General features: G+C 44.0%; 2 protein-coding genes across 4 annotated transcripts; one reads left to right on the top strand and one right to left on the bottom strand.

The window, feature by feature from the left end:
- Positions 1-218,776: 218,776 nt before the first annotated feature.
- EVA1A (eva-1 homolog A, regulator of programmed cell death) lies at positions 218,777-1,035,516 on the bottom strand. Of its 2 annotated transcripts, none has more exons than XM_029596048.1 (8): positions 1,035,246-1,035,516; positions 775,317-775,531; positions 732,486-732,609; positions 683,860-684,012; positions 627,854-627,997; positions 321,858-322,022; positions 286,927-287,100; positions 218,777-220,188 (listed from the first exon to the last, which is right to left on the bottom strand). In XM_029596048.1, the coding sequence occupies exons 1-8, from the start codon at positions 1,035,340-1,035,342 to the stop codon at positions 219,818-219,820; spliced, it is 1,443 nt and encodes a 480-aa protein (XP_029451908.1). In that variant the 5' UTR covers positions 1,035,343-1,035,516; the 3' UTR covers positions 218,777-219,817. The 2 variants fall into 2 exon arrangements, with proteins under 2 accessions (XP_029451908.1, XP_029451907.1); XM_029596047.1 differs by lacking the exon at positions 1,035,246-1,035,516 and adding an exon at positions 953,161-953,284.
- Positions 1,035,517-1,118,616: 83,100 nt separating this feature from the next.
- On the top strand, positions 1,118,617-1,145,641 carry MRPL19 (mitochondrial ribosomal protein L19). 2 transcript variants are annotated; one of them, XM_029596045.1, is made up of 6 exons: positions 1,118,617-1,118,772; positions 1,124,721-1,124,841; positions 1,126,565-1,126,683; positions 1,135,759-1,135,893; positions 1,137,049-1,137,230; positions 1,145,248-1,145,638. In XM_029596045.1, exons 1-6 carry the CDS (start codon positions 1,118,733-1,118,735, stop codon positions 1,145,464-1,145,466), a joined length of 816 nt encoding a protein of 271 aa, XP_029451905.1. In that variant the 5' UTR covers positions 1,118,617-1,118,732; the 3' UTR covers positions 1,145,467-1,145,638. The 2 variants fall into 2 exon arrangements, with proteins under 2 accessions (XP_029451905.1, XP_029451906.1); XM_029596046.1 differs by lacking the exon at positions 1,135,759-1,135,893 and having other exon boundaries at positions 1,145,248-1,145,641.
- Positions 1,145,642-1,153,433: the final 7,792 nt, after the last annotated feature.

Genomic DNA, 1,153,433 nt, shown 5'->3' with positions numbered 1-1,153,433 from the left:
TTTTAAAAAATGTTTTATGGAGTCAGAGAAAGGTTTCATACATAGTGTAGGTGCCCCGCACCTCCGTAAGGTGAGCTTATAATCATCAACCTTCCTCCTCCTCCTCGGTAAACTTTTAATAATTATTTTTTGAAAATTTTCTATATGAACTTGTGTTGTCCCTAGCAACACATGAAGAACTCTTCCGTGGCAATGCTATTTTTAAATGCGTGACCGCAAAGGTTACTCCCTTGTGCTCAATGAGAATGTCAATAAAAGGTAAAAAACAGACTTCCCGGATTTAGGTTGGTGTGTCCATCTTCTTGTACGTTATCCCAACATGTTTCAGACGAAAATGCCTTTCCTCAGGGGGTTAGATGTTTCCCAAAACCAACTTCACGGAGTCTGCAGCCCTCTCCTCGACGCTTTCTCCAAAGCAATAAACGTTGTGCCACATGGCGATCTGTCTCTATCGATCGCCGGGAAGGATAGCCTTGCAAGTGAACTGACTCCTTATATATATGACTACTGGGACTGAAAGTAACCAATGAGGTGCTTCAACGTTGCAGCACGATTGATGACGTGGCAATCGGACCTGCTGGAGAACTCTAAAGGTTAGTAATGCGGTACGCGGACCTGAAAGGAGCACTCTGAGCTGTCAAAATGGTAAACAACGGAGTCCCGCCTCCAAACCTTAAAAACCAAACTGTTTTTTTGAATGAGAGCGTAATAATAAGCATAATCACTATGCCTTGTTGATCCTTTACAAAAGAGTATTGAAATTAAGCTCTTCATTCATACCTTGAGGTACGGAAGTTTTTAATGTAAAGATCCAGAAGGCTTCTCGTGTATTGAGTGACGATCGTATATCCCCACCACGTGGTGAGGGGTTGATTTTCTCAATAATCGTCCATTTTAAATCCAAAATGTATGAAACCTTTCTCTGACTCCATAAAAAAATTTTTAAAAAAATTTACACACATGAAAAAAATGTTTTCACCACAGACAGTGTAGGCATTTACTTTATTAAAATTAATTCACAACACACATACCATTCATTCAAAGGTTTATTGAATTGCAGAGCGACAGAGCGGTAGCTCTTGATTGTTTTTGTTTAACATAGCAGTTCGCTACAAAGGTGTAACTTTTGATATACTTTAGGTTTGTCACGGTTCTTGAATTACACCCACCATGGAAGCTTGGAAAAACATTTTCAGTTTTTCAGATTCCCAGTTAGCCGATGTGCTAAAAGAAGAGTCCCTATTGGCAGACTCCAATACAATCAATCAGGAAGCAGCCTGGGATGAGTATTTACGTTTGTCTAAGAAATTGATTAGATCAGAATTACACGGTGCCACATTGGTGGAATATGTAAAATTGCAAATCATCCCCAGAGGTCTTCAGGTACTTAAGGATCCTATGTTATTCAATGAAGATCCGGATTTTGTTAAAACTTGGTATGCCATTTTGAACAAATGTTCATTAGATCTAATGTTATTAATCATCACTCGAGCTAAGTCCAGTACCAAAGAACTTACAGTTGAAACCACTGCCATCAAGGAACAACTCACGACAGATCCCCTAGTCATTTCTCTAGAGGACAAGTTGTCAGAATTCCAGACTACATTAGAGGAGTTTCGTAATTCTATAAAAACTGGCAAAGTATCCAAGTTAAAACGTGATCAAGCTGATTACAAACTGGACAGGGTGTACAATTGGATGGGTCCCAAAATAGCATCTAAGAAGGTTCGCTTCACTTTTTCGTCTGATGAGAATTCTAGTACAGACGAGGGAGAAGATCAGTCCAGCACTGTGGGTACAGGAGACCCTCCAGAACAGACAGTTACAACAGTTAAGGGCAATCGTTGGTCCAATCGTGGGAGAGGAAAGAAGGATAACCGAGGAGGAACAGCAACTACACGGTCTACAAGACAAAAGAAATGACAACCAATTTGCCAAGGGAACTCAGAGGTACTAGACCCAGAGTTTTCTTCAGTCATAAATATATCTTCCGTTCCTCTAACCAACAATCAGGTAACTCTCCTTGATCAGGGACTGTCGTACGTCCCGACTTCAAAACATTCAGCCTTCAACAGTCGCATTTCGATTCAACGCTTTATACGTAAATTAAATCTACGATTGTTTTTTTCTGATAGAACTGTAAGAGATGTCGATCTGTCCATTGTCAAGCCCAAATCCAACTGGATACCTCCGGGACCTCCGGACCCTCACATTCAGACATTCCATGCTTTGGTACTTAAGGACCTAGCGTCGTTTGAATCCAAGACTCACAGAAGACCACAGAACCTTTCTCCAGCATTGAAGGAGGCCCTAATGAGTTTAAAAAAGGAATCGCAGATCATCATCAAACCCGCTGATAAAGGGGGAGCAGTGGTGGTACAAGACCGGTCCAAGTACATCGAAGATCTCATGGTACACTTGACAGATTCCAAATATTACAAACCTATTTCAATTGATCCTACAGAATCTTTGAAATCCATGGTACATGAAGTGGTTGATAGTGACTTAAGACTCACCTCTAAAGAAAAAGCATATCTAGTGGTCCCATATCCAAGACGTCCAGTGATTTACTCGATACCAAAAATACACAAGAGCTTAGTTGCTCCGCCGATAAGACCCATAGTGTCTCAAAATGGGTCAGTTCTGGAACCAGTTGCGAATTTTTTAGATAAGTTTTTGCAACAACATGTTGCACAGTCATTATCATATATCAAAGATACATCCCACTTTTTACGAAACCTGGAAGCATTGGAAGTTCAGTGGCAATCAGCCGTCATGGTGACCATGGACATAAATTCTTTGTACACCAACATACCGCAAGATTCGGCATTGGAAATTGTGGAAAACACATTGGGTCACCGTAGTGACACAGAAAGGATCAAAACCCATACGCTGCTAGAATTGGCAGATATAGTGTTACATAACAATTTCTTCTGGTTCGGTCAAAATTGTTTTCATCAGATACACGGTATCCCGATGGGATCGCCCCTCGCCCCATCGGTGGCGAACCTGTATGTTGCCCAGTTCGAAAGAACTAGGGTGTACACGTCCCATTGGTGGCAATACCTTCTGTGCTGGTATCGTTTTATAGACGATATTTTCCTGATTTGGAAAGGCTCTGAGATACAACTACAAGCTTTTTTAGAATGGATTAACTCTTTGGATGAAAATTTGCAATTTACATCTCATGTTTCAAAACAACAAATTACATTTCTAGATGTTTTGATTACAATAGTTAATGGAGAACTTCATACCACCATTTATCGGAAACCGACGGATCGCAACAATTTGTTAAGATTCACGAGTCATCATCCCCGGAGCTTCAAAATGGGACTACCAGTGAGTCAGTATTTTAGAGCTAAAAGAATCTGTTCCACTGAGAAGGATTTTGAGATTCAGGCAGCGATTTTGGCTGGCAGATTTCAACAGCGGGGATATCCGCAGAAGGCAGTCAACTGTGCTTATAAAAGAGCAAAATTTAGCACTCGCGCTTCACTTTTACAATATAAACCCCATAAGGAGGAAACCCGGTTAACTTGCGTTCTGCAACAATCCACGGCAGCAAGTACAATAAAGGCAGCTATTTACAGACATTGGCATATACTGTCCATGCATGACATTTTTTTGGAACCACCGACATTTGCCATGTCACGGGGGAAAAACATCCGAGACCAGACTGTGCATGCTCAGATAGATGGCTTTGATAGTGGGGACCCTATAGTGGGTCATCAAATGTGTGACCATTGTTCCTGGTGTGCACAGACCATCACAGGTGTTCTATGGGAAGTTCCGTCCTCAGGATATAAGATTTGGAGGAAGAGTAACACTGATTGCCAGTCTTATAATGTTGTGTATGCGATTATTTGCACATGTCCCAAGTTGTACATCGGACGCACAACTAGACCGATTCGAGTAAGACTCGGTGAACACAAATCACGGTTCACTACATTGAAACTCACCGCACCCATGGTTCAACACCTAATGGATTCTGGTCATAACATTTTGGATTTAAAATGGACGATTATTGAGAAAATCAACCCCTCACCACGTGGTGGGGATATACGATCGTCACTCAATACACGAGAAGCCTTCTGGATCTTTACATTAAAAACTTCCGTACCTCGAGGTATGAATGAAGAGCTTAATTTCAATACTCTTTTGTAAAGGATCAACAAGGCATAGTGATTATGCTTATTATTTCGCTCTCATTCAAAAAAACAGTTTGGTTTTTAAGGTTTGGAGGCGGGACTCCGTTGTTTACCATTTTGACAGCTCAGAGTGCTCCTTTCAGGTCCGCGTACCGCATTACTAACCTTTAGAGTTCTCCAGCAGGTCCGATTGCCACGTCATCAATCGTGCTGCAACGTTGAAGCACCTCATTGGTTACTTTCAGTCCCAGTAGTCATATATATAAGGAGTCAGTTCACTTGCAAGGCTATCCTTCCCGGCGATCGATAGAGACAGATCGCCATGTGGCACAACGTTTATTGCTTTGGAGAAAGCGTCGAGGAGAGGGCTGCAGACTCCGTGAAGTTGGTTTTGGGAAACATCTAACCCCCTGAGGAAAGGCATTTTCGTCTGAAACATGTTGGGATAACGTACAAGAAGATGGACACACCAACCTAAATCCGGGAAGTCTGTTTTTTACCTTTTATTGACATTCTCATTGAGCACAAGGGAGTAACCTTTGCGGTCACGCATTTAAAAATAGCATTGCCACGGAAGAGTTCTTCATGTGTTGCTAGGGACAACACAAGTTCATATAGAAAATTTTCAAAAAATAATTATTAAAAGTTTACCGAGGAGGAGGAGGAAGGTTGATGATTATAAGCTCACCTTACGGAGGTGCGGGGCACCTACACTATGTATGAAACCTTTCTCTGACTCCATAAAAAATTTTTTAAAAAAATTTACACACATGAAAAAAATGTTTTCACCACAAACAGTGTAGGCATTTACTTTATTAAAATTAATTCACAACACACATACCATTCATTCAAAGGTTTATTGAATTGCAGAGCGACAGAGCGGTAGCTCTTGATTGTTTTTGTTTTATATTCAGACAAGGCCAGTTAGGTTTCCAAGTTATCCTGCTAAACTTAGGTATGTGTGTAAGTGCAAACCCTTTTCGCAACTCTGCTTCCAGGAATGCCTCTGCTCACTACAGTTAAACTTACACATCTAAGTTTATCTCCATTTCAGGCAGGAAATTCAGGCCATTCTGCAGATAAAGCATTGTTTTACCTGAAAAAATGACTGACAATTACACTTATAATGGGTAATTCTTTTGAATGGAGAAAAAAAATTGGTTCTTTACACCTTTTTCTAATGGTGGTTCTTCTCTATTTCAAGATGCTACTATATTCCTAACAAAGGACACACCTAGTAAGTCAAAAAGACAAAAAAACAAGTAAAAAGTGAATTGGAGAGTACATTTTATGAGTGCTTATTTCTAATAACCCCCACCCCTTCCTTGATTGTAAAACATATTAAATCCAATTCTGTGGTGGATGTGCATTCATTTAAAATGAAAGTGCAAAACATGAGGATTAAGGCTAATTTGTTTCATTCGGGGAGTCTTGAACTGAATCAGGGGACCCTGAATGAAACGAACCTTATTCACTTGATTTGTATTAAACCAATGCATTCTCCCTAGGTCTAGGCCCGAAGTTTGGGCCTCATCTAGGGCATAGGTCGAGACCCAAAACAGGGGCCGTAGCCTAGGCCTGAATGTGATGCTGGGGTCTCGCACAGAGCAACAACGGAACTTGGGCCAAGATCCCCGAAAAATGTTTAAAATTCTTATCTGATCCATTGGGTAATTTGACGAAGGCTGGGTCCCGATGCTGAAGCCTCAGCCTAGGCCAGGGCTCAGACCCAGGTCTAATCCTGTGATTTATCCCGATTCTGAGGCCTTGGCCTGGACCCAGGCCTGACACCGCCACCTGCCCTGAAGGCCAGGTATTGACACTTGGGCCTCAGCCTAGACTGGAGCCTGAGCCCAGGGCCGATGCCACAACTCAACCCGGAAGCCAGGTCCCGATGCCAGGGCAGATTGTGGAATTGGGCCTGGGTCTGGGCTGAGGGCCCAGACATTAGGGACTGGCCTCCAAGCTGGGCCACAGCATCAGGCCTGGGTCCAGGCTCTGCCTAGGCTGAGGTGTTGGCCTTGAGTAGGCCAAGGCAATGGCAACATATTGCAGCCTCAGCCTACACAAATCTGAGGCTTTGACTTAGTCATAATTGGTGTATCCTCATCAGTCCAGGTAAGTGGGAGAAGGGGGAATCCTGGACACGACATTTTTCCAGGAGGGTGGGAGGGAAGCCTAGTTTTCATTTTTTGGCCATTTGGGGGTTTTTTTTTCCCAATTGTTTGATTTGTTTTTTCACACGAATGAAATGAATCAAGGAATCCATGAACTAAAATTCATGGGGAAAAAAACCTTTCAAAAATGAACCAGAAGCAAAAACGAAAATTTTTCCCTGAACATCCCAATTCAGCACCCCTGGACGGAGCCGTCCTTAAGGGAGGGACCAGTTGGTAGCTCTGCCCCACCCCACTCTAATATCTAGCATCATATCATTTTCCTTTGGAGTGCCAGTGCAGTAAAAACTGCAGCTACCCATGAATATAGACATTTGTGCTAGACTAGAAGGTACAGTGCTTACCCTGTTCTTCAATCTTAAGAAGGTACCTCCACTCCCTCACTCTTCAATTTCTCAGGAGGGGCCACTGAGGCTGAATTCCCCCAAGTCCCACAGTCATTCAAGTCAGGTCTGCTCCCATGACTCAGATCCAGTTTGGAACCAAAGTGACAGAATCTGTAAGAATTTTAATCAAGACATTCTTGGTCTCAGTTTAATTCCAATTTTACAAATTAATTTATGAGAGGAAGTTCACAGATGTTGGGTATGTTAAAAAAAATTGGAGACCACGTGATGCGGTGATCGGGGACGGTCGCACAGCTCCCTGCTCCGGGTGTGGGCCCCTACAAAAGCTAACAAATAGACCGTACAACCTTTATCTTGTCGTTTCACCGCAGAGGCACTCCTGCTAGAGACGGCCGGCGATCGCCGACGGTGACCCATTACTGCAAACAATGACCACACGTCTCGTGAGGAAAGAAAAACCAAAAGCAGCTGATACGGCAGCTAAGATGGCGGAGACCCGTGAAGAGCCTGACTGCGTGGGGCTAGATGAGACCGCGGTAATGCGCCTTACCGAAGCGGTGATTCGGGGATTGGATCCAAAGTTCGCCACTCTACAAGAAAATTACACGACTATAAAAGAAGCGTTGGGAGATATAGGACACCACATAGATATTGCAGAGGGGCGCATTTCCGCAGTGGAAGAAGATGTGATGGCGGCAACCACGCGGTTAGGAGTGCTAGAGCAGGAAGTCAAAACGGCCGTGAGTAAAATTGAAGATCTTGAAAATCGTGCGAGACGAAATAATTTAAAATTTATGGGATTCCCCGAAAACATACAGGACGGGGAATTAAAATCCCTACTTGAACAGTGGCTGCCTGAGGCGCTGAAACTGGAGGGCTTACGGGGGAAACTAACAGTGGAACGAGCGCATAGGCTTGGCCCGAGAAGGGATTCTGAGACAAGACCCCGCTTAGTTATAGCAAAATTTCTGGATTGGACTCAAAAATCCTTAATTCATGCCGCTTTTAAAAAAGCGAAGGGCCTAAAATATCAAGACCAAAAAATTATTATATTTCAAGACTTCTCGGCGGCTGTTGCGGCCAAAAGAAAGCTCTTCTCATCCACGTGTAGCGATATGTTCAACAAAAATATACGGTTTGCCCTGCAGTTCCCCGCCAATCTAAGGGTCTGGAAAGATGGGAAAGTACATAATTTTGATACGCCAGAAAAGGCAGTCGCCTGGCTGAATAATACCAACCCATGAAGACTAAAGGTTACCCATTGCCACGTGGGGTTTTCTTCTTTACAGAGATAAAAGTTATTATACAGGCATGCAGAAATGCCTCAGTTTATACTGTTACGGTCTGTGGGGTTTTTTTTTTTTGTCTTTTTTTTTTATTAATTCTTCTTCCTTTTAACATGCTGGGACTTGTCTAAAGGGGAGATTGTTCATTTATACTTTTCATGGCTCAGACGGCATTTAAGCTGTCTTAATACTACACTAGTAGGACATACGCCATCCTGGGCTCCGGACCGTGGCATACGCCCCGTTTTGGCATGGGCTCTGTTTATTTAACCGGCAACATTCTCTTACAGCGGGAGTCCACACCCGAACGCATCTACACGGATCTCCAGCCCCGTTTTTTTATTAAAGAGAGGGGCTACTCCTTATTAGGGAGTGATTACATAAGGGGAGGGGATAGGGATTTAGGGTTCCGGGGATACTGGAATAGATGGTTATTCGTAGTACATTCACTGGGATGGGAAGGGGAAAGGAACAAATAATATGGGCACTGCACACGAGGAGAGGATGGAGAAAGAGGGGAAAATCGCAGATCACTGGAAAAAGAAGCACAAACAGAGGACTAGAGACATACTGTTTATTGCGGCTGAGAGGTTTCCCGCTGGGGGCTGAGCTGGGCGGTCTGTCAGCGAGAAAAGAGCTACAGTATCACAAAGGCTACCACCGGATGATTGGATGAATAATCTTCGGATTAGTTCGTGGAATGTGGGGGGCTTGGGTTCCCCAATAAAACGGCAGAAAGTATTGAGCGCCATTAATAGAAAACGTATCGATATTATTGGGCTTCAAGAAACACATCTTACAGAGGGGGAAAGCAAAAAACTAAAAAGAGGTTGGGTCGGCCAATGTTTTTTTACTCCAGCGTTGGGAAAGAAAGCAGGCACGGCTCTATTAATCCACAAAAATGTCAGATTTGAATGCAAGAGACAGGTATTTGATCCAAATGGCCGGAGTCTTATTGTAATAGGTAAACTGAATGGCAGGGATGTGACTATTTGTTCAGTTTATGCGCCGAACCAATACTCCCATCTCTTTTTCCAACAACTAGTTGGTCAGATTCTAGAGGTGCAAAGTGGCCCCCTGATTCTTCTAGGCGATTTTAATTGTGTACATGATCCTGTCTTGGATAGATCAAACCCACCTACAGTGAGTCAAACAGCAAACCCTAAAGGGATATTATACCTGTGTACTGAACTTAAAGTAATGGACATCTGGAGAACGTTACACCCAACAGAAAAAGACTTTACGCATGTGTCAAGAGCTCACGCTACAATGTCACGCATAGACTATATACTTATTGACGATATATTCTTTGCTAGAACACAAAAGGCTCACATCGGAGATGTGGCTTTATCTGATCATGCCATGATTTGGGTGGATCTCTTGGGAGAAAGAGAGGATACCGGGGCAAAGCTATGGAGATTCCCACATTCTCTAGCGGGAGATATTAAATTCAAGGAATTTCTGATAGCAAAATGGCAAGATTTTGCCAAGAGCAACAAAGAACATGAAAACGACCCCTGCTTATACTGGGAAACGAGTAAGGCAGTATTAAGGGGGGAAATAACCTCTTATACGATTGCCCGCTCCAAGGCTTTGCATAAACAGATAATTACATTAGAACTGGAATTGCAGGATGCCAAGAGAAAATTGGCCTCTTCTAAGTCTGGAGCCCATTTAGCCAAATATAATGAATGCTTACGGGCCTTAAATGCGGCATTACATGTCAGGGCGCAAAGAGTACTACTGCGGGGATCACACCAATTGTATCGTTTTGGTAACAAAGCGGGAAAACTTTTGGCAAATCTGGTACGCGCACAACGTGGGAAAACCTATATTGACAAGCTAAAAAATTCCAAGGGTAAACCCATCACTTCAGGAGCAGAGGTGTGTGCCACTTTTCGCCAATTTTACAAATCCCTATACACCGAAGACAGGAAAGGGGGCGAGATGGAAGAAGAGGAATTTATGGCGGACATAACACTTCCTCGACTTACTCAGGAACAACTGACAATGTTAAATGCTCCTATAACATTAGTGGAGCTCTTCTCAGTAATAAAAAGTAGTAAACCCAACAAGGCACCAGGTCCCGATGGCCTCTGTGCAGAATATTATCAGATTTTGCAAACGCATGCGGCCGAGGCTCTCTTAAAATTCTTTCAAGCAGTCCAAAAGAATCGCAAGTTTCCCGATGGAATAACAAATGCGTATATCACAGTGTTGGAGAAGCCTGGGAAGGATTTGGCCTCTCCCGCATCGTACAGGCCAATCTCTCTACTCAACTGTGAAGCGAAGTTATTTGCTAAAATTATAGCGGATCGTCTAAGTTTGGTCCTCCCATCTCTTATATCAGAACAACAAGTCGGATTTGTCAGAGGCCGTTCTATTTCTATTAACTTGACCAAACTGCTCATTGCAATGGAAGAATGCAAGGCCCGAGAACAAGGGGCAGTGATAGTAGCATTTGACTCGGAGAAGGCTTTTGACAGAGTCTCATGGCCTTACCTGTTCTCTGTACTAGGAAGATATGGATTCCAAGGGGAAATCTTGCAGAGTATAACTCTGTTATATCAACGACCAATGTCGGCTATACTTGCGAATGGACAAACATCGGAAAATTTTCAATTATATAGAGGGACGCGTCAAGGATGTCCATTATCGCCTCTATTATATATCTTATCAATTGATCCCTTATTACGAAAAATAGAACAAGACCCAACGATTCATGGTTTCTCTCACAAGCGTCAAACGCTCAAACTTTCAGCATTCGCGGATGATGTCCTTGTATTCTTGACTGACCCACAGAGCTCTCTTCCTAAAGTATTACGTCATCAGAATGCCTTTGGACGCTTTGCGGGGCTAAAGATAAACACTGACAAGTCAGAAGCAATGCCGCTGCCTCCCTTCTCGACAGAACAATGGAGCGGAAACTTTCCGTTGAAATGGGTGACGGGAGATATGCGGTATTTGGGTATCCGATTGACAGCAGAGATTCCACGGCTATATAGAGCTAATATAGAAGGGCTAATTAAGAACATGGCACGCAGACTACAGCTTTGGTCTACTTTGCCCCTGACAATCACTGGGAAAATTCATTTGCTAAAAATGATGGAGCTCCCTCGCTGGATCTATGTTTTACAGCAATTACCCTTATGGCTTACGAACAGAGAAATAAACACTATTAATAAATTGATTAGAAAATACATATGGGGAGGGCACAAAGCACGTCTACCCTTAGCAGTATTGATGAGACCCAGAGGCCAGGGGGGACTAGACTGTCCGAATTGGAGACACTATAATTTGTCCTGCTTAATGCGCCATATATATGATTGGGTTAATGGGACGACTGTTTACTCTCCGTACTCTTTCATAAGCGCTTGGTTCTACCCATACAAACCGCAGAACCTGCTACAGGTGAGAGGCAACGCAGCGATCGGCTCCTACAAACATAGTTTGGTCCTTCGTTCATGCAGGACAGCTTGGCGTTATTTATGCCGAGTGAAATTGGGGATGAAGGGAACAACATCGCCTTTTATGTCATTGGTGGGGAATCCAGAGTTCCCGGCAGGATTGACGCACTCGATCTTTACAGTCTGGGAAAGACATGGCTTACGAACGTTGGAGCAAGGTTTGGAGCCCATGACTAACCAACTTAAAAGCTTCCCGGCTCTCCAACAACAATTTGGCTTGGAGGTGAAAGATTTCTTTGGATATCTTCAGATGAGACATTACTTTCAGGGGGAATGTGCAAAGTCTCCAAACTGGGAGAGGTCCTGGGGTCTGCAAGACTTCCTTAAATTAGGGGGGACCAAACCCAATTCTTGTCGGGCATTTTCAAAACTGATTAAATTACTACCTAATGCTGAAGCTATTCAACAGATACAGTGGAAATGGGAGAAACAAGCTGAGTTTAGACTAACTCCTGATGAAATTGTACACATTTTAGACAAATGTTATGTATATACAGAAAATGTGATGTTGAGGGAGGTGGGGTTTAAGGTAATACAATGTATGTATATGCCAAGAACATGGATGTATGCTGCAAAATTATGTGACTCCAATGTATGTTTGAAATGTGGCCTACTACCGGGTTCCCTGTTTCACTGTTTGTGGGAATGTGAAGTGATACAAAAGTTTTGGAGTGAGATCGGGCTTGAATTACAAGCTATCCTGGGGCAGGTGATTAAAGTTACCTATAAATTATGTCTATTCAGATTGTTTGAGGGACAGCTGGGGGATGTGCCTGACCAGATGAAATTATTTTTGGGTAAGGCACTTCTTGCAGGGCTCCAGACAATTATGTCGCTATGGATCACGGCAGATAAACCTTGTGTACCTTTATGGAAGACCCGGATGACTAACCACTTACAAATGGAATATTTGACGGCCAAACAGAAAACAGTGACAGCGTACCAAAAGTGTGAGGACGTCTGGCTCCCCTATTGGTCATCACTTCCGCAGTCTACGAAAGACCATATTACATCTCTTTTAAGGTGGGACTATAAAGCTAAGCAGCCGGAATGATCGGATGTGAGACTGTTGGTTTCTCTTCTGTATTTGTCCTCTCTTCAGGATGGACTGAGGGGGGTGGGTGGGAGGGAGGGGGGAGGTTCACCCTGTTCACTAAAAAAGAAAATTAGGGGGGATGTCTAACACCCGCTTGCTTTGTTACGTTGACTGTGTTCGGTAAGTCTGACATGCATTGAAATCTTGTAACTTTTGCTGGTTTCTTTCATTGTTGTGTTACCATACCCCTCAATAAAGAAAATTTACAAAAAAAAAAAAAAAAATTGCTGGACGCAAATGCTGATGATTCTCTATTTCATTTTTTTTTGTCATGTTTTTTTCAATTTTGGGCTAGATCCATAAGTTTTAGCAGATGAATTATGGAAAGCATTATTTTGGTTTTTAGCTTTTATATACATATACCTGTCTTGCAAATTTGGTTGCTATGGGTTAATGATTAGGGAGATTATAAGTACCAAAGAGACAGACAAAGCAACTACATACGAAACATTTTTTAATTATAAAAGTGCTAAAAATCACCCACAAAAGAGTAATCCCTGAATGGGGTAGAATAACAATGGACATTATGAACAGAACTAAGGGTGAACATATGTATGGAAAAGTAAATTTGACTATTGTTGTAGGCTAACTCCACAAACCACCATACATACCTCCCCCGATTGGACTGGCATTTCCTTTCCTCAATGCGGTGAATGCCACTGGTCAGCTACGTGGCAGGATGCCTCTCTTCACTGTGGTAGGACGCCACTAGCAGGATGCCGCCAACAGCATGCATGTGCATCACTTCCTGGTATTTAAAGGGACCACGGTAGGAAAGTCCTCATGTCCCCTAAAAATGACATCATCAGCACAGCCCTATATAAGGCAAGCTCCCCGGAAGCAACTCGCCTCAGCAACAGGTCCAGCTACTTCCTATTAGTGCAAATTGCTTCCCTGCATTCCAGTCTTCAGTCTTCGTCCAGCTTGTCTTCTGTCTACTCTTCATTCCTTGCTGTTCCATACACATTGCCTGCTTTTTCTGGTCCTTGCCTGCCTGCCCTACCTATCTGTCCCTCTTCTCTTCCCTCGTACAGATAACTGATTTTGACCTCAGCCTGGACCCCCAGATATGACTGATCACTGCCTGTCTCTGACCATTGCCTAGACCTCAAATATGCCTGACAGCCACCTGCCCAAGACTCTAGCTACTATTGGACCTTCTCTTCTGCCATCAGCAGAAACCCCACTTAAGACCTGCCAGCCCCAGCACCCAAAGGCTCAACCCAAGGGGAATGTGGACAGGATAGGTGAAGGTCCCGACTGGTCTCTGCTAGGACTGGGTCTGCCTGCTGACGACGGGAAACTACAGGGCTCCTCCCTGCAGGTATAGCCAATCCTGCCTAGGCCTAAGGTTCCACAGATACAACAGCTATGACAATCCTAGGAATATGAAAGATGACAGCTATGAAAGCAAAGATGCATTTGGATATTTCTTGCATTAAATTGCTTCTGTACCTCTCAGCAAGACAAAGTAAAAACCTTGAGACTTTTTCTGTAATTCCTTCTTCTTGTAATTTTGTATATTGTATTCAATCCTGCAAATGCTAAATTGCATTTCTATTACCAATAAATATTGCTCTAATTTGTCTAATAGATTTTCTGGCTATTGTCCTAAGTGTACAGGGACCCAAAAAGAACATAAGTAATTACTTAGAAGAGAAATATATCCATCAGCATTTATATCTCTCTGTAAAGCCAGAGTCCTGCAGTTAAATTTACAATGTGACAGGATGGAGTTTTCCACAAAATCAGTCAACATTGATGGTTGTTATTCTTCTACATCAGCAGGTTAAACACAAATTGGTATATAGCAAGGTCTTAGTCACTCACAAATAGCATCTTTAACCCCATTTTTCATAATTAAAAACGGCATAAACTATTTTATATTCCAGTATGCTTGGTGGTGGTATCTGTCTGTTTGCAAACTGGTGGGGTGCACAGCACATACACATGTCAGCACACATGCACTCTCCGCCAGCCACTAACCACTGGATTACAAAATGTAAAAAAAAAAATTCTGCATCCTGGTTCTGGCCCCCACCCACCGACCTACTCAGTGAAGGCCTCGCCCATCCCCTAGGATTCCCTCATTGACCTCTCCCCACACCACTTTACCAAATCCTGGATCTACAGGGCTTCCAGAGGGCAGTAGCATTTCCTGTTACTCCTGCCACTCCTTCAGCTTTGTAAAATAGTCACTACTCAAACCAAAGGGTCAATGGCATTATGTTGTATAGCAGCATCTTCTCTTTTTCTGTGCCCAACCTACATGTAACTCTACACCCATATGTGTGTAACTTATCTTCTTTATTAGAATGGTTTCCAGGATTTCCTTCTGAATGTTCCTGGTTCTGATTTCGGTCTCTTTTGAATATGTGACTTGCAATGCCCATCACCAATCTGTCTCTTTTGCATTATTAACTTATACATGACAAGGATTTATCTTACATCTACATCATATGGTCTTTGAATCAGTCAGTCAGGGTTGGAATGGTATAAGCAACAGATTGTTGCTCCCCTCACTATGCAAAAAGAAAGAGACCAACTTCCATAAGCTGCAGTGAGGTATCACAAGTGACAACGGATAAATAATATAATGAAAAATATTCCAGAACTGACAAATATACTGTAGCATATACTGCATTCCAGGGTCCTAATCAAAAGATCATTCGTCTTCAACAGTGCCCATAAGGGTGCCACAACAAGAACATGATTCATAGGAAACTTCAAATAAAATGAAATTGACTTCCAAGAATGAGGATAAGCCATAGACAGCTTTTGGCTCCAGTAAATCTTTGGACTGCTGATATATTAGATAATAATGGAGCAAGTCTTGCTCTCTGAAACTTACAAAAGGATCAATTCACCCTCATTTGGGGCTTAAAATGTTTCAGCAAAATGTTATTTGTTGAGTTGGATGAATAACAATAATTATAACATATATTTGAAACAGCCAGTTGTGAGACCTCATGCAGAGAAGCTGAATAAACCCCCTCAACATGGGATTTAGTGCATTGTAGCTTATCAATTTCATTATAACATACGTGAGCTTCATTATCCTTTGTTTAGACATGCAAAGACACCTAATCAAATGATCAACATCTAGATTAGTGGGGAAATAGTGCTCAATGAATGCTTATGGCATGACGTCAGCACAAGCTAAGGGCAAGAAACTAAAACAGTTGCCCACATTTCAATCACCACATTGACAGGCCTATTCAATACAGTGTGCTCAGCTGAGTGCACTGGTTAACCCGTGGTTGGACGCACATTTTGGATGCGTGTCCACAACCCTTTATGCTATAAGGGGATTAGCATGTCCAAAATGCGCGTCCAACCCCACGCAAAGATAATAGCACTCATCACACGTAAATTCATGTTGACAAGTCTATTAGCTGTTCTCCCCCAATGCAAACCCCCCCCCCCCCCAAAACCGTGCACCTGATGCGCACATTTTTACCCTCAGAAATGAATGCCTGCCCAGAGCAGGCATTCATTTTTTAGCAGCAGAAATACTGCTTTTCTGTATTTCCTCTGGCTTAATATTTAACACTTTTTCTATATATCTTATATATATATATTTTCTAATATCATGGCAATATTAAGTCGGAGGAACAAAAACGAGAACAATTTAAAAAAAAAAATTTTTAAAGTGTGCTGGCAGTCAGGTTAGGAAAAGGGACCCTCAATTAGCAAGTGTCCATTTTCCTAAACTGTGGCTGTGCACAGGTTAGGAAAACGGATGCTCGTAAAATTGAGCGTCCCTGTTCCTAACCCATTGACAGACATCTCTCCTGGGTGTTCACTGCTAAGGAGGCATTAGCACAATTTCCCCTAGCATCTCCTTTTTACCACAACAGTTGATTTAAATATTAAAGCGGGTGCCCCAGAGAGGTTGATCGGTGCGTGTTGGGAGAGCAGGTGCTCAATCATGAGCGCACAATTTCCCCGCACCAATATTTCATCAGCCTGCAATTGACTTAAATATACTCTAAAATACTTACATTCTCCATAGAAAACAATGAAGAAAATAGTAGAATAAAATACACATAAAAAACCTGTTATACTCTATGAAAAAATAAACTTTTATGCCACAGAAAGTCCACTTAGCAAAATCACCTGCAGTAATGGAAGGTTAATGCATTAAAACTGAAAAAGTAGAACTATTTCTATGTATCCACTCAACCTATTCTTAGGAAGGCCACTATGGAGCAGGTGGAGTGGAATTCCAAATTACAGTTCTGGGGAAAGAGGCAGGCAGCATCAAAGGCGGTGACTCAAAGTGTTTGAGGGAAATTATTGCTCTGGATGACCAGCCTCTGCAGATCATAGAGAACATGAGATTTAAGTGGCTGCTGTGCCTCTTAGCCTTCAATTACAAAGTGTCCTTTCAGACAATATACAGCAGGCAAGTTATCCCAACCCTGTACACTCAATGCCGTGCTTGCATGTTTGTGCTGCTGGCCAAGATGGAGGACAGTATCATCGTTTTCAGCAGCGACATTTGGACTAGCCAGCATGTTGTACATGCCTGACTCTCCATGATGGCACACTGATAGCAGCTGGAAGGCAGCAGCACTAGCAGGGGTGAACCAGCAGGTTATAAGTGAGCTGTACTGACACCCAGGTGATGGATGAGAGTGATATTGTGTCCCATATCTTAACAGTGATAATAGAAATGATATAAAGCTGGTGGTTAAGCCAGAAATGCATGATTGTTACTGGGGTTTTTTTGTTACAAAAGGTGTCAGAAATATGAGAAAGGCAGTGCAATATGGGGGCTAAGAGAGAATCTGATGCCTTGCATACTTTCTTTATGTGATAATAAGGGACACACCGGGGGTGGAGGTCAATGAATGCAGCAGCTTAGTCCTGAAGAAAATGATAAAGAGGTGCAGGAAAATAGTGGGGTATTTTCACTGGAGCATGAAGAATGGGTAGAAGCTCTGTAAGAAACAGGAAGCAGTGTGGGTGCCTCTACACTGGCTTTTTAAAGATATAGATCATTCCCTAAGGTATCATGATTAACTATAGATGACACAGATGTTGCAAATCCTGAAGTCCTTTAAGAATGCTAGGGAGAATGTAAATTCAACAAGAGCCACTCTGGATGAGGTCATCCACATAGTCAACATCCTGAAAGAGAAGTTATAGGGTATCTGGCAAGAAGAGGAAATGAAACCAGAGATGGTGCTTGTGAGCTTCTTGTGGCTGTAATTGGAAAATAGGCTTAAAACTTTCACCCAACTGGATCTTTACATTGTAGAAATGCTTTTTCACCTGCAGATGAAAGAGGGTATTACGATATGGTCTTGTTAGCACTGTGGACCCTTGGACCAGGACAAGAGTTGACACTACCACTGAGGGATGGCCCCCAATGGTCCTCGTCACCAGAAGGCGGTGCAGGTGAGGACGACCCAGCTGGAGCTTCACCTATACCAGCCCTCGTTCCCCTCATGTTGAGCCCTTGGGTACCAGGGCTGGCAGGTCTTAGGTCCGGGTCTCCTCAGTGAAGATGGGTCCACCGGCAGGCAGAGGCGGAGTCAGTAATCTGGGTCGAGGCTGGCAGCGAAGGTGCAAAATGAAGAGCCAAGCCAAAGGTCAGGGGCAGGCAGCAGATGAGCAGAGATGAGGTACAAGGCCAAGGGTCAAGACAGGCAGCAGACGAACAGAGATGAGGAAACAAGCTGGTCAGAACCAGGAGATCAAGCTGAGAAAGAGGAAGCAGGAACCAGGGATGAGGAATGGCATGGAGTCAGGAACAACAGGAACACTGGATCAGGAACAGTAGGAACAATCAGGAACACTGGATCAGGAACAGCAACTAGCACTCCCAAGGAGAAGGACCTGTTGCCAAGGCAAGAAACTGAGGACTGAGCCAGGGTTTAAATACCCCTCAGTCCTGATGTCATCTTCAGGGGTCAGGCCATCGTTTCCCACTGTGGCCCCTTTAAGAGTCGAGCTGACTCGTGCTTGCGTGCCTAGGGAGGCGCACGCGAAGAGATGATCGGCGGCATCTAGAACCACATGGAGGGCAGGCCGGTGGCCGGCTTGGGGCCAGGGCATGCCACGCCAAAGGTCAGCAGGCTTGCCGGGCATCAGGACAGGTAGAGAGGACCGGCTGAGGCAATCCACAGCCGGGAATCTCAACAGGTCTAATAGTCTAATTCACTTGGAATGAGAAGCTGATGGCTAGAGCATATCAGAGGGTCATTGGGGTTGCAGTGGATGAAAGAATGGGCACCTTACATTTTTACTGACAGCACAAGAAGCACCTATCAGCACCTACTTCCTCCCCCATCCTATCCACCATGTCACCATAACATGGCCACTGCAGAACAGGTTTTCCTGATATAAGCCATATCTACAGAGGCTGGCAGTAGAGATCGGTATCCTCTCCAACTTAAGATCCTTGCACAAATATCTGTCAACAGCTTGATCACAGAGCCCATCAAGACAATGACCACCAATCCATTAGCACACTGATCACAAAAGGCTGTGATCTAAAAAGACCTGGTCAAGGTAGCCCAGTATTTCCTTTAATGCTCACCATCCATCAGCCTAGTGAATTGTTATTCTCAATGATAGAGGACATTATGAGTCCATATCATTCACACTGGCACCAGAGTTGGTGGAAATGTTGAACTTCATTAAAATAAATCTCTTTCTGCTGGGTTTCCCTGTCAGGTGGATGACAGGAGGACTGAATGCTTAGCTAAAATGAACCATTCTACAAGCCCTTGTCTTAACAAGCCTTGATTATTACAATGCTCTCTATGTAGGTATACCATCTAATACTATTAGAGCATTGCAGATCATGTAAAATGCTGCTGCCTGATTGCTGACCTATGCAGCAATACGGAACCACATTACCCCTATCCTTGCTTCCCTTTACTGTTAGCAGTGGAATGGCGGATACAAAATAAATATTAACTCTGATTTACAGGCTTCTCTTTGAAAAATCCATTTCAAGGTACAAAGCTGGTTTGCACATTTACCAACCACTTGTTCACTTAGATCTGCTAACAAGAACCTCCTGGAAGTTCTTTCTGCATGCTTTGTACATCTATGTGCAATTAGAGAGAGAGCATTTTCAGTGGCTGGACTAACTTTTTTGGAATTTCATGCCAGAGCAGCTCCAGATGGCTATAGACATTAAATCATTCAAGAAAGTTTTAAATACTTATCTATCTTGTCTCCAAAGCTTTTGGAGATGGGACATAAGTAACTAAGCACTCAGTCTACACCCACCTGGACTCAGTAGTCTAATTTGTACGTGCGTTTATCTATTTGTTTTATGTTTATTTTTGGTTTTACAAATTATGTATGTTTCATTGTTGTGAATTGCCTTGAACGCTTATGAATGCATGCAGGTCACAGATCTTTTCAATAAATTAATAAATAAATAGAAGCAATGCCTGCACTTTTTGCTTTTGTCACCTTCCTATATTGTAGGGATGTGAATCGTGTCCTCGATCGTCTTAACAATCGATTTCGGCTGGGAGGGGGAGGGAATCGTATTGTTGCCGTTTGGGGGGGTAAAATATCGTGAAAAATCGTTAAAAATCGTTAAAAATCGAAAAATCGAAAAACCGGCACATTAAAACCCCCTAAAACCCACCCCCGACCCTTTAAATTAAATCCCCCACCCTCCCGAACCCCCCCCAAATAACTTAAATAACCTGCGGGTCCAGCGGCGGTCCGGAACGGCAGCGGTCCGGAACGGGCTCCTGCTCCTGAATCTTGTCGTCTTCAGCCGGCGCCATTTTCCAAAATGGCGCCGAAAAATGGCGGCAGCCATAGACGAAAAAGATTGGACGGCAGGAGGTCCTTCCGGACCCCCGCTGGACTTTTGGCAAGTCTCGTGGGGGTCAGGAGGCCCCCCACAAGCTGGCCAAAAGTTCCTGGAGGTCCAGCGGGGGTCAGGGAGCGATTTCCCGCCGCGAATCGTTTCCGTACGGAAAATGGCGCCGGCAGGAGATCGACTGCAGGAGGTCGTTCAGCGAGGCGCCGGAACCCTCGCTGAACGACCTCCTGCAGTCGATCTCCTGCCGGCGCCATTTTCCGTACGAAAACGATTCGCGGCGGGAAATCGCTCCCTGACCCCCGCTGGACCTCCAGGAACTTTTGGCCAGCTTGTGGGGGGCCTCCTGACCCCCACGAGACTTGCCAAAAGTCCAGCGGGGGTCCAGAAGGACCTCCTGCCGTCCAATCTTTTTCGTCTATGGCCGCCGCCATTTTTCGGCGCCATTTTGGAAAATGGCGCCGGCTGAAGACGACAAGATTCAGGAGCAGGAGCCCGTTCCGGACCGCTGCCGTTCCGGACCGCCGCTGGACCCGCAGGTTATTTAAGTTATTGGGGGGGGGGGGGTGGGGGGGGGTGGGGGATTTAATTTAAAGGGTCGGGGGTGGGTTTTAGGGGGTTTTAGTGTGCCGGCTCACGTGTGTTCCATAACGGTTTAAGACGATATTAAAATTATCGGACGATAATTTTAATCGTCCTAAAACGATTCACATCCCTACTATATTGTTTCCAGTTGCAACTCTTGCCACTTGCTGCTCAGCCTGTTCCTACCCACCCTGCTTCTCTCCTAGTTCAGAAACCTGCTATGCTGTGCTACTGTTGCTACCAAACCTGTTCCCTGCTGCCCTGGCCAGGAGTGCCTTACCTTCCTCCTGGTTCGGAGCCTTGCAGTGTTGTTATTGTCCTGTGGCTGTCCAGCAAGCTACTCCTACCCCTCCTCTTTCTTCATTATACTGGGGTGTTTTAGCTTCCCCCCCCCCCCAAAAAAAGAAAAAACTTCTCCTCCTATCCTCTCTGTCTCCTGGTTCAGTGCCTTGCTGTGTTTGCCCCTCTGGCTGCTCAGCTTGTTCCTGCCACTCTCATGATGCTTCAGGGAGTTCCTGTCATTGTTGTGGTTTCCTTTGCTCTTCTTTTGGTGCCTTGGGTGTTCTTGCCATGGTTGTAGGTGCCCTTTGTCCCTCTTTCTGTGACTTGGAGGCTCATGCCATGTAACTGGTGCCCTTTGCCGCTCTTTTGGTGCCTTGGGTTTCTTCGTGTCACTGTTTGTGCTGCTTTGCCCATCTCATGGTTTCTTGGGGTGTTCGTGCTTCTGTTTGGGCTGCATTGCCATCTGTTATAATCCCCTTGGGCTATTCATGCCACTTTTGGTGCCACCTTGACCCCATTCCTGCTATCTTTGGGTGCTATTCACTCTGCTACTGATGCCTTCTTTATACTTGGCTAGAAAACACCACCTTTAGAGCCCAAAATAGGATGCATTTCTTCCTCCGTTAATTTTGGAGGAAAATGAATCACTGAATGAATGAAATAAATAAAATTTCAGGATACAAATAAGACAAAACAAATCATCAAGTCCAATAAACCGAAAAAATGAACTGAACAATTTTTTTCCCTCAAACATCCCTAGTGTTGTGAGTTGGCTATTGAACACTTAACACTAGCAGTCGCCACTCTGACTTGCTTTGTCCATTGAGAGACCTTTATACCTTATCCAACCTTATGTCACATATATTCTTTGTCTCAGGAAACGACACTGACACTGATGTTGGTATAATAAGGCCGCAGCTTTTATTTACACATCATATCTTAAAACTTTAATGGGTATCCGGGCCAATAATCTGTGTCTATCGCAGCATTAATCCATGGCCCCCCCCCCCGCCTTGTCCTCGAGCACCCCCCTCCCCCGCCTTGTCCACGCCGTCACCTTTTGCGCTTCCCCCAGCGCTAATCGGCTACCCAGCTGTCTTGTTATACCTGGCACCACTTGCCATAGGCCCCAACCGGCCCGGGTCACCGCCAAGGCACAAGGTAGGGAGGATCCTTGCCTCGTGTCCCCCCAATTAATTAATAAGCTGTGGCCTCTGTATTCTGCGTCTGTCATGCCATGTTTTGATGGCCTCCTGTATTACATTATTAAAAATGTCATAACCTATGTATGAGAGGTGAACCCCGTCCAGCCTAAAGAGGCCTGAGCATTCGACGTCGGACAATAGGTGACTGATCTGTTTGCCACCTCTCTCCTCTAGCCATCTTCCAATCTGCCTATTGACTTTCTTTCTGCCCCGAGTCCTTAATTTAGTACCTTTCCACTTAGGACGTGGGATGATTTCTGACCAGAAAATTGTGGTTTGTGGGTATAGTTCTATGATCTGAGCCAGGTCACGTTTTGCTGTTTTTATTAGTTGTTTGCATGTCGAAGAGCATAGATCATTGCCCCCCAGATGTATTACTATTACCTCTGGGGCCGCCCTTGAATCTCTCAAGTGCCGTAATAGGGGGACTAACTGCTCAAAACGCATACCTGGTTTTCCCATCCATGAAAGGTACCATCCTCATGATGCCAGCCCTAAGTGCTACCCGTAAATTTTTTCCTTTTCTCATCTCGCTGCCCAACGCACATAAGACTGTCCTATGATCCATGCGGAGCGCTGTGTAGCTCGCTGATCTGTAACATACAATCAAGATTTATGGTTACCCGTGTTTACTTTGTCCAAGCGGACATATGTGTTAACAGCGTTGGAGCGCCACCGTCCGATTCTTTTTATTGTGGATGTTTGCAGCCCGGCTTGCGCTGCACTTGTTGCTGCCCCGATTCTAAATGAATGTGTTAAGAAGTTTTTGGTGTCCATATTCATTTTATGAATTGACGTTTTTAATACTGCTGCAAACTGGTATCTGGTGAGCGGAGTACCCTCCTTGTGTATCAGAAAATGTACTCTTTTTGTCGGCCTCAACTGCAGATTTCGCTTTGTGTAGTTTATTGGACAAGTTTCGCATTCCGCTACCCGTTTTAAGAGCAGCGTGGCTCCTCTCCCTTCCTGATCCATTTTTGATTTGTGAATTGTGATGGTTAATGTGTCTGTTGTCAATGTCACATTCTTATGTAGTAACTCGGTCTGACCGGAGTCGTCCTTGTTGGAAGCTGTCAGTTCGCTCACCCTCATTGCTCCGAAGAATGCCAGTGAAAACGCCAGACGAAATAGTTCCCGTTCATAGTCCGATGAACATATGGATGCTAGGATTGTTCAGAGCGATCGCAACATTTCATGTGTGATGGGATGCCTTCTGTCACTGGTATGGCCAACAGTCTTTGCCCATCCTGTCATCATTTTCTTCACCATGAAGGACTTGGTTGGGTCTCCCCAGTCCCTTGCCTTAAAGAAGAATGCTAGTCCGGCCAGGTGCGTAATTACCGCATTCCTTGATATACCACTTTCCTTCGATGTGGCAACATATTTGATGATCATGTCATCACTGACCGGTCCTTGTCTCCATCCATTCTGTCTAAGGAATGTGATAATGTAATTGTATCCTCTGCAATATGCCTTCCATGTGGACGGTGTGACGGATCTGCGCACTAGGTCCACGGTGGTCTCGGACCAATTCTCCATAAGTGTGTCGGCATGACTGTCCCGGTTTCTTCCGCTGTTGGTACCTGTTGGAAAAACAAATGCCATTTAGCACGAGACAGAGCGTCCGCTGTGCCATTGCTTGTGCCCAAAACATGCCTAGCTCGCAGCGTTATGTTATTTCGCAATGCCGCCAACACAACCTCCCTGAGCAGATTGACCACTTTTGGGCACTTAGCTGATTGGGAGTTCAAACTTGCACCACGGCCTTATTGTCGCACCAGAAAATGACCTGCTTATTCCTAAGCCTGTCGCTCCATAATACCAGGGTAACCAATATGGGAAAGAGCTCCAAAAAGGTTATGTTCTTTGTGAGTCCACTTTCGATCCACTCCGCTGGCCATGGCTCCGCACACCATGCTTGTTGACAGATAGCACCGAAACCCCAGCCTCCCGATGCATCTGTGTGGATGTTCAGGTCTCTGTTGGAAAGCGGTGCCTCCTATATGACGGATACTCCGTTAAAGTCCTTAAGGAATTCTTTCCATATCATTAGATCTTTTCATATTTCTTTCGATATTCTCAGCAAGTGGTGTGGACGTCTTATCCCTGCTGTTGCCACTGCCAATCTTCGCATAAATGCCCACCCCATGGGGATGACCCTACATGCAAAGTTCAGAGATCCAAGCATGGATTGCGCCATCCACAGGGTTATCTTCTTTACTGACATTGTTTGTTGTATGGATATGCGCAGGTTTTTTACTTTTTCCTCCAGGAGTTTTGCTACCATTCTGGTGGAGTCCAGCTCGTTGCCCAGGAATGATAAGATTGTTGTAGGACCTTCTGTTTTTTCGTGTGCAAAGGGTACTCCAAAATCCTTCGGAATTGTCTGGAATTCTTTCAGCAAGCTGCTGCATGCATTCTTGCCTTTTGGGCCCAATGTAGAAAGGAACTGAACAGTTCGAAGTAAGTACACAAGATGGAACAGCCCATTGGCATACATTTATCGAAGAAGACTTTTCCCTTGAATGTGAACCCCAGTAAAGGAAAGCTGTCTGGATGCACTGGAAGGAGTCTGAAAGTTGATTCGATGTCAGCTTTTGCCATCATGGCACCCTCTCCGCATGCTCTGAGCAATGCCATAGCCAAATCGAATGATGCATATTGAACAGTGCATTCTTCTTGTGGGAGCATATCGTTCACTGAAGCTCCCGGGGGGTATGATAAGTTTTGAATGAGACGGTATTTTCCTTTTTCTTTTTTGGGGATCACTGCTAATGGTGAGAGGCACGTATACTTGAAAGGTTGTTCCTGGAATGGGCCAGCCATTCTCCCGAGTGCCACTTCATTCTCCACTTTTTCTTGGACAAGATCCATATGTCTTGTTGCCGATTGTGCATTACTGTTCATTGAATTCTTTATGTGTCATTGTATCGGTATAATGAATCCATCGCGAAAACCCTGTGTTACTTCTCCGCTTTCTTGCGGTTCGAGTAACGTTCCAACCAAGGCTTCATCTTCTCAAAGTTAATGGGCGAGTATGCTCGTTTGAATTGTTCCTTATCAATTTGCTTTATCCTTACTCCCGGCTGCCGTCTTCTTGGGGCATCTGGTTAATGGATGTTGCGCTGCACACCCTGAACATACATGCTTGAATCTACAATCTTGAAACGTATATGTTGTTCTGTTATATCGCCAACATGTGTTGTCCTGCGATTGTGACTGCCTTCCAGAAAACTTGTTGGGCGATGACCTTCTGGAGATTCGTGGGCGCATTCCTTGGTCCGTGGGTTTTCGTGTCATCCTTTGCATCCATAAGCTGACATCCTGGGTGCCTCATGTCATAAACGTATTTTCCTCCATTTTATCTCTGAATTTTTCATCGTAGTTAAGCCAAGCCCAGTTCTCGTGTTCTTTATATGCTTGCATGATGTTTACCGCATATGTCAGCATGGCCCCATATTGTGATGGGTCATGGTGTCCGACTATGCTTATCATGTGTAGGAAGGCAGTCATCCAATTCACAATAGTTTTGGGTATTCTTGGCTTCTTTTCTGCTGCTGCAGACCCATCCTTAGATTTTTTTCATTTGGCCGCTTTGCATCTCCCCTGTAGGATGCTAAATATGTCGATGCACTTTCTTTTTCTGATTTTCTATCTTAGGCGTTTTGGGACTGCCTCCCATGGTTCTGATAATGTGGTTAGCGCTGGTGGACCTCTGGAATTTTTGTCTTCTGCCTTGTTTGCTACTGTTGTTTCGCTACCGCTGTCCGAGTCAGACATGGAAGTGGAAGAGGTGCTGTTGGAGCTGGAACTTGACTTTCGCTTGCGCTTCGTCTTGCGCCTCTTTTCAACCACTCCGGCGTCAGCCGAAGGTGTCTTGTGTCCCTTTTTCCACTGTTGTCCCCGCATTCACCCGTGTTTTGGACTTCTGTCTGTTGTGTTTTTTCTCCTTGGTTGGTGCCTATCGCCTCCTCTTGTTGTGCTTCTTTGCGCTCTGCACTTCCGTGCCGGCCGGTCCTCTCTCTGTAGCAGATGTCTCAGTAGAAATAGTTTCACCCGACCCTCTTTCGCGTTCTCCGTCTCGTGCACGTGTTCTCGTCTCATTCTTCTGGATTGGTGCATTCTGCGCTTGTTCGCCTTAATTCTGGTAAGGGCCTTGTGGTGGAGCCGGCCAGGCCCACCACGTTGGTTGGAAGAAAGGGTAGCTACTCATTCCTCCATAAGGCCTGCTCTCCCACGGCCTCCCTTGGTTCCAAGCCGGGTATTGGCCTTGTGCACTGGGTCCCCAAGGTGGTCTGGAATACCAATTCGCACTGTCCGTGTTTTGCCAAGGGGGGTACATTTGATTACTGCCTCCTGCTTGTGCTTGTATACCATTGGCTTCCAGCTGTTGGTCTCTGGTAGTGCTCTGGTGAGCAGTATCTTGTGTCATTGCGCTATCAGAGACGTGCTGCTGCAGCCCTGCCATCGTGGTTCTGTCTCCTCTTGTCTCCTTATCCTTGTTGGGCGCAGGCGCCGCCTGGCTCTCCTGATTTCCTCTGGAGCCTGTATTCTCACCTTGTTGTAGCTCTTCTCTGCTCTGTCTTCCTCTGGTCTCAGATCGTGTTCTCTTTCTTCCTCCGGTGCTCTCTTGCCACCCGTCTTGCATCATCTCTCCGTCTTGCCCGGCCTTTGCTGAGCGCCTTGCGTGTGATCTCGGATTCATCTGCTCTGTCCTCCCTCTGGCTGTCTCCAAGGGGATGCTAATGGGACCGGATGACATATTATTTATCACTGTATCCTGTAATACGTTAATAAGATCCAAAAAATATATTAAATTTTTTTTTTTTTTTGTGGGACCCGTTGTCCTTGCGTGTTATCTGCCTGCGCAACCTGGAAATGCATGCCCGTTGTAACCATATGCTAAGTAATAGAAGTTTTGCCGTCCCCAACTGCCTAGGAAGGGTGGGAACGCCCCACCGGTGTTAGCTTGATAGTACCTACTTTTTAACCCCCTCCCTTTTCCCTAAGCTAGATTCAAACTCATTGCCCCTGGCATTCCGAAGACCAAGTGCTTACTTCCCCCAGCCCCAGCACACAGATGTATTTATTTATTTATTTATTTATTTATTTTTTACTTTTAGGCAATGATTGCTACACTGCGTGTTAGACTTACTGAGCCTGTAAAACATATAACCATGAAACAGGTGAAGCAGGGGGAAAGTCAAATCGCACAATGGAAGCTGGAAGCACATTGTTGAAGGATTTCCTGGTGGGGGGTCATGGAGATAGACGTTGGGTGTGTCCTCCCCTTTTGGAGTGCCTGTCCTCCGCCCAGTGGAAGATAATATGTTACAGCGTAGAACTGGCCACCCCGTGATGGCTAAATGAATGGAAAAGAAATAAAGCATAACATGCCAACATGGCATCGGTCAGAATAAAACTTGAAGTGGGGGTGAACCGCAAAAGCACACATTAAGGGGGCATAACAAATAATACCACCAGGGGTAGGTAGGCAAATGAGGACAAAATGGGGGGGGGGGGGGGAATCTAATATACTAATATAAGCAGATATTTCTTTTTGTTCCATGCCCCAAACTATCAGGAGGAGTGGATTCTAAATCCTTGTTAATAAATAAATAAATATATACATACATACATAGAAATAGAATTCTGCTGCAAACTATTGCCAGATCTCATTCCCTTGCTCCTCAAGCATCATCATCATCCCTTTCACTCTCAAACGCCATTACTCAAGAGCCCAGTCTGACCCAGCTAGGGAGGCAATGAAATTGTAAGGCACAGCACGGATGCAAAATATATGTAACGCAGCACATGGGGGGATACATGGGGGGGGGGGGGGACACAGATCAGGGGGGCAAAGGACCAGGGGAGCACGGGGGGGTATATATATATATATATTGGGTTATATATACAGTAAGAGCTCTTGGGGGGGGCGGCCTAGGTGGTCATGAGGACCACTGAGCAGGGGGGGGGGGGCGACGAGGGCCGCGGAGTTTAGGGGGCTCGGCAGCCATGTGGTCCTCCGGGCAGGAGGGCGCCACGGGATATTGTAATATGGGCCGGGGAGGAAGCATGACCTCAGGTAAAAGAAGCCATGTGGGCGAGAATAGGAAGAGACCCGCAGAGCTGGAAAAACCCCGGGGCCTCATACATGCGAAGCATATTTTTCCTAGATATGTAAAACTTCGGCTTCTATTTCTTACCTAATTTCTAGTGTATAATTTATGCTCCAGTGTTAAGAGTCACTGCCATATATATGCAGGGGATTAAGAATATGCAACTTTTTTTTTTAATTTTCTTAATTCAAGTTTTGGAATTGTTCATTTTTAGCTTTCAGGAGTTTTATTATTTTTGTTTTTAGTGTTTCTTCATTTTTGGGAAATAGTGTGCACTGTTTTCAAATAGTGCTCATTATTAGCAAATAGCATGCAGTATTAGCAAATAACACATCCTATTTGCAAATTATGCAAACTCATTTCCCAAAAACAAAAATTACATTACTTTTTTTAGTTCATTTGAAATAAAACAAAAACAGACTCATTTGTCCCATTTTACACTTTTGTTTCAAATGAATGCACATCCATGAGGGGATGTTTTATCAATACAAACCTCCTCCACTAAAAGACATGCTCACAACTCTCCTCCACCCTACAGTAGACCAGTCCACGTTAGGTACTCTATTTACAAGTCCCTTTCAGTGGATGAGGTCTCCCTAGACACAAGACTTTGCACAGTGTTCAGGTACACTAGGTACAGTCAATTTGTTCTCCCCTTATTCTCCGGCTCTAGATAAGAACCCATCATTTTATTCGCCCGGTTATCCTACTTAATGTATCCCTTGTTGTAATGTAATGCATTCTTACATGCTAGTTCACATTCTAATGTAAACCGAAGTGATGTGTAATTTTATACATGAATATCGGTATATAAAAATGCTAAATAAATAATAAATAAATAAATAAATAAACAATCTCTAATCTATTCATTCTCCATTACTTTAAACTGGGAGGTTTAAAGCATGAACACCCTCAAGAAACCATGAGATGGGCAAAGTAGCATCAAGGCACCAAAAGAAGAATCCAAGGACATACTGTAGAGCAACTGTATTCAGTTACAGACTCTTCTATATGTTTCAATCTGTTGCAAATAGAAGTACAGTCTCTGAAAGCATTCTTTGCAGTACCAAAATCATTGGTAAGAAATTTGCATAAATGTGTCAAAAGTCTGTGAATCATCCTAAGAAATCAGCATATGTATACCATATAACCCCAGATAGTATAGCAAAACAGCTTTTTATATACATCTAACATCTCTCCAGGATTCAATATGACACTGCTTGGATTATTTAAATCAAATATAATCCCTTTCATGAGCTGGGATTTGTATAGAGATCTAATACAAAGGCATCCCTGAAAATGTCAATGTGGCCTCTAGAAGAATGCACTGTAAGCTTCTGAAAAACTGTAGTTACTGTATAAAATTAATTTTGAGACTGTCTTGAAAAACATTTTAACAAGCCATTGCTTAGGCTTTCTCGGCTATTCTGTAATGTCCGTGTCTCTATATTTTCCATTTACTGAGAACTTGCTGTATCATTGAAAGGTATTCCAAAGTACTAAAGATGTTGCACTTATCTTTTTCTAAACAGAATCTGCAGCTATGTCCAGCCTGCCAGCTGCTGCAGATGAGGATACACACAGACCAGATGGTAATAATACTCATAAAGAGTGTTGATGATTTGGAGTGATGCCTGACTAAGCCTGTCAATTAACTTAATCTGCTCAATTCAGTCAGAATCATTAGTGCTATTTCTGTAGACATGCTGGTTAGTTGATTAATCATTCAGCTTATTGGTTGATTTCTTAAAAGAGTTTTTGAAAACATAACAATTGCATTGCTTAGAAGTTCTTTTTGTGATTTGTAATGGTACTTCAAATAGCTAAGTTTTCCTACAGAACTACAAGAAGGCTAGGAACTTTGTTCAATAAAGGTTATCTTTTAATCAAACAGAGGAAGAGAATGGAAGAACAATATCAATATATTCAGTTGAAGAATGTTTTGAATGTAAATCTACTGCCCCCACTTACAAAACCAAAGATCCAACTATTTTCAAACAAAAAAAAATTGCTTAAGCTAATTTTATAGAGCTTAACTTAAAAGCAGTTATCTATATGCATCAATACGCATATACTGGTTTAATGCACAAGAGATTTACTATTTCACTAATAAATGTGTGCTGCATGTCTTAAAATAACATTTTAAAAAGTAATGATAAATTACTATACTATATAATTGTTTCTTAACATTTTCCAGACTGAAGCCCACCACTAATAAACATTTTGAACAGCACATCCCTTCCACAATTAAAACAGTGTATTAAATAAATGTATTTTAATAAGACATTTGACTCTAGCAATGTACAAGGTCCTTTGATACAGGCTGAAAATGTTAACAGAACCTCTGTTGGGATTCTTCCACCAATCCTAAGAGTGTTCTTGATGAACATCAGGCTTGAAAAACTCACTCTAGTATGTTGTTGAAAATGGCAACAGCATAGAGACATAGTGGTCTGGGATCACTGGATATTTGTCTGCCACCATAAACCAGCATGACATTTCACCAAACTCTGGCCCTAGTTAATGCAGTATGGAATATTCTTCACAATTTCTTTTACAATGGCATTACAAAGGTCCCATATCCAGGCAAAAGAGGATATTGAATCAAACAAAATAAAAGTTCTGTAGGAAAAATATGCAATGTTGAATCTTTATGAATAGAAATCCCAGGTTAAAAGGGGAATAAAATAGAAGTGGGCCAGAATGAACAGACAATGAAATGCTAATAGAAATTAGGGAAGCTAACAAAACCGGAAGCAAAGTAATAATGGGAAAAGCCCAGACCAGATGTATTCCACGCATTAGAAAAGGTGAAAGGAAGCCTAATGACAACCTACATGGTTAAAAGATGAGAAAAGAGAGGCTTTAATAGCTGAAAGAACATTGTTGAAGACATGGAAAAGAGATCCAAATGAAGAAAACAGGAAACAGTATATGCACTGACAAGTTAGATGCAAAGCATTGATAAGGAAGGCGCCTATACAGTAAAACAGATTGCGCTTCATGGACGCTTCTTGGACGCGCTTTGGACGCTGCTTGCATTTGCATGCCATTTAAATACTGTATCGAGCGGTATGTGATCCGGTCTGTGCGTGCGGCAAATGCGGGTGCGCCCGGCACTAACGCACCTCTTTCTACCGCACCTTACTGTATCGGCCCGAGTGTGCAGCAGCAGCTAAGAAAGCAAATAGAATGCAAGGCATTATTAGGAAAGGAATGGAGAATAAAACAGAGAATTTCATAATGTCTCTGTTTCGCTCTATTTTGCCACCTCATCTTCAGTATTGTGTGTAGTTCTGATCACCACATCTCAAGAAAGATATAGCAGAATTAGAAAAGGTACAGAGAAGGGTGACCAAATCGGTAAAGGAGATGAAACATTTCCCCTATGAGGAAAAGCTAAAGATAATAGGAGTCTTCAGGGTGGAGAAGAGATGGCTATAAAATAGTTAGTGGAGTGGAACTCTTTCAAAAAGTACAAAGACTAGGGAATACCCAATGAAGTTACTAAATTATAAGTTTAAAACTAGTAAGAGAAAATAGGATTCATTGCTAGAAGTTGTGATGAAAGCTGTTAGTGTAGCTGTGTTTAAAAAAGGTTTGGACAAGTTCCTAGAGGAAAGTCCATAAATCTTTATTTTATTTATTTATTTATTTATTTATTTATTTATTTATAGTTTTTTATATACCGCGGCACGTAATGCACATCACCTCGGTTTACAGCAAACAGTAATTCAGCCAAAGTCTTTACAATGAATATAGAAGGAACAAGCAACGTTCTAAATTAACAGAAAACTAGGCGTATACATATCAAAATACATATGTGTAACAATGTTAACAATACGGAATTATTTGTGAGAAAAAGAGGGTAAGGGAGTTTATTATTATTACCATAAACTATCCTTATTATTATTATTACCATATTATTATTATTATTATTATTATTACCATTATTATTATTATTACCATATTATTATTATTACCATAAACTATCCTTATCCCTGGGATAAGCAGAATGGAATCTGTCTACCTTTGATATCCTGCTAGGTACTTATGACCTGGATTGGCTACTGTTGGAAACAGGACACTCGGGTTGATAGACCTTTGGACTGACTCAATATGACAATATGTTGTGTGGGTTGAAGGAAAATGTGAACTGAATTTGGCTTCCAGACCATTCAAATAGTCAAGAGCTTGACCCAAATGCTGCCTGCAGGATCTGCTATAATCACAAAAGAGAGAATGTCTATTGACCTTTTTGCTACAATTTCCATGCCAGATAAGCAATTTAAAACTAAATCCCTTTGTTTATTTTTGCTGGAAAAAATTATATTTCTTTCTTCATTGTATTTCCTATTCAATTCAATGAAGTACTGAAGAGAAACTGATGTTTACTGTCTGTATTTCTTTTTATAAATGATGCATCCTGACTAGTCAAAGCAAACCACGTGACTGTTTAATAAAATCTGTTCATTGATTTATTACTTACATTCATATTGATGCAGTGAAACAATTCAATTAGTCACAATAGCTGTCTATCAAAATGGCCAGAGATCTATCACAAAACTTTCAATAGCATCTTGAAAAGTTCATTCTCAGAGAAAAATAAAAAGTCATTCTTCCTTCTTTCATCTTTACTGTACCTTCACTTTAGATATTCACTATTTTTCAGTATTTTGGTAGGCTTAGGGTATGTCATGGACTATTAGAATCTTCTGAGTAATTTAAACTTCAGTTTAAGGGTAATTTTATGCTTTACCAAGATACTTTTCAGTCTGATAAACTCAGATGTTCAGGAGCAAAATAGTGTGTTGCTATATGGGAAACATATATTTGATTCCTGATCCCACCTTCTGCTTACTGTGGTGATGAGATGGTGTTTGTTGCAGAGGTCAACTTCATTGCTACCAAAAGTGAAGATACTCCCAGCCATTGCACACAGTGACATCTTTGAGTGGGATTCAGGATGTATACATACATACCAGTTTCTAAAGAGAACTATGATCAGCATCCCCCACCAAGGATTGTCCTAATATGAGAAATATCTTGGCAGGTACATAGCTAGATTCATAGTGCTTCATTTCCAGGACACCCTTCCCCTACCTTCTATGTCAAAACTTCCAGATATCAGTATAGAGCAAGATCCAATGAGGATGCAAATTTAGATGTGAAGGCGAGCTTGTCATGTCAAACATAACTACCTTTAAGTCAAAATGTCCACTTATCAACATTACTATCATTCCTAGCACCGCTCCTGATACTTTGCTTTTATTGCTTTTATCCAGGGTCCCTACTGGACCCTACATGGTCAAAGAACTGCAGTGACCAAATTCAGAGGCAAATTGGCCTCTCAGGTGTTCAGGCATGCCCTGGGAGGCCAGCCAGATCAATCACACAGTTGGTATTGGTCATAGCAGCCCCATGCCTGCTGAGCCACTTCAACCAAAACCAGCCTCCCGAGTTGCTGTTCATACACAGCTGGAGTATCCCCCAAAGCTCTCCACTCACTCCTGCCTCTTCTGATTTTTCCTATGGCAAATTGGCAATAGCTCCAGCTCCATGGGCCTGCCCGCAAAACCTCCCAGCACATTGACAGAAATCACTCTGACCCTCCCTTTTCATGAAAGTTGCTCAGCAGGAAGTAACCAGCTGACCTCTGGCCAATGCCTCGCCATTGGCTAAATGCCTCCCACTGCTATCTCTGCTGCTAGTCCCCTCATGCTGAAGCTACAGCAAAAAATACTAATAACAGTAATAAAATAGCACTGGGGCCTTTCATCCTACCCCTTCTCACACCAAGGGACACCTCCTTGTGGAGCCTCAACTCACCCAGATTCTGTTACTCATGGGGCCCTACCTGGATCCCCCTGATCACCAATGCAATTAAAAACACTTTTTTACTTATTCACAGGCAGCTGCTGCCACTTGTGCATTTCAGAGGGAGAGAAGAGTGATCATATGAGCATATAATATTATGAGAGAGTGTGTGAGTTAGTGTGCATGTGTGTGGCAGAGTATGTGAGCAGGTGTGTGAGAAGGTGTGTAAACAAGTGTGAGTGAGAGCGTGAAAGTAGGCTGGTGTGTATCTGAGAGTCAGTATCCATCTATAATCTAGCTGGATTTAAAAAAGACACGTTTCGGGCAGGAGTTAAGTTATCCAGCTTATTTGGCCGATTTTAAACTATGACCAGCTAAGTTATCCAGCCGTGTGTGGCAGTTCCAGGGGCGGGAGGGGGGACCTGGTCACACTGCCTGCATAAACCTGCCCCTATGTTGAAAAGCTGCAAAATAAGAAGCTCCAGCAGCCACTTCTGCATGGCCACATCATCGAAAAAACTGGGTGCAACTTCAGAGGCAACACCACCTCTCCAGTGCCCCACCCAGGTTAACCACATCTTCACAGGGGGAGCAGCCAGCTGTCCATGCCTAGGTATATGTAGGTGAGTACTATTGATTACAGAAAATTGTATACTTCGGTCATGAGTTAAATTTTCTATAAATTGATACTAAATAAAACAAAAATCATTTGGAACATCAAATCAGCGTGGGAGTGCTGTTTGTGTGGCATCCCCAGGATTCAGCAAAAATGATTAAATGCCAGTATGAATAATCTGTGCCCCTGTGAGTGAATCCTGAAAACAACAGCTTTCGGCTACAACCTGACCCAGGTGGTGCAAGTCCACAATGTGTGCAGCTACTATTTGTGGAGGTGTTGTTCATACATTTGAAAATGAAGTCTACATGTGCTGTGTTCTGCCCTGACCTAAACATGCCCGCAAGAATGCCAATTTTTCCTGCAGCTAAGACTATGGGACACTACGACAGCCACACTTACTTTTCACTGCATTTGAGGAGGGCCATTTCACCCTGTTGAGCTATGTAAATACTATTGTAAAATCACTTTCTCAGAGGAAATTTTCAAAGCCATTTCCGGGCATATAATCTGTTTTATGTGCTTAGATGGCTCTTACAAAATCAGCCAGGGCTCTGTTCATGCAAAAGTAAAGTATATAACCCAGATTTGTACATACATTTCTAGGAACTTAGCAGAGGCTTTCTGGGTGGGCGGAGATCGGGTTGGAGACGTATGTGTATCTGCCCACTTATCCAGTCATTTTCAAAACAAACTTATGCGCAGTTTTCTTTGAAAATCCTCACTAAACTGAAACTCTGCATCTACAATGCACACATAGACTATGCGGGGAAATGTATTACTCTCCCTAGTTCCAACAACCTAGTAAGACTCCAGCTTTCTCCAGGAATTAATCTGGTTGCTAGAAAATTGTAGAAATACACGATGGGGTAGATTTTAAAAGGGTTACGCGCATAAGTTATGCACGTAACCCTTTAAACCCTCCTCCCCCCGCGCATGCCGAGCCTATTTTGTTTAGGCTCGGCGGCGCAAGAAAGCCCCGGGATGCGCATAAATCCCGGGGCTTTCCGGGGGGGGGCTTGTCGGGGGGCATGTCGGGGCCAACGCGACATTTGGGGCATTCGGGGGGGGGGGGGGGTCAGGGGGCGTGGTGCCAGCCCAGGGGCGTTTCGGGGGCATGGCCGAGGCCTCCAAAACGGGTCCCAGGCCGGGGAATCAAATTACGCCTGCTTCTGGCAGGCGTAACTTTTAAAACACAGGTAGGGGGGGTTAGTTAGGGCCGGGGGGTGGGTTAGTTAGGGGAAGGGAGGGGAAGGTGCGGGGGGGGGGGGGGTGGAGGGAACGGGCAGAACGCGCAGGGCTCGGCGCACGCAAGTTGCACAAATGTGCACCCCCTTGCACATGCTGACCCCGGATTTTATAAGATACGCGCGGCTACGTGCATATCTTATAAAATCCGGCATACTTTTGTTTGCGCCTGGTGCGCGAACAAAAGTACGCGCAGGCGCACTTTTAGAATATCAACCCCGATATGTTAGAACATGGGGAGTGACTCCTTTACCGCTGATAAATAAGTTATAGTTTCTCCCACTACAGTGTGCTAACCAGGAAGACAGTTAAAAAGAATTTCATCTTGCTCGATTTGCATATTATTGTTCAGCTACACTAATATTATACTTATAGCAAATGTGGTCACTGAGGTCACAATTTGTGAGTTTTAGTTACAGATCACCAGTTGCCAAGGAGGAAAATTAGCAATATTTGTTATGCACACACACCTTTCCTCTGTCACACATTCATTCCCACATACATGCACACACACAACCTTTATCATATTGTCATGTACATGGGCACACATGCCCTGTAAGGAATCTATCACTTTCATAGACATACACCTTACATCAGTTTCTTTCTGTACTATGCACTCATTGCGTTTCTAATTTATCTTTCTGTATACTGCCTTGGGTGAATCTCTTCAAAAAGGTCATTAATAAATCACAATTAATTAATTAAGTAATTAAATAACATTGTCATCTATATACATCTTCTGTCACATATATATTCACAACTCAGTTGTGCAGTCAAACCACCCACACACACACACATACCTCTGTCCCATATACAGAATGTCTCTCACATATACTTGCCACATACATACCTCTTTTACACAAATACTCAAAACCTCTGTCACACAAAAATATGCAATCTGTCACATACAAAAAAATTGTCTGTCACATATTATAAATCACTGCAAACCTTTTCCTACACCTGTTTCTTTTTAATTATCAGCAGCGATTTTAATAAAATTATATATATTTTGAGAGTGTCACTTACCATGTATTAACAATATTACCCATAAATAACCAGTCCCAATCAGTGCAGCCCTGTTGCCTATGACTCCTTACCCTCAGTAAAATATGGTCACATATGTTTTACACATGCTAACAGACACACAGACAGAGTTGAATTAGCACACATTTGAAACATGTGAGCAGCAACACAAGTTTTCATGTTTGGCACAAGTTTCAAATGTGTGCTAATTGAAACCCTATTCCTTGCGGTCTAGAATAACATACTGTACTGCCTTCCATCACAAGGTTAAGTGACTTTTTACATTTTTTCAACAGATTTTTATGACTGTTATGTTAATTTTAATAGAATTGTCTTTTAAGTATGAAAAGTCCCTGTACTTCTCTAAAAATCAAATTAATCTCCTTCTAAGACAATTACTATACTGTTCAGTTCTCAACCCTACAATGCATAATGTTTAAAAGAGAAAAATGAACATATTTCCAAAATGAACTTTGAAATGGCCTGGAGTAAACAAATAACAGGTGTTTAACTTTATTGACCAATTATTTCACCTCCTGTTCTTTCTAAAATCATCAAGGGCAGAATAATGTTTAATAGTAGCCATCTGATAGACAGTGTAGCCATGTATAGCTCTGTCTTACATTATCACAGAAACAATCTCTTCTGTTATTCAAAATTTAACCTGAAAGCTACAGGGGAACCTACATAACCGTTACAGGTGAAACTTGCCTCCTCCCCCCTAGTCTACTTAATGACCGCCCCTTCCATCCACCCCCCCCCCCCCCCTTTTACATTGGCCTGTGAAAAAAACTCTCTATCACACTGCTTTTATTGGATGCACATAGGCGCAGCATTGATCAATTGCATACAAGAAGTCAATCACTGAATATATACCAATATACCAACTAACTTCACAAGTACTAGTATGGGGTGGCCATGCCCTTGCCTGCTGAATTTCAGTTTGTAAACACTCAATAAGCATTGCCCTGCTGCAGGGTTAGCCATACAAACCAATCCCCTTTACAATATTTTGCAGATTGGGATGCAGTGCCATCAAAGCCTCACCCCATAAATTTATCTTGCAATCCAGCCCTTGATAATTGGGTAAGACATTATCTGCCGCATGAGGATGTACTGATCCATAAAAGAGCAGGAGTCACTTATGAGTGGGCAACAGTAATTTCTGGGTGGTGAGTAGGCTAGTCCCTGCCATCAAAGCAGAAGACTTGACAGCGACTCATGTCAGGTCTCAGCCACTCATGTAACATAGGGGCAGGAAGACCGGCTACTTGATATTCCTTGCCCAATCAGCTTTGACATATTATTTAGACCTGCTTCAGAGGAGGTCTAAAGTTATCTGGCCTTGTGTGACCAGGAAACTGCTACTTAACTGGATATTTTCAAAGGTATCCATTTAAGTAGCACTGCCATTAAAAAAAAAAAGATGTAAAGAGGCCTGTGGCCCGAATCTTTCCCCCTTCCCTCAAATTTCAGATAAAAGTGAGTTATGCTGTGAACCCCCACCCCCGCATCCCTTTAAAGTGGAAAATTATATTCCGGGGTCTGCAGGTCGGCCCCCCCCCCCCCAACCCCTTTCATGGATTTGTAAATAGAAATTAAATTAAGACCCCTTGAACACCCCACCCATCTGAAGTGCAAATCCTGGGCCTGTGGCCCACTCCCCCAGATCCTTTGAACTCTTCCCCCATTCTCCCTCACCCACCCAGATATTTATTCATCTCTGCCTGAATAAAGCTAGAAACCTACTTCTTCCCAGCATTCCAGCACTGCTTCTGTCAGAAAGAGCACTGGAAGGATAAGTAACACACTGTTTACGATGATCCTGACAGAAGCAGCATTGGGCTCCTCATTCCTGGCAGGGATTAATAGGTATCGGGTGGGTGGAGTTCCAGGGGACTGGGGGATTGGCCCTGGACTTGCACTTCTAGTGAGTGGGAGTATCCAGGGGGTGCCTTAATTTAATTTCTATTTACAGAACTGGAAAAGGGGTTGGGGGGGGGGGGGGGCCTGCAGACCCTGGGACATGACTGACCACTTTTGAGGGGTTTGGGGGTTACTGGGTGCACAGCCCAACAACACCTTATTTGAAATTTGGAAAGAGGAGGAAGAGAATCAGGCCATAGGCCCATTTAATCTTTTTTTCTTTTATTATTTTTGTTAGTGTTGCTTAAGTAGCTTGTTATCTGGCTAAACAAGGCTGAACAACTAAAACATCTAATCAGTTATATTCAAAATTAACCGGTTAGATTTTTTTAGTTATCCAACTACATGTAGCCACATCACTTTGGGTGAATATATTCAGCTGGACATTTATCCCGCTGAATATTTAGTGCAAGTTATCTGGTAAATTTTAGCCAGATAGCTTGGCTAATCTCTGGTTTAAAGAATATGGACCTCTGTATTTTTCACTACATTGTCAAATACATTTTATATCTGTATCCTATAAAATTTACAAAGACATCATCCTAATTTTTATATTAATAGCTTTATCAACCAACTTAATAGATTTAACAACCAAATTCAACTAATATAAAATCAGTATATAGCAGTAGCCAATCTCAGTATCTAAGTTTTTTTATTTTAACAAGGGGTTTAATCCTCCCAGTTTGACTAGTATATAGTTTTCTGTCCTGAGTGGGGAAAGCTGACACTAAACATCTGAGCTAAGAAGGCAAGATGATACTATTATCAGTTCATGGCTCTGACCTTACATTTGAACCTGAATATTTGATGCTGTGTATGTAGGGTAATCTAGTTTTCAAAGCAAAACAGTTCCAGTTAATTCGTTTTTCTAATTGTTTATTTATATTGCCTTATGGTGTTCTACAGTTACTATTAAACTGAAGGACAGGCAGGTAATTAAACAATCCTGTGAAGTACAAAAGGTGATACCTGACTTGTGTAATGACCTGAGAGAGAGCTGAGGCAATTGAAATTATGCCATTCACTCATTTAACCTTTTGACTGATATTGGAGATACTGCTAGAGATGAGCAGGAAATCAAAATATACACCAGCACACACCCAGAGAAACCCAGCCCCCACCCACCACACAGCTATCCCTGCCTTGCTTTCCAAAACCAACACCACATCTTTTTTAATTCATCTATACTGCATATTTGTAGCACTTCCCCTCTAATACAAGGGACCTAGCATTAGAGGACCCTGATAAATAGCTTCCATTACAACAGTCGGATCAATAAATGCTGGTAAGACCAAAAGCAAACAGAACTGGATCCTGACAGTCCATGAGAGTTCAAGAGAACTTTAGACCATATCTACTATGAAGTGCAGGCTTTGAGGACAAATCATAAGGAAGAGTTTTCATGAAGGAGATCAGGAGGGAGGAGAGGAGATCACAGAGGACATCCATGGTGTGGAGGCATTTTAAAGTGAAAGAGGACCTGTGTATTGCTCAGTACATTCACTGTGTTAAGGCTATCAGTCTGACAAATGCTGTGGGATCTCCCTCCAGGTATTTTATTTTACCTAGGGCCAGGGGAGGGGAAATCACCATAGAAGAAATCAATTTGTTATACCTGCAAGTTTACAAACTTGATGGAGTTTGAGACATCATCCCCAAACCCCCCTAGTACACATCTCAGGCACTACACAGAGATTTCCTGTTAATATAGATCCTCCACTCCTCCAATCAGAAAGTAAATCTTACTGACTACACAGAGCTGGAGTTTATTATTTTTTTTACTGATAAACAATCAAATAATACAAATATTTAGAAAGAAAGGGAAGGTAAGAGATTGTAACAGAAAGTTTGGTAGAGATTTAGCAAAATAATGGAACACAATACTCCTGCAATTTCACTGTGCCACAGTCTCATGAAGATTTAGTAATTTAACTGGACAATTGTCTTAAACATTTATGACAGTAAACATATATTGTTCCAGAGGTGGACCCTTGGCCCGAGGTGAGGTTAGTGCTACCTGTGAGGGAGGGCCCCCACAAGTCCCCACTGTGGAGAGGCGAGGCCAGATGGGAAGCAGAGGCAAGCAGGGGCTTCGCCAATACCAGCCTACGTTCCCCGCAGGTTGAGCCCTTGGGTGCCGGAGCTGGCTGGTCTTAGGTGGGCCTCTGCATGGATGATCCCGGAAGCAGCCAGGCAAGGAGAGAGACAAGAAGCAACGATGCTCCAGTCCAGGAGCCACAGAGGACAACTGGAGAAGACCGGTCCAGTCCGAGGGTCTGAGGCAATCGGCAAAGTCGTAGTCGGTTCCTGTCCAAAGGTCAGAGGCAGGCGGCGAAGTTGTAATCGGGTCTGGTCCAAGGGTGAGGCCAAAGTCCATCCGAGGAGCAAGGCAGAGGAGAACTAAGGCAGGGCCAGAGAAGAAAGGTGGAACTCAGGATCAGGAACAGACAGGAATGAAGACTAGAAACTCAGGATCAGGAACAAACAGGAACGAAGGCTGGAACTCAGGATCAGGAACGCGGCAACTCAGGAACTTCATTAGGACAAGCGAGGCAACCTGTTGCCAAGGCAAGCTCTGACTGGCAGAGCTTGCCTTATATATTCTGGGCCACTGACATCATCAGAGCGGACTGCAGGAGCTTTTCCCGCCACGGCCCCTTTAAGTCTTGGTGCGCGACACACGCATACGCCTAGAGCAGGACGTTGATGGCAGTGGCGTGGGCCGCGTGGTGGCAGGTGCCACCAGAGGAAAGAGGCATGAGCCAATGGAGGGGAACCCCACCACACCGGAGGGACCAGGGCGTGTGGTTGTGGCATGACCGCACAGGGAGCTGCCGAATGCTGTAAGAGCAGGAGGGACCAAACGTGGGGTTCGGCATTGGAAGGTAGGAGGGCCTGGTCTGAGGCCTCCTTGGCCCAAACTCGTAACAGCAATGGGCTACAAATTACGGTCCATGATCAGATGAGACAAATTTAGGTAGTCCATGTAATCGGAAAACATGGAGAAAAAAGAGCCGCGCCAGCTCGGGCGCTGAAGGCAACTTGGGAAGAGGAACAAAATGAGCCATTTTTGAAAACCGGTCCATGACAACCCAGATTTCAGTCTTCCCATCTGACATAGGGAGGTCCATGAGGAAATCCGTGGATAGATGGGTCCACAGTTCCTGAGGTACTGGTAGAGACTGTAGAAGTCCCCAGGGGCGACCTGTTGGTACCTTCTGTTTAGCGCACGTGGGGCATGAATGGCAAGGCTCAAATGTCCTGGGAGAAGTTGGGCCACCAATAGTATCGTAGAAGAAAACTCAGGGCTCCAGCATGGTCAAGATATCCGGCCACCTTGGAATCATGGGCCCATCTGAGCACCTTCTCGCGGAACCTACGAGGAGCTACAGTTTTACCAGCGAGCACGGTCATGGATACCGATAGCAGGATACACGCTGGGTCAATAATGTGTTGTGATTCCTCGGGAACATCTTCAGATTCAAAGGAGCGAGAGAGGGCATCCACTCGTGTATTTTTCTCCTCAGGGCGATACCTAAGTTCAAAATCAAAATGCGAGAAAAACAGTGACCAGTGAGCTTGTTCGGCATTCAGCTGTTGGGCTTGCTTGAGGTGATCTAGGTTTTTATGGTCGGTAAAGATGGTAAACCGATGTTGTGCTCCCTCAAGCCAAGATCGCCACTCTTCCAGCGCCAACTTAATGGTGAGTAACTCACGGTCCCTGATACTATAGTTCTTCTCAGTGGTGGAGAACTTGTGAGAGAATGAGCAAGGCAGCAGTTTACCTCCTGGGGAGCTCTGGCTGAGTACTTCCCCAACTCCAATAGAGGAGGCATCCACCTCCACCACAAATAGATGCGAGGTATCTGGATGCTGCAGACAGGGTTTTCGGTGGAAGGCCTCCTTCAAGGCTTGGGCCACATGGTGGCAAGTGCCACCGGAGGGGAAGAGGTGCGGGCCGATGGAGGGGAACCCCCGCCATCCTGGAGGGACCGGGACGTGCAGCAGTGGCATGGCCATGTAGGGAGCTCCCGACTGCCGTGACAGCAGGAGGGACCGAACTCGGGGCCCGGTATCAGATGATAGGAGGGCCTTGTCAGAGGCCTCCTTGGCCCAAATTCATAACATATATATTGCACATGATGGGTTCCCAGAACTCATTCTAATGTCATTGTATATGCACAAAAAAAAAAAAATACATGTGGACTCTTGCTGATTTGTAGGTAGAAAACAAACAACAACCTGATGAGTGTTGTAAGCAATTAGGAAGCTTCCTTCTGACTTTAAGACCCTCTTAACAAAGATGGAAACTTGACTTCAACTCCAATAAGTCCTCTTGCAGCCAATGGACCTGTCTCTTAATTGCAGAAACAGTCAATAGAGCCTGTAAGCAGTGATAGCTAGTAGAGAGAGAGTGTGTATTGCTTTTTGGATGATATGTGCAACCGACTCAAAGAAGGAATGTAAAAAAATCCTCCCCTCTATTTTGGTGTGCCCCTTCAGATTCCAGTTCACTTATCTCAATTTTCTCATGTAGTCAATCTCAAGGATCAGCCCTTACTTCCAGGCAGGGCTGCTACACCCTCAGACTACTCCAGTTCCAGTCTCTGGATCATTAGAAGCAGATTAGCACTGTTCCTCTTCGTTTTTCCCAACTACTTCTCTCCTTTCTCTCAACTCAGCAGTTGCCTTGGGGATGCCAAAAGACTGAGCAATTCACGCTGTTTTATTGGTGGATGCCAAGGTGACTGCTCTGGCCAAAGATTTGAGCAAAAAGCAATGTGATTCTCAGATGTCTTCTGAGCAATTCACAAGCCAAAACATGTGGGGGGGGGGGGGGGGGGGTTCTTTCTATCTTTCTCCTCTGGTTGACTCTGCCATTCCCCATTGGTTCCTGAGATCAGGTGAATTCCTCCACTCTGCTCAGATTACAGCAAAGCACAGCTGGCAACCTATTAACCCTGCAGGTGCTGGTTCTGCAGAGATGAATACTCCATGCATACACTCATTTTCAACAAACAAACAGTTCCCTTTTGCACTCTTTTTGCAGTCAGGAACAGTTAGCAGGCTGAATTTCTTAAGACTCCTTGGGCAAGCTTGAAACATTAGTTTAGAAACTCAGTCTTGGTTACTTATCCAATTTCTAAGTCCCACAAAGCATAAGCTCAGAGAGGAAGGGATGCAATTTTGATAACCCAAATTGTAGCATCAGCTACAGAAACACCACCCATTAGCACTGACATCAGGAGAAGTGGCAATACTAGCCTGGGGACCTCCTCTACCACTCAAGGCAGAAGCAGTTGCAAAGGGATTGAAAAGGGGAAGATGTTTTCTCAAGCTGACCCCATAGCCCCTTCCACTAATCAGATGGCAAGCCAGCAGCTTCCATCCACCCGCTTGCAGCAGCACTTTAGAGCAGATGGGAAGGTGTTCTGGATCACTGCCCCAGGACAAGAGGCAGGCAGCTTCCAAAGAAGTGATGAGGTGCATCATAGAAATGATTGGTCTGGATGACCAGATCCTGCAGATATTGGGGATCCTGGACTTTAAGCATCTGCTGCACCTCTTAGCCTCCAATTACAAAGTGCCCTCCAGGACTACATTTAGTAGTCAGATTACCCCACCCTGTTCAATTTATTTATTTATTTATTTTACAGTTTTATATACCGCAGTTCCGGTAACAAAGTTACTAATCACTTCGGTTCACATGTCAACAATTACAATGACAATATAAAGAATAATTTATAATGTCTTACATAGAACAGGGTGAGTGAAACTTGGATAATAAATTACAATGAACAGGGAGAATACAATTTATATACAAATAGCTAGGAGGAACAGTGTGTGAAGTCGCTGGGACTGTCTTGGCGAGACCAAAGCCATAGTCATGACATTCAATGGGAGGGAGCTAGTACAAATGGGATATTAGTGTTGGAAGGATGTTGTGGAAGTGTCAAGGGGGAAGGTCTTCCGTAGAGATCTGTGATAGGATAAATGGGTTATGAGAATGCTTGGTTGAACAACCAGGTCTTAAGTCTTTTTTTGAAGGTGGGTGTTGATTGTTCGAGCCTGAGGTCTGGTGGGGGTGAACTCCAATGTATAGGGCCTGCGGTGGAAAGATTGTGGCATAATTGCATTCAGGCATAGCTGGCCAAGGCAGAGGCGAGTTTTCCTCTGGAATTTCCTTCGGCTTCTCTCTGCCCAAGGTTTTCTCCAAATTTGGTTGGTGCCCTTTGCTCCTCATTTGAAGTCTTGGGGGTGCTCTTAGCTCTTATGCTGCTTTTGGGCTGTTTACGCCACTCTTTGTGCTGCTTTGACCCTCTTTCGGTGCCTTTGGGTTTTTCTTGCTACCTTTGTTACTTCATACCCCTTTCACGGTACTTTGGGCTGTTCATGCGACTCTTGGTGCCACTTTGCCCCTCTTGTGCTTAATCACCACAGGCCCCTGGCCCATCTTGAATGTTAAAAACCCCATGTTAAAAACTCCATGCTGGCACAGATCCCCTACCCAACCCCAAAGCCCTTCAAAACATAAATCCCTCCTCCCACCCCAGGAAAAAAATTGCCACCAAATCATGCAACGTCATCAGCCTGCAAACTCCCCCTGCCACCCTCCACCCCCCAACCATGATACCAACCCTCCCAAGACCTCCCACTAATCCAGTACCTTCAAATAGGACCTTATGTGGTCCGGGATTCCAGTCTGCCGTGATCCAGGGCATATAACTCTTAGCAGCAGCGCTGGAAGAATAAGGTATCTGTGTAACTGTACAACAGCTACCTCTATTTACATAAGTTTAGACCTAACCAGCATATTCAAAAGCTGGCTAGTTAGGTAATGTTATCCAGCTAAAGTTAACCAGATAACTTTAATAAGGGAAATTCAGTGGGATGTTTCTCCTATTGAATATCCAGGACAAATTATCTGGCTGGCTTTAGCCGGATAACTTGTTTTCTAACCAGCTTTCTAAATATGACCCCCACAGATTTTAAAATATGCTTATCTCCACCTCCAAACTTATATGTATATGTACAAAAATAAGCTTGTACATTTTATATGCAAGAAAAGTATGCATGCACTTTCCTTCCATTGCAAAAAAAGTATGAGCATACATTCCACATATACTGTTTCAGCTTCCACAGGTTCAAGAACATTGGCAAAATGGTGGCCTGGGCTCAAAAGTCAAATTTCACGGATGGGGAAAATAAATAGATTCACCCTCCTCATTGTCCCCTATGATAGAGAGTTGTTCTACATCCGTGGGATTCAGTGTAATGCAAAGTGCATATCTCGGGCCTGGCAGGTGCTGCTCAAGAAATGTAATCATGGAGATGTCACATTCACTATAAATAAATAAAAGGGGAGATCATATCCAATTATAAATAGGCAATGATACAAAGATATGAAGTGCAAATCCTCTTAGTCTCCCCTATATATAGGTAAATAGGGAGAGAGATCCAGAATAATTTGAGCATACATCAACAAAGAAAAAAAAAGAAATAAGAAGGCATCCAAACCCTTATCCAAGCCAGAACATGAATGAATATACTTAGGAGTGTGCATCTAAAAATCCTCTTAATTGCATCGGATCGAAATAAACATACTTCGCGCTTTGATATTTTAAGTACATTTACAAGGATATCGTAGTTTGCATTGTGCCCCAATAGCTGCAATATCTGGTCTCATCTCAAGAATTTTTTTCCTGCGATCCTGTGTGGACTTAGTAATATCTGGATATATCCATAACCGCTGGCCATGGAATAAAGCATTTCTATTTTTAAAGAAAAATTTCATAACATTATTGCAATCTTGTTCAAATGCAAACGTTACTACTAAAGACCCCTTTTGCCATATCACAGTCTCTTGAGATATTTCTATCAATTCCATTATATTAAGAGATTGTTGTTCTTCATTTCCATTTTCCATCATCTGAGAGGCTCTTTAAGGCATATAAAAGGCTTTTGTAATCAGTGGTATTACTTCAGTGGGAATTTTAAGAATATTTAACAGGTTGTTTTTAAAGGAATCCACTGAGGGTAGCTTACGAACTAATGGAAAATGTATAACCCTTAAATTCAGAAACCTTAGGGGCAGATTTTAAAATGGTTACGCGCGTAACCCTTTTAAAAGCCTCATGCTCGCGCCGAGCCTATTTTGCATAGGCTCGGCGACATGTGCAAGCCCCGGGACGCGTGTATGTCCCGGGGCTTGAAAAAGGGGGTGGGACGGTCCGGGGAGAGGCGGGGCCAGAGCCTCCAGGCACAGCGGCTATTTGCTGCTGTGCCCGGGATCGCGGGCCGGCCAGCGCTGGCACACACAACCTACGCCTGCCTAGAGGCAGGTGCAACTTAAAAATTAAAGGTAAGGGAGGTTTAGGTAGGGCTGGGGGGTGGGTTAGGTAGGGGAAGGGAGGGGAAGGTGAGGGGGCGGAGGGAACAGAGGAAGGCAGCGCGGCTCAGCGCGCGCAAGTTGCACAATTGTGCACCCCCTTGCGCGTGCCGACCCTGGATTTTATAACATGCGCGCATCTGCACGCGCATGTTATAAAATCGGGCATAGATTTTAAAATCTGGCCCTTAATGCATTTTCCATATTTTCTAATTTCTTAGTTGCTATTGCCTCTGATTGTACCAAATTCTGCTATACTTTCTCCATTTGGGAAATCCTTTTTTCAATTTTCTTCAGTTTTTCCTCCTGTAAGATAACTTTTATATTATAGACCCTCTGGGGATAGGGAAACGACTACAGTACCTGAATGTAATCCATTCTGAAATGCCAAAAAGCAGAATATCAAAATCAGATAAATAAATAAAATAGTCATAAGACAATCTCTTCCCATCTTTCACCTTTCCAACTTTTCCACCTCTGATCCAGGTCACTTAGATATGGTGTGGATAGAATGGCTGCCACAAAAGGGATGGGAGTAGCTTCAGGGAAACCCTGACATGGTGTTGACAGTTGTTTAAATTTGCATTGCTTTCATGTAGCCATGGTTATTGCTCTTATTGCTGGTTAGTCTATCCAAAAACCATTGCAAACTTTTAGAGTCTTCAGCATGGAAAGCTGTCATCATGCAATTTCTATCCTAACACTAAAGGGCAACAATATTTACTTCTAATCCTCAAGGCCCACATTGCTTATTGCATTTTCATTTAAGTGATTAATACATTTTAATAAAGATAAAGAGGTATTGCTTCTAACTGTAAAAATAAAGATCCTCCTTTGATTATAGCAGTTGGTCAATGAACTTATAACAATTGCATGGCTAGAAAAATAAAAATAAGCTATTGTTCGGGACTTAGGTAGACAAATCTGGGGTTTAAATATTTCCCCCACTGACCGCATAAGTTTATCTATTTATCTATCTATCTAGCGGTATCTATACAAAACTAAATAAAAAAAGAGAACACATTAAAGAATATTATATTTATTATATGCATCCTAGGGTACTGTAGTTGATTTTCAAAGGGAAATTGCTCATGTAGTTTCCTTTTAAAATTGTCCGCAAGGTGTGCAGGTAACCAATGTCAGTATACTTTGCACCTGCCATTTCTGTGTGCAATGAAATGAGGCAAAATACTTGCATACAATTGAAAATGCATTATATGCCCACTAAACACAGCCCTGGCAATGTCTCTTTTAAAAATAACTAAAAGCCTGTGCATACTTTTAGTCATTCTAAGGAGGAAAATTTTCACTTAACAGGTAACAGGTAACTTCTGCTCCATGATTGGTAATATGGATAGGATAGCTAGCAGCCAGCTGGCACCATATTTTCAAAAAGCCGCCACCAAATCTGGAGCCTGGGGGTACTTCAGGCACCCACTAGACCATCACAGCAAATTTGGAAGACCAAGGGGGTCAGAAGGGTGAGTAGGGGGCTGTCCTCCAGGGTGGCTATTTTTGAACAAGGAGAGAGGTTGGGAAAAAAATGAAATTTCTGATCTATTAGTTAAAATTTGTAACCTATCATTAAAATCATCCATTGTACCTGAAGACTGGAGGGTGGCCAATGTAACCCCAATATTTAAAAAAGGCTCCAGGGGCGATCCGGGTAACTATAGACCAGTGAACCAGACTTCAGTGCCGGGAAAAATAATGGAAACTATTCTCAAGATCAAAATCATAGAGCATATAGAAAGACATGATTTAATGGAACATAGTCAACATGGATTTACCCAAAGGAAGTTTTGCCTAACAAATCTGCTTCATTTTTTTTGAAGGGGTTAATAAACATGTGGATAAAGGTGAACCGGTAGATGTAGTGTATTTGGATTTTCAGATGGCGTTTGACAAAGTCCCTCATGAGAGGCTTCTACAAAAACTAAAAAGTCATGGGATAGGAGGCGATGTCCTTTCGTGGATTACAAGCTGGCTAAAAGACGGAAACAGAGAGTAGGATTAAATGGTCAATTTTCTCAGTGGAAAAGGGTAAACAGTGGAGTGCCTCAGGGATCTGTACTTGGACCGGTGCTTTTCAATATATATATATATAAATGATCTGGAAAGGAATACGATGAGTGAGGTTATCAAATTTGTGGATGATACAAAATTATTCAGAGTAGTTAAATCACAAGCAGACTGTGATACATTACAGGAGGACCTTGCAAGACTTGAAGATTGGGCATCCAAATGGCAGATGAAATTTAATGTGAACAAGTGCAAGGTGTTGCATATAGGGAAAAATAACCATTGCTGTAGTTACACGATGTTAGGTTCCATATTACGAGCTACCACCCAGGAAAAAGATCTAGGCATCATAGTGGATAATACTTTAAAATCGTCGGCTCAGTGTGCTGCAGCAGTCAAAAAAGCAAATAGAATGTTAGGAATTATTAAGAAGGGAATGGTTAATAGAACAGAAAATGTCATAATGCCTGTATATCGCTCCATGGTGAGACCACACCTTGAATACTGTGTACAATTCTGGTCGCTGCATCTCAAAAAATATATAGTTGCGATGGAGAAGGTACAGAGAAGAGCAACCAAAATGATAAAGGGGATGGAACAGCTTCCCTATGAGGAAAGGCTGAAGAGGTTAGGGCTGTTCAGCTTGGAGAAGAGATGGCTGAGGGTGGATATGATAGAGGTCTTTAAGATCATGAGAGGCCTTGAACGAGTAGATGTGACTCGGTTATTTAAACTTTCAAATAATAGAAGGACTAGGGGACATTCCATGAAGTTAGCAAGTAGCACATTTAAGACTAATTGGAAAAAATTCTTTTTCACTCAATGCACAATAAAGCTCTGGAATTTGTTGCCAGAGGAGGTGGTTAGTGCAGTTAGTCTAGCTGAGTTCAAAAAAGGTTTGGATAAGTTCTTGGAGGAGAATGGCTATTAATTTTACTTAGGGAATAGCCACTGCTATTAATTACATCAGTAGCATGGGATCTTCTTAGTGTTTGGGTAATTGCCAGGTACTTATTGGCCTCTGTTGGAAACAGGATGCTGGGCTTGATGGACCCTTGGTCTGTCCCAGCATGGCAATTTCTTATGTTCTTACGAGGTTGGTGGTGGGGCTTGCACCTGAGGGGTATGAAAATGAAAACTTTTGCAGGGGAGGGTATTTTAGCTGCCTCCAGGTGGTAGGATTTTCGGACAGGAGTTTCTGTAGATCTCTGGGGTCTCCCCCGGGGGAGATTTTAGTTTGGATCATTTGTCCCCTTTAAGGCATGACCCCAGGAGCATTGGTATGTGAGTTTAGTTCTCAATGCTCCCAGGTGAAATTAGCTACAACTCTTGAGTAGCTATAAGATAGCTGAGTATATTCAGCTGCATGCCCACATTGCTGAATATCTTGGCCAAGTTAGCCAGGTCTTTTTATCTGGTTAACTTGTGGAACCAGATAACGGTTGAATATTGGCCTCACTAATCTAGAGAGATTATGTGCTGCTTCAGTTTTGTAAAAAGCATGAAGCAACCAGAGGTAGCTCCATGGTAATCTGCTGTGTTCCATTTGAGCTATGCTTTTATAGTAGGTAATTGTCACTGTAATTAAAATGTCTGTAAACAATGTATGAAATTTTATTAATGCCATTATTTAAAATGTAAAATTTTATAGGCACTTCTAGAGATATCATTATCTTGTGTCTTGCTGCAATAAATAAGAACTTTGTTAAATTAAAGACGTGTAATCATGACTCAAGTATTTGCCCCAAGCCTCTTGCTCTAGATAAATATTAAAGAAATTTAAATATTAAAATCAATTTAATGGAAAAAGACATTATTTTTAGCTTTTTCCATTGCTTAGATGCTATATTATACATAGCACAGTGCTAACAGTAGAAAGAGCTCAAATAATTTAAAATACAATTTATAATCAATTCACGGAGTGCAAATCCTCTTACAAATTGACACAGCATCTGTCACAACTGGACATTCACAGTCACTCACACTGCCACACTTGTACACAAGGTCTATCATACATTTTAAAAGCCATTTACACAGGTAAATAATGCTCTACCCTGGATTTTACCCAAAGGCTTCACCCCAATTTTCAAAGTAAAAGTATATGAAAATTGTCTCAGGAAAACTGTCCACACATGTTTATGCCTGCTATTTTGTAGGAATAGGTTTTCAGCAAATAAAACTTGCATACTTGTGAAAATTCAAATGTCTGTGACAGATGCCTGACTGGGTAGGATGCAGAACATTTTCTTCCACTTATTAATTGCCTAATCGATTATGTACTATTCTTCCGATTGCCTTACTCAAGAATAGCAAATTTGAAACCAGACAGTAGTGTTAAGAAATATTGGAATCCAATCTATACTTTTCCTAGAAATGGTGTTATTACAGCCTTTTTCAAATTCTACAGCAGTTCCTTCTGAGTGAAGGAAACATTTACAATATATGCTAGGAAAGACTATAATTCATGGCCCAGCAATTTTACAGTCTTAGATGGATAGGATCTAGTTGGCAAGTCATCACTTTGAGGCTTGCCAAGCTTTTCTCTATCTCAACACCTTTTACTTGTCCAAACCTTTTTAAAACTCAGCTGCTACTAGCTTTGACCAGATTTTTTGGCAACAAATTCCATAGTTTAATAGTGTTGACTGAAAAAAATAATTTCTTAAATTTGTTTTAAATCTGCTACTTGTTAGTTTGAGTTCCCTAGTACAGTACCAGTACTATTTAACAAACTAAATAACCATCCCCTATTAACTTGTTCCACACCACATATAATTTTATACACCTCTATTATATTCAAGCAGAATAGCTTCCATTGTATGCAAATCTGTCTCATGCATATTCATTAGGAATATCCTGAAAATCCAACAGCGGCCTTTGAGGGCTGGGAGTAAATACAACTGGCCTAGAGGGAAGTTGGAGGTAAATAATCAAATAAATACAGGGCAACCTGGGTGCATATGCAAGACAACATGAAGCAGGTGGAGGCTCCTGTGCTCTGTATGCTGTTTTGCTCAGAAGCCAGGGAAAAGGTATCCGGTTGTAAGGAGCTCATTCACAAATGGACACACTGGGGCTATGTGCATCCCCATATATAGAACTGTAGGAGAAGCACATCCCTGCAAGGAGCTTCAGAGGACAGCACCAATGCCCTTATTGCAGTAGAAAAGCTCCAAGTGGAGGTGCTAGGCAAATGGAAGCCAAGGCTACATCTGTTAGCAAAAGTGTAATGTGACAAGCTTTGTAGGAGGGAACCTAAAAGCTAACGTAGCTGTCAAAAGGGACAGTGAAGAGCCACTGTTAGAGTGACTTGAGGGTTAGCTTGCATGAATGGAAATCAACTATTGTGGATGTCATGAAACCTGCAATATACTTCTCATCTGTATAGACTGAAGACCTCAAGAAGAGGCCAGGAGCCCATCACTTGGCAAGGGAATGGTTGAGCAGCTGCACATCTGGCAGGAATGAGCCAGATGTAAGTTTACATAATGTCCATCTGGGAGGCATCAACATTTTCTTTCTATATGCAGAGTACAGAACTTTTATTATTTATTCATTATATCCTTATATTAATATAACAGCATTTTAAAAATACAAACATTTTTTACAAAGTTCATAATAACACCACATTCATATCAACAGCCATACATCATGATTCATTTAAAACTCAATTAAAATATATCATATAAAACCCAAACACACTACCCACCATTAACCTATATCCCATCTGTTATGGGTTTGAGGTGTTGGAGTGGATTCTTGGGTACTGCGGTGATGGCCATGCCCATGGGGAGGAGCCCCGTGAGGAACCACAGTATTAGGCTAGACTCGAGACACACAAAAACAGAGATTTGTCTTTTATTATACAGCTGGATGATACCACCAGAGGTGGCAGTAGTGAGGTGATTCAGTAGTAGCAGTCCAGGGACCCTCGGCAGAGGAGACCAGTCTCACAATGGTAGATGTTAGTAGCACACAATAGTATAGGGAGTTCCGGTTGCAGGTTCCCAGTGCAGACTGTAGATGAGACAGACTGATAAAGGTCAGATTACTCACTAAGTTGGTAGCTGTATAGATGTAGATCCCAGCAGGCAGAAGTAGTTGGATTGCAGGCACCAAGGCAGGGAGTGCAGGCCCTCGAGAAGCGAGTACCTGGTATCCCAGATAGGCACCTGTAAGAAAGCAAAGGGCCCCCGAGGAGCGGGTACCCAAGTTAAATGAAATACCCCGAAGGACAGAGAGAGCTCCCAGTGGCAGCACGGAAGCAGCAGAGTAGCTTAGACCGGAGGCAAATCCAATCCTTGCTAACTCAAATTGTTAGCAAATGAAGGGCAGGCTAAATACCCGGATGGCGTGACGTCATTCGACGGGGACGCCCCCGAGGTTCTCGCCATGATGTGGATAAAGTCATGGGTGGTGTGCGCGCGCACCCTAGGGAGCCCTTAAGAGAAAATGGCAGATAGCCTTGTCGTAGCCGTTCCGGGGACACACGAGAGAGCAGCAAGCAGACGCGGTGGTAGCCATCTTCCCAAGGCTAACGGGGAGAGCAGAGAGAAAGGTGAGGCACAGAGATCAAAGCCGTCTGAGACTGATGGACGCAACACCATCCACTCACAACATATCCCAAATCATAGATCCCAACAAGGTCCCTTGTTTTGCCCACCACGGACGTCTTCAGGAGATATATTGATTCATCCTTCACATAAAACTGCTGAAGCACTGCCTTCCACAATTCTCAATGGCACCAATTTGTTCCATGCTCACTGTATGTGACTCAAATAACATCCCACACAATCTGCAACAATAACCACATGAAAAATAACAAATAAAACATAAGATAATCATTCCAGTACAATATCAACACTTACTACCTACAACAACAATCACCAAGATATATTAACCACTTACATGGAATGATCCTCAATAGATTCATCATATTTATAATGTTTTTCTTTTTATACAGCTTCTACATGACCTCCTACCTGCATCGGAGGCCGGATAACTGCGTGTATAAACCATTTCCTGCCAGACCCCTACCATCTATCTGGTAAGCTCACTGGAACCTCTCACTATATGTTATGCCACCACACCCATAGCCTATAATAGGCCACTGGACTATATTGCGCTGCATAGCCTGTCCCCACTACATTGAACCATACTGTACTAATATGTCTGAATTAGTTGTACCATTTTATTTACAATGTATGTTACACCACATATTACACTATCATATCACACTGTATCATTACACTATGTATCACTAAATATATAGCCCTGCTCCTGGTCACTCCCCTGAAACCTACGCCATACTATCTATCACACCTGCCCCAATCAAACTACTCTATACTCTATCTCCCCCCCCCTAACCTCTCGACCGACCTCTACCCATCCATCTACCTACCCCCACCTGTCCCCTCCCAAAATGTGCTTCCCCACCATCCCAATCATACACCACCCCCCACCAACGGACCTTCCGCCCAGCACACCCTCACTCTCTACCCAGCACAAATCCCTTGTACCCATCATGATCTCCCCCCTAACACAGCTGCTAGGCCTAGTAACACTGACCATCTCCCTATTCAACGCTCAGTCCATCCTAAAGAAAGCCCCCATACTTCAAGACTTACTCACTGACTCCAACCCAGATATCTGTGCTATCACAGAATCCTGGCTAAAGAACTCAGACCATGTTTTATCAACCAACTCCCAACACAGGCATACGACATTTTCTCCATCCCTAGGCCCAAAAAAAGAGGAGGCGGCATACTCCTTGCAACCAAGAAAGTCCTTAACCTCAAGCTACAGACCAGCTCCCCCCCCCCCAAAACTTGAAATCGGCCTTTTTAAATCTAAATTCTTGCAAATCTGCCTCATCTACGCCCCCCCCCTGGCACACTTGAACAGGACCCATCACCACTCATTGAATACATCTCCGACAACATAAAGTCAGACACACCCGCAGTGATACTCGGAGACTTCAATCTCCACGTAGACACCCACCCCAACACACCTGCCTGTGAAACCCTACTTCTTACCCTCAAAGCTCTGGGCTTCAGACAGCTAATCTCTGAACCACACACAAAGCTGGCCACACCCTCGACCTCCTCTTTGTAAACACATGCATTACAGTACCCCAAACACCCACCACCACCCCTGTCCCATGGTCAGACCATTTTCTCATCAATGCCCACCTCACCATCAATACTGATACACCAATCGCAAGCTCACTTAAAAAAACAATTTCCCTCCGTAAACAATGCTCCTCGGAGGAACTCTCCCTAGCATTCAGCGAAGTAAGTGAAAACCTCGACTTAACAAACCCAGACACTGCCCTTCTATCTTGGAATAAGTCCATTTCCAACATAGCCAATGATCTTTGCCCCATAATCCATAAAACTATAACGCCCACACGTACCGAGAGAAAGCCATGGTATACCGATGAACTTAGAAAACTAAAACAAGACCTCAGAACCAAAGAACGTACCTGGCGTAAACAGCCTACACCCACACACAAAATGTCCTACAAACACACATTGCATTCTTACCGACAAGCAACCATCCACGCCAAACGCGACTTCTACGCAGCAAAAATCCACAGTTATAAATTCAATCCAAACGCCTTATTTTGCCTTGTTACGGAACTCACAAAGTCCCCCTTTCCATCCTCACAAGAAACAAACAGCATAGAGAAATGTGAGAATCTAGCCGACTACTTTCAAAATAAAATCTCCAAAATTCTAACACGCCTACCCCCTAACCTCGTACCCACAGACCCACTACCAATCGACAACAACACTAACCTCAACTCCCTTGACACTACCTCCGTAATGGAAGTGGAATCCATACTAAAAAAGATGCGACCATCCACTCATAGCGCAGACATCATCCCATCAAAAATCCTACTCTCCATTCCCTCCGCCATTGCAAGACCTATAGCAGATATCGTAAACTGCTCCATCACTTCCGGGAAAGTCCCTGACCCACTTAAACTCGCCATCGTGAAGCCACTACTAAAGAAACCCACCCTTGACCACAATGACCCTGCAAATTACAGACCCATTTCCAATCTGCCCTTCTTATCTAAAATCATGGAGAAAGTGGTTAACACCCAACTCTCCGATTTCCTAGAAGAAAACAATATCCTACACCCCACCCAATATGGTTTTCGTAAAGACCGCAGCACCGAAAAACTCCTACTCGCACTAATGGATACCGTTCTCAAAGGCATGGACCACGGACAATCATATATACTCGCCCTCCTCGATATCTCAGCCGCGTTCGATACCGTAAATCATCAAATCCTCTTATCACGATTAGCAGAGATAGGCATCTCAAACGCAGCCTTATCCTGGTTCTCCTCATACCTAGAACATCGCAAATACTTAGTCAAGCTCGACGATTTTGAATCCACACACATTCCCCTCACACAAGGGGTACCCCAAGGCTCCTCTCTATCCTCCACCCTCTTCAATATATACTTACTCCCCCTCTGCCACCTCCTCTCTAAACTAGGACTAAAATTCTTCCTGTACGCTGACGACGTACAAATACTTATTCCAATTCAAAAATCCATCAGCGAAACCCTTCAATACTGGGAAACATGCTTGACATCCATTAACTCTCTCCTCTCCAATCTCCATCTAGCACTTAACACATCGAAAACTGAAATCCTCATCCTAGCTAACCAACCCCTCAACTCAATCCACCAAATGACCCTCGACGCCTCACAATATCACACACTACCACCCTGTGTCAGAGATTTAGGAGTAAGCCTAGACAATCAACTCTGCTTCAAATCCCACATTAAATCACTCCTAAAAGGAGGCTTCTACAAACTACAAATCCTCAAAAAACTTAAGCCCCTTCTCCACGCCCATGACTTCCGCACAGTTATGCAAACCACCATACTTACCAAACTCGACTATTGCAACTCCCTCCTCTTAGGACTCCCCGCCTCTACCATTAAACCACTCCAAATTCTCCAAAATGCCATGGCAAGAATCTTAACAAACACCAGAAAAACTGACCACATCACTCCCATACTCCAAGACCTCCATTGGCTCCCCATCACCTTCCGTTCCCAATATAAAACACTTACCATCCTCCACAACACACTACACAACAACAATTCACCCTGGCTTGAAGACATGCCACAATTCCGTCAATCTAACCGCCCCACCAGAAACTCCCTTGCTGGCACTCTCCAAACTCCCTCACTTAAAATTGGACACCTCACCGCCACTAGGGATAGAGCCTTCTCCATTGCGGGCCCTACCCTCTGGAATTCCCTACCCGTCACACTCCGCTTAGAACCATCCCTGAGCCATTTCAAAAAAGGAATCAAGACCTGGCTCTTTAAACAAGCATACCCTAATTCCACCCAATCCTAGCCGATGTTTACCCATTATTCACCTTAATCCCAACCTAGCCTATACCCTTACCTGATACTTGTCAACCACCCCAGAACTTCCCCCCCCCCACACCCCCCTCCCCTGCAACCTTCCCCCCCCCCACACCCCCCCCCTCTGTAACCGTCACTGTGTATCAAGTGCACAAGCCCCGCGCTACTGTAATCAAGTTCCACATGCGAAATGTGTCAAGTGCACATGCCATGTAACATTGTATATTAGTTCATTTGCATATATAACCCTAACCGAATGCAAATAGTTGTATCGCTGCTTGTTAAATATCCTCTCTTGTTACTTGTGTACTCACCCAGTTACCCCCTCCCCTGTTCATTGTAATTTCCTTTCCTTCTCAGTTTTTTGTAAACCGACATGATGTGTCCTACGAATGCCGGTATAAAAAAGTTATTAAATAAATAAAATAAATAAATGTCCACCAACACATATTAACTGCAAACAATAAATATTATCCCTAATTATCCACTTCTACCACAACCCCCCAGAATGTTATATCCCATGGGATGTTTGGCTACTAATTGTGCATTTGATTGGATACTGCATGTGTATTATCTATCAGAAATGGCTTCAGTATTAAATAGAAACATAAAAAATGATAGCAGAAAAAGACCATACAACCAATCTAGTCTGCCCATTCACACCAACTAGTCAGCCCTAAAATCCCTACCATTTCCTTAGAGATCCATGTGCCTTGTCCCATGTTTTATTGAATTTAGATACTCTTTTGTCTCTACCATTTCCATGCATTCATCACCCTTTTTATAAAAACTATTTCTTTATATTACTCCTAAGTCTACCCCCTTTCACCTTCAACCCAAGAGCCTCCTTTCCATTGAAAGAAGCCTGTCTCTTATGCAATGATACCTTGGAGGTATTTAAACATTAGGGATGTAAAGCACCACATTTTTTTATTTGGTTCATTTTTGTTCTCGGCGGGGGGGGGGGGGGGGTTCATTCTTTGGTCATTAAATTTTTTTTTTTTTGTTTGTTTGCCAAATTGAAAAAAATCATTTATTAAAATGAAAAGAAAACAAACAAAAAAATAACAAATTGATATTCAAAAACAGGCCTCCTGTGGTTCTGGAAACCCCTTCCTGCCCTGCAAAATGTGAACCCAGAACCCAAGCCTGCCCAGTTGGCCTCCACAGGCATTGCTGACCAACTCAAGGCTCACAAAACCAATTTGGCCTGGTTTCCGGCCAGCCCAGGCCCCTCCACCATTTAAATGCTCCAGGACCTGGGAGCTCCCATCCCATTCCAGCCCCCACTTACCCCTTTCCCAAATCCTGAGGGATAAAGGGCAGGTTCTTTTTGGGTACTTGCCAGGTTCTTATGGCCTGGATTGGCCACTGTTGGAAACAGGATGCTGGGCTTGATGGACCCTTGGTCTGACCCAGTATGGCATTTTCTTATGTTCTTATGTTCTTAATGCCTACTCATTCTCGGCCAGGTCCTAGAATTTTTAAAATGGCACCATCCATCTGAAAAATGGAACCGAAGCAATGTCACTTTGATGTCTTCTTATGGTGTGGTCAGCACTGTTATGGTCGGGGTATAGCCATCGTATGGCTGTACACCAAAATGGTGCCACCGCACCGGAGAAAGGCTCTAAAAGGATATCACTTTGGCGCTATCCTCCAGGTTGACAGTGCCATTTTTAAAGTTCTGGGATCTCAGAGGGAGCAAGAGGGCATCGCTCCTGCCTTTTAGCACTCAGAAAATGGGAAGGGTAAGTAAACGCTGGAGTGGGAGCTTCCTGGAACCAGCACATTTAAACAGGGGAGAGGGGCCCAAGCAGACCCCAGCAGGCGATATGTGGGCTAGGCCTGGGACAGATTAGTTTTGTGGGCTTGGATTGGAGGGTTGCAGGGACTTGGAGAGATCTAGTCAGGCAGGCCCAGACCATAGGTTCTCATTTTTCAGGGTAGGAGGGTATTTCCAGGTTGGTGGGAAGGCCCCCCCCCCCCTTTTTTTTTTTAATACATTCCATGAATATGAAAATACCTGAAAGATTTTGTGTATTTTTGTCGGAGGCCACTGATTATTTTAGTAGTACCTACTGAACCAACTCCAACTGGTTTATAACCTTTTGAAGGTAGAGTCTCCAGAGCTGTAAACGGTATTCCAAAGAAGGTCTCATCAGAAACCTATAGAGGGCAATATCACCTCCTTCTTTTCTCCTGATTATTACTCTCCCTATGCACCTGAGCATCTTTCTGGCTTTTGCAGTCACCATCTCCACTTGTTTGGCTACCTTGAGATCATCAGATATGATCACCCCCCCCCCCCCCCCCAGATCCTGCTCTTATTTCATGCACAAAAGAATTTTACCCCCTATGCTATGCTGCTTCTTTTAGCTTTTGCAGCCCAAATGCATGACTCTTCAATTTCTAGCATTAAATCTTAACTGCCAGCCTCTAGACCATAGGTATAGAAGTTGTTACATAGTGTTCAGTACACATGAAAACAGAAAACTTGCAATCCACAGACAGCAAGCAGGTACCAAAATTCGGATCATAGTTGTACAAGTTGTAGCAATGGATAGAACAAATGAAGATTAACGCAATGCTGCTTTTAAGGAAATATGAAGAGGGAGTATTGCTTGTGTGCAGTAAAAAGGTTAGATGGGAGGAGAGGATGCATAATAAAGTAAGTGCTCACTGTACCATGAACTTTAGGAGTTTAATTTTAAACAATGAAATCAAATCTATAGTAGTTGGCAAGAGCACTGTCAGGATAATGACCTTTGCAATGCTTCGTGTCCTGAGGGATGCACAGTAAAGAAGCCGCAGTAATTTCCTAGCTACTGCTGTACATGGAAAATAGTAACCTCCAATTTAGCAACTGTGGCAAAATATGAAACTCTGATTCTCTAATGCCTCCCTTCTTTCTCCATAACCCTATGATAAGTACAAATATTCAGGTAAGTTAATCTTTAAACACTTACAGAGAAATGGGAAAAACATTTGGAAAGTTATGTATGCTGATGCTAATAGTATGGAAAATAAAATCCTGATCTAGAAGCAGACATGAAAGAGGCTGACTTGGATGTAGTGGCTGTCACAGAGACATGGTAAATGGATATAGGTGTATCAGGCTACAATCTATTCAGGAAGGACAGGGTAGGAAGAAAAGGAGAAGGAATGGCATTATATAATAAATAATAGGGATGTGCATTTGTTTTCGATGAAATAGGAAATATAGACGATTTTTCCTATTTCGTTGTGTTTCAGGGGATCCCCAAAACGATAGGAAAACCACAAAATTGCATGTGGTTTTCTTATCATTTTGGGGGAGGGAGAAAGGGCACATAAAAAAAAAAACCCCCACCCCAACCCTTCAGATTTAATTACAATCCCCCACCCTCCCGACCCCCCCAAAACTTGCCTAAAGTCCCTGGTGGTCCTGCGGGGTTCCCGGGAGCAATCTCCCGCTCTTGGGCCATCGGCTGCCAGTAAACAAAATGGCGCCGGTGGCCCTTTGCCCTTACCATGTGACAGAGGCTATCGGTGCCATTGGCCGGCCTCTGTCACATGGTGGGAGCAATGGGCGGCCGGCACCATCTTAAAAAATGGCGCAGGCCATCCATTGCTCCTACCATGTGACAGGGGCCGGGCAATGGCACTGTTAGCCCCTGTCACATGGTAAGGGCAAAGGGCCACCGGCACCATTTTGTTTACTGACAGCCGACGGCCCAAGAGTGGGAGATTGCTCCTGGGACCCCCGCAGAACCACCAGGTACTTTAGGCAAGTTTTTGGGGGGGGTCGGGAGGTTGGGGGATTGAAAGTAATTAAATCTGAAGGGTTGGGGTGTTTTGTTTTTTTTCGGTTCGGGACAGCCGAAAACAAAACGGCCCGAACCGCGGGAAACAAAATTTTCCGCAGCGGGCCGATAACGAAGGCCAAACCAAAAGGTTCAGCCGAATGACATCTCTAATAAATAATAATATTAAAGCAGCAGAACTGAAGGACTCACAAGGTAAGGAGGAGGCAATTTTGGTTAATCTGTAAAGAAAGAATGGAACATCTGTTTATATTGATGTGATATACAGACGTCCTTCATAGGCAGAAGCGGGACAAGCGGGGGGGGGGGGGGAGTTTAAGGAATGGGGATTCTTAAGGGGCATTATTTTTATATATGTGCGACCTATGAGCATCTTGGCATTTTCCCATAGGTTGGTCCACAGGATACCCTGGAAATTCTGTCACACAGGCACATTAATGCATGCGAAGCTCCACTTCCAGGCCTGTCAGTAATTAAAATTATATCTATTTGAGGTGTAGTTATCTTTTGTGCAAAAATGAACATGTGGAAAAGGCTTCACAGGTTGGTTCTTTTCAGGATCACACAGTTATTACCTGCTTTGCAAGATTTTGCATCACAGCAGCTCACTATTGTTGCGGTCGCAGACAGCTGCGACTGCTCTGCCTTACATCATTTCTTCCCTCCTTGGGCAAGATGGCTGCCTCCGGTGCCGCGTGCAGAGGGTCTCAGCATCTCCAATCTAGCATGGGCATCCCAGTCCGCCATGCTCACTCCTGTGGCCTCCTAGGGCGCGCGCGTGCACATCTCCGACGCTCAAATACACGTCATGGCGGGAATTTTAGTGGGCGGCCCCACCGCATGACGTCAATACCTCCGGGTATATCAAGCCTCCGTTTCGCTACCACCTTTGAGTTAGCAAGGACCGGTTTATCTATGACTGCTCTAAGCTGCACATTTAGAAGCTGCTATCACTCCAAGGACCTCGCTCCTCAAGAAGCTCTAGAAAACCGCTCCTCGGGGGTCTTTCTCTCTCTTCTCCAATTCAGGATATCGGACTATCAGGTACTCCCTCCTCAAGGGCCTACCAGCCTATGTATCCTGCACCATGGACCTTCGGTCCCACCATCTCATCACCAGGAACACGCCTGCATTCCTGTGAGTACCTCTACGATCTGGTGCTCCAGCTCCACCCACCAGCCTCGGCATTACCCGCACTGTGGGCTCCCGCCTATCGTAAACATCTGGGTGAGATTATACATCCAATCCTGTTGAACGTATTGGCACCTCGAGGATCTCAGTGCCTTATCTTCCTGCCTACAACATCCATCTACAGCAGTACAATAAAGCCTTTATCCATACTGTGTCTTCTATCTGAGTTCAGCCTATCACTGGGTTCCCCACGGGGCCCCTCCCCACAGGTGGAGTCATCTCCACAGCGACCAAGGGTCCACAATGCCACAAACACAACAACTATTGTGGGTTTTAATTAAATATTCACGTGTAGTGGATTTTGTATGAAAGTTTTCTATTGCAAAGAAAGGGAGAACTCGGCAGCTGCCAGCAGACCCCATCCCACTGTTGGCTGAAGAGCAAGAGAAGTCCGGTTGTCCGCTGTGTTATCTATCTCACAATAGCCTAAGAGAGAAGGAGAACCTGGTGGCCCCCAGCAGACCCGATCCCAGCAGCAGCTGAAGAAGCCCTGGGAACGTGTATGCAAGTAAGAGAGAGAAAACCTGATTGTGTGCCTGCATGTGAGTCAGAGCGTCTATGGGTGTGCCTGTCAGTGTCTGAGTGGGTGAGAGACCGTGGGTGTGAGTGTGTATCTATCTGTGTGTGAGGGTGTGACTGTGTGTGTGTGTGTGTGTGTGTGTGTGTGAGTGTGTGTCTGCTTGGGTGGGTGGATGAAAGCCTGTGTGTATCTGGGTCAGAGTCTGTGTGTGGATGGGTGGGTGAAAGCCTGGATGTCTGTGTCTGTTAGTCTGTGGGTGGGTGGGTAGGTGAGAGTCTGTGTTTCTGTGTCTTTCTGGAGGTGGGTGAGAGCCAGTGTGTGAATGTGTGTGTATATGTCTTGTTGCGACCCCGGGCCGGCCGGGACCGCCACCGCCTACCTGCACCCGGCTCCGGTCCCCTCCGACTCCGAACGGGCCCTGCAGGCCTCGGGACACGGCGCTGCCGCGCCAATATGGCTGCCGGCGTCCTCCTGCGGCTGGCCCCGCCCCCTAGCCGCGCGCGGCTAAGCCCTGGATTTAAAGGGGCCAGCGTGGAAGAGCCCTGCTCCCTCCCTCTCCTGACGTCAGACGCTGCAGGGCTATTTAAGCCCTGCAGTTACAAGCCTTCCCTGCCTTGCAACGAGGTTTCCAGGTTTGTTCCTGCTTCCAGTTGCGGTGTTCCTGCTTCCTCTTCTGTCTTCCTTTGGCTCCTGACGCGGACTGGCTTTCGGTGATTCCTTGGCTCCTGACGCGGACTGGCTTTCGGTGATTCTCTGGCTCCTGACGCGGACTGGCTTTCGGTGATTCTCTGGCTCCTGACGCAGACCGGCTTTCGGTGATTCTCTGGTACACGACCTTGGCCTGGTGAACGACGACCCTCCGGCTCGACCTTGGACTTCTTCTGGACTCCGCCTCCGAGGATCCACCTAAGTCCCAGTGGCCGGGTCCCTACGGGCTTCTCCTGGGGGGACACCGGCTTCCAGGGTGAATCTCCTAAGTCCCAGCGGCCGGACTCTTACGAGCTCCTCTCGGGGGAGTACCGGCTTCCAGGGTGAAGATCTCCTACCACCAGGCCAGTCTCACCTTCTCCGCATCTCCCTTTTAGCCCTTGGTCGCATAGGGTCTTCCGTGGTTCCTTCCTCCAGCCATCCTCGAATCTGCCACTGCCGCCTCCCGATCGGGACCACTGCTGGGAACCCTCCCAGCCTTCCATCCCTCGGTTCCGATCAGCCCAAGGGTCCACAAAGCTAACATGTCTGCATCTATGTTTAGGTGGATGGTTGAGAGCCTGTGTGTGTGTGTGTGTATGTATGTATGTATGTCTCTCTGTCTGTCTGTGAGTGGGTGGGTTAAAGGCACGAAGCAGGACACGCACTTGACCTTACATACATCAACCAGAGCTTCCTTGAACACATGAACACAAAATATAGTCAAATTCCATGGTCAGACCATTTCCTAATTCAGTCCACTATTAAATGTATAAATCAAAAAGAAATACAGAAAACTGAACCATTAGAGTTTAAATATTGTCCACCTTTTAACACTGAAATACTAAAAAACAAAGTAGAAGAAACACTAATACACTTTGACCACAAAGACTGTGTAGCAGCAACAACAGAATGGCTGACTAGCAGACTAGCAGATGACATAAACCCCACAAAAACAATGCAAATCCATGAGCCTAAACAAAAAAAACCATGGTTTAACGAGAAGATAAAAGAAATCAAACAAAATCTGAGAAAAAAAGAAAAAAGTGGAAAAAAGGCAAATCAGCAGAAAATTTAACCAAATTTAGGAAACAACTAGCCTATTATAAAAAAGCAATTCTTGACGCAAAAAAACTATTCTTTAACTCAAAAACTGAAAAATTTGCAAACAACCCAAGAACACGTTAACATAGTAAGAAATCTGACTAATGATAAAACAGAGATGCCCCAAACCCCACAAGAGAATAAATGCAACGATATAGCACACTATTTTTCAGACAAAATCTCAAACCTTAAAGCAAAGATTCCGATCCTAACAAAGCAGGAAATCAAGATGCACAAAAGAGATGTGATATAATGGTCCACATTTGACGAGGTATCCCAGATCGAAATGGAATCCATGCTAAAAAAAATTTGAATCCCGCCCCACATAAAATTGACACCATTCCCACCATGGATATAAAAAAACTAGCTGATATAACTTCCTACACAATAGCCAAAATAATAAACCTATCACTTAGCGAAGGAGTAATGCCAGACTCACTTAAAGGTGCAATAATAAAACCAATACTGAAAAAAAAAACCAGTGACCTAAATGTCTTAAGTAACTATAGACCCGTTTCAAACCTACCTATGCTTGCTAAATTAATAGAAAAAGTGGTACAAAAGCAACTAGCAGAAAATCTAGACAATAGCATACTTTACCCCTCACAACATGGCTTCAGAAAACACTATAGCACCAAAACATTACTAATCTCTCTAACAGATAATGTACTATGCGGATTTGACGGCGGAAAACACTACATTATGATATTATTAGACCTGTCAGCGGCATTTGACACAGTAAACCATAACATACTACTAAAAAGGTTAGAAGAAATAGGATTACAAAACAAAACAATTGAATGGTTCAAATCCTACCTAAACAATAGTTCTTTTCAGGTACAGATAAAAAACACAATATCAGACAAAATCGAGCTAAAGACAGGGGTCACCCAGGGTTCAGCACTTTCGGCGACTCTATTTAACATATACATGCTGTCCCTTTGCCACCTATTGGCAGGACTAGGTGTCATACATTACATATATGCCGACGACATTCAGCTAATCCTACCAGTAGAAGAAACAATTGAAAAAACATTAAACTTTGCAATGTTGTACCTAGATATAATAAAACAACTACTAAACCAAATGGAACTGGTAATTAATATTGAAAAAACAGAAGTTATACACCTTGAACGAAAAAGCATTGAAATAATTCAGAATCCCATCAAACTTAAAAATGATAAGGTAGTGGAGTTAACTGAGAAAGCTCGAAACCTAGGAGTAATAATTGACACGGACTCAGCCTTAAGCAACACATATCACTGAAAGTTAGAAAAGGCTATACCAAATTAATGGTCCTTAGGAGACTGAAACCATTATTGGCTCAAGCACACTTTCAAACAGTTCTGCAAGCACTTATATTCACCAGCACGGACTATTGTAACACACTTTTCCTGGGATTACTATATGCAACACTAAGACCACTACAAATCCTACAAAACTCGGCTGCCAGAATACTTACTGGAAAAAACAGAAGGGATCATATCACTCAAACACTTGCCGAATTACAATGGCTGCCAATAGAACAGAGTGCAATTTAAAACACTGCACATTTCACAAACTAATCAATGATGAAAATGCTGATTGGCTAAACACTGCACTACGATTGCATGTCCCCCAGAGAAATCTCAGAGCAGCCAATAAAGCTCTGCTAACCATACCCTCGATCAAAACAGCAAAACTGACCCAAGTTAGAGAGAGCGCACTATCATTAGTGGGTCCAATATTATGGAACACAATGCCACTTGAATTAAGACTAATGAAAGATTTAAAACTCTTCAAAAAAAGTTTAAAAATATGGCTCTTCAAAAATGCTTTTCACAGTGAGGTCAGTGAGTTATGAACAATCAAAGAACACATACACACAGCTGAAAGTCACCAAATAGCATAGTTGCTTACTTTTTTATTTTTTCTCATAATTAAGTATTATTTTAAGAGAAGGACAGTATAAAACATATATGATTAACCTACTAATCATATAAATGGAAATACCAATCCACTTTACACATAGATTATATTATTGAAACATGTAACCGAAAAATGTATTGGCACCTTCTAGATAATTTATAAACCTAACCAAATTTATTTACGTGCCTATTTGTAAACCGTTGTGATGGTGCATTACTAAACAAAGGTATAGAAAAGTTTTAAAATAAATAAATAAAATGTCTGTGTGTCTATGTATGAGTGTGTGAGATCCTGTATGTGAGAGAAAGAAAGAGAAAGCATATGTGGGTGTATCTCAGAGACAGAGAAAGGATATGTGTGTAAAAGAGAAAGGGTGTGGTATGTGGGAGAGCCTGTGTGTAAGAGAGAAAGAGAGAGAGAAAGAAAGGATATGTGGGTGGAGGGGAGGGGAGATAGAGAAAGAGGTGATAGGCAGATTTGTTCCATTCCCCCACCCTCCACCTGACTAATCAATGACAATCTCAGGCCATCTGGAAATTAAAATTCCCCAGATATGGAGAGAGGGAGTTGCTTTAATTATTGTGTGGTGTATGTCTGCTGTTTTGAAAAATTGTATTAGCTTTTGGGAAATTTTGGATACTCTATTCAGTTTTTTTTTAAGTATTTATTATTTTTATGAATATGGTTTTATTTTTAAAATTGATGTTTTCTATTTCTTGATTTAATTATTTGTTTTATGAGCAATGGTATTATTTCTGTTTTTTCATTGTCGCACTATATACAGAGCCTGGCTTGTTGTGGTTTCCAGTTCAGTTTGTCTGCAAGTTTTGGTTTATGCTTTATGGTCATGTAATTCTGTATTTGATGAGGATCTGTATATGTTTTGCATTTGTGATCAAGGTGAGATATTCTGCTAATGTGTAGCTTCTATAAGGACATGTTGCAGTGCAACGATGCATTTTTCCCATTGGAGATGTATTGATGCTTCAGACCTGGTGTAATATCACAATGCTGTCTTTTCCTAGGTAGGATTGTTGCTATTTAGTTCTAGGAGTTAGTGCTGTTATAGTATGCCAGGGTTGCTATACAGGTTCTGTTGCAGGTTTTTGTGTTATTACTAAATATCTTTAAGGGGAGGGGGGGGGGTTCTGTTACTGAGGTCACACCAGAATTTGTAAATTTTATTTTGTATGGTAAGTTGTAAGGGAAAACATCCAAGGTTCATTGTAGGGGAAATTTCTATGGATGTGAAGTGTTACAGAACTGGAGGTGCAAGGTTTATATATTGAAATTCTGTTCCTTCATGCATAAACTCCAGACTTGATTCTCATATTCATACTGAAGTAAATGGTTGAATGAGGATATCAAATACATTTAATTGTAATTCTGCTGGGAAGATGAAACTGGTTGGGTTTTTAAAATTATGCAGAAAGCCTTTGGGACATTTTCTTATTGTGATTTTAATAGCCAATTTAAATGCAGTGTGAATTCTGTGAAAGGCAGCAGATATGTGAGGGGAGGGAAAAGAAGGGAGTTAATGAAATGGGTAAGAAAAGGAAGAGGAAATAGGTATATGGGGGAATGGGGGAGGCGAGTAAGATGAGAGTGGATAGAATGAGTGAAGGAAGGGGTTTGAAAGGGAAGGGAAAAGGAAGGGAGTAGAGAAGGAAGGGAGGGGAATAGGGTGAGAGAGTAAGGGGAGGCGAGTAAGATAAGAGCAGTTAGGGTGAGTGAAAGAAGAGGTTGAAAAAGGGAAGGCAAAAGGAGAGTAAGGAAGTGGGGCAGGTAGAGAGAGGAATAGGGTGAGAGGAGGGTAATGTAAGTTAAGGAGGGGTGAGAAATGGAAGGGAAAATTAGGGGAGGGATTAAGAGGGAAGGGAGGGGAGTAGAGTGAGAGGAGAAAGGGGTGAATGAGAGGGAAAGGAAGAGAGGAGGGAAGGAAGTGAATGAAAGGAGTTGGAGAATATAAGGAGGGGTAGGGGTGTTCCTCACACACCCACATGCACCTCAAGGGGGACAGATGCAGAGGAAGGGGAAGCCAGGGAGCAGGGTGCATGGGGGAGGGCAGGGTTGCAAACTTTCAGAAAAACAAGAAATATTATTACTGACATGTTATCTGCCACACCCTTGGGAACCCTGTTTTGTCCCTTCCCAGTATTCCAAATCATCCAAAGGGCCAGATAGGTGCCCCCCCACCCCCACCCCCACTATTCAGCAAACTCTGAGCTGGTTCATTCCTGCACCTATGCCTACTTTTACCCAGGAAACTTTAAGGGAGGAACCCCCTTCCCCAGTCCTCTTGATAATTTTAAATTTCCTACATGGCCCTTCCCTTGAAAAGTTTGAGACTCCCTGTCCTAGATATAAAGGGACAGAAGAAAGCCCCAGTGAATCCTGCCCCCTCCAGGTCCACTCATGCACTGGCATCATACGGCTTTGTGACTGGTGCCATGATGTTTTTCAGCCATAAAGCATACAAACGTAAAACAATATGGTGGTGGTTGGAAAGTTGGCCGGCACCATTGTATGACCAGACCCGGCAGGGGCAAAAGTAACTGAGGTTTGCTTCTGCCCCTTTCTATGTAGGAAACAATCATGGAAGAGGGAAGTAGGATCCAGGAGAGCCGGAGGAAGCTGTGGGGAGACCACGGGGAGCCATTGGATGTGCCAGTAGATAGTGGAACTTATTTGCTAGTGTGCAGTATTTACTGAAAGAAAAAAATTCAAAAAACATTCATAATAACATAGTGAATGTCAGCAGAAAAAGACAAAGTCTCCATTCAGTCTGCCTAGCAAGTTCCTTCACGGAGTGGAAGGATGGAGGGCTGCCATCTCCAAAAAAAAAAAACAACAAAAAAAACAAACAAACAAAAAAAAAAACAGGGGTGGGTAAGAATATGGGGCAGGGGTGTGGCCTGCTTGTTACAGCGGTTGCTATCCCTAATTGAGCTGCATGTTCACTTGGATGCAGATACGGCGCTGCTCTCTACATTGGTGGTGGGGTGGAGGGGAATTAGGGCTGGAGAGTACTGGAAGCCAATAGTAACAGGTGGGAGAGAGAAAAAGGGAAATAAAAAAATGGATAAAGTGCGTAGCTTGCTGGGCAGACTGGACGGGCCGTTTGGTCTTCTTCTGCCGTCATTTCTATGTTTCTATAAGTTTTTTTGTTTTTTTTTAAATTTAAGGTAGTAACTGTCACTCCATGCAGGTTATCCCATGCCTTCAAGCACTATTTAGTAAAACCCCAGACCGCTCCCCACTCCCCCACCCCCACCCCCACAGCTCCCCTGCAGCCTCACCGCAGCCTCCTGGCCTTTGCTTGGCATTTCCATGGGGCTTTCCCAGGTAGAATAGGATAGAAGAGAACCCCATTTGCTCCTATCCCTGCTGAGTCTGACTGGAATTGACCAGCTTTGTGACTACTGCCATGTTTTTTTTTTTACAGCCGTATGTTTTATGGCCATAAAACAACATGGCAACAATCACAAAGCCAGCTGGCACCATTGTAGGACCCGACTCAGTGGTAGCATTTGGAACAACCAAAAATCAATTCATTTGTACCATTTTACCCATTCAGGTAAAACATAATGCACATCCCTAACATTTTATATTTTTATTAATTCAGTCTTGTACTTCTGTATATAATTGAGGGTCTGACTTAACTATGGCTTTTCTACCATTCTGTGTCTAAAAATGCTTAGTAAATTAGGCCCTGATATATGATCTTATTTGCATTGCATCTGAATCATGGCTTTCTCCCTTCTCACTGGTAAAAAGATAGATATACAGATAGCTAGACAAGACAGAAAAGAATCTTATTATTTATGAAGAAATTTGGAGGAAGAACTGTAGAAAATATTAAAAATAGCAACTGCTATGCTAGCAGAAGCTCCAAAGCAATTACGGATGAGAACATGGAAATCATTCTGCATGACGGAAAAGAGTAACCTTGTGAAGTGAAAAGAAGTCTTGCTTGGCATTATCCAGAACTGCAAGGGTCTGCAGCAAACAGGGGTTTTTTTCTGCTTTGTGACACAGCAAAGACAAAGCGAATGTTATGCCAGCATTATCATTGCTGCCTCATTAATCAATGTCCTGCAAAATTGTTTTATGAATGTGTTCCAAAAGAAGTGAAGGAAAGAATCACCATGTGTGTGCGCATATCAGAGATCACACAGGCTTCCTGTGTATGCCTAAACTTGCAGAGCAGACACTAACAAGGTAAAAACTTGTGCAACAAAAGATAAGAAAAGTATGAAACTATAAGGAAATGGTGAACATTTATACAGAAACTTAGAAACATGATGGTAGAAAAAAACCATATGTCTCCCCATTCACAAAATCTACCCAGATCTACATCCCAACCAATTCCGCAGAGATCCCCCTCTGTTTATCCCATGCTTTCTTGAATTCAAATATTGCCCTTGTTTCCAATATCTAAACTGGATTCTGTTCCATGCATCCACCACATTCTCTATAAAGAAATATTTCCCTAGGTAACGCCTAAGTCTACCCTTTTGATCCTCATCCCATGACCCCTCGGTCAAGAGCCTCCTTTCCTTGAAGAGGCCTGCCTCCTGTACACTGATACCTTGGAAGTATTTAGATGTCTATTTTATTTCCCCTATCTTACCTTTCCTCTAGGGTATACATGTTTAGATTGTTAAGCCTGCTCCTATATGCTTTATGATAAAGACCACTGATCATTTTAGTAGCCACCATATCCTTTGGAATCTGTGTTCTCCAGAACTATAGTATTCCAAATGTAGTCTCACCAGGGACTTACAAAAAGTCAATATCTATCACCTCTGTTTTCCTGCTAAACATGTCTCTCCTTACACACCCAGGCATACTTCTAGCTATTGCTATCATCTAATCCATCTGTTTGGCCATCTTGAGATCATCAGATATGAGCGCCCCGAGATCCTACTCTTGTTTTGTGCTTAGAAAGACTTCATCCCCTAAACTTTACCACCCCCTTGGATTTTTGCAGCCCCAAATGTATGACTCTGCAATTTTGGCATTAAAGCTTAGCTACCAAATTCTGCCTGTTGCAGACTTTGGTATCATTATCAAAAAAAAGACAAACTTTTCACCATAGTCATCTGCAATATTGCTTACAAACATTTTGAAAAGAATCAGTCCATGGACTGATCCTTGCAGCACACCACTAGTAACACCCCTTTTTCAGAGTGAACTCTGGTTACTACAACCTTTTATCGACTCCACCCAATCATTTTCTAACCCAGTCAGTCTTACCAAGAGTGCTCAGTTTATTTATGACACCTATGTGGAACTGTGTCAAAGGCCTTACTGGAAATCCAAGTTCACTACATCTAGGGTTCTCTCTGTTCAGTTTTCCAAATGGAGAAAGGTCATTAGTGGAATGCCCCAGGGATCTGTACTGAGACATGTGCTGTTTAGCATATTCATAAATGATCCGGAAAAAGGAACAGTGAGTGAAGCGATCAGATTTGCAGATGACACAACATTGTTTTGAGTCATTAAAACAGCAGTGGGTTGTGAGGAACTGCAGAAGGACCTTCTAAGACTAGGATACTGGCCATTAAAATAGCAGATGCAATTTAAGGTGGCCAAGTGCAAAATAATGCACATAGGGAAAAATAATTCCAGAAACAGGTACACCATGCTATGTTCTTTGTTAAGAGTCACTACCTAAGAAAAGGATCTCGGAGTACTTGAGGACAATGTCTTAAAATCTTCAGCTCTGTGTGTAGTGGTGGTCAATTAGGAAAATAGAATGTTAGGAATTATTTGGAAAGGAACAGAGAACAAAACTAAGATTATCATAATGTTTATATAGATCCATGGTGTGACCGCAGCATCTTGAATATTATGTGAAGTTCTAGTCTCGCCATCTCAAAAATGACATAACAGAACTAAAAAAGATACAGAGATTGGTGATAAAAAGGGGATGGAGAAGCTCCCTTACAGAGAAAACCTAAACAGATTTGGGTTCTTTAGCTTGGAAAAGAGACTGAGAGGGGCTAGGACTGAGATTTATAAAATCATGAGTGGGGTGGAATGGGTAAATATGGAACAGTTATTTACCCATTCAAATATCACTAGGACTAGGGATATTCCATAAAACTATCAACTGGCAGATTTAAAACAAATCGTAGGAAGTATTTTTCACTCAGCGCACAGTAAAGCAATGGAATCTGTTGCTGGAGGATGTGGTCAAGGCAACTAACATACAGGCCGATACAGTACAGTGTGCTCCGGTGGAGTGCACTGTTAACCGACATTTGGACGCGCGTTTTCGACGTGCTAGCTTTAATCCCTTATTCAGTAAGGGGTAATAGCGCGTTGAAAACACGCGTCCAACCCTCCGGAGACTAATAGCGCCCGCAACATGCAAATGCATGTTGATGGCCCTATTAGTCATTCCCGCGCAATACAGTAAGTAAAATATGCAGCCAAGCCGCACATTTTACTTTAAGAAATTAGCGCCTACACAAAGGTAGGCATTAATTTCTGCCGGCGCTAGGGAACTGCACAGAAAAGCAGTAAAAACTGCTTTTCTGTGCACCCTCCGACTTAATATCATGGCGATATTAAGTCGGAGGCCCCAAAAGTTAAAAAAAGTTAAAAATAATTAAAAAAAAATTTAAAATGGGCCCGCGGCTCGCGGGTTGAAAACTGGACGCTCATTTTTGCCGGTGTCCGGTTTCTGAACCCATGGCTGTCAGCAGGTTTGAGAACCGATGCCGGCAAAATTGAGCGTCGGCTGTCAAACTCGCTGACAGCCGCCGCTTCCGTCAAAAAAGAGGCACTAGGGACGCGTTAGTGTCCCTAGTGCTTCTTTTTACCGCGGGCCCTAATTTAAATAAATTAAGTTACTGAATCGTGCGCACAAGAGAGTGGCCTGTGCACGAGCTGGGAGAGCGGGCGCTCGCCCGCTCTCCTGCGTGGTTTACTGTATCGGCCCGATACTGGGGTTCATAAGAGGATTGGACAAGTTCCTGAAGGAAAAGTCCATAAACAGTTATTAGCTAGGTAGACTTGAGAAAGCCATTGCTTATCCCTGAGAGTAAAATAGATCAAATATTTCAGATCTGCCTGAGATTTGTGATCCAGACTGGCCAATGTTGGGAACAGGATACTGGGCTCAATGGACCTTGGGTTAACCTGGCATGGCAGTTCTTGGGTTCTTAAACTGAAATATACTTTTCAGAGTTAAAATTAGAGTGGGGGATATGATAGAAACTCTCAAATATCTGACAATCTCCAAACTAATATATGGAGGTAGCATAATCCATACAGCAAGTAAGTCTCTAAAAATCAAGCAAAAAGGTATCATGGTATGAACTTGAAGGGAAGGAGACTGAGAGGAAATGTGAGGAAAGAATTGGGGACATTTTTAAAACTACTCACATTAGTGCAAAGTTCATGGGGACTTTAACCTGCAGGCTTTGCACCTATTTTCAAAGTGAAAGTATGCTGAAATTTAGCCAGATAGCATAGGTGCATTCCGGGAACATTTGGGGATGGAGTTGTTAGCAAGATAAGTTATCCAGCTAACTCCAATATTCAGAGTTATCCAGATAACCCATTCAGCTAACTCTGGTCATGCCATAGAGTAGTCCTAAACTTAGCCAGATAAACGTATCTGCTGAATATCTCAGCAAAGTTAGCCAGATAAGTTAGTTAGTGGCTGAGTATTACCATATACATACACATATATACAGTAAATATAGATAGATAGATATAAAAGAGAAAAAGAAGAAAAGAGCAAAGAGAAAAATAAAATAGGAATGTAACCTCCCTTCTGTGTTCTCATTGTGAAGGAGATTCCAGATGTGGATCCATTCCAAGAAGGCAGGAAGATAACATTCTAGGCCATTGGAGTGTACAAGTAGACTTGAACAAAGCAATCTCCATACATTGTGTTCCAATAGAAATGTTTACTCTAACAAAACGTTTTCTATTGTAACAATCTGGCAAACCATATATTTACTGTGTGCTGAATTTGTATTTTTCATTCACGCAGTTATAAGCCATACAAATATGATCCTTTTGCTTCTCTATCAAATGGTTCGCCTACCGGACAGGCCTCTTTACTCTTGGTGCCTGAAATCTAATGTCTCTAATCCGCTCCTCAGCCAGTTTCCTCTCCTTTCCTTTCTTCAACTGATTGACACTGCCTTCTCTTCTCCCCAGTTGTAAAGTACAGTTTGGGCATCAAATTACGCTGACTGGGAAATTCAGCATAAACTATAGGGATGTGCATTTGTGGCAAACAAAAGTGTAAATTGTGAAGAATGATGATTTTAAGTTTGGTTTGGATCATTGCTACCAAACTGAAAATCGAGTCATTCCAAAATATCTGAAAATATTGCCAAATTTTGCATGCACTGTTTGCCCTGGCCTTCTTCCCCTTTCCATGAGGTCTCCATAGGTAAAAGGGTCAAAACTGGTCCCTAGTTGCTCCTGCCCTATGGTTCCTGGTTAAAAAATGTCACCAGCTAGTTCAGAGACCAGTGCTATTTTGGGATGTAGCCATATATGGCTGCGTGCTTTATGGCTATAAAACATATTATCACAGGTCTCAGAGCTGACTGGTGCCATTTTTTAACCAGGAGCCACAGGGCAGGAGCAACTGTAGTGTTGTCAGCTGGCGCCAGATCCTCAGGACAGGTTGATCCAGTCCTGGTTTTACCCCACTGCATTCTGAGACTTATTCTGATTTCCCTATTGCATTCCCTAAGAAAAGCAAAACTATAAGTACCTGCATGCAGGGGAGTAAAACAAGGACTGGATCAGCCTGTCCTGGAAATCTGGAACCACCATAAGTGACTGGGGACCACTCATGCTCCTCTCTACTATGAAGACTCCCATGGAAGACTAAGTGGGGGACATGGGGATCACAGAGGACAAGAGGGTATGGGGGTTTGAGGATGTGAGGGCTGTGGGTGGTATTTCTCTTCTTTTTCTTTTTTTTTTTAGTTTTGTGTTTCTTTTTTTAAAATCTTGAGGTCCATATTCAAAAGCCATTTAGATGGCTAATGTATTAGTTATCCTTTTAAATGACTTAAGCAGCTATATTCAGCCTTTTTCTGGCTAAACTCTAGCCAGATAATAAGTTAGGCAGCTAGAATTTTTCCAGATAAGTTAGGGGCGGTCCAGGGACATACATGGAAGGAGTTAAGTTATCCAGCTAATTCCAATATTCAGAGTTAGCCGGGTGACTTACAGGCCGATAAGAAAAATGTGTGGGAGAGCCGGTGAGCGCCCGCTCTCCAGGCGCGCGCACAGGCCATTCTCCTGGGTGCGCGATTCATGAGGGTGGTCTATGCAAATTAGGGCCCATGGTAAAAGGAGGCGCTAGGGACACTAGCGCGTCCCTAGCACCTCCTTTTTGACAGGAGCGGCGGCTGTCAGCAGGTTTGACAGCCGACGCTCAATTTTGCCAGCGTCGGTTCTCAAACCCACTGACAGCCACGGGTTCGGAAAACGGACGCAGGCAAAATTGAGCATCAGTCTTCCAACCCGCAGGCTGCGGGCCGATTTTACATTTTTTGTTTTTTAATTTTTACTTTTTTTTTTACTTTTGGGGCCTCCGACTTAACATCGCTATGATATTAAGTCGGAGGGTGTACAGAAAAGCTGTTTTTTTCTGCTTTTCTGTACACTTCCCTGGTGCCGGCCGAAATTAACGCCAGCCTTTGGGCAGGTGTTAATTTCTGAAAGTAAAATGTGCGGCTTGGCTGCACATTTTACTTTCTGTATTGCATGGGAATAACTAATAGGGCCATCAACATGCATTTGCGGGCACAATTAGTTACGGGGGGGGGGGGTTAGACGCGTGTTTTCGACGCATGTCCAACCCCCCTGTAATTAATAGCGCCCTTATTTTATAAGGGGTAAAGCTAGCGTGTCGAAAACGAGTGTCCAAACCTGGGTTAACAGTGCACTCCGGTGGAGCGCACTGTACTGTATCAGCCTGTTAGCTGGGTAAGTCTGGTCGAATTAAAGAGCCGACCTAAAGTTAGCCAGCTATAGTTATCCGGCTAACTAATTAAGATAGCTGGCTATATTCAATAGTGTGGGTGTACTGTTGAATATGCCTCCAAACTGTCTAGACTGTGTCTGAATATAGACCTCATAATGTTTATTTAATTTCTGCAAATGAATGAAACAAAAAACAAACATTAAACAAACTGAAAATTCAAATTAAAAAAAAAAAAATTTTTTAAGATGAAAATTATCCTTTAACATTCGTATTAAACTCCTTTCCCCTGAAGAATCACAGAGGAGTGCTGTGGGAGTTCCATATCTCTTCTAGCAACCCAGAGCTGGAATTCTTTTGAACTCAGCAATAGTAATCTTTTCTTCCTGGAGAAAATCCTTTGAGTAAGAGCTGTCTTTCCCAAACTCAGAAACTCTCACTCCTCTGTGATACGCAATCTTTGGACCTTAAAGAAAATAGGAATGCAAAGTTTCAGATCATTTTTCCCTCATCCTTAAATCGTTTGGAAGAGGGAGAAAATCACCAGACCCATGCATTAGGTCTGCATCTGTTCCCCTGCACACAGCAGCTCCTATTCTGTGTGCTCCCTCATTCTAAAAAAACTCTCATAGGGACCCAAATATGGTACAATTTTTTTATAGTCATACAGGAGGCTCTGGATGGGGGAGACCCCCTTGTGTCCATGTAAGCCATATTTGAAGAATGTTTGATAGATCTGTTGCTGTCGTTGTTGCTGTTGTTGTACTACTAAAAGACCACTGGGAGGCATTTTATATTAGCTGGTATGGTCTTCTAACATGATGTTGGAAAAAATAATGTGTATGTTCCTTTACAGGTTTGGAGTTTGCTGACTGGGTGAGCAAGGTGAAGTGGCATCTATAAAAGGTGGGAACCTTTGGCGTGTTTTTGGCCTTTGGTTCTTGTCCTTATTGGAGAAGGGCAGATAATATGGATCTCTAATATGAGACTGGCTACAGTAGCCAGCCCATTTTGACTGGCAGGGCCTGGGGACCTTCCCACGTGGGAGTGAGGCCCTGTACGGGTTCTTCTCCTCAAGGGGAGAGGCTCATGGCCAAGGAGTGGCTTAGAGTGTGTTTCTTCCTCCTCCCAAGGAACTAACCAAAAGGTGAAAAGAAGAAGAGGTCCTTCCTCCCTCTGAGAAAGTGGGCCAGGAGTTCAGGAGCTGGGGTGAAACCACGATATGGAACACCCCAGACTGTGCCTTGAATTCAATGGTCTGGAAAGCCTGCAGGGATAGAAAGGTGGTGTGGAATCTGGAGTGAAGCTCTATGACCAGCAGGTGAGTGAGTAAATCTTGCACGCTGAAGCTGCATTTGGTTTCTTTTTTATGTGAATTTTGATATAGGCATACTGACAAAGGAAATCCCTATTCCTTAATCAGGGTTGTAATTTGAAGAACATCTAAGAGGACTTGAGAGGTCCAGACTAACCCTGAGTTTGGTCCATAGTAAAAGTAGTTATGTCGATACAGGAGATGAAGATAAAGGAATGTAATTATTATGTTCTTAGAATTTTGTGATTTCATTGTATAGTTCTGACTGTGGTAGCCCATTATAAAAAAAAATAATGAAAAAGCAAGGGACAGGAGCATAATGGATTCTGGGTAAGGAGACAGGTAGATGGATAGGTAAGGTCCATGAACTTGATATATTAGATTGGGATCTTCAGGTTTGGAAACCCAACTCCATGTCTGCCACACATGCCTAGCTATTTCCACATGGCAAAAGGTAATTGCCTGCTACAGAACATGAGGAAAGGAGGATCAGGTGGCAAGATATGGTACCCCTGTTGTCGGGAAGCAATTATATTACATGAAACCTGAAGTGCTAGTGGCAAAGCAAAATACCGCAGATGCAGAAAGAAGAGATTAATGCTGATCTGTGCTGCTGTGAAGAAGAAGTGAAGAAACCACTGCCATGAAGGAAGCATCTGGCTTCTGCAGACATGAGGCAGCTAATTAACTGAGAGCCTAAAACTGACAGATGAAGAGAAGAAAACACAAATGATTGGAGAAGAAACAGAGCTGAGAAGAAGATGTGTGTGGAGACTGAAAAAAAAGGAGTGGAAAAAATTGAAAAGTGCCTTAGAGCCTGGATTAGGGGGTGCGAGGGGAGCAGTTGCCCCAAGTGTCAATACCAAGGGGCAATTATTTGCAAGGCTGCTTTTATCTATGGGCATAAGCCCACAAGGTTCTGCCCCGGTGACTCTATTGGCCAGTGCCCAAAATCTCAGGCAACAGAGATCAGCCCTCTGTTTCCAACTCCAGCCCCTCCCCTCCCAAGCAGCATGCGAGAAACTGGATGGGAGTGGATGTGAGCTTGGAGTGGACAGAACACAGTGCAAAGCAAAGAAGAGCTCTCCCTAATTGTTACCCACCTCCTAACTTCAGGGAACAGAAAGGAGTGGGAGACTGGAAAGGATAGCAGAACAAAGAAGAATTCAGGATTTTATCTGCATATTTCTTATTTAAATGTGTGATCCCTTATTCTGTATTTGGTGAGGGGTCTGTGTTCTATATGTGTGACAGAGGTGAATTATTCTGCTACGGTATGGATTTTTGTAGGGATCTGCAGTAGTCCAGCTTGTTCTTTTTTCCCATTAGGAGGTGTATTGGTGTTTTAGGCACAGGTGGAATATTTTCAGTTTTGCCTTTCCATGCAGGGTTGCTGGTGGGTGAGTTCTAGGAGTTAATGTTGTATTGATATAACAGGTTTGCATATCGTTTCTGAGTGACTTTTTGCAGGGTTTTGTGTGACTTCGCAAAGTGCCTGGTAATGGAGGGCCTTTCTGTCAATATAACTGAGTGTCAATATAATTTTTATGTTTTTCCTATGATGAGTAGTAAAAAGAAAAAAATCCAGTTCAGCCTAGCCAGCCATTTCAGAGATTGCCTTCAACTTTTAATTGATTAATTTAGGTATTTCCTGGGATCCTTTTTTTTTTTTTTTTTTGCAATCTATTTCCAAAAATCACAGAACACATTCATCAGACCGTGTCATGATTTCTGAAACATATTTTGTAAAACAAAGTTTAATATTTTAAAATATGATGCCCAGCTATGTGATTTTACAGGATTGTTCTGGGAAGGGTTGCAGTGGGGATATATTGATAGTTGAGTTTAGTTATAAAAACTCAGGGGGAGCCTATGTGCCTGAAAATTAATTGAGGAGGGTGCACAAGGCTGAAGGACCTAGGGAAGTGTTTCCCAAATCTGTTCTTGGGGTCCCCCAGCAACTCTCGTTTTCAGGATACTGCAATGAATAAGCTTGTGTAGGAGAAAGCTAGGGGCCGCCTCATGGCTCACTGGCTTTATCTTGAAGGTTCTTCAGTTACTGCTGCTGTCACTGCAGAAAGATCTACACCAATGCAGGATGAGGAGCTTAGGAAGGAGGAGAGACAGAAAGAGGGAGCGGGAAGGGGGCTGCCGCTTGTCAGGGGTAAAGAGGAGAGCCAGTGAAGGGACTGATGCTGTGCAGTAGATTTGGCATGAAATAGAAGAGAGGGGGCTTCTGCTGCTGGGCAAAGGGTGGGCGAAGGCGAAATGGGGATGCAAGAGAAGTAGTGATGGGGGAGAAAGAGAAAGGCCTATGGCAAGAGATAGGTGGGATACAGATCAAGGAGTAGAGAGAGAAAGAGGGGGACACAACACAGAGTGGATTGGGGGATGCAGGGAAAGGTGTGGGGGAGAAATGAAAGGATTCAGGGCATAGTGGGGGGCTGGGGGCAGAGAAAGAAGGAGATGCTGGATAGGAGGGGGAAGAGAGAGAGAGAAGGGTTCTTTGCTGAAGCTGTCACCATTATAAGGACAGCTGTGCCTTTGCTGCTAAAGAAGAAAGTGCTATGTCAGAGCAGGCACTGGCAACTGAAAGGCGGGGGTGATGGGGAAAGCTTAATTCTGTATAACTACCTCGAGTGCAGAAAAAGCTGGTCCCAGCTCTGAAGTTGTTGCGGCTCCCGGCTGTGGTAGGCCTTGGCTGGTCCCCCCTACCTCTTTTGCTGCCCGTCATCACCGCAGCCCAGCGTGGCGCACCTCGCTCCACGGCAGGCCAACAGCGGCCTTCCACACGGCCGCCAGCGCCGTCTTCCTCAGGCCAGCAGGGCTCCTCCTAGGCACGCGCATGGGAGGCTCCGCCCTTTAAAGGGGCCGCAGCGGGAAACCTCGACCCGGCCCCAAAAGATGACGTCACACTACCAGGGTATTTAAACCCTGCAGCAGTCTCCAGCTCCTTGCCTTTACAACAGGTTGTCTCCTTGGAGTGCTAGTTGTTGTTCCAGACATCTCTTCTTCCTGCTCCTGCATTTGATCCTGTGCCTGGTTTTGTTCCTGCTTCTGTTCCAGTCCTTGTGATCCTGCGTTCCAGTTCCTGCCTTCCTGACTGTGCCTTCGTCCCTGCCTCCGGCCTTCTCCTTGATCCTCAGTTCCTGTGACCCAGTCCTCAGCTTGATCTCCTGGTTTGACCTCGACTTGTGTGCTCATCTCTGCTTGACTGCTGACCGTCTTGACCCTTGGCCTATTACTTCATTCTTGCTTGCCTGCTGCCTTCCCCCTGACCTTCGGATAGGACTCTGTTCCGCACCTTTGCTGCCAACCCTGACCCAGACCTCCGATCCTGTATTCATCTTCTGCTCCGTTGTCTTCATCGAGGCACTCGCTCCGAAGTCCTACCGGCCCCAGCGCCCAAGGGCTCAACCTGCGGTGAACGAGGGCTGGTATAGGTGAAGGTCCTGCCGGGTTGTCCTCGCCAGCTCCACCTACCGGAGATGAGAGCTACTGGGGGCAATCCCTCAGTGGTCCCACATCACTCGTCCTGGCCCAAGGGTCCACAACCATAACAGAAGTCCCTTATATAAATAGCAGGGGAACACAGTTTTTCCTGTATGTGTATACTTTGCACCCACTAAACCCCTGTGGGTACTTTCTCTACCCTACCCAACCCTGTCCGTATTTTTCTGCAGGTAAAAGTGTGAAACAGCTCGTGCACTTATACCCAGACTAGGGTGGGAAATTTTCAAAAGCTGTTTCTACGCAGGTAAGCATGTCGTTCCCCATGTAATAACTTTTAAAAACCGCCCTCCACGTGTCAATCTCTAACCTCTCCATCAGTCTCTATTTTCCACTAAGCAAAATACAAGTCAGGTGGGTTCAACAGGGAGGGGGATGTGAAGGAAAGACGGACAAGAGAGACAGAAAAAGGCAGATGGATGAAGGGGCACAGAGGGAAAAGGTATAATGGGGCAGAGAAAACTAACAGGCAATGAGAGAGAGAGAGGAAAATATTTCAAAGGGAATGTGGGAGGGAGAATATGGTGGCAATCACAAGGCAAAGGGAGGAATGTAAAGGAGATCAAGAATCTTCTGGCAGAAACTGTTCTGTTTCCATATACAATACAACTACACACACATACAAAAACAAAGCTTAGTTTTTACATACAGTGATTCTCACGGTGGTATCACAGTACAAAAAGTTTCACTGACGTAACTCAGAATTCCCTGATGTTTGTGCTTTTATGGAAGAAATATAATATGACTCCAAGAAGTCCAAGATGACAGGAGCATTTCCCTCCCAGTCTGAGTTTCACAGGTCCAAAGTCTTTAATAATTTTGAAAAAAAATATATCACCAAAGCCCTATAGAAATGAAACTTCAACAGATTTAAATGTGGCATTAAAGTAAATATTGCAATACAGGGAAGTGCCTTTGCTTTCATGTCTGTGGAAATACAACTCTGCACACGTAATGTAAAGAAATGAAATAAAGCAAAATGAGAAAATGCAGTTCTCTGTCTTGTCATTTGTACAGTATGAGAGAGAAGAGGGTTTTGTTTGTAATATACCAATTTCTCATAAGTGTAAAAATCATTATTTTTGCAGTTAATTGCAATGCAATGCAATGCACTTTTTTCATTGCACATATGAAATCCTAAACGCTGTCTCTAACTCGGTAGGTTTAAGAAGATGGGTATTTTTTATTCAATAGTACCTGACTTGTTGTAAGAGCTCCTCTCCTGTCTTTATTCTTCCCCTGTAAACTGATGTCCGATGTCTCTCACATAGACAGATAATCAATCCCAATTGATAGTTAAGTACTGATAACCCAATGGTATAATGGTACTCAATCTGGGGTCATGAAAATGTTTATTAGATTGCAAAATTGTGCACCATTCAGAAAGTTAATTGCTAAAAGAAGACAGTCAAGCTGTAATTTGATGATGTATCATTTGAAAATATGAAGAGATAGTTTTACAATATTAATACTTTATTATTAAAACTATGGGGGAAAATTAATGAAATACTAATATGGAGTGCCTTCATTTTGTTTTGGGTCTCATGATTTTCATATGGTTTTAGTATTCCATAAGCTCAAAGGCTTGGAAACCACAGCTTAAATACCTGTAGTAATTATTCACCATAATTATGCTATACAGAAAATAACCCTAGCAAAATTCATTGAATTAAGCTAAGAAAAAAGCATGTTTCTTCTGCCTTTTACAGCTCAGTGATGATTGATTTACTCATACTGGTAACAAGTTTTGAATAATTACATTTTGTTATGAATCTTAGTAATGCCTGTAAAGTAATTATGTAGCTGCAAATTAATAATAAATTTAATCATACAAATGGTCAGTTTCAGTGTTTTATTTCTAGAAAAAAAAGGTACTGGTAATAAGATGTAGAACAATCCTTAGGTATAGATGAATCAGGATAACCATCCAAGGCCCCACCACTAATAGTAGCCCCACCCACAGCTACAGGGGCTGGTCCCTACAACTCCAAAACACCTCCTACTGAAAAAACAGACTGCTATGGATTGCTGAACAGAAACTCCACACTTACAGAATACATAACCTTGATCGCAAATGCAAAACACGACAAATCCTCACTAAATACATAAGGTACCAAAAATTAGTAATAGAAACATGCAGATAAAAACTGAAAACCCCAAGACAGACCCCTGTAGTATAGCACTGAAAAATAAAAGCCTCTACTCTCCAACATTGCTGGCTACTTCATTCCCTCCAGAAGCTACTGATCCTAGTTCCTTGACCAGGGTCAAAGATGCCATATCCTGTCATCCCAGAAGACTACCCCAATCCTCTAATCAACATTCCAATGATCTCCCATGGCCCCTTCATGGGTCCTCAGGTCCTTTTCCACTAACACTTCCCTCTGCCATGGCCCCTTCCTCAGGTCCTATCCCCCCATCCTCCCAATTGTCCCTTCTCAGATTCTCTCCTCCATCCCCTTATGGCCCCTTTTCAGATCTTTCCTCTTACCCCAACCATCATGGCCTGTTCTCAAATCCTCTCCCACATGGCCCCATATCAACGGCATTGTAAAAGATCAATCAAGTTACAAGTGAATAATGACTCTCGGATTGCTCACCATCAACAGATGTGTTGCCGCTTTAAGCGGCCTGGTCCCCTGATGTTGCCTCCATGGCTGCAACAAGTGTTTTCTTTTTCCTTTTTGGCCATGAGGCAGTGCCAGGCTCTTGAGTCCTTACTAGTGGCAGCTCTCTGTTGGCCAGCTCGGTTGGACTGATGACAAAGGAAAATGGCAAAAGGGGTGTGGAAGGAAGAGTTAGTGGTGCCATAGAGGCTTCGTTAGAATGCAGGTACAGTTCCTGTATGTGTTTCCATGCTCCCACTTTTTCCTCTTCAGCTGTGTTGTGAATAATGCCACAGGAGAGGCCCGCAAGCAGCATCACTCACCTCTCTTGCAGGCCAACAAGCCTTACCTCACCGACACAGCTTGGAGTGCTGCCAACTCCCAGCCCCATGCTGCTGCCTTTCATAGCAAGAGAATCCTGATGCTGGACTCTGCAGTCACTCCGCGGCAGGAGGACTGCCATCTCTCCACCCAATGCAAGCCTGGTTGCCCTTCCTGCTTCTGGTGTGGCCTGAAACACCACCAACATTTTCCATTGCGGCATGCTGCTTTCCTAGGTTCGTGCGTGCCATTTAAAGAACCCACAGTAGGAAGAGTTCCACGGCCCTTCTTGATGAAGTCATCTAGCCAGCCCTATTAAAGAGCTCTTCAGTCTTCACTCCAGGCCTTCACAAGGAGTTGCTTTGCCCCTAGAGTTCCTGTTCCAGCTCTTCACTCCAGGAGTCTTCAGAGTTCCTGGTCTTTGCTCCTTCAGGGTCTTCATTCTTCATGGGAGCTCCTCTATGTTTCTTTGTTCCATGCTAAGAACATAAGAACATAAGAAATTGCCATGCTGGGTCAGACCAAGGGTCCATCAAGCCCGGCATCCTGTTTCCAACAGAGGCCAAAACAGGCCACAAGAACCTGGCAATTACCCAAACACTAAGAAGATCCCATGCTACTGATGCAATTAATAGCAGTGGCTATTCCCTAAGTAAACTTGATTAATAGCCGTTAATGGACTTCTTCTCCAAGAAGCCATCCAAACCTTTTTTGAACCCAGCTATACTAACTTCACTAACCATATCCTCTGGCAACAAATTCCAGAGCTTTATTGTGCATTGAGTGAAAAATAATGTTATCTGATTAGTCTTAAATGTGCTACTTTCTAACTTCATGGGATGCCCCCTAATCCTTCTATTATCCGAAAGTGTAAATAACCAATTCACATCTACTCGTTCAAGACCTCTCATGATCTTAAAGACCTCTATCATAATCCCCCCTCAGCCGTATCTTCTCCAAGCTGAACAGCCCTAACCTCTTCAGCCTTTCCTCATAGGGGAGCTGTTCCATCCCCTTTATCATTTTGGTTGTCCTTCTCTGTACCTTCTCCATTGCAACGATATATTTTTTGAGATGTGGTGACCAGAATTGTACACAGTATTCAAGGAGCGGTCTCACCAAGGAGCGATATAGAGGCATTATGACATTTTCTGTTTTATTAACCATTCCCTTCCTAATAATTCCTAACATTCTGTTTGCTTTTTTGACTGCTTTAACACACTGAGCAGATGATTTTAAAGTATTATTCACTATGATGCCTGGTCTCTTGATGGCTCTGAGTCTTCTGTTCCTGATGTCAAGTCTTCCAAGTCTTCAGTCAAGTCATTTATTTCCACTCTTCATCTCCAAGTCCCGCTTCCAGGCCTTCTTCCTCATCTTGTCCTCCAGGCGTGTCAGCAACATGGTCCACAACCAGACCACGGGTTGTGTAGGGCTCCCCATGGCACAAGTATTGTCTCCAAGTCCATCTTTGCTGAATAAGTCTCCAGAAGTCCCTTGTTTTTAAATGCCAAGGTCCCATCCCTAGTTCTGAGTTCCTGATTCCTGAGCCCATGAATCCTGTTCCTGGTCTTCAGAGTGCCTTGTCCCTGCTTCTGTCAATATCCAAGTCTCTCATCCAGAGTCTGCTTCACCTTTGGCATGATCTGCAACGATCCCTCGGGTTGTGTAGGGTACACTGCGGTGCAGGGCTTGTTCCAAACCTGAACCTGAATCTGAAACCTGAACCCGAACCTGGACCTGAGTCTTGTCTAGTTCCAAGACTTCAGTGCCTTCATCTAAGTTCCAAGTCTCCAGACACTTGTTCATGTCCTCAGCCTCTGTCTGTCCTGACTCTCAAGCTGTTCCCAAGTGGAAATTCCTAAAGGACTTTCAGAGTGGACAGAAGTCTACCCCAGAGACCAGCATTGAGTTGTTGGGTCTCACTCCTGGTGCTTGCAGGTTCAGCAAGACATTAAAGATATGTTCTAAGTTGAAGCCATGTTCCAAGATAAGAGTGTCCCTGTTCCTGTCAGCCCATGCCCAGGTGCACTCATCTACCCACGGTACATACCTTGGAGCTTTGCCCTGGGTTGTGCAGTGGTCCAAGGTCTCACATTCTCCCATCAATCAGGCCTTGAACCCGATTGCAACAAGCTGCACCTGATTGTACCTCAATATGCTGATTGGTTATGTGTCCCATGCTTGACTGGAGATACTAGGTAATTTGAGCAGGCAACTGATGTAAAATATGCCAGAAAAAAAGCCCTGGTCAGTTTTCGATGCAATAATGCAGCAGTGCATTACTACTAGTCAAAAATAAGATATACTTTCACTTTAAAAATATCCTATGGAAAATTACACTTGATATTTTATGCCGGTAATTCTGATTAAAAACATACACTTTTGAACTTTCAAAGATATGCATGCAATTCCAAACCCCGTATCAAGAACACTTCCTCCTACTGCGGATAAAAGTGTACTCTTAGGAAACACTACACTCATACCTTTACTTGTTTGTAGGGTGTGCAATTTTCAAAAAGCAACTGGACCTGGAACTGATGAGAGGGGGGAATAATCTAGATCTAATCCTCACTATGATGCAGGATTGGGTGCAAGAGGTGATGGTGAAGGGAGGACATTAAGAAAAAGAATGCAGTATGCATTTAACTTTACATAAGGAGACTATGAGAAAATAAGGAAATTAGAAAAAAATGAAAGGAGGAGTTACAAATGTTAAAAGTCTGCATGAGGCATGGATGCTATTTAAAAAGACATATTCCATGCATTAGGAGGGATAGAAAGAAAGCCGAATGACTACTGCATGGTTTAATGGTGAAGTGAAAGAGATTATTAAAGCTGATCTTTCAAAAAATGGAAAGTGGATCCAAATAAAGAAAATAGGAAAGAGCATAAGCACTGGCAAAGCACTAATAAGGAAAGCCAAAAGAGAATTTGAAAAGAGGCTTGCCCGAGAGGCAAAAACCCAAAAGAAAACCTTTTTCAAGTATATTCAAAGCAAGAAGTCTGCAAGGGAGTAGGTTGGACCCCTAGATGATCAAGGGATAAAAGAGTGTTCAAAGACAAGGCCATAGCAGAAATCCTAAATTAATTCTTTGCTTTAGTCTGTACTAAGGAGGTATTGAAGAGATATCTACACAGATGTCAGGTTGGTAGCTCCTACAGTTCACTCACACAGGTATTATGTCTCAGTACTGTGTTTTTTGATAACAGCAACTTATGCACTGCAGGTAAATTTAACAGGTAGCTCACAGTACGAGTAAGGCTTACTTCCAGTCTTGTTATTTCACAGTAGATTCTCCTTGTAGACACTCAGTACACAAATACAACTGCAGACAAGACTCCTATTTCTTTACATGGCACAAGACTTCCACACTTATCACATTACAATATTAATACACACCAGGAGAAAAGCTCACGGTCTTCCGTCAGGATCCCAAACCTTCCTTTGTTTCCGAACTGTCTAAATGGTGGCTACATCCCTAGGTGTTCCAGCATTCCTTTTCAATCCCCTGAGGACCAAGCTGGATCCTTAAGGCTGCGGTTGTATAGATGGCTTTCTGAGCTAGTCTGTAGCTCTATGTTCAGAACACTCACCCTGGACTGAACAAACCCTGGTTCAAAACCACCCAAAACACTTATTGCCATAACAGCTGGACACATTCTTTAAGGCTGAGGATTCAGAGAAACAAACAAATCACAGTGAACCAGGAAGATATATAAAGAAAACTGACAAACTAGAATAATGACTCATTGGGACCAGATAGTATGCACTCGACTTCTGAGAGAAATCAAAAATGAAATTGTAACCCTAGTAATCTCTAACTTTTTATTCAAATCATCTATGATGCCTGAGGATTGGAGGGTGACCAACATAATACCCATTTTTAAAAAGGGTTTCATGGGTGATCCAGGAAACTAAAGACTGATGAGCTTGATGTTGGTACAAGGAAAATGGTAGAAGCTATTTTGAAGAACAAAATTGCAGGTCATCTGGATAGATATAGATTAATGAGGCAGAGCCAACAGGGATTTAGTAAATACGTCTTGTTTTACAAATTTATGTTTTTGAAGAGGTTAATAAACATGTGGACAAGGGGGAGAATTGATATAGTGTATCTGGCTTTTTTCAAACGGTGTTTGACAGTCCCTCATGAGAAGATCATCAGGAAAATAAAAAGTCATGGGCTAGGATGCAATATCCTACTATTGATTTGTAACTGGCTAAAAGGAAACAGAGACTAGGACATTTCTGTCAGTGGAGAAAGTTAAATAGTTGAGTGTCCCAAGGATCTGTACTAGGATTGGTGCTTTTTAATATATTTATAAATGGGAAAGGAAGTAATGAGTGAGGTTAAAACATTTGCAGATGACACAAACTTATTTAAAGTAGTTAAATCACAAACCAATTGTGAGAAACTGCAAGAGGATCTTGCGAGACTGAGAGATTAGGCATCTAAACAGCAGATTAAATTTAATGTGCACAAAAGCAAAGTGATGCATATAGGGAAGCATAATCTAAACTACAGTTACACGATGTTGGGTTTTTATATTAGGTGCCACCAACCAGGAAAAAGATCTTGAATTCACTGTGAACAAAACTTTGAATTTCAAAAAACTGGAAGCCTGGGCATGCAAATGGCATATGACATTTAATGTGGACAAGTGCAAAGTGATGCACTTGGGGAAGAGTAACCCAAATAATAGCTACATAATGCAAGGTTTCACATTAGGAATCATCACACAGGAAAAATATCTAGCTGCCATCATTAAAAATACATTGAAATCTTCTGTTCAATGTGCAGCAGCAGCCAAGATGGCAAATAGAATGTTAGAGATTATTAGGAAAGGAATGGAGAATAAAAACAGAGAACATCATAATGCCTCTGTATCGCTTCATGGTGGAACCTCATCTTGAGTACTGTGTGCAGTTCTTGTCACCACATCTCAAGAAAGATATAGCAGGAATTAGAAAATGTACAGAGAAGGGCAATGAAAAAGATATTTATTTATTTATGTATTTATTTATTTATTTAACATTTTATATACCGAACATTTGTTTTTCACTTCACGTCGGTTTACATTGTAAATAAGGACCAAGCATTAGTCCTGGTCCATTAAAGTAAGTTAAATTAACCCAACTAAAATTATTATAAATAATAATAATAATAATATGAAGACAGACTAAAGAGGTTAGGACTCTTCAGCTTAGAGAAGAGATGACTGAGGGGAGATATAATAGGGGTCTATAAAAAAAATGAGTGGAATTGAATGAGTAAACGCTGATCAGTTGTTTACTCTTTCAAAAAGTACAAAATCCAGGGGACTAAAATGAAGTTACTAGGCAATAAATTTAAAACTAATAAGAGAAAATATTTTTTAACTCAATGCATAATTAAGCTCTGGAATTCATTGCCAGAAGATGTGGTGAAAGCTATTAGTGTAGCTGCATTTAAAAAAGGTTTGGCCAAGTTTCTGAAGGAAAAGTCCATAAACCATTATTAAGGTAGAGTTACAAAAATCCACTTGGGATCCTGCCAGGTACTTGTGCCTTGGCTTGGCCACTCTTGGAAACAGGATACTGGGTTTGATGGAACTTTGGTCTGATCCAGTACGGCAAATCCATTGATTCATTGTGGCCAGTGCACAGTGTGGAGCTGAGTTTTCTTATTGTGGCTAAGTATACCTGCTTATTACTTATAAGTATTGTAGAAGGCTTCTGTGTATAATTCCTAACTGTGATTTCATTCATTATAGTCAGATATTATTCTAGTATATTAATTTGCTGTTTGGTTGCTCTGCTATAGAGTTAAGATTTAAAAACAAACAAACAGGGGGGGTCACGTGACGTGATGTAGCTAAACGGACGTTTCTGGCTCGGCTCCGTGCACCGCCCTCCCGTAATCAGCCACCATCACTTTTAATTCTCGTCTAACAACAGCCTTTTTTTGCAAGTATAACAAGTTAATGTCGATAGACAAGTTTATGCTTAAAGGAGCGAGTAGTATGCCCCTGAGAGGCAGTAAAAAGAAAAGGAAAAACCAGGCCCGACGGCTCCTAAAATGGCGGACACACCGATTAGGCCTACGGCTCCCGCTACACCGAACCCTGCAGTGCCGCCCACCGATTTCACTCTCACTGTTACAAGTGCTGTGGTGGCCGCTTTGGATGGCCGATTTAATGACTTATCTACACAACTCACGGATCTGAAAAACTCCTTTGCGGAGCTGCCCCCTAGACTTGCGGAGGTTGAGTCCCAGATCTCTGAAATGGAGGATACCGCCCTTACCACAAGGAGCAGAGTGCAAGCGCTCGAGACAACGGTGGCAGCTCAGGCGGAGAAGATTGACGATTTAGAAAATCGAGCGAGGCGGAACAACATTTGGTTGTCTGGATTCCCGGAGTCGGTGGGGGACACCAATTTAGAAGCTATTTTGGAGGCATGGCTCCCGGAAGCCTTAGAGATACCAGACTTCGGCCGCGACTTCCATGTGGAAAGAGCTCACCGGCTGGGACGAAGGCGCGAAGGGGATAATCGTCCACGTTTCATAATCGCCAAGTTACTAAACTGGTCCCAAAAACAGAAAATCCTGAGATATAGTAAACAAAATAATCTGGGCTAACCAGCCTTATAACTTGCAAATCAAAATATCTCTATCTAAATCTCTTATTACATAGGAAAAACAGGAGAGAACAGAAACTCTTACGAGGAGTATATAACATAAGCATTTTCAAGTCTAGGAGCCCTGACCACCAACTTATTTATATATACCCGTTATTCCTCATCAGGATGTCTCCTACCAGAAATAAAAGCCCTCAACTGTTCCGGTAAAAAGAAAACATAGGTATTTCTGGCCAGCTGAATGATACATTTACAGGGATAGCGTAACTTAAAGCTACCCCCTAATGCTATGGTCTCAGCTTTCAAAGATAGGAATTATTTTCTACGCAATTGCGTAGACTTAGCTAGGTCTGGATATACTCGAATTAGGGCCCCATGAAAAGAAACATTGATATTTTTAAAATAATTCTTCATTATCAGTGAGACCGCCACGTCATCAAAAAAGGAAACAAAAAGCACCGCACGATCCATTATTTCATCATTTGAATTTTCCAAATAATCTGTCAGGTTCTGAAAGTCTGACTGTGGAGGAAATGTTAAAGGTGTGCTGCTTCTCTTAGGCAAAAAGAATAATTTTTTAACAGGTGGTATCTCTTCACATGGTATTTTTAATACCTCCATTACATATTTCCTAAAAGTCAATAGGGGTATTTCTCCTGATATAACTGGAAAATTTAACAGTCTTAGATTAAGATGTCTCATGAAATTTTCAATAGACTCTAGCCTTCTCAAAGAAGATACTTTTTCTAAGACCATTGTAGCATTTGCATTTTGGAGGCTTTTTATATCTTCATTAATTTTCTTAATAGAATTATCTTGCTCTTTAAATTTAGTTCTTGTGTCTCTCATTTACACACACTTTCATTCACACACGTCCTTCTCACTCTCCTCTTCCATGTCCTCACTCCTCAATCCCCCCTTTCACTCATCTCTGTCATTCACCCCCCTCCTCTTCCTTCTCAGTCACTCAATACCCTTTCCCTCATTCTCACCTCCCCTCTCTCCCACTCAAACTCTTCCCTTCCCTCTCATGTTTATTTGTATATTTGTCAAAAGATATAAATAAATAAAAACAGAAAATCCTGCAGGCCTATCGTTCCAAACCGGTTTTGAAATATAAAGAAGCGGAAATACGGCTCTATCAAGATTTCTCAGCGGTCCTTGCTCAAAAATGGAAACAATTCAGTCCGATATGTACCGACCTGTTTCAAAAAAATATTCGCTTCCAACTGGCATACCCGGCTACTTTGAGATTCAAGCACGGAGGTAAGGAACACAGCTTTACTTCTGCTGATCAGGCAAAGGAATATATGGCTACTATTTGAGAAGCCAGAAACCTGGCTCACCATTTTACATAGCGTGGAGTCGGACTCTCATTAGTATGCTAAGTCGCGCTGAGGCGGTTTATTCTTTATTATGCCGAACTTTCTTATTTACTACAGGGGAATGCATGCTTCTTTCCTGGTTCTTGCTTGACTCACAGCCACCGCTCGCTAGATATTATTGGTAACCAGTTTTGGACAATCCTAGCCGGACCCATTTAACTGTCGGGGAGAACCGTACAGAGTCCGGCAGGGCCCGGCAACTTGGTTTTTTTTTTTCTCTTTTTTTACCTATTGCTCCACGGATGCGGGTCGTCTGCCCGGCGAATATCCGACGGGGTTCCTGACCACCGTTTGAGGACTGGCTACTCTCGATCATTTTGGGGGGTGGCTTGGCGGTCTACCATTTCCTTTCAGGGACTGGGGCCTGCTGGCTAGCCCAAACTTTGTGGCGCCACGGTCAGAAGAACTTAAATAGCAATTATGGGGGTCATGAAACCGTACTGTGATCCGTTTCTATCTGGGTACGGAGCCTCGATACCACTCGGAGCGGAACCACCAGACCAGAAGGGCTCCTTACCGGATCGTCGGATGACTACTTTACTTTTGGAGAATGTTAAGGTGTGCTACCCGCAGGTCTCTATACAGCGGCATTATAGCATGGATTCGGCTCCTTGTACAACCTTTATCTTACTGATATCTACAGCGTCTTGGCCCAGGGAGTGGTCAAGGAGGCCGGAGTGTTGTCCTACCTTTTGGATTACAAATCGGGAAGCGGCTGACTCCTTCTAAGGATCTGATGAGACAAGTGGGAAAGTAGCTTTGCTGCAGGGCAAATGGAGGAGACACGCTCCTGCGCCCGCCAGTTTAAGATGGTGACTGGATGGAGAGCATGACTCTTGCTGTGTTTGGCAATTTACCGTTTTTTGTTTTTTCCTTCTCTATTGCTAATCAGGTTCCTTTTTGAATGAGTTTTCTTTTCTCTTACAGGCTCCCAAGTTATAGCTTGCTGATTAATAAGCAGACTCTGCATAGTAATGAGCCTGGATTTTCAATAAGGTTGTTCATATTAAATGTTAATGGCTGGTGCGGGGGTGTGGTGCACAACACGTTAGTAGTGAACCCCCCGAGGCTCCCTCCTGAGAGGGTGTCTCTTGTGATTCCTTAATGGAGCTTGAATGTTGGGGTTTGGGAGGGGAGGGGGGAAGGGGAAGGGGAGGGGGAGGGGGTCCATGGGAGGTTCATGCAGCATACGCTATGTACATCTATTGTTTTCTTGTTTCTTTCCTTTGTTGCTGATTGACATCAAACTGCATAGAGGGGCTATACGGAACCTGTATCCGGGCTTCTTTTGGATGGTGGGCCTAGGCTGGGGGGTTCGCCATCTTCATTCAGTAGCACACCATGTGCATATTTTATTTTTCATGGGGCCGGTAGGAATCACATAAAACTCGCGAGCCTCAATGTCAACGGTTTAGGCAATCCAATCAAGAGAACTAAGGTTTTGCAGTTTCTAAAACGATCCAAAGTACAGTTAGCTTGTATACAGGAAACTCACCTGACGGAGGTGGAATCTAAGAAACTTAGGAGGGATTGGGTTGGACAGTGTTTTTATGCTGCAGCTCGTGGAAAAAAAGCGGGAATAGCGATCCTAATACACAAGAGTCTTTCCTTCCAATTAAATAAAGAGCTATCAGACCCTGAGGGCAGATACGTTTTCATTACCGGGAAGCTTAATGGTAAGGAAATCACTATCGGTAACATATATGGGCCTAACTCACCTACACCTAGTTTTTTTGCCAATATTGCGAACCTATTTACTACATATGGAGTGGGCAGACAACTATTAGTGGGAGATTTCAATAGTGTCCATGATCCGTCTATAGACAAGCTCCCAGGTAATCCCAGACCAACACCGCGCAACAAACCCACTTTCATTAGTCAACTCTGTCGGGACCTTAATTTCATGGACTATTGGCGTGTTTTACATATAGAGGAAAAAGACTATACCCATGTCTCTAAAGCCCACGGCACGTTTTCTAGGATAGATTATATCCTGGGCGATACCAGGCTTTTCCCACTCATTTCCGCGGCGGGGATTGATGCCCCGGGAGTATCTGATCACGCACTAATTTGGGCTGCTATAAATTGGGAGGACACAATACCTCGAAGTAATTGTTGGAAATTCCCCACTTATATCAAAGATGATAAGAGTTTTAGAGATTACCTTATCACTAAATGGTCTCAATTTCAAGAAACTAATAGCCAGCATAGGGACTCGCCTGAACTGTTCTGGAAAACAGGGAAGGCGGTGATGAGGGGAGAAATAATCTCCTTCTTGAGGCGCAGGAATAAACTTCTGAACATGGATATTTTACGTTTAGATGCCCAACTGAGACAAGACAAACAGGCCTTGATTCAAGATCCCACGCAAACTAATTGGGCGCGTTACCATCAAACCCTAGGGACATTACAAACGCAGCTACAGCAAAGAGCTTTGAAATCTTTTAAATTCAAGGAACACTCATTCTATCGATATGGGAACAAGGCTGGGCGAATGATGGCGAATCTGATTAGGACTCGACATAGCAAAACCTATATTGAAAAAATGAAAACGAGTAGCGGCACATGGGTACAAAAAGGGGAGGAGATTAGTGAAGTGTTTCGACAGTTTTATTCCAAACTATACACGGAAGATAGGATGGGCAACTATGGGGAGGAAAATGATTTTTTTGAGCAACTGCCTATCCCTGCCCTTACGGAAGCTCAGCGGGACCGACTTAACTCCCCCATACAAGCACAAGAGCTACTTTCAGCTATAAAAAAGAGCAAGTCAGGCAAAGCCCCAGGGCCCGATGGGTTCACCTACGATTTCTATAAGATCTTAGGGGAGAGGGTAGCTGACACGTTGCAATCTTTCTTCCAACAAGCTCTCCTGGATCGCAAATTCCCTTTTGACTTTAACACGGCATACATTACTGTGCTCCCGAAACCAGGTAAAGACCCGGGCGTCCCCGCCTCCTACAGGCCCATATCCCTGTTGAATTGTGATCTGAAATTACTAGCGAATGTATTGGCGGCACGGCTGATCCTGGTCTTGCCAGGGTTGATTTCCCCGTCACAAGTGGGGTTTGTAAAAGGTAGATCGTCCAGCTCCCACATAGTCAGATTACTCACTGCTATAAATTACTGCCAAATTAACCATATTCCATCCATAGCTGTGAGTTTCGACTCGGAAAAAGCTTTTGATCGGGTCTCATGGGACTACCTGTTTTCAGTTTTAAACCGCTTTGGGTTGCAAGGCAATATACTGACGTATATTTCCCTGCTATATGCTAATCCGTCTTCTCACATTTTAGCTAATGGCCTCCTCTCGCAGGCATTCACACCACAACGGGGGGTGCGACAGGGGTGTCCTCTGTCACCGTTGCTATACATTATGGCTATTGATCCATTACTTCGTTACATTGCCAAAGATCCCCAGATTACTGGTCTAACCATTGGGGGGCAGACTTTTAAAACAGCGGCATTTGCCGATGATATTCTGATCTTTCTTACTTGCCCACAAGCGGCATTGCCTTGAGTCCTGAATCTACAGCTCCGTTATGGGCGATTCTCAGGCCTCAAAATCAATACGGACAAGTCGGAGGCATTGGATGTCACCGGTAACATGCAACAAACCTGGGGTGTACCCTTTCCACTTAAATGGGCTCCGGGCTCCATAAAATATTTGGGTATACAGATTTCTAACTCTCTCCCATCCGTATATAAGGCAAATGTAAGACCGGCCTTGGATAAGATGCAGACGAGATTGTTAAAATGACAGAACTTGCCTTTATCGCTGATGGGTAGGATTCATCTCTTTAAAATGGTGGAATTGCCTAAATGGCTATACATCCTTCAGATGCTTCCAATCTGGTTGACTAGGGCTGACCTAAAAGCCATGAACAAAGCTTTGAGGACCTTTATTTGGAGGGGGCGTAAAGCGAGATTAGCCCTGCAGTATCTGACCTGTGCAAAAACGGACGGTGGACTGGCATGTCCAGATTTCCAACACTACAATTTAATGTGCATGCTACGTCATTTCAGAGACTGGCTTTTAGATACCGAATATTTTTCTCCTACGACCTATTTGCAAGCCAGTCTTCAGGGTTTTTCACCACTGACCTTGATCCAATTGGCATCTACGGACCTACCGTTAGACTGTAAACAATTTTTCATAGTGCAGATGGGACGGCAAGCTTAGGCTCACTTGTGTAGACGTCTCGGCCTTTCCAAGTTCTGCACCCCCCTCATGCCCATCTGTTCCAACCCGCACTTTCCTCCTGGACAAGACCACAGCGTCTTTCAGACATGGGCTTCCAAGGGACTGAGACTTATCACCCAGGTTCTACACCCGGATACAAACCTAATGCACAGTTTTCAAGAACTTCAGAACCTCTTTGATATACCCTCCCGAGATTTCTTTGCCTTTCTTCAACTTAGGCATTATGTCCAGACCACTGGTATGCACATGATCCCGCCTAGCCACAAGGCACAGTTAGAGGGACTGTTGGGCCTTAAAGTTAAGATGAAGATGTCCTGTACAATGTTTTCCAAAGTCTTACTGCAATTGACAGGGGTCACGGCATTTGGAGTTATCAGTGAAAAATGGGCTGGAACTGCGGAACTACAAGTCACCCCTGCCATTGTGAAAAAGTATCTTAGTCATATTAGATGTCTCACAGAAAATAACACCCTGAGAGAGTTACAATTTAAATTTATCTGGCAGCTCTATATTACTCCTAACCGAGCTTACAAAATGGGTCTTAGTGGATCCTCTCAATGCCTAAGGTGTGGTGCAAGTGGGGGTGATCTCTTTCACAGTTTCTGGTCATGTGCAAGACTACATACCTTTTGGACACAGATACACAGTTTTTGTTCAGGGGTTTGGGATTGTGTTCTTCCAATAACACCGCAGTTCTGGCTGATAGGTAGTGACTTGTAGGGGTGTGCATTCGTTTTGAACTTAAATGTAAAACGCTACTTTTTTTTTTTTTAACTTAAAAAAGTGATAACACGTAAACACGTAAACGATCGGAGGGTCCCGGAGTGATCGCGCGGGGAATCACGTGACACCGCGTCATTCCGACGTGGCGTCACGTGATTCTTTTCTCTAGGCTGAATATGGAACACAATACTATTTAAATTGCTGCAAGTGGGAAAGTGAATCAAACCATCAACAAAACTACCTGTAGCCTTTAGATATACTGAAGGAAAAGAAAAAGCGAGGCACAAAAACCTTTATAAAAAAAAATTGCCAAAGACAAAATGTGGAAATGATGCAATGTTTGGAGTGCTGATCATATGACCAAACTTGACATTTGCTGCGCGATCGCTCCGGGGGGCGTCCTGACCCCGCTGGACCACCAGGGAGTTTTGGTAAGTCTTGGGGGGGGGGGGGGGAATTAAGGAGGGTGAGGGGTTTAAATTTTTATTTGCACATATGGACATAGACTCAACTTATGGAATTCTCCATATGTCCATATTGACCACAAATGGGACCCCCTTTCGACTTATGGACATATGAACTTAAACTTTTGCTCTGCACATCCCTAGTGACTTGACACAGGAGGACCACTTTAACATATACATTACCTTATTTGTGAACAAAGCGGGGCTTTTAGCTAAGCAAACCATTCTATCCTATTGGATATCCGGAGAAGCTCCCCAATTTAAACACTGGCTCAATAAAATGATTAAGTTAGCCACATTTGAACAGATGACTGCCAAGTTGCAGCCTCAAAAACAGGGGGTGGACTTCTCAAAGCTTTGGGGACCTTTCTTTACCTATCAGTACCTTGATGACTAAGCGACGTTAACGCCAGAGGTTTAACTGCTTCTCAGTTAGTCACAGTTCCATATGGTGCGGAACTACCCGCTAGGGCTTACTTACGTCCACCAGATGCCCATCCACTTTTGGGAGACCTAGTTGAAGGGATTCTTCTATAGGTGGACTTAAATAGCTATACAGTTGCCAGCCTAGCGATGACTCATTTGCCCTACCATTTGCTATCTGGGTCAGAGTTCTACAGTATACCCTTTCTGTTTTCAGGCTCCTTGGCCCTTTCATTTTATTTCATTTCATTCCATTTCATTTCACTTCCTTTCCTTTCATTTCTTTCCCTTTTCACTTCCTCTTCCTTTTTGCTATAGTCCTACCGGATGTAACGAGGATGTAACAAGAATGTATCATGAATGCAACTTACCTGTGATATGCTTTAACATGACTACCATATGCTTATAACAGGATGTTGTCTATATGCTGTATGCTGGGATGGGAGGGGGGTGGGTATGGGGGCCACGAGGGTATAGGGGAAAACTGCTTCCGGGATTTTCGACCCACGACAGCTCATTGATTCCTGTTTCCATCGATGAACGGACAACGATACACGTGTGGATATTGACAGTCGCATAACTTACCAGGACCATTGGCTGACTTTGGATGACCTACGCGGTCTCGTGCTTAAGGGTTGGCTGGTCAGATCGAACTTATTCTGGACCGGTTCCTACTGTGATCAATACAAACTTTTATGAATCTCCGGGATTATATGCTGATGTGGTTTCGAAGAGAATGTTGGTTTTTACAATTATTGGTTGTATTACTATTACCTTTATACCCCTGTAACGAAGGTTTGGGTTTCCTTGTTATGTACAAAATTAATAAAAACAGATTTCAGGAAAAAAAAACAAAAACAAAAAAAAAAACACTCCAGTTTTTAATCTGAGAAAATCTCTCTCTTATTTGGAGTTAGCTGGAACTAATAATCTCTGTTTAAATATTAATAATGGGGAATAAAGAGCTGAGTAAAAAATGTACAAAAAAGGGCAAACAAACTTCTAGAAGTGTCCTATTCTACCTGGATTGGGTGTGGCTGTCTCAGAGCTTGGGGGGAGGTAAACTTTGAGAAGCAGGAGATCCATTGTGGACAGTGCACAGTGTGGAGCAAGGGAGCACTAAAAATTCTTGTGTCCAGCTAAGTAAAGGTTTAACTTAGTTAAACTTAGTAAGCCAATCAGGAGGAGGATCTTATTAAACTCAATTGCAGATACAGAGTCCTGAGAACATCTGTGACCAAGGGTTAACTGTTTGACTCCTTCCCACCCTACCCCTCTACCCACCCACGGGTTGTTTGTCTGATATAGTCTGCCTAAATTCATAATTGGCAACAAGATACATTAGTAAATTGGTATTTCCTTAGGTGTTAACCATCAAATTACCAAAATGAGGACTATCCAATGTAACTATTGTGGATCCTTTAGTTTGAGGGAAATCATCTGGAAACTTAGGGCTTGCCCCATTTGTTCAGAACTCTCTTCCTTGAAAAAGGAGCTGGCTGAAGTTAAAGCTCAATTAGCTTCAATGAAGAAAGGCTCATCCTCTTTACAATATTCAGGAATTAATTCCCCATTACCACAGAAAAACCAAAAGTCAAGGATAATGAGATTTACAATGGGCTCAGGCAGGATAAGACCTGAATGAAGAAAAGAGGCATGGGGTTGGCTTACAGGAATGACGGCTACTACCTGGAGATGAATATCCTTATTCAATAAACATACACATGGTTAATGCAACTCCAACATTGCTCTATGCTTCAATGGCAAGAGGAAATGTGGAAAAAAGGATTTGCATCCACATAAAAGCAGAAGAGTAGCTTGTTACAGCAGTTACTACCCCAAACCAAAAATGGCTGATACTTCACTTTCAATGCATATCCAGCATAGCTCTATGCTTCAATGGCAGGGGGAATGAAGAAAAGATGTTTTATATTCAGACATCTACCAACAAGGACTGAATTACATAGTCTGGGTAAAACAAATAAGCATGGGTGTAGCTTGCTTGTTACGGTGGTTACTACCCCGAATCAAGCCTGATACTTCACTTAGAATACATATCCAGTGCAATTCACTACTTCAACGGCAGGGGGAATGAAGAAAAGAGGATTTATATTCAAACAACCAACAAGGACTGAATTGCACAGGCTGGGTAAACAAGCATGGGAGTAGCTTGCTTATTATGGCGGTTACTACCCCAAACCAATTAGCTGGATACTTCACTTAGATGCAGCTCCAGCACTGCTATCTACGATGGCGGGGGTGGAAAGGAAATAGAACAAAAAAAAATATTTAAAGGGACAAGAGTAACAAAAAAGTATGAAAAAAAAAGTGTGAAAGCTTGCTGGGCAGACTGGATGGACCGTTTGGTCTTCTTCTGCCGTGATTTCTATGTTTCTATGTTCTATGTAAATCTTATGTTCTTGTGTTCTCAGCTCAGTGTGCAGCAGCATCAAAAAAACAAACAGAATGCTAGGTATTATAAGGAAAAGAATGGAAAATAAAACAGAAGATATAATAATGCCTCTGTATTGATCCATTGTGTCCATACTTTGAGTATTGTATGCAGTTCTGGTCATCACATCTCAAAAAAGATATAATGAAACTAGAACAGAACCAAAATGATGGAAAGGATGGAATGGCTCCATTAAGAGAAAAGACTAAACAGGTTAGGGCTCTTCAGCCTGGAGAAGAAATATAATAGAATTATTAAAATCATGAGTGGGGTGGAATGGGTAAAGAGGGAATGGTTATTTACCATTTCCAATAGTACTAGGACCACAGAACATGTCATGAAGCTAACAGGTAGCACTTTTAAAACAAATCAGAGAAAGTATTTTTTCACTCACTGAACAATTATACTGTAGAATTTGATGCCAGAGGATGTGATGAAAGTAGTTAGCATAGTTAGTTTTAAAATGAGTCTAGACAAATTCCTGGAGGAAAATTCCAGAAACCATTATTGGACATGTAGAACTGGGAATGCCATTGCATATTCTTTTTAAGAGCAAGAAGGATTAGATGTATTCTTTGGGATCCTAGTGGCTACTTATGACCTGAACTGGCCTTTGTCGGAGACAGGTTGCTGTGCTTGTTGGAATTTTGGTTTATCACATTATGGCATTTCTTATGTACTTATGTTCCACAGATAAAGCACAGTTTTATGCAAGGAAATGGCTTTGAAAATTACCATCTATGTAACATTAATGACACAAGTCATACCAAAATATTATTTCACCTGCCTTCTGTTAACTTGTAAGAGCATACCATCATCCCCTAGATATAAGGAATGATGAAATATCATATAACAAATATATTTTATTATGTTGGTATTGTTAGGGAACTTATTATATACAAAAAACAGAGGCCATGAATAAACAACAGCAGTAAAAGAGTGGGAGTACAGGATGTTCGAGGTAAATAGCATTAGACTAAAAATTAAATAAATTAGAATAAAACCACCACCAAAAATGGCAATAAAATAATTTATTATAAATAGTACAAAACTAACATTAAAAGTTTATCTAAAAACCTGACATGGCCGTGTTTCAGCATTAAATGCCTGCATCAGGGTAAATATGCATAATAACACTAAAAGATATAAAAACCAAACTTCTGAAATCCCAAAATAAGCAATATATGAAATCACCTACAAAGGAGAAAATGTTTATTAACATGTATCATGACAATCTTACTAAAATAAAATTTCCTGAAAGTTGCACAACAGAGAAAATAAAAACTAGAGTACAGAATACAATCCCAGAGGACTGAGAACACAGTATGTATAGAATCTACTTAGTTAAGGACTTACAAAATTTTGCCAAAGTTATGCAGTATCATTTACTGACCAGTTAACTTCTGTTTTAAATATAGTTGAGAAAATTCAGTGGTAGCACTGTACACTGCCAAGCAAAAGGTCTGGGTTAGAATCCTGAGTATGCAAACAGTACTCAGACTAATAGGGGCTGGCAGCACTGCTGAGGCAGAGCTCACACATCAGTAATGAGGGAGTGAAGGATATTAGTCTGTTCCAAAACTTGTAGGCCATCATGGTGTACCTGTAACCAAGGTTCTCTCCTGTATTGGTATACCAAGTCACCTAAACTAGGTGCCCTTAATCCCTGGCCGAAATAAATAAATGGGATTGTAGGGAAGAGCTATTCTAATATTACAAGTGATAGTCCTATTGTGCTTAATCTCAGACTTTCCCATATTTAAGTGAAAGATAGTACATTGAGGAAAAGTAGCCTTTACAGTAGAAAACTTTCACATGTAATTAGCTACACTTGAAAGTTTACTCAAATTAGAAACCTAGAAACATGATGGCAGAAAAAGACCATATGGTCCATGTAGTCTTCCATCCATCCAATTAATCTAGCCCTTACAATTTCCATCACTCCCTCAGAGATCCCATGAATTTATCCCATGCTTCCTTGAATTAAGATACCATTTTTGTCTCCTCCACCTTCACTGGAAGACCATTCCCAGGATCCACTAACCACTTTCTATAAAGAAATATTTCCTAAGATTACTTCTGAGTCTATCCTTTTTCAACTGTATCCCATGGCCCATCATTCTACAGCCTCCTTTCTGCTGAAAGAGGCTCAGCTCCTATGCAAGGAAACCTTTGAGATATTTAAATGCCTCTTATCATATCTCCCTTATCTTACCTTTCCTCCAGAGTATACATTTTAAGATATTTAAGTCTATCCCCATATGTTTTAGAACAAAGACCACTGATCATTTTAGTAACCACCCTCTGGACTGAGTCCAACCGGTTTATATACCCTTTTGTAGGTGAGGTCTCCAGAACTATACACAGTATTCCAAATGAGGTGTCGCCAGAAACCTATACAAAGCAATATCACTTCCCTTTTTCTGCTGATGATGCCTCTCCCTATGCAGTCAAGCATCTTTATGGCTTTTATCATTACTTTATCCACCTGTTTGGCCACAGTCACCCCCAGATCCCACTCTTCTTTTGTGCCTAAAAGAATTTCACTCCAATACTGTATCTCTCCTTTGGGTTTTTGCAACCTAAATGCATTACTATGCATTTTTTAGCATTAAATCTTAGCTGCCAGTTTCTAGACCATTTCTCGAAATGAGCTGTTGTGATTCAAAATCATGACAAGCAGGTCATTATTGGGCAAGTTTGCAAAACTGGATTTGTGAAAAAGGCCTCACAGGCCAATTTTCACAAAAAAATTAAATAACTACACCTTAGCAAAGTATAGTTATGTTTCTGTGTAGACGTAGGAAAAGGTAGTTTGCATAATGTGCTGCAGAAATGTTTAAGGGGCCTGGCAGCCCCTGTAAGTAGCCCCCCAGTGGTCATAGTTGCCCTCCAACCCATCTTGTAGCCCCTCATGAGTTTTAAATGTTAAATTTAAACCATGTTAAAACACCCCACCCTTTTGTCCCCATTAGAGTTCAAGCTTCCATCTTATACCTCCTGCCCCCCAAAAGCTTACCCTATCAAAGGGGTACTCACTGGGGGCAGAAGTTACACCCATCCTGACCCACTTGCATCTGGTTTCAAAATGGCTCAGACTGACTTCAGGTGATCCTTTGCACATGTCTAAGAAGCTCCTGTTGTCAGATGGCTCCATTTTGAAACCTAGCAACAGTGGGGTAGAAGTGCCTGAGGATCACTCCTGCCACGGAAGACCATCCCTTCAATGAGGTAAACATTGGAGGGTGAGTGATGGGAATCAAACCCTAATAAGGATTTATATGGTTTTGGGGAGAAGGGGGAAAGGCTTAAAGGGGTTAGGGTTTCTTAATAAGGTTTACTATTTTGACTCACTAGGGGCTTGGGGTAGAGGGGCCATTATGAACCCCAGGGAATTTTGCTAATATTTGAAGGAGGTGAAGGGATGCTTATGTAACCCAATCCCCAGGTCTACGCTAGACATGAATGGGGCCATATAAGCTTTAAAGTCTCTTCGGGTCAGAACCACTAATTGGCTAACTCTCTCACTGTCTCTCTTACCCCCAGGGTTGAATTCTTTGTTGGTTGGGAGAAAGATTTACTTTCAGGGCCCAATGTGACAGGGTGACTTTATTTGTGTTCCCTGGGAGAGATATACTTTCCCCAACACTATGGATGCTGTAGGTGCCAGAAAGAATACACGGGAGACATTGGGTTTAGTGTCCAAAATCAAAACATTTAATCAGATGAAATAATGGCACAATTCAACTGAATTCCTTTGATTTTCACAGGTGGCTGTTACAGTTCTTTTCCTCTATATATCTGTGCAAGGGTCTCTTTTTCAGAGTCCAGGGGCAAGAGATGCACTCACCATCCAGTGACTGAATTAATGAGGTTCCCAGGTGGAAAAGGGCATCCTTGATGGGATAGAAAACCCCCTTCCAGCTGGCCAAATATCTATTATAAGGTCTCTGCACAGAATCTCAAATCTCTTTCTCCCAGGGGCGAAGTCTACAATTTGGGGATTCTCATATGTAACTCAAATTTGGTTTTACTCACAGTTCTCCTCAGTCTCTCGATTTCACTCAATGTATTTGATCCCAAGTTGAAAAGGGATCCTCTGTAACATGCGGCTCTAGATGTTCCTCTGATAGGGCAGACAGAAGGGACAGCAAAACTCTTCCTCCCAAATCTTCTAACCCAAATGTCACTTTCCCAAAAAACTGATCTTAACACCAGAAGACGCCGCAGCAGGACACCAACATTCCTCTGTTTCCTTGAAGGTCACAGTGGGGCAGGTCTTCCCTATCCTGGCCCCCAGGGAAAGGGTTCCCCATGCCTTCACCTCAAGCAAGACTCAGGAATATCATAGTCTTCTAACAAAGTAAAACTTTCAAAATCCCCAAAAATGTTCCAAGAACAACCCAGCCAGCCAGTTAGTGAACTGAAAGGGATGCTCCCTTGACCTTTCAAGGAACTACAGGCAAAAAGTATCTGAGTACAAGGGTAGACCCCAAAAATTAATGAAAGGAAAAATTCCAGAGCTTCCTCCCAACTCAATAACTGAACTGCACAGTTCCCAGGAGTAGCTGCTTTTGTTAACTCACCAGGGGACGGCCATTCCAACATCCTCAAAGGGAAGGGCTGCATCTGAATGGTACCGCCCCTTTCTTTAATCTATACTACACGGAAAACCCAGGGCTTAATGGTAACTTAGATTTATCCAACTCCGAAAACGCCACAACATTTTGTCTCACTATAACCAAATCTATCTCTGACGAAATAAATACCTTTATGATGGTGGGGTTTAATAACCAACAATGTCAGAATCAATGGTACAACGACAACATTAGATCCACCAAGCATGAGCTCAGAAAAAAGGAGAAAGCATGACGCAAGAATAAATCAATTGCACTTCTAACCGCTTATCAAACATGCCTATCCGACTATAAAAAACTCATCAATAATGTTAAAAAAGAATTCTACTCAAACAAAATCAATAAGTTCCAGCACACCCCCAGAATGCTATTCTCCATTGTACAAAATCTTACTAAAACCACAAACGAACAGAAAACACCATGTACCAAAACCAAATGCAATGAATTTGCAGAATTCTTCAGAAAGAAAATTATAAATGTAATCAGTAACAATCTCAACGATAACACTCAAAACATAAAGATGCAAAAAAAAGAAATACCAAACTGGATGAACTTTGACCCAACCTCCTCATTGGAAATTCAGACAATAATCAAAAATATGAACCAGCAAACCACCCCCTTGACAGCATCCCTATACCAATCATCAAAGCCATTGAAACAACCTTAACCAAAACCATCACCAACATTGTTAATTCATCCCTTGCAGAAGGAAACTGCCCCAACTGTCTCAAATCAGCGATAATTAAGCCCATCATAAAAAAGAACAATCTGGACCCAGACAACCCACTAAACTATTGCCTCATATCTAACCTACCTTTCATCGCCAAGATAATAGAAAAGGTAGTCCACGCACAAGTCACCAAACAGCTTGAAAAGAACAACATATTGTACCCAGCGCAGTTCGGCTTCAGGAAACACCTAAGTACTGAAACACCAGTACTCTCTCTAAATGACACCGTACTCAGAGGCTTCGACAACGGTCAAAGCTACCTACTCATCCTCGTAGACCTATCAGTAGCATTTAACACAGTAAACCACACAATTCTCCTCGACCGTCTGACAGAAATAGGACTAACAGAAAAAACCCTGCACTGGTTCTCATCTTACCTGTCTAACAGAAGCTACCAAGTATCAATTAACAATACCCTATCCAAAAAAATAAACCTAAACACTGGAGTTCCCCAAGGCTCCGCCCTATCAGCAACACTCTTTAACATTTACCTACTCCCTATATGTCATTTACTAACTGGACTTGGCCTGACTCATTTCCTCTACGCAGACGACATTCAATTATTAATCCCAATTAAAAATACACTAGACAAAACCTACAAGAATACAGCTACATACCTATCCATGATCAAACAACTGTTGACTCGCATGAAACTCATAATAAACATCGAAAAGACTGTTGCGGTCTCCACCGCTTCCCCTCTATCTGCTCTGCTTTGTGCTCACCTCCAGTGGTGGAAACGCCGCTCCTGCGGCCCCGCTAGGCCTTCAGGGCGTCCGCCATTGCCAGATCATCGCTGCGCAAGGACGCGCAGTATGGACGCACGGCCACCGGAAGTCTGGCCCCGCCTGGGTTAACGACGCCACGCCCCAAGCCTGATTTAACCGGCGTTCGCCTGCCTTCTCATTGCCTTGCAACGAGGGTCGCTACTGTTAGTAGTTCTTAGTTGTGCTTCGTCTGTTCCACGTTCCGGTTGACCTCAGCTTGTTCCTGACTCCGCTTCTGCCTGCCGCCTGCCACTGAGCTCAGCGTGTGCCCGACTCCGCTTCTGCTTGCCGCCAGCCATTGACTCCAGCTTGTTCCTGATTCCGCTTCTCATCGCCGCCAGCCTCCGACCCTTGCTGGTTCCTGATACTGCTTATGCTGGCTGCCAGCCAGACTGGGGTTCGTCTCCGTTCCTACTCACCATCCGTTCCAAGCTCTGTTGCCCGCTACAGTCTCCAGTCCTGCTTTCAGCATGCTACAGTCTACAATACGCTACAGACTCTGCTCCGGTTCTCTCTGCTCTGCTTCACTGCATACTACAGACCCCGGGCTTGCTCACAGACTGTTTCTATTTCACAGCAAGCTAGAGACTCTATCTGGTCTTCTACCGCCCCGCTCACACCGGGCCTTCCAGCTCACCGTTACTGGACTCTGGTTTACTCCTTGCCCAGTCCTTCTTTCTATAGAGACTGTTACTATGCTCCTAAGTCCCAAGGTTCTAGGACCCTACGGGCTCCTCCTGGGGGGTTCCTGGTTCCCGGGTGAAGACCTTTGCCTGTGGCTCCGCCTCCCGACCTATTCTGCCTTCAGGGTAGTTCGGCTCAAGGGTTCACACCTGGACTGCAGCTTCCCAGACTGCAACAAAGACTGAAATAATAATTCTAGAAAGGAAAACCAGTCCATCACCTCCACCACCCCTCAAACTCGAGAACCAATTGGCACCAATCACCCTGGTCACACACACACATGCAACTTTGGAGCCATCACTGACTGCGAATTATCCTTCAAAAATCACATTACAACTAAAATAAAAGAAGGATATCACAAATTATTAACAGTGAGATGCCTAAAGCCTTTCTTAACCCCAGATGACTTCAGAACAGTACTACAACTACTCATCTTCTCCAACCTTGACTACTGCAACTCCTTGCTACTTGGACTACCACTCTCCAATATTCGGCCACTCCAAATATTACAAAACACAGCTGCCAGAATACTAACAGGCACAAGAAAATCCAAACATTTAACCCCAATTCTTATATCCCTACATTGGCACCCAATAAAATTCTGAATAGAATACAAGACACTGACCATCATACACAAACTAATAAATGGCGAACAAACTGACTGGCTTGGCGTAACCATCAGACTACATACACCACAACGAAACATCTGATCAACCAACGAAGGCCTCCTGGCAATCCCATCCATTTGAACAGCACAACTTACATCAGTCCAAGAAAAAGCAATCTCCCTAGCCAGCCCCAAACTATGGAACACACTTCCGACCGAACTAAGAATACAACCCAATTTAAAAACATTCAAGAAAGAATTGAAAACCTGGCTGTTTACCAAAGCCTACCAGGACACGCAATGAAAAACATATGCCCCCCATACAACATACCTCCTGATTGGACTTCACTATACTCATATCATACATTTTTTATTTACTCCTATCAAATCTGTCCATAACTGTACCCCACTACCTATATGTTATCTTACTTTTACTATGACCTCTGTATTTCTTCATAATAATACTCCGCTCCAATCGAAACTTGTAAACCGTTATGATGGCGAAACCGAATGATGGTATATAAAACTCAATAAATAAATAAATAAATAACATGACCGTAGTGTCTGTTACACTTACATGGGCCATGAGGTCTCTTGAAATCTCCACAGTGGTTCACACAAACTATCACTTCTTAGGGCTAGGATAGATTACTCATGTTGCCAAGGCTTGGAATGCATCAAGTTCCTGGCCACAGCATCACACAAACCATTTCATACACAATTTTGCTACTGATACTGATAGACTCAGAGCTCATTAGCAACTATAGCAAAATTGCATGCAAAACAGCTTCTATCGCAGGGAAAATACCATGGGTTATTACATCAGCATCTATATGAGTAAGAACCATAGACTAAAATCATAAGGATAAAATAATCTGTCTTTGTAATAGCTGCAGCTTTAAAATGTGAACTTCACAATAGCTTTACCTTGAGCCTTCACTGAAAGGCAAGTATCATTAATGACCCCTAAATTCTGTACCTTTTCATGAATGGAGAGCATAACATCACCAAATTTTAGCTGCAGATACAATGACAAAGGATAATTTCTATTGATCCATAAAATCTCAATTTACAATCAATCCAGATGTGGTTTGAGCAGGATAAAATGAGGAAAAAGCAGCTGGATATCATCATCATCAGCATAAGGATGAAACGGTACATCAAAGGAAGACAAGAGTTTACATATGGTAATAAATGAATATTAAATAAAGTAGCAGACAAAGTAGAACATTAGCAGCAAGTGGTTTCCAAACTGAACAAGGCATACCAGATCTAACTAGATTAAAATGTCCTGAAAGATATGAATTAAACCACTTACAAATAGATAATCCAATATCCAATTCTCAGATATGCTTAAGTGATGAATAGTATCAAAGGCTGAAGAAATATTTTAAAAAAATCATAAAACAGATACCCTTGTCTAATCCCTGATAAAGAGCATCGAAAGTAGACAATATCAGTACCATGACTGATTCAAAACCTATATTGAAAATGATCAAACATCACCTGGTCATCTAAAAATTCCTATAACAGTAATATTTTTCTATCAATTTCCCTAAAAAGGGAAGATTTGAGATTGACCCATAATTGCCAAATTCCCCATGATCCAAATAATGCTTGTGGGGTTTTTTTTTAACACAAGCTGTGCAATTGTCTTTTTAAAGCATAAAGGAAGACATCTTTCAGTAAAAGACACATTAACAATTGCAATCAGGAAATCCCCAACTGAATTTTTTGCAGCCTTATTTAGCCAAGATAGACAAATATCTAAAAAAGAGGCAGCGGTATTCATATACGATATAATTCAGCACCTCTGATTTAACAACTGGGCAAAAGATTTCTCATAATACTATTTCTTCATCCACAGGGATGCCAGCTCAAAGGAATTCATCAAATTTGAACAAGAATGTAAATTAAAAACTTTTGTAATGAAAATTTAGCAAGTTCTTCACAATCAATACATCGTAGATGGATTACCACAGCCAGAATATGACAACACATTTTTCACTCTCTAAAAAAGCATTTGCGGTTGATTAACTGTAGACTGTATTTTAGAGGCAAAATAATGCTTCTTGGCTTTGTCAATTGCTCGTTTATAGAGTTTATATGAGTAAGATATGTCTCCTTGTTCTTGTCAGCAGGCATTTTTTGAACTTTCACTCAACAAGTCATAACTTCCTTTTATATTCACAGTTCTCAGGTAAACCAGGGAGCATTTATTTTTCCTCCCTGGTTTTAACATAGCTTTTGAAACTGTCATTTCCAAAATTCTTAGTCTGCATCAATGGAAGAACTCTTTTAAACAGAGTAAAAACCCCACCATCTCTCTTATTCCTCAACTGATGATCTACACTGTTGTGAGGAAGGCACAGCTGATTCAAAATATGTGCATCTATATCAGAAAAACAAGATTATGTTATACCAAGAACATCAAATGAATATTCTAACACATCAAAAAGAACTGGAGTCTTGTTTCTTACAGATCTTCCATTAATTAGGCCAGTGTTGAGAATATATAAGGAGGATTACTCCCCTAAAATCTTCTTTGTATCTTTGTCTAAAGAGCATGCCATCATCACTAAAGTAGAGCTCCTGTCATTTAAAATTTTACATCTAGCAACTCTTGTAAACTCATTCCAATTTCACCCAATTAAAATTGTAATATATTTCATTTCTGTGGGTGAAAATGTTAATAGACACATCTTATCAGACCTAGGAGGTTATTTTCCAACTCGCGTTATGGCCTTTTGGCATGCGTTAAGGCGTTTTCGCATGCAAAAAGCGCCTTAACACATGTGAAAAGCACCATAACGCATGGTGCTAATTTTTAAAAGGGGAGGAGTTTGCGCAGGAATTTTGGAAAAAATAGGCTGGCTTCGCACTTCTCACAGTTTTAATGCCGAAAATAACTACACCTTTTTCATTGGCGTTAAGCTATGCAATATATCCATAACAAAAATTGCAATGTTTTCACAAATTGTGTTTTGGGCATTTTTAGGATGAGGAAGGAATGGAGGAGGGCCCTGAGAGAGAGAGAGAGAGAGAGAGAGAGAGAAACAGAGAGAGAGAGAGAGCGCCTCTGGGGGTGGCACCATAATAAACAGCTATTTATGCTACTATAGGAGGCCCACCTAGAAACTCGAGGTGAGGTTTAGGTAGTATTTATTTTTTTTTTTTTTTTTTTATTTATTTGTTTTTATATACCGTCATTCGGTTTAGCCATCACAATGGTTTACAGAATCAAAACAACAATCAGATAAATTATACATAGTTGCAAAAGAAGAAAACAATAACAATAGTGAAATGATAGGTAGAGGAGGATGGTGGGGTGAAAGAGGGGGAGAAGGGAAAGATGTAAAAAGGAAAGTAACAAAAATAGTATTAATTCATCTTAAAGGAGGGCTTCATATTAAATATCTGAAATTGTAACACTTAAAGTTGATGCCAGTTGTAGTTACTGTTTTTTTCTTGTTTGGGTTTGAATGGTTGAATTGATTGTAGATGGATTGCTGTTAAAGATGATCACTGATGTAGACTGTATGGAAGAGGAAAGTTTTTAGGTCCTTCTTGTAGGGGTTAGGGGCCACTTTGACATGCAGAGTGAGATGTACAAACAGAACAGTACACTTGTATGAAGATTTGATGTCCTTCGGAGTGAGGAAACTCACATAAAGATGAAATTTGTACAATGTTCTCTCAACCTAGTTTGATGTTACCCAGGTAGAGAGTCCATCAAGCTAGGTTACTAGGTGGGCCTCCTATAGAGATATAAATAGCTAACTACTAGAAGGGCCTTATAGCTAGGCTCTCTCTCTCTCTCTCTCTCTCATTGCAGGTAGGAACTGCAATAATTGTGGTATTACCGCAAAGTGCGATAAAGTAATATCTATGAGAAGCGCTAAGATAGCGCACTTTGCGATAAATAGGCTATTATCATAAAACATGCCCCTCTTCCTTTCGCTTGCGATAATTTGATGAATCTAGTCCCAACAGAGCAAAATCCAATAAATGCAGCCAAAAACTTCAAAATACAAAGTTACAAACAAGGGGCCTCATTTACTAAGCATTTTTCTCACAGAGAAATAGAATGGGAGAAAGGCCTTAGTACATCAGGCCCAAAGGTTGTATGACAATATAATTGCTTAATCATATGTCCTTGTACTTAAGAAGCATTAGCAAAGCATCAAACCGTTAGAGGCGAGCTGCCTCTGGCAACTGGCATCTAGCTGCTGATTTAAAGATCTCCCAGGTAGATGATGACAATATGGGGGTTTAATTTATGATGGCAGCATTCTACACTGGACTGATCCTGCAGTAAAGAGTAATTCTAGAAATAGAGAGCCCCAGCAAGAAGAGTAGGACCCTCTTTTCTCTAATATACCTGAAAAATGTAATTTCACTTTACCGCTTTAGCAATATTTTCTTCTGCTTGTGCTGTTACTATCCTGAGTGCTTTTCTTGTCTCTTTCAGTTTTACTAAATATTCTTCCCTGGGTTCTTCTTCTTTTGTTATCCGAGACCCCAGCTTTCAAACTTATCCGTGATATAGCATCTGCATTTCAAGTGGATGTGGAAACACTAGAACCACAGAAATTGGTTGTACCCTAGAATTATTGCATGCACGTTTTCCTGCACTTATGTTTTAGGCTCTATAATTGAAAGAAAAAAACAATATTCATATAAAAATTGATACTCTGTAATAAGTAGAGACAAAAATTAACCATTTTGTCAAATTATTTCTGTTTTGATGGAACAGTCTGTGAGAACAGTGGGGGGGGGGTTTACCTCTTAGTATCATACGATTTCAATAAAAACTCATTGTAATATTTTGGCTTGTTGATACTAAATATAAACATAAAAAGATGAATTTTTAAAAGAGTTTTGTCCATAAAGTTAACATACTATTGTAGCAATTTTTAAAAGTCATTTACTCGAGTAAAGTGCAATTACATGTGTAAAACCCAATTTTAAGCATGTAAATGCTTTTTAAAATCAGGCCCAAAGTGAACATAAAACAATATTCTGTGCAGGGACATTATAAATGTGGACACTGCACGATTTGTGATCAGACTTTACAAATCAAAGAATATATTTGCCCTATTACCAAATATACCTATAAATTTCAACATTTGACAACTTTTTCGACTAGTCATGTGATGTATGTGATTTTATGTCCATGCCAAAAAATTTATGTGGGACAAACAAAAACAGCCTTTAGACAACATATTGGAAAACATAAAAGCTGTTTACAGAATCTAAGAGAAAGTGCACCGATTGTATCACATTGTGTGAAAGAAAAACATAGGGTGGAAGATCTAAAATGGTTTGACATAGATTTTATTGCACAGAATAGAAGGGGAGGAGATTGAGAACGACTGTTATATATAAGGAAACAAACATGGATATTTAGGATATGAGTAGAAGAACCAATTGGTCTTAACAGTAAAATTGAATGGAACAGTTTAATATAAAATTGAGAATGAAACAGCTGTTTAAATATGAAATAAATTGGGAAGATTGATTAAAGCCCCTCTTTAAATGGGAGAAGTAATCTTGATTGATAGCTGTCATTATGCGATGACGTTTTTTGAAATGTGGGTAACATGGGAACGTAGATTACAAAGAGACATGATTGGTTGAAATCAAGACATTTGTGTGTTAAAAGATGGCATGGCCATGTTAATTGTTTGAGCCCAATCTGTTGAGAAAACAAATATGATACTTTAAGAAAAACTGTGAGTATTTTTGAATTTTAGAAAAGTAAAGAATTTATAAGATGTCTAAGGACTGAATTTTTATATATCTCTTGATATATAACGCTGCCCTGATGCAGCGTTAGTGAAATGTTATCAATGTTGGCGTTTCCATATAAGAACATAAAAGGTTTTGGTAATCTGAAGAGATATAGAAAATGACTCAAGAAGATATGTGAATAATGAATTATATTCAGATAGGTGCTAAGTTTTGATGGCTTGTGTGTGAAACAATTGAGTGGGCATTTTTCTAATCATTCAGATTTAGCAAAGAATTGATACATGCAACATCACAATTTTGCCATAGAAATATAGGTGGAATGGGTTGCATTACTGCTGATATATAAAGTCGGAATATAACTATTTTTGGATACAATTCATGAACAAGGAATAGAAGTATTGCGCTCAGGGGTGGACCCTTGTCCTGGAGCAGTGGAGATTGGCTCCCTGCTAGAGACCAGGAAGCTACTGCCCCCAGGGGGTGGAGCAATGGAGGAGACAGAGGCTAGGATAAGCTTCACCACTGGAAGCCCGAGGTCCCCCCAGGAGGAGCCCATAGGGACCCGGGCCACTTGGACTTAGGTGGGCCTCACAGGGTCTCCTGCAAGGATGGAATTCCGGCGTGCCCACAGACAGAAGGGGAGCACGGTCAGGTTCGAGACTGGAGTTCAGATGGAACAAGGAGGACCAGAATAGTGTGGGTGATGACAAGGCTAGGAACAGAGCCAGAATCTAGAGACGTGGTCAAGCAGGCCGAGGTCAGAGTCCATGGGTCAGTCCAAGAAGTAGTCAGCAAAGCAGAGGTCAGGTTCCAGAGGTCAGACGAGGTCACAGGCAGGCCGAGATCAGAAGGCAGCAGCAGGCAGATGAGTCTAGGAACAAGCTGAGTTCAGAAGGCAGGCAAGCAGGCAGGCAGGTCGAGGGCCAGACTGGAGTCAGGAGGCAGGCGGCAGACAGGCAGGTCGAGGAACAGACTGGAGTCAGAAGGCAGGTGGCAGGCAAGCAAGTTGAGGAACAGACTGAAGTCAGAAGGCAGGCAGCAGGCAGGCAGGTCAAGGAGCAAGCCGAGGTCAGTACCAGTGAGACAGTCCGGAGGTACTACCTAGGGAGACGGACAAATGAACAGGAACAGAAGGATACTGGAGTACTAGGAAGCAGGAACAAGGCAGGAACAGAACTGGAACAGAAGGATCCTGGAACGAGACTTGGAACAAGGTTCAGATGCAGTGACAATCTAGCAAGACACTAACCCGATTGCCAAGGCAAGGAAGTACAAGCACGGACTTCCTTATATCTGGGAATCAATCAGGATGCACCACGGAGCTAGGACCAGCCCTTGGCCCTACAAGAGGCCAGGCGGTCCGCGCATGCGCCTAGGGGCATGGTCAACACAGTCGAGGATGCCAAGCTCCGGCGTGAGGCCTGGTGTGCAGTAGAAGGCCTGGTGACCGCCACCGCGGGATGCCGAGGCATGGAAGCACTTGCAGATGCCGCTAGGGAGGCCAACCCGGGACCTGCCCTGGAACCATGGAGGTAAGCAGGTCCGTGCGTGGGCTGGGCATGGACGGGGTGTGGAACAAGAAGTCTTGAACTTTTAAATAAAAATAATGAAGATGATTTATGAATAAGGAAGATGTTTTGGACTTTTAATGAAAATAAATAAAAATGAGAAGTTTTTAACCCAAGATTGCCACTACTGGGATTTGAATTCAATTGATTATGTTTTCAACCAGTGCTGAGGTCCTTTCCTTTCAAAATTAAAAAATTGAAAAAAAAATTGTTGGATAACTCTCTCAGATAAATTAAAAATATTAAATGTTCTAATAAGTTAAGGGGCTGATTTTCAAAGCCCTACATGTGCTGGGCCTATTTTATAAAGACTCGGCAATGTGCCACTGTGTTGGAGGATCGTGTGCCAGCAGAATGCTGGCAGGCGCAAAAGGTAAAATAAAAATTTGGGGGATTAGGATAGGGCTGTGGGGGATACGTTAGGAGAAGGGGTGGGAAGGTCAGATTAGGGGGAAGGGAAGTTCCCTCACAGGCCTCTCTGATTTCGGAGCGAACTCGAAGGGAACGGGTGACGTCAACGGGCATCGGCGCATGCAGGGTGCACAATTGTGCACTCCCTTGAGCGTGCTGACCCCTGATTTTATAACATGCGTGCGCCTACACATGCATGTTAAAAAAATTGAGCATACATGTGTGCGCGCCAGATAGCTAAGGCACACGTACGCCCATGCGTATGTATGATAATTCATCCCTAAAATAAAGATTTAACAAAAATTGTTTTAAATTTGGTAGCTAAATTTGAATGATAATTATGCTCTAATACACTAGCTTTATTTTGGAGTTGATTATTGAGATACTAGTTTTTCCTTGAATCTTTGTTTTTGTTTCCAAAGTGAATATAAAACATAAAACTAGATGCAATAACCAACAAAATCCTTAAAAATGAAACTGAAAATATCAACTGTACATATTCAGTAAACTCCAAAAATATACTGTAAATTGCAAACATCCTAGAACTACCACATACATGTTTTCATGCACCTATGGTTGAGGTTCTATAACTGAAAGAAAAATAAATATTTATGCAGAAATTGGTGCTTTATAATAAGTACAGACAAGAATTAAGTATTTCATCAAATTATTTCAAAGTTTTGACAGTACAATTTTGACAACAGTGGTTTCTTTACTGTTAGTATCACACAATTTCAGTAAAATAACTCACTGCAGGGTTTTGGTTTGTTGATAGCAAATGTTTTTCACGTGAACATAACACTAGATGCAATAACCAACAAATCCTTAAAAATAAATGTCAAAATATTGACTATGCATGTATAGTAAAATCTAAAAATGTACTCCAAGCCACTGGGAATGGAAAACACCCTAGAACCACCAATTGTACATTTTCATGCACCTATGTTTTATGCATTATAATTTAAAGAAAAACAAATATTAGTGTAAAAATTGATGCTTTATAATAAGTATAGAAAGAATTAAGAATTTTTTTCAAATTATTTCAAAGTTTTGATGGTACAGTCTGTGACAACAGGCATTTCTTTACTGTTAGTATCATACAATTTCTATAAAAACTAATTGTAGGGTTTTGGTATGCAGATATTTATTTTATTTATTTATTTATTTCAAAGCGTTTCTATACTGCTTATACAGGAGGTAGATATCTAGGCAGTTTACAGGCAAAAATATACATAATATAATGAATAAAACAAAGACATCATGGTATTAAAAAGGCAGCAAATAAAAATAAAAAGTAAAAATAAAAATACAGTCAGTTATGAGTGTTAAAGATAAAAGATGATAAAATAATATTTGAATTGACTAAACAAGCAACAATATAATTTGCAGGAGGATTATGGAGGCATTATTCTGAATTATTAAACTCAAAAGCAATAGAATATAAATAGTAACAGTGAATGTTTTTCAAGTGAACAAAAAACTATGGGCCAGATTTTCAAAGTCCTACGCGTGTAAATCCAGGCAGATTTACGCACATAGGGAGGGAGGGGGGTTACACGAGCCAGGCCTATTTTCAAAAGGCCCAGCAGTGCGTGTAACTAGGTAAGACAACTTTTTTAGTGGTGTTTAGCTTAGGGCTGGGGGCGGGAGAGTTAGGGGAAGGGAAGAGAAGGTGGGGTGGGGGAGTAGGGAAGTTCCCTCTGAGGCCGCTCAAATTTTGGAGTTGCCTGGGAGGGAATGGAGGAAGGTAGCGCACAATTGTGCAACCCCTTGCGTGTGTCGACCCCTGATTTTATAACATGCACATGGGTAGCGCGCACAAATGTAGGCCACAAGCATAACTTTTAAGATCTGCCCTTATTTGCAATAACCAACAAAATCATTAAAAACATAAAACAAAACTTGAATTGTATATGTACAGTAAAATCTAAAAATGTACTTCAAACCACTGGGAGTAGCAAACATCCAGAACCATCATGTGCATGAAAATATGCAACTATGTTTTAGGCTCTATAATTGACAACAAACTTAAGATTTACTTACAATACAAATTAAAATATTTTTCTTTCACATTTTATCAGCTATTTTTACTGGTATTTGATGACATTTTTCACATCAAAATACATTTTCACTACAAATGCCACAGGCATATTGTTATACAATTGAGAAGTGTGAAGGTTCACAGGATCAGTGAATATGATTGTAGCAGGTTGCAGTTCCATCATTTATGGCTCAGTATTGTACATATTCACAATGTAATTCAAGTTAGGATTACATGTGTTATATGATATACAGTACATATATACCTAATTTGATCTAATCAGGGATATAATACAACTGCATCATTCTCTTTATAATATAATTTTGTGTAAAATGCTTGTACATGTCTTTATTCTTTCTGCTTGCAACTGTATACACACAAGCCATTGTGCTCATTTGTTCCGAGGCAATGGAGGGTAAAGTAACTTGCCTAAGGTCAGAAGGAGCACTGCCCTGACTTCAAGTAGTCAGCTGCTGTAATTATCTCATAAATACACACAAAGAACTAATTACAACCTTTGCCAAAGGCTAAAACCAGCAAGAGCAATCAGAATAGATAAAGCATATACAGAGAAAGAGGAGACAAGGGGGAGGCTATGATGAGTCACATGTCAGGTTTGAAAACAGTCTGCAATTTTGTAACATGTTACAGTAACTGAAAAATAACCCATGGCCCTTTTTTTTTTTATCACAGGCATTATTCATGCGAAATTTATAGCATTTTGATGAATCTATTTATTTTATTTATTTAGAATTTTTTTATACTGACATTCATAAATATATCACATTGGTTTACAGATCAACGGGGATAAACCAAAAAAGATGAGAAATTGATTTATAAATTGATTTATATCTAGGGGTATGTTTGTTTGTCAGTCCAAGTCCAACTTCCAGCTGGGGGGGCAGCGTCTACTTTTAAGTTTATTTAAAAGAAAAACTAGATGTTCTGTGTGAGATTGAATGGTTTCATTATGGAGTAAGTCACAGGGAGTGTCTAACAGTATGTTTTTCCCATGGTACACATATTAAGGTCAGTCTTTTTTGTATAATTTACTGTTTGAGTGTTCTGTTTCTCCCATTTCTTTACATTACTTGTTAGAGTTTTCCTTCTCTGATTACTTCAGTTCTTAACTGAGAAACATTTCAAACCCATAATTCTGTTTTGGGATGGTGGGAGGAGCTGGGTTAGCATAAAGAGCATCATAATATCCATATGTTCTTCATATGTTCCATATATAATATCCATATGTTCTCCACCTTCAGCCCACCCTCTCCATTTTGTCCTGATTATTACTAGTAAGGGTAAGAAACCTGAGCACCCTTTTCCTCAGCTCCATTCCTGAAGGATATCTTGTGTCTCTGCTTCAGCTATACCAGGGCACACTGAGAATCATGGTCCTGACTGACCCAAATATCTAAAGCAGCCTTGGGAATCAAATCTGGACTTTTTTGGTTTGGCAGCATGAAGTACTAGAGATGTGAATCGTGTGATCGATCGTCTTAACGATCGATTTCGGCTGGGAGGGGGAGGGAATCGGATCGTCGCCGTTTGGGTTTTTAAAATATCGTTAAAATCGTGAAAATCGTGAAAATCGAAAACCGGCACACTAAAACATCCCTAAAACCCACCCCGACCCTTTAAAATAAATCCCCCACCCTCCCAAACCCCCCCCCCAAAATGCCTTAAATTACCTGGGATCCAGTGGGGGGGAGGGCGGGAAAACCGGCACACTAAAACAACCCTAAAACCCACCCCGACCCTTTAAAATAAATCCCCCACCCTCCCGAACCCCCCCAAAATACCTTAAATTACCTGGGGTCCAGAGGAAGGGTCCCGCTGTGATCTTCCACTCTCGGGCCTCCGGTGCTTGTAGAAATGGCGCCGGCGCTACCTTTGGTTTTTCCGTACGGAAAAACGATTCGCGGCAGGAGATCGCTCCCGGACCCCCAGGGACTTTTGGCCAGCTTGGGGGTGCCTCCTGACCCCCACAAGACTTGCCAAAAGTCCAGCGGGGGTCCGGAACGACCTCCTGCAGTCGAATCGTGTTGTCTACGGCCGGCGCCATTTTGCGCAAAATGTGGGCGCAAAATGGCGCCGGCCGTAGACACCACGATTCGACTGCAGGAGGTCGTTCCGGACCCCCGCTGGACTTTTGGCAAGTCTTGTGGGGGTCAGGAGGCCCCCCCAAGCTGGCCAAAAGTCCCTGGGGGTCCAGCGGGGGTCCGGGAGCGATCTCCTGCCACGAATCGTTTTTCCGTACGGAAAAACCAAAGGTAGCGCCGGCGCCATTTCTACAAGCACCGGAGGTCCGAGAGTGGAAGATCACAGTGGGACCCTTCCTCTGGACCCCAGGTAATTTAAGGTATTTTGGGGGGGTTCGGGAGGGTGGGGGATTTATTTTAAAGGGTCGGGGTGGGTTTTAGGGTTTTTTTTAGTGTGCCGGTTTTCCCACCCTCCCCTTTCCCGATTTACGATTTTTGACGATAAATCGGGGAAATTGTTATTGTATCGCGGCTCTAACGATTTTTGACGATTTAAAATATATCGTCAAAAAACGATTCACATCCATATGAAGTACTGCCACTGAATCAGGTGCCATAATAGTTCTTTCATTTCTTGATTGAAAAATTTAGAAAATACATGCATGATGGCAATTTTCAAAACCATCTATAAGGTTAAAAAAAACTACACATTTTACTCATGGAAATGGGGTTTCAAAAATTATCCTTTCAATGTGGGCAAAATTACCCATGTTCTTGGGAAGCTTTCTGGATGGACAGGAATAAGGAAGGCAACTCAGGAGTGCGCATAGTTTGTGATGGAAAAATTACCCACAGTGAAATCAGGTACAAATCTCTGTGGGTAATTTTTCAGTACTAATCATGAAAGTAAAACTACCTGCATAGTTTAGCATGGATTATCAGTACACACCCTGAAGGCAAAATGTACCTGAGGGCTTTGCACTAACATGGGCAGTTTATTGATCCCTAAATTCCCAGATCCGAACTAAAAGATAGCAATTTTATAAGAGATAGCAAACTATACAAAAGACTTCACATTATAATGTAAATAATGTAATCTTTACTGTTCGGCTCTCTTATTCTAATTTCTCTTCCCAGTTTAAGACCCTTGTTGTAATGTAACTTTTGATCTCCTTGCACTTGTTTATGTTCGTTGCTTGTTCTCACCCCTTGTTGCATGTAAACCGGCATGATGTGGTTTCTAATCATGAATGTCGGTATAGAAAAACGCTAAATAAATAAATAAATAGTTATAAAATAGTCTAGAATTACATTGACAATTAAAAAAAAAATTGTTATATGACTCCATGTCCTGTATGTGTATTTTACAGTTGCTCTGGGTGTGTGTGTGTGTGTGTTTATGTCTTGCAGTTGCTTGGGGGATAAGAGGGAGGAAGTTGTTTTTGGGAGAGAGGGAGGCTGTGAGGGTGTTTGGAGGGATAGAGAAGAGGGGCATGGGGAAGAATGTGTATGTATATGTATTGTGGGGCGGATTTACGCACATGGGGGGGGGGGTTACGTGCACCGAACCTATTTTGCATAGGCCCGGCAATGTGTGCAACCTCCGGGACACGTGTAAGTCCCGGGGCTTGAAAAAATGGGTGGGGCATGGGCATGGCCAGAGGCCTCTCCACTGCCGCTGGGCCCGGGGATCGCTCGCCGGCACTCAGCCGGCATGAGCAACTTACTCCTGCCCGGAGGCAGGCGTAAATAACAAAACAACGGTAGGGGGGGATTTAGGTATGGCTGGGGGGCAGGTTAGATAGCGGAAGGGAGGGGAAGGTGGGGGAAGGTAGGGGGAGCGGAAGGAAAGTTCTCTCCAAGGCCGCTCCAATTTTGGAGCGGCCTCGGAGGGAACGGGGAAAGCCATTGGGTCTCCCCTAGGGCTCGGCGTGTGCAAGGTGCACGTGTGCACCCCCTTGCGTGCGCCGACCCCGGATTTTATAACATGTGCGTGGCTGCATAGATTTGTGTGCGCCGGGTTGCACGCACAAATCTATGCCCGCACGTAGATATTAAAATCCGGCCCTATGTGGGTGGGAGTATGGGTGGGCTGTAGGTGTGTGCATGTGTAGGAGTGTGTGATGGAAGGGGAGAGGCGGGTGGGTGTTGGTATGGGAGTGGGGTGTATAAGGGAAAGAGGGGTTCATGAGTGTGGGTAGGGAGGTGGGTGTATAGCTGTGTGTGGCACACACTTTCCCTTTTGCACTCTCTCCATTCCACTCCCCCATGCTCTCTCCCCAATACGTTCACACCCTCTCCACCCAATCTCTTTATCCCTCTTTTTCTCTCACTGCCTTTACCACCTCCTCCTCCCTTTCTCTATTCCCATGGTATTTTCTGAGTTTAAAGGAATTTATTCTTCACAGAACACAAAGCTTCTATAGTGCTTTCACAAAATATTATGATAAGAACTATTAACTTGGATCACCTCTTTGTCAAATGACAGCTCATATTTTGGGTGAAAGAAAATGTTCAGTCATGCTAGAGGAGGCAATAACAATCTTTGTAATCCTGGCAACAGTGCAACACTTCTAATTTATTTATTTGGCTATACTACTCACTCACAAGACAAATATAGTGGCCAATGTACTAAGTACTGCATTAAAACCATGTGCTAAATTTTAGCAAGTTTAACACAAATGCTAAAAAAAATTTCAACTCCCAAAGCAGTAAACAAAAGGTATGCTAATGTATCAGGAGTTTAAAATGTGCACAAACACAAAAATGTGGCACACAAACCCAAATTAAAGTGTGTGCTCAGCACAGGCTGATCACACATTTTATCTCAAGGGGTGGGGAAGTCTCTTGAACAGATTTACGTACACAAAAATCATCATTTGTGTGCATAAAAATGCTTTCAGCATAGAAAATATATTTTGTGCACAAAAATCATATCTATGCATAGAAAACATGATTTGTGTATGCAACACACATTTTCTGCACATAAATCCTGACTACAGGTCAGAACTGCTGCTTCTGCCCATAGACTAACATTAGGGCTGGAAACTTTACTCCACCTCTGACCAGGAGTAAAATTTCCAGCATTAAGAAAATAGGAGTCAAGCCAGTGCAGCTCCCTGTATTGGGAGGTAATTGTTAATGCCTTCATTTGCATGGAATTTCCATGTAAGAGCGCTGAGCAGTGCATACAATTCTAAGCACACATTTTTTGAGCAAAAAAACTCTTTGCTGCCTCGAGTACAATTTGAGCACAAAAAATGTGTACATAACTGCAGGTAAAATTGTGCGCTCGGCTGAGTGCACCCAATTACATCAGGCTCATTGGTTGGTAATTTGTAGGCATGTGTGAGTAGTACTATAAAATTCATAGTAAGTTTGAGGGGGCAATTTTGAATGGCCCGTATTGTTTGCAATGAGGCCATAAGAACATAAGATATGCCATTCTGGGTCAGACCAAGGGTCCATCAAGCCCAGTATCCTGTTTCCTACAGTGGCCAATCCGAGTCAAAAGTACTTGGCAAGTACTCAAACATTAGATAGATCACAAGCTACTATTGTTTATTAATTACCGTCATAGCAGTTTATGGATTATTTATCCTCTAGGAACTTATCCAAACCTTTTTTAAACCCAGTTACACTAACTACTGTAACCACATCCTCTGGCAATGAATTCTAGAGCTTAACTATGCACTGAATGAAAAAGAATCTTTTCCATTTGTTTTAAATAATCTTCTTGCTAACTTTATGGAGTGCCTCCTTCTATTACCTGAGAGAGTAAATAACTGATTTACATTAACTTATTCAAGTCCCTTCATGATTTTGTAGACTTCGATCATATCCCCCTCACTCGTCTCTTCTCCAAACTGAACAGCTCTAACTTCTTTAGCCTTTCCTCATAGGGCAGTCGTTCCATGGCCCTTATCATTTTGGCTGCCCTTCTCTGCACTTTCTCCAGTGCAGCTATATCCTTTTTGAGATGCGGTGACCAGAACTGCACACAGTATTCAAGGTGCTATCTCACCATAGAGCGATACAGAGGCATTGGGGCGGATTTTAAGAGCCCTGCTCGCCTAAATCCGCCCAAATCCGGGCGGATTTAGGCGAGCAGGGTCCTGCGCGCCGGTGAGCCTATTTTACATAGGCTCACCGGCGCGCGCAGACCCCGGGACTCGCGTAAGTCCCGGGGTTCTCCGAGGGGGGCGTGTCGGGGGGCGGGCCCGGTCGTCGTGGCATTTAGGGGGCGTGTCGGCAGCGCTTAGGGGGCGGGTCCGGGGGCATGGCCGCGCCCTCCGTACCCGCCCCCAGGTTGCGTCCCGGCACGCTAGCGGCCCGCTGGCGCGCTGGGATTTACGCCTCCCAGAGGGAGGCGTAAATCCCCCGACAAAGGTAAGGATGGGGTTTAGACAGGGCCGGGCGGGTGGGTTAGGTAGGGGAAGAGAGGGGAAGGTGAGGGGAGGGCAAAAGAAAGTTCCCTGCGAGGCCGCTCCGATTTCGGAGCGGCCTCGGAGGGAACGGAGGTAGGCTGCGCGGCTCGGCGCGTGCCGGCTATACAGAATCCATAGCCTTGCGCGCGCCGATCCCGGATTTTAGCGGATACGCGCGGCTCCGCGCGTATCTACTAAAATCCAGCGTACTTTTGCTTGCGCCTGTTGCGCCAGCAAAAGTAGGCCAAATCGCGCGGTTTGAAAATCTACTACGCATTATGTTATCCTTCTTTTTATTTTCCATTCCCTTCTAAATAATTCTTAAAATCCTGTTTGTTTTTTTTGTTCGCCACAGCACACTGGGCTGATGATTTCAATGTATTATCCACTATGATGCCTAGATCTCTTTCCTAGGTGGTAACTCCTAAGATACAACCTAACATTGTGTAACTACAGCAAGGGTTATTTTTCCCTATGTGCAATACTTTGCACTTGTCCACGTTAAATGTCATCTGCAATTTAGAAGCCCAATCTTCCAGGCTTGCAAGGTCCTCCTGCAATTCATCACAATCCACTGGAGATTTAACTACTCTGCATAATTTTGTGTCATCCACAAATATGATCACCTCACTCAACTTACCCCTTTCCAGATCATTTATAAATATATTAAAAAGCACCAGTCCAAGTACAGATCCCTGAGGCACTCCACTCTTTACCTTTTTCCACTTTGAAAACTGACCATTTATTCCTACTCTGTTTCCTGTCCTTTAACTAATTTGCAATCCACAGAAGGACATCACCTCCTATCTCATGACTTTTTAGTTTTCTTAGAAGCCTCTCATGCGAGACTTTGTCAAACACCTTTTGAAAATCCAAATACACCATATCTACTGGTTCACCTTTGTCCACATTTTTATTCATCCCCTCAAAAAAATGTAGATTTGTGAAGCATAACTTCCCTTGGGTAAGTCCATACTGCCTGTGTCTCAAACCATGTCTATCTAAATGTTTTGTGATTTTATAACAGTTTCCATGATTTTTCCCGGCACTGAAGTCAGGCTCACCAGTCTATAGTTTCCCGGATCACCCCTGGATCCCTTTTTAAATATAGGGGTTACATTGGCCATCTTCCAATCTTCAGGTACATCAGATAATTTTAATGATAGGTTGCAAATTTTTACTAATGAGTCTGAAATTTCATTTTTTAGTTCTTTCAGAATCCTTGGGTGTATATCATCCAGACCAGGTGATTTACTACTCTTCAGTTTGTCAATCAGGCCTACAACATCTTCCAGGTTCACCGTGATTTGGTTCAGTTGATCTGAATCATCACCCATGGAAACCTTCTCTAGAACAGGAATCTCTCCAACATCCTCTTCAGTAAACACTAAAGCAAAGAAATTGTTTAATCTTTCTGCAATGGCCTTATCTTCTCTAAGTGCCCCTTTAACCTCTTGATCATCCAACGTCCAACCGATTCTCTTGCAGGCTTTCTGCTTCAGAAATATTTTTTAAAGTTTTTATTGTGACTTTTTGCCTCTATGGCAAACTTCTTTTCAAATGTTCTCTTAGCCTGTCTTGTCAATGTCTTACATTTAACTTGCCAAAGCTTATGCTTTATCCTATTTTCTTCTGATGGATCCTTCTTCCAATTTTTGAATGAAGATCTTTAGGATAAAATAGCCTCATTCACCTTACCTTTTAAACATACTGGTAATTGTTTTGACATCCTTCCACCTTTCTTAATGCATGGAATACATCTGGTCTATGCTTCTAGGATGGTATTTTTTAACAATGCCCATACCTGTTGCATATTTTTTACCTTTGTATTTGCACCTTTAAGTTTTTTTCTAACTATTTTTATCATTTTATCAAAGTTTCCCTTTTGAAACTTTAGCGCTAGTGCCATGGATTTACATACTGTCCCCCTTCTAGTCATTAATTCAAATGTGATCATATTATGATCACTGTTGCTAAGCAGCCCCATCACCGTTACTTCTCTCACCAAATCCTGTGCTCCATTGAGAATTAGATCTAAAATCGCTCCCTCTCTTATCAGTTCCTGAACCAATTGCTCCATAAAACTATCTTTTATTCCAACCAGGAACTTTATCTCTCTAGCATGCCCTGAGGTTTCACTTACCCAGTCAATATCGAGATAATTGAAATCTCCCATTATTACTGCAATACCAGTTTGGTTAGCTTCCCTAATTTCTCTTAGCATTTCACTATCTCACCATTTTGGCCAGGTGGACGGTAGTATACTCCTATCACTATTCTCTTCCCCAACATTCAAGGAATTTCTACCCATAAAGATTTGATTGTTCATTTAGTCCCATGCAGGATCTTTATCCTGTTGGATTCTATGCCACCTGGACACAAAGCGCCACCCCACCACCAAGATGCTCTTCTCTGTCTTTACAATATAATTTGTACCCCGGTATAGCACTATCCCATTGGTTATCCTCTTTCCACCCTGTTTCTGAGATGCAAATTAAGTCTATGTCATCATTTACTGCTATACACTCTAATTCTCCCAAATGCTTAGATGTCTGGCATTAGCATACAAAAATTTCAAAGTGAGTTTTTTGTTTGTATATACATTCTGCTTTTCAATTTTCATGGATAAATTGGAATCTTTTAGCTCAGGTGAGTTTTTAATTATAGGCACTTGGACTACTTTTCTTATTATTGGAACCTCTCTGTCGGGATGCCCTAACTCTAATGCTTCAATAGTGTCCTTTGAAGATACCTCCCTCCAAACCATGCACTGCTGAGTGACTGTTGGCTTTCCCCATTGTTCTAATTTAAAAGCTGCTCTATCTCCTTTTTAAAGGTTAGCACCAGCAGCCTGGTTCCACCCTGGTTAAGGTGGAGCCCATCCCTTCGGAAAAGACTCCCCCTTCCCCAAAAGGTTCCCCAGTTCCTTACAAAACTGAATCCCTCTTCCCTGCACCATTGTCTCATCCACGCATTGAGGCTCTAGAGCTCTGCCTGCCTCTGGGGACCTATGCATGGAACAGGGAGCATTTCAGAGAATGCTACCCTGGAGGCTCTGGATTTCAGATATCTACCTAAGAGCCTAAAATTGGCTTCCAGATCCTCCCTCCCACATTTTCCTATGTTGGTGCCCACATGTACCACAACAGCCGGCTCCTCCCTCAGCACTGTCTAAAATCCTATCTAGATGATGAGTGACGTCTGCCACCTTCGCACCAGGTAGGCATGTTAACAGGTGATCCTCACGCCCACCAGCCACCCAGCTGTCTAGTGTCTACATTCCTAGTAATCAAATCACCAACTATGACGGCCAACCTAACTCTTCCCTCCTTGAAAGAAGCCCTGGGAGACACATCCTCAGTGCAAGAGGACATTGCACCACCTGGAGAGCAGGTCCTTGGTACAGGATCATTTCCTGCTGCACCAGGTAGATGCTCTCCGATCATAAGACCTTCCTTCTCCAAGGCAGCACCAGGGATGCCAGACCGGAGTTAGGACTTGGCTACTATGTCCCTGAAGGTCTCATTTATATAGCTCTCTGTCTGCCTCAGCTCCTCCAGATCTGGCACTCTAGCCTCCAGAGATCGGACTTGTTCTCTGAGAGACAGGAGCTCTTTGCATTGGATGCGCACATACAACTTCTCATACATGTGACACTCAATGCAAAAGACTGGGAGGCCCCTCTCTTGCTGCTGGACTGCTGCCTACATCTTAAATTTGTTCATTTCCTAGTTAAGTTTTCGGTTGCTATGGGTGTAGGATTGCATACGATTAGGGTCCTATAATTGTATTAGTGAATTCACTATGTATCTGGTAGTGACCTAAAGGAAATGATCAAACTCTTGATAAAGTGTGGGGAATTTCTGAGTTAGGCAGATTTTTTTTTTTAAGTGTGAAAGTGACACCTGCCTTTAAATTAAAGAATGAGCTAGAGGTGGGTGTAAGAGAGGTGGGAGGGTTGGTAGATACAAATACACAAACTTCTGTTTGTTGCCTGACTTTCTGACTACCTATTTAAAACAAAACACAAACATACTAAATATACCCCAATAGTTTACTTCTCCCCAATACTTTTAAGTTTTAAAAATTTCTCCAACCAGTACTTACTGATTCTTTCCAGCCACCAGCAATGTAATCCTCTCCTCTCAGTGCTCCCACTGAGGGACTGATATAATAAGGTGCACTGAAGCCGCCATGGGTTTGTACACTGATATACGCACATTTGTACATGTGTTTTCCCACACAAAGCCCTATATATTCAATATATATATAATGTAGTTCAATCACAAATGTTAAAAATGTTCAATTTTAAATGTCACAGTGTTCCTTTGTTAAACAAGAAGTCTATGCTAATAGACTCCTCTGTTACACTGTAAACAGATGTGATATGTCCGATGAACATCGGTATAGAAAAGCAAATAAATAAATAAATAAATATGGGGATGTAATAAGGGTTTTGTGCACAGGAAAAAAGCGTGTACAATCATGCTTACAGACCCAAGTTGTTTTTTTTGCATAAATGGATGCTAATGGCATGCAAAGGAGGTGATTACCTAATCATGGGCAATGCTTCACTACTGCTAGTGCGAGTTTTTTTATATGGATTTTTACCTCCACAGTCAGGACACGAGTTATGTGACAGCGTCAACTCGGAGCTGACTTGGGGGACATTTTATTCCATGCTTGCATTGGGATGGTGTGGTTGTGTGTCCGTACAGCTATGGTGTGATTTATGATGGAGATTTAAGGTTCGCCACAGGATGACAGCACCAGAAGTGTTGACAAGTGACATGCAGTGTGAATTATCAGCCATGAAAATATTTGCCATGTTTTCTGCAGCACATGGTTATTCAAAATATTAAAAATACATTCCAGGGGTCATACTTTCACTGAATAGGGAGATCCGTTCGCTTGCTCACTTTTATGCGCGTATTACAGACACCCGAGCGGCCAGATTTGTGATTAGCTAGTCTCCTTTCTGAACATCCGAGCGGCCAGATTCGCGCCCAGCTGAGCACCTATCAGCACCCAAGCAGCCAGATCCATGCCCAGCTGAGCATCTATCTCGCTGCCATGCAGTGTGAATTATTACCTATCAAAATATTTGCCATGTTTCTGCAGCACAGAATTATTTGAAATATTAAAAATGCATTGCAGGGTCATACTTCTCACTGAATAGGGAGACCCATTTACTCACTTGCTATTATGCATGGACTATCGGCACTTTTTTTTGGTACGGATGTGGCGACTTATTACATAGGGCCTTACCGCGCTTATGTACATGCATTTCTTTATGAGTAATCAGATTTCTGTGTGCGAATCATTTGCATAATTTATTTTTTTTACATCCCGCGGAAGCGCCAGCTTTAGCCGCATGTGGTGATCAAAACCCGTGCTTATAAGTAGCACCTGTTTTGCCACGGCTCTTATTATATCGGCCCCTATGTGAGCTGGTAGTTTTAACCAACGTACACTACAGAAAGTTCTCAAAGGGAAATCATCTCTTTTCTCTCTTTAAAAATTAGCAACCGTAAAGTACGCATGCTAAAAGCAATACCTACTATTTGTGTGGGAAGGCAATGGGGAGCAAAATAGGACATATACTTTTGAAAATGCCAAATACTTGCATTCTTGTGTTCTCCTTCCCCAATCTAAACCTGCCCCCTGGAATGTGTCTTTGACTCAGCTGAAGGTGTGTGCACTAAGGAAGCCTGCAAGTACTTTTAGCTGGACAGAGGAGGTCAATTTTCAGACAAACCATTTTACTTGCATAAATTGTTGATTGTTATGAACATTCCTGCCCGCGGGTCTCCCCGCGAGCAGGCCACTCACCCCATACTGCTGTGTCTTCTGCCGACGCGGCAGGACGCCGCCGTCAGCCTTCCACGTGGCCGGTGCCACAGACTTTGTGCTCTCCCCTGCGGCCCGGAAGCCGTCCTGGTTCGCTCCTGCTCCGCGGTCGGAGCCGCGGCCTTCCGGCGTCTCTCCATGGGGCTGGGACTGCCCCCGACGTTGATTCTATCTTCGCGGCTGGAGGCCGCAAAAGCCCCAGGCTGGAATAGCGGCTGGAGCCACCCCTGGGGCCTCCCGCAGTGGCTGTTGCCGCCGGAGCCTGCGCCCCGGCTCAGTCCTGCTTCTTCTCACGCTCTGCGTCTGTGCAGGCCACTGTCCGCGGTCCTGCACAGCTCCTGCTCTCTTCCTAGGTGCGTGGCCGCGTCTTCTCTCAACATTTAAAGGGCCAGACACAGGAAGAGTCTTGGCCCCACCTTGGTGACTGCTTCCTGTACCAGCCCTATAAAGGGCTGCTCCGTCAGTTGTCCAGGGTCTTGCATCGTGGTGTCTTCGCTCTGGAGGCTCCTGCCTGCCAGAGCCTATGTAAGGTCTTCTAGTCTTGTGGAGCTCCTCATCTTGTGATGTCTTCTCGTCATGCCGTGTCATGTCTTCGTGCCTGAGGTCCTCGTCCTGGTGTCTTGATCTTATATGTCCTGGTGTTCCTGCCTTCCTCGATGTTCATTCCTACGTCCCTTCTTCGCTCTAGAGCCTTCTGGTCCGGTAGGCAGGGGGTCCCTCAGATGAAGTACTCCTGAGTGGACTAGCCTGCTGGTGGACGGTTGTCCTGTACTCCTGAGCCGTCATGTCCTGGTTGTTTGTTCCTGCACTGTCCCGTTCTCCTCGTGGTCCGTGACCAGTCTGCAAGGGCTGTGTAGGGCGCCCAGTGGGACAGGGTGGTCCGCGACTCAGTCCCGCGGGTGGCCTGAGTAGGGCGCCCTGAGAGACAGTGCCAATGTCCGCCTACCTTGCTTCTCGCCTCATCTGGATTCCAAGTTCTTCGTTGTGTCTGCACTTCAGCCTCATGTTTCTGATGTCGTTGCATCGACCCTGGTCCGGGATGCCGTCGCATCGACCACTGGTCCGTGATGTCTTCGCATCAGCCTTCGTGTCAAGTCTCGTCTGCAATGCCGTTGCATCGATCCTGGTGTCACATCTTCATAGTCCTGGTGTCATGTCTTCAGCCCAAGTCTTCATGCCATGTGATGCCGTCGCATCAACCCAAGTCTTCGTGCCATGTGATGCCGTCGCATCAGTCTTCTTGTCTACGTGTCAAGGTCCGTCTGCCCTCAACCTCAGGCCAGGCCTGCTGCTCCATGCTGCTCGCAGCAGGTCCGAAAGGGCTCGGAATGGTCGGAGGACAATTCAATTTCCAACATCCTTGGATGTTGGCCATGGGAGCTTGCCAGCCTGGCAGATGGTAGACCGTCAGCCATGCGGAGCCACCGTCAACCCTTGGCTCGGTCCTGAAGGTCTGGGCCGGGCTGAGGCCCATGGGCACACTAAACCACCAGAGTACAGCAGAATTCGAGGCCGTACTCAACATTGATTACCTGGATAAATGACCTTGAAAATTATCCTAAAAGGTTGCAAAGTATACAGTAGCCTTGATATTTTTGTGCATTAGCCACTTAAAATATGCACCACAAGAATATCAGAAAATACATTGGTGTTATTTTCTGCAGTAGTGAAACAAAAAACAGCCTAATTGTAAATGTAAGTTCAATGCTGCATGTTCCATGTCAGTGTTAAAATTAATTCAAGGGCTCCCTCCACTGGGGAAAGAAATCCAGAACGTCAGCACAGTCAACAGGAATGTCTGCTATTTTACTTCATGTTTGGACCAACTACAAAAAGCAAACAAAAGGAGGAGTAGCCACAACCTCCTAGCAAAACTTAAAAATAAATGTAAATAGGCATGGCAGCTAAAAAAAAAAACTATATGGCAAAACTCAGAAAGGTACCGTGCTGACTACAAAGATAATAAAATGCAAGGGGTATCAGAGAACCGGGACTACGGGCATCTCATGACATATAGCACTGTCTGATCAAATCAGCCATTTATCCCACAGGGAAAACAAACGTTTTTCAAAAATTTTCGATTTGAATGTAAAAACAGTCCTCTGGAGTTGGAGTTGGAGTTTGCTATTAGGCATATTTGATTCATGGTTACACGGTATCCTCAAACTGCCTTAATGTGCCTGTTTTCATGTACAAATCACATTTTTAAAAAATGAAAGGTTTATTTTTTCCTGTGGGGTATATGATTGATTTGACCAGGCAGCGCTATTTGACATATGAGACATTAGCTGTCCTGGCTATATAATACCTCTTGCACTTTATTGTCTCCACAGTCAGTGTGATGCCTTTTTGAGTTTTGTCATACAGCATTTTCTGCTACCACCCTCTAATTTTTTTTTAATTTTTTTATCAACTACAGTACATAAAAAGCTCAAAAATCAGATCAGCACACGTTACACAAATACCCCACGAATTTCTAGAAGAACTGTATATAAGAACAAAGCTCCTCGCCACCCATCAGGTAATCTATAAGAACTGGCGCATGCCAAGATTGCACATCCCTAGAGCTGAAGGCAGTATGGGCCTTATTGAAATTGATTGCACCTGTAGAACTACCATAATAGGCCTTCAGGCAAACTTAATGGCATCGAAAGACCCAAATGCTCAAATAGTGCTGAAGTACAAAAGCGAGCAAACATCATCAGTCTGAGTCTTTAAGCGTGGACAATCATTCTGGCGAAATAGAAGGAATGGCAGAAAATCCCCCAGCACACAAAGGGAAAGAAACTGCAGAGCTAGCAAAATAAGAGAAAACAAACACTTTAAAGAATCAGATCAGCAAGCAAGGAAGAATAATTGTCAGAAGCATAAGTACAGTGGGAAGTACAGAGAGCTACTCCAGAAACCCCACATGGATCAAGATTTTACATAGCAGTGATTAAGGAAAGGAGAATTCAAATCTATAGATAACAGATTGCTAATTGCAACAGAGGACAGTGGACTATAAACAAGATGGTTCATAGTCAGCACAGAAAAGACTGGTAAAACCGACAAATGCAGATTCTGTAAAACAGAACTGGAAGCAGCTATATATCTTGTCACTGAATGTGATGTGCTGATATCAGAAGGCCTGTATTCAGAAAGGCACAACAAGGTGGCACAGATAATTCATTGGAAACTGTGTATTATAACATCGACATACCAAACAAACACTGGCAACACAACTCTAATATAGAGTAGAAGAGAAACAGGAGTTGCAATCACCTGGGACATTCCTATTCCCACCAACAGGAAGATCAATGCTAGAAAACCAGATATTGTGCTGAAAGTGAAAAAGCATAAGAACAGCTTTTCTGATAGAGGTATTCAGACACTATTCTGTGGCTCATATGAAGAAAGCTAAGTACCAAGAGATGCAATCAGAGGTCAAGAAAATGTGGCAGAAAAATACAGAAATAGTCCCAATTACATTGTGTGCCACTGGCCTGATTAAGAAGAATTTCCAAGTGCACCTTGATATGTTGACTATAAAAATTACACCCTATGAACTCCAGCAGGAAGCTCTCTTTGGTACCACACAAGTACTAAGAAGGGTATTAGCACTTAATTTGAAAGACTGAGATCATTCCCAGCATATCCTGGCCTAAGAATGAGATTCATTCCTATCAAAGTATGCGCAAAAAAAAACATTTAGAGAAAATTCCCACTGTAAAATATCTTCACTGAGCAGATTCCTCAGCACCCTGTACATTTTCCATCCTCTGCTAGTAGCCCATTGCCTGTTAGGTTTGCCCCTGAATGCACAGTATAAGGGCCAAGGGTTGGGTGTATTCTCAACAGACACAAGGAAGGGACTGAACAGAAACACCAGAAGGCAGATTTAAACCTTTTTACCCACAAGGAAGGGCCTTAAAATGCTCAAAAAAAGGCTTGGATTGCCACTCTGATAAACCATTTTAGCCTTTTCTTTTTTGTAAAGCCCCTTTTATGTAAGGCCATAAGCAGTGAAAAGGTTTAAGTCAGACCTTTCGTTCTTTTCTTTGAAGGCCCAGATTTCCCTGTCAACATACACAAGCAAACACATCTTACACAGCTACAAAACGGAGTATGGATTCTGCACTGCCCCTGTCTGTGTTCTTCAAGTCCACAAAATAGCTCATTAAATATTCTCTCACTAGAGAGCTTACCATTTTTTATTTCCTGAACACATTGACAATGTACTTTCGGACACAGAAGTTCTGTTACAGGGGTAGACGCCTTCAATGAGGCACCTTTCTCCATTAAGACACAGGAAAGAAAGCCTAAAGCTAGGATAACAACTTCATTCTGCACTTGAATCCGGACTGCTTCCTGAAAGAAAAACTGGGGCTGTTTCATGTGCAAAAGTGCAAGAACAAATACCTTCGATGCCCAATTATAACTCGCCTTGAGCAATCAATGTAAAGGAATGAGCTAAATCCAAATAAATAAAATATATGTACAATTCATCACTACCACTTAAACTTATGAGCTGCAGGAGAAAGGCTTATGCCAACAGGTTAAAACCAAAACCGCCACGGGATGTGACATCCAAACATTTTAACTGAACCTTTGTTACATCACAGCAGTGCTTATACCACCTACTGTAAGATCCTGAGTATCAATAGTGAAATAGGATTTTAGATGACAGATTTTCAGTGGGGCTGACTTGTTAGTTTACAATTTGTCCTCTGAATTAAAACAATGTAAACTAGGAGGGGGACTCATTCAGCCAAAGAGCACTATTTATTTCAAAGGATAAATACAATAATATTAATACATTCTATATGAATATTGCTTAATTTTTAGACTGGCTTAAAGTCATCTATGACAGTGATTATCTAGTAAGTCAAAATAAGAGGCACAACATCACTTCTGGCCCGGCTCAAACACCAGGCAACCAAGGGTGGTAGATTAATCAACAAAGGTGGCAAAGCCAAAGGGGGTTGACCCTTTTGGGAAGTCCCTCCAGGAAACCACAAAAGAGCTCCAAGAAACCATGCCAGTAGCATCCTCCTCTTGTCTATGATGGTGTCATACAGATGTGTTTCCTTTACTTCCCCTTACCAAACTTTCAAACTTTCTCTCCCACCTTAAGCTCTTTAGTCCCTAGCGACTCTCCCACTCTACTTCATCAAAACTACCCTACTATGGAGGTGGTTTGGGGCAGGAGGAATCCCCACTCATTGAAGCCAACCCTCTCTAGCCTTTTAATACTATTCATCCCAGAGACGTCACCTCCTCTCTTCTTTTGCTTGGTTCAAATCCCATATTGTATAGGAACTGACACTGTCACTGTTACTCAGCTCTGCCCACCAGGTTACTAAATGCATCACACACCCTGATCCATGGGACATGGCGAAGGAGTAGCTATCATCTTCCACCAATCCCTGCCTCTTCACCTGGCCATAGCACAACAAGCAGGCAAATCAGACTGTCTAATTTGGAAATTCCATGGAGATGATGGACTTAATTAAGCTTGCCCTAATCAGCCTGATTCCATCCTCCAGCTCTCTGAACTTCTATGTGACCTTGCTACCTCAACCCATAAACTTACATCTACCATGCGGAGGTCCCCTGCAAAAAGTTGTGTAAACAGTTCAGACAAAACATGAAGGATCTGGGCCTCACTCAGTTAATTAAATTTCCTACCCACCAGATTAGTCACTCTCTGGTCTTACTATTCCACTCCCCCAGTACCAATTTAGATGCTAATTAAATAATGGTGGACCCTGTCTCCCAGTCTGATCACTACCTAGTGTTGATTACGCTACTCACCAGAGAAAAAAGCATTTTATTCCTGATCTCAAAAACCCCTGCATAAATATTTATTTATTTATTATAAATATTTATTTTCACCTATAACAAAATGTGCTAGGTGAATTACAATACGATTCATAAAATAATAAGATATAAACATTAAAACAAATGTCCAACAATAACTATCGACACAAAATAAAGGCTACTAGGTATATACACACAAAAAAATGTGTTTCATGTGGCTTCTGATTTCTAGCCCATGCCATTTCAGCTTTCCCCCATATCATTTTTTTGTTTTGTTCTTGAAAAAAAGAAATTATTGCAGGACCCACCCCAATCCTTCCCCTTTATTAAAATATTCACCCCCGACTAGCTAACCCTCCTCGCCAACCCTCCTGAGCCCATCCAAGACTCACCAAAATGACCCTGGTGGTCCAATGGGGGCCTAGGAATGGCCTCCTGCTCCCAGGCCCAGCAGCTACCATTATTCAAAATGACATGGGCCACCCTTTGCCCCATCATGTGATAGGGGCTACCGGTGTTATTGGGTACTCTCTGTCACATGATAGGTGCAATGGGTTGGGAATACCAATTTTCAAAATGGTGTCAGTCAGCCCTTTGCCCCATCATCTGACAAGGGCTGCCTAATGGCACTAGTAGCCCCTGTCACATGATAGGAGCAAAAGGGGATCATGCCATTTTGAATAATGGCAGTCGCCGGGCCAGGGAGCAGGAGGTCATTCCTGAGCCCCCACTAGACCACCAGGAACATTTTGATGAGTCCTGGGGTGCTCGGTCCTGAGGTGAGGGGGGTCAACTGGTTGGGGAGAATATTTTAATAAAGGTGAAGGATTGGGGGCAGGTCCTGCAAACTTTTTTTTAATAAAATATTGCTTCTTTGGAAAAAAAATTATAGGAAAAAAACACAAAACTTTGTTTTTTGGTTTTTTGGTTTTTTTAAATGAAATGAAACAAAATAGGAAATAAATGCACATTCCTAATGGCTACCTGTCTCTTCCTCTATTTCCTTCACACCATGATATCTAGTTAAATGCCGCCAAATGCCTCTTTGAATAAAAAACCTTTCAGGTGTTTGCAAAACTTCGCACCATCATTCATAGAGTACAGAAGCTCCAGTAAGGCATCCAAAGTGTAGGGCCAATGTAAAAGAATGTTCTTTGTTTGGTCTCAGTCAATTATACGGCCAAGCCATAGGGAGGGCTAAAAGCATTTTACTGGAGGACCGTAATGGTCAGGACAGTATATAATAATGCAAGAGATCAGAAAGATAAAAAGGGTCAACCCTGCCTTAAAAATCAGAGATAGAACCTCGAATCACCCTTACTAGGGGATAGTGAGCCAAAGCAATTCTCACGCTAGCCACCTAAAATCAGACACACTGTAGAATTCTGCAAAACTTGTAGCATTTTAAAGTGGGAACCTGGGATCAAACAAAAAGGAAGTTGCAATAATTAATAGTGGTGATTACGAAGGCCTGGATGATGGTGCAAAAATCAGAAACACTTAAAATTGATTTCAGATAACACAGTAAACTTAACCTATAATATCCTATATGTAATATGCTGGATCTGAAGCTTAAAAGACATACCACTATCAAACAGAAATCCCAGGTTCTTAACAGTGTCTTTAAATTTGATTGAGGCACCTGATAAGGGGATACAGTTTATATTTTGATTTGATAAATAATCACCCTTTCTTGAAAAGAAAACAACTTTATTTTTAGATAGATTTAAGATCAAATGGTCACCGCATTTTCATGTATTGATAATCGTTAAGCAGCTGGAAACTTCCTGTAGAACTGACATCAAGTTAACCTTCACAGGAAAGTACAGCTGGATGTTGTCTGACTAAATTTGAAATATGGGTGCACAGTCTTTCAGTAAAGTATAGGGAGCCTTAAGTAAATGTTAAAAAGGGCCGCTGATAGAATGGATCCCTGCAGGACCCCTAACTTGGTAGAGGAGTTATTGGCGCATATCTATTGCTTTCTGGCTTCAAGATGTAATTGAATCCATGCATATACGTTTCTTCAAATACCCAGTTTTCACAATTGCGCCAAAAGAACACGGTGGGAAATGGTGTTGAAGGCTAATGAAACATCATTTTAGGAGACTGCAATTACAGCATTACCACTGCCCAGCTCTTGCAGTATAAAACTGGAAACTGACAAAAGCAAGGTCTCAGTGCTATGATTTTCCCTGAATCCTCATTGAGATGGATGCAGAATCTGTTGTCTTTTTAGAAAATCATTGAACTGAGAATATATGACCTTCAATAATTTGCCCAGTGTAGATAGAATAGATATGGGTTGATAACTTGCTGGGCTGTCTGGTGGCAAATTCCCCCGCTTAAACACTGGTTGCACAAGGGCTTTTTTCAGAGCAGGGACCCTCCCTTCCTGTAGTGAGAAATTAAGAAAGGACACCAACCCCCCCCCCAACATCTTGTTCTTAAGAAGGTATAAGTTAGAAAAGTGGCAGGGATCCAGGGCGACAAAAGGAATTCTTTAAATTACCAATAAGAATTTCAACTTTTCTGTTTTCTCACCATATTCAAAATTTTCCCATATCATGCAATCCACCATCTAGATGAACCTGGACGAGGATAGACCGATAAAAATAGTCTATCCTCAGAGTTCATTGCCAGGCATTATATTTTTTCAACCAACTGCTCTGCCTTATTAATACTAAAGATTGCATAATCTGTAGACTAAATGATAAATCAGATTGAGAAGATCTGGGTTTAATAGTCGCAAATAGTGCCTGCGGGAGATTAAAGGAGGCCACAGTAAAATTGATCCATCTTAAGGATTCAAATAAAGATCTATACTCAATTCTTGCAGCCAGCTAGACCTGACATGATGGCAGAAATATATTTATGAACTAAAAAATGTATTATATAAAAAAAAAACAGAGGGATATTAAATGGCAAAATAGAAAACCTCAAGTTTATGCAATAGCTGGATTAGTCAGTTATTGTAAACACACAGCATTATCTCCAGTGAAGAAATTCAGTATAAGACCTCATAATAGGTTCTACCAATGTCTAATCGCCTATTATGAGGTCTTATATTGAATTTCTTCACTGAAGATAATGCTGTATGTTTATAATAATTGACTGATCCAGCTATTGTGAGAAAGATATTTATGCCACCACCTTTCTGTAGCAACTTCTTTTTAATAACTAGCTCAAAATTAAATCATGGGATCCTGGGATGGGCCTCATTTTATCTGTCTGCATCCAGTCAGGGGCAATCTTCTGCTTGATGGAAGTCAAAACTTGCAAGAAGGAAGTGGATAACTTATCCATGGTTTCAAAATTCAGCTGGTACTTAACACCTTCCCACTCTCTTTTAAAAGAATCGGGATCTATGGAACAAACCTCTGACCAGAAACTACTGTAACTGTTGCCTATTTTTTTCCCTGACAAATTTACTCTTAAAAGAAAATACTTAGTGATCAGACTAAAGAATGGACTGTATCTGAATATTGCTTGTCACATAACCTTTGGTCAAGTACAATGAAATAAGTATTTGATCCAATATGTGCCCTCCCCTATGGGTGGGTGTCCATTATCACTAACGGTAATATCAGTAAACTCCTATCCAAAATAGTAACCATTTTAGAATAAGCTAAACACCATGTCTAACAATGGAATGAAAAGTTCACTACAGCTAACACACTAGCTCCTTCAAACTCAATCCAACCAGGCTTCCCAGGAACCCCTTGCTTCCACTATGATCTGAAACTCCTCAAACAACAATCTCACCAACTTGAATGGAGATGGCATAAAAAAAGACAGATTCTAACTTGCGCATCTGCAAGGAGCATGCAAAAAAATGCAAGACAGACATTTGGCTGGAAAAAAAAACTGTCTCCAAACAACCCGAACTTACAAAAAAGGAAATTGGTTCAACTAGTGAATAAACTCTCTAAGCCCAACTCCCTGCCACTCAATACTACTACAGAGGGCCCCTCAGCCAATGGCTTGCTTGAATTCTTTGACTTAAAAATTCAAGCAATGCACTCTTCTTTTCACACTGCCCCTCCTCACCTTCCATGGTCCCACATGCTAAGAATAGTCCAGACATTTCTCTACCAAACTGAACCAGATCAATTCAACTTCCCACAGACTGTATCCTACTATCTGAATTCAGGATGGTCTTCCCATAAGATGTGCAGTCAGTTCACTGCTGTTTATTTTTCATATCACCAAATTCATCTGCAACCATAAGACTAGCCCCTGGCTAACCACCATAATGGCTACAAAGCCATTACCAGCTAATCATTCAGCTAAGTACTCTTTGGACATTAAGTTTTGCCGGTTCTTTTGGATATATGTAAGGACATTCATGGGAATCTGATGCCCCTTCATATTTTATTTGCATAATATAAAAAAAATACAACTAAAAATGACTAATTCATAGTAACATGGACCTTTTTCAAGTTTGGCAATAAAAGTATTAAACGAAAGGGTGTGTGAATAGCGGTTCTACATTACATAATCTCTCTAAGGTGAACTGGGGGATTCATTTAATTTATTTACCTATTTGTCAATGACATTCAGTTCTACATCAAAACAGAGACAGACCAAGCCACATATGCTGTTAATCTGAAGTATTGTCTCTCAGCAGTAGCCCTACTGCTTTATTTATTTGTTTGTTTTAAAAAAATTATATCCTGCATGCTCCATCATTCGTAGTGGGTTACAATAAAAACATACATAAAAATGAAAAACCACAGTCACATTATTAAAAATAATATACAACTTAATCAGAAATAATATATTCAAAGGAAAGAGGACTGTGTTGCCTAAAATGAATTGCAGAGAGGGAGACACAGGATTGCATCCACTTAGGAAATCTAGCGCTTTGAAAAAGCCATCTGGAGTAGATAAGTCTTTAGCTGTACTTTAAATGTTTTAGAACAAGAGATTAAATGTAAGAACTGCGGTAATGAATTCCATAGCCTGGGACCTACAATTATACCCTATACAAACGCCTTGGCCACTGTGGTATAATGGGAGAAGTTTTTTCTGTGGCAAAAACATAAGAAGGTACTATTTGAGCACCTGAGGAAGATGTCGAAACATGTGCTGTGTCGGGCAATGCAGAGCATATGAACAGTGCCGATGTGACAAAAAAATGATAAGTGTCTTTTGCTTAATATTGGGTTTCTTAAGCAAATATTTTAAACGGTAGCGTGTAATAAAATTTTACAAGGGAAAAACCCAGTGATTTTGTTTCCTGAGCGGGTATTTTATAACATTTTGGTAACAAATATGCTGTTAGTGTTATAATTTATTTTATTTATTTTTAATAAGTGAATAAGTTATAAACTCAATCATAAGCGTTATACTCTTAGCTCATTTATGAGGGTTTTTCCGCTTGACTCATAATTGTTGGCTTTTCTACATGTGGTTTTACATCTTTTTGATATATATATACACCGCATGGTAACCAGTTTCAGTATTATATTTTGTCAAGTATTAGTAAGAAGCCAGGCTGCAGCATTCTGTATAATCTGTAGCAGCCTCTTTGTGGAAGCTGGCAAACCCATATTAAGGAAGTCGAATCTAGACAGAACCAATGTTTGAAGAATACAGCAAAAATCTTCAACAGGCAGAGAAGGCTTTAATCGTCGAAGCATATGTAGTTTAAATAAGGAAGATTTAGAAACCTGTTGGATGTGTACCCGTGAGACCCCATGCTAAAAAAAAAAAGACCTAATAAGGATTTGTCTGATTTTGCAAATTATCATCCAAATTCCTCATTTTCATTTGAAGCCAAGATTATAGAAACAGTGGTATTCAAACAGTTTTCCAGTTTCCTAAATGATCATCAGATATTGGACCCGTTCCAATTTGGCTTCAGAAAGGCTCTCAGCACTGAAATTCTTTGGCTCTCTTTGATTGGTTATGTTAGAAAAAGTCTTGACAATAGAAAAAAAATACATTTTGATCACAATGAAAATAAGGGGTGTATGTAGAATCCTGCACCACATATGTGCACACATCTGTGCCTGTTTAGGAGCAAGTATAAGTGTGTATATGTACATTTATGTGCATACTTTCGAAAATTGAAAGTATGCTTATAAATGGTTTTCCTGCCCCATTTCGGCCACGGGAATGCCTCTTTCAACTATGTGTAAAAGTACGTGTGGAATTGTTTCTATATGTTACTTTTACACACATACTGGTCGATTTTTAAAAGCCTTGCATGTGCCAAAACCAGGAGATAAGTGCGTGTCTTGGCCGCAAGCCATGCAGATTTTATAAGGCCCGCAACAACGCGCGTATCTCCTGTTAGTATCTCCTGTTACATCAACAAATCTTTTGGGGGGGGGAAGGGGCAGGGCACAGGCGTGGTCTGGGCGGGGCATGAGCGGGCCGAGGCATGATTTCTGCGTGTACCTATTTACGTGCACAAGTGCACGCCAGTATCCCCTACCGCATACCTTTACTTCTGCTATGAATGGATATATTCAAAATAATATAGGCTATTTACCAAGGTTTAGGAGGACTGGTCTAACCAGGTAAAAGGTAGGCAAAGTAACAGGGTTAGGAAGGCCAATTGGTTAACTGGGCGAACTGGGAATGAACTGGGAAAATGGGCTCATGCGGCGCGCGGGTCTAGTGAAATCTCCCCCACTTACGCAAGCAAGGTGGCATTTGCAAACACATATGCACATCAATATGAAACCATGTACACATATATGCACAAATAGCTGATTTTAAAACACATGTGTATTAAAAGTCACGTCCATGTGTGCGCGTCAGAAATGCTCGCACATGTGTGTCCACGCACAGCTCTTAAAATCTACCTCATAACCTCTAGAGTAATTTTCAAAAAATGTGTGTTTCACTAATATAAGTGTTACGCACCCCGTCCGTGGCCAGCCCGTGCCCGGGCCTGCTCATCTCCATGGTTCCATGGCAGGTCCTGGGTCGGCCTCCCTAGCGGCAGCTGCAAGCAGTTCCAGGCTTCGGCGTCCTGCGGCTGCGGTCGCTGGGCCTTCCACTGCGCATCAGGCCTCATGCCGGAGCTTGGCACCCTTGGCTGTGTTGGCCATGCCCTTACGCAGGCGCGCGGACGTGGACTACCCAGCCTCTTGTAGGACCAGGAGCGGGTCCTAGCTCCGCGGTGCGCCCTGATTGATTCCCTGATATAAGGAAGTCCCTGCTTGTACTTCCTTGCCTTGTCAATCGGGTTAGTGTCTTGCTAGATTGTCACTGCGTCTGAACCTTGTTCCATTCTTGTTCCAAGTCTCGTTCCAGGATCCTTCTGTTCCAGTTCTGCTCCTGCCTTGTTCCTGCATCCTAGTACTCCAGCGTCCTTCTGTTCCTGTTCGTCTGTCCGTCTCCCCAGGTAGTACTTCAGGACTGTCTCTCTGGTACTGACCTCAGTTTGCTCCTTGACCTGCCTGCCTGCTGCCTGCCTTCTGACTCCAGTCTGTTCCTCGACCTACCTGCCTGCTGCCTGCCTTCTGACCTTGCCCTGCCTGTGACCTCGTCTGACCTCTGGAACCTGACCTCTGCTTTGCTGACTACTCCTCAGACTGATCCCCAGACTCTGACCTCTGCCTGCTTGACCACGTCTCCAGATTCTGGCTCTGTTCCTAGCCTTGTCGTCACCGACGCTCTTCTGGTCCTCCTTGTTCCATTTGACCTCCAGCCTCAAACCGTGCTCCCCTTCTGTCTGTGGGCACAACTAACTTCCATGTGTTTTCCAGATCTTAAACAGAGTTCTGTGCTCAGCAGTCTCTGAATGCAATTCCCTTGTAAAGGGGGAAGGGGATTATATGTCATTTTTTAGTAGCTTTTGTCTAAACCACCTCTTTCTTCCCAATGCCTTCAGAAGATAGAGCCTCCAAACCTAACTAATCACAGTAGTCTAGGTGAGATCTTACAAAAGAGCTATGCAGATGGAATATTAACTTCTTTAATCTTCAGATAATATTTTTACTTATACCCACTAAGTATACTGTCACCTTTCATAAGTGTTTTTATTACATTTGTGACAACACTTTGGGATTGTCACTTTAGAAGCCCTAGTCTTGAACCTTTTCAGCTAGGAACGGAAAGGTAGTGGAGGGAGTGGTGCACCGTTCGGAACAGCTCCTCCACTGCGGATGCTGGAATAGCCAGCCCCCCTGCTAATATATATAAGCAGTGTGCAAGTGTGTGAAAGTTTAGTTAACAGTTACAGAGAGTAGGAGTGAGTTTGTTCCCCTGCTTATACTGGGTTTTACAGTTTGGGCCAATACCCTAGTGGAAGGGGACCAGTGCCTTCCTCTGTGCTAGTGCCATATTTTGATTGAGATTTTTGCTTGTTTTTTGCCTTTTTGAGGTTTCCTTCTTTTTAAATACCTGGTATTCCTGGCTGGAGGATTTTGGGGGATCCAGCAGTGAGGTTAGAGCAGAGGGTAGGGAAGACTTCACTGCTTTCAAGTCTTCACAGAGGAGGCTGGGTTAGAGGTGACCCACTGCAGGAGGTTTCTAGAGTTTCTACATTTTTGTGAAGACATTTTCTGAGTTCCCAGGAGAAAAGGGGACATCAGTACAGTTACTGTGCTCCCTGATACTGGACTTTTCCTAAGAAAAATCCCCGGAGAGAAGAACTGTGGGTAAGAACTACAATTCTATTCTGAAGACACCCATCTGGAATCTTCACCCTGGGAGTGACACACTTTGGGGAGACCATGAAAACAGGCCTAGATTTGTCACTATGCACATTAGGCCTGTGCCTCGGCTGGCAGTTATCTGGGGGGGGGGGGGGGGGGGCAGCAAGCAGCAGTGGTGTGCCGAGGAAGGACCAATGACCCTGGGCCTGGGCTTAAAGGGGGGGCGGGGGGCACAGCAGGGTTCCTTTCTGTCAGCATGCATGGAGCAATTGCAGCAGGAAATTAGTGGGCCCATGCCAGGGGTGTTGTCAGGTGTGGGCACATGGAGCACATGGCCTGAGCCTTCTTGACAATGCCCTGGGTTTCCCCGAAGCTGCTGTCCTTTTGTGGTTCAAACATCTTTTTTTGAACCACACAGGATGCCATAGTCGCAGAGCCCTGTGCTTCGAACTCTGTCATTTAACCACACCAGTAAGGTGCGGGGGGAAAGAGGCCAGTTTCAAACTTCTGAAAGGGGTAAGGAGGAGGGAGGGGAGGGGGATAAAAATATGGGGTTAGACAATTTAAAGTTTAAAAGTGGCTCCAGGGGACTTGGGAGAACCATAAATTTGGTTGGGGGAAGAAAGAGTGAGGACACCTAGACTGAGAGGAGGGAAGTGTGGAGACTCTGGGATGACAGATGTGGGGAACCTCCAAATTTGGTGAGTGGGGAGGGAGATTAGGGACACCCAGATTAGGGGGTGAAGGGAAGACTGGAGATTCAGGGAAGGGGAATGAAGAGGATACCCAGATTTGTTGGGTGAGGAGGAAGAGAAAGTGGAGTAGAGACTCAGGGAAGGGGGTAAGGAAACAGCAGGGACTACCAGATGGAGGGCAGAGGAGGGAACAGAGGCTGCTTGTGGGAGAAAGAGAGGAGACTCAGATGTGTGGGGAAAATGGGCACTCAGAGATCGAAGGGGGAAAGCAGGGTCTTGGGAATGGGTGGGGAGAATAGGAACTCGGCGGTTGTGTGGGCAGCATAAGCGAGGATGCATTAGATGAGTTGGGAATTATGTAATGGGGCTGTGAAAGCAAGATGTGGGGTAGAAGAAGGAATCTGAAGGGTGGGGAAAGGTTGTGATTTGGTGTGAGGGACCTAGAGGGCCGGGGAGGGGCAAGAGGCAATGGAGAATGGGTCTGTAAAACAGGGAGGAAATGGGATTAAGAGTAGGGGGTTAGAAACAGAAGCAGAGGGAAGGGGTGATTGACAAAAGGAACAGGGCTAGTGAGGGAAGATGAAACAGGCAGGGGAAAGTATTTGAGGGTTGGGGAGGAGGTCAGTACAGAGTGTGGAAATTGGGGACTAGGGAATGGGTGAAAGAGTGGGAAATGGACTGGGAAAGGAGTGAGAAATGGGGATGGGGACAAGGAAGGGAGCATGGAGATGGGCTGGGAAGGGGATGGGTGGAAGATGGAAAGTGTAGATGAGAGATGAAAACAGTGAGACTGAGGACTGATGAATGATGGAGGAGAGAGAGGCCAGGTGAAATCTAGCTAGGAGTGGGAAAAGAGGTAGAAAGAGAAAATGAGAAAAGAGATAAAAGGGAAAGATCAATGTCAGGACAGATGTAATAGTTTGGCTGCTAAAGAGAAGAATTAAAGGCAGGAGCAAGAGGAAACCCAAATTAACATGAGACACTGGGAAAGGAGTTAGAAGACAACAGATGCAGGAAAGAGAAAATGAGACTGGGACTAAAACAATTAGAAAATGAAAATGTTCAAACAACAAAAGTAGGGGGAAAAAGCATTTTATTTTCAGGATAGGGTCTGGAATATGTCATATTTTGGAATATGCATCTCTGATATATTTGTATTTTGCTCACTACAATAGAAAATGCATTTCTGTTTCTATTTCTCCAGTGTGTCACTGCAAGCAGAGACTGGCTTTGTGGGATTTCTATTTCAGTTTTTGCCTGAACACTTCTAATTGATTGTCACTTATTCTACATTTGGTGAAGGTCTGCCTGTGACTCCGGTGAGGTATTCTGTTAAGTCCTATGCGTGGCAAATCCGGGAGATATGCACGTGACTGGGATGCATGTAGGCCGTGCGGATTTTAAGAGGCCCGTAGCCACACGCGTATCTCCCAGTACGTGGATAGAAAAGGTTTGGCAAAAAAGGGGTGGGAAGGGGCAGGGTCTAGGTGGGGGATTGGTAAGTGTATAGAAAGTGTAAGTGGGGATTGGGGAGGCCCCTGGCTGATTTCTATGGGATAAAAGTGTTTCTAATGGCCCGGGAAGGCTTCAGTTAGACATGGCTCAGCACAGCTAGGTAGGCCCCAGCCCCGACTTGGTTATGGGACTATGTTTTTTGCAAATGTTTTTTGCAAATGTGCACACTATTTGCAGAAACTAAATACACCTGAAAACTTTCATTTTTTTTGTAGGTACCATGCATTTGTTTTATGTAAAACAAACCAAAATTAAAAAATAGGCCATTTTGGTTTGGATTACCTATTCATTTTAAATAAATACGTATCACAACCAGCTAAATAATACATGATTAATGGATTATTTACATTTTAAATGGATTATTTTACACTTTATAACCCAGAGTTTCATTTTCTAATCCCTTGATCATTTTTCCAAATTTTATCAAGTCCATTATCTTTTTTCTACCTCTTCTGTACTAGGTACAGATTTTAATATCATTTGCTAACAAGTATATTTTATCCTAAAGTCACTCAGAAATGCCGCTAATAAATCCCACATATCACTTTGCATTCAACAGAATGAATTCCATTTATTACTACTTTCTGCATCACTCTACCAGTTCCTCACCTAATTTATGACCCTTTATCCTACTCTCATACCTACCAGCTTACTTATCAAACTTAGGGGGTCATTTATCAAAATGCGGTAAGGCGTTTTCGCATGCGTTAAGGGCTTATCGCATGCGAAAAGCCCCGTTTTCGCATGCGGTAGGCCTTTAACGTATGCGAAAACGTGTTTACCGCATGCGATCATACCATATCTTATGGTGCGATGCAAATTCCAAAAATAGGAGGAGTTAGGGGTGGAGAGTGGGCTGGGTTAGCCTGCCTGCAAAGAGCTATCGCACAGCCATAATGCTGATTTTAACAACACCTCTTTCAGATGCGTTAGGCTGTGCCCATGTGGTGAGGTTTCATTGCCATTTGTGATGTGTCCCGTAAGGCTTATTTCAGACAATTTGAAGGCAAGAGAGAGAGAGAGAGAGAGAGAGACTGGCCATAATATCATGGCCCATAGGCAGGTATTTGTATCCCTAGGGTAGGATGTAACATCAAGCTAGGTTGAGAGAACATTGCCCAAATCTCATCTTGGAGTGAGTTTCCTCACTCCGAAGGCCATCAAATCTTCACAAGAGACCACTGTTCTGTTCGTAGGTGTCACGTAGCATGTCAAAGTGGCCCCAAACCCCCTACACACTTACCTAATCCCCACCTCGAGTTACTAGGTGGGCCTACCCTAGGGATACAAATACCTGCCTATGGGCCATGATATTATGGCCTCTCTCTCTCTCTCTCTCTCTCTCTCTCTCTCTCTCTCTCTCTCTCTCTCTCTCTCTCTCTCTCTCTCTCTCTCTCTCTCTCTTCTCTCTCTCTCTCCCTCCCTCCCAGATCATTACAAATGGTCCCCCAGTGGTTGAGTGCAGGAAATACAACAGGTCTGGCACTTATCATAGAATCTGAAATGGTATCGCAATTTGCACTAACTTAGCTCTTCGCTCAGGCAAATTGTGATAAATCCTATATTAGCATAAAACACACCCCTTTTGCTATCGCATGCGGTACTTACCGCATTTTGATAAATCCAGGCCTTATACATGAAACAAAAGCCTTACCGAAGTCCAAATCAGCAGAATCTCCTGTACCTCCGTGACCAATTACTTTTGTTACCTCATTAAAGAACTCAATCTAGTTTATCTGGCAGGCTCTTCCCCTCATGAAATCATGTTGTCTGGCACCCTATACTCAATTTGAAGGTCAGGAACAGTTAACAAATATGTTAAACCAAGTGTTGTAGTGGCACATAGTCAACCCATATCAGATCTATACTCAAAAAACTCACTGGATGTCTCAAAACTATCACCCAATATCAAATCCACCTACACTGGCCAAACTCTTGGAGTCTGTGGTCACCATGTAACTATTATTAGTATTATTTAATTATTTTTTTATATTATACTTTTCAGCACTTCAAAGTGGATTAAGGTCAGGTACTGTAGGAATTCATGCATGCAACTATGGGATAAATTTTAAAAGTTGCTCACATTAAAAGGTCCATATACACGAGTATCTGGGCCTAGTATGAGCAGCTCTTATTTTAAAACTGCCCAATTATGTGCAAATATGAGCATGCATGAGCAACCCAACCTGTAGAAAAAAGGGGAGGAATTAGGGCAAGTCAGGGGCATTCTGGGGCAATGCCAACATTTATGCATGTAAATAGGAATTTTAAATCCAATGCCTGTAAGACGCATAGGGCTGTTAGCTTCACTTATTTACTTCTACTCTTGATGAGGTGTAAGTCTGAAGAAAACTCGTTTTAGGCCTAAAAGAGTGAGGAGTCTGGGTAAACAGGGGGAAGTGCAGGCTGAAGAATCAGGTAGGTCTCAAAGACCAAGAGATAGACTGGGCAAACTGGTGGACCAATTGGTCAAACTGGCTATTTCCTTCACACATGCATATTTTAAAATCAGCTGAATGTGTTAAAGCCCGCATATTCCTAAGAAAGATATGCGAATAACATTTGCTTGTTTAACTGCTTAAAATTAGGAGCACACATGTGTGCTAGGTAAATTTTAAATCATATGCATGCACTTGCGTAGATGATTTAAAATTCCTGCGTTCATTTTAAAGTTACCGTCCCTGAGATTACCATGAAGAGACCAACAGACTGGAGCCAGTACAGTTGGGTTTCCATGCATGCAATAGCACAGAAACTGTTTTAGTTTCTCTAATAGATGACATGCAACTAATGATGGATCATGGAAGGTCAGGTCCCCTGATCCTCCTTGCACACACGACTGCCAAATCATGCTGACTAGGTTAACAAATAATGCCCTTTTACAAGTCCTTGGTGAGACCTCACCTGGAATACTACATCAGTACTGGTGCCCGTATCTCAAAAAGAATAAAGACAGGCTAGAGGCGGTCCAAAGAAGAGCAACCAAATTTGTAAGGGGTCAGCATTGGAAGACTTATGAGGAGTGGTTGAAGGATATGAATATGTACATTCTGGAAGAAAGGAGGTGCAGGGGAGATATGATACAGACTTTCAGATACCTGAAAGGTTTTAATGATGCAAAACCTTTTTTGTTGGAAAGAAATCAATAGAACTAGAGGTCATGAAATGAAACTCCAGGAAGGACGACTCAGAACCAATGTCAGGAAATATTTCTTCATGGAGAGGATGGGAATGCCTGGAATGCCCTTCTGGAGGAGGTAGTAAAGACGAAAACAGTGAAAGAATTCAAAGGGGTATGGGATAAACACTGTGGATCCCTAAAGGCTGGAGGATGGAATTAAATAAAAGAGGGCATGGGGGTAACTGGGGGTAACTTGCTGGTGTAGCAGCTGCGACCTTTAACAAATAATATCAGGGCTTAATGCATTGCCATCATTGCTCTCTGCTTCAATGGCAGTGAGAAAAGGGGAATTGGATTCAGAAAGCAACCAATGAGGGTCCCAATTTTTACGGTTTGGGGAACAAATAAACATGGGGATAACTTGCTGATTCAGTATTTACTACCCTTAGGGGCGGATTTTAAAAGGCGCGCAAATAGCCTACTTTTGTTTGCACTCCAGGCGCAAACAAAAGTACGCTGGATTTTAGTAGATACGCGCGGAGCCGTGCATATCTGCTAAAAACCTGGATCGGCGCGCGCAAGGCTATGGATTTTGTATAGCCGGCGCGCGCCGAGCCGCGCAGCCTACCCCCGTTCCCTCCAAGGCCGCTCCGAAATCGGAGCGGCCTCGGAGGGAACTTCCCTTTGCCCTCCCCTCACCTTCCCCTCCCTTCCCCTACCTAACCCACCCACCCGGCCCTGTCTAAACCCCCCCCTTACCTTTGTCGGGGGATTTACGCCTCCCAGAGGGAGGCGTAAATCCCCGCGCGCCAGCGGGCCTCCCTGCGCGCCGGGCCGCGACCTGGGGGCGGGTACGGAGGGTGCGGCCATGCCCCCGGACCGCCCCGGGCCATAGCCACGCCCCCGTACCCGCCCACAAAACGCTGCCGACACGCCCCCGAAACGCCACGACGACCGGGCCCGCCCCCCCCGACACGCCTCCGACACGCCCCCCTCGGAGAACCCCGGGACTTACGCGAGTCCCGGGGCTCTGCGTGTGCCGGGAGGCCTATGTAAAATAGGCTTCCCGGCGCGCAGGGCCCTGCTCGCGTAAATCCGCCCGGTTTTGGGCGGATTTACGCGAGCAGGGCTCTGAAAATCCGCCCCTTAATTATTAAGCCTGATACTTTTGATGCTGCTCCTTCATTGCTCTCTGCTTCCACGGCAGGAGTTAGGGAAAATTGGATTCAGACAGCATCCGAGGGCCCTGACTTTTACGGTCTGGGTAACTGATAAGCCTGGGGATAACCTGCACAGTGCAGCAGATACTGACATAAGCTTGCTGGGCAGACTGGGTGGATCATTTGGTCCTTTTCTGTCATCATTTCTATGTTTAAATATAGGTATACGAGGAAAAGTGAAAAACTGCCTCAAATACTTCCTTACCAGTGAATCCATAAAATAACCTGGAATGCAAAATCATCCAAAACCTGACCTGTGAAATGGGGTATACCCCAAAATTTACCACTATCACTCATCCTATTCAATGTATACCTCATGTTCCTGGCAACGATTGCATGGAAATTTGGACTTAAAGTATATGTCTAAGCAGTTAACATTCATATCCTTATGCCAGCATCATCGCCTGGGGAAAAAACACAACAATTCTTTAAAAAAATGACTAAAGGAGTTAACAATCTGGATTACAACTGACTTCTGTTATACAGAGATAAAATGAAGATCCTATAGGAGAGCAATTCCCCAGAACCCAACAATGCCTTCCCCACCTCCACCCCTGCTTGTCTTAGATGACATCACCCTATACCCACAGCAGGAAGTAAAAGGTCTACAAGTCATCCCGGACTCTGCACTGGCCATGGAGAGCCAAATAGCAGTAACAAAGAAGGCATTTTAGCACCTCCAAATAGCAAAAGAATTACACCCCTTCCTGCTACCAACTGATCTCCAAATTGGAATGCAAGCCATAATATTAACATGCTTAGACTACTGCAATGTCATTTACATGGTCTTGGTATAATCAAGATTTCATATAAAGGAGTTTTCTTATAATGATAAATAGCTGCTGCAATTGTTTCTTACTACCACTTATTCCAGAGCGAGTTACCAGCATTAGACCATCAAGTAGTCTATATGTGTGTCATTTCTTCTAATAGAAAACTCAAATATGCTGCCTGAAGCACAAAACTAAAGCAAATGAAGCATCTCTTTTATGTTCCTTGAAAAAAATGAAAGTAATAAAGTTAATACTAAGGAAATAATAACATATCAACCATAAAAATCAACTTGACAAATTTCTGTTGCCTTGATGCATCTGTGGTTTAGCTCCAACAACACTGTCTAAAATATGTAAAGTGATTGGCCTTGCTAGAGGCTTTAAAACATTTTGGAATGTTTGCTGTTCTAAGTTACTTAAACAATTAGAAGATTAGCTGTACAATTAAGTATTAAACTAAAGTATAAAGAGCAGGGAAATCTTTGAGACCAACATACAACAAGAGCTGAAGCTGAAATGAAACATTGTTGCAGATGCAAGGAGTCCTATCTAATGGTTGAAAAGCTAATAGGACCACACCTGACAGAAATTCTCCCAAGTGAAGAAGGTTGGTAATTGCCTATGAACCACTGTTACGAAAAATAAATAAATTCTCACAAAACCACAAGATTTTTTTTTTTTTGAGAAGAGCAGGTTGTTTTTCCCATAATATCTTCTGAATATTTCAATAAAAATAAAATTATAAAAAAAATCTCTCAAATAATAAAAATACCTATTGTATCTGAACGTAACTTACTTTGAGATACCAATGAAAAGGCATGAGCTAAAAAAATTAAAAGAAAAAGAAAAGCCAGAATGGCCAAGCTGGGTCATTCCAATTGGCTATCTAGCCCAGTATTTTGTCTCCAACAGTTGATCCAAAGTTGTTAGTAGCACCCAACAGATCCAAATCAAAGTTCAACTTGTTATGGTTTTGTAAGTATGTGAACCCTGGACTGAGATGAGAGATGTCTCTGCCCACAGGGAGGAGCCCTGTGGGCCTCACCATTGGTGGGCGTGGTCTCAGCAACATAGGACACAGCTGTAGTGAAGATTTTATTGAGAGAAAAGACAAGGCATGGCCCGCAGGGCGGGAAATGTAAATAAACACAGTTCTTGAACAATAGGTTATGCCCAGGATGGAACCACTGAAGTGAAGGTCCGGTAAGAGCCCGCAGTGCGGGGTACACCAGGAAATTCCTACAGACAGGTGGAGATTACCTCAAAAGTGCAGATCCATAGTGGAACGCAGCACGGGGTACGCCAAGGATGACTGTACTGAAGATGAAGGTGTTGGTTAGGTCTGAGGTGCAGGAGCCCGAATGTGGAACTTGTAAAAGCGATGATACCCTGCAGCTCAGGATATGATGGAATAGTAATTACTGAAGAGGAATGGTAGTGGCCAGAGGCACGGGGTACACCATAGTAGCTTCAGTGAGGCTGATATCGTAGAAGGTACTCACAAAAGGAAGTTCCAGGAGAAGTATCAGGCAAGAAGGCCCTCCGAGGAGCGGATAGCCAGGAACGCGGAAGGGTCCCCGACGAGCGAGTACCCAGAGCGTCCGAACACCAAGAGGAGATACTGGAACTGGAGATCCAGGAATGGAGTGGATTTAGCAACTAGAGAAGTCCTTGCTAACTCATAGTAGCAGAAGGCCGGTCAGCTTAGTACAGCAGCGGGTTGACATCATCGGGAGGGACGCCTCTGAGGTTCCCGCCATGATGTGTACAAAGGAGGCCCTTGCACGCACGTGCACCTAGGTGATTCCAAAAACAAGATGGCGGTCATAATCACCCACGCCGACCCAGGAATGCTGGGGAGGTCGGCGGTGGCCGCCATTCATCCTAGGATTGATGGTGCGGGGAAAAAAGGTGAGCATGAGAGGTCACAGCCATCTGTGACCAACGGGTGTAACAGTACCCTCCTTCTTAAGGCCCCTTTCCGGGGGTTTTGGCTTCCTAGGATGTGACAGGTGAAATTGTCTGATCAACTCCTTGAGGAGGATGTTGCTTGCAGATTCCCAACTATTTTCCTCTGGTCCAAATCCTTCCCAGGATATTAGGTACTCCTAGCATCTTCCATGTTTCCGTACATCAAGGATATCCTCCACCTGATAAGTAATGTCTTCTTCAGCGAAGAGAGGTTGAGGTTCAGGTGTCTTCCTCGAGAACTCTGACAAGATGAGCGGTTTTAGAAGGGAGATGAGGAAGGCATTGTGGATTTTAAGAGAGATTGGGAGCTGCAAGCTGTATGTGACTGGACCCAGGCAGTGGAGTATTGCAAAAGGCCCTATGTAGCGGGGCGCAACTCAAGCCAAAGGCAGTTTTAGGTGAATGAAGTGGGTACTGAACTAGTAACTGCAGAGCTGCTCTGTGATGGGCATTGTAGAACTTTTTGGCTTGTTGCCCAGCTTTCTGGAGAAGCTCTTTAGTATGTTCCCAAAGCTGATGCAGTTCTTGCGCCGAGGCCTGGGCTGCAGGAGAAGATACTGACAAAGGCATAAGTAAAGGAGGTAGAGGTTGACGTCCATAGATGAGTTGAAAAGGTGACGATCCTGTGGAAGCTGATGGATGGGAGTTCAGTGCGAATTCTGCCCATGGGAGAAACTCGGACCAGTCGTTTTCTCTGGCATTGACATATTTATTTATTTATCGAGTTTTATATACCGTCATTCGGATTCATCATCATAAAATCAACATAACGGTTTATAACAAATATGAAGGTTACAATGTTAAGGGGGATAAACATATGCCCAGATAAACTGTTTTAGCGTGCGGTTCGTCCTCTTGGTCTGTCCGTTTGCTTGTGGATGGTAAGCTAATGTAAGATCCATAGATATATCTAACTTTTTACAAAGAGATCTCCAGAATTTTGTTGTAAATTGAACCCCTTGGCCTGAGAGGATATGCTTAGGCATGCCATGCAGATGGAAGACGTGACGTATGAATAACTTCACTAGTTCTGGAGCTGATGGTAACCCGGGTAGTGCCACAAAATGAGCCATTTTATAAAAGCTATCTACGGTGACCCAAATGGTGTTGTTGCCATTGGACATGGGTAGATCAACAATAAAGTCCATGGCTATATGTGTCCACGGTTCGCTAGGAGTGGGCAGAGGTTGAAGAAGTCCCCAGGGATGACCGGCGGGTGGTTTCTGTCTTGCGCAGGTAGGACATGATTCCACGTAAGCCCGTACATCTTCTTTCATAGATGGTTACCAGTAATATCTTTGCAGCATAGTCAGCATTCTGGATTGACCAGGATGACCTGCAAAGAGTGAGTCATGGGTCCATCTGAGGATCTTCCTCCTGAGTGTCCGGGGTACCACTGTCTTTCCGGCTGGAACCATGTGGATGACTGAAAGAAGTACCCTAGTAGGGTCAATGATATGATGCAGAGTATCAGGGATATCCTCTGGAGAAATTGAGCGGGAAAGAGCGTTCGCATGGGTGTTCTTGTCCACTGGACGATACCTCAAGAGAAAGTCAAATTGGTTAAAAAAACAAGGACCAGTGGGCTTCTCTGTAGTTCAAGTGTTGGGTATGATGTAAGTATTCGAGGTTTTTGTGGTTGATGAAAACCATTATCTGATGTTGAGCACCCTCGAACCATGGGCGCCATTCTTCAAATGCCAACTTGATTGCTAGTAGCTCCTTGTCTCCTATCCCATAGTTTCGCTTCACAGAGGAGAATAGCAAGGATGCAAGGTATGGTGTCACTATGTTGGCTAAGGACAGCACCAACTCAGACGTCCAAAGCATCCACCTTGACTATGAATGGTCGTTGGGGATCAGGGTGGCAGAGACATGGATCTCAAAGAAATGCATTTTTGAGCTTCTGGAAGGCAGTCACAGCTTCTGGAGACCACTGACAGGGATTGTCTCCCTTGAGCATCATGGCAGTAAGAGGCATGGTCAAAGCTGTATAGTGATGAATGAATGATCTGTAGTAGTTGGTGAATCCGAGGAATCTTCGTAGAGCTTTAAGACCAGTAGGTTGAGGCCAGTCCTGAATGCTCTTGGTTTTTGCGGATCCATCTGGAAGCCCTGGCTGGACACCACATAGCTCAAAAAAGGGACAGCTCCTGGTGGAAGACGCATTTCTCTAATTTGGCATTCAGATGGTTATTTCTTAATCTCTGTAGAACCTTGGCGATGTCCACTTGATGAGTATGGAGATTCTGAGAAAAAAAACAGTATATCATCCAGATACACTACTACGGAGTCATACAGTATGTCCCTGAAGATTTCATTCATCATGTTTTGAAACATGGCCGGGGCGTTGCAGAGGCCAAAGGGCATGACCAAATATTCAAAATGTCCGTCGTGGGTATTAAATGCTTTTTTCCATTCATCACCCTGACGTATTCGGATTAAATTATATGCTCCTCTGAGGTCCAGCTTTGAGAATATTTTGGCCCCTTGGAGCCTATCAAAAAGTTCAGAGATCAATGGCAATGGATAGCGGTCCTTCATGGTGATCTCATTCAGGCTGCGGTAGTCTATACATGGGCGAAGGGATCAGTCCTTCTTACCCACGAAAAAGAATCCAGCTCCAGCAGGAGACTTTGAAGGCTGAATGAAGCCCTTTGCCAAATTCTCTTGAATATAGGCAGACATAGCCTTGGTCTCAGATAGAGAAAGTGGGTACACCCTTCCTCTGGGAGGCTCTGAATTGGGTAATACGTTTATGGCACAGTCAAAGGTCTGGTTGAGGTAGTAGAGTATCTGCCACTTTCTTATAAAATACTTTTTGATAAGACAAGTACTATTGAGGTAGGCCCGGAACAGAAGTGTTAGTAGTCAGGCAAGGCATAGGAGTCACCACTTCAAAGCAGTTTCCATTGCAACCTTTTCCCCATTGGGACAGTTCTAGGGTACTCCAATCGAATTGGGGTGAATACATCTGTAGCCATGGCAGTCCGAGTACCACCGGATGTATAGTATTGTCCAGAACTAGGAACAAAATGGTCTCGGAGTGTAGAGACCCTGTGCGGAGATGAAGCGGTTGAGTGGTGTAGGAGACCTTACCAGGTAATGGCTCGCTGTGTATAGATGACAGTAGCAATGGTGAGGGTGTCTGAACCATGGGGATTCGTAGGTGCTCTACAAGTTGTCGGAGTATGACATTCCCACTGGCACTGGAGTCCACCAGGATTAGTGTGTGGAATTCGAGAGCATCCGAGATGATGGAGACTGGAAGAGTCAGTGGAGGAGTTGGAGACATTAGACCTAGGAAGAGTCCTCCGGCAGATCCTAGGTCTGCAGGTTTCCTGGACAGATAGGACAGGAGGGCACAGCATGACCAGGTTGTCCGCAGTACATGCAGTGGCCTAGTCTCTTTCAGTTATGCCTCTCCTTAGTTGTTAGGTGGCTGCGGCCTAGTTGCATGGGTTCTTCTTCTTTGATAGTAGGTGCGGGAGTAGGCTGGGTAGCCGGCACTGGACGAGAGCGTGGAACCTCTGACATCTTTTTAGGACTTTTTACCTCTTATAACCGCTCACGCAGATGACAGTCAATTCGTCCCACAAGGTCGATGAGTGAGTCCAGAGTATCAGGGAGTTCACGTGCTGCTAATTCGTCTGAATTGCAAGAGTTAAGACCTTCCAGGAAAATAGCCCACAGATAACCCAGGTCTCAATGTAACTCTGAGGACAAGGTTTTAAATTTAATAACATAGTCAGTCAAAGGTTTGGTACCTTGTTGTAAATGCAGGAGTGAAGATCCAGCGACGATCTTGCGGGCGGGATTGTCAAATACAGAACAAAAGAGTGCAAGGAAGCCTGTCAAATCTTTGAGAATTGGATCATTACGCTCCTAGAGAGGTGAAGCACAGGCCAGGGCTTTCCCATCTAAAAGAGACAGTATGTACATAATTTTGGTCCCTACATCTGGGAAATAAGTAGGTTGCAGTGAAAGTGCATACAGCACTGATTTAGAAAGCCCCTACATAACAGGGGATCACCTGTAAAACAAGTAGGTGCTGGCAAGGGAACAGAAGGTCATACAGGCATCACCTGTGGAGAGGAGATGGCCTTGTCAGGCGGTGATGGAGAATTCAGCCGAGAGCTTAGCTGATTGAAAGCATTAGCCAAAGTCTCTAATGTCCTTTGTTGCTCAGCAAGACGGTGGGCCAGGCCAGGGATGGCCTGCAAGGCTGAGACCTGAGCCAGGTCCATGGAGTTAGCAATCTGTTATGGTTTTCGTAAGTATGTGAAACCTGGGCCGAGATGAGAGATGTCTCTGCCCACAGGGAGAAGCCCTGTGGGCCTCACCATTGGTGGGCGTGGTCTCAGCAACATAGACACAGCTGTACTGGAGACTTTATTGAGAGAAAAGACAAGGCATGGCCCGCAGGGCAGGAAATGTAAATAAACATTTCTTAAGCAATAGGTTATGCCCAGGGTGGCACTGCTGGAGTGAAGGACCGGTAGTGGCCAGCAGCGCAGGGTACACCAGGAGATTCCTACAGACAGGTGGAGATTACCTCAGAAGTGAAGATCTGGTAGTGGCCCGCAGCGTCACTACCAGAGGATGAATGTACTGAAGATGAAGGTGTTGGTAAGGTCTGAGGTGCAGGAACCTGAATGTGGAACTTGTAGAAGCGATGATACTATTCCATCATATCCAGAGCTGCAGGGTAATCACTGAAGAGGAATGGTAGTGGCCCGAGGCATGGGGTATGCCGTAGTAGCTTCAGTAAGGCTGGTATCGTAGAAGGTACTCACAAGAGGAAGTTCCAGGAGAAGTCTCATGCAGAAAGGCCCTCCGAGGAGCAGATAGCCAAGAACGCGGAAGGGCCCCTGAGGAGCAGGTACCCAGAGCATCCGAACACCAAAAGGAGATACTGGAACTGGAAATCCAGGAATGGAGCAGATTCAGCAACGAGAGAAGTCCTTGCTAACTCGTAGTAGCAGAGGGCCGGTCAGCTTAGTATTGCAGCGGGTTGACGTCATCGGGAGGGGACACCCTGAGGTTTCCGCCATGATGTCTACAAAGGAGGCCCTTGCACGCGCAAGCGTGTGTGCCTAGATGATTCCAGAAACAAGATGGCTGTCCACAGCGCCCAGTCAACTCGGGAACACCGGGGAGGTCGGCGGTGGTTGGCAGAGGCTGCCATTCGTCCTAGGATTGATGGTGTGGGGAAAAAAGAGGTGAGCATGAGAGGTTGCAGCTGTCTGCGACCGACGGGCATAACACACCCAAGTGCTCCCAAGTGTAGCAACCCAGCCCTCAGTGCAATCTCTAATATCTGTAGGAATGCATCTAGACCATACTTGAACCCTAATATGCTGCTTGCTGTGACTATATCCCACAGCAGCAGATTCCTCAATTTAACTACACATTAATTAAAGAGATATGTTATTGTGTTAATTTTGAAACTGCTAACATATAGCTAATTCTCAGTGCAGTGCAGGATTTGGTGAGATAGGTAATGGTGGTGGGACCTCTTGGCAATAGTGATCATAATATGATTAAATTTGAATTAATGACTGGAAAGGGGACAGTAAGCAAATCCACGGCTCTCGTGCTAAACTTTCAAAAGGGAAACTTTGATAAAATGAGAAAAATTGTTAGAAAAAAATTGAAAGGAGTAGCTACAAAGGTAAAAAGTGTGCAAGAAGCATGGTCATTGTTAAAAAATACCATCCTAGAAGCACAGTCCAGATGTAATCCACACACTAAGAAAGGTGGAACGAAGGAAAAATGATTACCAGCATGGTTAAAAGGGGAGGTGAAAGAAGCTATTTTATCCAAAAGATCTTCATTCACAAATTGGAAGAAGGATCCAACAGAAGAAAATAGGATAATGCATAAGCGTTGGCAAGTGAAATGTAAGACATTCATAAGACAGGCTAGGAGAGAATTTGAAAAGAAGTTGGTCGTAAAGGCAAAAACTCACAGTAAAAACTTTTTAAAATATATCTGAAACAGAAAGCCTGTGAGAGAGTCAGTTGGACCATTAGATAATCAAGGGGTTAAAGGGGCAATAAGAGAAGATAAGCCATCGTGGAAAGATTAACTGATTTTTTTGCTTCAGTGATTATTGAAGAGGATGTTGGGGAGATACCCGTATCAGAGAAGGTTTTCATGGGTAATGATTCAGATGGACTGAACCAAATTACGGTGAACCTAGAAGACGTGGTAGGCCTGATTGACAAAGTGAAGAGTAGTAAATCACCTGGACTGGGTGGTATATACCCCAGGGTTCTGAAGGAACTAAAAAATGAAATTTCAGACCTATTAGTAAAAATTTGTAAACTATCATTAAAATCATCCATTGTACCTGAAGACTGGAGGATAGCAAATGTAACCCCAATATTTAAAAAGGGCTCCAGGGATGATCCGGGAAACTATAGACCAGTTAGCCTGACTTCAGTGCCAGGAAAAATAGTGGAAAGTGTTCTAAATATCAAAATCACAGAACATATAGAGAGACATGGTTTAATGGAACAAAGTCAGCATGGCTTTACCCAAGGCAAGTCTTGCCTCACAAATCTGCTTCACTTTTTTGAAGGAGTTAATAAATATGTAGATAAAGGTGAACTGGTATATGTAGTATATTTGGATTTTCAGAAGGCGTTTGACAAAGTTCCTCATGAGAGGCTTCTAGGAAAAGTAAAAAGTCATGGGATAGGTGGTGGTGTCCTGTCGTGGATTACAAACTGGTTAACAGACAGGAAACAGAGAGTAGGATTAAATGGACAATTTTCTCACTGGAAGGGAGTGGGTAGTGAAGTGCCTCAGGGATCTGTATTGGGACCCGTACTTTTCAATATCTTTAAAAATGATCTGGAAAGAAATACGACAAGTGAGGTAATCAAATTTGCAGATGATACAAAATTGTTCAGAGTAGTTAAATCACAAGCAGATTGTGATAAATTGCAGGAAGACCTTGTGAGACTTGAAAATTGGGCATCAAAATGGCAGATGACATTTAATGTGGATAAGTGCAAGGTGATGCATATAGGGAAAAATAACCCTTGCTGTAGTTACACGATGTTAGGTTCCATATTAGGAGCTACCGCCCAAGAAAGAGATCTAGGCGTCATAGTGGATAACACATTGAAATCCTAGGTTCAGTGTGCTGCAGCAGTCAAAAAAGCAAACAGAATGTTGGAAATTATTAGAAAGGGAATGGTGAATAAAACGGAAAATGTCATAATGCCTCTGTATCGCTCCATGGTGAGACCGCACCTTGAATACTGTGTACAATTCTGGTCCCCGCATCTCAAAAAAGATATAGTTGCGATGGAAAAGGTACAGAGAAGGGCGACCAAAATGATAAAGGGAATAGAACAGCTCCCCTATAAGGAAAGACTAAAGAGGTTAGGACTTTTCCGCTTGGAGAAGAGACAGCTGAGGGGGGGATATGATAGATGTTTTTAAAATCATGAGAGGTCTAGATCTGGTTAATGTGAATCAGTTATTTACTCTTTCGGATAATAGAAAGACAAGGGGGCACTCCATGAAGTTAGCATGTGGCACATTTAAAATTAATCAGAGAAAGTTCTTTTTCACTCAATGCACAATTAAACTCTGGAATTTGTTGCCAGAGGATGAGGTTAGTGCAGTTAGTGTATCTGTGTTTAAAAAAGGTTTGGATAAGTTCTTGCAGGAGAAGTCCATTACCTGCTATTATTTAAGTTGACTTAGAAAATAGCCACTGCTATTACTAGCAGCAGTAGCAAGGAATAGACTTAGTTTTTGGTTACTTATGGCTTGGATTGTCCACTGTTGGAAACAGGATGGTGGGCTTGATGGACCCTTGGTCTGACCCAGTATGACATGTTCTTTGGATGCCCATGGTCCTAGTATTTTTGGACAAGGTAAACAACCACTTGCTTGTGATTTATTTCTTTCTACTCATGATCTTGTAGATCTTTTTCTTCCCCTCTCAGTCTTCTCTTTTTCAAGCTGAAAGCTCAAACATTTTCAGTCTTTCTTTTTATGAGAGATGCCCCAATCCATTTTGGTTGCTCTTCTCTGTACCTTTGAGTTCTGCCACATCTTTTTTTAGATGGGCAATCAGAACTATATACAATATTCAGGTGTGGCCACACCAAGATCTATACAGAGGCCTGATTATAGTCTTGGATTTATCATCGATGCCGTCCCATATTATCCTTAATATATAGCATTTTTGGTGCTACTGTACACTTTGCCACTGGTTTCAGTGTTTAGTCTACAGTAATTCCAAGGTCCCTCTCTTGATAGAGGTTTTAACCAAGTGGATCCCAGCAGGGTACACTGGCAGTTTAAATTTGTTTTCTCCTAATGTGCATCGTTTTGCACTTGTCTATATTAAAATCCATTTGACAATTGGATGGCCTTGTTCCAATCTTTCTATATCCTTCTATAGTTTTAAACAATAAGTTTGTTTACTACTCTACAAAGTTTGATGTAAAGCAGTTAAGGCCTTACTATAAGATTGAGTTATGTGCAATGTTTAACATGGAGAGATTTACAGCTTGAGAGAAGTTTTGGGAGATGTGTTTAGTGTATGAGTGAAATAGTGTCTTCCCCCAAAGGGGATGGGTTTGGGGGTAAGTACTTAAGGTGTTTCTGCAAGAACTAGGGAGCAATTGAAGCAGTTGTAAGAAGTAGAGTGCTGAGGCTCTCAGGAGTCAAATGTTTGCAGACTGAGCCTGAAGCTACCTTGGTGAATGCCTAGAGTGATTCTGGGTTTTAGAAGATTTGCGAGGTTGAAGTGTTGAAGAAGCCCAGAAAGGCTTACAAGGTGATAGAGACTCCCTCATTCAATAGGGATATTTTTGGTCTTCCTTGGGAAGCCCACAGCTTGGAACAAAGATTTTCAGGAGGAGAGGAGTTTCCAGTGCTACATTTGGGGTTCTTTAGGTGCAAAAGGCCTTGGTGGGGTTGGACTGGAAAAGTCCCTTGAAAAAGTGGTCATTTCTAAAATGAATAGAACTAAGAATACATCTGTAAAAGTTACAGAAATTGCAAGGGAAAAGCAGAAACCTGCCCTAGAGACTGTGCAAGTTTTCTAGTGAAAAGGTATGAAAATGCACTTGTAAGGAACCTCTGGTTTCCTTACCAAAAGGAATGTACTAACTATCTGGGGAGGCTCAGAACAATTTAGTAAATAGTGGATTCGATTTTTCTCCCCCATGTGGAAGACTCAAATAGTGTGCTCTAACTCCACCATGCATCATCTAAGGAATGTGGATTTTCAGTTAGACTTTCAAGATGACAAAAGCTCTGTCTCCAGTTATCTATTTTTTTTTTCTAAATTATTTAAGGAAAGTGGTCTGATCTGCTCTCAAAGATCTGATCTTCCATTAGACCTGTTTTTGATTACTTTCTGTTTTTAGATCCTATTATGGAAACTCTCTGTAAGAGCCTTGGTACACCTTCACAGAGGAATGGGGAGTCCCTATGTAAGGTTAGATCAAGAGGTAGGGAAGGATCTGGCAGTGTTCTATCACTCCTCCAGAGGATAGACCTGTCAGTGACCCAATGCAGAGGATTTTCAACCTTGAATTGTCTTTCTTCAGTAACTATCTCCTCAGTTGAAAGTTTATCCACCCTTCCTGTCTCTGGTTGTTTTTTCCCTTTTTAGTCAAAGTATATTTTTGTTCCACATGGAGCTGAGTGCCCTTGGTACCAGGGAATCATTTTCCAAAATATCGGGAAGAGGCGTTTTTCACCTAGAAAGAGCCTAAGGAATGAATGTTTCATCAGAGAAGTGGATCCTTGTCCCTTATCAGAAGGAAAGTACTGAAGATATTGAACAATTGTGTTGCTGCTAATTCAAGTGTGCTGCACTTGAGAGTACCCACTGATACTGTCATAAGGAGAGCTAACATATTTAAGAAGCCTTCAGGAGAGGGATGAGAATTGGGCCTTATGTTTTGATAACTAATTGGGATTTTATTATAACCATTCTACTGTGGGGAGATGATAGATGATAAGTTTGGAAATGGGAAGGAGGATTAAACTTCCTTAAAATCTGATTAATTGGAAATATTAGATCAAGTGTTAAGAAATCGGGTCCCATTAAATTCAAAGATTTTATTAAAGTAGTGAGGTCACAAATGTATTAATATTTATTTTGCTTATTTATTCATTCACTTTATTAGAAACCTGATTTGAGTGCTGTAAATATTCTTTAGTTATTTAATCAACTACTGGAAAAAAAAAGTGGAAACCACATTGCTTCTCATTCTCAGTGTGATTTTTGGATGCAAAAGACTGTGCTGTTTACAGTGAACTAAAGAGGGCTTGTACTGGGTTTAATGCAAAAGGGCCTTGAAGCTAAGCTTCCCCCACAGGGAGCTCTGGAACTCAGATTGTATAACTATCCATGGAGAACTGAGAGAAGATTTATTTATTTAAGGTTTTTATATACCGACATTAGTGTGCAAACATCATAACGGTTTACATTACAACTGAAGGATTGAAAGTACAATGAACAGGGGAGGGGGGGGGGATAGTACAAGTAATTACAGTGAGAAGGAAGTGCAGAGAGTGCAAAACAAAAACAGCAAACGGTGGAACTATATACAAGGGTGTAACTTATATACAAGGGTCTTAGAAAGAGTCTGCGAGTTGTTTCTTAATGTTGATGATAATGACTTTCAGAAGTGTATGCGAGCATGTATTGAGGTGGGTCTGTCACTCTTTCTATGTGTTCCTGGGTTGAGTCTACAGGAACCATCTTGCCAGGGGTTACGCATTGATATTGGTAACTGATTCAAATACTAATTACTTCTTTTCCTATACCACCAGATGCTAAATAACAAGAGGTGGATTTTCATTGAAAATGGTATCTAGCTGCCACAAAGGAGAAATTTTACAACTTTCGGTGACTAAATTTAGCCCCTAATTCTAGTCCCCAAATGGAATCCTAAATCTTGGCAGTTAAGTTTAACCATAAATATGTAGACTCATTTTCAGCCATAAACTATTTCAGCTGAATATGTGCCTAAGATGGCTAACTGAGTTTCAGCTGATGATCTGAGGTGATGAGGAGTTGACTCAAGGATGGCCCCTAATCCTCTGACTGTGAGCAGAAGAAATGAAGCCACTTTAGAACCTGAAAGCTCATGATGCAAATAACATCAAAAGGTGAGAAAGTTTAGGGAAGTTAAATACACCTTAAATTTTTAGGGAAGTTAAATACAGCTTAAATGTTAACATATGAACATAAGATATGCCATACTGGGTCAGACCAAGGATCCATGAAGCCCAATATCTGTTTCCTACCTGGCAAGTATCCAAACATTAAAAGATCCCATGCTGGCAACAAACAGTGGCTATTGCCTATTGATTAATGGCAGTTTATGGACTTCTCCTCCAGGAATTTATCCAAACCTTTTTTAAACCCAGGTACACTAACTGCCTTAACCACATCCTCTGGAAATAAATTCCAGAGCTTACTTGTGCATTGAGTGAAAAATAATTTTCTCTGATTTCTTTTAAATGTGCTACTTGCTAACTTCTTGGAGTGCCCCTAGTCCTTGTATTATGCAAAAGAATATATAACCAATTCATTTTACCAATTCAAGTCCTTTCATAATTTTGTAGACCTCTCATATCCCTCTCAGTTGTCTCTTCTCAAACTGAACAGCCCTAACCTCTTTAGCCCTTCGTCATAGTGGAGCCATTCCATGCCGTTTATCATTTTGGTCACCCTTATCTGTACTTTCTCCAATGCAACTATATCTTTTTTGAGATGCGGCGACCAGAATTCAAGGTGCAGTCTCACCATGGAGAGACAGAGGCATTATGACATCCTTTTTATTTGCCATTCCCTTCCTGATAATTCTTAACATTCTATTTGCTGTTTTGACTGCCACAGCACACTGAGCCAACGATTTCAATGTAATATCAACAATGACACACAGATATTTTTCTGAGTTGTAATTCTTAATATAGAACCTAACATTGTGTAACTATGATAGGTTATTTTTCTCTATATGCGTCATATTGCACTTGTCCACAATAAATTTCATCTGACATTTTGATGCCCAATCTTCCAGTCTCACAAGGTCTACTTGCAATTTATCACAATCCACTTGTGATTTAACTATTATGAATAATTTTGAGTGATCACCTCACTCATCGTACCCCTTTCCAGTTCATTTATAAATATATTAAAAAGCACTGGTCTAAGTCCAGATCCCTGAGGCACTCCACTGTTAACCTTTTTTCCACTGTGAAAACTGACCATTTAATCCTACACTCTGTTTCCAGTCTTTTAACCAGTTTACAATCCACAAAAGGACATCACCTTTCTAAGTTCTAAAATTTCCTAAGGCAATACCTACAGATTCTCTTCAGCCACCAGCAACATTTATTTATTTATTTATTTGAGTCTTTTCTATACCGGCATTCGCGAAGGGAATCGCATCATGCCGGTTTACAAATAACAAGGAGTGAACAACAATAAAGTGATAAAAAACATTAACAAGTGCTAAAAGAAGGGAAAATTGCAGTTACAATAAAACAGGGACATATTTCAACTTGGAACAGAAGAAAAGGAGATAGTAATTTAACAGTGAAGAATAACTGGGAAAGCCTGCCAGTTTAAAAGGGATTGTACCATTGATGGGATTGTCAAAACTGTTGATTATCCTGAAGGGTGTTCTGAGTTAATTATATTGATTTTGGGTTTGATTGTTGTCTGGAAAGGCTTTCATAAATAACCAGGTCTTTAGTCTTTTTCTAAAAGTTGGAAGGCACATGATCTTATATTATATTGATTTTGGGTTTGATTATATTGATTTTTATATTGATTTTGGGTTTGATTTTGATTATATTGATTATATATATATTGATTATATATATATATATTGATTATATATATATATATATATTTATTATATATATATTATATATATATATTATATATATATATATATATATTTATTATATATATATATATATATATATATATATATATATATATTGATTATATATATATTGATTATATATATATTGATTATATATTATATTGATTTTGGGTTTGATTGTTGTCTGGAAAGGCTTTCATAAATAACCAGGTCTTTAGTCTTTTTCTAAAAGTTGGAAGGCACATGATCTTCTCCTCTCAGTATTCCCACTGGATTGTGGGTTACTGAGCTCTTCCCCTGCAATATATTTTGTGCTTCTAGGGCAGGTTAGTACAACACAATCCCTTTTCTGATTAACACTTCAGTTATTTGGCCTAAGTGACTCACTGCTATTCTGTTTAAAAAATGTTGGCACCTTCTTAAATCAATCACAAAAATAACTTTTCAAGGTAAGCAAGCAATCTTTTTCAACCTTTTTATTTAGGTATACATAACTCTCTGCTATAATCTACCTTTTGTCTTATTTTTATAGTAAATACATAAACACTAAGGGCCAGATTTTGTAACATATGCGCGGGAGTAGATTTGTGCGCGCAACCCGGCTCGCACAAATCTACGCCCAATTTTAAAACATGCGCGTGCAGCCACGCGCATGTTATAAAATCTGGGGTCAGAGCGCGTAAAGGGGTGCACACTTGTGCACCTTGTGAGCGCCGAGCCCTAGGGGAGCCCCGATGGCTTTCCCTGCTCCCTCCGAGGCCGCTCCGAAATCGGAGCGGCCTGGGAGGGAACTTTCCGTCTGCCCCCCCCCACCTTCCCCTCCCTTCCCCTACCTAACCCGCCCCCAGCCCTATCTAAACCCCCCCTCCCTCTTACCTTTCAGGCCGATACAGTAAGGAGCGGTAGGAAGAGCTGCGTTAGTGCCGGGTGCACCCGCGGTTGCCGCACGCACAGTCCAGCTCACCTACCGCTCGATACTGTATGTAAATAGCTTGCAAATGCAAGCTGCGTCTAAGAAGTGTCCGTGAAGTGTTAGGCCCGCGCAACCCATTCTACTGTATAGAGCGCTATACAGTATCCTGGGTGCGCTGGCCTAACGCTTCACAGACACGCTGGTATCTGTCATTTCAAATGACATTTGAAATGACAGGTACCAGGAAGTGGACGGTTCTCCTATGCTCGGGATTGCCAGTCCTCTCCTCTCCTCCCGAAGCAAGCAACGAAAGCGTAAAAAATCGAAAAAACGAAAAAAAAAAAAAAAAAAGCGATGGACGCTGGACGCATCGCAGCAGAACCTCAGGGCTGAGGGAAGCCACCATCTCCCGAACCAACTAAAGGCATTATATTGTGACTTTCACTCATGGAGAACGGGCAGTATACAATTGCTACCTCAAACTAATCCATCAGAGTCATCCAGCTTGCCAATGTGGACCAAAAGCAGGTAGGAGTGTACATCCCCTTTCTTTGGCCCATGAGTGGTCACAATGAGAACATGTAAAATTTAGAAGGAAAACTGGACATCTGCACAAAAAAAAAAAGGAACTGTTTCGGCTAGCTCCATCTTGAATATTCAGGCTCACAAACACATTTTTGCCAGAAGTTTTTCTGTGTTCCATGAAGGGGTGAATTGAGCCATATGTGGTGAATTTTCAAAGAGCTCTATGTGGCTAACTAAGAATTTAGCAAGCTAGATTGAAGCATTTAAAAATCAATAGAGATGTGAATTGTGTGCCAGATCGTCTTAACGATCGATTCGGCTGGGGGGGGGGGGGAAATCTGATCGTTAAGATATGTGAATTGGAATCGTTTCCGATTCCAATTCACATCGCTAATTTTTTTTTTAGGGAGGCCCGTGCCGCTAAAAAAAAAAAAACCCACCCGACGCTTTAAATCGACCCCACCCTCCTGACCCCCCCCCAAAACCTTTTAAAATTACCTGGTGGTCCAGGGGGGCCTCGGGGAGAGATCCAGGGGGGCCTCGGGGAGAGGAGAGATCCAGGGGGGCCTCGGGGAGAGATTTCCCATTCCCAGGCATCAGCTGTTCTAAAAAAAAAAAAGGTGCCGATGCCCCTTTGCCCTTACCATGTGACAGGGTATCCGTGCCATTGGCCGGCCCCTGTCACATGGTAGGAGCACTGGATGGCTCATCAGCCCCTATTATAGAGTATAGCAGAGCTTTCCAAACTGTGTGTCAGGACACGTTAGTGTGTCGCCTGCAGTGTGCAGGTGTGTCGCGCAAGCCCGGTCAACTCTGATGCGAGTTTGGGCTTTTTTTTTCCTAGAGATTCACTTTTTTTTTTCAGTTTATGGGTTGCTTATTATTGGGTGATTTTTGCTGTCAATCGCATTTTTTTGGAGGGCTTGGTGGGTGGAACGAGCCCAGCCATCCTTGCATTGGCTGCTGCTGCCGATGAGGCCTGGCCACGAGGAGTACTGACTGCAAGCAGCAGTGTCTGGTGATCATGGAAGGGAGTGAAGCACTTAACTGGCAACAATCAAAAAGACGAGGTACATGAGTGTGGGGGCCAGACATGTGCTGGGGGGAGAGAGATGAGTGAGTGGGGGGCAAACGTGCTGGGGGGACAGAGATGTGCTTGAGGGGGAGAGATATGAGTGTGTGGGGGCCAGACATGTGCTGGGGGGAGGAGAGAGATGAGTGTGTGGGGGACAGACAATTTGTTTTATTATTGTTTCTCATAAATTATAACAATAACATGAATTTTGGAATATATATTTTTAATATAAATTAAAGGTTTTCATGAGATAGGTTGTGTCGTGAAACATTTTATTTATGTATATATTTTAGGAAACATACATAAATTGTCGAAATATGTTTCGTTCGTTTAACCTTTAACCTCTGGTTTACTAGTAGACTGAATTACCGTGTCGTGAAATTATGTTTGTCTAAAAAGTGTCTCACCAACATGAAAAGTTTGGAAAGCTCTGGAGTATAGTATAGAGTATAGTGTAATAGGGGCTGATGAGTAAAGATGGCCGGCGCCATCTTTAAAGATGGTGCCAGCCATCCAGTGCTCCTATCATGTGACAGGGGCCGGCCAATGGCACGGATACCCTGTCACATGGTAAGGGCAAAGGGGCATCTGTGCCATTTTTTTTTAGAACAGCTGATGCTTGAGAACGGGAAATCTCTCCCCGAGGCCCCCCTGGATCTCTCCTCTCCCCGAGGCCCCCCTGGATCTCTCCACGAGGCCCCCCTGAACCACCAGGTAATTTTAAAAGGTTTTTGGGGGGTGGGGTCGATTTAAAGGGTCGGGTGGGGGTTTTTTTTTAGCGGCATGGGCCTCCCTAAAAAAAAAGGGTCGGGAGGGTGGAGGAGGCTAAGGGGGTCGATTTAAAGGGTCGGGTGGGAAGTTATTTTTATCGGGCCATCGGCGCCATTGTAATTAGTGGCAGCCAAAATGGCGCCGATGGCCCGAGAGCAGGAGATTGCACCAGGACACCCCCCCTCCCCCCCCCCACTGGACCACCAGGTAATTTAACATTTTGGGGGGGTTCGGGAGGGTGGGGGAGGGTAAGGAATTGGTTTTAAAGGGTCGGGGTGGGTTTAGGGGTTGTTTTGGTGTGCCGGTTTTCCCGCCCTCCCCCAAATAATTCCCGTGCCCTATTTAACGATACAATACAAATGCCCCTGACGATAAATCGGGGGCATTTGTATTGTATCGTGCACTCTAACGATTTAGGACGATTTTAAAATTATCTGATGATAATTTTAATCGTTCAAAAACGATTCACATCCCTAAAAATCAACACACCTAGGGGCGGATTTTCAGAGCCCTGCTCGCGTAAATCCGCCCAAAACCGGGCGGATTTACGCGAGCAGGGCCCTGCGCGCCGGGAAGCCTATTTTATATAGGCCTCCCGGCGCGCGCAGAGCCCCGGGACTCGCGTAAGTCCCGGGGTTCTCCGAGGGGGGCGTGTCGGGGGCGTGTCGGGGGCGGGCCCGGTCGTCGCGGCGTTTCGGGGGCGTGTCGGCAGCGTTTTGGTGGCGGGCACGGGGGCGTGGCTACGGCCCGGGGCGGTTCGGGGGCGTGGCCGCGCCCTCCGTACCCGCCCCCAGGTCGCGGCCCGGTGCGCAGGAGGCCTGCTGGCGCGCGGGGATTTACGCCTCCCTCCAGGAGGCGTAAATCCCCCCACAAAGGTAAGGGGGGGGTTTAGACAGGGCCGGGCGGGTGGGTTAGGTAGGGGAAGGGAGGGGAAGGTGAGGGGAGGGCAAAGGAAAGTTCCCTCCGAGGCCGCTCCGATTTCGGAGTGGCCTCGGAGGGAACGGGGGTAGGCTGCGCGGCTCGGCGCGCGCCGGCTATACAAAATCCATAGCCTTGCGCGCGCCGATCCAGGTTTTTAGCAGATACGCGCGGCTCCGCGCGTATCTACTAAAATCCAGCGTACTTTTGTTTGCGCCTGGAGCGCAAACAAAAGTAGGCTATTCACGCGCCTTTTAAAATCCGCCCCCTACTGAGTGGCTACATTTTGCTGCCTATTTTCACCAATGGATACATGTAATCACTCAAATTCTGGGCATCCCAGGGGTTGGGGTTATCTCTGGGGAAGGAACTTGGTTGGCTACTGCAAATTTTCAGCACTGTATATGAGCACGCAGATAGCTGGATTAAATTTGGTCACCTATCCATGTGTTCCCAGATTTGCTGATCACCTTCCCTTGTACCTCAAAGTCTTAATCATAGATAACCTCCTTCTACCCTCAAAATCTCCAGTCAGAAATGGAGCCCCCTTCTTCCCCTCCCCAAACCCACTGACCCTCTCTCCCACCCTTAAAGCCCCAATCATAAACCAAAACCCCCACAGCTTCCCTACAACCAGCAGATAATCTTTCCAGCCCTGAAGCTGCATTCCTCTCAACAACCATTCTGGAGCTGGCAGAAGCCCTCCCTCAGTAACTCCTACAGTTTCCAAATATACAAGTCTATTTTAAAAAACTCCTCCAGGATAGATTTCAGTCAGCTAAGTTAGCTTTAGGTGAATTTTCAGGCACAATCAAGATGCCTAAACTTAGGTGGCTACAATCTTGCCAGCTAATCTAGGTGCTCTGGGGAAGAATGTGGGGGTGGGGGGTGGGGGATTTCAAAATAGGATGCTTGTAAAATGTAGGAGTTAGCATTTTTAATAAATTGCAGTGTCTGTTTTGTAAATTTCCACTGGAGGGCATACTACACCATCATACCGTCTTCTCCCAGTTGCACAGTGGTCTTTCCACTGTAAAGAAATTCCCAAAAGCATTTTGGGCCTTAATAAAAAAAACGTTCCCATTCTATGTTAAACAAATCCCTTGAAATCATAAAGCTTTTATTAAGGCAGCAGTCCACATTAGGTACATATATTTTGTTAATATGAGCTGGTGTCATTTAAGTGACATTTAAGCAGGATACTACATAGCTTTAGTAGGTAAAGGTAAATAGATTTTACACAATTCATTGCATATTTGTTTCTGCTGGCCAAGAGTAGTGTTTTAACTTAACAATTGTCTATATCTATTTATAATGTTTCTGTCCTTTTTTGGAGTTGTCACATGTTTTATGAGCTATGTGAAAATAAACAGGAACAAAATGTAAAATATCCATCTCATGATAACAGTTTGCACTGTAGGCACCAGAAATCAGCATTGCATTGCTGCTTATAAACCTCAGAAATTGTGCTTTGTGATGAAAATGGTGGTAGTCTTAACTGTAATTCTGCAGTCGGTGCACTATAAGCCAAAATAGCTACTCTAGCACTATTAAATAGAACTTTATTACCAAGTCCGCTTTTGTGAAATTGGGTACAGTAGATGTGGCTCTTTTAAAATACTGATTAATGTATCTGCCGGAGTAAAGCTCATTTTCTCCTTTGTAGCAGGACCCCCGTTTGTGTTACTGACATCATCCAGGATGCTACAGTTTACTAGGGTTCAAGTCCGGCTGGGAGAAGCTAACTTCCTGGATCCCTGACGCGGTCAGTTTGGTCTAAGTCCAAAGGTCTGCCCTCCAGCTGGATGATGCTTACCAGCTGTGAGAGAACCCAAAATAGGAGCAAGGGAGAGAATATTAACAAAAGGGTCCAATAACAATTAGCCCACTCACTGTCCATCCAGCAAGGGCAGAGTAAGAAAAATAAAATAAATAGAGTCCAGTTGGTGTTCAAAATAATGATAGTTTACTTCAATTTAAAAATAAGAATCCAGGCCAAGATAGTGAAAATCAAAAGCAGCATCAAAAAGATAACAGTTAGAAAAATCTCAGTTTCCTTGTCCATTCTGTGATTCCATACTGGTCTCCTCCATTCTGCACCACCATCCTTGTTCAAGTGAACCCCTCCCCTTGAAGGGTAAGGTTACTGCAATGTAGCTCCAGCTTAAAGTGGACAAAAAGATGGAAAAATCCCCAAGTTCAAAAATTCTAACCGGGTTCAACAAGTCAAAGAAATGTCAAACTCTAATCCAATTCTCAAAATTTCTTCAAGACTCTTGACTTCTCTTCAAAAGTCTCAGCTCTTCTCTTTACCCTTCAATCTACTGGTTGCTCAGGCAAAAATATCTTTGATACAACCCTTCTGGATACTGGGAGGGGAATGCCCTTCCTTCCAGACTGATCAATCTTCTCAAAATCTTCTTTAATAGCAACTCTCATTCCTTCTCCTCCTTCAAGTCACAAGACCCCCAGGGATGGGGCAAGAACCTTCCAGAATTCCTACTCCTAAAGGCTAGAGGTATAAATGAAAGAAAGGGTGCATGGGGGTAATCTGCCTGGAGTAGTAGCTACTTCCCCCAACAGAAGCCATGGGACTTACTACCCTTAATCAATTAGCTCTCATGATTTTGATACAACTGCAACATCACTCTCCACTTCAACGGCAAGGGGGAAAAAGGGGGGAATAGGATTCAGATGACAGCCAACACTGGGCCTATACTCCAGGGTACTGATATGAAGACATTAGGGAAAAAGCACAGGACTACTCCTACGGCCAAGTTCAAAAGCATTGCACGTTTAAGCAGCATTGTCTGAATTATCAAGAAGGCTGATCACCTTGAACAAAAAATGTTGTTAGCAGTAATTTTGTTATGGGTTTGACATAAGGCTTGGGGGTAACTTGAATGGAATAGCAGGTACTACCCTTAACAGAAACCTGGGGGTAACCTACATGGAGCAGCTTTTACTACCATAAGACACTCACTGGGTAGAGTCGATGGACCATTTGGTCTTTTTCTGCTGTTCTTACTATGTTACTATGTATGTTCTCTCTCCAACCTATTGAATCATTGAGCATGCTCCAAGGGATTTTATACACCACTGAAGACTCCCCCCAAAAGGTGAGGGTTCAACCAGGATAGGATTCTCAAAAAAAACACCAATCCCCTCCCACTGCCCATGATAGAAATTGGGGAAAATGTTAGCATCAGGCAAAGTCAGTTCACACCTATTTTTATTTATTTATATATTTATTTTTTCTTATATTTATTTATTTTTTCTTATATTCCACTACTTCCTACCATTGAGTGTTCAATGCAGATTACAATCTTAAATTCTAATAAAACAATAGCACAATATTATTTCCAAACAATTAAAAACAAACTAAAACAAGTTTAGGCTGTGTAAATCCATTCTCTATGGTGGAGCTCAAATATTTTATTTGCTTATTTGCTTTTATATACCGAAGTTCGTAGGGAACATCACATCGGTTTACAATGTAATAAATATATAACACAGTTAAATGAACGCGATGGCCAGAATTCTTACAAACACCAATAAAAGGGATCATATCACCCCCATCCTCCAGCACCCTCATTGGCTGCCGATTAAATACAGGATTCACTTTAAAACCCTTATGATGATACACAAGGCCCTACACAACATCTCCCCTCTCAACCTAACTTTTCAACTGCAGCAGCACATCACTAAGAGACCGATTAGAAGTGCGTTTAAGAACATGCTACTCACCCAGCAGGCAAAAACCTCTCTCAGGAAACGCGCTCTTTCCACGGCGGGTCCCCTACTCTGGAATTCAATCCCTCCGGACCTTCGCCAAGAACCCTGCCATATGACATTCAAAAAGAAGCTAAAGACTTGGCTTTTTGCCCAAGCATTCCCGGAGAACTAAGACCCGAGGAATACGATGACATTATAGTCCCCGGTCCCCTATCTCCTTCTGTACATATGTTTCTGAGTAGTACTATATTTCAGTTAAATTAGGCCTTGTATTTCTCTGTAAGTTCTGTATTGTTATCTGTTTCAATATATTCCACCCCCGAGGCGACAGTTTTAGTTCCTTGTAAACCGGTGTGATATGTATATTATACAGGAACATCGGTATATAAAAATTAAAAATAAATAAATAACTAAATATTGGGGGGACAATATTCAAACCTGTGCGGGCAGGTGCAACGTCCATGGGTACTTTTCTCTGTGGATTTTGCACCAGTTCTGAAAAGGAAAGTATGTGAGCTGTCATGTGCCCTCTGGTGCTGGATTCTCTTCAGGACTAAACACAGCTTAGGTTCAGGAAGTTAACTTCCATGCTGCAGGAGCACATCAATATTCACATTCCACTGACTGGCTCCAGGGTCTAAAAATACAGCCTAGGATTTTGGGAGTTAGTTCAACTCCATAGGAGTATAGGATTTTTAGCTAATTACAAAACAAAAAATGTTGTCTCCGCTTTTTCTCTGCTTTTTAAATGTGTGCACTTCTGTTAAGGGCCCACTTTAATAGTCATTTCAAATCTTCAAAAAAAAAATGTTTCAAATAACTGGTTGCTGCAGATCTAGTCTACACAAACTAATCATGAAACAAAGAAAAAGAAAAAAGAAAAAAAAACTCACAAGACCATCCTGCACTCTCCAACTGAATGCTTGGTAAAGAACCCTTGGGAACAACTCTCTCCTCTCGCGCCCCCACAAGTTGTACCTTTGGCTGTGCATTTGGTAGTAACCTTTTCCACAGCCCTTAGTCAAAAAAATAAAAACCCTTTGTTCTCAGGCAAAAAAAAAAATTCTCAGAAATTTCACTTCCCTGTGGTGCCTGTAACTTCCACAGTTACATATAAATGATGATAGCCTGCAAAGTCCATCTCTGGGTTGCCTTGTGGTGTAACTACATCCACCTCCATATCCTCAACAGTGTTTTGCTTGTTGTTGCAGGGTTTATAAGTCTCAGCCCTGGGGTGTGACCCTGCTTGTGATTGGTGAGTTTCCAAACTCATTTTTCTTGCATCAGCTGGGTCACCTAGGAAACCATGGCATCCATTCTCTGTGTGCTTTTGGCCTAGATAATACCTAGGATTCCTGGGAATTGTAGTCCTTGTGGGCATTGTGCTCACTAAGGGGCGATTTTAAACGAAGCGCATGCGGCCTACATGTGCGCGCGCTGCCCTGCACGTGCACATGTATACCCAATTTAATAACATGCGCACGCAGGCGCGCATATGTTATAAAATCCAGGGTCGGTGCGCTCAAGGGGGTGCACAATTGTGCACCATGCGTGCGCCGAGCCGCACTGCCTTCCTCCGTTCCCTTCCCCCTAACTTAACCTTCCCACCCCTTCCCACCCCTTCCCCTAACCTTCCCCCCCCCCCCCCAAACACACACACACACTCTTTTCTTACCTTTTGCGCACGCCGGCAGCCTGCCGGCATGCAATACTCCGACAAAGCGGCATTGGCCACTCTGTCAGAGGCCTCTGGCCCTGCCCCTACCCCACCCCCAGACCGCCCTGTCCTGCCCCTGGACCACCCCCACCCCACCCCGAACCACCCCTTTTGTAAAGCCCCAGGACTTACATGCGTCCCGGGGCTTTTTAAAATACGGCCCTAAGGGGCTAGCTCTGTGCTTTACCCCTTGTTCGGGCTGCTAGCCTGGATTGGGGGTATTCCCCCATCACAATGTACTTTCCCTTTGAAAATTGCCCAAGGAAAAAGTCACAAAGATTTGTACCTGCTTTTTCAGCAGAGTATTTTTTTCCAGAAAAACAATGCCCCTGGTTTTGAAAATGCATGCTTAAGCACATTTTTGCATTTATTTCTCTAACCCTGTCCCCAGGAATTCATCCGCTCCATGCAGGTAATAATATGCTCATTGTAGTACAAAATGTATAATTTTGCATGCACACGGGCAGGCAATTTAAAAAAGCCATTTTACCTGGGCAAATAGACATTTACATGACCATAGAAAATCGCCCACCACAGGGGTCATTTCCAAAGGCTTAAGCACCTTTTACATGGGTAGAAAGAGTTAACTAGCTGACATCAACCTTATCCAACTAAATGGATTTTAGCTACTGGAAAGCGTATATCATTCAGCACTTTCTGAATGTAAGCATGCTCTTTTATCTGCATAACAAATCAATATTCAAACACGATGATGGTGGAGCCATCAAACTGGGATCAAGTTGGGAATATGGACTTTCTAATATTGTGGGTGGAGGAGCCAAAAGACGTCCTCAGGGAAGATTTGGAATAAGAAAAATTGTGAGTCAACACTAGATGGTTTAAGGAATGGTTGTAAACCCAATTGTATGTTGATTAATGGGGAAGATTCTGGAAAAAGATTATTTCTGCATTGCAATTGTATATTTCCTTTAAGAGGTTCGGAGTGATTTTAGAACTGTAAATTAGCATTCCAAATTTTGGTGGGGGACTGGATTCTCCACCATGGAATAGAAGTGGAGGGAACAACCAATTGAGGCTGATGGGCCCAGGGAACTCCTCCTTAAGGAGAAGGCCCTGCTGGGGTTTTCCCCCTTAAGGGGAAAGGCCTGAGGCAACTGAGGACTTTCCTCCCATGAGGATTTAGTCTGGGACCTGGGTTGTAGTTGTTGTGTCCGTCGGTTCCCGACGCCCTCTCTCCGCCCTCCTTACCTCTTGGCGCCTCCCTCTTCATCCGCGGGAAAATTGGCTGCTGTGGCGTCCTTCTGCCGAGGTTCTCCGGCGTCCCCGGACCGGCTAGATGCTGCAACCCACCATGTTTCCTGGAGGCCTAGGGGCACGCATGTGGCGCGGCCCCGACTGAAGGAGCGGCAATGGCGTGAACCTCGGGGGCGTCCCCCGAAGATGACGTCACCCGTGACGGATATATAAGGTCTTAGAATTTGCTAACACATCGAGTTAGCAAGGATTGACTACGGACTCGCTTCGACTTTCTAAGCTACTCTGCCTCCTCGGACTTACTAGGGGTACCCGCTCCTCGGGGGCCTCGCTCTCTCCTTTGTTTTTCAGGTGACAGTCTGGAACCGGTACTCACTCCTCAAGGGCCCTCGTTCCCAGACTTTCTCGGTACTCTCTTCTGCCTGGAAGTCATCACTGCCAATTATATCAGTGAGTTACCATCGCTCTCTCAGAGCTTTCCCTGGAACCAGGTACTCGCTCCTCAAGGGCCTATACATTCCAGCTCCTGGGCTTCTATGAGACATTGTGTGAGTGTTACCATCTGGTTCAGTACATGAACTCTGCATACCCTGCCTACTCACTATATTTCAGTTTCTCTACAGCTCAGCCTCCAGGGATCGCTCTTCCAGTGTCTGAGGGACTACAGCCCAGCCGGGCATTCCAGCTCACTACTGCCACCTCTGGTGGTTCAGTATACTGTCTAATAAAAGAACTAGTTTGTGTCTGTCTCCATACTCTGAGCCTAACCGGTGGTCCTTCTCGGGATCTTCCCCCGGGGGCGTGGTCATCTGCCACCGGTCCAAGGATCCACCCACTACTCTCCTATATAACAACAGATTGCTAATCCCAAGGAGACTGTTAACTCCGAACTGAACAGATTGCTAACTCCCAAGCAGACTGTTATCTCTGAACTGAACAGTAGTCTGAGTAGAGAAGTGGGAAAAAAGAGAAAGCCTCACAGACAGTGGAGGACTGAAGGAAGAAGAGGTAGCTACCTGAATGCAGTGTTGGGAATGCCGGGGATGTCCTAGACACTGGCCAGAAGGTGGAGCACAGGATCAAAAGCAAGTGGATACTTGGCTGCCTGATGTGAGTACTTGATTTGAAATAATCGGATGTGGATAGAGTTGGGGGAGAACTATATCCCTTCTAATGATTGATAAGAGAGTCTTGAGATTGAGATGTCTAAAATTCAAACCATGTATTTCTGAAGAAGTATGGGGAAGGAGTGAACTTGGAATATTGCTTAAGAGTGGAAAGGTGTTTTTGGAGATTTCTGTGGCTTGCTGATGAGCATATCTGGACCTTGATACCTTGGCTGTAAAGCCTGTGAACTTTGATAACATCAAAAGCCTTTTGCTATTGTCTATCCATCTTGCAAACAATTATTCTGGTGATAACCCCAGTAAATAAAACTTTAAGGGGTAGATTTTAAAAAGCATTTACTCGAGCAAAACTGGTTTTTGCTCGAGTAAATACACTTTACTCAAGTAAGTGGGCTTTTCAAAATTGCTACAATATATGCCATTGAATTGTCCATAGGATTTACTCAAGTAAGTGCACTTTACTCGAGTAAATAGCTTTTGAAAATTGCTACAATAGCATGTCACATTTACATGCGTAACTCCTTTGAAAATGACCCCCTAAGTGTTTTGATATATACCTTGGGGTGGTGTTAATTGGGGATTATTAATATTTACGAGTAACAACCCATAGGGATAGAAAGAGACAGAGTTCCCAGAGAGGAAACTTCAGGGGTTGGTTTCCCTGTTCCAGTTCAAGATAAATGCGAGCGCCCTGTCTGCCTCTGGATGGGTCCACTACACCATCTGTTTGATCATTTGTTTTCTGAACCCTTTCTGAGATACTGGCTCTTAACCACCATGCAGGCCAGACCCTCTTACATTTTATGTGCCCCGACCCCGGGTGGGGGCTTACCCAATGTTTGCAGGTAGCTGGTTTGTGAAAATTGTCTGGATTTGTGTGGGCTGACATGTGCACATTGTCAGTCAGGCACCCAAGTGAAAAGTTTCCCTACAGAGCCTTTACGTCTGCTATAATGGGTTCCTCCTGGCCACTCATTTGAGCAGTTTTATTTATTTGGTTTGTTGCCGCCTCATGTATAGCCTCCCTTTTATTTCTTTCCCCCCCCCATCTGGGTCTCATTAGAGAGCCATTGCATAGTGCCGTAAGTATTTTCCCTTTTTAATTCTCACATCTCACATCTCACATCTCACATCTCACATCTCACATCTCACAACTAATCGGAGAAAGTTCTTTTTTACTCAACGCACAATTAAACTCTGGAATTTGTTGCCAGAGAATGTGGTTCGTGCAGGTAGTATAGCTGTGTTTAAAAAAGGATTGGATAAGTTCTTGGAGGAGAAGTCCATTACCTGCTATTAGGTTCACTTAGAGAATAGCCACTGCCATTAGCAATGGTTACATGGAATAGACTTAGTTTTTGGGTACTTGCCAGGTTCTTATGGCCTGGATTGGCCACTGTTGGAAACAGGATGCTGGGCTTGATGGACCCTTGGTCTGACCCAGTATGGCATTTTCTTATGTTCTTATGTTCTTATGTTCTATCTATAGACCGCCTCCTGTGGCTGTCGGAGCAGAATAGCAGCCTGCATACGCGCCGAACCTCAACCCGGTCAGGAGCTGTGAAGCCCACCTAGGGGGATTGCCAGCATTTTCTCAAGCTTGTTTCTTTATTTACTAAAGCTTTTAGTGTTGTTTGCCAACACCTTTGATGTTTCTTTCCTTGATTGGCTGAGCATCATAACTGGTACATGCCTGGCTTGTTGCTGTGGGGGGCTCTTAGTACAGAGGGGTAACCTCCAGGCCAGAAGACTGAACATACTCTCTGCTATATATTAAAACTGTAATTTGAATCTTGAATATGACCCTGGAAAGCTGGAGAGCTTGGTGTGAGGTCCTTACTTGGGAATATGCATGGATTACCGTAAGCAAAACCTTTCCCATTTAAATTGTGGGTCTCTGTGACACATAAAACTTCCACCGCATACATATCACGGATCCAGTTCTGCTCTGCACCTTATGTGCATATGCATTCTGTAAAATAATTAAAAGCTGTAAAGGGGTCATTGGTGCCTCCTTTTTCTTCAACCTTTTCTAATGTAAAGGGGGGCCCCTAGAAGTAGCAACAACAAAAGAAATTGGTGGTTTCACTAAATGATTGATAACCACCAGCTGCTATGTGCTTACTGCTAGACTGCTTAAAATACCTAATCCATTGATGGGGAACCTTTCTGAGCTCGAGCGCCAAAAGGTGCAGGGCATTTAGAATTCATTTTTTTTAATTTTATTGTTTTAAATGCTTTTATATGGTGCCGTAACCAGAGTGCCTTAAAACAAATATTATGCCAAAATTAAAAGGCAAATCATACAAAGTAATAATGAATCCAAGAAAAAAAAATGGAGACAATCAGGTATTGGAATAAGCCTGCTTAAAAAGATGAGGTTATGCTGCAGAGGCAGTGTTCATAGTGTGACGGGGCTTTGCCAGTCAATAATATTATGCCCATGTATTTTTCTAGCAAGGGATGGTAAGAGGGGTTGTTTTATTTCAGGATTTCTCCCATTGCTATAACTCTGCCTTTTTGGGGAAAGTCTTCTAAGGGTATATAATCCCTTGGAGCATTGTTTCAGAGGAGCTTGAGATTCATATAGGGTCTCAACTGAGGAGTGAAGGAGGTAATTGGACGGCCTCTGCTCATCAAAGTTAGTGAATGACTGAAAAAAGAGATTTAATAAGATTTTTGGAAAAGATTGATTGGCCAGTGCCTGAGGGAAGGGCATTCCTCTGGGAACGCAGGGACTGGGTCAGGTGACCAGGAATAGTTTGGGTGAAGAAAATATTAATTGGGCTCTTGTGTTAGAGACAACAAAGAAGAAAGATTGGACTCTTGGATTAGAGACCTCTGAACTGCTTGGAGCTGGAGTAAAAATTGAGATTTTTTGACCCATGTTTGGGATTTTCTATTGCCTTTTAATTTGGGGATTATTTCCCTACAGTTTTTGTGCTTTGGGATATTTTTCTATCTTTTTGCTAGCTATGTGCTGGGACCCCATTCCAGCTACACAACCCTCCAAGTTGGAGAGACTTTTCCCATGGATAATGGTGTAGGAGAACATAGGGAAGAACACATAGTATGGCCAAATTACCTACTATCTTCATTGCCATAATCTTTCTGATGTTGTTTCTGATTTTTCCCTTTGAACTGAAACTTAACTGTTTTGTTGTTGTTGTTGGAATCCTTGTACCTGCTGAATATTTCACTGAAAGCTGTTCAACTATGTTTCCAGAAAGCCTTTAAAGACATTTTCATTTGTTTCCAAAATACGATTTTCTTCAATCTGGGTTCTTTAAGAATAAATCTTATTGAATTTGAATATTTGCGTCAAAGTATTTATTGCTCTGAACTAACCATCGTTGCATTTCATGTTTTGTTATTGTGTTTCTTTCAACCAAATCATATGGCACTTACTTCTCTCCCTTCCCTCCGGTGAAACCATTTGTATTGTTTATAATTACAATACAGAGAAAATGTGTTCTTTTATATGTGACAGGTTGAGAAACCCTCCTTTCTTTGTTCCACCCAAAGGCGTTACAATAATATGACAAAAATGGGTTAACTCATAAACCAGGGCATGGTGGATACGATTTCAGTCTCTCAGATTTAAAGTTACTGTTCTTGTTAATACTTGTGTAACCTCTTCTTGGTTTGAGCATCCCTAATGCATGCATGGGCTATAGCAAAGTCCCAGGGCCAATATTTCACTCCTGGACAGGGGCAGATCTTTAATGAGGCAGGGTGAGGTGGCAACATTTTGAAGTGGCAAAAAGTGCCCCCCCAAAATGCCTGGCAGCTGCCTCATTTCCTTACCAGCAGCAAACCAACCAAGAAAATGCTAAAATCGATCCAGCAGAGGAAGATCAGGCTGCAGGGCCACCAGCAGATCTCAAACCGCCGGCAGCTGAGGATTGGAACAGGCCACGGCGCCACCCGGAGGATCCCAACATGCTGGCGCTCAAACATCAGGGAACAACAACCTGCTAGCAGCTAGGTTTAGGAAGAGGCCATGGGCCACAATGAAGAGGAGGGCCTGGGCTGTCGGTAGATGACCAAAGAAGTAGAGATGGGGCGGGGGAGGGGGAGGCAGAGAGGGTTGAGTATTTGTGTGAGCAAGGGATCGTGTATGCGAGAGAGGGAGCGTGTGTGTGTGTGTGTGTGTGCAATCATGTGTATCAGAGAGGGAGCTTGGGAGCATTGTGTGAGGGAAGAACCATGTGAGAGAAAATACACATGTGTATGTGAACATGGTGTAAATGAGGGAATGTATGTGTGTGAGTGAGGGTGTGTATGTATGTGGGAGCATATGTGTGAGAGAGGGAATGTATATGTAAGTCAGCATGTGTGTGTGAGGGGGAGAATGTGTGTGTGCAAGCATATGTATATAGGGGAAGCATGTATGTGTGCGAGAATGTGTGAGAGAGGGAACATATGTGTATAAGAGGAAGCATGTCCGTGTATATTTATAAGAGAGAGGGGAGAAAATTTGTGCATCTAAATCCCACTAATCCATGACAATCTTAGGATGACTGAAAATCAAAAGTTCCCAGGTATGGAGAGCGTGTGAATTTTTTAAATCCTTATTAATTGTATTTTTGGGATATTCTTTGATGTGTCTGCTTTTTTTGAAATATTTGATTGGTGTTTGGGAAATTTTTATTAAAACGTATATGAGTTTTAATTATTGGATTCTGTTTGTCATCTTTTTTGAAATATTTTTAATTGGTATGTTTTACTATTGATTATGTATTTTTTTATATTTCTTGATTTTATTGTTTGATATTTGAGGAATGGTAAGGGTTCTGTTTCTCCATTTTTGCACTGCATAGAGAGAGTGAGCTTGCCTGTGTGTGTATGAGAGCCTGCATGTGTATGAGAGAAAGAGAGAGAGCCTGTGTGTGTGAGAGAGAGAGAGAGAGAGAGGGAGAGAGAGAGAGGACTGCATGTGTATGAGAGACAGAGCAAGCCTGCATATGTATGAGAGAGAGACCTGCGTGTGTGAGCCTGCGTCTGTATGAGAAAAAGAGAAAGAACCCTGTTTGTGTGTGAATGAGAGTGGATATGTGAAGGAGAGAGAGGAAGTGTGTGTGAGAGCATGTGTAGGATTGTATGAAAGAATGAACATGTGTGAATGTGTGTGTGTGAGAGAGAAAGGATAAAGTTTGTGAGGTCTTCCTCTCCTCAATTCTCAACAATCTCAGGATGACTGGAAATTAAAAGATCACAGGGTATGGAGAGTGGGAGATTTTTTTGTTTTAATTTTTAGGTGTTATTTCATGTGTCTGCTGTTTTGCAATATTTATGTGAATTTTTAATTATTGAATATTATATTCATTGGTTGTTTTGACATATTTATTCTTTTTATTGGTATGGTTTTAATATTATGAATGATGTTTTATATCTCTTGATTGTATTGGTTGATTTTTGTGAGAAGTAATGTTTCTGTTTTTTCCATTGTTGCACTGCATAATACAGTTGGGTTTGCTGTGGTTTCCAATTCATTTTTCGCTGGCAAGTTTCTATTTATACTTTATGGTATTTTTATTCTGTATTTAGTGTGGGTCTGTCTGTGTTATGCATGTGTGAGGTATTCTGCTATCCTGAGATCGCCAAACGGCATCTCATGAGCTGCATGCAATGACTGTGGTGTCAGTGAGTCTTCTGGAGAATATGGGTGCCAAGGATGCTACTGCAGACTGTGGAAGGGCTGATAGCAAGAATTTTATATAATACAGTAGTACTGGGGTGCTTGGATGTTTAAAGTGAGGTAAGCTACCATTTTGTTTTGCTGTTTCTTTGATTTCTGTAAATAAACCTTTGTTCCTGACCAGTACAGCCAAGTCAAACTGTCTTCCTTGGCTGTTCTAGACTCTGAGGCCGGTCCATTCACTATACATTTATTTATTTTATTTTGACATTTTATAAACCGTCGTTCCATGTATAGATCACAATGGTTTACAAAGTGACATAGTTATAACTCAACAAACAAACAATGATTGGTTATAGATGTGGTACACATAGACAGGCATTTCGAATCTCATGCCCAATTTCCTTATCTGGGAAAAGGAGGATAAACCAGGAGACTTTAAATGGGCCTGGGGGGAGGATGAGTCTTTTAAGTGGGCAAGGGAGCACCTACAGAGGGTAGATGATAAGGTGGTTCCAGGAGTTCCAGCAACCGCAACAGATTCTCTATATTTCATAATGAGAAGGGACTTGCTATACTGAGTCATAAAAGGGAATGTGGAGGGAAAACTGATAGAGTAACTCATTGTCCCCGGTCCTATCACCAGAAAGTCATGGAGCTAGTGCATAGTCACCTGCTAGGGGGTCACCTGGGTAAGAAAAAACTTAAGAGAAAATATTGGCCCAATTCTATTTGTCAGAGATATATAAGCAGCTCTACTGGTATTGCCAGTCCTGCCCTACCTCCCAACTCACTAAACCTGCTGGTGTTCATGCAGCACCTGTTGCGTCAGGAGGTGGACCCTTGGCCTAGTGCAGGATTGGTAGGCTCCTTGGCCAGACTTAGAGAGTGCCTGCCACTAGGAGGCGAAGCACAGGAGGAGACAGAGGCTAGCTGGCGCTTCGCCACTAGCAACCTGGGGTTCCCTCGGGTTGAGCCCTTGGTTACCTGGGCCGCCTAGTCTTAGGTGGGCCTCGCAGGATCTCCTAGATAGAAAGTTCAGAGGTGTGCCCACCATGATCAAGGGTGTGCAGTCGATATTCAGGCCATAAGCCTGGTATGCCTGAGAAGGCCAAAACAGAGTCTCTGAATAGATTGCAAGGATCAAGGCCAGAGTCAAGGAAGCGTGGTCAGCCAATGCAAGGGTCAGAGCCAGTAATCAGTCCATGGATAGTCAGGCAAAGCAGGGGTCAAATACAAGAAGTCAGTCCATGGATGGTCAGCCAAAGCAGATGTCAGGTTCCAGGAGACATTCAGACTTAGTCGAGTTCAGGCAAAGGTCAGTTCCAGGCAGTGTGCAGATGTGGTCATAGAACAGGCAGAAGGTCAAAGGCAGGCAGCAGTCAACATAATCAAGAACAGGGCGAGGTCAGTACTACCTGGGGAGACGTGGAGACAGAAGGATGCTGGAAGAGAAGGGAACAGAAGGATGCTGGAACAGAAGGTTGCTGGAACAGGTCTGGAACAAGGCTGGAATGAGACTGGAACACAGACTGGAACGCATAGGCAAACTAGAAATCACGATGTGATTGACTCGATTGCCAAGGCAAGGAAGTGACGGTGGGAACTTCCTTATATGCTGAGACTAATCAGGGCACGCCACGGAGCTGGGATCTGCCCCTGGCTCTTTAAGAGGCCAGGCGGTCCGCATGCGCGTGCCTGGGGGGAGCCAATGCTGAGGAGGACGCCAATCCCCGCCGTGAGGCCTGACTGGAGGGAGAAGGCCCGGCGACTGCCACTGAGGGACACCAAGGCCTAGCTGGATTTGCAGCTGATGCTGGGGAGGCTGACCCGGGACTCGCGGAGGTCTTAGCGAGGTGAGCAGGCCCAGGCACAGGCCGAGCGCGGACGGAACACGCAACAGCACCTCTCATTTTCATGCCCATAATTGAAACCCCTTTTGTAAGGGTGGCTATGTATCTTGTAGGACTGCTAGAACCACTCAAGGTAACAAGTATATTCTCATGATCTTGGACTATGCCACAAGATACGCTGAGGCCCTCCTGCTGAAAAATATGAAAACCCCAACAGTGTCTTAATGGAAGTTTTCTCTCATGTAGGATTACCCAAAGAGATCTTAACAGACCAAGGGACCCCATTCATCTCTAAAGTAATGAACTAACTTGCTTAAAGTGAAAACTCTGCATAGGTCAGTATACCATCCACAGACCAATGGCTTCATGGAACACTTCAATAGAACACTTAAGCAAATATTGTGGAAGTTCATAGATGAAGATAGCAAAAATTGGGACCTGCTGCTACTCTATGTGCTATTTACAGCCTGCAAAAAGCCTCAGAGTTTGATGGGTTTCTTGACTTTCGAGTTGTTATATGGTAGAAGACTAAGAGGCATATTAAATGTGGCTCCATAGACATGGGAGGATAAAGAAAACCCAAGATAGAATCTCGTGGACTATGTTACATGAGTGCAAGAGCATATAAAGAAAGCCAGGCAGGCAGCCCGCTTGTGCTTAGGAAAGGCTCAGACCACTCAGGTCCAGTCTTACAACCGTCCCACTGTTCAGAAAAGCTTCCAGCCCAGTAACCAGGTTCTGGTTCTCTTGCCCTCTTCAGGAAGCAAGTTGTTCGCCCATTAGCAAGGACCTTATGAGGTCTTGGACAAAAATGACTCAATGGACTACAAAATAGCCAAACCAGATAAGAGGAAGAAAAGTCAGATTTACCATGTCAAGAGTGTGGGATGGTATAAGGGAAATTTGGCCCACAGCATAGCCCTGAAGTGGACCAAACCAAAGTGCCATTGGGAGAGGAGCTGTCAAGTTCCCAGATAACTGACTTAAAGCAGTTGCTCAAGTGGAATAGAGAAATCTTCTCAAGCTTGCTGGGACATACTCACTTGGTCAAACACAATATCATTGCCCCGCCTGGGTTATACGTCAACAACCATACCGCATCCCAGAAGCCAGATGCTGAATCATTGAAACAGAGGTGAAAGAAATGCTGCAGCTTGGAGTCACAGAAGAGTCTACTAGCACCTGGTCTTTGTTCATAGTCCTAATACCAAAACTGGATGGGAGCATAAGATTTTGTATAGACTTTTTAAAAAATCAATGAAGTCTCCAAACTGGATGCATACCCAATGCCTAGGAGAGATAAGCTAATCGAGTGACTGGGATTGGCTCAGTTCATCTTGACCCTGGATCTCACAAAAGATACTGGCAAGTACCTCTCATGCCAACAGTGAAGGAGAAGACGGCCTTCTCAACACCTACATGGCTCTTCCAGTTTACGGTCCTCCCATTTGATCTCCATGGTGCCCTCACAATGTTCCAGTGCTTGGTCAACTATATGTTCCACCCACACCGGGGCTATGCTGCCACATATCTGGATGACAGTGTGGTCTACAACCCAGATTGGATGACACACCTGAGCCATCTTCAAGCTGTACTATCCACTCTGAGAAAGGCTGGAGGACAAGAAGTCCAATATTTGAACTATACTTTGGGGAAAGGTCGAGTCCATCTGCAGTCCAGGAAGATTGAGGCGATTACCAAGTAACCGGGGTCACAAACGAAAGGGAAGGTAAGGGCATTCCTAGCCCTGAAAGGCTACTATAGAAGGTTTATACCTAATTATTCTGAGAAGGCAGAGCCACTTATGAGGCTCTTACTGAAGAAATCACTGGAAAAAGTCCAATGGTCAGTCGAGACAGAGAAAGCCTTCTGGGAGCTAAAGGAAGTAATCTGTTCCAACCTAGTCCTAATAAGTCCAGACTTTATGGAACTCTTCATCGTTCAGAAGGATGTCTCAGAGGTAGGTCTGAGGGTGGTCCTCAGCCAAATGAAGAATGGTCAAGAATATCCGGTGACCTATATAAGTCAAAAACTCCTGCCATGGGAGAAAAAGTACTCTACAGTGGAGAAGAGGCCTTCAAAACTTTACAATATTACCTCCTGGGATGGCATTTTACCCTGGAGACAGACCACCAACCACTCATATGGATAAACTGGAACAAAGAGACAAACTCCAGGGTGATGAGGTGGTTCCTGGCTCTGCAGCTTTTAGTTATATAATTCACCATAGGCCTGGAACACAGAACGTCAACGCTGGCTTTCTCTCAAGAGGTGTCCCCAACACAAGCAGGCGCTCACCTGAGTAGAGGTGAGCTGAGGGGGAGAGCATGTGAGGGGATATACAAAAGACTGCCTCAAACCACCTTAAAACACAGGCTAGAGCCATCTGCATCAGTCTACCTGAATCCTTGTCCACGTCTTCTGAGTATCCTGAGTCTTCGTCTGAGTCTTCTGAGTAACCTGAATCTGAGTATCCTAAGTCTTCGTCTGAGTCTTCTGAGTAACCTGAATCCTTGTCTGAGTCTTCCAAGTTCCATGAGTCTTTGTCTGAGTCTTCCAAGTTCCTCAGTTCCTGTCCTGTCTTGCTCCTGCCCTCAGCCTCCATCTGGCCTCATGCAATCGTTGTTTCCAAGCGGCGGGTCAGGAAGGGCTAACGAGTGGCCGGAGGGATACTTTTGTGACTAGCATTGCATTGCTGGGTTACACTGGTGCACTGGACCTCCGCTGGACCTACACTGGTGTAGGTCCAGCGGAGGGCTGACTCTGCCTTGTTCCTGCTCTGAAGTTCCTTGCCTTAGTTCCAGTCCTGCTTGGTTCCTGCTCTGCCCGTGCTTGCATGCTCTCACCTCCCACAGTGTGCCTTGGGGCTCCTCCCTGAGTTGTGCTGAGGTCCAGAGGCTCATGCTCTCCCATGAGCTAGCAACTGCGCTCTCAACACCAGCTTTAGGCCGCGCCCGCATCGGGATCTGCAGGCCTTGTGGTCGCAACACTATCAGCTGTGATTTGATGCTTTTCTGGTTGAGACAAATAGGAACTGGTGGGGTAGTTTGAAAGTAGGAAGCAAAAGGTGCAGCTGGGAGAATCATCATCTTCCTAGAAAGAGTTGAGTTCAGGAGTTCCCCAAGGGTCAGCTCTCTCCGCAGCCTTATTGAATATTTATTTTTCCTATAAGGGTAGCTTTCTTAAAGATTTTGGGGGGTTTGTATTATATTTGTGTGGATAATGTGCAGTTGTTCAAACCAGGTGAGTGTGATGGCACAAAGAGGGGCAACCAAAATGATAAAAGGAATATAAGGATTCTCCTGTGAGGAAAGGTTAAAGAGGTTAGGGCTTTTCAGCTTGAAGAAGAGATGGCTGATAGGAGATATGATAGAAGACTATAAAATAATGAGCAGGATGGTACAGGTGAACACAAATCACTTGTTTATTCTTTCAAAAAGTACAAAGACTAGGGGACATGAAATGAAGTTACTAAGTACTACATTTAAAACAAATAGGAGAAATATTTTTTTACTCAGTGCATACTTAAGCTCTGCAATTTGTTGCCAGAGGACATGGTGAAAGGTTTTAGTATAGCTGGGTTTAAAAAAGGTTTGGACAAGTTCCTGGAGGAAAAGTCCATAAATCATTATTTAAGTAGACTTGGGGAAATCCACTGCTTATCTCTGAGATAAGTAGCATGGAATCTATCAACCGTTTGAGATCCTGCCCAGATACTTATGACCTGGATTGGCCACTGCTGGAAACAGATTATTGAGTTTGATGGACCTTTGGTCTGACCCAGTATGGCAAATCTTATGCTCTTATGTTCTTGAGCACACATGTAAGTTTAGCCTATGCTCTGAAAGCAACTATTTCTCTGAATTCTCTGATGCCTAATTTTGTCATCCACTTCTTATCATTTCATGACCATTATACCAGCTTATTGTCATATACTAGATAATGTTTATGAATATTGCAATTTGCATATCAACTCAAGATTGAAAATGTTCATTCACTTATGTTTCAACTCCTATTATCCTTAGGTGCTGGAGTCTACCTTCAATACATGTCTCCAGGCAGCACAGTAACCTCCAAACAATTAACTTGACACATTGTTTTTAGGTTACTATATACAGTAACACTTGCCTTAGAAGCCACATATCTGAAATCTGAACGAGAGCTATTAATCTTTTCAGAGCATTCTTTTATTGGCCATAAAAAGCCATTTGAGGATTTGCAACTCCAATTCAACTGGAGTTCATTAAAATGGATCAAAAACATTTCTATATTTTTTTCTTATATGTTTTATACAGATAGCAGACAAGAAATTCAATAATTTGAAATATGCACTTCAGAAAAACTCTCCTAGCAGGTCAGTTTACTCTACTTTTGACTTTCAGAGACATTTGGTAAGTGGTTGAAGATATTGAAGAGGCATGGGCCAATGAACATACCTCATTCCAGCTGCTTGACCTCTTTATCTATTCTTATCCAGGCCACTAAAAATATATAGATCACTTTGCAGTGGTCTAAATTATAAACTACTTACACATAACACTGGGCTTGGGATGAATGTCTCAAGGAGAGAAGGAATTCTATAGAAATTAAAACAGTTCAAATTTAAAGATGGGGGCTATTGTCAATATGATAATAAGGACAATTAGTGCATTTGGAAGCATCTTTGGAACTTGACTTCTACCAGATCAACAGGGACCTTCATTTAAAGTTGTTATCAATGTTTATTCTAACAAATAAAAACAGAAGCAAAATCAGTGCAAAAAAATGAGTAATTTTTCCCGTGAATTTTTCTCCAGTTTATTTCATTAAGATAAACACTGATATATTCCCAGGAAAAATAAAATAAAAACTGAAAACAAAAGTCCCTACAGATCAAACAGTTTACCAGTATTTAGGATTGTAAAGGCTAATAGCCATCTCTTTGTGTTTTCAGGTAAAGAAGGCCAATTAAGGACTTTCTGTCTTTCCTTAATTCAGATTTTGAACATTATTTATGTGCAGCTGGGATCAATTAGCTTTGAAATGAGAGATTAACTGGATGTCTAGAGAAGGAATTCATAAAAGTTTTCCACAGGGAGGACCCCGGATAGAGAAGTTAATGCTCACAGGTAGACTGAGGGTTAAATACTAATGCACTGCAGATTTACCACACAGGTTTTGACAGAGAAGGTCATGTCTCAAATTATTGAAAGCAGAACTTTTGAAATCATTCCCATAAGGCAGAAAATCTTTTTAAAAGGTCCATGGCTAGGAATATCAAGTCCTTCTGTTTATCATGAGCAGAAGAGTTAGATGAGGAGATGAGGCCAGATCGCCCTATCAATGTCCTTTTCATCAGGATTCCTACGGGAAGCTTGAAGACTACCCATGAATGTAAGACACACGAACTCAAAATGATCAGACACTATGAAACAAACAAACACCCAGGGAATCCAAAGAGGCATTGGATTCTCCATCTATTGTCAGGCATAATCTTTCTGTCACATAATCTGTTGATGTTCGTTAACCTCCCAAACTGTTCTTACGCCTAAGGAAATACTCTTTACCGACCGAAGGCAATGAATTCTCTATTTGGTGAGGACCATTTCCTTATTGGGAGAGTTGTCCAAAATGTGCAGTAACTAAAACCAGGCAATCTAAAAACCTGCTGAGAATTAGCCACATTTTAGAAATGTAGATAGGAAAAAGATAGTGATTAGGGCAGGAGTAGTGGCATTAGGCAACTTCTCCTACATAGCACGTTTTTGCTCTTCAATTCCTGGCTTGTGAAAAGTGCCTTTGACTCTTCCAGTTCCAGCTCTCTAAATAATACCCCCCCCCCCTCCAATCTCCTTTCTCTATTAAATTAAAATTCCTCAGTAAAGCCTTTAACCACCCTCACATTTCTTAGGCTCTTCTAGTTTGAGCTCTGGCTGTAAAGCACAGATTTTGAAACATGCAGAAAGGTGTGTGACTACAGGCATCAGGGGCATTGTCAGAACTGAATTTTGGGGGCTCCCAAAGTTAACATGGGTGGGCATTGTGACCAGCCCCCCACCGCATCCTCATCCCTTACTCCAGTGGTCTTCACTATTTTTTAAGAGAGGGCCACTTTGGATCCAATGCAGCAGAATCAGGTTGAGAAGGGGGAATCCTCCACTAATGCTGTGGCTAATTGGAGGAGGTCCCCCTTAAATATTGCAGTTGACCAAGGTTGTCTCTCTCACACCTCCCATTGGCCATCACCATCTTCTTTGTCCCTCCCTCCTTGCTGCTCTTCAGCCAGCACAGGTTTTTGTGTGTGTGTGTGTGTGTGTAGCTTCTTCCTGTTTCATTACCCCTCCAACTCTATTACCCCTCCTTTGTTCCTACTTCGCTTCCTTTGCCTCCTCTCAATTTACACTGCCTCTGGCCCCTCACTGCCAACAGCTAAAATACTTAAAAGTGTGCTCAGTCTGCAGCTCTGTGCCTCCTCTCTTCGCTCTGCTCTTCCTACTGCTGACTATGATGGGGTCAACCTTCTCCTCCACTACTATGGTCTTCCTGCTGCTGACTATGATGGGGTCAACCTCCTCCTCCACTGCTCTGCTCTTCCTGCTGCTATGATGTCTTTCCTGCTCCTCTGGCATTGGAAGGAGGGTGCCTTCCAATTTCCTTGTCCGTCAGGCCCTGACTGCTCCTCATCCTCTGGCTCTGTGTGCTGCAGAGCCAGGTGGGGAGGGAGGCGGGGTGGAGTGGAGTGGGGGTCAGGGCTCAGTCTTCACAGCATAGCGGTCTGATTCTCCCTGTTCCTTCCCAACTCACTGTGGGGACAGGCTGAGTCAGGAAGTGGTGTCCTTTGCTGCCATGGTCTTCCTCTCCTTCTCCACTAAAGCTAACCACTGGTCCAGGACGAGGCTAAAGCAGGGGCATGGCTCTTCTCACTGATGCAGTTGCCTGTCTTCTCCTGCTCCTCTCCAGCTGGACAGGGAGTGAAGAGGCCTTCAGCTGTGAATGGAGCATGTGCAGGGTGTTTTATTTCCTAATGGCCTCCCTAGGGGTCCATGGGAGCTGCCACTGGCCCCTGGGCCTTATCTTGAAGAGCACTGCCTTACTGCATCCTATGTGGGTTTTCACAGCAGTGGCTTCAAAACCCTGTTAATTTCTGGCAACATGCTATCTCCTGTGGCTTCACTGTCACCCTAGCCTGTCTCTGCTCTTTCTCACTTCCCCTATTTGATTAAGGCAACTCTTTATAGGAGTGTTAATCCCACATGCTGCTGAAGAGCAATTTCCACCCAGCCTAGGCATTCCTGAACTGTAAAGGGCTGAGCGGAATGGGGACAAATTTATTACCTGCCAAAAGTCAACAAAGACTTTGAGGGCTTCAAACTTTTACATAATTAGCTCAAGGGCAGTGGTGTTTCCCATTCAGCACAGGGGATCATGAACTAGTAGTGAATGGGTAGGGTCAGGGGACTCCCTGCCCCTACCCTTTTCAACGTCTATATGCTGCCACTCTGCAAATACCTAGACAAAACAGGGCTCACCTACTTTCTATACGCCGATGAAGTACAGATCCTGCTCCCCATCAGAGACAACATCAGCATCACCCTAAACCAATGGGAATCACACCAGACAGACATAACCTCCATTCTCACTGAAATGGCTCTAACGCTCAACCACAGTAAGACCGAAATTCTTCACCTCTCCAGAAAAACACCAACACCCAACCCTGACCTCACAACTCAATCCAACTACAATATGCTCTCGACAGTCAGAGACCTCAGTGTCACCCTGGACCAGGAACTGAACTTCAAACCTCACATCAAGACACTAATAAAAGAAGGATTCTACAAACTCCAAATCCTCAAGAAAGTCCAACCTCTACTTCATCCCCCAGACTACCGAACAGTACTACAATCTCTCCTTTTTGCCAAGTTAGACTATTGCAACGCCCTCCTAACCGACCTTCCCGTATCCACTCTCAAGCCTCTCCAGCTCCTACAAAATGCTGCCGCACGATCCCTAACGAATAAGAAAAAAAACAGATCACATTACTCCAGCACTCAAACAACTCCCGTTCAGATCCCAAAACAAAACACTCATGCCCATACACAAAGCAATCCATAATGACAAAGCCAGCTGGTTACAAGGACCTCTGACCCATCGAAACCCCCACTAGAAATCTCCTCTCATCCAACACTCCCCACTCCCCCACCCCACTCCCCCCACCAAGGAAATACTCAGAGTCTCCACAAGAGAACGTGCTGCATCCGTAGCAGGCCCTCACCTCTGGAACATCCTTCCACCCGTTCTCAGAACCGACCCCTCCACTCCCACCTTCCAAAAGAACCTTAAAACCTGGCTCTTCCAGAAAATATTCACATCCAGATAAATAACACCCCCTCTACCTCCTTCGCCCCCCCCCCCCCCCAGTCCCTCCTGCCACTGTACATAGTTAATTTACCTTCAAACTCTCTCTATAAAAAGACATGATGTTAAGCATATTATATTTGTAGTATTTTCTTATATAACTGTTAATTGTACTTGCCTGTTATCCCAGTTAAGCTGTTAATTGTACTTAGCTAATTATCCAATTTAAGCTGTTACACTGTATCAAGTCATTATAAGGCTAGCCTTAGACTTATTGTTATATGTAAACCGATGTGATATGGCAAATCGAATGTCGGCATAGAAAAATAAATAAATAAATAAATAATGCCTCCAGACCCGCCAACTTCTGCACTTTTAAAAGGAGCCTACTCAGATGGGACATGATCCTGTTCCCCCCCCAGACCTATCCAAAGGATTGCCTCTGGCATAAAAGTTTTGAAAAGTGGTTGAGCTATGAATATGACAAATCAATGAACATTACAGGAGCTAAGACAGATGCCTTGACAACTGATGCAACCGCTCAAACCTATGCTAATTGAACAACTCCTCTGGGTCTCATCCCTTTACATTTTTCACACACCCATGGCTGGAAGGACACCCAGTCATTAGCCCAGGGTCTACTTCCCTCCATCTCCATCCTTTTGCTATATCTCTTTACAGCTTTCAAAACAAGCACTGCTGCAGTTACCCACCCAATAATTTACTTCCATAGTCAGACAACATCATCCTTAGCTGATTGTGCAATGTGCACTGCCCGACAAAGGAATACAAAACTTTACATCTTGATCAGGTAGCCACAAAAGAAAGCACAAATAATAAGGTTCTGCCTTCACCATGTTTATTGACCCTTTACTTCCCTGTTTCTAAGTGGACTAACTTTTGCAAGAAGCATTGCTTTAATCAGTGAGTGTGTAAAATTGCCCAGCTCATACACTGCTGGTACGGAAACCTTTTTTTTTTTTTCACTTTGGAAGCAAGTGGCCTCCTCTAATTCCTCCATACAGAAAAATGCTTTTCCTTCCTGTAATCCAGTACCCCTGAGAAGATACCCTACCTCCTAGAACTTTGATACCCAGTGCTCATTTCTGTCCTGGAATTTTGACCCTGCTTTACTTTCCATACAGCTGAGGAATCAAACACGTGCACATATGGAAAATCTTTCTTCCTCCTACCTATACATTCCTCTTCACTGAAAGACCTCCTTGCCCTCTGCAGCTGTCATAGGAGTCACTTAACTCCTTCCCCTTGTGACATTAAGGGGATAATTTTCTGCACTGGAACAAAGACCGCAAATAGGTTTTACCTGCAGGCTCTGCACTGCACCAGGTCTCTCAGTGAAGGTACACGTGTACTGCCCTTTTGAAAGCTGCCGCAGATATAGAAGACAAGCGGTCACTTGTACCTAGCTGCTTTCTCTGCCAGTAGATCTTTGCTGCAGAAGAGTGCAGACAGATTTGAAAATGCAATTGATGCATGTATTTTTTTTCCTCCCCCGACCTCAACATATCCCCGGGAATGCGTCCTCTCAATACGGGCAAAAGCATTCCCTTGTGGAAGAAGGCATGCACGTTTAGCCATATTGAAGGAGAGCAGGTAAAAGGATTGATGCAGGTAAAAGGATTTTTGCTTGCATAAATTGCTTTAAAATTGTCCTTTAATGTTGGCCCTGGTCCACAACACTCTCAGGATTTAGGGGATCACTCTGCAGCCATACTAATGGTAGTTAGCTTTATCACCCATGTTTAACATGCATTAATGTGGGCATAAGATAATGTCACTAGTAAATATTATCACCCATGCAATCTGTGGATTAGGTTATAGCAGCATAAGATAATATCCATGTACTAAACTAGTAACACACATATACCAGTTCATAGATGAAAGTACAGAGGTCATCTAGTGGCACTAAGCAGTTCTCATCTCTTCCCTATCCACGCACCTCTAAAAAGTAGGGGTGTGCAGGCCAAAAATGTTTTATGTCATCATGTTATTTGGGGGTTGATGTTCATTCCCTTTAATAGTCTCCCTATTGTTTGTGTTTTTACATTTTGGAAAGATGTGCATAGTTTTGAATAGCGTGCTATTCAGAAATAGTGCGCACTAAAAACGCTAAAAGAAAAACTCCAAATTTTGTGGGGTTTTTTCCTACAAGAAACAACATTGAGTCATAGACAATATCATTGACATTGTCAATGTCATTTCAAATGAATGTCATTTCAAATCCCGCTGTCACTCCTTGTGACGTTGGCAAGTCACTTTACCCTCCCTTACCTCAGGTACAAAATTAGATTGTAAACCCTGCGGGGATAGGGAAATTCCCATAGTGCCTGAATGTAATCTGCTTTGATGAACGCTTTGAAGCCCAAAAATCGTAATGTAAAAATCTAAATAAATAAATAGATCCCTACTAATGAGTGAGTTCTTTGATCTTAAATAAGCCCAACTGCAGGATTTTCAGGCTTCCTGGATTTTTGAAGAGACCCCCCACACCAAAGAATCTGCTTCCACTAACTGCCGGGATCAATGTGAAAAGTGGCAGGCGTGACACAGCAGTTATTGGGACTGAAGTAAAAGAGAACCGACGGCTTGAGTCAATCTCTCCCTGGCACAAGCTTCTGCAGCAGGTCAACTGTTGCAATCGTTTTCAGGGATCCATTTTAAAATACCCTGCATCCTTAGGGGTGAAAACCTTCTCTACCTCCCTTATACCCGCTGGCAGGGACTCAACCTAAAATACAGTTCTCTTCCTACACCTCTCAAGATGCTTTCAGGTGGTTAACAGAAAAGAGGGTTGACCCTAAAAATAAACACTCACAATGAGGTTCCTATGTGCATGTCAGTGATGCACATCTTTACCTGAAAGGGGAGAGACAAGTAAAAAAGAACTCACCAGGGCGCTTTGTTACCAATAGATACAATTTTTTCGCTATTCTATTTTTTTCCATCTCTTATACACTTGTCCTAGCGTATTTCACCATAAAATCATAGATTGCTTGGTAAAACCGTGAAATTCTTTACTATGGTTAGCCAGCAACACTCTAAATCATCGTACAATTATTTACATGTGGGATAAAAATAGATAGGGGCTTACATGAATGGAAAACAGAAATGAGAAAGAAATCACACAGAAAGCAATTTATCACACAAAAAGATTTAGTATTGATTTCTATGCACAGCCCTTAAGTTTCAGGTCCCTGAAATTACACTCTCATAAGAGTTGTATGTTGCAGACATGGACTTTTCAGATGTCTCACTCAGATGTGGCAAAATGGATTTAGAAAACGTAAAAACTTACCATACCAGGTCAGACCAAAGGTCCATCAAGTCTGAGACAGTGGCCAATCCAGGTCGCATGTAACCAGAAGGATCCCAAAGAATAGGTCCAATCCTTCTTGCTCATAAGCAGTGGCTTTTCCAAGTCTAGATGGCTAATAGTGATTTATGGACTTTCCCTCCAGGAACTTGTCCAAACCCTTTTTAAACCCAGCTGTGCTAACTGCTTTTACTGCATTCTCTGGCAACAAATTCCACAGTTTATTTGTGTGCTGAGTAAAAAAAATATTATCCCAGATTTGTTTTAAATGTGCTACCTATTAGCTTCATGGAATGTCCCCCAGTCCTAGTATTATTGGCAAGGGTAAATAACAGTTTTGCATATGTACTCATTCCACCCCACTCATGATTTTATAGACTTCTATTATATTTCCTCTTAGCTGTCTCTTGTCCAGGCTGAAAAGCCCTAACCTGTTTAGACTTTCCTCATAGAGGAGCTGTTTTGTCCCTTTTATCAGTTTGATAACCCTTCTCTGTACTTTTCTAGTTCTGCTACATCTTTTTGAGATGAGGTGACCAGAAGTGCATACAATATCCAATGGTCACACCATGGATTGATACCGTAGTATTATGGATTCTTCCATTTTTTTTCTTTATAATACCTGACATTCTATTTGCTTTTTTGACCACCACTGCACACTGAGGCAAGAATTTCAAAGTATTGTCCAAGTCCTTGTCCTGAATGCTGACACCTGAGAGGCAGCCCAGCATTGTGTAACTACAGTTTGGATTATTCTTCCCTGTATGCACCATTTTGCACTCGTGCACATTAAATTTCATCTGTCATTTTGTTGCCCAGTCTCCTAGTCTCCCAAGGAACTCTTGCAATTCCCCACAATTGGTTTGTGGATTAACTACTTTGAATAATTTTTTGTCATCTGCAAATCTGATCACCTCACTTTTCACTCCCATTTCCAGATCATTTATAAACATATTAAAAAGCACCATTCCCTCTTCAATATTTACCTTTCTCCATTCAGAGAAATGAACAATTAGATCTACTCACTGTTTCCTTTCCTTTAGCTAGTTATCAAGCCACATTGGGACATTGCCTCCTGTCTGAAGACTCCTTAATCTCCTGGTGATCCTCACATGAGGGACTTTGTCAAATGCCTTTTGAAATTTCAGGAAAACTGTATCAATGGACTAAGCCTTGTCCACATGTTTATTAATCCCTTCAAAAATATCTGAGGGCCAGGTTCCCCTTACAACTCCATGAGCCCGGGGGGGGGGGGGGGGGGCACGAGTAGGCAATTACAGTGGCAAGTACACCACACAGCGAGGACCAAAGTAGCAACCATACGAATAAGAAGAATAATTAGCAGGCAGAAAGGAAGGAGGAATGTTGCACATACACAAACTCGGTTTCTATCACCCACACATATACACATGCTCTCACTCACCCATATACACACAATGCTCTCTCTTACCCACACACACACACACACACACACACACAATGCTCTGTGACTCACCCATGCATACACACACAATGCCCTCTCTCACCCACCCATTCACACACATATAATGCTCTATCTCACCCACCCATACATACACACACAATGCTTTCTCACTCACCCACACCTACTCAATGCCCTCTCTCACCCACCCATACACACACACACACAATGATCTCTCTCCCATCCACCCACCCATACACACCATAATGCTCTCTTGCCCACCCCCACACACACATAATGCCCTTTCTCACCCACTCACACACACATTATGCCCTCTCTCACCCACTCACACACACATAATGCCCTTTCTCACCCACTCACACACACATAATGCCCTCTCTCACCCACCCAAACACACACATAACGCCCTCTCTCACCCACCCATATACACACACACACATAATGCTCTCTCTCTCTCACTCATCATACACACACACACACACACACACAATGCTCTCTCACCCAGCCATACACATGTAAATAAAGTAAAAAATATAATTATTATTTACATGTCCCAATGCTGTAAGAAGCGCATCGCTGTGGGATCCCTGGCTTGTGGTGCTCTCTGCAGCAGTGGTGAGACCTGTGGTGTGCCAATTTGGGCCTGGAGAGTCCATGGAGAAATGGCCACAAGTTAAATTAAAATTAAAATAGAGAAGGCCAGGTAATGGTAGCATCATGATACTTCTGTGAACCACGATTGCTCTGGTGATGTAGGGCATCTGGAGGGCCTAGAAGCATGGCCTGAGTTTTTTAAGGGGTCTGGTGCTGGCTTGAGGTCAGGAAATATGACCATGAGATTTTCCCCCCCAAAAATGTAGGCCCTGAGAGAGATGGCAGCGTGGAGCTGCTGGGTGTGACTGATAACCGCATGGAGTCTGGGGAGTTCTCAGCGGCAGCTGTTATGCAGGCTGGGAGGATTAGAGATGTGCCAGAGGTCTGTGAGGAGGGAGAGAGGCAATGAGTGAGGGGAGCCAGAGCAAGTGGCTGATGAGGCTGCTGCTACTGTTCTGGAACTCCCCCTGAAATCAGCTGGGCTGTGGCGGTAAAACATATAATAATGAAAATCAGAGGCGCCGTGCGAAAGGGACCAGAGACAGCAGCAGCACTCACTGCTGCTGCACTGAATGGCTGATAAAGAATTTTTTTTTTTTGGGGGGGGGGGGGGCTTCTCTTTCAGCCCCGCTGGCCGCTCAGTCAAATCCAGCAGGGATGCAACACTGCTCTTCTTCCTCCTGCTCTCCTAATGCTGCTATGCCTCAGGGGGATGTCATTGCTGGCACCAACACCCAGATCAACATCATCAACAAAGGCCCCGCAAGGCACTGGCAGGCCGGTTACAGTGTGGCAAATTGCATTGAAAGGAGGGCCGGAAAGTCTGTCATCAGGCTGGGTTAGGCCCGCGGGCTGTAGTTTGCCCACCCCTGTCCTAGATCACCCCAGAGCCCTTTTCAAAAATGTGTATTACATTGGCCATCCTCCAATCCATAGGTACCATAGTTGATTTGAATTAGAAGTAATTAAAGTAATGTCTACAATTTCATTTTGAGTTCTTTCAGAAATTTTGGGTGTATATCATCCAGTAGCAATGGTTTGTAGCTCTTTAATTTGTCAGTTTGCTCTATTACAACTTCCCGGTTCACTGTGATTTACTTCGGTTCCTCTGAATATATCACCCTCAAAAGAATATTTCCAGCATAGGTGTCTCCCTGATCCCTCCTCAGTAAACACTGAAGCAAGAATTCAATTGGTTTGTCTACTCTATGGCCTTGTCTTCCCTGAGTGTCTCTTTTACTCCTTGGGCCTAGATTCATCATTTCACTATAAATATGCTATGGGGGCGATAGTGTGCACACTATCGCCCCCATAGCACCACTGTAAAAGGTGGTGTTATTTCCGGCACAACTGCCAGCAATAATGTCTAAAACATTATCGCTGCAGCAAAAATAGGCTCGGCGGCGCGCGCAAGCCCCGGGATGCTCGTAAGTCCCGGGGCTTGCATGGAGGGGCGTGTCAGGGGGGCGTGTCAGGGGCGTGCCGGGAGTGATGTGGCATTTCGGGGGCGTGTCGGGAGTGATGCGGTGTTTCGGGGGCGTGGTTCCAGCCCGGGGGCGTGACAGCGGCCCCTGGACCAGCCCCTGAACCGGAACATGGAGCGCGGCAGCCAGCCCGGCGCGCGCAAAGTTACGCCTGCTTTGAGCAGGCGTAACTTTCGTGATAGAGGTAGGGGGAGGTTTAGATAGGGCCGGGGGGGGGGTGGGTTAGGTAGGGGAAGGTGGGGGGAGGGCGAAGGAAAGTTCCCTCTGAAGCTGCTCCGATTTCAGAGTGGCCTCGGAGGGAACGGAGGCAGGCTGCGTGGCTCGGCGTTCGCAGGCTGCCGATTTTGGGCAGCATTGCACGCGCCGACCCCGGATTTCAATGGATACGCGCGGCTATGCGCGTATCTATTGAAATCTCACATACTCTTGTTCGCACCTGGTGCGCGAACAAAAGTACGCGTGTGCGCAGATTTATAAAATCTGCCCCTTAATTATTGGATATTATTTGGAAATATTTTTTTTATTAGTATGGTTTTACTTAAAGGATTGATTTATATTCCTTGATTTTATTGTTTGATGATTTATGAGGACTGGCAATGTTTGTTTCACCATTGCTGCATATCGTACTGAGTCTGACTTTTTGCAGTTTCCATCTATATGTTTCTATTTATACTTTATGGTCTCTTTATTCTGTACTTAATGAGGGTGAGTTTGTGTTCTGCATATTTAACTGAGGTAGGGTATTCTGCTAGCTTGAAGTTTCTATGTAGGGATTTATAGCAACCTGGTTTGTTCTCTTTTCCCCACAAGACTTATATTGGTGTTTTAAGTCCTGGTGTAAGATTTGCAGTGTTGCGTTTTAATAGATAGGATTGTTCCTGTTTGAGCGCTGGCAGTTAATACTATTTTAGTATGGGAAGTTTACTATATCATTATTGATATATAGTTTACTCAAGACTTTCTGAGGGCCAAACCCACACTCAACATGTTACAATAGGCCTAATATCATACAGGTTTACTAGGTGGCACCATAGCAGTACATGCATTCCTATACAACAAAATGGTGCCAGCAATGGGGCCAGCTAGCACCATTTTTACATAGTGGTTCGTGGATGACTCCTGCCCAATTATGACACTGAGGCTCAGGGGGAGTGTCAGTTTTAACAGTTCAGATTGCCGGAGGGAGCACAGCTTTTTTCGGTGGGGATGTGGTCCTGCGACGCGGTCTGAGGCTGACAGTTTCTACTGTGTTTTGGTTACTGGGAAAAACAACATTCTGTGTTTTTAAAAAAAAGGGAACCAGAAGGGGCCAGCAAAGTAATTGTTCACCCAGAGCAGCAAAAATGCTAGCACTGGCCTTTACCAGTGGCCACCAAGGGATCCCATCCCGCCCAGCGGCAGTGGTGGAGGAGGGTGAGTGACTGAAAGGGACGGCAAGGGAGGAGTTGAGTGACTGAGAGGGAAGGGGTGGGGGGTGAGTGACTGAAAGGGAAGGGGGGCAAGTGATTGAGAGGGAAGGGAGGGGTGATTGACTGAGGAAAGGGAAGGTGAGTGGGAGGGAAGGGAAGAGGGGTGAGGGAGACTGAAGGGGAAGGGGGAGTAAGAGAGGGTAGAAGTGTGTGTGTGTGTGTGTGTGTGTGTGTGTGAGTCAGAGAGAGGAGAAAGTTTATGTATTTTCTCCTCCCCTGCTGCTCCACCTCCTTTCCACTATTCCTGGACAATCTCAGGATGACTGAAAATCAAAAGCTTCCAGGTGTGCCCATTACCATTACCTCTCGCATCAGATCCTGCATCACAGTGGGGGATTAGACTCAGAGTGTCCCTCTTTCTCATTGCTTCCAGGACAACCTGCTCTATGAAGCAATCATTTACAGTACCTAAAAACATTACCTCCTTTGTATGTCCCGTCAATACTGGGATAATTGGAATCTCCCATTATTACAGTGTTGCCTTAATTTATTAGTTTTTCTCTGTCTGTTTCTTCAACCTGGCCACAGTTATATTTTTCCCCATCACACGGGGAATTTCTATCCATAGAGATTTCACAGTGTATTTTGTTTCCTGCAGAACTTTCATCCTGTTATGCCATCCTTAACATATAGCACCACTCCTCCTCCAATTTGGTCTGGCCTATCATTTTGATATAATTTGCACCCTGGTATCATAGTGTCCCAATGGTTATCCTCCTTCTGCCAGTTCTCTGAGATGCTTATTATATCTGCCTCTTCATTCCGTGCCATACTTTCTTAACTCTCCAATCTTATTTTTTAGGCTTCTGGCATTCACATACAGGCAATTCAAAGTATGATTTTTAATTGCAGTTGAAATGGGTAGTTTGGGATCATTTATCTCTCTCTACTCTTTATTTAAATGCACATGGGCTACTTCTGCTTTTATCACAACTTCTCCACTCTAACTTCCCAGTTATTCCAGCATCCTTTAAAGATACCTCACTCTGAGCCATGTGCTCCTGAGTGATTGCCAGTTTTCCCCTGTAATCTAGTTTAAAAGATGTTCTATCTTCTTCTTAAATATTAGCGCCAGCAGGCTGGTTCCACCCTGGATTAGATGAAGCCCATCTTTTTGGAAAAGTATCCCCCTTCCCCCAAATTTTGCCCAATTCTTAACAAATCTAAAGCTCTCCTCCTTGCATTCATCCATGAATTGAGCCTCTGGAGCTCTACCTGCTTCTCTTACGTCCTGCATGTGAAATGGAGAGCATTCCTGAGAATGTTACTTTGGAGGTTCTAGATTTCAAATTTCTACTTAAAAGCCTAAATTTGGCTTCCAGAACCTCACGCCCACATTTTCTTATGCCATTAGAACACAATTGTACCATGACAGCCAGCTCCTCCCCATTACTTCTAAAATCCTATCCAGTTGATGCATTAGGTTTGCCACTTTTGCACCAAGCAGGGAAGCTACCAAGTGATCCTCACACCAGCCAGGCACCTGGAAATCTACATTCATAATGATCAAATTGTCAACTACAATAGACTTCCTAACCCTTCCCTCGTGGAGGGACCCCTGGAGACACATTGTTGGTGTGAGAGGATACTAAATCACCTGGTGGATAGGTCTTAGCTAACAATATCACTTCCTATTACACAAAAGTAATGTTCTCCTTCTAGGTGATCTTGGTCCTCCAAGGCAGCACAGAGGCTGCCAGAATGGAGGTGGGACTATTCTACTATGTCCCTGAAGGTCTTCTCTATATTCAGTGTCTGTCTGCCTCATCTCCTGCAGGTCTGCCACTCTAGTCTTCAGAAATCAGATTCATTCTCTGATAGCCAAGACCTCTTTGCTATGAGAACACATATACAACTTCTCACCAGCTGTTAGATAATCATACATCTTGCTGCTGGACTGCTATCTAGAGATGTGAATCGTGTGATCGATCGTCTTAACGATCGATTTTGGCTGGGGGGGGAGGGAATCTGATCGTTGTGGTTTTGGTTTTTTTTTTTTTAAATCGTTTAAATCGTAAATCGGGGGAGGGCGGGAAAACCGGCACACTAAAACAACCCTAAAACCCACCCCGACCCTTTAAAATAAATCCCCCACCCTCCCGAACCCCCCCAAAATGTTTTAAATTACCTGGGGTCCAGTGGGGGGGTCCCGGTGTGATCTTCCACTCTCGGGCCACAGCTGCGTTAATAGAAATGGCGCCGGTGCTACCTTTGCCCTGTCATATGACAGGGCAAAGGTAGCGCCAGCGCCATTTTGGTTCCTGTCCCCCGATGTCATGAGCGCAGGAGATCGCTCCCGGACCCCCACTGGACCCCCAGGGACTTTTGGCCAGCTTGGGGGGGCCCTCCTGACCCCCACAAGACTTGCCAAAAGTCCAGCGGGAGTCCGGGAGCGACCTCCTGCACTCGTTGCCGTATTGCAAAATGGCGCCGGCCGTATGGCCATATTGCCGTATTGCAAAATGGCGCCGGCCATATGGCCGTATGGCCGTATGGCCGGCGCCATTTTGCAATACGGCAATACGTGCTACCTTTGCCCTGTCATATGACAGTCAACAAAATATAGTGACATATAAATATATTTCTCAATCTTTATTAATAACAAAAATATTAAAAACTCCCAAACAATTTTTTTCTTAAATATACCCCAGATCACCACATTTAAAAATACACCAATACCATATTCTTTCACATCCCATCCATTCAACACATTCACACATCAACCTGTGCAAAAAAGTTTTACAAAAAATTTCTCAAAATTCACATTTAGATACACAACAGCTGTTTCATATGTCTTTTATAAGCAGAGAGAGTCCAATTTCACCACATTTCTTCTTCGTTCCCAAAAACGTCAAACACTTCAATATATCTTTATCCTCTCGACATGTTTCGCCTCTCGTCAGGCTTCTTCAGGAGAGCTTTTGTAAAGTCTCCTACTGCTTATATTCTTGTCCTCAATCGATATCCAAAGGAATTGTTTTTCTGAACGTCCTAGCTAATCTCTCCTGGACGTGCAGCAGATATCCCCGACTCTTTTTTCACATCATTTAAAAATATCTCACTTCACCTTTTCTTCATTTCAGCAAAAAACGCCGTGACCAAACCTTCAAAAAACATCCAAACCGAGTGAAACAGCTGTTGTGTATCTAAATGTGAATTTTGAGAAATTTTTTGTAAAAATTTTTTGCACAGGTTGATGTGTGAATGTGTTGAATGGATGGGATGTGAAAGAATATGGTATTGGTGTATTTTTAAATGTGGTGATCCGGGGTATATTTAAGAAAAAAATTGTTTGGGAGTTTTTAATATTTTTGTTATTAATAAAGATTGAGAAATATATTTATATGTCACTATATTTTGTTGAATATTATTGTTGTGTGATATATTAGATTAATTGCCATAAGTATTGTATCTGTCATATGACAGGGCAAAGGTGGCGCCGGCGCCATTTCTATTAACGCAGCTGTGGCCCGAGAGTGGAAGATCACACCGGGACCCCCCCACTGGACCCCAGGTAATTTAAAACATTTTGGGGGGGGGTTCGGGAGGGTGGGGTGCTACCTTTGCCCTGTCATATGACAGGGCAAAGGTAGCACCGGCGCCATTTCTATTAACGCAGCCGTGGCTCAAGAGTGGAAGATCACACCAGGACCCCCCACTGGACCCCAGGTAATTTAAAACATTTTGGGGGGGTTCGGGAGGGTGGGGGATTTATTTTAAAGGGTCGGGGTGGGTTTTAGGGTTGTTTTAGTGTGCCGGTTTTCCCGCCCTCCCCCTTCCCCTCCCCCTCCCCCGATTTACGATTTTTGACGATAAATCGGGGGAATTCCTATTGTATCGCGCCTCTCACGATTTTTTACGATTTAAAATATATCGGACGATATTTTAAATCGTCAAAAAACGATTCACATCCCTACTGCTATCTGTATCTTAATTTTGTTAAGTTGTTAGTTTAGGTTCTTTGAATCTATTTGATTTATTTTGTATTAGCTTGGCAATGACATGCAAAGAGATAACAGTTAATCTATTAATAAGGACTAGGTTACTCCTTAGTTTTATCTCAATCCCTGATTCACTGTTGTTATGAAAAATTTCCCTCTTGTCCTCTTAATTGGGATAAAAGTCTATAAATAAATAAAATATGCTTGGGGTGGGTAGGGAAAAGACACCAAAAACTAACCTGCTTTCTCTTTTAAGTCAAGCACATACAGCAAAGTTCTGCAATTTAGAAACACAATTAGTTGATTAAGGACCCTATTTACTGAAATGCATGAAAACAGCATACTAATGCACCATTTTACGTTACATCCATGCACTGCCTATAGTGGGAGCGTATATTCCCAGGCACCTCTTGGAGTCTTTAAGGGGCAATTAGCCCTGACTTTCAAGTCCTCCCTGGCAGCACATGCAAAATCCCACTTCTCAAAATAGATCCAACTTTGTGACCCCCCTCCCTGTCAGCACCCTCCCCAACAAATGCAACTTTGTTAGTTTCAACCCCCGGCTATCAGCTCCACCCCATCCAATATCAAAAAAAAAATCACCACTAGACTCCCAGACCTTCCCTTCCCCTCCTTCCCCCAGCCAAGCTCTCTTTATGCTATAGTTAGAGCCTGCAGTTTCACCGGGGCAGGGGCAATCTCCAGTTGCTCATATCCCACCAGTGCCATAATTCAAAGCAGCACTTGCTGCCCTGAGGTTCCCCTTTTCACCCCACATACAGGACAAAGCGAATCCATGGGTCAGCTAGCACCAGCAGGGCAGGAAAGGCTGTGAATTCCTCCTGCTCTGGAAGACCTGAAGGCTCTGACTATGGAATAAGCAGAGCTTCAGCAGGGAAGGGGGAAAGGAGAAGGAGATGATGGGGGAGCCATGAAAGTTGGGATATTTCTGGGTATTGGGTGGGATTGTTAGCTGGAGAGTGAGGCTAACAACATTACACATGTTGGGAGACATGACTGGGTAACTTTCCCCACATAAAGTTAACTGGATACAATTATCCTGTTAACTTTATTCCATTTGTTAAAAGTACAGGTCAGGGAGGCTAGGGACCAGGCATTTTCATCTTTCGTTATCCTGTTTTGGAACTACAAACCTCTTTTTGCATATTGTAGAAGCACGTTTGTATTTCCAGCTTAGCTTTCGGGAACAGCGTGTCCACAGGACTTTCCAAGGGATTTATATGAAGAAACATCTTAGTAAATATAATGTTGGAACTCTCTCCAAGCCTCTAACACTTACCTTCATGGGTGGTCTGATTCCTGCAGATTCTGAAAATGTGCAGGATTTACTTTTCCTCTGTCTAAACAATTCATTTACTTTAGTGCCATTCTGCGCTGGCATGATTTACATAGAAATCATGTCTTGAACTGTTGCACAGAAAGACTTTTATGAACAAACCATCCAAGCAAACATGCCAGCGCAGAATGCAAGAAAGTAACACACCTTATTGGACAGAAAATAGTCTTTATCTACGAAGAGGCAGCAATGTCACAGCATTATGATAGTAATCATGTGAATTATTTTTTATGCAGATTATCAAAACACTAATAAATATTCACCATAGAGTATAATTTACCTGAGGGTGGTAAATAAGGAGAGTCCTTCTAATCTAAGAAGAAATGCTTGTTGTCCCACATAATCATAAAAGCAACTTTTATTTATTTAATGTGCATCTCTAGCTAAAACCCTATTTCTTTACTAAGCACTTGTGAAAAGCAAAGGAGAGGCTTGGATCAGCCAGAATCATTTTGAGTTATGGTGCTGGTGGGGCTAGAGGCTCGCACTAGGAGGGGGGGAGGGGATGAGGGATGGAGGCACGGGGTGGCGGGATTTGGAGGGTATATGAAGGGGGAGGGGCTAATCAAAAGTGACATATGTTAGGAAAGTGTGCCTAGGATGGGGGCAGAGGTTGATCTGGTTCGGTAGGGGGAACTTTGTATGGAGAAGGGAGGAGGTGTTGCAATTCGGGGCTACCTGCCCCCTTTAAAGATCTCGAGGGGGAGCGGGCACTATGAATGCATGGATATTACTGTGCATTAAGGTCTGCAGGAATGCATGTTACCACAAACGTAGGATTCACTAATCGGTTTAAAGTGCTTTAGTAAATCCTGCATGCACAGGGGGCGAGGGGGGGGTAGGATGAGCAAGAGGCATAGTGTAGTTTTCATTACAGATTTTTCTTTTGGTTTTTATCCAGCTATCAGCATTTCACTAGTTCAGTTAAGTTCTATTTTGGGGGAAGATTATCTTTTATTTTACAGCCTCATGCTAGTACAGTGCTGCATACAGGGATCCGTGCCATACAAACATACTAACTGGAAAATGCAACAAATTAGGTGTGCGATTTCATTTAATGTTGGCCTGGGCTTCTCTGCACGTGAGCACTCTTTTCTTAGCAGCGGCGGAAAGGAGAGCCTGGCCCTGCACCATGTCAGCTCCTGGACTGGAAGCAGTGCCTTTGGCAAGTTTGCCTTGGAGCTTCTGTGCATGTGGGCACCGGGTCCTTGGAGGTGGCAGAATGGAAAATTGTCCACCAAGAAGCCAATGTACAAAAGGGGGGTTTGCAGGAAATATAGCACAAAATGCCCAGAAACACGCAAACATGCTAAAATGTTGGCGTTTTGTGCTATTTTTCGTGCAAAGGCCCATTTTTCCAAAAGCCTTCACAAAAGAGCACTCCGCAATAGTAAACTTTTGCATGCAAAACAGCTCATTATTGTGTGACTTTGCGAGAAGAGACGAACAAAAAACACTTCACATATCCATTTTTACAACAAACAAAAAAAAGCCTGTAGTCATTTTTCCTACTGAGCCAGGGGAGTGCAGAGCATCATACAAAGATAAAGAGACCTCACAACTCCTATTGCACCCCCTCCCTCCAACCCCAGTGTATCAAAAATTACCTGGTGGTCACAGTGGACCCCTCACTCCTGACCTCCAAACCCCTCAGAGGCTATAAATGTTAATGAAAAACCATTTGGAAACCATTTGCCCCTTCAAGCCCCATCCCCCATGTCCTCCGAATCCATGAAAATTTTCATTTGGGAGCGTACCCTCCCCCTCCCCCTTTTGCCTTCAAGTCTTACCCATAGATGGGGTGATATTCTTGGGGCAGGAGCACTTCTCACTCCCTCCTGCCCCCCCCCCCCCGATGTCAGGTTTCAAAATGGCACCCGTTGACCCCCCCATGAAAGTTCTTGCGCATATGGGTCACACCCATGTAAATTTATGTGCAAATCAGGTGGGCAATTTTCTAACAGGTCATTTCCACAGGTAATGTTATGTTTTACCCATGGAGAAGCCCTGTTATAAAATTACCCACCCGATATCCAGGTAAAGCCTATGCACGTGTAGCCCACATGCACATACGTTTATCCATCTTGAGCCAAGGAATTCTTGGGGTGGAGTTAAGGAAGGGGGTGCTCTTAAACACATAAGGCAGGATTTTAAGACCTACACGTGGGTGTACATTTGTGCGCGCAACCCAGCATGCACAAATATACGCTCGATTTTATAACATGCGCGCGCAGCCGCGCACATGTTATACAATCCAGGGTCAGCGCACACAAGGGGGTGCACACTTGTGCAGCTTGCGCGCGCCGAGCCCTAGGGGAGCCCCGATGGCTTTCCCAGTTCCCTCCGAGGCCGCTCCAATGTGCGTCAAAAACACTGCGTTCTGCTTAGTGCCCTTTTAAGGAAATCCCACACTCAAGCCTTCAGTTGATATGTAAACCGGTATGATGTCCCCACTAATACCGATATATAAAAGTTTCTAAATAAAATAAATAATGAAGACATTAATTATTACTCCCTATTGCAGAGAGGTGTGCTGGCTTAATTCATGTCTTCTTAGTTCTGGAAATTTTACTCCTGGTCAAATGTGGAGTAAAGTTTTCAGCACAAAAAATGTTTTCTGAGCTGAAAGCATTTTCGTGCACATAAATCATATTTTATGATCACAAACCAAGCAAAAATCATGTTCTGCATGCATAGAAGTCTATAATGTGCAGTAAACAGCATTTTTGTGCACATAAATCATGTCTGAGAGACTCCCCCATTCCCCTGAATTAAAATGTGCAGTCAGCCTGTGCTGAATGCACACTTTAACTTGAGTCTGTGCGCACATTTTCTAGTCAACGCGCTCTAAGGTGAATTTTTAAAATCCCGACGCACGCATTGATTTTGGGATGTGTGAATATGTCGGGCTCATGCGCACTCGGATACGCGCAGAAATTCCTCAGCGCACCCATCTCGGAAGTTTTTCAAAAAAGGGGTAGGGAGTGGGCGTTTTGGGGCTAGAACCTGAGGTCTGCGCGTAAATGCTTACATCTCCAGCACACGCTGATGCCCCCTGCTGCGTAACTTTACTTCTGCTATGGATGCCATTTATAAAATAAAGATAAATAGGCAGATCGGTGGGGGTTTTAAGGGTTGGGACTAACTGAGGGACATGAAGGGGGGTTTGGAAGATCTCTCTCTTATCTGGGCAAACTGGGGATGAACTGATAAAACTGGATTTGTGCGCACTTGTGCACACCCACTTACAATTTGGTGCACATGTGCACGCGGCCAGGCTATTTTATACACATGCAAGTTATATAATAGCCGCGTCCCTGGGCACGGGCCGATGAACGTGCGCGCATGTGCGCCCACGCACCGGTTTGAAAGTTACCGTCCCTGTTAACTCCCAAGGCATTAGCATATTATTAGTTTACTGCAGCAGGAGTTAAAACTTTTCAACATGTGCATTAAGAAACTATGCACTGAACTTCAGCATGCAGTTTTAACCCACACTTTATTGCATTATACCATTAGTTTTAAAATTAATCCAAAAAAGTAACATAGTTTAATATGGTGTTTTTAATGGGGTTTTAATAATATTTTTAAAAAGTAAAAACATAAACATTCAGAACACTTAATTTTGTGGAACAAGATATTTTATAGAAATGTTGCTCCAATCAATCTTATTAATTAAAAAAGCAAAAAACACAATTTAAAGTATCATATGATTATAAATCAAAAAATTAAATCAAAATTAATTATGGTTACTGTCTACTTCCAATTGATTGCCAGCCTCGTGTTGCTTCTAAAGCCTCCTTGGTTTATTGACTCTCTTCTGCAATTGAAATGAGCTAATTGTGCTGAACAGATCTAAATAGGAAGCAGATAAGGTCAAGAGGAAACTGCAATTTATAGCTTATAATTTGGAAATTCAGTAGGCAAAAAAAGATCATATTACGCCTCTAATATTAGATGTCATGATAATAATTCCAAAGAGTTGTTTAAAATAGTCTTCTAATTATTACACCCACGTAACTTTGGATGCTGCTGTTTCAGTTGTTGCCATAAGTTTTAATGCATAAACCTTGGGTGGCTATTTAATAAATAGATTTCTGATTTAAGACCTTGAGTCTAGTAGATTCTGATTTTTCAGCTGGCTCTTCTGATCCTTCTTGGTATATTGTTACCTTGCTGACTCCAGTTACATAGCAGCATATATTGAGGACTATGAAGGCCATTTCTTGTTCACTGGATATTGGCCCTACATTTTCAAAAAATGCAGAAGACTGTTTTATAGACTGGCTTATTTATTTTATCTTTCTTAGTGAGAAAGCTATTTCCTTCTTGTTTTAAACTTCCCATTATTCAGCTTATTTGGAGAAACTTTCCTTAACAGTTCTATAGACCTATTTCTAATCTATTTTTTTTAGCAGATTGAGGCCAGGATGCATCAAGCCGCAATATTTTTTTACAGAAGGGGTTCCACTATCATGGAGGGGGGGGGGGGGGGCGGGTAGCCGCAATAGTGGGCCCCCTTCCCTGAAAAATCATAGTGGCTCTATCGCTGCATTGTTTTGTCTTGTGGCAAAATACTGCGAGGCAAAACAACACAGCATCACCTCTTTACGCTCGATGGTGGCCAACAAGGAGGTCCCAAAAATAAAAGTCCAAAATCGCACATTGGAGCTCCCCCAACCCAATCAAAAATGTCAAAAATGCTGCCATTAGTCTCCCCCAAAACCTTTGCGAAACCAAATTGTGCTGCTCAGCCAACCTGGTATTCCCACCCTCCATCCCAACCCCTCAATGTAATAAAAATAACTCATTGGTGTCTAGTGGTTCCCCCCAGACCCTCCAAGTCATAAATCTCTTTGGGTTCAACTGCCCCCCCCCCAGAACCCCCCTCCCACACTACATTACCTTGAAAAAGCAAAAGGTCAGCAGTCTGGAGAGTCCAGGGCAACCCCTAGCTTCAGGCCCTGTCAGCACAATATTCCAAAATGCTATTTTGTAAAATGTGCCAACTGGTCCCAGGGCTAAGGAGCGTCCTAAGCCCTTCAGACTACTGACTTTTGTTTTTTCTAGGTAACAGGGTGTGGGAAGGGGATTCGGGAAGTGGCCCACTTGAACCCAACGAAAATTTTGACTTGGAGGGTCCGTGGTGGGGGGAACTTCTAGACACCAATGAAATGTTTTTGTTACATTGGGAGATTGGTGTAGGGGGTGGGAGTACAGGGGGGCTCTGGGTAGCACAGTTTGGATGGGAAAGGCGTGTTGGGGGGGACGACTGATAGCTGAATTTTTGCCATTTTTTGATTGAGTTGGGGGGGGCTCCATTGTCATGCGATTTTTGATGTTCTATTTTGGAGGTCTGTTTGTTGGGGCCACCTCGAGTGGCGGCCCGGGGCTTAGGAGGGGAGCACATTTGACCCCCGCACGTTTTCCAGTTTTACCCACAACTTTTTCACCTGGGGTTAGCCCTTTAAACCTAATGCATGGCTCTCCTCTTAGGTGCTCACCGATGACGCAGCAGGAGCGCCTGAGGAAGAGGGGATGTTTCCTCGCCCGACAATGAATGCAGGAATGCCTGCTGGCCCCGAAACGGAGACGAGCTTGAGAGTTGGAAGTTTGGAGGTGGCTCGGGCCGGTGTGTTGCCATCAGGACTGCCAACGGAGTATTTCCCCTTTGGCCAACATGGGGAAAATCCTGCCAGCGCAGAGGGTGAGTCCAAGATTGTGTTATCTTGTCCGGAGGTCACTTTAGAGGCAATTTGGGGCCTGGTTGCAGGTTTTGGGTCTTCTTTAATGCTTGGAGCAAAAAATGGACTCTCTCTCACTTAATTCCCCATCAAAAAATTTTGGAGGTTCAAGAAATGGTTAGCGTTGCCTCAAATAAAATTATGGATAATGAAAAAAAGATCCAGGAATTTCAGGTTTTAAATGCTGCTATTATTAAAGAGCAGTCAGCTTTTTCCAGGCATTTGGAGTTTATAGAAAATAATGCTAGGCATTTGAATCTGCGTATGTTGAACTTCCCAAAGATAGCGGGTGATAGCGAATGTTTCATCTTTTTTTCACCTGAGCAATTACGTCCCTTTATTGAAGCCCATAGGCCAACTTCCTCTTCCCCTGCAGTGTAAGTGAAGGTGTAATAAATAAATATTCTGCTGCTTTTGGTATGCTATGTTAATGCCTTTTCTTATTTTTCTTGTTTTTTATTTCCCTTTGATTGCATTCTTCCCCCCCCCCCTGTTTTTTATTTCTATATAATGAATCAGATTGGATAATCTTAAATTATAATGTTTTCATTTACATTTTTCTTAATGTTTTTCCTTCTTTGCAAAATGATTGTAAAGAACCCAATTGTTATTTCTATGTGCAAACATCTTTTGTGTGTTTGTTTATTTGAAAATTGAGAAATAAATAAACAAACAAAAAAACCTAATGCAGGAGCATCAGACCTGCAATAGAGTCTTGATGCTCCCATGTTAAAGTTTTTCAAATAGGTGTACCTAAAATATCATGGCTAACACATTTGTAAGTCAGCTGCGTCATTTTATTTACGTCAGCTTGCCTATACATGAGCTGCTTTGCACATGGATTGCAAAATTCATGCATGCAAATCTCATGCAAAGCAGCTCATTGCAATAGGAGAGGTAATCTGGGCTGAGTTATGCAAAATATTGTGAATATCATGCGATATGGCTATATCTCGCAATATATGCTGTTGAATGCATAGTATAGCCCTACGGAGGCTTGATGCATCTCCTTCTGATTGAGAATGTGGTCTGTTCCCAGATTACCACCTATTTGCAGTTCTCATACGGGCGGGACTCCCAGCAATCAGAGTTCTGGACTGGGTTTGGAAATGAGACCTTACTATTAACATTGGTAAATGATTTATTCCACGCTGTTGATAAAGGTAATTCCTCCACACTGATTTTTTTGGATGTAAAAGCAGATTTTGATACTGTTGATTCTGGGATTTTATTAGGTCAGTTAGCTGAGTTAGGTCTTGGGCGGAATGTTATTTCCTGGTTCAAATCTTTTTTAGTAAGTTGCTCTCAAATAGTACAATTAGCTAATGGCTTCACTAACCCCCGGTTAAGAGGCTGCAGGGTTCCACAAGGCTTATCACTTTCTCCAATCCTTTTTAATAAATATTTGGTTTCTCTTGGAAAAATTATGTATAATTTAAGTTTATTGCATTTATTCCAACGATATAAAACTGGTGTTCCCATTGAGAATTAACCCACATAATGCAGTTTGTCAGGTGAAAAAGATAAATAGGGAACAGTTATTTACCCTTTCAATTAATCAATTACAGGCCGATACAGTAAAAATCGCGGGAGAGTGGGCAAGCGCCCGCTCTCCCAGCGCGCGCACAGGCCACTCTCCTGTGCGCGCGATTCAGAAAAAAAAATTATTCAAATTAGGGCCCGCCGTAAAAAGAGGCGCTAGGGACACTAGCGCGTCCCTAGCGCCTCTTTTTGGACAGGAGTGGTGGCTGTCAGCGAGTTTGACAGCCAACGCTCAATTTTGCTGGCGTCGGTTCTCAAACCCACTGACAGCCACGGGTTTGGAAACCGGACGCCGGCAAAATATCGCCATGATATTAAGTCGGAGGGTGCACAGAAAAGCAGTTTTTACTGCTTTTCTGTGCACTTTCCCGGTGCCGGCAGAAATTAACGCCTACCTTTGGGTAGGCGCTAATTTCTGAAAGTAAAATGTGCTTAACTCATTATGCTGGGCTCAATGAACCTTGGTCTGACCCAGCATGGTACTTCTTATGTTTTTATCAAAGTGAATCTTTTTTTGGTGGAAATGTCTTTGCGGATGCATGAAAACCAAATTATGTTAAACCCTGAAATAATGGGTGCAAATGAATACCAGATATATTTTCCACTGTGGATATTCTGGGTCAAGAACCACTGATATAGATATATCCATAATAGTTCAGTTATTTCTGGGATTAACATTCATTGGTTTTCACTGGATTTTGTCAGTGATTCAAATTTTAACTTTTAAATCCCAGATTTCAGGGCTTGAAAAAAAAAAAAAAGCATTTGCAAAATTACATATTGTTCATTGATTCTGTCCTTTCTTGGAGCAGGAGGACTATAAAAGAGTTATGAAGACTAGTAGGGTCCCACCTTAGATTATTGTAACTCCTTGTATCAAGGTTTTCGTGGGTTTTCATTGAAAGTGCTGCAATAAATTCAGAATTGTGTGGCAAAAATGTTTGCAGGGCTCCTGGAGAAATGATCAAATCACTCTGATTCTTAGAAGTCCTCACTGGCTACAAATTACATTTCACTGTCATTTTAAATTTTGTATATTTTTATTTTGTGCTTTGAGACTGATCTCCCCACATTATCTACCAAATAAAATTAACTGGTATGTCCCCTCTTGAACTCTTTGTTTGGCATATGGTGCTTTTAAAAAGCTTCCAGCTCATTCAGAATTTAGGTTACTTGCCACCAGAAAGAGAGATTTTTCTACATGAGGCCAACATTAGGGAATACTTTGCTAGAGATTCTTAGATTAGAATTTGATTATTTAACATTTTGTCATCATCTGAAAGTTTGGCTATTTAGAACTGCAGTCCCGTAAAACCTGCCCCTATGTAATTTGTTTTATTGTGAAATCATTTTTTTATTCTTTATTTTAATTTAGAGTTATATTACACCTTTCAGTCACTTCAAAATGGACTGCATTCAGGTACTGTAGGTATTTCCCTGTCGCGAGGGTTCACAATTTAAGGGCCTGATTTTAAAAAGCATTTACTGAAGTAAACTGGGTTTTACTCGAGAAAGTGGGCTTTTGAAAATGGTTACAATATATGCCATTGAATTGTCCAAATGATTTATTTGGGTAAGCGCACTTTGAAAATTGTCATAATAGTATGTTACATTTACACATGTGACTCTTTTGAAAATTACCCCCACAGGGGCAGATTTTAAAAGGGTTACGCGCATCATATACACGCGTAACCCTTTTAGGCCCGGCGACGTGCGCAAGCCCCAGGATGCGCGTATGTCCCGGCGCTTGAAAAAAGGGGCGGGGAGTGGGCGGGACTGAGGCCTCCAGCACAGTGGCCGTGCCGGGGTATCGTGCGCCGGCACTTGGCCAGAGGCAGGCGCAAATTTTAAAATAAAGGTAGGGGGGTGATTTAGGTAGGGCTGGGGGGGCGGGTTAGGTAGGGGAAGGGAGGGGAAGGGAGGGGAAGGTGGGGGGGCAGAAGGAAAGTTCCCTCCAAGGCCTCCGATTTTGGAGCGGCCTCGGAGGGAACAGGGAAAGCCATCGGGGCTCCCCTAGGGCTTGGCGCACGCAAGGTGCACCCCCTTGTGCACACTGACCCTGGATTTTATAACATGCGTGCGGCTGCGCGCACATGTTATAAAATCAGGCATAGGTTTGTGCACGCCAGGTTGCGCGCACAAATCTACACCTGCGCATACCTACTAAAATCTGGCCCTAAGTTTGTACCTGATGCAACGGAGGGTGAAGTAACTTGACCAAAGTCACAAGGAGCAGCAGTGGGATATAAACTCTGGCTTCCCTGATTCATAGCCCGCTGCTCTAACCATTGGGCTACTCTATTGGGAATTTAGTCTATTTGCACTGATTTTATTTTCCTGAATATTGTTTTAAATCATATGGTGGAGTATTATATGTTTTCTGTTTTGTTGTTTATGAGATGATATATTTGTTTTATGATGATGCCTGTTTTGTTGAATGTGTTGTAATACCGCTTTGAATATTTTGTTTTGCGGTACATACAAAATTAAATTGTAATTGAAAATGATGACTCATGAAAAGGGTAGAGGGTACATAGAATGGCTTCCTGAGCAAGGTGATGGAGGCAGAAACAGTAGCAGAGCTCAAGAGAGCATGGGATAAGCACAGAGGATCCCAAATGCAAAGAAGTGAAGGGAAAGCCTGAGATCAACTGAGGTCTATGGGTATGACTGGATAGGCCTTACGGTCTCTATCTGCTGTCATTTTCTCTGTTTCTTGAAGTAAAGGGATTTGTGTCAGTCCACTGAGCATGACAGATGGTTTCTATTTTCAGCAATGGCCATGGGTGAAAAGTGAAGCTACAAACTCAAATATAAAGAAAACATGGTTTATTTGTTATTTTTTTTCTTGTTCTGAAGCATATTTGGCCTCAAAAATGCCACTTCTCTCTTTACAACACAAACTTTTTTTTAATAAAATATATAAACCATTGTGCATCACTATCCATAAAGAAAACCACAGTTTAAAAATATCACAAACAGAATAAGGCACCTTATTGTGCAGCATCTTCAAAAATATATATATATTTTTTAAAAAACAAATCCAACCTCTTTGAGGCTGTTACCACATCTCCTATAACACCATAATGTCATTGTAAATTAAAAAAAAGGTATTCAATACAAATAGGATTTCATCCCTGAGGTGTCAATAAAAATGCTGTCGCTGAAAAGCATGTTTTAAATAACAGAATAAATTGTATAATGTCTAAGCACCGAGATGTCGTCCTGATATAAGACTCTCCTGTTGATACCAAGTCATTTTTTGTAGCTTAATCTCATGGCTTCTAAATTCACAAGATCTTTATTCAGCATGCAAATCTTGTCTCCTCTTCAATCCCACTTTTTTCAGTCTTTTAACAAGTCTGGACTCTCTGGAGTGGTGGCATCAATGGAGAAAGTCCCCAACCCATAGACACGGAAGACCTGATTCTTCAATATTCACAAACGGATGCCTGTATATTTGTATCAAATGTTGCATCTATTTCAAAATCTCATATCTTTTTATTTCTCCTTTTTATTATTACTGAGATATGAGAATCGCCAACAAGAATGGAAATAGAGCTTTGCTTGTGTTTGAATCCCAAACTATTTCATTCCGTGGAAATAATTGCTTTAAAGTGGAACCCTCAGCATTGTAACAGTTCCTCAAAATAAAGTGAATGATTTAAGCTTCTATAGTGAACATCTCTATTCCATTACAGCTTCTTTGCCAAAAGTACAATAAGATGAGGAAAAAAAGGAGAGTTAAGCCTCTCTTTTTAAGTCACTTGTTTAATTGTACAGGCACAGAGAAATCCTTGGTTTTGCTAATTGTATTATTAAGCTGTAGAGTTGCCTACCCAACCAGCAGTGACCTTAGTAATAGCGGTTGAGGCTTCGAGTCCCTGGAATGTCTGGCTGTCCGTTCATCCATATCTCCCGAATGATCCGCTCTCTTTCTTCCAGCCTCTGAGCCCGCTCCAGCTCCTCGGCTGAGGTGAACACATTCATGTTTAAGGTCCTCTCAAAACGGCGATGCCGCCTGGCAGACAAATCTGAGGTGGTATCTGAGTCGTCATCAGTTTCACTGCTGTCACTGTCACTCTCCTGCTTTCGAGGGGACTTTTTTACTATTGACTGCTTGCAGTCGGTTTGACAAGAGATCCTCACCACCAGGGCAATGAGTGTCAAAATCAGGCCAATGCACACTCCAGAAACAAAATATAAAGCTGCCCGTTCAGGATTCTCTGGGGAAAAAACAAAAATTATTTTCAGATGCAAGAAAATACTACATGTCAGATACAGAGACTTTGTTAAATAGTTTATTTCTTTTATGAAAATTCATACTATTAGCTTATAGAATTACCTATAATATGTTTAGAGGGTTAGTCATGTTAGGGGGTTATTTTCTAAGGACTTATCGCACGCGAAAAGGGCCTTTTCGAGGTGGTAACATTTTAATTAGGGGGAGGGGAGGAGTCGAGGAGGAGTTAGGGAGGAGTCGGCGGCGGCACCGCTGCTGGCGATAATGTTTCGAACATTATCGCCGGCAGTAGCACGGGGAATAGCATCACCTTTTACGGTGGCACTATGCCCACGTAGCCTGCAGCCGGCCACACTGTGGCAGGCGAAACAGCACCGCCATGGTGCGATCAGCTGCGGGCTATCGTCTGCCGCCCCCTCCTTCACTCCCCTGCCCCCTTTACGCAGGCTTCATTATTCAACACGAAATCCTGGGGAGAAAAAGGAGGCTGCGATTCAGATACTGGTTTGGTGGGATGACTTTAGGGGCAGGGAATTGGCATTGTGTAGGGTTTGGGGGGGACAAGGAGGCAATATTGTTTGGTGTATTTAGTGGGGAGGCCTGAAGGATTGGGCCAGGATGGTACTGATATCTGATTTATTGTTACATTTCAAGGGGTTAGAGGTCCTGGCAAAGGGGGATGGAGGTTCAGACTTTGTGGTGAGGGGTGGGAGTCGAACCAGAATGCCCGCAGCTGTGTTGTTTTTTTTAAAAAAGGATCGCCTTTTTTTTTAAGCTAATTATCTAACCACACAAGGCCGCATACCTTTAGGCTAGTATATCCAGCTAACTTTAGCTGGATAACTTGTCCACAGAACGGCTTACTGACTAAGGACCTCTTATAGTACCCTCTTGAATAAGTTTAAGATTCAGAAAGTTATGCAGGAGAATGCATATTTTATTGTCACAGTTTTGTTACGTATTTGATTGCAATTTTATGTATATTTTATTTTGTAAATCTTGAATAATGACATTTTAATAAATATAAATATGCTTTGATTTTTACAGAATGAAGCCTCTTTTGAAACTGAATGAAACATAGGACAATTAGTAGTAAGCTTCTTGATATTTGTGAAGCCAACTGCTATGGGGCTGATGCAATACAGTGCACTCAGCTGTAAAACCCGCAGTTGGATGTGGGTTGCATAGGTGCTAAGCGCCTCTGCAATACATGTCCAACGCGGAGTGAATTTAATAGCGCTAATCACATGCAAATGCATGTGATTGAGGCTACTAGGCATTCACTTCCATTGCAAAAAAAAATGTGCATCTAGGACACACATTTAGCTATCAGAAATTTAAGCAGTTTTTTCTGCTTTTCTGAACTGGTTTAAGGAGCGCTCAGCAATTAATGCCTGCTCCAGGCAGGGGTTAATTTCTGATAGCTAAATGTGTGTCCTAGATGCACATTTTTTTTTTTTTTTGCAGCAGCAGCAGCAGAAGTGAATGCCTAATCATTGCGATATTAAGTAGGAGAAAAAAGTAAACTAATTTAAAGTAAAAAAAACACTGGCAGTCAGGTGCAGGAATCGGACGCTCAATTGGGAAGTGTCCATTTCCTGAACACCCTGGCTGTGCGGTGCTTAGGAAAACCGACACTGATAAACTCGGCGTCGGTTTTCCTAACTGGCGAGAGCCGATGCACTCGGGCTCTCCTTGCTAACGCGACCCCCTAATTTAAATATTGCATGGCGCCCCCATGGGGGGGCGCCTGGGGGTGCATTAAGAAAATGGGTGTTGACTGTTCAGCGCCCGCTTTCTCCGCCAAAATATTGTATCAGCCCCTATGTTTGCTATAATGTTGAAGTAGGAATCCAGAAGAAATGGGATCTGAACTACTGCGAAATGGGATAGCGGCAACTTTCTATATGTACCTGTTCATTTTCATGTGTACAATTGCTCGTACATAAGTGGCAAACCTGAACCACATTTGTGCCACTGGTTCAAATTAATAGGAATGAAAGAAGCATACACATGTTTTTGTGATTAAATCGGCCAAGATTTGATAAGGTTTTTGAGTTTTATTTCCCAAATAGCACTGACACCAGGTGCAATAAATGAAAAGTAACATAGAATTTGAGGCCATGTCTATCTGAAAATTATACCCACTCATTCAGTTTTATTATCAAATGTGCTTTATACAAGGTGATATGATAATATGTTTTATACAGAGTGATATACAGTCTAACAAAAGTTTCCTTAATGAGAACCAGGTTTGGATTTAATTGGTGGTCTTTAGATGAAAATAAATATCAAATCAACAGAAATTTTCCTCTGTCACAATCAGGGATGAATGGCTTTTTAGTTCCACATAATGTTATTACCTACTTAGGAAATTATTCACCATTTTGCTGTCAGGCATCAAAACTTGAAAAAGAAGTCTTTAAAAACGTGTGCATAAACATAGAACTGTTTTCTGCATTCTGCTAAATGGCACATAATATTTTATAAAGCACACCCTCAGCATTTAATCTTAATTGTGGTGCTTGTAAGACTAGACCTAATGATATTCACGGTTGGAGATGACTAAAGAAATCTATAAGTCCATTTTTCTTTCTGTTATCGGTTTTAGAAATGAGATGATTATAAATCCTAGACTATATCTGAAACCATGAGTTTTATGCCAAAAAAGCTGCATATTCTCTTTTCACAGCATTCATTTTCTTATCTAAAGAAAACATTCTGGCTTTCTGCCCAGACCACCAGGCAGTATTCTCTACAAAACCCTGGGATAAATAAAACCAAGACATTAATGTGATACATGTACTAATTATGGGTAATATAGTAAGATAGTAACATAGGGGGCAATATTCAGTCACTGAGCAGCTCGGCTAGTTAGCCAGATAAACCAATCTGCCTAACTAAGAGTATATTCAGTGGCGTGTTCGCACCACTGAATATACCCAGCTATCTTAAACTTAGCCACATATGTTTATGCGGTTAACTTTAGGACCGGTCAGTGGCACGACGAGTTAGCTGCATAAGTTAACCAGAGTTAGCTCTTTAACTTATGCGGCTAACTCCACTTCTCCCTGAAAAGCCCCCATTCACTTCCAGAATGCCCCTGACTTATGTGCCTAAATTCTAGATGCATAAATCTTTTAATATGCAAGTTTACCCATTTACAGGCACATCCCTAGCGCCTCCTTATTAGCAGAAGCGGCGGCTGTCAGCAGGTCTGACAACCAATGCTTAATTTTACTGGCATCGGTTGTCAAACCCGCTGACAGCCTCGGGTTTGGAAAACGGACGCCGGCAAAACAATATCCGTTTTCCAACCCGTGGGCTGCGAGCAGATTTTTTTTTTTTTAAAGACTTTTAAAAAAATTTTTATTTTTGGGGCCTCCTACTTAATATTGATATGATATTAAGTTGGAGGGTGTAGAGAAAAGTAGTTTTTCTGCTTTTCTGTTCACTTGCCCGTTGCCGCCTGAAATTAACGCCTGCCTTTGGCAGGCGTTAATTTCTGAGAGTAAAATGTGTGGCTTGGCCGCACATTTTACTTTCATATTTTGGGTGACTAATCAATAGGCTAATCAACATGCTTTTGCATCTAATGAGCGCTGTTAGTTTCTGGGGGGGTTGGCCGCGCATTTTCCACATGCTGTTACCCCTTACAGTATAAGGGGTAATAATAGCGCGTCAAAAACACGTGGCCGAACGGGGGCTAAACAGTGCACTCGGCCGAGCACACCGTTCTGTATCAGCCTGTTAGATGGATAACTTTAGAGTTAGCCATCTAAATAGTTTTTGAATATGGACCTCACAGTATTTTGTTTTAGATTTATTTTTATTTGATTTTATCTTTTACTCTAACAGCTAATTTATTTAATTTTCCTCTTTTATGTAGTTTTTAGCTGTTACTCTCTTAACAAAACAATGTATTTCTTGTGTTTTTAACTTGTAAACCTTTGTGAAGGCATGTCTGATGTAACGGTATAGAAATGCTAATAAACTAAACTAAACTAAATATGATGGTAGAAAAAGATCAGATTGGCCCATCCAATCTGCCCAGTTGCAATTCTTCTACTTTGGGTGGGTGAGCATATAAATTTCCATAACACATCAGTTCACCACTCTCTATGTCTTTTACCTGAGCATTCAACCCCTTTCCTACCACTGCTATCCATATCAGTCCCAACCGTGACCAGAATCTGTTACAGTGCTGGCATCCACCACCTCCAATTGGAAGGCCATTTCAGGAATTGTTGTATTTTACAAAACTAATATTAAATCTAATATTCAGGACACCTTCAATGTTTTATTATGAAGTTATGAAAAACTCCACACAGCTACCAAAACTAGCAAAGCAACTGTGCAAAACATCTGGCCTTCCCATGTCATTGAAGTTTGGATTTTATCCATATTCATTCCTTGCAGGTTACCCCAATGCCATTTTTGGAATCCTGACACTGTCTTACCATTGCTGTGTGTGTCATAATTACTATTCTGTAGAGATGTGCATTCATTTATCACGAATTAGGCAATTTCGTTGAAATTGCCTAATTCGTCGTGGGTCGGGGGCACCGAACCCCGAAACTGATTTTCCCCGAACTACGAGGAAAATTACTTTTTTGGGTTTGTATGGGGGGAGGGGCACATTTTATTTTTTCTAAATAAAAAACCACCCCAAGCATTAAAATTTACTAAATACAACCCCCCCAACATCTCGATCCCTCCTCAAGACTTACAAACATCCCTGGTGGTCCAGCGGGGTCCTGCTGAACCACCAGGGATGGACCTCTGTGCCGTCGGGCTTTTGGGCCTGCCTCGCATGAAAATGGCGCCGATAGCCTTTGACCTACTATGTCACAGGGGCTACCAGTGCCATTGGTCAGCCCCTGTCACATGGTAGGAGTAATGGATGGCCGGCACCATCTTGTGCTCCTACCATGTGACAGGGGCTGACCAATGGCACCAGTAGCCCCTGTGACATAGTAAGGGCAAAGGCTATCGGCGCCATTTTGATTACTGGCAGCCGACGGCCCGAGTGCAGGAGATCGCTCCCGGATCCCCGCTGGACCACCAGGGACTTTTGGCAAGTCTTGGGGGATCATCCTGTCCCCCACAAGACTTGCCAAAAGTCCCTGGTGGTGCAGCGGGGGTCCGGGAGTGATCTCGCCATCGGATTTCAGTAATCAAAATGGCGCCGATAGCCTTTGCCCTCACTATGTCACAGGGGCTACTGGTGCCATTGGTCAGCCCCTGTCACATGGTAGCAGCACAAGATGGCACTGGCCATCCATTGCTCCTACCTTGTGACAGGGGCTGACCAATGGCACCGGTAGCCCCTGTGACATAGTAGGTCAAAGGATATCAGTGCCATTTTCATACGAGGCAGACCAGACAGCCCGATGGCACGGAGGGAGAAATCGTTCGCAGGACCCGCTGGACCACCAGGGATGTTAGTAAGTCTTAGGGAGGGAACGGGATGGTGAGGGGTTGTATTTAATGTATTACAGTAAATTTTAATGCTTGGGGTGGGTTTTTTTGAGCTTCGTTTTCCCGCGTCTTTTTCCCGCGTTGTTTTCCCGTTTCGTTTTTCCCTGTTTAGTTTTTGTTCGTTTTTCCAAAAAACTAACCGAGGAAAAATTAACTTTACCCCGAAGCGTCCAACTCAAAAAACGACCCGGTAGAAAAAAATGAAGCTCATCTCTACTATTCTGTGCAACAGACCTCAATGCCTTCTTGAAAGCATAGACTGTTAGGGTCATAACTACTGCTTACTGCAGGTTACTCCAACACCTTCTTGGAGTTCGTTGCAGTCATACCATTGCTATTAGGGTCATAACAAACTCAAAAAAGGTTAGCCCTTGGTTACCCCAATGACCTGTTGCACCATTAGATCATGCTTCTTCTACCTGTTCACTTTTTTAAAATAAGGATCCTCTGGGTTTACCCTATAACCTTTTCATATTTGTTACCATTTTAGCTTCAACCTCCCTTTCTGAAATGGCATTACATCCGTTCCCCACCCTTTCCATGAAAAAATATTTCCTAATATTCCTGAATCTATAACCTTGGAGGTTCATATCATGAATCCAAATTCTATAACTTCCATTCCATTGAAAAAAGGTTTATTTCTTGTGCATTATTAATATCTTTCAGGTATTTAAATGTCTCTATCATCCCATTGTAGGTGGCGCTGTGATCTCTTTGAGTGAGCATACAGAGGGATCACCAGCCTCACTAATATCTTTAAGTCCGGGAGCGCCGGTTACCCCCTCACCTCCCCTTGTTGGTATATCTGTATTGGATTCTTGTGATTCTAATGTTTTTGTAGAAGGGGACAAGGCTACACAAGGTGGAGGAGGTGTAGAACCTTGTAAACAAGGTGAAGGGCAAGATAATGGCACACACAGTAGTGTGGCAAGTGCCAGAATCATAGGGTCTGAACCTACTCTTCCTCACAAATTTGAAAGACCAGCAAAAATTACTCTCGATAACGTCTGGACTGCTATAATGACTTTGGAAAAGTCTTTTACCACTCTTACAAATGTGGTTACGGATGTTAACAAGAGAATGTTGAATATAGAACAACAGAATGATATTCAGAAGATACAAATAAAGGACTTAGATCAGAGGATTTCAAAAATAGAGAAAATACAGACTGGGTTAATACAAGGAGAGTTAAAAAATCATATTAAAATGGAGAAAATTGAAAATGATCTGAGATACTTGAACTTGAGGGTAATTAATTTTCCACAGGTGGGAGGAATTTCGGTGCAAGAACAATTCAAACAATATCTGGGAACAGTTTTAAAAATACCGAAAGAATCTCTCCCGCCTTTAGCAAAAATATATTTCTTATCTGAAAGAAAATGGAAAGAGAAAGAACAAGTGGAACAGCAAGATCAAAAACATGGATTATTGAATATCACAGAACTATTGGAGTCATCAAATGAAGAAATAGTATATAAGAGAGGAATAGTCCTTGTTAAATTTAATTTTCCATCAGATAGGGACATGGTCCTTAAACTGTTTCTGAGAAATAGATCGGTGAAATATTATAATCAACAAATATGGATTTTTCCAGATGTAACTAAATTAACACAAAGTAGAAGGAGAGAATTTGTGGCTTTAAAACAACTGGCAGATAAGGTGGGGGCCCAGATGGTAATTCGTTACCCCTGTAAATGCATGGTAAAATTGAATAATGTAAACTATATTTTGAACCCTAAGATCTGAAAAAGTTCTTAGAAGCTAAGAATTTGTTGAGGGAAGTAGTTTCTGACTAAGGTAACAGCAAGTAATAGAGATAATGGGGTTATGATACCAGTATATATATGAAAGTAAATATTGCTTTGATTTTGCTCTAATGAGAGGTTGATTCCTCCTAATTTCATTGTACATATGAGTGTTTACAAGGAAGTATGATGTTTTAGAAGAGTTTGCTTTTTTCCTTTGTTTCTTTTCTCTTTCCGTTAGAGAGAGATAATTGTAGATACTCATACTTTGTGAATGACAGTGTTATGTCATGATTTTGGAAAATTTAATAAAGCTTAAATTGAAAATAAAAAGTCTCTATCATATCCCTACAAATATACATATACCTACAGTAGCTGAATGTAATCCACTTTGAAGTGCTGAAAAAAGTGCAAAAAGGGGAATATAAATCTAAATAAATAAAATAAATAAATCCCCTCTGTCTCCCCATGGCTGTCCTCTGGCTATAGATATGTAGATTCTTAAGACTTATTTCAAACAGATTTAGGTGCAGAGCCTTCCCCTTCTTTTTAATAACCTTTCCCTGGACATCTTTAGCCTATCTATATCTTTCAGCAGTATGGCCTCCAGATCTGAACACTATATCCTAGATGAGGTCTCACCTATGATCTGCAAGTTATGTGTCTCCCTATGTCCCCAACATCAGTTTAATTACCATGAGATTATCAGAAACTATCACATCAATGTCTCTCTCTTGGTTTGCGCACATCAGCTTTTCATCCTCCTCTCATCATGTAACATTTTCTCAGATTTCTACATGCCAAATGCATGTCAGCACCTTTTTGCATTGAATCCTAACTGCCAATCATTTGACTATTCCTTTAGCTTTCTTAGATTACTTCTGAATTTTTCTGCTCTTTCACAGGTGTCCGCTCTGTTGCAGACCTTAGTGTCATCTGCAAAAAGACAAACCTTTCCTTCTAACACCTCCACAAATCCCTCACAAAATTATTGAACAGAACCAGCCCCTAGACTGATCCCTGAAGCATACTGCTAATTTATTTTCTCTCGTCAGAATGAATTTCATTTACCACTACCCTATTTTGTCTAACATTCAATTTCTAATCCTGTCCACCATCTTGGGATCCATCCCCAGGCTGCTCATTTTATTTAGGACAGTATCAAAAACTTTCTGAAACACATACAGTCTTCCTGACTACTCTAGCCTGCTTGTCCTAAGGACTGACGACCATTGTGATCTTCTCGACCCAAGATGTCAGTAAATCATCCAACCTGTCAGCTGGGCTATGTGGTGCCATCCTCTCCTGCTGATGTCATCCTTGTGGGGGATGGGAAAGAAAAACCGGCCTCCGATGCCAGATTGTACTGTCTTCCTGCCTACCACTCGATGTCTAGTCTTTATCGTGCTTATCCTGAAGGTCTGCCAACCATGTTGGTCTTCTCAACCCAAGGTATCAACAAGTCACTGGGCAATGTGCTCTACCTCACTGCTGTGAGGAACAAAAAAGAAAGTGACCGGAGGTCCTTCAAGAGTTCTTTATTAGTTGCCCGACTCTAGGCCTGAGTTTCGCCTAAAAAGACTGCTTCAGGGGCTTCTTTAAATATCTCCAAAGGATTTAGAGATATATTCTCTAATGCAAGCAGGTGTTATTAATCCTTCCATCAATCGGGAATTCCTCGATTGTGGTCAAGAGCAGTGCAGGAGGTCGTTCAGCGGCGGTCCGGAACCCCCGCTGAACGACCTCCTGCAGTCGATCTCCTGCCGGCGCCATTTTCCGTACGAAAACGATTCGCGGCGAGAAATCGCTCCCGGAACCCCGCTGGACTCCCAGGAAACTTTTGGCCAGCTTGGGGGGGCCTCCTGACCCCCACAAGACTTGCCAAAAGTCCAGCTGGGGTCCGGAACGACCTCCTCCGTCGAATCGTTTTTGTCTATGGCCTCCGCCATTTTGCGGCGGCCATTTTGAAAAATGGCGCCGGCTGAAGACAACACGATTCTATTGAGGGGGCCGTTCCGGACCGCCGCCGTTCTGGACCACCGCCGGATCCCCAGGTAATTTAAAGCATTTGGGGGGGGGTTCGGGAGGGTGGGGGATTTAATTTAAAGGGTCGGGGTGGGTTTTAGGGGGGTTTAGTGTGCCGGCTCACGATTTTAACGATTTTTCACGATAGTTTACACACCCAAACGGCAACAATACGATTCCCTCCCCCTCCCAGCCGAAATCGATCGTTAAGACGATCGAGGACACGATTCACATCTCTACCAAGGAGTTGAACTTCTTATTATTCACAAACAGGCTGATACAGAACGGTGCACTCAGCCGAGCGCACTGTTTAGCCCCCGTTTGGCTCTCCTTATGAAATTATGTTGTCTGCCAAATATTTCAGTGTCTATCTTACTTATGTGCCCCCAGGGTGGCTTGAATCCAACTGCTCCCCAGTTTCTGAGCAGATACTGCTCCTAAAGCAGAGCATAACTCCACCCTTATCTTAGATGACTTTAATTTACAAGTCAAAAAAGATCCCCTCTCCTCATCCTGTGAAATTTTTCTAGAAATCATGAATAATTTAGGTGGGGACCAGGTGATTTATGGCCCTACCCATAAGTTGGGCAATACTCTAGATCTTATGTTTATTAACAGCACCGTCGCAGACTCTGGTAATGTGCAGACTAATATAGCATCTGTACTCTGGTGAGATCATTGTCTGGTCAGGGCAAAGTTGCCTGTTAATCCCAAGTGCAGTATGTTTTCGCAAGGTTGCAAGCCTGTTATGTGGAGAAACCATATTGATGCTGACCAATTTGCAGAAATTTTTAATTATCAAATTGGATACTATCAATTTAGTAAACAGTGATGAAGCATTAAATTGATGGGGTTCTATTATCACTGAAACTTTTGATTCAATTGCATCACTACACATAATACAACTGTGTTGCAGCCAGAATCATCCTTGGCTTACTTCTGATGTGCATAAAGTTTGGCGGCAACTGAAAAAGCAGGAAAGAATCTGGTATAAATGTCATATCTTGCTTGCCTTACCTGCTTTTTGAAAATAATTAAGCACTTACAGGCTCTAGTAAACTTTGCTAGAAAAAATATTTACACTATGCAAATTCAGGCTGTTGGGAACAACCCCAAGATACTTTTTGGGATTGGGAAGAGCTTATCTACTCCTCCATCTCAGGCCTGCAGCTCCAGAACAATTGATGAAATTGCCTTTCTAGATTTTCTGATCACTTCCATATTTATAATTTGCCTGAGTGCTCCTCAACTGCTCCTGAGACAAATACTAATAGTTGGTGTATCTTTGAACCTGTGTCTGTTTTAGAAGATGCAAATGCCATCTCTACTATGAATACCTCAAACTGTCATCTTAATAATTGCTAAGTTATTACTTTAAGGCCAGTCAAAGACTCTATGGTACCATTTTTGATGTTTCTGACCAATCTCTCTTTGTCCGAAGGACTTCTTCCCTCTGCCCTAAGATGCACCGCTGTTAGGTCATTATTAAAAAAACCTTACTTGGACCCGGCCAAGCTGGCTAACTACCATCCTATCTCCTCCTTCTCATTTGTGACTAAGATCATTGAATCAACAGTATTTAAACAGCTGTCCGATTTTGTGGAAAATCAACAGGTCTTACATAAGTTTCAACTGAATTGAGGAAATCTTTAGATACCGAGATTTTGCTACTTTCTCTTTTGGACTCTATCAGAAGGGGACTGGACACTAGTGTTATTGTTCGGTGTGGTTGTGGACCCCTGGGTCGTAGTGAGAGTTGGCTCCACTCACAGGGAGGACCCTGTGGGGACTCACTATGACAGGCTCTAGCTTTAACAGACAGACAACGGGGAAAACAGATTTTATTAAGCAGGAACGTAGGTATCCCACTAGATGGGCATAGACTAGTCCAGAGTGAAGTGGTATGAAGCTTGTCCTCCTGGTAATGGTCCGCAGAGCGGGTTATGCCAGGGCAGCTCCTCTGGAGTGGAGATGCTTCTTAGATGCGATCCGGTAGTGGCCCGCAGTGTGGGTTACACCGTGAATCAAGTTGATGAGAGAGAAGCACTCGTAGCAGAGGAGCAAAGAGACGAGAACACTCGCAATAGTAAAGATGGTACTCACACACTAAAGTAGATTCCTCCGAGGAGCGGATAGCCAGAGCACAATAGGACTGTGAGGAGCGGGTACCTTAAGTCCAATATCAGTAGTTAGGAATGAGTACTGCGAAGCGAGGAGAAGATCTCCATAGGAGTGGAATTAGGCAAGTCCTTGCTAACTCATTGGAGGCTTGGAACTTGCAGGTTTAAATACCTTCTGGCAGGCATCATTGGAAGGGACGCCCCTGGGGTTCCCACCATGATGGCAATAAGGAGGCTGATGCACGCGTGAGCGCGCGCTCTAGGCAACTCCAACTTCAAGATGGCGTCCGGCTGGGCTATAATCAAATAATGAAATGCATTTTAAATTTCTTAAGTACTACAGAAAGTTACTATAGGGACAACTTAGAACTTATTTTATAAAGCGCACATTTTTTCTTTTAGAACTTAACTTTGTTTACGCAGAAAGAACGCCAGAAGCTCCAGATGGTCTGTTCAATTGCTGAGCTTTAAATGCGTTCTTGGCATCTCTTCAACGCATTTAAAGCTCAGCAATTGAACAGACCATCTGGCGCTTCTGTAGCACTTAAGAAATTTAAAATGCATTTCATTATTTGACTATAGCCCAGTCGGGTGTCACAGAGAAAGCAATTTGGATTTTAATATCATTGCACGGGCAGTGTATTTGAAACCACAATGATTGATACTGATCTAAAGTAAAAAAAAGTGATTCTTAAGAGAAATGTACCAATGGAAGTAAGAATATCTTCCAAAAAGAGAATTAAAGTTTCTCGAGAAAAACTTGGTAACATCGATACAAAATCCAATTGAATACACTTTGGATCATTTTATTAAAAACAAAAAAAGAAGATAAAATTTGGTTTTCAATAAAAGATAAAATTCTATTTAGAGGTTTTTGACCCGTTATTGTAACAACTGGTAGAAATCCTGATAAACCTTTCAGATAATCACCAGTCCTGAGGTCTTTTCCTCTATATAATAATTCTCTCTAGAAATCACATTGTGGTGACAATATACACTATAACACACCAGCCATTTCTTTTTTCATCTTCATCCAGCATGCCTCCCAGTTGACCCAGACCCCTCAACTTGTCCTATAAGTCCTAAAACTCAAGATCTACAGACTTGCTCCTTATCTGGAGCAGCAGTAAAGTCACACGAATAACAAGCCAATGCATGCCGCGGTCTCAGGTTTTAAAGTATGGATCTTTGCGTGTAACTGTGGCCCCCATCTTGGAATGCTCATGCTTACCGATGGGGACAGTATTTCTTATGTAATGGATAATCACCTGGGAACCAGTGACCACTGGATGGTGTAGTTCAATATTAGGATGCAAGAAAAGAAGGTTCATTCTAAGGTGACTGTCCTAGACTTCAGGAAAACTGTCTCAAAATAAGGGAGTACCTCAAGGAGTTGTTAGCTGATGGGAAACTCTAGGGGAAGTAGAAGGGCAGTGGGCAAAACTAAAAGGAGGTATCTTAAGGACAACTAATCTTTTTTCTTAGGAATGTAAATAAAGGGAAGTGAACAAAGAGACATGGTTTTCTAAAGAAGTAGCTGAAGAGGTAAGGGAGAAAAGGTTGGCATTCACAAAATAGAAGAGATTGCAGAAAGAGGAAGCAGGCGACAATATCTGGAAAAATTAAGAGAAGCTGGGAAAGTAGTCGGGAATGTAAAAATTCAAATAGAAAAAAAATAGCAAACACAGTAAAACAGGGGAAAAAGACTTTTTTTTTAGATATGTTAGTGATAGAAAGAAGTGCAAAAGTGCCATTGTGAGACTCAAAGGTGATGGTGAGGAATATGTAGAAACTGATAAGGAAAAAGCAAAAGGGTTTAACAAATATTTCTGTTCGGTGTTCACTGTGGAAGGGCCTGGAACAGGAGCACATAAAACAAACACAAATAAGACTGGAAGTGAGGTAAACCTCAATTGATTTTCAGAACAGCGTGTTCGTGAGGAGCTAACTAAACATAAAGTAGATAAGGCGATGGCGCAAGATTTATTTATTTATTTTTATTTGGATTTTTTTATATACCGAAGTATAGCGTTCTGCCTTCACTCCGGTTTACATGATAACAACATAATACATACAGTTAACTTTGAACCTTATTTAACATTCTAATCGAACTTTTATATGAATACGATATTCCTTAATAGAACTATTAAATCATTTCTAGTAAGAGCAAATAAACCAAATTAACAACGTAAGTGTTAAACAGGAGTCTTAATTATATATCAATATCAATATCAAGATGTTATATATCAAAGGTTACTAAGGGAACTTAGAGATGTCCTGGCAGCTCCACTGGCCGACCTTTTCAATTTTTCTTTAGAGTATGGAGTAGTTCCAGAGGACTGAAAAAAGGTGGATGTGGTTCCTATATATAAAAGTAGAAGTAAGGAGGAGGCTGGGAACTACAGGCCAGTTAGTCTGATCTCTGTGATGAGGAAATTCATGGAATTGCTGCTAAAACAGAAGATAGTACAATTTTTGGAAACCAATGGATTGTAAGATCTGAGATAGCATGGTTTTACCAGAGGTAAATCTTGTTAGACAAATCTGATCAATTTCTTTGATTGGATAACCAGAAAATTGGATCAAGGGAGAGTGCTAGATGTAGTATACTTGTATTTCAGCAAGGCCTTTGACATGACATTACTGTGGGGTGGCCACAGATAGGATAAAAAGTCTAACAGCTACTACCAATTTGAACTAACCAATACTCTGCCTATTTTAGATGTACATACAGAAAGCAGAACAACATGACTAGCCCTGAGCTGGACAGGCTAAGGCCCAAACAGGACTCTCACATCTCTATGTTTCCCAATGGCTAACTGTGACATGTCAGGCTAAGCTAGGTCAATAGCTTAAAATACAGCTTTGCCTTGGATTCAATGAGGGGAACCTTTTGTTTGGTGACATGTGGGTGTTGTTATATTCATCACCCAACTTACTCTGCCCTATCCATTTCAGAGGTGAGTTTCAAAAACATGGAAGGCATGACAGTATTCTATTTCCAATTCAGCTTTCATATAGTCAGCCCAGTATCCTTGTCTAGCCTCCCCGAGCTGCTAACATAACCAACATATCAGTCCAAGGGCCAAAGCCCTCATCATCTGTACATGAGAGTTGACTGGTTGCTTATCTAGTAGTAGCAAGGCCCAGTAGTGTATGATAGTGTGCAACCCAAATGACCTATGCTACCTTTCAACGACCTGTGAGAAGTTATGCATTGCCACTATCTTTGACATGTGCTTTGCAAACAGCTTTAAGTGAAGGGCTGCTAGGTTAGCACTCCAATGTCAGCACTGCCTCTGAAATAGCTGAGGCAGTGCTGTCATCAGTATCTTTGCAGGCCCATGTGATGCAATGCTTCCAATGTACAGGTGCATATCTTCAGATGTACATGGATGTCAGCTAGGGAATGTGGCTATTAAAAAGCAAGTCTGTGATTGGTATCTTAAACTTTCAACCTGTAGCTTTAGGATGTGCCTTTAAGCAGCAGAGCTACTTGTTATTTATATGATTTCTAGAGCAGTTGGGCTTCATGTTCAAGGCCCTGCTGGAGTTCCCTCATACATATGCCACTATCTCGCCCACACGTGAGGCCTAGGACTGGGTCCATGGTGTGGGGCTGCCAAGCAAGATGACGCAAACTAGGGCAAGCTATGAACACTGTTTTGCCAGTCCTACATGAACACTATTGTGAGAGATAACTATTTTAGACTCACTATCAGTCAGAAAACATTAGGCCAGCCAAATGTCTTTGGTGTAATCTTTTCTTTGATTTTTTCTATTACAGTCTTTAGATCTATTGCCAAGATGTAGCCTAACTAGGCCTATGTGGTTTCTGTTACACACCGAGCCAGACAGAGGTGCAGTGAGTAAAAGAAAGATAGAGAGGAGAACAACTGGAAACACTCTGCTGGGCTCTCTTCCATGGAAGGGGAAGGGGTAGTGGAGGCCTAACAAGCAAAATAGCATTGTATGGCACTTTGCTGAAGCTGGCTGCCAGTCAGCGTGGTGTCCACGGCTTCTGCAGATGGACATGGGGGATCCTCGGGTAGATCTGGAAGTATTCTATTGGGATACTATGGTGCAGAGAGAGATTATGAAACACACAGCAGAGCAGCACTATCTCGGCTCTCTGGGTGGGGCATACATTAAAGCTCCCCTATTTTGTCCAAATAGCGAAATCTACGCTTGAGAACCCCTAAGGTGCGTTCAATGACACAGTGGGCAGAATATACCTCATTGTACCTCGTCTCTGCCAGTGTGTTGGGAATAGCTATGGAGGTGAGAAGCCAGGTGCTGCAACTGTATCCCAAATCTCCTGCGGCAAAGATATAAGGGCTGCATCATTCACGCCACCCTTACTTTCTGATATCACTGTGAACCCACAGCATGCTCGAAGACAATAGAAGCTAAGCTCTAGCTTAGTACGAGCCTTAAAAGCCTGATAAGCCTTAAAAGCCTTAAAAGCCATAAAAGCCTTCAAAGCCTGACAGAAAAAGTCCATGTGGCCTTTTTCTGTCATCCTATATGAACACTATAGCATTTGTTTATGGTGTGTCAGATCTTCCAGAATGGGAAACTGCATGTGTGGTTCCTACCAAATGTGTGCATGTCACTCACAACCAATTTATCACTACCTGTTTCTAGCATTCACCAAACCCTGAAGCTGTACATCATAGCTGCCACACGTGTCATAGCAGAAAAACATCTACCTCATGGTATGATTGTGCAAGTCCCCAGGCACTAGGCCACCACATCGAGGATGTGCATTTGAGCGTCATAGACCACTTGCATGCAGATTGAGTAGAAGAGCTTTCTGTTGTGGTGGATCTCTTCCCTGCTACAGGGTGGGATGATGGCTACGTGAGTGCAGTCGATAGCTCCCAGAACATTCAGAAAGTTGGCAATGACATAAAAGTCTCTCTTCACATCCATCATATCCTGCCTATCTTGATGGAATGCTATGTAGTGATTAATATGGTCACATATAGCTGTTATGTCCTGGCCCAGACAGTGGGAAATAGAGCTTTGGGACATTCCCCCGACAATCCCGACTGTTGTTTGGAAAGAGCCAGATGCCATGCAGGGTGGACAAGAGTTTGGTGAGGACCAGTATAGTGTAGTATCTTTCTGTGACTGGATCCAGATCCCCTCTGATTTATTGATATAAAAATCCAGGACAGCTGAGAGCTGAGGTGACACCTGCTAACTATATAATCTTCTGGCATGCCCAGCAATGAGGCTCGTGGAGGAAAAATGTGCTCCTTGTATCTCCTCCACCATGCCTGCCTGTGTGCCAAGTGCTATGTGAGCCACGACCCTCTTCCTGTGGGGCCAGTGGCTTGGGTTCCAGTGCATGGACTTTCCTAGGAGGAGTTGGAACTTCCCTTGCTTGTTCTTGTGGCTGTTATTGTTGTTCTTCTTGTTGTCTGCAACAAACATCCTGAAGCAGCCAGTATCCCCCAACAAGCAAACTTGCCACAAACATAATAGGTTAAGGAAAACAGGCAAGATAAGAAAAGGTGTTTTTAATTGCCCAGGAGGGCTTGGACGGTATGTCTGACAGAAGTACTCATTTTATTGTGTGCAATAATAGCCCGATAATAGCCAAGATATGCAATTACAGCTGTGGTGGCATGATAAAAACTTATTTGCCTCTCTAACGCATAAAAAAAGGTGTAGTTATTTCTGATGTTAAATCACGCGGAACTGTGCATTAAATTGTCACAATTTGTGATAGAAGAACTTAATTTGCATTAACTCTTCCCACTCACATACTCAAAATAAAATTTGCATTCTACCTTACGTTGCGATATTTATCGTGCAAACAATGCACACTAGACTCCATGTAATGTGCATTAGGGCCTTAACACATTTTGAAAAATTACCCTGTTAGTGGCCTAAATCTATGCAAATAAATAGTATTTAGGAGCCTAGGAGGATAACCTTCAAAGAAATATCAGCCTATTTAAAATTAGATGTGTTAATCGGCATTTTCTTTGTAAAACAAAAACAATCAAAGTAAAAATCATCTTCTGCCATTCTGTGCTTCATTTCAGTTCCTGGCTGCCAAAATAAATAGTAATGTATCTCTGCTAGCAAAGGTAATTAGTGTTCCCTCATATAATTTTTGTTTCAAGACTATTATTTAAGTTTGCAAGCTTAGTATGCATTTTTCAGTACTGACAACTGGTGGTGGTTCTCTTGATTTAGTTCTATATCACTTTAAAACAGCAGCACTGGCATGAAAGAATAAGGAGATGTGGGAACATTTTGATGCCTAGTTTCTGTCTTTGGTACAGGCAGCTAGCCACTGGCAAAGCAGCCTTCAAAATGCTTGATTTGCTAACCTGGTGGCTCAGTAGCAAGCATTGTGCCTGTAGAAGGTGTGCATGGAAAGGTCCCTAGATTTATTTATTTATTTATTTATTGAGTTTTATATACCGTCATTCGGTAATGCCATCACAATGGTTGACATATTTCAATAGGGGGATAAAAGGTTACATATATATATATATATATATATATATATATATATATATATATATATATATATAGGCAACATCGTCAGGGTAAAGGTAGGATAGATATATAGAGAGGGGTTGGGAATAGATACAAAACAGGTTAAAGTAGAGCAGGTAGGGTGAAAAGGGGTGATGTAATAATGTATAAGTTAACAAGCTAAGGGAATGTATGAGAACATAAGAACATAAGAACATATGAGTTATCAGCTGGAGGTGGTTCGGAGTACTGTTGTCCATGGAAACTGAGAATGTTAAAAGTTCATTTGGGAGTTCAGTTGCTGAGGTATTGTTGTGAGAGTTTGGATGTCATTGTAAGCTTTGAAGAAAAGCCACGTTTTCAGATCATTTTTAAATGTTTTTAAGTTGGATTGCATTCTAAGTTCCAATGGGATTGAGTTCCATAATTTAGAGCAGGCGATGGAGAATGCTCTTTCACGGATTGTTGATAGTTGAGCTGATCGGACAGGAGGAATTCTCAGAAAGCCCTTGTTGTTTGAATGTAGTTTTCATTGAGTCATGTGAGGAATGAGTTTAATAATTGACCAGTTTGGTTGATCTATATGTATTAATTTGTGTGTGATGTTCAAGGTTTTATATTCTATACGGTATTTAATAGGTAACCAGTGTAAGGAAATAAGGATGGGAGTAATGTGTTCATGTTTTTTAACGCCTGTTAGGATTCTCGCTGCTGCATTCTGTAGTATTTGGAGCGGTCTGATGGTAGAAACTGGTAATCCAAGTAATAGGGAGTTGCAGTAATCAATGTTAGAGAAAATGAGAAGTTGAAGTACAGATCTGAAGTCAAATTGGTAAGAAAAGGTTTTAGGCGTCGTAGGGTTTGTGATATCCATCTTTGATTTTGGTTGTGAAGTGGTGTTTTAAAGATAGTTCATTGTCTATGATCACTCCAAGGTTGCGTGTATGCGTAACTGGGGAAATTGGTTCCTTATGGTTCTCGAGCAAGAGGGGAGGTGGTAGAGATGGGCTGGGTTTCCGATCCATAATGATTATTTCAGTTTTTTCAATGTTTATTATGAGTTTCAAGCGGGTTAGCAGATGTTTAATTGTGGATAGATATGTGGCAGTTTTCTTGTAGGTTTCGTCTAGTGAATTTTGAACAGGAATTAAAATTTGTATGTCATCAGCATATAGGAAATGGGTCAAGCCTAGTTCTTTTAAAAGAAGGCATATAGGCAAAAGATATATATTGAAGAGTGTTGCAGAAAGTGCAGAACCCTGAGGCACTCCAGTGTGAAGATTAATTTTTTTTATAAGGTGTTATTTATTGAGACTTTGTAGGTTCTGTTGGAGAGATAAGAAGAGAATCATCGCAGGGTTATATCAAATAACCCTATTTCTGTGAGACGGTCTATAGGAATGTTATGGTTCACTGTGTCAAAAGCTGCAGATAGGTCTAACATTATGGGGCGGATTTTAAAAGGAGCGCGAATAGCCTACTTTTGTTTGCGCTCCAGGCGCAAACAAAAGTACGCTGGATTTTAGTAGATACGCGCGGAGCCGCGCATATCTGCTAAAAACCTGGATCGGCGCGCGCAAGGCTATGGATTTTGTATAGCCGGCGCGCGCCGAGCCGCGCAGCCTACCCCCGTTCCCTCCAAGGCCGCTCCGAAATCGGAGCGGCCTTGGAGGGAATCCTCTAACGCCCTCCCCTCACCTTCCCCTCCCTTCCTCTACCTAACCCACCCGCCCGGCCCTGTCTAAACCCCCCCCCTACCTTTCTCCGGCCCCGCGCGCGAGCGGGCCTCCTGCGCGCCGGGCAGCGACCTGGGGGCGGGTACGGAGGGCGCGGCCACGCCCCCGTACCCGCCCCCAAAACGCTGCCGACACGCCCCCGAAACGCCGCGACGACCGGGCCCGCCCCCGACACGCCCCCCTCGGAGAACCCTGGGACTTACGCGAGTCCCAGGGCTCTGCGCGCGCCGGTAGGCCTATGTAAAATAGGCTTCCCGGCGCGCAGGGCCCTGCTCGCCTAAATCCGCCCGGTTTTGGGCGGATTTAGGCGAGCAGGGCTCTTAAAATCCGCCCCTATGAGTAGGAATTTTTGCCCATTATCAAACCCTCTGAGTATAGTGTCATTCAATGCGAGTAGTAAAGCTTCAGTGCTGAGGTTTTTTCTGAAGCCGAATTGGGTTGGAAATAGGATATTGTTTTTTTCTAAGTGGTCAGTAAGTTAAGTGTGAACAACCTTTTCAATGATGAGTGGTAAGTTCGATATAGGATGATAGTTTGTTGGGTTATCTGGATCAAGGTTGTTCTTTTTTAGGATAGGTTTAATTACTCCCTTCCTTCCCCAAGCTTCCTTCCCCAACCTTCCTTTCCCAAGCTTCTACCGTTTATATTCTTCTTCTTATGTTAATAGTTAATGTTTTGACTTCTTTTTCGTATGTTAAAAGTTAATAAGTAAACTTCATTGAGTAATCGATCTATTTAAAAACATGAAGTTCCCCCAAGTATCAACTCTGCTTTCCCTTATAGATTAATCTCTTTTAGCCATTAAAAAAATATTATAAAGCTTGTTGCTATGTTATGTTACTCTGTGAACCGATATTTATACTCATTGTAAAGCTTGTTGCTATGTTATGTTATACAATCACTTATATGTTATGTTATACAATTATATACACTTATATACACTTATATATCACTTATATGTTATGTTATACAATCACTCCAAAAGAAAATCCATCTCCTTCATGACATTCTAACTTATTCGAAACCAGAAATATGCGCTGTCACTGAAACCTGGTTCAAACAGCATGACACACCCCTCATCAACCAATTACCCTTAGATACTTACGATGTGTTCTCAATCCCTAGGAAAAAGAAGAGAGGAGGCGGCATCCTCTTAGCTGTTAAAAAGGACATACAATTATTGGCCCAAAAATGTGATATTCCAATCCAATACGAAATTGGCTTCTTCAAATCTAAATCACTCCAGCTTTGTCTCATTTATACCCCCCCAGGGCTACTAGAGAAAGATTCATCCCCACTTATTGAATTTATTGCAAACTCACTATCCCATGACATACCCACGATTCTCCTAGGAGACTTTAATTTACACGTTGATACCTCCCCACAATCCCCGGCCTGCGAAGCCTTCCTATCATCCCTTGAAGGTATGGGTTTTCAACAAATTGTGAACTCTCCCACACACAAAGCTGGCCACACACTTGATCTGATTTTTATTAACTCCCCCATCAACATCAGCAATCCCCCCTCTTGCACAACAGTTCCCTGGTCAGATCACTACTTCATCCAGACTAAACTTACTCTTCCTCAAAGTTCTCCCACCCTGCCATGACATCCATTATCTTTCAAATTTCGCAAATCCTGCACCATTGATACCATCTCACTAGCATGCGCTGACTTAGAAAATCAAATTGACCTCTCTTCCCCAGAGAATGCCTTCTCCACCTGGGCCAACCTTACTCTCTCCACCTGGGCCAACCTTACTCTCTCCACCTGGGCCAACCTTACTCTCTCCATTGCAAACGAACATTGCCCACTAATAACAAAAACTGTCAACCCGAATCGCAGAAATAGAAAACCCTGGTACACTCCTTACCTCAGAAATCTTAAAACACAACTCAGAGCTGCGGAAAGATCCTAGCGCAAACAACAATCCCCCTCTAATAAAACAATCTACTACCAACGCATGCATGAATATAGAAACGCCATCCTTCACACCAAACGTGAATACTACGCCAAAAAAATACATGGCTTACAACACAATCCCAAGGCCCTTTTCTCTATGGTAGCTGAACTTACCTCTCCCTCCCACACACAACAACCTGCTAATTCTTCAAAAAATCGCTGCAACGAATTAGCACAATTCTTTAAAAATAAAGTCGCCTCCATCACAACACAATTCTCTAATAATAACGTAAATATCTGCCTTCCGACTCTTTGCTCTTCAGTCTCCCTCTCCTCGTTCGACCCCTCCTCCTCCCTTGAAGTAGAAAACATCCTAAAAAAAATGAAACCCTCATCGCATCCCTCTGAAACTATTCCGTCAAAACTCCTGCTTTCTATACCCAAGGTGATTGCCAAACCTCTATCGAATATTCTCAACTGCTCCCTAGAACATGGCACAGTCCCAAATTTCCTAAAACAAGCAGTAGTGAAACCACTACTTAAAAAACCCAATCTCGACCCCGCCACCTTGTCTAACTACAGACTCTAACCTCCCCTTCCTAGCTAAAATCCTCGAAAAACTAGTCAACTCTCGCCTCTCTGATCACCTTGAACTAAACAACATCTTCCCACCCACACAACATGGTTTCAGGAAGCATCTTAGTACTGAAACTTTACTGCTCTCCCTTCATGATACACTCATCAGAGGTACGGACTCAGGTTCCTCTTATCTGATTGCCATGCTTGACATCTCGGCTGCATTCGACACAGTCAATCACGATGTCCTCCTCAACATCCTCAGGAGTATTGGGATCTCTGGCAATGCCCTCTCCTGGATACAATCATATCTCCAAAATCGCTTCTTCACTGTCTTTGTGGATAATAATGAATCTGACCCTATCAGTCTGCCCCAGGGTGTTCCCCAAGGTTCCTCCCTCTCCTCTACCTTTTCAATATATACATGCTTCCTCTCACCACTCTGCTCACTAACCTGCACATCAAGCATTTCATTTATGCTGACGATGTGCAAATCATCTTCCCTTTTTCTGACTCACTCCAAACTGCCATACACAACTGGGAATCCTGCCTTTCCTCCGTCACCCAACTTCTTAATGACATGCACCTAGCTCTAAATCCCAAGAAGACTGAACTTTTAATCATATCTAACAAGCAACCACTTCCAGACATTCCACTTACACACTCATCCTCCTCTTTCCCCACACACATTCGCAATTTAGGTGTACTCATTGATAATCACCTCACTTTTAAATCATTCATTAACTCTATCATTAAGGAATGTTATTATAAGCTACAAACGATAAAAAAAACTCAGACCTCTTCTTCATTTCACGGATTTCCGCACTGTACTTCAGTCTATTATTCTATCCAAAATAGACTACTGTAACGCACTCCTCCTTGGCATCCCAGCCTCACACACCAAGCCTCTACAACTTTTACAAAATGCCGCTGCTCGTATACGGTCAAACACCAAAAAGAAGGACCATATCACTCACATACTCATCAATCTCCACTGGCTCCCAATAAACTCCCGAATTCTTTATAAGGCACTCTCCATCATCCACAAAAGTCTGCTAAACTCCAACCTCAATTGGATCAACCCCCCACTCATCCCTAGGACTTCCAACAGACCCACCCGCACAGCTCTACAAGGAACTCTACGTTCTCAATCCATCAAAGCTTTCAAACTCTCCTCCACCATAAGCAGAGCTTTCTCTCTAGCCGGCCCCACTATTTGGAACTCCTTGCCTCATGATATCCGTATGGAGACATATACACCCACTTTCAAAAAAAAACTAAAAACCTGGCTCTTCCAGCAAGCCTACACCACGTCACCCCCCATTACATAAACTTCATCTGAAATGGATAACTCCAATCCACAAATTTGAACTCGGCCTGAATACGGATTACGATATGTCTCTGAGTTTGGTACATTGAACTGATGGAACTTTTATGTTTATAGTTATTTATATATATATATATATATATATATATATAGTTTATAGTCTGTAAATCAATCATATTTCTTCCCCTCCCGTGTATTGTTTTCCCTGGTTTTGTTAAGGGCTACACCCCAAAGTTAATTGTATATATCTGTTCTTTGTAAGGACTCCGCCCAAAAGTTCTTGTTATCTGTGAACCGATGCGATGTGCGAACGGACATCGGTATAGAAGAGACGTTAAATAAATAAATAAATAAATAAATAAATAAATGTTTCATTGTGAACCGAGGTGATGTTTTTTTACGTGCACCGGTATATAAAAATTCTTTAAATAAATAAATAAATAAATTTAAGAGAGCTGGGATAGAAACCTTCTGTAAGAGAAAGGTTTACTATTTTTGTGAGTATTTTTGTTATTGTGGATTCAATTGTTTTTAAAGTAGGGATGGGGATGCAGTCAATTGGGTAATTAGCTGGGTTCATTTTTTTAAGGAGAGATTGGATTTCTATGGAAGAGGCAGTGTCAAAGTTAGACCATTTTGGGATTTCATTGATCTTCATCATAGTGTTTTGATTGTTATTGTCAAGATTGATGTTGATTAGATTTAATATTATTTTTATTAAAGAAATCAGTGAATTCATTACATCCAATTTTATTTTTTTGCAATTCATAATTTATTAAGATTTTTAAACATTTACGATGCCAAAAAATCAAGGAATAAATTTTGCATACCTAGAAATCATACAATTATACTTTTAAGCAATATAAATAAATGCCAAAATTTTCAAGTCCACATTATGAGAGGAAATATGTATGCAAATATTAAGGAAAATGTAATACTAACTTACAACTTCTGGATAATTTTATTTTTTGCAGCATTTATCTCAACCCTTTTCTTTTTCCATCAAGAAAGATTCCAGGTGGGAGGGATCCTGGAAAATAAATCTATTTTTTTGAAAAACTATCAAACATTTACATGGGAATTTAAGGAAATAGGTAATGACAATTGTCAAAACTCTTGGCTTTAATTGTAGAAATTGCTTTCTCCTAAACTGTGTAACACGAGATACATCTGGAAATATTTGTATTCTTTGGCTGCAAAATAAAACCTCCTTATTTCGGAAATACTTCTGTAGTCTTAAGGTCTTATCTCTTTCTTTACAGAAAGTTACCATCAAAGTAGCCCTTTGTGGTATAACATCTACAGATGATTCCAGAAAGGAGGTTAAATTTGGAGACTCCTGTTGCACAGTTTCAGGAACTGATGAGAGAGGGAAACGACGAGAGAGGGAGCAATTTTAGATCTAATTCTCAGTGGAGCACAGGATTTGGTGAGAGAGGTAACGGTGGTGGGGCCACTTGGCAATAGTGATCATAATGTGATCAAATTTGAATTAATGACTGGAAGAGGAACAGTATGCAAATCCACGGCTCTTGTGCTAAACTTTCAAAAGGGAACCTTTGATAAAATGAGAAAAATTGTTAGAAAAAAACTGAAAGGAGAAGCGACAAAAGTAAAAAATGTGCAAGAGGTGTGGTCATTGTTAAAAAATACCATTCTAGAAACACAGTCCAGATGTATTCCACACATTAAGAAAGGTGGAAAAAAGGCAAAACGATTACCGGCATGGTTAAAAGGGGAGGTGAAAGATGCTATTTTAGCCAAAAGATCTTCATTCAAAAATTGGAAGAAGGATCCAACAGAAGAAAATAGGATAAAGCATTAAACGTTGGCAAGTTAAATGTAAGACATTGATAAGACAGGCTAAGAGAGAATTTGAAAAGAAGTTGGCCGTAGAGGCAAAAACTCACAGTAAAAACTTTTAAAAATATATCTGAAGCAGAAAGCCTGTGAGGGAGTCAGTTGGACCGTTAGATGATCGAGGGGTTAAAGGGGCACCTAGAGAAGATAAGGCCATCGCGGAAAGATTAAATGATTTCTTTGCTTTGGTGTTTACTTTGGTGTTTACCTTCTCCAATACCCGTATTGGAGAAGGTTTTCATGGGTAATGATTCAGATGGATTGAATCAAATCACGGTGAACCTAGTAGATGTGGTAGACCTGATTGACAAACTGAAGAGTAGTAAATCACCTGGACTGGATGGTATGCACCCCAGAGTTCTGAAAGAACTAAAAAATGAAATTTCAGACCTATTAGTAAAAATATGTAACCTATCATTAAAATCATCCATTGTACCTGAAGACTGGAGATTAGCAAATGTAACCCCAATATTTAAAAAGGGCTCCAGGGGCGATCCGGGAAACTACAGACCAGTTAGCCTGACTTCAGTGCCAGGAAAAATAGTGGAAAGTGTTCTAAACATCAAAATCACAGAATATATAGAAAGACATGGTTTAATGGAACAAAGTCAGCATGGCTTTACTCAAGGCAAGTCTTGTTTCACAAATCTGCTTCACTTTTTTTGAAGGAGTTAATAAACATGTGGATAAAGATGAACCGGTAGATGTAGTATACTTGGATTTTCAGAAGGTGTTTGACAAAGTTCCTCATGAGAGGCTTCTAGGAAAAGTAAAATGTCATGGGATAGATGGCGATGTCCTTTTGTGGATTGCAAACTGGCTAAAAGACAGGAAACAGAGAATTAGGATTAAATGGACAATTTTCTCAGTGGAAGGGTTAGGCAGTGGAGTGCCTCAGGGATCTGTATTGGGACCCTTACTTTTCAATATATTTATAAATGATCTGGAAAGAAATACGACAAGTGAGGTAATCAGATTTGCAGATACAAAATTGTTCAGAGTAGTTAAATCACAAGCAGATTGTGATAAATTGCAGGAAGACCTTGTGAGGCTGGAAAATTGGACATCAAAATGGCAGATGAAATTTAATGAGGACAAGTGCAAGGTGATGCATATAGGGAAAAATAACCCATGCTATAGTTACACAATCAGGCCGATACAGTACAGTGCGCTCCATCTTAGCCTGCTCTTGGACGCGTGTTTTCCCTTACCCCTTATTCAGTAAGGGGAGGAAAACGCACGTCCAACCCGCGGCACCTAATAGCGCCCTCAACATGCAAATGCATGTTGATGGCCCTATTAGGTATGTGCGCAGGATACAGAAAGTAAAATATGCGCTAATTTCTTCCGGTGCCGGGAAAGTGCACAGAAAAGCAGTAAAAACTGCTTTTCTGTGCACCCTCCGACTTAATATCATAGCGATATTAAGTCGGAGGTCCCGAAAAGTAAAAAAAGAAAAAAAAAAATTTTTGAATTCGGCCTGCGGCTGTCGGGCCGAAAACCGGATGCTCAATTTTGCCAGCGTCTGGTTTCCGAGCCCGTGGCTGTTAGCGGGCTCGAGAACAGACGCCGGCAAAATTGAACGTCGGCTGTCAAACCCGCTGACAGCCGCTGCTCCTGTCAAAAAGGAGGTGCTAGGGACGCGCTAGTGTCCCTAGCGCCTCCTTTCCCCCGTTTTTACCGCGACACCTAATTTAAATACAGAATTGCGCGCACCGGTGAAGGGCCGGTGCGCGCAACGGGAGAGCGGGAGTTTGTTCGCTCTCCCGCAGACTTTACTGTATCGGCCCGAATGTTAGGTTCCATATTAGGAGCTGCCACCCAAGAAAGAGATCTAGGCGTCATAGTGATAACACATTGAAATCATTGGTTCAGTGTGCTGTGGCCATCAAAAAAGCAAACAGAATGTTTGGAATTATTAGAAAGGGAATGGTGAATAAAACAGAAAATGTCAAAATGCCTCTGTATCACTCCATGGTGAGACCACACCTTGAATACTGTGTATAATTCTGGTCGCTGCATCTCAAAAAAGATATAGTTGCGATGGAGAAGGTACAGAGAAGGGCGACCAAAATGATAAGGAGAAATGGAACAGCTCCCCTATGAGGAAAGACTAAAGAGGTTAGGACTTTTGAGTTTGGAGAAGAGACGGCTGAGGGGGAATATGATAGAGATATTTAAAATCATGAGAGGTCAAGAACGGGTTAATGTGAATCAGTTATTTGCTCTTTTGGATAATAGAAAGAGTAGGGGGTACTCCATGAAGTTAGCATGTGGCACATTTAAAACTAATCAGAGAAAGTTCTTTTTCACTCAACACACAATTAAACTCTGGAATTTGTTGCCAGAGGATGTGGTTAGTGCAGTTAGTGTAGCTGTGTTTAAAAAAGGATTGGATAAGTTCTTGGAGGAGAAGTCCATTACCTGCTATTAAGTTGACTTAGAAAATAGCCACTGCTATTACTAGCAACAGTAACATAACATAGACTTAGATTTTGGGCACTTGCCAGGTTCTTATGGCCTGGATTGGCCACTGTTGGAAACAGGATGCTGGGCTTGATGGACCCTTGATCTGACCCAGTATGGCATGTTCTTATGTTCTTAAGTGGGCTATTGAAAATTGCTACAATATATGCCATTGGATTATCAATAGGATTTACTCATTTAAGTACACTTTATGCATGCAAATGGATTTTGAAAATTTCTAAAATAGTATGTTATATTTAAGTAACTCCTTTGAAAATTCACCAGTAAGTTGTATCTGAAACAAGAAAGGATAAAGTGACCTGCCCAAGGTCATAAGGAGTGACAGATGGGATTTGAACCCTCAGTTTTCCTAGCTTGTAGTCTTCTACTCTACTAGGCTACTCCTCCCCGCTTATTGCCAGGCACAAATTTTGCAGTTGTACCAGGTCTGACAGGACCTAGCGTGTGCCTCCCAACAAAAACTACTGCTGCTTCAATTGCAGGCTAATTTAAGAAGGTGGAAGGGCTTAAGTGGAACAGGTCCCCATTGCTACAAAAAGACCCCATATAATGAATAAGTGCTACATGGCTGAGCATAGGGTTGAAGTAGATTCCAATTGGGCTGAAAACCTACAAATATGAGGAGGCTAACTGGTTACAAAAAAAAGAAAGAAAGAAAATTGGCTAGCAATTCAAAATAAAGACAGTAGCTGGATCTTTGGATTCTGCTGTCATTCATTAACTAATTAAGCTATAGTAAATAATCTGATTTTATAACATGAAGATTAACTGAATTATGCCCTTGTGTTCACTTAAATGAGGTATAATTCTGTATGCAATCTAATCAAGCATCACTGCACATAGATGAACACATCTCACTTCTAAAGAAAATGATTATTTAGCTGGACAAATTTCTGTTCTTAGAATGTCTCTTTTCATGGGAATATTCAGCCTGGAAGAACAGTTGGCCTCATAAATACATTCATGTGGCTAGCTGCTGCAGTGGCCGTGAAACTACATCTCCTTGTAATAGAATGATACATCCCAGATGTGCAAATTGACCAGAAGTGTAGGGAAGGCATGTTACAGTTCTTCTGTTCTGTGCTGAAACCCTGTCTTCCTTGAGATATATGGAGGATTGCATTGTGTATTTCCACCCAAAAATATGTGGAGATCCTCATTCTGTATTATATGCACAGCTTCCTCCAAGATAAACAGATGAAGGCCTCCTGTCACCAATTGTATTAACCCTGACATTAGTCTGCCTAGGCAGCTATAAACGTCATATGATGTTTCAGTGCATTCATGAAATGCTTTGAGATCAGTATTCAGTAAGCTCACGTGCAGGAAATGTATCCAAGTACCTTTACTCGAATATTCAGTAGGACATAACTGGATATGTGTTCTGCCGAATACAGACAGTTACCCAGGTAACGTAATCTGGATAACTTTAGGTAACCACCAGACTTATGCAGATGACTTTAACCAGATAGCGCTGCATGCCAGCACTAACCATCCCCATCCCCCGAATGCCCTTACACAGCCTCTTTTTTATCCGGGTAAGTTATAGCCAGGTAATAAATTACGTGACTACAACTTACCCATTGACTGGGATGAGAAGCAAAACTCCAGCTAAAGTCCAAACTTAGCCAGATATGGACCTTTTTATGTTTACTCAGAGTACTGGTGCATCTATTTCCCCCCACCCCCTAATTGATTTTCGGTTCGAAAATATTTTAGCCAACATGAGACAGTATACGGACCCTATCATTGAAAAGATTTTCCATAGATATAAAATGGGAAAAAGTCTCGCGCAGCATCTACAAGAAACAGAAAAAGATAAAAGAAATAATGTGCAACTAACTAAAAGATAAAGTACTGACTGATGTGTTTCAGCATTTCTAATAACAAAGGGGTAAAAGCAACCCATCTACTCTGAGAACAGTATATTAATTCTCCACAATACTGCATATTATACATATAAGAAACAATGAGGCAATTTTAATTTTCATAGTCCCTGTAGCTGCAAAATGTGCTAGTCTTTTATCATGATACAGACAGAGAGATAAACAAAGTAAAATATTTTTAGGGCACGGGAACAATATGAGCACTGTTCACCTCCTGGAATATGGTCCCCATCTCCTCTAACTACTGAGGCATCCTCATGTCCATAAACTCCCCTTAGACGTAACTTTGGTGGGAGGGGATGATGCTCTGATCGCTGGACCAGAAAATGGTGATTGCTGGTCCCTGATCACACTGAAAGATAAAACAAATATTACAAGAAATATAATTTTAATCGACCTCTTTAGTCTTTCCTCATAGGGGAGCTGTTCCATTTCTCCTTATCATTTTGGTCGCCCTTCTCTGTACCTTCTCCATCGCAACTATATCTTTTTTGAGATGCAGTGAGGGTTCCGGCGCCTCGCTGAACGACCTCCTGCAGTCGATCTCCTGCCGGCGCCATTTTCCGTACGAAAACGATTCGCGGCGGGAAATCGCTCCCTGACCCCCGCTGGACCTCCAGGAACTTTTGGCCAGCTTGGGGGGGGCCTCCTGACCCCCACAAGACTTGCCAAAAGTCCAGCGGGGGTCCGGAAGGACCTCCTGCCGTCCAATCGTGTTCGTCTATGGCCACCGCCATTTTTCGGCGCCATTTTGGAAAATGGCGCCGGCTGAAGACAACAAGATTCAGTAGCAGGAGCCCGTTCCGGACCGCTGCCGTTCCGGACCGCCACTGGACCCGCAGGTTATTTAAGTCATTTGGGGGGGGGTTCGGGAGGGTGGGGGATTTAATTTAAAGGGTCGGGGGTGGGTTTTAGGGGGTTTTAGTGTGCCGGCTCACGATTCTAACGATTTATAACGATAAATCGTTAGAATCTCTATTGTATTGTGTTCCATAACGGTTTAAGACGATATTAAAATTATCGGACGATAATTTTAATCGTCCTAAAACGATTCACATCCCTAGTATAACATCTCTATTACAGCTCCCCTCCTCCCTCTCTCTCTCTCTTCCTTCCTTCACTCATTGGTCAAATCAACAATGTGTGCGCACCCAAAGATTTAGAGAAAATGTTTTATAAAGGCATCTTACGGGAGCTGGGAGAAAGACCCTTCACAGAATGTTGCTGGAGTCCCAGTACACACGCAGGAGGAAGGATGTCCTGGCAGGTTGTGGTAGGACAGCAGTGTCGCCATCTCCATTCTTCACTCAGAAAGTAACTAGCACCACAGAATGCCAACATTTTTAACCTAGTTACAGAATGCAGTGCATCTACAATGGTGGTACGCAAAACTGACTGAAAGGTCCCACACCTGTTACTGCAAACTTTATTACGGCAGGAACACAGCCTGCCATATATTTATACAATAAAATGTTGCCTTTTAAAAGAAATTGGAAGACTGAGTGCCTGCTGTCATTCTTCTGGTTCGAAATATGTCAAGCCCATCTGAATGCCACACCAGCCAGCAAGCATACTATGCCCTGTCTCTGCACAGAGCAGAAGTAGCGAGAGGTGAAAATGGATCACATAGATCACATAGATCACATAGATCACTTTCCCAACGGGGACAAAGGGATGTGGTGGCCAGGCTTGCAGGGTCCTGCAAGCAGTGGCATGTCTGAAGGCAGAGCTCTCTTTATGATGACACAATTGCAAGTAGCCATGACAGAGATGGAGCCCTTATATGGGCTATATGAGGCAGCTTTTTCTACATCTCCTGTCGTGTTCTGTTGTCAGATAAACAGGCTTTAAACAATAAGTTTGAAAAGGGTCCTTTGCCAGTTCTGCACCTTAGAGGGCAATATTCAAAGTCCTTTCTGCAAATATTGACCAATCTCTCTGTGGGTAAAAGTATGTGAGTTATTTAATAACTCCTGGATTCTGGAGGCATTCCCACAGGCCATGAGAGGAACCTCACACGTAGGCTTGATTATTTAAACTTACTTGCATAGTTTCTGATGGCAAAATAATACAGAAAAAGTAGGCATTATCTCAGTGGATAATTTTTCCAGCTTTTGCTTCAATTATTGGTGCAAACCCCATGCATAAAAAGTACCTGCAGAGTTTGCACCAATGTGGGTATTTTTCATTATTGCCCACTTAAAGGGAAATAAGAGTTCTCATTCAAAGACAAAGAAAATAGTTTGCATAATTTGCAAAAGATGTTTTGTTATGTTGCCTTCCATGTGAGCAGTTTGTCCTACTTTATACCTTGTTTTGCTGTTTGTTTTTTTTAATTCTAACAAGGCACTTTCTATATACAGTAGGTTTTACTGCAGGCTTCAACTCCCCCCCCCCCCCCCCCCCCCCCCCATTACGAACTATAGAGCTAGGCTGTACAATAGTTGAACATGATATTCAAGAAGTCAATTTTAAAAGCGTTGCTTGGGCTAAAATGCCCACATACGCCAGTATTTGAGCCGCGCGTGAGTGATACGTATTTTAAAAGCCAGAAATTTTGCATGCATGAGAAAAAACAAAAAATGGTCAGAAATGGGGCGGAGTTGGGATGGGTATTCCAGTGCAGGGCCAACAGTGTGCATATAACTCCATATTTTAAAACTGGAGGCTGTAGTCTATATATGGCATGTTTTGGGGCTTACATGACAGAGTGAGGGTTAAAGGGGTACGAAGAGAAGATAAGGCCATCGCGGAAAGATTAAACAATTTCTTTGCTTCGGTGTTTACTGAAGAGGATGTTGGGGAGATACCCGTGCCGGAGAAGGTTTTCATGGGTAATGATTCAGATGGACTGAACCAAATCACAGTGAACCTAGAAGATGTGGTAGGCCTGATTGACAAACTGAATAGTAGTAAATCTGAAGAAACTAAAAAATGAAATTTCAGATGTATTAGTAAAAATCTTTAACCTGAAGACTGAAGGGTAGCGAATGTAACCCCAAGGGCTCCAGGAACAATGCGGGAAACTACAGACCAGTTAGCCTGACTTCAGTGCCAGGAAAAATAGTGGAAAATGTTCTAAATATTAAAATCACAGAACATATAGAAAGAAATGGTTTAATGGAACAAAGTCAGCATGGCTTTACCTAAGGCAAGTCTTGCCTCACAAATCTTCTTCACTTTTTTGAAGGAGTTAATAAACATGTAGATAAAGGTGAATCGGTAGATGTAGTGTATTTGGATTTTCAGGAGGCATTTGACAAAGTTCCTCATGAGAGGCTTCTAGGAAAAATAAAACGTCATGGGAAAGGTGTGGATGTCCTTTCATGGATTACAAACTGGCTAAAAGACAGGAAACAAAGAGTAGGATTAAATAGGCAATTTTCTCAGTGGAGGGGAGTGGGTAGTGGAGTGCCTCAGGGATCTATATTGGGACCCATGCTTTTCAATATATTTATAAATGATCTGGAAAGGAATATGACGAGTGAGGTAATCAAATTTGCAGATGACACAAAATTATTCATAGTAGTTAAATCACAAGCGGATTGTGATAAATTGCAGAAAGACCTTGTGAGACTGGAAAATTGGGCATCCAAACGGCAGATGAAATTAAATGTGGATAAGTGCAAGGTGATGCATATAGGGAAAAATAACCCATGCTATAGCTACACAATGTTAGGTTCCATATTAGGAGCTACCACCCAAGAAAGAATTCTAGGCATCATAGTGTATAACACATTGAAATTGTTGGTTCAGTGTGCTATGGCAGTCAAAAACACAAACAGAATGTTGGGAGTTATTAGAAAGGAAATGGTGAATAAAACAGAAAATGTCATAATGCCTCTGTATCGTTCCATGGTGAGACCGCACCTTGAATACTGTGTACAATTCTGGTCGCTGCAACTCAAAAAATATATAGTTGTGATGGAGAAGGTAGGGAGAAGGGTGACCAAAATAATAAAGGGGATGGAGCAGCTCCCCTATGAGGAAAGACTAAAGAGATTAGGATTGTTCAGCTTGGAGAAGAGACAGCTGAGGGTGGATATGATAGAGGTGTTTTAAATCATGAGAGGTCTAGAATGGATAAATGTGAATCGGTTATTTACTCTTTTGAATAATAGAAGGACTACAGGGCTTGGAGGAGAAGTCCAGTACCTACTATTAATTAAGTTGACTTAGAAAATTGCCACTGCTATTACTAGCAACAGTAACATGGAATAGACTTAGTTTTTGGGTACTTGCCAGGTTCTTATGGCCTGGATTGGCCACTGTTGGAGACAGGATGCTGGGCTTGATGGACCCTTGGTCTGACCCAGTATGGCATGTTCTTTTGAAGGGGAGAGGTGAGTGACTGAGAGGGAAGGAAAGATGTGGGGGGTGAGTGAGCGAGAGAAAATGGGGAATGATGAAGTGGAAGATGGGTGTAAGAAGAAGAGAGGATAGAAGGATTTTGTGTGTGTATGTGAAAGAGGAGAAAGTTGGAATGTTACCTGCTCCCCTCCACCTTCTCTCCACTAATCCATAACAATCTCAGGGTGACTGAAAATCAAAAGTTCCCTGGTGTTACTTCAAAATGTTTCTGGCAGTGAAAGGTGTTTGTATGACTGTTACTGAAGTGACACCAGAATTTGAATTTTCTTTTGCATGGTGAGTTGGTGTGGACTTGTCTATTGGAGAATGTATCCCTTTTGGTTACCTTGTAGGGGCAGCGGTGGGGGAAGGGGGCATCTCATCCTATCTTATCCCCTGCCTCAGGCAGCAGAGTGCCATGAGCTGTTCCTAACTGCCGGAATCAGTTACTGATAAAGTAGAGCACTGCTCCTGCTTCTGGGCTGCCCACACTCTGAACTACCTCCATCAGCCTGACATCATCATCATCATAGGCCGGCTCAATGTCACACATGTTAGCATGTCAAAGGAGACATATTGAGCCTGGTCTTTACTGATGAAGTCAGGCTGGGGAGGCAGCTCAGAGAGTTGGTCAGATGGCAGCAGCGAATTTTCTGATGCACCACCAACTTCAACAATCACCCTTTGCCCCTGCTACACATACTATAGAATGCTACAGCCAGACTAATTACATGGCTCTCTATGCATGATTACATCATCCCTACTACTATTACATCATCGACCACTGCAACGCCTTACTACTAGGTTTACCCAAAAGCACACTACTGCCTTTACAATTACTCCAAAATGCAGTTGCATGCATCCTCACTAACACACACAAAAACGACCATATTACCCCTGTTCTAAAAAATCTGCACTGGTTACCTGTTGCTGAATTACATACAAAACTCTCACTCTCATCCATAAAGCTCTCCACAACCAAAACATGCACTGGTTCTCGGAACACCTTACCTTTCACAATTCAAACAGGCCAATAAGGCATCAACACAGAGCCACCCTCAACATTCCCTCACCTAAACTATCTAAACTTGGTTCCACTAAAGCTCGGGCTATATCCTTAGCTGGACCTGTTCTATGGAACAAACTCCCTCCCTACCTACGGCAGGAACCATGCCCAAAAAAATTTAAGCAGAATCTGAAAACCTGCCTATTTAGGCAAGCATTCCCTGAATAACCTTCCCGCCCCCTCTAGCCCCTTTCCTCTTCTGCCTTAGTTTATTACTTAATTAGCTTTGTAATTAGACTGCAAACATGTAAATAGTTATCTTTGTGAGTATCTGTATTTTGCCTCCTGTTTGCCCTAACCATATTTACTGATTTAATTAGCTATGTTACTAGACATCCTCCCTGTAATTAGTTATTAATGAGTTCATGTACATATCCTTTGCTCTTACTCCACAACCCTGTTAAGTGGTTCCCCCTTATATGTTTATGTTACATTGCTCACTGTTTTTCTATAGTATGCCCATTGTTCCTTGTTCTCTGTAAAGCTCGTTTAGCTACTGTTATGTTTTATGTGAACCGATGAGATGTTCCCAACGTTCGTCGGTATATAAAAGCTAACAAATAAATAAATAAATAAATAATCCCATTCTTAAAATCCTTCATTGATTCCTATTCAGTTTCGAAACACTTGCAAAACTGCTTTATTAGTTCACAAACTCCTAGCAATAAATGCATTTCCTTGGGCTAATGCAGTTTTGTGGGTTTACAATCCTACCCGATCCCTACGTTCCTCGGAAAGAGGTTTACTTGGAGTTCCATTGGTTTGACAGGCACATCTGGCAGAGACTCAAGAATGCTCATTCTCAGTGGAAGTTCCAGAGCTATGGAATTTCTTACCACAAGCTCTGCGCTTCACTACACATACAAAACCTTTTAAAGTATTGTTTAAAACTTATTTGAGTTAGCCTTTCACCAGTAGCTAACCAGAATGTAGTCATGAACTGTAAATACAGTTTTTTATATTCTAATGATTATTACTAGCTTTGTATAATTATTATATGTGTTTAAATTATAAACTGCTCAGGGCCATGGTATTTAGCAATATATAAATTTTTCATAAAGACAAAGATATAAAAGATTACTGATTAAATCAGGGTACATAGGCTTCCACAGCTAAGCTGAGGTAGTTGCAAACAACAACGTAGGAAAAGATTAGGTGACATTTACAACCACTTCTTTCCCACTCTTCAATCCAATAGTTTAAAGAGCAGTCAGTGAATACAATTATCAATTCTCATCCACCATTGTTCTCCCTGAAAGATTATGAACATCACAGTATTACCACCAAATATACATCGTAAGTCATTTCCAGTACTTTTGTCACATAGAATCTCTCTTAAGAATCAGAAAAACTTTGTACGCTCAAAATCTCTTTTTCCCAGCTCCCATCCAAGCGATAGTCAGGAATTTCCCCGGTGTCCTGGCTCTTACCCTTCCTATCAACTATGGGCTTTTCATACCATTCCATTCTACCTCCAGGATACAGGTTGGGACCCTTGGTTGTCTCCCCTTGAGGAGAAATACCTCATGCCCCAGGCCTCTCCCCTTGAGGTGGAAAGACCTTGCAGGGCCCTCTCAAATGAGAGGCCACTCTAGGCTAAAAACCCAGTCCTCGGCTCGGTTTTTCCCAACACCTGTTCCATCTTCATCTCCCTTGCCAAAATCCTCAACCATCCTTGTTAGGTGAAACACATCCTCTACAGGACCTTGATTCCCATCCTTCTTAAAGAGGAACACTCTCATATGAATCAATCACCACTTCACCCCCCTGCTCCCCACCTCCCATTACCACAGTATGAATGCATCATGCAGCTTTTTACCAGAACGAAACCAAGTGGTCATCCATAGTACTACATGCTTCACAGCTCTAAAGCAGCATCCAAGTGGAAACCACGCAGGCTCCCCCACCCAGAATTCCTCCAGAGTTTCTTAAGTGATGGAAAAAGACTCCCTGAGGAAAGACTCACCACATGAAAGTTTATTCTTATGCTGATTATGTTTTTCTGACTATGGTGGAACCTTGGAAATCAGTGGGTGGGTTACAGAGATATCAAAGTGGTATCCTAGGTTGGTAGACAGTGAACGCAATGGCACTGTCTAGACAGTGTCTATCCCCAGTTGATCATAAACCTGAAAATCACTGGGTCTCTAATTTATAGTGGGGCTCAGTGGGTTTCTTATGTGCCAGTTTCCCCCTCCCTTGGTGCCAGTTATACTGTATTAACTGAGAGGGCACTACATATATAATACGCTAATCTTATAATACTTTTAAAAGTATAACATTTCAATATCTAAATACATTTAAATCTATGTTGTCTGAGGTTTTTTTTATCCCTTAATGTGCTGCTTTCATTTTATCTGTTTTACTTGATTCATTTTCTGGTTCGTTTTCCATTTTTCAACATATCCCTTTCAGTCGTTCATCTCACTTCTCTCCAAATATCTTTCTGTTTCACCTGTCTTTCAATTCTCTCCATCATGTCTTCATTTCTTTTATCATCTCCATATCTCATCTTTCATTTCCATTTCTTGCCCCTTCTTCTTATCCCTCTATCTTGCCTTTCTTCCACTCCATTTTCTCTCACTTCTCACACATCATCTCTCTCTTTGCGCCTTCTATCTCTTCCCCTGTCTCTCACCCTTCTATTGCCCCCACATTACCTTCTTCCACATTCACTTCCCTGTCTCTCACCAAAAGCTTTCATTTTTTCCTCACAACATTTTATCTTTCCCTTTCTTATCTTTAACCTCCTCTTCTCTCTCCCATATAGCTCCTTCCCAAACCTTCCATCTCCCTCTTTCCTACCTTGTCACTGTCCCTAACTCATTCAGTGCTCCTTCCCACCCTTTCATTTTTCCCTATCCTATTCCTCCATAACCTCTTCTTTGTCAGTCCCTCTATCTCCTCCTCCCATTTATGCCTAGTTTAGCAAGCAGTATATAGGGATACTGAGAGACAGTGTATTCACCATTTCTGAAGCTACCCTTCCTATTCTACCCTAGCAGGTTTTCTTCTCAAACAAGAAGCCTGTAGGATAGGAGAAGAAAGACACAGCCCTCTCTCTAATTTCACCTCCATTTCTGCCATTGGTATCCTTGCCTTCTTGCTCCAACAATAGGTATTATCAGCCGGTACACATTGGATCAGGAACATGGAAGGCACACAGCCTAGGTGCCTCCTACAAGAATTAAAAAAACTTGGGGCTATCTGCTACTAAGTAGGGATGTGAATCGTTTTTTGACGATTTAAAATATCGTCCGATATATTTTAAATCGTCAAAAAATCGTTAGGGCCACGATACAATACCAATTCCCCCGATTTATCATTAAAAAATCGTAAATCGGGGGAAGGGGGAGGGCAGGAAAACCGGCACACTAAAACCCCCTAAAACCCACCCCCGACCCTTTAAATTAAATCCCCCACCCTCCCGAACCCCCCCCAATGCTTTAAATTACCTGGGGATCCGGCGGTGGTCCAGAACGGCGGCGGTCCGGAACGGCCCCCTCAATAGAATCGTGTTGTCTTCAGCCGGCGCCATTTTTCAAAATGGCCGCCGCAAAATGGCGGCGGCCATAGACAAAAACGATTCGACGGAGAAGGTCATTCCGGACCCCCGCTGGACTTTTGGCAAGTCTTGTGGGGGTCAGGAGGCCCCCCCAAGCTGGCCAAAAGTTTCCTGGGAGTCCAGCGGGGTTCCGGGAGCGATTTCTCGCCGCGAATCGTTTTCGTACGGAAAATGGCGCCGGCAGGAGATCGAGTGCAGGAGGTCGTTCAGCGGGGGTTCCGGACCGCCGCTGAACGACCTCCTGCACTCGATCTCCTGCCGGCGCCATTTTCCGTACGAAAACGATTCGCGGCGAGAAATCGCTCCCGGAACCCCGCTGGACTCCCAGGAAACTTTTGGCCAGCTTGGGGGGGCCTCCTGACCCCCACAAGACTTGCCAAAAGTCCAGCGGGGGTCCGGAACGACCTCCTCCATCGAATCGTTTTTGTCTATGGCCGCCGCCATTTTGCGGCGGCCATTTTGAAAAATGGCGCCGGCTGAAGACAACACGATTCTATTGAGGGGGCCGTTCCGGACCGCCACCGTTCTGGACCACCGCCGGATCCCCAGGTAATTTAAAGCATTTGGGGGGGGGGTTCGGGAGGGTGGGGGATTTAATTTAAAGGGTCGGGGTGGGTTTTAGGGGGGTTTAGTGTGCCGGCTCACGATTTTAACCATTTTTCACGATAGTTTACACACCCAAACAGCAACAATACGATTCCCTCCCCCTCCCAGCCGAAATCGATCCTTAAGACGATCGAGGACACGATTCACATCTCTACTACTAAGTTCCTTCCATTTAATCATACATGAACAAAACATTTGCTGTAATAATCAGTTTCAGGTTGAAGGTGGCCAAATTAATCCAAGAATACATGAACATTTTCTTGTTTTGTTTTTTTGTTTTTAACATGCCTTAAAGTATTATGGAATTTGTAGCCCAACTTGTCCTAATGAAACAGTAAGGGTTTATTTTAATAAGTACGTTTCTCACTCTATGTTTATGGCAAAACACAGGCCGATACAATATAGTGCGCTCAGGTGAGCACACTGCTTAACATGCACTTGGACGCGCGTTTTGGACAATAAGGGGATTAACGAGTCCAAAATGTGTGTCCTAATCAGTTCATAGCTAATAGCGCTTATCACATGTAAATTCATATTGATGAGGCTATTAGTTATTACCTCCTGATGCAAAAAAGAAATGTGCACCCAATGCACACATTTTTACTCTCAAAAATTAACGCCTACCCTGGAGCAGGTGTTAATTCTTGAGGAGCCCCTAAAATTAACAGAAAATACTGCTTTTCTGTTCCTTTCTTCGGTTCCTCTGACTTAATATAATGACGACATTAAGTCAGAGGAACAGAAAAAAGGAGTATGGAAACATGAGAAATTACAGTTTACTCGATAATTTCCTTTTCCTTAATCCAGACAGGTAGATTCAGGACCAGTGGATTATGCACCTCTACCAGCAGGTGGAGACGGAGAAAACTGATATCACAGTATTTTTACTCCTGCAGTGACATCAGCCTGCCAGTATCTCTTCAAAAGCCAACTGTGGACAAGCTAGCAAAAACTTGATTGATAACAGATAACCATATCAGTACTCAACCAAAAGGAAACAGTGAACTCAGGCAAACAATGTATGAACACTAATCTAACACTGGATTAACATGTACCAGTAACCCCTGGAACACGTGGCTACTCAGGAGGACCATAACACAATCATTTGGCAGCCAAGGGCAGGAAACGGAATCCATCTGTCTGGATTAAGGAAAAGGAAATTTTCAGGTAAGTAGTAATTTTTCATTTCCTAGCACCCAGACAGATGGGTTCAGGACCACTGGGATGTACCCAAGCTACTCCTGAATAGGGTGGGAGGCTGCCTGCGGTCAAGTTAAAACCGCACATGCAAAGTCTGCATCCTCCTGGGCCTGCATATCCAGACAATAATACCTGGAAAAGGTGTGTAAGGAGGACTATGTCACAGCTTGGCAAGTGTCGATGGGAGACAACAATCTAACCTCCACCCATGACAATGCCTGAGCTCTAGTGGAATGAGCCCTAACCTGAGTAGGCTACAGCTTTTCCACAGCCACATATGTAGCCACAACTACCTCCTTAATCCAGCGAGCTATTGTAGCCTGCAAAGCTGGTTTGCCTTCTTTACCTCCACCATGAAGGTCAAACAGGCAAGCCGTCTTTCGGAAAGGTTTAGAAACCTCCAGATTCTTCACAGCATGTCTCTTGACATCCAAGGAATGCAACAGGTGATATTCCTCTGCATCTCGTTCCTTATCCAGAGATGGCAGGGAAATGGACTGATTCAAATGAAAATCTGAGCTCACTTTTGGCAAAATAGAAGGAACAATATGCAGCTGTACTGCCCCTGGAGTCACCCAAAGGCAAGGCAAAGTCCAAGCAAGGCAAGGCAACTCAGAAATTCGATGCGCAGAACATATTGACACCAGAAACACTGTTTTCAAGGTTAGTAACTGCAATGAAAGGCTACGCATTAGTCAAAACATAGGGCCCGCCAAGAAATCCAAAATCAGATTAAGACTCCACAAGGATACCAGTAACTGCAAGGGAGGATGAAGATGTTTCAATCCTCTCAAGAAATGGGCCACTTCTGGATGAGACTATAAGGATTCACCATTTGCCTAAGCCTTGAAACACGTAAAAGCCGCTACCTGTACCTTCAAGGAATTAAGGGCCAACCCTTTATTCAACCCATCCTGCAAAAATTCCAAAATAAGCGGCATCTTAACTGAACAAAGAAGCACTCCTCAATCTTCACACCAAGCCTCAAATACTCGCCAAACCCACACATAGGCTAAGGAAGTGGAGAACTTTCTTGTTTGTAGGAAGTTGGCAATCACTGCAGTAGAATATCCATGCTTCAGCAAGCAAGCCCGCTCAAGGGCCATACCATAAGACAAAACCGAGTCAGATTTTCATGAAGAACAAGGTCCCTGCTGCAACAGTTTCTTGTATACCATAAATTGGAGGGGGAGTCTGCTAGGAGCCTTCGCAGATCTATATACCATGGTCTCCTGGGCCAATATGGTGCCACCAAAAACATCATCCCTCTGTGACCCTAAACTCTCTGAACTATTCTACCTAACATGGGCCATGGTGAAAGGCATACAGCTTGTTCTCCAGCCAGTCTCTCCTGTGACTGAAGAATCGAGGAACCTTCGCATTGCAAGAAGTCGCCAGCAGGTCTAGAAACAGAAGGCTCCAGTGATCCACTATCAGCTGAATTGCCTCGTCCGACAATATCCATTCTCCTAGGTCCAGAGGTCTAGAACGGGTAGATGTGAATCAGTTATTTACTCTTTTGGATAATAGAAAGACTAGGGGGCACTCCATGAAGTTAGCATGTGGCACATTTAAAACTAATCAGAGAAAGTTCTTTTTTACTCAACGCACAATTAAACTCTGGAATTTGTTGCCAGAGGATGTGGTTAGTGCAGTTAGTATAGCTGTATTTAAAAAATGGAGAAGTCCATTACCTGCTATTAATTAAATTGACTTAGAAAATAGCCACTGCTATTACTAGCAATGGTAACATGGAATAGACGTAGTTTTTGGGTACTTGCCAGGTTCTTATGGCCTGGATTGGCCACTGTTGGAAACAGGATGCTGGGCTTGATGGACCCTTGGTCTGACTCAGTATGGCATGTTCTTAAGTCCTTAAGTCCTGCTGAGAATGTCTGCTCTTACATTGTCTTTTCCTGCAATGTGCAAGGCTGAGATCTCCTAAAGATGCAATTCCACCCATTCCATAAGTTGGTCTATCTCCTGCGACACTTGCTGGCTCTTGGTTCCTCCCTGCCGATTGATATATGCCACTGTCATTGCATTGTCTGACATTACCTGGACCACTTGACCCTGCAGCCTGCTGCTGAACTGCAAGCATTCCAACCGGACCACCCGGGTTTCCAGCTGATTGATGTTCCAGAGAGACTCTTCTGTACTCCAGCGCCCTTAAGCTGTTTCTTCCTGACAGTGAGCTCCCCAACCCTGGAGGCTCGCATCTGTTGTGATTACTAACCAGTCCAGCGATTTCAGGGAAACTCCCTTTCTTAGATGGTCCACTTGCAACCACCACTAGAGGTGAGAGCAGACTTCTATCAGCAGGTGGAGCTGAATCGAATAGTTCTGAGACTGTAGGCTCCAATGAGAAAACAGGGAGAGATGAAGAGGACGCATATGCGCCCTCGCCCCTGGCACCACTTCTAGGATTGCCGCCATCAAACTGAGAACCTGCAGATAGGACCACACTGTTGGGCATATAGTGTTCATCAAGAGATGCACCTACGCCATCAACTTCTGAATACGAGCTTCTGGCAGGAAAACCTTGCTCTGCTTTGTGTCAAACCGAACACCCAGATACTCCAATGACTGAGATGGCTGAAGACTGCTCTTGGCTAGGTTCACCACCCAGCCGAACTCTTGCAATAGAGAGATCACCTTGCCAGTCACCAGGCAGCTCTCTTCCAGAGACTTGGCCCAAATCAGCCAGTTGTCCAAATACGGGTGTACCAGGATGCCATTCTTTCTCATCTCTGCCGCTATCACCACCATAACCTTGGAAAAAGTTCTGGGAGCGGTGGCCATACCAGAAGGCAGCGCCTGAAACCGATAATGGCACCCCAACATTGTGAAATATATAAAATGCTGGTGCTCCAATCAGATGGGAATATGGAAGTATGCCTCAGACAGATCCAGGGAGGTCAGAAAGTTTCTCGACTGCACTGCCATTATCACCAAGTGCAATGTTTTCATGTGAAAATGAGTCACCCGGAAATGACGGTTGACCCCTTTGATATGCAGGATGGTAAGAAAGGAGTCCTCCTTCTTAGGCACAATGAAATAAATGGAATATCAATCTGTATTTTCTTGAGACGTGGACACTGGGACCACAGCCTTAATAATGTACACTCCACTGCCTGCTTCTTCTGTGGGGAGGAGCAGGGAGAGACCATGAACGCGTACTGACGAACTCTGTGAAACCCCAGCACATATCCCTCTCGTATTACCTCCAGGACTCGCTGATCTGATGTGACTTCAATCCACCTCTGATAGGGTGCCTCTCTCTCATTGGGAACCTCCTGAGTCTCATTGTAGAACCTCCTGAGTCTCTCTCATTGGGAGACTCAGGAGGTTCCACTACCAGAGCCAACATGCCTGGGCTGTCTGGGATGAAAGGACTGAGAACTACCAAAAGGTTGAGTCTTCTGAAAGGTTGCACCTCTGTAGGGATGAAAAGGCTTGGAACTGCTGGAATGACTCCTTATACCAATGAGGTGCGGCAACTGCTTCTTATCCTCCAGCAACCAAGGGACTGGGAATTCGTCCCATTTACTGGCCAGTTTCTCCAACTTGCTTCCCAAACAAAAGGAAGCCTTTAAAGGGCAATTTTGTAAGATTAGCCTTGGAGATCGCATCGGCTGACCAATTTCTCAGCCATAACTGACATCTGGCCGCTATTACTGAAGTCACCCCTCTAGCCTAGGTGGGGACCAAATCACAGCCCACATCTGCTAAAAAGGCAGCAGCTGGTTCCATAACTGCCCTGGGATTCACTCCAGAGACATCGACCTCCTGAGAGAGAAGCAAACAAGAGCGAGCCACCAGGGAACAACAAGAAGCTATCTGCAAGGTCATTGCCACTGCTTCAAATGCTTGTTTAAGGAAGGCCTCAGTCCTCCTATCATGCACATTCTTCAAGGCCGCCCCTCCCTCCACGGGGATGGTCATCCGCTTAGAGACGGCACAGACCAGCGCATCCATGTTTGGAAAACGCAGATGCTCTTTCACCACTGGATGCAGGGGATACAGACCTTTCCAATGTAAGACCCCCTTTGAAATTTGCCTTCAGGGCGTCCCACTCAAGATCAATCAATTCTTGAATGGCCTCCATAACGGAAAAAACAAGAGGCTTTACGAAAAGAAACCAAAATGGGATTTTTCTTTGCTCAGATATGGAATCTGCCCCAGGTACTCCCAGCATCTTCAACATTCGGGAAATCAGAGCCAGTAGTTAATCTCTATGAAAGAACCGCAACATAGTACTATATGGTTCCAGTTACAGAGGAATTTCCTCATCCTCCAGAGAGTCAGGATCAACCCTCATCATCACTGCCATCTGCATTCCTATCAGGAGAACTAGTTGCCAATCTAGGAGTATTTTGGCACTTAACAGCAGTACCGGAAGAGTGAAAGGCCTCTACCTGTGAATCTGACCTGAGAGGATTGGACGGGGCTGAGGACTGCGCCTGAAGAAAGGATTGCAATACTTGAAAAATTTCCAACCAGGAAAAGGAAGGATCCATGTCAAAACCAGAAGGCACATGTGCTGTGCCCACTGAGCTACTGTCCTCTGTTGAAGAACCAGTTAAGGGAGTTCCAAGGTTAGGCATCCCTCCTGACATGCATTGAAAAAGCGTATATCAATGCATTAAACACATACTTTTTCTACCTATTTAAAAAATATGTGTGTATATTTTACGTACAAAAATAAAATAGGACTTATATAAACTGGTGAATTTTAAAACATTCACATGTCAAGGAAATTACCAGCTTTACCCATTAGTATACCGGTTTTCCCAGTCTTCCCATGTCATCAAGACTCTCTTGGTTCTTCAGCCTGAACTCCCCACCCCCAATTCACCCAGCCCTCCCACCCTGTCAGCACTACACAATAAGCATATTTAATATTTATTTATTTTATTTTTCAGATTTTTATATTCCGCTTTTTGCACTTTTTCAACACTTCAAAGCAGATTACATTCAGGTATTTATACTAGATAATTAGCAGATGTAAAATTACACAGTAAACTGGCAAATCTATGTGTTTAAGTGTATTTTAAAATAGCAACTTACAGAAATGTTGGTCCTGTCCTAGAACATTCCTTTTTTACATGGTATATGTGCATATGAAAGTGAAAATATGTGCATATTTTGTACTTTTATAAAATACGGTATATACGAGTAGAGGCTACTTTCACACATATATGCTAACTTTTATGAGGATAACTTTTTGAAAATTCACCACCCAGTCTAATATTGCCATGTCACTGAATACTTTTAAACTAGTTTTTGCTCACTTGTAGCATGGGATATGACAACATTTCATGACATTTATTATTTATATAGAACCATAAAAATGTAAGCACAAGAGGCAATCCCATTGTTCCTGCCTACATCAGTGCCAGCCTTTATCATGGTTCTATTTCATTACTCACCTGCTCTCTATGGAATTAATGTTCTATTGTATAAATAAATGTAGTCACTATTTGTTTAACAATCATGTTCGTTTAGATAATTTAAACTCCATAAATCATCTCTGTTATATACATCTTGACACCTTTAAAAACCTTCCCACTGTGATACAAAAAATTCATCTTCATCTTAGACTTAACTCTAATTAAATATGAATATGAGACTCAAAGCCACCACACACACATTTATTTAAAATCTTTTATATTCTGCCTATACCAGTGCAACTCATTCTTAGTGGATCACAATAATCAACAGCCAACATAAAATATTAAAACAAATATAATAATATATTATAGACATTTAACATGTTTCAAAGCAAAATATATTTTCCAGTAATTTACATAAAAATGGAATGACAAAAGTAAAATCAGCTGAAGTGAAGGAGAGATCAAATAGACAACACCAAATTATAATAGGCAGGAAAGGGGTGAATGGCTAAACTCTTCAAGAGACTTGTCTTCAAAAATCTCAATGGCTGTAGGAGGCGTATAGAGTTAGACAAGAAAAAATCTGTATACTGATGGAGCTGGTAAGCAATTTTCAGAGATAAACTATGCATGACCTCCATGTAGATGGAGAAAAGAGGATAGGGGAAGGAGTACACCTACACAGGCTTAAAAATAACACTCTATGTACACACTTTATTCCTCTGACCTAAACATATCCTTGGGACACATGCCTTTTTAATGCATCTTATAATGTTGCACACATTTTTAGCTGGCCTGAGGGAGACAGTTTTTCCTCAGTCCATTTTACATGGGTAAAAAATACCTATTTACCTGGGTAAATGACATTGGAAATTGCTATCATTGTTAAACATTTCTATTTATCCTTAACAAAGAGAGGGATTTTTTTTTTTTAATTATCACAGCAGAAGGACTAATGGGGAAAGGTTTCTTTTTTTGCAGATAATACCAAAATCTACGACAGGATAGAAACCTAGGAAGGTGTGGAAAGTATGAGGTGGGATCTAGCAAACCTTGAGGAATGGTCTACAGTTTGGCAGCTAAGATTTAAGGCCAAAAAATGTAGTCATGCTTTTGGACTGCAAAACCCAAAGAAGCAGTACAGTCTAGAGGATAAATTATTCTGTTCACGGAAGAATGGGAGCTTGTGAGTGATCGTATCTAATGATCAAGGTGGCCAAACAGGTGGATTAGGCAATGGTAAAAGCCAGAAAGATGCTTGGGTGTATACAGAGTGTTGTGGCTCCCAGCCACGGCAGGCCACGGCCGGTCCCCCCTACCTCCTCCAACGCGCTGCGGAACCTTCCCTGGCCGGCACGGCACGCTCTGCTCCGGAGCCGTCCGTCCGCAAGCCTCCCACACAGCTCTGGACGCCGCCATCCTCCTTCCAGCAGGACTCTCCCTAGGCGCGCACACGTGGAAGGTCCTGCCTCTTAAAGGGCCGTGGCGGGAAATTCAGCCTAGCCCCGATGGATGACGTCAGGACTGAGGGGTATTTAAACCTTGCCTCAGTCCTCAGTTCTTCGCCTTGGCAACAGGTCTACCTCTTCGGAGTGCTAGTTGCTGTTCCTGACGTCTCCAAGTTCCTGTCTTCTGTTCCTGTTCCTGATCCTGGTCCTGATCCTGTCCTTGGTTCCTGAGTCCTGTTCTGGTGGTTCCAGTTCCTGTGTTCCTCTCCATTCCAGTGTTCCTGTCTCCATTCCTCTCCTCATCCTCCAGTTTCTGTGCTTCCATCCTTGGCTTGATCTCCTGGTTTTGACTTTGGCTTGCTTCCTTGCCTCTGCCCGTCTGCTGCCCATCTTGACCCTTGGCCTGGTTCCTCGTCTTGCTTGTCTGCTGCCTGCCCTGGATCTTCAGATTGGAATTTCGTTCTGCACCTTCACTGCCAGCCATGACACAGGCTCCTGATTTCGTCTCTGCCTGCCACTGTTCCAGTCTTCGTCGAGGCGACCCGCTGCCCTGGCACCCAAGGGCTCAACCTGAGGGGAACGAGGGCTGATATAGGTGAAGCTCCAGCCGGGTCGTCCTCACCTGCACTACCAACCAGCAATGAGGGCCATTGGGGGCCATCCCTCAGTGGTAGTACCAACTCTTGTACCAGTCCAAGGGTCCATAGCTTCAACACGGAGAGGAATGGCCAACAGTAAAGGTGAAACCACATTTGGAATATTGTGTGCAGTTCTAGAGCCCACACCTCCAAAGGGATATCAACAGGATGGAATCATGCAGAGGGTGGCTACTAAAATGGTCAGCGACCTTCATTGTAAAGAATATGGGGACATACTTAAAGATCTAAAGATATATGCCCTATAGGAAAAAATTAATTGAGGGAGATATGATAGAGATATTTAAATACCTAACAGGTATCAATGCACAGAAAATGGGTCTCTTTCATTGGAAAGGAAACTCTGGAACAAGGGCTCATTTATTTATTTAGATTTTTTATATACCGTCATTCCAAAAGAAGATCACAATGGTTTACAAAATCAGCATTCAAATTCTTAGACAACATTCATATTCTAGGTCAACACAACAGCAAATACATTTCTACGTTAGCACATCAGCTTCATGTACAAGTTAGCTAGGAGGCTCTGATCGTGGTTAGTAATCCATAAATTATATTTCATTATCCTTCACATATTAATCAGTAAGTTATCATGTTCCACATTACATAGTTCAATATTTACTGCTCATTCTATTAGCATTATCTATCTATGTTTTGACAGAGAAGTGATTGGCATATTGGTATTGGTATTTTATGTTAGGTCATATATGCATTTCTAAAGAGCCATGTTTTCAGTTCACGTGTGAATCTCTTTCTTTCTCTTATCTGGTGTAATGATTCTGGTAGAGAGTTCCACAACTTGGGGCCCGCTATGGAAAAGGTTTGGTCTCTTATTTGTGTAATGGGATGACCGAGCAGAAATCTAAGGGGCCGATGCAATAAAGTCGCATAGAAAGCGGGTGATGAACAGTCAGCACCCGCTCTCTTAACGTGCGCATGGTGCCCCAAAGCGGGGGCGCCATGCAATATTTAAATTAGGGGGTCGCGTTAGCAAGGATGCGCTAGGGTCGCTTGCAACCCTTAGCGCATCCTTGCTAACGCGAACCCAAATGGTTTTCGTGACTGCCGTGCGCCGATCACGAAAACCGACGCTGCTAAAACCCAGCATCGGTTTTCGTGACCGCCATATGGCAGTAAGGGAAACCGATGCCGATAAACCGTGCAGAGGGACAGGAGGCAATAAAACTGTCAGGGAGAAGCGCACCGAGCCAGCAATAAAAAGAAAAAAAGAAAAATTGCACAGCAGCACTTGGTCAGGGCACACGCCGCCCTCTGGATCCCAGCGGCGCTAATTTTCCTGCAGCATCGACACTACCAGCAAGGCGAAGTGGAGGTCGCTAAAAACCAATGCCGAGTTTATTGGCGTCGGTTTCCTTTTGCTGTATGGTGGCCACAAAAACCGATGCCGGGTTTAGCTGCATCGATTTTCGTGACTGTCGTACGGCAGTAAGGGAAAGCGACGCCGATAAACCGTGCGGAGGGACAGGAGGCAATAAAACTGTCAGAGAGAAGCGCACCGAGCCGGAAAAAAAAAAAAAAAATTGCACAGTGGCACCTGGTTGGGGCACGCGCCGCCCTCCGGATCCCAGCAGCGCTAACTTTCCTGCAGCATCAGCACTGCCGGCAAGGCAAAGCGGAGGTTGCTAAAAACCAATGCCAAGTTTATCGGCGTCGGTTTCCCTTACTGCCGTACAGCGGTCACAAAAACCGATGCCATTAAACTTGACATTGGTTTTTGTGATGGGCCTGATAGTCGATTTTTTTTTCTTTTCTTTCTTTTTCCTTTTATTATGTGCCCATCTATTAACGCTTGCTCCTGGCAGGCGTTAATAGATGACAGTTAAATGTGCATCAGAGACGCACATTTTTCTTTTTGCATCGAGAGTGAATGCCTAATAGCCTCATTCACATGCATTTGCATGTGAAGAGCACTATAACATTCACTCCACGTTAGACGCGCGTTGAATAGGCGCTAATCCCCTTATTGCATTAGGGGATTGATTAGCGCCTATTTTGCACACGTCTAACTGCACGTTAAGAGTGTGCTCGGCTCAGCAGACCATATTGCATCGGCCCCTAAGAAAGTATTTCTTTACAGTGGCTCTATTGTACCTTATGAATGAAATGAGTAAAATGATTGTTCAGCCATTATATTTAATGTAGCCTCCCTCCTCTACCTCTAGGTTGCTCAGGTAAGTCCAGGGACAGAATATATTTAATCACCACCATCATCATTTACGTTTATCACGCTCTACCAGCAGAAGAGTTCAGAGCATTTTACTGTATGTGTAGGTCTACAGTAGATGTTGTAAACATCATAACATAAAAGAAGAAACCACAAATTAAAAAATAGGGGGAGGGTTAGACTGAGCAAAAGGTACAACTTTGGAAATGGCAAACAAGTCAATCTGAGTAGGTGTAGGATACATTAGTAAACTAGTATCCGGTTGGTCTAATACTAAGTAAGGGGTGAAATGAGGCAGTCGAGACCTCCACAGAATAAAGTAGCTGAGTGCATAATTGATAGATTAGAAGGGAGGGAAAGCAGTCAGTTTAGATTGATACATAGTGCAATGAGGAGAAGTTGAGATAGCATATGATTGCTGCACGGTGGAGCTTGTGTGGCATACAGTTAAATCTGAGTCAAGGGAGATTTAAAGGCGGCAATAGGATTCTAGGCTATGAAGCTCCTTTTAAGGACAGTGCAGTAAGTTTCAGCTATGGGTCGAATGCTTCAACAAATACCAGGTTTTTAGTTTCTTCCTGAAGGTGAGGAGGTTTGGTGCAAGCCTAATGTCCAGAGGTAGTGAGTTCCAGAGGGTAGGACTGTTCCTGAGAAGATTCTCTTTCTTGCGCCGGAGAGCCGCATTTCCTTGGGAACCGGTATAACCAGGTGAGTATGAGGCACAGGTTTGGCGCAACTGAGTGTGCAGATTGTGCAACTGCATGGGCCAGCATGCCCAAGCGGGCAGCAGCATTAGTAGCAGTGGCAGTGGCGCAAGAAAGGAAGAAGGCTATCTGTCATAAATAAATGGAAAGTATCCCTGCTAGTAGCAATGTGTTTCTTTCAAGGTGCACATGTATGCTGCTGTGAATGCCACATCTAAGATCCAGCGTGATCCGACTCGGGAGGAGAAGGAGAAGAGGGACCCCATTCCACTGCTCTTCCTTTCTCATTTGTGGGCCCTGCAATATTCAAAACTGGTGGGGCTTTCACTTCCTCTCTGCTGATCTCGCAATACACGAGATCAGAATGGAGGAAATGCAAGCCCCCTAGAAGGTAAACAACTGACGTGGTAACAATAATTAATCTCTCGTAACATCAACATACATAAATTACATGAAAGAGAAAAAAATACAAAAAATACTGACAATGTTACCAAATATTTATTACAATCAGAAATGTAATGGTGCTCAAAAAGTATACAATATTCAAAAATAAAAAGTGCTTACATCATTTTAACAAAGCGATATACAAATACAGGGTGGCCCATGGAAAAGTAGCCTGCCTCCAATACCAGTGCTTTGGAGGCTGGCTACTTTTCCATGGGCCACCCTGTATATCACTTATTTAATATGATAAGCATTCATAACAATATACAAATGCCGAAATAGCACGGACAAGGAGAACTTTTTTGGTTTTGCTTGAAGAAGCTTGCATTTATGAAGTTCTCCTTGTCGGTGCTATTTCGGCATTTAGAGAGTTGTTTTGTTAGTAAAACAGTCAGGAGGAAATACATGTGTATATCCTGTTGATGAATTTGTTATTTGTATATTTTCAATACAGCTCGTGGGACAAAACAAGGGTCCCTTGTCGGATCTGGATGTATGTGTGGATATAACATTAGCGGATTTAGCCATGGACACAACTGTGATTGAAAGGCGGTCATATATACCGCCGTTGTGGATGTGGCTGCGAAGATATTTGTGAAGATATTTATCACATATACCTTTGCCAATACGTTAAGCCAGGAGGTTTTTAGTTCTTCAACAGAAAAGTTTGGGTTTCTGCAGTACACACAATTACCCATATGGTACTAATGTGTTGAAAATGTATTGTTAGAATTGAGTTCTGTATAAGAAAAGGGTTTTAGATCTTTTAGACTTTTATATTTGGTATGAAGTTTTAGTATGTATGTATGTATGGGTAGGAACGGGAGTGTGTGTGGATTAATTTTTAGTATGAATGTATTGGTGTAATTTCAGACATTATGTGATATGATATGTTATTCTAACATTTTGAATAATTTGTATATTGTTATGAATGCTTAGCATATTAAATAAGTGATAAATTTGTATTTTGCATTGTTAAAATGATGTAATTGTATACTTTTTGAGCACCATTACATTTTTTATTATAATAAATATTTGGTAACATTGTCAGTATTTTTTTCTCTCTCATATAATTTATGTATGGAAATGCAAGCCCCACCAGTTTCAATCAAGATACAGGGTTGGCACATGGGGAGGAACAGCAGAACAGGTTTCTGCCAATGAATACTTCCCTTTGCTATCCAGCGCTGCTAGGCCAGGCTGACATGAAAGAGAGAGGGAAGGTTGAATGAGCTGCCGGTAGAGCTCATCTTGCCAGCAGCTAAAGAAAGGAAGGAATGAGACAGAGAAGCCCCCAGCTGTGTGAAAAAGTATATGTGCATGTGTGTGTGAGAGAGAGAGCGAGCTTCCCTATGCCTATGCGTGTGACACAGATGGAGCCTGCCTGCCTGCTATGTATGTTTGAGAGAGAGACACTGCCTGCCCGTGTATGTGTTTGTGTGAGAGAAAGAGAGCCTATTTTTGTGTGTGTAAAAGAGAAATGAAGCCTGCCTGTGTGTTTGGGAGAGGGTGCCGAGCCTGCCTGCCTGCCTGCTATGTGTATTTCAATGAGACACTGCCTGCCTGAGTGTGTGTATGTGTGAGAGAAAGCTTACCAGCATGTGTGTGCTTGTATGTGAGTAGGGGCACTACTAACAATCCCTACAGTAAAATCAGCAAAACTAACCCAAGTAAGAGAAAGGGCTTTATCACTGGCTGGGCCCTTTCTATGGAACACAATGCCCACTGAACTAAGATTACAGAGTGACATCAAATCCTTTAAAAAAAACCTTAAAGACATGGCTCTTTAAGCAAGCATTTCCAAAAGAAACAGTGGGGTAGAGAGGGAAAGAGAGAACGAAAAATACAGAAAAACGCAGCCAGAATAAATGGCACCACAATATTATAAATACATAGTACAGTAGAGACATAGACTGAAATAAAGTACCTCAATAAACCTTCCCAGAACTAATCCATCACTATCCAAAAATTTATCTTTATTAACGATATTGTTACCGTTTTTTGTTGGCACTTGTTAGAATGTACGATACCCACCTATATATACATTATTTGTGCCTATTTGTAAACCGTTGCGATGGTACATAGCTTAGCGACGGTATAGAAAAGTTTTTAATTAAATAAATAAATAAACATATGTGTGTGTGTCTGTGTGTGAGTGAGTGAGTGAGTGAGTGAGAGAGAGAGAGAAATGAACTCTGCCTGTGTGTGTGTGTGAGAGAGGGATCCTGCCTGCCTGTTTGTGTGAGAGGAAGCCCATCTGTATGTGTGTGTGAGAGAGGGAGAAAGAGAAAGAGATGGAGTCTGACTGCCTGCATGTTGTGTAACAGAGGAAGCCTGCTTGCTTACCTATATATGTATGAGAGAGTGGAAGCCTGCCTCCATGCATGCATGTGAAAGCGAGGGTGACTATCTGTTTGTGTATGTGAGAGAGAAAGAAAAGAGGGAGGGTGCCTGCCTGTGTGTGCATGAGACAGGGAGGGTGCCTGCCTGTGTGCATGCGTATGTGTGTTTAAGAGAGAGGGGGGGAGGGTGACTGCCTGTGTGTGCATGAAAGACAGGGAGTGTGTCTGCCTGCGTGTGTGTGTAAGAACAAGTGAGAAAATGTGTTTAATCCCCCTTTCCTCCACCACCAACAACTAATCTACAACAAGCTCAGGGTGACTAGAAATCAAAAATTAACAAGTATGGATTTTCATCTTATTAGTTTGAATTATTGGGTATTTGATGTGTCTGCTATTTTGAAATATTTTATAACTGTTTGGAAAGTTTTAAATTTTTATATGAATTCTTAATTATTGAATGCTATTATACTCATCAGCTGTGTGGAAATATTCTTTTTATTAGTATGGTTTTACTGTTATGATTTTTTATATTTCTTGATTTTATTGTATGATGTTTTATGAGGAATGGTGGCATTTCTGTTTTCCATTGTTGCTCTGCATACAGTCTGGCTTGTTATGGTTTCCAGTTTAGTTTTTGTCTGCACGTTTGTATTTATACTTTATGGTCTCTTTATTCTGTAATTGATGAGAGTCCATCTATGTTCTGCATGTGTGTCTGAGGTAAGGAAGTCTAGTAATGTGTAGTTTCTGTGTAGGGATCTATAGCAGCCTGGCTTGTTATGTTTTCCTAATAAGAGGTGTATTTGTGTTTTAGGGCCTAGCGTAATAGTTGCAGTTTTTATAGGTAGGGTTATTACTGTTTGAGTGATTTTAGTTAGTACTGTTTTGTTACGAGAGGTTTAACATATCACTGTATTTTAATTTACCCAAGATTTTCGGAGGGCCAAACCCACGTCCATCACATTTTGCAATAGGCCTAATACCATATGGATTCTAAGTGTCTATTTTTGCAGGGTTTTTTGGCTGGCACCATAGCAGTGAATGAGCTTCTGTACAACAAAATAGTGCTGGCTACACTATTCCAACAGGTAGGGCAAGAGCACCTGAGGATCACTCCTGTCCCATTTAGGTGTATTAGACCCATGGATGTGGTAAGATAGGTTCGTGGCTAAGGGGTCATTTTTGAAAGTTTGGATCACCGGAAATCGTTTTTTCAGCAGGAGAAGTGGGGCCTGGGACAGAGTATGACTAATAGTTTCTACTTTGTGTTGGTTATTGGGAACGGGAGGGGGTAGCATAGTAATTGTTCTAACAGGGCAGCAAAAATGCTAGCACTAGCCCTGGTGAGGCAATGTGCACAGAAGGCTGGATGGAATGGACAGGGAGAGTCAGGTCTTTTAGGTAGGGTGATGCCAAGCCCTTAAGTGCCTTAAAGGCCAAGACTAGGAGTTTGAAAATTTTGAGAGCGACGAATGGGAGCCAGTGTAGGGTCTTTAAGAGTGGGATGATTCATTCAAATTTGCTGGCATTGAGCAGGCTCCATGCTGCAGCATTCTGCATGAACTGTAAGTGGTGATTTAGTTTTTTCGGGAGATTAACAAAGGGAATTGTAGTAATCCAGGCAGGAGATTACACAGGCCTAGACAACTAAAGGCAAAGCCATCAAATAATGGACGGAGATGGTGAAGTTTGCACAGTTGAAAAAAGGCTGACTTTTGTGCTAAAATTATTTTAGGAAGTTAATTTATTAGTTTCCCGGAAGATATTTTAGTTGAAGGTGGAGTTGATAGTGGATTAAAACAATCACCAGTAATTGATAAATGTGGATCAATATATGTACTTTGCACATAGATTAAGCATAAGGAAGGCTTGAAACTGTAGCATGTTGCTTTTGTTTTTCTTTTTAGACTGCTTGATACTAATGAGCTAAAAGATAAGCAGAATACTCTGTTCTTTCCAACATTTATTTTTCTAAGAGATAAGGATGGTAGAGGCCGGTATTCAGAGTCTAGCACAGGATGCCTCCCTAACAGCCATAGCCAGGCCATAAATCTTATTGTAACTGTGAGTTTTAATTAGCCATAGCTTAACAAGTTACAGATGGCTATTGTCAGAGCTATGAGTGCAAGTCAGAACACCTAAAACTTGGAGACACTGGATTAAAGCCAGAGAAAAAGAAAATATAAGAGAAGCTGTATTTGACAATGTTCTTTAGAAGAGCCATTAACAAGAGCAGGTAGCCAGTTCGTGGAATCTCCGAGCTTGTACAGCCTTTCGGTTTTTGAGAACATACTGTCTCATAGAAAGGAAGGCCTATGAGGAAAATATTTCCTGTATAGACTCTTTTTTTATTTCTATCTTTGTTATTGCAATAACTATTTGTCTTGATTAATCTATGTAATGCTTATTGTTATTTTTTGCTTATTACTGATATTCACTTTGATATTGTTTATTTTTGCTGATTATACAATTTTCTACCAATTTTTACTATATTTAGTAAACTAAGTTTTGCTTTTATGAGACTATGTGTATGTTCTATGGTGTAATATACCATCATTCAACCCACCGTTTACAACTTTATAACTGAAATTATTTGAGCTTTACATGATAGTTTGGAGTCCAGTATGAACATAAGGCTTTAAACTTGATGGCTTTGGGGCACAACAGATCTCTTAAGAGTTACTCTAGAGTGGATATGATAGTGGTCAGTTTTCTAAATCCATAGTACCTCAGGCTTTTGGGGATTTAGCTTTAGCTTGTTTTGGTAAAGCCAGCTTGAGATCATTTTAAGGCAGTTGATTAGACTTGTGATTGCCTAGTTGGTGTCAGAGCCTATGGGGTACAGCAGCTGAATATTGTCAGTAAAGCTGTTACATGGAATTTGTAAATCTCTGATTATTTACCAAGAGGAGTCAGGTAGATATTGAAGAGCACTGGATAGAATGGACCCTTTTGGCATATCACATAGTTAATGTGGATTGGAGGAAGCCTATCCAAGGGAGAGGATTTGAGTATGATTAAGAAGGTATGAATTGAACCAGGTGAGAGCCGAGCCTGAAATATCTAGATTGGACAGGAGATGAGGAGTTGAGGGTCAATGGTGTTGTATGCTGCCAAGAGATCCAAGAGGCCTAGTACAGTCTGTTAGCCCTGGTCCTTGTAAGGTCTTAGATTGTCCACGAGGCAGGTTAGTTCAATTTCTGTGCTGTGGAAGCAAGTGAAGCCAGACTGGAATGGGTCTAAATGCATTGTGGTTTGTAGTAGTTAATTGAATCAGAAATGCTTTTTGAATGATTTTGATGAGGACTGGAAGGTTTGAGATTGGCTGGTAATTGTTAAGGTTGTTTGGGTCTAGGCTGGGTTTCTTAAGTAAGGGTCTAACCACCACATTTTTGTTTAGGCATTTATGAAGGCAGCCTTCGGATAATGATGTGTTGATAATGATCTGGGAGTGGTTGAGTATACCCGATTTGGCCTGATGATTAGCCATGAGGGGCAAGGATCTTCCAGGCATTCTACGGAGTTGAGGTCTGCGAGGAAGAAGTCCAATATTTTTGGGTTGGAAAGAAATGAGGGACTATGATGGTGTAGCTGGCTGATGCCAGCTAGAGTAGGTACTGGCATTGGTGACAAGTTCAACTCTGATACTGTTAATCTTATTAGTAAAGAACTCGCAAGCTTGTTGCAGGAGGAGTCTATGGTTAGGGAAGGTGGTAGGGTTCTCTTGAGGAGATTTTTGCTTGGGCAATTATTTGGAAAAATAGAATTTTTTTGCTTCCTTGATAGTTTTGGTTGCTTGGTGTTTTCTGTTATTGTCCCTATCTATTTGTACTTCTGATTTCTTCTAATGACATTCAAGTATTCTTCCTATTTGTTTCAGTAATTTCAGTTCCGGTGTGTAGCAAAGGGTGAGTTTGGAGTTTTGCTTTTAGTGGATTTCAATGGGCTGGGTTCATTTATGGTTTTCTTGAAAGCAGAGTTCCAAGAGTCAACTAGTGCAGAAATAGAGTGTGTTGAGTCTGCTGTGATTGTCTTAGCAGGATTCTTCTTTTCCAAGTTTTGGAGGATCTGTAGCAAGCTTTCTGGGTTTAGGTGGGCAGTTATCTGACCAACTTTGAGGATACTCCTTTAGAGGGTTTGTTGGTTGTGATAGCTAGCAATTGAAGGTATATTAAGCAGTGGTCTGTTCATGATAGCAAGGTGGTTTGGATGGGATGTGGTGTTCAGGAGTAGAAGCTTGTGAGAGGTGTTTTGGTATGAGCTATTGATTTTTAAGTGTTGTGGTTCTCAAGGAGGGTGGGTGAGTATGGATCAAGAATGTACTTATATGTTTGTGGGGGTTTGGAGTATAGTGGGTAGAGTATTTAGCCTGACCTGTAATTATGGAGAGCAGGCTGTACTCACCCCTTCTGTGACTCTTGTAGAGAGTTTCCCTCCTTTCCTACAGGCTGAGGGTGGTCATGGCTCTTTAAATGTTGGGCACCTCATGTGACATTTGATGGAGCCAGGTAGAGCCGAGTTGAAGCCAACACAGCTTTGCTTCCTAGGATCGGAAGAGGCAGCAATCAGGTGTTGAATCGGGGTCTGGCAGGGAGAATGGGGTCCTGGATGAGGTTGGTCGTCAGTCACCCCTCCTTCCTTGGGACTGTGCCACATGGTTTTCAGCCCAGCCCTTTAAGTATATACTTTTTCTTGAAAAATAAGCATTACACACAGATTCTTTACCTTCAGGGGAGAAAGACTGGACTGTTCAAGCTCCTTTGTTCTATGATCAGCCAGCTCCAAATACCAAAAATGGTTATACAGCACTATACCCAGAATACCTTCACCTTCAGTATGGAAATAAAGAGTCAATCCCACAATATAAAGTAAAATATTAGAATTTTACTTTTATAGTCTCAAAGGGTAAAACATAAACCTTAAGCTTAAAACAATATGATCAACACAATGAGAAAAAACTAATTGTCAATATAGTGCACTGAATGATTCAAGGGAAAAAAACTGGGCTAGCCAAGTATAATAACTGTTCAAGTTGCAGTGCTTTCTGGTGGGTGGAAAATAAATGGGATGTGCTGTCATTTGTTTTGTTTCAATTAATGCTTATGATTACACATGTTCTTAGAAAGGAGTCCCTATATGTTTAAGAGCCACTACTGATGACTTTTGTTGCTGTGAAGTGCTAATAACAGAGCCCGGGTGCTGGTGTGGCTCTGACCATCAAGCAGTGGTGACCTGATCAGGTCTGAAGGTACACTCGTGTACCACGGCACACTGGTTAGGATACACTGATAAAGAGGTTAAGGGGTAAAACGTTTAGCAGCATATAGACCAGAATTGAGTCCTAGACCGCAATGGTTTTGAGAGAAACTCAGCCACTCCCAAAGTATGACTCTCCTCCAATAGAATCTCTCTGGCTTGGAATCTTAGCAGGGGCCGGCCTTCCTCCCAGTAACACAGCTTATGTACCACAGCTGTAGGCTGATAATACACACTGCTCTGAAGCTGCTGTTTGCATGTCTGTTTCTCTCTCTCTCTCTCTCTCCCTCTTTCATAGCCTAGCTGCTGTGCCTTCTTTCCCTCTCTCTGGATAGCACAGCTGCTATTTCCAGGGTTAGCAGAGCTCCCATCTCCTCTCCCACTGGAACAGATTTCTAGGGGTGTGCATTCGTTTGCAATGTATTGGTAATCCACAACATATATGCCATATTCGTATTCATGGGGGTCGCAAAACGTATGGCGAACCCCCTCGAATACAACGTATCACTAACGAATAAAACCCCCACCCTCCTGACCCCCCCAAGACTTGCCAAAAGTCCCCGCTGACCCAGCGGGAGTCCTGGAGCGATCTCCTGCACTCAAGCTGTCGGCTGCAGGTATTCAAAATGGCGCCGATAACCTTTGCCCTATCATCAAACTTTCATCAAACTTTCATTATAAGGTATATTTCTTCATATTGTTCATAGATCAGCACCAAATTTTCATAGATGTAACTTTATACTGCATGTGGTCTATCTATTTGCTGCTGATCTATGAATAATATGAAGAAATACACCTTATGATGAAAGTTTGATGATACGTGCAAACATTGTAGATCCCTGAAGAAGCCCTGTCCGCAGGGTGAAACGAGGCTCTCGTTGGATGTACACAGGTTGTAAACAAGATGGATGTACAGATGATTAAAAAGCATTGATTGTATTGGACAGAAATACATACATGATTTAAAAAAGTACTAATTGCATAAGGTGGATGTATATTTACTTGAAACAATTTTCATTGTATAATATGATGGTGATGTGATCTAAAACATTAAATTGTTAAGTGTACATATCACAGGAATGAGGTGAAGCATCATCTGAGTTATCAGCATGGAAAATTAGTAATGTCAGGCTTATGTGATTATATTTTAAGAGATATGAGGTATGAAAGGTATGAGTGGTGTGAATGAAGGGTAATGTATGAATGTTGTGGGACTTTTTTAGATATACCGTATGTGGGCATTGTGGTCGCATAATAGTGTGATGATGTAAATGATGTTTAAAATAACTGTATAATAAAATAAGTGTGGGCATAATATTTTGCCGAGTGCCTCTGAGTTGATTGTGTAGCGTATTAACATATCAGAGGGAGTGCGCGTGTGTTTTCATATACTACACTGAGCATAGAGTCCTCTTTTCTCATGGCTCAGCCCCCTTGCTGAAAACTTGTTTAACAGTAAGCTCGGGTTTGGTTTTTAGCACAAAGGACGAAAATGGAAAAGCATCTAGAACACAGGAGAGAAGGTGAAAGAAGAGAAGAGAATTCAAGGAGAAGAAAATCAGACTAAAAGCACATGCCTAACAGGTCTGCCATGAAGGAAAAGGACAGACATCAGAAGGTGATTTAGACAACTCTGGCACATCAATATAATTGAAAACAAGGAAGAAAAGCTGTCATCCCTGAGCCAGAATGACACTGACATGCCCCCATTCGCACCCTGTAGTGTTGGGATGACAATCACATATTGACAGTTCATGCTGAAGCCTCAGCAAACCAGCAGCAGTCTTTTCATAGACTAACTAAAGCAATGGCAGCAGTTACTGTTTTTATTTTTATTTATTTCAACATTTATATTCTGCAAATCCAATGCTATGTCCTTGGTGGATCACAAAATAACAGGCATAATCAGATTACAAACACAATAAACATAATACTAAAACATAAGAACATAAGACGTTGCCACACTGGGTCCATGAAGCCCAGCATCCTGTTTCCAACAGTGGCGAATCCAGGTTACAAGTACCTGGCAAGTACCCAAACATTAAGTAGATCCCATGCTACTAATGCCAATAATAGCAGTGGCTATTCCCTAAAAGGGGAATTTAGGCTCCCGGCGTGCACACATCGACGTGCCGATTTTATAACATGCGCGCGTTGACGCGCATGTTATAAATTCGGCGACCCGCGCACACATGCGCTCCCGATTTTAAATTGGCATGCACATGTGCACGCAAGTGTCGACGTATGCGTAAGGGGGAGAATTTTACAAGATGCGCAGAGACGGACTAGGACTTTTCCCAGTTCCCTCACAGTCAGAGGAGCGGACTGGGAGGTAATTTCCTAAAACCCCTACCTACCCTTTTCCCCTATCCTCCCCAACCCCTAAAACCCATCTAACTAGTTTTTTTTGTTGTTGTTGTTTCAAACCTACCTGCTCTCCAGAGCAGTGGTAGGTTTCGCGGGCCTCCCGGCTGCTGGTATGCACTTTAGCGGGACAGAGCCTAATGGTGCTGTCCCAGCCAGCCCCTGCCCCACCCAGACCCCACCCCTGGCCTACCCCTTTTTAATTGAGCCGGTCGTCAGCACATACTGGGAGATACATGTGTGGCCGGGGCCCTTTGAAAATGTGCAAGCGCGCGCATGGCCTGGCCATGCGAGTGGCGTTAACTCGCGCCAGCCTTTAAAAATGTGGCCGCAAGTCAACTTGATTAATAGCAGTTAATGGAATTCTCCTCCAGGAAATTATCCAAAACTTTTCGAAAACCCAGCTAAACTAACTGCCCTAACCACATCCTCTGGCAACAGATTCCAGAGCTTAATTGTGCATTGAGTGAAAAAGAATTTTCTCCAATTTATTTTAAATGTGCTATTGCTAACTTCAAGGATTGCCCACTAGGCCTTCTATTATCCGAAAGAGTAAATAACTGATTCACATTTACCTGTTCTAGACCTCTCATGATTTTAAACACCTCTATCATATCCCCCCTCAGCCGTCTCTTCTCCAAGCTAAACAGCCCTAACCTCTTTAGCCCGCTTATAATTTTGGTCTCCCTTCTCTGTATCTTCTCCAGTGCAATGATATCTTTTTTGAAACTTTGCGACCAGAACTGTATAGAGTACTAAAGGTATGGTTTCTCCCTGGAGCGGTACAGAGGCATTATGCCATTTTCCATTTTATTCACCATTCCCTTCCTAATAATTCCGAACATTCTGTTTGCTTTTTTGACTGCCGCAGCACACTGAGCTGATGATTTCAATTGTTATCCATTATGACGCCTAGATCTCTTTCCTGGTGGTAGCTCCAATTATGGAACCTAACTTTGGGGCCAATGCAAAAAAAAAAAAGCGCGGAAAGCAGGCGCTAAAAAGTCAGCGCCCGCTTTCTTAATGCGCGTATGGCGCCTGCAAGGGGGGCACCATGCTATATGCAAATTAGGGGTTCGTGCTAGCAAGGAGGCGGTAGGGTCGCTTGCGTGCCCCTAGCACTTCCTTGCTAACACGAAGCCTTGGCAGCTGCCGGATACGAAAACCGACGCCAGTAAACTCTGCATCCGTTTTCATTACTGGATCAGCGTCCGTTTTCATTACTGGCAGGCGGCCGGATACGAAACCCGATGCCGAGCGGCGTCGGTCTTCATAACTCGGCAGTCTGCCGAGGTTTTTTCTTTTTTCTTTTTCTATTTAGTAAGAAGTACAGAAAAGCAGTTTTTTCTGCTTTTCTGTACTTCTTTTACATGTGCTCAGCTATTAACGCCTGCTCTAGGCAGGCGTTAATACCTGAGGGCTAAATGTGCATCTGAGACGCACATTATTTTTGGAATGCGGAGTGAATGAGTAATAGCCTCATTCACATGCATTTGCATGTGATGAGCGCTATCGCATTCACTCTGCATCAGACATGCGTTAAATAGGCGCTAATCCCCTATTGCATTAGGAGGTAGATTAGCGCCTATTTAACCTGCATCGGCTGAGCACACTGTATTGCCTTGGCCCCATTGTGTAACTACTGCTTGGGTTATTTGTCCTTATATGCATCACCTTGCACTTGTCCACATTAAATTTTATCTGCCATTTGGATGCCCGATCTTCTAGTCTTGCAAGGTCCTCCTGCAATTTACCACAATCAGCATGTAATTTGACTACTCTGAATAATTTTGTATCATCTGCAAATTTGATCACCTCACTCGTCATATCCCTTTCCAGATCATTTATAAACATATTGAAAAGTACAGGTCCACGTACAGATCCCTGAGGCATTACACTGTACACCTTTTTTCACTAAGAAAATTGACCATTTAATTCAGCTCTCTGTTTCCTGTCTTTTAAACAGTTTGTAATCCAGGAAAGGACATCGCCTCCTATCCCATGACCTTTTAGTTTTCTTAGAAGCCTCTCATGACGTACTTTCTCAAACACTTTCTGAAAATTCAAATACACTAAGGGCCGGATTTTAAAAGCCCTGCGCGCGTAAATCCGGCTGGATTTACGTGCGCAGGGCACTCGCGCGCCGGCGCACCTATTTTGCATAGGCTGCCGGTGCGCGCATAGCCCCAGGGCTTCGTAAAAGGGGTGGGGGCGGGTCCAGGGGGGTGTCCAGTGGTCAGGGGCGGTTCAGGGCGGGTCCGGGGGCCGTGGTGCTGGCCCGGGGGCGTGGCCGAGGCTTCCGGACCAGCCCCCAGGTCGGGTGATGGCACGCCAGCAGCCTTCTGTCGCGCGCAGAGTTACACCTGCTTCGGGCAGGTGTACCTCTGCCGACAACAGTAGGGGGGGTTTAGATAGGGCCGGGGGGTGGGTTAGTTAGGGGAAGGGAGGCAAAGGTGCGGGGGGGGTGGAAAGAAAGTTCCCTCTGAGGCCGCTCCGATTTTGGAGCGGCCTCAGAGGGAACGGGCAGCGCGCGTGCAAGGTGCACAAATGTGCACCCCCTTGCGCGCGCCGACCCCGGATTTTATAAGATACGCGCGGCTATGCACATATCTTATAAAATCCAGCGTACTTTTGTTCGCGCCTGGTGCGTAAGTTTATAAAATCTACCCCTAAGTCTACCAGTTCATCTTTATCAACATGTTCATTAATCCCTTCAAAAAAATGAAGTAGATTTGTGAGGCAAGACTTCCCTAGGTTAAATCTATGCTGGCTGTGTTCCAATAAACCATGTCTTTCTATATGCTCTGTGATTTTGATCTTTAGAATAGTATCTACTATTTTTCCCCGCACTGAAATCAGGCTCACTAGTCTATAATTTCTCAGATCATCCCTAGAGCCCTTTTTAAATATTGGGGTTACATTGGCTACCCTCCAATCTTCAGGTATAATGGATGATTTTAATGATAGGTTAGAAATGTTTACTAATAGTTCTGACATTTCAGTTTTTAGTTCCTTCAGAACCCCGGGGTACACACCATCCAGTCCAGGTGATTTGCTACTTTTTAGTTTGTCAATAATATCATATTTCCTTATCATGAAACTAAAAAAAACCCCAAAAAACACTGATAGTGCAAAGCAAACCTAGGGAACAGAAATGCCAGTGAATACCTAACAAAGGCCTTGAAGAAAAGCAACTCCTTGATTTTCATCCTATAACTCAGTTTCCTCATGGAGCTCAAAAGTGAAAGAGTTCCATAGAATAGGCCATGCATTTCAGAAAATTTGATTCTGTCATTTATAAATAGAGTCCTGAACAGAAGGAACAGCTAAATAATGCCTTTCCAGCAGAGCACATTGAATGAGAAGGAATGTATGGCATTAAAATCTCCCTATGATAAGAAGGGCCTTCACCATGAATGGCCTTAAAAAGAACATACACCAGCAAAGCAAGATCAGGGACTGACAATACAACCGTGTGCCCCATACCCAAAGCTTCTATCCTAGTGTATGATATCCGCTCAATTCACACTACACAGGAGCAGCCATCTCAGAGGGCAACAGACCAGAGGTGGAAAGACTGCCTCATGTGCAGCCCTCCTAATGCCCACTTGATCCCTTCTATGAGGAAATTATAGCTCAAATGCTGTAGCCTCTTCTCTGTTGCAGCACCTGGCTTGCAGACTGTTCATAAAGCCTAAGACCATTCAGGAGGCAGAACGCATGCAGTGATTCATTCAGCACAATCATTCTTACAGCACTGTGCCTTACACAATTAAACTTCTACCTGCAGTGGGTTGGAGAGGTGCAATTTTCAAGCATGCTTTTTATGGGTGTAAACATCTGTTTGTTTACCTGCACAAAAAATTTTGAAAATTATTCTGTACATGTTCTATAAATTGAAAGCAGGCAGCCAATTAAACGAAAAAGCACCTTCCTTTCCATTTCTGATAATTCATCATGCCACTAACATTATGTGGCCTCCTTTTCAGCTTCTCTCTCTCTCTCTCTCTCTATATATATATATATCTAATAAGGCAATGCAATCCAATAAAACATCAGCAATTAATAAAACCACTGGATATTTGCTGCAATAAATTCATGATAACCACACGGGCATCCTTTTAGCATATATGGTTTTCTGGATAATTTTCAGATGAAGAAGAGAAGGAGATCATCAGATCCATCTGAAGTGTGCCTCATTACATTTGGAAGATCTCAGACTTAAGATAAGTCTCTTACCCCCTGAAGCATGGAAAACCAAAACCTCGGCTTTGCTCTGTTTATCAGCATTTTTTTGGTTACATCTACATGGGACATGATAGAGTCCCATGTAGATGTAACAGTTGAAAGAAACTGTTGTTTCTTTCAACTGATTTTTAAATGCAAAGGTTAAAACTATAAAAAGAAAATTTTCCTACTACAGTTTCTTACTTTCTCTTCCAAACTTTTCTTTAGATGGATGATAGAGTTGACTGGGCAACCACCCTAGAGATGGTCTTACACTGGCTTCCCGGCTTGCTGACGCCCCCATTAGACGCACATTAATTTTGCGCTTTTCAGTTATATGGTGTTCTCATATCCTGTTTGTGTTTTGACATAATTTTGGGCACAGGATTATTGGGAACTGTTGTTCTTATTTCTGGATAATTCTACAGAAAGTTTTTGGCCTGAAAGTAACTGAAGGTATATTTGCTTATTGTATAACCATATCTGGGAACTCTCCAGATTTGACCCGGAGATGCCAGAATTCTGCAGAAATTGCTGGGTCTCTGGGCTAACATCTGAAATCTCCGGGGTGCTCCTTCCTGTAGAAGCAGTACCTGGAAAATCAGTGCAGGAGCCTCACGGGCAGAAGTAGGAGGCATGTCGTCCCCATATTGAGAAGTTTGATCAGCGTCTTTGAGGCCATGGGGTGGGTCATGTTTCACCCAATTAGCCCTCTACAGTGTCCATAACCTCTGTTGAAATACAGGGATTAGCGTGACCAAAATGTGCGTTCAAATCACCGTGTAGCTAATAGCGTTCATCACATGTAAATTCCATGCAGATGAGGCTATTAGCTAATCCCTGCGATACAAAACATTTCCCACACTACCAATGTGCCCATTGCAACGTGGCAAATTTCACGCTAGCCTGGGGCTGGTGTAAAGGCATGCCAGCTCAAGGGCGCATTGAAAAATAAAATCCTGCTCTCTGTGATTCCTCCTAATAGTATTGTAGTGATACTAAGAAAGAGGAACCAAATAAAGCAGATTTAGTTAAAAAAAAAAAAGGTTTTGGTGAAAAAAAAATTCTGGATGCCCAATATACACACACAAGATACACAGTCAGGCCGTGTATCTTGTGCATGTCTATGCCAGTTACGGGAGAAAATGGACGCTCAATGAATATCGCCGGGTAGCCATTTAGACGGCTTTTGAATATCGACCTCAAGAAGAATTATTTCAATACAAGTTTTGAAGAGACAATCCCGGCAGCAGGTGAGAGACATACCTTTAATAAACGAATACGCTGATAGGATGTTGCTGAATAATGCCATCTCTGTGCTGATTTTGCCCACGGGTGACATGCTGCCGTTCAAGGCCGGACGCTGGGTCTCATCCGCAGGAAGCAGCGAGGGGTTGTTGTCTATCGCGTGAAAGGTGGCCGATCTCCCTTTCTTCTTCTCTGTTTGTGAATACAAAGTGAAGGTGATGAAAGTATAAATGCACAGAAAATGACTCTAATGACTGGTATTCCGCCTTTACACTCAATCCCTTTTTTAAAAGGATGTTCACACCAAATCTGCCTGACCTCCCAACAATAGATTTCCAGTGGCCAAAGTTTCACAGTACAGATTTTAAACTTTACTTCTAAATTTGGAATCTCTTGTGCACACTCTCTCTCTGTCTTGATGTCACTGGTAAGACAGACCTGGCAGCTTTGAAATAAACTTGGAATCGGACTTTGGGAAAGAAGAAAACAAAAATCAGATTCCGTATCAGCTCCAGCTATAACTGGCTTATTATGTTATCCTAAGCTCAGGCTGAGAACAACACGGGTCATGTATAGTACACCATACAGCACAGTGCTTCTATCTAACCTTAATTCCATAGTAATCTAGAGCAAAGGGAACTGCTTTCCATCAAGACTTTATTAAGTGAAGGGCAGAACTTGTTTCTATTTATTACTTCCTTCTGAAGTAAGGCCTTATTGAGTTTAGCCATGACATCATTTCCCCTTCAGAAAGGAGAGTGAGCACAGGTTAATGATCTCATTGTATTTATGGAAGACTGGAACTGGGAATACGATTCATTCCACCTAAGACCAAAACTGACCCTTATCTGATCTCTTGTAGTGTGCTTGCTGTATCTTGATCAATGTTTAGAGACACCATTACAAATCACAAAATACTTAATTTTTTTAACACATTGAAGTCAGTGCGATAAAGCACAAAAACCACCGATTAACCATGCATCAAAGTTTACAAGTCTGCAGCAATAAAGATTTCCGAATCCCTTCTTTGCATAATTGTTATTGGCTAAGAATTAAACAGTGCACAGTAGCTAGGATTCCATTTGGCTTCCGCTTATCTGTTGGCAGTTGGTTTAGGCAACCAGCAATTATAATGTGAAATAATCTTAGCGGCACAGAAGCAAAGCGCTTCTCAACTTCTGATGCCTACAAATCTTGGCACCCTCCATTTGCTAAGAGCTTTCAATGTTTGAGTTTGCAGACTTTTCACTAAGAGTGAATAGTTCCATTGTTAAATATCACTGTGTGTGCCTGGAAGATGTTGAAAGGCAGCCCCGCAGCTTGGAATGATGTAGTTGTCTAGGGGAAAAAACATGAATGGTACGATCATGTTTGGATACCCTGATGCCTCAGCATTCCAGGCGCAAAGACACCACAAGGGACTGACAGGGAAAGTGATACCACAAGAGAGTGGAAGGGGAAAGTGACTTTCATTTACATCTTGAAGATAAACAGAAGAGCTGGTTTTGTTATTCAGGACAAACTAGGAAGTACATAGTAATGAAGCAACACGATACAACAGGATGTGATCTAGTGCTGAATTGTGTTTTATGGATGAATGAAGAACAGGCACAAAGACTGTTTAAAGCTAGACTGAAATGCTGATCAGCCTGAGTGCCAATTTAGACTGTCAGAGAATAATATTGTTCAAAATGTTTGGAAGGATTTAAAGTCCTGTCTCACAATCTACCCAGCCCACTATTTTTCTTGCACGGACTTTAAGGGAACAATTTTTTAAAGCCATCTGCTTGCATAAAACCTGGTTCTATGCGCATAAATGAATGTTCTAAATCAGGCCTGGGCTTAGTGTGTATAAAAGGACTTTATAATAGGTTTTCTGTGCATTTTTACATGCACTGAGAAGAGGCAATTTGTGAGGCGGGGTTGGGACTAATGCACTTAGGGGCGGATTTTAAAAGGAGCGCGAATAGGCCTACTTTTGTTTGCGCTCAGGCGCAAACAAAAGTACGCTGGATTTTAGTAGATACGCGCGGAGCCGCGCGTATCTACTAAAAAACCTGGATCGGCGCGCGCAAGGCTATGGATTTTGTATAGACGGCGCGCGCCGAGCCGCGCAGCCTACCCCCGTTCCCTCCGAGGCCGCTCCGAAATCGGAGCGGCCTCGGAGGGAATCCTCTAACACCCTCCCCTCACCTTCCCCTCCCTTCCTCTACCTAACCCACCCGCCCGGCCCTGTCTATACCCCCCCCCTTACTTTTGTTGGGGGATTTACGCCTCCCAGAGGGAGGCGTAAATCCCCGCGCGCCAGCGGGCCTCCTGCGCGCCGGGCCGCGACCTGGGGGCGGGTACGGAGGGTGCGGCCACGCCCCCAGACCGCCCCGGGCCGTAGCCACGCCCCCGTACCCGCCCCCAAAACGCTGCCGACACGCCCCGAAAACGCTGCGACGACCGGGACCGCCCCCGACACGCCCCCGACACGCCCCCCTCGGAGAACCCCGGGACTTACGCGAGTCCCGGGGCTCTGCGCGCGCCGGTAGGCCTATGTAAAATAGGCTTACCGGCGCACAGGGCCCTGCTCGCCTAAATCCGCCCGGTTTTGGGCGGATTTAGGCGAGCAGGGCTCTTAAAATCCGCCCCTTAGAGGTCAATATTCAGCAGCGTGGTGAGCAGAAAGTTTATCCAGTTAAAATTAGTCAGATAAATTGTCACGGATATTCGGGACAGCACTGCTGAATATAGCTGGCTAAAGTCCTAGTTAACCAGATAAATTTATCTAGCTAACTTTAGGGCTGCTCCTCTGCACAACCAGAATTATCCAGCTAAATCTGAATATCAGAATTAATTGGCTACGTTATCCGGCTTACTCAGCTATTCTCCAAAACACTTAGCCAAACAAATTGCAGTCATTCAGAGCTGCAGGAATTTTAAAAGTCACAGTCTAATTCAGCTCATTCTCAAACTTAGTACCTGATTCACTAAGGGTTTTCACTAAGGGTTTTCCCCATAAACACAAAAAGGGAAAAGAGCCTTAATGAATCTGCCCTTAGCCAAACAAATTGTCTCAAATTGACCCCATACTTTTTTAGTTTAAAAAGTGGTGTGTGTAAGTTCCCCCAAACAAGTTACACCCTGTTTGGAGTAGGTATACCTTTATGCAAGGTAATTTGTGCATGTACTCAGCTGATTACCCAGGGATTTTCAAAGCAAACTTTTGCTCATAAATTTGCTTTGAAAATACTTGGTAAAGTCTCTTGGTACAATGTACACGTAGACTTTACCACTACTTAGGCAGTTATAAAATTGCCCTCCATGGGGGCAGAAATTTACAGGGTCATTTTTTCAAATCGCATTAGGGCATTATCGCAATAACACCATAATGCATGTGATAAATGACGCTTCGCGAGGCGCATACGCAAATTTAGGAAAAAGGGAGGAGTTTGGACAGGGTTTATGAAAATGAGGGGTATTTAACATTTCGTGCGATACCATAACACATGTTTTAACACCAGAAATAACTACATCTTTTTTCTTGGTGCTAAGCTGTGCGATATGCCCAAATTGGGATTTGCGATACTTATCGCGAATCCCATTTCAGGGGGAGGGAGGGAGGGAGAGAGAGACTCTGAGGTGGCACACACATTAGTTATCTATTTATTCCACTGTAGGAGGTCAACTAGTATCTCGAGATGAGAATTTGGTGGTGATCAAGGGTTTGGGGGCCAGTTTTACATGCATAGTCAGAGGTACGAACAGCACAGTACACATCAGTGAACATTTGATGTGATCTGGAATGAGGAAAGGAACAAAATGATGAGATTTCTACAATGTACTCTCACCCTAGCTTGATAGCACCCAGGTAGAGATTGCATCAAAATGTATAGCAAAATGATGTTTTAACTCCTGCTGAATTCCAAGGTACATAAAATCATCTTAAGACAACATTTCCCCTTCATAGTATAACCAGATGCTGCATTAAGCTTTGAGGACGCTGTTTTGGTAATTCTGTTGTGCTACTCTAAGCCTTTGCTAGCCAGCTTAAGAGACACTATGTATGTTTTGTAAGGCCACCATAAGTTTCTTCTTACAACTCTAGGGAAGTTCTGCAGGAGGCATCAGAGGAGTAACCAGCACATCAGATTAGCACCTGCCTAATTCAGAAGATTCCAACTTTCCAGGCTACTTCTAGGCTGAACCTATTCAAGTGCTTGAATCGGAGGACTTCGAGTGGAGAAACCTCTCCGTTGAGAGGAGAGGAGAGGACATAAGAGATTAAGTCTGAGGCGCTTGTTTAACACCTTCAAGCTGGTAACATTGCGACTACCCCGAGGCCACGCGCTTCTGGTGACGTCATCCAGGAGAGCCGGAACGCCGGATAAATTCGAGCCAGGTGCGGCGCGCGGCCAAAGCCACGTGCCAAAGGGGCACGCCCCTTGGTAAGAATTTTTCTTTTACTCTTTTTGTATCTTTATGGGTAGGAAAAGAAAGACCAAACTTTGGACTTCTTCGCCGGCTGTACAAGTGGGAAGGGGTCCTATAGATGCACATGTGATGAGATGAGTGAGTCAATCCGCTCGTGACTCAATACCTGACATTTCTTTTTCCTCTGGCACCTCAGATAGCCCTGGCCAAGTGCAGCAATCTCAATCCCTGATGGAATCCCCTAGCCAAACAGCCCAAAGTATTGCACAAGCAGCTGCGAATACAACTGTGAGTGAGACTCTTAACCCTTTACGGGGTAGTGAAGTAGAAACAAATGGGAGCATGGTGAGCCCTGGATTACAGGTTTCTGTACCAGAGCCCTTAGACCCACAAAACATAACATTGGGAGATGTTTGGAGGGCAATAACCGAACTTCAGAAAGTAGTGTCAAATGCTATAAGTCAGAATAATAAAACTTCTATGGAATTTAAAAATGTTTTAGAAATGCATGATGGTCATTTAAAACAATTAGAAGAGTTGGGTAAAACAACAACAGCGCAAGTTTCGACCTTGCAAGCTGTTAACAACTCTCATATTAAAGATAGTTTGGTGTCTCACAGTCAGATGGAGAATCAGGAAAACGAATTGAGAGTTAGAAATTTAAGATTTTTGAATTTTCCCATTACCAGACTCTTATCTGCTAGTGAGCTATTGAAAAAATACCTAGTAGAAGTTTTGTCAATTTCGACAATAGATGATAAAAGTGTATCGAAAATTTATTATATTATGAATTCCAGATTAAGGAGCCAGGTGGAAGGGGAAGGAATGGACCTTGTCCAGCAGCAGTCACCTAATTTAACATCTTTTTTGGAATCCTCAGTGGATGATATTCCACAAAGAGCTACTCTCTTGGTAACTTTGTGCAGAGAAAACGATAAAAGTTTAATAATGCAAAAGTATTTCAAGAATAAGGACTTCTTATTTTGCGTACAAAGGGTCCAGATATTTCCTGATGTGTCACGGAACACGCAATTAAGGAGAAAACAATTTTAGATTATGAAGCCTAGAGTTATAACTCTGGGAGCTACATTCTTTTTAAAATTTCCCTGCAAATGTGTGTGTTACGGCTGGGCTCCAGTCAGGAGTCGTGAACGCCACCCAGAAGGGTGGCTCCAGGTTGAGAGAGACAGGAATGGCAAAAACAGAGTCTGGGTCCAGGCTGGGTCAGGGCAGGCGGCTGATAGCAGTGTCTAGGTTCAGGCTGGGTCAGGGCAGGCGGCAGGAAGCAGTGTCTAGGTTCAGGCTGGGTCAGGGCAGGCGGCAGGAAGCAGTGTCTAGGTTCAGGCTGGGTCAGGGCAGGCGGCAGGAAGCAGTGTCTAGGTTCAGGCTGGGTCAGGGCACAGTAAGCAGGGCAGGCAGGTCAGAAGGCCCGTAGGCCACACACACACACAGAAGGCCCGTAGGCCACACACCGTAGTCGGGGCAAGGCAGGTCAGAAGGCCCATAGGCCACACACACACACAGAAGGCCCGTAGGCCACACACCGCAGTCGGGGCAAGGCAGGTCAGAAGGCCCGTAGGCCACACATACACAGAAGGCCCGTAGGCCACACACAGTAAGCAGAGCAGGCAGGTCAGAAGGCCCATAGGCCACACATACACAGAAGGCCCGTAGGCCACACACCGTAAGCAGAGCAGGCAGGTCAGAAGGCCCGTAGGCCACACATACACAGAAGGCCCGTAGGCCACACACCGTAAGCAGAGCAAGGCAGGTCAGAAGGCCCGTAAGCCAGGTAAGAAAGGCGAGGAAGAAGGCCCGAAGGCCGCACAAGGCAAGGCAAGGAAAGGCCCGAAGGCCGCGCAGGGCGAGGCAAGGAAAGGCCCAAAGGCCGCGCAAGGCAAGGAAAGGCCCGAAGGCCGCGCAAGGCTAGAGCAGGGAGCCCAGGTGAGCTCGATGCAACTGTCAGGCAGGGTTATAAGGGCACACCCAGAACATAGAGTGGACAGAGGAGATGGACCGGGCCTGTCAGGAAAGCCAGCACTAGAGGGACCCCTGGTGGTGAGGCGGTTGCACTGCAGCCAAAACTGTAACAGTACCCCCTCCTCAAGGCCTCCCCCTCCTCCTGGGTCCCATCTTAGCAGGGGGTACTCAAAGATGAAATCAGACCCCTCCGAGGGCAGCAACAGCTGGAGCGATTCAACAGGCTCAGATGGCTGAGTCAGAAAGTCTGTTAGTGGTACCGGTTTGAGCCCCTCCGGGGGTGGCAGCAGGACCGGTTTAAGCCCCTCCGGGGGCGGCAGCAGGACCGGTTTAGCAGGCTCTTCTCGGGGTAGTGCAGCAGGCTCGGGCCCCTCTCGGGGTGAAACAGCAGGCTGGAACACCTCTTCGGGCGTTGTAGTAGGCTCGGACCCCTCTCGGGGCATTGTAACAGGCTCGGACCCCTCTCGGGGCGTTGAAGCAGGCTCGGACCCCTCTCGGGGGGAGGAAGCAGGCTCGGACCCCTCTCTGGGCGTTGTAGCAGGTTCGAACACCTCTCTGGGCGTTGTAGCAGGCTCGAACACCTCTCCGGGCATTGTAGTAGGCTCGGACCCCTCTCGGGGCATTGTAGCAGGCTCGTACCCCTCTCGGGGCGTTGAAGCAAGTTCGGACCCCTCTCGGGGCGATGAAGCAGGCTCGGACCCCGCTCGGGGCGATGAAGCAGGCTCGGACCCCTCTCCGGGCGTTGTAGCAGGCTCGGACCCCTCTCGGGGCGATGAAGCAAACTCAGATGGCAGAGCAGCAAGGTTAGAAGTAGTGTACATGGAAGACACAGATTGTACTGCCAAGGGCTTGATACCTCGAGCCAAAGTCTGAAGCTCCTGATTTTGTTTCTGGAGGAGCAGGTTAGAGAAGGCACAGGCCGTTCTAGGACGTGTAGGGAAGGTGCTCGTTACAGGCTGTGCAGCAGCTGTGGGAAGCAGAGCTCTGCTCGGGTTAATGAGTTCCATCTGTTTTTGTGCTTGATCTCCTAGAACGGAAGTCCTAGAAGTTCTCTTGGCCAGGTAAGTTCTTGGTTTTCTTGAAGTATAAGCTGCTTTTTGGTGAAAAGTTTTGTGACAAGTTATGCTACAATCTTCTGTTAGTAAACTGTCCAGGGTGAAAACATTCCTAGCTGAGCCAGAAGCAGGGCAGAGTGTGATAGCTCTGGCTGAATCTTTATGAGGAGACGGTGGCCCGTTAGCTGTGCAGCGGGGGCAGGGTTTGCCTGGAGGCAAAAGACAAGGAAGACAGAGACACTTCCACCAGCCTGGTTTGGGAGAATTGCAATTAAGGCATTCTTGGTACACAGACACATTTCTTTTGTGACAGTTGCTGCAAATCCAGTGCTCCTGGTCCGAGAGCTGACAAGCTAAACAGTTCAGGTACGTAGGATAATTCAGAGTTTGACAAATGGTACAGATTATAAACCGTGAGGACTCACCGTCTGAATACTGAGTCCTCTCTGTCTCTCCCAATGTGAATGGCTTCGGCATACTGTTACGGCTGGGCTCCGGTCAGGAGTCGTGAACGCCACCCAGAAGGGTGGCTCCAGGTTGAGAGAGACAGGAATGGCAAAAACAGAGTCTGGGTCCAGGCTGGGTCAGGGCAGGCAGCAGATAGCAGTGTCTAGGTTCAGGCTGGGTCAGGGCAGGCGGCAGGAAGCAGTGTCTAGGTTCAGGCTGGGTCAGGGCAGGCGGCAGGAAGTAGTGTCTAGGTTCAGGCTGGGTCAGGGCAGGCAGCAGGAAGCAGTGTCTAGGTTCAGGCTGGGTCAGGGCACAGTAAGCAGGGTAGGCAGGTCAGAAGGCCCGTAGGCCACACACACACACAGAAGGCCCGTAGGCCACACACCGTAGTCGGGGCAAGGCAGGTCAGAAGGCCCGTAGGCCACACACACACACAGAAGGCCCGTAGGCCACACACCGTAGTCGGGGCAAGGCAGGTCAGAAGGCCCGTAGGCCACACATACACAGAAGGCCCGTAGGCCACACACCGTAAGCAGAGCAGGCAGGTCAGAAGGCCCATAGGCCACACATACACAGAAGGCCCGTAGGCCACACACCGTAAGCAGAGCAGGCAGGTCAGAAGGCCCGTAGGCCACACATACACAGAAGGCCCGTAGGCCACACACCGTAAGCAGAGCAAGGCAGGTCAGAAGGCCCGTAGGCCAGGTAAGAAAGGCGAGGAAGAAGGCCCGAAGGCCGCGCAAGGCAAGGCAAGGAAAGGCCCGAAGGCCGCGCAGGGCGAGGCAAGGAAAGGCCCGAAGGCCGCACAAGGCTAGAGCAGGGAGCCCAGGTGAGCTCGATGCCGAAGCACCGAGGCAACTGTCAGGCAGGGTTATAAGGGCACACCCAGAACATAGAGTGGACAGAGGAGATGGACCGGGCCTGTCAGGAAAGCCAGCACTAGAGGGACCCCTGGTGGTGAGGCGGTTGCACTGCAGCCAAAACTGTAACAGTGTGTTTGTTCTCCATAAGAATAAATTTATTTTCCAAGACCCCACTCACCTGGAATCCTTTCTGGAAGACAAAGAAAGAGATTGAGATATAGACTGCCATGTAAAAAAATATCTCCAGTTGGTAACTTGGTGTTACAAATTATTGTTAGTTTATTTTTTCTTTTTAAATATCCTCCATTAATGTGGACTAAGAATTTTGATGCAATAAGAATGCTAAGAGATTATGGAAATATTCATTTTCTGCATACAAAATTTGTTCTTTTGATTTTGCAAGTGTATTGTTTAAAATCTTTAATAAAGTATAAATTTAAAAAAAAAAACAATGCCTGTTCTGTCCCCAGCAGTGGGTACATGTTGGCATCTGTATATACATTGCAGTTTAACTGTGTATAGTGCAGTCCTTACTTTGTAACCCATGATAAAAGCCTGTGAGCCTTGCCTTTAAGGGGAACTTTGCCCTTAAGAGACGTTCCCTCCCCCTTTGCCTTTTCTCTCTGGGAAGAGCTTGTATGCCCTCTCAATCTAACTTGAGTCTTCTTAAGTACCTTACTGGCTCAAGGGACTGTCCTTCATGCTCCTCCCTGTGTCACATGAATCCTAGGCTTGCTACCATTGGATCTCGCCCTCTAGCCCAAGCTTGTGGGGACGTTTCCTGTAATCACTCTCCAAGACTGTTAGTCAGTCTTAGCCATGCTGCTTCAAAGCTAGAAGTGCCTGCAACCTCTGTAATACAATTAGCTTTTTTACATTTCTTCTTACTGCTTTAATTCTAAAGATTAATCAGCTTCAGAACCCTTTGTCTTCTCATCCTGAATCCCAAGAAACTCCATCTCCCTTCTCCTGCCTATCTCCAGCTACAAAGATCTCTGCCTGGGGCATATACTTTGGAATGCGACAATTGTAAGTAATGGAAAATTATCTGTACAATAAATAATTTCAAACTTAAAAGATCTTTGCCTGAAGACTGATTGGGAAGAAAAGTTAAGTGTGCGGAAGAGGGAAACCCGGGTATTTCTTACTGAGCCAGCACAATGCCTCATAAAAGCCAAGGTGAGGGTTTTTCCAGCTGAATCCTGTAGAAGAGGGAAACCCGGGTATTTCTTACTGAGCCAGCACAATGCCTCATAAAAGCCAAGGTGAGGGTTTTTCCAGCTGAATCCTGCCTTTCTCTCCAACAACACCTTATCCCTGAGTTTGCCATTCCTACAACACAGGGGTTGGTAACGTCCATTGGTGGAGCTGTGGGAGGAACACTGCTGTCACCCAGAGAAATATCTTTAAGCATCCCTGAAACTCGCCAGTTGGTTATAGCTTTCCCTCCAAATATTCCCTCAGTTGCTGGTGGAGATGGAGGTAATCCTGCCATAATACCTCAGCCAACTGGAAACTGTGATGAATTATTAGAGAGAGCCAGAACTTCCACCCCTGATTATGGGGTTGGGAATATTAATCTGGCTGGAATTGAAGAGCAGACAGCAACTGTATCATTAGAGTCCCTTGCAGACTTAATGAAGAAATTTGTGTATAGCATTCAAGAACAATCTAAGATATTATAGAATGTTTCCATGAAATTAGATTCAGTAACTTTAGATCATCAGCAAATTCTTTCAGAGCAGTGCACACAAATTTAATCTTTAGAGGAGGAAGTAAAGGGATTAAAAGAATTAACTACTGTTATAACTCAAGAGAGATTAGTTGCAACAAGGAAAATGGAATACCTTGAGAATACAATTAAACATCTTAATATTTGTGTATTAAATTTTCCAAAAATAAAAGAGGAAAAGCTACTGGGGGAAAATTTAAAAATCTCGCCAGAAAATATTCCTGAAATTAAGAAATTAATTTGGTTGCCATTTAAATAAGGCTTTACGAGGAATAATGTCTCAATTAATTCCATTGATTTCCAAAATTTAACCCATTATTTAGAGGAATCTCATATAGAGATCCTGGAGCATATTGGTAATTTTTCAAACTCAAGATTTGAATTATGTGATGTGGGCTTATTTTCTAAATATGGATATGTTATTCCTGGCAGGGAAGGTAAGAATTTATCCTGACCTTTCCAGGAATACCCAAATTTGGCGCAGGGCATTTCTTTTGTTGAAACATGATGTATTGGCATTAGGAGCTGTTATGGTCATAAAATATCCATGTAAATGTGTTCTGAAACTGCATGGAACAACATTTATTTTCTTTGAAGCTAACCAATTACAAGAGTTTTTGAGTGCAAGAAGACAGGTCTCCATTAATGAAAATGAGAATAGAAGTGATGAGATTAATGGTAGGGACCTTTTATAGATAATCTATGTAGTAAGCATTATAGTTTTCTTTCTACTTTGATCCTCATTTGTAAATTAAACATTTCCTGCATATTGCCTCTTTGATGTGTAGCCTTAGACATGTATAAGTAATAATGATAAAGTCTATTATAATTTTTACGGATATTAGATATTAACATGTCTAATTCTAAGTTATTTCATTTGCAAAGTTCTGTGTCTTTGTAAAATTATTGAAAAAAGCAATAAAGAATAAATTTAAAAAAAAAAGAATGACACAAGGGAAAAATAAGAGTACTCTATCTGAACAAAAATTATATAAATAGTAAACCTCCCATACCAGAACAGCTCCAACCTCCAGCACTCAAACAATAACTACCTTACCTAAGAAAAGGCAACACTGAAAATATTACACCAGGCCTTAAAACTCTAATAATTTTATTAAGAAAATGGAACAAGCTAGGCTGCTATAGAGCCCTACCCAGAAACTACATGCAGCAGAATACCTCACCTCAATCACATGTGCAGATCCTAACCTAACAAAGAATAAAGAGACCATAAAGCATAAATAGAAACATGCAGTCAAAAACTGAACTGGAAACCACAACAAGTCAGAGTCTCTGTATGCAGTGCAACAAAGGAAAAAGAGAAATCACCAGTCCTCATAAAATAAAGCAAGAAATATAAAATTAATAGCAGTAAAACCATACTAATAAAAAGAACAGATTATTTCAAAACAGCTGATGACTGGATATCCAATAATTAAAAACTCATTCAAAATATTTCTAGACATCAATAAAATATTTCAAAACAGCAGACACAAAGACCCAATAATTAAAAATAATAAGGATAAAAAATGCTATGTTTTCCATACCTGGAAACGTTCAATTTCCAGGTGCCCTGAGATTGTTGTGAATTAGGAGAAAGGGGGGGGGGGTGTTTTCAAATGTCTCCTTTCCCTCAATCACACACATGCTGTTTCTCTCTCTCTCTTACTTAAGGACCTCAATCACACAATTACACACATGCTCGCTCTTTCACTTACATAGGCTCTCAATCACAAAATTACACACATGTTTGCTTTCTCATGTACATAGGATCTCAATCACACAATTATACTCATGCTTCCTCTCTCACTTACATAGACTCTCAATTACACAATTACGCACATACAAACACGGCCAGATTTTAAAAGGGTTACGTGTGTAACCGGCCTTATGCGTGCGGGGCCTATTTTTAAAAGGCCCGGCGACTTTTGTAAGTCTCAGGGCTTTACAAAAGGGGCGGGCTGGGGCGGGGCCAGAGGCCTGCAACATAGCGGCCATTGCCGTTGTGTCGAGGGATCGAGTGCCAGCAGCCTGTCGGCGTGCTCTACTTGCGCCTGCCCGGAGGCAGACGCAAAAGGTAAAATAAAAATTTGGGGGGGTGCTAGAGTAGGGCTAGGGGGAGGACAGGTTAGGGGAAGGGGTGGGAAGGGCAGGTTAGAGGGAAGGGCAGGTTAGAGGGAAGGGAAGTTCCCTTCTAGGCCGCTCCGATTTCAGAGCGGCCTGGGAGGGGACGGGGAAGGCAGTGTGGCTCGGCGTGCGCAAGGTGCACTATTGTGCACCCCCTTGCGGCTGAAACTGCATTCTTTTGCTTATCTGGCTCCAAGAGACTCCAACTGAAATCAGAGTTTCTCCCTGCCCCTGGAGATGAAATGATTGATCTATTGACAGAACACAGAAATTCAGGAGAAACAGAGCACATCAAAGCAATGCTAAACAAAGGGACCTTCAGATGGGAGGAGATTTCTCAAGGTAAAAAGAAGCTTAAATTATTTTACTGTCATATTGCGTAAGTGATCCTCGTCACAAGCATTTAGCAGTTTGAATCTATATAATACAGCTTTTGACAAGATACTGAGAGAGACAGGCTGTAGGGCTCCTGTGTTGAAGTTCTGACGGTCTGTTTCTCCCAAGGATATGCAATAATAAATTTATATTTGCCTCAACTAAATTATTTGTGGTATCCTTGTATATCTGTAGCAGAGAAGCACCGTTTGCACAGTCAGGTAATATATACATTTTGCCGACCCTTGATATTATAACTTGTGCGCGCAAGTTATAAAATCAGGTGTACATATGCGCACGCTGGGTAGCGCGCGCACATGTACGCCCGTGCGCACCTTTTTAAAATCTATCCCACAGGCTCTTAATCATACATACATATGCTCCCACACATACAGGTTCTCAATCACACTTACATAGATACTCTTAATCACACAAACAGGTTCTTAATAACACACTTACATACATGCTGTCTCACACACAGACACACACACATATGCTCGCTTATTTACTCACTCTCTCCCCACCAAACTAGCAGCAGCAACAGCTTACTCCTCTTCCAGTCCTCACTGCCTCGGGAAAGGAGTCCCATCGGCTGCGGGGGCTGACGTTGCTCCTCGTTTTGCTCCAGGCTGATGCTGCTCTCCTTCAGGCCGGCGCTGCTGATTTTCTTCAGGCTGATGCTGCTGCTCTTCTTCGGGCTGACTGTGAAGAGACTTTACCTAACAAAGTCTCTTCTTTCCATGCGTGCGGCTGCTGCACTTCACTTTCTTTTCCGGGTCCTGGGGGTAGGAAGAAGAAACCATGCTGCGAGTGCTGCTGACTCCAGTTCTCCTGTTGCATTCGAAGAGTTCCATTTCGCTGGAGCAGGAGGAGCAGCTGGGCCAGCGGGGGACCGGGAAGTGTGGCAACATACTGATGTGTCGCGACAACCGGCTGAGAACCGCTGCACTAGATGTCACTCAGTCCTTGCATAGAACTTTAATATCATGAGCCTTCCATCCCTCTCAGTCCCCCCCCCCCCCAACTTGGAGGGTCTGGATTGGATGCCTCAACCCTTTTTAGCCCAGCCATTTTAATGTTCATTGAAGTCATTTTGATTTAGATTCAGAGCAGTGAGGGTGTAGTTTTTTCCACTCTGTGTTGAGGCCTCCCTGCTTCATCGGGACGTTTATATTTTTAAGAGATTCCTCTCTGTGCACACCCTGCCCGAGAGTTGCCCTGTATTTAGTTGCAGTAAGATAGATTTTTGCCTGAATCCCTTCGGGGCAAAAGGGCTCTCAACCCAGAGACCTGAAGATCTGTGAGCCCCTCTACTCCCTATATGAGGCAAGCACCAGTGACATATCCTTTGTGTGAGATTTTTGATGGCCAGTATGTATCCTGACTTTTTTGAGAAGGGACTCCTGCTTAAACCTTTCCTTCTTTGGAGAAGGCTCCCCCGGGGCACAAAGGACAAGGGCTAAAAATCTGTGAGCCTTAATCTACACCCTAGATGGGGCATCCACCAGAGATAGTAAAGCAGCAGTCACTGAGAGATTTTTTCAGAGAACCAGTATTCAGATATTGTTTGTGGGGAGGTTTTTTTTTACTCATCTTCTCCCACAGGGTTCCAGGGCTGGGATAACTTGGTTCCCACAATCTTGACTGTAAAAATAACTAAGAATGAAGGAGCAAGACCGGGAGACTCCATACCCATGGCATCAGGATAGGTTGGGTGGCCAGGAAGGAGAGGGAGTCAGATAGTAGTGTGAAGTTGTGGACTCCTTCAATAGGATTCCCAGTTAGCCACTGGGTGAGCTTTGTGAACTTAAAATCACCATGGCAGCAACCCAGATGCCTGAAACAGAAGGACACCTACCTATGGAGAAATACACAAATACCAGCAGTCAGATATAAATTCAACATTATGGACAAATGGACTTTATTTAATTATTACCAATCATAAACTTTATTTTAACACCCAGATCCTAGTCCTGTCTGATTTGTTCCAGCATCTCACCTCATGTGATGCACCTACATACAGTCTATACACTGAAAGCAAAACATCATTGTCTGGGTCATGAGCTTCCCCCATTGAAAAAGTCCACACCGAGATAAAGATTTTGAGCATGGGAGTTAATCACTAGCTGGCACAGTTCCAAAGAATAAATAAGTTTGTATGCCCTTGGGATTAAAACCCTCAAATAAGGGTTACATTCACTTTTGTACTTCTGCACTATTTTAGCATATGGGTGCATTATGCCATTAAGTAAGCCTGAAGGCCTATTAAGGTAGCTCTATAGGTGTAATCAATATCATTAAGACCCATACCGCCTTCAGCTCTAGGGATGTACAATCTTGACATACACTGATTCTTAGAAATTACCTGATGGTATGGAGGAACTTTCTTATTTTTACATCCAATTTTTAAAGATATTTATGAGGCCAGTCTACTATTCCGAAACTGTATGATAATGCAGGAAGCTGGGTTGCTTCACATCCCTTCTCCTTCGATTATTTGTTTATAATCCACCAGGGAATCTTCATTTAGCTTTCAGGCTCCAACATTATGGAATGCTTTACCATCCGATATTCGCTCAATTTTCGATTATCTGAAATTCAGGAAGGCTGTGAATTCTTGATTTTTTAATAATGCATTTTATACATCTAATTTGTTGCCTGTTGAGAGCCTTTTATGTTTGTTTAAATTTTGTAGATTAGTATTTTAATTAAGGATGAATGATGAATTTGTCTTTTTACTCATGTTTTGTGTTTATGTGAATTTTATGTATTGTTATTATGTTTATATTTGATAATTGTGATAATTTTGTTTTTTATGATTGTATTATTTTTATCTGTACTACTGCTTGGGTAACATGTTTGATCAAGCAGGATATTAAGTTTTAATAAATGAAAATGAAAATAAGAAATTGCAAGTTGGTTAATAGCTTGTATCTTATTTCATGCTGTTAAAGCACTCTTCAATATCAGCTTCACTCTCCTATAGTATTCTTTACTGAGCTTTTCTCTCAATACTTTATGCTGAATTTTTCCACCTTCCTTTATGCCTAGATATTTATATACACCTTCTTGTTCCAGTTCCTTTATATTAGAATCTTCAGTCAGGGAGATGCTTTCAGTTTTACCTTAGCACATATATCCAAGCCAAATGTCATCCTGATGTCATCTAAGAAGTCTTCACCCCACAAAGGTGTGCTGCTAAATGTGCATTACAAGAACTGTAGAGTTTCAAATCATAAACAAACAGTAAAATGGTAACTTTCTAACAGGCCCGCAGGTGCACATATACACATGCCCAGGGATGCAACCATTTTATAATATACATGCACATATACGCACATGTTATAAAATAGCCTAGATGCACATATGAGTGTTCCTAATTCTGTGCGCTTCGCAATGTAAGTCGGCTTATGGATATGCAACTGCCTGTATTTTAAAACAAATGTGCATCTAGCTGAGGACCAGTTTTACCAGTTCATCCACCAGTTTGCCCACTGTCCTCCTAGGTCTCCCCCTGGTTATATAGCCTGCACTCCTCCCAGTTACCCCCAGACCCCTCAAACCCCTCAAAGATGCCTATATTCTTTTTAACTTACACCTCCTCCATACCAGAAGTAAAGTTATGCGGCAATGGACCTAGGTCCACTCCCAGGAGCTTAGTTAGTTATTTGCACGCACATCTCTTTTCCCTGCCCCAGAATGCCCATGTCCTGCCCACACCACACCCCTTTTTCTTACGATGCAAGATGTGCAAGCATCGACACTTGTGTGCACATCTGCCCGTTTTATAAAATAGGTGGATGCGCGCTAGTGCTAGATACGCGCCCATCTCCAGATTTTGGTGCGTGTCCAGCTTTTAAAATTCACCTCTAAGTGAGATATCATTAGTAGGGGATTGGTTGCTCAAGGATTAAGGTTAGTTCCATATCCCAAGCAGTCAATGAGAGTACTCAGTAGGTTTAATGCCAGAAAACAAAAGCAGTGAAAGGGAATCTCCCTGAAATATTCCTCGCTAGATCTTAATGTTAGAAATGACATATTATCCATCCTCATAATTCATGGTGAACATGATGAATTCAAAGCAATTTATTATCCAAGAGTGTGGGATGCTATCAAAGGCTTTCTTATAATCAATCTGTATGATGCTGAGGTTTTGACGATGTATACAGCTTTGACAGAAGAAGTGTTCTTCCTGTTTTTAGCTATGTTGGAGTTAATGCTGGCTATCTGATCAATTGTTTCTTGCAGTTAGCCAAATCTTGGTGGAGAGGTCATGTATTTGAACCAAAACTTGGGCAGTCCATTAGGGCCAGGGCATTTCCAATTTGGAGCTCATTTTAACCTGGCTTCCAGCTCAATCATTTTAAGTTCAGGCTACTCCATAGTTTCGATGTTTGCCTGTTTTACACTATCCTGTACACTGCCCAAACTTTACGCTTTTCTGTGATGGTCTACAGGATCTTCATATGAATTTCTCCAAAACTTCTTTTGTTGATTTTTTTTTAATTGAAAATGTTTATTGGGTGATATGAGATAAACACATAGATAACACAACATTAAGTACAGATATTTGAAAAGATTAAAGAAGAGTGAATGAAGGGATAGCACCTTCCTGAGGGGCATTAGCCATATACATCTAACCCCAAAATGACACTCAATCATGGGTTCGTAGCCAAATAAGTCTGATACAAATCCCTACGTGATAGTAAAGTACCTCATTTTTGTCACATACACACAGAATCCAAACAGACCTACCTTCCCCAAATAGAGAATAAAAGACCACAAATTACAAATGTGGAAACAAAAACTGAAATGGAAACCCCAAGAAGACCTTCTGCATGCAGTGAAAAACTGAAGAACTAAAAACATGTTTCCTCCTTCACTATGCAAACTTCAAAGAAAGAAATGCATATTCTCAAAACGGACATACTATCACTCTTGTACCCAGTCACTCCTCTGCTTGTCCCCATCACCCTCATTTCTTCCAACTATTCAATCATCCCTTCACATGCTCATATCCCTGTCCAACTTTCCTGACATCCCCCACTCCCACATCCTCTTCCCCATGCTCCCTCTCCCCCCTGCTCAACTCTCCCTGCCCTTCCCTACCCAGCATACATCTGACCACCTCTTTCCCACCCCTTCCTGCTGGGCATCCACTGATCTCCCCTCTCCCCCAACCCAGCAGTCCCACACCTCCATCCCCTCCCGCCTCCACCTCTCCCTACTCAGAAACCCCAACTTTCTTTCCCTCACCCCTTACTCCCTAACTTTCCATACCTTCCTGCCCAGCACATTTCCCCTTCTGGCTCCCAGCCAGCATAAACCTTCAGTCCAATCCAGAGTCTCCCTCCTCTTTACCAGCAGCAGTTGAGGGCAAGAGGCATAGGAAAGGAGTTTGGACTTGCATGCATACTTTTGCATAGTAAATTTTCCAGATTTTCAGTACACATAATAACAGATATAATTGTGTCGGACATATTTGGTGGGATAATTTTCAAAATGGACTTATGTAATATAGTAACAAAGTAATGATGGCAGATAAAGACTAAATGGTCTTTATCTGCCATCTTATGGTAGTAATTGCCATTCCAAGCAGGTCACCACCATGCTCCTGATAAGGGTAGTAACTGCCATTCTGTGCAGATTACCCTCAGTGGAAAAAATACACCATCCCTTTCTTCAAACCTTTAGGGATTTGTAGTGTTTGTCCCATGCCCTTTTGAATTCATTAACTGTTCTCATCTTCACCATTCCGTCTGGGAAGGCATTCCAGGCATCCATCACTCTCTCCATGAAGAAAAATTTCCTGAGTCATCTCCTTGGAGGTTCATTTCGTGACCCCTAGTTCTACTGTTTCCTTTCCAGTGGAAAAGGTTTGAAGTTTGTGATTTATTAAAACCTTTCAGGTATCTGAATGTCTGTATCAAATCTCCCCTGCATCTCCTCTCTTCCAGGGTATACATATTCAGATCCTTCAGCCTCTCATAAGTCTTTCAATGAAAACCACACACCATTTTGGTCACCCTTCTCTGGACCACCTACATCCTGTCTCTATCCCTTTTGAGATATAGTCTCCAGAACTAAACACAGTATTCCAGATGAGTCCTCACCAAGGACCTGTACAAGGGCATCATCACCTCCTTTTTCTTACTGGTTAATTCTCTCTCTATGTAGCCAAGCACTCTTCTGGCTTTAGCTATCGCCTTGTCACATTGCTTCGCCACCTTCAGATCACCAGACACTATCACCCCAAGGTTGCTTTCTTGGTCCATACACATCAGTCTTTCACTGCCCATCACATACTGCTCTTTTGGATTACCGCATCCCAGATGCATTATTCTGCACTTCTTGGCTTTGAATCCCAGCTGCCAAGTCTTCAACCATGCTTCAAGCTTTCTTAAATCACTTTTTATTCTCTCTACTCCTTCAGGCATGTCCACTCTGTTGCAGATCTTAATATATTCTGCAGATAGGCAAACCTTACCTTTTATCCCTTCTGCAAAGATATTAAACAGAATCAGTCCCAACACCGATCCCTGTGGCACTCCACTTAACACAGTTCTCTCTTGAGAGTAGATTCCATTTATCATGACGAACTGTCTCCTATCAGTCAACCAGTTTGTAATCCACATCATCACATTGGCGTTCACTCCCAAGCTTCTCATTTTATTCACAAGCCTCCTATGCAGGACTGTACCAAAAGCTTTACTGAAATCCAAGCATATCACTGCAGGTGCTCTTTCTTGATCCAATTCTCTAGTCCCTCAGTCAAAAATATGTATTAGATTTGTCTGACAGGACTTTCCCCTGATGAATCCATGCTGCCTCAGGTCCAGTAACCCACCTGATTGTAGATAGTTCACTATCCTTTCCTTTAGTGGTGTCTCTATTAGTTTTCCCACCACCGAGGTGAGGCTGACTGGCCTGTAGTTTCCAGCCTCCTCTCTGCTCCCACTCTTGTGAAGCGGGACCACAACCACTCTTCTCCAGTCTCGCAACACTCCCATTTCCAGGGATCTACTGAACAGGTCTTTCAGCGGACCCGCCAGCACATCTCTGAGCTCCCTCAGTATTTTGGGATGTACCTCACATGACCCCAAGGCCTTGTCCACTTTCAGTTTACTTAACTCTTCCTAAAAATTATCTTCCATAAATGGAATTTCATCTACCTCATCCCCACTACAGTCTTGTCAACCAGCAATGGTCCTTCTCCAGGGTCTTCTTTAGCAAACACTGAACTGAAGTATTTGTTTAATATTTCTGCCATTTCTTCCCTCTCTCTCCACACATTGCTCTATGTCACCTTTCAATTTCACTATACCTCTTTGTGCCTCCCTTCTTTCTCTGATATACCTCAAATAGGTTTTGTCACCTCGCTTTATCTCTCTGGCAATCCTTTCCTCCGCTTGTTTTCCAGATTTCTTTCTTATTCTTCCTCAGTTTCACCAGGTATTCTTCCCTGTGTTCCTCTTTTTGGGATCCTTTATACTTCTTGAATGCTGGGGGTTTTTTCCTTTATTTTTTCAGCTACCTACTATGAGTGCCACCTTCTTAAGCGTGCAAGTCCACTTTGAAAATTGGCATAACTTAATGCACATTATTTGCTGACTAATTCAGGGAGGCTGTTTGTGACAGGGTGAACAGAAGGAAACCTCAGAACACCTTAAAGGACCGGATCCAGGTAAGTGGCCCTGGTCCCCCTTAAGGAAAAGAATCCTGGTTACAGGGCAGTTCCCGTGAGCAGGGGATTCAAGCTTAGGCTCAGAAAGACCTTATGAGAGGTTCTTGGGAGATGAAAAGAAGGAAGCTCCAGATAATGTGACCTATTGATGTTTTCTTAGGTGGAAGCACTGCTAAGATAAGCATCTTATGTTGTATGATTTACTTGAGAAGAATAATATTCTGTGTAAGAAGAGACGGAGTCCAGCATGAATCTGTCCTCTGGCAAACTACAGACTCCTTATGCACTTGAGAAGAATAATGTTCTGTGTAAGAAAAGCCAGAGTCCAACGTGTAACTGTCCTCTGGCAAACTACAGACCACTTGTGCTGTCTCACATTGTTATAAAATTACTCTCAGGCGGGCTATCATCCAATTTGCTGAAATAAAAAATCTTGCAGCAAACAGGAGGAACTGTTGCTTTAAAAGTTTAATTTCAAGCTGAATACTACTAGAAATGGTATATAGGGATAGAACGGTTGCCCTGTTAGTTTTTGGACCAACAACAAATTAGGGAAGAATAGGGTAAGGGGTGGGCTGGGAGTTAATTGAATGTCTATAAAAATAAACTGGAAGAGTCTTATATCTGCCTGAATTCCTGGGAGAAGCTGAACAGTTAAAAATCCATCATTTAAGCACCCCAAATGTAGCTTCTGGCAGCTATTTGCATATTTGTGGGAAACAAGGTAAATATTGTTCTCTTCACATTAGAGCAACACTGAAATTTAGAGATGTGAATCACGTGCCAGATCGTCTTAACGATCAGATTCGGCTGGGGGGGGGGGGGGGGGGGGATCTGATCGTTAAGATATGTGAATTGGAATCATTTCCGATTCCAATTCACATCGCTAATTTTTTTTTTAGGGAGGCCCGCGCCAGCAATCTTTACTCATCAGCCCCTATTATACTATACTCTATAATAGGGGCTGATGAGTAAAGATGGCCGGCCATCCAGTGCTCCTACCATGTGACAGGGGCCGGCCAATGGCACAGATACCCTGTCAAATGATAAGGGCAAAGGGGCATCGGTGCCATTGTTTTTTAGAACAGCTGATGCTTGGGAATGGGAAATCTCTCCCCGAGGCCCCCCTGGATCTCTCCTCGAGGCCCCCCGAGACCCCCCTGGACCACCAGGTAATTTTAAAAGGTTTTAGGGGGGTCGGGAGGGTGGGGTCGATTTAAAGGGTCGGGTGGGGGTTTTTTTTTTATCGGGCCATCGGCGCCATTTTAATTAGTGGCAGCCAAAATGGCGCCGATGGCCCGAGAGGGGGAGATCGCGCCGGGACCCCCCCCCCCCCCCCCCCACTGGACCACCAGGTAATTTAACATTTTGGGGGGGTTCGGGAGGGTGGGGGAGGGTAAGGAATTGGTTTTAAAGGGTCGGGGTGGGTTTAGGGGTTGTTTTGGTGTGCCGGTTTTCCCGCCCTCCCCCAAATAATTCCTGTGCCCTATTTAACGATACAATACAAATGCCCCTGATGATAAATCGGGGGCATTTGTATTGTATCGTGCACTCTAATGATTTAGGATGATTTTAAAATTATCTGACAATAATTTTAATCGTTCAAAAACAATTCACATCCCTACTGAAATTCAAGGGTAACTCCATGTCCATATTCAATCCAGAGCACAGACACTAGGTCAAAGTCTGAGTTGGCTAACAGTAAGCCCTGCCTTCGATGAATGACACTGCAATGAAAATGAGAACACTAAATAGTGGGTTGTAGGAGTCTTTAGTTAACTCCATCCTTTAATATACATACTGTAGATCATTTCATTCACCTTTGAGCTGTTCAAGGGTAGGAAAGGTCTTAATTATAAAGAGCAAACCAGCACTTACTGAAGATCATAGCCTAAGATCTATGCCAGAAGCATAGGGAAAAACTATATATTGTATACAATGCAAATAAAAGTATACCCTATATTTCTAGGTTTTGTGAGTGAACAACACTACTGGGGCTATCAGATCAACAAATGTGGCAGTTAGTGCCAGATCAAATGGGGCTCTTTATATACTCAGAAGTCACTGGTAAATGAATACCAATAAGCAAATTAAAGGGAAACAAAAAATGTTAAATTGATGTCTTGAAGGAACTGAGCAACGAAGCCACAGAACATAAGGGGAGTGGTAATGACAAGGATAAAAACACTCTAGTCACAAAAATGAAAAAAAAAATGCAAAGATTTATACAACAAAACAGTTTGATTATCAAATTATGCTGCTCGATTGAGGTTATTTTTCCTCTGTCTCTGTCTTAAGACGCATCAGATAATTAAATTGTTTACCACTATTATTTTTTACACATCATTCATATAATTCACATAATAATTCATTAGATAAAACCTAATGAAATATTCAGACTGACTGTATTTCAGACTGACTGTATTTCAGACTGACTGTATTTCATATTAAGCATAGATGCACACAAATCCCTTAGAGAGGTCAGAAACATATTTTGCAATAATAAACTTTCTCATTGTCGAGATATCACAGTAATTCATTTTAACTAGCCAAAAATAAGTTTCATTAGCAAATTTACAGCTGTTGATTAGTAACTATAAAATCTTTCCATGAAATTTGGCTTTATCTAAAGAAAAAGAACATAATGAGGGAGATTTTTAAACAGCCCGCAAAGCAGTAAAGTCTTCTTGCACATTGTACACACAGACGTTACTGAGTATTTTTGAAGAGAAGTTACACACATAAGTTTGCTTTGAAAATACTCAGTTTACCGGCCAAGTAAGCACACTCACTCGCATAACGTGACAAGTCCTCTTCAGAGCTTACACTTACACATGCACTTTTTAAAACAAGAGTATGATGAAAACTTTCAAACAACTGCACACGGTGGCATATACATGTGTATGTGGCCTTGTGTAGCTTTACCATAGTATTTTAAAAACATGCGAATATCACGTACACGCATATTATAAAATATGTTTATGTTTACCCCATAATGTTTGAGGTGTATGTAGGCCAATGCACGAATACATGCAATGCACTGAAACCACATACTGCAATGCATTGAATGCTTATACTGTACCGACCTAATTTTAAAATATACATACATAGAGGTAAATTTTAAAAGAGATGCACATGCCAAAATCAAGAGATGGGTGTGCATCTAGCACATGGGCACATCCACCTGATTTTATAATGTGGGGAAATGCACGCGCATGTACCAATGTATGCACATCTCGCATCGTAGAAAAAAAGGAGTGTGGGGTGGATGGAGCCTGGGCGTTTTGGGGCGTGGCCAAGGGATGTGTGTGCAAGTACCTATCAAGGGAATTTTAATTCCCCTGCATAGGTGCGTGGCCGGCCTGCGTGCACACCGAGCGCATTTGCATAACAGCTTGGGCCACACGCATATCTGCCAGTACGCATGGAAGTCATGGGTTCTTTAAAACAGTCGGACCGAGGATGGGGTCTGGACAGAGCGGGGGACGGCTGGGACAGCGCCATTAGGCCCTGAGCTGGGGAAGCATGTGCCAGCAGCCAGTCGGCCCGCAAAACTTACTACTGCTCAGGACATCAGATAAGTTCTATAACAAAAAAAAAAAATAGGGTAGGTAGGTCAGGTTTAGGGGTTGGGGAGGAGAGGAGAGGGGAAAAGGGAGGAAGGTTAGTTAGGGGACTAGGGAAGATCCCTCACAGTCCGCTCCAAGTTACATGCATACTTTTACACACACTTAACTGGAGGCGTTTTTAGATCAGCCATTCACACACAAAATACTGGGTTTTATGTATGTAAATGGTTTTGAAAATTACCTGATATGTGATAAAAACAGAATTACAGAAGAGTTAGGGAAGCTATTAAATGCTTTGAATTTTTCAAATAAGTAATTATACTTGAATGTCCTTTGTGTCAAGGAATGTGAGTCCTTGGACTGTGGCATTGTTGGTACTACCCCGCACATGGAATAGCTGAGGCCCACACCAGCAGTAGGCAGGCATGCTCAGGCTGGGACTGAGATGAAGGGTTCTGAGGCCAGCAGGACTTAGGCGAATACAGAGCCGGGACTAAGGGGACAGTGAGAGGGGGGTGGCTGCTTCAGGTGTCAAGCCCAAGGGGCATCATCTGCAAGGCTATTTTTACCTATGGGTATAAACACAGAAGGCTCTGCCCTGATGACTCTATAGGCCAGTGCCCAAAATCTCAGGCAACAAGATCAGCCCTCTGCTACCTACTCCAGCCCCTCCCCTCCCAAGCAGCATACGAGAAACTGGATGGGAGTGGATGTGAGCTTGGAGTGGACAGAACACTGTGCAAAGCAAATAAGATCTCTCCCTAATCATTCCCCACCTCTCCTCCTAACTTCAGGGAACAGAAAGGGAGGGAGGAGAGAATGGAGAGAATAACAGAACAAAGAAGAATTCAGTTTTTATCTGCATGTTTCGTTTTCAAATTTCTGATCCCTTATTTTGTATTTGGTGAGGGGTCTGTGTTGTATATGTGTGACAGAGGTGAATTATTCTGCTATGGTATGGATTCTTTGTAGGGATCTGCAGTAGTCCAGCTTGTTCTTTTTTCCCCACTAGAAGGTGTATTGGTGTTTTAGGCACAGGTGGAATATTTTCAGTGTTGCCTTTCCATGAAGGGTTGTTGTTGGGCGAGTTCTAGGAGTTAATGTTGTATTGATATAACAGGTTTGCATATATGATTTCTGAGTGACTTTTTTCAGGGTTTTGTGTGACTTCACAAAAATGCCTGGTAATGGAGGGCCTTTCTGTCACTATAACTGATGTGATAATATAATTTGAATGTTTTTCCAATCATAAGTAGTAAAGGGGAAAAAATCCAGTTCAGCCTAGCCAGCCAATTCAGAGATTGCCTTCAATCAATGCAGAATGATTGATAAATTTAGGTATTTCTTGGGATCCTCTCTTTTATTTTTTGCAATCTATTTCCAAAAATCTCAGAGCACATATTCATCAGACCGTGTCATGATTTCTGAAACATATTTTGTAAAACAAACTTTAATATGTTAAAATATGATGCCCAGCTATGTGATTTTACAGGATTGTTCTGGGAAGGGTTGCAGTGGGGATATATTGATAGTTGAGTTTAGTTATAACAACTCAGGGGGAGCCTATGTGCCTGAAAATTAATTGAGGAGGGTGCACAAGGCTGAAGGACCTGGGGAAGTTTCCCAAATCTGCTCTTGGGGACCCCCAGCCACTCACATTTTCAGGATACTGCAATGAATAAGCTTGTGTAGGAGAAAGCTAGGGGCTGCCTCATGGCTCACTGGCTTTATCTTGAAGGTTCTTCAGCTATTGCTGCTGTCACTGCAGAAAGATCTAGAGCATTGCAGGATGAGGAGCTTAGGAAGGAGAGACAGAAAGAGGGAGCGGGAAGGGGGCTGCCGCTTGTCAGGGGTAAAGAGGAGAGCCAGTGAAGGGACTGATGCTGTGCAGTAGATTTGGCATGAAATAGAAGAGAGGGGGCTTCTGCTGCTGGGCAGAGGGTGGGAGAAGCCGAAATGGGGATGCAAGACAAGTAGTGGAGGGTGGGATAAAGAGAAAGACCTAGAGCAAGTGATGGGGGGCTGAACAGCAAGGAGTGGGGAGAGAAAGAGGGGGGACCTGACACAGAGTGGATTGGAGGGATGCAGGGCAAGGTGTGGGGAGAAATAGGAGGAATCAGAGAAAAGTGGGGCGATGGGGAAAGAGACAGAGAGGGATGCTGGATAGGAAGGGGAGAGAGAGGGGGAGAGAGGGGGGGGTTGCTTTGCTGAAGCTGCCACCATTATAAGGAATGCTGAGTCTTTGCTGCTAAAGGAGAAAGTGCTGTGTCAGAGCAGAAACTCGTATGTGAAAGGCGGAGGTGGGGGCGTAATTTCGTATATCTGCCCCGGGCACAGAAAAAGCTGGTCCCAGTTTTGGGCGAATTCCCAGCCGAAGAGTGGTCAGGCGATGTTGGATACAAGTAGAGGTCAGGTCAGGTGGCAATCAGGCAGAGTCGGTGTCTGGGCTGAAGTCAGGCAACAAGAGATCAACCCGAGGGAACAAGGGAGAGGAAGGGAAGAGGCAAGGCAGGAGCAAGGACAAGGTAGACCCACAAACTGGAAAGGACAAGACAAGTACAGGGGCTGGAACAGGCAAGGCAGAAGACAAGGACTGGAACAGCAAGGCACGGACAAGGAGAGGAACAATAAGGCAACAACAACAAGAGCTGGAACAGAATAGAAAGGCAAAGATCTATCAACGAGCACTGCACGGCAGGAGGATCTGTTGCTGAGGCACTGGCATCCAGGAGCACATGATTTAAATACCCAAGTCTTTCTGACATCATCAGCTGGTGCCACATTCAGGTTCCCAATGCAGAGCCTATATCTAGAGTCAAGGCATACGCACAGGCGTTTGCCTAGAGAGAGAGAGAGAGAGAGAGAGAGGACGATTTGTGGGACCCGGGGGGTGAGTGAGGTCTGCCGTGGGTGCCACCCCAGACGGCCAAATGTTACTCTTACTAAATGATTATTTATCACTTAAATGAATCCATAGATAGAGGCACCCACTAAATAATAATTATGGGCTGGATTTTCAAAGGGTTACGCTTGCCGGGCCTATTTTCAAAAGGCCCGGTGATGTTCGTAAAGCCCCGGGTCGCATGTAAGTCATGGGGCGGAGCCAGAGGCCTCCACATGATCGCTGCTGGGGATCGCGCGCCAGCAGTCAGCCAGCGCGCGCAACTTACTTCAGCCCCAGGGCTCAAGTAAGTTTTGAAGCAAAAAAAAAGAAGACAAAAATGGTAGGGGGGAAAGGGCGGGGGAGGTAGGGGAAGGGAAGGTGGGGTGGAGGCGTAGGGAACGGGGGAAGGCAGCGCGGCTCGGAGCAGGACTGGCGCGTGCAAGGTGCACAATTGTGCACCCGCTTGCGCGCACCGACACCCAATTTTATAACATGCGTGCACATGTTATAAAATCAGGCATACATGTGTGTGCACCGGGTAGCGCACCTTTTAAAATCTACCCCTATTGTTTCAAGGTATGTAAATATACAAAGAGAAACCTCAGAAAAAGTAGAGAACCGCCTTCACCATGCATATATGGTGAGACCACCTTCACCTTCTTTCGGCCTTACATGTTTTAAACACTTTATAACAGTTATCAGAAGATGGCAGATGAAAGGTAAATCTGATACGGTCAGCCAGATGAAACGTAAATTTGACATAAGCATTTCATATACAAACTGCATCGGGAATTTTCTTCTATGAAAACGAATAACTAGAAACTCAACCTTTTAGCACTCTGACAGCTAAAAGATTGAGTTCCTAACACTTCATTTCCACATAGGGAAATCCCCGATGCAGTTTGTATATGAAATGCTTATGTTAAATGTACGTTTCATCTGGCATTAATTGACAAGTGGAGTTTACAGTTACTTTGGCACTTCCGGCAGCTGTTTCAGTTCTTTCTGGTTTCTTGTAAGAACATAAGAACATGCCATACTGGGTCAGACCAAGGGTCCATCAAGCCCAGCATCCTGTTTCCAACAGTGGCCAATCCAAGCCATAAGAACCTGGCAAGTACCCAAAAACTAAGTCTATTCCATGTTACCGTTGCTAGTAATAGCGGTGGTTATTATCTAAGTCAACTTAATGAATAGCAGGTAAAGGACTTCTCCTCCAAGAACTTATCCAATAGAGATGTGAATCGTGTCCTCGATCGTCTTAACGATCGATTTCGGCTGGGAGGGGGAGGGAATCGTATTGTTGCCGTTTGGGTGTGTAAACTATCGTGAAAATCGTTAAAATCGTGAGCCGACACACTAAAACCCCCTAAAACCCACCCCCGACCCTTTAAATTAAATCCCCCACCCTCCCGAACCCCCCCCCCAAATGCTTTAAATAACCTGGGGATCCAGCGGTGCTCCAGAACGGTGGCGGTCCGGAACGGCCCCCTCAATTGAATCCTGTTGTCTTCAGCCGGCGCCATTTTGCAAAATGGCCGCCGCAAAATGGCGGCGGCCATAGACAAAAACGATTCGACGCAGGAGGTCGTTCCGGACCCCCGCTGGACTTTTGGCAAGTCTTGTGGGGGTCAGGAGGCCCCCCCAAGCTGGCCAAAAGTTCCTGGGAGTCCAGCGGGGTTCAGGAAGCGATTTCTTGCCGCGAATTGTTTTCCGTACGGAAAATGGCGCCGGCAGGAGATCGACTGCAGGAGGTCATTCAGCGGCGGTCCGGAACCCCCGCTGAATGACCTCCTGCAGTCGATCTCCTGCCGGCGCCATTTTCCGTATGGAAAACGATTCGCGGCAAGAAATCGCTTCCTGAACCCCGCTGGACTCCCAGGAACTTTTGGCCAGCTTGGGGGGGCCTCCTGACGCCCACAAGACTTGCCAAAAGTCCAGCGGGGGTCCGGAATGACCTCCTGCGTCAAATCATTTTTGTCTATGGCCGCCGCCATTTTGCGGCGGCCATTTTGCAAAATGGCGCCGGCTGAAGACAACAGGATTCAATTGAGGGGGCCGTTCCGGACCGCCGCCGTTCTGGACCACCGCTGGATCCCCAGGTTATTTAAAGCATTTGGGGGGGGGGGGGTTCGGAAGGGTGGGGGATTTAATTTAAAGGGTCGGGGGTGGGTTTTAGGGGGTTTTAGTGTGCCGGTTTTCCTGCCCTCCCCCTTCCCCCGATTTACGATTTTTTAACGATAAATCGGGGGAATTGGTATTGTATCGTGGCCCTAACGATTTTTGATGATTTAAAATATATCGGACGATATTTTAAATCGTCAAAAAACGATTCACATCCCTATTATCCAATCCTTTTTTAAACACAGCTATACTAACTGCACTAACCACATCCTCTGGCAACAAATTCCAGAGTTTAATTGTGTGTTGTGAAAAAGAACTTTCTCCGATTAGTTTTAAATGTGCCACATGCTAACTTCATGGAGTGCCCCCTAGTCTTTCTATCATCCGAAAGTGTAAATAACCGATTTACATCTACCCGTTCTAGACCTCTCATGATTTTAAACACCTCTATCATATCCCCCCTCAGCCATCTCTTCTCCAAGCTAAAAAGTCCTAACCTCTTTAGTCTTTCCTCATAGGGGAGCTGTTCCATTCCCTTTATCATTTTGGTAGCCCTTCTCTGTACCTTCTCCATCACAATTATATCTTTTTTGAGATGCGGCGACCAGAATTGTACACAATATTCAAGGTGCGGTCTCACCATGCAGCGATACAGAGGCATTATGACATTTTCCATTTTATTCACCATTCCCTTTCTAATAATTCCCAACATTTTTTTGCTTTTTTGACTGCCGCAGCACACTGAACCGATGATTTCAATATGTTATCCACTATGACGTCTAGATCTTTCTTGGGTAGTAGCACCTAATATGGAACCTAACATTGTGTAACTATAGCATGGATTATTTTTCCCTATATGCATCACCTTGCACTTGTCCACATTAAATTTCATCTGCCATTTAGATGCCCAAATTTCCAGCCTCACAAGGTCTTCCTGAAATTTATCACAATCTGCTTGTTATTTAACTACTCTGAACAATTTTGTATCATCTGCAAATTTGATTACCTCACTCGTCGTATTTCTTTCCAGATCATTTATAAATATATTGAAAAGTAAGGGTCCCAGTACAGATCCCTGAGGCACTCCACTGCCCACTCCCTTCCACTGAGAAAATTGTCCATTTAGTCCTACTCTCTGTTTCCTGTCTTTTAGCCAGTTTGTAATCCACAAAAGGACATCGCCACTTATCCCATGACATTTTACTTTTCCTAGAAGCCTCTCATGAGGAACTTTGTCAAATGCCTTCTGAAAATCCAAGTACACTACATCTACCGGTTCACCTTTATCCACATGTTTATTAACTCCTTCAAAAAAGTGAAGCAGATTTGTGAGGCAAGACTTGCCTTGGGTAAAGCCATGCTGACTTTGTTCCATTAAACCATGTCTTTCTATATGTTCTTTGATTTTGATGTTTAGAACACTTTCCACTATTTTTCCTGGCACTGAAGTCAGGCTAACTGGTCTGTAATTTCCCAGATGTCCCCTGGAGCCCTTTTTAAATATGGGGGTTACATTAGCTATCCTCCAGTCTTCAGGTACAATGGATGATTTTAATGATAGGTTACAAATATTTACTAATAGGTCTGAAATTTCATTTTTTAGTTCCTTCAGAACTCTGGGGTGTATACCATCCGGTCCAGGTGATTTACAACTCTTCAGTTTATCAATCAGGTCTACCACATCTTCTAGGTTCACCGTGATTTCATTCAGTCCATTTGAATCATTACCCATGAAAACCTTCTCCAGTACGGGTACCTCCCCAACATCCTCTTCAGTAAACACCGAAGAAAAGAAGGAAGGTATCGCGTTTTCTGAACTGTAATCGTGACAGCAGTTGACTCACTGATTTTTCTTCTTTTTATGCACTTGAATTGTACAAAGTGTGTTCTTTGTTTTATATTTGACACATGTAGTGGATGCGAAAATTAGAAAGTGTTTCAAGCACCAGCTCTAATGACTCAGAGCTGTCCTTGTTAGACTCCCAGATCGGCCCTTCTGTATCCCAGGTTGACAGGGGCTGGGGATGCAGCATTCATAGACCCTGAGGGAGGACGGGGTGGTGTGGAAGGAGCTGTGGTCATCATTCTGGGCAACACCTGGCCATATTTAGTTCCTATTATACAGGGGGTTTTTTAATTTTATTTTTTATTTATATTACATTTTTATGGAAGGAGCCCAGGTGCATGGCTCCCGGCCTCAGGACCACTGCTGGAGTGGCCAAACTAGGAACAGTTTATTAAAACAGGGGGGGAAATCCTGAGGCAGTTGTGAACGAAAGCTTATAAGCCAGAATCCCAGCATTGGATATGATTGAGCTGGAAGAAAAAGAAAAGGAGGAACAAAAGAAAGCATTTCAAATTTGAGGACCAATGATTATATCCATTATCGGCAAAGATGGTCTGACCACACCTGAAAGGTGAAGATGCCTTCTCTATTTTATGAGGTTCTCCTTTACATATTTACAATATTTATAATTTCTATTTAGTGGATTCTATCTTTGGATGTCTGTGTTACACCCTGCATTTTGTAGCTTTTCTGTTTGACTGACATCCAGGGACTCATAGCAAGTAATGTGTTAAAGCTGGTCAGGCAGGGAATATCTTTCTGTACAAATGCTGCCCAGGTTGAGTGATTGCGAATTGAAATTTAGCAGGAGGTCATCCCTTATGTATCTGGAAAGTTATTTGGGATATTGGTTTATATCCAGTGATTGAACTGCATGAAATTGACCTATGCAGCGGCCATATACATTCCATACAGATCTATCTTGAACAGCAGTGTGATATAGAGTTATTTCACAGGTCAAGGGAAGGGGGGATGGGCTGGGTAATAAATAGGTTGGGAGGGGGGGTGGGGAGTGACTTGCACGTGTCACAGTTGTGGGTGCTCCAGAGCCTATAAGTAACCTTTCATACAGCATTTACACCATGAATGGAATCATTTTTCATGGCATCATCCTATAAATTTTGAGAAAAGAAAAGTGTGGAAGTTTTACTCATTGAAGACAGTAGCACGTACAATAAAATAATCTTAGAGATAGCTTTGTAATATTTTGCAGTTGCAGGCATATCTATTTTGCAGTTGCAGGCATATCATATTTTGCAGTTGCAGGCATATCTAATAGGCCACCGCTCCCAGACATCCCACCTGCATACTCATCCACATCTTTCCCATCACACGTTCGCAACCTTGGTGTCCTTATTGATAACCATCTTACTTTCAAACCCTTCATCAAATCTATCATCAAGGAATGCTATTTCAAGCTCCAAACCATAAAAAAACTCAGACCACTGCTACACTTTTCTGATTTCCGCACTGTACTCCAGTCTATCATTTTATCTAAGGTAGACTATTGTAATGCACTCTTTCTAGGCATTCCCGCCACCTATACCAAACCCTTACAACTACTACAAAACGCTGCCGCTAGGATACTATCAAATTCAAAAAAAAGAGATCACATCACCCCCACACTTATCGAACTTCATTGGCTCCCTATACACTCCCGAATTCTCTATAAAGCCCTTTCCATCATCCACAAAAGTCTGTTGAACTCTAACCTCAATTGGATTAACCCCCCACTCCTCCCCCGTACCTCGAATAGACCCACACGTACAGCCCTCCAAGGAACCCTACGTGCCCAACCCATCAAATCTTTCAAATTATCATCTACCATAAGCAGAGCTTTCTCTCTCGCTGGCCCCTCCATATGGAACTCCCTGCCTCCCGATATACGCCTGGAAACATACACACCCACTTTCAAGAAAAAACTGAAAACATGGCTCTTCCAGCAAGCTTACCACACATCACCTGCCATTACATAAACCCCCACTGTTTAACTAAAAATTGAGTAACTAAGAATTTGCTACATGACTAGGAATCTATTTCTCGGAATATGTCTCATGCCCATCGATTTTGTACTTTGACTCGGCTACTTATGTAATTAGCTTTTGTAAATAGTTGTGATTTTACTGATTTTGCTGTATCTATTTATTGATATCACGGACGCTCGCGGCATAGTCAGCTCTATACCCTATCCCACTTTTAACCACCTTGTTCTCAGTTACATGTAAGGGCCCTGCCCAAAAGTTAACCTGTTTTTTCAATGTTATATGTAAGGGTTCTGCCCATTTGTTCCTTTTTAACTGTAAACCGATGCGATGTGTAAACGGTCATCGGTATAAAAGAAACTTTAAATAAATAAATAAATAAATATCTCAAAATGCATCTCATCTCATTCCCAATATTTATATGCATTTGTTTACTGTTTTATTATACTATATACCAGGTACCATACTTGGTCAGTATTACAGGCTTATTACTCTCTCCTACAGTTTTCATGACATTTGTAATCATAATAAACTGCAACAATTTTTCATCCATTCAACCACAGTCATGTATTTTTCACCTATACCAATGAACAATATATATTCTTAAATTGTAAAAATATCTTAATTTAGTAGATTTTGAATTTCAGAACTAATAATTATTATTTTGTCTCTAAAGTAATACTGCATTGCTATTAACATGAATGTGGCCTCCTTCCTAACCACATAAGATTTAGCCGGCTATATAACGTTTAAAGCATTATGATGAAATGATTAGACAAGAGGATCCAGCTCCTTGAACATGAGCAGCATACTTCATAACATTCCCTGATTAATGAGTCATCACGGTATCAATATCGGTATCTATGATGATAGCATAGCACCAGGAACATTATGGCTGATTGATGGGGTTGAGGAAAGGTACCCTATGTGCCAGTTTTCATGAAAAACTGACTTATCAGTAATGTTATCAGTTATTGAAGATCAAAATATAACAAACATCCCACAACTTTGGTGGCAAATTAACAGGTAAGTGGCAGTATGGAAAATTATATTTTCTCCAATAACATGTTAACTATGTCTTTAAAATATTTGTTCTTTAAATTATGAATAAAACAAATGGTAACTTATATATAGTATGCAAGTCAATGTGCATAAACCAGAGACATTACGGAAATCTAAATTCTGATTATTATTATTATTAAGATTAAATAGATCCCTGTGAATCAAGTGTGGAGGAGTTAACTGACTGGGATATTGGTTATTGATTTATTTATAGTGTTAATATGTTTGCAAATGTGATTCCAGTTTGCCAACCAAGATGCTATATTTGGATCTCACTTTATTACTTCATTTTTGTATGCCAAATTAAAAAAATAAACCAGATCCCTTTAAACTTCTAAATATGTATTCCTCTGTACTAGATAATAATTAAGAACATAAGAACATGCCATACTGGGTCAGACCAAGGGTCCATCAAGCCCAGCATCCTGTTTCCAACAGTGGCCAATCCAGGCCATAAGAACCTGGCAAGTACCCAAAAACTAAGTGTATTCCATGTTACCGTTGCTAGTAATAGCAGTGGCTATTTTCTAAGTCAACTCAATTAATAGCAGGTAATGGACTTCTCCTCCAAGAACCTATCCAATCCTTTTTTAAACACAGCTATACTAACTGCACTAACCACATCCTCTGGCAACAAATTCCAGAGTTTAATTGTGCGTTGAGTGAAAAACAACTTTCTCCGATTAGTTTTAAATGTGCCACATGCTAACTTCATGGAGTGCCCCCTGGTCTTACTATAATAAATGTTATCAGTCCAAGTATGTTTCAGCAAACGCAATCAAAAGTCACAACTACAATACCTGGAAGTATGTGCTCTGTTATAAAAGGAGCCAAATCGGGATAAAACGTGCCATCTCCTATAACATTTGGGTCATACGTTCTCGGCTTCTGCAGGAAATGCGGCTGCTGTATTCCTTGGTAGTTTGTTGGTTTTGACTGGGATTCATATAGCAGTCTCTTGGGTACTGAAAGATAGGAAGAATGTAACAAAACAGTGATGAGTTATTTCAATCTGTAATAAATGGAAAGTACCATTTTTAGTAAATTATCATATTGCATTATAAGCAACTATAGTATCTAGTATCTAGCAGAACACTATCCTCCTTAGCAGATATTTTTTGTTCTGCTGTATCCCTTGGAGTAAAATATAACCAGCTAGTTTATGTGAAGTCTTGCTTGGCATCTGTACTAAATTGTTGTTAACACTGAGGCCGAAGTACTGAACAGCACAAAATTGTGCACACTAGTCTTGTGAGCATACTATTTTGCTACAGAGCTTCCATGCAAACTAGCTCATTAGCAAAATAGTGTATGCAGTTTTGTTATGAACTTTTTTTGCAAATATTTTTAACACCTCATTGAGGTGTAGCTAAAGTTTCTATACCATTACATTTACAAAGCTATTTTTGGGCATAGTTTTATTATGCACTCATAATTAATGAGCTGCTTTTCAGTGATTTGTTAACTATAAATTGTAATACAATTTCACACACAAAACTGCACATAAAAGAATAGCTATTTGTAATACAAGCAGTTGCTACATTTTGCACACTAAGGGGTAATAATTATATAACAGCCTGTCTATATTAGGTGGTTAAATACATATATGTTGTATCAGTTTTCACTGTGCACTCCTGCACATAAGAACACTTTGAAAATTATCCCACACAATTTACCAGTACACAATTCCACCTGTTATGTGTGTGAAAATGTTTTGGGAAAATGCATATGCATAATTTTAAAATGCAAAAGTATGCATATAAGTCCAAAATCTGCCCCAACTCAACTCCAGGGAATACTTCCACTCAATCCAGGTAAATTTACTGCTGATAGGCAGTACACATATACGTTTACCTTCATTTCAGGTGAGAAAATTTGAAAAGTCATTCCTGCAGATAAAGCACTAGTTTACCCATGGAAATGCCTTTGAAAATTGCCCTCTGTGGAGGTAATTTAGTAATATCACACATGCGCAAATGTGTGCATAAATTATGCTAATTTTCAAAGCTATACAGGGACAATTCAGGCCACTATTTTGTGAGCAGAATTTAAAAGGAGTATTTTCTCTCTGAACTACACAAAATGGAAGAAGGATAGCGAAGCATTAAGGATATTCTTCTATATGTAACAGAACTGAGAAATGCATATATGTAAGATATAAATACCATCACCATTTCTGAAAACATTTTTGAAAAAATCTTTTATTCTTTAGACCGCAAATGATTAAAAGTCCGGACGGCCTCATTTTGAAAACCAGTGAGGTACGTTGTCAGGCTTGCTGATGCGGCAAAAAGAAAAGAAATTAATTAATAACAAAGAAGATAAATATATTTAGGGCCAGATATTCGTACCTACGCACATTTGTGCCAGCAACCCGGCGCACACAAATCTACGCCTGATTTTATAACATGCACGCGCGTGTTATAAAATCCAGGGTCGGCGCGTGTAAGGTGCACACTTGTGCACCTTGCATGCACCAAGCCCGATGGCTTTCCCCATTCCCTCTGAGGCCGCTCCAAAATTGGAACGGCCTCGGAGGGAACTTTCCTTCTGCCCCCCCCCCACCTTCCCCTCCCTTCCCCTATCTAACCTGCCCCCAGCCCTACCTAAATCCCCCCCACCTTTATTTTTTTATTTACGCATGCACTCGGCCGGCGCACGATCCCTGGTCCCAGCGGCAGTGGAGAGGCCTCTGGTCCCGCCCATGCCCTGCCCCTGGATTGCCCCCATCCCACCCCACCCATTTTTCAAGCCCTGGGACTTACACGCGTCCCGGGGCTTGCGCGTGTCACTGGGCCTCTGCAAAATAGGCTCGGTGCGCGCAGGAGCGGGTTTTCGGGGTTACCGCGCATAACCTTTGTTAAATCCGCCCCTTAGTGTTCAACTCGTGAGTGGCTTGTCGTTAAAAATTAATATTTATGGCTTCCTTTTTGGAATAGTATACCACTATAATGGCCATATAAGCGATCAGTTATGTCACAAGTATTACTCTGATCTATTCTGACTATGAACTTGAATTAACATTCTGTTTTTTAACTTGCATAAAAAAATATTAGTTTGATGAAGAGGACCTATGATTATATTCTAATTTGCTTTGGTATTGTATATGATGGTCTTTGTATAAATAGTGTGCTTATAGTATACTTTTTGATGATACATTGAAACTGGAAAGAGGTAACGAACACCAGAAGCTTTGACTGAGAAAGGCCTGGTTATTGCAAGTCGGGGAGAAGTATGTTTGCAAATTGGGGGACTTTGGGGGAAAAAAAAGCTTTCTTGGATATCTGGGCATATATATTCATTCTTTATCACACAAAGCACCAATTATTGTTTTAAATGAAGTCCAGATTGATTGTTAATGTTTGTTGAATATGTCTCCTACTTGTTTCTTTTTATTGTTATTGTAATAACTGTCAAGGATAAACACTTTTAGATGGGGTAGAGGGTGGAGTGGCATTAGTAATATCTTTGTAGTAAAATATCTTGCTTATATAATCTTCTGTTTAGGGATAATACAAAGAAGTGCTATTGTGTATTGTAGTGCAGATATATTTTTGGATAGACAAACTTAAATATAAAACATATCCTTGGCACTGCTGCCAGTGTGTTAAACTTCAGGCTAGCTAGAACAAAGACCTTGGATACTGACTGGAGAACTCTTATCTCTAATATCATTTGAGATTATGCAGTTCTCTATGCAAAAATGAACCCCACTTTTTATAAAAAGTGTGACATTTTCAGTCAAAGAGTTATGCATGGTGCTTATCCATATGCATGGACTGTGCATGTATTATGCCTATTCAGTTCTATAAAAGTAAGTGAAACAAAGGAGCAAAACTCTCCCACCAATAGCAATGGACAACACCCTCGGGACCAGCATCAATGAGCGGGTCTGTCTGCCTGATGGTCCATGTTCAATCAGATTCTGACCCCAGATGCCTGCACCCAGCTGCTGAGTCTTCCAGACCTGCACACAGATGACTACAGCCACACAGATGTCTTAACACAGAGATGCTATCCATCTCCAGCTGCTGTTCGTCAGCATGGTGAGGGAACAAACTAACTTCTCATTAAGAAGGTTTGAAGATATTTTTAGTTTTGGGGTAGACAGCCTGTAATTTTTCTGAAATAAATCTGTGGAAATTTTAAGTCAATAATCTATTGTGCTACTTTAGAAACTGTGAAAATGCATCTAAGTATTTAAATTGCTGAAGCAACTGCTAAAGTAATCAATTATATTTTAATTGATAAAAATCTCTCATTTTAGATAAACTTAATGCATCTTTGTTCTTATTAAAATGAATTCTAATCACCAATAGTGTGAGCAAACGATACATTCTTAAACACTGTAATTAGTATAGTTGGAGGTTCCAATTACTCAACAAATGCATGGAACTTTATGTGAATGTTATTTTTTGAGCATATTGGTCACACAGTTTTCTAACAGGCCATTTCTGGAGACAAAGCATTTCTTTACCTGCAGAAGTCTCTGAAAATGACCCTCCCTAAGGGCAAATACTGTATATTTTTGGAAATATTCCTTACTATTTGCCCTTGTGTCATGCAAAGCACCCCTTGTATAATTTTGCACATATAGTACATTGGCCTCAATGTCAGTAAAGTGTTTGAGCAGCAAGACAAGGGAACAGAGACAGAACATTTGATTTGTTAAAAACCTGTGAACAGATATGCAATGCGCTGAAGAAGCCAGCATTATCAATACTCTTCTTCTAAGTAAAGTGCAAAGAAATCTTGCCCATTCTTCTCCCCTTAGCGGTATATTTCTTTTTCTTTTTTTTTGATTGAGAAGTTTCCTCCTGCTCCTTTGGGCTTTTAGCTCAGCTGGTACCAGAGCAAGGATCAGGTGCTATGTGCCTTTATTTGCAACTACCTGGGGGTTTTTCCCCTACTTTCTATCCTCTTTCAATCAACTTTAGCCTAGTTATTGCATTAACAGCCATTGCATGGCAGGGGAGCAGGACCACAAACCAAGGTTCTTTCTAGAACCCTGTAATCGGGGGCTCTAAATCCATCCACTAAGGGATGACATTATACCATGACTTTGACTGCCTTTCCTTCTTTCCTTCCCCCCCCCCCCCCCCCCAGCAGACCTGCGCCAGGAATCGAATCCAGGTTTCTCTGCATGTGTGCACTACCATTGAGTTCCCAGGCTGGTATATTTCTAATAGAAGAATGGTAGATATATTGGTTTCTATAGATCATCAGCAGTTAGGAATCTAGATTTCAAAGATGGAGGTCAGGAATTGAAGAAACGGAAATTGTGGAATATGAGAATGAGACCCGTGAAAAGCAAGAGTTGGAAGAAAGAGGTGGGAAGCACAACAGAGGAGAAAAGTTAGTTGGATCCTTTAAGAGGAATATACAATCAAAGTAATATCACAATGACAGTCATAATTCCAGTTAGGTTCTTGTGTCAAAGAACTTGCCCGGTAATTTCTATGTTATTACTTTAACTCCTAACTCCACCACTCCTGTCTGACCAGTCCATATAATTTAACTTCACAAAATGGTAAGATACCAGTCAACAAATAGGGAGATAAGAAAAATACAGAGAGAATATGGGTCTATTAGAACCAAGCATACTTTGTTATTCTGTAAGTGATATGTCAATAGTATTTATTAATTTACTTTTTATATAGTTTTTCTTAGCTATTTGTCTTTCGTTAATTCTCACAGTGGATTGCAATTCAATTTTAAAAAAAATACAAATTGCGCAATGTAAAGCCAAAATGGTTTTAACAATTTTACCCAGTCAATCCTCTCCCCTATCCCACACACATCCAATCTTATGAATGTTTCCATTTATAATAACCCAGAGGATTCTAAAGCCTGTTCACAGATCCTTGCCGTAATACTTTTCAAAAACCGGAGATAATTTTCAACTGTCTGAATATCATGGAGAAGTGTGGTTCACAGGACTGGAGTCAATAACTAAAGGCCAAGTGATGCCTCACCTCTAACTGAACCACAGAAGTAAATCCAGGTGTGATGATCTCAATGTGCACAACGGTTTGTGGTTCAAGAGAGAAATTCTGCCAGATATATCAGGCATTCTATTTTTAAACAGTGATAAATCATTATGAGTATTTTAAACTTTATTCAGAATTCTACTGGGAGCCAATACAAATTAGCCAGAATTGGTATAACATGGTCCCATTGCTTGGTCCTAACATTTTAGTTTAATGTTTCTTTCCTTAAAGAAACACAATCACTCATCTTTAAAACATACATACAAAGCTTTCACTGTTTTTAGATTGTATGGAATTTCAATTATATGAACTTTTTTTCTGCTGTGAAAGTTTAATATAATTTTTTTTAAAAAAAACATGAAGACCACTATACAAATCTGGTCATATTCCTAAAACTGCAGTTTAGTCTTACCAAAGTGGAACTTTTGTAGATGAGAACTACAGTCAAGCATTGCTTATCTAGACAGGTTGGGGCCAGCAACCATTCCACACAGCATTTTGAAATGCATCACAAACTCTCAATTGCTGATAGAGATGGAATTGGTTTAAAACAAAAAGCAAAAGCCATTCATTATGAAGAAGACTGTAATTGTATTCTTGCAAGCCATGTAAAGAAGGGACAGATTGCCAGAAATGTGATCAGTGAGTCACCTCTAGATAGGATTATTTCTTATTTTGGTTCAAGGTGAAATGCTGTGGAAGTGAAATATATTCCTGCAGCATTTGGTCTTGAAGACATCAATATCCAATAAGGTGGTCAGCAGAGAAGTTATCCAGATAAACATACTGCTTTATATATGTGGTTAAAGCTACCTAGATAAAGTTATCAGGTTATCTTTGCCATTCACCAGCTTACCAAACATGGAAAACAAATGTAGCACCACTATTTGCACATCCCAGCCTGGACTTTTAGTGTTACCAGACGCCCACACATTGAAGCTGACCATTTACATGAACAATGGGTTCCACTGCTTGATGTATCAACCCAAGCTGATGTACAAAGTTTAGTAGATAATTGGCAATCATCTTTGCACTCAGTTCTTGACAGCCTAGCTCCAAAGAAACTGTATCATTTTTTTTTCTCATAGGAACCAAGCTCCTTGGTATTCTCTTGAGTTAAGGAGTTCAAAAAAAGATCTGGAGGAAAAAGAAGTCCAATAACAATTTGGACCTTTACCAGTCTAAGGGGGTCATTTATCAAAGTGTTATATGGCGTTTTAGCATGTGTTAAGCCGTTTTTGTATGCAAAAAATGCCTTTAATGTATGCAAAAACGCCATTAACACATGTGAATGCACCATAACGTTTGGTGGGATACAAATGAGAAAAAGGGGAGGATATTGGGGCAGGAATTTCAGCCAAGTGGGCTGGGCTCACAGTTTTGGAAAGCCATATCGCAAATCTGAACTACACCTTCGGAGTGAGGAAACTCAAACAACCTAGCTTGATGTTACCCAGGTAGAGAGTCCATCAAGCTAGGTTGAGAGAGCATTGCACAAATCTCATCTTGGAGTGAGTTTCCTCACTCCAAAAGTCATCAAATCTTCACAAGAGAGCACTGTTCTGTTCATACGTCTCACTTCGAATGTCAATGTGGCCCCTAACCCCTACACTAATACCTAAACCTCACCTCGAGTTATTAGGTGGGCCTCCCATAGAGATATAAATACCTATCTAGCATGAGGGGAGTATGGCTAGTCAGTCTCTCTCTCTCTCTCCAGTGGTTGTATGTAATTTGCACTTCAAATAGGTATTAGCACAAATTGTGATAAAACACACCCTTTTTCCTATCACATGCAATATTTACTGCATTTTGATAAATCCAGGCCTAAGCTGCCATCGATTATGCTGAGTGGTTCACTCTTTAGTGCAACCACCAAAGGGGGGGAGGGGGCCCTCTTATTCTGAGCCCTCAAGTTTCTGTGAGGATATAGCATTCTTTTTCCAATGAAAAATAATGAAACTGGCAGGAAGCTTCTCTAGTAATTCCATCAAACCTGTATCACTATCTCCTCTGGATCCTGGTTAGTCTTTTTCCCTTCCTCCCACAGCAGAAATCTGTTCTTTTCCAGTCTCACTGAAGGATAAGTTATGCCCGTTTAATACATGCTCAGCTGCTCTAATTAAGAATCTGAGATCAGATCTAGTGGACTATATAAATTTTATAGTACATGCTTCCTTGTCTGAAGGCTTCTTATCATCAGTATTATAGTTTGCAGTTGTCCATCGTATCATTAAGAAATAAGGCACTGATCTTTCAGACTTTAATAATTATTGTCCCATCTCTACACTTCCAATGTTATCAGGGCAGTCCACACCCAACTACAGGAATTCTTAGATGACAATAACATTCTACGTGAGGCTCAAAATAGTTTTTGTCCCCACCATAATACAGAAGCTCTACTTCTAATTTTTTTTTTTTTAAGAAATTTTATATACCGACATTCATAAGCATATCACATCGGTTTACAGATAACAGGGGATAAATATATTGCAACTGAGAGGGAAGTATAAAGTTACATGTAACAAGGTATACTGAACTTGGAGGAGTTGTAGAAGGTGGTCAGGTGACCTAGGCAAGGAATTTAAATAGAAAGAAACCATAAATATAATACTATGTACATAATATACCTGTATTAAATTAAAAGTGAGGCTACGAAGAAGGCTGGGGGTGGAATCTATAACTAATATACCTGAAATGATTAAGCAGTTATAAAAAGATATGAAGTTCAGGGCAATGATGCATGGGTACGAAGTAAACGGCAAATATACAAGGGAGAGAAGTTACAAGGCGGTTATACAAGGAGATGCAATTAAGCATTCTTTTTGAATTAAGCAAATTTTGATTCAATTTGGACGGAATTTGATTCTGGACTTAAATACCTTTTGATATTGTTGGACCTTTCACCAACGTTTGACACACTTAACCATTCTATTCTCTTAGGCCAACTTTAATCCATAAGTATTATATCTAGTCTTATCAGTGGATTTCTTCTTTCCTCTCAAATCGCTCCTACCGAGTAGTTATTGGGGATATAGGGTTCTTAGTTTTCTCCATTTTTTTTTTAATATTTACACGTTACCTCTCTGTACTGTTTTGTCTCAGCTTAATATTTATTTATTTATTTATTTTTTAAAAACTTTTCTATACTGTCGCTAAGTTATATACCATCGCAACGGTTTACAAATAGGCACATAGACTAAGGTAAGTAAATGTAGGCTATCTTACATTCTAACAGGTGCCAATAAAGTTCGGTTACAATTCATAAATAAAATCATTATTTGAGTAATGTTGGTCAAGTCCAGGTATATTATTGAATTACTATCGCTTTGAAATATTACTTCTTAAATGTAGGATTGAGTAAATTCATTCTCATCTGCATACCTTGTACTTTCATTCTCTACCCTCCATACTCTTTAGTGAAGGCTTTTTTAAAGAGCCATGTTTTTAAATTTTTCTTAAAAGTTTTGAGATTATTCTGTAATCTGAGTTCGGGGGGGCATCGTGTTCCATAGTATGGGCCCAGCCAATGATAAAGCCCTTTCTCTCACGTGGGTTCATTTTGCTGACTTTACTGAAGGGATTGTTAGTAGTGCTTTGTTTGCTGAGCGGAGGTTTCTTTGTGGAACGTGTACTCGTAAGGCTGTGTACAGTTACTTTTAAACTGTTTGCAGAGAACATATAGGGGGTTTTTTTCCCATCATGTCTTCCCTTAGTGCAACATTTGAAAAGCTTTCCAGTTGCTTTTCAATAACAATCTATAACAATCTGTAAATATCTTATTTTATAATATATTTTACATTTTATATCTAAACTTATATTACTTGTATTATTTCCATAGTTCAGTGCCTGTTATTTATTCAACCTGCCTTATGTTATTGTTTAGTTTTGTTTGAAATCAGTTCCTTGTAAAGAATATATATGCTGCATTTGTGTTCCTTGTAAACCGATGTGATGTTCCCAACAAATGTCGGTCTAGAAAAACTTTAAATAAATAAATAAGTAGATAGATAGATAGATAGATAAATAATTAAATAAACAATCTAGATTGAATCTTACGATGGAGATTTTGTTACTCTCTCATTCAGAACCAGAGAATTTCTCAGACAGATGGCTATTTAATGGTATTAATATTCCTATCAGGTCTGAAGCTAGAGACCTGGGCGTTTTGATTGACTCTAAGCTCTCTTTACAACCCCATATACAATCTTTGGTGAGGGGCTCTTTCCATAAACTCCACCTTTTATGCTCCTCTAAGCCATTCTTAAATCTCTCAGACACTGATCATGAATTCACCAAATTAATGTAATTCTCTTTATCTAGGCCTGCAAAAAAATACAATTCATGTGCTACAGCTTATCCAAAATTCAGCAGCCTGCCTGGGGTATCTGGTACTTCATTAGATGCACATATCACCCCAATTTTGGCTACACTCCACTAGCTTCCAATAGAGCAGTAGATCCAATTTAAAATAATAAATCTGATTTTTAAAGTCACTAAATGTCATGTTCCTTCTCTTCTTTTCCACAGTTTTCTACTGTCCTCCTTATAATCTGTACTCAACAGATCATAGATTATTGGTGATCGATACACATAAATCCATTTGCTTACCTGAGTCAAGTTCTTGTATTTCTAGACTATTCCCCTATGGAATTGTCTGCCAGAAACACACAAAATGGAATATGACCTATTACGTTTTAGAAAGATGTTAAAAACTTATTTCTCTAGTGATCTCAAGGGATTATAGCAAAAGATTATAGTATGCCTTGTTATGACTAATGACTAGCAAATTTTTACTGTTGTGTTTAAGATTTTAATATGTTTGTTGAATTTAATTTTTGTTTGTTTAGTCTAGGCATTGTATTAGTTTGTGTACTGTTTGTAACTTACTCTGTTTTTAATATATATGTAATTCTTGTGACCCACTAAGATCTGTGGATTAGTGGGCTACATATAATTTTCAAAATAAATAAATACCCATTCCATTCGCCCCGATGATAAAACAAAATATAGCAAGCAAGTGCCTGATCCTCCTCACACCCTCCTCCAAAAAAAAAATTGTTGCTCGAATCTTCACCTCCACTCCAAAACCCCCAACCTGCAAAACTGGACCTGAAGTCCAGCAAGAGGAAAGGCTTTTGCCTCTTCTCACTGAATACTGAGTGCCAATAACTGACAGCTACCAACACTTACTATTAATTTAGTCACTTCACAATTCAGATCTCAGTACTGAATGTGAATTGGCTGCTTCCCTCACAGTACGCTCTGAATCAGGCTTGGTCAGTGAAGAGACGAGTACCTATTCAGAACTCACCGAGAAGGAGGCAGACAATCCCCATTCAGTACTGAGTTGAGTTCTGAATAAGAATTGGCTCCTTCACCCTAGAATGAAATTTATAAATGAATACTAAGTGTTGGTATTTAGCCCAAAGATTCTCTCCTCCACTTCCTGGACATTCTTGAAAGTTTGTGGGGAAGGAAGGTGTGGATTTGGCTCTCAATATTTTTTTTCATATGGGGAAGATTGAGAACTTGGTATGCTACATTTTATTTTATCTTGGAGATGGAGAGGATTAGGTGCTCAGCCTGCTACATTTTATTTTATCTTGGGGGCAGCAGAGGGGCAGAATCCAGCATTTGGTCTGCTAAATTTATTTTAGCTATCTGGCTAATTTAGGAAACAACTTCTCTGAGCAGAATTAGCTGGCTAGCTTTATCCAGCTAGCACTGAATATCATTCCCACCCATTAGTATACAACAGCATCATTGCTGGGAATTTCTGAGTATAATGCAAAGGGTTATGAAGTCTCACTACCGGATATATTTAGTCATGTCCCTAGAAGATCCCTCTGCCACTTCTTATTATCTGGCTAAAATTTAGCTGGTGAATAGGAGACATTTTTAAATGCCAAAGTTTGTCCAGCTAACTCCAAAAGTTAACAGGATAAATGCTTTGAATATTGACCTCACAGCCTTCTGAGCAAGCTAAGCTCAATCACGGCCATATTAGAGTAGTTCTTAGTAGAGAAGATCTGGTTGATCAGTTCACTATAAGGTTCATATTCAGAAGCATTTAGCCAGAGAATTTAGAAATTATCCAATTAAAATTTGGTTGGGTAAGTCAGGGGAGTTCTGGGGGCATAACTGGGAGGATATGAGTTAGCCAGATAGCTTACCCAGCTAACTGGTCATCCCATACACCTGTCCTAAAGATAACCAGATAAGTTTACCTGGGTAATGTTAAGATAGCTGGATATATTCAGCTGTGGGGCTGCGCTGTTGAATATATAGACTAAGTTAGCCAGATATGTTTATCCAGCTAACAAGTCAAGCCACACAGGAGCTGAATATGGACCTCTATATGCTCAGAATGAATAGGGATTGGGAAAGAGCTAGAAACAAGCAAGAAATGATCAGAAAAGAGCAAAAATAAGTGCAAAAAGTCAGTTAAGATTAAATAAAATATTGTGAAGGAAAATTAGAAAAAAAAGAGCAGCAGCAAAGGAACAAAAGAAGAGGGCTTGAAGAGAGTGAATGTAGGAAAAAGAGCAATAGCGGGACTATCCAAATTTTTAGCCAATGTGACTCCATCTTAGCATTTGAAAATTCACATGACCCCAGGGGATGACCCAAAGAAATTAGCAGGGGCACTGACCTCCTCCAACAATCTTCTCCTTGCACTCTAGCAGATCCCACTTCTCAACCTCCCCCCACCCAAAGGCACCTCCTCTCTTAATCTCGCCCCCTCCAAATGACCTCCTTTCTTAACATCCTCCCTTCTAGCAGACTTCCTCTCTCAAACTTCACTCCTCTCACCTCCCCAGCCCATCATCCCTTCATCCCTTTTTACATCCTCTAGCTGATTCTCACAAGCCTTTTTCATAACCCTCAATGATCCTCTGTCATCCCCTCCCTCTCACCCCATCCCTTATTCCCTCCTCACTCTCATTCTTTCCCATCCCCATGTCCTTCCCCCAAACCTTTTCCCACATTCCTTTTCTCTCCTCAGGTCATCTTATAGCCCTCAGTTGATCTTCTGTCATTCTCACTCTCTCATCCTCTGTAGCCAAACTCTCTCCACCCTAACCAACTCTCAAACCCCTTCTGCCTCCCATCCCTCTCTTCAAATAGCCCTTCCTCCAAATATTCCCTTGGCCAGGGTCAGGGGCAACATTTTCCATTGGACCATGGGCCAAAGGTGAATGATATGATAGCTGATGGGAAGACAGGGCAAGCTGATGACAAGGGCAATATATTTCACTTGGTTGGTTCAATAGTGGGTGAGGAAACATCAGCAATGGCAATCTTCACTGGTCCATGCATATTCAGCCCTCCCCCCATAGCTGGGCCTAAGCCTAACGGTGATCTGCAAGCAGCAGCGGCATTAGAAATGACAGTCAGCATGTAGCCTTGATCCTTTTTTGTGTAGGGCTTCCTGTTACCACAGTAGCTACAGGGCCTATGAATGTGCACTAACTCACAGGCTTCATGCTGACTTCCACTTCTAATGCTGCTGTAGCTGGCACTGATGAGTGCTGCCATTTAAGGCACTTGTGACCCCAGCTGAAGATTTTATGACCCCATTTGGGATCCCGACCCACAGTATGGGAAGGCCTGAGCTATAGAAAACTGGCCTCATGCATATATTATCATAGTGTGTCTACAGTAAGTGGAATTAAAGTCCCAAATAAACAGACTTTGACTCTGTCTGAATGTTTGCAACTGCTAAGTCATTAGGGTACAGGAGCAGAAAAAGAGACAACAGTATTGATATTTTTCATTTGCCCCTTGTTAAAAAGGAATTATTTTCAAAATGTATATATACTGTACTATTGTATATAATTAACCTCCTCTTTCTCTCTCTATTTTTCCTCCTCCCAGTTTACAGCCCCTGTTAATTGTAACTGCATCTCTTCATCACGTTTAGTTATGTTCTTGGTTTGTTCTTCACACCCCTGTTTCATGTAAACCAGCATGATGTGAACGCTTTCATGAATGCCGGTATAGAAAAACCTTAAATAAATAAATAAATAAAAAATAAAATCTCCATTTAAAGCCCTGTTCTGAGGGAAAGATAATAATAAAAAAAAAATTATATATATATATATCAACAATCAAGCTCAGGGTTCACAGATCTTGACTTGCAGTTCACACTAGGTGAGATGCCAAAATGATTACCTGGTTTTATTTTGTAGGTTTCTTTCCACCACTGAAACTATAAGGAAAGACCAAGACACACTGCTGTCTTACTGCTATAAAGTTCAAGCACGTTGAAAGACATGATGCAGAAAACTGAGTTAAATAGCCAAGTTGGTGTAATTGTGAAACAATAAATAACATAAAAGAATCCTATCACCACAAGATCTCTTCTGTTAAAAATGTTTTAAACTCTGTTTTGAAAGATTTGACTTCCAAATTAGAACAAAGTAATCCTGAGGGGATTTGAGGTTTATGACATCATGAATAGGTAATTTCAATCCGACAATTAAACAGTTAGATCTAACAATCAACCAGCTCGTTCTTTTTCAAAATCTCATTTAATAGCATAAGCTGTGCCAAGGCTCGCCTAAGACTTGTGCAGTCACCACAATTTCTCAAAAGAAATAACATCTTCCTTTGAGCAAAAAACACTGAGCAGTGGAAGGATTGTTAAAGCAGCAGTACTACTGGAAAATAGCCATCAACAGGCCTCCATTCTTTCTAGTTATTTAATTTCCAAAATAAAAAAAAAGACATCAACGTTAAAAGAATGCTACTGATTATAAAAATCAACATTACTTTGTACCTCTGGAGAAACAAAAAGTCAACTGCACTCATTACAACAGGATAGCATCATTGTTGGGGATTGCTAGGGTTATGAAGTCTCATTTTAAAAACATGACAAAGGGAGATTACAAGATTGGACGTTTTCATTATAGATAAATCAAAGAGTGCCTGGAAACAATGTTTAAGCCAAAGAGGCCTCACAGAAAGGGTAAGTCATAGGAAGTGCTAGGTGACAGTGCTTGTTGTAGGAAGACTTCAGAGAAAATGGAATTTAAAAAATATAATATTTTAAGAGCTTTTTTTAAAGTGATTTTGAACTGCCATGAAAGCCGGATGCTGCCATGGGCATCTATTGTCACACAACGTCTCCTGGATCTGAAAACCAGTAGAAATGCTGCATTTCTGCAATGTACAAATAGCACTGGAGGCACTACATCCCCAGAGACCTAACTCTCCATTTGACAAAGAGCGGCCAAAGTCCATGCATGTTGTTAGTAAATAGGAGATTAATGGGGCCTTCTTACTAACATAACAACATAAGAACATGCCACACTGGGTCAGACCAAGGGTCCATCAAGTCCAATATCCTGTTTCCAACAGAGGCCAATCCAGGTTACAAGTACCTGGAAAACACCCAAACACTAAGTAGATCCCATGCTACTGATGCCAGTAATAGCAGTGACTATTCCCTAAGTCAGCTTGAGAACTTATCCAAACCTTTTTAAACCCAGCTGCACTAACTGCACTAACCACATCCTCTGGCAACAAATTCCAGACCTTAATTGTGCATTGAGTGAAAAAGAATTTTCTCTGACTAGTTTTAAATGTGCTACATGCTAATTTCATAGTATGCCCTCTAGTCCTTCTATTACGTGAAAGAGTAAATGACCGATTCACATTTACCTGTTCTAGACCTGTCATGATTTTAAATACCTCTATCATATCTCCCCTCAGCTGTCTCTTCTCCAAGCTGAACAGCCCCAACCTCTTTAGCCTGAGGCATAGAAAGTACAGCAGCATCAATGCACTGTGGTCATCACAGCACCAAGTGCCGTGAGGGTCCTGAGTCATCGAGTGTCCCAAGGGATCAAGCCAAAAGCACCTTGACATTGAGTGCAGCAAAGGCACCCTGGCACCGAGGTCTCAAGTGCATCAAGGACACAGAGTCATTGATTGCAGCGAGGGCACCATTTCATTGAGTGCACTGCACTGCAGCATCGAGGGCATAGAGTACATCGAGGGCATCGAGGGCACCATAACATCGAGTAGGGATGTGAATCGTTTTTCTGACGATTGAAAATATCGTATGATATTTTCAAAGTTGCCAGAAATCGGGGGCTCCCCGAAACCGATAGGAAAACCCCACAAAAGTGTTTGTGGGGTTCCCTTTAAAAATGGCGCGGGCCATCCAGTGCTCCTACCATGTGACAGGGGCCAGCCAATGGCATGGATACCCTGTCACATGATAAGAGCAAAGGGCCATCGGTGCCATTTTTATTAGCGGCAACCGACGGCCCGAGAGCGGGAGATCGCTCCTGGGACCCCAACTGGACCGCCAGGTACTTGTAAAAAGTTTTGGGGGGGTCGGGAGGGTGGGGGGAAGCTAAGGGATCTGTTTTAAAGGGTCGGGGTGGGTTTTTTGTTTATCGGCTCGGGCGCAGCCGATAAAAAAAAAAAACGATCGGACCGCATGAAAAAAATTTCACGATGTGAATCGGAACCGGAATCGGAACCGATTCCGGTTCCGATTCACATCTCTAACATCGAGTGCAGCAAGGGCACTGTGTCAACGAGTGCGCTGCACCGCAGCACCGAGGGCATCGTGACATAGAGTGCATCGAGGGCACGGCACCACGGGCAGGGAGGCCTCAATGTCCAAACCAGTGCAGCAAGACTCCAGTTCCACAGATGCCAACGGCACCGAAGGCCACCGTGGCATTGTGAGCAGTCATGCACCTTGACACAATGAGGGTGACCCTGGACCTCGACGGCATCAAGGGGACCATGGTACCCAAGGATGGGCCCCATCCCCAACACGGTCACAACATTGATGCATTGGACAAATGATGCACTGGTCACAGCTATGCACGGGCAACCTATCATGGGCATGGCACCGAAGTGCGATAGCAAGCTGCTAGCCCAGGTTCCGCTCACCTCGGCCTACACAGATCACCGACAGACTGCATAACCAATCCTGTCAGAACTGTGGAAAAAAAAGAAAAAACAGACAGAACACAGAGAGGACACAATTACCAAACCTGCAGAAGCAGGTTTTTTGTTTGTTTTTTTTTAAACAACAGACTCTGCCAGGCTACACAGAGGAGAAACTATCATGCGGCCAGCAGACAGTGGGAAATAAGAACAAAATTACCAGAAGAAAAAAGCTGCAGCTCTAGAAAAAAATCCCTTCAAAACTGTAATGAGAGAGATAAGCTAAATACCGAAAAAAACATTTTCTGAGAAAAAAGAGCATGAGCTCCACAACCGTGAGACAACAGCTCTGTGGAAAAGCAAAGGCTGAGGGAGACTCTGCCTAGGGGGTAGGGTTATCCCTACAGCTGCACATGCTCAGTAGGGTATGCTGAAAGCTCTAGAATCTTTGAGATCAAAGTTCTGTGCTGGGCTCCATCCGATGATGTCACCCATGTGTGAGGACTACCATCCTGCTTGTCCTAGGAATACTACCACATTGCGGTGGTAAGATTTAAATTAGGGAAAGGAGCAGAGTTAGGGCAGGGTTTGAGTGGGGAAAAGAGAATTGTTTTTTTCCGGTAGCGCTGCTGGCAATAATGTTTTAGACATTATTGCCGGTAGTAGTGCCGAAAATAACACTATCTTTTTCAGTGACGCTATGGGGGTGATAGTGTGCGGTGCAGCTGCAACCGCGGCGGGTGAAAACACACTGCCACGATGCGGCTAGCTGCACACTATTGCCCCGCCCCTTTTTTTTTTCTCGCGTCATCAGTCCGCCCCAATCATTGTGGAATGATGAATCCCCCAGTAAAATGGACATTGATTCCTATCCAAATTTAGCAGACTAGCACATTGCAATGTGTAAATCCCCTATATGAAGGCAATGCCTTCCAACTCACTGAGTCAAAATCAAGTCTATTGCTGGTTTTAAATGCCTTCCTTTTCAATTTATGTTTTAAGATTCTTGGAGCATATCTATAATTATAAAATAATTAGTATAGTAATTTAAAAAAAATGTGACTTTCCATGATATGTACTTTGCTTTCCAGAACGTTTTTGATGGTTATCCTGGACTTTTATCAAATATTCTCAAAATTTGTCATGATAATCTTAATTTATAGCCCTAACTATCCCAATTTCTGTTTTATTTCACAGCCTGCTTGTAATTCATCTGTAACCTATAGACTGGCAAACACTTATGTAATCTTCTGCCCTCACATTATGTTTTTTGTTTTGTTTTTTTACTGTAGCATCAGTGCTTTGCTTTTTTTATACTTACCACTGGCTAGTCATCCTGAAACTAAACGCAGAAATATTTGGAACCAAGCTCCTTAACCTCATTCAGACATGTCTTAATACAGAAGTATTTCAAAACAATTGTAAACTCAAATGACTCATGCAGACCAAGAGGAGTTTTGTAAAATTCCTAGAGTGGGAGTCAGATAAAAAGGCAGTTTTAATTTCTCGGAAAACATCCACGTCATCCCCTTCTCTTCTAACTCACACCTACATGAATTTAAATCAAGTGCTCAGATTCAGTAAGTCAGGACAAAAGTCATTTCCGACAAGTGTTGCAATCTGCCCTTGATCTGGTTTCTGGGGAAATTCACTACCCTATGAACTAAGAAGCAAGCAGTCTTTGGGGCCGATGCAATAAAGGCGCGTAGAAAGCGGGCGGTGAACAGTCAAGCGCCCGCTCTCTTAACGTGCGCATGGTGCCCCAAGGGGAGGGGAGCGCTATGCAATATTTAAATTAGGGGGTCCCTTACTGCCGTACGCCGGTCACGAAAACAGGCGTCGTTAAAACCCGGCGTCGGCTTTCGTGACCACCATTCGGCAGTAAGGGAAACTGACGCCAATAAACCCGACATCAGTTTTCGTGGCTGTCCGCCACTAAGGAGCTTTTTTTTTCTTTTTTTATGCTTTTGCAGCACCTGTGTCAGGAATGGCCAGCAAAGCCAGAGAAAGGGGAGGGGTGTAAAGGACAGGACAGGGAACAAAGCAATCGGGTCACAACCAGGTTCACCGGATTTTCATACCAAGCTCTTGCTAAATCTCCGTGCAGGGTTAAACCTCCCCACTCGTACGCACGCACCTTACCGGGCTCGTGCTTCCTGGGGTTATTGGAGAGCTCGAGGACTAGCACCTCACGGCCCTCGGCGCTACGCCCCACTGGGTAGATGTGGCTGATGGTCGGGCACTGCAGCCACACAGACAGGAGCACCTGGCGCAGCTCCGGGTAGCGGTGGCACTCGAACGAGATGCCATCGTCCGGGTTTAGCTGGCGGCACTGCCACGTGCCTGACACAGCAGAGCAGGCTGCAGACGACCGCCAGCAGCAGGCAGCCCCTTCCTGGCATTGCTCCCTTCGTCGGATCGGCCTGGCTCCAGGCTGCAGCGTCGCTCTGTTCTTCTTCTCGCCTTTGTCTCTCTGCCACGCTCCCATCTTCCCTCAAGCGGAAGCCTAGACACGAAAACCAACGCCGGGTTTATTGGCGTTGGTTTTCATGGCTGTCTGCCGGTAACGAAAACCGACTCCATTAAACTTGGCATTGGTTTTTGTGATGGGCCCGATCGTCAATTGTTTTTCTTTCATTATTCTTTTTCTTCTTTTTTTGATGTGCACATCTATTAACGCCTGCTCCTGGCAGGCGTTAATAGATACACACGTTGGGTGATACTTATCGTTAATAGATGACAGTTAAACGTGCATCGGAGATGCACATTTTTCTTTTTGCATCGGGAGTGAATGCCTAATAGCCTCGTTCACTTGCATTTGCATGTGAAGAGCGCTGTTACATTCACTCCGCGTTAGACGCGCGTTGAATAGGCACTAATCCCCTTATTGCATTAGGGGATTGATTACTGATTAGCTCCTATTTTACCTGCGTCTAACTGCATTTAAGAGTGTGCTCGGCTCTGCGCACCATATTGCATTGGCCCCTTTTGAGAGCAAGCACTGTTTAAATGTGGTATGCTGCAGTATACATGCAGATGGAAATGTTAAACCCCTGGTCAGAGCAAGATGTGCTGCAGGACAGTCTCTGTGCCAGTTGAGGCTTCACCCCATGCAGATCTGCAGTGCTGCCTCCTTTCCAATCCTTTCTTGATTACAGAGCACCAGCTGTGGTGGTTTTCTGATGCCAAAACCACCACAGTTATGTCACTGATGTCTGATAAGCTGAAATCAGTCTGAGGTCTCCAAAAATTAAAGACAAGGAATTAATCCCTGCTAACACCGGAGAAAGTCACTGCACTTCTTCATTCCCTTGAAGCAGGAGTATCAACAAGATTTTCTCGAATTACAGGATCCCACGTTTCTTGCATTTTCTTGTGTTTTTATTCCTAGGTTTTCTTTATTTTATGTGTGAGTACCAGACATGAGAAGAAATCTGTCCATGATAGGCCCAACTTAAAATCCTTTAGTGGAGAAATGCAAAAATAAGCTTCTTCCATTACATGCAAATTAATCTTATGCAAATTTATTGCAGTTATCCCGCAAACCTGATTGGCTGGAGGTCCCTTGGGATAAGTTTGGGAAGCATTCTTTCTGCTGAAAAGGGTTTGCTTCTTGGGCATTATTTACAACTTTAGGAGGTAATAATCAGAAGTTTGTATGTAGGTAAACTCATGTTTACCTGTGTAAAAATGTGGTCTGATTATTATTGTGTAAATTTTCAAAGGGATTTCATACTGAAAAATAGCACATATGCCCAAAAGTTGCATGTAACTACAAACAGGTCATTTTTCTGGCTGAATTCTACTACTGAGACCTTTATCTGAAAGGGAATCTTTTTTATTAATTGTTTTTTGGGGGTTTGTTTGTTTTTTAAAGGGATTATTTGCATTGCTTTTTTGTTTCTTGGGTATTTTTTCTAGTTAGCTTTAAAAAGAAAGACTAGAAGGGAAGGGCCTCCCTCCCATTCAACCCTACCTTCAATTCTAAATTTATAGTCTAACCCACTAATTAGGGGGTTGAACTACACAGAATAACCTGACATTGGTTAGCAGAGTATCACAAAGAAGTAATTTAGCTTTTGTTATTGTGAAATCAATACACAAAGTTCAGGGGAACTTAATTAGTAATACCATATATATACTTTAGATAATTAATTTTCAGGACAAATTACTAATCAACAATTGGAAACAAGTAGTCCTTAGTACCAGAAAGAGGAGGGATGTTGCGCTGGAGGTAGATTCTTGGGCTAAGGTGGGGTTGACGCAACCCGCAGGCAAGGGCCTACGGGTCCCCACCATCAGCAGGTGGAGTGGGCTGAAGTTAGAGGCCTTTGGAGCTTCTCCTATACCAGCCCACGTTCCCCTCAGGTTGAGCCTTTGGGTGCCGGGGCCGGCAGGCCTCGAGGTAGATTAACAAAGGCGGATAGTTCAGCTCAGAGACAACAGTCAGCAGGTGGCGTAGTATTATCCTGGACTGGTACCAGAACAGGAACCCAAGCACCAAGGAACGAGGCTTGACTGAAGTTGCTTGAGCAGAGAAAGGCCGGAGCCTTAGGAGTCCAAGTCCAGAGGATAGGGACAGAGGCGTCACTGTCAAACTCAAATGAGAACTGGTGGCAACTGGAAGGTGTAGCAAGCAATGTAGGACTCTGGACACAAAGGAGTCTATAGCGTGGTCATCCATAGCAATGGTCAGGGCACACAGAAGGCAGGCGTGGTCAGGCTTAGCAATGGTCGAGGCACGGAGAAGGCAGGCGTGGCCAGGCGTAGCAATGGTCGAGGCACGGTGAAGGCAGGCATGGCCAGGCGTAGCAATGGTCGAGGCATGGAGAAGGCAGGCGTGGCCAGGCGTAGCAATGGTCGAGGCACGGTGAAGGCAGGCATGGTCAGGCGTAGCAATGGTCGAGGCGCGAAGAAGGCAGGCGTGGTCGGACGTAGCAGAGGTCAGGCTTGGAGAAGGCAGGCAAGGTCGGACGTAGCAGGGGTCAGGCTTGGAGAAGACAGGCAAGGTCGGACGTAGCTGAGGTCGGCACCAGGAGGTCAATCAGAGTACAGACGAGATGGATGAGGAATCAGGAACTTGGAGACAATCAGGAACACGGAACAAGGAAGCATGGAGGCAACAAGTACTCAGAACCAAACAGGGAACCGAGGAGACCTGTTGCAAAGGCAAAACTCTAGTGCAGGGCTTCAGCTTTTATACGCTGAAGGCTCTGATGTCAGCATCCAGGTCTGCGGCCAGGTTTCCGCTCCGGGCCCTTTAAAAGATTTACTGATGCGCACGCACATAGGGAAGGGCGTGGCACTGCTGGTGGCATCTCTCCGTGAACCCCTGGAGAGGCCCGACGGATGGAGGCATCCTGGCTGGAAATCCTGGGAAGTGGAGCAGGCCGGAGGTGCTGGCAAGAGCACAAGGTCGGAGCCGGCGGCCCACTGCCGCAAGCGATGGGGGGCTGGAGCCTGGAGGTTGCTTGGAAAGGTGAAAGGTCCGGACCGTGGGGCTGCCGTTACACTTCCTATCCCGTTACACGGGATAGGAAGTGAATTAGGTCATTTTGTGTTTCCTGCAAATCGAAAAAATTAAGCATATTTTTTGTGAGCTGATTGGTAGCATCATATTAGATCTTGTGGTAATATTAATTTCTAATTGCTCTAGTTTACTTTTATACCTTCGACAACAAAAGTTTACAAACGGAACAACCTGAAACTATATACCTCATAGATTTATAAATAAATGTTATAGTCTAAAAAAAAATAAGATACAACACTTTATACTTCCAAGCATCTAGTGAGCAAGCGAACAGAATCACAGGCAGGGATTCTGAGTGTAGAGGTGGAAATTAGACTCCACAGGGGAGCTAATTTTACTTGCAGGACAATCGAGGAAAAGACAAGGACTTTGGCAGGTCTTTTTCATTTCCTTCAACAGGTACCAAAAGCTACCAACAACTGAAGGATGACCAGGAAACTTTGTATCACCAGAGCTGTCACCGATAGCACTTCTATTGCTTTCCAGACCGATGTCCTGATCTACAGTGAGAAACTGGATCAGTATGAAAGTTGTCTGCAGATCGACTCAGGTGGGTATACACAAACAGGTCCTTCAGTTTGTTGATGTAAACCCTGCATCATTTTGGTAGCCTCTCTCTGGATCACCTCTAGTCTGTCTGTATTGTTTTGTAGGTTTGTCCTCCAAAATTGTAAACTCCAACACCAACTCCCAATACAAAGGCATTATCATCTCTTTGTTTTTTTTACTGGTTATACCTCTCCCTATGCACTCTAGCATCATTTTGGCTCTGGCAACTACCTTATCACACTGTTTTGCTACTTAGAGATCATCAAATATAATCACCCCAAGGTCTATCTCTTTGTCAATACACATCAGTATTTCACACTCCATTGTGTACTGTTTTTTCAGATTTCTGCAATCCAAATGCATGAGTTTGCACTTTTCTTGCACTAAATCTTAATTGCCAATCACTTTACCTCTCCTTCTGTTTTCTTACATCAGCTCTTATTTTGTTTACTCCTTCATGGGTTTCCACTCTGTCAGAGATCTTACTGTCATTCACAAAGAAGGCAAACATTTCCTTGTAATTCCTCTATAATATTGCTCAAGGCAATATTGAACAGAACCAGCCTAGGATCGAATCCTGAGGCATTCCACTAATCACTTTTCCCTCGGAGTGAACTCCATTTTACCATTATTCTATGCTGTCTGTCACTGAACCAGTTTCCAGTTCAATTTGGTCCATCACCATGGGATCCAGCCCCAGGCTGTTCATTTATTTATGAGCCTACTATGTGCGACAGTATCAAAGGCTTTGTTGAAATCCATCATATGCTCTTGTTCTAATTTTCTACTCACCCAATTAAATAAATTGATCAGATTAATTGGACACAGTTCCCTCTAGTAAAATCATGCTGCCTTGGATCCTGCAACACATTAGGTTTTAGATACTTCACTTTCTTTTGCATCAGTGGAGTCTTCATTAATTTTCTTACCACTGAGGTAGACTAACTGGCACGTAATTCCCAATCTCTTTGTTACCACTTTAATGAAGCTGTTTGGGTTCCTCTCCCCGTCTTGTCCCTGAGGACATGGGTTTGGTGAATGCATGTAATAAAGGAGGATTCACACAAGAAGGCTCCAACAACTTTATTTTGTATACATTTGTAAATAGCAGTGGTGCAGCAGGAAGAGTTGATATACTCATGGTTTAAGACCTTACTGTTCTCCAAATAAGAAGCCCTGGGGATGCTGGCTCAGTTAAGACAGATGATGGATGTCCCCCCAGCATACCAATTCACTTATGCTGGTGCTCAGGCAAGGGCACTGGCAGACATGGGCTATTACTATCGGCCCCTCCTGGTTTTTCTTCTGACTGGCCCTCCCTGCCTCTTCACCGGGGGTCCTTCCCCCAGCATGGGTTTCCCTACCTAGAGGATCTCAGCCATCTACCTATAGTGCCTCAGGATCTCCCATCTCTAATTTTCAATAAAATAGCCCTATTCTGATATTAAAGATGCAATAGCTAACAATGCAGCAGCTTTCTAATCGCACATTATCTTCTCTCTCTGTCTTTCTCTCAAAGCTTTTCAGGTTAGACTGTGCCCTCCCCCCCAAGCAGGTCCTGCTCTTCTCGTATTGGCTGTGTCTCCTCTCCTGTGCCTGCAGACAGGGATAGGAAGCTAGTGGGCGGGCTATAGGACCTAGAGGCCTTGCTCTGTGCCTGCACTATGGGAAGCAACAGGAAGCAGGGAATGGGTGGAACAGCACAGCAGCAGTAGCTGCTGAGTGACAGGGGCATAAGCACTCCTGCTCAAGCTTATTAAGTATGGCATCTACCTCCACATACATTTCTTCCTTACTTTTTTTTTTTTTTGTATTTAAACATTTTTATTGGTAAGTATTCGATACAGAAAACTACACAAGAAGTATAACATCATTCAAGAAGCATAACAGATCAAAGATACTTCTACTATTAGTACCAATACATTTTGATATAACCATCAAAATACTTTTTTAAAGAGGAATAGCAGCACAAAAATTAATTTTCATTATATCTGATGAAAACATCATAAAAATTAGGGATAAGGCATATATTTTATTTTTTTGTGCAGGGATGTCTTTTTTTAATTGCTTGTCACACTGTAGCCTCCCTGTCCACATATTCACACCCTTCTGTGCATCTGCCTAACCAATTTTCTGAAGGGTTGGTAGTAAGATGCCAGGAAATCATTCATTTGAAAATTCAGTTTGACAGGATGTATTAACTTTACTTGATAATGGAGTTAAAGGCATGCCTCAAGGGAAAGAAGATTAGTCAAGCATATTTTATTCAGCCTGACTACAAAGTGGGAGTGAACAAACAAGCAATTCTTTCTTTCAAATGAGTGCTAGAAAATTAAAAGGTGTGAGAAAAAAGCCAAAGTTTACCAGGCTATTGGGATTTCTTGTGAATAATGGTCTATCTGCAAAATACTATATATTTTAGCCAACTATAAAAGTTTAGGGTCATAAAGGTTCTGATCTATAAAAAGAAAGGTCCCTGTCCCATTTTTAGCTGGTCTTGTATAGGGCCGGCCTTACCCCCCAATGATACCTTGTTCAGGCATGGGAAATAGTACCCTGTGGTGTGGCTGGGGCAAGTCCATCCGGGATATCCAAAGAGAAGGGAGGGCAGATCAGAGCTCCACAGACCTAAGGCCTGCCCTGACCCCATACTGACATGAATCAAGCCAGAACGGAACACTTTGCACAGAAACCCACAATATTACCACAAATAATGACTACAAGATGCATATTGCCTGCTCACTCTCCCCTCCTACCTGACATCTAGCCTTACCCTTTCTTTCCCGAAAAGCCTGTTTATCTCAGTTTTATCTTCACTGTATTTACCATCCTTTCTGTAGAAAAAAGCTTTATTACATTACAGGCAAAATTATCTGATCTCTTATCATGACTTCTTGCTCTAGAATTTACTTTCCATCAAAAATATTTGCCTCTTATGCATTATTTACACCTATGATGTATTTGAATGTCTTTGTTACATCACACTTCTCTTTTCTATTATCTAGGATACACACTTCATATTTAAGTAAATCTCAGCTGCAACACGTTGGAGTCTTTTTTTGTGCTGCTTCTACTCTGTCTATATTCTTCTAGAAATGTGACCTCCAGAACTGGGTACAATTCCAGATAAAGTTTCACCAACCATTTTAGAGAAGGTAAGCAGCTTGTAATTCAGTGAACCTGTAAATAACTCCAAGGAATGAATAAGAACATAAGAAATTGCCATGCTGGGTCAGACCAAATGTAAGGAAGCGCTAGGAAAGTGGTTCCGCTTACCAGGGGGTTGTGTGTCCTTGGGCCACGGCTCGACCCCAGAGGAGCTCCGAAGAGGTGCCGAGGCAGGCGAAGCATGCCCGAGCATGAGCAGGACAGGAGCGAGGCTGGAGTGAAGACAGGCAATGGAATTCGGAGCAGGAACAAGGCTGGAGCGAAGAGAGGGATGACTATAGGAACTTACCCTCCTCCGGACCTGCACGCTTCAGGAAGACCATCAACGCAATGGTGGTCTTATGAACAGTCCTACGACCGTTCCAAGCCCTTTCGGACCTGCCGCTGGGTAACGGCAAGAAGTGGCAGGCCAGATGGATGCCAGGGCAGCGAAGACCGGAACATGGAGATTCAGACGAAGACTCAGGAACAAGGTACTTGGATACACAGACGAAGACTTTGGAACAAGATACTTGGATGCAGAGACGAAGACTCAGGAACAAGTTACTTGGATGCAGAGACGAAGACACGAGAACGAGGAACTTGGAGAAAGGTTCAAGGATTCAGAAGACAAAAGCTAGGTTCAAAGTATTCAGAAAAGTCAAGCAAGTACTGGGTTGAAGCTGGGACGCAGTGTGCCCTACACAGTTCACCACAGGGCGGACCCACGGGACTGGTCACGGACCACGCTGGACTCGAAGAGCCTCTAGATGAAATGTGGTGAGAAGAAGAGGAGCATGTCTCAGAAGCTATAGAAGCCTGCACCAGGAAGCGCCCTACACAGCCGCCAGTGGCTGGTCGCGGACCACGCTAGAACGACACAGGTACTAACAGAGTCTTTGGCATGGACGGAGCAAGCACAAGGGATTGCGTAGACCAGAAACAAGGATACAAGCAGAAGTCTCCTGGAGGCTTGTGCTGCAGAAGTGAGGAAGGCATTGAACAACGAGGAGCCCTACACAGCCCGCCTGTGGGGCTGGTCACGAACCATGACGTGGCACGCCAGGAAAGGTGGCAACAAAGAACCAGGGGTTCAGGAAAACTGGACTGAAACACGACATCAGGAACTGAAGACGGACATCAGGGCTGGATCATGGACATCACGAACTGGATCACGGACTTCAAGACGAGACATGGAGCTCCGACAGGAAACGAAGAACACAGGACCTTGAAGAAGAGCTGGAACAGCAAGACTCCTGGAGCAAAGGACAGGAACATCCAGGAGTATCTAACTCCTTGCGAAGGCAACACTGGAATGAACGCTGGGCCCTTTTGTATGACTGAAGAGGACAACGCCCAGGGAGGAGCCAGCAGGGGGCCACACCTGGCTGGCCCTTGAAAAGGAGAAGAGAGGCGTGCGCCCGCGTCTATGAAGATCCAGGAGAAGAGAGCAGGGACGTTGGTGGCATCCCTGCCACGTGGAAGGCCCGAGGAGAAGCAAGCCAGGCAGCGGAAGCAGCCCTGTCATGAAGCTGGAGCAGCGGCAGACTGCAGGAGCAGCAGGCAGGTCTGAGGCACTGGGAGCCTTCCCAAGCGGTCGGGACCGCTGCTGCCGCTCCTGCTCTCCCCGACGCAGCTGGTGCCACTCCTGGGGTCCTTACAGGCAAGGAAGCCATCCCTGCCAATGCCTGCAGCCTTCCTGTTCTTCCTGCTTCATTCATTCACATGCTTTGTGATTTTGATCTTTAGAATAGTTTCCATTATTTTTCCCAGCACTGAAGTCAGACTAACTGGTCTGTAGTTTCCCAGATCACCCCTGGAGCCCTTTTTAAATATTGGGGTTACATTGGCCACTTTCCAGTCTTCAGGTACAATGAATGATTTTAATGATATGTAACAAATTTTAACTAATAGATCTGAAATTTTATTTTTGAGTACCTTCAGAACTCTAGGATACATACCAAGTGGTGGACCTCTTTCAATCGAAAGGAGGCCATGGAACGATGGTGAAAGGGACTAGACTCAGGCAAAATCTAAGCAAATATTTCTTTACAGAAAGTGTGGTGGATGCATGGAACAGCCTCCCAGTGGAGGTGGAGGAGACAAAGACTGTATCAGAATTTAAGAAAACATGGGACAAGCACAGAGGATCTCTAAGAGGTAGGAAAGGACTTACTTCTTAACTAAATATAAACCATTTATACCCGGTCTACCTACTTCCTCGTTCCTATCTAATGTACTCCACGTCTTATCTATTACTTGCAATTAATCTCATAGCTGTATGTATCCAATGTATGTATGCAATGCCTTATTACTTTGTGTAATCCACCTCGGGCTTATTTTTAGGGAATATAAAATGCTTATAAAGAAATAATAAAATGAAATATAAGGCTGCAAAAGAGATATGGATGAGCCACATGGTTTTTATCTGCTATCAAGTTCTATTTTTCCATCTTCAGCAAAATTCAGCTACAGTTGGGAATTATTTTATTTTCTGTTGCTTATTTCCTGGTTTCATTCCCTCTTCTGATGGCCTTAGTCATAGGTTTACTTTCCTAAGTTCAGCTATGTTTTATAAAAAGGAAAATGCTGAGAATGTGGATGTTTGGATTATTTAACAGAATTTAAATAACAGTACTTCCTACTGCATAATATTCATCGCAATATCAGTTTGGGAGCAAGCCAATACCTCATGCAGGAGACCCAGGTTCAAATCTCAAGGCTAGTTTTTCCTGCTCTGGCCAGCAGAGAGCTTGGATATACTTTGAACACAGTGTCTAAGTCCCCAGTCATCACTAAACAGCAGTACCTGCTGGTCGACTCAGGGTACATGCATACTGGGTTCTAGCAGGCGTTACAGTCTATAGCTTCTGGCTGAGAATGGGTGTTGCAACACTGGGGCTTCAGAGAAGGGGGTTAAAAAAGAGGAAAAAATTACAAGTGGTTGTGAGGGCTTATGGCACCATAGTCCTAGCAAAGGTTGGTTCTGATGCCAATGGAAGCTCAAAGACAAGAGATAAAATTGCTGCGTCAAGTGTAAAAAGTGAGAGAAAGACAGCTTGGTTGCTTCCTGGTTATATTCCTATCTCTTTATCCCTAGGTCTACATTTTTATCTAAAGATATTTTCTTTCTTTCTTTCTTATATATTGTATGAAAATAAAAACAGGCTAAGTTTATTTGCCAATTTTTCCAAAAGAATGCATCATAACAAGGTTTTATGATGCATGGCATTATTATAAATCTAGCTTTGAATTCTTTCTGGATTCAAAATCACTCTAGTCAGTACTGTGTATAAATAGTACCATGATTCCTGTGTATGCTGTGTCAATGGGTCACTTCTGTGTACATATTTCTTCCTTCGTATTTGCGTCACACTGCATGTGAGGAAAATAGCTTGGGTCAAGAACAAAGTAATTCTATAATGAACACACATGCAAAAGAAATTCAATACACCAGTTTTTCTTGATACTGACAAGCTAATTTTTCCTTTAATAACTGTGGGGTCTTTGTGTCACAAACACAGTTGGGTTTTAAATCCCTTAACCACTTACCCTCCATATCCTTTACTGTGACCTGACTGGAGACCCCAGACCGCACTAGCTTCCAGTGAATATCCTTTGCCCACATTGTGCTCCCCCTTTATGTCAAATTCACAACAGCCCATTGATGAAGTGGTCAAGGCTTGAGACAATTGAAAGACTTCTGACCTCCAATAAACCATGTGAGAGATGAGCACTGAAATCTAGTGAAAGCAAGGAAATCTTAGCAAGACAAACCAGCAACAAGCTGAAACTTTTCTTTAAATACATATCTGGCTTGTTTAAGCCACTATATGGTTTGTGAAATCAAACAAATGCAAATAATAATATTGCATATGTCATATGACAGTGCACAAAATGTAACATACTAGCTGTCTTCAGAAAAAGACCTCTTGGCCTACCCAGTCTGCCCAGAGCCCCAACCTCCTGAGACACCATCAGCTTCCACCTTCACCTTTACCACTGACCTCTCTCTCACACAAAAATGCTTGAATTATCATTGCTTTGCATAATACTATTTCTGTTGGTAGCCCATTCCAGGTATCAATAAGCCTCTAAGCCTCCCGCTTTGCAACCTGTGCCCATGATTTCTTTTTCTTATGGAAAATGCTACTTTATTGCACTTATAGAATCTTGTTAGATATCTGAATGCTTCTGTCATATTCCTTTTTCTCTTCTGTCTTCTGAAGAGTATAAGATTCTCAAGCTTTTCTCTGCAGAGCTTGCTTCGTTAGTAATACAGATTTAACTGTTAGGTAGAAAGATAATGCACAATTGAATCTTTATGAGTAGAAATCCCTTGTGTGTTGGGGAAGACTATAGAGATAGGAGTAAACTACCGTCCACCTGCCAAGATGGTGAGACGGACAGTGAAATGCTAAGAGAAATTAGGGAAGCTAACCAAATTGATAGTGCAGTAATAATGGGAAATTTCAATTATCCCAATATTGACTGGGTAAATATAACATCAGGACAAGCTAGAGAGATAAAGTCCTTGAATGGAATAAATGACAGTTTTATGGAGCAATTGGTTCAGGAACTGATGAGAGAGGGAGCAATTTTAGATCTAATTCTCAGTGGAGCACAAGATTTGATGAGAGGGGTAATGATGGTGGGGCCACTTGACAATAGTGATCATATTATGATCAAATTTGAATTAATGACTGGAAGGGGGACACCAAGTAAATCAATGACTCTAGCGCTAAACTTTCAAAAGGGAAACTTTGATAAAATGAGAAAAATAGTTAGAAAAAACTGAAAGAAGCAGCTACAAAGGTGAAAAGAGGCATGGATGTTGTTAAAAAATACCATCCTAGAAGCACAGTCCAGATGTATTCCACACATTAAGAAAGGTGGAAGGAAGGCAAAATGATTACTGGCATGGTTAAAAGGTGAGGTGAAAGAGGCTATTTTAGCCAAAAGATCTTCATTAAAAAATTGGAAGAAGGATTCAACAGAAGAAAATAGGATAAAGCATAAGCATTGGCAAGTTAAATGTAAGACATTGATAAGACAGAATTTGAAAAGAAGATGGCCTTAGAGGCAAAAACTCACTAAAATCTTTAAAAAATATATCCGAAGTAGAAAGCCTGCCAGGGAGTCAGCTGGACCATTAGGTGATCGAGGGGTTAAAGGGGCTCTTAGAGAAGATAAGGCCATCACGGAAAGATTATTTCTTTGCTTCAGTGTTTACTCAAGAGGATGTTGGGGAGATACCTGTTCTGGAGAAGGTTTTCATGGGTAATGATTCAGATGAACTGAACCAAATCACGGTGAACCTAGAAGATGTGGTAGGTCTGATTGACAAACTGAAGAGTAGTAAATCATTTGGACCAGATGGTATACACCCCAGGGTTCTGAAGGAACTCAAAAATGAAATCTGAGATCTATTAGTTAAAATTTGTAACCTATCATTAAAATCATCCATTGTACCTGAAGCCTGGAGAGTGGCCAATCTAACCCCAATATTTAAAAAGGGCTCCAGGGACGATCCGGGAAACTAATAGACCAGTTAGCCTAAATTCAGGGCCAGGAAAAATAGTAGAAAGTGTTCTAAAGATCAAAATCACAGAACATATAGAAAGACATGGTTTAATGGCTCAAAGTCAGCACGGCTTTACCCAAGGGAAGACTTGCCTCACAAATCTGCTTCACATTTTTTAAGGGGTTAATAAACATGTAGATAAAGGTGAACCAGTAGATGTAGTGTATTTGGATTTTCAGAAGATGTTTGACAAAGGTCCTCATGAGAGGCTTCTAAGAAAAGTAAAAAGTCATGGGATAGGTGGTGATGTCCTTTCGTAGATTACAAACTGGTTAAAAGACAGGAAACAGAGAGTAGGATTAAATGGACAATTTTCTCAGTGGAAAAAGTTAAACAGTGGATTTCCTCAAGGATCTATACTAGGACCCTTGCTTTTCAATATATTTATAAATGATCTGGAAAGGAAAACGACGAGTGAGGTAATCAAATTTGCAGATGATACAAAATTATTCGGAGTAGTTAGATCACAAGCAGATTGTGATAAATTGCATGAGAACTTTGTGAAACTGGAAAATTGGGCATCCAAATGGCAGATGATATTTAATGTGGATAAGTACAAGGTGATGCATATAGGGAAAAATAACCCATGCTATAGTTACACAATGTTAGGTTCCATATTAGGAGCTACCACCCAGGAAAGAGATCTAGGCGTCATAGTGGATAATACATTGAAATCGTTGGCTCAGTGTGCTGCAGCAGTCAAAAAAGCAAACAGAATGTTGGGAATTATTTGGAAGGGAATGGTGAATAAAACGGAAAATGTCATAATGCCTCTGTATCGCTCCATGGTGAGACCGCATCTTGAATACTGTGTACAGTTCTGGTCGCCGCATCTCGAAAGAGGTATAGTTGCAATGAAGAAGGTACAGAGAAGGGCGACCAAAATGATAAAGGGGATGGAACAGCTCCCCTATGAGGAAAGACTAAATAGGTTAAGGCTGTTTAGCTTGGAGAAGGGACGGCTGAAGGAGGATAAGATAGAGGTCTTTAAAATCATGAGACGGTCTAGAACAGGTAAATGTGAATCGGTTATTTACTCTTTTAGATAATAGAAGGACTAGGAGGCACTCCATGAAGTCAGTATGTAGCACATTTAAAACTAATCGGAGAAATGTTTTTCACTCAATGCACAATTAAACTCAGGAATTTGTTGCCAGGGAATGTGGTTAGTGCAGTTAGTGTAGCTGGGTTTAAAAAAGGTTTGGATAAGTTCATGAAGAAGTCCATTACCTGTTATTAATCAAGTTCACTTACAAAATAACCACTGCTATTACTAGCATCAGTTCTCCAACTTTTGCTGATTGCAAGGGAAAACCTTGCTCGGTGGTTTTTGTACGGAGGCTCACATGAAGGATAACCGATTTGCAGTTATCCTTTTTGTTCGCCCCGTCTATTATTCTTTATTATTTTTCAAAATATCTCCTTTTTTTTTATTTTGATTTTACTAATTTATTCATAAAATCCCTTTTCCCCGGCTGCTTATCCGACCCACTGTACTTTCTTATTATTGTATACTTATCAAGGCCGCTGCCCTTATTGCTTCTCATGGGTTCGGATCTGCCCGTCCGACATTGGCCATGTTTCGGCACCATGTGCCTGCTTCAGGGACTGCGGGAGAATTTGCCACTGTGTCCAAAACCGGGTTCACAGTGTCGATAACACTTTTTAGTATTCCGAGTGTAAAGTGAGCCGCGTCGCTCACTTTACACTCGGAATACTAAAAAGTGTTATCTTTGAAAATTGCCTACACGCTCTGGGGTATATTTTAAAACACAGCGTGCACGCGTACTTTTGTTCGCGCGCAAGGGGGTGCACATTTGTGCAATTTGCACTGGCCGAGCCCTCCGCATGCTGCCCGTTCCCTCTGAGGCTGCTCTGAAATCGGAGTGGCCTCGAAGGGAACTTTCCTTCCGCCTCCCCCGAACTTCCCCTCCCTTCCCCTACCTAACCCACCCTCCCGGCCCTATCTAAACCCCCCCCCCCCCCCACCTCTGTCGCAAAAGTTACGCCTGCTCGAGGCAGGCATAACTTTGCGTGCGCCGGGCCGGCTGCCGCGCATCATGTTCCAGTCCGGGGACTGGTCCGGAGGCCGCGGCCATGCCCCAGGAACTCCCCTGGGCTGAAACCACGCCCACGGCGCTGCCCCCGGATGACGTGCCGGCTGCGTCATGCCCCCAATACGTCCCCCGATGATGCGCAGATCGCGACATGCCCCCCCCAGGAAAGCCCGGGACTTACGCGCGTCCCGGGGCTTTGCGCACACCGGAAGCCTATGCAAAATAGGCTCGGCACACGCAGGGGTGTTTTAAAAGGGTTACGCGCGTACCTTATGGGGTAGATTTTCAGACGAGCGCGAACAGCCTACTTTTGTTTGCGCTCCAGGCGCAAACAAAAGTACGCTGGATTTTAGTAGATACGCGCGTAGTCGCGCGTATCGGCTAAAATCCTGGATCGGCGCGCGCAAGGCTATCGATTTCGTATAGCCTGCGCGCGCCGAGCCGCGCAGCCTACCCCCATTCCCTCCTAGGCCGCTCCGAAATCGGAGCGGCCTAGAAGGGAACTTTCCTTTGCCCTCCCCTCACCTTCCCCTCCCTTCCCCTACCTAACCCACCCGCCCAGCCCTGTCTAAACCCCCATCCTACCTTTGTCGGGGGATTTACGCCTCCCGGAGGGAGGCGTAAATCCCCGCGCGCGAGCGGGACTCCTGCGCGCCGGGCCGCGACCTGGGGGCGGGTACGGAGGGCGCGGCCACGCCCCCGGGCCGTAGCCACGCCCCCGTACCCGCCCCCAAAACGCTGCCGACACGCCCCCGAAACGCCGCGACGACCGGGCCCGCCCCCCGACACGCCCCCGACACGCCCCCCTCCGAGAACCCCGGGACTTACGCGAGTCCCGGGGCTCTGCGCGCGCCGGGAGGCCTATGTAAAATAGGCTTCCCGGCGCGCAGGGCCCTGCTCGCGTAAATCCGCCCGGTTTTGGGCGGATTTACGCGAGCAGGGCTCTGAAAATCCGCCCCTATGCGCGTAACCCTTTTAAAATCCGGCCGTCTGCACATAAAAGTACATGTGTAGAGCCAATATAAGGGTTACTTTTACGCACACAGATACAGCATTAATGGGGGTAAGGTCAGTAAGGGGTTAGCACTCATAGATGTATATGCAGAGTTACGAACTTTCGTGTACATGCATAATTTTGTGGGGAAAAAGTACCTACATGTGACCTGGCTTTGCCTGTCACTAAGGATTTTCCCCTTATATTTTTGACATCATGGACTGTGGGAGGAGGTTTTTCTATTTTTGAAATCCTCCTTTGGTTATAACTCCATCTTTTTGTGGGAGGCTACTGGGAATGTATATATATAAAGCAGATTACAAAGAGACCTCAGAACCTTCAGGAAAAGTTTAAAAACATGGCTATTTAAACAAGCGTATCACAAAGAGAATTGAGAGTAGAATCCAGGGTAGTATAGGATGCGGTTAGTAGAACACCCACACACATCACCTTAATCAAGATGTGCGTTTTTATCTTTATTTTTTATTTTCGCTCACCACCAAAGAATAAGCTACAATTATTAATCTATTTTAAAGCTGATTCAGATAGGAATGGACATGATTTATCACACCCACCAATTAGTATTTTTTTACGAAACTATGTTACCGTAACTTAATGGCACCTGTCTAGTTGATATAATTTAATATAGTTAGCAATATATTGTAAACCGTTGTGATGGTATCTAGCTTAACGACTGTATAGAAAAGGTTTAAACAAATAAATAAAAATATATATACCCCCTGGAGCATGTTCGTAATTGAGAGAAGAGAGAGAAGCAGTGGCTGGTGTTGAGGTGCATTGCCTCTCCCCAGGAGGCGTGATCAAAAGAAAGGAGAAGCTATTGTTGCTGTTGATCTTGGCCATCCTACAGGTGGACTGATCAAGAAGAGAAAATGATTTGCTAAAGATTTTTATGGATTTTGACCAGTCTGGAAGGAAGGAAAATCTCCAGTATTCAGAAGGACTTGGGTCACCGATCTTTTTGTCCTGTCTACTAGTCTTAAGCCAGGGTGAAGAGAAGGTTGAGATATTCACCATTAGAGGAGGATTTTTCTAGACTTGCTTTGCAGTTCGAAGATTGTTTTGAATATAGCATTTCTGTCACTTTTCCCAGTATGTGCTGGAATTGCACTCAGGCTACCCTACCATACAAGGGGAAGGGCTGCTAAGCATTGATAGTGGTGTAAAAGGCAGAGGAGCAAAATGGACAAGGAGGCTATGATTTTCTTCACACATTTTTTTATGTTGTTTCTTAAATTCACAATTCTTACATAGATTTTTATTTTCAAACTATAGTACTTTTTTCTTTTGAACATCAACTGGACTCAGACTATTTTTATTTTTTCTATGTTCCCCAGTGTGGAAAGGACAGTGAGTACAATGGCTACAGGTACTGATAATTTTATTTCTCTCTCTTTTCTGATCTTTTTGGGTCACCTCCTGCTACTCCCTTGCCCAGCCCATGTGAATTGTGTGTGTGTGTGTGTGTGTGTGTGTGTGTGTGGAGGGGGGTTCCGATCCAATTTTCAAAAGGAAAGTTTTCCCTTTGAAAATAAAAAGTACCTAAAAAGTACCCAAAAACATTTACACATCTGCGCTCAGTTTGAAAGTTGCTGTCTTTAAGTCTATTATTTCTTAGCTTGCCCCAGTGCCTGAGAAAGCCTGACCTTGTTAGATCTTGGAAACCAAGCAGGGCCAGGCCTGAATATACTTAAAAAAGGGACCACCAAGGAAAATGTATATACTGGGGGCTGCAAAAAGCACTGGCAAACCTCTGCAGTACTCTGCCAAGAAAAGATCACAGGCACCATGGTGGGGCTGCGATAACCTAACCCTCAACACCCAGAAATGAGTAAAACAAGGATAGGAAAATAAACAAAACTTTTTGTCCTATCCCTTTGCATATCTGAATATTGCTATGAGTTTCCACATTTTTAGAATAATAAACCTAATCCCTTCGGCCTTTCTTCACACATCATATAGGTCGTATTTAAAAATAATAATAATAATCCTAGTATGAGTCTAAAACACAGTACACCACATAAAATATATTTACAGCACATGCCAAACGTCCCTTTTGGGTATGATGAAGCTGCTCAAAAAAGGAAAATGCTCCTAGCAGTTGTATAGAAAATGTACCCTCTTATAAAACCACAGCACAACTTTTTATGTCTTTCCCTAATTTTCATCAAAGTGCTGAATAAAACAGTATTTTTTTCTCTCAAGTTAATGACTATTATTTGGCCCTCATAATGTTGCCCCTATAACTATAGGAATCATCATGATGAATTACAGAGTATACTCATGATGATAACAATGCACAATACTCCTCTATTATATACAATGGTAAACAGTCAATTTCAGACTAGCTGTGGAAGGCACACAACTGTAGTTGCATTCTTTCAATGGATTCTAGCTCTAACAGCACACTAGTATAGTATTTGCATCTATATATATATTGTAGCATCATATTAAAAGTTTACACGGGAATGATCAGCTTAAAAGAGTAAAAAAAGAGCATTTCTAATTATTTTAGAAAGATCTACAGGTTCTACTGTCCGTTTCCCAACTGTGAATATTCTCTAACACTGAAATCTGCCAAGGAACTATCAAAATTAATCTTCTAGAGTAGTAAAGACCAAATCTGCTAAACACATAAGCATGAAATGAACAGAAAAACGTCACTACCAAATCCATTATCATAATTAAAAAAAAAAAAATCTGAAAAAAGTTTGCAGCCTGTAGATATACAATCAGAGCCAGATTTTTAAGGATTAGGACAAATCAAGGGAAAAAGGTTCAATAAGCTTGCTTAAGGCTTAATTTTCTGCAACATCTGGAAAGGGAAAAAAAACCTTCCACCCAGGCAAGCAGATATTTTTGGGTCAGCTAAGTTGAAATGTATCTTACAATGATACGACAAATACAACTGGTAAACACAAATATGAACTACTGAAAAAGCTTTCTGTGGTGTAGTGACTTCCATGATATAGACCAGGGCTGGACAAACATTTTTGTAACAGGGCAATCTTGTCCCCTCTTATCTTGTTCCCCTTGAACCTCCTTCAGTGGAGAGAGGGGTGGGATTCTTAATAAATACAGCACAAATAGTGGCAAAAACTGCCCAAGGAACAGTGAGGGGGCAAACCAGAACCAACATAGAGATTAGTTTGCCATAATAATTTATTTATTTATAGGGATTTATTGCTTGCGCCCTCCAATGTTCAGGGCGGGTTATAATAAATCTTAAAAAAAGAACATAAAAATGAACAAAGATGTGGTAAATACATATAAACAGTATAAAGCCTGGATATTAAAGCCTGAATAAAGATAAGGTTAGAGAAGGCATGTATTGGGTAGCAATGCAAGAGTTTGGAAAGTTATTTAAGATTCACACAAATCTTTGAAGGCTTGAGTGACTAGATGGTGTTTTAGTCCTTTTCTAAATTCCTTTGTATGGACAGGGATCTCAAATGAAATGGGACAAAATTCCATATTATTAGACCAGTGATAGAAAATGCCCATCCACGAGTTACTGCATAAGAACATAAAAACATGCCATACTGGGTCAGACCAAGGGTCCATCAAGCCCAGCATCCTATTTCCAACAGTGGCCAATCCAGGCCATAAGAACCTGGCAAGTATCCAAAAACTAAGTCTATTTCATGTTACCGTTGCTAGTAATAGCAGTGGTTATTATCTAAGTCAACTTAATTAATAGCAGGTAATGGACTTCTCCTCCAAGAACTTATCCAATCCTTTTTTAAACACAGCTATACTAACTGCACTAACCACATCTTCTGGCAACAAATTCCAGAGTTTAATTGTGCGTTGAGTGAAAAAGAACTTTCTCTGATTAGTTTTAAATGTGCCATATGCTAACTTCATGGAGTGCCCCCTAGTCTTTCTATTATCCGAAAGAGTAAAAAACCGATTCACATCTGCCAGTTCTGGACCTCTCATGATTTTAAACACCTCTAACATATCCCCCCTCAGCTGTCTCTTCTCCAAGCTGAAAAGTCCTAACCTCTTTAGTCTTTCCTCATAGGGGAGCTGTTCCATGCCCCTTATTTTGGTTGCCCTTCTCTGTATCTTCTCTATCGCAATTATATCTTTTTTGAGATGTGGCGACCAGAATTGTATACAGTATTCAAGGTGCGGCCTCACCATGGAGCGATACAGAGGCATTATGACATTTTCCATTTTATTCACCATTCCCTTTCTAATAATTCCCAACATTCTGTTTGCTTTTTTGACTGTCGCAGCACACTGAACCAATGATTTCAATGTGTTATCCACTATGACGCCTAGATCTCTTTCTTGGGTTGTAGCACCTAATATGGAACCTAACATTGTGTAACTATAGCATGGGTTATTTTTCCCTATATGCATCACCTTGCACTTATCCACATTAAATTTCATCTGCCATTTTGATGCCCAATTTTCCAGCCTCTCAAGGTCTTCCTGCAATTTATCACAATCTGCTTGTGGTTCAAGGAGAGGGTACTTCAGGAAGGAATTGATTGTTTGACCTTAAGCTACGTGAGGGAACACAGAAATACAAAGTAGCGTCAAAGTAGCGTCAAAGTAGCATCAAAAATGACACCAAGATTTCTGTCGTTGGGAGATATGAAGAGTATCTGGGATATCATTGAAAGCGGGATTACCAAGGGTCATTATTTCAGTTTTTGAAAGGTTCAAGCAGAGTTTGGAATGAGTTAACCATTTCTTGATAGAAGATAAACAGAGATAGATGTATTGGGCTGTGAACTACCAGTTCTACTGAGTTGGAAAGTAGAATTGAATATCGCCTGAATAGAGACGATAAGAGAGAAGTTGACAGATTGGGGAGAGATATATGTTGAATAATACAGCTGAATCTTGTAGGATGCTGGTTTTCATTGTAAACCATGATGAGGAAGCAAAGTCTATATGTATTTGTTGGGACCAGCTGCCTAAGTAAGATTTAAACCAGGAAATAACTGTCCCAGTCAGGCCAGTGTTGGGTAGACGAGAGAATAAAATGTCATGATTAATGGTGCTAATTGCCATGGACAGATCTAAAAAGATCAAGATGTATGAGGTACTATGAGAAAGCTGCAGGTACAGTCACAAGTATGATCCAAAGCACAGCAGGAGGGCAAAAAAATCACCAACATGGAGTTTTACTAACCATGATAAGCAAAATTATGAGAAAGTAACACCAATAGTGACAAAATAAACCCAAGGTTGAGTAAGAGGGACAAAGCAACACGTGGATTGAAAACAGAGACTTTTAGTCATAATGATCTGTGTATAGGAGGAGGAAATCACAGGCACCTGGGCAAACCTTCCACCAGCTGATGCCACTTATGCCATCCTCGTACTAATTCTCCAGCATTGCAGTTACAAATGAAAGGCATCTGTATCTGTCTCCAGCAGCCCATAGCAGTATCATCAACAGAGGCCCAAAATAACACATTCACGCACGCAATATTGTGCCAATGAAGTTGATATTAACATGGGCAGTGTTAGCAGACCAGAGTTAATGGGACACTGACATGAGTTAGGCAGGCTACAAAATTCATGTCAAAGGGTCAAGTCTGGCCTACGGGCCAGTTTGCCCATCCCTGATATACAGCATGCTCAATACCACATTGAGTACAAAATGTCAAATCAAAACTACAATAAGATGACAAATATCACCGAGAGAAAAAGGTCTTTCTTCTGACATGATATAAAACAGGGATTTTTCAACACCAGTTCCTCAAGGCTGCAACAGGACTGGTGTACAATGTAATCAAGCTATTCACATTAGCTTTGTTTGTTTATTGTATGGATGCAAATACATCTGATGAATAGTCATTGTGTACAACATGAAAATCTGACCTTTTAACTGCTCTTGAAGAGAATACCTACTAATAGATCACTTAGAAAGGGTCACAGATCTTGAAAAAACATACTGAGTCTGAAATATACTTAAGGCAGTGAGACTGCTGGCCCATCTCTTTAATTTTTCATGCATAACACTTCATCTTGATTGGTTGGACACAAAATATCAAGGAGCAGGGCCCTTGCTATTCTCTAAGATACTGTGTAGGTTACTTCTAGAAATTTGCCCTCAGGAAAGGAATTTATAGTGAGTTAGAAAAAAGGTATTTGTTCATTGAGATATCTGCCCTCTTTTTGAATTTATGGATTGGCCAACTTGTACTCAGTGTGGGATTGAGCATAGCTTCTAATCACTATACTGCAGTTTTATATCCTACCACTCTCTAGAATAAGTCAACAATCAGATAACCCAGAGTGAGCAACATTTTCATTTTCACAGTTCAGCTGCTTTCCTTTTCTATATCTGCTGTGGTTAAGAAGATCTTTGTACTTTGATAAGTGAGGCTTAAAGAGATCAGTTTTATTATATTTGCTACTTCTTTAATTTAAAAAAATTGTATTTAATATGTCTCAATAAAACACGTACAACAAGCAAGTGGTTAAATGTAACAGTCCTATGTACAAGATCTCCATATGAAGAGGTGGGAAAATAGAGCAAAGCATACACAAGGGTAGCTACAGTAGAAAATACCAGTGTAACCTCTAGGCTTAGGTCCTCAATTAAGACTATAAGGATATTCTTCAGTTTCAAGGGCTTAAAATGCCCTTCCATAAGTCTACTCTCTTTCCAGGTCTCCCTGTCAGGGGTGAAGGGAGGGAGTTCTAAGGTAAGGGGGGAAACTACTCTCTTAGGCCCAGAGTGATGTTTTAGCAGTCTTTAATAATCACAGTAATAAGTATGCTGGACTCTAGATATGGTTCCACCATAACTTTACTGATAATTGATTTTTGATTGAAGTGAATGACAATGTACAACTTTTTATTTCAATATAGTCCATTACATCATCCATTTCTAATAAATCTGTGACTTTGTAAAGATGAAAATATCAGATCTTTCTTTTTATATCCCAAGCCAATTTCAGAGACAGTTTTGGAGTTTCCTCCTAAAATGGTGGATACGATACTTGGATTAATCTAGATGACGTAATTCAAAGTCATAACTTATGTTAAATCTGTTTTTATTATATATCATACAACAATGAACATTACCAAAACATAACATAGATCTAGTCCTTAAACAAATTTTACTCAACACACAATTAAACTCTGGAATTTGTTGCCAGAGAATGTGGTTCATGCAGTTAGTATAGCTGTGTTTAAAAAAGGATTGGATAAGTTCTTGGAGGAGAAGTCCATTACCTGCTATTAAGTTCACTTAGAGAATAGCCACTGCCATTAGCAATGGTTACCAGGTTCTTATGGCCTGGATTGGCCACTGTTGGAAACAGGATGCTGGGCTTGATGGACCCTTGGTCTGACCCAGTATGGTATTTTCTTATGTTCTTATGTTCTTAATATATATCCTATTACATATTATTAAATAAATGTTATCTTAACCCATAACCATGTTATTACCCCTCCTTCCATAACCCTACATCCCCCCATCCCCCCCCCCATCCCTCTTTCCCCTCTTTCCCCCTCCCTGCACCGAAGAAACACAAGGATCACATATCATATATCTATACGATTTAAAAAGAGACTTTTAGATTCATATGGTAAGGTTAAAATAAAAGGAAGCCAGACTGCATTTATTTCTCTTCTCGTCTTGATAGACAAGTGATTAATAGCCAAGGTTTCCATTGTTAGTAGATTTATTATAGAAGAACGCCATAATAATATAGAAGGTCCTTCTAAAGTTCTCCATGCTGTTAGTATAGCTTTGCAAGCTAACAAAAAAACTTTTGTAATCCAGATAATCGAAACTTTATTTCTTTTAAATGAGTTTGGAAAGATTCCAAACAGTGCCACTAGTGAAGAAAATGGAATTTTATATCCCACAACTCTATTTGCAGAATGGTAAGAACATAAGAAAATAAGAAAATGCCATACTGGGTCAGACCAAGGGTCCATCAAGCCCAGCATCCTGTTTCCAACAGTGGCCAATCCAGGCCATAAGAACCTGGCAAGTACCCAAACACTAAGTCTATTCCATGTAACCATTGCTAATGGCAGTGGCTATTCTCTAAGTGAACTTAATAGCAGGTAATGGACTTCGCCTCCAAGAACTTATCCAATCCTTTTTTAAACACAGCTATACTAACTGCAGAAACCACATTCTCTGGCAACAAATTCCAGAGTTTAATTGTGCGTTGAGTAAAAAAGAACTTTCTCCGATTAGTTTTAAATGTGCCCCATGCTAACTTCATGGAGTGTCCCCTAGTCTTTCTATTATCCGAAAGAGTAAATAACCGATTCACATCTACCCGTTCTAGACCTCTCATGATTTTAAACACCTCTATCATATCCCCCCTCAGTCGTCTCTTCTCCAAGCTAAAAAGTCCTAACCTCTTTAGTCTTTCCTCATAGGGGAGTTGTTCCATTCCCCTTATCATTTTGGTAGCCCTTCTCTGTACCTTCTCCATCGCAATTATATCTTTTTTGAGATGCGGCGACCAGAATTGTACACAGTATTCAAGGTGCGGTCTCACTATGGAGCGATACAGAGGCATTATGACATTTTCCATTTTATTCATCATTCCTTTTCTAATAATTCCCAACATTCTGTTTGCTTTTTTGACTGCCGCAGCACACTGAACCGACGATTTCAATGTGTTATCCACTATGACACCTAGATCTCTTTCTTGGGTTGTAGCACCTAATATGGAACCCAACATCGTGTAATTATAAACTTTCTTCCAAAATATTTGAATTGTTGGACAACTCCAAAAGGAATGACCTAAACTTACTTGTAAGGAATTCTTGGTTTCCAGAAGAATTGTATAAACTAGCAGGGGTGGTTTGGAGAGTAATTTTAAATCTGGGGTGCCATCAAATTTTAGTGACCCAAGTTAGCATAGCTCAGTAAGAGGGCCAGAAAGTCATAGAAGAGTTTGTAAAGAATCCAAATTACCTAGTAAATATCAGTATGCAGAGAGTGCTAAAATCTGCCTCCAGATATCCATAAGGTACAGTTACAAAAGCTTATGGTTTTTATATATTGTAGTCAACTCCAGACATCAGCAATACCCCCAGGCAGAGGATGCAAACATCATGAGGATGGGTATTCGACATGGACCTCAGGCACTGGGGGCATCGGCGGAAACCAGACACAGCCGTGAAGGGGGTAAAACAAACAGGGAAAAACATAGAACATTGGCAGTGGGCATCGATGGAAGACGGGCACCGAGGCACTGCCATCATGGGGGGAACCGACCGTGAAAAGCATCTTACCTGAACGCTGAAAACCCTGACTGGGGGCACTATGGGAAAACACCGAGAGGCACCCGGTGATGAAGCGAAGGAGACGGATTGTGAAAAACCACAAATCGAAGTTTTCCATAAGGCAAAAGCCAAAATTTTTAGAGATCAATCAAACCGTGAAGCTCATAGCTCTGTGGAAATGAAGAGACTGCAGAGGGACCCCACGTGGATGTGTGGTATAGGGCATGCTGGGCATGCTCAGTGTGCCTAGTCAAAGTTTCTAGAAATTCTGACAGAAGTTTCTGCATTGGGCTCCATCTGATGATGTCACCCATGTGTGAGGACTATCATCCTGCTTGTCCTTGGAGAATAATTTTTATTGATATAGCAGATAAAATTGGTGGGAAAAGTGACACTATATGTAAAAGATTGCATAGAATCAAGCATGATAAATCTTGCAGGAAACAAAATGCACTATGAAATCCGTATGCATAGAAATTCCATAAGTGATTGGTAAGAGTATAGCAGTAAGTGTATACTACCTGCCACCTGGCCAAAATGAAGAAATAGATTGTGAAATGCTAGCTGAAATTTAAAATGCTAATACATTTGGCAACAAATTATATAAATTTTGTTGTGATTCAATGAATGTACTTTATGTGATCTGTGCTGGACACATGTAATGGAAGATGCAGAATATAAAAATGCTTTAATAAATAACTAAATAAATAAATGAATAAATAATGGGAGATTTCAATTACCCTGGAATTGATTGAATAATATCTCATTGGGATATAATAGAGAGATTGAATTTCTAGATGCTATAAATGACTGCTTCATGGAGCAGCTGGTCCTAGAACCAACAAGAGGGGAAGCTACTTTAGATCTAGTCCTTAAACAAATGTGTAACCTAGATTGAGGGGTTACTATGGAAGGGCCGCTAAGCAACAGCAATCATAATGCAATCAAAATTTGACCTAATCACTGAAGAGAGGCCATTATGTTGTTATGAACCCTCCTGTAGCGGTGCTACGGGAGGCTCCTTACCTCTTCCTGGAGGCCGTTCCAAGCCAGGGTCTCACCTGCGAACTGTCCAGGATTTGCTCCAGGGCCTGGGAGGCCTCGATGTCCTTGGGGCCTGCCTGAAGCTGCTTGTGTTTGCATGGACTTCCTGTTTGAGCCACGCCATTCCCTAGGGGCCGACCCGCAGCACTTCTCCGTAGTTTTAGGGCCAGCTAGGTGTGGGCCTTCCCAATTCCTCCCAGGGAGTTGCCGGTCTGCAGCCCTATAAAAGGACTTCAACTTCATTCTGTCCTTGCCTTGCATCGCTGTGACTTCGCTCTGGAGGCTCCTGCCTGCCAGAGCTTTGTAAGGTCTTCTGTTCTTCGTGGAGCTCCTCATCTCATCTGCCTTCGTACCACGTCTTCGTGTCTTGATGTCTTGCCTGAGATCCCTGACCATGTCCTGATGTTCCACCATAATCTTCCTTGTCCTGATGTGTCTGCCTGCCAGGATGTTCTTCCCTGCTTCTTCGTCTGGTGCTCCTGAGCCTTCCGTTCCTGCAACGCCGTGGTTCTCGGATGATGTCGTGCCCGAGAATGGAGTGGCCTGCAGGTGGGATTCATCCCTGTGCTCCTGAGCCTCCGTTCCCGCCAGCCATGGGGGAAGCTTCGGATGACACTAATTCCTCCTTGCTTGGGTCTTCCCTGTGCGTGTCTCGCTCTCCTGGGACAGGGTGGTCCACGACTCAGTCCTGAGGGTGGGCTGAGTAGGGCGCCCTGAGAGACAGTGCCAATGTCCTCCTGCCTTATGTCTTGTCTTGTTTGGATCAAGTTCCTTGTCATGCTTGTGATGCCGTCGCATCAACCCAGTCTCATCCGAGATGCCCTCGCATCAGTCATAGTCCTGTCTACGTGTCAAGGCCTCCGTCTGCCCTCAACCTCAGGCCAGGCCAGGCCTGCTGCTCCATGCCGATTCAAGTGGCATGTCCAAAAGGGTTCGGAACAGTCGGAGGACCGTTCCCTACCAACATCACATGTTGTTGGCTCTGGGAGCTTGCAGGCCTGGCAGAGGGTAAGACCGTGTTCAGCCATGCTGGAGCATGCCGTCACCCCTCAGCTCGGTCCTAGATGCATCTGGGGTCGGGCTGAGGCCCAAGGGCACACTAAACACCCCGAACATAACATATGTAAAATTACTATGGTAGACTATAACTTTATAAAGGGAAACTATGACAGAATGAGGAAATCAGTTAGAAAAAACTAAAAGGAGCAGTTGCAAGGGTTAAAACTTTGCAAGACATGTGTGCATCGTTTAAAAATCACTAGGTAAAACTAGCAACGTCCCCAAATGATACTAAGTTTTATTTATTTGTTTTTACATACCAACGTTCGTAGAGAACATCACATCGGTTCACAATAAAATATTAAATGAACAATTTAAAGAATAAAAATTGAATTACAATATTATATTCAAAAAAGAATAATAAAATCCATAAAAATTCTTATTAAAAACAACTAAAATACAATAACATAATCAGTTTCAAGGAAATCATGGAACATGAAATATAATATCTGTCATTAGAATTACGTAAATGCTTGTTGAAAGAGCCATTGTTGCGATGGAGGTGGACCCTTGGCCTGGTGCAGGATTAGTACGGCCCTCTGGTCGGACCCGGAGAGCACCTGCCACCAGGAGGTGGAGCACAGGAGGAGACAGAGGCTAGCTGGAGCTTCACCAATAGCAACCCGGGGTTCCCTCAGATTGAGCCCTTGGTTACCCGGGCCGCCTGGTCTTAGGTGGGTCTCGCAGGATTTCTAAGAGAGGAAGTGCAGAGGAGTGCCCACCACAAACAAGGGTGAGCAGTCGATGTCCAAACAAGAATGTCCAGAGGTCACAGGAGGCCAGAACAGAGAGTCCTAGTGGATAGCGAGGATCAAGGCCAGAGTTACAGTTCAGAATGGTCAGCCGAAGCAGGGGTTGGTACCTGTAGACAATCCAGAAGTAGGTTTCTGTTGTGCACAGATGGGACAGGAGTCCACATAACTGTGGGATTCTTTAACCATGTTAGGCCACCAGTAATGTCTTCTTAACATCTCAAGGGTCTGAGCCCGGCCGGGATGGCCAGCCAACTTTGAGTCATGGGCCCAGCGGAGGACGCACTCTCGGAGACGGCATGGGACCACCGTCTTCCCTGCTGGCACCGTGTGGGTAACTACGAGGGTTATACAGGCTGGGTCAATGATGTGCCTGGGAGTTTCAGGCGTATTCTCTGGTTCAAGACAACAAGATAGAGCATCTGCTCGGGTGTTCTTTGCTGCAGGGCGATAGCGGAGTTCAAAGTTAAAACGTTCAAAGAACAGCGCCAAGCGGGCCTGTCTGGGGTTTAATAGTTGAGCTTCCTTTAAGTGTTTGAGGTTCTTGTGGTCTGTAAAGATCGTGAATTTATGTCGGGCTCCTTCTAACCAGGGGCGCCACTCTTGAACGGCCAATTTCACAGCTAAGAGCTCACAGTCACCAATCATGTAGTTTTACTCTGCTGGCAAAAACTTGTGAGAGCAGAAGGAGCAGGGCACTAAGAACCCCTTGGAGGAATATTGGCTCAGAACTGCCCCTGCCCCAATGGCGGAGGTGTTGACTTTGACGACGAAGGGACAGTTAGGATCTGGGTGACATAGACAAGGTCCAGTGCAGAAGACCTCTTTCAAGGCATGGAAAACAGATTGAGCCTTGGGGCTCCAGACTTGAAGGTTACTATCTTTCCTAGTCATGACCGTGAGTGGAGCAGCTAGTGTGGAATAGTTAGTAATAGTTTGTAAATCCAAGGATTCTTTGTAAGGCGCGGAAGCCTACTGGCTGGGGACAATCTCAAATTCCTTGGAGTTTCTCAGAGTCCATGGTGAAACCAAAATTGGAGATAATGTAGCCCAGAAATGGGAGATGAGTCTGTTCGAAGATACACTTCTCTAATTTTGCATAGAGATGATTGTCTCTGAGACATTGGAGGACTGTCTGAACATGTGAGTGGTAGGACATCAGGTCTTTGGAAAAGATCAGTATATCATCTAGATATATCATGACAAATGAATAGAATAGGTCCCAGAAGATCTCATTCATCAAGCGCTGAAAGACCGCAGGGGCGTTACAAAATCCAAAAGGCATTACTACGTACTCGTAATGGCCATCTCTAGTATTGAAAGTGGTTTTCCAGATATCTTCTGACTGGATTCGTACCAGATTGTATGCCCCTCATAAATCTAACTTTGCAAAGATCTGGGCTCCTTGTAGGCGATCAAAGAGTTCGCTAATGAGTGGCAGAGGGTAATGATCCTTGCGAGTCACGGCATTTAGCCCATGGCAGTCAATGCAAGGGCATAAGAATCCGGAAGAATCCGGCTCCTGCCGGGGAATAGGAAGGTCTTATGAAACTTTTATTCAGATTCTCCTTAATGTACTCAGACATTGCTTGAGTTTCTGGCAGCGAGACAGGGTAGGTTCTGCCCTTGGGAGCCGTGGTACCTGGTAGTAGCTCAATGGGGCAATTGAATTTATGGAGTGGAGGCAGGATAGCTGCATTTTGTTTGGAGAGCACATCTTGAAAGTCAGAATACGGAGCCAGTAACCCGGTAAGGATTGTAGAGTTCAGAAGAGTGACCGCTGGATACATCTATTACAGACAGCAGTTCTGGCACTGGGGTCCCCACTGAATTAGCTGCAGGGATTGCCAGTCGAAGTGGGGTGTGTGGAACTGGAGCCAAGGAAGTCCTAGGATTATCGGATGCGTAGAACGCTTTAAAACGTACAGGAAGATCTCCTCTTCATGGAGGGTTCCCATGGAGAGGCGGAAGTCCACGGTGCAATGAGTAATGCATCTGGGGAAGTGCTCTCCCTGGATAGATGCAATGCAGAGAGGTACCTCCAGAGGCTGACGAGGAATCTGGAGTAGTGTGACGATATCATCCAGAATGAAGTTGCCACTCGCCCCAGTATCCATGAGCATGGTTGTGGCAAAGGAGCGTGATTCCCTAGAGAGGGACATGGGGAGTAACAACTGAGGGCCAGTAACAGTAGCACCCAAGCTCGGGATCCCTGCCGGGCTCAGGCTCTGCAGTTTCCCGGATGTACGGGGCAGGATTACCAGAGATGTCCGAAACCACCACAGTATAGGCAAAGGCGTTGCTTCTTTCGACGAAGGCGCTCTTCAGGAGACAAGTGCCCATGATTGATCTGCATCAGATCCTCTGGTGATGGAGGAGGTGCTGGTAAGGCCTTCAACTGGGGACTCGTAGCATGAACTGAACGTGAGGCCGGTGGCCGGGAGACCTTTACCTCCAAGTGTCGCTGACATAGGCGATGGTCAATCTTGCCAACCAGGGAAATCAGGTCATCCAGAGATGTGGGAATCTCACGAGCGGCCAACTCGTCCTTGAGGACAGGAGACAAGCCTTCCAGATAGATTGCCTGTAGGCAGTCCTCTTGCCACCCCAGTTCTGTGGCTAGTGCCCTAAATTCCACTGTGAATTCGGTGAGCGAATGCGAGCCTTGACGGAGGTGAAGAAGCTGATAACCCGCAACCATCTGTCGGCCGGGATCTTCGCAGGTCCGCTTGAAAATGGTCATGAAGTGGGAGAGGTGACAGAGAATATCATCTGAATGCTCCCAGAATGGAGAGGCTCATGCCAGGGCCTTCCCTCCAAGGCGTGAGAGGATGAAGGTAATCTTGGTGGTCTCACTTGGAAACAATGCAGACTGCAGTGCAAATTGCATAAAGCACTGATTGATGAAGCCTCGGCAGAGGCGCATATACCCATTGAAATGGGTTGAAGATGGAAGGGCCAGTGATGCCCGTGGAAGCGGGGTTTGAGCCCAACCCCCTGAATTGGCCATAACTGCGTCCTGTAGCTGAGACCGTAGTCTCTCCATGGATGAAGCCAACGCTTCTAGGGTTTGCTGGTTTTCTCAGACATGAGCGGCTAGGCCAGGAATGGCCTGCAAGGCGGGAGACTCCGCCGAGTCCATGGCCTTGGCAACCTGTTGCGCTGGAGATGGACCCTTGGCCTGGTGCAGGATTGGTACGGCCATCCGGTCGGACATAGAGAGCGCCTGCCACCAGGAGGAGGAGCACAGGAGGAGACAGAGGCTAGCTGCAGCTTCACCAATAGTAACCTGGGGTTCCCTCAGTTGAGCCCTTGGTTACCTGGGCCGCCTGGTCTTAGGTGGGCATCGAAGGATCTCCTACAGAGGGGACTCCCCGAAGGGTGAAGATAGCTTCCAGTGGATAGAAGCGGCAGAGTATCTTCAGACCGGGGCATACCGATCCTTTGCTAACTCGGCGAGAGTCAGCAAATGGGCAACCTTAAATATGCAGAAGCAGTGATGTCACTCGAGTGGGACGCCCACGAGGTTCACGCCAACACTGCTACAAAGGTAGGGACGTTCACCCTAGGAGACCTCGGGTCAAGATGGCCGAACGCCGCACCAGAGCCGCTCCGGGGAAGCCGGAGGGTGCGGCAGGGAGACGCCATGGACGCCATACTCCTGAGGCTGGTAGAGAAAACTGAGAGAAAGGTGAGGCATGTTGGGCGAAGTCATCGGAGCCTGATGGATGCAACAGGAGGCAGTGTTATATTGTGGATTGGTAACTGGTTAAAAGATCAAAAACAGAGGGTAGAACTAAATTGACAGTTTTTCCAAATGGATAAAGGTCGTTAGTAGAGTACCACAAGGATCAGTACTAAGATCTTTGCTGTTTAACATACACATAAATGATCTGGAAAAGGGAACAATAAATTAGGTGAACAAATTTGCAGATAACATAAAATTATTCAAAGTTGTTAAAAAAGCAGCAGATTGTGAGAAACTGCAGAAGGACCTTGTGAGACTAGGAGTCTGGGCATCTAAATGGCAAATGAAATTTAATGTGCAAAAGTACAAAGGGAATAGGGAAAAATAATCCCAACTACAGATACATGATGGGTTCTATATTTGGAGTCACTGTCCAGGAAAAGGACCTTAGAGTCCTTGCGTACAATACACTGAAATCCCCTGCTCAGTGCGCAGCAGTCAAAAAAGAAAATAGAATATTAGGAGTGATCAAAAAGGAATGAAGAATAAAACAGAAAATATCATATTGCTTCTATATTGAGCCATTGTGCAACTGCACCTTGAATGTTGAATGTTGCCTTATCTCAAGAAAGACATGGTGGAAGGGAAGGCATTGAAGGGCAAACAAATGATAAAGGGGATGGAACATCTCTCTTAAGATGAAAGGCTACACACGCTAGGGCTCTTCAACTTGGAAAAGAGACAGCTGAGAAGGGGACATGATAGAAGTTTATAAAATCATGAATGGGGTGGAATGGGTAAATAAAGAGCAGCCATTTACCTTTTCAAATAATACTAAAACAAGGGCTCTCCATGAAACTAACAATCAGCAGATTCAAAACAGATCATAGAAAGTACTTTTTTATTCGTATACTATCAAGCTATAGAATTTCTTGCTAGAGGACATGATCAAGGTGACTAACATTAGGGTTGTGAAGGCCAAAATATGTCATTTTGTGCCATGTCATGAATTTTGGGGTCAATTTTCATTGTAGTCAATGTTTTCACTTTTTTTTTTTTTTTTTTTTTGCGTTTTGCAAATAGCGCGCATTGTTTCAAATAGTGCACACTGTTCAGAAAGAGTGTGCACTAAATCGAAAGTAGAAAAACAGACAAGTTTGTGTTTTTTCTTTCATTTTGTTTTGAAAATGACAAGAAACTAACTATTAAGGTGGGGTTTAAAAGGGGTTTGGACAAGTTTCTGGAGGAAAAGTCCATAACACATTATTAGCCAAGTAGACTAAAGAAAGCTATTGCTATCCATGGGAGTGAATAACAGGAATTAGATCTACTTTATGGGATCTGCCAGGTTCCTGCGACTTAGATTTGTCACTGACAGAGACAGGATGCTGGGCTTGATGGACTTTGGTCTGACCCAGCATGGCAATTCTTGAGTTCTTAAAAATCTTAACAGTATTCAAGAAAGGATGGGCCAAGAGTTGGTAAAACAGAAGTCAACTATGATCTTTTCTATGGCATGCGAAAGGAAGAAAATTGGCTATAATATATGGGCCTTATATTCCTTATCCACTGACATATGCTTTGTTGTTTTTTTTTCTTCAGTCCCCATCCTATTCTGTTCCTGAGCATGAGAGTACATGGAAAGGGCTACGGACCCCACAAGGCACCATGACTGTCTTGGGATTCCTGCACAGGAGGGAACAAGAAGTTTTCAAGGCCCTTAGGGTTTTGTCTTGGGGGGAGGGGGGCTCTTCTGTACACCAGTCAGTCACAATAACAATAAAAATAAAAAACCTTCACGCTCCATTTGGTTGATCAAAATAAAGTCTTTACTCAACACAACTGATGGAAGGAACACAAGTCCAAAATGAGTACACATAGGATAGTGTACCAATACTGTAACAAAATCTACAGTACAAAAAACAAAATCACAGTCTCCTTCCAACTTTTCTAGCTCTTTGGGGAAGGTATCTTCTTCCTTTCTGCGCCCTTCCAGTACCTGTCTTGTAGCTGTCATCCTTTTTAACAGTCTCTTTTCCTCTTTCTCTCTCCACTTGGGAGTCTCAGACTGATGGTAGTAACTCAATCTATGACTGGTGAACTTGTCCCAGGCAGGATGCTTTCTCCCTTTGCACCTCCCAGTACACTAGTCCATGAAACTCTGTAGGAACTAGAGATGTGAATCGTGTCCTCGATCGTCTTAACGATCGATTTCGGCTGGGAGGGGGAGGGAATTGTATTGTTGCCGTTTGGGTGTGTAAACTATCGTGAAAAATCGTTAAAATCATGAGCCGGCACACTAAACCCCCCTAAAACCCACCCCGACCCTTTAAATTAAATCCCCCACCCTCCCGAACCCCCCCCCCAATGCTTTAAATTACCTGGGGATCCGGCGGTGGTCCAGAACGGCGGCGGTCTGGAACGGCCCCCTCAATAGAATCGTGTTGTCTTCAGCCGGCGCCATTTTTCAAAATGGCCGCCGCAAAATGGTGGCGGCCATAGACAAAAACGATTCGACGGAGGAGGTCGTTCCGGACCCCCGCTGGACTTTTGGCAAGTCTTGTGGGGGTGAGGAAGCCCCCCCAAGCTGGCCAAAAGTTTCCTGGGAGTCCAGCGGGGTTCCGGGAGCGATTTCTCGCCGCGAATCGTTTTCGTACGGAAAATGGCGCCGGCAGGAGATCGAGTGCAGGAGGTCGTTCAGCGGCGGTCCGGAACCCCCGCTGAACGACCTCCTGCAGTCGATCTCCTGCCGGCGCCATTTTCCGTACGAAAACGATTCGCGGCGAGAAATCGCTCCCGGAACCCCGCTGGACTCCCAGGAAACTTTTGGCCAGCTTGGGGGGGGCCTCCTGACCCCCACAAGACTTGCCAAAATTCCAGCGGGGGTCCGGAACGACCTCCTCCGTCAAATCGTTTTTGTCTATGGCCGCCGCCATTTTGCGGCGGCCATTTTGAAAAATGGCGCCGGCTGAAGACAACACGATTCTATTGAGGGGGCCGTTCCGGACCGCCGCCGTTCTGGACCACCGCCGGATCCCCAGGTAATTTAAAGCATTGGGGGGGGGTTCGGGAGGGTGGGGGATTTAATTTAAAGGGTCGGGGGTGGGTTTTAGGGGGTTTTAGTGTGCCGGTTTTCCTGCCCTCCCCCTTCCCCCGATTTACGATTTTTTAACGATAAATCGGGGGAATTGGTATTGTATCGTGGCCCTAACGATTTTTTGACGATTTAAAATATATCGGACGATATTTTAAATCGTCAAAAAATGATTCACATCCCTAGTAGGAACTTCTTCTTTGTATTCTAGAACTTCCAGACACTTCCACCCTGAGATTCTTTTCCTCTGACTCACCTCTCTAAGGTCCCTCTCAGTGGGAGACAGGCATTATGGAGCCCCTCAGTGGGAGAGGGCTCTAAGACTACCAGGACTCCAGGGCTTGGAATCCTCACTCTCAGCAATCCACCCAAGATGACGACTCTCCCACTCATGTGGGAGCAGGGGTTTTATACCACTTTTTACTCCTCCCAATGGGGAGTAGTGCTCCTCTCTCTCACCCCTACTAGCAGACCAGCTGAAGCCACATTCTGCATACTTGTAAGGAGCAGGAATATTTTCTTAGAGGCAGAAAATGGTGACCCACTTTGTATCTTTATAAATAAAACCTTTATATTTTTTGGGTTTTGTTGCATGTATTGTTGCTTTTCTTTGAAAACTTTAGCCAGTGTTTCAAAATAGGGAAAAATAGAGAAGACCTTGAAATATATTAACATTTTTGGTGGATTTGTCTGGTAAGGTAAAAGAAAAAGGTTTCTTCTAGCTAACTTTTCTATTTTCTCTCAAGCATAAACATGTTTTAAGAGTGTCAGAATTGCTTCCCATAGGATGTAATGGGAGCTGTATAGATGTAGTAGTGCTTCAAGCTAGACTTAAGTCAGCCTTGAGCTGGAGTAAAGGTATTTTGATCTAAGGACGAGAAGCAGGTCTATAGGTATAGTAGGGGGGTGCTAATAGCTGGCTCCTCCTCCTGCACACTCCAAATTTCTTTTTTCAGACTGTGAGGAATACTTTTTCTTTTTCACATATTATGTGAATACCTGATTTCATGATAGTTGCTATTTGGGGGTTTCCACTATTCGTCCTCCAGATGCCAAGGAGAATTTGGGAAAATTGAGCACAGGAGTAGGCAACACCAGTCCTGGAATATCACAACAGATCTGGTTTTCAGGTTATCCATAATGAATATGCTTGAGATATATTTGCATATAATGGAAACAGTGCATGTAAATATGTCTCATATATAGTCATGGCGGCTGTCCTGAAAACCAGACTGGTTTTGGTAGTCCTTAGATTAACATGAAAAAATCACTTAGAAACCCCATTTTAGGATGATGGAATACATGTACATTATCTCCTGTGCACTGTTTCGAAGGTTAAACTCCAGTATAAATTGCTACAATTCAGTGGACAGTTACTCTCCAAATATGTCTTTACACTTTGTAATTCTAGAGATCTGTCCTCAGCCAGGAATAATCACTTTTGGAGCCAGCTGAATTACATCCAAAATAATGTTTCCATTGAAGTTCAGATGTGCTTATGTGACTACTGCCAACGAAATCTTACTTAAAAAACTGAAAATTATAGCCATGCACTGGAAATGGATTTATATTATTTTACCTTTCTGCTAAAATGGACTTAACATTGTTCCCTTAACTTCTGAATCCTAAAATTTGGGGATTTATATAAAGCAAATAAGGACTTGAACTCGCTGAAACAATGGCATATTCTGGATAAAAGGAGAAGCTGGACCAGGGTTTCCCAAACCAGGTCCTTGTGACCCCATAGGCAGGTTTTCAGGATATATAAAAATGAATATATATAAGATAAATCTGCATATATTGGGTCTTCGATATATACACACAATGTGGGCAGTTGAAAGGCTACATCAACCCCTTCCCACGCCCCCTCTCCACCCCATCCCCGATTACAAAGGCTCATGCAGCTTAACGTTCGATAAGTTTTATTGGTTGGATAAATAAATGGCCACAGCCCTTATAAATACAGTAACATCAAAAATACAATACAGAAACAAGCCATAATAGCATAATAATACAACTAGTATAACTTCATTAACTTAACCACTGAATTAGCTCTTGGTGACCAACGCTACCCCTTGCAAGGAAGTGTTAAGCTCCTAATTTTCTGAAGAACCTGCGCCGGCGTTGCCTGGAGGAAAAGGGGGCCACTCAAGCCGTGCGCCCCCTTTTCAACCAGCGGAACGCCTGCCAGGCCAAACCCCACTCCCTGCCCCCCCGGAACCCACCCTGCCTTGCCTTCCCCGCCCCCATTGTGCCCTACTCCCTCCAATGGAGTCGTGGGCTCTTTATTCTTGTACATATTCATTGTAAATATTCTGAAATACTGACAAGATGTGGGGTCACCAGAACAGGGCTGGAAGGGCCCAAGCTAAATATGAACAGAAAAATTTGCCCTGTCATATGGTAAGGGCAAAGGGCCACAGGCGCCATTTCTATTAACGAAGCCGTGGCCCGTGAGCGGGAGATTGCGGGAGATCACACCGGGACCCCCCCACTGGACCCCAGGTAATTTAAAACATTTGGGGGGGGGTTCGGGAGGGTGGGGGTGGGTTTTAGGGTTGTTTTGGTGTGCCGGTTTTCCCGCCCTCCCCCGATTTACGATTTTTAACAAATAAAAAACATGACGATCAGATTTCCCTCCCCCCCCAGCCAAAATCGATCGTTAAGACGATCGATCACACGATTCACATCCCTAGACATTATCCCCGTTAGTGAGAACTAGGTAAAATATAACTCCCTCCCTCATGGGTTCCATTACCAATTCACACTCAAAGGGCACAAACAACAAAGTGCCTGGAATGTAATGCAACCTGGAAGAAAATGTTTGAAAATTACAAACTTTGCTCTGAAGTAACTGAAGAATGGTCTTCTATGTTACATACCAGGTAAGGCAGAGCTTATGGGCTACTTATGGTGAATCTGTGGTTCAGGCACAACAGCACTGTATATTGTTTCTTCGTCACTAGAAAATAGTGTTTAAAACAGCACTGTTCCCAGGATTTCAATGTAGAGATTTTATATTTCCTTTACTCCATTATTACTATTATCATCGCCATCTCCATCATCATTATCAATTATTTATTTCACACTGCAGCATTCCTTTGAAAGAGCACCAGGCATGCCATAAATTAAGACCAATATATAATAGAGATGTGCATTCATTTTAGATGAATTACATAATTTCAACAAAATTGTCTATTTCGTCCTGTTTCGGGAGCACCACAAAATCAACAATAATTCACCAAAATTCGGGGCATTAACACAAAATTAGTGAAATACGAAAAAAAAAACCCCAAAATGTGGAAAAAATGAAGTTAACTGCGGGAAAAATGAAGTACGAAACGATATGATATATAAAAACGATACACATCTCTTGGCACTCCTAGAAGATACACTGTTGCTAGTCCAACAAACTTCTCGGCACATGTCCCAAGGAAGCTCTGTTCATTTGGCTTTTGATTCTGACCCTATTCCAATGTTTCTGCCTAGTAATCTTGTTTCAATACTCCTGCCTACTAATCCTTTTACAGTGCTCCTGCTCTACACATCTCTCCTGGCTCCTGTCCAGTCCACCTTCACACCTTGGGCATAGCCCCTCCAGATATACGCTGGTCCGGGATGGTGCCTGATAGCGAAGCCCTGATCATTGGTAGGTTGGAGACTGGACAATAATTGCTTAGATCATTTGGATCTAGGTTGGGTTTCTTTAAAGTGGGCTTGACTGTGGCTCTTTTCAGGCTGGTAGATAGGTGTCCCCCAGTAAAGGAAATGATGATAATTGCTTTGAGGTGATTGAATAGGCCTATTTTTGCCCAATTAATTATCCAAGATAGGCAAGATAGGCAGCGTTGTCACCTTCTAGTAGTCGGTGGAAGGAGGACAGGATGGGTGGGAAGTAAGTTGTGTTTCTAGTGGAAATTCGACTTTAGTGATCAAATCCAGTTCAGCTTTAATGTGGGCAATGTCATCTGTAAAAAATGTTGCTAGGCTGTTAACCTAGGTTTCCAACATCAGTGTATGGGATGGGGTGGTGGGCCCTAGTTGCTTGTTGACTCTCTGGAATAGATTTCTGGCTGAGTTCTTTGCTTGGTTTATTGTTTTGTGTAGTACATCCTTTAGGCATCAATTACATCTCTGTGATAGACTGCTGTTTTCTGGTGGCCTATAGGCCTGATTTTTGCCATTTCAATTGATATTTTCTTCCAGTTTGCTTTAATGCTTTTATTTCTAGTGTAAATGAGTGGCTTAGATTTTGGGTTCCTCATGTGAGAGATCTTTGTTGAGGGTGATTTTGTTCATGGTTGTACTTAGATCCATCTCCAGTTTTCACCCAATTCGTCAGTCAAGGTGGGAGGTGTGCTTATGGAAGGTTTCCATGACAGCTGAGTGACTTGCTGTTCCTCAACTGCTAGTTGTTGCTGTAGCTGGTGCAGTGTGAGTATCAAATCAAGCATGTGGCCTGCATTGCTAGTAGGTATATTTGCTAATTTTGCTTCAACTGATATCATAAAATTGCAGGATAAAGCTAGATCTGGTTTGTCTACTTGGAATTTGAAGTCTCTAGCATGAGGCCTTGGAGAATTTCATCTGTGCCTGATGGTGGGCAGTAAACTAGGAAGAGTCCCCATTTATGCTGGACATTTGCTTATAGAAATATGGATTATCTTTCCTTGATCTCTCAGGTAAGGGTGGGGTCTGAAAATTCTTGCAACCCTTCCTCATCTTCTGTTTCTGCATGGTAAAAGATAAAGCCAAACAGGCAGATTTATAGGAACTGGAGGCTGTCATTGTCATATATCCAGATTTCAGTTAGATATATGTGGAGTCATCAATTTGTAGGTCATGGAAGAGATGCAGTTTGTTATGAATAGATGGGTGTTCAGGAGTGTAAATTAGGGATGTGAATCGTGTGATCGATCGTCTTAACGATCGATTTTGGCTGGGGGGGGAGGGAAATCTGATCGTCATGTTTGGTTTTTTGTTTGGTTTTTTTTAATCGTTAAAAATTGTAAATCGGGGGAGGGCGGGAAACCGGCACACCAAAACAACCCTAAAACCCACCCCGACCCTTTAAAACAAATCCCCCATCCTCCCAAACCCCCCCCCCCAAATGTTTTAAATTACCTGGGGTCCAGTGGGGGGGTCCCGGCGCGATCTCCCGCGATCTCCCGCTCTCGGGCCAAGGCTGCGTTAATAGAAATGGCGCCGGTGGCCCTTTGCCCTTACCATATGACAGGGCAAAGGTAGCGCAGGCGCCATTTTGGTTCCTGACACCCGACGTCACGAGTGCAGGAGATCGCTCCCGGACCCCCGCTGGACCCCCAGGGACTTTTGGCCAGCTTGGGGGGGCCTCCTGACCCCCACAAGACTTGCCAAAAGTCCAGCGGGGGTCCAGGAGCGACCTCCTGCACTCGCGCCGTATTGCCAATATTCAAAATGGCGCCGGCGCTACCTTTGCCCTCACTATGTCACGTCAGATATATTTTAAATCGTCAAAAATTGTTAGAGCCGCGATACAATAACAATTCCCCCGATTTATATGACCCGTATGACATAGTGAGGGCAAAGGTAGCGCCGGCGCCATTTTGAATATTGGCAATACGGCGCGAGTGCAGAAGGTCGCTCCCGGACCCCCGCTGGACTTTTGGCTAGTCTTGTGGGCAGGGCCGCCATCAGGGCAGTATTCTTGGGCCTGCAGTATGGGGCCCCAGGATCTACTGCCACATATGGGGGCCCGCAGCCGCCAGGCGGCAGGTGCGCTTGGGGGATGTATTAGTTCATGGCAAAGAGGCCCACTGAGGCTCTCTCCGACAGTCTGTCGCCCAGGGGCCTACTGAAACCTGGAGCCGGCCCTGGGTGCGGGCCCCAGAGAAGGGAGAGAATCAATGCTATGCGTGTCTTTTAGACACGCATAGCATTGATTTACAGAGCACCGCAGACAGAGACTCGTCCGCGCGCTCTGTCCTGCCAGCGTTCACTGTCTGACGCGGCTGTGACGTCACCGCCGCGTCAGACAGTATGCGCCGGCAAAGCGCGCGGGCCGTCGCTGTCTGCTTGCTAGCTGGAGGCCGAGGAGCCGCGGAGTCCCCGGAGCGCAAAGGGTAAGTAACAAGTTTTTTTTGCTGGTGCATTATCTATTTATTACTGGGGGGACGTCTGATGCATTATCTAATTATTACTGGGGGGAGCTGGTGCATTATCTATTTATTACTGGGGGGACGTCTGGTGCATTATCTATTTATTACTGGGGGGCTGGTGCATTATCTATTTATTAGTGTGAACTAGGCCTAACAAGTCAACCGCTGAATGAATGGCCACATGAGGGAGGGTTTACATTGAATTTTCGGCTTCCGTAATCAAGCACATAATGTGTATGATCGGGAAGGCCCAAAGCATAGTAAGACAGTTTTTTATGTGCGAGAAGCACTTTTTTTCTCTTTTCTTGATTAAATGCATTTTTTTATTATAAGCAGCAGCTACTAAAATGATTTTGCAACAGACTTTCTTTGTTATATAGAACACAGTTGGAACACGGCCTTATACATAGTAAGCAGTTTATCATAGACCTTGATTACTAGCAAATGTTCATTATTTGTCTCTAGTAAATTCTGATAACCCCAAAGAATGTACCATCACAAATCTGGCTCTCAAAAACTGGATTTCTCAGATACTGTGCATTTATCTAAGTGATTTGAGTTTGTTGACTTGTTTTTATTTTTTTACACCTATGGTGGAGTTTACATATAGGTATAAACATTGTTGCATATACTTTATCCACTGAATGCTTGTGGCCCAGACATTTTGGCTGTATGGGGCCTCAAAATTCCTGATGGCGGCCCTGCTTGTGGGGGTCAGGAGGCCCCCCCAAGCTGGCCAAAAGTCCCTGGGGGTCCAGCGGGGGTCTGGGAGCGATCTCCTGCACTCGTGATGTCGGGTGTCAGGAACCAAAATGGCGCCGGCGCTACCTTTGCCCTATCATATGGTAAGGGCAAAGGGCCACCGGCGCCATTTCTATTAACGCAGCCGTGGCCCGAGAGCGGGAGATCGCGGGAGATCGCGCCGGGACCCCTCCCCCCCACTGGACCCCAGGTAATTTAAAACATTTTGGGGGGGGGTTCGGGAGGGTGGGGGATTTGTTTTAAAGGGTTGGGGTGGGTTTTAGGGTTGTTTTGGTGTGCCGGTTTTCCCGCCCTCCCCCTTCCCCCGATTTACGATTTTTTGACGATAAATCGGGGGAATTGTTATTGTATCGCGGCTCTAACAATTTTTGACGATTTAAAATATATCTGACAATTGTTTTAAATCGTCAAAAAATGATTCACATCCCTAGTGTAAATTGCAGAGGGGGGCTTTTTTCCATTTGTTTTGTTTGCTCTGTATTGTGGCTGCCATGGGGGAAGGTGATGAAAGAGTGATGTCTTTTTTGTGTATGAGGTCTAGGGAGGTAGGCTAGAGTATCCCCCAGCCTACGACTGTCTGTATGTGTGATGTGGGAAGGAGGCGGGTTGTTCTGGTGATGCAGGTGCAGGGTGGTTTAGTGGGGGTGATGAGTGGAGGGGGGGGGAGGGCAGTTGGTGTAAAGGACTTAAATCCAGGGTGGTCTTCTAGTATCCATAAGGACATGTCGAAGGGGTGAACAAAAGGGCATGCCCTTTGCTATGGCTGCTTGACATCCCATAAGATCACAATCCCATAAAACCTATCCACAAAAAAAAAAAATTCTTACAAAAGGCAGGATTTATAGTAGCAATCCAAGATCACAAATTTGTAGACTGTTTCTAGTTTCTAGCTGCATTCATGGCAGGATTTCACAGCAGATTTCTTCCTGGTTTAGCTCCTGCATTGCAGTCTCATTTTGTCACCACTTTAATGTCTAATAATTAAAAGATACAGAAGCAAAAAAAAAAAAGATACTGACTATAGGAATGCAATACTAATTTTGTTAAAGCAATATATTCTGTTTCAAGAGTCCCACTTTAGCAGCACATTCACAAACAAATACATGCTATTAGTACTGCATGCACTGCACGTGTGTAGAAAACATTTAACATAATGCTGAGATGCATGAAATGCACTTTGTGCAGTAACCCAGAAAGTCAGTATAAAGCAGCAAGTCAAATACAGATTGAAAAGAAATCAGTGGCCAACCAGGGCCCTGCCAACAGTCTCAGCTGTTTTCCATGTGCTCACGTTTAGTTTTCACAAAAGAGAAATAGACAAACTATATCCATCACGGACTGCTACACTAAACATCCAAGTACACTCAGCGGTTTTCTACAAAAGCAGACCTGCAAAATCTATTACCTAACCAGAATCCTAACACTGTTTCTTAAATACTGAATTGAGCATGAATAAAGCATTTTTTTTTTGGTCACAGTTTATATATCTTACACTTTCCTGTGAAATTATTTTAAAGCCACTATAGGATAATGGACTGTGCCTATCACAATCTGAAAGACTTTTGTGGACCTGGCAAAAAAAAACCAACATATAATCCTCCTTGTGGCCTCTACAAGAATGATTGAAACTGATGGTGACTTGGTTCTACATTCTACGCAAAGGCTTGCTGCAAGCCCTGAGGCTGAGTTTCAGGTACAAAATGTTAAGGACAATGAAGGGTCTGTGCAGCGGAAGTTTCACCTTTTACGCCCATGACAGGGTAGATGACTGTGCAGAGGAGGCAGCCTGGCACTGTGTGATAAAGAAATTAATAGTCAACACTAAGTTAAACAACTGTAACCAAATCCCAGATATTAGCAAATAATAGGCCGTCCAAGTTTGGACTATTGATTTCAACAAGACTGAGGTGGGGTGAAGGGGAAAGGCACGGAGAAGTTGCAGCATGTGCCCAGATTCAACCCCAACATAAGAAAAAAAAAAAAAAGGCCCAAAATATTAGGTGTTAAACAGAAGTGACATGTCTCTTATTACATACATCATATTATACATTTTAAAAATGCACATAAAATGCATAATTTAAAATGTTAACAATTCACTTAATATAGTTCAAATAAAAGTAAACCCTTTCTACATGTGCTGTCATTTTTCTCCATCTTCCCCTTCTGTTTCCTTCTGGCACCTTCTATCTTTGATGTCATTTCTTTTCATCTCTTTGACAGTAACATAGTAAATTATCGCAGATAAAGACCAAACTGATCCATCCAAATGCCAAAGGGAGATTCTCTCTCTGGTTTCCTACCACCCTGGGTAGATGCACATACAAATTCCTATATCAAAACTACCAGCTTCCCTCCCCCTACCTGCCTATATTTTCCACATGACCCCTTAACATCACCCAGTACCACACGTCCACAATCTGCCACAGCGCTAGCCTCCACTACTCCCACTTCCAGGCCACCTCAGCCTTTGTCACCTTCCTTTTAGATTCTTACTAGACCCTCACTATCCAGGTCCCCTTCCATGTTTTCTTACCAAGTTTTGTAATAATCCCCTCAGACACCAAAATTAGTGAGACTGTGGTCCAAAACATTCAGCCTCCCTAAGCTCATTTATTTTTGAGCTTTAACCATGGTCACACTATGCAAGTTACCCCAGCTTTTTTCTAAGTCTTTTCAATTATTTTATTTATTTACCAACATTCAATCTGAGATATCACATTGGTTTACATTCAGATACTGTGGGTATTTCTCTATCCCCAGAGGGCTTATAATCTAAGTTTTTATACCTGAGGCAATGGAGAGTAAAGTGACTTACCCAACATCACAAGGAGCAACAGCAGGACTTGAACCCTGGTCTCCTGGTTTATAGTCCACTGCTCTAACCACTAGGCTATTCCTCCTCCCTTCTTTGGTCTTATCTTTCTTTTACCTCCAACACCATCTCTTCTCTTCCTCACCCCCATCGTCTTTTCATCTCCCGACCCTCCATTTCCCTTTCCATCATTTCTTCCATATCTTCCTTCTCACTTCTCCCCTTCTCTGCTTCTCACCCTCCTTCGAGTCCCCCATCTTCCCCTTTGTCTCTCACCTCAGTTTCTTGACTTCATGCCCCTACATGGTGCTCTACCCCTTCCCAAATTCTATGTAACCTTTAATCTCCCTTAAAATATTGTAACCCGAATGTGGAAGTTAATATGACAACAGTAGTGAAAAAATGAAACCTTCACATTGTATAGCTGGGATACTTACGACCTTCATATAATCAGATGCAAGCAGAGTCAAGAAAGCATTGCAACTTTACTTAAATATCCCATCTACACAACGTGGTAGTTTCACCTTTAATCTCCCTCCATCTTAGTCTCCTACCCCCTTCAAGAGTCCTCTTTCACCTCATTCCCAGCATCCATTATTCTCCCCTTCATGCCCTTTCTTGGTACCCCAAGCCCTTTCTAGTGTAACACATCTAAAAATATATGCAAAACATTTTTTCTATGATTGTATTCTACTGGAATTACTCCTTATTTCTAACTGTGAGTGAATTTTCTTTGGGTGCGCTTTTGTTCTGGCTTTCATACTTGCATGGTCAGGGAGGTTTGCTGAAGCCTTCCAATATGTTAAATTCAGGGGGTGCTGTTGTGAATGTTTATTTCCATGAATAACCAAAAGCCCTTACTCTTTTTGTACAGTTCTGTTTCACAATATGAAGGCTGCAATAATGTAAACACAAAATTCTTTTTGTTTTTTAAAGTCAATTTTGGGCACAACTAATTTGCTGGGGGAATTTTCCCTCCTAAACCACACCCCTGCTGTTCTTCCCCCTCCCTCCTCAAGCTCCCTGGGTCAAAGGTCATTAAGTATATTTCCTCTGACTTCTCTCAGAGTAGGCAGTGCTAATTAACCTGTTTTCTAAGCATAAGGAACTCTACAAATGGAGTTCTCTCCAACCTACTGAATGCTGGCTTACTTTTGGTTCTGGTAGATGGTGCAATAGCTCAAAGAACTCAGGGAGCAGCATTTTAGCAGGCTGGATTTCTGTAGCTTGATTAGCAGGCTGGATGAAGTACAGTTTCCTTTTTGTGTACTCTGTTACTTTAGATGTTAAAAAAATCCACTATGAAAAATACTGTTAGCTGATCTGCATGACAGCAGCCATTACACTAGCTTCCATATCCCCTTCTCAATCTCTCACTCCCTGCTTAGTCTCCCACGCCCTCAGCACTCAAATCCCTCTCTAGACTACCACTCCCCTAGCTCCCATGTCTCCTTTAGTCTGCCGCCCCAGGCTCCATTCGCTTTCCATAGACGCTCCCAAAATCTCCATCTCCCACCGTTTTGCCACCCATCCTCCTCTTCGCACCCCCTGAAGGTCCGTATCAGCAGAAAAAAGCACGGAGACATGGTGAGATGTCGCTCAATCATTGTCCCTGCGGTGGCTGTTACTGTCCTTCCATGCCCATCCACAATGCCGGGGGTTGGGGGAGACGGGAAGGGGGATGAGGAGCAGCAGTGGTTGCAGGAGGCCATGGGAATGGCAAGTGAGGGAGCTCTCACCCTGTCTCTGTGTAATCTGCTGCTGCTGATTTTTTGTGCCCACAGTCCTGGCACATAAACCAGGAAGCCCAGCTTGCAATCCAGGATGCAGAAGGAAGAGCAGTAAGTGAGAGACCAATCCCCGTTCAACACTCGCTCACAGAGAAGCAGCCAATCCCCGTTCAGTACAGAGCTCTGAATGAAGATTGGTCTTTACCCCCCAGAGTAAAGTGAATACATTCTAAATGCTGGCACCTGTCAGCTGGAGTGGTATTCAGCGGAGCGGGAACAGGTCAGAGCCCCTTCTCCTCCCATTCTGCTTTGGAGACACCTGAAGGGGATTCAGAGTTGGGAGGTGGGTATCTTTGCTCATAAATGTTTTGAAAGTAGGGGATGGGGTTAAGAAATCTGTGCCATTCAGCCCCTACATTTTGTTAAGGTATTAGGGGATGTGAAGGGGGCTTTTCAGCCCCCACTACAAATTATGATATTGGGGGGATTGTTCCCTAGATTTTTTTTTCAGTTATCTTGCTAACTTTATGTCAGCACTTTCTCCAACTAGAGTTAGCTGGTTGGATAATACTTTAAAATCGTCAGCTCAGTGTGCTGCAGCAGTCAAAAAAGCAAATAGAATGTTAGGAATTATTAGGAAGGGAATGGTTAATAGAACGGAAAATGTCATAATGCCTCTATATCGCTCCATGGTGAGACCACACCTTGAATACTGTGTACAATTCTGGTCGCCGCATCTCAAAAAAGATATAGTTGCGATGGAGAAGGTACAGAGAAGGGCAACCAAAATGATAAAGGGGCTGGAACAGCTTCCCTATGAGGAAAGGCTGAAGAGATTAGGGCTGTTCAGCTTGGAGAAGAGACGGCTGAGGGGGGATATGATAGAGGTCTTTAAGATCATGAGAGGTCTTGAACGAGTAGATGTGACTCGGTTATTTTAACTTTCGAATAGTAGAAGGACTAGGGGGCATTCCATGAAGTTAGCAAGTAGCACATTTAAGACTAATCGGAGAAAATTATTTTTCACTCAATGCACAATAAAGCTCTGGAATTTGTTGCCAGAGGATGTGGTTAGTGCAGTTAGTGTAGCTGGGTTCAAAAAAGGTTTGGATAAGTTCTTGGAGGAGAAGTCCATTAATGGCTATTAATCAATTTTACTTTTAGGGAATAGCCACTGCTATTAATTGCATCAGTAGCATGGGATCTTCTTAGTGTTTGGGTAATTGCCAGGTTCTTGTGGCCTGGTTTTGGCCTCTGTTGGAAACAGGATGCTGGGCTTGATGGACCCTTGGTCTGACCCAGCATGGCAATTTCTTATGTTCTTATGTTCTTATAATTTTATCTGGCTAGCACTGAATATCAGCGTTAGCTGGATACATTTTAGCAATGCTCCGTACATCACCTCTTTTAATTCGGCTATATTTTGTATGGGTAAAGACTTACTCAGACAAAATGTAAATGGTGAGAGATAAGAAATATTCAAACATTGAGTTTTGTCTGGCTAACTCCAAAAGTTAGCCTGATAAAGCCTTTAAATATCGACCTCTGAGCATTTTAGAAAAACTGACTCCTAAGTATTGACAAAAGAGCACTACTTATCTCATCTCACCCCTACCAAATCTGCTGTAACTTTTAAGTTCTGCAGGTAAATAAGAGCTATATAGATAAAAGTTTGCTTAGAAGCATTAAGTGCTGCTTTAATGATATTCTAGATTGTTTTCAGCAGGCCACTTTGCAGGTGTAGAATAAGGTTATACTAGGACTTAAGTAAACTATAAATGTTCAAATTGATCTGCTACAATTTGATTTATTTGCTGCTTTTTTTCCAAAGGTAAAGAAGCAAAACTAAGGAGGCATTGCTATAATAATCCTAAAACAGCCAAAACATGTTGCAGAGAATTCCAAAACTGTACAGAAGAACAGAAACCATATGTTGTCTGGGGAAATCCACTAATTTATTGTAGGTCTCTATGTCAAAAAAAATCAACAACAAATTCTCAAAGAAGAAAAAGCGAAACAAGGGGTTTTTTTTCTCTGTTTAATCACCACTGGAAAATATGTTTTCCTATTTCTCCCAATTCAGTTCTCCTCAAGGAGACACTCTATACAGTTTCTAATACATTCCAGTATCTTCAACATTTTATCACATACAAGTGATATCTCATGGCCAATTCACCATGATCCGATTCCCTTCGGAACTATGGACAAACAGTGCTCTCTGACAAGGGGCTAGGTGTTCCCACAAGAACAGTACTAGCTTATGGTCTCTTTAGGTTCTGAGTGTTTTGTTTTTTTTACCAGCCTTTTTGTCAACAAAATGTGCTATTGTAGTACTTTTACAACTGAATAGGGAAGAAAGCGGGAGAAACCAAAACAACCCAGCTGAACCTTGATAAGATCAGGACCTGCAAAATGTTCTCAGCATGTACAGGAGTGCAATCATGCATATAACTAGTGACAGAAGATGACGAGTCCAATGTTATGAAAGATACAAAGTTAAAAGGGAAATAAGTCTGCCTGGTTTCTTGAGAGACTGATTGGAAAACAGAAAGTTAATCCTTCCAAACTGGAAAGGATTTTGATGGTCAAAACATGTCAGTTGACAATTTCTTTAGGCTATTACAGGGACTTCCTCTTAACAAATATACCATTTCATTAGCTTAAAATGATTGAAACCAATAAGCAAACATTAAGAAAACTTCTTTAGAACTCAAACTTAGGGGGCAGATGTACTAAAGCGGAGGCTGCTCCTTTAATTTAGTGGTACAGTCCCTGGTTTAGAGGCTTAATAGCTTAAATCCCAAGATCCATATCTAGAAAACAGAGGCAACATTACAGAATGCTTACAGTAATGGTTCAAAATATTTATATTACTTTTCAGGATTCCCAAACTCAATCTTCAAAGGCCACCATCCAGTCAGTTTTTTAGGATTTCCACAAGAATATGCATGAGATCTCTTTGCGCGTGCAGAGCCTCCTTGTATGCAAATAGATCTCATGCATAATCATTGTAGGAATTCTGAAAACCCAACCATGTTCTAGCTCTCGAGGACTGAATTTGAGGATATGTAATGGTTAGCACTGTTGATTTTGAATCCAGCGATCTGAGTTCAAATATCAGTGGAACCTGCTGCTTTTAATCTGCTCAATACCAACAAATACTGGGCAGATTGAATAGGACAATTGATCTTTATTTGCCATCATCTATATTACTATGTTTTTCCCATTAGTTTTTATAAATGATTCCAAAATGGAAGTTGGATTTGATGGACCTTAGGTTTTTGGTTAAACTTTGTAAATTGAATACATTATTCCCTGATATTTGTCATCCACAGATTCATCCTCTTTCTTTGTGGTATGGTAGACTTAATAGGTTTGAATGCATTTTAGGTAAAAGTAAATAAGAAATGCCATTGATGAAGTGTTTATGCAAAAAATATAATCCATGGGAAGGTGTGCAATTTCTGAGTGGCCAAGTATGTCATTGACAAGCCAAGAGGATGCCGTCCAACCAAAAAGAGGAAAACATGAGAAATAGGCTGGAAAATATATTTTTTGTTAAATGGCACTTTTATTTCTGACTGACCAAACCCACTGTTCTGTCAGTACATAAGAAATATCATGCTGGGTCAGAGCAAGGTCCATTGAGCCCAGCATCCTGTGTCCAAAAATGGTTACTGCAGGTCACAAGCACTGGTCAGATCCTAAAAGGTAGATCTATTTCTTGTTATGCATTCCTAGGGATAGCAATGGCTTTCCCTAGTCTATCTGGCTAATAATGGCTTATGGACTTTTTCTCCAGGAAATTGTACAAATCTCTTCTAATCCCCACTATGCTAGTCATCTTGACCATGTCTTCTGGTAACAGATTCCACAACTTGACTGCACACTGAGTGAAAGAGTACTTTCTATCATTTGTTTTAAAGCTGCTGGTTGTTAGTTTCATGGAGTGTCCCCTTGTTTTAGTATTATTGGCAAGGATAAATAACTATTCACTATTTTGGAGTATCAAACACGCAAACAGGAATGCCCGGATGTTTGTGTGTTACAACATTCTGACAGATCTAAATACATCGTCCAGAGCATAAAACGTCATTGGCATGTTTTACAACTACATTCCCCCATTTTTGCTGATTTACCTTTATTCTCATACTCGCGAGGAAGAAATATAAAAGAACATATTGTTCGAGCAAATATCACGAATACTATTACATCCCGCACAGGTATACACAGCATTTGTGAAGCATGTGATATGTGTGAATCAGCAATTGTAGGGACAGAATGGCAACATCCCAACACAAGACGAAGATTTAAGAAATCCGCCAATACAAACTGTCTTTCCTCCAATGTCGTATATGTCATCCAATGCCCTTGTCCCTTAATCTACGTTGGACGTACAAAAAGACAAGTAAAAGTCCGTCTACGAGAACATCGTAGTAGGCTTAATACTTTAAATTTAGAAGCTCCAATGGTTAAACATTGCGTTGATAGAGGACATGTTTTTCAAGATCTTAAATGGACTATTCTTGATCAAATCATTCAGTCAGAAGACAATGGAGATATTCTTTCTAAATTAAACTTTATTGAACAAAAATGGATCTTCACATTAGAAGCAGTTTTTCCCAAGGGGATGAACCAGGCTATTGATTGGACCACACTGAGTTAACGTTTCATTGCGAATTACGTTATGACGTAATCAGTCTGTCAGAAATTGGACTACTCCGATTGGTTGGGGTAACATTCTTGAGTGGGTTTAAAAAAACCGCCAGACTAACGCGACAAAATGGAGGATCAGCTGATTTGTATGCTGGGGAAGTCGTGAGACATAAGTGATATATCAAACGTACGGATAAGAAGCAAGTATATTTTTATTGAATTATAAAATGTAATCTTTAATTCAGTGTTTGTATTTTCAGACAACTCAATAAGGCCCCTGAAGAAGCAAAACAAGAAACGCGAGCCGCGTCCAGCTGATTTGTATGCTGGGGAAGTCGTGAGACATAAGTGATATATCAAACACAACTCAATAAGGCCCCTGAAGAAGCAAAACAAGAAACGCGAGCCGCGTCGGGCATGGTTGTTTGCTATACTCCGGCGTTCCGGTACAGAGTTTATAACACTCAGCTGTAAACAGAAATAACAAGCGTTATTCAAGATAAGTACTTCCCGTAGTATTTTATATTTCCTCTAAAAAGAATTCAAAAAAATATAAAAATATAAAAGGGTGAAAAATATGAGAAAACATTTAAAAATGCAATGCAAATAAGCTTAAAACCAATGACCAATGATTATAACCACAATACATATAAGTTTTTCAATATATGTGGTAATTAACACCAAGAGCAATGTGAGCTCTGGTCTAAGTGTATGAGGTCTGGTTTATAGCTATACATATATATATTCTCTGGATCCTTCTATAAATCATACCAGTGTTTGTGTGTGAATTGTTAAGAGTGATACACTTGGTTTAAGCAGTTTTATTGCGTATTAAGGATAAATAACTGTCATATCAAAACTTTATATGTTGCTCCTTTAGCTTTGGTATGTGTGAATGGTTGGAGATCTTCACCTTTGCCATTATCTCAAGGGATTTACCAAGGGTATCTCCATCCTCCCTGTTATTTGCCTTGCCTTGGCAGAATCTATTAGACAAGGTGATGAAATTCCAAGTATGAGAATTTATTTTATTTAGCATCTCTTGTATTCTGAAACCCCCATATTATGCTCGGTGCAGAGTATAAAATAACACACATAAATAAGCATTAAACAAAACAAAGAGATATCTTTAAAACAAGTTGGGGGAAGGAGGGCTTATTCTATTTCCTTGCAGGCAGATGATACTTTAAGAGACTCTTAAAGTCACTTTTTTCAAATTTCCCATCCAGGAGGTCAAAAATAAGTACATACAGAAAAAGAATAAGAAATTCAGCAGAAAGTCAAGAGCTTCACTTTATGCATCATGGGCTTCCTCGGTGGCCGCCTTTTCTATCCCTAGACCTTATTTGCTAAAGTTATTTTTTCCCATTCTGTGTCTATTGGAATAAAACTTAATAAAACAGGGCCATAGCCAGGAAAACAGCCAATGCAAAATCAAAGGATGAAACAGAAAACCCGCAAAGTCTGTGAGTAACAAAACAGCTGGATATTTTATAGAAGTTACAGTCATGCAGATTTTCCTTTTATAGGGGTGAACTTTCCCCTAATCTGGCTATCATTATCGAATCAAAGCAGGACACCATACTTTAAAAGCCAGCCCTTGATGAGGGATGCACCTACATTTGCCAAGACAAGTATTCCTATCTCCAGAGCAGCTGGACATATTTCATCTTTTCCTTCCTACTGCTGTCTCCCAATCCTGCTATCTTCAACTTTTTCTCCTCCATTGTATACGCCCCTTTCTCACTGATTTCTTCATTCAACAGTTGATCCAAGCAGTCCATTTGGATTACTGCACCTCCTTGCTCTTTGACTGCCAGTTTCTACATGATATCTTCTTTAACTAGTGCAAAAACACCACTGCAGGTAGTTATCGCACAGAATTCGGCCAATTTTGTCAAAATCCCTTCACTGTCTCCGGAACATATGATCCATATTTCTTGCTTTTTGTTCCCTCCATAACTCAGCCCTTTCCTGCCTTTGATCTTTTCTTACTTCAGATCTCTCTACCCATAACCCTTGTTCCTGTCATCATCATTTTGTCATGCAGCCTTTATGTGCTTCTCAATTTTAGATTTGCTTTCTTGTCATTCCTGACCACATTCTATCTTCCTCCTTTGCTTCTATCCTTTTTAAATCTCACTTAAAACTTGTCTCTTCTAACCCTTAGCTTCATTACAGCATTTATTTGTGTACTCTCTTGATCACTAGTACAAGGAATGAAAAAAGGCAAATGAATATTGAAATAATTTTCAAACGATTATTTTGCTTTACATATTTGCTAATGCATTATGCAGCCTCAACAGGCTCTCTGAGACAGAGATGTGCCCTAAAGATAATGCTTTACTGGTTACTAACTTGGGTCCAACCCCAGAGATGATTAAGAAAATATGGTCTAGATCAAATGATTGCACAAGAGGCTCGCAGTACTATTTGCACATTGTAACATACACAATTTTTTTCCACAATTTTTATGTTGCACTAAATTAATGTTTTGGGAAAAATTGTTCTGTTTCAAAACTGAGCAGGCTAAAGGTTTTGTGGTATTTCTGCAGAGTTTTTGAACCATTTTTACTGCACAATAGGGGGAACTTTAGAGATTTTATTGGGAACCTGAAGCTTACATCACTCCCTGCTTACTAAAGGGCAAACAAATTGTATCTCAGCTAATCCTGAAAATGTGCTATAATTATATTTTTTGCTTGTTTTCATAATAAACATAATCTTATCTGGGGACCTCGGGGTACACAAATGTCAGACTGTTCCCCTCAACTGCAGTGTGGTTAAATTTAGTACACTTTGGAAGATTAGCATCACTGGAGAAGATACAAGTACACCAAAGGAAGGGCAAGGGAATCTTCTGTGACGGGGGTGGGGGTATTGCCGGTGATGAGCCTCACAACAGTACAATAACATGAAGATATCTAATGAGCATCTCCCAGTGATGGCACATTCAGCAGGATTAAACAGACCTGCTCCTGTCTTTTCTGCTATGACACCTTCTTCTACCTTCTTTCACCCAGTTTTGCCACAAGATCTTGCCCACAAACCACAAATTGTGTCACTGGTCACCTTTTTTTTTTGCTCACCACAGTTCATTCAGGAAAGCAAAACTTTCTCCTTCAGACTATTCCTATGACTTGTCTTTACTAATCATTACCGAGTGTCTAAGTTTCACAGTAAGTATACAGCCTCAACAATTCAAGTATCAAGTATGAACAACATACCACACATCCATGCTGTCAACAGGTTTCAGTTCTGTCGTTCGGTTTCCTTATTTATACGAAAACAGTATTTTCAGCTTCGCCTCTAATGTCAAATTGTCAGAGGGAAAAAAGAAGAATGTGACCTCACTTCACTGAGGCTGGAACAGGCCAGTTTCAGGTTTCCAAAGATCACACCAGGTTTTGGACACTCGTTTTCAAAATCTCCTCCTTGCTGTTAAAGCTTCTCTTCGTCATTCCCGAGTTTCTCTCAATTAGAGTTTCATTTTACTTTCCCTTTTTTACCCTTCTTGTGCCCATCCCCCCAGCAGAAATCCAGTCAAAATCACATTTACCCGTTCCTTGCTCCCAGCCCACGTCCATTAAAGTAAAGCAGAGCTGCTTAAAGTTGGCTTGCAATTAAAAAAAAATAATAATAATTCTCAGTCACTGTGTAAGCCGCACTCCCTCCCCCCCCCAAAAAAAAATAAAATAAATCTAAACAGAGGCTGCGCTGCCGAGCTCAGAGTCCCTGCTTGAGGGCACAGCTGCAGAGTCAGCATTCACTCTGAGGCTCATTACCAGGAAGGAGGGAGTAGTAGGATAGAATAGAAAAACAAAGCAAACTTCAGCCCTGGACTGAAAGAAGCCAGCCCATTACATCCTCTCCTCCGCTGACAGAAGCTCTGTGCCCTGAAACAACTTTCCCGCTGCAAGTCTCGCACAGGCTGAAATACATTTTTAAAACCACTTTTTAAGAATCTCTTGACATTGACTTTCAGATGGTCATGAAATACCAAGAGGAAACATGGGGTGTTTTGCTTGCAGTTTACATAGAAAGTAAGGGTCAACAGCCACGTTGCGGATGACACTTTTATTTAATTGAGAGCTCTGCTCCATTCATCAGGTCAGTGCGAAATTAGCTGAGGATGACGGTGAAAGCTTGTCACAAATACATGAAGTTAGTGCAGTAAAAAGTATTGTCTACAACTTTGTTGACCTTTATTTATACATACGTAAGTGGCATAATATGATGCCCACCCTACTTACAGTAGGTAAAACTGAAGTCAGCCGGCGTAGAGCACTGACAATACTGCAGGGTTATGGCACACTAACCTCTTTACTATCTGCTCCAGAATTGGTGGACTTTATATATTTATTTTATTTTTTTACTTATGATTTATAGCACGTCTTTCCATTCAGAATGCTCAAGATGGGGAACAGAATTTCAAACAATAAGATAACAATAAATGTACTGCTATTAGTCAAGCTGACTTAGGGAATAGCTACTGCTTATTACCGGCATCAGTAGCATGGGATATATATTTAATGTTTGGATACTTGCCAGGTTCTTATGACCTGGATTGGCCACTGTTGGAAACAGGATGCTGGGCTTGATGGACCCTCGGTCTGACCCAGTATGGCTACTTCTTATATTCTTATGTTTTTATGTTCTAACCCACTTATATCCTCTGGGATCCAGATTATTTCTTGAAAGTCAGAATTGTTCTCTAATTATTTTATGAGAAAACTATGTCCTCTATGCACTAATGCAGAATTTTAAAGGTATAATAATATTTAAAGAACATAAAGAAGTAACATGCTGGGTCAGATCAAGGACTGAACCCAGCATCCTGTCTCCCACAGTGGCAAATCCAGATTGCAAGTACCTGGCAGATCCCATAATAGATAGATATGTGCCCTATATCCTTTAGAAATGGCATAGCTAAAGCCATTGAATTTCAGATTCTTTGAGCTGATCTCCCTTAACACTTTCCCCTCACCCCGACATCCTGGGAGCAGGTACATTAGTAAGATGGTCATAAATTTTCACACTCACTGAATCTTATTGGTCCTTATCTATCTAATTATAATAAAGAGAAAAGCAGCGCTGCACTTGCATCACTGGTATGCAAATTAGCCCTGCCTCTCTCCCTCCCTGTACTCTCCAGCTCCACCCCCCTCATCTCTCTATCCCTGTACTTTTCCACTCTCCAGCTCCTCCTCCTCTCTCTCTGTATTGTCCAATCCACTCTCTACTATTACATCTAGAAATTGATCTCTGTCCCTCTCTCTCACAGCATTTATTTATATTTTCATATTCTGCTTTTCAGCACTTCAAAGTAGATTATAGTCAGCTACTATAGGTATTTTCCCCTATCCCCACAGGGTTTACAATCTAATTTTGTACCTGAGACAATGGAGGGAAAAAGTGACTTGCCCAAGGTCACAAGGAGCAACATAGAAACATAGAAATGATGGCAGAAAAAGACCAAACAGCCCATCCAGTCTGCCCAGCAAGCTCCCACACTTATTTTACCATACTTATCTGTCTCACTGACCACCAAGTTCAGGGCCCTTGTTGGCAACTGTCCAACTCAAACTTCCCGCCCCCCCCCCCCCCCCCCCCCACCGCCAATGCAGACAGCAATGTTGGAGCTGCATCAAAGGTGAATCATAAGGTTTAATGGTTAAAGGTAGTAACAGCTGCATCAAGCAAGTTACCCTGATGCATGTTTACCCAGACTGCACAGATCAATGCCTTGTGTTGTGTTTGTGGCATTGTGGGCCCTTGGTCGCAATGGAGCTGACTCCACCCACGGGGAGGAGCCCCGTGGGGAACCACTGCGATAGGCTGACACAGATAGCAGACACAGTATGGATAGAGTCTTTATTGTACTGCTGTAGATAGATGGTGAAAGCAGGAAGGTAAGGTAGTGATCCATGAACTGCCAGTATGTTCAACAGGCTCAGAAGTATAGTCTCACCTAGATGCTCATGATAGGCAGGAGCCTGCAGTGCGGGTAACGCCGCGGTTGGTGGGTGGAGTTAGAGCGGTAGATCGTAGAGGTACTCACAGAATGAAGGCATCTTCCTGGTGATAGAATGGTGGGACCGAAGGTCCGTGGTGCAGGATATGAAGGTAGATAGGCCCTCGAGGAGCAAATACCCAATGGTCCAATATCCTGTAATGTAGAATAGAGAGAAGACTCCCGAGGAGAGGTTGTCTTTGTTAGTGAGGAACCCTGAAGGGAAGTTGGAAGCGAGAGACCCCCCCCCCCCCGAGGAGCAGGTGTCTAGAGCTTCTTACTGGAGATGTTGTGTTTGAGGCAAGACTGAGAGCAAAAGGAGTCATACGAAGAAATCCTGAAGAAGCTTGAGATGCAAGAGGAAAAGTCCAAAAAAGGTAACGCTTGTATGAAGAAATCTGGAACAGCTTGAAATGCAAAGGGGAGTCCAAAAGAGAAGTCCTTGCTAACTCAAGGAATGGAGGGCAAAAGAAGCTTTAAATAACCCGCCTTTGATGACGTCATCCACGGGACGGATCAGGGCTTCCCACCCTGGTCCCGTTAAACATCCTGCGCTGGTGCGTGCGTGTTCGTAGGGACGTCCAGGAAGTGGGGCACAAGGAGACAGCAGCGTCCCGGGCATGAGCCCAGGCCCTCCGCCTGTGGGGTAGGCCGCGAAATGCCACGAAATGTTGGGAGGTGCTCTGCCCTCCTCCGAAGAAGCAGGAAGTCCGGCCAGCTGTGAGGTGAGCAAGCTCCGATGCACTGAGCGGAACCGAGTGGCGCAACACTTTGTTGGGTGTTGACTGAATGCAAATCCTCTTTCTCCACATTTCCCCCTCCCGTTGAAGCAGAGAGCAATGCTGTATATGCATTCAAAGTGAAGTATCAGGCTTAATTGGTTTAGGGTAGTACCTGCTGCAATAAACAAGCTACCCCCATGCTTATCTGTCTACCCAGACTGTATAGTTCAATCCTTGTTGGTTGTTGTCTGAATGCAAATCCTGTTTCACACATTTCCCCTTGCCGTTGAAGCAGAGAGCAATGTTGGAGTTGCATTAACCGTGTGAAGGCTTATTGAGTAAGGGTAATAATCACCAGGTAGTAGCCACCATTCCAGCAAGCCACCCCCATGGCTCTTCTCTTCATTCCCATCCTCTAGCCTTTATGGATCCAGTGTTTATCCCATGCCCCTTTGAAATCCTTCACAGTTTTGGTGTTCACCACTTCCTCTGGAAGGGCATTCCAGGTATCCACCACCCTCTCCGTGAAGAAATACTTCCTGACATTGGTTCTGAGTCTTCCTCCCTGGAGTTTCAAATCGTGACCCCTAGTTCTACTGATTTTTTTCCAATGGAAAAGGTTTGTTGTTGACAATGGATCATTAAAAGAAAGTCTGTATCATATCACCCCTGCTCCTTCTCTCCTCCAGGGTATACATATTTAGGTTCTTCAATCTCTCCTCATAAGTTATTTTATGAAGACCATCTACCTTTTTGGTCGCCCTTCTCTGAACCACCTCCATCCTGTCTCTGTTCCTTTGGAGATATGGTCTCCAGAACCGAACACAGTATTCCAGGTGAGGCCCCACTAAGGCCCTGTGTAAGGGGATCATCACTTCCTTTCTCTTACTGTTTATTCCTCTCTCTATGCAGCCCAGCATTCTTCTGGCTTTAGATATCACCTTGTCACATTGTTTCGCCGACTTCACATCGTTAGACACTATCACTCCAAGGTGACAGCAGGATTTGAACCCTGGTTTCCAGCCCACTGCTCTAACCACTAGGCTCCTCCTCCTATCCACTTTCCTGCTCTGCCCACTCTCGCCTGAATTCTTGAATCCACTCTCTACTGCCACACAGTACAGCAAGCTCAGCGTGCATGCTCTACTACCATGCATCTCAATTATGTATTTCTTACACTTCACAGTATTTCCCCATCCTTGGAGAGGCTTTTACTACTAGTTAGGTATAATATCACAAATGACATCGCAGGCCCTACATGAACCAATCAGATCCTGCTCTACTAGAAGTAGTTTCAGATACTTTTCCAATCAAATCTAGAAAAATTGCAGGGGAGCAGCCAAAAGAATAATACAAAACAACAACCATAAGAACATAAGAAATTGCCATGCTGGGTCACACCAAGGATCCATCAAGCCCAGCATCCTGTTTCCAACAGAGGCCAAACCAGACCACAAGAACCTGGCAATTACCCAAATGCTAAGAAGATCCCATGCTACTGATGCAATTAATAGCAGTGACTATTCCCTCACTAAACTTGAGTAATAGCAGTTAATGGACTTCTTCTCCAAGAACTTATCCAAACCTTTTATGCACCCAGCTATACTAACTGCACTAATCACATCCTCTGGCAACAAATTCCAGAGCTTTATTGTGCATTGAGTGAAAAAGAATTTTCTCTGATTAGTCTTAAATGTGCTACTTGGTAACTATATTTCTAACTGATAAAGGGTGGACATTATTACTTGCTGTTTATAGTCCTGTAATAGCTTTATTTTTGCATTTTCTCTCTTAATTGTATCCTTGGACAAATCATTTTTATCTCCCTGTCCCTCAATATATCCAACTGCCACTGGCTAATAAAATATAGTAACAGCACTCCTCCTCCCATCCTCATGCAGTCCAGAAATGTGCTTCCCGTCCATCCAGTCCTGACGTGGCTGAAAGCATTCTTCTAAAGAACTGCATAAAAAATGCTCCACATAGTGAACTATTGTTTGGATAAAAGTTGCTACAGAAATCCACACTTTATTATGATTACAGCTACTTCTCTGTGGTAAATTTTCAGACAGCGGGGCATAGTACAATGTAATAGGAGCATCCTGTGATTCCAAGCGTGCACATGTACAAGCAACGAACACATGAAACTGGAGAGGAATAGACAGAATTGAGACGGAAACAACACATATTACTGTAGAAATCAACTTTAAAACTTCCTTGAACTGCTGCTTTCTGTTCAGCTGGGGAGGAAGCTCCTTGTTTTTGATCATTCTAATTGGAAGAGGAAAAGTAAAAGAACTAAACAAAGCCAGCACCAAATACAAGCTCTAATATTACAAGCCTATACTTCAAAATAGCCTACAGCAACCTCAATATCAGCTGTTAACTCTTTCTCCTAACATCAAAGGAAAACTCTACTTAAAGGCAAAGAGGAGGAATTCTTCTGTAGAGCTTTAACTGACTCTGGTCTGTAAGAAAAGCCACTAATTTTGGTTCAAACTAGCACTGATAATTGAAGATGCCTAGAAAGCCCAATTTATAACCTTTGTAAGCTAGTCATTTTACAGACTGATAATACCCTAAGTAAAAAGGGTGGTCCTAAAAAACACACACTTACTGTAGGTCTAAGGAGAGAGGTCAGTTTAATGTCACCCACAAGAACAACGCCAGTGAGTGACCATCTGGAGGATGCATAGTGAAACAGCACTGCTAATGAAACCGTCTACACTCTTTCAGCTCTGCAAAGACTTTCATTCTTGAAAAACCAAGTACTGGAGTCAGACTTAGCAACTGAACTGAGAGAGAAAAGTTCAGTCTGCTAATTTACACATTACAAATTTGCATCTTTGCAGAAATGAGGCTTTCTGATGACTGCTGATTAAAGTCCTTTGCATTATCACCATAGAAAGATTCTTCCTTCTCCCCCGCTCCCCCCTACCCAGACCCTTTTTCAAAAGGGTTTTTCGTGCAACTGGCCAAGAAAAGCAAAATCCAACTAAGATTGCACTTTAGTGGTCATAAGGAGAGAAAGTGTGTGGTTGTGCTGAATATTCTAACAGCACCATCAGCACTGCAACTCCAGAAAATTAGTTTCCATTAAAATGAATGACTGCACCAGTACCTGACATCAGACACCAGAATAGGTTCTCCCATCTCTGGATGTCAGTGGCCAGGATGAGACACCTTTTTCCAGCACACACATACATCCAAATCAGTGACATGGAATAAGCTATTCTCATCCATTTCTACAACAGTATAGTAGATACTGTATACTAGAAATCAAAGTTAGGTAACATCCTACTTAAGAACATAAGAACATAAGAACATGCCATACTGGGTCAGACCAAGGGTCCATCAAGCCCAGCATCCTGTTTCCAACAGTGGCCAATCCGGGCCATAAGAACCTGGCAAGTACCCAAAAACTAAGACTATTCCATGTTACTGTTGCTAGTAATAGCAGTGGCTATTTTCTAAGTCAACTTAATTAATAGCAGGTAATGGACTTCTCCTCCAAGAACTTTTTTAAACACAGCTATACTAACTGCACTAACCAAATCCTCTGACAACAAATTCCAGAGTTTAATTGTGCGTTGAGTAAAAAAGAACTTTCTCCGATTAGTTTTAAATGCTAACTTCATGGCGTGCCTCCTAATCTTTCTATTATCCAAAAGAGTAAATAACCGATTCACATCTACCCGTTCTAGACCTCTCATGATTTTAAACACCTCTATCATATCCCCCCTCAGCCGTCTCTTCTCCAAGCTGAAAAGTCCTAACCTCTTTAGTCTTTCCTCATAGGGGAGCTGTTCCATTCCCCGTATCATTTTGGTAGCCCTTCTCTGTACCTTCTCCATCGCAATTATATCTTTTTTGAGATGCGGCGACCAGAATTGTACACAGTATTCAAGGTGCGGTCTCACCATGGAGCGATACAGAGGCATTATGCCATTTTCCGTTTTATTCACCATTCCCTTTCTAATAATTCCCAACATTCTGTTTGCTTTTTTGACTGCTGCAGCACACTGAACTGACAATTTCAATGTGTTATACACTCTGACGCCTAGATCTCTTTCTTGGGTTGCAGCACCTAATATGGAACCTAACATTGTGTAACTATAGCATGGGTTATTTTTCCCTATATGTATCACCTTGCACTTGTCCACATTAAATTTCATCTGCCATTTCGATGCCCAATTTTCCAGTCTTACAAGGTCTTCCTACAATTTATCACAATCTACTTGCAATTTAACTACTCTAAACAATTTTGTATCATCTGCAAATTTGATTATCTCACTCGTCATATTACTTTCCAGATCATTTATAAATATATTGAAAAGTAAGGGTCCCAATACAGATCCCTGAGGCACTCCACTGCCCACTCCCTTCCACTGAGAAAATTGTCCATTTAATCCTACTCTCTGTTTCCTGTCTTTTAGCCAGTTTGCAATCCATGAAAGGGCATAATCACCTATCCCATGACTTTTTACTTGTCCTAGAAGCCTCTCATGAGGAACTTTGTCAAACGCCTTTTGAAAATCCAAGTATACTACATCTACCGGTTCACCTTTATCCACATGTTTATTAACTCCTTCAAAAAAGTGAAGCAGATTTGTGAGGCAAGACTTGCCTTGGGTAAAGCCATGCTAACTTTGTTCCATTAAACCATGTCTTTCTATATGTTCTGTGATTTTGATGTTTAGAACACTTTCCACAATTTTTCCTGGCACTGAAGTCAGGCTAACCAGTCTGTAGTTTCCCGGATCGCCCCTGGAGCCCTTTTTAAATATTGGGGTTACATTAACTATCCTCCAGTCTTCAGGTACAATGGATGATTTTAATGATAGGTTACAAATTTTTACTAATAGGTCTGAAATTTTATTATTTTGGTTTGCTGTTGACAAAAATTAGCAGAGCCAAAATACATGTGCCAGCATACTTCCTGAGATAGATAGCTTAAAGAAATGAGGCAAATTTTTATAAAATTAGTTCACAAACAAGAACACAAATATACACATGCATACAAAGCTCCCACAATGTTATTCATAGAAACAATGGTCAAAAATTCATATGAATAAATTCAGATACAAACTTAGGCCTGGATTTATCAAAATGCACTACATATCTCATGTGATAGGAAAAGGGGTGTGTTTTATGGTAATAGGCAGTTTATTGCAAAGTGTGCTAGCTTAGTGCTTCGCATAGGTATTAGTGCAAACTGTGATAACTTTTTTGCACTTTGTGATAAGTGCCAGTCTAGCTATCAGGGCTCTTCCCTTCTACAACCACTGGGGGGGGGGGGGGGGGGGGGGGGGGGAGAGAGAGAGAGAGATAGTGCTAGCCGTAATGCCCTCATACTAGGTAGGTATTTATACCTCTATATGAGGCCTACCTAGTCACTCGAAGTCAGGTTTAGGAATTAGTGTAGGGGTTAGGGGCCACTTTGACATTCAAAGTGACACATACGAACAGAACAGTGCTCTCTTGTGAAAATTTGATGACCTTTGGCGTGAGGAAACTCACACAAAGATGAGATTTGTGTGATGTTCTCTCAACCTAGCTTGATGTTACCCAGGTAGAGAGTCCAGGTAGAGATGTTCAGGTAGAGATGTTCTCTCTACCTAGCTGGATGTTAATCAGGTAGAGAGTCCATCAAGCCTTGTCCAGCTAAGCCCTACCAGTCCCCAGACCCCAAGGGCACAACCTGTGGAGGGTGGGGCACTGGCTAGGCAGAAGACCAGCCCTTGTCCAGCCCTGCAGTCCCTGTACCACAACTGTGAGGTTCTATTCTAATCCCAGCCAGGTTCCCCATGATAGAGTCGGTCCAGAGGGTGGATACTAAAATGATCAGTTGTCTGTACTCTAAAGCTTATGGGGATGGGCTTGAAGATCTAAACATGTATACCCCAAGGGATATACTTAAAAGAATTTCATTCTTATACTGTACCTCTCCCTTGGTTTTTTTGCAGCCTGTGAAAAACCATGTCAAAAGCCTTTCTGAAATCTGTTAGGATTCGTGGGTTTTGTGGATCCTTGGCCCGAAGTGATGGTTGATACCACTGTGGGGAGGAGCCCCACAGGTCCTCACTGTTGGGAGGCGAAGTCAGCTGCAGCAGGAGATATAGTAGTGTGTAGAGGAACAGAGCGCCCTGCATCACAGCCACGTGATCGCAGGAGCTTGTAGAGAGAGTACTGTGGGAGATCCCGAGGAGCGGGGTAAGAAACACAGTTCAGAGGGAACCCACAGTATACAGGCTGAGCTGGAGATGCAAATGCCGGAGCAGGAACCTCCAAGAGAGAAGCGCTAGGCAGGCCCCGAGGAGTAGGGAGCGCGAGGCAGGAACCTCAGGAGGTATGCAGCAAAGACAGTCCCGAGGGGTGGGGCTGCATAGCGAAGGAGCCTCTGGTATGATCACATAGGCTATCCCGCGGAGTGGGGAAGCCCAAGTCGAATCTCCGAAGTAGTGACGTAAGCAACCCCGAGGAACGGGGCTGTGCACGATGGAATCTCTAGTAAAGGAACGGAGGCACTACCCCGAGAAGCATGGAGGTGCAAAGTACAATCACGGTGTAGAACACAGCACTGCCCCAACAAGCGGGGAAGCACAGATACAGTCACTGGTGTAGGCACTGCCCCGAGGAGCGAGGAAGTGCAGAGTCGAGTCTCCAAAGCAGTAAGGCACTTCTGAAGATCAACCCCGAGGAGCAGGGAGGCCAACAGGCAGGACCTCTGGAAGGTGCAAGGCTAGCCTGAGGAGCGAGGGAAGCCTGGAGACAAGGTCTCCAACTGGAGTGTAAGCAGGTCCCCAAGGAGAGGGTACCCGAGCCAGAGTCCGGAGTCGCAGGTAGATCCGATACAGGAACCATGGGTCCGAGGAGACAGGAGCAAGCACCAGTAGTGAAGGAACACGTTGCCAAGTCAGCTAGCAAAGGGCGAAGGTGGTGCCTTAGAACCCCGACCTGGTGATATCATCAGTTGGGGACGCCTCTGAGGTTCCCACCCTTGAGTCTTCAAAGGAGTGCCCTGTGGCATGTGCACGCACGCCTAGGAAGGCCCAGAGTCAGCGTGGGTGGCGACGGCGTCCCGGCCGCCACGAGGAGCCTTGGGAACCCGGAGGTATGCGGCGGTAGCGGCTAGCCCCAGCCGTGAGCATGCCCGGAGAGGAGAGTAGGGCAGCACATGACATGAGTTGAATCAGTCGCAGCCATCTGCGACCGACGGTCATAACAAAATCAAAATGCATTACATCTAGCACTCTCCCTTAATCCAACTCTACAGTGATTCAGTCAAAGAAATTGATCAGCTTTGACAAGATCTATCTCTAGTAAAAGCATGTTTATTTGGATCTTGCAATATACTGGATTCCAGAAACTGAACTAACTGTGGAATTAAGAGTACAAATTACTCAAGTGTTAGGATTTTAGGGTCTCCATTTGTAGGCCAGCTGTGCAGAGAGTGATACAGTGAAACAGATATTATTGCTTAGCTCAGTCATTTAGTTATTTACTAGATATTACTAATGTCTTAAGTTCTGATGATGAAATGTGTTGAAATCACAGATAAGGTTATTTTAGATCTGCACTTGGACCCTTACTCACAGAGAAAATTGCAGTGCTTGCTGTTTATTATAATGAAAAACTTCCCGAGGTATTGCGTTAGTATTACTTTAGTCATCCAGCATGAGGTGGCCAAGATCTAAAATAAGGAAAAGGGGGTGTCGCTTTAGCATTACATCATAGGTAGATGGGGGTAAAATGTGATTGGGTGCAGAGTTTAAATTAGATCCGTGATTTAAGGATGTGATGAAAGGAAACTTATAATCAAAGAATAAAGCATTGATTGGTCACGTAATTTTTTTTAATGATAAATGATGTATTAGGGCCTGCCAGTGATTGCAAATTGCCATTGCCTTACTGCTTGGTCTGTTTTCTTTTTTTTGTTTTGTTTTTTTAATAAAAATCAGATGTTGAAAGAGGAAGTGTTGGTTTCTGATTAGAATTTCTTCTATTGCCAAATTAGTTAACAAAAACAGTTGCTCTGTGGAGATAAAAAAAAAAACAGGGCTCTTTGCAAACTACTGTTAAGCTGCTGTGTTTTGTTTTTTTTGTTGGGGGAGGGGGGTTCGACCAGAAAATCCTACATAGCCACTGTTTTAGCAGCAATTCCATTAATTTGCTCACCAAAGAGGTGAGATTAACCAGCCTGTAGTTCCCAGCTTCCCTCTTTCTTCCATTTTTATTAATAGAAACCATATCTGTCCATCTCCAGTCCTTCAAAAATACTCCCGACCGTAAAGAAACATTGAAAAGGTTCTCTAAATTCCATTAGTCCAAATATCAGCACTTACTTGGCTAAGTTAGCCAGATAAGTAGTGCCGTCGCAATCCGCCCATTCCCTGCCCCGAGTTATCTGGCTAACTACTTAAGCCGGATAAGTGACTTATCCCGCTAAGTGGTAACCTCTAAATGTAGCTGGATATTCAGTTGCTGCCACTTAGCGGGATAAGTCCTACTTATCCGGCTAAAGAGCTTTTGAATATTAGACTCACAATGTTTCCATGCACAGGAGGAAGGCGGCTCCAGAACGAGGGGGTTCACGGGATGATAGTGAAAGGCGGTAGACTCAGGAATAATCTTAAGGAAATATTTCTTCTCAGAGCGGATAGTGGATGCATGGAACTGTGGAGGTGGTGGAGACAACAGTATCTGAATTCAGGAAAGCTAAACACAGGGTATCTCTGAGGGAATGATAGGGACTGTAGGGATTGTAAAGCTGAATTAGTTGGTGTGGATGGGCAGACTTGATACACTGTATGGTCTTTTTCTGCTGTCATATTTCTCTGTTTCTATGAGTTAGATTTGTAAGTCCTGTCTCCATTGCACACACATTTTTCTTGAGCATGTTCATTATGGATATTCTGCAAGTGCTGTGGACCCCCAGAACAGGATTGGGAATCAGTTACCTTAGTAAATCAGGGCCTAGGTATTACTACTGCTACTATTGTTTCTAAAGTGCTACTAGACATATATAGCACTATACAGACACATAGAAGAGACGGTCTCTCCTCCATGGAGGATACAATTTAGTCAAGACAAGCAAACAGGTATCAAAGAGGACAGTGAGAACACATTGTCAAGGGCAGAATATACTAACCTTGCCCTTCCCCATGGAAGACAACACACAGAAAACATTCTGCCCTTTTATACCTTTCTGGCAGATCCACAAGTAATAGTTATATGACTAATCTCTGCCTCCACAAAAAAGTTATGATGCAAACTTTGTCATACAAATTATTTTAACATCCACAAACTTGTAGGAATAAGCTCACCAAAATGTGGGATATTCAGCTCAAAAATAATGCATTCACCCATTCCTATTGTCCACTTGTGCCACAGTAATCTGATGCCAATGTTCTCTAATAGCAGATCCCTGAGAAATGATACACTCTTGACTTGTTACTTATTTTCCTTCTTTCAAATAACTGAGCTTTACTATAAAGAACCCCTCTCCATTCTCTCCCCACCTCCAAAACAGACAGAAAACATCCTCTCTCTCTCTCTCTCTCTCTCTCTCTCTCTCTCTATTTCTCTTACAAAACAGCCTCTCTCTTTGTCTTCCTAGTGAGAAAAGGGCACCAGATCTACTTTGGAGTTTCTCCCATTTCATGTGCATGGGAAAAATGCTTGCAGTGTTTGGCCCAATGTTGTATATTTTAGGATTTTTCTTGGAGGAGAAGTCCATAAACTACTATTAATCAATAGGGAATAGCCATTCCTTGTTGCCAGCATTAGTAGCATGGAATCTATTTAATGTCTGGGTACTTGCCAGGTACTTGTGACTTGGATTGGCCATTGTTGGAAACAGGATACTGGGCTTGATGGACCCTTGGTCTGACCCAGTATGGCATGTTCTTATGTTCTTATAGAATCAGGTGCTTAAATAATTGGGCAATAAGTAAACTACACTGCAGAGTAAATCTGCACAATTGAGTTTGGGCATCCCATTTTATATCTGTTTGATCTTTACCATAAAAGTTAGTGGAAACTCATCCTGTCACGATGAAAATAAATTTCAGAAGACTACTCCAAGGGGAATTCTGCACAATTGCACTATGCAGAATTTATGCAGAATCCCCTCCCGGAACAGAATTTATCTTTTCCAGCAAAATGGACAATGCAGACAGCCAGTGTAACGATGTAGAGAGTCAGCAGAAAGAAGAAGAGACACAGGTGTAACTGCCCGAAATCCACAGAGCTGCAAGCCTGCAGGTGGGGGAGAAAACGGTGATGTCATCTTCCTGCACAGCGGGACGCTCAGCCAGCTTCAGCCTTCTGGTAGTTGAAATCCTGCACTGTTGTCACAATCTCACAGAAGCTCAAGCGCCATGCAGCTCATACCATCTGAGAGCCCCATGGTACAGGACGATGATTTCACCAGTTTCTCCCCCACCTGCAGGCTTGCAGCACTGCAAATTTCAGTTACACCAGTGCCTCTTCTTTCTCTACATTGTCGCGATGGAGAGGTCAACTCATGCAAACTCTTTTCTGCTGCCGTTGATCCAACTCTGTGGTGATTCAGTCAAAGAAATTGATCAGCTTTGATCAGCTTTGACATCTTTCCCTGCCATGGGGGCAGGGAGAGATGAGCTGGGTAGGATCCCCCTCTCCCGCATCAGTCAGCCTCAACACTGCAGGGGACCCCCCTTTCCCAAAACAAGCTCTGCTCCTGGCCCACTGGATCCAAAGCAGCCTCTGCTTAGAAAATAGTGAAGACCACTGTCCTAGGGATGCTCACAGCACTGTAGGTGTTGCAACTAGGAGTGCTGCATCAACCTCAGAGAGTGCACACTTTCATTATACACAGGTCAAACCCATTTGCCACACCGCCACTATAAAAATTGTTCCATCTCTCCTGCTTCTGTGGTTCTTTTGGTGATATGGCTCTAGTTTGTAACTGTCTGAGGTCCTCGTCCAGTTCTTTTTTAAACTGTCAATGCTATGGCTTTTTACGGACAAACTATACTAGTTTTGTAATGAGAACAGGATCTAAATTTAGATCATCTTTACTAAAAGCCAGTATGTGGACATGTTTTGCTTTTCCTCTGGGGCAAAAAAGTTCTCAAAATATTTCAGAACATTAAAATACTATGCCAAAGAGTATCCTATTCTCTGCTTTGCTTCCAAAAGATCTGAGCTCCACTGGCCTCAATCAAAGGGTAAAATTGAGTGCATTCTTGGTGATTAGACTTTAATCACCAAGAACGCACTCAGTGGCAGAGAATCAGGCAGAAGTTTCCGTCATGTGCTGCAGAAACAGTGTGAGCTAGGTTGTCCCATGGCTTTAGTACTAGAATGAAATCCAAATGCCATAACTCCAAGCACACTACAGCCAGATACCTCATGTTGGCACCCAGTTACAGTCCTATCAGATACAATATCAGAGCTATTATCATATCATCACATAACGTTCAGAGACAGAGCATTCTCCACAGCAGGACCTCCTCTTTGGAACTCTATCCCAACGGAGCTAAGGCAGGAACTTTGCCTCCCAACATTCAGGAAAAGACTCAAAACGTGGCTTTTCAAACAAGCCTTCCCAGACTCTGATTAAACTCATTTCTCACCTACAACCAACTTTCAAGCACTACCAATATCCAGAAAACCATTACTTCTGATCTCTACCCTTATGTAAAAAACTCTACCTTTCTATTCTCCACCCTTATGTTTAAAACCGCAATTACCTCAAATGAACAAGTCGTTAACATTCTATGTTAAAGTTCCTATCAATTTCTTCTTGCTCCTAGTTTTACACCTCCCTGTTTTATTGTAACTGTAACTATGTTATTTTTTAGCACCTATTATTTATTTATTTCATTCACTGTTTCCGTTTATCACCCCACTGTTTATTGTAAACCGGCATGATGTGATACCCTCACGAATGCCGGTATAGAAAAAACTAAAATAAATATAAATAAATAAATAAATACTATTACACTATCAGGAGAGTGGGAAAATAGGCAAATATAGAGGCTTTTGTACAGCCACAAAATGTTATGAGAATGGTGCTGTCATACAATTGTGCTATAATTTCCAAGCACTGTAGCACTAGGTTTAATCATCCATCTCATCTGTGGCAAACAAAGTCCATATGTAGTCCAAACTTTACTTTACCAAAATCTTTTAGCAAAAAAAACTAAAAGGTATCTAAAAGAATTGAATTGGCTCAGTGTACTCAGCTCTTTTATATATTTTACATTTTCTAGGTAAAATAAAGTTTGGACTATATATGGATTTTGTTGGACATATATGAGGTGGATGATTAGATCCAGTGCCACAGTGCTTGGAAATTATAGCACATTTGTAAAAAGCCTCCGTTCTCACATTTCTTAATCATACAAAAGTCTATATTTTTGCCTGTTTTCCCACTATCCTGATAGTGTCATGCGGCATTGTGGGAAAGCCTACCACTTATAGTACGTTACAGAGAGCTATTGTCATTACACCATCACTACAGGTACATCCAGTTACTGTGATGCCAAAAACTGCCAACCACAAAAATGATGTGGATTCCTGCAGGTTATTTCTGGGTCTGCTGCAGCTCGCCCTGAGAAACCCATTATGGTTTCACATTTTTTCACAGACCAATAATTTTGTTGTTACTGTGTTACTCATACTGTAGGCAGCCAAAGCTTACTTAATTTAACAATCCAACCCTTTGGACTGGACAAGGCATGCTTAACATTTGTACAAATCTTCCAGCTAGCAAAAACTTTAGCAAAGCCGTTTAGCTAGGGCAGCCCCTTGTTCTCAGCTGACTCTTCTCTGAAATCCTAATTAATCATGGCAAGCCTGAAGTTGTCAGCTCCAACACACAGAAGATGGAGTCTTCTTTCGAAGAGGAGGCACTACAAATTCTCAACTCTGCAAGGGATGGAAATAACCAAGACAACCAAGTTATGTAAATTAGCCTAGTTGTTAGACCCTTTCTATACAAACGCATCTGATGAATATTCATTGTGGATAGCCTGAAAACCATATCTGTTTGCAGCCCCCACTGAGAAGCCTGCACTATCTACAGTTTCCTTGCTGGAGAAATCAACCACAGGTAGTGGTGCAAGCCACAGATGGAACAAGTAAATCACTTAAATATGACAAAACGCATTTCACAAAGGTCTACTCTCAGAGCACGTCAAGGGTGGAAGCCAGTGATTACAGGCAAGCCCGGAGACTGTCTTCCTAAGAGGTAACCTGATAAGAAGGGGTAGAGCGATTCTGAAAGGCCTGAAAGAAATGGCTAGCTCACCACATACATACAGGCGGTGGCAATCACAAACCGTGCATTGTGCCTAATTTAAAGCAGATATCAAAAGCAACGAAGCAAGAGCAACTTTTTTTTTTTTTAAAGTGCCACCGTAGCAATGAAGGAAGGTAATTAAAAAAAGGAATTAAGCCATCTGATTTCCCTTGCTGGATCACAATGGAACCTTGTTTCCAGATATAAGGCAAGATTAACGTTTTGGGGGAAAACAGCAGGGCAAAAAAAAAAGTACAATTTGCTGGCACTGTTTTTGAAACAGCACATCTTTTGCCTGTGGATATAAGTTCTTGCAACTTTGGGAAGGGGGAAAAAAGGTCTACAGAAAAAAAAAAGGCAAAGAAAATCTTGTGCAGAAAGCACTGCAAGACTTTTGCCTGAAAGTACTAAACTTTAAACTCACCCAACAGTCCCACAGTGGGGATTTTTGTTTGGTTTTGTTTTGCTTTGCAGAAATTGGGGCGTGCACAATTTTTTCATAAATTGCAGGAAAAGGGTAAATGTTGTGTGATTTCAAAATTGTACAAAGAAATGGACTTGCATTGAGTTTTGTACATTTAATCCGACCCTTAATGAATATTTCCAAAATTTTCTAGTTTTCTTCCAATGTAGCTAATGAAACAAAAAGACTGCACTGTATCTCCTTTTCTTTTCATTACAGGAAAGCAGAGGTGATGTTATCCAAATAGGCTTTTAAGGTGCAGGGTTATTTAGCTTCCCTTATTTTTGAATCAGTTGGATTCAGTTATTAAGCTGTACAGAGTTTTAACCAGCTGTTTGTCTACAGCAGTAAGTATGCAATAGCAGAGGGATACCCACTGTAAAAAAAAAAAAAATTAGTTAAAAAAAAACAATCAAATAGTTGGGTAAAGATGAAACCTTAAAGGTGAATTTTCAAAATTTTCTGTGCATAAAATATAGCATACATCCACATAAGTAGTCTCTACTAGCATATTCCATATTTTATAGAAGTTGAAAATATGTGCATATGTTGACTTTTGCATGCATATATGCACGTGTGCACCCCCTTGCGCGCGCCGACCCCAGATTTTATAACATGCGCGTGCATGTTATAAAATCGGGCGCAGATTTGTGCGCGCCAGGTTGCGCGCACAAATCTACGCCCGCGCGTAGATACGAAAATCTGGCCCCATATGCGATTTCTATTAAATATTATAGCAAATATGCATTCAGCCACCTACATGCATATAAGCCGACATACACAGTTGTTTGAAAATTATCCTCTTAATAAGGCTAGTGAGTAATGGACTGGTTTAGTGGCTGCCATGCAGATAACCTATGCTTGATTCCTGAGCCCAGCTTTTGCTCCTCAGGCTGGCTGGGGATACATCTGAAAGGAGGGAGGGAGGGACTCTGAGCCATTCCTCAAGACTGACACCTACTGACTGGACTTAGAGATCCATGCTAACTGGGTTCTGGAAGGAGCCATAGTATGTAACTAACATGAATGGGCTAGATGGAAGGATTATAAAATACAGGGTGGCCCATGGAAAGTAGCCTGCTTCCAATGCACTGGTATGGGAAGCAGGCTACTTTTCCATGGGCCACCCTGTAGTTGAAAATCCCTGGGTAGTTGCAAATAATTATATTCCTGTTGGAAACCTTTGCAAAACAATTAGAAATTCTGTACAAAACAATTCAATTTTGTGCACAATCATGCTTCATATGTATGAAAACAATAGGGTGAATCACTGTCTTTGAGTAATTCATGTAAAATGCAATACAGATAAAACTTGTTACTCACATGCAGAATTTTAATATTTTAATGCAGAATTCTTTTAGGCGTACACTGTAAGAGTACATCATCAGGATGACTCCTCTATTCTCTTTCCCTCATTCCCAGACCCCCACTTCTTTCTCTCTCTCCCCTTCTCCCATTCCCAGCATTCTCTCTCTAACTCACCCCCACATTGCAACCCTCTCTCTCCCCCTCACCTCCAGACTTCCTCTACACTATGTCCCCTCACTCCAGACCCTCACCACTCTCTCTGTCTTCCCAAGACCTCCAATATTCTCACTCTCTCCCCCACTCTTTCTTTTTTTATTATATGATTTATACACCGTCCATAGCAGAAGTAAAGTTATGCGTCAGGGGACCCCACTGTGTGCTCGTGCATATAAATAGGTATGTGCAGAAATCATGCCTCAGCCCTGGCCTACCCATGCCTTGCTCAGCAAAAATTACTTTTTGTGCACGGACCGGGAGATACGTACAAAATCATGCGGGTTTTAAAATCTGCACAGGGCAGGCTTCGCTGAGAAATGTACATATCTCCTGGCTTCAGTCAGTAAACAAGCCAATTTATAATTTTTTTTAAATTAGGGAAGTTCAACCTTTCATCTTTCTTAGCGACCATTAACTTCTGGATAGAAAATCTTGCCCTTTTTGCCTTCCAGAAATATTTAGCACATAATTTACTTAAAATATTAATATCTTTCTTCAGCATTACCAAAGATAACATTTGGAAAATAGAAAGCAATTCAGGGGTTAGAATCTTCTTGATTATTGCTATTCTTCTCTTCTACACAAAATGTACCTGACTAGCAGAAATAATATGAGGCAAAACCAACTGTGTTAGTATTTTGGCATATATTTTTATATCTTGATTGAATAACAATATGGATCTATATGACCCTGGATTGGTGAGATCTCTACCTAGCTTGAGGATAACAATAATGACAGCATTGTTCATACTTTCAGGCAATCATGCTACTTCTGCCATTTCTTTATAGACCTTCCTCACAGATTTTGATATTTGTTCCCAGGGATGGTAACTTTCAAAGGGACATACAGACCATGCCCAGGGATGCAGTGATATTATAACATACGCCACAATACGTACATATGTTGTAAAATTACCTAGGTGCATGGATGTGTGCATCTAATTTTGTGTGTAGGCATGACCAACTGCACACAGCAGGTTTTGGCTGTATATGAAAGGGAATTTTATAACCAGCGCACATCCACACCAAGACCAGTTTCACCAGTTAATCAACCAGTTCGCTGAGTGTAGAGATAGGTCCTCAAATCCCCCCTGGTTTAATAGCCTGCACTCCACAGAATTAACCCAGACCCTTTAAACTCCTTAGGCATGGCAGTTTTTTTGTTTTTAAAACTTACACCTCCTCCATAAGAGAAGTAAAGTTACGCAGCACTAGACCTGGGCGTGCGCCCGGGCATGTAAGAACTTGCACATGTCTCAGAATGTCGATGCCTCTCCCACACCACACCCACACCACGCCCCTTTTTAATTCTGAGTGAGGTGTGCGCGTAGCAGGAGATACGCAAGCATACAGGCAGTTTTTAAAATATGGCGGCGCATGTATGCCCTACTTGTACAAGCATTTCCTGATTTTGGCACACAGAGAGCTTTTAAAATTCACCTTTAAGCATTTTACAAAAGTTTGCATCCAGACTATTCAGATCTGGAGACTTAAAATTTGGTAATTGTGTAATAACCATGGCAATTTTCTGTGCATTTAATGAAGCATTAATTTTCTCTAATTCAGCTTGCTCTAATAGTATATTTAAATGTGTCTTAAATTGTTCTCTTGATTCTCTAATGTCCTTCTCTGCCAAATATAACTCACTATAAAAATCTTTAAAAATCTTGCAAAGTGAAGAGAATGAATTCAATATTGTACTTTTTATCTCTGATACCATGTAAAAACAGAGTCATTTTCAACCTTAGTTAAATCCGCTAACATTTTAGCTGTTTTATTACCATATAAGAACAATTTATGCCTGAATGATTGTTTTGAAGTAGAAACCCTTTGGAGTAACAAACTTTTCAGCAAGTGCTGTGTTTGATTAAACTGTTCATGCACCACTGAAGTTTTAGAATGTTATCATTTCCTTCCTATAGTTTCTAAGTAGATTCTGTATTTCAATTATTTCTTTGTCTGCTTTCTTCTTTTTAGGTATTATACGGCTAATCAATCCTCTGAGAACAGCTTGAGCCATTTCCCAGAAGAGAACTGGCATCTCTTTATATTGTATATTTTCCTGTTCATATGTTTTCTATTTTTCTATCAGGAACTCCTTAAACTGAGCATCCTGTATCAGACAAAAAGGCAGTTTCGAATAATTGGATTAAACCTTTCTTCCTTGTAATCCTATCACATATGTAACAAGACAATGCTCTGATATTACAAGATCCTCTATTGTTGCTCTGGAAACTCGGAATAAATTCTCAGATATCAACAAAACTGTCAATGTCTGATTGCATATCATGTGCTCTAGCCTTGTAGAATTCAGAGTTCTCCATGCATCCAGCAATTCTAAATTCTTACATAGAAAATTCACTCCCTCGTAGTCATTGATAGATTTTGCTATGCTGCTAAGACATCTGTCCGAGTTTGGATCTAAGATGCAGTTCAAGTGCCCCTCCCCGCCACCACAATAATTGAGTTAGAATGCAGTGGCATAACTTGTGAGGCCACAAGATCCATATTCAAAATCCATTTAGATGGATAACTCACAAGAGAGAGAGAGAGAGAGAGAAAGAGGCACCTAGCTATAAGGCACTCATACTAGGTAGGTATTTATACCTCTATATGAGGCCCACATAGTTACTCGAGGTGAGGTTTAGGTAGGAGGGTAGGGGTTAGGGGCACTTTACATTCTGAGTGAGACATACGAACAGAACAGTGCTCTCTTGTGAAGATTTGATGACCTTCGGAGTGAGGAAACTCACCCAAATTTGATTTTCCTTTCTATTAGCTCTGAGCATGCCAGTCTGAACTCTTCCTGTTTGCTGGTCATGCTGCTAAAAATCCTGAAATTTCAAAATTTAACGCCATGATGCTGCAAGTCATACTTTTTCCAATAAACTTGTAGGATTAAATTTTTATGGGCATAATTCAGCAGTTTAGTAATATTTATTTATTTATTTATTTAGGCATTTTATATACCACTAGCGGTACCCGGCCACGCGTTGCAGTGGCAGAGTCAGGTTCTTTACCCTCCCTTCCCCTTCACCTTGCTCATTTACCTCAGTCACTCATCCTCCTCCCCCTTAATCACTCACCCCCCCTTCCCTCCCCTGTCCCCACTCCAACTCTCTCCCCTCACATTCACCTCTCCCCTCATTCTCCCTCCCCTGTCACTCACCTCCCCCCTCATTCTCCCTCCCCTCACTGTCACCTCCCCCCGCCTACTGCCTACCCTTCAGATCAGAAAACCTTTGTCTTTCTATTTCTGTGGGAACCCCCCCACCCCAAACCCCGCCCCCCAATCCCAACCCTTTAAATCAAATAATAACCCCCCACCCTCCTGCCCCCTCCCAAGACCTGGGAAATTAAAATTGTTGGTGCTACATTTGGTCTGTCCCTGGGCGTCTGTGCGTGTTATGTAGCCAAATAGGGGAGGGCCTAACCAAATTTGCACTTCCAAATTTGTTTTGTGGTCTGGGGAAGGCTATTTTGGTGCGTTCCCGAGATCGTGCAAGTTTAGTGTATGTATTTGTGTGTGAACCTCCCCCTTCCCCCAAAAAACAACCCTATGAGAAAAGTTCTCTTAAACTAAGCACTCCACACTCTCCTGCCCCCCTCCCCCAGCCCTGCGAAAAACAGTAGCCCACCCCCCTGCCCTCCCAAGAGTTGCCGAATGAATGAAACCTGCCCCCCCTCGTGACCCCTCCCCAAGATGTTCGCAATAAATTCATTACCACCCCCCACCCTCCAGACCCCCCGAGACCTGATAAAAATGTCTGTCGGTGGAGCGGGCGTCGGTGGAGCGGGTGTTGAGGAGCGGTTGTGAGCGCGCGGCTGTCGGGCCGTTCAGGAGTGGTCCGGGAGCGATGTATTGGCGTTGGTCCGTCGGCTGCGAGCACTGAAACGGGTTCCGACGGCCTTTTGCCCTTAGTATGTCAGTGGGGTAGAGCAATGGCAGCGGTAAGTCCTCTGACATACAGGCCGATACAGTACAGTGCACTCGGAGCGCACTGTTAGCCTGCTATTGGACGCGCGTTTTCCCTTACCCCTTATTCAGTAAGGGGAGGAAAACGCGCGTCCAACCTAATAGCACCTAATAGCGCCCTCAACATGCAAATGCAAATGCATGTTGATGGCCCTATTAGGTATGCGCGCGGGATACAGAAAGTAAAATGTGCAGCCAAGCCGCACATTTTACTTTCAGATATTAGCGCCGACCCAAAGGTCGGCACTAATTTCTTCCAGCGCCGGGAAAGTGTACAGAAAAGCAATAAAAACTGCTTTTCTGTGCGCCTTCCGACTCAATATCATAGCGATATTAAGTCGGAGGTCCCGAAAAGTAAAAAAAGTTAAAAAAAAATAAATTTGAATTTGGCCCGCGGCTGTCGGGCCGAAAACCGGACACTCAATTTTGCCGGCGTCCGGTTTCCGAGCCCATGGCTGTCAGCGGGCTCGAGAACCGATGCCGGCAAAATTGAGCGTCGGCTGTCAAACCCGCTGACAGCCCCTGCTCCTGTCAAAAAGGAGGCGCTAGGGATGCGCTAGTATCCCTAGTGCCTCCTTTTCCCCGTTTTTACCGCGTCACCTAATTTAAATACAGAATCGCGCACACCGGCGAAGGGCCGGTGTGTGCACCGGGAGAGCAGGCGTTCAGCACCATGTTGAGTGCTGGCAGCCGATAGCCGTAGTGCAGCAGATGTGTCCTGGACTGGTCCTGGCCCCCCGCTGGAGCCTCCCGGACTTCTGTCAGATTTTGTGTGTGTTGTGAGGGCCTGGGAAGTAAATAAATTTGGCATGTGTGTGGGGGGTGTGAGGAGGGTGGTTTTGTGTGTGATGGGAGGCAGTGGGAAGTAAATCAATTTGGCATGTGTGTGGGGGGCGTGAGGAAGGTGGTGGGTGTATTTTATCTGTAAAGGAAATAGTTATCTTCCGGCGAAAAAAATGTGTGAATGTATTAAAATGGAAGTGAAACGTGGATCTGGACTGGCGAAATGATTAGTGTAGCGTGTGTTAGTGTAAGGTGTAACAGATGGCGCTTACGTCCAGCAGATGTCGCTGTTTTCTCGAAAAAAATTTTAAACCTATTTTACCTGTCACAGGTGTGACATATCTGTAATGTAAGTACAGAAGAACCTCCCTGTATGCGAAATGAAAGTTGTGTCCAAATTTGAAAGCAATCGGTTCAGTGGTTTCTGAGATTAGCGATTTTGTCCAAACTATTTAACATTTTTATTTATATAGATGTGATGTGTGGGGGATGGGTGTGTGTGAATGTGATGTGTGGGGGATGGGTGTCTGTGAATGTGATGTCTGGGGAATGTGTGCGTGTGAATGTGATGTGTGCGGGATGGGTGCATGTGAATATGATGTGTGAGGGATGGGTGTGTGTGAATGTGATGTGGGGGATGGATGTGTCAGGGATGGCTGTGTGAATGTGATGGCTATGTGTGAATGTGATGTGTGAGGGATGGGAGTATGTGAATTTGAAATGATTAGTGTAGCGTGTGTTAGTGTAAGGTGTAACAGATGGCGCTTACGTCCAGCAGATGTCGCTGTTTTCTCGAAAAAAATTTTTAAACCTATTTTACCAGTCACAGGTGTGACATATCTGTAATGTAAGTACAGAAGAACCTTCCTGTATGCAAAATGAAGGTTGTGTCCAAATTTGAAAGCAATCAGTTCAGTGGTTTCTGAGATTAGCGATTTTGTCCAAACTATTTAACATTTTTATTTATATAGATTATTCCAAAAGAAGATCACAACAGTTTACAGAAGCAGCATTCACATTGTAGGTCAACACAACATCATAACAAGTTAACTAGATTGTTAAAATACTAATTTGTGATAAATAAATTCCTTTTCAATAAACTTTACAAAGTATTCAGTGAGTTGTCTTAATACTCTTTACGTTTCTCAATAATTGCTGCTTGTTTTTCTAACAGTATCTATGTTAATAACCACCTGGAGACGTGTTTACATTTTTGGCAACAAATCTATGTGCTCTTTTAAAGACCATTTTTCCCAGCAAATCCATGAGGCCCAATTCTTGCAAAAGCCAGTTCTCCAGAAGATTTACTAAGTCACATTCAGCAATATTCTCATATTCCAACAAACTGCAAATTCATCTTCTGAATTTGTTTTCTAAGTCTTTTATCTTTCTCTTTCCCAGGCACCTAACTCTAATGCTTTGATTTTCTCCTTCAGCTCCTTGGTGTCATCTTCCATGGAGGAGATTCAATCCTCAGTTCCATCAAAGTTCCGGACCAGAGTTATTGACTGCAGCAATTTGATCTGATATTCTTTCAAATCTGCTTTCCAGCACAGCTACTACCAATTTAGTGAGGCTCTCAACCAATGAGTTGTCATAAGTTCATCTTCCTTAGATTCTTTCCCATGCTCATTCTGAGTTTGGCTCACTTCACTTTGTTTTTGTCTTTTTTTCAGAATTTTTGTAGCCTTCTCTTCCTTTTTTGAAAACAGAGAAGTTATACTTGGAACACTTCTGCAGTTCAATGTTGAATCTAGAGGTTTTAAAACCTGTTTTAGGTAGGTTGCACTTGAAGCTCCTCAGCTATACGTCTTCCCAAGCTCACCATATCACGTGACCTCAAGCTTTTTTTTTTTAATTTACTTGGTAGTATATACTTTCCCATTAAGAGCAGGTTGAGATTGTGGGAGAAAGACAGCTGAAACATTAGGTGGGCCACAGCAGCCATGCTGTATGAGCCAACACCAGTTTTGCCCAATTGGCAGCCCTTCAGGCCAGAAGCAGAGAAAGGGGCATTCAGCTGCTTTGAAGCTGAGCCAAACAGCAACTGTTTTTGCCATATCAGTTGTTGGGGCATGAAGTGGAGTAGCAAAGAGAGAGAGGCCCAATGCTGTGCTGCTGTAAAGTGCTTCAAGGGATTCTCTGTGGAGACATACCAGTTGGTGGTGGTGAAGAAGCAGAAAAATAATAGCAACATAATATGACTGAACAGATCAGACTGGTGGAAATAGCCAGGGCTCCTGGAATACTAAACGTATGTCAAAGGTTTGCCAAAATGTTAAAGTATGCAAAAGATCAGCATTAAGTTTTGCTTCTGCCTTTTTAGCCCAACTTTCAAGAAATCATACGATTACAAGAATGCAGTATTATTAGCATATCAAGAGATAACAATATTAACCAGTTAGAAAAATATTATGCTTAAAAAGTCCCTAACCCATTGGTGTGCAAGTTTGGGGAAGGTAACATATATAACCTGCTATATAACCTCAGAATTTTTAGCTGTGCATTTACTTTACATTGCTTTATAAGATATCTTACTAATAAAAATAATTTCTCTTTACTGACTGTTGGAATTAAGTACTTATTAGAGCAGTGGGAAGCACCCACATTTTTTGGTCCTCTTGTGAAGAAGTTGCGGAGGGGGTTCTACTTGAAATTCCCTGACTGTAATGTAGAGACCCCAAGGTCTCCATTAGATGGCCCTAGCTTCCAGCCCTTGGGTTAGCCAGCTATAGAGGAGCATACTATACCCAACAGCATTTCCCTAGAGGATTGTTGAGATGGTGAGCTCCCAATTCACAAATGAGGGAAGGAGAGGGGGGTTAGTAGAGAGGAAAGTGTGGTCATTTTGATTTGGATGTTGAGGAGTGAGGAACTTGTTTTTGCCTTCTTGCGTTGAGCTTGGGGCTTCCTGGCCTAACCTGTTATTTGAAGAGAAGGTTCTCTTTCAGTGCATCCCTGGCCTGTTTGGATCTGCCTCCTCTTTTTTGTAAAGAGACTCTTATTATAAGTTTAGAGATTTTTTGAGTTCTACTTAAGGTGAGAACCTGGTCTTCCTGGAGTAAGGACATTCCCAGATCCCCAGGGAAGGATCAGCAGAGAATCATCACCTGAGAGGAAGACTTTTGTGGACTTTGACAGTATTTTTTCCCTTTTTGGTTTGTGAGGAAATTTTACTACCACCTTTCCTCACAATGAGTCTGGGTTATAACAGCCATCCTTCTTCCAACACTAGACTTTTCTCCAAGAGAAGTCCTCAGGAAGAGTTTGGAGTATGAAGTAACAGGGAGAAGAACCAAGATCTTTGGAGACTCCTCAGACTCTCTTGTGGACCTCAGGGCAGCAAAGACTGGTAACCATGAACAATTTGGATGTAGTCCAGGGTTGGGTTTTTTTTTTATGGCCCCATTCAGGTTCAGGACACACACTGACTAGGAGTTACAGTAAGTAAGGGATTTTTCATTTCCCTTAATACAGGGACTCTCTGTTCTCTCCCCTCCCATGCCTAAGGAAACATGTGATTGGATGTTTTGCGGCATACTGGTAGTAGAGAGATATATTTGACTTTAGGTTTAGATGTTTCAGGTTGACCCCAGATACACAGGGAGGAGGTTCCTGTAGCATTACAGGTGGCAGAGGTAATGGAAGGGTGCTAATGAAGTTACAGTGAAGATGGCAAGGACCCTGAATTGATACCACATTTAAATAAAAAAGGCCAGAATATACAGCACTGGGGGGGAGGGGGGAGTTATGATAATGCTGCCTTCAGTCTGTGGCCTAAAGCAGTTGTTGATGCCACATACATTTGGCCAAAGGTGAATGGTAGGATGCTGCACTCCTCTCTTTATAGCCTGACCACTGACCTGCAAAGCTGAATTCTATGCAGAATATGAAAATTCTGCACTGGAGGGGAATTCTGCACAAATTTTGCATTGTCAGAATTTCCACAGGAGTAAAATAAAGGTTCATGGTTCCATGGGCTGCTTCTAATTGAGCTTCCAGTCCACAAAAGCCGAAGGAAAGCGTTGGGCCAAAAACTGAAAATGGCTATCAAATGCTGAAAGCAGAAAACTGTAATAAACAGTAATAAAATCTCTTCCTTAGTCAAAGTCACATGACTTCTCTCTCTGCAATGAACTATGCCTGAGGGCCCATATATACTAAGGACTTTTCCCACAGGACCCCACATTTAGTTGAGTTATGAGGATATCCACAATGAATATGTATGATATAAATTTGTATATACTGAGGGGTGGATTTTCAAAGAGTTATGTGCATAAAAATTAGCATATATACATGTGCTATTCAGTAAATATCAAATATATGTGGGTATTTTTGCTTTTGAACACATACATGCATGTATAAAAAGAGGGCAGTCTATGGGCATTCCAACAGGATCAACATTTACGCAAGGAAGTTGGTATTTTAAAAGAGACTTACACATGTATATTTGCCAACTATCTCACATAATTTTACACCTGATAATTATATAAGTGATATTAAATGTATTTAATGTGTTCTATTGATCAGGTAGAAGGTCTAAGAGAACTGTGGCACGTTCAGGCTGAAGTACCAGGAAGGTCTCAATGACCTGGAGAAGGACTGGGCGAACTGGTGAAGTAATAGGTAAAACTAGTAGTTTCAATTATGCACGCATGTTTTAAAATGTATCGAATTTTGCGAGTATGTCCTAATTTCTTTTCATGCGTAAAATATACGTGTGCATATTTTTTAAATGGCTAGGAAAAGTACACGTGCAAGCATATGTGTGTGATTGTTAAGGGATAAAGATACATGTGTTTTATAATACACGCATATCTGGTACATGCAGATGTCATGTAACGCTGTAGCGCCGCCCCTAATACCCACGCAGGGTAACCCCATGGTCACTTGGGAGAGTCCTGCCAAGCATTGCACAAGCCTGTCTTCCCCTGCACATATGCTCCTACACTAGCAACCTCCCACCCATCGCCTGGGTTCCTGCTTGCTTCTGGGCAAGTTCCCCACCTGCAAACTATTCTCTGGTGGTTTCTAGGGACACTGGGACCCCACAATTTGAGGGTCACACAGTTCCTAGAAATGTTCCCACAGAACAAATCACACAATACCAGGATCTTTAGTCAGTCCAAGACAGGCACAACTAACAAACTAATAAGTTTATTATGAAAAAGTGGGAATAGTGAATGGATGAAAGATTTAAACTGCAAACAGAAACAGGGAAAACAACAAGATTAAACAATAAAAACTAGCTAAACACTTTTCAATACTTAATTAGAGCCTGGGGTCAGGAAAAAGGCTATCCACAGAAGCTGAACATAGCCTCAGTACACAGATCTACTCCCTCTGTACTCCCAACTGAGTATAGAGGGAGCAGAGTTCCAGAATGCTCAGGGCTCTGTCTGGCACATTATATTAACAGCTTTCTGGCCAATAGCACTGCAGGCTGTTTCAGTGTTACATGTATTCAGGGCTGCTGGGAGGTGTATGCTGATCAAGCCACCTTTAGTCAATGCACCATCCAAAGCCTCTGCTTGAACTACAGTACAGAGGCCAAACACCACCTGCAAGACAGCACACAGGAAATAAGCTTTCTGGGGAAAAGTGTAACAGGGCAGAACAATAAACTACATAGCATGCAAACTCCTGTTTTGCCACAGTGGGTTATAAAATACTGTTGAAAATCTGCTCGTGATCATATACGTGTGTATATGCCGCCACATTCAGTTTGAAAGTTATCCTCCCTGTCTCTAGAGTTTGCAAATCTATTTATATTTTACATTTACACTTATATACCACCCTTTTTCCAGAAAGGGACCCAGAACAGTTTACACCATAAAGTACAAAAATCAAAATGGCTTACATTATAAAATGCAATAAAATATTTCAAATACAATGCACAAAACCCTAATATAAACCAACTCAATCCTTACTCTCACTAAGGAGAACATCTGGCCTTGTCACAAAGCTAAAACAATCCCGCCCAATCTTAGAGGCCTCATGATTTCCTCGTGGCACACCCAAAAGGCACCAGAATGGGGCATACCCCTTTGGGGTGACCCACCTGTAGTGCGCTGCCAACTCTTCACCTCTCTCTCCCCAATCCTGGCAGCAACATTCTATACAAAAATGCAGGGAATCAAAAGAGAGACAGGCCCAACAAAGATTTAGACACATTGACCACCTCAGCCTTTGTAGACATTCCCCCTGTCTCCTACCATAAGAGAATCAAACCAAAGAGACATAATTAAATGACTGCATTTTAAAAGGTTTAGAGAACAGGTCAGTGACCTGACATTTATCTCATGCATATTCATTTGGGAAATCCTGAAAACCTGCCTGGCTCTGAACTATGGTCTCTGAACCATGAATTCTGTCCTTTACAGTTTAAGTGCTAGATATATGCTATAATTACACGATGTTGGGTTCCATATTAGGTGCTACAACCCAAGAAAGAGATCTAGGTGTCATAGTGGATAACACATTGAAATCGTCGGTTCAGTGTGCTACGGCAGTCAAAAAAGCAAACAGAATGTTGGGAATTATTAGAAAAGGAATGATGAATAAAACGGAAAATGTCATAATGCCTCTGTATCGCTCCATGGTGAGACCGCACCTTGAATACTGTGTACAATTCTGGTCGCCGCATCTCAAAAAAGATATAATTGCGATGGAGAAGGTACAGAGAAGGGCTACCAAAATGATAAGGGGAATGGAACAACTCCCCTATGAGGAAAGACTAAAGAGGTTAGGACTTTTCAGCTTTGAGAAGAGACGACTGAGGGGGGATATGATAGAGGTGTTTAAAATCATGAGAGGTCTAGAACGGGTAGATGTGAATCGGTTATTTACTCTTTCGGATAGTAGAAAGACTAGGGGACACTCCATGAAGTTAGCATGGGGCACATTTAAAACTAATCGGAGAAAGTTCTTTTTTACTCAACGCACAATTAAACTCTGGAATTTGTTGCCAGAGAATGTGGTTCGTGCAGTTAGTATAGCTGTGTTTAAAAAAGGATTGGATAAGTTCTTGGAGGAGAAGTCCTTTGCCTGCTATTAACTAAGTTGACTTAGAAAATAGCCACTGCTATTACTAGCAACAGTAACATGGAATAGACTTAGTTTTTGGGTACTTGCCAGGTTCTTATGGCCTGGATTGGCCACTGTTGGAAACAGGATGCTGGGCTTGATGGACCCTTGGTCTGACCCAGTATGGCATTTTCTTATGTTCTTATGTTCTTATTTTAACCTGCGTGAACGTATTCTACAGTCTTCTTACAAATGATATACTTCATTCTTAATGTTCGCTGCAAACATATGTAGTCAGCAGCTGTGGAACCTGGGTATGATGTAACCACTTTCATGCACTCAATTCAATACCCTGTACAGAACTAAGGAAGAGTTCAACTGATAGCATTAAACTAGAAGTCAACAGAAGTCTTGAGAGAGAAGTTCAAGACTGCCCTCTATCACTTTTTAGGTGACCCTGGGCAAGTTACTTTATCTCCCTGTGCCTCTGGAGCCCAAATGAAAACAAAGCATTTATCTTAATCTGACCAGCTATTTACTAGTTTATATATATATGGACATAGTTAAGGGACAGATACCAAAAAGGCATGATGCAAGATACATTAAAAGCCTTTATTTATACCTCACTGCACACAGCAGAAATCGGTCATGTTTTTCTCATGTGCCAGTCATAGATTAGAAGGAAATTGTTGCTCTCTCCTGTTATGGTTCACTCCCTGACATAACAGAGCTTTCTTCAATGAAAATATTTGCCACTGCCACAAAAGAAGAGAGGTAAAAACCTCTGTCCTAACAGGTCATAGAAAGATTGTTTTGAGATTTATTTATTTATTTTTTTTATCAGTGACAGGCATTTGATGGGATTGGGCTACAAGAGGATTCCACTGTGAATCCTAGGCTCAATTTTTTAATCACAGGTATCCTGTTCTTTCTTTTATAAGAATCAGTAGAGGTTTTTAACTTAAAAATACAATATCTAGCATTATTTGTAATGCTCTTTAAAATGCAAACAATCAAAAATCTGGAAATCTATCACATTTATAAACAAAGGCACAGGAAAATCCTTTTTTGCTGTCTGAAATCTTATCTTTGAATCAACAGGGAAATCACATTACAAATATGTACTCTTGCAGTTTTGTGAGGCTGCAGATTCCGCAGGTTGAGGACGCATATGCTGATAGCCTTTTGTATTTTCAACTTCAGCTCTAGCAGCAAACAACAAGATAGCCCCAGACACAATGCGCTGCCTTCCCTAGAGGCAATAGGGTAGTTTGTCCCAGACTCAAGGTGCTGCTGCTCTGAGTTTAACAAAAATGAACACGAACGCAAGTATCTTTAGGGTAAATAAGAATATTACAATTGTTATTTAAATCAAATGAATATAAATATATACAAAATAATACATAAATACTTCCATACAAAAATACCTAGCCAGTATAAACATATACAAAATATTGCACACACTCTTTCTTATACAAAAGTTAAAACCCGAGGCTCTGTGTTTCACGCGGGTTAAAGACATGAGAAGGAAGGCTGAGATTTGATACATATAATAAGAAAACTGAGTTTGTCAACATTTCAGTAAGACCTATCAATTCATGTATTTGTCAGACTATAATACATTTGTGAATGTATGAGTCTTCGAATAAAATTTGTGATATTCCCCTAAGGAAGACATCATAGTCGAAACGAAGGGCTTTTGTCGTGGTTGGAGGCACTCAGTTGTGTATTCTATCTGATTTGGGCATCTGAATGTCTAAACATGATTTTCAAGACGCTGAGATAAAGGGACTTTCCTATAATACATTTGGCATCCTTTGAGCTTCAACTATCTAGCATCTGTTTTTTGACTTATAAGATATTTAGGCAATGAAGCTGACAATTGCCAAGACTGACAATACACCAGATGGTTCTAATATACACTAGGAGATATCAGGTTTTGTACTTTTGTATAAGAGTGCTTGTGCAATATTTTACATATGTTTATACTGTCTAGGTATTTTTGTTTGGAAGTATTTATGCAATATTTTGTATATATTTATATTCATTTGATTTAAATAACAGCAATTGTAAAAAGAACATAAGACTTGCCATACGAGTCATACCAAAGGTCCATCAAGCCCAATATCCTGTTTCCAACAGTGGCCAATCCAGGTCACAAGTACCTGGCAGGATCTTGTTTATACTAAAGATACTTGCATTAGTGTCCCTTTTTGTTTGTTTCTAGTTTAGATACCTCCTGAACACATGATAAATTGTTTTTGATTGCCTAGTAATTGTCATACTATATATAGGGGCTCACTCATTCAAACTATATGCGTAACAATTTGTTGTTCTAAATCACTTTTAGATATTGAAAGCAACTTCTGCTGTTATACACAATTATTATTACAATACTTGTTCTTGATGGATTTTAAAGGATGATTTCTGCATTACTTACTGACTTTTGAATACTATTTATATATATATATAGATAGTATATATACTTCCAATATTCCAACAGCTGCTTATCCAAACAAATCCATAAAGTACAATGTATAAAAAAAGACAACCTAAAGAAATGTGACTAATAGTAACTTACATTTGGTGGCTCACGGGATACTCCTGCGAGCCCCTGCACTCACCCCTACCACTGTCCGATGCTGACAGAGGTCTCCCATTGCAGCGGCGGCCCACCGTCACCGAGCACTGCCAACCACTGCTGATGCTGCCATCTCAGCCAGGCCGCTGCCTCCCCATAGGTACGCACATACATGCAAAGTATGTGCACCGTGGAGACAATTCCGGAGCTTTGTCTCCGGATGATATCAGCCCCCTGGCGTATATAAACTAAAGCCCCGCAGCAGTTCCTCACTTCAGCAATGGGTCTTCCACTCCTGAAGTAGTGCGTGTTGCTCCTGCATGGTTCTTGCCTATGTTCTTCGTTCCTGTGCCTTGTCTTCCAACCTTGCCTCGTCCTGCCTTGTCTTCCAGCCTTGCCTCATCTAGCCCTTCTTTTCCAACCCTCCTCATTCAGCCCACATCGTCCAGCCTTGCCTTTTCCTACTCATCTTGTCCAATGAGTTCAATGTGTATCCATTCACCTTTGGCATGACTCTTCAGATCTTGACCTCTTGCTTGGTCCTGACCATGATTGCCTGCCACCTGAATCTAATCCCTTGCCTGGACTAGACCATGATTGCCTGCCGACTTGACCTGACCCATGCCTGGACCTGACCACTCTTGCTAGCCGCCTGCCCCAATCTTGACCTGCCCCTGAACGCGTTAGTCTGCTGCCTGCCCTGATCAAGGTGTGCCTTTGGACTTTAGTTATCTCCACCGCCCTGGAGACCCGCTTAAGTCCTGCCAGCCACCAGAGCCCAAGGGCTCAACCTGCAGGGAAGGTGGCTGGTAAAGGTGAAGTTCCAGACTGTCCTGCAACAGGGTGCATTCGCCAGCTGCCAACAGAGGCCTCATGGGTTTGCCGCCGAGGCTGCGTCAACTATGCCGCAGCACAAAGGGCTCACACACCTGCCACTCTTCACAATAATGTAGCCCTCACATACACAAGCACTGAGGAATAGGGTTGTCTCATTTGCTTCATTAATCCCTTCTGTCTTTTGAGGGCTCCCCAAAAATGATATGCACTGGTATGGTCACGACTGAAAAAAGAAGCAGCATAGAGCTCTACCTGCTCTCCTTCACTGGCAGAGCACCGTCTCAGAGAGATTTAACACACCCCATTTGACCTTTTCTTTCCCTTTCCAAAACCCAGCTCTGTCTCACTCTACCAGACTTCTACATTCCTCGCAACCAGTTCTGCAAAAATGTTGGGCACTGATGGGGCCTTATTTTTTTTTTCTCCTTATGCTTCCAGAACCCTTTTAAAAGGCCTGCTGATTTGAAACCAGGTTTCAGCTATTTAAAACACAATTTTCTTTTTTTTCTTTCTTTTTTGTTTGTTAAAACATTCCTGATGAATATATATAAGAATGTCCAGAATACTGTGAACTAGTAATTGTGCATAAAAGTACTGCAGAAGGAAGGCATACCATTTTTTCTAAATATAAATAAGAACCGTCAGCACTTATTTTATTTATTTTATTTTTTCCTTTGGTTAGAACACTGCATTACAAAGCAGGAAAAGTGCTTGGATACAAGTTCAAAACTCACTATTGCTGACTCTCCCAGCAACCATCTTTATCTCCCAGTGACTATTGTATTATGTTTATTACCCTATATAACATACAGTGTTAATCATCCTGGGAAACAGGCACTTGACATCCAGCCTGCATGGAGGCAACTATAGTGGGAAGTAAATCAACCCATGGATGGAGGCCGGCACAGTGATAGCAGCAGAGATGGCGGAAACATCAGCCCACTGGAGCTGGCTTAGAAATACCAGTGACAGAAGACTGGCCTGCAGGAGTCTGCATGGAGGCAACAACAGTGATAGGAAGACATACCCATGGAGGCCATCACAGGTGCAACATCAGCAGGGGAAAGGCTGGATGTAAGATGTAAGACAATGACGACATGGAGTGAGGAAGCAGCTGGAGAGAAACAGAGAAAGGGGCTGACTGACTCATAGTGAGAGACAAGATGGTAGGGAAAACCTGGGGGGTGGGGGTGGAGTGGCAGAGATGCTAGGGTGAGGAAGAAAGGGAATGTAGGCTGTGGGAGAGGGAAAGAGGCTGGGTGGGTGCAGATTGATGTGAAGGTAGAGAGGGAGAGAAGCTGGTAGGAGAGAGCAGCGTGAAAGAGGCTGGTGGGAGGGAGCCAAGGGGGGAGAAGATGATGAGGGAAAGTGAGACAGAGAGAGAGTGGACTGAGGCTGGTAAGGGGAAGAGAAGGGGGAGAAATGCTGGTGGGGTTGAGAGAAAGAAGAGAGGAGAAATAGGGGAGAGAGACTGGTGGAGGATAAAGAGAGGAGAGAAAGGCTGGTGGAAGGGAGAGAGAAAGAAGATAGAGGCTGGTGGGGGAGAAAGAGCAAGAGAGGAAAGGCTGATAGGGTAAGGACTCCAGTGTAAAGGGTGAGAAAGACTGAAGGGGAGTTAGAAATACAACTGTGCACATTGGTTGAAAGGCACTGAATAAAAACAAATTATCATGATTGTTAGGATTTGTTTTACTGCTAGAATTTCAGGAAATAAAAATACATTATAACACACATAAGCAAGCCATCAGAATGATGCCAACACTAAACAAATCTCCTATCAACAATCCCAAAACAATTTTTCACATAATTTTATTGATGACATTTTTCTGATTTGATTTGGTCATCTACTGAGGAAAAATGTCCACCAGATTATACTATGGTTGAACAGTTTGGATGGAAATTTGAAATGTATTGCAACATGGGATTCATCATCTATTGCATCTTTGGATGTATTGGTCACTGTATGTGATATTTTGCCCACAACTGTGTACCAAAAACCGACTGACAAGAATAATTTGTTGCACTTTCACAGTCATCATTCAAGATCTTTTAAAGCTGGTCTTCCTGTCAGTCAATTTTTCCATATAAGGAGGATTTGTTCCACTCCTGCTGGATTTGATCAGCAAGCAGAAATGTTGCTGGTGAGATTTGTTCCCAGAGGTTACCCCAAGAAAGTAATCAGGCAGACTTATAAGTGGGCAAGATTTTCCGATTGGCAGTCATTGTTACAATATAAACCTCACAAGGATGCTGCCAGATTAGTGTGTGTTTTGAAACTTCCTACTATGTCATTGGAGATAGCAGCTCTTATATGGAAACACTGGCATATTCTTGCCCTGCATAAGATTTTGCAAGATCCTCCTTTGCTTTTCTAGGGGCTTGAATATTCGAGATCGAATTGTGCATTCATTTTTTTAAAGCTCGGCAGCTTCTTGAAATAGGAGAACATCAGTTTTGTAATAACTGTGATTTTTGCTGCAATACAGTAACTTGTGGAAGTTGGGTAGACCCTGTTAGTGGTTACGTAGTATGCAGGAAGACTTTTATAGACTGTACTTCACATAATGTTGTGTATGTTCTGATTTGTCCTTGCCCTAATTATATGTAGGTCGTACAATCAGAAAAAGATTACCATAATTGAACACCGATCTAAAGTTAACAATGGTACTATAAGTGCGCCTATAGTACAACATTTCATTGATCTTCAACATTCATTTCATCTGACAAAATGGACGATTATTGATCAAGTTATTGAATCTACATGGGGTTGTGATTTAGATTCTTTGTTGAACTACAATGAGCAGTTTTGGTATACTCTGAATACTGTGTCACTTTTTGGTTTGAATGAGGAACTTGACTGGGCTTCACTGTTGTGATTTGTCAGTGATATTGCTGAGAATACGGTGATTGGCTGTTTCCGGATCACATGAGAATGTTTAAATGCACGCCATTATACAACGTTTTCCAAGTAATTGTGTGAGTGATTGCAATGCTGGAGGATGGTTCATCTACCTGCACCATGGAGATGTTATGAACAGTGTTTGTTTCAGAAAAATATTCAAGTATCCCCTAATGAAGGATCTAAAGATTTGAAATCCGGCCATGTCGGGGTTTGATGACTATCTCTGTTCTATGATAGTGCAAGTATATTCCCCAGTGGGGCAGTGCAAGCACTGATTAAGAAAAAAACATTTTTGATTGCCGGTAATCTGTTTTGTATTTTTGAAGGCGTTTTTACATATAAATATATAAAGATTAAAAAAACATTTTTTGATAGAGTTGAGTTAAATAAAATATTGACTGAATTAATGGAAGGTTGGTTGAATGTTATGATTATGATTAAATTCCACAGATTACCTGGATGGAACCGGTTGTTGGCTATATATGAAACCCCACCTCCCACTTTCAAAATAGTTTTGCATGCAGTTAATATAGATAAAATTATGTGAAAAATTGTTTTGGGAATGTTGATACATGTGTGGTGATTAGTTTACATTCCTTTTGTGGAGTTTTGTTTTGGTTTATCACTAAAACAGATAACAGTAATGGATCACATGAACGGTGTAGTGATAGAGGCACAACAATAAATGAAAGTCCTTATTTGATACTTAGTTAAATTTTAAAGCATGGTGTTTTAATGACTCGCTCTCAGAGAACGAGTCCGATCTCTGGAGGCTAGAGTGGCAGACCTGGAGTAGCTGAGGCAGACAGAGAGGTATATAGATGAGACCTTCAGGGACATAGTAGGCAAGTCCCAACTTCAGACTGGCAGCCCTGGTGCTACCTTGGAGGAAGAAGGTCTCATGACTGGAGAGCATCAACCTGGTGCAGCAGGAAAGGATCCTGTAGCAAGGACCTGCTCTCCAGGTGGTGCATTGTCCTTTCGCACCGAGGATATCTCCCCAAGGCCTACTGCCAAGGAGGGAAGGGTTAGGTCGGCCGTCATAGTTGGTGATTCGATTATTAGGAATGTTGATAGCTGGGTGGCTGGTGGGCGTGAGGATCGCCTGGTAACATGCCTACCTGGTGCGAAGGTGGTGGACCTCACGCGTCACCTAGATAGGATTTTAGACAGTGCTGGGGAGGAGCTGGCTGTCGTGGTACTTGTGGGCACCAACGACATAGGAAAATGTGGGAGGGAGGTTCTGGAAGTCAAATTTAGGCTCTTAGGTAGAAAGCTTAAATCCAGAACCTCCAGGGTAGCATTCTCTGAAATGCTCCCTGTTCCATGCGCAGGTCACCAGAGGCAGGCAGATCTCCGGAGTCTCAATGCGTGGATGAGACGATGGTGCAAGGAAGAGGGATTCAGTTTTGTTAGGAACTGGGGAACCTTTTGGGGAAGGGGGAGTCTCTTCTGAAAGGATGGGCTCCACCTTAACCAGGGTGGAACCAGACTGCTGGCACTAACCTTTAAAAAGGAGATAGAGCAGCTTTTAAACTAGAACAAACGGGAAAGCAAACAATCGCTCAGCAGCGCATGGTTCGGAGAGAGGTATCTTCAAAGGATACTAATGATGCATTAGAATTAGGGCATCCTGACAGTGAGGTTCCAATAATAAGAAAAGTAGTCCAAGTGCCTGTAACTAAAAACTCACCTGAGCTAAAAAAATTCTAACTTATTCCTATCAATTAAAAAGCAGAATGAAAATACAAACAAAAATCAAACTTTGAAATGTTTGTATGCTAATGCAAGAGGTCTAAGAAGTAAGATGGGAGAATTAGAATGTATAGCAGTGAGTGATGACAGACTTAATTGGCATCTCAGAGACATGGTGGAAGGAAGACAACCAATGGGACAGTGCTATACTGGGGTACAAATTATATCGCAATGACAGAGAGGAGCATCCGGGAGGCGGTGTGGCGCTTTATGTCTGGGATGGCAGAGAGTCCACCAGAATAAACATCCTGCATGAGTCTAAATGCACAATCATTATGGGTAGAAATCCTATGTGTGTCGGGGAAGACTATAGTGATAGGAGTATACTACCGTCCACCTGGTCAAGATGGTGAGACTGACAGTGAAATGCTAAGAGAAATCAGGGAAGCAAACCAATTTGGCAGTGCAATAATAATGGGAGACGTCAATTACCCCAATATTGACTGGGCAAATGTATCATTGGGACACGCCAGAGAGATCAAGTTCCTGGATGGAATAAATGATAGCTTTATGGAGCAACTGGTTCAGGAACCGACGGGAGAGGGAGCAATTTTAGATCTAATTCTCAGAGGAGCACAGGATTTGGTGAGAGAGGTAACGGTGGTGGGGCCGCTTGGCAAAAGTAATCATAATATGATTAAATTTGAATTAATGACTGGAAGGGGGACAGTAAGCAAATCCACAGCTCTTGTGCTAAACTTTCAAAAGGGAAACTTTGATAAAATGAGAAAAATTGTTAGAAAAAAACTGAAAGGAGCAGCTACAAAAGTAAAAAGTGTGCAAGAAGCATGGTCATTGTTAAAAAATACGATCCTAGAAGCACAGTCCAGATGTATTCCACACATTAAGAAAAATGGAAAGAAGGCAAAACGATTACCGGCATGGTTAAAAGGGGAGCTGAAAGAAGCTATTTTAGCAAAAAGATCTTCATTCAAAAATTGGAAGAAGGATGCAACAAAAGAAAATAGGATAATGCATAAACGTTGGCAAGTTAAATGTAAGACATTGATAAGACAGGCTAAGAGAGAATTTGAAAAGAAGTTGGCCGTAGAGGCTAAAACTCATAGTAAAAACTTTTTTAAACATATCCAAAGCAGAAAGCCTGTGAGGGAGTCAGTTGGACAATTAGATGATCGAGGAGTTAAAGGGGCACTTAGAGAACATAAGGCCATCGCGGAGAGATTAAATGATTTATTTGCTTCAGTGTTTACTGAAGAGGATGTTGGGGAGGTACCCGTACTGGAGAAGGTTTTCATGGGTAATGATTCAGATGGACTGAACCAAATCCCGGTGAACCTAGAAGATGTGGTAGACCTGATTGACAAACTGAAAAGTAGTAAATCACCTGGACCGGATGGTATACACCCCAGAGTTCTGAAGGAACTAAAAAATGAAATTTCAGACCTATTAGTAAAAATTTGTAACCTATCATTAAAATCATCTATTGTACCTGAAGACTGGAGGATAGCTAATGTAACCCCAATATTTACAAAGGGCTCCAGGGGCGATCTGGGAAACTACAGACCGGTTAGCCTGACTTCAGTGCCAGGAAAAATAGTAGAAAGTGTTCTAGACAAAGTAAACATCAATATCACAGAACATATAGAAAGACATGGTTTAATGGAACAAAGTCAGCATGGCTTTACCCAAGGCAAGTCTTGCCTCACAAATCTGCTTCACTTTTTTGAAGGAGTTAAGAAACATGTGGATAAAGGTGAACCGGTAGATGTAGTGTACTTGGATTTTCAGAAGGCGTTTGACAAAGTTCCTCATGAGAGGCTTCTAGGAAAATTAAAGGGTCATAGGATAGGTGGCGATGTCCTTTCGTGGATTACAAACTGGCTAAAAGACAGGAAACAGAGAGTAGGATTAAATAGACAATTTTCTCAGTGGAAGGGAGTGGGCAGTGGAGTGCCTCAGGGATCTGTATTGGGACCCTTACTTTTCAATATATTTATAAATGATCTGGAAAGAAATACGATGAGTGAGATAATCAAATTTGCAGATGATTCAAAATTGTTCAGAGTATTTAAATCACAAGTAGATTGTGATAAATTGCAGGAAGACCTTGTGAGACTGGAAAATTGGGCATCAAAATGGCAGATGAAATTTAATGTGGATAAGTGCAAGGTGATGCATATAGGAAAAAATAGCCCATACTATAGTTACACAATGTTAGGTTCCATAATAGGTGCTACAAGCCAAGAAAGAGATCTAGGCGTCATAGTGGATAACACATTGAAATCATTGGTTCAGTGCTGCGGTAGTCAAAAAAGCAAACAGAATGTTGGGAGTTATTAGAAAGGGAATGGTGAATAAAACAGAAAATATCATAATGCCTCTTTATCGCTCCATGGTGAGACCGCACCTTGAATACTGTGTATAATTCTGGTCGCTGAATCTCAAAAAAGATATAATTGCGATGGAGAAGGTACAGAGAAGGGCTACCAAAATGATAAGGGGAATGGAACAGCTCCCCTATGAGGAAAGACTAAAGAGGTTAGGATTTTTCAGCTTGGAGAAGAGACGGCTGAGGGGGGATATGATAGAGGTGTTTAAAATCATGAGAGGTCTAGAATGGATAGATGTAAATCGGTTATTTATTCTTTCGGATAATAGAAAGACTAGGGGGCACTCCATGAAGTTAGCTTGTGGCACATTTAAAACTAATCGGAGAAAGTTCTTTTTCACTCAACGCACAATTAAACTCTGGAATTTGTTGCCAGAGGATGTGGTTAGTGCCATTAGTATAGCTGTGTTTAAAAAAGGATTGGGTAAGTTCTTGGAGGAGAATTCCATTACCTGTTATTAATTGAGTTGACTTAGAAAATAGCTACTGCTATTACTAGCAACGGTAACATGGAATAGACTTAGGGGTAGATTTTAAAACCCCTGCGCGCGTAAATCCTCCCAGATTTACGCGCGCAGGGCACTCGCTCGCCGGCGTGCCTATTATGCATAGGCCGCCGGCGCGCGCAAAGCCCCAGGACTCACGTAAGTCCCGGGGCTTCCTAAAAGGGGAGGGAGGGGGCGTGTCCAGGGGCGTGTCCGGGGGCAGGGAACGATCCGGGGCGGGTCCGGGGGCGTGGTGACGGTTCGGGGGCGGGCCGGGAGGGCGGTCCGAGTCCCCCGGCACTGCGGCCTGTGCTGGGGGATGCTGGGGTGGCGCGCGCAAGTTACGCCTGCTTCAAGAGGCGTAACTTACCCAACAAAGGTAGGGGGGGATTTAGGTAGGGCTGGGGGGTGGCGTAGATAGGGTAAGGGAGGGGAAGGTGGTGGGACGCGGAAGGAAAGTTCCCTCCGAGGCCGCTCCGATTTTGGAGCGGCCTCGGAGGGAACGGAGGCAGGCTGCGCAGCTCGGCGCGCGCAGGCTGCCGATTTTGCGCAGCCTTGTGCTCGCCGACCCCGGATTTTATAAGATATGCGCAGCTACACACATATCTTATAAAACCTGGTGTACTTTTGTTCGCGCCAGTGGCGCGAATAAAAGTACGCGCGCACGTATTTTTTTAAGATCTACCTCTTAGTTTTCGGGTACTTGCCAGGTTCTTATGGCCTGGATTGGACACTTTTGGAAACAGGATGCTGGGCTTGATGGACCCTTGGTCTGACCCAGTATGGCATTTTCTTATGTTCTTATTAAATCAGCTAAATTATGATCATGGATTTAAGCATAACATAATTAACATAATCATTAAAATCAGACAGCACATCTTGAGCTTTATAGAGCACAATCTTGCAATTCTCTTCAGCTCTATTCTATTCTTCCTTCTCAGTCTGCCCGTGCACTTTAAAGAGAATTTTCCAAGAAAACACATGCGCATAAGTTCACTGAAAATATTCGGGTAATTGGCTGAGTCCATCCATGCACTCACTGGTATAAAGTTACATGCACCTCCTCTTTGGAATACGTAATATACTTCTGTAAATACAAAAATCAAAATGTACACTTATGGGCACACTTTTTAACATAAAAAGAAAAATGCATGTTAAGTGCTGGCAGGGCCGGTGCTAGCTCTTTTGCTGCCCTGTGCGAACAATTAATGTTCTGCTCCCCCCTCCCCCCCATTCATTCACTCTCTGTCCCGGGGCCACCAAAAAACCCCCCAGCTCCCTTCAGTGATACAAACTTTAAAAACTGACACCATCTCCCCCCCAATCTCATGGCTGGTGCAAGGGTATTAGTGCCCTAGGTGAAACGTACAGCCTTGTATAATGCCCTCTGCTCCATTCCACACACAAAGTTAAAGAATTATGCATTTATATTATAAATGAAAAAAATATCAAAGTACAGAATTCTGAGGTAAAAATATCACTTACATTATATTTACATGCACTGCTGTGATGCCAACCAACTAGTAATCCCTGCATAAAAGACATTTGGAACCCATATGGTATTAGGCCTATTGTGATGTGTGTTGGGTGTGGGCTTGACCGAATACACTAATACACTTCCTATTAGAAAAATGCCTCACCTCAGTCACACATGCAGAGCATAAACAGACCCTCATCAAACAAAGAATAGAGCAACCATAAAGTAGAAATACAAACACACAGATAAAAACTGAACTGGACACCGTAAGAAGCCAGACACTCTATGTAGTGCAACAATGAAAAAACAGAACCATCACCATTCGTCAAACACCAAACAATAAAATCACGAAATAAAATACATAATCATAATACCAAAAACACACCAATAATATTATTTAAAAACTGATGAATAAAGGATCAAATAATTAAAAACTTATATACCAGTTTTTTTTAAATGTCCCAAACACCAATAAAAATATTTCATAACAACAGACACAGCAAATGACACCTGAAAAATAAAACTAAAAAGGATTTTAAAAATTCATGCTCTCCATACCTGGGAGCTTTTGATTTCCAGATGCCCTGAAATAGTCATGGATTATCAGGCAGAGAGTAACTGGGGTAGTTGTGCACACATATGCTTCCTCTCGTACACATACATGCTTTCTCGCACTCCCCCACATACATACACACATGCTCTCTCTCCTCTCATGGTCTCACACACAAGCACACATGCTCTCTCACTCTCCCATACACGTTCTCTCACTTTTCCACACGCATTCTCTCACACTTTTCCACACACAAACTCACATGCTCTCTCTGACTCTGACTCTCCCACACACAAACTCACATGCTCTCTCTGACTCTTACTCTCCCACACACAAGCATTCATGCTCTCTCTCACTCACTTCCCTTGACTTAGTAGGCAGCAGCAGCAGCAGCAGCAGCAGAGTCTCCTTCTTCAGCCTGTGTGGCCAAGGGAACGACTTCCAGCCACGGTGCATTGGATTACTTCCTGCAGGATGCGTTCCTCTTCCTCCTCAGCAACAGGGCCTCACTAAAATCGATGGCATGGTCAGCTCTGCCTTAGTAAGTGGAAAAGTGGCGCAGCCCTGCTGACAATGCTGCTGATTCTGGCGGGGCCGTGCTGCTTCGCCATTACTATGGCAGAGCTGACCACAACATCGATTTTGGTGTTGCCGCGCTGCTTTTTCTTGGCAGCACGGACCTCTTTCTTCCGCCGCCAGTGGGATCGGGTCCACTGGCAGCAGTACGAGCCTCCTCTTCTGCCACGAGTGGGATCAGGTCCACTGGTGGCACCACGGACCACCTCTCCCTGCTCCCGATGTCACTCTACCGGGTGTGCCACCCACTGCAATTGTACGGTTTGCACACCTTGTGGCGTGGGGCCTGAGTGCCAGCTCCACTTCAAACTGCACCCCCTGGAACAGCTCTCCTCAGCATGCATGAAAATACACGTGAAACCAGGTTATGCACATACTTTTACACAGTGAGCCCCAGTCAGCTTTAGAACTGCCAATTTCACACATAGTGAGGGCAAAAGTAGCACCGGCGCCATTTTGAATATTGGCAATATGGCCCGCGTGCAGGAGGTCGCTCCCGGACTTTTGGCAAGTCTTGTGGGGGTCAGGAGGCCCCCCCAAGCTGGCCAAAAGTCCCTGGGGGTCCAGCGGGGGTCCGGGAGCGATCTCCTGCACTCGTGACGTCGGGTGACAGGAACCAAAATGGCGCCGGCGCTGCCTTTGCCCTGTCATATGGTAAGGGCAAAGGGCCACCGGCGCCATTTCTTTTATCGCAGCCGTGACCCGAGAGCGGGAGATCGCGCCAGGACCCCCCCACTGGACCCCAGGTAATTTAAAACATTTTGGGGGGCTTCGGGAGGGTGGGGGATTTATTTTAAAGGGTCGGGGTGGGTTTTAGGGTGCCGGTTTTCCCGCCCTCCCCCGATTTACGATTTTTTACGATTTAAAAAAAACAAAAACCATGACAATCAGATTTCCCTCCCCCCCCCCAGCCAAAATCGATCGTTAAGACGATCGATCACCCGATTCACATCCCTAATAGCCATACAAATCTCTACAATAAAACGAACCAAACACTTCTGGCTGGCTGGAAATAGATGAAAATTTAGTCAGAAGGATACAAAAAAAAATCACATTTCAGAAACAAAGCTTGTTTGAGCACATGGCTACAACATAAAAAGATGATTTCTGCAACACAGTGAGAACAATAATTACATATTTTCTGTGATGCAGTTTATCAGTCAGACAACAATCTGCAGGGTGCTGCCACTTCATGCCTGTGACCGAATTGTATTTCAAACCATCATCGCTGCAAGACTTTGCTCTGGCTAACTGTCTGCAGGAAACCTTCAAACAGTAAAAACCTATTAATTTCAGCAGTAATAAATCATCCCCAAGGAAGTCAGAGAAATGACAGCACCCCTCCCTTCCTTTAACCCTCTGCCCTCTTCCCCCCCCCCCCCCTCCTGCCCTTCCAAATCCCTTAACAAAAGACTGAGGAAATTGCATCAGCCCCAGATGCCTGCCTGCCAGAGGGAAATCCATATGTCACCATTTAAGGAATATTACTCATGTAAAAATAGTTTACAAGAAGTTTTTTGCGAAGGAGGGTTTCCATTTAAAAACAGCTGGCTGTATGAGCATTTTTCAGGTCACCCAGATGCGCACAGAAAGGGTTTGATATGAAAAGCATGCTTTTCCTATAAAAATATAACCAGCTCCGAACCCTCGTTTTAACTCTGCCAACTTCAAAAGCGTTTCTAAAATATCTTCTTGTGAACAGTGAAGGCAGCAAGTGCACAAAAGCTGTTTTCATGTAATATTCATGTCTGCGACAAATATTGCAGACAAAACGCTCCCCAAAATGCTCAAAAAATGTGGAAAAGTTATGTAGGAGGAGTCAGCTTGATATACAATGGCCAAGAAGCTGGGACTGTATATTTGTGCCAGCCTGGGTGCCTGTTAGCTCACTGCCACCCTGAACACTGCCGCCCAGCTACCCAGAAATCAAGAGTGGATAGAAGAATGAGACAAAAGGAAAATTCACCCTCTGCTTTCTAGAGCAATGTAGATGACGGGATCCGAGACGGGATGCGGTTACTGCTAATTCTGGTCCAGGGATAGAGTTTCAAAGAGTGACTGGGTGGTGAAGTTAACTGGATAAAATTAACCAGTTAACTTTGTCCAGATGTGCAACCACAGCTAAATGGATAAAGTTGCAGCTGAATATCCGGTTAACTTGTAAAATTAGAGTTAAGGTAGGCATTGGTGTGGCCACTTTTAGGTGGACAAATTTATCTGATTAGCATTGAATACCATGGTAACTGCTAAACATGAAAACCCCGCCCTGGGCACACCCTGACCCAGCCCCTTTTCTGGCCAGCTAAATCTGTGCACATAGCAATTTTGGGCATACAAATTTTATCCAGGCATTATGATGATATTCTGCTTCGACCGCTTCCTGGATCCTTGGTCGCAGATGCTCCCACCTAAGTCGAAGAGGTCCGGGTCCCTACAGGCTCCTCCTGGGGAGACCTCGGACTTCCAGTGGTGAAGTTTTCTCCAGAGTCTCTCGTCAGCGCTGCTTCCTGGCTGCGACACTCACTGTGGGTCCCCACAGTGCAACATCTGCAGCCTCAGCCGGCCCAAGGGTCCATGACTATAACAGTTTGCAAGGCCATGGACCTGGCGGATCTCTCGACCTTGAAAGCCATTCCAAGAATTGCACAAAGGTTGCAACAGCAACAAACTTGCCTTGACTTGCTGATGGCAACTGTGCAGAGTCTGGAAGGACCGGGTGGAAGGAGCCGCCGCTTCCGGTTCCCCAGTACCGGTAGCCATCCCTAATGCAGGGCCGTCTGCGCTCATACAGATGCCAGCACCTTCTCGGTACTCAGGGGACGTGAAATTATGTCACGGATTCTTGAACCAATGTTATATCCGCTTCAACCTACTACCAGCGCAATTTCCCACAGACCAGATCAAAACAAGCTACATTATCTCCCTGTTGGATGGGAGGCCATTAGCCTGGGCCTCTTCCCTATGGGAGTGTCAGGATCCCCGCTTAGTCAACTTGGTTCAGTTAGTCACATCCTTCTGATGGATCTTTGACGAGCCCTCCCACAGATCCATGGCTGTGTCCGAATTACTCCAGCTATGGCAGGGTAACCGTCCCTTGGCGGAGTACGCTGTAGAGTTCCAGACCCTCACTGCCGAGCTGAACTGGAGAAGCAATAGCCTGCACGGCATATTCCTGGAGGGGCTCTCTCCATGACTTCAGGATGAGTTGGCGGCCAGAGATCTCCCGGATGACTCGAATGATCCGATTGACCTGGCTGGCTGCATAGACTGCCGCATCCAATGCCGGATCCAGGAGAGGAGACCCGCTCGGGGATTTGGGGGCTCCGGAACCAACCTCCTTGAACCAGTCATTCTCCTCCTGCCTCCCCGGGGCCGCATGATGCCGAACCCTTGCAATTGGGACGGGGTCCTAATGCTACGCACCGGCCTCCTACACGTTGAGGAGATCTCGTTCCTCGTCCTGGAGAAATCCATACACCCAGTCGTGTTAGGACTACCTTGGCTTCGGAAGCACTGTCCTGTGATCAGTTGGGACTCCCTCCAGATTACATCCTGGGGTCCAACCTGTTTTAATGAGTGTCTGTCTGCCTGGCCTCGACCGCTGGTACCACTCTTGACAACTCCACTAGCACTACCTCCCCAGTACCACGCCTTCCGAGGCGTATTTTCGAAGGAGAAGGACGAACTACTTCGCGAGCATCGGCCCTTCGATTGTGCAATCAACCTGATCCCCGGCACCACGCCACCTCGAGGAAGGGTCTACCCGCTATCACTCCCGGAGACTCAAACCATGTCTGCCTATATCAAAGAGAACTTGGACCGAGGGTTCATCAGACCGTCCAACTCCCCGGCCGGAGCCAGGTTTTTCTTCATAGGTAAGAAGGACGGGTCCCTTCGACCCTGTATCAATTACCGCGACCTGAACAACATTACGCGTCGTGACTGCTACCCGCTACCCTTGATCCCAGAACTATTGGATCGACTACAGGGAGCCAAGGTCTTCACGAAGTTGGATCTCCAGGGGGCATATAATCTGGTGAGAATTTGGCTCGGTGATGAGTGGAAGACCACATTCAACACAAATGGTCATTACGAATATCTCGTCATGCCCTTCGGCCTCTGCAATGCCCTGGCTGTGTTTCAGAACCTCATGAACGAGGTACTCAGGGAAATGCTGCACACCTTAGTGATTGTCTACCTCTATGACATGTTAATATAGTCCAAGGACTTGGAGGCGCACCGCCAAGATGTCCGTCAAGTACTGCAGAAACTGCGAGAGAATCGGCTTTATGCCAAATTGGAGAAATGCCAATTTGAACAGGAGTCACTACCCTTTCTGGGGTACATCGTATCCTCCATGGGGTTCCATATGGACCCAGAGAAGGTCGCCGCCCTCAAGAATTGGCCTCAGCCTGTGGGAGTCAAAGCGCTTCAGCGGTTCCTCGGTTTTGCCAATTTCTACTGGCAATTTATCCCACACTATTCCCAGATGGTGGCCCCGCTGATGGCCCTCAACAGAAAGGGAGCCGATGCTAAGAACTGGCCGGCGACGGCCCTACGAGCCTTTCAGGAATTGAAGGACGCTTTCCTCCAGGACAAATGCCTCCAGCACCCAGACCCTCAACGCCAGTTCATCATGGAGGTCGATGCCTCCGACACGGCCGTCAGGGCTGTCCTAAGCCAATTATCCAAAGGGGTAAATCACTGCCCTGCTCCTATTTTTCACGCAGATTCTCACCCGCAGAGAGGAACTACGGCATAGGGGATAAAGAGTTGCTGACCATCAAACTAGCATTCGAAGAGTGGCGCCAGTGGTTGGAAGGGGCCCAGCACCCGGTGGTCATGTATACGGACCACAAGAACTTCGAATACCTATGTCACGCCCAGCGTCTTAACCCCCGGCAGGCCCGGTGGTCTCTCTTCTTTAGCCGCTTTGACTTCCTTCTCCGCTACCAGCCAGCAGACAAGAATGTCCAGGCGGACGCCCTTTCCCATACAGCAGATTCCTCTAATCCACCACAGTACATCCTTGACCCGGCCAAAGTGCTCCTCGTGACCTCCGATGTGGTCCCGATGGGGAAGACAGTGGTGCCTCTCCGACTTCAAAAAAAGGTCCTCTCTTGGGCCCATGACTCCCTGACTGCTGGTTATCCGGGAGTAGCTAGGACCCAGGAGCTACTCTCTGAGTTCTACTGGTGGCCTCAGTTTAAGAGGGACATCCGTCTCTACGTCAGCTCCTGCCTGATCTGTGCCCGACAGAAGACTCCCACCGGTCGTCCCTGGGGTTTTCTTCAGCCTCTGCCTGTCCCCACTGAACCGTGGACCCACTTATGATTTACCCGCCTCTGAAGGGAAAATGGTGATCTGGGTCACTATAGACAGGTTCTTTAAGATGGCTCACTTTGTGCCCCTCACTAAATTGCCCTCAGCACCCAAACTGGTGAATCTGTTTACTCATCATATCTTTCACCTTCATGGACTCCCTCTACACATCGCCTCGGACAGGGGCTCCCAATTCACGGCGAAGTATTGGAGGGTGCTCTGTAAAACGTTTGGGGTCCAGCTAGACTTCACTACTGCGTTCCATCCCCAAGCTAACGGCCAAGAGGAACGCATGAACCAGACTTTGAAGACGTTCCTCCAGTCCTTCGTAGGAGACCTACAAAATGATTGGGTGGCCTTACTCCCGAGGGCGGAGTTCTCTTACAACCACCACAAGCATTCCGCCACCGGTAGGTCTCCCTTCTACACGGTATATGGGAAATATCTTCGACCTCCTTTGCTATTACCGTTGGAAGTGCCATCACCAGCTGTACAGATCATGGCCCAATAGTTGCAACAGGTCTGGAAATCCACTCAGGAGAAACTTCTCTGCACTGCAGTCATTGCAAAAAGATTTGTGGACCACCTACGATGGCCAGCCCTGATATTTCTGCCTGGGGAGAAGGTGTGGCTAAGCACCAGACACCTCCGCTTGCGGTTTTCTTCGATGGGTCTGGCTCCAAAGTACATTGGCCCGTTCGCTATCAAGGAAAGGATAGAGGCAGTTTCTTACCACCTCCGTCTCCCGGCCACGCTCCGGGCACACAACGTCTTCCACGTTTCCCTGTTGAAGCCATTGGTTCTCTCTCCCTTCCATAGGAAGACGCCTGCACCAGCCACTCCTGAGGCACAAGAAGATACTGTTTATCAGGTTAAGGAGATATTGGACGTGCGGTTCCGCCTAAGATGTTGGGAGGTTATGGCCCCGAAGAAAATTCCTGGGAGCCTGCCGTCAACATCTTGGACAAGGACCTTCTCCACCAGTTTCACGTGGCTCATCCAGGTAAATCCAGGCCTCCAGGAAGGGGGCATAGGAGGGGGGGTACTGTTACGGTCCAGGGCCGTGCCCCGGGACCTCCGCTCACCTCCAAGCCCAGCTGTGGGAGTCCCTCCACTTCGGCCCCAAAGGCCTGAAACGTGGCCTCCTGCGGCGCTCTCCCTGCAAGGGAGACGCCGTCGATGATCCGCGGCTGTCCCCGCGCGTGCCGGGGCTTCAGTCTTAAAGGGGCCAGAGCGGAAAACTCAGGGAGAGCCTCCCACTGACCTCAGACGCTGCCGGGTTATCCGGCAGTCACTGACATGCCTTACCTTGCAACGAGGTTCACGCAGTCCCCTGAGTTGCTAGTTGCTGCGTTGGATCTTGGATCGCCTCTTCTACTTCTGGCTTCCAACCCGGCTTCGTCGATTGACTTTGTCTTCGCTCCCACTCCTGGTTTTGGTTTGGACTTCTGACTTCTGGCTTCTGACCCGGATCTGTCCACAACTCTGTTTCCAGCTTTCCCCCCTGGCTTTGACTTCAGACCTCTGACTTCTGGCTTCTGACCCTGCTTCGTTCCTGGACTCCAACTTCTGTTCCCTCCGCCTCTTCAGGTATCCAGTTCTTGCTGGCCCAGGGGATTCTCCTAAGTCCCAGTGGCTCAGGCTCTCACAGCTCCACCCGGGGGAGCCGCGGGCTTCCAAGGGTGAAGACTCTTCCAGCCTCCTGGGCCCTACTGTCCTCATCGGCCATCTCTTCGACCACTTCCTGGATCCTTGGTCACAGAGGCTCCCACCTAATTCCAAGAGGTCTGGGTCCCTACAGGCTCCTCCTGGGGGGACCTCGGACTTCCAGTGGTGAAGTCTTCTCCGGAGTCTCTCGTCAGCGCCGCCTCCTGGCTGCGATACTCACTGTGGGTCCCCACAGTGCAACATCTGCAGTCTCAGCCGACCCAAGGGTCCACGACCATAACAACTGAAACCACTGTGTGTGCCTTACCTGCCACAATACAATTCCTACAATCTCTACACAAAGGGGTAAAGAATTCTGGTTTCTTAAAGAATTTAAGTTCATAATTTATCTGATAACTAAGCAATTCAGATTATCTATATGCTTATCTTGCTTATACTATCCCTTGCAGTTTATGAAGGAGCATGTACCATCATTCATGGTGAAGAACCACATCTTTCAGCTTCAGAGCACAACGAATCGAGAGGAATAAACATTGAAAATAAATCCAGTTAGGGGTCAACAAAGTAACAATGGTCAAATCTAGCAGAAGAAACCTGCACGTCAAATGACAGATAATAGTATGGAAAGTGGAAGACTCCAAATGGAACAACAGTTGCCAAATATGTTCAGTTAGCTCTCAGGGCCTTCTGCATCTATCAACCTGTGAGTATATGGAATGTGCAACGTACAAAATTCTGTAAGTAAAAAAAAAAAAAAGAAAGCTGAGTACACGCAGAACTGGCACCCCCATAGTTGCCAACCTTTGTTGCTAAGATGGCACCATGATGAATGAAATGCTTTCTTTAATACTTTATAAAGTGCTGTTGCTCATCTAATTCTTTCATTACTTTCATGAGGAACGCTCAGATCATACTACAAACCAGCACCCATTGGCTAGCTAGTAATTTGCAAAAGAATGGCATAATATTTTGGAAATGTTTCTGGACTTTAAAACAGCTCCTTGAACACCATTTCACCTGTACTGAATTGTCATTCTTTAAGAAGAAAGCCTGTGGTTAAGAGGAGAACATGCAGGGATTCTCAGAGTCACAGGGAGTCATTTCTACAGCTACTCATGGTTCTACTACACTCCCTACCCTTCAGGGGCTCTGAGCCCAAATACAGCATTTACTTATTGTAAATGTAATCTATTTCCTTTGTTGAATTACTTGTATTTTTCGCTAAATTCTATAATTGTTGTATACTGTCTAGAGCCTTGTAGGTTAAAAATCCAAACAAATAAATACGAACATGAAATAGCTGATGTTTTAAGATGCCCATTGAATTTACTAAGGTGAGGTTTCATGAGTTTTATGCTGATTTTTTTCTTCTTTTATCAACCACATAATGGTGTGTGGCTCCTTGAAGCTGCATGAGGACCCACAAGAACAGCAGGAAGAGCAAATGCCACCCAGCCTTCAAGCAGTAACGGCTATAAAAGAGGAAAGGGTTGAACTTTCATGTCCCATTCCACTCACTATCTATCCCATGAATTGGCAAAGTAGAGGAGCATACTTAAATTCTTTCTTTAATTTATCTTTTGGTCTGTTTAGTTTGATATATTAAGTGTGTGTTGTCAGTTCTTGTGTATTCTTTCTTAGGTCCTGCTGCACTAAAAGATTATTCCCGTTTTAAGTCTGATGTACTAAAGGAGTTTTCCCCATTGTCTCTATGATTAATGCATAAACCCTTTAATGTTGTAATATGTGTACAAAAGATGATAGGACTATATTACTTTTAACAGCAGCATAGTATGTGACTAGATGGTTTTTCGCTCTCTTTACAAACAGACTGAGCATAGGTTAACCTCTGCTCTCCCCCTCCCCCCCCCCCCCCCAACATAACTATTCACAGAGGACAAAAAGTCATATCATACCCACATCTAATGAGGTATTTTTAAATCCAATAATTTTACCAAAACCCCCTTCATAAAACTGCCCAAAATTGCAACTACTAGGCATTAGGAAGGTATAGCAAAACCATTTTTGTTTGTTTTGTTTCATTTTTAAATGTTCCAACTTTTGGAGGTGTTGGGGTTTTTTTTTTTGTTTGTTTCTTGCTTTTTTTCTTTTAGTGTGCATTAATTGAAACGAAAATGAAAAGCCAATGCAATTCTTAACAACTATGCATAACGAAAGTCCGCTTTGTTTCTACATAAAGAGCATAATATTAACATGTTTTGATAAATAGAACCCTAGGTCTTTTGATATCCATTCAGTCCTGTGGATCCAGAGCATGAGCTGGTTCCTGAGGGAGGTTGCCAGATGTGTCTCTTTGCATAACCTGTGTCATTATCTTCTACATGAAGACCATACTGTCCCAGCTCCCACTTTTTTCATCTGAAACATGGGCAATGTGTGGACACCCTGCTCACCATTCCTTATGGCTACCCTTAGACATCAAAAGCATATTTATTTATTTTTAGTTCACGCCTTTTCATTAACAGCTCAAGGAAAGTTACATTCAGGAGTAGGAAGTATTTTCTCTGTCCCCAGAGGGCTCACAATCTAAGGACCCAATATAGCAATATAGACACAAAATGGTGGAAAATCTTTAGGAAATAACCCCTAAGTCTCTACCTGAGGCAATGGAGAGTGAAGTAATTTACCCAAAGTCATAAGGAGTATCATCAGGATTTGAACCCTGGCTTCTTTGGTTCTCAACTCTGTGCTCTAACCACTAGGCACTATCAGGGGTGACTAAATGAGTGAAACTTGATTCTCTTTTAAGTCTTATATCACATATTTCTTATCTTGTCCAGCATTCCTTTTATTATTACTTCCATGATTTCAGAACCGTCTTACAAGCCCTCATCTTCTCCAGTCTGGACTACTGCAACTCTCTTCTAATAGGTCTTCCTAAATCGACCTTAAAACCACTGCAGTTACTTCAGAATGCAGCTGCCAGAGTCCTGACTGGTAAAAGAAAATCTGACCACATAACCCCAGTACTCTACAATTTACATTGGCTACCGGTAGAGAAAAGAATAGAGTACAAAGTTCTTACAATCCTACACAAGACAATTCATAAAGCAGACTACACTGCCCTGGACAATATTATAGATTTACATAGGTCATCACGTTCGACAAGGTCAACAAGTAAACTTCAGCTTAATGTCCCATCACTACCACAAGCCAAACTGTCCTCCACAAGAAACAGAGCCATCTCCATCATCGGCCCAAAATTATGGAACTCGTTACCTCATCACCTCAACTCTCAAGAAAACTTTAAATCTTTTAAAAAAGATCTTAAAACTTGGCTACTCACCCAGTCTTGCAAAGATTGCAGACTCAAAGACAGCAAAGGATAAATCTATAGATCACATCCACTGCATGTCCCACTTCGGGCATGCAATCTCCCTCCTACAACGTCCTCCCCGACTCACAGAAACCTTTCTCAATTTTTCTGTATCAGTCATTCCCATACAAGATATGAACACAGTCATATACCTAATTATAATGTATATATTGAATGGTATTAAGTTATTGTTCTGAATCAGTTTCTGTTATTCTGTTATTGATATAAATGTAACAGGTTGTTGTAAATGTAACAGGTTGTTGTAAATGTAAACCGGAGTGAAGGCAATGTCTGCTATACCTCGGTATATAAAAAAATGCTAAATAAATAAAATAAATTATCTGCAATTTATCCAATAGCTCAGGCCATTTTTAGATACAGTAGATTTACAATCTCTAGTCCACACACTAGTCCTAAATAGACTGGACTATTTTCTATTCACCAATTACAATAAATCCAGAATACAACTGCCAGGTTAATATTTGGCAAGAGTAAATATGAGCATGTGATCCCACTATTGCAAGAGTTGTACTTGCTACCAGTTACATCATGGAAGATTCTTTGCTTGATGATTAAAACTTTGCATAGAAGTATGCCACTTTATTTATGAAACATTTTTGTCCCATACCAGCCTGTTCGTGTTTTATGATCTTCACAATTATTTATTTATTTATTTATTTATTTATAACTTTTTATATACCGAGGTTCAATTAACAAGATTAATTATCACTTCGGTTTACATTACAACCAGCAAAAAATAACAGAGACAAAGTCTTGTTTTACAATGAACAGGGTAGAAGTAACCTGGATTAAAACAATGAACAGGGTAGAAATAACCTGGATAAACATAAAATGGGTGAAGCAAGTATAGAGAATTGGGTCTGTATAACTTGGGCGAAAAGCAGGGAAATTAAATAGGGGAGGACTATGAAGGCCTCAAGTTGGATAGAGTATTAGAACTTTTACAATTACCTTCTCCTAACATGGTTAGAAAAAACAAGGGAAATTAGCTTTTCATACCTAGCACCCTTTTTATGGAACTCACTTCCCTAGGAATATAAGATTTACCATACTGGGTCAGGCCAAAGGTAGATCAAGCCCAGTATCCTGTTTCCAACAGTGGCCAATCCAGGTCACAAGTACCTGGCAGCATCCCAAAAGGTAGATAGATTCCATGCTGTTTATCCAGGGATAAGCAATGGATTCCTGCAACTCCACCTTAATAATGGGTTATGGACTTTTTCTCAGGAACTTGTCCATACCTTTTTTTAAACCCAGCTACACTATCATCTTTCACCACATCCTCTGGCAACAAGTTCCAGAGCTTAATTTTCTCCTATTTGCTTTAAATGTACAACTCATTAACTTTGTCTTTGTAATTTTTGAAACAGTAAATCGATTTGCATTTACCAATTCCATTTCACTCATTATTTTATAGACCTCTATCATATCTCCCTTTACCCATATCTTCTCCATGCTGAAGAGCCCTAACCTCTTTAGCTTTTCGTAGGGAAATCCTTCCAATCCTTTTATCATTTTGGTTGCCCTTCAAATTCTGGTATATATTTCTTGAGATACGGTGACCAGATTTGCACAAAATACTCAAAATGTGCTCACACCATGGAGTGATACAAAGGCATTATGATGATATTCTGTTTTATTCTACATTCCTTTCCTAACAATTCCTAGCATTCTATTAGTTTTCTTTCCTGCCACTGCACACTGAGCAGAGGATTTCAACATATTATCTATGATGATACCTAGATCCTTTTCCTAGGTAGTTTCTCCTAAATGTGGAACCTTGCATTGAGTAGCTATAATTTAATTTTCTCTTCCTTAAATGCATCACTTTGCACTTGACCATATTAAATGTCATCTGCATGCCCCGTCTTCCAGTCTCACAAGGTCCTCTGGCAATTTCTCACAATCCTTTTGTGATGTACCAACTTTGAATAATTTTGTATCATCAGCAAATCTAATCACCTCACTCGTTGCTCCTATTTACAAGTCATTTATAAATATACTAAAAAGAAGAGGTCCCATAACAGATCCCTGGGGCCCTACTCTCTGTTATCTATTTTTTAACCAGTTCCCAATTCACAATAGGACATTACCTCCTATCCCATGATATTTTCATTTCCTCAAGAGTCTCTCATGAGATATTATATCAACTGGCTCACCTTTATCTACTTGATGATTTATGCCTTAAAAAATGTAGCAGACTGGTGAGGCAAGACTTCCTTGGCTAAATTCATGTTGGCTTTGTCCCAATAAATTATGGCTATCTACATGTTCAATAATTTTGTTTTTTTTATTATAGTTTCTACCATTTTGCCCTGCACTAATTGTCAAGCTCACTGGTCAGTAGTTTCTTAGATCACTCCTGGAACCCTTTTTAAAACTAGTGTTATATTGGCAACACTCCAATCTTCAGGTACTGTAGATATTTTAAAGTTAGTTTACAAATTAACAGTATGTTTGTAATTTCATTTTTCAGTTCATTGACACTTTGCGATGTACACCAGATAATTTACTACCCTTTAGTTTGTCAATTTGCTTTATTACATCCTCCAAGTTCACTGAGATTTGTTTCAGTACCTCTGAATTGTCACCTTTAAATATCATTTTTGGCATGGGTATCTCCCTTATATATTCCTCTGTAAGGACTGAAGCAAATAATTCATTTAGTATTTCGACTATGGTTTTATCTTCCCTAAATGCCCCTTTGACCCCTTGATCTTCTAATACTCCATTTGACTCCCTTGCAGGCTTTTTCCTTTGAATGTACCTGAAAAAGGTTTTATTATGAGTTTTTGCTTCCATGGCAAGTTTCTTTTCAAATTCTCTCTTGATATTAAGATTAGAAAAGAACTACTTGAAATTTAGAAAAAAAAAGCTGTGGGGTTTTTTTTTTATTAATCTAAAATCTTTTAATTATGCTGTGATTTAATTATTATTTTATTTAGGTATTTATTATTTATGTTTTTTGGAAATGTACTTAATTTTAGTTATATTTTTAAGAAGCTTAAAGGTGAATTTTAAAAGCCTAATAAATTAATTAATTAGGGAATGTGAAACAAATTGGGCTTATGCATGCTGAGCAGATTTTAAAAGCCGGCGAGATACATATGCATCTCCTGCAGCGCACACATCTGGAAAGTTTTCAAAAATGGGTGGGGCATGGTCTGGGCAGGGCACTGGCGTTTCAGGGTATGAACTTGAGATGTGCGCTTAAATACTTGTGCGACCTAGTGCACACCGAGACCCACTGTTGTGTAACTTTACTTCTGCTATGGATGTCGTATAAGTTAAAATTTAAAGAAAACAAGGCAGATCTCCAGGGTTTTAAGGGTTGGGGCTAACTGGGGAGAGTGAAAGCTATCAAACAAGGGGGGGATTGGAGGACCTCTCTCTTAACTAGGCCCACTGGGGATGAACTGGTAAAACTGGGAATGGCTCGGCGTGTGCCTCTTTTAAAATTCCCTGATTTATGCGGTAGAAGCGGGATTTGCACGCACATGCACGCGCAGGTTTCAAAGTTACCATCCCATGTTTTTCTGGTGTGTGATGGTTTTGTCATGAATATATACAGTGCTTTTTCTAGATAATTGTATTTATGTTTCTTTATTTACTTACTGCCATTTTATGTATTTTAGGCCAGATTTTAAAAAGGTTATGCGCGCCGGGCCTATTTTAAAAAGGCCCGGCGTAAAGCCTTGGGACGCGTGTAAGTCCCGGGGCTTGCAAAAAGGGGTGGGGAGGGGGCGGGGTGTAGGTGGTCTGGTGGCAGGGCCAGAGGCTCCAGCACAGCGGCCATTTGCTGCTGTGCTTGGGATCGCACGCCAGCAGTCGGCCAGCGCGCACAACTTACTTCAGCCCCAGGGCTGAAGTAAGTTTGGAAACAAGAAAGAAAAAAAGAAAGGGAGGGGGAAAAGGGAGGGGGAGGTAGGGGAAGGGAAGGTGGGGTGAGGGGGAGGGAATGGGGGAAGGCAGCGCGGCTCAGAGCTGGCTCGGTGCGCGCAAGGCCCCTTGCTTGCGCCAACCCTAGATTTTATAACATGCGCGCTCCTGTGCGCGCATGTTATAAAATCGGGCGTACATGTGTGCGTGCCAGGTAGCGCACGCACATGTACACCCGCGCGAAACCTTTTAAAATCTACCCCTTTATGTTTACTTTGTTAATACATCACTTAGATTTTGCAAAAGGAAAGGCAATCAAGAAAATCCAACTTTGAGAGAGAGTAAAAATGTTAATGAAATGAAAATTACACATAGATTATTCTAAGAGAGAGGTTGTGCTTGTTGTATAGTATAATAGGGGTTTAGGAAAGAACAAAATATATTTAAAAGGTGAGTGCTGAAATCTTTCCTTCCCGGACTGTGACTGGGAAGGGCAGATTAGAAGTATAAAATAAATAAATACATACATAAATCTATGCTGGAAAATGCTGCACAGGCTTTTTAAAAACAGCTTTTGCAAGGGAAACTTAAGCCAATGTTTAAAAATAGGGGACAGCTGTTAACAATTTTGTTGTATTACCATCTTGGAATTATGTCAGCCTTCAGCAAGAGTAAACACATTCAAGTGAGAGGACTTTGGCAGGTGTATAAAAGGTGTTCATGTCCAGGGGTGAATAGGAGTTTGTGGACATATCAGTGGATATAGCAAAAGGCATTAATAAACTATCCTCTCATGGATTCTCCAAATATATTTTTGGGTTATGATGAATATTTTCTTTTTTGCTGAATATCTTTTGAATATCCTCTTGTACAACAGCTGCTATTGGTTATGCTTTTATTTTTTGGGGTAGGGGGTTTGGAGAGGAGGGTGTTCACGCAGCCGTTTCTTCCCACTCCCCAATACCTCCAGCTAAACTGAAACCAGGGCTCAGATCTGGCACCAAGTGCCCTCATTCACAACAGCCCAGAGATTGTTCATCCATTTTATATCCCTCACCCAAATATACCGAGTCTTGTCATTGTAGTGATGGTCCTGGCTGGTGGTCATACACTAGGGCTACTTCTAAAACTTTGCAGCCATGGGCCCTGAATCTGGGCAACAGGCATCACCCTTAAATCCAAAGCATGTCTCGCTTCCTCCCGCCCTCCAGCGCTGTGGATGCTCTGCTATTTGTTTTTTTTATATTTCAAGTAGATTTTAAAAACCCTTCACACGGCCAAGCTGGGAGATATGCGTGACTTGGAAGCGCGCAGGCTGCACAGATTTTAAAAAGCCCGCAGCCACATGTGTATCTCCCGGTTCATGCATTACAAAGGTTTTGAGCAAAAGGGGCGGGGAATGGGCGGGATGTGGGCAGGGAATGGGCGGGCCAGGACAGTGCAATGAAGTCAGTGTCTCACACAAGTGCGTACCAGGTTCCCACAACTGCATAACTTGCTTCTGTTATGGACTGTGTATAAGTACTGCAATAAAAAAAATTAGGGTAGTCAACAGGGTTTTAAGGGTTGGGGCTAGAAGGATAAAAGGGAGGCAAGTTAGGTAGGGGGTTTAGGAAGCCCACTCCTTTACTGGGGCAAACGGAGGAAACTGGGAAATAGGCCTAATGCATCGCTGTGCATACCGGCTAAAATTTCCCCCACTTACGTGCGCGAATTGGCATTTGCACGCACATGCACGCGTCAATATAAAATTGTGGGTGCAGGAGGCTGATTTTATAACATGTGCACATAAACGGGAGCATGTTATAAAATCGGTGCGCGCCCATGTGCACACGCCAGCAAACGTGCGCACATGAGCGCGGGAATTAAAATTCAGCTCTTTGTGTTTAGAGGCAAAACAAAAAAAAAAAAAAGAATTTGGGTAAATCAAGTCCAAAAGACAAAAAATAACTATGCTGTGCCTTTTTTATATAACCAACAGAAATCTGAGTTTACACTTTTTTTTGAGCTTTGAATGCAATGAAATTTTTTTAGCACAAAAAAATGTGCACTTAGAGGGGCACTCTGAATAGTCTGCATGGTTTGCAATGTCCACGAGTGCTTTTAGGCCATGCGCATTGCAGCCAGCTTTCAAAGGGGAAGCCTCCTGAATTGTTTCCCTCTGAAAATTAACAGCTGCAAAGTGTGACCACTGCAAAGTCCAGTCCAAGGCCTGCTATTTCTGACCGCAGCTGAGTGGGGGGAGAAGTGGTGCACCTACTTAGGAGAATCAAATGGATACATGTGGTTTTCCTCCTATGACTTTAAACATGTTCAAGGCGATGCCTCTTTTGAAATGCAGCTAAAAGTGTGCATAGCATGGAAGTCTGCACACACTTTTAACCAGATGGAGGAGGGTGATTTTCAAACAGGCCAGTTTACTCAAATAAATGTTTGCCCTTGTAAATGGCTTTGAAAAGGGTCCTCTCCAGGAGCTGATAGACATCAGCAAAAGCAATTTCCTGATATAAACTAAGCCAGTGTGCATCTACTTTACCTACAGCTCTGCTCTCCGCATTAAGTAAGAGCTGCCGAGCAGGATGTATATTTTGGAATCTGTTCAACTAGGCATTAGTGCTAGTGAGTAATATTCATCACATTGCCCTAGACCTCATGTGTCCTTTCTTTTGTGCCTGTTGATTCTGATCACGCCTATTAAAAAAAAAAAAAATACAGAGATAATAAGACACATGGTGCAAAACGTAACCTCTGGAGGAAAGTCTGTGACCTAAAACAGCAGCTCTTAAACTTATTTTTCCATTATGGATGCTGCTAAGAGCTGAAGCAAAATCGCAGGACCAACCTAAATAAATGTATTATTATTTTGAACCAATTCTTTTTCTTAAAACATAGTCCTTTTGTCCCTCAGAGAAAACGTATGTTCTATTTTTGATTGATCACTATTGTGATGTAAAAACTTCATCCATATCTCACTGTCACTAATACATCGGGGTGGGGGGGGGGGGGGGAGGAGGAGGTGGAAGGCTGCGTGCCAGAGATCTGGGTTTCATTCAGGCCAGGAGAGGCTGAGAGCACTGCCAAGGTAGCAATTACAGCCTATGGGAGAGAGACCCAGTGGCTGAGCTACACAGAAACAGTTTAAAATTTATTTATTTATTTATTTATTTATTGTTTTTGTTATACCGAGTTTCATGATAGGCATCACATCAACCCGGTTTTAGGAAAACCCGGGTTTTGGAAAACCTGATTGAAGGTAAAGAATAATTGCAAAAAAAAAAAAGAAATGAATGAAATCTTTAGTAGCTGTTTAAGAGAGAGAAGGAGGAATACATTTCTCCCTCCACTATGCAAAATGCAAAAAGACATAAGAGATGTATGTATGCTTTCAAAGTCAACAAAGAAAGTAAAAATCTTCTCACCACAGAATGGAAACAAGAGAAAAAGCAGCCAAGTATGTTGTCTCCCGCCACCGGCTCAGAAACTTAATGGGGGTAACTTTGAAGAGCCTGCACTCTTCGCACTTTTAGCTCATACTTACTACAGCAAATATTTAAAAGCGAAACAAAAGTGCATGACTTCCCTTCGAAAACTTAAAGCGTGCACACTAAGAAACGCCTTCATGCTTCACTCCTGCGATTTGTGCGGATGGTCGAGGGGGAAGTGGCATGACAGCATGCATGCACGCATTTCAGACTCCCCCACACACACACACACTGTTTCTCCCCCCCCCCCCCAACCTAAACCCGCCCCGAGGAATGCCTCTGTTTAAGTGTAAGCCTGCAAGCACTTTTAGGAGGGTGACTTCCAGTCAAGCCTATTTAATCAAGTAAACTGCTATTTGTCAGGCTAAACAGCTTTAAAAATTGTCCCCGGTGGCCAGAAACCCTCAGTTGAATATTGGCCCCTTCATGTATACCTGTGGCATCCCGTGTACAACTGGTTGTGCCAATAAAGTTTCCTGAATCTGAATCTGAGAGAAAGGGAGAGGCCAGGATGGGAAGAGGAAAGAAAGATCTACATTGAGTGGGGGAACATCCAATTCTTTTTTATATTGGAGTGGTAGCTCCACTGCAGTTATGGTTCTAATAGTACTTCTGAGTTCAATCATTATTTTCACAGTCATTATTTTCACAGTCAGCAATTTGCTCCCTCCCGCCAAAAAAAAAAAAGCTTTTTAGCCTACATTCCAAAGGAAAGGGTTTATGAGGTGACTATGTTCCCTTAATAACTTGTGTTTAGAGTCAAATCAACACCAAAATTTCAGAACCCGTCAGGGAGGGACATGAAGATTTTGAAAAGGGTTGGGGGTTGGATCCATGCATATTTAAGAACACTTCCTGGAAAGCAGGCTGTATTACTTCCAACCGAACTTCTTGTTTCCTGAAAGTTGACAGGCAAGGTCAGAGTTCTTATCTTCATCACAACAATAAATTTCAGAAACAGTTCAGTCACTTTTGGGACCGATAGGCCATAAACATTTAAAATATCCTATAAGAGCTAGAATATATAGCTGTTGCGTGTTGTGTGTGCCGGCCGTGGCAGGCCCATGGCCAGTAGGGGTGTGCATTCGTTGGTGATCCGCAACGTATATTGCACTATTCGTAGTATTCGTGGGGATGCGAAACGTATCGCGATTCCCCACGAATACACGAATCTTCGCCGAATTATACAGCCACCTAAATAAAAATTTAAACAAACCCCCTACCCTCCTGAACCCCCCCAAGACTAACCAAAACTCCCTGGTGATCCAGCGGGGGGTCCGAGAGCCATCCCCTGCACTCACACCCTAGGTGCCGGTTTCATCATGGCGCTGATAGCCTTTGTCACACGGGCTACCGGTGCCATTGGTCAGCCCCTGTCACATGGCCATCGGTGCCATCTTGTGCTCCTACCGTGACAGGAGCTGACCAATGGCACCAGTAGCCCCTATGACATAGTAAGGGCAAAGGCTATCGGCGCCATTTTGAGTACTGGCATTGGACGGCCGGAGTGCAGGAGGTCGCTCCGGGACCCCCGTTGGACCCCCAGGGACTTTTGGCCAGCTTGGGGGGGCCTCCTGACCCCCACAAGACTTGCTAAAAGTCCAGCGGGGGTCCAGGAGCAACCTCCTGCACGCCGGCCATCCGATGCCAGTACTCAAAATGGCACCGATCGCCTTTGCCCTCACTATGTCACAGGTACCGACCATCGGTACCTGTGACATAGTTAAATGGCGCTGATCACCTTTGCCCTCACTATGTCACGGGCCGACCGTCGGTACCTGTGACATAGTGAGGGCAAAGGCGATTGGCGCCATTTTGAGTACTGGCATCGGATGGCCAGTGTGCAGGAGGTCGCTCCTGGACCCCCGCTGGACTTTTTGGCAAGTCTTGTGGGGGTCAGGAGGCCCCCCCCAAGCCCGCCAAAAGTCCCTGGGGGTCCAACGGGGGTCCCGGAGCGACCTCCTGCACTCTGGCCGTCCGATGCCAGGACTCAAAATGGCGCCAATAGCCTTTGCCCATACTATGTCACAGGGGCTACCGGTGCCATTGGTCAGCCCCTGTCACATGGTAGGAGCACAAGATGGCGCCAATGACCATGTGACAGGGGCTGTCCAATGGCACCGGTAACCCCTGTGACAAAGGCTATCGGCGCCATGATGAAACCGGCAGCGAGGGTGTGAGAGTGCAGGGGATGGCTCCCGGACTCCCCGTTGGACCACCAGGGAGTTTTGGTAAGTCTTGGGGGGGTCAGGAGGGTGGGGGGTTGTAGTTAAATTTAATTTTAGCTAGGACAAGAATAGAAATCGCCGTATTAACGCATCGGGGCGCCATACGGCCAAATGCAACGTATCTGCTCCCCGACGAATCCGAATCACGAATGCAACGAATGGCGTCCCTCTGCACATCCCTAGTGGCCAGGCCCTCTTACCCTCTGCTGCCTAATCCACTGTCTGGCTCCACTTCCCTTGCGACTGTAGGCCGCCGGCTCCGTCCCCAAGCCATCCCCGGCGCTCCTGGTTCTACGATGGACTCCTGTGCTCCCCAGCGAGCCTCTCCGCATGGTCCACAGAGAGACGCCTCCATCCAGCATGCGCCCCTCCCTAGGCGCGCACACACATCTCTGCTTCCTTTAAAGGGCCAGCGGCAGGAACTTGGCCGTGGCCCCGGATGAGGACGTTGCTGAGGCTCCGTTATATAAGGCCGGGCTCAGCTCCTGTTAGTCGCCTTTGCAACAGGTCTCCATGCTGGATGTGTATTTCGTTGCCTTCTGGTGATTCCTTCGTGTTCCTGGTTCCTGATCCCTTTGAGTTCCTGTTCCTGGTTTGTCTTCTTCATTCCTGTGTTCGTTCTACCCAGATTTCCTTACGGATTGATCTCCTGGACCCGACCATTGCTTAGCCTGATTGCGCTACTGACCTTCTCCTGGACCCGACCAGTGCTTTCCGTGACCATGCTACTGATCATATCTTAGTCCAGACCTCTGCTTCGCCTGACCACGCTACTGATCATCTCCTAGTCTAGACCTCTGCTTCGCCTGACCATGCTACTGATCATCTCCTAGTCTAGACCTCTGCTTCGCCTGACCATGCTACTGATCATCTCCTAGACCAGACCTCTGCTTCGCCTGACCGTGCTACTGATCATCTCCTAGACCAGACCTCTGCTTCGCCTGGCCATGCTATTGTTCTTCTCCTGGACTTGACTTCAGCCTTGCCATGCCACCGCTCCTTGATAGGCGCCTGCCCTGATTTCAGCTTTTTCTACGATGCCTCCATTGTCTTTGTCCAGGACTTGGCCTTTCAGGCTTTGGCCTGTTCTTGCTCGGCACTATGATCATTGATAAAGGAACTAATATTGATACCTATAGTAGACCAGGATTTCATTAGTTCCTCATGCCCTGCCTTAAGGTGTAGAAGGCCCAAGACTCTGCAATATATGTGCCATGAATTATGTAATATATAAAGAGTGGATCCATAAACATTAATGGTTACATACAGAAAATCCAGAAAAGAGGCCGAGCTGTAATTCACGTAACATGATAAAAAAAAAACTTAAGCATTACTCATTGTGGATACCGCCAATGGAAATCCCATGCTGGATTTATAGTCTTTATTATGGCAGTTTCCCATTGACTGTCCTATGGGTTTTTATTGTTGCTACTTTTAAATATCATCACACCATAAGCTAACAAGTCCTAGGAAAACATAAAAGATATAAGAATACATCACTGCCAGAATCCAAGAATGCCAAACATGGAGATGTCAAAGGAAGAGTCAGGGTTGAACGAACATGAAAAACAGGCTTTGTGAATCTCCCTTTCAAACTGCCTGCAATACAATACCTCATGGTTCACTCACAGTTACAATTTTAAAACATTTTTTTCTTTTCATAACAATGTGATACAAATTCAGTTCTTTTCTTAGACACTGCAGCCAGAGCCAATAATTTAATTGAATTTAAATCTGTTTGGCCTACTTTTCCCCTTAATATTCCTGGCTGAGCATCACTTATAGTGCTATTTCTCATGATCCACTTGTACAATAGGTCTTAAGCAACCCATTACTACAAACGTTCTCAAGCTCTGGGTCAAAATTTTGGACTCCCTAATGTACCGCTGAAGATCTACATCTGGACTGAAAAAAGGCACTAGAGTGTCTCAACCACAAAAACCACATGCATAACTCAGGGTATGACACAGCATTTGATGTCATCTGACCCTAAAGCAACTTATCAGTTCCACTTGTATGGAGGAGTTGCATGACTATTACCTTTGCAACATTAAAACCAGGGGTAGATGGGATGGGGGAGGATTACAATTTAGATATAGAGGAATGTGTGTTTATGGGTCTTAAAAAGAAAAAAAATAAGAAGATACTCCCATGCCTTAACTCTCAGTTTACCATATTCCACTCACAGTTTTTGTAATCTGGTAGAACACAGGAGACTTTTTTTTTTTTCAATGGCTTGACTCTGAGGGACACAGCCTAAGTCAAAAGCTGTCAAAACTGCCTCTTACTCTCTTTGCTATGCGCACACACAATCATTAGTAAAATACACCAAGTTCCCATTGGTTCAAGACATTTTCTGAGTACAAGGGTAGATTGTTTCAGTAACCTGGCACTGTGAATGTTACAGCTGCATTCCCAGTGGGACAGAGCTGGTAACTTATGATCTTTTATTTCTTTCCCATATGTTCACCTTCACCTTTATAAAACTGCTTGCTTTTCCCCTCCTGGTATAGTAGCAAGTTATTCTGGAGACAAATTTTGCCTTCTTTGAAGTGATCATTCTGGTTCCAGCATCCTAGGATTCTGAATTTCTTCTTACTAAGGAGGGCTAAATCATTTGCTTTTCAAATGAGCCAGTATAAATTGTAATCAAATTCATAACCAGAAATAATTTGTGGCTAGTTACCTAATTTTGGATAGAAAGGTTTGCACTATAATTTGTCTGAAGCCTGAAATTTTTTCTATTTGTGAAAAACTAAGCTAGGCTAGGCTCGGCTCACTGTGTCTCTTCCCTGTTGATAGCTCACAGATGGGAAATTGTATTCCAAAATTCTGTGAAATGTAAAAAATAATTTAAGCCTACGATAAGTGCACACACTTTTGATGATCACACTATGAGCCAAAATATAAAATTTTGTGAAATACTTTTTCAGTAACCCTTGCTTATTCCTTACTACAAAAGAAGCCCCAAAGGAGGTACAAGCAGTACAAAATTGAAACAGAGATGTGGGATGCTCTTCATCTTAGTAATTAAATACCCCGACAATTAAAGATGGAAAAAAAAGCTTTTAGAAAACTCTTAGTCAATGCTCATCTCAAGGGTCATAAAGTCAATTTAAATTCTCCATAACATTTGCTTCCAGTAAATTTCAAGGGGTTCACCTATATTAACACTACAAATACTAGGGATGTGAATCATTTTTTGACGATTTAAAAAATCGTCCGATATTTTTTAAATCGTCAAAAATTGTTAGAGTACGCGATACAATAGAAATTCCCCTGATTTATCGTGAAAAATCGTAAATCGGGGATTTGGGGGAGGGCGGGAAAACTGGCACACCAAAACAACCCCTAAACCCACCCCGACCCTTTAAAACTAAACCCTCACCTTCTCTCACCCTCCCGAATCCCCCCAAAACTTTTTACGAGTACCTGGTGGTCCAGTGGAAGCCCCAGGACCGATCTCCCGCTCTCGGGCCATCGGGGCCATTTTGATGCCACTAATAAAAATGGCACCGATGGCCCTTTGCCCTTACTATGTGACAGGGTATCCGTGCCATTGGCCGGCCCCTGTCACATGGTAGGAGCACTGGATGGCCGGCCATGGCCCACGCCATTTTTAAAGATGGCGCCGGCCATCCAGTGCTCCTACCATGTGACAAGGGCTGGCCAATGGCACGGATACCCTGTCACATGGTAAGGGCAAAGGGCCATCGGCGCCATTTTTATTAGTGGCAGTCGATGGCCTGAGAGCGGGAGATCGCTCCCTGCGCCCCCACTGGACCACCAGGTAATTTTAAAACATTTTTGGGGGGGAAGCTAAGGGGTCGGTTTTTTGTTTATCGGATCGAGCACAGCCGATAAACAAAAACCCAATCGGGCTGGACGATAAAAATTTTAAGATTTGAATCGGAACCGGAACCGATCAGATTCCGGTTCCGATTCACATCTCTAACAAATACACCAATGTATCTGTGAAATTTCAGTAATAGATTTCTATCTCTCTCTGGCTAATTTACCAATAAAATATTATTGGTTTCATGTGTCCATCTGAGAGTTCATAGAACTGTCCTCGTCAAACTGGTGAAGTGGAAGACCTTTTTATGGGACTGAACATCTACAGCAAAAAATGGAAAGCAATGGCCTGGCTGAGATGGAGAGTGCTGAAGAAGTAAAAACTCAGCACTGGGACAATTGGAGTCATATGTGGTCCATGAAAATTCAGTTCTGGAATTAGCTGCCTGCTGCAGCATGCTGCCCACTTAGTTACAAAAGATTGCTAAGGTATTTGGCCTTAATTGTGAAAGGGGTGTAGGAGAAAACATGAAAATAGGAGGCTGTGTATTGCTATTATTAGTATTATTTAGGCGGTTAGGTTTAAAGCAAAAGCTCTGGGGAGAAAGATGTTTTACAAGTTAGGCAGTGAGCGACCGACCATGTATGTCATGATGGCTTCCTAATGGGAGCTGAGTACCAAGGAATCAGCAAAGAGGCTGGCAAAAGTAGACAAACAGAAAGGGGACATCTGAAAAGGGCTTTAGGGCTCGTTTTGAAACATTTTCAGGAAGGTACATAAAAGAAAGCCTTTCAAAAACATTCAGAGTATTTTTTTTTTCTTTTACTGCTGCTTGGGAGTCAGAATCCCTGAGATGAGCAAACCACTCTCGTACACTGGTATTATCTCCCCTCAGAATGGAACAAAAATACAGCACTATAATGGAAAAAAAACAATAGTTCTCTTAAACGTTGCCCTTCTTATTGTACAAGAAATTTTATGTATTTTGTATTTATTTGATTTATATTCCGCTTTTGAGTGCTTCAAAATATACACATACTTCTTTACCACTGTGCTTCAGGGTCGTTTTCATCCCAAATCACAAGATGGCACAGCCTTTGCAGTGTGGAAAGAGTTCTAAAATAAATTTTGCGTGAAAACCCGGAGCATTTCTGTCTTGCATTTCGAAACTTTCACTATACAGCCTTGGACTGACTCTTCATAATGCCACCACAGCTGAAGTATTAACTTGGAGTGTGCTTATTACTGAATTCAGAAGTCATTTCTAAAATATCACAAATAAAAAAATCGCCAGCCACTAACCCTGTGAAATCAGAAATAGTCTAGGGAAGTTATTAAAATCTGACACAACAAAAATGCGTACGATTGGGTGGAGGAGGGGGAAGGAAAGTTGTTTTACCTTTTGTGTCTGCGTTCCGGAGGCGAAATCCGCACACGGCAGCTCCCAGCAGCAGACGGACGGAAAGGAATGTGACAGCAAGCGCAGGAGGGGCTGTCTTTTGGCACCTCGGCGATCCTTCCACGAGCCCTGAGCGAGGTACTGAATGACAGAGGCAGCGAGCCCGAGAAAGAAGGAGGTGGAGGGGAGGAGAAGTGAGAGTGCTCAGGAGGGCAACAGGAAATGACCGGAAAAAAAAAAACCTCACCGAACTCCTCCAGTCCACCATCTGATGTTCCTCCACCGCCACCTCGTTAATTAGTCTACAGTTCTGCAGACTGAAAAGAGCCCAGACCAGTAACAAAGGTTTGGTTTAGTTGGGGGAGTTAATGGGTGAAATTCTTAACCACGGTTCAGCATGATCTACGGGCATGCGATTACTAGGGCACTGGGCAGTCACTCGCTGGCCAAGGAGCAGCGCTGCAGACACGCGCCCGGTACTGGGACCGATTATCCGGCTCCTCTGGCTATCCCATTCAGCTTAAAATGACGGCAGTCGGCAAACTAAGTACAGACTTCAAAAACACTAAAAAAAACCTTTAAAGTAGTTCAAAACAGGTTTGGTTTTTTTTAGGAAGGCTTGACGTTCACATGATAAGGACATGACTGGTCTCACACAGAAAAAAACCACATGCTCAGTCTGTGGTATGATGATGGGTTTCATAATGAACCATAGCTGGAATTCATTATGTCTGCAAGAGCAGATTAAGATAAATAACAAACTTCATACATAACTTATTAGTGGTGTATATAAAAACATCACTCACCTCTAACAGAAAAAATATATGTATATGTATATGTGCATGTATATAAATAAATTAAAAAACCCTATATATATATATATATATATATATATATATATATATATATATATATATATATATTCACACACACACACACACATGACCAGTGTAAACAGCCTTGGAAACTGTAGAAATTGTCTTACATGCCTATTTTTTCCTCATACTATACCGCAAGCTTTTTTTCTTAATGATAAATAATGACAGCTTGTGTTTTGACCATATATTTTCTGTTCTTGATATTTGTTGCAAGTGTAGGTGGACAGAGGGAGAGATGCCCTGGTTAGCACTGAAGTAACAGTTGGAATAAACAGATGGGAAGAAGCCCACACAAAAAAAATGTCCATAGTCTGCACACACTGAACCAGTCTGAATGCTACTGGAAGAATGTTCCCTCATTTAATACAAAATGCAATAGAGAAAAAAAGAAAACAAAAACAGTTAAGAGCAACACAGCTAAAAAGTTCCATAAGCAAGCAGCAGCCTGGTTGATTTTAGAACCTTCTTTCTGATTGGTCAGAAGTGATGAGGTTCAGATGGAAAGAGGAGAGACAGAAATGAGGAAAAAATAGTATGAAAGAGGCAGAACAGTCAGAGACAAGATGGAGGGTTAGGAAAGACTTGAGAAGGGATACATGTGAACAGGTATTGATGATGGGAAGAGAAATAGGCAGCGAAAAGAGGTAGAGAGAAATGACATGAGAATGGATTCTGTTACTTGAAAATGCAAATTATATAGTTTGTAGTACTGTTTTCAGATGCTAGACATAATAATTGAGATGTTGCACTGCTGTGCTCTGCTTAGTTCTATCTCCTAAACTATTTAGAAAAATGTATGTTTTATTTTGGGCATTATATTTTCAAGGGGGGAGAGAGAGCAGATTTGTTAGGTGTGGTATAATTGTTGCATGTTTCTCACATCCCTTGGTCTCCTCAACAGTCCAAAATTACAGGGTTATTCATCAAAATGTGTTAGGCCCCTAACACCCATTATAGCACGTGTTATTTATCACATTGTGCGATGCAAATGCAAATTTTTAGTTTTTAGTCAAAATTTCAGGAGAGAGATTAATATGTGTGCCACTCCAGAGGTGTGCTCTCTCTCTCTCTCTCGCCCAAAACAAGGACTATTCATGCAAAATGTACAGCATTTTGATGAATCTAGGGGTTAGTTAGGTGTGCATTTGAATTGTTCTGCATTGTGATTTCACTGGTTACAAAATAAATTAGTATTCTGACCCTTCATTAGCTTACTTAGGTGCAAAGCTCATAGACAGTTTTATACCTGTTAATCAGATAGACAATATTAATTTCTTTTTCTTTTTTGGCCTGATTTTATCATTTCTTCTTCCAGCTCATTTGGAACCAGTGCTGGGATGCTGGCATCATAAACCTTCATTCCCAACTGCCTGTGAATTTTTTCCATGTTTTAATAGACCCTTCCTTATCTGGTCATTGCAACAACGATGCCAAAGGGTTGCTTTTGGAGCCCTATATCCTGGGCTATAAACCCAACCACCAGGTGTCACCCTTACTAATGGACCAGGACTCCTTCCCTCCCTAGGACTGTGAATGTTGCCTCCACAACAACCTCAGCTTCCTCCCAAGAAGAGCAGCTTTTCTTTAGTTCTGCTCTATCCCCTCCAGTTCCACCCCTCCCCACTTGTCCCTGAACTCTGCTTGGGAGGGGAGGGGCTGGAGCAGATACAGAAAGGTTGTTCTTTGCTGATTAAGAATCAGCACAGCTAGAAGGCAGCAATTCTGCCACCCCCTGCCCCAGACTTCTCCTGCCAAATCCAGGCCTATGTCGCAACTGTATAGCACAGCATTCAAAACTGCAAAGCTTCTAGAGGCCTATGTGATACATCACTCTTGTCCTTTCATTTTTCATTCCCACCCTCTCTACCCCATTCCTTTCCCCACCCAACCAAATAAAATATGGGAGCGATGGCTGCTTAAATGAATTTTAAGAATAATACTAAATTATGATTTACAGTACATTATATATTTTATTCATTATCAAATATCATTTGAAATACTACACACAGCTCTCTTGCAAGTCTCATCCACAATATTTGCTTTTGGTCCTTCATCTCTAACTTGTCTACAGCAAAACTGAGCAAAATGAATGAACAAGTCATAAGTGCTCACTTACTGTGACAGGGCTGAAATTACTTTTCACAACTGTTCATTGTCATGACAAAAAGGTATCAGATTCTTCATGTTGGAATAACAAGTCTGAATACAAACTGTTTTTTAAGCTGTGCCATTTACACACTATTTGGCAATTGCTTTGATCTAAATAAAGGCCATGACCTCTGTAACCTTCAGTGCTTTCCTTTGACCTTCATAACTGAACTAAGAACACAAGCTTCAGGTATCAGCTGTCATTCACTTAACAAGCGGTTATTTTCAATTAGACTATGAAACAGAAGCCAAGTTCTACTTGTGTTCAAATGAATCTCAGAAGAAGTCAGCCATCTTGTCTGAAATATTAAAGGCTCAAGAATTTGGGAGTCAACTTCAGCAATGCTGAAACATAAAATTAGGCTTCTTTGTCCACAGGATTATCACGCCAAATTCCCACATGCTGCCCTGAAAATTTAACCTCTGGATCAAATTTCACTGAAAGCATCCTCCCGCACTGTAGGAAGGGGCAAGTTAAACGATATCATACTGTACTAATCAGGTTTAACCAATTTTAGGTTGCATGAGCTGAGCAACTTATATTTATGAGTGTTTGGACAATGGCATTCACCTACATTCTGTTTTTGTATTCCATTATGTTGTGTTTCTTTCAGCCTTTTATTGCTAGTTATTAATGTTTTAGTCATTGTAGCTTTATCAAATTACTAATAAGACTGTAGAGATCCATTTGGCTGCCTTTGTGCAATAGAAATATATGAAGGTGTACTGATAGCAGAAGTTGCATCTGCTGGTGGGTGAGCAGGACTTGTATTTGCTGGGTAAAGTGTGCATAAAGCTTGTCAAAGAATTAGAGGGTTAAAGTTTATTCTGTGTGTTTATAAAGTATGTTAAGGAAATTAGTTAGAGGTTTAAAACTATTTTATATGTCTATAGAATGTGTTAAGGAAAATAGAGGATTAAAGTTATTTTGTGTGTCTGTTTAGAATATTAAGGAAAATAGAGTGTTAAAGTTATTCTTTTTGCCTGGGAAGGTGTGAGAGATGTTTCCTGGAGAAGTGATCAGCAGGATTTATTTTTCCACACCCCATCCCCATCTTAGTCACATAGTTTCATATATAGATTGTTATCCAAATTAGAAGGTTAGGAGGGAAAATTTTAAAAATAAGAGTCAATTCTGTATTTACATTAGCAAGTGAGTAATTAACCCATATTTTAGGAATTGAATAACTATATCATCATCATAATCATTTATTTATTACATGCTCTTCCAGCAAGTGAGCTCAAAGCAAGTTACAGAACAATAGGGCTTGGAGGCCAACTTATCAACTTACATAGAACCAAAGAAGGAATTTAAGAGCAAAAGGAAAACCAAAACTAAAAAGAAAAATAACACTGAAAGAAACTCATCATTGCATATCATTGGCAAACGGATTAAATAATATTCCTTAAAGTTTAAATTGGATTAAGCATCCCCACTTCTTATGCAACTTTTAATAACTTTAACATCTCGACAAAATTAAGATTCAGACAGTGATAGGAGGAGGTACAAAAGTGGCATTGTGATATTCAGAGGTGAAGGGTGAAATATGTCTTTTGCACTGAGTGCCACATATATGATTGTCTGCCTGTTGGTAAGAGGTTGTACTTGTGCACCCGGTGCAAAGAGCTCTTAGCTCTCAAACAATTCCAGTCTCTTGAGGCCTGGGTGGCAGATCTGAAGAAGCTGATGCAGATAGAGAAGTATATAGAGAAAACACTAAGGAAACGGAAGGCTCATCGGCAAGCAGAGGAGACCGCAATCCATCTAAGTTTCAGTTCCTCCAGCCCCAGGTTCCACAGGCCCTGCACTCTTCCAGCAGGAGAGGTCCCAAAAGTCTCATCTACATACTTCTCCCAGCAGTTTTGGCAGAGGACTCCAGAGGACACCATGAGCCTTCCAAGCTTCAGCTCCCACAGCATTCGCACTCTTACAGCAGGAAAGGAAGGCACGCAAATACATGTGCAAAATACAGTTTTAGGCATGTAAATGCTTTTGAAAATTATGCAGAATGTTTTCTAAGAAAGTAGTTGAAAAGTTAAGGAAAGACTAATACTCAAACTACAAGGGATAGCAGAAAAAGAAGACAGACAATAATATCTGGAAAAGCTAAGAAAAGCTGAGAAAGAAGACAAGAGAGTGAAGATGCAAATGGAAGAAAATATAGCAAATAAAGTAAACCAGGGGGACAAATCATTGTTAGATAAATTAGTGACAGGAGGAGGTACAAAAGTGGCATTGTGATACTCAGAGGTGAAGGGTGAAATATGTCTTTTATGTATGTATGTTTGTACATCATAAGAACATAAGAAATTGCCATGCTGGGTCAGACCAAGGGTCCATCAAGCCCAGCATCCTGTTTCCAACAGAGGCCAAACCAGGCCACAAGAACCTGGCAATTACCCAAACACTAAGAAGATCCCATGCTACTGATGCAGACACGGAAGAGTTGGCGCCGTCCACGCAGAAGCATGGTCATCACATAATTGGAAACGCAAACAGCTACTGTGTACCTGATAGGACACAGCACTACCCCACCCGTAGCCCCTGAAGCAGGCACGGAGGTGCCGAAACATGGCCCATGTCGGGCTAGCAGACGCGTACCCGTGAGAAGAAGCTGAGACGGTTGCCTCGATAAGTATATACACATCAATAGCGGGTCGCCTCGGAAAACGGGCAATTGGGGTTTTTCAAGAAAATGACTGACGTTGCAGAAAATTAAAAAAAAGGATTCACAATAAATTGAGATAATAAAGAATAATAGACGGGGCGAAAGACAAGGGCACCCACCAAATGGGCTGTCCTTTAACATAGCCACCGTACATAAGTAACACCAGAGCACAAGTGGTCCCTTGTATCGGTGTAGGTTGATGAATTACTGATGCAATTAATAGCAGTGGCTATTCCCTAAGTAAAATTGATTAATAGCCATTAATGGACTTCTCCTCCAAGAACTTATCCAAACCTTTTTTGAACCCAGCTACACTAACTGCACTAACCACATCCTCTGGCAACAAATTCCAGAGCTTTATTGTGCGTTGAGTGAAAAAGAATTTTCTCCGATTAGTCTTAAAAGTGCTACTTGCTAACTTCATGGAATGCCCCCTAGTCCTTCTATTATTCGAAAGTGAAAATAACCGAGTCACATCTACTCGTTCAAGACCTCTCATGATCTTAAAGACCTCTATCATATCCCCCCTCAGCCGTCTCTTCTCCAAGCTGAACAGCCCTAACCTCTTCAGCCTTTCCTCATAGGGAAGCTGTTCCATCCCCTTTATCATTTTGGTTGCCCTTCTCTGTACCTTCTCCATCACAACTATATCTTTTTTGAGATGCGGCGACCAGAATTGTACACAGTATTCAAGGTGTGGTCTCACCATGGAGCGATATAGAGGCATTATGACATTTTCCGTTCTATTAACCATTCCCTTCCTAATAATTCCTAACATTCTATTTGCTTTTTTGACTGCTGCAGCACACTGAGCTGACGATTTTAAAGTATTATCCACTATGATGCCTAGATCTTTTTCCTCGGTGGTAGCTCCTAATATGGAACCTAACATCGTGTAACTACAGCAACGGTTATTTTTCCCTATATGCAACACCTTGCACTTGTCCACATTAAATTTCATCTGCCATTTGAATGCCCAATCTTCAAGTCTTGCAAGGTCCTCCTGCAATGTATCACAGTCTGCTTGTGATTTAACTACTCTGAATAATTTTGTATCATCTGCAAATTTGATAACCTCACTCGTCGTATTCCTTTCCAGATCATTTATATATATATATTGAAAAGCACCAGTCCAAGTACAGATCCCTGAGGCACTCCACTGTTTATCCTTTTCCACTGAGAAAATTGGCCATTTAATCATACTGTCTGTTTCCTGTCTTTTAACCAGCTTGTAATCCACAAAAGGACATCGCCTCCTATCCCATGACTTTTTAGTTTTCATAGAAGCCTCTCATGAGGGACTTTGTCAAACGCCTTCTGAAAATCCAAATACACTACATCTACCAGTTCACCTTTATCCACATGTTTATTAACCCCTTCAAAAAAATGAAGCAGATTTGTTAGGCAAGACTTGCCTTGGGTAAATCCATGTTGACTATGTTCCATTAAATCATGTCTTTCTATATGCTTTACAATTTTGTTCTTGAGAATAGTTTCCACTATTTTTCCTGGCACTGAAGTCAGGCTCACTGGTCTATAGTTACCTGGATCGCCCCTGGAGCCTTTTTTAAATATTGGGGTTACATTGGCCACCCTCCAGTCTTCAGGTACAATGGATGATTTTAATGATAGGTTACAAATTTTAACTAATAGATCAGAAATTTCATTTTTTAGTTCATTCAGAACCCTAGGATGCATACCATCCGGTCCAGGTGATTTGCTACTCTTTAGTTTGTCAATCTGGCCTACTACATCTTCCAGGTTCACAGTGATTTCATTCAGTTCGTCTGACTCATCACCCCTGAAAACCATCTCCGGAACTGGTATCTCCCCAACATCCTCATTAGTAAACACGGAGGCAAAGAATTCATTCAGTCTTTCTGCAATGGCCTTATCTTCCCTAAGAGCCCCTTTAACCCCTGTGTCATCTAATGGAAACAGGAACCAGATGGAACTACCCTCGGGATGGCCATCTAGAGGACTCAAGGAGCTAGAAGGTCAAGAGACTAGGAGGAACTCTGAGCGCTAGGAAGAGTCAGACGAAGGCTTGGAGGAACTCTGAGCTCTAGGAAGACTCAGATGAGAACTTGGAACAGGCGACAAAAGAGCGGGACCTTGAAACATCAGGAACTGGACATCATGGCGTGCAACATCAGGACATCTGGACTTGGAGCAAACAATGGATGAACAGAACCGCAGAACATCAGGAAGCAGCGAAGGAGCTCCAACGGAGATCTGGGACAAGAAGACACTGAACACGAAGCCATCTAAACAAAAGAAGACCACGGAAGACCTGGATCAGTCACAGAGCACAGACAACTGTGGAACCCCATCCGGAGGCACTGGATGAAGGCAGGCAGGGCCCTTATAAAAGGCTGAAGCAGAAAATGAAGACCAGCTGGATTCCAGTGGGGCCAGGAGCACTTCCTGCTACTGGCCCTTTAAATATCTTAGAAGAGGTGCGCGCTGGCGCCTAGAAGGGCCCAGAGAGAGAATGCAGGACCCTGGACAGCGGCGCCCAGCTGCACGAAGGAGCAGGGCATCGCAGCGGCAAACTGCCGTGAAGCAGAGGGTGACAGAGGTGCAAGCAACACCTTCCTGCCGTCCGGTGGCTTCCTGCCGTCCGGTGAGGACCCCGGCAATGCTGTCAGTGGCTCCATGCCACGAGGATGGCACTTCGGCGGCGGCACAGGCCGCAATGAAGATGGCATCGGGCGCGACAGCAGTACTGGCAGTCGGGCCGTGGGAGCAGCAGTCTCAGCAGCTCCCTGTCGCGGAAAAGCAGCACGGCGGTCAGTAAGTCGAGAGGCCTGCTCTCGGAGAGTAGCTCCGTGGGCAGGAATCATAACACCATTAATCATCTTTTTCTAAGGAAAATGCTATCTTCTTGTATTTTATTGAAACCTACTCAATATTTGAATGGTTCTCTCATATCCCCTTTTCCCTTCATTCTTCTAAATATAGTTCCTTGGGCTTCTCAGTATAGTGCTTAAGATGCAGGCACTGTACCATTTTGGTAGCTCTCTTCTGAACTACTTCCATCTTCGTAATGACCTTTCCCATAGAAGAGAAAAGGGCAATCACTGACGAGATAGTTTCTATAGATATTATTTAAAAAAAATATTAAGCACATAGATTATGATTGAAATAACTTGGCATCTGCATTTTCAGGATTAAAAAGTCAGAACCCCCTCCCCCCAAGTCCTACACAAATTTAAATGTTCTTTACATGTATTCTTTTGTGCTTCAACTATGCTCTAGCATGCACAATTGATACTAGCCAATAGTGGAATACCTGGACTAGAGGCAACAGCGCTTCCGGTCTAAGATACAGTTTCTATCAGATTGCCTAAACTTAGCGGTAAGATACATAAGCAAAACATCATTGGTTTTATTTTGCTAAAATTCTTAAACAAAATTTGTGCTGTTAAAAGTTCTAGACAATACTACATGAACTGAAAACAGGATTAATAATTTCCCAGGTTTTAGGGTGGTTCATGTATATGGCTTTTATCCCTGCGGCCTGTGCAAAACTAGCTATTCTCATAACATCAACCCAGAGACACATTTTGTAGAAAACATTTCTGCAAACCGAGACTCTGAAAACTGGTTTTCAAGAAACCAATATCTTATTAATTTCTAGGTCCTGCTGTTCTTAAAAAAGCCACTCAACAGATTCTAGCAAATCAATTGGCATTTATTCTGAACTAAAAAAGATCTTTAGGATTAAAAACAGTTAAAATCGTTTTTGGCTGCTGCTGTTGTTTGGATGTAGTTATTTTTACCAGCTTATCAGTAGGTGTAAAGTCTGGGGAATTCAGTGGCCAGGAGCTGTTGTGTTTAGGGCCTGGAGTGAGAGAGGAGAGACAGAGAGACAGAAGTAATGATGACATGGGCTTATTCGGGAACTAAGGCCTTCATATGTTGCTTATGCAGACAGAGAATACTGGGAGTGCAGAGCCAATGTCACGGAGACAGACACACTATGCTTTCGACTAGAGCACACATAGCTGCCACCTAGTGACTGTAGCTAGACTGAATACGTAACAGGAGCAAAATATATTTCAACCACATTCAGTACTCGACTCAGCACAATAATCCCTCATTTCCCTTTAAAGTTCAAAACACGTGACATGACACACAATTAATCATGGCAAGAAGCAATTTATTTATTTATTTATTTCTAATTCCTTAAACACCACTCCCGAGTGGAACTAATGGATGAATGCCTACTGACCAGTTTTAAAATAAGTGGTAAATATTCTCCAGTCATGCTTGGCATTTTTTATAGCAACAATTTTATTCAAAGGTTGGTAGGGTCAGTAGCAATACCAGGATTTTGATTGTACTTTGGTATACTTAAACTATTTGTCAAATGTATAGGAGAGAAAATAGGGCTCCCCTACACCTTTACATTTTCTACTTCTTAGATTTATTTATTTTTTTTTTTTTTAAGAAACAGCCAACTCCTCCCTTTTTTTCCTCCTTGACCCCTAGGGGTAGCCTCATTTTTCACATCTTTGGAAAATGGCAAAATCCTCTCATTCTTCTGGCCTGCTGCTAAGATGTCATGAAAAAACTTAAGCAGAGATGTCAAATCTATTGTGAATCTCAAATTTATCGTTTTACAAGCAATAGAGATGGAAGGGAAAATGCCAAAAAAATAATGTCCTTAGATATCATAAATTAAGTTTCAGACCCAATTTTAGCTCAACCCCATTACTACTACTGGTATATTGGTGTGTTTTTCACCAATATGGGACAAAGGATTGGTATGGACTTTCACAAGACGATCATCAAATCACAATAATGTATTAATTGCTTGTGTTTTCGTAGGAAAATTCCTAAATCATATTTTCCTCATGCCTTTTCCATTGATGCAAAACTCTCGCAGCTGCCATTTAATATTCTCTCAGAATCTCTTTCTAAGTGGTAAGAATTTGTGGAAAAGAAGCATTTTTTTTTCAGAAATAATGCTCCACTTCGAGGTTGGTTATAGGTTGCATAACTGTTGCTAGATGATCTGCAAACTAAAGCAGCTAGGGACTCGCCACCTCTTTATCTCTGCAAATATCAGAACAGACTCCCAAAATTTATAATTTCTGAAGCTATACAGGAAGATTTTAGGAATTGGTGAGATATTATTTCCTCCAAAAGCTTATTTTTCTGAATACGTTCTCTTCAACATCTGAAGCACAGGGCTGGTGCAAGGGGATTAGGTGCCCTAGGCGAGCCTTCTCCCTTGCACACCCCCCCCCCCCTCGGTTTCGTCCCCGACTCCTACATCGTTCTCAATCACGCCCACCGGCTTTGTGGTTTTCTGAATTATGAGCAGGTTGGGCACTGCTCGCGGCCCGCCAAATCTCCACTCCTCTTTGCCGCCACTTGCGGCCCCATATGGCTCGCACCCAGTGGCGCACCAAGGGTCTCCAGCACCCAGGGGCTAATGCATTTGTGTGCCCTTCCAGCATCCTCCCTTAATCCTTCTTGTACTAATACTTAAGGTCACAGAAAATCAGTGGCATCTCTAGACAGAAGAATTTTGTTTTTTTGGGGGGGGGGAAGCCAAAATTACATTTCTTCATCACACCCACCTCTATAGCATGGATCCTGCTTTAAAATTGGTTTAAAAAAAGTGTTAATAAAAAAGTCCAAAGGGTCTTCTGAGTAATTTTAAAAAGCTGGCCAGTTTCACACTTCTAGTAAAACTACTATAAAATTATTTGATAGCCTCATTCAACTAATTCTATATGGCTATGAAAGTGAAGTCTTGGAATATATAGGAAGGGACAGAATTGTCAATCTAAATCCTGCATCTCCAGTTCTCTAACTCTGTGCTTGGATGTTTCCCTTACAGCTCATCATACTAAAAGATATTTTCAAATTTTGGTGTCACCTCACAGTAACAGCACCACAAACAGCTTCCACTGCAAGGCACACTGTGAACTAACACAAAACCCCGCAAAAAAGACACTCAAAATCTATACTGCAATCCCAACATAACATAACAGTAATAACACCAAGGACTCAAACAACAATAATCCTACCTATGAAAAAGCAAGGGTAAGTATTACACTGGGTCCTAGAATACTACACCACCTACTGAGGAAACAAAACAAACCCGATTGCTATAGATCCCTATACAGACACTACATGCTAGCAGAATCTCTCAACACGGTCACACACACAGAGCAGAGACAGACTCTCACCAAATATAGAATACAAAATGAAGGAGACAAATTAGACAAAAACTGAAATGTAAGCTCCAAGAAGCCAGACTGCGTGTATTAACAATAGAAAAATAGAACCACCATTCCTCATAAATTAAATAAATTCAAGAAACATAAAGCAAGTTATACTAGTGAAACCATAATAAAAGAATATTTTAAAACTACTGATAAATAGAATTTCTATTAATTAAAATCAAATACATTTTTTACAATTTCCCAAACACTAATAAAATATTTCAAAACAGCACATATATCAAATAACATTCAATAATTAAAAATAATAAGGATTTTAAAAAGCCCCTGCTGTCCCCTTCTGTGGGAGCTCTTGATTTCCAGTCACTCTGATATTGTCGAGGATTAGGAGGTTATCCTCTCTCTCTCACACATACACACATGTCCATTCTCTCTCACACATACACTGTCACATACATACACATTCATGCTCTTATATCCACCATAACTTCTCACTGTCACTGACACTGACAGGCTCTAAGACACTCTCTCCCCCTCCACCCCCCCACCCCCCACACACACACACACAAACTCTTACTCCCTTGGATTTTCTCATACACACTCACTGGCTCCCTCACATACACACAAACACACATACCCAGGCAAGCTCCCAGTCATTCTCACACACACACATACACACAACACACACACTGACTCCCAGGCAGGCTTCCATTCATTTTCACACCACTCCCTCCCCATCCCCCAGGCATGCACACATTCATTCTCACACACACAGACCCCCAAGCAGGCACCCATGCATTCACACACATACACCCCCAGGCAGAGTCCCATTCATACACATGCAAACACTAAAGGCAGACACCCCCCCCCCCCCCTCTCTCTCTCTTTTGCCAGCAACCTCGGAGCCTCTCTCATTCCTCTGCTGCCAATGTCATTGCTGCCACATGGCTATTGGGGAGGCGCCGATTGCTGCTACTGACACAGAAGCCCATTCTGCTGCCTCCTCTGTGCAGGCCCCATGGGATTCCACTTTCTCCATGCTGATCTCGTACGTTGTGAGATCCGCATAGAGAAAGTGCTATTCTTGCACATTCCCAAAGATTACATGTGCCAATCACCAAAAAGAAAATATGAACATAAGAACATGCCATACTGGGTCAGACCAAGGGTCCATCAAGCCCAGCATCCTGTTTCCAACAGTGGCCAATCCAGGCCATAAGAACCTGGCAAGTACCCAAAAACTAAGTCTATTCCATGTTACTGTTGCTAGTAATAGCAGTGGCTATTTTCTAAGTCAACTTAATTAATAGCAGGTAATGGATTTCTCCTCCAAGAACTTATCCAATCCTTTTTTAAACACAGCTATACTAACTGCACTAACCACTTCCTCTGGCAATTAAATTACAGAGCTTAATTGTGCGTTGAGTGAAAAAGAACTTTCTCCGATTAGTTTTAAATGTGCCACACGCTAACTTCATGGAGTGCCCCCTAGTCTTTCTATTATCCGAAAGAGTAAATAACCAATTCACATCTACCCGTTCTAGACCTCTCATGATTTTAAACACCTCTATCATATCCCCCCTCAGCCGTCTCTTCTCCAAGCTGAAAAGTCCTAACCTCTTTAGTCTTTCCTCATAGGGGAGCTGTTCCATTCCCCTTATCATTTTGGTCACCCTTCTCTGTACCTTCTCCATCGCAACTATATCTTTTTTGAGATGGTCTCACCATGGAGCGATACAGACGCATTATGACATTTTCCATTTTATTCACCATTCCCTTTCTAACAATTCCCAACATTCTGTTTGCTTTTTTGACTGCCACAACACACTGAACCAACAATTTCAATGTGTTATCCACTATGATGCCTAGATCTCTTTCTTGGGTAGTAGCTCCTATTGTGTGGAACCTAACATTGTGTAACTATAGCATGGGCTATTTTTCCCTGTATGCATCACCTTGCACTTATCCACATTAAATTTCATCTGCCATTTTGATGCCCAATTTTCCAATCTCACAAGGTCTTCCTGCAATTTATCACAATCTGCTTGTGATTTAACTACTCTGAACAATTTTGTATCATCTGCAAATCAGACTACCTCACTCAACGTATTTCTTTCCAGATCTTTTATAAATATATTGAAAAATAAGGGTCCCAATACAGATCCCTGAGGCACTCCACTGCCCACTCCATTCCACTGAGAAAATTGTCAATTTAATCCTACTCTCTGTTTCCTGTCTTTTAGCCAGTTTGTAACCCACAAAAGGACATTGCCACCTAACCCTTGACTTTTTACTTTTCCTAGAAGCCTCTCATGAGGAACTTTGTCAAACGCCTTCTCCTTCAAGAAAGTGAAGCAGATTTGTGAGGCAAGACTTGCCCTGGGTAAAGCCATGCTGACTTTGTTCCATTAAACCATGTCTTTCTATATGTTCTGTGATTTTGATGTTTAGAACACTTTCCACTATTTTTCCTGGCACTGAAGTCAGGCTAACCGGTCTGTAGTTTCCCGGATCGCCCCTGGAGCCCTTTTTAAATATTGGGGTTACATTAGCTATCCTCCAGTCTTCAGGTACAATGGATGATTTTAATGATAGGTTACAAATTTTTACTAATTGGTCTGAAATGTCATTTTTTTAGTTCCTTCAGAACTCTGGGGTGTATACTATCTGGTCCAGGTGATTTACTACTCTACATGGGAAACTGGCCCCTAAACCACCATCAATACCTCACCTTGACCTATTAGATGGCCCTCCTATAGAGATATAAATAGTTGCACACTGTGAGGGCTTCCCCAAATGTGCTCTCTCTCCCTCTCTCTCTCTCCCCAAGCCCAGAAATGGTCATAATGCATTTTGATGAATGACTCAGTAGGTTTGTAGCTGAAATAATTTTACCTAAATCTAGCCAAAGGGCATTTAGCCACTTAGATGTAGGACAGATATCTTTCAACCACAGTTATCTGGCTAAATTTAGTGATGGAATTCTGTTTTGACTGACATTGTTGCCTGGATGTTCCACCGCCACGTTAATTTTAACATGGCTACTAGTGAGAATAACTAGAATCGAGACCCTAATGTTCACTGTAGAAGACCATGAATCTTTGAGGATTTGGCATTGCTACTGTGACTAATATTAATAGTAGGGTATTGTGGTTTCTTTTGATATTTCCATTCTTTGGGTTATCTTCAGATAGTATGAGGTTGATTTTTGAAGGAGCACACGCACATCCATGTGCATTTGCTTCCCGGCATGCACACGTATGCACCTGTACACACGTTATAAAATCAGATGGCCACGTGCACATGCGCACGCAGATTTTAAAATCCGCGCATGCATGTGACTGGGAGGAAGCTTCCCTAATCCCTTGCCTAACCTTCCTTCCCCTTCCCCTCTCCACCCCAACCCCTAATACCTACCTAGCTACCCCAATTTTTTTAAATTTTTCTACTTACTGCTCCTCTGGAGAAGAAGCAAGTTACGCGTACTGACTGGCTGCCGGTGCACGGTTCCCCAGGACAGCGTACAATGGCACTGTCCTGGCCTGCCCTCCATCCCACTCCTCCCCGCCCACACCCTGCCCCCAGCCCGGTCCCCTGGAAAGACCCAGCACTTGTGCGTGTAGCGGCATACTTTTGTTGGCACATCAGGCGCAAACAACAGTATGCTGGATTTTAGTAGATACGCGCGTAGCCGCACGTATCCGCTAAAATCCGGGATCGGCGCGCACAAGGCTATCGATTCCGTATAGCCAGCGCGTGCCGAGCCGCGCAGCCTACCTCCATTCCCTCCGAGACTGCTCCGAAATCGGAGCGGCCTCGGAGGGAACTTTCTTTTGCCCTCCCCTCACCTTCCCCTCCCTTCCCCTACCTAACCCACCCGCCCGGCCCTGTCTAAACCCCCCCCTTACCTTTGTCGGGGGATTTACGCCTCCCGGGACGCGACCTGGGGTCGGGTCCAGAGGGGATTTACGCCCCCGGGACGCGACCTGGGGGCAGGTCCGGAGGGCGCGTAACCACGTAACCACGCCCCCGGGCCCGCCCCCGAAATGCTCCCGACACGCCCCGAAAACGCTGCGCGGATCGGGCCCGCCCCCAACATGCCCCCCTCTGAAAACCCTGGGACTTATGCGAGTCCCGGGTCTGTGCGCGCCGGTAGGCCTATTGAACATAGGCGCACCGGCGCGCAGGGCCCTGCTCGCCTAAATCCGCCTGGATTTAGGCGGATTTAGGCGAGCAGGGCTCTGAAAATCCGCCCCTGTGCGCATAAGGCCCAGCCACGGGCATAAACCCCATATTTTACACGTGCAGGCCTTTGAAAATTTGGGCATATGTGTTGATATTTTTCCATATGTTTCCCCTGTACCAGCAATGCCCTTGTTTCAATAAAGGAGATTTAAAACTAAAGAAAAAAACATGAGTAAGACAAAATTTCTTATCTTTCCTATCAAACCCACTACTTCCCTTGTTTCCTCTCTATTTCTTTGGATATCACTGACATACTCCCAACCACCTTGGGGTCATCTTCGACTACTGTCTCTCTTTTTCTTCACACATCCAAGCTATTAGTAATAAATGTAATTTCTTTCTTTATAAAATCACCAAATTCATCCTTCCTTTCTGAACATATTTCCAAAACCCTTATCCATACTCATCACCTCTCGCTTAGACTACTGCAACCTTTCCTTACAGGTCTTCCACTGAACCCTTGCTCCCCACTATAATCTATTCGATATTCATTTGTATGACTTGTCTTCTGCCAATGTCACTACACCGATACAACCCCTCTTTCTCAGGTTGGTTTATTGGCTCCCTATCCATTTCTGCATGTCATTCACCTACAAGTGCATTCATTCTGCAGCTCCTCATTACCTCTCCTCTCTTTTCTCCCTACATCTTTCCTTTTAGACTCTGTTCATAAAACAAGCCACTCTTATCTATGCCCTTCTCCATCATTGCCAACTCCAGACTCCTTGCTATCCACCTTGCTGTGCTTTACACCTGGAACAGACTTCTTGAGTAGGTGTGTCATGCTCCCTCTTTTGCCTTATTTAAATCCAGCTTAAAACCCCCCCTTTTTGAGGCTGCTTTTAAATCTTAATCTCTGGTGCACATGATCACACCTTTGATGGTTTTAATCATTTTCCATAGGAAATGAAACTCCCTTAAGTCTCCCTTAAGTCTCTTATTTAGCCTGTTTGTCATGAGTAGAATGTAAGCTCTATGGAGCAGAGGCTGTCTCTTATGTGTGCATGCATCTAGTAGTGCTATAGAAATAAGAAAAAGTAGTAGTAGTAGTAGTAGAGCAAATTTACTGGTGGCAGAATGAGAACAGAACTTGATCACAAGGATTGCAATTCTTAGTGGCCATATGGCTACAATTCAACATGCTACACTGTAATTTCTAACAGCGCTACAATGGTTAATCAGGGGGATGCTACTTTATCTCAGGCACTTTCTCAAAGGATAAACAGGGAGTGCTACTTTATCTCAGGCACTTTTTAAAAATATTCTAGACCTCTACAGGTAGACCTCTACAGGTAGTTTGACTAACTAATGCAATATCATTTGACTGAGATCTAAATTTAAAATATATGTTGGGTGTGAATGACTTAAAATTTTATAGCTATAGAATTTAAACCCTACTATAAAGGGGATTTCTGTACTCCAAGGCTTTTCTCAACAATCTCCCTGCTCCTCCTCATCCTTTTCCCTGGCTGAGCAAGAGGTTTACGCTTTGAAAGTGGATTATGAGTTAGCGTCTCTGGAGAGAGCTCACAGTGTTCCTTATTTTTCATAAATGGCAGATATTTCTAACATCACTAGTCTGTTGCTGCTAATGCAAATGTATGCTTCCAACAGCATTTGAAAGCTCTCATAAAGCTATGCAAGCTTACAGTCTGTTTAAAGGTAAAACTAAATATTCTGGCAGGCTGTACTTTCATCTGGCTGGACAAAAAGCCACCATAAATTCTGGCCTTCGAGCCCCCCCTATAAATAAATGCCATAGGTTTTTCTTCCCAAGGGATTCATGGGGAAGACTGAGAGTGGCAGTAAGATCTCCTCTTTCTCTTTAAAGAAAAAATAAATCAGACCCAGGAATGCCAACTCTTCAATCAGCAAACCAATTTATGTCTTCAGATGGATTTATCATTAACCATGTGAGCACATGTTGTCCTTTTTGTCCTCTGTAGTAAATGGGCTATTAATAAAATCTCAAAGGAAGAAAGTTCCAAATTGTAAAAGACTGTTGCTACCGGTCTGCTTAATTCCCAAACCACCTTGTGTATGGCACATTAACCTGATTATTATTCAGAGCACCGACTTTTTTCTACAGCTGAATCTCCAAGCTCTTGACTTTGGTCAAACTCCTTACCTAGCTAATTACTGCAATTGAACACTTTTTGTTTCAACTTAGTCTGCTTTAATCTCTTTGTCTGGCGTATATCAGTTACTTCAAACAGGCTTGGTGGTACTATCATTAACAAACTAAGATGCAGATTACAGTGGAATTAAAGCTGTTAGGAAACAGTGTCATACAGTCAAATGTTTTCTCTAGTTTCATTTATTTATTTATTTATTTATTTATTTATTGTGGGGAGGGCTGTCTGGATTTTTTTTTATCTCTCAGTGGTATCCTGGCCTCAGGCTTGTTTTTATTGCTCATCTTTATCATTTGACCTATCCTTAAAATTTACTGCCCCCCTCCCCCTTTTGATATTGATCAAGTTATATTCAGTGGAACAAATATCATAGAAAAATTTACAAGGTCTCATATCTGTTTATCAAACTGGAAATTAAAAAAACATTTCACTGCTCTTTTTCACAATCATTCTGGTAAAGTTTAGCAGATTTAAATGCCCATATGAGTCCGTCAAACATCCACATTAGTTCAATGCTCTCTACCCATGCATTACATATTTTGAGGGTTCTTTTCAAATACCCACCTAAGTTAAAATCTTTAACCCACAGACTTCAGAATTTTCAAGAAAGCCCAAGAAGCCAGACTGAATGCAATGCAACACAATTTCTGTGCTGTACAAAATACAAAGAGAATCCTGGGAGAGACAGAAAAAAAAACCAGCAGCAAAATATACGACATTCTGCCACCAAACTAGAAATATAATCTGACCAGGGACAATATAGATCAGCACCACAACCCGGGAATTATCCTGGTTATATTGACCTTTCTATGTAACTTTATTTTACTGTTATTTCTATTTTGTAATTTATTTCCCTTTTTATTTTTATCACTTTATATACTATCAGTTTGGCAGGAAATATAAAATTGTCATGCCAATAAAGTTATCTGAATCTGTATGCTAAGCCATCATAGCACCATGAGGAATCTCAGAGAAACACAGTCTGAGGCTTGGTTGTTTGTATTTCATCCCCATACCTTTTCTCCCTCAGACCAGAACAGTACAGTCACTCAGCTCATTTAGCAGTTGCACCACTTATGAAAGATTTACTGCCCCTCATAGACTAGGATCATGCTGAATGCAGCTGTTCAGGCATTGTACCTTATGGTTCCCAGCAGCAGTAGGGGTGCAACCGCATCCTTGGGAGCTATAATTACTACTGTTCGAGAGCCAAAGGCCCCACTGCTAGAAAGGTTTGGCAGGGATAGGAAATACTCTCAGGGATTTTGAGCATTCCGTAAGTTGATGTTCCAAATTCGCTTACTTACTTGTGCCTCTGATCAATTTCAGGTATCCTTTGTGTTTGGGCACTTGAAAGGAATGGCATTAGCATGGGCTACCTCTCTGTTAATACCAGCCTTTTATTGGAAAGTATGCAGTTGTTAAGTAAGAATTCCTCACTGCGTTTGACTACCCCCACAAAGTGATGGGTGTGGAAGCAGTTAGCCTTGATATTTAAAAGAATGTTCTGCTCTCCTTAACATTACCAAGTTTAAGCAATTAATACCTTATTTGGGGTGACTGGATCAGATTCTCTGTGTAATGTTTACAAAAAGTCTTGATAACTTAAAAGGTCAGTTAGCAAACTGGGTCACCCCAGGAACCCATAATTAAACTTGGACCATCCAAATAGATATCATGGTCATGAATAAAAAGCTAGATGAAACCCTTGGCAGTTGTCCTGCCTGACCTCCACTTCAAGTGCACCTTTTATTAATAGGTGAATTTTCAAATGATGCACATGTACAAAAATAGAACATGCGCTAGTATGTGACCTACTTGGACTTTAGAAAAGCTTTTGCTCCAGTCCCGCACAGAAGACTCGTAAACAAAATAAGAATATTAGGACTGAGTGACAAGATGGTGATGTGGATTACAAACTGGTTGTCGGATAGAAGACAGCATGTGATGGTCAATGGAAGCTACTCAGAAGAAAGAACGCTGTTGTTGAGTGGTGTGCCGCAGGATTCGGTGTTAGGATTCGGTGTTAGGATTCAGTGTTAGATATTAAATAATATCATTTAATATCTTTGTGAGCGACATTGCTGAGGGAATAGAGGGTAAGGTCTGCCTATTAGCGGATGACACTAAGATCTTCAACAGAGTGGACACTCCCTAAGGTGTGGATAGAATGAAAAGAGATTTAAGGAAACTCGGGGAGTGGTTTGAAACATGGCAGCTAAAGTTTAATGCCAAGAAGTGCAGAGTCATGCTACAGGAAATGTTTTTCTGCAGTGATTTTTCCCCCATAGCTACTGAGGCAGGGACAAAAGAAAAGGAGATGAAAATATTAGTTCTTAGTAACTAACATATTTAACATGGGGAGAATGAGAGGTTTGTGGATTTAGCAATCATCATCTTGATGACTCACTAGCACCCCTTCCATTGTTGTTTTTTGTATGTGCTACCAGCCTTTACTGGAGGCTGGGTCCTTTTTCCAGTGCTCACAGCATCCAGAAACTGTACCAGAATAAGGATAGGACAGTAGGCTGCTAAAAGTAAGATACCTTTATTACAGTGACTGGTACTCAGCAAATACATCTGTACAATAACAGAACAAGGAAACTGCCATAGAGGAGGAGAACTTTCAAGAATAACTATAGACATTCAGTCCTCCAGAGACCTTTGTCTATTCATAAAGGAGTCAATATATTAGTGTGCTAGTATCAGCTTTTAACACACATTAATACAGTGTTGTTTATTGCATGTACTAATGTCCAATGTCAATGACAAGTAAGAAAGGCAGATGGCAAACTACAATCATACTTTATCCATGGACATTATCACAAAAACTTAACTATGCCTACCTACCCATGCATCCATGAAGCAGTTCGTGTGTTTACTGTCAATGAGCATTTTTGGGAAGTTTTGTATCTTGATACCTCATTTAGCATGGCTTTTGTGATAAACTCTTGCAAGCTAATTAAGGTTAAGGTGCAGTCTAATTTAACAGCATTGTTAAGTATTGTTAAATTAGACTGCACATACTAACATTACTTTTAATGTACTTAAATATTTGTGACAGCAAACATACTTTGTACAATGACCCTAAAGTCTACAAATTTCATCACAGTCTTCAGTGTGGATTTATTTTTTCTCATATTTTTAGGGATGTGCTTCCTGTGATTTCAGATCATTATCTAATAAACTAGACAAAATTGTCTTTATGCCCTTCTCTAGATTTTTCTTGCTGATATTTGTAAATCTCAGTATGACATTTAAATGTTGGACATTTGATTAATTTTGCTAGAGATAGTTTACCGAGAGATACATATTTAATGCTGTTTGTGCAGTTAAATTCAGACTTAGCTAAACAAATGGTGCCATTTCAATATTTGGCTGTGCTTACTGCCCAGCTCTATGGTGACTAACTTTTAATCTATCTAAAATGTTAGCTGGATGTCAGGGGTAGGGCAGGGGTATTCTGGGGCAGAGTCAGCTATCTGGCTAACTTAGGCCTAGATTCATAATTTTGCTGTAATTCTAGTGAAATGATCGCCTGCGGTAGAAAGAGGGACATGGGAGGGAAATGAGCGCAGCCAGCTGCATCGCAGCATACGGTAACACACGAGGCTCTGTATTATCAAACGTGGCACTATCGGCCTTCCTAGTCATTGTCACCTTCATAGCACCCCAGGAAAAAGGTGTAGTTATTTCCCATGGAATTGCCCGCGCTAGTGTGCGATACTTTATCTCTAGCACCCAGTGCTGGCAGCCCCTAATCTCCCTAAACCCTACCCAAACTTCTTCCTGTTTAATAATAAATTTTTAATGTGCATACGCAATTTGCGATAGGCCGTTATCGTGTGTGTTATGGCGTTATCATGTGCGATAGCCTATCGCACAATGATGAATGGCCCTGTTAGCTTGAAAAACACCAGTATTAGCTGGCTAAGACCTAGATTTAGGTCTATTTAGCAAGACATTATGAGTTGAGAAGTGCCCAGACAGACCTTTATTGCATTTTGAGCTGAGAGAGAGAGAGAGAGAGAGACTGACTCTCTTTAAAAGGCTCTCATATAAGTAAACTATTTATACCACTGTAAGAGGGGAAAACTAGTAACTTGGGGTGAGGTTTTGGTGGTGGCCTAGGTTTTGGGGGCAATTTTACATGCTCTGTCAGAGGTACAAACAGCACAGTAGACATCATTGAACATTTAATGTGACTTGGAATGATGACAGATACACAAAGATGAGATTTATACAATGTACTCTTACCCTAGCTTGATGCACTCTCTAGCTGTTATCGAGTTAAGTTGAGAGAACAAATGTACAAATCTCATCTTTGTGTACCTGTTATCACTCCAAATCACATAAAATCTTCACTGATGCCTACTGTGCTGTTCGTACCTCTGACTGTACATGTAAAAATGCCCCCCCCCCCCCAAACGTAGGCCACCACCAAACCCTCACCCTGAGTTCAGAATGGCCCCTCTTACAGTGGTATAAAAAGCTGGCTAATATGGATGCCTCCACAGAGGTGCTGTCTCTATCTCTCTCCCCCTCCCTCTCTAAAACAGAATTTATGATATTTATCACAAATCCCATTTCAGCAGTAACACATAGGTAGCATGGGCATGATGTCAGGAAAAAAGGGTGTAGTTATTTCCAATGTTAAAACCCAGGATAGCATGTGTTACACTATCACATATATTGCTAAGCACCTCTCATTTTAATGTACTCTGCTCAGTTCATAAAATTTAAAAAATGTGCATACGCATCTTGCAATGTGTTATTTATCGCGGGCATTATGGCATTATCGCAGGCTTTAGGATCCTAATGTGATTTGATAAATGACCTTCAAATTAGTTGGATATACTTTAGGACTGCATGAAAATAGCACTAAAGTTAGCCTGATACACTTATCTGGCTAATTTAGAAATAGCCGTGTATATTCAGTGGTGCGATCTTGTTGCTGAATAACTAAGCAAAGCTAGCCGGCCAAGTTTATCCGGGTAACTTTGCAATCCGGTCAGCGGATGAATATGGACCTCTGTATTTCTTTGTTATTTGGATGATTTTACTTTTAAAAATTAGAAAACATGTTCCTACCTGTAAGTATTTTTATGTTACCTTTTTCTATTACAGTAGCAATACCATGGCTTAAGCATTTTGAAACAAATCATTTATCCTGCATTGTCAGTGCATGTGTCTTGTGTTCTCTTCTCTTCAACCATTAGTGATTAAGAATTGAGCAAGGATGGGAAAAATGCCTGCTAGGTAAGTGCCAAAAGTTCAGACCCATACCAGCATCATTGTACTGTATAAGCTGGACTCTTTAGTAACCACCTTTTGAGGCAGAGATTCTTCTGCTCCCAAATCCCAACATTTACCCTTTCAGTCCCGAGACCACTATCCCACAGAAATGTAGACGAGGTTGTATCTGAAGTGCTGATTTGATTTCTGTTAAATTATAGTAAGGTCTGTTGAACAGTCAACTCTATTTAGTTTGCCATCTTTTCATAGGATAGACATTCTGAGGGTACATTCTCAGAACAGCTAACCGCAGTTCTGTTCTGCACTGAGAGAACGGGGTGAAACTCTTTCCCACCATCCAGTGTATCATCATCACTATAAATCAAGCGCAATTACTTGAAAAAGTGTGAGAAAGGCAGAAAGCAGTAATTTACATTTTTCCTGTAATACCTTCCCTGCATAAACCGTGAAACATTGCCGGGTGCTTTTTGCTTATTTCATATGTGAGTAAGTGAAGTCTGTTTTGCAGAATAGAATTATCAAATTGTATTGTTCCCTTTTATTGTGAAATGATGGGCAGACTTCATTTATATTGTCTTATCACATAATATACTCCCAGCACCAAAACAATTTGCCTTCAGTCCATTAATTTCTACATATTTGAGCATTGCTACTTTTGAACTTTTAGAAATGTGTAAAGTTAAAATCCACCAAATTTCAATCTAGCCACTTGGGTTGGGCAGGGCCGGTGCAAGGGGGATTAGACACCCTAGGCACCTTCTTCCTTCCCCTGCCACACCCCCCCCCCCCAACCCAGTTGCACCGACACCCCTCCTTGTTGCGTCACCCGCGACTGGTTGCAGCCCAAATTCCTACCTCTCGCAAGCAGCGGCAAAGAGGAGTGGAGATTCCTATCCCCGCACCCTTTCGCTGCCACTGCTTGCGGCCCCACATGGCTCGCGAGTGGCAGCAACAAAGAGGAGTGGAGATTCGAATCCCCACTCCCCTTTGCCGCCACCGTTCCTGGCCCCACATGGCTCGTGAGCAGCGGTGGCCCCACATGGCTCGCAAGCGGTGCGCCTCAGGTGCATGTCTAATTGTGGGTTGAGCCGTGCGCTGCAGCCAACGCATGGTATTGCATCAGCCTGAGAGTGGGCTTCCTCAGGCAGAAAAGGTGTCCTCATGAACTGTTAGGTCCTTATCCTCCCCATGTCTTCCAGCTTTACTAGAGTAGACTCTCTTCACCCACTCCAGTAGAACTCCTCACTATCTCTTCTCCAAGCTTCGGACAGACCAATTTTTAAGAAAGCTACTGCAGACCCATCTGATGGAGGTAATTTTCAAAGGAGTGAGTTTGTTTATTTATTTATTTATTTATTTATTTATTTATTTATTTATTTATAGGCTTTTCTTTACTGACATTCGTAAGGCACATCATGCTGGTTTACAATGAACTGAAAGCAGGAAAATACAATAAAACAAAGGCGGGGAGCTAAGGCAGGTAAAGGGAGGCGAGGGAAGGAGAAAGGGGTGGAAGTGAATGAGGAGATAGAAATCAAAACTAAACTGGTTACACAGGAACTATGTACCTGATAATAGTGAATGCAACAAGGAACTATATACATCTTATAAATCACTATATACCAGAAAGTAGTGAATACAGTAGGAACTATGTACATATTATAAGTCACTAAATCCATCTATGGAGTTCATATGTCAGGCTGCTAACAAAAATGCATAAATGTGTAAGGAGTAAGGCTGAGAAGAGGGAGGGAGGATGAGGAAGAGCTAATGGTGGAGGGAGCGCAGAGGTGAGGAAGGGCAGGTGGATGGAAAGAAGCTATTATGGAAGAACAGTTCAGGAAGAAGGTCTACGTTTGGTTTGTATCAGGGTAGGCCTGCTTGAAGAGCCATGTTTTGACTCCTTTTTGAATTTGTGCAGGGATGGCTCTAGACGGAGAGACGTGGGGAGGGAATTCCAGAGGGAGGTACCAGCGATGGAGAAGGCCCTTTCTCTAGTGAGGGACAGATGCGCAGATTTAAGGGAAGGCGTGTGTAGGGTGCCTGCAAGGGCACTTCTTGTGGGGCGGTCAGTGGTGCGGAAGCGAGGCATTTCATCTAGCCAGGTATGATTGAATTTGTATAAAGAACAGTGAAGAACGGTAAGAGTTTTGTATTGCAGGTCCTTTAAGATAGGGGTGATATGTTCCGTTTTACGCGTATCGGTTATGACTCTGGCCATGGAGTTTTGCAGAATCTGGAGTGGTTTAATGGTGGAGGTGGGAAGGCCGAGTAGGAGGGAGTTACAATAGTCCAGTTTTGTGAGCATGGTGGTCTGAACTACAGTACGGAAGTCTTGCGTGTGGAGTAAGGGTTTGAGTTTCTTGAGGACATTTAATTTGAAGAAACCTCCCTTTAAGAGAGATTTGATGTAGGGTTTAAAGTTTAGGTGATGATCTATGAGGACGCCCAAGTCTCTTACTGCATGCGTCTGGTAAAGGGCTGTGGTTGTGTTCTGGAGTGTGTGGTGGGGAGTACGGGCAGGATGACTGGAGATGATAAGCAGTTCAGTTTTTGAGGCGTTTAGAGCTAAGTGAAGGTTAGATAGCATGGAGGTAAGGCATGATTCCCAGAATGCATGGATTCATCTATTGATTTTTGGATCGGGATGAGAATCTGCACATCATCTGCATATAAGAAAAATTTTAGGCCTAGGTCAGACAGTAGGTGGCATAGAGGTAGGAGGTAAATGTTGAACAGGGTGGAGGATAATGAGGATCCTTGGGGAACAGCTTGTGTGATGGAGATGTGGGAGGATTCGTGCCTTTCAATTTTTACTAGGTATTCTCTGTGGTTGAGGTAGGAGGAGAACCAGGAAAGGGCTGGGTCTGCAATACCTATTCCTGCCAGGCGGGTCATTAGGATTTGGTGGTTGACAGTGTCAAAGGCTGCCGAGATGTCTAGGAGGGCAAGCAAGTAAGGGTTTCCGTGGTCCATGCCTTTGAGTATAGTATCTGTCATTGATAGTAATAGGGTTTCTGTATTACAAGCTTTACGGAAACCAAATTGTGAAGGGTGGAGGATGTTGCAGTCTTCTAGGAAGTCAGTAAGTTATTTGCTAACCACCCTTTCCAGGATTTTGGAGATGAAAGGCAGGTTAGAAATAGGTCAGAAATTAGCAGGGTCTGAGGGGTCAAGATTTGGTTTTTTGAGGCGGGGCCTTACTACCGCAAGTTTAAGTGGGTCTGGGATGCTGCCAGATGTGATGGAGCAGTTGATTAGGTCAGCAATGGGTTTTGCAATAGTAGATGGGATGGAGAGGAGGATCTTTGAGGGGATGTGTCTAGGATGTGGGAGGCTGGTTTCATCTTTTTTAGAATAGCCTCAATTTCCATATTGGTAGTGAGGTCGAAAGTTCTAAGGTTGCTCTTGTTATCATTGCGTAGTGGGGCGGGGGGGGGGGGGGTTGGTGGGGAAACGAACGAGGATGTTATCAGTTTTATTCTTGAAGTACACCTCTAGTTCTTGGCATCTGTCACTGGCATTTGTCTCATTGAGTGTGGGGGTGGAGGGGTTTGTGAGTTCTGTAACATATGCAAATAGGGCATTCGCATTGAATTGATAGCCATGGATTTTTGCGGTGTAGAAGTCTCGTTTGGCTTGGAGGATAGCTTAATGGTATGTATGTAAAGAATTGTTGTAGGTGGCTTTGTGTGTGGCAGATGGTTGTTTGCGCCATGTGCGCTCTTTGGATCTTAGGTCCTGTTTAATTTTTTTTAATTCAGTAGAGTACCAAGGTTTTCTTTTCTCAATTTGTGTAAGGGGAATTTCCTTGTGGATGATGGGGCAAATCTCATTGGCAATGGTGGTGGTGAGATTGTTCCAGGAAAGTAGTGCCGTGTCAGGGTTTGTAAGGTCGAGATTGTAATTTATTTTGTCAAAGGCTAGGATGAGATCCTCTGTGGTACAAGGTTTACGGAAAGATATGATCTTACTATGATTTTGTGAGGCAGGTTTTGAGGAGTTGGTCGTGAAGCTGGCATTGATGAGGAAGTGGTCGGACCATGGTCTGGGGAGATTACTGGTGGATTGGGTATTGTTATTTGAGAATTAACAAAGATGAGGTCAAGGGTATGACCTGCTTTGTGTGTGGGTTCGGTGATGATTTGACTAAAACCTAGGGCTTTGAGGGTGTCCAACAAAATCTCACAGGCTGGGGTGGCAGGGCGGGCATCTGCGTGGAGATTGAAATCTCCTAATATAATAGTGGGGAGGTCAGTTTTGATATTGTCGGTAATGTATTCCATGATGGGGGAAGGGTCATGTTCAATTAAGCCTGGGGAGGCGTAGACAAGGCATATCTGTAATGAGTTGGATTTAAACACCGCTATTTCTAGTTTGGGAGGGGGTGAGAGGTTTGGAGTTTGAGGCTGAGGCTGAGGCTTTTTTTGGCCACCAGGAGTAGTCCTCCACCTCTCTTTTTTGGCCTTGGTACCGAAAGGATGTCATAGGTCGTTGTCGGGAGCTGGTTTAGGAATATATGGTCTGTGTTCTTTAGCCAAGATTCCGTGATTGCACATATGTCGGGATTAGATTCTGTAAGCAGGTCATCTAGTATGTGGCCTTTTTTTGGATGGATTGCGCATTGAAAAGGGTAATGGCTAGTGTGGTTAGGCCCAAAAATTGTGTGAGAGGAGATATCATGATGGGCACTAAGGATTTAAGGTGGTTGGAGAGGTGAAGGCGTGCTGGGAGGGGTTTACTCAGTGAAGGGCAGTGTCACCTGGGTATTGTAAGTAGACACATGTATGCATTGGATAGGAGGTAGGGGTTCAGTAAAGGAGGGGAGAGATAAGGAATCACTAAAACGCAGTTGGTACAATAAATCTAAAAACTTATGCAGATACCTGAGGGAGGTAATATAGGCTAGATGGTAGGTAACAGATGTTCAGAACACAGAGTTAAAAGTTACAATGGCAAGGATAATATATGTGTATTTACGAAGCTGTAGGAGTGGTGTGTAAATGTAATATTTATTTTTATTTTATTTATTTTATTTATTAATTTCTATACCGGCTTTCACGACCAAAGGTTGCATCAAGTCGGTTTACATTTAACAAGTCGTGTAATAAACATAGAACTAGGGTAATTGAACTGAATATACTATTGTAGCAATTTTCAAAACCCATTTATGCTCTTAAAGTGCACTTACATTCGCAAAACTTATTGACAATTCAATGGCATATATTGTAGCAATTTTCAAAAACCCACTTACACTCATAAAGTGTATTTTCATGTGTAAAACCCACTTTTAAGCATTTAAAGGCTTTTAAAAATTACCCGCATTATGTCTAACTACCAGCCAAAATTGTCATTAAATGTTTTGGCTAAAATCATTGAGTCAGTAATTTTAAACTAACTGACCAGGTTCATCAAGGACAATGCAATTACAGACAAATATCAGTTTGCATTTAGGAAAGGATTTAGTATGAAGATATTATTGCTTTCCAGTTTTGATACAATTATTAGGGGCTTTGACAGAAATGTGAATTATGCCATAGTCCTATTAGATATATCAGCATCCTTTGACAACCTGGACCATGGAATCCTATTTTCTAGGCTGCAGTCTTTTGGCATCTCAGGGACAGTTTTGAAATGGTTCTCATCCTATCTGTCTCATCGCTCTCAGCATATTAGGATTGAGAATTTTGTGTCAAATTGGAATACAGTATTTCACAAGGGTGTCTCAAGGCTCCTCTCTCCACCATACTTTTCAACATTATAAAATTTACACTGATGAAATACAGTTCTTTGTGCCTTACAATTCATTTTGGGGAGATAACGTTTAATCTGTCTTCCTTATGCATCAAATCAATGGAGAGATGACTATCCCACAATAGACTAGAACTGAACATTGAAAAAACTGAAATAATAATTTTGACAACCATAAAATGCCCATCTATTCCTATTCCATCCACTTTCAATTATCAGGGTTTTTGTTTGCCAGTTTCATAGAAAGTAAAAAATGTAGATATTATCATTGATCCTAGTCTATCAATGAAGACTCGTATTGCTACTGTGAAGATTTTTTTCTTTAACCGGCACCTGTTAAGATGTCTTAAGCCTCTTTTGGAGAATCTGGATTTCCGGTTTGTATTATAATATCTGGTTTTGAGTGGCATAGATTAGTGTAATTCCCTATACTTACTTTTACCAGCAAATGTCATCAGTGCCTTGCAAAGTGTTCAAAATTCAGCTGCTAGGATACTTACAGGAACTAAATTGTGAGATCATATATTGCCTGTACTCTCATCAATCCATTGGTTACCAGTATACTGGTGAATCCAATACAAAATAGCATCTCTTGTGCATAAATTCATTAATGATATGTCTAGTCCAGCGGTTCTCAACCGGTGCGTCGCGACACACCAGTGTGTCGCCAAGCACCGGCAGGTGTGTCGCGTGGCTCCCGGTCCCTCCCGCTGCTCGTTCTTCCCTGCTGCCGTTGCCGCCGGGCTATCAGCACGTTCAAGCCCAGCGGGAACGGCAGCGGTGCAAAAAAAAAAAAGCTGTGGCATCCGCGGCTGCCCTTTTCTTCTTCCCGCGCCTGCATTCCCCCCCCCACCCCCCGGGACCCGGAACCGAAACAGGAAGTGGTGCGCGGGAAGAAGAAAGGCCGTGCCGCAAGAGAACCCACGCCTCGAGCGCCATCACGGCACACATGGGGAAGCGCTGCTGCGGCCGTATGGCCAACCGGTCTTCCTGTTCGGGGGGGGGAGTGGAAGCGCCGCGCGCAGCTTCCGCTTCCTCCCCCCAATGCAGGAAGATCAGCTGCCTCTCCTGCTGCCACCAGCCTCCTGCTATCTTCGGGCGTCGGGCCGTATGGTCCGCCGATCTTCCTGCTTGGGGGGGGGGAGGGAGGAAGCGGACGTTGTGCGCTGCGCTTCCGCTACCCCCCCCCCCCCCCGACAGGAAGTTCGGACGCCCGAAGATAGCAGGAGGCCGGTGGCAGCAGGAGAGGCAGCTGATCTTCCTGCTCTGGGGGAGAAAGCGGAAGGGAAAGGAGAGAGCAGCATGAGCCTCCCGCGATCGATGGAATTCTTCCTTCTTGGCCTGCGGGGCCTGGAGGAGGAGGAGCAGCTACCGTTTGTGCTCGGGGGGGGGGAGAGGAAGTGAGTGACAGAAAGAGAGAGAAACAGCCAGCCAGCCTGTGTGTAAGTGAGAGAATGTATTTGATCGAGAGCATGTGTGTGTGATTGAGAGAAACTGGTCAGAGAGCTGATGTATGTGTATATGTGAGAGACAATGAAAGTGACTGCTCAAGGAGATGACTGATGTGTATGTGAGAGTGTGAGACAGTCAGGGATGTGTGTGTGTGTGAGAGAGAGAGAGAGAGAGAGAAAGCATGGAAGTGAGAACTCTGGGTATGTGAGAAAGCATGGGAGTAAGAAGCCTGGTGTTGTGGGGGTGTATGTGAAAGAAAGCATGGGAGTGAGAAGCCTGATTATGTGAGAGAGAGCATGGGAGTGGGAAGCCTGTGTGTGTGCATGTATATGAGAGAGACTGGTTGGTAAGGTGACGGTGTGACTGGTGTGTATGTGAATGTGAGAGAGAGAATGCGATTCAGGGAATGAGAAGCCTGTGCACGTGGAGAGCGAGCATGGAAATGAGAGAGAGACTGGGTGTGTGTGTGTGTGTGTGTAACAGAGAAAGTGATTATGGGAATGAGAAGCCTGTGCATGTGAAGAGAGTGAGCATGGGAGTGAGAACCTGGGTGTGTGTGAGACACAGCATGGGAGGGAGAAGCCTGTGTATGTAAGACAGAACATGGAAGTGGGAAGCCTGTGTGTGTGTGTATGCATGAGAGAGATCAGGTGACGGGTGTGTGTGAGAGAGAGAGAAAGTGATTATGGGAATGAGAAGCCTGTGCAGGTGAAGAGTGGGCATGGGAGTGAGAACCTGGGTGTGTGTGAGACACAGCATGGGAGTGAGAAGCCTGTATAATCTGAAAGAGAACATGAGAGTGGGAAGCCTATGTATCTGTGTATATGCATGAAAGAGATCAGGTGACTGGTGTGTGTTTGTGTGTATGTGAGAGAGAGAGAAAGAAAGTGATTATGGGAATAAGAAGCCTGTGCATGTGAAGAGTGAGCATGGGAGTGAGAAAGCTGGGAGTGTGTGAGATACAGCATGGGAGTGAGAAGCCTGTATATCTGAAAGAGAACATGGGAGTGGGAAGCCTGTGTGTGTGTATGCATGAGAGAGATCAGGTGACTGGTGTGTGTGTATGTGGGAGAGAAAGAAAGTGATTATGGGAATGAGAAGCCTGTGCATGTGGAGAGAACAAGCATGGGAGTGAGAGACTGGTGAGTGTATGTGAGAAAGAGAAAGTGATTATGAGAGTGAGAAGCCCATATATGTAAGTGGAACACGGGAGTGGGAAGCCTGTGTGTGTGTGTATGGCATGAGAGAAACTGTTCAGGAAGGTGACTGGTGTGTTTGTCAAAGACTGGGAGATGATTGGTGTGTGAGAGACAGAAACTGGTCATGGGGGCATGACTGGTATGGTGTGTGTGTGTGTGTGAGAGACATGGGCCCTAAGGAAGAGGACCATGAGTATAGAGCTTAGCCACTACTGCTGCTTCTGGTGTATGCTACAGCCTGCGTGGAAGAGGAGTAGGAGAGCTGCTGGAGGGGGTAAGTAAAGGTGGCTTTTTAAGTTTATTTTTCTTGATTGACTGCTATTTTAATTATTTAATATTATGTGATGTGTCTGCTTTTTTTGAAATATTTTATTGGTGTTTGGAGAATTTTTAATAGTTTTTATGAGTTTTTAATTGTTGGATTTTATTCTGTTCATAGTTGTTGTGAAACATTTATTCTGCTTATTAGTATAGTTTTACAATTATTTCTGTGTGGGGATCTATAGCTGCTTGCTAGTTCTGTTTTCCTAATAATATTTGTAGTGTTGCCTTTTCATAGATAGGGTTGCTCCTGTTTGAGTGTATTCCATAATACAGGTGTAACTGTGTGTGGATTAGTTTATGTGCATTACTACAGATCCTGGGAGTATGTTAGGTCAGTTCTGTGTCTGTTACAGAGATATTTTACTAGCAGTGTTTTATCAGTCTTATTTGTTGCGTTTTCTCAAGAGGACATGCATTGGTGGTAAACTGCTGTCTTTTCATAAGTAGGGCTATTGAGCCTGAAAGTAGAAGGAGTTTGAGTTGCTGTTACTGAGATGACACCAGAACCAGAATATCTTTTTTGTAGAGTGAGTTGAATGGGGAATGTCATAATTCTGCTTTACATCCATTATTGTGGATCAGGGGGGTTCCCGTGGATGCAAACTGTACATTTACATCTAGCCCTGTGACGATCATGGGTCAGTGTGTCACGCATGTGAGAACCATCTGTCAGGTGTGTCCCGACAGAAAAAAGGTTGAGAACCACTAGACTCTAGTCTATGGATCAACGCAGTACTCATCTTTATAAGCCCTCTCAATCGCTTTGCCCAGCAAATAAACATCTTCTTGAAATACCCCCTTTCTCCCACCAAAAGTGGCATTTGGCACTAACTAGGGAGAGGGATTTTTCATTAGCAAGTCCATGGATCTGGAACATCCTGCCTGCGTTGCCTGATACAATTACCAGTAAAAAAAAGCTTTTTAGAAAGCCTTATTTATTTATTTATTTATTTATTTATATTTTAACACTTTTTTATACCGGCATTCGTAGGACACATCATGTCAGTTTACAGACAACTGAGAAAGGAAATTACAATGAACAAGGGAGGGGCTAACTGGGTAATATACAAAATACAAAGGAAGAGAGAGTCAACAGCAGAATTACAACTTTTTGCATTCAAGTTAGGGTTAAGTATGCAAAGGAACTTATATACTAATTAAACGAGGCATGTACACTTGGGGGCGGATTTTCAGAGCCCTGCTCGCGTAAATCCGCCCAAAACCGGGCGGATTTACGCGAGCAGGGCCCTGCGCGCCGGGAAGCCTATTTTACATAGGCCTACCGGCGCGCGCAGAGCCCCGGGACTCGCGTAAGTCCCGGGGTTTTCGGAGGGGGGCATGTCGGGGGCGTGTCGGGGGGGCGGGCCCGGTCGTCGCGGCGTTTCGGGGGCGTGTCGGCAGCGTTTTGGGGGCGGGTACGAGGGCGTGGCTATGGCCCGGGGCGGTCCGGGGGCGTGGCCGCGCCCTCCGTACCCGCCCCCAGGTCGCGGCCCGGCGCACAGGAGGCCCGCTGGCGCGCGGGGATTTACATCTCCCTCCGGGAGGCGTAAATCCCCCGACAAAGGTAAGGGGGGGGTTTAGACAGGGCCGGGCGGGTGGGTTAGGTAGGGGAAGGGAGGGGAAGGTGAGGGGAGGGCAAAGGAAAGTTCCCTCCGAGGCCGCTCCGATTTCGGAGCGGCCTTGGAGGGAACGGGGTAGGCAGCGCGGCTCGGCGCGCGCCGGCTATACAAAATCAATAGCCTTGCGCGCGCCGATCCAGGGATTTTAGTGGATACGCGCGGCTCCGCGCGTATCTACTAAAATCAGGCGTACTTTTGCTTGAGTCTGATGCGCAAGCAAAAGTAGGCCTATTCGCGCTTTTTGAAAATCTACCCCTTGAGAAATTAGCATGTGTGGGCTTATTTACAGTATGGGGAGGCAAGTGCACATATGTATAGTTAAAAGCTAGAGGGGGGGAGAAAGTAGGGAGGGAGCAGGGGGAGAGGGGGCGGGTGGGGTAAAGTGAAAAAGGGGTACAGTAAGGCACGGGTACTTTGAGGGAGGGGTTACTAGGGGGTGAGAGGGAGGGGTATTGGGGGGCTAGGAGTGCAAGGGAAGGAAGCAGGGGTAGAGTGAAAGGGGTACAGTAAGGCACGGGTACTTTGAGGGAGGGGTTGCTAGGGGGTGAGAGGGAGGGGTATTGGGTATGCCTTGAAGACATACCTATTTATTCATGCCTTTAGTCAGCAATGATCCCATTCCTATTGAACCAATGGTGATGGAGTCCACAGCTTAAGAGATTAGACATTATAAGGTGAATTTTAAAAGCCCGGCGCGTGCATCAATTAAGGGATGTGCGACAAGTCGGGCTTCCTCGCACAAACTGAATTTTCAAAGTCCTGAAATGCATGTGCATCTCCTGTTGCGCACACATCTCACTTGGATACAAAAGGGGTGGGCATGGTCTGGGCAGGGCATGGGCATTTCAGGGCGGGGCCAAGAGATAATACATGCAAATACTTACGCACCCAGGCATGAATTCAGGTCCAGTGCCACATAACTTTACTTCTACTAAATAAAACCAATTCCAGGCATCACAGAAGGGTTTGAGAGGTCTGGGTTAACTGGGGGAAGTGCAAGCTTATTAAACCAGGAGGTGAACTGTTGGATGAACTGGTGAACCTTGTCATGGCACAGACACACACTGATTATAAAATTCTATTTTATAAAATGTGCGTGTAAGTGCGTGCATGTTATAAGATAGCAGCATCCCTGGGAACACAGCAACATATACATGGTTATCAGTTTGTCCTTTTATTGTTTTGTGTTTTAAGAAAATGACTGTACATTATTGTGCTCCACTTCAAAGTTTTATGTAAAAGTGCAGACTCTTTGACAACTCCCCTCTATCTCACTCCCAGTCAATCCCCTTTGGGGGAAGGCATCTATCTATCAAGTACATCAATCAATGTACTATAAGAACCTTCCCAAAATTTCCCACTACTAAAAAAGTTCTACATTTTAACAAAAGCTCTTTTTTAGTAAATCCTAAAGGGATTTATGCAGGGATTCAGAGTCTTTGAAATAATAAATGAATACATAAATACGGAAGAAGGAAAAATAGAAGTTAGTATGAGATATATTTAAAATCCGATTGGAAGATGTGAAAGGAAGTGAGAAGATAGAAGAAAGAAAAGAGAACAAAGAAAAAGAGGAAAAGGAAAAAAAAAGGAGTAAAAAAGAAGAGGTTTTCCTTTTTTGCAATAATTTTCTATTTCTTTATTTCACATCTGTAATGGTTTGATAGTGTTGGCGGGTATACCTAGTAGCAGGGAGTTGCAATAGTTGAGCTTAGAAAGAATGATGGATTGTAGTACCAGCCTGAAGTTGGAGAAGTGAAGGAGGGGTTTAAGTTTTTTGAGGGCTTGCAGTTTGTAAAAGCAGTCCTTTGTAGTATTGTTTACGAACTTTTTTAGGTTTAGATGATTATCAAGCCATGCTCCAAGGTCTCTGACGTCAGATGAGAACGAGTTGTTTGTGTTTGGTAGAGAAAGGCTGGAAGAGATTGTGCGTGGATCCTGGGAGACAATGAGCATTTCGGTTTTATTAGCATTCAATACTAAGTTGAGGCTTGAGAGTAGGTTTTTGATGGGCTGTAGGCATTCGTTCCAGTACATGATGGTTTTTTGAAGGGATTCTGTAATCGGAAGGAGGATTTGTATGTCGTCTGCATAGAGGTAATGGGTAAGCTTAAGGTTTGAGAGTAGATGGCAGAGAGGGAGGAGGTAGATATTGAAGAGGGTGGGTGAAAGTGATGATCCTTGTGGGACTCCTTGCTCTGTCAGGATTGGATGCGATTCTTTGTTGTTTATCCTTACTTTGTAGAATCTGTTGCTTAAGAAGGAATGGAACCATCTAAGGGCTGTGCCTTTGATCCCTATGTTGAGTGTTTTACCGTATCAAATGCAGCGGAAAGATCCAGAAGAATAAGCAGGTAAGATTGTTTATTCTCCAGATTTACGAGGATTGTGTCAGTGAGAGATAGTAAGAGAGATTCGGTGTTTAGGCGTTTTCGGAATCCATATTGAGCTGGGGATAGAATATTATGATCTTCCAAATAATCTGACAGTTGCTTGTTGACAATTTTTTCCATCAGTTTGGCGATAAGTGGTAAGTTTGCGATGGGTCTAAAATTAGCTGGGTCTGATGGGCAAGCGTTTGGTTTCTTTAGTAATGGTTTCAGTATTGCCAATTTTAACTGGTTAGGAACTAAACCTTGAGAAAGGGATGTGTTGATAATTTCTGCAATTGGTTTTGAGATGGTGTTTGGTATGGCGATGAGGAGATTTGTTGGTATTGGGTCTGATGGGTGGGAGGAAGGTTTGAATTTTTTGAGTGTGTTTTCAATCTCCAGTGAAGAAGTGAGCTCAAATGAATCCAGGCTTGTGGTTTGTTGCGACAAGGATGTGAGATGGTGTGTTAGGGTAAGGCTGTTGGATGTGATTGATTGGGTAAGGTTGGTGATTTTTGTTTTGAAGTAGTTGGCTAGTTCATTTGCTTTGTTGAGAGCTTGGTGGTCTGGGATAGTAGGAGGAGATGGTTTGGTTAAAGAGGAGACGTAAGAGAAGAGAGCCTTTGAGTTGAATATAAAGTGGTGTATTTTTTTTCCGTAGAATTCTTTCTTTGTTCTAAGGATTGTATTCCTGTAGTTGTTGAGGAGGGATTTGTAGATGGCATGTGTTGAGGTGGTTGGGTTTTTTCTCCAGCTTTGTTCTTTTTTTCTAAGAGATTGTTTAAGGGATTTAAGTTCGGGTGTAAACCAAGGTTTCCTATTGTCTAGTGTAGGTTGTATGGTTTTGGTTGTAGTTGGGCAGATTTGATCTGCAATTTTATTGTTAATATTGATCCAAGAAGTAGTTGCAGTTGTTGCGTCTGTGAGGTCTAGTTGCTTTAATGCTTCAGACATCTTTTCACTGAGTGTGTCTGGAGAGCATGGTTTCCTGAAGTGGGTGGTGGTTTTGTTAGTGGTTTGAGGTGGTGGATTGTTGATATTGAGGGTTGTGTGGATAACTTTGTGGTCTGACCATGGAACTGGTGAGCAAGTGGGGTTGGAGTGAATGTTAAAGGGTTCGTTAATAAAGATGAGGTCCAGAGTGTGGCCTGCCTTGTGGGTAGAACTTTTGATAATTTGAGTAAAGCCCAAATGGTTGAGAGAGGAAAGAACTGTTTGGCAGCTGATGGATTGTGGAGAAACATCTACGTGTAAATTAAAGTCTCCGAGGATTATAGCAGGTTTGTCGGCGTTTATGTGTTTGGCTATAAGTTCTATCAGTAGAGAGGGATCCAATTCTAAGGTTCCTGGTGGTGCGTAGACTAAAGCTATTTGGATTTGTTCAGATTTAAAGAGGGAGAATTCTAGTTTGTTGGAGGAGTTGGTAAGTTGTAAGGTAATATTAAGACCTTTTTTTGCTGCAAGAAGGAGACCTCCACCTCTTTTTTTGGGTCTTGGGACGGAGAATAAGTCGTAAGATTGTATGGGCAGTTGATTTATGAGTACAGTATCTGTGTGTTTTAACCATGTCTCTGTAATAGCACAGATATCTGGGTTGGCTTCTATGAGGTAGTCACTGAGGATGTCCATTTTTTTGGAGAGCGACTGAGCGTTGAATAGTGTTAAGGTAAATAATGAGAGTCCTAGGAATTGTGTTATCGGTGAGATCATTATTGGTAATAGTCTTTGTTGTCGTGTGATGTGATGAATTGCAGGTTTTGTGTGCTTTCTGATTTTGTGCCAGATTTTAGGAATGGTGCAGAGGTGCATTATTGTGGCTCAATTGGTTGGGAACAGTGGTGTAATATTGAAAATGGTGCATTAGGTATTGGACACTCTGGATGAATGGTGTCGAGGCTAGTTGACTGCTGGTGTGGCTGGATGAGAGCTGTCTAGGCTGGATGATTGCTGGTGAGGCTGGATGATTGCTGGTGCGGCTGGATGATTGCTGGTGAGGCAGGATGATTGCTGTCGATGTTACTTGCAAGCTGGCGAGTCTGGGTGAGTGTTGAGGAGGCAGGTATGTGTATGAGCCCTGGAAAATGGGATTGCTGGATGTATGCTTAGTTGACGCCTGGGATCGCTCCGGGCCTTTTAAATCAAGTTTGGTCGCGTCGAAATGAGGTAGGTAGGCGGCGCGCCCTGCTGACGTGGGTTAGGCCTCTGGCGTTCCTCTCATGGTGGTATAGCTCACGGTATGGGGGGCCTTTCGATGCGGTTGCGAGGGCGTCGGTGAGACGAATCGGCAGGAAGCGAGCTAAATTCCCCCACGGCGAGCTAAATTCCGCCCACGGCGGTAGGGCGAGAGCTTAAGATATTACAGAAAGGACATGTATATCAAAGAAGACTGACATTACTCTGAGTATGTGAGAGAAAGGTGTTCCCTGGCTTTCTAGAATCACATTTAAGGGCATGTGAAAAGTACAAAATTCCCAGAGATACCTTTCTGCCTGGGAAAGTACCCAGGCAGGTATCTGGGAAGTACAAAATTCCCAGATACCTGCCTGGGAAAACACAGTATATCTACTTCTGGGAAGTAGATATACTGTGTTTTCACAGGCAAGAACCTACATGTAAAGATGCACAAAATGCCTTGAAATGGGCAGAAATGTTGGCCTTTTGGTATACTCGTAGGGACCATTTGCAAAAATGTTCACAACTTAGCACCCTCATACGTAGTAGACATGCATTAAGTTTATATTAACTTCTTAGATAATGAGTTACTGTAATTCAGTAATATGCAAAGCAACTCTTTGCAGAATTCTGTAAAAATTGGCACACAACGATGTCACACACACAAAAAAAAAGATAAATAGGGAACTTGTGCACATAACTTTTCTACTGAATTGATTTGCATGCAAGTTCCAGTAGACAACTTAAACACAAACTCAAGTTCTGAGTGAATTTCAGGGCAGTTTAATTATTTGGCCTCTAGTTTAGAATATGTGCATGAGAGTGTTCTATTAGGTCTTCTCCTTCCATTAACTTGGTGACACAGGCTGTTCTGCAAACAGCAAATATTGTAATACACAGCAGCTACTACATTTTTATAGTCTGGAAAAGAATTGTGCTGCTTTCGGAAGCACAGAACATAAAAATATATATATATACCGTGTTTCCCCGATAGTAAGACACCCCTGATAGTAAGACGTAGTGGGAATTTTAGGGGGGTCGGCTAATGTAACACATCCCCCGAAAGTAAGACGTACCTGTCATTTCAAAAAAAAATTATTTTTAAATACCTGTCGGAGGGCCGCGTGGGTCCAGGCGGCTGGCGGCGGGAGCCGGGTGGTCGCGTGTTAAATCTAGGCCGCGGGCGGGTGGGCGCTTGTTCCAGGCGGCGGCGGCGGCGGGGGGGGGGGGGGGGGGGGGATGCGCGTTAGTTCGAGACGGCCAGCGGGCGGCGGGTGGTCGCGTGTTAAATCTAGGCCGGGTCGCACAGGCGCGCATTCATTCACTGCCGGTGGGGGCTGCCTTGAGCGCCGAAAGCAGCCGGCAGCGGCAGCCGAAAGCAGCCGGCAGCGGCGAAAGCAGCCGGCTCCTCCGCCTGGATGAATGAATTCATTCACTGCCGCAGCCCCCACCGGCAGCCCCCACCGGCAGCCCCCAGCGCCGAATCGCAGGGGTCGCACAGGCGCTGTGGGCCTGTGCGCGCATTCATTCACTGCCGGTGGGGGCTGCCGAGGCAGCCCCCACCGGCAGTGAATGAATGCGCGCCTGTGCGACCCGGCCTAGATTTAACACGCGACCACCCGCCGCCCACCGGCCGTCTCGAACTAACGCGCGTCCACCCGCCCCCCCCCCCCGCCGCCGCCGCCTGGAACAAGCGCCCACCCGCCCGCGGCCTAGATTTAACACGCGACCACCCGGCTCCCGCCGCCAGCCGCCTGGACCCACGCGGCCCTCCGACAGGTATTTAAAAATATTTTTTTTTTGAACACTCAGGTTTTTTTTCCAATATAAGACATACCCTGAAAGTAAGACATAGTGGGACTTTTGGGGGTAAAAAGAAAGTAAGACGCTGTCTTATATTCGGGGAAACACGGTATAAATAAAAAACGAAAAAATTGTAGAAGTGAGATTTAAAGAAATGCAGAGTCTGTTCCTGTTCCTGTGACATCTTTTCTAGTCTTTGTAATTTCTGTCAATAAATCATAAAGTAGAAATAATAAATGGTAACAGCTGAAAATAAATAGAGATATAAAAGGAGGGATTGTTAAAATTTCTGACAAACACATATAAAATTATTATATTGTACCCTAAATGACTTGTCCTTTTCCATTATCTAGAAGATTAAGACTCCTTCCCTGCTGGAGTATATCAGTGGCACCTACTCCTATTCCTTCAGCATGTTTACATCACATGGCCTCTTTACTTTTCTAATGATTATTGGCTGGGTTACACAGTCAGTTGGTGGAGTTTAACAGTATCCTGTTCTAAAAAAGGAAGGGAAGGATAAGAAAAGAGCAATATGGGCATAAATTCAATCTTTATACGCAAGGAAGATAACTTTCAAACAACTCCACGCAGCCCCATATACTTGCATATATGACAGCATGGAGATCTACTACAGTATTTTATAACCCGCACGCATCTGGAACATGTATACCTACTCCCAAGATAAGCACGTATGTGTGGTTACACATGAATACCCACAGTGCCGGATTTTCAAACGGTTACTCGCACCCGGCCTATTTTCAAAAGGCCCGGCGACATGCAAAAATCCCCAGGACACGTGTAAGTCCCGGGGCTTTACTAAAGGGGTGGTCCGGGGGTGGGGCTTGGGCGGGGCGGACTGTAGCGGGCATGGGCAGGGCATGAGGACTCTGACACAGCGGCCATTTGCCGCTGTGTCAGAGGATCATGTGCCGGCAGGCTGCCAGCATGCGCAACCTGCGCCTGCCTCTAGGCAGGTGCAAAAGGTAAGATAATAAATTGGGGGGGTTAGAGCAGGGCTGGGGGGGGGAAGGTTAGGGGAAGGGGTGGGAAGGTCAGTTTAGGGGGAAGGGAACGGGGGAAGGGAACGGGGGAAGACAGCGCGGCTCGGTGCACGCAGGGTGCACAATTGTCTTTAGTCTTTCCTCATAGGTGAGCTGTTCCATTCCCTTTATCATTTTGGTCGCCCTTCTCTGTATCTTCTCCATCGCAACTATATATTTTTTGAGATGTGGCGACCAGAATTGTACACAGTATTCAAGGTGCAATCTCACCATGGAGCAATACAGAGGCATTATGACATTTTCCGTTTTATTCACCATTCCCTTTCTAATAACTCCCAACATTCTGTTTGCTTTTTTGACTGCCGCAGCACACTGAACTGACGATTTCAATGTGTTATCCACTATGACGCCTAGATCTCTTTCTTGGGTGGTAGCTCCTAATATGGAACCTAGCCTTGTGTAACTATAGCATGGGTTATTTTTCCCTATATGCATCACCTTGCATTTATCCACATTAAATTTCATCTGCCATTTCGATGCCGAATTTTCCAGCCTCACAAGGTCTTCCTGCAATTTATCACAATCTGCTTGTGATTTAACTACTCTGAACAATTTTGTATCATCTGCAAATTTGATTGCCTCACTTGTCGTAGTTCTTTCCAGATCATTTATAAATATATTGAAAAGTACGGGTCCCAATACAGATCCCTGAAGCACTCCACTGCCCACTCCCTTCCACTGAGAAAATTGTCCATTTAATCCTACTCTCTGTTTCCTGTCTTTTAGCCAGTTTGTAATCCACGAAAGGACATCGCCACCTATCCCATGGCTTTTTACTTTTCCTAGAAGCCTCTCATGAGGAACTTTGTCAAATGCCTTCTGAAAATCCAAATATACTACACCTACCGGTTCACCTTTATCTACATGTTTATTAACTCCTTCAAAAACGTGAAGCAGATTTGTGAAGCAAGACTTGCCTTGGTAAAGCTATGCTGACTTTAAGAACATAACATAAAACATGCCATACTGTTTCAGACCAAAGGTCCATCAAGCCCAGTAACCTGTTTTCAACAGTGGCCAAGCCAGGTACTTGTGACCTGGCAGGATCCCAATCAGTAGACAGATTCCAAACTGCTTATCCGAAGAATAAGCAGTGGATTTCTGCAACTCTTTTCCTCAGCTTTCACCACAATAAACCATTAAACCATGTCTTTCTATATGTTTTGTGATTTTGATATTTAGAACACGTTCCACTATTTTTCCTGCCACTGAAGTCAGGCTAATCGTCTGTAGTCTCCTGGATCACCCCTGGAGCCCTTTTTAAATATTGGGGTTACATTAGCCACCCTCCAGTCTTCAGGTACAATGGATGATTTTAATGATAGGTTACAAATTTTTACTAATAGCTCTGAAATTTCATTTTTGAGCTCCTTCAGAATCCTGGGGTGTATACCATCCGGTCCAGGTGATTTACTATTCTTTAGTTTGTCAATCAGGCCTACCACATTTTCTAGGTTCACCGTGATTTGGTTCAGTCCATCTGAATCATTACCCATGAAAACCTTCTCTGATACGGGTATCTCCCAAACATCATCTTCAGTAAACACAGAAGCAAAGAAATCATTTAATCTTTCTGTGATGGCCTTATCTTCTCTAAGTGCCCCTTTAACACCTCAATCATCTAATGGTCCAATTGACTCCCTCACAGGCTTTCTGCTTCAGATATATTTTAAAACGTTTTTACTGTTTTTGCCTCTATGGCCAACTTCTTTTCAAATTCTCTCTTAGCCTGTCTTATAATGTCTTACATTTCACTTGCCAATGCTTATGCATTATTCTATTTTCTTCTTTTGGATCCTTCTTCCACTTTTTGAATGAAGATCTTTTGGCTAAAATAGCTTCTTTCACCTCACCTTTTAACCATGCCAGTAATTGTTTTGTTTTCCTTCCACCTTTCTTAATGTGTGGAATACGTCTGGATTGTGCTTCTAGAATGGTATTTTTTAACAATGACCATGCCTCTTGCACATGTTTTACTTTTGTAGCTGCTCCTTTCAGTTTTTTTTCTAATAATTTTTCTCATTTTATCAAAGTTTCCCTTTTGAAAGTTTAGCACGAGAGCTGTGGATTTGCTTACTGTCCCCCTTCCAGTCACTAATTCAAATTTGATCATATTATGATCACTATTGCCAAGCAGCCCCACCACCGTTACCTCTCTCACCAAATCCTGTGCTCCACTGAGAATTAGATCTAAAATTGCTCCCTATCTTGTCGGTTCCTGAACCAATTGCTCCATAAAGCTGTCATTTATTCCATCCAGGAACTTTATCTCTCTAGCATGTCCCAATGATACATTTACCCAGTCAATATTGGGGTAATTGTAATCTCCCATTATTACCACACTACCAATTTGGTTAGCTTCCCTAATTTCTCTTAGCATTTCATTGTCCATCTCGCCATCTTGACCAGGTGCACGGTAGTATACTCCTATCACTATAGTCTTCCCCAACACACAAGGGATTTCTACCCATAAAGATTCGATTGTGCATCTATTCTCATGCAATATGTTTATCCTGTTGGACTCTATGCCATCCCAGACATAAAGCACCACACCGCCTCCCGGGTGCTCCTCTCTGTCATTGTGATATAATTTGTACCCCAGTATAGCATTTCCACCATGGCTCTGAGATGCCAATTAAGTCTATGTCATCATTCACTGCTATACATTCTAATTCTCCCATCTTACTTCTTAGACTTCTGGCATTAGCATACAAACATTTCAAAGTTTGTTTTTTGTTTGTATTTTCATTCTGCTTTTTAATTGATAGGGATAAGTTAGAATTTTTTAGCTCAGGTGAGTTTTTAGTTACAGGCACTTGGACTACCTTTCTTATTATTGGAACCTCACTGTCGGGATGCCCTAATTCTAATACAAACAGTCTAACCTAAGTTAGTCAGCCAGAGTGACTGTATAACTGGCTAACTTTAGTACAGGCCAAAAGCTGTACCAGACTTAGCAACAGAATTCAACCAAATATCGGAGTTAGCTGGTTAACTTAAGCAGTTAACTCTGCTGCTCCAGAGAATGCCTCCTGCCCGCCCTCGGAATGCCCCCATCTCATCCAGCTAAACGCTAGACGGGTAACTAACTAGAATTTAGCCGGATAAGGGCTGAAAATAGCCGGGTAAACCATTTAGTCAGCTATTACTTTATCTGTCTAAATGGCTTTTGAATATGACCTCTAAAAATCTAACTAGATAAAGCATACTACTTAGAGGCATCTGACTTAATTCAATAAAACATAAAACCAAATTAAAAAGTACAAATTTAAAACATATCAATCATAAAACTGACTATTGAATAAAACTCCTTAACATAAAAAACCTCAGTTTTTACTGATAGATCAGTTTAACAGAAATGTAACATAAAACAAAATGTAAAAAGTACAGATTAAATCAAACCATAAATATAACACTGACCATTGAATAAAATATCAGAGTTCCTTAGCATTAAATACTATAGTATTTACTGAAAGGACATTTAAAAAAAAATGCCTTAACCTGCTTCCTGAACCTCAACAAAGATGTCTCAATCCTAATCTCATCTGGTAGAGTTCCATAGGTCAGGTCCTGCCACACAAAAGAGATGCTCTCTTGATTCTGCCAGCCTAACTTGCTTAAGAGAAGGAATATCTAAAGGGCTCCTTGTGGCTTACCTCAAAAGCCTCATAGAATAATACAATTTAAGAAAAAAGAAACACTTAGAAGCAAGACCATGAATTGCTTTAAAATCCATCAGGCATAATTTAAATTGTACTCTCCAAAATATAGGCAGCCAATGTATATCGAACAAGACCGAAGTAATATGAGTTTGAAGTGGAGCACCGAAAATAAGTCAGGTAGCCGCATTTTGTTACCTCATTCCAGCCTTCCTCTTCCATCTCCCCCACCTCCACAGACCCTCATTCTCTCTTTCTACTTTTCCCCACAGACCCCTAGTCTCTCCTCCCTTCTTCCCTATGGACCTCATTCTCTCCTTCCCCACAGAAATTCAATTTTTCATCCCTCCCTCTGGGCCACCATTCAGTCCTTCCACCTCCCTTTCCCCTCCTCTGGTTCAAACCTCCATTCTGTCCCGAGGCCAGCCTACCCCGAGGGTACCTCTCCTGACCTGCTTTGAGGTAAGCTGCAGGGATTATTTCTGGATCAGATGCAGCAGGACTGATTTTAAGAGAGCATGGGCCAGGGACTGAACTGGCTCATGATAACAGCCCCAGCCTCCCGTAGGAAACCAGGAAGGGGCAAGGCCCTGGCCTGCGCTCTCTTACAATCATATTTGCTGCCGCTACAGATGATCCATACTGCCTCAATCAGATACTGTCCATGATGCATCCAAACAGTTGGAAAACAAATACTGGAGAGGTCAATCACCCATGATGCCCTTGAAGCTGGCACCTGTGATTACACCACTGAGGAAACAGGCAAATAAATGTGGCAGAAGGGTTTCTTCTCTTTAATAAATGATTAAATACATTTTTTTATTATTGACCCACCTATGGGATATTTTTCTCAACACTGAGAGCAATGCCAGTTATTGAATTGATGAGTCAGAGCATTTCAACTTGCTGAACTTTTCAGTCATGGCCTATTTCTGCATGATAAGGCATTCAAACGAAAGGAGCTGTACTGTAGTGCCAAAGTTTTCCGCTTCATTTCTTGACTTTTGTTCTCACCTGCCCACCTCCTGCCTTCATAATTATTGTACTGCATGTGCCTCTAATCCATACCTGCTGGTGACATTGAATGCTCACAATGACTGCACCATGGCAACGGCATAGAAAGCATGTTTCTGCACTGTAATTACACAGCCCTTTGGGATCTCCAACCCTCTAATTTTGAATAAAGGGTGTGTCACATGGCAGAGCAGATCTGTAACAATACGGCTATTCCTTTACAGATGTTATGCTCGCTGTTTTCTGTCTCATGGGAGACAGGGAGATTAATAATAACAGAGGTAAAATTTAGCAGTGGCCAGTGACCAATGGCCACTGACATTTTTGGCTAGGATACTGCTATTTAAAGATCTGCTAGCACAGGTGGCCAGCAGTATTTTTGTATTAATGTCACAACCTAAGCTACATTACAGCATCTCTGGAACGAAATCTGACTTAGAGTCGTATGTACTAATGAGCATAAGCATTAACGCCCATGTTAAATTGTGTTAACACAGGCATTAGCTAATGCCCATGTACATTAACACATGCTATTTACACATGAATTCCATGTTACCACAGGTTCCCTGGTGGTAATGTAAAATGCAGATGTTCAAAAGTAAAACAAAAAAAAACATTAAAATTACTATATTATATATTAAAATTGGATGTACTGTCTAGCGTTAATACCTAACAGGTTTATTGTAGTCTAGTAATGCCAGAAAAATTAACTACATCTTAGGGGGTGGTTAACTATAGCAACTTTATAGGCCATGTTAACGGACCCTAACAACCCATAACATCTTTCCCAATCAAAAAAAAATCAGGACTGCCCCACCATCATAGATCTCTATCCCCAAGGCAAACTGAGCCCATGTCCATTCCTCCAAACAGAAACTTGGCTTCCGAATTAGGCCCTCACTCCAAGAGAAATCAGTCTTCTGAGCCCATGAAACCCCTACCTCCCACTCACACCCAAATCTCCATACTTTGACAGATGACCCCTAATTCTTAGTCATAGGGAGGAAGCCAGTTTCCCTCCTGACTGCAGTGCCAAATTCCCACAAACCAAGCCCTTGCAAATCATAATGTCAATTATGCCATTTCAGATTTGTCATTGCAGCTGGTAGAAGGGAAACTACCTCTCTTCCATCTGCAAAAATCAGGGGCCTTCTACCAAAGAAACTGGTGATCTGGGGATGGGGGTTTTACAGGTCTAAAGACTTTATTTCTGTTTGGGAAAAGGTCAGGATGTGGTCACAGGCTGAGAGGTCCAATTTTTCCTTGAAAGTAAGAAGCATTGTGGGCTCAAAGAGCTAGTTTCTGTTTGGAGGGCAGAACCTGGAGAGCCCATACTTAGATGGTCGATTTCCGAGGTGGGACAGTAGGCGGAGCAGAGAGCAGTTTAGAGACTTGAAAGCTTGATTTCCATACCTGGGGACTCTCTAGATTTGACCAGGAGACTCCAGAATGCTTAAGGAATTTCTGGGCCTCTAGGCCAACACCGGAAAACTCCGGGTGCAGCAGAGAATAGCCTGCACAGTCCCTGGAAAAAGAAATCATGGCATTGGTTTAATGTTTTTCCATAAGATGTTAGCCAGCATATTGGTGATGACTGTTTTAAGCTATTTTAATGAATGTAATTTATAACCTGCCTAGAATGGTGGATGGGCAGGAAATAAATATTTTTAAGCAAATAAATAAAGTTCTGTCGCATGGGCCTGAATGGGTGGGAAAAAGGCAGGGCAAGCCTGACACCTGCAAACAGACTGGAAGAAAGAAGAGTCATCATCCCTGATCATGCCTGTAGAGGCCGAGAAGAGGCAAAAGCATATCTGGGAATTTCTGAGTTGTTGACACCCTTAGATTATTGTAGATTAGCTGGGCAGGGGTGGTAGGTGGCTGATAGAGAAGGTAAGAGGAAGGAATAATGCGTATCATAGAAATGTTATGGCCTATCTATTCTGCCCATCTACTCAGTTTTGCAATCCCTATCAATCCCTCAGAGATCCCCTGTGCTTGTCCCATGCTTGTTTGAATTCAGATATTGTCCTTGTCTCTACCATCTGCACGGGAAGCCTGTTCCATGTATCCACTACCCTTTCTGTAAAGAAATATTTCCTTACATTACTCCTGAGTCTACCCCTTTTCACCCTCGTCCCATTAACTTTATCTGTTCCACCTCCTCCCTGCCAATCCACACTGTCTCTCTCCAATACCTAGGGTTACCAACTGGCTCCAGATTTTCAGGACAGGTTGATCTACTCCCGCATTTATCCCACTGCATGCCTGGACTTGTTGCTCTGACTTCCCTAAGAGTACAAGTCCCTGCATGCAGTGGGGGTAAAACCAGGACCAGGTCAGCTCGTCCTGAAAATCTGAAGCCAGCTGGCAACCCTACTGTCATCAGCATCACTCACCCCTCCAGGGATGACCCCAGCATTCTTTCCCTTCGTCTCTCCCTGACCCCAGCACTCCCTGTGCGCCCTCACTGTACCCTCAGCTGAGTCCCAAATCCTAGAATCACAGCTGCATTTTCTCTCCACATGTTGCCTGCAGAACTGTGCTCCAAGCTTACTGAAGGACAGTGGCTGAAGCTAATTTCCTCTGTGCCCTTGGGGGAAATCCAGAGAGTTCCCAGGTATGGGCAGAAGCTGTATGGGCTCACGCAGCCTAAAGAGAGAGTCATCTTGTGGCGGTGCGGGCCCAAAGGAGGAAACTGCTGCTGCTGGTGGGTTCTGGGGAAGGGGCGAATTAGGCAATGTGTGTTGGAGAGAAAGAGTGTGAAGGTATATATATATATATATATATATATATATATGTAGTGAGTGTATGAGAGAGAGAGTGTGTGTGAAAAAATGAAAGGAGGGAGTGTGGCAGTAAGCACGTGAATGTCTGTATGACAGCGGAGAAAGTTTGTGCACAATGTCCCCTTCTCCTGCCAAAATATTAGGGTGAGCAGAAATCAAAAGTTCCTGGGCATGCCTATTTGTTTGGGAAGGGCTGGGGATTGGGGGCTCAGAGGAGATACCATGGGGTAGGGGGGCTAGGATGCCCAATTTCTGTTTGCTGGTCTGGGTGAGGAGGTTCCCCCATGTGAAATGGAGCTTTCATTTTGGGCCAGATAGTATGGGGAAACCAGATATGCTGAGCATGACAACGCTAGCATGATTGTATTTTCTTTAATGTGGATATGGTAAAACTGCATATCATTAGTTTAATTACACTGGCATTAAAACCAGCAGGGAACTCACAGCACTATACCAGTTTTAATGCTAGCTAGTACACAGACCCCTATATAAAATTTACCAGTCCATATCCCCTTCCTTCCAACAGAAGATGTTAAAACAACCAAATGCACTGGTACTACAGCCAGCAGCAGTGTGGGAGTTGAGAGTTTGAAGTGCTGACAGAATGCAAAATGAAGGACAGGAAGAGACATAACAAGAAACTTGAATACGATCAATCCTATTCACAAAAGGTACCCTAATGTGGAAAATGTGTGTTCTTATTGAATAGGGCCCATTAAAAACAACAAACCTATGGTAAATAACAAGCATATTTGCACTTTACTTGTAATGCGCCTTTATGAATAGAATTACATGTGCAGTTCTGTTCACCCCATCTCCAACAGCACTTAGCACACCTAGGAAAGGTACAGATAAAGGTAACAAAGATGGTTAGGACCCAGGGCATGGAACAACTTCCATATATGGAGAGGTAGCTTGGAATAGAGATGACTGAGGGGCAATATGATAAGGAGTATATAAAATCATGCAAGATATGAAGAACATTAACAGGAAACTATTTATTATGTCTCACCACATAAACCTTAAAAAGCACCCAATGAACCCTATCGGGCATCAGGATGAAAATGAACAAAAATGCTTGCATTTCTATAAGGAACAAACATTTAACCTGTGGAACTTACTGCCATAAAATATTGTATAGGCTAGTGTTTCCCAACCCTCTCCAAGAGGCATTCCTAACCAGTTGGGTTTTCAAGATATCCATAATGAATACACATGAGAGATTTGCATATGATGGAGACCTAGGGTATGCAAATCTATCTCATGCATATTAACTGTGGCAATCACGAAAACCCAGCTGGTTAGGTGTGCCTTCAGTAGAGTGTTGGGAAACACTAGTTTAGGTAAAAGTAACTAGGGTCAAAAATAAATTAGACAAAATTATGGAAGATATATAAGCCACATGTTATTTATCCTAACAGTCATTACATCACCACTGTTCAATGCATTCCAAATCATGACTACTAGAACCTGGAAGGGCACGCCAGCAGATGGATGAATGCCCTATGTCTTGTACACTTTCTAGTCCTGAGGGAATTCTGTGCTACTGTGGAGCACAGAATTTGCGCAGAATTCCCCCTCTGTGCAGATTTGCCAAATTACCAAATTATCAAATTCTGCACAGAAAATGGCAAAGATGGAAGAGACCCCAGCATGCCTTGAGCAGAGCTCGTCCCACTCACAGCAAAGATGAAGGCCCTAGTGTGCTGCGAGCGAAGCTTGTCCCACTCACGGCGAAGATGAAAGCCCCAGTGAGAGTGAGAGTGTGTGGAGTGTGTGTGTGTGTGTGAGAGAGAGAGAGAGAGAGAGAGATTGCGAGCCTGGAGGGGTGAGAGAGAGCATGTGTGAGGGTCTTGGGGGATGAGAGACAGTATTTGTGAGGGTGCCTGGGGGGATGAGAGGGAGAATGTGTGAGAGTGCTTGGGGGGTGTGAGGATGCTTTGGGGGGAAGAGCATGTATGAGTGTGCTTGGAGGGGAGAGAGAGTATGTGTGAGGTTGCTTGGAGGGGAGAGAGAGTATGTGTGAGGTTGCTTGGGGAGGAGAGCATATATGAGGGTGCTTGGAAGGGGAGAAGGGAGCCTATGAGAGGAGATTTTGAAGGACTATGTAGTATGTGCGTTAGAGATTGGGAGCTGGTATGTGTGAAAAAAGGATTGTGTATATGTGAGGGTGCTTGTTTGTGAGAGAGGGAGCCTATGTGAAGGGATTGTGTATGTATGAGAGAAAGCCTGTGTGAAGGGGTGTGTGAGAAAGAGACATAGGTAGCCTGTGTGAGGGTGTATGCGTGAGAGAGAAAGGGAGCCTGTGTAGGTGTGAATACAAGAAAGAGAGGGACCCTGTATGAAGGGATATGTGTGTGCAAGAGCGAGTGACCCTGTATGAGGGATGTGTGTGTGTGAGACAGTGAGGGAGCTTGTATGAGGGGGTTTGTATGTTCACTAGAGAGGGGTATGTATGTGCACTAGAGAGATGGAGTGTTTGAGAGAAAGGGACAGAGGGAGCTTGTAAGAGGGGCAGTACTGAGAGAGGGGTCAAACTCTGGGAATGGAGATAGAGTGGAAGAGGTTGAGCCTACAGGTGGAGGGGAGAGATACTGGCAGATGGAGGAGTTGGGGCCTGAGAGGGCAAAGTGGCCAGCGGAGTAAGGGGAGAGAGTGGAAGGGACACTCTTACATGAACTTCTAGGGATATTCTGCTCAAAATATTTAAAATTCTGCATCTTTAAGTAATAACTTTTTTCTGTATTAATTTAACATGTAATTACTTAGATTGTCATGTATATTGTGTTATTTTGACCAATGTAAAGTATACAGAAGTTTTCTGAATTTTCTGAAGTTTGTGCATAGAATTTTAAATTTTTTGCACACAATTTCCTCAGGAGTACCTTTTTCTAAGCACCAGCTGCTTGCTGCTGTCAATCTCCTGTGTTAACACACTCTCCCCCATCCTTGTAGCCCACATCTCCATTCTTCCTGGGATATGCCACCCAGTGGCTTACTTAGGGGAGGCAAGGGGGCAGTCTGCCCCTCGTGACAACAGGGAGAGGGGTGCCATTGCCATCAGCATATAGGAAGGTCCTGTGACGGTGCGGAGAAGTGACATGCTGGCAGGGTTCCCACTCCCCACCAGCAAAAGCTAGGTCCTGCAGTGGAAGAAAAGGCCCTGCAGTGCCTCCGGCGTTTCCTCTGAGCCAGTGGCAAATGAGGAAGCCCTGTAGTGCCACCAGCATTTCCTCCAAGCTGGCAGCAGATGAAGAGGCCCTGCAGTACCGCGGCATTTCCTCTGAGCCAACAGCAGATGAAGAAACCATGCGGCCACGCCAGTGTTTCCCTGGAGCTGACAGCAGATGAAGAAGTCCTGCTGTGCAGCCAACGGCCAAAGCAGAGGTCCAAAATGTGTGTGAGAGAGCGAGAGACCGGCCCAGTGAGAGTGAGTGCCTATGTATGTATGGGTGTGTGTGTGTGTGTGTGTGTGTGTATATATATATATGAGAGGGTGCCTGTGTATTTGTTTATATATGTGGGCCTATGTGTGTGTGAGTGTGTCTGTGAATGCCTATGTGGGTTTCTATAAGAGAGCGTGCCCTTGCCTGCACGGGTATCTGTGAGAGAGAGTGCTTGTGCCTGCACATGTGTGCCTGTATATATGTGTGTGAGAGGGGTTAAAGTTTGTGCGCTCTCCTCCAATCCACGACAAACTCATGATGACTAGAAATCTAAAGTTCCCAGGCATGGAGAGCAGGAGATTTTTTTTTTGTTAGTTTTAATTATTGGATGTGATGTCTCTGCTGCTTTGAAATATTTTATTAGTGTTTGATAATTCTATTCATCAGCTGTTTTGATATATATATATATATATTTTAGCATGGTTTTACTCTGATTTATATTTCTTAATTGTATTGTTTTGAGGAATACTGATGTTCTGCTTTTCCCTAGTTACAACACAAAGAATTTGGCTTGTTGTCATTTCCAGTTCAGTTTTTGTATGTGTGTGTGAGAGAGACACAGATGAAATGCGTGTGGGAGGGGGGAGACACACACACAGAAGAAGTGTGTGTGTGTGTGTCTTCCACACTCAGAAATGTGTGTGTGTCTCTCTCTCTCTCACACACACATGCTCCATCTGTCTCTCATCAAGTGTGTATGTGTGTGTGTGTGTGTGTGTGTGTGTGTGTGAGTGTGAGAGAGAGAGAGAGAGAGAGAGAGGGAGCATATTGTGGGGCAGATTTTCAAAGGGTTACGTGCGTAAGATACGCACGTAACCCCCGAAAAGCTGCCCCTGCCGGCCCCTGCGCGCACCGAGCCTATCTTACATAAGCTCGGCGGCGCGCACAAGCCCCGGGACGCGCATATGTCCCAGGGCTTCGAAAAAGGGGCAGGAAGGGGGTGGGTCCGGGGGCATGGCTGCGGTCAGGGGGCGGGTCCGGGGGTCAGGGGGCATGGCGGAGGTTCGGGAGCTGGCCCGAGTCCTCCAGCACAGCGGCCTGTGCCAGGGGATGGCGAGCTGGCGTGCGCAAGTTACACCTGCCTCGGGTAGGGTAACTTCAGAAATAAAAGGTAGGGGGGGGATTTAGTTAGGGCTGGGGGTGGGCTAGATAGGAGAAAGGAGGGGAAGGTGGGGGGATTGCAAAAAAAGTTCCCTCCAAGGCCTCTCCGATTTCGGAGCGGCCTTGGAGGGAACGGGGAAAGCCATTGGGGCTCCCCTTGGGCTTGGCGCGCGCAAGGTGTACAAATGTGCACCCCATTGCGCGCGCCAACCCCGGATTTTATAACATGCGCGCGGCACTGTGCAAATCAGGGTTCACAGGCTCCTACAGCAGAGCTAATAGCAGCAGTAACAAAACACTGTTTTCCAAATCTTCAGTGGGATCACATGGTATCAAACATGCTTCCTATTCCTCCATCAGTACACAATATTCAGTGCTCACAACCCTTCACATAATTCTTCTCAGTCAAGGTCCAATCAGTACAGTTCACTCATTTTCCAAAAGGAGTTCCACAAGGCTCCCACTAGCCAGTTCCCAGGAGCCCAGTGATAGTTCAGTGACCTCAAACAGCCTGGTCCTCTAAGGAGCTGTGGGTGCCCACCACTCCAAAAGTAAGCCCACTTCCCCACTCCAAGTACCTTCTTATACTAATCCAAAGAAGCTCTCCGTTGTGGTTCTCCCTTACCAAGTTCCTTCAAGAGATATACCAAATCCCCTTAATAAGCCTCTGCCATAAAGTTCATCTTCATAACCCCAAGGCAAAGGTTAAATGACATTCTTTAACATTTATCCCAAGACGCATTTTTAGTGACCAGGACCTAATTTAGGACTCCGTCACATTTAATTAAGCAGACACTTCTCTGCCTGTTGCAACTGTCCCTTTCCGACGGCTTCACTCCGCTTACCTTTCTTTGTTTGCTCCTCCTCATGTTGCGGATGGACGCCTGGCTGCCGCGGTGTCTGCCTGACGTCCTCTCCAGCGTCCCCGGACCGGCTTGGGCGCTGCCTCCCGCCATGCTCCGCTTGTACCATAGGGCACGTGTGCCGCGGAGCCCTTCTTATTTCCTACTTGGCGCGAACCTCCGGGGCGTCCCCCCATGATGACATCATGTTGCCCGGATATTTAAAGCCTATAATGTTCGCTAGCCTTTGAGCTAGCAAGGATAATCCTACGGGAATCCTACGGATGGGATTCGCTGTCCATACCCAGCTACTCTGCCTCTCCAATCTCTATTGGACTCTCTAACGCTAACGGGATACCCGCTCCTCGGGGGCCTCACTTGCTTTCCAGGTCACTATCAGGAAACCGGTACTCGCTCCTCGAGGGCCCATGTTCCCTGACTCGCTGCCTACTCCTACCTTCTCTTCTGCCTGGAAGGATTCGCTAATCTTCAACATCAGTGAGTACTGCCATCTTTACCTCAGAGCTGTTCCCTGGAACCAGGCACTCGCTCCTCGAGGGCCTGCCTCCGTTCCAGCCCCAGTGCCATCTCCGTGGAACCGCTGTGTGAGTACATCATCAGCAAGCCTCCCAGCTCTCAGGGTTCAGAAACTCGCTCCTCGAGGGTCTGCTCTCCCTATCCTGGGGATCTCCATACTGGGGTCTTGTATATTCTCCACTGTATTCATTCTCTCAGTTCTTTCCACTACAGCACTGCTACCGAGGAGTTGCTGTTTCAGCTGGAATAGCCCTGCCGGGCTATTCCAGCTGCTCACTACTGCCACCTCTGGTGGCATCCTTACACAGTCTAATAAAAGATCAAACTCTGTGTTTGTGTGTCCTGAGCTAAGCCTGACCTGTGGCTCCTCACGGGACTTCCCCCCTTGGGCGTGGTCAGCTGCCCCAGTGTCCAAGGGACCACCCGAACCTCAGAGTTTAGAACACTGCCACATGATTTCAGTGATTCAGTTTGAGCTGTGCAGTGCAACTTTTACCAGATGATAGGCAGCAAGTAGGAAAGAGAGAGAAGGGGGGAATACTACTGATCAGTAAATGGGAGAGAGAAAGGAATGCAGTTTTGTAAAGTTAATGGCGGCATATTGTCATTGGCTGTTTCAGTTCCACAGCACACAGAGGTAAATTCTATTTAATTTATCAAAACATGAATCTGCTTAATATTCTTTTTACTATCCTGACTTCTGTCCACCAAATAGATTGATATTTATCCAGAAAAAAATAGTAAATCCTTTTTTCCACTGATTTGCTCCAGTTTTTGTTCTTATAATAAAACACTGATAAATCCCTTGGGGAAAATAAAATGAAATAAAAACTGAAAATGAAGGTCCCTAAATGTATAATATTCCTAACTGAGTCATTCTAGAAATTCTATTGTTGTTTTGGAAGTTTTAGAATATGCTTTTCTAGGTCACATTGTACATAGACAATAGGAGAGTGCAGAGGTTAAAAATGTGTTTCATTTTTATTTCATTTTCAGGAGGTGTCGTCCCCCCCCCCCCCCCCCCCCCATGAATTTCATTTTATTTAATGTGTAGTTTGTTTCCTTTGTTTAAAAAAAAATCAAACATTAAAAAAGGAAAAAAGAAAAAAAGAAAACAGGGCCTCCCATTCCTACCACCCATCCTTCCCACTAAAAAAAATGCCAGGACTAGGATCCCCCCCTGGCCCCAACTTACCCAGTCCAGTAGGCATCTGCTGACGAAGCCTATGTCTTGCGAAGGCCTAAGCCACGGTAGGTTGCCGCATGCTCGGCTTAGGCTCTACGCAAGGCAGAGACCTGGAGGTCTGGTCCCAACACCTGGGTCTCGGCTGGGTACCAACTCCTGGACCTCGACCTAGGTCATAGCCAGGGCCTGGTCCAGAGATTTAATCCTGATACCTGGGCCTCAGCCTAGACACAGGCTCGATGCCGAAGCTCTGTCCAGAGTCTGGGTCCTGACCCTTGGGCCTCGGCCTAGGCCAGAGTCCAAGCCCAGGCCCAACACTACCTGACACAGAAACTAGCTCCCAATGCCTGGCCCTCAGCTTAGACCCAGAGACCAAGTCCTGATGCCTGGGCCTCAGCCTAGGCCAGCTGAACTGCCGTACAGCAGATGGCATCATTTAAAGTAGAATGAAGACTTCTACAAGGCTGGACTCTGACCTCTGGGCCTGAACCTGACCCTGGGCAGAGGCCCTAGTGTCAGTTCCTAGCCTCTGGACTGTGCCACTGTGTCAGGCCTCGGCTAAGGCCCAGGCATTGGGACCTGGTCTCCAGGCCAGATCCCGGCGTCTGGCCTGGGCTCTGGTCTCAGCTGAGGCCCAGGTGTTGGTACCTGGCCTCTGGACCGGGCCCAAGTGTTGGGCCTGGGCTTGGGCTGGGGCCCTGCTGTTGGACCTAGGTCTAGACCAAGGCCCAGGCATCAGATGGCCTGGCCACAGCATTTGATTCCTGACAGATCATGTAAGTGGTGGTCAGGAAATGTCCTGACCCTGGCAAAATTTTCAAGGGGGACGGCCTTTGCTTGGGTCTCTGACAAGGCCCTGGTATCAGGCCTTGGGCCTAGGTCAAGGCACTGGCATTGCCCTAAGGCATACTCTGCAACCTCTGCTTTGGGCCTTGGTGTATTCACTAGGTGACACCCTGGCTTTGGGCCAAGGCATAGGCCCGATGGTAGATTTTTTAAATCAAATGTAACAAATAGGATTTGTTTAATTCAGGGGACCCCCAATTCATTTTGGGGCCCCCAAATAAAATGAAATGGTCCTTATTTGTTGCATTTTTCAAATTCAGTTAAAACAAATGCACATTCCTAATAGACAAAGACATGAATACATTTAGTTTGGTTTACTTCTGTTTACATAATTATGTAGTGTTAGTCTTAGAGGGCTATTGCATAGAGAATCTCCCAGAAGAACATAATCCATATTCTGATTAAACTACTAGAAGGTTTATTTTAAAAAGAAAAAAAACACTAATTTTCTTCCTTTTGGGGTTTTTTTCCATCATCATTATTTCTCTTAGGACCTGATTCACTTAGTTTTTTTTCTATAGACAAAATGGGAGAAGCCCTTCATGTCAACAGATTTAAATAATTTGTACATACAAGACATTAAATAGTAAAACTAGACAGCAATGCCTTCAAAATGAATTCAAGACATCCTATAGGGATCTTGCAAAGTATATTTTTATCTCTAGAACAACAAACATAAATAAGCAGGCAACTTTTAAGGCTAAGAGGAAAGAGATTTCAAGATCTCCAAAGAAATATAATTCACTTAATGTGGGATGAAACTATGGAGCATTTTCTAAACTGAAACAGCCATGACCATCAAAATACTGTAAAACACAACTTCAAAGCAAAACTGGATACATTTTTGGAAGGAAAAAAAGGATCTGTGAATAAGATGGTGTATAAATACTTTAGGGAGAGGTACTGATCCAAGGACTTGTCCTGACTGCCCACTTTTAGGAACAGAAAAGCATTGTTTGCTGTGTGCGACTGAACTGACTAACACAGTATCTTTTTGCCTCCCTCACAATTTTCCCATAGATATTGTAGATTTAAAGTTGGACTCCATGCAGTTCCAGTTTTCTTTCAAACTGGTCAGCATCATATAACCCCTTTTTTCGGGTCTTCCCTGAAGAAAAGGCTTTGGGTGCAGCTGAGGCCAGGCTAAATTCACTATTGCCCTGCTGCTGCTTTCGAATGGGGAGAAGCAACTGCTTCTGAGACCTTAGGAATCAAGTTACAATTCAGCTTCCCAAACTGGATTGTTCCAATCAAGAACAACTTTACTGAAGTAAATGGTAAAGCTGCACAAGGTGACAAAATTATCTTCTTCCAAAGTTAGTCAAATCTGAATTACAGTACAGTAAAGCACATAAAAAAATCAGTAATAAAAGCTTCTGCAATCCCTTTGGCTTCCTTTGCCTCCAAGACTCCCCTATGAATACATGTGGGATCCTCTGTTGCTAATACAAACTCGCTCCTTGGTTGCAGTCACAGGAATTTTCATAAAATGTAGATATCAGAAACTTTCTTGGGAACCTGGACAATTAGACCCTTCTTCTTTTTTGGAAGCAGAAAGGTTAACATCTCTCTCCTTCATGTTACATTTGGCAGTCCACGGGCTGCCCCACAGACCACTGCAGTCACCTTCTTGGCCAGGCCCCTGCTGGCTTCCGATAAGTCCCGACACCGGCACTTGCACCTCTTGCTGCTACTTAAAGGGACCGCAGTGAGAAATCCCCCACAGCCCCTATTGCTGACATCAGTATCCAGGCTCTATAAAAAGGGCAGCACTCCAACACACCTTGCCTCAGTAACGGGTCCAATTACTTCCAGTAGTGCGTGTTGCTTCCCAGCGTCCAGTCTTCATTCCAGTCTTGTCTTCAGTCTTCATTCCAGGCCTGTCTTCAGTTCACGTCCAGCTGTCCTCAGTTTGTCTTCTGTCTTCTTTCCAGTCCAGCCACGTTGCCCGCTTGTTCTTGCCCTCACCTGACTGCCCTGCCTATCCATCCCTCTGCTCCTCCCTCGGATGGATACCTGGTTTGATCTTGGCCTGGACCTTGGATACACTGACCGCTGCCTGCTTCTGACCATTGCCTGGATCTCAGATATGACTGATCGCTGCCTGCCTCTGACCATTGCCTGGTCCCACATTATCAGGTCTATCCAGTACTGAGCGGTAGGAAGAGCTGCATTAGTGCCTGCGGCACCCGCGGTTGCCGCACGCACAGTGCAGCTCACCTACCGCTCGATCCTGAACACTAATTTTATTTAAATGTAAACCGCGTCCGTGAAGCCTTAGGCCCGCGCAACCCATTTTACTGGATAGAGCGCCTATACAGTATCCTGGGTGCGCGGGCCTAAGGCTTCACGCCACGCTGGTATCTGTCATTTCAAATGTCATTTGAAATGACAGATACCAGGGAGGAGGGGAGAAGAGATGACAGTGGCGAAGTAAAAAAAAAGCGAAAAAACCAAAAGCAAAAAGTAAGTCGCTTCGCCGCTTCACTCTTGCCTCCTCCCGGAGCAGGGCGCGAAAAGCAGCCTTGCTCCGGGAGGAGGGAAGCGGCGAAGCGACTTACTTCTTGCTTTTGGTTTTTTCGCTTTTTTTTTTTTGCTTCGCCGCAGTCAGTGTCTCCTCTACTCCCGGAGCAGGGCGCGAAAAGCAGCCTTGCTCCGGGAGGAGGGGAGTCACTGACAGCGGCGAAGCAAAAAAAAAACCAAAAGCAATTTTTTTTTTTTTTCCAATAGCGACTTACTTTTGGGATCTGTCAAGATCCCAAAAGTAAGTCGCTTTTGGACGCCTGCACAACTTACTTTTGCAGCCATCAGCAGGAACACGATCGTAGCTCCTCCCGAAGAAGACGAAGATGGCCGCCTGCACGGGGGAAAGCGTACAATTGGCCGCTCAAGACGTGGCGTCACATCCCGTGATGCCAAACGTCGTGACGTCAAGTCTTCAGCGGCCAATTGTACGCTTCCCCCCGTGCAGGCGGCCATCTTTGTCTTCGTCGGGAGGAGCTACGATCGTGTTCCTGCTGATGGCTGCAAAAAAGTAAGTTGTGCAGGCGTCCAAAAGCGACTTACTTTTGGGATCTTGACAGATCCCAAAAGTAAGTCGCTTTTGGAAAAAAACCAAAATTGTCGCTTTTGGAAAAAAAAAACCAAAATTGCTTTTGGGTTTTTTTTTGCTTCGCCGTTGCTTCGCCGTTTTTTTTTTTTTGCTTCGCCGTTGCTTCGCCGTTGCAGTCTCTGTGGCAGCCCCAGTCCGGACATTGGAGGGGGGCTGCAACGTTTTTTTCGCTTTTTTTTTTTTTTTTGGCTTCGGGAGCAGGGGAGAGGACTGGGGCTGCCACGGAGACCGGCACCCATGATCGCGGCCGGGGCAGGTAAGCGGGGGCTGGGGGAAAGCTTGCCACCTACCCTTACCCCTGCCTCTACCACAGGGGTCAGGGTAGGCGGTAAGTTTGCAGGTTAAACGCGCGACAAAACGGCAGGGAAAACTAGCGATAGTCGGGGCGCGGGTTACGGGATGCTAGGGAATAGCTAATTCGATCGTTTACATGTAATATGCATGCCGCGTGCGGAAGGGGTTGCCCGGGGAATTTAGGACGTGGTAGGAGTAGGTTAAAGGGGATTCGGGATCGCAGGAAGGGCTAACGCGGCCGGAAAGTGAGTAAAAAGCGGCTTAGGAGCAGGGTAAACGCGGCCGCACTTTACAGGATAGACCAGGGAACTCCATGCCCCTTGACCTTAGACTCCAAAGCAATCATAAACTTTTCAAAATACAACTCAAAACCTGGCTTTTCATACAAGCCTTCAAGAAAGAAAATGATGCAGGCAATTAAAATAAGGAGAAGCAGCATAAAGCACCGAATGTCTCACTTAATGCTCCTAACTGAACTAGTTCAAACTATTTTGAACTATAGTCAACCATCAGGACATATTGCTATGAAACACTCAATCCCCCATATAAAACACCTTTGGATATAAAACTCCTGTTTGTTACCGAAAACTAATGGCACCACCCATGTAATGTACGACCCATTTTTTTTCTTTGATATAGGTGCCCTATTGTAAACCGTTATGATGGTGAATAACTTAATGACGGTATATAAAAACTCTTAAATAAATAAATAAATAAATAAATAAATAAATAGATAAATCTCAGATACAACTGACCGCCACCTGCCTCTGACCATTTCCTGGACCTTGGATATGACTGACCACCGCCTGCCTCTGACCATTGCCCAGACCTTGTGTACACCTGACGGCCACCTGCTATGACCCCAGCTGACCATGGACCTATCCTTCTGCCATCAGCATCGACTGTTGTGTCCGTTGGTTCCCGACGCCCTCTCTCCACCCTCCTTACCTCTTTGGCGCCTCCCTCTTCGTCCGCGGGAGGATTGGCTGCAGCGGCATCCTTTTGCTGAGATCCTCCGGCGTCCCCGGGCCGGCTCGACACTGCAACCCGCCATGTTTCCTGGAGGCCTAGGGGCGCGTGTGTAATGCGGCCCCGACTGAAGTACCGGCGATGGCGCGAACCTCGGGGGCGTCTCCCGAAGATGACGTCACCCGCGACGGATGTATAAGGTCTTGAAATTTGCTAACAGTTGGAGTTAGCAAGGAATGATTACGGACTCGCTTTGACTCCTAAGCTACTCTGCCTCCTCGGACTTACTAGGAGTATCCGCTCCTCGGGGGCCTCGCTCTCTTCTTTATTTTTCAGGTGACAGTTTGGAACCGGTACTCACTCCTCGAGGCCCTCATTCCCAGACTTACTCGATACTCTCTTCTGCCTGGAAGTCATTACTGCCAACTACTTCAGTGAGTCACCATCACTCTCTCAGAGCTTTCCCTGGAACCAGGTACTCGCTCCTCGAGGGCCTATACTTTCCAGCTCCTGGAATCTGGTTCAGTACATGAACTCTGCATACCCTGCCTACTCACCTTATTTCAGTTTCTCTACAGCTCAGCCTCCAGGGATCGCTGTTCCAGTATCTGAGGGACTGCAGCCCAGCCGGGCATTCCAGCTCACTACTGCCACCTCTGGTGGTTCAGAATACTGTCTAATAAAAGAACTAGTGTGTCTCCATACTCTGAGCCTGACCAGAGGTCCCTCTCGGGATTCCCCCCCCCCCCCCCCCCCCGGAGGCATGGTCATCTGCCACTGGTCCAAGGATCCACCCACAACTCTCCTAAACAACTACAGATTGCTAACTCCTTGCAACAGGTCAATAACATCGACCCCACCTAAGTCCTGCTGGCCCCGGCACCAAAGGGCTCAACCTGAGGGGAACGAGGGCTGATAAAGGTGAAGGTCCTGATGGGTCTCTGCCTTGTCTGGGTCCGATGGTGGGAACCTGCAGGGCTCCTCTCTGCAGGTAGTGTCAATTTTGCCTCGGCTCAAGGGTCCACAGAAACAACACTTCAGTTCTCCTTTTGATTCCATGAGAGCAGGTCTGCCTCGTGCTGCCTCTCCCTTTGATCTAACACCAAGAATCTGTAAGATCCCTCTGGATGATCTTGTTATACAGTGTAGAAAGCCCATCACCACCACACACACATATGGAATGGACTATGTAAATGAATTATGTGAGCAACCATGAGAGTCCCTAATTATGTTATGACATAAAATAGTAATTTGAAGTTTCTCTTTTTTTTCTGTGCTACATAGGAAGCAATTTAGGTGTGTATAAATATATCTGACTGAAAATAAGCCAACATAATAATTTCATGGACTTTGTGTTTATCTTGCAGAATCAAGTATATATTTCTCGCCTGTTTGGCATTCTGGCTGAAAAAAATATGTTGGGTTTTTTTTGTCTTTTTCTCCATTAATATAAATAGTTATAGGAAGAAGTCCAACCTCACATTCATTTCTTTTCCAATACCTTGGCATCTTCCTTTATCTAGAACTATTCTGAATGATGGTATATATAATAAATAAATAAAATAAATAAAAAATATCTCAGTTCTCCAATATGCATAGAACAACATCTGAGCTTAGACCTGTCCACGATTGCCTGTGGCCTAGACCTGAGCCCTTGCTTGCACCAGATCAGGATTGCCTGCCGCCTGGACCTGACCCCTTGCCTGGACCTAGCCATTCTTGTCAGCTGCCTGTCTCTGACTTCCTTAGTCTGCTGCCTGTCCTGACGCTGGTGTGCCTTTGGACTCTAACTTGATTCACCGACCTAGGAAACTGCCTATGTCTTGCTGGCCACCAGAACCCAAGGGCTCAGCCTGCAGGCGAGGTGGCTGGTATAGTTGAAGCTCCAGATTATCCCACTTCAGGATGTGTTTGCCAGCTGCTGGTGTAGGCCTTGTAGGTTCACCCTCAAGGCTGCATCAACTACACCGCAGCACAAAGTGCTCACACATCTGCTACCCTGCACAGTTTTTGGTGGGTAAAATAGCCTGTTTCCAGATGTAGCAAGGGCAACGCAATTGAGCAGGAAAGCTTTTTTGGTGCCCCTAAGGGCAAGTTCTATTTTGAATTTTTCACGTAGATGTTGTGTCAAATTAGGGAATAATGATTTTATTTATTTATTTGCTGTCTTTGATCCTTAGTGATTTAAGGGTTTCTACAGATTAAGTCTTCTCTTCCTGTTTTGCATACTAGTCAATAGATTTAGGTTATGGATTTTATATTGATACCCTGATTTGTTTCGGAGTGTGCAACTCCTTCTTCAGGGTGCTTCAGGAGAATGATGCTGCCAATGAGCAAGAATTATGCTGGTATAAGCAGCTTACTTATCAATGATGATATCGGGTATGGTCAGCAATATGTGCTGGTCTCGGAGGTAATTCTTAATTAGCCGGGCTGCGGGCTGTGTCGCTTAAGTTCCTCTTGTTCGCGGCTGACCTATCAAGCCCAGCATCCTGTCTTTGACAGTGACCATTCCGGGTCACAAGTATCTGTCAGATTCCCAAAAGTGATCTATTTCTTTTATTACACTCCCAGGGATAAGATTGGCTTTCACAGGGCTAACTGACTAGTAATTGTTTATGGTCTTTTCCTTCAGGAATGTGTCCAAATCCTCTTTTGAAACCCACTATATTAGTTACCTTGACCATGTCCTTCGGCAACAAATTCCATTGCTTGATTGTGCGCTGAGTGAAAAAATAATTCCTGCTAACTTCATGCTAACTTTATGATTTAGATCTGCTGGTTGCTAGCTTAATGATGTGCTCCCCTAGTCCTAGTGAGGTAGATACTAGGTAAGTTAGCTGGATAAAACTTATTCTGCTACATTAGCTGGGATATTCAGCAGCTGTGCTGCTGAATATGCCATCAAAAAGCTACTTAGCCAGATAAGTCATAACTGGTTAAGTCAAACCTGCTCTATGGCAAGTCTAACGTGTCTGATTAACTTAACCGGATAAGTCCAAATATCTGCACTTATCTGGCTGAGTTATCTATCTCATCTTCTATAATACAGATTCACTCCATCCCACCCAAAATAAAAAGCCTTGGTGCCAGTCCCGATTCTGAGCATTTTGGCGTTTACTGTCCTCCTGTAATAAATCTGCTGTTAGACTGCGGAGTAGCAATCGATTGCTACTCCGCAGTCTAACAGCAGATTTATTACAGGAGGACAGTAAACGCCAAAATGCTCAGAATCGGGACTGGCACCAAGGCTTTTTATTTTGGGTGGGATGGAGTGAATCTGTATTATAGAAGATGAGACATTATAATGGACAGGGGCCTTGGGGGCCTCATAGTCTCCCATAAACTTTGCTGTTTTAGATTTTCTGAGATACAAGGATTGAGCATAAGAACATAAGAAATGTCGGTCTATCAAGCCCAACATACAAAAAATATTCCGCTAGTAATAAAAAGGCTCTTATCACATCTTTTTAAAGGAAGTATAATGTGACCATCATATAATGTCTCTTTGTGTGAATAGCTTATAAGAGAGCCTTACAAATACGGCTTATGGGAAAAGCCTTTGAAACACAGAGACTGGTTTAATCATCGGTCACTTTTACTAAGTCCGTATATCCTTTTAGCTAAAGCTGATGTTTCCCTAGTTGAAGCTGTAATTACCCAAATGGTGCACAATGATTAAAAATATATGGGTAGATTTTAAAAATGTGCACGATCGCGTACTTTTGTTCGCGCACCAGGCGCGAACAAAAGTACGCTGGATTTTATAAGATACGCACGTAGCCGCGTGTATCTTATAAAATCCGGGGTCGGCGCGCGCAAGGGGGTGCACATTTGTGCAACTTGCGCGCGCCGAGCCCAGCGCGCGCTGCCTGTTCCCTCCCTTCCCCTACCTAACCCACCCCCCCGGCCCTATCTAAACCCCCCCTTACCTTTGTTGGCAGATCTACGCCTGCTAAAAGCAGACGTAAATCTACGCGCGCCAGCGGGTTGCTGGCGCACCATCATCCGACCCAGGGGCTGGTCCGGAGGCCTCGACCACGCCCCCGGGCCTGGCACCACGCCCTCGGGCCCGCCCCCGAAACGCCGCGTCGTGCCCCCGAAACGCCGCATCATTTCGGGAATGCCCTCGACACGCCCCCTCCCCGCCCCTTTTACGAAGCCCCGGGACTTACGCGCATCCCAGGGCTTTGCGCGTGCCGGCGGCCTATGCAAAATAGGCGCGCTGGCGCGCTAGGGCCCTGCGCGCGTAAATCAGCACGCGCCCTAAGTCTTCAGGAAACATGGCGGATCTGTAACGTCGAGCCGGTCCGGGGACACCGGAGGGAGACAACATGGAGACGCCATGGCAGCCAGACATCCATCAGACCTGGAGGGAGTCGCCACAGAGGTAAAGAGGGAGGAGTGAGGACGTCAAGCAGCGACAGTCACAACACCTCCTCTTTTCATTGGCTGAGGGCCTCATATCAGAGCTATTCGGACTCAAGAATTGTGGTCCCCAGTGAAGAGTTATTTAAAAATCAACTTACTGTAGCTGTGAATCATTTATTAACGTTCATTTAATTAATTTAAATAATAATGTTAATGTATTTTTCTTCACTTTTTATTTATGCGATTTTAAATTAACAAAGCAATATATCTTTGTTACAGTAACATCAGGATAATAAAGAAGAAATAAAGATAAAATACAAGAGAAACAAAAATCTCATATCCAAATATACAGACTATTATATCCCGATGTAAATATAGATAACTTATTCTCATTATTATTATCCCCAGATAGGCAAAAAACAAAAAAATTATATAGAGGAAGTGAAATATCAGGGAGTAATAAGTAAACAAATAAAACGAAAAAAACAATAGCAAGTAAGGAACCCCTACTTCTTAATTCTGGATCTCATATAACACTATGAATCAGTCAGGGCTGGAGAAGAGTTGACTACCTTCCTAGCATTGAGAAAGGATTATAGCTGCTCAGGTGCAAAAAAAACCAAAGGTATCTGAACGAAACTTTACAAAACATTTGCAAGGATAATTATAATACAAAAGTGGCCCCCAAATCAAGAGTTCTTTTCCTGAGAGATAAAAAAAACCCTTCCTTCTTTGCTGGGTAAGCCTAGATATATCAGGAAAAATCATCAAGTTCTGCCCATAAAAAGGAGAATTTAAATTTAAAAAATATAGACAAGTCTGAATCGGCAACAAAAGATATTAATAGAGTGGCCCTGTCTAACTTCTGGGCCAGAAGATTCTAAGAATTCCGTAAGATTCAGTGGGGGAAACTGATTCACAGTGGGAACACTCACAGAAGCTTGAGAAGATGATGACAAGAAAGTTATTTTATTAATGGAAGGAAATTCTTCAGGTGTAATACCTAGGACTTAAAGAAAATATTTTTTCAAGTTAACAATAGGAAGTTCACCCAAAATCTTGGGAAACTTCAAAATCCTAAGATTAAGCCAATGAGAAGAATTCTCCAACAATTCAAGCCTGCGGGATAGAACTCCATTATCTTGAATAGTCATAGACTGGATCCCCTGGATTTTAACAATATCTTGTTGAACTGCAGCGAGCTGCCTTGAATGCTCTTGGATGGAATTTTTTTGCTGAATAACCATAGGATCTAATTTGGAAACAACTAAATCCAATTTCGAAACAGAAAGGGACAAAATCTTGGCAAAGTTCTCCATTCATTTCCATAATGATTCCAGAGGGCATCTGAAAGGATTCCTGCAGGATTGGAGCCACTAAAGAAGGAACAAATTCAAAATGAGAATTATCCTGATCTCTTGCTGGTGCATTGCCTTCTGAGGGAGGAGAAACTGATGCAGATCCAGACTTTCAGGATTGGAGCAGAAAATGCCATAACCTCCTCAGTTCCTACCCACACGGACACTGATTTATTTATTTGTTCACTTTTATATACCGGCATTCGTGTTAACTTCATGTTGGTTTACAAGGCAAAGCAAATACAGACTGAATCATAAATAGAAATACAATATAAAACATTTCAACAAATCTTAAAACTTAGGCAAGATAAAATTCTTCAAAAACAGTTAATCTAAAAAATAACTCATTGTAAAATACAGATAAATCACACACTTAAATCACTATAAATGTAAAATCAAATAAAATAACACTGATGTCGATATGCCTGCTAGTGTCTCTGCAGCGTCATAAGAGGAAACAAGTCTGGCAATCGGCGGAGGAGCCAGTTCACAGAGGGCTGAGAGAAACATCATTCCCAGGAAGCACCAATGCTCCCTCGCCGGCTACTTCAACGGGGACCTCACCGCCGAGAGATCCAGGGTCCGCAGGAGACACGAAAATGGTAATTGACTGTTGACCAGGTAATAGTGAGGGTTCAGTGGGAAAAACCCTGATTTTTCCTTTTCTCTTTGGAGCATAGCATTTTAGCAAAAAAGTTGAAGAAGAAACAGAGCTCAGCAGAGCAGCGTCTACAGACTTGCGGCCATCTTGTCCCCCAGTTTTGTATTTTTTATACTGGTTAGTTAGTTAATTATGTTTCAATGTACTGTTACGTATGTCACATTGTTAGCCGCCGTGGAATTTGTATATGGTGGGTTATAAAAGCTTTTAAAATAAATAAATAAATACATTGTGGGGTAGCACATTTCAAATCGGTTGATTCACCTAATTTGTTGCCAGAAAAGAGATTATGAAGAAGGCAGAATGAATACTTTAAATACTATTCAAAGACTGAAAAGCAGCTGAACAGGCCAAATAGCAGTATTTCAGTCACTGAGTCGGGCTAGGCAAGCTCAGTGGCATGGAACGTTTTATCAGATTGAATACAATATACATGCTCCTCCTTCAGCCTTTTAGAACATACAGAGGGTAAACAGTGAGCATAAGTCAGCATCTAACCAATATGTCAGTGTGTCTAAAATTATCTCTGCTCCCAAAGTATTTACATATGTGTCAGTGTGCACACAAGTTTGAAATGGAATAATGTATGCAACTTTTGCAAATATTTCATACAATTATTTGCATATATTTTACACATTAAATAATTGTAATGTGTGCATAATAACCCTCATTTTATGTGTGGAGGCAGGTATTTTATAAAGTTGGTTGACATATGTATGTATCTCGCATCAAGGTCTGAGCACCAGTTTGCCGAGACCTTAAAGCAGTTCATCCAGACCCTCCACCACTTGCTCCAGAAAACCCACCTAAAAACAGCAGACAAAAGAGAAATCAGATTTAATATCTATGGTGTAAAAGCATGTGTTCATATTTAATGATGTATCTGTGTACTCCATTTCTAAAGTATGTAAGAGCGCATGTACTTCCAAACCCTGCCCTTAATCACCCTAGAAATGCCCTCTTTGTACATGCATATTTTTCCATGTGGCAGCGACAGTATATACATACTCCTGGCCTATAGAAAATGTGCCTACCAAACACAGAGTCTACTTATGTGCATAAATGCCAATTTTGCATACACAACCCCTACTTAAATCTTTTAAAATTGAGCCCACAGTCTTTCCAGAGCCAAATGATAGCCTTCCTCCAGCAGCTCCTTTAAGATCATTGTTTCCAAACTTGCAATAGCAGTAGCAGCACCGTCTCTTTAAAAGTGTCGAGAAACAGCTCTGAAAACATCCTGTTTAAAATCTCATATTCCATTGGTCAACTTGGCTGGCCAAAACTAGATGTTTAAATAGGAAGCTTAAATCTAGCCAGCCAAATTTTTGCAGACCAGATTTAAGCCTTTAAGCACCAAACCTCTCCCCATACAGTGATCCTGCTCCCTTCTTCCCAACCCCAAGCCCATTGTTAATGAAACCACCATCTGGACAATCTCACTCCCTTCTTCCCTCCCTCCCCATTCTAGAAGCCCCCAATTAAAATAAGAAATGACCACCACCCTCCAAACGTCATGTAACACCCTCCATTCTCTACACAACATCCTATTTCCCAACCCAAAGCTTCGGGTATCACTTTCTCCCTCCCACCTGCCCACTGTCATAAAAAGTCAGTGATTTGACAGCCCTCCTTTTGCCTGTCATAAAAAGTCAACAGTCCAAGAGTCCTCTCTCACCCAATTAAAAAATGTGGAAATCTAATACCCCTAATCCTGCCTCCCACACCCCAGATGTCACCCACCCCCAAAAAAAGATCTCAATGCCAAGCCGGCAGGTAAACCTAGAAGATGTGGTAGGCCTGATTGATAAACTGAAGAGTAGTAAATCACCTGGACCAGATGGTATACACCCCAGGGTTCTGAAGGAACTAAAAAATGAAATTGCAGACCTATTAGTAAAAATTTGTAACCTATCATTAAAATCATCCATTGTACCTGAAGACTGGAGGATAGCTAATGTAACCCCAATATTTAAAAAGGGCTCCAGGGGCGATCCGGGAAACTACAGACTGGTTAGCCTGACTTCAGTACCAGGAAAAATAGTGGAAAGTGTTCTAAGCATCAAAATCACAGAACATATAGAAAGACATGATTTAATGGAACAAAGCATGGCTTTATCCAAGGCAAGTCTTGCCTCACAAATCTGCTTCACTTTTTTGAAGGAGTTAATAAACATGTGGATAAAGGTGAACCGGTAGATGTAGTGTACTTGGATTTTTCGGAAGGCGTTTGATAAAGTTCCTCATGAGAGGCTTCTAGGAAAAGTAAAAAGTCATGGTATAGGTGGAGATCTCCTTTCGTAGATTACAAACTGGCTAAAAGACAGGAAATTGATGCCAGTTGCCAGATCACTACTAGATGCCCAGTTGACAGGAGGTAAACATGTATCCTTCTGATAGCTCAACAAAGGGATCTTTTGGTGGGGGCTTCCAAAAGTTGCACGGGATCAGGGGGAGGCCTTTTATTTGCATTGCAAAGAGGGGGAAAGGGGGTTGCAGGCTGCTCAACTTTTATAAATTCAGGTGGGAGACACCATGGGATGCTGCTGGCTCCTGGGTAAGGGGGATGTTTGGGGGGCTTAGGAGGAGAACGTAACCAAATAGAACACATTTTCAGAGCTTCCTGGTTTTATTTAGGCTCCCAAATGTGAGTAGCCTTAATTTTGTCGGCCATATTTTGGTCACCTAAATGTAAGCCCATTTTCAGCTGCAAGCCAAAATGTCTATGTTTGGAGGAAAATATGCTTAACCTAGCCAGTCAAAATGTAGCTATCTAAGGGCCAGATTCATTAAGGCTTTTCACCCATTTTGTGTCTATGGAGAAAACCCTAAGGGGTCGATTTTCAAACCTGTGCATGCATATGCACACGGTTCCCAGCGCGCGCGCACATGGACATGGCGATTTTATAACATGTGCGTGTCGGCGCACGCATGTTATAAAATATAAATGATTTCCACGCGCACACGCATGTGCGGGCGGCTGACCAGTCGCGCACATGGGGGGGGGAATTTTAACAAAATGTGCGTGGTGACGTGATCGGCACGTTCCCAGTTCCCTCCCAGTCCGGTCCAATTAAGGAGTGGACTGAGAGGGAACTTCACTATACCCCTTCCTACCCTTTCCCCTCTCCTCTCCTCTCCTCCCCAATCCCTAACCACACCTACCTACCCTAGAAATTTTTGGTTTTTAACTTACCCGCTCCTCCAATAGCCTGGCACTTCTGTGCATACCAGGGATTACGCGCATCACCGGACCCTTTTGATAATGCACTTGGCGCGTGCAGCGCCCAACCACATGCATAACCCCCAGATTTTATACACATAGGCCATCGAAAATTCAGGCTTAAGTGAATCAGGTACTAAGTTAGGCACTCTGGGACTTTTGGAAAAAGACAGCCATAGTAACATGCAAGATGACAGATAAGGATCAATTGACTCAACCAGTCTGTGCAGTTGTCTTCCTCTCTGATTTTCTACTGTTGTGTAGTTGAGCACACAGATTCCCATACTTTAAACCAGTGGTTGGCCACTCCGGTCCTGGAGTGCCACAAATAGGTCTGGTTGATAAGATGGATGAAAAGTTCTTTACAGCTCTTTGATGTTAACTCCAATTGATTTACAGGTTGAAATTAATAATTTGTAGAGATGTGAATCATGTGATCGATCGTCTTAATGATCGATTTTGGCTGGGGGGGGGAGGGAATCTGATCGTCGCGGTTTTGTTTTTTTTTTTTTTAAATCGTTTAAATCGTAAATCGGGGGAGGGCGGGAAAACCGGCACACTAAAACAACCCTAAAACCCACCCCGACCCTTTAAAATAAATCCCCCACCCTCCCGAACCCCCCCAAAATGTTTTAAATTACCTGGGGTCCAGTGGGGGGTCCCGGTGTGATCTTCCACTCTTGGGCCACGGCTGCGTTAATAGAAATGGAGCCGGCACTACCTTTGCCCTGTCCAGGGCAACGGTAGCCCTGGCGCCATTTTGGTTCCTGTCCCCTGACGTCACGAGCGCAGGAGATCGCTCCCGGACCCCCGCTGGACCCCCAGGGACTTTTGGCCAGCTTGGCGGGGCCTCCTGACCCCCACAAGACTTGCCAAAAGTCCAGCGAGGGTCCGGGAGCGACCTCCTGCACTCGGGCCGTATTGCAAAATGGCGCCGGCCGTATTGCAAAATGGCGCCGGCCATATGGCCGGCGCCATTTTGCAATACGGCCCGAGTGCAGGAGGTCACTCCCGGACCCTCGCTGGACTTTTGGCAAGTCTTGTGGGGGTCAGGAGGCCCCGCCAAGCTGGCCAAAAGTCCCTGGGGGTCCAGCGGGGGTCCGGGAGCGATCTCCTGCGCTCGTGACGTCGGGGGACAGGAACCAAAATGGTGCCGGCGCCATGGCCCAAAAGTGGAAGATCACACCGGGACCCCCTCACTGGACCCCAGGTAATTTAAAACATTTTGGGGGGATTCAGGAGGGTGGGGGATTTATTTTAAAGGGTCGGGGTGGGTTTTAGGGTTGTTTTAGTGTGCCGGTTTTCCCGCCCTCCCCCTTCCCCTCCCCGATTTATGATTTTTGACAATAAATCGGGGGAATTCCTATTGTATCGCGCCTCTAACGATTTTTGACGATTTAAAATATATCGGACGATATTTTAAATCATCAAAAAACAATTCACATCCCTAATAATTTGTGACCTTATTCTTCCAGAAAAAGTCTTTAGAATTTGTAATAGCCAATTCCTTAATGATTTAGCTCCTTCATCTCTGCAATGAATCAAATTTAAGAAAGTGTAAACCTTATCCCAATTTTCACAAACTGATAGCAGAGTCTTCCCATTGTGTAATGATCAGATTAATAGTTCCAATTAACAGAATGAAAAGTCCTAATTTTCATACCTCTTCTGAAGTGTTATCTATTCTCCTAGATCTCCTTCTGGCAGAACCAAGTTGGCACTTTCCTCCCAAGAATAGCACACCTGGGTCAATAGTAAAAACACTCTTGAAAGATACCTTAATCCTCCTCTCTGACAATGGACAATGACAACTTCTTCCCAGGTACTTTCTAGGTGAAAAAAACCCTCTTCCTTAGAATAAACAAAAATCTGCATGCCTAGGCCCTAGGGTTCTCAGTCAAAGACACAGACAAAAACCCTTAATGAAAAAAGTGGTACCAAATGAAAGAAAGGAAGGATGGAAAAAAACTTCCTTCTCCAGAAACAAAAAGTCTCCAAAGCACTGGACCAAAAATGGAGTTAAGACACTCTGTTTATACTTCGTTGCTCAGATCTCTGTGAAGAAGACCCTCAGAGTTCTTTAAAAAACAAAAAAACCCAAACAAAAAGTAGGACTGCACAGACAGGGCTGATCCGCAGTAGGGCAACACAGAAGAATTTGAACTAAGAATCCACTGAAATCCAATTAAAAATCCACACCATAAGATGATGGAAGGTGTTTATAAAGACTTGGCACAAACCATCTGCTTCTACTACTTGAGGAAGACCAACCACAACCTCTACTCACTAATCTCTCTGAACTTCCCCAGAATGTATAGTTCAGTCCTTCTGATGAGGAAACCAAGGGTTCCTTATACTGTATAAAGAAATAGCTGAAAATGTAAGAAAAAAGGTTTGTGCCATGCTCAGAAGCAAGAGCTAGGACATAGTTTCTCATATACACTGAACAGGATCTTCTGAGAGAACTTGATCAATCTGGCTCTCCCTGCTTTCCTGTCCCACAGCTACTTTAAGGTTCTTAGCTAGGAATTCTGCAGCAGCTGCTTTCATTTCTTGACACAGCCTTACTAAATCAGCATCTAACTCAGCTTTCCTGTGTGCGGCTGCCACTGTGGCAACAACAGCAGCTTTCTGTTTTTCTCCCTCCAATTCAGCTTTCCTGTGTGTGGCTGCTGTGGGAGCAGCAGCGGTACATTCTTCTTTTTCAAGTCTAACTCTGGCAAACGTTATAGTAGCCTCTTGTTTACTAAAAGAAGCAATTGCCCTTGCAGATTTTGCTTCTGTGCATGCCCTAGAATTGGCTGCACTTGCTGTGGACAAATTTGAGCAGAGTGATTTCAGTGACCTTGAAGATCTTGTGGAGCTTTTGGAAACATAGAAACATAGAAATGACGGCAGAAGAAGACCAAACGGTCCATCCAGTCTGCCCAGCAAGCTAGATGTAGTGCTGGGATACAGTTTTTTGTTTTGGTTTTTTTAAAGCTCTCAATTTTTTGCTATGCTTGTGCAATAGTGCCTTACATTAAGCTGTCATGTTTTAGATCAATATCCCTGTAAAGGTACCTTTCCTCAAAACTTCCTTCGATACTGATTCTTCTTAGGAATGTGAGGTATTTATCTGACTGAAGTTGATAACATTTATAGCTGTACTTAAATTGATTTAAGGCTTGTTGAATTATCTCTGTACCTGAAGCACTAGCAAGCTTATGTCTATCAGATTCTGACTCTTTCCATGCCTTATTAATCTTTTTTAAGTAATGTGCTTTTTCAGATTCATAATTCTGTAAAGCTACGAATGTCAAACATGCTTTCTTTTAGAAAGCATGGGAAAACAGTCTCATTTGCATTTTCACAGAGCACACACCTCCTCACTGTTCTCTCAAGCTGCTAACATAATCACTGTTGGAGGAGGGAGACAGCAGATTTGAAACTGCTTCCTAGCTGAGGCCTAGACTCATCATTTTGCTATAAATTTCATAAGAATAGTGCCCACGATAGAAAAAGGAGCATGGTTAGGGTCATTTTCCAGATACTGCAACATGTGCTATTTTAGCACATTGCATGTTAAATTTATTGTACCCATGATATTTTCACATTGTGAGCTGAGACAGGCTTTTACCACTTTTTGAGCTGCTGGTGAGAGAGAGAGAGAAAGAGGGAGAGAAAGACAGGGAGAGAGACTCTTTATAAGGCTCTCATATAAGTAAACTTTATACCACTGTAAGAGGGGCAACTAGTAACTCGTGGTGAGGTTTTGGTGGTAGCCTAGGTTTTGGGGGGCAGTTTTACATGCCCAGTCAGAGGTATGAACAGCACAGTAGACCATAGTGAAGATTTGATGTGATTTGGAGTGATAATAGGTACACAAAGATGAGATTTGTACATTGTACTCTCGACCTAGCTTGACAGCAGCTAGGTAGAGAGTGCATCAGGCTAGGTCAAGTTTAGAATGGCCCCTCTTACAGTGGTATAAACAGTTGACAAATATGTGTGCCTACCCACAGGCTCTCTCTCTCGCTCTCTCCTCCCCTCCCTCTCCTCTTCTCTCCTCCCTTCCGTCCTTCTCTCCCCTCCCTGCCCAAAATGGGATTTACGATTTTTATCGCAAATCCCGTTTTGGGCATAACACATAGCTTAATGCCAGGAAAAGAATGTGTAGTTATTTCTGGTGTTAAATTGTGCAATAGCATGCATTATGCTATTGCATGCAATGTTAACACCCTTATTTTCATAAACTCTACCCAAATTCCTCCCTTTTGATTAAATTTTGAAAATTTGCATACGCATCTCATGATGGGTTATTTATCATATCCATTATGACGTAATCGCGGGCATTAGGGCCCTAATGCCCGCAATAGGGCCCTATAGCAATTTGACCCCCTGAGTTTGTACAGTTGAACCATTTTGGAGAAATGTAAACAGTAAATCACAAGACTGATCTTAATGTTGCAGACTGTGGGAATCTTCCTGCTTCCTTCTGTTGGAATAGCTAGACCTTTACTGAAAGCTCTGATTAATAACTCCTTTAATTTTCATGCTTTTTCAGTGTGCTGTTCTCACAAACACGATCCCTAGCTTGTGCTGCTAAACAGCCAGTTAAACCTTTTTCCCAGCTTTAGATACCAGAAAAACTCAGTTCTTGAATACCAAACATTTACTAGAGTAATGAATATTTCACCACTCACTGTGAATGAGAAGGCATCAAGGATAATTGCACAGTTTGTAGAACATGATACACCTGTGATAAGTTTCCCTAGAAGTGCAGTTAATCTGAAAGAATCAAACTGCAGATGTGACAGAAGTTGTGAAATGATGAGTGGGAAGATGAAAGGGAAAGTAAAAGGTAAAAAAGTGGTGCCTTCCCAGGAGTTTGTAGGAAGACTCAAAATGAGATGTTAGTTTGCAGGATCCTTTCCCCAACTTGAAAAATCCTACAGGAAATAAACAGTCCAGGCTGCTTTGGGTTAAGGGACCAATAAAAAAGGAAGAAGTACAAAGAAAGAGAGAAAGTGCAAGGCAGGAACAGGTCCAATTAGGAAGTTTAAAAAAGAGCTTTATACTCTGCAGAAATTTAAGACAAGCAATATAAAAGGATAACACAGGGTGGCAATGTAATATAGAAACAAATACATACATTGTGGAGACAGAACAAGGGGATAGACTTGAAGATCTAAACATGTAAACCCTAGAAAAAAAGGTGGGATAGGGGAGATATGATGAAAGCATTTAAATATCTCTAAAGCACGAATACACAGAAAGCAGGCCTCTTTCAATGGAAAGGAGATGCTGAAATGTGGGATCAGAAGATGAGGGTGAAAGGGAGCAGACTAAGGAGTAATCTAAGAAAATATTTATTTATAGAGAGGGTGGTGGATGCATAGAACAACCTCTCAGAATATGATCAAAACTAGTGAGACTGCTATCTGAACATCCAGCTGTTCCTTGTTCATTGATGCTAGAGTTATATTTATTGCTACTCCATGGGGTTACCCCAGCCTTCCTAGAAGCATAATGCAGGTGTACTACTGATAATATGGCTGTAACCATGGCTGCATAGCATCTTTCAGCCTTCTCGGTAGTCTGATGTATTTCTAGCACAACTCTCTGTGTATTGGCTTGTATTCTCCCCTATTTGACCCTCTGCAGTTTTAAATGACTGAGCAAATACTCAAGCCCCATCCCACATTCTGTCTGGTTCTGTGCCTGCTCCAAGTATGTTTAAATTCTGTCATGGTTTGATTGCCACTGCTACTAGTGGTAGGCTATTCCAAGCATCTACCATCCTCTCAGTAAAGAAGTATTTTCTCATGTTTCCTTTGGACCTTCCTCTCTCCAATTTCATATTATGACCCCTTATCCTTGAATTTTCATTTCTATGACAAATTTTACCTTCCCATAAGTAACTCTTTTCCCTTGTCCTCAGTATGAAGTGAGGCAGCTGGTGTAGTTCATTTATAAGCAAGGAGACGCTCTGCCTCTTGCATGTTCATAATATCTTTATTCTGGCCACCCCAAATACTACTTTGCCTCTTCCAAAACACCCCAAACAATATCTGAGTGTCATCTTTTACAACCAAAGATATTCATGAAGACCCAATATTAAAATATTAAACCCTTCAAGAGAGGACTCAAAACATGGCTTTTTCAACAAGCCTTTCCTTAAGCAGAGTGTTGTGCTTGGGGGTGGACCCCTGTCCTGTGGCAGTACAGGGACTGGCCACAGGAGGCAGAGCACGGAAGGAGACAGAGGCAGTGTAGATCTTCACCACTGGAAGCCAGAGGTCACCACGGGAGGAGCCCAAGGGGACCCAGGCTGGTGGGACTTAGGTGGGCCTCCCAGGGTCAGAGTCCGGTGTGCCCACAGACACTGGGAGAGCGCTATTAGATTCGAAGCTGGAAACAGGTTGGAGGAGATCAAACCAGAATGGAGTTGGTGAGGACAAGGCTAGGGACAGAGCCAGAATCAAGCAAGGTCAGGTGAGCAGGGTCAAAGTCCAAGAATCAGTCCGAGGAGTGGTCAACGAAGCAAGGGTCACAATCCAGAGGTCAGGCTGAGGTCTTTGGCAGGCGGCAGACAAGGAACAAGCTGAGGTCTATACCAGAAGTCAGTCTGAGGTAAGACCAGGGAGACAAACAACAAACACAGGAACAAGCAGGCAAGAAACTGGAACAGAAGGATCCTGGAACGAGACTAGGAACATGAGCAAGGGCAATCTCAGGAACAAACCGACCCGATGCAGTGCTCGATCTTCATCTTGCCGGGCCACGTCTCCAGCCATTAGCAGGAATACAGAAGACTGGATGGACCAATCAGACAGGGAACTGATTAACAGGAGCAAAGTCCGGGGTGAGCAACTGAGCAGGTCAGCGATGTTGCAGTTCTAAGAATTCTTGAAGTGGGAGCTGGGACCCACAAGCTTAGAAACAAGTGTTCTTGGATTCATGGACATGTGGGCTGGGACCCACGAACTTGGAATCAATTCTTGGAATGGCCAAGAGTGGGACTTGCACCCACAACCTTTCGGATCAAAGTCTCTTCACCTTAGGCACTGTGCCACATGCCAAAGCAAGGAAGTAAGGCCAAGAACTTCCTTATAACATGAGTTCAATCAGGGTGCACCGTGGAAATAGCCCCCCCCCCCCCCGGAACATACATCAGGGTGGCTGGTCTGCGCGCGCATAGGGGTGTGTCTAGCTGCTGAGACGCTGAGTTCTGATGTGAGGCTCGGTGCATGACTAAAGGCCCAGCGACTGCCGCCACGGGACGCCGGGGACGAGCTGGGTGGACCACGTGACGGCCGCGTCACGTCGATGACGCGGCCGTCACGTGGTCCACCCAGTTCCGCTCCCGGACCCCTCGTTGGACACAAACAGAACTTTTGGCCAGCTTGGGGAGGTAAGGAGGCCCCCCCAAGCTGGCCAAAAGTTCCGTTTGTGTCCAACGAGGGGTCCGGGAGCGAAACCGCGGTGGACCACGTGACGGCCGCGTCACTCCGACGTGACGCAGACGTCACATGCTCCTCGCAAAGGAATAGAGGAATGGCTTCCTGACTCCCCGCTGGACCACCAGGGAATTTTGGTAAGTCTTGGGGGGGGATTAAGGAGGGTGAGGGGTTTAAATTTTTATTTAAGGAACCGGTGCACGTATGGACATAGACTCAACTTATGGAATTCTCCATATGTCCATATTGACCGAAATTGACCCCCCTTTTCGACTTATGGACTTATGAACATAAACTTTTTGTCTGCACATCCCTAGTATTCGGTAAAGATGATTTTCTTTAGGAATATGATGAAAACCCCTACTGACCAAGAGTCTAGGCAACTGACTTCCCCTGGAATTACCCTAAAGCCTATAACAATATTTATTCCTTCACTTCTTCTGTAAAAAGAAAAGAGATTGCCTAATTATTAGGTGGCAAATTGACCTTTACTGTATATAACCCATGATTTTGCCAGATGCAAATGACCACAGAAACCCAGTAGAAGGAAGATATGGAATTCCATTCCACCTGATCTTTGACAGGAGCCTTGCCTTCCAACATTCAGAAAAAGGCTTAAGACGTGGTTGTTTAAACAAGCCTTTCCTGACCCATAACTGAATCTCAATTTAACAACAACTATAGACAGATACTCCAGAATATTGTAAATAATTACTTCTCATACTGTTAAATTTCTCTAGCTTCTTCTTCTTCCCCCAGTTTTTAACAGCCTTGTTTTATTGTAACTTCATTGTTTCTTTTCACTTGTTCCAGTTTCAAGTTCATTTACACACCTTGTTAAATGTAAACCAGCATGATGTGATTGTATCATGAATGCCGGTATAGAAAAACTCTAAATAAAAATAAATAAATAAATATTTTAGTTGTATTTTGAAATTATTGCCTTGAAGCTAGCTATAATACAATTTGAGGATCACAACTAATTTCAATTAAACAAGAATTTAGTATCTCCTAGAGGGAAGAACTCAGTAGGTAAGTGGAGCATGGAAAACTGAGTGATATCTTGGTAATTCATATATTCTAATTATACCTTAGTCACATAATTAAAGTTTATCACCCCCAGGAGAAGAAACAATAAGAAAGCCACCAACCTTGTAAATAATGCAGCTACACGAGACTCAGTTCTGTGTTCATCATAAATAACTCTTCTTCATCCTAGTGACAATTAGTGAGTGATGAGCAGAAACTCATCAAAAGGAAACATGACATTGGAGATGAGGCTGCCACTAGCCACAGGAAGAAGTACATTTCCATAAATTATAAAGTGGGTACTGCAACATGATTACGAGTTCATGGACAAAACTTCTAAAACAAAAATGGCAATCTGAAGCTTATATAAAGTAGTTAAAATACAACCAATGTCTCTACCAAAATTTAGACAAGAGGGCTTCTCAAACCTGATACAATACAATAGTGCAAAAGAGCCATATATTAGGAGGAGAAGTGCTTCATGGGTCTCTTTTAAACTAGACAGCTAGGGACGTGCCATGTGTAGAATTCCTATCTATTTTGCTTTTCTTTGTTTTTCATTTAAATTATATTAATGAGAGCTGTGACAAAAAATGAAAGTATCAGTGGGGAAAGCCAGAATGCTATCTGGTTCTCAGCCAGGCTGGGTGTTTCCTTAGAGGATAAGGCTAGGAAGAACAGACTGGACATTGCCTCCAAAACCTCGGAGGGGAAGTTTTCCAATGCAGGTCTAAATGTAGGTATAGGCACATGCTGAGGGCACCAAATTTTGAAGAAGTCCAGAACTGCTGTTCTGGGCGCTTTCAAAATTTGGCGCCCTCAGCATGTACCTATTCATAAATTCCATCCCCTCCCATCCTGATGAGCTCTCCAATATCCCAGAAAAACCTCCACCACAGCTCTCCAGGCTCTAACTACAGAGCTGCTAAGTTACTCAGATCCAGGAGGGAGACTTTTTAGCCAGTCCTAGTTTTCAACTTACATCCCACAGTAGTGTGGTATTTGTAATCCCCGATTTTGCCCATTGAAATCAATGCTGCTTGTCCCATAATGCATGAGGTTAGGGTTGTCAGAAATCCAGGACTGGCCTAAACCCCCTCTCCTGGAACTGGGTAATTTAGCAGCTCTGTGACTTTGGGTACTGTTATCTTACTTCTTGCCCTGGTTCCAGTGACCAGGATCAGAATATTCAAGACAAGCATATCATAACTTTTTAAATATAGAAATAACTGGGTGAGTTAGAAATTAATCTCTTACTTTCTAAGCTTCCTCTGCCAAAGCTTTGGGCCTTTGCTTTTATTAAATAAAAAAATGAAAGGAAAAGCTCCTTCTCTTTCTAAACCCAAACTAAAAATCCATACAGACCATAGGGGATTACCTGCTTTCATGCAAGCAGGAGTAAACCAGTGGAGCAGCCTCCAGTGGGAGTGCTGTGGGAAAGGTGGCACATTTCGCCATGCCAGACTATTTCGACCTAGCCACCAGGCCACACTTCCTTGCAGGAATCCCAGTGGATCTCAGATATTACATGATAAAGGTATACTTTTAGAGCAGTGGTTCTCAACCCTGTCCTGGGGACCCCACCAGCCAGTCGGGTTTTCAGGATATCCACAATGAATATGCATGAGAGAAAATTTGCATGTTATGGAGGCAGTGTATGCAAATTTTCTCTCATGCATATTCATTGTGGATATCCTGAAAACCCGACTGGCTGGGGGGGTCCCCAGGACAGGGTTGAGAACCACTGTTTTAGAGGAATCATTACCATTCCACAAGTAACTCAGTAATTCTTAGAACAAACCCGACTTGCTGTAACAGTGGGTTTTTTTAGAAACCAAATTGGCCCAAAGCTCTAAGAGCCATAAAACAAGTCTTCCCCCCTGGCAGAAGAACCCAGGAGCCCCTACTGAGACTCTAAGCTGTTCCATTGTGTCCAAGAAGAGAGTGGAACAGAGGCCAAGCTTAAATTCTTCCTAATGTGGAAACAGAACATATTTTTTTAAATGTGTCTTTTCTAATCACACTTTCAAATAGCCAGTGGGAGGTTTATCATAGACAGTGGAATGTTCAGTATATCTTTTTCCAGTGTTTCTCAGCTGGGAGAATGGGACCCAAACTCAGTAACAGAAGTGGATCACAAGGCAAAGTCATATTAGTAAAACATCAAGGAAATTGGGATAGGGTCTGGCTCTTTTTTGTTTCTTTTCAATGTAACATTAAAAAAACATTGTGAACTTCATATTTATGTAACCCGGGCACCTTTCCGGGTTACCAGTAAGCCCCAGGAGTATAATACTAGTGCAGTTAGAGAGAGATAATTAGGGGAGGATCCATTCATGGGCAGACCCTCCCATTGAGGGTACTGTAAATCAGGGATACTCAAACCGGTCCTACAGGCCCTCCCAACCAGTCAGGTTTTCAGGATATCCCTAATGAATATGCATGAGATTTATTTGCATGCACTGCCTCCTGTGTCTGCAGGAGGTAATGCATGTGTCTGCTCTGGGAGCAGTCTTAGGGGCCGATGCAATACAGTGCGCTTAGCCCAGCACACTGTATAACCCACAGTTGTATGCGGGCTGTATAGGCGCTAACTAATCCTCTTATGCAATAAGGGGATTAGCACCTCTACAACGCACATCCAACACGGAGTGAAACTAATAGTGCTCATCACATGCAAATGCATGTGAATGAGTCTATTAGCTATTCACTCCCTATGCAAAAATAAAATGCGCGTCTAGGATGCAAACTTTAGCAATCAGAAATTAACGCCTGCCCAGAGCAGGCGTTAATTGCTGAGCGCAACTAAAACTGCTTTTCTGTACTGCCTCCTACTTAATATCATTGGGATATTGAGTAGGAGGAACAACTCTTTAAAAAAATAATTTAAAAAAAAAGTTTTAAAAAAGCTCTGGCAGGGTTTAGGAAAATGGCGCTGATAAATTCAGCGTTCATTCTTGGAACCTGACTACCGGCACCAGAAGGAGTGTATAAATCAATATTAAAGTGTCGAGCACTTAATATTAATTTATTCACTCCTTTACTTATTGCCCATTGGTCCTTTTCACTGACATTTGTCAGTGGAAAGGACCAATCCCCTTTCAGGACAGCCTTCTGAAAGGTGATTGGTCCTTTCACTGACATGTGACAGTAAAGGGACCAATCGGCAATAAGTGAAGGAGTGAATAAATTAATATTAAGTGCCCGACACTTTAATATTGATTTATACACTCCTTCTGGTGCCGGTAGTCAGGTTGGGAGAATGGACGCTGAATTTATCAGCGTCCATTTTCCTAACCCCTGCATGTGCACTGGTTAGGAAAACCGGACGCTGATAAATTCAGCATACGTTTTCTTAACCGGTGGACAGCCACCAACAACGGACCTCTCTCCTGCTTGCGCTGTCAAGGAAGCGCTAGGGGCGCGCAATCGCCCCTAGCGCCTCCTCGACAGCACGAGCCCTAATTTAAATATTGCATCGCACCCCCAGGAGAGGTGCCTGGAGGTGCGTTATGAAAGCGGGCGCTGAACCTACAGCACCCACTTTTAGCGCAACTTTTCTGCATCGGCCCCTTAGTTGGAATTCAGAGAGGAAGGTTGGAGTTTTTCTTGCGTTACATTTTGGGCCTTCCTGGAGCCTTGGAAGCCATCTGAGATCCCTCAGAGTGGGTCTGGGCATTTCTGCTGTGCTCTCTTTCAAAGGTACATAAGGTGTCCAGGGAATAAGCTGGACTTTGGACAATTTTGCTTGGTAGGAGCCCTGCTGAATCTCTGGGCCTTTCTGAGACACAGGGATTGGGAAAACCTGTGTTGAAGGTGCCCAGGGTTAGAGAAGACCTGCCCATCCGACCCACTGCAAGGGAGATCCTGTGTTAATTACTTTTTGGGGGCAGAAGTTGTTTTCCAAGATCTGGGAGAAAGCGTTTTCTGCCCCTCTTCCTACCCATCAGTGGACCTGTAAACCTGCAGTTCCATCCAGGATTCCCTTCCACCAGAGATCCCATCAAAAAAAGAAGATCTAACTGTGAGTAAGTAATCATCTGTAATAGGGGAGGACACCCAATCGAGTCTTCACAAAACCCTGAGGAGAAATAGAGAAATTCACGCTCTGTGCAGAGACAGATTTTTGCCTCCTGGGAAGGGTTTCCCGCCCACTCAAGGGACCCTAACCAAAGAGGTCAACTGCTCAGCTGCATCCAGAAGAGTGGGTGGATTCCTGGCCTTGTTAAGAGACTCTTGCAGAGACAGAGGATGCAGAACTGTAAAACCTAAAGAGGGAAAAAGAAAGAACTGCGGAGCTGGGCAGTCACATTTATTATGCCACAAATTCAAATCTGTTTACAGTAAAGTATTATTTTTTGGAAACTAACCCAGTGGGGTCCCAGAGTCTTCTTTGGCACACAGCACACAGTGTATCAGAATTCACCCTACCCAGGGAATTCCAGAGGATGAATCAGTCACCCTGCACTGGGACCTGAGAGGACTCCTTCTTCTCCCCAGTCAAAAGAATCCACACCTTGGGAAGTAAGGGAGACAGAAGAGCTAGTCAGGATTCCTGACTGAAGATATCAGTAATAAATAATAAGTAATAAATAAATAAAAAGTTATAGCACCTGAATGTTGACCACTATATTGCTATGTTTAGCTCCTGTGCTACATGGTATGTCCCAGAAAAAGTGAACCCCTGTGATATGAGCCTTAGTGGTATTGCCCCGATAGATGCTGTCAATATTCTCTAGACTAGCAGGGGGTCCAACTCCGTTCCTTGAAGGCTGCAAATCTGTCTGATTTTTATGATATTCCTAATGAATATGTATCAACTATATGTCCATTTACTGCCTCAACCTCATGCAAATATCTCAAACATATTAATTAGAGATATCCTGAAAAACAGTACTGTTTTATGGCCCTTAGGGACTAAAGTCAGATACCACTACTCTAGAGAGTGTGTTCATTTTGGTGAGACTGAAGTTGGAGTCTGGTGTGTGAAGCAGCATAAAGGCAGCTGCCGGTATGGAGGTGAGACAGAAAAACTTCTAGAAGCAATGGCAATAGCATGGAAAGCCATAGTATAGTGAAGCCCTGAGCTCCTGGGAGGAGTAGGTAGTCCTACTTGTAAGAATGAGCAGTAAAGACTGGAAACAGTGAGTAAAAGGGAACCCTTCCAACATATTCACTCTAAAGACAATGCTAGACCCTATTTTCAGGTACTGCTAGAGCCAGCCCTGGATTAATCATTAAGCAAAATAAGCAAGTGCACAGGGCGTGAAGGGTTGAAAAGTTGCATTTCTTCTACTGCCTCAGTAGTTATAAGTAAATAATTTTCTTATATTGCTTACTGATATTTAGTGTTAAATAAATAAAATAAAAGGTTTATATTTAATATAGTTGTGGGGGCCTGGCCTGGGGGCTAGCCTGGAAGAAAACTGAATTTGTAATCTCTTATTTCACCTTCAGTACTTATTGAGTCTTAATATAGAAACATAGAAACATAGAAATGACGGCAGAAGAAGACCGAATGGCCCATCCAGTCTGCCCAGCAAGCCTCACACATTTTTTCTCTCATTCTTATCTGTTACTCTTAGCTCCTTGTTCTATTCCCCTTCCACCCCCACCATTAATGTAGAGAGCAGTGATGGAGCTGCATGCAAGTGAAATATCTAGCTTGATTAGTTAGGGGTAGTAGGGGCAGTAACCGCCGCGATAAGCAAGCTACACCCATGCTTATTTGTTTTACCTAGACTATGTTGTACAGCTCTTGTTGGTTTTTTTTTTTCTTCTCCCCTGCTGTAGAAGCAGAGAGCCATGCTGGATATGCATTGAAAGTGAAGTATCAGGCACATTTGGTTGGGGTAGTAACCGCCTTAACAAGCCAGCTACTCCTCGCTTTGTGATTGCGAATCCTTTTTTTTCTTCACCCCTGTCGTTGAAGCTATGCAGGATATGCGTGAAGCATCAGTTTTTTGTTTTTGTTTTTTTTGTTTGTTTTTTTTCCCCCTGCCGTTGAAGCAGAGAGCTATGCTGGAAATGCGTGATGTATCAGTCTTTCTCCCATGCCGATGCAGCAGAGAACCATGCTGGATATGCATGGAAAGTGAAGTATCAGGCACATTTGGTTTGGGGTAGTAACTGCCGTAACAAGCCAGCTACTCCCCGCGTTTTGAGTGCGAACCCTTTTTCTTCTCCTTTGCTGTTGTAGCAGAGAGCTCTGCTGGATGTGTGAAGTATCAGTTATTCTTCTCCCCTGTCATTGAAGCAGAGAGCTATGCTGTATATGCATTGAAAGTGAAGTATCAGGCATATTTGGTTTGGGGTAGTAACCGCCGTAACAAGCCAGCTACTCCCCTCTTTATGAGTGCAAATCCTTTTTTTCCATTACCTCTTGCTGTTGAAGCTTAGAGCGATGTAGGAGTCACAGTAAGCATGTGTATGTTTATTTAATAAGGGTATTGTGTCAATAGCCATCATTCTGGTGAGGAGTTACCCACTCTTCATTGGCGGCCTCTTGACTTTATGGATCCGCAGTGTTTATCCCACGCCCCTTTGAAGTCTTTCACAGTTCTGGTCTTCACCACTTCCTCCGGAAGGGCATTCCAGGCATCCACCACCCTCTCCGTGAAGAAATACTTCCTGACATTGGTTCTGAATCTTCCTCCCTGGAGCCTCAAATCGTGACCCCTGGTTCTGCTGATTATTTTCCTACGGAAGAGGTTTGTCGTTGTTTTTGGATCATTAAAACCTTTCAAGTATCTGAAAGTCTGTATCATATCACCTCTGCTCCTCCTCTCCTCCAGGGTGTACATATTTAGATTCTTCAATCTCTCCTCGTACGTATCTTATCAGTTAAGCAATGGAAAGGCCAAGGGGACATCATTGTTGGGCTGTACTTAGGGCATCAGTTGACCTTAATCCAGCCCCGGCTGGAACACAAAGGATACACAGGGTAGTAACTGCTTAAAAGTGTTCCTTAACTTTAGTAGCAGAGAGTACTGTTTGCCAGTAAGGAGATTGGGAACCTTGTAGTTGCATGCTGGGTTGGGTTGCTCTAGCAGTGTGACCCAGTGCCGTACAGTGTTCCAGAGGACAGTGTATCCGTGTTTTCTCCCATTTTATGTCTATGGGAAAAATGCTTAGTAAATAGGACCCTAAGATTGTGAGCCCTTCGGAAATCGGGAAACACCTACAGTACTTGAATGTGATCTGCTTCAAAAGTACAGGAAAGTGTAATACAAACAAATAAATAAATAAATAAATAAAAATAAGGATCTAAATAGATAAACCTTAGATGAAAGAAGAGACAGCAGGGATATTACAGAGAAATTTAAATTTATTTAAAAACTTTTTTATACCAACATTCATTTGCATATCACTTCGGTGTACACATAACGGGGTTAATACAACATGATTTAGAGAGTGAAAAATAAGTTACATGAAACAGGGGAGCGAAGGAACAAGATGGGAATGTAGTAGAAGAATAAAGGGCCCAAAGGGTGATTGGACAGGTTAATAAAATGAAAGAAAGTAACGTAAAATAAAATAAAATGAAATGAAATGGAATAACTATTTACAAATGTACTTCAAATGTATATATATTGTACAAGAGGAACACAATTTTCCATAGAAAATCAGTTTTAGAACTTCATCATTTGAGTCTGAAGGGGCTTATGTAATATTTCTTCACAGAAAAGCTGGTAGGTGCGGTAATATCCTCCCGGTAAAAGGCAGAGAGGCAACAACTTATCAGAATTTAAGAAAACTTTTCAGTTTGGGCTCCTGAATTGGACTCCCTTCCTAAAACGTAGCATTGTGGTTTCAGAGAGAACTCTATGAGAGAACGACTGCAAATATAGTCAAAGCATCTGTTTCCAAATACAGTAAGAAAAAAACCCCAACAAAATAAAAACTTCCACTAAGCCCTGTGTTATGAAGTCTGACTAAAGAAGAAAAGAGATATAAATAGAATTTGTTAGTGGGTCTTTCCAGATGCCAAATAAAGGGCCACTTGCATTAGTAATGCAAGACATCTGATATCTATTTAAATCAATATGCCTGTCTGGAAGCACATATGAATCAATTTGCCAGAAAAAAGTTATTTCTTGACAGAAAAAAATAGTTGTAATAATATTAATAAAAGGTTGTCTGGGTACATTGTCCAAAAAGCAGTTATTGAAAAAAAAAATGTGTTATTTAGGGCTGTAACCACAAGTACATTTTTCTTTTCCTAGCAAAAGGGAAATGCATTCAGTTGGATGAGAACTCTCCAGTCCTTCTGCAGAATATTAAGCTGTCCCAGCTACTGCAGTATATTCAAACTATAATATGGATGCTTTCCAAGAACCCTGAACATACTCAGCTGTGTAAAAATATTCAATAAGATTTGCTGCTATTTAGGAACATAACAACATAAGAAATTGCCATGCTGGGTCAGACCAAGGGTCCATCAAGCCCAGCATCCTGTTTCCAACAGAGGCCAAACCAGGCCACAAGAACCTGGCAATTACCCAAACACCAAGAAGATCCCATGCTACTGATGCAATTAATAGCAGTGGCTATTCCCTAAGGGGCGGATTTTAAAAGCCCTGCTCGCATAAATCAGCCCGGATTTACGCGAGCAGGGCCCTCGTGTGCCGGCGCGCCTATTTTGCATAGGCCGCCGGCGCACGCAGAGCCCCGGGACGCGCGTAGGTCCCGGGGTTTTTGGAAGGGGGCGTGTCGGGGCGGGGCCAGATGATGCGGCGTTTCGGGGGCAGGACGTGGCATTTCGGGGGTGGGACCGGGGGCGTGGTGCCGGCCCGGGGGCGTGGTCCAGGCCTCCGGACCAGCCCCCGGGTCGGATGACGGCGCACCAGCAGTCCGCTGGCGCGCGTAGATTTACGTCTGCTTCTCGCAGGCGTAAATCTAGGGACAAAGGTAAGGGGGGGTTTTAGATAGGGCCGGGGGGGTGGGTTAGGTAGGGGAAGGAAGGGGAAGGTGAGGGGAGGGCGAAAGAAAGTTCCCTCCGAGGCCGCTCCGATTTCGGAGCGGCCTCGGAGGGAACGGAGGCAGGCTGCGCGGCTCGGCATGCACAGGCTGCCCAAAATCGGCAGCCTTGCGCGCGCCGATCCAGGATTTTATAAGATACGCGCAGCTATGCGCGTATCTTATAAAATCCAGCGTACTTTTGTTGGTGCCTGCTGCGCCAACAAAAGTACGCGATCGCGCTTTTTTAAAAAATCTACCCCTAAGTAAACTTGATTAATAGCAGTTAATGGACTTCTCCTCTAAGAACTTATCCAAACCTTTTTTGAACCCAGCTACACTAACTGCACTAACTATATCCTCTGGCAACAAATTCCAGAGCTTTATTGTGCATTAAGTGAAAAAGAATTTTCTCCGATTAGTCGTAAATGTGCTACTTGCTAACTTAATGGAATGCCCCCTAGTCCTTCTATTATTCGAAAATGTAAATAACCAATTCACATCTACTCGTTCAAGACCTCTCATGATCTTAAAGACCTCTATCATATCCCCCCCTCAGCCGTCTCTTCTCCAAGGTGAACAGCCCTAACCTCTTCAGCCTTTCCTCATATGAACTGTAGATAATCTTAATTTCATATATTTCAACATAAAACTAAAATATCTGCAAACACATTACAGGTAACATATAGAAAACATATGTAGGGAGTCCTAAAGTCTTCTTTTCCTTACAAATTACCTGAGTATCTCCACAGGCACCTGTGGATGAGGTCAGAGAGGAATGTATTTATGTTAACTTTATTTCAATTCTAACCCCCCTCCCTGCAAAGCCAGCCAAAGCAGAGCATAATAATAATAATAATAATAATAAACAAAACAAAACATACAATTGTCAAGTAGATGAATTAAACAAAAAAATGCACAAACCAGAAACAATATGTGATGGAGTGCCCACATCTCTCCTTCCTAGAAGCGGTTGCCCCTTAGTGGTATGGCATCAGTGGCCTCATTGTGAGCTGGAGGTCTCCATCCAGATCCTGCCCCTAGGTGGGAGGTCAGTGTAATAAAGTATGCTAATGTAATGTAGCATGCCTCATTGGGAGGGAGTTTGTATAAAACAAAACCCTGCACCCAAGTGAGGGTCCAGGAGTCTGGGAGCTGAGAATCAGCTTTTGCACAGGACAGGTATGTCTGGGGAGAAAAGGAGAAGAAATTCAGGATTCCAGGAAGGACGTATCTGGGAGCCCAAAGGAAGGAGTCCAGAAGGAAGAAATTCTGGAATCCCAGAGTGTGTTGGAAGAAGAGTTCCTGAGAAAGTATCAGATTCTGAGGAGACCCAACAGAGAAGGGAATTCTGCAGTGTCACTGATGAGTGAACCAAGGAGTTCTAAGAAAAAACAATCTGACTGTGAAAATCCACAGTGTTGGTTGATCAAGTAAATCTGAGAAGAGAGAAGGGAAGTGAGAGGATCTACAGACCAGGGGTGGATCAAGGCAATCTGCCACCTGAGGTGAGGGATAATATAATGCTCACCCTGCCCCCCCCCCCCCCCCCCCCCATAATATGGCACAACTCGAATCATGGAGAGGGCCTCGGAGTCTGGCACTGAATTTCAGTGATTTGAAATGCCACAGAAGGGGGGAAAGCAGAGGTCAGAGTTCCCAGAGGAATGGTTTGATAGGGTCAGTGATAATATTTCTAGGAAGCTGGCAGCCCTACCATACTCCAAGGAACTCTACCATCTGCCTCCCATGTTTCTCCAGTATTCGCCCACCGAGGAAATGGGAGATGGGTGAATGAATGGTGGGGGGGTCAGTGTGTGGTGCACTCTCTCCAGGTTGGTGCATACATTACAGCCTTGTGCCCCTAACTTCCCAGCCCTCACTAAACACTTAACAAAATGTACATTATTCTTACATGCATTGCCATGATATCACAACCAGAAGTCCCTGCAAAAAAATAAAACACTTGCAACCCATATGGTATTAGGACAATTTTAAAGTGCATTTGATGTGGGCTTGGCCCTCAGAAAGCCATGAGCAAAGTGAATTACAATTACAATATAACAAACTTCTCATACCAAAACAACACTAAATGCAGCACACAAACAGTAACAACCCCACCTATGAAAAGGCAACACTACAAATATTACAGTACTCTGCCTTTTATTAATTTTAGCTGTTATTACTTTTATCAAACTAATGTATTTTCCTTTTTTTAACCGATTGTAAACCGTTGTGAAGGCCTTGCCAATGTGACGGTATAGAAAAACCAATAAACTAAACTAAACCAAACCCTAAAACACTAATGTACCTTCTTTAGGAAAACAGAATAAGTCAGGCTGCTATAGAACCCTACACAAAAACTTTATGTCACCAGAATTCCTCATCTCTATCACACATGCAACATACAGACAGACTGACGCACTGACAGAAGTGTTTTGGGGGTATTTTGTACCGTTCCTCCAAATTTTGCCCCCTCATCTTGCCTCATGATAGAACCGCTCCTGCTATAGATCCAAAAGGCACTGGATAGCCCAGGGTAAAAAAGGTGCCTGTCCCAAAGAGCTCACCTTTGTGCGAGGGAGTGTGTGAAAAGAATGAGTAGTATTTTGGGGAGTTTTGAGATTTTTGTTTGCTGTAGTGCACTATTCCCTTGTGTACCTTTGTTACCCTAGGGTGCTTTAATACCCAAATTGCCTCTAGTTAGCTTACTATTGTAGGATTTTTGTTGTAATTTGCAGACCATCCCCACAGGTATTCTAGTCAGAGGTCAGTCTGGATTGCTCTGCATTTTCCTATAAAAGGCAGTGCAGCATGACAAGCAGTAGGGGCTTTTCAATAGTTTTTGGTGTTCTGAATTGCAATTGATGATTTCCCTATTTTAGGCCCCACAGCCTGACCAGGGGAAGTGACTTTTTTGTGTTTCTGAGTGTTGAAAATAGAGGAGTTTTTTTGGAGGTGGCATTTGCTATTTCTGGACACCCTCACAGATCTGGAAGGGATTGTCTCAGAAGAGTGAAGAGAAAATTGAGAGATTTAGAGTTTTTTTGTCTTTTGCTGAGATTTTGATTTTTTTGCAATCCTGCTCCTGCCTGAGGAGGCTGTTACCCTGCCTAGGGAGGTCAGGAAGATGCTGTGACTCGCTCCATCAATTAAAGAAGGGACTGCATTGACCTGCAGTGTATTAAAGGTAGAAGTGATTTTTTTAAATTAGAGTTTTGATCCTGTGTTTTGGAAGGAATTATTTTGGCACCAATTCCTCACACTGTGAGAAAGAGAGAGAGAGATTTTTTGAACTTTGAACATCTTTTTGGACTTTTTCCCACCAGAAGCCCAGTGGAGTTTTAACATCAGAGATAGAGAGAGAATAGGAAATTCCAGCCCTGCCAGGGGCCTGTTCCCTATCACCTAGGAGTGAGGGGGTTTTCCTGGTGTTGCCATCAAAGGGACATTTAGTCAGCTAAAATAACTGAGACAGAGGACTGTTCAGATTTGTATGAAAATTATCCAAATAATTTTTGTTGGAATTGGATTTTAAAGTACTTTTGGCTGCAGTAAACGTTTGCTGAACACCCAACCAGAGAGTCTAAGCCTCTTTCTTTTAGGTTAAGGGTGCCCTCAAGCAAAGATGTCCTAAGCAGGAGAACAGTGGAGTCTGCAACCAAGGAGAGACTGAGAGACTGTGTAATCTGGTCTTCACCCCTGAGAGCCTGGTATCCTAAAGGTTTACCCCCTATTCCCCGCCAGAAAAATCCCAGCACCCCAGTGACCAGAGAACTGTGTTGACAACTGGAGAAGCTGAGCCAAGAGTAAGACAGGTCCCGGGACAACAGTGTGCCCCTGCATTCATGGAGGTCCTGAAGATGAACAATTAGAGGTTTCAAATACAAATTTGATAACATGATGATACACCCATGGTATCTCCCAGGAATCAAGTAGCTTCAAATGGCCCTGCCAATTTAAACCCAGAGGAGCCCATCATGCAATCCAGGGTGTGTCTTCCCCTAGGAGTAGAAAAATCCATGAATTGTTCCAACTTCTCTGCTGACCAGGAAATAAAGCCCTAGTCATCTCAACAGCAGGGATCATCTATATGGAAATTAACATCTTCAACAATAATAAGGGAGGAAAAATGCAACGTGACCCCCATAAAAGCATCTAATTTTTCTCAACCCCTGGGAGACAATAAACCATCATAAGGCCTGTACCATGAGTTCAAACCAAGCAAATAAATAAATTCTTATACTCCTGAATCAAATCAGTTTGTTCTGTTTACAACGTACAGATCATTCTTACAAATAACGGCTACCCTACCCCCTCTCCCAATCACCCTAGCTTGCTGACAGATATTATAATCTGGGGAATATAGCTGAGAAATAACCGCATCTCCTTACTCATGAAGCCAAATTTCTATAAAAATAATTGTGAAGAGGTATACAGGAGAAAACCCCAGAACAGCTTAAAGGACTGGCTCCAAAGATCTGGCCCAATCCTCCTTAAGCCCTGTAGCAGCAGAGAATCATGGGCCTGGAGTAGGAAGGGAGCCCTGGGGAGAAAAGGAACCTGGAGAAGCTGTAAACTACAATGCTGTTTTCTTTAAGTCTGCAAAGTTAAGCAGAGCTGTTTCTGTTTTTATTAATAAAAGTTTATGAAAGACAAGCTAGAGTCTAGCCTAGGACTATTCTCTGGCTAGCCTCAGACCACTCACAGTGTCACAATCATACCCAGTTTATTATGCATAATCAAGTAAAAAATGATTATAGCTGACAGAGCTAGATAACTAGATCAGACAATGACACCGCACAATATTATTTTAATCTGCTTTAGCTGTGTTATCCTCTTGCCCCTTCTTCTATAACGAAGCTTAAACCTCCCTTTACCCATCACACAAGAAATATTCTGATAGATAGGCACCAATTAGAAAAAAGTAAATCCAATTCATCCCAATAATCCCTGTGGATCTCCCCAAATGTTTTCCTCAAAGGGGCTCCCTTGAGATGCTCCCTCAAGGGGTTATCCCCTTGGACTTACCACTCTGGCAGATCATCAGCAGCATCCAGAATAGAAGACGCCCATGGTAAAAATGTGGTGGGTGTAACTTTTTACTTTGTGTTGTAGGGAACAAGGCAGGCATTGCAGGATGGTAATCGTCTCCATCAGGCAGCTGGTCTCTTAGCCTAGAACAGCTGCAGACAGCTAGAAGTTGCTTACTTCCTCAATCTTTTCCTTTTCTGGTGCTGACTAGCGGGCCAATACAGTAAAAACCGCGGGAGAGCCGGCGCTCCGAGGCGAGCGCCTGCTCTCCCAATGCGCGCCCAGGCCACTCTCCTGGGCGCGCGATCCAGTATACAAATGAGGGCCCGTGGTAAAAGGAGGCTGTCAGCGGGTTTCACAGCCGACGCTCAAGTTTACCAGTGTCGGTTCTTGAACCCGCTGACAGCCACAGATTCGGAAAACGGACACCGGCATAATTGAGCATCCATCTTCCAACCCACGGGCCACAGGCACACTTTAAATTTTTTTTTAAAATTTTTGATTTTTTTTTAAATTTTGAGGCCTCCGACTTAATATCGCAATGATATAAAGTCGGAGAGTGTACAGAAAAGCAGTTTTTTCTGCTTTTCTGTACACTTTCCCGGTGCCGCCCGAAATTAACGCCAGCCTTTGGGCAGACATTAATTTCTGAAAGTAAAATGTGCGGCTTGGATGCACATTTTACTTTCTGTATCACGCGGGAATAACTAATAATTAAATGGACAATTTTCTCAGTGGAAGGGAGTGGACAGTGGAGTGCCTCAGGGATCTGTATTGGGACCCTTACTTTTCAATATATTTATAAATGATCTGGAAATAAATACGACGAGTGAGATAATCAAATTTGCAGATGACACAAAATTGTTCAGAGTAGATAAATCACAAGCAGATTGTGATAAATTGCAGGAAGACCTTGTAAGACTGGAAAATTGGGCATCGAAATGGCAGATGAAATTTAATGTGGATAAGTGCAAGAAAATGTCATAATGCCTCTGTATCACTACATGGTGAGACCGCACCTTGAATACTGTGTACAGTTCTGGTCACCGCATCTCAAAAAAGATATAATTGCGATGGAGAAGGTACAGAGAAGGGCTACCAAAATGATAAGGGGAATGGAACAGCTCCCCTATGAGGAAAGACTAAAGAGGTTAGGACTCTTCAGCTTGGAGAAGAGACGGCTGAGGGGGGATATGATAGAGATGTTTAAAATTATGAGCGGTCTAGAACGGGTAGATGTGAATCGGTTATTTACTCTTTCGGATAGTAGAAAGACTATGAGGCACGCCATGAAGTTAGCATGGGGCACATTTAAAACTAATCGGAGAAAGTTCTTTTTTACTCAACGCACAATTAAACTCTGGAATTTGTTGCCAGAGGATGTGGTTAGTGCAGTTAGTATAGCTGTGTTTAAAAAAGGATTGGATAAGTTCTTGGAAGAGAAGTCCTTTACCTGCTATTAAGTTCACTTAGAGGTAGATCTTAAAAACATATGCGCATGTGTACTTCTGTTCGTGCCACCGGCGCGAACAAAAGTACACCAGATTTTATAAGATACGCGTGTAGCCGTGCGTATCTTATAAAATCCGGGGTCGGCGCACGCAAGGCTGCGCAAAATTGGCAACCTGTGCGCGCCGAGCCGCGCAGCCTGCCTCTGTTCCCTCCGAGGCCTCGGAGCGGCCTCGGTGGGAACTTTCCTTCCGCATCCCCCCACCTTCCCCTCTCTTCCCCTATCTTCCTCACCCCCCAGCCCTACCTAAATCCCCCCCCCCCCTACCTTTGTTGGGCAAGTTACGCCTGCTTGAAGCAGGCGTAAATTGTGTGCGCTGCCTCGGCATCTCCCGGCGCAGGCCACAGTGCCGGGGGACTCGGGACCGCCCTCCCAGCCCGCCCCTGAACCGTCACCAAGCCCCCAGACCCACCCCGGACTGCTCCCTGACCCCAGACACGCCCCCCGGACACACACCTTCCCTCGCCTTTTACGAAGCCCCGGGACTTATGCGTGTCCCGGGGCTTTGCGCGCCGGCAGCCTATGCAAAATAAGCGCGCCAGCACGCAAGTGACCTGCGCGCGTAAATCCTGCAGGATTTATGCGCGCAGGGCTTTTAAAATCTAGCCCTTAGAGAATAGCCACTGCCATTGGTAACATGGAATAGACTTAGTTTTTGGGTACTTGCCAGGTTCTTATGGCCTGGATTGGCCACTGTTGGAAACAGGATGCTGGGCTTGATGGACCCTTGGTCTGACCCAGTATGGCATTTTCTTATGTTCTTAGTAGGCCCATCAACATGCATTTGCATGTTGCGGGCGCTATTAGGTTTGAGTGGGTTGGCCGTGTGTTTTTGACGCGCTATTACCCCTTACTGTATAAGGGGTAACAATAGCATGTCGAAAATGCGCGGCCAAATGTAGGCTAACAGTATCGGCCTGTAGGAGAGGTTTCTATATAGCAGAAGAACCCAGAAGGTTCTCTGTTCTTTCTATTCTTCCACCAGGGAAGGTGACTGAGGCTCAACATTGGAATCCTAAGGCTTTCTAGGACAGGGAGTAAACTTAGAGTCCAGGAGAATCCTGAGTGGAAGTGATCCTTGTGGAAGGAGAGTTAGCCTTAAACTCCTTGTTTGCAGTGGAGATTACCTTATCTGATTTAAGAGGTGGATATACTGCCTGGAGCAAAGGATCAATGCTAGAAAGGTAAACTTGCCCAAAGAATTTCTTCCCCAAGGAGTGGCAGCATTAGCTCATCTCTGAATGTCTAGGAGGATTTTCATCCAAGAGAAATCAAGTCAAAGGAATACAATCTTTGGTGCATTTTGCCCCTCTTTTGGTGCTTTGTAGTGTTCTTTCCACTGTTTGTTCTGTTTGCCCTTCTCACTGTAGCCTGGATTGTTCATGCCATTATTGGTACTCTTTGCCCCTCTTTTGGTGCCATGAAGCATTCATGCCACTCTTGATGTCTTGGAGTGCTCTTGTCTCTACTGCTGATGCCTTCCAGCAAAGCTGGAGTCAAAAATAAGATGCATTATTTCCCCAGTTACCTTTACTGGAAACAAATGAACTGAATGGAATTTTGATCCCAAACAAACTGAATGAGCTTTTGATCCCAAACAAATGAAACATTTAGGGACCTGCTATTTTCCTAGGAAATACCTTTCTCACCACCACAACCACCCCATATATATTTGCATAGTGAGCTATTAAAATAGTTATCTGTGATTATATACAGCAATAATCTTTTGACAAGCAGAGCCCCACAAAATATGTGGTCAATATCTTTATTGCAACAATATGTCTGTAAATACAAGATTTCCAGTTATTCTTTCACCAAAGATTTTAACAGAATCAAAACTTTAAGGCAGAATCCAGAATCAGAACTGGGAGGGAGGGAATTGCCCTTCCCTCAGCTCCAGTCCTGCCCCTTCTTGTATCCTCAACACTCTCTCACTCCTTCCCCTCATCTCTGGTTCTCTCTCAAATACAGACGTAATCCTGGCACCAATCCTCTCTCACATATGCACCCACACTCATACACCTCTGTCTCTGATCCTATCCTCCCTTCACTCACACCCAGGTACACACATACAAATATAGCCTGAGGGAATCTCTCTTGTCCTCTTCCCAACTTATCACCTCTAATCTTTACTCGATCCTCTCTCTTACTTCCAAGATGATCCTCTATAACTTTTCCCTGTCTGATACCCCACTCAAACCCTATCATCCTCCCTCCAGCTGATTCCCTCTCTCACACTCTCCCAACCACCACTGATACTCTCTCTCATTCCCTCCAAAACTGCCTCCTACTGCCAAGCATCCAAGCCTATGCAACTCCCAGGTTGCCTGCCATCACACTTCATGGCACCACCAAAGCACAACGTGGCCAACATCATGGTCTTACTAGTCACCACCACTCTGACTGTCACTACAGCACCAAATACACGGCCTGATGCAATCTGCCTCCACTGGTGTCAATGCTGGTGCCTCCAGTGTGGCCTGCCTCAGCATCATTCACTCTCCCTGCTACATATTATGATGTTTCTGTCTCTGATATGATCCATTCTGGTGCCACACTACCACAGCCCAGCGTGGCCTAAAGTCAGAGCCTCACTCTATATATGCCCACCAGCCTAAGTCTACATGTGCATGCATGTTCAAGATAAGACAAAAACTACCTAATATTATAATGGAAGATACTGACACATTGTGGTCACTGCTGGTACTATATCTTCTTGTATTTCCCAGACAAAATGTCAGTATTATAATGAATGCTAACTATTCTTTCTGGACTTGAAGAGGTTTATTTTTAGGCACTATACATATACTTTAAGGGGAGGATAATGTCATTAATCTGCTGCATGTCCTTTACATATAGTCACTACAGTACATTGTAAATTAGGATTCTTTATATTTAATTCTACAGGTCTTGCAGCATGCTGTAAAACACACTAAGCTTTCCTGTTCATTTGGTAGTAAATTAAGACTGTCCTGCAGAAAGCATGTAGGGGAGCTATGTGCAATGAAACAGACAGAGAAACTAGCTGTCTTGCCTGGGATGGGGGGATTCCCCTGTGCAAAATCGGGCCATCTCAGGGAGCTCCTGGCACAATATTACCATTGCAAACCGCCCTTCCCACCTACATAATGTTGGAGGGAACATTTTCAAAACTCATGGGCCAGCTGTGCTGGTCTTATGCATTTCAAGAGCAGCACAGCTAGTTTGCAAAGCTTGAAAATGCTCCCTCACCGTACCAGCAAGGTTAGTAAAAATATTTACCAGAGCGCAGCTCCAGACACCTGCAGCTGAATTTAAGCCCTGGTTAATACACTATTTAAATTCCAGGTCCCCACAAAAGAGCAAAGGGCTTTAAGCTTAGCCTCTATTTTAAGTGACGGAATGTGCAGTTATTGCTTGCACTGCATGAAGGCTTTAGGTAACGACACATTTAAAACTCTGAGTGTAAGAAGAGAGGCTGCAGCTAAGCCAGGATCAAAATTCAGAAGTCCTGGCTCCCATTCTTTAACCATTAACTAGATCATCCTATTCAAAAGTATTTTTAGTAAAGCCTTGCCTATCCAAAACTTTTCTATCTACTTTCTTTGAGGGGGATGATAGCATTTCTGTTAAGTAAACTTAATATTTCATGGCGTACTGTGACAAAAGCTTTGCACAGTAGTCTCAGCAACCCCATGGTTCTTACTTGCTCTTCATTTCTTTTATTTTCATATTCCATTCAATTTTCCCAGCATTGGGATATCTAGGAAATGGGTTAGTCCTCTCACTCACATCTAGCAAATGCCTTGACATTTTTTAGCATGCCGTTTCACGGTTCTGTACAAGTTTTGAGCATGCAGAAATGGGATGTCCCAGATCAAAATTTAGGATTCACCAATCTATGCTGTCCTTCACTTTGACATGAACTCTGAGACCCTGTTTCTTTTCTGCCTTGGTATACGTTCTGTACTCCAGGCTTATGTCTTATTTTCTATTGCAGGTCAACAATTGTACCATTTGGATTGGATGGAGGCAGAAAGATAGTGATAAGCTGCTATTGATCTTCAGGCAGCAAAGATCAAGAACTGGCTTTAAATTGCTGCAGGAGAGAGTAAGGCTAGATGTTAGGAAGAAGATTGTGCCTGTAAGGGTTGTCAAGCACTGGAACAAGTTACCCCGATGGATGGCAGAATCTCCATCAGTGCAGGCCTTTAGTAGCTGACTATATTTAGCCATCTATCTTTAGGATAATTCCCAGCTGCAACATAGTCAGCTTGGCTGTGGTTAAACATAGGCTTAAATTTAAGCCAGTTAGGATTATGTTTAGGGAAAATTCAGTGCTAGGTAGCTAAGTTGTTCTCCCAACCAGGCTCTATGTTTGGGACTGGACAATTTTTGAGCAGCTAAATCAAGACCCCTAGTGAATTTTGCCACTTATTGAGAGAAATTTCACCCTGTAAGATCTAACCACCCACCTAACACCAGATTACTCCATAGTTAGGCATCTAGATCCCTTGGAATATCAGATCCCCACCCCCACCCTACACACACACACACACACACACACACCCAAAGAGTATGTTTTGAGTTTGTTTCCTTTCATCTTACCTCTCCGTCCCATTCTGCATTTGTGGCTTTGAGCTGGGTTAGTTCACTGGTAAATAAACCATCTGCTAGGACAATCCTTCACTCCAGTGTGATTATTCATCCAACAGAGAGCTGGAGATACCTCTGTGGGAGGGCTAGGAGCCTCAGTTAGGCCCCAGTGCTTTATGCTAAGCTTTAAAGTCCAAAAGTGACAAAGATATGTTGACAGACAGATAGGAAACACATGCCAGAAAGCCCCTCTTGCAAGACAAGCATACTGCAGCTCTAAGTTAGCCCTTGTCCTGCTCAGCTCTTGGACACAGGCGCACATGGGGAGGGTCATGGACCATGCCAGGCTTCCCAGGGTTCCCTTACAGGGGGAAAAAGAATGTCTTTTCAAGGTCCTTAGGGTTTTGTTCTCTTGCTGGGGCTCCTCTGCTCACCAGTCAAGGCACTCAAAAAAACTTACTCCACTACAAAAGCTGCTGTTCAGAAATAGTTTGCTGAAATTGGTAAGCAGGAAACAAAATGCAAAACAATCTGGAAACATCAGTACTGTATCTCAAAGTCCAAAACAGCACAGAAAATAAATTCAATCTCTTTTCACTCTCTTCCACACGTTTCCCAGATAGGTAAGCTCTTTGGGGAAGGTACCCTTCCTCCCTGGACCCTCCCAGTACCTTTTGGGCAAGTAATTCTTCTTTTCTGCTCATTCCTCTCTCACGTCTTTCTCTTGGTTGAGCCTTTAGACGATTTATTGGGTCAGTCAGCAACTCTGTGTGCTTTCCCAGAGCAGGCTGTTTCTGGCTTAGTCCTCCCTGGTACACTCGTCCATCAGGCTCTGAAGGATTCCCCTGTTTCTTGGGCTCCTCAGGTTCCTAATTTCCACAGGAACACTTCTCTCAGCACCTGTTGGAATCCCAGGCTCTCTCTTTTCCTGGACGCCTGTCATCTTCCTCCCAGCAAAGTCTGGCCAACCTCTTCCCTAGGTTCCATCCTCCATCCCTGAGCAGGAACCCTTCTTCACCTCCGGCACTTTCCTGGTGAAGGGATAAGGCCCACTGGCACCACTCCATGGGGAAACAGATACCCTATAGAACTCAAGATCTTGGAATCTTCTCTCCTTCCGCCTCCCATCCTCTGACTGCATCACATATGAGAATATTCTAGACCTCCATCAAATTTCTCCAGAGCATTAATGGATAAAATATTCCCCAAATCACGCTTTCTTTCTTCACTTCTGTAGGTACTCATTTGTTCTTCTATAAACCTATAAACCGCCTTATACACCAGAGGCTCGTCTGAACTCTCAGATTCCTCTTCAAGGTTACCTCAGTCCCAAACCTCTTAGCAGAATGGGGTTTAATCCTTTGCCATACCATATCATAATTCACATCCAAAAGGGACAAAATGCCATCTCTGTTCTTAATATTACTCACGACCCCAATCGATTTCCAACCCACACCATTCCCAAATATGTGCAGGTATTCCCTGGCATCTTCCACGCAACAGACTTCTGGGGTACCCATCGTTTAGGACTCACCTGACTCCTATCCTCAGTCATTTTCCTTGAAAGGGAGGAACAGCTACCACCTCACCCAGGATCCAGTCAGTTCCTCGGGAGAAGGAAAAGAAAAAAAAAACTCTTCACACCCTGACTTTTGGCAGTTCCCTTTGAGGGAAGAGATCCTGCAGGGTCCCACTCCCACTGGGATGGTCCCTGGGCTTACCAACCTGCAGGCTGCCACTCCAGGCAGCTACATCTCTCAAACACCCCAACCTGAGAAGGGCAGGAACAAAAGGGAAAAACCCACCAAAATCTTCACAATTTTATATCTCCCGCTAAACCTTGGTCGCTCAATCAGAAATACCCAAATTTTAACCCCCCCCCCCCCCCCCCCCCCTTTATTATCTTCACCCATAACCTGCAATTACTCCTTAAAAGTGCCATCCTGTGGTCATTTTGAGTTACTACAACAGAAAAAAGAAAAACAGTTGTCAACCAAGTCAAATATGCTAATTTGCAGAGTCTCCCCCACCTAAATATCTTGTGCTTCGAGAACCAAAACAGCCTTAAGTTGGGGGTCTCCTCACACTGGTGACCCCAGAAATAAAAGTTTAACTGTTTGGGAAAATAACACTGTGTGAACCTTATTTTGGGAAGAGAATGACTGCCAGAATCCACCACAGAGATAGAGAGGGACTAGGTTCACAGAGGGGAGATGCAAGTGGATGATTTTCCCTGTTTCAGCTCAAGGAAAAATTCCCTAACACTTCTGCCTCTGGACCCAGGTCCACTATAACATCTGCTTGTTCCAACCTTTCATCTGAACCCTAACCCAAGTGACTGGCATTCAGCTCACACATGTTTCAGACTCTCTCCACATTTTATGTGCTCTGTCCAGGGGGTTACACTTACATCCGCTGAAGAGACAATTACACTATAACTCGGGTTTGACGGTCTATCTCCTCCTCCCCCCATTCGGAGAATCCACACTAGAATTTGGTGGTATTTTACTAGTTTGGTGGTATTTTACATGGTACTGAGTGTGACCCCTGCCTTCATAGCTACCTCTAGAAGAGGGGCTACACATACATTTGCATCTCATTACCACATTAGCATATATTTTGTGTTAACACCAATCCATTTAGTTTATGCACTCTAACAGTGCTATTAATACATGTTAACTGCTTTACAATAGATAACACAGGTTGTTTTAACCTATGTTAACACTTTCATTACCATTAACATGCTTTAGTATGTTGGCCCCTTAGAGATTCCATTGTAGATGCTCTGTATATCCTTTAACTCAACCCTGATACTTACTTTGCAGTTAGACCTACACAGTTGTGTTGTCTTTACATTTCTGTGCTTTCCGTGTCGTTATTAGAGACTTAGGTCATTTTAATTTGGCTCCCTTTTGTTTATTAATGGATGAAGAGTTGTGAAGAAAATAATCCTTATGCTAACAGTTGTGTTCTATTTGTTTAGGCAATATTGTTGCGGTTCTGGCCGCGAGAGCTGCGACCAGACCCTTACCTCTGTGTTTCTGGACCTGTTCCCGCTTTCACTGGCCTAGTTCCTGTCCTGTTCAGCGGCGTCCCGGCCAGGGCCGTGCTGCCAGGCAGCCCTCCATGGATGCCCTGTCTCTAGGCGCGCGTGTGCGCTCGCCACTTGGGCGCTTTTCTAGGCCGTTTCCCGCCAGTGGTGACTCCGCCCACTCCCTGACGTCAGACGCCGCGGCCTTGATAAGCCGGCCGCGGCCACCCAGTCTTTGCCTTGCAACGGGCTTACCCACCGGATCCCTGTTGCGCTGTGCCCCGGAGCGTCCTGCTTTGCTATTTGCTCCATTCCTGCTTGCCTGCTACAGTACCTGCTTGGTTCCTGCCTGCCTGCTACAGTACCTGCCTGGTTCCTGTTTACTTGCTACAGTTCCTTCCTAGTTCCAGTACCTGAGTCTTGCTACAATTCCTGCCTGGTTCCAGAACCCGAGCCCCGTTACAGTACTGACCTACTGTTCTAGTCTGGTTCCAGTTTCCAGTCCTGATCCACTACCACCTAAGTCCCAGCGGCCGGGCCCCTACGGGCTCCTCCCGGGAGGGCTTCGGCTTCCAAGGGTGAAGCCACCTAAGTCCCAGCGGTTGGGCTCCTATGGGCCCCTCCCGGGGGAGTACCAGCTTCCAGGGTGAAGAGCACCTCTACGTCCAGCCTAAACATCTGCCTCCCGGCCTGTGGTATACTAGAGACTTTTGAATACCTTTCCCAGTCTCCTGCAGGTCAGCCCAGGGGTCCACTAAACTGACATTCCCTAACAGATTGCAAGGCCATGGACTCGGCGGATGTGTCCGCTCCCTCGGCCCTGCCCGGGATGGGCCGACAGATGCTACAGCACCAGAGCTGCATTGATACACTGGCAGCTACGGTGGAATGGCTATCCTCATGCCTGGAGTCCCTGCCTCCCCCTGGCAGGGTCCCCGAGGGACACAGCTCTTCTGTGACTCAGCTACCGGCACCCTCCCGCTACGCTGGAGATTTAAGGACCTGCCGTGGCTTTCTGAACCAATGTTTTGTACGGTTCCCTCTGCTGCCTCGGCAGTTCCCCTCGGATGCGGTGAAAGTGGCGTACATCCTGACCCTGCTTGGTGGGAAAGCCTTAATATGGGCTTCTCCCCTTTGGGAAAACAATGAACCTTCGCTAACGAACTTACAACGGTTCATCTCGAACGTTCGTCAGGCCTTTGATGAGCCCGCCCGAGTAGCCACGGCTAAGTCTGATCTGCTGCAACTCCGACAGGGGGCTTGCTCCTTGGCAGATTATGCTATGGAATTTCGGACTTTAGCCCAAGAAGTAGGTTGGCAAGATGGTAGCCTTAAGGCCATCTTCTTGGAAGGTCCGTCTGGACGCATAAAGGTTGAGATTGCCGCTCGAGATCTGCCAGAGGACCTCAATGCCTTGATAGAGATGGCTGCTCGCATTGACCACTGCCTACAACAATGGGCCAAGGAGCAGCGCTCCTCTCGCCATAGTCCTGCCTGTGGGCCAGCGAGACCTGTATCCTCTCCCAAGATTTCTCGTCCAGATGCTCCCACCTGCGAACCTATGCAGCTGGGACGGGCCCCCCTTTCTGCTGAAGAAAGGCAACGTCGCCGTTCATTGAAGTTGTGTTTGTATTGTGGTCAGAAGGGCCACTTCTTGGCACGCTGCCAGGAGTGTGCGGAAAATGCCAAAGCCTAGGAGGTCCGGAGGAGCTCCTCTTAGGCTGTGCTACAGCTCCTCAATGTGCCGTCCCTATTACCCTGGAATATCCTGGAGGATCGTTTGAGACAATGGCGTTCCTAGACTCGAGAGCCGGAGGTAATTTCATCCTACAGGACCTATAGTCTCTCAGTTGCGCATCCCTATGCAAAGAAGGGAGGTCCCGTTACGAATTACCTCTATCCAGGGGTCCTTCCAGGACCTGTCCTGATGTCCACGGCACCCGTTACTGTCCGCACCGGGGCGATCCATTCGGAGGAGATTGCCTTCCTAGTCTTGGATAAGGCTGTCCACCCTGTGGTGCTAGGGTTGCCGTGGTTACAGAAGCACTCCCCCACGATTCAGTGGGATACGTTACAGATTGTCAAGTGGAGTCCTTTCTGCCTAGCTAACTGTATGAAAGTGCATAAGATGCCTGCACTTCCGTTGATGCAATCTGCCTTAGGTCCTCCTGCACCTTATGAGGACTTTACGGATGTATTTTCCAAGACCAAGGCAGAGATCCTTCCGCAGCACCGTCCGTATGACTGCACTATAGGCTTGTTACCTGGTACTATGCTTCCCCGAGGAAGGGTGTATCCCTTATCCTTACCTGAGACCCGGGCCATGTCCAAGTACATTTCAGAGAATTTGGCCAAGGGGTTTATTCGCCCATCCAAGTCACCTGCAGGGGCAGGCTTCTTTTTTGTTAGCAAGAAGGATGGCTCGCTGAGACCGTGCATAGACTATCGAGGCCTAAATTCCATTACTAAGCGAGACCATTACCCGCTCCCGTTAATCCCGGAGTTCCTCGATCGGCTCCAGGGAGTGAAGATTTTCACAAAATTGGACTTACGAGGAGCATACAACTTAGTCAGAATCCGTCCCAGAGATGAGTGGAAAACCGCGTTTAATACCAGAAATGGGCATTACGAGTATCTTGTGATGCCTTTTGGCTTATGTAATGCCCCAGCGGTGTTCCAGCACCTTATGAATGAGGTGTTGCGGGACCTTCTGAACACCTGCGTAATCGTTTACCTCGACGATGTGTTAATCTACTCCCAGGACCTGCCTTCACATCGTCAGCATGTCCGCCAAGTGCTCCAAATACTTAGTGAGCATGGTCTGTATGCGAAACTGGAAAAATGCAGCTTTGAGAAGACGTCCCTGCCGTTCCTAGGCTACATAGTCTCTGCAACAGGTTTTCAAATGGATCCTGAGAAAGTGGCGGCAATTAGGAATTGGCCCCGGCCTAAGGGCCTTAAGGCAGCGCAACGCTTCCTCGGTTTTTCCAATTTCTACCGTCACTTTATTCCTAACTACTCTTGTATTGTGGCCCCGTTGACTGCCCTCACCCGAAAGGGGCCAATGCGGTAGATTGGCCTGTTCCCCCCTGCCAAGCCTTAAGGAAGCCTTCTTGTTAGACACCTGCCTTCATCATCGTATCCCAGCCGGCCCTTTGTGGTGGAAGTGGATGCCTCCAATGTGGCCGTGGGGGCCGTGCTGAGCCAGTACTCAGATTCCGGACAATTGCTACCCTTTCACATTTCTCGAAGAAATTCTCTCCGGCAGAGAGCAACTACTGTGTTGGAGATAAAGAGTTGCTAGCTGTGAAACTTGCCCTAGAGGAATGGCGACAGTGGTTGGAAGGAGCCAACCATCCGGTTACAATTTACACCGATCACAAAAAGCTAGCATTCTTGAAGCAAGCCCAACGCTTGAACCCAAGACAAGCCCGGTGGTTGCTGTTTTTTGACCTGTTCGACTTTACCTTACGCGATCGACCCAGCTCTAAGAATGTTCGAGCCGATGCGCTCTCGCACTCTTCTGAGGTCGAGGAGACCCCTGACATGCCTCAATTTATCTTGGATCCTGTGAAAGTCAGTCTAGCAACAACCTTGGTGTCCTCCCAAGGGAAGACCGTCGTTCCACGTCGCTCCCGGAGAGCAGTTCTCACTTGGGCCCATGACTCCCTCACGGGGGCCATGCTGGCTGCAAAGGGACCTTAGACTTGTTGAACAGATTCTACTGGTGGCCGACGGTGAGACAGGACGTCCAAGCCTTTGTGAGCTCGTGCCTGACCTGTGCTGTGCAGAAGCCTCTCATCGGGAAGCCCAGAGCCCTGTTGCAACCCTTGCCCATCCCGGTGGAGCCTTGGACACACATCTCCACCGACTTCGTCGTGGATCTTCCCGTCTCAGCAGGTAATTCTGTCATTTGGGTAACCGTAGACTGATTCTCCAAGATGGCGCACTTTGTCCCCCTGCCAAAGTTGCCTTCTGCACCTGACCTAGCTAACCTTTTTGCCCAGCATATCTTCAGATTTCACGGTCTCCCACAAGATATAGTCTCTGTCCGAGGACCACAGTTTACTGCTCATTATTGGAATGCACTTTGCAAATGCTTCAATGTGCAACTTAGTCTTTCGTCTGCGTTCCATCCTCAAAGTAATGGGCAAACAGAACGAACTAACCGAACCCTGAAGACTTTTCTCTGTTCGTTCGTGAACGAACGCCAAGATAATTGGGCCAAGCTACTCCCATGGGCGGAGTTCTCATACAATAATCACACTCATGCTGCTACTGGAAGTTCGCTTTTTTTTTTTATTCTACTGCTGTCACTTTCGGGCCCAGCAGAGGAAGAAAGAATCTATTTATTTATTTACTTATTTAGAAGGGTTTATATACTTTTTTTCTAACTAGATTGGTTTTCAAAACAGTTTACATGAAAAAATATACATAGTTCAAAACTGAAACATAAAAACACACCAATAAAAGTCTTAATAAAAAGAGAAACTATATAAATTGAAAATCAGTTATCAATAGCCAGGAAGAGAAAGCTGATTGCCATTTTTTGCTGGGCTCTAGCATGAATGGAGGACAAGAGCTGTGTCCTACTGGGCCCAGTAGGTGAAGAAGTCTGCCTTGTGAACCATACAGCCTTGTGCACCCTCCCCTCCCCACACAATTAAAAAGTATGCATTTATAATAGATTTTATATTAAAAATTACATTAAAAGTACAGTCTGAGGTAAAAATATATCACTTACAACATGTATATTATATTTACATGCACTGTTGTGGTGTCAACCAGAAAACCCTGCAAAAAAGTAAAAAAAAAGTCACTTGGAATCCATATGGCATTAGGCCTATAGTCAATATATAATAATATACCAACACTCATCTGATTATTTTTTATTTCAGACGCACTCACTCTAATGCCAACAAAATTAAGCTTCTGGTAGAATGACCATCATAATAGGCATCATCGTATTAGCTTGCGCTTTAAGACTCAGTCTTACACTTAATCATAGGTCACTGGATAGTAAATCTGGCAATAATACTTTTTTTCAAGTCCTTTTTCTGATGCAACAATAAAACTTCACTTAGTAGAAAACTTAACTTTCTAGATCTGTATCAATGCTCCAATTGATCGAATCTTGATGGTCTATCAGCTATGACTTCTTCCTGTGTAATCCCGAAAATTCTGGTCACCCGACATGGGGCCGTGTTTCGGACTGCTAGTCCTTTTTCAAGGGTGGTATTACTGCATCGAAAAAACTTGTTATTAAGATCGTTCAACTAGCATTTATACCACAACTATCAGTCCTTTATTCCCAAACAACAGCACTACTGGGGTACTCACATCTATGTTTCAAAAATGGCGGTCCAGCGTTTTCATTCAATTCATTGTATGCCATCTTATTTCCGGGAGCCCCTGGAACTGGCTAAATTGCTGCTTAAATGATGTCACTAAGCTCCTCCCCTACTAAATAAGGGAATACCACTCAATGGAGGCATTTACACCTGCTGGTACACTGTTTTCAATTTAAAGATCCACTGCTGTTCTTTAAGATTTAAAACTCTGTTTAAATCTCCCCCATGCGGATTCTCCTGTATTTTTTCTAAGACTCTCCAACGCAAGTCATCGAATGAATGTTGAAATTCTTTTTAATGTGCAACCATCGGGGCCGTGATCTTCTCGGTGGTGATGCAACCTCTATGTTCAATCAGCCTGATATGAATCATCCTCTTGGTCCTCCCCACATAATACAGTTTACAAGGACATTCTATCAAATATACCACATGGGTGGATGAGCAGTCCGTATATTGATAGGCTCTATGTATGCCCCCTTGAGTATCTTCCCAACTTTCCCCCGTGATGGCTTGGTCGCATACCATATCGTTGACAAGTTCAATGGCCACGAGTCTGATTAGCAATTATGGTAACTGGTATCTTTAAGAATGAATGCACCAGTACATCGCCGATATTTTTCCCCCGACTGTAGGTGATCAGTTGTCGTTCCACGAAAATATCCTTATGTGGTTGCAAAATTGGCCAATGACATGTTATAAGAGATCCAATCAGACTGGCTCTGTCAGAAAATAGCACTGTACAGACTAATGGAGACTTACTTTCTTCCAATGTTTTGTTGAGTAATAGCCAATGTCGTTCTGCATTGGAAGCTCGTTTTAGTGCTCATTTTATGTTTTTAATAGGATAGCCACGTTGTAATAATCTGCTAGCCAGAACTTCCGCTTGAGTATAAAATTCATCTTTTTTACTGCATAGCTGTCTTAGGCGCAAGAATTGACCTATCGGCAAATTCTTTCGCAGGTGATGAGGATGGAAACTGGTATAATGTAAAAGTGTATTATTTTCACAAGATTTTCGGTACAAACTAGTGGCGATTTTATCTCCATCTTTTTGTATATGGATATCCAAAAAATCAAAATGAGACTTTTGATACGCCTATAGTAACATATTCAATGTGGGCTTAGCAGTCAGAAAGTCATGAGTGAAAGAATTATAACAACAATAATAATATAGTAAAACCTCCATATGAAAACAACACTAACTGCCAGCATGCAAACAGTAACAACCCTACTTATGTAAAGGTAGTAGTGCTAATATTACACAAGGCCCTAAAATCCCAATATACCTCATATTAAGAAAATAGAACAAGCCAGGCTACTTTAAATCCCTACACAGAAACTACATGCTGGCAGAATACCTCACCTCTGTCATTTATGCAGAATACAGACAGACCCTCACCAAATACAGAATAAAAAGTATACTATAAGTATGAATAGAAATATACAGACAAAAACTGAACTGGAAACCACAACAGTGCAACAATGGAAAAACAGAATCACCATTCCTCATAAAAAAAATTAAAACAAATATAAAATCAATAGAAATAAAATCATACTAAAATAAAAAATACATATTTCATAACAGCTGAAGAAGAGAATAACATCCAACAATTAAATTCTCATAAAAATGTTCCAGCACCAATAAAACATTTCAAACAGCAGGCACAAACATCCAATAATTAAAACTAATAAGGATTAAATAAAAATCCCCTGCTCTCCATACATTGGAGTTTTTGATTTCACAGTGCCCTGAGATTGTCCTGAATTAGCAAGAGAAGAGGAGGGGGATTGTTGCTCAAACTTTCTCCTCTTTCTCTCTTTTATATACCCATGATGTCTCCCTCACTTTCATATGCTTAGTCACACTTACCCAAATACACAAGATGTCTCTCACTTGCTCTTGCTCAGTCTTGCACACTTGTACACACACACATACACACACACACACATATACACAAGCAAGATGTCTCTCACTTTCACATGCTAAGTCTCATACAGGCACGCATACACAGGCTGTCTCTCACTCATGTGCTCAATCTCACACAGGAGAGCACTCAGAGGCTTTCAGTCTCTTGTGTGTTCAGTCTCACACAGGCACATACACTCAGGGTGTCTCTCATTCTCACATGCTCAGTCTCACACACACAGACACTGGCTATCTCTTACTCTCATATGCTCAGTCTTACACAGAAACACACACACACTGTCCCTCACTTTCACACGTTCAGCCTCACACAGGCAAACACTCACATAGGCAGTCTCTTACTCTCACATGCTCAATCTACACACAGACACACACACACACACACACACATAGGCTGTCACTCACTCTCACATGCTCAGTCTCACACAGGCACACAAATACACAGGCTGTCTCTCTCATGTGCTAAACCCTTACTCTCACATGCTCACACAGACACACAGACACACACACACAGGTTGTCTCTCATTCTCATTTGCTTTCTCACACAGGCACTCACATACTTGCTGTCTCTCACTTTCACATGTTTAGACTCACACAGGCACACACACATGCTGTCTCTCACTCTCACATGCTTAGTCTCTCACAGGCTCACAAATACACAGGCTGTCTCTCTCATGTGCTAAACCCTTACTCTCACATGCTCAGTCTCACACAGATACACAGACACACACACATAAGCTGTCTCTCACTCTCACATGCTCAGTCTCACACAGACACTCAAACCCACATACAGGCTGTCTCTCACTATCACATAGGCATGCCAACACACAGGTTGTCTCTCACTCTCATATACTCAGTCTCGCACAGGCACACACACACACACACACACTGTTTCCCTCCTCCCAGAAGCACAAGTAGCAGCAATAGCAGCTTGAAATTTCAGCCTGTTCTCTTTCTTGGAGAGGTGGGGGTTGATGCTGTGCCTCTTCAAATTTGGTTCTCACTGCTTCTTCTCTTGTTCCCATGCAGGTTCACCTCACTTCTTCTTCCAGGCCATGCCGATAAGGAGGCCATACCACCCGAGCGGTCCCATACCCACCCCATGTGTTCTTTCTAGATTGCCACTTAGTGCTGCAGTCAGCTCTGCTGTTAGTGTCCACCCAGGCTTGAAAATGCTGACAGCCCGGGAGGAGGAGGAGATCTCTGCATTCTGCTAAAACAAAGGAGGGGAAGAAAGATTAGCCACATCAGCAGGAGACCAGGAAGCATGGTATTCTGGCCACAGAGGTGGCCACACACCAGCTTTTGCTTTGTGACACAGTGGTATGTCGTGAATATTAGTTGAGAATCACCGAGTTAGATGTGCTATTGAGCAGATTTAAAGTTATCCAGATAAATGTATCCAGGTATATTCAGGGCACAGCTGAATATACGGATAAGTTAGCCAGATATGTTTATCCGACTAATTTGTTCAGCCGGATAGAAGCTGAATATTGACCTCATAGTGATTTTTCTCCAAACTACTCAGAGAAAATTTGGGGCTCCTCCACCCAATATCTCTTCCAGAGCTCATTCCAAGTTTGGGATGCAGTTTTGGATCCCATCACATCAGCTCAGTCTCTTTACTGGTGTGTGCAAATAAAACAGGTTGGGCACATGAGTAGGGTGCATTTTCTTCTAACCACATCCATAATCACTTCAATAAATAAAATCAAAATTTGTCTATGTCTGTTCCCTTGGTCTCTTCCCAGGATTCCCCTGAGTGTGGATTATAAGGTTACCCAGAATGCAAAGAAATGAGTTCTCCTATACCTCACATATCTCCCCTTCCAAAGACCTGGAGTCCAAAGATTGTCTCAAAAAAGTTCCAACCTCTCCTTTCCTGTTTCTCCTTTGCAGAAACTGTTGTGGGATAATGTGTCTAAATCGATTCATTTTGTGTATATCTTGTGTATATCTTGGCTCACTTGTAAGCCAGGATATGCTGATTGTTATCTCAAGCTTTCAAATTCACTGCTGATGCCCTTCTTAATATTTGCAATGCGTCAAAGAGAGCTTCTTTCTGGAATATGTACAGGTAACACATCTAGATGTGCCTGGAAGTTCTTTTTAATCAGGCTAGTGACATCCAAGTACAACTGGAACTATTTCAGTATCTTCCTGCCACATTTTGGTCTCAGTTTGCATCATTTGATACTTGAAGATTTTCTCTCTCTCCATACAATACACACAACAGTCGCTTGGTATTGATACTTCTGTCAGCAATGCTGATCTTGTTCTTCTCTCCTTTACCACAATATACAGTTTTCTTGCATCAAACTTTTTTCCTGTTGGAATGGGTATATCCCAGGTGATCACAACTTCTTCATTCTCTACAATTCTCTCAGAATCGTGATCCAAGTGCTTTTATGATAAAGTATGTAATGTTTACACAATTTTCAGTGGATGAGCAGTGCTACCTCATTATGTCTCTGTACACAGGTCTTCTGACATCAAAACTTGACATCCAGCAACAAGGTATGTAACCATTTCTAGTTCTGTTTTATAAAATCTGTATTTATGTGTTACACGATGTTAGGTTCCATATTAGGAGTTACCACCCAGGAAAAAAAGATCTACGCATCATATTGGATAAATCTTTGAAATCAACGGCTCAGTGTGCTGCAGAAGTCAAAAAAGCAAACAGAACGTTAGGAATTATCAGGAAGGGAATGGTGAATAAAACGGAAAATGTCATAATGCCTCTGTATTGCTCCATAGTGAGACAGCACCTTGAGTACTGTGTACAATTCTGGTTGCCGCATCTCAAAAAAGATATAGTTGCGATGGAGAAGGTACAGAGAAGGATGACCAAAATGATAAAGGGGATAGAACAGCTCCCCTATGAGGAAAGGCTGAAGAGGTTAGGAGATGGCTGAGAGGGGATATGATAGAGGTCTTTAAAATCATGAGAAGTCTTGAATGAGTAGATGTGAATCAGTTATTTACACTTTCGGGTAAGAGAAGGACTAGGGGGCACTCCATGAAGTTAGCAAGTAGCACATTTAAGACTAATCAGAGAAAATTATTTTTCACTCATCGCACAATTAAGCACTGGAATTTGTTGCCAGAGTATATGGTTAGTGTAGTTAGTGTAGTTGGGTTTAAAAAAGGCTTGGATAAGTTATTGGAGAAGTCCATTAACAGCTATTAATCAAGTTGACTTAGGGAATGGCCTCTGCTTTTACTGGTATCAGTAGCATGGGATCTTCTTAGTGTTTGGGTAATTGCCAGGTTCTTGTGGCCTGGTTTGGCCTCTGTTGGAAACAGGATGCTGGGCTTGATGGACTCTTGGTCTGACCCAGCATGGCAATTTCTTATGTTCTTATGACTTTTCCATGCCTGCTGATGAGATTCTTTAAGAAGTTCTTCACTTGTGTTGCCATAGGTTTTGCCTCTCCCCTCCAGATGGTCTGTTTTCACTTCCCCAGCCTCCTCCTAGAAGTCACTGGGATCCTTCAGACAGAAGAGATCCAAAATTAATGCAAAAAGGGAAAAAAATCCTTCTTCGTCACTCATCTCATGGGCAGGAAGGGTGGACAAAAATCTTCCTCCCAAATAATATCACCAAACACAAAAGTACTCAGAACACTGAGCTCCATTTCTCAGCCACTTGGTGTGTATCAGAAAAAGTGTTTTTCTCACTTCTTAACCTACTCTGCACAAAGTTGTAGCCAATACTGAATAAGGATAGGGGGACTACAAAGGATAGGATCCTTCTCCAAACCCAAAATGCCTCACTAAACCTAGGAGCCACCTGCTCCTATACAGGGAAGAAACTACTATTGCAGCATCCTCCAGTGGAGGTGATGTGGCAAATTGGTACATTCCTCCAAACTACACTACTTACTGCTAACCACTAGGCCAGAACCACTAGTGGAGATCCCATGGGATCTCTCTCTATATAAAAATAGCTCATTACTTATGAGTGCAGTGAAAAAGTATGTGCATTAAAGCCTGCAAAATATAACAGAGACACAGTAGTGCAAAAGAACTTAACTACACCTGTTTTTTGTTGCTGTCTGCATTAACATGCACACTTTTACGTGTTTACTGCCTGCAGTAACATGTGCCTCGCTTGCATCTCATTAACATTGGCTGTTAATGCATGCCCTGACAACATATCTACACTTGTTCACAGCTGATGTTAATGGAGTTTAGTATATTAGCCCCTAAAATTACTCAGATATATTTTTACATCATCAAATGTGCTGGGTATAGACACAAAAGCTGACTTTCCTTAACTATATGGCGTTCTGCAAAAGATCTTTCTTCTTGTCCTTTTTATTGTATTGCATTTATTTGAAAGATTTTTAGCCCACTCAATCCAATGTATTTGGTGGCTAACAACTATACATACATAATAAAAACATTCATCAGCACGCTAAGGGGCGGATTTTCAGAGCCCTGCTCGCGTAAATCCGCCCAAAACCGGGCGGATTTACGCGAGCAGGGCCCTGCGCGCCGGGAAGCCTATTTTACATAGGCCTCCCGGCGCGCGCAGAGCCCCGGGACTCGCGTAAGTCCCGGGGTTCTCCGAGGGGGGCGTGTCGGGGGCGTGTCGGGGGCGGGCCCGGTCGTCGCAGCGTTTCGGGGGCGTGACGGCAGCGTTTTGGGGGCGGGTAAGGGGGCGTGGCTACGGCCCGGGGGCGTGGCCGCGCCCTCCGTACCCGCCCCCAGGTCGCGGCCCAGCGCGCAGGAGGCCCGCTGGCGTGCGGGGATTTACGCCTCCCTCCGGGAGGCGTAAATCCCCCGACAAAGGTAAGGGGGGGGGTTTAGACAGGGCCGGGCGGGGGGGGTTAGGTAGGGGAAGGGAGGGGAAGGTGAGGGGAGGGCAAAGGAAAGTTCCCTCCGAGGCCGCTCCGATTTCGGAGCGGCCTTGGAGGGAACGGGGGTAGGCTGCGCGGCTCGGCGCGCGCCGGCTATACAAAATCCATAGCCTTGCGCGCGCCGATCCAGGATTTTAGTGGATACGCGCGGCTCCGCGCGTATCTACTAAAATCCAGCGTACTTTTGTTTGCGCCTGGAGCGCAAACAAAAGTAGGCTATTCGCGCGCCTTTTAAAATCCGCCCCTAAGTCAATACAATGTCACAATACAGCTTTCCCTGTGTCTACCTCTAACATAGCAACACAGAACTGCTTCTTATCACATCACTCAATTTCTCATTTCACTGTATTTAAAAGATCTATCTAAGAGGATGAAATCTACATTGTAAAATGTTTCTGCTTTGCATAATCAGAGCCAAAATATTTACAGAGCTGTCAACCATTCCTCCTGGGCTGAAAGTCCTTCATTTTTTTTATATCCTCTGACACCATATGTTCTCACTTTCCAAAATATTTATCTAGTGCAATGTGTTTCAATAGCGAGGCAGTAACATACTTCTCAAATTATGATCCTCAGAGCAGTTTTTCAATGATTTGAATTCTAGAGTCGGAGGCTTAAATTGAAAAAGAAAATTCTAAGAGTTAACACTTCCATTTCCTGTAACTTTTTTTTTATAAAATGTTGCAAACTATTTTTGAACCAATTAAAGAATTCATTTAGCAGTGGAAATGAAAGCTGAATGAGGAACTGCACTTTAAATATCTGGACAGTCAATGGCTCAGTGATTTAATGATCTGTGCTACTGGGCCTGAGACTCGACTTCAGTTCTCAAACTCAGACCCCATCCCCTGATGTCCTGGTATGGGAGTACATCACTGGTGGGACTTAGAAAGAGGCAATAGGTACTGTGCATTTGATGTCATCTAAAAAATGAAAAGGAAATGAACTCCAAGGTGTTGTTTGCTTTATAGCTTCCAATCTGGAAGTAAAAAATGAACTAATATTTTTAAAGGCAAACAAACACAGCAAAATATGCCAATAATTAGTAAGAGCGACAGCAAACAGCTGGGCTGCTCTCTGGATTCTTGCCTGCCCTGTTTAATATGGGAAGAGAAAGTCAGTCAGCAGTAGCCAGGCACAGGACAGTAATTAGTGAAATCCTCCCACAGACTTGAGGCTGCCCGCCTAAGCAGCCGCTCCCTAAGGAGGAAAGCACATGTGGATATTATGAATAATTGAATGGTTGAGCCAACGCATGCCATGTGTTTCACAATTGGCACTGATAGGCTCCTGTCTGGTCAAGTAAAGAATCTCATTTGTGCTATTATTTTCTGTCCCAGTGAAGGGACTTAATTAAAAACAAAGAGCTGAGATGATAAAATACGAAAGCAAGCTGGAAATGAGGTCTTTTGCATCAGAAGTAACAAATAAAGAACTGGTCTCCTCCGTCTGACATGATCACCATATCATGTAGGGAGTGTACTGATTATATATAAAACTATTTATTGCGGATCAGTGACTTTGTCTCGAGAAGCTTTGCAGAATTTATCCCCGCACTTAGAGCTCACAGAATTCCTAGCTCTATTACAACTACATGGAACAACACTGATTTCTCTGCAAGGCTGTGGGTATTTCAAATCTACTGATGAGATTCCTAGTCTTTTAGACTTTCTGAGAAATGGATCTTGATTCTTTCAAGTTCCTCAAATAGTCCGTGCTGGTGAGTTTGTCATCTCCCAGACATTTTCAAAAACCAAGTCAGTACAACATGACACCCTGGGTCATCCATAGTGATGTCAAAATTGAGCTGTGTATGGCCGTACAAGAAAATTGCACTGGCCAGCCTTGAGAATGCGCCATTTTGACATCACTATGGCACTGATCTCAAGGCCGACTAGCACCATTTGAAGTGGATGACCTGGGGCAAGAGGTGAGTGAGGATCTCTCCTGCCCCTCAGGACCCACATGAATCTGGTAAGTGGAGGCCTGGGGAGGCTCCATCTTTTTATTTTGTTTTTTAATTTCTTCAAAGGATCAGAAATCAAACATTAAAAAAAACAATACCTGGGGGGGGGGGGGAATGACTCAAAAAACAAACAAAAAATAATCCCACCAAAACAAAATTTAGTCTACAGAAAACTCTCTCAGACCACCTTAAGGGACCAGCCACTGCTATCTGGCCCCGGTGCTCCTTAAGTCCCAACCCAGCAAGGGATTCTGGGCCCAGGGAGGATCCCTTCAGCCTAGCATAAGAAGACAGGGCCCAGAAGGGAGGGCCTTTATTGGAGGATCTAAACTACAACAGGTGAGTGTTTCTGGCTGAATTCAACAACACTGACCTTACTTTGAAGGAGGATAATTTTTATTAATAACTTTTTGTTCTTTTAATTTTTTAAAAAAGGGATTTTTTGCTTTGCTTTTTTGTTTCTTAGGCATTTTTCCTACTTAGTTTTAGAATAGAGGGGAAGGGGGTTGCCTTGCTCTAGTATCTTTTTCTTTCTGCCTTTGGATTTAGTAGTTCAAAAGGGACAGCTTTTTCTTTACAGCTTGGAAGCTGAAAGGAGCTCATTGCCTGTGTTAATTGGATCAGGATCTGAGCTCTGCATATAGATCACCACAGCTAAGAACTAATCTACCTTTATTGGAGGAGATAAACTACAACAGCTAAGTTTTTCTGGATGAATTCAACTGTGGAAACTTTACTTTGAAAGGGGACAAGTTTTACTAATAACTTTTTGTTCTTTTAATTTTTGAAAAAGGGATTTTTTGCATTATTTTTTTTTTGTTTGTTTCTTAAGCATTCTTTCTACTTAGTTTTAGAAAGGAAGAGCAGAAGGAAGGAACACTTGCCCCCCACCCCTACCTTCACTTCTTACTTTATAGATTAATCCACTAGTTAGGGGGGGTGACATTAGTTGGCAGATAATCACAAGGAGATAATTTAGTTACTGCGGAATCAAGTAAAGTTTCAGGAGCAGATTATTTAGTTATGCCATAGTAGATATTTCAGGTAATTAATTTTCAGGATAAGAAAGAAAAATACTAGTTGGTACCATAAAAAGAAGTGAGAGCAAGTGAATTAGTTCATTTTATGTTTTCTGTAAATAGAACAAATTAACTACATTTCTTGTGAGCTAATTGGTAGCATCATATTAGATCTTGTGGGAGCACTGAAAGGAGAGAATCACCTTGCTGGTAGCTGAAGAAAATCAGTAAGTACTGCTTTGGGAAAGTTTAGGTCTTAAAAGGTTTTGGGGAGAAGTAAACTATAGGGGCATATTCTTTAGTGTGTTTGTGTATCTGTATTAAATAGCTAGTCAGAAGGCAGGTAGAAGTCAGGAGTCTGTGTGTCTGTATTAAATAGCTAGTCAGAAGGCAGGCAGAAGCCAGGAGTTGAGTGTTTTGATTTCCTTCTCTCCCACCCCTAGCTCAGCCTTTGATTTATAGGTAGGAGACACTTTCACATACATTTTTAAAAATAAATAAATAATCAGCCTCTTAACTTAAACACAGGATTGCCCCAGGTCTTATCAAGAGTTTAATCATCCCCTTGTAGTTCACTACCAGATAAATAGTGAATACACTAATAAATTTAAAGGACTGTAATTGTACGCATCCCTACTCCCATACCTGTTACGATTCTGCACTTACCTCCGCAGCGCAGGAGCCGCTGACCTTCGCGGCAGGAGCCGTGGACTTTAATCTTCAGCACGGCATGGAGCCGCGCCTATCGGGAACCTCTTGTGGCAGTGAGTGCCGCCGACGCCCTCTTCAGCCTTGCGGCCCGGAGGCTGCGGTCCCTGGGCTTTCCTGGTGGCTGGAGCCGCCCTCCATCCTTCCTGCAGTGGCAGGAGCCGCTGCTGACATCGGGGCCCGCTCCTCGGCCCAGCCCTGCTCCTCTGTCATCAGCGTCTGTGCAGGGCTGCTGACCATGGTGCTGAATTTCCTGTTTCCTGCTTCCTAGGGCATGGGCTGCGCCTCAAGCACTGATTTAAAGGGCCATGGCCGGAAATGCCATGGGCCCACCTGGAATCCTCCCAGGGCGTTTCCTGATCATCAGCCCAATTTAGGGCCCAGCTTCCAGTCCATAATGCCTTCGCAAGGAGTTAGTCTCTTCTTGGACTTCTCGTCTTCACTCCTGCTGGTATTTCCTGTTCTTCACGGGATCCCTCATTGTTCTTCATGTTCCTGGTCTCTTCTGGATTATCCCTTGTCTTCCTGATGTCTCGTGGTCTTCCTGATGTTACTTCCTGATGCCCCATCTCCGCTTCTGCTTCCTGGACCCTTCTCTGGTGTGTCATGTCGTGTCTTGTTACCTCGTCGCATGGGCCTGCCTTCTTGTTTCGCAGCACTAGTCTCCAGAGGGTCATCTTCATTTGAAGCCAAGTCTCATCTTAGTCCCATGTTTCATGCCTAAAGCCAAGTCTCGTCTTGGTCCCTACCCTATGCTCAAAGCCAAGTCTCGTCTTGGTCCCTTACCCTGGAATTCATCTCGGCCCTCGGACATTCTGATGGCTGCTCCGTCCATGCCTAAGACTCTGACTGAACCTGTGCCATTCCAGCGAGGTCTGTGACCAGCCATGGGCGGCTGTGTAGGGTGCGTCTTGGTGGTTGGTCTCACTGAGGTATGCAGGTCGGCAGGGGCCTGGGCTTGGTCTCGACCCAGACACGGATTTGTCTCACTAGCCTTGGTGTTTCCCCGGAGCTCCTCTCTGGGTTCACCGAGGTCCAAGGGCACATATCTCCTACTCTCGTGCAGCAGCTGCTCATGACATCTCTTGCAATATCTAGCCTAAGCCTGTGTGCACATAACAGAAGGTAAGGTCTCTCAAGGCCTCCCTTCTGTAATAGATGGCGAAGACCTCCTAAGGTCCCTCTTCTGTAACAATAGCAACCTAAACTTAACTAGGAACCTAACAAAATTAAGATAAAGGCAGCAGTCTAGCAGCATCAAGTGTCACATGTATGATTTTTTTACCCGCCGGTGAGAAGTTGTATGTGTGCACTCAGTACAAAGAGCTCCTGTCTCTCAGAGAATGAGTCCAATCTCTGGAGGCTAGAGTGGCAGACCTGGAGGAGCTGAGGCAGACACAGAGGTAAACAGATGAGACCTTCAGGAACATAGTAGCCAAATCCCAACTCCAGTCTGGCAGCCCTGATGCTGCCTTAGAGGTTGAAGGTCTCCTAGATGGAGAACATCAACCTGGTGTAGCAGGAAATGATCCTGTAGCAAGGACCTGCTCTCCAGCTGATGCATTGTCCTCTCGCACCGAGGATGTGTCTCCCAGGGCTACTGCCCATGAGGGAAGGGTTAGTTTGGCCAACATAGTTGGTGATTTGATTATTAGGAATGTAGATAGAGGGTAAAGTGTACATTCCTCCAGAACTTCTCCAATGTTATTTACTCCTGGACTTGCAATCAAATATACAATTTCATTTTTATATGCACTTGCCGTGTTCTCTGCTAATGTTTCACAAAGAGCATTCAATCAGTTCAATTTTCATGGGGCCATCAGAGACCTACATCTGAAATTCTAAAACAAGGTTTCTTGCAGGTCTGCTACATGTCCATGACTATATGTCATGTAGTTCTCTTTCACATCCTTCCTCATTATTCCTGAGACTTACCAAGCCCACACATTCAAAATATATAGTTCCCTTTCACGTCCATTCCATTGATCTTAGCACCTTGCAAGTCCATTATTTCTTGATTAGTGTATTGCATATGGTTCATTTTTACGTCCTCTTCTGCTGTTACCTAAGCAAATGCTATATGTGTGGTCCTCCTCTGGTGGGGAGGGCTGAGAAGGTAAATCATATGGGGGCTCCCCCTTGCTGCAGCCCTCCGGGGAGGCAGGATAGGTGAAACTCACCCGAATGCGGGGTCCAGGCCTCAGTGGCATCAAGGGAGGTACCAGGGGGATTGGAGGGCCTTGAATTCTCGAATGATCTGATGGTGCCATCAGCATCAGGGGCACCAAAGGAATTGGTGAAATCGACACGGAGGGCCCAAGGAGAGCTGGATGGTGAAGGGTCACCACAAGCCTCTGGCCCGCCATTGAGCCTGATGGTGATGGCAGCGGTGTGCTCAGTGGCCTCTGAGGGGCTTGAGACATGGTGCCGGCTGCGTAGGAAGCATACCTTCAGCAAATCGAGCCTTTCCAGCAATGGTGTGAGCACCAATGTAGCAGGTTCTTATGGCGGAAGTGGTACTTGGGGAACCGGAGCCTCGAGGCCCTGTACAGCCCAGCTGACCGCCATCTGCACACACCTTACGAACTCCTCCTCAAATGCTTGAGAAAAAAAACAAGGTTTGAGGAGGAGCAGGTGGAATCAGGAGCCCCTCTGATTGGAGGGGGACCGATCCCTCCACCAGAACTGGTGGAGGCTGCCTGGAGGCACCATTGGGTTCGGGGAGATGAAGTACTCTGCCCTCGACCACTTCATGGGAGGCACAGAGATCGATGCCCTCTCACAGTCCTTTTTAGAAGAAGAGGAAGATCGATGGCAATGTTTCCTGGACCTCACCAAGTGGTTCCCGCTATCCTTCCCCAAAGCCGACGGAGACGTTGAGGAACCTGAATGGGAGCAGGAAGAGACAGACAATGGATGGTCTCCTGCACCCACTTTGGGAGTAGGCTCGACAAGCGCAGGAGAACTTGGGGCCTGGGCCTCCTTACCGAGCTGTGTGAAGACAACGGATGCCAGGGATTGTTCCGAACGTTTGGCCCCAAACAATTTCTCCATTTTGTTGAGGCAGGCCCTGGTACCCTTCGGGGGCATTTGGGCACAAAGATCACACACGTGGACATCATGGGAGGCCCCCAGGCAAAGGACACAAACCTCATGGGGGGTCTGTGAAGGACACTGTCTGCAGGCACTGGGGCCACCAGCAGAAACCAGACAATGCCATCTGAAAAAGAACGCGATGCAAGGTCGATGGCCGGCGGGTATCCGGAGGGCGCATCATTGGCGATCAACTGTGAAGACCCGAGGAAACTTACCGATCTCCGAAAAGAGGGAGAGGGACCCTATGAGACGCGTAGAAGCAAAGAAAAAATGTTTTAGGAAAAAACAGCGTAGGCTCCTGAACCGCATGGCGACAGCTTCGCAGAAGAGACTGAAGAGGGACCCCACATGGTCGCATGGTTAGCGGCATGCTGGGCTCAGTTTTCCGTACCGAGTTACATCCGATGATGTCACCCAGTTGTGAGGACTACCATCCTGCTTGTCCTTGGAAAATAAGTGTTTCCTGAAACACAGAATGTAAGCGTAATATTGGCCAATATTTTTTTATGCTGCTTTTAAAACGCTGTGTATGTGGGGTAAAGGGTAACACGCACACTAACCTTTGTTCCTACTGACGGCCTGTATCCCTAATAATAAGTCCCTATTGGCCCATCTAGCTCTTTTGTGGGCTCTACTGATAATCCTCATTAGATATCCCCTCTGGACAAACTGTCGTTTCACATCTTCTGATTTCTCTTGAAATAATAATAATAAACTGCTCCAAGGAGCATCTGAAAAAGTTATTAAACATTTTCATCTTATTTATTTATTTGCTAAAATGTTCACTGAAACCAGCATTGTATCTCACACAAACTCATGATGTGATACAGTGGAAAAAACTAATCCTGCAAAAGCAATGTAATTTAACAAGGAGATTATCTCCTTAATGGACTGAATTAAAGAACAAAAAAGGTGCCAAAACTGGAGTCCACAAGATACAACAAACATTGTTGCCCTATGCCACTAAAGTATCACTGAATAACGTCACTCGACCGGGAAAGCAGTGGAAATATGGAAATGTGAGGTTTGCATGCCCCCATCAATCCAGATACATGAGCCATGCACAGAAGGTTTCAATAACACTGAATCACACAACGGGAAATTTCACCTTTCTCCTTTATGGGAACTCAGTCACTGCTTTACAGGAATGGAAGCTGGACTCTTTGATCAGCACAGTAGAGATTCAGAAATCTGAAAGAGCTATTGTGTAACCCTTGGCTCACTATTTGGTTAGGGAAAGAGCTAGTGAGAACTATGGGTTTTATGGATGTACACTTTTAGAAAAATGTGATAAATATAAGATGGAAGATGGTGAACAATTGAGCGCCCCACAGCCAACTCCTACTGATCCAGATGTGGGATCAAGGCCCACATTATGCCCTTGCTTCCTCATATTTCACGTTACCCAGTAACTGGATACAGTAAAAGAGCACATGCGTTTTTTTGCTCTAACGTTCATTTAAAAGGAATATATCCACTATCATGCTACTCAAACAATGAGCTTAGACAATTTGTGTTCTTGTTTGCCAGGGAATAAAAAAGAGAGAAGTTCCTCAGAGCTCTGAATTAAAATCAAAACAAGACCAGAAGAATGACTAGTTTGCCTCGGCTTTCCCAAATGTCTGTAACCCATTATCTGGAGCTGGTAATTTTAATAGTTCTTTTTTGGCTATTTTTTTTTTTTCGCTAAAGAAAATTCTGTAGGGATGTATACATTATTACATTTAAATACAACAGCTTTTTTCAAATTCAAATATTCCATCAGACCTAACCCTTTTTTTTTTTTCTCTATTTCAAGCTGTTTTCTGGCCATATTTGCTCAGCCTTTTCTCTCTCTTTTAAGTGTTGTTTACAGAATGCATGCTTTGGAACATCTTATGCACTCTACCACATCCACCTGTGTTTTTCAACTTCTGCACATAACTTTCCTGGCAATAGAAAGTTGCACAGGTAAGCTGAAAAACATGGACAGAGAACAGCATGAGGAGCCAGGCACTGGAGTAGCAGGGCTGATGGGGTTCCCCAACACCTGCCAGCAAAACAGAAAAAGGAGGAGCCAGCAGCAGGAGCAGCGGGACTGGGTCAGGAGGGATTCTCGGGAATACATGGGAAATCTCAAATTGCATTCTAGAAATTTCTTGAAATTACCAGGTCTCTGGAAACCCCTGTGAAATCTCAGAGTGGAAGGAAACACTTGCAGAAACCAGCTTTGCAGGCCAGGACTAGGCGGAGGCATTGACCCAAGTGGACCCAAAGGAGACAGAAGCAACAGCACAGAGGTGGATGAAGAATCAGTCCATGCAGGCCAAAGGAAGGAGAAAGCGGCTGAATTGGTCTGGGTCAGCAGTCTCAAAATGGGAGTGGAAGCAATGAGGAGAATGTTGGGATTGGGCCTGGGCTAGGGGGAGAAAGGAGAAGACGGCTGGAGTCATCCAGGGAGGGGAAAAAGGGGATAGAGCTAGGGTCAACAACTGGATAGGAGAGGAGGGAAGGGGGAAAGTTCAGGAGAAAAGCCTGAAAAGCTTGGGAAAGAAGCAGAGTGCTGGTGTCTTTCCTAAAAAAGGGGGGGGGGGGGGGGGGGGGAGGGGGGGGGGGGGGGATGATAGAGAAAACGTGTGAGTGTGTGTGTGCCTAAGAGATAGACTATGAGGGGCGATAATGGATGTTGGAATATACATCATCCCCCCTACCCCACATCAATTTCAGGTGGACCAGAACTGAAAAGTTTCCAGATATTTTCTTAGGGGCAACCCCCTTCCCACCAGCCAAACATGAGGAGCATGTAAAGAATGCTTGGAAATTTTGTATATACAGAGACTATGCCTTTCCAATCTTGCCTTTTACAATTATGCCACTGGCGCAGAAGTCCTGTAACGCAATGCAGCAATTCGAAGGCATTTACATTTCCTTTCTGACTGCTTATCATTCTACTTCCTCCCTCACCTTAGACAGGCAAGGCGCTTCCATTAGGCGGACTAGGTGGTCAACTATAGCACCAAACCTTAGAGGACTGCATAATCCTGCCAGCCCCTGGCCACTGGCAGATCCCATCCCACCAGCAGTCGAAGAAGAGAGAGAGGTCTGGGCCTGCGGCTGCCAGCCAAGCCCATCTTGTCAGCAGCCAAAGAAAAAGAGATTGTGTGGGGAATTCATTCATGCAAGAGGTGAGCAGGCCCTCAGAGATTAAGTGGGGAACTTAGATATGCAAAGAGAGAGTAGGCACTCAGAGACTGAGTGGGAAACTCGGTTATGCAAGGGAAGAGCAGGCACTCAAAGACTGAGTGAGGAATGTAGGTATGGAAGGGGAGAAGAGGCACTCGGATATTGGGTGGGAGAGTGGGGACAGGGGGATTAGGGAAAGAGCAGGCACTCAGAGATTGGGTGAGAGGAATGTGAATTTGGAACCTGAGCAGAGACTGGGGAGACAGCATGGACTCAGAAATTGGGTGGGGGGTATGAGTGTAGGTGTGTTAGATGGGTTAGGAGGTATGAGATGAAAAAGGTATGGTGAGATGGAGGCATGAGGGGGGCTAAAGGGTAGGGAGGGGTTGAGATAAAATGTGAAGGACCTGGAGGGCTAGGGAGTGGGTGAGAGGCAGTGGAAAGGAATGGAGGAGGGGCTGTGAAAGAAAGAGGGAAGGGATAGACCTGTGAAGGGTTGGAAAATGGGAAAGGGAAGGAGGTGAAAGAGAAGTAATGGGAGACAAGGGTAGAAGATAAGAAGCAGAAGAAAGGGCTGAAGGCAGGAGAGAGGATGAGCAAAAACAAGAAGCTAGGGCTAATGAGGGAATGAGAGGCAAAGGATTGTAGCTGAGGATTGATGAATGGAAAATAAGGAAATAGGGATTGGGTGAAAAACAAAGGTAGGGGGAAAGGCTGAGAAAAGGGAGAATGGGGGAATGTGAAGGCTGTGGAGGGACTGAGAAAGTGGGGAGATAAGCTGGGATAGGAAGAAGAAATGGTAAGTAAGTAGGTGTGTGGGAAAGAATGGTGATCCCCTAGCACAAACCTGGACTGACTCCAGCCATTCTTAAAACACTTTATCTTTATTTGCCACTTTAACACATACTCATTAGTAAACCGCTTTTACCTTCAGAACAATGTACTTCAATTACTCACAGTATCACTTCCCTCAGTACTCATACAGCTTTATTACAGCTCAGTGTTTGGACAGCAATATTCTACAGGAGCTGCCTTCCTCCTGGAGACCTTGGCCTGTCTGACTAACCCACCTAGGTCCCCTATTGGGCCCCACCCACAGAACTCTATCTCACAAGGGGAATTAAAGGGGACCAGTTACATAGCCTGGTTCTGCACTGGTTTAAGGGGTACATAGGAGCACTGCCTTACACATACCCCTGAGCTTGGACCTATTGGTTTGAGCATTTTCATTCCCCCAGGATCCCATCCAGGAGAGTGCATCACCTCCTCAGCCCCTCATATCTGGCCTCCCACCAGTTAGGCTTGGGGTCAGGGCTCTAGAATTGTTCTCACCCCCACCTCCTAGGAGTAACCTAGACCACCTTATAACCATCACCCAATGTACTGCCTTCAGCCCAGTCCTTTAACCAAATCTCTTTCTGGCTCCAGGTTCAAATTCCATCCCAGCAGAACTTCTTGGACTGGTTGTAATGCTTCCAATGGTGATTCCTCTGGTATCCCTTCAGCACTCTCTGGCCACTCGCTCGCGCTAGTCAATTTCTCTTCCACAGCCTTACTCACCGGGGTTTCTGCAGCATCATCCTCTGGACTCTCTGTGGTTCTTTCCTCTGGGTTCTCCTCCATAGCCTCACTCACTGGGGTCTTCATGGTGCCTTCCACTTAGCACGTCATCTCCTCTCTCACTGGACTTTTCATGCCCTCTCTCTCTCTCTCTCTGGGCTTATGGGAGCTGTTTCTGGACTCCTGGGAGTGTTTCAACACCCTACAGGGTCTTCATCAGGACCTCCTGTAGCACTAACTTCCAACTTCTCAATACTGCTCCCTCCTGGGCAGTCTGTGTTGCCCTCCCTAAAGTTCTCTGTGACCCCTCTCTCAGGGTACTTCAGAGCCCCTTTCTCTGGGCTTGTCACGTGAGCAGTCTCTGGAATCCCGGTAGTGTTTGTGCACCCTACAAGGTCTTCCTCAGAAACACCTGTAGCGCCAATCTCAGACTGTTGCCATGACTCAGTCACCTCACAGGAAATCTCTGCCAGCAACTCATCCAGTTCCTCCAGGAATTGGTGGCACTCCTTGTCTAGCCAGTCTAGGTATTCACTCTCTTCTCTGGCCTGGACTCTTCGGAGTGAGTTCGCTCGTTCCATTACCCTGGCTGGCCTTTCCAGCTGCCAAACCTTGAGCCTCAGGTCCTCCCTCTGACCCAGCTCTTGGGACTGGAGAGCTCCCACTACACAGAAATATATAGCTGTTCTTTCCTTCCAGCCCTCTGGTTGCTTTTGCTTCACCTGTTGCTGCAGTACCCTGACTGTTCCACTCCAGGTTTTCCTGTGGCTGCACTCCTTGAACTGCAGAGTAGTTTGTTTGCTGGAAGAGGAGCCCTGCCCTGTACCCATTCACTGCACTCACAGCCCACTCTAGCAACTCTTCCAGAGTCCCTGCAACAAGGCCCACCTACAGTTCCTCTCTACCTGAAGTATTTTTTTCTTCAATGTAGCTTCTGAGCCACACCCTTTCACAAGCCTCTGTGCACCCCAGTGCTCTGTACTTTGTTTTAGAGCCTGTGTACTGTACTTTGTTTTAGAATCACAGGTCCTCTTCACAACTCTTTATACTCCAAGCACTTTGCTTCTCTCTTCGGCAAACATTTGGCCTCCAAACTACTTCTGGAAGGCCGCATATACACCAAACCTTTCTTTGGAGGCTGAGTTTTCCTCTGTGCTAGGTTTAGAGAAAAAATCAAATGCATGACACCATATGTGGGAATGAACGGTGATCTCCCTAGCACAAACTTGGAATGACTCCAGCCTTTCTTAAAACACTTTCAGGCTGATGCAATATCAGCACATGAAAAATGGACGCTCATGATTGAGTGCCCATTTCCCTAACGAGTGCTCATCCACTCTCCTGGGCACGCAATGCAGTAGGTAAATGAGGCGCTGCATGAAAAAGGAGGCATTAGTGGAAATTGTGCATTCCGTGCACCATTTCGGGATTGGGAGCCCGGGAGAAGTGGCTGTGCGTGGGTTAGGAAAACAGACGCTCAATTTTACAATTGTCTGTTTTCCTAATCTGTGCATAACCACAGGTTAGGAAAATGGACACTTGTTAATTAAGCATCTGTTTTCCTAACCTGACTGTTGACAAGACATTTTTCTTCTTCATATTATTATTTTTATGTTACTCCTTTTTTCAGTTCCTATGATTTACAATCACCATGATATTAAGTCGGAACAACTACAGAAAAGCAGAACTTTCTGCTTTTCTATTAACTTTTGGGGCTCCTCGAGACTTAACACCAGCTCTGGGGCTGGCATTAATTTTTGAGAGTAAAAATGTACGCGGTCAGCGCATAGTTATTTTTTACACAGGTGACAAATAGCTAATAGCCTCTTCAACATGGCATTTTCATGTGATGAGCACTATTAGCTATGTGCTGGTTTGGACGCGCTAATCCCCTTATTGTATAAGGTGTTATGGATGTGCATCTAAAAACGCACATACAACCGCAGGTTAACCTGTGTGCTAGCCTGAGCGCACAGTATTGCATTGGCCTTTTTATCATTATTTGCCACTTTAACACATCCACATTAATAGACTGCCTATACCTTCAGAACAGTGTACTCCAATTACTCACAGTTAGTACTGCTTCCCTCAGTACTCATTCAGGTTTGTTACAGCTCAGGTGAGAGCAGGGGCAAAGGTAAAAAGTTAACACTTTCCAAGGTTCAATCTCTCCAGGTATATCTAGATATACACCTTTACAGTTTGGACAGCAATATTCTACAGGAGCTGCCTTCCTCCTAGAGACCTGGGCCTGGTATCACTAACCCACCTGGGTCCTAGTTCTTGTTCTTCCCCTGTTGGGCCCTGCCCACAGAGCTCTCTCTCACAAGGGAAATTAAAGGGGACCAGGCACTTAGCCTGGTCCTGTACTGGTTTAAGGGGGAACATAATGGCACTGTCTCACATTGTGAGGTGACATGAGGAAGATTGAGGACTGGAGAATAAGAGAGGGTGGAGAAGAAGTGAAATCTAGTTTGGAGTGGATAGAGGCAGAAAAGAGATTAAAGGGAAAGATCAATGTCAGAGAAGACAGGAGGAAAGAGAAGAAACAGAAAATGTAAAGGAGACCCTGGAAGTTAGGAGAAGATAGTTAAGAGGATGGTGGAAAAGAAACTCTGACCAATGCCCTGACAACAATGGCAGGGAAAAACTAAACATTTTATTTTACTTTAGTGTCTGGAATATGTCAGCTTGATAATGTGCATCTCTTGCACTTTATTCTGAACCTCCTGAGATCCATATTCAGTAGAACATTTACTGAATAAGTTATCCGGCTAGGTTTAGACAGATAACTTGTTCTGGATATTTAGTGGGATAACCATCCCACTGAATATCCCTGATTAACATTATCTAGTTATCCTTAGCCGGATATTTTTAAGCATAAATGTATATTCTTTTGAATATCACTGGTTAATTATAAAGCTATCTGGCTATGGTTAACTGGATAACTTTCCACTTAACCAGTAGGGATGGGAATCGTTTTTTGACGATTTAAAATATCGTCCGATATATTTTAAATCGTCAAAAATCGTTAGAGGTGATATTTAATAGGAATTCCCCCGATTTATCGTCAAAAATCGTAAATCAGGGGAAGGGGGAGGGCGGGAAAACCGGCACACTAAAACATCCCTAAAACACACCCCGACCCTTTAAAATAAATCCCCCACCCTCCCGAACCCCCCCAAAATGTCTTAAATTACCTGGGGTCCAGTGGGGGGGGGGTCCCATTGTGATCTTCCACTCTCGGGCCACGGGTGCGTTGATAGAAATGGCGCCGGCGCTACCTTTGCCCTGTCATATGACAGATACAGCAAACCTGGCAATCTATCTATATATCACAAACCAATTAGTATTTAATAAACATATAGTGACATATATACAATTTTAAATCTTTATTGGTGAAAAATCTTCATAAAATTCATCCCAAAATTATGTCTCCATAATACCCCAAACACCAAACATTTAAAAGTCTCATCACACCCATACAATCACATTCACTCTTTATATCACTCATACAATCTGTTATATAAAACACTTCAAAATTTTGAATTACACATAAATGTAAACCTTTTTCACATAACATCATCGATTTTAAATACAAACTATTTGCAAGCAGGAAGAGTTCTATTGCATAAGGAATTTGTTTCCATCACAGAAAACGCCAGTCCTTTCAATCCTTAATCTTCTCCTTTCAATCCTGATGCTGAGGATATATGAGCAGTAGGAGATTCCTTAAAAGTTTCTCCTGAAGAAGCCTGAGGGAAGGCGAAACGTTGAGAAAAAATGAAGATGGATTGAAAGGAGAAGATTAAGGATTGAAAGGACTGGCGTTTTCTGTGATGGAAACAAAATTCCTTATGCAATAGAACTCTTCCTGCTTGCAAATAGTTTGTATTTAAAATTGATGATGTTATGTGAAAAGGTTTACATTTATGTGTAATTCAAAATTTTGAAGTGTTTTATATAACAGATTGTATGAGTGATATAAAGAGTGAATGTGATTGTATGGGTGTGATGAGACTTTTAAATGTTTGGTGTTTGGGGTATTATGGAGACATAATTTTGGGATAAATTTTATGAAGATTTTTCACCAATAAAGATTTAAAATTGTATATATGTCACTATATGTTTATTAAATACTGTTATATGACAGGGCAAAGGTAGCGCCGGCAATATTTTGCATTTTGCAATATGGCGCCGGCCGTACAGCAACACGATTCGAGTGCAGGAGGTCGTTCCCGGACCCCCGCTGGACTTTTGGCAAGTCTTGTGGGGGTCAGGAGGCCCCCCCAAGCTGGTCAAAAGTCCCTGGGGGTCCAGCGGGGTTCTGGGAGCGATCTCCTACGCTCGTGACGTCGGGGGACAGGAAGCAAAATGGCGCCGGCGCTACCTTTGCCCTGTCATATGACAGGGCAAAGGTAGCACCGGCGCCATTTCTATCAACGCACCCATTGCCCGAGAGTGGAAGATCACAACGGGACCCCCCCACTGGACCCCAGGTAATTTAAGACATTTTGGGGGGTTCGGGAGGGTGGGGGATTTATTTTAAAGGGTCGGGGTGGGTTTTAGGGATGTTTTAATGTGCCGGTTTTCCCGCCCTCCCCCGATTTACGATATACACGATATTTAAAAAAACAAAACCACGACGATCCGATTCCCTCCCCCCCCCAGCCGAAATCGATCGTTAAGACGATCGATCACACGATTCACATCTCTATTAACCAGCTATAATCAAAAGAATATAGCCAGTTAAGTTGTGCTTAAGGTAAAAAAAAAAAAACCCTCACATCATGGGCCTACATCCCCAAACCTGTCCCCACCTCCCTCCCAATCAAGCGCCAAAGGACCAAACCTATTACCCCCCTTCCCAAAGCAACACATTGCTAAATTAAAAAAAAAGATTTCAGGGTCAGTTGTCTTTGCCACTCATTCCCCTGCCCCATCCCCCCGCTCCTGGTTCCTAATATTTCCTAACCTAATGGGGCTCCTCCAGGTTGCCCACCCACGTAATGCCCACTCCAACCTTTTCTCTCACTCTCCCCCTGTACCTAAAATTGTTGCAGTTCTTCAGCCCAGATCACAGCCACGTCCCAACGCTATAGTAGCTGAAATGTATTCATCTAAATGGCTTTTGAATATTTACCCACTTGTATTTTGCCCAGGAAAGGAGGAAATGCATATTTCTTTCTTTTTCTCCAGTATTGCATGGCCTAAGAGTTTGACTTCTCAAGGCTTCCATTTTAATTTTTGTTTGCATGTTTCTAATTTGTAGTCAGGTGTTCTATATTTGGTGAGAGTCTGTCTGGGTTCTGCATGTGTGAGTAAGGTGAGGGATTCTGCTACTCTGTAGTTTCTGTTTTGCAGCCCAGCTTGCTTTAATAGGAGATATATTGGTCCTGGTATAATATTGGCAGTGCATTTTCATGGGTAGGATTATTGGTATCTGAGTCTGGCAGTTAGTGATATTTTAATATGGCAGGTTTGCTCTATAGGGTTCGAGTACATTTTTTTTGCAAGGTTTTGTATGGCTTTACAATGTGCCTAACAGCAGAAGGAGCTTGTGTTGCTGTTATTGAGGTAATATAGTATTTGTATGTTGAGTATTAATTTAATATGTAAAAGTGTGATATCTATCCATATCTGTGTTTTTACAGGCTTGTTTTTGGGGCACAGGGAAGACGTAGATCATGATTTAAATTTATTTATTTTGGAAACTTATTACTGGCCTTTTCACTCTAATGCCCAAAGTGAGGTACAAAATCTTATAGGGAGGGGAGTGAGGGGGGAGGAGGTGGAAGAGCATATAGGCACAAGCCCCGGTCTCTTAAGTACTTAGCAACACCCCTGACCAGGGGTTCATCTAAGCTGTCTTATACCCTTGCACTGGCCCTGGCTTTATATTACAGGCACAGACTGGGAAATCTCCAGATTGAGGAGCATTTGCCAGGAGTTTGGCAAACTTAATAAAGGCCTCAGATACCACATTAGACTTCTAGGTGTTTGCCTAACCTTTCATTCCAGTGAACAACATTTTCTCTCCTGATTTGCATTCATATCTGCTTCAAAACAAGCTGTTGGACTGAAGCTGAACAGCTCCATCCAGAGGCAATGCCCCTACTCAGTCAGTGAAACAGGCTGGGAAGACTCTTCCAAGAACTTCAAGCAGCATCAAGCCACAAAGGTCCTATACCAGCTACTCAACTATGGTCCTGTGGTTAGGCATTGAGTCAGAAAAACAATTAAACTAATTAAACACAAACATTCCAAAGTACAGTACAAGTTTTGTCTCGAAATGATGATAAAGATCTACGTATGAGAGCAGACTGCCATAGGACAGAGTCAAATCTTTCTCACCCAGGCACAAAATAGTTTTCAGTGACATCAGAAAAGATGCCATGGCCTGGATATTTCCAGATATTTGTGAAGCTCAAGAATGTTTCTGTATTCCGACCAATTTGCTCAATAAGCTCAATTTTTAAAAACTGTGTTAAAGTGTCATTATGAATCTCTGAGAAATGCACAGTCAGAAAATTCTGAATTATACTCAGCCCTTTTATACAAAGTCATTACCTCCTAGACCATGACAGCAACAAATGTTCTTCTCTGACATCACCACACTATTATGTCAGGCATAGAAAATCAGGATTTATTTGTTTACGTGGGAAAGGTATACCACATTAGCTCATGCCTGAGTAGCATTTTAGCAGTCCTAAAAGCTTTTCTCTTTAAATAGTCATTAACTTTATAATGTTATCATCTCCACCAAACTTCTTTGTTAGTTTTAACAAGTGTAGTTGTTTTAGAATTGTGATAGTTTGGATTTTCCAGAACCCAAACAGATCCAAGATCTCACGAGTGCAGAGCTTCACCACAAAATTAGTGGAGAAGTAACTGTGTGGAAGTGGTCCAACATGTGTGGTGAGTTGCTTTCAGGGAAAGCCTCCTATAAATTTCTTATCAACAGAGCCTGTGCAATAGGATGGTGCACAAAAAAAAAATAGGGTGCAGGCTGGTAAAAATGTAATGTGCACAGTAAGATGCCACTTAGCAGTCTATGCAGTTTTATACCGTGAAAGGAATTTTTTGCCATACTAATCTAGCCACAGTAATAACGTACAAGCTAACAAAAAAAAATATGTGTCGTGTATGTTAGCTACCTGCTGAAATCCTCCACACTTTCTGGCCCTCACCTTTTAGGTACCAAGAACTTAAAACCTGGCTTAAAAATGTTCCACTTGTGGAACCCTGGTACCTAAAAGGTTTAATTGGCCCCTAAATATGACATGCACATGAACTTCCTCCTTGATACATTTGGATTGTAGAATGCTTACATTTTCTCTTTTTCTAGCCATGAAACTTCTAAGGCCATAAGTATTAATACATCTGTTAAAGCTGTTTCACACAAATGCCCATAAGTGGCACTGTGCACCTTCTCAATGCATATTGCTAATGTATGAGCAAGCTTGCCCTGCAGCTACCTCTTCTTGCAGCCAGCTGCAAGAACAAAAAAAAAGGAACTCCGGAAAATCAGAGGGTTGTTTGCTAGAGGCAAAGACATGTTTCAATATAACATGACAAACCAAAAGAAAATCTAAGGGCCTGGGACATTAAAAGCCATGAAAGTGTTGTCCACAAATGCAGATTCAAATACCTGTCCCAAAAAAGTAGTTTATATCTTTTCCATATTCATCACATCCCAAGTGGTGCTCTCATGTGGTGGACAATTGAACATGTGGGAACATTTAGAAGCAAGAATTCCCTGCTCACATCCACTTAAAAAGAACAAAGACAGATGGCTGCTGGCGACGTACATGATCCATCTCAGAAACATGCAGACCCAGCACAAGATCAAACACTAGCAGAACAAGTTACAGCACCTGTTCAGATGGGTCAGTACAGTACAGTGTCATTCCCAGCACTGCTGGCTGAGCTGAGCAGGGCTACTTGCAGACAGCCCACAACTGTATAAGCCAATGGTATTAACTCTCAATCCTCAAGGATCGCAAACATGTCAGGTTTTCAGGATATCCCTAATGAATATGCATGAGATAGATTTCCATACAGTGGAGGCAGTGTGCATACAAATCTAGCCCTGCATATTCATTAGGGATTTCCTTTAAAGCTGATCTGTTTGCAGCCCAGGAGGGCAGGGAGGTGAATACCACAGGTATAAACTAACTTCATAGAAAGGGGAGGGAAGGGGTGGAAGAGGATGAGAGCAGCAAACGTTTCATGCAACCTCCTCCCTTATATGTACTATTTCAATTATGAAATCTTCCTGCCAAGGCAATTCACAGACAACCAAAAACTAGAAAGCATAAATACTACATCTATAGCTTACAGTACTGTGTTTCTGTCACAGAGTGTGAGTCCTTGGACTGTGGCATGGGATAGTGCAGCCCAGCAGGTGGAACCAGCTGGGCCCATGCAGGCAACAGGTAAACACGCTCAAGCTTGGACTGAGACTAAGGCTGCACCTATACCAGGCTCTGCCCCCGCAGGTTGAGACCTTGAGTTCTGAGGCCAGCAGGACTTAGGTGAATACCCAGCAGAAAGTGGTCAGGCTTCATTGGTACACAAGCGGAGGTCAAGGCAGGCAGCAGTCAGGCAGAGCTGGAATCCATGCTGAGCTCAGGGTAGGTGGCAATCTGGCACCATCAGGATCCAGACTGAGATCAGGCAATGAACATAAGAACATAAGAAACTGCCATGCTGGGTCAGACCAAGGGTCCATCAAGCCCAGCATCCTGTCTCCAACAGAGGCCAAACCAGGCCACAAGAACCTGGAAATTACCCAAACACTAAGAAGATCCCATGCTACTGATGCAATTAATAGCAGTGGCTATTCCCTAAGTAAACTTGATTAATAGCAATGAATGGACTTCTCCTCCAATAACTTATCCAAACCTTTTTATTTATTTATTTAAGGCTTTTATATACCGAATTTCTTGATACAGATCAAATCAACTCGGTTTACATCGAACTAAGCAATTAACAGAAACAACAAGAGACAATTTGAGGAAGCATAAAGTTACATTGTAACACAGGGCACGTAAACTGGGGAAAAGAAATAAAGAGGGGAGAACAAAGATAAATTACTATTTACAAATGAAGATGTAGGAGGGGGGCAGAGGATCTAGCCTCGTTGAGACATATTTGTATGCTTTAGAATTAGTTCATTTACAGAGGCGATGAGAATAATTCTGAGTTAAGTTGTAGGGCTAGGAATAGGGAAGGCTCGGCCAAAAAGCCATGTCTTAAGTTTCTTTTTAAATGTTAGTAGACATGTTTCCTGCCTGAGGTCCGGGGGCATGGCGTTCCAGATGGAGGGACCTGTTGTTGAGAATGCACAGTCTCTGATGTTAGCATGGTGCACCACTTTGATTGGAGGGACATGTAGGGATCCCTTGTAGGCTTCCCTTAAGGGTCTGGCCGCAGAGTGAAATTTGAGAGGGTGAAGCAAGTCAAGAGGGGTCTGATGGTGAATGCTTTTGTGAATAATTGTGAGCGTTTTATGGAGAATCCTATAGTTTACTGGGAACCAGTGAAGATCTTGTAATACGGGAGAGATGTGCTCTCTCCGATTAGTATTCGTCAGGATTCTTGCCGCCGCATTTTGGAGCAACTGGAGGGGTTTTATTGTAGTAGCAGGAAGACCTTGCAGGATGGAATTGCAGTAATCGACCTTGGAAAACAGAATGGCTTGGAGAACAGATCTGAAGTCATGATGGAAAAGAAGCGGCTTGAGTTTTTTGAGAACGTGTAACTTATAGAAGCATTCCTTTGTAGTGTGGTTTATGAATTGCTTTAGGCTCAGGTGACAATCTATTATGACTCCAAGGTCTTTGACATAGGAAATTTGTGTGTTAGCATGCTGCTGATAATGGAAGGGACTGCCTTCTGGAGTGATGAACTCAGCTACACTAACTGCACTAACCACATCCTCTGGCAAAAAATTCCAGAGATTTATTTTATGTTGAGTGAAAAAGAATTTTCTCCGATTAGTCTTAAATGTGCTACTTGCTAACTTAATGGAATGCCCCCTAGTCCTTCTATTATTCGAAAGTGTAAATAACCGATTCACATCTACTCATTCAAGACCTCTCATGATCTTAAAGACCTCTATCATATCCCCCCTCAGCTGTCTCTTCTCCAAGCTGAACAGCCTTAACCTCTTCAGCCTTTCTTCATAGTGGAGCTGTTCCATCCCCTTATCATTTTGGTTGCCCTTCTCTGTACCTTCTCCATCGCAACTATATCTTTTTTGAGATGCAGCGACCAGAATTGTACACAGAATTCAAGGTGCAGTCTCACCATGGAGCGATACAGAGGCATTATGACATTTTCCATTTTATTAATCATTCCCTTCCTAATAATTCATAACATTCTGTTTGCTTTTTTGACTGCTGCAGCACACTGAGCCTACGATTTAAAGTATTATCCACTATGATGCCTAGATCTTTTTCCTGGGTGGTAGCTCCTAATATAGAACCTAACATCGTGTAACTACAGCAAGGGTTATTTTTCCCTATATGCAACACCTTGCACTTCTCCACATTAAATTTCATCTGCCATTTGGATGCCCAATCTTCCAGTCTTGCAAGGTCCTCCTGTAATGTATCATAATCCGCTTATGATTTAACTACCCTGAGTAATTTTGTATCATCCGCAAATTTGATAACCTCACTCGTCGTATTCCTTTCCAGATCATTAATATATATATATATATATATATATATATATATATATATATATCTATTGAACAGCACCGGTCCAAGTACAGATCCCAGAGGCACTTCCTCTTTACCCTTTTCCACTGAGAAAATTGACCATTTAATCCTACTCTCTGTTTCCTGTCTTTTAAGCAGTTTGTAATCCATGAAAGGACATCGCCTCCTATCCCATGACTTTTTAGTTTTCTTAAAAGCCTCTCATGAGGGACTTTGTCAAATGCCTTGTGAAAATCCAAATACACTTCATCTACCGGTTCACCTTTATCCACATGTTTATTAAACCCTTTAAAAAAATGAAGCAGATTTGTTAGGCAAGACTTCCCTTGGGTAAATCCATGTTGACTATGTTCCATTAAACCATGTCTTTCTATATGCTCTACGATTTTGATCTTGAGAATAGTTTCCACTATTTTTTCCAGCACTGAAATCAGGCTCACTGGTCTATAGTTACCCGGCTCGCCCCTGCAGCCTTTTTTAAATATTGGGGTTACACTGGCCACCGTCCAGTCTTCAGGTAAATAGATGACTTTAATGATAGGTTACAAATTTTAACTAATAGATCAGAAACTTCATTTTTTAGTTCCTTCAGTACCCTAGGATGCATACCATCTGTTCCAGGTGATTTGCTACTCTTTAGTTTGTCAATCAGGCCTACTACATCTTCCAGGTTCACAGTGATTTTGTTCAGTTTGCCTGACTCATCACCCCTGAAAACCATCTCCAGAACTGGTATCTCCCCAATATCCTCATTAGTAAACACAGAAGCAAATAATTCATTTAGTCTTTTTGCAATGGCCTTATCTTCCCTAAAAGCCCCTTTAACCCCTCGATCATCTAATGGTCCAACTGATTCCCTCACAGGTTTCTTGCTTCGGATATATTTTAAAAAGTTTTTATTGTGAGGTTTTGCCTCTATGGCCAACTTCATTTCAAATTCTGTCTTCACCTGTCTTTTTTTTTATTTATATTTTAATCATTTTTAAACAATTTTTTACAATTGCAAAAAAATAAAGAAATATTCTGTATACATAACAAGAACTAATTTACAAATAAACAATGTATAACCATTCACATAGTCATGTATATCAGAATCAAGTCCCCATCATGGGAGGAATTACAAAAAGAAAATAATAAGGTATAATTTGTAATTTAACAAATAGTTATGAGTACTCACGATTTACTATGCAGTTCTCATGCTCATTCTGGCTCTTTATCCATCAAAAAAGTCTCAAGATGACCGGGTTCTTGGAATACAAACTTATTTTTTTGATAAAGCACTAAACATTTACAAGGGAATCTCAGAAAGAAACTTGCTCCAAGGGAGATTACCCTTGGTTTCAATACTAGGAATTGTTTCCTTCTAAGTTGCGTATTACGAGATACATCCGGAAAGATTTGAATCTTTTGGCTGCAAAATAGTAAATCTTTGTTTTTGAAAAATTTCTGCATTGTTAGAGTTTTATCTCTTTCCCTGCAGAATGAGACCAAAAGTGTAGCTCTCTCCGGAATGTCGTCAATTGAAGCCTCAAGGAAAGAAGTCAAGTTCGGAGATTCCCTTTGAACTATATCCATATCTTCCCTTTCTTCCTGAGACCTAATCGTTGTTTAGGTATATAATATATTTTAGAAATACTCCCTTCCTCAATTGAGGAAATAGAGAGTATTTCAGACAAGTATTTTTTAAATAATTCAATAGGAAACAAAAGTCTAGAGACAGGAAAATTCAATAATCTAAGATTTTTCATCCTATTCATATTATCTAAATTTTCCAAATGCCTATGTATCATCAAACTGTCTTTTATAAAAGACATATTTGAAGTATGTAAAGATGAGACTTGGGCTGTTACCATTTTAGTTGATTCATCTAATTAATTTAACCGTGATTCATGTTTTACTATTTCATAGGGATGTGAATCGTTTTTTGACGATGTAAAATATCGTCCGATATATTTTAAATCGTCAAAAATCGTTAGAAGCGCGATACAATAGGAATTCCCCTGATTTATCGTCAAAAATCGTAAATCGGGGGAAGGGGGAGGGGAAGGGGGAGGGCGGAAAAAACAGCACACTAAAACAACCCTAAAACCCACCCCGACCCTTTAAAATAAATCCCCCACCCTCCCGCCCCCCCCCCCCAAAATGCCTTAAATTACCTGGGGTCCAGAGCGGGAGTCCCGGTGTGATCTTTTACTCTCGGCCTATGGTACGTTTGTAGAATGGCGCTGGCACCATTTTGTTTTTTTTGTCCCCCGACATCAGGAGCGTAGGAGATCGCTCCCGGACCCCCGCTGGACCCCCAGGGACTTTGGCCAGCTTGGGGGGGCCTCCTGACCCCCACAAGACTTGCCAAAAGTCCAGCGGGGGTCCGGGAGCGATCTCCTACGCTCCTGACATTGTTTTGCCATACAAATGGCGCCGGCCATACGCTGTATGGCCGGCGCCATTTTGTACGGCAAAACGATTCAAGTGCAGGAGGTCGCTCCCGGACCCCCGCTGGACTTTTGGCAAGTCTTGTGGGGGTCAGGAGGCCCCCCCAAGCTGGCCAAAAGTCCCTGGGGGTCCAGCGGGGGTCCGGGAACGACCTCCTCAGTCGAATCGTGTTTGCCGTACGGCCGGCGCCATTTTGCGCAAAATGGCGCCGGCCGTACAGCAAAACGATTCGAGTGCAGGAGGTCGCTCCCAGGACCCCCGCTGGACTTTTGGCAAGTCTTGTGGGGGTCAGGAGGCCCCCCCAAGCTGGCCAAAAGTCCCTGGGGGTCCAGCGGGGGTCCGGGAGCGATCTCCTACGCTCCTGACCTCGGGGGACAAAAAAAACAAAATGGCGCCGGCGCTACCTTGTCCTGTCATATGACAGGGCAAAGGTAGCGCCGGCGCCATTTCTACAATGCACCGCAGGCCCGAGAGTAAAAGATCACACCGGGACCCCCGCTCTGGACCCCAGGTAATTTAAGGCATTTTGGGAGGGTTCGGGAGGTGGGGGATTTATTTTAAAGGGTCGGGGTGGGTTTTAGGGATGTTTTAGTGTGCCGGTTTTCCCGCCCTCCCACGATTTACGATTTACACGATATTTACAAAACAAAACCGCAACGAAACGATTCCTCCTCCCCCAGCCGAAATCGATCGATAAGACGATCGATCACACGATTCACATCTCTACTATTTCATTCTTAATTCCCAATGTAACATTATTGAACTGTAAATAGAATCTGTCAAACATTTTGCATATTCAATAAAACTTTCCACACATCTCCCAAAGTTACTTTTTGCGGATTAATTGTTTCAAATATTATATTTACTTCCTGCATGGGGGCAGATGTAGTCTCACAAGCAGAATTCATCTGAACCCCACCATTAACTAAATTACTTGGCAACATATTTTCAGAAATCTTTTCCATCATATTCATTACAGTAGTTTGGGATATTGTTTCTAGTTCACCAGATTGAACTTGAGTTAGCTGCACTAAACCTGGACTATCTGGGGATCCTGAGGCAAATGAGATATCAGGAATAGAATTCCTAGCAGACTGACTGACCCTACGTGCCACATGGAAGTCCATTGGTCCTCTTACCGTTGGTGTGCCCGGCGACGATGTTAGAGGCTTGGATTTCCTTTTCCTACCCATAAAGGGGAGAGCAAAGGAAATAAAAAGAAAAAAAAGAAAAAAATTTAGAAGGGGCGCGCCCCTTTGGCGCGTGGCTTTGGCTGCGCGCCGCAGGCCTCTGGATTTTATCGGGCAGTCCAACCCCACTTGATGATGTCACTGGAGACAGCTACCAGTGGTGGTGGAATCAATGAGCTCCCGGGCTCTGGGAAGAAGCCCCATCTCAGTCCCACGGTTACTCCTCTCTCCTGAGAGATGACTCACGACTCCTCTGAATTTCCTGCCACAGGCCTCCGGATTTCATCGGGCGGTCCGACCCCACTTGATGACGTCACTGGGGTCAGCTACCAGCGGTGGTGGAATCAACGAGCTCCTGGGCTCTGGCAAGAAGCCCCATCTCAGTCCCTCGGTTACTCCTCTCTCCTGAGAGGTGACTCACTCACAACTCCTTCGCCTGTCTTATTAATGTTTTACATTTAACTTGACAATGCTTATGTTTTATCCTATCTTCTTCAGATGGATCCTTCTTCCAATTTTTGAAGGATGTTTTCTTGGCTAAAATAGCCTCTTTCACCTCATCTTTTAACCATGATGATAATCGTTTTGCCTTCCATCCACCTTTCTTAATGTGTGGAATACATATGGACTGCGCCTCTAGGATTGTAATTTTAAACAATGTCCATGCCTGTTGAACACTTTTAACCTTTGCAGCTGCACCTTTCATTTTTTCTATTTTTCCTCATTTTATCAAAGTTTCCCTTTTGAAAGTTTAGTGTTAGAGCTGTAGATTTACTTATTGTCCCCCTTCCAGCTATTTGTTTAAATTTGATCATGTTATGATCACTGTTGCTAAGTGGCCCCACCACCGTTACCTCTCTCTCCAAATCCTGCATTCCAGACCAAAGAAAAAGGCAACGAAGGAAGGGGAAAACATGGAGGAGGACATGACAGAGATAAGACTGAGACAGACAAGGCAAGGTGAAGGGCAGGAACAGGCAGGCAAAAACAAGGACTGGAACAGACAAAGAGAGGAGCTGCAAAGGAAGGAACTGAGCAGTGAGCACTGCGAAGCAGGAGGACCTGTTGGTGATGTGCCTCCTGGATGCTATCGAGAAGTTTAAATCGCCCAAGTGGACTGACTGCATAGGATAGCACTGTGGGAAGTTTCCTGGTCCCATTTGTATCTGGGTAGTGGTGCCAGATGTGGCATAGGTGTAGGTGTATGGGCCAGAGTTGGTGGAGACTGAATTGGAGGTGCCAATGCAAGAATCTGGGACTGTGGGGCAGCCATGCATACAGCCAGCCCTTGCAGCAAGCCTGCTATCTGGTTCAGTTGCTTTTGTTGTTGCTGGGTCTGGTGAGCCAGGCTGCGCATGATTTGTGATGAAGGCATATGCACCGAACTAATGGCCTCAGCAACCTGTCACATAGTGTGAATCCTTGGACTGAGGCGTGATTGGTGCAGCCCAGCAGGTGGAACCAATCAGGTCCATGCAAACAGCAGGCAGACACGCTCAAGCAGGGACTGAGACTAAGGTTTCAACTGTACCAGCCTCTTCCTGTTATGCGTGCCATCCGCAGCAGACCCACGGCACGGCTCCCTCACCTTCTGAAAAGGACGCTAGCTTCTGGTTCCTCCTCGTTAGCGGTGGTAGGCCACCAGCTCTGACCCTCAGTCCTCCCCCAGCTCCACCATAGTCCCCAGCGTTTCAGGCCAGGATACCATTGTTCGTGGGGCCTCTCTGCGTGGTCTGCGGAGAGATGCCACTACCCGCGCCGCGCCCCTCCCTAGGCACGCACGAGTGCATCGCTGATCCTTATGAAGGGCCCACGGTGGGAACCTGGCCACAGCCCTGGATGATGACATCATACTCTTCATTGTATTTAAGCTCAGGCCTCACTCCATAGCGTTGCCTTTGCAACAGGTCTCCTCACTACTCGAGTACTCGTTACTGCTAGAGATTCATCTCTACTCTTCATCCCTGATCCTCATTGTTCCTGGTTCCTGTTCTCTTCGTTCCTGCCCTACTTATGCTTTGGATTGATTGCATGGACTTTGACTTCGCTTTGCCCAACTACACTACAGCCTATCTCCAGACCCAGACCTCCGCTACGCCTGACTATGCTACAGCCTATCTCCAGACCCTGACCATTGCTTTGATTGACTAACGCTATTGACTTCTCCATAATCAGATCTCAGCAACACTTGCCATAACCTTCGCATTGCCGCCGGCCCTGATCCAAGCCTGTCATTTGATGCCTCTCCAAGCCTACTCCCTGAACGTGGACTTATTAATCTTCGGCCTACATTTGCTTGAGCGCCCTCAGTCAGCCTCTGATCCATTGGTGCCCGAGTTCCAGTACCTTACCCAGTCTAGAGTAGAACAATGCCATCCATCGCCTGCTGTCTCTGGGTTGAACCAACCTCTCTTGCTATTCAACCTCGAGGCCCACCAAAGTCCTGCCGGCCCCGATACCCAAAGGCTCAACCCGCAGGGAACAAGGGCTGGTATAGGTGAAGCTCCAGCGGCCTCTGCCTATAAGCCCACTTCCCCTGCTGACAGTGGGGACCCATAGGCCCTCACCTATGGGTTGCGTCAACCCCACCTCAGCCCAAGGGTCCACCTCCGACACAACACTTCCCCCGCAAATTGAATCCTTGGGTTCTGAGGTCGGCAGGACTTAAGTAAATACCCAACAAGAGAGCAGTTAGGTTTTGTTGGTTTACAAACGGAGGTCAGAGCAGGTGGCAGTCATAAAGAATCAGTATTTGGGCTGAGGTTAGGGCAGGCAAAGAACAGACGGAGTCAGAATCTGAGCTTAGGCCCAGGCAGGTGGCAATCTGGCAGAATCAGGATCAGGCTGAGGTCAGGCAATGAGAGAGATCAGACCAAGGGAACAAGCAATGAAGGAAAGGGAAAACAGGAAGAAAAAGACAGGCACAAAACTGAGATAGACAAGACAAGGTGGAGGGCAGGAACAGGCAGGCGAAGACAAGGACTGGAACAGAAAAGGCGAAGAATGGCAAGGAGCACTGTCAAGCAGGAGGACCTGTTTCTGAGGTGCTGCCTGGATGCTATTAAGAAGTTTAAATAGCTCAGGCAGGCTGACATCAAAGGACGGTGTTGTGGGGCCTTTAAGTTGCAGCAGTGTGTGTGCACGTGCCTAAGAACTCAGGGAGCAGTGACAGTGAAGGACAGCATCCCAGGTAGGGTGCGCTGACCGTAGGATGGGGTCCACGGTCAGCAAAGAGTTACAGCTACAAATAATATCCATCTGTATTATTGTATTATTTGTAAAATTTAAATTCTTTTTTAGTAGCTATTTGATAGTTATGTATTAGATTTATTTAATTTCCTGCCTTTAACTAAACCAAACCTCAAGGTGGTTTACAACTAATCTCGCAATAATTACAATATACAATACGATAATAAAAACACATTGAGCTTGATATTCAGCACTGCTTAGCCGGATACTTAGCCGGATAAGTAAGTACTGCATCATTTTTCGCAGCACATGATACAAATTCTGAAAATTTAGTCAAAGAGGAAGAGTTTGGGTGGGGTTTATGAAAATGAGGGACATTTAACATTGTGTGCAATAGCATAACACAAACTTTAATGCTGGAAATAACTGCATCTTTTTTTCCTGGCATTAAGCTGTGCGATATGCTCGAAACAGGATTCATGATAAGTATCACAAATCCCGTTTCAGAGAGAGAGAGAGAGAAAGACTGTCATGGCACACATATTAGTCATCGATTTATACCACTATAGGAGGGTGATCTAGTACCTCGAGGTGAGGTTTTGGTGGTTGTCTAGGATTTTGGGGCCAGTTTTACATGCACAGGCAGAGGTATGAACAGCACAGTCACATCAGTGAAGATTTGATGTGATTTGGAATGAGGAAAGGTACACAAAGATTAAATTTCTACAGTGTGCTCTCGCCCTAGCTTGATGTGACTGTGCTGTTCATACTAGGGATGTGAATCGTTTTGAACGATTAAAATTATCGTCAGATAATTTTAAAATCGTCCTAAATCGTTAGAGTGCACGATACAATACAAATGCCCCCGATTTATCGTCAGGGGCATTTGTATTGTATCGTTAAATAGGGCACGGGAATTATTTGGGGGAGGGCGGGAAAACCGGCACACCAAAACAACCCCTAAACCCACCCCGACCCTTTAAAACCAATTCCTTACCCTCCCCCACCCTCCCGAACCCCCCCAAAATGTTAAATTACCTGGTGGTCCAGTGGGGGGGGGGTCCCGGCGCGATCTCCCGCTCTCGGGCCATCGGCGCCATTTTGGCTGCCACTAATTAAAATGGCGCCGATGGCCCGATAAAAAAAAAACCCACCCGAACCTTTAAATCGACCCCCTTAGCCTCCCCCACCCTCCCGACCCTTTTTTTTAGGGAGGCCCGCGCCGCTAAAAAAAAAAACCCACCCGACCCTTTAAATCGACCCCACCCTCCCGACCCCCCCAAAACCTTTTAAAATTACCTGGTGGTCAAGGGGGGCCTCGGGGGGCCTTGGGGAGAGATCCAGGGGGGCCTCGGGGATAGGAGAGATCCAGGGGGGCCTCGGGGAGAGATTTCCCGTTCCCAGGCATCAGCTGTTCTAAAATAAAATGGCGCCGATGCCCCTTTGCCCTTACCATGTGACAGGGTATCCATGCCATTGGCCGGCCCCTGTCACATGGTAGGAGCACTGGATGGCCGGCGCCATCTTTGAAGATGGCGCCGGCCATCTTTACTCATCAGCCCCTATTATAGAGTATACTATACTCTATAATATATTATACTATAATAGTATATTATACTATATTATACTATAATAGTATACTATACTCTATAATATATTATACTATAATAGTATATTATACTATAATAGTATACTATACTCTATAATAGGGGCTGATGAGTAAAGATGGCCGGCGCCATCTTTAAAGATGGCGCCGGCCATCCAGTGCTCCTACCATGTGACAGGGGCCAGCCAATGGCACGGATACCCTGTCACATGGTAAGGGCAAAGGGGCATCGGCGTCATTTTTTTTTAGAACAGCTGATGCCTGGGAACGGGAAATCTCTCCCCGAGGCCCCCCTGGATCTCTCCTCTCCCCGAGGCCCCCCTGGATCTCTCCCCGAGGTCCCCCTTGACCACCAGGTAATTTTAAAAGGTTTTGGGGGGGGTCGGGAGGGTGGGGTCGATTTAAAGGGTCTGATGGGTTTTTTTTTTAGCGGCGCAGGCCTCCCTAAAAAAATAATTAGCGATGTGAATTGGAATCGGAAACGATTCCAATTCACATATCTTAATGATCAGATTCCCCCCCCCCCCCCCCCCCCCAGCTGAATCTGATTGTTAAGACGATCTGGCACACGATTCACATCTCTAGTTCATACCTCTGCCTCTGTATGTGAAACTGCCCCCCAAACCCTAGACCACCACCAAAACCTCACCTCAACTTACTAGTTGACCATCTTATAGTTATATAAATAGTTGATTAATATGAGAATCTTAAAAAGTCTCTCTCTCTCCACCTTTTTTTTAATCACAGGTGTTATTCATGTGAAATCTATAGCATATTCATGAATCTAAGGGTTATTCAGATAAGTGCTGATTTTCAGACTTATCCAGTTAAGTTAAACGGAAAAGTTAGACTTGCTCAATAGCAGATCTAAAGTTAGTCAGTTAAGACTTATTTGGGGATATTTAGCAGCATATCCAGCTAACTTACTTAACCAAATATTTCTGGATATCTAAACCAATGTGAATACATTTCTCCACAAAATGAGCAATCAATAATCTAAAGTCAGAATCATCAACATTCTCACATTTAAATAGATCAGGCAGCAAAAGTAAGTTAGAAAAGCCTTGTTGTTACTTTTTTTCTGGAATTTTAGATAATTTTTCTCTAAAGATACTTCCAATGGAACAAGATTCCATAAGAGTTGTGCATAACATATGTGATGACCCTTCAGGATCTTGACTATATGGCCCTAGTTCTAAACCCTTTTCAGCTAGGAGTTAGAGTTAGGTAGTAGAGGGAGGGCTGCATCATTTCAGAACAGCTCCTCCAGTGAGGTTGCTGAAATGGCCAGCCCCCTGATAGTTTAAAAGCAACTTGCATTTTTGGTTATCAGTAAGAAATGCAGGAATTTGTTTCTGAGTTTAAGTTGGTTACCCTATTCTGGTGTACTAGCCCTCACAGCTTAGATCTTTCATTAGGAAGAAGGCATGTGCTCTACTATCCTCAAGGATTGCTTAAGAGATTTTTGGACATATCTCATTGGGAATTGTTTCTGTGTCAGCCCTGGCACCCCTGGCTCAGAGGATTTTCGGGAGTCCCTGATTAGGTTAGATGAAGAGGTAGGGAAGATTCCGTTGCTCTCCATCTCACACAGTGTGCATGGATCAGGGGTGACTCGCTGCAGAAGAGTTCCATTGTTTTGCCCTTTTTGTGAGGATATTTGCCTTGAGTTTTTGAAGGGATGTTTGCTGGCACCCTTCCTGCCCTGAAGAGGAGCTGCATGTTATTAGCTATGTAAACTGCCCTGCCAGGGAAAGCCTGGCAAAGACTTATGATGGCAGGGGACACTCTCAGAAGCCCTCTCTCCAACTGGGTGCTGCAAGTGAAGGAATAGGACCCTATCTGGTTGTACAAGCAGGCGTTCAACAATTCAGAATAATATTTTAGCGACTCCCTCTGGAAAATAACTCAGATTAGATAAAGAAGTATTTATTTTTATAATTTTAACTTTTTAAATGATGTCACTAGTAGTTAGGATGCTTTTACCAATTTAATGTATTTTATTTTTTTGTAATTTATAGATAGAGTATTATCAGGGTTCTTAATAATTTTATAGGGTTTATTCATATATTTAATTTTTTTTAAGGATAAGTATTAAAGGCTTATCCCCAGATTTTGAAGTAAACCGACGTGAAGTACATACAATGTTCGGTATATAAAAATGCCTAAATAAATAAAAGCCTATCCAATATCGTCTCCTGCAGGTAGGGAGGGAAAGCAGGGGTAAAAGACGGAGAGGGGGAAGGGAGTACTGAATAACCAGATTTCTTTTGCTGTATAGTAAACAAGATTTATTAGTAAGAGCAGTAATAAAATGCAAATGATCATAAACAATACTGGTACCAATAGTGAATTCTCTTTATGTACAATACAGATGTCTTTTGATACACTGTAAGATGAAATGACTCCGGAAATATGAGTATTTTTGCTGTCATTCAACCAAGAATAATTGTCAGATAAGTGTTCTGTAATTACTAATTATTTAAGGTGTTAAGTGTTAACCAAATATGAACAGTAAGTTCAAGAATTTGATGCTTTGTACTCACTGTCCTTTTGCAGGTGTCCCTGTTCCTGCCTCCAGGTAGTAGCCAAAAAAGCTAAGTATCTTTTACTTAAAACTATAATGGCAAGTGTCTTGATATTTGTATTTTTCTTTATTAAACAACTTTTTTTTCTCTACTCTGAATTATCTTGCAGTTGTCTCTTTCGTTGTCTGTGTGTACACTCCTTGTTGTTTGAACTTTGTTCTTTCCTGTGAGTTGGCCTAGCTAGACTATAGGCTGTGGTGCAGATATTCTTAGCTCAAAATCTTTGTAGCATGGTTCCTGTATCTTGATGCTTTCCAGGTCCTGCAGTCGATGAGGATGTTAAATCTGCAGTCAGTAGCTCTTTTTTTCTTCTTTCTTCTTCAGTGTTACCTATATTTTAATTAAATAAAATGGAAAGGAACTACCTACACTCTTTGCGACAATCTTCCGAAACAGTGTTAACTCAGTGAGGTCCTGAAGACTTGTTGGCACTGTTTCTCTGGGTAGAGGGAAAAATAAAATAAGCAATTTTTTTCCCTGTTCTCAGTGTGTGGAGAGAATAAGAATAGTGTCTTTTGCAGAAGTTGTACTGACTGTCGCACTCACACTATGCTACAGTCTTCTACTTACTGTATCTGCAGCAGCTTGCTTCCCTGGCACAACTGTAAGACAGGTGTAGCTTTGCTAATTCTCCAGTTAACTTGAATTTTCTTTACTAAGGATTATCAGATTCAACTACTGTCCTGGGTAAAGTTTAACAGTCTTTGATATAGCAGATTGCTGCAGCCTTTACCACTGACTGGCTGTGCTAAAACTCAATCAATAGTTCAGGATTTCACACAGCTTCAGAAATGAACTTTTAGATTATTCTCGAGTAACAACAATAGCAACAGTGACTTCTATATTCTGAGATATTCCCTCAGTTAAACTTTGGATCTCTCAACAGAACAGGTTATATCAAATAAATGTTCACTTTCAAACTCTTTCAGCAATAAAGATTATACAGTCCTGTCTTAATAAGCTGAATTTGAATAAACGCGCATCTTCAGCTGGGCAACTACCATTAACTAATTCTTGACTGTTTTTCTTCTACATACAATAAACCAAATATACTTATTCTTATGTAGTATCTTCTTTTTTAGGCAATGAAGCAGGTCCTGTGGAATGGCAGGAGTGATGCTTTCCCTTATTTACATTCTTTCTTTTTTCTCTGCTTTGCTGCTTTCTTTCTCAGCTACTCTTCTTCAACCTGCTTTCTTCGGCTGCTGCTCTGCTTCTGCACAAAGCACGTGTAGCCAGACCCTTTTTTCTAACCTGCGATACCCATCCTCTGCTAGTGATGTCAGAGAAAATAGTGCCCAGGGGACCTTGGAGGTAACATTTACAATTACATAAAACTTTTCTTTCCCCTACTTACAACAGCCAGCACAAATGAGAATTTTTGGCACTGTCTAGATCAGTGGTTCTCAACCATTTTTCTATCAGGACACCTGAGAGATGACGCTCACATGCATGATACACTGAATACATGAACATCATGAGACCAAATATAAGCATATGCTCTGCATCTACAGGAGTCGCCCACTTCCTAACAATGGGTGCAGAGGAGAACTAAGACATTTCCCTGGACACCTCACCATACAAAAAAGATATTCTTATTCTGGTGTCATCTTAATAACAGCATCACAAACTCCTTCTACTACCAGGTGCATTGTAAAACAATAGACACAAATCTCATTCTGTACACATCTATTAAACCTGCCATACCTCAGTAGCACTAATTCTAAGAAATGAAACAGCAATAGCCCTACCCATGAAAAGGCAACAGTTCACCACCAGTGCAATATCATATTGAGAAAATACAACAAATAAGGCTGATACAAACCTCTAGTAAAGTACTTCATCTCAGTCACATACACACAGAACACAGACAGACCTGCCTTCACCAACTATAGAATAAAATATCACAAATTACAAATGTGGAAATAAAACCTGGAATGGAAACCCCAAGACCATCTTCTGCATGCAGAGCAAAACTGGAGACTAGAAACAAAAATATATTTCCACCTACACTAAGCAAAGTTCAAAGAGAGAAGAAATGCATATTCTCAAAACTAATATAGTATGGCCCATACCCCCATCATTCCTCACTTCTCCCAACTACTCAATCATCCCTTCACATGTGCATATCCCTGTTCAAAGTTACCAACACCTCCAACCCACAAACTCTTCCCCATGCTCCCTCTCTCCCCTGCTCAACTCTTTCTGCCCTTCCCTCTCCCTTACCCAAAATACCTCTGATCATCTCTTTCCTACCCCTTCCTGCTCAGCTACCCCACTCCCCACTCCCCTCTCCCCCAATCCAGCAGCCCCACACTTCCATCTCTCTATCCACTTCCTTCTCTCTTCCCTGTCCAGCAGTCCCCAAACCCTCCCCTCCTCCCTACCCAGCAACCCCAACCTCCTTTCCCCCACCCCATCCTATCCAGCAGATTCCTGACTCTCTATGTTCCCACACCTTCCTGCCCAGTACATTTCCCCTTCCTTCTGGCTCCCAGGCAGCAGGAAAGACTTCAGTCCAAACCAGAGTCTCCCTCCCTCCCTCTTTATCAGCAGCAGATGAGGGCAAGAGGCATTGAGGAGAGGAAGATGAGGAGGCAACAGCAGTAGATCCACAGAGCAAGCACCTTTCTCACTTATGCTCCTGCTTTCACATCCAGGTCCCATGGGGTGAAGAGAGCATCAGCAGCCTCACTGCCAGGCCAGGTAGAAGAAGACAGTTGATGTCCTGCTGGGCCCATATGAACATGAGTTGGTGATGTAGCACTCTGATCTGGGTAAAAGAGAGAACAATCTCCCACTGGCCAGGAAGAGGAGAAGAAAGCAAAATCAGCTTCCTGTCATACCCAATAAGAGAGAAGTCGGCCAACTCTTGCCCAGACTGATGAGAAAAGATCCGTTTTCTACTGGCTCTGCGACACACCTCCCGGGATGCCCAACACACCTTTTGAGAACCACTGGTCTAGAGCACAGAAATAACTTTCAGTAACGTTAATTAAACTGAAGTACTGCAGGAACTAGTATATTCTTCCTTTGACACCTTCACTGCATTTTCTCATGTGGATAACACCTCTTGGAATTTCAAATTACCTGGCAAGCTGCCAAGCCTGAATCTAAGCAGGGAAGTCTGTAACGGAAATGTACCTTTATTGCTGCAGTGAGGTTGGCACAGTCTAGGGAGTGACCCCCCCCCCCCTCCAGAAACCCACTACCAGCTGACAAATGTACCCTGGGGCTAGACGAGTCAGGAACTTCACCTTTACCAGCTCCTTTCCCTGGGTTCTGGGGCCCAGCAAGACTTAGGCGAGGATGTCTTAGGGTATAGGATGGAAGAAAATGTATGTACAGGCAAGGATCAGTGTCAGGTGGCAAGCAAGTATGGTCAATGTCCAGGCAAGGGTCAGTGGCAGGTGGCAAGCAAGGATGTCAATGTCCAGGCAAGGGTCAGTGGCAGGCGGCAAGAAAGGATGGTCAATGTCCAGGCAAAGGTCAGTGGCAGGCAGCAAGCAAGGATGGTCAATGTCCAGGCAAGGGTCAGTGGCAGGTGGCAAGCAAGAATGGTCAATGTCCAGGCAAGGATCAGATCCAAATGTCAGTCCAAGCGGAGGGCAGGAATGAAGCAAGAGAGACTGACAAATCAGGGCAGGCTGGGCAAGAAGAGACAAGACTGGGCTGGACAAAATGAAGCAGGGCAGGCTCAAGAGACAAGGCAAAGCTGGGCTGGACTGGACAAGACAAGGCAGGGCAGGCAGGAGAGTTGAGGCAGGCCAGGCAAGGACAAGATAACCCTCAGGCAACATATTATGCAGGCAGCTAGGCACGACAGGACACCTGTTGCTGAGGCAGTGAAGGGAAGTCCGAGGTGTTCTTAAGTAGGGTAGGCCTGCCGACATCATCAAAGGTGCTGAGAAGATTTTCCCACCATGAGCCCTTTAAGAAGTGCCACGCACTATGCGCGGTCACCTAGGGAGGTCCCAGGAAAGGGAAGGAGCATAGCAGTGTAAAATGCCATCGGAGCTACATGGAAAGCTGAGACTGCATCAGTGAGTGTGACCGGTCGTGAGTCTATCCCACTGCCAGCCAAATGAAACAAAGTCACAGTGAAATCCCAAACTGGATTCTTGTCATCCAGCAGATCGGAGTCACAATTTTCAATAAATTAAATTTTAACACTTATTTCCACCCAAATCATCTCCAACACTTTATTTTAAGGGTCCTTGTGCCTCCTTAAGGTAGTTTTTCTGTTTTAATCATTTTTAATGCACTTAAAGGAGCTGGTAAACAAAGTATTTTGGGCCCTTTAAATCCACTCAGAACCTCCATCTAAAAGTATCATACAGATAAATAACATCCACACACATGAACATAACACTTATTTCAGCTGATTTGGGACTATTTTTAACATTTTAGACACTTTTAATATCGCAGCCGCCAGCATGAATTTGGGGCTTTAAAAATTATGTGGTGGACGTCTAAGGGTCCCCCACCTAAATTCAGGGGTTTATTTTACTTAGTTTTATGTTTTTCATCTGTTTTTTTACTTCATTTTTAATCATGGCAAAGCAAGTTTTCCAGGAAAGGATGTGACATCATCAACCCTCTTTCTTCTTTTGAAGCATGGCCTACTTCCTCTTTGTATCAGATTTTCCTGAACCAAATGCTGGATCTAGCCTCCTGTAAACAAACAAAGCGGAAAAAAATCTCGTATAGCCAGGAAGTGACAAAAGTAAAATGAAATGAGTCGCCAAAAATGAAGGGAAATCCTTTATTAATATTACAAAAATTGATACGCTCAACTCAGGCCGAGTTTCGCCCTAATATTGGGCTGCATCAGGGGCTTAGAAGTCTAAATAAATGATGGGAAATCTAAAATCAGCATGCTCCAGTGATTTCTATTGTAGTAAATTACTTGGTATATCGTGATTGTCTCTAGCTTGCCGGTAATACGCGAGTAATCATTCAGCAAACACTTAATAGTGAGGGAATTAATTCATAATTAATTAACACAAACACGAAATCTACAATAGTCATCTAAGAACTTTTTCCCTATATAAAACTAACCCCACTACTACCTCCCCAATGTTACCCATCTTTATCTATGAAATTCTTTGTTAAAACTCTGTTACTCTCCTAATATTTTTTGTCCTGTAAACCGTTATGATGGCAAAACCGAATATACGGTATACAAAACATGTTAGATAAATAAAATAAATCTTTACTCTTAAAATATATTACATCTAAATAGAAAATTGCACGCACATTGATTAAAAGGAAAACCGACACCACATTATGATGCACATTGGAGTCATAAACGATTTCCCTTCATTTTCGGCGTCTAGCCTCCTGCATGCAGCTCCAGTTCACAGGGCTGCTGCCGCCAACATGAAAGTAAACATTGCAACTCCTGCTCAGACCCTCATTTCTTCTGCCTCTTACTGACAGTTGATTTCTGGCTCTCTAACTGTACTGGGAACACAGCACAGAAATCTCACAGCGTGCTGCTTCTGCTTGCGACTGCTTTCTGCAACACAGCTTTTACAGTTTTACAACACTGCTTTAGCAGCAGCCGGCTAACTTTTAATTTAATATTGCAACCTGTTCACAGCTACTTAAACTTTTCCCATCTAGAAGATCCTGCAAATCATCTGGAGAAAGAAATTGTGAATAAGAACTTTTATTATGCTCGGAGGACCGCCATGCAGAGTTTTCACCCTGGGGATAAGATCTTGGGAGTTTGTTCAGAGGCAAATTCACTGTTTTTGTCCATCAGTGTTTTTGGAGGGGAATTTTTCCACTCAGCTAGGAAACCCCTTTCTACCTGGGAAGCCTTGATTTGCCAAGCCCTGGAGAGTGGATTTTTTTCCTGACCCAACTACTGAGAGACACTTACACAGATAGAAAATTGTGATTTCAAACTATTTATACCAAGATCTGATGTGTAAATTGCCATTTTTGCAATCCAAGAACTTTTACAGATAAGATTTATTTTGAACATTGAACTAGAGCCTCCAGAGTATTTTGTTGGCACTCACATCCGTTAGTGGTGAATGTGAACTGTTACCTTCCTAGGATAGTGAAATTGAGAACACCACCCCCCCCCCTACCATCTTGAGCCTTAGAGAACTGATTCCTTCCCTAACACCCCCTAAATGGACAGAACCCTACGCCTGGGCTTGTGGAATTGAGAGAAAGGGTAAAAAAGTGGCCACAGGTGCCCTTGCCCTCTAAACTCCAAAACCGGAACACGTATAAAATATATGTTTATTTTCCTCTTTTGCTTTTTTTTTCCTGCTCATGACTGCAATACAGGTTGACAAATCATCTACTCCTCGCCTTCTCTTTCATTCCTCCATTCCTCCCTCTTTCTCATCTCTGCCACATACTTCACAGAAAGGGAGGACAATAAGAATGTAAATACAACTGGTGGGTGGTAGAGAGTTGAAATCTCTCATTGCACCTCATCTTTTTAAATACAGTTAGCTGCCAACAACGAGACAGATGCTTGTTGCCAGCATTTCTGTAGTTGCTACCATTACTCATTCTCACATAATAATAGTGTTCAGGTCTTTCACAGTAAAAACTGGGTGGAACCTCGATAATATCTCTCTGATTACTGCAGTGGTGGTCTGTTTGAGGTCCAACTTGTACTCTTCTTACTATGCATGAATATACTTGCCCTTTCTTTCCTCAGTCTTTCCTAAAACTGTAATAATGAGCCTCAAAATGGTAAATCCCAGTAATATACCTTTGTGTAAACTTGGCACATCACCAAACTTTAATTTATCAATCTTGACAGTTTTCAGGTTTGGAATGCTTTTTGTGTTGGAGGATTTTCATCTGTTTCCTTGACTAGGTTAGTGGAATCCTAATGTATGCAAAAGAGTGCTCTCTAATCTCAAGGCCACATACATGCGTGTTTGAATCATCTTGTAAATGCAAGTTAGCTTGTCATACATCCTTCTCAGTGAAGGGCTACTTAAGGCATCCTTGAATAACACATGAAGGCTATAAATGATCCCTCACTGCAAAGATTCTGTCATAGTGACCTTCAAGCACTTCAGATGCAGCAAGATCCTTGCGGAGGGATTAGAAGGAAAGGTTTGCCTTTTTGCAGATGATACTAAGATCTGCAATAAAGTGGACATCCTGAGTAGAAAGAATGAGAGATGATCTAAGAAAGTTTTATGCAAAGTCAGATGCAAATGAGTAACCTAGTGATTAGAACAGTGGCGCCACTTACCAAAATGGTGCCGGTCATCCACTGCCCCTACCATGTGACATGAACCAGCCAATGGCACCGGTAGCCCCTATCACATGGTAGGGGCTAAAGGCCACTGGCACCATTTTGGTTAGTGGCAGCCGACGGCCCAGGAGCAGCAGATCGCTCCCAGGCCCCCCGCTGGACCACCAGGGGTTTTCATGAGTCTTGGGGGGGTGGCACCACCACCACCAAAACTCCCTGGTGGTCCAGCAAGGGGTCTGGGAGCCATCTCCTGCACTCACGCCGTTGGCTGCAGGTATTCAAAATGGCACCGATAGCCTTTGACCTTACTATGTCACAGGGGCTACCGGTGCCATTGGATGGCCCCTGTGACATAGTGAGGGCAAAGGCTATCGGCGCCATTTTGATTACTGGCAGCCGCCGGCCCGAGTGCAGGAAGTCGCTCCCGGACCCCCGCTGGACCACCAGGGACTTTTGGCAAGTCTTGTGGGGGTCAGGAGGGTCCCCCAAGACTTGACAAAAGTCCCCTGGTGATTCAGCGGGGGTCCGGGAGCAATCTCCTGCACTCAGGCCGTCGGCTGCCAGTAATCAAAATGGCGCCGATAGCCTTTGCCCTTACTATGTCACAGGGGCTACCGGTACCATTGGTCAGCCCTGTCACATGGTAGGAGCACAAGATAGCGCTGGCCATCCATTGCTCCTACCATGTGACAGGGGCCGACCAATGGCACTGGTAGCCTCTGTGACATAGTAAGGTCAAAGGCTATCGGCGCCATTTTGAATACTGGCAACTGATGGCGTGAGTGCAGGAGATGGCTCCCGGACCCCCCCGCTGGACCACCAAGGAGTTTTGGTAAGTCTTGAGGGGGTCAGGAGGGTGGGGGATTTGTTTAAATTCACTCCTTTAGACGGCCAAATAATTCGGTGAAGATTCGTTGTATTCCTGGGGAATCGCGATACGTTTCGCTTCCCCACAACGAATATGGCCCTATATGTTGTGGATTACCAATACGTTGGAAATGAATGCACACCCCTAACATCAGCCAGCTCTCAGTACTTAAGGGCTCACCAGACAGCTCACCATTACCTCAGCAATGGGTCTCCTGCTTTACATTCCATGTTGCTCTTGTCCCTGGTTCTTAATCATCTTGGTGTACTTCTGTTCCTGGTTCCTGTGCCTCGTCCAGCCTTGCCTCATCCAGCATACCTGTCCAGCCTTGCCTCATCCAGTCTTGCCTTGTCCTGTTATCCTTATCCAGCATTGTCTCCTCCTGTTCATCTCGTCCAGTGTTCTCTGTGAATCTCTGTCTATCCTTGGCCTGACTCTCTGGATCTTGACATCTTGCCTAGACCGAACCATGATTGCCTGCCACCTGGACTTGACTTCTTGCCTGGGCCTGACCATGTTTGTCTGCAGCCTGCCCCAACCTTGGCCTGTTTCTGATTCCTTCAGCCTGCCTGTCCTGACCCCGGTGTGCCCTCAGACTCTTGTTTTTTTTTATCATCCTACAAACTCACTTAAGCCCTCCTGGCTTCCAGAACCCAAGGACTCAACCTGCAGGGGAGGTGGCTGGTATAGGTGAAGCACCAGTCTGACCCACTACAAGGCACATTCGCCATCTGTCGGTGTAGGCCTCATCCATTCACCCACAAGGCTGTGGCAACTATGCCACAGTAACAAGGGTCACACCATCACCATCCATCACAGATGAGGGGGCACAAGGATTGGTTTCAGCACCCCTGTTTTAAATCTTAAATTCTGATTCTACCTAATGTTAGTCTTATTAATTTTAATCATGTTTCTATAATAAATACATTTCCTATAGTCTCTTGTGTGTCCTGTATTGTATGTGTGTTTTGACTAGATTGTCAGTCCAAGGAGAAGGAACTCTCTCTTATGTGTATTTGTACAGCACAGGATATGTATAGTAGCACTAGAGAAACGATTAGTAGTAGTAGTAGAAGTAGTAGTAGTAATTACGTTTGTGCCAGGAGGATGGTGTGATGATATAGGACAATTTATGTTAGTCCCTGCGCTAGACAAGGGAACACAAAACCATAGGTCAGGACATTTTGGGGGTAAACTGATCTAATGAACCACCTGGCACTCACAAATGTACAGCCGATTTTATAACATGCACGCGCTGCCGCGCGCATGTTATAAAATCTGGGGTCGGCGCGCGCAAGAGGGTGCACACTTGTGCACCTTGCACGCGCCGAGCCCTAGGGGAGTCCCGATGGCTTTCCCTGTTCCCTCCAAGGCCGCTCCAACCCCAGCCCTACCTAAATCCCCCCCCTCTACCTTATTTCATCGAGTTACGCCTGCCTCTGGCAGGCGTAGCTTGTGCCTGCACCATGCCCCAGCACAGGCCGCTGTGCCGGAGCACTCATCCCGCCCCTGGACCGCCGCCACGCCCCTGGACCGCCCCTTTTTCGAAGCCCGGGGACATATGCGCGACCCAGGACTTGCGCTTGCCGCTGATTCTATGCAAAATAGGCTTGGCGCACGCAGGGGTAGGTTTTTCGTGGTTATGCACGTATCTTACATGCGTAAGCCTTTGAAAATCTACCCCTTTGTGTTTCTGTGTTTTATTTTTTTTTTTACCCAAAGCACTGCTGCAAGTATGAGGGCTCACTAGAATACTAAGTGATTGTAACTCAGAAAAGTAGTATGGCTCCTCCTTAGTCCGGATAAAGTATTACCCCTAAGCTTGGGCTGGGGAGTATCATAGGAGAAATTATATTTACTAATATGATTTATCTTCAGTTTCAGAGCTTGAGTTGGGGATGAGACAGGGTCCCAGTCACCCCAATACCACAGTTCTGTGCCCTTCCCAAACAACCTTTCACTTGTGGCACCACAGACCAGATAAAATCCTCACACCAGATTAAAAGAGTAATTAACCTTTTTACTAGTATTATGTAAGTAGACAGCAAATCCAACCAGAACATTAAATGGACAAAGTACAGTAGTGAAGTATAATATAAACCTGCAGTTTTCTTATTTTAAATCAAGCAATGCAAAAATAACACTGGGTATGGCCTGTTAGCCAAGGCAACCAACATACTCATATGGATAGAAAAAAAAAAAAGGAACGCTAATAGAGAAAGGTTGGGGAGGAAAGCAGCGGAGTATATAACTTTCAAACATTGTCTTTACCCCTGAGTACTCAAAAAGGGTAAGGATGGGAGGAGGGGAACAGATCCACCCCAATGTCACCAGTTTGTAAAGGGTGCATCCTGTCTCAAATTCAAATTGTGTGGGGAAAAAACAATCAAGAAAATGAAGAAGTCACTCTTGATGATGCAGCTGTCTAGATGACAAACCAAATAGATAAACATTGCAGTGTGTGGAAGGTCTCTCTCTCTCTGGGGAGCTTTCCCAATTGGTGAACTTAATACTATACAGCAAGCAAGCCCGTTTTCAGTCTCTTACAGATGTTATGATTCTGCCCATGGCCAGAGCCATGGGCAGCCTCTCACCTCCTTTTTCTTCTATTTTTCCCGCGGCCTGGAGACCACCGACGCCTTCTCAGCACGGCTGCAGCCACTGCCATACAGCCTTGTGGTCTGAAAGCTGCCGTCTGCGTTTCTATGCGGCCTGGAGGCCGCCAACCTACTTGCTGCCACGCCGCAGCAGGGTGCCGCTCCCCATGCGGTCGGGGAATCGCCAGCGTTTCTTACTACCTGCCCGGCGGCAGGGAGCCACCCGGGTGCAGTCCTTGCGGCCAGGAGACCACTGGTAGCACTCCTACATGGTTCGGAGGACGCCAACATTACCTTGTTCCCTCTGTGGGGAGGGGCCTCTGTCTTTAACCTTGTCTGCGGCATGGAGCCGCCTTCGGTTTCCTCTCCGCAGCTTGGGAGCCGCCGACAATGCTGGGCCTGGGGTTGCTGCTCTATCTCCTTTTTAAAGGTTAGCGCCAGCAGGCTGGTTCCACGCTGGTTAAGGTGGAGCCCATCCTTTCAGAAAAGACTCCCCTTCCCCAAAAGGTTCCCCAGTTCCTTACAAAACTGAATCCCTCTTCCTTGCACCATCGTCTCATCTACGAAATTGAGACTCCGGAGCTCTGCCTGCCTCTGTTGACCTGCGCGTGGAACAGGGAGCATTTCAGAGAATGCTACCCTGGAGGCTCTGGATTTCAGTTTTCTACCTAAGAGCCTAAATTTGGCTTCCAGAACCTCCCTCCCACATTTTCCTATGTTATTGATGCCCACATGTACCACGACAGACGGCTCCTCCCTAGCACTGTCTAAAATCCTATCTAGGTGATGCGTGAGGTTCGTCACCTTTGTACCAGGTAGGTATGTTACCAGGTGAATCTCACACCCACCAGCCACCCGATTGTCTACATTTCTAATAATCGAATCACCAACTATGACGGCCGACCTAACCCTTCCCTCCTGGGCAGTAGCTCTGGGAGACACAGCCTTGGTGTGAAAGGATAATGCACCACCTGGAGAGCAGGACCTTGCTACAGGAACCTTTCCTTCTGCACCAGGTTGATGCTATCTGATCATAAGACCTTCATCCTCCAAGGCAGCACCAGGGCTGCCAGTCTGAAGTTGGGACTTGGCTACTATGTCCCTGAAGATCTCATCTATATACCTCTCTGTCTGCCTCAGTTCCTACAGGTTTGCCACTCTAGCCTCCAGAGATCGGACTTGTTCTCTGAGAGACAGGAGCTCTTTGCATCGGATGCACAAGTACAACTTCTCACCAGAAGGTAAAAAATCATACATGTGACACTCGATGCAAAAGACTGGGAGGCCCCACTCTTGCTGCTGGACTGCTGCCATCATCTCAAATTTGTTCAGTTTCTAGTTAAGTTTTAGGTTGCTATGGGAGTAGGAATGTGTCTAATTAGCATCCTTTAAATGGTTTAGTGTATTCACTATATGTGTGGTGGTGGCCTACATGGGAATGATCAAACTCTCAATAAGGTGGGGGGAATTCGTGAAGTGGAGTTAAAAGGCTGATTTTTCTTTTTGTATGAAAGTGGCCCCTGCCTATAAATTAAAGGATGAACTAGGGGTGGGTGGGAGAGGGGTGGGAAGGTTGGGAAATACAATCACACTAACTTCTGCTTATTAGCTGACTTACTGACCATTAAAAGCACAAACACACTAAATAATATAGCCCAATAATTTACTTCTCCCCAATACTTAAAAAAAAAATTCCCAAGCAAAACTTACTGATTCCTTTCAGCCACCAATGCTCCCACTCGATTGTGATTGATGATTTTTTTCACACATTAACATTTATTTTTAGATTTTTATATTCCACTTTTTGCAGCACTTCAAAATACAATAGGTATTTTTTTTATCCCCAGAGGGAATGGAGGGTAAAGTGACTTGCCCAAGGTCACAAGGAACAACAGAGAAACTTGAACCCTAGTCTTCTGGTTTGTAGCACATTGCTCTAACCACTGGGCTACTCCTTCACTCTATAAAACAGAGGACAGTGTAAGAACATAAGAACATAAGAAAATGCCATACTGGGTCAGACCAAGGGTCCATCAAGCCCAGCATCCTGTTTCCAACAGAGGCCAAAACCAGGCCTTAAGAACCTGGCAAGTACCCAAAAACTAAGTCTATTCCATGTTACCATTGCTAATGGCAGTGGCTATTCTCTAAGTGAACTTAATAGCAGGTAATGGACTTCTCCTCCAAGAACTTATCCAATCCATTTTTAAACACAGTTATACTAACTGCACTAACCACATCCTCCGGCAACAAATTCCAGAGTTTAATTGTGCGTTGAGTAAAAAATAACTTTCTCTGATTAGTTTTAAATGTGCCCCATGCTAACCTCATGGAGTGCCCCCTAGTCTTTCTATTATCCAAAAGAGTAAATAACCAATTCACATCTATCCGATCTAGACCTCTCATGATTTTAAACATCTCTATCATATCCCCTCTTAGCCGTCTCTTCTCCAAGCTTAAAAGTCCTAACCTCTTTAGTCTTTCCTCATAGGGGAGCTGTTCCATTGCCCTTATCATTTTGGTAGCCCTTCTCTGTACCTTCTCCATCGCAATTATATCTTTTTTGAGATGCGGCGACCAGAATTGTACACAGTATTCAAGGTGCGGTCTCACCATAGAGCGATACAGAGGCATTATGATATTTTCCGTTTTATTCACCATTCCCTTTCTAATAATTCCCAACATTCTGTTTGCTTTTTTGACTGCCGCAGCACACTGAACCGACGATTTCAATGTGTTATACACTATGACGCTTAGATATCTTTCTTGAGTTGTAGCACCTAATATGGAACCCAACATTGTTATTTTTCCCTATATGCATCACCTTGCACTTATCCACATTAAATTTCATCTGCCATTTGGATGCCCAATTTTCCAGTCTCACAAGGTCTTCCTGCAATTTATCACAATCTGCTTGTGATTTAACTACTCTGAACAATTTTGTGTCATCTGCAAATTTGATTATCTCACTCGTTTTATTTCTTTCCAGATCATTTATAAATATATTGAAAAGTAAGGGTCCCAATACAGATTCCTGAAGCACTCCGCTGTCCACTCCCTTCCACTGAGAAAATTGTCCATTTAATCCTACTCTCTGTTTCCTATCTTTTAGCCAGTTTGCAATCCACAAAAGGACATCGCCACCTATCCCATGACTTTTTACTTTTCCTAGAAGCCTCTCATGAGGAACTTTGTCAAACGCCTTCTGAAAATCCAAGTATACTACATCTACCGGTTCACCTTTATCCACATGTTTATTAACTCCTTCAAAAAAGTGAAGCAGATTTGTGAGGCAAGACTTGCCTTGGGTAAAGCCATGCTGACTTTGTTCCATTAAACCATGTCTTTCTATATGTTCTGTGATTTTGATGTTTAGAACACTTTCCACTATTTTTCCTGGCACTGAAGTCAGACTAACCGATCTGTAGTTTCCCACATCGCCCCTGGAGCCCTTTTTAAATATTGGGGTTACATTTGCTATCCTCCAGTCTCCAGGTACAATGGATGATTTTAATGATAGGTTACAAATGTTTACTAAAAGGTCTGAAATTTCATTTTTTAGTTCCTTCAGAACTCTGGGGTGTATACCATCTGGTCCAGGTGATTTACTACTCTTCAGTTTGTCAATCAGGTGTAGCTTCTAGAACCCAGTGGATTACAGGATTTTTTATTTAGATTTTTTTATATTATGCTTTTCCTGGCTTAAGCTAGCTTCTACTGCTGGCATTCTATGGCTAAAAAAGTCTCTTTTCAGTTTACAGGTGGGACTGCCTTTTTTCTTGCTCCTACTACTAGGCTAAACTGGCTCTGCTACTACTAGGCTAAACTGGCTTTGCACCAAATCCTCTGCGCTTTTCTTGCAATGGCATGATGGAATTTGAAGTGCCTACTGGATGTTTTGATATTACAAAGAAATTTATTGATACTGTACCACCACTCACACTATTATTCTAGTGTATGCAAAAATGTCTGTCTCTCTCACACACACATACTCTCACACAAATACACACACACACACACACACACACATATATGCAGTCTATGTATGTGCACTGCTAACTGACTCCTTTTCCACACTAAAAACATTTAAAAACAGAACCAAGAAGGCTGGAAACCTGGCAAAGCTTTTCTTCATATTAGTCTGTTTTACTGCTATTTTCAAAGCATTGCATTGTGATTTGTCAGACAGAGACACACAGACACTGGCACTTTTTCAATTTCCACTCCACTCCTACCCTACCCCAGTGAATGCAGAAAGCAGTGCCACTACATCTTTGTTTCTGATAAAGTGAGCGCGAGACCACTGCAGCAGATAAATCAGAATAAAAAAAATTTACTAGTGCCAAATCTGACTTCTTTAAAGCTTGTCTTCAACTTTGAGAGAGCTTCTAGAAAGAGATACTTCTCTACCAACTGCCAGAGAGCAATTAGAGAGTTTCTTGCACATGTTAGACTTTTCAGTGGGAGGATGTTAGCGTAACTTAATGGCAGCTATATGCTAGCTAAAAAGATGTTTCATCATGATTTGTCCCCTGTCTTGTCTACTTGTCAACTAGTCCTGCCTTGGTTCCCAGGAGGCTGTGATGTCACACAGGCAAGAATTGCTTGCTATAGTTACAAGTTATACCCTGCTTGCACCCTTTCTTTGCTCAGCTTAGCCACAGAATTGAATGGGAAACAAACAAATGAGACAAAAACTTTTGTTTAAATTCATGGGAACCCTACATTCATTTCAGGGGTCCATGAAAAAAATGAAAATGGATTATTTTGTTGCAGTTTACCCATTCATTTCAAAAAAACGTACATGCCAGTTTTCAAGCCTTTAGCTTCCTGCCGTGCCTAAAGAGTTTGGAGGAAGGAGTAAAAGCTCCAAGACTCACATCCCAGGTTACTGAACGATACCTGTCATGGGAGGAAAAGGAAACTAAAGTGACATCTAGGAAACAGTAATTCCTGTGTATACATGAAAGAAATACAACAGCCAATACTCCTTGAATATAAGAAAACAGTTTGACATGAGCTAAACTAATATACATTCATTTTTTACCATGCAGTACAAGAAAAGTTAAAAACCAATTAAATGGCACATACTCTAAGAGGTCCATATTCAAATAAGAGGTTTTGTGTTAAAATTAAAAAGTCCATGATTGTGAAGAACCAGAAACAAGGTTTAAGCTAGTTTAGCATGGTTTTTCTATTATAAACAGTATATAAAAACTTTAAATAAAAATAAAATAACAATAAATATAAAAGTAGCCCCATAAGGTGGATTTTTAGGGAGGATTTAATTAAAAGGAAAGGATTTCTTCAGTTACACACACAAAAAGGGAGGCACTTCTAAGTTTCAATATGTGCATATCATCTGCTAAGTTCTAGGAGGTCTGAATACAATTCCCTAGGCATTAAAGCTGACTATTTCTACTTGGAACACCCATGCATGAAGCATTGTAACTGTATACAAGCAAAAACAAGTTCTGAATTCAAATACTTAGCACTAGTTTCAAAAACTCATACTCCTATTATGGGAGAAATTTCAAATTACTCACAAAATTAGTTTTGACATCAGTTCTGTTTAGCACCAATGAGCCATGACCTGAAGTTACATGGATGTGGATCACAGGAATGCAGGACTTCTATTTTCTACATGCCACTCATGTGGATTAATGTACCAGAAAACTAGCTCAGACAAGGTTTTAAAGCAAATGCAGAGCCAACGTATAAAGTATGATGATGTTTTGCACTTAATATAGTCAATGAACATTTTTCTCTGAAGGAAACTGTTTAATGCACATTCCCAGTTATGAATGCTCAGTCAAAGTCCTCAGTTATGTCAGCATATTTTCTTCATTGAACAGTTTCCAGATGTTACTTGGACTACTCCATAATAAACCTATTCTCACTTTTACTCTTTCTCCCGAAACCTAGAATGTCAAATATAATTTGTTTTCCATATAGGCATTTTTACTTGGTTGTTGATATAATACTGCTATACTATAGGCACAAGGAAGTCTGCTTGAGTTCACAGGCTCAGATCTAGATTTATTTGTGCACTAAACTAAAAATTTAAAACGGCCAATACCAGTCCATATTCAAAGCTTCATCAAAAACAAGAAAAAGATAATCCTAGATTTGTTACAAGGTTTGTTATACTTAACAATTATTAATGATCCAATAGGTATGAAAGCATTCAGAAATAAGCAGTGGCCCCAGTGGGCTCTGGCTTACCACAGGTGTAGATTACATTGAGATGCTTAGGGATGCCTGGATAACAGGGGTCGCCAAACTCATAGGTGCTGGCATAAACACTGCAACTTCTCTTCCCATGGCAGCGCCTGGTCATCAGCTGGAGGGCAGAAGATGATTGACATTCTATAGAGCAAGAGAATAATAAAAATAAATCTTATTTCAGTATCTGTGGACAAACATATCCGTGGCAGAGCACCCGGGGGGGTCTGACCACCAGATTTCACCAACTAGTTAGGAGCCATCCATACGCCTCAATCTCTCCCACCTGGAGGGGCATGGATTAGATGCCAGAACACTATTTAGCCCAGCTATTTTAAGACATTTTGGAATCAATTTGAAGAAGCAGTTGAAGAATAAGGATGGATAAGTTTTAAACTCTGGTGATGCCTCCCAGCTTCACCAAATGGAGTTTCTGTTAGAAGTGACACCTCATCATGCACTCCTTGCCAGAGTGTCTTTCTCCTACTAATTTACAGAGAGAGAGAGAGATGTTTAAGCCTGATACCAGTTTGGAACCAAAGGGCTCTCTACAGGAGACCAAAGACCTGTGAGCCCACTCTAAACCCTAGGTGGGCAAGCACCAGTGATGGATCCTGCTGCGAGAGACAGTAAAAGCAGAAGATGTATCCAGTTTAACCTTAGGAAGTATTTTTTAGACTTGAACACAGTGGGGAGGCTTTTGGGTCCCCCCTTCCTCATTGGGATTGCAGTGCCGAGAACTAGCCTGATCTCCCTGACTTTTCCCCAAGAGAAGTCCCCCAGAAATATCAATAATCAAGGATGGGAGAACAAGATTGGAAGACCCCAACTGGATCTCAAAGAACCAGGGAACCAAGACGGGCTTGGTATCTGAGGAAGAAGATGAACTAAGGTAGGATCTTTGCAGTAAAGTTGAAGGCTCCTCCATTTGAATTCCAAGATATGCCACTGGGAGAGTTTTCACGTTTAATATCACCATGGGCTCTACCCAGATGCCTGAATATAAGGACACCTACCTACCTAGAACTACACTTGTACCAACATGTCTGAGGTAACTTCAACATTATTGACCAATGGACTTTATGATTACCAATCAGTAAACATTTATTTAATACCCAGAGCCTGCTCCTGTCTACTTTATTACAACCTCTCACCTCATGAAAAGCACCTATAGTCTACATACACACTGGGAGCAGCACAACATTGTCTGAGCCACAAGCGAGACCTTACCCCCATAAAAATAATCCCCCCTCCCCCCCAGGGATGAAGAGTAACGCATGGGATGGAATTTGCTAGCCGGAGCAGCCTCAAATATATAAATTAGTTGTGTGCCATGAAAGGAGTAATAACTTCCAAAAAAGGGGTTACATATCCAAAGGAAAATGCTCCTCCAATATTGTTCATCTGACAGAACCTTCACTAGTTCAAGAAGAATGTGTCTTGTTCTTAAAAAAGGGATAAAATGCCAATTATGAATCAATAAATGATTCAGAGACAGCTGAAATAATAATCAGAGAGGCTTCTAAACCCTTGGGGGGGGATTCTTTTTATGGGGGAAGCTCTTGTTTAAGGCCCGGATGCTGTAGTAGTATTCTCAGTGTGTGTATGAAATATAGGTGCTTCTCAGGGGGTGAGAGGCTGTAAGAATTCAGATAGGAATTCAGATAGGAATTCAGGTCTGGGTATTAAAAAAATATTGTATATACTACAAGAAACAGAATTGTCTCTTGTCATGGACACCCCTTTAAATGAATATAAACATTCTTAATGATTTTCAGAAACAAATGGATAACTTCCAAGAAGAAATTAAACAAATGAAATTGTCAAAATTTGTTTTTTCAGGACAACCCACTGCTTTTGACTAATCAATAGTATCTAAACCATCCAAATGGGTTCCCCCAGGAGCTACAATTGCAGCAATAGCCACCTTTGTACAATTAGTGAAACGGGAATATATTTCCTCCCAGTGGGAGTCCTCAAAATAGATGAAGCAATCTCTCTCAGGTACATCAGGCTTTGCAAGAATTAAGAGAAGATTGTTCAATCACTTTTAAACCTGCTAATAAAGGAGGGTCTATAGTGATATTGAACACTGAAGACTATGTAAATGAAATAGTATACCAATTGTCAGATCAAACATTCTATCGAAAACTATCTCTGGACCACACTAGTAACATCAAGGAATGCATAGATGGTCTTTTGGAAACAACTGTAGAGGGAGGTTGGATTACCAAAAAAGAATGTCATTTCTTGAAAGTAACCCATCCAGTTTGTCTGGTTCTCTACATTGTTCCCAAGGTCCATTAATCATTGCAAAATCCACCAGGTCAACCCATAGTGTCTTCAAAGGGATCCCTGTTGGAACCTTTATCTCAATTTGTGGACACATTTTTGAGAGTTTTTATTCCCCATCTTCTAGCATATGTTTGCGATTCAGCACACATAATATTGATTTTGGAGACATATAGGGTATCCATGGAGAATCTTATTCTGGTTATAATAGATAAAGCTGCCAACATTCCTCAGAAGGAGGCTTTGGAAATTGTTAAAATTATTCTCCAAACAGAAGTACATAGTAGGGTTCCAAATGAATTTTTGGTACAGTTAGCATCTATTGCACTACAAGAAATATTTTTCACCTTTAATGGAGAGTATTATCAGCAAATAAAGGGAACAGCGATGGGGGCCTCCATACACCCTGATTAGAAAATCTCTATGTAGGACACTTTGAACAAAAGTGGGTACCTTCATGTCCCTTTAAGGCAAATATTCATCTATGGAAGCATTTCATCGATGACATTTTTATGTTATGGAATGGGGCAACCATAGAACTTGATGAATTTTTAGCCTGGTTAAACATCTGTGATATTAATCTGCAATTCAATTCGATTTACAGTAGAGAAACAGTAGCCTTTTTGGACATACAGATAACCTTTTCAAGTAGTGGGTTTGAGTTTAGCATTCATCGCAAAGGAACAGATTGCAACACGTTATTACATTATACTAGCTTTCATCCGAAACATCTCAGAGATAATCTTCCAGGCTTGGACTTCTTTGTTCCACAGTAGATTAATACAAAAGGCAAGCTACTGATATGAAATATCATTTTGTAGAAAGAGGGTATCCAGACAATGTCATTAAGAAGGCATATAAAAGAGCTCGATGGGTCAACCGTAGGCTCTTGTTCCAATCATCTACTACAGCAGTGGTTCTCAACAGGTGTGTTGGGACACACTAGTGTGTCACAAGGTCCCAGGAAGTGTGTCGCAGAGCCAGCAGAAGACTGATCTTTCCTCAGCAGTCTGGGCAGGAGTTGGCTGTCTTCTCTTTTATTGGATATGACAGGAAGCTGCTCTTGCTTCCTTCTTCTCTTCCTGGCTATTGAGAGGTTGTTCCCTCCTCCTTTACCCAGATCAGAGAGCGATATCACCAGTTCCTGTTCATATGGGCCCAGTAGGATACCAACTTTATCTTTCTCTGCCTGGCCTGGCAGTGAGGCAGCTGATGCTCTCTTCAACCCATGGAGCCTGGATGTGAAAGCAGGAACAAGAGGCAGAGAGGTGCATACTCTATAGATCCACTGCTGCTGCTGCCTCATCTTCCTTTCCTCAATGCTTCTTGCCCTTATCTGCTGCTGATAAAAAGGGAGGGAGATTCTGGATTGGACTGAAGTCTTTTCTGCTGGCTAGGAGCCAGGAGGAGGGGGAAATGTACTAGGCTGGAAGGTGTGGGAAGATAGGAGTTCAAGAGTGTGTTGGGCAGGAAGGGATGGGGGAAAGAAGGTTGGGGTTGCTGGGTGGAGGAGGGAGGAGGGAGGAGGGAGGGGTAGGGAGCTGCTGGGTAGGGAAGAGAAATGGAAGGGGAGAAAGAGATGGAGGTATGGGGCTTATGGGTTGGGGGAGAGGGAGCGGGGATGCTGAGCAGAAAGGGGTAGGAAAGAGGTGGTCAGAGAAGGGCAGAAAGGGAGCATGGGGAAGGGGATGTGTGTGTGTGTGGGGGGGTGTCTGGAAAGCTGGATAGGGATATGAGCATGTGAAGGGATGATTGAATAGTTGGGAGAAGAAAGGGGTGATGGGGAAATGGAGGGGAGTGACTGGGTACAAAGGCTATACTATGTTAGTTTTGAGATTATGCATTTCTTCTTTCTTTGAACTTTGCTTAGTGTAGGAGGAAATATATTTTTGTTTCTAGTCTCCAGTTTCGCAATGCATGCAGAAGGTGGTCTTGAGGTTTCCATTCCAGGTTTTGTTTCCACATTTGTAATTTGTAAAGGCAGGTCTGTCTGTGTTCTGTGCATATGTGACTGAGATGAGGTACTTTACTAGAGGTTTGTATCAGCCTTATTTGTTGTGGTTTGTCAATATGATATTGCACTGGTGGTGAACTGCTGCTTTTTCATGGGTAGAGCTATTGTTTCATTTCTTGAAGTTAGTGCTGCTGAGGTATGGCAGGTTTGATAGACATGTACAGAGTATGGTTTGTTTGTATTATTTTATAATGCACTTGGTGGTAGAGGGAGTTTGTGATACTGTTATTGAGATGAGACCAGCATCAAAATATCTTTTTTTGTATGGTGAGTTGTACAGGGAAATGTCTTAGTTCTGCTCTGCATCCATTGTTAGGAAGTAAGGGACTCCCGTGGATGCAGAGCATATGCTTATATTTAGTCCCATAATGGTCATATGTTTAGTGTGTCATGCATGTGAGCATCTCTCAGGTGCACCCTGATGGAAAAAAGTTTGAGAACCACTGTACTAGAGACACAGATCAAAAATTGTCTGTCTTAACTAATACACCTATCACGAACAAATTACAGGTTTGCATTAGAAAATACTGTCAAGTGCTAAGCATCCATGATATTTTTCAAACACCCCCCCCCCCCCCCCCCATCCCTTTTTGCCCTGATTAGGGCCAGAAATCTTTGAGCCCACTCTAGTAATACAACACAAGGCAGTATTACCTCAGAGTCTTCTCTAATTGGACAATTTGCATGTGGGCAGTGTAATATTTGCAAGGTGGCTTTTCAGGGACAAGAACCCACATTGCCACACTGTAAACCTTTCAAATTTTGCGAACATCTTACATGCATCACGGAGGGGATGGCATATGCCCTCTGGTGTCCCTGTGGTTTAATCTATATTGGAAAGACAACACGCATGTTTAGAACACGGATTCAAGAACATCTAAGTTGTTTACAATGCCAAAGAACAGAGGCACCCATAGTGACACATTGGATAGAGGCATCACACACCATTGAAAAGGTCCAGGCAGCCAGTTTGGTACAATTACAATGATTCACCAGAGATGGAGACTTTGACCTCCAACTGCTTAAACTGGAGCGTTTCATTTACAACTGGAACACCATTATCCCACATGGTCTCAATAAAGAAATAGATTAGTCTATATTTTATTAAATTTAACATCTTCATTCATCTTTTCTTACAAACTGTTTAGATTACACATGAATTATCCAAATAAGGATTTTTCAAAATAAGAAAAAGGGAAAGAAGGGGTAAATAAACTAACATTCAAAACCCAATAGAGTTAGTAACATTACCCGGATGTGTCACGGAGATTGTCCCATGCTCCTTTAAAAGACTATGTAAATGAACAGATGCCATCAGACGCTGAAAAAATGGCAGCCATTTGAAGGAAGAACTCTACAGAACAAAGTCTTGAATTACAAAGCTATATCGTGGTTGGTAACAAAAAAGTTCTTAATTTATTTTTAGTCTTTTAAGCTCTCTCTAGCCCCCGAAGCAGATACTCCTTCTCGAAACACTGGCAATGTTGGGCAATTGGAGTTGGAAAATGGGCAGGTCATAAACATTGACTAAAGCAGCAGTGGCACTCTTCAGATCTAAGATAAGTGTTTTCCTGCCATTTGACATACAATTTAGAGCGAGGGTACTTCAATGTAGCGCAAAAGTTATTTGAATAACTTTAAAATTGACACTTTTATCTGCATTATAAAAACAAAACAAAAAAATGAAATCAAGATATTATATTTAAAACTATATATAAATTAAGTTAAAGCACAGCCAAAGTTATGGCGGATGCCTGATTCGGAAATACTGGACATTAGATATAGCCAGTAAGGTAGTCACACCCCATCTTTTGTTTCTGTTAAAATAATGTTTACTGATTAATACTTATAACTCAAAGTACATCCATCCATAACAATGAAATTACATCTGAATATTGGTACATGTGTGGCTCTGGGTTGATAGGTGCCCATTTTTCAGGCATCTGGGTAGCCCCATGTAATTTTTAATGTGTGCAGTGTACCCAGCAACTGTGAGGGAATCCTAGTGGAAGAGTCCCCAACTTTACTGTAAAAATCCTACCTTTGGTCATCTTCTTCTCAAACACCCAGCCCGTCCTGGTCCCTTGGTGTATGGAGATCCAATTGGGATCTCCTGCTCTTGTTCTTCCTTCCATAGTGGTTCTTTCATCCTGTATTTACTGATATTTCTGAGGGACTTTTCTTGGGGAAAAGTCTATGGGATCAGGCTAGTTCTCAGCAATGCAATCACAGTGAGGAAGGGGGATCCAAAAACCTCCACACTCCTCTTAAAACCAAAATATACTTCTTAAAGTTAAACTGGATACATCTTCTGCCCTCACTGTCTCTTGCAACAGGATCCATCACTGGTGCTTGTCCACGTAAGGTTTAGAATAGGCTCACATTTCTTTGGTCCCTTATAGAGAGCGCTTTCACCCCAAAAGGATATCAGGCTTAAAATCGATCTCCTGTAAATTAGAAGAAGGACCTGGCCTCTGGTAGGGAGTGCATGGTGAGGTATCACTTCTAAAAGAAACTCCTTTTGGGCAAAGCTTGGAGGCCTCACCAGAGTGTAAAAATCAGACATCCTTACTCTTTGACTGCTTCTTCAAACTGATCCCAAAGTGTCTTAAAATGGCTGGGCTAAATAGTCTTCAGCCATATGTGGCAGCTCGAGTGGTGAACGGCTTCATAGCAGCCAGAGAAAATACAGATAGAGTCTGGCTGTTGCTTAAGTGCACTTTATTTACAGTGGGATTAACTTTGAACAATCTGGCTGCATGCCTTCACTTAACACAAAACAATATTGCTCACTTTACTTCAGGTATGGCACAAACTTTACTCTTGGCAGGTCCTTGTAATTGGTAGCTCTCTCTATGCTTCCTGGGGCATCCCCAAGCTCTCTCTGCCCTGCCAACTTAACTACCCTGCACCAAAATCCCTTGCAGTGTTTCTCCTTAAGGAGAACTGGGCCAGCTACCTGTGACCAGTCCTTTAAGGTGGTGTGAGGGAGTTTCTTATGGACACCCTCACATACCCTTCCCCTCACTCAGCCTTGTCCAGTTTAGTGTCCAGCCATGTCCAGGCTAACTCCCAGCTTGGCCTGAACAGCATTTCCCTTCCGGGCAGATGATCTCAATTATCTGTGAGCTGACCCCACAGGGTTGAAAACTGGGGAAAATCTCATCCCAGGATTATTGGATACGAGAATTTAGGAAAGACACTCATTTCCATAATGACCTGACCTGCTGGAGTTGTTAACAGTCTCTGACTGGTTGGACATCTCTGTCTCTGTGTATGTACGCCAGTGTCTCTTTCCTCTTGTGGTTGATATGCTGCTCCTGAAGCAAGTCCTTGTGAACAAGGGCCTTACCACACCACAAATCGACCAGCGCTTGGGTGGGCACTCCATCCAGTTCAACTTGGATTATAAATTCCTTGAGTTTTGCATTAGAATTGTTCATAAAGTTGCAGCTTTGGAGCTTTGACAAAGAGTGGCTCCATTCACGCTCTCAGTCATCATTTTCATTCTGGGGCCCTAACCCTGTCTCTGGTTCTCTTTCATGTTGTTCTACCACTTTGTGTTCACCCTCCCTGTCTTTATGCTAGGGATATCCCTCCTCTATATGGTCCTCCGCCAAATAGAACAAGCAAGTCTGTGGAGCAGGTTGCTCCCCTGCATTGCCCATCCCTTCCAAGGGCTCCTCAGCCCATGGATACATGCAGTGCTCTTTGTCATGACCATTCTCTGTGCAAAAGGCACAGAAGGCAAAGGCATTCATCCCCCCATTCCTGGGCTGTTCCAGCCTTTCCACAGTTCCCTTTTTCCTTCAACTTGAGGATCGCCCCCTGTTAGGAGATTTGCATTTTCCCCATGTATTTCACCTTCTAATGTCAGCTGGGTCACTAGGCCAACGTCCATAATTCTGCTTCCCTCATATCGACAGTTCCTTGCCGAGTGACCTCTCCAACCACAGTTAAAGCATGTGGAAGGAACTGTGGCCTGGGTTCTGGGCCCATAAGAACTAGTCATCTTGGAAGAACGCTGCTGGGGAGCTTCATTCTCTGCGCTTCACCAGGGGGGTTGCAAGGGGTGCCTTTCTAGCCTCCTTAGACCTCCGGGCATTAATTGCGCCTAATGGAAGGCTTCTGCCACTTCTAGGACCCTTTACAATGTGAGGCCTGTGTGATGGCAGACCCAGTTCCACATGGGGTGGTCAAGCCCATCCAGGAATTGCTCCAGAAAAAACTGTTGGGCTGCTTCTAGTCCGGTCTTTGCTTCCAGCTTCAACCATTTCCAGCCGGCATCTTTTAGGCGGTGGAAGAGATTTCTGGGGCTCTCCCTGGGCTCCAGGGCATCCTGCCGGAATGGCTGTTGGCATGTTTCTGAGGTATACCCAGCTCTCTTCAGGATAGCAGCCTTGACTTCTGCATAGGTGGCCCTCCCATCCAGGTTGGCTGTTTCAAAAGCTGCTTGACTTTTTCCCGTGAGCAAGTTTGCCAGGTAGGTTTTGCAACTCGTTTCAGGCCAAGCTGACAAGCCAGGCTGTCCTTTCAAAGTTTTTCAGGAAGACCTCTGGGTCTTCACCAGCCTTCATTTTAAATAGGATGTGAGGCATTGAGGTTTCCTGTGGTACCTTGTTCAGAGCAGTCTGCACATCCTCTTCTATCTGAAGTAACACTGTGTGCTGCTGCACCACCTGCTCTTGTAACAGCTGCTGCTGGTTAATTTGTTTTTGCAAGGTGTTCTGTAATTGCTGCTGGCCGGTAGCAAGGACGTGGATCACCTGCTCCATTCCATTGCTCTTATGCTGGCCCAGTTACTACCTCTCCAGGGATAAGAGAGCAGAAAACAAAACAAAAAAAAATGTGCTGGCCTATCCGGCCCTTACTCACTCCTTGACCCGAGTAGCCAGGTGGGGATAGCCCCCTTGCCTGTGAGCAAAGTGGGGTTGGAACCGGCCCAGTAAAGAAACCCCTTTGTAGAGAGTTTTCTTTTTTTTTTTTTTGTGGCTGTAGGCCTCTGCCTGTACTTTAAACTTCTGTGCTCTTCCTTTCTAGCAGCACCTTCTTCTTTCCCAACTTGTTTCTTTCGGCAGAGAACACACACAATCAGCCTTTCACTTTCCTCTGGAGGCTTTGGGTTTTCTCTCTTTGCCAGGTTTAGAGAAAAAAAATCCCAGGAACGACATCATATGTGGCAGCTGGAGCGGTGAGTTGCTTGATAACAGCCAGAGAAACAACAGATAGGCTCTGGCTTTTGCTTAAGTGCACTTTACTTACAGTGGGATTAACTTCAAACAATCTGGCCGCACGCCTTCACTTCAGGTAACACAAAACAATATCGCTCACCTTACTTCAGGTATGGCACAAACCTTTACTCTTACATAAGAACATAACATAAGAACATACTTGCCATACTGGGTGTTACCTTTGCCGCGCGGGCCGCGGCGAGGCAGCGCGCTGATGGCGGCGTTCCGGCTCCGGGGAGTGGCAGGGCGGTCCCGGCAGCGTCGGTAGCGCGAGCTAGCAGGGATCGGGGCGTTTCGGCTCAGCAGGCACAGCAGCGTCTCCGCGCAGCAAGGGGAGCCAATCACCGCGGGACTCATGCGTTGGCTCCGCCCCCTTGACGTCAGACGCCAGCAGAGGCTCCGTTTGCGCGGGAGAATGGTCTATTTAAAGGAAGCAGCTTCCCCAAATCGCTGCTTCGGCCACGATTGTTCTGTGGAGCTTTCGCCTGGGGATTTTGCCTCTACTCCTGATTGTCTTCTGCCTGTCTTGACCCGGACTGAGAATTGGATTTCGCTACCTGCCGCCTGCCTCTGGATTATCTGCTGCTTTGGTTCCTGATTGTCTGCTGCCTGCCCCGACCCGGACTGATTATTGGATTTTGCTACCTGCCGCCTGCCTCTGGATTATCTGCTGCTTTGGTTCCTGATTGTCTGCTGCCTGCCCCGACCCGGACTGAGTATTGGACTTCGTTGTCTGCTGCCTGCCCTGACTCAGAGTGCCTTTGAGATTCCCGTCACAAGGTAAGCGGTCTAATCAGTGGTTCCACTACTATCTACCAGGGATCCTAACAGTTGGCCGAAGCCATGGAATCAGTTGATTTGACCGCTCTCCAAGCCATTCCTGGGATGGCTAATAAGATCCAACAACAGCAGGGGGTCTTAGACCAAGTCACGGGAGTTCTGGACCGATTGGTGGCACGAATGGACGCTCTGGCTCTTCTACCTACGGGACCAGCTCCCAGCCCAGTGGTCACTCCTGTCCCAGTCAGGGTGCCGCCTCCGCCTCGCTTTAATGGTAATGCTGCCTTATGTCGGGGATTCATCAACCAGTGTCGAATGCATTTTTCTCTACAACCCGCCGCCTTTCCTAATGATAAGACCAAGACTACCTTCCTATTGTCTTTACTCGAGGGTCCGGCATTGGCCTGGGCATCTCCCTTGTGGGAACGAGATGACCCTATCCTCAATTCATTGGACCGGTTTCTCAAAGAATTTCGGTTGATATTTGACGAACCAGGACGTTCATCCTCCGCGGCAAATGAATTGCTTCAGATAAGACAAGGGCCACGTACGGTGGGGGAGTATGCCATCCAATTTCGCACCTTAGCAGCTGAACTGGCGTGGGGAGAGGAGAGTCTCACGGCCATCTTCCGACAAGGCCTTGCAGAACACATTAAGGATCAATTGGCTGGCAGAGATCCTCCGGAGACATTAGAGGGCTTGATCCGGTTAGCCATCCGGTTGGACTTACGTGTTCAAGAAAGAATGCGAGAGAGAGCTGTTACCCGCAGAAATTTCCGATTGGCTCCAACGTTTCAACAACCTATGGTTACTCCTCCTACGGCTCAGGCTTCTGGAGACTCGGAGGAACCCATGCAAATTGATCGATTTCGCCTAACTCCTGAGGAACGGAATCGCAGACGAGCAAGGAATCTCTGTCTGTACTGCGCCGGAGCAGGGCATTTTCTCAATAAATGCCCCAACAAGTCGGGAAACTCTCGGACCTAGGCCGGGTAGGAGAGGCCTCCCTGGGTCCCACCATTCCCTCTCCCCAATTATTATTACCCACGACCATCTGTCTTAACACCGAATCAGTACACCTTCAAGCCTTCATAGACTCAGGAGCGGCAGGAAACTTCATCCAGGAACATTTGGTGCAGAAATACCGGATACCGATAGAATCATTACCCACTCCTCTGTCGGTAACCTCAGTTTCGGGGCAATCGGTGGGAATGCATATCGTCTATAGAACCAAACCCGTGTTGCTCCGTACCGGTATTTGTCATCTGGAACACATTCAGCTATTTGTTCTTCCATCATCAGTAAATCAGATCATATTGGGACTACCGTGGCTACGGATTCATCAGCCTCGCTTCGATTGGGCTTCCCTACAACTCGCTGCATGGAGCCCCTTCTGTTTCCAACATTGCCTTAAGAATCTGCCAGCCATCTCCATACGGTCCACGTCACTATCTTCGGGAATCCCACTTCCTTATCAAGACTTTCAGGACGTGTTTAGTAAGCGACACGCGGAATCCTTACCACCTCACCGCCAATATGACTGTGCCATTGATATCCTCCCCGGACAGACTCCACCCAAGGGACGAATTTACACCCTATCAGAACCTGAATCCACGGCATTACGTCAATATATTGCTGAGAATTTAGATCGGGGATTCATCCGACCTTCTACATCCCCGGCGGGAGCTGGATTTTTTTTTGTTAAGAAAAAGGATGGGTCTTTAAGGCCTTGTATTGATTATCGTGGTCTTAATTCCATCACCAGAAAGAACAAGTATCCTATTCCCCTCATCACGGAGTTATTTGATCGGATTAAGGGGGCGCAGATATTTACCAAATTGGACTTGCGGGGAGCCTACAATTTGATACGGATCCGAGAAGGGGATGAGTGGAAGACCGCATTTAATACCCATGACGGTCATTATGAATATCGGGTAATGCCCTTTGGGCTTTGCAACGCCCCGGCGGTTTTTCAGGACATGATAAATGACATCTTTCGTGATATTCTTTATTCCCACGTCATTGTCTATTTGGACGACATACTGATTTTTTCTCATTCTTTGTCTCAACATGTGCTCCATGTTCGGCAGGTTTTGCAACGCCTTCGGGAGCATAAATTGTTCGCCAAGCTGGAGAAGTGTATTTTTCATCAACAACAGTTACCTTTCCTTGGTTATATTGTTTCCAACAAGGGCTTATCCATGGACCCTGACAAACTCAATGCCATCCTCCATTGGCCTCAGCCTGTTGGATTACGTGCCTTGCAAAGATTTTTGGGTTTCTCGAACTATTATAGGCAATTTATTCCTCATTTTTCTTCTTTGGTGGCGCCGCTCACCGCCCTCACTAAGAAGGGAGCTTCCACACAGCACTGGCCGGAGGAAGCGGTAGGGGCCTTTCATCGATTAAAGAAGGCATTCACCACTGACTTATGTCTCCGCCGCCCTGATCCTGCCAGACCGTTTACCCTCGAAGTCGATGCCTCGGCTGTGGGTGTGGGGGCGGTTCTTCTTCAACACTCGACTGAGGAGCACTGGGTGACCTGTGCCTTCTTTTCTAAGAAGTTTACGTCGGCAGAACGCAACTATACCATTGGTGACCGGGAATTGTTGGCCATAAAATTGGCCTTTGAAGAGTGGCGTCATCTGTTGGAGGGTGCTCGTCATGTCATTACGGTCTATACCGACCATAAAAATCTCGAATACTTGGCGACTGCTCAACGACTGAATCCACGGCAGGCCCGATGGGCACTTTTCTTTAGCAGGTTCCAGTTTCTCGTCCGCTTCCGTCCCGCTCAAAAGAATGTTCGAGCTGACGCGCTCTCACGTAGCTTTGACGTACTGGATACTCCGGATCCTCCTCGCTTCCTCATTGATCCAGCCCAAATTCAACTGGCTGCCACCTTCACGGTGCCCATCGGGAAGACCGTTGTCCCAAAACGGTCGCGTCTGAGGGTTCTCCGGTGGTGCCACTCCGATCCGCTGGCGGGCCACCCGGGGGTTGCTCGTACCAAGGAACTTCTCTCTCGTCATTATTGGTGGCCAACCTGGGAGAGGGACGTCAAAGATTTTGTGGATTCTTGCCCGGTCTGTGCGGCTCACAAAACGCCTCGCCGGAGGCCCCTCGGGTTGTTGCATCCGCTTCCTCCTCCCACGTCTCCATGGACTCATATTGCCACCGACTTTATTACCGATCTTCCGTCCTCCGGGGGTCATACTGTCATCTGGGTGGTGGTGGATCGTTTTTCCCGGATGGCTCATTTCATTCCTCTTCCTGGCTTGCCTTCGGCCCCGGAACTGGCTCATCTTTTTCTGCACCACGTGTTTCGCCTCCATGGCCTTCCTCTTAGCATCGTATCCGATCGGGGTGTACAGTTTACGGCCCGCTTTTGGACTAACCTTTGTAAACTTCTACGAGTGAAGCTTGATTTTTCTTCTGCCTACCACCCTCAGTCCAACGGTCTCACTGAACGCACTAATCAATCTGTCAAGGCATTTCTTCGGGCATATGTCAATCAACGTCAGGATGATTGGGCTTCTCTACTGGTTTGGGCCGAGATCTCCCATAATAATCATGTTCGTCGGGCCACCGGAGGCTCCCCGTTCTTTTTGGTTTATGGCAGGCATCCGAACTTCCCTCTGCCGATCCGCACCGTCTCCACTTGTCCTGCGGTCAATGCCACGGTCGCCTCTATGTCCCGCCTGTGGTCCACCACACATGCCTTATTGGCCAAGAATGCTGCTGCCATGAAGCGTCAGGCGGATAAGACGCGGATTCCGGCTCCTAATCTTCGTTGTGGGGATCTCGTTTGGTTGAGCACCCGTCATCTTCGTTTACGTCTCCCATCTGCCAAGTTTGCGCCTCGTTTTATTGGGCCGTTCCCGGTTCAGCGACGGATCAACCCTGTCACCTATGGACTTTGCCTTCCCTCCTCCCTGCGTATTCACAACGCCTTCCATGTTTCCTTGCTGAAACCTGCTGTCCTGTCTTGGCCCCAGCGCCGGCGGCGGACCGCTGTACCCGTTCTTCCGGAGGACGGTCGTTACGAAGTGCGGGAGATTTTAGACTCCAGGCGCGTGCGGGGTCGGCTTCAATACCTGATTTCCTGGAAACACTTTGGCCCGGCGGACAATACCTGGGAACCTTCCTCTAATATTCAGGCTTCCCGTTTGCTGCGGGCCTTTCACCTTCGCTTTCCCTCCAAGCCTGGCCCGCAAGGTGGGAGGAGGGGGACTTGCGGAGGGGGTACTGTTACCTTTGCCGCGCGGGCCGCGGCGAGGCAGCGCGCTGATGGCGGCGTTCCGGCTCCGGGGAGTGGCAGGGCGGTCCCGGCAGCGTCGGTAGCGCGAGCTAGCAGGGATCGGGGCGTTTCGGCTCAGCAGGCACAGCAGCGTCTCCGCGCAGCAAGGGGAGCCAATCACCGCGGGACTCATGCGTTGGCTCCGCCCCCTTGACGTCAGACGCCAGCAGAGGCTCCGTTTGCGCGGGAGAATGGTCTATTTAAAGGAAGCAGCTTCCCCAAATCGCTGCTTCGGCCACGATTGTTCTGTGGAGCTTTCGCCTGGGGATTTTGCCTCTACTCCTGATTGTCTTCTGCCTGTCTTGACCCGGACTGAGAATTGGATTTCGCTACCTGCCGCCTGCCTCTGGATTATCTGCTGCTTTGGTTCCTGATTGTCTGCTGCCTGCCCCGACCCGGACTGATTATTGGATTTTGCTACCTGCCGCCTGCCTCTGGATTATCTGCTGCTTTGGTTCCTGATTGTCTGCTGCCTGCCCCGACCCGGACTGAGTATTGGACTTCGTTGTCTGCTGCCTGCCCTGACTCAGAGTGCCTTTGAGATTCCCGTCACAAGGTAAGCGGTCTAATCAGTGGTTCCACTACTATCTACCAGGGATCCTAACACTGGGTCAGACCAAGGATCCATCAAGCCCAATATCCTGTTTCCAACAGTGGCCAAGCCAGGTCACAAGTACCTGGTAGGATCCTAGGGGGTAGATAGATTCCAAGCTGCTTATCCCAAGAATAAGCAGTTTATTTCTGCAATGTTCCCTCAATAATTTTTAATGGACTTTTCCTCTAGGAAGAACTTGTCCAAACCTTTTTTAAACGTAGCTAAACTAATAGCTTTCACCACATCCTCTGGCAAAGAATTCCAGAGCTTAATTATGCGTTGAGTAAACAAATATTTTCTCTTATTAGTTTTAAATGTATTACCCAGTAACTTCATTGTGACCCCACTAGTCTTTGTACTTTTCAAAAGAGTAAACAACTGATTAATGTTTACTCGTTCCATTCCACTCATTATTTTATAGACCTCTAACATATCTCCCCTCAGCTTTCTCTTCTCCAAGCTGAAGAGTCCTAACCTCTTTAGCCTTTCTTGATAGGGGAATTGTTTCATCCCCTTTATCTTCTTGGTCACCTTTCTCTTTACCTTTTCTAATTCTGCTATATTTTCTCAAGATATGGTGACCAGAACTGAACACAATAATCAAGATGAGATCGCACCATAGAGTGATACAGAGGCAGTATGATATTCTCTATTTTATTCTCCATTCCTTTCCTAAAATCCCTAAAATTATATTTGCTTTCTTGGCTGCTGCTGCACACTGAGCAGAATACTTCAACGTATTTTCAAACTTTACACCTAGATCCTTTTCCTGAATGGTGACTCCTAATGTGGAACCTTGCATTTTGTAGCTATAATTTGGGTTTCCCTTCGCTAAGTGCATCACTTTGCACTTGTCTACATTAAATTTCATTTCCATTTGCATATCCAGCCTCCCAGTTTTGCAATGTCCTCTTGCAGTCCTCTTGTGATTTGACAACTTTGAATAATTTTGAGTCATTGGCAAATTTGATCACCTCACTGTTGCGCCCAATCACGGATGGCTGCGACCTTTGCTGCTCACCTCTCTTTTCCCTGCACCAGCGATTCTCAGAGCCATGGTGGCCTCAGCCTACAAACGCCGCCTTCCCCAGTGTCCCCGGGATGGCGAGGGTGATCCCATCCGCCATCTTGAATTGGGGATTATCTAGGACGCGCGCCAGGCTCTCTCTTATTCACGTTATGGCGGGAACTTCGGGGGCGTCTCCTCCGCATGACGTTACCCACCAAGTGTATTTATACCATCCAGCCTATGCTTCCTATGAGTTAGCAAGGACTTCCTTCCTGCTCATTCCACTCCTTTGGAGACACTTCGCTTCACTACTCTGAACTGGTTCCTGAACTCCTGGACTTAGAACGCCTTACTTACCCACTCCTCAGGGGCCTTGTTATGTTCTGGCTATCCGATCCTCGGAGGGCTTCCTGCCTGGAGAATCCATTTATCCTTGTTTGGGATCCTGCCTGTTCAGCCTTGTGAGTGCTATTCTCACTTCTACCATCTTGCTGTCGGAACCGCTGGTGTACCCCGTACCTCGGGCCACTACCGTGCTCATCCCAGCTACCTTTCTATACTATGGAGTGAGTACCATCATCTACATTGCTCTGCTGATGTAAATCTGCTGTTAGTTAGACTGCAGAGATAGCAATCTGTTATTATTGGCTCCTAAGGAAGGAGAAGTCAGCAATCTTGTAGTGTCTCAGATATCGTCTTGCTAAGGAGTAGCAATCTGATATGAACCTGATATAGTTGTGGGTGGGTCCCTGGGCCGGTGGCAGATGACCATGCCCCCGGGAGGATATCCCGAGGGGGACCACCGGCTAGGCTTGAGTATGGAGACAGACACACATTAGTTCTTTTATTAAACAGGTTTTGAAACCACCAGAGGTGGCAGTAGTGAGTTGATATGCCTGGCAGGGCTGTAGTCCCTCAGATACTGGAACAGCGATCCAGGATGGCTGAGTTGTTGAGAAACTGTAGAAAGTGAGTAAGCAGAGTTCATGAACAGAATTAGATGACAAAACTCACATAAGGTCTCAAGGAAGCTCAGAAGCTGGAAAGGTTTAGGCCCTCGAGGAGCGAGTTTCTGGTTCCAGGGAAAGTTCTGAGAGAGTGATAGTAACTCACAATTGTTTGTAGCAGCGATAGCTTCCAAGCAGTGGAGAATCTTCAGAGTGTCCAGGAAAATGGGCCCTCGAGGAGATAGTACTGGTTCCTATCTGTAATTTGAAGTAAAGAAAAAGAGCGAGGCCCCCAAGGAGCGGGTAAATCTGGTAAGTCCGAGGAGGCAGAGTGGGAGACGTAACTGAAGCAATCCCCTTGCTAACTCAGTTAGATAGTGAAATGGAGACCTTTAAATATTGGAAGCTGATGACATCATCTCAGGGGAACGCCCCTGAGGTTCGTGCTCTTGCTGGTACTTCAATCAGAGCATGCGCGCGCACCCTAGGTCTTCAGGCAACATGGCGGAACTGCAACATTGAGCCGGTCTGGGGACGCCGGAGGGAGACTGCATGGAGACACCACGGCAGTTAGCCGCCCATCAGACCCGGAGGGAGTCGCCACAGAGGTAAAGAGGGAGGAATGAGGACATCGAGCAGCGACGGTTGCAACAGCTGACCTCCTGCACCTCTCTGAACCACTACTCGCTGATCCTCGGCATACCCCGTGCTGCGGGCCACTACCGGATCTACCCTGAGAGGTATGTCATCATGAGAGGAGTTTCCTGCCGTACACCGCTCTGCGGGCCACTACCAGGGATATTATCATTGAGCACTCTGGACTGTGTTCTCTCTCCACGCTGTGGGTACTACCCATGTTTCCAGTATAAAAAAGTCTCTTACATCTGTTTCCGTCTCAGCTGAGGCCACGTCTATCATAGTAAGTCCCCACAGGGCTCCTCCCTGTGGGTGGAGTTAGCTCTCACTATGATCCAGGGTCCACAACCATGCCAGATTATAACAGAACACTCACTTGTACTTCCCATTTCCAGGTCATTTATAAATATATTAAAAACAGATCCCTGGGGCACTTCACTATTCACATTTTTCCATTAGGAAAATTTACCATTTAGCCCTACTCTCTGTTTTCTATCTTTTAACTACTTGGCAATCTACAATAGGAGACTGCCACCTATCCCATGACTTTCTAATTTCCTAAGAAGTGTCTCATGAGGGACTTGCCAAATGCTTTCTAGAAATCAAGATACACTATATCAATTGGCTCACCTTTATCCACATTTATGCCTTCAAAAAAATGTAGCAAACTTGTGAGACAAGAGATCCCTTGGCTAAATCCATATTGGGTTTCTCCCATAAAACTATGCTTATCTATATGGTCAGCAATTTTGTTCTTTATGATAGTTTCTACCATTTTGCCTGGCAAAGATGTCAGACTCACTGTAATTTCCTGGATCACCCTTTAATCTGTTTTTAAAAATTAGCATTACATTGGCAACCTTACAGTCTTTAGATACCATAGATGATGTCATTGTTAGTTTACACATTTCCAATAGCAGGTTCATAATTTCATTTCGCAGTTCTTTCAGCACTCTGGGATATATACCATCTGGTCCAAGTGATTTGCTACTCTTTAGTTTGTCAATTTGTTCTAGTACAACTTCCAGGTTCACTGAGATTTGTTTCAGCTCCTCTGAATCATCACCTTTGAAAATCATTTCTGGCATGGGTATATCTCTTACATCTTCCTCAGTGAATAGTGAAGCAAATAATTTCTTTAGTCTCTCTGCTATGGCTTTGTCATACCTAAGTGCTCCTTTACTCCTTGATCATCTAATGGTCCAGCTGACTCTCTCGAAAGGCTTTTTACCTCGAATGTACCTGAAAAAGGTTTTATTATGAGTTTTTGCTTCCATGGCAAGCTTCTTTTCAAATTCTATCTTTGCCTTCCTTATCAATGCTCTGTATCTAACTTGCCACTGCTTATGCTGCTTCCTGTTTTCTTCCCGTTTCCATTTCTTGAAAGATGTTCTTTTAGATATTATAGCCTCTCTCACCTCATCTTTCAATTATGCCGGTAGTCGTTTAGCCTTCTTTCCACCTTTTCTAATGCATGGAATATATCTGTTCTGGGCTTCCAAGATGGTATTTTTAAACAACATCCATGCCTGAGCTAAACTCTTCGGGGCAGATTTTTAATGTTACACGCACGGGGTACATTTGTGTGAGCTACCCGGCGCACACAAATGTACACCTGATTTTATAACATACATGTGCTGCCGTGCGCATATTATAAAATCCGGGGTCGACACGCACAAGGGGGTGCACACTTGTGCACCTTGCACGCGCCGAGCCCAAGGGGAGCCCCGATGGCTTTCCCCGTTCCATCCAAAGCCACTCTGAAATTGGAGCGGCCTTGGAGGGAACGTTTTTTTTTATCCCCCCCCCCCCCACCTTTCCCTCCCTTCCCCTATCTAACCCACTCCCCAGCTCTAACTAAATCCCCCCCACCTTTTTTTCAAGAGTTACGCCCGAGGCAGGCATAACTTGCCTGAGGCAGGCATAACTAGCGCGCGCCAGCCGGCTGCCGGTGCGCCATGCCCCGGCACAGGCCACTGTGCCAGAGCACTTGGGATCGCCCCCGGACTGCCCCTGGACCATAGCCCCGCCCCCAGACTGCCCATTTTGGAAAGCCCCGGGACATACGCGCGTCCTGGGGCTTGCGCGCGCCACTGAGCCTATGCAAAATAGGCTCGGCGCATGCAGGAGTAGGTTTTTGGGGGTTACACATGTATCTTACACGCGTAACCCTTTGAAAATCTACCCCTTAACCTTTGAAGTTGCTCCTTTCAATTTTTCCCTAACCATTTTCCTCATAATATCATAGTCACCTTTTTGAAAGTTAAATGCTATTGAAGCAGATTTCTTTTTTCCTGCTCCTTCTAGTTATGTCAAATTTAATAATGTGATCACTACTGTCAAGTGGCTCTAATACTGTTTCCTCTCGCACCAAATCCTGTGTTCCACTAAGGACAAAGTCTACTCTTGGAAGCTCCTTATAATTGCTACCTCTCTTTCTGCTTCCCAGGGCGTCCCCAAGCTCTCTCTCCCCTGCCAACTTAACCCCCTGGCTACAGAGGACTCCCCTGGACTAGAATCCCTTGCAGCATTGATCCTTAAAGAGAACTGGGCCAGCTACCTGTGACTGGCCCTTTAAGGTTGTTTGAGGGAGTTTCTTATGTACTCCCTCACAGCATCTAATCCAGACCTTCCAGGTGGAAGGGAGTGATGGATATTTATTTATTCATAAAATTTATGAATTGCTTTCCAGATTTTACAGTAAAATCTTCCAAACCAATGTACAGTAAAATGAAATAACCAATATAATACAAAAATAAATTAGGATATCCCAATTATACAATAAAATAGCTAAAAACATTACCCTAACAAAGAAACATACTTCTATGAATAGCTTCTTACTTGAGTGTTATAATACAGGAACAGTGAACTCTGGTGGCCAGACCAGGAGCATCTGCCACATATATATTAAAATATAATTGGGACATCATAATGCTCCTGTGTTTACATTTAGAGTCGCAGTCAATTATGTTAGAAGAAATCATTTTTTCAGCCACACCAAATTATTTTTAACTGATGTGTGCATAGCCATTGTCTAGATTGGAAGACAGTGGGTATTCCTTAACCTATACCATTAGTCCTGTTGGATGGATGCTTCTGGAGTACAGGATAATCTTTATTTGCCTAGTCATTTCCATGCATGTGCTATGTAAATCTTATGTACGTCAAGTATGCCCTTGGAATAAGCCTTCAGTTTTTTCATTACCCTGCTTTTCTTTACTTTAACTGTGATGAAGAAAACAGCGGGTCATTGCTGACTCTGACAAAAACTGCTGTGTTCTATACTTGGAACCGACTTCCTGAGTCGTTGCGTCATGCTCCATCTCTGGCCATGTTCAAATCCAATCTAAAGCTCACCTTTTAGGGACTGATTTTAAATTCTAACCACTTCTCTTCAATAAATACACTTACCTGTAAACTCTCTATTGTCATGTAAGTTTGACTAGATTGTACGCTCCATGGAGCAGACTTGTGCATCTCTACAGCTCAGACGCACAGTGCCGTACATGTCTAGCAGCACTTTAGAAATGATAAACAGTAGTAGTAGAAACTCTTCACTTTGAATTCGTTTCCCAGGATTTATACCATAACCCAAAGGATAAAATCAGTGCCTACACACAACCCTATTTTGGTAAAATACTTCATGGAAAACTAATCAAACGTGGATAAAAATGTTTTCTTCCTAACACATTAAGTTAACATTCATATTAATATGTCCTATAATCCTTATCATGCTAATATAAAAAAAGAAGATACCAGGGCTTCAGTACAAAGCTTGGGCCCAGCGTTCTTCAAATTAGTTGTAATGTAAAAAAAAGACTCCCATTCAACTGAATGGTGAAATGGCATAACCTGACATCTTTATTCCCTTTTATCTGTCACTGAAGATGTCAGCAACACAGCAAGGAGATAATCGGGTGACTGATGAGGCTGTGACACTCATAAATTATGTTGCCTCCAGAAGGCTCTAGCAAGGACACTCTGATCCATTTCAAACTTTGGTCCCTCTAGCTTCGGTGATTAAGTTTAAAAAGGATGTGTACTAGTGTTTAGGGCACCATGTATGCCATAGGTAAATTAAAGGTTTCATGTAAAACCCTTCAGGCTCCATTCATAAATAATTCCCTTGAAACTGAAATGAGCAAAGTTATATTTAAGGTAGTATTACATGGCTATGGCCCAAACACAGGTTTATTGTTAACACAATCTTCAATTCAAAATATAATCTGACTAAAACCTTAATTGACTGCTCAAGGCCAGGCATCTAAACAATATATCTGGCAAATAACATAAGAAATGTCATACTCTAGGCTCTGATGAGGCATGCTTTATAAAGCAAAGTCAGGTTTAGTATTATTGTCTATGATGATTTCTCCTTGTCTTTTAGAAATCAAAATTAATAAGCTGAGGATCTTTTGTCAGTAAGTGAAGTAGATATAAGGAGTTACATACCCTCATTGTTGCAATAGCTTCAAAGACAGAAAATATTCTGTATCAGAAGCCAACATACCAATGATTCCATGGGGATAAGGAGTGAACAGGTCTTCTCCTGATCTTTTGTGCAGGTGTAATAATGAAACATGCTTAAGAATGTTTTTATATATATATTTATATATACAGGCATTTTAGCATCCTTTTTAAATAACTTAAAATGAGCATGGAATTTTAATTTGCCAAGCTTTTCTAGCTTCTTTGGAATAGCTAGTGGAGATTTTTTTTTTTTTTACATGCTCCATATTGTGAGTAAACCCCCCACCTCCCTTGTCAGGGAGATCGTGTCCCCCTTCTCTGCCTTCCCCACCTCCACCAAATGTGTGAGGGTGAATGCATATGCCTGTAATAGACACGGAGTTGCCCTCTCTGACCCCATGTAGGAACAGCTGACCCTGCCTTGGTAGCTTTACTTTTACTGGATTTCAATTTTTGGATCAGGCGCACTGTGGGGCAGATTTTTAGAAAGTACGCGAGCGCGTACTTTTGTTCGCACACCCGGCGCAAACAAGAGTATGCCGGATTTTAATAGATCCGGGGTCGGCACACGCAAGGCTGCGCAAAATTGGCAGCCTGCGTGCGCCGAGCCACACAGCCTATCTCCCTTCCCTCCGAGGCCGCTCTGAAATCGGAGCGGCCTCAGAGGGAACTTTCTTTCCGGCACCCCCCACCTTTCCTTTCCTTCCCCTAACTAACCGGCCCCCCCCGGCCCTAACTAATTCCCCCCCCCCACCACCACCTTTATTTCAAAAGTTACTCCTGTGCGTCATGTTCCGGTCCAGGGGCTGGTCCGGAGGCCGCGGCCACACCCCCTGGAACGCTCCCGATGACGCGCCGGCCGCGACATGCCCCCCGACATGCCCCCCCCCCCCCCCGGAAAGCCCCAGGACTTACACGCGTCCCGGGGCTTGCACTCGCCGCCGAGCCTATGCAACATAGGCTCAGCGTGCACAGGGGGGTGGAAGGGGCAGCTTTTCGGGGGTTACGCACATATCTTACGTACATACCCCTTTGAAAATCTGCCCCTAAGTGCCTGACCATGAGTTAAATCTGGTTCTAGTGACACCCAGAAGAGAGCTGAGAGTTCCTGGGTGCCTCCACCAGGGGGCACTGAAGAATTCAAATGTGGATCCAACCATGGAAGATCAAGAGGAAGGGGCTGCCAAAACATTGGATTTAAAGAGGACCATATCTGTGAGATCCATGCCCTAGCTATCAATATTAGGGACAAAGTTGTTTAAACAGCTAATCATTTGTAGTTTTAGTTTTCTAACTTATAAATTAACAGTGAAATCTGTTGTGACCAGCCTGCTTGCCTCAAGTTTGCCTTCAGAGGCTATTTCTGAAGTTCCTGATGCTTCAAGACCTGTTGTGCCATGCCCATTCAGCCTACAGGAACTGGGCGATCTGCCCCAACCCCCTCCCCTGACATCATCAAGGGGAGCTGATTAAAGGCGTGAGCGTGCCGCCAGAGGACTCACAGTGAAATCTGTTGTGACCAGGCTGCTTGTCTCAAGTTTGCCATCAGAGGCTATTCCTAGAGTTCCTGACGCCTCAAGACCTGCTGTTCCATGCCCATTCAGCCTGCTGGGACTGGGTGATCTTCCCCAACCCCCTCCCCTGACATCATCAAGGGGCACTGACTAAAGGCACAAATGCATGCTGGGCATTGAAAAAGGGGTTCACTACTTTGTAGCTCCCCTTTGTAGTGACCCAGAGTAAAAAGGGACGCCACCAAGAGATTCATCGACTTCTAAGACATTTCTATCATAACGGCTACCTTTAACAATATGCAATCCGCAATTCCAGTGGTATTTGCCCTTCAAACAAATTCTTTAAAAAAAGAGACAGAAAGAAACCTAATCAAGATACCTATTTTGGCACATTCTCTTGTGCCTTATATGCTAATATCGGTACAATTGGTGAACACACAAGCGATCATAAAATAAATCAAAATTATTATTGATATACTAGATGAATACAGGCCTACAGTATGCTGTATACTATACAAGGCTTAAAGAATCAGATAAGGTCTTAATTAATCAGATAGATCAGTTTAACTACAATGTTATATCTATACCTAGAACTGCCAAAAGAGAAGGTGGTTTAAAGTTTATAGCTAAAAAAGAACTGAAGTTTTCAATTATCGAAGTTTTCATAGCCACACCCTTTGAAGTTTGTCTGCTCGATTTTAAATTATTCAAGCTTTGTTTAATATATTGCCCTCCCGGGCTCTTGGATCATAATAGCTCGCCACTGTTAGAACTTATAGCAAAACATTTCTCCATAGAGACTCCAATGATTATACTTGGCGATTTTAACTTTCATGTAAACCTAGAAATTAAAACTACCTCATGTGAAATTTTCTTGAATACAATGTCAGCAATTGGATGGGAACAAATTACAGATGAACCAATACACAGAGGAGGGCATACTCTTGATCTTTTATTCATTAATAACAGAAATATATTAATTGATTCCCTAGAGTTCAAACCAATTCCCTGGTCAGATCACAAATTGATAAATACATCAATGCAAATAATGAACATAATGGAGGGACCCAAGGAAAGAGTTACGTCTATTACTTATAGAAAGAAATTCTCAAATGAAGAGCTAATCAACAAAATACATTAAGCAATTAATTTGTTATCGCGTGATAATATAGACAATGCAATCCAATATTGGACTGATATGAGTAAAAAAACATAATTAATGAAATAAGTCCAGTTATAAAGAAAAAAAAATTGTTCTAAATAATAAAAATAAACCATGGTTTAATAATGAGATTAAAGAAATAAAGAAACAACTAAGGAAAAAAAGGAAAAAATATAGCGGAAGAATCCATCCACCAGTTCTCTAGCAAGCTACAGATCATGCGAAACTAAATATAGAGCTCTTATAAACAATACAAAAAAAAGTACCATGCTTCTAAAATCCATGACATTAAATATAACCCAAAAGCACTGTTTATGATGGTACAAAATCTAACTAAAAGATAGAATATGCAGTACTGATATGAACATCGCACCTTCAATTGAAAAATGCAATGACTTTACAAAGTTTTTCAACCTAAAGATCCAAACCCTAGTCAAAAATTTTCCTTGTTCACTAACCAATAGTATCTCATTAAAGACAACTGAATCACCAAAATGGATAGTCTTTGAACAGACATCTGAATTGGAAATAAAATTGATACTAATGAAATTAAATCCTGCCAATCACCCAGTAGTTCTGTTAACAAAGTCATTAAAATCGATTCCAGAAATAATAGTCCCACATCTTACAAAAATTGTCAACCTAAAGCTAGAAGGAAATATTCCATGTTTGTTGAAGTGTGCAGTGATCAGACTGATACTAAAATATAACAAAGCAGATAAAGAAATCTTAAATAATTATAGATGAATATCAACCTTACCAGTAATGGATAAATTATTAGAAAAAAATTGCTCTCTCACAACTGTCAGACCACCTTGAAATAAATAGTACATTATTCCGAACACAATTTGGTTTTAGAAAAAATTACAGCACGGAAACTTTATTACTGGCATTGAATGATACAGTGCTGCGAGGATTTGATGCAGGGTATTCATATTTGTTAGTTTTACTAGACCTTTCAGCCGCATTTGATACAATCGATCATGATATCATGGTTCAAAGAATGATCGAAATTGGTATCGAAGGAAAAGTATTGCAAAGGTTTAAATGTTTCCTATCATGTCGATCATATCAACACTAGGTGGATGTTTATGTGAGACAACTAATATGCAGACAGGACTACCACAGGGCTCAGCACTGTCAGCTACTCTTTTTAACATATATATGTTACCACTGTGCCAATTGCTATCAGGGTTGGGTATTAGCTTTATGTATATGCAGACGATGTACAACTCTTCATTCGAATAGACATTTCATTTGATCATTCATTAAAACTATTTCATATCTTTTTCTAATCAATTAAACACTATTGAAATACATGAGGCTAGTTATAAACACACAAAAAACAGAAATTATATTACTAAATAGAAAAATCCCAATTATATCCCCAATAGCAATAATGAGTGATCAGACAAAAATAGAATCGATCATGGTTGTGATCTTGGCATCTTAACTGACAGTAAACTGTTAATGAAAAAACATATTAGTCAAAAAATAAAGAGAGGTTATTTTAAATTAATTATTTTAAAATATCTAAAGCCCCTCCCTCTTATATAAGGATTTTAGAATGGTATTACAAACTCTAATTTTCAGTGAATTCAATTACTGTAATGCACTATTTTTTGGTCTACCAGCCAACACAATTCATCCATTTCAACTTTTACAAAACACAACAGCCAAAATATTATCAGCTAATAGCAAATATGACCATATAACACTAGTTCAGAAGTCTCTACACTAGTTAGCAATTAAATTTAGAACACAATACAAAGTAAATATGATCCTTCACAATATGATTAACAGTAATGACATAGAATGGTTAATGCATCATTACAACTGTACGTCCCTTCAAGAAGCCTAAGATCTGCCAACAAAGGCTTACTCCAAGTTCCAACATTGCATTCTGCACACTTGAGCGAAGTCAGAGAAAGGGCATTTTCAATCGCTGGCCCAAAACTATGGAACACAATGCTGGCTGACTTGCACACACAGAAAGACAGAAAGCAGTTTAAAAAAAGATCTAAAAACATGGTTATTCAGATTAGCATACGCTGATTAAGAAAACCACAAACGTTAGGTTGCAAAAACTAACGATGGATAGATGGTTCTAAAATGTGATTTATTTTGCTTTTGAATTTACTTGATTTTATGTTTTAAATAGTGTTTTTATTGTAAACCGCCATGATTGTTAATTCAGAATGACAGTATATAAATACATAAATATGAAATATATTAAAGCAAAGAGTCTTTTATTAACAAAATACCTAAACAAGTTATTTTTTTTAGGGACAAAATCAATATGAACAGGTACATTTTAAAAGGAGTGCACGTGCGCCCATAAACATACGTATTGGGCAAGCAAGCAAAGATAAGCTTAATTTTATATTGTGCATGCAAGTACACATATATCATTTAAAATATCCCTACTATGCATATGTGTGCAGCCTTTTACATGCATACTCATACAACACACCATATTGGGGGGGAGGGGGGAGAGAGAGAGAGAGACAGTCTGACACTCTATATATTAGGGATGTGAATCATTTTTTGACGATTTAAAAAAATCGTCGATATTTTTTAAATCGTCAAAAATCATTAGAGTGCGAGATACAATACAAATTCCCCTGATTTATCGTCAAAAATCGTTAAATCGGGCACGGGAATTATTTGGGGGGAGGGCGGGAAAACCGCCACACCAAAACAACCGCTAAACCCACCCCGACCCTTTAAAACCAATCCCTTACCCTCCCCCACCCTCCCGAACCCCCCAAAATGTTAAATTACCTGGTGGTCCAGTGGGGGGGTTCCGGCACGATCTCCCGCTCTCGGGCCATCGGTGCCATTTTGGCTGCCACTAATATAAATGGCGCCGATGGCCGGATAAAAAAAAATCCCCCAACCCTTTAAACCGACCCCCTTAGCCTCCCCCACCCTCCTGACCCCCCTAAAACCTTTTAAAATTACCTGGTGGTCCGGGGGGGGGCGTGGGGAGCGATCTCCCGCTCTCGAGCCATCGGCTGCCACTCATAAAGATGGCGCCGATGGCCCTTTGCCCTTACCATGTGACAGGGTATCCGTGCCATTGGCCGGTCCCTGTCACATGGTAGGAGCACTGGATGGCCGGTGCCAGATGGCGCCGGCCATCCAGTGCTCCTACTATGTGACAGGGGCCGGCCAATGGCACAGATACCCTGTCACATGGTAAGAGCAAAGGGCCATCGGCGCCATTTTTTTTAGCGCAGCTGATGGCCTGGGAACGGGAGATCGCTCCCCGCGGCCCCCCTGGACCACCAGGTATGTGTAAAAAGTTTTGGGGGGGGTTTGGGAGAGTGGGGGAGGTTAAGGGGGTAATTTTAAAGGGTCGGGGTGGGTTTTTTTTTATCGGCGCGGGCCTCACTAAAACAAATTAGTGATGTGAATTGGAATCGGAACCGATCCCAATTCACATCTCTAACGATCAGATTCCCCCCCCCCAGCCGAACCCGATTGTTAAAACGATCGGGCACATGTTTGACATCCCTACTATATATCTCCCACTGTAAGAGGGGCACTTTCAACTCAGGGTAGGTTTTTTTGGGTGTGGCTGTGCTACAAGGGTCTACAGACCCTTATGCCCTAGGCAGACCAATGTAACACTGCCCACCCCAAAACCCACCCTGAGTTGAAAGTGCTCCTCTTACAGTGGGAGATATATAGAGTGTCAGCCTGTCTCTCTCTCCCCCCCCCCCCCCCCCCCCCCCCAGTGTTCAGGATCCCTCTAGCTCAAAATCTCCAGACTGCGCTGAAAGCGCCTCATCAGGACCAGTAGCAAAGTTACACAGGTATCATGGCACACATTGCCATGTTCAGCCTTGCAAAATTTGGTGGTTACACGTGTAAGTCTTTACCCCACCCCAGAATGCCCATGCCCTGCCCCTTTCTGTCTCCTTATTCTTGATGCGTGCACAGGTATGTATGTGCATACTTCCTAGCTTCTTAAAATTTGTGTTATTGCACGAGGTCCACAAATTCATGGGACCGCTATGGGGGCAACAATGACTCCCTCTCTGGATAATTTGTACATGGCCAGGTTTGAAGAGCTATGTTTATATCCTTCCCCCCGTTTTGATCAAGTTGCCCTTTAGGTCCGGTATATTGATGATGTATTTCTTTTGTGGCGATCAGACAGCTCAGAGTTGGAGTCTTTTATGAGATGGTTAAATTAGTTGAATTTGAATTTACAGTTTTCCATGACTTATCATTCTCAGTCAATTAGTTATTTGGACATTACCATTTTTAAGACTGGAACTAATTTGAATACTACTGTTTTTTGGAAGGCTACTGACAGAAACACCTTGTTGCAATATACTAGGGATGTGAATCGTTTTAGGACGATTAAAATTATCGTCCGATAATTTTAATATCGTCTTAAACCGTTATGGAACACAATACAATACAGATTCTAACGATTTATCGTTATAAATCGTTAGAATCGTGAGCCGGCACACTAAAACCCCCTAAAACCCACACCCGACCCTTTAAATTAAATCCCCCACCCTCCCGAACCCCCCCCAAATAACTTAAATAACCTGCGGGTCCAGCGGCGGTCCGGAACGGCAGCGGTCCGGAACGGGCTCCTGCTCCTGCATCTTGTTGTCTTCGGCCGGCGCCATTTTCCAAAATGGCGCCGAAAAATGGTGGCGGCCATAGACGAAAAAGATTGGACGGCAGGAGGTCCTTCCGGACCCCCGCTGGACTTTTGGCAAGTCTCGTGGGGGTCAGGAGGCCCCCCACAAGCTGGCCAAAAGTTCCTGGAGGTCCAGCGGGGGTCAGGGAGCGATTTCCCGCCGCGAATCGTTTTCGTACGGAAAATGGCGCCGGCAGGAGATCGACTGCAGGAGGTCGTTCAGCGAGGGTTCCGGCGCCTCGCTGAACGACCTCCTGCAGTCGATCTCCTGCCGGCGCCATTTTCCGTACGAAAACGATTCGCGGCGGGAAATCGCTCCCTGACCCCCGCTGGACCTCCAGGAACTTTTGGCCAGCTTGTGGGGGGCCTCCTGACCCCCACGAGACTTGCCAAAAGTCCAGCGGGGGTCCGGAAGGACCTCCTGCCGTCCAATCTTTTTCGTCTATGGCCGCCGCCATTTTTCGGCGCCATTTTGGAAAATGGCGCCGGCCGAAGACGACAAGATGCAGGAGCAGGAGCCCATTCCGGACCGCTGCCGTTCCGGACCGCCGCTGGACCCGCAGGTTATTTAAGTTATTTGGGGTGGGGGATTTAATTTAAAGGGTCGGGGGTGGGTTTTAGGGGGTTTTAATGTGCCGGTTTTTTCGATTTTTCGATTTTTTCGATTTTTTAACGATTTTTCACGATATTTTACCCCCCCCAAACGGCAACAATACGATTCCCTCCCCCTCCCAGCCGAAATCGATCGTTAAGACGATCGAGGACACGATTCACATCCCTACAATATACTAGTTTTCACACTTATCATTTGAAAGAAAATCTACCTATGGGCCAGTTTTTAAGGCTCAAGTGGATTTGTTCTTCTTTTCGAGATTTTGTACATCAATCGTATATTTTATGTAGGCAATTACTTCATCAAGGTTATCATTGTAAAACCATTAAGAAAGCATATAAAAGAGCTCTCCGTGCTGAAAGACAGTGGCTAATTTTAGACTGTACAAAAGACTGCGGAGAAGACAACTTGGTGTGCATTTTGAAATACAAGGCAAAAACAATGGCCGTGGCAGCGCTCATTTATAAATATTGGCCTCTGTTACAGTTGTTATTTACATATTCAGATAACAGAAGGACTAGGGGGCACTCCATGAAGTTAGCAGGTAGCACATTTAAGACTAATTGGAGAAAATTATTTTTCACTCAACGCACAATTAAGCTCTGGAATTTGTTGCCAGAGGATGTGGTTAGTGCAGTTAGTGTAGCTGGTTCAAAAAAGGTTTGGATAAGTTCTTGGAGTTCTCAATGCTGTTCTCATGCTGAGAAGCCTGAGAGCAAAGGCAACACAAGGCTTAGCCACTTTGAGCTACGCAGAGCAGGTACCATCGGGAACAGAGCTGCCACCCAGCTGAATTGCACGCCCCAAGTTTGCAAACCACTGGTTTAAATGTCTAACTTCCATGCATCATTCTAAAAACTTAGCCCCTTGGGGTAATTCTGTAATAGCCCCATAAATTAGATTGTAAATACGTATATGAGTTACATCAATTTTCAAAGCAAACTTACATGTATAAGTCCACTTTGAAAATGATCCCACCAAAACCACCCGCACACAATTACACCTACCGTTATGTGCACAGAATTTTTCGGGAAATTTGACATCCAGATTTTTGGAAATGCCGAAGCAGGCACATTAACTGCATACTCTTTCACAATTCCACAGTAAGAAGAGGCTAACACTTAAAATTAATTGTAAGAGTTATTTTCATCATAATTTTATAGGCATTCCACCTAGCTGCTCTCCAATGGTCTGATAGGCCAGTCAAGAAACAAATGATCTCTGGGTGCATGTCAAGCCCCCAGATTACTTTTAATTTACAAACTATTTCTCCTTCTGAGAATTCCTAATGCTAAAATAAGTGTTAGGCTTTTTTAAGTCAGCGAAGTTAAAAATGTCCCTTGAAAATGAGGCCATAGTGCATGCATAGCACACAGAGGAGAAAAAAAGAAAATATGCAGATTCCAAAGGCAAACAATTGAATCTCACTTTAATGTTGGAAGTTAATTTGATTTGATTCTTTTCTAGACAGGAAAGGAAAGGGAATAAATGGCGATAAATTAGCAATAAGTCTGTGCAGTACTGTAAAGGAGTCGGGTCTGCTGTTAGACAAGACCTGAGGGTATTACGGAGGTAATATGTTCTGGTCCAGGGAAGGGCTAGAAATTGTTTGCACTTTATGTGCCCCAGCCGGTCATGGATCAGTGCTGTGTAGTTAAAGGGGGCTCTTGGGGAAGGGGAAAAGAAACACACATGAAATAATACTGTGTAGTGTGGCTCTAAAAGTTCAGTCAGAGTTTTCCTTGCTTATGTTTCATCCTTTCATCCCGTTTCATAACATTGATGCCTTCCAGGGATGTTCGATGACTTGAAAAACCTGATTATACTTTACTATATTCAGAGATAAGTAAACCAAATACTGTGAGCTCAGCTCATATGTTTGAGAGGATTGGCACTGTTAATGATGCTTAAACTCACAGGGGTATGACAAAGAAGGTTTATCAACTAGACTCCTATATTAAACTATAAAGCCCTGAAGGTTACACTGGACTCAAGTTACATCCTGTTTCATAAAAAAGTAACCAAGCTCTCCATCAATTTCCTTGTAATGGACAACTGCCAGAAAAAGAGCAGAATAAGGCAGAAATTTAAGACCATGAAGGAAAGTAAGCAAAACCAAACCATTTTTATCCAAGAGTTGCCTAAATGATTTCTCATTTAAAAGCAGAAATAAAGTTCCACAATCTGTAGGTGATAAATAATTATTGTACTACTATTAGAAACTAGCATTTGAGAGTTAAATATTTAATTCTTTTGAGGGCAAGATGGAGTCATCAGGATTGGCCATGAGCAATTAGCGCCGCACTATTCAATTTTCTCTTGAAATGCCAGCTGTTTCTTTTTTCTTCTTTTTTGTTTGTTAGCATGGGAAAATGCAAGGGGAAAGCAAAACCTTACTGCTCAGAAGACATTTGCACCAGGCCAATGGGCACTTTAATTGTTCAAGCTCCAGCATGTCGGAATCACCACTGGGAATGGCTTTGGCATCTTCTCCAGCCCTTTCTCATACCCCAACCTGTGGCAACCTGTGAAGGTTTGCAAAAACAGTGGCCTCTGCGGTGCTGATCAGCTTTTGGTCGTCAGATTTGCTGTATCAGGCTTTTTTGCCAGCTTTGATGGGCTCAATGAGTATTCCTACTTCTGAGTGGGGCTAAACTCTGATTCTTTCTGATATAGGCTCTGAGCAGCAAGAGACGGCCACAGTTCCTTCTTCAGACCTACAATCACCTCAATTATCAGAGCCACAGCTACCAGATGATCCTTAGTTGCTACAAGTGCAAGAGTAAAAAGCACAACCTAACAACACATATTTAAGAGTTCATACCACCATTCTTGCTTGATTCAACTATAGAAGTTAGAGTTGCCAGAACATATGGAAAATAAATTAATGTGAAATGTTAACAGTCTTAGTGGTAATAAAAGCATCCACTTGGTTATGTTTTCTGACAGACTGCAATGGTAGAATCTTCAAGCAGCTGGGTATCTCTGGCAGGCTGCAAGTTCTGTAATAACTAGAAGTCCTAGTGAAAATGCAGGAGCTCATACAACTGGGTCTGTCCATGCAAGGGACCTGAAAGTGTAGGAAATACCAAAAGGTTTACTACTCTGCAATAAAAAATGAGTGATGACTTTACAGATGGACGCTGACCTGAGTTCCAGTAAAGAAATGCAGAGATGATGAACTTTGGCCAGAACCGAAACGCATGGCTGAGCTTTCTCCCCTGCCAGCAAAGTTGTTTAACTAGGTCTCTCTGAAGAATAACAAAACAGAGGTCCCGAGGCAAACAGGCCAGGTGTGTTTAAGGACAGCTGAGACCTGCAGCAGAGCCCAAATTTGCCTGGAAACCAGGAACACCAATGCTGGAAATTAGGCATTCCGGACAGGTCGGCATACAGGTGAACTCTGTCAGTCCGTACAGAGCCCTCGTCAAGATGACACAAGATAGGATCATGCGATCAGGCCAGCCACTTGGTCAAAATGTCACAAGACCGGGTATCATGCAGCCTGAGATCACGAGAAACAGAGGGCGGGGAGTCTAGCAAATGGAAAAGAAGTAACCCCATTTTCATGCTCCTATTTGACTATGTATGAGCTCATACATATGCATATCCGGACTTCTGAAAACAGACTCAGAGAAGGGCTCAGGGAGGTGGCTGGTGGAAGAAGACCTATTAACACCTGAAGATGACACCTGAGCCATCATTCCCTGCCCCTTCCTACAGTCCAGCGCACCAGCTTCAGAATAACGGCGGTCACTGCTTATAAGAAACTCTACTGCCTGCTGCATTGCAGCCCTAGATAACAAAGACTTTAATATGTACTACCATTTCAGGGACATCCTCTGGGAGCTACACATCTCCCATGGCTCTGCAAACCAGACATCTACAATGGTGAGACTGACGGAAATCTATTACCTGATGTGTTTTGCTCTAAGTTTACCTACAGTGCACCAAACTGTAACCCTTATCAATATATGCTGTATTCATGATTGTAATATAAGATCCCTAAGTTATCTGTATTATTCAAACCAGTAAAAATGAAAAGTCTGATTAATAAAGATCTAATTCTGATAAACAGTTATCCTGTTGGACTGCATTTAAGGTATATAAGGGGCAAACTTCAGTAGTGCTGTCCCTCCACCAGAGACAGGGAGAGACGAGAGGGTGGAGGAAAGTGGGCTAGGACCCACAGGATACAGAATATCTTATATTGATTACAGAAGGCTAACTAATAGGGTCATTTAACAAAATGCTATAAGGCATTTTTGCATGTGTTAAGGGCTTATCGCATGCGATAGCACCATAACGTATGGTGTAATGCAAATCAGAAAAAGAGGAGGAGTGGGCTTTAACTATACCTTTTTCAGTAGTGTTAAGCCATATGAAAGGTTGCATTTTGTGGGGAGAGAGAGAGAAGCCATGATGTACTAACACTAGATAGATATTTATATCTCTATGGGAGGCCCACCTAGTAACTTGGGGTGAAGTTTAGGTATTAGTGTAGGGGTTAGGGGCCACTTTGACATTCAAATTGAGACGTACGAACAGAACAGTGCTCTCTTGTGAAGATTTGATGACCTTCGGAGTGAGGAAACCCACCCAAAGATGAGATTTGTGCAATGTTCTCTCAACCTAGCTTGATGGACGCCCTACCTGGGTAACATCAAGATAGGTTGAGAGAACATTGCACAAATCTCATCTTTGAGTGCGTTTCCTCACTCCGAAGGTCATCAAATCTTCACAAGAGAGCACTGTTCTGTTCGTACGTCTCACTTTGAATGTCAACGTGGCCCCTAACCCCTACACTAATACCTAAACCTCACCTCGAATTACTAGGTGGGCTTCCCATAGAGATATAAATACCTATCTAGTGATAGGGCATTTGGGCTAGTCTCTCTCTCTCTCTCTCTCTCTCTCTCTCTCTCTCTCTCTCTCTCTCTCTCTCTCTCTCTCTCTCTCTCTCTCTCATCTCAAAATGCAAAAAGGTTATCACAATGTGCAGTAACTTAGCCCTTCACATAGGTATTAGTGCATGTGATATTTAGTGCATTTTGATAAATCCAGGCCTAAGAATGGTAGCTACTGAGATAAGAATATACAAAGTTTCCTTACTGGGTCAGACCAAGGGTCCATCAAGCCCAGCATCCTGTTTCCAACAGTGACCAATCCAGGTACCTGGCAAATGCCCAAATGTTAAATATTTCCCATGCTGCCAATGCCGGAAATAAGTAGTAGCTATTCCTAAGTCATCTTGATCAATTGCACTTTATGGACTTCTCTTCCAGGAACTTGTCCAAACCTTTTATAAAGCCAACCATGCTAATTGCCCTAACCATATCCTCTGGCAATGAATTCCAGAATTTAATTGTGTGTTGAGTGAAAAATAATTTTCTCCAATTTGTTTTAAATGACCTACTCGCTGACTTCATGGAGTGCCCCCTAGTCCTAGTTTTATCTGAAAGAGTAAATAACAGATTCACATTTACCTGTTCTATTCCTCTCAAAATTTTATAGACCTCCATTATATCCTCCCTCAGCTGTCTCTTCTCCAAGCTGAACAGTGCTAACCTCTTTAGCCTTTCCTCATAGGGGAGCCGTTCCATCCTCTTTATCATTTTGATTGCCCTTCTCTGTACATTTTCTAGTGCATCTATATCTTTTTTGAGATGCAGTGACCAGAATTGCATACAGTACTCAAACTGCAGTCTCACCATGGAGTGATACAGAGGCATTATGATATTATCCATTTTATTCACCATTCCTTTCCTAATAATTCCTAACATTGTTTGCTTTTTTGATCACTGTAATACAACAAGCCACCGATTTCTATGTATTGTCCATTATGATGCCTAGATCTTTTTCCTAGGTGGTAACTCCTAATATGAAACCTAAAATCATATATGCACATAGGGAAAATCATATTTTTCCCTATGTGCATCACTTTGTTCTTGTTCGCATTAAATTTCATCTGCTATTTGGATGCCCAGTTTTCTAGTCTTGCAAGGTTCTCCTTCAATTTATCACAATCTATTTCTGATTTAACAACTCTGAATAATTTTGTCATCTGCAAATTTGATCACCCCACTCATCATTCCCTTTTCCAGATCATTTATAAATATATTAAAAAGCACCAGTCCAAGTACAGATCCCTGAGGCACTCCGTTGTTTATCTTTCTCCACTGAGAAAACTATTTAATCCTACTCTCTGTTTTCTATCTTTTAACCAGTTTGCAATCCACAAAAAGACATTGCTTCCTATTCTATGATTTTTTAATTTTCTTAGGAGTCTCTCATGGGGGACTTTGTCAAATGCTTTCTGAAAATCCAAATACACCACATCTACCAGCTCACCTTTACCCACATGTTTATTAATCCCTTCAAAAAATGTAGCAAGTTTGTGAGGCAAGACTTCCCTTGGGTAAATCTTTGTAGGATGTGTCCCATTAAACCATGTCTACCTATAGGTTCTGAGATTTTGATCTTTAGAATAGTTTCTATGATTTTTCCTGGCACTGAAGTCTATAGCTTCTGAGATCACCCCTGGGGCCCTTTTTAAATAATGAGGTTACAATGGCTACCCTCCAAGCTTCAGGTACAATGGAAGATTTTAATGATAGGTTAAAAATTACTAGTAATAGAGCTGAAATTTCATTTTTTAGTTCTTTCAGAATCCTGGGGTTATACTATCTGGTCCATTTGATTGCTACTCTTCAATTTGTTAATCCGGCCTACTATATCTTCCAGGTTCATCGTGATATGGATCAGTTCATCAGAATCATCATGCTTGAAAAACATTACCAGAACAGGTATCTCCTCAACATCCTTATTAGTAAACACCGAAGCAAATAATTAATTTAGTCTTTCTGTAATGGTCTTATCTTCTCTAAGTGTTCCTTTAACCTTGATCATCAAATGGCCCAACCAACTCTCTCGCAGGCTTCCTACTTCAGATAAATTTTTTAAAGTTTTTATTAAAGAGTTTTTGACTCTTATGGCCAGCTTCTTTTCAACTGTGATGACTGAAATTAATAACTGGGGCAATCTGGCAGGCAGTGATTTCTGTAATTATTAGCAAGTGTAAGTGGCTCTTTACAAATAGCCACAGCAGGTATGCATGTAAAAATACATGCATAACCCAATTACTCACATACTTTTATGCGCACTTGCGGTTGGCATTGTGGGGGATGGAGTCAGGGCAGAGAAAGAACTTAGGAACAAAACGTCTAGATTTTCAAAAGTTTGCACCATCCAAAGTTACCCGTGCAACTTTCTGCCTGTAACGTGTGCAATTTATATGCATAAACTGCTTTGAAAAATTAGAGGTAAAGTCTGTATAGAGCAGGCACATGCAGACTTTATGTTACAATGTTATAAAATTCTACCCAAAAACACTGGCAGGTGAGGAGAAGGAGCCAGTCCAACAGACCAGTCCTCTGTGACAGAGGTGGTTGGTGGAAGAACAAAAAAATAAAGAAGAATGAAAGATATAGCCATTTAATTTACAGTTCCAGGAAGAAGTGTAGGGCTTCGTTATTTATCCAAGCCTTTAGTTGAGATAACTTTTAGTTTCTGCTTATCTTTCTATATGTCTTGGATGTTTTTTAAATTTATATTTTACTTGATTGTTTTATATTATCTGGTAGAGCGATAGGTACTGTAAAGCTGAATTAATTTGTATAAATTGACAGACTGCATAGGCTGTATGGTCTTTTCCTGCTGTCATGTATGTATGTTTCATATTGTATCATTTGTTTTAATTGTTAAAATAATAATGTTTTATATTGCCTTGTAACTTGGAATGGGGAGATTAAAAATGTAATAAATAAATACACAGATATTCAATTGTATGTGGCCATGAGAGTAGATGATGGAAAGACCACTGAAAATCTAAATGCCTGTTTAGCAGCAATTTGGAATCGATCCGTACGTAACAAGCGAAGATTATATCCCAATAAACAAAGGTTTTCTCAATAATAGATGACATCTGCCAGACTGACAGGGCAGCTAATTATGAATGGGATTAATCTGCCATTTAAGACTTATGTATGTAATTTGGGCATTTATTTAGAGGGGGATTTGAAGCTCCACTCACAGATCCATATGTTGGTTATTAGCACATTTTTGCATCTGTAAATGATCTGGAAGCCTAAACCCTGGTTCGCCAGGCATGATCTGGCCACTCCATTGCAAGCCACAGTTATCTCCCAACTGGATTACTACATGTATATTGGCCTTCTTGGGAAGGACATCAGGCATTTGCAGATGATCTAAAACAATAGTTCTCATACCTGTCCTGCAAGACCCCCAGCCAGTCAAGTTTTCAGGATATGCATATTCATTGTGGATATCCTGAAAACCTGACTGGCTGAGGTTCCCCTAGGACAGATTTAAAAACCTCTGATCTAAAATATGTCAGCACAATTGTTGGCAGACTGTGGTCTTCTTGAGAATATATCCCTATATTTGTAGACTTCCAGAGCAGAGCTGGATATTATTTCAAGTAGTGTGCTTGACCTTTAAGGCCTTAGAGCACTTTAACCTGGTATATCTCATTGAGAGGCTGCACCTATATATACCTGAACATGCCTTGTGGTACCAAGAAGATTGATTGCTGATGATTCCATCATCTAAGGAAGCAAGGAAAAGTGTTTTCTTCTATGTGGCACCATATTTATGGAAAAGGCTCCCATATGAGATTAGCTCAATTTGTGATTTGCTGTCTTTTTCGAGGCAATTAAAGACCAGGCTATTCCAAGCTGCTTTGGCTCTTACAATTGAATTATCTGTGGCCTGGGCATATAGTATGTAGTATAGTTGGCCATGCCAGAAGTTTTAGGGAATTGGGAAAGATGATAGGGACCTTTTATATAGTGAACTCAGGATTTCCACATTAATTAGGGTCTCTAATAGAGCAATAGAACCGCAAATGCACTACTAGATGCTAGATGACATGAGGGGTTTCTGATGTTATACTACATGTTTGTGTACTGTATCGGGAGTGTTTTAGCAAAATTCTGTTCTCCTTGGGATACTTGCTTTATTTACTGCATGTAATGTAGTATATCAACATGTGTTAAATAATAATTTGTGGACTAACAATCTTATAAACTGGCAATGTACATGCTATGTCCCAAATAGCAATAAAGTGTGTTCTAAAAGTAAATAAATACATAATGGGGTAGATTTTAATAGGAGTGCGCGTGGTGTACATGTGCGCGCGCTACCCGGCACGCACACATGTACGCCCGATTTTATAACATTTATTTATTTATTTATATTTTATTTTATTTAGCGTTTTTTATATACCGAGGTATAGCAGAGTTGCCTTCACTCCGGTTTACATTATAACAACCAGTTACATTGAAATTTGACAAATTACATTAAACAGACTGAGAAACTGACATATGAAATTAGTCAAAACAAAACAAGATATACCAAAAGTTAGGTATACTGAAAAAACAGGGTTCTTAGATAATAGGAGATATCTGTAGTTAGGAAGCAGGAAAAATTGTCCAATCAGAAGACTGATAGTTATGAGATCAAAAGTCCGAGCTGTCAGTATGAGATTGACTTAGAAGCCAGGATTTTAGGTCTTTTTTAAAAGATTTAGAGTTTTCTTGACCAGCGAAGTGCTGAGGAAATGAGTTCCATAATTTTGGGCCGATGATGGAAATGGCTCTATTTCTGGTGGAAGAGAGTTTGGCGAGAGGAAGAGATGGAATCACAAGTTGTATTTTACTAGTTGTTCTTGTAGTGCGTAGGGAGTGGTGGATATGTATGACGTCATCAAGAGCAGTGTAATCTGCTTTGTAAATTGCTTTCTGTAGTATTGAGAGGACTTTGAATTCGATTCTTTTCTCAATTGTGAGCCATTGTAGATGGTTGAGAACAGGAGTGATGTGTTCAGATTTTCTTTTCCCCGTTAAGATTCTGGCCGCGGCATTCTGAAGAAGCTGTAATGGTCTTAGGGATGACTTGGGTAGGCCAATCAGAAGAGAATTGCAGTAGTCTAAACAGGAGAATATTAGGGCTTGAAGGACTGTTTTGAAGTCATGGGGGTGAAGCAGTGGTTTTAGGTGTTTGATTACCTGTAGTTTGTGGAATCCTTCTTTTGTTCTTGTAGAGATGTGTTTTTTATAATTTAGATCATTGTCCACCCAAATGCCTAAGTCTTTAACATTGTCTTTAAGTTGGATGATGGAATTGTCAAATTGGAAGGGTGGAATAGTTATAGGTCCGGAATTTTTTCTAGCGATGAGTATGCATTCAGTTTTGTTCATATTTAAACATAATTTAAGTTGGATTAATCTGTTTCTGATTCTGTCCAGGAGAGAGGCTGCTCTAGACATTGTATCTTCTAATGAGGGGGAAATTGGGATAAGAATTTGTATATCATCGGCGTACATGTAATATAATATGCCAAGACTGGATAAAAAATGGCAAAGAGGAGTAAGGTAAATGTTAAATAAGATGGGTGAAAGTGCCGATCCTTGCGGTACACCTGTTTCGAGGGGGATGGCGTTTGATAATATGTTGTTGTAGGCGACTTTAAAATATCTATTTTTGAGGAAGGATGAAAACCAGCTGAGAGTTTTTCCAGTGAGCCCGATGGATTCAAGACTAGAAATAAGCAATTTGTGGTCCACAGTGTCGAAGGCTGCAGATAGCTCCAGAAGAATCAGTAGGTATCCTTTTTTGTTGTCGAGTCCTCTTAATATGGTATTGGAAAGGTTGAGTAAGAGGGTTTCGGTACTGAAGTTTTTCCTGAAACCAAATTGGGTGGGATAAAGTATTTTATTATCATCTAAATGATCATTGAGTTGTTTCAGCACAGCTTTCTCTGTCAATTTGGCAAAGAAGGGTAGGTTAGAAATTGGGCGGTAATTGTTTAGGTCATCTGGGTTGAGGTTTTTTTCTTTAACAAAGGTGTGATTGTAGCGATTTTTAGCATTGGAGGTAGTTCGCCTTCCTCTAGCGATTTGTTGACGATTGCTGCAATTGTTGGGGCTAGTGGATAAGCAATTTCCTTAAGGATTCGAGTGGGAATGGAGTCTAAGACATGGCGAGCAGGGTTGATTTTTTTTATCATTTTTTCTGTTTCCGTTATGGATATAGGTCTAAAGTGGGCCAAGGGGAGTTGCTATTTGTGCGCACATGTTATAAAATCGGGGGTCGGCGCGCGCAAGGGGGTGTCCAATTGTGCACCTTGCGAGCGTCGATCCGTGCTGCCTGCCCCCGTTCCCTCCCAGGCTGCTCTGAAATCGCTGCTAAACAGGCATTTAGATTTTCAGTGGTCTTTCCATCATCTACTCTCATGGCCACATACAATTGAATATCTGTGTATTTATTTATTACATTTTTAATCTCCCTATTCCAAGGACACAAGGCAATATAAAACATAATTATTTTAACAATAAAAACAAATGATACAATATGAAACATAGATATATGACAGCAGGAAAAGACCATACAGCCTATGCAGTCTGTCCACTCGCACCAATTAATTCAGTTTTAAAGTCCCTACCGCTCTATCAGATAATATAAAATAATCAAGTAAAATAAAAATTTAAAAAACATCCAAGACATATAGAAAGATAAGCAGAAATTGGAGCGGCCTCGGAGGGAACATTCCTACCCCCCCGCCCTCCCACCCCATCTTCCCTTCCCTTACCTCACCCGCCCTTTCCCCCCCTACCTTTTACTTTGTTGTTTTTTTTTTATCTCAAAACTTACTTCAGCCCTGGGGCACAGCAGCAAATATGGCCGCTGTGCTGGGAGCCTGACCCTGCCCCAGACTGCCCCACCCCACCCCTTTTTGCAAGCCCTGGGACTTACATGCGTCCCGGGCCTTTTTAAAATAGGCCCGGCGTGCGTAACCCTTTCAAAATCCGGCCCAATATGTATACAGCTGGAGAAGCTGGTGACTAATGAAATCACTTACCTGCACAGGACATAATGAGGGTAATTCTTTTTTTTCTTTTTACTTCTTTTTTTAAATACATTTCACAAAAATTACACCAAGATAAATCTGAGAAAGACCGTTGATATGAAATAACACACAAGCAATAAACAGACTCAAAATAAATAATACAACCAGTCTATAAATAGCCCACTAAGTGAAAAGGAAAACGTAACCACAGGCAATGAGAAAATGGTCTTTAGGGAAAAGGAAAAAAGATAAACATTAGCTCACAACTGCTATCTAAATAACATGAGACAATGGATAGATCCACTAGCCACAGCTATTAGTGGCATCACCTAAGCTGCCTGCCTTTTTGCATCCAAGAAAAAAAAAATGTAACTGTGAAGTTCAATGAAGGTATAATATATATTCTGTAGGATGAAAACACATTTACAAGGGCAACAATTCAGAAAAAATGCTCCCAAAAACGAAACCTCTGGTGACATTTCCAAAAACTTCTTTCTACGATCTTGTGTCTTCTTAGCTAGGTCTATAAAAAAACCAAATGTTACTCCCTAGAAACAAGTTTCTTTTCTTACGGAAATACAGGCGCATTATAGAGTCTCTTATCTTATGAAAACCAAAAGACACTTTTGCACTCAGCGCTCCTTCTTACCTCCAGCCCCAATCAGCAATCAAACTCTTCCAACGCTGCGACAGGCCCCCCAGTAGCCCGCGCAGCCATCTGCAGCATCTGACCAGGCCTAAAGCACACCACAGGAAGACGCCACCGACTCCAGCAGGGGCTTCCTCTAGGTGCGCATACACCCAAATAGCTCCAATTTAAAGGGCCTGCAGCGGGAAAAACCCCACAACGCCTCCTGATGATGTCGGGAGCCCCTGCCTATTTAAGGCCACTTTAGCAGCACTTCCTTGCCTCGGCAATAGGTCAACTTCTTTGAAGTAGTGCATTGCCTCAGCAAGTTCCTGTTCCTGGCTTTGTGTTCCTGGTCCATGTCCCTGAGTTCCTGATTTCCATTCCTGGTTCCTGTGTTGGCAGTCTGATCTGTATTCCTGAGTTCTTGTTTTCTTCGTGGTCAGTCTTCTTCATGATCAGTCCTCAGTGTCTCCCCTCCTGCTTGTGCTATTCCTTGCCTCTCTATCCTCTTTCTGCTCCTTGTTCCCTTTTGGAAAGATTTCTGGTGTTGACCTTGGCCTGGACTCTGACACTGATAGTACTCCAACTGCCACCGACTGCTGCCAGACTCTGACTTTGCTTGCATTTCCTGTATGATAGACCCTGGCCTGCAACTCTATCAACCCAATGGATCCTCATCTCATCAGCAGAGACCCGCACCTAAGACCTGCCGGCCCAGGCACCCAAGGGCTCATCCCAAGGGGAACAAGGACTGGTATAGGTGAAACTCCAGTTGAGCCTCTGCCTCAGCCATCACCACCAGCCAATCTTGGGGACATGCAGGGCTTCTCCACCTTGGTCCAAGAGTTCACACCTTGTAAAAAGAGGAAAAATTGAAACACCATGGTGAAGTCCAACTATTGCATGACTTCCTCAAAATGTCATCTTGCATCCCCCCTTGTAATTTTCAAAGCCATTGATATGCATAAAACCTGGTTTTAAGCATATAAATGTTTGTTCTAAAATTGGTCCAGAACCAGTGAGCATAAAAGTATGCACATAACCTGGTTTCACTTGTACTTTTATGCAAACTGAGGAGAGGCATTCTAGGGGGCGGAGTTGGTGTGAAGCTGAGACATATGTTTTTGATACAGTCCTGCATAGGAGGCTCATGAATAAAATGAGAAGCCTGGGAGTGAATCCCAAAGCAGTGGAATGAATTACAAATTGGTTGACTGACCAGATGACAGCAGGCAATGGTAAATGGAACCTATTCTGAAGAGAGAATGATGATGTGGAGAACCTCAAGAATCCGTTCTGGGAACTGTTCTTTTCAACATCTTTGTGAGCAATATTGCACAGAGGTTAGAAAGTAACGTTTGTCTTTATGTGGATGTATCTAAATTCTGCATCCATGTTAACGAAAAAGAACTGTAATGAGGACACACTCACATCTTGTAATTATGCAATATATGACAAGTGTCTTGGACGTTTTCACTTCTGGCTGGAGAAAGCTGTCCAAAAAATGGCTAGAGGTTCTAGAACAGAGCCATTAGCAGATACAATGGGACGACAAAGAGGATTATTTACTGTTTTGTGCACCTTTAGAACACCTGGGGTGATTCACTTTCTAAAAAGTTTACCTCTTTGGATTTAAGAAATCCCCAATCTGTAGCATGGTATAATAACTCTGATATCCTAATAGTCAAATTAGCCGAGGATCACTTAGTAAGAGTTCATAGTAACTGTCATCACTGAGTTGTCTCTCCATCTCCCTGATATAATTGTTAATGTCCATAACAACTACTGTGTCCACTGGTGTGAATGTAATTCTTGAATCATCTGATAGGGAACGTAGTGCTTCTCTCTCAATAGAGGTGAGATTGTAAAAGGTTTTGTGAGGGTGCTCTTCCATTTGTTGGAGATCCTGCAGTACTAAATCTCTAAAAATCTGTAGATGAGGGTCCAGGGGGCCCGGTGGATTCCACCGTGATCTCGGTTTGACTAATGACATGTGTGTATAAGGGGAAATGTTATTCGAAAAAAAATAGTCTGATCTAAACATTACAAAGGAACCTAAAATACAAGGTTCTACATTCATCACAAATCCTATTCTGATTTCAACCCAAAGAATGTCATCTATGTCATACAGGTTCCTTATTCTTTAATATACATAGGTCGCACCAGTCTGGCTATTCACATGCAACTGATCAAACATCATAGCCATACACTTATTGCACCTTTGGTCAAGCATTGTATATAGTTTTCCCATAAATTTACAGATTTACAATGGTCAGTACTGCAAGTAATACAGGAACCTCCACAGGGCGGTAATGTCTCAACGAATCTTAACCACTGGGAGCAACGTCATATTTTTTAATTGAGCACGTTCTTTCCAGATGGACTAAATGAAACTATAGACTGGTACACTTTATAATCATTCTGTGCACATACAGTTTGATATGTTTCATAACCAATCCTGCCAATGTATGAATGCTTATGCTATCATTGCGAAAACAGCTAATGCACTCTCACCTTTTTTTCCTTTTAAAAATGGCCTCTATACTCATGGATGGCTAATAGGAGCAGAGAGACTGATAAGATCCATCAAGATTGTTTCACGTAGGATTGATGTTAGAAGTGAAGAACTGTACAAATGATATTGCAGCAATACTTTATACATATGAGTGTCTTCTTATTTATTTATTTATTTATTTTTGGTTTTTATATACCGGAAGTTCCTGTATACAATACATATCACTCCGGTTCACAGGTAACAGGATAACTATCGCCGGGATGGCGGTTTACATGGAACATATCAAACAATTAATCTATTATAGAGTAAAATACATGGTTTACTTATGAGTGTACTTTAATTTGCTTCAATTTGGTTGCATGCTATATGCTTCTACAATTGCTTCCTTTGGTGTTGCATCTGAATTGCAACTAAGCACAATGTTATTAACATTAGTTTCTCTTTGTGCCCCTTGTGCAGATAATCAAAACACTGCCACAGTCTTGAGCTATTATTGAAGAGTACAGAAAAAGATATTCTCTTCTGACAGATAAGTGGTTTATCTGTAGTAAACATTTAAAAAAAAAGCAAAAACTGGTGTGCATGACCAATGATTATAATCACATGATGCCTTGAAATCAAACGTCAGTCACTCTGACAAATGGATATAATCAGCGATTGCTAATATATGAAGGTCATGAACACACACAACATTGTATGATTTGATTATTCAAGTGCTTTTCCAGGTTGATTTGCTATTGTATACATTACTGGTATTCACCTTAATGGTATTTCTACTGGGATGCATAGAGAGGCATAACCAGTAGGAACATATGAACAAGATTTGCCATACTGGGTCAGACTAAAAGTACATGAAGCCCAGTATCCTGTTTCCAAAATTAGCCAATCCAGGTCACAAGTACCTCGCACCATGGAGTAATTCAGAGGTATATTTTATTCTCCATTCTTTTCCTAATAATTCCTAGCATTCTATTTGCTATCTTGGCTGCCACTGCACACTGAGCAGAGGATTTCAACATATTATCCATGATGACGCCTAGAATGTTTTCCTGAGTGGTGATTCCTAATATGTAACTAGAATTTAGATTGCTCTTTCCTATGTGCATCACTTTGCAGTTGTCCACATTAAATGTCATCTGCCATTTGCATGCCCAGTCATCAGTCTTGCAAGGTCTTCTTGCAATTTATCACAATTTTCTTGTGATTTATCAACTTTGAATAATTTTGTGTCATCTGCAAATCTGAACACTTCACTTGCTGTTCCCATTTCCAGGTCATTAATAAATCTGTTAAAAACGGCGGTCCCAGAACAGATCCCTAGAATACTCCACTATTCACCTTTCTCAATTAAGAAAATTGACCATTTAGGCCCTACTCTCTGTTTTCTCTCTTTTAAGCAGTTCCCAATCCATAATAAGACATTGCTTCCTAGCTTATGGTTTTTTAATTTTCTCAGAAGCATCTCATGGGGGACATTGTCAAGCGCTTTCTGGAATCCAGATATACTAAATCAACTTACTCACCTTTATCTGCATGTTTATTTACTCCTTCAGCGGATTGGTGGGGCAAGACTTCCCTTGGCTAAATCCATGTTGGCTTTGCCCCATTAAATTATGATTATCTGTCAGTAATTTTGTTCTTTATGATAGTTTATATCATCACTAATGTCAGGCTCACTAGTATGTAGTTTCTTAGATCACTCCTGGAGACCTTTCTAAAAATTGGCATTATGTTGGCAACCTTCCAATCTTCTGGTACTGTAGATAAGTGATACCCCTCTACAGGTTCTTGGTGAGACTTCATCTGGTATAGTGTTCAGTTCTGGAGACTGTATCTCAAATTGGATAGAGATAGAATGGAAGCTATCCAGAGAAAGTCAACAAAAATAGTGCTGAGTTTTGAAACAAAAGACTTGTGAGGTGAGACTGGAGAAATTAAATATGTATACCCTGGAAGAAAGGAAAGACAGGGTATAAATGATGTACAAGAACCAACCTTTTCTGATGGAAACGAAGCTATAGATCTAAACTGCCAAGAGGGAAGAACGTCAGGAAATATTTCTTCAGGGAAAGAGTAATGGATGCATGGAATGCCCTCTCGAAAGAGGTGGTGAAGACAAGAAAGGTAATGGAATCCAGAATGGCATAGAAATGAAGAAAAAGGGGTAGATTTAGGATAACTTTAGATGTGGTATTTCTGAATGAGGGTAACCTGCACGGAGTGACAGTTATACTCTTAAGAATTTGCTGGGCAGACTAGATGAACCAGTTGGGTCTTTATCTGCCATCATTTACTATGTTATGCACATACTTTGATTTTTAAAAGTATGCCCTTATGATATCCAGCACAAGTTAAGCCCACTTGGAGCAGGTGTCCTGTGTGAGGTAATTTATGATTGTACTTGGCTTATTACCCGAGGATTTTCAAAGCCAGCTTCTGCACACAAGTTCATTTCGAAAATACTCCGTAAGCATGAAGACTTTACTGCTATGTAGGTTGTTATAATATTAAATACTTGGAGGGAAACTTGCCAGGTTCTTTGGGTACTTGCCAGGTTCTTATGGCCTGGATTGGCCACTGTTGGAAACAGGATGCTGGGCTTGATGGACCCTTGGTCTGACCCAGTATGGCATTTTCTTATGTTCTTAAAAGATCTATATTCCACTGTTCACAGCACTTCAAAGTGGATTACATTCAGGTAATGTATTTCCCTATCCCAGAGGGTTTACAATCCAAGTTTGTACCTGAGGCAATGGAGGGTAAAATGACTTTGTAAGGAGCAACAGCGGGACTTGAACACTGGTCTTCTGATTTGTAGCCCACCACTCTAACCACTAGGCTACTTCTCCATTCCATAGCCATGTCCACAAGTAAAATGCTGTTCTTATACCTCTGTAGGTTTGTATGTTTTCTGGGGTTAGAGTTAGGTCAGGGACAGCAACTGTGCATGTAAGTTTTGGATATACAAAACTAAGTGCATAGGTTTGCCTTAAAAAGTACTACATATAAAGCAGCCACAAATGTAGGTGTGTACTTTTCAGGGAGTAATGATCAAAGCAAAACAATCCACATAGTTTTGTTTTGATTATTGCCACCCCCATGGATTAAAAACTACCTGCGGAGTTTGCCAGGTTGTGGGTAGTTTGATTATCTACTTCTTTATGACTTGTGTTGTAAACTCCACTACTGCTTGAATTTTCTGCACACCCCAGATGCATGGGCATTGGCAACCACTTGAAATGTTCTAGGAAGTGTGGCAATGTCAATATTACCTCACTCCCCTAAAGTGCACCGAGCCTCATATAAAACATTCTTCAAGGAAATAAATATTTTTTATACTAAAAATGGATTATTTGGGCAATAAAATTCCCTAATGTGCATAGAGTACTTACAGGTGCTAAGAACAAATAATCCTTAAAATCCAAACATCTTAGTGAAGGTTTTGCTTGAAAGCATACTCAGCTCACAAGAGCTTTAGTAAACACTGTCTCAAGTCACATACTTTGCCCTGAGGGGCATTTCTTTCAGGTAGTTTTAGCTCGAATTGCTAAGGATGATTTCTTTTTGACACTTGTGAATGCTTTTATGTGGACTGTAGAAATGCATTGTTTCAGTTAATCTAGCAGTTGTTGGTATCAGTGTAGGCCCCACAAACCTTCCCTCCCAGCTGTCTCTGGGAGATCTGCATTCTGGGCCCTCAATTTGCACCCTAGGCTTCACAGGAAAGAAGTAATGTGTACATGGAAGGCCACAAAGGTGCTTTTGCTAAGGCATTGCTGGGTACGCAATTGCAAGGCTCTGACCTATCACAGTCCTGCAATGTGACGAAAATACCAGCTGGGCTGGAATGGTGGCTCAGTGGCAGTGGTGTGCACTGCCAGGCAGGAAACCTGGATTCAGTTCCTAAATCTGGCATTTGTTCCTCAAGCTAGCTTACAGCAATCACAACACACTGAGGGAGGAAGTCTCTGCCATTGCACAATGTTGACACCTAGTGGCCAGATCTGTGATACTCGTACACCAGTTTCCTGTGGCCTTTGGCTGAGGAATGTTGCCGCAATGATTGGGCTAGCTTGGAAGATGAATCAGAGGTAAGAGGGGAAAATAAATACAGATAGCTGCAAATGAAGGCTTAAAGTACCATAGCTCAATAGATGCTGCTTGTGAAACCCAAAGGAACAGGAGGAAATTTCAAGGCCCAAAAAAAGTAAAGAGCACCCAGAATAGCAGAAACAGAGTGATAGAGTGGCAAAAGAACAAGAAGAAGAAGGAGAGGAACTACTGAAATGGCAAAGAATTTGAAAGCAGTGCCAGAGTGCTGAAGCAGAAAAGTATCTGTGAAACAAGGCTGAAGAAGGGACAAAAAGAAAGGGCTTAGCAACATGATTACCTGGCACCATCTATCTTCAATCAAGAACTGCCTCAGTTAGAAGTTGTAACTTCTCCCGTTCATCTGAGAAAGTGAATCCTGGCCCTTTTTATAAGGTAGATCTTAACGTACTTTATAGAGTGCCAGGTGTCCTGCAGCAGGGCCACATAAAATACAAGAGTTCTGGCGCCAATGGTTCCTCTCCTGGTACCTGGTCTTTGGGTTCAAAAGATGGTTGAGTAGCTGATGAAATGGACAGGGCTCAGAGTAAATGATGGAATAAAAATCTCATGATGGACAGGGAACCAGTAAAAACATGCCTAATCTCTCATCATTGAACTTTACCTGCCCCCTCCTCCCATGTAAAAATCTGTCCATACTCTTCAATCCTTTCTTGTTAGACTCTGAATCTCAAACCCACATCCTGGAATTCAATAACTCAAGTCCACACAGAGAGTTTGGTGACTCCAACTTGCAAACATGTATTTACTCTTCTGGGGAATCAGCAGTAAAATAAACAAAGCAATGAATCACAGGCTTCAGCAGCAGAGATAGCACCATAACAGCCAGGGCAATAAAAAAAATCGCTCTGTCTCTTAGCAGCAAGATATTAGAGTTCAATTATCTCCAAGAAAACAACAAAATAATATCTAGTCTGTCTTCCCAGAAAACATAGGTGTTACTCACTTATTAATAGGGTCCCATGAAAGTGGTAAATGAGGGCCAGGGTGGACCCTAGACCCTTTTTTCAGGAGACGTGAATCAAAGGATCCCAGGCCCCAGCAATTTTGTTTTGGTGGCGGATCAGAGGGGCTCAGGAAGGTCCTGGGACCTGGCAGGTTTTTGGGTGAAGCCCTGGGTAGGCCCAGGGAGACTATAGGGATGCCTCAGGTAGGCGCCGGAGAAGATTTCAGTCAGCCCTGGTGAGCTCTGAAGCAACGGCAGAGGATATTTTGTTTTTCAGCTTTTTTCCAAAACAAGCAAAAGGAAAACCAATGAAATTTTGAAAATGTAATGTCACTGACATTGCCTATTTCATTTCAAGTGAATGCACATTGCTACTAGGTTTCACACCTAATCCCCAGCCAACCCAGGGAGCAGAAACCCTAACCCAGGGATTGAGCTAAGGACCTTCTGCATGACATTGCATAGCATTGCCACTGAGCCACCAGGCCAGCACAACCCTCTGACCTCTTACAGTCATGACTTTTCTACCCCTGAGTTCTTACAGGTTTTCTAGCCCCCTGAGCTCTCATTTCCATGTACCTGAAGTTCCTTAATTCTTCATAGTTCCCCAAGTTCCTTGAACTTTATGTCCTATTTAGAGCCTTGTTCTGTCCTGTTTGTACTGTGTGAGTCTAATACTGCCATGCTTGCTCTTGCTATTTGTATTGTTCTATGGTGCTTATAAAAGTATTAAAATGGCCATGTTGGGTCAGACCAATGGTCTATTAGCCCAGTATCTGTCTCCAGCAATGGCCCCAGAGTCAACAGATGAAAACCAGAGTTCAGCTAAATGTTCCTTATAGATTTATAAAAGTGTGAAGCCACTTAGCCTCCAACCAATCTCTAATATCCATTTATCCAGACCTCTCTTGAACTCCACTATACTGCATGCTATGATTACATCTGGCAGCAGCTGGTTCCAGAATGTAACTACATGCTGATTAAAGAAATACTTTGTTGTGTTTGTCGTAAAACTGCTAGCATACAATTCCACTGAATGGTTCCTGATCCTACTAATGTTTGCATAATCCACAAGAGTGAGGTGGGATTCATAGAAAAAGCATGTGTAATCCACAAACTGAGAATCGTGCAGGTACGTTTATTTAAGAAGGCAGTCCAAGTGAAATACAAAGATTCAAAAAAATTGTTCATTCCCAGACACATCTGTGTTTCACTACACAGCTGCATCAGTAGAGACAACGAACTATACAGAAAGTTGCTTCAACATGGAGGGACTGCATAAACAACTGCTTGCTTATGGTTTGTTCTTTTCCATTCATGCTCTTGTAAACCTCTGTCATGTCTCCTCTCAATCGTCTTGTATTGAAGTTAGGAATTAGGGAAAAAAGGATAGAGAGGCTCAGGTTGCCACTACGTAAAATGGATCACAATGAATCACTGCAAAGGACCACACATATAAACATTGCTTGCCTAGATATAATAAAATGCTATTACTCATTGTTTTATTTAGCAAGAAACAGCAAGATTGCAAAAATAAACTTTGCTAACATTAGAATTCATATAGGAATATTAGACATAAAATAGGTTTTTAGACATATGAAACTGCATTTATGATCTTAAGATATTAGAGAGGCATTTTCCCCTGACAGAAAAGATGGCTGACACTATCTTTGTTACAATTTCAGAACTCCTAGCTAGACAGCCATGTGATAGTTAAACAGCAGCAAGCTCACAGCACTACATCTGCTTCTATCAAGATAAGAAAGTTAGTCTCAGGAAGTACACCTTCCAAAGAGAAGTATATCATCCCTGGCTGTGTGCCCAGAACTTGCCTTCTGCCCAGAACTCTGAAGTCCCAGAAAAGAGGGAAGAGCCGTCCATAGTAGAATGCATGACAAGATAGGCAGAAAGAGACTTTTCCATAGCTTAAAATATATACTGTCCTATAATATGTTCAGTTAAAAGACAGAAAATATTCTGAGAACATACATTATACTTCAAATGCATCACTTTCAAGTATTTAACAAGAAAGAAACGCGTCTCCTTAAAATAAGAAGATAACTGGAATGCTTCCCTTACATTTAGAAAAGACATTAGGCGGCCAATATTCAGTTGGCTTTTTAGTGGACAAGTTATCCAGACAAAGTTAACCAAATAACTTGTCCTGGATATTCAGTGTGGTAAACTATTCACTGAATATCATCCCCACTTAAAGTTATCTAACCGTAGCCGGATAACTTAAACATACCCAGATACTTTTTTGAATATCGCCAGTTATGTACAAAGTTATTTGGCTATGATTAACTGGATAACTTCACAGTTCACCGGCTACATTCTAAAGAATATAGTGGTTAAGTTACATTCCTGTTGTAAAAAAACAAAAAACACACATATACATCGCAGGCCCCCCAGGCCCAAACCTGTCCCCCACCTCCCTCCCATCTGAGTTTCAAAGGCCCTATGGGACCAAAATTGCTGCCCCCAAACCAAAACGGCCCATTTCAAAGTTTAGAAATAATTATTTTGGCCAGAAGTCCCCCCTCCCTGACCCCCTACTCCCGCTTCCCCTTTTGTGTTGTTTTTTTAAATGCGTAGTCTCCAAACCCACTCCCCTGCTGCTCACCCCAATCTTTTTACCTTTTATGCCCGCCCGCCCCTGTACCTTCCTTTGTAGCAGGTCTTCTCCCACATCACGGTAGCCTCATACCACTTTCCTGGCCCGGCATTTCTACCGGTGCTACGCTACTCTGCGACAAATGGCTAAGTTAGCCAGATAAATCAATCCCTCCCTGGAACACCGCTAAAACACCCCTTTTTTCTTTGGCTAAACTATGACCGGACGAGTGGCTAAATATGCCAATTGTGCTATTTAGACGGATAACTTTTGAGTTATCCCTCTAAATGGCTTTTGAATATGGACCTCTAAGAAGATACTGCAGTGACATAAAAAGTAGACATTTAGAAAGATATTACAGTGCCCAAAAGAGGAAGTAACTACAAGATACACTTGTATGCATGATAGCTAAATATACAGCTTGTGAACCCCACATAGCGTGATGGCAAGAAGAACCAAACTATGTTCATGCAGTCAAGAGATTCCTGGACTGTAGCACTGACATAGCTGTTGACCCATAAGTGGGTGGTAACCCAGTCCTAGTTTTGCAATTAGGTGCATAAAAGTAGGAGATTTGGAAGCAGATCTTTGCACTGAATGGGTTACAAACTGGTTAAAAGACAGGAAACATGGAGTAGGATTAAATGGACAATTTTCTCAGTGGAAAGGGGTAGGCAGTGGAGTGCCTCAGGGATCTGTACTGGGACCCGTGCTTTTCAATATATTTATAAATGATCTGAAAAGAAATACGACGAGTGAGGTAATCAAATTTGCAGATGATACAAAATTATTCAGAGTAGTTAAATCACAAGCAGATTGTGATAACTGCAGGATGACCTTGTGAGACTGGAAAATTGGGCATCCAAATGGCAGATGAAATTTATGTGGATAAGTGCAAGGTGATGCATATAGGGAAAAATAGCCCATGCTATAGTTACACAATGTTAGGTTCCATATTAGGAGCTACCACCCAGGAAAGAGATCTAGGCATCATAGTGGATAATACATTGAAATTGTCGGCTCAGTGTGCTGCAGCAGTCAAAAAAGCAAACAATGTTCCCTGTACATACCAGGATCAGTCCAGACTGCTGGGTTATGCCTCCCTTCCAGCAGATGGAGTCAGAGAAAAAACTGAAAAGGCACCCCCTAGATATACTGGTGTGCCACCTGCGATCCTTCAGTATCTCTCTTACTCCAGCAGATGCAGAGGCATGACCTGTGGTCCTGATCCTTGTTAAATTTACAGATTATATATGTTTTTCATGACCAGGTTTGGTTGTTTGACTATTGTCTATTAACTTTTGACTAGATCAACTAACAAAAAAAAGAGAATAGTAAGAGTTATTTAATATATATTGGAAAATCTCTTAAGGCAGGCAAGGCAGGGCATTGCCCTTAAGCCTTCATACCCGGAGACTTCTAGCTTTTAGCTTACCCAGTGAGTTGGGAGAGCATTTACCGGTGGGCCGGTCACTCTCTCCCCTTTACCTTGCACCAGAGAAGGATAATTCCTCTGGCCAGAGTTATCCCTGTCTATCCTAATACACCAGAGAAGTTATTCCTCGGGTGGCTGTAGCTATTTTTCCCCTGTCAGTGACTGAAAATAAATAAATAAATAAATAAATAAATAAAAATAATACAGGCACTTAGCAAGGGTTTTGTGCACTACACATTTTTTACCTTCACAGCTCTTACGCCTGCTGTGATCTCCTGGGCCTACGGAGAGAGTGGATTCTTTTCACCCGGCTGTAAGCTACTTTTTTCGCGCGTCTTCATGCCGCGTGGCACAACTTGTGCAGCTTGTGGAGAGTCGGGGGGCCGGCTCTCACGTGAGGGTCTCTGCTCCCACTGTCTTTCCAGGGGCGAGGGGCCCTTGCAGAGGCCGATTTTGGGGCAGAGCTCTGGATCGCGCGGCTCTTCTAATGCGCCGGCAGTCAAACGAATCAGGGCGGGCACGCTCGAGGAGGGAGCGGAGGCCATTTTGCTGGCGCGCCGAGACCCGACCCGGGGGCGGTTCTGGAGGGCGTGGCCACGCCCCGGAACGCCCCGGGCCGAAACCACGCCCCCGGGCCCACCCCCGAAACGCTGCGTCCCGCCCCCAAAACGCCGCATCGTTCGGCCCCGCACCCGACACGCTCCCTTCTAAAAACCCCGGGACTTACGCGTGTCCCGGGGCTCTGCGCGCGCCGGCGGCCTATGCAAAATAGGTGCGCCGGCGCGCAAGGGCCCTGCTCGCGTAAATCCAGGCGGATTTACGCGAGCAGGGCTTTGAAAATCCGCCCAATTATCTTTTCTCTTTCTATCCATTTTACATTAAATTTCCATTTTCGTCTCATTTTCAAAAAGAAATGTAAGAAAACTGAATGAAAATTTGTTCATGTTTTGTTTCACTTTCAAAGGAATCCCCCCACTGCCAAACTAAAAAAATAATAAAATTAGTCTCTCGCCCCCACCCCACCCCCGACCTACCAACATCTCTTACTCCATCTGTGTGTTTAAATTGGTCCAAATGGGGCAGAAATGATCCCTAGTAGCTCCCGCCCCACCGCTGCTATATTTGGCACCGGCCGACCGGAGCCGGCATCATTTTGAATTTCTGCTACATGATAAAATGGTGCTGGGCCAACCAAGAGGCTGGCACCATTGTGTTGTATGGCAGAAATGCTAAATGGCACCAGCTGGCACCATTTTCAAATAAAGCAGTGGCAGGGCAGGAGCAATTGGGAATTGTTCCTGCCCCATTTGGACCAATTTAAACCTACACATGGTGTAAGATGAAGGGGAGGCCCAGGGGCCAAGAGTACAATTTATTTTCACAAGTTGAAAGGCAGGGAAGGCCTGAAGACACTGTTTTGCTTTTTGTTTTCTTTATGTTTTCTTTCATTTTGTCTATTTTCTTTTAAATGAATGAAACAAAGCAAACAAAACAACCAATTAATAAGAAATATATAATAAAAAACAAAGCAATATGAAAGTGCACACCCGTGGAAAATATGAGAAATATTTGTATAAGTTAAGTGTACTCATCTTACCTATTGTGGGCATCCCAAAGTTTTGATATGGGCATTCCAGATTACCTCCCTGAGATCTTCCAAAGATGGCAGAATATATGGCTATGACCATGCTTCTCTTACAGGTCAGCTTCAGCTTGTCGTCTTCACAAGCTACTTTACTCTTGTACTCATCTGCAAAGAAAAACAAAATGCTATTTCAGTCACCTGCCCCTTGTCCTTGGCAAACTAGAAGAGGAATTTTCATTTAGAAAATGTCTTTGTTCTGAAATAGGCAATTCATTGTTTAAGCCAAGATTGTAAGCTGATTTCATGTTGTTTGAAGACTGCTGCCCATAGAACAGTGGTTCCAACCTTTTTGTGTCATGGCACACCTGGCACAGGGTTCACTTCTTTGTGGCACACCAACATCTTCACCATCGTCATTTTCTTTTATGCTCCTCTCCCTCCCCTGGCACTTCATCACCTTCTCTCTCCCACCCTCCAGTATCATCATCACTTCTCTTCCTCTCCCCTGGCATCATCATTACCTTCTCTTCTCTTCTCTCTCCCCCAACCTCTGGCATCATCATTTTCACTCTGCCTTCTACATTGTCTCCTTCAACACCCAGGCATCCTGTTCCCCTCACTTCCCCCATCCCCTGGCAGCATCACTTTCTCTTCCTTTCGCTCTCCCCCATCCTCTGGCATCATCACCTTTTCTTCTCTTCCCTCTCTCCTGCTCCCTGGCATCATCATCTTCCCTCTCCCTTCACCCACTGGCATCATGGGATAGATGGCGATGTCCTTTCGTGGATTACAAACTGGCTAAAAGACAGGAAACAGAGAGTAGGATTAAATGGACAATTTTCTCAGTGGAAGGGAGTGGGCAGTGGAGTGCCTCAGGGATCTGTTCTTGGACCCGTGCTTTTCAATATATTTATAAATGATCTGGAAAGAAATATGACGAGTGAGATAATCCAATTTTCAGATGATACAAAATTGTTCAGAGTAGTTAAATCACAAGCAAAATGTGATAAATTGCAGGAAGAACTTCTGAGACTGGAAAATTGGGCATCCAAATGGCAGATGAAATTTAATGTGGATAAGTGCAAGGTGATGCATATAGGGAAAAATAACCCATGCTATAGTTACACAATGTTAGGTTCCATATTAGGAGCTACCATCCAAGAAAGTGATCTAGGCGTCATAGTGGAAAACACATTGAAATCACAGGTTCAGTGTGCTGCGGCAGTCAAAAAAGCAAACAGAATGTTGGGAATTATTAGGAAGGGAATGGTGAATAAAATGGAAAATGTCATAATGCCTCTGTATCGCTCCATGATGAGACCGCACCTTGAATACTGTGTACAATTCTGGTTGCCTCATCTCAAAAAAGATATAGTTGCAATGGAGAAGGTACCGAGAAGGGCGACCAAAATGATAAAGGGAATGGAACAGTTCCCCTATGAGAAAAGACTAAAGAGGTTAGGACTTTTCAGCTTGGAGAAGAGACGACTGAGGGGGGATTTGCTAGAGGTGGTTAAAATCATGAGAGGTCTAGAATGGGTAAATGTGATTCAGTTATTTACACTTTCGGATAATAGAAAGACTAGAGGGCCCTCCATGAAATTAGCATGTGGCACATTTAAAACTAATCGGAGAAAGTTCTTTTTCACTCAACGCACAATTAAACTCTGGAATTTGTTGCCAGAGGATGTGGTTAGTTCAGTTAATATAGCTGTGTTTAAAAAAGGATTGGATAAGTTCTTGGAGGAGAAGTCCATTACCTGCTATTAATTAAGTTGACTTAGAAAATAGCCACTGCTATTACTAGCAATGGTAACATGAAATAGACTTAGTTTTTGGGTACTTGCCAGGTTTCTTATGGCCTGGATTGGCCACTGTTGGAAACAGGATGGACCCTTGGTCTGACCCAGTATGGCATGTTCTTATGTTCTTATGTAAGGCAAACGTGCAGATGTGATACATTGTATAGTAGGTGGAAACAAAGAAATATTCAAGTTTTGAAAGATTCTATTTTAAATGGTTGCCAAATCAAATAGTGAGAACTATAAGGCAGACAGAAAGACAAAAGAAGCCTTAGAATGAATGGGAAGAAAAATGAATAGTGTAGGTTGTCTGCATATAGCTGCTGACTAACACTGGGGCAGGACATATAGAAGTAGCAGCCATAGCAGATACTACAGAGCCATGTCCCCATTGACAGGAGGAAGAGAGAGCAGTGCTTAAACCCAGACCATCCTGCTGGGCCTCCGACCAAAGGAAGAAAAAGAGCAGTGGCTACAGCCCCAAAAGCCCAGCTCACCGGGCCACCAATAGGAGGAAAAGGAGGAGCAGCACATAAGAGAAAGGAGGGGAGAAGAAGAAAGGAAAACATGAAGAGAAAGGAGGCAGAAAGGGAAGTCAAGAAGGTAAAAGGGAGCAGAAGAGAGGGTGAAGACTCGGTAAGGACAGACCAAGGAGAAAAGAGGTAGAAGAAAGGCATAAGGTAATTCCGAAAAAAATAAAAAACTCCGAACAGTATTGTATCACTCCAATTATTTTTAAAAAAAACTATGTACCGGACCGATATGGCACTTGTGAAAAGTAATGTTTCAGTATCCTTATTTCTATGTGCCTATTATAAACCGTTGTGACAGAAGCTACTTAACGACGGTATAGAAACGACTTAAATAAATAAATAAAGTTTAAAGAATGGATAGGTGAGGAGAAGAACATTGGGTGGGGGGATTGGGGTGAGTGAAACCAACAGTGAGAAAAAGAAGAAAGCAGAAATATACCTACTAGAAGGCAAAAAAAAAAGAGGCAAGCAGACACAAATGTGATTCTAGCAGAGTGGTTTACATTGTATGGTGCCCATGTAAACTGTTGTCAGTGGGCAAAACAAACGAGCACTACATATACAAATGACTGAGCACCGGAGTTCTCTAAATTGCCAAAAATTGGAAGCACCATTAGTTGAGCATTGTACAGAGTTAGGTCATATATTTGAAGATTTATTCTTTTCCATATTGGAAATGTTGTCAACTCCTGAATGGGTTGGTGACCATGATTTGGTATTAATAAAACATGAGCAAAAATGGATCAAGTTAAAAACAGTGTACCCGTTTGGCTTAGACAAAGAAGTTGACTGGTCAGTGTTCTAATAGCTGATGAGGTATTCTCTAACAGGTAGAAAGGTCCCTGCATTTGGGCCTTCACATTTTGGTGGGTGATGGGAGATTGAATGGCTTGTCACCATTTTGAAAAAAAGCTAAGCAGAGCCCAGAGAGGCTGGTTGTCGGTAGGTAGCCCCGGAGTAGCATTTTCTTGATTTTAACTTTAGATACGTATTGGTGATGACTGATTTTTGTGCTTCCTTTTTAGTGATTGGAATTTGCCCCCTGAAAAAGGTGTCTGTTGGCACTGAAACATTGTCAATGTCAGGTTTTGAGTATTTAACTCGGAAGCACTTGAGTTGGGTGAATGGAGTGCTATAAACATAAATAAGCCAACCAAGCTAAGTATAAAAAATAGTTTTCAAAAGAAAAAGATGAATGTTTAAAAATGAAGTAATAGATTTTGAATAAAATGTAAATAGGGAGGTTAGGTAGAAAAGATAAATGAGGTTAACTAGGGTGCTTTTGCTATCATGCAGGCTGAAGCCCATGGCGAGCAAGAGCCTGTGGATTAAAAGGATAAGCACATTTTAAATCCGATACCATTTCCTGATAATTATGTTTTAATATATGAGTGCACATATACATTGTTATAAACTCAGCCTTTTCAAAACCAATTATCATTACCACTTCTCTCACTTTCTGTACCTGATTTTCATGTATGCCTCCTGCTGCTATAAACAAGGTAACATCATAACCTACAAAGCACCGAAGAAGTTCATGCTTCTAAGAAAATGAAATGGCTATTCTCCTGTCACCATTTTATTTCTACTTAAATGAGAACATAAGAACATAAGAATTGCCATACTGGTTCAGACCAAGGGTCCATCAAGCCCAGCATCCTGTTTCCAACAATGGCCAATCCAAGTTACAAATACTTGGCAAGTACCCAAACTTTAAATAAATCTTAAGCTACTATTTCTTATTAATTAATAGCAGTTTATGGATTTATCCTCTAGGAACTTATCCAAACCTTTTTTAAACCCAGTTACACTAACTGCTGTAACCACATCCTCTGGCAATGAATTCAAGAGCTTAACTATGCTCTGAATGAAAAAAAAGATTTTCTTCAATTCATTTCAAATGAGCTACTTGCTAACTTCATGGAGTGCCTCCTAATCCTTCTATTATCTAAGAGAGTAAATAACCAATTTACATTAACTTTTTCAAGTCCTTTCATAATTTTGTAGAACTCTATTATATCCCCCCCTCAGTTGTCTTTTCTCCAAACTGAAAAGCCCTAATTTCCTTAGCCTTACCTCATAGGGCAGCCGTTTTATGCCACTTATGATTTTGGTTGCCCTTCTCTGCACTTTCTCCAACGCAACTATATCTTTTTCGAGATGCGGTGACCAGAATTGCTTGCAGTATTCAAGATGCAGTCTCACCATGGAGCGATATTTATTTATTTATTTAAAATCTTTTCTATACCGTCGTTTAGTAGTGCACCATCACTACGGTTTACAGGGCGGCACGCGTATATGTATTTGATTAAATTCTTACTAAGTGCCAAAACATTTACGGTAGCGCCGGCGCCATTTCTACAACGCACCTGGAGGTCCGAGAGTAAAAGATCACACCGGGACCCTTCCTCTGGACCCAGGTAATTTAAGGCATTTTGGGGGGGTTCGGGAGGGTGGGGGATTTATTTTAAAGGGTCGGGGTGGGTTTTAGGGTAGTTTTAGTGTGCCGGTTTTCCCGCCCTCCCCCTTCCCCTCCCCCCCACTGGACCCCAGGTAATTTAAGGCATTTTGGGGGGTTCGGGAGGGTGGGGGATTTATTTTAAAGGGTCGGGGTGGGTTTTAGGGATGTTTTAGTGTGCCGGTTTTCGATTTACACGATTTACACGATATTTAAAAAACCCAAACTGCGACGATCCGATTCCCTCCCCCTCCCAGCCGAAATCGATCGTTAAGACGATCGATCACACGATTCACATCTCTAGTTAGTAGAGCTCTGTTGGCTGATCTAAGATTTCTCTGTGGGACATGTAAGCGTAGAGCTGTGTTCAACCAGTCTGCTTTTTCTTCGTTAATCAGTTTGTGAATTGTGCATAGAGTTTTATATTGCACTCTTTGTTCTATTGGCAGCCAGTGTAATTCGGCCACTGTTTGAGTGATGTGTTCCCTTTTGTTTTTACCAGTCAGTATTCTGGCAGCCGAGTTTTGTAATATCTGAAGAGGTCTTATTGTTGAGTATGGTAGTCCCAGAAATAGAGTATTGCAGTAGTCTGTGCCTGAGAATATAAGTGCTTGTAAGACTGTTCGGAAGTGCGCTTGGGTTAATAGGGGTTTAAGCCTCCTGAGGACCATTAGTTTGGCGTATCCTTCTCTAGTTTTTTGTAATATGTGTTGCTTCAGGCTGAGTTCCGTGCCTTCTCGGTTAGTACTATTTCTTGATTGTTTAAATTTGATTGGGTTTTTAATTATCTCAGAGCTTTTACGCTCTAGGGGGTAGATTTTTAAAAACAGCGCGATCGCGTACTTTTGTTTGCGCAGCAGGCGCAAACAAAAATACGCTGGATTTTATAAGATACACGCGTAGCCGCGCGTATCTTCTAAAATCCTGGATCAGCGTGCGCAAGGCTGCCGATTTTGGGCAGCCGGCGCAGCCAAGCCGCGCAGCCTGTCTCCGTTCCCTCCGAGGCCGCTCTGAAATCGGAGCGGCCTCGGAGGGAACTTTCTTTCGCCCTCCCCTCACCTTCCCCTCCCTTCCCCTACCTAACCCACCCCCCCAGCCCTATCTAACCCCCCCCCCCCACCTTTATCCACGGATTTACGCCTCCCGGAGGGAGATGTAAATCCACGCGCGCCAGCGGGCTGCTGGCGCGCCGAGACTCAACCCGGGGGCGGTTCTGGAGGGCGCAGCCATGCCCCCAAAACGCCGCGCCCCGCCCCCGAAACGCCGCGTCATCGGGTCCCGCCCCCGACACGCCCCCTTCCAAAATCCCCGGGACCTACGCGCGTCCCGGGGCTCTGCGCGCACCGGCGCGCAAGGCCCTGCTCGCGGAAATCCGGGAGGATTTCCGCGAGCAGGGCTTTTAAAATCCGCCCGTAGGTGTATAAATTCAGTTTTTTCAATGTTAATTACTAGTTCCATTTGGTTTAGTAATTGCTTAATTATGTCTAGGTACATCAATGCTAGGTTTAATGTCTTATCAATTGTGTCCTCTACTGGTAGTATTAATTGGATGTCGTCTGCATATATGTAGTGTATGATACCTAGTCCAGCCAGTAGGTGGCATAGAGGCAGCAAATAGATGTTAAAAATTGTCGCCGAGAGTGCGGATCCCTGAGGTATTCCATTTTTTAGCTCAATTCTGTCTGATATTGTGTTTTTAATCTGAACTTGGAAAAATCTGTTGCTTAGGTAAGATCTGAACCATTTTATTGTTTTGTTTTTTAGGCCTATTTCTTCTAGTCTTTTTAGTAGTGTGTTATGTTTTACTGTGGCGAACGCTGCTGATAAGTCTAGTAGTATCATGATGTAGTGCTTCCCATTATCAAATCCTCGTAGTACGTTGTCAGTTAGAGAGATTAGTAATGTTTCGGTGCTATAGTGTTTTCTAAAGCCGTGCTGTGAGGGGTAAAGTATGTTATTGTTGTCTAAATGCTCAGCTAGTTGTTTTTGTACTGTTTTTTTCAATCAATTTAGCAAGTAGGGGTAGGTTTGAGACAGGTCTGTAGTTACTTAGTATATTTGGATCACTGTTTCTTTTCTTTAATGTGGGTTTGATTATTGCACCTTTAAGAATATCTGGGATTGATCCTTCGTTCAGGGAAAGGTTAATTATATTGGTTATTGTATGGGAAACAGTGTTGGCTAGTTTTTTTATGTCTATGGTAGGAATTGTATCGATTTTATATGGTGCTGGATTTAAATTTTTTAGCATGGATTCAACTTCGATACTTGATACCTCATCGAATGTGGGCCATGGTGTCACATCTCTAGTCTGCATTGTAATTTCCTGTTTTGTTGAATTTGGGATTTTTGCTTTTAGGTTTGTTATTTTGTCTATGAAATAGTGTGCTATTTCGTTACAGTTATTCTCCTCTGGGATTTGTGTTGTTTCTGTTTTATCATTAGTCAGGTTTTTAACAATGTTGAATAGTGTTCTAGGGTTGTTAGCAGATTTTTCAATTTTTCGGCTGAAGAATTGTTTTTTTGCGTCGAGAATTACTTTTTTGTAGTATGCTAATGGTTTTCTGAAATTAGTCAACCTATCTGCTGTTTTTTCTTTTTTCCACTCTTTTTCTTTTTTTGTAAGATTGTGTTTAATTTCTTTTATATTCTTGTTATATCATGGGTTTAGTTGTTTAGGTTTGTGTAGTTGCACTATTTTTGTGGGGTTTATATCATCGGCATTATGAAATCCATCGTTTTATTTGCCATTTCGTTCTTTATAATTCCTAACATTCTGTTTGATTTTTTGATCGCCACTGCACACTGAGCAACGATTTCAATATATTATCCACTATGAAGCCTAGAACTCTTATCTGGGTGGTAACTCCAAAGATAGAGCCTAACACTGTGTAACTACAGCAAGGGTTATTTTTCCCTATATGCATCACTTTGCACTTGTCCACATTAAATTTCATCTGCCATATGGAAGCAAAATCTTCCAGTCTCACAAGGTCCTCCTGCAATTTATTCCATAATCTGCTTAAAATTTAACTACTCTGCATAATTTTATGTCATCTGCAAATTTGATCACCTCACTCGTCGTACCCCTTTCCAGATCGTTTATAAATATATTAAAAAGCACTGGTCCAAGTACAGATCCCTGAGGCACTCTACTGTTTACCTTTTTCCACTGTGAAAGCAGTGGAAAAAGGTACTCTCTGTTTCCTGTCTTTTGACCAGTTTGCAATCCACAAAAGCAGATCACCTCTCATGTGGGACTTTGTCAAATGCCTTCTGAAAATCCAAATACACCACATCTACTGGTTCATCTTTGTCCAGATGTTTATTCACCCCTTCAAAAAAATGTAGGAGATTTGTGAGGTAATCCATGCCTGCTGTGTCCTATTAAACCATGTCTATCTAAATGTTTTGTGATTTATTCTTTATAACAGTTTCCATGATTTTTCCCGGCACTGAAGTCAGGCTCACTGTTCTATAGTTTTCCGGATCACCCCTGGAGCCCTTTTTAAATATTGGGGTTACATTGGCCATCTTTCAATCTTCAGGTAGAATGGATGATTTTAATGATAAGTTACAAATTAATTGAATTAGGTCTGAATTTATTTTTTAGTTCTTTCAGAATCCTGGGGGTATATTGCATCTGGTCCAGGTATGGTACTACTCTTCAGTTTGTCAATCTGGCCTACCACATCTTCCAGGTTCACCTTAATTTGGTACAGTTCATCTGAATCATCACTCTTGAAAACTGTCTCCGGAATGGGTATCTCCCCCAACATCCTCTTCAGTAAACACCGAAGCAAAGAAATCATTTAATCCATCCACGATGGCCTTATCTTCCCTAAGTGCCCCTTTAACCTCTCGATCATCTAACGTTCAAATGACTCCCTCACAGGCTTTCTGCTTCAGATATATTTTTAAAAGTTTTTATTGTGAGTTTTTGCCTCTATGGCCAATTTCTTTCAAATTATCTCTTAGTCTGTCTTATCAATGTCTCAAATTTAACTTGCCAATGCTTTTCCTTAATCCTATTTTCTTCTGATGGCTCCTTCTTCCAATTTTTGAATGAAGATCTTTTGGCTAAATTAGCCTCTTTCACCTCAATTTTTAGCTATGCTAGCAACCATTTGACCTTTCTTCCACCTTTCTTAATGCAAGGAATACATATGGACCATGCTTCTAGGATGGTATTTTTTAACAACGTACCACAAATATAAGAGAGGTCACAAATCTTTATTAACAAATTTCTCACCAAATCACATTAAAACTGTGTCATGAAACTCAACACTCACTCATTCACACATTCACATGTATTAAAATTAAACACAACAGTGCTGGAACAGGATCAAAATAGATTTTCATAATACAACAGGGCACATGTGTATATAAACCCTGTGGCTTATAACGCCACTTACAACCTTAAAAATACCATTGTTTAACTCTCTATTTAACAATATGTTTCTTCCTTCACCACTCTATTTTATTATAACTTCTATACTGTTGCTTTGATCTTATATCACCATTGCACATGAATCTCTGCTGTTCAAACCCACTTAGGTTTGCATTCTCCTAAAACTCCTGCTCATCTTTTTTTTTTTTTAACATTCCACTTTTTGCAGCGTTTCAAAGTGGATTACATTCAGGTACTGTAGGTATTTCCCTATCCCCAGAGGGCTCACAATCTAAGTTTGTACCTGAGGCAATGGAGGGTAAAGTGACTTGCCCAAGATCACAAGGAGCAGCAGTGGGACTCAAACCTGGTCTTCTGGTTTTTAGCTCACTGCTAAAAACTGCTCTAACCACTAGGCTACTCCTCCACTCTTTGTTCTTTCTTCAGTTCCTCTACTGTGTGTCTCTTCTTTCACAGAAGCTGGGTACAAGAATTGCCTTTCGCTATAACGTTACCCCTACAAGAGGCCCTTGTTTCTCTGTCACCAGCTTCATCAGGGGGATTTTTCACCATCTGAGGAAACAACCCATAAACTCTCACCATGTGCATAAACCCTAAAACTTGAGTGTAAAGACAAACTGTACACACTCCTTTCTCACACTTACCAACTTTTTCTCCAATTTTTTACTTCAATTTTTTACTTTAAACGGACCCACCGCACAATCCCAAAGATGGACCAGACTTTAACCTGTCCCAGCACTGTTGTGTTTAATTTTAATATGTGTGAATGAGTGAGGGTTGAGTTTCATGACACACTTTTAATGTGATTTGGTGAGAATTTTGTTAATAAAGATTTGTGACTTCTCTTATATTTGTGTGTAGATTATGCCATTGTTGAGAGAGTGGTGAAATATCACCCGACGTGTATTTTTTAACCATGTTCACAACTTTAGCACACTTTTTACCTTTGTAGCTGCACCTTTCAATTTGTTTTTCACATTTTGTCAAAGTTTCCCTTTTGAAAGTTTAGTGCTACAGCCATGAATTTACTTACTGTCCTCTTTCCAGTCATTAATTCAAATTTGATAATATTATGATCTCTATTACCAAGTGGCCCCACCACTGTTACCTCTCTCACCAAATCCTGCGCTCCACTGAAAATTAGAACTAAAATTGCTCCCTCTCTCATCAGTTCCTGAACCAATTGCTCCATAGAACTGTCATTTATTCCATCCAGGAACTTTCTCTCTCTAGAATGTTCTGATGTTTCACTTACCCAGTCAATATTGGGGTAACTGAAATCTCAAGAAAAATGTTGTATCTCAATTTTTTGTTGGTTTTTTTTTGGTGCTATAAATTTCTTTGCTTCTTTTTTTTTATTTATTATTTATTGAATTTTTAATACAATACAAGAAATCTTGTGTGAAATCAATAAAGCTTTACATAAACAAAACAAAAAGAAGAATATTTTCTTCACCAGGGAATGAAAAGAGAAGCTTTATATCTTAAGTCCTCAATATTAGGAGGATCCAAAACACAACTTTAAGAAATTAGTACAAACAAATATAAACTATATGGCAATTTAACAATTAGGGTGTATTAGCACATATATTATTGAGGGACCTTTCTTTTCAAGATACTACGGTTCTGGAATTTCCACAGAGTTAGGAAGAGGAATTTTTCCAGCAAGAAACTGAGACAGTTGGGGGGGATCAAAAAATATATATGAAACATTCTGGTATTTGACCAGACATTTACACGGAAATTTCAAAATAAAAAGCCCCCCAATCTGTTGTACAGCTGTTCTCAATACTAAAAACTGTTTACGTCTTTTTTGTGTCTGACGAGATACATCCGGAAACATATTTATCTTAAATTGCATAAACAGTTCTAATCTATGCCTAAAGAACAATCTCAGTAGCCAATCTCTATCTGGCTCTAAGACAAGAGATACAATTAAGGTAGCTGGGACAGCAATGTCAGAGTCAGAAGTCTCAATAATTGCAGTTAAATCCAATGGTGGAGTCTCAGTTGATTGTATAATATCTAAACCTTCTCTCTGTGCATTAGATACCCTCCTAAAGGGTGGTAAATAAAAAACTTTAGCAATTGGAGGTATGGCGTTCTCCGGTATTTTTTAAATTTCAGTTAGATACCTTTTGAACATATCCTTAGGATTAACTAGTGGAACTTTAGGGAAATTTATAATTCTCAGATTTTTATTTCTAACAGTATTTTCTAATGATTCCACTTTTAACGCTAGATTAACATTATCCTTAATCAATGCATCTTGCGATTGCTGCATTGCATTCACTTGTACTCGAACGTTTAACATTTGTTGATTCAAATCAATAGTAGAATGCTCCATAACAGCAACTTTATGACCCATCTCATTATACCTCTTAACTATGGGGGTTAACTGCTGTGTTAAAGAGCTCCGCAACTCTGCTATTGCTTCCCATATCGAAAGCAATGAAATCTCTCCTGGTCTTTGAACTGGAGGCAGCTCTGGTATTTGTAATTCAGGCCATGTTATTTCCTGTATCTCACCCTCTATGATTAATCCTTCTCCGCCTTGAGCATTCCTCCCACCATACCTCTCGAGATGATTAATGGGTTATCAGCTTTTTCATTCACCCCGCTGTTCCCAAACTGATTCGCCGATGTAACATCCAAGGTCCTCGGCGTCTCCACAGCTCTCGGGGTGCTTACTTCAGCTGCTGGATTTTGGGGAGGCGATCCTCTTACCGGGCTTAAAGGTGACATAGAGCCTAAAATGGAGGGGAGCTCAACTTCTCCTCCTCCTCCTCCATCTAACGGCTGGCTCACCGGTATAGGGCTACTACGGGCATCGTGGGCGTCCATGGGGCCGGAAATTTGTGCCGAGGGGGTCGTTGGGAAAGGCGCCCTTGGTTTCCTTTTCCTCCCCATATACAACAAAGTCAAATGTCAAATGTCAAATGAAATGCGCTCAAGACTCAACTCTGAGCGCGACAGCAGGATAGAACAGCCAACACGTACCTCCTAATTGTCGGCCCTTTTGGATCCTCACTATGGCGAATTGTGTGGACCACTGATATTCTTCCGCCCTCCGCGTCCTGCGCTGGACTAAGCCGGAACAAGCCGGCGCGCCCCTTAGGGCGCGCGGCTTGGCGGCGCGCCGGCAGCTGTGGTGCGCCGGTCTAGCGCTGATTTTGTAGGCGCCTGTGCCCCTTCCGCTGACATCAGGGTCGTCGGGGGCGGAGTTCAGATGTTCCGCTGGCTCACAGGTAAAGGCTTGGTGTCTCACCCGGCAGGGCAAACAGCTTAGCGTTGGTTCCTCTGTCTCCCAGTAAGTTTTTCAGCATCCACACCACCGCACTGAAGAGTTTACTAGCGCCGCTTTTGTAGGCGCCTGTGCCCCTTCCGCTGACGTCAGGGTCGTCGGGGGCGGAGTTCAGATGTTCCGCTGGCTCACAGGTAAAGGCTTGGTGTCTCACCCGGCAGGGCAAACAGCTTAGCATTGGTTCCTCTGTCTCCCAGTAAGTCTTTCAGCGTCCACACCACCGCCTTTGCTTCTTAAACTTAACATTTACACACACATCATTTGTGAATTTGGGACCTTCATAACACCCATGGTGCTGCAAGTATGCACTTGTGTTTCGTACCTATGTGGATCCTTTTTAATCATAGGTCCATTAGTCTAATTCTTGCATAGAAATTTTTAAATTTTTTGCATTTTTCTTAAAATCCAAGGAATTGTACTTCCCTGTATTCTTTGTCGGAGTCAGAGGTCCTTCTGATCATTGTTCAGTGGATAAAAAGACACGTTTTTTATTAGTAATTGAAATCTCCCATTATTACCAATTCGGTTAGCTTCCCTATTTTCTCTTAGCATTTTACTGTCTGCCTCACCATCTTAGCCAGGTGGATGCCAGTATATTCCTATCATTATATTCTTCCCCAACTTTGCAAAGGATTTCTACCTATAAAGATTCGATTATGCATTTAGTTTCATGCAGGATCTTTATCCTGTTGGACTCTGCAATCCTTGACATAAAGCGCCATGCCACCACCAAGATCCTCCTCTCTATCATTGCAATATAATTTGCACCCTGGTATAGCAATATCCCATTGTTTATCCTCTTTAAACTATGTCTCTGAGATGCCAATTAAGTCCATGTAATCAATCACTGCTATACACTCTAATTCTCCAATCTTACTTCTTAGACTTCTGGCATTAGCATACAAACATTTCAAAGCGTGCTTTTGTTTGTATTAACATTTTTCTTTTCAGTTGACATGGATAAATTGGAATCTTTTAGCTCAGGAGAGTTTTTAATTATAGGCACTTGGACTACTTTTCTTATTATTGGAACATCTCTGTTGGGATGTCCTAACTCTAATGCTCTATTAGTATCCTTCGAAGGTACCTCCCTCCGATCCATGCATTGCTGAGCGATTGTAGGCTTTCCCCTTTGATTTAGTTTAAAAGCTGCTCTATCTCCTTTTTAAAGGTTAACACCAGCAGCCTGGTTCCACCCTGGTTAAGATGGAGTCCATCCCTTCAGAAAAGAGTCCCCCTTCCCCAAAAGGTTCCCCAGTTTCTTACAAAACTGAATCCCTCTTCCTTGCACCATCATCTCATCCACACATTGAGACTCCGGGGTTCTGCCTGCCTCTGTGGACCTACGCATGGAACAGGGAGAATGTCAGAGAATGCTACCCTGGAGGTTCTGGATTTCAGCTTTCTATCTAAGAGCCTAAATTTGGTTTCCAGAACCTCCCTCCCACATTTTCATATGTTGTTGGTGCCCACAAGTACCACAACAGCCAGCTCTTCCCCTGCACTGTCTAGGTGACACATGAGGTCCTTCACCTTCACACCAGTTAGTCATGTTACCAAGCGATCCTCATGCCCACCAGCCAACCAGCTGTCTACATTCATAGTAATTGAATCACCACTATGATGGCTGACCTAACCCTTCTCTCCTGGGCAGTAGCCCTGGGAGACATATCCTCGGTGCAAGAGGAAAATGCACCACCTGAGAGCAGATCCTTGCTGAAGGATCATTTCCTGCTGCACCAGGTTGATGCTCTCCGATCATGAGACCTTCATGATCGGACCTTCATGAGTTGGAACTTGGCTACGATGCCCTGATGGTCTCATCTATATACCTCTGTCTGCTTCATCTCCTCCAGGTCTGCCACTCTAGCCTCCAGAGATCGGACTCATTCTCTGAGAGACAGGAGCTCTTTGCATCGGATGCGCAAGCACAATTTCTCACCGGCGGGTAAAAAATCATACATGTGACACTCGATGCAGAAGACTGGAAGGCCCCCCCTCTTGCTGCTAACCTGCTGCCTTCATCTTAAATTTGTTCAGTTCCTAGTTAAATTTTAGGTTGCTATGGGAGAAGGACTGCATTCAATTAGAGTCCTTTAAATGTATTAGCATATTCACTATATATCTGATAGTGACCTACAAGGGAATGATTAAACTTTTGATAAGGTGTGGGGAATTTCTGAATTTAAGTTAAAAGGCTGATTATTTTTTTATTATTGTTATTATTTTTTTTTTTAGTGTAAAAATATCTCCTGCCTATAAATTAAAGGATGAGCTAGCGGTGGGTGGGAGAGTTGGGAAATGCAAACACACAAACTTCTGTATTTTGGCTGCCTTTCTGACATTTTCATCAAACAAGTCGTCAAAAAATTAGCAAACTCTCCTTGAGACCTAAAACAGCAGCTAAAGATTAGTATTTTTTATGCTTTGTGGTTGATAGTACTTTCCTATTTATCTAGTGGAACATAAATAATTTCTCACTGGAAACATGCAACAATTTACATGATCAATGCAACTGTTCTGTGAGACACGCAAGCTGTGCAGCATTCTCAACTCAGGCAAAGATTATTGCTCCACAACTGATTTCTTTTGTACTTAACATAGCTCTGAACTTGCATGAAAGAACAGGTTCCTAACTTGTTATGCTTAAAATTATCCAGGGACTGGCTTCTTGCTTGTTCCAGTTAATTACCATGAAAAAGGAAGGTGCTGATTTTGTTACAATTTCTCATTACTCTTTACTCAATAGGATGGGAAGGGGAAGGGAGAGGGCGGTTCCAATGCCATTTTGAAGAATTGCAAACAAACTATTTTATAAAACAATCAAAACCATTTGTTACAATCAGACTGTCAACTATAACACAGCCTAAATCTTCAGTGTATAAAAGTAGAACAACTGTGTACAATGCCTGCAGATTGGCCTAAACTCTCCAGTCCTATTGTATTTGAGGCCAAAGGTTATAACCTTCCAGTCCTTTGGTGAACAATGTTTACCCACCTGCCTTTGTGAGGCATGGCATTCAGAGACAGAAAAGGTCTTTGTATGTTATTAGTCTTCTGAGCACAAAGGAGCTTAAAAACTCTCTATTTTGAAGTTTCTTGTTGGACTCAAGCATCCCTTATAGACCAGAGGTCTGGGTCTTCAGAAGGGAAAAAATACAGGTTGCTATATCTATCGATATTCCTTGCTCTAGACATATAACACAGCCCTTTTTTAGGCCAGACTGAACATTTGTGTTAAAGTAGGGAAAGCAAAGTACCACCAGGCCTTTCATTACTTTATAAGGTATCTTTAGCCCAAGGATTTAAGGCTCAATTCACTCATATTTGGAACCTAGAATATTTACAACAAAAAGATACACGTCAACTTTGTGAAATAAAATAATCACCTTCATTGTTAGAAAACTGTGATTCACAGGTCCTAGATATCTAAGGAAAAGTAAAAAATCCCATTAATGTGGGTTTTCAGGTTGGCTTCACACAGAATCAGGTATTACTACCACTTCATTACTATATGTATGTCCCTGATTCTCCCTTTTTGGATACAGGGAGTCACTTTCCAGACATCATCAGAATAGGCCAATTTGCAAAGACCTCCACCTACCTCCAAGTGGCTGAAGCAGCCCCTCTGAAGCAATTCCTCCAAATAACTGAAGCATCCCCACAAGCTGATCATCCTGTCCCTCAGTTCTCCCAATTGACTGAAATGACCCCTCTGGACCAGCTCCCCCTCAGTGAGTCATAGTTCTCTGCCCCCTCACCTACCTCCTCTGAGTTCTTCAATCCAATGGTGAGAGCAGAAGGCAGTGTTCTTCTATCCTGACCCACTGGCACTAATTGATGAAATTGGACCCAAAAATATCATGCGCCTTTGTCCCACACTACCACCATTAATGCATCTGCCTTAAATTCAGTTTTGATGCCAGAGTTACTAAAAGTTTTAAATTCCTTTAGTAAATTGAGTGTTAATACCATATTTTTTTTTGACCCAGCAATTTCCTCCTGCTGCTTTGGCTTCCAGCTCAGTCGGAATCAGGACTGGGATCTGGCACCCTGGGCCTTCATTTACAATGATCCAGGGATTCCTTCTCCTTATATCCTCTCTCATTGTGACATACCGCAGCTGCAGGTCATGCACAGGACTCCTTCCAAAAATCATGGGACATGAATCTGGGCACTAGGTGTTGCTACTGCCTATTGACTACAACTCTTTCCCCTCTAGGAACTGCAAATTCTGCAGAATCCTAGCCCCTGCTGAGCCAGAGAGCAGAAAAGCATGAGCCAGGAATTTTTTTAAACAAAACTACCAGCAGAAAAGAAAAATAACTTTCTGACATTTGCAGCTGTTACTAATGTAATGTATATGTGGAGGGCAAATTTCAAAGTCATTTAGCAGGTTAAATTGTCATGGTTGAAAACCGCCCTCCTCTATCCGGCTTAGAAATATGTACTGTATTTCATAGAGTGCATAGTTTTAGAAGGATTAAAAAGATGAGGCACTCTCCTGGCTGGGGAGAGGACAGGGGTGGAAAATCGCACACATATGTAGATTTCCAAAAATGCATGTAACACTCACTCCACCTTTCCCAGAGACTGCAGAATACCTTTCTACTCAATACAAAGTCTGAAAACCAAATTCTGCTAATGGGGGACAAGCTAATCTGTAAGACCAAGGGGACAGTCCATAGAAAGAGTTGTGCCCCAAAATATAAGGAAGTCCATATTCAATGCTATTTGTCTGGCTAAGTTTAGATATAACCTGACAAATGCAAGATTTGAAAATCCAAGATGGCTGACCACCTCCACGTTATCATTTAGTTAGCTGGATAAAACTTAGCCAGATAATTTTGGAGGCAGTCTTTTTGGCTTTTCATAGCACAGATAAGTTAGCTAGATAACTTATCCACCTTACTCTGGATGTTGTTGCGCCGGAGATGGACCCTTGGGCCGAGGTGGGGTTGATGCTACCCGTAGGAGGGATCCTACAGGTCCCCACCGTCTACAGGCAGAGAGGGCTGACGGACAGAGGCAGGCTGGTGCTTCACCAATACCAGTCCTCGTTCCCCGTGGGTTGAACCTTTGGGTGCCGGGGCCAGCTGGACTTAGGTGGCCTCCTTCAATGGTTGTCTATGGGTGGATCAAGGTCAGCCCAGAGGCAGCAACTAGCATAGGTAACACTCTGTACTGGACGAGGCAGAGTCCCGGAGACCCGGGTGCCAATAGGAACACAGTCTGACAGAGGGAACCCGAGCAAGAGCAGGCTGAATCCTGAATGAGCCACGTCCAGGACAAAGGCTGAAGAGGCATCTTTAAGCAAGCTAGGTTCAGAACTGGCGGCAGGCTGGAAGTAGTGGCAAGCAAGACTGAGGTCTGGACAAGGAGAGAGTCAAAGTATGGTCAGATGAAGCAGAAGTCCAGGGCTGGAGAGAAGCAACAGTGTGGTCAGGCAATCCAGAGGTCTGGGGCTGGAGAGAGGCAACAACAAACTAGTCAGGCGATGCAGATGTCCGGGGTTGGAGAGAGGTTATGGAGTAGTCAGGCAATGCAGTGGTCCGGGGCTGGAGAGAGGCAACGGAGTAGTCAGGTGATGCAGAGGTCAAACCAGGTTAGCAATCCGAAGGAGAGACGAAGGAGCAGGAACTCAGGAACAAGGAAAAAGAAACGAAGGCAATCAGGATCAGGAACCAGGAACAGTAGAACCAACGGGCACTTGACTAGCGAGGGGACCTGTTGAAAAAGCAATTTCAAAGAGCAGAGCCCGGACTCATATACCGGAGCTCTGCCGACATCATCATTCAGGGCCGTGGCCAGGTTCCCGCCATGGGCCCTATGAAAGGATCAGCTGTGTGCACGCGCTCCTAGGGAGGGGCATGGCGCTGGTTGGGACAGCGTCTCTCCGCGGGCAATGCGGAGAGGCCCGATGCATAACATCAGGAACTGTAGCAGAGCCGGAGACCTTAGAGGCGGCCCGAGGATGGAGCTGTCAGCCCACAGCCGCTAGAGACAAGGGACCAGTGTTATGAACCCTCCTGTAGCGGTGCTACGGGAGGCTCCTTACCTCTTCCTGGAGGCTGCTCCGAAGCCGGGGTCTCACCTACGAACTATCCAGGATTTGCTCCAGGGCCTGGGAGGCCTCAATGTTCTTGGGGCCTGCCTGAGGCTTGCTTATGTCTGCATGGACTTCCTGGTTTGAGCCACGCCCTTCTCCCTAGGGGCCGGCCCGCAGCACTCCTCCGTAGCTATAGGGCCAGCTAGGTGTGGGCCACCCAAACTCCTCCCAGGGAGTCGCCGGTCTGCAGCCCTATAAAAGGACTTCAACTTCCAGTCAGCCTGGCCTTGCATGGGAGTTACTTCGTCTCTGGAAGCTCCTGCTGTCCAGTGCTCCGACAGGCCTTTGTCTTCTTCGTGGAGCTCCTCGTCTCATCTGTGTCTTGAATTATGTCTTCATTGCTTGAGGTCCCCGTCCGGGTGTCCTGGTGTTTCAGCTCCTGTTGTCTCACTTCCTGATGTCCTAGCCATCCTTGGTGTTCGTGCTTGCTCCGGAGCCTTCTGTTGCCGGCCGTGGATCTCCGGGTGATGCAGCTTCATCATGGGAGATGCCGGCAGTGGACTGGTGTCCTGTGCTCCTGAGCCGTTATGTCCTGCCAGCCTTTGTGGTGCTTCGGGCGACATTTGGCTTCGTCGTCGGAGTCCCACTTCGACTGAATCCCTGTGCTCATCCTGTTCTCAGCGTGGTCTGTGACCAGCCTCCTCAGGCTGTGTAGGGAGCGCAGTGGGACAGGGTGGTCCGTGACCAGCCCATTGGGTCTGCCCGTGAAGGTGGGCTGTGTAGGGCGCCCTGAGATACAGTGCCAATGTCTTCCTTCCCAGCTTCTCGTCTCGTCTGGACTTCGTCAAGTTCCTCGTCTCTGATGAGGTTGCATCGACCTTGGTGTCATGTCTTCATGTCAAGGCCTCCGTCTGCCCTCGACCTCAGGCCAGGCCTGCTGCTCCATGCCGATCCAAGCGGCAGGTCCGATAGGGCTCGGAATGGTCGGAGGACCATTCACATTCCAACATCATCCTGTTGTTGGCCTTGGGAGCTTGCAGCCCTGGCAGAGGGTAAGACCGTCAGCCATGCTGGAACTCGCCGTCAAACCTCAGTTCGGTCCTGGATCTGTCTGGGGTCGGGCTGAGGCCCAAGGGCACACTAAACACCCCTACGTAACAGAATGCAAGGCCTTTCGAGGCCCCACGTAACAACCAGGTGCTGGATCACTTTGAAAGAGGTGAGGGGGCCGAGCCACAGGTCTGCCACGGCCGGCGCGCATAACAGATGTGTTATAGAGCAATCCTAAAGTTATCCAGATAAACTTATCCAGTTATATTTAAGATAGTTGGGTATACTCCATGGTACTATCATGCCACTTAATATCGCAACAAAGTTAGCTGCATATCTGGGAGCTCTCCTGATTTCCCCCAGTGACTCAGGAAATTTACATCAATTGCCAGAGCTCTGGGGAAACATTAAAAAGCTCCAAGTCTGTGTACTACTCCAACCACTCCCCTTCAGGAAGCCTGGAGATAGGAGACAGGTAAGCCTGGAGAATACACACTGCAGGCAGCATGTGGTCAGAAACTGCAGCTGTACTGCTGGGACTTGGGATTCAGTTGAGGGCAGAGTGCACAACTCTGTGAGCTGTGACTTATAGGGATGGAAGCAAAGAGAATGCTGGATTCAGGGAGGGAGGAAGGGAAAGAATGCTGGGGTATTCCCTGGAGAGGGAAAAGTGGTGGTGATGGAAGGAGGTAGTATGGATTAGCAGGGAGAGGGTGGAACAGTGAAAGTTGAAGGCATGAAAGTGAAAGGGGGTAGACTCAGAAGTAATCTAAGGAGATATTTCTTTGCAGAAACGGTGGTGGATGTATGGAACAGACTCCCATTAGAGGCGATGGAGATGAGGATAGCATCTGACTTCAAGAACGTATGGGACAAGCACAGAGGATCTCAGAGGAGTGGTAGGGATTGGAGAGTTGAGCAGTTGCTGAGGATGGGCAGACTAGTTAGGCCATCACATTTCTATGTTTCTACGATATACATTATTTCTTCCCCTTATCACTTTTATTTGTTCATTCATTTATCATTATATTCAATGGGGGAAGCAATGCAGCCTATTTTAGGCTCCCAAATGGGGATTTTCTAATATTTCTAATGAAACTGGTGGGTAGACATCATCGGAAGGGTAAAAGCATGCCAACACATCAAGACTATGGCAACATAGCACCAAAAGCGGTATGAAGAACTGAAGATGCATAAAGAGAAAAGGGATACCAGCAGTGGCAGGAGTTCTCCAAGGCACTGTCAGAGGAGCAAAGCAGCAGTAAGACTGGCTAGATCACCCCAAAGCTTCGAAAGTAGGGCAAAGGAACCAACAACAGTGACATGAACCCCACAGGCTGCACAAGAGAGGAAAAGTGGCACACAGTTAGGCATGAATAGCTCAAGGCACCATGAAGGGGCAACAAAGCACCATGAGAGGCAGAAAATCCCCCAAGGAATTTCTCCCCCAAGGGAGAAACCAACTAAAAGAGTTGCATGAAGACCCCAGAACATCATGAGAGTCGCAAAGTAGCCACCCAGTGTGGCAAGAACACCCCAAGATTCCAAATGAGAAGCAAAGGGAACCAATAAAACTGGTTCAAAGCCATAGGCAGCCTAGAGGAGGTCTGATGTCATTTCTGAAGGAGCTGGTTGTTCAGGCTTGGAGTTGGTCTTCACCGGAGGATAAGATGCTACTGACCAGAGGCACCAAATTCTCTTTAGTCACTAGCTGTTTAATGTCTTGTGATTCAGGAAATCTAAAACATAATTCTTCTTCTGAATCAGTATTTTCATCCTTCTGAATCAGTATTTTCAAATACTGCCTTCATTACCTCAGAAACAGTAATCATGGAGGAGCTCGGTCCTAGTGGTTCTGGGTGCTGCATTTCTGCAGCCATTGCCTTTTGCTGTTCAGTAGTCCATCAAAGGCTAAATACCGGATGAGACCAATAATCACAAGAACTGTAAAACAACAGAGTTTGAAGAAAATGTCCAAGAGAACATGAAATCATTATAGATAACTGGGTGGGTAAGGCCTCTGTAAAGCAATGGATAGCCAAGACAAGAACAGGAGTTGGCAAGTACCATAGAGAAAAGAGATTTGGAAGGAACCTCATAGACAGCTGGAGCAGTGGAGAAAATACCCTAAGGAACCAAGGCTGGCTTGCAGTGGTGGTGGCAACAGTGGCACTGGCAATTATTATTAAAAACTGAAACAGTAGAAGCAAAGCAATACAACAAGAAGAGTAGCCATAATACCCCTAAGGTATATCTCAAGGGCTGAAGTGAAGGAATAATGATATTAAAAACCAGAGGAGCAGTGCAGCAGGCGTTCAAGCAACGGATGGTCAAGGCAAAAGTATAAGTTGGCGAGTACCATAGGGGAAGGGGATTTGGAAGGAACCACGTGGACAGCTGGAGTAGCAGACTGGCTTGGAGTGGCAGTGGCATGACTGGCGTGGAGTGGCAATGGCAACAGTGGCACTGGTAATTATTATTAAAAAATGAAACAGTAGGAGCAAAGCAATATATAGAGAGAAGAGTAGCCATAACATCCATAAGGTGTACCTCAATGGCTGAGGTGGAAGAAGAATGGTATCAAAAGTCCAAGGCGTGGTGCAGCAGGCGTGCAAAGCAACAAATGGCTAGGACAAGAGCAAGAGTCGGCAAGGGGATTTGGACAGAAACTCCAAGATAACGAGAGTGGGGGATGCCTGTCTTATTCAAAGGTATAGCTACCTGGTTGATATTACCAGTAGCATATGCTTCTATCAAATTGTAACACTTGAGTGGTACCTGGAGCAGCAGGCAGGGCCCGAGGATTGAAGCAAACATGCAAAGCAACAGGTGACTAGAGCAAGAGCAAGTGTCAGAAAAAAACTGTAGAGGAGGAAGGGGATTGGAAGGAACCTCCTAGACAGCATAAATAGGGAAGGAAAGACCCTAAGTTTCCAAGACTGGCTTGGAGTAGTGGCAGCAGTAGTGGCACTGGCAATTGTTAAAAATTGAAATGGTAGGAGTTGAGCAATGAGAAGAATATCCATAAACCCCCCCCAAGGTACCATTGGATAGCCCCTGTCCAACATTGATAATTTGGATCTAATAAGACACCTAGATTGTTGCGTGTCCCGCCCGGGGAAGCCGCCTGCACTCCTGAACCCCCATTGCCTCCTCGGCCATTCCTGGCTCCTCTGCGGACCTCCCTGCCTCCCAGTGGGTCTCCCCACATGTGCTGCAGGAAGACGCCGCCATCCAGCACTCTGCCTTTCCTAGTCGTGCACGCACGCCTTGCCAGCATTTAAAGGGGCCACGGCGGGAAACTAACCCGTGGCCCCGGATGATGACATTATCGAGCCCTGCTACTTAAGGCAGGGCCCGCCACTTGTTCCTTGCCTTGGCAACAGGTCTCTACGCTTGTCATGTGCTCATTGCTTGTTCCAGTTCCTGACTTCATTGCTGGTTCCTGTTATTATCTTCGTTCCTGGTCCATGTTCCTGACTCTGTTCCTGGTTCCTACCTAACCTTATTTGGACTGACTTCTGGCTTTACCCCTACTACATTTGGACCATGCTCAGGACTGACCCCTGCTTCATTTGGACCTCGCTCAGGACTGACTTCTGGCTTTGACCCTTGCTTTGTTGGAACTCTGCATTTTAACTAGCTATTCCGCCTGCCCAGGGTCCAGTCTGTTCTTGACTATGCCTTCGGTATCACCCTGGACTTGCTCTTCTCAGGCTTCGGCCTTCTACTACCTGGGCATCACCTGTTCTTGTTCCTGGCCCGCCCTTGGCGCCCGGGTCTCTGGATCCCTGCCTCGTCCGAATCCACTTTGGTCCCTCGGATACCTCTGCTGGTCCCTGGCTGCCTGCAATACCATCCACTGGGAGTCGTCTAACGGAGGCCTACCTAAGACCAGCCAGCCCCGGCACCCAAGGGCTCAACCTGTGGGGAACGTGGGCTATTATTGGCAAAGCTCCAGTCGGACTCCGTTTCCTAGTCTGCGCCGCCTCCCAACAGTGGGGACCCTTGGGGCCTGCCCTACAGGTAGCATCAACCCCACCAAGGGTCCACCTCCGGTGCAACATAGTTTGCATAATTTATGCAATATTGGAAGTGTACGTCTCTCAAAAATAAAGTCAGAGAGTGCATCGCAAGGTGGAATGACCCTTAAGATGATAACTTCTGTTTTGTTGATGTTTAGGGTGAGTTTGTTTTGATAAAGCAAATGTTGCTTACCTGTAACAGGTGTTCTCACAGGACAGCAGGATGTTAGTCCTCACATATGGGTGACATCACAGAATGGAGCCCAATCACGGAACACTTTTGTCAAAGTTTCCAGCATGGCACTAACCCTGCAGCCAGCAGGGGTCCACCTTCAGTCTTATTTAAAAGCTACAGGCAGTGCCGAAAAATAAAATAATAAAACGTTACGAACCCAACACCGCAGGGTGGCGTGCGGGTTTCGAGAGGACTAACATCCTGCTGTCCTGTGAGAACACCTAACCAGTTTGTAATCCACGAAAGGACACTGTCTCCTATCCCATGACTTTTTAGTTTTCTTAGAAGCCTCTCATGAGGGACTTTGTCAAACGCCTTCTGAAAATCCAAATACACTACATCTACCGGTTCACCTTTATCCATATGTTTATTTACCCCCTTCAAAAAAATGAAGGGGGTTTGTTAGGCAAGACTTCCCTTGGGTAAATCCATGTTGACTGTGTTCCATTAAACCATGTCTTTCTATATGCTCTAAGATTTTGATCTTTAGAATAGTTTCCACTATTATTTCCGGCACTGAAGTCAGGCTCATTGGTCTATAGTTACCGGATCACCCCTGAAGCCTTTTTTAAATATAGGGGTTACATTGGCCACCCTCCAGTCTTCAAGTACAATGGATGATTTTAATGATAGGTTACAAATTTTAACTAATAGATCAGAAATTTCATTTTTTTAGTTCCTTCAGTACCCTAGGATGCATACCATCTGGTCCAGGTGATTTGTTACTCTTTAGTTTGTCAATCTGGCCTACTACATCTTCCAGGTTCACAGTGATTTCGTTCAGTTTGTCTGACTCATCACCCCTGAAAACCATCTCTGGAACTGATATCTCCCCAACATCCTCATTAGTAAACACTGAAGCAAAGAATTCATTTAGTGTTTCTGCAATGGCCTTATCTTCCCTAAGAGCCCCTTTAACCCCTCGGTCATCTAATGCTGCAACTGACTCCCTCACAGGTTTCTTGCTTCAGATATATTTTTAAATTTTTTATTATGAGTTTTTGCCTCTATGGCCAACTTCATTTCAAATTCTCTCTTCACCTGTCTTATCAATGATTTACACTTAACTTGACAATGCTTATGTTTTATCCTATTTTCTTCAGATGGATCCTGTAGTTACATGATGTTAGGTTCCATATTAGGAGCCAGCACCCAGGAAAGAGATCTAGGTGTCATAGTGGATAATACAATGAAATCATCGGCTCAGTGTGCTGCAGCACTCAAAAAAGCAAACAAAATGTTAGGAATTATTAAAAAGAGAATGGTGAAGAAAACAGAAAATGTCATAATGCCTCTGGATTGATCCATAGTGAGACCGCTCCTTGAGTACTGGTCGCCGCATCACAAGAAAGATAAAGTTGCTCTGGAGAAGGTATAGAGAAGGGCCACCAAATGATAAAGGGGATTATATCAGCTCCCCTATGAGGAAAGACTAAAGAGTTCAGGGCTGTTCAGCCTGGAGAAGAGATGACTGAGGGGGGATATCATAGAAGTCTTTAAAATCATGAGAGGTCTAGAATGGCTAAATATAAATCAGTTATTTACTCTTTCAGATAATAGAAGGACTAGGGAGCACTGCATGAATTTAGCAAGTAGCACATTTAAAACTAAACTAATCAGAGAAAATTCTATTTCACTCAACGCACAATTAAGTTCTGGAATTTGTTGACAGGGTATGTGGTTAGTGCAGTTAGTGTAGATGGGTTTAAAAAAGGTTTGGATAAGTTCTTGGAGGTGAAGTCCATTAACTGCTACTAATCAAGTTGACTTAGAGAATTGCCACTGCTATTACTGGCATCAGAAGCATGAGATCTATTTAATGTTTGGGTATTTGCCAGGTACTTGTAGCCTGGATTGGCCTCTGTTGGAAACAGGATGCTGGGCTTGATGTTCTTATGTTCTAATATAGGATGAACTAAGGCCGGTTTAAGTGAGCATGGCAAAACACCATTAGTTAACAAGTTGACAATATTTTCAACAGATTCACAAATATCATTGCGAATTGGATGAAGAATTCATCTTGCCAATGATTTGAACAATCTCAAACAGATACCATAGAGAAATTGTCCCATTTTATCCCATCCAATCTTGGAACAGCATTATATAACACATTGCTAACAGGAAAAGTATTGCATATGTTAGTGACCCTTGTGGAGAAAAACAGTGCAAATTCATCACAGCAGACTACCTTCTCAGCAGAATTAAGTGTGGCATTTGTGCTTAAGGCTGTGCTGGTAAATTATTGCAGAGTATGAAAAAGCTCACAGAAACTGTTCCTGATGTTCATATTCGAGCAGAATAATATGCTTTTTTTTGTCTCATTTACACTTAACCTATAAAAGTTCAGTTGTAACTGATAGACCAGAGGTGTTCAAGCTACATAGAATTCTCTTGGCGATCTGAAGATCAATAGTGAACCATGGAACATTATTCGTAGATCTCTAATATTTAGATTTTAATGGGCAAGAGCGTCTACCACAGTCTGAAGCGCACTATGCCACACATTAACTGTAATGGATAGATCCTCTTCCACAGGGCCATTGAATAAGGAAATCAGTTTCTCTCTAAACTTGTCAATATCAATATGTCCTTGTCTAAAACTAACTAAAATTACCTGTTTTAGGATTAGAAGATAGTGTTGTAATTAAACTTAACAAACAGTGATCGGCCCATATTTTTTTCAGATCCAATATCCACCAATTTAAGAGAGAAAAATTGTGAACTGAGAAATATTAAATCTAAGGCATGTCTGGCCTTATAGTTGGGGCAAGGGGTTGCTACCCACCCAAAGGCAGACATAGCTTCCAAAAAAATTCATAGAATGTTAGTAACGGATATTGATCTATATGAATATTAATCTCCAGGAACAATGGTAGAGTGCAAGTTAACAGGAGTACATCTTAGTAGTTCAGTGAGTGGGGAAAAATTGTAAGTAGCCCTGGTGAGCAGTAAACCAAGCAGACGTTGAAGGCAGGGGATGACAATAATAAAACCTCATACGATGAAATGATAACGGTTTCTACTCGGAATAATTGGAACAAGCATTTAAACACAACCAAGAGGCCTGAGTTTTCATTATGCAAAGACAATCCAGTGATCTGGCTAGTACCAGATCGAATATCACAGGCAACTTCTTAGAAATGGATTGAGCGTTAACAAATAAAAACAATGTGGTAACCGCAGCCTTGGCAAAGGCTTGAAGCTGTATAGGGCAAAGAAGAGATCTGCCTTGCCTACTTTTCTGATGGTGACGGGAGGATAGACTTCCATTTCTCCCACAACAGTTATCACAGGGATGCCTGCGCTGCTGTATCTAACACTTTGGGAATGCAGCCATCTGTAAGAAAAAGTAAGAGGAGTGATAAGAAGGCTCAAAGCACGAAGACAAACACAAAGGAGTGCACAGTGCACACATGCCTTCGGTGTCCTCCTGGGCCCTTATACCATCTTCCCTGATGATGTCATCAGGGGCCAGAAGATCGTGTCTCAACTCTAGGGAGATGGGTTCTGGAGTAGGAGGGGTGAGGCCAGATGACAGCGGTGGTGGAGTAGCAATAGAGAAAAGGCCTCTTCCCTGGTCATAGTCCTGGATGGAGGTTCGGGTGCAGATGGTTCCTTCTGTGTTCTCCAAGGCTTTTGTACCATTGCTCCCAATGGTATCACCAGGAGCCAAAAGATCATGTCTGAGATCCAGGAAGATGGGTTCTGGAGTAGAAGGGGTGAGGCCAAATGAAAGAAGTGATGGAACAGTGGCAGTGGAAAGGCCCCTTCCTGGTTGCAGTCCTGGAGAAAGGTGCGGGAGCAGATAGACTCCTCTATCACTCAGAATATTCACACCCTCATCCTGAACCTCCCATTACTGGAAAGTTTCTCAGTGTGCTCAGCCGGTCCCCCCTACCTCTTTCGCTGCACATCACTGCCGCAGCCTAGCGCGGCACGCACCGCTCCGCGGCAGGTCAACCATGGCCCTCCACGCGACCGCCAACGCCGTCTTCCTCCGGCCAGCAGGGCTCCTCCTAGGCACACGCAGGGGGAGACTCCACGCTTTAAAGGGGCCGGGGCGGGAAACCTTAGCCTGGCCCTGTGAGTGTCACGCTACCCACAGCAGTCTCCAGCTCCTTGCCTTTGCAGCAGGTCGTCTCCTCGGAGTGCTAGTTACTATTCTAGACGTCTCTTCTTCCTGTTCCTGCATTGATCCTGTTTCCTGGTTTCTTTCCTGCTCCTGTTCCAGTCCTCGTGATCCTGTGTCCAGTCCTGCGTTCCAGTTCCTGCCTTCCTGCCCGTGCCTTCATCGCTGACTCCGGCCTCCTCCTTGATCCTCAGTTCCTGTGACCCAGTCCTCTGCTTGATCTCCTGGTTTGACCTCAGCTTCTCCTCTCGTTTCTGCTTGTCTGCTGCCCGTCTCGACCCTTGGCCTGGTAATTCATTCTTGCTTGATTGCTGCCTGCCCTGAACCTTTGGATAGGACTCCATTCTGCACCTTCGCTGCTAGCCCTGACCCGGATCTCCAACCCTGTATTCGTCTTCAGCTTCGTCATCTTCATCGAGGCACCCGCATCTAAATCCTGCTGACCCCGGCACTCAAGGGCTCAACCTGCGGGGAACAAGGGTTGGTATAGGTGAAGGTCTTGTCAGGTTCTCCTCGCCAGCTCCACCTACCGGAGACGAGAACTACTGGGGGCAATCCCTCAGTGGGCACACCAGCACTCGTCCTGGCCCAAGGGTCCACAACCTCAGTTTGCAAAGCCTATGGACCTGGTGGATTTATCTGGTCTTCAGGCCATTCCGGGCTTGGCTCAATGTCTGCAGCAGCAGCAGCAATGCCTTGAAGTCTTGTCCGCTACAGTGGAGCACTTGGCTAATCGCTTGAAGCCTACTTCCAGGTCCGGGGCTACCGCCCCTCCCCCAGTGGTTCCCATTTCACCATCTCCATTGCTACATTTGCCTGCTCCACCTCGTTATACCGGGGATCAGAGGCAATGCCAAGGGTTTTTGAACCACTGCTTTATGAGGTTCTCTCTCCAGGCCACAAAGTTCCCAACTGATCAAGTTAAGACTACATTCATCCTGTCCCTATTGGATGGCAAGGCCCTGGCCTAGGCTTCTCCACTGTGGGAACACAGGGATTCTGTTCTCTGTTCGATGAGCCTGGTCGCCAGTCCACTGCCGCCTTTGAACTGCTTCATCTCCGCCAAGATTCCCATATGCTGGCTGAATATGCGGTGGAGTTTCGCACCCTGGCTTCTGACCTGCTGGCGAGAAGACAGCTTATGCAGTATCTTTCTCGAAGGTCTGTCCTCTCGTATAAAGGATGAACTGGCTGCTCGAGAACTGGAGGTTCTCATTGACCTGGCAGGCCGGATTGACTGGCGACTTCAGCAGCGCATGAAGGAACTGAAACCGGTCCGTTAAGCAGTTCCTTTGACTCCAACCATTTCTCACCCATTGGTCTCACCAGTAGCCCCTGAGACTCTGCCGCAATAGGGGAGGAGCCCATGCAACTGGGCCGAAGCCATTTAACCACAGAGGAGAAGTTGCGCCGCAGGTCCCTTGGACTTTGTCTGTACTGCGGCAGCAAGGGTCACCTATTGACCCAATGTTCTGAGCATCCAGGAAACTCTCAGGCCTAGGTGTCACCAGGGAGATGACCCTAGGCTGCATCATACCCCTCCTCAATGTATGGTTCCGTGACACTCCAGTTTCCCGGTGGTTCTTTTTCAACTCTTGCTTTTGTTGACTCCAGTTCCGGAGGGAACTTCATTCTGGCCGAATTGGTACACCAACTGCAACTACCAGTGATGCATCATACCCTGCCATTGCTGGTCTCGTCCATCCAGGGTGATCCACTTCCCGGGTGAGTCACTCTCTGCACCGCTCTAGTGACCCTCCATACTGGGGTTCTTCAAAAGGAAGAAGTGTCCTTCTTTATCCTGGAAAAGTCCATTCACCTGGTAGTTCTAGGTCTTCCTTGTTTGCAAAAACACTCACCTACCATCGACTGGAAGACTCTACAAATCACGGCCTAGCGGTCCGACTGCTTTACTACCTGTCTACAACAGAGACCTCAACCACAACTCGTGCTCACTGTTACTGCCCTTCCTCTACCTCCACAGTACACAGACTACTCTGACGTGTTCTCCAAAGAGGAGGCGGAGACCCTTCCAGAGCATCGCCCTTTTGATTGTGCCATCGACCTCCTGCCCGACACAGTTCCACCCCGTGAATGGGTGTGTCCGCTCTCTCTACCTGAGTCCCAAGCAATGTCCAAATACATTAAAGAAAACCTTGACAGAGGCTTCATTCGTCTCTCTTCTTCTCCAGCGGGCGCTGGATTCTTTTTTGTAGCCAAGAAGGATGGCTCGTTAAGACCCTGCATAGACTACTGGGTGCTCAATGCTATCACTCGCAGGGATCGCTACTCACTCCCACTGATTCTGGAACTCTTGGACTGCCTCCACGGAGCCAGAGTTTTTACAAAACTGGACCTTCGCAGGGCCTATAATTTGGTCCGAATAAACCCTGGGGTCTAGGGAAAAACCGTGTTTAACATGTGCAATGGTCATTATGAATATCTCATAATACCATTTGGATTGTGTAACGCGCCCGCAGTTTTTCAAAACCTAATGATGAAGTCTTTCGGGACATGCTCCATAAGTGGGTAATTGTATATCTTGATGACGTCTTAATCTACTCTAAGGACCTGGCTACACATTGCACTGACCGCCGCTGCCACCATCGTAAAGATGGCGCCGGCCATCCAGTGCTCCTACCATGTGACAGGGGCTGGCCAATGGCACGGATACCCTGTCACATGGTAAGGGCAAAGGGCCATCGGCGCCATCTTTATGAGTGGCAGCAGACGGCCTGAGAATGGGAGATCGCTCCCGGGACCACCACTGGACCACCAGGTAATTTTAAAATGTTTTGGGGGGATTGGGAGGGTGGGGAAAGCTAAGGGGTCATTTTTAAAGGGTTGGGTGGGTTGTTTTTTTTATCGGGCCATCGGCGCCATTTTTGAGTGGCAGCCAAAATGGCGCCGATGGCCCGAGAGCGGGAAATCGGTCCCCGCGCCCCCACTGGACCACCAGGTACTCGTAAAAGGTTTTGGGGGGTTCGGGAGGGTGGGGGAAGGTAAGGGATCAATTTTAAAGGGTCGGGCCTCACTAAAAAAAAATTAACAATGTGAATCAGAACCGATTCCGATTCACATCTCCACCGATCAGATTTTTTTCTCCCTCCAGCCGAACCCGATCGTTAAGACGATCGGGCACACGATTCACATCCCTAATGTTTGCTATCCTGGCAGAGAGAGCACTGGGATCACGCCTCTATGGGGTTTTCCCTCAGGGCCGATTGGAGGAGTACATTCCGAGCCAACATCTCCAGACTCATGAGCTACAGGACCCAGAGATCTTGAGCGAGATTGCTGTAAAGATGGCAAAGTTCCATAATATGGTGATGCCATTTAACAAACAGCCCAAATGGCTGTTTGAGACCATAGATAGCTACATGGAGAGAATCGCTTTATTTTCCACCACCGAGAGGGGGTAAACTCTTCCCTTGGGTGGTTCTGTATTCGGTTTCAAGTTGATCGCACAGTCATAAAGATGTTATGACTGTGCGATCAACTTGAAACCAAATACAAGGAGGAAGTATATCAGCAGCTTCTTTAGAGAACACATATTGAAATGATGCGTATTGAGGTGGTAACCCAGGCATCAACAGAATTGTAGGCATACAGGGTAGTGGTGAATCTTCCTTCAGGCATTTGCCATGACAATTTGGGCCCCAATGTGAAAGCTCCAGGTTAGCCCAGTTGAATTGAGGTATGTGCTTTTGTAGCCATGGTAACCCGAGTTCTAAGGGGTGCATAGCCTTTTCAAGCACAAAGAAGGAAATGGATTCCATATGAAGAGCTCCAGTCCTTAAACTGACCGGTTCCGTTTGTAGGGTTACTTCACCTGGCAAGGGCTCCACATGAATAGAGGATAACAGAAGCGGAGGCTTCATAGTCATAGTGGGGACTCACAGATGTTCCACTAGACATTTCAGTATAACATTTCCTCCTGCCCCAGAGTCCACTAGGGCAAGAGTCTGGAATTCAAGTGGTCCGTTTATCAAGGAGACTGGCAGAGAGAGTGGAGGAGAAGGTGCAGTTAGAACTAAGAAGAGTCCTCCCACAGGACTTAGGTCTGCCCATTTCCCGGACAGATAGGGCATGTTTGTACTGCATGGCCTGCTTCACCACAATACATGCAGAGGCCTAATCTTCTCCGCGTTCTTCTCTCCTTAGAAGTCAGGTGACTACAGCCCAATTGCATAGGTTCTTCTTCACCCACAACCGCTTTAGACTGAATAGACTTAAGTATAGTCTTGACTCGGATTTCTCCCTGGCTTGGCCTCTTGGAACCTTTAACCTCTTGAACTTTATCTCGAAGTCGTTGGTCAATTCTTGTGGCTAACTTCATCTGGTCCTCCAAGGTCTCAGGCATTTTTTGAGCCACCAATTCATCTTTCAGCCGAGAGTTCAGGCCTTCAAAGAAAAGGGTGTGCTGGCTCAATAGAAAACATCCAAGTTCCCCTCATCCAGACAGCTAACTTTCCTTCCCAATCAGTCTTTAGAAAAAGATCCTTTAAATTTAAAACTATTTATTGTACAAGTAGTTTTTAGTTACTTACAATTCTTGCTTCCAGACTTATAGCCCCAGGCAAAGATCTTTGTAGCTGGAAAACAGGCAGGGGAGGGGAGAACGGAGTTCCTTGGGATGCAGGGTAGGAAGACAAAGGGTTCTGAAGCTGATTTAATCTTTAAAATTAAAGCGATAGGAAGAAATGTAAAAAAACTGAACATAAGAACATAAGAAAGTGCCATACTGGGTCAGACCAAGGGTCCATCAAGCCCAGCATCCTGTTTGCAACAGTGGCCAATCCAGGCCATAAGAACCTGGCAAGTACCCAAAAGCTAAGTCTATTCCATGTTACTATTGTTAATGGCAGTGGCTATTCTCTAAGTGAACTTAATAGCAGGTAATGGACTTATTCAATCCTTTTTTAAACACAGCTATACTAACTGCACTAACCACATCCTCTGGCAACAAATTCCAGAGTTTAATTGTGCGTTGAGTGAAAAAGAACTTTCTCTGATTAGTTTTAAATGTGCCAAATGCTAATTTCATGGAGTGCCTCCTAGTCTTTCTATTATCCGAAAGAGTAAATAACTGATTCACATTTACCCGTTCTAGACCTCTCATGATTTTAAACACCTCTATTATATCCCCCCTCAGCCGTCTCTTCTCCAAGCTGAAAAGTCCTAACCTTTTTAGTCTTTCCTCATAGAGGAGCTGTTCCATTCCTTTTATAGGGATGTGCATTCGTTTTCGCCGTATTGGCGATCCGTAACGTATACTGCACTATTCGTAGTATTCATGGGGAAGCGAAACGTATCGCGATTCCCCACGAATACACGAATATTCGCCGAATTATACGGCTACCTAAATAAAAATTTAAACAAACCCCCACCCTCCTGACCCCCCCAAAACTTACCAAAACTCCCTGGTGATCCAGCGGGGGGTCCGGGACCCATCCCCTGCACTCTCACACCCTCGGTGCCGATTTCATCATGGCGCCGATAGCCTTTGTCACAGGGGCTACCGGTGCCATTGGTCAGCCCCTGTCACATGGTCATCGGTGCTATCTTGTGCTCCTACCATGTGACAGGGGCTGACCAATGGCACCGGTAGCCCCTGTGACATAGTATGGGCAAGGCTATCGACGCCATTTTGAGTACTGGCATCGAACGGCCGGCATGCAGGGAGGTCACTCTGGGACCCCCGTTGGACCCCCAGGGACTTTTGGCCAGATTGGGGGGCCTCCTGACCCCCATAAGACTTGCCAAAAGTCCAGCTGGGGTCCGGGAGCGACCTCCTGCACGTCGGCCGTCCGATGCCAATACTCAAAATGGCGCCGATCGCCTTTGCCCTCACTATGTCACAGGAGCCGACCGTCGGTACCTGTGACATAGTGAGGGCAAAGGCGATCCGCTGCCAGTATTCAAAATGGCACCAATCGCCTTTGCCCTCACTAAGTCACAGGAGCCGACCGTCGGTACCTGTGACATAGTGAGGGCAAAGGCGATCGGCGCCATTTTGAGTATTGGCATCGGACGGCCGACATGCAGGAGGTCGCTCCCGGACCCCCGCTGGACTTTTGGCAAGTCTTGTGGGGGTCAGGAGGCCCCCCCAAGCTGGCCAAAAGTCCTTGGGGGTCCAACGGGGGTCCCGGAGCAACCTCCTGCACTCCGGCCATCCGATGCCAGTACTTAAAATGGCACCGATAGCCTTTGCCCATACTATGTCACAGGGGCTACCGGTGCCATTGGTCAGCCCTTGTCACATGGTAGGAGCACAAGAAGGCGCCGATGACCATGTGACAGGAACTGACCAATGGCACCGGTAGCCCCTGTGACAAAGGCTATCAGCGCCATGATGAAACCGGCACCAAGTGTGTGAGAGTGCAGGGGATGGGTCCCGGACCCCCCCCCCCCCGCTGGACCACCAGGGAGTTTTGGTAAGTCTTGGGGGGGGGGGGTCAGAGGGTGGGGGTTGTAGTTAATTTTAATTTTAGCTGGGACACGAATAGAAATAGCCGTATTAACGCATCGGGGCGCCATACGGCCGAATGCAACGTATCTGCTCCCCGACGAATCCGAATCACGAATGCAACGTATGGCGTCCCTCTGCACATCCCTATCCTTTTATCATTTTGGTTGCCCTTCTCTCTACCTTCTCCATTGTAATTATATCTTTTTTGAGATGCAGCGACCAGAATTGTACACAGTATTCAAGGTGCGGTCTCACCATGGAGCGATACACAGGCATTATGTCATTTTCCGTTTTATTCACCATTCCCTTCCTAATAATTCCCAACATTCTGATTGCTATTTTGACTGCTGAACCACACTGAACCGATGATTTCAATGTGTTATTCACTATGACGCCTAGATCTCTTTCTTGGGTGGTAGCTCCTAATATGGAACCTAACATTGTGTAACTATAGCATGGGTTAATTTTCCCTATATGCATCACCTTGCACTTGTCCACATTAAATTTTATCTGCCATTTTGATGCCCAGTTTTCCAGCCTCACAAGGTCTTCCTGCAATTTATCACAATCTGCTTGTGATTTAACTACTCTGAACAATTCCTCACTCGTCATATTTCTTTCCAGATCATTTATAAATATATTGAAAAGTTCGGGTCCCACTTTGCCCAAATTGTGCAAACTTTTATTTAATCACAGATTCCCATTAGCAGGCTTGTTCTCTAAAGTGTGTTATTGCATTATTATGCATTAACATTCAATAATGCATGCTATTAATGCACTTTAGTGACTAGACTCCATTTGCATATAACATAAGCTGTGTTAAAATCAGCCAATAATAACATATCTTATAGCAGTGGATTTTTAGCTTGACATAGTGAATCAGGCTGTACAGTTGTTATTCATGTCCTATATTTCCAGACAGATGCTTAGATAAAATGGAAAAAAAATTAGAAAGACAAACATTAGATTTCAGTAATCCAAAGGAGGGGAGACTGAAGATGAGATGGGTCCATTTTACGGCATCAGTATCCATGAAGATACTGTTCAAACTACTCACACTCCATACACCCATACACCTTTCAAGGCATCAGCCACTGAAAAGCAAAATAGTGAACAATAAGTTGAACTTTTCCTCCCGCCAATAAAACTGTCTTCTGCGGGAGAATAATGCTTTTCTAAAAGGGTTGATAAATGCAGAATAACTGAGCTACCTCCCATACTAAAATCAATCACCACCACTAAAGGAAAATAGAGCACATTTGATCTTCTTCTATCCTCTGTGCTTCTATAGCTCTAAGAAAAGAGTCCGCCCTCCTGCTTGCCATTTTCTGCAAAAAGTCATGTCAGTGGAGAGGTTTTAAGAATGTGTTTAACCAGGCCAAGAGTCTATCATGCTGGGTCCTGACCTCCATATATCACTGAAACAATGTGACTAGTAGAAAAGGAACTGCTAAAAAAAAAAAAAAAAAATCCAGCATTTATTCTTCTGCCATAATCAGCCCTAGGTTTTCTGCAGTGACTCAGGGATAAATTCTGCAGCGAGAGCTTAGATATTCTGTAACCAACATTTTTAAATTATTCTGTGGCATATTTGCTTTAATATGCATAACATTTACATCAGTTAATACATAAACCTATTTAACATTATAAAAATAAAGTCAGATTGACAACCTGTAAGTTGCCAAGGGTGCTTAACCTGGCCACTGCCTTCCCCCCACCCCCACCCCACCCCCCCCCCCCGGATGGATCCTAATGGCTGTGTAGCCATAGGGAACCCAATTATTTTTCTATCTGCAAAGGGATGCACTAGAGAGGAAGGGGAACGATGAGAGAATGGGGGAAGGGGAGGGCGAAAGGAATATAGGCTAGAATGGCTTGACAAGGTAATCAAATTCCTTCCAGTAGGATAATAAAGTAGGGGAGAGAAAACAGTATATAAGACAAATCTAGCAGTCACAGCAGATTCAGCAATGGCAAGAGAAGAAAGAGACAAAAGCACACCCTCCCTCACCATTGAATAAAGGTGCAAATAATAGAAGCTGGGATCCAGTCATGAATAGCATCATATAAGTTTGTCATAACTCACCAACCAAATAGCAGAATATGAAAAATGGGAATGCTCAGGTGCCATGGGTAGGCTGTGGGTATCAATTTAGTTAAAATCAGTCCCCTAATACTTAGACCACAGATGTAGGTGGCAGGGGAAGTATAACAGCAAAACAAAAAGGCAATGTTTTCTTCAACCATAGATATTGGTGGACTGGGATGATTATAGATGTTAATTGGTTGGGATAGCACAGGGTGGCAGTACCATGCACCACAAAATCCAGTATAGTGCAGCAGAATGAGGCGAAAAGTTAGATAAAGACCAAAGATCTCCTTGGCCATGAATCAGTGGATGTTGCTAATTAGTTTGGGTTTAGTTAATAACTGGGAGGCCAATATTCCAAGCTACTTAGTTGGATAAGTAGCGACATATCCAGCTAAGTGGCAGCCAGGGGTTAGCAGCTGCAGTCAGAGGTCGCCACTTAGCTGGATAAGTACTTATCCGGCTAAGTAGTTAGCAGCTAACTTGTAGGCAGGATGTGGGAGGATTGGGGAGGAGCTATTTATCCAGTTAACTTAGCCAAATAAGTGCCAATATTCAGACTTATCTGGTTAAGTTAAGCACCGGTGGCCCTTTGCCCTTACTATGTGACAGGGGCTACCGGTGCCATTGGTCAGCCCCTGTCACTTGGTGGGAGCAATGGACGGCTGGTACCATCTTAGGCCGACCAAAGGCACCGGTAGCCCCTGTCACATAGTAAGGGCAAAGGGCCACGGCGCCATTTTGATTACTGGCAGCCAAATGCCCGAGAGGGGAAGATCGCTCCCCGGACCACTGTTTGACCACCAGGGACTTTTGGCAAGTCTTGAGGGGGGGGTCAGGAGGGTGGGGGGGGTTGTAGTTAATTTTTAAAAAATTTGTTATATTCGCTCCATAAGATGCACATACATTTTCCCCCCACTTTTGGGGGAAAAAAAAGTGTGTCATATGGAGCGAAAAATAAGGTACATACAGTTTATGCTTTCAGCACTAGAAGTAAGTACCCTTCTAGCTAACTTCATAGAGTGCCCCCTAATCTTTCTATTATCTGAAAGAGTAAATAACTGATTCACATCTATCCGCTCTAGACCGCTCATGATTTTAAACACCTCTATCATATCCCCCCTCAGCCGTCTCTTCTCCAAGCTGAAAAGTCCAAACCTCTTTAGTCTTTCCTCACAGGGGAGCTATTCCATTCCCCTTACCATTTTGGTCGTCCATCTCTGTACCTTCTCCATCGCAATTATATCTTTTTTGAGATGCAGCTCTAAAATCCCATATATTAACAAATGGAGGAAAATTTGCTTCCTTCCCGGTAATAGAGGAGTTAGGCAGGGATATCCACTCTCCCCACTGTTATATCTGCTTTCTATAGATCCCCTTCTTCAAAAGATAGTGTAGGATGCTAGGGGTGTGCATTCATTTTGAACTTAAATGGAAAACGCAACTTTTTTTTTTTTTAACTTAAAAAAAAGATGAGGCTTAAACGATCGGATTTCCAACTTATTCAACATAGCTATGTTGAATAAGTTGGAAATCGCGATTGTTGATCTAAATAAAAATTTAAACCCCTCACCCTCCTTAATCCCCCCCCCCCCCAAGACTTACCAAAGCTGGCCAAAAGTTCCGTGAGGGTCCGGGAGCGGACGCGTGGGGAATCACGTGACGTCTGCGTCACGTCGGAGTGACGCGGCGTCACGTGATTCCCCTCGGATTCGCTCCCGGAACCCTCGTTGGGCCCAAAAGGCACTTTTGGCCAGCTCCTTGCAAAGGAGTACAGGAATGGCGTCCTGACCCCGCTGGACCACCAGGGAGTTTTGGTAAGTCTTGGGGGGGGGATTAAGGCGGGTGAGGGGTTTAAATTTTTATTTGCACATATGGACATAGACTCAACTTATGGAATTCTCCATATGTCCATATTGACCGCAAATGGGACCCCCTTTCGACTTATGGACTTATGAACTTAAACTTTTGGTCTGCACATCCCTAGAGGATGCCACTATTTCCGGTTTGGAAGTGGGCGGCACTTCATTTAAAATAGCTGCAAAGGGCACAGTGAGTGGTGCTAATGCTGTCTGGGGGTAACCCTAATAGATAGGGATGAGCGTGACCCTAGAACCCCGATCCCAAGCCTATTTGGCAGAGGCCAGATGAAGAAGAGTAGGGATGTGAGGCACTTCCCTGGATGAGATCCAGAAGGAGTGAAAAACACTTGGACTAATGGGTCCAAGCTGGAGGGAGGGATATGTGATAAAGTGACCCTATTTTTGCCCTTTTTACTTGTGTGGGATCAGTTATTTAGCCTGGTCCACCTCAGATCAGGAGGCCCCTACATCTCCAGGAGAAGGCAGCTCATGTAAATATCTCAGATTTAGCTTGAAGGTATTGTGAGTAGACTGCAAAGGTAGATAGTCCACTGTTATATTATTTGTTGTTAATGTTAATAAAAGTTAAGTTGCAAGGAGAAAATCTGGAGTCAGTGTGCTTCCTGTTTCCAGGTAGTGAAGTTTTGCTCAGCCATCCTCCCAAGGAGAAAATACTTTTTTACTCAACGCATATTAAAACTCTGGAATTTGTTTCCAGAGAATATGGTAAAAGCTATTAGTGTAACTCGGTTTTAAAAAGGTTTGGACAAGTTCCTGGAAGAAAAATCTATAAACAATTGTAGCAAGTTACTATAACCCGATATAGAGAAGGAGCAGGAAAAGCACTCCAATAAGTACAATATCCAATCCACAAGGAGTGCAAAGGAATTATAGGTCCAAAAGTTTTTTTCATCAAAGACAATTTATTGAAACTTTAGTATGGCAACTCCTTTTCTCCAAAACAATGAAAGTAAATAATTCTTTCAGGGTTCCCCGACACGGACCCCGTGTTTCGCCCGAAGGCTGCGTCGGGAGGGACAAGATTATTTTGCAATAACTTGAAACTAGCTGAGGAGTTCATACAGCTGATGAAAAAAACTTTTGGACCTATAATTCCTTTGCACTCCTTGTGGATTGGATATTGAGCAAGTTACTATAAACCAGGTTCATGACCCCACAAGCTTTTCATGGGGAGTCTTAGGATGTGGACTGAACTGCATCTGGATCTGAGTGATGTGTTTGGGACTTGTCAAAAAAAGGGTTTTCAACCTGCAGAGACTGCAAACTGCCACAGCCAAGGTGTAGGAATATAAAAATAAGTCAAAAACCTCTACATGCTCTTCTGTGAATGACAAATGTTCTGCAAGAACCAGCATCCATCACTCACAGTGTTAACAAGTTGGGAAAAGGGCTGTATTATTTAACCTGCCCACAGGACAGCACTACATAGCTTAGCAGAGGAGAAAGCCAAAGGAGACCATTTAAGGTAGAAAAAGCACAATTTTCCTGCCTCTATCTGTGTGTGCTGGATTTGGATGGCCAGGAGCTGGAGTCAGGAGCCAGGAAAAGAGGAGTGCATCTGGCAGCCCTGCAATCAATTCTTCTACTGAACAGCTAATTATCGAGAGGAAGAGAGATATCTGTGCTTTGAGAGACAGACAGCTGTTTTTGCTTTAGAGCTGAGCTCCATGGAGAATCCCAACAAGGGACAGAGGAGCCAGGAGCTGAGAGACTTCCCTTCCAGAGATATCCAAGCCAGGAGCACATGGCTGATCACCCTCCTAGGAGACTGAGTTAAGTAATCTAGGCTTTGCACAGAGAATATCTTAGCAGAGGAAGGAGAAGGTTTATTTCATTGCCTTTTATCAAAAATTCAGTATCTCTTTTTAACTACTTCAGCTTTTCAGCCGAAGGCAAGCATAAGCCCTAGCTGGCAAGTACTGGGAAAGAAAAGCTGGTGGACTGTGGTCTTTCTATAAGAGACATAAACCAGGCCCACTTTCTGTATAGTACAAAGTAAACCATTTGAGGAAGCTCCCAATGAAAGACCTTTCACATACCTCAGGGCTCATCTATTTGGCTTGTCATCTAGCCAGCTCCACCATCAAGAGGGACTTCTTCATTTTATTGATTTTTTTCCACACAATTTTGTGTTTCAGACAGGGTGCACCCTTTACAAACTGGTGACATTGGGGTGGATCTGTCCCCTCCTCCCCCCTTTTTGACTACTCAAGGATAAAGACAATTTTTGAAAGTTATGTACTTTACTGTTTTTCCCCCCCAATCTTTCTCTATTGGTGTTCTTTATTTTATTTTATTTTATTTACTAACCATATGAATATGTTGGTTGCCCTAACAGGCCATACCCAGTGTTATTTTTGCATTGCTTGATATAAAATAAGAAAAGTGCAAGTTTATATTATTCTTCGCTACTGTACTTTTCCCATTTAATGTTCTGGTTGGATTTACTGTCTACTTACATAAAACTAGAAAAAGGGTTAATTACTGTTTTATTCTGGTGTGATGATTTTATCTGGTTTGTTGTGCCACAAGTGAGAGGTTGTTTGGGAAGAGCACAGAATTGTGGTATCGAGGTGACAGGGACCTTGTCTCATACCCCATAAGGCTATGACTCCAAAGATAAATCATATTAGTAAATATTTCTCTAGTGGTACTCCCCACCCCAAGCATAGGGGTAATTCAAAGTCTGAACCAAGGGAGGGCTACACAATTATTAAGATGGACTTGGAGAAATCCACTGTCTATCCCTGGGATAAACCTCATGGTATCTATCAACCTTTTGGGATCCTGCCAGGTACTTGTGATCTGAATTGGCCATTGATGGAAATAGGATGCTGGGTTTCATGAACCTTTGGTCTGGCCCAGTATAATGTTCTTATGACATCTATTGGCCAGATCCAGGGCCCATGATTGCAGGGTTCTAAAAGAAGTCCTGGTGCATGGCCTCCTGGATATAAAAGGGGGTGGGGAAATCTCTGGCTATTTGCAAATGAAGGCTCATGGCACCAGATCCCAGCCCTGATTCCAATTCAGCTGGAAGTGCAAAGAAGCAGGATGAAAATACTAGGTTAAAGAAACAAAAGAGAAATGATTTACTAATAAATCACCTTTTCCAAGAAAGGGCATGAGGAAAAGCACAGTTCCCAGCACTTGCTTCACACATCTTCTGGGAGCCACACAAAAGTCTGTCAGAAGTCACATGATTACATAATCTCCATAATAAAAGCAGACAACAAGACAAGCAACTACAACCTAAATTGTAAACTTTGTGGTTCAATAATATTAAAGAGATTTGCTCTTTATTACTAATTTGTCTTGAAAACCCTCAAAATATTTTTGAAAATCAAGCACAGGAGAAATCAAATTTAAAAATACCAGACATAACTTTGAATTCTTAATTCATTCCTGCTGGAACAGAAATCCAGCTGTGAAATCGTGTGAGATATTCAAATGCCTATTACAGCATGAAGATAACAGGAAGATAGTGCTTTCAGTGTACAGTGTGCATTAAAAAATCCTTTGATTTGTTAAAAATTGCAATAAATATTTCAAAGAATCACTGCAAGAGCTTCTATAACACTTATTGGGAATCTGTAGGATTGTGTCAGTTTTTCAAGGCTTTTGCCCAGAGTTTAAGTCTGGCCCTCTGTCTGAAGTCATGTAAAGTATCTTCTCCTATCGAATAACACGGCCTCCAGTTGGCATGAGAACCTAATTGGCCTGCATCTTGGCAAAATAAAGAGTTAACCAGATTGGTTTGGCTCAGCTATTTCACTAATCCAGTCCTGTGTTCCCAACTGTTATCCCAGTGAATTCAGTCAGTCTACAAGTACTAAAATGCACTATGTAAGAACTGTAGTAAAACGAGTCTATAACGAGATTAAAATCAGGTATTTAGGAGAAGGACTTGGACCTTCGTGTCTTGTTCACATAAAGCCCTTTGTCCATACACAGACTCAGGGTACAGCAGAGTTGCTTACCTGTAACAGGTGTTCTCCTAAGACAGCAGGATGTTAGTCCTCACACATGGGTAACATCAACAGATGGAGCCCGGCATGGAAAACTTTTGTCAAGGTTTCTGGAAACTTTGTCTGGCACACTGAGCATGCCCAGCATGCCACTATCCATGCAGAGTCCCCCTTCAGTCTTGTAACATAGAATTACAAAAAAATAAAATAACAAAATATAGGAGAAATCCAACTCCGCGGGGTGGCCGGGAGGCTTTAGTGAGGACTAACATCCTGCTGCCTAGGAGAACACCTGTTACAGGTAAGCAACTCTGCTTTCTCCTAGGACAAGCAGGATGGCAGTCCTCACACATGGGTGAATATGTAGCTACAGACTGCGCCTGAACTTTATTAAACCCACAGGTACGTAACCTGGTGCCAACGGACCCAACAACTCTGCTGCTGTGGAGAACAGAGGGAGACAGTCTGAATCTGAAAAAAGGGCCCTAGGCAGGAAAAGTTGGGTTTTACAGCTGAAAGAGATTCCAAAGGACAGAAACTGGCCGAAACTGCTGTCATATCAGGCATCCCTGTCCAAACAGTAATGGGCAGCGAATGTGTGGAGAGAACTCCACATCTCAGCCTTGCAGATCTCGGCCATGGGGACTGCTCGCAAGTGGGCCACCAAAGTCATCATGGCTCTGACGGAGTGAGCCTTGGTATGGCCTCCAACCTCAAGGCCCACCTGCGCATAGCAGAAGGAAATACAATCCGCCAGCCAGTTTGACAGCGTTTGCTTTGTAACTGCCATTCCCAATCTATTCTTGCTGAATGAGATGAAAAGGTGCATAGATTGCCTGTGGCCTGCTGTTCGCTCAAGCTAGAAAGCTAAGGACCTCTTGCAATCCAAGCTGTGAAGAGTCCGATTGCCCTGGTGCAAGTGAGGCCTGGGAAAAAAGGTGGGCAAAATGAACGACTGGTTAAGATGAAAATCAGTCACCATCTTAGACAGGAACTTAGGGTAAGTAAGCAAAGCCACCCTATCTTGAAAGAATTTCGTGTATGGCGGATAGGTCACCAACGCCTGAAGTTCGCAGAGCTTGCGCACTGAAGTGACCGCAACCAAGAAGATAATCTTCCAGGTCAGGTACTTCAGATCACAGGAGCATTGTGGCTCAAAAGCCTCTCACATGAGTCAAACCAACAACACGTTGAGGTCCCAGGACACAACAGGAGGCCAAAGGGGAGGCTTCAACTAAAGCAAACCCCGCATAAGCCGCCCCACTATGGCCTGTACCGAGATGGGCAAACTGTCAATATCCTGGTGGCACTCAGGTGTAATCTGACTGAGCTAGTTTTTAAACCAGCTTCCGAAAGGTGCAGCAGGTAGTCGAGCAACTTCGGAGTGGAGCAGGAGAACGGATCCAATCCGTGGCCCTCACACCAGACGAAAAACCTCTTCCACTTCAGGCCATAAGACTTCCTGGAAGCTACCAGGACCCGAGACACATTCTCAGAGAGGTCCAGGGGCTGCAGATCTAGCCTTTCAACATCCAGGCTGTCAGAGACAATGCTCTGAGGTTCGGATGGCACAGCCTGCCCTGATCCTGCATGATTGATCAGGTCAGGGGAGGTCCCCAGACTAATAGGTTCACTGACAGAGATCCCGCAGGAGCAGGAACCAGACTTGCCTCGGCCAATGAGGGGCAATGAAAATCATGGTCCCCCTGTCCTATCAGAGCTTCAGGAGATTCTTCATCACCAGGGGAAGTGGAGGATATGCAAACAGAAGGCCCTTACCCCAATGGCGGTCAAAGGTATCCAAGGCTGGCTTTCCATCTCCCCTGTATAGGGAGCAGAAGTGGCTCACCTTGTTGTTGCAGGGGGAGGTGAAGAGGTCCACGTCCGGGATCCCCCAAAGGCAGAAGATGCGATCCGCCACTACTTGATTCAGGGACCACTCGTGGGGTTGGAATGCACGACTCATCTGGTCCGCCACCACATTCTCCATCCCGGCCAGGTATATGGCCTGGAGCAGCATGCCCTGGGACTGAGCCTAGGACCAAATCTTGACAGCCTCCTGACACAGGAGGAACAATTCGGTACCTCCCTGCATGTTGAAGTACCACATCGCCATTTGGTTGTCGGTCTGTACCAGGACCACCTGGTTGGACAAGCAATCTCGGAACACCCAAAGCATGTATCTGATTGACCGAAGCTCCAGGAAGTTGATCTGGCATTGAGCTTCCTGAGCAGACCACAGATCTTGCGTGCAGAGGCTGTCCACATGCGCACCCACATCGCAAGGTGGAAGCATCTGTGGTAAGCACAACCTGGGTTGCGGGGAGCTGAAAGTGAACCTTTTGCTCCAGATTGGGCAGACTCTCCCACCACCACAGGGAAATCTGAGAGGTGGCATGATGTGAATGCGTATATTGAGGTCCTGAGTGGCTTTCTGCCACTGAGATGGCAGGGCCCACTCAGCCCTCCAGATATGTAAGCAAACTAGGGGAGTAACATGGACAGACGTGGCTATGTGACCCAACAAGCGAAGCAGAAGCCTGGCCGACACCTGTCACCTTTGGTGGACTACATTCGCCAGAGATGCCGCAGCAAGTGCCCGATCGAGAGGAAGAAAGGCCTGGCCCCGAGCAGTGTCTACCCTGGTACTGATAAAGTCCAACTGAGGTGATAGAGAGATGGGACTTCGGCTAGTTGATGACAAACCCGAGGGACTCCAGCATCTGAGTGGTCAAGTGTAGGGAGCAAAGTGTCCCCACCTGGCTGGTGCTCTTGACCAGCTAATCATCCAAGTAGGGGAATACGTGCACCCCCAGCCAGCGAAGGTGCGCACCCATTACTGTCAGTCATTTGGTAAAGACCCATGGGGCCGAAGCTGAACAGCAACACCCTGTACTGGAAGCGACAGTCACCGACGAGGAATCATAGATACTTCCTGTGACCGGGGGAGATCTCAATATGAACGAATGCATCTTTGAGGTTGAGAGAGCACAGCCAGTCCCCTCTTTGCAGGAGGAGAATCAGAGTGCCCAGTGAGACTATCTTGAACTTTTCTTTTCGCAGAAATGTGTTCAAGGCCCTCAGATCCAAGATGGAGCAGAGACCCCCCTGTTCTCTTTGGAATAAGGAAATAGAGGAAGTAGAACCCCTGCCCTTGCTGACGCAGCAGTACGGGTTCTACTACTCTGGCCTTTACAAGGGTGGAGAGCTCCATCCAAAGAATTTCCTGATGCAGGGACTGGCCCCACGACGGGCAGGGACGGAGAGTCTGCGGGGACACCCAGGAAGTTTAACTGATACCCACAAAGAATGATGGACAGGACCCACTGGTCTAAGGAGACCTGAGGCCAGCAGTCCAAAAAGGACTGTAGGCAACCTCCAACCAGGGCCCCATCTTCGAGGTATAGTCACTGGGCTTATGCTCCCTTGCAGCAAGTCAAAACCCCATAATGGGGCTCTGCTGAGGCGCCGGCTGAGGTCTGGGGGTCTGCTGCTGTCTAAAGTGGCTCCTAGAACCCACTCGTGGTGTACAGGCACGCAAGGATGGAGGATAATATTTTCTTTGGCGGTACAAAGACCTCCTGGCTCTCTGATGTGAGGTCCTTCTGGCGGAAGACGATGGATCCGGTGTATTGGCCGAGAGATGCTGGAGGGTCTCATGGTGATCCTTCAACTGAACCACAGCATCCCGTACCTTGTCCCCAAACAGATTCTCGCCAGTACAAGACAGGTCCGCAAACTTCTCTTGGACATCCAGCCGGAGATCCGATGCTCAGAGCCATGCCATTCTATGGGTGCCGATGCCCGCCACCACAACCCTAGTTGCTGTTTAAAACACATCATAGGTGGCACGTACCTCATGTTTGCCACATGCCAAACCTTGCTGGGCGACCGCCAAGAAGTCTTCCTGCAGTTGCTGCAGGAGGCACTCCGACAACTCCTGAACCTGCTTCCAGAGGTTCTGAGTGTATTGGGACATGTACAGCTGGTAGGAAGCAATCCGAGTGATCAGCATACTGCCCTGGTACACCTTCCTACCTAAGGCATCCAATGCCCAATGCTCCCGACCCAGAGGCGCGAACACAGGAATGCTTGGCCTTCTTGAGGGTAGACTCCACCACCATTGACTGATGTGGGAGCTGATGCCTCTCAAAGTCCAAGGCCTGCTGCACCAAGAATACTGCATCTGCCTTTCATTTACCGAAGGCACCGAGATGAGGTTTTCCCAATCCAAAAGAGTAATTCCTTACAGATATCATGAATGGGAACAGCCACTACCTCCACTGGAGCATCCATGAACTGGAGAACTTCCAGCATTTTGTGATGGGCATTCTCCTCCATTAGAAGCTGGAAAGGAATGGCCTCTGCCATAGCCCATACAAAGCCCGCAAAGATCAGATCCTCTAGTGGGGACTGGCACCTCTCATCTGGAGGGGGGGGGGGCGGGTCCAAGAGAAGATCCCCTAAGTCATAAGAAGATGACTCCAAGGTATCATCCCCCCAGGGATTATATGGAACTTCCTCCTCACTGAAGTACCCTGGGGACCCATGTGGAGGACCCCTGCCCAAGCCCCTCGGTTTTGGCACTGAGGGCACCATGGGCATCTGCAGCACTAAAAGCACAGACGGCATCAAAGGCACCAAAGTCCCTGAGGAACTGGGGATCAGACCGGGCAAAACTAGTCATGGTACCAGGGTCCCCGACAGTGCCCCTGGCCTCGATACATCATCCTCGGAGGAACCCACAATGGGGATAACTCCGGAGGGAGGCAGACCTAGTGGCCGCTGGGGTATCGAGTGACCCCTGGGCGCTAACTGCTGCATGGGCAACACAGCCAAGAAGTCATCGAGGCACTCCAGCAGTGGTGCCAACATCGCAGGGGCAGGCTCCAACACTGGGGGAGGCACCAGTGGAGCCGGCGGTTCAATGCCCTGAAGGGTTCAGAGCACCGCTAGTTGCACCCATCGGTCCAGCTCCTCTTGAAAATCTGCCAAAGACAGGATGAAAGGAGAAGGAGGGAGAGGCATCACCGGAACTTCCTTGGAGCCCCAAGGAAGCTCGTTGTCCGGCACCAAGGTAGGTGGGGAATGCCTTGGACTCCCGGGTTCGATAGAGGTCAATACCTCCTCTCCATGGGATTGCTTCGGGGGCATCACAATGGTCACCGGTGCTGACCCGAGTCCGGCACCGGCAACAGCAGTGACTGGGGATGATGCTTCAGAGGTTTCCCACGATGCTCGGCCAAGTCTTTCGTCAGTGCCAAGGATGGAGATGATCCCGAAGTCCTGGTGTGCAACTATGCTAATGACTGCCTATCTCCGGCCCCTCTTTCCCGAAAGGGCCCCAGCGGAGGAGTGGACAATGATGGATCCACATCCATCAGTTCCCCCAGCCCTTAGGCATCGATGCACCCAATACCGGAGTCAAAGGATCAGATTTTCTAGCTCCAAAAAGCTTCTCCATCTTGTCTAAATGGGCCCGACGACCCTTGGGGGTCATTTGATCACAATGATGACACACCCGGACGTCATGCGATGCCTCCAGGCAGAGGATACAGACCTCGTGCGGATCCATAATGGACATGGTCTGTGGGCACTGGGGCATTGGCAAAATCCCAAAGACGCCATGAAAAAGAGTTGGTGAGCAGTAGATGAACAGAGGCCACCAATGAGCCACACTGTTGGGATTGACCGCAAAGAACGAAAAACTTACCTTGCCATCTTATAGAATCACCGACGGGAAAGAAGGGAGACCCAGCACAGATATGTCACACAAAAAAAAAAAACTCTGAAGCAAGCAGAGCTCCACAACCGCGAGGTGAAAGCTGCGCGGAAAAGAAGAGACTGAAGGGGTAATCCATTGAACGTATGGATAGTGGCATGCCCATTCTGGGCTCCATCTGTTGATGTCATCCATGTATGAGGACTACCATCCTGCTTCTCCTAGGAGAATCAAGGGAACCCATCCCACTCTAATCTTTTCGCCCTCCCAATTAGAACTTAAGCCTTGGTAGTTGACAAGATTCTTTATTCCTTATTATAATATAAGCAGTTTGACCCAAAAAAAATATGCTGTATAAATTCAATTAAAATGAAAACTTCCAACTAACAAATGTACATTGAGTCCAGAGCAAATACAGACACTGAACGGAATGTTCAAAGGCTAACATTCCAAAGCATTATGTCAAGAATTAATTTGATCATGTCATACCTAGGTGCAAGATACTTACTTGGCCTGCATTTGTACCATACTACCAGGTATTTGCTGGTTCCTGGGCATGGATCTGCACCAAACAGTCGGCTATTGACAAGAAGCTGGCAACTCCGCCGGTCTTGGCATTCATCCAACATTTTCTAAAGAGGCAGGTGCAAAGAGAGAGAGGGAACAGAATTACTTTAGTACTTACACTATTACTGTTCCTCTGACGGAGACAATCAGCCTTTATTCATAGCTTAAAATGGGCAGTGATTTCAGTAACTTAAGCTTAGTGACAATCACATACTGACAAACTTTCACCGAGTTCTAACAGCTGACTTTTTCTAACTCTGTACACAGACTGGCCTCTGCTTTTTCCTTCAGTACATTTAGCCTGGGCTTCGTTGGCCAAACTGAGAAGTCATTCAGAATTTAGTCAGCTTGGGGTTAGCCTGCTTTAAATTAGTCTTGTTGATTTCCTGCTAATCGTACTACATAGAAGGAGTCATTGCATGATTCAAGGGAGTAGCCTAATATACTAAATTGTCTAATTGATTGCCTAGGCTACAACTGTGGTCTGAAAGTGATCTGATGAAGGAATGAGGGCTCTTGAAAGCTAGTCAAAAATGTATTGCATTAGTCCAATAGAAAAGTATCACCTACCACATGTTTGTTGACATTTATTTCCACATTGCCTGAAAGTATGACCTAAAATGCCCTTCTTAAGAGTACTGTTACTTTCCTACATTACTATCAGGTTCTGGACATTGTACAATTACATCTACCAGACAGCTATCAATGGGATCAGACAGGTATAATTTCTAGAGCTCTTGCTACCAATGTACACATTCTGTCTCTCGTGGAATCCACATCAGGAAAACTTTCATCACTTTGATCAGTGGTCCTTAATGACCCTACTCCATTGTCACTGCATAAATGTTAAGGAGTGCATTTTTAAAGGGGTTTCATGAGTAAGTAGCATGCACACGTGTTTATAATATTTTATTAACGTCAATAGTACATGCGTAATTTCCATTACACACATATGTTTTACTAGAGAACAAAAGGGGCAGGTTAGTGGCGTTCTGGGGGGTTCAAAAGCCGGCAGCGATCGCACCACTGCGGGGTTATCGCTGCCGGCTTTCGCACCCAATAGCGCCACTGTGAAAGGTGTCGCTATTGGGCGCGCTACTGGAGGCGATAAGGAGTCTTACCTTTTCACCGCTAGCAAAGTTTCCGCAGCGTCCGCCCCAATGCCACCCCTACTCCTCCTCTTCCGGTGCCGACGCCACCCCGACTCCGCACCTATCTAGCTATCGCACACGAAAAGGGACTTTTCGTGTGCGAAAAGTCCCTTTTCAAGTGTGATAGGGCTAGAAAATGACCCCCTGTGTTACAATATACCTCTGAGTAGTCTTAGGCTGACCAGATGGATGTTTTGCTTCCCATATAGACTCCCCCTCCCCTCAGTGCTTGTCTGTTGAGGTAAAAGAGATAATTTCCCATTCATGTTCAGTATTTTTACTCTGTTCTTTCCTTTAGGGAACCAACCCCACCAGGGCAACGTTACACGTTTGAAAACAGATAATAAGATTCATGCATATTGTAATGAGGTTCAAAATGCATTCCTCAGAGTCTGTCTAGCCCAAAATATCCCATTATACACTCATTATCACCAAATTGCTGCTATTCAGTCTCCCACGCAGCCTCTGCTCAAGCAATCCACCCTATTTTTAGTTTTAATAATTCACCCAGCATTCCTGAATGGCCATTCATCACATCCTCATTTCTAGCCCCAAAATGGGTGAATCGAATGCCAAGTGAGCAAATCTTATTTAATAAAGAAAAGACACAATTTTTGTACTATTTCAGAACTGTTAGAATGTGTCTTTAAAAAGACAATATCGTATTATACTCAGGAAACAGTCGCATATCTAAAGAAATGAATTTGCAAAAAAAGCATTTTATCAAGATGTCATATATGAAAGATGGGATGCCAACTTGAAAAATAAGTTTAATCTGTTGGAGGAATGAGATTGATTTTATTGCCACTAGAGTAAATTTTATATTTAAGCACAGCTGTAAAGCCCCAGCTATAAATTCCACAATAGGAGATTAGGATTTGCTCATTTATGAAAAATCTCATTGAAAAAGATTAATGCATTTCGGTCTACAATCCTTTAAAATAAACATGGGAACAATATTAAATGCCTTACAATTATTTTGAAGTTCAATTCCTCATATATATTGCTCTGTGCTATTCTCTCCCTAATGAGCCATCTCATTTTATCCGAGATGCTTCTTCGATTCTCCATGTGGGACAGTGTGGAAGAATAAATCTCCCACTCTCTCAATGGGAGCAGGAACGTCTGCCAAAGGAGAGAGACTTAGGCCAGATGATGCAATACAGGATAACTGCTCTTTCCTCCTGCTGGTCCCATAGCAGTATACAATGGTAATTTCAATGCAGGCCCCTGAGCATGCATAGCGCTGACTGTCCCCAACTATGCACCTCCTGTTGTACATATCCTGAGACTCACTGTTCTCCACAATGCTACCAGCTCAGGAGAGCTCCAGCAGAACAGGAGGGTGGAGATGGAGGAGAAGCCAAGTAACCAGGTGGTTAGAGCAGCAGACTGTGAACCAGGGAATGCCACTGCTGCTCCTTGTGACCTTTGGCAAGTCACTTCATAAACCATTGCTTCAGGTACAAACATAGGGTATCATTTACTAAGCTGCAAAATGAGTATAATCCAAGGCCAGATTTAGAATTTGAGCACCCATAGGCACGACTGAAGAGTGAAGCCTGGAAATCAGATAGTGGGTGAAGTCCCTCTTCCTCCACTTCCCTCCAGAGTCCCAGAGTGCCATAGCAGTGCCCCTTCAAAGTGGATTGCTGGAGCAGGCTCTTCCTTGGCACAATTGCACTCCTTTTTGGCCTGGGTATTTTTCGATTTCAAAATTTGGTGCCCTCGGCAGTTGCCTATGTTCCCTAAGCCTGAATCCAGGCCTGAGTATAACACACAAAAAACATCATTTATTGCACAATATACCTAAGCAATATCATGTATTATTTTGGGCCTACATATGCCCCTATTACAATGAGCTGCTTTGTATGCAATTTGCATGCATACATTTTGCAAATGCAGATAAACTAACTAATGCATAGGTAATCCTACGCAAATAAATTAACGCAGCTGGCCCAAGCCATGTTATTTTCAAAACAGCTAGAAATGAAAAGCTGTAGCTAACTGTTCCCCTGAGCATCAGGATGCACATCCTGATGCTCCGGGGCTTCTATTTAAAGGGTCATGTGGCCCAAAATATCCCACCCCAAAGTGAAAAATTCCTCCCCGGGGATATTGGGAGAACCCACCACCTCCCCACTGTCTATCGAGGTGGCCCACACTAAAAAAAAAAAAAAGTAAAGAAATTATGGTAGTGTAGCATGGAAATGTACCTGCCCCTCTCTAAACCCGCTTGTAATCTGAACCCCCCATTCCTCCTCATAAAGAATACCTAGACCCTGGGTCCAGTAGCACCCCCAAATCCTGACCTCCCCCCCTTTCCATGAAATAAATCACTGGTGGTCTAGGGTGACCCCCCTCTGCCTAGCCTAAACCCCGGACCCCCCCCCCCCCATACCTTAACTTAAAGTCCCTGGTGGTCCAGTGGTTTCCCAGGGCACCCTCTAGATCCCGGGCTGGTCAATGCCATATTTCAACATGGCATCGACTGGCCTTTGCCCTTTCATATGAGCAGGGGTGGGTCTCAGAAGCAAGGGGAGTTTAGATAGGGGGTGGAGCATCGCTGTTACACTGTCATTTTTGTTGTTTTTTTATTTATTTATTTTTTACCTTGGGCAGCCTACAAAGGTGGCAGGGGCAATGGGCAGGCATCTCCCAAGACCCTCGGAGAGAATTTTGTCTCTTCAAGGGGGGAAGCCATTTTGGGCAGCTGCAGGTCCTTTAAGTCAATGTCAATCCCATGCAACAGAGGGCCACCATCTTGCATTTTTTCACAGATTCCCCACGATATTTTTTGTTGAGGGAGTTTTTCTGCGAGAAAAAAATCACAGGAAACCCACCACAATATAGTTTTGAGGGAGGGGCGAAATATCGTGGGGATGCCCTCACAATATTTTGCCCCTCCCATGATAAAATATCTTGACTTAGTAAACAGACCCCTTAGACTGCAAGCCTTCTGTGGACAAGGAAAATACTTACTGTACTTAAATGTAACTCACCTTGAGCTACCAATCAAAAGGCATGAGCTAGATACACAACTGTATAAATTCATACATGAGAAGGAGATTTTGGGAAGGAGAGAGAGAGAGAATGAGAAAGGCGGGAAAGAGTACATGCGAAGCAAGAAGGACGGGGAAGAATGGTAAAGTAAATACCATGAGGTAGGATAAATTGACACAAAAGTAAAAATAAGACAGGAATAATATAAGCAAAAGAAGAAAGATGGCAGCTAGATTAAAAAAAAAAATCTCTCAAAAATTTCTCCCAAAATGAATGTAAAAACAAGGCAACTTTACAGAAAACATTAAAATTATACATCTTTATTATTTCTACCAAATGCTGGTACAGTACTATGAGGGACATTTATAACAGCCGTGTAAAGGCTCCTAATGCAATCCTAAAACCTTTTATCTCTCCAGATCATAAATAATCATTCGTCCACTAGAGTCCATCTTGCTTGTTCAAATACCTCTTTACAATTTTCATTGATGCAATTAAAATTAAAAAAACAAAACAGTACTCTCCTTAAATTCCCGAAAGCGTTCAATTTATAAATCATAAAGATGTACAATCTGAATGCTTTCTGTATAGTTAGAAAAAAACATAGAAGAAAGACTGTAATAGTAGCATGATTAAGAGGAAAAAAGTCAAATCAGAAGAGAGAGTAAATGGAGAAAAAATAAGAAAAAGGAAAAAAGAAAATAAGACACTTAAAAGATTTAAAATGGAAGAAATGGAGGAGGGGTTCAGGAGAAAGGAACAAGAAAGCAACAAAGAAGGAAAAAAGAGGAAAGAAAATAAAAAGATCAAGAAATGTAAATGTTTCAAAGGCTTGAACATTTTTTAATTGAAAAACATTATTTATTTCATTGTTTCAGTTTTGAAAGCATCTTTCCAGAAATGGTCCAGGTGGTAAACCAGTTGAAAAGTAAAGTTATTACTTTATTTTGTTACATTACAATAAATTAGCAGACTAGGGGGTCAGTAAGCGCTGGATTGTGCAAAGGGTATTTTGCTGGTTTCTAGCATACAAATGGTAGAACTTGGTATGCTTGACTGAGAAATTCTTCTAAGGTCAGATATCGCACATGATGTGCTAAACTGGGGTTTCTTAGTGAGAAAAATAGTGTAGAGTTCTAGCAGTTATACAGGTCATAGAGAAAACTGGGATCTTTGTAGGGGCGCTGTTACTTTTTTATAGGTCTGTTAACATAGCACTTTTCAAAGGCATTTGTTTACCCAGGTATAATGGCCTGAATAAAAACCGGCCTCCTAAAACACAGATAACGTATGGATGGGTTCCCTAGTGCGCGTACTTTTAGCTGCATTATAAAGAGGCATTCCTATTGGGTATGTTTAGGTCAGGAGAGGAAAACAGCACACACATTTTGATTTTCAAATGTACGCACACTAAGGGGTAGGTTTTAAAAAAATGCGCGTTCGCGTACTTTTGTTGGCGCACCAGGCGCCAACAAAAGTACGCTGGATTTTATAAGATACGCGTGTAGCCGCACGTATCCTATAAAATCCTGGATCGGCGCGCGCAAAGCTGCCAATTTTGGGCAGCTGGCGCGCCCCGAGCCGCGCAGCCTGCCTCCGTTCCCTCCAAGGCCACTCCGAAATCGGAGCGGCCTCGGAGGGAACTCTCTTTCGCCCTCCCCTCACCTTCCCCTCCCTTCCTCTACCTAACCCACCCCCTCGGCCCTGTCTAAACCCCCCCCTACCTTTGTCCACGGATTTACGCCTCCCGGAGGGAGATGTAAATCCACGCGCGCCAGCGGGCCGCTGGCGCGCCGAGACGCAACCCGGGGGTGGTTCCGGAGGGCGCGGCCACGCCCCCGGACCGCCCCGGGCCGAAACCACGACTCCGGGCCCGCCCCCAAAACGCTGCGATCGGCCCCACCCCCGATACGCCCCCGACAAAAAACCCCGGGACTTACGTGAGTCCCGGGGCTCTGCGTGCGCCGGCAGGCCTATGGAAAATAGGCCTGCCGGCGCGCAAGGCCCTGCTCTCGTAAATCCGGGCGGATTTACAAGAGCAGGGCTTTTAAAATCCACCCCTAATTTACCACCCCTCTGCCACCCACACGCTTATCCAGCATAGCTCTCTGCTTCAACGGCAGGGGAGAAAGTCTGATACTTCACGCATATCCAGCATAACTCTCTGCTTCAACGGCAGGAGGGAATGAAGAAAAGTGGATCTATTTACAGACAACAACCAACAAGGACTGAATTACAGAGTCTGGGTAAACAAATAAGCATGGGTGTAGCTTGCTTATTGTGGCGGTAACTACCCCTAACTAATTAAGCTAGATATTTCACTTAGATGCAGTTCCAACACTGCTCTCTACATTAATGGTGGGGGTGGAAGAGAAATAGAACCAAAAGGTTACTAAGAGCCAAGAGTAACAGATAAGTATGAGAAAAAAAAAGTGTGAAGCTTGCTGGGCAGACTGGAATGGGCCATTTGGTCTCCTTCTGCCGTCATTTCTATGTTCTAATTTTCTATGTATGTGGACACTTAATGCACATATCTGTTCACTTAAAAAGAAGAAAACCCAACGCTGATATTTTATGTGAAAAGGAGGAGAAATAGCACCTTAAAAATACCCACCTAGTTTGCAATTATACAGATTGTTTGAAAATTCCCCAAAAAGGCCTCTCCAGACCCAAGACTTCCACAAACAGTTGGATTTCACAATTTTCAGACCAATTCCTAGTCCCTTTAGAGCCCAGATCAGATCCTGCAGTTGTTTCCCCAGTGGAAAGAAACTTACTAGCCTACCCTTGAGGGGCAAAGCCCTGCTGAGCCCTTTCCTTGAGGAGAGGCATCCCAGGCACTCCACACTCCAGCTCTGTAATCTCTTCCCATCAAACACTGAGCTCAGGATCATATAACCAGTTTGTGTCTTAGTCCCTGCGCGGGAATCCCTGTTTAAAAACCATAGGGTCAGCGCAAGATTGGTTATAAGTAAGGGAAAGTAAAAGTAGTTAGCAGGGAACTACATTTCCTAGGGTACTCCTGACTAGTCTCTTGGGCAGATACCCCAGTACACATGACTCAGCAGTGCGACTGGGTAGAGTCATTAGCACCGCGTGGAAGATTTCTTTCAGGTGTATAACAGGAGGGGAGATCACTGCTGGGAAAAGGTGGCCAAGAAATTCAGCCAGAGAAATAGCTGGGCAAACAGCCATGGAGGCAGATGGTGACGAGGACAAACCTGAAGCAGTGTTTACTAGGCTCAGTCATTAAGATGAGTGCATTTTTTTCAAGCCTATTGCAGAAAAGGAAATTCTAAACTGCTGATTTTGAGTAAAGAGAAAGGAAAAGTTTTGCAGAGGTGTTTAGGAAAACTCAAAAGGGAGAGATGAAAAAAGGGAATTAGTGGGACTACCCCTTGTGCTGAATTTTTGGGGGAGTTTTTGTACTACTAAGAACTATAGAGTTAGTATTACAACACAAATAAACTCTGAAGTATTAACTAGGAAGAAACAGGAGGAAGACATTTCACTGCAGCCCTGTAAATTTGCTTATGATTAGCCAGCTGCCTCTCTTAAGTGCACAGGAGGAAAGTTTCTCCTTAATTGGTTAACAATTTTTTTCTAGGGGTTACAGAGAAGGAAAGGTTTCTCTTAACCTGCAGGGAAGAAGCTTTGAGAATTATGGAGCCAAAAGCTTTGACAGGGTGCCTAGCATTACTTTGGAATTACACAAAGACAGGCTAGCTCTGGATGGTAAATTCCTTCACTATTTTTAGAAGGAAAAGGAAATTTGCCCTATGGTAATCAGGGTCGATGCAAGGGGATTATGCGCCCTAGGCACCTTCTGCCTTGTGCTACCCTCCCCTCCCCTATTCGCAGAGCTGACTCCTACCTCCAGGGACGGGGCCATATGCCGTCGCTCCCCCACCACTCTGCCGACCCCCCCCAAAAAATTTAAATAAAATAACCCCCCCCCAAAAAACTCACGAAAACCCCTGGTGGTCTAGCGGGGGCCTGGCAACGATCTGCCGCTCCTGGACCATCGGCTGCCACTAACCAAAAATAACACCAGTGCCTTTAGCCCCTACCATGTGACAGAGGCCGGCGCAGGCCGTTCATTGCCCCTACCATGTGACAGGGGCTGGCCAATGGCACCGGTAGCCCCAGTGACATGGTAGGGGCTAAAGACCACCAGCGCCATTTTGGTTAGTGGCAGCCGAAGGCCTGGGAGCAGTAGATCGCTCCAGGACCCCCCACTAGACCACCAGGGGTTTTCGTGAGTCTTGCACAGGGTCGGGAGGGTGATGCGATTTGGGGGGGGGGGGGGGGGATGCAGGTTGAAGTGGCGGTTGAGCAGAATTTTGAAGGGTCACTTTTTGCCGCTTCAAAATTCTGTCGCCTGAAGCAGCCGCCTCACCCTACCTCATTGGCTCGCGAGCGGCAGCGGTGCCCCAGGCCTAGCTCACCACCGGCCCTGATGGTAATATGATTTGGGAGGCTGCAATCATCCAGAAGAGTCCTTGAGTAAGAGCTGAATCTGGATAGACCTAGGTTCCCTGGGAACGATGCTAGATAAAGATCACAAGTGCTGTCTGGCTGTTACCTAACCAACAGCAGAAGCTGCAAGGATTTTTTGTGGAATCTGAGTATGGACTTTGACTGTGTAACCCCCTTTTTTTAGGAAAGATACTCCTAGGGGCACACAATCTTATTATATCTTCAGGGGCTGCTCTGGCTAGCTATTCACTCCCACATTGACTCTTAATCCTTGGGGGGAATTATTTTCATGGGGGGAAGCTCTCGCTTATGGCCCAGATGATGAAAGAAGGTCGATAGTGAGTGTGTTGCACTTTAAGTGCTTCCCATGAGGTGAGAGGCTATAAAAACTCAGACAGGACCAAGTCTGGGTGTTAAAATAAAATTTACTGATTCTTATAGTTAAATTAATGTCCATTGTCCAAAATGATGAGTGTACAGGGCTTTTTTTCTGTGTAGGTAGTTATCCTTATTACAGACCTCTGGGTAGAGCCCAGGGTGATTTTAAATGCGCTTACTCTCCCAGCAGCTGTGCTGTAGGAATCCTAGTGGAGGGGTCCCCTTTGCTTTGCAAAATTCCTATCTTTATAAATCTTCTCTCCCGTAGACACCCAGCCTGTCTTGTTTCCTTGGAGGGGGGGGGGGTGAATCTGGATGGGATCTCCTGCTCTTGCTCTACCTTGGATTCAGTTGTTCATTCTCCTTATCTTTTACGTTAGGTGATTTCTCTGGTGAAAATATCTGGGGACTAGGCTACTCACAGCATTGCAATCCCAGTGGAGAAGGGTGATTCAAAAACCTCCCCACTACTCTTTACTTCAAAAAAGAACTCCTAATCTAGATAACTTTTCTTCCCTCGCTGTCTCTCACAGCAGGATCCATCAATGGTGCTTGCCTACCTAGTGAGTAGAGTAGGCTATAGGTCTTTGGTCCCCTGAAGAGAGTCCCTTGCCTCAAAGGGATATCAAGCATAAAAATCTATCTTTCTGTAAATTATAAGGACCTTCTGGCAAGGAATACACAGTGAGGTGTCTCTTCTAAAAGAAAACTCCTTTGGGCAAGACCCGGAGGCCCTACAGAGTATGGAAAAATGAAATGTTGTCTCTGCAGCTGCTGTCTCTAACTGAACACCCCACCCCCCGAATGTTAAAATGGCTGGGCTAAATAGCACTTAGTCATCCAATCAGAATCTCCAGGTGGAAGGGACTGAGGGGTGTGGATGGCTCCCTTTCTAAGTGTTTTCTAAGGAGAGGGATACAGGATAGTGGCATCTAATGACCAGCCCAATAGGGGTGCCACAATTGTTTACTGAAGAATTGTTTGTTGCCCTGAAGATTAAAATGATAATACATTCTCAATGAAAGTGCGCAATGTGAAGTTTGAAAATAAAACTACTGAAGGAATTTCTGTAGAATCTGGATTTTTTCTACAAGTTAGCGCTTGTAAACTCATCAGCAGATTAAATGGCCAATCATTGATGCCTGCTGTAGAAGAGTCTCCAAACTTGGCTACTGAAGCTAGTCAGGACATAGAGAACAGACTAAGGCTGGTGTCCTGCCTAATGCCTGGGAAGTCAAGGCCATAGGAGCCCTTTAGTTCCAGTCTGTGGTTTGAGAGAACTGGGACTGACATACTGGAAATGATACGGTGGAAGAGGGTGGAAGAACAGCTCCTAGCCAAAGGGGGTGCTACAAGCATTTGATGAGACAATGTAGGGCATGCCTTCCATTTGGGGAAAGTTAGTCTAGGCCGCAATAGCTCTGTAATCTCTCTGGTTTTGCTGCGCCGGAGGTGGACCCTTGGGCCGAGGTAGAGTTGTCGCTACCCATAGGACGGATCCTATGGGTCCCCACCGTCGGTAGGCGGAGAGGGCTGATGGACAGAGGCCGGCTGGCACTTCACCAATACCAGTCCTCATTCCCCATGGGTTGAGCCTTTGGGTGCCGGGGCCATCTGGACTTAGGTGGCCTCCGTCAGTGGTCGTTGATGGGTGGATCAAGGTCAGTCCAGAGGTAGCAACTAGTGTAGGTAACAGTCTGTACTAGACGAGACAGAGTCCCGGAGACCCGGGTGCCAATAGGAACACAGTCTGACAAAGGGCGCCCGAGCAAGAGCAGGCCGAAGCCTGAATGAACCACGTCCAGGACAAAGGTTGAAGAGGCATCTTTAACCAAGCTGGGTTCAGTTCTGGCGGCAAGCTGGAAGCAGTGGCAAGCAAGGCTGAGGTCTGGATGAGGAGAGAGCCAAAGGATGGTCAAACGAAGCAGAAGTCCAGGGCTGGAGAGAAGCAACAACTTGGTCAGGCGATGCAGAAGTCTGGGGCTGGAGAGAGGAAATTGAGTAGTGAGGCAGTGCAGAGGTCCAGGGCTGGAGAGAAGCAACGGAGTAGTCAGGCGATGCAAAGGCCAAATCAGGTTAGCAATCCGAAGGAGAGACAAAGGAACAGGAACTCAGGAACAATAGAAACAACGAGCACTCAACTAGCGAGGAGACCTGTTGCAAAAGCAATTTGAGAGAGTGGAGCCCGGGCTTATATACCGGAGTTCTGCCGACGTCATCATCTGGGGCCACGGCCAGGTTCCCGCTGCGGGCCCTATGAAAGGATCAGCTGTGTGCGCGCGCGCCTAAGGAGGGGCACAGCACTGGTCGGGACAGTGTCTCTCCGCGGGCCATCAGGAACTGCAACAGAGCCGGAGGCCCCAGGGGCAGCCTGAGGATGGAGCTGGCGGCCCACAGCTGCCAGAGACGAGGGACCAGGTGCTGGATCACTTTGAAAGAGGTGAGGGGGCCGAGCCGCGGGTCTGCCGCGGCCGGCACGCATAACAGGTTTGCTAGCTTACCTGGTTACAGATTAGCCTGCATCCAAGAGTGATGCAGCTACTAGCCTAAAACCACTATGCCTGCATGTCCCACGGCTCCCGCCTTGCTACAAATATCAGTAATACTCCCTCTAGAAGATCATCTTTTTTAACCCTCTTGAAGGAAACAGATATAGTAAAATTCAGTGAGTGCTCTTTCCATACTTTTTCCTTACTTCATATGCATGGTGTAATTTTAACACTTATGATGCCATCTATTGGCTGTTCCATGGAAATGTCCTATCAATAGTTTTCTAATCACAACACTCGCACCTTTATCAAACCATTTACAAAACCTCAGTTAAAGGACAACTGGAACTTCCCCACCTATAGTCCCGTCTAAAGAATTCTTCAGCGATGCAGGGTGTGTGTTACAGCCCCATCACAATAGCTTATTTGCAAATTGTGAGCAAAATTCAAAATTTCCATGTATGAATATCTATGTATAAAGGTGATTTTGAAGTGTTTTTCCCACAAGAGGCAGGGAAGAAAAAGTGGGAGGTGTCACATTACTACGAAAATCTGCCTAAATGTTTCACCTTGGCAATTTTCCCAATGGAAAGAGACAGTGGAGTGTCTCAGGAATTTGCACTGGGATCAGTGTTATTTAACTTTTTCTATTTTCTAATTGCACTTAATATCCCAACTTATCGGTCTAATAAGACTGCCCAAAGCGGCTTACAAATTCAGTTCAAGTCAATACAATATATAATTTACAAAAAGCATAGAATTACGTTTGACAGCTTGCGGGATGTTCTTGCAAGCCACCACACTCACCCCAATGCCGCCGGCTATATCGGCCCCTCTCCTGCGGTAAGCACTGCCAACCTCCATCTGCGCAGCAGGACACTGCCACAGCCACCATCTCCAGCACTCATTGTTAGGTATGTACACGCCTAACATTGGCAGATTTAAAGGGCCTATGTCGGGAATAGGCCTTGGCCTCTGATGACCTCACTACCTCAAGCCCTTTATAAGGTCCTCTCTGATGTCTCCACTTTGCCTCAGCAACAAGTCTTCTACACAGCCTGTGTAGTGTGTGTTGTTGCATCTTCATTCCTGGTTCCTGTTTTTTCGGTCCTTGCCTCATCACTCCAGCTCAGCCTTGCCTCTTCTTCCCAACCCTAGCCCAGTCCAGCCATGCTTGTCTCCCCAGCCCAGCCTTGCTTCATCTCTTTGACTTCCCTTGGACTGACTTCTGGATCTGACCCTTGCCTGGACACTGACCATTCTCATTTGCTGCCTGCCTCTGACCCTAGCCTGGCCCTGGATCGATGCCTATGTCACTGCCTTAGAGACTCTCACCTAAGATCTGCTAGCCCCTGGAACCCAAGGGCTCAACACAAGGGGAAAGGGGTTGGTATAGAAGAAACTCTTAGTCAGTCTCTCTCCTATGCTGCTCCGCCAGCTGTCAGTGAAGGCCTATGGGGCTTTGTTGTCAAGAATAAAATGAAGCACACAAGGAAAAACAATCCTAAATATAGATTCACAATGCTGGGTTCCATTGGTAAGAGGGGCTCCCAAATCTGCCTCTTATTAGTGTAATGTAAATTCAGTGGTCTCAACAGTGAAGGTGGGAGTGTGTTAGAAGGTGTAAGAAGAAACCCCAATGGAAGGAATCATTAATTTAATAAAACTGCTGTACCTATGTGGCACGTTCAGAGGGCAAAGAAGTTGGAGAAGGAATACAGGGTGGTCAGAGTCAGAAGAAGCCAATCTGCAAACCAGTCTGAGGATGGCACCTCCCCAAGGAGTGGTGTTAAAGGCATCTTTCCTTTCCTAGGAAAAGTACCTGAGGTGGGACCTTCTCACAACAGTAGAGTGTGGAAAAGGTAAATCCCTGTCCAGTGAAGGGGACTGGTGCCAAAAGTGGGGGAACCCAGTACTTCCAGGAAGGAAAAGGGGTACTGAGGTTCACCATGGAGAACTCTGAAGGGGAAGTCACAGTGTTTGAAATTCCTCATCTGTCTTGGAAGAAGTTTTGGAGCCGTGCTTACTGAGAAGGGATTATGTCCTTAGTGGGAGTTTCGGAACAAAGAAGCTATCCAGCTGAGGAAGGAGTCCTAAGGAGTTCCAGGTTGAAGAGGAATCAGTGTGAATCACTTCTTTTGGACTTTATCTTTTACCTGCTATCAGTGATATTTAAAGTCAAGTGTATGTATGTGGGGGGAGGGGGAATTGTACCTTTAACTGCGCTGATGAGAAGAGCTCCCTAAGAGCTTTGAAAGAGAGATTTCTTACTTCCCTGTGTGAGAACCTTGGGGACGTCTATTACCTATGAGCCTTCGTATGAACTCCTATACCCAGAACCAGACCGGGACAGGGGTTGCACATATTAAGAGTCACAATCCAGGGAAAGGAGATTGGAGTCATTGTAGATAATACATTGAAATCCTCATTTCACTGTGTGGGGCATTAATCAAAAAAGCAAAGAGAATGATTTGGAAAGGAATGAAGAATAAAACTATGAATATTGTAATGCCTGTGTACTGAAATATGATGCGACCATACCTTGTATGGTGCAGTTCGGATTGTCCTATCTCAAAAAAAGTTAACAGAACTAGAAAAGGCATAGAGAATGGCAATGAATATGATAAAGAGGATGGAACGGTGCCTGTATGAAGGAATAAAAAAAGAAGATTGCCAGAAAGGCAAAAACTATTAAAACTTTTTCAAATACATTTGCAGCAAAAAGCCTGAGAAGAAGTAATTTGGGTCACTACATTACCAAGGGGTAAGAGGAGAATAAGGAAATAGAAGAAAAATTGAATGAACTCTTTGTCTCAGTCTTTACTGAGAAGGATGTTGGAAACAAGAAATATTCTTTAATGGTGATGATTCTGAGCAACTAAAATAAATCTCTGTGATAACAGAGGAAATAATAGATCAAATTGACAAACTAGAGTTTAACAAATCACCAGAACCAGATGGCATCTACCCTAGAGTCCTAAAAGAACTTAACTAACAACAGGTTTACAGTTTCATGTTTATCTATAAGCTATCATTTAAAATAGTCACAATACCTGAAAAAAGGAGGGTAGCCAATGTGATGCAGGTTTTTAAAAGGGGCTCCAGGGGTGAACTGGGAAATTACAGACCAGTGAGCCTGACTTCTGTGCAGGGCAAAATGGTAGATGCTATTCTTCAAACACAAGTGGGTTGTCCTGTCAGACAAATCTGATTGATTTTTTTTAATTGGGTGACTAGAGAATCAGAACAAGGAAGAATGTTTGATGTGATTTATGTAGATTTTAGTAAAGCTTTTGAAACCTCCTACATAGAAGACTTGGGAACAAAATGAGAAGCTTGGGAGTGGGTGCCAAGGTAGTAGCGTGGATTGCAAACTGGTTTACTGACAGGAGACAGCATGTAATGGTAAATGGAACCTACTCTGAAAAAAGAATGGTGTTAAGTGGAGTGCCACAGGGATCGGTTTTGGGACCAGTTCTGTTCAATATCTTTGTGAACGACCTGGCGGAAGCGATAGGAGGTAAAGTTGGTCTATTTGCAGATAATACTAAGATCTGCAACAGAGTGGACATGCCTGAAGGAGTAGAGAGACTGGAAAGTGATTTAAGAAAGCTTGAAGAGTGATCAAAGATTTGGCAGCTGGGATTCAATGCCAAGAAGTACAGAGTCATGCATCTGATGTGCGGCAATCCAAAAGAGCTGTGTGTGATGGGCGGTGAAAGACTAATGCGTATGGACCGGGAGAGGAACCTTGGTGTAATAGTGTCTGATGATCTGAAGGCAGCGAAGCAATGTGAGAAAGTGATAGCTAAAGCCAGAAGAATGCTGGGCTGCATAGACAGAGAGGAATAACCAGTAAGAAAAAAAAGAGGTGATAATGCCCTCATACAGGTCCTTGGTGAGGCCTCACCTGGAGTACTGTGGTCAGTACTGGTGACCATATCTCAAAAAGAATAAAGACAGGATAGAGGCGGTCCAAAGAAGAGCAACCAAAATGGTGAGGGGTCAGCATTGGAAGACTTATGAGGAGAGGCTGAAGGATCTGAATATGTATACCCTGGAAGAGAAGAGGTACAGGGGAGATATGATACAGACCTTCAGATACCTGAAAGGTTTTAATGATGCACAATCATCAAACCTTTTCCACTGGAAAGAAATAAATAGAACTAGATGTCATGAAATGAAACTCCAGGGAGGACGACTCGGAACCAATGTCAGGAAATATTTCTTTGTGGAGAGGATGTTGAATGCCTGGAATACCCTTCCGGAGGAGGTGGTGAAGCAAACAGTGAAGGAATTCAAAGGGGCATGGGATAAACACTGTGGATCCCTAAAGACTAGAGGATGGAAATAAAGAAAAAAAGTGTATGGGATTAACTGGGGGTAACCAACAAGGGCCCTTACTTTTACGGTTTGGGGAACAAATAAACATAGGGGTAACTTGCTGATATAGCTTTTACTACCCTTAACGACTAAGCCTGATACTTTTGATGCAGCTCCATCATTGCTCTCTGCTTCCACGGCAAGGGTTAAGGGAAATTGGATTCAAACAGCATCCAAGGACCCTGCCTTTTATGGTCTGGGAAACTGATAAGCATCAGGATAGCCTGTACAGTGCAGCAGATGCTGGCATAAGCATAAGTTTGCTGGGCAGTCTAGGTGGATCATTTGGTCCTTTTCTGCCGTCATTTCTGTCTTTCTATGTTACAAGCACAGACATGATTTAATGGGAAAGAGTCAACAAGGTATTAGCAAAGTCTTGCCGAACCAATCTATTACATTTTTTTGAACGAGTAAATAAACATGTGGAAAAAAGGTGAGACAGTTGATACAGTATACTTGGATTTTCAGAAGGCATTTGACATAATCCCCCATGAGAGACCCCTCAGTGTGAGGACACTGCCTGCTGTACTGTCCTCCTGCCTGCAATGGCCCTCAGTAGGCTATGTTCCATGCTGCCTCAGTCCTCCAAATTCCTATGGCTTGGAGGTCCTGTATGCAGCCATGTTGGCAAAGTATGATTTCTTATCTGCCGATGAGAGGTTGTATGTGTGCACCCAGTGCAAATCACGCCTGGCTCTCAGAGAATGAGTCCATATCTCTGGAGGCTAGTGTGGCAGGCCTGGAGGACCTGAGGCAGACAGAGAAGTTTATAGATGAGACCTTAAGGGACATAGTAACCAAGTCCCAACTCCAGTCTGGCAGCCCTAATGCTGCCTTGGAGGAGGAAGGTCTCATGGTCGGAAAGCATCAACCTGGTGCAGTAGGAAGTGATCCTGTAGCAAGGACCTGCTCACCAGATGACACATTCTCGTTGTAAGAGGATAATGTATCTCCCATGGCTACTGCTCAGGAGGGAAATGTTGGGTCGACCGTCATAGTTGGTGATTCGATTATTAGGAATGTAGGTAGGTATCTGTCTGGTGGGCATGAGGATCGCCTGGTAACATGCCTGCCTGGTGCGAAGGTGGTAGATTTCATGCGTCACCTAGATAAGATTTTAGACAGTGCTGGGGAGGAGCCGGCTGTTGTGGTACATGTGAGTACTAACGACATAGGAAAATGTGGGAGGGAGGTTCTGGAAGTCAAAGTTGCCAAAGTTGCCAGAGGATGTGGTTAGTGCAGTTAGTGTATCTGGGTTCAAAAAAGGTTTGGATAAGTTCTTGGAGGAGAAGTCCATTAATGGCTATTAATCAATTTTACTCAGGGAATAGCCACTGCTATTAATTGCATCAGTAGCATGGGATCTTCTTAGTGTTTGGGTAATTGCCAGGTTCTTGTGGCCTGGTTTTGGCCTCTGTTGGAAACAGGATGCTGGGCTTGATGGACCCTTGGTCTGACCCAGCATGGCAATTTCTTATGTTCTTATGTTCTTATGATCACTATTGCAAAGTGCTCCACCACCATTACCTCTCACCTCTGGAAGTCAAAGTTATGATCACTATTGCAAAGTGCTCCACCACCATTACCTCTCACCAAATTCTGTGCTCCATTAAGAATTAGATCTAAAATAGCTCCCTCGTTTGTCCAGAACCTCCAGGGTAGCATTCTCTGAAATGCTCCCTGTTCAGGTCCTCAGAGGCAGGGAGAGCTCCAAAGTGTCAATACGTGGATAAGACAATGTTGCAAGGAAGAGGGATTCAGTTTTGTAAGGAACTGGGGAACCTTTTGGGGAGGGGATTCTTTTCTGATGAGGCTTTACCTTAACCAGGATGGAACCAGGCTGCTGGCACTAACCTTTAAAAAGGAGATAGAGCAGCTTTTAAACTAGAACAAAGGGGAAAGCCTACAGTCACTCAGCAGAGCATGGTTTGGAGGGAGGTATTTTCAAAAGATACTACTGAAGCAGAAGAGTTAGGGCATCCCAACAGAGAGGTTCCAATAAAAGCAAAAGTAGTCCATGTGCCTATAAGTAAAGAATCACTAGAGCTAAAAGACTCCAAATTATACCTGTCAACTGAAAAACAGGCTGTTTATACAAACAAAAAACACACTTTGAAATGTCTGTATGCCAATTCCAGACATCTAAAAAGTAAGATAGGAGAGTTAGAGTGTACAGCAGTGAATAATGGGATAGACTTAACTGGCATCTCAGAGACATGGTGGAAGGAGGATAACCAATGGGATAGTGCCATACCAGGGTACAAATGATATCACAATAATAGGGAAGAGCAACTTGGTGGGCAGGGGGTGGCATTTCATGTCCAGGATGGCATAGAGTCCAACAGGATACGTATTCTGCAATAGACTAAGGGGCAGATTTAAAAACCTGCGCGTGGGCGCAGATTTGTTCACGCAACCCGGCACGAACAAATCTACACCCGATTTTATAACATGTGAGCGCAGCCACAGGCATGTTATAAAATCTAGGGTCGGCGTGCGCAACGGGGTGCACAATTGTGCAACTTGCGCGCGCCGAGCTGCGCAGCCTGCCTTGGAGGGAACTTTCCTTCCGCCCCCCGCACCTTCCCCTCCCTTCCCTTACCTAAGCCACCCCCCAGCCCTACCAAGAACCCCTCCCCATTACCTTTGTTGAAGAAGTTACACGCACCGGCCAACGGCCGGCCCGCAATCCCAGACACAACGGCAAATGGCTGCTGTGCCTGGACGCTCAGGCCACGTCCTGCCCCGCCCCAGACCACCCTGGACTGCCCATGCCCCGCCCGTTTTTGCGCGTCCCGGGGCTTGCACGCGCCACCGAACCTATGCAAAATAGGCTCGGCGCACAGGGGGGTTTTTTAAGGATTACCTGCGTAACTTACGCGCGTAACCCTTATAAAATCCGCCCCTAAATGCACAATAGAATTTTTAGAGGTAGAAATCCCATGTGTGTTTGGGAAGAGTAAGGTGACAGGAGTATACTACCGTCCACCTGGCCAAAATGATGAGACAGTAATGAAATTCTAAGATAAAATTAAGGAAGCTAACCAAATTGGTAGTGCAGTAATAAGAGATTTCAATTACCCCAATATTGACTGGGTAAATGTAACATCACTACATGCTAGAAAGATAAAATTTCTGAATGGAATAAATGACATCTTTATGGAGAAATTGGTTCAGGAACGGACAAACGATAGAGCTATTTTAGATCTAATTCTTAATGGAGCACAGAATTTGGAGAGAGGTAATGGTGGTGGAGCACTTTGCAATAGTGATCATAACATGATCAAATTTGAATTAATGACTGGAAAGGGGACTATAAGTAAATCCACAGCTCCAGCACTGAACTTTCAAAAGAGAAACTTTGATAAAATGAGAAAAATAGAAAAAAATGGAAAGGTTCAGCTATGAAGGTTAAGAGTGTACAACAGGCATGGACATTGTTGAAAAATACTGTTATGCGTGCCGGCTGCGGCAGACCCGCGGCTCAGCCCCCTCACCTCTCTCAGACTAATCCAGTGCCTGGTTCCTCATTCCTGGCAGTGGTGGGCCATCAGCTTCGTCCTCGGGCCACCCCCAGTGCCTCCGGCTCAGCTGTTGATCCCTGTGCTCCTCATCGGGTCTCTCCTCGTGGCCCGTGGAGCGACGCCACTGTCCAGCGCTGCGCCCCTCCCTAGGCGCGTACACATCATCAAGTCTTATGAAGGGCCCACAGTGGGAACTTGACCGCGGCCCGGATGATGTCAGCGGAGCTCCGGTACTTAAGGCCAAGCTCCGCTCCTAAGGATTGCCTTTGCAAAGGTCTCCACACTGGTCGTGTACTTGTTGCCTCCTGGTGATTCTCCCTGTTCCTGATTCCTGATCCTCACTGTCTCCTGTTCCAGCTCTCCTTGTTCCTGCATTCCTGATTCCTACCTATCCTTGGACTGCCTTCTTGGACACAACCCCTGCATTGCCTGACTACGCTTTTGACTCTCTCCAAGCCCAGACATCTGCATTGCCTGACTACGCTATTGACTCTCTCCAAGCCCGGACCTCTGCATTGCCTGACTATGCTATTTACTCTCTCCTCGTCCAGACCTCAGCCTTGCCTTGCCACTGCTTCCTGATTGTCGCCAGCCCTGACTCCAGTTTGCCCTACGACGCTTCTTCAGTCTACGTCCTGGATTTGGCTTACTCAGGCTTCGGCCTGTTCTTGCTCGGGCGCCCCCTGTCTGACTTTGGTTCTATTGGCGCCTGGGTCTCCGGGACTCTGCCTTGACCAGTACAGACTTCTCCATCTTACTGTTGCTGCCTCTGGGCTGACCTCTCGATCCTCCCATTGACGACGACATACGGAGGCCTACCTAAGTCCAGCCGGCCCCAGTACCCAAAGGCTCAACCCACGGGGAATGTGGGCTGGTATTGGTGAAGGGCCGGCTAGCCTCCATCCTTCAGCCCACTTCGACTGCTGACGGTGGGGACCCATAGGATCCCACCTACGGATAGCGTCAACCCCACGTCGGCCCAAGGGTCCACCTCTGGCGTAACAAATACCATCTTAGAAGTGCAGTCCAGATGTATTCCACACTTTAAGAATGATAGAAGGGAGGCCAAACAATTGCCAGTATGTTTAAAAGGTGAGATGAAAGGCTATTTTAACCAAAAGATCTTCCTTCAAAAATTAGAAGAAGGATCTATTTGAAGAAAATAGGAAAAAGCATAAGCATTGGCAAGTTAAATGTAAAACATTGACAAGACAGACTAAAAAAGAATTTTAAAAGAAATTGGCCATAGAGGTAAATCCCAGGGTTCTGAAATAACTCAAAAATGAAATTTTAGACCTCTTTCAAATAATTTGTAACCTATCATTTAAATCATCCATTGTACTTGAAGACTGGAAGGTGACCAATGTAATATCAATATATAAGCAGGGCTCCAGAAGTGATCCAAGAAACTATAGGCTGATAAGTCTGACTTTAGTGCTGGGAAAAATCATAGAAACTATTACAAAGAATAAAATCACAGAACATATAGACAGCCATGATTTAATGGGACACAGCCAACATGGATTTACTCAAGGGAAGTCTTGCCTCACAAATCTGCTACATTGTTTTGAAGGGGTGAGTAAGCATGTGGATAAAGGTGAACCAGTAGGTTTGGTGTATTTGGATTTTCAGAAAGCGTTTGACAAAGTCCCTTATGAGAAGCTTCTAAGAAAACTAAAAAGTCATAGGATTGGAGGAGATGTCCTTTTATGGATTGCAAACTGATTAAAAGACAGGAAACAGAGAGTAAGATTAAATGGTCAGTTTTCACAGTGGAAAAAGGTATACAGTGGAATGCCTCAGGGATCTGAAATTGGACTGCTGCTTTTAATATATTTATAAATAATCTGGAAAGAGGTATGACGAGTGAGGTGATCAAATTTGCAAATGACTGTTATGACCACCGTCCGCAGCCATCCGCAGCAAGCTCAACTCACCTCATGTCTTACCTGGCCCTCTACCTCCGGTGCTCTCGCGGCAGTGGCCAGTCACCACCACCGCGTTTCTCCCAGCTCCCTGCATTCCACGTGGCAGCCAGGATGTCGCCAACCAGCTCTCTGATCCTGGGCCTCTCTAGGTGTGCGCGCTACCTGCCCTGCTTTTAAAGGGACCATGGTGGGAACTCCTGGCTCGTCCCTGCCTGATGACGTCATTGACCCGGGATATTTAAGCCTCACCTGTAGCCTCCACTAACCGACTTGGCAACGAGTTCCATGGTTCCTTTTGGTGCCATACTTTTCCATGGACCGATTGTTCCTGTCATCGAACCTCTGTGCTTCTCCTTCCAGGTTCCTCTCTCAGCGCTTCCTGCACCGCGGGCCCTGGCTCAGTGCAACCTCTCTGGACTCCTTCTCAGTGTTTCCTCGCTCCTTGGGGCCAGGCTCAGTGCAACCTTACCCGAACTCTCTCTCTGCACTTCCCGCTCCACGGGCCCTGGCTCAGTGCTATCTAACTGGACTCTTTCTCAGCGCTTCCCGTTCCTCAGGGTCAGCTTCAGCGCAACCTCTATGGGACTCTCTCTCTCAGCGCTTCCCGCTCTGCGGGTCCTGGCTCAGCGCAGCCTAACTTGGACTTTCTCCCAGTGCTTCCCGCTCCTCGGGGCCAGGTTCAGTGCCAGTCTACTTGTGAGTTCCAACGGCACTGCCCGCTGCTCCTGGGAATCCCCATGGTTCTTCTCCTTGAGCACTTTTGCTACATTGCCTTCTCTCTCCGGGAGTGGGCTCAGTGCAGTGCACCTACAGACTGGGCTTCGGAGCCGCACTCCTCAGGGCTCAATTGTGGAAACCCCGGACTGTTATTGGTAAAGCTCCAGCTAGTATCTGTCTCCTTTTGTGCTCCGCCTCCTGGTGGCAGGCGCTCTCTGCGTCCGACCAGAGGGCCGTACCAATCCTGCACCAGGCCAAGAGTCAACCTCCAGCACAACAGAATGAAAAAGAGAGAACAGAGAACCAAAGTGTCTCAAGAAAGGCCAGAAATAGGCCGCACACCTTTAAAAATCCTTATGTCACGTCTAAAAGAAGATGTTTGGTGATGTATTCACAACTTCAGTCATCTTTCAGTATGAATTGTAAAATATTCAATCCCAGTGCTCAGCACAGATTTGTGAAAATTGTATAATATAAATGTGCCTATAGAGCAGCTTACAAATACATTTTTCTATAAATAAAGTGAAACCAGATCTTGAATCACAGTTTTGAAGCTGTCTGCCATTATTACAGGTCTAAACTGAGGTAAAACTGTGCTACCACAGAAAGAAGTGGTCACCCTTTCCTTTGACTGCTTTCAGCCGCAGTCCACTAAAACAACCACAAGTTAAAATCCTAAAACCATTCAGGACATGTCTCCTCACCACTGGCTATATTTGGAACTGTTTGTGGATTGATTAGTTGGATGACCCTGGAACTGCAGCTGGTTGTGAGTACCTGTTTGCTAACTGATCTGAAAAAACCTGGAATGGATACTGAACCTGTTCACTATAACCCATGCTCAAGAAGACTTGATGTTTGAGTTATTGAAACCCTGTGGTGAATTGAACCTGCATATTATGTTAGCTCTATGTTTAATAGAGTTTTAGAACCTAAATCCTCATCATGACCAGGTTTGGTTTTAGAGCAATCAAACTATGCAAATTAATTTGGTTCTCAAATAACAAGTATAGAGATTATGAAGTCTCCACTAGATGGCCCTAGTTCCCAGCCCTTGGTTAGACAGCAGCAAAAGGGCATACTAGATTTTACAGCACCTCCCCCAGAGGATGTCTGGATTGGAGAACCTTTTAGGGACAAGGGAGGCAATACTATGTTACAGTGTGGCAGTGTAGTTTTGATTTTGAGGGAGGAGGAGCTGATTCAATGTACTCTCCAAGTTAAGCCCCCAGTCCAGCACAGAGAGGGAGAGACACTACCCTACCCGTTCCTGTTAGGACTAGATGGGAAGAGAGTGAGAGAAGGATTTTTGCAGTTTTTTCTGGTTTTTTTGTTTTGTTTTTTTTTTACAGTTTTTGACCTGGCAGGCTGTATCCCCTACTCAGGGTGGTCAGGAGGGAACTGTGTACCTCTTCGCCCAGCTCAAGAGGAGGTTACAGTAACCAGTTAAGGAAGAGAGAAGCTTTATCCCATTTTGAGTTTTTCTTATTGCAAATGCAAGGAAATAGATTTCTATCACTCTTCCTTGCCCAGAGTTGGAAACTGTGAGGACTGCTTTCATTAGTTGGCCTTTCCTTCAGGAAGGCCTAAAGTTATCTTTTGAAGAGGAGTCGAAGAGAGAGAAGAGAAGAAGGACATCTGGAGAAACCCAACAGAGTTTCCACCCCTGGAACAGGACACTGCCAGGTTGGAGTGCGGGATTCTTCCTGGATCTCAGGTACTGTGGTAGGGGATCCAATCATGGTTAGGACACTTTAGCCCACTTGGGACACTTATCATCCCATTCTATAGAAGATAAGCAAGTTTCAAGCCCCTGCCTCGAGGGACACATACACAGAGGCAGAGATTCTTTAAAACCTGACTCCTGTAAATCTGAGGATCCTGGATGTACTTGGATACTTTATTTATTGCACAAATTAATTATTTTGAAATCAAGCACAGTAAACTTTAATTTGAACAATCATCCAGAGAATCTAGCCTGGTTTGTAAATGGTAATGCACACACGTGGGAGATCATCTATGCCCTGGGCCCAGAAGATTATTGTTCCCCCCAACAGAAAGGACACACCCCTTGGGACAAGAAGAAGGAGAAAGACTGTGGAGCTAGCCCCAGGATGCAAACTATTTATTTATTTATTTAATAGCATTTATATACCGACGAAATTGGGAACATCTCGTCGGTTTACAAAGAACAAAACTAGCAACAGGCTTTACAAGGAACAAGAAACTGTATGTTTTAAAAAGGGTTTTAAAAGGGTTATGTGCGTACCTTATGCGCGTAACCCTTTTAAAATCCGGCCCACAGAGTTGACTGAAGAATATTTTTTAAAAAGGGTAATATTTAGAATTGATTTCACTAATGAAGTAAAAAACAAAAAAATATACCAAACGGGATGAAGTAATTGACGTAACAACGAGTGTGTATACGAGACGGGTTGTAGCTCTTTGTGGGCAAGAGCCCAGGAGATTGCAGTACTAATCACTCTGATACCGATTCCCGATATTTTAATAATCAAGTAAGAATTTAATACTGTATTTTACAGTTTCCCTCATAGTACAAAAAAATTTTTTGCACTTTAAACTGTATTACATTCAGGTACTGTAAGTATTTTGCTTATCGCCAGAGGGCTTACTATCTATTATTACAATGTATTATTAGGAAAGGAATGGAAACTAAAACAGAAAAAGTCATAATGCTTCTATATCGATCCATGGCACAACTGCATTTTGAGTACTGTGTGTAGTGTTGGCCGCTCCATCTCAAAAAAGATATAGCACAACTAGAAAAGTACAGTGCGCAAATTAAACTGTGGAATTTCTTGCTAGAGTATATGGTGAAAACAGTTAGAGTAGCTGGGTTTAAAAAGGGTGCAGTCAAGTTCCTAGAAGAAAAGTCCATAAACCATTATTAGCCATAAAGACTTGGAAAAACCACTGTTTATCCCTGGTTATGAGCAGTAAGGATTAGATTGTTTCTTTAGGATTCTGCCTAGACTGGCTACTGTCAGAAACAAGATGCTTGGCTTGATGGATCTCTGATCTAACCCAGTATGGCATTTCTTATGTTCCCATGTAACACTGTGAAGCAGATTTTTGCATGGCGCTTTTTCTGTATGATTTATGTATAAGCATTTGAAATTCCACCACTACCCGAGGTGGATTACATAAAGTGATAAGTCATTGAATACATAAGTAATGGATGCATATAGATAAGAGATAGATCGCAAGTAAATAAATAAGAAGGGGGGAACATAGGTAGAAGTAAGAAAGTAGGTGCATTGCGTATAAATTGCATATATATTAATTGAGTTAAATTAAAGATCAGTTGGACAGATGCAGCCTGAAAGTGGGCAAACCTTGTGGGATTCATGATTATGGAGACTTCCGGTAGCCAGGTGCTAGAAGATGAGTTTCCCTTGTGGTGTCTAAGAGATGACCTAGCTACACAGCCAAGCTTTGACCTTTTTTCAAGAAGATAAGGTAACAAGTTTCAAAGTAAAAGTGCTAGCAGTATTTTGTTCCATATTGTAAGGGGTGTAATGCCCTCCACATCTGATCTGAAGCACTTCTGGTATAGACTCTGGCATCATGCTGCAACCCAGGAACATGGTGGAAATGTTATGATTCCTGCCCGTGGAGCTATTCCCCGTGTGCAGGCCTCTCACTTCCCATGCTTCTTGTTCCCCGATGCGGCCGGACGTTGCCGACGCCAGGCCTTCATTGCGGCAGGAGCCGCGGACTCTGCTTGCCTCATGCGGCCCAGAGGCCGCCCATCAGACTTCGCTTCACCGCAGCAGGAGCCGCAGACTTCAGTGCCTTCTTCGCGGCGGAGCCACCGACATCCTTGCCATTTCGCGGCCCAGAGACCACAGTCCCCAGACTCTCCTGTGGCCGGAGCCGCCTTTGATTCCTCCGGCAGCAGCAGGAGCCACTGCCAACGTCGGGGCCTGCCTGCCCGCAGGTCCAGCTTCTCCAGCTCCTTCAGCATCTCTGTGGCAGCATGGCCACTCTCCAAGGTCCTGCCCCCTTCCTAAGGGGCAGACCCGCGTCACCTTCCCCTTCTTAAAGGGGCAGCGTAGGTGGGGTCCTCCTGGCTCCACCGGAAATCATCTTCACCTGGTTTCCTGTGTCAGCCCTATTTAAGGGCTTCTCCTGCACTCCTGTGTTGCCTTGCATTGGAGTTCTTCACTCCTGGAAGTCTCGTCTTCCAGCGCTCCGTCAGGTCTTCATTCTTCGTTGGAGTTCCATGTCTTCTCTTGCTTCCTGAGTCTTCGTTGCTTCCTGTGGTTTCCTGATGTTCCATGTCTTCATGTTTCGAGGTTCCTAGTCCAGGCTTCCTGATGTTTCACTTCCTGATGTTCCAGGTTTCCTGATGTTTCAATTCCTGATGTTCTGAGGTTTCGCTCCTCCTTTGCTCATTTCGAGTCCTCCTGGTCCTCCAGATGACACATCATCTCGTCATTGGAGTCTCGTCTCAGCTGGATTCCCTTCCTGCGCTTGTCCCGCTCTCCACGTGGTCTGTGACCAACCTCTTCAGGTTGTGCAGGGCACGCAGTGGGACAGGGTGATCCGCAACCAGCCCATTGGGTCCGCCCATGTAGGTGGGCTGTGTAGGGCGCCCTGAGAGACAGTGCCAATGTCCGAACCTTCCAAGCTTCTCATCTCGTTCAGACTCTTCCAAGTTTCCTGTCTCATCTAGAGTCTTCCAAGTTCCTGGTCCACATCCAGAGGCTTCTCATCTCATCTTGAGTCTTCTGTGTCACAAGGCCTCCATCTGCCCTCATCCTCAGTCCAGCCTGCTGCTTCTTGCTGATACCTAGCGGCAGGTCCGAAAGGGCTGGGAACGGTTGAAGGACTGTTCACTACCAACATAGTGTTGTTGGCTTCCAGAAGCATGCAGGTCCAGAAGAGGGTTAGACTTTGTCTTCATCCATGCTTGGACACGTCTCGCCAACCCTCGGTGCTGTCTTGGATTCATCTGGGATCGTGCCGAGGCCCAAGGGCACACATTCCCCTGAAATGGGATCGCTCTCCTAGTGGTCCCTTGACACAACAGGGATTTCCTGCAGCTCTTGAGCCCTTTTATAGATCCAACTGGCAGAACTTCCTGTTACATGCTTAGATGACTTCACATCCTGTCTTGTATAAAGGAAGGCTCAGAACTGCTACCCAGTGCCTTTGTATCAGGTCTCCTGCTTTCTTAGCAGCACTAGTTGCCCAGAGTGTTCTTATGCATTCTTGGTGTTTCTGCTGTTGTTCCTGTTTGCTGCCTCGCTCCTGGTGTCCTCCTCGTGAGTCCTGTGATTCCCTGTTCCATTGTCCTTGTTCGCCCTAGTGCTGGTTCCTGCATTCTCATCTTGATCTCGGACCGGACGTCGACTTCACTCAACTCGCCCAGCTGTCTACCCTCTGTCGCCATCTTTGGATCATAACAGGAAAGTCCTACTGGCCGCCAGAACCTGACAGCTCAACCCGAGGAGAAGGTGGTTGTCTAGGCAGAAGACCTATTGCTACGTGTGTCAGCCGCTACCTGTTAAGGCCTATCTTGTGCTCGTGCAAGATAGGCAGCACAAACTTAACAGCAGCACAAGGGCTCACTACCCTCCAGCATGCCGGGGCAGAGCAGCTGAATATGCAAAGTCTTGGGTCATGTTAGTCTAGCTGAAGCCAGTGGAGGAAAGGATAGAAGGGCCTGCTGGGAGGATCAAAATTCCCTCATGGTGGTGTAGGAGAGAAGACGTTGGGAAAGCTATTCAAGGGCCAGCTGATTCACACCATTGAAGACAAAGCAAAGTGTTTTAAATTTTTTCTGCTTTCAACCGGGAGCCAGTGTAGGTGATGCAAAATTTGCGTAACATGGACAAAACATTTGGCTCCTACCAAATTTCTAGTTGCTGTGCTCTGCAAAAGTTGGAGGTGTTTCAGGTTGTATTGTGCGATGCCATGAAATACAGAGTTACATGTGCTGGCTGGGATCGTCTCCCTGGGACCAAGGAGGAGACAAAGAATCAGCGTGGGCAAACGTTTTAAAAATTACTTCCACAATCTTTTGCAGATTTCTACTTGTTTATACTAATAATGGAAAGGTCAAATTGGCATTATACTAACAGGGAAACAACCTAACATGCCTTCCTTATCGGAATAAACTCTGATTCAATAGCACACTCAAACACATGCAAGCCAAAGTCCAGGTCACAACCCCACTATACAACAATGCACATATTTTAGATTGAAAAATCTCAAAAGTATGTTACCCAAATAGTATCAGATCCAAAATAAAATCCATTGATTTCTCACATATATCTCATACATATTTTCACTGTACCTGATCTTTGTTTTCATTACATTTGCAATGTGTAATGTAATACAGATTACAGCTTGATCACTGGGCAAATGACTACACAGATAATAGTTTGCCCTTTCCATACAGTTACAAAATCATGGGGTAGGAGGCAATATCCCATTGTGGATTGGCAACTTGTAAAAGCACAGGAAACAGAGTAGAACTAAAGCAGATTTGCTTAGTTGATTGTGCGTTGCTTAGCTGTACAGGCATTTTCCAAGAACAGCAGGATGAGGTATAGAACCCAACTTTTTCCTGCTTATGGCCTATTGTTTTCTGTTCCAGGCTGCTCCCCCGTAGGTTTAAGAATAAAATACAAAAAAAGCTTGTTGCCAACAAAAAACTTCTTATTCTGCCTGTTGGCACTGGTTTTGTTGTTATCCCTTTTTTTTTTTGTTAGGGGGCAGCCTGTATTAAGCTAGGGATTACCCATGTGTGAGGATTGCCATCTTGCTTGTCCTTGGAGAAAGCAGGAGTTGCTTACCTGTAACAGGTATTTTCCAAAGGCAGCAGGATGTCAGTCATCACAAAATCCATCCATCTCCCCGTGGAGTTGGTTTCTTCAAAATTTTATTTCATTCTTTGCTAAATATGAAATTGAAGGGTACAAGGGCATGCCATAGGCATGCCCAGTGAGGCTCAGTCAACGTTTTGGAAACTCTGACATCATTTTTCCAAGCCAGGCTCTGTCGGATGATGTCACCCATATATGAGGACTGCCATCCTGCTTTGCCTCGGAGAAATGATCAGTTTTCCAAATAGAAAAAGGTGAATTATATTGGAGTGCCCCAGAGACCTGTGCTGTTTAAAATATTCATAAATGATTTTGAAAAGGGAGCAACAAGTGAGGCGAACAAATGTGCAGATGACACAAAATCATTTACAGCTGTTTAAACAGCAGCAGATTGTGAGGAATTACAGAAGGACTTTAAATGACTAGGAGCCTGGGAAAATATTATAATGCCTTTGTGTCAATCTATGGTGTGTTTGTATCTTGAGTATTGTGTGCCCTTCTGGTCACCCCATCTGAAAAAAAGAGAACTAGAGAAGGTGCAGATAAGGGCAACCAAAATGATGAAGGAGGTAGAAAGGATAAACAGGTTAGGACTATTCAACTTGAAAAAAGAGATGACAGACGGGTTATGATAGAGATTGATAAAATCATTTGTGGGGTGGAACGGGTAAATAAGGGATGGTTATTTATCCTTCTAAATAATATTAAAACAAGGAGACACTCCATGAAACTAAAGCCAGCAGGTTTAGAACAAATTGTAGAAAGCAATTTTTCATTCAGCGCACAATCAAGTTCTGGAATCTAGTTTCAGGGAGAACATGGTCACGGCAACTAGCATAGGAGAGTTTATTGGACAGGTTCCTGAAGGAAAACTCCATAAACAGTTATTAGCCACATAGATTTATGAAAGCGATAACTTATCCTGGGGGAAAGTAACAAGAAGGAGATCTACTTTTTGGGACCTACTGGGTACTTGCACCTGAACTGGTCACTGGCAGAGACAAGATGCTGGGCTCGTTGGACCTTGGTCTGACCCAGCATGGCATATGGTATGTTCTTAAAAACAAACCGGAAACCGATCCAAAATTGCAGTAGCGACCAAAACAAGAGGATCAGTGAACACCAGAAGTTCTTTATTTCGCGAAAGCAGGAGTTGCGATATTAAGTCGGAGATCCCGAAAGTTACAAAAAGTTAAAAAAAAAAAAATTTGAAGTCAGCCCACGGCTTGAAAACCGGATGCTCAATTTTGCCGGCATCTGGTTTCCAAACCCATGGCTGTCAGCGGGCTCGAGAACCGACACTGGCAAAATTGAGCGTCAGCTGTCAAACCCGCTGACAGCCACTGCTCCTGTCCAAAAAGAGGCGCTAGGGACGCGCTAGTGTCACTAGCGCCTCTTTTTACCGCCGGGCCTAATTCGAATACTGAATCGCAGGCACAGGAGAGTGGCCTGTGCGCGCGCCGGGAGAGCGGGCATTTGTCCGCTCTCCCGCGGACTTTACTGTATCAGCCTGAATGATAATTTTCATACTTTACCCCTAGGGGAAGCATGCAAAAGAATAAAGCTCCCACAATTAACTATGACTATGAATTATATCAAACATCCTCCATCCCACTAAAAAGTACATAAAAGGTTGCCCCATCCTCTCCCTCCCTCCCTCCCCCCTCCACCCCAAGCTTATGCTTCCAGCATGTCTCCCCTAGCAATGCCAGGATGAAGTCCTTACAATTTCACGGGTGGGATGATTAGGACTGGGGTGGAGAGACAGAGGGTGGAGGAGGAAGGAAGAGGATGGGGGCCATCCTCTTCCTTGGAACCAGGAGAGGGGGGGGAGGCAGAGCCAACAGCTAAAACTTTCCAGGGGTTTTTAATACCTGGAAGGGTTTGGGGGAAGGAGAGTTTCAGATCAGCAGGCCCCTTGGTTGCCACATTGAGTGGCGAGGCATGGATTTGAGCTGCCAGGCCCATATACCAACTGTTTTTTTCATTACGGATCATTACTGCGTAACCGTGATATTGGAAAGATAGCCAGTTAGGTGTAAAGTAATTCAGATAAAAGTAGTCAGAGAAATGTAATCGTGGATATTCAATGGGACATATATCTGCTGAATATCCTGGATAGCTTATCCAGCCAAATTTAGCTGGTAAAGTTATCTGTTCTACAGTTTTTGAATATTGGCTTCAATGTGTTTACTGTATATATACTCTCCTATACCATCAGATTTCTTTCATTCCCTTCTCCTTTCTCCATCTCTACATACACTCACACACATATACATTTAGGGGTAGATTTTAAAAGAAGCGCATGGGCGTACATGTGTGTGCAGTACCTGGCCACGCACACATGGACGCCCGATTTTATGCGCGCATGTTATAAAATTGGGGGTTGGCGCCCACAAGGGGGGGGGTGCACAATTGTGCACACTGCACACGCCGACACCGCAAGGGGGTGCACGCCGACGCCCGCAGCCTTCACCCGTTCCCTTCCCCTTAGCTAGCCTTTCCACACCTTCCCCTAACCTATTCCCCCCCCAGCCCTATCCTAATCCCCCCCCCCCCCCCAACTTTAGTTTTACCTTCTGCGCCTGCCTCCGGGCAGGCACAGGTTGCGCGCGCCAGCAGCCTGCCGGCACGCGATCCCCCAGCACAGCAGTAAATGGCCGTTGTGCCGGGAGCCTCTGGATTTACGCGCGTAGGGCTTTCAAAATCCAGCCCTTACAGAACAATGTATTTACAAAACCAAGTAGTTCTCTCAACCTGTAAACACTGCTCTTGCAAGTGAACATTCAGTCGGGAAAATGCAACCCAGGGCTTCATTAATGCATGCTTTGTTTTCAATGTGTATAAACTAGGGTCAACGTTTTCATAAATCAGGGGCATAGATTTTAGTAAAATCAGTTCTCCTTCTCATCACCTAACTCTCTAATTTTGACACATGTAGAGTATACTATAACCCAATACAACGTTGGACTGATTAAGTGTCTGGGATTGATCTGCTTATGGGTGCAGCATCTTCCACCACTATTTCATTTCAACCAAAAGCTCAGGAATTCCTGGTTTTTGAACAGGAATACATGCTCTTTGTAAGATGGCCCATCACTGGCGTCAGCCAACCGCAATATACAGTGACAGCAAAGGTGTCATGTATCTCACTTAAAAAACCAAAGAAACTACTAGATCTATGTTAACTTGCTATTGTACTAATTACTGCTAACTTTGCACAGAGGTAAAAAAGCATAAGATACATGGGTAGAAAAATCCTAAGTACTCTTTTACAGCAAATCGATTTGGATTATATTAAGATAAGCATGATTCCTTTTGGATTTCCAAGTCTCTTTTTTTTCTACCATTTTTATCCTACTTTCCCAAGGCTTAAAAGAAAATGCCTTCAGGACATAAGAGGAGGTGCCCCATTCACCACAGCACCCCTAGACTTATGAGATCACCATGTGTGGGTGGGTGTATGTGTGTGTATCCATGTGTCCCCCACCCACTATCTTCTGTATCTGGCATTGTATGCACACCAAATTTTCAGGACAATTCAGGGGGTCCATGAGGATCCTGACAGCACACATGCTAAAAAAAAAACCTGATAACTCCTGGTGCAGTAAACTGATAGTATACAGAATTGCATTGGGAGTTCAAAAAGAGCAAAAACAAAAAAATGTGTGCAAAAATATGACTAATTGCAAATAGAATATGACTTAGGCCTATAAAATATAGTTTATATGCACAAACCATCCTGCTTTCTGTGTATAAATCATGTTTTGTGCACACAACTTTCAAAAACCCAACTTTTATATGCACAAAACATGAGTTAAGGACATACAAGTTGAGCTTCTAACTCATGTTTTGTACACACGGTAAATTTCAAAGGGGGACACAAGTGCACATTGATGTGTGTGCATTGGTGTATACACAGGGAAGCATACATATGTTATAAAATAGCCTGGGCACACCTATGTGTGCACCTAATTTTGCAAGTAGGCGCACCCAACCATGCAAATTGGGTTTCAGCTGCATAAGACAGGGAATTTTATAACCGGCAAGCATCCATGCCAAGACCAGTTTCACCAGTTCATACAAGACCAGTTTCATCAGTTCCCTGCCCCCCTCCATCTTGCTTGCCACTTTGACGGCGGCATGGGAGGGGTGGGGAAAAATAAGAACTGGATACAGACAACAATCAACATGGCCCCTGACTTTTACGGTCTGGGCTACTGACACGTACTCATAAAGAAAATAGCATAGGACAGCTTCTTTGGCAAAGACCCAAAGCAAAGAACGGCAAGCAGTATTGTCTGAATTATAAAGAAGGCTCCTCACCTGGTAAAAATGTTGCTAGCAGTAATTTGTTATGGGTTTGACAGTTGCTTAGTTTGACATAAGGCTTGGGGGTAACTGCACGAAGCAGAAGACTCTACCCTTGAGAGAAACATGGGGGTATCCTGCAAGGAACGGCAAATACTACTATAAGAAGCTTGCTGGGCAGACTGGATAGGCCATTTGGTCCTTTTCTGCCCTCATTACTATGTCCACCAGTTTGCCCAGTGTAGAGCTAGATCCTCCAAACCTCCCTGGTTTAATAGCCAGCACTCTCCCCAGTTACCCCACACCCTTTAAACCCCTAAGGAATGGCTTTTTAAAATTCTGAGTAAGATGTGCTCACAGCAGGAAAAACACGTGCATGTAGGCGGCTTTTAAAATACAGCAGGGGCATATAAACCCTACAGGCCGGATTTTAAATGCCCTGCGCACGTAAATCCAGCCGGATTTACGTGCGCAGGGCGCTGGCGCGCCTATTTTGCATAGGTCGCCGGCGCACGCACAGCCCCGGGACGCGTGTAAGTCCCGGGGCTTCGTAAAAGGGGCGGGGAGGGGGCGTGTCCAGGGCCAGGGGGTGGTTCGGGGCGAGACCGGGGGCGTGGCGCCGGCCCGGGGGCGTGGTCGAGGGGTGTGGTCGAGGCCTCCGGACCAGTCCCCGGGTCGGGTGATGGCGCGCCAGCAGCCCGCTGGCGTGTGCAGATTTACATCTGCTTTCAGCAGGCGTAAATCTGCCAACAAAAGGTAGGGGGGGTTTAGATAGGGCCGGGGGGGGTGGGTTAGGTAGGGGAAGGGAGGGGAAGGTGCGGGGGGGGGTGGAAAGAAAGTTCCCTCCGAGGCTACGCGCGTATCTTATAAAATCCAGCATACTTTTGTTTGCGCCTGGTGCGTGAACAAAAGTAAGCGCTCGTGCAAAATTATAAAATCTACCCCTACATGCGCAAGCGTCTCCCAATTTTATCATGTACCAGGCTTTCAAACTTCACCTCATAGCTTTTAGGAACACAAATAACCCCGAGTTTCCGCAAGGGGAACTGGAGAGGAGAGGTTTGAAGAAAGAAGGATCAAGCAGTGGACCCCAGGTATTATGAATGTGGAGATCACTGGGGAACAGGAGAACAGAGCCATTGCCTGGCAATTTGGCACTTATGGCCAAGTGAAAAACTGCGCCCTCACCCATTGCACAATAGATGATACCACGAGTTGGAAGACTCTGTTCCAATGTTTGTACAGCAATATACATGGCCAGTGCAAGGATATTAGGTGCCCTAGGAAAACTTTACAGCCTTGCACCCTCCATCCCATCACATCCTCCTCACACACAATTACAAATTATGCATTTATAATAGATTTTACATGAAAAAGAGCATTCAAAGCACAGTCTTCTGAGGTAAAAATATCACTTACAATATGTAGATTATATTTACATGCGCTGCTGTGGTGCCAACCAGAAAACCCTGCAAAAAAGCTAGAAACACTTGGAACCTATATGGTATTAGGCCTACTGTAATGCATCTTAGGTATGAGTATGACCCTCAGAGAACCACGAGAAAAAATAATTTCTATATAAAAACAGCACTAACTGCCAGACTCAAACAGCAACAACCCTACCTATGAAAGTTAATACTACAAATATTACACCAGGACTAAAATAGTAATACACCCCTTATTAGGAAAACAGAACAAGCCAAGCTGCTATAGATCCCTACATTGAAACTACACACTAAGGGGCGGATTTTAAAAGCCCTGCTCGCGTAAATCCGCCCGGATTTACGCGAGCATAGGCCTACCAGCGTGCGCAGAGCCCCAGGACTCGCGTAAGTCCCGGGGTTTTTCGAGGGGGGCGTGTCGGGGGCGTGTCGGATCGGCACGGCATTTTGGGGGCGGGACGCGGCATTTCGAGGGCGGGTCCGGGGGCGTGGTTTCGGCCCAGGGCGGTCCGGGGGCGTGGCCGCGCCCTCTGGAACTGCCCCCAGGTCGCGTCGCGGCGCGCTAGCGGCCCGCTGGCGCGCGGGGATTTACTTCTCCCTCCGGGAGGCGTAAATCCCCCGACAAAGGTAGGGGGGGGTCTAGATAGGGCCGGGGGGGTGGGTTAGATAGAGGAAGGGAGGGGAAGGTGAGGGGAGGGCGAAAGCGAGTTCCCTCCAAGGCCGCTCCGATTTCAGAGCGGCCTTGGAGGGAACGGCGGCAGGCTGCGCAGCTTGGCGCGCGCCGGCTACACGAAATCGGCAGCCTTGCGCGCGCTGATCCAGGATTTTAGCGGCTACGCACGTATCTACTAAAATCCAGCGTACTTTTGTTTGCGCCTGATGCGCCAACAAAAGTACGCGAAGGCGCGCTGTTTTAAAATCTACCCCTAATGGAATAGCTCACTTCAGTCACTCATACAAAGCACAAATAGACCCTCAAATACATAATAAAGAGACCATACAGTATAAATAGAAATGTACAGACAAAAACTGAACTGGAAACCGCAACAAGCCACATTCTGCATTCACTGCTATAATGTAAAAAAACAGAAACATTACCATTCCTCATAAAACAAAAATAGTAAACCATACCAATAAAAAGAATAATTCAAAACAATAAATAGAATAACTTTCAATAACTAAAAACTCATATAAAAATCTTCCAAACATCAATAATGCTCTCTCACACTCCCTCTTCCACACACAAGCAAACATGCTCTCTCTCTCACCGTCCCACACACATGCACAAATGTTCTCTCTCATTCTCCCACACAAGAGCACATTTGCTCTCACTCTCCCACATACATGCTCTCTCTCACTTTCCCAGACACATGCACACATGCTTTCTCACTCTCCCACATACATGCACTCTCTCTCTCCTACACGCATTCTCTCACTCTCCCACACACGATCTCTCTCACTCTCACTTTCCCACACACATGCACACATGCTTTCTTTCACTTCCTCCTTGACCTAGCAGGCAGCAGCAGTCTCCGTCTTCAGTCCCTGTGGCCAAGGGAATGACTTCCGGCCAGGGGCTGAGCCAGCTCTAGCATTGCACTACTTCCAGCAAGGCAGGATGCCCTCCTCCTTCTCCTTCGAAGTAGCGCAGCCCCACCAGAATCAGCAGCGTTGCCAATGGGACCACACCAACCAAGCTGTCGATTTTGACGAGGCCGTGCTGACTATGCTGTCGATTTTGATGAAACTGCACTGCTTTTTCTCTTGTTGAGGACTCACCGGCCACACGGCTCTTGTCGGATATGGAAGCGCTATGGCACCTTTTGGTAGTGGTGCCTATGACCATGGCCATAGGCACACCATGGCTCCGCAGGAGAACACATTCCAGTGCACCCCAGGCCACCCAACATTCCATCCAAGGGAAGAAAGGGACTCTCTGGATATAAAGGGACCACAGACACGGCTCATTTTGGATTGGTTTATTGCTGTGTTATGGATGTGGCAAGAAGAAAATGTACCTGGTGCCAGCCAATTCATTTTTGTTGAAGAGTAAACTTTGATTTTTGGAACACTGCATATGTCTCCAGCCTATTTATTGACACTTAGATATAACAGAGACACAGAGTTGAGCTCACACCCCCAAAAGAGAATTACACCATGCTTTGGGCCCTGGAAGGCTATCTTCCTCCCCTTTCAGACAATTCATACCAGGGTTCAGTGGGAGTGTGTTTGGGCTAAGGAGCGTGCCTCTGACTTCATCAGTAATACCTCAAAAGAAGGGCTACACATGTATAACAAACATTTATAAAGATCTTGGTTTTATATGTAGGAACCCATATGGCTATCTGGCACAGCATATCAGTTGTTCCAGATTGTGAATACTGTTTTGAAATTTTCTTATAATGGAAATGAACCCAAGTACTAGAAAAATGTTCCACTAACTAGAACAACAACTAACCACCAAGATAAAGAATGATGTAGAGACCTTCATATAGGCATAGCAAGCTGAGGTGTTAAAGCATTGTCACTATACTTCTAAAGTCTCTGCCATCGCTTTTGTGCTGTGCTTTGTTTCTAATCATCGGTCTCGTTCAAATTTTGATAGTTGTTTTGTTTTGTTTTTTTAAATTGCAAGTTAAAAGTCAGGCTGTATTGACTATTCCATAACTGGATGGAAACATCATATGGGGCTGCTGCAATATTCTTTTATGGCACGTATAACCCGATGCGATGTGCGCTTTGATTACATCATCAGGGGCAAGGTGTACTTCCCCTGTGGAGAGGGGTTACGCCAGAACTGACATTCGTAGTAGAAGCAGAACCGCACGCATTTGGGAAGCACACCTTGCCCCTGATGATGTAATCAAAGCGCACATCGTGTCAGACTATAAGGGCCATGAAAGAATATTGTGGCAGCTCATGTGAACCCCATATGAGATAAGTTTTCCATCCATATATGCAATGCTCAATACAACCTGACTTAATTTGCAATTAAAAAAATAAAAATAAAAAAATATATAAAAAATGTGAACAAGACCAATGATTAGTAAAAAGCCACACAGCACAAAAGCAGTGGCAGTGACCTTTTGAGTAAAGTGACAATGCTTTAACGCCTCAGCTTGCTCTGCCTATATGAAGGTCTCTACACCATTCTTTATCTTGGTGGTTAGTTGCTATTCTAGTTCTTGAAATTTTCTTGTCCATGTATTAATAATTCTAACGGATTTTAATCTTGTTGTTTTTGATTTTGGAATCCTTACATTTTTTTTCCTCTTTGTATTCTGCTAGCAAGATGCAAACAGAAAAAAAAGCAAAAGGACATCTGAAAAAATACAGATCTGACCCGCTCTTGATCTTTGCCATTCTCTCCAATTGCATTCCTTCTTTTTAGGCAAAATTACACTACAGTGCATGCACTGCAGGTGATCATGTGAAAATCTTTCACGGCAGGCAAAAACTGAAGATTAGTGACCCAGGTAGAGAGCCTGAAGGCCCAACAGAATGTGCCTCCAGCTTGCATATGAAATTCTTTGCTCCACTGAAAGCACAGCGTTTTATCAACTTACATTGTGTAAGAATAATAAACTGTAGCTCCAGGTCTCTGGCATGCTTGAGATTTCAGACTGTTCCAAAGATGCATTACCCAGGTGGTGTAAGTTTTGCTTAGAATGAAAACATCTGCTGATAGCTAGAAACCCCAGCACTTGACCTCAAGAATAAGGCCTAAGGCATGCAGATTAAGTGGTAAAGTTTAGGCATAATATAAAACAAGCAGCTCCCAGTTTTCCTTGCTGAATATACTATTCACCAATTTGAAATGTCTCCCTTAGAGGTAGATTTTTGACTTACAAAAATGGGTGACTCAGCATGCGTTGTGAACAGTAATATGACCATCATCAAGGCTTCAATTCTTGCTCTGACAATGGTGTTACTGCTTGCCAGTGTCAAATTTAAGTTAACTCAAGTGTTTCTCTTTGCTGCAGTGTATTCTATATATGTACTGTTCTTTTCTGTTTTACATAAAAAAGAAATATCTGGTGATTTATGACCATATCCCCTCAATGTATAGATATTTCATTGTATGACAACAGACATCTAGACAGCACTCAAATTATCTGATTTAAAGGGTGAGCCCTTAGGTTAATTCTAGTTTTTCTGCTGTATTTGTAAACCTGTTTCTATGAATAATTCATTGCTTCGATCATACATACTGCATTCAGCTTTCCTCACTGGAAAAGTACCGTAAATTAGCAAGCAGGCTTTGAAAACTGACATTTGGGGAAAAAAAAGAGAAGATGCAGCCTTGCAGAAGAAAAGGTCTGTCAGTCTTTAATCGCAAATTCTTCCCAGCCTACAAATAGATTAATGTATCTCTCTCATTCTAAATACTTTCATCCTTTACTATTGAAAATTGTCCCTTCAGACGCAATGCATTGTCCACCCTTCCCATAAATCTGGAAAGGGGGCATCCTGCGATTTGAAAGCCACGCCTGGGCCTACTCACCTCAGGAATCCAGCTGCCAGCTCCGGTTCACCTTCGTTCGCGGTGGTGGGCAGCCGCCACCGTCCCCAAGCGCCTGCAGCTGCCTTTGCCACTTCTGACTCCTGCGCGGTTCCTCCCTGTGCCCGGAGGGTCTCCCTGCGCGGGACACAGAGTGACGCCACCATCCTGCTACCTCTGGGACCTGGTTTAGGCGTGCGTCTCGCGCACTCTTAAAGGGGCCGTGGCGGGAAAGTAGCCCACGGCCCTGGATGATGACATCACTGGGCCTCTGTATAAAAGACAGGGCCCAGCCACTCCTTCCCTGCCTTGGCAACAGGTCTCCATGATTGCTCGTGTGCTTGCTGCTTGCTGCTCGTTCCTGACTCCTGTTCTTGTTGTTGTTCCTGGTTCTTGTTCCTACTTGTTCCTTTGCCTCCTCCTTCTATGCTTGAACTGATTCTCCGGTATTGACCCCTACTTCGCTTGGACTGATTCTCTGGTATTGACTCCTGCTTCGCTTGGACTACACTTGGACCGATTCTCTGGTATTGACCCCTGCTCGTCTGACCTACGCTTGATCTGATCTCCTGGCTTTGACCGCGACCCTGCTTCCTGGTACCTTGCCTCCCTGCCACCTGTCCTGACTCCAGATTACCTTGGACTCTCCTTCAGTATCCTACAGACCTGGCCTCTCAGGCTTCGGCCTATCTTTATCTGGACACCCCTGCTTTACTCTGTTCCTGTTTGGGGTCTGCATCTCTGGAACCCGGCCTCGCCCGGACCGTCCTTGGCCTTCAGATACCTCTGCTGGTTCCTGGGGTACCCTTGTCTATCATCTGGGAGTCATCACACGGAGGCCCGCCTAAGTCCAGCTTGCTCCGGCACCCAAGGGCTCAACCTGTGGGGAACTTGGGCTGGTATTGATGAAGCTCCAGTCGGCCTCCATCTCCTAGCCTGCTCCACCTCCTGATGGTGGGGATCCATAGGGCTTGCCCTGCGGGTAACGTCAACCCCACCTTGGGCCAAGGGCCCACCATCAGCGCAACACAATTAGGGGGTGCGCGAAGAAGTCAGGCTCGCATGCTCCGACCGTATTTTAAAAAGCACCCAAATACGTGTGTAACTTCCGCTGCACGCAATCTGAAATGTTTCCAGAAAGGGGAGGGGTCTGGGCAAGGCATGGGCACTTTCGGGGCCTGGCCAAGAGATGTGTGCGTAAATGTTTACACGCCCCAGTGCGTGCCGATGCCCCTGCTGCGTAAGTTTACTTCTGCTATTGATGATGTGTAAGTTATAAAATAAAAGGATCGAGACATTTCTGAAGGGTTTAAAGGGTCTGGGGTAACTGGGGGGAGTGCAGGCTATGAAATCAGGGCGGGTTTGGAGGACCTAGCAGTTAACTGGGTGAACTGGTGGGTGAACTGTTAAACTGGCAATGGCGTGGGCACGCACCCCTTTAAAAATCCCCCTGACTTGTGCGTGCTCAGTCAAAATTTGGCACACGTGCACCTGGTCAGGCTATTTTATAACATGTGCCCATATATGCGCACAACTTATAAAATGGCCGCGTCCCTGGGCGTGGGCTGACGCACACATGCCAATGTGCACCTGCATGGTGGTTTGAAAGTTACCATCTTAATACCTACACATAACTCATAGTGAACTGGGGGGGGGGGTGCACGGCGGGTTTCCTAGCAGATGGCTTCCTTGTTTCCATTAAGAAAACCAAACCATACAAAAAAGGATGTCCCTTTAAAGTCTTGATGCTGGGTGTCAAATTTTCTGTGAAAAAAATGTCGTTGTTCCTTTTAACAATTTAGCTCTCAAAAAATGAGGTCTAGGAATCCCTTGACATACAGAAGTAATAATCCCTACAGTTTTTCCCCTATGTTCAAATTTCGTGTATCGAAACATTTTTCCTATTTCCTTCCATTATAAACCTAAAGATGTCTACCTATGTACAAAAAAAAAAAAAGAGACAAGAAACAACCAAAAACTAGATTTTTAATTTTTTGAGAGATGGAGGGTCTTATGGATCCTGATGATCCTTCTACAGCTCCCTGTAACAGCTCAGCATAGTGCTTATACCTTTGAAACTGTATAGCTATGTTCATAAATGGAATCATATTCTGGGAAGATTTGCAAATCTGCCTCAAAGTGTATCAGGATTTCCCATAGTTGCTTTGTATTCAGCTGCCAAATTCTTGACCACTCTTTCAGCTTTTTTAGATCATGCCTTTTATTCCTTTTTTAATCCTTCTGGTATGTTAACTCTGTTGCAAATCTTATACCATCATTTGAAAAAGACATACCTTTCTTTCCTACTAGCCTCTCTGTAATATTTCTTATGAGAATATTAACTAAAACTGGCCCCAGGATTCAGCTGGGTTTCTCTCCTTACCTTGGAGAAAATGCCATTTACTATTACCCTCTGTTTCCTTTATTTTCAGTTTCTATTTTATTTTCCCTCGGAATTTTAAGAACAAAAACAAGTCACTTTTCCACTGATTTTTTATTGCTATAGTATTGAAAATCCCATGAAAAATAAAATAAAACCAAAAACAAAGTTCCCTACTTATCACTCTATCAATCTTCAGGAATATCAGCACTAGTGCTAATTAGATAGATATTGCCAACTCCTTGTCACATAACTTAGGGGGTCATTTACCATGCAGATCGCACGCAATACCAGGATGGGGGCGGAGTCGGGGCGGTGTCAGCCCAGAAGAGGAGGAGTCGGGGGCGGCACCGGGGCTGACACCACGAAGACTTCACCGACAGTGAAAGGTACGCTTGTTTATCGCTGTCAGTTTCACGCCAAACAACTACACCTTTTATGGTGTAGTTATTTGGTGCGACGCCGGCAGCGATTGCACCGTGGCGGTGCGATTGCTGCCGGCTATCGCAGGACCGCCCCCTGTTACCGCGGGATTCACTATGCCTTGCGGCATTAGTAAATCCAGCCCTTAGTGCACCTAATTACTAACCAGTTGTCAAACACTTGTCATTTCTTCTCATATCTTGATGTCATTTTACCTGCAAGTGCTTGAGCTACAGAGTTTCATGGATCAGGCATTCCCTGTCCACATTGTTCTGGAGGCTTTATCCACTACAAGCATTAACTGAGTGAACATACAAAATTTATCTCATGTTTTGCTTCTGCATCTCACTAACTTTTGTGACATGAGCTATATCAGCATCATCTATAAATTAGAGTCTCATCAAATCTGAATACTCAGAGGCTCACCCAAATGAATTTTAAAAATGTTCACTGCAGTGTCTACAACTCTACAGCAATTAGTTGGTAACATATTTCATACCTTTACAGCTCTCAGCATAATGATTTCTAATTAGGCTACAACCATTTTCCTTTTAATTTTAATTAGCAACTCATTACTCTTTTAAAGGCAAAATTATCCCCTTGCAGCTTCTAATAAGGGCCTCTGTGGTAAGAGAATTGAAGAAAGTAATGGGATAAGCAGAAGTATGCCCAGTTGCAAAGAAGCAAAGGGAATGTCAGACGTCAACTGGGGTCTATGGCATTGCAGTGCTATTAGCCCTTCTCAATATTAAAATCCAGTTAATGAATTCAAGAATGAACAAAGAAAGATACGGCAGTAACTGTACCTGCACTGATGTATCAGTATGACAAGAAACATCTTCCTTAAGGAACGTGGCATAAGATTGTGGGTATCGGGCAGGACACATCTGATGACTTGGAATGCTTCGGCCATAAAAGGAAGATTGTATGCTGATGGTGGTTCTGTGAGGACATCGGAGAGAGATATATTCTCCATCACAGGCATGATCTGTATAGTTTTTTAACACTTTTGAAATGTACCCTGCCAAAAAAAAAAACCAGAAGATAAACTATGAGATTCCAGAGATTTCACTTTATTTTTGCCTACGAATACTTAATGAAGAGACATTGTCAATGCGATCCAAAGATATAGACAGGTTTATCCTTTCCTTACAGTATTTTTAGATTTTCTTATGGACACATCATAGTGGAACTAAATCTTTCACCAAAAACTACATATGCATATGGAATAATACAACCAGTTGAAACCTTTGAGCAAATATTCAAGAAGGTTGCATGGCTGAGAAGGCTCAGAATAGTGCAGATGCTGAGCTGTATCACATTGCAAGGCTAGAGTTCTGCTCTGAGCTTCACCACCCCTTCCTAGAGCCAGAAAAAAAAATGAAATATGTCACACACTTGTGCTATCTTCTGACTCTGAAGGAAGGAAAAATAATAGAAATGGTGAACTTTAAAGAGATATATGTAGGGATGTTCATTTTCAGTGTTTTTTTTTCCTGGGAATATATCCATGTTTATCACAACAAAAATAAAAATATTTACCTTCCACTGATCTCTCCTATTTTTGTTCTTATTGTAATAAACAGATACACAGATAAATTCCCAAGAAAAATAAAATTAAAACTGAAAATGAAGGTCCCTGGGTACTATATATGTCATATTGTTTTTTTTCAATATCACGCAACTCATTATTATTTCTAGGCTAACACTTATTTAAGGAAGTCAAATACTGCCACACACACTAAACTTAATGGCTTCCAGTGGCATCACCATCATTAATTAGATCATAAAAAAAAATAGCACAACAGGAATCCTCTTTAACACAATACAAATAAATGTGTCATTTTCTAAACAGCAGACTTCATTACAAAGCATTAACAGATGATGTGAGGTGTGCTGCCAAGTAAGAGATCTGTTAGCGTTATTAGTGTTTTATGGGCTTATGATACCCCTTGGTTTTTATAGTGATTTATGTTTGTATTATTTGTGTTTTTATGACTGCTGGTTGTGATCCTTGCTGGATGATTGATTTCTGGAAGCTGCAAAATACAAGTCTTTTAAATAAATAAATCTGAGGCTCATGTGTTTAGTGAATTATTTAATTAACCGTTTTTCCATATTAGTTACAATGGAATCATTTCTGAAGTGGCACTAGGAAGTCCTTGATCTTTAATTAATATATATTTGAACAATTCAATAGACAGATATTAATGCCTGTTGATGACTATTTCCTATGTAAATGTTATGATAACGTGTGTTTTGTGGATCCTTGGGTACTGTGGAGATGGCCACGCCCACAGGGAGGAGCCCCGTGAGGAGCCACAGCACTGGGCTAGACTCGTACACACAAAACACAGGATAGTTCTTTATTAGACAGCTTGAAGATCTCCACCAGAGGTGGCATTAGTGAGGCAGTCTGTGGTTGTAGTCTCAGGGACCTCGGCAGAGGGAGCCCTTCTCTCCTTGATGACGTCAGGAGGTTCCGCAGCAGGTCTCCCAGCAAGAAGATACTGTGGATGAGATAGACTGAGAGTTAGAGTACTCACTAGGTGTTTGCTGTTGATATGCGATTCCACCAGGTATGTTGTAGAAGGTACAGGCACCGAGGCAGGGAGGCAGGGAGAGCAGGCCCTCAAGGAGGGAGTACCTGTTCCCTGTAAGGCACCTGAAATAAAGCAGAGGGCCCCCGAGGAGAGGGTACCCAGGTTAGCAGTTACCCCGAAGGGCAGAGAGAGAGCTTCCTGTGGCAGCACGGAAGTGGCAGAATAGCGTAGACAGGAACGGATTCGAGTCCTTGCTAACTCAACGAGCTAGCAAATCTGTGAAGGTAATATACCCGGATGGCATGACGTCAGCATGAGAGAACGCCCTCGAGGTTCGCGCCAAGGGTGATACAAAGACATGGTTGCGAGTGCGCGTGCGTGCACCCTAGTAGGTACCTGGGAGGAGCAATGGCGGGAGGCTGCACCATAGCCGTTCTGGGGACGCCAGAGAGGTCGGCTTGAAGACGCGGCGGTAGCCATCGTTCCCAGGTAAGCAAGAGGAGCCGTGAATAAGGTGAGGCAAACGGGGCGAAACAGTCTAGGACTGACGAACGCAACAGTAACCAGTCATAATTTGCTGGTTTATACCTATGAATGTAAATATGGTAAACCATTGTGATCTTTACTTGGAAAGACGATATATAAAATGTCTAAATAAATAAATAAATAAATAAATAAATAAATAAATAAACAAACAAAGTGGTCTGAAGTTTGTCTACATCATTGATATTGAGAAGTGTTTGGAAGTTCTGCAGACCAATTACAGTTTCAAGTGTATTAGGAAATATTGAGAGAAATCTCTTTTTTTGTTATTGTTTTTTTGAGGGGATGGGTGAGAAGATTAATTTCTATGCATTCATATATTTTTTTGCTGGGTTTGTGTGAATGTTTTTGATGCTTAAAATTGGGGTTTTATAAGAAGAGATGTATGGGAGGATGGGGGGATTCATGTTTGGTTTCTTTTATATTTTATTCTTTGATGTCTTATTTAAGCCTGGATTTTCTAAGGTCGCAGACCTTAGAGAATCGGCGGTAATGAGGGGTGCAAAGTGGGGGGCGGGCCTGTGAAAGCCGGCAGCGATCGCACCACTGCGGTGTTATTGCTGCCGGCTTTCGCACCCAATAGTGACATCGTAAAAGGTGGTGTTATTGGGCGCACTACTGGCAGTGATAAGGGTTCTTACCTTTTCGCAGCCAGCAATGTTTCCGCCGCGTCCACCCCGGTGCCGCCCTGACTCCTCCTCTTCCGGTGCTGCTGCCACCGCCTCAACTCCGCCCCGATTTAGCTATCGCATGCGAAAAGTCTCTTATCACGTGCGATCCCGTTAGAAAATGACCCCCTTAGTTGGTAATTAGGAACCTTCAGTTTCGGTTTTTATTGTTCTTTATTTTTCCTGGAAATTTATCATGCTTTATTATGATAAGAACAAAAACAGGAGAAAATCAGTTGAAAAAAAATGACTCACTATTTTTCTGGGTAAATATTGCAGATAATTTTGGTGGACAGAAACCAGAATAATAAAACAGCATTATCAGATTCTCCCACCCACCCATTCATTAGCATCCCCATCTCTACCCCCATCCCCTGCCTAACATGCCCCTCTCTCTCTTCCCAATCCACTTATAATCTCTCCCCACCCCCCAACAGACTGCAACAGCATTCATCCTTATCAGTGGTGGCTCTAAGCTTCTCTCTCCTTCCGCAGCATGCTTACTGAGGCTCCCTCGTGCTGCAACAGTGCATGTCTGCTTTTATGAAAGGCTAGGGAGCCTGCCAGAAAGTGCTTCTGGTGAACAGAGCCTGTTGAAATGCATTCACGGCACCAGTCAGCAGGCACTTTGGCTGCTTGGGGGGTGAAGAGGCAGGACATGAAACATGGTATGGGTGGCACTGGAGGGTGAGCACTTTACTGGTGGATGGTAGGATTTGCAATACAGCATGTGCTTTGGTCCACACTGGCTTCCAGCAGTGACTGGAGGTCTTGAAACGCTGCATATGCAGCTCTGGAGCAGCTTTTTAATCAGCCTAGAATTAGGGTAAATATTGATTTCAACAGAATATCAATTTTGGAAAAATCCGGGACTTTATGGGTGAAAATTGGTTTAAACTGAAAACGAAGGACCCTACTAATAATACATTGGATGGTTTTATACTTCTTGAATATGTGTTGATTATATTATGATTTTGTATAGATGTTTATATTATACAATTTTGTTTAATTATATTAAAGATTTGGATATATTTTATTTCAAAAAATTGTTTGTATTTGATTACAGATTTATTGTTTATACTTACCCTGTTTTTGCTCTGTATTTTGGGTTTTTATGGGGTTTTTTCTTAGCCAGTTGTTTTGTACTGAATTGGATCGCTTTATTTATAAATAAACATTTGATATTTGACTTTTGTTAAATTAGTCCCATGGTGGATTACAATCAAGTTTCAATCAAAAATTCTAATCAAATTGAACACTTAGGAGAAAATAAGTACAGATATGATTAAGATATGAGACAGATTGTAAGAAGTTGTTTGAGTTGCAAATAAAACATAAAGCCATTTAATTGCAAGTAATATTCAAAGCCATTTAGAGGGATAACTCACAAATTATTGAATATGACTCTAATTCAACTGTCTGGACTATATAGAAACAATGCATTAATCATAATATAGGTATCTGCACTTAGCCTAACTGTCTGCAACTCGATATGAGCTCTCTTGGTAGAAAAGCATGTCACAAACAAAACGATGATGAGGAGGAGGAGGAGGAAACGATGATGACTGTCTCCTTGACGCTTTTACATAAATAAAGCAGGAGGCTGCCTCTAAATCACTGCAGTGCACTGGCTGCAAAAAACAGACAGACAATATCTCTGTCTGTATCTTTCCTGCAGCCACTGGTACAGTGTCATCTGTAGTGGTAATATTACCCTGAAGATACACATTGTAACCCTCTCACAGAGATTATAAAAAGTGCTTTCTCCTGCTACTAGGTAGTATCCTAATTCACATCTAGGCACAGTGGGCCGGATTTTAAAAGGTTAGCATGGGCACACATTTGTGTGCATAACCAGGCACGCAAAAATGTACACCCGATTTTATAACATGTGCACGCAGCCGCGTGCATGTTATACAATCCAGGGTCGGCGCTCGCAAGGGGGTGCACAATTGTGCAACTTGCGCGTGCCAAGGCACGCAGCCTTCTTCCATTCCCTCCGAGGCCGCTCTGAAATCGGAGAGGCCTCGGAGGGAACTTTCCTTCCACCCCCCCCCCCCCCCCCCCACCTTCCCCTCCATTCCCCTACCTAACCCGCCCCCCAGCCCTACCTAAAACCCCCGCCTTACCTTTATCCTATAGGTTGCGCCTGCCTCCGGGCAGGTGAAGGTTGATCCCGGGCACAGCAGCAAATGGCCGCTGTGCCTGGAGGCTCCGGCCCCTTTTTCAAGCCCCGGGACATACACGCGTCCCGGGGCTTGCGCACATCGCCAGGCCTATGCAAAATAGGCTCGGCGCGCACAGGAGGGTTTTAAAAGGGTTACGTGTGTAACCCTTTTAAAATCCGCCCCAGTGTCAGTGAGTGACTAACAGCACTTTTACCCTGATTATAAAAAGGCCCCGCACATAAATTTCCAGGGTTACGAGCATGGCCAGACCTTGCACACATTGGGCCAGATTTTCGTATCTACGCGCAGGCGTAGATTTGTGCACGCAACCCGGCGTGCACAAATCTCCACCTGATTTTATAACATTCGCGCGCAGCCGCACACATGTTATAAAATCCAGGGTCATCAAGCGCAAGGGGGTGCACACTTGTGCACCTTGCATGCGCCGAGCCCTAGGGTAGCCCCGATGGCTTTCCCCGTTCCCTCTGAGGCTGCTCCGAAATCGGAGCGGACTCGGAGGGAACTTTCCTTCCGCCCCCCCCCCCCACCACCCCCCACCTTCCCCTCCCTTCCCCTATCTAACCCCCCCCCCTAGCCCTACCTAAATCCCTACCCCAGAGCCTCGGTCCTGCTCCCGCCCTGACCACTTCCCGCCCCTTTTTTCAAGCCCTGGGACATATGCGCATCCCGGGGCTTGCGTGAGTCACCAGGCCTATGCAAAATAGGCTCAGTGCGCGCAGGAGGGGTTTAAAAGGGTTACGCGAGATCATGTGATGCTGTGAGGGGAAAGAACATAGGCTTCCCTTCTCGGCGCCCCTGTTTGGCCTCTAGCTCCATCCAAAGCGAAATGTGGGCACTTCAGCATCTCAAAAAGTGTGTGCCAGTTGCTAAACCATGGGGCTCTCTGACTAAGCTACAATGACATCTCGCCAACAAAAGAAGGAGAAGAAAAAAGAAAAAGATAGATTGCGGCCTACTGACATATACTGACGAGGAGGATCGGCCCCCGGATTTATTGGCGCCTGCGGGGATTGCGGATATTAAAGCGGCAATTCAAGAAACAATCCGACCCGAGTTACTAATTATATCTTCTAAGCTTATCGAATTGTCCACCTCCATCCACTCCTTTGAAAATCGCTTTACTGAAACGGAACAAAGGATTTCGGACCTGCAAGATGGCCACCTTACTCTGCAGCAGGATCTGACAGCGCTTAAAACTACTGTGGGCAGACAGACGGAGCGCTTGGAAGACTTCGAGAACCGTGCTCGGCGGTCTAATTTGAGATTAGTAGGCCTACCTGAATCTATCACCGACAAGGACTTGGGCAGCTTCTTAGAAGATTGGATTCCACGCGCCCTGGACCTGGCCCCATCCTCAGCACTTTTCGAATCGAGCAAGCCCACTGCCTGTGCCCAAAGCGGGGGGCTGAAGCCTGACCAAGGGTGGTTATTGCCAAAGTCCTTAATTACGCACATAAAGAGGGCATCCTGACCGCGTTATGCAAAGGGAAAACGCTGCAACATGACATCCAAAAGAGTTCCAGGACTTCTCTGCTGCAGTGGTGCAGCAGCGACGTGTCATGGCGCCATTATGTACGAAACTACATGCCCTGGGAGAGAGAGCTGTGATTGTCTACCTGGCACATTTTGGCGTGGCTACCCCCGCTGGCATCAAATGGTTTACTGATCCTGCCGAAGCGGTATGTCCAGGAACAGGGTCAGGCTCCTGCAGTTCCTGAAGGCGTCTCTTGAACTGACGTGTGCGACATGATGGCGCTGGTCTAGCGTCGTGAGTTCTAAGTTTTAGTGCAGCTGAGGGCTGTTTCGGCCTGGCCGTTGGTTGGGGGGTTTTTTTGTGTTTGATCCACTCCAAAGCCTCCGTTTGGGACCTTGGACCAGATTTTTTCAGCGGGTTTCTTGTTTACTGGAGGGGACCCTTTGATTAGCCTGCAGGCTGCGTCTGAATTTTTCGTGGGCTTCCGCGAGTGCCTTCTCAACCATTTTGTGAAGGAGTTCCTTTTTTCTCATTCTCTTTTTTGCTCTTCATAGTGACTGGCATTCCTGATTGGAACCTTTACTTACATATTGCAATGGCCATGTTCCTGATTGGGACTAATTTGAGTTCATATCTGAGACTGGCCAGTTTGTGATGCTGTTCATCTGATGTCTCTCCTTATAGGAACTCTACAGGGGAGAAATTTGGAAGTTGTGGATGGGGCTGGATGGGGGGGGAGGGGCGTTTAGCTCAGTGAGTGATCTCTCGCACTCCCTTAAGGAGTTTGGTTGGTTTGAGCCCACAAGAAATTTGGGCTGGGGACAGGGGCGGGGTGGAAGAGAGGGAGAAGGGGGGTTTGGGGATTTAAGGGGTTTCTTCTGCTCATGGTCTGCACGCTGTATACTGTCTCAGGGGTTCTTGGGGACTCTAAAGGTTTTTTCTTATTGATTGGGCAAATATATATATATGGGGAGGCCTCAGCTGGGAAGGCCCTCCCATACCATTGGTAAGCAATGTTTTACAATATTTCTTTTGTCTTTCCTGAGTCTTACTTAATGTTAACTAAGCCCTTTCGGTTGTTTTCTTGGAATGTCTGTGGTATCAACTCACCTGTAAAGCGGGCAAAAATATTATCTGTCTTAAAAAAGAAGTCAGCAGACTTAGCCTTTATTCAAGAGACGCATCTTACAGATGTTGAGCACCAAAAGCTGAGTCGCCAGTGGGTGGGAGAGGTGTATTATGCTTTTGCAACCACCAGATCAGCCGGGGTCGCCATATTAATCCACAAAAATATCCCACTACAAGTCAAGTCCGTAATTAAAGTCCCTCAGGGTTGTTATATAATACTTGTGGCGGAACTTTATTGTCAGCCTGTGGTACTTTGTAATCTCTATGCGCCCAACAATCCCCATTTTGATTTTTTCCAAAGTTTATATGGTCATTTAGTACCATATATGGATTATGATATGATCCTGGGAGGGGACTTTAACACAGTTAAGGATCCCAATTTAGATAGGACCAGTAAGCTGGCCCGAGATCTGGTTCTAGGCAAAGGTATCCACTTCTTGGAACAATCCTTACACCTCGTTGATACTTGGCGGATTTTTAATCCTACAGATAAGGCTTTTACTCACATCTCTAGGCCCCATCCGTCCCAGGCACAGATTGATTATTTATTGGTGAGTGACTGACTTTTCTCTAAGGTCACCTGTGCTGATATCGAGGAGGTAATAGTGTCTGACCACACTCCTATATGGCTGGAATTTGTTTGGTCCCCTGCCCAGTCATGTGGACGACTCTGACGCTACCCCTATTTTTTTAGCAGAAGATACATCTTTTCAAGAACATTTGCGCTCTAAGTGGGCGGACTATCTCCATTTTAATGGTGAGCACCTGGCTGATCCGGTTCTATTTTGGTTCTCTGCAAAAACAGTATTGCAGGGGGATATTATTTCTTATTTAGCATACAGAAGGAAACTTCTTGATAAACAACTCTTGTCCCTTAGTGAACAACTGCGCCAGGCTCGGTGAGCCCTCCAACAAGACCCCTCTGGTATTCATAGGGAAAGATACTTCCCCATCCAAAGCTCTATTAATACTTTACTTCATCAAAGGGCAAAAAAAGGCTTAGCCTATTTTCAATTTCAGCTATTCCAATATGGTAATAAGCCAGGTAAATTGATGGCTAACTTAATTAAATCTCATCGGGCCTCTCGACATATCTCTGCTTTACGTTCACCACAAGGAATGATACAACATGATACTCCTTCTATCCTTCGCTCATTTCGGGCATTTTATAAAAACCTTTTCTCTACAGAGTTCAGGAATCCGATGGCCCGTGAGAGATTCTGTGAAGCCCTGAATCTCCCGTCCTTGACTGGCGAACAATGTACCCGGTTAAATGATCCCATTACGGAAGATGAGGTTCGCCAAGTTATTAATGTTACGACTGTCGCTGCCCGTCTCCACTCCGCCCTCCTTACCTCTTTGGCGACTCCTCCCGCGGTTGATGGACATCTGGCTGCCGCAGCGTCTGCCTGCCATCCTCTCCGGCGTTCCCGGTCCGGCTTGGGCGCTGCATCCCGCCATGTTATTCAGCTGCCATAGGGCACGCATGCCGCGTGGCCCTGCTTCTTAGTCTTTCTTTGGCGCAAACCTCAGGGGCATCCCCCTGTGATGACGTCACGCATCCCAGATACAAGAGCCTACTCTGTTTGCTAGCGAATCGAGTTAGCAAGGGGCTCCTTACGGATGGGATTCGCTCTCCGTACCTAGCTACTCTGCCTCTCCTTTATTGGACTTACTCTATCGGGGTACCTGCTCCTCGGGGGCCTCTCTCTTTTCTTTCAGGTCGCTGTCTGGAACCAGTACTCGCTCCTCGAGGGCCCATGTTCCTGGACTCGCTGCCTGAGCTCACTTCTGCTTGGAAGAACCCGCTGCCTATACCATCAGTGAGTTACCATCTATATTCTCTCAGAGCTGTTCCCTGGAACCAGGTACTCACTCCTCGAGGGCCTGCCTCTATTCCAGCTTCTGTGTCACCTTCCGAGAGAGACCGCTGTGTGAGTAATCAGCCAATGAGGCTCTATACCAGAACCCTGTGTATGCTCCACTGTACTCACTATCTCAGTTTCTCTCCACTTCAGTACAGCTATTGAGAGATCACTGTTCCAGTGTCCTGAGAGACTACAAGCCCAGCCGGGCTTCATCTCTACTCACTACTGCCACCTCTGGTGGCTTCTCAACTTTGTTTAATAAAAGATAATTCTGTGTGGTGTGTCCTAAAGCTGAGCCTGACCTTTGGCCCCTCACGGGACTTCCCCCGTGGGCGTGGTCAGCTGCCACAGTGTCCAAGGGTCCACCCAAAACCTTACAAACAATAACAATTAAGACTGCTAAGCGATACAAGGCTCTGGGTCCGGATGGATATATGGCCGAATTTTATAAAACATTGACAGACCAACTTGTAAGCCCGTTGACTAGTACATTTAATGCTTTGGTGGCTCAGGGATCTTTTCCAACCCATATCAATACTGGACATATTACCTTGATCCCAAAACTTGGGAAGGATCATTTAAGCCCAGCTTCGTATCATCCCATCTCCCTGCTTAATGTCGACCAGAAGTTCTTAGCAAAGATCATGGCGGACAGACTAATGGTGGTATTGCCCACACTGATTCAATCAGGTCAAGTGGGTTTCATTCACCATCGATATGCTTTAACAAATATTCGGAAAGTTCTGGTCGCTATGGCATTATGTCAACAAGCTAATGAACCTTACCTGGCAGTCAGTTTTGACGCTGAAAAGGCGTTTGACAGGGTGGAGTGGGAATACCTTTTTGATCTCTTGGACTTGATGGACTTTACTGGGTTTTTTCTTAAAATGGTCCTTTTTCAAGATTTCGGAACCTTTTCGGGATTTAAATTAAATCAGAGGAAATCGGAGGCCCTAGCTTTCCCTGCCTCTTTGCGAGAATCCTGGGGAGCCCCCTTCCCATTGGCTTGGGTGGACTCTCACCTCAAATACCTGAGTATTTATCTGCCTACGTTGCTTTCTAAATTATACGCCTCTAATATTTCCCCTTTGTTGAAGTCCACGGTGGAACGGATGGACACGTGGCGCACTCTCCCTCTTTCAATGCTGGGACGGTTAAATCTGTTTAAGATGTTGCTGCTTCCGAAGTGGCTTTATGAATTTCAAAACCTCCCATTGATGCTTAAATATACGGATCGAAGGATATTAGCGAGAGCGCTTGGTAGGTTTTTGTGGCGCAGCCGGAAGGCGAGAATTCCATTCCACCATTTAAAAGCTCGGGGAGGCTTGGGGGTGCCAGATCTGTGACTAAATAATATAGCGAGTAACTCACGTCTCATTCGAGACTGGCTCCTGGGGGAATTTTGTTATATTAGTATAACGGCGGAACAGACGATCGCACCTTTAGATCCATGGTTTGTTTTGCAGGCAAAAGCATCTAAAATCACTTTTTCTCCACAGATTGGTGCTTTGATTGCTCCCCTACATTCTGCTTGGAAGCTGATAACTAAATTATTACGTATACCCAGTCTGTGTGCCTATTTTCTTCCTATTCGGGGTAACCTGGATCTGCCTGCTGGCTCACAAACGGCTGGTTCAGGAGTGGACCTTGAAGGGTTTTACCTACTTGGGCCATGTTTTGGATGGGACAGGTCAACTATTGCCCTACCAGGCTCTCATTCTGCAATATGGGCTTCCTTCATCTCAGGTTCTGCTGTATTTACAAATATGGCACTATCTCACCTCGTTGCCCTTAGATGTTAAGCAGCCTCAGCATTTCCTGTTATTGGAGGACTTCTTTGCTTTGGGAAAGCAACAGAATCCAAATCTAGCCCATTATTATAAACAGCTAACGGGACAAACACCAGAGCATATCTATGATCTGTTGGCGGGTCGCTGGAATGTAGATGCTAGAACGACTATCACGGCTGCCATGCTTAGAGTTGACTTCCGGGGTCTTTCTGGTACCTCTTCCAACATTTACTTCCGTGAAATGCAATTCAAATTTTTATGGCGGGCTTATATTCCACCCATTATAGCAGAGTACTTTGCGTTAACACCCTCTGCTATGTGTGAGAAATGTAAAACGGTAGCTGGCTCCTTCTTTCACATGTTCTGGTATTGCTCTTTTGTTGGTTTCTTTTGGGGCCACGTATTACGCTACATGGCCTACCTACTGGGTGACTCCTTTATGCCATCGCTGCCCCTGGTGTTGTTTGGTCAAATCCCTATGACTGCTTCGTGGGAAAGGAGGACAGGACGCATGCTTCTGCAGAAAGCCTTATGTGTAGGGAAAAAGATTATCCTTCTTGGTTGGCGATCCTCTGATCCACCCTCATATTGGACTTGGCGGAACCATCTTCACAGAATGAAGCAAATGGAACGGCAAGCAGCCAAGCCATCTTTTCGTCAGCAGCAAACCTTTTTACGTATCTGGGATCCTTATATACAGGCTTTACCGCATACACTCAGAAGCCTTATATTAAATGCTTAAGGTTCTTTCAAAGCCTAATAATTTCATCTGTCTTCCCCGACTTCTATTTGGGAACTAGTAGACCATGAGCAATGTGTAGGGGGGGAGGGGGAGAGGGGTTGGGGAGGGAGTTTTCACTAAAAAACGAAAAAACTGTACATTATTTGCAGCCCTTTGCTAACCATTTCTCGCTGTATTGACCGGTTTCTAGCCAGCAATTTTTCCATATACTTGTCGCAAAGTGTTGTATTCAATCAATAAAAAATGTTATGGAGTAAAAGGGTTACGCGGAACCCTTTTAAAATCCGCCCCATCACACGCCGAAGTGCCAGCCTCTCTGACAGGGGCGGGCTGGGGGCAAACCAGGACAGTGCCATTAGCTGCTGTCCCGGGAAAGCATGTGCTGGCAGCTGCTCCAAAGAAGCAGCAAGGTAAAGAACAAAAAAACAACAGCAGCTAGGAAGGGGTTAGGGGTCGGGGAAAAGAGGGGAAAGGTTAGGTAGGGGTATAGGGAATTGGAGAAGCCTTACTTGTGTCACCACGAGTAGCTTTTTAAATTCCCCCCCATGCGCGTGACAGTCCTGACCCACCTGCACATGCGTGCGTGAATTTTAAATTCTGGTGTGCTGGAACCATATTTTATAACATGCGCGTGCCCATGCTCGCATGTTATAAAATACCCGGATCAATGTGCACGTGCTGGGAACCATGCACACATGAATGCACGCATATTTTAAAATCTACCCCTTTACTTTCTCCTGTAAATTAATCTAAATATTTGTTTTATAGCCTTTTTGTTTTTTTACTCTGAAGTTTGCAGCAATGAGTTTAAGAATCTCTGTCTTCTCTCTCTGAGATCCAACAGAGGGATAACTGAGAATGAAATGGTTACTGCTCTTAGCTTCACTTTCACCACAAGAAAGTGATAAAGTCATGATATGCCGCAGCTGCCAATAGGCTAGTTGAAAAAGCACTGAAACATGATTGGTCCTGTTCCTTTCTTGTCCCATCAACAACTGTCTCTGCTCAGTCTGGCTTAGAGTACAAAAATGCATATCTTTAATGGGACCAAACTGAATGAGCCTAAAAGGATTCAGATTTTTCTGGGGACCACAGTCATTTAGTTTGGTTGACATGACTAAACTGAAAATCTACTGATTCATCGCATTTTTCCATTCAGATTAAAACAAATACACATCCTTATTGTTTGCTTTCATGTGGTAAGGAAAGAATTTTGTACTTAGGGATCAATACTAATTCAAGTGCTACAAGATATTTTGCCTGTCACTGGAGCCCCACAAACAAAACAAAAAAAAACCCTAAACATGGAGATGCTGAGCTTTGAGGATGCTTTTTCTTTTCAACCAAATTATATGAAACTAAGAATCACGATGAGTTGTGCCAAAATTTACTCTGGAATCAAAGCTCTACTAGTAATGTAGTTGTCAAGTACAATTTTCCTGCCAAAAATGGAACAAGTCACCCTTTTATTACTGAACAGCAGGCTAATGGGTATGTCATTCTGATGCTCAGGATCTCAACTTTCTAGCTTGTGTTGACCTTATTATTGCAGAATAGACCAACGGAGATGACTGCACTGTAGGATAAGTTCATTAGATGGTTGGACATTTAAAAAGAACAGCAGGGGTAAATCATTTAAAGTTAAGTCATGACATTCTGTCATCACCCAAAGCTGAACTACATTTCAGTTTGCAATATAACTAAAACCTTTTAGCAAACAAGAAAATTAGAAGAAATTAATATAGTCTAAATACAAAATTCCTCAGCATAATTCAGCTACTTTGTCAAACCAAAACTATTACGCATCTTTCAAAAATCCATTTTTTTCTACTGCACTCATGAATTTAACCTATGAGCTTATTATACTGTTCATGCCAGCTACAATATATTCATAGCCAAAATGAGTTGAAATTATGACAGACACTATTAAGCGTAAAGTGGGACAACAGAATATTCAAAAATCAATTACATTTTCACTAGATTTGTCATTTTACAAAACAATCTTATTTGCCTTCTTTGTTTTCAATAGACACACTGCAAGGAAATGCAGGAATCTTACATGAGAAGATGTCTGCACTACTTTCCTCTTATTATTAGTTAAAGTTGCAAAGTTTTCAGCTCTGCATGTCAGAACTTTTCCATACCTTCAGGGGACAGGAAACAGGGTAAACACGAAGATTTCTTTGTTTTGGCTCACTTGTATAATATTGCTGACAAGTCTCTCAGAGCTGTCATTCTCCTTCAAGAACATGAGACAAGAGCTAGTCTAACAAAACAATTTTCTGAAGGTACGCTTAGTATAGCGCTCAATAGAGACCTCCACAAAATACCATCCTACTTCCAAACATATAGGTTTCTCTACATTCATATGAATAGCTGCAAATGGTAGGGATTTATAATTGGGTAAACCTAGGCATTACTCTTAGTATAATTGTGCCATTAGAAATATATTACCAGAACGCTGAAAGTAGAAAAAGGATCCAAATGAAGAAAATAAGAAAAAGCAAAAGTACTGGCAAGTTAGATGTAAAACACTGATATGGCAGGCAAAACTAGAATTTGAAAAGAAGCTTGCCAAAACAGCAACAATTCATAATAAAAAGTTTTTCAAATACATGCGGAGCAGGAAACCTATCAGGAAGTCAATTGGACTGTTAGATGATCAAAAGGTAAAAGGGGTTCTTAGGGAAGACAAGGCCAAAGTGTAAAAATTAAATTCATTCTTTGCTTCAATGTTTATGGAAGAGGATATTGAGGAGATACCCATGCCAGAATCGATATTTAATGGTGATGATTTAGAGGAAATGAAATAAATCACGGTGAACTTGGAAGATGTAATAGGACAAATTGACAAACTAAAGAGTAGCACATCACCTGGATCAGATTTAAGGCTGGCCAATTTAACTCCAATCTTTATAAAGGCTCCCAGGATAATCCAGGAAACTATAGACTAGTAAACCTGATGTTAGCACTGGGGATAATCATAGAAAATATTCTAAAGAACAAAATTTCAGAATTCTGTAGATAAGCATGGTTTTACCCATAGGAAGTCTTGCCTCACCAATCTCTATTTTTTGATAGGGTTAATAAATATGTGGATAAAGGTGAGCTGGTGGATATAGTGCATTTGAATTTTCAGAAGGCATGTGATAAAGTCCCCCATGAGAGACTCCTGAGAAAATTAAAAAGTCAGGATAGGAGACAATGTCCATTGCGAAATGGTTAAAGGATAGGAAACAGAGAGTAGAACTATATAGCTGGTTTTCTCAATGGAGGGAGGGAAACAGTGGAATATCCCAGGGATCTGTACCGGGATCAGTGCTTTTTAATATATTTATAAATGATCTGGATAAGAAATTGAGTGAGATGAGCAGATGAGCAAATTTACAGACAACACAAAATTATTCCAAGTTGACAACTCACAAGCAGATTGCAAGAAATTGCAGGAGAACCTTATGAGACTGGGAGAGAGGGCATCCAAATGGTAGATGAAACTTAATGTAACTGCAAAATGATCTAAATAGGGAAAAGTAATCTAAACTGTAGGTACACAGCGTTAAGTTCCATACCACATAAATTCACCAGCCAGATAAAAGATCTAGGCATCATCATGGACAATAAATTGAAATCCTCAGCTCAGTGTGTGGCAGTGCTCAAAAAAGCAAACAGAATGTTGAGAAATATTAGGAAAGGAGAATAAAACTGGCAATATCAAAATACCTCTCTATTGCTGCATTGTACAAACATATCTAGAGTATTGGGTGCAATTCAGGTTCATTTCAGGATACTGAGGGAGCTCAGAGATGTGCTGGCGGGTCCACTGCATGACCTGTTCAATAGATCCCTGGAACGGGAGTGGTGCAAAGCGATTGGAGAAGAGTGGTGGTGGTCCCACTTTCCTAGAGTGGGAGCAGAGAGGAAGCTGGAAACTACAGCCAGTTAGCCACACCTCGTGTAAGGGAGGTGGAACCTTGAGCCAAGACGAGGTTGTTGCCACCACCAAGGGGAGGCCGCTGGTGGTCCTCATCGTCGGGAGGTGGTCCCGAGAGAGAGAACTCAACAGGATCTTCACCTAAACCAGCCCATGTTCCCCGCAGGTTGAGCCCTTGGGTGCCTGGGCCGGTAGGACTTAGGCATGAATGTCTCTCAGATGGCAGGCGGTAGACAGGTCGGACGTACCAGGCTACACAAGTTGGAGATCGGGTCGAGGTCTGGACAGGCAGAGGACAAACAGGATTGATGGGCAAGGCTGAAGATCAGGGCAGGCAGTGGACAAGCAGAAACCAGGAGACGAGCAGGATCAGAGCCAGAAGATCAATCCAAGGGAGCAGGAATGAGGAGGAGCTGGAATAGGACTAGGGCAGGAACAGGAGCAGGATCCAGAGCAGGAGACAGAAGAATCATAGGAACGCGGGTGAGTGCAGACAACATGCACTCACCAGGAGCTGGACCTGTTGCCGAGGCAAGGAGGAAGTGGCAAGGCAGGGTATTTATACCTGCCTTGCCTGATGTCATCATCCCGGGCCACAGGGAACTTTCCCACCGTTGGCCCTTTAAATTGATCCCAGGGGCGTGTGAGCGTGCCTAAGGAGCCCGGGGATCGCAGCGACTTCGGTGGCGACAGGAGTGCCGCAAGCAGGCCAAAATGGCGGCGAACCGTGCTGGGATGCGACAGTGGCGGGGGGCACGCTGGAGCAGGTTTCCTGCCCGCACAGGTAAGGAGAGCCAGTCCAACTCCACAAGGGCCGGGGCACGTAACAGTACCCCCCCTTCTATGCCCCCTCCTATAAAGTCCGGGTTTTCCTGGATGAGAGGCATGGAAGTGCCGGAGTAAGTTCTTATCTAGTATATTGGCAGCCGGCTCCCAGGTGTTTTCGTCGGGGCTGAAGCCCTCCCAAGCAATCAGATATTCCCATCGTCTGTGATGACATCTTATGTCTAAGATCTCCTTCACTTGGTACACTGCTGCCAGCTGCTGAGGTTCTGGGGTTCTCCAGTGAGGCCATGACAGTACCAGCGGTTTGAGGAGAGACACATGGAATGAGTTATGTATCTTCAAGGACGATGGGAGTCTTAGACAGTAGGTGACTGGACCAAGATGCTCGGTGATGGTAAAAGGGCTGATGTATCATGGAGCCAATTGCATCGAGGGCACCCGCAGGCGAATGTGGCGAGTGCTTAGCCACACTTGGTCCCCTTACACAAGGTGTGGCTAACTTGCAGAGCGAGGGCCAGTAGTTCCCCGTGAATTGAACTTCGCAATCGGAGACGATATGTTTTGGGAGTCTGTGGAGGTGGAAGACATGCTGGATGAAGAGTCTGGTGAGCTCCGTAGTCGAGGGGAGCTTAGGAAGTGGAGTGAAATGGACCATCTTTGAAAACCTGTCATCCACTACCCAGATGACGTGGTGGCGTCCGAAGGGGGTTGGTCAACTATGAAGTCTGTTGACAGGTGTATCCATGGTGTATCCATGGCTGAAGTAGGCCCCAGGGACATCCTGCCAAGGGTTTCCATCTGGCACAAGTTGTGTGGCCACCAGTAGTAGCACCACAGGAGCTCCAAGGTGCTGACTCTTCCAGGGTGTCCAGCGGTGAGAGAGTCGTGGGCCCAACTTAGGACTTTCTGCCTGAGATGGAGTAACCATGGTTTCCCCTGGTGGAACGGTTTGTGTTGCGGCTAAGATTACCCTTGCTGGGTCAATAATGTTGTCAAGCTTCATGGGGATATCCCCTGCGTCAAAGATCCTGAAGAGCATGTCGGCATGCATGTTCTTGGCTGCCGGTCGGTAGCAGAGGACGAAGTCAAACTGGCTAAAGAACAGAGCCCACCAGGCCTGACAAGGGTTCAGCCGTTGGGCTCGGCTAAGGTACTCGAGGTTTTTATGGTCCGTAAAGAAGATGATGGTGTGTTGTGCACCCTCGAGCCAGTGCCACCACTCCTCAAATGCCATTTTGATAACAAGAAGATCCTTGTCCCCAATAATGCAGTTTTTCTCGGCCGGGGTGAACTTGCAAGAGAAGTAGGAACATGGCAGCAGCGTTCCCTTCATGGAGTGCTCGCTTAATACACCTCCAACAGCCGAGTCAGAAGCATCGACCTCTACCATGAAGGGATATGAAGGGTCAGGATAAGAACATAAGAACATGCCATACTGGGTCAGACCAAGGGCCCATCAAGCCCAGCATCCTGTTCCCAACAGTGGCCAATCCAGGCCATAAGAACCTGGCAAGTACCCAAAAACTAAGTCTATCCCATGCTACTGTTGCTAGTAATAACAATGGCTATTTTCTAAGTCAGCTTAATTACTAGCAGGTATTGGACTTCTCCTCCAAGAACTTATCCAATCCTTTTTTAAACACACCTACATTAACTGCACTAACCACATCCCCTGGCAACAAATTCCAGAGTTTAATTGTGCATTGAGTGAAAAAACTTTCTCCAATTAGTTTTAAATGTGCCACATGCTAACTTCATGGAGTGCCCCCTGGTCCTTCTATTATCCGAAAGTGTAAAGTAAGACGACAAAAGCATGTGTCCTGCAAGAACGTGCACTTGAGTTCCTTGAAGGCGGTAGTAGCTTCGGGTGGCCAGTTCTTGGGGTCTGCCACCTTCTTGGGTAGCGAGGTGAGTGGGGCCACTATGCAAGAGTAGTTAGGGATAAATTGTTGGTAGAAATTGGAGAACCCCAGGAAGTGCTGCAGTGCTCGGTGTCCCAATGGTTGGGGCCAATTCTGGATGCTGGTGACGTTCTCGGGGTCCATGTAGAAACTGGTAGTGGAAACAATGAAGCCCAGGAACGGGAGAGATTCCCATTCAAAGAGACATTTCTCTAGTTTTGTGAATAGTTTGTGATCACGGAGGCACTGAAGTACCCGTCGGACCTCATGGCGATGGTAAAGATTAGAACATCGTGGAGGTAGACAATAACACTGGTGTAGAGCATGTCAAGAAAGACCTCATTCATTAAGTGTTCGAAGACCTCTGGCGCATTACAAAGGCCAAAAGGTATCACTAGATATTTGTAGTGGCCGCCCTGGTATTAAAGGCGGTCTTCTGCTCATCCCCGGGTCTTATGCAGATGAGATTATAGGCCCCTCTGAGGTCTAGTTAGGTAAAGAGTTTAGCCCCTTGTAAATGGTCCAATAGTTCCGGGATCAGAGGACCAGGGCGCCTAACACCTCGGTGGTGGGAAAATTAATGGAGACTCTGCTGAAGGAAAAGATAGTGAACTATCTACAATGCGGTGGGTTGCTTGATCCGAGTCAGCATGAATTCACCAGGGGAAGGTCTTGTCGGATGAATCTGATTGATTTTTTTTGATTGGGTGACTAGAGAATTGGATCACGGAAGAGTGATAGATGTGATTTACTTGGATTTTAGTAAAGCTTTTGATACGGTCCCACATAGAAGACTCATGAATAAAATGAGAAGCTTGGGAGTGAGCGCCAAGGTGGTAGCGTGGATTATAAACTGGTTGACGGATAGAAGACAGCGTGAAATGGTAAAAGAAAACTACTCTAAAGAGAGAACGGTTTTAAATGGAATGTCACAGGGATCGGTGTTGGGACTTGTTCTGTTCAATATCTTTGTGAGCGACATTGCAGAAGGGATAGAAGGTAAGGTTTGCTATTTGCAGATGATGCTAAGATCTGCAACAGAGGGAATACGCTGGAAGGAGTAGAGAGAATGAGACGTGATTTAAGGAAGCTTGAACAGTGGGCAAAAATATGACAGCTGGGATTCAATGCCAAGAAGTGCAGAGTCATACATTTGGGGTGCGGTAATTCAAAAGAGCTGTATGTGATGGGGGGGGGTAAAGGGCTGTTGTGCATGGAGCGAGAGAGACCTTGGGGTGATGGTGTCTAACGATCTGTATATGGCGAAGCAATGTGACAAGGTGATAGCTAAAGCCAGAAGAATGCTGGACTGCATAGAAAGAGGAATAACCAGTAAGAAAAAGGAGGTGATAATCGCCTTGTACAGGTCCTTGGAGAGGCCTCACCTGGAGTACTGTGTTCAGTTCTGGAGACCGTATCTCAAAAGGGACAGAGAGAGGATGGAGGTGGTCCAGAGAAGGGCGACCAAAATGCCGGGTGTTCTCCATAAAATGACTTATGAGGAGAGGTTTAAGGACCTTAATATGTATACCATGGAGGAGAGGAGGTGCAGGGGAGATATGATACAGACCTTGAGATACCTGAAAGGTTTTAATGATGCACAATCAACAACAGACCTTTTCCATTGAAAAGAAATCAGTAGAACTAGGGGTCACGAAATGAAACTCGAGAGAGGACGACTCAGAATCAATGTCAGGAAATATTTCTTCACGGAGAGGGTGGTAGATGCCTGGAATGCCCTTCCGGAGGAGGTGCTAAAGACAAAAATAGTAAAAGATTTCAAAGGGGTATGGGATAAACACTGTGGATCCCTAAAGGCTAGAGGATGGGAATGAAGAAAAGAGTGCATGGGGCCATTTACTGGTTTGGAGATTACTATCCTTAAGCAATAATCCTTCATTCTGTTGATGCAACTCCATCATTGCTCTCTGCTTCAATGGCAGGGAGAAAAGGGGAATTAGATTCAGACAGCAACCAAAAAGGACATTGAATTGTACAGTCTGGGAAAACAAATAAGCATGGGGGTAATTTGCTGATGTGGAAGTTACTACCCTTAACCAATAAGCCTGATAATTGAGGCAACTCCAACATTTCTCTCTGCTTCAATGGCAAGAGGTAACAGGGAATTGGACTCAAATATCAACCAGCAAGGGCCCTGTCTTTGACAGTCTGGGAAACTGATAAGTATAGGGGTGACTTGTATGGCACAGTAGATACTACCATAAGCTTGCTGGGCAGTGTGGATGGTGTTGCGTCCGTCGCTGCTCGATGCCCTCACTCCGCCCTCTTTACCTCTGTGGCGACTCCCTCCGGGCCTGATGGACGGTTAGCTGCCGTGGCGTCTTCTTCCCGTCTCCCTCCGGCACCCCCAGACCGGCTCGACGCTGCAGATCTGCCATGTTGCCTGATGATGTAGGGCGCACGCTCCGATTGATGTACCAGCAAGGGCGCGAACCTCGGGAGCATCCCCCTGAGATGACATCATCCACTTCCAATATAAAAGGTCTCAGTATTCGCTAACGAATCGAGTTAGCAAGGGGATTGCTTCGGCTTTACTCCCAAGCTACTCTGCCTCCTCGGACTTACCAGGGGTACCCGCTCCTCAGGGGCCTCGCTCTCTTTTCTTTATTTCAGATTGCAGATAGGAACCGGGACTCGCTCCTCGAGGGTCCCATGTTCCTGAACACTCTGAAGATTCTCTACTGCCTGGAAGCTATCGCAGATACAGACTTTTGTGAGTTACTATTGCTCTCTCAAAGCTTTCCCTGGAACCAGGTACTCCCTCCTTGAGGGCCTAACCCTTTCCAGCTACTGAGCTTCCTTAAGACCTTATGTGAGTTTTGTCATCTAGTTCTAGCTATGAACACAGCATACCCTGTCTACTCACTATCTATAGTTCCTCCACAGCTCAGCAACCCTGGGATCGCTGTTCCTGTACCTGAGGGACTTCAGCCCTGCCGGGCATATCAGCTCACTACTGCCACCTCTGGTGGTTCTACTAACCTGTTTAATAAAAGAATTATCTGTGACTGTCTCCATACCCAAGCCTAGCCGGTGGTCTCTCTCAGGATATCCTCTTGGGGGCGCAGTCATCTGCCATCAGCCCAAGGATCCACCTATCTACATTCCTCTGCAGCTGAGTGGCCTCTCCAAGTACTCCGCTGGTAACAGATTGCTACTCCTTCCCCATCAGGAGTCTTCAGCAACAGATCATAACAGATTGCTAACTCCTCCTTTCCGTAGGAGTAAAACCTAACTCTTCCCTTCTTCAGGAGCAGAGCATAACAGATTGCTAACTCTTCCTTCCACAGGAGCAGAGCATAACAGATGGACCATTTGGTCCTTTTCTGCCATCATTTCTATGTTTCAAAAATGATATTTTGGAACTGGAAAAAATGATCAAAATGATAATGGCAATAGAAAAGTTCCCTTATGAGGAAAGAATTAAGAGGTTCTTCATCTTGGAGAAGAGACAGCTGAGGGAATATATGAGAGAGGTCTATAAAATCATGAGTGGAGTAGAATAGGTAAATGTTAGGGGTGTGCATTCGTATTGAACATAAAAGTAAAACGCTACTTTTTTTTTTTTTTTTAACTTAAAAAAGTGATAAGACATAAACGATCGGATTTCCAACTTATCCAACATAGCTATCAGCTCGATCCAGTAAAGTGTGCTCCGTCGGAGCGCACTGTCACCCTGCTCTGGACGCGTGTTTTCCCTTACCCCTTATTCAGTAAGGGGAGGAAAACACGCGGCCCACCCGCGGCACCTAATAGCGCCCTCAACATGCAAATGCATGTTGATGGCCCTATTAGGTATTCCTGAGCGATCCAGTAAGTAAAATGTGCAGCCAAGCCGCACATTTTACTCTAAGAAATTAGCGCCGCCCAAAGGTCGGCGCTAATTTCTTCCGGCGCCAGGGAAGTGCACAGAAAAGCAGTAAAAACTGCTTTTCTGTGCACCCTCCGACTTAATATCATAGCGATATTAAGTTGGAGGTCCCCAAAAGTAAAAAAAAAGTAAAAAAAAAAATAAAAAAATTTTGAATTCGGCCCGCGGCTGTCGGGCCGAAAACCGGACGCTCAATTTTGCCGGCGTCCGGTTTCCGAGCCCGTGGCTGTCAGCGGGCTCGAGAACCGACGCCGGCAAAATTGAGCGTCGGCTGTCAAACCCGCTGACAGCCGCCGCTCCAGGCCAAAAGGAGGCGCTAGGGACGCGCTAGTGTCCCTAGCGCCTCTTTTTCCTTGTTTGCACCGCGTCGCCTAATTTAAATACTGGATCGCACGCACCGGCGAGGGGCCGGTGCGCGCGCCGGGAGAGCGGGCGTTAGTCCGCTCTCCCACGGACTTTACTGGATCGAGCTGTATGTTGGATAAGTTGGAAATCGCGATTGTTGATCCATAATAAAAATTTAAACCCCTCACCTTCCTTAATCCCCCCCCAAAGACTTACCACAACTCCCTGGTGATCCAGCGAGGAGTGAGGACGCCATTTCTGAAAGCCTTTCCGAGGAGCACGTGACGTCGGCGCCACGTCGGAGTGACGCGGCGTCACGTGATTCCCCGCGGGTTCGCGCCGGAACGCTCGTTCGGCCCAAAAGAAACTTTTGGCCAGCTTGGGGGGGTCAGGAGGCCCCCCCAAGCTGGCCAAAAGTTCCTTTTGGGCCGAACGAGGGTGCCGGAGGGAACTCGCGGGGAATCACGTAACGCCGCGTCACGCCGACGTCACGTGATTCCCCGCGGGGTTGCTTCCGGGATCCTCGTTCGGCCCAAAAGGAACTTTTGGCCAGCTTGGGGGGGCCTCCTGACACCCCCAAGCTGGCCAAAAGTTCCTTTTGGGCCGAACGAGGATCCCGGAAGCGACCCCGTGGGGAATCACGTGACGTGGGCGCCACGTCGCAGTGACGCGGCGTCACGTGATTCCCCGCGAGTTCCCTCCGGCACCCTCATTCGGCCCAAAAGGAACTTTTGGCCAGCTTGGGGGTGTCAGGAGGCCCCCCCAAGCTGGCCAAAAGTTCCTTTTGGGCCAAAGGAGCGTTCTGGCGCGAACCCGCGGGGAATCACGTGACGCCGTGTCACTCCGACGTGACGCCGACGTCACGTGCTCCTTGCAAAGTTGGTCAGAAATGGCGTCCTGACCCCGCTGGACCACCAGGGAGTTGTGGTAAGTCTTGGGGGGGGGGATTAAGGAGGATGAGGGGTTTAAATTTTTATTTGCACATATGGACATATACTCAACTCATTGAATTCTGTTTATGTCCATATTGACCGCAAATGGGACCCCCTTTGGACATATGGACATATGAACTTAAACTTTTGCTCTGCACATCCCTAGTAAATGTAAATCAGTTGTTTACACTGAAAAAATAAAAAGAGAAGGGGATATTACATTAATTTACTAAATAGCACATTTAAAGCAAATCAGAGAAAATATTTATTTATTTATTTTATATTGCGCTTTTTTGCACTTCAAAGCGGATTACATTCAGGTACTGTTAAATATTTATCTGTCCCCAGAGGGCTCACAATGCACAATTATGCTCTGGAATTAATTGCCAGAAGATATGGTAAAGGCAGTACATGCAGCTGGGTTTAAGAAAGGTTTTGAGAAATTCCTGGACAAAAAGTCCACAGACCGTTATTAATCAGATGGACTTGAGGAAAGCCACTGCTTATTCCTGGGAGCAAGCAACATAGCATATATCTCCTATTTGGGAACCTGACAGGTACTTGTGACTTGGATTGGCGACTGCTGGATGCAGAGCTTGATGGGCTCTTGGTCTGACCAGTATGAATGTTCTTGTGTTCTTATTTATGCTGTTTTTTTATAAATAAAAGTTATATAACTGATTTACAGTGTGTGATGTCAATTGATATAATGACATGGGTGCCAAATGCCTGCCCCTTTTATCATGTACCTGGATACCTGCATGATGTTTCCTTTGTTCTGGGATTTCTTACTGTAAATAAGAACATTTCTACTCACAAACGTGTATATATTCCTCGACAACATTGTATATACAAATTTATACCTCCTACAAATGTTGATATCAATCATATCTAGCAGAATCTCCCTGCCCCTCTTCTGACTAACCACTATCATGTACCCCACTTAGTTAATTATTACTTGTATAACTTCCATATTACTCGTATGTTATTGTTTTTGTTATTATTGTTATTTCTACTATTCCTATTATAATCATGTGACAAATGTAAAGCCTGTTGCTAAGTTCTGTTCTCTGTAAACCGATGAGATGTTCCCAACGTTCGTCGGTATATAAAAGATATTAAATAAATAAATAAATAAATTTCAACATTCAACCCTTGTAGTGTTTCTCAGGATGAAGGATATCCTGCAATTCAAAGAGTTAATCTAGATCAATTATGCATTCTTATGCCCAGGGGAGAAAAAAAATCGGTCTCCAAGCAGTAAGCAGGCCCCACTTCCTCGTGACTATTGACTAACAGTCTTACCATTCCAATCAGAAAAGAAAGAACTGTGATTCCTTTGTCACTAATGTTTTTCTGTGAGGTCAGGCTTGGCTAGGCTTTGAGCTAGAATGACCCTGTGCTGCAGGGTTTGCCAAGTTCCTTTCCTTTCCGCACCAGACAGAGAAGGGGAAAGCGACGAGCATTACAATGTGGTTTTGTTTGGTGGATATTGACATATTTTTACCTCACTTGTAAACCAGGGTATGCTGACTCAATCTCACAAATGTACTGCTAATGCCCTTCTTATTACATCGTACCAAAGAGCTTCCTTCTGGAATTCGCAAGGTATAATATGTTCAGATAACATGTTAAAATGTGTCTGAAAGTTCTTTTTAATCAGGCCAGTGGTGCCCAATATAATAGGAACAGTTTCAACATATTTGTCACATTTTCTTGGTCTCTGCATCATTTCATTGATACTTACGAATATAAGAAATGCCATATAGGGTCAGACCAAAAATCCATCACGCCAAGCATCCTGTCTCCAACAGTGGACAATCTAGGTCACAAGTACTCAGCAGGATCCAAAGAATAGATCCAGTCCTTGTTCATAACCAAGGATGGAAAAATGATAGCTTTCCCAAAGCTACAAGGTTAATAACGATTTATATACTTTTCCTCCAGGAATTTGTCTAAACCCTTTTTAATACCAGCTATGCTAACATTTTACCACATCTTCCAGCAATAAATTCCACAGTTTAATTGTGCCCTGAGCAGGGTTTAATTTGTAGACAAAAAAGGAAGTGGGAACTGTGGAGTGGGAGGGTGGGGAGAGGGAAGAGGCTGAGCCAGGTGTGAACTCTCTCCTAAACATACACACACATACGTGCAAACACACTCTTCCTCCTCCTTATCCCAGTGATCCTTTATCCCTAGCCCCCAGCACTGCTCAACCCCCAGCGACAATGTCCTATGCCCACAAGAACTGAGGGGTGAAGGGCCACTTGGGGTTTGAACACTTTGGGGGCTACCTATTAGCTTCATGGAGTGTTTCCTAAGCCTGGTACTATTTGAAAGGGTAAATAAGTGTTCCATGTTTACCCCTTCCACCCCACTGAAGATTTTATAGATCTCTATCATATCTCCTCTCAGCCGCCTTTCCTCTAGGCTGAACATCCCTAACCTGTTTAGCCTCTCCTCATAGGGGAGCCACTCCATCCCTTTTATCACTTTTGTTGCCCTTCTTTGTACCTTTTCTAATTCTGCTATATCGTTTTTGAGATGTGGTGGCCAGAACTGCACAGAATACTCAAGGTGCGGTCACACCATAGATTGATATAGAGACATTATGATATCCGTTGTTTTATTTCACATTCTTTTCCTAATAATACTCTAACCCCTACTTGTGGTTTGCATAGTTTCATGGGGCCATTATCCAAACTCCACTCTCTCTCTCAGACAAGTCTCTTTGTTCCCAGGGCCAGGGAGGAGGAATGTTTCCTCCAAGGGCCTGAGTAGCAGGGTCCCTGTCTCTTCCTACCTTCCTACATGTTCTCTTTCTCTCTTCGGATGTGAATGCTGATAACACCACAGGAGGCTCTGGGCGAGCGACCAAAATTAAAACTTCACTGGAAGTGTTCTTAGATGAAAAGACTGGCACAGTTCACATCCGTTCTGGCCACAACAGATGAATAGTACAGTTTTCAGTCTCTATCTGTGCAAAGGTCTCTTTCTCTCTGCTAGGGCAAGGGAGGCACTCACCCTCCAAGGCTTGGAAAATGTAAGGTTCCCAAGAGAGCAGGGATATCCTGGTTTGGGCAGAAAGTAAACTTTCCAAAACCAGACAGAAAAATGGTAAAACTCAGTCTTTGCACAGAGTCCCAAAATCTCTCTTACCCGGGGCGAAGACTCCTGATGGGGCTCCTCAGAATATCTCAAAATGGTCTTACAGTTCTCTAGAATTTTTTTTTCTCTCTCTCTCTCTCTCTCTGGATCTTTTTCAGAGAAAAGGTCTGGCTGGAATACTTCAGTTCTCACAATGTTCCCTCCTTCAGGGTAGGAAGGGGGCAGGAAATTCTTCCTCCCCGAGCTTCCAACTCAAAAATCTTTCCCCAAAATGAGGGTATTACATATCCTTGGGAAACCTTACAGTCTTGCACAAACATACCATCCCACCACACACACACACGCAAACACACTCCCACATCCCCTACAGCCACACAAAATTTAATTATGCACTTAAAACAAAATTTACATGAAGGGGCGGTCCGCCCCGGGTGCTAAGAGAGGGAGGGGTGCCATTGCCATGGTCTCACGGTGACGCACATAAGTAACCTGCTGGCAGGGTTCCTACTCCCCACCAGCAAAAGCGAGGCCCTGTGGTGCCGTTGGCCTTTCTCCAGAGCCAACGGCAGAAGAAAAGGCCGTGCTGTGCCGCCGTTTCCTCCAAGCCAGCGGCAGATGAAGAAGCCCTGCTCTACAGCCAACCACCGAAGAAGTGGTCTAAAATGTGTGAGAGAGCGAGAGATTATCCCTGTGAGAGTGAGTGCCTGTGTATGAGAGGGTGTGTCTGTGTGTATGAGTGTATGAGAGGGTGTGTGTGTGTGTGTGTTAGTGTTAGTGAGGGTGTGTGTGCAAGTGAGGGTACCTGTGTGTGTATATAAGTGGGCCTGTGTATGTTTCTCTGAGAAAGTATGCCTGTGCACGTGTGCCTGTATTTATGTGTGTGAGAGGGGTTAAAGTTTGTGCGCTCTCCTCCAATCTGCAACAATCTCAGGATGACTAGAAATCTAAAGTTCCCAGGTATGGAGAGCGAGATACTTTTTGTTTTCTTTAGTAGTTTTAATTATTAGATGTGATGTGTCTGTTATTTTGAAATATTTTATTAGTGTTGTTAATTCTATTCATCTTCTGTTTTGATATATATTATTTATTAGTATGGTTTTACTATTCTGATTGATTTATATTTCTTGATTGTATTGTTTTGAGGAATAGTGATGTTCTGCTTTTCCATTATTGTACTATATACAGAATCTGGCTTGTTGTGGTTTCCAGTTCAGATTTTGTCTGCATATGTATGTGTGTGGATTTGTGTGTGTGAGAGAGAGAGGAAGCATGTGTGTGGCGAGAGATAGAAGAAGTATGTTTGTGTTGTAAGAGACACACAGAGGAATTGTGTGTGTGGGTAGACCCCCCCACACACACACACACACACTTTAAACATGCTTTCAATACGCTTCCTCTATCTCTTTCTCATACACACACACGCTCCCTCCGTCTCTCACCAAGCATGTGAGTGTGTGTGTGTGTGTGTGTGTGTGTGTGTGTGTGTGTGTGTGTGTGTGTGTGTGTGTGAGAGAGAGAGAGGGCGCATATTGTGTGTGTGTGTGTATATGTGTGCCCCCAGTCTATGACAATCTTAGGATGACAGATATGAAAAGCGGAAGATTTTTCAAATCCTTATTTTAATTATTGAGTGTTATTTGATGTGTCTGCTGTTTTGAAATATTTTATCGATGTTTAGGAAATTTTAAAATTATATATGAGAGGTGGGGGTGCCAAATACTTTAGGTACGCCTCTGATTCCATCCCCTTTATCATTTGGGTTGCCCTTCCCTGTATCTTTTCTAATTCTGCTATATCTAAGTTACAGTTACAACATGAAATCTTGGTTCAAATTCAAGAAGGACTCAGTGCCTGAAAAATGACGATTTCACATATATCAAACAAGAAATCAATGTGTACTCCCACCAGTTCTACACATACATGCCGCCATTCTTTAATGAAAGAGTGTAAGACATCAAAAGTCTTCAGTGCATCATTTTCAATGTTTCTTTGTCTACAACTCAAATCTAAAATGTCATCTAAATCTGTACTCTATTTTCGGCACTGATTAGGCATGTCGCAGATGGACGGATGGACAGACATGACTTGCCCATTAGGCATTCTTTTATTTCTTTTTGTAAAGAATGCCTTTAAAAAGCAATAGATATTGATTCTAACATTTCTTCTCTTCAACACCTTTGTGATGCTTTAATCGAGGACAATTTGGCACTTAAGATAAAAATAAAAAATTTGAAAAATTATTGAAAACAAAAATCTGCACCTTGTAAATTTTCCCAGGTTTGCCAGTGTTTCTGGCATTGATATTTTCAAAGTTATCTTAAAGAAACTCTTTTTGATTGCAGAAACTTTGTTTCCACCCCTAGCAAAAGTATATGATTTCCCCTTTAAAACAGGATTCTGTATTGAGAGTAGTTGTGACTCAGTGGCACAACTGGAGTTTCCTTAGATTTAGTTCCAGAAGCTTTAACTAAGGCCACTTTATTATTTATGCTTCTGATCAACCGCCTTTATATTGAACATCAAAGTGATTTCTAAATTTAAAGCAATAATTTACATTAATAAAATAAATCAAAATTTACATGCTATAAAAATCTTACATATCATATTAAACAGTTTACTATAACCATAATGCAATAAATAAAATAATTTAACAAAATATATAATAATACTGTACATTAAAACAGGGGTTACCAGTCAGAAGAACATAAAATTTGCCATGCTGGGTCCAAAGTTCCATCAAGCCCAGTATCCTGTTTTCAACAGTGGCCAATCCAGGTCACAAGTACCTGGCAGGATTCCAAAAAGTTGATAGATTCCATGCTGCTTATTCCAGGGATAAGCAGTGCATTTCCGTAATCAAATTTATAAGACTAAAAAAGTATAGCTAAAAACCAAATACTATACTAACTACAACCGATAAAGTACTGGTAAGATGCTTTTATAAAATGTCAAAATTCCCACCGCAAACTCTTCTGCATGTGAAGAAGAAGCTACAATGCCTCCCCTGCCACTCCAGCACCCCACTGACCCAACGTGACAGTGCTGCCATCAACATTCTGACTATTAGTACCTTTAGAAGTTAAGCCATTCCATTTATTGGAGCTCAGTGTGGATTTCATAATTACACTAATTACTGAGGATTACGTGATGAAACTTTCCTTTCTAATAGAGATAAGAGATTTCAGCCAAAAGAATAAAATCTATCCAGATGTTGCACAAGCAACTGAGATGCACAGATGGGAATTTTTAGCTCTCATTTATGGGAGTGCTCAACCTGGCAGCTTCTTTTCATCTTAATTTCCCACGTAAATGTAAAGCTGTATTTCACCAATAATTGTATTCTTTTTTTGACCCCAAAAGATTGTCAGTCTTCTTGAATGTACACAGGCCGCAGCTTAAATCAGTATATCATGGCTCTCTCTTATCCTCAGAAGCTTCAGTTTTTGATGGCTTATATTTGCTAAACGTATATTTCTCATAATCATGTTTATACTGAGTTTGGAATTGTTCTAGCCATATTTATTCTGTTTGACTTTATAAAATTATATTAATATTTTCTATTTCTTTTGTATTTTGGGAGTTTTCACATGCGGAGCTGCACGCATGTTATAAAATCCGGAGTTGGCGCGCGCAAGGGGGTGCACACTTGTGCTCCTTGTGTGCGCCGAGCCCTAGGGGAGCCCCGATGGCTTTCCCCGTTCCCTCCGAGGCCGCTCCGAAATCAGAGCGGCCTCGGAGGGAACTTTTCTTCCGCTCCCCCCCCCACCTTCCCCTCCCTTCCCCTATCTAACCCGCCCCCCAGCCCTACCTAAATCCCCTCCCACCTTTGTTGTCTTAGTTATGCCTGCAAAATAGACTCGGCAAGCGCAGGGGCACTTTCTCGGGGTTATGCGCATAACCCTTTGAAATTCTGCCCCATAATGCATAGAATTTGAAATTCTGGGTGTTATCTGCAACAAAAACACCCCAATACAAAGCAGGCATGTAAATTAGCTGATCTGCATACAAATATATTCTTACTTGCACATGTATATGCTACTTCTACGCATGAAACCCCTTTGAAAATTTACTCCATAGGTTTCATTATTCAAACCTAGCCGTGCAGTTTTGACTGAAAAATTACACACAAAGAAAGAAAGTACAATCTTTGCAAATATTTTTTCCTGGGGCAATAATCAGAGCAAAAGCCTGTGCAGACTTTTGCTTTGATTATTGAGGCAAACATTGTGGGTGAAAGTACCCCAGAGTTTGCACCAATGTGGACATTTTTAGTTATTGCTCTGTCAATACACATTAAAAACTACCGTATTCTTTGTTATAACATTTGAGGTGTGCAATAGTAACATGATTTAACTTGAAAACTATTGAAATTTTGTCGAGGTAGCCCATGATATTTAAAAGTCATATCACACTAGTAATAACTTGTTATCCAACAATAACTAAGAGGTCAATATTCAAAACCATTTAGACAGATACTTAAAAAAGTTATCCATCTAAAAGGCAAAACTGGCATATTGAGCCACTTAGCTGGATGGGGGGGGGAGGAAGGTTTTGAGAAGGAATAAAAACAAAACTTATCTAGGTAGCTTGGACAAAGTGTACTTTTTGTATTTGCTTGCTTGGAAGTTTCCAAATAAAAAAAATAGCAGAAATGAAAGGAAGGCTGAATTGGTATCATACAATTTGTAACTGTGTGGCATTACCACACCTGATTTTGAGAGATTATAGAATACCCTATATCTGTCCTGGATGGTTTTGTCCCTCACTGTCAATATGCATGTACATAGCTTTCTCTGATTATATATTACTCTAAAAAAAAAAAACATTTTAATTCATAGAAAAATATTGGCAATCGAGATCACAAATTAATTTGTGCCACTTCTGTTCTAAGTCAGACATTGGCTGTGGCAGAACCACTCCATATACTAAACGGAACATATAAGAAAAGAATGCAAAACTAGGCAGACTTGCAGAACGAAAACCAGGGCAGTACCTGCCCTCTTCCATTCTCCCCTCCCCCTCATTAAAGGACTACTGCGTACATGCACATTTACAAAAAATATTCTTCTTTAGCTTGTGTTACTAAGAGAAGCCAGGGGTAAATGCAGGCATTTCAAAGGCCAATGGTTATTAAGAGAGAGCTGCCTGCTTTGGAGCCATTGTCAGGAAACAAGAAACCTGCTCCAGTAATTTGTCAAGGTTTGTCAAAGTGACAGGAACATAAACCATTCACTTTTATTTCTCTTATCAATCTACACTTTCTGGGTGGATTTAGCATTTTTTAAACAAACCAGTCTGAGAGCCCCATGTATTATGTTTCTTGTTGGTTCAAAGGTCTCTTGTCAAGTTTTGTGGCGGCAGCCTTCACATTTCTCATAAAAGAATGGGCGAGGCCAAGCAATTCTGGATAACGCAGGCTCCACACAGCGCACATAATGGATTGAAGCAGCAATTCAACAGCAATTGACCAAAAGTCGTTTTTACTGACACAGCATTACTGTACCATGGATTCACTAAGGAACTAAAATAATCTCTAGGAAAAAGTTATTTCCTTTGTGTTTTCAGGGTATGCTCCAGGTCCTGTATTTCCAAATGTCCACCAAACTCTGTGATCCCTGGCCATCTTTAGAAAGGGAGATTCAGTGAACCTAGAATGTCTTTTGATCTCCAGTTTGAAAGCCACTGCCAGGAGACAAAGGGACCGCAAGCCACAATGAGGAGAAATGTCCAGAGATCCAAAAACGCTGAGCCCTCGCTCAGGGCACCAGACCTCATGCACCATTCCAACCACTTCAAAGGTAGTTACACGCAAGGGTAAACAGATGTCAAAATCCAGGCCTTTACTGTAAATGTGGCTAAATCATATATTATCACATAAAATCCGGACTTAAGGTCATTTGAAAGTCTGACATTTTATGCTTGTACATATTTTTTTTATTTTATTTAGTTCTCGCCTTTTTTTTTTTTTTATTGGTAGCTCAAGGTGAGTTATAATCGGGTATTAGAAATATTTCCCTGTCCCCAGAGGGTTTACAATCTAAAGCGTGTACCTAAGGCAATGGAGGGTGAAATCACTTGCCCATAGTCACAAGGAGTGGTAGCAGCATTTGAACCCTGATTTCCCTGGCTCTGAGCCTGCTGCTCTAAACACTATAGACTCTTCTTCCACTTCCACATAAGAGCCTTAATGATACATACTTTTACTATTTTTACAACAAAGAACCACAATTTTGATCATATATTTCCTCTAGGTGTGGCCCTGTTTTGCAGGGATCAGATGTGAACCCAGAACCACAAATGATAGTTCTATGGTACCTTACAGCTCCCCCTGTCCCAAGGCAGGAGATCCGGGCTAAGTCAGGTCCCAACCCAAGTCTGGATGGAAGCAAAGGAAGAAGTACCAGAAGGAAAAATAATTGAAAAGATGCATGCTGTAGATAGTTGGCATTTCATTATCTAACTCTTAATATATTTAAGTATTGAGATCCACAAATCTGTTCCTCAGTGCCGTCTTCATTGGTTCTCTACTCTTTCAGTAATTGTGTACTCTTTCACTCTGTCTTTTATTGTCTCTGCAAACTCTTTGCTCTCGGTGCTTTACAGTCTTGGTGGCCAGCTTGGGACTGGAGGTAAAGGTGGTGGTTCGCAGGATTAGCCATGGGCTGCCAAACGCAACAGTACCCCCCTTAAGCCCCTCCCTAATACTTTGGGTTTCCCAGGAAAATGTATCAGAAGGTTCTGTTCCAAGATATTGGAGGCTGGCTCCTAAGAATTTTCTTCCAGTCCATAGTTCTTCCATGAAAGGAAGTATTTGATCCTCTTGCCCCTAAGATGAGAGTCCCACACTTCCTCAACTTCGTATACTATGTCCCCACCAATAGGCACATCCTGTGATTCAGGTGGTGCTCTAGAGGGCCCTGAGAGTACTACTAGCTTGAAGGGTGATAATCGGAAGACACTGTGGATCTTTAATGTTTGTGGTAATTTTAGCTGATAGGTGTGGGTCCCAGTTGCCAACGTAACGCAGAGCCAGACACAAGGAATGGAGTTACAAGCGTAAATGTTCAGTGCATAACCAGACTTTCTTTCCAAATCTGAACTGAGGGGCTGGTCTCCAATGGCATCTGTTGTCTTTTGTGCTTGATCAGCGACTCTTTCAATCAGGTGACTGGTCCGTTTCCATAGTTCAAGCAATTCTTGGGTGGAGAGCTGAACCACTGGCAAAGGCACTGTTACGGCAGTGGAGGTGGAGGCAGTGGTTGCTTCCCATAGACCAGCTGAAATGGAGATGATCCAGTGGCCACATTGATATGAGTATTGTTAGAAAATGCGGCCCATGGCAGAAAGGTAGACCAGTTTTTCTGGTGCTCGTTAACGTATGAGTGGAGAAAGGTGTTGAGGGTGTGATTGGTGTGCTCCACTTGTCCATTCTCTTGTGAATGATAGACTGTGGTGTAATCAAGCATAAAGCTGAATTTCCTGCAGAGAGAGTGCCCATAGCATGCAGTGAACGGGTCTCCTCTATCAGACAAAATGTGCTTGAGTAAGCTATGCAAACAAAAGACATGGAAAGTGAAGAGGTGCACTAATTCTGGTGCAGACGGAAGGCTTGGTAAGGGAACAAAGTGTGCCATCTTAGAGATAATCTACTGCCACTCAAATCACGGTGGTGCCATTAAAGACTGGGAGGTCCACAATAAAGTCCGTGGACAGGGTTCCTTGGGGGCTGGCAGTGGCTGAATCAGCCCCCATGGTCGGACATACAGAGCTTTTTACTGTGCGCAAGCAGAGCACGAGTCAACATAGACCTTAATGTCTTGCTTCATCTTGGGCCACCAATAGTATCACTGAAGTAGTTCAAGGGTTCATGCCTGCCCAGGGTGACCTGCAACAAGTATGTCATGGGCTCTTTTTAACATTTTCTGATGGAATCAGGAGGGTACGACCATTTTCCCTGGAGAGGCAGTGGCTGTAGTGGCCAACAGTATCCTGGCGTCAATGATGTGTCTGGGAGGTTCTGGAACATGCTCTGTCTAGAAGGCGTGAGAGAGGGCATCTGCCCATAGATTCTTGAGTGCTGATCGTTACCACAATTCAAATACAAATGGGCTTGTCTTGCATTGAGCTACTGAGCTTGGTGTAAATTTTCAAGGTTTTTGTGGTCTGAATATATTGTAATCCAGTGTTGAACTCCCTCGAGTAGATGATGCCATTCCTAGAGAGCTAGTTTGACCACCAGAAGCTCTCAGTCTCCAATGCTATAATTAAGTTTGGCTGGAGAAATACATAAATAAATAGAAGCTTAAATGATAAAATAGAGTGGCATACGCTCAGTCCATAGGTTGTATGCATAATGTCAAGATTTTAACATTTGAGGAATACATGGTTTGGACCAGTGATTGGCATCCTGCGGTTTCGTGGGCTTTTTGGGTGTAAAATGGCGGTACAAGAACCAACCCATGTCAGACGCCGTGAAGATTAACAAGAGAAAAGATATTATAAAAAAGCACTGATCATCATCGCAAAATGTTGAGGTGAGAATTATTTTCTTTCCATAAACAATTAAGACCCTAAGTAAGTTGCACTGTGCATATTTTAAAGCAAAAAAAGTAAAAAGTAAAAAATTAGTAACATTTTTGCATAGGAGCTGAGCTGAATGTACATATGCTCATGTTGGTTAAAAGACAGGAAACAGAGAGTAGGATTAAATGGTCAATGTTCTCAGTGGAAAAGGGTAAACAGTGGAGTGCCTCAGGGATCTGTGCTTGGACCGGTGCTTTTCAATATATATATAAATGATCTTGAAAGGAATATGACGAGTGAGGTTATCAAATTTGCGGATGATACAAAATTATTCAGAGTAGTTAAATCACAAGCGGACTATGATACATTACAGGAGGACCTTGCAAGACTGGAAGATTGGGCATCCAAATGGCAGATGAAATTTAATGTGGACAAGTGCACAGTGTTGCATATAGGGAAAAAATAACCCTTACTGTAGTTACACGATGTTAGGTTCCATATTAGGAGCTACCACCCAGGAAAAAGATCTAGGCATCATAGTGGATAATACTTTAAAATCGTCAGCTCAGTGTGCTGCAGCAATCAAAAAAGCAAACAGAATGTTAGGAATTATTAGGAAGGGAATGGTTAATAAAACGGAAAATGTCATAATGCCTCTATATCGCTCCATGGTGAGACCGCACCTTGAATACTGTGTACAATTCTGGTCGCTGTATCTCAAAAAAGATATTGTTGCGATAGAGAAGGTACAGAGAATGGCAAGCAAAATGATAAAGGGGATGGAACATCTCTCCTATGAGGAAAGGCTGAAGAGGTTAGGGCTGTTCAGCTTGGAGAAGAGACGGCTGAGGGGGGATATGATAGAGGTCTTTAAGATCATGAGAGGTCTTGAATGAGTAGATATGAATTGGTTATTTACACTTTCGAATAATAGAAGGACTAGGGGGCATTCCATGAAGTTAGCAAGTAGCACATTTAAGACTAATCGGAGAAAATTCTTTTTCACTCAACGCACAATAAAGCTCTGGAATTTGTTGCCAGAGGATGTGGTTAGTGCAGTTAGTGTAGCTGGGTTCAAAAAAGGTTTGGATAAGTTCTTGGAGAAGTCCATTAATGGCTATTAATCAAGTTTACTTAGGGAATGGCCACTGCTATTGATTGCATCAGTGGCATGGGATCTTCTTAGTGTTTGGGTGATTGCCAGGTTCTTGTGGCCTGGTTTGGCCTCTGTTGGAGACAGGATGCTGGGCTTGATGGACCCTTGGTCTGACCCAGCATGGCAATTTCTTATGTTCTTATGAGAGAACTTCTTAGAAAAGAAGGAACACAGCCAGAGAACTCCCTGTAGTGAGTGTTGGCTAAGGACAGCTCATACGCCCAGTGCCGAAGCATCGACTTCTAGAACTAAGGGCCATGTAGGATCCAGATGATACAGACATGGCTCAATTGTGAAGTTATTCTTTAACTTCCAAAATGACTAAAAGCAGCTAACAATGGTGGAGTAGACTGCTAATTTGCACAATTATTTGAACTGAAATACTGATGTACACAACGTATGGTTGAAGTTTAATCTGCCGTGATTCCATTCAGCACAATCTTCCATAATTACATCTTGGAAAATCACACATAACATTATCTCCCCAAAAGCCCCTGAAGCAGCCTTGTGAGAAACTCGTCCAGAGTTGGGCTCTTTTATCAAGATAATTGTGTGAATATAAATAATCCCTACCTAAAGCAACTGGTCTATCTTGCTTTATCTTTGCCTTCAGTCTTTAGATTGGCACCCTGGTAGGTAAGACTTGACTACTGCAACGCATTGCTATTAAGCCTACCAAAAAACACGTTACAACCATTACAAATGCTACATAATGCAGCGGCTCGTATCATCACCAACAAGCACCGCCACGATCACATCACTCCCGCGCTTCAGTCCCTTCACTGGCTACCCGTAGCATCCAGGATCATATACAAATCTATTACGCTGATACACAAGGCCATCCATAACCGAAACATGCAATGGTTCTCTGAGCACCTGTATTTCAAAAAAACAAACTGTCTAATCAGATCCCAACATCAAGCTAGACTGCCGATCCCTTCTCCTAAACAAACTAAACATGCATCTACAAAAGAACACTCGCTCATCATAGCAGGAACCACAATGTGGAACAATATGCCCTCGGAGCTGCGCCAGAAACCTTGCCACCGAAAATTTAAACATAACCTAAAAACATGGCTGTTTAGAAAAGCCTACCCTTGAAGGATGGGACTCATGCAAATTACATACATCGCTGCTCAACCTCCTCCTGATTCCTCCCACCTACCTTGCCTTTCCCTCCCCCCCCTGACTCCCTTCCCCCCCCCATGAGTCCCCCTTTTCCCTACCCGTATTATTCCCGGAAAAAAAATGTCCGTACAGGACAGACTTTAAGTTAATTATTTCAGTTATCATTGTTACACATATGTATGATATTTATATTCCTAGTTAACTGTTAAACAAGCGTTTGGCGTTTTCCACTTATGTTTATTGTAAAGCCTATGGCTGAATTACTGTTTGCTGTAAACCGAGATGATGTGCATTACGTGCCGCGGTATATAAAAAAACTTTAAATAAATAAATAAATAAATAAATAAGAGCAGTAAGAGGTGCAGCCATGGACGATAAACTGACAATAATAATACATGAATACCAAGAATCTTTGTAGAGCTCGGAACCCCTAGGGGCGACACAAGTCCCTAATGGCCTTCATTTTGGCAGGGTCCATGCAGAATCTATCACAAGATATTATGTATCCCAGAAAAGAAAGTTCTTCTTGTTCAAAAAGACAATTTTCCAACTTAGCATAGAGGTTTTTTTCTCGTAAACATTGGCGAATAAGACAGACATTTCGATGATTAGAGCTCAGCATCTATGAAAAGTTTAAGATTTCATCTAAATATAAGACCACACAGGAGTAGAGAAGGTCTCAAAAGTTCTCACTGACTATTTTTTGGAAAATTGTGAAGGCATTGAGGAGCCCAAATGGCATGACTAAGTATTCATAGTGTCCATCAAGAGTGTAAAATGTTGTCTTCCACTCCTCACCAACCTTGATATGTATCAGGTTATATGCTCCCCTGAGGTCCAGCTTGGTGAATACCTTAGCTCCTTGCAGGCGATCAAAAAGTTCTGTTATTAGAGGTAATGTATACCAGACCTTCTTGGTGATGATATTCAGGTCATGATAGTCGATGCATGACCGGAGGGAACCATCTTTCTTTGCAACAAAGAAGAACCCAGCTCCTGCCAGAGAAGAAGAAGGTTGAATAAATCCGCATTCCAGATTTTCCCAAATATAATAGACATAGCCTGAGACTTGGGAAGAGACAGTGGATAGACCTGCCTGCATGAGGGTTTGCTCTCTAGGAGGAGTTCAATGCCACAATCATAAGGGCAGTGTAGTGGAAGGATTTTGGCTTTCTTCTTTGAAAAAAAGACAACTTAGAAATCTGCATTCTGCGGAGGAAGCCCAGGACCTACCATGGCCACGGTCATACCCATAGGAGGTTCAATGTGTTCCAGGCAGGAGTCCAAGCAGTTGTGGCCCCAATGGACAAGTTGTAGGGTAGCCTAGTCAAATTGCAGTTGATCCCAATGGAGCCAGGGTAGGCCCAAAATAATATGATGGATGGCCCTGGAGATTACGTGCAGGCTGAGCTTTTCCATATGTAGGAGGCATAGAATCATGGGTGCCATTATTAGAGTGACTTGACCAGGTAGGGGTCTCCGTAAATGGAAAACTAATGGAAAGGTCATATTGGTCTTAGGAATCAAAAGTTGTTAGAGTTCTTTCAGGATGAAATCCCCCCAGAACATGAATCCATGAAAGTTTGGATGGTGAAGTGTATGGAACCTAGCTCCAGGGTCACAGAGATCAGAAGCTGGGGAACAGAAACAATGAAGCCTAGGTCATCTCCCCACAGGATCATAGGCGTGGAAGTATCCCAACCTCAGTGGATACTGACCAAGCAAGTGTCCCCAGCCAGCACAATACAGGCAAAGGCCCTGTTGCCTGCAGTGCAGCCTTTCCTTTGGGTCTAAGCTACACCATCCCAGCTACATAGATTCTTCTGAAGTGGGCAAGGTAGAAGGATGAGCAGTCGGGAGCAAAAGAGGGTTCTGGAACCTCGGGGCCAAGCCAACACTCCTTCTTGTGGCATGGGACTCACAAGCCAGCAAGTTCCTCCAACAAGGAGGGAAGGTCACGGGTGGCAAGCTGGAGCTTCATCTGTACCAGCCCTTGTTCCCCTCGGGTTAAGCCTTTGGGTGCTGGGGCTGGCAGGTTTTAGGTGTGGTCTCTGCTGTGAGCAGGAGAAAGGTCCTTGGATAGCAGGATCGTAAGTGGATAGCAATCAGGCATGTGGAGAAGCAGGCAGAGGTTGGTGGCAAGCAGCAGTCAAGCATGTCGAGAAGTAGGCAGAGGTCAGTGGCAGGCAGCGGTCAAGCATGTCGAGAAGCAGGCAGAGGTTGGTGGCAGACAGCAGTCAAGCATGTCGAGAAGTAGGCAGAGTTCAGTGTCAGGCAGTGGTCAATCATGTCGAGAAGCAGGTAAAGGTCATTGGCAGGCAGTGATCAAGCATGATCCAAGGTCAGGCCGAGGTCAATCCAGTTATCCATCTAAAGGAAAGAAGGGTCACAAAGGCGGGGAGGTCAGGTGAGGAGAAGGACAGAAGGCAAGGAACACTGAAGACAGGATTGAATTGAAGACAACACAGGAGCTGGAGACAAGACACTGAAGATATGCTGGGCTGAAGACAAGACGACACACTATAGCAACATGCTCTACACAATATAGTGGGACCTGTTGCTGAGGTGAAATGCAGCTGGGAAGCTATCCTTTTATAGGACACCTCCATGATGTCATCTCTAGGAGCCATGGGCAGGGCCAGCACATCCCAATAGGCAAACTAGGCAGTTGCTTAGGGTGCCAGACATTAGGGGACGGCAAAGTGCAGCCATATGGAGCCACAAGCAGAGCCCATCCCACTCACGGCTGAGAGGAGTAGAGACTCGGCAGGCAATGAATGGATCCTATCTTGCTCGAGGCCGAGAGGAGTAGAGACTTGGCAGACCGCAAACAGCGCCCATCCTGCTTGTGGCCGAGAAAAGCAGATACTGGGCGGGCCACGAGCTGCACCATTTCTGCTCGCATTCGAGAGCAGAGTCTCAGCAGGCCACAAGGGTGGGTGGGTGTGTGTGTGTGTGTGTGAGTGAGAGGGATTGTGTGTATGAGAGAACAATGGTGTTAGTGAGAGAGAAGGAGGAAGCCTGTGTAAGGGTGCATGTGTGAATGCGACGAGGAACCTAAGTGTGTGTAAGAGAGGGGGCCTTCTGGGGGCATAACCAAAATGGCCGCCTGAAGGTTTGTAGCTCCCGAACGCGTCGAGTCCGTGCTCTGAATTTCTTGAAATTTCTTATACTTTGCGAATACATGCCTCATAAAAGAAAAGGAAGGGTAAGGGTTTTCCCATCCGAACCCACCCCACCTACGAACCAAAGATTGATTCGGGATTATGCAGTTGCTACAGCTGAATTGAGGGCCCTACTCCCCGCTGGCCGAGCAGAAAGAGTTCTTCTTTTGTCGGGGTAAATATCCTTAAGCCCTCCTAGCCCACGGCAACTGCAAACAACTTCCCCCTCAGGATGCTCCGAGTCTACTGGAGGATCTGTAAGTAAACCTACCAGTATACACCAGTTGGAGGGAGCCAGCGATGCTGATCCTGAGGGTGTGAGGACATCGACCCCAAATCGGCTGAGTGAAATCTCCGGAGGAAGAGTGGAAGAAGGCGGAGATGCTCTGCAGGAGGTGGCAGAGGGGAATGATTCTATGGCTGGAGCCAGCGGGGTGAGTCGAATCACATTTGGAATTAAAAAGCCTGCAGGGAGAGCCGCGGCAGGCTGGGGATCGGGCCTACACGGCCGAAGAGAGCTCCGTGTGGTCCAGGCCGGCCCCGAGGTAGGAGGAGGGACCGGGGCACGGCCCGGTCCCGTAACAATTTCTGCCATTAGTTAAATGGTAGTGGGTTCAATTAAACGTATGCGTGTAGTAACCTTCAGCCGGTCATACATCGTGTTAATTTAATTACTGTATAGAATGTGCTCTTCAATTTGTATTTTCCTATGCCCCCCCCCCCCAGCAATTTTCCTCTATGATGTTGAGAAGTGCTAAATAATTTAATTTTGTTTTATTTCCTAAAGAAGAATATTCAATATGACGAATGTTGATTAAAATTTATGTAGCACTCATATTTCCTATAACAAAGTGGAAAGATTTTGTTTGTAAATGTTAAAATGCAATAAAGAGAAAATAAAAAAAAAGACAGGGGGCCTGACAGAGTGAATGAGGTCAGGAGCAGAGCCAGGGCCTTTACCGGTGACGGTAAACACAAGACAGAAGATTTGCTTAGGGCGCCTAATGCCCTGGCCATGGGGTCTTTCCCACTGCAGTTCCTTGAAATGTGGCAGCATGACATGAGCGCATGCCTAGGGGGAGGCACAGTTCTCTAGAATTGGTGGCATCTTACCGTGTGAAGGCCCAACGGCTCCTTGTGGCATCCCATTGCATGAAGAGGTAATAGTGTTTCGCGGCCTCAGCGGCTGTCTCAGGTCTGGAGGTAAGGGTGGCAGTTTGCGGGGTTAGCTTGCGGACTGCCTAACGCAACAGCCATGCTTTCTGCATTCAATTATCATCTCTCTCTTCTTAATCTTCCTTCTCTTTTGCTACTTTTCAAGACAATTTTCCAAATCATGTTTGCACGTAAGAGATATACATGAGTATATTGACGGCCCAGACTCAAGTACCAGCAGTAGCGCAAACCTCAGGGGCGTCCCCTTGAGATGACGTCATCCTCACTGGATACTAAAGGTCTCTGAATTCGCTAAGTAATTGAGTTAGCAAAAGAAAGTTTTACCTAGCTTCCTCCAGGTATCGCTGCAGATGGGATTCGCTCTCCGCATACCTTGCTACTCTGCCTCCTTGAACTTTACCAGAGGTACCCACTCCTCGGGGGCCTCACTCTCTCTCTTGTTTTCAGATCGCAGTCTGGAACCGGTACTCGCTCCGAGAGCTCACATTCCCGGACTTGCTATTGAATACCACGTCTGCCAGGAAGTCTTCACTGCCTACAACACCAGTAAGTTACCATCTCTCTCAGAGCGTTCCCTGGAACCAGGTACTCGCTCCTCGAGGGCCTAATTCATTTCCAGCTCCTGGGCTGCTTCTAAGAGACTATTGTGTGAGTGTTCCTGAACTCTGCATACCCTGCCTACTCACTATATTCAGTTTCTCTACAGCTGGTGCCTTTTTGGGTTCAACAGCTCCGGGCCGCACTAGGCCACCAAAGATGCTGTGAGGGGTTGGGATGCCTAAGAGAGAGAGGGGTCTAAGTGCTGAAAGGGAGTTGGGATCCTAATTGCGTGTGATCTGGCTGCCAAGGTGGGCACATTTTTCAAAGGGGAGGGGTTGGCAAGGGAGGATGGCCTTCACTGCAGAAATTTTGATTTTGCTTTTTACTTTTGGTGCCTAAAGGCTGCCTCTAGAGGTGGCGGGGGTCTCATAAGACACCAAGAGGGATTTGCACATATTGGAGGGGCTTCCTTTGTGCTGCTCTGGTCCTTTAATTAGATGGTGGCCTCAGGCAAAGGGGCTGCCATTGAGCAGCATTTGGGGCCTACTAACACACTGTTAGTGTTTTAGATAGTTGTGGGTGGATCCTTGGGCCGGTGGCAGATGACCACGCCCCCGGTGGAAGATCCCGAGAGGGACCACTGGTCAGGCTCAGAGTTTGGAGACAGACACACACTAGTTCTTTTATTAAACAGTATATTGAACCACCAGAGGTGACAGTAGTGAGCTGTTGAACCCAAAATGGCACCAGCCAGGGAAGACAGTTTTGCATGCATTAGAGGGGAGGAGAAGGACCTTCCCTTCAGGCCTTAAGAAACTGCCCGGGAACATCGGGATGTGTATTAGCTTCCTGATTATTCCGGGAAAAGTTAACTACAACTCCTGAGCTGTAGCTCTCTATCAGAAAATAATGCAGCTTTCGATTTTTCAGGCAAACTGTTATTTTATTTACATGTAATTGCCTAGTAGTGAGCTGCTTTGCATATATTTGAGTTATTGGGGGTAAAATACCACACTGTGTCTGATTTTAAAAAGCATTTACATGCTTAAAACTAGGTTTTACATGTATTAATGCACTTTACTGCTGTGTAAGTGGGCTTTTGAAAATTGCTACAGTATATGCCATTGAATTGTCCATGGGATTTAACCACATAAGTGCACTTTACACGCATAAAAGGCTTTTTAAAATTGCTAAATTAGTATGTTACATTTACGCACATAAATCCTTTTAAAATTACCTCCATTATCACTACTGCAAGGCATTTACCATGTGGGAACCGCCTAATGCAGCGTAGTAAATATACCCCTAGGACTGTAACATTAATTACTGCAAGGACCTAATTTATCTTGTACAGTGCTGTATGCTTCAACAGTGCTCTATAAAAATACATATTATTAACATTATTAATTTAGAAGCCAATGGCTGCCAACTGGGAACAGCAAGCTACATTGGTATTTTGAATTAGTGTTTAATTTGGAACAACCAGTGCATCTTTGAAATGAGAGAAAACTAACGAAAGCAAAGATGATTGATGTTAACCAAGTAGCAGAGCAGCACCTGATATCACTACTATTTGCCACATAGAGCAAGCCTGAGCATGTCCAGTCAATCCCTGTAAACAAATATACTGTATTCAACATGGCACATTATTGGTTCCAGCAACAACTTAACTTGTGCTCAGCTTGGGAATTCACACACAAACTGTTCTATGCCTCTAAAAATATGACAAGCAGACATAGCCAGAAATGTGATCTCAGACCAGCATACTAGTGAGACTACGTGAATGTCACATCCACAGAGAATGTCACATTGAATACTCATGTCTTTAATATTTATTTATCTATTTAAAATATTTACTATCTGCCTATAACATTAAGTGCTAAGTGGAGTACAGTAAAACAATCATTTAAAATAAACTGAAAACAAAACAATAAAACAGAACACAATGAACAGAACTAAAACAATGATTACATCCATCTAAGTAATTAAATAAAAGCTTCCTAGAAAAAAAAAGAGAGAGAGTCTTAAGCTGCTTTCTAAATTTTGATAAATCATCAGTCTCTCTCATGGCAGCAAGCAAAGTATTCCAGCATACTGCTCCAAAAACGAAAAAAGGTCCGACGTCTGGTACTAACCAAATGAGCAGTTTTAGGTGTGTATAAAATCATGAGTGGAATGGGTAAATGTGAATCGGTTGTTTACCCTTCAAAATATTAAAAGGCTAGGGGACACACAATGAAGTTACTAAGTTGAACATTTAAAACTAACAAGAGAAAATATTGTTTCACTCATCGCATAATTAAGCTCTGAAATTCATTGCCAGAGGATTTGGTGAAAGCTATTACTGTATCTACATTTAAAAAGGTTAGGACAAGCTCCATAAACCATTATTAAGGTGGAATTGCAGAAATTCATTTCTTATCCCTGGTATAAGCAGCATGGAATCTGGCTAACATTGGGATCTTGATAAGTACTTGTGACCTGGATTGGCCATTGTTGGAAACAGGATTCTGGGCTTGATGGACCTTTAGTCTGACCCAGTATGGCAAATCTTGTGTTCTAATATTGTAACACATGTAACCCTGGGATAGCGACCCATCACAGGATCCCAAGATTTAAGCTTTTAAACTCCTCTCCTGATGTTATGCTAACTCTAATGTCCAATATTCCCTGTCTGGGGAAAGGAAAGATTACTTCCTGGGCCCTGAGCATTGTTCAATAGACAATTCAACAATTAAAGTGATTTGATTTCAAGCTTAACTTTACTGATGAATGATGAAAGATTAGTAAAATGTCCAGTTACAGGTTCTTGTTGTTAGGGACTATGTGGTCTCCCCCAGGTGGCCCTAAATCCCCAGCCCTTAATTCTAATCCATCTGTATTACAGGCACTCCATTCAATATTGCACCTCCCCCAGAGGCTTGCAGGAATAAGAAGTCTATTAGGCACAAGGGGGAGTTAGACCATGTGACCAGGAGGCAGTGTAGTTTTGGTTTTGAGGTAGAAGGACGTGTTTCACTGTGCTCTCCAGAGTTAATGTTGCGCTCGACAGTCTGCACCATGGGGCTACAGACCGCCGTTCTTACCTCCAGCCCCGACCCATGATCAAGCTCTCATGATGCCACGGTAGGCACTGCAGTAACCCGCACAGCTATCCACCATGTCTGACCAAGCCTGATGCATGCTGCAAAAAGATGCCACCAACTCCAGCAAAGGTGCACATATGCCCGAACAGCCCCAATTTATAGGGCTCACAATGGGTAATTCCCTCCAGCGCCCCTGATGACGTCGGGAGCTCCTGCCTATTTAAGGCTACCTCAGCAGCACTTCCTTGCCTCGACAATAAGTCGATTTCCTTTGAAGTATGCTTTGCCTCAGTGTTCCTGGTCGGTCCGTGTTCCTGCTTGTGTTCGTCTAGCTCCTGTTCCTTCCTGGATTCCTCTCCCTCGTCTTGACAGTTTGATTCATGTTCCTAAGTCCATGTCTTCTTCCTGGTCAGTCCTCACCCTTCATATCCTGTGCTGTTTCTTGCCTCCCTTCCACCTCTCCATTCCTCCTTGTTGCTCAGACGAATCTCTGGCTTGACCACCGCTTGGACACCAACACTGATTGATCTCCACCTGCCACCAACTATTGCTTGGACACTGACACTAAATGATTTCCGCCTACCACTGACTGGACACAGACTCTAATTGACCTCTGCCTGCCATGGCTCACTGCCAGATCTCGACTCCATTGCTATTCTTTCCACCTTTGACCCTGGCCTGCAACTCTATCATCTCAACAGATCCTCACCTCATCAGCAGAGGCCCACACCTAAGTCCAGCCATCCCCAGCACCCAAAAGCTCAACCTAAGGGGAACGAGGGCTGGTACTGGTGAAGCTCCAGTTGGGCCTCTGCCTTAGCTAACTCTGCCAGCCAACAGTGGGGACCTGCAAGGCTCTTCCTTGCAAGTTGTGCCAACTCCACCTTGGTCCAAGGGTCCATACCTGCAACAGTTAGCACCTCAACTTAGCAAAAGAAGGCAGAGACACTTCCCTGCCAGTTCTTGGTGATAGGCTAGATGGAAAGAGATGGAACAGAGTGATTTTTGTAATTTTTCCTAGACTGAAAGTGAGGATTTTGGCTGGTTTGACCTGCACCATCTGGGAGGCTGTAACTCCCTATCCAAAGGAGCAGACAGGACCTGTACACCCCTTCGACTCATCAAAAGGAGGTTACAGTGCCCTGCCAGAGAGACCTTTGATTTTTTTCGATTTTGTGGGAAAGAAGGTGTTTCTGCTGCCCCCCCCCCCCCCTTCTTCTCCCAGTGAGAGCTTATTTTTTCAAAGAGTAGTTTGGAGAGGAAGACCATCAGGAGACCTCCAACTGGAGTTTCCACCCTCGGACATGGGACGCAAGCAGGTAAAGATCAGGAGTGCCCTTCTGGACATCAGGTATTTTGGGGAAGGGGAAGTCTGCCCTGGTTAGAATACCCAGCCACCTTGGCACATACATTCATTCCAAACCATGGATGGATTACAATTCCCAAGTTTCAGCAAAAAAGGGACATTTCCACAGAGGGATACACCAAGTAAAATTGTACTACACTAAAGACAAGGAATCTGGATGTATTTGGACATTTTATGTATACATTTTATTGATTTTTCTTCAATCAATATCAGTAAATATTATTTTGAACACCCATCCACGAGTCTTGCCTATTTTGTCTAGGTACCTGTCCCAAAGAGCAAAGGAAGCACACACACAGAGAAGGTTTCCAATGCCTGGGCCCAGAAGGTTATCCTTCCCCCCCATACCGAAGAATCTCCCCCTGGGAAACAAAAGAGTTGTGGAGAGGACTGAGGAGCTGACCCACATAAAGACATTTTTTATTGGCCCTTTGGAATGATCACTATTACTCGAAAAATGGGTTACATTGCTATTTACAGTCCATTTTTTACAGCTCCAGATCTCCTAATTAATTTGTGACTTTAGGATTCCAATTTAATTTAGTCTGTTACTGATGTCAATTGCTTTTCTCATTCCTGATCCATTCCAACTAATGATGTAGTTTTGGAGCTTCATCCCAGAAATTGGTGGATAGGATAATCTTTTCCCAACTTAAGTGTACTTATATAAAGTCCCAATTTTCAATCTTTAGTCCAATTGTTCAGTCATTTTCCTTATTTCCCTTGTTGGTACCGGGAGAGTACCTCAACACTCCCCCCTTCAATATTTCAATGAACTGGTTGTAGTAAACACCGGATGGGTGCCATAGATCCTTTCCACACTCTTCTCTCTCCCCAGAAATGAACCCAGATCCATTCCTCCACCAGGTCTTATAATAGTCCACCCATGCTCTCTGGCTGAGAAATAGCATACACTGAGCCCTGGGCCCTAAGGTTCTCAGGCATGCTGGAAACAATAAACCTTAACAAGGAGTATCCAAAATAGTGAAAGGAAGGGTGAAATAACTTCTCTCTCTAAAACCAAAAGATTTCCAAAAAGATAAGATAAAGTAAGGCATGCAGAGGCAAGATGGCGGCATATCCTGAGGTCGGAGCAGTAGCTACTCTCTGCTATCTGGGTTTTGAGAAAATTTCCCTATTCAAATGCCTCTGAAGCAGAAGGGAACGGTGAGGGTTTACCCTTCCCTACCTTTACCCTCGTCTATTCAGCAAGAGATTAGCCGCTATGACCTCACCTGCACCAGGACTACCAGGAACCGAGGATACCGATGGTTTGAGCTGTTTGGAAGGGCAGCTCGAAATGGCGGAGGAGGCTTCCCTGAGCCCCAATCACAGACCACCACCTACGCAGAGAATGAGTGAAGGGAGCCCCGGCAGAACTACCGGAGAGGTAATCAGTTCTGGTCCGGAGACAGGGGGTGCGACGGCCCGCGAGGAAGGACTAGAACCAGAGGCAGTCGGCCTGAGACCAGAGGAAGAGAGTGGAGAACTGGTTTCGACAAACCCCCCCCCCCCCCCGGGTGGGGGGAGAGGAACAGGCTGCTGGCGGTGAGTCCTAACACGCCCTGCTGTGGTCACGTTAGATACATTGTGGGATTTAATGGCTGGAATGGTGTCTAATATCAAAGGCTTGAATGAGAAACTGGATACTATTAATGTTAGAAACCAGCAAGATGTCCTCCAAATCCAAAAACTAATTAAGAACTCTGTGGATAGAATAAAAATTCTTGAAGAAAAAGAGAAAGAGAGTCAAGAGTTTAATGCGGCTGTGGTCAGAGACAGAGAGATTCTATCCAGGCGGATTGAGCCTTTAGAAAATAATGCCAAGGGCTTGAAATTACGATTTCTCAATTTCCCCAGGATGATAGGGGAAACACCATCAATAACAGTTAAAAAGTTTTTTAGAATTGCTTGGTTTTACTGAGATTGGACCTCCCAGTGATTAATTCATGTTTCTTCCTTCCGAAATCAAAAAATGTTAATATGTCTGAATAGCCTTTTCAAGGAGATCTCACGAATTTTTTAGAAAATTCTGCCTTACAAATTATTGATTGGGGTACTTTATTAGTTATCTTTTCTAGTCCTGCAGATTTAAATAAAATAATGAAGAAATATTTCAGTAAATACCCCATTAAGTTCTTTGATAAATTTGTGAAGATCTTTCCTGATTTAGCGATCACCACACAAGTTCGGCAAAAATGATTTTTAGCCTTTCGCCAGCAAATAATAGCATTGGGTTTCTCTTTTACCTTACGCTTTCCATGTAGGTGTTTGATAAGGAAACAGGAGAATCTCTTTATTTTTTTTCTATGCTAGAACAATTAAAAAGTTTTGTGGAACAAAGGAAACTAGCCTCTTCTTCCCCTGTATCTAGCTAATGAAGTATGAATAAAGTGTAGGTGTGCTATGTTATGTCTCACTTAAAAATGTATTTTTCTGTTGGATTATATCTCTCTTAAATTTCTGCCTTATATCTAAATTACTAGATGGTTGATTGTATTTTTATAGTGGAACTGACATGATTTGATTTCATATAAAAAGATATTGTATAGATTTATTTTTATTATATTGTCATGACCATGTATTACTGGTGCAAACTTTTATTTTGTATATAAAAATGGATAAATAAAGAATTAAAAAAAAAAAGATAAATTAAGGCAAAGGAATCCTTTCTGCTTTCACATGCCCAAGCTTCATTCATAGAGGTCCAAGTGTACATTCCTAATAAAACAAAAAACGTGAAAATGCATAGTGACGTGCTGTCTATACCAGGGATAAATAAAAGTCCACACTCTAAAATGATGGCATGGGTTTATATACTCTGGGGACTCACCATTCCAGTCTCCCACATGAGGGAGCTACACCTCCCAATACTACTATCTCTGTTCCCCTGTGACAAATGGAACAATCTACTCTAGTAGAGATTCTTTAGGCTCTCTACACACAGACATACCAGACGAAACCAATATCAGACTAATGATAACCCACAAATATGATATTTTTGCACACTTATTTTGCATGCATGTTAAAGAGGCTCCATTTTCATGAATGTGCAAGAAATTTGGTTTGTCCCATGTTAAGTGATGTTTAGCATGCAGAATTCATAATTACATTGCGCATGCTGCCAAAAGGCAAATCACATGTTATGACCATCGGTCGCAGACGGCTGCAACCGCGTCTACTCATGTCCTGTACCATCCTGCTTCCCTCTCCGGGCCTGCTTGCAGCAGGAGCCAGCCTCTACCACCGTGTATCTCATGGTCCCTGGTGGCGGCCTGGATGCCACTGCCATCTACGCTGACTCTTGGCCTTCCTAGGCTTGCGCACGCCACCAGGCCCTCTTTTGAAGTTGCTACAGCGGGAACCTCAGGGATGTCCTTGATTGATGACATTATTGGATCTGGGTTCTTAAGCACCACCTTCACACCCTGCTAGCTGACTTGGCAACGAGTTCCATTGCTACTCTACTAGCTCCTGACTCCTCGGACATGTGGTGGCTGTCTCGGACCCTTCTTGGACTCTGGACCTTGGCTCAGGTACCTGCTCCTCGGGGCCCTGTGTGCGCTCTCTCCGGAAACTTGGTCTCCTGGCTTTCCCCGCTCCTCGGGCTAGCCCTGCGCCTTCTAGGTACTCTACCCGCTGGCTCCCCGCTCCTCGGGATTGCCGCTGAGACACCCTCACCACTTGGGAGACCTATCGCTGTGCTTCCCCGCTCCTCGGGGCATTGCCTACGTTCTACTCCAGAAACTGTCTGGGCTTCCCCACTCCTCAGGGCAGTGCCTACGTTCAATGCAGGTGACAGCTGGTACTTCCCTGCTACTCGGGGATATCTACGTTATCACTTGAAGACTCGACTCGGGCTTCCCCACTCCGTGGCGTAGCCTACGTCATCGCACCAGTACTTCCCTCACTACGCAGCTCTGCCTCCCAGGGTTGCTTCAGCAGCATACCTCCGACGCTCCTTGCCTCGCGCTTCCCGCTCCTCTGGCCTGCCTAGAGCCACCCTCGTGGAGATCTCTGCCCAGGTACTGTGCTCCAGCTTACCAGCTTCCTGTGGGGTCCCTCATTGCTGTGTCTCTCACCCTGCTCCTTGGACCTTCCCACAGACTCTCTCCTAGAGCTCCTGCTATACCAGACCTCGTCTCCTGGCAGTGTGGACCTGTGGGGCTCTTCCCCACAGGTGGTAACAACTCCCACCTCGGCCCAAGGGCCCAAGTACCCACAAATCATAACATCACAGAGTGTGTGATGATGCCTTCCTCGCCAGTACTTTGTAGTGCTCCCCAGTATTTTGTGGTGCAGAACTGATGAGGAGGCTGAGACCTTGATATGACGATGGCAGAACCCTGGCATGGCTGAGAACTGCACAGACAGGGAGAACGCTTCCTGCCATTGCCCATGGCGCTTGGAGTAGATGCCTTGTCATACCCGACCACACATGCACTCCACTGTCACAGTAGCTCCCAGTGGAGTGCATAGGAACAGTGTGACAATGGCATCTCCAGTACCACAGGGGTTCTGGGTATGGCATGGTAGTGGGTGGGGTTCTATTGCGTCGCCCCCTCCAGTACCTGATAACACTCAAGAAGCTGGCCACAGCCCTTGAAACTGCACCGGGAATGGCTCACTGTCGTTTCCCTCATGGAACGACAGCAGTAAAGTCCATGGTGATTTTCAGTGCCCATGTTGCTTTGCGGTCATGTTGTATGGCATACGACCGCGTCCACTGGTGCCCACAGTGGTGATGGCACCCGTAGAGCCCATAGCGCTTTCGTGCTCGCCAAAGATGGACCAGATTAAGAACACCAAACAACGCTGCTCCCAGGGCTTTGACAGAGCTTGACAGAATATTGATAAGTTCATCGGTATATAGCACCTTCCCGCTATCACAGAACATACAGTGTGAGTGACGCAAGTAAAATAAAAATAAAAAGAAGATGGGAAAAAATGTCTCTGCCTCCATCTTCTGGCAAGCAGGGGAATCCTGCAGGAGTGGACTGGTCTGCAGGATAAAAAGGAAGTGGGAATTGCATGTATCAATGCATTTCTCTAATACTGGAACTATAAAAAATACTTGATTAATCAGGCCCCAAATGAATGATACCGGGTATGAGCCATTGGTTAGGGACTGCAACAACACTGGACATGCTTTGAGAAACAGAGTTGCCACCTGACTCTGTCAACCTTCAAATGCAGATCTTGTCCTGTTATTCCTAAACTTCAATCCACCTTATTTTGAATTTCGTAGTTCCATTCCTTTAAAAGGCAAAATCCTAACAATATACCACACATGCATGTCAAACCTTGACATTATCTGGTCCTTGTCAAATATTCTATGGTGCTTTTCATTCAAGTGACGCTCCAGGAGGGTAGACTCAGGAACTATGTAAGGAAATGGTGGTGTAGGCCCGGAAGAGACAATAAAGTCAAAAACAATAACAGAATTCAAATAGGTGTGGAATAAATACAGAGGATCCCTAGTGACAAAAAGATAGCACTGAGCCAACCTGTGGTAACTTTCTGAATGGGAGTAACCTATATGGAGTAGCACAGATATTTGAAAGGTTTTAATGATTCATGGTCAACATCAAACATAAGAACATAAGAACATAAGAAAATGCCATACTGGGTCAGACCAAGGGTCCATCAAGCCCAGCATCCTGTTTCCAACAGTGGCCAATCCAGGCCATAAGAACCTGGCAAGTACCCAAAAACTAAGTCTATTCTATGTAACCATTGCTAATGGCAGTGGCTATTCTCTAAGGGGCGGATTTTAAGAGCCCTGCTCGCGTAAATCCACCCAAAACCGGGCGGATTTACGCGAGCAGGGCCCTGCGCGCGGGTAAGCCTATTTTACATAGGCCTACCGGCACGCGCAGAGCCCCGGGACTCACGTAAGTCCCGGGGTTTTCGGAGGGGGCATGTCAGGGGCGTGTCGGGGGCGTGTCGGGGGGCGGGCCCGAACGCGCGGCGTTTTTCGGGGCGTGTCGAGAGCGTTCCGGGGGCGGGCCCGGGGGCGTGGCTACGGCCCGGGGCGGCCCGGGGGCATGGCCGCGCCCTCCGGACCCGCCCCCAGGTCGCGTCCCGGCACGCAGGAGGCCCGCTCACGCGCGGGGATTTACGCCTCCCTCCGGGAGGCGTAAATCCCCCGACAAAGGTAAGGAGGGGGTTTAGCCAGGGCCGGGCGGGTGGGTTAGGTAGGGGAAGGGAGGGGAAGGTGAGGGGAGGGCAAAGGAAAGTTCCCTCCGAGGCCGCTCCGATTTCGGAGCGGCCTTGGAGGGAACGGGGGTAGGCTGCGCGGCTCGGCGTGCACCGGCTATACGAAATCGATAGCCTTGCGCGCGCCGATCCAGGATTTTAGCGGATACGCGCGGCTCCGCGCGTATCTACTAAAATCCAGCGTACTTTTGTTTGCGCCTGGAGCGCAAACAAAAGTAGGCTATTCGCGCTCGTTTTAAAATCCGCCCCTAAGTGAACTTAATAGCAGGTAATGGACTTCTCCTCCAAGAACTTATCCAATCCTTTTTTAAACACAGCTATACTAACTGCACTAACCACATCCTCTGGCAACAAATTCCAGAGTTTAATTGTGTGTTGAGTAAAAAAGAACTTTCTCCGATTAGTTTTAAATGTGCCCCATGCTAACTTCATGGAGTGCCCCCTAGTCTTTCTACTATCCGAAAGAGTAAATAACCGATTCACATCTACCTGTTCTAGACCTCTCATGATTTTAAACACCTCTATCATATCCCCCCTCAGTCGTCTCTTCTCCAAGCTGAAAAGTCCTAACCTCTTTAGTCTTTCCTCATAGGGGAGTTGTTCCATTCCCCTTATCATTTTGGTAACCCTTCTCTGTACCTTCTCCATCGCAATTATATCTTTTTTGAGATGCGGCAACCAGAATTGTACACAATACCTTTTACCTATTACAATGGAAAAAAATCAATAGAACTAGGGGACACGATTTGAATCTCCAGGGAGGAAAACTCAGAACCAATGTCAGGAAGTGTTTCTTCACGGAGAGGGTGGTGGATGCCTGGAATGCCCTTCAGGAGGAAGTGGTGAAGACTAAAACTGTGAAAGATTTCAAAGCGGTGTGGGATAAACACTGTGGATCCATAAAGGCTAGAGGATGGGAATGAAGAGTAGAGCCATGGGGGTGGTTTGCTTGAATGTTTACTACCTGGTGATTACTACCCTTACTCAAAAAAATCCCTTGCATGGTTAATGCAACCCCAACATTGCTCTCTGCTTCAACGGCAAAGGGAAATGTGGAAAAGAGGATTTGCATTCAGATAACAACCAAAAAGGACTGAACTTCATAATCTGGGTAAACAAATAAACATGGGGGAGCTTGCTTATTACAGTGGTTACTACCCTAAACTAATTAAGCCTAAACTAATTAAGCCTGATACATCACTTTGAATACATATACACATATATATACCGGTAGATATAGTATACTTGGATTTTCAGAAGGCGTTTGACAAAGTTCCTCATGAGAGGCTTCTAGGAAAAGTAAAAAGTCATGGGATAGGTGGCGATGTCCTTTCGTGGATTGCAAACTGGCTAAAAGACAGGAAACAGAGAGTAGGATTAAATGGGCAATTTTCTCAGTGGAAGGGAGTGGACAGTGGAGTACCTCAGGGTTCTGTGTTGGGACCCTTACTGTTCAATATATTTATAAATGATCTGGAAAGAAATACGACGAGTGAGATAATCAAATTTGCAGATGACACAAAATTGTGCAGAGTAGTTAAATCACAAGCAGATTGTGATAAATTGCAGGAAGACCTTGTGAGACTGGAAAATTGGGCATCCAAATGGCAGATGAAATTTAATGTGGATAAGTGCAAGGTGATGCATATAGGGAAAAATAACCCATGCTATAATTACACGATGTTGGGTTCCATATTAGGTGCTACAACCCAAGAAAGAGATCTAGGTGTCATAGTGGATAACACATTGAAATCGTCGGTTCAGTGTGCTGCGGCAGTCAAAAAAGCAAACAGAATGTTGGGAATTATTAGAAAAGGAATGATGAATAAAACGGAAAATGTCATAATGCCTCTGTATCGCTCCATGGTGAGACCGCACCTTGAATACTGTGTACAATTCTGGTCGCCGCATCTCAAAAAAGATATAATTGCGATGGAGAAGGTACAGAGAAGGGCTACCAAAATGATAAGGGGAGTGGAACAGCTCCCCTATGAGGAAAGACTAGAGAGGTTGGGACTTTTCAGCTTGGAGAGGAGACGACTGAGGGGGGATATGATAGAGGTGTTTAAAATCATGAGAGGTCTAGAACGGGTAGATGTGAATCGGTTATTTGCTCTTTCGGATAGTAGAAGGACTAGGGGACACTCCATGTAGTTAGCATGGGGCACATTTAAAACTAATCGGAGAAAGTTCTTTTTTACTCAACGCACGGTTAAACTCTAGAATTTGTTGCCAGAGAATGTGGTTCGTGCAGTTGGTGTAGCTGTGTTTAAAAAAGGATTGGATAAGTTCTTGGAGGAGAAGTCCATTACCTGCTATTAAGTTCACTTAGAGAATAGCCACTGCCATTAGCAATGGTTACATGGAATAGACTTAGTTTTTGGGTACTTGCCAGGTTCTTATGGCCTGGATTGGCCACTGTTGGAAACAGGATGCTGGGCTTGATGGACCCTTGGTCTGACCCAGTATGGCATTTTCTTATGTTCTTATGTTCTTATGTACAGTGCTGCTCTCTGCTTCTACGGCAGGGGGGAAAAAGTAGAAAACAGGATTTACATTCAGGCAACAACCAACAAGGACTAAACTTCACAATCTGGATAAACAATCTTAGGGGTAGCTGCTTATTACGGCGGTTATACCCTAAACCAAATAAGCCTGATACATCACTTTGAAAGCATATACAGCATTGCTATCTGCTTCAATGGTAGGGGGAAGTGAGGAAAACAGGATTTGCATTCAGACATCATCCAACAAGGCATCCATCTGTGCAGTCTGGGTGAAAACGCATTGGGGTAGCTTGCTTGATGCGGCGGTTACAACCCTTAACCATAAGACTTATGCTGACCTTTGATGCAACTCCAATATTACTCTCTGCATCAATGACAGGAGATGGCAGGAAATTTGAATCAAACAGTTACCAACAAGAGCCCTGAAGTTGGTGGTTGGTGAAACAGATAAGTATGGGAAAATAAGAGTCGAAGCTTGCTGGGCAGAGTAGATGCACCGATTGGTCTTTTTCTGCCATCATTTCTATGTTTCTATGGTTCTTTATTACAGCCCTATTTAGAAGGCAAAGGGGTGATCTGCCCAGACTGGGAAGACTGCATTGGCCATTGTGGACTTATTCTGCCATCATTTACTATGCTTTTCATGTGACATACATATCAGAAGGAAAAACTGTCCCTGAAAACTCCTCCTGATTGTTTCCAACAGCGAATAAACAAGATTCCAGTCTATTGAAGCCAATAAAAAGGTAGGAGGGAGGGGAAGGCTGTGTGTGTGGGGGGGGGGGGGGCTCTGTTATGAGATGCTGGTGCAGGAATTAACACCATTATTGAGAGCCTTGGAAAATCAACAAGAGGCGCAGCTTTGAAACTCATTTCCCAAGGACTGGTATGTTTCATCTGAGGACAACATTTGGGAAATTAATGGTTTGCAATCTCTGTGAAAACCTCCTGTGGTTACCTCCCCCAGTTACTGCAGTTCATCAGAGCCTTGTGTGGTCAGTCACTTGATAGGGTTCAAATAACAACTTCCACAAAGCTGGCTCTGAGGTCTATACATTCTGGTTCTTCTTACTTTTAAAGGAAGTTTGTCTGTTCTATATCTACTTATTTTGTCCACTTGTTATTTCACAGATTAAGTTTATATGAAGTGGTCTTCATTTTATTGCTTGCACAGTGCACTGTCTCTCTGCTGCTGTGTTGTGCCTTTCCCATACCATTAAACTTTACCTCCACCACTAATGATACATGATAAATCAACAGGAAGTCAGTCTATGTGGATATACAAAGCTTCATGCATTTTTTTCCCAGACTGAGCTGGTTCCAGGAATATTTGACTCTCTCCCTCACAGATTTAATCCTGTGCAGTATTTTTTTACATGTACCCTTGAACCCTTGTCGACTGGCACTACTGCTCACAAGTTTCAAATTTGTGCTAAGTCAACCCCTTTTTGTGTCTGTTACCATGTGTCCAAGACATGAGCACACACATCATAACATCCCCCCCCCCCCATTATTATAATACAATGAAATCTGCTCAGCTAAAATTCACAGTCCCCCACTTTCATCCCTAAGCTAATGGTTGTCACTCAACCTATACTATGCACAGTCAGCAAAAATTAACTATTCCCATCCTCCGGAATGCTAATCTCCAAAGACTTCTACAAACAGCTACTGAATAGGAGCTTGATATCAGAAAAAAGACCCAGAAGGATCCATCCTCAGCGCAAGACTCAGATCTTTTGTTTAATCAAGGCCACATGATAGTCACGATTGTCACCTGCCCTGGGCAATAATTAAAGTCATATTTCTCGATTTCTCTGTATTTATTATCAGTACTACTCTTTGATCAATCTGGTATATATGTAGCACTCAACTCCCACGGATATTTTTGGCTTTGCAGGTCATGTTACTTTTTTTTACCTCTAGCAACACACTTACAGGCAGATGCAATATTGGCATGCGTTAAATGGGCACTCATGATAAGAGAGAGAGTGCTCTAACACGCGCCAATCCACCTCTCCCGGGTGCCTGATTTAAAATTTAAATCGGCTGCTGTAGTAAAAAAAGGAGGTGCTAGGGAAACTTTTGTGGCCCTTGTGCCTCCTCGACATCGAGCGCCCAGGAGAGGTGGCTGTCAGTGGGTTAGGAAAATGGCCACTCAATTTTATGAGCGTCTGTTTCCCTATCCTGTGCACAGCCACGGGTTAGGAAAATGGGCGCTCGTTAATTGAGTGTCCCTTTTCCTAACCTGACTGCCTGCACACTTTTTTTTTTTAGGGTTCTCTTTTTTTCAGTTCCTCCAACTTAATACTGCCACAATATTAAATCAGAAGAATTACAGAAAAGCAGTATTTTCTGTAAACTTTGTGGGCTCCTCAAGAATTAATGCCTGCTCCAGGGCAGGTGTTAATTTTTTAGGATAAAAATGTGCATGTCAGGTGCACATTTTTATTTTTTTTTGCATCGAGGGAAATAGCAAATAGCCTCATCAACATGAATTTACATGTGATGAGTGCTATTAGCTATGCACATGGATGGACACATGTTTTGGACACACTAACCACCCCATTTTGCATTGGTGGTTATAGTCAAGCATCCAATCACGTGTTGCGCCATGCACTGCGGCCAGCACATGGTATTGCATTGGCCTGTTAGTATTGTTGAGGTATGCAGCAAAACACTGGTACTGACAACAGAGTGCCAATCCAAAAATATTCTGGGCAGGTCTCCTCAACTGTAAAACTGTAAAAAAAAAAATGCAAGTGTGCTCAAAAGAGGTCTCCCAGCAGTGCATGCTGAACTTCAAAAACAGTGAAAGCAGCAATTTTTCAGAATACAGAACTGAGTGAGTGCTGAGTACTCGAGGTGATCAAAACAACCCAGGATCTAATATAGAAACAGGTTAGGTTAATGTCATCTTTTGCCAGCTCAACCTTTATAAAATTACATTTCCATCTGATTTTTTGTTTCATTTAGCAAAAAGGCTTCTTTTTCTTTGCAAAAGTCCTTAGGCTCAGTCAGAAGGATTTACAGGTGCTTTTCATGGCACAGAAGACTTTGTTTTGGGAATGATCTTGGGTCTCTCAATTCCCAGGCTAATGGAGTCCAGACGTGTCAAAGGAGAGGTGACAAGTTTGGAACAGAGAGAGCAATCACCATCCATAATTTGAGTTTGTTCTGCCAACTACTCAGGAGTAACACTGATGAGATTGACCTCAAGAAAGGTCACTCATCCATCATCCTAGTTAGAATCTACACTGGAGTTGTGATCTACAAAGGGACTAAAATGTTGGTCTCCATAGATGACAGTTGAGAGGACCTTGCAAAAAACAAAGAGGAAAGCCGCAAAAAATATAGACCAACTAAGTCTAGGAACAGTTGTCAAGTTGATCAAACGTTTTCCCAACCTTAATTTTACTAATGTAAGCCACCCTTCATGAGGGAGGAGAGAGGGGTCATCTTCAAGAGGCTGCTGAGCACTGACCCACTTGGTGCAGTCCCTGGATGACCAGACACAGATTACCTGCAGGGCCAAGGCAATGCAAGAAAAAAATGTAGTCCACACAAAAATTGGCATTTCAAACAAGAAAAAGAATTTATTAACGAATCCAATTTTCAAGCCCAGCAGAAAGGCAAAAAAATCAGCGGAAGTGTCAACAATTCAGGAAAAATAATGCACAGCTTCTTACTGAGTCCAAAAGTCCCAAACAGTTACTCACTTTCTCATATCACTTGAGTACAGTCTAACTGAAGGGATATCCCTCTCAATTCCCCAGTAAAGCTTTTTCCTTCCTTTAGGCCCCACTGAAGAATGGGAAATGTCTTCTCTTGCACGCACTCACCAGCTTCAGACTTCCCTGTACTGAATGGTGTCCTTCTGATTTAGGGGGTTCTATTCCTCCCAGCTGGTCTGGAGCTCTTGCCAAAGTGGATCAATATAATCTCAAACAACTAAGCCCTGAACTCCTCAAGACTCCTCTGCAAAACTCTTCCCTCTGACTCATGGAGGCATCATTTATACTACCTCCAAAACCCCATTCCCTTTGGGAGAAGGGCTCTCCTTTCATTCACTATCTCCTTCACACCCCCTTATTGGGCCTCCTATTGCTGGAAAGTTCCCCACAATAAAGTACCGTGCCATACAGTGAACCCTGACAGGTGTCACACTGAGAAGCCAGCATAACGTGCTGCTGCTTCTCTCACCTCTATTTTTCATTCCTGAGTCTGCATATCAGTACTAATGTCTTGAGTTTTTAGCCATTGAGGTCAACACTGAAAAGCCATTTAGACGGATAACTGAAATCTTATCCATTTAAATGGCAAAACGGGCATACTTAGAAACTTATCCGGCTAAATTCTAGAATTTAGCCGGATAAGTTGGGGGGGCAGGAGGGATGCGTTTCAGGGTGGAGCAGAGTTAGTCAGAAAAGTTAGCCACTGAATATACCCTGCTAGTTAGCCAAATTATGTTTGTCTTACTAATTAGCTAAGCCACTCAGTAGCTGAATATTGCCCCCAAAGTTATTAATAGCAAGATTAATCTTATCTCTCTTCACATGATATTTAAAAAAAAACCTCAGCTATAATAAATTGAGATCCTCCAACAAAGCACAATCATTTAAACTAAGGGTGTACAGATGAGGGGCCACGAATGAGCTTCCAGGGGGCTACGAATGTCATACTGCAGGAGTAGGTGAATGTGGCAGCCGGTGGTGATTGCTCTCTTTGTTCCAAACTTGTCACCTCTCCTTTGACACATCTGGACTCCATTAGCCTGGGAATTGAGAGACCCAAGATCATTCCCAAAACTAAGTCTTCCTTGCCATGAAAAGCACCTGTAAATCCTTCTGACTGAGCCTAAGGACTTTTGCAAAGAAAAAGAAGCCTTTTTGCTAAATGAAACAGAAAAACAAATGGAAATATAATTTTACAAAGGTTGAGATGAAGTTTAGCATGCACTGCTGGGAGACCTCTTTTGAGCGCACTTGCATTTTTTATTTTTTTTTTTTTTACAGTTGAGACCTGCCGAGAATATTTTTGGGTGTTTCAGCATGCACAATAAGGAGATACTTGAACAAAAATGGGCTGCATGCCAGAAAAATGCCATTGCTGCACCAATACCACAAAACAGCCCACTTATAATACACCAAACAGCACCTAGAGAAGCCTCAAAACTTCTGGAACAAAATAATTTGGAGTGTTGAGACTAAAATTGAACTTTATGGTCACAATCATAAATGCTATGTTTGGAGAAGAGTCAACAAGGCCTATGAAGAGAAGCATGCCATCCCTATCGTGAAGCCCCTGCCCAGACCCCGTCCCTTTTCAAAAACCCAGCACTTCTGCACCTAGCAGGCGATATGCGCATGACCGAGTTGCTCTGAAAATGTGCTCGGCGCGTATGCAGCCCAGCCACGCTCATATCTCCCAGTATTTGTATATGCTGGTCATTTAAAATCGCCCTGCATCTTTAATAAGAATTTGATTCTTTGTGTGTTACTTTTTCTTTTACAGGTGTTTTAGGTCTCTATAAATAGTGTTAAAGGTAAGAATGATGTAATATTTTTTTCAGTTCTTCTTTTGTGTCTCTTCTTTTATGTTTTATATGTTTCTCTTCCTTTATGTTTTATATTTGTTTCCTTTTTTTCCCTGTCTTCTCCTGTCTAGCTACACTTTTATGTGAGTGATAGAGTTTGTCATCCTATGTAGGTTGTGGGTGTAATCCTTTGAAGGTTGAGTGCGTTATCTGCAATACTTAAGTGCTTTGTCTTCCCTCCATCATTTGAGTGGGTCGTCTCCTGGAGTTAAGTATATTGTCCTGTAGCTCTTTCTCTTCTGCCACAAGGGGAACTTGCTGCCTACGTTTTTCCAGACGAGGATAAAAACTACCTACTCTCCATCCAAGTATCTTCTGTAATGTGTTCCCTGTTGTATACATCCTAAAGACTTGTTGAACTGTTCACTAGCTAACTAAAACAAATTGTCCCTATGCTATGGAACAGAAGGAAAAATTGCTACTGAGCATTTAGACTCTCAGTCATTCACTTCTTTCAGTATATGTCAGTGTGTTTTCTGTTGACTTTATTTTAGAAATCAGACATATGCTGAAACAAAATTATAGCAATCTGAGTGTAAATTTCCCTGCTTTGCATCTTAGAGGTAGAAAATCCAATCATTTTTGGTGCAGCTGTCTGAGCCTCCAGTTGCCAGACTTCCTGACTCTTCTTCAAGGTGCTTACTGGTTATTGCTAGGTCTCTTTTGAATCTAACTCTTCAGCTGATATAGACTTTTTGGAACTTTCAGCAAAATTAATCTTCTTTGGTTCTATCACCAAAATTAATCTCTATTCAATTTTGAAAACTTTCTCTTTTAAATAATTAGTATCTCCCTGAATGTGAAATTGTGGTGACTGATATTGTCAATCAGCTTCCAATCAGTTTATTTTTCTTAAATCTATTTTCCAAACACACCAATATTCATCTATAAAAACTGAAAAAATATTACCCTGGTCCAGCTTTTTTTTAATGAAGTACTCTGAATATTACCTTGTGCTTAATTTTAAATAATTTTCCAATTTAAAAGATCTCACAGCTACTCATATCCCATTCATACATGCAAACCCTTAATTGTTCCTTCAATTCTGGAGTGAAATTTTTTTACTGTTTTTCTACCCACTGGGCAGAGTTTTGTTGTGGCAGACAGGGCTTGAACCTGTGAACTTAGGTTATCTAGACTGAGGCTGTTGGCTTTCCCAGGAGTTCTAGTATATTTGTCCTGTTTCCTGGGACAGTCAGACATGCCCCAGAAGTTGTCTGATTGGACTAGCACTGGGTATGCCCTTTACTCCTAGCAGTATATAAGGCATACTGAAATGGCACACAGTGCTAGTTCAACAGCCATCTTGGCATCTGCCCTGCGAAAGTGCTACCTGTTTGTTTCCTGATTTCCAAGCCTTGTCCTAGCCTAAGCATCCAAGCCTTGCCTTATCTAAATATCCAAGTCTTGCCTTGTCTAAGTATCCAAGCCTTGTATAGTAGAAGTATCATGTTCCAAGATACTTGCAATTGTATCCTATTCCAGGATCCCTGCAATTGTATCCTGTTCCACAATTCCTGCACTTGTATTTGGATACAGTACTCCTGCACATAAAGCTTCCTGTTTCACAGTTCAGTCTCCAGTGTCCTGCTTGCTTCTGGTTCAAGCGTTCCTGTTTCATGTGTCTCTCCTGGAGATTCTCCAGCTCCTGACCTTGCCATTGTGTCCCCACCCTGCATCTCCAAGTAAGCACCTCCCCTCTAATGCGAACCTGCTTGCCAAGCTCAGACACCTGTGACAAGCTTCTGCATAGCACTTTTGCCTTGTGCAGTTCCAACCTTCACTCTCCCAACAGTCTAAAAGTGTAAAAACCTTTCTTTCCAATAGTATCCATGCTCCTCTGAAGGCTCATCACCCAGTAAAAATGTTGTTAGCGGTACATTTTTTATGGGTTATCATAAGGCTTGGGAATAACTGCACAGAGCAACAGTTACTACCCTTAAGAGAAACATGTGGGTAACCTGCAAGGCGTGGTAGATACTACCATAAGAAGCTTGCTGGGCAGACTGGATGGACAATTTGGTCCTTTTCTGCTGTCATTACTATGTTACTATATTCTGAGTTAGCCACATAATTTATGCAGCTAACTCTGGTCGCGCCGTAGGGCTGTCATAAAGTTAGCCAGATAGATTTATCTGGCTAACCTTAAAATAGCCGGGTATATTCAGTGGGGCTGTAACTCCATGGCTGAATATTGGCCTCATCCTTTTTATAGTGCTACTGGATGTATACAGCAATGCACACTAGTGAAAAGTATTCAGATACAATAAGTTCCTGCTCCAAACAGCTTACAATCTAAGTGGGTACCTGAGAATAAGGTATATATAAGCAACTTGCCCAAGGTCACAAGAAATGTCAATGAGAGAACAGGGTTTGAACCCTGGCTTCCTTGGTTCTCAGTCATTCTTCCTCCTCATTTCCCTAATCCTTCCCCTTTTCCCCTCCACCCCACCCAAAACTTTAGAGGACACATCTTTCTCATCACAAATTGTAATTTTACTTTATTATCATATTCAAAACATTTGGTAGATTAGGCCACAGCTTTGATCCCAATTGAATATGCACATATACAGTATCTATATATGTCAACTGCAACTTATCTACAAATTAGGGGTGCTTGTTAGCACTAAAACTGATATTTACCACCAGCCCAAGTGCTCCCTATCTAATAGCACCTAGGCATCCCTCTTTATTGACCACCTACCTTTTTCTTTGGCCACCTTTACTGTTTCAAAAAAAAAAATCTTTCCCCCAAACTTGATAGCCCTCTCTTACTGCATTGTCCTAATTTTTCTTAGGTATGGAGGGTGGGTTTTTCTTGCTCCCTAGATCCTGGCTGTTTCTGCATTACTGTCCATGCTGCAAAGCCTACTGGTCACCCCTACTTTTCCATTTTCTCTGTTCCTACCCCCTTCCCTTTTGCCCTCCTACTCTCTACTCATTTGCCTCTTCAAAGCAAAACCCACTAAGCTGCTTGATCTCTACTCCCCCTTTCTTAGTCCTCTTGACTAAGCTTCCTGCAGTGCTCCCTCACCACCACCACCACCAACCACCACCACCTTCTTATTTTGTTCTCCTCAGTCCCTGTCCCAACAGGACAGGCTATAGACATCCCAACAGCTTTTGACCATTGGTCCCTGTCCAGTCCAAGTCCAAAAGCCAGGTTATGCAGTTTGGCCTCCTATACATGACCATGATGTCTAAATTAGAGGTGCAAGGGAAGAGGAGTAAAAGAGCTATTTATTGCAGTTAGCTATGCATGGATGTAAACAGATTATTCATTCTACTATAAATGCTTGCAACTATATAGCTCTAAGTAAAAGATTAAAGTAATGGAAGGTTATGGGTTGTTTCAGAAAGTTCCAAAAACTTGGCTTTTTGGCCAGATGATATAGAGTGATCAGATAGTCAAATTAGCTTGCTCCTAGAGCCTGGTCCTGGGTGATTTGGGAGGTATTGGGTGGATTTTTGTGTTTTTGTATTTATTTTGGGGGGATAGCTTGGAGAACAGGGGGTGATGGGTGGTGTTAGGTGCGGTTTACTGGATATTCAGTGCTGTTAGGGTGAGTTGTGATGTTTTTTAACGTGAGGGATTATATGGGGCAGGGCTGGGCTGAGGGATCTACTGATTTGTTTTTGGTTGCCGGCTTAGGATTGCGATTGTGCGGTTGTGAACTTTTTAGTGTCTTTTTTTTATTTTTTATACTGTATGTAAGGATATGTCAGGTTGAATGGGGCTGTGAGTGGTTGTTGATGTTTATTATTTTATGTATAATTATGAGTATTATTTTTTGTGAGCTGCTTTGTCCAAATTTTCCTTGAAAAACACAAAATATAAATCTGGAAATTAAATTAAATTTGGGAACTTCAAGCACATGTGGAGATTTACTTGAGAGAAACCAGGACTTGAAAAATATTGTTCCTCCATCAGAAGGGTCCTGGTGATTATTTACTATCATGAGCAGGAACATGTTTAAGAATGAATCAGGGATACACTACATGTTGAGGTAGAGTTCAAGAAAAAACAGCGAAGACCCCTAAGGAGGAATGAGTGCCAGAAATAGGAAACAATGAAAAAAAAAGGCATAAAGAAGAGAACACAGCAGTGAGACCAGAAGGTATGAGGCCACATAGAGAAAGATGAGGGATAAGATTTATGGTAGGATGAGAGAGTGCAGGGCTTTGATTTAAGTAAACAGAATTGTTCAAACAGCCTTTTTTGCATTTCACCCAATTCCGACAATGAAGTCTACATAAAAATTGTATTAGTCTTAAAATCATTAACAATTGGGAGTACAAGTCACATGACTGTAATGTTTACAAGTAGAAAAACTGAATGTTTTAAAGAAGAACAGATGCAACAATGGCAGTAAGACAAACAGATGAAAAGATGAACAGAAAATGTTCTTTGTTCTCTTTCTAGAGTAGCTATTATCTATTATTAAATCTTATTGCCTTAAATGTTACTTCCATTGCCACTAAACAGAAGTTAAGTAATTGCACATTCCTTTACATCAAAGAATAGACCATGTAGCAATCTCTAACAATAATTTTATAGCGCAAACATAAGCCCAGGATCAAAGTTAGTACGGCAATTCAGGAAAGAGCAATAATAAAGCAGAATACACATACAATTCCTAACTCACCAAGGTTCATTCATAAGTAAACCAGAGATGTTTTGTACCTATTCCTAGATTCCTTCGTTCACCTATATATAACTATAAACCAATACTTCCACTGCGAAAACAGAACACAGAAACACAGAAAATGACAGCAGATAGGAACCATAAGGCCCAATTAGCCTGCACATTCCTGATGCAATACTACAAAATCTACCTAAACTCACAACCTTATATCCAAGGATCCTCTGTACTTATTCCATGCTTTATCCTCCACCACTTCCACTGGGAGGCTCTTCCAAGCAACTCCTAAGTCTATCACCCTTGAGCCTCATATCTTCCTTTGCACTGAAAAATGCTTCCTTCTTGTGCACTATTAATACCTTTGAATGTCTCTATTATAACCCCCTCTTTGTTCCTCTTCTCATCTAGGTTACACAATATGGTCCTCATATATGATAATTAAAATCTTTAATTCTCATTTCATAAGGCTTATGAGGACCATTTTCTTGGGTAAAAAGCAATTTATGCACATAAATTGACTTTCTGAAAATTGCCCTCCCTTAATGTGGCTAAAAGTACATGCAGGGCCCTACACTATTCACTTTTCTTCCAGGATCTGTACTGGGACCATTGCTTTTTAACATATTTATAAAATGACCTAGAGATGGGAATAATGAATGAGCTGATCAAATTTGCTGATAGAAAGTTATTCAAAGTTGCTAAATCACAAGAGGTTTGAGAAATTGCAGGAGGACCTTGTGAGATTGGGCATCCAAATGGCAGATGACATTTAATGAGCTGGAAATGAAAGGGGGATTATGGAAGAGGGTAGGGGGGTAGAGGAGAGAACGAGGGGGGCCTTATTGTGGAGGGGAGAGAAAGAGCTGATTGAGAGATCATTGGGCGAGTTCAACTGAGAGGGTAAGAAGTGGCTAGGAGAATATTTTGGGGGGTTATGAGGGACTGGGGGATGAGAGGGGATTGGCTTTGGGGGTGTCTGTGTTAGAGAGAGTTGGGTACAGGGGAGCAGTGTTTGTATGTGTATGTGAGAGAAGAGATTGGCACTAGGTAAGTTTTTAAGATTGGGTGGGAGGTTAGAGAGGAGATAGGGATGGAAAGGGAACAGGACCAGAGCAGGAGTAGGGACAAATTATTTTCCCCTCCCCCCACTCACCCCCTGCAATTCAGATCCCCCCCCTCCAGACCTGTGCAAAAACTGCAATTGGCACCTACCCGGGTGCCATTCCTTGTCCTCCTCCCTTTCCTCTCACTTTCTCATCCCTGATCCTCTCCTGTTTTCCTCATCCCCTGTGCTGATACTTGAGAGCCATTTTCCCTAGCCAATAAAAACAAAAATAAATTATACAGACACAAGCAAGGCTGGAAAACTACTTTATGTTTATAATGTAATATGAAAAATAGAAATGTTTACCAACATGCTTCAGAATTTTTAAATTCTTGCCACAGTATCCACCCCTGAGCAAATTTTGTCACCACACTTTAGACCTTCTGTTCCCTTTGTTGTACTTTCTGGGGGAGGGGATGAGGACAACAGAACCTACATGTGACAAAAACCTACAGCCATCACTGATGGGAAAAGGAGCCAAAGGAAGAAAGAGGAAGAAAGAGGAGAGAGAGGGAATGAGGAAAAAAAAAACAAGAGGGAGGAGGTGAATAAGAGCGGTAGAAGGCGTATTGATAGTGAGAAGTAAAGGCCTGAAATTCTTGACTATCCCCCTCTAATCATTTTCTAGAGAGAACAATGAAATTATTTGCTGAAAAAATAAAAACATTGCTTTATGAATTAATTTCAGGTTTACTGGTACACTAATGTTACCTCAAGGAGGGAAATCATGATGTTGCTATAACATGAGCGTTGCACTTTCACACATCAAGCAGGTGATGTGAATAGGGTAGAGACAATGTTAAGGGCGGTAGCAGTTTAATTCAGTGTAGGCATGTTACCCAGCAAATATGCGTTGGATAAAAGTGTTGTCCTGTCTTATCTGCTTAATCATTGTGCTTTCCTCTGTTTCAAAACTATAAATGTTTTGGATTTCAGAAGAACTGCAGGAAAACTGCTGAAAATGTAAGATAACCTCTGCATGTAAAGGAAGGAACATAAAAGAGGCACTACCATTTTCTTCCTTTAGCTCTTCTGACATACTGAGCCCCAAATTTACAGGCTTTAATCAGAATGTCTCTACTTTGACGTGTGATAGTAAACAATGAAAAATCACAAAAGAAACTAATACTTGGCAAATGTGTAATGTCATCTTTTGCTCACCAAATCTCCTTCACTCCTACTCCCCACACCCACCCATTCCCCTTCACCCTATCATTGTAATGCCTTTTTAGGATTCACTTATTGCAAGCACACTACTTTATATTTCCTGGTAATGTCATATTTTGCTCACTTGAATTCTGACCTGAAGAAAAGAGTATTAACTCTTGAAATCTTCTAAGTTAGTCTAATAAAAAAGTAACACATTACATATATTTTTTTTACTTTTATTTCTGTGCTCAGATTATACTGAATGTTATTTGTATAGTATTCCAAAGTGGTCTTAAAATATAGCCCAACGTGCAAAATATGATATTTGTACCTGCCTCTGTAGCATGGAACAGTCCATTCCATGTGAAGGTAGCTCTGGAAGAGTTTAGCACCGAAAGAAAAGCAAAACATAAAAAAAAGGCTTAAGAGCACTGAGCTTAAAGACAAACAGCAAGAGCCTGCATTAATGGACAAACATTTGGGCTACACTGAGATTAGAATGCAAGGTATTTTGTACAAGAAATGTCCTGTCATCTGCAATAATGTACAAAAGAAGGAATGGTCAAAAGTCAGACAAACTGTAATTCCATCTTTCCCTCACCTTTGATCTAGAGGTTAAGATGGAAGAGAGGTCAGAAGGATAAAACAATACCAGGGAATCAGTGGGATGCCTGGGGTTCCTTGAAGCAGAACCATCTTTGCAAGAAGATAAATCAGGAACATAAATCTTTTGACTTCCACTACCAGTGTCTTGACAAAAGAGGGAACTTGTAGGATTCAGTTTCATTATTGTTTCCAAAAACAACAGTGCCATTTATGGTCCAAATCAAGTCCTATATTGGAAAAGGCCAAAATCTACCATGATCTACTCCATAAGAAAGTTCAAATAAAAAAATGATAATTAATACCATTGGTAAAAAAAAAAATACTTAACAGAAAACACAATTTATATTAAGAAGATGCAGTAGCAACAACTGAGGCAAAAAGGATCAATGCAGGAATGGTTTTCATAACTGCTGCTTCCAGGTTTGGAATTGCATTAAAAACTGTGCTGTACCTACCAGGGTTACAGCTAGTCATTTCTAAAAAGACAAGTGTGGTTTCCATCCAGATCAGGATGCAGACCCAATCCTGACACTGTAGACCTGCATATGAGAACTGTTTATATGCTAGAAGCATTGGGGTAGATATTCAAAGCGTGTTCAGTGCTATTTAGCCAGATAAGCAGGACTTATGTGGTTAAGTAGAGAGCACTGAATATGCGCCTACGTTCAGCGGCCGCTGCTTAGCCATATAAGTCCCTTATATGGCTAAAAGTTACATGCACAAACAATGGGCATGTACTGTGCGGATTGGGGCTGGAGCAAGTTAGCCCAATAACTTATACAGCTAACTACCGATATTTGGAGTTAGCTGGATAAGTTTATGTCTAAGTTTAGACGCCCCATAGAGTAGGTTTAAAATTAGCCATAGTAGACAAATCCAGTCTAAAGTTATCTGGCCACTTTTAGCCATATAACTTGTTAGATTTCAAGTTATCCAGCTGGTTAGATTTCAAGTTATCCAGCTAAAACCGGCAGGATTGTTATCTTTTATTATGTCTTGCTATGAATTTGTTATCCGCTGCCTAGAGTTATTTCTGAAATAAGCAACTAAAAAATTAAACTTTGCCTCTCTGTCTGTGTTCTCTTGCATGCTCTCATTGGTTCCTTGCCCCAAGGAATGCCTAGGACTTCGTTTTTGTTACATTTTGTGGCTCAAGGGCAGGCCCACAGCACTCACCCCCGACGCCGGACAGCACGTGTAGGCCCCAGCTCGGACACTCCTTCCAATGCCACTCCTCCTCGCCATACTCCAGCCCCTCCCAGCAGTCTCAATAGACACATATGCCGCATCTTAAAGGGCCAGAGGCAGGAAATCAGGCTTCGGTGCCTGCTGATGACAACACCCGAAAGGACACTGTAGATTTCCAGCAGACACCTCAGCAATGGGTTGCCTGCATCTTGTGTGTAGTGTAAGTTAATGCTTCCTGACTCCTGTGTTCCTGATCCTATGCCTGCCTCGTCTCTCCAGTCCAGTCTGCCTTGTCTCTCCAGCCCAGCCTGCCTTGACTTATCCAGCCCTTGCCTCCCTACTTGCCCTGCTGTGTCAGTCCTTCTTCCTGTCTCCTAACCCTGCCCTCAGACTGACTTCTGAATCTGACCCTTGCCCAGACTTTGACTACTCTTGTTCACTGCCTGCCCTTGACCCTTGCCTAGATACTGACCACTCTTGCCTGCCACCTGCCATTGACTCGCCTGCCACCTGATACTGACCCTTACCTGGACATTGGACCTTCACCTATGCCACTACCATAGAGATTCTCCCCTAAGACCTACTGGCTCCTGGAACCCAAAGGCTCAACCCAAGGGGAAAGAAGTTAGTATAGGTGAAGCTCCTGAACCGTCTCTCTTCCTTGCGTAGCTCCGCCAGCTATCGGTGAGGATCTACAGGGCCATCCCCATAGGCTGAATCAAACTCACTGCATCAACAAGGGTCCATGAATTTTATAATTTCCTGCAGAGACTCAGTTACTCCTGGCAAGCTATCCTGAGTCTTCTTCTACAGGCTCTTTAAAGCATCACTTTTTCTCTTATTTATCCTATCCCACTACTACTCACAAATATCTACAGCTTTTATCACAGTTGCAGTTGTCTCTCCTCGGACTACTGGACTTTCAGAAACTCAATGGGCTCAATGGACTGAACTGGACTCTGCTGTCTATGCGGCTAACCTTGATACCTTGACATCCACGGTGAGTTTGAACTGTTCAACTTCCTAATAAATGCTATTTGGTATTCAAGAACTGAATTCTCTGGTATTTGAAGCTGGGAAAGGAAAAGGGTTTAACTGACTGCAGAGCGCCACTCAAGCTAAGAAAGCGAGAGCTGAGGGCAGAACAAATCTTGTCTTTACTCAAGGAAATGGTGCCATAGAAAACGGACTTTATCATAAATTATGAAGAAATAAATTCCTCTTAAAAGAATTAGAAAATGCTGCAATAAAGAATGTTAAAGTACTCACATGGGGGCAACTTTTAAACTGCCTATGTCATTTGCAGGTCAACATAGTTTCCCTTTGAAAATTCAGGTTGCAAAGGTAGCCGCAGACCTTGCACCTGCTGTGCCACATGGGAACACAGACCACGTAGGGATTTGTGGATTAAAGTATGCATACATACTCTTACACACTGAGGGAAGGACAATTTTCACCCATGGGGAACTACCCGGGGAACTCCTCTGTAACCCAGGTAAATTTCTTTGAAAATTGCCCTCAAAGAGAATTCAGTTTTAGCAATAAATTATGTTAAAAAGTTCCCGAGAAATCAAATAGTGACAGAAATCGTCTACAGTGCCAAAACCAGGGCCTATAATGTGCACAGTAAACAGGAGATTGACAGACAGCAACTTCTTCTACAAGGAAGGCTTGGCAAGCCTCTGGCATTCAATCAAAAGACTGAGGTGAGTTCAGTCAATGTTCCTGACATGTAAGAGATTAAGGCTAGAATAACTAATTACTTTTATCATTCATTACCAAGCTAGAACAAGAGCCAAGCACAATGCCCTCCCCCATTGGTTCTATGTTATTTAGCAAGTTATTTCAATCATCCTGTCTCTCACAGTTTTAACTGTTTATCACAAAATTTGTATAATACATATCCAAATAAGAGTCTCCCATACATATATATACACTCACAAACACACAAGCACTTCTTGCAACATACATTGTGACATGTTATGTTAATTTTATTATATGTGTTGTATTTTTACTTGCTGAGAATTATGGATCAGTGGATTGCAAATCTTTTTAAAAAATATACATTCAGAAACAGACAGCCTTTCCATGTGCGCACACTCAGAAACACACAGCCGCCTCCTCATGCATACATGCATACCCCCAACACATGACTTCTCTCATACAAACCCTCACAAACATATGGTTTCTGCCACCCACATATATACCTCAAATGCACTACCTCCTCCTTCTTACACACATACACCAACCCAAACACTCAGCTGCTTTCTGATATACCTAGACCTCACTAAACACACAACCTCCTCATTCACACCTCCAACACACAGCCTCCTCCTTCTCACTCACAAACTCCCCAAACACAGTCTCCTTCTCATGCACACAGCATAACTGCCCCCTTCCTCACACACATAACCCCCAAACACACAGTCCCCTCATACACATATGCCCACTGTTATGACTGTCGGCCGCGGTCAACCCAACTGCCCTGCTCTCCTCTCCGGGCAAACTCACGGCTGTGGCCAGCCACTCCCAATGCATGCTGCCCATCTCCCGGGACTTCTCATGGTGGCTGGGACGCCACTGACCTCCATGCCTCCTCTGGGCCTTCCTAGGCGCGGGCACGCATCACTGAGTCTACCTTTAAGGACGCTATGGCGGGAACCTCAGGGACGTCTCCTACTGATGACATCACCAGCCGAGATTCATAAGCACCGCCCGGGGCCTGCACTAATCAGCTTGGCAACGAGTTCCTTCGCTTCTGGTGCTTGTGCCTCTCTGCCCGGATGTCTGTGCCAATTAGATCTCTACTTCAGTTCCTGGACTCTGGCTCGGGTACCCGTGTATGCTTCTTGGGAGACTTGTCTCCAGACCGCCCCACTCCTCGGGGTGGTTCCTGCGCCTCTCCAGAGGTCCTGCCTGTTGGCCTCCCCACTCCCCGGGGTCGCCCTGGAACTACTTTACAGAGACTCTTGCTCCATACTTCCAAGCTCCTCGGGGCAGTGTCTACCCTTCCACGCCAGTGCCTACATCTCTACACTAGCAACTGGCTCTGCACCTCCCCGCTCCTCTTGGCAGTGCCTACGCCTCTACGCCAGCAGCTGGCTTTGCACGTCCCGCTCCTCGGGGCAGTGTCCACATCTGCAACTTTCTCCGCTCTTCCCCGCTCCTCGGGGTAGGGTCTACGTCGCTACATCAGCAACCTGCTGCACGCCTCCCCGCTCAGCGTGCCGTGTCTACATCTCTACTCGAGTGACTCTGTTATGGCTTCCCGCTTCTCAGGGCAGTCTCCATTACTACTGCTAATCTGACTCTGCTTCTCCCCATTCCTCGGGGCAGCGTAGGTCACTGCTGCTAGGACTGACTCGGTGCTTCCACGCTCCTTAGGCAGCCCCTACGTCATCATACCAGAGACTCTGTTCCTACGCTATACTACAGTTGTGTGTCCTACTACTGCTGGCCACGCCGCCCGACAGTGAGGACCTGTGGGGCTCCTCCCCTCAGGCTGTAACAATGCTCACCTCGGGCCAGGGGTTCACTAACCCACGAATCCTAACAGATTGCCAAGTCCATGGACCCGGCAGAGGTCTCAGCTATCCAGGTCATCCCTGACCTGGTACAATGAATCAGTGAGCAACAAAAGTTCCTGGAAACACTCGCAGCAGCTATTGATAACTTGAGCACTCATTTGGACGCCGCAGTGATTACTACTTCAACATCCCCCAATCCCACCGCTTCCACCTCTATGCCGGTTCCCCGGCTTACCCTGACCTTGCTGGCACCTCCACGTTTTTCTGGGAATCCTCTTATGTGCAGAGGATTTCTGAATCAGTGTAATATGCACTTCTGCCTACAGCCAGCTTATTTCCCAGATGTGATTACCAAGACTACATACATCCTTTCCCTCCTGGATGGTAAGGCCTTGGCCTGGGTGTCACCCCTCTGTGAGCGTGCCGACCCAATCCTACAGGACCTGCCCGGGTTTTTGGCCCTATTCCACTCCATCTTCAACAATCCCGGCAGAAGATCCGCTTCTCCACCTTCAACAAGGCACCCTGCCGTTAACAGACTACATCATTAAGTTCAGAACCTTGTCATCCGAACTACATTGGGACTCAGATTGCTTACGGTCCATTTTCCTTGAAGGACTGGGTCCCTAGATCAAAGATGAGCTAGCGGCTCGGGAACTGCCTGCATCCCTGGATTCCTTGATAGACCTTGCCGGTCGCATCAACCACTGGTTGCAGGAGCGCTCGCTAGAATCTAGAGCGTCCAAAAAATCTATGCCCAGTTCATCTCTAAGTCAACCCTTGCCTTCTCCCGTTTGGCTCCAAGCAAAATGGAAGATGAGCCCATGCAGATGGGCCAGAGCAGACTCTCTCCCAAAGAACGATGCCACCGTCAGCAATCGGGCCTCTGCTTATACTGCGGCCAACCCAGACATGCCATACCCAAATGTCCTATCTGTCCAGGAAACTCCTGGGCCTAGGTTCAGCAGGAGGACTGCTCCTAGGCCTGACTTTGCCTTCTCCTCCGTTGACGCTACCTGTCTTGATCAAATTAGATAACCAGGAGTTCCATACCTTGGCCTTACTGGACTCGGGGGCTGGTGGAAACTTTATCCTTACCTACTTACCAATTCCAGCAAGCATTTAGTTCACTGACTACATCCTAATTTCCATATATTAAGTTCTGGTTTTGTCTTCATTTTTGTTTTTTTGTTTATGATGGGCTTTTATTATATTTTATGATATGTTGTGTTTTGTCTGATTGCTTTGAATTTTATGTATGTTTTTATTGTGAACCGTTTTGATTAATTCTTCGAATTGTAAAGGCGGTATACAAACATTTTTAAATAAAATAAATAAAAATATCCTTAAACAATTGACCAAGCATCTCCGAATCCCCACCATCCACTCCCCAGTGCCTTTACTTCTCTCATCCATCCACGGAGAACCACTACCTGGTGAGATCACTCACACCATTGCTCCTATCTGGCTCTGCACTGGGTCACTGCACGTGGAATCCATTTCCTTCCACATTCTGGACAAAGCCATACATCCAGTCGTGCTAGGACTACCGTGGTTACAGCAGCATACCCCATAATTTGACTGGGCCACCTTACAACTCTCTCGCTGGGGCTCTGCCTGCCACGCCAACTGCCTGGAGCCTGTCTCACCTCTGCCTTGCCTGACTTCTTCACTTTCACTTCCCCGCTTTCCACCACAATATGTATCATTTGCTGATGTGCTTCTCTAAAAAGGCTACAGATACCTTGGCCCCGCATCATTCCTATGACTGCACAATCAACTTGTTGCCTAACACGGAACCTCCTCGGGGTCGGGTCTACCCCCTGTCACTTACAGAGACTCAGACCATGTCGGAATGTATCTGCGAGAACCTGGCTAAAGGCTTATTCAACCTTCCAAGTCTCCTGCTGGAGCAGGGTTTTTCTTTGTAGGGTAGAAGGAAGGCTCTCTCCGCCCATGCATTGACTACCGGGGCCTGAATGAGATCACCCTAAAAGATTGCTACCCTTTGCCATTGATCTCGGAGCTCTTTGATAGATTTCAAGGGGCTAAGATCTTCTCCAAATTGGACCACAGAGGTGCCTATAATTTGGATCGTATCTGCAAAGCTGATGAATGGAAGACTGCGTTTAATACCTGAAACGGGTCACTTTGAATACCTAGTGATGCCGTTCGGCCTTTGCAACACCCCTGTGGAATTCCAGAATTTGATGACTGAGGTCTTTAGGGATGTGTTGTATCAATGCGTCATGGTGTACCTTGACGACCTCTTGGTGTTCTCCAAGGACTTACAGAGTCATCGCCACGAGGTCACTCGCGTCCTCCAGCAACTATGAGATGATCAGCTCTATGCCAAGCTCGAAAAGTGTTCTTTTGAACAGGAGACTGTTCCTTTCCTGGGCTACGTGGTTTCCAGTCAAGGTTTCAGAATGGATCCCCAGAAGTTGAAAAGTATTCGCGACTGGCCCCAACCCACAGGCCTCAAGGCCTTACAGAGATTCCTTGGCCTTGCCAATTACTATCGGTCGTTTATTCACCAATATTCCACACTGACTGCACCACTTACTGCCATGACTCGCAAGGGGGCCAACCCGTCTTAGTGGTCGCCCGAAGCCATGACCGCCTTCCAGGATCTCAAGACCACCTTTCTCCGGGAGTCATCTGGATCCCAGGCGAACATTCATCGTCAAGGTCGACGCCTCCGACATGGGAGTAGGGGCGGTTCTAAGTCAATACTCAACCATCCATACCCTACATCCTTGCTCCTTTTATTCCTGATGCTTTTCCCCAGTGGAACGGAACTACACAATGGGGGATAAGGAGTTGCTAGCTGTCAAGTTAGCCTTTGAAAAATGGCGCCCCTGGCTCGAAGGAGCCCAACACCAGATCACAGTATATACTGACCACAAAAATCTCGAGTATTTACACCATGTTCAGCGCCTAAACCATTGCCAGGCCCACTGGGCCCTCTTTTTTGCCCGTTTCAATTTCCTGCTGAGCTACCGACCAGCCAACAAAAATTGCTGAGCCGATGCTTTCTCAAGGTTATTCGTTCCAGAGGACGTTTCTGACACTCCACGGCACATAATTGACCCCACCAAGATTCTCCTTTCTGCTACCTTTCCGGTGCCATCTGGGAAGATGGTGGTTTCTCATCAATTGCGCCAGAAGGTTCTCTATTGACTCACGACTCCCTGACTGCCGGACACCCACGGCAGTATAGAATGCTCTCCCCTCTCCAGCGATTCTACTGGTGGCCTACAATGAAGAAAGACACACAGGCCTATGTCGAGTCCTATCCCACCTGCGCCCGCCATAAGCCTCCGGTGGGACATCCGTGGGGACTCTTGCACCCGCTGCCCGTTTGAAGTGAGCCATGGACCCATATTGCGACAGATTTCATCGTGGATCTTCCTTCCTCCAATGGTAACACCACCATTTGGGTCACTGTCGACCGATTTTCAAAGATGGCCCATTTCGTGATTCTACCTGGAAGTCCTTCGGCACCGCAGCTGGCGAAATTGTTTATCCGCTATGTGTTCCATCTCCAAGGGCTTCCTAAACATATCCTCTCGGACCATGGAGTCCAATTTACTGCTCGGTTTTGGAGATCTCTCTGCAAAAAGTTTGACATCTCTTTGGATTTCACTTCGGCTTATCACCCCCAAGCCAATGGACAAAAAGAAAGAACCAATAGAACCTTGAAACAATTTCTACAGGTATACGTGAGTCCACAGCAGAATGACTGGGCTGACCTTCTTCCCTAGGTGGAGTTTGCCTTAAATCTCATTAGTCTGAATCCCCTGGCTCTTCCCCATTCCAAGTGGTCTACGGACATCAGCCTCTGTCACTGCTTCCGATTCCACTATCCGTTCCATCCCCAGCAGTCCAGTCGACCGCCCAGGAACTGCATCAACTGTGGAGTACCACGAAGCAGCTTCTACAACAAGTAGCCCAAAGGTCAAAGAAATTATTTGATGCGCACTAGGGATGTGAATCGTTTTCCATATCGTCTTAACGATAGAAATCGTGTGGCAGGGCAAGAAAATCGTCTTAGGCACGATTTTTTAGTTAAAAAATCGTTAAAAATCGTTTTTTTCCGATTAGTGCGCACTAACTCGAGTTAGTGCGCACTAACGGGAGTTAGTGCGCACTAACTGGGAGTTAGTGCGCACTAACTGGGAGTTAGTGCGCACTAACTGGGAGTTAGTGCGCACTAACTGAAAATGATATAATTTGACACTTTTCAGGTCAGTTAAGGTCAGTTTAGGAATGAATATGTATTCCTATTGGCTGCCCTCTTATTTATTCATGTTACCAAGTTTCCTACTGACAGTATATGGGGGATGGGAAATGGAAACAGTTGGTAGCTTGACAAAACAAGTAATGTGATCAGTCAATGTGACTAGAACTTGTGCCCTAACCCTGATACCAGGGGTATTGTGATCTTCCTGCACACAGTGCCCTATCCCTATTAATACCAGGAGTGTTGTGATCTTCCTGCACACAGTGCCCTATCCCTAATACCAGGGGTGTTGTGATCTTCCTGCACACAGTGCCCTATTCCTGATACTGGGGGTGTTGTGATCTTCCTGCACACAGTGCCCTATTCCTGATACCGGGGGTGTTGTGATCTTCTTGCACACATCCCGATATCAGGGATAGGGCACTGCATGCAGGAAGATCACAACACTCCTGGTATTAATAGGGATAGGGCACTGCATGCAGGAAGATCACAACACTCCTGGTATTAATAGGGATAGGGCACTGCATGCAGGAAGATCACAACACCCCTGGTATCAGGGATAGGGCACTGTGTGCAGGAAGATCACAATACCCCGGAGGAGTGAGGGTCAGGCAGCTCCCTCCTGTCTGTGAAGCCAGCCTCTCACTAGTAATGCAGGGAGGGAGCTGTCTCAGACTTCACCATCCTCCCCCCCCCCCTCACCCACACACCATTCACTAGCTGGGACATGGGGGAAGTCAGGAGTGAGGGTCAGGCAGCTCCCCCCTGTCTGTGAAGCCAGCCTCTCACTAGTAATGCAGGGAGGGAGCTGTCTCAGACTTCACCATCCACCCCCCCCCCCCCTCACCCACACACCATTCACTAGCTGGGACATGGGGGAAGTCAGGAGTGAGGGACAGGCAGCTCCCCCCTGTCTGTGAAGCCAGCCTCTCACTAGTAATGCAGGGAGGGAGCTGTCTCAGACTTCACCGTCCTCCCCCCCCCCCCCTCACCCACACACCATTCACTAGCTGGGACATGGGGGAAGTCAGGAGTGAGGGTCAGGCAGCTCCCCCCTGTCTGTGAAGCCAGCCTCTCACTAGTAATGCAGGGAGGGAGCTGTCTCAGACTTCACCATCCTCCCCCCCCCCCCCTCACCCACACACCATTCACTAGCTGGGACATGGGGGAAGTCAGGAGTGAGGGTCAGGCAGCTCCCCCCTGTCTGTGAAGCCAGCCTCTCACTAGTAATGCAGGGAGGGAGCTGTCTCAGACTTCACCATCCTCCCCCCCCCCCCCCTCACCCACACACCATTCACTAGCTGGGACATGGGGGAAGTCAGGAGTGAGGGTCAGGCAGCTCCCCCCTGTCTGCGAAGCCAGCCTCTCACTAGTAATGCAGGGAGGGAGCTGTCTCAGACTTCACCATCCTCCCCCCCCCCCTCACCCACACACCATTCACTAGCTGGGACATGGGGGAAGTCAGGAGTGAGGGTCAGGCAGCTCCCCCCTGTCTGTGAAGCCAGCCTCTCACTAGTAATGCAGGGAGGGAGCTGTCTCAGACTTCACCATCCTCCCCCCCCCCCCTCACCCACACACCATTCACTAGCTGGGACATGGGGGAAGTCAGGAGTGAGGGTCAGGCAGCTCCCCCCTGTCTGTGAAGCCAGCCTCTCACTAGTAATGCAGGGAGGGAGCTGTCTCAGACTTCACCATCCACCCTCCCCCCCCCCTCACCCACACACCATTCACTAGCTGGGACATGGGGGAAGTCAGGAGTGAGGGTCAGGCAGCTCCCCCCTGTCTGTGAAGCCAGCCTCTCACTAGTAATGCAGGGAGGGAGCTGTCTCAGACTTCACCATCCTCCCCCCCCCCCCCTCACCCACACACCATTCACTAGCTGGGACATGGGGGAAGTCAGGAGTGAGGGTCAGGCAGCTCCCCCCTATCTGTGAAGCCAGCCTCTCACTAGTAATGCAGGGAGGGAGCTGTCTCAGACTTCACCATCCTCCCCCCCCCCCCCCCCACCCACACACCATTCACTAGCTGGGACATGGGGGAAGTCAGGAGTGAGGGTCAGGCAGCTCCCCCCTGTCTGTGAAGCCAGCCTCTCACTAGTAATGCAGGGAGGGAGCTGTCTCAGACTTCACCATCCACCCACCCCCCCCCCCCTCACCCACACACCATTCACTAGCTGGGACATGGGGGAAGTCAGGAGTGAGGGTCAGGCAGCTCCCCCCTGTCTGTGAAGCCAGCCTCTCACTAGTAATGCAGGGAGGGAGCTGTCTCAGACTTCAACATCCTCCCCCCCCCCCTCACCCACACACCATTCACTAGCTGGGACATGGGGGAAGTCAGGAGTGAGGGTCAGGCAGCTCCCCCCTGTCTGTGAAGCCAGCCTCTCACTAGTAATGCAGGGAGGGAGCTGTCTCAGACTGGTATCAGGGTTAGGGCACTGTGTGCAGGAAGATCACAACACTCCTGGTATTAATAGGGATAGGGCACTGTAAGAGATGACTGTAGTAGATTGAATAAAGATCTGATGTTTCTGCTCTCCTCACACCAAACAAAAACAACACACAAGCAGAGAAGCCCTTCTTACAAAGCTGAGCTAGTGAGTTAAGTAGGAGGAAAAGTAAACATACTGGTGCCAGTGTGGCTACTTAAAAAATACACTTACCAACAATCAATTACATATATTTGAACTGTGTACAGTTCCAGCCAGGACCACCTTTCTAAAATGCACAGTGATTGGCAAATTCAACATGCACTAGCATTTCAGGTGCCTGCTAACAAAAATAATAAACAAACAAGTTCTAGTCACGTGAGTGCTGATCATTACATTACTTTTTTTGTCAAGCTTCCAACTGTTTCCATTTCACATCCCCCCAACCATATTGGTAACATCAATAGATAAGAGCACAGCCAGCCAATAGGAATACATACATACATATTCATTCCTAAGTGACCTTTACTGACCTGGGAAGTGTGAACACTTTGTTTCATTTTCTGTTGGTGTTCGTTAGTTTCCAGTTCCATTTCCCATCCCCCCAACCATCACCTCAGTGGTAACCTTGGTAACATCAATAGATAAGAGGGCAGCCAGCCAATAGGAACACATATTCATTCCTAACTGACCTTCAGTGACCTGGAAAGTGTTTATTTGTATCATTTTCAGTTAGTGCGCACTAAATCGAGTTAGTGCGCACTAACGGGGAGTTAGTGCGCACTAACACGATTTAACGATTTTTAACGATAAATCGTTAGAATTTCTATTGTATCGTGTTCTATAACGATTTAAGACGATATAAACATTATCGGACGATAATTTTAATCGTTGAAAAACGATTCACATCCCTAATGCGCACCATCGTGAAGCTCCCCAGTTTAAACCAGATGACAAGGTGTGGCTCAGCACCCAGTTTATCTGACTCAAACTGCCATCAGCTCGCTTTGCTCCCAGATACATCGGTCCTTTTCCGGTGCTCTTCCGGTTGGGTCCGGTCACCTAAAAACTTCAGTTGCCTTCCTCTCTCAAAATCCACAATGCCTTCCACATTTCATTGTTGAAACCTTTGGTATTGTCCGACTTCTCTAAGAAACCACCAGCCCCTCAACCACTGTCATCGGAGGCTGACGTGATATACCAAGTTCAAGACGTCCTTGATGTAAGGAAACGTGGAAAAAGGTGGGAGTACCTCCTGTCTTGGGAGGGTTTTGAAACGGAAAAGAACAGCTGGGAGCCTGCCACCAATATCCTTGATAAGGATCTCATCAGGCAGTTTCATGCCACACATCCTCAAAAACCAAAACCCTCAAGGGGGGGCCTTAGGAAGGGAGGTACTGTTATGAACATCAACCACGGCTGCCTGCAGTCAACCCAACTTACGTCATGTGCTGCCCTGCTTTCCTCTCCAGGTGAACTCTCGGCTGTGGCTAGCCACTTCCGACGCATGCCACCCATCTCCCAGGACTTCTCATGGCGGTTGGGATGCCGCCGACCTCCATGCCTCCTGCAGGCATTTCTAGGCACAAGCGCGTGCCACTGAGTCTACTTTTGAGGACGCTTTGCGGGAACCTCAGGGGCGTCTTCTACTGATGACATCACCAGCCGAGATTCATAAGCACTGCCCGGGGCCTGCACTAATCGACTTAGCAACGAGATCCTTCGCTACTGGTGCTTGTGCCTATCTGCCCGGACGTCTGTTCCAGTTGGATCTCTACTTCGGTTCCTGGTCTCTGGCTCAGGTACCCGCTTCTCGGGGGCCTGTGTGCGCTTCTCGGGAGACTTGTCTCCAGACCACCCCGCTCCTCGAGGTGGTTCTTGCACCTCTCCAGAGGTCCTGCCTGTTGACCTCCCCACTCTCCGGGGTCGCCCTGGAACTACTTTACAGAGACTCTTGCTCCATATTTCCCCAGTCCTCGGGGCAGTGTCTACACTTCCACGCCAATGCCTACAGCTCTACACTAGCAACTGGCTCTGCACTTCCCCGCTCCTCGGGGCAGTGCCTACGTCTCTACACCAGCACCTTGCCTTGCATTTCCCCGCTCCTCGAGGCAGTGCCTACGCCTCTATGCCAGCAACTGGCTTTGCACTTCCTGCTCCTCGGGGCAGTGTCCACGTCTCCACAGCTGCGACTTGCTCCGCTCTTCCCCGTTCCTCGGGTTAGGGTCTACTTCGCTACATCAGCAACCTGCTGCATGCCTCCCCGCTCATTGAGCCACGTCTACATCTCTACTTGAGTGACTCTGTTCCGGCTTCCCAGGGCAGTCTTCATTACTGCTGCTAATCTGACTCTGCTTCTCCCCGCTCCTCGGGGCAGCCCCTACGTCATCATATCAGAGACTCTGTTCCTACACTATACTACAGTTGTGTGTCCTACTACTGCTGGCCACGCCTCCCGATGGTGAAGACCTGTGGGGCTCCTCCCTTCAGGCTGTAACAACGCTCACCTCGGGCCAGGAGTCCACTAACCCAGCTTCCTCATACATATATCCACAAACACAAACATTTAACCTTCTCTCACACATACACCCCTCCAAACACACACACCCACACAGCCTCTTTCCTTTTACATACATATCCAGAAAGATGTAGTCTCTTTCTCTCACATACACCCACCACCGTCTCACATGCACACACCCTACACACCCAAATACTTCACAAATTCCTACACTCCCACACGCACATCAGATATACACACCCCTACAGAAAGAAAGAGAGACAGGAAAAATAACAATTATCTCCTGCTACCGCGGAGCCAATCTCTCAGCTCTTACCACAAGATCAGCACCGCAGCAGCAGGAGAGGACATTAGGATAAACACAACTCCAGCCGCCACCCATCCGACAACTCAGCAGGACATTGCAGAGCCTGTCCTGTGGCAACTGATGAGAGAGAGAGAAAGGATATAGTGGCTGCAAGCGGATCCCATACCACTAGCAGCTGAAGGGAGAAGGAGGACCTAGTGCCACTAGCAGATCCCATCCCATTGGTGGCTAAAGAAGAGGTCCAGGCCCTGTGTGTGTGTGTGTGTGTGTGTGTGGCTGGGGTAGAACCTTTGTGTGTGGGGATGAGTACGTGGATGTGGGTATGAATGGGTGACTGCCTGTATGTGTGTGGATGACTTCCTGGGTGGGTGAGCTCCTGTGTATGTGTGAGTGAGAGGCTGTGTGTATGTAAGGGTTAACAGCCTGTGTAAGTGTGTGTGGGGGGGGTGGATGGCTGGGCGACACCCGAGTGTATATGTGGCTGGGTGAGGTGCTGTGTGTGAGAATGGGGGTGTATGTGTGACTGCCTATGTGTGGGTGTGGGTGGGTGTCTGAATGGGGGGGGAAGGTCTGGGAGTGTGTTTGTAGATGGGTGAGATCCTGTGTATGTATGGCTGAGAGGGTTGGGTGTTTGTGTGTGTGTATATGTATATGTATATGCGTGAGAGAGGCTGTGTGTTAGGGGGTGAGATTTGAGAACATGTGTGTATGTGTGTGTGTGTGTGTATATGTGTGTGTGTGTGTAGGTGGGTGAAAGCCTGGGTAAATGTGGGGGAGGGAGCAAGTGCCAGTGAGTGAGTGAGTGGGAGGGGGAGAGCCGGTAGGTGTTTACAGCTCCCCTCCCTCAATCCACCTCAATCTAAAAGTAGCTGGAAATCAAAACATCCCAGGTATGAAGAGCAGGAGATTTTTAAAATCCTTATTTCATTCATTGGATGTTATTTGATATGTCTGCTGTTTTGAAATCTTTTATTGGTATTTTGAGACATTTTATAAACATTTTTTATGAGGTTTTATTTATTGAATGTTCTACACATCAGTTTTTAAATATTTATTCTTTTTATTGGTATGGTTTTATGATTGATGTTCTATATTTCTTTATTTTGCTTTTATTGGTCTCTTATTTTGCCTTTGTAAGGTTCTGTGAGGCATTTTGCTGTGTATAGTTTCTGTGTAGGGGTTTATAGCAGTCCGTCTTGTCTGTTTTCAAAAGGAGGTGTATTGGTCTTCTAAGGCCTGATATAATGTTTGCAGTGCTGCTCTTTCCTGGGTAGTATTGTTGCTATTTGAGTCCTGGAGTTTAATATTTATTTTATATGGCAGATTTGTCTCTTGGAGTAACTATTTTTGGCAGGCTGTGATAGCTTTTATTGGAACTATGTAAGTATTATCCAAAAATACTGTACATGAGCTTTTAAGACAATATAGGACCCATCTTTAGATGTGAATATCTCTGATCAGACATCTGAAGAAGAGACTTACAAGGTTTTAAAAGCTTTTGTACAATACTTTTAGGTACATGTATTTTTTATTTTATGTATTTTAGGGAGCCTGGCTGGTTTGTTTTTTAAATAGGAGGTATATTGATGTTTTAATGTCTGATGTAAGATTTGCAGTATTGCTTTTTCGTTGGTAGGGTTGTAGTTTGAGTGCTTGCAGTTAGTGTTATTCTTCATATGAGAGGTTTACTGTATTGTACTTGTTTATTCATGGCTTTTTGACAGGCAAGCCCACATGTATCACATGTTGTATTCTTTACAGGAACATCGGTATATAAAAATTAAAAATAAATAAATAAATAAATGTTACAATAGGCCTAATGCTATATGGATTCTATGTGTCTTTTGTGTCTAGAGGAGAGGGGGTTGGGGGAGCGAGACTGCTGTAGACCAGAGAGGGAGGGCAGGTGGGCGGCATGTGTGGGGGCAGAGAGACTGAATCCCCTGCTATAAATGTCACCGCATACCACTCCAGATGCAAATGGTAAAGTACAGTGCAAAAGGCATCTTTCAAGTCATTCTCCACCCCCCCCCACACACACACACACACACGTCAGTTCATATCCCCCCACACCACATACACATGCCAATCACACTCCCACAACCATACTCCACACCTACATACAGCCATAGTTCTAGCACACACACACACACACACATCACAGCCCCCTAAACACACAACCCATCCCCCACAGAACACCCCTCCCCCCACCAAAAGCCACCAAATATACTCTCACACCCTATACCTACACATACACCCTACCCCACGTCACCTTCCACAAATCTGTGTTGGAAAACATTATCAAAGCCATACCTCTGCATACTTTCCCTATGTGTTCCAATTATATTGTTCTCTTTGTTTGGTTTTCATCTTCTGGCTTCTAATTCCTTTATATGGAATTCTTTCAATCTTATTTTTCTTTCTATTACTCTTTTCCTTTCTTCAGCTTTCTCCTGTGTCATTCTCCCCACCCCTCTTCTCTGCTTTTTCCATCCATCATTTCACACTTCTCATTCTTTTGCACCTCATGTATTCTTTTTATTTCTCAGCCTTTTATCCCCATCTTAATCTTCCACTGCATCATCCCCGCTCTCCTTTTCCTGCCTCTCATTCCTTCACTTCCCTTCTCCTTGCAGGCTATCTGCTCCTTTTTCCTTAATGTCTCCCAGCCTTCCATATCTGCCACCCTCATGAGCTCTCTTTCTCTCTCCTCTCCGTCCCCTGTGGTTCACTTCAATAGCTCTTCCCACCGAGCATATATGAGGAGGTAGGAATAAGAAGGCCTTGGCCCAGACTCAGGCCTAACACTGGGGCCTGACCAAGAGACCGGGTCCCGATGCCAAGGCCTCAGCCTGGATCCAGGCCCAATGCCAGGGCAAAACCCAGAGGCTGAGTACTGATTCCTGGGCCTCAGCCTAGGCTAGGGTGGTCCCAGGCCAGATGTCACAGCCCGGTCCAGAGACCAGGTCCCAAAGCCAGGGCCTGGCCCAAAAGACAGGGCCCAACACAGGGGCCTCAGCCCAGGGTCAGACGTAAGCCCAGCACCCAGGCCTCAGAGGTCTTCTTTATTCTTCGATGAAATGACACTGTCTGCTTAGTAGGCACAGGAGATAATTAACTCTGGCACATCCTACCACAGCAGAGGGGCTTTGGAAAAGGGGCGGGGAGGGGGCGTGTCGGGGCGTTCCCGAAACGATGCGGCGTTTCGGGGGCGGGCCCGGGGGCATTGTCGAAGCCTCCGGACCAGTCCCCGGGACCGGAACACGGAGCGGGGCTGCCGGCCGGCGCGCACAAAGTTAGGGGGGGGGTTTAGATAGGGCCAGGGGGGTGGGTTAGGTAGGGGAAGGGAGGATGAAGGGAGGGTGAAGGAAAGTTCCCTCCGAGGCCGCTCCGAAATTGGAGCGGCCTCGGAGGGAACAGGCAGCGTGTGCTGGGCTCGGCGCGTGCAGGTTGCACAAATGTGCACCCCCTTGCGCGTGCTGACCCCGGATTTTATAAGATACGCGCGGCTACGCGCGTATCTTATAAAATCCAGCGTACGTTTGTTCGCGCCTGGTGCACAAACAAAAGTACGCGATCGCGTATTTTTTTAAGATCTACCCCTTAGAGAATAGCCACTGCCATTAGCAATGGTTACATGGAATAGACTTAGTTTTTGGGTACTTGCCAGGTTCTTATGGCCTGGATTGGCCACGGTTGGAAACAGGATGCTGGGCTTGATGGACCCTTGGTCTGACCCAGTATGGCATTTTCTTATGTTCTTATGTATGCAGGGCACCTTCCTCTAGGGAGTCCGGGTCCCAACGCCTGGGCCACAGTGTAGGACGGGTCCTTGGCCAAGGCTTGATACCAGGGCCCGGTCCGGAGACTGCATACGATGCCAGTGCCTTGGCTCGGAACTAGGCCCAAAGCTGAGGCACGGCCCAGAGGCCATGGCCTGACACAGGGATCCTTGGCTCAGGGTGAAGCCCAGGCCCGGCGCCCAGACCTTAGAGGTCTTCTTTGATGAAATGATGGCATCCGCTTGGAAAGTGCCACCACCTCGTCCTAGGCCCTATGCAAGTCCTAGGCTTCAGCCTGGGCCTAGATCTTGGTGTCGGATTCCCCTGAGATTGGGTAAGTGGGGGCCAGGGAGGATCCTGGGCCCAGAATTTTTTCAGGTGGGAAGGATGGGTGGGGAGCATGGAAGGCTTCGAGATACCCCATTTCTATATTTTTTCATTTTTAGGGGAAGGGGGTTTAATGTTTATTTCATTTTTTAACAAAATTAAATTAAATTCAAAATGAAATTAAATTCATGGGAACCCCCCCCCCCCCCCCAAAAAAAAAAAAAAAAGAAACATTTTTTTCTTCTTCCCACTCCTAGTACTATATAGTTGGGGAGGTACAGGGAAATTTATTGAAGAGAGATATGGGTTTTGAATTTTGGTGTGCTCTAGCAGTATATAAACCCCTGCCACCACTTAGGGTGTGGATTTTTTGTTAATTTTTCAGAAGGCAGGATGTCCCTGCCTCCTATTAATTATTTTTGCTAACTTATTAAACAGGTTTCTCCTGAGTTGCCCTCTTGTGGGTTAGCCTTTTTGTCTGATCTATTTTGGCTTTCTTACACTTGTGATCCAGTTTTGGAAACCTTCCTTGCGAGAGCCTTTGCACCCCTATACAAAAGATTTGGGGAGTCCTTGTGTAAGGTTAGATCAAGAGGTGGAAAGATTCTACTGCTCTCTGTCTTACCTCCAGAGGATAGATCTGTCAGTAGTCCAATGCAGAGGAGTTTCAATGTTGAGTTGGTTTTCTCAGTGACTATCTTCTCAGTTGGAGACAAGGAAGTTTTTTCCACCTTCCAGTCTCTTATTTGTTTTCCCCCTTTTAAGAAAAAGTCTATTTTTGTTCCTTTTGGGACCAACTGCCTTTGGTACCAGGGACCCAGTTTCCAAACTATTGGGGAGAAGGGGTATATTTCACTTACCAAGAGCTTTCATCAGAGAAGAATGTATCCCTGTCCATTACCAAAGGGAAAGAGTTGAAGGTATTGTTCAACACATTTGTTTTCTACTGAATCAAGTGTGCTGCACTTGAGAGGAAAGTACCCACATGGTGCTTCCAGAAAGAGATCTAAGAAATTTAAGAAGGCCGCAGAAGGTTTGAGAATTGATACTTTCTAGCGCGTAGTCAGATGGACTCAAGACCAATAGGTTCATGTTCCCCTGCCAGCAGATGGAGACAGTCAGGTTTCAAAGCTGATGTCACCCTAGATACACCCCTGCAGTGACCTCAGCCATAAGAACATGCCATACTGGGTCAGACCAAGGGTCCATCAAGCCCAGCATCCTGTTTCCAACAGTGGCCAATCCAGGCCATAAGAACCTGGAAAGTACCCAAAAACTAAGTCTGTTCCATGCTAATGTTGCTAGTAATAGCAGTGGCTATTTTCTAAGTCAATTAATAGCAGGTAATGGACTTCTCCTCCAAAAACGTATCCAATCCTTTTTTAAACACAGCTACACTAACGGCACAAACCACTTCCTCTGACAACAAATTCCAGAGTTCAATTGTGCGTTGAGTGAAAAAGAACTTTCTCTGATTAGTTTTAAATGTGCCCCATGCTAACTTCATGGAGTGCCCCCTAGTCTGTCTATTATCTGAAAGAGTAAATAAACGATTCACATCTACCTGTTCTAGACCTCTCATGATTTTAAACACCTCTATCATATCCCCTCTCAGCCATCTCTTCTCCAAGCTGAAAAGTCCTAACCTCTATAGTCTTTCCTCATAGGGGAGATGTTCCATCCCGTTTATCATTTTGGTCGCCCTTCTCTGTACCTTCTCCATCTTTTTTGAGATGCGGCGACCAGAATTGTACACAGTATTCAAGGTGTAGTCTCACCATGGAGCAATACAGAAGCATTATGATATTTTCCATTTTATTCACCATTTCCTTTCTAATAATTCCCAACATTGTTTGCTTTTTTGACTGCCGCAGCACACTGAACCGATGATTTCAATGTGTTATCCACTATGACGCCTAGATCTCTTTCTTGGATGGTAGCTCCTAATATGGAACCCAACATTGTGTAATTATAGCATGGGTTATTTTTCCCTATATACATCATCTTGCACTTATCCACATTAAATTTCATCTGCCATTTCGATGCCCAATTTTTCAGTCTCACAAGGTCTTCCTGCAATTTATCACAATCTGCTTGTGATTTAACTACTCTGAACAATTTTCTATCATCTGCAAATTTGATTATCTCACTCGTATTTCTTTCCAGAACATTTATAACTATATTGAAAAGTAAGGATCCCAATACAGATCCCTGAGGCACCCCACTGCCCCTCCCCTTCCACTGAGAAACTTGTCTATTTAGTCCTACTCTGTTTCCTGTCTTTTAGCCAGTTTGTAATCCACGAAAGAACATCGCCACCTATCCCATGACTTTTTCCTTTTCCTAGAAGTCTCTCATGAGGAACTTTGTCAAACACCTTCTGAAAATCCAAGTACACTTTCTTCAGTCTAACTCAAAGAAGGAGGTAAATTGCTAAGGAATTGGCTTCCATAAATTCAAAGGCTTTACTAGAAGAGTGAGGTCACAAATTTATTTATTTTTATTCTTCATTACTGTTCATCAACTTTATTTGAAATCGAAGAGGTCGATTTTAAAGCAAGCGTGAATGCACTCATACATGCGCATATCAGCGCGAAAGCAAGAATATGCTAGAATTTTTAATCGTGTGCACACTTACACACGTATGTTTTAAAATTCACCAAACGCACCTAAGTATGCTCCTAATTTTAAGAGGTTATTCGAGCACAGCTAGCGCACATGTGTCTTTAATAGGACATGTCAGTTTCTATGTGTGTATGTCAGTGAATTTTAAAACATGCTTGCACGAGGCACATTCCCAGTTTTCCAATTAGTCCACCAATTTATCCAGTTAATAGTGAGGTCTTTCAGAGACCTCTGTTTCTTCATCCTGCATGCTGCCCAGTTGACTTGTACCCCTTGCCCTGTCCTATGAGCCTTAAAACTTGAGATCTACAGACTTGCTCCTCCTCAGGAGCAGCAGTAAAGTAATGTGCATTTCTAACGTAAGCGCGCTATGGGTTCTATTTTAAAATTCAGAGTTTCACGCGTAAGTCTTGGCCCTACCTTGCTCCAGAATGTTCATTTATTTATTTATTTATGGTTTTTTTATATACCGGAGCTCCTGTATACAATACATATCGCTCCGGTTCACAGAGAACAGTAATAATTACTGCCTGGTGGCAGTTTACATGGAACAGTTTACATGGAACAGTTTACAAGGAACAGTTAACATGGCCATTTACATGGAACAAATCATGCCCCATCCATGCCCCACTTCTTTTCTGCCCCCTTATTCCTCACACATGCATGGGTAAATATGCGTGTATGTTGCAGCTTTTTTAAATCTGTGCATATGTGGGCATTTTTGTGCAAGCAATGTTTTTAAAATTGACCTGTAAGTGCTGTAAAGAGTGTTTATTTAAATTATCAACTATCAGCAAAGGAATTATTGCTGCTAAAGACTGTGGAGATTATCAGTTCTGTTTACAGGAGCTGGAAAAGGGGCTGAACACATTGGCTAATGCAAAAGGGCCTTGAAGCTACGCTTCCCCCTCACAGGAAGTCATGGACATCAGAAGTGAAAAGCTATCTTTGGGAACTGGTTGCAGTTAGGATCTATTTTATTTCTATGTGCCTCTGGGTCCAGTAACCTCTAGGTCTTATCACACCCAGGGGTTACATAAACTAAACCACCATTGTATCTAATCAGATATAACATTTTAGCACACGCTAAACATTCAAAGATTTTTTTGATAACTCTAAGTTTTTTTTAACAAAATGTCCAGTACCTTATTTGACACTTAAGTTTTTACTGTTTCCTGAAAGTGCCTGTGAAAGAAAATCGATGTGAAGTTATTTTATAATGTTTCTATAAATCAAAATGCAGACCTAACAGAAAACACTAGACTTGCCTATAAAAGAATTGTGTGTTGAGGAAGGCAGTTCAGCTAATTTCTGAAGAGTGTTTAATGATTCTTTAAAGTGGAACACTATAGTAGCTAGATTTGTTTTGCTAGTGTGTTCCAAGTTTGTGTAAGAAGAAGCAAAGATATATAGTAATTGCTCTGTCACCAAGAAGATATATGCACTTTACTTACCCTGTGGAAGAGAATCACAAAGTTTCCTTGCTTACTAAGAGTGGCTGCAGAGCTCTAAAGGTCTCTGTCAGAAAAGTGGAGCATTATGTTCTTGTAGAGATATAGTGACACCCCAACAATGGGAGATGTCTTTGTGCTCACACTATGAAACCCTGTGTAGATGAAATGCCAACTGGCCTTGTATCTGTTCAAAAATGTTCTATAACTTTGCAGCTCAGCATCTTTATCTAAGTTACAGCATCTGTTTGTCTTGGAAAACAAGTACAAGACTAAAGCACAAATGTCATGCTAGAATGTTGATAGTAATTATAAAACTGCCTATGATCAAAAGTAAAAAAAAAAAAAAAAACACTTAGGAGAACAAGAATAATGACTTCATGTGTGAAATGTCAGAAAGTGTTTCACTGCCTCTTCACTGCTTTCCTTTTCAAGCCATCTCTATAATGGGGATTGTAAGCACCACAACAGGATAGTATAGCCATTCCATTCCAATTACACCCAAGAGTTGTATTAAAGGTAGTAATATTTACAATCAAAACCAAGCGTTTTACAATCACACCCATAACAAAATTACTGCTAGCAACATTTTTACAGTGTGAACAGCCTTCTTGATAATTCAGACAGTACTGCCTGAATGTGCTTTGCTTTTGGTCTTGGCCGTAAAAGCTGTCCTGTGTTTTTTCCCTAATGTCTGCATATTAGTACCCCAGACCGTAAAAGCAGGGCACAGCGTTGGCTATCATCTGAATCCAGTTCCCCATTTTCCCTTTCTCCCCTGGCCGCCATCCAAAAAACTGACTTGTCTATAATTGCTTAAGAACTGAAGTTTGAAATTCTTAAAGTAGATCTTTGAAATTCTTCTAATGTCTCCCTGGGAGAAACTACTATCCAAAGAAAATTAATATGTAAAAAGAAACTGGGTCTAAGTTTAACTGGGTTTCCACTAGCGACAATGGAGTGAGCACTGAAAAAGCTTCTTTGGGTTCTCCAAACAGTAGCCTCAAGTATTAAATTAACTTCTGCAGTGCTTCAAGTCTCTCCATTTGCTCTCTGTTTAGATTCAGAGGAAGACTGATCAATGGGAGAGATAAGACAACTCCCCATTATGCAGTCAGATTTATTTGAAATACTCTTCAAAAAGCAAGTTCATTAAACTCTTGTAAATCAGTTTATCACCCAATGAAAGATTGAAAACTTCAGTTGGATGGGGTTTTCAGATCATAAACCGCAAGCTCCCAAGAAGAGAGCCAGAGTAGCATTAGAATGTAATGTAAGCTGAAAACATGACGACACATTTAAGGAATGCGGTACAGCTAATTGAAGGAAAGAAATGTAAAAACTTACAAAAAAAATAATAATATATTTAAATGGCATCTGCCATTTATAGGTTAGTACAGTGCAAGAGATCCACAGTAGCACCTGAGAGCATTGGTTTGGGTTTGAACAAGGTGAAGGTCAGCAGATCTGCTCTTTCTTCAGCCAATAAAAACAGTGTAGTTCAACTGTAGATAATCTCAGAAAGGAAAATGGTACTAAGAAGCATTAGAGTGTATACACTCAATCTACAAGCCCTATCAAGAAGACCTACCACTTCCTCACACCCTTACCAGTGTGAAGTCTGAGACAAGAGTAATATGCCTATTCAATAAAATTTGTATGGGCATGTTCTATTCTAGTCATCAATTTACAACCTACTTGTTTCACAATTATTCAAAGAAGCAAACATCAAAGTACAATAAATACAATAAAAATGCACATTATATATAGCATAAATTCAGTACATAATTATACAATAAACAATTCTTAATCACAAAATATCCCACTGACTCAATTTCCTATTCACCTGCCCACCCTCTCTCTCTCACCAAGAGGCTGCACAATGAAAAATTCAAATTCCCTCACATTGTCCCAAGTTTCCAAAGAGGTAATCCCTTCTGGTTGATAGCAAATTCCTCCATTCCCCCAACCCCTGGGGCTGGGCTGGCTCTTCATCCTGCCCTGGGGCTGAAAACTGGCTTGGTGCTGGAGACTGGCCTGGAGCTCCCACTGCAGCTAGTGATGAAGACTGAAGATAAATTGAGGTTCAGCTGGGCCTGGGATTGCTGTTCAACCTACCTCAATGGCTTGTTTCTTGAACCAGATATTTTCTTTTGCTTCTTTGGAATTCCAGCTGAATTAAGACTAGATTCTACTGGAGCTCTGGCACCAAGAGCCTTCTTTCTTACCCCTATTTCAATTCCTCTCCTCTACACACACGTTTAACCTACACATTATAGAAACAATGCTTAGCCAGCAGCTAAGGACTGTGGTTCCCTCAAGAAGTTGGTATATGTGCACCAAGAGGTTGGACAATAGGTGTTGCTGTTGAGCAATGATTGGGACATTGCTTCACCAACATCTGCAGTCCAAGCTAGTCAAGGAGCAGAAGCTGATCTTAGGAATCAAATTTGCCTGTGAGTCATCATACCATTTTATTATTTGACTAGCTGTGCCTGGCCACGCGTTGCAGTGGCAGAGTCAGTTCTTTCCCCCCCCCCCCCCCCCCCCCTTCCCCTTCCCCTTGCTCATATACCTCAGTCACACATCGTCTTCCTCCTTGGTCACTCACCCCCCCCTTTCCTCCCCTGTCCCCACTCCAGTTCTCTCCCCTCACACTCACCCCTCCCCCTTCGGTCACTAACCCCCCTTCACTCCCCTGTCCCCACTCCAACTCTCACCCGTCACACTCACCTCTCCCCTCTGTGTCTCTCCACTGACACTCACTGCCCCCTTCATTCACCCTCCCCTCACTGTCACCTCTCCCCGCCTACTCCCTACCCTTTTGTCAGTGACACCGCACCCTCTCTCAATCTCCTTCCCTGATTCTGATCCCCTCCGGCTCGCAATGCCCTCCCAGCTGCCCTTCCCCCCCCCCCGTCCCTCTCCCTCTTGTGCGGTTCTGCGCGGCCCGCTCCCGAAGGCGCAAGGTCAGCGAGGATCCCTCCCTGTCGTGCACGTGAGCCGTACCACATCGCCGCCGCAGCTCCTCCCAGGTGTCGAATTTCGGCCGGCCGACACCACCACACCCGATATTGCCGCCGGTCCGCCGCTGCTGCTCCTCCCAGCGCCATGTTGGTCCCGCTGTGCGCAACGTGCACCGCTGCTGCCCCTCCCAGCACCATGTTGGTCCCGCTGTGCCCGACGTGTGCTCCCGCCCACGCAGTACAGCAGCTTCATTTCCCAAGGTAGATTGCATGTATTGCATGTCTGTCCAACAGATGTCGCTGTTTTCTCCACACACACATGTAAAAACATGTTTTTTTCTGTAACCGTGTGACATCTATGTAATCTAGATAGAGAAGAACCTTGCCGAAAGTGAAAGCAAGGTTGTGTCCAAATTTGAAAGCAATTGGTGCAGTAGCTGAGCCTGGTTAAGTTGAAAAAACAGAACAGAGCAGTAAAGGTTACAGTTTGTGTTTTGTTTTTGTTTTTTTTACCCCAAATGAACAGCACCAGCAAAGAATAGTTTAAATATGCAAGCACGCCTTCCTGGCCCCCCCCCCCCCAACCTGGCGAAATAGAGCAACCCACGCTACAGCCCCCCTCTCGGGAGATGTGGAGAATGAGTGGCTCCCCCCTGTGAAAAACGCGCAGCAGAAAATAAGAATGGTCCCCCACCGTGCTCCTCCCCGGCTACATGTGTAAACTGCCAGCCGGTGGCGAGGGTGTGTGCTAGGGTTTGTTCCGCCGGCTGCCATGTTGCAAAACTTCACCGGTGAAAGTGGTGCGTCATGATTCCTGACATAGTAAGGGCAAATGTCCGCTGAGGATATGGCGCCGACGGGCTGTTGCCCTTACTATGTCACATGGTGTACCGATGTCGTTGTTGTCTCCGTATAGCATAGTAAGGGCAAGGTCCGCCAGCTCCATTTTTGTTGCTGGCATCCGACGGCCCTACTGAATGCGATGTGTCCCGGACCGTTCCTGAGGTGCCGGCGGAGAAGCACGGACTTGTATCAGGTGTAGTGTGTGATCGGAGTGCAGTGCGTGGGTGGGTGGAAGAGGGTACTTTAATTTAAATTCGGAGGGTGTGTGAAATGCGTGGCTTCCCAATGTAGCAGCCAGGAATCCATGTTTTGGTGTGTTTTGGGAGGGTGGGTGAAGTAAATGACATTGGCAGGCATGTGGGTGGGGGGGTGTGGTGTGATGAGTGTGGATTTCTGTGTGTTATGAGGGAGTGTGAATGAAAGACAATAGCCCTGTGTGGGGGTGGGGTGTGGTGTGTGAGTGTGTGTGAAAGGTGTAAGAGGTTGCGCTTGCGCTGACGGCCACCAGATGTTGCTGTTTTGTGTAAGCAATTTTTAAACTTGTATTACCTGTCACAGGTGTGACCTATATGTAATGTAAGTGTATAAGATCCTTCCCATATGGGAAGTGAATGTTGTGTGCAAATTTGAACGCATTCGGTTAAGCGGTTGGCGAGATTAGCGACGACGTACAAACTAACATTTTTATTTATATAGATGAAATACAAATGCACTGCAACACAATAACATACTTGTAGTACCAGTGACAGAATGGTCTTAGTATCCATCCTGTCTCTCCTTCTTACTATATAATGCAAAGTATTCAGAAAGATGTTTACATTGTCTATGAATATGAAGTAGAAGACTATGAGCTACGAGGGTATACCACAAACAATAATTCAGGTAAAAATGACCAGCATCTGGTAATCCAAGAATCTGTTAGCTTTTCCTTCTGAAATGCTATAATATGAATATAAATGACCCCCTAAACAGGATTATATAATGTTCTCTTATAAGGCACAAGTACAGTTCCCAAACGATCAGGATGCTTTTATGTACGTATCCTGGTTTCTGACTAACTAGTGCTAGTGTAAAAGGTAAACAATATGCTAAAAGGCCAGGCTTTTTAAGAGTTTGAGAACTGTAAGATAGGAAGAAAAGCAGGACTAAAAAAAGATGAAAATCCAGGTCTACAGTCTATAATAAAAGCCACTAATATCTTGCTCTCACCGTTTCTACCAATAACTTGAAATAACATAAGAAACGCCATACAGGGTCAGACTAAAGGTCCATCAAGCCCACCATCCTATGGTGGCCAATCCAGATCACAAGAACCCAGCAGGATGCCATAGAATAGATTCAATCATTCCTGCTAATAATCAGGAATAAGCAGTGATTTTCCCAAGTCTACATTGCTAATAATGGTTTATGGACTTTTGCTCCAGGAATTTGACTAAATACTTTTTAAATCCAGCTATGCTAACTGCTTTCAGCACCTCTCTGGCAACAAATTCCACAGTTTAATTGTGGATTGAGTGAAAAAAAATACTTTTTCTGATTTGTTTTAAATGTGCTACCTATTAGCTTCATGAAGTGTCCCCTATTCCTAGTACTATTTGAAAGGGTAAATAACCATCCCCTGTTTATCCAGTCCACCCTACTCATGATTTCTTAGACCTCTATCATATCTCCTGTCAGCTGTATTCTCCAGGCTGAAGAACCCTAGCCTGTTTAATCTTTCTTCAAAGGGAAGCCTGTTATGACCGTCGGTCGCAGACAGCTTCGACCGCGTCTGCTCACGTCTTATACTGCCCTGATTCCCTCTCTGGGCCTGCCTCTACCGACATGTACCTCATGGTGCCTCGGGTGGCCGGGATGCCACCGCCGCCACCCACGCCGACTCCAGGCCTTCCTAGGTGCGCGCACCAACGGGCCCTCTTCTGAAGTTGCTATGGCAGGAACCTCAGGGGTGTCCCTAATTGATGACATCATTTGGGCAGGGTTTTTAAGCACCGCCTTTGCCCCCTGCTAACCAACTTGGCAGCGAGTTCCAACGCTACTCTACTTGCTCCTGTCTCCTCGGACCTGTGGTGACTTCTTGGGCCCTTCTTGGACTCTGGACCCTGGACCCTGGCTCAGGTACCAGCTCCTCAGGGGCCTGCGTGCGCTCTCTCCGGAGACCCGATCTCCTGGCTTTCCCCACTCCTCGAGCTAGCCCTGCGCCTTCCAGGAGTCCTACCCACCAGCATCCCGCTCCTCAGGGTTGCCTCTGGGAACGCTCGCACCACTTGGAAGATCTATCTCCGTGCTCCCCCACTCCTTGGGGTAGTGCCTATGTTCTACACTAGAGACTGTCAGTGCTTCCCCACTCCTCGGGGCAGTACCTACGTTCTAATCCAGTGACTGTCTGTGTCTCCCACTCCTCAGGGCAGTGCCTACATTCTACACCAGAGACTGACTGTGATGTCCCACTCCTCAGGGCAGTACCTATGTTCTACACTAGAGACTGTCAGTGCTTCCCCACTCCTCGGGGCAGTACCTATGTTCTACACTAGAGACTGTCTGTGCCTCCCCGCTCCTCGGCGCCGCACCTATGCTCAGACAGCACAATTGCCGATACTCTCCCCGCTTCTCGGGGTTGTCTACATCATTACCTGGAGACCCGACTCGGGCTTCCCCGCTCCGCGGGTTAGCCTACGTAATCGCATCAGTACCTTCCTCACTATACAGCTCTGCCCCTCAGGGTTGCCTCTGCAGTATACCTCCTGCACTCCCTGCCTTGCGCTTCCCGCTCCTCGGGCCTGCCTAGGCGCCACCTTCTCAGAAGATTCTGCCCAGGTACTGCTCTCCAGCCTACCAGCTTACTGTGGGGTCCCCCTCTGCAGTGTCTCTCACCCCACTCCTCGGGATCTCCCCACAGTTTCTCTCCCAGAACTCCTGCTGTACCTGACCTCGCCTCTCGATGGTGTGGACCCGTGGGGCTCCTCCCCACAGGTGGTAACAATTCCCACCTCGGTGCAAGGGTCCACGAAACCCAGAAACTATAACAAAGCCAATCCATCCCCTTTATCCTTTTGGTCAAAGATAATGGACTTCTAAAAAGAAGAAAAAGAACATCTTTACTTTTAGTTTATTTTAGGTTATTTAAATGCTTTAATGTATTTCAATGGTTTGTTTTATATTTGATTTTTTAAACTGACATGAAGCTTAACACGAATGTTCGGTAAATAAGAATGCCTAAATACATAAATAAAAAATTAGAAAAAGGAAAAATTTCTGTAAAAAAATCTTTTGATTAAAAGACCTATGATTATAAAGTTCCTGGGGTATATGATTCACTTGCAGTGACATCAGTCAAGCTTCAAAAGAATCACAAATAAGTGATTTTTATTACCCGAAATTCTATGAAGTCTTATAAATGGTAAAAAAAAGTATTTCCTTATATATGGCTATTTAATAGTTTGCAATTTAAGGTTGCCATATTTCATTCAGTTATTTATCTTTGTATAACCCCTAAGCAATTGCAATATGGGTGTGGGGCCTCTTTTGCTAGATTCCCTGCACCCTAATGCATTCAGCCATGGATAAGGTGAGTTGTCTTAAGGTATACATGTCATTTGGGATGCAGCGGAGATGGAAACATTCCCTCAATGGTTAGAGTGACACTGATTGGCAGGAATGGTCACAAAGTGTGTTTTGCCCAGGAGGTATCAGAAGAGGCACCCCCCCCCCCCCCCCCCCAATGCAGGAGAGATCCTTATCTGCTGCTGAGGAGCAGAGTCCCACGAGAAGAAATCCAATGCCAACACTGCAGGGAACTCGAGTCCGGGACAGCTCCCCACATGCCACGAGGTTGTCTGCTAAGTGAGTGCTCCCTTCTGACAAGCTCCCGGATCCTGCGGGATACAGAGAGCGGTCGAGGAAGAAAGTAGCCACTCAAAGTCAAGGCCCACCTGGAGAAAGGCCTTGACCTACTAAGATTGCCTTTCGAAAGCCAATAACCATACCTCCCATTCCTGAGGGGGATGAAGATCACAACTTTAACTGGATTGTCTCAATCCCAGAATTCCCTACTCTCGGTATGAAAGTGGGACACAGTTGCCAACCTATGAGGTGCTGTTGGCCACATAGCAAGTCACTGGTGATCGTATAGTTGGACACTGCAGACACTATGGCAACCAAGCGCAGGGATGCCAGCAAAAGTGGTCCAGCCAACCCCTGCTGTTCCTCCTCTGCGCCCCCCCCCCCCCCCCCCAGCTCCCCTAAGGGGATGTGCAAGGAGCTACTGCAATTCAAGTAAAACGAAGGCTGTGCCATCAAGTGGCATAGCAGAATGGAACTTCTCCATGAAGGGGATCCACAGCGTAAGCCAATATGGGAAGAGGCCCATAAAGGCCTGTCCCCTCCCCATGAGGAAGGTATCCTAATGAAACAGTTACAGTATCCACTCCAAATGGGTAGCCCCTATTGTGGGTCCGGGGCTGGGGGACCATGGTGGACATCACCTCCAGCATGCAGGATGGCATGATGAGGCTAGGGCTAGACTTGAGCAGTCCGGTGAGGCTTGAGCAAGGAAGGCAATGTTGGAACTCAGGAACAATATGCAGGCAAGGCCAGAGCTCAGGAAAAGTGTGCAGGCAAGGCTGGAACTCAGGAACAGAGTGCTAGTAAGAGTGAACTGGAACTCGGGAACAGAGAGCAGGTAAGAGTGAACTGGAACTCGGGAACAGACTGGAACTTGTGTACAGGTAAGACTGAACAGGAATCTAGGAATAGACTGGAGCTGTGGGCAGAAAGGAGTGAATTGTACTCTGGAACAGACTAGAGTTGAGTGCAAATAAGAGTGAACTGGAACTAAGGAACAGACAGGAACTGGGACTGACTGAGAAAGGACAAGACAAGGACAACACAGAACATGGAACAAGAAAGCCTAAAGGCAGCGGAGACCAGGGAGGCCCCCATGGAGCAAGACAGGAGAGGCCTAGAGACAGGGAGAGGCCAAGAGACGCCACAGGCTCGGCCAGGGCTGGTAAGGCTAGAAGTCAGGGATGGCCTAGATAAGCCGCACAGCAAGAAAATGGCCAGGAAACCTAAGGGCTACAAAGCAAAGCTAGACTGGGAACGGAAGGCAGAAAGGCCACGAAGCAAAACAAGAAAAGGCCTGAGAAGACAAGAAGGCAGAAGTGGCTAGAGCAAGGAGCCAAATGGAATTTGATGCCGAAGCATTCAGGCAAGGGATAGACATGGTTAAGTAGTGCTGGAATCTGGGTGTGGTGCAGGTAAACAAAAAGGTGTTTGGCCAGACTGGGGAGTATGCTCATGTAGGTCCCCTGGTGGAGAGAAGGCTGTAAGACTGGCATAAGCATGAGACCAGGGACATACTAGAGAGTAGACTTCAGAAAGGATCTCACTGGGGTCCCCTAGTAGAGGGGAGGCTGTATAGTCCTAGAGTGTACAGGAGCACATAAGGCTGCAGGAAGTTTTGTTCAGTGTATCCCACATGGTAAAGAGTCAAGGTATATTAAAGAAGAAGGGGTGGAGGGAGGTGTTGGGTCTTGCATAGTTTAGGTGACCTTTGTTGCAAGAAAGGTATTAAAATGATTCAGCCTTGGATAAAAAGGCTTCTCTTTCATCTCTCAGCCAGCAAGGGATCTTGCATTTCCCAGCAAAGGAGTAAAGGAAAAAAAAAAGACAAGATTTTTAAATAGAGGATCCATGGTACACAATATAAAGAAGGAAATATACCCTGGCATCTTTCTGCATTGATAGAAAACAGTTCACCCCAGTTTTTATATTCCTTTTCAAGGCTTTCTGTTTTGTCTAACCATGAGCAGGTGAGATAGGAAGTGTGGGCTGGTAAACTATACTAATCTTTGGTCCAAACTTGTCAGTCTGATCTCTCCTTTACAAAAACATCAACTTTATGTCTTGTTTACATGAGCACTTCAAAGGCTCCTAGCTTAGATAACAGACTGCAGTTGCTTAGTCTTTCTCACAAAAGATGAAAGGTCAATTAACACAATAGCAAAAAAAGAAAAAAATGGAAAGGATGGAAAATTGAGTTAATCTAGTTTCTTGGAGGAGAATTATTGTTCTCAATGCTTATTCTTTCTCTGCTGTCTACAACGCTTTGCTGGTGCAGTAACATTAATGTGCATGTATATTCCCCAGCACAAAACTATGAGGTAGATATTCAAAGATCAATTAGGTAAGTAAATCTTATCCGACTAACTTTCAAGAGATATTCAGCAGCACAGTTATGCTGCTGAATATCCCCGAAAAAATTGCTAGTTAGCTGGCTAAGTCTTAATCGGCTACCTTTAGACATGCTATTGAGCAGGCCTAACTTATACAATTAACTAGTAAGTTTGAATATCATTACTTATCTGGCTAATGTAGCCAGATAAATAGTTCCTCCCTAGAATGCCCATATCCCAGCCACCACTTATCCGGTTATCTACTTAGATGTATCTCTTTGTGGACATCTTGAAACTCAGACTGGTTGAGTGTATCTGAAGTACAGGATTTAAATGTACCAATACAAATAAAATCATTCTAATGAGTACCCTGACATCTATAAAGCAGAGTTGCTTACCTGTAACAGGTGTCCTCGGTGGACAGCAGGATGTTAGTCCACAGCATGGGTGGCATCATCAGTTGGAGCCCAATATGTAAAACTTATGTCAAAGTTTCTAGAACTTTGAATAAGCATGCCCAGCATGCTGTATACCACATCTCCACACAGGGTCCCTCTTCAGTCTCATAAGATAAAATTATGATAAAAAATAGGAGAAACCCAATTCTGCAGGGTGGAGGCCGGATTTCGTGAGGACTTCTAACCTACAAATGCATATTAATGTTAAATTCAAACCGCCTAATATGTTCCCAACAGACAAGCTTAACTTACACACATAGTTTTTTGTATTAAATTGTTACCGTACTATGATGGGACATGTTTAATTTGTAATCTATACCACTCATATTTTCATTATCGTGCCTTGCTGTAAACCGTTGTGATGGTTATCTAACTTGACGGTATAGAAGAGTTTTTAAAATAAATAAATAAAGACTACCATCTTGCTGTTCTCAGAGAATACCTGTTACAGATAAGCAACTCTGCTTTTTCAGAGGACAAGCAGGATGGTAGTCCTCACACATGGGCGAATCCCTAGCTGCAGGCTGCCCCCAAACACAAAAAGGGGACCAAGACACCCGATTAGGTGTCAATGTTGGGATTCTACCTGCGGGCCTAGCTGCAGGCAGGCAATCTCTAACTTTCGCGCCAGCCCGGACTGCTGCCTGTTGTCTTCGCGGCATAGGGTGCCACTGCTATTGCTGCCTGAGCGGCAGGGACGCCGCTGCCTGCTTCCTCTTTCCATGTGGCAGGACGCCACCACAGGCTCCTGCTTCCTGGTTCTTCTTAGGTGCGGGCACGTGCCTCTTCTCTACTTTTAAAGGGCCAGTGGCGGGAAAAGATCTGTGGCCCTCACCAATGATGTCATCCATCCACGCCTGGATCAGCACTATAAAAGGGCCCTGCTTCTGTTCCTCAGGGCCTTCGGATCCAGTCTTCACTGCGTCTGTGGCTTCCTTCCGATCCAGGTCCTCCGTGGTCTTCCTGTGCCTTGATGGATCTTCGTTCAATGTTCTCCGTGTTCCTGGTCTTCTTCATCTTGATGTTCCTGGTCTCGTCCCTTGTCGGAGCTCCATCATCGCTTGTTCCTTGTTCCTGTTGTTCCAGATGTCCCGATGTCCAGTCATCCTGATGTTCCTTGTCCTGATGTCCAATGTTCAGCCCTGAATCCATCTTCCTCATCTCCAGCTCTTTGTCCAGTTCCCAGGTTCCTTGTCTGTTCACCCTTCCTGGCATGCCACCATCAGGGTCCGTGACCAGCCCATGGGGGGGCTGTGTAGGGCACCTCGTGGCACAAGCCTCCGGAAGTCTCCTCTTTTTAATGCCAAGTTCCTGAATCCTGAGTCTAGAATCCTGTCCCGGTCTTTGGAGTTCCTTGTGCCTGCTTCCGTCCATGCCGAAGACTCTGCCAGAATCTGCTCCGCTTCAGCGGAGCAGGAGATCTCCACAGGAGGAGATCTCCTGTGGAGATCTCCTCCACAGGAACTGCTCTCAAGTGGGCCACTGACACTGCTATGGTTCTGACAGAATGGAGCTTTAATATGACCCCCAAGATGCAGTCCACCTGCGCATAACAATATGACCTTCCAGGTCAGGAAATTCAGGTCACAAGAGCACAGCAGCTCAAAAGGAGCTTTCATCAGCTGAGCTAACAACGCTGAGGACCCAAGACATAGAAGGATGCCTTATGGGAGGCTTCAATTGAAGCAGACCCTTCATAAAACATACTACTAGCTTCCAGAGGCCCTGCACAGTTTGCAGTAGAGGAGGACCGGAAGGCTCATCTGCATACAACTCCCAGCATCCCCCGGGAGAGGAGTTCAGAGGTCACTGCAAGCGATCCAGGGATTGACTTCCACAGCCCTAGCTTCCAGAGGCCCCGCACGGTTTGCAGTAGAGGAGACCAGAAGGCTCATCTGTATATTGCTCCCAGCATCCCCCGGGAGAGTCCAGAGGTCATCGCAAGCGATCCAGGGATTGACTTCCACAGCCCTAGCTTCCAGAGGCCCCGCACGGTTTGCAGTAGAGGAGGACCGGAAGCGTGAGCCGTTACTCAAATCCTTCCATTGACTGAGTGAAGATTAATTTAACTGTGGTTTAAGAGGATTGGTAAGTATAGTTTTCAGAAATATTTGGGCTTATAAAAGTTTGGTGAAAGGTGAAATTAAGGGATATATTCTTTAGTTTGTGTGTGTCTGAGGTAATAAGCAAGCCAGAGATAGTTAATTCTAGTGTCTGTCTTTCCCACCCACTCAATCCCTGATATTTAGGCACAAGACACTTTCTCATTAAAAATCAATCAGGGTCTTATCTAAAACATAATATTGCACCAGCCCTTTTTGAATGAATAATCATCCCCTTGTAGGACACTAGCTGATTAATTACTAAATTCACTTGTAAATTTAAAGTTCTCTCATTCCAACTCCCTTAGTATCCTAAACTTAACTAGGAGCTCAATAAAACTAAGATGAAGGCATCAGTCCAGCAGCAAGAGGGGGCTTTCCAGTCTTTTGCATTGAGTGTCACATGTATGATTTTTTACCCGCCGTGAGAGATTGTATGTGTGCACTCAGTGCAAAGAGCTCCTGGCTCTCAGGGAACAAGTCCAATCTCTGGAGGCTAGAGTAGCAGACGGAGGAGCTGAGGGAGACAGAGAGGTACATTGACGAGACCTTCAGGGACATAGTAGCCAAGTCCCAAATCCATTCTGGCAGCCCCAGTGCTGCCTTGGATCAGAAAGGTCTCCCAGTAGGAGAACATCACCCTGGTGTAGCAGGAAGTGATCCTGTAGCAAGGACCTGCTCTCCAGGTGATGTATTGTCCTCTCGCACTGAGGACAAATCTCCCAGGGCTACTGCCCAGGAGGGAGGGGTTAGGCCGGCCATCAAAGTTGGTGATTCGATTATTAGAAATGTAGATAGCAGGGTGGCTGGTGGACGTGAGGACCGCCTGGTAACTTGCCTGCCTGGTGCGAAGGTGGCAGACCTCACGCGCCACCTAGATAGGATTATAGACAGTGCTGGGGAGGAGCTGGCTGTCGTGGTACATGTGGGCACCAACAACATAGGAAAATCTGGGAAAGAACATAACATAAGAACATAAGAAAATGCCATACTGGGTCAGACCAAGGGTCCATCAAGCCCAGCATCCTGTTTCCAACAGTGGCCAATCCAGGCCATTAGAACCTGGCAAGTACCCAAAAACTAAGTCTATTCCATGTAACCATTACTGATGGCAGTGGCTATTCTCTAAGTGAACTTAATAGCAGGTAATGGACTTCTCCTCCAAGAACTTATCCAATCCTTTTTTAAACACAGCTATACTAACTGCACTAACCACATTCTCTGGCAACAAATTCCAGAGTTTAATTGTGCGTTGAGTAAAAAAGAACTTTCTCTGATTAGTTTTAAATGTGCCCCATGCTAACTTCATGGAGTGCCCCCTAGTCTTTCTACTATCCGAAAGAGTAAATAACCGATTCACATCTACCCATTCTAGACCTCTCATGATTTTAAACACCTCTATCATATCCCCCCTCAGTCGTCTCTTCTCCAAGCTGAAAAGTCCTAACCTCTTTAGTCTTTCCTCATAGGGGAGTTGTTCCATTCCCCTTATCATTTTGGTAGCCCTTCTCTGTACCTTCTCCATCGCAATTATATCTTTTTTGAGATGCGGCGACCAGAATTGTACACAGTATTCAAGGTGCGGTCTCACCATGGAGCGATACAGAGGCATTATGACATTTTCCGTTTTATTCACCATTCCTTTTCTAATAATTTCCAACATTCTGTTTGCTTTTTTGACTGCCGCAGCACACTGCACCGACGATTTCAATGTGTTATCCACTATGACACCTAGATCTCTTTCTTGGGTTGTAGCACCTAATATGGAACCCAACATTGTGTAATTATAGCATGGGTTATTTTTCCCTATATGCATCACCTTGCACTTATCCACATTAAATTTCATCTGCCATTTGGATGCCCAATTTTCCAGTCTCACAAGGTCTTCCTGCAATTTATCACAATCTGCTTGTGATTTAACTACTCTGAACAATTTTGTGTCATCTGCAAATTTGATTATCTCACTCGTCGTATTTCTTTCCAGATCATTTATAAATATATTGAACAGTAAGGGTCCCAATACAGATCCCTGAGGCACTCCACTGTCCACTCCCTTCCACTGAGAAAATTGCCCATTTAATCCTACTCTCTGTTTTCTGTCTTTTAGCCAGTTTGCAATCCACGAAAGGACATCGCCACCTATCCCATGACTTTTTACTTTTCCTAGAAGCCTCTCATGAGGAACTTTGTCAAACGCCTTCTGAAAATCCAAGTATACTATATCTACCGGTTCACCTTTATCCACATGTTTATTAACTCCTTCAAAAAAGTGAAGCAGATTTGTGAGGCAAGACTTGCCCTGGGTAAAGCCATGCTGAATTTGTTCCATTAAACCATGTCTTTCTATATGTTCTGTGATTTTGATGTTTAGAACACTTTCCACTATTTTTCCTGGCACTGGAAGCCAAATTTAGGATTTTAGGTAGGAAGCTGAAATCCAGAACCTCCAGGGTGGCTTTCTCTGAAATGCTTCTTGTTCCACGAGCAGGTCCCCAGAGGAAGGCAGAGCTCTAGAGGTTCAATGCGTGGATGAGTCGATGGTGCAGAGAAGAGGGATTCAGCTTGTAAGGAACTGGGGAAACTTTTGGGAAAAGGGGAGACTTTTACGAAAGGATGGGCTCCACCTTAACCAGAGTGGAACCAAGCTTCTGGCACTAACTTTCAAAAAGGAGATAGAGCACCTTTTAAACTAGAACAATGGGGAAAGCCGACCAGTCACTCAGCAGTGCATGGTTCGGAGAAATGTAACCTTGAAGGATACTAATGAAACAGGAGAGTTAGGGCATCCCACAGAGAGGTTCCATTAAAAGCAAACATAGTTCATATGCCTATATGTAAAAAATCACCAAAGCTAATGATTTCCGAATTATCCCAAGCAACTGAAAAGCATGTTGTTAAAACAAGCAAAAACCACACTTTGAAATGTATGAATGCCAAAAGTCTAAGAAGTAAGATGGGAGCGTTAGAGTGTATAGCAGCAAATGATGAGATTGACATAATTGGCATCACACAGACTTGGTGGAAGGAGGATAACCAATGGGCCAGTGCTATATCAGGGTACAAATTATATCGTAATGATAGGGAGGATCAACTTGGTGGGGGTGTGGCACTTTATGTCCGGGAGGGTATAGAGTCCAACAGGATAAAGATCATACAAGAGAGTAAATGCTCAGTAGAATCTATATGGGTAGAAATCCCATGTGTGTTGGGTAAGAGTATAGTGATAGGAGTATACTACCGTCCACCTGGACAAAATGGTCAGACAGATGAAATGCTAAGAGAAATCAGAGAAGCAAACCAATTTGGCAGTGCAATGATAATGGGAGATTTCAATTACCCCAGCAAAAAGTGCAGAAAAGGAATTTAGTCCAAACCATAAGATTCAGCAAAGCTCTACAGAGCAGCGAGGTTTTTATTCATTTTTAGGCGGCAACTCCACAATTTCATAGGCGGCAACTCCACAATTTCAAATTAGCAAGCAGATTAGAATGCGTCCCCCGACACGGTCCCGTGTTTCGCCGAGGGCTGCATCGGGAGGGAGCAAGAATTTTCACAAAGCACTGAATGCTGAGGAATGCTGAGGAATGCTGAGGAATGCTGAGGAATTCAAAAATGGCAGGGAGCATTCAGTGCTTTGTGAAAATTCTTGCTCCCTCCCGATGCAGCCCTCGGCGAAACACGGGACCGTGTCGGGGGACGCATTCTAATCTGCTTGCTAATTTGAAATTGTGGAGTTGCCGCCTATGAAATTGTGGAGTTGCCGCCTAAAAATGAATAAAAACCTCGCTGCTCTGTAGAGCTTTGCTGAATCTTATGGTTTGGACTAAATTCCTTTTCTGCACTTTTTGCTGGGATATTTGTGAAGTGCAGTAACTTGCTCTATTGGTTTGTTAGATTTCAATTACCCCAATATTGACTGGGTAAATGTAACATCAGGACTTGCTAGAGACATAAAGTTCCTGGATGTAATAAATGATTGCTTCATGGAGCAATTGGTTCAGGAACCAACAAGAGAGGGAGCTATTTTAGATTTAATTCTTAGTGGAACACAAGATTTGGTGAGAGAAGTAACGGTGGTGGGGCCACTTGGCAACAGTGATCATAACATGATCAAATTTAAACTAATAACTGGAAGGGGGACAATAAGTAAATCTGCAGCTCTAATACTAAATGTTAAAAAGGGAACATTTGATAAAATGAGGAAAATAGTTAGAAAAAAACTGAAAGATGCAGCTGCAAAGGTTAAAAGTGTTCAACAGGCTTGGACATTGTTTAAAAATACAATCCTAGAGGTGCAGTCCATATGTATTCCGTGCATTAAGAAAGGTGGAAGGAAGGCAAAACGATTACCGTCATGATTAAAAGGTGAGGTGAAAGAGGCTATTTTAGCCAAAAAAATCCTTCAAAAACTGGAAGAAGGATCCATCTGAAGAAAATTGGATAAAACATAAGCAATGTCAAGGTAAGTGTAAAACATTGATAAGACAGGCAAAGAGAGAATTTGAAATGAAGTTGGCCATAGAGGCAAAAACTCATAATAAAAACTTTTTTAAATATATCCAAAGCAAGAAACCTGTGAGGGAGTCGGTTGGACCATTAGATGACAGAGGGGTTAAAGGGGCTCTTAAAGGCAATTGCAGAAAGACTAAATTAATTCTTTGCCTCCATGTTTACTAATGAGGATGTTGGGGGTATACCAGTTCCGGAGATGGTTTTCAGGGGTGATGAGTCAGACGAACTGAACGAAATCACTGTGAACCTGGAAGATGTAGTAGGCCAGATTAACAAACTAAAGAGTAGCAAATCACCTGGACCGGATGGTATGCATCCTAGGGTTCTGAAGGAACTAAAAAATGAAATTTCTGATCTATTAGTTAAAATTTGTAACCTATCATTAAAATCATCCATTGTACCTGAAGACTGGAGGGTGGCCAATGTATCCCCAATATTTAAAAAAGGCTCCAGGGACAATCCGGGTAACTATAGACCAGTCAGCTTTATTTATTTTATTTATTTATTTAAAAGTTTTATATACCGCACAATGGGTAGGTAAACTATCCGTCTAGGCGGTTCACATATTCAAACATACATAATTTGGTCACATATTAAAACATAATTACAATACTTAATACAAACAAGAATTGAACAAAATGAAGTTATATACTGTAAAGTTGTGTGAAGATTTTAATATTAGGGATGTGAATCGTTTTTTGACGATTTAAAATATCGTCCGATATATTTTAAATCATCAAAAATCGTTAGGGCCACGATACAATACCAATTCCCCCGATTTATCGTCAAAAAATCGTAAATCGGGGGAACAGGGAGGGCAGGAAAACCGGCACACTAAAACCCCCTAAAACCCACCCCCGCCCCTTTAAATCCCCCACCCTCCCGAACCCCCCCCCCCCCCCAGTGCCTTAAATTACCTGGGGGTCCAGCGGCGGTCCGGAACAGCAGCGGTCCAGAACGGCCTCCTGCAATAGAATCGTGTTGTCTTCAGCCGGCGCCATTTTTCAAAATGGCGGCGCAAAATGGCGGCGGCCATAGACCAACACGATTCGACTGCAGGAGGTCGTTCCGGACCCCCGCTGGACTTTTGGCAAGTCTTGTGGGGGTCAGGAGGCCCCCCCAAGCTGGCCAAAAGTCCCTGGGGGTCCAGCGGGGGTCCGGAAAACGATCTCCTGCCGCGAATCGTTTTCCGTACAGAAAATGGCGCCGGCAGGAGGTCGTTCAGCGGGGTCCCCCGCTGAACGACCTCCTGCAGTCGATCTCCTGCCGGCGCCATTTTCCGTACGGAAAACGATTCGCGGTAGGAGATCGTTTTCCGGACCCCCGCTGGACCCCCAGGGACTTTTAGCGCACGTAGATTTACATCTGCTTCTCGCAGGCGTAAATCTACGGACAAAGGTAAGGGGGGGGTTTAGATAGGGCCCGGAGAGTGGGTTAGGTAGAGGAAGGGAGGGGAAGATGAGGGGAGGGCGAAAGAGAGTTTCCTCCGAGGCCGCTCCGATTTCGGAGCGGCCTCGGAGGGAACGGAGACAGGCTGCGCGGCTCGGCGCGTGCCGGCTGCCCAAAAATCGGCAGCCTTGTGCGCGCCGATCCAGGATTTTAGAAGATACGCGCGACTACGCGCGTATCTTATAAAATCCAGCGTACTTTTGTTTGCGCCTGGTGTGCAAACAAAAGTACGCGAACGCGCATTTTTTAAAAATCTACCCCTAAATGCACTAACCACATCCTCTGGCAACAAATTCCAGAGCTTAATTGTGTGTTGAGTGAAAAAGAATTTTCTCCGATTAGTCTTAAATGTGCTACTTGCTAACTTCATGGAATGCCCCCAATCCTTCTATTACCTGAAAGAGTAAATAACCGATTCACATTTACCCATTCTAGACCTCTCATGATTTTAAAGACCTCTATCATATACCCCCTCAGCCGTCTCTTCTCCAAGCTGAACAGCCCTAACCTCTTTAGCCTTTCCTCATAGTGGAGCTGTTCCATCCCCTTTATCATTTTGGTCGCTATGATCACTATTGTCAAGTGGCCCCACCACCATTACCTCTCTTATGAAATCTTGTATTCCATTAAGATTAGAACTAAAATAGCTCAGTCTCTCGTCAGTTCCTGAACCAATTGTTCCATGAAGCAGTTATTTATTCCAGCCAGGAACTTTTATCTTTCTAGCGTGTTCTGGTGTTACATTTACCCAGACAATATTGGGGTAATCAAAATCTCCCATTATTACTTCACAGACAAATTGGTTAGCTTCCCTAATTTCTCTTACCATTTCATCCCTCCATCTTATCATTTTGGCCAGGTGGACGGTTGTATATACTCCTAATGTTATACTCTTCCCCATCACACATGAGATTTGTACCTATAAAAATTCTACTGTACATTTAGTCTTTTGCAGGATCTTTATCCTGTTGGACTGTCATCCTGGCCATAATGCGCCCCTCCCACCCCCACATTCACCACCAAGTTGATCCTCCCTGTCATTGTGATATAATTTGTACCCTGGTATTACAGTGTCCCATTGATTATCCTCCTTCCACCAGGACTCTGAGTTGCCGATAATGTCTACCTTATCATTCACTGCTATATACTCTAACTCTTCCATCTTACATCTTAGACTTCTGGCACTGGCATACAGACATTTCAAAGTGTGTTTTTTGTTTGTATTAACAGCCTGCTTTTCAGTTGACAGGGATAAGTTGGAATCTTTTAGCTCAGGTGATCCTTTACTTATAAGCACATGGAATACTTTTGCTTTTACTGGAACCTCTCTGTTGAGATGCCCTAATTCTCCAGTTTCATTACTATCCTTCAAAGATACCTTCTTCTGAACCATGCGCTGCTGAGCGACTGTCAGCTTTCCCCCTTGTTCTAATCTTAAAAGCTGCTCTATCTCCTTTTTAAAGGTTACCACCAGGAGCCTGGTTCCACCCTGGTTAAGGTGGAGCCTGTCTTTTCAAAAAGACTTCCCCCTTCCCCAAAAGCTTGCTAAATTCCTAACAAAACTGAATCCTTCCTCCCTGCAACATATTCTCATCCACGCATTGGATTAGGGAGCATTGCCTGCCTCTGGGGACCTGTGCAAAGAACAGGGAGCATTTCAAAAAAAAGAGTGCTACACTGGAGGTTCTGGATTTCTGCTTTCTACCTAAAAGCTAAATTTGGTTTCCAGAACCTCCCTCCCACATTGTACTATGAAGTTAGTGCCCACATGTACCATGACAGTCAGCTCCTCCCTAGCACCTTCTAAAATCCGATCTAGGTGATGCGTGAGGTCTGCCACCTTCACACCAGATAGGCAAGTTACCAGGTGATTCTCTCGTCCACCAACCACCCAGCCAGCTACATTCTTAATAATTGAATCACCAACTATGACAGCTTACCTAACCCTTCCCTCCGGGGCAGTAGCCCTAGGAGACTTGTCCTTGGTGCAAGAGGTAACTGAATTAAATGTGTATCCTAGTGCCAGTCTGCTAGTGTCAGAAATAAGTCCATAGCTCCAGACTCATAGTCCCTTGCACCATACCACCTACACAGTGCTGGATTTCAGCGCAGCAGCTATGTTTGCAGAGGCAAGGAGGATTGTGCTTTTGATAAAAGTGTAATTATGTAAAACTTCCCTTTAGTCTGGTCACTGACTTGTTTGCAGACTTGCAAAAATGTATGTGACCTATATCTGGGTTCACTAGAAAGGTGCCATTCAGTAACATATAGAACCTTCCAGTAACAGGAGAGCCTAGGAGGTTTGTATCTAGTGTGAGTGAAAGAGCATTCCTGCCCCCCCCCCCCCCCCCCGAGGGGATGGGTTTTGGGATGAGGACAGAGAGGTGCTTATGTCACAGTGGGCAAAGCGTAAACGCCCTGAAAAGAAATTGTTTTAAAAATGTACAGGACTGAAACGCAGCAATGCTCACCCAGCATATGTAAGCTGTTCCCAGTGGTGCTCCTGTTCAACCTTTTTAAACCACTGCAAAGATCTATGAGGAGAGAGAGAGTTAGAGAAAGCAATTTCTTAGAGGTGGTGATGGCGGTGGTAGGGGGAGGGGATCCCAATAAAAAGGTTTTAGGTAGTCTTTAAGGTTACGTTGTGGAGGCAAAACAGATGCCACCTCCTAAGCATGTGCCCTTGAAGGAATTCTGCTCTGTTTTAATGTCTGCTGTCTCCCAGGACTCTGAAGATATCCAATTTCCCATTCAAACACTAGCAATTGAGAAACTGAAAAGCAGATTCTTGTGGATTTCTTCTCTAATCTGTGGCCAAAACCTGTAGCAAATGAATGGGGCTTTTGGAAGCTTTGTCTGTACTGCCTCCCTTTTGAGTAATTCCTTCATTTATTGCCTACAAAAGCCAGTCTCCTTCCTTCACTACAAACCCCTTAATAAGATTCCCTCCACACCACTGAAAGTCTGATTGTATGCTGTGTCTGTGTTTCACAAAACAAGAGCGTCTGGATTACACAGCCTTTCTGCTGGCATTCAGCAGTCCCTGCTCGTCGTCCCCACGCAGTTACACAGAATTTAATGCTATGGCAAAAAAAAAGGGGGCCTATAACCGTCAGTCCCATGCTGAGAACCTCAGACTGGAAGAGCTACATACCTCGGCCTATACACATGCCATCCTTTGAAAGATCTTAAGCAAGTGATTCCGTGAGACAAAGAAGGAGATTCCTTAATCCCCCCCTACTGAAAACGCACTGCTGTACGAGGAATGCTTAGGAGCGAGATGATGGAAATCGGTAACAATTTTGGTCCAAAAAAGGGAGAGCCTCCTTTGTGAAGAGGAAGCATTGGAAACTTTTTAGGGAATCCTTGAAATAAAAGGCTAAGGTTTTCCCGTAAAAAAAACCAAATAAATAAAAATGCTACTGAAGACTCAGCATCTACGTACTGCATCCAAAACTGCTGCACCATCCATAAACTTCAATGAGGGTTAGTACTCTATCATACAGAAGCTGAAATAGGTATGATACAAGAATCCCTGGCGATTATTTCTAAATACCAAAGTCAATGCATCTAAAAAAAAAAAATTGATGTTTTTGTTGAACAAAAAACGGCTTTTGGTCATGGAGGACCTATCGTGTTTTTTCAACAGCAGAACTTTATGGCTTATCAATGTGACACAGTGGTTAGAGCCCAGCACCTCACAGAAAAGAAATGATAAGTCAAACTACATTTCATTTCTCTGTAATTTTACTTGCTGACTACGTTAAACAGTGCTTCTAAGATCAGTAACCCATAAGGAGCCTAGTGGTTGAGTCCAGCGACCAGAGACCAAGATACCAAGATTCAAATCTTGCTCCCCCCACTGATGACTGATATGACCTCTTTCATTTGTTGCCTTAGCTACCCATTTATATTGTAACCTCTTTGGGGCAGGAACTCATACCTGTATATTATTCATTTTACAGTGCCCTAGTTTAGCATGCAATATAAATGATGGAAAAAAAGAAAGAGCCTGACCCACTGAATACACAAAATTAAAGACTATGGAGATAATTTTCAAAGAGTTTCATGCATAAAACATAGCATATATGCTCATAAATTGCCTGTACTCACTCAATCACTATTTTATTAAAGTCAAAAGTACGTGCGTAATTTATGTTTCACGCGCATATATGTGCATATAAAAAAGGGATGGTGTAGGGGTGTTCTGGGGAAGGGCCAACAGTTATGCTCGTAAATTGCTATTTTAAAAGAAGCGTGCATATATTTGGCAACTTCCTCATATAATTTTACACCTGCTAATTATCTGGTATAATTTATATCAGACTTGTTTATTGTGTATTATTGGCTGGGTGGGAGGTCTGGGTGAAATGGAAGGGGGGGAGGGAGTTCAGGCTGAAAAACCAGAAGGATCTTGATGTCCTGGTCAACTGGAAGAACTTGTGGGGTAAATGGTAAACTGCTAATTTCAATTCTGCATGTATGTTTCAAAATGTGCCAACATACGTGCAGAAATCGGGTTTTATTAAGACATATTTTACGCATAAAAATAAATGTGCATATATTTTTAAAAATGTATGCTTATGTGCAAATGCATTGCATTACACATAAGCACACATACATGCATTTGTTATAGGGTAAAGATATACGTATTTTATAATGGGGTAGATTTTCAAAAAGCGCGCCTTCGCGTACTTTTGTTGGCGCATCAGGCGCCAACAAAAGTACGCTGGATTTTAGCAGATACGCGCGTAGCCGCGCGTATCCGCTAAAATCCTGGATCGGCGCGCGCAAGGCTGCCGATTTCGTGTAGCCGGCGCGCGCCGAGCTGCGCAGCCTGCCGCCGTTCCCTCCGAGGCCGCTCCGAAATCGGAGCGGCCTCGGAGGGAACTCGCTTTCGCCCTCCCCTCACCTTCCCCTCCCTTCCTCTATCTAACCCACCCCCCCGGCCCTATCTAGACCCCCCTCTACCTTTGTCGGGGGATTTACGCTTCCCGGAAGGAGAAGTAAATCCCCGCACGCCAGCAGGCCTCTAGCGCGCCGAGACGGGACCTGGGGGCGGTTCCGGAGGGCGCAGCCACGCCCCCGGGCCCGCCCCCGAAACGCCGCATCCCGCCCCCAAAACGCTGCGCCGATCCGACACGCCCCCCGACATGCCCCTGACACGCCCCCCTCGAAAAACCCCGGGACTTACGCGAGTCCTGGGGCTCTGCGCACGCCGGTAGGCCTATGGAACATAGGCGCACCAGTGCGCAAGGCCCTGCTCGCGTAAATCCACCCGGATTTACGCGAGCAGGGCTCTTAAAATCCGCCCCAATATGCACATATATGATAGGTGCGGTCTGTAAAATACTATTGTAAATCTTTGCCATATACACATGTATATGCTGCCGCATAGAATTATTTGAAAGTTATACTCCTAGGGGTACATTTTAAAAAAAAGCGCGAGTGTGTACTTTTGTTCGCGCATTAAGCGCGAACAAAAGTACGCCGGATTTCAATAGATGCGCGGGGGTCGGCGCGCGCAAGGGGGTGCACATTTGTGCACCTTGCACGCACCGAGCCCTGTGCACGCTGCCCGTTCCCTCCGCCTCCCCTCCCTTCCCCTATCTAACCCACCCCCCAGCCCTACCTAAATCCCCCTCCTAACCTTTATCCAGGAAGTTACGCCTGCCTCTGGGCAGTCGTAACTTGCGCGCGCCGAATATCTGCTGGCGCGGCAGGCCCCGACACAGGCCCGGGACTGCCGCCACACCCCCGAGCAGACACCACACCCACAAACCACCCCTTTTTGCTAGCCCCGGGACATATGCACGTCCCGGGGCTTGCGTGCGCTGCCGAGCCTATGCAAAATAGGCTTGGCGCGCGGAGGGGCAGATTTCCTCAGGTTGCGCATGTAGCCTTTGAAAATCTGCCCAACAGTGTATAGTTTTATATCAATATTTAACCACATTTGATATTTTTTTTTCACAAACACCACAAAAGTCTCTCTCTCCATATATATATCTATCTATAGGGAGATTTTTCAAGCTGCGAAGGAGCTATAATGCATGGGTTGTCCAGTTGCTGGACCTTGCCCTTTGACAGGAGCAAGGCCTGATAGTGCCATTTTGGAACATGGCGCCAACTGGGCCTGAGCCTAGAAGATGCCCTGGGCCCTTACGCAGACCACCAATGCTAGATTTAAGGGTAATGGGGTATGGAGGGGGGTCTAGGAGGGTCAGGGGGTGAGCAACTATGCCACCACTATTTTTATTAGTTGGGGGTTGGGAGGAAGGGTGGGGAGCACACTACCTCTTTATTATTTTAATGGAAACAGGGGGCCAGGGTGAGAGAGCTGACTTTTGGGGGCTTCAGGTACCTGAGCAGGGTGACACCACCTCAATTGGTGCCCCTTGATGACATCACTAGCACCAGGGTATTTAAGGGGCAGTCCAGCCCTGACTCTTTGCCTCAAGCAACAGGTCTCCTGATGTGCCTTAATGCTTGTTGCTTTTGTTCCAGTGTATCTGTTCCTGTGTTCCAGTGTTCCTGTTCCAATGTTCTTGCCTTGTCCCTGTCCGCCTTGCCCTGGTTTTGCTTTTGTCTTGGTCCATGTCTTTAGCTTGTCTCTCCTCGTCTCCCCTTGGCTTGACTTCCCAGATTCTGACTCTCGCTTGGATCTTGATCATCCCTGGACCTGAGCTTTTGCCTTGGATCTGATCACGCTTTGTCTGCTGTTTGCCCAGACTTCAGATCTGTCTCTGGTATCTCCTGTGTGCTGCCTGCCCTGCCTCACCACCTGTGGTCTGCCACCAGCCCTGACCTCGGTCCATCACTGGACTCTCGCTTGCCTGAATGCCCCAGGGACCCACCTAAGACCTGCTGGCCATCAAAACCCAAGGGCTCAACCTGTGGGGGAGGAAGCTGGTATCTGCTGTCAGTGTAGACCTAGCAGGCCCACCCTCTAGGTAATGCCAACCACACCACAGCACTAAGGGTCCACTGATACTGAGCTTGTTACATCTTTGTACAAAAATCTTCAAGTGTTATTACACTTCATGCTTTATCCTTTAATTTATTTTACTTATCAGTAAAATTCTAAAAGCTTGTACTGTGTGGTGACTGCTTTTATGTACCCTACCCCCACCCCTCGCTACTGGAAGGGTGAGTGGTGAAATGTTCTTTCGGTTCTATGAGGGTGGGGCTCAGGGCATGTGGTCATGACCTGGTTCTTATCAGAATACCCAGACCCACTTTTTTTTTTAAATACTATTTATTTCCATTTTTCCATAAACAAACAAAACATGTCTAGTATCAACCACGAAGAGGTTACATCACAGCCAATGCCCATCTCCTCCATTGTTATCTCATAAGGTTACCATCTTTAAGATATCAAAATTACTCCTTTCCCCCCCCACAAGCTTCAAAGAACAGGCATTACAACATACATACATACATTCCCCACAGAGAAGATTCCCACCAATCAATTCTGAGTTGTCCAATATGACAGATAAGGGGCCCACACCTTATCGTAAAGGAGGGTTTGCCTTCTGAGCATATACATGAGCTTTTCTACTAGGGCTATGTCCATGCACCTGTCGGCACCAAACCACAACTGTAGGGGTGGTCTTCCATAGAGTCACAACTGTAAATCGTCCTGCATGAATTAAATGATCTGCAAGTTGCCTTTTGGCCGTACTTAAATTATGATCAGCCCGTCTTCCCAGCAAACATAAAGAGGGTTTCAAGTGAACTCCCCCACTCAAATGCACCCCATCTCATGACCCACCTGTTTCCAGAATTCTGTAACAGAAGGACATTCCCACCACACATGTAGGTATGTACCCACTTGCCCACACCACCTCCAACAGAGATTGGATACATTAAGAGAAAATTTAGTGTAGTATACTGGGAACCTTCACACTCCGTGAATGAGTTTTACCATTAGCTCTACTCTCTTCTTACATATAGAAAGATCTTATGTGCGTTTTGCCAAATATGTTTCCAATTGTCCGCCATCATATTTAAGTGTAAATTCCATTGTACATCTAGTCTAAGAGGAGGATCTTTCTCTAACACTCCAACATGACTTTATAATACTTTAGAAATAACTCTCCATACCATAACTTCATGAAGTATAACTTTTTCTACTGGATTAAGCCTCCACCACTCCCCCCCCCCCTTTCTCCTATATGCCTCCAACTCCTCTACTAACCTCCGGTAAAGAGACTGATTCCTCTGATACTACATAGTCCTCTTGAAGATCTTGGAATGATCGCAGCTGCGCATCCTCCGGTTTCCAAAGCTGCCCCAAAAAACTTTAACCCTTGCTTCTACCAATCACCTGCTCCTCTATACAATAAAGAGCTTGGGAGCCTAGGGTTACATACAAGCTCCTACATACAGTGTTCCAAACCTTAATAGTATGTAATACATGATGACTTGCTGAAGTAGCCCGATATTTCCTAACTCTTGATTCCGGCTGCAACAGGAACATCGATAAATCCAGCCCACCCGTCAACTGAACCTCTAATGAATATCAGGGTGTCGTCTGGTCTCTGTGGAACCAAGGCAAGGCACCCGCCAACCCTGCTGCCCAATAATATCCCTGAAAACTGGGAAGCGCCATCCTTTCTGCCTCTTTCAGCCTCCAAAGTGTACTCAATTTAATACGTGTCATCTTATTGTGCCAGATAAATTTCCCTAAAACCCCAAAGAGGGACTTAAAGAACTCACCTGGTAAGTAACACGGAACATGCTGAAATAAATATATCAGCCTAGCAAGTATATTCATCTTGAGGACATTAATTCTTCCAGACCAAGAAAGAAATTTGTCATCCCATGTCCTCACATCTTTCTAAACCCAGCCCACCACTACTGCAAAGTTATATCTATATAAGTCAGAAGGCTTTTTTGTAATCCAAATACTTAAATATTTGATCCCATCGTGTGCCATTTTGAAAACCAAAAAACATGATGGTATAGCATCTGCTGTTAACACCCCGATAGGAAACACCTTTGACTTTGTATAGTTTATCTTGTACCCTGAGAATCAACTATAGGTTTTAGGGCCGCCAACAACTGTGGGCCTTATTTTTTTGGAAATGTCAAAAAGAGAAGAACGTCTTCCGCATATAAAGAGATAATATGTTTCACTCCTCCTGTCTTAAGTCCAGAAATTTCTAGTATTGAGAGTATGTTAACTGCTAGCACCTCAATAGCCAGATCAAAAAGCAGGGGTGACAGAGGATACCCCTGCCGAGTACCTTAGAGAACCAAGAAGGGATCAGAACACACTCCATTAGTCAATACTCTCGCTTGGGGGTGTGGGTACAGGGCCCCAACCCAAGATCTGAACTCCTCTGGAAATCCTACTTTTTCCAGTACCTTAAACAGGAAAAGCCAACTCAGTCTATCAAAAGCCTTTTCCACAAGGCCCTCTCTCTTCTCTTGCCTGGCTAACGCTATAATATCTATTACCCTCTGGATATTGGTTGTCGATAGTCGCCTCTTAATAAATCCCGTTTGGTCTTCGCCAAGCAAGTAAGGCATAATACTGTTTAGTCTCAGCTGCAGGGCTTTGGCTAGTATTTTAATACCCACATTAAGGAGGGAAATTGGAAGATAGAAGGTCGGTTCAAGTTGATCCTATCCCAGCTCATGCAACACCACTATTGTCGCATCAGATAAATTATGCTATATATCCAGGAACTCCCTAAGATACTCATACCCCTTACATAGAAAAGGCAGCAACTCATGGGAAAATCTTTTTTAAAAAATCAATATCATAACTGACTAGCCCAAGACTTTTACCAAATGGAAGATCCTTGATTGTCATGCCAACTTCTTGTGCTGTTATAGATGCAGCTAGCCTTGCAGCTTGCTTCTCCATGACCTGTGGCAGATCATCTCCCTGCAGATAACATTTCAGATCTGCTTCACAACTCAGCCCTTGAGCAGTGTTCAATTTTGCATAATATTCTTTCAAAATATCATTAATCCCTTTGATATCATGAACCACCCCACCTGCCCGAATAGCATTTATTGACGCTTGCGCTCTGTTTTCTTATCTCCGAGCTAGCAGTGTTCCTGCCTCGTTTCCCAATTCATAAGATTTTTAGCGAGAGAATTGCAGTGCCCTCTTTATACCTTCTACTTGAAGCTGCTCTTGCCTTGTTTTTTGCAGCTGCGTATAAACTATCTGTGAGCAGGTACCTTTGTGCGGTTTCCAATGCTCTAACATGATGTTCTAATGACTGTTCTTTTCGAGTCCTAAGTTTTTTCCAGTGACTTGCAAAACTAATAGTTTTCCCCCGCAGCACTGATTTGAGCGCCTCCCAGATCATTACCAGGCTCTGCTGCACCCCATCATGGATCTCTCTGTACTCCTTTACTGCCTCTGTTATTATTTCACAGAATTTCGTGTTCACCCAATAATGGCGGATTAAATCTCTAAGATTTACTAATGGAACATCCTTGATAAAATATCAAGGGGAGGTCACGTGATGTGGTGAGCCGGGGAGGACGGGAAACCCTGAGCTCCGAGTGCCTGACTCCCTCAGCGCGATATAAACCAGCGAATCCGGCTCTAAAATTCAACCAAACGGAGACACAGTGAGTTCATATGTCCATCGCAAAATATATGAATAAAACGCCGCCCCCGATGGCCTCTAGAACTACTAAAAAAGACAAAGAAAAAACGCGGGGCTCTGAAGCCAAAATGGCCGCCGCCGTCGGCGAAATAGCTGGGGATCCAGCACCGGCAGGGCTCACGCTGCCTGCTATCGAACAGGTTATTAAAGCAGCATTGGATGAAAAACTTGCAGGGGTAAAGGCTCAGATAGGAGAGGTGCAAGCTGCAATCGCTGAATTTTCCCCACGGCTGGAACAGGCTGAGGGCAGAATTTCAGTCCTAGAAGATGACGCACTCAGAGCTGAAACTAAAGCTGACAATCAGGGGAAATTAATAACCCAGCTCCTAGACAAAGTAGATGACTTAGAAAATAGGGAGAGAAGAACCAACCTGCGCTTTCTGGGGTTCCCTGAAGATCTGGAGGACTCTGCCCTCGGAGAACTTTTAGAACAGTGGCTCCCGGAGGCATTAGATCTGCCACAGTTCAAAGAGTCCCTTAAAATTGAAAGGGCTCACCGTTTAGGGGCAAAAAAGACAAACATCGACAGACCACGGCTAGTCATAGCAAAGTTTCTCAGCTTTACCCATAAGAATGAAATCTGGAAAGCATACCGGCGCAAGTCTTCTGTTTCCTATGGGAAACATCACATCCGGATTTTCCAGGATTATTCTGCACGAGTGTCAGACTTGCGCAAGGGTTTCTCCCCCATATGCTCTCAGCTCTTTCAGCGAAAAATCAAATTTGCCCTCCAATACCCAGCGAAGCTCAGGATCTGGCACAATGATACACAACAGCTTTTCCAAACACCCGATACTGCGGCTGCTTTTTTGAAATCCGTCACTCCTCTTTCAGACATAGCAGGCCAGAGCTAAACTGATCGGGGCACGGAATTGTTTATGTCTCCCTGATGTTTTTGCTGCCATCATGGATGGCTACCGAGAGAGGTTGGACTACACGCACCCAGTGGGGGAGGGGGTGGACTGAGCCCCCATGTTGTTACTCTATTTTTGGCTTGGACTTCACCTAAAATGTTCTGGATCTCCAGTCAGTACTTTTACTAATTTCTATCAATTGTCGCATAGCATTCTGAACTCACTTAAACTTTAAATTTCGTCTTCTAAGGACCAACGACTCACGAAATAGAGCCACAGCACTCGTACACTAATCAAATGACCTCCATGCCTCCAAGATTGAGGCTTTTTGCTATACAGGATCACAGTCCACGGGGTGGGGAAAGGTATAGGGGGGAGGGGAGGGTTGTTTTCAGTAGACCTAGTTCCTTTTCGGTAGTTACTAATTCTTACACCCAACAGTATTACCACCTACTGCAACCAGCTGTTCTGCAACAACATCACAGACGGAAGGTACACGCCCAGAAGAGAATCCAACCCTATCTGACTGGAGGGGGGGCCAGGCTGGGGGTCCTCATCTCCGCCGTCATTTGGGCATGTTCACAACTGTATCAGCAAGTGTCTAACTGGTCTTATGCCTAACTTGATATCTTGGAACGTCAATGGGTTGGGCTCGCCCATCAAGCGTCGAAAAGTGCTGGACCATCTCAAGCGTCTCCATACTGACATTGCCGGACTACAAGAAACTCATCTCACTACAACCGAAAGCCAAAAACTGCAAAGAGACTGGGTCGGATCTTGTTTTTTCTCAGCTGCAGTCAACAGAAAGGCGGGCGTTGCAATTTTGATCAATAAAACGGCGAATTTCCAAATCGTTACCAGTATAGCGGATCCAGAGGGTCGCTTCATCCTGCTGGTTGGCCACTGGAATAACTTGTTGGTCACGTTCTGTAACGTCTACGCTCCCAACGAGTATTCGCACTCCTTTTTTACATCCATTTGTAATTTACTCCATACACATGCTCAGGGGCAACTTATTCTTTTAGGCGACTTCAATTGTGTACATGATGCCTCCATCGACAGGAGCCCCCCGCACCAAAGACCATCCACTACGAATAGGAAAGGCATCGCTTTTCTCTGTCATCAACTTCGACTTCTGGACGTCTGGCGTGTTCTACATCCCGGCGAATTAGATTATACCCATGTTTCACGTTCTCACCTGTCACTATCCAGGATTGATTACATTCTCATCTCACAAACTCTCTTTTTCCGGATACAGAAGGCATCCATTGAAACGCAGGTGATTTCGGATCATGCTCCGATATCGCTTTGTTTATCCTCTCCCTATATTTTACAAGGGGACCGCATTTGGAGATTCCCGAGTTATCTTAAGGACGATCTTAAATTTAAGGACTATCTACAGCTTAAGTGGACGGATTATATGAATAACAACCAACAACACATGTCCGATCCCCAACTTCTTTGGGAAGCAGGAAAGGCGGTATTAAGAGGAGACATCATCGCCTATGTCCATCAGCGAAATAAACAACTAAACAAGAACATACTGCATCATGAGCAAATGCTTGCCAAAAGCAAACATGACCTAAATATGTCACCATCCATTCAGCGTAGAAAAGCATACTACAGTATCCTTGGCAGCCTGAATGCACTCCTACATATGAGAGCCCAAGCTTTCCTTCAGAAAGGAGACCAGAACCTATTTCGATTTGGAAACAAATCAGGTAAATTGATGGCGAACCTAGTCCGAGCTGCCAGAAAAAAAACGTTCATTACTAGCATGCATACCACTGCTGGGACCATCACCACTGATCCACGGGAGATTTGCGAATCATTTCGCACGTTTTATGAACATCTCTACACCCCAGACCATGGGACGGGGGACGCAGAGGAGAAAGATTTCTTTCATAATCTGACACTGCCACACCTCAATGGCCCTCAACAGGATTTTCTCAACAGACCGATCCAAACTTACGAGGTCTCTCAGGCTATATCTTCCACTCAGGCTGGGAAGTCTCCGGGACCTGACGGCCTGCCCTATGATTTCTATAAAATACTCCACCGCCACTTAGCTGTCCCCCTTACCAACTTTTACACAGCTGGTCTCGCAGAGGGCCATTTTCCTCCATCTTTTAACACAGCTCACATCACAGTGTTACCAAAACCTGGCAAAGACTCTCTGCAACCCTCGTCCTATCGCCCAATATCGTTACTAAACTGCGACCTAAAGCTCCTAGCGAAGGTCTTAACAGACCGCCTGAACGTTCTATTGCCCTTTTTAATATCACATCACCAGGTGGGGTTCGTAAAAGGCAGGTCCCCGCATGCCAACATTCTAAAGCTGGTGGCAGCCATGGAAATATGCCAATCTCAACAAATCCCTGCTCTAGCTATAGGATTTGACTCTGAAAAGGCATTTGACAGGGTAGCCTGGTCATATCTTTTTTCCACCCTTCAACGCTTTGGAATTTGCGGGAATTTTCTGCAATACCTTCAACTGCTGTACTGTGCTCCCACTTCCCGCATACTGGCCAACGGTTTTTTATCTAACGATGTTCGCCTGGGGCGTGGGGTGCGACAAGGATGTCCATTGTCCCCTTTACTTTATATCCTAGCCATCGACCCCTTGCTGCGTAAATTGGACCAAACTTCGACCATCCAAGGTTTTGGGGGGCCGCGGCAGGTCTTCAAGATAGCGGCCTTCGCGGATGACATCTTGGTTTTTGTTACCCAACCCGCTACCTCACTGCCTGAAGTGCTACGATTGCAGCACCAGTACGGTCAATTCGCAGGTCTAAAAATCAACCTGGATAAATCGGAGGTCATCGACGTCACGGGTTCTGTACGCAACATATGGACTGGGGACTTTCCCCTGCGTTGGGTAGCTAAGGAACTCAAGTACTTAGGAATTCGCATACCCATTCATATTAACCTCTTATATCAGGCAAATATTCAACCACTCTTAGACCAAACCATCACAAAGTTACATCAATGGGCATCCCTGCCTCTATCGCTCTTTGGACGGATTCAACTGGTCAAAATGATATTACTCCCTAAGTGGCTTTACATTCTGCAAATGGCCCCTTTGTGGCTTACCAAAAAGGATTACAAAACATTTCTGAAGGCACTACGTCTCTTTCTGTGGCGGAGCAAAAAAGCACGACTACCTATGGCAGTACTGATGGCTCCGGTGGATGCGGGCGGTATGGGGTGCCCGGATCTGCTACTTTACAACTTAGCGTGCACTCTGCGTTATGTATCTGATTGGCTATACTCCACATCAAAGTTTGTTCCTTACGCCCACCTTTTGGAGTGGTACAGTGTTACAGCTTTAAATCCACTATTGCATTTACCATTCACCAGGCTCCCAAACCATCTCAAAAACTATTTACTATTACGCACCTGCCGGAAAGCCTGGATTATGCTTTGCACCAAACATCACCTAACATCTCGCATGACCCCCTTATTACAGATAGTAGGTAACCCAACTTTTGAACCTGGATACTACAAAGGCCCGTTCCACAGATGGCGAACAGCGGGACTCACCTATGTCTACCAACTGTTCGAGGTGGCTACGGGTCGACCATTAACGTTTCCTGAACTACAAGCAGCCTATAAGCTTACAAACCTGGACCACTTTGCCTATCAACAAGTTAGACATTTTATCAGCAGCTTAAACTTCTCGATGCAAGTCTTACAAATTTCTCAGCGTATACAGGATCTACTTCATCCGGGTCCAGCAAAAAAAAAACTCTCTATTTCCAAAATGACGAAGTCCTTACTAGAAGTATCACCCCTGCCACACCTAGATCAGCTATACCATAAATGGACAAAGTGGCCTACTTGTACAATTACGTTGGATGACTTCAAAAGAAGTGTTGTAGCTACGTCTGACTTCTCGGACAATGTATTACTTCGGGAAACCCATTACAAATTTATGTGGCAAGTCTATATTCCACCCACTCGAGCCTACCACATGCGAATTGTTCCCACCAACAAATGTCTTAAGTGCCAGATAGCAGCTGGGGATTATTACCATAGCTTTTGGGACTGCCAAAACATCCTATCCTTTTGGACACAGATTTCTAGCTTCTGTTCGCAATTGCTACACACAACGTTACCTCTCGATCCTTCTCTTTGGCTTTTTGGAACGCTGCCAAATACGATTGCCTTCTTGAGTGACCCTCATCATTCATTCTTAAAAAAAGCCGGACTGATAGGGAAAAAATCTATACTGCAGACTTGGACGTCCCATCTCCTACCAACCCAAGACATGTGGTTCAAACAGTTGGTGCACCTCTGTGCGATTGAACTGGCAGTAGCGCGGACAAAAACTGCAAAGACTTCGACTCTCATACCGCTTATCTGGGCCCCGTTAACAGATTACTTGTCACCCACGATTCAGGTCCATCACACTATACTGTAATAATAATAGAGTGCTTATTGGACCCTATCGATTGATTCGCTTTCTCTCACCTTACTGTCTATCTGCATATGTTTCTGATTATGACTCGGACTCTGATTATAATCTCGAGTTTGCTGTGACCAATGCAGAACTTCCTATGCTAGTTATTATCAGCCTCAGACTGAAGTGGAACTAGGAGGGAGGGGGGGAGGGGGGATAGGAAGGGGGGATAGGAGGGGGGTATATGCATCTATAAGCAACTAAGAAAGGAGAAGCCAAAACCCACTAGGATTTCATGGAGGGAATTGTTAATATATGTTTCCTTATTTTATTACCTGACGGTTCGCATGTCTCAGATGTTTAATATGGTTAGACAACAACGCTGCTTTCTTTATAAGTCTGTATACTGTTTTGATGTTCAGCGTTATTAAGTATTTGTACCATCAGACATGTACAATGTTGACCTCCTGTGTTTCTCACTGTTATTTTATTGCACTGATACTGTAATTCTTATTTCATAAAACACCAATAAAACATGGTTTCAAAAAAAAATAAAATATCAAGGGAAGCAGAACTGGGCTATGGTCCGAAATATTACTTGTGAGAATATCCATGGCATCTTCTAATCTCAGCATCTCATTCGTGCAGAGAAAAAAAATCTATTAGACTATATGACTGGTGCCTAGGAGAGTTAACATGTATAATCACGACCTGTAGGATATTGAACTCTTCAGGCATCCAGCAGATTCAGTCAGTCATTCTATCAGTGTGTGCAATTCCTCTGTTTGACCCAAGGTTTGCTTATCCCCTGAGGACCTATCTCTTGCAGGGTCCAGATAGGTGTTCCAATCTCCACCACTAAGGTACTGTTTTTGTGAGAAGTTTTCCAGTACACCTGCCAATTCAGTGGAATATTCCCTCTGTCCTTCATTTGGGCCATATATCCAGGTCAGGAAAAATTGTTCCCCATACAGCAAACATTCCAAAGCTATATATCTGCCCTCGGGATCATTAAGGGGGTCATTTTCTAATGGGATCGCACGCGAAAAGGGACTTTTAGCACGCAAAAAGTCCTTTTTCACGTGCGATACCTAGATCGGGGTGGACGCAGCGGAGACATTGCTGGCAGCAAAAAGGTAAGAACCCTTATCGCCGCCAGTAACACGCCCAATAGCACCACCTTTCACGGTGGCGCTATTGCTTTGCGAAAGCCGGCAGCGATAACACAGCGGTGGTGCGAACATGCCGGCTTTCGCAGGCTCATCCCTCACGCCCCCCGGTACCGCGCGATTCTCAAAGGCCTGCGATTTTAGAAAATCCAGGCCTAAGTTGTTTAGTGACATACAACTGCAGATTTTTATGTATTAATATACAAACACCTCTGCTCTTAGTGGAATACAAGGAGTAATAAACCTGCCTCGCCCATTCACGCTGTAAATAAGTGTGCTCCATGCTACTCAAGTGGGTTTCCTGCAGCAAGGTCACCTTTGTGTTTTTCTTCTTTAGATAATCTAGTATACACTTTCGCATTATAAGTGTGCCTATTCCTTTCACATTAAATGAGATAACATTAACCTCCACACTTGCCATATTCATTAACGCTTAACTTCTCAATCTCTGTAACCTGTCTGTGGTGATGCACACTTCTTGTATATTTTCTTCTCCTTAATGGTGTCCGCTTCTCTAAACAAGTTAATCCCACAAGAAAAAGCCCCCCAACTACTTCCCCCTCCTAACCGCCCTCCCCACCTGAACAGCAGCCACATACGGGAATCAGAAGCACAGCCTCTCTCTTTGCACCCCCAACCCCTCAGGCCTTCCCTGTCCAGGCTCCATTCCCCTTTCCCTTCTGACTGCATAACTAAACCCCAAAATGGATGCACTTCGTAGGAGAAGATACAATCAAACATTATCCCCCTGCATACCACTCCTTCCTATGTCCACCTCCTCTTTCCCCCTTCTCCCCATTCTTATCCCAACCAATACCTCGTCCCCGCCTCCTACAAAAATGAACTATAGCATCCATCTTGGGATCTCCTTCAATCCTCCACTGTTCTTCCACGAACTTCTTTCTTGTCAGCCAGAAAGTTTCTACAGAGTCCTGTTTTGTCTGTTCATGTAATTGACTATCATCTCTATTATAATTTTTCCTAAAAAAATTCATCTTCATAGCTGTTAAATGATGAGCCCCTCTCTAGATTTTATCACACAGCAAAGATCACAGCAATTCCTTGGATCTTCTTTAGCCCAGAGCATAAGTACTCCGTGGGGGTTTTTTTGGCAGGGAGGCAGTTCTCCGGCTAACTTTAGGACTGCTTAGAATGCCCACATCCTCCTTTTTTTTTTAATCTGGCTAAGTTTTAGCCATGTAAGGACTTACACAGCTAAAAACATAACCGTTAAGCTTAGAGGGATATTCAAAACAGAGGGTTTGTCTGGCTAAATCTTGAACTTAGCCAGATAAGCCCTTTTGTATATTAACCTCCTGATCTAGTACACTTAAAATGTTTGGAACAAGCTCATTAAGCTCACTGATTTATCCCCCAAAAGGTTCACACAGAAGTGTAACCCCACTCAGGTGTGAGTGTCTTGCACAGGTGGGGCCATAAAAGAATGTATAAGTTCTTAGGGGCAGGGACCCTGGCTAACTCTTCTTTGTGTCCCTTTCCCCAGGCAGCGAGTCCTTTCAGCAAGAGGGAAAGGTTTACTTTCAGGGCCCAGTGCAGGGGTGACTAACTTCCTTCCTGATATATCCCTGGGAGAGGCGTTAATTCTCTTCACTGTGGGTGCTATGTGCCAACAAATCACACAGGACTTTACTGAATAAATAGTCTTAATGGAATGGCACAATTAAACGAATCCTAGCACCACAGTCGTTCTTCTTTTGGTTACAGTATTTATCCTCTTATATGTGCAGGAATCTTTTAAACAGGCAAGGGATTCAGCAGGGTAACCCTAAAATGAGCGGGAAAAAACCCTTCCAAAGATAGCCAAAATCCTGACAAAGCACAGAGAGTAAATCCTCTCTCCCCCCAGGGGCTGAAGACTCCTGCTGGGTGTCCTCAATGATTTTCAAAAGTCTCTCACTCACAGTTAGTAGATCTTCAGGATCTTTAAACACAATAGGGATCCCGTTGGGAGCGATCCTAGCTGGAACTGTATCTTCACAGGTCCTTAGATGGGTAGGAAGAGAGGCAGAAAAACACTTCCTCCCAGATCTTCACAAAACAAACAATCTCTCTGGTCCCTAGAAAGGAAGTTACACTTGAGTAGCCCCTTGCAATGGGTCACCACCTCGGAGGGCAGGTCTTCCCTCTTCCTGGGTGTCCCAAACAGAGGGTTCCCTATTCTCTGAATCCAGGAAAGGCTCCTACCAAGTAAGTGTCTGAACTTCCAAAAAATTCCCATGGGGAAACCCTTACCCTTAGGGAGTGGAAAGGCATGGAAATCCGCAGTCCTTACTCACAGACTGCCAGCCAGGAGGGCCAGAGTCCCAACAATAGGCCCAAAATTAATCTAGGTAAAATCTCCGACCCTCCTCCTGAACTGCAAACCTATACTGCCCCCAGAGCTCTTGGCAGAGCGCTGTTATAAAACCCCGGAAGTGGGACATCCATTCCAGCACCCTCAAGGGGAGAGGAGGCTGCACATGAATGGATCCTCCCTTCATTATTTCCTCACTAACTGCACTATCATGACATGTCACAGACCGACTGGTAACCTCTCCGGATGGTCGGCTTACAGAAGTAATTCACATTTCCTGTCATTCAACATTGCAAAAGAAAAAAAAACAGGAAAGGTGAAAGTGAAGACAAACAAAAACACCTAACCTACCGTGTCCTTCAACAAATCGGAAAATCTGAATTGGATTTTACCATGAAAAAAACTCAAGCAATGTAAACAAAGAAAGCCATTCAAAAAACAAAGAATTCTCCAGAAATGAGCACCTTGGTTTTCAGGATTGGTTCCATTGAAGAGGTTTAGTTTCTGTGCTGCGTAAGATCTACTAATGGATAGCATGATCTGCCCAAAACAAAACAAATCGGCGTTATTTTCAAGTTACCTATGCTCTGTCTTCTTCTTCCCCCCAGTTTGCTCACCCCTGTTTTATTGTAACTTTTTTACTTCTTTCTTTACTATGTTAACGTATTTAAAGTTATCGTTCCCCAGTTTTCTGTAAACCAACATGATATGACTCTGTCATGAATGCCGGTATAAAAAAAAGCATCAAATAAATAAAATAAATAAATACAAGCAGCTGTGTTAGCCACTGTTTGTGAAAAGGCCCACCTAGCTGTGTGCTCTTATCCACATTAGATTACCTGGAAGTACTACTTCAGATTCCTAAATTGCATCCCTTTGCTTAACTGAATAAAAGAAAGAAACAATGATGTTGGCTTATCCTGTTCCCTCATATTAAAGGAGATCAGCCAAAATCATGCATTTTTCTTCTGTCTGAAGAGAAGACAAAATCATCTCCAAATCAGATCCTTCTATTTACAGTGCTAACAAGTCCAAGGTAATAAAACTAATTAAAAACAGGGAAGCAGCTGCTTGTTATCAAATGTCAATAGTGGTCAACTCACAAGTCATGGGTTAAATCTAACTGGGAGTAAACAACCTTTAGGCTCAAATTTTCTTAATTGCCAAGTAGCCCATTGCAAACAAACTACAGTCAATGATATTTGTGGTATGATTCATGTCACAGCATTGAAAACTTGAAAAAGTGAACTATTGCGAAGAAAAATATATAGGGGAAAATAGTTTATTTGAGCAGGTCCAACATTCATACAATGCATCAAAAAGCATTCCAAGAAAAGAACCGCCAAATGTGGATCGCAATGTCATCAGAATCATATTATGGGAATTTAGCTTTATAGTCTTTCCTTCAAAATAGAATCCAGTTCAATTAGTGGTCTTATTCTGGGGGAAAAATCGTGGATAATATTCTTCTCACCTTTCCTCAGACAAATATACATGCCGATACAGTAAAATTGATGGGAGAGCCGGAGCTCCGAGGCGAGCGCCTGCTCTCCTGACGCGTGCCAAGGCCACTTTCCTGGGCATGCGATTTAGTATTCAAATGAGGGCCCGCGGTAATAAGGAGGCGCTAGGGACACTAGCACGTCCCTAGCGCCTCCTTATTGGCAGAAGCGGCAGCTGTCAGTGGGTTCGGAAAGCAAACGCCAGCAAAATTGAGCGTCCGTCTTCCAACCCGTGAGCCGATTTTTTTTTTCCATTTCTTTTTTGGGGGGGGAGGGGTTACATCAGCTCTCAGTACTTGTCCTTTCAGGTTAGGTGCTCCCTCTCAACTGAAACTGTTGGAAATTTTGCCTGGGAAGAAGCTCAGATTTGATTAGCTCCTGCTGCAGTTGATCTCTCACCCTGCCTGACCTCATCAGAGGTGGAACAGCTAGGTTTCCAGCTTGTAACCTTGAAAATGCTAGTTTAGTTATAAACACAGTCATCAAGTAGCACAGGAAGAAAGGAAGTGCCCAATAGTTCAGTTACTTCACACTCTGGAACACAGTAAAAACCAGCCCAGTACTTATCCCATGCTCCTGGTTATACTGCACAGTTCCAAAAACAAGTAAGCTCCTGGGGGTTGGTACATCCATTTATGGTGACCCTGCCACATGGGCATATAAACCTACCTGAAAAGGAGGTGGCAAGAGATGTCCATTTAGCAAGATCAGAGTTCAGCTTCTTAACCACCTCTGGGTAGTTCAGCTTAAACAGATCTGCAATGTTTGCAGATAGTCTTAACCCAAGATATGTAAAACCAGTGGTTGCAACAACAAAATCACACAAACAACTGAGGATAGCCCACCTAGGGCCAGTTGGCAGAATATGGATATAGTTTAATTAGCCTTATATCCAGAAATACTGATGTAGCCTTTTAAGTAAGTTTAACAAAACTGTGCAGTCTCTGCTACTTTCATGACACAGTCCAGTCATGATTTTATTACATTCCCTCTTAGTTTGCTCTTCTCTAAGCTGAAGAGCCATAACCTGTTTAGTCTTTTGTCATAAAGGAACCGTGCCATCCTTTTAAGCATATTTTTTGCCCTTCTCAATACCTTTTCTAGTTCCACTATATCTTTTTTGAGATGGGGTGACCAGAACTGCACATAATACACCATGATAACAGAGAAGAGACCAGAGATGTGAGATCAGCGTGATCTCCACCCCAGGATTCACTAAAGCAGGGAATGAAGCTGACAGAGGTAAATATCACATAATTTACCTAAGAAGCATTCTAGTGAGAGGAGCAGAGCAGCATCTGGATTGCAGCCCTAAATGCATACAGCCCAGCTAGGACATTGATTCAATGTGCCAGGGGCCTGCTAATAAAATGTTGACTTTAAGTCTGCCCTCACCAGTGGAAAGAGCAGAGAGGACTGTGTTTTCCTCTCAGGAAGTAAACACTCCACCGGACACAGCTCCCATAATTCGTGCATGTGTAACATACCTCTAGGAACTAGGGCAGAGAAATGTTGAATCATCATTGTGACATGAAAAGACTGACAATAGAGTGCTGTCTCTTTAAGAGCTGAGGGGGGGGAAAGGAGATTCAAAATTTGATTGTATTGAGCGTGTGCGAACAGATCACTGCTCAGCTTGAACAGAGTTCCTGCCCTGCTCTGAACTAATAAATATTATCTGTGCTGATTAAGGTGAGCAACCCTCTATAATTGTATTCATGTGTAATGTATTTATGTTAGTTAACATTGTTTTGAGATGTATTGAAGTTGTTTTTTACTTTACCTAAAGAGATTTATAAAAATTTGATTGTATTGAGCGTGTGCGAACAGATCACTGCTCAGCTTGAACAGAGTTCCTGCCCTGCTCTGAACTAATAAATATTATCTGTGCTGATTAAGGTTCTCTTTTCTGGAACCCTGCTGTGGACGACTTGGGAGTAGTTGAACTGTGCCCTGTCAGGATTTGAAGCTCTTCTTTTGGATAGAGGCTGCTGTATTGTGGATTTGGCAGTTGAAGCAGCAGTACTGACGCCCTCTTCAGCTCTAAATTCAAATGGACACACAGTAGGATACAATCTGGGACTTTGCTTGTTCAGAGACTGCTTAAGGTCGGGTGATATATCACATGCTGATTCTGGTTGAAATACTTAACATGAGTTTATGACAAAGTTGAGTTTTCTCTTGTACTATATACATGTGTTTATATGACAAATGCAGATGCTTAGGAAGTGAACAGATTTATTTCAGTCATTCATTCCAGTAAAGATAAAACTGTTACTCACTAAAGAGCGTGTGGATTCATTTCTGATACTGGGTTGGGAATCAAAGTGCAGGTTTCAGACACAAGGAGTCATAAAGAAAATTGAACTTTAAGGGTTACAACAAATTCTGGCGCATCAACGTGGGGCGGTGTTTTGTTTTGTTTGTTTTTTTCTCTCTGTCTGACCTGCTACTGAGCGACCCAGCATCATTAGTGAAGTGAGCACAGTATTCTCTTTGTTTCTTTCTCATACAAAATGGAGTATTGCAAGTACTATGATTGTATTCCTGATAGATCTGTTATTCTGAGTTCTGTAAATCCTGAAATATCTTTAGCAAGTGTAGAAGATGCCTTAAGCCCAGCGGGTGTAGTTACAAAATTGAAACGTTTAAGAACTGAGTCATCTGATCAAGTTTTGTGTGAGTTTGAAGAACCGCTTTCTATAATTATTTTAGAAAGAATGAGCTTAAAAGGGGAACTGGACAGTCAGTGGATAATTTTACCTGTCTTAGATGAGACAGTATCAGAACAGGATGTTGAGTCAATGTCCCCTGAAGCATGCACTGACCCACTAGTGAGTGACATACTTTTAGATATGACAGATCGACTTCAAGAAGAATTAGCATATATAGCTGACAGTCATAAAATCAATATTCAAGATCTGAGAAAAAGAACATCTGCTCTCATGATTGAGAGTTTGGGGTCACAAGAAAAAGAAACACGAGATATAGATCAATCACCCCAGAGTATATTGCAGACTCCAGTTAAAAGCCGAAAAAAGAGTCCCCAAGTGCTTGGATGCTATGCTAACCCAAAATCCTGTGGCAGTCAATTCTTCTCAATATTCCATTCCACCAATTTCTATTCCTGCGGATGTTTCAAAGGTTATAGTGGAGCATGTGATCAAAACTCCTAAGGAAAAGGGCGCAGAGTTGAATCATACGTACTACAAAATTAAAGTCTTCTCTGGAAATGTCCCTAAACCTAGTAATGAAGGAGACTATGAAACTTGGCATATTCAAATTAAGCAATTACTGCAGGATCCAGATCTCACTGCAGGTGCAAAAAAAAGGAAATTAATTGAAAGTCTCCTTCCTCCAGCTTTAAATATTGTCTCTTACATAGATAAAAGCGCCACAGCAGAGCAGTGTTTAGAGGAACTGGAGAAGGCATATGGCAGTGTAACTAATGGAGAGGAATTATTTTTTCAATTTATTGAAACTTTCCAGAATGGCAAAGAAAAATCTTCAGACTATTTGAGAAGGCTTCAGGTCCTGTTACAGAAAGTCGTGGAGCGGGGAATTTTCTTTGGGCTCGCCCCAGACAGGCAGTTACTACAACAGTTTGTACGTGGGTGCTGGGAGGAGACCCTGATTACCAGACTGCAATTGAGGGACTTATTAGAGAGCCAGTCGAAGAAACTGCCACAGTACTCGGAGCTGCTATTTAAAATCAGAACGATTGAGGAAGAAAGAAACATGAAAGAATCTAGGAGGATACGTCAATTGGGAGTTACCCAGATTAAACCTGTAAGCAGGACTTACCTAGCAAATGACATAAGCATTGCTCAACATATGACACCAGAGGCAAGTGAGTTTAAGGTGGGATCTGAGTTGGGAACATTTTCAGGAGAAGATAATGTTTTGCTCGCCCCATTGATCACTCATTGTAGAGCTGCCAATTCAGAAATAGTAAATAGCCCTGTTGCAAACAGCATGATGCGAAGAAACTCTTGGGTAGAGAAGATGCCTCAAAAAGGGAGGCATCATCCCAAGATACTTTCATTTTGCTATAACTGTGGAGAGAATGGACACATGATGGGAGAATGCATCAATTCTGTAAATGCTGCTCTAGTCCAACAGAAATTGCGGGAAAAATTTGAAAAAAAAAAAATACCCAGCATTAGGCAGGTTTCAAATACTCCTTTAAACTAAAAAGGTGCTTTTGCGAGGGGCAGACAAAGGCACCAAATACAATTCAGATAAGTCCCAAAAGAAAAATATCCAGTGATCATATCCCACCATGTCCTCTACCAGATGATGTTTTGAAACGCCTCGTGGGAAAGGTTTGTTCTGCAACCGCTTATTTGGATGGTGTGCAGTGCCCTTGCTTAGTGGACACTGGCTCTCAAGTGACGTGCATAACACAAACCTTCTATGAAGACTATTTATCACATCGGAAGCTATACCCGCTAGAAGACTTACTTTGTGTTACGGGTGCAGGAGGTCAACCTGTTCCTTATCTGGGGTATATTGAAGTTGAAGTACAGTTTCCCAAGGAGGCCTGTGGAAGTGGGAACAAATATTCTGTCCTTGCTCTAGTCTGTCCCGATCAAAAGAACAAACCCCTGCCTTTAATAGTGGGAACAAATATTCTCAGACATCTAATACATGACTGTAAAGAACTGGCTGGCTCAAATTACCTTAAGGAGTTAGCCATGGACAAAAATTGGGTAACTACATATCAGACCTATGTTTCTCATCAAAGTTCCAATCAAAGAGTTACTAGGCCAATGATGGCTAGATTGACCAGCACCAGACCAATAGTGTTCGAAAGGGATGAAGCGAAGGAAGTGGAATGCATTCTGAGAATGCCCAGACATGGTCAGAGTTTGTCCATATTGCTTGAGGCTTCAGAAAATTATCCTCTACCCGGAGGCTTACTAGTACAACCTCAACTCATCCGAACTGGCAGTAAGTCGCACACAAAGGCTAGGGTGCTATTGAAGAATATATCGGATTGTAGCATCAGTTTGCCTCCTAGAAGGACATTGGGTGTAGGTGAGCCAGTCGATATAGTGAGGACCATGAACGTTACAGGCTCGACCTATAAGGATGGTGCTAAACTAGAATCTATTGGAGAGGGTAACATGGAGTCTGAGAAGGTGTCGCTAGACTTCGGAGATTCTCCAATATCTGAAGAGTTTAAACAGCATATAGAAAAGAGAATTAATCAAGAGGCAAAAGGAGCATTTTCCTGTCATGACCTTGATATTGGATGTATTCCAGGAATAATGCATAAAATCACCCTGTTGGATCCAACTCCATTTAAAGAGCGCACACGTCATGTATCCCCAGCTGACTTTGAGGATCTCAGGCAGCACCTGAAGGAGCTATTAGCCACAGGAGTGATTGAGGAGTCTGATAGCCCTTATGCTTCACCTGTGGTATTGGTTAGAAAGAAGAATGGTACCTTGAGGATGGTTGTTGATTATCGTAAATTGAACAACATAACCAGAAAAGACTCCTATCCGTTGCCTCGAATTGAGGAGACATTCACTCTCCTATCAGGTAGCAAGTGGTTCTCAGTACTAGATCTCAAGAGTGGGTACTATCAGATTGAGGTAGAAGAAATGGATAGGCCTAAAACTGCATTCACCACGCCCTTTGGAAACTGGCAGTTTAAGAGAATGGCTCAAGGACTGACAAATGCTCCAGCAAGTTTTCAAAGAATGATAGAGAAAGTAATGACTGATATTAATCTACATGAAGTTGTGGCCTTCTTGGATGATCTTATAATATTCTCGGACACACTGGAAGAGCATGAGGACCGATTGATGAGGGTGTTACAACGACTGTTGAAATGTGGATTGAAGCTCTCTCCATCTAAATGTAAATTCTTTCAGAAGTCAGTGAAATATTTGGGTCATCATATTTCAGAAAAGGGGGTGCTCCCCGATGAAGAGAAAATTTCAGCCATTACTAAGTGGCCACAACCTAAAAACATTAGAGAGCTGCGATCTTTTCTAGGATTTGCGGGCTATTACCGAAGATTCGTGAATCAATACTCACGCTTGGTGAAGCCGCTCAGTAATCTGTTGGTGGGACTAACAAACAGTCGAAAGGATAGGAAAGAAGCCCGGATTCAAAGTCAGCAACTATTGGGTACGCGGTGGACCTTAGAATGTCAGAAAGCATTCGAAATTATAAAGGAAAAACTCACGGTTGCCCCTGTGTTGGCTTTCGCAAATTGGAAGCTACCTTATGTATTACACACTGATGCCAGCACTACAGGGCTAGGCGCTGCACTTTACCAAATTCAAGAAGGAAAACTGCGAGTGATTTCATATGCCAGTCGTGGGCTCACTAAAAGTGAACGGAATTACCCTATCCACAAATTGGAATTTTTAGTACTTAAATGGGCAGTTTGTGAAAAATTTCATGATTATCTATATGGTGCAGAGTTTAAAGTAGTGACAGATAATAACCCTCTGACGTACGTCCTGACGACTGCTAAACTGGATGCCACAGGTCATCGATGGTTAGCATCCCTCTCCCTGTACAACTTTGACATCGGATACAAATCTGGTAAAGCCAATATAGATGCTGACGGGTTGTCTAGGAGACCACATGATCCTGAAGAAGATGATGAAGAATTTTTGAAATATGAGGAGAGGGTTGCCAAGATGCTATCTCGTGTGAAGACAGATCTAGAAGGAATGGACACTCTATCTAAGGTAATATGTAAGGCGGCATTCCAGAAGCATGATGTCTCTATTTTGACACATATTTCAGAAGATTCGGGAGACTACGACACTCCCATTACACCTCATTCTACTTCCAAGTTTGAGTGCAGCCCTGGTGCCTTGGTGGAAATCTTACCTGCAGGAGGAGATGCTGTTCCAGATGATTTTGATGACCCGGACCTGTGGCCTGGACAACCCACCCTACCTGGGTTTACCTTGGGTGACTGGAGAGTGTTCCAGAGGGAAGATCCATGTTTATCCCGAGTCATAATGATGCTGGAGAGAGGTGAGAAATTTGAAGATCGAGACAGGAATCGGGAGCATCCAGAATTGCGATTATTCTTCAGAGAATGGCAAAAACTATGTCTTCAAGAGGGAGTACTTTTCAGAAAAGTGATGAGGAGTGGAGGACCACACCAACAACTTGTGATTCCAAGAAAATATCGTCAGAGAGCTCTGGAGGGGGTACATGATGAAACTGGCCATCTGGGTTGTGAACGGACCTTGGACTTAGCACGTGCACGTTTTTATTGGCCGAGAATGGCACATGGGGTAGAGCAATGGGTGAAGACATGCGAAAGATGTGTGCGGAGAAAAGCTAGAGCAGAAAAAGCAGCCCCCTTGGTAAATATAAAAGCTTACGCCCCCATGGAGCTAGTTTGCATTGACTTCCTTACCTTAGAGCCTGACGACAAGGATACACGAAATGTTTTGGTAGTCACGGATCACTTTACTAAGTATGCTCAGGCATATCCCACTAGAGATCAGACTGCAAGAACTGTTGCTGTTACCCTGTGGGAGAATTTCATCTGCCACTATGGATTTCCAAAACGAATCCATAGTGACCAAGGAGCCAATTTTGAATCTGAACTCATTTCAGAGCTATGTAGAATAGCAGGCACTAAATCCAGAACCACTCCATATCACCCTCGAGGAAATCCAGTAGAACGCTTCAATAGAACCTTAATAGAAATGTTGGGTACATTAGAGGATAAGCGTAAGGAACATTGGAGAAAATATGTTCGGCCACTAGTACATGCCTATAATTGTACTCGGAATGACAGTACTGGAATTTCTCCGTTTTTTCTCATGTTTGGAAGAGAACCTCGACTTCCAATAGACTTATGCTTCGGCATCAGTCCAGTGGGTCATAACGCTAAAACTCATCACCAATATGTACGAGAGTTACGTCAGAGGTTGAAGTATGCATACGAGCTGGCTACTCAGGAAGCTGAGAAACATCAACTAGCCAACAAACGCAGATGGGATGCGAAAGTAATGCCATCCTCAGTGGAAGAGGGTGATAGAGTATTGGTCAAGAATGTGAAGTTGAGGGGCAAGCACAAATTGGCTGATCGGTGGGAGTCTTCAGTGTATATTGTGGTAAAACAAATTGAAGGTATACCAGTCTATGTGGTGAAGCCCGAAACAGGGGATGGACCCGAAAGGACGTTACACAGGGATCTACTGCGCCCCTGTGGATTTATTTCTGGAAGAGAAGAGGCTGATATTCACTGTGAACCATTCAATAGTACCAAGCAATTGATGAAAAAGCAGAAGGAGGATGCTGAGGATAGTATGGATGGCTCTATCATGGAGAGCGGAAGTTCAGATCCAGCTGAACTGGAAGAGAGTCCAATGACTGGTGAAATTCAGTCAAATGGAACATTAAATCCTAATGCGGAGGAGTTTCATCCAGAGTCATGGGAAGAGGATCCTGTGGAAGTTAGTATACCAGTAAATCATAACAATTCATGCGATTTGAACAGCTCAGTCAATGAAGAACAGCGTGCATCCTCCTCGGGGAAGAGGAAAACTCTTGATGAATCAATGACCAAAATAGGACTTCTACCGTTACCTCAAAGATCGCAGAGACCAAGGAGACTGCCTAGTAGATTCGATGACTTTGAAGTGCAATTGCCCAAGGGGTTGCACAGCCACAACATATTAAGACAGTCATATTCAAGGAATCCATTGGAGACGTGTATATCCATGCAGCAACTAAGTAGTATGATGCAAGAGATATTGAGCAAACAAACAGAGTTAATATATAAGCTGTGGACATAAATACCTGCCGGGGACGTCAGGTTTTAGGAGGGGACCATGTAACATACCTCTAGGAACTAGGGCAGAGAAATGTTGAATCATCATTGTGACATGAAAAGACTGACAATAGAGTGCTGTCTCTTTAAGAGCTGAGGGGGGGGAAAGGAGATTCAAAATTTGATTGTATTGAGCGTGTGCGAACAGATCACTGCTCAGCTTGAACAGAGTTCCTGCCCTGCTCTGAACTAATAAATATTATCTGTGCTGATTAAGGTGAGCAGCCCTCTATAATTGTATTCATGTGTAATGTATTTATGTTAGTTAACATTGTTTTGAGATGTATTGAAGTTGTTTTTTACTTTACCTAAAGAGATTTATAAAAATTTGATTGTATTGAGCGTGTGCGAACAGATCACTGCTCAGCTTGAACAGAGTTCCTGCCCTGCTCTGAACTAATAAATATTATCTGTGCTGATTAAGGTTCTCTTTTCTGGAACCCTGCTGTGGACGACTTGGGAGTAGTTGAACTGTGCCCTGTCAGGATTTGAAGCTCTTCTTTTGGATAGAGGCTGCTGTATTGTGGATTTGGCAGTTGAAGCAGCAGTACTGACGCCCTCTTCAGCTCTAAATTCAAATGGACACACAGTAGGATACAATCTGGGACTTTGCTTGTTCAGAGACTGCTTAAGGTCGGGTGATATATCACATGCTGATTCTGGTTGAAATACTTAACATGAGTTTATGACAAAGTTGAGTTTTCTCTTGTACTATATACATGTGTTTATATGACAAATGCAGATGCTTAGGAAGTGAACAGATTTATTTCAGTCATTCATTCCAGTAAAGATAAAACTGTTACTCACTAAAGAGCATGTGGATTCATTTCTGATACTGGGTTGGGAATCAAAGTGCAGGTTTCAGACACAAGGAGTCATAAAGAAAATTGAACTTTAAGGGTTACACATGCACTTTCTATTTTTTCAAAAAGTAGAAAAGGGCCCAGGTTTTTTTTTTTTTCTCCTTCTTCTGTTCTTGTATGCACACATTGTTACTGAGGACTGTGAGACTTGGAATCCAGGGATAAAAAAATGACAAAACTGTGCAGTGGGGAGGTCAATGTTAACTGGTTCTTAATAAGTTATATTGATTTTATTACGGGATTTGCTACTGCCATATTTACATTGCATAACAACTGACGGTATTTGGCACTGCTTTTATTACTGTGTACATGTTATTGAGCATTTGCTACTTATCTTGCTTTTTCACCTATTTATTCTTCTTACTTTACCACAAGTTCATAATAAAACAGTTATATTGTCCTTTCCTGTGAGGCGATTTCATATGCTACATTTATTTAGGGGTTTGCAAAACATCACCTCGGTTCACAATGTAACATAACTTAGCAACAGGCTTTACAATAATAACATTAACAGGTAGGGGTTAACAAGGGCAGGAGATGATAATACGAGAAATATATACAAATGTACAAGTTGATTTTAACAATTAGGTTAAATAAAGCAATAAGGATAATTAGCAGGGTTAAGTAATAGATGGAGGGGGAAGAAGGGAGGAAACCTAGAGTGGGTGGGGGGTAAGGAATAGGCTTTTACAAGCAAGAGCTTCTTAAGAAGGGCACCAAATGTGGTATCAGGGTATGGACACAGCCTTAAACGCTTAAAGGCAAGCAAATTCAAGTATTTGTCATATTTTCTTCTATGGTTAACTGCCGCTCCCTTAGCCCAGGTAACTTAAACTATCCCAAGGGAGGGTCACACTTAAGATGCCTGCAAGCTATACTTGTTCCAACATCTTCCGTGTTCAGTTCCTTACAGAGTGTTCTCCTTTCTTAAAGTGTCCATGATCTCATTTATTTGGAATGGTAAGGTACCTCACATAAAATTCTCAATGATATAGCTCTCAATAGATTGTGGCGCATAAGATGTCTGATCTATATTTGCGTTACTTGTCTGCTAGATTATTTCGTGTGCAGTGCTGGCTGAAGAGCAATGCCTTGAGGAAACACATCGCATGGGCAGCATTGTTGCATTGCTCCCTATGTTGCTCATCATTAAGAGCAGTGTTTCCCCAACCTTTTCAAGCCCAAAGCATACCTACATTAACAAAGATGTTGTGTGGCCCACCAATCTCCATGAAGCAGCATTCATATGGCCAAAAGAAGAGAGGAAATAACTGATAGCCACACCTGACTCTTTCAAATTTTAAAACAAAGGAAAAAAAGAGTGGGTGGAGGCACACTGAATCCATCACAATGGACCATCTCCATATATATACAAATTCAGGAGAAGGGAGAAGTCAGTGTGGTGCAGCCAGCTGGTTCAGTTCGTCATCTTGACTGCCACATATGAGTGACTGCCAGATCTCCATAAGAATATAAGAAGTTGCCATACTGGGTCAGACCAAGGGACCATCAAGCCCAGCATCCTAATTCCAACATTGGCCAATCCAGGCTACAAGTACCTGGCAAGTACCCAAACACTAAGTAGATCCCATGCTACTGATGCCAGTAATAGCAGTGGTATTCTCTAAGACAACTTGTTTAATAGCAGTTAATGGACTTCTCCTCCATGAACTTATCCAAACCTTTTTTAAATCCAGCTACACTAACTGCACTAACCACTTCCTCTGGCAAAAATTCCAGAGCTTAATTGTGCGTTGAGTGAAAAAGAATTTTCTCTGATTAGTTTTAAATGTGCTACTTGCTAACTTCATGGAGTGCCCCCTAGTCCTTCTATTATCCTAAAGAATAAAATAACAGATTTGCATCTAGCCGTTCTAGACCTCTCATGATTTTAAAGACCTCTGTCACATCCCCCCTCAGCCGTCTCTTTTCCAAGCTGAACAGCTCTAACCTCTTTAGCCTTTCCTCATAGGGGAGCTGTTCCATCCCCTTTATCATTTTGGTCACCCTTCTCTGTACCTTTTCCATCACAACTATATATTTTTTGAAATGCGGAGACCAGAATCGTACACGGTACTCAAGGTGCAGCGTCACCATGGAGCGATAGAGGCATTATGACATTTTCCGTTTTATTCACCATTCCCTTCCTAATAATTCCTAACATTCGGTTTGCTTTTTTGACTGCCGCAGCACACTGAGCCAACGATTTCAATGTATTATCCACTGTGACCCTTACATCTTTTTCCTGGGTAATAGCTCCTAATATGGAACCTAACTTCATGTAACTACAGCATGGGTTAGTTTTCCCTATATGCAATGCATCATCTTGCACTTGTCCACATTAAATTTCATCTGCCATTTGGATGCCCAATCTTCCAGTCTCGCAAAATCCTCCTGTAATGTATCACAGTCTGCTTGTGATTTAACTACTCTGAATAATTTTGTACCATCTGCAAATTTGATTACCTCTCTCGTCGTATTCTTTTCCAGATCATTTATAAATATATTGAAAAGCACCGATCCAAGTACAGATCCTCCTCCACTGTCCTGCTCCCAACTCTCAGAGTGAGTCACATCTAATGCTCAGTGCCCACTCTCTCTAACTTACTCAGCTTGGAGATAAGATGGGGTTGGAAGGACTCAAAGAAGGAGCTCAGAAAGGGAAAGATGAGGAGGAGGTAATGTATACAATGTGGGGGCTTCATAAAGCAGGGCCCAGCTATTCATGACCTGCCTCCTGCCCTTTAATTACCACACTTTGGAGCTCATGCCATATCTAGGAAGAAGAGGCATGCATGGTTACACAGGGTCTCAAATAAGAGCTCCTACATGTTTAAGAGCCACTTGCTGCTGACAAATGCTGGAGAGCAAAGCCCAGGTGCTGGTCTGGATCTACAATGCGCATCCAACGCGGAGTGAATCTAATAGCGCTCATCACATGCAAATGCGATAATAGCTGAGCGCTCTTAAAAACTAGTACAGAAAAGCAGAAAAAACTGCTTTTCTGTACTGCCTCCTACTTAATATCGTTGCTAACTGGCGGAAGGCCAACGTCGATCGGGTTCTCATTAGCAAGGAGGTGCTAGGGGCGCACAAGCTAATGTGACCCCTTAATTTAAATATTGCATGGCGCCCTCCCAAGGGGAGCTCCTGGGAGCACTTTAAAAAAGCAGGCACCGACTGTTCAGCACCCGCTTTCTGCGCATATTTATTGCATCGGTACCAAGGTCTGTAGGCACACTGGTTGGAAAATACTGCTTTAGATATTGTTCTATTTTGGTCCAAAAATGTAAGTATTCGCTCTGCTGTATTCTGGGCTGCTTCTATGATAAATGAAAACTGCTAGAACTCTAAAGAGCCACATATGGTTAGTCTTGGACCTAGTAACAATGGGTTAAAATTGTACAAAATATGACAGTTTGTTGCAGTTATGCACTAAATAAGAACATACTATATGCCATGCTGAATCAGACCAAAGGTCCATGGAGCCCAGCATTCTGTTTCCAACAGTGGCCAATCCTGGTCATTAGGAAATACTTGGAGGATTCCAAAGAGTAGATCCATTCCTTGTTGCTTGCTCCTTGGAATAAGCAGTGGCTTTCCCAAATCTACCTGGCTAATAATGTATTAGTGACAAACCAAAATAAATCCACGTGAATCACCACTGAATGTCAGCAATACTAATATAATAAAAAATAAATCAAAAGCAGCATCTAGCTGCTATGTCGCTGGCAAATTATATTTCACTGTGAATTCTCTAAGAATTATATATGTCTTCAAAAAACTTCAAAAATAATGTATTAGGACATTTTTTCTCCAGAAACTTTTCTAAATCAGTTTAAAATCCCACTATGCTAGGTGCCTTGACCTCATCCTCTGGCAACAAATTTCCCAACTTAATTATGCACTGACTGGAGTGTCCTCTAAGTACTATTTGAAAGGGTAAACAATCATTCTTTATTTGCCTGTTCCATCCCACTCATGATTTTTTAAAAACATTTTATTTTAAAGGCATGCTTATTCCTTTAACCGAAATGGGGGAGGGAGGGAGGGTGGCTGGGGAGGGTAGGGAACAGGGGTGGATTGTATAAGGACCTAGTTGGAGAATGACTGTTTATGTTTTATGCTGTTGAAAATGTTAAAAAAACAATTAAAAAAAAAAAAAAAAAGACAAACATACATAAAGGGAAAACCCAAGGTAGTATAACTACAACTGAGAATGTCACAGAAGTCCTGCTATTCAGTCCCCAAACTTGCTTGTATCTATCTGAAGTGTTGTGGAGCAGGTGAGTAATCTTTTTCATGGCAATGATTTTGACCATTGTCTGCCAGGGTTCCACCCTTGGGGATAGATTTCCAATACAATGCCATAGTCAGTCTATCAGCGTGCAATAAGTGAAAAATCAAAGTCTTTACTTTAGCAATACATACACCCCTCTCCCACCTCTCTAGCAAACAGAAAAGAGCAGGAAATACCAGAAAAATACCCACAATATCTTGAATCAGAATATGGACAGCATAAGAACATAAGAAATTGCCATGCTGGGTCAGACCAAGGGTCCATCAAGCCCAGCATCCTGTTTCCAACAGAGGCCAAACCAGGCCACAAGAACCTGGCAATTACCCGAACACTAAGAAGATCCCATGCTACTGATGCAATTAATAGCAGTGGCTATTCCCTAAGTAAATTTGATTAAAAGCAGTTAATGGACTTCTCCTCCAAGAACTTATCCAAACCTTTTTTGAACCCAGCTACACTAACGGCACTAACCACATTCTCTGGCAACAAATTCCAGAGCTTTATTGTGCGTTGAGTGAAAAAGAATTCTCTCTGATTAGTCTTAAATGTGCTACTTGCTAACTTCATGGAATGCCCCCTAGTCCTTCTATTATTCGAAAGTGTAAATAACCGAGTCACATCTACTTGTTCAAGACCTCTCATGATCTTTAAGACCTCTATCATATCCCCCCTCAGCTGTCTCTTCTCCAAGCTGAACAGCCCTAACCTCTTCAGCCTTTCCTCATAGGGAAGCTGTTCCATCCCCTTTATCATTTTGGCTGCCCTTCTCTGTACCTTCTCCATCGCAACTATATCTTTTTTGAGATGCAGCGACCAGAACTGTACACAGTATTCAAGGTGCGGTCTCCCATGGAGCGATATAGAGGCATTATGACATTTTCCGTTTTATTAACCATTCCCTTCCTAATAATTCCTAACATTCTGTTTGCTTTCTTGACTGCTGCAGCACACTGAGCCGACGATTTCAAAAGTATTATCCACTATGATGCCTAGATCTTTTTCCTGGGTGGTAGCTCCCAACATGGAACCCAACATCGTGCAACCATAGCAAGTGCCATTCCTCCCTACATGCAACACCCTGCACCCATCCACATCAAATTCCATCCGCCATCTGGATGCCCAATCCTCCAGTCCCGCAAGGTCCTCCTGCAATGCACCACAATCCACCTGTGATTCAACCACTCCAAACAATCCTGTATCCTCCGCAAACCCGACAACCCCACTCGTCGTATATACACACACGCACACACACACACACACACACACACACACACATGATCTGGAAAGGAATACGACGAGTGAGGCCATCAAATCTGGGGAGGACACAAAACCATCCAGAGTAGTCAAATCACAATCGGACCGCGATACACCACAGGAGGACCCCGCAAGACTGGAAGACTGGGCATCCAAACCACAGACAAAATTCAATGTGGACAAGTGCAAGGCGCTGCACACAGGGAAAAACAACACCCGCTGTAGCCACACAATGCCAGGCTCCACACTAGGAGCCACCACCCAGGTAGCTCCTAATATGGACCAAAATGTATACACATTGTCACAATGCTACCACATATGGAAATATGATGCTATATTCCCACAATCTCTCCAAACCCCTGGCAGAGCTAAACTTGGCAAAATACAAAGGAAATCTATAAGTTCTGTGCAACAGATTGTACATTAATTCTTAATTTTTATTACAGATAGAGAGCTTCTGCAGAGAGTATCAAATAGAGTGCCAGTCGTCACCATCTAAGTGCAAAGAAAGATTCCCATTCCACAGATCAATTAAACTAGCATCCATCTTGCTAAGTCATACCTCGTCTCTATAATAACAATAACTTTGTGAGATGAATTTGCATGGGAAATTTTTTTAAGTAGAAGCTTCTCAAACCCATCCTTACCCTGCAATGCATCAGTTGCACCATGGCCTTGAAAAATATCTCTGCATAGCTGTAAATAAAGCTAGCGAGTATGAGGAAATATACCAAATTACTCAATAAGAGTTTCAAAGGATTTTAAAACTGTCTCCTTCCAAATTCACCCAAGACAATATCTTCCCCTTATCAGCCAGTCTCTCATATCTAATGAAAAAATAGCTCTGGAAGAGAAAGGGTTGTTAGAAAGTGGTGGGAGAGGAGATACAGAGGTAAATTGCCTTTTCAGGCTCTTATTGATATCATTACTCACCTTCAACGTATGGGATAGGGTCGAGCATGTTCTTTGTATCCTCTTAATCAGTGTTTCCCAACCAGTGTGCAGTAGCTAGGGACCTACAATTTCATTTTTTATTTTTCCCAGGAATTTATCAGGGTTTATTTTGACAAGAACAAAAACAGGAGAAAAATCAGTGCAAAAAAAAAAACTGTTAATAATTTTTCCAGGAGAATATCGGAATTTATTTTGGTGGCCAGAAACCTCCTACTATCCCATTCCCTCCCAACCTGCCTATATAACCCTCCTCTCAAATGATTCTTCAGATGATCCTGATCTCTTTACCCCTCTCACCAGCATTTCCCCTTTTTGCATTCTTTTGTGCACAGGTCACAGAACCCATACATTGAACTTAGGTTAAAAATCCTTGATAGAGAGGGAGCTGGAGCCCGGGAGTGCAGGGGTCTTCTTATGGTGATGAACTGAGGGAACAATATACAGGGAGATGCAGTCTAAGCATGGTAAAGAGCAGAGGGTAGGGAAGGATTAGCTCATAGGCAGTGAGGAGTGGAGGGAGCACTAACAGGAGCATCTGCAGGTTGACGAACTAAGAAAAGTGGTCAGTGGGACTGGGTTAAAAGACAGCAGAGACTGGAGACAGTGGGAGCCCTGCTACAATATTCCTGCCTCAGTTCCACAGAACACATAGCCATGAGGGTGAAAGCTGCAATAGAGTTCAGGCAGCAAGAGAAGAGGAAGAAACCTGATGTCCTACCACTGCTCCCATCCTCTTCCTGCTGTCAGATCAGCATGGAAGAGGATGGGAAGGGTGAAGGGTACTTAGGAAGAGTATGGTGTGGGGGGGTTGATTACAGGTAAGTAAAGAGATAGGGGTAGGACAACAATTCAGGGTTGGGGTGGGGCAAGAGTAAATGAGGATAGAAGAGGGTGAGAGGGAAGGACTGAGTGAATGAGGGTATAAGGGTAAGAGTGACTGAAGGGATCGGCAAAACACCTGCAATCCAGATCGCCTTTGTCTTCCTGGGCAGGATCTGGACTGGTCTAGCAAGACTCAAGGAAAGAAAATTATCACGTAAGCATAATTTAACCTTCCTTATCTTCCTGCTAGTTCAGTCTATAGTTATGGGAGTTCCCATAGCGTCCCCTTGCTAGGGCGGGTAGAAGACAAGGTTGTCCTCAATACCTCCCCCCGCTCCAAAGGCTGAGTCTGTGCTAGCCTGCATGTCCAGCCTGTAGAACCTTATGAAGGTGTGCAGATGCTTTGGCCCAAGATGCTGCTTGTGCCCTAGTTGCATGAGCTCGTATGCCTGCTGGGGCTTGTGTATTCGGAAAGCACTACCCATGAGCATGTATGCCAAGATTCTTGCCTCCTTAATCCACCTAGCTATAATGGCCTTGAATGCTTCTTCTCCTTTGTGGGGTTTAGCGAGCAGGACAAAAAGCTTTTCTAACCTTCTAAAGACGTTCATCTTGAGTACCTCAATTGTATACAGCATATTTCTAACCACCATATGCCCTCATCCTTCTTCACCCCACTTCTGTGTTCCTGAAGTACTGGCAGTGAAACTGATTGGTAAATATGGAAGGCAGAAACTACCTTTGGTAGAAAGGAAGAAACTGATCTAAAGATAACTGCATCAGGTAAGAAGACCAGGTAAGGGTCCCTACATGATTGAATCTGCAATTCTGAGATGCCTTTTTAGATGCAATATGCTCATTGTAGAGCATATTGCAACTAAAAAGGCAGTCTTAAGGGACAGATTCTTTAAGAACGCCTATTTTATTGGTTTGAAGGGTGCCTTAATTATTGCCCTCAGGACCAAGTTGAGATCCCATTGGCTTATAGGGCAGGCACATCTATTGCTCCAATTTGTATTATCCTATCACGCAGATAACTATTGTTTGGTTTTTGTTTGTCGCTTTATATGAAATTTTTTAATGTACTCCGCCCCAAACTTTGGATCGGCGGGTAATAAATGCTTTTAAATAAATAAATGAATGAATATGCTTCACCCCCTTCAAAAATTGTACATTTAAGTCATTGCCATCTCAGTGCCCTTATTCTGGCCCCTGTAGCATGCAATTACTGCTATCTGAACCTTCAAGGACAAGGGTTTAGTTAGACCTGCCTGAAGGAAATCTAAAACATGTGGTATACCGAATTTCCATGGGAAGATTTCATGCTTGCTGCAGAACTCCTCAAACAACTGTCATATCCTGATGTAAGCCAATGATGGCTTACGAGCTTTTAGCACAGCAGGGATCACAGCTGGGGAGTAACCCCTTTTAGACAGGCGTGACCTCTCAAGAACCAAGCCATAAGAGAAGATGGAGCCAGGTCCTCCATTAGGACCAGTCTTTTCTGAGAAGACCCTTCCCTTTGGGGAGGGGTACTGGAATCCCTATCAGCAATCTCACCAGATTTACATATCATCGCCTTCTTGGCCAATCTGGTGCTACTAAAATGACAAGGGATGCCTGCCTCTTTATTCTTTTTATTCTCCTGCCAACTAGTGGCCATAGAGAGAAGACATACAGCAGACGTACTTGTGACTATAGGGATAGGAGTACATCTTTGCCCTTGGAGCCCCCTCTGCTCCATGACTGAAGTAAATGTTGACTCTGGCATTCCACATCATTGCCATTATGTCCACAGCGGGGAGCCCCCACCAATCTATTATCAGCTGGACTGCTTCTAGACTCCCATTCCCCTGGGACCAGCCTGTTCCTGCTGAGGAAATTCTTGGACTCATATCAAAGTGTGCTCCCAGGAACTCTAAGATCTGAGATGTGTCTAGCTTGCTTTTTGTGATGTTTATCACCAAACCTATTTCCTGTGGCATTCTGGCTCTGTCTTGGCCCTTATAAGCCAGTCGTCCAGATAGGGATGGACCATGATCCCTCATCTGCACAGGGCCACAGCCACTACTGCAGGTAAAGGTCCTGGAAATAGTTGTTATGCCAAAAGGGCAGATTCTGAAATTGGAAATGCTGCCCCAACACAACAATTTAGGCAGGGAACAATGGGGTTGCAAAATCAATTCAATAAAGTAAACTCCATGTATATTAAAGCAAATTGCAGCCCAATATCCAATTATAAAAACAAATTTTACTAAATGTAAATTATAATCTTATCATATTATTGTGTAATATATATATTAGGGATGTGCATTCGTTTCTTATACAAGCATATAATATGAAACGTATGAAACGAATGCACATCCCTAATATATATATATAATATCACACCCAAAAAAACTTTTAATCCAATATACAACATGGCAAAATGTTTTAAAATAGCAATTACAAATTTACAAAAGTATTAATTACCTTCAAAAAATGAACAGTGTTAACAGTATTCGAAATTAGCAATAATACAATACATTTCTTCATACAATCTTATCAAAGATCACAATTTATTTTTCAGTTGCTCAATTCCCATCAAATTGAATGCACTTCAAAGATTTCCAGCATTATTATATTACGACGACTCAAAAATTTCAGCATTCACATCTCTAAGAATCAAACACGATCTTATTGTCATATGGAGTTCTCACATAACAGCAATCTTTTATGCCCGAAGATATTTATAGATGATAATTCATAAATATTCATATATCTTTCTTGATAATTGCTCTTTATAACTGCTTCCTAAAAAATGGCAACTGTATCAATCTTACTGATATTCAAATTTGAACTTCTATAATCAAATACTTTTAATATCACTTTACAAAAGCTTCTAAAACCTTAAACTGGCATCAATGTATGTAGCCGTAACTACCTCCTTTATCCAGCGAGCTATGGTAGCGCAAGAGGCCGGCTCTCCCTGCCTAGTACCACCATGATGGACAAACAGGCGATCCGTCTTCCTTAAAGGCTTAGTAATCTCCAGATACTGGACAATATGTCCCTTGACATCCAAGGGTTGCAACAGATGATACTCCTCTACATCTCTTTTGCTGTCCAGAGATGGCAGGGAGAGGGACTGATTCAAGTGAAAGTCAGTGACCACCTTCGGTACAAAGGAAGAAACAGTACGCAGGTGTACCGCCCCTGGAGTAACCCAGAGGAATGGCTCCTGGCAAGACAAAGCCTGCGGCTCAGAAATGCCACGCACAGAACAAATTGCCAGTAACTGCAACGTCAGATTACCCATCGGTCTAAACGTAGGACCCACTAAGAGATCCAAAACCAAATTAAGACTCCATAAGGGCAACAGAGACCACAAAAGGAGGAGAAGATGTTCACTCCTTTCAGAAAACGGGCCCCATCAGGATGAGTCGATAAGGATCCACCATTCACATGACCTCTGAAACAGGCGAGAACCACTACTTGTACCTTTAAGGAATTAAGTGCTAAGCCTATACTCAAGCCATCCCGCAAAAATTCCAAAATGAGTAGAACCTTGACCAAACAAGGAAGAGTACTTCATAAGAACATAAGAAATTGCCATGCTGGGTCAGACCAAGGGTCCATCAAGCCCAGCATCCTGTTTCCAACAGAGGCCAAACCAGGCCACAAGTACCTAGCAATTACCCAAACACTAAGAAGATCCCATGCTACTGATGCAATTAATAGCAGTGGCTATTCCCTAAGTAAACTTGATTAATAGCCGTTAATGGACTTCTCCTCCAAGAACTTAACCTCAATCCTCACATCAGGCCACAAATACTTCCAAACAAGCACATAGAAATATACGTCTGGAACTAAGGAGTGATTTCAAGTAAAGTATAAAATTAAAAAAAAACAAAAATAGAAAAATAGTGAAGTATATAATTACGTTGTGGCATGAGTACATGATGTTATTAAGACCCCGTGATTATAAATTAACCTGAGCTTAACATCTAAGTTTTCTTAGTGTTTTTGAACATTTAAACGCTTACATGGCATATATGTATGGTATGCTCAGATATATAAGAACATAAGAAAATGCCATACTGGGTCAGACCAAGGGTCCATCAAGCCCAGCATCCTGTTTCCAACAGTGGCCAATCCAGGCCATAAGAACCTGGCAAGTACCCAAAAACTAAGTCTATTCCATGTAACCATTGCTAATGGCAGTGGGTTTAATCCATCATAAAACTCTTCATATGTGATTTTTTTCCTCATTGTCAAAGTATTTATCACATATAATACCACTTTCATATATTTATAGTAAACAAGCACATAGGCCAAGGAGTTGAGGAACTTTCTAGCTAGTAGCAAGGTGGAAATCACTGCTGCAGAGTATCACCTTTCAGCAAGCGAGCCCTTTCAAGGGCCATACCATAAAACAAAACTGATTCATATCTTCGTGAAGAATAGGACCCTGCTGCAACAGATCCCTGTGCGCCAGAAGCCAAAGGGGAGATTCTTCCAGGATCTTCTGCAGATCCGCAAACCATGGTCTCCTGGGCCAATCCGGAGCAACCAAGAGCACCTCCCTCTGTGGCATTCGATCCTTCAGACTAATCTGCCCATTATGGAGGAAAGGCATACAGCAACTTGTTTTCCAGCCACTCCTGCACCAAAGCATTGATCCCCAATGACCTTGGATCTCTCCTGTGAGTAAAGAATCGCTGAACTTTTGCAATGCAAGAAGTTGCCAGCAGGTCTAGAAATGGAAGACCCCAGTGATCCAGAATCAGCTGAAATGCCTCGTTTGATAGCTCCCATTTTCCTGTGTCCAGACTTTCCTAGCTGAGAAAGTCTGCTCTTACATTGTCTTTTCCTGCTATATTCAAGGCTGAGATATCTGGAGATGTAGTTCAGCCCATTCCATAAGTTGATCTATCTCCTGCAATACTTGTTGGCTCTTGGTTCCACACTGCCAATTTATGTAAGCCACAGTTGTTGCGTTGTCCAACATTATCTGGACCACTGAACCCCGCAGCCTGTCGCTGAACTGTAAGTATGCAAGCCGGACTGCACTGGCTTCCAAACGATTGATGTTCCAGAAAGACTCTTCTGGACCCCAGCACCCTTGTGCTGTTAGCTCCTGATAGTGAGCTCTCCAATCATGGAGGCTCACATCTGTCATCAATACTAGCCAGTCCGATGGTGCTAAGGAAATTCCTTTCCTTAGATGATCTGGCTGTAGCCATCACTGCAGTTGGGAGGAGACTTCCATCGGCAGGTGGAGCCAAACTGAATAATCCAGAGACTGTGGGTTCCACCGAGACAACAGGGAGCACTGAAAAGGACACATTTGTGCTCTCTCCCACAGTACCACTTCCAGAGTTGCCACCATTTAAACCAAGTACCTGGTCGGGCACAGAGTGCTCATCAATAGACGTAACTGTGCTATCAACTTCTGAATACAAGCTTCTGGAAGGAAAACCTTGCCTTGCTTCATGTCAAACCAAACCCCAAGGTATTCCAATGACTGAGCAGGCTGAAGACTGCTTTTGGCCATGTTCACCACCCAGCCGAGCTCCTGCAACAGGGAGATCACCTTGCAGGTCATCAGGTGAATCTGTTCCAGTGACTTGACTCAAATCAACCAGTCATCCAAATACAGGTGTACTAGGATCTCATCCTCTCAATTCTGCCGCAACTACCACTATCATCTTGGAAAAGGTCCTGGGAGCGGCGGCCAAACCAAAAGGCAGTGCCTGAAACTGATAATGGCATCCCGGAACTGCAAACCACAGAAAGCATTAATGCTCTAATCAAATGGGAATGTAAAGATACACTTTGGACAGGTCCAAAGAGGTCAGAAATTCCCCTGATTGCATGGCCATTATCACCGAGCGCAAAGTCTCCATGCGAAAATGTGTTACCTGCAGATGACAGTTGACACCTTTGAGATCCAAGATGAGACGAAAGGATCCCTCTTTCTTGGGCACAACAAAATTTATTGAATATTGCCCCGTATTTTCTTGAGACATGGGCACCAGAAATCACAGCCTTCAGACTGAAGAGCCTTGCCAATGTATCCTCCACTGCCTGCTTCTGCAGAGAATGGCAAGGAGAGACCATTAACACATCCAGAGGAATACAATGAAACTCCAGTGCATATCCTTCTCGTATCACCTCCAAGACCCATTGATCCAATGTGATCTCTACCAACCTCTGACAGGGGGATGCCTCTCTCTCTTCTGTTCCTGGAGGTGGGTCGGCAAACCTTCATTGGGAGGATCCACTTTCCAAACCCACACCCTTTCTGGGCTGTCTGGGATGAAAGGACTGAGACCTACTAAAAGGTCACTCCTCTATAGGGTCAAAAATGCTTGGATCCCCTAGAACAGCCTCTCATGCTAAAGGCATGTGGCATCTGCTTCTTATCCTCTGGTAACTGAGGAACCGGTGATTCGCCCCCACTTACTGGCCAGTTTCTCCAACTTACTCCCAAACAAGAGAGAGCCTTTAATGGGCAATTTCATGAGATTAGCCTTGGAGAGGTCGCATCAGCCAACCAATTCCTCAGCCATAATTGAGGCCTAGCCACTATTTCCAAAGCCACCCCTCTGGCTGAGATGCAGACCAAATCACAGCCTGTATCTGCCAAGAAGGTGGCTGCTGGTTTCATAACTGCCCTGGAATTCACCCCAGAGGGATCAACCTCTTGAGAGAGAAGTACCTGTTCTTCTCCAAAGATTATCAAGGCCATTGAAATGAATGGGGATAAAATGAATGAAAATAAGATTCATTTAATGTGGAGGGTCCCCTTCAGTTCATTTCAGGGATCCCCAAAGGATCCCTGAAATGATATGCACTGGAGTTTCACAGTTCTTTTCAGGATGCCCATTCATTTTAAACAAATGTACATCTCTGCTTTCTACCTTTTCTGAAATCACAGAGAAAGGCACTGCCATCTTTTCTCCTCCTCCTCATTCATCTGATCCCATACCCACCCAGCACCTCTGTTTTATCTCTCCTACAATTGTCTCCATCATTCAAATCTTCAATTGATTACTTGCCACTATCAGGGCTGGATTTAAGATTTCTGTGCCAACATGGCACTCCTTTGACGCTGTGCTGGCATGTGTTCCTAATGCAACCAGAAATAGACTCCTCTTTAGCCTGGATATTTGGTGTCTTCAAAATCTGGCGCACTAGGCAGTTGCCTATGTTGCCTACGCCTCAATACAAGCCTGGCCATTGTGACTGTCTTCTCTTCCTTAAAACATGCTGTGATCAAGCCACTCCTCAAAAAACCTCTACTGAAACCTACCTGTCCTGCTATTATCCCATCACCCTCCTCTCTTTCACATTCAAACTGTTTCATTGTGTTGTTCATCTGTGCTATCTTGACTTTTTCATCCAAAGCTACTGTGGATATGCTCTCGTCTGGCTTTCACTCTCTACATCCCACAGAAACTGATCTCTCCAAAGTTTCCAGTGATTTCTTCTAGTCAAGGGCCTTTACTTGATCCTCGTCCCCCTTGACCTATCCAGTGTTTTTGACACCATTTGTTACTGTCTACTCCTTGACACATGCACTTGATTGGATTTCAGGACTCTGGGTTTTCTTCTTACCTCTCCTATCATACTTTTACTGTATCCTCTGGTGGTTTTCCCGCCAACACTATTCTGGTCAATGTGCCTCAAGACTCTATCCTGGCCCTTTTCTCTTTTCTCACTACATTTCTTCTCTTGGTGCTCTGTTCTCATCCCATAGCTTTCAGTATCACTTGTATGCTGCTGACTCCCAAATCTGCCTCTCTGCACATGAAATGTTACCACAGATCCCAGCCCAAATTTCAGCCTGCTTGTCTGACATCACTTTCCACCTTGCTGTACCATATGCCTGGAATAGACTTCTTGAGCCACTTCTCCCTCTCTGGTCATATTCAAATCCAGTTCAAAAACTCACCTTTTTCAAACTGCTTTTAAAGCCTAACCACTTATTTACAATAAATATATTTCCCATAGACTCATTTGTCATGCCATGTATGTTTGTTGACTAGATTGTAAGCTCCTAGGAGAAGGGACTGTCTCTTATATGTATCTGTACAATGCTGTGCATATCTAGTAGTGCTTTAGAAATGATAAATAGTAATAATGGTAGGGTTATTCTCATACATGTGATGAGGTGCAAGGTCAGCCCACTAGAACACCTTTAAAGCACTGAGTCCAGCTATCCAAACCAGTCCACCTTAAGGAATACCCAAGATGGAAAGCCAGATCAGACACCAGTCCTCTGGGAAGGGAAATAAAAGCCCAGCCCCAGGAAGGGACAAAAGGGGCCCAGATGGGAGGAGAAAGCTCCAGAGAATATGCTAACACCTTGTATGTATGATTACATTTGACTTTTTTTTATTGGAAAAGCCACTATGATAAGCTGGCTCTGTATTTTCTGTTCTGTATATAATAAAGTTATCTTTTCATTGGAAGCAGGGATCCAGGTCGTTTCCTGCCCTGTGACACATCCTAACCGCCAAAAGCCACATCACATTACCACAATAGATCTCTCAGAAGAGTGGTGTGGCTACTCTGCACAAAACCTAATCTTAACATAGCATGAGCATTATAAAAGGTAAACTGTAAAAAAAAAAAAAAAAAGTGAGCTCTGCCATGAACAGGCATGGTTTTGCAGCATGTATCTACCAAACACTTATTTTTATGCTTCAGTTTACTGAGCCAGACTGATAACGCTGTGTATGTGGCGGGAGGAAGATATGACAGTAGTATCAAGTGCAGAAGTCTACAAGATATGTCTGGCGAAAACCGCAAAAGGCTAGAAATATTAAGCCAGATTTATTTGTGATGAATTTGCTCTGTTAGACATCTAGAAAATTCTCCTTCTTGAAAGCAGAGACTATACCTATCTGTCCCTTGTTCATGGCACTATAACAAGAATCAATTACTTGCTAATCTCTGTGTCAAGTTTCTGTAGAAGTTCAGGAGTCAAGAAAGAAAGTATTTTCATCTCTGAATATTCTATGACTTGGCAAGTATTAGAATCTCACAATTATTATCTTAGCCACTCAAGCTGGTGAATTAATCCATTGTTATAGAAAGAAAATAGACTCACTGAATTCTAGCAGTCAGAATGGGATGTTTTTTGGCCAGCAACCACGGCTCTGATATTAACCCCTCTTTGCTATGGGAGACAAGGAAAGCAGTTATGCATGGAAAGAGCATTGCAAAAAAAAATAAAATAAAGACCTGAACAAAGGAATTTGGAACTAGAAGGTAAGCTTTAACATGAAAGTGAAAAATATAGATCCTGTTGAATAATGGAAAAATTCAGTGCTCTTGGATGCGGCTAGAATTGTGTATAATATTGCTAATGCATAAAAAGATATCTTATCCTCGTTCTCCTATACTAAGAAAAGGAATTATGTTCCAGAAATAATACTGGCAAGGCTGATGAATTCTTATGAGGATAATTTTCAAAGCAATTTACTTGGGTAAGTTGGCAAAAGTACTTGCAAGCTTCTAGAGGACACATTCTGGCAGCTGGGTGAAAAAGAGACTTTCTTATAGGTGTATTTTGGTCAAAGAAGTTCTACAGCATGTGTACATGGGATTTCCAAAAGTTCAGGTGCTATTATGCTGACATCAACTGTTACATTTCTCTAAATTAAAAAAAAAATTATTCTGCATATAAAAGGAGAGGATCAGGCAATGTCATTCATATATACTTTACACAATATCAGCATTTCATATACTGTTATCTAATCAGACAGGAACTATACATGATGAGATGTACAGTCTCTACAGAAAATTAGGATAATGATCCACTAATAGCAAGCCTGGAAAAAAGGCCTTTAACATGGTCTCATGGAAGTTTTGGTTTATTTATTTATTTACAATTATTTGTAAACTACCTTCCAGATCAAAGACTGCCCAACGTGATGTACAACAAATCAAATGTATGAATTTATCGGTTATGCCTAGGTCCTAAGTGATGTACAACATACACACACAATTAGAATAAAAAAAGAATACAAAGTCTTTTAAAACAAACTTCCATATCAATTATGTACCATACAGCAAGCAATACTGCATGATTAATTTTAAGGCTGATTAATTTGCTGAAGTTCATACTCCAAAGAAGTCAAATTGCCACAGATTACAGTGTGTCCTCTGCCAAGGCTTGCTCAAACAAAAATGTTATCAACATCACTTTAAATGTTTTCGTACAATCCATTAACCGTAAAGACATAAGTAAAGAGTTCTACATACTGGGAGCAGCCACCAAGAAGGCACATTCCCTGGTTTCTGTCAAGCATGCTAACTTTACAGAGGGAATAACTAAACCACCTCTCTGTGATGAACTAAGAGCACATGAAGGATAGAAGCACATTTGCCTATGGTAAACTGTCCAAATTGATTAACATGTGTATAGTCATCACAACTTTGTATTTGATTCTGTAATGAATGTTAAGACAGTGTAAATCGGCCAAGATTGGTGACACATGGTTTCCTTGTCTTATTCCTGAAATCAGCCTGCAGCAATTGAAAAAGCTCATGGTACAGCCCGGTAAGCCAAAATAAATGGCATTACAATAGTCTACTAATGACAATACAGATTCCTGTACCACTGTGTGAAAGTCACTAGGCTCAAAGAGATTTTTTAATCTGCTAAGTACTCACAGTTTGAAAAATCCAGCCCTTACAACAGAATGAATGTGATGTGGAAAGACAAATTAGAATCAATCCACAATCCAAGACTCTTTACCTATGGTAGGACTGGAAAAACAACACCAACCATGGTCAAGGAAGAGGGAAAGCAGTGATCAAAACAGTGATGAATTACTGTAAATTCCATTTTACCATGTTTAGTGCCAATTTATTATGAAATAACCACTGTTTAATCATAGAAATGCAAATGTGAATCAGTACAACAATTTCAGAGCATGTAGGCTGTATGCGAACGAAAAACTGAATATCATCCACATAAATTCTACAGCACTCACAAAGGCTGGCAAGAATTTTACAAACTGGAGCAAAACACAATATAAAATAGATATAATAAAATAACATAAAACCAGAATAAAAATACAATAATAAACAATACAATAAAATAACCAAAACAATAATCACCACTACAACCATCATTCTGTACCAAAATACATTGCCTCACTTCACGCATATCCAGCATAACTCTCTGCTTCAACGGCAGGGGAGAAAGACTGATACTTCACTTTCAATGCATATCCAGCATAGCTCTCTGCTTCAAAGGCAGGGGGAATAAAAAAAAGTGGATCTTTATACAGATAACAACAAACAAGGACTGAATTACATAGTCTGGGTAAACAAATAAGCATGGGTGTAGCTTGCTTACTGCAGCGGTTACTACCCGTAACTAATTAAGCTAGATATTTCACTTAGATGCAGTTCCAACACTGCTCTCTACATTAATGGCTTTGGTGGAAGGGAAATAGAACCAAAAGGTTACTAAAGGCCAAGAGTAACAGATAAGTATGAGGAAAAAAAAGTGTGAAAGCTTGCTGGGCAGACTGGATGGGCCATTTGGTCTTCTTCTGCCATCATTTCTATGTTTCTATGTTCCAATTTTTCCCTGAATAATAATAAATCAGTTTGGGATCTAATTTCTAAGGATAAGACTATTCCATAATTGGGGCACAGCCATAGAAAATGCTCTATTCTTCAAAATGTTCTTACTGAAGGAATACATAGCCGAGTGGTTTGACTCGATCTCAAATTCTGATTTGGATTATATCATCCAAGTCTATTTTTAAGATAAGTGACATGGTAACACTGGTCGATTTGACGATACTGCCAAGGTGGAGGAATAAAGAGATCAAGAGCAGAAAGGTATGGCATGAGGTCTTCTACCAGACCAACCACCTTTCCTTTGAGTTGAGCCCTCCTGTGCTGGTGGCTGGTTGTCTTATGGAGGGCGGTGCACAGGATAAGGGACAGGACATCCACTGGGTCTAACAAGAAGCAGGACGCATGGGAGAGAAGGTGCCCTGGCCACAGCAAACAGAAACAGAATATGCACAAACATAATTGAGACAGACAGGTCAGCACAGGGTAATGTAGGTCCATGACAAACAAGGACTAGAATGGAGAAACAACAGGTAGCACAAGAGAAACACACAGACAAGGGGGCCACTGGCATGCCAAGACAGGACAGGAGCACAGCTAGGATCACACAAGAAAGGAAGGCCACTGGGATGCCTAACATGAGACAAGAGCAAGGCTGGGAACACACAGGCAAGGCAGGCCTAAGAATGGACAAGGACAAACTAGGAACATACTGGCAAGAAATGCCGCTGAGAGGCTTCCCACAGGACAAAAGTAAGGCAAAGAACACACAGGCAAGGAAGGCCACTGGGAGGCCTAGACACAGCAAGGGCAAGGCAAGGAAGGTACTGGGAGGCCTAGATATAGCAAGGGTAAGGCAAGGAAGGCCACTAGGAGGTCTAAACAGAGCAAGAGCAAGGCAAGGAACAAGAACAAGGATTCCAAGCAACAAATACATGGACAAGGGTCCAAAGGCAGAGAAGAGACTTCTCGCTGAGGCGTGGAGTACCCTGTGAGGGAGAGTTTTATAGGGCTGGTCTTGCTGCATCATGCAGTTCTCAAGGCAGAGGCTACAGCAGGTCCAAGCGTGGCCCAATGAGGACCCCTGCCTAGCAGCCAGTATTATTACAATAAGAAGGGCACAGAATGCTAATACCAGCATAATAAATAAAATATTTATTTATTTATTTATTTATTTATTTACCATCTCTTTTATACCGATATCCGTTCGCACATCGCATCGGTTCACAATAAACAAAAACTTTTGGGCGGGGCCCTTACATGTAACAGATAACTTAGTGAACTAGGAAAAATACAATTAACTTTTGGGAGGAGCCCTTACATATAACAAACATCAATGGGTAGATGCAATGCAATAGAACTGTAACTATAACTATATACATGAGAGTGCACAGTACAAAATCAGCGGACATAAGGCGTTCATAACAAAATAACGTAAAATTCACAGGGGGGTTTTATGTAATAGGGGGTGACATGGGGTAGGCTTGTTGAAAGAGCCAGGTTTTAAGTTTCTTTTTGAAAGTGGGGGTATATGTCTCCATGCGAATATCATGGGGCAGGGAGTTCCATATGGTGGGGCCGGCAAGAGAAAAGGCTCTGTTTATAGTAGAGGAGAGTTTAAAAGATTTGATAGATTGGGCACGAAGTGTTCCTTGGAGGGCTGGGCGGGTAGGTCTCTTGGAGGTGCGAGGTAGGAGGGGGGGATTAAGCCAGTTGAGGTTGGAATTTAATAGACTCTTATGTATGATAGATAGAGTTTTATATAGAATTCGTGACTGTATAGGGAGCCAGTGTAGTTCGATAAGTGTGGGAGTGATGTGATCTCTTTTCTTTGTGTTTGACAGTATCCGAGCGGCGGCATTTTGTAGGAGTTGTAATGGCTTAGTGTGTGTTGCGGGAATGCCAAGGAAGAGTGCATTGCAATAGTCAATTTTCGATAAAATAATAGACTGGAGTACTGTACGGAAATCAGTGAAGTGTAGTAGGGGTCTGAGTTTCTTTATCGTTTGTAGCTTAAAATAGCAATCCTTTATGATGGATTTAATGAATGGTTTAAAAGAAAGGTGATTATCAATAATGACTCCTAAATTACGAGTGTGTGATGGGAAATTGGTAGACGAGTAATCTTGTATCTTGTATTTACTACTGGCCAAAATGGGCAATCAGTATAGTCATATAAGTAAAAGGTAATACTGAAGATCATCTGGAGCTATCTATTACAATGTTCTGTATAATTGGGAGTCTCCTAATAATTTTCACTGGTAAGTCCAAATACAAAGCACTGCAGTAATCAATCTGTGCAATGACTAAGGCATAAAACATTGTTTTTAATGTTCCTACTTCAAAAAAAGGAAGCAGCTGCTATCCCAAACTCAGTTTTAAATATGCATTATATGTCAGAAGAGTAATTTGCAACTTCAAATTCAATGAAGAAACCAATTTAACAACCAGTAATTTCACTTATGTGACTAGAGTAATTGTCAACCCTTCAATTATTGACAAAATTCATATATCTGTCACCTTCAATGCCCTAACCTTTAATATTTTGGTTTTATTAGAATTTAAGACCGATTTACTACCAGCAACCACTCTACCACTGCATGCAATCATTTAATCAGGCAATTACAATATAAGGCTCTTTACTCAGTGATGCCAGCAGCTAGATGTCATCAGCATATATATGGGTAAGTAATCCATATGACCAAACTAGGCTATCTAAAGGGTATAGAAAATATTATAAAGCAGTGGGGATAATAAGTGCTTTCATGAATTTGGTTTTAGGGAGATGGTGTTACTGTGGTTAAAATTATTTTGCAGCAAACCAACAGTCATATTAGTTACAAACTGAATTAGTACTATTCAGATCTTCTACCTCCCTATTACATAAGAATTACCATAATGAGTCAGACCAAGGATCCATCAATCCCAGTTTCCTGTTTCCAACACTATCCAATCCTAGGTCACAAGTACCTGATAGGATTCCAAATCCATGCTGCTTATCCGAGGGATAGGCACTGGCTTTCCCCAAGTCTACCTGGTTAATAAACATTTATGGACTTTTCCTCCAGGAACCTGCCAAACCTATTAAATCTAGCTATGCTAACTGCATTTACCACATCCTTCAACAATGAATTCTAATGCTTAACTGTGCAATAAATGAAAAAATATTTTCTCCAGTTTTCTTTAATTTGTTTTTATTTAGTAAGTTCATGGAGTGTCCTCTAGCCTTTGTGAGGTCTATATTCAAAAGCTAGCCAGCTACGTGAATATTTGGGCACTTAGGATAAATTCTAGCTGGCTAATAAGATAACTGTCTAGAATTTAGCCGGCTAAGTTAGCGGCATTCCAGGGGCGTAACTGGGAGGAGTTGAGTTAGCCAGTTAAGTTAATCAGCTAACTCCAATATTCAGCTGGATGATTTAGCCAGCTAAGGGAATCATTCTCTAAAGAGACTGAACGCGAAAAGGGACTTTTCGCATGCAATACCTAAATCGGGGCGGGTTCTGGGCGGCGTCGGCAACGGAAGGGGAGGAGTCGGGGCGGCACCGGGGCCGATGCCGCAAAGACATCGCTGACGGTGAAAGGCAAGGACCCTTATCGCTGCCAGTGGTGCGATGGCTGCCGTCTTTCGCAGGCCTGCCCCCCGCTTCGCCCCCCCCCCACCCCCTGTTACCGCCAGATTCTCTAAGGTCTGTGACCTTAGAGAATCCAGGCCTACATCTGGTCAGGCCAAAGAGCTTCCCTAAAGTTAGGCAGCTATAGTTAGCCGGCTAATTTTAAGATAGACAGCTATATTCATTAGCGTGGTTTCATTATTAAATATACCTCCAGAGTTAGTCAGATATGTTTTTTCGGCTAACTTTGCGAGCCGGACTGTGTTTGAATATAGACCTCTGTATTGTTTGAAAGAGTAAAAAAACGGATTCACATGTACTTGTTCCAATCCACTCTTTAGCCTTTCCTTATAGGGGAGCCATTAAATCCCCTTTATAATTTCGGTCGCTCTTCTCTGTAACATTTCTAGTTTTAAAATATATTTTTTGAGATGTGGTGACAAGTATTGCACACAGTACTCTAGGTGTGGTCGAATCATGAAGTGATACAGAAATATTATTATATTCTCCATTTTATTCTTCATTACTCTCCCAATAATTACTAATATTCTATTTGCTTTTTCGATTGCTGCCACATAGCAAGCCGAGGATTTCAACATAATGTTCACAATGATGCCTTGATTCCTTTCCTGGGTGGTGGCTCCTAATATTGAAATTAATATCGAATGAGCACAGTTTGGATTATTTTTCCCTATGTGCATTACTTTCCACTTGCCAACATAAAATTTTATTTGTCATTTCGATACCCAGTCTCACAAGGTCCTCCTAAAAATTTCTCACAATCTGCTTGTGATTTAACAACTTGGAATAATTTTGTGTCAGCTGCAAATTTGATTACCTCACTTAGGGCCTCATTTTCTAAAGTATCACAGGCCTGCGATACTTTAGAAGATGAGGGGCGGGGGACTGAAACGGGGGGCGGGCCTATGCTAGCCGGCAGTGATCGCACCGTTGCGGTGAGATCGCTGCCGGTTTCGCACCCAATAGTGCCACCAAAGAAGGTGTAGCTAGTGAAATAGCGAAGTAGCGAGCGAAGTAGCTAGCGAAGTAGCGAGCGAAATAGGCAGCGAAAAGGCACCTACTTTTTCGCTGTCCGCAGCGTCGGCGCAGAGTCGGCCCTGGTGACGCCCCGACTCCTCCTCTTCCGGGGCTGACTCCGCCCCGACTCCGCCCCCATCCTGGTATCGCACGCGTTAAGGGACTTTTCATGTGCGCAAGGTCCCTTATCCCGTGCGAGTGGCTTGGAAAATGAGGCCCTTACTGTTCCCTTTTCCAGATCATTTATAAATATGTTAAAAAGCACCGGTCCCAGTACACATCCCAAAGGCACTCCACTATTTACCCTCCTCCACTTAGAAAACTGACCATTGGAGAGGAAACCAAGATGGCGTCCTGAGAGGTTGCAACTTTTCCTGTTCCGTTTCCTGAGATCTACAGAATGAGCTTTGGCAATATTTCTGCGTGAAACGATGCCCCATAAGAGGAAAGGCAAGGTCCGAGTATATCCACCAGACTCAGACACTGCAACAGGACAGCGCTTAATATCAGAATTCGCCTCTTCCTTACCCGTTTTGAGTGCTTCAACCCCCGCTGGAGAGCAGGCGAGAGGAGCACCATACTCTCCTGGGGAGCTTTCGTTGAGCCCTCCAACTCCAAGAACGCCGTTGAGAGCTTTGCCGCCAGTCGGTGACAGAGGAGCCAAGGCTCAAGCCGATGATATCATCGGGTGCGCCGGGCTGGGTGGCCCAGAAGTTGCCGGTTTGCCTGGAGGTGAGCCGAAAACCCATGAGTCTGCTTCGCTGGGAGGAGAAGTGCAGGAAGCAGTTATTAGCCCCTTACCAGTGGGAGAAAGCAGTGTGTCTGCCAATAGTGGGGTAAGGAAATCCCTTTCTATGCAATTTACTAAACCAACGGTTGTAACCCTGGATACAATCTGGGACTTTATGGCGAGTATGTTGGACAAACTAGACAATCATGCCCTAAAGATGGACGAGATTGTGGAGCGAGAAAACCAGCAGAAATTTCAAGAGCATGAAGAGTCTTTAAAGAAAGTTAATGAAGAAATTAAAAGTCTCCAAGGTATAAATACCACTATGATATCTGAAAGGGCGAGTGCGTCGAGGAGACTGGAGTCAATAGAGAACTTCATGAGGCATTTAAATATAAGATTATTAAATTTCCCTATTGTTATGGGTGAGATTCCCTTATTAACTTTTAGGAAATACGTAATGGAGACTTTAAAGATCCTACAAGATGAGATTCCCGCCGTTAAGAAATTACTTTTTCTACCTAAAAGAAATAACTCTGTCTCTGGGACTTTAAATGTTCAAAGGTTGGACTTTCAAAATCTAACCGAATATCTAGAAAATTCTACTGTTGAAATTGTGGACAGGGCTGTACTCTTTGTTACTTTTTTTGATGAAACTAGCGTTTCAAAGATAATGAAAAATTACTTTAAAAATATAAATGAATCATTCTGCGGTGGACTTGTACGTGTATATCCAGATTTAGCTAAAGCTACGCAGCAGCGCAGAAAGGCTTTTTTATTAATGAGATCTGAAACCCAAGCATTAGGAGCCAGCTTTATGCTGCGCTATCCTTGTAAGTGCATAGTCAAACTGGTCAGAAATACTTATATTTTCTTCTTACCTGACCAACTGAGGGTCTTTTTGGATGGGAGGAGACAACCTAGTGAACCATAAAGGGAGTATGTGTTTTTGGGTAAGGTAAATGGTAGCTAAAATATGTTTAATTTAATTTTCTTCTACACTCCTTAGTAATGTTTCCATCTCTCCACTGTTTCCTATGTAACAAGAGAAGTTTCTAGAATTGTTAATTATAATCCCTCTGTATTAAGAGGGAAAAGATGTTATAGATGATTATTTAAGTATTAATTCTCTGTATTTCAATGCAAAAGTTTATTTTGTACATTATTAAAAGACGAATAAATAAAAAATTTAAAAAAAAAAAGAAAAGAAAACTGACTATTCAGTCCTACTCCCTATTTCCTATTTTTTAACCAGTTTGCAATCCACAATAGGACATTGCCTCCTAACCCGTGACTTTTTCATTTTCTGAGGAGTCTTTCATGAGGGACTTTGTCAAATGTGTTCTGAAAATCCAGATTCACTAAATCCACCGGCTCACTATTATCCAAAAAAATGTAGCAGATTAATGGGGCAAGACTTTCCTTGGGTAAATCCATGTTGACTCTAGCCCATTACAAGGGAGGCAGACGTAAATCTGCGCGCGGGCGCGCCAAGACCCAACCCAGGAGCTGTTCCAGAGGGCGCTGCCATGCCCCCGGAATGCCCCCGGGCTGAAACCACGCCCGCAGCACCGCCCCCGAAACGTCGCGTCACGCGCGACACACCCCCAAAACTTACACGCGTCCCGGGGCTTGCGCGCGCCGCCGAGCCTATGCAAAATAGGCTCGGCACGTGCAGGGGGGTTTGGGGTGGGTTTTCGGGGGGTACGCGCGTATCCTTTGTGCGTACCCCTTTGAAAATCTACCCCTATATATACTGGTGTCTATATGTTTATATTGGTGATAAAGTCCCTTGTCATAGTTGTACAAGATCTCCAGTCTTTTTCAAGGTACCATAGTTGGGGCAACAGAAACGCTTTGTAGACATGTTCTTGTTTATAAATCAACCAACAACACAAATCCCCAATCAACCAAGACAATGGATATATTCCATTATTGCATTTCTTGAGCAATTTGATTCATTTTCAATCTTAGAATAAATCAAAAGAAAGCTGACGCCTGCCCATTGACTAATAAAGTAAAAATACAAGGGTCTGGCAATATCCAATAAAGGGGGCAGACATACAAATAAAATATCAGGACTCTATGAGGTCCATATTCAGTCACTGTCCGGATAGCAAAGTTATCAGGATAATCTTATCCAGTTAAGGGGGTTATTTTCTAAACCCTTATCGCGTGCGTTAGGGCCCTAATGCACGCTTTGTAGACATGTTCTTGTTTATAAATCAACCAACAGCACAACTCCCCAATCAACCAAGACAATGGATATATTCCATTATTGCATTTCATCAAGTAAATCTATGCATGGTGAAAGCAGGTCTAGAGTTATCAGGGTACATATACTCAGATAATATTGCCAGTTAAGTTAAAGATTAAGACAGCTGGCTAAATGGCTGTAAATGTGGGAGGGCGGAGTTTGCAAGCTTGCAGGCCCAATCCCCCCACCCCTCCGCTGCTAAAAAATACTACACGTGATGTGGGGTCTAGTGCCTAAACCTCTACCTCTCCTCCTCCAAACCATCCAAAAGAAAGAGGATCCTCCCCACAAATTAGAAAATTAATGTGGCCTGTGAGCTTCCTCCTCATGCCCACCCTCCCTTCCCAGCTGAATCCCTCCCACACTATCTGAACCCCCCCCCCAAATCCCCCAGACCTCTGGGAGGGCAGTAGGATTGGAACTAATCCAGTGTTGTTTTGACAGCTCCTGGACTGATAGGCCTGCAACATTTGTTTTTTTTTTCTTTTGGGAGGTCGGAAAAGGTTTAGACACTAGAACCCCCTATCACTTGAAGCTTTTTAGAGGAGTGGGGGGAGGGCATGGGGTATCGGGCCTGCAGGTCTGAAAAACCTTTTTTCATCCCCTTTCGCAGCAGCTTAACTGACCATGTTTTAATATAACAACAATCAAGAGCGAAAGCTCTGTCGCTGGACAATTGAAAATTTTTTCAAAATTGTAATATTGTTTTTCTAATGTTTCTAATTGAAATAAATACCTACACTGTGCAATGGAAAAATTTTTTTAGTGTTTATGTGATTTATAAAAATATATAATGGAGTCAGAGAAAGGTTTCATACTAGTGTAGGTGCCCTGCACCTCTGTAAGGTGAACATATAATCATCAACCTTCCTCCTCCTCCTCGATGAATTTATAATATAATTTTTTTTAAAATGATTTTTTTGTGTGTCTACTTGTGTTGTCCCTGAAAACACCTACAGGATTCTTCCGTGGCGATCTAATTTTTTAATTGCAATGCTGCAAGCTAATTACTCAGTGCTGCTCAACGAGAATGCTAATAAAGGGTATAAAAACAGACTTCCCCGTTTTGGTTGGTATGTCCATGTTCCTCTATGTTATCCCAACATGTTTCAGACGAAAGTGCCTTTCCTCAGGGGGTTCGATGTTTCCAAAACCAACTTCACGGAATCTGCAACCCTCTTCTCAACGGTTTCTCCTGAGTGATCTTCCTCTCTGTCGCCCGGAAGAATAACCTGTCGGGAGAACAGACTCCTAATATATGTTGCTACTGGGGCTCAAAACGACCAATGAGAAATCTCAACATAGCGATGCAATTAGTGACGTCTCTAACGGACCTGCTAGAGAACAAGCTCCATAGACTGATACTGAAAGCCTCGGACCTGAAAGAGGCACTCTAGACTGTCAAAACATAATTAATGACGTCAATCTCACACCTGCTGAACAGCTCATTCAATAGGTTGATACTGCAATCCTCAGGTCTAAGGTAGAACTTTTCAAGCTGTCAAAAAGATGTAAACAAAGGAAACCTTCCAAAACAGTCCGAATGTTTCAGTCTTTTGAGCGATCAGGTAACAAAATGACTAGCATCTACAATGAATAATCACTGTTTACCATTCATAAAAGGATGTTAAAATTAAGCTCGTCATTCATACCGAGGGGTGTAGAAGTCTGTAAGGTAAAAATCCAAAAGGCTTCTCGTGTGTTGAGCAATGATCGTATATCCCCACCGCGGGGAGAGAGCTGTATTTGCTCAATGATCGTCCATTTCAAATCTGTGATAGTGTGGCCAAAATCCACCAGATGTTGAACCATTGGTGCCGTGAGCTTCAACGTGGTAAATCGTGATTTGTGTTCCCCCAATCTCACTCGAATGGGTCTAGTAGTCCGTCCTATGTATAGTTTTGGACAGGTACAAATGATCGCGTACACCACATTGTTAGATTGACAGTCGGTGTTACTTTTCCTCCAAATCTTGTAACCTGAAGATGGAACTTCCCATAAGACACCCGTAATGGTCTGTAAACACCAGGAGCAATGGCCACATTTGCGGTGACCCACTAAAGGGTCATCTCTGTCATAACTGTCTATCTGAGCGTGTACTGTCTGGTCTCTGATGTTTTTCCCCCGTGACATGGCGAATGTGGGTGGTTCTGAAAAAATGTCATACATCGATAGTATATGCCAATGTCTGTGTATTGCTGCTTTTATTGCACTTGCTGCTGTTGATTGTTGCAAGACACACGTTAACCTAGATTCTTCCTTCTGGGGTTTATATTGTAATAGTGACGAGCGTGCACTGAATTTTGCTCTCTTATAAGCACTGTTAACAGCCTTTTGTGGATATCCCCTTTGTTGGAATCTGCCAGTCAATATCGCTGCCTGAGTCTCAAAGTCCTTCTCAGTAGAACAAATTCTTTTCGCTGAGCGAAAAGAATTTGTTCTACGGAGAAGGACTTTGAGACACAGGCAGCGATATTGACTGGCAGATTCCAACAAAGGGGATATCCACAAAAGGCTGTTAACAGTGCTTATAAGAGAGCAAAATTCAGTGCACGCTCGTCACTATTACAATATAAACCCCAGAAGGAAGAATCTAGGTTAACGTGTGTCTTGCAACAATCAACAGCAGCAAGTGCAATAAAAGCAGCAATACACAGACATTGGCATATACTATCGATGTATGACATTTTTTCAGAACCACCCACATTCGCCATGTCACGGGGGAAAAACATCAGAGACCAGACAGTACACGCTCAGATAGACAGTTATGACAGAGATGACCCTTTAGTGGGTCACCGCAAATGTGGCCATTGCTCCTGGTGTTTACAGACCATTACGGGTGTCTTATGGGAAGTTCCATCTTCAGGTTACAAGATTTGGAGGAAAAGTAACACCGACTGTCAATCTAACAATGTGGTGTACGCGATCATTTGTACCTGTCCAAAACTATACATAGGACGGACTACTAGACCCATTCGAGTGAGATTGGGGGAACACAAATCACGATTTACCACGTTGAAGCTCACGGCACCAATGGTTCAACATCTGGTGGATTTTGGCCACACTATCACAGATTTGAAATGGACGATCATTGAGCAAATACAGCTCTCTCCCCGCGGTGGGGATATACGATCATTGCTCAACACACGAGAAGCCTTTTGGATTTTTACCTTACAGACTTCTACACCCCTCGGTATGAATGACGAGCTTAATTTTAACATCCTTTTATGAATGGTAAACAGTGATCATTCATTGTAGATGCTAGTCATTTTGTTACCTGATCGCTCAAAAGACTGAAACATTCGGACTGTTTTGGAAGGTTTCCTTTGTTTACATCTTTTTGACAGCTTGAAAAGTTCTACCTTAGACCTGAGGATTGCAGTATCAACCTATTGAATGAGCTGTTCAGCAGGTGTGAGATTGACGTCATTAATTATGTTTTGACAGTCTAGAGTGCCTCTTTCAGGTCCGAGGCTTTCAGTATCAGTCTATGGAGCTTGTTCTCTAGCAGGTCCGTTAGAGACGTCACTAATTGCATCGCTATGTTGAGATTTCTCATTGGTCGTTTTGAGCCCCAGTAGCAACATATATTAGGAGTCTGTTCTCCCGACAGGTTATTCTTCCGGGCGACAGAGAGGAAGATCACTCAGGAGAAACCGTTGAGAAGAGGGTTGCAGATTCCGTGAAGTTGGTTTTGGAAACATCGAACCCCCTGAGGAAAGGCACTTTCGTCTGAAACATGTTGGGATAACATAGAGGAACATGGACATACCAACCAAAAACGGGGAAGTCTGTTTTTATACCCTTTATTAGCATTCTCGTTGAGCAGCACTGAGTAATTAGCTTGCAGCATTGCAATTAAAAAATTAGATCGCCACGGAAGAATCCTGTAGGTGTTTTCAGGGACAACACAAGTAGACACACAAAAAAATCATTTTAAAAAAAATTATATTATAAATTCATCGAGGAGGAGGAGGAAGGTTGATGATTATATGTTCACCTTACAGAGGTGCAGGGCACCTACACTAGTATGAAACCTTTCTCTGACTCCATTATATATTTTTATAAATCACATAAACACTAAAAAAATTTTTCCATTGCACAGTGTAGGTATTTATTTCAATTAGAAACATTAGAAAAACAATATTACAATTTTGAAAAAATTTTCAATTGTCCAGCGACAGAGCTTTCGCTCTTGATTGTTGTTTGATTAATACCAGTTCGCTGTTTTGGTGTATTGTTGGATATTCATTGGTTTGTCATGTTTTAATATAGCCAGTTAAGAATAAAGTTGTTTGGATAGAAGTACCCAGATAACTTTAGATCTGTTTTCATCATGGATAAACTTGCTCAGCTAAACTTAGCCGAACAGCACCAACATTCAGTGCTATCTGGCTAAGTCTAAGTCCTGCCCCCAAAAGCCTTTCATTTATTTAAATTCAAATCAGTTTTAGTCAAATAATGAGTTATCCAGCTAAAACTTATTCAGACAGCAGGGGTGGGGGGGGGGGGAGGAGAAGATTTATATTTAAATCTGTTTATAACAATTAGTTAACAACAGCCTGAGTTAATATACATTTGTCTTAGGAAGGAAAGATTTAAACCACAGACTTGCTTGGCTCAGTCCCAGACTCGGCAGGGTAAATCCTTTTCAATATTTATTGCTCAGTGAACAATGAGGCAAAATACATTTAGATCCCATAAAGGAGAACATTAAGAATTTAGTGGGCAATTTTCAAATTTTTGAGGGAAGATGCAAAATCTGCTGCCCCATGGACTTTGCACCGGTCTCAAAGGGAAGATTTCTGCATTATTTTCCCTTTGAAAATTGCCTAGGGAGAAAGTACCTGCAAAGACTTGCATCTGCTTTATCCCCCAATCAAAACTGTGTATGCTGATTAAATTCCCCGCTCCTACAACTGCTTATGCACACAGGGAGGGAGGGAGGGCGGGCAATATTCAAAAAGCTTTTCAGCTAGATAAAAGGCTTTTGAAAATTACCTTTAGTGTGCTTAAAAAGTAATAAGGGTCAATATTTCAGGCAGCTAGGATGTTTCAGGGTATAGTTTCACAGGCTTATTAACCGACGGAGCGCACTGTTGCCCGGCATTTTGGACGCGCTAGCTTTATCTCTTATTCAGTAAGGGGTAATAGCATTTCAAAACGCGCGTCCAACTCTCCCAAACCTAATAGTGCCCGCAAAATGCAAATGCATGTTGATGGCCCTATTAGGTATTCCCGCGTGATTCAGTAAGCAAAATGGGCAGCCAAGCCGCACATTTTGCTTTCAGAAATTAGCGCCTTCCCAGCTTTTCTGTGCACCCTCCAACTTAATATCATGGCGACATTAAGTCGGAGGTCCCGAAAGTTTAAAAAAGTAAAAAATTTTAAAAAAAAAAATTTTAAATGGGCCCACGGCTGTCGGGTCGAAAACTGGAGCTCAATTTTGCTGGCGTCTGGTTTCCGAGCCTATGGATGTCAGCGGGCTCAAGAACCGACACCGGCAAAACTGAGCGTCAGCTGTCAAACCGACTGACAGCCGCCGCTTCTGTCAAAAAAGAGGCGCTAGGTACTCGCTAGTGTCCCTAGCACCTCTTTTTACCGCTGGGCCTAATTTAAATAAATTAAGATACTGTAGCGCGCACAGGAGAGTGGCCTCTCCCGCGTTTTTACTGTATCGGCCCGTAAATCAGTTATCAGGCTGCCAGACTGTACTTTCATAACACTCATATGTTCTGGGAGGGACTGGGAGAGGGGCATGGTTGCACGTACATTTCATTTTCAAAAATGCACGATTAGTAGCTGGGCCGCTAGCATGTGCCCTTTCCACCATTGTTTCACACCAAGGAAGTGTATGTGCATAATTTTAGCTGCAGACAAGCCAGTAATCAAAAACAATGTAGGCAGGCACCATGTGTTTGAAAAGCAACTAGGTTTGTACAAGCCGAAAAGTCCGCCTGTACATTGCCAGTTAGGCAACTTGCTGAAAAATGTATCCTTTTAATGTATGCATAAATCCAGATTTGCCCACTGTCTTGCTATTGTTTGTAGCCTTTTTTTTTTTTTGAAGGGAGGGGAGAATGTAATAATGCACTTGTACATGTTTTCGATTTGGATCAGTCCTTATCGGATTCAGCGTTTGCAGTTCGTGTTGAAGAACGTGAACACACATTCTTCATTCTTCAGTGGGCTGGCTAAATATTGTAACTGCCATCAGTATTTTAGCCTCTCTGCATTATGGGCCTTTTAAGCCTCGTGATTCTTACTTTGTAAAGAGCGTAATTGCACGATGCTGGTAATTTTGTTTCCAGGTCAACTAACAGAAGAGATAAAAGGCTCAGGTATTAATTAGAGAGAGTGGGTAATTGCTTCCTTTAGCAGCTAATCCTTCCACTTATCCACCCAGAGGTCAGATCTAGAAACTCTACACTTTTTCAAAGCAAATGAAGAATCAGTGCATCAGGGCACTCCATATGGCCATCTTCTCAGGGCTAAAAGTTGCCCGCTAAAGTAAATGCCACAACAAGCATCATTGCCCATCATCAGGGAGAGCAATTTTCAAAATCACTCTCCCTCAATCCACGCGTCCTTCCAGCAGTCCTTCCAAACAGGAAGTGTTCCCAGGGACATGTTTAGGAGAAAAAAAGCATGTGTAGATTACATTTTCAATTCTATGTGATTTTCCATACAAAAGTTACTCACATTAAGAGCAGGTGCCAATTTCCTTTTGAACCCCAGGGCAATTTTCAACAGGAAAGGAACATACAGCCTGTCGCTTTGAAGCTAGGAGCAGAGCCCGCAAGTAAAAAGTACCTGCGGACCTTGTCCTAGAGTGAACATTTTGAAAATTGCCCACTTAAAGATTGCAATAACATTGGGGTCGATTCACCCTCAGACGTTTGAGCCTCCTCTAGGTGAACAGAAGCAGAATACCAGGATTTCCCAAATATCTATTGTTGTAAAAATAGGGTGCATGTCTGCAGTTCTTGCTGTTGTGAAATACTCGCTGAGGTAGATCTTTAAAAAGTACGCCGGATTTTATAAGATACGCGCGTAGCCACGCGTATCTTATAAAATCCGGGGTCGGCGCACGCAAGGCTGCGCAAAATCGGCAGCCTGCGTGCGCCGAGCCGCGCAGCCTGCCTCCATTCCCTCCAAGGCCGCTCCGAAATCAGAGTGGCCTCAGAGGGAACTTTCCTTCCGTGTCCCCCCACCTTCCCCTCCCTTCCCCTAGCTAACCCACCCCCCGGCCCTACCTAAATCCCCCCCCCCCCCTACCTTTGTTGGGCAAGTTACGCCTGCTTGAAGCAGGCGTAACTTGCACGTGCCACCTCGAATCCCCCGGCACAGGCCTCAGTGCCTGGGGACTCGGGACCGCTCTCCCGGCCCGCCCCCGAACGCATCGCCATGCCCCTGGACCCGCCCCGGACCGCCCCCTGACCCCGGACATGCCCCCTCCCGCCCCTTTTATGAAGCCCCGGGACTTATGCGCGTCCCGGGGCTTTGCGTGCGCCAGCGGCCTATGCAAAATAGGCGCGCCGGCGCGCAAGTGCCCTGCGCACGTAAATCCAGCAGGATTTACGTGCGCAGGGGGGTTTTAAAATCTACCCCAAAGTCTCTTTAAGAAGGACCCAAAAAAGATATTCAGAGCACCCAGGGGGCAGAGTCAGGCTATATTTTCCATTACTGGAAAGGTCTTCTGGGCTGTAGCTCTTGCACTTCCATCACCGTCCAAAGTTATGAAAACATACCAGAAAATGTGCTTTTTCTCTATGCTGGATTTTGGAACTCAGTCAGTAAGTATAACAGACTGATGGGAGGCTACCTGCCTTTCAGAAAGAGGAGTAAAACCAGGTTCTTTAGTCAGGCTTTCATCTAGTAATGCTGTGTAATTGTATACTGCTATCCCTAAGATAGCTTTTTGAACATTTTTTTGTATAACATATACATTATGTTGTTTGATTTTATTGTTATTATAAATATAGGAAAAATATTTTTATTCCTGTACCTGTATTGGTGACCCATAGCAGCCCTGTAAGAGAGACTGTATTCCTTGGCAGCAATGAAAATGGGCTATCAACTGAGTGGTGGTCCTGTTAAAGGAGTCTGGCAGAAAACAGCAGCAAGCAGTTAGTTCTCCTCTGGGTGTTACAGACAGGACAAATTTAGCTGTGATATTTATAAATTTATTTATATATTTATATTTATCTACTTTTATATACCGACATTCAATCCAAGATATCACATCAGTTTACAATAAACAATTGGAACAAAATAAAGCATAGGCGTCTTATTTTTTACAGAATAACTTAGTACCGTATAAACATTCTTGTGTAACTATACAGAATGACTTAGTAACTATACCGAATAACTTAGTAGCGGTATAAACAGTATTAATACCAATATGTAACTATGTGTTTAGAGGATAAGATAGAGACCGGGTTTACAGCATTGGAGATGGTAGATGTTGCAGTGATAGTCGGATTTAGAGGAATGCTTTTTGGAAAAGCCATGTCTAGGGTTTTTTTTAAGGTTTGTATTAAGGGTTCCATTCTGAGCTCGGTTGGTAGTTTGTTCCATAATGTGGGTCCCGCCATAGAGAGGGAGCATTCCCTGAATATGTCTCATGCAGAAAAATAATGAAGGTTCACATAGATAAAATAAAAGCAGAAAGCAGAGAGGGAGATAGCTGGGATCTTTGCTGAGTAATAAAAACATTTTTTTTAATTTTTTATTTCTCAAATTTTAAAAATAACAAGCAGATAATTACTTGATACAGATATATGGCGTATCATTAAGTAATCAATAACATATTGTCATTATATATTATTCTAAGAAATAATAATCCTGTACACCATGGTTTCTAAGTCCTCAATGTGAGGGAACAGAGATAAGAAATTTAACAAGGCATACCATTAATACAAAAAAGCTTTAGGAAATATCAGACGACCTAACTAAGTTTGCCTATTTTACAACTCTTAGAGCTTGGTTATCTTACTGAGGGGTTGTTCCTCCCTGGGCTTGGTTACTTTTGTCAGTAATACATTTTTTCAAATGCAAAGGTTGAAAGAAACAGTATTTAATTCTTTGATGCATAATGCAACATTTGTTTGGGAACTTTAATTTATATGAAGCACCCATTTGTAATACTTCTGATCTTAAGCTGAGGAACTCTTTCCTCCTCTTTTGGGTTTCCTTGGTAACATCTGGAAACATTCTTACCTCCATTTGGCAAAATTTCTCATTTATATTCCTAAAGAATAACTTCTGAACCCACTCTTTATCAGTATTTAATAAAAAAGAAATTACCAATGTAGATGGTTGAGCCATTTCTAAACTACTGGATTCCATATATCTGTTACATTTAATGGCATTATAGACTGATATGGTTGTTCTTTTTCTGATGTAATTTTCCATGAAGGAATATAATACACTTGAGTTAAAGGGGGAAAAGCTTGTTGTGGAATTTTAAAAAATTCTAAGGCAAATCTATTCCACATTTCTTTAGCAGAAAAATGTGGCACCCTAGGAAAATTTACTAGCCTTAAGTTTTTCCTCATTGGCGCGAACCTCAGGGGCATCCCCCTGAGATGACATCACGCTGCCTGGATATTTAAGCCTACCTCTTTTGCTAGCTAATCCAGTTAGCAAAGACTCGGATACTGCGGATGGGATTCGCTCTCCGTACCGAAGCTACTCTGCCACTCCAGTGTTCTCTGGAACTCTTACTGCTAACGGGGCACCCGCTCCTCGGAGGCTTCTTCTATTTCTTTCAGGTGCTATCAGGAACCGGTACTCGCTCCTCAAGGGCCCATGTTCCCTGAGTCACTGCCTGCATCTACCATCTTCTCTACTTGGAAGACTTCACTAACAGAATCCATCTGTGAGTACAACTACCATCTATTCCACAGTCCTGCTTCTCTGGAACCAGGTACTCACTCCTCGAGGGCCTGCCCTCTGTTCCAGTGGCAGACCTCTCGTCTTGTGGAACCGCTGTGTGAGTACTATACCACGGAGTCTCCCTGTCTCAGAGTTTCACCAATTCTACCTGGGACTCTGTTTATTTCTCACTGTGTACTCATAACTCTCAATCTCTTTCCACTACAGCACAGCCAAGCAGAGGATCCAGCGTCCTGTGGGATACTTGCCCAGCCGGGCTCAACATCTACTACTCACTACGGCCACCTCTGGTGGTTTCCAAAACTGTTTAAATAAAGATACAATCTGTGTTTGTGTGTCCAGAGTCTAGCCTGACACCTTGGTCCCTCACGGGACTGCCCCCCCATGGGCGTAGTCAGCTGCCACAGTGTTCAAGGATCCACCCAAACACCAATAATCATAACATATTAATTCAATATTTTCCTCATTTGTACCAAGTCCTTGAGTCAACAATGATCCCTCAATAACCTTCCCACCTGTACCACTAGAAATTCTAGTTTGCTCAGCAATTAGGTCCAAAGATGTTCCCAGTTCACCTTCCATCTCGCCACTTTTCCCAAGAGGCGCTGATGTGTCCTCAATTGGATCAGTTCTTACATTTTCTGGATTCTCAGGGGGGCTCTATAATCTGGGGATAGTGAGATCTCCAATTCACGAAGGTTAGCAGTGCCTTCCTGCAAACCTTCAAGTGACGTGTCACCCGGTTTTTGGGCTCCCCTTCTAATGTGGGCATCCATTGGGCCCAACACGGACTAGCTAAGTTAGATTCAATAGCAAACCTCTCCTTTGCCCTACGTTTACGGGCTGAGTGAGGCATATTATTTATACCATAAAGTCCAAGAAGAAAAAGAAAAAGTACTTAGCTGAGTTATTTCGTCTTACTTTTTGTTCCCCCAGGTGGAGATTGAGAGGTTATACTAGGATTCCAAGCGAGTCCATGTGAAGCCAGGCAAAGCACGCACCCCTTAGGCGCACATGGCTTTGGCGGCATGCCAGCGTCTGCTGCTCGCTGCAAGCGGCCCGCTCTTATAGGACCACTTCTGGGATCCCGGCCTCAGCGTCGGAAATTAGTCACAGCTGGTAGGTGATAGTACCGTCGAGGCACTGACTAGCGTCTTACCCCTGGATTTTCAGCAGGATGGCAATAGAGGTGGTCCTTCCCCTCTCAGTCCCCTGCTGAGTAATAAAATTAAAAAAAAATAAAATATAAATGGAGAGAAGGAAATCGGTTTGGGGGAAAAAGTGACTGAAACTCAATGCATGGGTGAATGCTGTTAGTGTTTGGAAAGGAGACCCTAAAGAATACAGAAAACATATTGAATGCTTGAGAACTCTGTGGGATGAAAATACAGAGCTAAGAGAACATGAGTGTAAATTGTACTTGCTTTTAAGTAAAGGTGTGTCATTTTCACTGTCTCTAAAAGGGAGAGGTGAGTTAAGGGCAAAGGATTTGTCTGAAAGGAGTGCGCCCTGAAAAGACAGACTTCCCTTTTGTTTATGAGAGTAGAAATTTTGTGAGAAGTAGTACTGAGTGTCAGAAAATCTGGGCCTGAGAGGAATTTTATGTTTCCAGTGTGTATGCATGACTGGTTGCTGTATTCCCTCACTCCTTTCTGCTCAAGATGTTAGCCAGGGAAACTGATTTATGATTTATTTTTCTATTGCTAATTCTCCAGAGTTGCAATAAGGTATCCAGTACCAAACACACTGACTTTAGCTTGCAGAAGGGTATGAACGACAAATTTGTTATGTGATGATGACGCCTATTCATACAAGACAGAGTACACTCCTTGTTTCATTTTCATGCTCTGCCAGTGGAATATAGTCTCGGTAGCAACTGTAATTTGTTCCAAATTGGTGCCCATCCATGAATTGATATTATTTGCTATCAAATGAAGTGGCTCTTCATTTATCTCTTCAGTTATCTCTTGTGCCATTACTATTTATTTATTTATTTAATGTACTTATATTTTGCCTAATTACTACAGCTCTATGCGGATTTCAAATTGAAACATACATAATTATAATAATGTTAAACCATAAGACAACAAATTAAGACATTAAGATAAATAAAATGATAACATCAAGATACATTAAAACAAGATAGAACAGAATAGTATGTAAAAACAATAAAATGACAGCAGTTCATAGCTTGATCAGCTCAAACATTAGAAAAAGCCAGATTAAAAAGATACATTTTCAGCATTTTTTAAAAGACTTCACACGGGTACATAGCCACAATAATTCAGGTAGCGAATTCCATAGCTCTGGTGCTGTAATAGAGAACGATCTCTCCCTTGTTTCAAAAAGCCTGGCAAAGCAGATAGAAGGATTATCAAGCAGGCTCTCTGAGATGACTTGAGAGACCTGGAGGGATTGTGAATAAGCAACATAGAATTCATCCATGGGAGAACCTCTGAGCTTGTCATTCTCTGCACTAAACAAGCAATCTTATACTGAATTCTGTAATATACAGGAAACCAATGCAGCTCTTTCAGCACAGGTGAGATATGGTCTCTCTTAGTAAGTGCAGTTATCAAGCAAGCTGTAGAATTTTGAAGTAGCTGCAAAGAACGTAAGACATAAACTGGTAATCCAATGTATAAAGCTATGCAAAGTCAATGCTTGAAAAAATCATTGCTTGTACTATCATCGTCCTTAGAGAGAATGCATCTTAGGGGCTTTAAAAGCCTGAGTTTGAAAGAACTGTCCTTAATAATTACAAACAGCCAGTTGGTGGTTGCTAGATATTATGGAGGTAATTTTCAAAGGAGTTATGCATGTAAATGTAACATACTATCGTAGCAATTTTCAATAGCCCATTTACACGCTTAAAGGTGAATTTTAAAAGAGATGCGTGCACATAAAACAGCGGATGTACATGCAAGTAGTATTTAATTGTGCTGGGGCTATTTTATAAACTTCACACAAATGGATTTGGGGAGGGACGGAGCTAACATATACGCACAAAGGTAGCAATTTTATATCCTGCAAACACAGTGTGCATACAGCTCATATGGGCGCACATTTACTTCTGCAATGTATCAATAAAATTATTTATAGCATTTACGGACTGCGTGAGGGAGCATAAGAACATAAGATATGCCATACTGGGTCAGACCAAGGGTCCATCAAGTCCAGTAACCTGTTTCCAACAGTGGCCAATATAAGTCACAAGCACCTGGCAAGTACCTAAACATTAGATAAATCACAAGCTACTATTCCTTATTAATTACCGTAATAGTAGTTTATGGATTTTTAATCTAAGAACTTATCCAAACCTTTTTTAAACCCAGTTACACTAACTGCTGTAACCACATCCTCTGGCATTGAATTCCAGAGCTTAACTATGCACTGAGTGAAAAAGAATTTTCTTCAATGTTTTAAATGAGCTACTTGCTAACTTCATGGAGTGCAGCCTGGTCCTTCTATTATCTGAGAGAGTAAATAACTGATTTACATTAACTCCTTCAAGTCCTTTCATGATTTTGTAGACTTCTATCATATCCCCCCTCAGTCATTTCTTCTGCAAACTGAACAGCCCTGACTTCTTTAGCCTTTCCTCATAGGGCAGCCGTTCCATGCCCCTTATCATTTTGGTCGCCCTTCTCTGCACTTTCTCCAGTGCAGCTATATCCTTTTTCAGATGTGGTGACCAGAATTGCACACAGTATTCAAGGTGCGGTCTCACCATGGAGCGATACAAAGGCATTATGACATCCTCCGTTTTATTTGCCATTTTCTTCCTAATAATGCCTAACATTCTGTTTGCTTTTTTATTTGCCACAGCACATCTAGCTGATGGCTTCAATGTATTATCCACTATGATGCCTAGATCTCTTTCCTGGGTGGCACGTGATTCCCTGGCCCGGGACCCATTTCGGAGGCCTCGGACATGCCCCTGAAATGCCCCCGGGCCAGCACCACGCCCCGACACGCCCCCCAGAACGCCCCGAATGACGCGTCGGCCCCGACACTCCCTCCTCGACACGCCCCCCTAGCGAAGCCCCGGGACTTACGTGCGTCCCGGTGCTTCCGCTCGCCGCTGAGTCTTCCCCAATAATTTACTTCTCCCCTATACTTTTAAGTTTTAAAAATTTCTCCAAGCAGTACTTACTGATTCTTTCCAGCCACCAGCAGGGTTATTCTCTCCTCTTAGTGCTCCCACTGAGGGATCTGGGTAAACTGGGGGAGTGCAGGCTAAAGAACCAGGGAGATTTTGATAAGCTAGAGATAGACTGGGCAAACTGGTGGACGAACTGATAAAACTGGTCATTTCCTTCTCACGAATATGTTATAAAATGAGCTCACTTGCACGTGTACATGCCAAAGCTTCCTAAGAAAAATGTGCGAATAGCAGTTGCTTGTGTAAATGCTTAAAATTAAGAGCACACATAGGTATGCTAGGTGTATTTTCTATAATGCGCACATGCTTGTGTGGACAATATAAGATTCCTCTGAATGTGGCCACCTGCCCACATGAGCACGCATATAACTGCATGTGCTCGCTTAAAATTTACCATCCCTAAGTGCACTTATGCATGTAAAATCTATAGACAATTCAACGGCATATACTATAGCAATTTTCAAAAGCCCACTTACACACATAGGGGTAGATTTTAAAAATTTGCTCGATCGCGTACTTTTGTTCGCGCACCAGGCGCGAACAAAAGTATGCTGGATTTTATAAGATACGCGCGTAGCCGCACGTATCTTATAAAATCCGGGGTCGGCGCACGCAAGGGGGTGCACATTTGTGCAACCTGCGCGCGCCAAGCCCAGCGCGCGCTGCCTGTTCCCTCCGAGGCCGCTCCGATTTCAGAGCGGCCTTGGAGGGAACTTTCCTTCACCCTCCCCCCACCTTCCCCTCCCTTCCCCTACCTAACCCACCCCCCCCCCGGCCCTATCTAAACCCTACCCCCTTACCTTTGTTGGCAGATTTACGCCTGCTAAAAGCAGACGTAAATCTGTGCGTGCCGGCGGGCTACTGGCGCACCATCACCCCACCCGGGGGCTGGTCCGGAGGCCTCGACCACGCCCCTGGGCCGGCGCCACGCCTCCAGGCCCGCCCTCGAAACGCCGCGTCACGCCCCGGAAACGCCGCGTCGTTTCGGGAACGCCCCCTCCCCGCCCACTCCCTGCCCCTTTTACGAAGCCCTGAGACTTACGCGTATCCCGGGGCTCTGCGCGCGCCGGCAGCCTATGCAAAATAGGCGCGCCAGTGCGCAAGGGCCCTGCGCGCGTAAATCCGGCCGGATTTACGCGCACAGGACATTAAAATCCGCCCCATAAAGTGCATTTACATATGTAAAACCAAGTTTTGAGCATGTAAATCCTTTTGAAAATTATTCTCTATATTTTCTAAATATGGATCAAAAATTGTGATTATAAATCCCACCTATAATCCAGGTATTCAGTCATGGTTGGGGCTTATTGGTTTGTGATCATAGATTACAATAAAAAAATCATATTTTTTGTTAGTATAACAGCTGTTGCGCTGGAGGTGGACCCTTGGGCTGGTGCAGGATTGGTAGGGCCCTCTGGTCGGACCCAGAGAGGGCCTGCCACCAGGGAACGGAGCACACAAGGAGACAGAGGCTAACTGGAGCTTCACCAATAACAGTCCGGGGTTTCTGCAGATAGAGCCCTTGGGTACCCAGACCGCCTGGACTTAGGTGGGCCTCAAATGGTCTCCTGGAGAGGTAGAGGAGGGATGTACCCACCACGAGCAAGGGTGCATGGCTGATGCGGAATGGATGGACTAGATCCGGACTGGAAGCTCCGGAGACCTCAGGGAGGTAGCAGTTCAAGAAGGTCTTCCGGGTGAAACAGGCAGCGCCTCCGGATCTAGTCAGGAGAGAGCCATTAGTTTCCCAGCAGGTTGGTCCGATGGTCACAGTAGGCCAGAAGAGGGTATCCAAGGGAAGTGCAAGGGTCAGAGCCAGAGTATCAGTCCAGGAGTAGTCAGCCAAAGCAGGGGTCAATACCAGAGTCAGTCCGAGCGTAGTCAAGGTAAGCGAGGGTCGGTTCCAGGCGGCAGACAAGAGAATGGTCAGGCAGGCAGAGGTCAGTTCCAGGTGGCAGACAGAAGAATGGTCAGGCAGGCAGAGGTCAGTACCAGAGGTCAGTCCGAAGAGGTAATACCTGAGAAGGTTACAGGAACACAAGGAGACGCTGGAATACGGAGGCTGGAACAAGGAGACACTGGAACAAGGAGACGCTGAAACAAGGAGAACACTGGAACACGAAGAGGCAAACTAGTACACCAACGGTGTCGACCCAATTGCCAACGCGAGGCTCTGGGGACACTTCATTTGCATTAAAACCACCATTTTCTCTTGCCAAACCAAAAAAGGAGGTGGATCTTCATCAATCCAAAATTGCCAAATACTTTTCTTTGCCAAGAACAACCCCAATTTAAGAAAGTGCTCATTACCAGCAGAGAGAGGAAAACATGAGTATAGGTCCCCCAAAAGCAAACTTTCTCCTTGAAAGGGCAGTAACATTCCAGTACATTGGTGCAGCACTGAGAAGATATCACTCCTAAACTGAAAATTCTTATGGCAAAGAAGAAATGTTTGTTATCATACCTAGCTCTATCAGAATTTAAAAAAAAAAGATTAAAAAAGGATTGTGAGTGAGGTCCTGTACAGGAAGCATTCAACTATACAAAATGCTGAGATCAAGGTTTGGCTGGAGGAATTGAAGGGAATCCATTTGGAGAATGGGATAGCTCCAGGTGCCTCTTCAAAGGGAGCGAGCTCCTGTAGGGGCTTTTCCCCTGAAGAGGAAAGTCCTGAGGCTGGAAAGAGTTTCCTCTCATAAAACAATAGACCAAGGAGACTGGGCCAGGGTCTCAGAAAAGTGGAAGTTGAGAAGGTTTCACCAGCAGAGGAAGACAGAAGGTAATCTGGCACAGTCTTAAAGTAGAGAAATCCAAGGCTGTAAGGTGTACTGCTGAAGCTTTCCTTTGAGACGACAATCTAGGGTGGTAAGAGGAGATTATATTGTGTCTGGAAAACGTATTGCAGTGCATCAGTAAGGGAGAGAATGAAATGGTAGTCATTACAAGATGGCATGGAGTACTAAGAGAAGGGGTACTGTAAACTTTGTATGTAGCACTCTTTTATAAGTTAAAGTTGGAAAGGGAAAATGAATTCAATACTATTACCATCTGGCTGTCAAAACCAGTGAGCCTCTTGGGCATTCTAAGTTCACAAGTGCCATGTATTTGCTTGGAAACCCAGAAAATATACCTCAGGAGTAAGTCCATATATTTTTATCTTTTGGGGGCTCCTGGGGACCAGAAGGGATTCATAGAGGGAAGACCTTTGTAGCAGGGTCCCTTATCCAGCCAAAGAAAAAGATAATCCCACCTTTGCCTCTGGGCCTAGGTCCACTATACCATCTGCTTGATCCTAATTTCAACTGAACCCCACTGAGAGGCTGGGGCTCGGCCCACTCAGGTGCTAGTTCCTCTCACATTGTATGTGCCCTTCTAGAGAGGGTGACAGTAAGATTGGATGCAGAATGAGTAATGAGTAGGGAAAGAAGAAAAGATAGGAAAGAGAGAAAAAAAGGGAAATAAGAAGCCATAAGGAAGAAGAATGTAGAGACTCCCTAGTCTCCACTAGGTGGCCCAAGATCCCTGCCCTGGGTTTTCCAGCTTAGTGGGAGAAACTATTTCCTAACAGTACCTCCCCTTGAAGATGGCTGTGAATGGTAACCCCTTAGCTCACAAGGAGGGGCTAGTGGTTTCGAAAGTGTGGTCATTTTGGTTTGTCTTCTGGAGAGTAAGGAGCTGTTTTGGGAGCTGGTTGATTTGAGAGGAGATTCCTGCAGTGCACCCTTTGCCTGTGAGGACCTGCCTCCAGTTTTGGGAAAAGAGATTTTTGTTACAGTTTGGGCTTTATACCTGTGGTGAGACCCTGGACCAGTCTGGCAAGGGATATGCCCTAGGTCTGGAGGCCAGAGGTCAGAAGATCTGTATTCTCCCCCCCCCCCCCAAATTGGTAAGGGCAGCAGTGACTCCTCACCTCAGAGGAAGTGTTTCAGACTTTGAAAGTGTCTTGCCCCTTTTGTTTGTCAGGAGGTTTAGTACCACCCCTCCTTACAATGAAGTTGGGCGATATTAGCCCGTTTTTTCCCCAACATCAGGCTTTTCCTAACAAGAGTTCAATTCAGGATGAGTTTGGATGAAGAGACAAGAGCTTTGGAGACGCTCAACTGGATCTATATCCTTTGAGACACAGGACACAGACTAGAGATAAATTGGACTATTGTGGGCCTCAGGTACGATTTTTGAGACATAGAAAATTCCCTGCCCACCTGGGATATCTTATCTGCTCACTCCCTGAGGGATAAGCTCTACTCTGAGGCCTGTAATGAGGTCACATACACAGAGAAAGAAAGAAGAGTCTGCAATGTAGATACCCCAGTGAGAGAACAGATGTAAAGTGAGCAGTTATCTACTTGATTAGACATTCATTTATTTATTGAAGAGTCATGGTAAAGTTCATTTGAACATCCATACTGTGTCCTATTTGGTCCCTGCAGCACCATCACAGATATAATAAGAGAAATAGTACACCATACACACCGGAAAAGACAACTCCTCAACTGCATGGGCCTAGAAGGTATTCCTTTGAACCACAGAAAGGGCCCAGACCTTGGGACAAGAAAAAGGGAAAAAATATGCTAACTGAAACAGCCCCAAGAGACAAATATTTTTATGGACCCTCAACGTTAGGAACATGGATCCTTGGGCCGAAGGGGAGTTAGTGCTACCTATGGGGAGGAGCCCCATAGGTCCCCACCGTCAACTGGCGAGGCTGGAGAGCAGCCGAGACCCCGCTGGGGCTTCATCACTACCAGCCCTCGTTCCCCTCAGGTTGAGTCCTTGGGTACCGGGGCCGGCTGGACTTAAATGGGGTCTTGGGTCCGGAGTGTCTCATGGTCCTGGTACGGCATGGCAGTGGCAGGCAGCAGAGTATGTGGTTCAGATGCAAGCATGGATCAGGGCAAGTGGTGAATCTCGTAGTCTGGGAACAAGCGTGGGTCAGGGCAGGCAGTGAATCTCGTAGTCCAGGGTCAAGCATGGGTCAAGACAGGCAGCGAATCTCGTAGTCCAGGGACAAGTGTGGGTCTCAGGTCCAGTGGGTCAGAATTTAGAATCAGAAACAGGAGCCTCCAGGAACTGGGACAGGAGCCAAAAGAAGCCAAGGCAAGATCTGGGGGCAGGCCTTGCCTTAATATAGGCTGGGGTAAGGAGGGTGGAGCCGGGGCGCCTCCTGATGCAGTCGCTTTAAATGAAGTTCAGAGGCGCGCACGAGCGCGTCTAAGGCAGCCAGGAGGAATGAAGGCCTGGACGGGCTTGGGCATGCTGAGAAGGCCGCACTGGCGGCGGACGTCCGGCATGGGGCCCATGCAGCCGGGCGCGGCTGCCGTGGCTTCCTGTAGCCACCAGGGTCCCTGAACTTGTCAGGATGCCGGCGCAAGAATGGTAGGTGGAGGGAGCCGGTCGCGGCCCTCCATGGCCATAAGAACATAAAAACATGCCATACTGGGTCAGACCAAGGGTCCATCAAGCCCAGCATCCTGTTTCCAACAGTGGCCAATCCAGGCCATAAGAACCTGTCGTACCCAAAAACTAAGTCTATTCCATGTTACTGTTGCTAGTAATAGCAGTGGCTATTTTCTAAATCAACTTAATTAATAGCAGGTAATGGACTTCTCCTCCAAGAACTTATCCAATCCTTTTTTAAACCCAGCTACACTAACTGCACTAACCACATCCTCTGGCAACAAATTCCAGAGTTTGTGCGTTGAGTGAAAAAGAACTTTCTCCAATTAGTTTTAAATGTGCCACATGCTAACTTCATGGAGTGCCCCCTAATCTTTCTATTATCTGAAAGAGTAAATAACCGATTCACATCTACCTGTTCTAGACCTCTCATGATTTTAAACACCTCTATCATATCCCCCCTCAGCCGTCTCTTCTCCAAGCTGAAAAGTCCTAACCTCTTTAGTTTTCCTCATAGGGGAGCTGTTCCATTCCCCTTATCATTTTGGTCGCCCTTCTCTGTACCTTCTCCATCGCAATTATATCTTTTTTTAGATGCGGTGACCAGAATTGTACACAGTATACATGGAGCGATACAGAGGCATTATGATATTTTCCGTTTTATTCACCATTCCCTTTCTAATAATTCCCAACATTCTGTTTGCTTTTTTGACTGCCGCAGCACACTGAATCGACAATTTCAATGTGTTATCCACTATGATGCCTAGATCTCTTTCTTGGGTGGTAGCACCTAATATGGAACCTAACATTGTGTAACTATAGCATGGGTTATTTTTCCCTATATGCATCACCTTGCACTTATCCACATTAAATTTCATCTGCCATTTCGATGCCCAATTTTCCAGTCTCACAAGGTCTTCCTGCAATTTATCACAATCTGCTTGTGATTTAACTACTCTAAACAATTTTGTATCATCTGCAAATTTGATTACCTCACTCGTCGTAGTTCTTTCCAGATTATTTATAAATATACAGATCCCTGAGGCACTCCACTGCCCACTCCCTTCCACTGAGAATATTGTCCATTTAATCCTACTCTCTGTTTCCTGTCTTTTAGCCAGTTTGTAATCCACAAAAGGACATCGCCACCTATCCCATGACTTTTTACTTTTCCTAGAAGCCTCTCATGAGGAACTTTGTCAAATGCCTTCTGAAAATCCAATTACACAACATCTACCGGTTCACCTTTATCCACATGTTTATTAACTCCTTCAAAAAAGTGAAGCAGATTTGTGAGGCAAGACTTGCCTTGGGTAAAGTCATGCTGACTTTGTTCCATTAAATATTGGGGTTACATTAGCTATCCTCCAGTCTTCAGGTACAATGGATGATTTTAATGATAGGTTACAAATTTTTACTAATAAGTCTGAAATTTCATTTTTGAGTTCTCATAACACTCAGGATGTAGTAAATCCACTAAAAAAGGATTACAAGAGAAATAATAGAGTAGGAGAGAAGATGAGGAAGATGAAATGCCCTTTTTAGAAGAGATCCAACCCATGCCACCTAAAATCTTTGGAATTACCAACTTGTTTGTTAATATGTGAAAACCTTAGAACTCGGTGAAGCCCATCTGACATTTGGTGAAGGAGGAGTGGATACCCGAGTCATAGGCATACTTTGACTGCTTCGTTAGGGAGGGCAAATTGGTGTTGAGGGGGGAGGAATCTCTCCCTCCTCCCCACCCTACCAGAATGGCATGGCTTAGTGTTCTCTCTCTCCACCCCGACCCTCACTCTTTCTTTCTCTCTCTCTCACACACACACACACATTTATTCTGTCTCACCTCCCCAGGCTTGAATCCCCACCACCACCATCAGCATCAGCTTCAACTCTCCCACCTGTTCAGCTGGGGCTGCAGCAGGACAAATCTATCAAATATTTTCAAACCTATTTCTTGATATTTTATTCTCCTAATCATTTTCCTTCATGTTTCTTTCTTGATCCCTTCTGCAATTTCTTTCCAGTTTTCTTTCTTTTCTTATTTAGATTTCTTTTCATTTCTCCAACTTTTCCTTATTAATTCATTTTTCCATTTTACACAATTCCTCTCCCCTCTGATTTCAAAGGTTCCTCCTTCTGTTCTCTCAGCCTTTCCTTTAGATTCTTCCACCCTCTTATCATTTTTCTTTTGCTTATGATATTCCTAGGGCCCATTTCTTTTGTTTTCCTTTTATCCAGTGTTTCTCTTTATCCTGCCTATGCACTTCCATTCTCCTCTCCCCTCCTTTCGCTCTCGTACAAACCCCTTGTTCATATCCTCCTGATACACATCCTTGCTATCCATGCACTCACCCTGTTCTCCACCTTTCACATATGTCTCTCCTCCTATCATATATCTCTCACCTCTTTTCATTCATCCCTCCTTCATTATCTCTCTTCTAAACACTACCCTCTTTACCCCTGTATTTCTCCTCCACCTCATCCCTCCCTTTTTTCTCTCCTTCACACATCTCCTCTCACCTCCCTACTTCCTCAGTCTCTCCCTTTCTTCTCTTTCTTTCCTCTTCTTTCTTCCCCCTTCCCTTTTCACCCAACCCCTAAATCCATCATCTCCATCATTCTTTTCCCATTCACCCCTCATCTCCCCCATCCCCATCATCTTTCTCATCTCCTTCCATTTTTGCATCACTCTCTTCCTCCCCTTCCCACCTCCTTCATTCTCTCCTTCTTCTCCTCCTTCACCTTTCAGGCAGCTCACATCAGGCAGTCTGCTTCCTTCTGAAGGGGTCTCTGGTGTGTAAAGTAGGCTCCATTGGTTACATCAAGGGGTGAGAGCAGTCAGCTGATGGCTGAAACATGAAATAGCAGCAATTCCCGAAGAAGAATGACCAGGCTGCAAAAACCCCACAGTTGGACAGCAGTGAAAAGGAACAGACAGTTGACACCAGGCAACTTTCTCCCACATAGCCAGCAGCCACATAATTGTTAAAATTCAGAACATATACAATACTGCCAGACCTGAAGCCCCCTTGCTCCTTCCACCTATATATTTTATCAGCAGGAAGCGCTTGAGGACGGAGGATCTCTGAGGACCAGTAGCACTGTGCATGCTCCGAGGGTGCTACTACTCCTGTCTGGCGGCTATACATCCACTTCTGCTGTGTCCTCACTCAGCCTGCATCTGTGTCCATAGCCCCATCCTGCCCCCAGGGCTCCCAAAACTATGCCTATGATCCAAGTGAAGGGAAGAGAGAAGAGGAATTGAGCCACCACCTTGGCTCACAAAAGCAAACAGCTAATAATGTGCCTACAAGGTACAGGAGGGAAGGAGAGGAGAAAACTGGAGAGTTCAAGAGCCTTCACATTCTATCAAAGGTTAAAGAAGGAATCCTGAGAGATAAATCTATGGATCACAAAAGAAGCGCAGAATCTGGGGGCAATTGTAGCTGATGATCTTAAGGTGGCCAAGCAGGTGAATAATGTGACAGCAAAAGCCGGAAAGATGCTTGGCTGCATAGGGAGAGGAATGGTCAGCAGAAAAATGGAGGTGATATTGCCCCTGTATAGATCCCTGGTGAGATGTAACTTGGAATACTGTTTACAGTTCTGGAGACCACACCTTCAAAAGGATATAATTAGGATGGAGTCAATCCAGAGGGTGACTACTAAAATAATAAGTAGCCTTTGATCTAAAGCATATGGGGACAGAATTAAGGGTCAAACATGTATACCCTAGAGAAAAGGCAGGATAGAGAAAATATGATAGAGACATTTCAATAGCTCTAAGGTTTCCATGCAGAGGAGATGGATTCACTTTCATAGGAAAGGAAGGTCTACAATGAGGACTAATGGGACGAGGATGAAAGGGGGTAGACTCAGGAGTAATCTAAGGAAGTATTTATCCACAGAGTAGTGGATGCATGGAACAGCTTTCCTGTGGAGGTGGTGGAGATGAGAAGTATCTCTGAATTTAAGAAAACATGGGATAAATATAGAGGATCTGAGGGAGTGGTAGGAATTATAAAACTAATTCGTTAGTGTGGGCAGATTAGATAGACCTTATGATCTTTTTCTGCTATAAGATTTCAACTCTTTTCTATTACAGATTCATAGAGTTGCAGATTTACTGAGTTTACTGATTGATGGTTTATGGTTTATCATCACATCACATCACATCAGTAATAAAACCTTCACAACGGTGTACATTCAATAAAAGCAAGGAAATACAATAGATAGTAATAAAAAGATAATAACAGCTAATATCAAAGTAGAAATAAAATAAATATAGTTTTTAAAATTTGACTATAATATTAAAAGGCATATTCAATCTAATGGCAATTATGGAAGCACAAATTAAAACAATGAATAATAAATACAAAAATAGAAGGCTTACTGTTGGTTTAACCCGATTCTGTAGGCACAAGTAAAAAGCCACATTTTTAGATCAGATTTAAATTTCTTAGGGTCTGTTTGTACTGTGTGCCATACTTTTATGTTTGATTTATTTCTTCAGTAAAGTTTATGTTGGAATACCATCACAGTGTCCAGCTTGTTTATTCACACTCATGAAAGGACAGAACACGTAATGTGTAGGAGGTTTAGCATTCCTCCCTCTGGAGAACCCTCCAGCGAAGGAAAAATAAGAGAAAAATCATATTATCTGTAGTGACTTAGCCCTGGTATTGAGGGTTAGTCCTGAGACTCCCTGAATTCCACACGAATCAAGGTTATACACATTTTCCATTTTTCATACAAATTCTAATGTGTTAGGGCATCCATGGCCATCCACAAGCTCTACTAGCATCTCAGAAGCCACATTTATATGTTCTGACTGTTGAAATATATGGAGAATCAAGTCCTACATTCTAAAACAATAGTAACTTTTCCAATCGCATGAATAACAAGTTTCTAAATCAACTGAATACTATATAATGACTTGCAAGAAATGCATAATTGGTCATGAAGGTATCAAGAGGTTAGTATACCATCAGTATACTATGAATGCACACAAATGTTTTACTATGCTTCTGGCTAATAACATCACCATGAATCCCACTGATGCACTTTGTGACCTTGGGCAAGCCACTTCACCCCCCATTGTCTCAGATACAAACTTAGGCCTAGATTTATCAAAATGCAGTAAATATCACATACAATAGGAAAAGGGGTGTGTTTTATGGTAATAGCCTGTTTATTGCAAGGTGTGCTAACTTAATGCTTCGCATAGGTATTACTGCAGAGTGTGATAACATTTTTGCACTTTGTGGTAAGTGCCACAATTCCTACGGTACCTACAACCACTAGCTTGATGGACTCTCTACCTGGGTAACATCAAGCTAGGTTGAGAGAACACTATACAAATCTCATCTTTGTGTGAGTTTCCTCACTCCGAATGACATCAAATCTTCACAAGAGTGTACTATTCTGTTCGTACGTCTCACTCTGTATGTCAAAGGGGTGTTGTGAACCTGCCCTCGTTCCCTCCTTCGCGGCCAGTCAGGCTGCTGACTCTGTTCCCATCAGCTGCGCTCTGCGCGGCGGTCCACCGCCGTCCTCCGCAGCTTGGAAGCTGCATTCTTCTTCTCCCCTGCACGGCAAAGCTGTGCCCCGCCGAGAGTCTTCCCTCGCGGCTGGGATCGCCGCTGCCGCTCCCAGGGTTCTCGGATGCAAGGAAGCCATCCTTGCTGCTGCTGGGGTCCTTACCTGGCAGGGAAGTCGTCTCTGCCAGTGCCTGCAGCCTGCCTGAGTCCCTTCTTCCTATCTTTGCGGCATGGAGCCGCTTCTGCAGTCTGCCTTGCTACTCTCGGGCCCTCCACGTGGCTGGGGTCACCAACAATAACTCTGCCTCTTCTCCTGCTTCTTCCTAGGCGCGGGCGCGTGCCTCTCCTCATCTTTTAAAGGGCCAGCAGCGGGAAAAGGTCCCGTGGCCCTCATCGATGATGTCATCGACCACTCCTGCTTCATCCCTATAAAAAGGGCCCGGTGTTAGTCCAGCTTTGCCTTTGCAAGGAGTAAGACGCTCCTGGATGTTCCTGTCCTTCGCTCCAGGAGTCCTCGCTGCTCCATCACTTCTTCAAGGTCCTGTGTTCTTCGTTGGAGCTCCTTGTCTTGTCCTGATGTCCATGATCCAGTCCAGATGTTCATCTTCCGTTTCTGATGTCCACGGTCAGTCTTAATGTCTGTCTTCCAGTTCCTGTAGTCCGTGATCCACTCCAGATGTCCGTCTTCCATTCCTGATGTCCATGATCCAGTCCAGATGTACGTCTTCCTGATGTCCATGATCCAGTCCAGATGTCCGTCCTCCGTTCCTGATGTCTGTGATCCGTCCTGATGTCCTGAACCCCTGGTTCCTCGTCTCCACATTTCCTGTGTGCCATGTCATAGTCCGTGACCAGCCCCATGGGCGGGCTGAGTAGGGCGCCTTGTGGTACAAGGCCTTCCACACAGCCACAGCGCAAGCCTCCGCTTGAAGCCTTGTCCCTGGTCTACAGAGTTCCTTGCATCTGCTCTGTCCATGTTTCAGTCTCTGCTTGAAACTGTGCTGCTCCAGCGTGGTCCACGACCAGCCAGGCGGCTGTGTAGGGTGTGCCCCGGTGCAGACCTCTACAGTTCCTGGGACATGTTCCTCTCACTCGCTCCATTACCTCATCTGGAGTCTGCTTTGAGTCCAGCGTGGTCTGCGACCAGCCCCGCGGGTGAGCTGTGTATGGCGCGCTGCTTCACAGTCTCAACCCAGCTCTTTGCTCCTGACTTCTTGTCTTCAGTACCTTGCTCCTGAATCCTCGTCCAAGTGCCTGAGTTTTTGTCTGAGCCTTCCATGTTCTAAGGCCTTCGTTTGCTCCTGGCCTCCGTCCGGCCTGCTGCTTCTTGCTGTTACCCAGCGGCAGGTCTGAAAGGGCTTGGAATGGTTTGAGGACCGTTCAAAGACCACCATTGCATTGTTGGTCTTCCCAGAGCGTGCAGATTCGGTGGAGAGTCAGTGCCTACAGTCATCCTTGTCTTCAGTCCAGCCTTGCTCCTGCTCCGGATTCCATCATCTGTCTTCAGTCCAGCCTTGCTCCTGTCCAGTCCATGCTCGGGCATGCCTCGCCTGCCTCTGCACCTCTTCGGAGTTCCTCTTGGGTCGAGCTGTGGTCCAAGAACACACAATCCCCTAGAAAGTGGAACCGCTCTCCTATCGCTTCCTAACAAGGGGCCACTAACTCCTACACTACTACTTAAACCTTACCTCGAGTTACTAGGTGGGCCTCATATAGAGGTATAAATTCCTAAGTACTATAAGGTAGGGATGTGAATCGTTTTTTGACGATTTAAAATATCGTCCGATATATTTTAAATCGTCAAAAATCGTTAGGGCCACGATACAATACCAATTCCCCCGATTTATCGTCAAAAAATCGTAAATCGGGGGAAGGGGGAGGGCAGGAAAACCGGCACACTAAAACCCCCTAAAACCCACCCCCGACCCTTTAAATTAAATCCCCCACCCTCCCGAACCCCCCCCCCAAATGCCTTAAATTACCTGGGGGTCCAGCAGCACACTAAAAAACCCTAAAACCCACCCCCGGCACACTAAAACCCCCTAAAACCCACCCCGACCCTTTAAATTAAATCCACCACCCCAAATGCCTTAAATTACCTGGGGGTCCGTAGCGGCGGTCAGTAGCTTAAATTACCCCCGGGTCCGTAGCTAAATCGGGGGAAGGGGGAGAGCAGGAAATCCGGCACACTAAATCGTGGTGTCTTCAGCCGGCGCCATTTTGCAAAATGGCCGCCGCAAAATGGCGGCAGCCATAGACCAATACGATTCGACGCAGGAGGTCATTCCGGACCCCCGCTGGACTTTTGGCAAGTCTTGTGGGGGTCAGGAGGCCCCCCCAAGCTGGCCAAAAGTTCCTGGGGGTCCAGCGGGGGCCCTGGAGCGATCTCCTGCCGCGAATCGTTTCCGTACGGAAAATGGCGCCAGCAGGAGATCGACTGCAGGAGGTCGTTCAGCGAACCCTCGCTGAACGACCTCCTGCAGTCGATCTCCTTCCATACGGAAAATGGCGCCGGCCATACGCGTATGGCTGGCGCCATTTTCCATACGGAAAATGGCGCCGGCAGGAGATCGACTGCAGGAGGTCGTTCAGCGAACCCTCGCTGAACGACCTCCTGCAGTCGATCTCCTTCCGTACGGAAAATGGCGCCGGCCATACGCGTATGGCTGGCGCCATTTTCCATACGGAAAATGGCGCCGGCAGGAGATCGACTGCAGGAGGTCGTTCAACGAACCCTCGCTGAACGACCTCCTGCAGTCGATCTCCTTCCGTACGGAAACGATTCGCGGCAGAAGATCGCTCCAGGGCCCCCGCTGGACCCCCAGGAACTTTTGGCCAGCTTGGGGGGGCCTCCTGACCCCCACAAGACTTGCCAAAAGTCCAGCGGGGGTCTGGAATGACCTCCTGCGTCAAATCGTATTGGTCTATGGCCGCCGCCATTTTGCGGCGGCCATTTTGCAAAATGGCGCCGGCTGAAGACACCACGATTTAGTGTGCCGGATTTCCTGCTCTCCCCCTTCCCCCGATTTAGCTACGGACCCGGGGGTAATTTAAGCTACGGACCGCCGCTACGGACCCCCAGGTAATTTAAGGCATTTGGGGTGGGGGATTTAATTTAAAGGGTCGGGGTGGGTTTTAGTGTGCCGGGGGTGGGTTTTAGGGGGTTTTAGTGTGCCGGTTCACGATTTTAACGATTTTAACGATACTCTAAACACCCAAACGGCGACGATACGATTCCCTCCCCCTCCCAGCCGAAATCGATCGTTAAGACGATCGAGGACACGATTCACATCTCTACTATAAGGGCCTTATAGCTAGGTTCTTTCTCTCTCTCTCTCTTAAAATACTAAAAGTGCTATTTGTGAAAACATCACAAAGTGTGATAAAGCCATATCGCACAGCTTTACACAAATGAAAAAGATGTAGTTATTTCCTGTGTTAAAACTATGTGATGTGGCTTTGCAATTTGTGAAGCAAGCCCACTTGGCCAGAAACTCCTCCCCCTTTTCCAAATTAGCGTCGCACCATGCATTATGGTGCTTTTCACATGTGTTAAGGTGTTTTTCGCATGCGAAAACACCATAAAGCAATTTGATAAATGACCCCCCTTAAGGACTTATTTACTAAGCATTTTTCCCATAAACACAGAATGGGAGAAAAGCCTTAGTAAATGAGGACTTTACATTGTAACCCTCTGAGGAAAGGGAAATATCCACAGGACCTGAATGTGATCCACTTTGAAGTGTCACAAAAAGCAGAATCTAAATTTTAAAAATTTATATAGAGAGATTACAAAGAATCTAAGACTCTCTATAGTCTTGAATGTGACTCTACTAAACAAATTGTAATTTGTACTGGTTATACATTTCTAGCACACTCAGTTTCATAACTTTTGTTTTTTTCAGCTACAACTGAAGATATTAGGCTTTAAAAAAAATTCCCCAGTAATTTTACATAGCTGTTTTTCTTTTACCAGATATGGAAAACATAGGGAGGGCAATTCTCCAAAGCATTTATGTGGGTAAAACAGTGTTTTACTTGCAGAAATGGCTTTTTACAACACTACATGCATGAGATGTGAGCAAATCTTTACACCTGTTTGCCCGGACTAAGCAGAGGCGTCTTGCCTTGGGGAGGGGTTGGACCTCTGTGCAGACTTTGGGATTTTCAGAGGCAGGTACATAAATTGTCACGGACCGTTTGTGCTGAAATTTTGAGCAGGTGTAACTTGTGTGGGGTAGATTGGGGGCAAAGATTTTCAAAGCGCACTTATCCACTTTGAAAACTGGTGCCACTTCTGCGCGGTTTTGCCGCCTAATTTAGGGGGGGCTGTTATAAAACCATCCCCTCAAGTTGCGTAAACGCCTGAAAAAATTAATCAGCGTATTTAGCAGAGGCCTTAGCTCACAGAGTTTAGAGAGAGAAACAACGGAAGCTAAAAATACCTCTGCATGGAACCACTTAACAGCACAAGCCGTCTGAATTGCCAGGGATGTTATTGTGAGGCTTCAGTGTATCTATTTGCAATGAATACTTTGTGAATTCTACATTTTCATCCAAAACTAAGAAAAGTTTCAGATTCATTGCTGTATTTATTGATTCACCATCATATGCAATGTCATGGATACTAAACAGTATAGTATTCCAATAGGCAGCCTTTACAAAAGGTTGGTACATAAACAGCACAGTTTTTATTGTTATTACCCATTAAAGTTTCAAAATGTGTTTATCTTTTTTAAAGCACAGTAATGTGCTTGAATATTTCCGCCCACATGGATAATGTGCAACTGGACATTTTAGCCTTGCAAGACTCCATATTGTTAAAGGGGCTTACAGAGAACAGCCTGACCTTTCCCCTTTGGATAAACAGCAGGTTTCAATCAGCTGAGGTTGGAGTTTTGTTCTTTTTGCAGGTCAGAGTCCTTCTTGAACTTTGGGTTCCCCTCCCACGTAATCAATCATTGTCCTGTGAAAGCCTGACAGCCATAGCCCCACTGATTTATCATGGAAGTAACAGAGGGAAGGAAGCACCAGTTCCCTGAAACCCACCGCCCCAGGCTTGCTGGTAGTGCTGGACTCTTACTGCACTTTCACTAATTGCTGTCCCTTTCCAGCAATTATTAAATCACTTATTTCTGACATTAGCACCCACATTCCACCTTTCCACAGCTTGCCTGAAAGACAGAGCTAAAAGCTAAACACCACATTGACATGTTTTTTGGGCCGTTCAGCTAAATCCAAAAAACACAGCTATTTGTTTCCCTAAGATTTTGATTCTTTTATATGTTGATCATGCAAGAGAAAAATATTCAGTTGCAAAGTGGATGGGAGAGAGCATTTTCAAGCACTTTCCATGATATTCCAATATGCATTACAGGTTGTGATACAGAGATTGGTCAGGGCCAGGAGAGGACCAAAGGTTTCAACAGCGAAACTTGGAACATGTTATGATTACCCATGGAACGAGGTAGCTGGAGTTGATACGATACTGCTCCCATTCTTCGAATCACCGGAAACGGACCAATGTATTTAGGAGCCAAGCAATGAGAGGGAAGTCTCAGTCTTATGTGTCGGGCGCTCAGCCACACCTTTTTGCCAGGATGGAAGTGTGAAGCAGGACATCTATGGGCATCAGATGTACGCTTGGAGCGTTCAGTGGCCTGGGAACGAAGCTCTTTAACTTGATTCCACACTTGATGAATGTTGTGGGCCATGGATTGCGTCACTGGAGAAGGAACAGTCAGAGGAACTGGGAGAGGCAGCCGAGGTTGTTGTCCGAATACCACGGAGAATGGAGATGCATCGGTGGCCGCAGCGATGTGGATATTGTGTGACAGCTCAGTCCAAGGTAAAGATCAGACCAGTTGTCCTGCTGATCATTCACATAGGAGCAAAGGAATGTTTTCAAGGTCTGATTGGTCCTTTCAGCTTGACCATTGGCCTGTGGGTGATAGGCCGACGTGAAACTCAGGACAATGTTAAACTTTTTACATAGGGAGCGCCAATACCTGGTGGCAAACTGTGGTCCTCGGTCAGATATAATTTTCTTTGGGAGTCCATGGAGACGGAAAATGTGTTTCAAAAACAACTTGGCTAATTCTGGGGCCGATGGGAGGCCCGGCAAGGGAACAAAGTGACCCATCTTCGAAAAATGGTCGATGATGACCCAAATTACAGTATTGTTCTGGGACTGAGGTAGGTCTGTGATAACATCCATTGAGATACTGGACCATGGCTCAGTAGGTGCTGGCAGTGGTTGGAGTAGGCCCCAAGGCCGTCCGGTAGGTGGCTTCTGTTGGGCGCAGATGGGACACGAATCTACATAGTTTCAGGAATCTTGCACCATGTTGGGCCACCAATAATGTCTCCGTAACATCTCTAGGGTCCTGGCACGACCCGGGTGGCCTGCCAATTTGGAATCATGGGCCTATTTTAGAACGCGTTCACGTAATCTATGTGGAACGACGGTTTTCCCAGTAGGAACTGTAGTGGTCACGACAAGGGATACACAGGCAGGATCTATGATGTAGCTAGGGACATCAGGAACATCCTCAGGTTCAAATGATCTTGACAGTGCATCAGCACGGATGTTCTTGGAACCTGGGCGGAAACACAGAATGAAGTTGAATCGTTCAAAGAAGAGTGCCCATTGGGCTTGTCGAGGATTCAGGAGTTGAACTTCTTTGAAGTGCTCAAGATTCTTATGGTCAGTGAAGATGGTAAACTTGTGTTGCGCCCCTTCCAACCAGGGGTGCCACTCTTGAAGTGCCAACTTGACGGCGAGAAGTTCTCGGTCACCAACAGTATAGCATATAGTAGGAGAGAATTTGTGTGAGTAGAATGAACAAGGTATCAGTTTACCCTTGGGAGAAAACTGGCTCAGGACAGCTCCTGCACCAATTGCAGAGGCATCGACTTCGACGACAAATGGTTGTTTTGGGTCCGGATGCTGAAGATAAGGACCAGAACAGAAAGCTTCCTTAAGCATCTGAAAGGCGGCTTGTGCTTTGGGAGTCCACACACGAGTGTTAGCCCTTTCCTTGGTCATGGCGGTAAGCAGAGCATCTAGGGTAGAATAATTGGCAATGAAGTTCCAGTAATAATTAGTAAAGCCAAGGCAACATTGTAAGACCTATAGGCCTACTGGCTGGGGCCAGTCACAGATCCCCTGGACTTTCTCTGGGTCCATGGAGACACCTCAATCGGATATGATGTACCCTAAGAAGGGTAAGCGATTACACTCAAAGAGGCATTTTTCTAACTTGGCATAAAGATGGTTTTCTCTTAGACATTGACGAACAGTCCGGACATGCTCTTGATGAGATTCAAGGTCTTTGGAAAAGATTAGGATGTCGTCAATATATACGACTACGAAGGAGTACAGGAGGTCTCGGAGAATTTTGTTCATAAAGCGTTGAAAGACCACGGGGGCATTGCATAGCCCAAAAGACATCATGGTATATTCATAGTGATCATCCCTCGTGCTGAATGCGGTTTTCCAGATATCTTCAGGTTGAATGCGTACCAGATTGTACGCACCTCTCAGATCCAACTTGGTGACGATCCATGCCCCTTCAAGGTGGTCGAACAGCTAGCTGATAAGGGGCAGGGGGTATCGGTCCTTGCGGGTTATGGCGTTGAGCCCTCTGTAATCAATACAAGGGCGTATCCCACTGTCCTTTTTCTTAACAAAGAAAAAACCCGCTCCAGCAGGGGAATCAGACGGATGGATGAACCCTTTTCTAGGTTCTCCTTGATATACTCAGACATGGCTTGGGTTTCTAGTTGAGACAGTGGATAGGTTCTTCCTTTTGGGAGGCATTGTGCCAGGCAGACGTTCTATGGGACAACTGAACTTGCATAATGGAGGCAAGGTATCCGCTTTCTGCTTGGAGAAGACATCTTCGAAATCAGCGTACTGAGGAGGTAAACCACATAGAGTGAAAGACTTCAGAACAGGGACTACCAGAGATACTGAACATAGACATGTCTTCTGGCATTTAGAGCCCTACTGCACCAACTTCAGGGACTGCCAATCGAACTGGGGTTCATGGGTTTGTAGCCAAGGCAGCCCCAGGATAACTGGATGTGTAGAACGCTTTAATACATAGAAGGACATCTCCTCCTCATGGAGAGTGCCCATGGTAAAATGGACAGCCACTGTTCAGTGGGTGATGAATCCAGGAAGAGGTTCTCCCTGAATGGATGCAATACAGAGACTCACATCTAGTGGCTGAAGAGGAATGTTCAGAAGCTTGACAATGTCATCCATGATGAAGCTGCCACTTGCTCCAGTATCGACAAGAGCAGTGGTGACTAAGGAGTGGGCCTTGATGCCCAGAAAGATGGAAAGCAAGAGTTGAGGGCCGGTGTCAGTAGCGCCTAAGCTCGGGAACCCCACCGGGCTCAGGTGTTGCAGTTTCCCGGATGAACCGGGCAGGACTGCAGACGATGTCCAGAAGTACCACAGTAAAGGCAAAGACCCTCCTTCCTCCAACGGAGATGTTCAGTTGGAGACAGTCGCCCATGGTTCACCTCCATAGGTTCCACCATGGAAGAGGGTGGTGGTGCTGGAGTCTTGACTGGAGGACTCAGGTCACACATGAGATGCGGGGTAGGAGAGCGGGGAGCCTTTACTTCTAGGTGCCTTTGCCGGAGACGATGGTCGATCTTCCCGGTAAAGGAAATCAGGTCCTCTAGAAACATGGATGGAGAGTTCATCTTTGAGAGCACAGGAGAGTACATCTAGGAAGATGGCTTGCAGACAATCTTCTTGTCACCTGACCTCAGTGGCCAGGGTCCTAAACTCCACTCTATATTCAGAGAAGGTCCGTGACCCTTGGCGAAGGTGGAGTAGGTTATGGCTGGCTATAGCCTGGCGGCCCGGGTCTCCGAAGATCTGCTTAAAGAGAGCAACAAACTCAGATAACTTGGAAAGTATGGGATCAGAGCATTCCCATAAGGGAGAGGCCCATGCGAGAGCCTTCCCTTCCAGGTGAGATAGAATGAAGGTCACCTTGGTGATTTCCTTCAGGAACAAGATGGGTTGCAGTGCAAATTGCATGAAGCACTGATTAAGGAAGCCACGACAGGAACGTGGGTTCCCATTGTATCAAGGGGGTGCAGGGAGTGCCAACGATGCCTTGGAAAGCATAGAGGCCGATAGGCCCATGGGATTGGCCAGAGCTATATCTTGTAGCTGGGAATGAAGCTCTTCCACCAAAGAGGTCAGCAATTCCAAAGCTTGATGATGTTCTTTGACTGTGGCGGCCAAACGTGGTAGGGCCCTGGAGGCGGGAGACTCCGCCGAGTCCATGGTCTTGGCAACCTGTTGCGCTTGGGGGTGGACCCTTGTCCTGGAGCAGTGGAGAACGGCTCCCTGGTAGGGACCAGGAAGCACCTGCCCCCAGGGGGCGGAGCACTGGAGGAGACAGAGGCTAGAATGAGCTTCACCACTGGAAGCCCGAGGTCCCCCCAGGAGGAGACCATAGGTACCCGGGCCACTTGGACTTAGGTGAGCCTCGCAGGGTCTCCTGGAGAGATAGTAGACAGGCGTGCCCACGGACAGCAAGGGAGTGTGGTCGGACTTGAGATAATAGGTCTGATGGAGCAAAGAGGACCAGAACAGTGTAGGCAATGACAAGGCAAGGGACAGAGCCAGAATCAGGAGACATAGTTGATCAGGCAGAGGTCAGAATCCGGGGGTCAGTCCGAGGAGTAGTCAACAAAGTAAAGGTCAGGTTCTGGAGGTCAGATGAGGTCAGAAGGCAGGCAGAGGTCAGAAGGCAGGCAGCAGGCAGAGTGGTTAAGGAACAGGCCAAGGTCAGTACCAGAGAGACACTCCGAGGGTACTACCTGGGGAGACGGACAGACGAACACTGGAACAGAAGGACGCTGGAACAGTAGGATGCAGGAACAAGGCTGGAACGAGACTGGAATGAGACTGGAATGAGACTTAGAAGCGCAGTGACAATCTAGCACACAATACAGTGCCGACCCGATTGCCAAGGCAAGGAAGTGCAGGCAGCGACTTCCTTAAGTAGTTCCTTCAATCAGGGTGTGCCGCGAAGCTAGGAACCGCCCCTGTCCCTACAAGCGGCCAGGCGATCCGTGCACGAGCCTGTAGGGGCGTGGCCAACGCCACGGGAGATGCCGAAATCCGGCGTGAGGCCTGGTGCACAGTGGAAGGCCTGGCAACTGCCGCCACAGGACACCAAGGCCTGGAAGAGCTTGCGTCTGCCGCTGGGGAGGCCAACCCGGGACCTGCAGAGGAGCCAGAGAGGTGAGCAGGCCCATGTGCAGTACCTGATTCACTACAAATTTTTCCCATACACACAAATGGGAGAAAAGTCTTAATGATTCTGGCTCTTAGCCTGAAAGCTGGTACTTCCCTAGCAATGCTCCCACCCTGTCCCTGAGATAGCGGGATAACATTTTAGCCAGATAAAAATGTATCCAGCTAACTTAGGGCCAGTTGATATGGTGGGATTTTCAATTGCCACGATTTGTCCAGTTAAGTCCAAAGTTAGCTGAAAAACGACACTGAATATCAGCCTCAGAGTATAATGACTATATATTGACTATGTACTTGTTACGGTCGTGGATCCTTGGTCGAGGGGGAGTTGGCACCACCTGTGAGGAGGGGCCACACAAGTCCCCACCATCGGCCGGCGAGGCCGGGGAGAGCCTGAGACCCCGCTGGGGCTTCACCACTACCAGCCCTTGTTCCCCGCAGGTTGAGCCCTTGGGTACCGGGGCCGGCTGGACTTACGTGGGGTCTCAGGTATGGAGCATCTCATGGTCCAGGTGCAAGCGTGGGTCAGGGCAGGCTGCGAATCTCGTAGTCCGAGGTCGTAGCAAGGGTCAGGGCAAGCAGCGAATCTCGTTGTCCGTGGTCCAAGCGTGGGTCAGGGCAGGCAGTGAATCTCATAGTCCAGAGTCCTAGCAAGGGTCAAGGCAGGCAGCGAACCTCATATTCCATGGTCCAAGCGAGGGTCGAGGGTCTAACAGGTCAGGAACGCAGAGTCTGGAATAGCATCCTCCAAGATCAGGAGCAGGAGCCAGGAAGCAAAGGCAAGGTCTGGGAGCAGGCCTCGCCTTGATATAGGCCGGGATCAGGAGGGTGGAGCAGGGGCACCTCCCAGTGAGGTCCCTTTAAATGGGAGCGAGTGGCGCGCGCGCGCGCACACCTAAGACAGCCAGGAGGCAGAGGAAGCCAAGCGGCCTCGGCCGCGTTGGGAGGGCTGCGCTGGCGGCGGAAGTTCGGTGCGTGGCAGGACGCGTCTGTCACGGCTCGCAGCCACCACCAGAGTCCCCAGGCTGACCAAGATGCCGGTGCGAGGCCAGAAGGTGAAGGGGGCCGGGCGCGGACCTCCGTGGCTGGTTCCCATAACAGTACTGATCATACACCGTACATGTAGAACAAATGACTTATTAGGATAATGATACTTATAAGAATAATCTACTGTTTCAAATTTGAACAGAAATAAGTATATTTTTACTATATTCCACATACGTCTGTGTACTGTGCCTGTCCCACATAACTTTGTTTTTGGACTCCCACCTCCACTACCCCCACCACTGCCCAAGTTTTCATCCAGCCATTGGCCAGAAAGGGATCTGGTTTGCCTGGGCAATCCCCCTGGGAAGGATGGTAAGGCTAAACTGATTTTGTCTCTTCATTTTGTCTCCCACTTCCCTTCCTCTTCATTCTTTCCTCTTACCTTTCAGCACAACACTTATCCCCTCCTGAAAGCCCCTCTTTACCTTTGAACTGCCTGTGTTTGCCAATTCTTTTCATTCTTCCTTCCTATGTTCCATCCTTCATTCCTTTGTTTCGCTCTTACACACCTTGCTCACTCTTTACTCTCCTTGTCCAGATGTTTTCTGCTCCCCATCCCCAACCCAATAGCCATCCCAGGATTCAGTTTTGTTGTGACAGGAGCAACTATTACTAACAACGCCAAGTGACAGATACAGTGATAGAGGCAGGGAAAGCAGCAGTCCTGCTCGGGGGAGATAAGTGAAGGACAAAGCAGCAGCCTAACAGGGGGGAGGAAAGAAGGAGGAGATTAAAACAAAAAAATGACAGCTGGCCAGGCAAGAGTGAAAATAGTGGTTGTCTGGCTCGGGGGGATTAATTTTAAAAAGTGGCAGCCTCCAGCCCAAATGTTGGTGTCCTGCAATTCCATGGGATAGGGCAAATCATGTGGCACTTGCCGCAGCATGGCAGGAAACCCATCCAGTACCCCATCCCCACCCACCCATCCAGAACTCCATCTCTGACGCACTGGAACATTGGGAGAAATGCCTTACAGCCATCAACTCCCTGCTCACCAACCTACACCTCGCCCTCAACACGAACAAAACTGAACTTCTACTCATCTCACCTCACGCTGCCCCTGCACCTCCGCCATCTGGTACCTCCAAACTCCGCCTCCTCTCAACACAACCAGCCGTGAGAGACCTTGGAGTTCTCCTTGACCACCAACTAAGCATGAAGAACTACATAAACTCCATTCTCAAAGCCTGTTTTTTCAAACTCAACGTACTTAAAAAACTCAGACCCCTTCTTCACACCCAAGACTTTCGTACAGTCATACAGGCCACCATATCATCCAAATTAGACTACTGTAATGCTCTTCTTCTAGGACTCCCTTACTCTTCCATCAAACCTCTACAAATGTTACAACATGCCACAGCGAGACTCATTGCAAACTCTCGTAAATACGACCACATCACCCCTATACTCAGAGACCTACACTGGCTCCCCGTAGCCTCTCGTATTATCTACAAAACACTCACCATAATGCATAAAGCAATTTACACCCACAACTCCAACTGGCTAGACCTACCCTTCACAACCACCCAGTCCAATCGACTGACTAGAACGACCAATAAAGGCACCCTAGTTGTGCCCTCCCTTAAAGCAGCCCATCTCACCTCTACACGTGACCGTGCTCTTTCCATAGCAGGTCCCACTCACTGGAACACACTGCCGCCTGACCTACGCCTTGAACCATGTATGAACAACTTCAAAAAGAAATTGAAAACATGGTTGTTCAAACATGCCTACCCAGAATAAAAACTCACACCTCCTCCAATAAAAAATAGACCACATTGCGTCTGTTCCATCTTCCGCATACTGAGGAACCATATGTTGTTATCCTCTCTCCTCGTTCACACCGAGGAACCATGTTAATGTTAATGTTACTGTTATTTCTCGTCTATCCTATTTAATTATTTACCCTCCTCCCAGTTTCTAATTCCCTGTTAAAATGTAACTTCCATACTTTACCAGTTTTGATGTAAACCGGCATGATGTCCACAACTAATGCCGGTATATAAAAATGTTTAAATAAATAAATATATATGTACGTGTATATGTAAGGGCCCTGTGCTCTTACCAAAAAGTAAACACATTCTTTAATTTTAAATATGGTATAATTCAGGACAACTGGTTTCTGTCAGGAAAGTTCCTCTTTTTTGTTCTTAAATATTTACCATGGAGGAGTGCCTTTTGTACATCTGAGGCTGGAGGCTGATCTTTCCCTGGTGAGAAGAGAGAATTTGATTCTGGTCTGAGCTTTTGTCAGGAGCAGAGCTCTGCAGGAACCCAGAGAAGGTGAAACTAGCTGTGTGCCCCACCCTCAGCGTGTCTGCCATGCAAGGCTTTGGTCTAAGTTCAGCAAATGCTTTGATCTATCCAGTTTGAGAACTGCGAGTTACTGCCATGTGGGAGCTCATATCCCAGGGCACGGAGCGCAGCCCTCAGAGTGTTCCAGTGGTGGGCCAAGGAAAGCATCCTCTTGAAAGTAACTCATTGGGAGGAAGGTTGTGAAGTTTGTTGAAGAAAGAGATGGAATTTCCTGCTCAACTAATGCTTTCTCTGCAAAGTCCTTTAATAAAGATAAACAGAAAGATGGCATTTTCTGTTGTAAATATTTGTTTTCAATTACCTTCCTCAAATAAAAGGAGAATTCTTTGGGAACAACAATGCAGCAGGTTCTGGGATAGTTTTAGTAACTGAAATAAGAGACTGGGTGTTCCCTCTGATGGAGAGCCTAGAGATTAGACTTCACCCTACAATGCAAAAGAACACCTGCACCCATCTCAGGGTGGATGGCCAACCAGGGTTAGATAGATCTATTTGTCTTTCAGTGATATTCAAACCTATACTGCTGCCTACTAAATCCAAAAGAAATGAATGCACATTTTCACAGAATGGCATTTGCTATAGCTATTTTATCAATTGAAACTTAAAGTAGTCAAGTGTAAACATCTGCATAAAAAAATTAGCCAGTCGAATTAATAAAATAATGTACTGTTGTTATGCAGTATTTACAAAATGTTGACGATTTCCTAATGAGTGGCACAGGGAATCTGGAGCACAGTGTATAATAAATCGGCAAATGGGCTATTACAATCTTTTGTGCAGACATTACGGGGTAATTCTGTAACATCTTGCATAAGTTAGCTGGCAAAAATGTACAAAATTTACACTAATTTTCAAAGCAAGCCTATGCACATAAGTCTACTTTGAAAATTATCCTGGCCAAACTACAAGCTCCTAATTACACCAATTCATTGCATTTAGTTTTGCCAAATTTACATGCATCCATTTTAAAATTAAAAAGTATGAATTTAAGTCCCAGCCCCACCCTGACTCCAGCCCCGAAACGCAACTTCCTGTGTGTGTAAATGTACGTGCAATGTGTATATGTCACAATTTTCTCAATATGCAATTGTCTAAAGGGCCATTTCTGCAGGTAAAGCTCTATTTCACCCACAGAAGTTCCCTATGAAAGTTTTCCACTGCAAGGCAATTAAGTAATATATAATAACATCAAAGCACATGTTAGAGGTATTATCCATTGTTCTTTATTCTCTGGGTGGGTTTTATTTTCCATTCCTTCAATATGGCATGAATAGATCTCTTGCAGAATAATGAGGGCGTTTAGTTCATTACCAGGCTGGTAGTCCATAACCACACTATTTTCAAACTCCTGTCTGACGTTACTCAGTCTTTGACTGAAAAACCTCAAAATGCCACCATAAAGCATGTAACCCCACATTCCAAGGGAGTCATGCGTCCAAGCCCTGCTGAGCACTGATCCACTCAGTGCAGAGTTGGGGACATAGGTTCTGTGATGAGGAAGGCTGAACTTTGCACAGCCCTAAAGGGGATCACTCATAAAAATATTCTGATCAGAATTTCTGGTCTCGTGCAAGTATATGTGTGCAGCAGTTGTGAGCTTACGATTACACTTGGATAGGGCCCAGTCAAAGATGGTCCACATTTACTGTCATCCATTCCCACAGACAGGCACAGATGCTGTGAAGCAGGACCCTTGATGCAGGTTCTCAGCCCCTCTTGATCCTCCCCATACTTTCACTTCACAGCAGTTTGTATTGTACACTGGAGTATGTCTCATTGACTGACTGCGAGGGAACAGTCTCAATGTCTTTGAGAGCTCCCTTGTCTCCTACTGCAGTCATTCATATTAAACAAAATTATCCCCCTTTTCCAATAACTACTCCAGCAATCTCCACTTTCCCCAAAATCTGTCACAGCTCAGCAACCTTTCTAAAGCAGGCATGTAAGTCTCTGCTCAAAGTGCTGGTTTCAGCCCTTCTGGATTCCCCTGAGGTTTGTCTGCTTCATCAGGGGCTCAAGGTGACCTGTTCAGGTCTTCTCACATATGTACTCCCAATGTTATTCCCAACTCAATGTTGCCACAGGAAAAGATGTTTAATAATTCCCCTTATGGAATTTGCTTCTCAGGACCTGTCTCATGTTATAATTGAATCCTCAGATCCCCCAGCGTTACTGCTCCCAGGCAATAAATGTCCGTTTCAACTTGTCTCCAAACAATTCAGTCATCAGCCTCTTGTTCCTCACACTTCTCTTGTACAACTCCTGCTGTGATTGTTTTCTGGGCAGTAACATACAATCTATGCCAAATCTTCTCATGTCTCTCTGTCTTTCATTTCCCTGCTACATGCTTTTTCTTGCTTGACATCACACAGCCACAGGCTTTCTTAGCTCAGCTACCAACTCCCAGCTCCATTTAAAGAGACCTGCCCCAGTACGTAAATACACAGAGGTCAATATTCATTAAGCTGGGAAGTGGACAAGGTATCCGGGTAAGGTTAACTGGCTAAATTCTCCCATATATTCAGTGGGAGAAATGTCCCACTGAATATGCAATTATAAAGTTCTCCAGCTACATATAGCTGGGTAACTTTAGGCCTAATTGGCCAGTGTTTAAATAAGGCCGATCAGGCCTAAAGTTGGCCGGCCTCGTGTGGCCGGATAACTGGCTACTTACCCAGATATCTTCAAAAGATATTGGGTAACCAGCATTCTTTACTAAAATAAATACATTAAAGCAACCATCAAAGACTGAATTGCACAGGCTGGGTAAACAAATAGGAGTGGGAGTAGCTTACTTATTGCGGCGGTTACTACCCCTAACCAATTAAGCTCCAGCACTGCTCTCTGCATCAATGGCAGGGGGGAAGGAAATTAGAACCAAAAAGTTACCAATAAGGGCCAAGAGTAACAGATAAGTAAGAGAAAAATAAGAGTGAAAGATTGCTGGGCAGACTGGATGGGCCATTTGGTCTTCTTCTGCCATCATTTCTATGTTTCTGTGTAAAACTGTGGGCCTCCCGGCCTGAACTCCACCTCCCAAGTATCAGTCAACAGCTGCTCCAGCTCTTCTCCCTTCATCAGGTACAAGTAAAAAGTAAGCATGATGCCAGGCCTGGCCCTTCCTCTTCCTTCCATCATTGCTAAATAAAAAAAAAACTTAAACCCCCATCTACTGCCCCCTAACATCCCCCCCCCCCCCCCCCCAGCATCTGACGGCCTCCCTCCCACCCACCCGGTACCGTAACTGGGCCAGTTCTTCCACTGGGACTGCAGTGCAATGCGATCCCGGCCGCTTCCAGTGTTACTCTAGTGATAAAGCGAACATAAAGCGTACATTTACACTTCCAGCGTTATCACCAGAGTAAGACTGGAAGCTGCCGGGATCACATTGCTCTGAAACAAAGCTGAAGCCCTGGCCCAGTTAAGGTACTGGATAGGTGGGAAGGAGGGCGTTGGATGCCGGGAGTGGGGGGTTTGGCCTGTTGTCGCGGCTTACCTTTTACTTGCACCTGATAAAGGGATTGGGAGAGGGGCTGGGGCAGTGGTTGACTGATACTCGGGAGGGAGGGTTCAGACTGGGAGGCCCACGATTTTAATGTATTTATTATAGTAAAGAGCACTAGTTACCTGGATATCTTTTGAAGATATCCGGGTAAGTAGCCAGTTATCCAGTCACAAGAGGCCGGCCAACTTTAGGCCTGTTCAGAAGCAGGTCTAAAGTTATCCGGCAACCTAGCTGGATATAACCGAAATTCGGCTCCGTTAGCTGGATATCTCAGACCCTCCCCGGAACAACCTCAAAACACCCCTGTTTTTATCCAGCTAAATTCTAGCTGGGTAACGTTACCCATCTAGAATTTAACAGGATAAGGGCAGAATATAGCCGGCTATGCCATTTAGACGGATAACTGCCTGCTCACACATTAATCCCCATGCCACTCCAAATTTGTATACTCTCTGAAATACTTTTTAACACCAACTCCATAAAACTTAATGGGGGAAACCACAGCCCTCAGACACACATATAAATAGAAATGCCATGCTGGTTCAGACCAATGGTCCATTAAACCCAGCATTCTGTCTCTAACAGTGGCCAGGCTGGAGCACCTGAAATTACCCAGGAAATCCCTATATGAAAGTCAGCATCATGTTGTTCTCCCCAGTAATTAAGAGAAAGAAAAACCAAAATCTGTCTGGCTAATAATTATTTTGGAACTGTCCACCAAAAACGTGTCCAAACTTTTTAAAACTGAATTCTTCTATTAGCATTAACCACATTTTCTGGCAACAAGTTCCACAGTTTGTATTTTGACTGATAAAATACTTTCTTAAACATGTTTTCATTCTGCTGCCTGTTAGTTTCAGGGAGTGTCCCCTAGTTCTTGTAGTCTTTTATAATGTAAATAACTAATCTTATTAACCTGTTCCATGCCACACAATTTTATAAACTTCTATCATATCCTGAGCACATCTCACTGAGGGGACATCGAGTATTACTCTCTGCGATGACCTTAACAGGTGTGAAGGCTCATATAGTTTAAGGAGAGCAATGGACCATGGGCAAGAACCTGCATTAATTAGTAAGTGAATCTATATTAGATTAATCTAGTAAGTGAAACTATATTAATCTGATTTAAGTAAATAACATACACTTATGTTTATACTGACTGGACTTAGAAATGTCCTATAAAAGGTTAGCTCATGATATTTTATATTGATGTTAGGCTGGTTATGCTAAAAATAATAATAAGAAGAAGGGCCAGCTCAGTGGCTCAGTGACATTGCTGTGCACTGCCATGTGGAAGGCCTGATTCCTGGACATTCTCGCTTGTCGCCTGCCTCCGACCACTGCCTGATTCCTGGACATTCTCGCTTGCCGCCTGCCTCCGACCACTGCCTGACTCCTGGAAATTCTCGCTTGCCGCCTGCTTCTGACCACTGCCTGACTCCTGGACATTCTCGCTTGCCGCCTGCCTCCGACCACTGCCTGACTCCTGGAACTTCTCGCTTGCCGACTGCCTCCGACCACTGCCTGACTCCTGGACAATCTCGCTTGCCGTCTGCCTCCGACCACTGCCTGACTCCTGGACATTCTCGCTTGCCGACTGCCTCCGACCACTGCCTGACTCCTGGACATTCTCGCTTGCCGCCTGCCTCCGACCACTGCCTGACTCCTGGTCATTCTTGCCTTTAGCCTGCTTTTGCATATCCTTCATCTTTTCCTGCTCCAACCTGGCTTCACTGACGGATCTCTCCAGCAGAGGCCCCCACCTAAGACCTGCTGGCTCCAGCATCCAAAGGCTCAACCTAAGGGGAACATGGGCTGGTAAAGACAAAGCTCCAGTTGGGCCTCTGCCTCATCCGGGTCTGCCTGCTGATGGTAGTGACCTGAGGGTTGCACCAACTTAAAAGAAGTTGCACAGAATGCTTATATAGACATAGTTTCATGTATGGAATGTCTAAAAATAATTGTCAAAAACACCTAGACGTACCTTAAACGAGCTCTGGTCCTGCACATGTGTATTTATAACAATGTAGCTGAATACAGCATATAATTGTGTGAATATTCAGTATTTGAAAGTAATATTGCAAAAGTAATGACAGAAACAAGTCAGCAAGGATGTTGCCAACAGCTTTTCTACAGCTCTGCCATTTTAGTTTTACAGTGTCAGCAAGGCTCTGTTATGGAGGAGCTGTATTTTATGCTGGATTGCTGGAAATGGGTAAAAAATTTACTTCACAATCTTTTTTTGTGGAAATCTATGGGATCCTGAGAGCTGGATCAAATTTTAAGTTTAAATCTTGTCATTATGTGGGGTCAGCTGATCAGAAATAAAATGTTTTAGCCTGATAAGCTAGGTACTGGGATTTAGTTGCCAATGTTAGATGTTGGAGAATAGATGCTGGGTTAATGACTGTATTTTCTTTTTTTTATTATTATTATTATTATTATTATTATTATTATTATTAATTTATGAAATTTTCAATTATACAAGTGTTGCGATTCTGCTTGTGGGTTAGGCCCACAAGCAGCCTCTCACCTCAGCGGGGCCTGGAGGCCGCCGCTGCCACTGCTAGTTCCACAGCGGCGGGACGCCACTCCTCCACAGACCGGGACCTCCCTTGTCCATTCTGCATGGCGGGCCCTGCTGCTGTGCTTCCATGTGGCCGGGAGGATGCCAACGTGGGACCTACTCTCGGCGAGTGCCGCTTTCACTGGAACCCTCCCGCAGCAGGGAGTGCCGTCTTCAGTCCTCTCTTCAGCCCCTGGGGCTGCCCCCCAGTTTTCTCCTGCGGTGGGAGCCACCTCGGGCCTGCTTCTCCTGCTCTGCAAATGGCTGCTGTCCCTGGTTCTGCCTCCTACCTCCTTAGGCGCGAGGCCGTGCCTCCTCTCCTGATTTAATGGGCCAGCGCTGGGCAGGACCCTGAGACTCCTCCTGATGACGTTCCTAGGCATCTCCTTCTTCAGCCCTATAAAGAGGGCCTTTCTTCAGTCTCTCGTTGCTTTGCAAGGAGTTGGTTAACTCCTGGAGTTCCTTTGGTTCCAGCTCTTCGTTCCAGGAGTCTTCTCTGCTTCACCTCACTTCTTCAAGGCACTCTGTTCTTCGTGGGAATTCACTTGTCTTCATCTGTGGTTCCTGATCCTTCATCTTCACCTTTGTTCCATGTCCTGGTCTCTCGTCGGATCCTTTGTCCTCGTCCGTCTCGTCATCAAGATGTTCCTGTCTTCAGATGCTCCTCCCTCTGGATACTCCTAGTTCCGATGCACCTACTCCAGAGGTACCTGAGGATCCTTGCTCCTTGTCACAGATGTCCCAGATGTCTTGTCTCCAGAGGACCCCGTCGTCTAGTGGTTCCGATATCCTAATGTTCCGGTGTACCAGATGTCCTTCTTCCCTGTCCTGACCCTGATGTTTCCTTTGTCAGCTCTTCACCCAGCTTCCAGGTTCCCTTCATCCACTCTTCATCTTGCAACGCAAGTCTCCGATGGACCCTTGCTTTTAATGTTCCTGAATCCGAGTTCCAAGTTCCGAGTCTTGAATCCTGAGTCTTGTATACTGTCCCCAGTCGTCGGAGTCCTTGCCTGCTTCCGTCCATGCCTAAGACTCTGCCAGAACCTGCTCCGCTTCAGCATGGTCCGCGACCAGCCATGGGCGGCTGTGTAGGGCGCACCCTGTTGCAGGCCTCTCCTGAATCTTCATCATGTCCTGGCTTCACCTTCCAGTTCTTCGCCTGGAGTCTGCTTCGCGTTCAATGTGGTCCGCGACCAGTTGTGGCGGCTGTGTAGGGCGCGCTGAGATGCAGCTCCCATCAAGTACTTTCGCCCGAGTCCTGAATCCTTGCCTGAGACCTTCTTACAACCTGAATCATTGTCCGAGTCTTCTGAGTAACCTGAGTCTTCATCTGAGTCTTTTATGAAACCTGTTTGCCTATCTGAATCCTCTCAGCATCCTGCATCTCCATCCTCGTCTGAGCATCCAGCATCCTTGTCTACGTCTGAGCATCCTGTATCTTCATCCATGTTTGAGCATCCTGAACCTTCGTCCACATCTGAATCCTTGCCTGAGTTCCAAGTTTCCTCACCTCGTCCAAGTCTTCACTTCTCCTCGTCTCGTCCAAGTCTCCAAGCTCCTCATCTTGTTCCTGTTCCAGTACCATCTCTTGTCCTCGACCTCTGTCCGTCCCATCACATCTGCTGTTCCCAAGCGGCAGGTCCAAAAGGGCTATCGAGTGACCGGAGGGCTACCCCAGAGACCAGCATTGCATTGTTGGGTCTCTTCCAGTGCAATGGGTTCGGCAGGGGTCAGGCTCCCTGGTCTTCTGCCTGTCCACCTGTGCTTGAACTCGTCTTGCCTCGGTGCTTCCCTGGAGCCTCTGGGGTCGTGCCATGGTCTGGGCACACTAAATCTTCCCGGAATTGGGATCACTCCCTAGCGCTCCCCAACAAAAAGAACAAAGAAAAGTCTTTGGCACAGAAATATATGGATTCCAACACTGAGAGAGAAAATCAATCATGAATAAAGAGAACAAAGAATACAGTGGAAACCAGATAAAATGCATTCCTCCAAACCAAGCAATAAAAATAAGCAGGGGGCAGAAAAATCAGAGAGGATGCCAAGGAAAATAAAATAACAAGAGAAACAACATAACAGTTATACAACTAGTAGTAATATATATATTTTAAGCCCATGTTAATTAGAAGACACTGGAGAAGAGGTTGCCCTCCAAAAAGCTTTAACTTGTTCAGGCAGGAAGAATATAAACCATTAACCTAAAAACACATTGTCCTGCCTAAGAGCTAGAAAACCTTTCCTTCTAAATTGAGTAGCTTGAACAAGATGAGGAAAAATCCTGACAAATTGAACATAAAATTGAGAAGAAAGCTTCCTGAAGTAATTATGCATTACATTGCTCAAGTCAACAAAAGAAATAAAAGAAACCAAAAATGTATTTCGATCAAAAACTTCCAGTGTAGAATTTTCAAGAAAATTTGTCAAGTTAGAAGATTGGGCTTTAGTAACTTGGGGAAATCCAGAAGTTCTTCTAGGTAGAAAATAGCAGGTATTCATAGAGGGCATTCACTCAGTTGCAAATCCCAAAACATCCTGAAAATACCTTTTTATGGTCATATATGGTATTTCCCCTAGAACTTTTGGGAAGATCAAAAATGCAAATTTAAATGTCTCATAATATTTTCTAGGTATTCAATGCGTCTAGAAAGATTGTGCCAATTTTCCACTGTAGTAAAAGTTTTGATGGCATTCTCAATTTTGGAAATGTTTTAATTAGTTAAGGTTATTTTCTCATAGAGCTCAAACGATTTTAGGTAGCACTTTGAAAAGAAAAGGTCCATTTTGGTGTTAAGTGAGTTTAGAAACTTCCCAAACCTGACAACCAAGTCCTAAATGGCCTCCAGTGTAACCACCTCCGTCCTCGAGGGAATGTTGAAAAACTCAGTACTCACAGTATTCTGGACGTCCCAGGGTAGACCAGCCGAGTACAATCTCACCACCCACTCCAAGTCCTGCAGGCCAGCCATGGAAAAGGGAGGAGAAGCAGTCTCAATTCCCCTGCTGCTGGTCTCCAATAAAAGGGAGAAATCCTGTGGTAGCGGTTGAGAGCGAGCAAGCAGGCATCATTGGAGTGGAGTGCTGTATCACCTCTCTGCACTGGATAGACTCACAGGTCTGGGATCAGGGATGCTTCATCCGCAGGAATGCACGGCTCTCTCTCACCATGCGACACATCAGGTTCTATGGCTCCCTTCATATCTGCTACAGAAATTGTGTATGAAGTGATAACCTGCTGACCCAAAGAAGGGGAAGGATCTGGAGGGAAGACCCTTGCCTTTCCTTTCTGCTTGGGAGGTATATCATCGAAGAAATGGTAAGCCAAGTGTTATGGTTTGAGGTGTTTGGTGGATTCTTAGGTGCTGCAGTGATGGCCACTCCCACGGAGAGGAGCCCCATGGGGAACTGCAGTACCAGACTAGACTCAGATGCACAAACACAGAGAGAATCTTTATTGTACAGCTTGTAGAGTTCACCAGAGGTGGCAGTAGAGAGTAGATTCCTGCAGCAGCAGTCTGGGGTCCTCAGCTGAGGAGACCCATCCCACAATGGTGGTATAGGGAGCTCCGATGCAGATTTTCAATGAGGAGCTGTAGGTGAGACAGACTGGTAGATGTTAAATTACACTCTTGTAGCTGTAATGGTGGAGTTCCCAGCAAGTAGAAGTAATAGTAGCAGGCACCAAGGTAAACAGCTCAGGCCCTCGAGGAGCGAGTACCTGGATATTGGATAGGCAGCTGGAAAGAAGCATAGGGCCCCCGAGGAGCGGGTACCCAAGTTAGTAAAACCGCGGAGGGTAGAGAGAGTTTCCAGCAGCAGCGAGAAGCGGCAGAGCAGCTTAGACTGGACGAATCCAATCCTCGCTAACTCAAAGTCAGTCAGCAAATGAGCAACCTAAATACCCGGATGTTGTGACGTCACTTGAGGGGGACGCCCCCGAGGTTCACGCCAAAGTTGTAATAAAGACATGGGTAGCGCGCGCGCACACACCCTAGGAAGCCCTTAGGTGAATCATGGCTTAAAGCCTTGCCATAGCCATTCCGGGGACACTGGAGAGAGCGGCAAGCAGATGCAGCGGTCACCATTTTCCCGAGGCTGGTGGAGAAAGCAAATATTGAGGTGAGGCAAGTGGGACGAAGCCGTCTGAGTCCAACGGACACAACACCAAGAAAAGCAGAACAGGAGTAACAAAACATCAAAACCTCAACTATGCCGCCATTTTGCCAATGGCGGCATAGTTAATAGCTATGTGTTGCTGTACAGTATTATGGAGGAGTTAAATGCTGCTTTAAAGCTCTATTGCCCAGTAAGAACCCTAAGATCTTCGAGTCAGAATCTTTTGAACGTTCCATCATTTAAAATTATCCGTTTGAAATGGGTAGCCGGGTTACCCACATTGACAAAGTTTCCTCTCCTTTGCTCTATCAAACGTATACCTGAGTTGACGGAAGATGCAGTTCTGCGGGAGATGCAATATAAACTTCTGTGTCGGGCATACTTACCACTGCTTTGGCTTCATAGAGTGAGTTTTTAGATTCTGAACTGTGTTGCAAGTGTAAGCTTGATAAAGGCACCTTGGGGCACTGTTTCTGGACTTGTTCTGCCATCCAGACTTTCTGGGAAAAGATTCACAAGTCTCTATCTTCCTTGCTCAGACAAACAGTGGTGTTTACACCAGAAGGTGTCATTTTTGATAGAGCTTCCTCTTTTCAGGTCCGGGGTAAGGATAAGTGCCTTTTGATTCGTAAGACATGTCCTATTGCCAAGAAGACCATACTCATGCAGTGGTGCAAGCAGGAGCCTCCTAGCTTTTGGCTTTGGAGGAACAAGATTCACTTGGTAAGGCAATCCGGGAATCAAACCACTGCAAGATTGTTTAAAAGCAAATGCACTTTTATTAATGTTCGGCATCCCTATCTGCAAAAATCATCCCCGAAGGCCAGAAGTGAAGTGATTAACTACACATGAACATACAAGATAATTGAGATCTTTCATTTAGGTCCCCTCTCTAGCTGTCAGATAAGGGAGGGTATTACAACAAGTAATTATTTCATTGTTTACTAATCACATGTGGGGTGTATCAGAAACAAGTGCACCCTACTGTTTCCCTTTATTGTTAATGACTTTTTGATCAATAAAGCAGACTTGAAATAAAATTATCCGTTTGGATGAAACTCGTGAAAAACTCTTTTCTGTTCAGAGCCCTGAACTATGGAATGCCCTGCCTCAAGGTTTAAAGGAAGAATCTTGCCTTTTGAAATTTAGGAAAATGTTTAAGACCTTTTTGTTTTCCCAGCCTTTTCCTGAATAGTGCATGATTGAATAGAAAAAAATCAGCCTCCATTAAAACAGCATTTGTGGCTGAGAAGCCACACAACTTAAGAACCATTTTTGCAAAAGTCAAGGTACTGAGAAGGCCATGTGTGATATGAGTAGACAACCACACTATATAAGCCAGAAAGCACTTTGTTGGTATGCTAGATGCATTGATTAGTCTGTGTGATTTGTTTTGTTTTATGTATAATGGACCTTATGAATGTTTTAGTGTTACCTGCTTAGAAATTATGATTTGCGGTCTGTAAGTTTTTAAATAAATAAATTCAGACTGGCAGTTTAAAAAGAACTAAATTAAACACCCCCCTTTTCAGTAAGAGGAGATCAGTAACAATGCTCCTGCCTCATGCTTTGTGCCTATTGGCTAAAGAACAGTCCCCTCCTCTCCTCATATCATGAAGGCACATCATACTTAAGATAATAGGGCCTGATGGCTAAAGTAGAGGCACTTCCTCTCCTCCCATCATGGTCATCTCCTTATTCGCTAGGGACCTCAGCAGCTCTTTGAACAAGTTATTCTCAGTAGGGAATGCTGAGGATTTTGCCTCTGCTAGGTCAATGACAAAATACTTCCGGATCTAATAGGCTGGAAAGGCAGTCCCCTGTAAGAGGATGAAGAAAGGGATCTTGCTAGCACCGCGCAGAGGGAAGTGAAAGGGCAAAGTCTTTCCTTACATTTTTTTTTTATTTCACATCTGTGTAGCCCTCCCTTTTGAAATGCAAAGTGGCATTGGGGGGAGTACAGCATAAGAAACACAATAGCTAACAACCCCCCCACCCACACACACACACACACACACACACACTTCCATTAGCATAAAGAAAGGCATTGAGAGTCAATCTATAACCTTTAGAGATGTACACTGTAAGAAAATGCTTCAGGATCTGGCCACCGCAGAACGTGGTTCTAGGATTTAGTGGGGGAGAAGAGAAGAGGACAGGTTGGCATTCCAGTTCACAAAGAAAAAGTCAATGTACTAATCAACATAACGGAGGAGACTAGATCAATGGTCAGAATACTACTTTCACATCTGGCAGAGGTACTGTATGAGTGATTTTGTGTGTAGGACGCCATGAAAGCTTCCAGCCATGACCCTAATGCCATTTCATGAAAGAAAGGGCACCTTTTTACAACTAAAACAAAAATAAAACATCAAAATGTAGAATAAAATATACTCTGTGAACTCAAGGGTCAGCTGGATGTCACAAGAGGCATCAATGGTTAGGACAAAGGGCAAGGGATCATGGAAGAGATCGCAAAACAATTCTCCAAATAAAAAAAAAAGCACTCAGGAAATTAGTCAATAGGGATGGGGAAAGAGTTTGCTTTTCAAACCACATTATACAATTTTTGGTGAATTTATTTCTTGACTAAATTTGCAAATGTAACAGTCTAGATCAAAATGTGTGTTTTTGTTATCTTTCATGGCAATTAGACTTATTTGAACTGTACATATTTATATGGCATAGGCTCCAGCTTTGTGAGTGCTGTGGGTGCCCAATATTAGGGATGCCAAGTGTCTGGATGCACTGCAAACCATCTGATGGAGGCAGCAAGCCTGATTGCGAGAAAAGATGGGCTAGGTCTCAGCCACTTATGATAGGATAGCCCTGCTGTCTCCTGCCGCGTGCATGTGCTTCTTTGAGACACGTATCCTGCTGCGTCTGCGCACTGGAGCACCCCGGGCACAGGCGCGATCAAGGCCGGTGCAAGGGTATTGGGCGCCCTAGGTGACCCTTGCACTGCCGCCCCCTCCCTACCTGTTTCGGCGCCGACTGTGTGCTTCTCAGGGCGCCGAGCCGTAGGGGGCGCTGAAGAGCAGCCACATGGTGCCGCAAGCGGGGCCTATCCCGCTCACAGCAAAGAAATAGAAACAGTCAGTGCCGAAACAGGTAGGGAGGGCAGGGGCGTGACATTGTGTGCTTCTCAGGGCCACGAGCAGTCTCTATTTCTGTTTGCGGTGAGCGGAATAGGCCCAGCTTGCGGCACCACATGGCTGCTCTTCAGCGCCCCCTACGGCACGGCGCCCTAGGCGACTGCCGAAGTTCGCCTAATGGACACACCGGCCCTAGGTGCGATACCAACGCAAGGGGGGGTGGAGATAAGTGACCAGCCCTACCTCGGTTCGCATTCAGTGCATGCTGCCTGTCTGCCTCTCCTCTCAGGCTGCAGAGAGGAGCAAGGCCAGCTCAGTGGCCCCCAAAACCACGGCACTTTAGGTGGACTAGATCATTTGTGTTTAGTTTACCAGTCCCCAATCAATCTGAAAAGTTGACTGCTGTGCTAGAAAGTGTTTGCATGACTTTTCACCAGCTTGTTGCTCTGGGCAAATTTCCACAAACCAAACACTGATCTGCCCAAAATGAAATTCGGGTTCATGAGCTGATTTTCAACAGTTCATATAACTACGGACAGGATGGTGCTGGGAAAATGTATCCTAAGACCATGAAGCTCGCACTGAAAAAGAAAGTGAATACAAAAGAGGAACCTGGTTGTACTTTTCCAATCGCATGGATGAAAGTTAGGACAATACCTGGGAATGTCAGCTGTCATTATCTTCATTAGTTAAATGTAATTACCAGCAAGCACAACTAATCATGCTCAATTCCCTTTCTTCCATTCCCCTAACAGAGCTCCAAATCCCTTCATCACTGTGATCAAGAGCAATTCATTAATAAATTAACTCTAGTACTACAGGTCAGGCTTTATTTCTCTCTTTATTCTGTGTTTTGGGTTTTTTTTTTATTGGAATTAAATTTGTTGACAAAAAAAAACCGAGTTAAGACAAATGCCTTTTTTTTAACCAAGTCCTAGAGGCCCTGGGAAATAAAGCGTTTTCCCCGAATGTCACATATTCAATCGCAGAGAGGAGCCTACAGCTAACTTCACAACTTTTGCTTCACAAACGAACTTGCAGATTTCCCATAAAATAGGCATATTATGAACAAGTCGCCAGCCTAATGGGGGTCAGGTTTCTTTTAAATGTGCTGCAATTTGCGGCAATATTTGCTGCAGCAACAAAAGTCTGCACTAAACAGTTGCAAAATCCACTCAGCCGGGCTGAATTATACCAGGAGTTGCTGGATTTCTCTAATAATTTTGCCATGCCTTGACAAACATGCAGGATTCCCAGAGAAGCAAAGACTGAAATCTGCCTAGTTCATGTCCAAGCTAATTTATTCACATCCTTCTTAGTCTTGGACTTAGGTCTCAGGATCTTACCCAAATTAAAGACCAATGCACGGACCCACTAGCTAGGCCACTCCTTTATGAACGTGATACATAAATATTTTCAAATGTGCAATGTCAGCCCCGAGTAGACTAGAGCCCTTCGGGGAAAAGGAGCAACCTTATATGTCAACTGCAAGTCAACAAAATGTTTGAGCAATTAGAGAAAGTGACCTTTTTGAACAGGTGGTTTAAGCTCCTGCTGTGGTAATGGTTGTAACATAATCCCGTCTCCATTGGGGGTTAGATGGCAGGGTGTTAACCCTACGTAATGTACAAGTTCTCACTCTCTGCCATAAGGTCAAAACGGGACCGTCCTCAGCTCATAATGCGGACCTTACACTTGGATCTTAGCCAAAAGTCTGAGAAATGGTCTGCTTAGGCCCCGTGGAGCCTAGGTGTGTGCCATTTGGTGAAAGTGGCAATCAATTCAGAGTTTTAGACATGAGGCAGCCCTAAAAATCCTAGATATTCTCTGGTCAAAGAGGAAATAAGAGTTCCCTCCCCACACATTTTTTGTCTGACAGGGTTTTTCTTGTCTTTCTGGAGATGGAAAACCCATGTCATAGAAACAGTGAAACACAAGACAGGTGGGCTCTTTGCCCCAAAAGTGGGCAGTTCTTGTTATCTGGATACCACCACTCAAAACCTAAAGGTCTGACGAAAACCTAAGTATGAAGTATATAAGAGAAATAAAGAAAAGCACCTCGGGTCAGACTGCCCTGGTCAGACTGTGTCTATATTTCAGTTCAGACTTTTCATTAATCCTGCTTGATTTGTACTGAGATTGTTTCCTGCTACTACAAAAGAACACCAAGTTCAGTTTGCCCAAGGGATTACAGTATTTCTCCGTAGCGCTGAGATGGGTTTTTTTTTTTTGTTGTTGTTTTAAATCATTTAAACTAGAATTTCCTTTTTGTCTTTCAATCCCTTCTCCAAGCCCTCACACGACTCTTACACCGCCTTCCAAGAAAATGCTTTTCCAACAAAACCCCCATTCTTTTGGGGGAAGAGAGCGGAAGCAGCCTGATGTTCTCACCGTAGTCCTGCACGAGTCTCCAGTAAGTCCCCCCCGAGCCTATCTTCCGTACCCGGGGCAGGCTGGGAATGCCGGGTAAGCAAGGCCAAGGGCAGCTCTTGTGGCCGCAGTCTCCAGTCATGTAAGAGGGCGGAGTCATGTAAGAGGGCGGAGTTAGCAATCTTGTCCTTTACCCTTCACTGATTTTTCCTCACATGCCTCCTCTACTCGTTCACTTCTACACAAGCTGCTGGTTGCTGCAGAGAAAAGCGGTCTCAGGCTCAGTGCACCCGAATTTTCATCTGTGACTCTTACCCCACCCTCCGCCCCACAAGGTGGCAAAAAATAAATGACAGAATACTCACTGAGTTCTATTGGTAAGAGTCCTGCTCTTTATTTTTGCCCTCTGCTTTGGACATCTGGGTACCGTCCTGAGACGAGAGTCTTTTTACTGCTTGTCAATAATATTACCAAAATAAAGGCATTGTTTGCAGCACTGCTCTGGTTTCAGTATAGTCACTTACTTACAGGATCACACTCATGCTGATGCAGAAAGATGCGTTCAGCCCAAGGCACGGCTTTCCCTGCATCCGAATGCTCATTTTGTGAGCGTAAACCTTACTGATGATGCAGCAAGGAGTTTTACACTCACAAAATACGCATTAAAAAATGTGAGTACTGCTTAGTGCCCTTGCATAGAAATCCCATGCAAATGAGGGCATTAAGCAGTACTCCCCAGTGCGGAGTTTCTTAATGCTGGAAGTTTAACTCCCAAGTTAAATTTCCAGCACTGCTACACTGGCACTGAAAACCCTTAAAAACACTCAAAAACAGACAAAAAAAAAGTCAGGATTTAGCAGGCTAATCGACTCATCCGGCTATCTGGCCATAGTTTTGTCACTGCCACTTAGCCAAAAAAAAAACTGCCAGCTATGTATCGGATGCTTGTCTGTGCAATAACATCCTGCTCCCCCCCCCCCCCCCCCACCCTTTCTCGAGTTAAAATGATTGCGTTGGCCTATGTTGAATGCATATTTTACTGTTAACAGTTAACATGCTTTTTTTGAACTCCTATTGTAGAAGCTTACTGCATCAGGAGTTAAAAAAAAAGTTAATCTGTGCATTAAAACTGTGTGCTGAAAATCAGAGCACAGTTTCTTAATGCTCAGATTATTGCATCAGCCTATCAGTTGGGTTGCACTAAAGTAAGATTTTTGGTTTCTCTGGCTCACGGTGCAAAGACTAACTGCTGTCACTCAAGAAGCAATATCCTGCAATCACTCCCCTTATACTATTTCCCCTACTCTGTAAGCACTACCTCTGTTATACTTACAGCTACATTTAGCCTATGGAGCAAAAACTCAAGTCATGAGTATAGCCAGGATGGCTCTAGGGCTCTATTGAACCATCAGAGCAGTCTTAGAAATATATTTTCTTGCATGTTTCATATTCTTCATGCCAACAATTAATGAAGATACTACATCCCTTCCAAACATACCCAACTCAAAATGGTCACTTTTTGATACTACATCTTCCACTGAAGTTCAAAATATCATCCAAAAAATGAATCCCGCATCACATCCAATTGATGCCATCCCAAAACAAATACGCAAACTAACCTCCAACATCTTCGCTAGACCAATTGCAAACATAATAAATCTCTCATTAAATGAAGACATTTTCTCTGACAAATTGAAATGTGCTGTGATTAAGCCAACACTCAAGAAATCTCACCTGGATCAATCTGACATCACCAACTTCAGACCTGTTTCCAATCTCCCTTTCATAGCTAAAATACTTGAAAAAATTGTCAATCAACAACTTTCAGAACATTTAGAAAAACATAACGTACTTTTCCCGGCACAGCATGCATTTAGAAGCACTCTTAGCACAGAAACTCTTTTAATATCTCTCTCCAACGCAATCTTAAGAGGACTAGATAATGGCCAAAAATTCATCCTCATACTCCTTGATATATCGGCAGCATTTGAGACCATAAACCACAAGATCCTACTGAAAAGATTAAAGGAAATCAGTCTATGTGATATTGCCATCAGTTGGTTCACTTCATACTTATCCAACAGGTCAAACATGGTAAGAACTAATTAGAAAGAATCTAGACCAATATCACTTCCACATGGAGTTCCTCAAGGATCCTCACTATCATCTACGCTTTTCAACATTTATTTACTACCTCTATGTAAACTACTCTCAGATCTTGAATTATCTCATTACATTTATGCTGATGATGTTCAAATTCTTATCCTGTTTAATGATAACTTAAACTAGTACACTAAGGGGCAGATTTTCAAAGGGGGTACGCGCGTAAGATACGCACGTACCCCCCGAAAACCTGCCCCAAGCTCCCCCTGTGCGCGCCGAGCCTATGTTGCATAGGCTGCCGGCGCGCGCAAAGCCCCAGGATGAGCGTAAGTCCTGGGACTTTTCTGGGGGGCGTGTCGGGGGTGTGTCGAGGCTGGCACATCATCAGGGGCGTGTCGGGGGCATGTCGCAGCCGGCGCGTCGTCGGGGGCGTTCCGGGGCGTGGCCGTGGCCTCTGGACCAGCCCCCGGACCGGACCATGGCGCGCTGGCAGCCGGCCTGGTGCACGCAAGTTATGCCTGCCTTGGGCAGGCATAACTTTCGCGATAAAGGTAGAGGGGGGAATTAGTTAGGGCCGGGGGGCAGAAGGAAAGTTCCCTCCGAGGCTGCTCTGATTTTGGAGCGGCCTCGGAGGGAACGGAGGCAGGCTGCGCAGCTCGGCGCACACAGGCTGCTGATTTTGCACAGCCTTGCACGCACCAACCCCAAATTTTAAAAGATACGCGCGGCTACGCGTGTATCTATTAAAATCCAGCGTACTTTTGTTTGTGCCTGTTGCGCGAACAAAAGTACGCACGGGTGTACTTTTATAAAATCTACCCCTAAACCTTTGGAACACTCACCTCACTGCAATCTAACAGTTATTAGTACAAATGGCTCTCACTCTAAATCACAATAAAACAGAAATTCTATATATATGCAACAAATCCTCACCTGTATTTGACCGCCATCTTAACAATTACATAACTGACAAAAAAATTATATTCAATGTAAGAGACCTAAGAATTAATTTGGACTCTGAACTAAACTTTAAGAAACACATTAAGAACATAATAAAAGAGGGATTCTACAAACTTCAAGTAATAAAAAGGATCAAACCTCTCCTTCACCATCAAGATTATCGTACAGCCTTACAATCCCTCTTATTTTCCAAATTAGATTATTGCAATGCAATTCTCATTGGCTTACCTGCTTCCACTATCAAACCTCTTCAACTTCTCCAAAATGCTGCAGCAAGATCACTCAGCAACAGCAAAAGATCAGATCATATCACCCCAGTTCTCAAAGAACTGCATTGGCTCCCAATTACGTATAGAATTCAGTATAAAACTTTATCCCTTATTCATAAGGCCTTATACAGCAACGAGACAAAATGGATGGATATGATACTTCATTTCAAAGTCCCAAAGAGAAATCTGCGCTCCACTAACACTGGTCTCCTTGCAACTATCTCCCCAAAATTAACCCGCCTCAACTCAACAAAAGAACGTGCTTTCTCATTGACTGGGCCTCTTTTATGGAACACCCTCCCCACTGAACTAAGAATTGAGCCAACATCACAAACTTTTTTAAAAAATTTAAAACATGGCTCTTTGAGAAAGCATACCCATCATAATAAGAAGAATCATCATCATCATCATCACCACTCTATTTAATATTTGCAAATCGTACTTTATTTATTTCCCCTCCTCTTTAATTAATTCTCCCTCTACTATTTTATCTATCTACTCTCTACTATTTATTACAATGTATCCTTTTCTTTTTTAATTTGTTATATGTAAACCAATGTGATGACTTATGTTGAATGTCGGGATATAAAAAACAAATAAATAAATAAATACTTGGGTTCTTTGTTCCATGTTATCTTAGGTCAGAGGTTCTCAATCCAGGCCTCAGGACACACCCAGTCAATCTAGTTTCAGGTATCTACAATAAATATGCATGAGAGAGTTGTGCATACAATGGAGGCAATGCCTGCAAATCTATCTCATGCATATTCACTGTGGATAGCCTGAAAACCTGACTGGCTAGGTGTATTCCCCAAACACTGGGTTGAGAAACACTGCTTTAAGCCATCTCTCCAGACTCCTAGTCTGGGAAATTAATTTGGGTCCTAAACACCTGCTTACTGTCAGGGTCAACGGGGTTTGATTACACAGCCCAGGGAGTTTCAGGGTCTGCACCTGCCAACGAGCTACAGAGGATGCTGGCTGTCCAGGAATCCTACCATTTTTATCCTGTATATGAGGGAGAACTAGCCACAACTCTGCAACTGTCCAATTGGACCAACACCAGTACACCAATATATAAGGCACTCCCAGAGGGCACAGTTTCTGGTCCAACAACTTTCTCGGCATCTGCCACATGGAAGCACTATTTGTCCAGCTCCTGGTTCCTAACCATTGTCCTGCCTTGAAATCTTGTTCTAGTGTTCCTGTCTTGCTATCAAGTTCCAGTGCTCTGGCCTTGCTATTCTATTTTAGCATTCCTGCCTTGCTATCCAGTTCTACTGTTCCTGCTCTACATTTCTCTCCTGGCTCCACCATCACGCCTCAAGCCTAGCCGCTCCAGGTATGCACCTTCCATCCAGGACAGCCAGGTAGCCAAATCCTGGTAGCCCTGACACTTATACAAATACTCTCATCTGAAATATTTATTTTCAGACATCAAAGGGTGTTAACATGCAAACCAATTCTATCTTTGCTAGCTGCAAACCAGTTATAAAGCATAACATACTTTTTTAATCTTCAATTTTCATTTTGAAATTTAGCTTTTAGAATTTTTCTAAAATGTAAAGGCTTTAAATATCAAATAATGCAACTATTTTCTGCTACCTCTAATATTTGAATTGCTGACTGCAACTTCCTTACCAGCAGCTGTAACTCCCAATCTCTGATCTTATCTTCAAGAAATTATAGCTTTCATCATCACATCAATAAAAAGATAACTAGTAATTAACAGAGGAATAACGAGGAAAAGACAACGTTAAATAGCTATAATGATAGACTTCCTTCTTTTAATGTCATGCACGGGTTTGTTTAATTAAGAAAGAACCCTTTATCTATTTGCTTAAGTAGTGCATCAACAATCTTTCTCTAATCTTTTATTGTTTTATCTAAGTGGCCATAGCAATTGTCAAGAAGCTTTTCATAATGAGTAAGAGGTTGTCTTCCTGCTTTTCCATACCACCCCCCCAAAAAAGAGAGATTGTTAGATTAGACGGTCAAATTTCTGATGGCGTCTTCACAACAAAAGCCAATGTCTTTATTTATATTCTGTATGCAGAGGTATTTCTTGGCTCCTTTGTGTCACTCAGGTTTTGTAAAGGAATCACACTGCTGTCCCCTTAACATACATATTTATATACTGCAGAACAGTTCTACTACATCATTACCATAAAACGTAAAGTAGATAAGAACATAATAACATAAAAATTGCCATGCTGGGTCAGACCAAGGTCACAGAGCCCAGCATCTTGTCTCTGCCAATGACCAATCCAGGTCGCAAGTACCTGGCAGATCCCATAAAGTAGATCTAATTCCTGATACTCCCTCCCAGGGATAGCAATAGCTTTCTTTAATCTGCCTGGCTAATGATGTGTTATGAATAAAAAAGTATGAATAAAAAAGTATGTTTTGAATCTGCTGGCTGTTAGTTTCCAGGAGTGTCCTCTTGTTTTAGTATTATTTGAAAGGATAAATAACCACCCCACTTCTGATTTTATAAACTTCTATCATGCTCCCTCTCAGCCATCTCTTTTCTAAGATGATGCGCTAAGACCTAGCCTGTGTAGCCTCTCATCATAGGAGAGATGTTCCATTCTCTTTTTCATTTTTGTCACTCTCCTCTGCAAACTGTCTAGTTCTGCTATGTTTTTCTTGAAATGGGGTGACCAGAGCTGCATACAGTACTCAAGGTGTGGTCGCACCATGGCTTCACACAGAGGCAATAGGATACATTCCATTTTATTCTCCAGTCCTTTTTGGATCATTCCTAACATTCTATTTGCTTTTTTGACCACCACCACACACTGAGACGAGGATTTCAACATACTGTCCACAAGAACTCCAAGATCCTTTTCCTGGGTAGTGACTCCCAATACAGAACCCAATATCGTGCACCTATAGCTGGGATTATTTTTCCCTGTGTGCATCACTTTGCACTTTTCCACATTAAATTTTATCTGCCATTCAATTGCCCAGGCTCCTATTCTCACAAGGCAGTTCCTCACAATCCGCTGCTGTTTTAACAACTTTGAATAATGTTGTGTTATCTGCAAATTTGATCTCCTCACTCATCATTTCTTTTTCCAGATCATTAATGAATATGATAACAGCACAGGTCCCTGTACTGATCCCTGTGGTACTCCACTAATGACTTTCTCTATTTGGAAAAATGACCATTTTGTCCTACCCCTCTGTTTCCGGCCTTTTAACCAGTTACAATCCACATTAAAACACTGCCTCCTATCCCATTATTTTGTAATTAACTGAGGAGTCTCTCAGGGGACTTTGTAAAATGCCATCTGAAAATACAAATGTATCTACATGTTTATTTACCCCTTCCAAAAAATCTAAAAGATTGGTAGGACAAGACTTCACCTTGCTAAAACCATGTTGATTCTTCCCCATTAAGCCATGTCTATTTAAATAGCCAGTGATTTTTTGGGGGGAGGGGTGTTTTTTTTTTTTTTGTTAACCTTTATTTCTGTAAGGGCAGCAAAAAGCTTTTGCCACTTCCTTTTCACTAAACTAACAATGCATTTTTTTAAAATATATTTTTATTGAATTTTTGTAACCATGACACATTCTTCAAACATTTTCAAGAATCAAACCATGGCACCCCATGTGATTTTGTTTTTAAGAATGGCTTCTATCATTTGGTCTGGCACTAATGTCAGGCTCATTGGTCTATAGTTTCCATGATTTCCCCGAAGGCCCTTCTAAAACTTTGCATCACATTGGCCATCTTCCAATCTTCAGGAATTGTGGCTGTAAATAATAAAAATAAATAAACGATAGGTTACAGATTACTAGTAACAGGTTGGCAATTTCATGTTTCAATTCTTTTAGAAGTCTGGGGTGGATGCCAACTAGACCCAGTGTTTTGTTATTCTTTAGTTTATCAATCTGATATATTACATCCTCCATCATGCTGGCAGTTGTTTAGTCTTCCTCTGACCATTTTTAATGCATGGAATACATTTTATATGGGCCTCTAAAATGGTATTTGTAAACAATGTCCATAGCAGGCCTACCTATTTTGGAGGCCTTTAAATGTGCAAAAGTTATTATGATGTGGCCCTCCTGTACTTTATAGTTACACAAAAGAGCTACAAGTACTTCCTCCTTTTTCTTTTTTCTTCCAACTCAGTTGAAACCAAGCCTGAGATCTAGCACCATGAGCCTTCATTTACAACTACCTGGAGTTTTTTCTGCTATTATATATCTCTTCTCCACCAATATAACATTGCAACAATGATCCTGGACCAGACGCCATACAGCAAAGCTCTTTCGAGAACCCCACAATCATAGGCCTTAAATCTGACCACTAGATGTCATCCCTAAGCAATGACCATAGCACCCTCCAGAAAGAGGCTGTGAATGCTACCTCTGCAGCTTACCCAATCAACCCAGAGCACTGAAGAACTATTTCAAGGTTCAAATCAGGGATTTTCCACATGCCAGCCCAGCACTGGACTTGCCTGGACTACAAGTACTTCTAATTGGATCTACTGTTGACATTGTCTGGGATACAAATCCAGGATACAATGTATGTCACACTTTAGTGACTCTTTAAACCTTATATTGGATAATGTACATCAGTGAGAAATCAGTGAAAAGTGCAGAGACTGATGGGAAAACTCATCCACCTACGAAAAGCCCTGCATGAGGAACGTTGCAATGTTAGCAGGGCTCATCTCCATCCATCTTCCTGGGCAGCAGTGTTTCTGTTACATAATTCTCCAGAAGAAGTCTTTGGGGAAGTCAAGCCCTAAGAATTGTGTCAAGAATTTGATGTGCAGCAGTAACATCTGGTAGGTCACAAAATAAGTAGTGCAACAGGGTAGTGTCTCCACAACTCTTTCTGCCTCTGCCTCTGCCTCACCCTCATTTTTCTTCCCCCTCCTTATTTTTCATGCAGTTACAGTTTTCAGCTAATTATACCTATTTGGTTTAGCAACAGTAGAGATTTCATCCTGCCTCCTCTTCTGTGGTTCAGGCCAGAAACAGTTTTGGTTCAGTTCCTCAAGCTAGGAAAAAGGCTCTGGAAGCTCAAATGTTTTCTTGAGATTGTAAAAGCTAATGAGGAGTGGAGATGATGAGCGGTAAACAAAAATAGGTACAGACCACAGTAGTAGGTAGTATAGCGCTGGTTACGTTCATGGAACCTTGTCTTACAGAGCTCAATCGAAGAAACTTAACAAAGAATTAATTTTAACATATTCATTGTTTATTCACAGTCGGGCGGATTTTAAATGCCCTGCTCGCGTAAATCCGCCCAGATTTACGCGAGCAGGGCCCTCGCATGCCGGCGCACCTATTTTGCATAGGCCGCCGGCGCGCGCAGAGCCCCGGGACGCGCGTAAGTCCCGGGGTTTTTTTAAGGGGGTGTGTCGGGGCGTGTCGGGGGCGGGCCGAATGACGCTGCGTTTCGGGGGCGGGACCGGGGGCTTGGTGCCGGCCCAGGGGCGTGGTCGAGGCCTCCAGACCAGCCCCTGGGTCGGATGACGGCGCGCCAGCAGTCCGCTGGCGTGCGTAGATTTACATCTGCTTCTAGCAGGCGTAAATCGAGGGACAAAGGTAAGGGGGGGTTTAGATAGGGCCGGGGGGGTGGGTTAGGTAGGGGAAGGAAGGGGAAGGTGAGGGGAGGGCGAAAGAAAGTTCCCTCCGAGGCCGCTTCGATTTCGGAGCAGCCTCGGAGGGAACGGAGGCAGGCTGTGCGGCTCGGCGCGTGCAAGCTGTCCAAAATCGGCAGCCTTGCGCGCGCCGATCCAGGATTTTATAAGATACGCGCGGCTATGTGCGTATCTTATAAAATCCAGCGTACTTTTGTTTGCGTCTGCTGCGCGAACAAAAGTACGCGATCATGCTCTTTTTTAAAATCTACCCCAGTATGAACAGGAACAGTGAAATTTGTAATTTTTTTCCAAGACGGTCCCTAGCGCCTCATGACCTTTTTTTAACAAATTTATTAACACAGGGGTAGATCTTTAAAAAATACGCGATCGCGTACTTTTGTTCGCTCACCAGGCGCGAACAAAAGTACGCTGGATTTTATAAGATACGCGCATAGCCGCGCGTATCTTATAAAATCCGGGGTCGGCGCGCACAAGGGGGTGCACATTTGTGCAACCTGCGCGCGCCGAGCCCAGCGCGCGCTGCCTGTTCCCTCCGAGGCCGCTCCGATTTCGGAGCGGCCTCGGAGGGAACTTTCCTTCGCCCTCCCCCCACCTTCCTCTCCCTTCCCCTACCTAACCCACCCCCCCCCGGCCCTATCTAAACCCCCCCACCTTTGCGCGCGCCAGACGGCAGCCCCGCTCCGTCCTCCGGTCCCAGGGGCTGGTCCGGAGGCCTCGACCACGCCCCCAGGCCGGCGCCACGCCCCCGGGCCCACCCCCGAAATGCTGCGGCACGCCCCCGAAATGCCGCAACATTTCGGGAATGCCCCGGACACGCCCTCTCCTGCCCCTTTTTGAAAGCCCCGGGACTTACGCGCGTCCCGGGGCTTTACGCGCGCCGGCGGCCTTTGCAAAATAGGCACGCCAGCGCGCGAGGGCCCTGCGCGCGTAAATCCAGAAGGATTTACGCGCGCAGGCCTTTTAAAATCCGCCCCACTGTGTGGTCAAGTCTTTCTAGGAAGAGATCTAGCTATACCTAAATAATCAATACATAACCGTTTATAACATGGCATTTGCCACCATTTGCCACTGAAATATAGAAAGAGAAGGTTTAGAGTCACCTTTGCTGCCTAGTCAGGTTTAAATTGTCCATATTGACAGGAAATAAATAGCAAGATCAGACTAGAGATTTTCCCTGCTTCTATTACCAAGCATCCTATGAAGAGGGTAGGATCAAAAAGAATGCAGTGAATCCCTAGAAAGACCTCCAGCAGAGGTGATAGAAATCAAAATAGTGGCAGAATTTAAACATGCATGGGACAGACAGACACACCTTAATGGCAAAGGAAGGAAGAAGACCACTGTTCAAATACGACCTGTGACAACACAATAGGCAGGTACAAATGGACAAACTAGGTGCACAAAACGGTCCTTATCTGCTAACATTTTTTACAGTTCTTGCTGGACATGCATTTCCTGTCACTGTCACTGTACTGGACTGATCTGGACTGTATTGAGTTAGCTAGTACTGAACTGTTTTGATTCACTATGGCTTCTGTACTGTATTTATATTTCCTTCCTTCCTGTTTCTGTGTGAATTGAGATATGGGTTGCTTACAACTGCTTTATGTTGTTACTAAAAACAGTACTGTTTTACTGCTCTTGCAAAGAAGAAACATTCTTGGCTTGTTTTTGTTTGGAAAGCATTTATTTATCTATATAAACTCCTTGTGCCACAATCTCTTAACAAAAAAAATGGGTTACGGTATCAGGCAATGCAAAAGAAGATAGAGAAAGCTAAAACAGATAAAAATATCCCACAACCCGAAAAGAGTAAGATAAGCTCCCAAACAAAACAAAAAAACAGTAAGAGAAGCCAGAAAAGCAAGTTGCAAAGAATGTTTTTGTAAAATTCAAAGATAAATTCCTAAACAGCTACCTACATAGAAAAGATGTTCTGTGAACAAAACTGAGAGTGAAAGTAAGTAAAAAAAAAGTCTGAAAATATTGCACATAATAGTGAAATGCTGGATTGCAGCATCTATCCAACATGGAGATGTTAAGATGATGATTCTTCTAAAAACTAAGAGATTTTGCACAGTCATAGAGTCATGTGATATAATAGCTACACAGAAAGTAAAAAATGCCTGAAAGAAAAATGATCAGGATACCATAAATATAACTGTCCAGACATTAAATACTTCACTAACAAGTTATGTTATTAACAAGATTACAGCAAAATGCATCTGGTAGCATTTGGATCAGGCAAATAGAGGATGTATCCTTGAAAAAAAAATGAACCTTAAGCATGAGATAAATAACATCAATTGGGAAAAGAACAGCCTGCTACTACATACATGTAATATATAGAATCATCAACTAAACAACTCCAAATCCTATGAGATCCAATTGAGGAGGCTAGTAAAAGAATCTAAATAAATAAATAAATAAATAAATAAGTCAGTCAAGGACTTCCTCAAGCATACTATACAATGGCCAGAAGTGTTGATGTGCACAATGGGGTAGATTTTAAAAGGGTGCGCAGGGGCATACATGTGCGTGCACTACTCGACGCGCACACATGTACGCCCGATTTTATAACTTGCGCGCCCCTTCCCCCTTTCCCTTCCCCCTAGCCTGACCTTCCCACCCATTCCCCTAAACTTTCCCCCCCAGCCCTACTCTAAACCCCCCTGACCTTTGTCTTACCTTTTGCGCCTGCCTCCGGCCAGGCGCAAGTTGCGCATGCCAGCAGCCTGCCAGCACGTGATCCTCCGACACAGCAGCAATGGCCGCTATGTTGGAGGCATCTGGCCCCGCCCCCACTCTGCCTCCAGACCGAACCACCCTGCCCCTGGAGCGCCCCTTTTTGCAAACCCGGGGACTTACACGCGTCCCGGGGCTTTACGTGCATCGCTGGGCCTTTTTAAAATAGGCCCGGCTCGCATAATCCAGCCCAATATATCTAAGCTCACTTCAGAAAAATTCTGTCATGCACTTCAAAAAGACAAACACCACCAGAAAAATGATTCTACAGATACTGAATCAGCTTATAGTGCACAGAGAGTTTGGAGAAAATGACAGACAGAAAATAAAATGCTATCACTGCAAGAAATGTGGATATTTTGCAAGGGACTGCTATTTTGCATCCAAGGGAAATAAAAATCCTTTACAACAAATACTGGCTAAAATATATAACTACATATAACTAATATCCCTTTAACAAATAATGGCATACAAAATACTTTTCCACAAATATTTTTTACACTATTTAATTAACAACTATTTAGAAAATATACAAAAACATGTTTATACTTTATCAAAATTACAAAAATTTATACCCAACAAAACATATTTAAACCATATACACAAAACATATACAAAAATAACATGAAATAATAAAAAATGTAAGAATAACCAAAAATAATATTCAACAAAAATTGGGGCAGATTTTCAAAGACCTACGCATGTAAATCCAGAAAGATTTACGAGTGTAGGGGGATTACGCATGCCGGGCCTATTTTCAAAAGGCCCGGCGTGCAAATAAAGCCCCAGGACACATGTAAGCCCTGGGGCTTGAAAAAAGGGGCGGGGCATAGCCAGGGCGTGGCCAGGGGGCCTCCGCACGACCGCTGGGCCTGGGATGGCTTGCCGGCAGTCAGCCGGCATGCGCAACTTACTTCAGCCCCAGGGCTGAAGTAAGTTTTGGAACAAAGAAAACAAAAAGGAAAAGATAAGGGGGAAAGGGCGGAGCAGGTAGGGGAAGGGAAGGGAAGGTAGGATGGGGGGGGTAAGGAAGTTCCCTCCCAGGCCGCTCCGATTTCGGAGCGGCCTGGGAGGGAACAGGGGAAGGCAACGTGGCTCCAATAGGGCTCGGCGCGTGCAAGGTGCTCAATTGTGCAACCCCTTGCGTGCGCCGACCCCGGATTTTATAACATGCGTGCTCCTGTACGCGCATGTTATAAAATCGGGCATACATGTGCGTGCGCCGGGTAGCACGCGCACATGTAGGCCGTGCGCATATGTTTTAAAATCGGCCCTTTGTGCGCACATATGAAATTTCAATATCTATGCCTCAGCTAACAAAGGGTGCATAATTATCAAAAACTGCAAATGTCAGAAATTACAGAGTCCTCAGAATTCACAATGCTCAAGATTCAGCAACAACCAAGCCCTGACATGTTTCATTTAACCCAGGCTTCCTTAGAAGATGACAATTATACCATTGCTCAGTTTTCAATGCACAAACGCAGCTATATTCAACTTCCACAAGCAAATGAAGTCCTAGCACTACTCATTCCATTTTTAACAACATTTAGAAAAATATCAGAAAAAAAAAAAAAGAAATCCCCAGACATTCACAACAAATGCCATCACCAGGGTGGCCTGGATTGGGAGAGGAGGCAACATGCAAAATAAGATCTTAGTTTTCCTGAGAAGGTTGTGCATGCAATACTTCACTCTTCACTAAACCAGACATTCATATTTTCCAAGATACAGTACATGTTTCACAATATCAGCACATTTTGTACTTTAGTGGGTTAGTGGATTTCAAGGAATTTATTTACAGTAAATCTGTTGAAACACACCTGCTTGTTTCCACTGGCACAATTATCAAGAAATGATTCAGTACAAGAAAGCTGGGTTGCATAATGATTTTGCTTGCCTTCTCCTGACCAGCTAAAGGCTTTGAGGAAAGAATACAGACTATATTTTTCCATAATACCCAAACTCATTTCCTATACCAAGTCAGGGTGCATTGTAACTATATCTCAGAGAAAAAGTGATAAAAAGAAGAAATTAAATAGAGCACCCTGCACCACATGACAAATCACTTTTTATAGTCTGTATCTTAGGCCTCTCCTTGCAAGATCCCTCATTATAGAACAGGCCTGGTAATCTCTGATCCTCAACAGTCACAAATATGAGATATATTTGAGGCAGTGCATGGCAATCTATCTCTTGCACAATCATTGTGGATATTCTGAAAATCAGACTGGTTGGTGGCTCTTGAGGGCCACAGTTGGCCAACCCTGTTATAAAGGCTGGCCTTTCACATGAGTACTCCTTGCTGTGCTAGCCCGCAAACTGGGGAAAGCAGAGTTGCTTACCTGTAACAGGTGTTCTCCTAGGACAGCAGGATGTTAGTCCTCACAAATGGGTGACATCATCAGATGGAGCGCAGCATGGAAAACTTTTGTCAAAGTTTCTAGAAACTTTGATTGGCACACTGGGGTAGATTTTCAGACCGCGCGAATAGGCATACTTTTGCTGGCGCATCAGGCGCAAGAAAAAGTACGTGGGATTTTAGTAGATACGCGCAGAGCCGCGCGTATCCGCTAAAATCCGGGATCGGCACGCGCAAGGCTATGGATTCTGTATAGCCGGCGCGCGCCGAGCCGCGCAGCCTACCTCCGTTCCCTCCGAGGCCGCTCCGAAATCGGAGCGGCCTCAGAGGGAACTTTCTTTTGCCCTCCCCTCACCTTCCCCTACCTAACCCACCCGCCCGGCCCTGTCTAAACCCCATCCTTACCTTTGTCGGGGGATTTACGCCTCCCAGAGGGAGGCGTAAATCCCCACGCGCCAGCGGGCCGCTAGCGCACCGGGACGCAACCTGGGGGCAGGTCCGGAGGGCGCGGCCACGCCCCCGGACCGCCCCGGGCCATAACCACGCCCCCGGACCCGCCCCCGAAACGCTCCCGACACGCCCCCAAAACGGCGCTGCGCTCGGTTCCGCCCCCGACACGCCCCCCTCCGAAAACCCCGGGACTTACGCGAGTCCCGGGGCTCTGCGCGCGCCGGTAGGCCTATGTAAAATAGGCTCACCGGCGCGCAGGGCCCTGCTCGCCTAAATCCGCCCGGATTTGGGCGGATTTAGGCGACCAGGGCTCTTAAAATCCGCCCCATTGAGCATACCCAGCATGCCATTATCCAGGCATCCACGTGAGGTCCCCCTTCAGTCTCGTAGCATAGAATTACAAAAAAAATAAAACAAACATAGGAGAAAACCAAATCCATAAGGTGGCAAGCGGGTTTCGTGAGGACTAACATCCTGCTGTTCTAGGAGAACACCTAATCCAGGTAAGCAACTCTACTTTCTCCTAGGACAAGCAGGATGGTAGTCTTCACACATGGGTAAATATGTAGCTACAGGCTGCTCCTGAATTTTACTAAACCCACAGGCACATAACCTGGTGCCAATGGGCACAACAACTGTGGTTCTAGGGAGAACAGAGGGAGACAGCCTGAACCCGAAAAAAAGGGCCCTAGGCAGGAAGAGTTGGGCTTTACTGCTGAAAGAGATTCCATAGAACAGGCTGGCTGAAGCTGCTGTCATGTCAGCCATCTCTGTCCAAACAGTAATGGGCAGCGAACGTATGGATAGAGCTCCATGCTGCAGCCTTGCAGATCTCGGCCACCGAAGCCACCATGGCTTTGATGGAGTGAGCTTGACTTGGCCTCCAAGCTGAAGACCCGCCTGTGCATAGCAGAAGGAAATACAACCAGTTTGACAGCGTTTACTTGATAACCACAACTCCCAATCTATTCTTGTCGAAGGAGATGAAGAGCTACATGGACTGCCTGTGACCTGCTGTCCACTTGAGGTAGAAAGCTAGGGCGCTCTTGCAATCCAAGCTGTGCAGAGCCTGTTCACCCTGGTGCGAATAGGTCTGGGAAAAAAGGTGGGCAGGACAATTGACTGGTTAAGATGAAAATCAGTCACCACCTTAGGTAGGAACATATGGTGGGTACGAAGGACCATCCTATCATGAAAGAACTTCGTGTAGGGCGGATATGTCACAATGCCTGAAACTCGCTTACCCTGTGCGCCGAAGTGAGCGATAAAAAAGAAGATGACCTTCCAGGTCAGGTACTTCAGATAGGAATGCAGTGGCTAGAAAGGGTCTTGCATGAGTCAAGCCAGCACCATGTTGAGGTCCCAGGATACAACAGGAGGCTACAGGGGAAACTTCAGCTGAAGCAGGCCCTGCATGAACCGGCCCACTATGGGCTGCACAGAGACAGGAAAACCATCAACACCTTGGTTGTTGGCCCCGATGGCACTCAGTTGTACTCTGACCGAGTTGATCTTCAGACCAGCATCCAAAAGGTGCAACAGTCAAGTAACCTCGGAGTAGGACAAGAGAACAGATCCAAGTTGTGACTCTCACAGCAGATGGAAAACCTCTTCCACTTCAGGTTATAAAACTTCCTTGTGGAAGGCTTCCTGGAAGCTAAAAGAACCCGAGACATGCTGTCAGAGAGCTCAAGGGGCTGCAAAACTAGCCTTTCAACATCCAGGCCATTAGAGACAATGCCCTGAGGCTGGGATGGTGTAGCCTACCCTGATCCTGCAAGATCACGCCAGGGGAGGTCCCCAGACTGATCAGTTCTCTGACAGAGAGATCCCGCAGGAGCGGGAACCAGACCTGTCTCGGCCCGCGAGGAGCAATGAGAATCATGATGCTCCCATCCTGCTAGAGCTTCAGGAGGGTCTTCATAACCAGAGGAAGCAGTGGATACACATACAGAAGGCCCTTACCCCAATGGCGGGCAAAGTTATCCGAAGCAGGCTTTCCGTTCCCCCTACACAGGGAGCAGAAGTGGTTTACCGTGTTGTTGCAGGGGGAAGCAAAGAGGTCCACGTCCGGGATCCCCCAGAGGCAGAAGATGCGATCTGCCACTGTTTGATCCAGGGACCACTCGTGGGGTTGAAATGCTCAACTCAGCCAGTCCACCACCACATTCTCCATCCCGGCCAGGTATATAGCCAGGAGCAGCATACCCCAGGACTGAGCCCAGACAAAATCTAGACAGCCTTCTGACACAGAAGAAACAATCCTGTATCTCCCTACTTGTTGATGCACCACATTGCCACTTAGTTGTTGGTCTGTACCAGGACCGCCTAGTTGGACAAGAAACCCCAGATGCCCAGAGCACGTACCTGATCGCCCGAAGCTCCAGGAAGTTGATCTGGCATTGAGCTTCCTGAGCAGACCACAGAACTTGCATGCTGAGGCCATCCATATGTGCACCCCAACCCAAGGTGGAAGCATCTGTGGTAAGCACAACCTGGGTCATGGGGGGCTAAGCACTCCCATCTGAGTGGTGCTCTTGACCATCCAATCGTCCAAATAGGGAATTCATGCACCCCCCAGTTGGCAGAGGTGCACACTCACTACTGCCAGGCATTTGGTTAAAACCCGTGGAGCCTAAGCCAGGCTGAGGAATGTAGTCACTTCCTGTGACCAGGGAAGATCTTGATGTGGGTGAATGTGTCTTTGAGGTCGAGGTAGCACGGCTAGTCCCTTCTTTGCAGGAGGGGAATCAGAGTGCCCAGCGAGACTATCTTGAACTTTTCTCTTCGCAGAAATTTGTTCAAAGCCCTCAGATCCAAGATTTATTTATTTTTTTATTTATTTAAAACCTTTTTTATACCGGTGTTAGTGTGAACATCACATCAGTTTACAATATAACAAAATGAATAGAAAATACAATTAACAATTATCAAGATAGAGCGGAGCCCCCCTGTTCTCATTGGAATCAGGAAATAGCGGAAGTAGAAACCCTGCCCTTGTTGACACAGTGGTATGGGTTCCACTGTTCTGGCCATTACAAGGGCAGAGACCTCTGCCCAGACAATTTCCTGATGCGGGGTCTGGCCTACGATGGGGGAGAGTTCACAGGGACACCCAGGAAGTTCAACTGATACCCATGATGAATGATGATCAGGACGCACTGGTCTGAGGTGACTTGAGGTCAGTGGTCCAAAAAGGACCGTAGCTGACCTCTGACCGGGAGCTCCAATGTCAAGAGTATGGTCACAGAGCTTATGCTCCTTTGCAGTCAGTCAAAACCCCATAGTGGTGCTCTGCTGGGGCACCGGCTGAGTTCTGGGGGTCCGTTGCTGTCTAGAATGACTCCTAGAACCCACTTGTGGTGGGCGATGGGTCTGATGTACTGGCTGAGAGATACTGGAGGGTCTCATGGTGATCCTTCAATTGAGCCACAGCATCCCTTACCTTGTCCCAAAACAGATTCTCACCAGGTCAGGGTGAGCTTCTCTTGCACCTCCGGCCAGAAATCCAACACTTGGAGCCATGCCATTCTACGGGCATCAATACTTGCCACCACCACCCTAGCTGATGTTTAAAACACATCATAGGTGGAACACACCTCGTGCTTGCCACACTCCAAGCCTTGCTGGGTGACTGCCAAGAAGGCTTCCTGCTGTTGCTGGGGGAGGCGCTCTGACAACACCTGAACCTGCTTCCAGAGGTTCCAAGTGTATTGGATCATGTACAGCTGGTAGTAAGCAATCCGGGCAATCAGCTTAGCGCCCTGGTACACCTTCATATCTTCGTACCCCAGTGCTCCTGACCCGGAGACGCAGAAGTGTGGGTGCAGGAATGCTTGGCTTTCTTGAGGGCAGACTCCACCTCTGCTGACTGATGCGGGAAATGACACCTCTCAAAATCCAAGGCCTGCTGCACCAAGTAGACCACATCTGCCTTCCAGTTTACCGGAGGCACCGAGATGGGGTGTTCCCAAATCTGAAGGAGAAATTTCTTAAATATGTCATGGACGGGAATAGCCACTACCTCCTTTGGAGCATCAATGAACTGAAGAACTTCCAGCATTTTGTGATGGGCATCCTCCTCCATTAGGAGCTGAAAAGCAATGGCCTCTGCCATAGCCTGCACAAAACCTGCAAAGGTTAGATCCTCTGGTGGGGACCGATGCCTCTCATCTGGAGGAGATGGGTCCAAGGGAAGATCCCCTGAGTCATCAGAAGGAGACTCCAAAGTATAATCCCTCCAAGGATCATATGGGGCTTTCTCCTCACTGAAGTCCCCTGGGGACCCATGTGGAGGATCCCTGCGCAAGCCCCTCAGTTTGGAATCCAAAGGCACCAATGGCACCAAGGGCAATGTGGGCACTGGTGGCACCAGGGGCAGTGACAGCACTGATAGCAGTGAGATTCCCGAGGAACTGGGGATCAGAGCAGGCAAAACAGGTCCCTTTCAGTGCCCCCGGCTATGATATATCATCCTTGGAGAAGAAACCCATAATGGGGATGACTCTGGAGGGAGAAGGACCTGGTAGCCACTGGGGTATCGAGGGACTCCCAGGTGCCAGTAGCTGCTGCATGGGCAAGACAGCCAGGAGGACATCAAGGCACTCCAGCAACAGTGCCAACATTGCAGGCACAGACTCCAACACCTGGGGAGGCACTGGTGGAGCTGGCAGTTCAATACCCTGAAGGGCTCAGAGCAATGCTTGTTGCGCCCTGCAGTCCAGTTCCTATTGAAAATCCGCTGAAGACCGGACGGATGCAGGAGGAGGAGGAAGAGGTGTCACCGGAACTTCCTCGGAATCCCAAGGAACTTTGTTGCCTGGCACCGATATCTATGGGGTATGCCTGGGACTCCTGGGTTCGATAGAGGTCGATGCCTTCTCTCTGTGGGGTCGCTTCGGAGGCATCACAGTGGTCACCGGTGCCGACTTGAATCTGGTACCATGTGATGATGGTGACCAGTGATGATGCTTCCAATGTTTCCCATGATGCTCATCCCGGTCTTTCCCCAGCGCCGAGGTTGGAGACGATCCCGATGTCCTGGAGCATGACAATGCTAATGACGGCCTATCTCCGGCTCCTCTTTCCTGAGAGGGCCCCGGCAGAGGAATAGACAACAGTGGATCCACATCCATTGGTTCCCCCTGGCCCTTAGGCGTTGATGCACCAGTCGCCGGAGTTGAAGGATCCGATTTTCTAGATCCATAAAGCTTCTCCATCTTGTCTAAATAGGCCCAGCAACACTTGGGGGTCATTTTATCGCAAAAACTATACCCCCAGACGTCATGCGACACTCCCAGGCAGCGGATACAGACCTCTTCCGGATCCATAATGGACATGGTCCGCGGGCATTGGGGCCATCAGCGAAACCCCGATGACGCCAAAAAAAAGAGCCGGTGAGCGGTCGATGACCGGTGGCCACCGAAGAGCAATACTGTCGGGAATCGACCTCAAAGAACGAAAACCTATCACGCCACCCTACACAAACACCGATGGGGAAGAAGGGAGACCCAGTACAGACAATCTGCATGGAAAAGAAGAGACTGAAGGGCCTGTGTGGATGCGTGGATAGTGGCATGCTGGGCATGCTCAATGTGCCAGTCAAAGTTTCTAGAAACTTTAAGAAAAGTTTTCTGTGCTGGGTTCCATCTGATGATGTCACCCATGTGTGAGGACTACCATCCTGCTTGTCCTAGAAAAATGGATTGTGCCAGGGAAAGATCCATAGAAGGCATGAGTACCAGTTGCCCTGAAAAAATACCTTTGCCCCCTCTTCATCCTTAGAGACCAAATTTACATGGTAACTTCTAGAACTAGTACATTATTTTTTATATTTGAACTAAATCTTGCCTTGTTGAAAATGGAAATATCTGTGTAGCTTTCTGGAGAAATGAGTATTTACTGTATTTTATTTATTTTAAAATATTTATTGCTCACCTATTAACTATTCTAGATAGGTTACGTTAGTAGCAATCATAAAATTACATCAAACATACAAAGTAACAGACAGCAATAACTATATCACAGAAGATCATCCCTGAGAAGCCAGCCTTATCGGAACTAACATCGAAATAAGTATAATCAATAAAATTACTATAAATAACTGTAGTCTGGTGAAAAATAAAAATAAAATAAAATGAATTTCCTGGAATTTCAGTCAATAAGTTCTCATAAATTATCTGATGGTGAAGCTGCCCTCAATATAAGATTTACCACTATATTAACATCTCTACCAAAATATATCCTGCTATGTGCCCTGTGATGCTCTATGAAACATATTCTGAAAAGTCTAATAAAATAATGTTTTAAGCTTTTTTCTGAATGACTTCAGACATGGATCGACCCTTAAAGCAAATAGTAGCTGATTCCATAAAGTTGGACCTGCAACCATCAGAGTTCTCACTCTAGTTTCACAAAGATGAAATGTATGGGCTGATGGAATCTCCAAACAATTCTTTCCTAACGGCACGTGTTGGAACATAATTTTTTTTATTTTGCAGCAATGCAGTGTGGGCTATTATCATTCAATGCTTTATGTACCAACATGAGAATTTTGAATTTAACATGCCAAGAAATGGGAAGCCAATGTAATGATGCCAACACAGGTATAATGTGATCAAAACATCGGGCCCCTCTTGCTGCAGCATTTTGAACCATTTGCAATACTGATAAAGTGGATTAATTTATAATCATTTCTTGCCCATACCCTTCAAGGTTTGGAGTGGGCTACGTAAAAACATGCATAAAAAATAAACATAAATACAATAAAAAAAAAAAACTTTGTACGATATATGTGTGCCTCCATGTAAGTGAGAGACCAGTGGTCAATCTTTAGAGTGAGGTATTGTCCGTGAGAACTGTCAGGGCCATTTAGGAGAAAAGTGCCAGGACTATTGAGTATTAAGGTCCTTGAATGCAAGGTTAAACAAGAAAGTTTAAGAGATTTTTTTAAAATACTTTCTAGTAGATTTTAAGAATTGGAGCCTTTCCTTCCTGCCTGGCAGTTCCTTTGCCTTGCACTATCCAGGTCTCTCGGTCTCCCACACAGATGTTATGTTCAATCTGCAGCAGGTTCGCATTATCAGCCAATGCTCACTGGGAAACATGAATCTGATTGGCAGAAATGAACGGTCCATTTTCTAATCTCAAGAACTGCACACACCTTTGCATTCAGTTTCTAAGGGATCCTTTGCTAAGGTGCGCCAACACATTAACTCATGGTAAAGAGCACAAAGTTAATGTGCGAAATAGAAAACTCTGTGTACTATCTCTAACTGCACAAATCCAGTGCAATGCAGGTATGGTAATGAGCTGCACTGCATGCAACTGTATAAAAAGCAGCTTGTTACTATGCATTTAAAATTGACAAGCTGCATTACTTGATTTAAGAAAACTTCACCTCAAAAGGTGTAGTTAGCTTTCCCCTAGGAGAATCAGAACGCTAATGTTTATTCAGTTAGAGCAGTGTTTCCCAACCTTCCTCTGAAGGCACACCTATCCAGTCGGGTTTTCAGGATATCCATAATCTAATATGCATAAGAGAGATTTACATACATTGGAAACTCAGGTTATGCAAGTCTATCTCATACATATGCATTGTGGCAATCTTGGAAACCCAACTGGATAGGTTTGCCTCCAGGAAAGGGTTGGGAACACCGAGTTAGAGGGCCAGCCAGCCCCAGAAACCCTCACCAGCCCTGACTGAAGGAATCCCTGGAGATCTAGAGGGACCCTCTCTCAACACTCCTCCCACATCCTAGAGTCGAAAAAATTCAAGTACCCTGGCCCTACCCTGACAGGTCCAAATCCCTGCCTGCCTGCCCCCCAAAAATGGCACAGCTAAGGCAGGAGCCTGTAGGGGAAACTCCACCTCTCACTACACCACCAAGGATATCTAGTAAGTTATGGGGGGATCCTGGGGGGAAAGGAGTCCAAAAAAGGGGGGGGCTACTTGAGGGGGGCAAGAAGTGGGACATCAATCCTGAGGGGAAGGGCTGGGGGTACTTTAATTTTATTTTTGCCACTTGAGGGTGTGGGAGCTGGATTGGGAGAAGGGGGTCCCACTAAACTTCCAGGGATTCCTTCATTCGGAGCTAGGGGGATTCTGGGGCCAGCCAGCCCCTTTAAAAATATGGCAGTCACAGGCAGGAATGTATGGAAAATTACTGTGGGATTTACTCATTTGTGGTACTCAGTTTACTCATTTGTGGTACCACAGTTTAGTAAATCCTGGGGTAGATTTCCTTGCATTAACCATATTGTGGTTCAGTAAAAATCATCCCTGAAAAGAGCTAGCGTCAGATAAGCTAAGAAAGTAATAGCAAAAAACATAAGTTTGCTGGAGGTGTACGCAAACATTTTTTTTTCCTTCTGGTTTAAGATTATAAAACTCCTCCCCTGCAAAGTATTGTATTTCCCAACGGAGAAGCCGAATGCCTTTTGAGATGGCCGATATGTCTGTAAGCACTTCACCCTTGCTTCTTACCACAGACAGATTGATTTTGTAGCCTAAGTGTAATGGTCTCTGTTCTCTATCCCCCTCCCCACCACACTAACATCTTTCAACATGGATATGAGGCTATTGTCTCAAACAAAAAAAAAAACCTTCCAGCTCTTTCCAGGAGAAGGTCTCCAAATGCAAATGACCGCTTCTCCACCTCTTCTTCTCCCTCCTGCCTCCTGCTCACCTATCTACTCTTTTATTCACCTTATTACTCAAAAAAGTCTTCCTCTCTCGCACACTGTTCAAATATCTCCAGTTTTATTCCCATGAAAGAAGTCGTATTCCCCCATTTACTCTCCGCAGCTTTTTTCTTTCAGTTGTTCAAATGAATTCTAGGTTTCTCTGTTCCTGCGTGAGTTCTGCTTTAAAATGCAAAACATTTGCAGCTGCCAAGTATTACCGCATGCGGCAGAATAAATCCGTAACATGAAGAGACACGTTCAGTGTATTCGTACTTGAGCATTCACCAAGGCACATACTTTAATGTGAATGAGCTCAGACATTCTGTCAGTACACGGAAGCAGGAATGCAGGGATCAGCGTTACCTCAGAATTAACGCAGCCTCTTGTTGTGAATAAGCTGTTTTGTGGACCCTTGGGCCGACCTGCAAGAGACTGGGATAAGGTGTTCTAAAGTCTCTCGATATGAGCAGGTCGGGAGGCAGACATCTGGCAGGAGGTAGTCAATGCTCTTCACCCTGGAAGCTGGTGCTCCCCCGGGTGTAGCCCGTAGGAGCCCAGCCGCTGGGACTTAGGTGAGGTTTCACCCCTGGAAGCCTGAGCCCCCCCGGGAGGAGCCCGTAGGGGCCCGGCCGCTGGGACTTAGGTGAGTAGTGGAACTGAGGCGGGAACAGGCAGGCAGGAGAACGGGAACCAAGCAGGAACTGAAGCAAGACTCGGAAACTGGAACCAGGCAGGAGCTGTGGCAAGACTCGGGAACTGGAACCAGGGAGGAACTGTAGCAGGCAGGGAGGCAGGCAGGCGGGTACTGTAGCAAGCAGGCAGGCAGGCACTATAGCAAGCAGACAGGCAGGCAGGCAGGCACTGTAGCAAGCAAGCAGGCAGGCAGGCACTGTAGCAAGCAGGTAGGCACTGTAGCAAGTAGAAGACCGAAGGTCGCGTCGGGACCCGGAGCAACTAGGGACTACGAAGGAACCTGGTTGCAAGGCCCCGACTAGGTGCAGACGCTGGGGTTAAATATCCCCGGCGTCTGATGTCACCAGCGAGGGCGGAGCATCACGCGGTGGGAACCGGCCTATTTGAGCGCCCTTCCTGCGCGAGCGCCTAGGCGAAGGGCGTCTGGACAAGGGCCTCCGTCGCTGCCGCCCCCACGGGAGCGGCGTCGAGACGCACGCCGCCGGAACCAGGACCCGGGAGGTAAGGTCCCGGTCGCGACCGGGACCATAACAGTACCTCCCCTCAACACGCCTGGGTTTACCTGGGTGAACTGGGTGGAACTGCCGCAGTAGTTCCGTATCCGGGATAGCGGGAGCAGAGACCGGGCTGTGATTGAGGCAAAGCTCTAAAGCAGGAACCAGGCTAGAAATGAACTGGGAGACTAACTCCTGTCGAATAAAATTACCCCCTGCTCCGGAATCCAGAAATGCGAGGGTTTCCAGTGACCCTCCTGGGAACTCCAATGTAATTGGTATGGTGCATTGAGGGACTGAGGCACAACCTAGGAGGAGCTCCTCACGACCTCCTAGGTTCTGGTGTCTTCCCAAACGCTCCTGGCAGTTGGCCAGGAAATGACCTTGCTGGCCGCAATAGAGGCACAAGCCCTGTGTGCGGCGATGTTGTCTCTCCTCCGTGGAGAGTGGAGAACATCCCAACCGTATAGGTTCAGTAGGGGTAGTCTCCAAACACTCAATCGTAGGAGAAGATGATGGCTTGGAATACGCAGAAACCAACGGGAAATTACTTCGGGCAGGTCGTTGCTCTCTAGCCCTCTGCTGGAGGCGACGGTCGATGCGGCCAGCCATGTCTATCAGTGCATTGAGGTCCTCCGGGAGATCACGGGCCGCGATCTCATTCTTGATACGCCCGGATAATCCTTCTAGGAAAATGGCTTTTAGGCTGCCGTCTTGCCAACTGACCTCCTGGTCAAGAGTATGGAACATAGCATAGTCTGCCAGGGAGCGGGCCCCCTAGCGTAACTGGAGCAGTTCTGTCGTAACAGTGGCCAATCGAGCCAGTTCATTGAAAGCCTGTCGGAAGCTCGAGATGAACTGCTGTAAATCCTCAAGCGAGGGGTCGTTATTTTCCCAAAGCGGGGAGGCCCACAATAAGGCCTTCCCATCAAGCAGGGAGAGGATGTAGGCCACCTTTACCGTGTCAGTGGGGAACTGCCGGGGCAACAGAGAGAACCGTATAAAACATTGGTTCAGAAAGACGCGGCAGGTCTTAGCATCCCCGACGTAACGTGAAGGTGCAGGTAACTGAGTCGTTGAGGTAACTTGTTCCCCAAGTGCCGACGCATCAGCGAGCAGGAGATTCGTAGGCATCTTATCTAGGCGGGCCGCTAGTTGCTCCACTGTAGCTGCCAACCCATCAAAGCAATGCTGTAATTGCTGCAATCGTTGGGCCAATCCTGGGATGGCTCGAAGGCCCGACAGGTCCGCCGAGTCCATGGCCTTACAACCTGTTGTGAATAAGCTGTTTTGTGGACCCTTGGGCCGACCTGCAAGAGACTGGGTTAAGGTGTTCTAATGTCTCTCAATATGAGCAGGTCGGGAGGCGGACATCTGGCAGGAGGTAGTCGATGCTCTTCACCCTGGAAGCTGGTGCTCCCCCGGGTGTAGCCCGTAGGAGCCCAGCCGCTGGGACTTAGGTGAGGTTTCACCCCTGGAAGCCGGAGCCCCCCCGGGAGGAGCCCGTAGGGGCCCGGCCGCTGGGACTTAGGCGAGTAGTGGAACTGAGGCAGGAACAGTCAGGCAGGAGAACGGGAACCAAGCAGGAACTGTAGCAAGGCTCGGAAACTGGAACCAGGCAGGAACTGTGGCAAGAGTCGGGTACTGGAACCAGGCAGGAGCTGTGGCAAGACTCGGGAACTGTAACCAGGCAGGAGCTGTTGCAAGACTCGGGAACTGGAACCAGGGAGGAACTGTAGCAGGCAGGGAGGCAGGCAGGCGGGTACTGTAGGAAGCAGGCAGGCAGGCACTGTAGCAAGCAGGCAGGCAGGCACTGGAGCAAGCAGGTAGGCAGGCAGGCACTGGAGCAAGCAGGTAGGCACTGTAGCAAGTAGAAGACCGAAGGTCGTGTCGGGACCTGGAGCAACTAGGGACTACGAAGGAACCTGGTTGCAGGGCCCCGACTAGGTGCAGACGCCGGGGTTAAATATCCCGCGGCATCTGACGTCACCGGCGAGGGCGGAGCATCGCGTGGCGGGAACCGGCCTATTTGAGCGCCCTTCCTGCGAGCGCCTAGGGGAAGGGCGTCCGGACAAGGGCCTCCGTCGCTGCCGCCCCACGGGAGCGGCGTCGAGACGCATGCCGCCGGAACCAGGACCCGGGAGGTAAGGTCCCGGTCGCGACCGGGACTGTAACAGCCTCTTTCATCAATACATACTGAGGCCTCTGCACTAAGAATCTGCACTAATGGAGACCCATATTCAGTAAGCCAACAAGCAGACAATGGTTACCTGGCTTATCTTGTCCTAGATATTCAGCTGAATATACTCACCTAAAGTTATCTGGCTGCATGTAGATGAATAACTTAAAAACCTAAGCAGTTAGGTTTGAACATGATAGTTTTTAAGTTATCCAGCCTTGTCTGGCTGGATAACCTGCTGCTTAACCAGATGTCTTCAAAGATATCCAATTAAGTAGTGCTGCACAATTGAAAAAAAACAAACTGTAAAGCGGACCTGTGGCCCGATTTCCTCCCTCTCACCCAAATTTCATAAATGACCCTGCCGAGCCATGCACTCCTCACTCCCCAAAGCCCTCTAAAAGTGAAATAATGTGGCGGAATTCGCAGGTCAGGCTCCCCCACCACTCTCACCCCGTTCCCCCGTACTTTTTTAAAACTGAAACTGGCCTGCCCCTCTCCTTCACCCATCCACAATTCTTATGTCCAGGGCTGTCTCCTCATCCCCCTCCCCCGGCCTTTTTGATCCTATAAAACCCCAGCCGGGAGTGAGTTATTCACTTATCCGATCGCAGTTCCTGCTCCAGCTAACTCACGGCAGAAGTTTGCTGAGATGCTCTTTTTGTAAAAAAAAAAATGTTTTGCGTGCTTGCCAAATGTTCCATGTTGGCCCACAAGCAGGAGAACAAATAAAACTAACGTAAATTGCACATCTTCGATCTTTAGGGAGCAGGAAGAGGTGTTCAGGAAGAACTCCCATGTTCCCCTGCTCTAGGGTTCTCCTTTGAGGCAGGAGGCTTCCAAAAATCTGCTTCTCAACATAAGCCGTCAATTTACCTCCCTAAACCCCCTAACCAGAAGAAAACATGCTTCTAAAGAGGTGTTCTTTAAAATCGTCTCTTGCTTCTGAAACCTCTTAGACCAGTGTCCTCTGCATATAAAAACATTCTATAACATAAGCAGGTTCCACAGGATGTCTCTTCATCTTAATTCTGGCACGTGGAGAAAGGGGGAGGCAGGCAGTAAGAAGAAAAGGATTTTGATATAAGAAAACCGTGTGTGATAACAATAGTAATGTAGTTTAATGCTGAGGAAATGGGTTTAGGAAACCTGAAGGCCCTCTTTTAGTTCCAATGAATATCAATCTACTCATTGTGTGGCTTTCAACAAGTCTGCAAAACCAGACTAAAATAGTCCTGAAGGGAGGCCTCTAGCATGGATTACTGACTTCAAGTGTTAGGGACACTGAACACACCACAGCTTAGTTCTTTTTTTTTTTTGGTTCAATCTCTAAGTATTCTGGGAATTGTAGTATCGCATGTTTTCATTCAAAAAAAACAAGACTATGAATCCCAAAATGCTCAGGGGAAGTGAAAAAAAAAAACCCATCAGAACTAGCCGAAAGCCTCCTAGTTGACAGGTCTGTTGCCTTTCAGCACATTTTCTCTTCACTCACATTCCTTATCTTCCAGCTTCTCAGTAAGCACTTGGGTGCACACTGGTCAACTGGAATCCAGCTGTCAGATTGTAATGCTGCCTGCCTTTTTCTTCAGTTAACAAATGCCAAAGTCTTTTCACAACACAGTTTTCACCACATGGAAATAATGGACCTCCCACCCAACACTAGGGATCCCATTCACATCTTCAAACTCAATATCAAAGTCTGTTTAAACTCCATTCAGAAGCTGTTAGCACGTAGATTTCCTTGATAATTCAGTGAATGAACTTGTCAAACAAATTGCCTTTATTATGGGCTGATTAAAAGCAATCAAGGGAACTGGTCTCTCTTACTCTACCTCGCATCAGCTTGAATAAACATAGAGACCCAATTAGCACATAGGTGACAAAGGAGGCTTACATTTTAAACCAGGTCATGCTTAAATAGAAGAGTGACCCCTCCACCCCCTACTGTCTTAAAAGCAGAGGACTGTCCTTCTGGAAACTTCACAAAAGCCGGATAGGTTCTAATGTTACCAGTGACCATGGTCAATTTAACTCATTACTGGATACAGGTTCTTATTATTTCAGTTTACTTTTTTACTTGGATCCAGGAGCTGTTACCTAATATGTGAAATATAAAGTGCACTACAGTCTTATTCTAACTTTTTAATTATCTCTCTCTCTCTTTCTTCCTATCTACATGAATAATACATCAGAGGCCCTAATTATAATGGGCTCATTAGACAATAATGCTGAATGCACTATCCAGCAATAATGTGTACACAGGTTAACCTGGGTCACTTAAAGCAGGAAAGTCAACTATACCTCAAAAGGGCATAGTTGGCTTTCTTGAAAGAGGCCTGTGTTCCTGTGCACCACAAGAACCCTCTCCCCACCCAAACACAAATCTGGGCCTTGAGGTTCTCTCAAACCTACCCTCAACCCTGCACCAACACAAATCTGGGTCTTGGGGTCTTACCAAACCCTTTTCGCCTAGCATGGGTTTCTATTATAGATGGAATATAAAGGGGCAGATTTTACAATCTACGCCCGATTTTTTTAACATGCACGCGCTGCCGCGCGAATGTTATAAAATCCAGGGTCGGCGCGTGCAAGGGTGTGCACAATTGTGCAACTTGCGCGCGCTGAGTCACGCAGCCTGCCTCCGTTCCCTCCGAAATCAGAGTGGCCTCAGAGGGAACTTTCCTACCGCCTCCCCCCACCTTCCCCTCCCTTCCCCTACCTAACCCACCCCCCAGCCCTACCTAAATTCCCCCCACCTTTATTTGAGAATTTATGCCTGCCTCCGGGCCGGTGCCCCGCCCCCTGTCCTGCCCCTGGAATGCCCCTTTTCGAAGCCCCGGGACATACGCACATCCCAGGGCTTGCGCGCACTGCCGAGCCTATGCAAGATAGGCTCGGCAGTGTGCGCAATATAGACTCGGCGCACACAGGGGCAGGTTGGGGCAGCTTTTTGGTGGTTACACGAGTATGTTACGAGTATGTTACCCTTTGAAAATCTGCCCCAAATTGCTTTAAATAAATAAATCTCCTGACTACACAAATTTAGAAAAGAAATATGAGCCCTCCAGAGCTCTCAAAACTCTCATCATCCTGTCCAACCCTCATACCACCATCTCCCCATTCACAAGGGAAAAAGTCCTATAAAACTTAGAAGGGGGTGGTATCTCTCCTGTAGACAGTGGAACTAAATGCAAATCATCACTACTGCTGCTTGCAGGAGAAAAAACAGTTCCCTACTGCTGGAGAAGATTCATCATCATCAATTTTATTTATTACCCACCGTACCTACAGGCCGATAATGTAAGGTCCACGGGAAAACGGGCACTCAGTGTTGAGTGCCCGCTTTCCTAACGCGCGCCCAGCCACCCCTCCTGGGCACGCGATACTGTATGTAAATGAGGGGTCGCGCTAAAAAGGAGTCGATAGGGGCAATAGCATGCCCAGGAGAGGTCAGCTGTCCAGGGGTTAGGAAAGCGGACACTCAATTTTACGTAAAATTGAGCATCCGTTTTCCTGTCCGACCCTCCAGCACATTTCTTTTTTACCTTTTGGTTCCTCCGACTCAATATTGCTATGATATTAAGTCGGAGGATATACATAAAAATGAATTGGCCGCACATTTTTTTTTTGGTATCCCAGGCAAATGTCTATTAGCCTCATTAACATGCATTTGCATATGATGAGCCCTATTAGGTTCGGGGGGGGGGGGTTGGACACACATTTTGGACGCACTAAACCCCTTACTGTATAAGGGGTAGTGGACGCACTTCAAAAATGCGATCCAGCTGCGGGTAAAACAAATCTGGGCCTTGAGGTTCTCACAAACCTACCTGTTAAAGCGCTCAGAGCAGTTCACAACAATAATAAACATTTGCATAGTAAAGATCCATAACACAATTAAAAATTCACAATATATAAAATAAACATTTAAAATCAATAAAACCTCCCCCTCACTGCATCAAAAATTCTCTAAAAATCTACTGTAAACGCTTGTCCTAACAGCCAAGTTTTCAATTGTTGTTTAAAAACAAATCATGTAGAAATCAATCCATGTTCTTTAGGCAATGAGCTCTGTAGAATTGATCCTCTAGAAAAGGAAGCCTGTTTCCTAGCATGGGTTAGATATGCATGTTTAACTGGTGGCATAGTTTATGGTCCTTCAGGCTCAGAAGGTAAAGAATGAGTAGGTTTGTATCTAATTAACCATGAAACCAAATATTTATTTATTTATTTATTTAACACTTTTAATATACCGACCTTCGTGGAACACATCAGGCCGGTTTACAAAAAAACTTAGACAGGCAGAAAATACAATGAACACGGGGGGGGGGGGAAGAGGGGGAGCAGACGAGAGCAGGGAGTAGCGGGGGGGGGGTAGGGGCGAGAGCAGCTGGAAAGGATAGGGCAGCAGAGCGAAATGAAATAGGAACTCTAATTGAACGAAGAAGTAACAATGGCAAAATATCGCAAGATAGTTTACAACATTTACAAGGGTTCTTTAAGAGGGGAGACGGAGGAGAAGGGGCTGGAGGGAACTGGGAGAGTATAGGCCATCAACTCTCGCCCTGCCTCCGTGGGCCCCCGCTCCGGCCACGTGGGAACTTTAACTTACCTCTTCCTGCCTCTCTTCTTTAATCGCAGCGATCCGACCCGGCTTCCTCTCAGCCCACCGCCGCAGGAATCGACGAGACAGGCCCTCCTCCACCCGGCCAATCAGACCGACGCCGCCCCAGTCGCGCTGGTGACCTCACCACGACGCGACCGCGATAAATTTAAAGAGCCGGCAAGACTACAGGCGCCGCGCGCCGGCGTCGCGCGCCGAAGGAGCGCGACAAAGGGGCCCGCCCCTTTGTGCGCCCCTTCGTGCAGCCCCAAGGAAGCCCCTCTCTCTGCTCGACCGTCTTAGCAAACTCGCCGACAAGATCCTCCCTTACCTTGTGTGCCCATTCGGGTGATCTTGGGCACTACCAGAAACCACCCACACTAAACACCTCGGCCACACCACCCTCTTCTAACGAAGCACCCAACGTCAGCTACACACAAGCTTTCGGCCAGTGACTCCACCTCACGGTTTCACACACACATCCGCTTCTACAACACTCCGCCAGCCACAACAGCACTCATTCAACCCTCAAGCAAGCTTCCAGCACGCATCCAGCCTCTCCTGCAAGATTCCAGCACTCATCCAGCCTCTCCTGCAAGCCTCCAACACTCATCCAGCCTCGTCTGTAAGCTTCCAGCATTCACACAACCTCTCCAACTTTTATTACAGTATCTCTAATCTCGCAACGTTGTGCCAACCAATGGCCCCATCTTTCCCAATTCCAATTCTCCAACATAATCTACCACCCAAAAGAGAATCATTCCGACAAGCTCAACATCACAACCTCAAATCCCTCTCTTCAATCATGATCACTCCCACCACTCAACTGCTAGGCCTCACCCTATTTTCTTTAAGCCTATTTAATGCTCAATCTCTAACAAAAAAGTCCGTAATTCTAAACGACTACCTCATTGATGTGAAGCCTGATATATGTGCAATCACTGAAACGTGGTTAAAACCATCAGACACCGCTATAATCAACCAGTTACCTACAGAGGCTTACGACTTCTTCTCGCTTCCTCGTCATAAAAAAAAGGGAGGAGGAATTCTCTTAGCAACCAAAAAGGACCTCAGATTCTCTCTGCACCAGACCAATTCTAATTCAAAACTTGAAATCGGCTTCTTCACTTCAGACAAACTCCAAATCCTACTCGTATATGCCCCCCCAGGTTTCCTGGAATCAGATGCCTCACCTCTGGTCGAATTAACCACTTCCCTTATCAACCTAGACTCTCCAGCTATCATTCTAGGTGATTTTAACCTGCACGTTGATAACCCTACACCATCACCCAACTGTGAAGCATTACTCACAGCTTTCTCCGCGCTGGGCTTCACTCAATTAGTTAACAAACCCACCCATAAAGCCGGCCACACGTTAGACCTTATCTTCGTTAACTCTGCAATCAAGCCCACGTCCCTCCCCAACTGCACAAAGGTCCCGTGGTCAGATCACTGCCTCATAACAACTTCATTCTCAATAAAAGATACTAGCCCGGCTTGCATTCCTTCGCCCTCCTTCACATACAGGAAAACTTGCTCACCAGAAGATCTCAATAATCAATTATCACCACACCTCTACCACCTGGACCTCACTGACCCGAACTCAGCGCTTCGAACATGGAATACAATTACGGAAACCATAGCTAACAAGCTATGCCCCCCTATAACAAAAAAACCACACACCAATTCCTCCAAAAGACAGCCCTGGTTCTCCTCAGAATTAAGGAAACTCAAACTCCAACTAAGACAAAATGAGGCTAAATGGCGCAAAAACCCAGGAACCAATACCCTCTCAATCTACAAATCAATTCTTCATCAATACAAAGCAAGCACCCTAAGATCCAAGAGGGACTTCTACGCTTCTAAGATACACGACCTTGTCTTCGATGCCAAAGCACTCTTCAGCTATGTAGCCAACCTCACGCAATTAAACCAGACAGAGATTGCACATGACCAAGCTCAATCGAAAGCTGAAGAATTAGCACTATTCTTCAGCAACAAAATCAGCAATCTTCTATCTCAGCTCCCCACCAAAGCCACTGCATCACTAACCACTCCTCAATCCGCAATCAACAATACCCGATTAGAAGAACTTGATCCAACTTCAGCCATTGAGATCCAAGGAATTCTAAGGAAAATGAAACCTTCCTCTCACCCCTCGGATCACATCCCAGCTAAACTACTTTTATCAATTCCAGACTCTATCTCCAAAATCCTGGCAGACATCATAAATTGCTCCATCACACAAGGACTCTACCCAGAAAACCTCAAACTGGCCTCACTCAAACCCCTACTCAAAAAACCAAATCTCGACCCCAACGATCCCAACAACTATAGACCGATCGCTAACCTCCCCTTCATAGCCAAGATTATGGAAAAATTGGTAAACTCACGACTCTCAAACTACATTGAAGACAACAACCTCCTATTCCCATCACAATACGGATTCCGCAAAACCTTAAGTACGGAAGCACTCCTCATCTCCATGACAGATCACATCATCCTAGGCCTTGACAAAGGACAAGCCTTCCTTCTGATCCTACTGGACCTGTCGTCAGCATTTGACACCGTCAACCACTCCCTTCTCATCAACCAACTAATAGCCATAGGTATCTCAGGCACTGCCCTCTCGTGGTTCAGAACCTTCCTCAGCAATAGAGGATACAAGGTTAAGATTCATAACAAAGAATCCTCACTCTACCCCGCGTCAGTAGGAGTCCCTCAGGGCTCATCCCTATCTCCTACCTTATTTAACATATACCTATTACCCTTATGCCAACTTCTCACTGACCTCAAGCTCAAACATTTCCTCTACGCGGATGATATCCAGGTCCTGATCCCCATCAAGGAGTCACTCGCGAAAACACTGTCTCATTGGGAAACATGCCTCCAAAATATCAAACAGCTTCTCACAAGCCTCAACCTGGTACTAAATTCATCCAAAACGGAATTACTACTCATCACACCAGAGAACAGCTCCTGCACCCCCACTCATCCAGCCATACCAAAAACTACACAAGTGAGAGACCTAGGAGTTCAAATTGACAATCACCTGAACCTGAAAGCCACCATCAACAAAACCACCAAAGACTGCTTTTATAAACTCCAAGTACTGAAAAGAATAAGACCTCTGTTCCATACTCATGACTTTAGAACAATCCTACAATCAATCATCTTCGCAAAGCTGGACTATTGTAACACCATCTTGCTTGGTCTCCCCTCTCTACACACCAAACCACTGCAAATGGTTCAAAATGCCTGTGCCCGTATACTCACTAATACCAGGAGAAGAGACCATATAACCCCTATCCTAATGGGCCTCCACTGGCTACCCATCCACTTCAGAATAATATACAAGGCCATTCTCACCATATACAAACACATTCATCAACTAGCCCCAATTGACCTTCATTTCCCCCTCCGATTACACACTTCAACAAGACCGACAAGAGATGCTTACAAAGGATCACTTCAAGTCCCCCCAGCCAAAACTACCAGACACATTACGCTAAGAAATCGGGCCTTCTCCACAGCCGGTCCTACCTTATGGAACTCTATCCCCCCAGATCTTAGAATGGAACCCAGCCTCTCAACCTTCAAGAAAAGACTCAAGACCTGGCTGTTCAGGCAGGCTTTTCCTAACTCCAATATCATTTAACTCCTAACAATCATCACATCACCATCAACATCACTATTAGCTACCTCTTACAATGTAATTATATGTAATTAGCTGGTTTTCCTTTTTCCTTTTTCCTTCTCATTCCAAGTTCAATTTTCCTTGTTACATGTAACTGCTATTTCCGCACTATTGTTCAAGTTTAAGTTTATTTTGCACTCCTGTTTCATGTGAACCAGCATGATGGGACTATTGTCTTGAATGTTGGTATATAAAAAACTTAAATAAATAAATAAATAAAAAATAGGGCAGGGGGAGGGACAAGGGAGGGGAGGGGAGGGGTCAGCTGGAGAGAGGGGTTGACTAAACCATATAGATCAAGAAAATCCAAGAACACCACTGAACTGAATTCTAAAAAGCACAGGTAAGGTAACTAATGAGGTCCTTTCAAAGTCGGGGAAATAGGATCACATTTCCTTAACCCTGAGACCACCCCGGCTGAATTCTGAATCAGCTAAAGCTTCTCACACAAATTTACAGGAAAGCCGACCAATACGTCATTACAATAATCAATCTTAGTGGTGATCAATGCCTGAACTACCGATTCCAAAGCTGGGGTTGTTAAAAAAAATACTCGGATCTTCCAAAGACCTCTGCAAACCTTATCAATATGTGAGGACACAGATAGATCATCATGGAAACAACTCCCAGACTATTTATTTACAGATTGTTTCCAAGAATGCGGGTGTGAGGGTGGCTAGGAGCTTTGGGGGCCCCCGGATTTTTGTTCCAAGCTGGGATTGGAATCTCAAAGTCTGAATTTGAGTTAGTAGGGGTGGCAGAGACACCTTGCGCTGGTTGCCCCCTACCCTGCAACCCAAACTAACTAGGCCTCTTATCTCCAACCTGAATAACATGGGCTGCAGGTGCTAACGCAGAGCATGACCATGTCACAACCATATTCTGTTTAACAAGGCAGCATTCTGCATCTAATTAAGGGATCTATTTGTAATACATTAAGCATTAAAATTGGCAGGTAATATCCGCTGCCTGCTGATTTTAATGCCAGGTAGTACACAGATCCCTAAATAGTACTTAGTTCAGTTTTCAGTTACAGAGACCAGGCTTTTAAGAGTAATTAGCACAAGACAGAGCCAAATATTCAAAGTCTAGATTAGCAAAGAACTTCAAGTGAAAAAAAAAAACCCCCAGAAAATTTGTGAAAATGAAATAAATTTCTGTATGTTCTACACTGGAATAAATAAAGTATAAAATCAACAGTGATATCACAAAATAACTTTTAGAACTTTCAACTAACAGCTAGACATAAACCAAATCATTAAAATTCCTCCCCTCCCCAAATCCTATGTAATTCCCAGGGATGTGAGTGTTCCTAGTTTTCAAACGCGTCCTCTCTTTAGTCACGCCCCCACTATTATACACACATGTGAACAGGAAGCCACTGTATTGATTCTTATCGGGGCCTGGACCGCAGGATTACAGCACAGACTGCATTTCAAGAAGGAGAGTTTCAAATCAGGAGGACTGGCCTCAATGAAAAGTGCATATTTCAAAAGCAAATGAAAGTACTAAAATACATACAGGCCAAAAAGACAGGAAGACAGAAAGAATGAAAATCTAGCAAGTACTCCAAAATAGGAAAAAAGACAGTCACGACACATGCAGGTTGATATTTGGGAGGATTTAGTTAGCGTTGCTCCCTTGATAGATGTCAGATTATAGCAAAAGGAAACTAAAGCCTGCATTTTTGGTATAAAGTATGTTTATATGAATGGATTTCAAACAGCGTATACCAGGGGAGGAGGCCGAGGACTTCTTGCTTTATAGTGACACATCCTGTAAATTGGACTGTACAGAATGAATATTAGAATAGGCTTGGGGGGGACATCCAGCCTCTGACTGTTCTCCTTTTATTTGTAATGCTAAGCAATTTTCTTTAGCCTAGTGAGAAGTCTCAGATAAAATGTTTGGAGAATGTCCACACTAAGGCATTATCCCAACTTCAAAGCCATTTGCATAGTTACCATTTCAGCAAGGGCATCGTGCAGAAGGAATTTTCATTTCTGTATGTCAGATTAGGAAAGTACCCAATGGAAAAACAGAGATACTAAATTGCCAAAAGTGGAATATAAAAATCATTAAAAAATGCATCCATTTCTGTTTTTAATGTAAGCTACAAATGAAGCTTCCACACAGTTTTTAGTAGCCTGGTGGCACCTTACTGTGGATTCAAATTCTGGGCTCTTTCCTCTAGTCTAGTTAATGACACATTTCTATGGGCATCATTCTCACAGTGCTGCCTGCTGGTCCAGTGACAGAACAGCAGCATCACTAGTTACAGCCTTGGCAAAAGAGATGCTGCTCCACACCTTCCCCAGGCAACAGTAAGACCCCTTGAGGCCAGTCAGCACACCACATGTGCAAGCAGAGGCACAGATTAGATCTTACCAGGGGGGCACACCAAAAACTGGGGCAAAAGTTCCCAAGCAAAGCTGACTCTGGGAAAGAACTAGGAAGAATGATTGTGATCAAGATAGCTGAATAAGTGAAAATCTCAGGGAGGCCACCTCTCTCTCACCTGACTTCTCAAAGCAGGCTATGGACTAAAGTGATTCTCCTGTTCCCTTTTGTAGCAATAAATTCCTGATTTTTTCACTTTGACACTTTACTTACCTGACTGCCTTCTTGGGTGTCCCTCAATCCTTATTTTGTCCCCCCCACCCAAATGTAGAGTTGTGTACCCCTTATTCCTAGAGGAGCTTCGGCCCCGGGCTCATGAAAACCAATACTCTGATACATAAAGGTGCCTCCTCCTTACCCCCAGCACCTCTTTTAAAAAAAACACCCTTTCACTGCTAATGAATAATATTTGTATTGCATAAGGGGAAACACCAGCTCGGTGATATGGGAAACAGTGGCTAGCACACTGTATGCTGCCCTGGCATTGTTAACTGTGCAGTTGCTGTGGATCACGCGTTTGCTTGTTCACTTTGGACTGGATGACAGATAGTGGAGCGGGGAGCTGCCCCCCCCCCCCCCCCCCCCCCTCCCTCCACGGCCCATGAGTTCCGGGCTGCGCTCGCTCCTCCCCCAGCAGAAAGCAGCGCGAAGGAATCTCTCCAGGAGCTCGGCACTTCGCATTCCCGGCCAGATCGGCTCCCCCGCCTCCCTCAGACTAGGATCTGAATCGCGAGCCGATCAGTCTCTCGTCCCTCCTTCAGAAAAGAACTGACCCTCCTGTATTCTGCTTCTCCTCCCCCCACTCCCCTCGCCTTTCCCACACACATCTCACAGCAAAGCGCAGAAGCCTGTCCTTCAGATGGTGACCGACACTGGGCCACACAGGGTGAGAAAGCCTTCGCAAGGGCTTTCCATTTTCATTCCGACCTTTAATGCCCTCACTTCATCGCCCTGCAACGTATCTTGCCCACATTACCTACCAATGAGCAGCAATAGCATCTCCAAGCAATGCAAGTGATGCAAAGCGTCACAAATTAAAAAAAAAGAAAGAAAGAAATTGAAGGTTTCACAGTTTTGTTTAGAAAACGCAACATGCTTGAGAAAGTTATGCTAAAATGTCACTTTCCGGTGGAGAAAAAGTTTCAGACTACTGTGTTAAAATGCCTTAACTTCTTACAGTCTACAAGATCCTAAACAAAACAGGTTGACCGGTAAAATAATCTTAGACTCAGCAAGAAGAAATGCTTCCCATGTCTCTCAGTACCTGAGACCCCGCTCCCTCTGAAGCGGGGATGGCTCAGAGGCTTCTCTCCTACCTGAGAACTCGGAAGACGCCCTGGCACAGTCGCTGGCAAACGCAAAGTACATCACGCCCAGGAAAAATCCGGAGGGCAAAGCATCCGAGAAGCTCATCCTCAGCTATCGAAGCCCCCCACCACGCCGACTCCCTGATGCGGAGGTTTCAGCGAGCTCCTTTCACCCCGATCTAAAAATGCACGGCGCGGCGAGCGGCTGCCAGTCCCATCGCAGGCGCTCAGAGCCCAGACCCGCTCGCGCTCTGCATCCCTCCCTCGGAGAGAATGAATGGCAACAACCGCAAGAGTGAAACTCACGCCGGCTCTACCTGAGCATGGGTCTCTCTGCTGCCCCAGGGTCCTAAAACCCCACCGCGATATCAAACTCAGCCGGATCAGACTTAGGGATGGGATACACGTTAGTGACAAGCTTTGACAGTGAAACGTCATTGGTAAAACACAAAGGTGGGTGGGTGGGGGGGTTGTTTGCTTGTTTGTTTATTGTAATTTAATGTATCGTTCTTTTCGAGATTATTTGGGTTTTTTAAAGTCTGTTTAAATCAGCGTGCTTTGTCTAGATAAGAAGTGCACCTCACACATGGGGCTGATACAGTAAATCCCGCGGGAGAGCCGGCGCTCCGAGGCGATATTAAGTCGGAGGGTGAACAGAAAAGCAGTTTTTTCTGCTTTATTGTACACTTTCCCAGTGCCAGCAGAAATTAACACCTGCCCTAAGGCAGCGTTAATTTCTGAAAGTAAAATGTGCGGCTTGGCTGCACATTTTGCTTTCTGTATGGTGCGGGAATAACTAATAGGCCCATCAACATGCATTTTCATGTTGCGGGCACTACTAGTTTAGGGGGGGTTGGCCACGCGTTTTTGACGCGCTATTACCCCTTACTGTCAGGCCGATACAGTACAGTGCGCTCCGGTGGAGTGCACTGTACTGTATCGCTAACAGTGCGCTAACAGTGTAGCGCTAACAGTGTAGCGCTAACAGTGTAGCGCTAACTGTAGCGCTAACAGTGCGCTCCGGTGGAGTGCACTGTTAGCCTGCGTTTGGCCGCACATTTTTGACACGCTATTTTTACCCCTTATACAGTAAGGGGTAATAGCACATTGAAAACGCGGGGTCAAACCCCCCCCCTCCCCGAAACTAATAGGGCCATCAACATGCAAATGCATGTTGATGGCCCTATTAGTTATTCCCGCGCAATACAGAAAGTGAAATATACAGCCAAGCCTGCCGGCACCGGGAAACTGAACAGAAAAGCAGAAAAAAACTGCTTTTCTGTACACCCTCCGACTTAATATCATAGCGATATTAAGTCAGAGGCACCAAAAATAAAAAAAATATATGCCAGCGTCCGTTTTCCAAACCTGTGGCTGTCAGCGGTTTTGAGAACCGATGCCGGAAAAATTGAGCGTCGGCTGTCAAACCCACTGACAGCCGCCGCTCCTGTCAAAAAGGAGGCACTAGGGATGCTCTAGTGTCTCTAGCACCTCTTTTTACCGCGGGCCCTCATTTAAATACTTGATCACGCGCCCAGGAGAGCAGGCGCTCGCCATGGAGCACCGGCTCTCCCGCCGATTTTACTATATTGGCCTGACAGCATTTTTCCCTCCTTCCCAAGAAAAGCAAACTATGCCTTCTTCTGGTCCCCTGCCCCTTCTGCCTCTGACACAGAGTGCCTCTCCCAGAAAAAAACACTGCTGTTGGGGCTTCAGACATAGAAGATGGAGGACTAAGAGGGAGTGGAGAAGGTAAGAAAGGGGAAAGGGATGGGTGAGAGACAGGGGTGAACACTAACAGGGAAATCATAAAATCAGCCCCCCCCTAGATCCATGCTACTATGTCATTATTTAAAACCTCTCAAGTGAGAAATCTGCAGGGAAAAAGAAAATGGCTTGCTCTTCCCTCTGAAATGCATTAGGGGTCTCCTGGCAAGAAGACATTGAAAAATGGTCAATGGTATGTATACATTTGAGGCAGTCTCCCTCCCGATGACATCCATAGCAATATTCGATATTTAAAGAACAACACAGTAAAGCCCTATTAAAGGAGCAGATGATTAAAACAGCAATACATACTTGGGTATACAGTTTTGAGATTCAAATGGATGGCACCCCAAGGTATAGTATTAAGGAAAAAGCATAATTTATCTGGTGCCATCCACTGCCAGCAGAGCAGAATTATTATTTTTAAAAAGGAAGAAAACATTGTCTCATTCTTTTAGTTTATTCTCTCTTACCTAGCATGCACTCTGGCCTCTAGGTAAGGTCTCAGAATCCATAAGCCTCCTGAATGGTTGAACATCCTGCAATATGTGACCCACTGCTTTTTCTCATGTTGTAAAAAAAAAAAAAAAAGAGATATTCAGGCCAGCACAAGGAATATTCAGCTCTGTCCCTCTTGGGTATATTTTGAAGAACTGAGGTCTCTCTGACTACCACCAAATCCAATTAGAGCTCAGCTAGATTGCTGTTTTATGCACACCCTGAAGAAAGTCAAATCCTATAAAGTGAAAAGTTCTCTCTCAGATAATCAGGTGCCATATCTTTAGACTGGATAGTGTTTCTCAACCAATTCTTGCAACCCTCCCAACCTCCCCCTCCCCCAGCTCAACAGCCTAGTAGGGTACCAAAATTATGAAAATCAATCTGCTTATCATTCGTCATCACTAAACATATCTTAAAAACCAAAATGCAGGGAAAAGAGAGGGAGTAGGAGGCTTCTAGGATCAGAACAAGAGTCACTAGTCTATTAGCAATACGCACACACATGGCAGCAATGTCAAAAAGGTCTCCAGTTCATAAGAACATAAGAAATTGCCATGTTGGGTCAGACCAAGGGTCCATCAAGCCCAGCATCCTATTTCCAACAGAGGCCAAACCAGGCCACAAGAACCTGGCAATTAACCAAACACCAAGAAGATCCCATGCTACTGATGCAATTAATAGCAGTGGCTATTCCCTAAGTAAACTTGATTAATAGCAGTAAATGGACTTCTCCTCCAAGAACTTATCCAAACCTTTTCTGAACCCAGCTACACTAATTGCACTAACCACATCCTCTGGCAACAAATTTCAGAGCTTTTGTGCGTTGAGTTAAAAATAATTTTCTCCGATTAGTCTTAAATGTGCTACTTGCTAACTTCATGGAATGCCCCCTAGTCCTCCTATTATCCAAAAGTGCAAATAACCAATTCACATCTATTCGTTCAAGACCTGTCCCCGAGAGCTGCAAACAGGACTAGTTTTCAGGCTATCTGAGATGAGAGTAATTATGAGATTTATTGAGATACCCTGAAACCCAAATGTGTTTGTGGCCCTCAGAAACAATTCTGTTAAAATCTGTTTGTGCACCATTGTTGAATCCAGGAGCGATTAGACACCTTGTATTTACAAGATTAAGACTGACTGTACAAATGATAAGATCTAATATTGTTGCGGATCAGACAGACACAAATACAATTAACAAACAAGTTCACGATTTGTACCAAATCAAGAGTCCATGATTGTACATTCAAGCCCCTGAGGCAGCCGTCATAAGCGGCGAAACTTGGCCAGAGTCAGGCTATATCATTCTTTTACGTCTCCACTTCAATAAAGGAATTGAAAAAGACTAAAGGCATCTATCTCTTTTGTATTTCCTAACGGCTTTCATAGATCGCCTACCTTTGTGCTTTTTGGGATCAACGTAATACCATTTTTTGTGGTGTTTTTTATGCAAGCGCATTCCGAAATGCTTCAAGGTCATATGGGTTTTTCAAAACTCTGCAGCCACATAACCAGGTCAACGCTAGTTACAAAAAAAGAGCCCACCCACATATCAAAAGTAAAAAATGGGGGCACAAATGGCAGACTCGATGATGAAATGATGGTCTCACACCTTCTGCTGTATTATATTGTCAAAAAATGGTATGTCACTACCAGATCAAAACCCGCTGACCTCTAAAGGCTTGAAATCAATCATTTTCCAACATTGGGCACCTGTCCACTTTTTATGTATATGTCCACTTTTTAAATGTCTTTTTTATTGCTTATTAGAGAAACCATATACTTAGCTCATTGTCCAGTGCCATATGCTTAGAAATTAAAGCAGGAACATAAAATAACTTTCTGATGTGGTGGGAAAACGCGTGTCCAAGAACAGGCTAACAGTGCGCTCCGTCAGAGTGCGCTGTACTGTATCAGCCTGCAAGAGAACAATTGTCATTTGATGTCTTTATTTAAACTCACAGCGATAAATGCACCATTGTTCACCTCTGAGCAATTTCAAATTATGATTTCCACCCCGAATGTTAACTGTAGGCACTTCCAATATGGTTCATGTTGTGCAATTTACCTCAATGTATTCTCATCGAATGCAGCTTCAATTTTCAATAATACAAGCCTGCACTCTCCGTTTGGTTTTACCCACACAAAATAATGGGCAAGGACACCACACAAGGTAAACTACTCCAGTCATGTCACAAAATGTAAAAGGTTTGAGTTGGATAAGCAGGTAACCAGGTAATAATAACTCACATTCATTAAAAGATACAATTCAGAGAGAAAACTTGCCACAAGGAAAATGTCCCAATCTTCGACTCAAAATATCCATGTTGAAGCAGTTGATCAAATCTCATCTTTTTTTTAACAAGAATATGAGTCTCAGTTTCCTAGTTTCAAATACAAATTGGCCCAGTTTAGTGATTAGGTAAGTAGTATAAGGTTTCTTTTATATGCAATGAAATAGACATTAAAAAGTGAACATATGAATAAAAAGGGGGGACAGGTGTACAGTGTTGGCAAATGATTGATTTCAAGCCCTTACAGGTCGGTGCAGCTTTGGCCTGCTAGAGACACACGGGATTGCCTTTTTTTTAAACCATGTAATAGGGCAGAGTGTTCTGATACCATCATTGTTTCATCATCAAGTCTTCCATTGTTGGCCCCATTTTGTTTTTTGTTTTGTTTTGAATAATTAACCGACCAAATGCTTTTCCCCATGCAGAAAAGATATTCAGGCCAGTGTGGGAGATCTTGAGTGCTTTCCGACAGAGATTTTTCTCCTGGGCACGAATCCCTGCATACTTCCATAGTTCTCATAACACAAGCAAGGGAGAAGAAAAAAAATATAACGTGGAATTTGAAGTGGGAGAAAAAGTTGGAAGGTGGAAGAGAGAGTGTTAGGGAAGGGGTTACCAGAAGCAGAACCCTCGGTTTCCTGTGGCAGGTCAAGGGCAGATTCTGTGGCAAGATTTGCAAACTTCTGCGACAATGTTTCTGATATTCTGAGACAATTATATTGCGCAGTTGCATACGTTTGCATGTTAATGTAGATTTATATTTAAAAAATATATTTTTTCTGTCATTTCGGCGTCCATTTAATTTATTTGGTTCTTTTTTTGTGGGGAAAGGGATCTAAGTAATAGGGATGTGAATCGTTTTCCATATCGTCTTAACGATAGAAATCGTGTGGCAGGGCAAGAAAATCGTCTTAGGCACGATTTTTTAGTTAAAAAATCGTTAAAAATCGTTTTTTCCGGTTAGTGCGCACTAACTGAAAATGATACAATTTGACACTTTTCAGGTCAGTTAAGGTCAGTTTAGGAATGAATATGTATTCCTATTGGCTGCCCTCTTATTTATTCATGTTACCAAGCTTCCTACTGACAGTATATGGGGGATGGGAAATGGAAACAGTTAGTAGCTTGACAAAACAAGTAATGTGATCAGTCAATGTGACTAGAACTTGTGCCCTAACCCTGATACCAGGGGTATTGTGATCTTCCTGCACACAGTGCCCTATCCCTATTAATACCAGGAGTGTTGTGATCTTCCTGCACACAGTGCCCTATCCCTAATACCAGGGGTGTTGTGATCTTCCTGCACACAGTGCCCTATTCCTGATACTGGGGGTGTTGTGATCTTCCTGCACACAGTGCCCTATTCCTGATACCGGGGGTGTTGTGATCTTCTTGCACACATCCCGGTATCAGGGATAGGGCACTGCATGCAGGAAGATCACAACACTCCTGGTATTAATAGGGATAGGGCACTGCATGCAGGAAGATCACAACACTCCTGGTATTAATAGGGATAGGGCACTGCATGCAGGAAGATCACAACACCCCTGGTATCAGGGATAGGGCACTGTGTGCAGGAAGATCACAATACCCCGGAGGAGTGAGGGTCAGGCAGCTCCCCCCTGTCTGTGAAGCCAGCCTCTCACTAGTAATGCAGGGAGGGAGCTGTCTCAGACTTCACCATCCTCCCCCCCCCCCTCACCCACACACCATTCACTAGCTGGGACATGGGGGAAGTCAGGAGTGAGGGTCAGGCAGCTCCCCCCTGTCTGTGAAGCCAGCCTCTCACTAGTAATGCAGGGAGGGAGCTGTCTCAGACTTCACCATCCTCCCCCCCCCCCCCTCACCCACACACCATTCACTAGCTGGGACATGGGGGAAGTCAGGAGTGAGGGTCAGGCAGCTCCCCCCTGTCTGTGAAGCCAGCCTCTCACTAGTAATGCAGGGAGGGAGCTGTCTCAGACTTCACCATCCTCCCCCCCCCCCTCACCCACACCCCATTCACTAGCTGGGACATGGGGGAAGTCAGGAGGGAGGGTCAGGCAGCTCCCCCCTGTCTGTGAAGCCAGCCTCTCACTAGTAATGCAGGGAGGGAGCTGTCTCAGACTTCACCATCCTCCCCCCCCCCCCCCCCTCACCCACACACCATTCACTAGCTGAGACATGGGGGAAGTCAGGAGTGAGGGTCAGGCAGCTCCCCCCTGTCTGTGAAGCCAGCCTCTCACTAGTAATGCAGGGAGGGAGCTGTCTCAGACTTCACCATCCTCCCCCCCCCCCCCCTCACCCACACACCATTCACTAGCTGGGACATGGGGGAAGTCAGGAGTGAGGGTCAGGCAGCTCCCCCCTGTCTGTGAAGCCAGCCTCTCACTAGTAATGCAGGGAGGGAGCTGTCTCAGACTGGTATCAGGGTTAGGGCACTGTGTGCAGGAAGATCACAACACTCCTGGTATTAATAGGGATAGGGCACTGTAAGAGATGACTGTAGTAGATTGAATAAAGATCTGATGTTTCTGCTCTCCTCACACCAAACAAAAACAACACACAAGCAGAGAAGCCCTTCTTACAAAGCTGAGCTAGTGAGTTAAGTAGGAGGAAAAGTAAACATACTTGTGCCAGTGTGGCTACTTAAAAAATACACTTACCAACAATCAATTACATATATTTGAACTGTGTACAGTTCCAGCCAGGACCACCTTTCTAAAATGCACAGTGATTGGCAAATTCAACATGCACTAGCATTTCAGGTGCCTGCTAACAAAAATAATAAACAAACAAGTTCTAGTCACGTGAGTGCTGATCATTACATTACTTTTTTTGTCAAGCTTCCAACTGTTTCCATTTCACATCCCCCCAACCATTACCTCAGTATTAGCCTTGGTAACATCAATAGATAAGAGCACAGCCAGCCAATAGGAATACATACATACATATTCATTCCTAAGTGACCTTTACTGACCTGGGAAGTGTGAACACTTTGTTTCATTTTCTGTTGGTGTTCGTTAGTTTCCAGTTCCATTTCCCATCCCCCCCAACCATCACCTCAGTGGTAACCTTGGTAACATCAATAGATAAGAGGGCAGCCAGCCAATAGGAACACATATTCATTCCTAACTGACCTTCAGTGACCTGGAAAGTGTTTATTTGTATCATTTTCAGTTAGTGCGCACTAAATCGAGTTAGTGCGCACTAACGGGGAGTTAGTGCGCACTAACTCGAGTTAGTGCGCACTAACACGATTTAACGATTTTTAACGATAAATCGTTAGAATTTCTATTGTATCGTGTTCTATAACGATTTAAGACGATATAAACATTATCGGACGATAATTTTAATCGTTGAAAAACGATTCACATCCCTACTAAGTAATCGTGCTGGGAAAGGAGGAGGGGAATGGAGAGAAAGAAAGCATCGCAGAGGAGAGAAATGGAGAAGGAATCTCAGGCAGAAGGAGTTGAGGGATAAAGGATGGAGATGCAGAAGGAGGGGGGGATAGGGAGAATTAGGGAGCAGAAGGAAATGGAATGAGTAGAGGGGAGATAAGAGATGGGGAGAAGAAAGAAGGGATCCTGGATTGGGGAAGGGAATCCAGAATCACTCATAATCCTCCTCTTATACATCCCTCTGATTCCCTTGCTTTCTCGCCACCCTCCCCTCTGATCCCCTCACTCACACCCCCAATGCCTCTCCAATCCCCTTACTCACATCCCACTGCTCTTCTGATCCCCTTACTCTCTTTGCCATATACTGTCCCTCACTCATAGCCCATCCCCATCCTGATTCTCTCACTCACATCCCACATCCCACTCAGCCCCCATCCATAGGCCTAGAATTGGTAATAGGTAGACTAGGCCTATGCTTATGCAGCAAATCTCTGGGGGCAGCAGGAAAGCTGAAGATTTGCTACCTCTCAGCTATGCTGAATTTCACTCAGAAGAAAACAGACTTCAGATTCCTGATCCAGCCCCTCCCCTCCCAGAACAGTAAAGGAGGGGTGAGGCTGGAGGGGATAGAGCAAAGAAAAATTGCTCTACTACCTATTCCAACCCTGTGCAAGGAGCAGGAGGTGACGGATGAGGCTGCAACAGAGGACCGTAACATCAGGAACAAGATACAGGGACTGTCGAGAGACCAAGAACGAAGAACATGGAACAGAAGACCTTGAAGAAGTGAGATGTGGAACTCCGAAGACTCCTGGAGTGGACTCTGGAACAGGACACTCCTTGCAAAGGCCACACTGAACTGACAAGGAAGCCCTTTTATAGGGCTGAAGGCATGAAGAGGCGATGATGTCATCTAAAAGGGTCGCGGGATTTTTCCCGCCACGGGCCTGTTAAATTGAGAGCAGAGGCGCGTGTGCACCTAGCGGACATCGAGTGCAGGAATGACAAGACAACTGATTTCTAGGCCGCACAGAAGAGCCAGTGTCAGCGGCATCCAGGCTGCAAAGAACGTCAGCAGTGCTCCTTATCTCATGGAGAAGTGGTGTTGGCATCTGCCCCACCACCAGGAGGACACAGAGCCACAACTGACTGGGAATGGCGTTAAGGGTGAGTGAGCCGCTTGTGGGCCTTTGCAGATGGCAAACACAACACTCCCCTCCTGTCAATCAGGGACAGGAGGGGAGGAAGTGAGCCTAGGCTGCCTAGAGCAGATAGAGCAGAGCAAAGACCTTCTGTTCTCTGTTGTCCCATGTCTGAGAGTAGGTGCAGGACCGGCGCAACCTAATGTGCAAGCCATGCACTTGCACAGGGTAGCAGCCTGAAAGGGTGGCACTCTGGAGGCACCGGGGCCCAAACTCAAAAGAAAGCTGTGGAGCCAGCAGCCAAAATGAAAGAATGCCACCAGCAATGCAAAGCACCCAAGATGAGGAAGGGGCCATCGCCCACCTGGCAGGAACCCGCCAGGAGGCCTGAAGACGTTAATGCTGCAAAGCTGCCCAGTGGTTCCGGGGCTGCCTGGCAGGTTCCAACCCGCCATGCAGCCGAGATGACAGAGCTACAGTGCTGTCCGGCTGTTGTCAATCCACCACCTGGCTGAGATGAGAGAGCCCCGGGGCTGCCCGGCGGTTGTCAACCTGCCGCGTGGCCAAGAAGAGAGAGCCGCGGGGCGCCCAACAATTCCCAGTCAGCAGCACGGCCAGCAAAAAAGACCACAAGACAGTTCCCAGCCTGCCTCTTGGTGGAAGTGAAGAAGAGGAGGGCTCCGCTTGGGGTATGTGAGAGAGGGAGCCACTGTGTGTGTCTGAAAATGTTTGTGTGTGTGTGTGTGTGTGTGTGTGTGTGTGTGTGTCTGTATGTGTCTGAGTGTCATAGCATGTGTATATGATAGGGAGTGTGTTTGTGTGTGCCTGAGCACACAAGAGTGAGAGTGAGCACTGAAACAGGTGCAAAGAGCAAGCTCTAGGAGATGGAATAAAAGGTCTAAATAGTAAGTAGCAAGATCTTTTGAGAAGTAAATTATGCAGTTTATATCAGGAAAGACTGTGATATTGAAGCACAGGGTGTTTTCTGAGTGGGTTGGAGTCCAGGTCTGCCACATCTCTTTGTGTGTGTGTCTGAGTATGTCTGTGTGTTTGCATGTCTGTGTCTGAGCATGTGAATGTGAGAGAGGGAGCATATGTATGTGTCTGAGCATGTATGTGTATGACAGAGAGGGATCTTGTCTGTGTATGTGAGTATGTGCATGTAAGAGGGAGCATGTGTAAGTATGTGTGTGTTTTTCTGAGCATGTGTGTGAGAGTGGGTGACTATGTATGTGAGAAGGAGCATGTGTGTGTATGAGAGAGCATATATATGTATGTGTGTGGGAGAAGGAGCATATGTGTGTATATATAGATATATATCTATATCTATGAGAGCGGGAACAGAAAGTTTGTGTATCCCTCACCCACTAATCCACGACAATCTCAGAGTGACTGGAAATCAAAAGTTGCCAGGAATTATTAGGTTTAATTTTTGGGTGTTATTTGCTGTTTTGAAATATATTAAAGATGTTTTGGAAATTTAAAACAAATTGTATATCTTAATTATTGGATCTTCCATTCATCAGCTGTTTTGAAATATTATTTTTATTAGTATGTTTATACTATTATGATTAACATATTTATTATATTTCTTGATTTTATTTTTTAATGGCTGAGGATTGATGATAGTTCTGTTTTTCCATTGTTGCACTGCATACAGAGTCTGATGTTCAGTTTCCAGTTCAGTTTTTGCCTGCATGTTTCTAATATATTTTATGGTTTCTATTTTTCTGTATTTGGTGAGGGTCTGCCTGTGATCTGCATGTGTGACCGAGGAGAGGTCTTCTGCTAATGTGTAGGAATTTATAGCAGTTTGGTTTGTTCTTTTTTTTTCTAATAGAAGGAGTATTGGTTTTTTTAGGACCGGGTCAATCTATGTAGTGTTGCCTTTCATAGGTAAACTTGTTACTTTTTAAGTGCTGGAAGTTAGTGCTGTTTTGGTGTGGTAGGTTTGTTATATTATAATTGTAATTTACTCATGGTTTTCTGAGAGTGCCCACACCTATCGCGCATTTCAATAACCCTAATGCCATAGTAGTACACATAAATATAATAGACATGTTGTGATATTTTTATCTCAGAAGACTGTGCTTTGAATATTCTTTTTCTTGGATAGGGAGTATAAGGTAATCCTAGGGCACCTAATACTCTTACAATGGCCTTGGGTTCCAGGGGAGGGGGTGAAGACATGGAGGGTGGTGGGTGACAGTTTTTAAAGTTTAGGTTGCTGGAAGGAGCTGGGCTTTTTTTGGTGGCCCAAGAAAGAGACTGGGGGCGGGGTGGGGGGGGGGGCAACACAATAATTGTTTGCACAGGGCAGCAAAAAAGCTAGCACCGACCCTGAGTAGGTGACTGCACCAGCAGTGTCTAATGGCAACAAAATCCTAATCCATCATTGCTCTCATGCGTCCTGCTGGTGGGAGGGAGGGTGGGAAGGGGGAGGATCATGCTGGAACTGAACCCTGCAGCCAATTGCATGGAGTGAGGAGGGGGCGCACTGGGCAAATTTTCCTGATTTCCCCTGCTCTCCGCCTAAGGGCAGCCCTGTATCTGAGGACAGCACTGGTGGAAGTCAGCTCTACAGTCTGATCAGAACGACTGCAAGTGGCATCAGGCAGCCCAGTACAGAGCCATCACCAGAGCAAAGAAAACCTATTTCTCTAAAACAACAGACCAAGCAAAAATCTCATCTCGAGAGCTATTTTGAACAATAAAGAAACTATTAGGAGCTACTCTATCCCCTACCATGAAGTCAAAGTTGGAGTCACACTGTAACACGCTAGCAAACGCTTTGTCAGATAAGAATACGCACTTCTGGACAGAGCAATACTCTTGAGACGGAAGATAATCTACCACTAATCCATCAAATCAGTCCCTCTCTAAATTTCACCCTATCTTGTACACTGATAGAGAAGAACATTGACACCTTGCTATCTGTGTCATCCAGCTGTGAAAATTATTGTCCCTCCGGGATAATCAAACAAGGAAAATCCATACTACTAGATCACTTCCAACAAACTGTAAATGCATCATTAGCAGAAGATTACTATTAGACTTTTTTTTTTTTTTTTTTTTAAGCAACAATCAGGCCAAATTTAAAGAAACCCAGCCTGCACCCAAATATGCTGAGCAACTACTGAACACTTTCAAATCTACCATTGCTAGGCAAAGTCATCAAAAAAGCAGTACAATTACAACTTATATCCACTTTCTGCAAACCACATATGCTCTGGACCCTTTCCAATCAGAATTTAGGCCTCATTTTATAAATGAGATGGTACTAGTCCAGCTGATGAACTCCAGCTATGCATTGATCATGATCAGTCATATTAGTACTCCTTGACCTCTCTGCAGTGTTTGATACCATAGACTCATCATTATCATCAAATTTTATTTAAAACCACTTATAAAATGTTCAGGGCTAATCACTCACCTGAACTTTGCAGGTCAGGTGGTAACCTAGTTTAAACCTTTACCCCCAAATCACTCCCAGACTATGCCCCTGGGATCAACATTCTACCCCTTTGCTCTCCCCTGAGGTATTCCTCAATGATCTATATTATTGCCTACACTATTTAACATCTACATGGCACCACTTGGGGAAAATTATCAGAGAGTAACAGCTCACCCCCTTGTATGTGGACAATATACAGCTACTCACCCCACTTGACCCAGACTCAGATATCTCAGTTACTAACCTGAATGAATGAATATCTAGGGAAGATTGCTGGTGGCTGCACCATAATAAACTGAAACTAAATCCTCAAAAGAGAGAGGTACTGTGGAGAAGCAAAAAGGAGATGGGTATTTTAACCCCTAAGATGAGCCTCAAAGGGTCACCTCTGCCTCTCAGCTGTGAAGTCCAGAGCTTAGGATGTGCATTGGACTCTAAGCTCCCTATGGAAGGTCAAGTCTTAGCAGTAGCAAACTCAGTCTTCTTTCAACTATGCCAATTACGTTATCTCTTTCCTTTCCCTGGTGGCCCTGTCTTCACCACAGTCATCCAAGCTTATGTCATTTCCCACTTGGGTTACTGCAACTCACCCTACACTAGGCTACCAAACAAATGCAACCAATATCTACAAATTATTCAAGACATGGCAGTTCAATGCTGCAAAATGCAAGTAAACTCGAAAGGATCACTCCTATCCTAAAAATCTGGCTTCCAGTACTCCATTGAGCCAAGTTCAAAATGCTGACATTAGCCTTTAATACGCCCTGGGGCATTAGGAGCCCAAAAAAAAAATAAATTATACAAATGTAAATACTTTTATTTTTTACATAGTAGATTCAATAGAGCAATCTAAGACTGTATTAGAAAATTCTTACAAAATATATACAGGTCCTTTAGCGCATTAGAACAATTCTGAGAACATGTAAACAGACACCTCAGGTTGCTTACTCAGCTTACCTCTAACATTCACATGCAAAACAACAATCTCACACATTCAACTGCTGTGGGTATTCCACATGCAACTATCACTGCAACACAAGAAGAAAATGCTGTAAGGAGTCTGCTGTAAGGAGTTAAACAGTTTGAATCAAATTCATTTTAAGTAGCACAAAATAAACATTTTTGGAGTAACTTCTGTGTCTGATGTTTTTCTTTATTTCTCTGTAACCACGCCTTTCTCTTCTTTTCTCTCACTCTGCTGCCTCTTCCCCCCTCTGCCTCCTGCATGGCTCTCTCCCTCCTACTGCTAGCCTGCCACCCAAGGATCCTGATTTGATACTGCCCTCTTCCACCCCCCATTCCCCATCAGGCACACCCTTCTTCCCACCATCTCCTTCATTAAGGACACCTTCTCCCCACAGGCACCTCCTCCTCTCCCCCTTCTCCATCAGGCATCTTACTTCCCTATCAGATCCCCTTCCCCCCATTTTTCTCCTCTTTGTCCCCCCTTCCTCCTCTCCTCATCAGCCACCTCTCCTCTCCTTTCCCTTTTTCCCATTCCATATCTCTCTTCCCCATCAGGCATCTCTCCTCTTCCTTTTCCACTCTCCACCCACCCCACCCCCTTCTCCATCAGGCACCTCTCATCTCTCTTCTCCTTCCTTCACCTTCCCACTTCTCCATCAGGCATTTCTCTCCCTTTTCCCTTCTCCTTTCCCCTGTTAAAGCGCCCTTCTCTCCCATCAGAACCCCCCCCCCTCATCCAACCACCCTCCTTTCCCCTATAAGGTCTCCCTTTTGCTCCCCCAAAGCACTCTCCCCTCCCATGAGGTCCCCCAACCTTCTCCCCTCAGGACCCCCTCTTTCAACCATCCTCTTCTTTCCTTTAGATTCCCCCAGGCATCCTCCCTGCTTCCTCCCCCTAGGCATCCTCCTTCAAGCATCCTCCTCTCTCCCATCAGGCCCCCCACAAGTTCCTCCCACCTTAGACACCCTCCTCTCCCACTGTCCCCCTCACCTCAGATTCAGGTCCCCCCTCTGAACACCCTCCTCTCCTCCATCATTTTGAGCACCCCCGCCACATTTTAGACACCCTCCTCTTCTATGGTTTCCCATTCCTCCCTCCCCCACCTTCTCCACACCAGGCTGTGAGGCTGCACCGCGTCAGCTGCAGGTATCAGACACTGACCATCTGGAGGCAGCCAGCAGGGATTTGTGCCTGTAGGCCTTAGTTTCCCTGGTGCAGCAGATACATTTGCAGCAGCATAGGCCTGCAGGCAGCATTGGTATGAAGGATGAAGTGTTTTTTGGGGTTGTTTTTGTCAGCAGAAGGGCAAGCCAATGGTGGAGCTGACAGACAGTGAGATCACAGCACATACAGGGTCCCCTGGAAGGCATCAGCATGCAAAAGACTCACTCAGGACCAGAGCTGCAAATGTGGAATTTCTGAAAGACAGACCAAAGTACTATTACATGGTGAAGTGATTATGCAGGCGCTCATTAATTGTGGGCAAAATTGCATCATTCCCTGGGGTGTACTTTAAGGCCCTCAAAAGATGTAACAGCACTACCTAAGCAATCATCTTACCCCCTATATATTTTACCACACTCTATGATCATTATCACAATGCTGTGTGGTCATGCCAACACCCAAAGACCAGCGCCTCACTATTACCAGAAGGAAAACCTTCCTAGGATCACTTCCAGCCCCGTGAAAGGCCCTACCACTGAACAGCAGACTAGCGCCAAATCTGTTTAAAAATCTGACTCTTCATGGAGGTTTTTAGTCTAGAAACTGTAACATAGCCACCCCACAAGAAGGGTCCCTGAGCCCAAGCAGATAAATTCTGACTTCTGATGTGAAGTTGCCTTAGAAAGACAATCTGATGTGTAGCAATTTTGCTTCATATACTTTACATGTGGAATCCCCATAACCTGATGTAAACTACCCAATATGCTTAATAGAGATTACAATCTAATCAAGATAAAATACAGGTCAAGAGACTTGGGGAATTTCATATAGTAAGATAATGGTTTAAATGAATTACTTAATGAGGCTGAAGTCTATCGAGCAAGGACCATCTCTTATGTGTTGTTTGTACAGTGCTGCGTACATTGAGTGGTGTTATAGAAATATTAAGCAGTAGCAGTAGTAGTAGTCTAGGTTATCTTTTAGCACAGTAGATAGCAGCATATGAAACGAAGACTTGGGGATCTTGTATTTAAAGTGTCTGAGAGCAAATTTGCTACATATTGGATAGTTTACACATCAGGAAGCCAGGTTATGGGATCCCGCATGTAAAGTATCTGAAGCAGAATTGCTACACATCAGATTGTCTTTCTAAGGCTTAAGGTTTAAAAGCAGCCTCAAAAAAAAGTGGGATTTAGATAGGATTTAAACAAGGCAAGAGTAGGAGTATGATGCACCAGCTCCGGAAGTCTATTCTAAGCATATGGTGCAGCGGTAGGTGGAAAGCATGGAGTCGGGAACTGGCAATAGAGAAGAAGGGTATTACTGAGCTCAACATGACGCCATCTAGTGGTGCTTCACACTGAAGCATTTTATGTACCCTTTAGTGCAGGGGTCAGGAACCTTTTTGGCTGAGAGAGCCATAAACGCCACATATTTTAAAATGTAATTCCATGAGAGCCATACAATATGTTTAAAACTAAATACAAGTAAATGTGTGCATTTTATGTAAGATCACACTTTTAAAGTACAATAAGTCTCTGAAAATATTACACCAGGCCTTAAGACACCAATACATCTCCTATTAGGAAAACAGACCAAGTCAGGCTGTTATAGAGTCCTACACAGAAACTACACGCCAACAGAAAACCTCACCTGAATCACGTGCTGTCCCTCACCTAACATAGAATAAAGAGACCAAAACGCATAACAAGAAGCATGCGGAAAAAACTGAATTGGAAACTGCAACAAGCCAGAGTCCCTGTATGCAGTGTAACAAAGGAAAAAAAGAAACATCACCCATCCTTATAAAACAAATCAAGAAATATAAAATCATCAGCAGTAAAACTGTACTAACAAAAAGAACATATTTCGAAACAGCTGATGAGTGGAATATCCAATAATTAAAAACTCATATAAAACATTTCCAGATACCAACAAAATATTTAAAAATAGCAGACACAAAGACCCAGTAATGAAAAATAATAAGGATACAAAATGTTTTTTGCTCTGCATACCTGGGAACGTTTGATATCCAGGTGTCCTGAGATTGTTCTGAATTAGCAGGAGGTAGGGTGGTTTGCTTGGAACTTTCTCCTCTCTCAGTCACATACCAGCGCTCTCTCTCACACTGGCTCTCAATGACACACCTATACACACATGCTCTCAGTACTCACATATACACATGTTTTTTCTCTCTCACTTATATAGGCTCTTAATTACACATTTACACACATGCTGTCTATCTTTTCACGCTTACACACACACACACAGGCTTTCAATCACATAAATACAAGCTGTCTTTTTCTCTCACACACAGACTCTCATTCACATGCTTACAAACATGTCCTCTCTTTCTCTCATTTACACACAGGCTCTCAATCACATACTCACATGCTCCCTCACCTAAATCAGCTCTCAATCACACACAGACACACATGGTCTCTCTCTCTCATTTAAACACAGGCTCTCAATCACATACTCACATGCTCCATCACCTAAACCAGCTCTCAATCACACACAGACACACATGATCTCTCTCTTACTTATACACACAGGCTCTTAATCATACATACACATGATTTCTCTCACACACAAAGGATCTCAATCATACACACATACTCTTTCACACAAACAGGTTTTCAATCACAAACTTACACATACAGGTTCCCAATGGTAAACTTACATTCATGCTCTCTCTCTCTCACAGGCAGGCTCTCAATCACAAACATACTCTCTTTCACATGTACAGGCTCTCAATCATTCACATACATGCAATCTCTCACTCACACACACACACAGGCCCGGCCCCCCCGCGGCCCGGAAGAGGAAGTGGAGAGTATCGGGTGCCTGCGCGGCAAGAAGAGGCCACGCTAGTGCGCTCGGCATCGGCCCGAAGAAAAGAAGACTGCAGCGCGGCTCGGAGGAAAATGAAGAGGTTCAACCGCGGCCGATGGGACTCCGCGAGGGCTGAAAATGAAGAGGTTAGCGTTGGGAGGAGGCTGCTGCTGCTGCTGCCGCGAGTTCCCGGGGTGGGGGAGAGAGAGAGAGAGTGAATGCGCGAGCAAGCATGTGTGTTTGCTCGCTCATTCACTCTCTCTCCCCCACCCCCCGGGAACTCGCGGCGGCAGCAGCCTCCTCCCAACGCTAACCTCTTCATTTTCAGCCCTCGCGGAGGCGGAGTCCCATCGGCCGCGGTTGAACCTCTTCATTTTCCTCCGAGCCACGCTGCAGTCTTCTTTTCTTTGGGCCGATGCCGAGTGCACTAGCATGGCCTCTTCTTGCCGCGCAGGCACCCGATACTCTCCACTTCCTCTTCCGGGCCGCGGGGGGGGGGGCGGGAAGAAGAGAGCACGCCGGTGCCACTGACTCCAGCTGTCCTGCCGCGTTCCGCCCGGGCTGACAGCATTTTAAGCCCGGGCGGAGGAGGACTGGGGAGCAGCTGGGTCAGCGGGGGACTGGAAAGTGTGGCGACACTTGTCTGCGAGCCAGATGCAACCCTCAAAAGAGCCATATCTGGCTCGCGAACCATGGGTTCCCGACCCCTGCTTTAGTGATTCATCCACATAGATACTGAGATATTCTGCAATTGTATGTCAAAAGGAATACGTGCAGAGAACATAGTGTCAGTATAGTGTTTGATAAATATTGATTTGCACACGTTCACAATGACATAAGTGTGCATAGTAATACTGTCATAGATAGGAAGGACAAGGAGAAACTATAAACCAAAGTTCAGTCCATTGCCCTCTCTTCATTCTCTTGCTAAAAAAAACTGTGCAATTTTTTCTTGGTATTCATAGAAACACGATGGTAGAAAAAGACCATATGGCCCATCTAGTCTGCCTAGCCATACAATTTATCTTGCCTTACAATTCGCATAACTCCTTCACAAATCCCCTGTATTTATCCCATGCTTTCTTGAATTCAGATACTATTTTTGTCTCCACCACCTCCACTGGGAGGCTGTTCCTTGTATCCGCCACCCTCTCTGTAAATACATTTTTACTAAGATTACTCCTGAGTCTACACCTTTTCTGCCTCATCACATGACCCCTCATTCTACAGCCTCTTTTCCATTGAAATAGGCTCACCTCCTGTGCATGGAAACCTTTGAGATATTTAAATGCCTCTATCATATCTCCCTTATCTTGCTTTTCCTCTATGGTATATATAAGACACTTAGAAGACTGTCTGAGGTATAGCTAAAGAAATCCTAGTCCCTTTAAACACTGGTTTCCCTTTCTTCCTCTCTTCCCATGCTATCATCTATGATGCCTTATATAGTCTAAATGATTTGTTCTAAATGTTTGAACTTTAAATGTAAGCTGTTAGCCAATGTGCAATTGATGAACTTGAAGGTAGCCCCAAATTATTTATCCTAAATGTTTGTACCTTGATCGTAGCAGTTATCTATTGTGCCATAATTCATGTACTTAAGCAGAGACCTAAACCTGTTGTAAACGCTTTGAGCTCTGCTAGTTGGAAAAATGTGAAATAAATCAGTGTTTTTCCAAACTTTTCAAGCCCAGAGCACACCTACATTAACAAAAATATTGTGCGGCACACCAAATTCCACTGAGCAGGCAGTGGCGGACGCAGAGAGGACTCATATGGCCAAAGGAAGAGTTTGGGAAGCACTGAAAACCCCATCAGTCAGTCTTCCAAATTTTAAAACAAGGGAGAGAGGGTTAAGAGACACACATGAACCCTTCCCGATCGATCAGCTTTCTTTCTATACAAATGCAGGAGAAGGGATAAGTCAGTATGGTGCGAGCAGCTGGCTTGGTTAGTTACCTTGTCTGTCACATGTGAATTCCAGAGCTTCTTCGCTGCTGCTGCTGCTGCTGCTCCCAACACTCGGAGTGAGTCACATCCAGTGCTCAGTGCACGCTCTCCCCATCTCATTCAGCCTGGACAGAGGCTAGAAGGACTCAAAGGAGGAGGCTCAGAAGGGGGAAGATGAGGAGGGGGCTGTGTGTACTGTGCACACTGCACAAAGTGGAGACCCTACAATCCATGTCCTGCATGCTGCCCATTAATTACCCCAGCCCAGGGCTCATGCTGTAGCTAGGAGGAAGAGACATGCATGATTTCACGTGTTCTCAGAAAGGCGCTCCTACATGTTTAAGAGCCACTGCTGGCGTCTCTTATTGCTGTGAGGTGCTGAGAGCAGAGCCCACTTGCTGACTTGGTTCAGAGCAGCAGGCAGTGATGACTTTTCTCATGGCACCCCTGACCAGGTCTGAAGGCTCACTGGTTGGGGAAACACTGCAATAAACAGATGATGATGCTGATACTGATGAAAGGCTCCCTGGCTGTGAAGAACTGAAGAGAAAACCAGACATCAACTCAGGGTCTAGGACTGTGCACCAAGAATGAACATGGGCCAGGGCTGGTGTATCCCATTAGGCAAACTAGGCGGTCGCCTAGGGCGCCAACCATTAGGGGGTGCCGAAGAGCAGGCATGTGGGGCCACAAGCAGAGTCTATCAAGCTCATGGCAGAGAGGAATAGAGACTCAGCGGGCCTCGAGCGGCCCAGAGAAGCTCACACTCGGTGGGCCATGAGCGGTATCTCAACAAACTAGGTAGGAGTTGGGGCCGGGGGAGGGAGGCAGGCACTAGGCAGAAGTTTCACCTAGTGTGCCTAATACCCTTGTTCCGGCCCTAACATGGGAAGACTAGATGGACCTTATGGGCCTTATCTGCTGTTTGTTTCTCTATTTCTATGGTTCTAACCTGCTTATTATTTGCAATTGAATCAGGTAATTTGGAATCATTGTCTGCTCTTCATTTAAATCCACCTGAGCTACCTTGGCTTTTTCCACATCCTCTCTGTCAGGATACTCTAATTTGCCTGTTTTTTTTAACAATATCCTTTGAAGTCATACCTTGGATGAGCTGTGTCTATTTATAGAAGCCTTATGCAGGATTATTTTATTTCACTTTGTTTAAAGAGATTGACGTTTGCATGCTAATTTTGGCATAAAAAAAATCTTGGGAATGGGTTAAGGGTATTGGTATTTAATTATACCTTTACCTATACCTACACTTTTGTGGTCCTTTTTTCCCTTTCTAATTAATTTTTGGAATAGTTTATAATTGCCGTAGTTTTGAATTTTCATAGTTGTGGATTAATTGCTGTCTCCATCCTGTTTCACCTTGTTTCCTTTTTGCTATCAATTCATTTTCACTCTAGTAAAAAAAAAAAGAAAAAAAAAAAGGAAAAAAAGCAGTAAAATAAAAAAGGAAAAAAAACCCACCTTTTTTCTAAAATTTAAATTAAACATGGCCAAGATTAATCTGGCCTCCATCAGATTCCAAATATCAAAAAGAAATACTTTATCTAGAATTGCATCATGGCAGTTGAAAGAATGCCACAGGAAGAGAGGCTGCATGCTGCAGGCGCACAACTTTCTCCTGCACAGCCCGGTGGAGATCAGCGGTTTACAGCGGCCCAGCACCTGGGCTTCTCCACTGGCACTTGGCAATGTTCGATGCTTCCTCTGCCGGTGTTTTTTCTTCTTCAACTAGTGGGGCCCATGGAGCCCAGCCAGTACCGCTGCTTCTTCCCCCACCAATGGCTCCTCTTCTTTGGTTGGTGGGGCCTGGAACTGCTCCAGTCGCTGGAGGTTCGCCCACCACTACGTATTTTGGCTTTGTCTTCCTGCCTGTTACTACTCCATGCCTGTGACATTAGCTTCACAGACAGGCAGACAGATGGACAAACTGAAAAGATAAGTGCTTTTTTTTTTTTTTTTTTTAAATAAAACATGCGAAAAAGGTCCAATGATGCAAGAGTCATTTGGTCTGCAAACTTATCTTCTGCATGAACATGCTGCAGTTCCATACATGCTGTTCTGCTTCTCTAAAAAAGAACAACATTATTTTCTGTCCACAGACTTTGTTAGTAACTAACTCTTGTAGAAAACTGTCCTTTCAGTTCAATTAAATGCATGTGCCACACCGCCACAAATAGATCTGGTCTTCGACAAAATCTTAAAGGGTTCAAAATCTTCATTTCAAAAAAAACAAAGTACTTTCTTAATCAAGCCATCCCCAGGCTGTGACGTATCACAGAAAATCAATACTGTTGTCCTTAAAAATGTAATAATTCAACAACTTCTCATTCAGAGTGAACTGAAAATAAACAACTCTAGAATGACATGGCAACTTCAAAGATCACGTTTTATGATGCCATAATCTGCATGTGTGTATTACAATTGCCTACTGTCAGTGCTTTACACCCCAGGGACTGGAGAAGGACTGGACACTGGTGAGACTAGTGTGCACAGAAAAAGGATTAGGGATTCTTCAGCCTGTACTGGCCATCTCAGATTGAGCCCTCAGGTGCTGGTTGCTAGCAGGATTTAAACTGGAACAAATGCACACCAAAGGCTAATATTAAAGGGCACCCACTATGGCATAGCTGAGATGTGGAAGCAGGAAACAAAAGGTGCCCATTAAAACAGGCAAGAGCCAGAGAGTGCAAGACAAGACTAGGAGCAGACAAACAAGAACATGACAAAACAAATTTGGACAAGGAGAAAGCAGGAGCGTTAGTTGTTAATATTGCTTCTTTGTTAGTAAGCTGTGAAGATATGCAAAGTGTTTTTCTGTTGTGACTCAAAAAAGTTCCTGAATATTCAGCCAGAGCCTAGCCTGTATCTATTCTCTGGCCATTCTGACTGCACACAGTGCCATCTACATGGCGTCAGTTTAGGGATTTCTGAGCTACACCAAACAGATGAACATTTTTTTTCTTTTTCCTGTTTCTTGGGGCCCAGAGAAAGCGGCTGCCCAGGAGAGGGATTTAAACAGGCTACAAAGAATAGCTCCATTTGCAGAGAGGAAATTAATAGTAAGTCTGTGAGGAACAGGAGAGTTTGGTTTTCAAGAAAAAAAGAAAAGAAAGAGGAAGGCTTCTTGCGCAAGTGCTTGGGAGCAGCGCAGAGCCCTTCACAGATTCACAGGGCAACCAGGACTAATAAGCCAACATGGAGCAGATGTTACAAGCCCTGATGGAAGGCCAGCAGCAGTTCCAGAAAGTCATTCAAATTCTATATGAACCGCTCATCCAGCTGCAAGCTGCCAACACCCGGGGAAGTCCACCACCTCCCGTTCTATTTAAGATGAGGGCAGGGGAGGACCCAGAGATCTTTCTGAGAAACTTCAAAAGGACCACCTGCATGATGGGGTGGCCAGAAGATAACTGAAATACATACTTAGCAAATTTGTTCATGGGCAGAAGCCAAGTGGCCTTAGAAGCAGCCAATCCAGAGGGAAGAGCGACCTATGCGGAAGTCAGGACTGCCATCCTAAAAAGGGCAGGCTATACTTTAGAAACCTTCCAGCAACAGTATTGGTGGGACATTATGCAGCCCAGGGAAAGTCCCCAAAATCTATTTTTACCAACTGAAAGACACCGGATGGAAATGGCTGCAGTCCGAGGCAATGACCAGCCTCAAGGTAACCACAGGTACTTCTGGAACAGTTCCTAGATGGGCTTAACCAGCTTATATAGAACTGGGTCTGCCGGCACCCCAGGCTCACTTTGGAAAAAGTACTAGATGTGGCAGACACCTTCTACCAGGCCCAAGTAATGCCTGACTTGGTGCGGAGGCTAGAAAGGCAGCACATACAGGTTTTGTGGCCCAGTAATAAGAATGGAGGACCTCAGCAATGGCCATCTGAAGGGGACAGTTCGGGATCTGGGCCCAGTACCCAGCCCATACCCTCTCCCGCCTGCTTCAACTGTTGAAGGAGAGGTCACTTGGCCAGAAACTGCTATATGATCGAAGCAAAGCAATGGTCATCAATGTGGTGACACAGCCAGCACTAGAGACTGACGTCCATGTAGACAAAGGAAAGTCTCCTAAGCATGGTTGATCCACAAGGCGAAAGAACAAGGAGCTCTCGGAGGGACTGGAACTATCTAGTAATAAGGGTGTAGGTGCTTTCTCCTTCTGTGGGTAGGGAGTGGACATGAGGTAGGGAGTGGACATGAGAAAGAACACGGCCCATATGGAAAAAAAGAAAATTAAGAGTCCTTGGGAGGAATAAATAAACAGGAACCCCCCCCCCCCCTTTGCGGGCATGCTCCTACTATAAGGCAGAGGGCCACATGGTCAAAGAGTGCCCATGGCTGGAAGACATAGTGTGGGAGCATAAGCTGGCGGAACAGTGCAAGAAGGAACAGTCTGTGGAGGGTGGCCCCCAGAACGAGAATGAAAAGTGGGAAGAGGAATAGGCAAACACTTTCGCCAAACTTCAAAGCTGTAACTTGGTGGAAATCCCACATTGGGAACTTAAGGAATTTGTGATCTAGCTGGAGCTGGATGAAGTTCCTGCCCAAGCTCTGGTGGACTTAGGGTTTAGTAAGACACTTGTTCGCAAAGATTTAGTAAAGAGAGAGGATATCAATGAGAAGAAAAAGAAGGTGACGCTGGGTGACACTGATCTGTGTACATGGCAACAGATAGCAGTATCCCCACCAGTCAGATGCTGCTGACAACCCCAGCAAGACAAATGGTTATGGAAGCAATGATAGTTCCTGAGCTCCCTTATCCAGTGGTTTTAGGGCGTGATTGTCCCCAGTTTAAAATCCTGTGGGGGGGCATCTTATGGGCAGCTGAGCCAGAGTGAAACATGCACACTATGAACCCTGCAGCATTTTCCCAAATGATTTGGGGAGGGGAAACCTTAAACGGGTTAAGCAGCCCCAGCATAAGACGGGGAGTGAAAAGAGGAACAGGGTATTCTTAGGTGAATACCCTTAGTAAGGCAAGCGCTCGACAAAGAAGATTGAGCTGAAGGGGAGGATATGAGAAAGAGTATCCACAATAAAATCCCAGAATACCTTAAGGGACTGGATCCAGAGATCTGGCCGGGTCCTCCTTAAGCCTCAAACAACAGGGAATCCTTGTTGCGGCTCCCAGCCGCGGCAGGCCACGGCTGGTCCCCCCACCTTTTCAGCTGCCAGTCACCGCCGCAGTCCAGCGCGCCCCATTCCGCGAAAGGCCGACTACGGCCTCACACATGGCAGCAACTCCGTCCGGTGGGGCTCTCCCTAGGTGCGCGCGCGGGAGACTCCGCCCTTTAAAGGGGCCACGGCCAGGAAACCTCAGCCTGGCCCCAATGGATGACGTCACTCCGGAGGGGTATTTAAACCCCACAGCAGTCTCCAGCTCTTTGCCTTTGCAACAGGTTGTCTCCTTAATTTAATTTAATTTAATTTTAAAAACTTTTTCTATACAGTCGTTTAGTAGAGCACCATCACAACGGTTTACAGTTAGGCACAAATATGTTTGGTTTGGTTTCTAAATTATCCAAAAGGTGCCAGTATTATACGGTTACATAGTTCAATAATATACTCTAAATGGGGAATGGGTGTGGTTACCATTTATTACTGTTAGCGTAATCATATGTTTATACTGTCTTTCAAATAAAATACTTAAATATGAGAAAAAAATAATAAAAATAAGCAACTCTGCATTTTATATTGGTGACTTTCAGCTGTTTTTGTGTTGTTATTCAGCTACCTCACTGTGAAATGCTTGGAGTGCTAGTTGCTGTTCCTGCCTTGATCCTGTTCCTGGTTTCATTCCTGCTTCTGCTCCAGTCCTTGTGTTCCTGAGTCCTATCCTGGCATTCCAATTCCTGCTTTCCTGCCCGTGCCTTCGTTCCTGTCTCTGGTCTTCTCCTCATCCTCCAATTCCTGTGATCCCTTCCTCGGCTTGATCTCCTGGTTTGACCTCGGCTTGTCTTCTCGTCTCTGCTCGTCTGCTGCCCATCTCGACCCTTGGCCTGGTACTTCATTCTTGCTTGTCTGCTGCTTGCCCCAGATCTTTGGATTGGACTCCGTTCCGCACCTTCGCTGCCTGCTCTGACCCGGATCCCTGGCCCTGTCTTCATCCTCAGCTTCACCGTCTTCTACGAGGCACCCACACCTAATTCCTGCCGGCCCCGGCACCCAAGGGCTCAACCTGCGGGGAACGAGAGCTGGTATAGGCGATGCTCCGCTGGGTTGTCCTAACCAGCTCCACCTGCCGGAGATGAGTCCTCTGGGGGAAATCCCTCAGTGGTTACATCATCATCACTCATCCCAGAAGAACATAGCTGCCAGCAGGATCTCCAAGCCATGGCATAGAGCTTGGAGGATTAGACAGGTTGTATACATGGCCCTGTGAGGTCCCCACTGACAGGAGGCAAGATATGCGCACAGGCCCGCAACCTCCAGGGGAGGGAGACTCAAGAGTAGGTGTCTTATAGTTTCTCTTGGCGGGGAAGAAAGGATAGTTAAGGGTGGGTGTGGGGTGGGAATTGTTGAATGGGTTGTGGAAGTGAGTGTGTTTATGGAGGATGTATGTGGAAGTGTGTGTGGGAAGTATGTCTCTACCCTGGTTGGTTTGAGTTTTTTCTTAGTGTTCTGCAGCTGCAGTTTTCCCACTCTTGCAGCTACCATAGGAGACCCTGGCAGAAGGACGAGTTACACTTACACTTATAAAAAAAATAGATAGAGAAAAGAGATTGGGTGGGAGTATGTGTGTATCTATTTGTGTGTAGAGGTATGGGCTTGTGAGTGAGGAGCGTGTGTATGTGTTTTTTTGTGTGTGCGTGAGTGTGTACGTAGGGGGTGTCACACCTGCACTGGGGGGTAGGGAGTATTATAGCCAGAGATCCCACACTATCTCACACCTAATGATGGATTTAGAATTTTGCTGCCCCTAGGCATTGTTGGTGCTTTTGTCCTGCCCCACCCAGACAAGGGAAAAGAGGGAGCAGAAGGTCTGAGACACAACCTCAATTTGTTTGCCATGGGATTGACACAGGAATACATGAGGGCTACCCAGCTGGAGAATAATGATTCCCTTCACTTCAGCATCTGAGAGGCTCACCTTGTTCCTGGATTAAAGCAATCCATTAAGCCATTAGATGTGCTGATGGCTACTGCGATATTACAGGTCGCTATGCCACCTGGGGGAGATACCTCTTACAGTTCCTTGAATCCATAACCTGTGATGGTAAGCAAAGGAATTTAAACCGCAAGAGCTGGTTAAGCAGAGAAGCCGGATGGTGAGCAAACCTTGGAGATGTTGGCTGGGAGAAGAGGATGAACAATGGAAATGCCTACCGCAGCAAACCCTATCAGTTCTTTTAGATTTCTCTACGACAGGACAGAATTGGAATTGACCCCATGTGAAACCTACTGTGATTACACTATATTCTATTTGATCTGACTTGACTAAGCTGAAGTGGTCAGTTTTCAAATGCTTTTAAGATATTACAAAGATAGCTAGCTGTTAATTGGCTAGTTCAGATGCAAAACCAAGAGGCACTTCATGCAGGACATATTGGGAGGTTGGAAGCTCTGGAGCAGAAGACTGAGGTGATGCTGTCTTCCAATGCAGTTTTGATTCAGGACAGAGCTCTCTAGTGCATCAGAGATTGAAGTTTGTTGAAGAACCAGACTAGGCAACTTCGTTTGTACTTTCTAAACTTTTTCAAGTCTCAAATTATTTAATCATGAGACATCTTTAAGAAGTATCTTTTGCAGATCCTTAAAATCTCTGCAGATGCTGTCCCAAATGTGCACAGACTCTGTTGTTTGTCTTCTTGGAAAAGAACTGTGAAAGCCTGAGGAGACTCAGAGAGGAGTCTATGTGCTAGGAGAGTCTCTTTCTTTCTGGGTGCTGAAATATTTATGTGCTTTCCATGCAAATTTTGGATCCCGTTTGATGGTGATAAATATGTCCTCTATGAGCCCTCTCAGTTGAGTTTTCTTGATTCTAGAGCAGGGGTCAGGAACCTATGGCTCGGGAGCCAGATATGGCTCTTTTGATGGCTGCATCTGGCTCGCAAACAAATCTTTAATAAAAAAGTAAAAATCTAACAAAATTCCCCACCCTCCTGACACCCCTCAAGACCTCCAAAATTAATTTACTACAACCCCCACCCTCCTGACCCCCCCCCCCCCAAGACCTGCCAAAAGTCCCTGGTGGTCCAGTGGGGGTCCAGGAGCAATCTCCTGGACTTGGGCTGTCAGCTGCCAGTAGTCAAAAAGGCGCCAATGGCCCTTTGCCCTCACTATGTCACTGGGGTCGACCAATGGCGGCGGTAGCCCCTGTGACATAGTAAGGGCAAAGGGCCGTCGGCTGCCAGTAATCAAAATGGCATCGACGGCCCTTTGCCCTTACTATATCACAGGGGCTACCGCCGCCATTGGTCGACCACAGTGACATAGTGAGGGCAAAGGGCCGTCGGCACCATTTTGACTACTGGCTGCCGACAGCCCAAGTCCAGGAGATCGCTCCCGGACCCCCGCTGGACCACCAGGGACTTTTGGCAGGTCTTGGGGTGGGGGGTTCAGGAGGGGGGGTTGTAGTAAATTAATTTTTGAGGTCTTGAGGGGCGTCAGGAGGGTGGGGGGTTGTAGTAAATTAATTTTGGAGGTCTTGGGGGGCATCAGGAGGGTGGGGGGGTTTGTTAGATTTTTTACTTTTTTATTAAAGGTTTGTCTGCGAGCCCTGGACCCCCACTGGATCACCAGGGATTTTTGGCAGGTCTTGGCGGGGGGGTTAGGAGGATGGGGGGGTTGTCGTAAATTAATTTGGCAGGTCTTGGGGGAGTCAGGAGGGTGGGGGGTTGTAGTTAGTATGGCTCTCACAGAATTACATTTTAAAATATGTGGGGTTCATGGCTCTCTCAGCCAAAAAGGTACCCGACCCCTGTTCTAGAGGTTTCCCTGGAGTAGACGTTGGGGGGAATAGAGGTTGTTTAGCACATGGGTTATTTCAGATGAGTCTCTTGACCTTCTCTACTCATGTTTCATGTTTCATTCATTTCTTTTCTGTTTTCCTTAATTTTTCTAAAGATGTGTTTTTATTTTGAAACTACATGAAAACCGATTTGTTGTTTTCATTCATGTAGTTTTTTTAAATGAAATGACATAAAAACAAATTTTATTTTGTTTTTCTAGTACACCCTAAAATCATTTAATGCATGTTAAATGGTTTCAGCAGACCTTAAAACAAAAACGAAAATAAAACAAATAACTAGTTTTTCCCCTGCATAATCCTAGTTCAGGTTTTGGGGGGGGGGGGGGGGGGTTGCAAATTACTACTATATACACTGTTTGCCTTTCAAACTGTTCTTGTTTTAAAAAATTTTGAAAATTTAAAAACAGCTTTCCAAACAGGACACATGGAAAAAAAATTGCAACAAATACTTATGTGGCCCTCTACTGGCCACTAGACATATATGAGGGTTAACATGGGGAATGTTCCCTTTTTGGGAGGTTCCTTCTGTTATGGGAACGCTGGAGGCGGGCCCATTTCTGGGAGATTGTGTATCCTTCAGCCACGACACTACCACAGAGGAGCTCTAGGAAGCGACGAGGCAGGCGAAGAGTGTCCAAGCACAGGCAGAAGATGCAGGACCCTGGCCTCTGCCAAACCTGATCGCATCAAAGAGACCCAGCAACGCAATGTTGGTCTCTGGGGTAGCCCTCCAGCCACTCGATAGCCTTTTCAGACCTACCATACGGAACAGCAAATGCGACAGGACGGACAGAGGCTGAAGGGTGAAGACATCAGACTCAGACGAAGACTCAGGATATGTGGGTAATACACACGAAGAGTCCCCCGGAGGGGACAAGGTAATGTGGGCGGCCTCCAGACCGCAAGGGAATGCTGTCGGCAACCTCTTGGCCGCAAGGGCAACACCTGGGCGGCTCCTTGCCACTGGGTAGTATAGAAAGGTCGGCGGTCACTGGACCGGATGGAGAGCGTCGGCGGCACCCTGCCCCGGTGCAGCTGTAAAAAGGTTGGTGGCCTCCGAGCCATGTAGAAACGCCATTAGCAGCCTCCAGGCTGCATGGCAGCCCTGGAGCAGCTCAAGCTGCACTTCAGAAGACATCAGCAGCTTCCGGGCAGCGGGAAAAAAAGAAGAAAAAAAGAGAGGCGAGAGGCTGTCATGGCAGAATCGTAACACCTAGAGGTGTATTTTGATGTGAGTAACAGCAAGGTCCTTTCCCCAAAGGGGATGGGTTTGGGAAAAAAGTACATAGGGGGCTTCTACAAGCCCAAGGGTGACATGGTGATTTTAGAGTTGGCTGGAATTGCTATCTGACTAAGCTGGTGAAGATATGGGCTGAGACTCCCATGAATCAAAAGGCTGAGGCTTGCAGCCTGGGGAAGCATCTAGAGTGGTTCTAAGGCAGGGGTGGGCAATTCCGGTCCTCGAGGGCTGCAAACCAGTCGGGTTTTCAGGATATTCTTAATGAATATGCATGAGAGAGACCTGCATACACACTGCCTCAGTTGTATGTAAATCTATTTCATGCATATTCATTAGGGGTATCCTGAAAACCCGACTGGTTTGCAGCCCTCGAGGACCGGACTTGCCCACCCCTGTTCTAAGGTTTCATGTGCATCTGAAGACTAAGTATATTGAGGAAGCTGACGATAAGTTCCTGGGCAGAAGGTCATTCCTCTGCAGTTTGGGGACTTTTCTGTCTGCCTTGGGAAGCCCACAGTTTGAATTAAAGTCTTGTCAGTAGAAGGAGGAATTTCCAGTACTGTTTCCTGGATTCTGTAAAGCAGAGGTCCCCAACCCTGTCCTGCAGGCCCACTAGCCAGTCGGGTTTTCAGGATATCCACAATGAATATGCATGAGAGAAAATTTGCATGCACTGCCTCCATAACATGCAAACTTTCTCTCATGCATATTCATTGTGGATATCCTGAAAACCCGACTGGCTGGTGGGCCCCCAGGACAGGGTTGGAGACCACTGCTGTAAAGCAACCGACTCCTGTGGAGCTGGATCAAAGCCCTGAAAAGTGGTAAAATCTGATGTGGGCCGAACTATGAGTATAATAGCAAAAGTTGTTAGTGTCTGAGAGTGGAAGAAGCTTTAACCACTGGAGGGTTTTTTGTGCACTTGGACTGTATGCTGATTTTCTTCTCCTTTTCTCTAGAATGTGATTACTTTTGGAATTTTTAATAAATCCTCTATCTAGTCTGGAACAGCATTTTTGGTGTGGACCTCTATTTTTTTCCTGGCGAAGTGCAAGTTTCCCTTTTGGGGACCAACAGAGCTGGGCTGTACCCTGGTTGGTTCGTGTTTTTTTCCTGGTGTTCTGGGGCTGCAGTTTTCCCACCCCCTTTAGCCACCAAAGGTGACCCTGACAGAGAGATGAGTTACACTTATAGAAAAAAAGTGTTTCTGCCAACTTATATGAGCACTTTTCACAGAGAAATTACTTTAACAGTTCCACTTCTGTTTGGAAAATCAGCAGTATTCCGTCAACCAGACTCATTAAAATGCCATGATTGTATTGTAGTAAAACAAAGATCTACATTCCAGGAATTGGATGGTTCAGTGGCCTGGCACAGAGATACAGTGATTTTTCAGTTCCACATTGCCAGTTCAAATCTGGTTCAGACCAGTAGTGATGGAAAGTTATTACCATCTGAAGGCTATTTCGTAGTCTGGGTGAAATTAGTGATCTCAGTCTTATTCACACAGCGGAGAGATGTCCAAATCATTAACAATCCACCATCACAAATGACTGTAATTGACAACCTCGCTGGAAGTCTTAGCAAAGCAACCAAGGAACTAAGCTTGGAAATGAAGATACCCATCACCCCCTAAAGGTGACTGTTCCAGCACAAGGATGAGGCACAATCCTGTGGCAATGGGAGAAAGCTTTCGCTGCACTGCCTGTGCTGTACCTGTATTTGTGGATAAAGTGCTGATTTTCCAAATCTGCCACACCATCACCTTTATCCTGAGCACTAAACTTGCTAGAAAAATGTGAGAATTCCCAGGAATTTATGGGTTAATCACGATATGTATATAGCCCCCTCTTCTACACTCAGGCCTGGGGATTAGTCTCTGTAGAGTCCCAACCGCCCTGGGACATTGATTCTCCAAAAGGAGAAGACAGACTTCCAGGACCCAAGGGGAGGGTTTGAACTCTCCACTGAGTGTATATTGCTGACCGATGCAGATACCAGAATAAATGAACTGGACACTCTGGCTGAGTGTTGCAACTTAAAAGTTTACTACAGATCTTCCAAAGTAGGGATGTGAATCGTTTTTTGACGATTTAAAATATCGTCCGATATATTTTAAATCGTCAAAAATCATTAGAGGCGATATTTAATAGGAATTTCCCTGATTTATCGTCAAAAATCGTAAATCGGGGGAAGGGGGAGGGGAAGAGGGAGGGCGGGAAAACCAGCACACTAAAACAACCCTAAAACCCACCCCGACCCTTTAAAATAAATCCCCCACCCTCCCGAACACCCCCAAAATGTCTTAAATTACCTGGGGTCCAGTGGGGGGGTCCCAGTGTGATCTTCCACTCTCGGGCCACGGGTGCGTTGATAGAAATGGCGCTGGCGCTACCTTTGCCCTGTCATATGACAGGGCAAAGGTAGCGCCGGCGCCATTTTGGTTCCTGTCCCCCGACATCACGAGCGTAGGAGATCGCTCCCAGACCCCCACTGGACCCCCAGGGACTTTTGGCCAGCTTGGGGGGGCCTCCTGACCCCCACAAGACTTGCCAAAAGTCCAGCGGGGGTCCGGGAATGACCTCCTGCAATTGAATCGTGTTGCCGTACGGCCGGCGCCATTTTGCAAAATGGCGCCGGCCATTTGGCCATATTGCCGTATTGCAAAATGGCGCCGGCCGTACGGCAACAAGATTCGAGTGCAGGAGGTAGTTCCCGGACCCCCGCTGGACCCCCAGGGACTTTTGGCCAGCTTGGCGGGGTCTCCTGACCCCCACAAGACTTGCCAAAAGTCCAGTGGGGGTCCGGGAACGACCTCCTGTACTCGAATCGTGTTGCCGTACGGCCGGCGCCATTTGCAAAATGGCGCCGGCCATATGGCCATTTTGCAATACGGCAACACGATTCGAGTGCAGGAGGTCGTTCCCAGACCCCCGCTGGACTTTTGGCAAGTCTTGTGGGGGTCAGGAGGCCCCCCAAGCTGGCCAAAAGTCCCTGGGGGTCCAGCGGGTGTCCGGGAGCGATCTCCTACGCTCGTGATGTCGGGGGAAAATTCTATCAACACACCCATGGCCCGAGAGTGGAAGATCAACACACCCATGGCCCGAGAGTGGAAGATCACAACGGGACCCCCCCACTGGACCCCAGGTAATTTAAGACATTTTGGGGGGGTTTGGGAGGGTGGGGGATTTATTTTAAAGGGTCGGGGTGGGTTTTAGGGATGTTTAGTGTGCCGGTTTTCCCGCCCTCCCCCGATTTACGATTTACACGATATTTAAAAAAACAAAACCGCGACGATCCGATTCCCTCCCCCCCAGGCGAAATCGATCGTTAAGACGATCGATCACACGATTCACATCTCTATTCCAAAGTAATTAACAACTGCAGTATATTCTAGCCGCAGGGAGGTCCTGGATTCTCTGCAAGAACTGTTCTATCAACTGGTAACAGAACCCACCCGGGAGGGGGTGATACCGGTCCTGGTGCTTACCAACAGGGACAGTATTTCTGATGTTGTAGTGGATGATCATCTAGGAACCCAGTGACCATCAGATGGTGTAGTTCAGTATTAGAACACAAGAGATGAAGGTTCATTTTAAGGCGAGGGTCCCAGACTTCAGAAAAATTAACTTTCTCAACATGGGGGAGTACCTCAAGGAGTCGTTAGCTGAATGTGAAAATGTAGAGGAAGTAGAAGGTCAGTGGGCAAAACTAAAATGAGATACCATAAAGGCAACTAATCTTTTTGTTAGGAAAGTAAATAAAGGGAAGAGGAAAAGAAGGCAGTAGGGACAGTAACTTTGAAACAGCCTTGCGGGCATACATGTATGCGCATATGCCGGTTCGCACCAATGTACGAGGCCAATTTTATAACATATGCGCATATATGCATGTATGATATAAAATCAGCTGCATGCGTGTAGATGTGCGTGCAATTTTATATGGACATGCACATGTGAGCGCAAATGCTGGCAAATGCTGGCTCTACTGCGTAAGTGGGAGGATTTTATTAGATACATGCACCGATGCAATTATCAGTTTCCCCAGTCCATTCCTAGTCGCCCAGGTAAAGGACAGGACTTCCTAACTCCCTAGTTAATTTGAATCCCTTTTAGCCCCAACCCTTAAAACCCTGCTAACTAACCTTGGTTTTTTTGTATCATTGCTTACACGCCATCCATAGCAGAAGTAAAGTTACACGGTAGGGGATCCCGGCACATGCTTATGCACATACATACTTACGTACACATTTCATGTTACAGTCCCAGACCACTCATGCCCCACCCCTTTTTGCCTTTTCCATTTCCGTGGGCAGAGTTCTCCTATAACCGCCATAAGCACTCTGCGACCAACCAGACCCCGTTCCAGTTGGTCTACAGGAAGACCCCGAGGCCTCCTCTGCCACTGCCTTTGAAGGTACCGTCCCCGGCAGTTCAACTTATGGCACGACAGTTGCGCACCTCTGGAGAGCCACCCAGGAGAAACTCCGTCTGACAGTGGCCAAGGCTAAAAGATATGCTGATAGGTCACACGGCCTGCCCGTCTTTCCTTCTGGGGCAGAAAGTATGGTTGAGTACCAGGAACATCCACTTATGGACTCCCTTTATGTGCCTGGCCCCCAGGTACATTGGTCCATTCATGGTAGTGGAGCGAGTAGGGACAGACTCCTACCGGTTACGTCTGCCGTCTACCCTGAGGATCCACAACGTGTTCCACGTGTCTCTGCTCAAGCCGTTTGTTTTCTCAGCATTTCATGCCAAGCCTCCCGAACCCGCCATCGCCACTGCCGACCAAGATGTCACCTACACCATGAAAGATGTCCTGGAAGTTCGGTTCCACCGTCGCCGATGGGAGTACCTCCTCTCGTGGGAGGGGGTACGGTCCAGAGGAGCACAAAAAGAAAGAGAATGATATAGGAAACAGTGTACAGAGTAATACAACAGCTAGAAAGAAAAAAAAGCTTGAGAAGGCACATAGAAAAGAAAGTGGAGAAGAAGGGCACAAGAGAGAAAAGAAGCTGAGCAAGCAGAGGAGAAACTGAAGAAACAGTAGGAAAAACCACAGTGCAAAAATGGCAAAACTGAACACCGAGGAACTTCAAATAGTAAAAGACAACAAAGATTAAACAAAATAAGTGATAACACTGGTCTGCAGCACTGTGATACATCAATATTGAATCATCTTAAGTGACATGCACATGTTTTGAAGTTAATAATGGTACAAAATCACCCAAATGAAAATTCCTTTGAAAGTTTTGAGGAAGGGGAGGTAAAGCCAGGCATCTGCTAGGGTTCGCATTATTACGAGAAAGGAAAATGTGCAGACTACATGAACCTCATCTGCCATCATCTCCTATATTTCTATGGCTAGTAATTTGTTACTTTAATTTAATTTGTCAATGTAATGCAAAATCCTGTAGTTACCTAGGAATTAAGTATACCAGAAAATTGCTCAGATTTTATCCCAAAACAAAACCCTAGAGTCAGGTCTCAGCCAGAGAAACAAGGATTTAGTAAGATGACCCCCCCCCCCTTTTTTTTTTTTTAGCTATAGTAATAAATATTTTTGTCCATAAAGAGATTTTTTTTTAGCAATAGAGGAGAATTTGAAGTCTGTATGTGAGCAAGTGGAGAAAGGGAGCATTATTAGAAATCAGAGAAATTGTACAATTTCTAAGATTTCAGAGCTTACAGGCATTATTAATTATGATTTGTTTAGCGCATAGCAAATAGGTGCAATGCTGTACAGAGGCACATGAACAGTCCCTGCTCTTCGGAGCTTACAATCTACTCCAACCAGACAGATAGGATACACAGCAAAAGAGAATTATAAGAGGATGGTGTGGTTCACTGGAGGATTTTTAAATGTTTTCCCTCGTTCTTCCTAAGTGCATATTTGTCTTGTCTATCTCTCTCTAGTGAATGGTATGTTAATTTGCTGTCCTGTTGACTGTATTAAATTGCCACAGCCTTCACTGAAGTATAAGAGGAGGTTTGCTAATTCCTATGGCGCTCGGTGTAGCATAATTCTTTACATAGTGAAATTAGCATTTAAATTTCAATATCTGAAAAATGTACCTCTTGATTAGAGACCCAGCAAGCTGGAAGGGCTATAAATGTAATGTGGCAAAAGGTTAGGATGAATAATCAAATATAACTAACTAAGGGGAGAATGTAGCAGGTCATTTTCTCACGGCCCCTGTTGGTATAAAGTCTACAACTACTTTTTACCAGCAGATTTTAAACTAATTTTCAAAGGAAACACATTTATATTCCGCCTTTCGGCATTTCAAAACAAATTACATTCAGGTACTGTAGGTACTGAATTTCCCTTTGAAAATTATCCCACAGGAATTCTGTCAGCAGCACAACTGCTGATCACAGGCTTTCTTTGGAGAGCTGCTGAGAAACAGAACCAAAAGGCAGAGATAACCAGTCCAAGTCAGATTTTGCAGGGAGCTTTTCAGGAAAGAATCCGCACCTACTTTTGAAAATGCGAAAGTTTATGTGTAAGGGTAAACCCCTCCCCAACCATTCTCTGGTGCATGCCTCTGCTCACTGCAGGTAAAGGTATGTCCTTAAGGACCTTATGTATATACGTTTATTGGTATATAGGGCGGGTAATTTTCTAAAAGACCATTTCTGCAAGTAAAGTATGGTTTCACCTGTAGAAATGGCTTTTAAAATTACCCTCTTTATGCATTTTGCCTTCTCATAAATCAGCAGATATCTGGAAAATGGATCGCCAACCAGGCCCTTCTCTTATCTGTTCCTCCTGCATCGCTTCTAGCCCTCCCATGCCATTCACGGCTCAGATCAGCTGCTAGAGCCACATGGTGCACTGTAACTTATGACGCACCCTGTGGTTCAAACAGCAGATCTGAGCTGTAAAAAGCATGGGAGGGAGAAGCACTGACTGCAACAGGACTGGGTAAGAAAAGAGTTTGGCTGGGTTGGGCCACGGTGCTGGATGGAGAAGAACATAGAGTTGGGCTGTGGTGGGAAGAGGGGCAAGCTGGGTCATGGCCCAAGACTTTCCAGAGAGTCTTTGTCCTGACCGTACCGAACTAAAGGTATTCTACTGTACTATAAAATTCTGCAAAAATGTGATTTCACTCTATAAATAACACCAGAAAATGGGCAGGTGGAATGCTATCCAGGGTCCTGTCGGCTCTTGGAATACTGAACAGAACTGAATTAGCATATTTTGTGACTCCGTGAGACTTGACACACTGCTGCAGTGGCTCCCTGAGTGTATCACTATACTAAGGGACTCAGCAGACCATGAGGCTTCCACGTCAGTGCTCCTGCCTTGGCAGTTCTCAGTCTGCTACCACTTAAAACCTCAGCAGGCATTCCCACTTGTAGACTAAACATAATTACCAGAAGAGATGCTGGGTGCCACAGCCCTGTCAGAGTAGAGTCTGATGGAAAACAGGTGGCATGAAGAGGAAGAGAAAAAAGGTGGCTCTGGGATAGGAAATGGCAAGTGGAACGAAAAGGAAGTCAGGAGAAAAGGGCACTGGTCAGAGACAGAAAGAGGATCAGATGTCCAGGGGTGAGCGTTAGGAAGCAGAAGGGAAATAAGGTAATGAGAAAATGAGGAAAGAAATATCCAGAACAACTAAAAAGATCCCTATATTCTTAAGCTACTCAAAGTATAGAATGTCTGTTTACTTACTAACAGCTCGATACAGTAACATTCAGTTGAAGATTTCTCGTCTGTAACGAGCTCGCTGCGCACAATTCGGACGCGTAAGGCAAACCAGCGATACAGTCTCCAGTTTCGCGCGTCCGAAGCGCTTCTTAAAACAGACGCGTAACCCTTCCCCACCCGGCATGTAAATGAACGAATTAGCTGTATAATGAAGGAATTAGCATGTGACTGCCTTGAGCGCCGAATCGCAGGGGTCGCACAGGCGCGCATTCATTCAGGCGGAGCCGGCGGCGAAAGCCGCCGGCTCCTCCGCCTGGATGAATGAATGCGCGCCTGTGCGACCCGGCCTAGATTTAACACGCGACCACCTGCCGCCGCCCGCCCGCCGGCCGTCTCGAACTAACGCGTGTCCACCCGCCCCCGCTGCCGCCGCCTGGAACAGGCACCCACCCGCCCGCGGCCTAGATTTAACACGCGACCACCCGGCTCCCGCCGCCGCCGTCCGCCGGCCGCCTGGACCCACGCGGCCCTCCGACAGGTATTTAAAAAAAAATTTTTTTTTGAACACTCAGGTTTTTACATATTTTTAGTATTTTTTTTTTCACTTCATGGTGCCTGTCATTTCAAATGTCATTTGAAATGACAGGTACCAGCGCACCCTGGTTACTGTATAGGCGCTGTATTAAGCGCCTATACAGTAAAATGGGTTACGCGGGCATAACCCTTCCCTACCGCTTTAAAGCCGCGGCATGCATTTGCATGCGATTAGAGGAGAGTATCGGGGAGTTAGTGAAGAGAACTGTGCGTGCGGGGAGGAAGGGTGCGCCTGACACTGCCGCACTGTTATTACCGCGGCCTTACAGGATCGACCCGTAAGACAACAAAATAGCCTTTCTGGTAACATAAAACTCGGTTCTACAATATGTTTAGAGAGAGAGTACAACCTGGCTGAACCCATCTACTGAATTCTGTCAGCAGCACATCTGCTGATCACAGGCTTTCTTTGGAGAGCTGCTGAGAAATAGATCCAAAAGGCAGAGATAACCAGTTCAAGTCAGATTTCTCATTAATGCATCTTTCCTCCAAATATTAAACATTTGCCTGATGCTGCTCAGGTTTCCTAATACCTCATGATATTGTAAGGAATGGTGTCTTGAATGTATTTTATTTAGGAGTGTGCATGGAAAACATTTTTGGTTTGGTTCGTTATTTTGGTTCAATTGCCACTTTTATTCATTTCATCCGTAACGGTTATCAAGTTCATTCATTCACTTCTTATGTCATTTTATTTGTCTCCATTAAAGTCAAAAGCGGATGTGATGCATCCTCTTTTGAATTCTAACACTCCAATTGTAATGAAACTTGCAGGCAGGCATCAACAGCAGAGGAAACACTATTCCAAGACATTAAGAATGGAGAAAACTGGCACCATGAGTGGCATGGGCAGCCCAAGATATTATACCCAGTGTTATGAATAACCCAAGGCACTGTGAGAAGGGAAAAGCATCACAGTGGTGAGAGCACACCAAGGCACCACAAAAGTAGCAAAGAGAAGGGCAAAAGGCATCAACAATAATGGTACGAAGATCCCCAAGGCACCAAAGAGGCACCAATAGAGGCATGAATACCTCAAGGCACCATAAGAGGGGCAAAGCAACCCCAACATTGGCATGAACACCCCATAACACTGGGAGAAAGACAAGGCAGCACAGTGTCATGAACTGCCCAAGGTATCAAAGGAAAGGCAAAGGGCACTAACAACAGTGGCATGAAAACCTTAAGGAACCAAAAGCGAAGCAAAGAAGCACAAACATTGGCATGAAGACCCCGAGGCACCAAAAAAGGGGCAAAGGACATCAACAACAGTGGCAAGAACACTCCAAGACACCAAGAGAGGGGCAAAACAGCACAAACAGTAGCATAAAGACCCATAGGTACCCAAATATGGAAAGCTGCACAAACAGTGTCACAAACACCTCAAAGGGGTATGGCAGCAAGCATACCCAAAATGCCAAGTTAGGCAGCAAGAGGAGTGACATCAACACCCCAAGATACTGCATGAGGGGGTAAGGCACCAAGACAGGTGGTATCAACATCCCAGGCACAAAGTGCAGAGTGATGAAGTAAGAAGAGAGGCATCAACAACCCTCAACATTGATTGAGAGGTAAGATAGCAAGAGGAGTGGCATCAGCACCCCCAGGCACAGAGTGCAGACTAAGGCAGCAAGAAGACTGGCATCAACATCTCCAGACAGATTGAGGTATAAGACAGCAAGAGTGGTTCAACAACATAGCAAGGTGCTAAACCAGAAGACAATCATGGCATGAGAAGCAGGCTGGGTGACAGACAGCAGCAGTAAGACTCCAAGATCCCAAGGCATCCAGAGAGGGGCAGGAAAGGAGAAGGATTTTATTTTAAGTTTTCTTTTTAGGGTCAAAACATCCCAGTATAAGTAGGAGATAAGCAAAGCAGATGGAGCAGGCTGGTGGCAGCAGCAGCAAGAATGGCAACTGGCAACAACAAAGGAAGGTGTTGAGGCCAAAAACTGTGGGCATTGTTTCGGTGCAGTGAAAAAGACCTGGGGTGAAACAAGAACTCACGCAACCTCCCTGGTCCCTCCCACTGCTCTGTCACACACGGTGACACAGTGGGGTTTCATTTGGAGTGATGGTGTATGGAAGTTCCAGGCTCTGATGCCCTTCTCCAGAGGTCTACACAAGGAGAGCACTCTACAACAGCTCCCACAATCCTACCCCTTACAGGATTTTCTGGAAATTTTGGGTGACATCACCCTGTCAATGCCTCTCCTGGAGGTTGGGATAGTGCTTTATGTCCGGGATGACATAGAATCCAACAGGATAAACATCCTGCATGAGACTAAATGCACAATTGAATCTTTATGGGTAGAAATCCCTTGTGTGTCGGGGAAGACTATAGTGATAGGAGTATACTACTGTGACTGTCCACCTGGTCAAGATGGTGAGACAGACAGCGAAATGCTAAGAGAAATTAGGGAAGCTAACCAAATTGGTAGTGCGGTAATAATGGGAGATATCAATTACCCCAATATTGACTGGGTAAATGTATCATCAGGACATGCTAGAGAGATAACGTTCCTGGATGGAATAAATGATAGCTTTATGGAGCAATTGGTTCAGGAACCGATGAGAGAGGGAGCAATTTTAGATCTAATTCTCAATGGAGCACAGGATTTGGTTAGAGAGGTAATGGTGGTGGGGCTGCTTGGCAATAGTGATCATAATATGATCAAATTTAAATTAATGACTGGAAGAGGGACAGTAAGCAAATCCATGGCTCTTGTGCTAAACTTTCAAAAGGGAAACTTTGATAAAATGAGAAAAAATGTTAGAAAAAAACTGAAAGGAGCAGCTACAAAAGTAAAAAGTGTGCAAGAGGTGTGGTCTTATTAAAAAATACCATCCTAGAAGCACAGTCCAGATGTATTCTACACATTAAGAAAGGTGGAAAGAAGGCAAAACGATTACCGGCATGGTTAAAAGGGGAGGTGAAAGAAGCTATTTTAGCCAAAAGATCTTCATTCAAAAATTGGAAGAAGGATCCAACAGAAGAAAATAATATAATGCATAAACGTTGGCAAGTTAAATGTAAGACATTGATAAGACAGGCTAAGAGAGAATTTGAAAAGAAGTTGGCTGTAGAGGCAAAAACTCACAGTAAAAACTTTTTTAAATATATCCGAAGCAGAAAGCCTGTGAGGGAGTCAGTTGGACCGTTAGATGATCGAGGGGTTAAAAGGGCACTTAGAGAAGATAAGGCCATCGCGGAAAGATTAAATAATTTATTTGCTTCGGTGTTTACTGAAGAGGATGTTGGGGAGGTACCCGTACTGGAGAGGGTTTTCATGGGTAATGATTCAGATGGACTAAACCAAATCACGGTGAACCTAGAAGATGTGGTAGACCTGATTGACAAACGTAAGAGTAGTAAATCACCTGGACCGGATGGTATACACCCCAGAGTTCTGAAGGAACTAAAAAATGAAATTTCAGACCTATTAGTAAAAATTTGTAACCTATCATTAAAATCATCCATTGTACCTGAAAACTGGAGGATAGCTAATGTAACCTCAATATTTAAAAAAGGTTCCAGGGGCGATCCGGGAAACTACAGACAGGTTAGCCTGACTTCAGTTCCAGGAAAAATAGTGGAAAGTGTTCTAAACATCAAAATCACAGAACATATAGAAAGACATGGTTTAATGGAACAAAGTCAGCATGGCTTTACCCAAGGTAAGTCTTGCCTCACAAATCTGCTTCACTTTTTTGAAGGAGTTAATAAACATGTGGATAAAGGTGAATCGGTAGATGTAGTGTACTTGGATTTTCAGAAGGCATTTGACAAAGTTCCTCATGAGAGGCTTCTAGGAAAAGTAAAAAGTCATGGGATAGGTGGCGATGTCCTTTCGTGGATTACAAACTGGCTAAAAGACAGGAAACAGAGAGTAGGATTAAATGGACAATTTTCTCAGTGGAAGGGAGTGGGCAGTGGAGTGCCTCAGGGATCTGTATTGGGACCCTTACTTTTCAATATATTTATAAATGATCTGGAAATAAATACGACGAGTGAGATAATCAAATTTGCAGATGATACAAAATTGTTCAGAGTAGTTAAATCACAAGCAGATTGTGATAAATTGCAGGAAGACCTTGTGAGACTGGAAAATTGGGCATCAAAATGGCAGATGAAATTTAATGTGGATAAGTGCAAGGTGATGCATATAGGGAAAAATAACCCATGCCATAGTTACACAATGTTAGGTTCCATATTAGGTGCTACTACCCAAGAAAGAGATCTAGGCGTCATAGTGGATAACACATTGAAATCATCAGTTCAGTGTGCTGCGGCAGTCAAAAAAGCAAAAAGAATGTTGGGAATTATTAGAAAGGGAATGGTGAATAAAACGGAAAATATCATAATGCCTCTGTATCGCTCCATGGTGAGACCGCACCTTGAATACCTTGTACAATTCTGGTCGCCGCATCTCAAAAAATATAATTGCAATGGAAAAGGTACAGAGAAGGGCTACCAGAATGATAAGGGGAATGGAACAGCTCCCCTATGAAGAAAGACTAAAGAGGTTAGGTCTTTTCAGCTTGGAGAAGAGATGGCTGAGGGGGGATATGATAGAGGTGTTTAAAATCATGAGAGGTCTAGAACGGGTAGATGTGAATCGGTTTTATTTACGCTTTCGGATAATAGAAAGACTAGGGGGCACTCCATGAAGTTAGCATGTGGCACATATGGGTGACATCACAGGATGGAGCCCAATCACGGAACACTTTTGTCAAAGTTTCTAGAACTTTGACTGGCACCTACTGGACATGCCCAGGATGGCACTAATCCTGCAACCAACAGGGGTCCCCCTTCAGTCTTGTTTAAAAGCTATAGTAAGTGCCCAAAAAATAAAATAAGAAAACATAACGAACCCAACACCACGGGGGGCGGGCAGGTTTCGTGAGGACTAACATCCTGCTGTCCTGTGAGAACACCCGTTACAGGTAAGCAACTTCTGCTTTCTCACAGGACAAGCAGGATGGTAGTCCTCACATATGGGTGAGTACCGAGCTGAGGATGTCCGAGAAATGCACCAAATGTATCCAAGATATGCAATTGGCACAAGGACTGGGGTGGAATTTGGTAGAGGGCATCCTGAACCCTAACGGGCAGGTGGAAGGGTGTTGGTACATCAAGTTGCAAATAGGTTGCACAAGACAGACTGGCCAAAGATGGAATCTTGTCTTCCAGCCTTGTCTAAATAATAATGGGCTGCAAAGGTATGGAGAAAACTCCAGGTAGCAGCCCTACAAATATCAAGAAGCGACACCGAGCGTAGGTGTGCTACTGAAGTTGCCATGGCCCTGACAGAGTGTGCTTTAACACGGTCTTGAAATGGAATGCCTGCTTGCTGATAGGAAAAGGAAATGCAGTCCGCTAACCAGGAGGAGAAAGTCTGCTTACCCACAGGTTGACCCAATCTGATGGGAGCAAAGGAAACAAATAATTGAGTGCTTTTCCAGTGGGCAGCTGTACAGTCTAGATAGAATGCTAGAGCCCGTTTACAGTCAAGGGTATGCAGAGCCTGTTCTCCTGGATTGGAATGGGGCCTGGGAAAGAATGTGGGTAGTTTAATGGATTGATTGATTAATGTGAAACTCTGATACTTCCTTCGGCAAAAACTTAGGGTGAGTGTGGAGAACTACCTGGTCATGCAGAAGTTTAGTGTAAGACGTATAGGTAACTAGGGCCTGTAACTCACTAACTCTGCGAGGGGATGTGATTGCCAAAAGAAAAATCACTTTCCATGTGAGATATCGAAGATCACAGGATTGGAGAGGCTTGAATGGTGGTTTCATGAGCCGACCCAAAACCAGGTTGAGGTCCCAAGAAAGGGCCGGAGGGCGCAGTGGAGGTTTGAGGTGGAGCAAGCCCTTCAAAAAGCATGTTACGAGGGGTTGTACTGAAATGGGTACATCCCCAACACCTTTATGGAAGAAGGCTACCACACTGACATGCATCCTGATGGAAGAAGTTTTTAGACCTGATTCTGATAAATGCCAGAGATAGTCCAGAAACTTCATAGTGGAACAAGTGAAAGGATCAAGGGGCAGTGAGGAACACCATGACTTAAACCTGTTCCATTTGTAAAAATAAGATTTTCTCGTGGAAGGCTTCTGTGAAGCAATCAGGACATGGGAAACTGGCTCCGAAAGATTGAGTGGCTGAAGAATTAACCTTTCAACATCCAGGCAGTCAGGGGACAAGGCCTGAAGATTGAGGTGGCATAGGCACCCGTCGTTCTGAGAGATGAGAAGCGGGTCCTTCTCCAGGGGTATGTGCCTGCGAATGGAGAGGTCCTGAAGGATTGGAAACCACACTTGGCGTGGCCAGTGAGGGGCTATCAGGATCATGCTTCCCTTGTCCTGACATAGCTTCACGAGAGTATTTGAGAGAAGTGTAAGTGGAGGGAATGCATATAGGAGACCGGTGGCCCATGAGAGGGATAACGCGTCTCTTGGTAGTGAGTGTTGGCTGTGAGTGAGCGAGCAAATGTTCTCTACTTTGCGGTTTTGAGGTGATGCAAAGAGGTCTATGTGAGGGTAACCCCAACGTTGGAATATTGAGTTTGCTACTGTGGGGTTGAGGGACCACTCGTGCAGCTGAAAGGTGCGACTCAGCTTGTCTGCCAATACATTGTCCACTCCCAGCAAGTAGGTGGCCTTGAGGTACATCGAGTGGGAAAGGGCCTCCTCCCATATCTGTGCAGCTTCCTGACACAGGAGGTAGGACCCAATTCCTCCCTGTTTGTTGATGTACCACATGGCCACCTGGTTGTCTGTCTGACTCAGGATGACCTGGTTGGAAAGGCGATCCTGAAACACCCTGAGAGAATATCTGATTGCTCATAGCTCCAGGAAATTTATCTGGTGTTTGGCTTCCTCTGGAGACAAAGACCCTTGAGTTTGTAGATTGGCAACATGTGCTCCCCAGCCAAGGTTGGAGGCATCTGTTGTGAGGGTTATTTGAGGATCTGGAGCTTGGAAAGGAAGGCCTCAGAGGAGACTGGCCTGATCTTTCCACCAAGCCAGGGATAGGCGAAGTGGTTTGGAGACGTGGACAACGGCTGACAGTGGTTGAGATGATTGAATCCACTGTGACCTTAGAGTCCACTGCATGACTCTCATGGCAAGACGAGCCATGGGAGTGACATTTACTGAGGACGCCATATGTCCTAGCAGAACTAGGAAGTGATGTGCAGTTGAGCAGTGTCGAGACTGCAGCTGATGGGCAAGAGAAAAGATAGTGAGAGCTTGTTCTTGTTGCGACCGCGCTGCCCGACTTCTCCACTCCGCCCACCTTACCGCATTGGCGACTCCCTCTGGGGTTGATGGAAGGCTGGCTGCCGCGGCGTCTTTCGGCCGTCCTCGTCTGGCATCCCCGGGCTGGCCCGACGCTGCAATCCGCCATGTTGACCTGATGCCTAGGGGCTCGCGTGCGGCACAGCCCCGCCTCAAGTACCAGAAGTGGGGCGAACCTCAGGGGCGTCCCCTTGAGATGACATCATCTGCTACAGATATTTAAAGGTCTCTGAATTGCTAACAACTCGAGTTAGCAAGGATAAGGATTCATTCTATCTACGCTACTCTGCCTCCTCGGACTTACCAGGGGTACCCGCTCCTCGGGGGCCTCGCTCTTTCTCTTACTTTATAGGTTGCAGTCTGGAACCGGTACTCGCTCCTCGAGGAACCTCATTCCCGGACTTCTTCTGAATTCACTTCTGCTTGGAAGTCATCGCTGCCTACTACATCTGTGAGTTACCATCGCTCTCTCAGAGCTTTCCCTGGGACCAGGTACTCGCTCCTCGAGGGCCTACTTCATTCCAGCTCCTGGGCTTCTATGAGACATTGTGTGAGTGTTACCATCAGGTTCTGTCCATGAACTCTGCCTACCCTGCCTACTCACTGTATTTCAGTTTCTCTACAGCTCAACCTCCAGGGATCGCTGTTCCAGTATCTGAGGGACTACAGCCCAGCCGGGCATTCCAGCTCAATACTGCCACCTCTGGTGGTTCAGTATACTGTCTAATAAAAGAACTAGTGTGTCTCTGTCTCCTAACTCTGAGCCTGACCGGTGGTCCCTCTCGGGATCTTCCCCCGGGGGCGTGGTCATCTGCCACCGGTCCAAGGATCCACCCACAACTCTCCTAAATAATAACAGTTCTCGAGGAAGGAATGCATTCATATTGAAGGTGTCCAAGTCTGCTCCTATGAACGACAGGGTTTGGGACAGGACCAATTTGGACTTTGGATAATTGATGAGAAACCCTAGAGAGATCAGGTTACGCAAGATGAGACGTAGGGACGTCAGAGCAGCTTGCTGGGTAGGAGCCCTGATCAACCAGTCGTCGAGGTAGGGGTAGACATGGATACCTTGAGTGCTGAGGAATGCTGCTTCTACTACGAGGCACTTGGTGAAGACTCGTGGTGCAGATGCCAGGCCGAATGGAAGCACTCGGTATTGATAGTGCTTTTTAGGGATGTGAATTGTGTGCCCAATCGTTTTAACGATCGATTTTGGCCGGGGGGGGGGGGGGAAATCTGATCGGCATGGTTTTTTTTTGTAAAAAAAATCAGTTTTTCGGTTAGTGCGCACTAACCGGAGTTAGGGGCGGATTTTCAGAGCCCTGCTCGCGTAAATCCACCCGGATTTACGCGAGCAGGGCCCTGCGCGCCGGTGCGCCTATTTTACATAGGCCCACCGCGCGCGCAGAGCCCCGGGACTCGCGTAAGTCCCGGGGTTCTCCAAGGGGGGCGTGTCGGGGGCGGTCCCTGTCGGCGCGCCGTTTTGGGGGCGGGTACGGGGGCGTGGCTACGGCCCTGGGCGGTCCAGGGGCGTGGCCGCACCCTCCGTACCCGCCCCCAGGTCGCGGCCCGGCACGGAGGAGGCCCGCTGGCGCGCGGGGATTTACGCCTCCCTCTGGGAGGCGTAAATCCCCCAACAAAGGTAAGGGGGGGGGGGTTAGACAGGGCCGGGCGGGTGGGTTACATAGAGGAAGGGAGGGGAAGGTTAGGGGAGGGCGTTAGAGGATTCCCTCCGAGGCCGCTCCGAAATCGGAGCGGCCTCGGAGGGAACGGGGTAGGCCGCGCGGCTCGGCGCGCGCCGGCTATACAAAATTGATAGCCTTGCGCGCGCCGACCCAGGTTTTTTAGTAGATACGCGCGGCTCCACGCGTATCTACTAAAATCCAGCTTACTTTTGTTTGCGCCTGGAGTGCAGGTCAGTTTAGGAATGAATATGTATTCCTATTGGCTGCCCTTTTATTTATTCATGTTACCAAGGTTTCCACTGACATGATGGTTTAATATATGGGGGATGGGAAATGGAAACGGTTGGTAGCTTGACAAAAAAAGTAATGTGATCAGTCAATGTGACTAGAACTTGTGCCCTATCCCGGTTACCGCGTGCAGGAAGATCACAACACTCCCGGTATCAGGGATAGGGCACTGAGTGCAGGAAGATCACAACACGCCCGGTATCAGGGATAGGGCACTGCGTGCAGGAAGATCACAACACCACCGGTATCAGGGATAGGGCACTGCGTGCAGGAAGATCACAACACCACCGGTATCAGGGATAGGGCACTGCGTGCAGGAAGATCACAACACTCCCGGTATCAGGGATAGGGCACTCCGTGCAGGAAGATCACAACACCCCGGGATTCAGGGATAGGGTACTGTGTGCAAGAAGATCACAACACTCCCGGTATCAGGGACAGGGCACTGTGTGCAGGAAGATCACAACACTCCAGGTATCAGGGATAGGGCACTGCGTGCAGGAAGATCACAACACCCCCGGTAACCAGGATAGGGCACTGTGTGCAGGAATATCACAACACTCCCGGTATCAGGGATAGTGCACTGAGTGCAGGAAGATCACAACACCCCTGGTATCAGGGATAGGGCACTGCATGCAGGAAGATCACAACACTCCCGGTATCAGGGATCAGGGATAGGGCACTGAGTGCAGGAAAATCACAACACGCCTGGTATCAGGGATAGGGCACTCCATGCAGGAAGATCACAACACCCCCGGTATCAGGGATAGGGCACTGCGTGCAGGAAGATCACAACACTCCCGATATCAGGGATAGGGCACTAACTCCCGTTAGTGCGCACTAACAAAAAACCCGATTTTTCACAATAAATCGGTGGAATTCCTATTGTATCAAGTCCCTTACCAATTAATGACGATTTTAAAATTATCGGACGATATTTTAAATCGTTAAAAAACGATTCACATCCCCAGTGCTTTTGGCCTACCAGGAATCGCAGAAATTTGCGATGAGACGGAGTTATTGCGATGTGTGTGTAAGTGTCCTAAAGGTCTAGAGAGGAGAGCCAGTCTTCCCTTTGCAGAAGGGGAAGGAGAGAATCCAGGGTTACCATCTTGAACTTTTCTCTTTGTAGGTACTTGTTTAAGGTACAAAGGTCTAATATCGGGCAAATGCCACCTAACGTTTTTGGGATGAGAAAGTACCGAGAATAGAATCCGAGGCCCTTTTGGGAGTAGGGCACTGGTTCTATTGTTCTGGACTGGAGAAGGAGGGAGACCTCCTGCTCCAGCAATGGTAAGTGGTCGGATGTTCCCCACGTTGGCCGAGGTGGGGAGTCCGGTGGAATGGCGAGAAAGTTGAGATGATAACCTTGAGTGATTATGGTAAGTACCCACTGGTCTGAGGTGATTGTGTGCCAGATGTTGCTGAAGTGGCACAAACACCCTCCCACAGCTACATGCATTAGTAGAGGCTGAGCACTGCTCTCTAGGACAGAGTCAAAAACCAGATGCTGGACCTGGTTGAGAAGTTGTCTGTGGCTTTTGCCTGTAAGGTTGCTTAGAATGGCCTTTCTGGTAAGGCTTAGTAGAGCGACCTTTGGACGGAGGAGGATAAGATTTCCTTTGGCGGTAAAAAGACGTTTTGGGATCCTTCCTGAATATTTGCTTAGCAGGATATTCAGAAGGCAACAAGGAGAGTTGGTGAAGAGTCTCATGGTGATCCTTGAGCTGTGCCACTGCTTGTTGTATCTGTTCACCAAAAAGATTGTCACCAGTGTAAGGCAAGTCAGATAGTCTGTCCTGGACCTCAGGTCACAGGTCCGAAGACTTTAGCCAGGCCCACCTCCTCGCAGAAATAGCTGTTGCTGAAACCCTGGAAGTGGTGTAAAAAATGTCATATGCTGACCTTATTTCATGTTTGCCCGCGTCTAATCCCTTTTGAGCCAGGGCATGTAATTGGTCTTGAGACTGTTGAGGCTAGGTCTCAGCAAAGTCCTGTATCTGTTTAAAGAGGACCCTGTTGTACTGGGTCATATAAAGTTGGTAAGAAGCAATGCAGGATATAAGCATTGACCCTTTGAAAGACACGTCAACCAATGCATCCAGGAACGTTTGCTCTTTCCCTGGAGGGAAGGAGGAATGAGGCTTGGATCATCGGGCCTTCTTTTGGGCTGACTCAGCATCCACTGAATGGTGATCCAATTGAGTTTTTTGAAAACCTGGAATTGACTGGTCTAGGTATGTGGTGTCCACCTTTCGGTTAACTGGTGCCACCAAACCAGGATGTTCCCAATTTCTCTTCAGAAGATCCAAGAGCATATCATGGATAGGGATAGAGGAGATTTCTTTAAGAGCATCTAAAACTTGCAGAAGCTCCATCATCTGATGTCTATCATCCTGTTCTGCCTGAAGTTGAAAAGGTACCAATTCAGACATTTTCTTCACAAAATTAATGAAGGACAAGTCCTCTGGAGGAGAACGCTTCCTGCTTTCAGTAGGAGAGGGGGGTGATGGTAAGTCATCAGTATCCTGGGATGAATCATCAGTCCATGTGTCATAGAGATCATCTCCAGCACCCCTGGGATCCTTAAAGGGATGGAAATTTGGTAATCCTGAAGGTCCTGGTCTAGGCACCAAAAGCATCGAGGGAGTCACCGGTGGCACCAATGAAGGCACCGGAGGCATTGATGGACGAATCTGGGGATCGATGGAAGCAAAGATGCTATCGGTGGCATCAATGGCAGAAGCATCGGTAGGACTCCCAATGGAGGAAGTAACGGTGTTTCTCCTTCTTCCATCGATGAAAGAGGAATCGGAGAGGAGGGCACCAGGCCTATCGGTGTCGTCGGATCCATTGGAGGAAAAGCGGCGAGCAGCGCTTCCAATCTCGTCAGTAGTGGTGCTAGCGCTACAGGAATGGGATCGGTAGCCGGTTCAAGAATCGGCACCGGAGGAATCTTGAAGCCTTGCATCGCTCTGCCGATGGCCTCCTGAATCATCTGATCCAATTCCTCTTGGAAATCTGGAGCGTGAAGCCCAGATGCCGGAGGAGGAGGCATAGCCGGAGGGACCACCGTTGGAGGTGGATTCGTGGCTCCTAACACCAATCCCGGTGAAGGTTGCCTCGGTGATCCTGAGCCAGATAGGGACGGTGCCTTTTCTGGATGGGCTTTCTTCGACGGCGGCTCAGACAGTGGCGGTGTCAAGGACATGCCTGCATCAGTGGTCTGAGACCTACGGTGTCGATGCCGATGCTTTTCCTGATGATCTCCTCAGTCCTTTTCCTGAGGAAGAACAGAGGAGGTCGATGGCCGTGGAGTCGTCGATGCTGGTCAGTGCACAATGCTGGCGTGATATAGACGGTGTCGGCTCTGACAACGTCGATGCTATGGACGGCGTCGGGATTTCTGACCGAAAGAGACGGTCCATTTTCTCCATTCTAGCCTTGCGACCTTTAGGTGTCATAAGGGCACATTTGGTGCAAGTAAGGACATCATGCTCGCTACCTAAACACATTACACAGACCTTGTGAGGGTCGGTAATGGACATTGTGTGAGCGCAGTCGGGGCATCAACAGAACCCCGACGCCATGACCTTTTAAAAAATTTAGCCGCGGTGCGGTCAATGGCCAGTAGGCCACAAGGGCCAAACTCGATGGGAATCGACCGGAACCAGGTAAGAAACTTACCGGACCACCGCAGAAGTAAAAAATTGAATAGGGGACCCCTGTGGGGTATTAGTTATGAAGTTATTCCGTGAGGAAAATTCCTTTCAGGAATCTCTGTAGAGCTCCTTAATCCGCGTGGCTACTGCTGCGCGGAAAAAAGAAGACTGAAGGGGGACCCCTGCTGGTTGCAGGGTTAGTGCCATCCTGGGCATGCCCAGTAGGTGCCAGTCAAAGTTCTAGAAACTTTGACAAAAGTGTTCCGTGACTGGGCTTCATCCTGTGATGTCACCCCTATGTGAGGACTACCATCCTGCTTGTCCTGTGAGAAACTGGAAAAACTGGTAATGGTGTCAGCGCGCATATGTATTAAAATCCCCCCACTTATGTGGCAGAAGTGGCATTTGTGCACATAGGTTTGCACATGTGCACTTGTTCATCCTATTTACAACCTACGCGCATATGTTATAAAATGGCTGTGTCTCTGGTGTGGGCCGACGAATGCACGCACATGTCTGCCTGCGCGCCTGTTTAAAAGTTACCAGCCATATGAGTGCAACCATTTTTGTTTATTCTCTCCTGTTAAGAAAGAACAGTGGGTGGTTATCAGAATGATGGAATTTGCTACATAACAACAACTACATTTCCTTTTGTTAACAAGTATTTATTTTCTGCCAAGGAGATGTATTGCTTCAAGTAAGTTGTTTCTTTCACTCTTATTTTATTTCTATTCACAGCAGGTTTACCATGTTATGTGATGACTCTTTTCCATTTCATTTCACCTACAGGTTTTAGCACTTTTACAGGTAAGGAGCAGTAAACATTTAGCAATCAATACTATAAACTTTTTCACCTTTTCCCTTTTAATTCCCATTTTTCTTTATTTTCCAGGATATAATGTGCATGGGATCACTATCAGATACAGCAAGTATTACAATCCTGCAAACACTCTTGCCTTCTATTAAGTGAATTTTAAAAGCCCGGTGCATGCATCAATTAGGGGATGCATGCACAATTCAGGCTGATGCGCGCCAACTGACTTTTCAAAGCCCTGAGATGGGAGCGCATATCTCACTCAGATTCAAAAAGGGAGCATGATTTGGGTGGGGCATGGGCATTTCAGGGCAGGGCCAAGAGATGAGCATGCAAATACTTGCACGCTTGGGTGCACACCTAGGTCCAGTGCCATATAAGAACATAAGAACATAAGAAATTGCCATGCTGGGTCAGACCAAGGGTCCATCAAGCCCAACATCCTGTTTCCAACAGAGGCCAAACCAGACCACAAGAACCTGGTAATTACCCAAACACTAAGAAGATCCCATGCTACTGATGCAATTAATAGCAGTGGCTATTCCCTAAGTAAACTTCATTAATAGCTGTTAATGGACTTCTCCTCCAAGAACTTATCCAAACCTAACTGCACTAACCTCATTCTCTGGCAACAAATTCCAGAGCTTTATTGTGCGTTGAGTGAAAAAGAATTTTCTCCGATTAGTCTTAAATGTGCTACTTGCTAACTTCATGGAATGCCCCCTAGTCCTTCTATTATTCGAAAGTGTAAATAACCGATTCACATCTACTCATTCAAGGCCTCTCATGAACTTAAAGACCTCTATCATATCCCACCTCAGCCATCTCTTCTCCAAGCTGAACAGCCCTAATCTCTTCAGCCTTTCCTCATAGGGGAGCTGTTCCATCCTCTTTATTATTTTGGTTGCCCTTCTCTGTACCTTCGCCATCGCAACTATATATTTTTTGAGATGTAGTGACCAGAATTGTACACAGTATTCAAGGTGCGATCTCACCATGGAGCGATATAGAGGCATTATGACATTTTCCATTTTATTAACCATTCCCTTCCTAATAATTCCTAACATTCTGTTTGCTTTTTTGACTGCTGCAGCAGATGTAACTGGTAAGAAAACCAGTTCCAGACATCAATAGAAAAATTTCTTGAGGAGTCTGGGTTAACTGGGGGGGGGGAGGGTGCAAGCTATTAAATTAGGAGATTATAAAATTCCTGGATGTACATAGCTGAACCCCAAGTTTACACTACTGGGTGTGTACAAGTTCAAAATTGAGCGCACATGTCCGTGCACCCAGGCTATTTTCTAACATGTGCACGTACATGTGTACATGTTATAAAATAGCTGGATCCCTGCACGCAGCAACATGTGCACCCTTAAGAAAATTACCAATTATCAGGTTCATTCATCAAATTGCATTAGGGCCTTATGGCTTGATAATATGCTCTAATGTGCATAATATTGCATATATCACAGCAATATAAGTGATATTTTTCATGTCCCCACCCAGATACCCTCCCCTATTATAACCTTCTTTGTATACAATTTGCATGCATGAATGATGCAAATACATGCAAAGAAGGTCATTACTAGGCAATTTGATGCAAATAGTTTATTGCTGCCAACCGAGAAGGTGGTCAACTGCGATAAAATAACACCACATTCCTGGTTAGCTTTACATGTGCAGCAGGTGGCGCAGGACTCTAAAGTGGGTCCCGACGCTCCCGCTGCACATTTAAAGCAGGAGAGAAAAAAAGAAAAAAACCCATGGCCAAATAGGGATGTTGAGGGGGGGTCATTGCTGACCACCATTTCAACTTGGGGCTGCCATCAAGGTGGCCCCATATCCCCCAAAATAAAAATAAAATGTACAGTATGTGCACGTGGTGGCAGCCCCCCTCCCCCAGCCCCCCTGATAGTCAGATCCTCCTGCCCTATGTAGCCTGAGTCCAATCCGTGGACCTTATCTGAGTCACATGGCTGGGACAATATGAGGTTGGGTGCCATTTTGTAAAATGGCACCAATTGAGATGGGTGTGAGGTTGCACCTGTCTCAATGCGAGATGTATGATAAGGTAATGGGGTATCTTCTGGTGGGGTCCAGAGGGTGGGGGCTTGTCTATCAGGGAGATCTGACTATCAGAGGGCCTGGGAGTGGTAAATCTGGCTATAGAGAGGGGATGCCACTATCTAGGGACTGCAGGAGGGGGATCTGGCTATCAAGGTAGGTTGCCACTATTGGGGGGCCAGGGGGATGGGAGATATGGCTATCAGAGGGCTAGGGGAAGGGGGGTTTATTTATTTATTTATCGAGTTTTATATACCGTCGTTCGGTTTTGCCATCACGATGGTTTACAGTTTTCAATGGGATACATTAGTTAAGGAGTTAACATATACATTAGGCATGGAATAACAATTAATGCATTATTGGGTTAGCTGTACATATTTGCTGTAAGTGTTACAGTTTGAGAGGACTGTTAGGAAACGTTTAGGAGAGAGATCATGTGGAGGGCTGTGTGACGTTTTGTTCATGTGGAGGGCTGTGGTACGTTTTGTTCAGCTTGGTGAACGATATCATTTTCTAGGTTTGCTTAGAAGAAGGGTGAGCATGGTGGGGGCCAGTGAGGTGTTGTGAGGTTCAGGGGATGGATGGAAGTCAGAGGATGTTAAGGTAGGCTTTAGTGAAGAGCCATGTTTTCAATTCTTTCCTGAAAGTTTTTAGGTTCGATTGGGTTCTTAGTTCAGGTGGAAGAGTGTTCCAGAGTTTAGGGCTTCTGATGGTTATGACTCTTTCACGAGTTGTGGTTAATTGTGTGGATTGGGTGGGTGGAACTTTAAGGAGACTTTTGTTGGTTGAGCGGAGGTTTTGTTGAGGTGCGTGGAGCTCTATCGTTTTGCCTAGCCAGTCTGTTTGATGTCCATGGATAAGTTTGTGAAGTATGGTTAGTATTTTGTAGTCTATTCGATTATTTTATTGGGAGCCAGTGGAGGGATATGAGAGTTGGAGTAATATGTTCGTGTTTTTTTCTCCTGTTAGTATTCTGGCTGCTGTGTTTTGTAGGATTTGGAGAGGGCATATGGTGTTGAGTGGTAATCTGAATAATAGGGAGTTGCAGTAGTGGAGGTTGGAAAAGATGAGCAGTTGTAGGATTGTTCTGAAGTCATCTGGGGACAGGAAGGGTTTGAGTCGACAAAGTGTTAGTAATTTATGGTTTCCTTCCTTGATTTTGTTGGTGATGTGGGTCTTGAAGGATAGTTCTTTGTTGATGATTACTCTGGTTATCAGAGGGGTCAGGGTGTTGGATCTGGGGGCACCGGGGGAGAGGGGCCACTGCTGCTGCGCGCATACTATAAACTTTATTTTTATTTTGGAGAAGTCGGAGCCACCTTGACTGACAGCCCCAGGTTGAAACAGGGGTCAACAATGACCTCCACTCAACCTCCCCATTTGGCCATGTTTTTTTGGGGGGCAGCCAGCAACCCTTTAAGACAATGGCAGTCCGTTGAGGTTAAAGCCACCATCGTGTCAAAGGGCTACTCAGTATTTGACTGCAACACAATAGAATGTGCCATCGTGCCGTTATGTATTTTCTAGGGAGGGGCCCCACTAGCACAGTGACACCCTTTCGCTATCATGGGATGCCCTCCTGTGGAAAAACATAGCATCTTGATGAATCTAGGGGTATATTTGTAATTAATTGGAACCCAGTTCTTTGTCTTAATTTCTCTTATGTATATGTTTTTCAGGTTCTGCCCTGACTGATGATATGTTCAGCAACTGGTAAGTATGTCTGTGTGTTTGTCCACTGTGGCTGGTAGATTTCAGTTTTGCCAGAGCTCTGTATAAATTATTGAAATTAATGAAAATTCTAATCCTAATTTCTGAGATCATGAAATTTTGTATGTGTGCAACTGTGAGATCACGGTTGAAGTGGCCCTTGTAGCAGGTGATCTCTGGATTCTCCACTGTCCAGGCCCATGGTGCATCCATTCCCCAGCCCATTGTATCTCAGAGATTGCTCCGGTTTGATGATAACACTCTGACAGAACTTACAGACTTTCTCCTGCTATTAGATAGCACTCCAAACCATAGTTAGGTATGTGGTCAGTGAAGAAACAGTGCAGTTACTCTGGTTTTCAATTCCTTCCCTCCTTTTTCTTTGCTGAACTGTAATGCCATGCATATGCCCTGTACTATTTAAAACCAATGTAACTGTGCTGTTTCTTTACTGATCTGATGAAGAGAGGATGATACTTGTAAGATTGTCACAGATGTATTAAGATAATGCAATAAAAAGTTATCACCTGCAACCAATTTGTTAACCTTTAATTCCATCCATTTTAAGCATATCTATGTGACAAAAACGACTTTGTAAACACCACTGACCGCATTGTATTATGCACAGTTACAATAACGAAATAGCCACTAAAATCCCAGAAAGCAACAACAAACCAAAAAAATGGGAACCAAGGACTATCATAAATAAGGACAAGGTTTTGTAAACCACCAGCACGTGACAATATTTCAAAAAACAAGTGTTTCAAAAAATAAGGTGTCAGAAAGCCAGTTGGTGAGCCCAGCCATGCATGGGCCACTCGGTCTTATCACCTTAGGATAAAGTTTATCAAATGCTCTTATTTTTAAAGAATTTTTATAAACAATTAAAATAAAATGAGAAAAGAACAGTCCAAACAGAGTGTTTAAATAGCCCAATAATGACTGTAGTTTTGCAGGAAAACTGCTTCTTCAGCGGCTGTGTTAGATTTAAAAATCCAATGACTACTGCCTTGTTGAAACGGATGTGCAGGTCTCAGAGAACTTCATTTAGAGACAACACCATGTTCTCTCTCATATACTCTGTAGTAGTACACCCACTAGACGTATATATACTTTTCATTCATACCCATACACAACATGTCTACAAGGATGCCCTTCATATTATGCATACTAAATAGGGTTGCCAACTGGCTCCAGAATTTCAGGAAAGGCTGATCCAGTCCTGGTTTTATATCAGTAGGGAATTCAGAACTATAAATCTTAGCATGCAATGGGGTAAATCCAAGATCAAATCAACCTGTCCTGAAAATCTGGAGCTAGTTGGTAACCCTAATACCAAAGAATGCATGCACTACAAACACATAGCACTCTTTCATGCACTCTCAGGACTCCAATAGAAGCAGGCATGACATTGTAAGAAAACACAGTATTACTATACACTCTATAATCCTAACTGTAGTCCTATTTATACACGCAACAAACTCTCAAACTTCCACTACAACATAAATATAATTTTGTCTTTCAAAAGTCCATATTCATATATGCACCATTTGCATCTTCTCATATAAAACTAAACCTGTTACGGTCGTGGCCCCTGGGGCCGGTTGGAACAGAGGATGGTATGCTATGGAAGGCCACAGCAAGCGTCCCAGCTGGGAGGCAGCTCAGAAGAGACTCAGAGGAGGCTTCACCACCGGAAGTTCGAGGTCCCCCCAGGAGGGGCCCGTAGGGTCCCGGACCTCTTGGACTTAGGTGGAGTCCTATGCGACCAAGGACCCAGGTAACGGCTGAAGAGATGGACAATGGTTGGACCCAGGTGGATGAAGAGACTTCACCCTCGGAAGCCCGCGGCTCCCCCGGGAGGAGCCCGTGAGAGCCCGAGTCACTGGGACTTAGGAGAAAACCTCTGGGCCAGTAAGTACTGGATACCTGAGATGAGGCAGAAGCTGAAGTCGAAGTCCAGGAGCGAAGCCAGGTCAGGGGCCAGGAGTCCGAGATCCACACCAGAGCCAAGGATGAAGCAGGAGACGGAGCGGGAACAGAGCCGAGTCAGAAGCCAGAAGGTCAAAAGACAATACCAAGCCAGGAACAGAAAACAAAGATGAAGTCGTGGGACGGAGCCGGGTCAGAAGCCAGAAGTCGGACGTCGAAGCCAAAACCAAGGGAGAGAAGCAGGAGACAGGTCAGAAGCAAGCTGGGTCGAAGACAGAAGCAATCCAAGAACAAACAGCAACTAGCAAGACAGGAACACCTGAGGAACCTCGTTGCAAGGCAAGAAAGAACCAAGAAGCAGGGCTTAAATAAGCCAAGGCGTCTGACATCATCCAGGGGCAGTCCTGAGGTTTCCCGCGCTGGCCCCTTTAATTCTCCAGCACCTGTGCACGCGCCTAGGGGGCGGGGCTAGCCACGGCGAACCGCCGGCGTCTCCCTCAAGGAGGGAGAGCCACAGCAGAGGCCCGAGCAGGCCTAATCGGGTCCATGGCGGCCCAGGCCGGCCTCGAGGTAGGTGGGGGACCCGGGGCCTCAACAAAACCAGCCAGAAAGAGACCTCACAATATATTTGTGAAAAAAATATTTGTTGAAAATCAGTTGAAAACTAAAAACTGAAATTTCCTCCCTTTCCCTCTATCTCCTATCCTTTAGGAGTGTTCCTTATTGGGAGTTATCACTGCATAAAAGTATTGGAGGTTTAATTGTCAAATCTTCTGGGTTAGTAAAAAGTGTGCCATCTGAAAAGCCAATATTGCACCTTTATGGGCAGGAGATCTGCAAACATATTAAGGAGAACATGGAGAGCAGACATTAAAAATGTGTTTGGGATTTGTTTGGGGGTTGTATTTCTATGAAGCTTTGTACCTTCCTTAAGGTTTTTTACATGCATCTTAATGCTGCTTTTTCTCATTATCTCCAGTTGAGCCAGGCCATATCAGGGTTTAAAAGAATAAATTAGAACCAGGGCTTATTGTAGGCTAACATTATTTCGTCTTGCCTAATCATACTCTACTACTACTTGCTTCCTCTGCCCAGTTCCAGCTATTGCCCAAAGTGAAAGGCACGGTTAGCATGGGAGATATCGAGACACAGCTAAGGTGTATATTAAACTATGTTGTGTTAAGTCCATATTAGTACTGAAGCCATAGTATTGCAGACAAGTTTTATCATGCTCTCAGTAAAAGTTTTTGCATAGTACAAATTTAACACCTCCTTCAAAGTAGGTGTTAGACCTGGTAAAGGCAAAAATTTATGGCAAATATCACATGGAGGGCTACATATCACACTATCTTCCTTGTGCCCAGTATAGTCTCATTTTCATAATACGAACCCTCATGAACACGTGATAAGTATTAATTTTACACTTACATGTTAATACATCGAAGGTTCCCTTAACATGCATGTTAAGGCCTTACAAAATATCATGCTTATTTTTAGCATGTGCAAACTGGCCTTAACATTCACATTAACTTTTAATGCATAGACCCCATAGCTTCCAACCAGACTAACATATATACTCATGTATAAGTCGATCTCATGTATAAGTCAAGAATATCTTTTGGGCCCAAAAAGTAAGAAATTTCTGTGACCTGTGGATAAGTCGGAGGTAAAACCTAGGGGGCTTATAAAATGAAGGTGAAATCATACTAAGAAACATAACTTAAGAAAATCACATTTATTTATTAAAAGAAGAATAGAGTGTCTCATAAAAAACATTATCATTTAACAACTTAAGAAAATTTATTTTATTTAGTTATTAAATGAAGAATAAAGTGCCTCATTCAAATCCTTCCAAGTCCGATTCTTCATCGTTGGAATGTCCATATAAATCGTGGAACTGTTCTTTGGTGATGTCATCAGTGTAAACATTGTCTTTGCTATCTCCATCTGTTGAATCATCATCTGATGCTGATTTGTCTTTGTCTTCATAGATGGCATCATCTTCTGATCCAGCCATAGCATTGCTAATGCCACATTTCAGGAATACCTTTTTGACCATTTCTGGTGGAATGGACTCCCAGGCATCCTTTACTAGGGTGTGCATTCGGTCCCTACGTATTAGCAATCCACAACGGATGTGCCAATATTCAGAATGGTAAAGAATCAGTTCTTCAGGAGACTAGCAGAGCAAAAATGTACTGTGCTGACCAGATACATGATATTAACTTTGCAAAGTATTTGTAACACCTTCCTCGCAAAGCAAGGCAGAGGTATGTAAGGATCTTATCAGGCATTAGTTTGTTTGCTAGCTATGGATCATTGAAACATTGCTTCTTTAAAAAAAAAAAGAGAAAGCACATGGAAGTGGAGATGGGATTGGGTTTGTAGAGAAATCTTTCTTCTTGCAGTAAGCTTTTGTGCCTGTTACAAAGCTTAGAGCCCCCTCTGGTGGTTTTATTCTTCCAAAACTGTATTTTCCTTCATTTTGGGGGAGATTTAGGTTTTAGATTTTGCTACTCCCCTTTCCAAACCCAAGCTCAAGGCAAGTTACATTTCAAATACAGTAGATATTTCCCTGCCCCAGAGAGCTTGCAATCCAAGGTCCTGATTTACTAAGGCTTTTCTCCCATTCGGTGTCTATGGGAAGCTACGCAGCTAAGTTATCTGAGTAAAGTTATGCAGATAACTGTAGTTGAATATTCAGCAGGAGACATCTCCCACTGAATATACTTGGCTAAAATTATCCAGGTAACTTTACACAGATAATTTTCAACCCTACTGGCTATGCTTGAATACAATGGTTAGACTGAAAATTATCTGGGTATGTGCTCCCAGATAACTTTACCTTAACTGGCTATATTCAGAATATAGCTGGCTAAGTGACAGAAAAAAAACATAAAAAATAAATAAATCTTAGTGGCCTCCCAGCCTGATTCCCCATCCCTCCAAGCCCCTCCCCCCACACACTCCAAATTATGCCCCCTAACCCCTACAATGTCTCATAAAAAGCAGCCTCCAGCACCCTTCTCAACCCACTCCCCTCCAATCCCAATCCAACCTGAACCCTTCCGTCCTACCCAGCACATCTGAAAATCTCCACAGCTGCCAGGATTGTGATAAAATTTATCACTCCCAGCAGCATCAAGCATTGCTTTGACAGCAACACTGGAAGCATATGCTATCAACATTGCTATCAGAATAATACTGTATGTGAAAATGAATAGGGAGACAATGCAGAGACTTAAGAAAAGGGATTGTGTGAGTATAGCAACACTGATGAAAGATAAAGTCACGTGACTGAATTTTGGATAGATTATACTGGAGAGAGGGAGTTGATTGGGAGACCTGTGAGGAACAGGTTACAGTAATCTCAGCGAGAGATGATGAAAGAGTGGATACGTTTTTTGGTAGTGGGTTCCGAAAAGAAAAGATGGATTTTGGCGATGTTATAGAGAAAGAAACACCAGGTATGAGCAGTGTTCTGGATGTGTGTAGAGAAAGAGAAAGGAGTTGAAGATGTCCCCCAAGGTAATGGCTAAGAGGACTGAAAGGATGCCAGTACTATCCACAGAAATAAAGAAAGAGGAAGAGAAGAAGTGCATTTGGGGGGAAAATGAGAATTTCTGAAACCACAGGTGTCCAGAATATTTCAGTGAGTGTATTATATTTGTGCACTGTGATGGGTCTCCCATTAAGGAGCTCTTTTTATCATGTAAAAAAGCCCTAGGAAGAATTCTGAGTGAGGGAGAATGCATGCTTGGTTTCCATTTGGATGCTGGTATGATTGTGAAAATGCTGTAAAATGACAGAAGCTGTATGTTCCAGCTAATAGTAATTGGAGGAAATGGTTTTATAGATGACCACTTGGTGGCCTTCATTCAGGTACATTTGCACAATGCATTTGCACTGTGTTCTTTGGAAGAGTGATTGATGTTCTATATAGGAAGGTTCCCTTTAAGAAGAACCGGGAGCAAGTCCTGTAGAGAATAGAGATTTCGTTTCACCTAATATAAAAGGGATGGTTGAGGATTCTGACAAGGAATATCAAGATGGATTCGAATTTGGAAAGAACCCAGCTGGGGACTGGGTTTTAGTCAGGGGTAGCCTCTCATGTGAGAGGGCCCCGCAGGGACCTTCCCCCTCAAGGGGGGACCAGGGGTCCTGACCTAAATCCCGGAGGCAAAGTGGAGCTGTAAGAGAAGGGAGCCTCAGAAGGGTGAGAGCCAGAACTGTTGCTTGGATGGGAACTGGCAAACAGAGATTCTGGGGTGAAGAGTTTCCTGATCCTGAAGAGCGATATTGTGTGACAAGTTGTAAGTAATGGAAACGACTGATGTATATTTATTGGTAAACCTGTGTTGTTCATGGTCTTTCAGAGAGAAAGGAGAATGGTATTGGAGAATCAGTGATAATTGCATTCACAGTGTTGCATTCATGCCTGTTTTCGCCCTCGCTCCACCCTCTCTACCTTTGTGGCGACTCCCTTCGGCTCTGACGGACAGATGTTGCCGCAGCTTCTCCTCGCCGCTTCTCCCCAGAATCCCCGGGCTGTCCTGACGCTGCGGATCCGCCATGTTCCTGATGACGTAAGGGCGCACGCACGCGCGCACTCCAGAGTTTGTACCGGCAAGGGCGCGAACCTTGGGGGCGTCCCCCCATAGTGATGTCATCCGCTTCCAAATTAAAACGTCTTTGTTTGCTACTACGAATCGAGTTAGCAAGGAGGAAACTTCTCTGCTGCTCTACCTCCACAAACTTACCAAGGGGTACCCGCTCCTCGGGGGCCCCGCTCTCTCTTCTTGATTTCAGACTGCTAAGACGGGATCCGGTACTCGCTCCTCGAGGGCCTACGTCCCTGAATGCTCAGAAGACTCCTTACTGCCTGGAAGCGATCACAGACGTGAACACTGTGAGTTCTATTACAGACAGGAACCGGTACTCGCTCCACGAGGGCCTATGTTCCTAATCTCTGAAGACTCCCTTCTGTCTAAGACGTTATCGCAGGTACGGAGATAGTGTGTTATTATTGCAGATTGCAGATAGGAACTGGTACTTGCTCCACGAGGGCCTATGTTCCTAAAACCCTTCACAGACTCTCTTCTATCTCAGAAGCTATCACATACCTATATCTGGTACATTACTATTACAGACTGCATATAGGAACCAGTACTCGCCTACAGCTCCTGTTCCTGAATATACTGAAGACGCTCTGTTGCATAGAAGCTATTACAGATATCTACAATTGTGAGTGTATCATCTTCTACTGGTTATGTATTCAGCATACCCTGTCTACTCACTACCTATAGTCTCTCTCTACAGCTCAGCAACCGAGAGATCGCAGTTCCAGTATCTGAGAGACTTCAGCCCTGCCGGGCACATCAGCTCACTACTGCCACCTCTGGTGGTTCTACTTCCTGTCTAATAAAGAACTATCTGTGTTTGTCTCCATACTCCAGCCTAGCCGGTGGTCCCTCTCAGGATATCCTCCTGGGGGCGCTGTCATCTGCCATTGGCCCAAGGATTCACCAATTTCCACTGAGTGTTTATTCCTTACACTACTAGAGCGATATCATACAGACTGCTACTCTGTGGGAGCCAACCCACAACAGATCATTGACCCCGCCTACGGAGTATTACATATTGCTAGCTCCTCCCCTTGAGGGAGCAGCATTGATCAGATTACTCACTCCTTCCTCTGGAGGAGTAGATCCATAACAAATTACTATCTCCTCCCCTCTGGAGGAGGTGATCAATAACTGATTGCTAACTCCGCCCCCCTGGCGCTGTGATCCAGAACAGATTGCTAACTCCGCCCCCCCTGGTGGGGTGATCCATAACACACAGACAGTACTTTAAAGCTATTTGAATTGAAGGGTGGGAATTACCTCTCCCTAGCCTTGCAAGCCTACACGCCCTGAAATAATGTTGTTTTTCCTACATGCTCTGGCTGCTAACAAATTTAGAAAATAAAAGTTACGTTTGTTTGAAATATATCCTCAGAGTGAGTTTTGCTTTCTTCCCTGGTAATTGTGAGTGTTGAAACAATGAGGATCTGACAGTCTGAGGGGATTCTCTTGAGCTTGAGAGCCCTAGCTAGTTCAGGCCTGTTGCACTCTTTGTCTCTGGGCCTGGGTGCCGTACACCATCTGCTTTACCCACATTCCCAACAAACCCTTCCCGAGAGGCTGGCACTCGACTCACGCAGGTGCCAGACTCTCTCATGTTTTATGTGTCCCATCTGGGTGGGGGTTACATGTAGCACTGAATTGTGTGCACGCATGTCTCACTATAGCCATGATGGGAGTGGATTAATGGATTAATAAGTATTTTAATAGCTTTCAGAAAGCATTGGCATAAGGGAAAGGACACTGACTGCATAACCTACAACAGATATGCAGGTCAGTATTCAGAGTCGGAGAGAAGGGAAGGTGTCTGGGTAAAGTTATATATATATAAGTTTATCCAGATGTTCAGCTGTGTTGCGGCTAGACTGCTGTGAGGGTAGATGGTGGACCCTTGGGCCGGCCTACTGGAGATGATAGGGCAGGCCGGGAGGCGGAGACACAATCTGGCAGGGTTTCACCCGGAGTCTGGGACCCCCCCGGGAGGAGCCCGTAGGGGCCCGGGCCCTTGGGACTTAGGCGCTGCTGAGAATGTACAGGTAGACTGATGTGTAGGGAAAGCAAGAGGCCTACCAGCAGCAGAGGCGGCTCGAGGTTTGCCAGAGAGTCACAAGGATAAGCCAGGTCAGGAAGTGGGCCCAGCAGGTACACTGGAGCCAGCGCAGGCAGGCAAGGTAAGAGTTCGTGGCAACCCGGGTAGGGCTGACGGCAGGCTGTAGCGAGGTCGAAGGTAGACTGGAGACATGGCAGGCCGCAGGCTGCGGCGAAGTCAGAAGCAAACCGGAGTCAGGGCAGGCAGCGGGCTGTAGCGGAGTCGGAAGCAAACCAGAGTCAAGGCAGGCAGCGAGCTGTAGCGGAGTCAGAAGCAAACCGGAGTCAAGGCAGGCAGCGAGCTGTAGCGGAGTCAGAAGCAAACCGGAGTCAAGGCAGGAATCAGGAAAACAACAGGACATGCAACTGGAAGCAACTAGTCAGTTGGGAACCTCGTTGCAAGGCGTTTAGGAAATGACTGAACGCCGGTTATATCGGGAGCAGAGCGTGACGTCACACCGAGAGGGCGGGACCGGCCTTCCGGGAGCTGGGCGCACAAGTAGAGCGTCCTCGCGCACGCGCGAGGCCGGAGAAGAACAGGCCCGCAATGGCGTCTGCCACGTGGGAAGTGCGCGAACAGAGGACCCCCCGGGGCCTGGGCTCGGTGGAATCCTGCGGCTGCTGGAGCGGAGGTAGGCAGGCTTGAGCCCGATCAGGAGAGGGGCGGTCGGGACCACAACAAGCTAGACAGGATTACCAATGAATATACCTGAATAAAGTTGTATGTATAATTTTACCCTGATAACTTAGAACGGGTATTTTTCTCCATGTATACTTTCACCCTTCTGACTTAACCACACTACCTTTTTTATGCCAGGAAAACTACGCTTGCATCGCACATACATTTACCCACATATAGGGGAGGGAGCAATTTTCAAAATAGGTTTACCCATGTAAAATGCTTTGAGCATGGTTCCCTTTCAGGGGAATTTTCAAAGGAGATATGCATGTAAATGTAACATACTATCATAGCAATTTTCAAGTCACTTACCCGTGTTATATACATTTAACACAGGTAAAATCAATTAACAATTCACTGTCATATATTGTATGTTACAGTTCCAGCTGCTGTGCAGCCTTCCCTCCACTAGAGGACTTCGGTGAGCCCTGTTCTGAATTGTACTATCCAGCACATCCCTGGTTTCTTGCCTCAACCAGTCCTACATCCTCCGCTCCACAGGCAACCTCCTTGAACATATTTCCGTGGCTGGCCAAGTTCCTCTTGCCTGCCTCCACCATACCCAGAAACCAGCATTATTTAACCCATCCTGTCCCTTGCCTCAGTGCTTCGGCATTGAGTTCCTTTGTATTCCTTGCTCTAGCCACTTCTTCCTTGCGGCCTTCTAAGGCCTTTCCTTGTTTCACCTCGTGGCTTCTGGGCCTTCTGATTTCTATTTTGCCTTGCCTTATCTTTTGGAGTTTGGGCCTTTTGACTTCAGCCTTCCTTGTCTTTGCCTTGTGGCCTCTGGGCCTCCGGCCCTTCCTTGTTTGGGCCTTCCCTAACCTAGCCCTGAGGCCTCCCTAGGCCTCTTCCTGATTCTAGGCCTCTCTGTGTCTCCCTGACCTCCAACCTGCCCTCAGGCCTCCCTAGGTCTCTTCCTGACTCTAGGCCTCTTCTGTCTTGCCCCTCGGGGCCTTTCTTGACTAGGCGGCCTTCGGGCTTTGTTTCATGTTCTTATCTTGTCCTGTCTTAGTCAGTATCAGTCCCTGTCTGAATTCCAGTTCCATGCTTACCTGCACTCTGTTCCAGTGTTCCTGAGTTTTACTCTTACCTCCACACAGCTCCAGTCTGTTCCTGTATTCCAGTTCACTCTTACCTTCACATAGCTCTAGTCCCTTCCTGAGCTCCTGTCCAGTCTGCACTCCATTCTTGAGCTCCAACCTAGTCTGCACAACCTGCCTTGTTCCAGTCTCATCAGACTGCTCAAGCCTAGCCCTAGTCTCGTCATGCCATCCTGTGCCACTCTGGAGGTGGTGTCCTCCACACTCCTGCAGCAACAGAGCGACAGCATTGTAGCAGTTTTCAAAAGCCACTTAACACGGATAAAGTACATTTACACATGTAAAACCCAGTTTTAAACATGTAAATGCTTTCTAAAATCAGGTAGGTTGTTTTTAAAGTATGATTCTACCCGAACAAGGATAAGTACTCTTTCAGATCATATCCCTGTTTCACAGGAGAGGTAATTTTCAGAATTAACACGTGTAAATGTAACATACTAACGCAGTAATATGGGTAGCCAGGACTGACGCTTCTGCCCGCGCCCGCCCCTTCACAGAAGAATAAATACACACACAATGAAATTGGAAGTCAAACAGGCCGCAGTTTTATTACAAACACCCCCAGAGCCCGAGCCATGTAACCATAACAATAAATCCTTCACCACCGCCCATCCGCCACCGACTAGCAAAACGGGCAAACCCAGGCTATCCCAGCCTGTATGAAGTCCCATGACCCCCGCCATCACCCAGCAAGGAGCTGATCAGATCGACCCCTGCCACTGTCCAGCAAGGAGTCGTACCAGCAAATACTGCACCCAGTTGTTCTGCTAAGAATCCCTGACATGACCCCTGTCAAGTCAGACAACTGTTAGCCAAGGCATAACCCCCCCCATTTGGCTCAGGCTACCCGCCACAGGCGCAGATAAGAATTACCTGCGACCCCCAAAGATGCGGCCAGGACCTCCACGAAGAATACATCCATGACCTCCTGCAGCAAATTCAAGAATAGGTCCAAACCAATAAAGGATAAATGGACCCCGGCCCCACGGAACAGACCAGCCTCCAGGTCCCATGACCAATCATATCGAATATGAAACCCCCCCCCCCCCCCCATCTGCTGATTGGCCTTGGCATGGCAGCGACGCCAAATTTTCTTCCTAATCGCTGCAGATCGTGAATGTCACAGGGGCTACCGGTAGCAAGCAGCAGGAAAGAAATGCACATTAAATCCCTGCCCACCATACTAACGAACCTGCGGCCAGACACTCCCACTGAGATGAATGATTAAAATATGCGGGGGGCTGAGCCAATCAAGCCCCCATCGCAGACACGGTAACGACTCCCCCCAATACATCTCCTGCCACCCCAACCAACAAACGGACAGTCCCCAACCGCCCCAAGTTCAAGTGTGTCCCATAAGGATGCCCTTGAGTGTGCGAATGGGCCCAGGCCACATAGGAGTGACCCACGATCCATACGACTATCTCTCGGCAGACAGCACCTGCAAGGAGAGAACAATTAATATCATGTGCGACTAAGGAGAACATGTGCGCACGTACCCAGAAAAAGCGTCCGACTTCCACCTCCCTATTCTTTGAATCACTCCACCCGACATGCCGGGTGTCCCCGCAGACATTGCTGCCCCAATTCGAAACAAGTGAGTCCCAAACCTCGAGATATCCAGTCTTAAGGCAGACAAGCAGGCCCGCAGAACCACCTCGAACTGGTACTTCGTCAAGGACCTCAAGACTCAATGAACAAGAAAATGAGAATCCCCCACCATGCGAATACGTCCAAAGGCAACAGCGTTAGACACAGGTCCACAAACCTGGAACAGAATGGAGTACCACAGATGACCCTCTACCCATCTGATCCATCTTGGATCTATGAATGAAAAGAACCACCGAATCTGCGCTAATACACACTTGCTGAAATAAGAGGCCAGAAGCCTCAGACCCCTTAGTTGCCCTGGCAACCAACTCACTAATGCGAAAGGTGCCGAAAAAAGCCCAGACAAAGTCAAGGCGAAACAGACAACATTCATAATTGCTGTCACAAATACTGGACAACGACTCCCACAGTTGGCTCAGAATGTCGTGGGTAATAGGCAGGCATTTGTCCAACACCGGGGGAGAACCTCGAGCCCACCCCGCCATTAACCGGCAAACCAAGAACCTCTCCATGGGAAAACCCCAACCATGGGCCCTCATGAAGAAAGAAAACCCAAACAGCTGTCTGGAGACTGCCACCTGAGAATCCCCACATACTCTAGCGCTTTCAACAAACTGCACCATGAGCTCATCTGAAACCGGACCCCATTGCCAACCCTGACTTGCCAGGAAGGACATAACCTTGTTTGCTGACTTCACATAACTGCTCCAGGTGGACGGAGCTAAGGATGCCCGGAGCAGCTTCCATGCTTCCGGGCACCGAAGTTCCAAAGGAAAGGTGGCACCGATGCTCCCTGCTGATCCGCTTCTGGTGTGAACTCCAGAAACAAGGTCTACTTGCAACAAGAAAGAGAATCAGCAACAGAGTTAGATAACCCTGGGACGTGACGAGCCCACACAGTGATATTCAACCCCATACAGCGCAGCACCAACTCACGCAATAAATCCGCCACTAGAATACACTTCGCTGACTGCTTATAGATGACCTCCATGACACCCAGATTGTCGCACCAAAACACAACTTTCCTATCCTGGAGACACGAACCCCACAGGAACACAGAAACAACGATGGGGACAATTCCAGAAAGGTAATGTTCTTGGTGACCCCGGCCTCTTCCAATCCTCCAGCCCAGCGGCCATACACCAAGCACCCTGGAAGTAGGCACCAAAGCCAATGGAACCAGCAGCGTCAGTAAATAATTCCAAGTTGTGGTTCGAGACTGATTTGCTTTGACACAATGAACAGCCATTAAAGTCAGACAAGAAACGGTTCCAAATCAACAAATCATTCGCTGAGTTATACGAATACGATGACCGCTCCTACGCATACTGGTCATACCGCTCTTACACTCACTAGTCTTACGCATACTGGTCATACCGCTCTTACGCATACTGGTCACAGAAAAACCCTGGCCATGGGGATAAAGCGACAAACAAAGTTCAGACTGCCCACTAAGGGCTGCATCTGGTATAAAGTTAGCTTATTTGCACGCAGCACCCCGGATACAAGATTTCTCATAAGTACCACTTTTTTGGCAGGTAGCCGCGAAATCATCTCGATCGAATCCAGCTCAATGCCTAGGAAGGCCAAATAAGTACAGGGGCCCTCCATCTTGCCCTCGGCTATGGGAATCCCGAAATCAGTGGCAGTCCACTGAAAATAGCACAGCAGGTGCAAGCAAGTCGCCAAAGACGTGTCGCCCACAAACAGGAAGTCGTCCAGGTAATGAACGATGTTCGCTACCCCGGCCCTGTCAGCAACTACCCAATGAACAAACGAACTAAAAACTTTGACGTAAGCGCACGCAATGGAACACCCCATGGGGAGGCATCTGTCAAAGTAAAATGCATCTTGAAAGCTAAAGCCCAGCAAAGGAAAACACTCTGGGTGTATGGGGAGAAGCCTGAAGGCAGACTCGATGTCCACTTTTGAGATCAAGGCCCCTACACCGCAGCGATAGACCATCGCCAAGGCCACCTCGAAAGATGCATACTGCATAGTGCAAAGATCCATGGGAATGTAATCATTGACCGAATTACCTTCCGGGAACGAGAGGTTGTGAATCAAATGGAACTTTCCCGGTTCCTTCTTTGGTACCACCGACAAGGGGGAAAAGACCATACCAGCAAATGGAGGGACCAAGAAAGGACCCACAATTCTATCCAGATCGATCTCACCTTGCAATTTAGCAGCAACCACGTGAGCCAATTTTAGAACCGAAGGACAGTTCTGTGCCCCCCCCCCCAACCCCCAACGGACCAACAAACAGGCCGAAAGTAAAAGTCACAGGCCACTCTCCTGTGCGCGTGATTTAGTATTCAAATGAGGGCCTGTGGTAAAAAGAGGTGCTAGGGACACTAGCACATCCCTAGCGCCTCTTTTTTGACAAGAGCGGCGGCTGTCAGCAAGTTTGACAGCCAACGCTCAATTTTGCCGGCATCGGTTCTCAAACCTGCTGACAGCCACGAGTTCGGAAACCGGATGCCGGCAAAATTGAGCGTCCGTCTTCCAATCCGCGGGCCGTGGGCTGATTTTAAATGTTGGGTTTTTTAAAATTTTTAATTATTTTTTACTTTTGGGACCTCCGACTTAATATCGCCATGATATTAAGTCGGAGGGTGTACAGAAAAACAGTTTTTACTGCTTTTCTGTACACTTTCCCGGTGTCGGCAGAAATTAACGCCTTCCTTTGGGTAGGCGCTAATTTCTGAAAGTAAAATGTGAGGCTTGACTGTACGTTTAACTTGCTGAATCGCGGGAATAACTAATAAGGCCATCAACATGCATTTGCATGTTGCGGGCGCTATTAGTTTCGGGGGGGTTGGCCGCGCATTTTTGATGCACTATTACCCCTTACTGAATAAGGGGTAAAGCTAGCGCGTCAAAAACGCGCGTCTAAATGCAGGTTAACAGTGCGCTCCGCTGGAGCGCACTGTACTGTATCGGAAAAAGAATATGAAAACCATGTTCAAAACGTGTGTGACCTCCATATTTGGATACCTACCCAGCCGCGGCAACATGGCCTCCAAATGGACAGGGGTAGGAGTCATCTCAACAACTTCACTTAGGGGTTCTCTTGGCGGCAGCTCCGCCCCCGTACCGCTGCCCGCTTCGGACACTTAGAGGCAGGGTGACCCATTCCACAGCTGGAACATGCATGTTTAAATTTGCAATCGGGGAAATTGCAGGCCGAACGGTCGTACCTCCAACACACATCTGGGAAGCTGACCCCTGCTCGAACTCCGCCCGCCGAACCTGCTCCAGACCAAAAGGGCCACACACCTAACCCACTAGAAACCCCGCCAACTTCAGCACCCGCAGCAGACCCCAATTTAGCGCCCATCTGGGTCATCCACAACCCGACGTCCCAAGTACCCCCAGTCATGAATTTGTTCTCCTCCATCTGATCCCGGTAGTGCTCGTTGTAATTGAGCCACAACCATCCCTCATATGCCCAACTAGCCACCAGAACTGTGTCAGCATATGTGAGCAAAGGCCCATACTTAGCAGGGTCACGATGACCCACTACGCTAGCTAACCGAAGGAACGAATAAATCCAGTTCAGCACGTTACGAGTCACTCTTCACTGAGCACCCTGAGGTCTATCACCTCCACCCTTTCTTTTCTTCTCCCTTCTCTTCCCCCTTCCCCCTGCGCTCCTCCAACAGCATGAAGATATCTATATAATTTCGCTATCTGATCATCTGACGAAGGGACTTAGGAACGTCCTCCCACAATTTCGAGAGGCTGACTAGTGCAGGCGCCCCCCTCTCCTGCCTCCTCCCGCTGGACCCACATGTAGGACCATAGCCCATCACAGAAGAACCAGAAAAGGTAGAAGAGGACGAAGAAGAAGAGGAAGAATCGGAAGAACTGGAATGGGAGCGCTTCTTTTTACACCGAGACTTCTCCTGTTTCTTGGAAGCCCCGGAACCAGAGGCTGACGGCTCAGAGGCCCCTGCCTGTGAAGCAGAATTCGGATCGCTTAAGCTGACGACTGGGCCTGCAACACCCCCACTGGGAGCAGGTGACTCACCAGTCTGTCCGCCAACGGGACTGATCACACCAGAAGGCAGCACCAAGGAGCCAGATACATTGGTCGCCACAGACACAGGATCATTCTGCCATGCCTCTCGATGCGAAGGTCCAGGGCTGTCGACCAACTCACCCTCTGGAGAGATCTGCAAAAAAGAAGGAGCAGCGGCAACAGCAGGCCCATAAGATCCAAAACCTGCCGGACTGCCCGAAGGACCTTCGAAGAAATAAGGCCAGTGACGAGGGCCCCTGCCAATAAAAAGTATATGTATAATAAGGAATGAATTGACACATTGAGTAACAGAATTTATCAATCTAATCTTTTAATCTAATATAAACAAATTCCAGTTTGGGAAACCTGTACCCAATGGATGTTAGAATGCACAACCATAAAATACACTCCATAACAAAATACAAAAATTAAACACATTATAATAACATTCGAATAACATATGTAACCTGCTCTTGGTTCCAGTACACCTAGTGCAAGAATCACAGCAATTCCCAGGTTACACTCATTGACCAGACCTCTCTCTCTCTCTCCTCCCACTTTCACTGCAGGAGTGAGCCACTGGGGGGGCCGGGGTCCACTGTAATGGGAAGGAAGCCAAAGCCTCCGGGCCATCGTTGCTGGTGATGTCAGTCTCACACACGGGCCATCATATTCTGCTCTGTACTCAGTGATGCAGCTCTGTTTTCAGTGGAACTTCACAGACAGAACTAAAAAGAAAATACTTGGGCACAGACAGGGAAGTGGTTTTCAAATCAAAAGGGGTTTATTGAAGTTTAAAGAAAAGTATCCATGCAAGAACTGCAAAAATCATCACCATGAAAAACAATATAATTCCCAAAAATCGCCTTCTCCTTGTGCATCCTCCAACTGAACCAGTGTCCTTCTCCCAATCTTGAAAAAAGGGAAAACAGCTCTTCAAAAAATGGCAACACCCAAGCAACTTCGTTTGGGCTGAAAACTCTTCAGCACTGCACACCTCCTTGACGTCTAGAAAGGCAAGCAGTCCCAAAATCAACATCACGACTGAGGAAAAACTCACAAAACACGCCATTCTCTGAAAGTCCAAAATTTCGCCTTCTTCACATGGCTCCCACTGGAAAATAGTGAAGATCACTGCTCTTTGTAAATGCCCATTCTGCATGGGGTGACAATAGGACAGAGAAGCATGAATTCAGTTGTACATTACTGTGTTATTTTAAATATATTTTCCCTCATTGCCAAACTAGAACTGTTCAATTCTCTTTGTGTCTGCTGGAATGTTTTTCTTTTATTTGTGAAGCATAATTTTCATCAGAAAAATATAGAACTAAACCAAACTGAAATTGTTATAACAAAATATAATTGGCATATGCAATGCATGACTGCATTTAAAAAAAATACAGTTTTAATCTGCACAAAATATGTGATGATAAAGTGCTCTTTTCCCTTCAGACTAACTTGAATTGCTAAAATAAATCACATGTGTAAGAAGATGGAGGCAGCAACATGGGGAATTTCTTTCAACAAGGAAACTGCTATAATTAATAGAAAGATGAATGCCTATGGCCAGGTGAAAAGTCAGGTCATCTCTAGCTAATAAAGTGCCTGTAACTTGGGGATCTTCCTATTATCAAGTGTTGATTTAGATATTTGATGGATTACCCAGCTAATTACTTTTTGTTCTGCATTAGAAAAAGGATGTGATTTATATATAAGCAATGCTTGGGCTTGCAGCCTTAAAACTACTCCCAAGACTTCTTTTTGAGCACATCAGGAAAAAAGTAATTATATCAGCTTTTTCTTCCAGGAACAATCCATATTTTCTTCTCCCTTTTGGTCCCAGTTTATTTCTCTCACTTGGTTTATTCTCCCAGTTATTCTCCTTACACAAAAGTGCTCAGGACTAACTCTGAAGATCTAAAGCTACCTGTCAATCTTGAGATGAGATAAAAGCAAGTGAACTTTAGAAATAGTTACTGCTGGTGAAGAGAAGGATAGTGTCTTGAGATTCAGCCATTCATAGGAGCGCTTGTGAAAAGGTTGACTTCAAACCATGCACAGAAGTGTAAAGTCTGCAGGCACTTTTCGCCTGCAGAATTTACATCAATTTTGAAAACGGAAAACTTTCCCTTTGAAAACTGGGTCAGAAATAGTATGCGCACAGACCTGTACATGCTATTTGTGCGGGCACTTTTCCCAGCAAAATTACATGTGTATGCACAAAACTGTACATTTGTATCTCTCTACATGTAAAAGTACGGATGTACTGGCACTCTGCACATACATTTATATGCAGAGAAGGTGGGCAATTTTGAGACCATTTCCGCACATATAACATCCACAGAAATCTTTGAAAATTTGCCCTCCCTGAAAATAGAAAGATGGAATAAGAGAAAGAATGATGAAAAAATAAAACTGGCCACTACTGTTCTTTTATCTCTATAACCTTCTACCCTTTTTTGACCTGCTCCTTTGGGCCTCCAGTTCATTCAGATTGAGGGATGGGATCCTGGCACTCCTATGGATATTGATGACCCAGCCATACCAAGGAGCGGAGGGGAGTTTGTTCCAGAGAAGAGCAACAGGAGAACATGCAGGAGAATGAGACATTCATTTTAGCTAGATGAAGAATATTATTTGAGATGATTGAGAGCTAGTTATAAAACACAAAAGTGAAAGAAGATGAAAGGGGTACAGGTTGGTCCTGTTGACAAGTTCATCCTTGCTAAAAGAGCGCCAAGATTGGCAAATATGGACGACAGGGAATGAAAGGACCTGTTTGCCCAAGCCATGTTATCTAACTGAATCTAATGCAAACATCTAGATCATAAGCCATGGGCACAGCCCTGAAAAAGAAACCGCAAATAACACAGGAATCAGTCCAGGCAGATAGTATTAACAGAAATGAGGTCTGCCAGGCCACATAGCTGTTCACTTTATCCTTTCAGTACTATGATGACTAGTCAAAGGAGGAGATAGTCTGGTGGAAGAAAGTCAGAAAGAAACTAATGGCCTCAACTACAAAGCAAAGCATGGCAAGCCTAGCTGGGGATTTAGGAAACAAGAGAGGGAGGTAGGGTCAAGAGAAAAAAAAAGGTACCACAACAAAAAAATATATGATCTTTAGACTCTAGAAATGGATTGTGCAGATTTCCATTGATTTGCAATTTAGTATGAGATGTTTTTGTAATTTGGATAGATACCAACTACACTAGTGGTTTTCAGGCCTACCCTGGAGGCATACCTAACCAGTTCAGCGGGAGTGCTGATTGCAGAACCTTCATCTGCTGGTGGTAAGTTTGACTTCCTAGAAAAGAACACTTAAATCTTGAAAACACCACCAGAGTCAAAAATCTATTGCAGAATCTCGGGTGGGTCGTCAACACAGCCAAGAGCTGCCTGTAGCCCTCCCAATCGCTAAAGTACCTGGGAGCCGGTTCGACCCCAAACAAGACAGGGTTGTTCTTCCCCCTACAAGGAGAAGGAAACTGATGGACCAATTGCGAAAACTGTTGAACTATGCTCGCCCCAAGGTATGGGACTACCTCTAAGTTCTCGGTCTCATGACATCAACCCTAGAAGTCGTCCCATGGGCAAGGGCCCACATGCGCCCACTACAATGTTCCCTACTGTCGTGATGGAACCCAATGTCCAAGAACTACTTCATTCGCCTCCAGCTTCCGGCAGAGGCTCGGACCCAGCTCCAACGGTGGCTACAGGAAGACCATCTGAGCAAGGGAGTAAGACTATCCCCACCGACCTGGATCTTGCTCACCAGGGATGCGAGCCTGCGAGGGTGGGGAGACCACTGCCAGGAACTGACGGCCCAGGGGCAATGGGACAAGGAAGAGTCGGAATGGAACATAAACCGACTGGAAGCCTGAGTAGTCAGACTAGCCTGCCTACAATTCAGTCACAGACTCTGGGGCGAATCTGTCAGAGTCACGATGGACAATGCCACAACAGTTGCCTACATCAACCCCAGAGAGGAACTAGAAGCCAACAGGTGTCCTTGGAAATAGACCCCCTAATGGCGTGGACAGAAGCAAACCTGCTAGGGATCTCAGCTGCCCACATCGTGGGAAAAGACAACGTCACTGCGGACTACCTCAACACAGAGAGTCTAGACCCAGGAGAATGGACGCTGTCGACCACAGCCTTCCAGTTGATAGTAAACCCCTACGGAACCCCAGCCATGGATCTCCTGGCAACCCGGTCCAACACCCAAGTTCTTCAGCCGCAGACGAGAACCGCAATCCCAGGGAATCGACATCCTCATTCAGATCTTGCCACAGGAAGACCTGCTGTACGCCTTTCCCCCATGGCCACTACTGGGTGGGATCATCCACAAGAGAGAACACCACAGGGGGCTAGTACTTCTAGTGGCCCTGGACTGGCCTAGAAGGCCATGGTACGCAGACATGTGAAGACTTCTTGCGGGGAATCCTCTGTGCCTACCTCCACACAGGGACCTTCTCCGACAAGGTTCGATCCTCCACGAAGACCCAACTCGATTCTCTCATGGTTTGGCTATTGAGAGGACTCGCCTGAAGAAAAGCGGATACTCTAAGGCAGTGATTGACACCTTGCTCAGAGCACACAAGTTCTCCATGTCTCTAGCTTACATACGAATATGGAGAATATTCAAAGCCTGGTGTGAGGACCGCGAGATCCTTCCGCGGACGGTCAAAATCCCCATGATCCTAGAATTTCTGCAGGACGGCTTGAAGAAGGGGTTGTCTCTCAACTCCCTCAAGGTTCAGTTGGCCGCGCTGGCCTGCTTCAGAGCCAAAGTGGACGGCATCAGTCTATCAACCCAGCCAGATGTTTCCCACTTCCTGAGAGGGGTCAAACAAATCCGACCACCCTTAAAGTGGCCGGTGCCCCTATGGAATCTCAATCTAGTACTAGACTTCCTAGCGGGAGCTTCCTTCAGACCTACTCGCGGTCTGTCACTACGGCTCCTAACCTTGAAGACTGCATTCCTAGTGGCAATATGTTCAGCCCATCGCATCTCCGAGCTTCAAGCCCTATCCTGTCAAGAACCTCGCGGGCAACCATAGCCCGCTGGATCAAAGAAGTAATCAAGGCAGCCCACGTAGAGGCAGTGACCTGGGCGGAAACCATGATGCTGTCACCTGCTGAGATCTGTCGGGCAGCAACGTGGTCCTCCATACATACCTTCTCCAGGTTCTACCGCCTGGATGTCGAGGCCCGGGAGCATACATCATTTGCAAGGGCAGTACTAAGTGGGCCATGGGCAGCCTCCCACCCGGTTCGGGAGTAGCTTTTGTACATCCCATTGGTTCTGAGTCCATCTGCTACATGGGGAAATTACTTACCTGATAATTTCGTTTTCCTTAGTGTAGACAGATGGATTCAGCATCCCGCCCACGGCTGCCCCAAAATCAGGAAACCTCGGGTGACAATCCCCAAGAGCAAGACAAGCACGGGTAAGCCAGGTATTACCCCTAGTTCAAGACACCCATAGTTGCTGGGTGTCGGCGTTTTTCGGTTGAGTGCACTGGCGGTCTCCAATTTGGAAATCAGTTGAACCAGTCCTAGTTAATCAAATGAATCAAGTTAGCCAAGTTAATCAAGTTATTAAAAAACACATATATCCACAATTGTTTTTGAGGAGAATACTGAAGAGCTAAGCTTCCTGCACGGGTATATGTAGACTGACGTCAGATTGAAATCTGACTCCCTCTCCCAACTGCTATCAGGAGTATACTATACCCATTGGTCCTGAGTCAATCTGTCTACACTAAGGAAAACAAATTTATCAGGAAAGTAATTTCTCCATTACTTAAAGTTGCAGAATTTTAAATATTTTGAGCAGAATTTCCCTAGAAATTCACTGTAAGAGTGTCCCTTCCACATACATACACCCTCATACAGGCTCCCTCACTCTCTCACATACACACACCCCCTCATACAGGGCCCTCTCTTTTGCTTACACACCCACACAAGCTCCCTTTCTTTCACACATACATCCTCACACAGGAAACCTATGTCTCTTTCTCATGCAGCCCTTCACACAGGCTCTGTCTCACATATACACAATCCCTTCACACAGGCTAGCACCCTCACATACACAAAATCCCTTTTTCATACACACGAGCTCCCAATCTCACACACATACACACTACTTCACAATCTCCTCATATAGGCTCCCTCTCTCTGAAACCCACACTCAAGCATCCCCCCATCCCCCTCTCTTACCTCCATGCTCTCTCACACACTCTCTCCTGCTCTCTGTCACCCTCCTCTCCCCCACACCCCTCCCTTCATATAGGCTCCCTCTCTGAAACCCACACTCAAGCATTCCCCCACTCCCCCTCTTACCAACTAAGCTGTCTCTCACCCTCCCCCCTCTCACACACACATTCTCTCTCATCGGCATTCCCTTCCTCTCATATAAGTTCCCTCTCTCTGAAACCCACTCAAGCATGCCCCCCACCCACCTTCTCTTACCTCCCATGCTCTCTCTCACCCTCCCCACACCCCCCCTTACCAACCATGCTCTCTTGTCACCTCCCCTCTCTCACACACACATTCTCTCTCACCGGCATGCCCCCATGCTTTCTCACACCTTCTTGCTCTCTCACCCTCCCCTCCCCTGACACTCATTCTCTCTCACCGGCATGCCGTAGGATGCGCTTCGTTTGCGGCGAAGATGAAGGCCCGACACGCTGTTCGCAGCGAAAAGGGAAGGCCCCCGTGTGCCGCGGGATGTGCTCCGTTTGCGGCAAAGATGAAGGCCCAGCGCGCCGTTCACGGCACACAGGGGCCTTCCATTTTCACCGCGAACGATGTGCCGGGCCTTCATCTTCGCCACGGAGCATGTGCCGGGGGACGCGCTCCGTTTGCGGCATACCGGGGTCTCCTCTGTTATTTTCTGCACAGAATTTGGCAATTCTGCACATGGGGGGGGAGAAATTCTGCGCAAATTCTGCACTCCACAGTAGTGCAGAATTCCCCCAGGAGTAATCTTAAGGAAGACCGGGCAAGACAGCTATGCTGTCCCTTAAGGTGATCTGGAGTTTCCTATAGGCTCCCTCACACAGACCCGCTGGCCTGCCGCCAGATCTCTCAGTGGCCTGGACTCTGGCAGTGGCCTGCAGCCAGGTCTCTCTTTTTTTTTTTTTACTTAATCTTTGGCAGTGGCCCGCAGCCAGGTCTGTCTTTCACTCCAGCTGTGGTGGGATGAGCTCCACCACGGCCCTGCTAGCCTTCCTGTGCTGTGCGCTCGCGCAAGCACATTCGCAGCTTAGAGGGAACATTGCTAGTCACCCCCTATTGGGTTCAGCCCACAGGTTCTGGTGGCCAGCAGGACTTCGCTGGCAGGGCACTTGGAGCAGGGGTTCAGGCTGAAGTCAGGGTAGGAAGAGCAGGCAGAGTTCAGGCAGAGATGAAGGCTGGCTGTGGTCAGGACTAGTAGAGTTCAAGTAGAGACGAGACATGCTAAGGTCAGGGCAGGCAGCAAGTGAAGTAGCAGGGTAGGTCAGGCCGGGTCAGGAACGAGAAATCAGTCCAAGGCGGAGGAACAGCAGGGCAGGCAAGGAGACAGGAACAGGAAAAATAACACAGAGCAAAGACAGGGCAAAACAGGTTGAAAGACAAGGCAGGGAACAGACAAACTTGACGTCAATGGGTCAAAGATAGGAACAAGGCAAAACAAGGGCAGGACAAGCAAGAAACCAAAGCCAAGACAGGGACAGAGAAGTCACATGGGAAACAGGGAGAAGGTTCAGGGAGGGTGGCCACTGAAAGGCCCCACAGGAGCTAGGGAAACAAATAGACAGGAAGAAAGACAAAGCAAGAAGGCCTCTAACAGAACACACTAGAAAGAGGAACAAGGTCAAGGCTGAAAAAAGCTTAAGAATGGCAACAGCAAGAAGCAAGGGAGACTCAATGATAAGGCACTGGGCAGTAGGTGAGGCAGGCTTTTAAGGCATGGCAAGGCTGCCTCATGGGCCTTTGAGGAAAGCCTGTGCAGCTCGACTGCAGCCCACTGAGGACCTCTGGAGGCAGGAAGGCTGCACAACAGCCATAATTGTTCAGAACATTTAATGGTGGAGATTCTGAGCTACTAAAACAAATATCTGTAACAATGGAAGATGTAATGGATTAGACTGATCCACTAGAGTTAGATGGCATTCATCTCAGAGTTCTGAAAGAAGTAAAACATGAAATTGCTAACCAGTAACTAATTCTCTGTAACCTTTCATTTAAAACAGGCATGTTTCCTGAAGATTGGAAGGTGGCCAACTTGATACTGATTTTTAAAAAGGGATCCAGGGGTAATCCAGGAAACTATAGAATGGCAAGTCTGACATCAGTGCCAGGCAAAATGATAGAAGCCATTCTTAAAAACAAAATCACTGACTTTATAGACAGATATGGCTTAATGGGGAAGAGTCACCATTAAGCCATATCTGGCTTTAGCAAGGGACAATCTTCTCTTACCAGTCTTTTAGAAAGTTTTCATGGTGTAAATAAACATGTAGATAAAGGTAAACCAGTTGATGTAGTGTATTTGGACTTTTAGAAGGCAGTCTCCTATGAGAGACTCCTCAGGAAATTAAAGTCATGGGATAGGAGGCAGTGTTCTGTTGTGAATAGTTAACTAGTTAAAAGGCCAGAAACAGAGTAAGACTAAATGGTCAGTTTTCCAAATGGAGAAAGATCATTAGTGGCGTATCACAGGAATCAGTACTGGGACCTATGCCATAGATGTTGAAATGGCAGGGAGGAAGGGTGCAGGGGTCATGGCCCTGCCAAAATTTTAGCCAGCAAGCATTGGTGTTTCTCCCTTCCTTCCCACCCCAGGAAAAGGTGACATTGGAGGCAGTGTACGACACAATCCTCACCGGCTCATATTTTCAAACAGAGAGCTCCTCCGTGGTGTCTGCAGGGGAGGAGGGAAGAGAGGACACCACGGAGGAGCTCTTCTCTCTTTCAAAATGATATGAGCTAGTGAGTGATGAGAGCCAGAGAGGGCAGGGAGAGAGTGAACTGGGGAGAATCAACAAGAGTGAATGAAGGGTTAGGGAGGGAGAATGAATGAACTTCAGAAAGTGTGGGGTGGAGAACGGGGAAAGTAAGGGGTTGGTAGGGGGAGGGAAGGAACCAGATTTGTTGGGAGAGGGAGGGAAAATACCAGGGTGAGTGGGAGGGTAAACCTCTCCAATCCCCCAACCAGCATCCTACCTCTCTTCCCCATCCACCTCTTCTCCCTTCAGCCTCTCCCCATAGCCCCAGTCTCTCTCTACCCTTGCTCCTCCTTTATTACCCCTCCTCTCCCGTCAGCCTCCCTTCTCCACCTTCTCCTCTTTCAGCCCCCCTCCTTCTCCTTGGCCCTACTCCGACACCCCTCATCTTGCTCTTCTTTCTCCTACTGTCACTCTCCCCCTACCCCACACAAGAAAAACAGCAAAGGCATGGCAGGACCAACACAGTAGCATATTATGTTAGGGCTGCAGCACCTTTTGTTGTTTTGCTTGGAGGCAGACGTCTCTTCCTGGCCCACAGACCTCTCTTTTTCACCTGACTCCCCTTCAGCACCTTCCTATTTCTCTTTAGCACCTCACCTATATCTCCATCCCCTTTCTACTTCAGACTTAGAATTTTGCTGCCCTCTAGGCATTGTTGGTGCTGTTGATCTTTTTCTCCCCCTCTCCCCATTCCTTGTTCAGACAAGAGACAACAAAGCAGAACATCTAAGGCACAGCCTTCTTTGTTCTGCTCATTTACTGCAATGTACCTCAACTCACTAATGTCCCTTTCCAAATGCTACCAAACTGTTACATATCCCATTATAATAAACTTCACTGTAATTTCTAGCCTTTCAAACTGGAACCTACTGCAATGACCCCTTGACCGCTTACCTCACGGGGCATTCCTGCATCTGGGACCGACCTGGTGGGAGCCCTCTTAGGGCAGACTCTGTTGGTCCTAATGTTCTTGGCGTCTGGTGCCTCCACCTGGGGAAGGTGTTAGTGGGTGGGATTTCCCTCCCTTCTCCCCAGGAAACAAATGGGACTGTGAACAAGGCTGGCAGTATGTATAAATATATACAGCTTTATTAGCTATACAAGTATATACATTTGTACATGACTATGTACATTGCCAATAGGATGTCAAACAGCACACTTATCTACTCGTGGTTAGTAGTCTCGGGACAAACAACTATATTCATTTCTACAAGATAGCAAGAATATTTAATATTTGGCAATTTGGGGTTGTTGGCCCCCACAGTATACCACCATATAGAATAGAAGGGACCTCTTGCATTCCTGCCTAATCAAGTATTATTATTATTCTCTCCCTTTTTCCCCAAGTGTCACCCATGTGAAAAGATGCAACTGGGCTGGTGGGCAGTGTTGGCCTGGGGGGTCTGTTGTATCTCTCTGCTCTGCTGGGAGGTCTGGTCCGCTGAAGGAGTCCATGCCAACGCTGGGGTCCATGCCCTCTTGGGGGACCTGACTCCGAGTCCCGGTCTGTTGCTGTGGTCCAGGCCCTCCTGGGGGACCCGACTCCACCTCATGGTCTGTCGCTGGGGTTCACGCCCTCTTGGGGGACCCGACTCTGCCTCCCAGACTGCCCTGTGGTCCACACCCTCCTAGGGGACCCAACTGCACCTCTGGGCCTGTCGCTGGGGTCCTCTTGCTCAAGGGGGACCACTCGATCTGCCACCTGGGTCTCCTTGCTCAAGGGGGACTGCTTCACCTCCAGATCTGCGGCCGTCCTTCAGTTCCCCTCCCTGGATAGGAGGACTTTTCCTGGCTTAGGTTTACAGCTCCATTAGGCACATGATTTGCTTGGCATTCAGTGACACAGGCCCTCTGCAGTCTCAACTTTCAGTGATCTTAACTCCGCTAAGCTCAAGGCCAGTCATTTGCTGTAACCCAGCTTGGATAGGTTAACTTCTCTCAGCCAAAAAGCTAAGACCCAGGCAGGCCTATGGAAAGAGAACGTACACACTCCCTTTCATCCTGCCTGGCTTCATTTTTCTGTTGTCTGATCCTAGCTTGGTTACTTTCTTTCAGCCAAAAGGCCAATACTCAGACAGGACCATGGAAAGAGAATGTATGCATTCCATTTCCTTCTGCTTTGCTTTTTTTTTTTTTTTGTTAGGGTGAGAATCTGTTTGCTTCCTAGGACTGTTTTTCAGTACATTTCTCTTATAAATCAATTTCCCAGTCATAGTTCTGAAATTTAGGAGTTTGAATCCTTTGATTTTTCGTGATATTTCACTGCAAAATTGCCAACCTAGTCCAGGGGGCTGAGACATGCAAATCCCCTACCTGAATCTCTGACTCATCTATTCAATGGTCATTTAAGTATCTTCACAGTAAGAGGTCTGGTAATCTTTTCAATTTCCTGGGCTGTCAGTTCACTTAAATGATAGCATGTTCAAACCTCCGTCTCCCTGGAGGTGCAAGGGGGGGGGGGGGGGGGTCCACTACCTTGAAAGGCCTTGCAATTCTTGACCTAATATAGCACACTGGAATCTGCTTTGAAGCATATTAAATTAAATTAAGTCTACCAGAGAAGAGAGGGGCTAAAAGAAAGTTGGTCTTTTAAACCGGCAACTAATAGAACTTTTAACAAGGGGATGTGACAATGGCCATTGCTATCCCCATCCCGCACCAAATTCACGTAAGACTGCTACCTCTGTTATCGTCCGATGAATACTATCTCTGACCCTCTCCCCAGTGCGCCCGTCATCCTTATATTAGGGAAGTCCCGCCCCTCTCCGCGCGTGTACATGCTTTCTTTCCGTTGCTTGGTCTCCATGCCTTAGAACGCCTTTTTAACTCCTCCCAGTTCCACTCGCCGTGTTCCTCTTCTTGACGTTACACTTCCGGCTCTTAGTTGAAATTGCAAAGTGATAGGAGCCGACCAGTTCCGCCGTAGCTTCTGCATATGCGCATGCTCAACGAAGGTGTCGGCGATGGCCGTGTGCAAGCTGCGCTTGCGGCTGTTTCCGAGCTGTGAGTATAGTTGGGAACGGGGTTTGGTTTAGTTTGAAAGGTATTGCCGATCGCATCTCGCTTGTTTACAAGTGCCCAGTTAAACTCCTGGTGAAAGTGCGCAGATTGTTGCTTGCTTCGGAGAGGGAGTTTAGCATCATGTCGGCGTACATATACGTCCCACAGCGTCCTTAAAAATAGCCTTTGGGGGTTTTCGGCCCTCCATGGCCAAGAGGGACATAATGATGCATTTTATAACACTATAAGGTAAAGGCGACAGGAGATTAAAACCATTTTGGGCTAGCAGTTTTATCTGGTTCCATCTCCTTAGGGATAAATAGACATGTTTATGTTGGAGCTGTAAGAGGCTATGTGTCTTAATCGTATGGCTGAAGTTTGATCTCTTCCCAAAGCTGCACATCTTACAAATTGTGAGCCTTTGGACCTGATAACTAGTTATATTTAGTTTTTACTTTTAGAATATCAACAGATTTCTTGATATGCTGTGCATATGTATGTCTGTTTATGCTTTTACCACGTATCAGAGGTTCTCATCATTTTTGGGAGCATGGTTTACTTTTCACTCTAGAAATTTTGCAGACACCCATATGCTTCTCTTTAATTTTTACCTGCAGTTATATACCATATATAAAAAAGTTATTAATACAATAAAGGGTAGACTTTAAAAGGTGTGTGAGTGCACGTCCCAGCGTGCACACATGGACAGGCCGAATTTATAACATGTGCGGACGGGTGGGGGGAGGGCTAATTTTGTAAAAGCATGTGTGGTGACAAAATCGTGCCTTCCCCTGTTCCTTCCAGTCTGCTCCAATTTAGGGGGGTAAGGAACTTCCCTACCCCCCCCAACCCACTCCCACTCCCACTAAACCCTACCTTTTTGGGTTTTTTCCTTTGTTTTTCAATTTACTTCAGCTCATGAGCTGAAGTAATTTAAGCGCACTGGCCAACTGCTGGCGTGCGCTTCCCGGGGACAGCGGCTGATGGCCTCTGTCCTGATGGGCCTCCACCCCACCCCCTGGCCTGCCCCCTCTTCAGGACACGGCAATTAATTATGTGCGTATTGTCATGCGTGTGGCCAGGTCCTTTTAAAAATATGTGCAGTGAGCGCAGGGCCCGGCCCCGCGCGTAAATGACAATATTTGCACGTGTGGCCAATTTAAAATTTGGCATTAAATGTATATGGGTACCAGACCTATTAATAATATATATGTAACCTTTTTCTTCTGAGAGGCATCTCCTCTAAGGGCACACAAAAAGAATTTATATTGTTCAGGGCTATTTTCCTTTGCCACAGGTCCCTTCCACTTGTAATACCCCAAGGGTGAATTCTTTCTATGGGGGAAAGCAGAATGCTTATGGCCCAGGTGGTGAAGGTACAGATGGAGAAGGTACAGAGAAGGGTGACCAAAATGATAAAGGGGATGGAACAGCTCCCCTATGAGGAAAAACTAAAGACGTTAGGGCTGTTCAGCTTGGAGAAGAGACGGCTGAGGGGGGATATGATAGAGGTCTTTAAAATCATGAGAGGTTTTGAATGAGTAGATGTGAATCGGTTATTTACACTTTCGGATAATAGGACTAGGGGGCACTCCACGAACTTAGCAAGTAGCATATTTAAGACTAATCGGAGAAAATTCTTTTTCACTCAATGCACAATTAAGCTCTGGAATTTGTTGCCAGAGGATGTGGTTAGTGCAGTTAGTGTAGCTGGGTTTAAAAAAGGTTTGGATAAGTTCTTGGAGAAGAAGTCCATTAACTGCTATTAATCAAGTTGACTTGGGGAATGGACTCTGCTATTACTGCCATCAGTAGCATGGGATCTTCTTGGTATTTGGGTACTTGCCAGGTTCTTGTGGCCTGGTTTGGCCTGTGTTGGAAACAGGATGCTGGGCTTGATGGACCTTTGGTCTGACACAGCATGACAATTATATTCTTATGAGGTGACCTTCTTTCTGGTGTGCAGCTGGTTAGTGTAATTCTAAGGTTGATCAGGACAATAAGTGCAGGACACAGGATTGGATATTCAAAATTAACTTTACTGATTTGATGAAAAGGTAATCAATGTCCAGATGATATAAATGTCTATGCAATTGTGTCCCCTCTTTCCCTGTGTAAGTGCTGCACTCCAGGTTCCAAGGAAATTCCTAACTCTCTTTAAGAGAGAGTGGTTAATGATCTCCTACTCCTGAAGGGTCCCAGACTGTGACAAATTCCTGTTGAATTTTCTCAGGCTTAGTTGGATCCAGCAGACTTCACATCTGCACTTGTGTGCAGTTGGAAGATCCTGTTGAGAGTCTTCACTGATGCTCCTCAGTCTTATATTTGTGGTTTTCCTTCTTCTGCACAAAAATCACTTAAATGAGAGAAGGGGTAACCAACCTCCTCTCACCGTAGATAGGTTATCTCACTTTCTGTTTAAATATATTCTGAGCCCACTGCCCCTGCAGTCCTTCACTAAGATTACTAACAGGGCCCAGTGACCTGGTCTCTGCATCCCCAGAGGGGTAATCTTTCCTTAGAGCTTCAGACTATAACTCAGGCAACTATTTTGTTAAACACAGTCCATTGCCTAATACATTCTCTTGAGCTCTCTCTAGTAGCACTTGACCTGGCGGGAAGCATGCAGGTCTTTTCTCAAAAACTTCTGTGGTGAGATGGTAGGCCTCATCTAGGTGAAAGGGACCCACTCCAATAGGGCTTCTCTCTCCTTTAACTCCCTCCTTTCACATCTCATCCTTCTCCCCTAGTATGGAGGCAGTGCATGCAAATTTTCTCTCATGCATATTCATTGAGGATATCCCAAAAACCCGACTGGCTGGTGGCCCTCCAGGACAGGTTTGGGGACCACTGCTTAACCCATAGTGTATATTATTTTCCCATATTTCCAAAACACAAAGAAAAAGGAAAGTTACACTATGCTTAGTGGCCTGGAGGTTCTATCTTGCAATAAACATTTGAATCACGCAACCTGAATGGCGTCATATAAAAGTCACATGATTAACTAGTAGCCAATCACAGAATGAACTGTTTGGGCTCATTCCATTGGGAACCATAGTGTTCAATTTAAATATCCAATGTAGGTGTCTGTTCTTTGCCTGTGTTAATGCAACTTCGATTCTCCCAAAGACAGATACGAACTGGTCTTTTCGTTCTGCCAGCATATAACAGAGAGCAAGGGCATTGAATAAGATAAACCACATTAGCAGTTTCACAGGTGGTAAATGACTTCAAGTTGATTTTAAACTTGGTTACCAAGTGTTCCCAAACAGATCCTGTAATCTCCTTAACACAGGCAAAGAATAGGCACCTATTGTTAAGTATTCCATTTCTTGCAAGTATGTATTTGAAGATCTACGTTGGAGTGTGATAGACAATGATTCCATCTCTACAAGGTGGTGACCTTGCTTCCTCTTTACATTTTAAAGAATAACGTTTGGTATTTAAATTGAACACTATGGCTCCCAGTGAAAAGAATGAAAAATATAGATTGGGTATCTTTAATTCAAAGTAAAAAGCTCATAGTTCATTCTGGGATTGGCTACTAGTTAATCATGTGATGTTTACATGATGCCATTCAAGTTGCATGATTCAAACATTTATTGCAAAATGGAACCTCTATGCCGCTAAGCACAGTGCTACTTTCCTTTTTGTGTTTTGGAAATATGGAAAAATAAACAGTATGGGTTAATGTATGGATCCCATATTATGAGTACCGGAAGGATGCTTACAACAACTGTCTTTTCTATCATAGAAATCCAGCTGACATCGCAGAGCCTTCTATTTTTTGGCCTCTGATAAATGCATCGAAAACACAACTTGTCATTGGTCAAGCAGTTTTTGATTGAAGAGCGCTGGTTTCAAACTTATAAGTGTGGCAACTGTTTGGATTTTATAATGCAATTTAAAAAATATTAGTTAAAACAAAAACCCAGGGTAGACCTATGATTAAACTGAAGAGCTTTTAAATGCTGCAATGACAGTAGCAGTGACTCGGTGTTGTTTGTGAACTCCATTATATGATGGTCTTTCACTAAAGCTTATATACTACAGGTAATAAGTTGGATTGTTATTTTACTAATTTGTTTTTAAATTTTTATTTTTTTTAATTAGCTGTGACAAGGAAAACCACCCTGTTAATCTGAACTTGGCTCTCTCCACACCTGCCTCTTATTAAATTCTATACATGCAGAGACAGGACACCCCTGCTCATAAAACAAAAAGCACTGCCACAAACATTTTGCACCATTATTGTAAGGTGCAGGGCATGCATGTACTCAGATCTTATAGGAAATCTGCCGGACTCAAACAGAAACAACCCTAGCTATGAAAAGGCAACATTTCAAATATTACATAAAGACCTAAAATAACAATATAGCTCCTATTAGTAAAACAGAACAATTCAGGCTGCTATAGATCCTTATATAGAAATTAGATGCTAACAGAATACCTTGTTTCAGTTATACAAGCAGAACACAGACTGACTTTCACCAAATACAGAACCATTAATACAGACAAAAACTGAGCTGGGAACTGCAAGAAGAAAGATTCTGTATACATTAACACTTAATTAAAACTAAGGATTAAAAAATCTCCCGCTCTTCATACCTGGGAACTTTTGATTTCCAGTCACCTTGTGATTGTTGTGGATTATTGGGGGGAGGATGGGAGGTGAGGGGGCGACAAACTTTTTCTCCTCTATCTCATATACATACACGTTCATTCTGTCTCACAGAGATGGACACAATCTCACACTCACTCCTTCTCTTACATATACTCTCACTGATGTGTACAGTGGCTTGCAAAAGTATTTGACCCCCTAAAAATCAGCAGATTTGTGTGGATTACACAAGTGTCATTTGTAATCTACACATCTGCTGACTTTTTAGGGGGTTAAATACTTTTGCAAGCCACTGTATATATACACACACATGCTGTCACTCACATACACTGATGCGCACACATGCTTACATATGCGCTCAGTGACTCACAAGTACTCTGTGACATACACATGCTCAGTATGCTTCCTCTGACACACATGCTGTGTCACACATCCTCTCACTGGCACACACTCAGGCTCTGCCTTTCCCTGAAACCTCCACACACCCACACCCTTTTTCGCTTACACTCCATGCACACATGCTGACTCTCTGATTCATGCTGGGGGCCTTCTTCTCTCCTTTGGTGACTTCAGCTGCCAGAGGGATGGGCTTCACTGGCTGTCATGGTGCCTCTCTCTGGTCTTCAGCTGCAAGCGAGATGGGTTCTGCTTGTGGCCACAGGGCCTCTCTCCAGTCTTCCGTTGCCAGCAGGATAGGCTCCCTGGCAACCAGAGGGCCTCTCTGGTCTTCAGCTATAAACGGGATGAGTTGTGCTTGTAGTCAAGGGGCCTTTCTCTGTGTCTCTCCAATCTTCAGCCACCCGTGGGATTGGCTCTGCTGGCCGTCACTCTCCGATCTTCAGCCGCCAGCGGGATGGACTTGGCCGCTGTGGGATGGGTCTGTGGTGACCCGTCAGGCCTTTCTTCTTGCCACCACCACAGGAAGGGGCCTGTTGTTCCTCTTCTTAACGGTGCAGACCAGACTTTTGATGTGGGGTATTCGCTGCATTTCTCTCCTCAGGTCATATTGCAGAGCTTACTTTTTCTGAGTAGCTGTAATTCCTGCAGAACCCCCTGTTATGGTTTGGCAGACCTCAGGTTGGAAACCATTTAGATCGTGTTCTTAATGTGTTGCGTATCATGTAATCCTTTTCTTGTCGTATATTCTATGTATTACATCTTATGTGTTGTCTTACAGATGTAAACCACTTAATTATCCTGTAACTTGCTAGGAGTACTCCAGTAGGAGAGCGAGTAATAAATCTATTTAAAAAAATAAATAAAAGTGTGGTCAACTGTCTTATTAGCTTCACTGCTAAAAAAGTATCTTATTACTGTTTTGTCTTTTAAGGGCCCTTGTATTCGTCATGTAGACTAATGGGTACTGCAGGTGGAGATGGAGAACCAACAAAATTTCAACCTCCTCCAAAACCAGTTATTGTGGACAAAACATCTCAGGCCACACAACGAAAGTAAGAAAAGTAATTGTCGACTACAGGTTTATTGATAAGTTGATTGTGTTTAGTGCTTCTAAATTTACCCAAGTCTGCAGGCATGCTACTTACTAGACAATTTAAAATATCTCCATAAACTACTGAACTATCCTCCAGTGAAGCCCAATGGCGTTCAGTGTATGTAGTACTCTGGCATGCTAAAGGTATGTTAGAAAATAATAGTCATAGAAGTTTTAAAACATTTTTCTTTGAAGGTCGGTTGTATTTGTCTGTGAAACTCATTTTTAGAAGAATTTTGATGTGCATTTAGAGGCCAATATTCAATAGGCCATTTAGTTGACAAATTATCCGTCTAAGGTTAGCCGGATAACTTGTTCAAGGATATTTATTGGACTACAGTAGCCTAGCAAGGGCAGAAGCACCAGGCCTGGATCACAGCAGCAATCCTGGCTGAAAAAGTGCTTCTGATAAAGGTACAGGGGGGTGGAAAGGAAACTCTTGTGGTGGGCTTTGAAGGGGGGAGTAGATCTGGAAAGCATGCTATTTTGGAAATTAAAAAAGAGGAACCAGGAGCAGGGTATGGGGGATTAACTCGCTAATGCTGGCGGCATAGATATTTTTTATTAAACATACAGATGGGCCAGGTTTGGACCCGGCGTTCCTTTGGAGCTTGGGTAGCAGAATAGTTTAGACTTGCTCTGTAGCAGGTCTAAAGTTATCAGGCTACCTTAAGAGCTCATTTACTAAGCATTTTTTCCATAGACACAGAATGAGAAAAAACCTTGAGTAAATATAGGCCTTAGCCGGGTATAGTTAAAAATCAGCTGAGTTAACTGGATATTTTGTCCCAAAATGCCCCCAAAACGCTACTTTTTTTTTTTATCCAGCTAAATTATAGCCGGATATCTTGCCAAATACGTGCCACAGCAGCATCGGTTGCCCACTTGAACAAAGTTCCATTAATAGATATCTGCAAAGCGACAACTTGGTCATCCATCCACACCTTTACGTCACACTATTGTCTACAGCAACAAACACCTCTGATGCCGCGCTGGGCACAGCAGTCTTGTTGACTGTTCAAAACTGATGAGACTGTCTACTACCATATGGGTTGCTGTGCTGGACTTCAAAAAACATACTAAATGGACACAACCCGGGAGCTTGGGACTCTCAGACAGCATTGCTAATTCAGCCCTGCTATCGATGGGGGAAAAAGCAAGTTTGCTTACCGTAAACGGTGTTTCCGTAGATAGCAGGATGAATTAGCCATGCGATCCCCTCCCTCCTCCCTAGACAGTCCCACAAGACACATTGTGTTTATTACCTCTCGCTTGGCTACAAAGAAACTAAGGAGAAGAGGGAATCGCGCGGGAAGACCATCGCACAGCTGCACAGAGTCAAAGCTCTGACTCACGGAGGAAACTCCGCCTACTTGGGGTCGCGATGCTTCCCAGACAGTATGGCTAATTCATCCTGCTTTCTACGGAAATGCAGTTTACGATAAGCAAACTTGCTTACAAGGGGAAATTTAAGGTAAAATGGCAATTTCCCTGAAAGACTTGGGGACTTTGCCTGATTTTCAGGATCTGAATTATCTTGCTCCAGTAGAACCTATACCCTGACTAGAGGTGGGTTTCAGAGTGATGGTGACTGCAATTGTGAGACTCATCTCTAGAAATCACTGTGGGAAATGATGCTTCTGAAATAGCTTGATTACGTGCATGTTTTCCTTATTTCACAGGTTCTTGAGCCCTGAATTCATTCCACCCAGAGGGAGAACAGACCCTTTAAAATACTCTATTGAAAGAAAAGATATGGTAGCAAGAAGAAAGCTGCTGACCATTCCAGAGTTCTATGTAGGTCAGTAAATGCTTTTCTTAGCATTCAGACAGGTTTATCCACACCAGTGGGTTATGCACCTCTAGTAGCAGATGGAAACAGAGCAAAGCTGTCATCACAGTATATATATACCCCTGCACCAACATCAGCCCACCAGTATTCTCAGTCTCCAGCAGATGGTGGACTTGCATCTCCCTACTGGGGATTGCTTTAAAAAAAAAAACTGAATTGAAAATGAAAGGAGAAAATTAATTTTCCCCACTCTTTTTGTGGTGATACTTTTTGGTCCGTCCCTCAGTTTCCTGAGAATATCTGTGGAGTCCTCCCTCAGACAAGTGCCTCGGTCCAGTAGCTGGTTTTCTGGTGTGGACTTAACTGTAGAAAGAGGTAACAGCTGAGAGGCTAGCGGATGCAGGAAGCCAGGCACGGCAGTGAAGGCCTTTGCTCTCTCCCCCCACTCCTGGACACTGACTTTATACTCTGCTGGGATAGGCTGAGCTCAGGCAAGGAGTTTAAAAAAAAAAGAAAAAAAAGTGAGGTTTCCATTCCCCTTCTGGTCTCCGAGCCTCTGTGCATTGCTCAGACATCCATTCATGCCTCTGAGGGAGCTGGGGGAGTCGTGGCAGCCTGGCGGGTTGAGCAGCCTTTTGGCTAGACCTGCTCTCAGGCTTTGCTTAGATGCCACGTGGTAGGCCATGACTGCGGTTGCGCACTTTTCTGCGCATGTCTGCCGCGAAACAGTGTCTGTTGGTTTGGGTTTGCACGCCTGGGTGTGCGCTTAGGTGTAGGCGCCTATATTTTGGATGCTTATTGAACAGGCCTAGTTTTTGGGTGCCTTGTGCGGCCGTGCAGCTAGATGCACAATGGTCAGACACTTTTGAGAGCATCTTGCTAGTGGATATCTTCTTTCGTGCTGCTTGCCATATTCGGGCATCTCAGCTTGGCGTCCGTCCTCCCCTCTCCCCCCCCCCCCAACTTGTATCAGCGCTGTCTGGAGGCTCAGGGAGTTTCTCCAGCTGCTTTTACTGAGCCCGCCCTTCCCTGCATGATGCGGTAATGGGACTGGAGGGGGACCTGTCGGAGGTTTTGCTTGTTTTGGGCCTCCCCTAACTGGATCTTTAGCAGGGGAAGGCTTCTCAGTGGGTGTAGGACAAATGCCCTCTATTTTTTTTATGAGTCGCAGCGGCGTTTGTGTGATTTTCTACACGCAAGCTTGGCGGGTTGAGCAGCCGTTTTGCTCAGTCCCGACGTGGTAGACCTGAGAGTTCAGATTAGCAGCCTGCTGATCCCTGCATACCTGGTGCCTCAGGTAAGCATCTGAGTACGTCTATACCTGCTGTGGGTCATGCTGATAGGGACCCAGGTGGCATGGATGGTGAAGGCGGCCCTTACTCCCTGGAGGATGGGAAATTCCTCTGGGGTTGGAGCTGATAGCATAGTGTTTCTTTCATAGAGATGAATTGCTGGCTTGTTTCATCCAGGCACTGAAGATGCTAGGGGTGGCGGGAGCTGAAGTCAAACAAGAATTCTATTTAGATTCCTTATGTAAGGCATTATGGATGATATTCAAGAATTGACTGATCTTGAATGGGTGCCTGGGATGCCAATTTTAGAAGGGGACGAACCTTGGTAGTGCTGTATCCCCCTGGATCTGGCAGAGAGAGGGAGCAGTTGAATCTTCTGAAAGTGGATGCACTGGTGTGATGAGGAGATGACTATGAATTGCAGATGGCCTCTTGCTGCTCCCTGGTGGATCGCTCTTGCTTGCTCTCTCTCAGGAAGTCAATGAGTCTGGGTTGAATTTAGGGCAGTGCCCTATAGCTTCTCCACCCTGGATGAACCCAATCTCATCTGATCTTTGAAGCTAAGCAGAATTGAGTGTCAGTCTTTTACCTCACCTTTCAACCATGCCGATAAGTTTTACCTTCCTTCCACTTTTCTTAATGTGTGGAATACATCTAGACTGCCTTCTAAGATTATTTTTAAACAATGTCCATGTCTGATGTACATTTTTAACCTTTGCAGCTGCACCTTTTGAGGCAAAACGATTACTAACATGGTTGCAAGGTGAGGTAAAAGGCTATTTTACCAAAAAAAAAAAAGACTTCTAAAATTGGAAGAAGGATCTATCTGAAGAAAATAGGAAAAAGCATAAGCATTGTCAAGTTAAGTGTAAAACATTGATAAGACAGGCTAAGAGAGAATTTGAAATGAAGTTGGCCGTAGAGGCAAAAACTCAGAATAAAAACTTTACAAAATATATCTGAAGCGGGAAACCTGTGAAGGGAGTTGGTTGGACTGTTAGATGACAGAGAGGTTAAAGGGGCTATTAGGGAAGATAAGGCCATTGCACAAAAACTAAATAAATTCTTTGCTTCTGTGTTTACTAATGAGGATGTTGGGGAGTTACCGGTTCTGAAGATGGTGGAGGAGTAGCCTAGAGGTTAGAGCAGCTGGCTACGAACCAGGAGACTAGGGTTCAAGTCCTGCTGTCGCTCCTTGTGACCTTGCGCAAGTCACTTTACCCTCCATTGCCTAAGGTACAAACTTAGATTGTAAGCCCTCTGGGGATAGGGAATACTTACAGTACCTGAATGTAATCCAATTTGAAGCGCTGAAAAAAAACAAGTGCAAAAAGCGAAATATAAATCTAAAAAAAAAATGGTTTTCAAGGGTGATGAGTTAGGTGAACCTGGAAGATTTAGTAAGTCAGATTTGACAAACTAAAGAGTAGAAAATCACTGGACTGGATGGTATGCACCCCAGGCTTCTGAAGGAACTAAAAAATGAAATTTCAGATCTATTAGTTAAAATTTGTAACCTATCATTAAAATCATCTATTGGCCACCCTCCAGTCTTCAGGTACAATGTAATTGCAATATTTAAAAAGGGCCCTATGGATGATCCACGAAACTATATAGACCAGTGAGACTGATGTCAGTGCCAGGAAAAATAGTGGAAAGTATTCTAAAGCTCAAAATCAGAGCATATAGAAAACATGGTTTAATGGAACGCAGTCAGCATGGATTTACCCACGGGAAATCTTGCCTCACAAATCTGCTTCATATTTTTTTGAAGGAGTTAATAAACATGGACAAAGGTGAACCGGTTGATGTAATGTATTTGGATTTTCAGAAGGCGTTTGACAAAGTCCCTCATGAGAGGCTTCTAAGAAAACTAAAAAGTCATTGGATAGGAGGTGATGTCCTTTCATGGATTACAAACTGGTTAAAAGACAGGAAACAGAGTAGGATTAAATGGTCAATTTTCTCAGTGAAAAAGTAAACAGTGGAGTGCCTCAGGGATCTGTACTTGGACCAGTGCTTTTCAGGGCGACAAGTGAGGTGATCAAATCTGCAGATGATGCAAAATTATTCAGAGTAGTTAAATCACAAGTGGATTGTGATAAATTGCAGGAGGACTTGCAAGACTGGAAGATTGGGAATCAAAATGGCAGATAATTTAATGTGGACAAGTGCAAGATGATGCATATTGGGAAAAATAACCCATGCTGTAGGTATATGATTTTAGGTTCCATATTAAGAGCTCCTACCCAGGAAAAAGATCTAGGCGTCATAGTGGATAATGCATTGAAATCGTCTTCTCAGTGTGCAAACAATGTAGGGAATGGAAAATGTAATGCCTCTGTATCGTTCTATGGTAAGATCTCACCTTGACTACTGTTTACAGTTCTGGTTGTCACATCTCAAAAAAGATACAGCTGCACTGGAGAAGGTACAGAGAAGGGCAACCAAAATGATAAAGGAGATGGAATCGCTCCCCTATGAGGAAAGGCTAAAGAGGTTAGGGCTTTTCAGCTTGGAGAAGAGTCAGCTGAGAGAGGCTATGATAGAGGTCTTTAAAATCATGAGAGGTCTAGATTAAGTAAATGAGAATCGGTTATTTACTCTTTCGGATAGTAGGACTAGGGGGCACTCTAGAAGTTAGCAAGTTAAAACAAATCAGAGAAAATTATTTTTCACTCAATGCATGATTAAGCTCTGGAATTTGTTGCCAGAAGATGTAGTTAGTGTAGCTGGGTTTTAAAAAAAAAAAAGTTTGGATAAGTTCTTGGAGGAGAAGTCCATTAATTAATATTAATAGCCACTGCTATTTCTGGTATTAGTAGCATGGGATCTACTTATTGTTTAGGTAATTGCCAGGTACTTGTAACCTGAATTGGCCACTGTTGGAAGCAGGATGCTGGGCTTGAAGGAACTTTGGTCTCACCCAGTATGACAGCTTCATATGTTCTTAGCCTACTCTTATGAATTGGCCTTTTAAGGATCACTCTGATTTGGGAGTGGAAAAAAAAAAGACCAATAAATAGGTTGTCCCAGATTCCTCTGTTACCAAAGGATTAAAAGTAGGCGCCATGCTTGCTCGGCACGATAATCATACTAGGTGTTTTCAAATGTTTTCAGCCCTACAGAGGAGCAACTTTTCATAGGGCTTGACCTTTGGGTAGGTCTCAGACCTTCGTCCCCAGCAGCTCAGACAGGGTGTGGGCTTAAGTGGCGGTGCCTCCTCCCCCAAACCCCTCAATGAGTGTGCTGACCCACTCTTGGGAACAGGAGGTAGGGGGATGCCTGTCTCTCCTTTTTGTCAGACCGGTGGGGTCTGGAGGTGATAAGAGATGGCTATGTTTTTGGAGTTTAGGATGTTTGCTTGGTGTTTCCCTGCAGCTCTCTGCAAAAGAGACAGTGTGGAGTATACATTATCAGGACTCCTCGGCCTGTGGGTTGTGATTCCAGTGCCCATGTCTCAAGATAATTTGGGCCAATATTCCTTCACCCCATTGTGGATCCCAAGAGAGTCAAATCGGCTTTTGCAAGTGATTCGTTCCCAATGGAAACCTTACACTCGCTGAGAATGGCAGTATAGTTAGGGGAGTTTAAGTCTCTGGATTGTCAGAGGTGTATCTGCATATTCCTATGTGACTGGAGAAGCAACTATTTTCTGTGTTTCGCTGTTTTGGGGCAACAGTGTTTGAGCACTACCCTTTGGTTTGGACACCGTGCCCAGATCCTTCTCTGTGGTCATCGTGCTGGTAGCAGCAGTGTTGGGAGAGGATGACATTCTGAACTACTTGTACTTTGACGGTTGGCTAATTTGGGCCAAGATCTATGAAAGAGAATGTTTAGGCCCTGCACAAGTTGGTCTCATTGCTGCAGGAAGTAAGTTGGGTGGTGCACTTGGTCAAGAGCAGTCTGCAGCTATCCCAGACACTGTGGTATCTAGGTGTTTGTTTTCAACACGAAGCAAGACAGGTGTCCCTGTCAGGGGTCCACATTGAAAACTGATGGCGCAGGTGTGAATATTGACAGACAGTACGCCTGGTGGTGTGATCTTATCTACAGGTGCCCAGATTGGCACCTGTAGATGGCCCTTACCCATGGAACCACCCAAGAGGTGGTTCCATGGGTAAGGGCGCATACGTATCCTCTTTAGCGCACACTGTTTATATATTGGAATCGCAATACATCACACTGGGAATCATAGATACCTAAACCCACTAATTATATCCCACAATGTATACTCAATATATTTTTTTAATTTTTTACACACACAGCTCCTATATTTTATACAATATTATTTATTAATTATTGCATTTTCTCCCAGATTGTGCCCGGAGGTTTCTTATGAAAATGGCCAGTGAATATTTTAAATCCGTGAGTATGGATTTGGTTATTAAGTATTTGATGTGGTACTGGGTTAAGTTTGTTTATAATGGTTGGTTTGTATTCCAGGTATGAATTTTTCAGCAGCACCTTGATAGTTGCAGCGTTGACCAGAAGGTTATGAAACGCTTAGTGTACTGGTGTTGCTCCATGTGAGGTGTGTAGCTCAACTATCAAAGTTTGTATTCAATTGTGGGGGTTACGGATATAATGGAGATTATGGATGTTTTAGATTAAGTGGTTGTGTCAATATTATTTTCTATTTTTTAGTGGATATTGGGAAATTAAGTGAGGGTGTGGACACGTATCAGGTACTGTTTAATCAAGTAAGTTGGTTTTAAAGGTATTAGGAGATATCCTATTGGTGGATGTGTGTATAACACGGTAATTAAGTGGTGGGTATATTAACTTTTTATATATATGTTTTAGGAGTTTTGCTTGTGAGTGGGGTAATAACGTGATATCCAAGAGGTGGTCACAGAATTCCCCTGATGAAGCCCTGAGTGGGTGAAACAAGGCAGCTTGTTGGGGTAAACATTGCTAAAGAAGGGGTGAATTTCATTGAAGAAAGGAGTATAACATCCTGTGCACGTGATGAAGATATGCGAGCATCTCTAGATTTTTATGGGATGAAGTTTTTATTATGAATGAATGAGGGTGATTGTGGTGTGTATGTTCATTGGGATTACATGTCCATTTTTTTGTATGTAAAATTTGTAATGAGTTGATCATATTGACATATCCACTCGAGTTAAGATTGGTATATATTGTTAATGTTGGATAATATATGTGTAATAAATCCTGTGATGGTGGTTAAGAAATGTAATAAATTATTGACTATTTTTGTAATAAACATTTATACTTTGTCTATAAAGGGAGAAAATGCAATAATTAATAAGTATTGTATAAAATAGCTGTGTGTGTAAAAAAAAAATATTGAGTGTACATTGTCTGATATAATTAGTGGGTTTAGGTATCTATGATTCCCAGTGTGATGTATTGCAAATATAATAGGGGAATCTAATAAATTCTCTCGTTGATTTGGTACCATAGAAGGTTATATATTGGAATCCACAGTCTCAGAACTACTTGATATGATTTCAGTTACCAGTGGAGATCAGCATCCGACTGCAGTGGTGGTTACAAGCGGATCATCTAATGAGGTGCATTCCCCTACGAACTCCGAACAGGCTACTGCGTTCAACTGATATGAGCCTCCAGGGTTGGGAAGCTCGCTATCAAGGAGTTGAAAGCACAGGGGCGCTGCAGTACCTCTGGAGCATCAATCAGCTGGAAGCCCGTGTTGTTTGGTTGACATGCTTGCAATTCATCAACCACTTGCAGAGTTGAGCAGTCCGAATAATGTCAACTAATGCAATGATAGTGGCTTACATCGATTGACAGGGAGGAACCAAGAGCCAGCAAGTGCCACAGGAAAATAGCCCAATTCATGGAATGGGCAGAAGTACATCTTCAGGTGATCTCAGCCTTACATGTTGTTGTAGGAAAAGATAACGTAAGAGCCAACTTTCTCAGCAGTGTCTGGATCCAGGAGAAAGGGAATGGTACAATGAAGCTTATAGTGGGCTGCTGAGACCTCCCCTTTCTAGGCTTGTGGGAGACATCACACAATGTGAAGGTTCCTCTTTTTCCAGTTCCAGGAGAGATCTGAAGTTTTCAGGCATTGATGCCCTCATGCAGGAGTGGCTGGAAGGCAAGCTTCTATATGCCTTTTCTCTGGGGCCCATATTGGGTAGAATGATTCAGAGATTCAAGACTTACACAGGGTTGGTACTTCTGGTGGTGCTAGATTGACCCAGGAGTCTGTGATATGCAGATCGAAGGCTTCTGGTGGAATATCCTCTCCTATTACCAGTCCAAAGGGATTTACTACAGCAGGGGCCTATTCTTCTCAAAGATCCAACATCATTATTGTCTTAAAATGTGGCCCTTGAGAAGGCTCAGTTGCTGAAGCGTGTGTAGGCCACTGCTGAGTTTTCCACCTTGCTTCGAGCATGACAATTATTCACTTTCTTAGCCTATGTTTGCATTTGGCGAATGTTTTAAGCTTGGTGTGGAGAAAGAGGGTTTCATCCTTGTTTGGATAAAATCATGCTCAGTTGGGATTTTTGCAGGATGGGTTGTGTAAAGACCTTGGTCCTTTAATTCCTTGAAGGTACAGGTGGCATCTCTGGTTTGTTACCGAGGTCACTTGAATTGTGAACTCTTGTCTGTCTTATCCATCCGGTTGTGGCACAGCCTTGAAAGGGATGAAGCATTTTTGTGCTCCCTTGAGGTTGCCGGTGCCCTTGTGGAGTCTTAATCTAGTTCTGGAATTCTGGCAGGTCCCACCTTTTGACCACTGCGTAGCCTTTTCCTGAGGTTACTTACTAGAGGATGATGTTCTGCACAAAGAGTTTCCAAACTGCAGACTTTGTCTTGAGAGAAACAGTGTCTGCAAGTGTCTCCGGGAGCGGTCCAGATGCGAATTGTAATGTCTTTTTAGCCAAAGGTAATCTTTGATTTTCATTAGAATCAATCAATCCCTGCCAACTCTGGGCAGGAAGAGAGAGGTGGATGAATATCTCCTGTTATGGACATTGGGTGCCAAGTGGCATATTTTGGTATTGGCAGTTTCTAAACCTCACAGGAAGATGGACTGGCTGCTTATACTTCCATGGTGGGCATAAACAGATTGAGCCTGCTGCGGGCTACGATAGACCACTGGATTAAGAAGGTTGTCACGGTCAGGTTAACATTCATTCCATAGGGCTCAGGCAGTGTCATGGGTGGAGATTAGATGGTTCTCTCCCATTGAGATTTACCAAGCTGCAACTTTTTTTTTTTTTTTCTCAACTTCCAGACATTATCACCTGGATGTGCAAGCCCGGGAGGATGCAGCCTTCACGTGTGCAGTGTTGATCGGACCGTGGGCAGCATCCTGCCCTATTCGGGAGTAGCTAAGAAAGGAGAAATTACTACTTACCCGATAATTTCCTTTTCTTTAATGAGGACAGGTTAATCTGCCTTTGCAACCAGATGGTGGTGCTATTGTCCTCTAACATATTTTCTTTGGCATTACAGTAATTGGGTTGTATAATCATAACATGCTGCCTGAAATCGAAGCATGCCACATGTTACCTATGGAGAATAACAGAAGATAAGCATGATTGTTCTTTATTGCAGTTTTCTTTTGCAATTATTTCTGTGACAGCTTCTTCTTAGGTGTATTTTGTGTGATTCCAGGTCATTTACTTCATTGAAAAGTGAGCAGAGAATCTTATGATTGTGAATCCCCACTAGCTAGGAGGAAGCAAGATAGAGCAATTCCAGAAATGGGCCAGCAGTTTTCTCTTGGTTCTGGTTGATTGTAATTATCTGAGCACTTATATTTGTGTATTCTGTTCAATAACAGGAAGTATTCTTGCAGTGACTATGTCAGATATAAATGCCAATGACAAAGTAAACAGGTTTGTAGGAATTTGCACTCAGCGATCAGGAAGTGGACTTGGAGCTACATTTGTGCTGCGGAATATCATAGAAGGACAAGGTATGTTCTCATCTTATTCATGAGCTATAATTTCTGTTTTAAAAATGGGGGAGTAAAATATTTAAAGGGATCTGGGAAAATAGTTGTGTATTTGTATGGCTGTTGTCATCTGAATAGTTGCAGTGGCATCTAGGAACATAAATCTGATGCCTGAAATGAAAATGATCAGTAATCTCCAATACAAGAGTAGTGGCCTTGTGCCATATAGAGCAGCAGTGTGCTGAACAAATGCTTCCCACCTATGTGTGTGGCACTAGGACTTTTCTAAGGAGAAAGTAGCTGCACCAGAAGCTATCCTTTCTATTTTGGAGAAGTACCATGCTACGTGCCTTGTTTGAGGAGTGGAAGCTCTTGGTTAGGACTCTGCAGACAGCTGGAAAACTGTTCAGAGTGGGGGAAGAGTGTCTTAATTCCTAGGATGCACATCTCAGAAAACAGAGAAGTTGGCTTATTTTGCTAGGGGTGTGTGTATGTGTATATGTTCTTTCCTGACCTATCCTCAGCAGATGATGGTCTTCAATTGTCTGATGTTGACTATAAAGCTTTGGAATTCCATTGCTTCCAGCCATTATAAAATGACAGTGATAGTACAAACAATTTTTTTTTTTCAAAGGGCCCTTAAACTTTTTCTTTTAAAACAAAGAGGGAAACATTACATTTAAGTATTTTGCTTTTGTAATGTAAGAGGCATAAAGCAAGATGAAATAAATTTGTTGTGTGTGGTAGGGGCTCTGAGGTTAGCTGATGACTTGGTACAGTTTTAAAGCTTCAGTGTAGCATTTCACTAGATCTTGGACAAAGCTCTGAGCTTTGCACTAGTCCATGGCAATTGGCATAGAAGTTACTTGTTGCCACATTTTGCTCATCCCCCATGACCTGCTGCTGCTATTCTTCATATGGTCTTTGGTATCACTCACACTGCTACCCCCCCCCCCCCCCCCCCCATTACCAAGGCAAACTGCCACCGCTTTCCAGTTAGCCACTCCCTCCGTATCTCCCATGTAAACTGTGCTGTATTACTCTCACTTTTATCATACATCCTGCATGTTTTGTTTTGTTTTTTTTATAGTGTTAATAAAATCTTTTGAATCTGCCGCCTTATGCTCAGTAAGAAAACATAACCATGGTGTTTGTATTTGTTTGGTTTGTGTTCAGGTGTTGAGATACGCTATGACTTGTACAGTCCTCGCATCCAGGAGATCCAGGTGTTAAAATTGGAGAAGAGACTAGATGATAACCTGATGTATTTGCGAGATGCCCTTCCTGAATACAGTACTTTTGATTTTGATATGAAAGTTGTACCACATTCTATTAATGAAGAGGTTCCTGTAAACCAGGTAGAAAGCTTTTTAATTAAAAAAAAAAATAACCCTGGAATATGCCCAAAAATAAGAACTGTAATGCCCATCTAATCTGCTTTATTTAATTGCTGCTGCAGTGCCATAGATTTCACTTGATTGCTGGCTTTTCCTTCAGTCTCCACAACAATGGATCTGATGTGTTTACCTTAAGTTTTCTTGAATTCTGTTCAACCTCGACTAGGAACACTATTCTGTACATACAACCATTCTTTCTGTGAAGAAATATTTTCTGTTACTCCTCAGATCTACCCCTTGTCATATTGTGACCTCTTTTTTTTTTTCTAGAAATTCCTTTCGATTGAAAAATGTTTATGCTTTTGCATTATGTCTTTTGAAGTATTTGAATGTCTGACTCTCTCTCTAACTCTTACACCTCAAAACTCCTTTCTTTAACCTCATTTCACCTCAAACTCTGCTCTACCACTCCAACTCATAAGCTTGACCACTGCTTTGACATAATCCTTTCTTCCTACTGCTGTCTGGCTTCTCTGCCTCTAACTTTCACACTAAACCACTCTCCCCACAGCCTCGTCCAGTCACCACCAATACTTTTAAGAAATCTCCAGGCTGTTAAACCTTGAAGTTTGCAAGTCATTCTCAGCAAGTCAGATGTAGAGTTCATTCAGCCAAAGCAGGCTAAGAAAACCCAAGGATTCTGGGGGGTTTTCTTTCTCCATGTTGGTTTTCTGTTCAGGCATACTTCTCGGTATCCTTTCCACTACTGTCTCGTTTCTTCTCTCATCCATTATATTCTTTGTCAGTTGATATGGCAGTTTCTTCTCAAAACACTATACTCTTCTCTGCTTTAGACACACTCTCTCCTCCCCTTCTCCATCCTATAAGGCAGACTAAACCCCAGTCTTGGCTCTCCCTCAGAATTCACTTCCTCTGTTCCTGTGCCCACTCTGCAGAAGGTCTCTGGTTAAAATCCCATGCTGACTCCATACATTTCAAATTCATACCAACCTCCTTCCAGTCTGCTAGTGCCCTTCCCAAGCAAAACTACATGTTCATCTGGCAAACTCCTATATCCAACCATCATCATCTCTTTACCACACTCCATTCCCTCCTCAAAATGCCTTTGCCTCTCATCCTGTCTTCACTGTTTGCCCAGACTATGGCTAATTACTTCCATGACAAGATTCACAAAATTAGTTTCAAGTTTTCAACCAGGTCGCTCCTGCCACTGTCTCTTCCTGGTCTGAAATCACAATGGAGGAAACTGCCCATCTTTTCTCCTCCTCCAGACTCACTAGTTTTGTTTATAGTCTGCTTTTCAGGCATTTCAAAGTGGATTGCATTGATACCATAGGTATTCTGACCCTATTCCCACTCAGCTCTATTTACCCTGCAATAATTCCTTCCATCTGACATATCCTCAATCTGTCACTTATCGCTGCTGTGTGTTTCTGGTACCTTCAAACATACTGTGATCATACCACTCCTCCAGAAACCCCCACTTGATGCTACTTGCCCTGCTAACTATCATCCCATCTCCCTCCTCCTTTTGTTTCTAAACTACTCAAATGTGTTCATCTCCACATTTTCATTTCAAGCCATTCTTGATCCACTCCAGTCTGATTTTTGCCTTCTACATTCTACAGGAACAGTCCTTGTCAAAGTCTCCAGTGATCTGTTTATGGCTAAAACCAAAGGCTTTTACTCAATCCTTATCCTCCTCGACCTATCTACTGCTTTTGACACTGTTTATTACCACCTGCTCCTTGATACACTGTCCTGTCTTAGTTATCTTCTTACCTCTCCCATTGCACTTAATGTGTCCTCTGGCAGATCTTTATCTACCACCATCCCACTCAGAACTCTGCCCTCTTCTCGATGTATACCAAAACCCTTGATGCTCTTATCTCCTCTCATGGCTTTCAATACCATCTTTATGCTGACAATTTCCAGATTTGCCCCTCAGTTTCATCAAGACAATTTCAAATATCAGCTTGCTTGTCTGGTGCCTGGATGTCCCATTGCCACCTTAAACTCAATATGGCTGCAACAGAACTCTTTATCTTCTCCTCTTCCCCCTTTCTCTATTTCTGTGGATAACATTTTATTCCTCTTCAACCAGCCAGACCAGTCCAGATGCATTGGTTATGCCCACCAAGCAACAGATGGATACGGAGACCAGCAGATTTGCTCATGTCACTTCTTACAAGTTCCCATGTTTCTCTGAGAACAAGCAGGATGGTAGTCCTTACACATGAGTGACATCAGATGGAGCCCAGATGCGGAAAACATGTCAAAATATCTAGAACTTTGACTAGGCACACTGAGCATGAGCATGAACCATGCGTCCATGTGAGGTCCTGCTCTAATGGTGTGAGTGAGCTCACTTTGACTGTGTTTGGCATTGTGGAAAACTTCATGTTTTCTCACATTTTTCATGGGTTTTTTTCTTGTGGTTCCATTGCCGGGACCCTCTTGGAGCCCTTCCATGGTGTCTGCTAGTCAGTTTTCAGCGATTTTGTGGTCGATTTTCCCTCCAGCCAGCCATCGATGCTCCACTGCCGCCATCTTCCATTAGTGCCCTTTGTTTTGTCTCAGACCATATCCATTATGGATCTGAATGAGATGTGTCCTCTGCCTAGGGGCATCGCATGACATCTGGGTTGCCGATGTGCCCAGTTGACCCCGAAAGGACATCAACTTCAACTCGACAAGATGAAGCAGCTCTTCGGGTCGAAGAAGTCCAAGGCATCGAAGGACCAAGGAGCCAAACCAGTAGACACCGAGCCATCAAAATCATCGGGATCATCTGTACTATTGATGTTGCCAGTGGACAGGGGTGCCTGTGACCAACCATAGTTTATCTCCTCCTCCAGGCCGAGGACATCTAGTTCCTAGTCATCGGCCTCTATAGTGGGGAAGGACCGGGCCGAGCATTGAGGGAAACCAAAAAATCAGACACTGATCCCCCATCAATGCATGGGGCTGGCATCAGGGCTGCACTGGCTTTTGCCACGATTACCCTGAAGCAGCTCTACAGCGAGGACTGCCAATCCTCCATCTGTGCCGACGGTCTGCGACTAGTCCTGATGCCAGTCACCAATCCACCTCGAGCGTCCGAAGAAGATCTGGCTAACCCTCATTCCTCTCAGTTGGTCTTGGCATTGGCAGTATTTAAGGAGGAGCTGTAGTGTCGAGTCCAAGTAGTAGTGGACTGGTCTTTGCAGGGTTTCAGTCCTGTGGCACAGACGGCACCAGACCCAGTGCTGCCAGAACTTGTACTGTTTCTGGAGAAACTCAATGTGTTCATCAATGCATTACTGACCCAGCTGGCATCTGTTCCCAGGACATTATCTGTGCCCAGTGGGCACTAAGGCCTCCCCCTACCAATATGGTGGTCGTCGCCAGTTCTTTCGAGGAGGAAACTCCACAGAGACCAGCGGAGACACAGAAACCTGCCCCCATCCAGTTCTACTGGTACCTGCATCTCTGAACATAGGCCAAGCCTCTAGAGACCCATCCTCTGTTGCATACAGTGAAGATGAGGAACCCTATGACCCCTGAGGGTCTTTTGAGTTGTGACATATTACTTTGGTTATTTTTAGATTTTATTTATTTTATTGTTTTTTAAATTATGTATGTTTAGTTGTGAACCGTTTTGATCAAATATTTTTGTAAAAGCGATATACAAACTATTTTTAAATAAAAATAAATAAGGTTTCGAGTCCTTCTCCAAGGATCTCCCTTTAGATTCTTCTCCTCCAGAGGAGTGAAGGAAGTCACCACCTGAGGACTTTACCTTTGCAGCTTTTGTGAGATTGATGGCAAAATTCATCCCTTTTTTCAGTTATTGATGGAAGAGGATGCCAGGCAAAAAACTCTTGATCTTCCAGTTGGTGGAGTCTCCTAAGAAGATTGTGGCAGTCCCAGTAGAAGAGATCCTTAAGGAATTGCTGCTGAGGATATGGGAACACCCCCTCACAGTGCCTTCTGTCAGTAAAGAGGCAGACTGGGTTTACCTCATCCAAAAGTCTGCCAAATTTGAAAAGCCTCAGCTGCCCTACCAATTGATGGTCGAATCTGCCCTCGAGAGGGCCAAGCACTCTCAGACTCATTCCTTAGCGCCCCTGGGGAAGGACCATAAGAGTACTGGACACATGGGAGAAAAGTATTTCAAGGCGCCATGCTTATTGCCTGCATTGCCACCTACCAGATCTACATGAGCCAGTACGTGCAGGAAATGGCTGAGTAGCTGCCTCAACAGCAACAGGACACCCTCATGTCGCTGGTGCATAAGGGCCTAGAGTGCAGAAAACACAAGGTCCTTGCAACCTATGATTTTTTTTCAAGACTGCATAGAGTCTCTGCAGCAGGAATCAGCACCCGCAGAATGGCATGCCTGCGGGCCTCAGCTCTCTGACCAGAGGTACAGAACGACTCGCTCATGTGCCATTTATAGGAGAGAGTCCAACTTTGGGATCCCTATGAGACCCTCCAACAACTCTCCGCCAGTACTCCAGACCCGTCATCCTCATCCAGGAAGCAGCGAGACTGGGTCCAAGGAAGTCTTTTTTCGCTAAAGAGATATCCTCCGTCTCCTCACTCCCATCAACATAAGGGCTCCAGCGGCCATCTCAGGCAGTAGAGAGCTCCCAAGTTCCAGCTCGCTCCTCAGTCAACTCGGGGGATGGGGTTTTGACTGGGCTACAGGGGAGCATAAGCCAGTTTCCTGTAACCAGGACAATGGCCCCTCCTCCTGTCTGAGGCAGTTTGCAGTTCTTTGCGAACCAGTGGTCCAGTATAACCTTGGACCAGTGGGTTCTGTCCATCTGCCAAGGATACCAATTGAATCTATTGGGTGTCCTACCAAATTGCCCTCTGTGCCCATATTGGGGGCCAGTAGTGCATCAGGAGGTACTACCAGTGGAGCTCTCCTCCCTCTTAACTGCCAAAGTGGTCGAGCCTGTACCATTAGGGCAAAGAGGGCAGGGATTCTGCTCCAGGTACTTCCTAATTCCAAAGAGAATAGGACTACTCCAACCCATCCTAGACCTAAGGGCCTTGAACAAGTTTCTAAGGAAAGAAAAGTTCAAGATGGTTTCCCTGGGTACCTTAATCCCCCTTTTGCAAAAAGGTCACATAACTCATATTGAGATCTTTTCCTGTCACAGGAAGTATCTCTGATTCATGGTGAGAAAACACTTCCAGTACCGCTTGTTGCCTTTCAAGCTCACGTCTGCCCCATAGGTTTTCATAAAATGCCTGGCCATGTTGGCGGCACACTTCTGCAGGTTGGAGTGCAAGTTTCTCAAATCTGGATGATTGGCTGGTCAGGAGCACATCTCAGGTTGGGGCCTTCAGGTCCATGTGCTTGATCATTCAGGTGTTGGAGTCACTAAGGTTCAGTCTCAACATGGCTCAGGCCAAGGCCTTTCTGCCTCGCCAGAGAGCCGTCACCTTGGAGGCTATTGCTGTAGAGAGTCAACAGAGCCAGCAGGTTTCAGCCTGGCAGATGATGAGGCTGTTGTGACATGGACAGTAGCAGCCATGTGGCCCTCTCTTGGTACGTTCACACATGCGCAGAGCCCAATGGACCCCGAGGTCACAGTAGTACCAGGCCACTCAGAGCCTCCAGGATTGTATCCAAGTCACCCCATCTCTCCAGGACTCATTGTCTTGGGGGTGGGTGGTTTCAGATCTGGAATGGGGGATCTCTTTTCAGAATCTCCCTACTCAAATTGTCCTAACCACGGATGTATCCACCCTGAGGAGGAGAGTTCATGTAGATGGGCTCTGTACACAGGGTCTCTGGTCTGCTCAGGAACTCTGTTGTCAAATCAACTTCCTGGAGCTTCAGGTGATCAGGTACACGCTATGGGCGTATACATGAGAGAAGCTGTCCCTCAAGTTGTCATGATCCAGACAGACAACCAGGTAGCCATGTGGTATGCAAACAAGCAGGGAGGCACAGAATCGTACCACCTGTGTCGGGAAGCAGTCCATATATTGTCATGAGCTCTGTCCCACCAGATGGTGCTCAGGGCTATGAACCTGGTAGCGGACAGGCTGAGTTGAGCCTTCAGACCCCACAAGTAGTCCTTGGACCAGGGCGGTAGCAAATCATATATTTTGCTTCTTGGGGGGCCTGGACTTAGATCTGTTCGTATCTTCCTACAACAGGAAGGTGCCTTGGTTTAGCTCTCTGTACAGGTTAGATGGCAACCCAACCTCTGGCGCCCTTGCCCGTCATTGGGGCGAGGGTCTTTTGTATGCATTTCCTCTGATTCTCTTAGTGGCGAAGACTGTCTTGAAGCTTTGCGAAGACAGGGAGACTATGATTCTGATAGCCCCTTATTGGCCGAGACAGGTCTGGTTTCCTCTCCTACAAGATTTGTCCATCTAGAGACCAATCAGACTTGGGACTTCTCCATATTTCGATACAGATGCCTAGATATTTTATACTGTGTGTAGCCCATTTGAAGGGAAGCTGTGACTAATCTAAGCAGCTGCTCCTCCCCCATGGTCAGGTTTAATACTTCAGATTTATCAAGGTTTAAGCAGAACCCTGAAACTCTGCTAAAATTCTGGAGTAGAGTTATGGTCCCTGGACGTGATGTTACCAGCTGTGTAAGGGTGAATAAAACATCATTGGCAATTTTGTACTCTGCACGACCCGTCTGAACTTCTTGAATAGCCCTCAGCCCTGCCATCAAGTTTTTCAGCTGTTCATGTCATTTGATCCCAATAGATTGGGATGGGAGATTGCCAAATGAACTTTAATTAGCTGGCAGACTGTATAGCATGTCACACTCTGGCAAGCTTAAAGATTGTCAAAGCACAACACACAAAGTTCTGGAATTTGTTGCCAGAAGGTGTGGTTAGTGCAGTTAGTGTAACTGGGTTCAAAAAAGGTTTGGATAAGTTCTTGGAGGAGAAGTCCATTAACGGCTATTAATCAAGTTTACTTAGGGAATAGCCACTGCTATTAATTGCATCAGTAGCATGGGATTTTCTAAGTGTTTGGATAATTGCCAGGTTCTTGTGGCCTAGTTTGGCCTCTGTTGGAAACAGGATGTTGGGCTTGATGGACCCTTGGTCTGACCCAGCATGGCAATTTCTAATGTTTATGTTCTTAAGTGAGAGCCATAGAGAATTCAGTGTCTTATCTGAAAGTCACTTCCACTGAAAACATAAAGCGGGTAGTTTGCACCTTCATGTCCCATTATGGCTGGACAATATGTCTTGGGAAGACAAATAACTCTGAGTAAGCAGTTCTGTGCAGTAGTCAACTCTCTACTTGGTAGGGCTGGGTTGTCTTAAGTAACTGCTGCACAGTACAACTCTCTGCTTGGGATTTACCATACATTATGGCAGCTTCAAGCCTGGCTACTGCCTAGACCTAGATCACAGTGCTCTCAGCTGTTCGTTATGGTCAGATGTCCCTCCATAGACAGCAGGATGAATCAGCCATCCTTAATACCTGCCCACCTCCCTGGAATGTTGACCTCCTTGCTTAAGCTCTATAGAGACTGAGTGGCTCATGAGGCAGTGACATGCATGGAAACTCCCACGCCTGCTCATAAATACTTTGAGAGTTGGGTCCCTCTTGGTTGTCAGGTGACATCACCCATGTCATGGCTGATTCATCCTGTTTATGGAGAACATATTTACAGGTAAGCAAAAAGAATACTTCGAAAGGAATATGCCTTAAAGTAATCACACTAGTGAAAAAGATCTAGTAGTAAAAGTCAAAATCTAGAAAATTGATTTAGTCCATCCTTGGTGTTCACTTCATAATAGATGTTTCTTTTGGAGTGCTTTTGTTTAGACTACATAAGTTAATAACAAATGTCAGGGACATTTTAAAAACAAATAGTACAATTGTATAAAAGTCTTACTTTAAACTACATTTAATTGTATTTGCAATTTTAGGCATACTGTATTGGTATAGAAAACATTGTATGCAACTTTTTTTTTTTTTTACAAGGTTTATTGGCCAAAATATGATCTTAAATTCTCTTTTCAACCATTATAGCTGAAAGTTAGAATGAAGCCTAAACCATGGTCAAAACGCTGGGAACGACCACAATTCAAGGTGCAGGGAATCCGGTTTGATCTCTGCCTAAAGGAAGAACAATTGAAAGAAGCAAAGAAGTGGGACAAACCCTGGCTGGAGTTCGATATGCTTAAAGAGTATGATACAACAAAAATAGAAGAAACAATCTGGAAAGAAATCAATCCACAGCCAAACTAATGCAGAAGGATCATGTGTGGTCTGATTTTTGTATAATTAATAAATAAGATTAGTGATGTATGGGCAGGTTTTGAGGACATTAACTTTAAAGGAAATGTGGCCTCTTAGTACTGTAATATACTTTGGATATATTCTAAATAAAGTTTAATACCACTAAATGTTGTAGTTCCATTTTTAATATACCTTATATAAACATAGTATAGTATCTGTTAGCTATAAACTGGCTAAATAACAGGTACCAGAGTATAGCTCATATTCATTGCAGGAAAGAATATTTTACTAACTTATCCCCTGGTCTGGTGAGAGCTCTTTTACACTGAGTATAGATCTCTGCAAAGACAACAACTTTGTTTGCCTGAGGCCAAGCAAGATGTAGTCCTTACAGTAGGTGACAATATGATGAAAATAAAAAAAGTGGAATTGTGTGCTGCAATAACACTTAATATTTTCTTTATTTTCATAAATTCACTAACAGAATAAATATATTCCAACATAAAACATCTTGTGTTAAGATAGTTTTAATTGAACACAGTTTAACAGGTCTAAACACATTTACAAAATAGTTGCCTAAATTGATGTTAAAGAATTCAGTCCCCTACCATGGGATCATGTTTCGCAGAGCTGCATCATGAGGGACAAAGGCTGACTCTAAAACTGTAGCGTGAATTCTCACAGGACAAGCAGGATGGTAGTCCTCACCTATGGGTGACATCACAGGATGGAGCCCAATCACGGAACACTTCTGTCAAAGTTTCCAGAACTTTGACGGGCCCCTAGTGGGCATACCCAGCATGGCACTAACCTGCAGCCAGCAGGGGTCCCCCTTCAGTCTTTTTTCCGCGCAGCAGTAGCTACGTGGTTAAGGAGCTCTGCAGAGATTCCTGACAGGAATTTTCCTCACAGAATTACTAAATTTTAGTTTACCCCACAGGGGTCCCTCCTTCAACTTTTTCAAGCCACGGTACTCCAGTAAGTTTTTTACCCGTTTTCCATCAATAACCATCTAGTTTGGCCCGCACGGCCTACTGGCCGTCGACCGTACTGCGGCTCAATTTTTTTTTTATGGCCATGGCGTCTGAGTTCCACTGGTGCCCGGACTGTAATCGCACCATGTCCATCACAGACCTCACAAAGTCTGCGCAATGTGTCTCGGATGTGAGCATGATGTCCTAACCTGCACCAAATGTGCCCTCATGACACCAAAAGGTCGCAAGGCTAGAATGGAGAAGATGGAACTTCTCTTCCGTGCTCAAACCCTGACGACATCTATTGCAGATGTCGGCAGAACAGGCACCATCAACTTCACGCCAGCATCGACCTCTGGCCGGTGACCATCTGGCATTGACGACTTCTCGGCCTTTAACACCTTCTACTCCCCCTCAGGACCATGGGGATTGCAGAGATAAACATCGCCACTGGCATCGAAAGTCTCGGGCCATCGAGAGAGTGAAATCATCTACTTCACCATTGTCCGAGCCGCCGAAGAAACCCCTTCCAAAAAAGGCACCGACCTTTTCGGTGACCGGGTCACCGAGGCAACCCTCACCCGACAGGGTATCGGGAGCCGCGACTCTGCCTTTAACGGTGGTCCCTCCGGCTATGCCTCTGCCTCCTTCTGTTCCGGAGCCGGGGCTGCTTGCTCCAGGTCTTCGAGAAGAACTGGACCAGATGGTTTAGGAGGCCATCGACAAGGCGATGCATCGACTCCGGATTCCTCAGACACCGGTACAGATTGCGGAACCGACCCGATTCCAGCAGAGTTGGCACCGCTGCTATTGAGGATGGAAGCGCTCATGGCTGCTTTTCCACTGATGGACCCCGGGTCACCGCTGGCTCCAGTGCCCTCCCTGCTTACTTTGTCATCGGGAGGAGAAACACCATTCCGCATCCCTCCATCGGGAGTTCTGCCGATACCAGTCGGTACCATCGATCCACCCATCGGTGCCGATGCGTCCGGCGCCACCAAGCCATCCATTGAGGCCCTCTATGCCTGCACTGGTGCCTTCGATGCCTTCACCAGTGCCTCCAGTTATTCCTTAGAGTCCTTCGGAGCTGTTTACTCTAAAGGAAAACACAGCTGTAATAGTTAACTTTGAGACTTTATTAGGGAAAGACAGAGACAAAGGGAATAGAGACAGATACTGGAACAAAGTACAGATAAGTTGTTCCAGGGAGCGACAGGTCTATACAAATGTATAATTACCAAGTCACTCCAAGATCCAGTAATGTGTAGAACCTTTTATACCTTCCATACTGACCAATCAGAACATACTGAGAGTGTTATTTCTACATAAGTGCAGGGCTTCTGATTTGGGAATATATTAGACCAATCAGCTAATGGGTCTGGGGTGTTGGCCGCATTCCAGCACGTAGCAGAGTCCTTTGTTTCCTTTAATTTCAAACTAGCATTCTTGAATACAGCAGAGATGAGGTACTTCAGAAAGTCAGTGCACAATATCACATACAGAGCCTAGACCAGGGCCTTCAGGGATCCCACCACCCTGCCTCCTCTAGTCCTTAAAGGAGCAGGTGCTGATCCCTACGATACCTGGACTGATGATTCTTCACCAGACACCGATGATATGCCTTCACCACCTTCACCTACTGAAAGCAGAAAGCGTTCTCCTCCAGAGGACCTTTCCTTTATAAATTGTTTCAGAATGGCGTCCATACGCCGGTCATGTGCATCCTTGAGGGCCGCCCCTCCCTCCACCGGAATGGTGGTGCGCTTCACAATTGCGCTAACTATGGCGTCCACCATTGGGCACGCCAGCAGCTCCTTGGTTGCTGGGTCTAGGGGGTACATGCTAAACAAAGCCAGACCCCCTTTGAAGGAAGTGTCTGGCGCATTCCACTCCAGATCGATTAACTGCTGGGCTGCTTGTAGGAGGGGAAAATGGTGAGCCGTTGGACACAGGCCTTCTAGCAGGGAGTTCATTCTGGGTTCCCCTGGCCCGGTATAGCCAGCTCCGACAGGCATTGAGAGACCAGGTCTGGAAGATCCTCCGTAGGAAAGAAGCATCTCATGGTTCGATAGGGTTCTATCCCCGAGGGGAGTTCTCCCTCCTCAGGGGGCTCGCCATCTTCCTCAGAATAATCTGAGTGGCCATGCGTAGGTCTTGAGGGCCCCGGGGCAGGGTCATCCGGTGTGTATGGGTCCGTTCGGGGACCAGACTGCATCTTGACGAAGGCATGAATCCCCTTGAATAATTCCACCCAGGAGAGGGAAGCCGAATCTAGCTGTAGGGGCACCAGGTCTGTAGAGTTCCCTGGCTGCTCGCCGCGGCCTACTAGGTTCGGGGTGTTCCCTGAGGAACTGGCAGTCAAACTGGGCTGAGACCGGCCCTGGCCTGGAACTCCCAGGGCCTCTTCACATTGGCCAAATAGGGAGTCTGCTTCCTCGCTCTGTGTGGCTCTAAGGTGGCATGCTGAGCAGAGGCCTAGAGCTCTTATGCCTGAGTCTGGAGGTGCTGGCTCTGCGGCCGCATGGGCTCTCTTACGCTCCATCGCGTCTGAGCGCCTATAAGTGTGCGCTTATCTATGAACGTGCGCGTATTACCAGCAATGGGCGCCCAAATCGTTTCGGGTGCCTAACATACGCGCCCGTCTCCCGCTTAGATCGAGGCGGGAGACAGGCGAGCAGGCAAAATGGTGACCTCCTTGGCGGGCTGCCACGTAGGCAGACCCTGCTAATCCTCTCTCTTTGGAGACCAGTAAGTAAAGATATACGCCTTACCTTGTCTTCGGCGCTTCCCGGCTGCAACCCGGGCGGTCTCTGGCTGCGGGGGGAGAGGGTGATTACCGTCACCACCGCGCTCGAGGAAGTGCACCCGCTGCCTCTAAGCCGCGCCCGCACGTCATCTCGCTCGGGGGCCAAGTCCTCACTGGGACCGAGGCTGCCTCAGAGCCGCGCCCGAGCCCTTCTCACTCGGGGGCTAGGTCCCTGCCGCGATCCGGCCACTGGACCGAGGCAATCACCTCGGGGAAACTCAACTGGGGGAGGGACCCGAGGGTATCACCGCAGGAGTGCGGGGCTCGTCTTCAGGTAGGATTTCTTCTAAGAATTTAGTCGTTATAATTTGGAAAAACGCTCAGCGAGCGTAAGGTAGCTCCAAACTGCTTTGGAGATGGAAATTACTGAATTGCTGCACTTCCTGTGGGGGTATATGTACCTGTGCTGACGTCAGATCCGTCTCCAACTGCTAGCACGAGCACACTATACCCACTTGTTTTGAGTCCATCTGCTACACGCTAGGAAAAAATAAATGGGGGATATACAGATAAGTTTCCTATTCACAGGGGTACCAGGCAAGGGTGCCTGCTTTCCCCTTTGCTTTTTGCACTGATTGTGGAACCCTTAGTGGGGGTGGGGGGGGGAAGATGTATAGAAGTTCCCCCTATGGCCAGGATTGTACTAGGTCCCAAAAAGCAAACCGGAAGACGGCCTGTCGATGCTAGAGGTACAATGAAAAGAGGACAGATCTGTCACCTTAGATTGGAGAGAGATCCATTGCAATTTTGTGCAAATAAAATAAGAGCCCGACTCCGGCCGAATTTCACACAATGGCTGCATCGGGCTAAAATGTATGAATAAGACAAAAATAGTAAATGAAAAATAGAAACTACACGAATAAATATACAATAAATTAAAAAACAAATTAAAAACAAAAACAGGATGACAAATGGGCATAAATATGCACACAAAACCAAAACACAAATCATAAGCATGCACTAAAAATTATTAAACAAAAATACATTAATCACATAAAAAATGCATAAACATATATAAAAAATTATATATAAAAAGCAATAAACACTGGATAATTCATATGTATTGCAAGTAGATGGAGAGGAGGCAAAAATGTACCTCATCAGAATTCAAGTGCTACAATTGGGATTAACAGAAGGCGAACTCTGTAATCCAGTGGTTCTCAACCTTTTTTTGGCCAGGACACACCTAACAGATGGTTCTCACATGCGGGACACACTGAACATGTGACCTTCACGGGGCTAAATGTAAACATGCACTCTGTATCCACAGGAATTCCCTCAACCCCCAGCAATGAGTGCAGAGCAGATCTAGGGAATTGCCCTGTACAACTCGCCATGCAAAAAAGATATTCTGGTTCTGATGACATCTCAGTAAAAGCAAAACAAACTCCCTTTACTACCAGGCACAATAGCCTTCCTTATGAAAAGACAGTAATTTACCACTAATGCATATCCTATTGAGAAAACACAACAAATAAGATTGATACAAATGCCTACATGCTAGTAAAATACCTCACTTCGGTCACACACCCAGAACTGACCTTCACCAAGTACAGAAAAACCACAAATTATAAATATGGAGACAGAAACTGGAATGGTAAATCAAAAAAGCCACTCTGCATGCAGTGCAAACCTGGAGAAATGGAAAGAGAAATATAGCACCTAACCGACTTTCAGGATTTGCAATAATGCCCACAAACTAACCCCTCACAAAGTTACACCTGTATTACGGAACACACTCAAACAGTAAAAACCCTATCTAAGAAATGCAACTATTAAACCAGGCACTAATCATTAATACATTTCCTATTAGGAAAACAGAATAAGCCAAGCTGCTATAGAGCCCCATACAGAAATAATTGTAAAGCTATACTAAAAATGTTACAAAACAGCTGCTGAACAGAATAATATCCAACAATTAAAAACTCATAAAAATTATTAAAACTTGTCCAAATATCAATAAAATATTTCAAAACAGCAGACATCGTATAATACCCAATAATTAAAATAGCAGTCAATCAAGAAAAATAAATTTAAAAAGCCATCTTTACTTACCCTCTCCAGCAACTCTCCTACTCCTTTCCCTTCTAGGAAAATAGCACTCACCAGAAGCAGCAAGGGCTGCTGAAGCTCTGTCCTCACAGTCCTCTTCCTTAGCGCCCACAACTGTTCACTCATATACACACACACACCCAATTAGACCCCATGACCAGTCTTGGTCTCTCTCACACACAGAAAAACACATCTCCCTGACCAGTCTCTCTCTCAATCACACACACACACACACATTCTCACACAGGCACTCATTCACACACACACATTCTCACACAGGCACTCATTCACACACACACACACATTCTCACACAGGCACTCATTCACACAGGCACTCATTCACACACACACAAATTCTCACACAGGCACTCATTCACACACCCACACAAGTTCTCACACAGGCACTCATTCACACACACACACACACACACACTCTCACCAAAAACTTCTTCCTTCACTGCAGGGATGGGCTCCAGTTCGGCTGTGGCTTTACTCCGGCGGGCCTTCTTTTTTTGCCGCCACAGGGATGAGCTCCCGTGGAGGCCTCGTTCGGGGTTGGGTTTCCTCTTCGCCGCCACTGGAATGGGCTCCCGTGGTGGCCTTGCTTCGTCAGGGTTCGACACTGCCATTCCTCCCACCCCACCCCACCCCCGGGCTATGTGATGCCTGCCTCACCAGCCAATCAAAGGCTTCCTCCATTCTTCCTACTCCTATTGGCTAGTAGAAGGGAGGAGGCTTCAGAAGGGGCAAAATGGCACCCTAAGCGGAGCTGTGTGAGTGAGTTGCTGAGCAGTTTCATTTTGCAAAGCGTTCTATATTCCTTGGAACTTTGTTATCTTGAGAAATAAATAATTTAAAAGTGACAGCAAAATGTAAAGGGAAAATAAGGGTTTTTCCCTCAATTTCGACACAGCTATCTGAACAGAGGCTCATAACTACCTTCACAACTCCGGGAGCAGCGACAACCGGGGAGAGTAGCCTTGCTGCAGTGCCAAAGGGAGGAAATTCGACACAGCCAGAGGCAGAGGTTTCCCTCAGCCCTCCCGAGATTCGACCACCAGCTGAGAGGGGAGCATCATCATAGACTCTGCTAGAGATGCTGAATGAGGAAGTCAGCGTCTCAGGTAGGCAGGGAGAAGAAACAATTGAAAAAACACTGAATTTTGCAATGTTATACCTAGACATAATAAAACAACTATTAAACCAAATGGAACTAGTAATCAACATCGAAAAAACAGAATTTATACATCTTGAACAAAAAAACATTGTAAGAATTCAAAATCCCATCCGACTAAAAAATGGCAAATCAGTTGAGCTAACTGATAAAGCTAGCAACCTAGGAGTAACTATAGACATGGAATTGAGCCTTAAACAACACATATCAATAAAAGCAAGAGAAGGCTACGCCAAACTAATGGTCCTTAGAAGACTAAAACCCTTATTAAATCAGGAACACTTTCGTACAATATTCCAAACATTAATATTTGCCAGCACGGACTACTGTAACATACTTTTCCTAGGATTGCCATATACTACTATCAGACCACTGCAAATATTACAGAACTCAGCTGCCAGAATACTTACTGGTAAAGGCAGAAGAGATCATATCACCCAGACACTTGCAGATTTACACTGGCTCCCAATAGAACAAAGAGTACAATTTAAAACACTATGCACAGTGCATAAACTAATAAATGACGAACAGGCTGACTGGCTAAACACCGCACTACGATTACATGTCCCGCAAAGAAATCTCAGATCAGCCAATAGAGCTCTACTAACCATTCCATCAGTCAAAACAGCAAAGTTGACCCAAGTCAGAGAGAGAGCACTATCCTTGGCAGGACCTTTACTATGGAACACATTACCCCTGGAATTAAGGCTAATGAAAGATTTAAAACTCTTCAAAAAAGACTTAAAAACATGGCTCTTCAAAAAAGCATTTCACAGTGAGGTAGCTGAATAACAACACAAAAACAGCTGAAAGTCACCAGTATAAAATGCAGAGTTGCATAATTTTATTATTTTTTCTCATATTTAAGTATTATATTTGAATGACAGTATAAACATATGATTGCGCTAACAATCATAACTGGTAACCACACCCATCCCACATTTAGAATATATTATTGAACTATGTAACC

The sequence above is a fragment of the Rhinatrema bivittatum genome, chromosome 3, assembly GCF_901001135.1.
Source record: "Rhinatrema bivittatum chromosome 3, aRhiBiv1.1, whole genome shotgun sequence".
NCBI classification, from domain to species: Eukaryota; Metazoa; Chordata; class Amphibia; order Gymnophiona; family Rhinatrematidae; genus Rhinatrema; species Rhinatrema bivittatum.
The sequence above is the reverse complement of the archived record's forward strand: the minus strand, read 5'-3'. Positions and strand labels throughout refer to the sequence as shown.

What these genes read in the sequence shown, in the direction of transcription:
- EVA1A (XM_029596047.1), bottom strand. Translation starts at nt 953,269, where the DNA reads ATGCCGCCAAAGCCATGTGCGCCTAAGGGGTGCGTGCTTTGCCTGGCT. An exon ending in ATACTGATACATCAGTGCAG is followed by an intron (nt 732,610 to 775,316) that starts GTACAGTTACTG and finishes CTGCCTCTTTAG; the next exon opens with AAAATGTTGGATGAATGCCA. An exon ending in AACAGAGCACATACTTCCAG is followed by an intron (nt 287,101 to 321,857) that starts GTATTGTAGTTG and finishes ATTCACAAACAG; the next exon opens with AGAAGAAGAAAGGGAGATCG.
- MRPL19 (XM_029596045.1), top strand. Translation starts at nt 1,118,733, where the DNA reads ATGGCCGTGTGCAAGCTGCGCTTGCGGCTGTTTCCGAGCT. An exon ending in CTTGCGGCTGTTTCCGAGCT is followed by an intron (nt 1,118,773 to 1,124,720) that starts GTGAGTATAGTT and finishes TTGTCTTTTAAG; the next exon opens with GGCCCTTGTATTCGTCATGT. An exon ending in TCTCAGGCCACACAACGAAA is followed by an intron (nt 1,124,842 to 1,126,564) that starts GTAAGAAAAGTA and finishes CTTATTTCACAG; the next exon opens with GTTCTTGAGCCCTGAATTCA.